Source organism: Balaenoptera ricei, chromosome 5 (assembly GCF_028023285.1).
Source record: "Balaenoptera ricei isolate mBalRic1 chromosome 5, mBalRic1.hap2, whole genome shotgun sequence".
Classification (NCBI taxonomy): Eukaryota; Metazoa; Chordata; class Mammalia; order Artiodactyla; family Balaenopteridae; genus Balaenoptera; species Balaenoptera ricei.
In genome coordinates, this window is record NC_082643.1 from 48107146 (window position 1) to 49081515 (window position 974370).

A 974370-nucleotide genomic window follows, 5' to 3' on the forward strand; every position below is an offset into this window, starting at 1 on the left:
TGAACAGGGAATCAGGGTTAAAAACAGATTCAGGAGGAAAGATAATAAGTTCATTTTCATTATTTCAGGCTTCCATGTCCAGTTCTGTATGTGAATCCAGATGCACAGAAAGGAGATCTGGCCTGAAACTACAGATTTGTGAGACATCAGCTTAAAGATAGTAACTGAAGCCACAGAAATATATAGAGTAAAAATAGAATATATTTTTTAAAAAACTGAAGAAAGAATCCTAAAACACACCTTGGTTTAATACTCAGGTAGAGAAATAGCAATTATCAAAGGCCTCTGTAATGGATAGGCTGCAAGGTAAGGAAAACATCCAGGTGTGAGTTGTCTCAAAAGTCTAGAAAAGAGAGTTTCATGGTGGGGGGGGGGGGGAGGGGAGGCAGTCAAAATGTCAATTTGCTGTGCAGATTTGTAAAGATGACTATCTAAAAGATGTCTTATTCATTTCTGTTTTCTGGGACAAATGTGTGGCACACAATTGGAATTCAATAAATGTAAATTTCCATGGTGCGTCCATTCCAATACCTGCAAGTCTCGCTCCAATATCATATTAGAGCTATTAAAAAATGTAAAAAGAATAAACAAGAAGGAAGGAGGGAAGGGAAAAATATCCCAGATGCTCCATGAAGCCCCCATGTCTCTCCATCCCAGATCACTGAAAGCCATCCTATAAAACAAGGCACAATCTGAGTTTCCCCAAACCTCAAATCCCTGTAGGACACAGACTGATCACAGCAACAGTAAAAATTTGAAGTTTCCTGGCTCTTGGGCCCACATGAAGATGTAGGACTCCCAACTCCTCGAGAATTTCCCACCCCCTACCACAAGTGTATTAAAGCCAAGATGTGTCTCACCACAGGTGCTTATGATGAGATGCTGCCATTTTCTCAGTAACTCTTACTGGGCAGTTCAGTTCCCCATCCTGTCACTTCAAGCGCACTGTGAGATTTCTGCTAGATGCAGCTGTTGATCCCCCACCAGGAGGGGGAGGCCCTGGCATTCCTTTAGCAGGCATGCTACTGAAGTCTTCTGGCAAGCACCATGACTGAACAGCCAGAGCCCTCAAAGTGCAAAATCCCATAGCTATCTGTGGGGAACTGTGCCCTCTCCCCTTTGCGTTATCACTGTTAGAGATGCCCTAAAACAATGTCACTTCTGCTTCCACTGCCTTACAGACCTGAGTGGAAGAGGAAATAGAGCTCTTTCCATTTTTTTACTCATAGACCTCTTTTTCTCTCTAGATTCATACATGGATTGTTGCTATATCTATGTTTTCATATCTGTCCATTCATTTCATAAGCACGGGTGGGAGTTAAGTACTTAGTGTTAAAGACTGCTTACTTTAAAAATGAAACCACATGAATGAATTAGAGAGAACTGACATCGGTTATAAATGATTGAAGTCAGTCCAGAAGTCATTTTGCAACAGGTTTCACGACAATAAAAGCAGCTGCCATTCCTAATTCTTCACTCTAGTGTCCCACCATTATCATAATGCAGCCGCCATTCTCAGGTCTCTGTCTCTGATGATCTCTGGGCATCTTTCTACTTCTGTTTCAAATACCAGGTTACAAGCTCTCTTCCCGCATCTCCAGGCCAAATTCCCAAGAAAGAAACTGATCGAAGAAAGCTAATTACCGTTGTTCTTGCATGGACATCTGCATTAGGACATCTCATGGGCCACTGATCCAACTCTGGGTCACCGGTGGCCACAAGGTAATCTCCTGTGGCACCAGCGTGAATACATGCTGAAGGAACTTCCCAGAAGACTTCTATGAGCATGGCAGGCATTCCCAGGCATGATCTTCCTCCACTAGGAAATGAGAATTCCTATACACAGTAACCTTAAGCAGAGCTAATGTACTGAACACACAGTAAGCTTTTAAATATTAGTTTTAGCTTCATGGCTTAAAAAAAAGTCTCAGTGTTTCCTTTTACATGACATTTAAGTCCGTTTAGGATTTATCTAAATTTGTCTAGTTTTATCTATTAATATATCTTCCCTTGAACTCTAATAATAGATAACATTTTGGGGGGGCTAACAATATGCCCGGCAGTTTTCTCAGAGTGTTACATGGACTCACTGATTTAATCCTTACAACACAAAGTACTGTTATTATCCCTATTTTACTAGTAAGAAAACTGAGACACAAAGAGGTTAAATACTTGCTAGCTAGTAAATGGTTGAATTCAAACCCAGGTAGCAAGGCTTCAAAGCCCAGAAGTTAATCAGTAAACCATACCGCCTCTCACACAGCAACTAATATTACTAACACAATAACAAAACATAAATAATAGGCATCATGAATGATTCTCGTCATGCATGTAGCCAAACAATGGGCTAAAGATTCCGCATATATGGATGCAAAACTGATGTTTTGCCCTGTTGCCATTATGAATAAGCATTTGCATCATAATTCGTAGCCGGAGACAAAGCTATAACATTTGCCCCCCAAATTTTGATATATTTCATCTCTATCATTCAGTTCAGTAGATTTTCTCATTTCCATTGTGATTTCTTCATCAACCCATTAAATACTTAGGAGGGTTTTGTTTCAATTCCAATCATTTGGGGCTTTTCGGTTTTCTTGTTCATTCCTAGTTTGTCTATTGTGGTCAGGGAAAATACTCTGAATGCTTTTGGTGCTTTAAATGTGCTGGGGCTTTCTTTATGACTCAGCGTATGCTCGGTTTTGGTATAGTTCCATGTACATCAGTTTTCCTCTATTTCCAACCACTTGCAAGGACTGACCTTAGCCCAGAAAATCTCGAAGGTGCCCTCTGACCCCAAGTGTGTGAGATTCCACGATAAAAAGTAACCGGTGAAGAGTTAGCTCTAGTTCCTATTTTTCTTCCAGTTACTCTTTTCCCCTTGATTTTCAAAATGTAACACATATTGCTTCTAATTAAAAAGAGAATAAGAAAAAAACCCACTTGAATTCGCTGTACAGTACCACGCTCTCCTCACGGAAGAGGAGAGGCCGCCCGCCGCCCGTACGCGTTCGAGCTGCCCGGGAGCCCCGGGCGAATCCCGCAGGTCCTTGCTTACAGGCGCGCCCGCGCGGACCGCGGCCCCGCCCCCTCCCCCGCCGCCTCGGCCCCGCCCCCTCCCCCCGCCGCCTCGGCCCCGCCCCCTCCCCCGCCGCCGCGGCCCCGCCCCCTCCCCCGCCGCCTCGGCCCCGCCCCCTCCCCCGCCGCCTCGGCCCCGCCCCCTCCCCCGCCGCCTCGGCCCCAGCCAGGGCCGAGGGGCGGGGCCCGCCGCGGCGTGCTGACGTCAGAGAGGGCTGCGACGCCGCCGGGTCCGCCGGGGTGCTGACGGCGGTGGCCGCCCTGTGAGCGGAGCCCGGCCTGGGCAGCGGCCGGGCCGTAGGACCTCGCGCAACGTCTGGTCTCCGGGGCGGGGGCTGCGGGGGCGAAGCCCCCTCCCCGGGGAGGCGGGGCCTGGGCGAGCTCCCCGCTTGGGGAGCGGCGGCGGCCGGGAAGGATGCATCAGAAGCTGCTGAAGAGCGCACATTATATCGAGCTGGGCAGCTACCAGTACTGGCCCGTCCTGGTGCCCCGCGGCATCCGCCTCTACACCTACGAGCAGATCCCCGTGTCCCTCAAGGACAACCCGTACATCACCGACGGCTACCGGGCCTACCTGCCCTCCAGGCTGTGTATCAAAAGGTACAGTCTGGCCGCCTCCGCTGGGTGCGCCTGTGGGGGCGCGCCGGCGGCCCCTCCTCCTCACCTACAGCCTTTTTGTCTGGTCCGCCTGCTGCTTTCCCCGCTTTTCTCCGTGCCCATCATTTCCTAGCTGCCCCGACCTTTTCATCCCTTTCTGCCACCTCTCCTTTCTCGTTGTCTTTCCTTCTTCCGCCGCCGGGCTACTTGATCCATGGACTAATGATAGTAACAATGATCATAATCACTAACTCCTGTGGGGCTTTGCTCTTTACAAAGGAATTTTACATCCTTTATTCCATTTGGTGCTTATTGGGATACATGTTGGAATCGACCCCACTGACAATGACTGAGCCATACTTGCCCCTGTGTATACCTAAGCTTTGTTTATTTTTAAGGCAGCCCTATGGAAATTCAGATGTTTGGGGCCAGATAAATGCCTGTATAATAGGAAACAAGTTCACAATGCCATACATTTAGAAATCCTGGTTTATTCATTCAGCAGATAGTATGGAACCCCTGCTAGGTGCCAGGTACCCTACCAGGTCCTGCAAAGAACAAGCAGGTATGGCCCTTGTTCTAATGAAAATACTAGCCTGGGGGACACATATTAAAGAGCTAATTATACTATTACATAATAACCATTGTGAAAAAACGCTGTGTGGGAAAAGCACTATAGCAAAGGGAGCCTATAACAGGCACTGCCCTCCACTAGAGCACTATAGAAGTGTCTTTTAAAAAGGAATTTCTTCATCATTTAAACTCTTAAAATTGAGTCCCTTGAAAGCCTGGGTTTAAAAAAACAAAACTGAAAAATGAGTGTTCTAGTTCTTAGACTAGCTTTCTGTTAAAACTCCCTGTATGTACTTAATTACAGGACCCCACTTTAAGAGAATTAAGGTACCCATGTTGGTTAGCTCCAGGTCACTGTAGTGACAAACCCCACTGCTGGAATGTGAGCCATTGAATTGTTCAAGCAGCAACCACATGTTTGATTCTTGATCTTGTTTTTGGCATGGTCTTACCCCAGTTCCTTTGCCCTGCCTGCCTTTAAAGTGCTTCTCTGACTCAGGGTCACAAGGTGACATCACTGTCCGTCCCTACTTGGCTTTGATGCATGGCCCACGGTACTTCACAATTTGAATCCTGAGTGCCATTTTCCTCCCCTTTGACTCCTTTGCATAAGTTATTACAGAAGAAATCAGAGCTGGGCCCTGCTGTGGATGTAGAGTTCCACAAGGATAGAGCAGGTAGTCAGTTGCCTTAAATAGTTTTATACCCACCTCTGCATTCTAATAGGGTCCAAATTTCATGGATTAAGGAGTGAAATATAGTGCTTTAGATCTTGGGCTGTTGAGTAAAAAAGACTTGGGTGTGCAGATCTGCCACTTAACGGCTGTGGGACCTTGAACAAAAGTTAACCTCTCCCAGCCTTATTTTCCCCATTTGTAAAAATGAGGGTAATTACAGTATATGCCTCAGAAAGTAGTAAGGACGAAATGGGATTGTGTATGTAAAATGCTACACCGAGCCTGGTACATAATAAGCTCTCAATAAATGGTGACTTGTTATCACCATGGTCATTGAATTTGAAGCCAAATAGATGATGATGATGAAGGTGACTGTTGATTTTGAAGCAGAACAGAGTATAGGTCTAACTTCTCATAGAATAAGAGTAGATCCCCTACTGGGGATATTCTGCTAAGTGCTCTTCCCACCAGCTTGGTCTTTTCCAGGTTCAGCTTTTGCCCTTTGTCTAGAGGGACGAGGACACATTTTGGATATAAGGAGAGGTTTTGTACGTCACAACTGTTCTGCCAATACTCTTGTTAGTTGGAAGGAACATGCCAAGATTATGCCTCTCTGCTCAGTTAATGAGTGTATACTGGGTTTCACCAATGAAAAGTTCTGAGGCAACAGGCAGAATGTGGTATTGGCTGTCAAACAGTCCTGGGGTTAGATGTGTCTCCTCACATTCCGGCATCTCTTCCCCCACTCCCCAATATAAGTAGTTTTTATACTTGATGCTTATACAGGATAAGCCTGAAATCCATGGTACAAGATCCACTTTATCCTTGGTGATCGACTGATTGTGTGAGACCCTGCTATGTTTATGACATGGGAAAATGTGAACCATGGTGACTGCTGCAAATTCAGTATTAGAGTTATACGTTAGTGCTTACCAATAAGGATTCTGAATCAGTGAAGGTCAAAGACTTTAGTTTAAACAAAAGATTAGATTTTGCAAGAGAATTTTAACCTTTAGTCATGACATCACCTTTCGATAATCTGATGAGTCTTATCCACAGCTGGAGAAACATTTCACAAAATTAAGGAAGGAGCTGGAAGGGACTTGAAGCAGCATCTAATCCAGCTCCCTTGTTTTAGAGATGGAGAAATTGAAGCCAGAGAGGTGAAGTGACTTGCTTATGATCCCAGAGCTAATTTGTTGCCCAGGGTGGGAGTGAAGGGACACAGAACCTCCTGACTCCTGGTCAGCGGGGAACGCTCTGCACCGGCCTGCACTGCCAAGACTGCTTAAACTCAAACCAGTTGGGGCGTATTGAAAGAGGGCAATTAGTACTGATAGTAAAAGTAACCTCCTGTCGTTCCAAAAAAAGAATAAACTCGTGCCACCTGGAAACTAGTTTGGTTTCAAAACAACCACAGCAAAGTTGTTGCAGCATGCCTGTCTTAAAGGACATTTCCAGTGGATCCATTTGCATTTATCCTGCTTCTCTCAAGTCTATTTAACTTTGCACTTGCATGTAATGAGTACTAAAAAGGTATTTTAAGTTCGTGCCTAACCTTATACTTAGCGGGTTTTCAGATACCTATTACTGAGTGTCAGAGTATGGTAGCTAGCACCCAGTTTTAATCTGCACATTCATTTCTGTAGACATTTAGCATCTAATCTGAGCAAGACACTGTGCTTGGAACAGTAGTGTCATAAAGATGAATCATGCCAGCCGTCAGGGAGTTGATAAGCTGGAGGATGAGATGGAATTTATACATAAATAATTGAGGAAGGAAATGGTAAATATAATAGAGGTGAGCAAGAAAAAACTGTAAGATCCCAGGACTGATGGAGATGGTATATCAAATTTAGAAAGGTAAAGATGGGGTTAAGGGCTTAAAGTAGCAAGTATTAGATAATCCTCAAAATTGTCCATAAACTTTTAAATGCTGACAGTGAGCGAACAGATACGAATCTGAGCTGCACGTTTGGTTTTTTCCAGTTTGTTTATTTTATCTAATGAGACGGTAAACATCTGGAGTCATTTGCTGGGTTTCTTTCTCTTCTTCACGCTGGGAATATATGACATGACATCTGTGTTACCTTCAACAAGTGCATCCAGAGAAGACTTTGTAATTTGTTCTATTTGCCTTTTCTGCTTCCAGGTAAGTCATTTCACAAACGCTATTATTGGTAAAGAGAACTTTAGTCAGACAAGCTTGGGCAGGTGACCTTACTTCACACCCACAACTTGCTTTAAAGAGCCCCCAAATAGCATATAGGTTAGCTTATTCAGTTTCATGATATAAGCATCCAAAGTATGTTTTTATGAGAGTGTATTTGGATGTTATTAGAGTATATTTGAAATCCAGTAAGTTTTAAAGATTGAGAAAATTTCTTTCTTTTCTCTTCCTTTTTTTAGACATCTCTGCTTTAAGATTAATACAAAGATAGGAATCTCTGTACTGTATTTGCCGACTAAAGTAGAACTCTGTTGTCTGCTTAAAACTTGTTTGGGAAGATTTCTCATCTTTTATATGTCTATGACTTTTGTATTTGTTGTTTCCATACTGTCTTAATTTTAATGTCTTGTTTTGTTGGCATTAATCTTTTCTGTCACTTTAATGTTAATTTCCTTTGGGCCTTTTACACATGCCTGATTTCAGATACTTTCAGTTTCTTCTCCTCTGTAGCCTCTTGTATGTGTTCCTCAGCACTTTAATTTTTCTTCCGGGATCTGTAACAAAGTGCCTTTAAAAGTTATGTTTAATAATTTTTCAAACAGGTAATTCTGAAAAAGAAAACTAATGTGGAACAAAATCCAGTTGATATTTTTTAAATTTAAAAAAAAAATGCAGAGAGTACAAAAAATCATAGAAATGAAAAGAAGAAGCTATCATGCCTCTCCCTCCAAAAGTAGGCCAGCACTCCCTGCAGTTAACCTGCTGCTACTCTGGGAGGGGAATCGATAAGTAAACTGCACAGGTGTTGCTTTCATTGTGTAATAGTCAGTTTCAGGCCTTCATCATTTGACTCAAAACTTTGGACTTAAATGATCAAGAAACACACTGGGAACATCTCCCTCCCCCTTTTCTTCTAATTCTAGCTCCTAGAACCATATTTTAAATTTCTTTGAGGGAAAGAATACTCTGTATTTTTGTGTTCTTATTAGAAAATTATTTTTTCTTTAAGTGTTTTTTAAAGTATGCTCTTTCTCAGGTTTAATTTTTGTCCTGATCGGAGCCTAAACATCTCTTTAAAATCTATCCCAGTTTTTAAAATGGAAATGAATCAATTTCTCCATACTTAATTTTTAGATGTATCTTATAGACTAAGATGTGCTGAATATAAGAAAAATTGGTTTATACTCTACTGTTATACAGATATTATCTCCTTTGAGGATCCCACATGTTTTCCTCTACCCCAGGCCTGCCCTTTATCTACCCAGCCACAGCTGATGTTATTTCAGGGAACACACATTCATTTTCATAGTGGTTTAAGAAAGCAGTGCATTGCAAAACTGAGAAGACGAAATAATTTAAAAAACTGCCAGTGAAGAAACACCCAAAGTGTTTAGAGTAACTTGCTCAGGATTGTTCAGCAGGACAGTTGAACCCTCTTCTCCTAACTGCTAGCTCAATGATCTTTCTGTTACACACAGTACAGCTTCTAAAGGCAAATGAGCACATCTTCCCTACTTACAAATACCATTTTTATTATTTTTATTTTTATGAAATTATATTTATAACTTGTTCACCCAATCCCGAGGTATTTGGGTATCATGGCAAGGAGCTTAGACGTAGGATGTCATGCTTAATTGCCTGTCCACCTGGACAGAGTGAGATACTCCACAGGAGGAAACTTTCCAGAAAACGGAGACATACTCAGTGTCAGATAATTTTTCAGTCAGTTTTTTAAGCAACTCTAACAACACGTCCCTTTTAAAACAGAACATACTAAGTCTAGGTTAACTTTTCTAAAACTCAGATGTTCTCTATGAATACCATGTATTTTACTTTCCTCTTGATACTGTAGTTTTTCTCTTTCCACATTTATTTTCCTTTTCACAATGAAATTAGCTTTATTGTTGTTATTATTACTATAACATATACTCATGTAGAAATTCAAGCAAACACAAAAGTATTTGGAAGAAAAGTCATTTGAAATTCCACTTCCACATTTGACATTTGGGTTCAGATTCCTCCAGACGTTTGTGTTATCACAGCTGCCTCACACCTGCCTCACACCTGCCTGCCTACCTTTCCTATCTACCTCCTTCTGAGCTGTGGTCATCTCTGCACTTGCTGTTTTGTGTCACTAGGCATTGCGACAATGAGATCTTTCCCTGTCAGTGAGAACATACACCTTCATGTTCTCTGAATTTACTGTGTTTTATCTCAAGGATAATCAGAGAAAACAAATAACCAAGCTTCTTAGAGTTATGTTTAATTGGGTCAATAAACTCTGACTTGTAGTAGCCAAAGCCACAGACTGTTAAGGATTTTAGATAGTGGATGAAGAAATGAGATTGTGGCTAGGAACCTTGTTTTGAATATTGATATAGAGGCTACGGGGACTTAGGTTTGTTTAATGGCCAGACTACAGAATAGCTAGATGACCATTTATCTGGCCCATTTTCCCTACCCACAGTGTCCCTGGCTTAGTGTAGGCTCTAGTCATTGCTTCCTAGGGCTACGCCTGTAACCTCTCATCTCAGCCTTTCTGTAAGGGTGCACTTAAAATATTCAGAAGTATCACACAGAGCCCATAACACTGAAGTTAAAACTCCTTGATGTATAGGATCTGTCATAATCATATCATGAAGAAGGCCACATAGCATTCCTTAATGATGCTGTGTTTCTCAATATGCTGCTTTTCCTATGGGCCCTCCAATAAACCTGTGCACACCTTTATTTATGTCCTTGATGAATGCCAGGTCAACTTAAGGTGCAGCTCAGGTGGCAACCCTTGTATGAAATATGTAGCTCTTTTCCGCCCACCAGTCCCACCCCCAAGTACACACATGCACCCACAGACCTGGTACTCTCCCTCCTCTATTTTCTAACTGTGCTCTGCACCGACTTTTCCTATAGGACTTCCTACATCACCATTTGTTCACTTGTTTCAGAAAAATCTCTTTGAGAGTAGAGGTTTCATCTTTGTATCCCCACTGTATGACACGCAGTAGGTATTTAATGACTAGAGGGAGTTCAGCTGTAGAAACCTTATCAGTCTTCAGAGCAACTGATACAATTACATTAGCTTTGCTCTCAATTTGATAACGTATAAAGTCAGCATAAGTCATAATTACTTTTCCTTGAATGCAGCAAAGCTATGTTTAACTTAAAAGTAAACTCTATACAATGAAGTCTCATACAGACATAAAAGGTCTTAAGTGAAAAAAACAAATAGCAGAACAGACCGTATGATTCTGTTTGATTAAGAAGTATATATGGTGTTCTTGTGTGTGTGGACTTCTATATCATAGGTGTTTGATATGTTCATTGAAAATATCTGGAATAACACAAAAAAGATGTTATCAGTGGCTCCCACTGGAGAATAGATTGACTGGGAGGGGTTTATTTTTTTTTACATCATACAATTCCATATTCTTTGATTTATTTTTCTTTAAGGACATGTATTCTGTAGTAAGTAGTTTTTAAAAGGAAACTTATTCATAGATCAAAATAAGCCTCAGTAGATTTCCTTTTACTACACTGTTCATTAAATTTTTTATGTTAGAAAATAGTTATCATTATAGATTTCTTTCTTTATGATTGTTGTCCCCATTTTACCCATGAGGAACTGAGGCTTAGGGAAATGACATATAGTCAGGCACAAAGCTAGGGGGTCCATGTCCCGGTCTGTTTGGCTGAAAAGCCTGGACTTGACCTGACCACTTCCATGAACATCATGCATGAGTTGCTTTTGTTTTTTTGTTTGTTTGTTTCACTTTGCTAAGACTTGTTTTATTTTCCATAGGTCTGTATGCTTTGCTCTGTGGGCTATCATCTTTTTTCCTGCCATCGATCAGAAAAAACCTGTCGAAGATGGATGGCATTAGATTATGCAGGAATTTCTATTGGAATACTGGGCTGCTATGTCTCCGGCGTATTTTATGCATTTTATTGTAATAATGTAAGTAACTTAAAACATTTTACATTCTACCTTTCTTATATAGGTCTTGGGTGTTCTTGCCATGGTTCCCTTGAACTTCTGAATAAGCACATAATTAACTAACTTATAGAAGAAACATAAGTCTGGTGGAGGCATAAACTCCGTTTTCAAAAGGGCCCTGTGATCTCTAACATCTATTATCAGTGCCTATTCCTTTCACTAACTTGGAAAGGAATGGAAAATAATATATATATATGTTGTTATTTTCTGAAACTTAACATAAACATTAAATTAATGTTTCCCCACTAAACCCATACAGCTACATGGTTCCTCAGATGTACATTATGTATCTTTTATTTTTGTGTTTATGGAGTTGAAGGTAAAGTTAGCACTTGTTAAAATTATGAAGCTAGCTGCTGCTTTCCATTTTCCCTTCTCATCCTTTACTCCTCTGTCAGTGAGAAAAAAGCAAAAGGTATATCTGCGAGTGTGTTGACCCATGTTCTTATGTAAGAAATATGTTTTCCTTTCCTTAGTCTTATGTTTGGACCAGATGGGTGGTGAGTGTCTTGAACAAACATGTGTCTATTGTGAGTTCTAGATCCGCTCTTCTTTCTGACCCTAAAGTTACAAAAGTCAGTTTTTGCCTTGTGCAAAGCAGCATTTGAAACACTGTGATCAAATTGTACAGCAACTGATCTAAATATGCTGGCCCACCAAACCACCCCCTCTCCTCATGTCTCAGCCAAGAAGGCAAACTGAATCTTCCTGAGGGCTCAGTACATCTCAAGGCCTCCCATTCAGAAGGTCCCCATCGACCCTATTCTCTTGTCCTCCTGCTCTCCTACCATACTTTTTTTTTTTGTTTTCCGCTTATCCTTTTAGTTCCTTCCCTTTCAGAGCCAAGACTGAGCCGCTCTCCCAGGGCCAGTGTACCTACTAGTCACAGGACTAGAGCCTGTCGTGCCCGAGCCCTCCCCGTGGAGCAGGTGGTCCAAGCCGTATCCCCAGCCTTCACTTTCTAGGAGCATTGGCTGCAGTGCAGGGGTCCTCTGACTGTTGGGAACTCTTAAGTAGGACCTTTGTTGCTGCGCAATAATAGAAAACTGTCAACACTGCTGGAGTGTAAAACTAGCAAAGCGAAAAATCATAACTTGGTTTGAACGTAAGAACATTAATAATTGTAGCCACTTATACGTGAGCCATTTGCTTTTTAGGCCTGATTACGTTGGAACATAAGCATAAAATTAAATGTACATGCCATTTACCTTGTAAATTGATTTGGTTTTGGTAGTAAACTATTCATATCTACTCACCTTTCACAACTTATTCATTTTGCATGAAACTGTTTGTATCTTTAAAAAAAAAAAAAAAGGCTCGTGAGTACAGTCATGTAATATTAGAATTGTTTTGCTTATTATGTATTTCTCTGAAACCTGTTTTTTGTTTACCTCTTCCCAAATATATCTGATCATCAAAGAGACTAGCGGGACACTTTTTGTAAATCTCTTTTCAGAAAAACTAGAAGTCCAAGGTAGATTAAAGAGAAAAAAAAGGACTGTTAGAGCTAATACAGTCCATGATCATCTAAAGGAAAAGTTTTCATCCCTCTGGTATCTTATCATTTCCAAATATTCAGTTGCTATAGTGGCTCTTTACCTTTTAAGGAACGCAGGCTGCTTTGAGAATGAGATTGAAAACCATGGACCCTCCATCCCGGATAACGTCCGTTTGGGCACAAACTGACCAGTCATTTTGACGTGTGAATTTCAAGAAGTGTAATGGTCCCAGAGAAGTCCTTGGAGCCCAGGTTAAGAACTCTGTCCTAGGTGATGCTAACTTTTGAGCTTCAAGACCAGCTTTTCAGCTGCTCATTTAGATACCTAAATATTCTCTAAGTCCTTCAAACTTGATATATTTTTAAATGAACATTCTTTCATGCTTCCCCATTTTCTCCCCCCAACACACACACACACACACACACACACACACACACACACACAGAGACACACACACAGACACACACACACACACACACACACACACACACTCTGGACCATCTTTGTTCATTTGCTCATTAGTACAAGCCATTTGCATGGCCTTTCATACTAGAAACAGTTGAACCATCCTCTACTGCCCTCTCACACATCCAGTCAACCACTAAGACTTTAGTTTATTTCAAAGATGTCTCCTGAATCTGGTGCTAACATCTACCTTGTTCAACAAAAGTCCATGCTCCTATTTTCTCCTTGAATCAGTTATTCTATAATAATATCTGCTAGCTGGCTTCCTGTCATCTCTCTCTATTTTTCACTGATGTCGGAGTTATTCTAATAAGTCAGTTGGAAAAACAACCACGTCATCTCCTTCTTCAAGGACTCTGCTTTTCCCTCAGTGCCAGCGTGGTAAAGTACGAATACTTAGCCCGACAGTACATCTGCCTTTCAGCCTCCCTTTGTAAAACTTCCTTGCTCTGTGTGCTGTTCCTTCTCCTTGAGAGCTCCCTCTTCTCATGGAAATCTTGTATATTCCTCAAGGCCCAGCTGAGATGTCATTTCCTCTGTGAAGCATTTTTTAGCTAATCCAGGTATCAATTGCTCCCTCTTCTGTAGTTCTACAACATTCTCTTCACAGTCAGTTACAGTACTTATCATTAGATTATAATCATTTGCTTATATGTCTGCCCCTCTCATAGCCTATGAGCTCACCCACTGAGAGAGCCCCTGTCATAGTCGTCTTTGTTTCCACAGGACTTAAATCACCCCGGCATATAATAGGTACTCAGGAGATGCTTTTGTGTGAATAAATGTGTTCTTTACCAGCTCACTTTGGGGTCTGGTTTATCATCCTAAGAAACCTAGCAGTCGTATGCAACGTGTGTTGTTTTAAGGAAGGAAGGCAATCATGTTTGGAAATGAAAATACCAAATAAATAGAGTTTGGAATGTGTAATGTAGAAGCCAAAACTGAAAATTACTCTTTTCCTTCCCGTATTGTTAATAACAATTAAAATGTGATTTCCTTTCCTCCTAGTACTGGCGGCAGGTGTACTTGATCACAGTGCTTGCCATGATCCTGGCGGTGTTCTTCGCTCAGATCCATCCCAATTACCTCACACAGCAGTGGCAGAGGCTCCGTTCTGTCATCTTTTGTTCTGTTTCGGGATATGGAGTGATCCCTACTCTTCACTGGGTTTGGCTCAATGGAGGAATCGGTGCTCCTATCGTACAGGTAGGTTGAGTGCGGTCAGTATTTTTCCCATTTTTTTTTTTTTTTTTTTTTTTGTCCTTTCAATTTTATTCCTTTCAGTAAAGTAATGTAATCAGTCCAAGAAGGTGGATCTTTGTCATTTGAGAGCATATTTCTAATTGCATAATGATGCAATAATTTTTCACCTCTATATAAATAAATAAACATACCTTGTAGTGGTAGAAGTCTGTTTTCTTCTGGGATGTATTTCTATGAGATGACACATTCTTAATTCTCTTTCTGTTACCCATAGGTTGTAAATCCCCAAGTCCTTACTGTAGAGGAGGACTCCCAAGTTTCCAGCTTTGTCATCTGAGGCAGGGATAATGCCAGTAGGAGCAGTTGATTTGTTTGTTTGTTTGTGGAGGAAAAGGAGTTGGGAAGGATTTCTTCTTGGACCTGAGTTTGAGGTACCCGTGGGATGTAAAGGTGGAGATAGGGTCTGGATTTAGCTTGGAGTTCGAGACTGGTGATGGAGATTTGACAGTCATTACTGTCTTGGTAGCTAGAGCCGTGGGAGCACATTCCACCCAGCAAGGAAAATATATTGAAAAATAAAAGACAGTTAGTTATTATGGGGGAGCAGTTGGAGTACATTAGGAAGAACCTCAGTGAGAATTCCTCAGCGTGCTTGAGAAGGGAATTAGAAGTAAGACTTAAGTTCTTAGAGATTTATATAAAAATGCCTTAATAAGTGTGTGCTAGAGAGTAAACTTGAGAATTTTTAACATAACTAATTATGCCAAGAAATCTAGAAGAAATCGCATACACTTGTTGCAATGGGACCTTTGGAATATAGGGATTTAAATGCAGGTTTTATTCAAAGGAATTATATTTTTTTAGAAGGGGGGACTAAAAGTAGGCTTACATACTGTTGGCAGCAGCGTGGTGGAAAGCATCTGCATATAAAACTAAAACTAAAAAGAAAGGAAGTCTGTGGTGTAGTGAACTGAGTGATATGATCTGGCTGTTTTGCCAACTTGAGGATGACGGTGATGGTTTCTTTATAAGATGAGTAAATTGGGAGAAAGGTGAGATAGTAGTGAGGAATAACTTCAGTGATCCTGATATCTGTGAAAACATTGTTTTTCTGACAGTTTCGATGCCCAGAAAATAGAATGGGGAAGTGCCACTCTAGATTTAATCCTAACCAGAAATGAATAACTAATTACTGACATAGAAGTGAGTGAAATTTTGGGATGAGGGAAACACATCCTTTTATGCTTATCGTGACAAAGAAAGAGAACCAGACCCATTAAGCCAGTAGATTTTGAAGAAATTCAGAAAAGGAAAAAAAAAAGGGAACCATCTTGTGTTCAGCAAAAAAAGATGGAAAGAGAGGCACATAACCAAAGATGAAAAGTTCCAAAGAGCTAACCCTGGGAGGCAGGGTGAAGCTGTGTTCTAGAATGTTTGCAAAATCTGAGGTTGATTAGTCTGAGGATATAGGATTTAGGGGAGGGGGCCCATGATGATTCTCAAATATCTGTTAGAGGGAAGAGAAATAATTTCTCTTTATTTCTTCAATGGCTTCTTGGTAAATTAGGTTTATAACCAGAAATAGGAACAGCATGTATAAATTAGAGCTGGCTGATTTTCTAAGAGCAAGGAAAAGCTTTCCAAGAGAGCTGTGAGATGGACTGCTTTGTAGAGTAGTATTCAAGAGAGCCATTTGTCTGGGATGGTGGAACAGATTTCATTGTTGGGCCAAGCCTCTTGGCTCTTTTCCAGCCACAAATCCCTGTTTAGTCTCTCCTTACTCAGCTGGCAACGCCATTCCCATACGTATTCCACCCAGGCACCTACGTTGTAGATGGAGTTGGACGCCCTTAGGACCTAAACTATGTTGAAGCTTTAGCTGCCCTGGTGCCCTGACCTTTAGGGTTGTCTCTGTGTTCCACTCCTCTGGACTGCTTCCTGAAGTATTGAGAGCAAGCTTTCTCTCATTGGAGACTGTCTGCAAAAGCAATTCAGATTTAACACACTTAAACCCCACCTATGAATTCTACTCCTGTGTGTTGTCTAATTCTATGAATTAGATTTATAAGAAATTGAGAATTCAATCACAGTGGGCAGGATCTGTGAAAAAATATGTTTTGCTTTTCAGGACTTTGCACCCCGTGTAATTGTGATGTATGTGATTGCTCTTCTTGCTTTCCTATTCTACATTTCCAAAGTTCCAGAAAGGTATTTTCCAGGTACGTATCACTTGTATAATGGTTTTCTAACTTTATTCTAAATATATAGTGGAGGTATATGTTTCAGAGCATCAAAACTTAGATTTTTTTTTCCAATATTATTGATTATAGAATGGCTCTTCTCTTCTCAAATGTTATCTAAAACTTGAACTTTCTAATGGCTTTCACAAACTTTATCTTTCACTGTCACAATATGAGTTGAGTCCAGTAGATAGGGTCACCACCATTTCATAATTATGAACTCCCAGCCACTGCTCTTTTGTGGAGCACTAGTTAGCAATTACCATTTACTTCTTTGTATACCAGCTTATGCTTAAAAATTAATTTATCAATATATGTGCGAGATCCATAAAACAAACAAGAGGCAAAGGAAAATAACAGGATAATGAAAAGAAGCCAGGTTTAGGATTCCTTCATAATGTATCTATCGTAAGTTTCTATAAAAGAAAGCCCATCAGTCTGGCTTTCAGCTTCCTGGCACCCAGTGGTAAGAGGAAATTAATCTAAGTTAAGGGTCTTCATGTCCCCAAGATACACACAATCCAGGAACTTAAGAGAAGGACAGATTTCCCTGCTTCTTCAGTCCAGAGGAAAACGTCTTCTGATAGAAAATAACTAAGAGGACACCGGGTAGAGTGAATAATGTTCTCCAGAACATGTATTTGCTTGTTTAGGAGCTTCAGCTCTGGAGTCAGACTGCTTGGGTTCAAATCTCCCGTCAGCCACTTTCTAGCTGCATGAGCTAAATAAGTCACATAAGCTTTCTCAGCCCAGTTTTCTCTTCTGAAACATGAAGATAATACATTTCTCTCTTGGGGTCATTGTGCGGATTAGATGAGAAAGTGCACATGAAACATTTAGCACAGTTCCTCACGAGTAGTGAGCACTCAATAAATCTTAGCAATTGTTATTATGATGCCCCTCAACCCCAGTTTCATAAATGAAATATGTGGCTTAGGAAGGGACAGAATGATGCAAGTCCAGGTGACCTTTGGCTCAAGTCAAGAATAACAAGAGACATAAGGCAGTGGTCTTTCGGTTTGGGGGCTAGAAGTAGGGGAGCAGTTTAAATTCAAATTGCAAATTGTCTTCCCTTCTTCCTGGGTTAAGAACCTCTTCCACAGTGAATCAAAGATAGGACGTGCCACTCGTCATGTGTGTTGGGGAAGAAGAAAGGATGAGAAACCCCGAAGTATAGAATGAATAAACTGCAGAACCTCAGGCATTCCTCTCTGCACTTGACTTTTCTCCACTGAGTTTTAAATAAGGACGGACTACAAAGAAGAACCTGAATATAAACATTAGGATTTGGGAACATAACTAGGACATGTCCCTGAATTGAAGACCACCCATCTGCCAGGCAGGGTCAGAATTCTCCTCAGAAAACAGTTTTGGTAAAATACATTTTTGTATCACTTTATTAATAATTATTTTATTATTAATTTCTTCTTCATCATAGATGTAGAAAATTAACCAATGAAAGGTGTCTGCACTCTGTGATTATGGCCATAGTGTTTTTAGGCCTTAAAATATTCAGATCAAAAGTTCCTACTTGGGGACTTCCCTGGTGGCGCAGTGGTTAAGAATCTGCCTGCCAATGCAGGGGACACGGGTTCGAGCCCTGGTCCAGGAAGATCCCACATGCCGCGGAGCAACTAAGCCCGTGCGCCACAACTACAGCTACTGAAGCCTGTGCACCTAGAGCCTGTGCTCTGCAACAAGAGAAGCCATCACAATGAGAAGCCAGTGCACCACAGCAAAGAGTAGCCCCCGCTCGCCGCAACTGGAGAAAGCCCACGTGCAGCAACAAAGACCCAGTGCAGCCAAAAATAAATAAATTTATAAAAAATTTTTTTAAAAAGTTCCCAATTGTCTAATATAGGGCACCTATAAAAGGTCAAACGTTATGTAACTTAACTTTTCTCAAGATGAGCTTGACATAAAACATGCCCCATGTAGCTGAATGTGTGCAAATACAGGTACATTTGAGCAGAGATACAGAGATCATAAAAAATGAAACACTCCTTGTCTGGCCAGTCCTCATTTATTACCTGGCTCTAAAGAGAAACATGCTGTAGTGGTGGTGAGATGGTGGGTGAATACTGTGCAATCAAAAAATTTAAACCTAAGAACTTACTTTCAGCTCAGGTTAATTTTTTTTTTTTTAGTATATGAACATCACAGTGGTATTTGATGGGTTCAGGGATCCCCAAGATGTCCATGGACAGAATTCAGTGAGTCTGTGATACTTGTATTACAAACTAATCAGTTTTCTTGATAATCCTCAGTGTTTTATGCTTTTAGAAATGAGTCTGTGAGCTTCACTAGGCTGTCAAAGTGTTCCATGGCACCAAAAAGAGGCTAAGAACCTCCACAGAAAAGATCCTGTTGACTTACACTTTAAAATCTACTTACTATACTGATTATTATTCTTGGTGAGAGAAGACAGAGAAGGTTAGAGAATATTTATAGCATTGGCCAAAAAGTTCGTTTGAGTTTTCCCATAAAATATTACAAAAAACCCAAACGAAACTTTTGGCCAACCCAGTACATTACGTGACCATAGAAGCACCATGACTAAGAAAAAATTATTTACATTTAAATGCCTATGGCTCTGTATTTTGTTATTTATTTTGTTGTTTTCCAAGATGCTTCCCACATGTTAGTTATTTAATCTCCTTGGAATTTAAACTTGTTTAACCACAAAGAGAAATGGAGTAATTTTCCTAAGTTGTATATGAACTAATCAGCCTTAGTTAATTAACTCATTACTAATTACATTTTGCAGATTGTTCCATTCGTCTGATAGCACAAGATTCAGGTCTGAGCTTTCTCCTTACACACCTGCTTAAAATAAAAAGTGCTTCAAGTAGACTTATACCCAAACACAACCGTGTATCTGCTTCATACCTAATAAACTCCATGATTTATAGCACTAATTTCCTTTGCTTCTCTCATGTAATGTCTTTTCTTCACCAGGTATATAAGTTGAGACATGGGAGACAAAAGGTCAAATTCCTGAAATTAACCACGTCTTAATTTTGAAAAGACATTTGGAATAGTATTTCTAAAATTCACCAGTATACTTAATGAATTTAACACCTTACAGTCACACTCAAATATGAATTAACATTTTTTTAGAAAACACTTCAGTCTGAATTAATCTCCAGTCGGTCTCCAGGTGCTCTGAGACTGCCAAAATCTTTTTGCTGCTCAGTCATATTTCCAGGGCCAGAGATGGAAATATATTTTTATTTTAATATCACAATAATTACAGTCGATATTCTTTTCTCTCTACCTTCCCTTCCAGGACAACTAAACTACCTCGGATCAAGCCACCAAATATGGCATGTCCTTGCAGTAGTGATGTTATATTGGTGGCATCAGTCAACAGTGTATGTCATGCAGTACAGACATAGCAAGCCTTGTCCTGACTATGTTTCACATTTGTGAATTCAGGTATGGCCACCTGGTGTATTCAGTTATTAAGCAATATATAACAGGGAGTTGTATACCCCACTATTTCTAAGATTCCCATTAGTTTTTCCTTTTCCCTCTGGTTTGATATATCATGAGTAATACTTTATAAAAATGGAAAAATATACCTGGGGATCTGTAACTGTTTTATGGGCCCTTAAGACTACTAATTTGCTGCTTGTACAGAAAGTGAAAATTAGTTGGCATTCATAACAAACATCTGAATGACAATGAATGTGAAGCCAGTGTAGAAATAGTACTTTTACTGAACACCAGCTTAACTTCCTTAGGAAGGGCTCACCTCCATTATAAAATGGAGTCCTCTTGTGTGATTCCTTTAATAGGTGATACTTAGAGTAGATGATCAAGTTTAAGTGCCTAATCAAGGCAAGGGTTGCGATAAGCCTGTGTTTAACACAAGCTGATCGTGATTTTGAGTAATCACTAGCCTGTCAATGTTTGTGAGAAACCGGCGCTTAAGATATTATTTCCTTCAGCTGTAGGTTCTCTCCTCCCTAGGAACATTGGATTTTTTAGTTTGCTAGAACAAAAACTTTAAACCCCTTCTCCTTTAAGTTGAGAGAGGCGTTGAGAAAGGGAAAAGAACTTGCATTGTCATTTCCCATCAGGTAAAAGTCATGTTAAGAACCGATTACATGACCAGGCAACAAATTCTGTGGTTTAATAACCAAGTTATTAGCCATTTAAGCTTTTCAATTTCAAATATTATTTAATTCCATATAATAATTGAGCTCTTGCCAGTAGACGGTAGTTTTGGGGTTCCAAAATTCCTGTAACAGAAGACTTTTCACTTCTCTTGAGTTTGCAGTCTTAAATTTCCTGGTGATGGGGGTTCCCAGGTACATGGGTGCTACTTTCAAGGGCATAGAATCCAGATGGCCCAGTTCTTGACGCTGAAATGAACCTTAAGCCTTAGAACAAAGTCATGCAGATGCCCCAGTTGATGACATGATTATTCACCTGTGCTCTGGTCTTTCTCTGTTTATGCATGTGTTAGTGTTGCACTGATAACTCACAGTATTGATATACACTATCTAATATTTGGGCCTGAAACTGCATTGTATATACTTAAAAACTAGATCTCGCTGCCCCATCATACAACATAGCACTCTTGTTCTCTGGTCTTTTCATATGCATAAGTTAAATCCCATAAAGCAGTTATTCATAAAAACATGTTGTTTATTGGAATATAAAATATTACCCAAGTTTCTTAATGGGTTGACAGGAACTGCTTTAAATACTGGTGTATCTTCAGAACACTGGAATTTCTAAGTATCAGGAGGTGTTGATTGATGGTGAAGCTTATTCCCAAAATGTCATTTATACATCTGATATTTGGAATGTTACTTTAATGTGCCTCAGTTTATGCATCTGTAAAATTTTGTATTTCTTTTCAGTGTAGTGTTTTTGGAATATGAATTCCCCATGCTAGTATCTCAGCAAGGAGAATTCTCCCCCAGTAGGCTAAGGGCACACCACATTATACCCATTATTATGATGGAACGCCACTTTGAAAATGGCCATTTTACCTCATAAGGCCAGAAATTTGATTCATATGCTAAGTGAAAGAAGATTTTGGTGAAATGATAATAGGATATATTTTCCCTAAAGCATCGCTTATTGGCTTACATGGTATTATTGCTTTTAAACAGATATTTTGTCATTTTGGTCAAACAGAATATACTGCGTAGTTATAATTAATATAAAAATGAAGGAGAAGTCCAGTTATTTTAGGTCTGGCGGCATTTTTTTATTATAAAATCTTCTCAAAATAAAAAGATATTGAACTTTAAATTTCATTTTCTTTTAATTTTTAGAAATAGTCTTGTTTTTTGTTATAGTGTATGAATTATTTAATACTTGCCATCTGAATTAATCGATAAAAAGACCATACTTTAAGACTGTTCTTGAATTTGAAAAGCATACAGGTCTGACTGTAAAGGAGAACTAAATTATACCCTGTAAACATTTCATCTTTTTTATGAAAATATTAAATATTTTAAGAAAGTTCTTTTTATCTTTACTATAATGTACTTATTATAAAGTAGGGAATGAATGAATGTGGATTGCTGTCAACTATAAACACTTCTGTATATCAGCATTTACTGACCACCTACTGTGTGCACATCACTACTGGCAAAATTTTTAAGACGTTGTTAACATTAAAGAATATTTAAAATTGCCTATGAATCTGAGCCTTGTAATAATGTATATTTATTTTTGTTTTGTAGATTTATTAAAATAAGATTAAAAGTACACTATTCAGCTACAGTACTAAAAATGACTGGTTTTAATTTTACCAGTGTGTAAACTATAAAAGCTCTTTACCTACAGATTTACATTTTAAAATTATTCATGGCTGTTTTAAATTGTCTACAGTGATTTGTAAGGTTGTAGTTAATTCATTTAAGAGAATTATCTTTCTATATAAAACCATTTTCAAATAGCAAGATAGTGCCTGTCTTTCTTGTTACACTGAGTGCGGTTCATGAGCTGCATGGCAAAATATGTATTATGTAAATAAACTGGGTTTGCTAAATATGTTAAGTGCTGCTTGTCATTCTTTATAATACATAACAGCTTCACAATCATATTTTAGAATCAGGAATGAAGCTTCAGGGAATGTGTGTCACATCTTAATGGCATCCCGCCTGGACAGAGTAACCGATTTGAAGATTGTGACTGACTGGCATAAAGCTGTACAACTCTCCATTTGGCAGGTACCTACCTAGAGATATCCTTTGCCCTGCATTTAATATCAAGGGGCAAAGCCTGCATTTCTGGATTCCTGCTGAGCTGAGTAGGTCTGTATTCACTTGTAATCATCATTCTGGGTAATTTTACCCCTGCCGAAGTGTGTGCAGTGAAGAATCAGCTCAGCTATTAGGGGAGGGGCAGAAGTGTCTTTTACATGCATTTTCACAATAACTGTGTTTACACTGAAAAGAGCTACGGATGCTATTGGGTACTTACATCCCCTGAAATTCTGTACCATACTTCCTGAGTAGAATAGCGGGAGAATGATCCAAAACTGAAACTACCTTTGAGAAAACATTTTCAGAAAGGAGAGGTAGCAACAGTGGGGGTCTCTGATGAACAGTGAAACTTCCATCCTTAGAGGACAGGAATGATAGCCACCAAGGTGTAGTCATGCTCTACAAACCCGGGATCAAAAACACTGCAGGACACACGTGTAAATTCAGTACTGCCAACAATCTAAAGCAAAAGTGAACTATCTTTTTAAATGTGCAACAAATAAAACTTCAAAAGCTCATGCTTTCAACAGGAGAATCGTAACTACATCTTACATATGATGCTGGAGTTGGACTTCCTTAAAAAGGGGTGAGCTTACTCAAAATAAACAGCTCTAACTGCAGCATACACTCTTCTCGAAAGAAGTTAACTATAACTGAATTTGAACAGTGGCACATCCCACACTGTTCTTTTTAAATAACCTTTATCATCATCGGATATTTTGCTCCTTTGTACCATTTATTAAAAAGAAACAAAGCCCTGATTTTTCCACATAACTTTAGGTAAATGTTACTACTTACGAAAAGAAGAAGTTCATTTCTAACAAATAAGTAAGTTGAATCTTTCCACAAGCCACCAATCTAAAACTCCAGTTTGTGGAATAATACATAAGATAATATTGCGAGCCGTATAGCACAGGGAGATCAGCTAGGTGCTTTGTGACCACCTAGAGGGGTGGGATAGGGAGGGTGGGAGGGAGGGAGATGCAAGAGGGAAGAGATATGGGAACATACGTATATGTATAACTGATTCACTTTGTTATAAAGCAGAGACTAACAAACACACCATTGTAAAGCAATTATACTCCAATAAAGATGTTTGTTTAAAAAAAAAAAATATTGCGATCTTGACGCCAAACTTAGTCCATCAATCCAATAAACAGGTTTCTCTTTAACATGCCAAAGCCTCTTTTCTGACATAATCAAGGACTACAGTATTTTATTTAAAACTAAATATTTTTTAACAGTTAAAATGTCACCAGTTTTTAAAGAAAGAGTTTAAAAAATAAATTATATGTAATGCAAAAACTATGCCAAACATTCAAAAGTTACTTCAAAGTCTTATGTTTTTGCCATACCTTCATCGTTGTAAGTATCAGTAATTGTAATCCCTGAACAAGTTGTGTTATTGTTTTTGTAGTATAAATGCTAGGTCAAAATGTGTTTTCTTACTTAAATCCAAAACTGTGAGCTCCTTAGAAGAGAGATCTAATCTTATTCATTTTCTATTCCATTAGCTGGTGCATAATAGGTGCTTAATGTCTGTCTGTGGTGTAAATGAAAGAACTGACTAGAAGTTTGCATCCAAAACTTTTAATAAGATGACAAATAATGAAAAACTCTGAAGTCACTGATTATAAAGAATATGCAATCCATTTGGGATTTATTGCATTTAAAGAAAGCAGATTATTAAAACAGTAGGTATGATAAATACAGTAAGAAAATAACTTTAAATTTCAAACAAAACAAAGTGAATGAGGGACAGGATTCAGTCAATGAGAATAAGCAATGTAAAGGCAATATAGTACTAAAATCAGTTAGTGCTTAATTAGTTAGACATAGGAAGAAAAAAAAAAAGCAACTGATTCTGTCTCATAGAACAGTTTTCCAGCTGTATGTGAGGATTGAAGTTAACTTTAGAAAGTATGTTTTCAACAATTAGAAATATAATAAAGATGTAAATCAGGTTTATTAAAAGTTAAAGTTATTTGCTTAGTGGTACATAAAAGGCTTCAGAAAATTCAAGTTTAACAAAAAATGGAAGTGTAATCAAAGAAAGTGCACTTAAAGCTGTTTGCCAGCAATTAAAAAGTAGCTTACTATTACTATTCTGCTTACTATTAGATGACTTTTCAATCACAAAAAGAGCGTAGGAATAAAAACAATTCTCTTTCAAAAGTAGTACAATTTTTAAATAAAAATAACCCCAAATGATGGCCATTTGCATTTTCATCTGTCTACCTTATTCTTTTAGTGGCTTTTGTAAACCCTCACCAGGAGTGAATGTTCCTTTAGTAATGATTGTGGTTGCAATTCCATTTAAAATTTAAAAATTCACATTAACTCCACAGTAGAGAGGTGTAACATGTACATGCATGTGTGCGTCTATATATTTACCCTAATATATAAACACCACTGTGTATAAAAGTTTTCAAATAAACTATCATTGTTATTCTCACAGTAGATCTGTCAGCTCAACATTGGACCTAAAATGATGTGTAATTTTGCTAAAAAAGAAAAAAAAAAAAAGAAAATGTTTACTGCACATTCTATATATATATTAAAACAAATGTACCCAAACTCCTCAGAACTAGTGATACTAATACACATGTACCTTCTAGCAATGCTGATATGAAGTACCACAACCTAAAATAAACCAAGCAGAGAGCCTGAATAGTAGGAAAACTACTCCGCCTGATGAACACCAGAGTAGAGGAGGGGTCTTCACCTTAGTATTTCCCACCAGCAAGATGAGGACAGCAGTCTATCAATCACTGTCACACAATAAACAGGGTAGGATCAAAAGCTGCTTCTATCTATCTACAATTCCAAATAATGTCATAACTGTGCCCACGTACACACACACACACACACACACACACACACACACACAGGGATGGGGCGAGTCAGTGGAAGAATCACACTCTTTCCCGATGGATACTTTTGAATAAACATTCTAGTCAGTTAAATTTTCATCCAGCCTACAACCTCTCCTCCTCTGCCTAATATCTATAACCAAGCAACTTCTTTTGTGTCTTAGCAGATACATTCCTCAGTGCCATAAAAACTGATCTTTTTAACACTAACATTTTGCTGAAGTGATAATATTAAAATAAGCAAATGGTCCACTTTAAAAAAGATGATTCAAAATCAATAAGCATTATTAAAGCTGTTGTTAGGACAGAAATAACTTTGGCCTCAGACTTTTGCTAGCTTCATAATATTTTACTTCCCTTAGTGATGTTCAAGTATTACAGGTTTAGAGTTATGACTACTTTACATGCTAAAGAAGCACAGAGGACAACTGATTAATACGAACATGATTTCAACTTTCCTTCCTTAAGCAAGAATTGGACCATCCCATAATAGAGCCAAACTTTTACTGAGTGCTGTGTACCAAGTATGTGTTAAGCTCTTTCACACGTCTTGTGAGCTTTATTCTCATAATTCTAAGGGAATTACCTGGGCATCAGCTGTGTGGAGTGACTTACAACCTAACAGTAGTGGGAAAACATGATGGGAAATGGAAAGCAACCCTAATCCTGTACTCCTTGGGAAAATGCCTCTACTTCAACACAAAGGAATCTCCCCATTTCTATCCCATTGGGTCCCCTATTAAGTCCTAAATGTCTCTTCTGAGCTATAATCTCAAGAGAAAAGTCACTGGGCTATGATATAATAAACAAAAGAAGGTAAATATTTTAAACAGTGTCAAAGTGTTTCCTTAGAATTTATCCAGCATTATAAGCCAAAGTGTCTATCAGTATCTAAATCATTTAAAATTATTCAGTGTATTGAAAAACAACTGTAAGCAAGGCCTTGGTATCAGACAGACTCTAGGTATTTCATGTTTACATCCCAAGGAAACCATACTAGTTCATCCCTACCGCTTCTAAATTAAGAAACTCATGAGGTCTAGCAGAGACCAAGGCTAAGGACTAAAATAATAGTCAAAGAAGCATACTGTGTATACATCAACCAACAGATTTCATTAAAAAACAGATTCTGTTTGATACAAACCTACTGTAGTTCATGAATTTACTATGTGTAATCATCAACTCTTCACTTTTAAAAGAAAGTATCACTTGAATCTACTTTGTAAAGTTTTAAAGCACATCTACTTGAGCATTTGCATTAGCAGTATTAATCAACCTGAGGATCAGAAAAAAAAAAAAAAAGGTGCAAACATAATATTTGCCTTTGGCACAAGGACAAGTAACTGGTGCACTTGGGCTCTAAAAGTACAGCTTTTAAGCAGTAATGAATGTCATGCTTGGTCTGCCTCTGCTTCACTCTGATTCACATACTGCTTCCCCCTTTGTCCACAAAAGTTGTATCTGATTTAAAACATAAAAAAGAGAGAAGCAATAAAAAATAGATGGTTTAGTTACGTATACTTTGCTTCTTTCCAAGTTTAGAACTGTGAAAACGGGCAAATAGCTCAACCCAACTGGGGCACTATAATTAAGAGACTCTAGTATGATTACTCATAAAATACATTTTAATTGGGCTCAAAGAGAGTTAATTTAAAATAGAGCAATCGAGGAGAGTGCCAGTTGAAAAAGAGTTTTCACCCTTTTTTTGTAAATAGCTTTAATGGTTCTAGAAACCTCTAAATGTTAATTTGATAGGGAAGGACAGTTAATTATAACTTAAAATAGTTGGAGACACAGGAAGCACAGATACTCTATTCACATTAATTCATAGACGTGATTTCTATCTTATTAAACAACTTCTATAAAACCTCAAGTTTCTAATTAGGATTTGTGATGTTAAGAAAAAGGCAATTTGGTAGCTGGGTTCTTTTCACTAAAGACACAATCAGCTAACTAGCAGAGTCGAGATGCTAGCCCCTGGTCATCTGACACCTCACAGCCACTCTCAGATCTCCTGTTACTAGTGCAGAGGTATTTGCGGCAGGATGCGCGAGTCCTGCTGGTAAGGCTTTGTGGGTTTCGCTGTTCCGTGCACTTTATTAAAACTACTCCACCCTCCAGACCTAACTCAGAAATTGCTGCTCACGACTTGGGGAATAGTTGGCGAAGGTGGTAATTTAATAAAGCACATTATTAAATGCAACATGATTTTACATTGTAAACGTCTCAAAAGCTCAGGGTTTTAGCTACATATTGTTCCCTAAAATAAAATCTCTATATGACCCTTGTCCTCACTCCCAGTTTTTCCAATAATCTGCTTTACTAGGGACATGATAAGTTTTGAGCAAGAAGCCATTCAAAACCAGAACATAAAGTGTTCCTGAAGTAGAGTGTTTTTTTCTTTGTATCATGTTTTTTCTCTACATTTTTCCACCTGTCAGATATCTCTCTTTAGTTTTTGTTCAAGGTGTCTACATAGATATTCCATATTAATGGCACTTGTTTTTTTAAATGAAACAGTTTTAGGCACAACAGTCAGTGACCTCTGGCTCCGCTTTGTAGAGAAAGGTGTAAGGACTAAAATCTCTGCACTCTCCAGATAATAACTTCCTCATTCTTTATGAGAAGTGGATTTTTTTTTTTTTCCCCCAATGTGGAAATTAGAAGAGACCTTTAAAAAAAAATCCACAAATGCAACTTGTGTATGTACAAACAACCTTAGTTTTAAATGCTGGATTCTGGAATGAGCCTCGGATACGCACACAAAAGTGACATTCTGTTATAAAAATAAAGCTGCAGCTTTCCAGTCCCTTTTCAGGGACCACACGACTGGAAAGGGCCCACACGCTTCCCCTGGACTTCTGTGCCTTCACATCTGCAGCTGAAACCCCAGGTTAGAGCTTGCCATTTCGCTCCCTTTGCTCCTGCGTGGAAGAGACGTGGAGTTGCTACCCTGTGCAGATACTTCCTTTTTCTATTTGGTTTATTTAAAAATCACCTATGCTGATTGACCTGTAAGAATGAATGATATAAAGAGCTATACAAATAAATTTTCTTTCAAATTCATAAAACTATTCATACTTTTTTCTTTGCAACAGGAGTTAATAAGAAGAGTCCATCAGAAGTTATCTACTGTTTAGAAGGAAACGGAGCAGCACCAAATGGGTCCAATTCGACTGGCTGGGCCTGTTGGGACTGATGTGAGGTGACGCTTTGCACCACGAGTTCTGTAAAGGGCACGGCACCAAAATCATCCATTTTCAACGCATCTGCCCCGGGGAACGACCCGTGGCGTGAATTCGGCCTGGGCCGCCCGGGCAGGACGGGGTTGTGGTCGGCCCGGATGTCGCTCCGGCCCTGATGAGGGGGGTGCCACGGCAGGTCCGGGGGGTGGAACGGCTTGGCCCCAAAGGGGTCCAACAGACCCTCATCGGCTTGCAGGACGTGCCCTCTGTCCTTCCCGTCGGTCAGGGCAACGCTGATGTTCTCCTTGGAGTCCGAGATGGTCAGAAATTCATTGCTGCTCTGGGAGTCCCGGCGGCCCACCCTCCTGTGCCTGCGGGCCCTCTCTGGGGTGCGGTAGGCGGGCTTGGCCGGCTTTTTGGCGCCGGTGGGCGTGCCGTGGTGCCGCTTCCCGTTACTCTTGGCCGCCTCCTGCTTCGTGCGCCTCTGGCGGGAGGACAGTTTCTGCAAGCTGCGCTGCTTGACTTTCTGCTGCTGGCTGCCGGTTATCTCCTCAAAGGGCACCAGCCCAAAAAGGTCCTCGTTGCTGTCGCTTTTACTTGCTGATGCGGGCAAGGGCTGGAACGGAGTGGAGCCAAATATATCCACACTCTGCGGACAAGCGGGGAGAGCGGGCGCGTCGGGCACGGGCACCTTCTTGCTGAAGGGCGCCTTTGTGAAGACATCGAACTCCTCCGGCTCCAGCCCCGCGGCGGGAAGCCGGCTCTGGGGGCAGGGGTCCTGCTCCGGCTCCCCTCGGCGGGGCTGTTGAGCACGCGCAGCAAAGAAGGGGACAGCGCCGAAGACATCGAACTCCGGTCCGGGAGCCCCCGCTCCCACGTCCGAGGGTAACTGCGTGGGCGAGAGAAGTGCTGCGCTCGGGTCCTGGATCGCTGCACTGCCGGCTGTGTCTCTGTAGCCCGGGCTTGCGCTGCTGTACTTGGCTTTGGCCGGCTCGTAATCCGAATCGGAGCTGTGTTTCTCTTCTTCTTCCTCATCTTCAGAATCCATAAGCAGAGGCCTGTGACCCAGGTTTTCCGGCTCCGTGTCGTCATCGTTAAACTCTCCCTGTTCCCCCTGAAGAACTTCTTCGTCCTCTTGCTCTTCCTCTTCGCTGCTCTTGGGAGAAGGGGGGTCTGACTCAAAATCACTCTCGGATTCATCGTTCCCCTTCTGCACTGGACCGTGTACTGACGGATTCTCTGGGGGTTTCTTTCCAGTCCGGTGGTCTTTAGATACTGGGCTTGCTTTTGTATTCTTGATAGGGTTTGCAGTGCTCTTTTCTTGATTCATGGATGAATGTTCAACTTTCTTTTCAGGAGAACCTGCAGATTCAAAGAAAAATTATTATATCATTCCAATGCATTTCAAAAACCATTTGCAGTAAACATTATGTACTAACACAAAGCATTACAGATCACTCACGGCAGTTCCCTTAGAGGAAGATGTAAGGGCAGTTCTTTATCATTAGGCTTGGGGGATGCACCTGGCCTCATAGTCGATGGTTAGGTCCTTCAGTGCAGACAGACTTACTTGTCTCTCTACCCTACACACCACCTCCTCACCATTAGGTGATCTCTGACAGCTAAGTCTCACTTACAGTACCCAGAACAGGACTCTGAATACAGTACACAAGCACATTTTCTTCTTCCACCTTCAAACTAAGATTATCCAGACAGCTGCCCTGCTCAGATCCCACGTTTACCCAACAGCCTTCTGCTTATATTTCAACTCTGTTATAAAGTTTTCCCACAGAGATCAGCAAGCGTGAATAGCTTATCTGCTTAGTTATGTTTCGCTGTGTAATTTTTAAATTGGCATTCTGGTGTTTTTTTGTAAACAAGTATCTTATGAGTTGGGTTAACATATGAGTGCATCCCCACAGCCTGATCAAAACTAAGGACCAGCTACTGAACTGAGACGGTACCAAGGATATCTGCCTTCCCTAGATGCCACATCTTCCTTAAACTGTCATACCTATACTACTGGACATTACATTAAAAGCATGCTACTTTAATAAAAATCTTAACTATCAGTATGTTCACTGTATGATAGGTAATAAAATTGCATCAAATACAGTGCTCTACAATTTCACTGTATGATATATAGTAAAGATAAATAGTATGTTAGTTTACATGAAAATATACAGCCCTCCCAATACACTGGTGTACTGAATTGATTTTCCAGAGGTAGGAAACAATTTGAATTGATCCAACCACATATCCATTTATCCCTTCCCCTCTAAGATCAGATATTTTCAAAACAATTAGCTAGGGTTGAAAGTATAGTCTTTAGTCATGGAAACTAATTATACCTTATGATGGAAGGACCATTTCTTTCTCGTTATTAACACAGTGGTCTCCATGGCATAGGACACCTGTGAGTTATTTCCTTCTCTTTGAAAGTCAGCACTGTTGTCTTCCCACCTCTCTGACTATTCCCTCTTGGTCATATTTGTAGAGACTTCTCTTTCACTAACATCTCCTTAACATGTATGCTCCCCAGGGTTCTATCCTTGGCTGTCTTTCTCCCTCTGCATGTCCTGCCCTGGGTCCTAACTACTTGTATGTTATCAGCATTTACACGGTAATGAGTGGATCTCTGATTCTTACCATGAATACTCATCTATCCATCTAATACTTATCATAAATATGTATCTCCTACCATTACTTCAAACTCAGTAATTTCAAAAGAGATCATCTTTCCTCTTAAAATGTGTCCTCACCAGTTCCCTCTAAATTAGTGAACACTTCCATCGACCTACCAAGTTCTGCAAACTAGCAGAAATCTGCAAATCATATTCCCTCTTCCCACCAAATAGTGTTTTTAAAATCTCTGGAATCGGGTCCCTCCTCTCCCTCTGCCAGCTGTCTATCCCATCCCCTCCTTATCTTCATCCAGCAACTCCTTAGCCTCTAAACTTGCCTGTCTGCCTCCAGGCCCATATCCCTCAAACTGCTCCTCTACACTGTCACCAGAATAACCCTCCTGAAACGCTAATCATGTGGCTACTGCTGAAAACCCTTCAGCGTCTCTCTGAGGAAAAGGGGATCCGCCACTGAGCCCTCAGGTGTAGAACATTTAGAAATCAACAGAGGAACCTGCAGAGCAAACAGGGAAGTGCCAGAGAGGAGGACCAAACGCAGGTGAGTGTAATGTTGCCGAAGCCAAGAGAGCAGAGTGTTTGCGGGGGAGGGAGTAGACAACTGCGCAGGGTGACGCAAAGAAGCCCAATGAACTGAGGACGGAAACGCCACTGGCTCCGGTCAGCTCATGCAGGTTGTTGACAACCGTGAAGTGGGGAGTGGGGAGGAAATCTAGTGGGGCTGAGGAGTGAGGGGGAGAGAAGATGTGGAGATTTCTATCAGTTATACTTAAATACAAATATAATCTTCATCCATTATTCAACTGCCAGTTCCCTGAAACCAGCCAAGAGTTATATGCTGTATCTTTACATATTCATAATAAGCTTATCTTCAATCCTAACAGATTAAAATCAAATCAAATGCAGACTTTCATTTGACTTCTCCATACAGCATACTTCTGATATTAAAAACAAAGGTTACTTTTAGATTAGCCAGAGCACTTATTTTCATGAATTTTTATCCAAAAGCAAAAAATGCGATGGCAAAGACTTGCAATCACCCCTGACTTTAGGACAGTCCCTCTAAGATACACGTTAACTTAGTACCTCCTCAGGCTCCTTACCCACCCACAGAGAGCCACACGGGCACCACCCCTCCTGCCTGCTCATGGACACCTCCAGGAACATTCCAGTATGTTTCCTAAAGTGTCTTCTGCAGAACGCTATTCCCGTAACAAGAACCAAACAGTTCTGTGGTCTCAGGCAAATGAGTTTATGAAATGCTGCACTCTACAATGTACCCCTCTCACCACCACCACTCACCTGGAAAATGCTTATCGTACTAAAGGTGCTGACACATTGTACACAGAAGAATCTGACTGAATGAAGCCTAGGGTTTCCCAAATTTGCTTCACTACAAACACTTTTATTTGTTACATGTAACACCTATTAACCTTTATAAACAATTCTGCAAAAAGCACTTAGGGAAAATGCCGCTCTACAATTTCCCTGGAAAATGTTCCATTTCTAGGGCACAGAGTTCTGTTCCTAGAAATCTTCTGGAATATTTAACATAGGACAAGAGTCCTTCTCTTGGTATTCTTATATTAATCTTTGTCTTCTAAATTAACTGTTTCCTTTACCCAAATGGTCAACATTGCTTTCCAAAACACATTTGTCACTTTCTACTCCCTACTCTGTCTGCCTTTTGTCAGCTTCTCAAAGTTGTATTAATACAGATACGTATTTCTTTGTTGTAAAGTGCTATACAGATCTGCTTTTTAAATTGTCAGTGTGGATATAAATTTGTAGGGTTTCACTTACCATTTTTAACGCATCTTTTACAGGTATCAACATAGTCCATTTAGTAATTCTGATAGAAACATAATAAAACATTGTATGTATAGCATTGAACTATTTACCTCTAGGTTGTTTTACGTCTAGGTTGTTTCTAGTTTTTCAGCATTTTAAACAGAACCATGATCATGCACTTTTTCTTTGAGAGGGGAAAGAAAACCCCTTTTTTAATCATAATTTACCGATTTACTGTTATTCCTTCCTTATGCAAAATCAATACAGAGCTAATAAAGTTAACCCAGTAACAATCTCTACTAAGACCACAGCTAAACCCTCTCTCTACTCTGTTCCCTCATACATGAGGGAATATATATTATTATATTACGAGAGAATAATATGATAATAACAGGTTCTACTTTGTAGGACTGTTGTAAAGAAAGGACTTAAGATAGTGCCTGACTCAAAAGCACTTGGTAAAGTTAACTGTCATCATCTCCAGAGCAAGGCCAAACTCAATTATCTCATACATCATACTCCAACTTCCTATCTACTTTCTGGACCCAGTGGTTGAAGATGAGAGGGAAGAATAGGGAGGGGGCAGAGAGGAGGGTGCAATTCTATGGCTAATTCAAGAGTGGCTCAGGTCTACTTTAGAACTGGCCAAAAATAAGCAGGCAAACAAATGTATATTTACACACCACAAGGGTGCATTTTGGATCCTGGAAACTATATCTCTGATTTTTAAATAGCTATAGTTGAGAGCACAATATTAGAAATTGAAAGGATCACTTTCAAAAAGAACATGAAAAGACACCCGCAATGATCTATCCCATCTTTAGGGTTTCAGATTACATCCCTGAAAAGTATGGGCAACTGGGGAAATTTCTGGTTGGTGTATACAGACTGGTTTTATTTCTTTTATTGTCACCCCTTCATAAAACTAAAACAAGCAATCAAAAATATTTATCCAAATTCCTTTTTTCTCCCATATTCACATAACCTACCCACCCTGACCCTGCTTAAACGTTTCCCTATTTCTCCATCCTTCCACTCCTTCATAAACTAACATAGAGTCAAGAGCAGCAATGGGCCTCTCTGCCAGCATACTAAGAGCAGCTCAAATATTAAGCACCATGAAGCACAATTTTAAGTACAAGTGGTTATCTCTCTGTAGCACCTCCTGCTGGGGAAAAGTTAGGCTCCAAAACTGCAAGTTACAACCATAGTTTCGCTTTCTGTGACAACAGCCATCCACTTAATTTTCCTCTCTTCACTGTGAAGCTATAAAAAACTGAGAAAGAAATGGAAATTAAAGGGGGGGAGGAATAAATGGGAGATTGGGATCAACATGTAACATACTACTATATATAAAATAGATAACTAATAAGGACCTACTGTATAGCACAGGGAACTCTACTCGATACTCTATTATGACCTATATGGGAAAAGAATCTAATAAAGAGTGGATATATGTATATGTATAGCTGATTCACTTTGCTGTACAGCAGAAACTAACACAACATTGTAAATCAACTATACTCCAATAAAAATTTTTTAAAATTACTTCAATATATTCTAAGACTTTTAGTCCTGTTCCAAAGGCACAAAAGACTGTCAAAATAAGTATTACAAGTTAGAAAGTTGGTTACCAACTGTACAATGTACAGTGCTTTAAAATGTGACTTCATAGCTGAGTGCCATCAACTTTTAAAACCTATTTCTTTGCCTAAACATATTTCTGTCATTAAAAAAAATTCAGATATTCCTACTGTTTGCTCTTGGTGCTAGACTGCTTCTTCTAAGCCGTTAGAGCAAATATTACACATTTGGTTTACCATGAAATTTAAATCAGGATCATTTCACTGCTTAAGTTAATTTCCCAAAAGTATAGCCTAAATATGTTGCCTTATAATTCAATATATCCCAAATCCTAATAATCCCTATATTTACTGGGATTTGTATTATTAACACAAAAATGGCTGGTTTTCAGGTAGGTAGAAGGGGAGCTGTAATATTTACAATAAGCGCCAGGAACATGTATTTAAAGCATAAACAAATGTCTAGAATGTGCCCAGCATCATACCTCAGTTGCATTTTTCTCCATTAAATGATATTGGTAAAAGCCTGTAAAATTTCATATATTGACCAATCTTTATTTTTGGCTCTAAGTAGGGCATTCTTCTTTCCTCAAACTAAATACAGTGGAATGATATTTTGATGGCTTCTAGTCAGGATATTTTTCTTTCTGTTTTGTGCCTTGGAACTAACTACAAACTGTAAAAATTTCAGCTTTTTGAGTAATCCTCATCTTTTGAGGTTGGGTTTGATTGCAGGAAAAAGCCAAAATCTAATCAGAGCCAAATCCTGAGAATAAGGTGAGTGACTAAGATAGGCAGTGCAGATTTGGGTAAACTATTAAGAACAGCAATGACGTTATGAAGTCTTAAATTCTCATGTGGCATATAAATTCATCTCTCGAGAACTAGTACTTATTTACACACATAAATTCTGCTTATCCTCACTGCTTTATGGCTTAATATACCTCTTATATAGAATTTCAAGATAGTAGTTCAAAGCTAACAAAGTAGAGCTTCAATTATTCAGTACCATCCATAAAATAACAAGCATTTACTAAACAAGTGAAATACCAAATTAACCATTTGGTAACTGTCTATATCAAAATATACAGTATACTTCCCTTACTTCATCAAAGTGTCCTTTGATGACCTGTGTTCTCATTTGGAGTCAGGTATTACTTAGTGTCTCGGTTTCCTCGGCTGTAAAGTAGGGACACAGCAATAATACCTGCCTCAGAGAAATGTAGCGGAGATTAAAGTGAGAATTCAGGTAAAGTGCTTATAACAGTGCTGGCACGTTGTAGGTACTCAGTCAAGGGCTATATTATTGCTATTGCCAATGTATTATACCATCATTTCATGGTTATTTGTGGAGTACCTACTATACATTTCTAATGGTACTGAGAAATGAATCAGAGAAGATAGTAACTAATATTGTCCTGAGTGAAAATGCAGTGCCAAGGGGTTTTCATACATTATCTCTTAACTCCCCACCATTTAGGCTCCCACACAACATTAGGGTGAAATCGCCCTGTAAGGTTTGCTATGATCTTTCCCCTTCAATCTTATTAACCACATCTTCAAAAATGTTCCCCTTGCTTTCCATGGCAGAGCACTATCATGACTTCCTACCACTTCAAAATATGCAGTGCTACCAACCAATGCTCATCCCCTGGCTTTCTGGTTTCTCTTCTCATTTCTTTCTTTCAGTGACCTTAATCCTGTTTCATAGTTTCAACTATATCTTGAAAGCAAAAAAACAAGAAGAGATTTTTAAAGACCTAGTCCAATCTCTTTATATACATAAATAATTTGCAACTAGGGAAAAGCTGAATGGCTTGTCCAAGTTTAAGGCCATAGTGACTTCTCTGCTGATGACACTAGTTTTAAAACTCTCATCTGTAAATTCTACAATTAAACTACCAGTAGAATATCATCACCAGCAAACATTCAGTATAGCTTAGCACCAACCCTCTACAAAATACAACCACAGACTTGTCTTGTGTTCCTTTTGTATTCTGCCTGAAAATTTACAAAAGCTATGCCTGAAAATTTAAAAAAACTAAAACAAAAAAACAAAAAACTAATAGAATGAGCACAGTATTGTTTCTATTTCAGTAAACAGTGCTTTGTTAAACAGTACGATAAATACTTTAACCCTGTAGGGTTAAGTTCTGGAAATACTATAAGGCTTTATCAACAAATGAAAGCATATACAACTTTACAAAATCCACAGAAGATAAACATCCAAAAAAGCCTCAGTTTCCTCATCTGTAAAATAAGGACAATAATGGAACTTACCTGATAGAGCTGAACATTAATAAAATTCATCTTATCTAGTGAAAGCTCATTAACTATTAGGGTGTGTGAGAGAGAGAAAGTTTATATTAGATTACCAAAGTATACTTTGATAATGAATTCATTCATCAAGGTACTGTACGGGGTATACAAAGATACGACAATTCCTGACTTCAAGAAACTTATCATTCACTTTAACAGTTGTGAAACCCATGTACTAATCCTGATTCTAGTGATCTGGAAAATGACTGACAAAGGTATAAACAATTGGGAGGTTCTGAAGAACAAGCTTATCTAACCAAATGAATTTAAGAACATGAATCCACCAAATGAAGAACATAAGAACATGAATTCATCTATTCCAAGCTCAAGTTTTCATAAAAAGATATTTCTAGATGTTAAAAGTTCAAAGACATCATAGTCTTACACAGTCCAAAAGATGACTCCAAACTCAAAAGCTAAAATTTATCATCAATTTTCACAGACTTTCATATACTTATTATTATTATTAGTATTCTTTTAAACAAATACTTTGTGAAAAGAATGAGATCCTGGGTAATGCCACACTATTTTAAATAAATACTGCATATGTATTCTTAAACCACATAAATGAACCTTTATAAACTATATCAAAAAATACAAAATATTTAGAATACGTCCAAAACAATGTGGGGAGAGGGGCATATTTGCATCATACTATTCATATTACCAGTCTTCTAATCAGGTTTCCATCTTTTAGAGGACAGTTCTTTTAGTTATAAAACAGGTGGTACATTTTTAATCACATAAGAAGCTTCCAGTTTCAAGAAAATTTTGTTTTGATGTTCTTTTCCTTGCTATCGGATTATAGAGGATGAATGGCTTGAAACTGCTATTGTAATTACATGCCTTCTGTTGTCTCATCATTTGGGGTATAAGGGAGGGGCTGTAAGACTTTAAAGCTCACTTTGAATTGGAAGCATACTGCCTGCCATCATTTCTCAGCAATTTACCATGCCAGACCCAAGGATTACTGGATTAGAAGGTTTTATCAAAATCTGTATGATTTCTCTCAAGACAGGCCAAGCGACAAGGCAATATTTGCCACTCTGATTAAAACTGACATTTCTATCACGTCACTCATGTTATTGTAGGTTTTCATTTAAAACAAGTCCCTTGATACTTGAGGAATCAAGGTGATGGAGGAGTTGGACGTGGAGCTCACGTCGTCCCACAAATACATCAAAAACACATCTACAAGTGGAACGATTCACACAGAACATCCACTGAACACTGGTAAAACAAGTCATTTAACACTTTTGTTTTACTACTGTTTGTAGAACAGAGTTTAGCATCAGACAGAGCTGGATTCCTGCTTATAAACTATCTTACCTTAAGCAAGTCACTGATCCTGCTCTGAGCCTGTTTCCACTGTATGTGTACAGTAGGATTCAATAAATGGTAACCATTATTACTGACATTCTGGAAGAGGAAAATTCTTGATCTTCAAGAATTACTAGAATCTAAAGTTATAAACAGTACACTCATCATGGCTTATAAAATGACCCAGCAATTGGACTGACAATCTGTAGTAATTTATGTTCCAACAAGTATTCGTTATATATGATGTGACCTTCCCAACCCTAAATTCAATTTAACTTCCTGTTAGCTAATGAGACCCATGAGGTAGGTCTGGGGTTGGGGAGAGTAAAGGAAGTTCACCAAACCTAATTAAAGATGAAATGCAATACAAGAAATCTAAAACTTCAGTGACGAAATTCTTCAAATACTATGTTTCAGAATTTGAGAGTGTTTATTAAAATTAGGTTGTCCACGCTGTAATTCAACTAACTGCAGCACGATGCCTTGGGGAGAAGGAAGGCTGGGTGCATTTCAGGACTGGGAACGAACACCATGCTTTTAACAGGATGTCTGTGTGTACACTGTACAGAATACTGGTAGTTAATGCTTTAATAAAAATAGAAATGGCACTGTTAAAACAGTTCTTGGTGGGGAACAGCTTCATAGACAGGTTCTACACTTTATTAAAAGATGTAATTCAGTAGTTAGCTTATTATTACTGGAACTCTGTACTACTACAAGCTAGATGGCAGCTTCAAAACTTATTTAACACTAAGATTTTGGAATTTAGTAGTAAGTAGTAAAAATACTATTTAATAACACTACCTACAAGAGCCACAACAGCGACCAACACTGAGGATGTCCGCGTGTTGTATAACATGCTCTCATTTAATCCTTTCAACAATCTCATCAACTAGCTAATATTATCCCCAATTTAAGATACAGAAACCCTCTAAGAAATTAGGCAACAGCCGGTATCACATGGTTAATCTGGGACAGAACTAAGATGCATACCCAGGGCTTTTTAATTCTAAAGTCAATGTTCTTTATGACACACCACACTACTAATATCAGCTTAGTAACCTGACATACAAGGTATATATAATTCCATTATAATTAAGATATCAGCTTATGGAATAAGATATTCCCTTTCTATACAGCACCAAACAGATTCTTGATATAATTATTTGATTTCTGCATAAAAGAATAATTACAAAATTTAATCTTGCCCATAAAGAAATGTTTAAAGCTAAGAAGAAGGAAAGCTAGATTTGATTCATTTGAAGACATGGTCTACCAAAATGTTACCTTCAGCTAAGCTTCTTGAGAAGTCCAAAAGTGATCATCATAAGCCGAGGCAACAAACAGGCATCCATATAGACAAACTAAGGCTGCTGACCGTACCAGATCTGCAGTACATGCAGCTAACAAGGAGAAGAAACAGGTATTTTTGCCTCTAAATAGTAGAGGCTACGGGACCTAGGGTTAGGGGCATAGAGTGCAGCCATTCCTCTAGTTAAAGCCCCCTATCCCTTTTTTTGAAGCTAGAATACAATGAAGCAGTACCTTGAAAATTCACAAGGAAAAACTATGTCCAACAAAGAATTATTTACCCAGCCAAATTATCAGTCAAGTGTCAGGTTAGGAAAAAAAGGCAGCAAAGTTCAAAAGTTTTCCCCCCATGCATATATATTTTCTCAAGAAATTTCTAGAGGAGTTGCTCTACTAACCAAGAAAGAGAAAGAGAGGAGATCCAAGAATTCCCAGGAAGATCGACAGGCAAAAGACAATACTAGGATGATAAGCGTGTGGCAGGCACAGGAAGCAACCAACTCAGGCTGCGGAGCTCGGCGAGAGACGTAATCAAGTAAAAATGAAAATGACAGCCACCTTAAGTTGGGAGGAAATTTACATTTCCAAATGGAGATGAATCAATGACAGGGTACAGAAAAAACCAGGGAACAAAACATAGTCATTTTTATAAACATCATTATAATTAACTCCAGGAAAAATAAAACCTTATAGAAGGAAATGTAATAATGGTATACTGGACCTCAGTGACAAATACTTACATATGCATAAAATGTACGCATTGAACAACATGGACAACCAACAATTGTGTCAAAACTGTACTGGAAATTAGCGAAAGGACAGGTGCATGTGATTGCGGCTGGGTGCTAACAGTGTAATTAATCTAAATCATCATTTTCCAAAATACGAAGTCTATACACATCATCTAAAATTGAAATAAAAGAAATAGAAGAATAAGCATGACATATTACAATGCCAGAAATGAAAAATCATCTCCAGGGAGTCTGTACAGGGAAAGGGTATAGGGAGGGAGCAAGCAGAGAAGTGACTTTTTTTCATTATAAACCTTGTTAAATCCAACTTTTTAAAGTAGATACACATTATTTTAACTTAAAAATTTAGCTTAAAAATAATTTTATAAAATTATGATCAACTGAAGAAAAGCAAAGTAAAAACTAATTCATTAATTTCAAAGTTAAGATTAAAAGTTTTAACAGAAATTTCTCTTTCAAAATAAAAAGAACACAATTCCTAATAAAACCAGTGTAAGGAACACTAGATTCAAGACAGTGTGTCTCCTTAAATGCACTTTGCCACTAGAATTCTTATAGCATTCTGCCTCATGATTGAATTCATTTTATTCTCAGCTAGCATTCTCTATATGGTTTACCTAAAATTAAATTATGTTCAGAATTGTCAACTCTCAGATTCAAGTAAGATGGCTTATCACATATACATATCACCCTGTATTGCACACACACACACACACACACACTTAGAAGTAGTTTCTTGCCTTTCTTCTGTCCTAGTCCTATAAATCTCCAGATGCTCACGATGCCACGTGGAATGTATTTTCAATGGGTAGAATTCCTTTTTCTTTTTCCAATTTCTTCATAAAGCTTATGAGGAAGTTTTTTGCTTCAGAGATTCAATTATTTTACTCTTAGAGGAAAATGAATGCCTTCAAATACTTTATTGTTACCTAAAAATTATTTATAACAAAGTATTTCTAATCTTGATGATGAATAGGTCAGTGGCAGTAAGTTATTTTCAGATTTTTAAATTTTGATTATGTATTTTGAATCTGATAAAAATAAATTAACAAAGCTAACATAGCAAAGTGATTGCCTTTTCTTCTCTCTGGAGGCACATTTCTCTTATGACCATTCCCTCCTTTATTCTAGTCTATGTACTCAATTTTTCATAACCAAACTATTCCAATGTTCTTATTAACACTAAATCTAAAAATATTTTTTGGAGCAGTAGCATTTATATCAAAGGGCATTTTTTATGGTCACTGTCCTAACACCAAGGAGTATGAATTTTTAGGAACAGTCATAATTTTTTCATACAGCCAATGAATATTAATAGGTACTTACTGGGTTGGCTACTGGGAAGGATTCAAAGACAGAAAATTCATGTTTTCAACCCTCAGCAAGCTTAAAATCTAATAGAGAAGTTAAATACCCAAAGGAAAAAGAAAAACAAAACAGCAACAGCAGCAATCAAGCTCAAATCTGTGAGCATTATTTCTAACTACAGAAATCCTAGGCCAACCCCAAAATAAGGGTGCCCACGGAAAAGGCAAATCACTGAGGCTTACTCTAGTTCCTGATTCTACTATTCATTTCCCCAGGGTTCTTTCAGAAGCTATTAAAGAACAGACAAGAAGTTGCATAGATATGTACAAACCTGAAGGGGATTATGTAACTCCTTCTAGAGTATGAAAAAGAGCTAGTACTGAAACCGCTTTCTGCCACAAATAGATCACTATCTGAAGTCACTGAGTACCATGTTCTTGAGAATTTATAAAGACCATTTGTGCTATTATTAAAAAAAACCCAAAAAGACAGTAACAGTTTTTGACCTAGGGTATTGGGGCTGTGAGGGAGTGCATCTATACATATTAAGTAAACTGACACCGTCAATTTGTCTTCCCCAGTTAATGATTTCATATCATTCATGAAAAAGATAATCTGAAGGAAGCTAACAGAAAATGACAAAAATATGGATTGTTTTCAATAAACAGCAAAGAGTAAAAATATGGAACATCAAAGTATACAGAAACACTCTTAGTTACTGTACTGTTCTGGATAACCAAATCTGAATGTTGAAAGGCTATAACATTGCTTCAGTGTATTATCAGAAATCCTGAACACCTATTTCTTATTTTGGCTTTACATTCACAATGCTTTTCTTTTGTTATTGTTCTCTCTTGTATGAAGTTTTTTTAAATGGTAGTGATGATGTCACATATTTTACTTGCCTGAGTGAGAAATAAACGAAACAGAAGCAAAGAACATAGCTGACAATTACCTTGAATATATTAAACAAAACCTTTACCTTCTAGTAAAGCATAATTTCTTGCAATGCATTTCCCTTTTCTAAGATTAAACTCAATTTTCCCACTCTAACTATACAAACACAAAAATCCATTTATGCCAGAGTGGGATCCTATTCCATCCTAGTTATCTTCGACAGCATTAACTAGGTAATTACTTTGAAAACATTATCACAAATATTCTTAAATGGTGAATAATTAAATTCTGGATTGAAATCAAAGCAAGAAGAAGAAAATAGGTAATTTGTCACAAGTTGTAACAAAGTCACTAATACTTTGTAAACACAGCTACAAGAGAGCATGTATAAACTAGGAAAACAGGATTTTTAAGCAAAAGCTAAGTATAAAAATGTCTGTAAATGTATTTTAAGTATATAAAAGTGAGAGATATTTTCATGCATGAAATTTTTCAATACTATCCAACAGTCGAGGTAGAAAGAACCAGTTATGGTTCTACTACGCAAATCAGCATTTTTCTGTGTTTGCAAAAGGCACAAATTGAATAACCCAATGGAAAGAACATCAGGAAAACGAGGATGGCTAAAGGTTAAAATAATTTTCTGTTCTATCTGCTGTAACTAAAACCTGATTCCTACTTTGGCTTTATAATAAGGGTTTTTGCCCTTGTTGCTGTTATTGTTCTTGTATGTACTTTTTTATGGATAGTGATGATGTTACTTATGTAACTTGCCTGAGTGAGAAATGAAAGGAACAGAACCAAAAGGATCTTCTGGAGGATGGTTATGTGGAGCAGAAAGTGGCTCTACATTCTTATCTGAGGATGCTCTCTCCTCGAGCCTGTCTGCAAAAATAAGATGAAACAAAACAAAAAATAAAATAAAAACAAAACGATCTTTAAATTTAAAAGTGGCATACAGTATAAATAAACGTGAAAATTAAACAAAGCCTTCTTGAAAAATATGAGATTCAAAGTTCATCCGTTTAAGTATTAGTGGGTAGTCCTGAGTTTTCATACATACTTGTTGCTACAAAGGCCAAGTTTAACAATGTAATCACAGTGCTAGATTTCACTAAATACAATTAACCTAGTAAATAACTTAATTTGGTTTATTTAAATACCAGTTGTCTTTAACTTGTAACATATTGGATCTGAAGTTAAACCCAGATTATTAAACAGAGACATATTTGGCAAACTTTCTCTGAAAGCACACATGGAAAAAATACTGCAAATGGTCCTTCATTCATAAAATAGGTAAATCCTATTTCTCAATAGCAATAAAAAGTAATTCACTATATGTTACTTCATTTTATGTTATTGTTCATTTCTCATATTACTTGGTTAAACCATTCTCATACATACAAATGCAAAGATATAGATATTTCTCTACTAAATTAAAAGCCTTAACAACAGAATTCGTTTTTTCATTCAACAAATAGTTGAGCATCTAGTATGTGCCAGGCACTGTTCTAGACAATGGGCATGCAATAGCAAACAAAAAGAGGACTCCTGCCCTCATGGAGTTTATATGCTGGCATGGAAAAACGACTGACAAGCAACAAGCATGAGAAATAGAGACTGTTAAAGCTAGAGAGAAAAATGTAGAGCAGGGTAAAAGGAATTAAGGGAGCAGACACAGGTTGCAGTAATAAACAGAGTGAAACAGAGTGATTCTAACAGGTACCAGGTGAGAAAAGACTCCAAGGAGGCAGGAGTAGATACCTGGGGAAGAACACACCAGGCAGAGGAAGTGCTAGAGCAAAGGCTCAAAGGTGGGAGCAGGTTTGGTATGTCTGAAGAAGATTTAATGTATCCTAATTCCCTAGTAGTGATTATTTTTCCCTGCTCTTAAACTCTGCACATCGCAGGCACTTTATCAGTTGAGAACTTCTGGATTTTTATAAAATGCCTCTCTATCCTCTGATTCTTGGTAATCAAACATATGCTATTAGGGACCCATTTTGCCCTTACAGATATTTTAAACATTCCCAGGACTATACTTTTCATGTTTAAGGAATTCTATGGGTAAACTATGCTGGTTTCATTTGAGTTCTAAGGGATGGCAGGATGGGGAGGGAGAATCCAAATAGAATGAGAATTCTTTAAAAATGACTCGTAACTGCAGAGTGAAACAAAAAAAGCCCCAAGTTAAAGCAGCAATCTCCTAGGACAGTGCTTCTCAAATTTAATGTGCATTCTAATCACCTGGGAGTTGTTAAAATGCAGATTCTGACTGGATGGTTCTGGAATGGATCCTGAAATTCTGCAGTTCAACAGGCTTCCAGAGGACATGACACTGCTGGTCCAGGGAGCGCAAGCTTGAGAAGGCAAGGCCCTAGAGTCTACAATATCCTGAAAATACTCAATTATTGCTATGGACAACTGATTCTTTAAACACCTTTATGATACAATTATGAGCTTTTATGGCTAAAACTAACTCTGCAATATCCACATGAAATTTTAGATTGTTTAAATTTTTACTTAAAATTTTGTTGAAGCACTAATTAATATTTTAAGGCAACACATCTGACAACTGATTTATGCACAAATAAAATTTCCAAAACTTAAGAGGTTATTTTCAAATCCAATACAGAAATGGATAACAATGAAAATTTATTTTAGATGTTCTTTTTCAAGGTATTCACTGTATACTTAATTCAGGAAATCAGTAACAAATGCTGATTGTACTAAGAAAAAAAGCTTTTTCATATTTTGTTGTCCAACACTTAACTATAAAGAAGTTACTTTCATAGCAACTTTCTGAAAAAATAAGGTTGGAGAACACCTTATATAACCAAAGGTGTCTTTAATTTATTGTGGTGGGAAGCCACAATCAAACTTTAAGGAGAGGCCTAAGATTCACTGAATCACAGAGGATACCTGTGGGTTACCAATTTTATCAGGCCCTAATAAAATTATACTTACATATATATATTTGTATATAAGTATATAGTTTACAGGTACTTAGGTCAAAATCAGGACCAGATTTCCTTCCTAAACCATCTGCATCATAATTGCCAGGACTCCTGTGTAAAATGTATTTATACTCTTGTATAAAACCTGGGTCCTATCACAGACCTAATATAATACAAATGAATCAGATTATCTGAATAGAAGCTTGGGAATCTACATATTAACATATTCTCCAGGTTTATAAACCACTACTGTTCCAATGGTTCCCAGCATATAAAAATGCAAAGTTACCACTAAAGTTCTTTGAATCCTCATGCAGTGATGTATTATCTCCATCTATCTATGGTAAATTCATGGTAAATGTATAAACAGCACCATGTAGTTATGACAAGAGTACAAATACTATCATGTAGGGGTAAACAAATATTTTTTATATATGGGGTCCCCATAGGTTAAAATATGAACATACTGTTCCATACAAAGTTCATTTATCCAATTATTTCAAAACAGGAAGCAGAATAAACTCACTATAAAATGAATCATGTTCTCATTGTTCCAAAAAACACAGCATCAATTTTTCCATGGAAGATTTTTTAAAAACCATTTAGATTTCTAAAGTTCACATGATAATCTGGGTCCCAGGGCACAAAATAAAAAATAAACATACATATTAATTTTTTTAATTATCAATTACCTATAAATAAAAACTAACAAAATGGTATGTAGAGTTTCAAATACATAGTCACCCCTAAAATGTATTTAAGCCCCATTTTCAAAGAACTGGTTTTCTTTTCATTAGAGCAAAACTTGAGCTTGATTTGTCCAATATAAGAAACTTACCTCTTTCTGCCTTCCCAAAAGAATTGTGTGCTGAATGAAGACAGTATCTTTTCAAGAAGTTTAATGGATACAGATGGCAAAAATACAGGATTTTAAAATCCTAAAATCAAACTGTATTTCATACTATCATCAGAAAATTAATATACTCTAAAAAGTTAATTCAGCAGCTTATATGGATAATGGCTTGAATAGCCAAAAGGTTAAAGAATAAGGTTTAAAAGTATAGTCTTCATCTGATACTTTCGACACTGTTCTAATATACCTGAAAAGTTCTGTTATTCTGCCCTAAAGGAACAGTGATAGGTCTGAATCAGCTTAAAATGGTGAGAGTTAATGTTTTACAACAAACTAACTATATATACAGATGTTTATATCTATTTCATACTGTGGCTTCAGAAAAAAAAACCCAACACATTCAGTAGAATATGCAAAGCAACCACAGTCTTTAGTTTCTTCTACTCTTCCTTTTAGTTACTTTGATGCAATTTTAAACAGAAATAAACAATAAATCCACTATCAACAAGAAAACAATATTCCATCAAGTATTACTTTTAATTAATATGTAGAGCTACACAACTATTCAAACAAATGCAACTTAAAAATTTTCCCAAAGCAAACACCTGTATTCTAATTAGTGTTTAATGTATTAAATATTATGACAATTAGATTTCTAAAGTTTACATACTAATCTGGATGCTTTGATACAAAAGACCATGAAAAATACAAGCTTAAACTGTAAAAAATATTGAGACTAGCTTTATTAATAACGCTTAATTTCAATTTAATGTTTTAGTCTTAAATAGGAACAGGTAAAATATTCCAAACCATAAATATTGTTACACTGAAAGCAAAAGCAAGAAGAATTTGATTTATATTTTATATGTTAAATCCTTTTGCCAGCTGGATTCAACTGTTCTATTAAAGATCACTAAAAAACAGTTTTTTTATCACCAATTACTAGTATCTTGGAATTTTAGTATTTCAAAATATAATTTTTAAATTACCTTCTGGAAAATACACACAAGTAAAATATTTCCTAGACAGCATATCTTTTTGCCTTTTTTTTTTTCTTTTCTTTTTTTAAATAAATAACCACATACCATTTAAAAAATAAAACCTCAAATGGCAATGTTTTATTCTGAACAATCATTACATGGGCAATGCCTATACTTTTAAGGACCATACATAGAAGTATTCAGTTTCTCATTGGAAAGCTTTCATAAGCCAAATATAAAAATCTTAGAAAGGACTTTGAAAAATTGTTGATAAATATCTGTACTGAGAAAAAAGATAAATTTGATATTCCAAACACATTGATAATTTATTCATTTTGGAAAAAGTTGATAGCGACAGAGGAACCAACCAGTAATGACCAACAATCAATTTTCATTACACTGTTAGTCTACTGAAACTCTTAAGGTTCTAGAAGAGGTCTTTTGCCCATCGGTGTAATTTAAACCCTTATCAAGTAGATCAAATATTAGATACCTTATTGGTTGTGAGTGAAACGGGTGCTAAAGATGACTCAATATTATAATAAAGTCAAATCTGGGAGGAAATCTTTCTAAACTATATTCTATACTTTATTGATTTCTTTATAAACTTTATTAAAGACATTTCACCTTTGTTGAACCCCATTACTATGACTATCAATTATTAAGGGAAAACCAGACATTTTTCCATCTCTTTCCACGCTGTCATACATCACTTCTGCTGTTGATGTGTTTGCCCACAAAGCCCCTTCTACTTGGTTTTTTTAATTGCCAGCTGAGAAACCTGACAGTTTAGATGTAATTTTTAAATGCTGGTTATAGAGCAATAACCTCAGGAGTCAGAGCCCAAAGACTTATACAGAAGGTGAGAAAAGCAGAGGTGACACTGATGGAGTGCCCAGACACTTAAAAGACATTATTTAATCTTCTTGACAACCCTATGAAGTAAGCATCATTATACCCAGTCTATAAATGAGTAAGTGAAACAGCAGTTAAGTGACTTTACAGAGTTAAACCTAGTTAAATGGCTTGGCCAGGTATCAGAATTCACGTTTTCTGGTGCTATGTGCCAATTTAAGTACACTGTCCTTGTGACAGTGATTTCAATAGCTCGGGGACCATCTAGGCAGTTTCCCAAATGGCTGAGTTGCTCCAAGTCTGACCTTCAGATAAAGTTCCTCCTGCACTGTCATTTGGAATTTAATATCTTTCCATATCTAATGCTGCAATGAAGTCTGAACTCTCTTTGGCATACACATGTGTATACAAACACATACACAAATTACACATGTAATCAGACCTTAAAGTTTGAAAGCAAATAGCTGGTTAAGAGTTTTACATGCTAAATCTAATTTTTATGAAGTTAGGTATACATGAATATTTGTACGCCACTCTTGCCTATGCAAAGTAACTAACACTTGGGTGTCACTACAAATTCTAGGGAGCTTAGAATAACATTTTTATAAGGCACAAAAAATATGCGAATACTTTACCCATTCCATACATTGATTTATTTTTTAAAAACAGTGGGGAGGGGAGTGTTCACCCAAAGAGTAGAAAAAACTGATATAGCAAACCTTAGTTACTATCCTGGTCACAGTACAGTAAAATGAATATTTTAATTTTCCCTTTTGCTTTAAAAATAATTCTGTAAATTACAATGATTGGTTACCCCCTGTATCCCCCTACCATCTCCCTAAAGGAAAGAGGTATTTTACTTCCTTTTTAAAAAACCTTGCTTTTGGGACCACTCAACATAAATTGTAGGAAAAATGCCAAACAAAAATGTTGTAGTTTAACACAAATTTTTTTAATAAAAAAATGTAAGTTTGGTTTTACCAAAGTCAACAAACTTTTATTAAAGGCTCAGAACTCATTTTTATATCTGCATTTAATCAATTTAATTTTTCATAATCATATAACCAATATGTAAAATACCAATTTAAACTCCAAACAACTATTCTTACATGAATTCAGGGCATTTATAAACTTTATATAAAATATATACCAATTTGGAACAAAGTACTTCATCTAATAAATGTTCTCATAAGGCCAGTTACCTAAAATAAAATAGAAACTAGGAACTATAACTAGGGACCATCAAGACCCTCTTTTCACATGCAAAATGGGGAAACACACTGGGCACACACGTGCACACACACACCCACAAGACTCAGAAACCTGACAATTATCCACAGACTCCAGGAGTGAGCTTTTTGCTACTGTTTTGCAACCTCCCCAAAATACTCCATACATACCTTTTCCAAAAAATAACTTCTAAAATATGTATAGTGAGACTTGACATATATATTAGGTAGTTTAAGAAAAGGCAATGACTGCAAGTAAAAACATTGAGATATCTGATTTAAAATGGAAAAGAATTTATTTCACTTTTGCCATACCAGGACAACAAGGCAGCCCGTTTATGTCACCACTCATTAAAAGGACATTACAAAACATTAACATAATGTAGTAGCCCATGTTTTCTTTCAGGCACTTTCAAAGGGCATCTCAGACCCACAATATCTTCTACTGAGTGTGCAAGAAAACAGAGCTGCAAAATGATTAGTAAGACAAGATACTAATCTCTCCCTTTTTATCTGAACATTAATTTTCCATTTTTTGGAGATTTCTGAATTAACATTCAAAGATATGCGTATTTAAGTGCTGGGAATCAGCATATTATCAGCAATCTTGGGTTTAATAGCTACTGTCAAGCAATTGATTTCTAAAGCACACAATATAGTTTGATAGTATACGTAAAAGAAGATGGCCTGAATTTTGCCCTCAAATGCGCAAAAAGAATTTTCTCTTTACCATCCCAAAACAGTCTTTGGCCTTGCTGAATAATTTATAGAGCTGTTATTTTACTGTGAAGCAAAATAAGCCTTCAAGTGTCCCTTACTTGATCTTAGAAGGTCAAATTCTCTGTCCAACAGTTCCTCTTCTGTTAACTTGGAGAAATTATCCTCTCCAAAAGGATTCCACCCTGACATATCAGGTGGGTTACTGATGTTCTTCTGATTTGTAATATTTGCAACTGCCTCTTTATCAGCAACTGACCTAGAGTAAAAATTAAGAGAGGAAAAAAATACATTATAGTTGAAAATTTTAAAGTTTCCTAGTTCATACTTTATAAATACTTGGAAAAGCAGATCATTTTATTATGATGGAGGTGGCAGTAAGGGCATGGATTGGAAGGGAGACCACATGGGATTTGAATCACCTCCACAAAGGTCACTAGCTGTGTACCCTTGGGCAAGTCCCTTAACTTCTCTAGGTCTCAACTTCCTTATCTGTGAAACAAGAGTAGCAGTATCTACCTCATAGGGTTACTGAGAAGATTAAATGATTTAATACATGTAAAGCAGAGAGAACATAAATAAATAAATAAGCACTCATTAAATATTAACTATTGGGACTTCCCTGGTGGCGCAGTGGTTGAGAGTCTGCCTGCCAGTGCAGGGGACACGGGTTTGAGCCCTGGTCTGGGAGGATCCCACATGCCGCGGAGCAACTGGGCCCGTGAGCCACAATTACTGAGCCTGCGCGTCTGGAGCCTGTGCTCCTCAACAAGAGAGGCCGCGATAGTGAGAGGCCCGCGCATCACGATGAGGAGTGGCCCCCGCTTGCCACAACTAGAGAAAGCCCTCGCACAGAAACGAAGACCCAACACAGCCATAAATAAATAAATAAATACTTTAAAAAAAAAAAACCAAATAGTCATAAAAAAAAGTATGTTAAAAAAAATAAATAAATAAATAAATAAATATTAACTGTTATTTATCATAGTGAATAAACCTTAAAGTGAAAATCAGTTGCCATATCAAACAGTATCACTCTAAAATCACTACTGAATAAGGTGATTTTATGTCCTGGTTATGCTGAGAGACACCACAATAATCTTCCTTTTGACAAAGACATTCTCTACATAGCTACCAACAAAAGGTGGGCTGCTAGAATTGCTTTAGGAATTGCCTAAAACTAGAGGAGGGTTATTTTCTATATAATAAATTATTCATGGTGTTTAAAATATCTATAGTCTGGAGCCTAGGACTACTGGTTCTATGAAAGTTATCCAATAGGCCTCTTGGCTTTTAATAGAAGATGAGAGTTTAAAGCCTTCTTAACCTAAGAATACCTGGGTACCTCTCCCTCAACCCAGCCTGGAAATGCAGCATAGGCACTGGGCAGTATAACAAAGTTGTCAAGTTCATTTAATAATTCAGATCCACATCTTCTAACACTGGTAATGGAGGGAGAATCTCTATGTGCTTCTAAAGAAGTATCTCAATTTTGCAAGCCTTGACTCATCCCCTTAAATTCACCTTCCCCTTGGGAGCTCACTTCTATTGCCACCACACAGATCTTGAAAGGGAAGAAAGGGCAAAAGTTGCCCATTTAATCCCCTAGCCCAAGCCCCTTCAGTATAGTTGAGCCAAGAGTGGAATGTTTAAACACTTAACTGAAAGCTAGAATTGGCCAACTAGTAGATAGTCTTTCTAGTAAATATAACTTAGGTATCTTAATAATAAATGTAATTCAGTTTAGAACTCACTCTAGGAATGCACCAACTGCCAAAGTCTAAGCCTGCCTCCGTATGAAGGAATCCCATCTCTAATTCCAAAACTACCTTTAAGGACTTTCAGAGTTCTAGAAACACAGATAAGAGAGGTTAAAACTCAAAGAGAAATGGGCATTCCCCTCCTGCCTGTCAATGATCCTTTTACAACTTTAGGATTCCCTATCTGAATCATCTTCCTCCTGTTCCTGGAATGAATTTATGGATTCTTCTTCACAGACTGTAACTCAATGGGGGGTGTCACCTTAACCTACACTTCAAACACGTGTTAAAATATGTCTGCAAGTTCTTTGACACTCCTCCCTTCAAAGGGTGGAACCGAATTCCCCTGCCCTTGAATGTGGGCTAGATCTAGTGACTCAATTCTAACAAATGAAATATGGTGGAAGTGCCAACGTGTGACTTCTGAGACTAGATCATAAAAGGCATCAAAGGTTCCTCCTTGCCCTCTCTTTTGGACCACATGTTCTTGAAGAAACCAGAATAAACAATTCCTTGTTCAAAACAGTCTTTGATTTTGCCAAAGAGAATACTCAACCAGCCTTTTGGAGACATCCATGTGACAAACAACTGAGGCCTCCTGCCCAAAGCCATGTGAGTGACCTTATAAACAGATCCACCAGTACCAGGCAAGCCTTCAGTGGACTGCAGCCCCAGCCAACATCTTAACTGTAACCTCATGAGAGACCTTTCCCTGGTCATAACCATACAGGTAAGCTACTCCTAAATTCCTGATCCAAAGAAAAGTGTGTGAGATAATGTTTATCATCGTTTTAAACTACTAAGTTTGTCAGACAAAGAATGTCTTAACATATAAGCTAATAATTTTCTTAGCTTTAAATGCTGCTGGATGTTGCTAAGCCTTATTTGCAAATAGCAGTTAGCAGAATTAACTGATGGAAATGGAAAGAAGGATGGAGATGCAAAGGGGTCAGGAGAGAGGACTAGTAAAAGAAAAAAAGGGAACTCTAAGATGGGCTCTAAATTAATTCAGGAGCCACTTAGTGACTCCACTCCATGATAACACCCACTCCCACAATAACTTCCTTTGTATTCAATGGAAAAATACTTGCCTGTTGGCACTATAAGAGGAGTCCATTATGGTTCCAACCTGAGCTGGAAGTGATGAAGTGTAGGACACTAAGGCCGGTGAGAACTCTTGAGGGGAAGTGAGATACTCTGGTGATGCCTGTTGTCGAGACTGCTGATGTTGAGCTAGCATTTGCTGCTGCAAGAAAGCCTGCTGATACTGCTGCATCTGAAACAAAAAATGCCGTTATGCAGAACAACGCTCAAGGTCACTAAAGCACTGTCAGCGTTGCACCTATTTACTACGCTCCTTCCTTTTCACACTGGCAACAAAATCAGGAACCTGAAAAACAATTTTTATCTGAAGGAGTGGCTCACTACTAGAAAACTACAAGATGAAATCAATCTATTTAAGAAGTTGTTTAACTGGACTTACTGTGGTGATCATTTTGCAATATATACAAATATCGAATTATTACGTTATCTCAGGTAGATAGTTTCAGGTAAAAGAATATAATCTTATGTCAATTATATCTCAATTTAAAAAAAAAAAGGAACTGGAAAGTTAGGGTCACCCGGCAGGATTCAAAAATTCTCCTTTAAATAGTTTAAGAAAAAATGATATGGTAGTTTAAAGTCACTTGGTATAGCGGTTGCTGCAAAAACAGGTCAAACTATTCTCTGAAGCAAATGCAACTTTCCTTTGGGTTTCTTTTCTTTTCTTCAACAGACATTTGCCAAATGAGAGAGACATATGACAAGAGATCCTGGGTAACCAATCATCTCCTTATATACTATCAGGTAAGATGTGCCAGATCCACGTTCAGCCCTATGTAAAGCTGCTTGAGAATACATAACTGGCTTTGATAAAATACATGTTAATAAACTAACTTGAGTTGATTCTGAATTATTAAATTCTGAATAATACTATTCGTACTGTGAATTCCAACACTGGAATGTATACTCAGAGAGAAATCTCTAGAAATTACATAACGCTTACCATTGTAGGATACTGTGATGTGGAAGGTTGCGGCTGATATACTGAATGCGTTAAAAACTGTTGTTGAAGTATCTGCTGCTGTTGCACTGCATGTTGATACTACAATTGGAAAAACAAACTCATCAGTATTACTCATGCCTTTTTTGTGCGAGAGCCTTTTTTTTTTTTTAGGTATTGATCTTACCATAACAATGACTTGGGTACTCAATAGTCCAAACACTAATGTAAGATACCTATAGTCAGTAAGTGACTATAACTTAAATCAGCTTATTGGAATTGGTTTCAAAATTATTTATGAAACATAATAGATTCAACTAAAACCATCTCCAGCACAGTTTAAGGATGTCTGGAAGAAACCTAAACCGAAACACGTTTACCAGCTGATGAAGACCCCTGAAGTGACTTGTGTCCAGGAACCATTACAGTAAATTCCCATGCTCCTCTGTCTCCCCTTCAATGGTATCTTCTGGCCATCCAATGGCACCCCTATTTAACTATCCTCCACTCTGGGTCTATCAGTCAAGACCAGAGGACAGGGTATACCCATGAGAAGTACCATGCATATAACTGGCTCAAAAATAGTTCAGGAAATGATGGAAGGACAATGAAGACAGTCATTAAATTTAAAATAGTTTAGTGAAACTACAGATGTGCAGGTTCTGATGAGGCAAAGGACAGACTAGAACTTACGGTCATCTTTTTCTATGTCCCTTCCAACTCTAAATGCCAACCCTACACACATACACATACACACACACACACCCCCAACACAGGCAAAAAAAGAATAAGAACAAAAACCCAAGACAATATCACTTCTGAAAGTCTAATATCACCTTTCCAACAATAACATTATTAGTCTATATATATGAACTCAAAATGTAACCTGAAAAAGATAATATTCATCATAAATTGCAGTACTTATTTGCAATGCCAAATGACTGGGTGAACATCCTTTGCTTCATAAAGCCACAATACAACCTATTACAACAGGAGTACTCTTGAGTATCTCACAGAATGCAAATAAAATATATATTCTTTTTTTTAATTTTTTATTTATTTATTTTTATTTTTGGCTGCGTTGGGTCTTCACTGCTGTGAGCGGGCTTTCTCTAGCTGCGTCGAGCGGGGGCTACTCTTCGTTGTGGTGCTCAGGCTTCTCATTGCAGTGGCTTCTCTTGTTGCGCAGCACGGGCTCTAGGCATGCAGGCTTCAGCAGTTATGGTATGTGGGCTCAGGAGTTGTGGCGCACGGGCTCCAGAGCGCAGGCTCAGTAGTTGTGGCGCACGGGCTTAGTTGTTCCCTGGCATGTGGGATCTTCCCAGACCAGGACTCAAACCCGTGTCCCCTGCATTGGCAGGCGGATTCTTAACCACTGCACCACTACGGAAGTCCAAACTACATATTCTTTTAATAATCAGGAAACTGAGCAAAATGTTTACTTCCATCTACAGTTCAAAGCACCCATGATACAAAAGGGGATTCACTGCAATTCAAGAGCGGCATGAATTCCACGACAGCACTTCTGTATCTCAAGTAACGCAAGCATCACCTGCTGCACATAAGCATCCTGAAGTAGCTGCTGCTGCTGAGGATGACGATGCTGCAGATGCAGCTGCTGCAACCTCCAGTCCCCCTGCTGTAGCTGCTGAAGTACTCGATGCTGCTGTGGAGGCTGCTGAGCGGGCCCCTGACCCAGTAAGAGCTCAGGGCCACTTCCAGGTCTCAGCGCTCCTAAAAGAGGTTTCCAAAAACTTACATTAACATACTCATGACTTCAATAAAACGGCTGCATTTCAAAACACGCACTGCGATAATCATTAACCAAGGCATTCATATCCTTATCTTACAGAAACTTCCGTATGCGTAGAGTCTAAAGGGATTATTTACTATAATAAAAGTACCCATGAAAGTTAATTTTGTCAGTTACAACTCGTGAACAAGTCAACGTCCTAGAGACACTTAATCTGTCACGCTTCATCTCTCCGTGAACACACCAACCATGACAATTTGAAATGTTCCACATTTCTCAACTGTATCATGCACCATCATGAGTCTGCATCTTTGCTGACACGATTCTCTGTCTAGAATGCCACTTTCCACCCACTGCAACTCTTCTTACCTTTAAAGTTTATCTCAAATCTCTCTTCCTTCTTCCTTCCTTTAGTGCTTCCACTCAGTTTATAACATTTCTTTTTGCCTTGCACATATTAATTGTTTACATGGTTATTTCCTAACTGAAGGATGGGGTGAAGACTTATTTATTATTTCTTTTAGTGCCCCAAAGAACTTTTTCCATAACAGATGTTCAATAAATGCTGCTCTAGTGAATCTACTAACACTGTCTCCTAAATGGGCATTTTTTTATAAGCTTTATAAATTTTACCATAGGAAAATCCTATGAATAAACTTTTGAAATAACCAAAAAAGGATGAGACAGACAACTTCAAAAAGAGGAAATGCAATATACTATAATTTCTATATTCTCTTCCAACAAGTTACCATAAATTCAAATATGACTCTTTAACCCTAAAGGGAGAAAAGGAGGGAGAGTGCAAGAAGAGAGAGAGAAGGATTCATTTTTCATCAATGTTAATGTCTTCAAACCTCCACAGGCCTTAAGAATATACAATGGAGAAAAGAGAGCCGCTTCATTAAGTGGTGCTGGGAAAACTGGACAGCTACATGTAAAAGAATGAAATTAGAACACTCCCTAACACCATACACAAAAATAAACTCAAAATGGATTAAAGACCTAAATGTAAGGCCAGACACTATAAAACTCTTAGAGGAAAACATAGGCAGAACACTCTATGACATAAATCACAGCAAGATCCTTTTTGACCCACCTTCTAGATAAATGGAAATAAAAACAAAAATAAACAAATGGGACCTAATGAAACTTAAAAGCTTTTGCACAGCAAAGGAAACCATAAACAAGAAGAAAAGACAACCCTCAGAATGGGAGAAAATATTTGCAAATGAAGCAACTGACAAAGGATTAATCTCCAAAATTTACAAGCAGATCATGCAGCTCAGTATCAAAAAAACGAACAACCCAACCCAAAAACGGGCAGAAGACCTAAACAGACATTTCTCCAAAGATGTACAGATTGCCAACAAACACATGAAAGAATGCTCAACATCATTAACCATTAGAGAAATGCAAATCAAAACTACAATGAGGTATCATCTCACACCAGTCAGAATGGCCATCATCATAGCACAGGGAGATCAGCTCGGTGGTTTGTGACCACCTAGAGGGGTGGGATAAGGAGGGTGGGAGGGAGGGAGATGCAAGAGGGAAGAGATATGGGAACATATGTATATGTATAACTGATTTACTTTGCTATAAAGCAGAAACTAACACACCATTGTAAAGCAATTATACTCCAATAAAGATGTTAAAAAAAAAAAATCTACAAACAGTAAATGCTGGAGAGGGTGTGGAGAAAAGGGAACCTTCATACACTGTTGGTGGGAATGTAAATTGATAGAGCCACTATGGAGAACAGTATGGAGGGGTTCCTTAAATATCTAAAAACAGAACTACCATACGACCCAGCAATCCCACTACTGGGCATATACCCTGAGAAAACTATAATTCAAGAAGAGTCATGTACGACAATGTTCATTGCAGCTCTATTTACAATAGCCAGGATATGGAAGCAACCTAAGTGTCCATAGACAGATGAATGGATAAAGAAGATGTGGCACATATATACAATGGAATATTACTCAGCCATAAAAAGAAACGAAATTGAGTTATTTGTAGTGAGGTGGATGGACCTAGAGTCTGTCATACAGAGTGAAGTAAGTCAGAAAGAGAAAAACAAATACCGTATGCTAACACATATATATGGAATCTAAAAAAAAAAAAAAAAAGGTCATGAAGAACCTAGGGGCAAGATGGGGATAAAGACGCAGACCTACTAGAGAATGGACTTGAGGACACGGGGAGGGGGAAGGGTAAGCTGGGACAAAGTGAGAGAGTGGTAGTGTATATATGGACATATATACACTACCAAATGTGAAATAGAGAGCTAGTGGGAAGCAGCCGCATAGCACAGGGAGATCAGCTCGGTGGTTTGTGACCACCTAGAGGGGTGGAATAGGGAAGGTGGGAGGGAGGGAGACGCAAGAGGGAGGAGATATGGGGATATATGTATATGTATAACTGATTCACTTTGTTATAAAGCAGAAACTAACACACCATTGTAAAGCAATTATACTCCAATAAAAATGTTTAAAAAAAAAACTCCACAGGCCTTAAATTCAACACCTCTATGAAAATCGTTTTATAACTATTTCTAATTCTTCCAATTACAAAAAAAATGGCATGTTCATTTTAATTATTCTTGAAAATGTTTATAAAAATACAAGAAGAAAATTAAAACCATAATTCCGCCACACAGACATAACCACGATTAGCCTTTTAAGTGTATTTATTTCCAGTTGGAAGAGTATTAAAAAGTTCAGCTCCTCAGCTATACATTCATCTTTTAAGGCCCTGATGTCTAACTGCAGAACACTTTCAGCTGCAGGTGAAGCCCAAGCACAAGCCAATGAGCATCATGCAATAACTCATGGAACTCCCCTCTCACCTCACAAACTGTGACTTCTCTTTAGTGTTCTCAAGCTGAATAGAGCTCCTTGGTTCTCAAGCCAAGCCCACAGAGCACCAGAGAACTCCCAAAAACCATCACTACAATCCTACATGAAAACCATGCTTTCGAGTACATCATTAAATCCTCATACTATTACTCCCCATTTTGCAAATGATGAAATGAAGGCTCACAGAAGTTCAGTAAATTCATGAGTTAAAGACAAATGATACACTGGAAGAAAATATTTACAATATATTTGGCAAAGAATATTCAGAATACATGAAGATAAAATTCTTCAGAGCAATAAAAAGTAAATAAAAGACAAACAATCTCATGGAAAATTGCAAAAGACAATTCACAGAAGAAAACAAATGGTCAGTAAACATGAAACAGTACCGTTAATCAGGAATATTAAAATAAAATCAAAAATGTTTCACCTGTCAATAGGGAAACATTTTTAAAAAACCAATACTATTGGGCTTCCCTGGTGGCGCAGTGGTTGAGAATCTGCCTGCCAATGCAGGGGACACGGGTTCGAGCCCTGGTCTGGGAGGATCTCACATGCCGCGGAGCAACTGGGCCCGTGAGCCACAATTGCTGAGCCTGCGCGTCTGGAGCCTGTGCTCCGCAACAAGAGAGGCCGCGATAGTAAGAGGCCCACGCACCGCGATGAACAGCGGCCCCCCCTTGCCGCAACTAGAGAAAGCCCTCGCACAGAAACGAAGACCCAACACAGCCATAAATAAATAAATAAATAAATAAATAAATAAAATTAAAAAACCAATACTATCAAGTGTTGGCAAGGACAGGGATGAAAGGACACTCACACCTTGTTGGTGCTGTAGCGTAAATTTCTGAAGTCTTCTTTGGATGGTAATTTGGCAGTATCTGAATAATTGTAAATGAGTATACTTTAATAGCTTCCTAAGAAGAATGCTAACATGGAAATCAAGTGTCCATTATAAAGATGTTTACCACAACACTATTTATAATAGCAAATATTGGAAATAACCAAAAAGGTTTTATAAACTATGGTACATTCATATGATGGAATATCACATACCTATTAAAAACTACATGGTAGATCTATATGCACTGATATGCAAAGCTCTCCAAAGTATATTAAGTTAAAAAAAAAATCAAGTTGTAGAGAACTCTGTATAGTATGAATCCATTTGTGTTTAACCCAACGTGAATTATTTATATCTGTGTATATGCATGCAAGAACATAAAAAAGGACTAGGAGGATGTATACCAAACTGCTGCTAGTTTACTCTGGAAAGAAAAAGAATGGGGACTTCAACATTGTTCTGAATGCTAGTGTATTGTCTGAATATATTTTTTAAATTTATTCATGTGTTTTTTTTTTTAACATCTTTATTGGAGTATAATTGCTTTACAATGGTATGTTAGTTTCTGCTTTATAACAAAGTGAATCAGCTATACATATACTTATATCCCCATATCTCCTCCCTCCTGCATCTCCCTCCCTCCCACCCTCCCCATCCCACCCTCCCAGGCGGTCACAAAGCACCGAGCTGATCTCCCTGTGCTATGCGGCTGCTTCCCACTAGCTATCTATTTTACGTTTGGTAGTGTATATATGTCCTTGCCACTCTCTCACTTTGTCCCAGCTTACCCTTCCCCCTCCCCGTGTCCTCAAGTCCATTCTGTAGTAGGTCTGCGTCTTTATTCCCGTCTTGCCCCTAGGTTCTTCATGACCTTTTTTTTTTTTTTTTTTACATTCCATACTTTTTATATAAGATTTAGTGAGAAAAGCACTGTTAAGAGATGTACATATGGGGGGAAAAACAGTATTTTTTTTCAACTTAAGCTAGAAGTATGTAAGAAAGAGAAATGGTGCCCCTGACATGGGGGGTAGGCCTGACACACTTAGGTCTAGGTGTTCTCATGATAAACATAAACAATTTTACAGAACACTGGCATCAGACAAAGCCATCCTATGAGCATGATGGACCAGGACAAGACTACTCCATTATCATGTCTCAACACTGACAAAATCAGGAACACTGTCAAAACCAGAAAAATGACCAAACCTCTCTCAATCCTGGCCAATATGACTAAATGCTGCTTCATTTTCAAATGAGGCTTTTGCTTCCCTCCTTCTAGATGATGATAATGATATTATAGCCCCACCTCCCCAAAATTACCTAAAACAAGCCCGAATCCCTTAATACGTCTTTTCAGACACCTTCTTACTGAGATACTCCCACAGATTTCCAGGGTACCTGAGTAATAAACCAAATTTATTCAAATATAAGTGTGTTCCTAGTGGTCTTTGGCTGAAGGGCCAAAATATGTGATAGGGAAGACTAATAGCGGGACTTCCCTGGCGGTCCAGTGGTTAAGACTCCACACTTCCACTGCAGGGGGCACAGGTTCAATCCCTGGTCAGGGAACTAAGATCCCTCGTGCCGCATGTCACGGCCAAAAAAAAGAAAAGAGGAATAAAATTAAATAAATAAATAAATACAGCTTTATTAAAAAAAAAAAAAGAATAACATCTCCAACCCAAAAGGTAGAAAAAGGAAAACTAACACTGAATGCTTACTATGAAATAGAATTTTCCTAGATACCATACAACTTGTTATTTACTCTTTATAATAGACAGAATGGTTGTTTTCCCATTTTACAGAAGAGAATGGTGAGGCTAAGAAATGGTAAAATGGGAATTGGACATAAAAGACTTCAAATTCCCCTTTTGTTCCCTTTTCCCTTTCCCTATTCCTCCATCAGGTAGGCCTGATCACCACAGGCATATGTTACATCAGATAACATAAACGTCTTCCCTGAGCATATACTTTACCTAATAGTAGTAACAGTAGTTAATAGTGAACATTTCTTAAGGACATATTATGTGGCAGGCATTATAGTACACAGTCATTTAATCTTCACAACAGTCCCATAAGATAGGTACTAGGATTTTCATAACACATATTACTAAAAAATAGGAGAAACAGGACTCAAATCCAGGTTCTTAAGACTCAAAATGTAGGCTTTTAACAATTAGAGTATCCTAATTTAAAACATACTAGTTGAAAACACTTTAACATTAAAGCTTTGTAAGGCTAGAGTTTCAAATTCCTCCTTTCCAATACAATATAGAATTTTCTATACTCTTGAACTTTAGTATCAACCTCGAACCCTACTAGTTGATGACTCTAGAGATAAGCAGATTGTGAGCTTTTCATACCATACTTTTATACTGCCAGTACCTTACCTTTGCTGACAACATCAGGAAAACAATTAGGTGGGTTTATTAGACATTAGTAGCTTTATGTTTCTTAAAGCACTATGTGACATATCTGCTTCACAATTGTAAGTCTGCCAATAATTTACATTTCTAGGAAACCAAGCCATAAAAGGTTTATGTAAATTAACTAAAAAGGGGACGAGGTTGGCAGAGCTGTATCACCTTTTGGTCTGTGGTTACTGAATTCACCAGGAGCTGGGACTTTAACAGGTACTGCTGAACTTTGGATGGTCAGCACACTAGGAGTGGCAGTGGTAGAATTCGCCTTTGGTCTCTGTCTTGGTGCAATTGAGGTTTCTGTTGGTCCAATGGTATCTGTTATTCTACAACAGAAGAACACATGTCATTCTAAATACTGGGATCACTTCTAACTTACTATTTGTTCTATAAAGGATCTATTTCAACAGATGCATATTTATTATTATTGATAATCATGTTAGTCCTCTTGGCTTCTTCCTAAGTCTCATTTTCAAGTACTAAATGTTTAATGAAGATAAGAAAGTAAATAAAATAAACCTAACCAATTTCCTCAAGCCAGATTGCTACCACTTATAGTCTGCCACCGGAGCTGGCAGAAAAGAGTATAGAATTGCTCTTAAGGAGATAAAATAAAGGAAGCAAACAGAAGTCTTCCCAATAAGGTTTTGGACAAAACTGAGAGCCAACTCTCTAAACCAGTCAGAGAAATAAAAATAAGAAACAACAAACAACAGTGTCCTTTAGCTTGGACTCCTGGCCTAAAAAAAAAAAAAAAAAAAAAGAATAGGCCCTAAGGCATGTAAAACAAAAGAAGCCAAAACTTTTAACTGGTGGAGCTATCAGCTCACATTCAGCGTCTTGAATCTTTAACTTTGCTTTACTTAAAACACTGAATGGAAATTATATAAAAGTTTTCCCACTAGGGCTTAGTTTAGGCCACAAATGTGAGTGGTCAAGTGGAAAGCAGTTTTGAAAGCAAGAGACACTAAATATAATTCAAGGAGACACAGACATTTGCTTTTCTCTTTCAAAATTGGCCAGGAAAAATCTTTAACTTACATATTTATCAACTCTGCTTTCTATAAATTCAGAACAAAAACTTGAATATTTTTTAACAGGGTCTATGTTCACTTTTCAAAAGGATTGCAATAAACTCTCTTTATCAAGTTCCCTTAGCACATTTTCGAAATGATCTGACGCTTAAAAGTTTTGCATACATATGATTTATCAAGTACACATCTGCGGCATTTAGAGAAAGTCCTGTCTATCGTAACTGCACAGAACTCTACAGTTCTTTCCTCTATCTGGAGATACCACAAGAGGGAGCCCTCTCAACAACTATCTTTCTCAGAAAGAAAGGATGTGAAATTGAATCAAAAGATTTTGGAAAATCATAGAAATGCATTGTATGTGTGCTGTTTTCTAAAAATAACATTTATGTTTTAGATGGGATGGGGATGGTACAAGTCATATGAAAATAGAACTAAAAGGTTATAAAAAGATCATGTATACATGTAACCAATTATATCTCATTTAATCTAATTATTTATTGAGTTCAAATTATGGATATGGCACTAAAACCAATGCTGTACTCCCTAAACTCAAGTAATTTGGGGGAAATATTGTATACAATCTTCCTATTTGTCTACCCATTCTTCATTAAGTGGGTAGTATATAGGCCAGACCTCACACTGCCTTGTTCCTGGTTCTAAATAGCTCCGTAAAGGATTCACAACACACATGAGCAGGGCAAACCTCTAAAAAGCATATTAAAAGTTCTGCAGACTTTGTTTAGTCTAGTGTTTCCTAACTTATTTCACTAATGTACCAATATCTATTATACAATTACTGATATCCAGCTAATAGGGCTCAGTACCCTGTCTTCAAAGAATTTACAGTCTACCTAGAAAGATATGGCACATGTTCATGAAAATATAATAAAATGTAAGACAGAAAAAGTAACCAGCGCTAAGCTAGTACTGTCAAGAGTTTCATGGAGGAGTAATTTTACCTTTAACCTAACTTGGCTAGAGAAGGCTCAGGTGAGAACTGGAGGTTAAACATAAATATGATTTCATCAGACAGTAAAAGAAAGTAAGCAGTCTATGAAGAAATGGGAGGAGAATGCCTGGACAGATTCGGCAAAGTGAAAATACAAACTTAACTAAAATGAAAGAACGAGTAATTACTGATATCAACACTGCTACGCAGCTTCCTTTGCACTATTGTAGCAGACACAGAGCTGGTTTTTTTGCTTCCTTTCTTCTCTTTTCTGCTGACTAGCCTGAACAATCTTCCTAAAACACAAACACTCTCTTCTCTTAAAATCCTTCAGTGTTTCCTTCTGCCAGGACACTGATTCTCAACCCTTCCATCTTTAAGATATAAATCACATAAGCTTCACATGTGTAACAGTCCCAAGAGCAGATGCAAGTTTTGGGGAGGTGGATGGGGGCTTTTAAGAAGTGAAACAAAAAGTGCCACGGGTTGAAGGCAGGGCAGGCAGATAATATTCATAAAAGCTTTAAAATATGTTAATAATGATACTGGCTATTTAAAGATTCCCCCTCCTCCCCTCTCTGGAAATATGCCTTTTACATGGAAAAAAAAAACAGATTTACAACTTTTTAACGTTTAGAATTTTTCAACTTCTTTACTGATACTATCAATTAAAAGTAAACTTATATTATTGACCAATAAGCACCAATGAACCCTATATTTTTAATATACATAATGTATAGATTTAACATACTATGAATAGCACTGTGAATTTTAGTTAACTATTTCATTAACTATTTCATTTCCTTATAATTGTATAGCTGTAACTTGCGTCATGGTGAAAAGATATTCAGAGCATTACTGTTCAGTTGACTCATGCTTTTTAAAAAATTTGTATCTACTTTCTTAAAGATTTAATCATTAACAAAATAATTATTTTAAAATACAAGTAACAATAAAATTCAACTGACAAGCCCTACAATAATTCATAATGACCACTCAACTATAACAGCAGTTGCTAACTACAGCTATGTCATGGGTAAGACAGTCAGTCATGCTGGATTCCTGCAAGTTAGATGTCACATTACTCCTTCATCTCTTACTCAAAAGAGTATTTTAAATTTAAGTGAATGAAGATAATGTTTTTAGAGTGATGCCGTATTTTTTTTAAAAAACTAAGTCATTCTCAAGTGATATTTCAATAATTTACAAATAACAGATTATTTATAACACACCTGACAACCAAGTTCCAAATAGTAGAACTGACTGCGAAGTTGAAAATTCACCGGCCTAAAGGCCAAAATCCAAATTTCTCAGCATGACATATAAACAAAGTTGCTCATGACTGATATTTACCTACCCCTCCCCAGCTTCATTTCCTACCACTCCTGTATATGTGCCCTTATTATGCCCCAGCCTCGTAGTTTCACAAAGGCTGTCCTTCACCGGCAATGTTTGCCTGCTGTCGTTTCACTGCCCATCATTCCAAGTGACTAGACTATTCATCCTTCAAGAAAGAGCCCAGCAACTCCCACCGGATTCTTCCTGTGCTCCTGTCTTCTTTCCCTTCCTCCACCTTCAGAGCTGCCTGATATCTATCAAGGTGTGACTGTTCACCCGTCTATCTTCATTTGGATCAGAACTCCTTGGAAATAAACACTGCTGCTTTTTCTTTGTGGACTCAGTATCTGTATCTTGCATGTAACAAGTGCGTGACAAATATTTTTTATGTATTTTATGTCAAATAAAATACTTTGCATAAGTAAAATATAATACAAAAAACGGTGACCAAGAAATCTCCCCAAATGTAATATTATGCCTGCCTGATAATCTAAAATACAGTCCTGCTTATTAACTTTTAAACTCAAAAAAAAAAAGCATGAGAAAAAGAAAAATCAGTCATTAATTCAATCATTAGTCAGATTTAGGTCTTAATCTATGTAATTCGTATCAAACATTAATGTAGTAAAGAACTATAAAAATTATTTAAAACATTATATTTCTTCATCAGTCTTAAAAGTATTACCATTATAACCACTCATTATAAATTATACATAGCTATTTTTTCTTTCAGTATATTAAAAAAAAGTCATACTAGCTATTAAGTAAAACATAAAATCTCCTAAATTAGTTTCCATGTGATGAAATGACAACTCACCCCTGTAAAAGGACCCAGTGTAACATCACCAGTTACACAATCACTTCGTGATTGCTGAGAAAGAGCAGTTCAAGCGCAACTGCTGTCAAACCCTGTTATATCATATAAAAAAGCTTATTCTGTACTTGCAATAAGGAATACGACATTTTTTGTGGGTGAAGATGATATTTAATGAATGACACTTGCTAGGATTAAAAACAAGAACTGTCCTCTTTTTTTTTAAATGCCTTTTCAAATTTCAGCATAGTTTTGCCTACCTGGCTTTTATTTGGCTTTTCCTAGAAGCTGCTTCACTAGCAGTCATCGGTTCAGGAAGAGCTGAAGGAATAGGAGAATTCTTGGAAGAAAAAATAAAACTTTTCTTTTTAGTTTTCATTTCAATTGCAGAAAGCTTTACTTAAATACTACAGATACATTCTTAAATTTTAAAAGTATTGTCTCTGAGACAATCTCTTCACCTCAGATATCTATAAATTGTTCACATATATTTGCAAGTATCAGTGCATGTTATACAAATGTTACTTTCATATTTGTGTTCCACAGAAACCCTTGGAAAATAAACAGAACAACATCATTATATCCACTTTACAAATGGGTAAATCTTGGGTATAAAGGATTATATTACACTTGTAAATCAATGACTATTTCATACTCTTTGGAAGAAGAAGCAAAACACCAAGCACATGAATACAGTGTTGTTTTACATACTGCAGGTAATTTTCATGACACTGCTTGTCAAGTCTAGAAAACAAGAGCAGAGGCTTCACTCATTTGTTTATCCTCTATAATGTCTGGCTTATAGTAAGTACTCAATAAATGTTTGCTGAGTGAAAAGCCAAAAATCCAGGCAAATGTCAAATAAAGCTACTTTCATTGCTAGAATGTTAGTAATGACTTTCAGCTTCAACCGAGAATATATTATATTGACATAGTAAGAACTTCAAGAAACAAAAAGGAAAAGGTACCAAATTCCTTCTTTATTCTCAGTGGGGTGGATTAAGTTATACACAAAAGAAACCTATAAGAACAAGTCAGGCCAGAATGATCTTCACAATGTTGAGAACAGCTTAAAAATCACTGATGGTTCTAGACTTTTATTAAAATTAGCAGACTCGCCATATACTGTTAATCTGATGTAGTTAAGTACAGTATGCAGACACCAGATACAATTCAAAGCCTTTGCATGGTGATAGCTATTACCAACTCAGCTTCCCTGCCCTAGACACTGGGTTTACATTTATTATTTCTAATCCTCATAATTACTATCCCTGTTCTACAGAAAAAGTAACAAACTATTAAGTAACTCCCCAAAATATACAAAATCAGTCACTGATAAAGACAGAACTGAACCCAGTTCTCTGCATTTACAATGCCGCCGATGCTCTTTATGCCAAAGGTAACCAAACTTTAGAGTGCTCAGTGTCTCAGTAATTTTTCATGACACCCTGGCCCCAACCTGCTCCCCAAAAATCTAACAGTCCTGTTTCTTCAACAGTTAGGCCCAAACAACTTAATAACAGCAGTTTGTGCTGTATCAGACAGAGGTCACTGCATTTCCCTCAAATATGCAAAATATCCTGCAGTGCCCTCAAGTCCACTGTAGCTCCCCAGAGCACCATAGTACGTAGTTTGGCAACTGCAGCTTTGTGTCAAAAATACTAATCACAAACATACTATGAGACCACTTGTCTTGAAACAAGTAACTCCGAAAGTATATATATCTGCACAGATAAAATGGATTTTAAATTCATATCCTACTTGCAAAACTACTTACATTGATGTTGGAGACTGGACAATCCTTTTTGGCAAATTTAAATGCAAAATATGACACTTGAAATATATCAGGTCTACATTCTGGATCCGGTTCAAGCATGAACCCTGCAAGAAAAGATCAAAATGTTAAGACGTTTCATTGAACACGGACGCAATTAGGGGTACATTAAAAGGATAAAATAAATATATATATACATATATTATATATATATTTCCATTCTAAGAGCAGTGATGATTCCAGCAAACATTGTTAACGTATATAGAAAACATTAGAATTGCTATTTTATACATTATCCCAAACTAAAGACAAATCAGTCCTAGAACAGTTCTGTACTGAAAGTATGAACGACAAATATGAATATTTTTCTGGGACCCTAATGCAAAAGAAAAAGTGAGTTTAGTAAACACAGGGGAATTATCCAAAAAAGTTCCAGGGCTGTAGTAGGGGTCCTTATTTTCACAATTATCTAAAATACCTCTACTCATTTTTAAGTGCTCCTAAATCATAAAGAGAAGACTAAATTGTATGCATTATAATCTGTTTAACAAAGTAGTACAAGGTTGGCACTATAATTTTCCTAAAACATGCTTTTTTCCCATGCTGATGACAGCAATATTCATCATAGTTCTGTATTTCAACATGCTATCCACATCATGTTCAGAAGTATAAGCATAATTTTATGGTTCTATTATGAACAGATTTCACACCAAACCTACAGCATTGCTTGAAAGGCCTGACCTTTTTTCTAACCAAAATGACCACTACCACTTGTCAATTTCTTGAACTACTTGTTAATATACAATTTCACAAGAAGGCTGACATTTATACTCAATTATATATCTAAAAAATCCATATTTTGTTAAAGTATTCTTCATATTCTAACGCTGCTTCATTGATTAACTCTAAGTTCTTATCTTACTCAAATCATTTTTAAACCTATTTGCAATGTAAAATTTACAGCATTAATTAGATAATATTCTAAAATTTACTAACAAAATTATGTACAGAGATATCAAGGTATATAAACAGATAAATTAAAATTATAAATCAAAATGAATTAAATCTACCTTTCAAACTTAAGTAATATTTGAACAATGTGTAATACATCTCCAACAGCATGATAAATTTATTTGCTAAAAACATGGTTGTTTGGCAAGTGACACTAAGCACAAACAAAAATTTATTTGGGAGATTCTGAACTCAGTTTTATTATATTCTGCATATCACTTGATTTTATATACTTAAAAAGGCTAACAGATATAACTTATAAAATTGATATTTTACTATTGTATCACCATTGTTAGAAATTACCTCAGAACATTTAATTCTAATATTTATTAATGTATATTCAACTTCATTCAAATCCAGAAAAGATCTGAAAAATCTACAAGGTTTATTTCATCCTCCAAAGTTATATTTTATCTTGATACCAACAGATACTACATGTTTTAAAAGTAACAACAGTACATGATATGGGGATAAATTTAAACAGACTTTTACCAATGTGGGTAGAACTGATAACATCTTATAAGCAAACAAAAGGACCTCTAACTCCCCTGGCTCATGTTTCCATGTGGGAATACATCTCCTGGAGGCACTTTAGTTTGTCGAACTGTACTGATACCATTTATGTGACATAAAATCAGCCTAAAAGGTCATGACTAGCATTTATTTTAGTAAAGTAGAATAGAAAACATCAGAGCGCATTACTGTAAGTATAAGCAATGTTTCAAGAAACTTGTTTTATGTGTATGTATATATAAAATGTATTTTTTACCATGGATCACTGTCAAGCAGTTTGAAAACCACTGTGCTAGTGACCTCTCTCTATTAGTATAATACATTCCTCTCCAAGGGAAAGACAGTGATTTGTCTAATTTAGACTAAAAAAAAAGAAATAAGCACCCACACGTGTCCATCTCTGCTGCTCTTTCTTTCAACAGTTTATTCTCAGGACATGTATGTTCTCTACAGAACCAGGTTTTTTTTGCAAGTGGCCTACTTCTGAGGAGGAAGTCCATGGTTTTCCAACATTGTCTATGACTCTGTGAGAGTATATTTGGGGGTTGTGTATGCATTAATAGGCCCATTTGGCTTCGGAGTCCGTTCTGCAATCTGCTTTTTCAATTTATCTAATGAGATCCTGTGCCCCATCTCTAATTTGGTTCTAAATTCAAAGTATGAAGAGGCTGAAACCCACAGTAGAACATGGTTACATTTTTATCTCTGAATATTTTTATATTGAAGCTTATCAGCCATTTAAAAAGAAAAAGAAAAAATCTCAATAAGGCATTGTTAAAGCACTTAATAATGTAATTTTCCAAACTCTCCAAAAGAATGGATTGCAAAATGTACTCCTACATTACTGAATGATGTAATCTGGAGTGTAGAGGTATCAGTCCTAATCCAGCTAAACACTGGAGCATATCTACCAAAAAATGACAATTTCAATTTTTAAGTAGTTGATCCAAAGCCATTTTCTCTCACAATAATTAAACTTCAAGTCTAGTGTTTTATTAACTCCTACTTCATGACAATAAAACCGTATCATCTATAGAAATATGCTCCTGAGGAGAAGGGGCGGATTAAGGAATACATGTGTCTAATTCATCCAAAAGTGAATCAAGTACTTAAGTTTTTAAAAACAGACAGAGAAGCTAGAATACATCCTTGTTTACCCAACTTAATATGATCATGTGAGTCAGCACAAGACCATTCCCATTAAGCTTGCTTCTACTGTAAATATAAAATCGACTTTTAAAAAGTAAGCCATATAGAAATGGAAGGGTACTTCTCTGCTCCTCTTACTTGTGTGACTCTTTCTATTGACACAAATATCACTAATTCAACCTAAGAACGCAAAACAGTCTCAGCACTGAAGGTAGCATATGACTAAACCACCACAGTATTTCCAACTGATGTATCAGACTACCTGATAAAAACCACTTGCCAGGGCTTCCCTGGTGGCACAGTGGTTAAGAATCCGCCTGCCAATGAAGGGAACACAGGTTCAGTCCCTGGTCCGGGAAGATCCCACATGCCGCAGAGCAACTAAGCCCGTGCACCACAACTACTGAGCCTGCGCTCTAGAGCCCGCAAGCCACAACTACTGAAGCCCGCATGCCTAGAGCCTGTGCTCCGCAACAAGAGAAGCCACTGCAGTGAGAAGCCTGTGCTTCTCAAACTCAACGACAGAGTAGCCCCCGCTCACCACAACTAGAGAAAGCCCGCGCGCAGCAACAAAGACCCAACGCAGCCAAAAATAAATAAATAATATAAATAAATTAAAAAAAAAAAAACTTGCCCAAGGCAGCCGAATTAATTATGCTTATTCTAATTTTGCAAAGGAAAGTACACCATCCCTGCATATTCCAGCAAAAAGAGCAGCTGAAGAAGCAGCGGCTGCTGCAGCACAGCAGTGGCCAAGTTAACCTACCCGTACGTCGAGGACGCACACCGAAAATCCAATGAAGTAGTTTCCATTCAAGTTACATAAAATGAGGGATCCATACCAGCTCCTAAGTAAAAGTTAAACCAGCATCTCTAATCTAACAGCTCAACAAATTTAATAGGAAAATACTTTGGACAGAGATCTCAAAAGAAGGTTCCTGCTTAAAATTTGTCAACATTGTTTCCTTCCACAAAGACACTTTTTCTCTCACACAGACTTCCAGTTACTACACTTACAGTAATTTACCTGAAAAGAGAAATACCCACTCTAATTTTGCAATCATAAATACTTAAAGAATTAACTTGTTATTTTTGTCTGTTGACCTATGGAAAGTATTATAGAAACTTACATGTTAGGCAAAGATGTTCTACAGACCTTATTCTATGGACGGTTGAAATGAAACCAAATTTCACAGCTAATAATAAATGTGTTCAACCATAATGTAAAGACTAAACGGCACTCAGGATAGTATTTTTGGGATAGCCCTGGTAGCTGTTCCTAGAAGTTATTGATCACAGCCCTCTCTTTACATCTCCCCAAATGGTAACCCAGAGCCAATGACTGAAAACCTTCAAGGAAACCCTATCTTAATCTCTGATTTCTTTTCAAAGGTACATTAAAATATCTGAGATTTTCTTCAACAAAAAAATATATAGGAAGACGGTGGGTGAAGAGCATAAATGAAGAAAGACTGGCCATGAGTTGAAAATCACTGAAGCTGGGTAGCAGCTACATGATAAACCACTGCACTGTTCTGCCTATATTTGTATGTATTTTTTAACATCCATAATAAATTTTAAGTGTTATCTAAATAAGCAAGTTCCTGGCTTCCCACAGAAAACAGGTATTAAAATAAATTTTATTTATTATCAAAACAACAAGAAATAACAAGTGTTGGTAGAATGTGGAAAAAAGGGAACCCTTGTGCAATGCTGGTGGGAATGTAAATTGGTACAGCTACTGTGGTAAACAGTACAGAGGTCTTTCAAAAAGTTGAAAATAGAATACCACATAATCCATCAATTCTCCTTCTGAGTATGTATCTGAAGGAAACAAAAACGCTAACTCAAAAAGATATCTGCTCCCCTGTGTTCACTGCAGCATTATTTACAAAAGCCAAGATATGGAAGCAACCTAAGTGTCCATCAATGGATGAATGGATAAGGAAAATGAGAGGCATACACACACACACACCATGGAATATTACTCAGTCATTAAAAAAAGAGAAGGAAATCTTGCCATCTGCAACAACATGAATGAATGTGAGGGCATTATGCTAAGTGAAACTGGTCAGACAGACAACAAATACCATACGATCTCACTTAAAAAAACAAAAAACAAAAAAGACAGATACAGAGAACAGACTGGTTCATTATATATTATATATCACTATTTCACTGCACAAAGTTAAGAGGTAAGAAAATTAATCTTAGTAGTTACATTTAACAGTATATTCTGGAATATATGATAAATTATGGTAAACCTTTGATATCCAACCTTAACCCGAAAAACCAAGTTTGGCTTCAAAGCATCCAAAGAAATCTCTGCAGGGAAAGTACATCCTACTTAGTATCTGACAGCAGATGCCCTGACCCCCACCCAGAAAATCAAAAATTAGGTTAGCTCAGGAAGAATTATAATGACATCAGTAGTAGTGGTAGTGGGAGCTGTAGTAGTAATAATGATAGTAGCATTAAAGGCCATCTCTTTCTGAGTACTCGCACATACTAAGAAGCACTTCTCATAATTCATTTAATTTTCACAATAACCTTAAGAGGTAGGTAATTTAATATGCTCATTTTAGAAATCAAACTGAAATAAATGGAGCTGCCCCATATTCTGTACCAAATAAGTGACAGAGCAGATGTAAGCCTAGGCCATTTGGCTCCGAAAGCCAAATTGCTCTTAATCTCCACATGTACTTCCTTAACCACCATAACAGAAGCTAAAAGAAAGGTGAAGCAACCAGCCTTCTGTTCACTCTTCAAAACTATTCAGTAATCCCGTTAGTTATGCTTCTCATTCTCCTCTAAATATTCTCTAAGTTCTTTTCAACTCTTAGATCCAAAAATGGAAAGTGCTTCTCTCCTCATTGCCCCCCCCCAATCCATCTCCATTACTTGTCTATTGGAAAAGTTAACAGAAGCTAAGAAGAAAAATTCTAAATAATTGCTACTTTTAAGAAGTAAAGTCTGCAGAAAGTTAATAAACTGAGCTTTGTGGACAGTAGTTAATATAATTAACAATTATTATCATTAATTTATTAAATATTATTATATAAATAATAATAACTACCCTTGACCAAACTGGTGATAATCAAAAGTGTATTCAAGTACTTATATAACCACAAACCATACAGTTTTAGCAAAGATTAAGCATGGCTATTTCATTTTCAAAAATCTTGAATCATATAAAATAGATGTAAACAGCATTAGTAAATCTATTCATACTAAGAAGATATATTTTTTAAATGCTTTATCTTATAAATAAATGTGGGACAACTACATTGTATGAATAGACAGTTGGCAATAAAAAGCTTCACTTTCAAAAACTATGAGCACAGCTAGGTAGTTTCTGGTTTCTGAAGGTAGAATTTACTTGAAAGCAATGTAAATCACCAATTAGTTTATTATAAAAGCAGACAGAGAAACCTAAATAGGATGGTGAGAAACAGGCAAGGTCACATGTGAAAAATGTAAAAAATAAAATTGCAAAGAATCTAAATGTTTTCTAAAGACCACTGCATTATAGATAAGTATGTTCCGGTTTTAAAAAATCTCTACTTTGTTATTAAGCTTTTACTACTCAAGACAATATTTAAAAAGTAAAGTCCACAAAAGCCCTTTGACAGGAGATAAAATACCAACATTTACTTGAGTGTTTTTATTTTATTCAACCTTGTTTTTTTATTTCTGCCTAGCTCTGAGAAATCAGTTCAAAGAAATTAATACATGGTCGAATTTATACTAACATTGATAAAACCTAAAATCTGTACATTTATTGAAAAATAAAGCAAGCATATGATGCCCAGTAAAGCATCAATGAACTAGAGTCCAATTAGATCCTAAAATTGTCTGCAGTGTTTAGCTTTTCTACCTTCCTACTATACACAAACACATATACCCAAACACATACACAGAGAAGGAAAACAAACAAACCTAACACAAGAAAATAAGATTTCAAATGGAAAGAAGCCTCACATGTGAAACAGAATCCCATCCCATCCCTACAGGCTGTAGGAGCTGTAGCTGGTATGTGATTTATCAGTCTACTCAAATGAGAACCTAATCCTAAGTTGCAGAGTTAGTGTACTGGAGCCTGTGTCTGAAGTTTAAGCAGGACTTATAAACCTGAGATATAAACTGGCTGTGGCAAGAGGGAAGATTGGAAATGATTGGATCTCTTAGAATCTATACTGTGTTGCATTCTGAATCAAATGTTGAAAATCTCTCATTTATAGCTGGCAAATAAACCAGAAATTTCTTGTTGTAACTATCAAAAAACAAAAAAAAATTAAGATCTCATCACTATAAGCAAATTAAATCATGAATCAGGGTATATACTGTCCAGTCTCTCATACAGTTTTGTCCAATGAGGATACTGAGTTGCTAAGACACTTCAAGATCCTCAATAAAATCCTCAGCCCAGTTGTGATTAAAGCATTATACTTAACAACAAAACAGTGCCACAGATACAATGATTTACAACAAGGGCTTCAATAAAAGGTTAAACTTCAATTAGCCAGAACACTCAACAGCCAAAGTAAATTCCTCCATCTATTTTTTGAGCATTCCAATTAATGAGTTTTTTCCATGCTTTTGATGCCCTAATTTTTGGACAATGAAGGAAGAAAGCAACTGGATAAGACAGAGCAGCTTATGGGTATGACGTTTATTCAAATATACTCTAAAGTATGTTTGCTCTCCAAAAAAAAATTCACATTCTGCAAAATGGCAGGCTAAAAATAACAGGGCTAATGAGGAAAAGAGAGCTGGGACAAACCACTGAAAAAAAAAAAACTATACGGCTCTGTCACCAGAACACTGACAAAAACATTAATTGGTATCTGGGAAGGTAACTTGGGCTGACCAGGCAGGTAGCTTAATTTGGCTGAAATCTGCCACGAGGACATAAAAACACGTCAAAACAAGACTAGGAGGGTCTCAACCAGTAAGATAAAAGTGCAGTTCCGAGCCAGCACGGGTGCTAGTCAGGAGGCCCTCCGTTGGTAGAGAGTCATACAAAAGCTGAGAGGTAGACCTCTCTGGGAAGGAAACCTCAGGTACAAGCATTCATATTAATGTTCTCCAGTTAGAGTGGAAAGTCTACAAGCTGGCAGTGCAGCAGCCAAGCTCAAGGCTACTTCCTTCCCCTACAAGTTACAACACCAGCTCCCCCCCGCCCCGCCCTGCCTCCCCTCGCCTAGGAAAAGCATTCCACGTGAAGCAATGTAATTTTTGTGTTCAACTGACATAATCTCCAATTTCCAACATGTATGAGCAAATCCACATTAAAGAAACAAAAAGATCATGCTTTAAATAAGTTTGCAAAGTAAAGCCAGATATCCTTTTAGGCTCCATTTTCTTTTGATTATTTTTCTTCTGGAGTGTTTGCCCTTTTCTTTTTGAGTTACATGAGTTAGCCAATTGTCAAGTGTGTAATAAATTTTTTTTTCCAGTTTGTCATTTGACTTTATGCCTGGGTTCATGGTTTGGGGGAACTTTTAATGGCTTAAATTTATATGTCCATGGATTCATCTTTTCTATGTCCTGAGATTAAAAGCCTAGTTTACACATTACCTATTCCAGTGTTATAAATAAATTCAGACCTATTTTCTTCAAGTACATTTATGTTTTATTTTTTACATTTAAGTCTTTGATTTATCTGAAATTTTAGCATAATGTTTCAAGTAGAGATCCAGTCTGATTTTTCATCCACAAGTGCATAATATAGTTTTGTATTTCCATCTGTTCTTCCCCACTGAGTTGACCTGCTATCTTTATTATACAAAACCTCAAATATATTTACATTGACCCTCTTTTCTACTGCACTGATCTCAGTGGCTGGAGGCTATGACAGAGGATGTTTAAAATGGAAAAAAACAGAGTAGAAACGCTAGAAACACTTTAACTGAAACAGTGCAGAGCAGTGCTGTTTAAATACTGCAACTTCCTAACATATTTAATATCTGATGATCCTCCCCCTCCCCCAAATCATCTTTTTCAGAAATTGTACCATGTGCATATATAAAATATTAAATTACAGTACCTGTCAAAAAGGAAGAAAAAATTCTTAAAAGAGGCTGTAATGAAAACTGAGGTGTTCTTTTGGAATCAAAGGCCCACAGGATTTCTCCTTCTGACATACACTTAGGTTGTTTTCTAATTTTATAATCAATAAGGAATACTAAAAAGAGTGGCCAAATAAACTACTATCTAAGATTGGCAATACTGTGATCTAAAGAAGCAACAGATCTGGATATTTGGATTTCAAAAGTTCAAAGACTGAATAACTAAATGTTACGCTGTTAAGTTTTTCCAGAAATTCCAGTTTCCTTAATTACATAATCTCTATGTTCTATAAAACCTTATCTAGAGCTTAAAAATACCCATGTACTAATCATTAATTAATCTGCGTTCATTCCTATAGAAGTCTTATAAACATCTTTTTAAATGTATTTCTTGACTATAGTTTCATAAAATTATAATACATGAAATTAAAAGACTAGGTTTAGGTAAAGGAATGGAAACAGCAGGCCCTAAGTACTGTATCTTATAATGTTTTTAATAAATTTTCCAAGTACTTACTTATTAAACAATGTATGTTATGGGAGTAACGGGAATTGTCTGGGATGGTGAAGCTGCCATCACAGATAGCAACCTGACTCTCACCAAAAGGAAGAGTGAAGAAACAAAGTTTATACAGCAAACATCCCAGGGCCTGTAAAACAAAGCATGAATATCATCAGAGCTCAAGTATCAACTTAACCACAAGACAAAAAAAAGGAGCCACAAACCAAAAACTAAATATGTTATTAAAAGAAATAAAAGCCTAATGTTTCTATACTGGATCAATCTTTTCACAAATTACAACTTAAACAAATTAATGCACTTAATTTTTAAAAAGGCATTTAACTGTATCATTACCATATTTTTCTATCACATCTGTGGCTAGCTGGCTGAATTAATGTTATCATGGAACTCTAGATCATGAATGATATAACTAAAATTAGAAGTGGCTGGTTCCCTTTGGGAGAAAAATTACACCTTTATTTCTTTCACAAGGAAAATATATATTTAGTACATAACTAGCATATTATAACAACCAACGATGTAAATAAGCACAAGGCTCCTCCGATCAGAATTTTTTGAAAATTCACTATAATATCTGTTTTAAAATCCTGAGATTCCAAGTACAAGTTAACCAGAAGTTATACTTAGCAGACAACCATCAATACTGATTATTCCCTGATTTTCACTGATTTCATGAGCACGTCATTATTTCAGAATATATTATTCACTGAGCACATAATATAAAAATTAATTCTCTACTTCTATATATAATCCTACAATTTTAATTCTACATTACACTAGTCATATTTGTACCTGGGTAATCTATATAAAACTCAAAAAGGAAGGGCTCTGTCTGCTTCACTTGCATGGATTCATAGACATCAGAGCACCAATAAATCTACTTGCTGACAATGAAGACAAAACACCCTAAAACACAAATTGCATCTGGAAAAGTAGCACAGGAAATTTTTAGCTAAACTGCCAACAGCTCAAACCTGAGACACAGTAATAAAATGTGATTTTCTGCTCAAGAAATCATTATGCTGTCACAGGAAGTGTCACCTATAAGCCTTATGAGTGTAAGGGGTGATTCTAATTCTAAATTGATTATATAAAATTATCCAGGAGTAACTATACAATTACATTAGCAATAACCGAAATTTGGCCTATCTAAAAATTAGCAAATCAGCTTTCCTTTGTTGGATTTTCTCCACACAGCAACTTAGCAAACCCAATTAACAAATACACTAGTTTTATAACTACTATGAAGATCACAATATACAGAAATACCTTTCTGAGTTCAACAATATTAACTTACAACACATTATTTTCAATACTATAACAGTCTTCCAATGAAAAAAGTTTGAAGACTCTAGAAATTTCAATATATTAGTTCAAAAACATTACTAGATTGTTTACCATATGACTAAAAAACTATTAAGATTCTGAATAGAAATAACCAGTTCAATGTGGCTTTAAAAAAATTTACAATGCTTTTTTTCTATAAGGAAGATACTTGCAGCTTTTATGCAGCAAATTGAGCGTAAGCCTTCTTTAAAAGCACTAAAAAATATATTATTAATGGTGTAATATCTGCATTAAATTACACCTTTCTTCTGCCCAAATGATAGTTAGGCAAACTGCGTTTTAGCCAGTTTTATCTTGTCAATCAAACCTTTAGTAACGTGTCTTTTGTTGCGGGAGTTCCCAGATAACAATTTTAGATAGCAATGCCAATGTACTTAAAAAACATAAATCTAAAATACTCTTGCTTTACAGAGTGTGAGCACAGTGAGGTGTCCTAATTTTTTTTCACACCAAAGGCATTTCCCTCTTTATCCATTTGATACAATGAGAACTTTTGAAGAAACAGGAGGGAACGAATGACCTTATTTTGAAGGCTGAGTATCACCATCTTTAATTTTCCTCATTAAAAGGTAACATGAAGCATCTCTCACTGAATTTCCTACTGGTCAATAAAATCAGCATCCTAGTTCTCAGGATAAAAATAACCTACAATGAAAACTTCAAAACAAAAATTTTTTCCCCAAAATATATATGCTAAATGAATACTTTAACCTCAATATCATAACCCTCTGAATCAGCAGCATTTTTTTTCTGGGTATTCTTGAATTCACACCTAAAATGTTGTAGCATTTCATCTGAGCTAAGACAAGCATTAAAATGGCATCATGGAAATTAAAACTCTGTCAAGCATATAAACACAGATTCTGTTTTCTGATTACTTTTCTGGCTTCTTTTTTATCTTTGAGTTATCTATTTGTCATCCCACAGCTATACCAAGTTATCCATTATAGAAATACTGTCCCATATACTAATCTGTAAATGGTATAAATTTTAAACTTATCACTGACAATTTAGTATGCTGCCTGGCATGCATTCGAAGCCTGGTGAAAAATGAAAACAACAAAAAAAGATTCCCTCCTTTTTGTTAAGATATTGGGTAGCAATCACCTTCTTAGAGACTTTGTTTTTTTTTTTAAATCAACCCTTGATGATTTCAAAACAGCAGTCAAGCTATAATGTCTGTTGTTTCCTCTGCTGTTGAAATATGCTTTTAGGTAATGTGGATTTCAACATCAGTCACAAAATTAGGCCAGAAAAGACTTCCACAATTACCTCCTCTAATTAATACCTTCGTCTTATAAATTAAGATCCAACTGAATTTGCTTTCTACATTATACTGCAAGCCATTTACTATAAACCATTTAATGAGTCAAATGTTAATGCTGAGAAGAGCGAATGGAATTTGAGTCACACAAGCTGGTGATCTGTAAGCAGTATCAAGTTACCTAAATCAAACTTATTCCCGGTTTGATTAAATTATGTATACGGTCAAAAATTCAACTACCACAAGATTTAAGAACCATCGGTGAAAAAGTGTATATTACGTAGACAGAGGAAAACCAATCATAGATAGATACTCTTTTTTTTATTATCTTGCAAGAATACTTGGTATCCCAACCCCTATAAGAGAAGGCCAGGAGAGGGGCACCAAGAAGATACTCATTTGGGTTCACACGTTACACTCGACTACTTTCTAAACATTATGTTTTAAAACAAAATAAATGACTTTTCTTGGAAATTCTAGAACTACTTCCAAAGGAGTATTTTTCCTCCATCCCTAACATAGCCACTAGTGGTAGATATGGCTAAATACCTGTTAAATTTAAATGAATTCACATCTAAAATAGAGTTTCCTGCTAGTTTATTAAATATAGCCCAAACACATTTTACTTCTGAAATAAGTCCTAAAGAAGTGTGGGCACTCTAACGTAAAGTTCAACTCTAGAGAAACATGATATATCTCAATAATTCAATCCACATATAGATGCTAAATGATAAAGAACCTCAATATATACAGGTTAGTCAACAGTATGTTTATAATTTTTAAAAAGTTTTACTCATGTTAGTTTCCACTAAAAAGATCCTAAAATACTCCAGAAAATTATAAACAATATTACGTAAGAATTATGTCCAGCTTTTCCATACTGTGATCAACCAAAATTGCACTCAAATAAAAAAAAAATGTTAACAATCATATATAATTTAAATTCTAAAAAATACTGTGGTAAAAAGTTACATTATATGGAAATCCTTTATTTGCCTTTTTATACCTAAGCTTTCCATCTCAGGATCAAGAAGATAATATGTGCTAATATTTTTCTTCTGAAGAAGAAGCTTTACTGTCCACCACTCTCTGCTACTTATTAGGAAATACCTTGCGGAGGACAGGGGGAAAATAATCAGATTTTGTTAATTTGGTTAGTGAAAATGTCAGCCTTTCTTGGCCTTACCCAGATATCAGCCTTGGTGGTGATAGGTTTCCCTCCATAAAGGTTGATCATTTCAGGGGCTCTGTATGACAGAGTTGTATACCTGGCAGTAAATAAGTAAAATGGAGTGGAGATATAAAAAAAAAGACAGATACTACATTGTTTCTACATAAAATACTACGAAAAACTTTTAGGTTCGATAACATTATAAAGAAATAATACTATTTTAAAAGCTCATTAAAAGTCCATCAAGGATTAAACAATACAAAGCATCTATACACATTTTTATTCAACAAGTGCAATTGCATCTATAATGATAAAAACAATTTTTAATTGAAAAATTTTAAATAAAGGTGACGTATGGGAAACGTACTTTTCCTTGAATTTCTTCTATGAAATAATACAATTTGACTATGAAAATATCCTTATCAAAATATTTTAGTCTATTAATTTAAAAGTAAAGCTTCCACCTTCTCAAAAAATTAATTTCTATGTTTATTAAGCAGCTTGTTTTTATGGACTCTAACATAATTCCTTGCACACAGTAGTAAATCTCCTTTAGGTTTGTTTTTATAATTGTTGCTTTAAAAGTAATCTCGTTGCCATAATTAACTATTATTAATTATACTAATTAAGTACAATTCTAAAACTGACTGTCAGCATAAGCAATTTGGAATTAAAAGATACTGTGAATAAATATTTACCAGTATAAAAACTCCAAATCCATTATGAACAGAATAAAGTAGTGCTCAATGAACAGAATAAAGTGGTGCAGAAATTATTAGAATATCAGAGGAATTCCTATATTATGGCATAATTTAGGATTCATTTTCAGTGTTTATATGTTTCATTTTACAGAGTATCTTAAAGCTCAATATTCTACCATCTTACTTTTTCCAAATTACCCTGACTGGGTGATACATTCTGATGATACTACTACAGAGGAGTGATCTAAGAAACCAGAATATAAACTACATGAGGACGGGACTTTATTTTTTTTGTTCACTGCTATACTGTAGCACCATCAACAGTGTCCACTACATTGTAGGCCCTAAATAATTACCTGTTAACTGAATAAATGGTTAGATCATTAACTCCTCAACTGAGCCACAAAGCACAAGAATCCATGAGCTTATTACATTCATCACTAGTGTACAATTCTGCTGAACCTTAACTATACTTCAGATCTTAACAGCAAGAAATGAAACTTCCAGCAAGTCAAAGATGCTTGAGCAGAATTCTGCAGCTGTCACTATACATCACAACCCAATCTTTTTAAATTATATGTATATACAAATATCCACAAGAAGCTAATTCAATAATTCATTGTTCTGTTTCTTCAGGAAATTTATATGTTTACTAAGGAGTTTGTTTTATGGAATCTAACATAATCATCATAGGCTGTTTCCTGAGTAGAAATATGTTAAGTCTAGAAAACCATAGTTTTATACAAATGGTCCAGAGTAAGATCAGCTCTACTTCAGCTATCTCAAAATATATGTTGCAGTTCAAACGAAAGCTCCTAGGCAGCCTTAAACAATTGAGAATTTGTCAGGAAGTGAAGAAAAGCAACTTAGAAAAGGCAGCTACTTAGAAATTTCTATTCTGACAGATCTTTCTGCATTCTGTATCATTTTATTAAGATAACCTAAGATTTACAAGCAGTACTATTTTCTAAAACTAGAAAACAGAAAAGTCAGGGAAAGGTCCTTATAATAGTACTCTAGCAACCATGGAAAGTACAAGATTAAGAAAACGTAAGGCAGATACGAGTTACATTTCTAACAGAAAGTTTTCCAATACAATATTATAAAGTAACAAGTTTTCCACATAGTTTTCAATGCATTAATAGATCAATCTTCTTAATATTAAATATGAAGTTTAATGTTTTCAAATAATTTAATTTTTTCCTAAGAAGCACAAATCCTCAGTACTGATAAAAACAGATGTTTAACTGAATTCAGCAATAACTTCAAACTCCCTTTAATGATTCCACTAATTACTATAGCTTATTTAACAAATTTCTTGATAAATTTGTTTACAATGCAGATGAAAATTTTGTTTCCATTGTAAAATGTATTTCCTATTGAACTAGATGAGACATAAACTAATCAATGTCTATGGCACAGAAATATCTTAAAGAAATCTATTAATGGAATACCTAAAATTTATATTAAAAGAGCTGGTCACAGACTCAAGTTAACTAAAATTCCCATGAGACAAAGCACAATAAAGATAACACTTACTTTTTAATTTCTTCTTCTACTATATTAACTCCATCTTTCTGAGGATTAAGAAATTTATTTGTGGCACTGCCAAAGTCACAAAGTACATAGTTTCCACCATCATTCAACAAAATATTTTCCACCTTCAGAAAAGAAATGCAATTATTAGTAGTATTTTCAAGGTGAAAATTATCTTTTTATAACAATGTTTTTACACAATAAACACTGATATGTATATATAGAGAGAGACAGAGAGAGATAGGTAGAGACAGAGAGAGAGAAAGAGGATACCTCAAATTGTGAGAAAGGACAAATGATTCAGAACAAAAATATACTTTACTTTATCTACTGCTTCTCTCACTAAGAACAGAGAAGTGCTTCTCCCATCCCAGGATGATTTTTGCAAGAGCCAAGGAACCCTAAGTCCTCTCAAAAACTGCTTCTATGGAAGAGAAGAACTAGTGGCAGTCAGAGTCTATACTACACCTCCATTTTTCTCCTTTTCTGACACTTAGCTTACCTATAGAAAGGTAACAAAAACCATTACAATTCTACCTCTGATTGACTCCTAATTCCATTTTTATCTAAAATACTACACTGAAAAACACAGATTTGACTTTATGCCTTAACTTAGAGATCAGAGTTGTAGTAACTTAAATAAAAATTATGTGCACAGTTTCTAAAACAGGAGAATGTGGGTTCACAGCCCAGCTCTGCTACTTATTAGCATATGTACCCTTGGACAACTTGCTTAACTACCCTTGTGCTTTAGTCTCCTTATCTATGCAATGGGGAAAATAATAATATCTATTACATGGGATTGTTGTAAAAACTGAAAGAATTAAAACATGTAAAGGGCTTAGAACAGTGACTGAAATAAGGTAAACATGCAATAAATGATACTATTATTAATATTTTTACACAATATTTTTTATTTTTATGATACAGTTTTAAATGAGTAATTCAATTTCTCTCAACTCTACCAAAATACTCACATTACAGTTTCTTTACAATTTTTCTTCTATATTTCATTTTACTCTACTTTTAAAAATATTCAATATTTGTACAAAATAAAGATTTATACAAGAAATCAACTTAAAAAAAAGAAACTTACTTAAAACAAACACAGGATTGCATAAATTTACACATGTAAAAAGAACTAAGTATATGAAATATGGTCTATATAAAATTATGCAGTTCAATGTCTTTTTTGTTTTAAAATCAAGAAGACTCAGCTGAAAACATCAACTTTACATTTAAAAAGTTAATGAGCTACAACAGTGCAAAAAAATCAGACCCAATTATTGGGGAAAATGTAAAAGTTGCATATTCAAGAGAACTGAAATGAACTATACTGGTTATCGAAATTAAGGGACAGAGGTCTGCAGTCAAGTATTTCAATCTTGCCTTGACTTGTATCCTTTCAGTACAGGTGTCCCTAGATGATGCTTTCATGGTTAACAACCTATATTCTAAGTGACATCTTCTATTCTCTTGTATCTTAAGAGCATTTTATTATCACTTTTCATAAATTTTGTATAATAAGTCAGAATTAGGATTCATTGATTCATTAAATATTTATTGAGACCCTGCTATGTGCCAGGCACTGTTCTAAATGCTTGGATACATCAGTACACAAGAGAAAAATCCCTGCCCACAGGAAGCTTACAGCGTAGTGGGAGAGGACAGAAAATAACCAACAGACATAATACATAAGCAAATTTTATAGTATCAGAGAAAGTGACAAGTGATAATAAAAGGTAGAACAAGTAGAGTATGGAAAGGTTAGGTTGTAATTATAAATAAGGTGGTGTAAGGACAGGACTCACTGAGAAAGTGAATCTGAGCAGATTTGAAGTGGGGGAAAGATTAGCCATGGGATATCTGGGCATAAAGCATTTCAGGAAGAGGAATTTTTGTAATCTTAGTGTTTGCAGGTATCAAAGAGGACACCTATGCTTCTAAACAATATGTGTAATGATAGCTCAAGCAATATGATACCAGGAATGTCCAATCCCCTTTGGGCACTTTTTCCAATTTAACAAGTGGGTACCATATACAAGAGGTCAGATTCCACGAAAATGTAAGACAAAGTGACCTTAGAGTGACAATCATCACCAAATTATAGTAAATTATCTAAAACTACAGTAAATTATAAATAAATGAGTAAAGAGACCCATGTATGGTCACCTCCAATATCTCTGGAAAACACCCTGATGCTTAAAATGAATTATAAGAAATAGGAGAGTGCTGAACTGGGAAGAATAGTGTGGAGGGATATCCAACCTGTGTCAGTGATGTTCATATTTTTGTTCATATGAAACCTTTTAAAGAAGCCTGCTCTGTAAAACAGAAGCAAAGTAGGGAGCACAAAATCCACCTCTACAGCCGTGCTAGCAACCCTCAGGGTCATGAAAAGCACAATGTCAATTCTATAGTCAGTCTTTATATAGCCTCAGGACATGTAGCTGGGGACAGAGAGACCAATCTCAGTGCTAGTAATAAAAACTGGTTTATATGAAGACAGTCCAAGAACATTTTTAACTCCAAAGTTTAAAAGGCATTAATCCATAAGTAGACTAAAGTTCATACCTTCAGATCCCGGTGAATTATTGGAGTCTTACACTGATGCAACCTTGCAACAGCTTCACAGGTATCACAGAATATCTGTAACACTTCTGGTTCTGTAAAACCTGTCTGCAGCTTCTTATTCATCTGATTCACTACCTGCCCAGCTAACCAAAAAAGTAATTTTGAGAAGACATATTTTTAATAAATGAAGACTACCACAAACAAAGAGAGTAAGAAATGTCTATGGTCTCAGGTAATGGGGAATTGGCTTTTTTTATAATTTTCATGTAAGGATGCTTATTATACCATATTGTGTTGATTCAATGACATACATTTTTTTTTTCATATTTTACATCTCTGAAATGAGAACATCTTAAAATAAGTGACGTTCTGCTAATGCTATTGGCCATATTTTAACATCTTCAAATTCAGAGTGTACCTTGTAATTGATGGCATCACAGATTTGAAGAAATGGTTATTCTTTATGGTTATAATTTATAGTCTAAAGGCAGAGATAAACACTAAACAATCACACAAGTATTTATCATAATTACGTACAATAAGGATAAAATGAGAGAAACCCAAATTTAAATTAGTGAAGGAGGATGGGGAGAAGAAAATGCCAGAGAAGGCCTAAGGAAGTGATTATTTATGTTGAGACTGAAGGTTAATCAGGAATTAACCTGGCAGAGATCTGGGAGAACACACTAGTGATAGCAAGTGACATATATAAAGGCCTCTAGTTTGGGAAAGAGCTTAATGATTTTGAATAACTTCAAGAGAACCACTGTGGGTATGGTCTAGAAAGCAGAGAAGAGAGTAAAGTCAGATGATACTGACAAGACAAACAAATCAAGATTTTATCTTGAGATTTTTATCTTGAGAACCAAGGAAACTTCCTGATCTGACCTTTTAAAAGATCTCCTTGATAGAGGGATGGAGGAATCACAAGAGTGGAAAAAGAGAGATGGGTTAAGGGGCTAATGCTCTAAACCAGGTTAAGAGATAGTGGGCAGAGTAACTTACTAAAATCAAATAGCCACAACAATGAGCCCCGAGAGGATTATTAAATATTACAATGTATTATAATAATTGATAATCTAATAATGACAATTCTTAATTACTAAGAGAAAGTTTACTATCATTATATTTTAAGAATGCAAGTAAATACATGACTCATTCACAGCATTCTAACAGAAATCAAGTTTGGAAATTTGAAAAGGCAAGCTTATGTTAACTTGAAACTTTCCTGTAACAAGTGTGAATAAATGAATGTCTGCTACTGTGTAATCTGTAAGAAGGTGCATACACACCTGTTCCTTCTATTATTACTGCCTAAACAGCATACTCATATATTTTCTGAAATAGGTGTTTTTTCTTAGAACTTTAAAGCAGCGGGGGAAAAAAACATTTATTTTACCTATCAATCCTCAACTTTCAGAAAACTCAGGTCCATTTGGTTGTAATTTGTTCAAAGTGTCTCATATAAGATTGAGGCACTTGACTAGGCAGCAATTTCCTCCATCCTCTTGTTTGTCAGACACCCTGACTCATTTTATCCAAAAATTAAACAGTAAGAAAAGTGTTTTATTGGTGTTCATTCACATTCTTGAAACATCTTTTCACAGCTAAAGAAATCATAACCTTGAACTCTTTCTATCTTTTCCACACTTTCAATGTTGTAATGAGTAGAATAAACTTTAAACAAAAGTCAATCTTCTTTCTTCCCTTCAGAGATCTTTGGGCTAGAAGGCTTGAATCACAAAATCCAGTCCCCAAAAAAAGCTAAAAAGCTCTATTTGATCTGCATTTCAAATGTAGAAACAAACAAAATTTCATTATTCAAAATCAAAGTCTTCTGAAAATTAAAGTAAAATTATTCTAATGAAAAATTTAAAAATCAGATTCAGAAAGCAAACAATGTATACTGAAGGTCTTTTAAAATAAGGTGCATGTAACTCCCAAATCTTTACATATTTTTCAAACAGTTATCATCTAAACAAGAACTTTTATACTCTGTCCAATTTCATCATTAAAATTTAAAAAGTCAACATTTTTCTAGCCTCAACAATCTTCATCTCTCTGAGATTACACTTATTACCACTGAATTTAAAATGCTATACCATCCCATTTAAATTTTGATATGACTTTTTTTAACAAGATACTTAATTTTATCTGCAGTAGACTGCACCATTGGCTCCCAAATACTCACTTGCCTAAAAACTGAAGCTCATGTAGCTCCCCTTTTAAAATGTCTTCTGGATGACAATTAAACTCATCCAGGATTATAATTATGCTCAATTCAATTATTTTTAAAAAGTTACAAGTAGCCAAGCTACAAGTAGCTATTAGTCAACTCTCATCCAGCTAAGAATTGGCACCTTAAATGCTAGAATTCAGGAAAGTAGGATAAAGAAAATCAGTATCGTCTCCTTAAAGAGATCACAATGCTTTACAGTAGAGAAGATGATATATAAATAAGGAAAAACAATCAAGAAAATATCTAATTTTTTACATTATATATGGAAATAAGTTACAAACATATCACAATAGATATTATAATATTGATTCATTTCATTTTCCTCTGTCCTTCCCCCTTCTTACAAGACTGGAGTAAATGAGACCACATTTTCTCCATTATCATCACCAACCTCCTTCTCCTCCAACCTTCAGGAAGTGACAAGAGTTCCTGGTACCATAATTAACAATCATAACTGTCTTAAGAGAACTTATATATAAACCAGGGCTCCCTAGAATCCAAACTGTCAGATACAGTCTGATGGGGGAGGGAGGAAAGCAAGTTTGCAGGAAATGGATTAATTGCCCCCATTACACCCATTAAAGTAAAAAAAAAAAAAAAAAAATTTCAGGGACTTTAAAAATTATTATTATAATTCTTAAGGCATACTATACAAGCAAATATTTCTTTGAAAACACCACATTATATCCAAATAAAATGTGGTTTTCTATCTTCTGATGTTTTCAAAAGACCACATAATGTAAGTTTATAAAAATTATAGATCAAAATGCATCCTTGAAATTTATTACATCTAATACGTTCAAAGATAACATGGTAGCGTGCTGGAAAAAAATCTTCCAACACTAATATGGACACAGTATGCTCTTCTTGGTTGGATTATAGAAGAAATGTATAGGGAACAGGAAAGGTGACTGTTCTTTATGTTTTAGATTTTCTGTTTAAAACCCAACAGCATTTTTCTAATTGTCCACTAAAATATGCTCACATCATCACTGCATCAACTATGAGTAGGTTTTAAATACTTTTTAACAGCACTCCTTATTTAGACAAATAATTAAAGCTGAGATTGCAATGAATGCTCAGAATTAGATGACAGCTGCCCTGGAAGAAACCAAGACACCTGCTAACCCATTTTTATGGGCAAATTTTTTTAGCATAAAACAACTGCAGAAAAATACTTACCTCGACAATATTCCATTAAGATAAGCACTTCCCATACATTATCACTAATTGAATTAACAGTACAGTCCAAATAACCCACGATATTTTTGTGACCAGACAGCTCTTTCTGTAAAAAATAAACAAAATTTTAAAAACTGGCAAACATATATTTTAAAGGTCTATCATTAACAATGATTTCAAGTCTAAATTGATATATTTAAAGAATTTCAAAAAGTAAGATTGAGGTGTAAGTATGGAATCTGACACATTTCAAAAAGGTTTCTACAGTTTCAATGGAAAGTTTATTTATATGTGACTGTCATTTCCTAACAAGCAAATAGTTAATGAATACTTATTTTAAATTCACTGGGGAAGAAAGAGATGGCTCATTCAAAAGTAACAGTTTCCAGGGCTTCCCTGGTGGCACAGTTGTTAAGAATCTGCCTGCCAATGCAGGGGACATGGGTTTGAGCCCTGATCCAAGAAGATCCCACACGCCACAGAGCAACTAAGCCTGTGCACCACAACTACTGAGCCTGATCTCTAGAGCCCATGAGCCACAACTACTGAGCCCAAGTGCCATAACTACTGAAGCCCATGTGCCTAGAGCCCGTGCTCCGCAACAAGAGAAGCAGCTGCAATGAGAAGCCTGCGCACTGCAACGAAGAGTAGCCCCCGCTCTCAGCAACTAGAGAAAAGCCCGCACACAGTAACAAAGATCCAACGCAGCCAAAAATAAATAAATTAAAAAAAAAAAAGTAACAGTTTCCAAAAGTGAGTGTACAAGATAGTCCTTTGGGACTCAAGAATAAAATATCAGAACTTTTACTTATTTTTATCTTAAAAAGATAAAGAAATTAAGCTCTAACATTTATGAACTAACAATTACACTCTCGTTTGTTTGTTTTGTCTGCAACATATTGCAATTTATGTCCACCTAGTCAAGTGAATTTATGAATGTATGTACTTTTAACTAAATAACCTAAAAAAATAAACAAATAGCTAAAAAGGATTTTTGTAAAGAAACCATAAAGATAACACTAATATTACAAGTACAAGAAAATAAGAAGAACATGGCAAATCTGACACTTTTGCTCCTAGTACAAGACAATCATCAACATTTATAAGGTTAAAAATCATAATGATCTAAATAAGGTCTGTCTGTAAATTAAAAACTCTTATCAAGAATACTGTTTAAAATAATTTACATCCACTATCATTAAAATAAACCTAGTTTTAAGTGTGTAATATAATTTGAGATATTAGCTAACGGCAGCTGAACATGTGAATAATTCATAAATAAACATAAATAGTGAAGGATTAGTCATCAAAAAACAGTTGGAAGACAACTGCTCACCTCCCCAAAATATCTTATTTAAAAGCATAGGATCTGAGTTTTGCTGAGGTTGATGATGACTATATTTTATATATCTGAAAATTATACAAATTCTATTGAAAGGAAGAATTACAGTACAATACCATATCTGGGCTCAAGTTAGAAAACTTAGTCTAAGATTCCCTATTATCTCAGAGTAAATCTTTTCACCCTTTTGACTAATAGCCTTACCTGAAAAAAAGCAAGTCTCAAAGCCTAATCAACTCTAGTCTAGCTAAGGGATAGGGACAATAAAGGCAGAATTCTGATATGTCATACTGTACAAACGTGCCTATCTTCAAACAAAAAGGATCAAAATATGTGTGTTGATAAAGATATTGATACAAAATAAGAAAATCTCCCTCTTAGCAGTTGGGGAGGCTTGACAGTAACAAGTGTTTACAAGGAAGTGGAAAAACTAGAACCCTCCTAACTAACACTGCTGGTGTGAACAGAAAATGGTTCAACTGCTGTGGAATTAATGGTTCCTTAAAAAGTTAAATGTGGAATTACCATATGACCCAGCAATTCCACTCTTAGATACATACCCAAAAGAACTGAAAATAAACAATACATATGTACACATATTCATAGCAACACTACTCACAATAGCCAAAAGGTAGAAATAGCCCAAATGTCTATCCATGTTTTTTTTAAAAAGTCCATCAATAGATGAACACATAAACAAATTTTGATACATATATAGTATATATGATAGAATATTATTCACTCAAAAAAAGGAATGAAGTGCTGATAAGTGCTACAATGTGGATGAACCTTAAAAATATGGTAAGTGAAAGAAGCCAGACACAAAAGGTCATATACTGCTTGATTCCATGTATATGAAATATCCAGAATAGGTAAATCCATCAAGACATAACATAGACGGGTGGTTGCCAGGGCCTGGAACAAGAGTGGAATGAGGAGCAACTGCTTCATGGGCAGGGGTTTCCTTTTGGAGTGATGAAAAGGTTTTAAAACAAGGTAGAGGCAGTCTGTGCACAATACTGTGAATGTACTAAAAACCACTGAATTGTTCATTTTAAAATGTGAATTATAAAATGTGTAGTATGTGAATTTCACCTCAATAAAACAAAAATGTTAAATATATATATTAGCACTTGATAAACAGTGGATGAGGAGGAGGAAGAGGAAAATAATAAAAGAAAAGAGGAAGAGAGGAGGAGAAGGAGAAAGAGGGGAGAACAAGAATAAGAAACCATCCAGAGCACTGACAATTAGCAACTCTAGAAAAAAAGGAAAGTTTTATTCTGTAATTTTCTCGAAATGTTTAATCTAGTTAACTGAGTAACTGAAATTTTCTTTAATGATGTATTAAAATATTTTTCACTTTTCCTAATATTAAAGAAGAATTTTTTCCTTGCTGAAACATACCTTACCAATACTACAGAGTTCACACACACACACAAATCAACTTTACAGCATGATTTTAAAAATGAAAAGCAAAACTAACTGTTGTCTGTGAATAGTAACACATATAGTGAATGTATTAAATACCCAAGGGAATGGTAAGCACCAAATTCAGGATAGGGGTTTCCTTTTGGATGAGGATAACAATATAAGGATAATGTTAGAGACGAATACACAGAAGGCTTCAACTGTATCTGTAAGCCTTTAATTCTTAAGTAGGGTAGGGGGTAAACAGGTGTTCACTAATTTTCTAAATTCTTCTCTTCTCAAAATATTCCATAATTTAAATTTATTTTAAAAAGGAAAAAAGAAAGCAGAGAAGCTTGCCTGTTGAACTACAATAGGGAAGGGAGGAAAGGTAGGAGTTCTTTGTATTTAGCCCTAAGTATGGCTATAAAGAGTACACTTCAAAGGTTATCTAGATGTGCCCAAGCCAATAAGCAGCTTGCCTAAAGGCTGGTTAATGTTATGTGAAAAACTGAAAGAAAATACACCAAATTTTTCAAATGGAATTACTCTTTCACTTACCATAATTGTAATTTCCCTTTTACAAATGTTGAGGTCTGTCGCGTTATTGACATACATTCGCTTCAATGCATAGCGGAGTCCACCATGAGTCCGCACCAGGAAAACTGTGGAGAATCCACCTAGAAGAACAAGAATCGATTAAATAAGAAGAGTTTGAAGCTCCTGCCAAAATCATATAACGGCACTGAGGAGCTTAATCTCACAGGGAAATAAACTGATTGTACACAAGACAAAAATAAGAACAGTGAACAACTAACACATTGTACTAAATTAACAGCCAAAACATTGGCTTCCTATGCCAATCATGAAGTAGCACATACAGGATAACATGCTTCTCAAGTTAAAATATACAAATATCATTTGAGTGGGAATATTTCTTATATAGGATGTGGAAAATGTTACAACTTAACTATATCACTATAGTTTGGCAAATACTAGTGATTGCCTACCCATCAGCCTCTCCGTCTCAGTGATGACAAAACACTGATGTGATTTAATATGAGACATCAACAGCATCAGATGGGTGGGTCCCTTTTAAAGTTCCAGAGGTTGAACCAACACTGTTCTAAGGCAATAATGGGAATCTCGTTTCCTCTTGTCAGCAACTGATTTAGGATTGAATATGTAACCAATTTTGGCTATATGGGACTATAAGGGAAAGTATGCTGAGGGTTGCAGGAAAGATTTTCCAACCAGAAGAAACAAAACAAAACAAAAAAAGGATTTCTATGACGAGGCTCTGCTCTTCCTTCCAGCTTTTGGATTTTGTTCTATAAGAATATAATCTTTAGACCTATGGCAACCATATGTGGTCATGATGGAAAAAAGAATCAGAGAGAAAATGACCCAGAACACTGAATTACTTCGGCTACTGAATTACACAAGCCTTCCAGACCTCTCATGTAAGATTATAAATGTCCTCATTATTTATGCCACAGTCTGTTAACTGTACCCGAGAAAGCATCATATCTGAAACACATAGCCAGGTATTCTAAAGGACAATTACTTCTGTCACATATAAACAAAGATTTCCACCTTAAGTTTTTAAAACTTATTTTGGCATAGGATATTTTGTAGCTTAATTATAATTTTAAAATAAAAAAAAATTACCAATAGCCTCATTCACCAGAGGGAAGACAGCAGAAGCAAGAAGAACAGAAGCAAGAAGAAATACAGAAGCAAGAAGACAGCAGAAACAAGAAGAACTACAATCCTGCAGCTTGTGGAACAAAAACCACCATCACAAAGAGACAGACAAGATGAAAAGGCAGAGGGCTATGTACCACATGAAGGAACAAGATAAAACCCCAGAAAAACAACTAAATGAAGTGGACATAGGCAACCTTCCAGAAAAAGAATTCAGAATAATGATAGTGAAGATGATCCAGGACCTCAGAAAAACAATGGAGGCAAAGGTCGAAAAGATGCAAGAAATGTTTCACAAAGATCTAGAAGAATTAAAGAACAAACAAACAGAGATGAACAATACAATAATTGAAATGAAAAATACACTAGAAGGAATCAATAGCAGAATAACTGAGGCAGTAGAACGGATAAGTGACCTGGAAGACAGAATGTGGAATTCACTGCAGTGGAACAGAATAAAGAAAAAAGAATGAAAAAAAATGAAGACAGCCTAAGAGACCTCTGGGACAACATTAAACGCAACAACATTCACATTACAGGGACCCCAGAAGCAGAAGAGAGAGAGAAAGGACCTGAGAAAATATTTGAAGAGATTATAGTTGAAAACTTCCCTAACATGGGAAAGGAAATAGCTACCCAAGTCCAGGAAGCACAGAGAGTCCCATACAGGATAAACCCAAGGAGAAACACACTGAGACACACAGTAAACAAATTGGCAAAAATTAAAGACAAAGAAAAATTATTGAAAGCAGCAAGGGAAAAATGACAAATAACACACAAGGGAACTCCCATAAGGTTAACAGCTGATTTCTCAAGGGAACTCCCATAAGGTTAACAGCTGATTTCTCAGCAGAAACTCTACAAGCCAGAAGGGAGTGGCATGATATACTTCAAGTGATGAAAGGGAAGAACCTACAACCAAGATTACTCTACCCAGCAAGGATCTCATTCAGATTCGATGGAGAAATCAAAAGCTTTACAGACAAGCAAAAGCTAAGAGAATTCAGCACCACCAAATGAGCTCTACAACAAATGCTAAAGGAACTTCTCTAAGTGTGAAACACAAGAGAAGAAAAGGACCTACAAAAACAAACCCAAAGCAATTAATAAAACGGTAATAAGAACATACATATCAATAATTACCTTAAACGTGAATGGATTAAATGCTCCAACCAAAAGGCACAGGCTTGCTGAATGGATACAAAAACAAGACCCATATATATGCTGTCTACAAGAGACCCACTTCAGACCTAGGGACACATACAGACTGAAAGTGAGGGGATGGAAAAAGACATTCCATGCAAATGGAAATCAAAAGATAGCTGGAGTAGCAATTCTCACATCAGACAAAATAGACTTTAAAATAAAGACTATTATAAGAAATAAAGAAGGACACTACATAATGATCAACGGATCAATCCAAGAAGAAGATATAACAATTGTAAATATTTATGCACCCAACATAGGAGCACCTCAATACACAAGGCAACTGCTAACACCCATAAAAGAGGAAATCGACAGTAACACAATAATAGTGGGGGCCTTTAACACCTCACTTACACCAATGGACAGATCATCCAAACAGAAAATTAATAAGGAAACACAAGCTTTAAATGACCCAATAGACCAGACAAATTTAATTAATATTTATAAGACATTCCATCAAAAAACAGCAGATTACACTTTCTTCTCAAGTGCGCACGGAATGTTCTCTAGGATAGATCACGTCTTGGGTCACAAATCAAGCCTCAGAAAATTTAAGAAAATTGAAATCATATCAAGCATCTTTTCTGATCACAATGCTATGAGATTAGAAATCAATGACAGGGAAAAGAACGTAAAAAACACAAACACATGAAGGCTAAACAATATGTTACTAAATAACCAAGAGATCACTGAAGAAATCAAAGAGGAAACCAAAAAATACCTAGAGACAAATGACAATGAAAACACGATGATCCAAAACCTATGGGATGCAGCAAAAGTAGTTCTAAGAGGGAAGTTTATAGCTATAAAAGCTTACCTCAAGAAACAAGAAAAATCTCAAATAAACAATGTAACATTACACCTAAAGAAACTAGAGAAAGAAGAACAAACAAAACACAAAGTTAGCAGAAGGAAAGAAATCATAAAGATCAGAGCAGAAATAAGTGAAATAGAAACAAAGAAAACAACAGCAAAGATCAATAAAACTAAAAGCTGGTTCTTTGAGAAGGTAAACAAAATTGATAAACCATTAGCCAGACTCATCAAGTAAAAGAGGGAGAGGACTCAAATCAATAAAATTAGAAATAAAAACTGGAGAAGTTACAACAGACACTGCAAAAATACAAAGCATCCTAAGAGACTACGACAAGCAACTCTATGCCAATAAAATGGACAACCTGGAAGAAATGGACAAATTCTTAGAAAGGTATAACCTTCCAAGACTGAACCAAGAAGAAATAGAAAATATGAACAGACCAATCACAAGTAATGAAATTGAAACTGTGATTAAAAATCTTCCAACAAACAAAAGCCCAGGATTAGATGGCTTCACAGGTGAGAATTCTATCAAACTAGAGAAGAGCTAACACCCATCCTTCTCAAACTCTTCCAAAAAATTGCATAGGAAAGAACACTCCCAAACTCATTCTATGAGGCCACCATCACCCTGATACCAAAACCAGGCAAATTTCCTACAAAAAAAAAAAATTACAGACCAATATCACTGATGAATATAGATGCAAAAATACTCAACAAAATACTAGCAAACAGAATCCAACAACACATTAAAAGGATCATACACCATGATCTAGTGGGATTTATCCCAGGGATGACACGGATTTTTCAATATATGCAAATCAATCAATGTGATACACCATATTAACAAATTGAAGAATAAGAACCATATGATCATCTCAATAGCTGCAGAAAAAGCTTTGACAAAATTCAACACCCATTTATGATAAAAACTCTCCAGAAAGTGGGCATAGAGGGAACCTACCTCAACATAATGAAGGCCATATACGACAAGCCCACAGCAAACATCATTCTCAATGGTGAAAAACTGAAAGCATTTCCTCTAAGATCAGGAACAAGACAAGGATGTCCACTCTTGCCACTATTATTCAACATAGTTTTGGAAGTCCTAGCCACAGCAATCAGAGAAGAAAAAGAAATAAAAGGAATACAAATTGGAAAAGAAAAAGCAAAACTGTCACTGTTTGCAGATGACATAATACTATACATAGAGAATCCTAAAGATGCCACCAGAAAACTACTAGAGCTAATCAATGAATTTGGTAAAGTTGCAGCATACAAAATTAATGCACAGAAATCTCTGGCATTCCTATACACTAATGATGAAAAATCTGAAAGAGAAATTAAGGAAACACTCCCATTTACCACTGCAACAAAAAGAAAAAAATACCTAGGAATAAACCTACCTAGGGAGACAAAAAGACCTGTATGCAGAAAACTATAAGACACCGATGAAAGAAATTAAAGATGATACCAACAGAGAGATATACCATGTTCTTGGATTGGAAGAATCAATATTGTGAAAATGACTATACTACCCAAAGCAATCTACAAATTCAATGCAATCCTTATCAAATTACCAATGGCATTTTTTACAGAACTAGAACAAAAAATCTTAAAATTTGTATGCAAAGCAGTCTTTAGGGAAAACAACGGAGCTGGAGGAATCAGACTCCCTGACTTCAGACTATACTACAAAGCTACAGTAATCAAGACAATATGGTACTGGCACAAAAACAGAAATATAGATCAATGGAACAAGATAGAAAGCCCAGAGATAAACCCATGCACCTATGGTCCACTAATCTATGACAAAGGAGGCAAGGATATACAATGGAGAAAAAACAGTCTCTTCAATAAGTGATGCTGGGAAAACTGGACAGCTACATGTAAAAGAATGAAATTAGAACACTCCCTAACACCATACACAAAATTAAACTCAAAATGGATTAAAGACCTAAGTGTAAGACCAGACACTATAAAACTCTTAGAGGAAAACATAGGAAGAACACTCTTTGACATAAATCACAGCAAGATCTTTTTTGATCCACCTCCTAAAGTAATGGAAGTAAAAACAAAAATAAACAAATGGGACCTAGTGAAACTTAAAAGCTTTTGCACAGCAAAGGAAACCATAAACAAGACAAAAAGACAACCCTCAGAATGGGAGAAAATATTTGCAAACGAATCAAAGGACAAAGGATTAATCTCCAAAATATATAAACAGCTCATGCAGCTCAATATTATAAAAACAAACAACCCAATCCAAAAATGGGCAGAAGACCTAAATAGCCATTTCTCCAAAGAAGACATACAGATGGCCAAGAAGCACATGAAAAGCTGCTCAACATCACTAATTATTAGAGAAATGCAAATCAAAACTACAATGAGGTAACACCTCACACCAGTTAGAATGGGCATCATCAGAAAATCTACAAACAACAAATGCTGGAGAGGGTGTGGAGAAAAGGGAACCCTCTTGCACTGTTGGTGGGAATGTAAATTGATACAGCCACTATGGAGAACAGTATGGAGGTTCCTTAAAACACTAAAAATAGAACTACCATATGACCCAGCAATCCCACTACTGGGCATATACCCTGAGAAAACTATAATTCAAAAAGACACATGCACCCCAATATTCACTGCAGCACTATTTACCATGGCCAGGTCATGGAAGCAACCTAAATGCCTATTGACAGACGAATGGCTAAAGAAGATGTGGTACATATATACAATGGACTATTACTCAACCATAAAAAGGAACGAAACTGGGTCATTTGTAGAGACTTGGATGGATCTAGAGACTGTCACACAGAGTGAAGTAAGTCAGAAAGAGAAAAACAAATATCGTATATTAACGCATATATGTGGAACCTAGAAAAATGGTACAGATGAACCAGTTTGCAGGGCAGAAATTGAGACACAGATGTAGAGAACAAACGTATGGACACCAAGGGGGGAAGCGGCGGGGGTGGGGATGGTGGTGTGATGAACTGGGAGATTGGGATTGACTTGTATACACTGATGTGTATAAAATGGATGACTAATAAGAACCCGCTGTATAAAAAAATAAATAAAATTCAAAAATTCCAAAAAAAAAAAAAAAGAAAACCCTAAAGACTCCACATACACACGCGCACCCACCCACCCACCCACACACACACACACACACACAAAACTGTTAGAATAAATTCAGTGAAGTTTCAAGATCAAATTTTTTTAAAAATGTCACTTTTATCAATTTGTCAGCCCTTCTAACACAGCAAACTCAGCAATGATAAGGCACTAGCACTCCAGTTCAGTGCAAAATGCTCAAAGGAAAAGTAAACTATTGGGGATAGACAACAGGGGAAAAGAGCTCCTAGGATGACAGTCCAGAATCAGTACGGATTCATTCCGGAGTCTCCATATCCTCTAACTGCACGTATAAGAAACTGTACAACTCCCACCTTATAGATTTGGATTTCCATGTATATAATGTAGGGGAAATCAAATCAAACACCTCACAAGGCAGTTACCAGGAGAGAAAAAGATGATGTTTGGGAAAGGTACTTTAAGTAAAAGCTCTAACAATTCAGGGCATTTCTTTAAAAGATGCTCATTTAACATAATTTCATATGCAAACATTAACGAATTAGTAGCATTAATAAAGTGCTACTTAAGCTGCTCAAATTTTATTTGATTAAAAAATTAAAGTCAATGCTAAAACTTAGAATATATCTAGATACAGAAGTAGTATGGGTACAGGTCAAGATAAATCATTTATATAGCATTTGTTTTGAGATATTTTAGAGATTCCCCTAAAGCGATGATTCCCAAGCACAACTATGCATCAGAATTGCCTGGTGAGCTGGTGTGTGTGTGTTTATCTTGAATAGTTTCCAGGTTCTGACAAGTCTGAATCAGAAGGTCTCAAGTCAGGCCAAATACATACATTTTGCTAAACCACCCCTTACTCATTATTCTACTTCCGTATATGTTCTTATGAATATATAATAATATAAACTGATTATTAACTGGGGCAGCAGTGGGAGTCCCCCAGATGGTTCTGATGCACAACCTAGTTAAGTACACACTGAACCACAGTAAAAAAATTCCTGAAGGAACCATGGATTCCATCCATCAGCGGTCCCCAACCTTTTTGGCACCAGGGACTGGTTTCGTGGAAGACAACCTTTCCATGGACTGCGGGGGCGGGGGAGGATGGTTCAGGCGGTACTGTGAGCGATGGGGAGAGATGGGAAGCTTCGTTCCCGCACCCGCCGCTCACCTCCTGCTGTGCAGCCCAGTTCCTAACAGGCCTCGGACTGGTAGCAGTCTGCAGCCCGGGCACTGGGGACCCCTGCTTTATATCCATTCTCAACCGTACATATAACAAAGTAAATTTATCCCTATGGATTAGGAAAATTAGGGGAAAAATGTTAACTAAGTTTTGTTCGTAAAACCCCTGTTCCTAAAAATTAAAGTTTGATAATTTCATCAATCCTATATCAGACATAGATCTGGCAAAATGTTAAGTCTTCTACATAGAGAGATGATGTGTTCATCAACTATGATTTACACCTAAACATGGTAAACACTGTACTGGTCTTCAGCAGTGCCTGCTCTGAGAATGAAATGGAATAATTTGTTTATATTTCTCCAAATACTATATTTTCCAAAATTTTCTGATTAAGTATTAGTTAGCTAATATTGTTTCTGTTTGAAGAATGCATTTAGTGGGAGGTAACTAGTTGAGACATTATAGTAATCCAAGAGAGGACCATTATCTGCTTGCCACCAATCCATATCCACCAAATTCTCCAACACGCATTCTTCACAGAAGGCTTTCAGGACCAACCCAATTCATGCTCCTCACTCCCTCAGGCACCTCTATATAGAGTTTTGACTATATTATCACATACTTCAATTTTTAACTCATTTTATACATAAATCAAAAGAATTTATGGCAGTAACCACAAATTCCACTTATATATTTCTATTTCCAATGCAACATATTGTTCAAGCCCAGTTCCAGGGACGTTTGCTAAATTAAAGCTAAATTTATACTTCCAAATATTGGATTACAAGAATACTATAAAATATTCCAAATGTTCTCAAAATCCCATGAAAATAAAATAATTAATGACGGATATTGGTCTTTGTTATGTTAAAGAGGTGATTACTGGTGATGTCTCTAGATAGCTTCAGGTTGGAGGCTGGTCCCAGAAAAACCAACTACTGTGTATGATTAGAGAGTTGAAACTTTTCAGACTTTTTCCTATCCCACCTCCCAATCTCTGAGGAGAAAAGAGTCATTAGAGATTGAGTTCAATCACATGACCAATGATTTAATCAACCATACCTATGTTAAGCTACTTCAATAAAAACTACAAGTAACAAGGTACAGAGAGCTTCATGGTTGGTGAACATACTAACATACTGGGAGAGTGGTGCATCCTGACTCCATGGGAACAAAAGCTCCTGCACTAGAGACACTTCTAGACCTCATCCTATGTACCTGTTCATCTGGGTTTTTCATTTGTATCCTTTATAATAAAATAGTAGTCATAACTATAGCACTTCCCTAAGTTCTGTGAGTAGTTCTACCAAATTATCAAACCTGAAGAGGGTGTCAATGGGAACACCCAAATTTGCAGTCAGCCCAGTCCATCAGAAGTGCTGGTGGTTCCCTGTCATCTGAAACGGGGGCAATCTTCTAGGACTGGTCCCACTTGTGGGGTCTGCACCTACTCTGGGTACTGTCAGAACTGAACTGAATTGATAGACATCCAGTTGCTGTCAAAAAATTGTTGTTGGAATGCAACCACTTATCTAGTAGTTGTACTTAAGGATGTATTTTATCTTCTACTTAGGAAGATGAGAAGTATGTCATCAAACAACAATTAAGAAACATTTAATGTAACCATAATTCAAAATGGATTTGTAGTGGTCCAAAAGGTCACTACAAATTGGGTCCTTAATAAATATTTGTTCATACAATTAGGCTTCCTAATTGTATGCACAGCACCTCTTTAAAATTCTCACAGCTTTCTGTTCCATACCATATAGCATATTTGATCCTGTTTATCAATCTGTCTCTTCCACTAGTTGTTAAGCAATTTGATGAGGGTCTCACACAATAGTAAGTGAAAAATAAATAATCAATGTGTTTAGAACATAACTGTTAAGTCACTTTTGAATTAACCAAACTGCTCTGAGAAAAGAAAAAAAAAAGGTATTTTTTTTTAACAAGGTTTGCCTTGTTAAACCTAACATACACTAATTTCTTTGACATAACCTGACTACAAGCAAAAAAGTTTCCCAGTCACTACAAGAAATCAATTTCATCAGATATAATTTGCATTCTGAATGTCCCTCAGTTCCTAATCAGTATTTTCTTTCCAAAGAACTGAAAATCCAACTTGGAAAAAGTTACATAAAATTAGATACCATTAAATGTTTCCTGTAACTGAGGTTCTCAACCCGTTTTCTTGCCCAACATGAAGGACTCTACTCACTCCCCAAAATGATAGAGACTGTCAGTGGAACTGGGAGAAAACTCTCAAAGTTGAGAAATATGACATTAAGAAACTGATTCAGCAAGGATCATCACTGTATGACAAAATCCTAGATGAAAGGTTTATGAGAAATAGGATAGTCACATGGTATCAAAGTATCAAAAGGAAAAACATTCCTTTTCATGGGAGAAATTTGGGGGTCACTAATTTGGCATTAATATCGACATTATATGCTTCCTGATGTGATGGAATATGAAGTAATTAAACAGCATCACCTGTGAAGTACCTTTGTTAAAAACTTTTAACCTAATAAAACTTATGGCTTATATTGCAGTTTACAGAAAACAGGGGCTAGGAGAATATGGAAAATGATAACACAAAGAAACAGACAAAGTCTGAGAGATTAACTCTGGCTAGCTTTCTTGTACAGTGTTCCATATGTGGAGTACAAAAATGAGGGGAGCAGGACTACATTATAATCAAATGTAATACATAATCCTTGATTAATTACTAGTTTTGAAAAAAACTCTAAAACATGATTTTTCTTGATAAACTATCTGAAAGTAAGTGGTCCCTTTGGGACAATGACAAGTCTTGGCACATCCACAACCACTGAGAGGTATTAAAAATGTAATAGGCTGCTTGGGCAAGCACAGATGTTTAAGAGACAACCAAAAGCTGAGGCAGGGCTGAATGACAAGATTCATCTCTTACACGGGGTCACTCCTTCAAAACTGTGAGAGGTGGTTGTTTCACCTACTGTATGGAAACCAATACAGAGAGTCAAGCAAAATGAAGAAACAGAGGAATATGTTTCAAATGAAAGAACAAGATAAAACCTCAGAAAAAAAAAAAATCCCTAATGAATGAGAGATAAGTAATTTACCTAATAAAGAGTAATGATCATAAAGATGCTCACCAAACTGAGAATAGATGAACAGTGAGAACTTCAACAAAGAGATAAAAAATATTAAAAAATAACAACTAGAAGTCACAGAGCTGAAGAATAAATAACTGAACTAAAAAATACACTAGAGGGGTTCAAGAGCAGACTGGATGAAGTAGAAGAATCAGTCACCTCAAAGACAAGGCAGTGGAACTCAACCAATCAGAGCAGCAGAAAGAAAAAAGAATGAAAATGAGTGGAGATAGCTTAAGGGGCTTATGGGACAACGTCAAACGGACTAACATTCACAATATAAGGGTCCCAGAAGGAGGAGAGAGAGAGAAAGTAGCAGAAATCTTATTTAAAGAAATAATGGCTGAAAGTTTCCTTAACCTGAGGAAGGAAAGAGACATCCAGTTCCAGCAAGCCCAGAGTTCCAAATAAGAGGAACCCAAAGAGACCCACATCAAGACACATTATAATTAAAATGTCAAAAGATAAAGACAAGGAAACAACATTAAAAGCATCAAGATAAAAACAACTTGTTACATACAAGGGAACCCCCATAAGCCTATAAGCAGATTTTTCAGGAGAAACTCTGCAGGCCAGAGGGAGTGGCATGATATATTCAAAGTGCTTAAAGAAAAAAACTTCTAACCAAGACTACTCTACCTGGAAAAGTTATCACTCAGAAGTGAAGGAGAGATAAAGAGTTTTCCAGACAAGCAAAAGCTAAAGGTGTTTATTACAACTAAACAGGTCTTACAAGAAATTTGTTAAAGGGACTTCTTTAAGCTGAAAAGAAAGGGTACTAATAGTAACAAGAACACATATGAATGAACAAATCTCACTGGAAAGATAAATACAAAGTAAAGGCAGGGGATTAATCATTTATAAAATAGTATGAAGGTTCAAAGACAAAAGTAGTAAAAATAACTATGATTACAATAATTAGTTAAGAGATACACAAGATAAAAAGAGGTAAATTGTGATATCAATAATATAAAGTGTAAATGGGAGGGAGTAATAACGTTGAGCTTTACAATGGGATCAAACTTATTAAGTAGTTTTCAACTTAAAATAGACTATTATAGATACAAGTTGTTATATGTAAGACTCACGGTAACCACAAAGCAAAAACCTATATAGGCATACCTCAGAGATATTGTAGGTTCAGTTCCAGACCACTGCAATAAAGCATATTGCAATAAAGCTAGTCACACAAATTTTTTGGCTTCCCATTATATAAAAAGTTATGTTTACACTAAACTGTAGTCTATTAATGGTGCAATAGCATTATGTCTTTAAAAATGTGCATACCTTAATTAAAAAATACTTTATTGCAAAAATATGCTATCATCTGAACCTTCAGAGAGTCTTCGTAATAACAGCAAAGATCACTGATCACGAATCACCAAGAAAAATATAATAATGATGAAAAAGTTTAAAATACTGCAAGAATTACCAAGATGTGACACAGAGACACAAAGTGAGCAAATGCTGTTGGAAAAATGGTGTTGATAGACTTGCTCAATGCAGAGTTGCCACAAACCTTTCATTTGTAAAAAATGCAATATCTGTGAAGTGCAATAAAGGGAAGTGCAATAAAACAAAGCACAATAAAACAAGGTACACCTGTAGTAAATACACAAAAGATAAAGAGAAATATAAGCATACCATTAAAGAAAACCATCAAACCACAAAAGAAGAAAGCCAGAGAAGAACATAGGAAAGAAAACAACAAAACCATGCAGAAAAAAATTAGTAAAATGGCAATAAGCACATACCTAACTGTAATTACTTTAAATATAAATGGATTAAATTCTCCAATCAAAAAACACAGAGTGACTGAATAAATTTTTTGAAAGACTAATCTATACGCTGTCTACAAAAGCCTCACTTTAGATGTAAGGACACCCAGACTGAAAGTGAAGAGATTAAAAAAATATTCCATGTAAATGGAAACCAAAAGAAAGCTGGAGTAGCTATACTTATATTAGACAAAACAGACTTTAAAACAAAGACTGTAAAAAGAGACAAAGAAGGGTGTTACATGATAAAGAGATTAATCCAACAAGAAGATATAACATTTGTAACATTTATGCACCCAACATAGGAGCACCTAAATATATAAAGCAAATATTAACAGATCTAAAAGGAGAAATAGACAGTAATACAATAATAGTACGGGACTTTTATACCCTACTTACATTAATGGATAGATGCCCAGACAGAAAATCAATAAGAAAACATCAGCTTTAAATAACACATAGACCAGATGGACTTAACAGGTATGTACAGAACTTTTCATCCAAAAGCAACAGAATACACATTCTTCTCAAGTGCACATGGAACATTTTCCGAGACAGATCATATGTTAGGCCACAAAACAAGTCTAAAAAAATTTAAGAAGACTGGAATCACAGGAAGCATCTTTGCCGACCACAATACTATGAAACTAGAAATTAATTACACAAAGGAAATTGAAAAATTCACAAATAACGTGGAGATTAAAGAACAGGCTACTGAGCAACCAATGGCTTAAAGAGAAATCAACAGAGAAGTTAAAACCTTGAGACAAATGAAAATGAAATGTAACATACCGAAATATATGGGATGCAGCAAGAACACTTCTAAGAGGAAAGTTCATAGTGATAAATGCCTGCCTCAGGAAACAGGAGAAGTCTCAAATAAACAAGGTAACTTTACACCTCAAGAAACTAGAAAAAGAACAAACAAAGCCCAAAGTTAGTAGAAGGAAGGAAATAACAAAGATTAGAGAAGAAATAAATGAAATAGAGACTAAAAAGACACTAGAAAAGATCAACGAAACTAAGAGCTGGTTCTTTGAAAAGATAAATAAAATTGGCAAACCTTTAGATAGACTCACCAAGAAAAAAAAGAGGACTCAAATAAATAAAATCAGAAACGAAAGAGAAGATCTTACAACTGATACCACAGAAACACAAAGGATCATAAGAGATTACTAACAAATTGAACAACCTAGGAGAAATAAATTCCTAGAAATACAAATCCTACTAAGACTGAATCATGACAAAATAGACAATCAACTATGCTCTAATATAAAATAAATTTTTTTAAAAATAGCATCTAAGTAGCCAAAAATAAATAAATAAATAAAAAGAAAAAAAGGAAATAGACAATCTGAACAGACTGATTACTACTAATAAGGAGACTGAATCAGTAATCAAAAACCTCCCCACAAACAAAAGTCCAAGACCAGATGGCTTCACTGGTGAATTCTACCAAACATTCGAAGAAAAGTTAATAGAAATCCTTCTCAAACTCTTCAAAAAACACAGGAGGTAATTCTTCCAAACTCATTTTACAAGGCCAGCATTACCCTGATATAAAAACCAGACAAGGGTATCACAAGAAAATTACAGGCCAATATCCCTGATGAACATAGATGCAAAATACTCAACCAACAAAACACTAGCAAACTGAATTCAACAATACATTAAAAGGATTATACACCATGATCAAGTGGGATTTACTCCAGGGATTTAAGGATGGTTCAACATCCACAACAGTCGATGTGATATACCATTAACAACATGAAGGATAAAAATCGTATGATCGGGCTTCCCTGGTGGCGCAGTGGTTGAGAATCTGCCCGCCAATGCAGGGGACACGGGTTCAAGCCCTGGTCTGGGAGGATCCCACATGCCACGGAGCAACTGGGCCCGTGAGCCACAACTACTGAGCCTGCGCGTCTGGAGCTTGTGCTCAGCAACAAGAGGCCGCGACACTGAGAGGCCCGCGCACCGCGATGAAGAGTGGCCCCCGCTCACCTCAACAAGAGAAAGCCCTCACACAGAAACGAAGACCCAACACAGCCAGAAATAAAAAAATAAAGAAAAATGTTTAAAAAAAATCATATGATCATTTCAGTAGATAAAGAAAAACAGTTGACAAACTTTAACATCCATTTATAGTAAAAACTCTCAACAAAGCAGGTACAGAGGCAACGTACCTCAACCTAATAAAGGCCATATATGACATATAAGCCCACAGCTAACATTGCACTCAAAAATGAAAAGCTGAAAGCTCTTCCATGAAGACCAGGAATAAGACAAGGATACCCACTCTCACCGCACTTATTCAGCAAAATATTGGGTTGGCCAAAAACTTTGTTCGCGTCTTTTCCGAACATCTTATGGAAGTCCTAGACAGAGCAATTAGGCAAGAAAAAATAAATAATAGGCATCCAAATTGGAAAGGAAGAAGTAAAACTGTCACTATTCACAGATGATATATATATAGAAAACCCTAAAGACTCCATTCAAAAACTGTTAGAATAAATGAATTCAGTAAAGTTGCAGGATATAAAATCAATACACAAAAATATGCTGCATTTCTATACACTAAAAATGAATGAATTTCTTAATTAAGAGAAATTAAGGAAACAATCCCATTTACAAAAAGAATAAAATACCTAGGAATAAATTTAGCCAAGAAGGTGAAGGACCTGTATATTGAAAACTACAAGACATTAATGAAAGTAATTGAAGAAGACACAAATTACTGAAAAGGTAATCCATGCTCATGGACTGGAAAAATTAATATAGTTTAAATGTCCATACTACCCAAAGCAATCTACAGATTCAATGCAATCTCTATCAATTCCAATGGCATTTTTCACAAAAATAGAACCAAAAATTCCAAAATTTGTATGGAACCATAAAAGACCCCACATAGCCAAAGCAATCTTGAGAAAGAAGAACAATGCTGTAAGCATCACACTCCCTGATTTCAAACTATATTACAAAGCTATGGTAACTAAAACAGTATGGTACTGGCATAAAAAGACAAATGGAGCAATGGAATAGAATAGAGAGCCCAGATTAATTAAATAAGCCCAGATATGTATCATCAATTAATTTATGACAAAGGAAACAAGAATATACAATGGGGAAAAGACAGTCTCTTCAACAAATGGCATTGGGAAAACTGAACAGTCACATGTAAAAGAATGAAACTGGACCACTATCTTACACCATACACAAAAATTAACTCAAACTGGATTAAAGACTTGAATGTAAGACCTGAAACCATAAAATTCCTAGAAGAAAACATAGGCAGTAAGCTCCTTGACATAGCTCTTGACAATGATTTTTTGAACCTGACACCAAAAGCAAAAACAACAAAAGCAAAACTAAACAAGTGGGACTACATCAAACTAAAAAGTTCTCACAGAAAAGGAAACTAACAACGAAATGAAAAGGCAACCTACTGGACAGGAGAAAATATTTGCAAATCATGTATCTGATAAGAAGCTAATGTCCAAAATAGAGAACTCATACAATTCAATAGTCTTTTTTTAAAAATCTGATATTAAAATGGGCAGAAGATCTGAATAGACATTTTTCTAATGAAGACACAAATATGGCCAACAGGTGCATGTAAAGATGCTCCACATCATTAATTTTAAGGGAAGTGAAAATCAAAACCACAATGAGATATCAGCTCACACTTGTTAGAACATCTATTATCAAAAAGACTAAAAATAGCAAATGTTGGAGAGGATGTAGATAAAAGGGAACCTTTGTGCACTGTTGGTGTGAATTAAAATTGGGGGCAGCCACTATGGAAAACAGTATGGAGGTTCCTCAAAAACTTAAAAATAGAACTACCATTTGATACAGCAATTCCACTTCTGGGTATTTATTGGCAGAAAATAAAAACAGTAATTTGAAAAGATATATGCACCCCCATGTTCACTGTAGCATTATTTACAATAGCCAAGATATAGAAACAACCTAAGTGGCCACTGATGGATGAAAAGATTTTAAAACTGTGCCATACACACACACACACACACACACACACACACGAATATTATTCAGCCATAAAAAAAGAAGGAAATCTTGCCATTTGCAACAACATGGATGGACCTCTAGGGCATTATGCTAAGTGAAATAAGTCAGACAGAGAAAAACAAATACCATATGATTTCTCTTATATGTAGAATCTTAAAGTATTTTTTAAATAAATATAAAAAAAAACTAAGCTCATACGCAGAATAGATTGGTGGTTGCCAGAAGTGAAGGGTTGGGGGATTGAAAGAAATGGGTGAACTGCTTTTGTTTTCTTTTTTTTTTTTTTTTTTAGTTTAAATAAATTGAAACTTTTTAAATGAGGGGGGTAGGGTTATTCTAGATTTTAAGAGACATTACAATCAAATTCAGTACATAATTCTTAATTAAATTCTAGTTTTGAAAAAAACATAAAACGTTTTTTTGGTGGTGAATTATTTGAAAGTAAGTTGTAGATTCATGTCATTTTACTCATTAGTATTCATGAGTATTTAAACACATACACATTCTTAAAATGCATACTTTATCCTATGCAACTACAGTACCTCTGTCCCACCTAAGAAAATGAACAATAATTCTTCTAATGCACAGTCCTGACTCAAAATTATCCATGTGTTTTTTTTTTTAAATGTATAAAGAAAAAAGTGGTAAAACGTTATTAGTAGTTGAATCTAGGTGATGAACATATGGTTATTCACTGTACTACTCCTTCAAATTTTCTGCATATTTTGAAATTTTTCACAATAAAGTTGTAAGAAAAAGAACAAAAGACCTAGGATGTTTTTCCCCAGATAACTCTTCTCTCCCTTGCCATTCAACAACTCCACCAGCACCACGGAGAATTATTATTTTACAAGAACAACAATGCCGCTGATTATCCGGACTCACAACTTCCCCAAAGGCAACATAAGTCTCTAACCACAGAAAATGTTTATGGTATCTTATAGATACCTTACGCTCCAATATCCCGACACACACAAGCACTTCATGTTTATGAAAGACTGGGCTTTAGTAGTGTTTACTTCTATCAAGTTTATTTCCCTAGGGAATGGAAGGAAATGAGAGGAAAGGATAAAATTACACATGGTCTTTCTGTATTGTGTATATCATCAGACATCATGCTAGTCAACAAGACAGAAGAAATACTAAGCTGTTCAGCAACTTCTGGTTCCAACCATTGCCAACGAAAGCAATGTCACTTGAAACTATCTTCAAGTTAAGTGGAACAGGCACTTATTTGGCTGTGGGATTTGAGCCAATGACCACTGGCCTGTGATACATCAGTTTCGTTACTCTAGGTTAAGGCAATGACTCCAGAAGTTTCTTTTTTAAAAGTGAAAATATCCCTAAAAAGAATTACTAACTTAAATTCATGCCAAAGTTATTGTATCTGTTCTATCTACTACAAGGCAATGAAAGAATAAATCAGTTACATTTGATTGGGTGGAGAACAAAAGGAGAGGGAGTTGAAAAGTGAAAAGGCAAGAGCACAACATTCATACAACCCTGACAATACATAAAGCATTGCTAAGCACATTACCTTATTTAGTTCTCATAACATTATGAGGCAATTTAACTGTTATTCCCATTCTACAGATGAGGAATAAACTAAACACTGAGAAAGAAGGTAAGCAGCTAGTCCAATTACACAACACTGATAAGATGAAGCCAGAGGGTTTTTTTTTTCTCATAAATCTCACATTCTACTGATTTTTATATCCACACCTGTCTTTGTCATGCCAGAAAAAAAGTCTACGTAGGATCTGGGAATAACATTAAAATTTAGAAGGAACAAAAGAAGATTGGGATAATCAAAACGAAACAATGCCCCCCCCAACCCCCCAGAGTTTTCTTCTTGATAGAACCTTACTTTATAAGCAGTATTCTTTATACAGAAGAGGCTCGTAGGTCAAAACCATGTTTGATTTGGACTGCACAGTGCCTCAGAAGATCGGTATATTTCAGATGACAATCTAGATTTTTCAGTTTCTCTTGAAAAACTTGGAAATAAGGAAAGAGAGGGTCCTCATTCCTATATGACATCAATCAGATGGAGCTGTCACCTGCCATCCCCTTTACACTGGGCATGTGCTCTGCAGTTCATCACAGCTCCCTCTATTCTTGAAGTTTCCGTGATTCACTGGCTCACTTTACTCTTTTACATTACCTGCCTGGCCTGTGTAGGCATCTGAGTTTGCAACCCTACAACAGGAACTTCTAAAAATTTATCCACCACAGTGTTTGTACCTATTATACTTATTCAACGCCTCTCCCTTCAACTGGGTTGTGAGCTCTATAAGGACAGAGACTATGTAACACCTCACTTACCCCAGTATCATCAATGCCTACCACCTTGCCTGGCACTCAAATATTTATTGAGTGAATGACTTAACATTAATAAACTGGTTCTGCTATCTATATATCTGAGGTCTAAGAAGGCAAACATGCCAGGATCACAAGTGAAATCAACCTTGACTTGTGTATGCTGTATCAATGCACTGTTCATACAAATTTCAGAAATTCTTAATTTGAATATTTTGAGAAAGGAACTAAGGCCTAATGATTTGCTTTTTTACCAGTGAATATTGTATTTTACTTTTAATTTAGCATTATGCACAGTATTTAAGGAGAACTCAACTGTAATCTCCCATTTACCAACCGGGTTATCATATGCAGGTTAATTAACCTCAGTGAGATTCAATGGTACAATGAGGATAAAACTGCCTACCTCATAGGATTGCTCTGTGGGTTAAACATAATTGTGTTAGTATGTATTTGGCTTGACTGTCTCACAAAATAAAGGCATTCAATAAATATTATTTCACTTTCAAAAAAAATAAATAAATAAACTGGTTCTGCTGGTAGTACTTTAATTCACAAACTACAATTACTACTTTGATCTTCCGTGAATAAAATGCAATTAACCTCGGATTCACCATTTTCCCTTGGTGCTGACTATATTTTTTCCCCCATGTTTTTTTAACATCTTTATTGGAGTATAATTGCTTTACAATGTTGTGTTAGTTTCTGCGGTATAACAAAGTGAATCAGCTATATGTATACATATATCCCCATATCCCCTCCCTGACTATACTTTTAACAGACAATACAAATTCGGAAAACAGAATTTCACTTCTTTACCACGTAAATCATTCATTCATTCATTCAACAACATATATTAACTGTTCACAAGGTGCCAAGCACTGTTCTAGGTGCTAGAAACAAAACTATATGGAATTCAGAGAAACCCTTGCTCTTTGTGAGCTTACATCCTAGAGAGACTGAAACAAGATATACAAGTAAAATATGCACTATATAGAAGATAATGATACATTCTGAAGAGAAAAAAATTAAAGTGGGGATGGATCGTAGACTGGAAAATTGTGTTGGGTGTAGGGATGAGGTTGAAATGCTTAATCTGGATGCTAGATGCCTAGGGAAAGCCTGAGGTGACTCTGAGTAAAGATGGAAAGTGAGGGAATGAGGGCAAGTGCATTCCAGGTAGATAAAAGAGGGTGTGCAAAGGCCCTAAGGCAGGAGCCTGCTGATACGTCTGAAGAATAGCAAAGGGACCAGAAAGCCTGGAGCAGAATGAGCAAAGGACAGTATAACAGAAAAAGAGGGCAAATGGTTCAAAGGGAGACAGATCAGACAGGCTCTTACATATGGATAAGAGTAAAGACTTTGCCTTTTGCTCTAAGTAAAATGGAAAGCCAATGGATGGTTCTGAGCAGGAGTGACATAACTGGATTCATATTTTAATATGACCACTCTGTCCACTGTGTGGGGAACAGAGTGAAGGCAGGCAACATTAGAGGTAGGGGAGTCAGTTAGTAGGCTACTGCAATAATTCTGTTGAAAGATGACAGTGGTTTTGACCAGGGCAGTAGGAATAGTGAGAAATGAAAACATTCTAGATATATTTTTTAGAGAGAGCTGACAGGATTTCTTGACAACACTGGATGTGAGAAAAATGGGAGCTAAAAATGACTTCAAGGGTTTTGGTCTGAGACACTGGAAGGATGAAGTCACCATTAACTGAGATGGAGAAGACTGTGCTGGAAAACAATTTAACATGGGTCTCTCGCATTTCTGCCCATCTTGCAAGCAGGGCACTGACTGCCTTTGTGGTGGACTGTCTTTTCAGGACTGTCTGCATAGTGAACAGCCTCAGAAGACAGAGCCAGTGTATCCCTCAAGAGCAAAGGGAACGTTCGTTTACTGCCCAGCATAATAAAGATAACATCTGCCCCCATCTCCCCTGGAGCAAACTTAATGCCCATTATAAAAGACTGTGGTTCCGTAAACTCAGGGTTCCTCTCCTGTAATACAGTACAATCCACTTCATGTACAGGCATCACCTGGCCCTTTCATGTTGCCCTTTGGGAACTGAGACTCTGGGAAGTGGAGCAAACACTGATACTCTGGCTATAGCTATTACTGTAATAAAATCTTTTGTCTCATGTTTTCTGCCACCATCTATGAAACTATGGCAGGCTAACTCCTCAGCTTAACAAGTAGGGTAAATCTCAAAATCTTAACAGTTCTTGACAGACAACAGGGAGGGTTTGGAACAGAATATCAAGTGCACAGTTTGGGACATGTTGAGTTAGAGATGCCTGTTGGACATTCAATTGGAGATGTGGAAATGGCAATTAGATTTCCAAGTATAAAGTCCAGAGAAGTGATCAAAGTGAAAGAGATATATTTAAGAGCTATGCTTATTTATACGTGAATTCTTAATACATCTATCATTAGTTATAGCCATGAGGAGGATAGTTGTGTTCCTGAATCTTAAAAAAAATTTCCCAGAAAAAAGAACAATTATTTAAAAGTAAAACCTCATTATACTTGTCATCAAGGATGTTCTAAAATCAATAATTTTTATATGCTCTTGGTGGATGTGGAAATTAGTAAAATATTTCCACCATAACCATACTTTAAAGATTATATATCATATATCAAGAGCCTTAAAAATATCCATATTCTTCTTCTCATGATTTTATGTTACAGAATTCTACCATAAAGAAATTATTAGTGAAGATACAGAAACCTATATTTCCAGCAACATGCAAATAATTACATAAATATGTCACATAGGATGGCGTTTTGTGCAAGCATTAAAAGTGCTTAAAAAAACGCTAATATAATTTTAAACATATAATAGACTACAGTGGGCCCTCCGTATCCACGGCTTCCACATTGCAGATTCAACCAACCACGGATTGAAAGCATTTCCCCCCTTCCAAAAAAAATTCCAGAAAGTTCCAAAAGGCAAAACTTGAATTTGCCACAAGCTGGCAACTATTTACATAGCATTTACATTGTATTTACAACTATTCACATAGCATTCACATTGTATTAGATATTATAAGTAATCTAGAGATGACTTAAAGTATACAAGATGTACATAGGTTATATGCCAATGTTAACTCATTTTATATAAGGGACTTGAGCATCCTCAGATTTTGGTGTCCCCAAGGGGTCCTGGAAACAATCCCCTGTGGATACCAAAGGACGACTGTATATACAGAGCAATCTCAGTTGACTTCAGGTACAGCTTCATTCAGGACACAGAGTCTCTTGTCTTTCAACTAATACAATTCCTTTTTCAGTACACTAAGCTGAGATGTATTCAACTGCAAACTTTTGTTTGCAGTTAAGAGAGTCCTAGACGGGCATCGCATACATTAGCAGCTGGATCAAGCCTTAGAGGCTAGCCCTCATTTATAAGATTATTTCTATAGGAATACAAATATCATGTATTTCTCATTAACTGAGAACCATATAAAATGTTTCCAAGGTAGAAGCTTACAAACAAAAATCAATAATTCAGAATTATGATACTCCTATGTTTTGGGTATTAGGTAACAATAAGATAAAGTGGGCTAATACAGATAGTTCCCTATAATACTTAAAATGTCACTTTAGGATCCAGCTTACGCAAAAGAAATTATATATTTGCATGTATAGACATTATATGCCCAGAGACTCAAAATATAAATATTGTCACCAAAGTTACTGACATTGATTTTCCACATCATCGCTAAAATTTAACACAGTTCTCTAACACTTCTGTTTGAAACAGACTTCAGAGACGGTCATAAATTCTTTTCAATAACTACAATGTGGGAAATTTCCCACTTCTTGAGACTGACAGAATTTCAAAAGCATTACAAGTTGTCCCTAACCAAGTCAACTAAATTGAGATAAAGGTTTTGATGGGTTTCAACGTTTTGGGGGAAAAAAAACAGTATGTGGAAGCCAGTACATGAAAGGTCAATAAATTAACCTGTGTAATTTATAAAGTGGTCCTAAAATTTCTTAAATGACTTCTAAAACATGTTATAAGAAAATTCCTTTATCAATGGAAAAAATTAAGCTTCTTGATAGAGATTACTTGGCAAAAACACTCATTTGTAATTTTTTTCAAAAAGATCAAACTACTTATATATATATACACCAATTTTTTAAACTATTTTTATAAAGTTCAGAAAGAAAAAAGTTCCTATTGTGTTTAAAATTAACTAGCTTTATATCTATCATCTCCTGATCTTATTTCACATGTATATATGAAATCTAATAGATTTGTTTTCACCTGCAAATATCTAACAATACATAACCACAGCTTTATAATTCTATATAATATTAATAATTAAGTGCATAATGACTATGTACTACATGATTAGCAGAAAGTGGGTTTTAGAAACATACTTAGTCAAGTATTTACTATTTTACTCTCTCTAGGCCTGTCTCATTTGTAAAATTATGTTGACAGTTATAGATAATCTCCAGGGATTCTTCAACTCTCAGGAACTAGAGATTAAAAGCAGTCTCAAATATCCCACAATCTTATAGGAAATATGGATAAACAAAGTATCATAACAAGTGTAATAAAAGAGCTATATTCAAAGCATATGGAAACAAAAAAAGTTGTAGTATATGGAGAAAAATCAGAAAGGTTGTCACTAAAGAAGTAATACATGAGCTGAATGTTGAAGATGTATAGTAGTTCCCAAACAGGTAAAGTAAAGCATGGGGGAAAAAACAAGTGTAAAAGTATCAGAGGTGGGACACTTCCAAAATAGAAAATTAAGGACCTTCAAAAATCTGTTCCTCCATAAAAGCAATAAGAACACTGGCAAAAATTGTCAAAACCTCTATTTTCACAACTCTGGAAATTACACAAAGACTTGCAATAATTCAAGAAAAATGACAATCTCAGTAAAAACAGTGAGCTTTGTGACATCTTAACTTGTCCTATTATCATTCTCTCCCAGCTCCACAGTAGTCTTGAAAAGATAAAGCTCACAACCACAGTAACTGCAGCTCTGCAGACAATGGAAGAAATAAAACAGGTTTAGACTTAACCAAAAAGCCCAAGACTCATCACTATTAGACCTGTCAGGTAGCTCCCTGGAAAAGCTCCATTCTCAGGGTTTGTCTTTATTTAACCCGACTCATAACTCACACTGCAAAAAGCTCTATCACTCAAGTGGTTGGTGAACACAATCAGCAACAATTCTATAACACTGCAGCTGTCTTAGGCAGTGACACAAGGTGGGGATAACAGGAAGTTCACCAAAATAATTTACATAGAAAAATAGGAAACAAGGTATCTATAGGGGGCTTTGAAAAGCTATGACACGGTCCTGGGAACTGAGAAGGCCACACACACATACAGAGTAAAATGGCATGCCCAGGGCAGAAGTGAGAAGGCCCTAGCCTCTCATCTCTGGCTGACATTGAGGTTCTGCAAAAGAAGGAAAGGCAGGATAAGCACAGTTGTAAACTGCATCAGAGAACTGAATTCCTGTCAACACACACATAAAGCCCCTTGGCAAAAGCTGGAAGACTTACTGATTCCAGGTGTTTAACAAAATATGTCTTATCACTAGCTGACCACTAACCTAATTGAGCAGAGACTTCAGGGGCATTAAAAAAAAAAAAAGAAAAAATTCAGACTTTACAGAATCACTCCAGAAAAGTCACTAAACAAAAAACAACAACAATAAATCCTGGGGAGTGGAGGAATCTGGTTTCCAGAATTGCCATATTATGTTATTTAAAATGCCCAGTTTTCAACAAAAATCTATCAGCCATGAAAAGAAATAGAAAATTATGGTCCATACAGAAGGGGAAAAAAAGCAGTCAAGAGAAACCACCTCTGAGGAAATCCAGATGTTGGACATACTAGACAAATACTTTAAGCCAGCTATTACAAATACATTGAAAGGACTAATGAAAACCATCTCTAGAGAACTAAAGAAATGTACAAAAATCATGTCTCCAAGTAGAGGCTATCAATAAAGAGTCAGAAATTACTTAAAAAAAAAAAAAAAAAAAACTTTAGATTCAAAGACACAAACAGGCTGAAAGTGAAAGAATGGTAACATATATGTCATACAAATGTTTGTAACCAAACAACGAGCCAGAATAGTTATACTAACATCAGGTAAATTAGGCTTTAAAACAAAAATAGTTACCAGAGACAAGGAAGGGCATTTTATAACAAGAAAAGGGTCAATTTACCAGAAAAATACAATAATTATAAACATACATATATTTTAAAACAAAACCCCAAAACACATGAAGCAAAAACTGACAGAAATGAAGAAAGAAATAGATGTTTAAACAATAGTAGTTGGAGAATTAAAAATCCCACGTTCAATAATGGATAGAATAAGTAGGCAGAAGGTCAACAAGAAAATAAGACTTGAACACTATTCACCAACTGGACCTAGAAGACATTTATGGAACACTCCCCTCAGCAATAGCAGAAAGCACATTTACCAAGTACATATGGAACATTCTACAGAATAGAAAATATGTTAGTGCATTAAAAAAAAAAAACATTTTAAAAGATTGAAATCATACAAAGTATGTTCTTCAACCACAATGGAATAAAACTGGAAATCAAATACAAAAATAAATTTGAGAAATTTCACTTATAAATAACCAATGGACCAAAGAAGGAATCACAAGGGAAATGAGAAAATACTTCAAAATGAATGAAAATGAAAAAAAACAGCATACCAAAACTTAGGAAATGCAGTTAAAGTAATTCTTGGAGGAGAACTTACAGCTGTAAACAACTGCATCGAAAAAGGATGAGAGATCTCAAATCAATAACCTAACTCCTCAGGTTAAAATCTAGAAAAAGTGGACATGTTATACTCAAAGCAGAAAGAAGGAAATAATAAAAATTAGAGTAAAAATAAATTAACTAGAGAATAGAAAAACTAACAGAGGAAATCAACAAAACCAAATTTTTTTCTTTAAGAACGAAGAAAAAGAAAGAAAAACGGAGATGGAGAAATCAGGCTCCCTGACTTCAGACTATACTACAAAGCTACAGTAATCAAGACAGTATGGTACTGGCACAAAAACAGAAATATAGATCACTGGAAGAGGATAGAAAGCCCAGAGATAAACCCATGCACGTATGATCACATAATCTACGACAAAGGAGGCAAGAATATACAATGGAGAAAAGACAGTCTCTTCGATAAGTGGTGCTGGGAAAACTGGACAGCTACATGTAAAAGAATGAAATTAGAACACTCCCTAACACCATACACAAAAATAAACTCAAAATGGATTAAAGACCTAAATGTAAGGCCAGAGAAAACTCTTAGAGGAAAACATAGGCAGAACACTCTTTGACGTAAATCGCAGCAATATCTTTTTTGACTCATCTCCTGAAGTAATGAAAATAAAAACAAAAATAAACAAATGGGATCTAATTAAACTTAAAAGCTTTTGCACAGCAAACGAAAGCATAAACAAGACAAAAAGACAACCCTCAGAATGGGAGAAAATATTTGCAAACAAAGCAACTGACAAGGGATTAATCTCCAAAATATACAAACAGCTCATGCAGCTCAATATCAAAAAAACAAACAATCTAATCCAAAAATGGGCAAAAGACCTATAGAGACATTTTTGCAAAGAAGACATACAGATGGCCAACAAACACATGAAAAGATGCTCAACATCACTAAATATTAGAGAAAAGGAAATCAAAACTGCAATGAGGTATCACCTCACACCGGTCAGAACGGCCATCATCAAAAAAATCTACAAACAATAAATGCTGGAGAGGGTGTGGAGAAAAAGGAACCCTCTTGCACTGTTGGTGGGAATGTAAACTGATACAGCCACTATGGAGGACAGTATGGAGGTTCCTTAAAAAACTAAAAATAGAATACCTTATGACCCAGCAATCCCACTACTGGACACATAACCAGGGAAAACCATAATTCAAAAAGAGACATGCACCCCAATGTTCACTGCAACACTATTTACAATAGCCAGACATGGAAGCAACCTAAATGTCCATCAACAGAAGAATGGATAAAGAAAATGTGGTACATATATACAATGGAATATTACTCAGCCATAAAATGGAATGAAATTGTGTCATTTGCAGAGATGTGGATGGACCTAGAGACTGTCATAGAGAGTGAAGTAAGTCAGAAAGAGAAAAACAAATATCGTATATCGCTTATATGTGTAATCTAGAAAAATGGTACAGATGAACCTATTTGCAAAGCAGAAATAGAGACACAGATGTATGGCTATGGGGGCGGGGGGGTGAGGATGAGTTGGGACATTGGAATTGACATATATACGCTACTATGTATAAAATAGATAACTAAGAGAACCTACTATATAGCACAGGGAACTCTACTCAATGCTCTATGGTGACCTAAATGGGAAAGAAATCCAAAAAAGAGGGGATATATGTATACATATAGCTGATTCACTTTGCTGTACAGCAGAAATTAATACATTGTAAGGCTACCATACTCCAATAAAAAATAATAAAAACAAACAAAAAAGAATAAAGAAGAGATATACTATCAACATCACATAAATAAAAAGAATTGTAAGGGAAACAATTTTATGTCAACAAATTACATAACCTAGATGAAATCAATACATTTCTATAAAGATACAAATTACCAAACTGACTCAAGAAGAAATAGAAGATTTAAATAAACCTGTAGCAAGTAAAGATATTGCATTAGTAATCAAAACACGTCCAACCAAAAAAAGCCCAAGACCAAATGACTTCACTAGTGAATGTATCAAATGTTTAAAGATGAATTAACACCAATCCTTCACAAACTCTTCTAAAAAGCAAGAGGAGGGAACACTTTTTAATGCATTCTATTAAACCAATCACATTGCAAGAAATTACAGGCCAATGTCCCTATACTACAAATGTGAAAATTCTCAACAAAATAATAGCAAACCAAATCCAGAAACATATTTAAAAAAAAAAAAAAAGATTATACATTGTGACCAAGTGGGATTTACCCCAGGAGTGCACAAGGTTGGTTTAACATATATAAAAATCAATCACATAATAAAACATATTAATAGAATAAAAAAGCACATGATCATCTCAATAAAAACAGAAAAACGTTTGAAAAAGTCCACCACTTTCATGATAACAGTGCTCAACAAACCAGGAATAGAAGGGAACTTTCTCAGTGTGATAAAGGGCATCTACTAAAACATCATACTCAGTGGTGAAAGACTGAAAACTTTCCCCATGCAATCAGCAACAAGACAAGAATGTCTGCTCTTTCCACTTCTATTCAGTACTGTGCAGGAGAGTCTACCCAGGGTAATTTAGGTAAGAAAAATAAATAAAAGAACATTCAAATTGAAAAGAAGTAAAAATACCTATTTGTAAATGACAATCTTGTACATAGAAAAGCCTGAAAAATCCACACAAAAAGGAGCTAATAAACAAGTTCAGCAGGTTACACAATACAAGATCATTATTGTAAAATCAATTGTATTTCTATACACCAGCAATGAACAATCTGAGAAAGAAATTAAGAAAACAATTCTATTGATAAGAGCATCAATAATCTTAAAAAAAGTCATAAATTTAACAAAAGAGATGAACGACTTGTATACTGAAAACTCCAAAACATCACTGAAAGAAATTAAAGATCTAAATAAGTATAAAAGCATCCCTCATTCATGGATTGGAAGAATGAACTGTTAAGACAGTAATATTCCCCAAGTACTCCCCAAATCCCCACTTTAAAAAAATAAATAAACTCCCAATATCTCTATCAAATCCTTTTTTCTCTTTCTTTTTTTTTTTTTTTTTTTTGCAGAACTAGACAACCTGATCCTAAAATTTATATAGAATTTATATAGAAACTCAAGGGACTCAAAATACCAAAACAATCTTGAAAAGAAAAAAGTTGGAGGACTCACACTTCCCAATTTCAAACTACCTACAAAGCTAGAGCAATCAATATAAGGACAGACATATAGCTCAATGGAACAGAACTGAGAGTCCAAAATAAGCCCATACATTTATGGTCAATTGATATCCAACAAGAATGACAACGCAATGAGAAAAGAAGTCTTTTCAACAAATGGTGCGAGGACAACTGGATATTCACATGTAAATGAATGAAGTTGAATGGACCTCTACCTCACACCATATACAAAAGTTAACTCAAAATGGATGAAAGACCTAAACATAGAGCTAAAATTATATAACTCAGAAGAAAATATAGGTGTAAATCATCACGACCTTGCATTAGGCAATGGTTTTTTTAACACATGACACCAAAAGTACGATCAACCAAAGAAAAAACAATTGGAATTTACCAAAATTTTAAACTTTTGTGCTTCAAAGAACGTTATTAAGAAAGTAAAAAGACAAAGACAGCTGCACTGTTAATAAAATATTCAATTTGAAACCCTAAAAAAAGTGAAAAGATAATCCAAAGAACAGGAGAAGATATTTAGAAATCCTTTATCTGATAAAAATCTAGTATCCAGAATCTATGAAGAACTCTTACCATTGAACAAGAAAAGACTAAGAATCCAATTTTTTAAAAAGCAAAAGATTTTAATAGAAATTTCTCCAAAGAATATATATAAATGACCAATAAACACATGAAAAGATGCCCAGTATCATTAATCATTAGGGAAATGCAAATCAAAACCATAATGAGATACCACTTCACACCCACTAGGATGGCAATAATCAAAAAGACAGACAATGTATTGGTGAGGATGTAGAGAAACTGGAAACCCTCATAAATTTCAAGAGAATATAAAATGGTACAGCCACTGTGGAAAACTTTGGCAGTCCCTCAAGAAGTTAACCATGGAGTTACCATACGACCCAGTAACTCTATTCCTGAAAATATACCCAGAAGAACATTCACAAAAAACTTGTACACAAATGTTCATAACAGCATTATTTATGATAGCCAAAAAGTGGAAACAACCCATACGTCCATCAACTGATGGACAAATAAAATGTAGCATTACCCAAATAATGCAATATGACTCAATCATAAAAATGAATGACATAGGATACATGCTAAAACATAGATGAAATTTGAAAATATACTAAGTGAAAGAAGTCAGACAAAAAGGCCACATATTATTCCATTTACATGAAATGCCCAGAATAGGCAAATCCATAAAGAAAGGAAACAGACTGCTGACTGCAAGGGTTTGGGGAAAGGAAGGAAAAATGCAAAGTGATTGCTAATGAGTACAGGGCTTCTTCTGGATTGATGAAAACGGTCTATAGAATTAGATAGTGGTGGTAGTTCAAATACGCTAAATATAGACGGTCCCCGACTTACTATGGTTCAACTGATGACTTTATGATGGTGCAAAAGCAATAGGCATTCAGGAAAAACCATACTTCAGATTTTGAACTTTGATCTTTTCCCGAGCTAGGGTTATACAGTAGGACATTCTTTTGTGATGCTGGGCAACAGCAGCGAGTCACAGCTCCCAGTCAGCCCGATGATCACGAGAGCGAACAACTGAAACACTTCCAACCATTCTGTTTCTCACTTTCTGTACAGTATTCAATAAATTACATGAGACATTCAACACTTTATTATAAAATAGGTTTTGTGTTAGATGTTTCTGCCCAACTGTAAGTGGGCAGATGTAATATAAATGTTCTGAGCATGTTTAAGGTAAGGTAGGCTAAGCTATGATATTTGATAGGTTAGGTGTATTAAATGTGCTTTCAACTTATGATATTTTCAACTTACAGTGGATTTACTGGGACACAGCCTCATTGTAAGTCGAGGAAGATCTGTATACTAAAATATACTAAAAATCATTAAATTGTACACTTTAAATTGAATTCTATGATATATAATTATATCTCAATAAAGCTTTTATTTTAAAAATCAGAGTATGTCCAAGGAATTACAATTAGCTCCTTATAGCTGAAGCACAGGTCCCAAACTATGAAGTTATGGGAGATGAGGCATGGTAAAGAGTCAGAAATAATTCTAACCATGAAAGATCACTGCTAAGATCATTGTGCTAAGATGCCTGAACTCTGTCCTGCATAAGATAAAGAAACCACAGAAGAATTTTAAGCAAAGGTTTATATTCATCAGATTTGCATTAGGAAGTAATTCTCTAGTAATTGTATTCCTATACAGGAGCAACCAAGAGAAAAATGGAAAAAATATAAATATATCATTTATGATAACAACAATATCATCAACAAAAGCACCAAGGAATAAATCAAACAGAAGATGTATGGGAGATGTACGAGGTAAATTATAAAACGTTAATAAAAGACAAAGAAATCTTAAATAAGTGGAGCTTTCTATATATATTTATGAAAAAGAAGGCTCCATGTTACAAAGTTTTCAATTTCTCATAGATTATTTGATAAATTCAATGTCATTTAAATAAAAATCTTAATAGTTTTTCATGGAATTGGATATGCTGATTCTAAGGCTCACATGGAAGTGCAAGGAATTAATAAGAATAGCTAACAATTTTTTAAAGAAATAAGATAAAGGAATGGGGTTAGTCACTTTACCGATTATCAAGATTATAAACTCTGATAAGATTATATAATGGCATAAGAACCACAGAATAACAGAGAAAACTCAGAAACAAATCGACTTATATATGAAAGTTATTTTTAAAATTGATAAATGACATCAGAAACATTGCATATATATCATTGGGAAAAGGATAAATTAGTCAATTAGATCTTTACCCCATAACACATCAAACATAAATTTGATGACTTAAAGATATAAATATTAAAAAATTAAACACCAGAAGTTTTAAAAGGAAAAGGTATGTATGACTTTGAGGTAGGGAAGAATTTCTTACATTAGATATTTTAAAAACTCAAAAAGATGAAAACGAATAAATTTGACCATATTAAAATTTAAATTACGATTTTTGTTTCTAGCAACATGGGAGGGAGACTAGAGATTCATGGTAGACTACCTTCCTAGTACAGTAGTCCTTAAAATGCTGGATATAATAATCATGGAGGCAGATCAAGAGAATTCCTTGAAACAAAAGGAAACAAGAAGAAAGCATGAATCCATAAGCTGCGTTGGAGCCAAAGGCCAACACTGAGAAAGGCAGAAGGCCACAATGGGACCACCACATATAGCCTAGATCCACGAAGCACTTCACCCTCAATGTAAAATAGAAACCAATCCACCCTGCTAATGATGCTAAAGAGATACATGCCTCGACCTTAGCCTCAGCTCTGAATGAAGTGACAGAGTCTCCTGAGATTTCCAAGCAAAAAAAATTCTAAGCCAACAATTTAAAGTAGCTCAGGTGGGTATACCCAGAAGTCTACTAGAGATAAACTCACATTTTCTCTAGAGGAAGGCACTCAGACCTCAAAAAACTCCAACCGCTGAGATTCTATGGAATATGAGCAGACAACAAATATTTTTTAAAAGAAGGAAGGAAATCACTGAGCACTCAAGAAACCAGCCACCATGAACAAAAGTCAGAAGGAACAAACTACACAATGAGACTTGAAAAGACTAAAAAATACTGGAATTACCAAACACAGAATATAAAATAACTATGTTCCACATATTTAAAGAAACAAAATAGGAAACTGACAGTATAAAAAGGGATTAAGAGGTTATCAAAATTGACAGGAACAAAAAAATTGGCCAGGCAATTTTATAACACCATACAAATTGTATTTCTAATATGAAAATTACAATAACTGAAAATGGTAAACAGTAGATGAAGCACACCTGAAGGAGGAAAACTGGAATATATATCTAAATGCAACAGAGTGCTGATATATACTTAAATGTAGCACAAAGGGTCAAAGAGAGGTTATGGGAAAGAGAGGTTACGAGACTCGGAGGATATGGTGAAAAGATTCAATATACGTCTGTCACTTAAGAGGCATTATTAAAAAGGATATGGTTGAGAATTCTCCAGAAGTGATGAAAGACACCAATCAGCAGATTCAGAAAACCCAAAAATACTAAAATGAAATAACAGAAAACCATACCTATACCAACACAGTAAAAGAATACAGCACCAAAGAGAAAACATCAAAGCCACCAGTGAGAAAATGCAGATTACCCACAAAGGCAATTAGAGTGACTACCAACCTCTCAATGATAAAAGCAAGGCAATGAAATGATATCTCCAAAATGCTGAAAGAAAATAACTATCTGCCTAGAATTCTGTATCAAGCAAAAGTCTTTTTAGAATGAAGATGAAATAAAAACTTTTCAGGCTAACAAAATGACCTTTATTAAAGGAACTTTAAAGGAAGAATGTTTCAGAGTAAAGGCAGCTGAGCCTAGATGGAAAGCCTGACATACAAGAAAGAATGATAAACAAAGAGGATAACTATTAAACACTGACTAATAAAACAATAAGTGTAATGTCTAATTTGTAGATTAAAGAAAAGTGAAGATAGATGCAAAATCCTGGACAATAATATCACAAATCAGGAGAGAATGGTGATGTTATATAGGAGTTAGAGCATTCTATGGTTCTCATAATATTTGTGCAGTAAATAGATACTAACTTTAGTCTTGTGTTAAACTGCTAAAAAGTAGAGGGAATATATATATATATATAAAACTTCCAATTAATAGAGGGGAAAAAATGAAATAAAGGAAAGAGAACCTAATCAGTCAAAAAAAATAGCAAAAAAATAATTTTTAAAAAAGATAATAATTAGCAAGCACTGTTTGAAGAGATTGAAGAGGAGTCAAGGGCAGAAGCAGGAGACAAATTAGAAAGGTATTTCAGTATGAAGAAGAAGGTCTTAAAAGGATACAGGAAGACCATTAATAAGAGGTTAGTGAGACATTAATACACACACCCACACACACAGCTACTTTAAGAGTCCAGGCAAAAGATAATAAAGGCACTGTATCCCTGGAAAGGAGATGACAGACTCATCTCTAGTTTCTCGCTTGGGTGACTGAGTGGCCTTCCCTTCCAATGAAGACAGAGAAGTTGTTGATTTGGTGAGACGTTCTGGTATTTTATATTTTAATAGTTTGATATCATGTCTACAACAGAGGCAAGGAGGTGTGTACTACAGAGATGGAGATTTGGGGAATTTATGTTTGTGAATACATTCATCACATAGAGAGACTGGGGGAATAAAGGACAGGTAAAACATCAACACCAGGCAAAGGAAAACGAGCCCACTGAGCACTACGGAATGTTCTAACTCCATCTTAAAATATTTTGGACAACTGCTACTAGAAAAAAAAATACTAAAAGAAAATTCTTTTTTAAAAACTTCTGAAATACAACGAAAGGTTTACAAAGTTTTTAAAATATATTCATCCTCCAAAATCTTGTTTATAGTTTTAGTATATATTAGATATTTCTTATATATAAGCAAGGCAATTCAATCTAAAGTCCATTAGCAAATGAGTTGTTTCCATTTTTTATTTTAGATATTTACTTTAAAATACAAATCATATTTTTATTAAATAAAAATAGCTCTATATCAAAGTTCTGAAGACAGCTGTAGTTCAAGCCTTTCCAATTTAAAACATTAACATGCAATGATCAGAGGAGTAGGAAAACCCATTTTTTTCGACACCTAGAAATTAAATTAAGCTAACTTGACACTAAACAACTTGCACCCATAACTACATTCCATAATTTGGTTCATTAAAGTAGAATTAAAACCATACATTACAGCCTATGGTTAGCAAACAAAACCCACAAAAAACTGTGTTGCTGAATGTGTATGAGAAGTTAGGAGGCATGGTAATTCCACCTCATTCAGTACAAGTAAGATAAACATTTGTTTTTAAGTCACAGAAGATATAGAGTGTACTGAACAGGATATGTTAACTCCTCCTGGCACTATCCTTTATCACTACACTAGCCCTAACATGTTGATGCTTATGCAAGCACTTTGTCTAACAATCTCAAGTGTGCCAAGTAAACACAGTGCCTTCTGTAATTACTTCAGAAAGGGAGGAGGGGATTACTGAGAAAAATCGCCACACAGAGCCAAAGTATCAGCAGAGAGCCAGTGTCTATTATTTCAAGGCCTGATAGCAAAACCTTGGCACAGAAAAAAAGATACATATTTAAACATTCTGTGTAAGCCCACTCTACAAGTTTCAAATTGGTTTATCTTGATGTTACTAAACACAAGACTCAAACTGAAAGAATAGCTTGTTTAATTCCTTCTTTTTAAAGACAGCTTGAATCTATTTCCTAATTAATTAGGCCTGTCAGGCAGAGTAGAGCATATTTTTTCTCACCAGCCTCTACCATCCCCTGGGCTTAATATTCCATTGTCTAAATCTGCATTTATCCTACTAATAGAAAACCATCCAGTACTATTACCCAACTAAATGCTGTCCAACCACTTGGCCAGCCCCCTGGGTAAATGATGTAAATGACAGTCTGCTTTTGGACTGAGCTGACCAGCAGGGACCTCCAACCACAACAGGGCCACTTTGAGGGCTGAGGCGGAACCATCTCGGCACACCTACAACCCATCTGTGCATACTGGTATGACCGCAGCACATCAGTAAGGAAGAATTTGGTCAAACTCTCTGAGAGTCAGAGATAAGACTGGACACAGGGACTTCACTTCCCTGGTGGCGCAGTGGTTAAGAATCCGCCTGCCAATGCAGGGGACACAGGTTCGAGCCCTGGTTCAGGAGGATCCCACATGTTGCGGAGCAACTAAGCCCGTGCGCCACAACTACTGAGCCTGCGTGCCACAACTACTGAAGACTGCGCACCTACAGCCCGTGCTCCACAACAAGAGAAGCCACCGCAATAAGAAGCCCACGCACCACAACGAAGAGTAGCCCCCGCTCACGGCAACTAGAGAAAGCCTGTGTGCAGCAACCAAGACCCAACGCAGCCAAAAATAAATAAATTTTTTAAAAAAAGACTAGACACAGCCTTACAAACATTTTATGTACTTTTAATAGAAAAGCCAATCATACTGAGAGAAAAATTGTACATAAAACTCTTTGAATACACACACACACACACACACACAAATATCTGAATCAGCAGCAGAATTTCCTCCCCAAAATCAAGTATCTGTGTATAGGTTAGAAACATAAATTCTCTATGTGCTTTTACTTCCCATTACTTTCATGTATACTATAAGTACCTATAGCCACTATTATCTAAGCTACTAAAACACAAAAGCTTGAATATCATTTTTATATTGTAAAAATCACAGAAAATCAAGAAATATATTACACAGTAATTTGCCTATCTATACACTCTCTGAAATCTTGTGCAGGATTTGTATGTATGTAAATTTTTCTGAGGAAAGGATCTATATAACTTTCATTAGATTCTCAAAGAAATATGCAATCCAAAAAAAGTTATTTTTTACTACTTCTACTGGCATATGCAGCAAGCATAACTTTTTCCAAATTCTGGTCCTATATATATCCCCTATGAACTGGCTTCTAAGGGTACCTGACCTTTGTTGGCCTCACATTCCTTCTCTGTAAAAATGGAAATGGTGCTGTTGTCCTGTCCACTTAAGAACTGGTGAACACATTAAATTTGGCAATGCAGGAGAAAGTTCTCTAGACAATTAAAAGTCTCTATCAAAATATGTCAATATGTAGTAATTTGATAATGTTTATCATTGATATTTTCATCTGTTAGAATGGTCTATAAAGATATTTAAAATTTCAGACAGAACAAGTACCATTAAAAAATCAAAACAAGTTTTGTCTTAAAAGCACTGATACCCAGACTTTAGTTCTCTCATTCAGCTTGCGGATCTTTAAGACATGCAGGTTTATATTAGAATATACTTTATTTGACAGAGCATAATAGTAATTATGCGTACATTTGGTTAACAATGACTAAAGTGAAACTCTTGAGTAAAGGGTTCCAGATAACCACTGCAACTTCCCTAAAAATATTGCCTACCTGAAGGAATCTGTTCAGAGACAACTGTTAGAAAGTCACACCTTCGAAAGTACACGATCACAGCTTTTCTAAGAACAAATTCTTTTCAGAGTGAAATAATTTATAGAAATGGTATAGAAAGAAAGCTAAGGAAAGAAATAAAACCAGTTATTTCCTCCCCTAGTGAGTATATATATAAACAATATTTCTAAAAATTTTTCCCATAAACTGTAAATTACTTAATGCACTGTCCCCTTTGACCTTAAAGAACCTTCGTAATAAAGATGAGAGAGACTTTGAAACAGTTTAGGCAAGTTTCTCACATGCACCCAACAGGTACTATGTCCCGTTTTTCTTTGTTTTTCAACCAAAATCTTACAAGATTTCTAGTAATTCTCATATGTATGACTTCAATAAAATGGAGAGACATGCTATGTTCCTGGAAAGGAATACTCAATATTGTCAATATGCTCAATCCTAAATTAATATGCAGTTTTTGTGTAATGCCAATCAAAATGCCAACACTGCTGAATTATACAGAGTGCTTATGAAACCTGAAGTTTTCTGGACAGTTCTCTAAACCTAGGATTAAATCTCTGGGATTTAAGTCCAGGAATCTGTTCAATAAGCACCCCAAGTAAAGTTTAAGAACTCTTACATTAGCCCTGCTATCTACTAATGATCAACCTGAAGCCCATTAACAAAGCAGACGTTCATCATGAACTGCTTTGAACACTCTGGAGGGTATTTTTTCTCTCCCTCCTAGGAGACTGGCTAAAGGAGAATGTGACCTGTGGAAATAACAGCACTGGCATCACCTAAAAGCTTGCTGGTAATGCAGAACCTCAGGCCCCACCCCAGATGTGCTGAGTCAGTAGCTGTATTTTAATAAATCCCCAAGTGATCCACATACTTATTAGAGTTTGAGAAGCAGTATATTAGAGAATGACTCCCCAAAATTACTTTTAAAAAATTAATACATTTAAAATGAACCAGTTATTCTAGTAAAGAGGAATATTCCCCTCGAACGTCCCTGCTCTGTCACCAGTCCCTAGGACACCTCATCACAACTCCCATGCGTAAGACTGTAATGAAGTCACTATCTTTGACTTTCCTTTCTGTTATTTCTAGTCACATCTTTTCCCCTCCCTTATCCTTATTTTCTCTCCTACAGCAGAAAAGTCAGATTTTAGAATTAATGTTTTTTTGTTTTGTTTTGTAGAACTGAAAAAGACTACATATAAACTTAGTTTTCTACTACTCTGATTTCTCCCTTTCTTACATCTCAAAACTCCTCCGTTCACAAATCCGAAGCCTGGGTATTAAGTCTCAATCCTCCCTCACTGATTTCACAACTTCCTGCTCACCAGAATATCAGGCTTCAAAAGCATCAAATTTTAGCCAATTCTTATATATTGTGGTTAAATTTGTCTTTTCTTCCCAAATTCAGCATTATGCTAACCTCTCCTTGGGACTCCCTGGCCTTATAACTCTTAAGTACAAAAAACCTACACCTTCAACTTTTCCCAGTTTCCCTCAACAACATCTTAATACATCTTAATACTACAATTAAGTATTTAATTGTAGTTAAATTCTACAATTCTACAACCCATCATCTGCTTTCTACAACCATCATCTGCTTTCTTAGCCTACCTTCAATTCTCTCTTCACCCAATCACCATATTCATGCATCTCACCCAAATTGCAATCAACTAACCATGAGACGGGGGTTCTTCCTATGTTCTTTTTTTCAACAAATTTTAGTATGTGGCTGGGCTAGCCTCTGGAAAACATGATTTTACAAGTCTACAGAGAGAGAAAGACAAAAATAAGTTATTATGGGATATTGTGATAAATGCTATGGGCAATATAACCAACATACAAAGAGTTGTAATGAAATAATTATGTTTAGAATACCCTCAATCCAGCATTCTCTTTTCACTGAAGCAGGCCCTGAAATTTCACTGTTTCAGGAAGACTTTCTTGACGAGAACAACATAAGCCAAGAATCTATTACATAACAGCATCATGGACCTAACTCAAACTAAACATGCAACCACTTAATTCACATATCCTCCAATCAGCGGCTTGTTTATATAATCCCGCTATGATTAGGGATTAATGGTTTGCAAGCATCCCATAACTTCATCTTTGGAATGTACTGTCACTTTAACACATGCTTAATATCTTATTTTCAACCTCTATGAATGATCAAGTTAAGAAATTCACTCATTTGATCAGATTCCAAGCATCAAATGTATGAAATCCCTGACTTAGCAGTGGACTGTGTTCTGACAGCTCCTAAGACTACTCTTTGGGTTTCAGAGTATTTTTCCCACAGCAACAATCCTACATGTGATAATTAAGTTCTCAGGTCAACCTGCAGTCTAGTACTAACAGTACTATATAATACCTAGTGTCTCGCTAAAAAAAAAAAGACATTTCTGTGGGATCGTTCATTCAAGGTTCCAACTTGAGCAGCCAAGACTACATCTCACCAAAACCCAAGCACCACAGGTTTCACCCAGCCATTCAAAGTGTGAGAAAGGGATTCCCCCAGATCCAAGCCACGAGCAGTGCCCAAGTAACTACAAGCAGTAACTCAGGCAAGTTGTCTACACATTCTACAACACATTCCTAACTTTTCTTTGGTCACATATCCATTTGAGAATATGATGAGAGTCATAAGCCCTCTCCTAAGAAAAACACACATGGATGTCTGTGAACCCCGGGTGAAGAACCCCAACTGCAAAGTGTAGGGTCCACACATTGAACTGTACATCGTTACAGACCAGTACTGTCCAACGTATGTCCAATATAGCGAGAGCCACATATGTAATTTTAAATTTTCTAGTAGCTACGTTCATTAAAAAGGTGAAAACCAGTGAATTTTAGTAATACATTTTATTTAACCAAAAATACCCAAAATACGATTATTTCAACATGCAATCAACATAAAATTAATGAGATCTTTTACATTCTTTTTTTTTTTTTTTTTTCACATTCAGGCTCTGAAATCCCGTGTGTATTTTACATTTATGGTACATTTTAATTCAGACTAGCCGTATTTCAAGTAGCAGTCACATGTGGCTCGTGGCTACTGTATTACACAGTTTTGCTAGACCATACAATGTATACCCAACAATTCTCAAGCCCTTTGGGCTCAGGATCCCTTTGCAGTCTTAAAAATTATGGAAGACCCCAGAGAGCTTTCGTTTATGTGGGTTATACCAATCTGCATTTACCAGATTAGAAATTAAAACAGAATTTTTTAATGTTTATTAATTCATTGAAAATAATAATAAAAATATTACACATCAATATAGATGACATTTTGTTAAAAATAGCCGTATTTTTCGAAACAAAATTTAGAAAGGAGAATGGCAATGCTTTACATTTTGGCAAAGCTCTTTAATATTTGCCTTGATAGAAGACTGCTGGATTCTCATACCTGCTTCTGCAGTAGATCTTCTGTGATGTGGTTTTGGCTGAATGAAGCATATGAAGAAACTCTAGCCTCACACATACATGAAGAGGGAAAGATAAAAGACTATCTTAATAGTCTTTTCCAATAACTATGGATATTCTTCTCTGCTACTGTAGCAAAACATAACAGTTAGTGGTTTCTTAGAGGTCACTGCAACATGGTATCTAAAACCACATCACTGAATTTTTTGCACTGTTATATTAGAAGCCAATGGTCGATCTTGTATTTGTAACGTCATGTATTTGGAAAATAACAGTTCACCAAATTTCCCATTACCCTTTTTTAAAAATCATATTTGTCGGGCTTCCCTGGTGGCACAGTGGTTGGGAGTCTGCCTGCCAATGCAGGGGACACGGGTTCGAGCCCTGGTCTGGGAAGAGCCCACATGCTGCGGAGCAACTGGGCCCGTGAGCCACAACTACTGGGCCTGCGCATCTGGAGCCTGTGCTCCACAACAAGAGAGGCCGCGATAGTGAGAGGCCCGCGCACCGCGATGAAGAGCGGCCCCCGCTTGCCACAACTAGAGAAAGCCCTCGCACAGAAACGAAGACCCAACACAGCCATAAATAAATAAATAAATAATTTAAAAATCATATTTGTTAATATTATCACCTATCTCCTCAGAAAAGTCTTTAAGTGATGGGAAGCTGTCAAGTTCACAATGGCAGATATAAGTTTTCCAAAATTGTAATTTTCTTTTGAAAGCTCAAACCTTACCATTAAAAACAGTTGTTTTCCTTGCAGTGACAGGCTCACTTAATTGAGAAAATGTCTGCCAAATACCCAAATCTAAATAAATAACCATAGTTTGTCAGTCATTCTTGCAAATAAAGTCTTCCATGAAAAAAGCAGCAGGTTCAGGACACAACTCAAACAATCACCTAAGTGCTTTTCCTCAATTACACCACTATACTTCATTATACAGCAAGGACTTCATGTATACTTCCCATTTATTCACATATTAAAAAGATGCATACTTACAAATGACCAGTAATAACCACATGAAAAGATGTTCAACATCACTTATCTTTAGGAAAATGCAAATCAAAACTGCAATGATACACCACTTCACATCCATTTGGATGGCCATTATAAAATTTAAAAAAGAAAATAGCAAGTGTTGGTGAGGATGAGGAGAAATCAGAACCCTTGTACACTGCTAGTGGGAATTTAAAATGGTGTAGCCACAATGAAAACAGTATGGCATTTCCTCAAAAAATTAAACATAGAATTTTTCACATACTAATCCAGCAATTCTGCTTCGGGGTATATACCAAAAAGAAATGAAAGCAAGGACTTGAGCAGATATTTGTACACTTATATTCATAGCAGCATTATTCACAATAGCCAAAAACAACCGAAATGTGTCCACTGATGGATGACTAAACAAAATGCGATATATACATACAATGGAATATTACTTGGACTTAAAAAAGAAATTCTGATACATGCTACAACATGGATGAATCTTGAAGACATTATGCTAAATGAAATAAGCCAATCACAAATGGACAAATACTGTAAGATTCCAATTATATGAGGTACCTAGAATAGTCATATTCAGACGGACAGAAAGTAGAATAGTGCTTACCAGGGGCTGGGGAAAAGGAGGAATGAGGAGTTAGTGATTAATGGATACAGAGTTTCAATTTGGGAAAATGAAGAAGTTCTGGAGATGGATAGTGGTGATGGTGGCATAACAATGTGAATATACTTAATGCCATTGAACTGTAAACTTAAAAATGGTTAAAATGGTAAATTTTGTTATGTGTATTTTACCACAAGCAGGGGAAAAAAAAAAGACATGGACTCAAGAGCCAAGATTGAGAAAAGACTTTTTACTGCTTCATAAGGACGTTCTTAAGAAAAACTGGCTTTAAAACAACAACAACAACAAATGAGTGCATGTGACAGTGAAGAATACAATGACTACTAATACATTTTGGTGCCAACTGTGTAGATCTGTCTTAAAGCAGCTTTAACCACCACCACTGCTTTTGAACCATCAGTGCAAATGCCAGTACAGTGTAAAAGGCAATTACGTCTTAGAAGTACCATGAAAATAATTTGGACCTGACAGACCCCCTCAAAGTGTCTTGGGGATCCCTCCCCCTGGGGCCCACAAACCACACTTTGAGAACCATTACTGAAGCCTATTTTTTCAGAAAAGTCAATGACAGAAAGAAAGAGACATGAAAAGACCACAAAAAAAGCTTTATTTTCATTTTTGTCTTTTAAGATGAGAAAAACAAACAGGTTGATATGCTGAATAGATATAGTAAGTAATTAATAGTAATTAGTATAGTAAGTAATATATAGTAAGTAATCAGATAACTAATGGAGAAAAAAAGAGGGAAAAGATAATCAGGGGGTGTAGTCTCTAAAGTTTGAAGTAAAGGAGAGACAGATATTAGAGGTAGATGGGTGGTGGGAGGGGTTATACTTTGGCTTATAAAAAAGCTCTAAGTCCTGGGGATATAATGTGACTACAGTTAATAATACTATATGTATATTTGAAAGTTACCAAGACAGTAGATCTTGAAAGGTCTCATCAGAAGAAAAAATTCTGTAACTATGTGTAGTGATGTTAACTAGACTTATTGTGGTGGTCATTTCACAGTATATACAAATATGGACTTATTATGTTGTATATCTGAAACTAATATAATCTTATATGTCAATTATATCTCAATTTTTTAAAAAAACTCTCTACTTAGAAAAATACAGACATTAAATAAATGCTTCTTGATAATGATGGTGATAGTCCCATAGTTTAATAAAAAATATTAAGAAATTTTCTTTTGATATTTTTAAATCATAGATCAAGGACCATTCCATTCTAACTTTTCACTTGCATGTGTATAAAAATATGCCACATATATCACAGAAGTAATGTCGTGTCATTTTTAAGAAAATTTTTATGGTGTCACATGAATTTATTTCCTGCAAAAACTCAGAAGTGTAGTACTCCAGGCTTAAGTCAGATGCATATGTGCTATGATCTAAAACAAAACTTGAAAGAACCTGTGTCTTTTTATTTTGAATAAATGTAGCATAAACTGGGTAAATGAAATACAAAAGGGGATTTGATATTACAGCACATCATACGCTAAGCTTTAAAGTTCCCATAACCTTGAACTAGGAACAGAAGGAAGTAGGGGATAAGAAGTCAGCTATTTCTCTTCTTTTCACTTTCCTCCCTACTAGGAGTTCCCAGATATTGCTACGCTAGATTCAAATGAAGAAGCTAAAGTAATGTGATTTTATGTTACTTACTTCACAGTTCTCAAACACATTATTTCACTTAGGACTGAATCTTTCTAGACTGAGACAACAAACTAATTTGGGGGAAGTTGCAATTTTGAACCTTTTCATATTAATCCTGACATCTTAAACAACTGCAACACATAGTTTGATGGCCTCAGCAAGGAGCACAGTGGGAAAACTTTAACTCAAAAATGTTTGGGAATACCTCCTTCCACCTCAGACTCCTCAGGTACCCATTAATACTCCAGCTGCTTCCAGAATATTAAAAGTCCCCTGGTCCCTTAAGCCTGCTTGAAGTCCCACTCCAATCAAAGGCCAATGCTTGAATGTGCGCAAGAGCCAATTAAGGAGGGCACATGGTAGAAAAAGTGCTAAATTAAAGTCCTGAGACCTAAATTCTGCCCTCCACAACCAGCACTAACAGTGTAACTTTGGTCCATCCCTTACTCTATTTTTTCATAGTTAAATAAGGGCACCGAAATTGGATAATTGCTACAATTATGGGAGATTTAATGGCGCAGCAGCATTTTAAAAGAAAGACTGTTAGTCCAGCAACACCAACTCCAGTTAATAGACTACTGGGGATCCTCTCTGAAGGAAGGTGAGAAGGTCTTTGCCTTAACTCAGATTCTTGTACACCACCCACCATCCCTATCCCTTTATTTAGTCCTCCAAAAAGCAAAACTCAATAGAATTGACCTCAGAATACACCTAATGGCCCACCATAACCTTTTAAAATACACGTAGCCTTTATTAAGAAAGACAGCCACTATTCTAAAGTGAGAACAAATTTGAACCGTAACTCTGTAAATAGGAGTTTCTCATGCTAGAAATGTATAGGACAACAAAATGGTTACATCCAACTTTGAACATGATGGATTCATATAGCACCTTGCAAGCTCACTTCTAACATTCCTTACAGACAGGATACTATGGGCAAAATGCCATACACAAACACATGTTTGTTCAATCCATGTATCTGCAACATTTCTTAAATTCCCACTTCAGTGAGCTGAAAAACATAAACCTGTAACAGCTAGTTCACTGGGTTTTAAAAATATGTAACTATCAATTTGGATCGAGATCCTTAGAATTGTAAAAATAATATTTTGCTAAAAGACGAACAATTAACAAAGATTTAACAATCTGGTTAACTCTTCTCTAGGATTTGAACTAGGCTAGTTGGTAAACAAACAAAAACCTCTTTAGGTCTATATTACTGCAGTACAACACTAGTTAACTATCTTACAAACTTCTGTCATTGATCACAAAAGAGACTATTAAAAGCCTAAGCACAGGGACTTCCCTGGTGGCACAGTGGTTAAGGATCCACCTGCCAATGCAGGGGACACGGGATCGAGCCCTGGTCCGGGAAGATACCACATGCCATGGAGCAACTAAGCCCATGCGTCACAACTACTGGGCCTGTGCTCTAGAGCCTGCGAGCCACAACTCCTGAGCCCGCATGCCACAACTACTGAAGCCTGCATGCCTAGAGCTCACACTTCGCAACCAGAGAGGCCACCCAATGAGAAGCCCGTGCACCACAATGGAGAGTAGCCCCTGCTCGCTGCAACCAAAGCCTGCGCACAGAAATGAAGACCCAACGCAGCCATAAATTAAATAATTAATTAATTTTTTTTTAAAAAGCCTAAGCACAGTTAAGCACATACTCATCCTACTTCTGGAAAAATAACTCAAGACACACATCCTACTGATCATGACTCAGTGGCATCATTTTTTTTGTACACAAAGAATAGATAGGCCATTAACATTCAGTAGGAGAGACTGTGTTATGCAGGCCAGAGAATGAAGAAGTGGATCATGACCAGTGATGCATAATCCCACTCCCTAGAAAAATAGTCCTGACAACATTCACTAAGTAAAATATTTTACTATATTATGTGTAAGTCATTTTAGTACTAATATCTTAATGATTCCAGAATGAATATTAAAATTTAGACTAACCACTGACCATCTCATTCAAAAGACAATACTTAAGTATGTAAAAAGCTCCAGCCAGCCTGAACAATGGCCCAGCCACAAAAAAATTAAGGAAAATAAGTAAATACAGCAATTAGGCAAGCGAAGGAGTGTGCTGGAAACCTCTCTTCCAGGAAACCAAAGAAGAAATAGAAGAATGTTGAGGGTGATAATGATTAGCTACTAAGAAAACTGCATAAGGACTTGGTTTTTTACCCTCTGATCTGTTACACTAAAGGCTTACAAATTTCCTAATCTAAAAAAAAATTAAAAATTCAATGTTTCTCTACCTAGAAAATGATCACCTCTGATATCACAGACTAGTCAGAGGCGTTTCCCAAAGTAATGATCATATGTTCCTTCACACAGAGCATTAAGGAGATGAGACCCCCTTCTTGCGAATCTCTCATTCTCTTAGATTCTGGCTGTCACGTTAAACCTTGGTACTTATCAGCCACTCAAGAGAAAGCCATAGCCACTTGATCATTTCCAACATTATTACTTTCTTAAGATCAGCTACTCAGAGCACATACTTTAGGCCTCTTCAGCTTGCTCTCTCTGTCCCACAGTAGTGGCTTTCTTAAAGATGCCATGGGTCAAGGGAACTCAGGCTGGAATATTTCTGAGAGTCATACCTAATAAAAAGAGCAATGTAGTACGCACAAAACAAAGATGTACTGTTCCTGTAATCATAACAAAAATAAAACAGGCTAGAAATCCAAAAATAAATCTGGTTGTATTTTTTTCATCCATCTAGATAATACTGTACCTACATTATCATCAAATATATCTACTTATTTTAATTTCTATAAAGGGACACAACGTGAAAAACAGGGCCAATCTGCTCCTAAATATCAACTGAACAGCAGGATATGTCAACTCTGGTTGCTATCCAATTGTTTTACAGTAAATTTTTACTGGCCTTCTGACTGCTGTTCAGTTCAAAAACTCAATCTCTTACAAATGTACTGAATACCTATCATGAGTACAGCACTGCAAGAGATATAAGATGAACATAAGCCAAACCTTAAAGGAGCTTTTAATCTTGCAGCAGAGGAAACTTTTTATTAGACATTTTCTTGGAATAGAACAAAGCTGTGTAAAATAAGTGCAATATGAGCAAGAGTTGCTACACAGGGCATCAAAGGAAGGCATAATTACACTCATTTGGTTGCAAACAGGGTTTCATGGAAAAATAAAGATTGCAAATAACTAACTGTATTTTAAATGTATTCTGCAAGATCCAATTTCAACAGAATTGGGGAGGCAGGTGTCTGCATTCTAAGCAAATGTAACAGCACAAGCTGAAAAACAGGAATGAGAAAGCATCAGAGAAGTGCCGAAGATATCAAGTACATATGCAATAGTGATATACACCTAGGGTTGGAGTGAGAGATTAAGGCTGGAGAGGGGCTTGGAGCCACATTACAGAGGACCTTGAATCCCAGAGTAATGAGTCTGCACTTCACTTGGTTAGGCAAATCAGAGGGTGACATAATCAGAAGTCCACTTCAGAGAGAATAAATTTGAAGGAATACAAGTGTTGATTTGGTGAGTAAAGAGCATAAAATGGGAGGGATAGTCCACATAAGAACGTACTTCTTTAAGAAGTATTAGGGACCCAAACTAGAGCTGACAGCACTGGAAACAAAAAGTAACGTTCCTCACACATATCATGGTTAAATTTTCTATCCGAAAACTCACTCAGATAAAGTATAACCATACCCTTCCTCATATATTCTTTACAAATAAAAACTTGAAAAACAAGAAAGTTTCTTTACTTCCAGATACCCTCTAAAATACATATATTATAAATGAATCACTTGGAGAACACAAATTACTAAAATGACAAAAGCAGCAACTAAGGCCGTACATCCTTTGAAATTAAATAGTACTCTGAAATGCCATACAATTTTATTTGAGCACCCATCCCCTACCTTAAGGCTACCACATAAGACAACTTCTTAGAAAAGACTTTTTTCCAATGATTAAGAAATAACTTTATACCGTGGAATAAAAAATAAATTGCTACCCTATACTGAAGTTTGCCAAAAAACTCAAATGCAGGGGCTTCCCTGGTGGCGCAGTGGTTAAGAATCTGCCTGCCAATGCAGGGGACACGGGTTCGAGCCCTGGTCTGGGAAGATCCCACATGCCACGGAGCAATTAGGCCCGTGCGCCACAACTACTGAGCCTGCGCGTCTGGAGCCTGTGCTCCGCAACAAGAGAGGCCGCGATAGTGAGAGGCCCGCGCACCGCGATGAAGAGCGGCCCCCGCTTGCCGCAACTAGAGAAAGCCCTCGCACAGAAACGAAGACCCAACACAGCCATAAATAAATAAATAAATAGCGTCCCCTTTAAAAAAAAATAAATAAATAAACCTCAAATGCATGATAATCAAACACAATCCTTTCATTACAGTCTCAATCCTAAAATTGTTCATCATTATCCCTCCTTTCTCATGCTCCTCTCTTATCACCAGGAGAAGTAAAATTCAGTTATATAGACAGAATCAGAGAATGCTAAAATGGAGAAAGATGTTACAGGTTCATCTTTACCCACTTCATTTTTTTTCCTTGAGGAAACTGAGGTCAAAATGTCACAATGTGTGGACAATGTGTTTTGCACAGGGATGTTCTTTACTTTCTATTTATAATGTCAAAAACTGGAAAAAAGTTCAACAGAAAATTGTATTGGAATGGTAGACTATGGTATATTGATGATTCTGAAAAATTCTGATTTTGAAGAACTTTAATTGTATGTAAATGTTCACAATATTAAAAAAAAGAAAAGATCCCACATGCAGCAGAGCAACTAAGCCCGTGCACCACAACTACTGAGCCCACGCACCCTCAACTACTGAAGCCCGCACACCTAGAGCTCGGCAATGAGAGAAGCCAGAAGCCACCACAATGAGAAGCCTGTGCACCACAATGAAGAGTAGCCCCCGCTCGCTGCAACTAGAGAAAGCCCACGCACAGCAACGAAGACCCAATGCAGCCAAAAAACATTAAAAAATAATTTAAAAAATTTTTTTAATTAAAAAATAAAGTAAATGCAAAAAAGTTAAAAAAAAAAGTTACAATGTGAGTTAGTGGCATTAACTGGGATTAGCAGCTGGCCCGACTCCAAGTTCTGCCTTTTTTTTTTTTTTTAATAGTTGCCTCCAAGAAGGCATCATTTCAAATTTTAATATAATGTTAAAATAGGAAAACTAGTAGCGACAATTGTTTCACATTTTAAAATAATATCCATTGCAAAGTGCCTCTCCAAAGGTTACGTCCCAAACTATGCCCTTAATGTTACTGGAATTCTAAGACAAACCCAAAATTCCAAAAACAAAGTCCCTCTGTGGAAAGGCCCGACAACCACTTTCCTACAGAGAGTTTTGAAACTTAGCAGAAATGTGCTGACTGATCTCATTTGTAAAGATGATACATACAGAGACAGAGAATCTCCAAATTAACTAAGTGCCCAACTATTTAAAACGGCTCAGTCATTAACCACTCAATGTCCCAACTGAGTCCCCTAAAAACAGTGGCTTGTGGGTACATAAATGGTTCACCAGATGGATGCAGGATAAAAAATCAGGGAATGAGCAGTCTCAAGCCTTTGCTGATGAAACCTTATGCAGCACTGAAATTGCCATTCAGACTCTTAATGTCAGAATTCCAGATCAAGGTTTTAATCATTTTGATAGCCACCAAACGTGTTCTAATAAATGTGTATGTTCTACTTTAAGCTTTGACCAAAAAAAAAAAAAAAAAAAAACACGGAGAGAAGGGGTGAAAGAGAACCCCAGATAATACACAAGATTAGTAAAGAACACTAAAGAAGATCAGGAATCAATGTAAGAACAGACATCAATTCTACCTTCTAGTATGTTCCTTAGTACTAACAACATCAATTTTCTATTTATCCCTCCTGCACACTCCATAATGGAAAAATACTAACAAGTATTAATTTATTTCCATTATTTTTAAAATAACCAAAGACAACCTTTCCAATTTGCTCAGCCCTAAGCACACAAAGTTGACTACAGCTAAAAGCAAAGAAATTTGACATACCAGTGCAATTTAGCCCCTTTATTGGACATAAATGTATAGTTTCCACTACATACTTTTGAAGTGTTGAAAATTGGGAATTGTTTTAGTGTCAGTATCTTGTCCTTGAATAAAACTGCCACCTCTAGAGAAAACATATCAGCAGACAATCAAATTTACATCTTAGCCGCTATCCCTACAATGATAACATAAACAACCCAAAAGAGAAGCATCTGTTAATAAGATTCTATGTAATATCCTTTACTGCAAATTACTTAAATATTATTGTGAAAGCATATGCTGCTATCAAGGTCAAAATTCTATACAGCTGATTGTAACATAAAAATCATATGTGACTGAATGCCATATAATAATTATCTAATCAAAATGATTCAGATTTTTTACAAACATAAACGTGAAACTTAATTCAGGATAAATGTAATACCTAATCTAAAAGCAAGTACTACAATGCCAGAATCAGATTTCACTGAAAGCTTGTAACTAAATCTGAACCTAAAACTAAGCCATATTGATTGAGAGATCCGGCATGCACTGTTAGGTACTGTCACAAATTATCTTGTCAATATCACACATTACCTACTGATCTTCATAACAGGTATTAACTACGTGTTACAGAAAAGGAAACAATGTTTCCTGATAGTTTAATTCAACAACAACAAAAAAATCCTGGACAGGAAGTAAGGATACAGAGATAAATAAATAAGACCCTGTCCTCAAAAAGCTCTCCATCCAAAAAAGGCTGTCAAAATCAACTGCAGAATATAAAACAGTTTCACAATTGCATGTAAAAATACTTTCCTTCTTTTAACTCAGCCACCTTTGCTAAATAAAGAAAAATATAATGTCAATAGAGAAAGATGACTTAAGGGGGCATCCACATTATTCTTTCTTTGCTGTTTCAAGAAAGCTAATTTAAACAACACTTTGCCTTAAACAAACTTTGTCTTGAAACTTTGTCTTCACCAAAGTAGAAAATTCAGGGTCCCCAGACATAAGTAGAAGACCTTTGAGGGGACAAGAACTAAAGAGCCCTCCACTGGTACTTCTTAATTCGCAAATTAGGTCTTAAATTCTATTAAAGAATTCTGGTTTAAAAAAAAAAAAAAAGTCAAAAATCATTTCCTTTGAAAAGTATTTGAATGTCCATGATACAGTGAGGCAATTTTTATGACACAAAAAGCAATTAATACAGAGTCCTTTCAGCCTCAAGAATTTTACTATCTGCTAGGGGCCTTGAGACAGGAACAATAATTAACCTCCCTAGTGTTTCCAAGTGCTTACATAATTGCATCTCAAGACAAAAGATTAAATGTGATAAGGGGGAAAAAAGCAAACAGCTACAAATGTCCACAGGAAGAAGGGAGTGATCACAGCCAGCAGTTAGGAAGCTAGGATTAGACAGCCACAAGCAGAGTGAAAGGCAAACAGAGGATTCAATCACAGGGCAAGGAGGAGAGGCGCACACTGTGGCTGGAGCAAAAAGCATTACTAGGAAATAACCACAGCTAAGACTCAGAAGGTAGGTGAATGACTGAGCATGGACAATCATGAATGCCTGGCCAAAAACACGTGACCAAGTAAGATGACTTCTCAGCAACACAACTGTTCCCTCCCTCCCCTTCACTCCTGAGTTTCAAGGCATCGGAGTCTCCTGGTATTCCTTTGCCTCTCTGGCAGCTCCTTTTTAGTCTTTTCAGTCTTTGCCTACTCTAAATCACCGGTTCTCAAGGCACTGTTCCTGGAGCAGCAGTATCTGCATTGATGAGCAAGTTGATAGAAATGCAAATTACGGGCTCCGCCCAGACATACAAAATCAAACTTTGGAGGTCAGGCTCTACAATCTGTGTTTTGCCAAGCCCTCCAAATAAATGATTCTGGTAAACTCTAATGTCTGAGACCAATGTTCCACAGGTGTCCTTCATGAGAGCCTTCCCCTTCTCATTCTACACCCTCTGCCTACACCAATCCTCTCCCGGGCTTAAAATAACAGCCAAATGCTCACCAATCAGAAGTACGTGTCTAAGTCCAAACACCTTTGCTGAGTACTGGACAATATATTCAACTTCTCACTTGACATGCATTTCCCCTCTCAGGTATCTCAACTAAACATGTCTGGAATTACTGGATATCCTCCCAAACCCCCCCATCCCCAAACCTGTTCCTTCTCTACTCTTCCCCATCTCAATAAATAGCACCTCCTTCATCCAAGAAGTACATAAGCAAGTCATTCTTCACACTTCCTACAACACCCACCTCCATCCAATCCACAACCAGGTCTTCCCATTCAAGCATTAGTAACATCAGGCTCCATCCCCACTGCCATCATCTTAACTAATCATCTAATTTGTATACCTCTTAAACAGTCTCTATAGAGCAAACACCATGATCTTACGGAAATACAAATCGGAGCGTGTCACGGCCCTAATTTAAATCCTTCAGTAGCTTCCCATTGCATTTTCAGACAAAATCTAAAATCCCCAACATGGCATACAAAGACCTGGATCCCGGTCCTCTCCAAAACCACCTTGGATCCTTCTTCCATGTGATTCATTCATGATAGTCCATAGCTCTGGACATATTTCAGTTCCTGAAACTCTTCCCCACATAGGAGTTTCTCTCTTCATGACATACTCCATACCACGCCACCTTCATACCTCTGCCTTTACTTAACTCTCCTCATACTTCAGATTTCTGCTAAAATATCAAAAAGAAAAAAAAAAGCCTTCCTTCATCCTCCAATACAAATTGAATCAGTTATTCTCTCATAAAACCCTATGCTTTCTTCTCACGGCAATTATCAAAATTGTTAACTACATTAACCTGATTAATTCTGTTTAACATTTATCTTCTCCACTAGACTGTAAGTTCCATAATGCCAGAGAAATACCTGTTTTGTTCTCTGCTGTATAAATAGCACCTAATACAGAGCCTGGCATTTAAAAAAAAAGGCATTTAATAAATAGGGAATAGTAACAGTTGTTGATATCTTTACTAAATCCTCCCCTCTGCTTTGTTATCTCTCAAGAACTTTTACTTACATGTTACTGGGTAGCCACAGATAATTCCTGCAAATGAGATACCATGCTTAAAGATTCTTACTGATTTATCCTGCAAGATCACATGTACCTTACTACCCTCCTGTAAAATTAACAATAAGAATTGACACCTAGCCTAAATTCACCCTACTCTAAGCAGTTAACTCTGAGAGCTACTGAGCTACTTTTACAGAACTCTGTAGTAAATTCCTGGCCTCCAATTACTGACAGTGCCAATAACCCCCATGCCCATGTCAGAAAGTCCTATGCATCCAATCGTATTCAAAATACCACTCCTATCCAGTCCCATAACCTCATGATTAGACTATGTCAACAAATTTTGGATGGTGTCCTGCTCTCCACGCTCCCCATAAGTCCGCTTTTTACCAAAGACACTTAAGGGAAAAAGTCTACTTGACAACCCACTCTTCGCATTATCAATCAATATTAAATGCTTCTGACTAGCACTGAAGGTCTACAGAGGCATACGATCCAAAAGCAGTCCTACGTTTTAGTAAAAACTTGGACGGTTACATTGAATTATATGTGCTTGACAATTTGACACTGTTTCAAGCTAAAATTCACATATAGCTCTGCCTCATTTCTATAGCCCGAAGTTGAAATTCCACTCCTGAAACTAAATTGTTTTCGAGGAAAACCATAAAAATGGCCCACTGTGATATCAGTCCTCTCAACTTTGAGCAAGAACTAAAAAGATGCAAGTTGTCAGCATTTTCAAACATCTATATACTTAACTAGAAAGAGATTATGATACAAAGTGTATAATATTTCAGAAAGGAAACTACACCAATAGTTTAGTTATAACATAGAACATAAGTATACCCCTGAGAATGTGGGGTTTTTAAATATATATAATATATAAAACATGTATGTGCACGTAAATATATACATACATACACATACCTATACATACATACATATAGTTGATCCTCATTATTTGGAGAGTTCGTATTTGTAAACTTGCTTACTTGCTAAAATTTATTTGTATCCCCGAAATCAATAAAATATCCCATAATCAATACAATGGCACTTTCATAGTTATTTGCAGACATGCGCATAGTGGTGAAAATTTTGAGTAAGCCAGCTGGAATCAACGAGGTATTGCTCTGCCTTGTTTCAGCTCTCACTGCTATAAACAAGGGCCCTTTTCAAGGTCTATGTAGTGTCATGTTTTTCTCATTTTTGTGTTTTTTATTGGTGAGTTTGTTGTTTAAAAGAGCCCCCAAGCGTAGTGCCCAAGTGTTGTCCATCTAGCGTTTCTTAGTGCAAGAAGGCTATGATGTCCCTTACAGAGAAAATCTGTGTATTCACTAAGCTTCATTTAGGCTTGAGTTACAGTACTGTTGACCATTAGTTCAATGTTAAGGAGTCAACAATATATACTAAACAAGGTGTCTTTAAACAGAAACACACATAAAACAAGGTTATATAGTGACTGGTTGACAAAAATGCTGTAAACACAGGCTTGCGGTACCCTGACACTATTTCCCCTAGGAACACTGATTCAGTATTTGCTAAATCACTGGTCACAGCGACTTTATAGAACGTGACTAACGTGGATAATGAAAATCAAGTATGTATTTGAAGAGGGGGGCGGCAGCACTCACACCAGGCTTACTGAAGACTCAAAGACACTGCAGAGGTCATTCTGAGCAAGCTGCCTATATTTGCAGTAGCATGGCAAAAACACCTCAGGACAAAGCATCTACAGGGTCTTGCCTCTATTTAAACAACACTGACACAAAGCAAAAATGTAAAATCTACTAAGTTTGTTTTTTGACCTGTCTTTGCTTCTACCCTTTTCCCGCTCAATGGTACACCTCTCCCCAATTCAGGTACTCTAAACTCTACAGTAACGCCTTTTCACAAGCACTTGCCCTAATCTTACAATTGGGCAAATGTATCTGTAAATTATTGAAGGATCATTCTTGAATGTAAACCACGTTTGTGCTTAAACATCTTATCTAAATTGTAGCATTACTTATTCAGAAAGAAGAGATGATATTAAGCATATGAAATAACAATATGTTGTCAGGATCAAAAAGTAAACCGAATACAGATGATTTCCGTGGTGCGCGTGCTGAAAATAGAAGAAATACACAAGGAACAAAGCCTAGGCCTCAGCCTTCCCTCTGGGGAAGGCCAAAAGCCTAGTTCCAGGAGCTGGGGTGTCGCGTTGGGGAAGTGCCATCTTCCAAAAGAGTTTGTTCAACGCTTGCTTCCTCCTAGCACTTGATTACGGATTTTTCCAAGAGAAATGACAAATTTATGGCAAAAGTAAGTGGAACACTCTAATAGTGACATTAGTGACGGAAACATCTTTTTAAATTTTGTGTGTGTGTGTGCTTGAGCACTCCCCTTTTGAAATTCATTTGTATTTGCATTTTCCAAAATTACTTCTTTTTTATTGAAAATGGTTTGCTCAGGGTAATGACAAGACATGCGTGGAGCAGCGGTAGAAGCTACCAAAGTCTAACTTGATGAAATGTCAATGATTTCTTATTAAGTAAAAGACCCATCTGGGATTTAGTGAAATGAAGTGAGTAGTGTTATTCAAGCCACCCTTTAGTTACTACAACAATTCAAAAACAGAAGTACAGCATGTGAGTTAACAGCCATGTCTTCTTAAAACCTATAGCTTAATCTACAACTCAAACACTTGAAGTTAACGTATAATAAAGAACTAGGAACTTTTACAGCATGGTAAATCTGTCTATCAACACCAATTACCATACATTCATTATTTGACAAGCTAAAGATCCTCCTCCCACCTAAGGTTCAGCTAGGCTCATTATTAGGGGCAATGGCTTGCAAAACAATGACATCCATCCTGAATAATTCAAGATTTCTTTCTCTTTAGAATATTTTATAGACAAAAATCTTCAGGTTTTTCTTTTGTACTAATTTGCTATTGTTTATGGCATTTCAAAAAACACAAGTGGAATCTCAGTCTACTTGTCTCCAAACCACATCAACAACTGACCCTCAGAGAACCAAAACTACTGTCTTTGGTTTCTTCTCTCTTAATCTTGAAACTTAAAAGGGCAAATTATCAACAAATAACTTCTTGAGAAATTGTAAAGTATTTTTGTAATATTCTGCAGTTAAAAACTCAAGTCAGTGAAGCATGCAATAAAACAAGAGTATTTCTTACAAGCCAATTATACAAGAAATACAAAACTAAAAGTGTAGGATCTTTTTTTTTTAATGGAGCAAACTTTTTTGTAAGCAGACTCTCAACTGTTGACATAGTCTGATAAAGATAATGAAGAATCGAACACAAAACTTCTCAAGTGAAAGTTAACCTGCTTTCATATCGTCTTTTAAAGTCTTATCAAAGAAGACATACCGAAAGGGTATGACTAGCACCCTGCCTGATAGAGAAGATTCTAAAAAACAAAGATAAGTGGACTTCAAGTTTACCTGCTCCCCCAAAGCAACCTACTAACTGAATTTGGGGCAAAGTATCACCTCCATCACGCGCACGCACAGAAATAAATTGTTTTTCAACTGATGACTGAGCAGGAGCAAACCCAGGCTGAACAGCCGGGGCTGCAGAGTCCTGTGCCCTGCGTCGCGAGTGGTGAGGCCAACGCTTGACACCCCCCTGAGCCACAGCGGGGACAGAAAAGCCCCAATCCTGCTCGGTCTGACCCTCTAATGAGTCACTGGTCCAATCACGACACCGCAGCACTCGCTAAGACGTTTCCTATTTATTTCTTTGCGTCAAGAAGGACTGAAAATGACAAACTCGTACTGAAATAACTGTGCACGGGTCAGAGCTGCCGGCGGCGAGAAAAGCCGACTTAAAAGCGAGAGCCCGAGCTACTCTAAGAGCCCCCGCTGGCCAGGCAGAGGAGGCAGAAGGGGTTAGAGTGAGCCGGGAGCGCGAGAAGACAAGCGGGCGAGGACCTGGAGAAGCTACCGCCACACCCCAGCCCTCCCTCACCTGCCGGCCCGAGCCTCCCCAGGCGCCCGTACCTTCGGCCAGTGACTCCTCCAGGGTGACCTGGTAGCGGCCGACCGCGAACACCCGGACCCCCACGGACGAGCTACCAGAGCCGGCCCCGGCCCCGCCGGCCCCGCCACCCGCCGCTCCACCGCCGCCGCCGCCGCCCTCCGACTTGGGCATTCGAGAGAACTTCTTCATGGTCCCGCCGGCGCGCTGGAGGGCGCGGGGCGCGCGCAAGGGCGAGCGAGAGGGTGAGTGCCCGGTCCGGCACGCGGCCGGGCGTCCGCGAGGGGTCGCCGCCCCTCGCTCGTCCGAGCGTCCGAGCGCGCTACGGCCCGCCGAGCCTCACATTCCGCGCGCGCCGAGCGCACTGCCCCGGCCCCGCCGCCCGCTCCGCGGCTCCGCTGCAGCTGCCGGGCTCCCGCAGAGGGCGGCGAGGAGGGCGGGGACAGGGCGGGGCGCGAGGGGGCGGGCCCGAGTGCGAGGGCGACGCGGCCGCCTCCGCCAGTGCCCCGGGAGCCCTCGCCGCCGCACCAGGCGCCCGGACCGCGAGTCCCGGAGGAGGGCGCAATAGAGGGAGATGGCGAAGGGGGCGGGGCGGCCGGCCCCTCCGCGGAGTGGGCTGGTCCGCTCAGGCCGCACACCCTCTGGACAGCATCCCGCGGCACCGCTGCCGCCCCAGCCGAACCCGCGCCGCCCGCCACTCGAGGCCGTTGGCGGCGCGGCGCCCCTGCCGACCGCTCACTGAGGCCAGGCGCCCCGCGCAGGCGCGTGGCCTGCGCCGCCGGAAGTGACGGTTCCGGCTCTTGTCACGTGGAGGGGGGATGGGGGAGGCGGTGAGGGGGGTGTTGGGGACGAGAGCGAGGTCCGGAATCCCGGGTCTGGGGTCCTGGCCGGGAGGGTTCAGGCTTGGCTCCTGGGGTCCTGGCTTCGAGCAGGGAGGTGGCCCGGGGACCGGTTTTCGCGCTGGCTGTGCGCGGTGTCTGTCATCTCGGCCAGGAGTTGGTATGTCACTCTGGGGGCTTAAAAATGCCAACAACTTTACGCCCGCTAACGGACTTCTCGCTGCATTTCTAAGCTGGTTTTCCAGAGCTTCTCCCCTGAGAATCTTCTTCCGCCCTCCCACCCCGAGCGTGGGAGGTGGGAGCAGCGCGGAACTGGAGCGGATTCCAGGAACCCAACTTCTAAAGCCGTGGTGTCGCACTCTAACAGACGCTTGTGCTAGGGAGCGTTTTGCGGTTTATAAATGATTTAGGAGTACTTTCAGAATCTCGTGTGTGCTGTGCAATAGCCCTGTGAAGTATTCAGAGCAGTTATTAAGTCCGTTTAGAGACTTTTCATCACCTTTGGCCAAGAGAGATTAACGGACTCGCCCAAGGTCACATGGCTGGCTTGTGATAGAACTGTAACTACAAGGGCCATCCTTTGATACTTAGTTGCATACTTTGGGCCATCCGGAAAAAGTAGGTTAGGGTCAGATGGTTGAAAAACGGCAGATTTAGGACTGTTTGGAAGCAAAACCAGCCATCGGTTCCCCCTTCCTCCTTTAACAAAGAGATTTGCGCATTTAAAAAAAAAAGCCGTTTGCATCCATTTCATAAACTGCAGGAATCTCAACGCCTGCGGGGTGAGGCAGGCAAAGTGAACGTGGTGTTAAGACGTTCGGGGTGGTAGGGAATGGGAAATCATTGAGCATGTGTAAAGAAAGCAGCCGATTCTCAAATCCAGCCTGCTTTTCCCCCCCTATGAATACAGGCCCATTGTGGCCAAAGGTTCCATTTCTTAAGAGAAGCCAAAAATCTGGATTTTTTTCTAATATGGCACTTTCCAAATTTTTTAAATGTAGGCCAAATAAATTGTGCCTGCGGGACTCCAGTCTGAACCTTCTATGAAAGTAGATGATGTGGTTCTATCCCCACCCCTGTTTCTTTATCCAGCTTTTTAATGAGATACGGGCAGAAACGTTAGAAAATGTGCTTAGGCAAAAGACTTTGGGCTTAAAATCTTCCATTTTTTTCTTCCCCTCTGCTATTTCGAGAGAAGCTATTTCTGACAACATTAAAACAGTGCTCTGGATTTGGGCATCTTTGCTGCATAACCCGCTAAGCTAAAATTCTTCGTCCAGTGACCTGACCTTTAAAAGTCCAGCTCAATGGAAGTCAGATATGTCAGATCATTGATGTGGTGTGACAATTGGGAATTTCCATTCAGAAATAAGCGGACCATTCTCCTTACTGTGGGGATTCACTGTGGAGTCTCATTCCTACAATATTTGAATTATATTTTTTCAAGCCAAATAACTGAGAAATATAGTCATTTCATACAATCTAAACTGCAATCAGCCTAATATACAAAGTTGAGGCCTAATACATATTCATCTGATGACAACACAAGAGTAAATGAAGTCTCCTGTGATCAGTTTGGGAGCCAATTTACCACAATTGCTGTGGTTTAAAAAAAAAAAAAAAACTTTTGTGTACCCAAATAACCTGACTTGTGATATGGAAGTTGATAATTAATTTAAGGCATAGATCCTCTCTCAAAAATTATGGGTAACACTAAGCAATGTGTTCTTTAATTTTTCATCAAGCACATAATAAAAATTTGAATATTGTTTGATCTTCTCAGAATGTTAACTCCACAATATTCTATGACAAACATGTTACTAATAAGAATGCAAAAACATTGTATTACTAATAAGAAGAATGCCAAGCATTTACAAACACTATCAAAAGATGTTGATATTAACTGTCAGATTGTATCCTCCTAGCAACTTTGTGAGTCAAAATTAACTGTCCATAAACCGATTTGTAGGCAGAAAATGAGATACTAATAAGTGGAAAAACTATATTGAGAATTCTAGTCTTTTAGTTTTGCATTCATTTCACTTTGGTTTCCTGTTGGAAAATAAAATAGAAGAAAAAGTATGGATAATGTACATTCTGATCATCTTAAACACTGTCATTGAGGTGACTTACAGTAAGAACACAGATATAGAATAATAGAGAGAAAAAGTTAAAATTACATTTCAGGGGGTTTTTTTCAATATAAACGTCAATCTTTCTAATGTTTACAGCTGTACTGTGATTAAAATAGTTGGAAACTAGCCACATAATAAAGACTTTTATTTAAAGCAGATTGTTTCAGTTTACAAGGTTTCATGTTACAATATACTGATAAAGTCAGCAGATCATTGTAGCCAAGTAAATGATTCAGAGATCCTCAAACAGGAAGGAATTTGACAATGGTGAGGAGGAGGGAGGATTATTGTTATATTTTTGTCTTCTACTGGAAAGCTATAAACCTTCTTGTTACTTTGACCCTCATCTATTTTGCACTAAGGTGGCTCTCAAAGACATATGTGAAATAAGAATGACTGACATGGATCAAAGTATGCTCATCCCAAAAGGCTTATTCCAGTGCCATAATTACCTTTATAAATCATCTCTTCCAATGCCTGATTGATCACTTTTCCTCAGGAGTCAATGTTTCCCTTTGATGATGTGTCCTCAATCATTATTAGCCTCATTATGTTTTACTAGGAGGAAAAATTATCCTCCCTGCCTAACAGAATTACATTATACCTAGTTAAATGTCCATATCTTTGCTTTCCAAAAAAGTAGAAGTCCTGAAGTCCATTAAAAGAATATATATATATATCCATTTAAAAAGTGTTTTTTAAAAATATCATTGATATTTAAATCCTCTGTTAAAACTACTCAACATCATTACTATGCCTGTAAAAAATGTATATACATCAAAGAAAAATCAATCTGATAGTATAGTTTAAAATACCAAGATGCTCAAAAATACTCTTAATAAGAGAAATGACTCATTTGACATAAAATACTTTTCTGTGATGATAGAATTTTTCCTGTAACTTGACCATGCTTTTAAAAAAGACTGCAAGAATGGCCATCATTAAAAAATCTACAAACAATAAATGCTGGAGAGGGTGTGGAGAAAAGGGAACCCTCTTGCACTGTTGGTGGGAATGTAAATTAATACAACCACTATGGAGAACAGTATGGAGGTTCCTTAAAAATCTAAAGATAGAACTACCATATGACCCAGCAATCCCACTACTGGGCATATACCCTGAGAAAACCATAATTCAAAATAGTCATGTACCACAATGTTCATTGCAGCACATTTACAATAGCCAGGACATGGAAGCAACCTAAGTGTCCATCAACAGATGAATGGAGAAAGAAGACGTGGCACATATATACAATGGAATATTACTCAGCCATAAAAAGAAATGAAATTGAGTTATTTGTAGTGAGGTGGATGGACCTAGAGACTGTCATACAGAGTGAAGTAAGTCAGAAAGAGTAAAACAAATACCTTATGCTAACACATATATATGGAATCTTAAAAAAAAAAAAAAATGTTCTGATGAACCTAGGGGCAGGGCAGGAATAAAGACGCAGACGTAGAAAATGGACTTGAGGACACGGGGAGGGGGAAGGGTAAGCTGGGACAAAGTGAGAGGGTAGCATTGACACATATACACTACCAAATGTAGAATAGATAGCTAGTGGGAAGCAGCTGCATCGCACAGGGAGATCAGCTCGGTGCTTTGTGACTACCTAGAGGGGTGGGATAGGGAGGGTGGGAGGGAGATGCAAGAGGGAGGGGATATGGGGATATATGTATATGTAGAGCTGATTCACTTTGTTATGCAACAGAAACTAACACAACATTGTAAAGCAATTACACTCCAATAAAGATGTTAGAAAAAAAAAAAAAAGAAATAGAAGCATAGAGAAATTAAGGATCCTGCCCAAGATCAATCAGATAATAAAGATCAAAACCATGATTAGATCTTTTTTTGCCTCCACATTCTTAGCCCATGCTCTATATTGCTATGTTATAATAAACAATGTTTAACTAGTAAACCACTTTTGATATAAAAAAAAATTTAAAAGACTGCAAGAGGTAGGCAACTTCACCACCAAGAGAGGTAATTTGATCCCTGACCCTGCTGAATTGGTGGCGGGGGGAAGAGTCCACCAGGTATACAGCACCTTAGCCTCACACCTCATGACAGGAATATCTTCCTGCCTCAAGAAGCATTTGTCCTAGAAGGGGATTACAGTCACATCCCTGGATATGTTCCTGCCCTCCCTCTTCTTGTTAGCCTTTGCATCTCCCTGCTATGGCCGAGCTACTCCCTGCTCCCAGTTACATTCATATAAAACTTAGCAGAGCGTAAAATAAGAACTAATTCTTATTGGGCACTTGCAATGTACCAGCGCTCTTCAAAAATAGCAATATACCAGTGCTATTAACTCAGTAAATCTTCGTGACCACACTATGAAATGACATCTTAGACCATTACTGTCACTTTGCAGATGAGAATACTGATTCACAGAGAGATAGGTTACATACCCAAGGTCTGTCTTGTGACTTGTAGCAGGTTTCAAAACCAGGTAGTATGACTTCATAGCTCATGCTCTTAACCCACTACACCATGGAGACTTTCCTTGAAAACACACAATAAACAATATGATTGCTGCAGTTTAAGGTGATAAGGTACCTTCCTATGCTCTCTGGTCACATCACTCACCAAATGTGAGTGTGCTGCTAGGGTTCAGGGAACCCTACTGTGATAAGTGAGATTAATTTCTGATTAACCAGGTATATTTAAAATTTAACAAATAGTTGCTGAATATCTGCAATGGGTAAAGCACTGTGAATTGCGGCGGGGGGAGGGAGCGGATAACTAGGAGATGCAAAGTTGAATAAGACAAGATTTCAGAGTTTGTACTCTTGCAGGGTGGGGGAGACATGTACACAACCATATAATAGAGGCAGGGAAGAAAGATTGAAAGTGGAGATAGAGTTGACTGTAAGCTCTGGACAGAAATGATGAGCTCTAACGTTATGCAATGATGGTACGTTGCCTTCAAATCTCCTCCTGACAGTGTGGTTGATGTTATGATCTTCAAAACTTCTGGGGGGCTTCCCTGGTGGTGCAGCGGTTAAGAATCCGCCTGCCAATGCAGGGGACACGGCTTCGAGCCCTGGTCCGGGAAGATCTCACATGCCATGGAGCAGCTAAGCCCATGCACCACAGCTACTGAGCCTGCACTCTAGAGCCCGGGAGCCACAACTACTGAGCCCGCGTGCCACAACTACTAAAGCCCGCGTACCTAGAGCCCGTGCTCCGCAACAAGAGAAGCCACCACAATGAGAAGCCCACGCACCACAATGAAGAGTAGAGCCTGCTCGCCGCAACTAGAGAAAGCCCGTGCACATCAACAAAGACCCAGCACAGCTAAAAATAAATTAAATAAATTAATTAAATTAAAAAAAAAAAAAAAACTTCTGGGAACAGAAAAGCAGCTCTTCTGGGTTTGGAAGAGGGTGAGCAGTTCCCATGGAAAGATATTGAATCCTGTCCCCATGTGTTGAACTGATGCTGAATCTCTCTACTTACACAATATTCACACATACTCAAGCAAAACTCTATTCAACTTACTGTAGAGGGACAGAGAGAAAGAAAAGTGTTGAAGCTAAAGTCAGCTTTTGCTTCAATCCCTTATCAAAATTCACATCTTGTTTTATCCAGACTTCTGCCAACTGTGGTAGAGACTATTTATTGAACCTGTACGATGTGCTAAATACTGTATGAACCAATATACAATAAGAACCCATACAGTGTAATAAAGTCATAGAATTTCAAGCTGGAAGGCAACATAATTACTGGAGAAACTGAAAGAGGAACAGGAACATTGTTTGAGCACCTAGTATGTCTCAGGCATTGTGCTTAACACTGTATATATTTAATCCTCTAACAAGGGAAGTAGGTATTACTACATCTGACTTACAGCTCTCTCACTCCAGCCACCCTGAACCATTTTCATTCCTTACCAAGCTGTTTCAGGCCCCACTGCTCACGCAAGGTAGAATGTCTTGTTCTTTCCCACAGTCATCTGAATCAGTGGGTGACTGTGTGGGACTCCAGGGCCACGTCCGCTAGGAAACCTTTCCTGTCCTCTGCCATCTGCCAATCCCAGGTAGAGTGGACTTATTTGCCCCCCCCACCAACGCTACTCTGTACAACTTCCAGAACTACACCTATCACTTAATTACAAGGGCTTCATTCCATGCCTGTCTCCCTCTACTGCAGTTTAAGAGGTTTAAGGAAAGGGACTGTGTCACATCGTTTTCTTAAAACCCAGTGCCAAGCAACATGCTTGACATATAGTGAATATTGAATAAATAAGTGAATAACTTTGCCAAAAATCTAGTAAGTGGTAGAGTTGGGGGTTGAGACCAGGCCCAAATCTCAGGTGTGTCTGAAATCCCAAACTTCTTAGCTTTTCTACACTGGAGTTTCATTTGTCTTTAAAATAGGAAGAATATGGGGGGGGGGGTGGTTGGGGGGAGGGCTTTGGCCATGCTGTGCAGCTTGGGGGAATCTTGGTTCCCAGATCAGGGATTGAACCCAGACCACAGCAGTGAAAGCGCTGAATCCTAACCACTAGACCGCCGGGGAACTCCCAAGAATATGTTTTTTTAATTTTGTTTTTCTGTGGTGGCGGTGAATTTTTTTGCAGTTGTTTTTTGAAGTGGGAGCTGGAAGGTGATGTGATCTATGAGTATTAAATAATGCACAACCAATACCAATCACACTGCAAGCACATAGTAGGCAGTGAAGAAATGTCCCCTTTCCTTTCTCTATATCATCTTGTCCGAAGTTGTACTAAATGTGACAGAGCTAGGACCCAAACTACTCTACTGTGCTACCCTTTCATCACAGGTGCTTCACAGGTATAACCTATTGATTCTGCTTTGGAGTGAGTTTTAGGCTTCTTAGCATTTATCATTTATTTTATGTTTTTCTATTTTGGCAGACTTTAAACTGTAAATTGTAGTATAGGACAATATAGGCAGACTTGGGGCAAGAAACAGCCTTTACCTGTCTGAAAGTTTCAGGAGGGTAGGAACCATGGCTTCTTCATCTCCGTATATGCCTGGTCCCTACTAATTGCTTAGTAAACATTTGTGGAACTCAGGTACATTGACCAACTGAAACTTAGGTGGCTTGCTGGATCTTTGCAGACAGTCTTAAGAGAAGAAATGCCGGTAGTTGAAAACAAAACAAAAACAAGAAATGGGAAACTGCTCAGTTTATGGAACTATAAGAAAGGAAATTCTGCTTCTGGAATGGAAAACTTAAAAGGGTAAAATCAGGATAGCTTAAGCAAGAGAGTGCCATAAGTAATATCATCAGTAAGACAAAGGTAGGTGAGAGGTAAAAACTCTGAAACCTTAAGTAAATCTGAAAGTAAAGCCTGAGGCTATAATGAAAGCCTGGTCCCTACCACTCGAAACAAACAAATCTGCCCTAAGAGGCTGATTTCTTTTCCACTGGCTAAAATCTCACCCTTGTCCTTTTGCACTTGCTATTTCCCTGACTCTGAGCACCGTTTTCCCTCCTCGTCATTCATTTTAGACATATACAGCTTTCCCAACTTACCTCCTCCAGAAAGTTTTTTCCCAAGTTCCCCACTTCACAGTAATCCATCATTTCTCTGAACCATTGTAGCACTTTTGTCTGCATGCAAAGCCTAGCATACTGTGTCCTTTAATTGCTGAGTGTATATAAGTCTTAACTGTGAAACAAAATACACAATGTATCGTTATCATTTTAAAGTAATTCCATTGCATACATAGCCCAATACTGGGCACATTATAGGTGTTAAATACTTATGGAATTAAACAAAGTACCTGGAAAATAAATGCTACTTTGAACTGATATTTTGAAATGTGCTTTTTAATGGCATTTTGGATTCACAGAAAGAAATAAAAGACAGATGCTATGAGGGGAGAGTTACAATTGATCAGAGTCTAGGTAAACAAAGATAAATTTGAATGTACTTTTGTTTAAAAGTAAAAGAGAGCTTCCTATTATAGATCTTTCCTCAGAAAAATCTTAATGAAGTGTGACCAGATATTATATAAAAACGATTTTTGTCATTTATTTTCATCATGGTGACGATCAAACACCACCTTAGTGCATATTTCAAGCTAACATGAAAATTATATTTATGTACCCACTTCTTAAATTATAATATTTGTAAGTTGCTGTTTGTTGACCTTATTCAATTACATAATTTACATGTTGCTCTAAATATAATATTCAAGGAAATCATTCTTAAACATAAGTATGCTTTTTTTAAACTTTTAATTTTTCACACTTCAACAGATACCTTGTTTCTGTTCTCTTATCTGCTGACAGCACTGCACCTACTTATAGGGACAGATTAAAAACATTTTTCCCATTTACCATGACAACACCCAGCTAATGCTTACTGATAAACTAGTAGCAAGTCAGAACATATACAAGATGCAAGAGGAATTAGCACTCCTGAGTAAGAACTTTAATTCAGGAGTGAAAAAAAAAGGAAAGCTAAAAGAAATTTATACATTGTTAACATTTTATTAAAATTTTTGCCATTTTTATCCAAATGAAATACTGTTTGTTGAGTCCCCATGTTATATCCTTTTTATAACAAGCACATTTTTATAAACTCTAAACTTATAAATTTGATGTGTGTGTGTGTGTTTAGGCAGCTTTGCACTAAAATGTTCATTCAGTATTGACAGATACCAAATTCAAATTTTGCACACATACATAAGTGCACTTGGTCTTTGAAAATGTGTCTAACAATACATTTTAAGCAAAATAGTTTTTATGAGATAACAATGCTCATATTTTGTACCAAAGAGGATTAACCAACTATAGATTTGGCCCACTTAAACTTTGGGCTTTTTAGTATTGATATGACAACAAAGAGATGATCAAAACCTTAAAAAATTAAAATTGTCTGAAGTAAGTTTACATAACAATTTTTATTTTTGTTGAACTTATCACTTGTTTTGATAGCATTTACACACAGCTTCAAAGACAAAGAGTTACTTTAGCAACTTGGCTGTCCCTGTGTAAATAAATTAATTAAATAGGCACTTATTGCAGTCCTATATATACATACACATGCACACAGCCTTTTACTACTCACATGGGAAAATAGAAATAAGACTTAAGATCCAAACTTTAAGCCAAACAAACATTGAATTTAGTGGGTATAGACATGGTTTCTTGTGGTCATACTCATCCTGTACGTTTTTTACATTTCTTCTGCTTCTGACCTGCACATTTTCTCGTCCACTCACCATTGTTACCTTTCTCACTTATGACCCATCAACTTTCCTATAATAATCATAATGCATAATCAATCCCTGTTTCTCTAATAATGAGAACTCTAATGATTATCCTTTATAGTAAATGCCCTGTACAACAGGGATAAAATTTAATTGAAATGTGTACTGTATGTGCATCTTGGATAAAAATAAGTACCTTTAAGAGACACATCAATGTTTCAGTTTAATAAAAATATATCAAAAATACAAACACATTCCCTTATTTAAAAGAGATTTGTTTTAAGTTCTTCTTCATCAGAAGAATCCATCATTAGCAATTCCAGTAGAACCTTCATTAATATTTCATGTCGTCACATCTCTATTCAAAAAAGCAACACTAATCACTAATTCAACCAATTCAATATATCTGAATTACTAAGAATTTATAAATACTTTATAATTATGCACTAACTAAATCTTTACATTCTAAAACTGATTCTTTAAAAGAATTAAGATGCAAGAACTTTGTGTACTTTTAGTTATATGATTGCTTAGGGGAAGTCTTTTATTCATACCTACCAATTAGAATACCTACAGAATGTGTAATCAAAATCAGTTTCATAGCTATGCTTTATTCAGTACTCGTGAATGTAGTAAATATTGTTTATAACAGCACTTTCAAGATAATATGCTACTATGCTGTAAGAAATACAATTCTTAACCATCAAGTCCTACTGGTTCTTGGGCATGTAAAGCAGTACATTTCGTGAAAGAAATAGAGAAGAATATAGCTTGATGATTTCTGTGTTTTTTATTCACTGGCAAAAGAAAAATAAAGATTGACAATTTCACATAAATCTTATTTTCTCAGGTAAAAGTGTGATATTATATAAGGGTCATAGTGTTGGTTAAGTTGCCTAAATTCTGGTGTATAACAGTTAATTTAATAGGCTGTGTGGATAATGCATGACAACTCTGAAGACAAATTTAAGTTCCTCATGATGCCACTATTTTGCTTGATTTGTTAAGTGAATCAAATGGTATTTGTGAATATGTGGTATTTTTTACTAGAAATCCAGCAAGAGCAGAAAATAAAGACTCTCTCCAACAAAACTAAATACTATCTCTCTAGCCACATAGGTGTGGGCAGAACAGAACAAGATTAGCATGGATAGAGAACTGGCACCTAAAATCTGCATGCTGAATTTATATTTCTGAATTCTAATATCAGGATTACCTTTTATAAACATTCCAGGTCTTTTGTCAGTTCATTCAATTTAGACTTCATTATTCAACAAATGCTTATTAAGGCAACCATCATGTGTGACTCTTTAAGGGATAATATGATTAATAAGGCACATTCTCTTTATTCAGGAATTACAGTCTAATGAAAAGACAGATACATTCATATCTTACACAAGTCAGAATGCTAAGTGCTGGAATAGAGGTAAGAAGTGCTAAAGGAGCAGAGCGGAAAGATAAATTTTAACTAAGGTATTAAGGAGGGCTTCATAGAGGAGGTGGCATTTGAGATGGGTATTGGAGAAAAGCTGAGATCCATCAGATGGTTATAATAGATCCTGCAAGAGTGACTTAATCTGCCTCATACCTCCCATCTCACCCCCCTTTAACCTGTACTACTTCTTCTTTTTTTCATAGTATTCATGTTCTAATTTATTATTTATTTACCACCACTAGAATGTAAGTGTTCAAACACAGATCTTTGTTTGGTTCACTGATGAACTTTGGTGCCTAGAATTTCCTGGCTCATTGTAGGCACTTGGTAAATATATGTGGAATGAATTAATGAGGGAAATTATAAGTTAATCATGGAAACAGAAAGTGCAAGGTATTTTTTTCAAAACTCTCCAGTGTGTCTGGTATGACTATGAAAGACATTTGATGGCCATATGATATAAATAGGAAAGAAACTAGATGTAGTATGAAATGGCCTAGGTTTCCTTTCCTTACTTTCCCATTAAGTAATGAAGCCAACTTCTCTGTAGCTCAATTTCTCATCTAAGAAATTGATGGTTGAACTGTAATAACATACATTTTATAAATAGTTGTTGAATAAACTAAATAACAAGAAGCTCTAGTTCTGAAATCTTTATGATTTTTAGCCATTTTACATTTATTTGTATATATTTTATCTTTATTTGGGCTTTGCTGCCCTGAAATTGTACTCTCTTGCCAAAGTCGTCTCTATATCATTTCATTTATTGTTTAAAAAAACTGAATTCTATAACGTAGATGTATCTCCTCTATCAAATAAAATGATGTTGAATGAATATGTCCAACATTTGCTAAAGTCAGATATATCTCAATGTAACATAACATGCAGTGTCAGGGTAAATACACACTAATCTCAGCTGTCACATCAATTAGCTTTTACTGTTCCAAATTACATCAACTCATAGAAAAAGGGAATTCCTTTCTTTTTTTTTTTTTTTTTTTTTTTTTAGGAACAGACCCATGCAGCTAGAATCACTAAAAGTTCAGTCCATGGTATGGTAGTAGGTTAGTGTCCATTTTGCCGATTTGCCTTGTGAATAAATCCACATCTTTTCTATCCCTGTAATTCATAGGGTCATTTATTCACCCATCTTCCTCATATTTTTCTTCCTTCCCCTGTATTTTACATCAACATTTAGTAGTATCATGAGCCATTTTGTTCAGTGTCTAGTTCACCCTTGTCCAGTAGACCTTCTGAGATGTTCAAAATGTTCTGTATCCAATATAATAGCCACTATGACACATGTGGCTATTATTGAGCACAGAAGATTTAAATAAGCTCCAGAATACAAAAATATCCAGCTCCAGAATACAAAAATATTCAAATATTTCATTTTAAAAAATTATTTGTCACACCAAGAAGTGGGAAGAACTGAAACTGATATTGTTCTTTCAGAGGTTCCATAATGAATGAACCTCAGTTGAATAAGTGCATCTCAAACTCATATGAAAAAAAAAGACAAAAGATGCCAACACTAAGATGACACAGATGTTAAAATTATCTGTCAGAGATTTTAAAGCAGCCATGATAAAAAGCAATCAATGAGCAATTAAAACAAACAGACTTGAAACAAACAAAAAAATGTAGAAAGCCTCAGAAATTAAATAGAAGATATAAAGAAGAACAAATTGGTAATTTTAGAAAATTGTGGGAAAATACAATAACCAAAATAAAAAACTCAGTAGGTGGGCTCAACAGGAGAATGTAAGGTGCAGAGGAGAGAATTAGTGATCTGAAAGATAGAACAGTGAAATTACGAATCTGAACCGCATAGGAAAATTAAATTAAAAAAAAAAGATCAGAGTCTCAGAGACTGGTGGGACCAAAACAAAAGATAACATTTGTGTCGTTAGGAGAGGAGAAAGTGAGACTGAAAAAGGACTTGAAGAAGTAATTACTGAAAACTTCCCAAATTTGGAAACCTATAGATTCAGGAAACTTGGCAAACCCCAAACTAAATAAACCCAAAGAAACCAGCACCACAGCACAGTAAAATTAAACTTCTAATAACAAAAAAGTTTTGAAGGCAGCCAGAGAAAATGACATTTTACCTACAGGGAAAAATAATTCAAATGACAGCAAATTTCTCATCAGAAACAATAAGAGGCCAGAAGAAAGTAGCATAAGACCTCTCAAGTGCTGAAAGAAAAGAACTGTCAATCCAGAATCCTATACCCAGCAAAAAATACCCTTCAGGAGTTAAGGAGAAATCAAGAAATTCTCAGATGAAGGAAAACTAAGAGAATTTGTCATCAACAAATGAACTCTATCAGAATGGCTAAAGGAAGTTCTCTAAACAAAAAGGGAATGATAAAAAAGAAAACTTAGAACAGCAGAAGAACATGATAAACAAAAATATAAGTAAATACAATAGGCTTCTTTTCTCCTCTTGGTTCTAAATTAAGATTGATGGTGGAAGCCAGAAGTTATAACACTGTCTGTTGTGGTTTTACATAGGAAATACTGAAGACATTTATATTGTAAACAAGGGATAGTAAAGGAACATACAGGGAGGTAAGTCTCACATAATATACAACAATTAACTCAAAATGTAGTCAAATGTAAAACTTAAAACTACAAAGCTTTTAGAAAAAAAGTAGGAGAAAATATTTGGGATGTAGGGCTACACAAAGAGTTCTTAGATTTGACACCAAAAGCGTGATCAATCAAAGAAAAATTGATGAGTTGGGTTTTGTCAAAATTAAAAACTTTTGTTTGTGGAAAGCCCTGTTAAAGAGTATGAAAAGATAAGCTCCAGACTGGAAGAAAATATTTGTAAACCACATATGTGATAAAGAACTAGTATCTAGAATACATAAAGAACTTTCCAAATTCAATAGTGAAAAACAAAACAGTCTGATTGGAAAATGGGCAAAAGATAGACACAGACGTTTCATGGTAAAAATGCATACACATGAAAAGATATACAATTTTATGAGCCATCAGGGAAGTGCACATTTTAAACCACAATGAGATATCAATACATACCTATCAGAATGACTACAATTAAAAAATAGTGACACCACCAAATGCTGGCAAGAATGCAGGGAAAGTAAATTACTCATACATTGCTGGTGGGAATGTAAAATGGTATAGACAGTCTGAAACACAATGTGGCAATTTCTTTAAAAAGTAAACATGCAACTACTATACAACCCAGCATTTGCACTCCTGAGCAATTATCCCAGAGAACTGAAGACTTAAGTTCATATGAAAACCCGTACATGAATATCTGTAGCAGCTTTATTCATAATATCCAAAACTGGAAACAACTAGATGTTAAAGATGTCCTTTAACGTGTGAAAGGTTAAACAAATTATGGTACATCCATAGCATGGAATATTACTTAATAAAAAGGAAGACCATTGTGAAGCAATTATACTCCAATAAAGATGTTAAAAAAAAAATAAGTAAAAAGGAAGGTACTACTGATACATTCAACAACCTATATGAACCTTCAGAGAATTATGCTGAGTGAAAATAAAAGCCGATACCCAAAATTACATACTGTGAACTTAGAACAAATTATTCCATTTATGTAACATTATTGGGAGTTCCTTGGTAGCCTAGTGGTTAGGATTCTGGGCTTTCACTGCGGTGGTCTGGGTTCAAGCCCTGGCTGGGGAACTGAGATCCCACAAGCCACATGGCATGGCTGGAAAAAAAAATGTGTGTGTGTGTGTGTAACAGTATTGAAATGACAAAATTATGGAAATGTAGAATGTACTAGTGATTCCCAGGAGTTGGGGAGGGTTGGGGGCAGAATGGAAGTAGATATGGCTACTGAGGATTCCTTGTGGTGATGAAAATGTTTTATGTATTGACTATATCAATGTCAGTAAGTGATATTGTACTATAGTTTTGTAAGATGTTACCATATGGGATCTCTCAGTATTATTTCTTACCATTGCATGTGAATTCACACTTACACAAAATAAAAAGTTTAATTAAAAATAAACAAATATATCATATGAGCCAATTCATGTTTAGCATTAGAATTATTCAAGTTTAGGATTTTTTTTAGTGAAATAAAATGGGACTGTATAATCTTTTACCTTCTAGCTGATAAATAAAAATGAATTCATCTTAGTTTCATCCTTCTTAACACTATAGTTCAGATGAATGTTTTATTACTTTCATTTAGTAGAATTACTATTCTATTGTTTACTAATATTACTGTCTAATCTGACAATTAATGTTAGTTTTCCTTTAAAAGATGTTGATTTGAGAAGTGCTCCTTTCTTCACAAGCTCTTGGAATTTATATATTATTCAAGCCTTCGAAAAATGTTGTATCTTTCTCTAATTTGTCAGGCAGAGAAAAGAACCGCTATATTTGATGGTTTCTCTTCCATCATTGCTCTACTTTTACTTTTGGACTGACTATTGTGTTTTAGACTGTTAGGGCTGTTTTTACTTATTCATCATCCAAATTTTCTTTTTTAAAAAATTTAAATTTATTTATTTATTTTTGGCTGTGTTGGGTCTTCGTTGCGGCGCACGGGCTTCTCATTGTGGTGGCTTCTCTTGTTGCGGAGCACAGGCTCTAGGTGCATGGGCTTCAGTAGTTGTGGCTCAGGGGCTTAGTTGCTCTGTGGCATGTGGGATCTTCCAGGACCAGGGATTGAACCTGTGTCCCCTGCTTTGGCAGGTGGATTCTTAACCACTGGGCAACCAGGGAAACTCCCAAATTTTCTTTTAATGAAAGCAACAAATATTTACTGAGTGTCAATTATATTTCATGCACTATTCTAGAGGTGGGAGAAGCAGTAGAAAACAAGACAAAAATCCCTGTCCTCATGGAGTGTTTATATTCTAGAAGGAAGGTAGAAACAGATAATTGAAATATACAGTATGTCAGATGGAGATAAATCCTACGGAGGAAAATAAAGGCAGAAAAGGGGACTAAGGAATGTAGGTAGTTAGGTGCATTATTAAATAGTTTCATCAGGGAAGCTCTTGTCTTATTTATACTGGTGAACAATCACACTGTAACATGTTTAAATGTAAATTTTCCAAAGGTAATTTTAATTCTCAGTAAAAGACTATGGCTATAGAACAAGAATTGCAAACTTTTTCTCCACTGTGATGCATGTGAGTGATGGCATTCACGTGTGTCACACACTCCCATAAGTGAACCAGTGACCAGTGAGACCTTGTGTGCTATGTGTAATTCCTGGTACCTGGCTATAATTCCACCTTGTTCTCTCTCACTCAGGAAAAGCAACTCAAATGTCAGTGAGAATGAGTGAGAATATATGTTACTGGGATAGTCTTAGATTTGAATATGTTTAAAATACATCATTTTTAAAAGTTAGTCATTTATTGCTTGCAATATGCAACTTATTTCAACACATTTGCATGTTGAATCATTACCATTGAGAGTAATAGTAATTGCATGTGTATAGTAATATCTAATTGGTAGCTCACAAACCTTCTACCTATTTCTAGGGAATAGGCATTGATAACGTTGATAACAGGGAAGTTGAGTCAAAAATTATAGGATCGATAGTTTCAGAATATTTTCAGATGATCACTCTTGATGAATACTTCAAGAGAAGCTGAAATTTGACATTAAAGTAAGCAAATCCTCAGTAGATTGTATGACTGAATATTGCTCCCTGAGTGGGCAAATTTTCCTGGCTTAAAAGTTAAATAAATCAGTTGTTATTCTGTTGCTACTCAGTATTACTACTTACTGGTTCAAAACATTTCAAATGACAAAATACCAAGAAATAATTACGTCCAGCCAAACAAAGACCAAGGTAAAAATTCCTCACCATAGGAATTCTTTTCAAGGCAGTAAACGTTTATGAAATGTCCACTATGGAATAAGCATGTACTGTGCACTGGAGGCCGAAGAGAGAATTAAGACAAGGTCTTTATTTTTTTATTTATTTAAAATAGATTTAGTTTTTACTGATTAGCATACAGTCCAACAGTGTTAGCCGTGATATCCCTATATGATAGACGTATCATGAGATTATGTAATTAGATCTTGGCTTAGAAGTTTTCAGGAGGGGCTTCCCTGGTGGCGCAGTGGTTGAGAATCTGCCTGCTAATGCAGGGGACACGGGTTCGAGCCCTGGTCTGGGAAGATCCCACATGCCGCGGAGCAGCTGGGCCTGTGAGCCACAACTACTGAGCCTGCGCGTCTGGAGCCTGTGCTCAGCAACAAGAGAGGCCGCGAGAGTGAAGAGGCCCGCACACCGCGATGAAGAGTGGCCCCCGCTTGCCGCAACCGCTTGCCGCAACTAGAGAAAGCCCTGGCACAGAAACGAAGACCCAACACAGCCAAAAATAAATATAAAAATACATAAAAGATTACTATTAAAAAAAAAAAAAGTTTTCAAGAGGAAAAAAAATCCAGTAAAAATGAATATGATGCCAAATGCCTCATCCATTTGAGGGGATGAGTGAAATGTGGGACAGGGGTTTAAGTGAGGAATCCCTTGGCCCATACTCAGAGGAGCCTGTGAACTATGCTGGTCAGCACCCGCAATTCCAAGTCCTAGTTTCATCCCTAGTGAAGAGGCATCTTGAAAATTACCTGTCTCTATACATTTTCAGGAATCAAATTCTATTTGATCATGTTTCTCATACAAACCCAAGCCATGGTGGGAAGTGCCTCAATGTGGTACCTGAGTTCCCACTGTAATAGGTTGTATCTTGGTCTACAGGGTAGATGAGGGGTCCCCACCTCAATGCCTGACTTTCAAAAGCATTACATGGACTTCTTTAGCAATTTGGCTTAGAGATATGAGTTATAATGGGATTCCTGAAGCTTAGGGCTGAGTTCACAAAACACTATTCTGTTTCTATTCCTCTCACCCTCCAAAAAAGTAATTTAAATGACTCCTCACTCATTTTTCCTGTAGTCAACAGGAGATGCCAATTAGGGGTACATAAGTACTTGGAAATGCTGAGCATATCCTTTAGTCTTTATTCTAATTCTTGGAAGTGTGTTCCAGAGCATGCATAAGAGAGCTGCCTGCCAAGGTTATTGTGGTTGTTAAGAATTCCACCTCCCTCCCTGAAGTTAGCATAATTCTGGACTTAGCTCGGCTCCCTGGTGGCAAAGAGGCACAGTAATGTCAAATGTTTTCAAATGTTGAGAGTTTGGAAAAATGCCAAATGAAGGATACTCATTCTTAAGAGTTAATCACTGCATGTATTATGTCTATACTAACATATTTGCACATTTTCATTTCATATCTAGTCAGTGGCAGGACTTAGTTGATCAAAACGTAGCCATGTAAGAGTTACTTCATGGTTAAGCATCTTCACAGGTCTTCAATGTCCATTTCTAGAACAAGAAAAGATGCATGTTGCCCATGTTATGAAGAGTAATATAAAATCAGGGATTCATTCAGTCTTTTTGGTACTTGACTGCTTGCTGAGTGCTTACTATGTACAAAGCACTGAGTTGAAATTAGCTGTATTTTGGAGTCTTTTTTCCTATTTACTGCTCTTCATTTGGGATGGGTGATTGAGTTGGCTGAGCTAGAGTCTATCACATTCAGATACTTTGCTGGTTTGATCAGGCTGCATTTTCTTCTGTCTATTTTCTTTTTCTACATGTAGCAATAACAGCTATGTTATATCTTTTGCTTTAAGGAAACACTTCTGAGTGCTAGTGCAATGCAGGTATTTAGAATTTTAAGTCAGACACTATCTCTAAGTTTCCTCATTTATTAAAAATAAGAAGATAAACCTTAAGACTCTTTTTGCTTAGCCTTCTAGGATTTTATGATGTTAGTTTATAAATGCTGGGAAATATTTTTGGAGGCAAAGTTCTAGGGAGCCTATGGTAAAGTTAAGTAGGTGAAATTTATCTTCTGTACTTCAGCTCCTCTGACATTTCTCTCTCTGTTTTTAGCACCCATACCTCCCACAAAGGCCTCAATATCCCTACGCTAAATTGGAAGAGTAAGGAGGACAAATCACAATTCTGCCACTCAGTAGCTATATAACCTTGGTTAAGTTATGTATCTTCCAGGCCTGAGATTCCTCATCCATAAAATAAGGATTATCACAGTATATTCTTCATATAGTCATTGTGAAGATAAATAAAATATCGAATGTGAAGTACTTAGCCCATGCGCATGTATGCATTAAAGATGAACAAAAAGTTGCTAGATTTTTATTTTGCTAAGTAAAGACATTAAGGAAAAAAACACAACCTTCATCAGTAGATGAAGAGATATTCCACTATATCACTATTTTATAAAGTGATATCAGTATCACTTTATAAAAGAAACGACATAGTACCATCCAAAAAGAACATGATCTCAGAATTTACAATTTTAATTTAAAAAGTTACTACATTGTCCTTGTTGCTCATGTTTCACCATAAATTAATGAAAACCTCACCGTGGACCAACTTCTCTCTGCAGACCTGTGTTTGGAAACCACTGTGGTGACTTTCTAATTGTCTTATTCACCAAAATTTACCTACCGTGGTCTCATTCCCTTGAAGTCCAGTTCTCTTTTCTAACACTACAGCTCACTGGTTGGTCTATAGTGGATGCTGATGGATAAATGCATTCACCTTTTCAAGAACATATTTATGTTCTAAGACAGGGGGCTTTATCCAAATTAGTGATAGTAGTGGTGAGAATTTCAGACCAGTTGGCAATTCTGGAGGAAAACAATGTAGGTGCAGGTGCCCTCTTCAGCATCCTGAAAGTCCACCTGCTTTATACATGTATCTGGCTGGTCCTGTACCCAACCTTCTTTATGTTGAGGAAAGTTAGAGCTGCCACAGATAGGCTGGGCCTTTGAGTGGTTTCCTCAGCAGCACCCGTGGGCCACTCTTTAACTATCAATGTAAGTGAAATAATGGTCAGAAAATTTTCCTGATTATATTTCAATTTATGCCACTTCTCCTGATCAAGTTTATCATCCTTAGTAGATCTTTGATCTATCATGACCTTGATGGGAAAAGAACTTATTTGGGGTAGGTTTTTTCCAAGGATTGACATGAATGAGGCACATCATTCCCCAAAGGCTGGCCACTCGAGGTGGCAAATGATGGGCTTCTTCAGGAACAAAAGCAGCAGCTCTAATGCAACAAAACTGGACTTCATTTCAGATGTCACAAGGGTAAATGACAGTATAGCCTACAGTGCACTATAGTACAATAGTGAAGAGTATGGGTCTGGGGTCAGAAGACATTGATTCAAACCTGAGGTTAGACAGTTATCAGCTGTGGAAAGTAGTTAATCTCTCTAAATTTCAGTTTCCTGAAAATGGGTTAAGAATAGTACTGACATCACAAGCCTGTTAGGAGGACTGAACAAGTTAACTCATGTGAAACGTTTTAGCACAGTGCCTACCCATGGTAAGCGCTTGGTTAATGTTAGCTTTGTATTATCATGTGCACTGTAACAGGATGTGCCCACTTTACTGCTGGCCTCATTAACCACTCATACTAAGTATATTTGCTGTTTTATTCAGAACATACTCTGAAATCACAAAATATGCAAACTCAGGTCCAGATCTGAGCAAATGCAAGGCATATCTTGGAGTTCCCCTTTTAATAGGTTCCACCGAAATATCCCAGCCTTTACTGAACTTTATCTTACTTCCTCAAATCACCTCTCACTTCTCTTTTGTTGCTATTATCAGTCCTGTTTCACTCAGATTGTTTCTAAGAGAGGACTTTCTTTGTTGTTGTTTTTGGTTTGGGGTGTTGTGATTGACAGCACATTCTTTCATCATGAGCAAACATTACTTGGGTTGTCTAGTGGGTGGAATATCTCAATCCACATTATTTCTCAAGAGTGATGCCCAACGAGTTTGTCTTGAGTGGTCAGATTTCATAATTGCAGCCAATTTTCAATTACCCACATAAAAAGGTTGTTGGTACAGATAACAGAAAATTACAGATGCTAAAATTTTGGTTAATCATCCAGCAGAGTCGAGCCAGATTTCTATATATACCCAGTGGCAATGCCAACTGGGTTAAAGGAATGTAGTCTCTCTCTAATCTCCTTGAAACCCTACTCTTTGATATGGATAGTTGGTATAGTCTCAATCTTATGTGAAGTGCTGAGAAATTACAGTTTTGAGTCCTTTCTTCCAATGAGATTGTGGCTCCTATATTCCTGTAAAATAGAAGTTCCAGAGCTGGCTCTGTCATAGGTCTGGGCCCATCTTAGGTAATGTGTCAACCATGTGCCAAGTCACGACTGTGGCCAAGCCACAATGCATATGATTAATCTTCAGTGCATACACCCCAGGGAGTGATCACTGTACATCTGGCCTGATTCATCTTCCTAGAGCTAGCTTCAGTACATAAATAGGGGGAAAGTGCAGCCCGAGACAACCCATTTCAACAGGGGAACACTGAGGTTTTTAGACATGTCTTCTTCACGTTGCTCTGGCTTTCACACCGATTTTATCCCCTGGGGTCATACAGGACAAATCTATTCTCCTTCTTTGAATATTTGGAGAAAGCTATTACTTCCTGCCTGGCATTGCCGTTAAGAACAGTATGATCTTGGCCAAATTCCTTCATCCCTTTGAGATTTTTTTTTTTTTTAATTCTAGAAAGGAAGGAATTGGATTAGGTGGTCTTTAAGAGATCCTTTAATTTCAATATTATATAATTCTATGAAAAATCTTTTTGATGCCAGTTTATTAACTGTATATTATATCCTATACCACACAATGTACTTACCATACATAATATCAAATTTCTCAAAATAATCCTATGGGGCAATTATTGTTTTGATTTATAAGTGAGGAAACAAAGAGTCAAAGAGATGAACCATGTTCTGAATTTCTGATACTAGCCCTCTGCTCTAAGATAGGTTTCATCTCCATCTGATATTTTCTTGAGAAATTAACTTTAAAATCTCTGAGCTTAGTTGTCTATCTGTCAGATGGGTTTGACAACAAAACCAAGTTGACCTTCAGTTCAGCAGACAATATATCATGTCCTGTGGTCATTGCCATGAGATGTTGTGAGGCTGCAGGGGTTCATTTTTGGAGAACTGGATCTAGGCTCATCCAAGTAGGGTAAATGTTTAGAACTTGATAAGAAATCAGCACCAGAATTCTCACCAGAACCTTAAAAAATCTAAAGATGTTGTCATACAAAGACAATCATCCTCCAGCATTTGATCACTAGGGCCTGCTGTATGGCAGGCATTGAATTAGTAACTTACTTAAAATTTCTCATTTATTTCCCATAAGAACTCTGTGGAGTACCAGTAAGTGCATGCATAATCAACCTTTTACATAAGATGAGATCGACACTAATAGTGGGTAAATGACTTGCTCAGTCAGTAAATAGAAGATCAAGATTATAACCAAGGCCTTTGGGCTCCAAGTTCCAGATCTTTCCACTCTGCCAGTATTTCCCAAAGTGTGTTTCAGTCCACACTCATTCCCCAAAATGCTTTTCCAAAAAAGGATGCCACAGTCATCTATGTTTGATTCAGCACACCATGGGATCCCTTAGAGGTTCATAGAGCTTAGTACATTAAAGTTTCCCAGAAAATTCTGGAAAGGAAACGTGTTAATTTCCTTCCTAAATTTTCCTGAACTTATTTGCAAAGGCACTTTTTAATTCAATTAACATATGTTAATATCATGAGGCGTTCAAATCCTGTGTACCTCTTTGAGAAATACTGTACCACATCAGCCTATGTTAGAAAGTAATTTCTATAGAAAAGAATTGTCATTCATAAACTATCCTTCCTCTTCATGTTAAAAAATTTTTTTTTTTTTCCCGTGAGTTAACCGGTAGATCTTGTGAGACCATAAGCCAGGTGGTTACAGCGATTCAACAAACTTCCTGGCTCTTTACCTAAGAGAATAGAATGTTGCTGTAGAATTATATAGATGGCAATACCAAATGGGAATACAAAAAAAGTATATAAACAAGTATTTACATATTCTTATGGCACATATTCTACATTCTGAAGTTTATTTATGCATGAATCATACCATTTACCCCTTTCCCAGATTCCTGCTGTTTGACATGCTTTATATTTTTATTCTAAAGGGAATGAAAGAAAATGATTTTTTTTGAGATATTACAGAGAATTTTGTGATTGTTTAAATCTATTAATGATGTCCGGCATGTTTTAAAACTAGGATTGGAAATCATTGGCTATGGTAATTAAGTTGGGTTTGGCTATGAAATTAATTACTAAATTCAACTGTTTGGTCCATTGCTTATTTTTAAGATCTGTCTGCCAATTCACACTGGTTCTGTGGCAGATTTAAAAAAAATTTTTTTCATTTAATTTAATTTATTTTTTTATACAGCAGGTTCTTATTAGTCATCCATTTTATACACATCAGCGTATACATGTCAATCCCAATCGCCCAATTCATCACACCACCACCACCACCCCACCACTTTCCCCCCTTAGTGTCCATACGTTTGTTTTATACATCTGTGTCTCAATTTCTGTCCTGCAAACCAGTTCATCTGTACCATTTTTCTAGGTTCCACATATATGCGTTAATATACAATATTTGTTTTTCTCTTTCTGACTTCACTCTGTATGACAGTCTCTAGATCCATCCACGTCTCTACAAATGACCCAATTTCATTCTTTTTTATGGCTGAGTAAGATTCCATTGTATATATGTACCACATCTTCTTTATCCATTCGTCTGTTGATGGGCATTTAGGTTGCTTCCATGACCTGGCTATTGTAAATAGTGCTGCAATGAACATTGGGGTGCATGTGTCTTTTTGAATTACGGTTTTCTCTGGGTATATGCCCAGTAGTGGGATTGCTGGGTCATATGGTGATTCTATTTTTAGTTTTTTAAGGAACCTCCATATTGTTCTCCATAGTGGCTGTATCAATTTACATTCCCACCAACAGTGCAAGAGGGTTCTTTTCTCCACGCCCTCTCCAGAATTTGTTGCTTGTAGATTTTGTGATGATGCCCATTCTAAGTGGTGTGAGGTGATACCTCATTGTAGTGTTTTTATTTTTTTAAATTATTAGCATCTTTAATTATTATTTATTTATTTATTTATTTATTTATTTATTGTTTTGGCTGTGTTGGGTCTTCGTTTCTGTGCGAGGGCTTCCTCTAGTTGTGGCAAGCAGGGGCCACTCTTCATTGCGGTGCGTGGGCCTCTCATTATCGTGGCCTCTCTTGTTGCGGAGCACAGGCTCCAGACGTGCAGGCTCAGTAGTTGTGGCCCACGGGCCTAGTTGCTCCACGGCATGTGGGATCTTCCCAGACCAGGGCTCGAACCTGTGTCCCCTGCATTAGCAGGCAGACTCTCAACCACTGCGCCACCAGGGAAGCACCCCTCATTGTAGTTTTGATTTGCATTTCTCTAATAATTAGTGATGTTGAGCAGCTTTTCATGTGCTTCTTGGCCATCTGTATATCTTCTTTGGAGAAATGTCTATTTAAGTCTTCTGCCCATTTTGGATTGGGTTATTTGTTTTTTTAATATTGAGCTGCATGAGCTGTTTATATATTTTGGAGATTAATCCTTTGTCCGTTGATTCGTTTGCAAATATTTTCTCCTATTCTGAGGGTTGTCTTTTCATCTTGTTTATGGTTTCCTTTGCTGTGCAAAAGCTTTGAACCTTCATTAGGTCCCATTTGTTTATTTTTGTTTTTATTTCCATTACTCTAGGAGGTGGATCAAAAAAGATCTTGCTGTGATTTATGTCAAAGAGTGTTCTGCCTATGTTTTCCTCTAAGAGTTTGATAGTGTCTGGTCTTACACTTAGGTCTTTAATCCATTTTGAGTTTATTTTTGTGTATGGTGTTAGGGAGTGTTCTAATTTCATTCTTTTACATGTAGCTGTCCAGTTTTCCCAGCACCACTTATTGAAGAGACTGTCTTTTCTCCATTGTATATCCTTGCCTCCTTTGTCATAGATTAGTTGACCATAGGTGCGTGGGTTTATCTCTGGGCTTTCTATCTTGTTCCATTGATCTGTATTTCTGTTTTTGTGCCAGTAGCCTTGCAGTATAGTCTGAAGCCAGGGAGTCTGATTCCTCCAGCCCCATTTTTTTCCCTCAAGACTGCTTTGGCTATTCGGGGTCTTTTGTGTCTCCATACAAATTTTAAGATTTTTTGTTCTAGTTCTGTAAAAAATGCCATTGGTAATTTGATAGGGATTGCATTGAATTTGTAGATTGCTATGGGTAGTAGAGTCATTTTCAAAATATTGATTCTTCCAATCCAAGAACATGGTATATCTCTCTATCTGTTGGTATCATCTTTAATTTCTTTCATCAGTGTCTTATAGTTTTCTGCATACAGGTCTTTTGTCTCCCTTGGTAGGTTTATTCCTAGGTATTTTATTCTTTTTGTTGCAATGGTAAATGGGAGAGTTTCCTTAATTTCTCGTTCAGATTTTTCATCATTAGTGTATAGGGGTGCAAGAGATTTCTGTGCATTAATTTTGTATCCTGCAACCTTACCAAATTCATTGATTAACTCTAGTAGTTTTCTGGTGGCATCTTTAGGACTCTCTATGTATAGAATCATGTCATCGGCAAACAGTGACAGTTTTACTTCTTCTTTTTCAATTTGTATTCCTTTTATTTCTTTTTCTTCTCGGATTGCCATGGCTAGGACTTCCAAAACTATGTTGAATAATAGTGGTGAGAGTGGATATCCTTGTTTTGGTCCTGATCTTAGAGGAAATGTTTTCAGTTTTTCACCATTGAGAATGATGTTTGCTGTGGGTTTGTCATATATGGCCTTTATTATGTTGAGGTAGGTTCCCTCTATGCCCACTTTCTGGAGAGTTTTTATCATAAATGGTGTTGAATTTTGTCAAAAGCTTTTTCTGCATCTATTGAGATGATCATATGGTTTTTATTCTTCAATTTGTTAATATGGTGTATCACATTGATTGATTTGTTTATATTGAAGAATCCTTGCATTCCTGGGATAAATCCCACTTGACCATGGTGTATGATCCTTTTAATGTGTTGTTGGATTCTGTTTGCTAGTATTTTGTTGAGGATTTTTGCATCTATATTCATCAGTGATATTGGTCTGTAATTTTCTTTTTTTGTAGTATCTTTGTCTGGTTTTTGTATCAGGGTGATGGTGGCCTCATAGAATGAGTTTGGGAGTGTTCCTTCCTCTGCCATTTTTTAGAAGAGTTTGAGAAGGATGGGTGTTAGCTCTTCTCTAAACGTTTGATAGAATTCATCTATGAAGCCATCTGGTCCTGGACTTTGTTGGAAGATTTTTAATCACAGTTTCAACTTCATTACTTGTGATTGGTCTGTTCATATTTTCTATTTCTTCCTGGATCAGTCTTGGGAGGTTATACCATTCTAAGAACTTGTCCATTTCTTCCAGGTTGTCCATTTTATTGGCGTAGAGTTGCTTGTCGTAGTCTCTTAGGATGCTTTGTATTTCTGCGATGTCTGTTGTAACTTCTCCTTTTTCATTTCTAATTTTATTGATTTGAGCCCTCTCCCTCTTTTTCTTGATGAGTCTGGCTAATGGTTTATCAATGTTGTTTATGTTCTCAAAGAACCAGCTTTTAGCTTTATGGATCTTTGCTATTGTTTTCTTTGTTTCTATTTCATTTATTTCTGCTCTGATCTTTATAATTTCTTTCCTTCTGCTAACTTTGTATTTTGTTTGTTCTTCTTTCTCTAGTTCCTTTAGGTGTAAGGTTAGATTGTTTATTTGAGATTTTTCTTGTTTCTTGAGGTAGGCTTGTATAGCTATAAACTTCCCTCTTAGAACTGCTTTTGCTGCATCCCATAGGCTTTGGATAGTCGTGTTTTCATTATCATTTGTCTCTAGGTATTTTTTGATTTCCTCTTTGATTTCTTCAGTGATCTCTTGGTTATTTAGTAACGTATTGTTTAGCCTCCATGTGTTTGGTTTTTTTACGTTTTATGCCCTGTAATTGATTTCTAATCTCATAGCGTTGTGGTCAGAAAAGATGCTTGATATGATTTCAATTTTCTTAAGTTTACTGAGGCTTGATTTGTGACCCAAGATGTGATCTAACCTGGAGAATGTTCCATGTACACTTGAGAAGAAAGTGTAATCTGCTGTTTTTGGATGGAATGTCCTATAAATATCAATTATATTTCAATATCTATCTGGTCTATTGTGTCATTTAAAGCTTCTGTTTCCTTATTAATTTTCATTTTGGATGATCTGTCCATTGGTGTAAGTGAGGTGTTAAGGCCCCCAATATTATTGTCTTACTGTCGATTTCCTCTTTTATAGCTGTTAGCAGCTGCCTTATGTACAGTGGTGCTCCTATGTTGGGTGCATATATATTTATAATTGTTATATCTTCTTCTTGGGTTGATCCCTTGATCATTATGTAGTGTCCTTCCTTGTCTCTTGTAACATTCTTTATTTTAAAGTCTATTTTATCTGATATGAGTATTGTTACTACAGCTTTCTTTCGATTTCAATTTGCGTGGAATATCTTTTTCCATCCCCTCACTTTCAGTCTGTATGTGTCCCCAGGTCTGAAGTGGGTCTCTTGTAGACAGCATATATATGGGTCTTGTTTTTGTATCCATTCAGCAAGCCTGTGTCTTTTGTTTGGAGCATTTAATCCATTCACGTTTAAGGTAATTATCCATATGTATGTTCCTATTACCATTTTCTTAATTGTTTGGGGTTTGTTTTTGTAGGTCCTTTTCTTCTCTTGTGTTTCCCACTTAGAGAAGTTCCTTTAGCATTTGTTGTAGAGCTGGTTTTGTGGTGCTGAATTCTCTTAGCTTTTGCTTGTCTGTAAAACTTTTGATTTCTCCATCGAATCTGAATGAGATTCTCGCTGGGTAGAGTAATCTTGGTTGTAGGTTTTTCCCTTTCATCACTTGAAGTATATCATGCCACTCCCTTCTGGCTTGTAGAGTTTCTGCTGAGAAATCAGCTGTTAACCTTATGAGAGTTCCCTTGTATGTTATTTGTCATTTTTCCCTTGCTGTTTCAATAATTCTCCTCGTCTTTAATTTTTACCAATTTGATTATTATGTGTCTAGGCATGTTCCTCCTTGGGTTTATCCTGTACGGGACTCTCTGTGCTTTCTCGACTTGGGTGGCTATTTCCTTTCCCATGTTAGGGAAGTTTTTGATTATAATCTCTTCAAATATTTTCTTGGGTCCTTTCTTTCTCTCTTCTCCTTCTGGGACCCCTATAATGCAAATGTTGTTGTGTTTAATGTTGTCCCAGAGGTCTCTTAGGCTGTCTTCATTTCTTTTCATTCTTTTGTCTTTATTCTGTTCTGCAGCAGTGAATTCCACCATTCTGTCTTCAAGGTCACTTATCCGTTCTTCTGCCTCAGTTATCCTGCTATTGATTCCTTCTAGTGTATTTTTCGTTTCAATTATTGTATTGTTCATCTGTGTTTGTTTGTTCTTTAATTCTTCTAGATCTTTGTTAAACAGTTCTTGCATCTTCTCGACCTTTGCCTCCGTTCTTTTTCTGAGGTCCTGGATCATCTTCACTATCATTATTCTGAATTCATTTTCTGGAGGGTTTCCTATCTCCACTTCATTTAGTTGTTTTTCTGGGGTTTTATCTTGTTCCTTCATCTGGTACATAGCCCTCTGCTTCTTCATTTCGTCTATCTTTCCATGAATGTGGTTTTTGTTCCACAGGCTGCAGGATTGTAGTTCTTCTTGCTTCTGCTGTCTGCCCTCTGGTGGATGAGGCTTTCTAAAAGAGACTTGTGCAAGTTTCCTGATGGGAGGGACTGGTGGTGGGTAGAGCTGGCCGTTGCTCTGGTGGACAGAGCTCAGTAAAACTTTAATCTGCTTGCCTGCTGATGGGTGGGGCTTGGTCCCCTCCCTGTTTGTTGTTTGTCCTCAGTCGACCCAACAATGGAGCCAGCCCGGGCTCTTTGGTGGGGCTAATGGCAGACTCTGGGAGGGCTCACGCCAAGGAGTACTTCCCAGAACTTCTGCTGCCAGTGTCCTTGTCCTCATGGTGAGACAGAGCCACCCCCCGTCTCTGCAGGAGACCCCCCAACACTAGCAGGTAGGTCTGGTTCAGTCTCTATGGGGTCACTGCTCCTTCCCCTGGGTCCCGATGCACACACTACTTTGTGTGTGCCCTCCAAGAGTGGCGTCTCTGTTTCCCCTAGTCCTGTTGAAGTCCTGCAATCAAATCCCGCTAGCCTTCAAAGTCTGATTCTCTAGGAATTCCTCCTCCCATTGCCAGACCCCCAGGTTGGGAAGCCTGACGTGGGGCTCAGAACCTTCACTCCAGTGGGTGGACTTCTGTGGTATAAGTGTTCTCCAGTTTGTGGGTCTCCCACCCAACAGTTATGGAATTTGATTTTATTTTCATTGCGCCCCTCCTACCATCTCATTGTGGCTTCTCCTTTGTCTTTGGATGTGGGGTATCTTTTTTGGTGAGTTCCAGTGTCTTCCTGTCGATGATTGTTCAGCAGTTAGTTGTGATTCCAGTGTTCTTGCGAGAGGGAGTGAGAGCATGTCCTTCTACTCCGCCATCTTGAACCAATCTCCCCAGATTTTAAATTTTTAAAAAGTAATTTTTTATTGGTAATTATGTGTCAACAGTGATCTTAGATATTTCTTGGTGAAGGTCATTGTTTAGGAAGTGAAACAGAACTTTCAGATGACGACACCCAGAGAGACAAAACTGGGGATGTGTATTTTATTGAAAGTAACCAGAAAATAAAAGAGAGAAACGCAAAGTAATTAATTGCTAGGATGCATATAAGTATCTCTTGCTGTTTGTCATTCGTGTATGCTACTCAAGTTACCTATTGCTGCATTACAAAGTACACCAAAACTTAGTGGATTAAAACAACAAAACGTTTATTATATCTCACTATTTTGTGAGTCAGGAATTTGGAAAGGGTTTAGCTGGGTGATTCTTCTGCTAGCATTCTGGCAACTGCATTGGCCCTGAGGGTCTAAGATGGCTTTGCCTACATGGCTGATGCCTTGATGGGATGGCTGCAGGGCTGGGCTCAGTTGGGCCCCTATTCCTCTTCATGTGGTGTTGGGGCCTCTCTGTGTCCCAAGGTAGTTGGATTTCCTACTCTCCAGCAGGGTAGTCGGACTTCTTACTCAGCCATTCACGGCTCCAAGTGTAAGTGTTACAAGAGACAGAAGATGAAAATGGTAGGGTCCTAAGACCTGGGCCTGAAAACTGAGAAAGGGGGCTTTCATTGTATTCTTTTAGTCAGAGAATCTGAGAGAGTATAGAGCCCAGCTCTCAGTAAAAGTGTCAAAGGATTTGTGGCCATCATTAATCTGCCACAGAAGCCAAAACTCTTTGGCAGAAGGGTTTGTGTCATGAAGGAAAAGAATACAAACTCTCTTCTGAACTTTTGAGCACGTTAGCGCTTTGATACATAAGTCCTTTTATTCATAGAGCCAAAGTGACACTATAAAAATGTGTGCAATCTGACAGCTATATTAAGTTCTTTTATAAAAGAACTGTGTATTCGTTCTGACTTTACATTTGAACATTTCTTTTGTCATCTTAGGCCTCTCACAAGCACTTTCAAGCCGTTCCGTCACTCATTTGCTACTTGCTCTTACTAGCCATGATAGCTAATATTTGAAAATTATCTCCAAATAAGCACCAAAATAATCAATAAGGTGCAACAAACCTGCCAATACTAATACTCAGTGATCAAGATGATAATGGTCGCTCTTCACTGGTGATGGTAGAGCTGTTCCTTTTCACCGAGCAGAGCTCTGTTTTTGCTTTGGGGTCTATCATTGTTCCTGTCTATGAAGATTTATAAGCTCTAAAGTACTTTAGAAGAGTTTCAGTATTAAGTTTTGTTTGGGTGAGGCAAAGGGCACCCTGTGGAGACCCTTCCACCTTCAGCCCTTTTCTTTGACTTGTCCCTTCTATGGCCCTTTCTTAGAACGTCAGGGGCTCATGTGATCCCACACACTTAACAGATGTTTAATAAAAATTATATCTTAATGCAAAGAATGATTTCACTTCATATAAACAATGATTTCATTTCAGGGAGATAATTATACAAACATTCCTTGGTGTATTTTTTCTTTACAATCAAATAGTAAGATGGAGCAGGGGTTGGCAGACTGAGGGTCTGCCTGAGGGTACAGCCTGAGGGTCCAATCCAGCCAGCTGCCTATTTTTGTAAATAAAGTTTTATTGGAGCACAGCCACGCTCATCTGCTTACATATTGTCTATTACTCTTTTCATACTACAAGGGCAGAGTTGAATAATTGTGCCAGAGACCATATGGCTGGCAAGGCCTAAAATATTTACTATCTGGTCCTTTATAGAAAACACTGTTGATGCCTGTGATAGTGTAATTCCTTTGGAATTTTCTTCGGAAACTAATTTGGTTTTGTTTGTTTTCAATATACTGATTTTGTTGTGGGTAACAAAAGATGGAACAAATCACAGCTTTTTAGTCTCATGGATAAATAGACAAATATACTTTAATAAAACATTGAACTTGCAGGGATAAAAGCGCCCACCACTGTACTGTGTTCCAACTCACTTCTTTTGTTGCTGATTTGACTTTTGTAATTTACTGAGTAACTTGAAACAAAGGCAGCCTCAGAGCTAAGGCACATAAGTGTGCAGGAACAAATGAGTCAACAGGAAAGTTATGGACATGGTGGCCCAAATTCTTGTCAATTTAGTCCCTCTGTCCTGCTTTTGAAGACTTGGTTCTGACTCATATTATAATTGAGCATACAGGAAACTCAGGGGAAATCTCTGGACCATTTAGAAGGAAATATATGTACTTGTCCATCTCCTGCACTTGTTAGATTATGTTCTGTCTACTTATGAAGACAGGTGGTTGATAACACCCAGTGTTAGCTAGGGCATCGGCAAACTAGCCTTATTATCACTATTTGTAAGAGTATAATTTATTTCAATGTTTCTAAAAGGCTAAGTGTTTATCTTAGAATTCCAGTGCTAATATTTCCCTAATGAGATAATGGAAAGTAGATATACAAATTTATTTGCAAAGACATTTATTGCAGCTGTATTGTCTTTTTAATTTTTATTTATTTATTTTTTGGCTGTGTTGGGTCTTCGTTTCTGTGCGAGGGCTTCCTCTAGTTGCGGCGAGAGGAGGCCACTCTTCATCGCGGTGTGCGGGCCTCTCACTATCGCGGCCTCTCTTGTTGCAGAGCACAGGCTCCAGACGCACAGGTTCAGTAGTTGTGGCTCACGGGCCCAGTTGCTCCGCGGCACGTGGGATCTTCCCAGACCAGGGCTCGAACCCGTGTCCCCTGCATTGGCAGGCAGATTCTCAACCACTGCGCCACCAGGGAAGCCCCCCTGCAGCTGTATTTATAATAACAAAACACTGACAACAATTTATATATCAGTCATAAGAGATTAAATGTAGTAGAATAAAGGAAAACTGTGTATAATATTGAGGGGGAAAACAAGTCACAAAATGATGCATACAATTTTAACCCAATTTTTTTGTAAACATACATATAATTTATGCATAGAGAAATCCAAAAGACATACAATAAAAACATAATGATGATTATACTTGAACAATAGCTTTATGGATAATTTTATTTTGTACTTTGGATCTTTTCATATTTTATAAAATTTCCATAATAAGCATGTATTACTTTTGTGATTAAATAAAAGAACAACAGATATTTATTTAAAAGGCCATTTAAAAATATCCTCAACTAGTCAACTGTTTATCTCACCTGTGACTGAAAAGAAAACTAAAGAGACTTTCATTGATTTTTATGGAATTTACTTTGTTGGCTGAATTCATGTAATTAAATGGGCATTTGTAATTATGTAGGCTTAGCCATGGGTTTTAATTTCTCTGTGTCTCCTACAAATTGGTATGAATTTTGAGATGGGGTCTATTCTATACCTCTTTCCTAAATGCACACTTTTTTTTTTAGTTAAAATAGAAAATATTTCTCCAAAACTAAACATTTAGCCACATCATTTCATTTCCTAATAAGAATTTATAATTCAATATTTATATTATTTAACTTCTCATGATGCTCCATTATATTCATGGAAAGCATGATTTTCAAAGAAAAGTATGGAGATTAAAGACCAAAGAACAGTCTTTCGAAATTTAATATGTATTTTCTCTTGAGTGTTATGCTTATAAAAGATGGTGCCACAGCAATTGTTTGCTGAAATCCAAGAAAGGGCCGGCTTCCCTCACCAGATGAATCAAGTCAGTTACGGCAAAGAGTTTAGTCCTACAGGCTCTTCTGCTACCTGGCCTTACAGATGACGCTGCCAGAACAGAGGAGGCCAAGAAATGCAACTGTTTGGGGTCAAAAGCACCTGCCCGCCCTCTGTGACTACAACCAAGATCAATTTGTGTCTTGCTGGTCACTGAGCAGCCCTGGAATATATTTGGCTTTCGGCCAGTGGTAGCTTGGAAACTTCATATTCTATTTCCCTCTTTTGAATCACTTAGCTCTCCCTTCAACCACTCCTGATCAGATTGTTTAGAATATAAACAAACATTTTCTATTAATCTAACTACAGAATTGATTTCTTTCCAATGAAAGGCTAACAGAAGCTGTGTGAAACCAAAATGTAAGCAGAGGAATCTTCTAGCAACTGTGAAAGAAAATGGAATATTTTCAACAACAGGTGGTAAAGCAGATTGCTTTACAGGAAGTATTAATACTCATTACGAAAGCGATAATCTTAGCTTTGGGCAAAAAGGTAACTAGGAATATTGTGCATAAATGCAAAGTTCCCTATACTCCCAGTCCAGCTGGAAGTCCAAACAAAACTTTTAGACTTTCTAATAGAACTTGACAAAAATTATGAGAATCTCAAATTTGGGTCTATGTGGCTTGTTTTAATTGAAGCTCTTGTTTTTTTTTTTTTTTTTCAGTTGCATTGAGAAAAACAATGCTGTAGTTATATCAGGTATTGATCTGTGCTGGAATAAATTTGAAATAAATGTTGATAGATGACATTTTTTAAAACTTGCATTTTTTTAAAGACCACATTTCAAAGCTTTTCACAAATGTTACAAATGACCTTATCAGATTCTCTTGTATTTCAAGACATTTTTATTTTTATTTATATTACATGCAGTAAGACTCTCACAGAGGAAACAAAATATTACTGTAAATATTCAAGGTGAAAGAGCAAGTATTTGTCATTTAATTTCAATATATACAGTTACTAGTTCAGCATTTTTGCCACTTTATACACTTTGAACAAATCCGTACTAATCATGCATTTGGCTTCCAATGCATGGAAGTGAGGAGAAGGAAATTTCCTTGACAAAGATCCATATCTTAATTGTTTCACGCTAACATACTGTCAACACATTTGAGCTTTCCAGTTAGTTGTGGTTAACTCAAGAAATAAGATCTTTGGAGTATCAAATTTACTGTTTCAAATCCTTGGGTTAATTCCTTAGTATAACACCTGCTTTGTCATCCAGTAGGTTCTTCAATAATTGTTTGATGGTGATGATGATGGAAATGGTCTTCCCTGGATGGAATGTCATACATGCTGCTTGTATGTATCAGTACCTGATACTGACTTTTGTCTGACCGCATCTAGTACCTTATTAATGTGACCTTCACTTTTTGATTAACCACAAAAATTCTAAGATTATGAAAAGCAGGTATTTTGTAAATGCCAGCTTTCTTTTTTCCAAACGATTCTAAACTGTTCCTTCTCTCTATCTCATTTTCATGTCTGACATGTCATCAAACTCTATATACTGGAAAGTATTATATATTGAAAAAAGCACAGGCTTTGAAGTTAGACACCTGAAATTTCAACTCTTGGCTCTGCCATTTTTGTCTGTCTGTGCTATGGTCCGAATGTTTGTGTCTCCCCAAAATGCATATGTTGAAATCCTCGCCACCAAGGTGAGGGTATTAGGAGGTGGGGGTCTTTGGGAAGTGCTTATGTCATGAGATCGGAGCCCTCATAAATGGGTTCGGTACCTTTATCCCATCTGGGAGGCCACAGAGAGATCTCTCGCCCCTTCCACGCTGTGAGTTTACAGCAGAAGGGCAGCCATGTAGGAAGTGGGCTCTCACCAATCCTCCCAGAATCGTGAAAAATAAATGTTTGTTGTTTATAAACTAGCCAGTTTACGGTGCTGTGTTATAGCAATCTGAACACATGAATATAGTCTGTGTTTGGCAAGTTTTCACCATCTTCGGAGATTTTGGCTACATGTGAAAGAGTAGTTAGGTAGTTAGGGCAATTAGAAGAATTACTTTTGGTGATTGCTGCCCCGGGTCTCAGGCTGGGTCAGAAATCTCTGATCATAAATATTCTCGAGATGGCATTTGTCCTTGTTAGTAAAACACCTTTCAACTTGGGAAGATTTAAATTTAAGTTCAGAAATGTTTAAAATAATCCAAATCATGCCATAAATATTTTTTGTATTAAAAAGGATCTGTACATATTTAGCATTCTTTTTTTATAACTAGCTTCTAAATGCCCACGCCTATCTGTTAACAATGTCACATTATTAATACTTCTCGGGGAAAATTTTCCTGATTAATTGAATTAGTTAGAATATACTGTACAGAGCCTTTTCTTTTCCCCTGTAAATTAAAACATATTTTCACCAAGATTTATTTATCCATCATTTACGTATGCAACAGATATTTACCAAGCCCCTAAAAGGCATTAGATGTTCTAAGTGCCTTGCTGAGAACACAGGAGCAATACACTAGGTGAGGTTTCTGCTTTTGTGGAGTTTACATTCTAGTGGAATGAGACAACAAATAGAGAAGAACATTTCGGAGACTGGTAAGCGCTCTAAAGAAAATAAAACGTTAATTGGATAGAGAGTGATTAGGGGAAGTTTAATTTACACAGGGAGATGGGGACAGCCTAATCTTATTGTAGAGTCTTCTTGCTATGAAGAGGGAGACGTAATGATTCCACAAGCCATAGTTTCTGAATGTATTTTTATCATTTTCACTTAAGATATTTTAAACTTTTAAGATATTTTAAACCTTTAATGCAGACATGCAAATAATTCAAAATATATGTTTCCTTGATTGTTTGTATACTAAATTTGACAGTGAAATACTCTACTTTTGGTCTATATTCCCTAATTAGAAGGATCGCTTGAACTTTCTCTTTCCTAAGTTTTAATTCATCTGATTTATTTGTAATTTTTACAGTTGTTCTTTAAGTGTTTTTGGAAACCACCTTAACAGTGACTTGTGTTGCCAATAGTGACAGGAAAGACAAAAAATCATCAGCAAAGTGTCAATTTGTCTCTTCTGTATTATCATTTTTAAAAAAGCCTTCTCATTTCAATATCTGAAAGACCGCCTTCTTGAAGAGAAATGAAATTACAACTTTCTGTCAATTGTGAGATCATTTGGAAATAATTCTTTCCTGCTGCTGTTCTACAAAACTTTCAGGAACTGAGAGATGTGCCTCTTGTAGCTACAAAAACTATTCTGTTTTCCTCTGAAGAACAAGAAAAGGATATAGAGTAGCAAACCAAGTGTGATGAATGGACTTATAACTTTTTTTTAATGACAATAAAACATTCACACACCAGATGACACATTAACTTTTTCTTCCTCTTTCAAATCATACAGTCCTATCATTTGGGAATTCCATTCTAGAGCTATCTCAGATGCGTATGTTATTTTATAATAATAATTTTAAAAAGCTTTAACAACTTGCTTCCTGTACTGGATAAGTTAAAATCTATCTGACTCCTTTCCAAGCCTTGGGAAGGGGAAGGAGCTCTCATATCAGTCCTCCCTCGCTTTCCTGGAAGGTCTATGAGCTGAGTGGTAGCACCAGTATGTGCATCTCAGTGATATTTGAATGCAGATTTCTAGAACAAATATTGGAAAGAGAGAACTAAGGCCAAGATTCAAGAAGGTTGAAGAAATTTTGAGGAGATAATCATTTAATTTATGTGAGTTTAAGGCATTTAATCTTTTAAAATTATATCCAGATGAAGGTTAAGATGCTTTTGGCTACAATAACAGAAATCATCACCAGAAATGGCTTAACTGATAACATTTATTTTCTCATATAACAAAGAGTCCAGAGGTAGGGCAGGATCCAAGTTTGGCTGATTCAGTGGCTCAGTGATATCATAAGAGGTTTAGATTCTTTGCATCCCTCTGCTTTGCTGTCTTCAGGAGCAGGTTTATCCCTTTGTTTTTCTCTTTGTTGGAAGATGGCTGTCAGTGGTCACTGGGCTACAAAAGTTCTTCTATGTGTCCAGAAGAAGAGAAATCCTATCCCCTAACCAATTAGATTTGGGGTTAGGTACACCCCCCAAACCAATTACAGTTGCCTGGGAAACGCCATGCACAGATTGCTCTAAACTTTAGACTAATCATGATAAGGAGGTGGGAATGGAATCATGTTTCTTTAAAGCACATAGCTGTATGGGAAAGAAGTTATTTAAAGAGTAAATGGGAAATGGTGTTGGGTAGGCAATCAATATTATTCTCTATTTCAAGATATTAAGATAGTTTAAGAGGGAAATCACAGGACAGCAACTTTTGAAACAATCAGAAGAACAAGAAGTATTCAAAACCAGAAAGAAGTTTGACCACAAACAACAGACCAATGACCTTTACATCAATCCTAGTTCAGAATCAAAAACTGGTTCTGAGAAGCTGCAGACAGCTGCCCACAGCTGCTGACCACACACCTCTCACCCCACCAGCTATGTAAATCCCACAAGCTCCCCCATGTCTGCCCCAAACTTCTCATTCCAGTCACCCGAGGCCCTTTGCCAAAAAACAATCGCTTCTCTCTCATTATTATCCCCAGCTGACTACATCCTACTTTCTTTTGATCCTTTAATTATAAAACAATCCTCCTACATCCTTTATCTCTTCCCCAAATGCTTTCTTTTCACTTCTTTGCAATCTAACTGAAGAGGACCCCACTTTCGTTCACTGTGTGTGTGTATGTCTGTGTGTCTGTGTGTCTATGTACATGCGTGTGAAGGTTTTGAAAGGGATATGAGTACCACCGCTTCTGCATACTCTACCTTCTACCCCTCCCTACTCTTGGCTCCTTGATTTGGGCATACCTACAGCTTTACCAACTTGACTCAACCTAAACCCTGTCTCACTATCAAGTCAAAGGAATTAAATAGTAAGGAAAAAATAGGGTGTAGTTGGAGATGTAGACCTAGGGAAGGCTTCACAGAGGAGGTGACACTTAAACTGACAGTGTACAACCTAGAAAGAGAAAGAGCCCGTGTTGAAGAAATCTATTTAATATGGTTAGATCATTAGGTAAGGGATGAGAGGTGATGCTGGACAAAAAAGTAGGGGCCATCTCTGGTGGTTTTTAAATCCAGGAGTCTCTATATTAATTCTGATTCAATTTGTCTGAGATGAGGCCTGGACTTAGCTATGTTTAAAAGCTCCCCAGATGGTTCCAATATATAAATGGCTTGTGAACCACTGCTATAAGGAGGCATTGACGTGTTTTAAGTGGGATAATAACAGAGATATGGGTGGGACAGCCAGAAGAGAAACTGTTTGAAATGGGAAGGGAACCTTGAAAGTGCTATGGGAGTTGGAAGGCAGTAGTGTCTAAAGCCCAAGAACGAGGGAATGGCCAACAATGTCAACATTCTAGAGGGCAGGACTGGGACTGAAAAGAGACTATTGGATTTTTCTTACTAGCATTATTTATAAGAGTAACTTCAAAGTACTCAGATCAGAATCACCTGAATTGAGCAGTGATAGACAGTAAAGGAGGAAGGATATTTTGTTGTGAAGAGATGATCACTGTAGGAAACATGGGGGCATTTATAATTTAGTGTGGAAGTGACGTGAGGTGTTTGTATGTTGAGAGGAATGAATCTATTTTACCAACAGCATGGTTGAACGTGATTTATGTGTTTCATATTACAGTAAGCCCAATATGAGTGGATCCTATGACATGATCACCAATATCGCACATACAATAAGTACACCACCAGTCTTCCCACTGTGCTAAGAGTATACCATCCTTGTAACAAGTTGGTTGTGACCCTTTTCTATTCAGCACTGCTCAGATCACACCCAGAGAACTATATTCCTCTGTGGGTGTCATTCTTTAACACCTTTTAGGAGGCTTATCAACAAACTGGGGGCCATTTAGAGGATAGTGGCCAATACATTAGAGGGAATCAAAACCATGTCATGTGATGTATAGCTGAAAAAGGTGGAAATATTTTGCCTGGAAAAATAAAGATTTGAGAGGACATAGTATTTTATATATTTGGAGTCCTTGATATGGAAAATGAAGGAGACATTCCATAAATACTTGGGAGACCATTCTTAGTCTGTCACCAGAGCAAAATTATTCTGGGGGTCTAGAAAAATAGGAAAAGCTTTTTCCCTAGTCTGAATAGGAATGACTTAATGGAATAGAGAGGCAATGATCTTCTCGAGAGAAACCAAATTAGATGGTTTCTATCATAGGGGAAAGTATGTATGGAACAAGAGAATTAGTGTCCAGTGACCAAAGGAGTAGAGAGTAGATCAAGGAAAAGCACCCCTCCTAAGCTTGGAAGGCAATGTGGTTGCTTTAAGCGACTGAAGTATAAAGGATAATACAAATCAGAGAGGAAACAAGAATACTGATATTAGGTAAAAACTGAGGATATAGATTTTATGACCTTATACCTCTATATCTAGAGGTATCAATATCTCTCTATGTAGTATTGATACATGCTCACCATGACAAAAAATTCAGACAATATATAAGCATAAAAAAGAAAAAGAAAATAGTGTTTTCACATTTGAGGGCTTCCAATGAATGATACTTATTACTCATTCAAGTTCAGAACCAATGAGAAATAAGGAATCAGGCAGATAGCAAAACATCAGCTTTGCTACTGCTAGATCTACTATATAATCTACAGTCTAGATAGGAGGCAGCAGTGGGCTTGCTAATACCAAACCCCAGGATAGCACTTACCTGCCCCAGTCAGTGAATTATTGGGAACCCGTTACAATCATGGCCTCCTCACCTAAGGGGGTCCATCCCCATAGCTTACAGCATGGAATGAAACAGCAGAAGGGTGGTTTCTGCTAGAGTCGGACTCCGGAGGGAAAGAGACAACGCTCTTCTTCAAACCTGCCAATCTACTCCTTCACCCAGAAGTGGTATTTCTCTAATGCCTACTCCTTACCTGGAAATAAGAGTCAGAGAGAATAAGCATATCCCACCCTATTGCCCACACACCTCCAAGGAGTGGAATAGGAATAAGGGTCAAGAGGTCAGAAGTGTAAGGGAAACTCTCACCACAATGAAACACAAGAAGTAGGAGTAAGTTGTTTCCACCATCCTCCCTACAGGAAACCATTGTAAATGGTTTGGAATTGTTTGGAATTTATTTTTCCAGACTGTTTTTTGGGGCAGATGGAGATAAAGTTTACAGCTTTTTGTAAAAAAATCAGAATGATGTTATGTAAACTATTTTACAATCTCTTTTTTTTTTTTTTTTTTTTGCTTAGTGATATATTGTAAACTTTTTTCTTCCAAATAAGTATCTTTAAACCCAACTGATCCTTTTTAATAATACTCAGAATTTCAATGAATTATGAGTTTTTCTACTGACTGACATTAAGGTCTTCCTAATTTGTTAACTACTATTAAAAATAATGCCATGAACATCATTGTTTATACAAGGAGACAGAATAATAGTGCTGTTTCAGGCATAATGGACATATTTAGGCATAGACTGGATGATGACCTGACAGGTACCATTAGAGACTGCGGAAAACTGCAGATGAGCAGTTAGAACAGATGACAGTTGTGAGCTCCGCCAAATAGTAAAGTCTGGCAAGTGAAGGAATTGTGTACTATCAGTTGTAAAAGTTCTTCAGCCTTGACATGTTAAGAGCTGCCTCACAGGCATTTGTTCAAGTTGCTGGCCAGTGTACTGTTGGTTCATTAACAGACCTTCTCCCCATTATATCTGTATTGTCTTTACTTACTAACTCAGCAAGAGATTTCCTGAGCAAAGTTTCCAAGAAATCCAGGGAAGAAATTACATCAACACGTGACCTTTGAATCCAACATCTCAGCTGTTTTACCATTTTTAAATTAATTTTCTCTGTGCCTCTGCAAACCAGGTCATCACAGTAAGGAAAGAGCCAGCCAAGTTTTTAAAGGCAATAGCCAACGTTACCTTTTGTTTTCAAGTAGGGGAAAGTGTGACTGTTTATAATCATTTCCTAGAGAATGTTTCCTTGTTTTTCTTAGTGAACCCAAATGTGGAGCCTTTCACAATATTAGCTTGTCAGCATTTCAGGAAATTTTTTTATAGGTAGGTGGTAAAAAGATAAAAGGCTGCTGACCCTGAAGCTATATGACTGAAGTTTGCTGTTTTTGAAAAGAAACTCTATAGTAGTTTTTTTTTTAACTTTTTATTTGGAAATAATTTTATTACAGAAAAGCTCCATGAATAGTACAAGGAACACACACATATACTCTTTACCCAGATTCTCTCTCTTTCCCCCTCTCTCTCTCTTTTCATATACGTATACATATATGTATAAAAGGAGTTACGTATATATGCATATACATATTTTTCTGAACTTTTAAGAATAAGTTGTATATGCCTAAAGATAAGAATATTCTCTTACACAGCCACAGTACAGACTACAGTCTTTTTTTGTTTTTGTTTTTTAATTTTATTTATTTATTTTTGGCTGCGTTGGGTCTTTGTTGCTGTGCGCGGGCTTTCTCTAGTTGTGGCGAGCGGGGGCTACTCTTCGTTGTGGTGTGCGGGCTTCTCGTTGCAGTGGCTTCTCTTGTTGTGGAGCACGGGCTCTAGGCACGCGGGCTTCAGTAGTTGTGGCTCGCAGGCTCTAGAGCGCAGGCTCAGTAGTTGTGGCATACGGACGGCTTAGTTGCTCCACAGCATGTGGGATCTTCCCGGATCAGGGCTCGAACCCGTGTCCCCTGCATTGGCAGGCGGATTCTAAACCACTGCGCCACGAGGGAAGCCCCAGACTACAGTTTTTAACATTACCTTCCTCCTTACTTAATTTAATAACGAATACATTTAAATTTATATTTCTAGGTCTCACTTTTCAATCAAAATCCAGATTAATATTTTAAGGACTTACCAGATATTTCTAATTTGTTTTTCTACAAGCATTCCACCATTTACACATGCTCATGCTCCAGACTTGGTAGATCTCTGTCTTTTCTTGAATTTCCTTTGATAAAAAGAGCCTGAGATAAGGACTTAGGTACAGGCTGTTTTTGGAGGAGCTATTCCCAGGGAGCCAGAGTGAAGCACAGGAGGGGATGAGCTGGAGAAGGAGGGAAAGCTGACGGAAGGGTGCATTATCAAGGTCACCCCTGAGGATAGGTCCACGTAATCTCCTGCAAAGCCTACAGAATGGCTCTCAGAATTGCCCACCTGAACAACGGTGTGCTGGAGTATTTATCCAGAGTCTTATCCCCATTTGCTGAGAGTTACCCCTGGGAGGTTTTAATTCCTCACTTCAAGGCTGAATTTCAATTTATGAAATACCTTTTAAAATTTGATGTTAGTAATACAGAACTGACACAAGAATTAGTGAATTTATTTAACGGATAGATGCTTTTGCTACAAAGTCATGTCAATTTTTCTAAAGAAGAAGAACAAGTTTTGTCAATGTGGACACAAATTTTAAAAGAAAATGATCTTTTTGGTACTTGCTTCAGTCACAAGAAAACTTTTAAGTATGTTTGGAATAATTTGGATATGTGAATATACTCTTCCAACTGTAACATTTATGAAATCTGAATTCACAAAATATTTCTGATAAAAGTTTAAGCTCTAGGTTGAAATATTCTGTAAATAAATAAAATACACACTGGATTTTGAAGACCCTATATAAAAATTTTAAAAATATTTTATTTTTACTCTTGATTACATGTTGAAAATTTTTGATATCTTGAGTTAAATGCAATATATTGTTAACATTTATTTCACCTGTTTCTTTTAACAGTTTTTACTTTAGCTACTAGAAAATTTTAAATTATATGTATGACTATATTATATTTCAATTGGACAGTGTTGCCCTAGATAATTAACTGTAAAACTTAGATAACAATAAAGTAATTCAGTAAGGTAACAGGATATAAAATTAACATGTTACATTTAAATCTCCTAAACCTCAAATTTCTTAATGCCTATTTACAGAGGCACCCAAAAAAGATAAAATACTTAGAATAGACTTTACAAAAAATGTTGAATACCCATACAAAGACAGCCATAAAACACTCCTGAAAGACACAAAAGAAGATTGAAATAAATGGAAAAAGTCCCTTATTCTAGTCTCAAAATATCAGTTTTGTACCTAATCCGGAATTTTAATGTTATCCCAACAAAAACACCAACACTTTTTTTCTGGAGCTAGACAAGTTGATTTGAAATAAAGTTCATATGGAAAAATAAACATTTTGTAATATTTAGGAAAACATAGCAAAGTAAAGAGCTACAAGGAGGGACTCGCATGCCTGCTATTGAATTACACTGCAAGGCCTCTATAATTAAAACCATGTGATACCGGCACATGCATAATCAAACAGACCAATGAAATAGAATGAAGAGTCCAGAAATAGACCCAACTACATGTGGAAATCTCATATATGATAACTATGGGATCTCAAATCCCTGGGGCAAAGATGGACTTAGTAAGTGCTGTTGAAACAACTGGGTAGCCATTTGGAAAAAGATGAAATTAGATTCATTCCTCACACTTCACCAGAAAACAAACTCCAAACGAATCAGAGATCAAAATGTAAAAAATGAAATTATACAGGTACTGGAAGAAAACATAGGTGAATTCCACCTTTAACTTCAGTGTAGGAAAAAGCTTCTAACTATGACTCAAAATCCAGATGCAAAAAGATGTTTCACTACATTTAAAAAAAAGAAACACTTTTGCATGGGCAGAAATATACCATAAGCAGAGTCAAAAATCAAATGGCAAATTATAAGAAAATTTTTGCAGTGGATATCAGAAATGAAGGACTAATATCTCTACTAAAGAATTTTTGAATTTTGAAAAAAATTTACGCCTATTGAAAATGGGGGAAAGACATGAAAAACAACTCACCAAAAAGATTTAAAACTGCAGTATGTGATTCTGAACCAGATCCTGCAGTGGAAGGGGGGGAAAATGCTGTAAAGCAGAGGTCCCCAACCTTTCTTGGCAACAGGGACCAGTTTCGTGGAAGACAATTTTTCCACGGACAGGGTTGTTGATGTGAGCGATGGGAAGCGATGGGAAGCGATGGGAAACGATGGGAAGCCATGGGAAGCTTCGCTCCCTCGCCCGCCGCTCACCTCCTGCTGTGCGGTCTGGTTCCTAACAGGCGGTGGTCCGCGGCCAGGGGGTTGGGGACCCTTGCTGTAAAGGACACTATGGGGACAATTGACAAAATCAGAATGTAGACTGTTGGTTGGAAAAAGTATTTATTTTAAATTTCCTGCATTTGATTACTGTACTGTGATTATGCAAGAAATGTTCTGGGAAATACACTCAAATATTAAGGGGTAAGTGAGTACAATATAAATGGCTCAGAAAAGATACCTGTGTATATGTATATGCATGTGTGTGTTTCTAATCCTCATTAAAGTGTGAGGCCAACTGGTTTAGAGCAAGAGTCAGCAAACTGTTTCTGTAAAGGGCCCGACAGCAAATATTTTCTGCCTTGTGGACCAGATACTTAACTGTCATTGTAGCACAAAAGCAGCCATAAAAATCTATATATAGGGGCTTCCCTGGTGGCGCAGTGGTTGGGAGTCTGCCTGCCAATGCAGGGGACACGGGTTCGAGCCCTGGTCTGGGAAGATCCCACATGCCGCGGAGCAACTGGGCCCGTGAGCCACAACTACTGAACCTGTGCGTCTGGTAGCCTGTGCTCTGCAACAAGAGAGGCCGCGATAGTGAGAGGCCCGCACACCGCGATGAAGAGTGGTCCCCACTTGCCGCAACTAGAGAAAGCCCTCGCACAGAAACGAAGACTCAACACAGTCATAAATAAATAAATAAATAAATAAATAAATAAATGAAAGAACGTGAATTTCTTTAAAAAAAAAGTATATATAAACAAGTGGCTGTACTCCAATAAACTTCATTTAAAAAACAGGTGGCAGGATTTGCCCATACCCCAATCCTTCCCCCACCCCCACACACACACACCCGTCCAGATCAGGGTTATATTACTTTCTGAAGAAAAGAAGAATAGATTGGAAAAACTGCAGTTTTTGCCACAAGTACTTAGCACAGGGCCTGGAATTTAAGTTCTGACTAAGTAGTAGATATTGCCTTTTTTCCCTGTCATAAATAGACTCTTTAAAAACTTTAAAACTGAACTTTTCAGTTCAGTTTTAAAAAAGAAAAATTGCAAGAACAGTATAGATAACACCCATATACCCTTTATCCAGATTCTCTAAGTTTTAAACATTTTGCTTCATTTACTTCCTCTCTTTGTCTCCCACCTTCCCTCTCCCTCTCTGTCTCAGAATAAAGGCTATGTTTGTAGGCTCTTTTGCAGTTGGATGTGTCTGTATGACCATATACTAGGCAACAGGAAGTTTGCTAAGGTGAGATGTGCAACTTCAGAGGGACGCTGTTACAGGGAAGACGCATACCTGCCTGTCCCCTTCAGCCCTCTGACTGAGTGGAATGTGTGTATAATGATGAGTCATCCGGGACCAGATGGTTGAAGGCAATTCCATCGAGGCAGAAGAACACAAATATAGAAGGAGCCTGGGTCCTTGGCTTGAATGCTGATACACAGACTGTTGGTTGAGAAAGAAAAGAAATTCTCTCTTATATAATCCGCTATTACTTTAGTCTGTCAGCACATCACAGAAGCACTATCAGTATTCTGTGGTGGTTAAGAGCATACATTCTGGATCTAGACTGCCTTGGTATAAATCCTGGTTCAGCCACTTGCCAGGTGTGTGACTTTGGGGAATTATTCAATGTCCCTCAGGCCTCTGAGGTTTGACACGAGTACATAGCTCCTAAAGTCATTTTGATGATTAAATGACCTGTTATACTTAAAGTGCTCAGAGCAGGGCTTGGTGTAGAGCAAGTATAGGTGTTAACTATTCTTACTTCTCACAGATGCCTGAGAGGTGGGTATTATTTTGAACGTTTCAAAAGATGAGGAACTTGAGATTCAAAAAAGCCAACTGTCTTGCCCAAGGTTGTGTAATTAGTAAATAGTGGAGCTAAGATTCAAATTTATCTGCTTTTAACATCTATAAAACATTGTTTTGACTGTAACGATGTAGAGCAAATCTATTGTTGGATTACCCAGCAGGCAAACGAAGCCCATGCTGAAGGCATTCACAAAACAGGGCAGGTCCCCATCAAAATATAGAAAAGAAAAAGTTTTGAGGCATTTTATATTTTTAACATGCATTAGAGTGGTCATTTTGGGAAAAATAAAACATTTGCCAGCCTTTCTGATATTTATTTTCTATTTGCGTTGCTTTTGTTTGGATTAATGTGGGAGAGGGACCCTAGAGTAAGTAGAAGCTCCATGCTTAGGGCCTTTCCTTTACAGGCGCTAACCAGCCCTGTGTGAAGCAAAGATTTCAGTAATATTACAAAGTGGGAGGTATCCTTTTTTGTAAGACTTTATGTTATCCCCGTTTAAATAATTTGACCCATGCACTTCCAATACAGACCAAAGACTTGATAAGCTCGCAAACATCTTAAAACATAGTTTAATTGTAGCTCCAATTGTAACTAAAATGCTTGAGGACCCTGGAAACTGAGGTCTTTCTTTTGGAGATTCAGAATGGGGGAGCAGGGAAGAAGAATGTCAGGTGTTAGTCTTATGTTTGCAATTTTTCTTTTTTTTTCCTCTCTAACACAAATTCCCTCATTTGTTTTTTTTTTTAATTTTTAAAAAACTTTTATTGGAGTAGAGTTGTTTTACAATGCTGTGTTAGTTTCTGCTGTACAGCAAAGTGAATCAGTTATACATACACATATATCTGCTCTTTTTTAGATTCTTTTCCCATATAGGCCATTATAGAGCATTGAGTAGAGTTCCCTGTGCTATACAGTAGGTCCTTATTAGTTATCTATTTTATATATAGTAGTGTGTATATGTCAGATCTCTCGTTCTTTAAACCGGTTTTGCTTGCAAATTAAAGGCTATGCATAATATCGTTATTGCTCAGTAGTGACTGTGCTCTCAGTGTGCCAGGGGTCATCTGTTTGGAGCACACAGCCTGTTCTGATGGATCATTCTGGCACATAGAGCACAGGCAAATATATACACACTCATAATCTTACAGTTCACATTTTATTTCACTATTTATTTTATTTTTTAACATGTTGAAACTGGAACTTAAGAAAAGCCTAATGAGCTACATTATACTTAAAATTTTTTTTTAGTTTTTGGAAAAATGGTTAATTTTAAAAAAATAAATAATACACTCACAAGGTTCAAAAAGCAGAAATCATAAACCGGTATACAGTCTAAAAATCTCGCTTCTATCTTTGCCTCCAAAATACCCAATTTTGTTCCCATCTTTTCTATACAAGCAAATTCTAATATAGATTCTGATCTTTCTCCCTTTTTTACACACAAGGTAGCATATTGTATACCTTGTTCTGCACTTCGCTTTTTTTCATTTAATATATCATATGTCACTCCATATTAGTACGTGAAGGTGCAGTATAGAAGAGTAGTGAAGCACATACATGTTAGAACTGCTATATATACTTCGAAAATGAAATAGGGCTGGTTGTTACATCATTCTCAAAATCTTCTGGAGATTGAACTGGTTATAACTTTAATTATTTAGGCTAAAGCAACAGTTCCAATCCAATCTAGATTCTCTTTCGTGGATCCCTAATGGCAAGAAGTCTTGGGAGCTAGATGTGATGAGAAAATAAAGTAAGGCAGATCAGCCATGCAGAAATGCAGACCTGGCTCTGAAAGCTTTGAAGGGGATCTTCAGTGATTATATCAGGAGAAATAATGTACATATTGTAGCAACATCAGGGAGCAGGCATAAATAAAGCAATTAGATTTGTGTCAATGAAGGGGGATCAGAATATGCCACGCCAAAATATGCCACTTTAGCATAAGGATAATTTTGAGCTGATGACAATTAAGAAATAGACACAGCAGGAACTCTCCGCCCTCCCCCTATGTGACTTAAAGCAAGGCATTAAATTCCCTTTGTGAAGGTGGGCCCTCTCCTCCCTCCAGCACCAGGAGGAGGAAAACAACCCTTATCACAGGAGATAAAAAGTCTGAACTGAGATGAGTCTGCATAAACAAAGTTTACTAAAATAACCCTTAACTTCCATTCGTTTTTTCCCCCCGTATATTTACCTTCCCATAATTTACCACGCCTAGAAGCCCAAACCCCTTTACTTTGTGTTGACAGGTCCTCCACAACTTAACACCCTTTGTTAAAATGGTATATAACTTTCCAGGCCTAACCATTTCTTCTTTTTCTTTTTTTTAAAATTTTTATTTTATATTGGCGTATAATTGATTTACAGTGTTGTGTTAGTTTCCGGTGCACAGCAAAGTGATTCAGTTATACATATACATATGTCTATTTTTTTTCAGATTCTTTTCTCTTATAGGTTATTACAGAATATTGAGTAGAGTTCCCTGTGATATACAGTAGGTCCTTGTTGATTATCTATTTTATATATAGTAGTGTGTACATGTTAATCTCACACTCCTAATTTATCCCTCCCCCCCACCTTTCCTCTTTGGTAACCATAAGTTTGTTTTCTTAGTCTGCGAGTCTGTTTCTGCTCACCTAACCATTTCTTTTGGTTTTCACTTTTTCATTCTGTGAAACCCATGTGTACATGCAGAATAAACCTTTTCTCCTGTTAATCTAGCTTTTGTCAATTTAATTTGCAGGCTACAGGCACTTACAATAAGAAGGTAGAGGAAAAGTTTTTCCTCCCCTACACCAATGATATTGCAAAGAGTTCCCATTGATAACCACTGAGAAAAAAAAGATGTAAAGGTGTCAAATTGTTCTCTTAGAACTACCACCCTTGAACATGCTGTATTTAAAGTTATCAGCTCCAGTGGATAAAGTTTTAATACTCATTTTGTATACAAAATACTATCTTTCATAATTACAAACTTGCATTTGATCTATTTTCTCCATTGCCATTAAGGTATGAATACCTGATGCCTTGTTATCTTGTTTTTCCTATGGTAAAGGACAATTTTTTAAAAGAAATAATATCATGACTTTCATACAAATATAAAATGGATATGTGTCAAATATTTTACTTAACTCAATTAATGAGGAAACCAGTAAGATGTAAAAACCAGTTCAAAGGAGACTTCAGAGAACAGATACATATACAGGCAAATAGGAGCACTGAAATAAATTTGCCAATAGAGGCAAAACTGGCCTCTTCCATATGGTGGAACTAACGGCACATTCACCTTGATAAGGTTGCATTTCTATGAACAGGAATTATTGGCATTGCTGTCAGTTGTCTACAACTTACAGAGTTGTAAAATAGCTCAAAGACAATGAAAGGCATAGACCCTATAGAGTGAGATAAACCCTGAAAAGTGGGCTTACGAGACAACACCTAGTATTGCATTAAAAAGACACCTGGAAATCTAAATCTTTTTTTTAAAATTTGTCCATTTCAAAGTCTTCTGCAAATTTTCCTCCAAGATGGTTATTAATCACACATAGTGTCACAATAAAACATAATCAACAGGGCACCTTCCCGCTTGAACAGGGCACAGGCCTTTGGCCTCATTCAGTCCCACATGCCTCTGAGGGATGACTGGCCACCGGCAGGTTGCTGGGTAACTGTCCTTCCAGAAAAGCTCAGTCCTTTACTGTCAGCGCACCTTCTCCACGCTGTCTCCTGTTTCTTCCTCCTTGTCCTGTTTTCTTCAATAAGAAAATTGGCAACAGTTGTTTCCAGGGTTATAGGACTGCTCTCAGGATATCTGCTAATAGCCGGGGGGAAACAACTGACAGATATAGCTACCAATATACAAGTAGCACCCCACCCCCAAAGCCCATTAAAGGCAGAGTGAGGGGTGATTTGTACTCTAAGGCTAACTGCTGTCAGGGGAGAGGATGGAACGCAGCGTGAGGGCTGCGCGCCATGTGAGGCTAGCAGATGATTGTTCAGAAAAAGAAAAAAAAACAGGAAAAAACCGGTTTAATTTTCTAAGAGATTAAGGTCTTGTTCTTCATTCACTTATTCATACTCATCCGTTCATTTATACTGAATATTTGTGCATTTACGTAACAAGCCCTGTGGCACTCACTGGGCAAAAACACACTATACTTTACTGGACTCCATCATTCCCATCTCTGATTAGCTGTACCTTCGTACTCATTTCACTGTTACAGCATTTATTCATGTCTTGTGGCTTTTAAAATGTGTTTGTCTACCTCCTTTAATAATATGAAAACTCCTTAAGACAGTGGAGTGTCTCATTAAAATTGATTTTCCACAATCCTTAACCTAATTCTTAGCTTTTAATGGACTCTCCATAAGTGTTTGTTGCTTTGGTTGATTTTCTTTTAAAACCTCAAAACTCTTTCGGTGATTGTAGATGAGAAATTTAGCCAACTCTTTCACAACTCACTGGCATTAAACATATGCTAAGTCAAGCTGTTTAAAAATCTCTGGGCCCTTCGAGCCACCAGGACTCACCAAGGGAGGCCTTGAATGGGCCAGAACCTGCTGGGCAAGTCCAGGGCTCCCAGTCGCTCCCACAGGAGGGAGGGCTATGCGTGCACTGACTTGTAGGCTGGAGAGGGAAGTGAAGAAAGAAGCCTAAAAGCACAGGTTCAGGGGTTCACCTCTCTAAAGCTTTGCTTTCCCCTTTTATTCACTTTCACAGTTGCAAGAGACTGTAGGTCTCCTGCCCACCCCTGGGGCCCCAGGGGTCAAGGTTGCACACTGAGCAGTTGTTTGCCAAGCTTGCTTTCTCATTCCCAACTTTCCACAGCAAAACTCATTGCTTCATGCTTGTGGAGACGCTCATGGTTTATTTAATTCTTTAGCGAGGCTTCAACTGGCAGCTCACACTCTTGTTTTAGTTATTTTGGAAAAGGAGTTTTACTTCGTTAAAACATGGTGGAAGGAACATCACATTTAATAGAAAGAAAACTTTAAAAATGGGCATTTAAATGAGTTGCTGCCCCTGAATGAAAATGAGAATGAAGATGGATTAAAGGAGGCTAAGGAGTCCTAGCAGTTCCCAGTCTGGGAGATCTCCGATTCAGTACACACCCTGGGGTCTCATCATCGTGTGGTTTGGGGAAGGACACCAGCAGCTTTCCTGGGAGCTTGATAAAAGTTCAGAACTCAGGACCCACTCCAGATTTTGGAATAAAAATCTGCATTTTAACCTGAGCCCCAGGTGATTGTGTTCACATTAAAGGTTTGAGAAACACTGATAACATCTGGATGCATTTGCATTGTAAAGACTTCAAAGAAGGGCTTTCCACTTTGCCCTGGGGGCAGGTAACCAACTGCCCCCTTTCTCCCAGGTTGGCTGTGTACTCAATCATCCTTGTGGAATATAAAGGATCACTTTAGGCGGAACCAGCAGTTAGTTATACTAGATCAATGTTCAGATATCTAGAAGCTTCTTAGCCAAGAAGAAAGAATATATTGCAACATTTTATCCTAATAAGAAGTAGGTGTTACTTGTTCCATTTTAGAGGTAAGGAAATTGGGGTTCAGAGAAGTTAAGTAATTTGTCCAAGACCATCCCGCCAGTCAGTGGCATTGCAGAGATTCAGGTCCAGGTCTACCTAACGGCAAATCTCATGCTTTTTCACATGTAGGAAGCTTTTGTGGTTATTATTGTTAGCTCTGCTCTTTTTAAACAGCACTCTTACTTGTCTTTCCTTTCATATTATACATATCTATATTTTTTCAGGATAAATTTATACTGCAGCCTAAATCAGAGCTATGTTTGGTACCATTTAAATTTAGTTATTTGCAACTGCCAACCACCCCGTCCCCCTTCGAGCAATTTTCAAACACAAGGATCTGTAACTGCCGAGGGGAAGGGGAAGGAAACAGAAACAGAAAGGGCGCAGTGACAGAGCAAGGGTTCCACTCCGGAAATGACCCCCAGAGGAGTCGGGGCTGTGCCAGAAAGAAGAGGGCGATAAAAGAGCCGAGGACTCAAAACCGGAGACAGAAGAGAACTGTGTAAACAGACGATTCTGTCCCCTTGGCAGCTCTGCCTCTGTCACCTCCTTCTGATCGACTTCCCACACTCCACACAGAAGGGACTCAACATGTCAACAGCGACAATGTCGGGGCCACAATATGGGACACCCTCGCCAGAAAGGATGTGGGGCAGAGCTCTGAGCATGGCCACAGTCCACAGTTTTATGACATGTCATATACTTGTGGAATGTGGATTTTTTTTCACATACCTCCTTCAGGCAACTTGGGGGAAGAAAAAGAGAAAACAAAGGCGGATGGGGTTGCGGTGGGACTGCGGCGAGGCGGAGCCAAAAGTTCTCAATGACACCTCCAGGCCTGAAAATGAGCGTGTCTACGAGGACTTCCATTACTTTATGATAGAATTCTAATACGGAATGAACTGTTTTTGAAGTGGCCCAGTCCTCTTTCGCATTTCCAAAGGAGAAACTAGCGTACTGTATATTGAACTCTGCAATATTTATTTCCCTCAATTTTATTTTTGGAAAAAGCCAAAGCCACAGAAAAGTTGAAATAATAGTACAGTGAAATTTATATACCCTTTTCCTAGCTTTAACAATTGTTAAGATTTTGCCATATTCTCTGTTTTTGTTGAACCCTTTTCACAACACGCTAACCCCTAAATATAAGCATGGATCTCTACGAACAAAGACTTTCTCTACATATCTGCAGTATCATTATCTGATCTAAGAAATGTAACATTGATTTAATATCATCTAATATGTAGATCGTATTCAAACTTCCCCAGGTGTCCTATATATATATATATATATATATATATATATATATATATATTCTTTATAGATTTTTTTTCTTTTTTGATCCAGAATCCTATCAAGCCTCAAGCATTATATTTGGTTGTAAAGTCTCAATTTTTTTTTTAATCTAGACTAAAACAGTCTCCCCGCTTCTCCCCCTTATTTCTCATTACAGTTTCAGCATTTAGGGCACTTTCTTGTAAAATATATGACAATCTAGATTTTGCTAATTTTTTTCATCATGATTTGTTTCAGATTTATATTTATTTAAAACGGCAGATATTGCACATGATTTTGAGGGAGGAGACAGCCACGAGTCAAACTTCTTGATATTAAGCCTTTAACTAGATTGCGTGAAGTTATTTAGAACTAAAGAAGGCAAACTACTAATTCCCATGGGCCAAATCTTGCTTGCCTGATTTTGTAAATAATGTTTTGTGGGGACTCAAGTCATGCCCATTCATGTATATATTTTCTATGGCTGCTTGGCTGCTTTCCTGCTAAGAGCAGAGTTGAGTAGGTATAACAGAGAATGTGTGGCCTGCAAAGCATAAAATGTTTACTGTCTGACCTTTTATAGAATAAATTTGCCAATCCCTGATCTAGAACAAGAAATACAAATGTTCCTTTCTCCTTTGACTTTTAGTCAAGGCATGGTTCAAATACTATCAGATAGGTCATACAGATTTCCTTGATGATGATTTTCTACGTCTCCTTGGAGTAGAAAGAACTCAATTTATCAACATCATTCATCTTGATTTTTTAAATTTCTTCTCTTTAAAAACTCCTTTAATGTCCTTATATTGTCCACTTGGATTTAATCCAAACTCTTCAGCATGAACTTCAAGGAAAGGCTCTTCATAACTTGGTTCTAGGCACCATGTCTTGTGTCATATTGGTTCCCCTACATTCTAGTTCAGTGGTTCTCAAACATAAGGGCATAAAAAAGACCACAACCACTCAAGGGGTGTGTTTAAAATGCAGATTATCAAGTCCTACATCCAAAGATTTGAATTAAGAAGTTCTAGGGTAAAAGGCAGTAAGTAATCTTCAATTTTCACAAGTACTCCAGGTCAATCTGGTTCAGGTGGTCTGAAAACCACATATTAGAAATCAGTACTTTAGCGAGAGCAGAGTATTTGCATTTGACCCCTCCTCCATGCCTTCCATACCCCTTCCAGAAAGTTTTTCTCCTTCCTCTTCGTTAAAGGGTCTGGGCAAATGTCCCATGGTGAAACTGATTTAATATTCTTCCCACTGGGCTCCCTCATAGTACATTTATTCACTCTAGCCTGATCTCATGGAAATGTACACATATCTATTATCATTTCTCTCATTCCACTATTGCAGTTTATCATCTGCCAACCTCATGGAGTTCCTTGAGGGCAAGAAGAGTCTCAGGCATGTGTGTTCCCAAGACACAGTGTCTTGCACATAATTAACTTGGGATGAATATTGTAGTGTATGTTTGAATGAATAAAATGGTCATTTAAAATAGATTTTATTTGATGTTATTGACATAAATTTTATTACCATGTACATGTTGATAACCTAATAAGATAAGCTCTCTCCTTTATATGTGTCATATAAAATATATTTATTACCTAATTCCTGAAAAGGACTTGGTGTTAAAAGACACCATTAACAGCATGAAAAGAGAAGCCAGGCTGTGAGAATTTATTCCCAATTACATGTATGTGACAAAGGATTCCTAACAAGAACGTGTTAAAAGCTCCTAATATTCAATGAGAAGAAGACAAACCACCTAATTAAAAAACATAAGCAAAGATTTTAAAAGGCACTTTACATATGAGGATATCCAAATGGCTAACAAGGATATTAAAAGCCACTTGACATTCTTAGTTAACAGGGAAATGCAAATTAAAACCACAATGAGATACCGCTATACACCTACTATCCATAGAACGACAAAGAGTTGGCAAGGATGTGGAGCAACTGGAACTCTCATGCATTGCTAGTGGGAGTGTAAACTGGCATAACCATTTTAGAAAACTGGCAGTATCTATGAACTCTAAATATACATCTGTTCTCTAAACCAGCAATCGCACTCTTAAGGATACACCCAAGAGAAATAAGGGCATTTGTGTTTTAAAAGACACAAAAAAGAATATTCGTAGCAGTTTTATTCATAATAACTAAAAACTGGAAACAACGCAGAAGTCCATCAACAGGAGAATAGATAATTGTAGAATATTCATATAATAGAATACCATACAGCAATAAAAAAGAATGAATTACTAGTACACACAACAACATGGATGACTTTCTCAGACATAATGTTGAGTGCAAGAAGCCCAAAATAAGTATATACTGTATGATTCCATTTATGTGAAGTTCAAGAACAGTTAAAACTGATCTATGATGATAAGAGAGTAATGATTACCTTTTGGGGAGCTATTGACTGGGAAGGGGCCGAAAGGAATCCGTTTTTGAGGATATATTTTTTTCAGATTCTTTTCCATTATAGGTTATTACAAGATCCTGAATACAGTTCCCTGTGCTATACAATTAAATACTCTAGGGTAGGTATATTAGGAGGAAGAGAAGTGTGATTGAAAATGGGGGATAAAGGAGAAAAAACATTAAAATTTTTTTCATTAGAGAGGAGTCTAGCAAGGACTTGTGGAAATAGTGTGCAATGGAAAAAAAAGAGTAAAATCAACTGAACTCTGTGTTCCTGAGGTCCTTAAATTAGAAAGGGACTAGGAGGCATGACATCAGCTTTGCTTTCTGAAACAAATACCTTCAATATTCTTGGTATTTTTAAAAATTTTTGTTGAAATATAGTTGATTTACAATGTTGTGTTAGTTTCAGGTATACAGAAAAGTGATTCAATTATGTATATATATATATATATATTCTTTTTTTACATTCTCTTCCATTATAGGTTATTTCAAGATATTGCATATAGTTCCCTGTGCTATACAGTAGGTCCTTGGTATTATCTATTTTATATAGAGTAGTGTATATATGTTCATCTCAAACTCCTAATTTGTCCCTCCCCCTTCCCCTTTGGTAACCATAAGTTTGTTTTCTATGTCTGTGAGTCTATTTGTGTTTTGTAAATAAGTTCATTTGTATCATTTTTTTTAGATTCCACATATAAGTGTTATCATGATATTTGTCTTTGTCTGTCTGACTTACTTCACTTAGTGTGATAATCTCTAGGTCCATCCATGTCGCTGCAAATGACATTGTTACATTCTTTGTTTACTGCTGAGTAGTATTCCACTGTATACATTATATATACTACATCTTTATCCATTCATCTGTCCATGGACTTTTAGGTTGCTTCCATGTCTTGGCTACTGTGAATAGTGCTGCCAAGAACATTGGGGTGCATATATCTTTTCAAATTAGAGTTTTCTCTGGATATATGTCCAGGAGTGGGATTGCAGGATCATATGGTAGCTCTATTTTTAGTTTTTTAGGGAACCTCCATACTGTCCCCCGTAGTGGCTGCACCAATTTACCTTCCCACCAACAGTGTAGGAGGGTTCCCTTTTCTCCACACCCTCTTCAGCATTTATTATTATTGACTTTTTTTTTTTTTTTGGCTGCGCCTGGGCCCCAGCAGTGAAAGCGCTGAGTCCTAACCATGGGACCATCAGGGAATTCCCTATTTGTAGACTTTTTGATGATGGCCTTTCTGACTGGTATGAGGTAGTAGTAGTTATATTTTCAGACCATTTAAAATTTAATGGCCATCAACTTTTCTTAACACAATCTTCTCCTACAACCTAATTTGCTTAAAAATATATGTATATTAGAAATGTCAAATGGAAAAAAAGAAAGTAAAATAAGTACTCATAATGTATCCCTTTTTTATTTAATAAAATTACAGTTTCAAAAATATCAAGTGGAACAAATAAAGCAAGGAAACAAGCAACAAATGTCACCGCTTTTTTAGACTTCATAAAATAGTAAAGTGTCCCTCACTTTTCCCCTTCACACTTCAGAGGTAAACCCCACTATCAGATCAAGCTGTGTTTGAATTTTGTTTTCACGGAATAAATATTCTGTTGTTGGTCTGAGGACGATTAAGAGCTGGGAATCAGTACACACAAGGCAAGGACAAATTAATGCAAGGCTCTGATGGAGAAGGTGCATTGGAATGCATTCTCTTCTTGGTGGAGTTACAAGATGCTCCTTTGTCCTTTGCCTAAACCAGCCCCTTCAGCATCACTCCTGCCAGGCACAAAGACATTTGGTAAAATAAGTACTAGGCATGCACAACCACAAACTCACAGCTGAGGCTTTGTGTTTTCTCAAGTAAACATAATCCCAACAATGAGACACTGTCTGCGGGGAGCAGGGGGTGGTGGGAGGGATGGTTAGTCGAGTTCTCTTTCCTGACTAGTTACTAGAGTTTTAACGTTTCTCCCCCTTACTAACTCTGCTTTCCTCTTTTCTTGAACGGCGCCCAAGTGACATCTGATGCTCCTTCTAGTGTGACTTTCCAGGAGGGTTTGTTGAACCCCTGGAGCAAGTCAAGTTGCTGGGATGGGAGCAGTTGGAGGGTCTTTGCTGTCTATGAGCCATTTTACCCAGAATCAAGGGCTCAGTTTTTCTCCTTGAGAATTATTTGATGCTTCTATTCTAAAGCTCACAACTATTTTACAATGCTTCTAGACTGCTTAGACTGGATTTTGGGTGAGTTTAGGACCTCCTATATCTTTTTATCTTAAAATTTTCAATAAACTGTTCTACTTTTATTTTCTCTCCCCCTGCCATCCTTAGTCACTGCATCTCTATTCTAAAACATGTACTAGCATTCTGCCTTTTCCCCTCCTCAAATCCCTTTATTGGTTTCATTCATTTAGTTCATTTAACACATATTTTGTTGAGTACTTGCCATTGCCAGGCACTGCTCTAGGTTTAGGGATATAGCAGTGAAAAAGACCAGGTTCCTGGCATCATGGGGCTTACATTGTAACTGAAAACAGAAGACAAACAAATATATATTCATAGCACAGAAAATAATGTTATGTAGTAATAAGTATCATGGAAAAAAGATACAGCAGTGTGAATGGTTGGAAAATGATGCATAAGGATGAGAGTATTTATTTTAGGCACATTGGTCAGGGAAGGCCTCTCCAATAAGGTGACATTCCTGGTGATGCCTTTACTTTCTTCTCCAGTCTTTAAGGTGCTGGTGATCCATTTCTGTACCTCTCATTCTATATCACACTTTTTTTTAAAAAATTTTATTTATTTATTTATTTATTTATTTATTTATTTATTTATTTATGGCTGTGTTGGGTCTTCGTTTCTGTGCGAAGGCTTTCTCTAGTTGTGGCGAGCGGGGGCCACTCTTCATCGCGGTGCGTGGGCCTCTCATGATCGCAGCCTCTCTTGTTGCGGAGCACAGGCTCCAGACGCGCAGGCTCAGTAGTTGTGGCTCACGGGCCCAGTTGCTCCCCGGCATGTGGGATCCTCCCAGACCAGGGCTCGAACCCGCGTCCCCTGCACTGGCAGGCGGATTCTCAACCACTGCGCCACCAGGGAAGCCCTACATCACACTTCTTACCTAGAGCTTGTGTCAACACATCCTTCCCTTCAGCCCTTTCCATGATGTTCCTGCTTTCTCTGCTTGCCCTCACTCTGGACTTCTTCCTATGGTCTCACATTCTCTCCCTAATCATTTCCAGGAGTTTCCTTCAACAGCATAGCCCTGTCACAAAGAATTTGCATGTGGGTGCTTAATACCTACTTTTAAATGATTTTACTATTATTCCTCTGTCTTGAAATTGCTATTTGAGAAATAATTCTAGTATAAACCAGAGGTTTTCAAACTTTTGATTTGATGACCTTCTGTCCGTAGGGGATAAAAGACTTTAAGAGAAGCAGCTTTCTCAGCTCCTCTGATGAGCCCTGCAAATGCTGCTCACGCTTAAAAAAATATCATCAGTTCAATAGAGCTTTGCCTTAATAGACAGCTGCTGTGGTGGCTATTAAATGCCCATGTTGTGGAGCACCATACATTGAAATCTGGAGTGGAAATGACTCTTAAAAAAAAAACCCCACACTCATTTTTAGTGTGACTCACATTTTGAACAAAGCCCAGACCACCTGTTGTTTGTTCCCTACCATTCGTAACTCTACCTTCATTTCTGGGTTTCCTCCAGCGCACATGGAACAGGGATTTGCACATAGTCTTCCATTTAATAAATAAATCCAACAATGGAGTGGATCCTGTGAGTTTCATCAAACAAGATACAGAGGCTGAATTTCTGAGTTTCTTGGCCAGGCCTTTGGGACCACATAATCCTTATAACAAATGTCAATGCTCAGCATAATACCTGGGCCATGATTACTATTGAGTGTATCAATGAACACAAAGGGAAGGGCCATGTCTAGTAATTAAATATTCACAAGCTCTTCAGAATAATTTGATTGTCTCATCCATCATTTGGAAACTGTGTATGCCAGCTTTGTAGGCACTTTTATTATCATAATGAGAAATAGTTTTTATTAGAACAGTAAACATGAAACGATTATTTACACAGATGCAATGGCCTGCAAAAGGAGTACTTTGCACTCTAATTAAGAACAAAGCACTCAATTACATCAGATTGAACTTTGGAATCACATCTTTGTTTTTGTTTCATCTTGTAATGCCGAACAAGGAATCAGAGAGAAAGAGTCAGGCCAAGTAGCTGTTCAAGGATTGAATTAACGGATTGAGTCTCCTAGCTGCTTTGGGGGCTGCTCAGGTTAAGCCAGATTGGCAGCACCGCGGGGGTTAAGAACCTAGTTGTCGGTTTTGCAGGCTCTGTGATTCCCTTATGTCAGTTTGCTAAGGAATAAGCTGTCAGGCTGTCTACTTCTCAGCTTCTTTCCTGAGTCTGTGCCTTCTGCCTCCCAGCTTCAGGCTTTGCCCCTCCTAGACTATGACCCATCTGAGCTGCAAGGGCATCATCTGCCCACCTGTTAGAAACGCAGCATCTCAGGCTCCACCCCAAACTTCCTGAATCAGAATCTGCATTTTAGCAAGACCACATGTCTGCATGTTAACATTTGACTAAGCACCAATCTAAGGGGCTCTAGCCCAGCACAGAACAATGTGGTTATCAAATCTTAGCGAGCCTCAGAATCGTTGACAGAATCATTTATACAAAAATGACAATTCCTAGTGCCCACACCAGAGATTTGATTTAGGGAGTCTGGGATAAGGGCTTGGAATCTCCTTTTTCCTGGGCATGTGCTGCTGGTCTGGTTCTGAGCTCAGGCTTAATCCTGCCAGTTGTACTTATAAATAGTCTTGTGTCTTTATTACAGTCCTATTAACCAGTATCCTGTGTCTCAATCTTTGCTTTAAAAACTATTTCCAATGGTGTTTTCAGAATTTCTATGCAGAAAGGTCTTAGTACAGCAATCTGATTTGAAGAAGGAGGCTTGAAACTGGTTTTGCTTAACACTTTACATAAAATTGAGGAAGCCTCAGTTGCCCATAGCTAGAAACCAGAGATGAAGTTAATGGAGATTATTGGGGAACATCATTACTATTTATTCCGACCAGTCTCCCCGCTGGGCCCAGAGACCTTCTCTTGGACTCCAGGCTTGTAATTAGAGTCCTTTAACCACAAGCATCAGGACCAGCCTCCGCCTAACTCACCATAGGAATTCATTAGGAAGTTATCAGATGGCTCACAGAACAGCAAGATGTTTATAGAACAAGGCTCATAAATGGGTAGGACGCAGGGCAGATTTGGAGGTCTAGGAGCAAGAGCTTCTCAATAGTTCTGTCTCAGAGCCACGCCTGGAATGAATGAGTTCCAACTAGTTTCAATCGTTTTGCTACTTTTCTGAAGATTCAAATCCCAGGACAGGAACATTTGGCCTGGCTTGGTGAGGGAAGGCTGGCCACCTTGAGTAACAGTCCTAACAGACTGTATCCAAAAAAAAGGGTAGTCCTCCAGTGGAAATGGGGGTGCTAGAATAGATACCTGACAGCCGAGAAAGAAATCAATGTCTTACTACCTGAAAGCATACTTCTATGGCGCCTCAGACATCACTAGAAGTAAGTTCCGTGAGACCAGAATTTTTCTCTTTTGTATTTTATGTGCATAGAGTAGTGCCTGGCACAGGGTAGGTTCTTTATGAGTATTTGTTGAATAAGCGAATGAATGACAGACCAGACCCGCTGTATGACATGACAGTTAAGATATAGCTTCTGGAGTCAGGCTGCCTGGGTTCAAAACCCAACTCTTTTTTTTTTTTTTTAAATACTTGTGAGGTGCTGCATTTTAATTTATTTATTATTTATTTATTTTTGGCTGTGTTGGGTCTTCGGTTCTGTGCGAGGGCTTTCTCTAGTTGCGGCAAGCGGGGGCCACTCTTCGTCGCGGTGCGCGAGCCTCTCACTATCGCGGCCTCTCTTGCTGCGGAGCACAGGCTCCAGACGCGCAGGCTCAGTAGTTGTGGCGCACGGGCCTAGTTGCTCCGCGGCATGTGGGATCTTCCCAGACCAGGGCTCGAACCCGTGTCCCCTGCATTGGCAGGCAGACTCTCAACCACTGCACCACCAGGGAAGCCCAAAGCCCAACTCTTTTACCTCCCAGTTGTGTGAACCTTGGGTGGGTACTTAACTTATATATGCCTGTGTGCTTAGGTGTCCTCCTAGTTACAGTGGTATTGACAATAACAAGTCTCATTTCATAGGGTTGCAGTCAGAATGTGCTTAGAACAGTACCTATTATGTTGGCTGTTTCACCTGTCTATTGCCGTGTAACAAACTCTCCCCAAACCTAGTGACTTAAATCGACATTTTATTTATTTGCTCATGATTCTGTAGTTTGGGCAGGGCTTGGAGGGGACAACTCGTCTCTGTTCCCTGTGATGTCTGCTGGTGCTGGAACATCCACAGTAGCATCTTGGCTCCCATGTCTGGCATCTCAGCAAACATTCCTCAAACGGTTGGAGGCTGGCTGGAAGAGCTTGCCTGGGGTCATATATCTGGGACCTTGGTTCTTGCTGTCAGTGCTCCATTCAGCCTTAGGACTGCTCCCACTCCATGTGGCCTCTCACGTGGTCTCTCCATGGAGTTTCTGAGCTGCCCATGTAAGAAGCCTGGCTACCCTGCTTCCAAGGGGGCAAAAGTGGAAGCCTTTAGGTCCTTAAGGCATAAAGTCTTAAGACTTAGCTTGCATTCTATTGGTTTTTCAACCTTGGCACCATTGACGTTTGGGGCCAGAGAATTCTTTGTCGTGGGGACTGTACTGTGCATTGTTGGATGTTTAACACTTCCCTGGCCTCTACCCACTAGATGCTAGTAGCACCTCCAATTCCCCTAACTGGTGACAAACAAAATTGTCTCCAAACATTGTTAGACGTCCCCTGGGGAACAAAATCTCCCCTGGTTGAGACCTGTTGAGACTTTAACAGTGAGTCACAGGTCAAGTCCAGATTCAAGGGGAGAGGCTGAGGAGGGCATGAATACCAGGAGACTAGTTCATTGAGAACCATCAGCTTAAAGGAATCTCACCGCTATTACTATCTCGGAAGTTGCTTGCCGCGGGCGTCCTTATTCTTCGATTCTGCCCATAGGCTGGGCCATCCCTCCCTCCCTCTGCTCATTCTAACTGCTCGTCTGAACGTCCCCTCTTGTCATGGGCAGTCCTCTGCAGTCCCCATGTCTGGTCGCTGCTCTTGACCACCCTAGTAGCTGGTCGTATTGGTCTTCTTCTCTCTTTCCCATCCTCTGCAGTTAACTGAGCTATCTCTAATGCTCACATAATAGCGCATGACCAGGCTCTGGGACAGGTAAGACTGATCCTGTAGCCTCTGAATATGGCATATGTCAAACCCACACACGCTAACAATTGCTACACTCTCTCCCTGAAAGGCACTTACTTGTCTGATCACCGTTTCCTCCACCAACTCCTGTTTTTCCTGCAAGATTCATCCTAGGGGCCACCTCCTCTAGGAAACCTTCCTGGAAAGCACAGTCTCTAGTCTGATTTAGCAGTTTCTTAAGGGCAGAGGTCATGTCATGTTCAACTTCACGTTCCCAGCACAGTGTCTATCGCACGGAAAATATTTCTTAAATTGGTAAATGTATGATTTAAAAGGCAAAGGAAAGAGTTTAAAATTTGAGGAGAGGGACTTCCCCGGCGGTCCAGTGGTTAAGACTCTGTGCTTCAAGGGCAGGGGGCCCGGGTTCGACCCCTGGTCGAGGAATTAAGATCTCATATGCGCACGTTGCGGCCTAAAAAATAAAAATTATGAAAAAATAAAATAAAATTTGAGGAGAGACTGAGAAAGTGTGGGAGTGAATCATGTCATTATTTGGGGGAATAGCCTTCTGGGCAGGAGAAGCAGCAAGTTCATGGCCGGCCGGGAGGCTGGAATGGCTGTGGTGTTTGCAAAAAGCAAGGCGACCAGTGAGTGGGCCAGAGGAATGGAGGAACACAGCGGTGGGAGATGAGGTCAGACAGGGAACAGAACAAGACAGTTTGGCTTTGCAGGTCCAGCTGAGGACCCTGGATTTTATTCTGAATGAGATGAGAAGTCTCTTGGGGAAGCTTTGAACAGAAGAGTGACTAACGCTGACCCTATATTTTTAAAGGATTATTCTGCTTCCTGTGTTGAGAGGGGTCAGGACCAGGGAGGAAGCAGTGAGACAGGTTAGGAAGCTGTTGCAGTCATCTGGCAAGAGATGATGATGGCCTTCCCTGGTGGACTGGATGTGGAATAGGAGAGAAGAAGAGGTGTCAGGGATGACTTCATGGTTTGGAGCCTGAGCAAGAAGAATGGAGGGTTATTTTCTGAGAGGGGGAGAGTGCTTAGAGATGGAAAATTAAAAGTCTAGTTTTGACTCATGAAGTATGAGATGCTTACTACGTATTCAGTTGGTTGCAGAGTAGACAGCTGGATATACAAGTGTGAAGGGCAGAGGAGATATATTAAACCAAAGATATACATGTGGAAGTTCTAAGCTCTATTATTACTTAAGTTAGGATAAACTTCTCTGTTTAAAAAAACGACACTATCAACTGTACTTCAATAAAAAAAAAAAGTAAAATAAAAAAAAATGACAAAATTTAATGACTCAGTACCAGAAGTTTATTTCTCATAATTCAATGGTCTAGAAAGGTTTCAGATTGTTGGCAAACTGTGATAAGACATATATCTATGGAGAGTTGGGGACAGAAACCTGATTGAAGGGGTTCAGCAAAGAATGGGGAAAGGAGGAATTGGAATTGGTGACTGTGTATAAACAATTCATTCAAGGAGTTTTCTTATAAAAGGAAGCCAAGAAATGGGCTGTAGCTTGATGGAGATGTAGTTTTGAGGGTTTTGTTGTTGGTGGTACTGTTTTTAAATTTTTAGCACTTTTTTTAATAGGAAAAATTACAGCATGTTGGTATGCTGGTAGGAATGGCTCTGTAGAGGGGAAAAGATTGCTGATGCAGGAAGGCAAGAGGAGAATTTCAAGAACCCAGTCCTTGAGTAGGCAGAGGAAATGCCGACCAGAATGAGGGCTTGGCTTTAGATAGGATCATGATATTGTTCATTCATAAAAACAACTGCCAGCCCGAATGTATGGGCACAAATGCAGGTAGGGGGATCTACCTTCCTGGTTTGTCTGGGATTGAGGGGTTTCCTCAATTATGAGCCTTTCAGGGCCCAAACTGGCACAGCCAAGGGCAAACGGGAGTGAGTTGGTCACCCTAGAGGTAGGAAGATATGTGGTATGAGTTTATGGAAATTCTCTTTTGATTGCTTTGAGTATTGCCGCATGAGAAAGGGCATGGTGATTCAACCCATTACTAAGCATCTATAAAGCCTAAATTCCAGAGTTATACAATGCAAAGGATATTACCATTAATAAGTTCCTGTTCTTATGGAGCTTATGCTAGTGGGAAACATAGAAAAGAATATGACTGCATGTAAGGCAAGCCCACATGGGCTGTGAGTGTTACTGAACCAAGGTTGGGTCTGCTCACTCAATACTCAGTAATGCCAATCTACTGACACAGGTTGTGGTGAAGGGAAGTATAGCATTTATTGCAAGGCGCCCAACGTGGGGCTAAGCAGGGAGAACGGGCAGCTCATGCTCAAAATGTTCTAACTCCCTGATGGCTTTCAGGGTAGGGTTTTTTAAGGCAAGGTGAGGGAGAGGGTCATAGGGTGCATATCAGCTCATGCACATCCTTCTGATTGGCTGGTGGTGAGGTAACAGGATGATGTTTCAGGAATCTCAGTCATCAACCTTCTGGTTCCAACCAGTCTGGGGTCAGCATGCAGTTAGCTTGGTCTTCCTGGTGAGGGTTTTAGTATCTGCAAAACAACTCAAGGATATGTCTCAGGATATTGTCTATCACCCTTAAGGAGGAAATAAAGGTCCTTGAGTTTGTTTTATGGCTAAACTATTATTATTTCATCTTGCTTGGCTCTCTTCCTTTGTTTCTGAATTTTCTCACTTCTCTGACTCAATTTGCTCTTTGGAACTTGAGGAAGAACTAGGAGGCTAAAGCTACAAACAAGAGGCAGGCAGGGGACATGTGGAGGTCTGTCCACAGGAAGATCCCACAGGGTCCTGCTTGGTTTCATGTGTAATAAGTTTATTCTTTGTAAAGTCATATTCCATATTCTAAGTCATATTCCATATTCTTCAGGAACCTATTATCCGCTAGATTAGATAATACTCAATAATAATAATAAGCATTTTCTGAGATCTTACTGATTTTCAGCAGCTATACATCCATTATCTCATTTCATCTTCACAACAACCTATTGGGGAGGTTCTAGTTTTATCATCTTCATTTTACAACTGAGGAAACAAATGCATGATGATTGGGCAGTTTGCTCTAGCTCACACAGCAAGTGGTAGAGGCAGATCTTGAAGCCTAGTTGACTTCCCCCCACAAGCTCATAAGCGCTACACTGCATTGCCTTCTAGAAATTGCTATGATGCATGGTAATATATGATGAATAGTACTGACAAGTGCCCTACAAATTTAGAAGAAAGAGAGATCATTTTTATTTATGGCAATCAAGGATGCCTTCATGGAGGAAGTGTCACAAATGGAACTTGAAAGAGGTTAGGTTTTCATTAAGCAGAAGTGAGGGAAGGACATGCCAGGCAGAGAAACCTCAACGAGGACTAAGTTTCTCTTTTTTTTTTTTGTTACCTTCTATCCTCCTGTACTCCCCTGGCCTTATGATCAGCTTGGTTTTCCTTTACCTCCAAGAAAGATATTTGTGATTTTGAGAAGGTAGAACACAGAGTGGAATGATAACTTTGACTTTCTTACACATGCCCAGCTTGTCTGTAGAGCTCCAGAATGGGCAACGAAACTCTGGTGGTCTTCAATAATTTATTTATTGATCATATATATATTTAAATTATAACATACATACACAGAAAAGTGTACCAACCATGTCTTTTCATTAAACAAACATACCTGCATAACCAGCTTACAATTAAGAAACAGAACTTTGCCAGTATCCCAGTAGCCCCCTTCATGCCACTTTTTAATCAGAACCTCCCTCCTCCCCACTCCACCAAATTTAATAATTATCCTGACTTCTAAAATCATAGATTACTTTTGCCTAATTTTAAACTTGGTATAAACGGAATCCTACATTTTGTTCTTTTTTTCTATCTGGCTCAAACAAACTCAGTATGTTTGTAAGATTCATCAGTGTTACTGGATAGAACTGTAGGTTTTTCATTCTCATTGCTATGTGGTATCTCACTGCATGAATACTCCAGGAAATTCTACTCTCTATTAAATCATTCTACTGTTGTACATTTGAATAATTTCCAGTTTTTGGAGATTAAGAATAGTGCTACCATGAACATTTTTGCACATGCCTTTTGGAAATTTCCTTTGAGCATAAATCTTCACATACATTTAAAGATTTGAGTCTTTCTAGTGCTTTCATGTGTTTGCACCTGGCTGTGCTTCCAGCACCATCTGGCATGTACAGGTGAGTTTATGGGGTCAAAATGTCCACCTGTCAGGGCTCTTGGGTTTGTTGCAGAGCTTCTCACCAGATTACAAAATGCACTGAAACTGGGTAATCAGGTCTCTGGAGATGAAAATAAAGTGTTGCATGTAGGTGGTTTAGCAAAGATCACCATCTTCTTCCTGAGTTGCTCTGATCCCAAACTATTAACAGGGCTAATTCTCACTCCTTTTGAGCAACTCCAATTGCAAAGTCTTTGTAGTTCACTGTTCCTGGACATGGGGATTTTGTTTACCACTGTATCTACTATGTGCAGCACGACAGACGCAGTATTTGTTTCCGTTCCTGATGGTGTACAGACTCATGACCTTGTACCTTCTCATAGGACAAATTTTCCATCCTGTTCAATATGGTAACCACTAGCCACATGAAACTACTAGCCTTTGAAGTGTGGCTAGTGTGATTGAGGAACTGGATATTTTTAGCATTTAATTTTAATTGATTTCAATTCAAAAGTGATACTCAATTCTGTTGTGGAAAACGTTTAAGTACTTTGAACTTGGCTACGAGAATCTACTTTTTTCAACTGTAAATTTTATAAAATCTAAATTCACATCAAGTATTTCTGAATGACATTTCACAACTGAACTGAGACGAGCTTAGTGTAAAATATACAAAAAGAATTTGTATGAAAAAAGAATGTAAAATATCTATTTTTTATATTGATTACATATTAAAATAATGATTTTTTAATATACTGGGCTAAGTAAAGTATACTATTGATGTCATTTCACTCGTTTCTTTTTTATTGCGGCCACTAGCAAATCTTAAACTGTATATGTGGCTTGCATTCTATTTCTGTTGGACGGTGCTTTTCTAGAGATTCCTAAATATAACGTTTCATGGTAATTTCTGATAAACTTCTGCCTCAGGAAGCTGGGTAAGGATATCTGTTTACATAAATACAGAATATGTTTCTGTATATATGGCTGATGGATGGTCAGAAGGGGAAGCACATTTGGTAGTGGAGAATGAGCATGAATCGTGGGGTCAGGTCTGTCTGAATTTGCATCCAAGCTCTGCCACTTAATCGGTAGGTGACCTTGAGCAAATTATTTACCTCTCTGAGTGCATAAACATCCAAATTTCCTCTTAAGTAAATTAGGAATATGAATACCTTAGAGGACACTGTCAAAGCTTCACCCAGATTCCCTGGGTCTTACATTTTGTTTCTGAGCATGTACACACCCACTCCCTAACTCCAGTGGGCACATATTTCATACCCCTGAATTCCCCTGGGACCTCCAGCCCAAGTAGACTTTAGCTAGAAATCACACCCTGACTCCCCCAGCCCCTTCCACTTCCCGTATCTAAGGGTCAGCTTCTGAGAACCAACCTAAGATAGCTACTAACTTCTATGTTTTGGAGGGATTAAATGAGCAGTGCCTGACACAGAGGAGGCTCTAAACGCCACCCCATGATACACACCAGCCAGTACTCTCCAGTGATTTTACTACCACCTCAGGAAGATGTGAATGGTCAGTGATTTTTTTTAGAGTTTGGAGTGGGGTTGTATTGACACATGCATAGTCTCTCTCTCTCAGACCTTTACCTGTAACCATTTTTTTTCATCACCTCAGATGTAACGAACATCTGTAAAACAGAAAACCTCATAGATTCATGGCACCTTAGAGAACATTGAATCCATTTATGAAAACAAATGTTACTTGTGTTTCTGGGATTTCTCCCTGAGTACCTTGTTAGTCAGGTGCTATGAGTAATTAAATCACTCCCAGGGTATAAACTGTACTGCTCTGGGGGTTGGGAGAAGCATTAACTATTCAGAACCAAAGAAGGAGATTCTTTCAGTCATAAAAGAGCTTGCTGACACACACACACACACACCCTATATAAATACATATAAATCCACATATAAATGTTGTGATTATAGTATTTTATATGCTAAAGACAATCTGTTTATATTTTCACATGTTTTCAGTTCATTCTTTGACAAGTTGTTAATAATACTAAGAGTTATCATTTATTGAAGTTTATTATATGCCAGACATTATTTTAAGATCTTGACAGACACTATCTCATTTAATCTGCTCGAAAACTCAGTTCCAACATTACCTGCTCAGAGACCTTCCCTGGCTGCTCTGAAGTAACCATCCTCAGCTGCTCTATGGTAGCCTTTATCACTACTTGGAATTCGGCTTTATTTGCTTTATGGGTGTTTTGTGCCTCTCTCCACACTCTCCTTGCCTATCCTAATTAGAATGTGTGTTGCAGACAACCAGCACTTTTCTGTGTTGCATACCACTGTATCACAGTTACTAGAACTGTGCCTGGCACATGGTTGATAATCAGTAAATATTATTGAGAGACAGAATGAATGAAAAACTTGATATAGGTGAGAACTCTGAAGCCCAGAGAGGCTAAAAGGTTAAGATCCCAGAGTTAGTGAATAGCAGTTTTCTTATTTGAACCCCCATCTCTTATCCACTACACCCTGCTGTCCTTTATATTATGTGGGCTTTAGAAAGATGACATGTCTTACCCATAAGGAAATCACTCTCTGGTAAGGGAGGAATAACATTCACTTCCAATCAACAAGTATTTGCTAACCCTTTGCTAGGAACTGTATTAAGCGCTAGGGACACAGAAGCAAACGACACAATACAGCCCAGCCCTGCATGGAGCTTTTGGTCTAGACTCGGGTAGGGAGGACCGATAGGACAAGTAGTAACAAGTGAGACAGGTACTTAGAAAAGGCATGCACGGGGATAGAAAAGAATAGCAAGGGAACCTGACCAAGTCAAGGGGATTAGAAGAGGCTTCTCTGTGGGAGGGAGCATATAGCCTGTTCAAGAAACCGAGAAAAGTACAACGTGAAGGTCATTTAGAGGTGAGGACGAGCATGGCAGGAGGTAAGTAGAGAATAGTATTGAAAATGACATCTATAGATGATAATCACACATGGTGGAGAGTGATCTGTCCTAACAGTGCCATGGGAGTTGAGAGAATGGCAAGATTCCCACTATAGAGGAAGCTTCATGAAATCATTATAATGATACTTATACGTGGAGGGCTAAAAGAATACAGACACACTGAGACAGGAGCAGAGCATCCAAATACTTTCTTGTTCTTTTCTTGATTTTACTTTTTGAGTAAATAATACATTCCTATGGTATTATATATAGAATACATAAAACTGTAAAATATCTCACTTCTCCTCTTATTTCTCACCTGTCCAATTCCCAAACCTCACACTACCATAGGTAATCTTTTTTTTAATGTTTTTTTAAACATATAAAATTCAAGAATTACTTTATGCAGATACAAGCAATTGTAAATATAAATTCTTATCCCCCCCCCCCACTCTTTTACTGCACTATATAGCATACTATGTACAGGCATACTTCATTTTATTTCACTTTGCTTTATTACACTTTTCAGATACTGTGTATTTTACAAATTGAAGGTTTGTAGCGACCCTGCATCAAGCAAGTCTATCGGTGCCATTTTTCCAAGAGCATTTGCTCACTTTGTGTCTCTGTGTTACATTTTGGTTATTCTCACAATATTTCAAACTTTTCTATTATTATTATATTTGTTATGGTGATCTGTGCTCAGTGATCTTTGATGTTACTATTGTAATTGCTTTAGCTTTATTTTAGCAATAAAGTATTTTTTAATTAAAGTATGTACATTGTATTTTTAGATATAATGCTATTGCACACTTAATAGATGACAGTATAGTGTAAAAATAACTTTTATATGCACTGGGGCACCAAAAAATTCATGTGACTCACTTTATTGCAATATTCGCTTTATTGTGGTGGTCTGGAACTGAACCAGCAATATATATATATATATTTCTACACTTTATTTTACAATATATTTTGGAACTCTTTCCATATCTGCACATAGAGAACTTCCTCATTTTTTTTTACAGCTGCACAGTGTTCAGATGGATGTACCATAATTTATTTAACTAGTCTTTTTTATTGATAACTTTTGGGGTGTTTTCAATCTTTGGCTATTGGATAGTTTTGTAGATCTGCCAACTTATAACTGTGCAAATACATTTATAATTTTTAAAGCTATTGCTGAATTGCCCTCAATAGGGGTTATTTTAAAATGCCTCCAAATAGTTAGATTTAACTGCAAAATTAACCATAAGCCAGAGAAGCAAATAAAATGATTTATTTTAAATGATGCCACTAATATCCTTGTTCATGTTCAACAAAATACTGGATATAACTAAAAATTTTAAATGGAAAGTTGTGTCTTATGGGAGAAACCACATTCAAAATGTTGACCACTGTCCTTAGCTACACGTCAGTGAGAATAAGTCCACAGGCTTTCAATGATGTATGTAACATTCCTCAAACTCACATTCTATCTCCCCAGATGGATTCATTCTATTTATGTGACAACTTTCATCTTAGGAACTCCAAGCCCATTATAAGTACTGCTTGTTAATACTAACAATATGATCGTGATATGGAGAAAACCATCGCATTACAGAGACAATTCCTTGGGAAGAGTTCAAAGGTCCCCATCAATTTCATCTAGCCTGATCATATGTGTAAAAGTTCCAGCTGGCAAGTGGTTACCATTGGGAAATGACTTTCTTATACTAAGTTTGCAAGAGATAAGCTGAAGAATTGCATTTAGTGATCTGAAGTTAATGACCTATCTCTGTAACAAGCAGCAGCTTGTTTGCCTGGTCCCAGTGCCATTATGCTATCCTTAGTCAGTGCCATTATGCTATCTCTGGAAAGAGAAGACAGCCGATGAGGAGACAAATATTCCTTGGAATAGCACTAGAAGAGAAAACATAAACAGTCCAGAAGGGAAAGAAGAGAGGGATCCAGAACCGGGGTTAAGAGACAACAGAATCCACTAGCCTAATGTCAGTTAAAAAACAAAGTGAAAATCAAGTCCAAAAGGACACAGAGCAAGAACAGAACAGAAATTTAGAAATATGGGGCACCTGCCAAAAAAGATTAGGGTTTTAGTGAAATTGACTACATTTAACAAAGAAAGACTCCTATCTGACATTTAAAATATAGGCGTTATCCAATTAAGAGATTTGGTAAGAGTCCATATCCAGCCACCTGCACCCCAAAGGTTAGAGGTTCTATGACTAAGTTTAAGTAATGTTGACCTTTAGTCAAATGTGCCTCATAAACAAGGTTTATATTCATTGCCAGTGTTCAGATGTACATGGCTGAGTTTGCAGGTCCATGGTGAATAGGTTTGGTGACTGCTTGCTGGGAAGCATCTATGACTACTGGTTGTTTTTGTTTTCGTTTTTGTTTTTTACTTTGTTTAAGGATGACATCAAAAGAGAAGATCACTGGTGCCTACATAAAACGTAATAAATTTACAACTACAAACTCTGATGTGTAAAAAATATCACCTTTTACCTCTTATTGTTATTGTTTTAAAAATGTGTTTATTTTTTCTTAATTGGTTTCTTTAAAATTCATCCTAATTCACTGGGTGGTGGAAAATTGAATCTCTGTCATTATTGGGGTTTCATCTCCCGTTGATGACACAAGATTCAAGGATGCTTACGTAGTGCTCAGAAATTTGGGTGTGGTTTTGGCTTACCCAACAGATGTTTCCAAACTCCTTCTGCTTGGGCCACCTTCCTCGATGCTAGGGGTGGATAAGTGGTCAAGTGATAGCACTGACCAATGTGAGGTAAGGGGACCTCTGCTGGGGGCATAGGATATATTTGTCTTTCCTGATAAAATGGATGCAACATCCTAGGGCTCCCTCTTCCTCTCTTTCTCCTGAGTTAATATGGATGTGATATCTCGAATTGTAGCAGCCATCTTGTAACCATGAAGAATAGGCCAGGAGAATTGCAGATTTGGTGGTCCCAACATCATTGAACCACTGAACCAATTCCAGGATCCACTTTCTTCCAGAACTTCTTGTTGTGAGAGAAAAAAGAAACACCCACCTTGTCTAAGCCACTGTATTGTGAGTTTTTCATTATTTGCAGCTTAAAGTATTGCTAACTGATTCAAACAGGAAATATCTCTATTGTCCAGTCCATCATGGGTTGCTGCTGATATATTTATTGTCCAATGGTTCCTTGAAATTCAGTGACAAACTGCTCCTGGGCCCCTGAACATAGGAAATGACCCGGGCTGGGACCCTGGTGCCTGGGGCTCCAAAGCCATGAAGCCCTCCTTCCTGAGGCCCTGACTGGGAGCCTGGAGCAGGTAGTACTTTACAAACCTGTAGACTGCTATCCCTGCCCTGGATGGACAAGTTAACCCTCTTTTCCTCTTGCCATTGTCAAAGGCACTTCTCTTCCTCTTTCCTCAATTCAGGACATCTATTATACTCTCTTCTGTGAGTTGATGTGTTTACAAATAAAGGAGCTGCCTTTTCTCATGAAGCTCCTGCTTTCCATTCAGTTACAAACCACTTCTGAGACAAGGGAGCAAAAACTGAGCTACCTGCTTCAAATGCAGGACGGAAAACTAAGGAGAGAACCAACACAAGTTAATATTGTAATAAATCACCTTGCCACACCTACCAGTCTAGTAAGGTAGCCACCATGGCAAGAGACAGGGTGAGAATAATGACAGCTGATGAACTAGAACAACTTTTGAGCCCTGTGCCGACTTGCATGGATGAAATCACTTGGCTTGTTTCTCATGGGCACAGCAGGTTTTCCAATGCACAGATGACACAGGGACGCTGCTTCATCATAAGCAAGAGAGCTGCTGTGGTTTGGGTGTGTGGTCTGTGGTGGGAGGGGAAGAAGGAAAGGAGAGTGAGGACGCCTAGCTATTCATCCTGGACTTGGCCACTTCTAAGACCTGCCATTTTGACCTTCCCTGTTTATATTTAAGTCAGAGCTTTCATTGGAAGGGGTCTGCTTTTTCTTTCTGGATATTTTTAGCTGAAAGTTTTGTTTATGGTTTTAAATTTGATTTTTTGGAAAAAGTAATCATTTACATGATTAATTGCAGAATTGATTGTAATAGCAAATGACTGGAAACAACTTAAATATCAACAGAAGTCTGTAAAACAAATTATAGTACAAACATAGAATGGAATGCTGTATAGCTGTAAAATTGAATGAGCAAATGCTCTGTAATGGATATAAAAAATCCCCTCCTCCACTCTTGTCTCTTATCCACTAATTTTCCATATCCTCCATAGGTACATTTTTATGATTCTTTTCAGAGTTGCTTTATATACAAGTAAATTAAAATGTAGGTTCTTATTTTTCCTTTTTTATATGAAAAGGAAGATTCTTTTTTTTTTTTTTATAAATTTATTTATTTATTTATTTTTGGCTGTGTTGGGTCTTCGTTTCTGTGCAAGGGCTTTCTCCAGTTGCGGCGAGCGGGGGCCACTCTTCATCGTGGTGCGTGAGCCTCTCACTATCGCGGCCTCTCTTGTTGCAGAGCACAGGCTCCAGACGCGCAGGCTCAGTAGTTGTGGCCCACGGGCCCAGTCGCTCCACGGTATGTGGGATCCCCAGCGCCGGGCTCGAACCCGTGTTCCCCGCACTGGCAGGCAGACTCTCAACCACTGCGCCACCAGGGAAGCCCGAAAAGGAAGATTCTTGACCTACTGTTCTGCTTCTTGTTTATTTTACTTAATAATGTATCTTGGATCTCTTTCTAAATAGAAGTCTTTCATTTGTCCAGTCTTCTCTGACATCATGCAATAGTGTTTTGTTTTAATTTTTATTTTATATTGGAGGATAGTTGATTAACCATGCTGTAGTGTTTTAAAGTTTTCTTCATATAGGTCTTGCACATTTCGTGTTAGGTTTATTCCTAGGTATCATGTCTTTTGGGGATTGGTTTTGCATTCTCTTCCATTTTTCAACTGGTTTTTGTTTGTTTACATATATTAATTTTCATTCATTAACTCTTTACTCTTCTACTTTGATTTTTAAACATTTTCACAATTCTGATTAAGCTAAATAAACTTTCCTTTTACAATGCAAAGCTCTATGTTCTGAGGTTTTTGGTGCCATGATTTCTATAAGTCACAGCGTGCTCAAGGCTCCTTACAAGATAATCCTCTAATATTCAGAGAGTAATTATAATTCAGAGGCTTAGTATAAGGGTACTGCCAGACTGCAGCTCAATCAAAATCACAAATAATTTTACAAAACCTGTGTCACCCACATAGCACAACACAGCTAGTGAATATCTTCACAGATGTTTGATTTGTTAGTTGAACTACAATCTATGTTTCTTTGGTGCTTGTAATCCACTGTACCTTACATTTTGGGGAACACAAAGGGAAAGCTTTTCATGTATTTAGTTTGGGTACCAGCTCAGCACCTATGAGCCCATCTATCAGTAAGTTCTTTCTGCCCGATCACCTGAACTGCCTGCCATCATACAAACGTACAATTTCAATGCAGTATAATTACAATAAATGTTTTCTATTCCTATATTTCGTGTAGGCAGTCATAATTGTCCAGAAGGGACAAATATTGTCAGAACTATTACACAATCTTTAATGCAATGAAACTATAAGTAGATGGCTTTTAAATGGGACAATCTTATATAGTTATTTTCCGAAAAACTTGGACTCAAAAAGTCATTCAATCAAAACCCAAATATTTATGACCAAATATCATTCCCTTTCAATAAATAGCCCTACATTTTCATAATAGTCTACAATAACTGCCCCCAAATTACAGCAAAAATATTTTTTCAAAGTTAGCTTTTCATTACTCAGGGGAAAAATTATAAAGTCTGTGGCTCTTCCTAGGCCACATTTCACCCTCAATGTCTATTATTTAGTTATTTCAGGTTTCACTGGCAGCTTCATCAGAGCCCATCAGGGCAAATCACAAGATTTGGAGGGCTGGTTAAAGAATTACACAGTGTTAGAGCTCATGGAATCCAGCCTCTTCATCTCACAGATAAAGAAACCAAGGAAAGAAATGGTTAAGTGACTTGCCCAACATCATGCAATGGCTTTCTGAGGAAGCCAGGACTGGGAGCCAAGTTTCCTGCTCACCAGTACTGTACTCTTTCTACCACATCATGGTGCACATTCCTAGGCATGAATGAAAAAACACACTCCAACAATTGTTATTGACAAAGATGTGGCAACCATTAATGACACTTCAGGCATACACATAATATTTTTTTAGAACATCTTTTTCCTATTGGGTAATCTCATTCCCATAGTTGTCATTACTACCTGTGTGATCAATGACTTAAATTAGTATCACCACCCCTGACCTCTTCCTTGTATACCATTGCCTGTCCTGTAGGTCTACTTGTGTAATTCACAGACAACTTGAACACATTCTTGCCAAAACTGAGCTTATTTTTTATATCCACCAAATCTGTTATTTCTCTATTTCCTATTTTGTTTTTTGGCTTGATAATAACTCATGTGTCTAAGTCCTCACCATTCTTTTCCCTTCACATCCAATTTATTATTAATTTCTGTTGATGTTATATAGAAATCTGTCACATATTTTCTCATTTCTTCATCTCTATTTGCACAGGTCTTTATAACTTTTCACCTGGACTCTCTGCCTTTGTCTCTTTCCTCTCCAAGCTCTTCTTCACAGTGCCTCCAAAGTCATTTTTCCAAAGGGTAAATACTCTCTTGCTCTGCTCTTACCTGAAACTCTGACTGTCTGCCTCATGTCCATTAAATAAAACCCATAGAGCATGATTATTTAAGGTACTTCATATGAGCTGTCCCCTGTTTGCCTAACTTCTATTCCACCATTGCTTTTCAATGTTAGGTTCCATAAACAGCAAAATACTTGCAATTCTTTGAACTCATTAAACTATTTTATATCTCCACGCCCCTGCACATGCACCTCCCTCTGTCTGAAATCCTATCGTCTGCTCACCTTTCCCACCTGTGAGCGTGCTGTCCACTGCTGATCTCATATGCTTCCTTTAGGACCCAATCCTGAGGGTGAGAGTCAACCCTTCAGTGAAGCCAATAGGCAGTTTATTCTTTGATGGTTATGCTGTGCCTTGTAATGTACTTCTATTACTATATATCACATCACATTATAATTCCTTATTTATGTGGGATTTATCCTGCCTTAAGACATAGCAGTGCCTGAATGAATAGTAGAATGGGTAAATGGGCACAGGTAACAGTAATCTAGAGAAACATTTTGTGGTCAGCTGTAACCTATATATATATATTAGAACTTCTGAAAATGTGGTCACTGCTGCTCGAACTAGACTCGTTGCCCGAGTCATAGAACTGAAATGTTTTGAATTTATAGGATTTTAATAACTATAATTTAGAATGATTATGATTCATATCTGCCTTACCCTTTCATTGAAATATGAATTTGTTTCCTCACTATGAAATCATCGCACATAATTATCTCCAGATGACAAATACTCATTTCAGTATAACATGCAGATATGGAAAAGACATTTTCTCTCTTTTTCAATAGGGTATTTACCAGAGTGTTTCACGTAGCTTTAGCAGCATTCGTTAGCATTTGCATCTCTACCAATCTTTAGTCAAATAAATTTTATCACACACTTTTTAAGATGCTCTGGACTTCTGGGCTTTAAGAACATGTATGAATGAGGATATTATACATGTACACATAGATCAGGTATGCGGGGTTAAATATGGTGGTTACCAAGTTAAATGGGGACATTTAGCTAATTGCAACACTAGCCTAAGAATTGGCTGATGTTTCATTTCAGAAGCTCTCATACATTCCTACCAAAGTATACACTACAGAGATGAATGCTTTCGTACTTCTGGGGAATCTAGATGCTCACTTCCTACAAAGGTAAAATTTATTTGAATTTGCTAAATGTACCTAGATTTTGCATTTTACTCCATTATAGATTATCTTAAATAACTTAACTTTTAATGAGACCTCTACATAACTCTAGAAAGCTGTGCAATGAGTAAGCTATAGTTTTTAGCACTTCCCTTTTCTTTGCCACATATGCCATGGATTATGAGCTGCCAAGTTTGATAAGCAAGGAGGTAGTGGAGAGAGTACTGAGCCCCGTCATAAAGACTTGGATCCAAGCCTCGGTATGCCACTTACCAGCTTTTGCTCTTAAACAAATCACCTATCTTTTCAGAGTCTCAGTTTCCTCACCTTAATGAGAATCATAACATCTGCCTTACCTCCTCAGAGGATTATTTTAAAAATAGAATGAAAATTGCTCAGAGATCTCAGGCTTGGAAAAGGGACAGAAATGTAGGGAGTTCAGGCAGCCAGAACCACAGCCAAACATCATTATACTGAACCCCTGTAGCTAAGACGCTGCTGCCACCACCAGCAGCCTCTGGATGCCTTAACTTTAGCCATTATCACTGCTGCCCTGATCACTGTTGCCACCTCTTCAGCCAGCACTACCAGGATGAATTATTGTCTAAGTCCTACCTCCAGCTTCTAGGAAGGCTAGAAATGCATGCCTCCAGCTTTTCTTGTCTTTTATGGTGGGAGACTGGCCTATGATCCAAATCGTAGGCCAATAGAATGGAAACTCCCTCAGATACATGAGGAGATTAAGATGCTGGTTCCACAACCTCTTTTTCTTGACTATTCTCATGGTCCCTAACTGGTATCACTGCCTCCAGCCTTGTTCCCCTCCAACCCACTGTTCCTGCTGGCACCAGAGCTGTTTTTTCAAAGGAAAATCTGATTTCTGCCACTGCTGTTTAAAGGCTTCAATCATCCCCTCCCCACAATGCCTATATAAATACAAATTAGAATACCGTACAGACACTTCTTTTTTTTAAATGGATGAAGAAATTTTATTTCATTTTTTAATTTATTTTGTGTTTTTTTAAATATTTATTTTACTTATTTATTTACTTGGGCTGCGCTGGGTCTTCGTTGCAGCACGCGGGATCTTTTAGTTGTGCCATGAGGGCTCATAGCTGCAGCATGCCAACTCTTAGTTGCAGCATGTGGGATCTAGTTCACTGACCAGGGATCGAACCCCAGGCCCCTGCATTGGGAGCGTGGATTCTTACCCACTGGACCACCAGGGAAGTCCCCTGTACAGACACTTCTAATCAGGTCCCCACCTGCCCCCATAACCATTACTCTTCTGGGCTTCCCATCCTTCACTGGGCCCTCTGCCTGCTGCAATACTAGTTTTCTCAGTGGGTGATGTTGTTTAATGCCTCTTTGCCTTCCCTTTCATAAAAAGGGGAACTATGAAGGAACTTAAAAAACAAAAGACTAGCACACCAACATCTTGCCTCAAAAAAGGCCAGCATTGTGGGATCTTCCAGATAGGGAGGGGATGAAGGCAAGGCCCTTCCTAGGTTCAGGCTGAAGCTTGCAAATGGTAGGAAGAGAACCCTGCTGGGACAATGCTATAGATGGAGGCATGGCCAGCCTGTGGTCAGTGGAGAAGACCACTGAGCCTGTCCAGAGCATAGCACACAGGGCAGGGACCAATGTTGAAGAGCAGTAAGTAGCCAAGACACAAATTCACACCTCAACCCCATTTTTTTCTGGATAACATACTCCTGGGATGCTTGTTTTGACTTATGGATTTCTTTCTTTTTCTTTTTAACTTTTTATTGGAGTATAGTTGCTTTACAATGTTGTGTTAGTTTCTGCTGTATAGCAAAGTGAGACCCATGGATTTCTGAAAGTCACTTAAATGAGTATGATGGAATATTTTGCCTGATTACCAAGGTGATCTCAGGCCAAATTATACGTAATTAATTTTTTAATTGACGTACACAATGTTGTGTTAGTTTCAGGTATACAACAAAGTGATTCAGCTACATATATATATATATATATGTATATATATATATATATATATATACACACTTTTTCAGATTCTTTTCCATTATAGGTCATTACAAAATATTTAATATAGTTCCCTGTGCTATAGAGTAGGTCCTTGTTGTTTATCTATTTTACATATTGTAGTGTGTAAATGTTAACCCCAGCCTCCTAATTTATCCCTCCCCCTCCCTTTCCCCTTTGATAACGATAAGTTCGTTTTCTAAGTCCTTGCGTCTATTTCTATTTTGTAAATAAGTTCATTTGTGCCATATTTTAGATTCCAAATATAAGTGATATCATATGGTATTTGTCTTTGTCTGACTGACTTCACTTAGTATGATAATCCCTAGGTCCGTTCATGTTGCTGCAAATAGCATTATTGCATTCTTTTTTATGGCTGAGTAATATTCTATTGTATATGTGTACAACATTTTCTTTATCCATTCATCTGTCAATGGACATTTAGGTTGTTTCCATGTCTTGGCTATTGTGAATAGTGCTGCTATAAACATTGGGGTGCATGTATCTTTTTGAAGAAGAGTTTTCTCCAGATATACGCCCAGGAGTGGGATTGCTGGATCATATGATAATTCTATTTTTAGTTTTTTAAGGAACTACTTAATTTAGAAGAGTAGTGGACTGGGAGTCAATCATACCCATGACAATGCATGCTCATGTTGTTCCTCCACTTGTAGAAAAAAACCTCCCTTTTGTTGTCTACCAAAAGACTGCTATTCAGCTTTCAGGAGCCAGCTGACTATACAGATAAAGTTGTGAAAGGATTCAGAGTAAACTGTTAAGATTAGTTTCCTCTGGGCAAGGAGATTAGGGCGGGTGGGAAGGGGAATTTTCACTTTATGTTCTTCTGTACTACTTGAATTTTTCAAAACACTAGTGTATTATTTTAATAATTAGATTTTTAAAAGTTAACTCAAAAGTTAGTGAGATAGTGGTGACTCCTTTGCTGTTTTGTTTTTGGCATTTCTTTTAAAAATGGCCTAAAGCGTCTTGTAAGGAGAGCACAAAAGCCACCTGGAAAATGCCTTAAGTGGTTTCAAAAAACTGTTATTATGTTAAACATTATTCAGAGCTGTTCCCTCAGAATATTGCTCAACAATGAATGTTGGACATTATTAACTAAAACATATGCATCAACACATCAAAGGCTAGAATAAATAAGTAAATAAAGATTGTGTTGCATATCCTTTGTGTATGCAAACAATGCTGCTAGTGACCATTTTTGGGCCACTAACCTTCACATATTTTTCCAGCTGTGGCCCCTTCAATGCCTCCCCAATGACAGGACAGCATCCAGGCTTCCTAACAGGTGCCCCAGGTTGTCCTGTTATTCTTCTATCCTGCACACGCTGGATTTATACCACACTCTTTTCAAATGTGCATCAGCTGCGTTTTCTCATTCAATTTTTATTACAACCCTTGAGAAATAAAGACAGTTATTGCCTCTTTGCTGATGAGGAAAGCTCTTGCAGGTTTTTTTTTTTTTAATTTTTATTGGAGTATAGTTGATTTACAATGTTGTGTTAGTTTCAGGTGTATAGCAAAGTGAATCAGTTATACATATACATATATTCACTCTTTTTTTTAGATTCTTTTCCCATACAGGCCATTACAGAGTATTGAGTAGAATTCCCTGTGCTGTACAGTAGGTCCTTATTAGTTATCTATTTTATATATAGTAGTGTGTATATGTCAATCCCAATCTCCCAATTTATCCCTCCCCTGCCTTATCCCCTGGTAACCATAAGTTTGTTTTCTACATTTGTGACTCTACTTCTGTTTTGTAAATAAGTTCATTTGTACCCTTTTTTTTAGATTCCACATATAAGCGATATATGATATTTGTCTTTCTATGTCTGACTGACTTCACTCAGTATGACAGTCTTTAGGTCTCTTGCATTGCTATACACTAACAACAAAAGATTAGAAAGAGAAATTAAGGAAACAATCCCACTGACCATCACGACAAAGAAAATAAAATACCTAGGAATAAAGCTACCTAAGGAGGCAAAATACCTGTACTCAGAAAACTATAAAATACTGATGAAAATGGCAGATTTTGATGGAGCTAGGATGAGGCTCCTTGGCTCCAGACTATGAATGAAGTTTTCTCTATTTCCACCAAGCTGCCTCATCTGCACTGCCAAATCGCAATCCATGCATGCCATTTTAAGTATTATTCTACCAACACTGTAGACTTTCAACTCATTCTCCTCTAGTGCTATTTCTCAGTACCCTATTCTTTTCTTCCATAAAATGAAAAATTGAAGATAGATATTCAAATGGAATGTGTGTGTAATGTTTATTTCCCCAGCCAGGGTATAAGCTCTGTGAGGGCAAGGGGGCAAGGACCGTGTGCCCCCCCATACCCGTTTAGCACCTGGCATATAGGAGGCACACAATAGGCATTTGTTGAATGAATGAATGATGGAACATCAGCTACTGTCTTAGGTGGGACTCTCTCAGTTGCAGATCCCTCATTTAAACTGGCTTGAACAGAGAAGGAATTTGTTGAGTATCTAGGAAGTTCAGGAATCAGCTGGCTTCAATCATAGCTCCATTGAGTTTAGATTAAATTTCTTCTCTTCTTTCTTGCTTCTTCTCTTCCTCCCCTCCCCCATCTTGCTGTTCTCCTCTCCTTCCCCTCCTCTTCTGGCTCCTCTGTCTCTGTCATCCTCTCCCTCTGCAGCTGGGCCTCCTCCACCTCCTCTGTGCGTGGTGAAGTTGGCAGCTGATAGCTCTGGGACCTCTGGCCTAGTTTGACATCCCAGGAGAAAGAAAGCATATCAACCTCAGCATCACATCTCAATTTCAGGAAAAGAAAATTTTAGGACTGGCCAGATCTGTGTCCTGTGTGGGAGTAGGGTACAGTCACTACTGGCAACCCCTCTAAAATCACGTGGAAGGGTGAGTGGTGTTTTCCCAGAGCAAGGGATGCTGGGCAGATGGAAACATATGTCCTTCATACACTTTCACAAGAATTTTATCAAGAAGTAAAGAGAGGCTGCTTTTACTATCAAGAGACTTTCTGCCTCTCAAATCTAAACTCTGTGCATGGAGCTAAATTATTACCTTTTGAACTATTTGACTCAGATCATAATTTTTTAAAAGATGGATTAAACTTTACGCTTTGAGTCCCAAGGTGTTAATAAGTCAAGGAGAATAATAAAGACAAGCCCACCTACAACCTTCATATCTATCTGTTCAGCAAAACAGAGGACTGTAAAACAATTTTTTTTTGTTTGTTTTTTATTTTGGCTTCCAGCCAAATAAGAACTCTAGAAATTTGTTTGTAGATAAATTGTGTTTCAGTGTCTGAGAGGAAATGTGCTGCTTGGTAACGACCACAGGATGCAGATCCTCATTTCATAAAGAAAAATCTGCAGGCAACATGCTCATTTTTCTCTACATATAGAAAAACACAGAACGCTCATCTGGCACATGACCGCTCAAGCACTGAGAGTACTGATATTTCTGTAGCCTTGATTCTTACAGGGAGAAGGGGGTTTTAGCTTTGAGCATTTGTTGCTTTGCCCAGGGCCATGTGTTCAAAAGTTGTCTTCTGGGAAAGAAGTAATGATCAGAATTTAAGAAAAACAAACAAACAAACCTTTCCTTATCAGTTTCTACCATTTAGTACTTTGCTTTTGTGCCCTTTCCATATTGGCATGGAGCGCCTGAGTGTGGAACGGTTTTATAAATGAATGAGAATGAGTGTGACAAGTCCCTGTTCAGATGTCCAATAATGTAGGATCAGAGACTTAAAAGCTGTTTATAATACAGGAAGTATTAGACTAGTTCTTTTTGTATCACAGCTTTTTAATTTTATAAACTGGGTCTTAAGGAGTGAAGTCTTCAGCTTTTTAAAGTTATAAATATATATGATTAATAAGAAAAACACTGAAGGAAATGAAAACAACCTCACATCCTGTACTTCCTGACATCCTCTTTTTGATTTTGTGAAGTTTCCTGTCATTACTTTTCAGCATATTTATTTTCAAGGAAGTTCCTTTAGCAAGAAGATTGAGACCAGCACCCTGTCCCTCCTCTCTCACACACACACACACGCACACACACACACGCACACACACACACACACACACACGCACCGCGGAGAGTTAGAAATGTGCATCGCAGTATTCTTCCACAATTCAAGCATAAAGGCCATGACATACATCCTTAGTTATACACATGGGTGACTGGGGAGCAGTGGAGAGAACCCCCAAAGCTAAAGAGAAAGCAAGAAGTATCATATTCTAGATTTCTGCACTTCTTATAGTAAAGGAGCTATGAGATAAAAGTTTCATGATTATCATTAGTTATTATTGTTAATAATATCATTTCTTGAGCTACCATTTACTGAGCTTTTGCTAGGTATCATTACTGTGCTAAGTGCTTCACACACACACACACACACACACACACACACACCCTTGCATACTACAAATTTACCATGTGCCCGTGATTCTAAATATCAGAGTTTATGCTGTGGATTAAAGCTGTGTTTTTGGTGGTCATGATCCACTAGAGAATCATGAAATTAATTTAATGGGTAGAGATAAGAACAATCATAACATCCTTGTGAAGGGATTTATATTATCCCCAATTTACAGATGAGAACTTCCAGACCTTAGGAGGTTAAGTAACTCGCCCAAGTTCACAGAGTTAGTAAGAAATAAATATGCATTTGGAGCCTTTCAGTCTCCAAAACCTTGTCTTAACTATTAAGACTACATTACATCGTTTAATAATTCTGGATGTATCACATTATAAATATAACTATATATGGAAGAAAACCTATTTCCTAATATATTCTATAAGGGAGAGCTTAAGGCTTGTGGATAATTAACCAGCATGCATTGTTTTGAATATAGGCTTAAAAATCAAATGTGTGTGTGTGTGTGTGTGTGTGTGTGTATTAATTAGAGTTGTGGGAAAAAATTCATAGGACTCAGTACCATTAATAGAAATATCAAAATTCATGAATGATTTGTTAAGCAAAGAGAGTTTTTTACTTTTAAAAATTCATAATCACATTTTATGTTTACATAGCACTTTATAAACAGGGCTTTCCTGGATATCATGAGATCCTCAAGCATTCTATGGACTCTATATGTGCAGCCTTTGTATGTACAGGCTGTAAGAGTGGTTACAGCTGATAATGACTAGCTATCAACAGGAAAGCCAACATATTTTGGACACAATCCAACAGTATAAAAATGGTGCTTACAGATAATCTGCCATTATCAAATTCCCAGCTCTTAAAGAAGTAGCAATGCCAACAAATTAATGAACAAACAGATGTATTTAATAGGCCCTAAGAAGTTACACATAAAAATGCAATCAGTAAGTTGACTCTGGAACACCAACAGCTTTTGAAGAAAACATCTCTACCTTTTGGAAATAGCTATGATGGTATTTGTTAAATACATTTGTCATTTCAGAAAGAGCTCCCCAAATTACTAGGATCACATCAGTTGTCAGCGTTTGTACACTGTCTTACTCACTCTTTGCTTTTTTAGGAAAAAAAATATTACGGAAGCTCACATAAACAGAATCCCTTCCAATTTGTGTTGGCTGCCATTTTATTCAAGTTTGAGTAAGACCTTAACTACCCTCAAAGACTTCCTTGCGAGACTGTCATATTGCTCATCAATTTCTGCTGTGGGTTAAGGCAGTGTTTTTGGTGGTTACAACCCACCCATGAAATCAATTTACTGAGTAGAGACAAGCAACTTTTTAAAATGAAACAACAGAATAGAAAATGTCAGAATGCATCACAGGTAGTTAAGGTAAGTAAGGAGCAGTGGAGAAAATTACTGGAAGGTGAGGGGTGTTGATAGCCAAAGTACAAGAAGGAAAAGGAGACAACTCCACCTGCTCCAGAGTTATACCTAGTGGTAGTTCTACTCTTTGATCCTGGCTGTGGACTAACGAGATTAATACATACCTATGGGTACCACTAGTGGGAAGAAGGGCAAAAGGGAGAAAAACAGAGAGAAGAGGTACGGAGGGCACGGAAGGGAGTGTCAGAGTGGGATAATGTGAGTCAAAACAAAAGTAGGGGTTCATATGTGAAAAAGAGAGAGGGAAAGAAGAAGAGAGAGCAAAAAACTAAGAGATGCATAGGATGAAGCTTGGCAGATAGATCACTCTGTGTTAAAAGGATGCCTTCAGCTGCAGTAACATAAGCTTGACTTGAATGGCTTAAACAACAAAGAAGTATATTGATTGATCTACTGGCTCAGTGATGTCATAAGGACCATCCACAGCTTTGACCTCAATTTTGTTCCTCTTGTGGATTTAGGATGACTATACTACTGGGCCTATGTGCTTTCTTATTTCCATCCAAGGAGGAAAAGGATGGATTCCTATGGTTCTCTGAATAGCAAGGGATAACTTCCCAGAATCCTCCAGCACCTATAGGTGTAAATTTCTGCTTACATCTTATTGGCCAGAATTGAATTACATGTCCATTCCTGATTGGTTGACTGACAGAGGGTTGGCATTACTCAGACCAATCAGACTTCTCTCTGGAGCTGGGATCAATATCTTCCAGACACATGGCTAGATGAGAGGAAAGCAAAATTGAGGTTCTTTTGGGAAGAAGGGAAAGACATTTTGCTGAGTAGGCAATCAACAAAGTTCACTACATACGAGAACTTTTAAAAAACTTTGGTAACATATCCTAATAGTTCTAGTAGATTTAATATTGAACATTTCTATCATTAAACCAGTATCATCTTTAGAAACCGATTATGTCATTTTCCTTCACATAGAAGAATGCCGTTAAGAGGCATTTAAATAAAAGGAAAGAAATCAAGTACAGAGTGCTTCTATTTTCCATATATTTGACCACAAAAAGAAATCTCAAATTTTACTCAAAAATAATATGCTGTATTCACTTCCAAAAAGACAATGCACAATGATTGACTTCTCTTGGAACAAACATCAGGAGAGAGAACCACTAGCCATTGTGCAGAGCTTACTTCTCTCTCCGATTCCCTCCCCCACTCAGAAGTTAGACTTCAGCATTATCCTCGTGTGCACTTGCCAACTTTCTGCATCATGACACAAAGACATTGCTGGTTAGGATCATTCTAGCCTAAAGAAAGGCAAGCACAAAGCTAGCCAGGCTTAGATGAAATGCACACTGTTTGCTGAATGGCTGTGGTGTTTTGAGGGCTCCCTTCATGAAAGACTAGCATAAAGTCAACAGCCCACAGTTGCTCACATCTGGGCTTTGGTTTCATTGCCACCACCCGCCACTTCCCCACCCAGGAGAATTACAGCTAAGTGATGTTTTAACTACGTCCCCAGGGGAGTGTTGAGTAAGAAGTAATGCATGCTGGGTTACCAGTAAATCATTTCTGGAAAAAAGGACGTTTCAGGAAAATTAAAGTGTAGAAAAGCCTTAGCTTGCAATCTGTTGTTGCAGAGTTTGAACGATGACTTTCCTCCCTGCTTAGACAAACACCAAGCAGGAAGCGAAGTGCTGAACAGGAAAAAAAAAAGTTCTGTCCAGAGCCATAGAAGAGAATGGCTAATGATGACTGTCATTGTGATTTCATTGCCCATTTAAACAAAACGAAGGCAGCTAGTTCTTTAACTCTTTCCAATTGAACTTCTGATTATCTTCAGAAGTTCCACAGTGGAGACCTGACAACTCAAGAAATCCAACCAGCCTGGAACGTGGGTTTTCAAAGCTACTTCAAAGCTCAGCTAAATACCAAAATAGGTTAACCAGCTTCCCCTCGTGCCCTGGCTACAATGTGCAGGTAAATTGCTCTCCCTGGGATATCTACTTGTGGTAGGGTTCATGGGCACTCAATGTGCATATCTCGTTCACCAGGATTTGTAAATACCTTGTGACATTTGAAAACCAGACCATTCTTCTGTGCACTTTGTGACTTTCTATTAAGCGAACTTTGCTAGTATCCTCCTGCCTTACATTTCCTCTGCTGCACAACTCCAATGCTTAGTTGTCTATTAAATGCCACTGTAGCACCATCCCACGTCAGTCCAAATTTATTAGCTGAGCTCGCTGTCGGCTGGCTCCATGGCAACCAGCTGAAAATATTATAGGACTTTCCCCATGAGCCCTTACTAAACAAAAGCACGTGATCTCTTCTTTCTATTTTAACATTTGTCTACCTCAAGAGGAGCTGGGCAGAATGTAGAAAATATTTTTCAGCTGGGAACAGAAATAATCAACCAGGTCAAATGCTAGCCCTTATTTCTCCAGATGCCCTACTGATTGTCATCTCACTCTAATGAATGATTCATGCCATTCACCTTGAATCCATCATTTATGTTATCTGAATTTCTATTCTGTGCTTCCTAAAATTGACATTGCTAGGATGAATAAATTCTTATTACAGGTGGGTATTCAGTGGGCCAGTTAATATATTTGACTAAATAATTTCTTTTATAAGATGGTTTCAAAATAATATTTTAAAATTTCAAAAGGTCCTTCGGACATTAACTAGCATTTTGAAGAAAGCCTATGGCACTGATTTTCATTCTCTTCCGAGAGTCCTTCCAGCTCTAAAATGCTATGAATTTATGAATATATGCTACTGTATTCTCAGTAGGAGATTCTGGATTGCTATTTTTCATGAAGGTTGAAGAAATTAGTTAGAAATTGACTAGGCAATGCAAATCAATGCATAAAGCAACAGAACAGCATGATTCTATCATTATGTAATAATGCACAAAATAGGTACTCCACAACTATTTCTTGAGTCTTGTCAACTTTACATTTTTCAATTACCAGTTTAGTAATTTTACAAACTATATGTAGTGGTATTTTCAAATTGATGGCTCATTTTATGGAAATATATTTTATGGCTTATATAACTGTAACATGTTTAGAAGGGTATTTATTTCCTGCGTGCTTTGGTCAGATGAAATCTGTCATTCTTATCCTACACAGGGTCTCCTTATTTAATTATGTATGTGTATGGCTTTAGAGAGGATTACTAGAGTGCTATTTTTCCCTCCGTTATACAGAATTCCGATCTTAGAAGAGTGAAAACCATAAAATTCCTCTTCAGGAGTATTCGAAACCAGACAAACAAACAGAAAAGAAAAATAGCTTTGCCCCATTTGACCTTAATTATGATAGTTGGGTTCAATGTCTTCTCTGCTGAGGTCCAGGTCCTTGAATAGTTGGACCTAGGTCAGGTGATGCACTTTGTTCCACAGGAGACAAAAGGGCACCCTTACCCCTCTTGACTTTACAGGCATTGCCTCATATCCTTCTTAACAACCTTGCCAACTTACCCCCTCAATTCTCTAACCATTTTCTAAAGCTTGTCACCTGGTTCACATTTCAGACTCCTGGCTTCCAGTAACCTTCTGAGTCATTCCATGTGCATTCAGCCTGGTGTCTCCCTGGACACCCATCATCATCATCGTCATCATCATCACGATAATATCTCACACTGATGACCATGTGCCAGCTAAGCCATATGCTTTACGTGGATTATCTCATTTAAATCTTAAAACAACCCTATGAGACAAGTACTGTTATTCTGTGCTCAAGTTATTAAGAAAGCACATAGCAAATAAGTAGTAAAGGCAGGACTTGAATCCAGGCAGTGTCTTAACTGCTCTTCTCCACCTCCTTCCAACTCTTGCCCAAATGGGGAATTGAATACGAGCCACTTGGGTAAGAGCCAGACTTCCTAACCATATGACGAGGTTGCCAATCTGAGGGAGGATATAGGTCCAGCTGCACAGAATGATTCTGCCTTCCAATGGTCTTCTCTTAATTCTTAGTAGCAAGAGGCTTTATTCATTTCTTTTGTGTTCAAAATTAGCCTTTTAATTTTTATCCACACAATATGCCACAGATAGCCCAGATTGCATTCATTATGAGCTATCATGTCCCTTGTCACTTGTTTACAAGGGCTTTGGCTTGGTCTTAGCTTTTAGGTGAAGTCATCTTAGAAAAACTCAAGAGCCACAGAACTAGGGTTTTAAAAAATGACAAAAATTGCAAGCATTCATTTTATACTCCCACAATCTTGATTTTCCAATTTTTGTTAGTTGAAAACAAGAACAGTAAGACTTCTTAGAAAATAGCAGATCTTTAGAAATACTCACAACTACCTATAAACACAGGCCAAATATACTCACTCCTACATCCTTACTCTACACAAACCAGATAATAGTAAAAAGACTTGGAAAGTGCTTTTTATCTGTAGTTACACTATAAAAACATAATTATAGAAATGAAAGAAAGATGTGAATGGCAAATACTTGCTTACTTTTTTTTTTAGCATATAAATCAAAAACATAACAAGACTAAAGTAGGGATTCACTTAAGAACTTCATGGTGACTTTTAACGGGTGGCATTTTTCAGTAAACATCTAAGTCACTCTGAACAGTGATATTACAGAGCAAGAGAAGGTCCCTCTGAGGAACTATCTTGCCCCCTGGAGAAAATCAAGGCAAGAGAAGACTTCTACTCTGGATTGTCAGGGTGAAGGGCAAAAATATTGCTCGGTAAGAGAATGGCCCTCTCATTTGATGAGAATAATAAGAAACATAACACAAGTCTTAGGTTGGTAGGAAATGAAATATCTAGCTCCTGAAATGTCGCTGTGAGTTCTGAGTGACAGAAACAGGAAGGAAGAGTGAGCAATACCTCAGCCTGTGTTGCATTTGGCCTGTTAGGAAACCACACGACGGGGCACGTGATAAACTCCGTCTCTGTTCTCACCTCAACCTTCTCCTCTTGGAATCTGAAACAACATTGGATTTTGATCAAATGAGCAGGGTGGCTGATCCTGAAAGATGATTACCCACCCGTACACAAGGTTCTGGATGGCAGGGGTCTGGTCTGTTTTGTAAGTAGCTGTGCTGTGAGCACCTGGAACATAGTTGGTGCTCAGTGAATATCTGTTGAATGAATGAATGTACATCTCAGACCTCAATCATTTGACAGCAGCCTGAGAAATATTCTGGGCTTTTTTGCTCTTCACCTAAATAGTGATGACCAAAAATAAAATTTAAAAAAAAAAAGAAAAAGAAAAGAAGCAGAAGAAGTCATTGGTCATCTGCCAATGGCAGCTGAGTTACTTTGTCATATTCAGTTTGAATTTGTGTCTTCCTTGCAGAAGAGATGCCAGAATATTACAAAGGATTAATTGTGTGCTTTTGTGTAAGTGCGTGCACTCGTGTATGTGTATGTGATCATTCATATTGATGAAGGTATATCAAATCATAGATATATACCCATATGTATCTACGGTTGAGTTTAGTTAACTCTTCATCAACCCTCCTGAAATGAAAGCCTTTCCTAATTCTCCTGATTTAGCAGTAATTACTTATATAAGAAGCAAAGTTGAGTCATGAACAAAACAGCCCGTCCCTACTAATAATGCAACTGAGTGATAATAAGAGGAAGGTAATCTGGGAAGGTCACTCCTCCACTCCAGAGGTCTCATGACATCTAAATTGGGAGCTGGTGGCCATATAAACAAATTCAAATTACCTTCCAGCAAAAACCTCAAACTACTTGTTTGAGATGGTTTCGGCTAGAAGACATGAATCCAGATCAAAATCTAAAGCCCCAGAAGTACTGAAATAGCTGAAACAGAGATGTAGTCATTACAGGAAGCTTAGGAAGGTTCAAAGGAGGTTAAAAAAAGAAAAAGAAAGAAGAGGAAAAGCTACAGCAAGAGAAGCTGGTGGCATTGCCCATCCCTAGTGGAAATGCTGCTGATGTCCTCTGAAGAGGAAGGGGAAGGAGTTAGAGGTGCAAAACAGCCTAGACGGGGACAAAACAGGAAACAGGAGTGCTGATGAAAATGAACTGTGAATCGGGAAGGGAGCAAAGCCTCAAAGCCACAGGACTGTTAAAGACACCGGAAGAGGACAAAAGAAAAGTAGTTACAGACTATGAGTGAACTATGGGTTAAATAGCACATTGACAAACAGATAATGAAGTCTCAAGTTTCCTACTGAAACGACCTGGAAACAGACTTAATCCTGTTATAGTCATTCCAGGGTTGTCCCATTGTGCTAGATTTGCATGGGATCAGATATTGCTCGAACTAAATGGACCTTCAAATTAGGGGAATTCTTTTGCTGTTGATACATAAAGATATCTCATAATAGTATCACTTAATAGTAATAGGTAACATTTAGTACATTGCCCACGCTGACCTAAATAAAGAGGTAAACTGAGGCAAGCTCAAAAAAAAAGAGTTTATTCAGGAATAGTCAGAGGAATTGCAATTCAAGACAAGCAAACTGTAGCAAGCTATAGGTGAGTCTGTTGAGAGTCTGGCATAGGTTGTATTTATGGGCAGGGGATGTAAAGAGGGGAGAGTTCAGTTAGAGTCAGTCAGAATCAGAAACAAACAGAAACCAGACTTGAAAACTTCGCGAGCAGACACAATCAGTCCAGTCATACAAACAAAGCTCAGTTCAGCCCAGTTTGTTAGATCAACCTGACCTGGGTCATCTTCTGTTCATACTTGTAGCAAAATTTCCTAAGATTGATAACAGACAACCTCTGATCAACCACACACCCACCCCACCCCCAACATCTGAGAAAATTCTGACACTATCAGTTTTCTCTAAGTCAGGCATTTGTGGGAAATCGGTCTCTTGGTCCCTAAATTTTGTCTTCCTGAGGGCATATGTGTGAGATTCTTCATTTTATATCCTTCCGTTCTATTTTAGATTGAAATTCTTTCACACCCACTATATGGGTAATATCATTTACTTCTCACAAATCTTAGACAGTATGTACTATTACCACCCAAAGTTTTTAGACGAAGTCTCTGAGGTTGCATGATTTGTTAAGGGTCAAGTGGCCAGTACAGAATAATTTTCAAGGCATGAATTTCCCACTCTGGACTCCAGAGCCTATGTTCTAGCTACCATTCCATTTTGCCTCCCAAGTTATAGTGCCATTTGATCAATATATGATTTTCTACTGAATATAACAGAGCTGCCTTTGGTTCATTTCCATTTATATTTGCTCTGTTTATCAGAATTGCTGTTATTTTCCTTTGCCAACCTTTAGAGGGAGAGACAATGAGCAGTAAAATGCCCAGAATTAAGGAGCAACCCAAGGAAGAAAAAAAGGAGTCTAGAGACAGTAAGATCTAGAGAGGTAGAACACTGTAGCCAGCTAGGATATTACAGATTATAGCGTTCTGTTCCCTCATTAGCGTGAGTAACTTTCTGATCCCTCAATTAAAAGTCTTGCTAAAACTGTCTTAGTAAGTGACAAAAATTCTTTGACCAAATAGGGGATGATAAGTAGTTATTTTTCTTACATGTATTTAATAGTATTGCAATACTTTGGTGGGGGGATTACTATGTTAATAATCTAATGTAACTATTATTGTTATGCATAAAATAACAACAGTTTGGTGTGGTTAAGTGATTTGTCCAAGGTCACATAACGTATTAGATTTTTCAAATTTCTCCAAACCTTATTTCATCCAGGAATTATACTATTGCCAACAAGGCCCAAATGGCATTGAAATTAAGCTTATGTCATATAGTGATAGTTGTTTTGAAAGAAATAAAAACTTTGCTTCGAAATTCAGAGCTTATGTTTCTCATTTGGCTGCCATCCCAGGACTGTGGCCCGCAGAGGGCACTTCCCCAAACAACAGGGACAGTCCGGGATGCTCCACTGCTCTTTCATAACCCGGTTGGTTTGCCATGCTCCTTGGGTTGGGAAATGAGCTCCTCAGGCACTGTTGCTCAGAGCTCTTTAAGGTCTTAAGGCAAATTTTAAATAAACAGAAAGTCCCACAGATACACATATGGTATAAGCTCAACACAACACACTAAGGGGATTTTACTCAGAGCACAATCATGTTGCCAGGAATTTGAGGACAGATGTAGAAAGATGCACATGCTGTGGCCACGGTGGAAAGACACTCTTGTGGGTTGAAAAACATTCAGAGATGCCTTGTTTTATGCTGGTGTTCATGTCAATACCCTTTTTAGTACAGTTGGCTCTCCGTATTCATGGTTCTGCATCTGCGGATTCAACTATCCAGAGGTGGAAACTATTAGAAAAAAAAAAAAATTCCAGAAAGTAAAATTCCAAAAAGCAAAAGTTGAATTTGCTGCATGCTGGCAACCATTTACTTAGCATTTACATTGTATTAGGTATTATAAGTAATCTAAAGATGATTTAACGTATATGGCAGGACGTACATAGGTTCTATGCAACCATGCCATTTTATATGAGGGGCTTGAGCATCCAAGAATTTTGGTATCTGCAGGGGTCCTGAAACCCATCCCCCATGAATACTGCAAATGCTTCTGGGCTAAGGCTGTTGACAGAATGGGAGCTGGCAGCTTAGTTCCATGCAGGATGTGTTTCTAAACTAGACATCTAAGATTTTCTTTGACTTGGATTAATGGGGCTCAGATATAATCATGTGATGAAACACCTGAAAATCATGTTGCTTTTTTAAGAATAAAATGAAATACAAATAATTAAGTAAAAAAAATGCATATTATTTTTTATCAAATCAGTTCTATTGTGTACTGTTATAAAGAAATGGTAATATTATTAAAACCAAAGGAATATGGAACATTTATGGAGGAAAATGTTAAATTGAGGAAATTCTACCCATTGACTTATTTTTCTTATTAATATTTTGTGTGGAAGAGACTGCTAGTTGCCTACCCTCACATCCAATTTCCCCTTCCTCTTTAACAGAACCCCAATTTTTAGCTGGGCACAGGGTGTCTTTGTGGAAAACTACATTTCCCAGCATCTCTTGTGGCTAAGTGTCGCCACATGACTATTTTCTGTCAAAGAGAGGAAAGCGTCATTACTAGCTGGGAGGTCCAGAAAGGCTGCTCAGCTGGGAGGGGTCCTTTCTGCTTTTCCTTCTTCTTTTGGCCTGCAATGCAGATGTGAAAACTGGAATTTTAACAGCCCTGAGATGGCCTTAATAATAAAAGTCATGTTAGGATAATGGAGAAAAAAGATATAACATTCTGCAATGGCCAGAGTTGGATTGTCTTCCTCCAGACTTCTTATATCTGAGAAAAAAATCCTCCCAAATTCTGGCTTGCTTTAGGCACTGGCAGTGTGCTTTATTTTATTGTAACGTGAAGCAAAACTTAATCCTAACCTATATATTAGCAATAAAAAATCCCTACCCACAGGTCTAATATTGAATTGTAGAGGTTGAACACCTAAAACTACTGGTAGTCAGTATAACACAAGAGTATAGTTTGAACCACAGGTTTGGTTATTATTGTGTGTTTTCTTAGCAAAACTATAAAGATAATTATTTAAGCTAACTTCTATTTTTAGTTTTGGAAGTCTTGCTTTTGCAAAAAAAAAAAATAAGAAAAGAAAAATGGCACTAGATTTTATTAGTTTCTAGAGTCATTCCCTCTTTCTCTCTCTCTCTCGCTCTCTCTCACTAATATCCAACAATGGTATAAGTTTCACCTTCCTCAAGGTACCTATCTTCCTACACATTTATATAATGCTTTCAGTTCATAGAGTATACCCACATAATTATCTCACATGATTCTCATAGTAAATCCATGCAGTAAGCAAGACAAACATAATTATTTCCATTTTTACCAATGGAGCAACTGGATTTTCCTCTTCATTACATCATTTTGAGGTAGATGAGACTATTATTATTATCCCTAATACACATAAAGCAGAATCATGAAATGCTCACATCATCTGACCCAATCCTTTGAAAACAAGTTGGCATCTAATAAATACCTGTTGGATGTCTGGGTGGGTGACTGGATGAGTGAGGGAATAAGGAAAATGAGGCCAAGGTCAGTTAAAGGAGGGATCTGTCACAACACTGGAATTAAAATTAAGATTTCCTCACCTCTATTCTAATTATTTTCCCATTATACTGTGTTGCCTCTCCCTAGAAATTCATCTTCCAGTTTGCTGAGTCGCTCCTTTGGGTGGACTGCCAGTGAAAGGCAGTGTGCAGGTGGTCATCGATGGTGAACTTCAGCTGATGTCCCAAAACAACATAGCCCATACCACAAAACAGTTTGCTTTCACTGGCAGCTCTCCCAATCTTCACATTTTAATGCTGGGCCAACAGCTATTGTCCTTGACAAGTGACAGTGCTGGCAACATAGGATTCCCTTAAACAAAGTCCATCACATGCATAGCCAGCATGGAGTTCCATCTCTAGCTTTGCTTGACACCCTTACACAGCTAGACTCTTTGTTTCACTTGGGAAAATGTTCCAGGAGGCTTTGTGTTGTAGTGGTGGCTGTGGTTTAACTTGAAGCTTTAAAGGTTTGAACGAGAAACACAAGAGCCACAAGGACTTGATCTTTGAGAACAGTTGCTTTCTTCTGAAAGAGGTGAGAAATGAATAAGAGCCAGAAAGACCTGAGATCATCACTCTGATTCACTCCAAGGTATGTGTCTAAAGTGAATGTACATTGTTTTGCAAATAACCAAGATAGAAATATTAAATGATTTCTCCTAAGTCATCTAATTAGTCAAAATATGAGCAATAGATTCTAAGTCCTATACTGGGGTGCTAGTTCGAAGAAATTCTAAGCTTTCCACTTACTACCTGTGTGGCTTTGAAGAAATTATTCTCTCTGAACCTCAATTTTAATATAGTTATAATTGGAATGCTGTTCCTTGACTCTCAGTTGTTGAAGGTTTGAATGAGATATTATAAGGTGCATAGCAATTTAGAAGCCACTCAGTTCCACGTTATCTTCAGTCCTTCCCCTTTGATACTGGTTCCATTTTCAGAAACCGTTGCCACATTCTGTGACCAAATAGAAATGCTGAAAACCCCCAAATAATCTCTTTTCAAAACCTGCTGATTTGCTTTAGTGTATAGAAGTTTTAAAAATTCCATAATGTGTAAAAGTTACGAAAATATCTAAGAATAACTAGAAGACACTAGGCCTGGTTCCGTTGACCTGTAATAATGCTGGTTCTTTTGTGTACTTTTGGCCCTGATTCTGTAACAGGAATCAGAATATTGAGTGGAGACATTTTGGTGCCTATCACTTTCTCATGATCGAGACACAGAAGTCCTTACCTATACTTTTTCATAGTTTGCCTTTACTTTATTCAGCAAGTATTTTCAAAGCTCCAACTATGTGCCAGGCACTAAAACTGAGGTGCTAAGGATATAGTGGTGAACAAAACAGATGTTGGTGAGGGGAGACAGACAATAAACCAAATAAGTATGGTCTTTCGGTGAGTGATAAGCATGCTGGAGAGAAATAAGGTAGGAAAGGAGATATGGAGCATTGGAACAGGAGTTTTGTAATTAAAATTTAATGAATAGGAAATAAGAAGATAGACCAGTAAAGACTTGAAGGAGGTAAGGAGTGAGCCATGCAGAAATCTGGGAGGAGTATAAAAGGCATGGGAAGTATTTAGACCCTGAAGAAGGAAAGTGCCTGCCTTGTTCCTAGAACAGCAAAAAGGCCAGTGTGGCTACAGCAGAGATAACAAAGAGAAAAGAGTAAAACATACAGTGAAATAGGTACAGAGGCAGGGAGGGGGGAAGATTTTGTCTGGCCATTAAAAGGACTTTGTCTTTTACTCTAAGTGAAATGGAAGCCTTTGGTGGATTTGAGCACAGAGGTCACATGATCTGATTTATGTTTTAATAGGGCCATTCTGACTGTTGTATTGAGAAATAGGCTGAAAAGCAGTGAGACCAGTAAGGAGATTATTGCAATAATTCAGTGAGAAATGATGCAAATATTTGCTGATGGATTGGATGTGGGATGTGAGAGAGAGGTGTGAAAAAGAACTCCAAGGTTTTGGGCATGAGAAAGAAAAAGGTGGTGTTGCCACTAACATATGTGCAGAAGACTACAGGAAGAACAGGTTTGGGAAAGATCAATAGTTTGGTATTAGACAGAGTATTAAGTTTGAGATGATTATTAGACAACCGAATAGAGATGCCAGGTAGGCAGTTGGATTGGGGAGAAATTTGGGCTGGAGAGATAAGTTTGGGTGTTGACAACCTATACATGATATTTACAGAAGAGAATACATATATATTGGGTTGGCTAAAAAGTTCGTTCGGTTTTAAATAAAAATAAAAGACACATTTTTCATTTTCACAAAGAACTTTACTGAACAACATGTTCACTAACTGAACAAAGTTTTTGGTCAACCCAATATGTGTGGGTAGATGCAGGCAGGTGGGTAAAATAGGGAGATAGAGCATTTAGTCTCATGGCCCAGAGAACCCGCTCCTTCAGATTATTTGGATGTAGGATGCCTGGGAAGAAGAGGGAACCATTGAGTTCAACAGTTTTCAGATCCTTCAAGTGAAAAAAGATGATCAGCTATGGGAAAGCACTGGCTAGATTGGGGTCAGGGGCAGGGTGTGAGGAAACTCAAGGGACTATAGGTGAAATGTACAAAATAAGGCTACTGAGTGTGGCCGAGGACTCGCTGACTCACCCACGGTGATTCAAAGAGATTTGTTTCATGTTCAGACTTTGTAATACACTATATTGCTCATACAACATGGTGTATCTGTTTATAACTTTAGAAAAATTTGAGAGTACTCTTTGATTCAATAATTCTACTTCTTGACACGGATCCTTAGGAAATAAATTTAATTGTAGTAAAATATTTATATGTACAGATATTCATCACAGTATGACTTCAAAAAAAACAGAAACAAAACCCCCCACAAAAAATAAACAGAAAAACAACTGGAAACAGTCTAAGTGCCCCAATAAGGGGACTGTTTAAATAAATTGTCATTTACTTGTTGGATGAAACATTATACAGCCATTAAAATCAATGTTTACAATGCTTCATAACAGGGGAAATGACTAGAGTATAATGTTAGATAAAAATTAACATAAAACCATGTATATATAATATGATCTCAATTTTATACATTCATGTGGGCAGGGAACACTGAATGAAAATAAATATACCCAACATATGTCAGTGGTGGACTTGTGTTTTAGATTTCTGTTTTTCCAAATTTTCCATCAGGAGTAGCTATTATTTTATAATCATATTTTAAATTTTTGATTGAGAATTCTAAGCAAAGGTTAAATTAAGAAATTCCTGAGTTGCCCCCGGTTTTCCTTGGGTTGCTCTGACTGCTGATTCCTCTGTTCATTTCAGTTATAGACAGTGTGAGGTCACCCCAACATTTGTTCCTAGAACAAGTGGTCAAACATGAGTGATTGGACAAAAGGCCCCAGAGTGTTGAATAAGAGCTGAGCTGGTGGAAAACTTGTGACACGGGTGTGATGGATCCAGGAGTGCTCTCCTTGGAGCTCTGGAGTGTTTCATCAGCCTGGGATTCCACCCATCTGAGCTGGCAATGGGCCCTGTTGTTTCTAGGACACCTAGAATTCATCATTTGTGCCTGGCTCGTTTTATTCACTTATACTTTTGAATTCTTTGTAGTCGAGTCATTTCCTGTTTAAATCTCTTCAACTTTTCCTCTTTGACCCAGAACTGACTGCACAATATCTCTGTTCTGCAGTGCATGAAAGATTCTTCACAAAAGTAAGTCATTTGTGGGATGTTAGTCTGTCATGGGAAAAAAGGCAAAGTAATGGAGAGCTTCAGTTAGCCCATCGGATTTGGGAGTGACCAGTAGTAATCACAGGTGGTGTACCTACCCAAATTGGATTAGTGCATAGCGTTTTCTGTGTTGGTAAATCCATCCAGGTTTTTCCCCCCCCGGGAGGCTGGCTTTAATATCCTTCTGCCTCTTTAAGTTTGGGAAACCACCCAGGCCTCCCAGCTCTTGGCAAGCGACAGATTGACTTCATGTTGTTGTTACTCAGCATTTTGCTTCTTATTGAAATGCCAGGCTCTGCACGACCGGTTTGTGAAGTCTGAAGATCCTCTGGGCGTGCCCAGAAACATAGCAGCCCAGGAAGAGAAAACTGAAAAGGACAGAGTGAAAACAGGAGAGAGGTTCTACAGCTGGGAGCAGCTTGAATCAAGCCCATGTCAACAGCGCATGTCTCCTCTCTTCTCTTGCAATCCTACCGACTCTTATAGGAGCAAATCCAATGCTACCTTCCCAGCCTAATTTAATCTGTTCCTTTGTGTTTCTTAGAACACTTTTGTTGATTTTGTCTTACTTACAAGTCTTCTTTGCATCATACTTATTTACGTATGTCTTATGTATGTATATTTCCCTATTAGATTGTTAGTGTCCTGGACAATTACAGTGACTCAGTAGAGTGTGCATTTCTCTTCCTTAGCACACTGCCTTGCACTTTACCAAATTAAAAAAATGCTTGAATTGAATGGAATGAAATCCCCACCTAAGAAATGATTTGATTTAAAACAGATCTGAGAATGCTGACTCACACATATCTCCTGCTTTTGTTGGGTGGATCTGAAATCTTGGGTGAACCTCAATTACTCCTGGGTTTGTTATAGCTTCAGCAAAGGCAATAGCCAGGGTTTCTATGGCCTATAGAAAGCTCAGCCTTCATTGACCTTTGTGTCTGTCTTTAAATGATAATGGAATCACATTCATTTTAATAGTTTATATACTAACATTGTAAAGATACTGCAAAGACGACCATGGCCGTATTTAATGAAGAAAAGCAAATTCTCGAAGTGTTCATTTTTTTAAAAGAAAATACATACCCAAGGCATAGGGGATTAATTAAGCTTGTATTGTAGGTAGAAAAAGTGGAATGTGATGAATTAAAATGATAAGGGAGATCTATCTATGTTTCTTAGCATGAAAGAGTTCAGAATGTACTGCGCAGTTAAAAAAAAAGTCTAAAGTAGTATGTTTATTATGATCTCATTTTTTTGGTAAAAGCAAAACAAAAGATAACTTTTATGTAAGGTATGTGTACACATACTTGAGAAAAAAGTTTGAAAAAATAATTTGGAAAATGAGTTCTATAGTTAAAGTGTTCATAACAAGAATTGGGTACAGCACAATTAGCTAATTATGAAACATAATTTATATTAGCAACTCTTAATGATAACTAGAACTGATCGGGAATTAGCATCATCGGTATAGAAGTAAATAAAAAGAAAAAGAGCTGTTGCTTAACCTGGCTGTTATAGACTGTGCTGCGAGTAGAACTGCACAGCAGCGGTGATAGGAAATCAGAGGGCACTGAATACGGGAGTAAAGGGCAAGGAAGGAAGAGTCTGTGTTTGCTTTTGTACTTTTTGATTCACCTTTTTTTGTTTTTTTTTAAAGCTGGCAATAACTCGATACACTCATGGTTATGAAAACACATTTATTATTGAAATGACTGTGGAAAAAAACCCTGTTCTACTGTGAGTCTGAAACTTCTCTGTTCCTATTAAAATATTTTTTAAATCTTGGTTTTAAATTTAAATTTGATTTATTTTTGATAGGAGATACATTAAAACAGGACAAACTCTAAAAGCTACATAATAGTATTTATACAATGAAAAATTTCTCTCCCACTTCTACTCCCCAGCCATCCCTCCCAGGTCCCTTATTACCTCTTTCTTTATATTTTTTGATAATCTGAGATGTCTTAGGACTGCCCCTATTTTGCCAAATTTGAATAATTATGTGCTAAAACATTAATTGTAGTTATTTTCAAGTGATAGGATTACAAGAAATACTGATTTCTTTATAGCTTTCTGTATAAATTTTTTTCTCATTTAGTAAAAGAATTAATGATAATTTCCAAAACCCATTTTATTGGACTCTGTGACAGCATGCCTAAATTTGCACTGTCATCATTTTTTCATTACTCCATTTCTCTGCTTCAGGTCTTTAGTCTTAACAATACAGCTAATGCAAAGAAATTTCCTCTTAAGATACTTTTTCTTCCTTACTCTTCATCAATCAATACTTTGTGGGAAAAAATACACATCTAAGTCACAATCTGAAAAAAAAAAATTTCTTACTGGAATTTTTGCTGTGGTTTCTGAGTATTAATTGATCCATACTAATTAAATAAAAATAAATATTAATGAATATGCTTGCTTCCCTTAAGAAACTTAAAGTAACAGCAACCAAAACAATAACAAATTCTTAGGGGACACTTACTTTGCTGGGATGATTAGGAAAATATCATATTTATCTTTTAAATGAGATTTTAAAAAAAACTTGATAATTAGAGATAGGATAAGTGGTAAACGGCCACATTTCAATCTTATAAATATGCATTCTGAGCTACTTTCACTATGCCTGGAGTCAAGTGCTTTTCCAGGCCTGTTCCAGATGTGAGAATTTGGGCTACAGTACCATTTATCCATAAATACAATGTATCTGCCTTGGAGCAGACCACCTCTGACCCAGGAAAATGTCAGCTCTAGTTTGGCTATTTTGCCACTTATAAATTCAACCCCAGATTTTATTTATTGTGTTTTTTCTTCTATATTCTCTCCTCCATCTCTTGCTCTTATTCATCTTATTTTTCTTTTTTTGTAGGAGACGAATGTAAACCTAGCTTGATAGAGATGAATGAGCATGATATTGCACCTAGGGATCCAGGATTCTTGTCTAGTTCTCTCCTAAACTAGGTATCTAGGCAAGTCACTTCAGTATTCTGGTCCTTCATTCCTTCATTCAGCAAATATTTGCTGAGCTCCTACCATGCAGTGTTCTAGGTGCTAGGACGCAGAGATGGATAAGGTGCACTTTTGGACCATGCACCTGGCCCCTCTGTCTGTACGTCAGGAGGCTGGGTCTTAGGACAGCAGCTGAAGCGGTGAGTGGGCACAAGTCTGTGGCCCTCCCCACACAAGGCAGTGTGCTAAGTGTGGGCACCGTGACAACAGAGGAGCCCAGGAGCAGGAGGCATGGAGTGTGGAAGCGAAATAACGCTCTGTCGGATGGTGTCAGGGAGCCAAAGGTGGCAGCCGTGGCTTGGCTCTGTGCCCTTGGACAGTGCAGGCTGCTGCCAGGGTTACCGCGGTTGGGAGGCAAAGCCAGTGTGTGAATCTGGGGTGGAGTATCAGGTGGATCCAGCTCACCGACGTAGCACGATGTTTTACTACAAACAACCAACTATCTAAGAATCGCAAGTATTCGGGCTCACCTTAAGCCTTGGGTTGGAGAGACAGTAAGTTTGGAAGCCAAGGAGAGTCCAGTGAATTTTAAGCAAATCATTTCATAAGATCAAACCCCTAGTTCTGTGGAGTAAAGGAGGGGCTCTTCTTTCTCTCCCCAGGACCTAGCATTCTTTATGCCCTGACGCTGAACGAATATATGAATGAAAAAGCTTTCTGGAACCTAGAAGTATATCCTAGGGAGCATCTCCTAGGTGGAAAATTGGGAGAGACTGGTGAGCAAGAGCTGAACATTTTATCTCATAAAATAATAATGACACACAGAATGTTGCAATGGAGTGACGAGCCTTAGCAACACTTTTACTCACCGAGGGGACTGAGAGCCTGGATGGAGTCCAGCTTTGGAGGGGAGGAGGGAGCTCTGTCCCAGCCCCCTCTCCAGGGCACGCTGAGGAAAAGAGTCTCCTAAAAGCATGAAAACAGAGGAAGGAGGGCTTTACACAGCGTGGTGGCTGATGAAGGTGGGCACCAGGTGGGGGGCAGAAAGAGGGCAAGGTTTAAAGTCAGCGATTAGAAGGCAGAGCTTCATTTTCACATTGTTGCGACTTATTCTCAGCCAAGCCAAAGATTTTCTGAGACTCAGCTTCCTTCTTTGTAAATCAAGGATTTACTGCTGCCACCCCCCTTGTTCTGAACTTCTTCCTGTTAGAGAATGTATCAATACTTGCATTAGAGATTTACTTGGATAGATACATTCTTCTTTTAAAACACAAATACATCCTGGTAGGACCAAGTGTTTCAATCAAGAGATACACAAAGTATCTTCTTACTCAAACTTGAAGGGGACAGGATACTGCGTGCCCCTGGAGACGGGGAAGAGTGGTCTCTTAATTGGGCTGCGCTGGATTGACAGGTGTTGAGAGTAACGATCCAGGAAGAAACTGGTGGGCAGGTCTGATCGTGTAAGTCTCTGGTGCAGATAATGACATGAGGAAACTGGTAAGGGCTTGTTGGAGCGCTATCAGGAGAGAAAGCAGGTCACCCGCGGTGGTAGCAGTCCAGCCCTCAGCAGAGAACAGTCGGGGCTCCTCTTGGCAAAAGCAAAGCTGAGGGGAGAAAGACCCCAGGTCGGAAGAAAGACAGATGCACCTTTGGATCCTGGCTGTGCTCTGATTGGTGACCCTTGTTTGTTTCAGCTGCAAAATAGTGATTATATTTAACTATACGTATTGTTGGGAGGATTAAAATAGAGGATATATGTCAGTTCCTGGCAAGAAGTAAACACTCAGTAAATTATAGACAGTACTATTTATGATGAAGACTATCATAGGAAGGATAGGTAAATTCATGGCCGCAAGTGAAGTCAGGAGAGGACTCAGAGAGGAGTGGGCTGGGGTCTGAGTTAACAGATGAAATTTCTGACCAGAAAATGTGTTGCGTCAACAAGTAACATGGCTTTTTAATAGGTCATCTTAGAGTCTGGGGCATCTGACTGACCCAAAAGGAGTCCAGCCTGTCTGGGCTGTGGGTAGGAAAGATAATACTGCAGGTGTGCCAAGTAGTCTGATTTGTAGGGCTCCACTGTACCCTCGGGACAAAAGGGGGGGAAGGGGAAGCCAGGTTTGCCAGGTCCTGATGACAGAGTCCGGACATGACTAACTGATACCGGAAACACAGTGTCAGAAAGTTGATGCCCTACAAAATGAGACAGGAGATCCGAAAAATTCAAAATCATGGTGATGGAAATAAAAGGATGACCAACAATATAAAGATCAAAATATAACTGCCAGATGAGTGGAACAGACAATAGGCACTGTGGAGTTTGGCCGAATTGACCAAAGTCCTAAGAGCACATGCTCTGGGGTTGGAGTTCTTGAATGTACATACTTGCTCTGTCAGTTTCTAATGATTTGAGCTGGAGAAACTTGCACCTCGGCTTCCTCACCTGTAAAGTGTAGGATTTTTGTGGAGGGTGTAGGAGTATTGCGAAGTCTCTGGCACACTGTAAACTCTCAATAAATGTTAACTACAGTCATCCTGCTGTACGCATGGGGGATTGGTTCCAGGACCCACGTGGATTATCAAAATCTGTGGATGCTCAGGTCCTAAATTCTTGGTAGCTGGGAGTTTTTAGGGCGTGGCCTGGTGAAAAAGTGTGAGTAGAACTAGTCCTAGGATGAGTGTGAATGAGACTAGAGAGGGGAACCTAGGGACCCTGAGACTCCACGCGGCTGAGAGTTCTGATGGACGTGGCAGGAGTCTCTGGCGGACTTGCTCTGAGGAGTGGCAGTGAAGTATGTGTAAGAGTGATGGAAAGCAATGAGCAGGGAAAGAAAACAAAAGATGAGGTGAAGAGACAAGAAAGAACTCACCAGAATTTCCTATAGGATGAGTGATTGGAAGGAAAACAAAGAAACTGGAACAAAAGTATCTCAGCCATTGTGTGAAAGGAAACAAAGTAATTCAAACCACAGTCAAAAAAAAAAAAACAAAGTGCCAACAAGTGGTACTGAAATCAAAACAAAGGCAAAATGTGCCCCAGCTCCACCAGAATGGCTAAGATGAAAGAGACTGGTAGTAACAAGTACTGGAACACAAGGAATTGCTGCTGGTAGGTGTGCAAATCGGTACAAATCCTTTGGAAAACTGACGGTACACACTCAAGCTGAACATCCACATGACCTAGGACTCAGCAACTCTACCCCTAGGTGTCTACCTAACAGAAATGCACATCATTTGGTCACCAAAAGACATTCTTGCTAATAGTAGCACTAATCATAAAAGCCCCCAACTGGGAACGACCCAACTGCCCATCCACCGAGAATGGACGGACACACTTTGGTGTGTCCTCACAGTGGAAGACTGTACAGCAACGAGATGAGGGACTTACCACAACTTGGATAAATCTCGCAAAACTGAGCTAAAACAATGGACACAAAGGAGTGCCTAGTGTGTGATTCCACAGGATTCCATTTGTAGACAGTTCAGAAACAGGCAACACTAATTTTGATGCTAGAAGTGTCTTGGTCCCTTCCAGCAGCTATAACACAATACCGTAGACTGGCTGGCTTATATGCAGCAAATCTTTATTTCTCACAGTTCTGGAGGCTGGGAAGTCCAAGATCAAGGCAGCAGCAGATTCAGTGTCTGGTGAGAGCCCGCTTCCTGGTTCACAGATGGCTGTCTTCTTGCTGTGTCCTCACATGGCAGGAAGGGGCAAGGGAGCTCTCTGGGGTCTGCTTTATAAGGGCATTAGTCCCAATCATCTCCAAAGGCCCCGCTTCCAAAGACCATCACATTGGGGACTGGATTTCAACCTATGAATTTGGAGGGGGACATAAACATTCAGTCAGTAGCAGAAGTTAAGCTATGGTGATTCCTGAGGGTGGGCTATTGATCTGAGAGGGGCACAGGCTGGGGAGAGGGACTGGCCTTTGGAGGAGCTGAGGGTACTCAATTTCTTAATTTGGGTCATGACTCCATGAGTATGTTCAATTTGTAAACATTTAACAGGGTATATACTTATGACATATATACAAAGTATATACTTATGCAGTTAATTTGTCAATAAAAATTTAAAATATTTGCCCAAATTAGACATTAATAAAAAAATCTTGAAAACTCTTTGTCTACTTGCAGGTGTAGCTGCTTATTGTCAGCTTTATGTTGGTACAGACCATGATTTTGAACCTCATTTTCCATATTGGTAAAGAGTGGATAATAGTACCTGCTTCACAGTAGGTAATATTGGCGAAAGAGCTTTGAAAATGGTGAACTCTCATACAAATTGCTAGGGGGAGAATGCTTTGTCCCCACTCCCTATGTTTCCTTTCTATTAGCACAACAGCCCTGGTCTGCCTTGCCCACCGCTTACTCCACCCAGGAGGGTGAAACTGATTGGTAAGTTTGGCAAGTATGATACATCCCTCTTCAGTCTTTCCCTCTTGGAAAACCTCCTGTCTAGTGCAAATGGTTATTGAAGTTTAGGGAGTTTGAGTGCATTCTCCAAATTTAGGCAGATAATAAGTGACAGGGATAGAATTTGAATTCAGGTCTCCGCTTACAAAGACCATGCTTTTAAACATTCTACTGTATTACCTGCCTAATAAGTAATGTATTAAATATAAAATAGATGCTGAGTTGTATGGTACAGCTGAGAATACAACAGGAATTCAGGGAAGGGAGTGTTCTCTATTGGGATCGGTTAAGGATGGCTACACAAAAGACTATAGGGTCAACTCCTGCTAAATTCTCTCTGTGTAAACCTCAGGAGCCAGAGCAGCTGGAATTAGCACCAACCTCCTTCCAGGTCATACTAGAAGAGGGGGTCTGTTGTTGGCAAAAACAGCCAGGAGTTTTTAACCACAGTGCCACTTGGCTGGACCCCAACACTTACCCAGTTTCTGTCTTGGTTTAGCTACAGTTTGTCATTTACCTCTGTTGGTGTTTGCCTTCGAATTCTTCTGAGATTTACCTCATGAGCCATTCTAAGGTATGAAATGGGACAGGAAACTTATTTTCAAGCACCTGAAGTCTGAGAATATGCAGAGGGTACGTTAACAGCATTTCAGTTTATTTCAGTTTAACAGTTTAAACAGTTTATTTCTTATTATGAGGCACAATTTATATTCAATAAGCAGCATTGATCTTGGATATTTAGTTAGATGGGTTTTGACAACTTTATACCCATGCAACCACGACTCAAAATGAGATATAAAACATTTTTATCACCCCAGAATCGTATAGTATGCTAGTGTGTGTGTGTGTCTGGCTTTTTCAATCAACAGTATTTTTGAGATTCATCCATGTCATTGCATTTATCAATAATCTATTTCTTTTTCTTGCCAAGTAGTATTCCATTGTATAGATACACCACAATTGTTTATCCATTCTCCTGTTGGTAGACATTTAGGGTTCTTCTAGCTTTTGGCTATTATGAGGAAGGCTGCTATGAACATTTTTATGAAAGTCTTTGTGTGAACGTATGTTTTCATTGCCCTACGGTAAATACCTAGGAATGGACTTGTTGGGTCACGGAATAGATGTGCGTTTATCATTATAAGAAACTGCCAAACAATTCTCTGGAGGGTTGAACCATTTTATATTCATACCATCAGCGTTGCTGTGCACCCTGAAAGAAAATTTTTTATGAAACCATGATGACATTTTAGTAAAACATATTTATCACAGTGCCTAGGCTGGGAAAGATTTCTGTGGGAACCATTTGGAGGGAGGAAAAAACAGCAAACAGAGGGGAGTGGATTGGCACTCTCCAAATAGCATTCACCAGGAAGCCAGCCCAAGGGGACCACGTGGGCAGCAGGCGCCATAGCTACCAATCAAGGCTGTGTTCTCAGCTGATGACATTCACTCCACATGCCAGGCCCTCTGTCCACGATCCAAGTAATCTGGGTAGCTTATTGTTTTTGCTCAAGTTGTGCTTCATTGAAATTCTTTTTGGAGTGTCCCTTTTGGTCACAAGTTCTCTTTCTTGTCTGGGAGCCAAGATGTGAAGCTTATTTAGTAGAGCAAGGCTTTTTGAATTTGTGCTGCTGGCTTCACCTCCAATTGTGGTATCAAAACTGACTAGCCTGCCCCCGGCTCCTGATCAGCTTTCCCTTGGCTTCTACAAGGTGGAGAGCAAGTTATTGCCCATCTTTTGGCCTTCTCCCCTTAGGTTACTTTTAACAAGGTTTCAATTTGTTTTTTTAGGCTATTCAATGGAGGGCAAAGCCTTTGGCTCTGCTTTAAGATGATTTCATTTTGAGACAAAACTCACTCGCTATGAGTTTTTCTTTCAGGTTACCCTAACAGAGGACAGAAATAGTACGGAGTAGCCCCCTAAGGAATTAATCTTAACTTTCTGCAGGCATGACTGACCCTGGCTGTATTGATTCTATTGATTCTATCCTATTGATTCTGTCCTGTTTGTAAAAACTCTTGCTAAAGCAGGTGACCAGCCATTACTGATTCCTTAGCCAGATTCTGGATGAGAGGTGGGGCTCCAAATTTGGGCACAGCCAGGTTTCAAGTCCTATTACCTTATTCTCGTCCTCTGATTGGTACTCACTGTAAGTGCTTGGTAATAAAAACACAAGCTCCCATTTTCTTTTCCTCCTTCCTTACAATGGAGGATTTGTCCCTCTGCTTATCAAAATCAAATTCTTCCACATGTATTCTGGATCCCATTCTCAAGAATGTGTTCAACTGGTTATTATCTGTAGCAGAAATAATTCTCCTCCTAAATTCGGGCTTCTGTCTTCTGATATACACAGTTGTTGCTAGAAAGTGGCTGGCCAGCTGGAGACTATGTTCCTCAACCTCCGTTGCCTTCAGGTGAGGCCACGGAGGTGACTAGTTCTTGTCAATAAATGTGATGATGAGTGACATGGGTCACTTCTTGACCAAGTAGCTTAAAAAGCAGGACTGCTTCTTCTCCCTTTTGCTCACTTGATGCAGAGGGGCACAGCAAAGTTGAAACTCATATACTAAACATAAGCGATCCACAAGATGGATGGAGCCTGGGTCTCTGACTCATCGGTTGGAGAGACCCACCTGCCATTAAGAACTTCTCTGTTAAGAACTTTATGTGAGTGAGAAAAAAATTTCTATTGTGTTTGACCTACTATATATTGCTGAGTCCTTCTGTTATAGCAGGTATCATTACCCTAATTAGCACATTATTTTTCTTTCCTCTGCATCTTTCACATTTCTCTCTACTAGAATCTATCTGCAGTCAACATGACCAAGCATCTTCCATCTTAAAACAAAACCAAACCAAAAAATAACCTTCCTCTGATTCCACATTCCTGCCCAGTTTTTCTCTTGACTTCCTTTCTTAGACAATCTTATTAGGAAAGTTCTCTGTGCAGACTTAACTGCCTGCTTCCCATTCACTTTTAGTCCAATTCATATGGCTTCTCTGCCACCACTCCAGTAAAACTGCTCTTGCTGAAACCCTCAATAAATGCCATATTTCCAAATCCAGCAGACACTCTTTGGTCCTCACTGTAACTCCCAGGATTTGACACAGTCAGCCACGCTCTCCTTCACGACATATTATCTTCTCTCGGTTCCTTGAAACAATCTCTTATGTGAATGACAAACAGGCATTTTGAACTTATCACATCCAAAACTCATCTCCAACTCATCTCAATAAGTGGTACTTCCATTCACCTAGTGGCTCATGCCAGAAATCTGAGGGTCATTTGGGACACATCCTTCTTTCTCACCATTCATAGCCAATCAATCACCATGTCCTGCCAATTTTATCTCCTAATTTTTCTCAAATTTAGACACTCTTCTTCATCTCCATTTTCCTCCACGACCCCTTCCTTTCTCCACATTTAAGATTAAAAATGTAAATCAGGGCTTCCCTGGTGGCGCAGTGGTTGAGAATCTGCCTGCCAATGCAGGGGACACGGGTTCGAACCCTGGTCTGGGAAGATCCCACATGCCACGGAGCAACTAGGCCCGTGAGCCACAGTTACTGAGCCTGCGCGTCTGGAGCCTGTGCTCCGCAACAAGAGAGGCCACGATAATGAGAGGCCCCGTGCACCGCAATGAAGAGTGGCCCCCACTTGCCACAACTAGAGAAAGCCCTCGCACAGAAACGAAGACCTAACACAGCCATAAATAAGTAAAATAAATAAAATAGTGTTTAAAAAAAAAAAAAAAAGACCTTCATTTAAAAAAAAATGTAAATCAGATAATATCACTTCCCTCTTAAAATCCTTTAGAAGATTTCCACTGTCTTAGGATAAATTCCCTAATCCTTAATACAGCATATAAACCCTTATATCGTCTTGCCTTGCCTATGTCTTTAGTGTTATCTAGCACTCACTCCCCTTTGCTCATTATATTCCAGCTTTTCTTTTAAATCTTTGAAATCAACAAGTTATTTCCCACCTCAGAACCTCTCTAATTGTAAGGACAAAAACCAACTCAAACAAACTTAAGCAAAAAAGGGACTATAGTAGCTCATGTAAACAAGGAGCCTAATATGTAGCTGACTTCAGACATGGCTAATTCCAGAAACTCAAATTATGATCTTATTGCTCTGTTGCTACATCTTTTAGCTCTGCTTATCTTTGATTTGATTCTTTTGATTTGACATGAACTGTCTTAACGGAAGCAAGATATCCACTGTCAAAGATGCCGGTGTACGTAATGAAGAATTAATCTTACCCAAAGAGAGGTCTGGCCTTTGGCTTCTGGGAAATAATCTTTAGGCCCTTGGAATGTCATGCTTGATAAGAGTGTCTCTATTTGCCTAGGGGCCATAGGCCAGCCAGATAGTAGCAATATGTGTTAAGGCGAGGGCTTTGATCCATATCAACAATGTGTGTTAATGTGACTTGGAGTCATGTGGTATCAGTTGATCTCTGGAGAAACTGGAAACTGAGACCACCCACCTGGGCAGTCAATCATGCTTAGGTGATGAAGCCCCCATGAAAATTCTGGACACAGATGGTCAAATGAATTTCCTGATTGGCAACACTCTGTGCATATTGTCACACATAGATGTCAAGAGAGTAATGCTATCCTGACTCCACAGGGAGAGGACAACACAGAGCTCCAGGTCTGACACCCTCCTGGCCTATGAGTCTTTGCCTTTGGCTGATTTTAATCTGTATCCTTTTCCTGTAATAAACTGTAACCATGAGTACCGCAGCTTTCAGTGAGCTCTGTGAGTCTTTCTAGTTAAATCTCAAAACTGAAGGTAGTTGTGGGAACTACCGAATGTGCATTTGGTGTCGGAAGTGAGGATGGTCTTGTGTGAACTATGCCCCCTCTAACCATACAGTTGGCTAACTGTTACACAGTTATTCATTCTTAGCTTAATAACTACAGCAAAATGATTCTGTTTATCCTGATATTCTAAAAGAAAAGATCCAGGGGACACCTTGGCTGGCTAGCTTGACATAAGTGCCCATTAGTGGGGGGAAAGAGTCCTGTGGTTGGTCTCAGTCACGTATCTGCCTAAAAACTATGGCAGAAATGGGTTCCTCACAGGAGAGAAGGTTTAGGTTAGCAAAAGGGAAAAAAAAAAAAAAGAAGGGGGATAGGGATGCTGGGTGGACAAAAATAGCAGACATTCAATATGGTTCATTTGCACCAGCCTTTCCCTCTGCCGGGAACACTCCTGATTCTTACTCACCACCTCCACCATCACCACAATTTTCTAACGACTAATTATATTGTCCTTTGGGTTTCAGTTTAAATGTCACTTCACTAGAGAGGCTTCCTTCAATCAAAATACAAGTTCCCATTAGAGAGTCTTATAGCTCTTGTCAGTTTGTGATTATATATTCCCTGGCATAATTATTAGTTTAGTATCTTAATGTCCTCTTGACTCTAAGCGTGTCTATACTATTTATCATATAATAGGTACTCAAAAATGTCTGTGGAAGGAGTGAATGAATAAGAATGAAAGAAAATGTGTCAATGGATTGCCTTCATCCCAGATCTTTTGCTAACTCTTCAAAGGTTCTTTCTTAGTAAGAGGTCAGTAAATGAGTATCTAGTTAAACTTTGGACTCAGTTGTTGGAACCAACAAAAGGAACTTGCCCCAATTTTTCAGTCAGGAATTCAAGAACTGCATAACCCTTAGAAGTAAAAATCACTGAGTGGGTTAACCTCATCAACCTTTACTGAAACAAAATATGTAATATTTATTTGTACGGACATATCCCTCATGAAAAACTAATAAAACTATGTGCCTCACCTTGCGTAGTGATTTTATCTGATTTCAGCCACACAGTAACCCAGTGAGCTAAGTAATGCAGGCAGATGTTTCTTTCATCTGTTTAACAGATGAAAAAAAAAAAAAAAAAAGCTGGGGAATCAGAAAGGTAAGATAAATTAGGATCACATGGAAAAGTCTGTGGTCAAAAGAAGATTCAAGATTATTTATCAGCCATCTTGAAGCCTAGTTCTATACTCTTTCTATCAACCCAATGTTGCTCATTCTGTCAGTCTTCCAGCCAATACACACTGCTGTCTCCTTCAGCTGTGGGATGTGTCAAAAGTCACACAGTATTAACGTAGTAAATTTGAATATGGGGGCTTCCCTGATGGCGCAGTGGTTGAGAATCTGCCTGCCAATGCAGGGGACACGGGTTCGAGCCCTGGTCTGGGAAGATCCCACATGCCGCGGAGCAACTAGGCTCGTGAGCCACAACTACTGAGCCTGCGCGTCTGGAGCCTGTGCTACGCAACAAGAGAGGCTGCGATAGTGAGAGGCCCGCGCACCACGATGAAGAGTGGCCCCCACTTGCCGCAACTAGAGAAAGCCCTCGCACAGAAACAAAAAGACCCAACACAGCCATAAATAAAAACAAATTAAAAAAAAAAAAAAAACCTTAAAAAAAATTGAATATGAATAAACTTTAGATTTTCCATATCTTGTAGACATTTCAGATTATTTGAGGTTTTAGCATTTTTTATAGCACTCCCTGATTTTCAGTCAGGGACTTACTCCTTCCCCACCCCATTCTCAGTTCCCGTGGTTCTGGTGATTTTTCCATCCCCAACCCAGAGGTACTCTGGCCAATGAGAGCCTAGCCTTCTCTAGGCTGTAGATTTAATTAAGGGATGACACATGGCCCATAACAGCCATTAAAATTCAAGAGAGGCTTTGGAAGAGGGGCAGACATTCTCTCTCAATGGGCGTGAACCTGAGACAATATGAAGCTGGAACTCCTGCAGTCATTTGCTCCCATGTGGAAACTGAGGCTGAAATCAATCAGTTGAAATGAAGAAAAACCATATTGTTATGATACATTTTGAACCCTGAATCCAGCTGTGCCTGAAGTCCACAGTACCTCTGGATTTTTAGTTACACAATTCAATAAATTCCTTCTCTTGGGTAAATCAGTTTGAGGAGGATTTTCTGTCTTTATCATTCAGAAAGATCCTAACTAAAATATCCTATAATAATGTACTTTCACTCAATTGCATTCCATATCTTTGCTTGAAAGAAAAAGAGTGGAGTTAGGGTTATTTTCTGGAGAATTGCACTGCAGACAACAAGGGACTGGCTTCAAAAAACAACACAACACTGAGAAGTCATTTTACTAGGATTTGGTTGCATACTCCTTGGGTCTGAAAAAAACTTTATGTGGTGCCATTCTCCTTCAGGTTAGTGAGAAGAGGCCACCTCCTCTCACCTCTAGGACCAACTTAATCCCTATTGCTGAACTCTAACCTCACCAGCTGGCAGGCCTTCCAGAATTTCCCACAGTGAAGTTTGATGCTTTAGATGGCCTTAGCACAGCTGAAATTCCCTCTAGCTATCTAGACCCACACCCTTCTTTTTTCTATCAAATGTCATTGCAAATCTGTCTCAGGAAAAACTTGCTACAAGTCTTTCCAATCTTAGAATAGAATTTCTGGGTACCATCCATTTGCAAATAAGATGTCTGTCCGAAAGTTAAGCCTAACCAATGACTCACTTTTCTGATTGCCAGCCTCACAGGAACAAGAACAGGGAGAATGCTATAGGAATTATTTTAAGGTCAGATGAATCTAGTACATAGAACCATTTAGTTGGCAATAATGATTTCAGCACAAGATGCTTTTAGACATTCTCTTAAAAATTCAGTGTTGGGGCTTCCCTGGTGGCGCAGTGGTTGAGAATCTGCCTGCCAATGCAGGGGACACGGGTTCGAGCCCTGGTCTGGGAAGATCCCACATGCCGCGGAGCTACTGGGCCCGTGAGCCACACTACTGAGCCTGTGCGTCTGGAGCCTGTGCGCCGCAACAAGAGAGGCCGCAATAGTGAGAGGCCCGCGCACCGCGATGAAGAGTGGCCCCCACTTGCCACAACTAGAGAAAGCCCTCGCACAGAAACGAAGACCCAACACAGCCATAAATAAATAAATAAAATATATCATAAAAAAAGAGTAAAATAATATATTTAAAAAGAAAAATTCAGTGTTTGATAACTCCCAGGACAAGATGAATTTAGTCTGTACCCTGGTTAGTGAATTTAGCAATTACTTTTCATTTGCCAAAATGATGAACGTTTCAACCTTCTAGAAACCAAACATTACCTAATTGGATGTCATATTTTCAACAGATGATAGGAACATAGTGAATGATAATGGTTGGGTAAAACTTTACTGTAACAAGTATTTATAAGAATTTACATAATAAGTTGTGAGGTTGTGCTGGTTCTTCTCAACAGATTGTACCTTCTAAAAGGGGGAAAGTTCTAAAGAACAGGCATAAATGAATCCTTCTCACATGTGAATTGCATAACTCATGATACTACTACTTAAACCACGCATGGCCAAGGACATAGAGCCATGTCATTTTCTAGGCTCAACAAAAATAAAAGGGAGGACTGCCCTTGTTAGTCATTTTTTCCCGCAAATATTCCTAGGATACACATGAAAATCATACTAAAAAAATACAAGTCACAATGGTTTAGAGCAGAAAATACTCTGAGCTCAGAATTAGGGGACCTAAACTCTGTTCTTGTGCAACTCTCAGCAGGTTACTTTTCTTTGGGTCTCTCATCACATATAAAATGAGGTATTAACTACCAAGGAAGCATTGAGCTATAAATTCAGATTACTGAAGCAGAGGATTTGCTGATGTAATTCTTCTCAGTTTCAGTTCTGTGCATGGATCTAAGCACTAGATAGATGATAGATAGATAGATAGATAGATAGATGATAGGTAGATAGATAGATAGATGATAGATATCTCAAAGAACTTCAAAGATGATCAGGTTAGCAAAAATAAATTAGCTGGGAGAAAAGAAGAACCTGAGTGTGAACACTTTTCATTCATTCATTCATTCATTCACTCCTTCACAAATTCTTTTGAGCATTTAATTAGCCAGGCACTACTACTAGCACTTAGCCAGGTGCTAAGGATACAGCACTGAACAAAGTCCCTGTTTTCATAGAACTTATTTTCTAGAGGTGAAAATACATCCTAATCAAATATGTAAAATGGAGTGTGTCAGTTTATTTTCTATGTCTGTGAGTCTGTTTCTGTTTTGTAAATAAGTCCATTTGTATCATATTTTAGATTCCACATATAAGTGATATCATATGGTATTTGTCTTTGCCTTACTTACTTCACTTGGTATAATATCTCGGTCCATCCAGTTTGCTGCAAATGGCATTATTTAATTCTTTTTTTATGGCTGAGTAGTATTCCATTGTGTATATATACCACATCTTCTTTATCCATTCCTCTGTCGACGGATATTTAGGTTGCTTCCATGTCTTGGCCATTGTAACTGGTGCCGCTATGAACATCGGGGTGCATTTATCTTTCGAATTAGAGTTTTCTCTGGATATATGCCCAGGAGTGGGATTGCTGGATCATACGGCAACTCTATTTTTAGTTTTTTAAGGAGCCTCCATACTGTTTTTCATTGTGGCTGCACCAGGTTACCAAAGGGGAAAGAGGGTAGGGGAGGGATAAATTAGAAGTTTGGGATTAGCAGATACACACTACTATATATAAAATGGATAGACAACAAGGTCCTACTGTCTAGCACAGGGAACTACATTCAATATTTTGTAATAAAGCATAATGGAAAAGAATATGAAAAAGAATATATATGTGGGAGTGTCAGAAGGTAATAAGTGCTAAGTAGGAAACTAGAGCAGAGGGGGAGACAGGGAGTGCTTGAGGTTGCCCTTTTACATAAAGTGTCACAGAGAAGGTGGCATTTGAAGAGAGACCTAAAGGAGGTGAGAGAGTAAGTCAGGCTATTTCCTACTTAGGAATAGCAAGGGCAAAGGCCCTGAGGTGAGCGTGTTTGACGTGTTTTAGGAGCATATGTTGCTGGAGCACAGTGAGCAAAGGGAAGAGTGGTAAAGATGAGATCAGAGGGGAGGAAAAATACCAAGAGAAGCTGGAAGCTGCTGTTTACTTGAACATGGATTGCCCCATCCTCTTATTTGTGGGTCCTTTGCTAGTAAAATTGCATAGGGGGAATAGACTGGTACAGTCTAATTGTAACACCTGTTTGGTTTAGGGTGGGGTCAGAACCTGAGACTCACTGTCCCTACTGGGCAGAAACATATGCTGTGCCTTGGAGAGTAAAGCAGCATTTCTTTCATTTTCAGCAAAGTTTAATTTATTTTACATTAGGGCCTTCTGTCCTCCCTTTCCTCTAGCATGAGGCCCTGCCGTACTCCTGGTACTCCTGTAACTAACGCAAGTGTGGTGGATGTGGTGAGACAGGTTCCAGCATCCATTCCAACCTCCTTCGTGTGTATCTTCTGGTACTGTGGAGACTGGAAATCTAAAAACTATATGTTCCAGACTCCTCTGGAGCTAGAAGTTCAGATACAAATCATTTCTACCGATTAGATGCATTTGCATCAGTTAAGAAGGTGGAAGCGAGAGTTTCTTCTTTTTTCACTCTCTCTTTTGTCCAACATGCTTTTTCTGCAGCACATCACAGGGTCTGGTCACTAGTTTCACAGGTGTCACAAGGCAATTACAAAGGTGGCAGCAGCAATGGCTTTTGGGGCCCCATTAGGTCTTTCATTGGCCCTAGTAGGTACTCTTGCCTTCACGGGCCCCTTCCTCCATTAAAAAAAATTATATTCTACAACTGCATTGGGATAAAGATTAATATATTATTATTATATATTTAAACATTTAATTCAACCTAAAATTTCTTTTTTTTCTTCTAATTTTAAAAGAAATTTAAATAGTTTTATGGGTTCCTAAATGTACTGCTGGCACTAGGCATTGCGCCTACTAGTAGCACCCAGCGGAAGAGTTGGCCCCCATTGTGTTGGGTTCCCTGGAATAAGCTAAATTCGGGTGTTCTTGAAGTTAATGCTTCCAATGGCGAGTTCCGAGTGCCTGTCTTCCTGATTGTGGCCGGGAAGCAGCTCCTTGAACGGCCCATTGGCTATGTTGTTCTAGGATTCATTTCCAGAAACCCAGCTTTTCCTAAGGTTTTGTAAGCACCCAATTCCCTGTGTTAAATCCAAACTCCATTATAATAACCAGAATGGTCTGTTTTCTGCAATTAAACCTAATTGCTGGGGGTTTATGCCTTTATTCTCATGACTCTTTCAAATCTGTTCCTTACCCTCAAATTCCCCATTCGGTCAGTCTCGCCCCTGTCACCTCATCTCTGTTCTCCCTCACTCCATTACCATTTTGCCTTTCACTGGAAACTTTGGAATCCCCACTCCATTGTGGGGAAAGTCCAGGGGTCCCTGTATTAGTCAGGTTTCTCCAGAGAAACAGAACCAATAGGGTGTGTGTGTGTGTATCTAGGTGTAGACATGTAGATATAGTACGTATATATTTATATCTACATCTCTACATCGACATCCCTATCATCTATCTATCTATCTACTGAGAGGTACAGAGAGAGAGAGAGAGAAAGAGACAAAGACAGAGAGACTTATTTAAGGAATTGACTCATGCCATCGTGGTGGTAGGCAAGTCCAAAATCTGCAGGGTTGGGTCAGCAAGCTGGAGACTCAGGGGAGAGTTGAAGTTGCAGTTCAAGTCCAAAGGCAGCCAGCTGGCAGAATTTCCCCTTCTTCAGGGGAGGAAAGTGTTTTTCCACGAAGGCCTTCAGCTGACTGATGAGGCCCACCCACATTATGGAGGGTGATCTGCTTTACTCACAGTCTGCTGATTTAAGTGTTAATCACATCTAAAAAATACTTTCACAGAAACATAGAATAATGTTTGATCAAATAACCAATTGCTGTGGCCTAACCAAGTTGACACATGAAATTAACCGTTACATTTCTATTAACATAAACCCATTTTTAAAACCTCTTTCTTTCTTCTTCTCGCCTGAAACATGTTCTCCTATGAAATCGCCATTCTCCCAATAGTTCTTAGCGTGAGGGCTTCAAGTCACACCCTAGACTTGACATTCAAAGACCCCATGGAAATAAATGGAAGGAACTAGTAGGTAGTAGTAGTAACTTGGTAGATAATAATTAGATGGGAGCTCTTCCTCCTCTTCGTTTTGCTCCTATCCCTCGCACTCTTCTCATTCATCTTCTCCTCTTGTGTTTCCAAGTTACTCTGTGTTTTTGGAGGAAAATTCAGAGCTCTAAAGATATGCTCACTTCCTACCCAATGCTAGCTAACTTTAGCTGCACCCTGACCCCACCTCTCCATTTCTCTTTAAGTCTCTTGGTAACTCCCTGGCACGCTGACCCAGAGAAGTTACCATTCTAGATTCTTTCTAACCCAAAGCCTCCGTTTTCTTCCCTTAACTCCTCTGTAACCCTATAACCTCACAAAGTTACACGCACAGTTATGCCTCATACTTCACATAATCTGACTATTTTAGGATAATTTCCCCCAGAAAGAGACCCTGACACAAGGATCCAGGGATCCCAGGATGCACTGGAAGGTGAGAGCAGATGTGACATAAAAACGAGAAGGGAGCCAATACAGGTGTGTTATGAGCAGGTTAATACTGTGTGCAACTGGGGTTCGTGCCCCCTCGGGGTGGAGGTATCTCTGGAAGGCAGTGTAGACCATACCTCAGAGCTGTCCCATCTCAGAGGGGAGAGCATTCAGTATTTATCCACTGCCTGCCATCTGTCATCAGTTGAGGGCTGTCTCAGGGGTGCTATCCCCCCTGCTGCTGCCATTCTGCCCTAGATGTGGGTCAAGGCAAGCTCCTGGAGAGAGACAAAGGCTGAAGGCACTTGCAGTGAGAGCAGTCAGCATGTACGGAATGCTGAGAGTCAAGGGGATTTAGCGGGGGCACCAATGACATTCTACACTTCCTCTCCCCCTGGCTTTACTGTAACATGGACTTATACCTGTGTCTACTTTCCCATCCTTTCATTCATTTTGCCAGCTACTCTCAGATACAGCATTTTATTTCATCTTCTTGACCAGAGACTTTGGCCTTGCCCTAGTTTTACATAAGAAGAAACTATGAGGTTAAGAATAAGTAACTTCACAAAAATTACCCAGCTTGTAAGTTCTGGGACTTTGATTTAGAGACTCTAAAATCCATACATTTTCTAGTACAGCAGAAATCTAGGGGCAGAATCTTGGGGAACACTCATCATTATGAGAAATATCTTGGAGCAAGAAAAGATGGGTTCAGAGTAGCAATAGAAGGGTTATTTTGGAGTCATGGGGGACTCTCTTCATTTAAGACTGGTCTCCACCACTCTTCCCTACCTTCATTTCTATTGACGTAGCTTTCTAAAGCTTACTGGGCCAGAATTTTATCTTTTTTTTTTTTTTTTTAAATAATTAATTAATTAATTAATTTATTTATTTATTTTTGGCTGTGTTGGGTCTTCGTTTCTGTGCGAGGGCTTTCTCTAATTGCGGCAAGTGGAGGCCACTCTTCATTGCAGTGCGCGGGCCTCTCACTATCGCGGCCTCTCTTGTTGCAGAGCACAGGCTCCAGACACGCAGGCTCAGTAGTTGTGGCTCACGGGCCCAGTTGCTCCGCGGCATGTGGGATCTTCCCAGACCAGGGCTCGAACCCGTGTCCCCTGCATTAGCAGGCAGATTCTCAACCACTGCGCCACCAGGGAAGCCCCCAGAATTTTATCTTTTTATCCACAGGCCCTAACACAATTTCTAAGAACAAAGATCAGATATAAGGCAATTTTCAGAATTAACGCCTGGTAATAATGTAATGTAATGTAATAAGTGCTCAATTTTATTCAACAATTATGTATCAATCACCTAGTATGTACCAAGTGCTGGGTTAGATACTAAGAATACAATGATGGACCACAAATATTCAGTGACAGAAGGCATGAATCAATGAAAGACATGGTCTATTTTTGAATATCAAATATACCACATCCTCAAACTGACTTTATATGGAACCATCAACTACTGATGGCTATTTAACTTTTGCAATTAAGATGAATCTAGTGCTCAGTATTTTTTTTTTTTTCTCAGTCTGGATCTGCCTAGGTTTAGTTTCAAAATTTAATAATAGCAGATAATGTTGATGTGAAAAGAGTATACTCTTCATAGGGTGGCTGTGAAGATTAAATGAATTAATAACTGCCAAATCCCAAGCATTTTATGTAATTTACCATGCTTGCTTGTATACATAGATTGCAAGTTCCACAAAAATAGTCACTGATTTATTTTATTAAAATTTTTTTCCAGCTTTATTGAGACAGATTGAGATTTTGAGATAATTGACATATAACATGATATACAAGTTTAAGGTATACAATATAATGATTTGATGTATTGCAAAACGATTCCTACAATAAGTTTAATAATGTCCATCACACATAGTTACAGTATTTTCTTGTGATGAGAACTTTTAAGATCTACTCTCTAAGCAACTTTCAAATAAGCAGTACAGTATTTTCAACTATAATCATGCTGTACATTACATTCCTAGAACTTACTTATAAGATACTGGTTTATTTTAATTTTCCTACATGTATATCCAGCTTTTATGATGCTTAGCACACAGTAGGTCTTCAATTAATATTGATGGGCTCAGAGATAAATATAGATATTATTAGTTCAATTTTAAAGATGACATAAACACTCAGAGAGATTGAATGATTTTCCCAATTTCTTCAAGCTAGTTGGTAGCAGAGTTAGGACAAACGAGGTCTTTCTAACATTACCGTGCCGAAGGGCCTCTATAAAGCATGCAGCATGGTGCTGAGTACACAGTAGGCCATCAGTATGCGCTATTCCTTCACCACTGCCTTGTTAAAGATGACACGGGGACAAAGGGCGACTCTGCTGCTTCTCTTCCCGAGCTCCGCACGATCTTCCTGTTCTTCAGTCCTGTCTTGACTCGTATTCACCTTCCATTCCAGAAAATGTGGATGGCCCCACGGCTCAGGCCCTGGCCCTGCTGACCCTCTGGATGTTGGCCTGCACATCTGCGATCACTTCTACTCAAACTGCACCCGCCAGCGACGTGACCTTTAGATGCTGCCCAGTCCACGTGGCTGAGTGGTTCCATACTGCTGCTCTGCGAGGCACGGGGAAAAGAAGACTAAAAAGGAGCCTACTTCCCCCTCGGAAAGTATGGGAAACGTAGAACTAGGGAAGTTCTGTAAGTCATGGGGAAACGTTTGTTGAGGGTTCCAACTCTGCCCTTTCACCTGTGCCCTGCCTTGACCATTCTGGAGTTCTCCAGTCTTGATAGCACAGTTCTCAGCGAGCAGACGACATGCAGTCAACCGATCACTTCGGGTCTGAGAGCCTCCTGACCAATCACCCCAGATTTAAAGATACAGTCACTGCTTTCTTTATCATGGTGGCTTTTGTCCTGTACTAGATGACTTTAGGTTATTGATCTGTAAACTTCCGAGGGACTAATTTTGGCTTCATTACTTATGAATGTTAGATGCCGGTGATGTATTGTGAAATTGCTTGGGGCGAGAAGCCAGGGGGTTCATGAGAGCTCCAAGTTTCCAGACCCTTCTCCCCTTGGAAAAAGACCTCTCAAGTAAAGAGCTTTGCAACTGCTGCTACTGTTGCCTCAAGGCACCTTGGTGAGAGTGCCAGGAGCATGGATTCTGGAGCCATAGATATCTTGGTTTGTCTTGTGGTTTCAGAATGATCTAGTTATGGGATGTAGGGTGGCACTTAGCCTTTCTGAGTCTCAGTTTCCTAACTATAAATGGGGATGATGTCACCTGCCTCACGGAGTTAAGGTTAAAGGAGATAACATCTACAGATTGCTCATATTCAGTGTTAAGAAACTGGTGTTTATTATTATTATTGAAACAAAGACACCTGAAAGGATCAGAGCACATTTAACACCTACCGGGTCTTCAGGTCTGTTTTCTGAGAAAAGAATGTGAGGTCTTAAAGCCAAAGTCCAAGGGAAGCTGAATTCTCTCTGCAAGGGAGTCAAGGATGTTTTGTTAAGCTGCCAAACTTCCCCACGGTTGTTAAACAGAATACGCAGTCCTGTGTCAGTTGCCCTATAATTGTTAATAGGAAAGCACTTGAAACAAAAAGGATCATATGCATGTACTAGGTATAGCAAAGGAGAATGGGAAACTGGGGAAAGGTGTAAATAACGTCCAATTATTACTGTATTTCCGATGTTGTGTTAGGTGCTTTTCGTTAGGGAACTTTTGTTACCTCATTTAACTCTTCCTATCTTCCATTATTCCCTCCTTGGGCCTCTTGGCACTATGAGTTACATAAATTATTCCCATCTTTTTTTTCAAATTGAGATATAATTGCCATTAATGTTGTATTAGTTTCAGGTGTACAACATAATGGTTTGGTATATACATGCATATATGGTGAAATGATCACCAGAGTAAGGCTAGTTGATATCCATCACCATACATAGTTAGATTTTTTTTTTTTTCTTGTGATGAGAAGTTCAAGGTTCACTCTCTTGGCAACTTTCAAATATATAGTACAGTGTTATAAACTACAGCCACCATGTTCTACATTACACCCCCATGAGTTCTTTATCTTATAACTGCCAAGTTTGTACCTTTTGACCACTTTTACCCATTTCACCCACCTCCCAAACCCCACCTCTGACAACCACCAATCTGTTCTCTGTATCTGAGTTCCATTTTGTTTTTTTTGTTTTTGTTTTTGTTTTTGTTTTTGTTTTTTAATGCTATTCTTGTCTGCTTACATTCTTTTTATGTATGTATGTATGTATGTATGTATGGCTGTGTTGGGTCTTCGTTTCTGTGCGAGGGCCCTCTCCAGTTGTAGCAAGCGGGGGCCACCCCTCATCGCGGTGCGGGGGCCACTCTTCATCGCGGTGCGCGGGCCTCTCACTATCATGGCCTCTCGTTGCCGAGCACAGGCTCCAGATGCGCAGGCTCAGTAATTGTGGCTCATGGGCCGAGTTGCTCCGCGGCACGCGGGATCCCCCCAGACCAGGGCTCGAACCCGCGTCCCCTGCATTGGCAGGCAGATTCTCAACCACTGCGCCACCAGGGAAGCCCTGTTTTTTTTTTTGATTCCACATATAAGTGAGATCATACACTTCCTCTGTCTTCCTCATTGTCTTCCTCTGTCTGACTTATTTCTCTACTCCCATTTTATAAACAAAAGGAAATGGTGGATCAGCCTCACGAAGTAATTTGCCCAAAGTTACACAGCAAGTAGGTGGCATTTGAACTCAGAGTGTGGCTCCAAAGCCTAGAGTCTTTCCTTTATACCTAGGAAGGGGGAGGTCAGGGAGACTTTCTCCTGAAGAAAGAAGACAGAACCATCACATTGAGGAAGCCAAGAGCAGCCCAGGAGAAGTAGGACAACCGCAGTGTCCCCAGAGGTGTAGCCAGAGAAAGATCTGTGGAGTTTCCCCACAGGGACTTTCTCTGGGTAGATTATAAATTCTGGGAAACCCTGGACCTCCCAAGAAGTTTCTGGCTGCACCTGGTCCAACCAAACTACATCCCCAGCAACCAGAAGTAAGAACGAGGAGAAAATCAAGAATGGACAGTTGTTGCCTGGTGGCCAGGGAAGGTCTCCATATTGAAATAATTAAAAGTAGACTAAACAGTGGAAAGACTTCTCTTTGTCTTTTCAGCATTGCTCAAGTCAGCCAGAAATTAAAGCAGAGGGCTTAAGAAGAGACAGGAGGTAGAGAGAAGAAGGAAGCTGCTTCTTCCCTGTCACCAGGTCTTCTCTCCAGAAACATATAGGAATAAACTGAAGACATTCTCCAGTCATTGCTGTCGCATTTAGCCCTCCAGTGACAGAAGGCTAAGGTGCAGGCTGGTACCCAGAAGAACTGAAATAACTGCCAGGTGCCCTAAGCTGGTGGGGCCTGCCTGTGGCACAGGCTGCTACTGCCTTAGAGTCCAGAGGTCCGTGGTGAGGCACAGGAAGCGCTGGAAAAGTAGGACCATTCCCAGCTGAATGTCGCGCTGTGCCACCCACTTCCTGGGAAAGACTCAGCTTTGAGTGGACATACACAAGATGGATCTTACACTGGTTCTCAGCCATGATAGGGAGGTCTACACGTCTCTCAGATTACCTGTCAGTATCTGGAAAGTAGGTAATATAATTAACATCTATTCTGTGGGTTCCATCACAAAGACTTAAACTGGTCTCTAGCTATCTTCAACAGACAGGATTCCACAATAAGATTTCTGAAATTGGAGAGAGAAAAAGAGAGTGAGAGTGAGAGAGAGAGAGGAGCCAAACTTTCCACCAGATACCACAGAAAACAGGACAACAAGTGAACACGAAGGATGGGCTCCTGATATTCAGGCCCAGAGAAGGCTCTTCACTGAGGGTTGATGGTCCACTTATCCCATGCACTATTTGCTGCATGACTTTCCCATGTCATCAAATAATATGTAATCGGGCAGTTCTTGGGAGCTTGTCCTCATCTCTGTACCAGTCCATATGTCTTCAAAGCCCCTACTAGTTAATTTCTTTAATACCTGGCTCAGAGTTTCCATTCCCGGTGACTCCTTCCCTGACAGATCTTATCAATCCTTCATTGGAGCTCTACGCACCTTTTAATCACCAAACTTCCTTCCTTCCTTCCTTAAACATTTTAAAATGTTTTAAAATTAGTAAACCAATAACTGTTAAAATTTTATAAAACACAAAACTTAGGGGAAAAAAATGAGTTACCTGTAATCAGACCACCCAGAGATGAACAGTTACCACTGTCATGTGTGTTCTTCCAGTCTCTCTGGTTTTCTGTTTCCCTCTACGTTGTTAACATGTTCTCTTTTTTTTTCCTATGTAGCAAAATATGAAGTATCTCTTTTATACGTGTGTCTGTCTATCTGCCTATCTATATCTATATCTATTGGGTAGGCCAAAAATTTCACTTGGGTTTTTCCATAAGATGTTATGATGCATAGTAGTTCACAGCGTTTTTAATAGCATCGTTACAGAGCATATCACATTTTACTATAGTTCATGATAAATAGTTAGCACTCACATAGTGCATACTATTCATTGGGTTGTTCTAAGTGCTTACATGCATTGATCTATTTAATCTGTTTAATCTGAGGTGGTTGGTTTAATTATTACTATCAAATTTCACAGATAAGGAAACGGAGGCACCAAGAGTTTAAATAATTTGTCCATGACTAGTATGTTTAGAGCTAGAATTTGAACCTGAACTAGACTGGCTTCAGACTCTTAATCACTGCCGTATAGGACTTTAACAGTTTTTAATTGAGCATCTAATAATCAGCAGTTTCTTTAAATATTTTATTTGTCAATTCTGGAAGTCAGGAGCAACAGTGTGAGAATCTTATCTGAGGTCAAACATCTTGAAGGTGGGGCAGCCAGGTCTTGCCTGTTCCCCAAACCCATCAACCCCCAACACTATCACCAACACCAGCACCACTATTACTACTACCACCACGATCACTATCATCACCACCACCATCACCCCCACTACTACCACTATCACCACTACCATCACCATCCCTCCCAACACTACCACTATCACTACTGCCACCACCACCATCACCATCACCACCATCACTACCACCACCATCACCATCACCACTATCACCACCAACACCACCCCCATTACCACTGCCACCACCACCACCATCACCACCACCACCACCATCACCACCACCATCACCACCATCACCACTATCACCACCACCACCATCACCACCACCACTATCACCATCACCACCACCGCTATCACCACTGCCACCACCACCACTATCACCACTGCCACCACATCACCACCACCACTATCACCATCACCACCACCACCACCATCACCACCACCACCACCATTACCATCACCACTGTCACCACCACCACCACCACCATCACCACTATCACCACCATCATCACCGTCACCACCACCACCAACACCATCATGACTATCACCACTGTCACCATCATCACCACCACCACCACCACACTGTATTTACTAATTAGCTGGGTATCTGTCTTTACTTTCTCTTTCTCATTCCCCAGAATATCAAGTCTTTGAAGTCAGAAAATGAGTAGCTTTATTCATCCTGTAACCCCAGCACCTAGCACAGTTCCTAGGCCATGGTTACCATGCAATAATTACTTGAAGGAATAAAGGACTCACAGACTTGGTTTGACTGACAGCAACCAAAGAAGATATTTTGCATGAAGAGATCAGTCAACACCTGTTTAAACAGAATGTGCAATACATGATGTGAATTTGTCTCTGTAGACTTGACTCTCTAACACAAAGCAAAACGAAAAGTTTAAATTTTCCGCTTTGAAAACCTCTAAACTTCACGTGACAGATGTGGCCAGGAGCACTGGTATAGGCTAGTTATGCTCTGGCTGCAGTTCTCTAAGGGGAGGTGTGACTTGGGCTCCTTCTCCCTCACTTCCCACCCGGACCTTTGTTCTCCCCACCTTCTACCCCACTGTGGCATGCTCGTGTATGTGGGAGCTGATTTCATCTCAGTATCCTTTGTCAAAGGTCTCTTTTGTCTGGTGGTTGATACTGTATCAGTTATTTCAGGGCAAGCCCAGAGCTCTGCAAGTCACCCTGGCCATTATTTATTGCCACATCCAGTTCCACAAAGCTTGTGCCAGAAGAGGACTCCAGTAGGTTTTGATGGCCCGTTCTCCCTCATGCAAGATTGTGTTTTAAAACTCATGCAGCTGAATGGGCTGTTTTGGCGTCCTGGGTTTGAGGATTGGGGATTTCTTTTTACTGTTTACTGCTGCAGCCATTCAGTGCCACTCCTACTCTGTAAGTCTCCTCACTTGAAATTTGCCTCTCTCCCACTTTTGGAAAAAGTGCAAAAAGTGCACTTTGCAAAATCCACAGAAACAGGCAAACTCTGGTCTTGGAGCAGGGCTGACACTTTGGTAGATAAAACTGGAAGAAAGCTTGAGTTTGTCGAAACTAGAAGAAATATACCACTAGGAAAACAGCTTATGCACAAAGCAACGAATACTTCCTTTATTTTCATAGTCCCACGGGAGATGTACAGAGAGTGGGTGGGAAAGATCCGAATTTGTCAATTTGCTGGGGTGGGTTAAGAAGAAATTTGGGGTACTTTCCGTGGTTTGTAAAACACAAGGTTTCATAGGCAGGAAGTTGCCAAAAGGTCTGCTTTATCTTCTTTCCTAATTACAAACTAGAAGCGTTGACCTTCCAACATCCAAAAATCCCCCAAGTGAATCAAGTAGAAGCAATGGTAGGTCTTCCAAACCGAGCCAGAGGATAATAGCTAACATTTATTGAGCACTTAAGGTATGGCAAGCTCTGTGCTATGTGCTTTACCTAAACTGACTTGCTGAAGCCTCACACCTATTTGAATCTGAAGTATTAAATGTTATTACCATCCTGGCTTTACAGATAAGGAAATCAAGGCACAGAAAGGTTAAGTAATTTGAATGCTCACATGTCACACAATTATGAGTGGTGGGCAGGAAACAAGCCTGGGGAGCTTTATATATCACTGGACTCCCATAATCAGAGAACACATTTGACAAGATCACTGATTTCAGTGAGCGTTTTCCTTGAAGATATCCAAGGCCAGTCTTAGAGTTACTATCACTGTGAAGTACTAAAATAAGTATCATTTATTTACTCTACAAATGCTCATTGAACACCTTCTATCTGCCACTTGCCGGGCAAGGCTATGCCAGTGTAATTACTAGTAACTATTTCTGATTGAATTAAATCCTTCATGTGCTTTATTTCATTTAACCCTCACAACTCTTTCAGGTAGGTTTTGTTATCAGGTAAAGAACTGATGTTGTAGGGTATACAGAAGTAGAAATACAACACTGTACGCATGAAACTTATATAAGTCAATGTTACCTCAATTAAAAAATTAATTTAAAAAAGAATGGCGGTGTAAAGAAGTATTTGTCAAATATGTGCTACTATAAACACTGCCATCATGGGTAGTGGAGTCAGGATTTGGACCCAGTCTGATCTGATCCCAAAACCAATGCGTTAAAGACAAAGTAAAATCGTAGAAATTGGAGGTTAGCAATATGACGTGAAATTAGGGAAATGGAAAAAGAAGAGGATACATAGAAGAAAAGTCTGAATTATACTGTTTAAACATTTCCCTCAATATGCCCTGTTATAGCTCCTCATGAACAGACCAAACACCCTGTCACTCTAAGATGAGGTGTACAGATCTCCTGCCTTCTGCTGTTCACCAGTCACAGAGACCAGGACTCCTTCCAGCTTGCTCGTTGTCTCCCCTTCACAGTCTTCCAGGGACTAAACTTAGTGCATAACGAGATGACTTGAATGTACTCAGCCGGGTGATCCCTGGAAGAGTTAATACACATTTCATGTAAATGCAGATGGTGCTGGGAATCGTGAGAAACAGAGGATTAAACTAAATGATCCATATGTTCCATTAAGAAGGGTTTTTCAGCAACAGTAAGATGCCTGGACCGTGACAAACATTCTATAGACAATAAAGATGTTTCCGAACAATTCATAATTGTCCCAGTTATTCTGAAACAATTAAAATAGGTTTTGCCTTTGGGACACAGAGCCATGGGGTCCACTTTGAACTCGACCTGCCACCTTGTGGAAATTGGAGGCAATAAAAAACATGGCCCTTGAATAATACACTGTAATAATAATATGATCTGGGCTAACATTTTTTGAGGGCTTACCATACGCTAGGCACTATGCTAACCATCTTCTTTTTTTTTTTTAATTGAAGACCTTTATTAACAGGTGCTTGCAGTTTGTTGACATTTTTGAAAAAATCAGGCTGTAAACTTTTATTACAAATTAAAAATGAGGTTCTTAAAAATCTCAACTTGACCAGATATGAAACAATTTTAAAACCTTTAAAGGTGTATTGAGAAAAACCAGGCTTTTTTTTTTTTTTTTTTTTTTAAAACCACGTTTGTCATTACTAAAAAGAGACGTGTTTAGGTAAAAATAATAAAAACCCCATGCTGCATAGATAACGCAGATAGTTCTAGTTGGTCAACAGGGAAAAAGCAAGCAGTTTAGTCTTTAGTTCCAATCTTTTGTTCATTTCTTATTGCTGGAATTTCATATTCATTTCTTCTTGTTGGATGACGAAACCGGATGATGGTAGAGATGGTAAGCCACCATTTACTCAGCCCCGCCCTCCTCAGCGTCGGGAGAGGACGAATTCTCAGCTGGTAGATCTGCTGCTTTTGTCTCTTTGCCATCTTGTGGTTTAGGGTTTCCCGGGCGTCTGCGTCGGTAATTGAAGTTGAGGCGGTCCCGACGTTGAGGTAGCTGCTGACCTTGGGTCTCATCTCCTCGATTTTCCTTATCTTCTTCACTGCCGTCCTCTCTGCGCTGTCTTTGGCGAGGAGGGCCCCTGCGGAACGGTGGTCTATAACCCCGATACATATTCTGTGTCACTGGTCTACCTTGTTCTCCTGCGCCCCGGTTGTCAGCACCCTCCATCACTTCTCTCTGCACGGGAGGGTTGGAACGCTGTGCTCGACGCCCATAGGGTCTCCGCGTGCAGTAAGGTGGGCGCCTTCGCCTGCGGTAGGGCCGGCGCTGTCGGGCCCGGCCTTCGGGGGCCCCCTCCGATCCCTCCGTCTTTTCCCCACTCTCACTCTTCTGGTAATTCTGCTGGTAGTTGCGGGGAGGACCCCTGCGACGTGGAGAGCGTCTATAATGGTTATGCTCTGCTGCATATTTACCGCCTTGCGCTGGAACCGCCCCCGGGCCTGCATCGTTTGCTGCTCCGCACCCTTTTCTCCTTCAACGACATCAAACTCCACGGTCTCTCCATCTCCTACACCGCGAAGGTACTTCCTGGGGTTCTCCTTCTTTACGGCAGTCCGGTGAACAAATGCATCTTCCTCGGTGTCATTCCTGTTGATGAAACCACACCCGTCTCTCACACTGAACCATTTTGCTGTTCCCAAAACCTTCGATGCGATGGCCTTGTCGTCCCCGCCGGCAGGCGCCTCCGGTGTGAGGCCGCCCGGGCCGCCGCGCCCTGCGCCGCCGCTGCCCGTCGTGCGGGGCTTGGGGTCGGCAGCGCGGAGGGCGGGGGGCGGCGGGCGGCTGCCGGGTCTCGGTCTCGCTGCTCGTGGCTGCGGCGACGGTGACTGGGGCCCCCTGCGGCAGCTGCGGCCCCTCCCGGGCTGTGACGGTAGCTAGGCCGGCGGCAGCGGTGACACTGCTCGGGACTCTCTGGGGTCCGCTCTCCGCTCCCGCTCCCGATCGAACTCTGTGCTAACCACCTTTTAAATGTTTTCTTGTTTAATGATCAAAATAACTTTATGAGGTAGGAACTACCACTGTCCCCATTTTAAGGGTGAGGATTAGGTGACTTAGCAAGGTCAAGTAATTTGCCTACAGTCAACAGATCTGGGCAGCATGACCCCAGGGCCCGTGCACTAAACCACGCACTGTCCTGTGCCCTATACAGCCCCTCTCATTCTCATGTAGTGTTTAAACATTTAAATAAATATTGCAGTTCTTTGGAAGGGTCAGTAACAACCTTCCATCTTGAGATAACCACGTTCCATCGGAATCATCAGAAACATGCTTTTAGCAGCTACTAGCTGGCCCAATGCATAGGAGGCAAGAAGGTTGAGAGTAGAGGGGCTGGAGGAGAGCTTTCCTTGGAGTCTTTCATTATCTCAAAGTTCCTTTCTCTTTGCAGGGTTCTGTCCAGTGATCACCACTCCCTTCATGTTCTTATCTTTCTTCGTACTCACTCATGCACAAATACCATCTGACCTGGATCCTACACCTTGGTTCCCGCTGTGTAACCTTGGGCTAGCATCCTAACCTTTCTGAGCCTCATTTTCCTCATCTGTAAATGGCGATAACACTGACACATATAACCATGCTCTGAGAATAAATGAGATCTAAAATATCTAGCATAGTACTCAGCACGTAGTAAGTCCTTGATTCATACATACAACAAAAAGTGATAATTTTACTATCAATTCTACAATTCTACATCACGTTTGAATAGCGTTCAATACTTTTCACAGTAGCTCCAATCATTATTTCCTGTGCTCCTTACATCAACCTGGTGCAAATGGCAGGAAAGATCTACGACCCCACTTTACAAATAATTGTCATTAAGATTTGTCATGTACCTACTCTGACTAGGGAACTGGGCTAGGAATTTAGAGATGTATAACATTTACATTGACTTTCACAATGGTTTAGTAGCTATCCTGTTTTATGACAAAGTACACGGTGAATCCCTGGTGAGAGAATAGAAAACATATATATTGGTCTCTGCCCCTCATTCATGGCACAGAGCGCTTAAAACCCTTGTAATTTCCTAAGTGGTAAGAGCACGAGGAGTATCTTTTGTCCTAATATTTGGTCTTTGCTAGTGAGGCAACTCTGGGTGGGCTCCTGGATGAGGGCTGGTCATTGGAAAGACAAAGCCATGATTAGAAGCTTGGAATTTTCAGCCCTGCCCCTCATTTTCTTGAGAAGGGAAAAGGGCTGAAAATGGAGTTAATGATTGCTCAAGCCTATGTGATGAAGCTTCTATAAAACTCCAATAGTCTGGGGTTCAGAGAGCTTCCGGGTTGGTGAACACATGGAGGTGCTGGGCAGGGGGATGGGGGTTGGGCCTGGATGGGGCATGGAAGCTCCATGCCCCTTCCCACCCACCTTGCCCTACACATCCCTTCCATCTAGACGTTAATCTGTATCCTTTACCATATTCTTTTATTATAAACTTCTAAACGTAAGTAAATGTTTCCCTGAGTTCTGTGAACCACTCTAACAAATTGGTCACACCCAAGGTGGAGGTTGATGGAAACTCCAATCTTTAGCCAGTCAGTCAGAAGCACAGGTGACAACCTTGACTGGCACCTGAAGAGGGGGCTAGTCTTATAGGACTGAGCCCTTAACCTATGGGGTTTGGTATCACCAGGTAGACAGTGTCAGAATTGAGTTGAATTGTAGGACATCCAGCTGGTATCAGAGCATTGCTTGTTGGTGTGGGACCCACTCCCCATCCTCATCTCCACCCCAACCGCTGCCCAACATGGGAAATTGGTGATCAGAACCCGTTAAAGAGAAAAACCCAAGGCCTTCCTAGTTTTGTGTTTTTCCTCTTACACTCTGCCCCTTACTCACTGGAGATGAAGGCTACTTCTATAGCCATAGTGGGGCACCATCACTTCAAGAAGCACAAAGGGGAGGGATCCAGATAAAATGATGCTTCCCCTACTTCCCCCAGGGCAATTTTGTGGCCTCCTAGAAATTATACTTATGAATATATGACTAACACAATGGAGTGATATGTAGCAGTCAAAATAAAATACATGACATGCAACGCTATAGGTAAGTGCCTTCTACGTGCCAAGCACGTTCTAAACACTAGGGATATAGCAGTGAATGCAACAGACAAAAATCCCTGCATTCCAATAACTAAGTTCTCGGGTTGAAAAGAACAGTGGCCTTGGAGTGGGATAAATTCTAAGGCAAAATAGTGGTTAACAGCCTGGACACTGTGAGCTGGGCTGCTTGGGTTTAAATCTTGGCTCTTCCAATGGGCAAATTACTTAATTTCACTAAGCTTCCATTCCTGTATCTGTGAGTTAACGCCTACATTGGAAAGTTCCTTGAGGGTTAATGATTTATCATATGCTACACTGTTTAACATAGTGCCTGATATACAGTAAGCACTCAGTGAGCATTAGCAATGATTTATTGCTTGGTGAGACACTTACTAACCAAGTCACTTAAGCCAAAATCGTGAGGGCATACTTGACACCTGACCCTTTTGATTATTGTGTTCTGTCAATTTTACCTCCTAAATACTTCTTGAGTGTGTATATTCCCCCCCCCCCCACCTTTTTCTCCCTTGCCATTATCTTAGCTCAGACTGATGCTTCTAGTATTGATTAGACAATTAATTTGCCAAGTGGGCTCCCTGCCTTTAGCTTTCTTCTCCCACACATTCCTCTTCCTTGATCAAAAATTTGACCACATCATTTCCCGGACTGAAATCCTCCTTGAATGCTCCTTCCATGACTCTCCCTTGCTTGTAAACTCTTTAGCATGGTCTGTGAGACCTTCATAATCTAGCCCCTGCCTATCACCGGTCACCTCCCCTTGTACTCTAAGCCTCCACCACATTGGTCTCTCTCCCTAAACAGATTTTAAGCTCTTTGGGCAAAGGAAACGAGTTAGTTCCTCTGGTGTACCCAACACTTACTTAGCACAGGGTGTGTCACATGGTAGGTGAACTGAAGTCTATTGAAGAATGGTTGCAATGCTGTCATGCTCATTTTGATGTTGCTTGGTAATAGTAAATGATAACATGGTAATTGAACATTTGCCATGTCCAGGCACAGGGCTAAGTGCTTCATAGGCATCGTTTTACTTAACCTTTTTAAAAAAAAAAAAACAAACCTATGAGAGAGGTAAGTGCTGTTAAGATGAGAAAACTTTGGTTTAGCAGGGTTTCGTAGTTCCCAGCATCACAGAGTGGTAAATGGTAGGGCAGGATGTCAAAACCTGGTATGCAGATTCTAAATCCCTGTGCTTTGTTCCCATATGCATTTTGGAAATCTCAGAATGAGAAATAACTTCTCCATCTTTCTGAAAGGTCTCAGAAATGTTGACCAGTGGAATCCATTGATTAAAAGTTCTGCACATCACTATTTCTGTTTCTCATACAACTATCATTTCTATTTTAGTTCAGACTAATAACTCCAACTAGAATTTTTTACCTTATATATTTCCTTTTAGTCTAGGTATTTCATCCTAGGTCCCTTTCAACGGTGACATGAAAGATTTGTTGAAATGTGTAGTTTTGCCAACTTATTTTAGAGGAAAAGGATATCTTAGAAACTTGATTCTAAACAACCCTTCTGGGAAAGTAGTATTTAACATGAAACAACCACAATTCATGCTTGCCATTCAGATGGGCAGTGGTTAGATCAGTAGTTCAGCAGATGTTTTCTGAAATAAATTATTATGCGTTGCCACTGCTCTAGCTTGATCAGACGAGAAAGGGGAAGCCAGGATTACATGCATCTTTGTTTTTATTCCTTTCTTAAGGATGAATGTGATTAATAAGATGATAGACAAATGGAAGCAGCAACAGCTTTATAACAAAAACATGTTTTAAAATATCATTAGTTGTCGGTGCCAGGTACCAAACAATGCTGGTTGATGATAACAGCAGATTACCTTTTACAGAGGCAAGAACTTGTATTACACTGTTTTGCATTTAATGTTTTAGAACTGTACAAAGAGTCTCACTTCCAAAGCAGAAATATAATTTGGATAGTATTAGCTGATCCTTAATATCATTTAAAAAGTTCATTTATAAACGGCTACATTATGATGAGATGCTCTACGATAATAATCACTTTTTTGTTGTTATTATTATGGAACAATGAAAATTTCTGTTAGGAAAACAGGTTGCTCTTGACACTTGCTTGTGCTTGTAAATACTGCGAGAAAGAAGTAATTAGAGCTGTGGGAAAAGTCCGTCATGGGAGCAGGCAGCCTTTGGAAATGACATTCTTGACTCAGTCATCTCCTCCACAGATCTTTACGAGTGTGATTGCATAGTCTCCAGAAGTATCCGACTGCAAGGAACAGGACCGATGGATAGAAGGACAGACATGGCGTAAATAATGAGGGGACCATGAATGAATCAAATTGCACAGCACTAGGGGATTCACTGGCGTGTAAGGCTCATGACCTGTACCATTTAGTGAAATGCACCTGTAATTCCATCATCCATTCACACCTGAGTGTAATCCTGTTCCAGCCTAGCATCTTCTTTATAATATATGATGGATGATATATTATATATATCATATGATATATATATTATATCATATATTAATATATGATGGATGATATATATATATATATATATATATATAAAATATTATTATATATTCTTCCTGATATACTGCAATTACATTTCAATTTGGGTTTAAAAAAAATGAGTGCATCAATTACCTAATATTACATAATCTTATTTTTCTTACAAAACTTTAGAAAATTATAGTTTTAATAATATTTATATTAGTATTTATCAAACACTTGCTCTTCTAAGGGTTAACTACTTTAACCCTTATAATAACTCTGTACAGTAGATACCATAGTAGCTCCACCTAACAGATAAGTAAAACGAGAAAAACAGAGGTTGGGAAATTTGCCCCAAACTATATAGAGAATAAATGCAGAGGGAGGATTCGAGCCCAGTTAACCTGGCCCCTTAACACCAAACTATACTTCCTGACTTAAGAAAGTGAAATGAACTACATCCCCACAGAGTATGTTTCCCAGTTCCTCTCCCCTAGTCTAGCCAAAAAAGATCTTGGTTCAGGAAAGATACCAGGTGAGATTGAGACTTACAGTACAAGATGCCATGTTTGTTATGAGTTTGGCAGTTAGAAACCTGGGAGTCATCCTCAACTCCTTCCCTTCCTTTCTCCTCACACCAAGATGTCATACCAAGTCCTGTAAGTTTGAACTCCTAAATATCTTTTGAGTCTTTGCTCTTTCCTCCCTTTGTATTACCAGTAGCTTTGCATCACTATTTTGTGTTACAGTCAGAGCTACTCTAATATGACTAATATAGTAACTCATCACCCCACATCCCTTCTATCTTATGTCCAATTCATTGTCCACAGTCACAGGGATCTTTTCTAAATGGACTTCTGGTCATGACACTATGTGATTAAAATTTAAACACTTCAGTGGCCTCCCATCACTCTTAAGCAAGACAAAATCCTTAGACATTGTCAGAAAAAGTCCTGTATGATCTGGTCCCGCCAGCCTCAGTTTTCATTAATGTTTCCTCCACCACGAGGTCTTTCCACTTGCAACTCCTTCTGTTAGAAGGCTCTGCTGACCTCTGACCCCCACAGCCTTCGCCCTGTTAAGTCTAGTCATTTTTAGATCTGAATCATAACCTTCCTATCGGTCAAATCCTCCTGTTATGTGATCTTATAGCACAATCTCCTTTACATTGAACATGGTTGTAATTTTACATTTATTTCTAATTCCATAAGGATAGAAAACTTTTTTCTTTACTTATAATTTTAATCCTGAACGTGGCACATAATATACATTTAGTAAATATTTTAAATGGAATGAATGGAATACGAATTCTGTGATCTCGAGTCTCCCTTTCAACTGAATGCATACTGCCACTCAGATTTTATTTTTCCATATTCCCAAGGTAGACTCCTAATCAATCAAGTGCCTCATTAATTCTTACCCTCCTACTTATCATCATATATATGTTTCTAGAGCATTCCCCTTTGAGACCCTATTGACCAGCATAGCACCTGGCTCATACGAGGTACTTAACACATGCTTATTCACCTGAAAGGCAAGCTCAAGACCCATTTCCCAAGAAATATTCCCTATCTAATCCCAAACGTCTTTTACTCTCAATTCCTATACTACTGTCCTCTGTACCCCATAATCTAGTATTTAACTGCGTGTTGTTTCATATTATTTCTTTATGTCAGCCACTTTATTCTCTTTTTTAAAAAAAATTTCTTTGCATTTATAATCTCACATTTTAGTATGTACTATCAATATGAAATATTATTATGCAGAATACTGTGGTAACTCATTATCTTGTAATTGTTTTATTTATGCCCACCTCAGTCTCCACATAGATTATGAATTAATTGAGGGTAGCTATTATATTTTCCTTTAAAGACGCTGGAATTATGCTATTTATTAAATAGGTACTCAACTTGTTGATAAAGGAAATCTACCAAAAACTGTAATTTCATCCAACTTTTAAATTAAGATCCTATTATTAAGTAATAAGAGATACAGATTTGTTCTCACCTACTCTCTTCCTCTTCTCGTCCCCTCCAGTCATCATTTGAGAAAGGTGTTAATGAGCAGAGAAATGTCTAAATTAAAGGCGGAAGGAAGAGGAACCCAAGGCTGGGATGATATACAAAATGGAACTCTAGCTCCTGAATTACAGAATTTTAACCATCGAAAACATCCTATTCATCAGTCTTGAAAACGTAATGAGATTACTTGATAATGTATGTTAGGTGACAGAAGTGAAGAAACCTTAGATAATTTTAAATTACACACTGAACTTTGCAGCAATGGATTTTTCTTTTCTGTCAAGATACACGTTGCTTAAATGTTTCCTAATACAATAAGCCTCAATTACCCAGACCATGGAGCGGGGCAGGGAGAGCTACCAGTTAACTGAATTTCCTAGTTTGCCAAGGGTGAACTGAAGGCTTTCTTCGTGTTTCAACCTTGTTACTGGCAATCTTTATAAAATGTATGCCTCTCCTTTTCTGCCTTGGTAAAAACAATGTGGTTAACGTTATTGTATCTTTCCCTGTTGATTGAAACTATTGTAATGTGTCAGATCGATTCAAATTTCATTGAGTATGAGCAGTTGATGAAATCTGTGCTAAGCCCCAGGCACAGCCTGACAGCTGCCTTTTTGAATAAGTTTTCTGTTTCAACTTAGGCATGCATCTTTTCCTGCAAAGGTTTAGTGCAAAAACAACAGCTCTCATTAAAAAAAAAAAAAAACAACAAAAAACAGAAACAATCTTGGTGAATGAATCTAGTTGACTAACTGAGGTGCAGTGGAAGTCAATTGGTAATATTTACCAAAATTATGGATGTATTTACATCTGTCTCAGCAATCCTACCAACTCATGATAACTTATCCCTCAGATACACTTGTACCTTATGAAATTGTATATGCGTATTGCAGCGTTGTTTATAGTAGCAAGAAACCTGAAACATCTGTTGATGTGGTAGGTACAAATATACAAATAATGGAATGATATGCAGCTGTTAAAAAGAATGAGAAAGCTTCTTATATCCTGAAATAAAAAAAACTCCAAGGTACAGAACGATGTTATCTTTTGAGTCAAACAAAGAAGAAATTTAAAATACGTACTTTTCTTCTATTGTCAGAAAGAAAAACTGAAATAAATTAAAATACTGCAATATAAAAAATAGGTAAGCAACTTGCACATGCAATTCATAAAAGAAGAAAAATTAGTGGCCACTAAACCTGAAAAAAATGTTGAGTGTCTTTTATGTGCCTGGGATTTTAGAGCTGAAAAATAATCACTGTCTTTAAGGGATATTTTGTTATTACTCTTTTAAACTCAGGAAACACATTTACACACTGACAAGAGAGAGAAACCTAAGTCACATATCTCCATGTTTTGAGAATTATAAGGGAAAAAGGATGGGTAGAGACAGGCATGATATGTTTTGCTCTTTTTAAGAAGAGACTTACTTTAATTGCTGAATGTAGGGAATAGCCATACTGCTTCTTAAACTCTGCTCGAATGTCCAAAAGGTCAATTTCTGATCTGGAAACCATTATTCGGTTCAGAGTAAACTCATCAGTCCCAGCACCCTGTTGAGAAATGCAAGTGTCCACAATACCAATCTCATTGTTCACAAAACAACATATAGAGCTATATTTACAGGACATAGATAATGGTAAAATATTATCTGATATTGATATATATCAATTGATATATATCAATTGATATATTGATATATATCAATATATTGATATGGCAAAATATTCAACCACAGTGACTCTCCTTCACTCATTTTTCATCAAACATCATCATTCATTTATTCAAGAAATATTTATTGAGCACTTTCTCTGTGCCATCGTATTGTCAAATGCTGAAAACAGAGATGAGATGCCCCAGTTAAACTTTCAATTTTGTAAAGGATACAGGTGAGAAAATGGGCCATTACAATAAAACGTGACGTATGGGAACTACTGGGTACTATGGGAGCATATGCTCGGGAGGGCTAAGATAGATCAAAGATTAGGAAAGGTCTGTTTGAGAAAGTGGTATTTAAGCTGGGGTCTAAATAATCAGCCAGGGGAAGAAGGAATGGAGTTCTTACAGAGAAGAAAAGAAGTGTTCCTATACAGGAAACAGCATGTGTGATGGTTTAGGGCAAGAACATAAATAATAAGAAGGAACAGCAAGAAATGTGTCTAGAAAGGCCAGACTTTGTAAACCATGAAATGAAATTCGACTTTATCCCAAGTGTGAAGAACTACTGCAATCTGTTAAACATGAGAGTGTTGAGATCAGATCAGATTTGTGGTTTCAGAAAATTCCTTTGACAGCAAGTGTATGAAGAATGGACTGCAGGGTAAGAGTGGGATGAAGATAACAGAATAAGACTAGAAGCTTTGGGACCCATCCAGAGATGATTACATAATGAGAGAGAGAAGGGGAGAGACAGAGAGACAGAGACAGAGACAGAGAGATGATGATGATGATGGCCTGACCTAGAATAATGGCAGTAGGGATGGAGAAAATGGATAGATGTAAGAGATGCTCATAAAGGTTGATTGACAAAACTTAATGATGTATCATTTGAGGAGAATGAAGGAGAGGGAAGTGTAACATTTCTCGCTGAACAGCTAGGTGAATATTGACACTATTCATTTATTCATTCATTCAACAAATGCTTATTGAGCACCTCCTACGTGCCAGACATTGTACCCTGTGCTGTGCGTATGGTAGTGAACAACACAGGTGATATCTCTGTTCTCATGCAGTTTACGTTCTAATAGATGGAGCTGGACGGTAAAGACAATGAACAAGTTGCTCAAGTGCATGGTAATAAGAATGATGGGGGCTTCCCTGGTGGCGCAGTGGTTGAGAATCTGCCTGCCAATGCAGGGGACACAGGTTCGAGCCCTGGCCTGGGAGGATCCCACATGCTGCGGAGCAACTGGGCCCGTGAGCCACAACTACTGAGCCTGCGCGTCTGGAGCCTGTGCTCCACAACAGGAGAGGCCGCGACAGTGAGAGGCCCGCGCACCGCGATGAAGAGTGGCCCCCGCTTGCCGCAACTAGAGAAAGCCCTCGCACAGAAACGAAGACCCAACACAGCCAAAAATAAATAAATAAATAAAATAAATTAAAAAAAAAAAATGATGGCATGGAGTGTGAGTGAAAGGAAGCCAGCTGACTGGTGTAGTGAGGGAAGACCTCTCCCAGGAGGTGACATGTGAGCTGAGATCTCAGAGATGAGAAGGAGACAGCCATAGGCAGACCTGGAGGAGAGAGGACGACACATGCAAAGACACTGACATGGGAAGAGGCTCAGCATAGTCAAGAAACGGAAAGAAGGCTGATGTGGCCGAGGCGTAGGGAACAAGGCTGGGGAGGAAAGGTACAATAACTTCAGCGAGCTGGGCAAGGCTAGTTCCCGTTGGGGTTATCCACTGAGATGACTGAATGCAGCATGGGAAGCAAGATTGGGGTGGGAGGTGAGGTGAGGACAATGATGTGTTTACTTTGGACGCAGCTTTGTAGGAGCACGTGGACTTCCACAGGAAATGTCCAGGAAGAAACTGAAGTAAGCATCTTCTATGTGCCAGGCTCAGTATGAAGGTGTAAAGACATAAAAGAGCAAGAAGACCTCCTGAACAGATTCCTGGAGCTCCCCATCTAGCAGTGGCAGCCGACGAGAAAACACAGGGTTTCTGTATCGTGAAAGGCTGCTGACTCAGTTTGGTTTAAGTAAGGCAGCTTGAAAGGCTACTGGCTCAAGCTGGAGGTCTGTCATCCTAAAACAAGTTGACTGCCCACATTACTGTGAAGTGGGGGAAATGATTTACTCAACACTGCAGTGTACCTACGTCTATAATGATTAGGATACTCATTATCAACCAATGAGCCAAATTAGTAGACACATTAGCTACAAAAGAGAACTCATCAAGGTGGAAAAGAAATACGAAAGTCCATCAACATTAAGCAATATTTTTACATTCTCCTTGAGGGAAGTTAAGAATATATATGAAATTTCCAGACCAACCTTCAAAGCTTGGTGCAGTCTTTTAGCTAAAAAGGCAGGCGTGTTCCTTGCACAACAGACTGTTATAAAAAAAAGCAAAGTAATGTTCAGTTTCATTTAATAGAAATTGAGTTAATCTACAGTAATACGTTAAAAAAATTTTTTTTGTGAGTAAACATACCACTCTCCTCCTCCCCACTCCTGGCTTTTCTTTAGAATGAAAGAGTGAATGAATGCTTAACCTGAATTTCAAAGCCTTATAATGTCATATTCGCATGGAACTTTAGCACAGTAATTATCCTTAGCCACAGGGAAAATAAAATTACCTGCCAAAGAAACTCTCACAGCCGCTGACTCATTTCCAGATCCCAGACACACCAACACCTACGCTTACATTGATAACTCCCTAGGGTGTACCGTGGCTCCGTTTCTAGCATCTTTGACTGCTGATGAATAGCTTGGGTCTAAAGACTGCAGAGGTGTTGCTCCAAATAACTCATTAGGTAAGCAGGGGCACTGCAGCTCAGTTTAAAACCAGTTTTTCCAATGGAAAGATCTTCTCTTAAATGACTGGATTAGAATTTATAGGTTGATTAATTACATTAGAACCAGCACCTATAATCTAAATTCAGTCATCAAAAAAATACTACACTCTTCCAATTCTTTATTTTGAAATAACAAGTAAAGCAGAATAAGAAAAAGATAATAGGCAAAAACATAAGCATATTAATTATCCTTTAAGTAAAATGAAAACAGCCAGGACTAGAAAAGTCTGTAGAGAATAAATCTATTTATTGCAACACAATTATTTTTATCATCTTAAATCTGATCTCTAGGTAGGAATCTGACCAAAAGTGAATGAATTTTATAATGAATTTTGGAGAACAGAACAAGAATAGTGACTTTCTCATGATGCCTTTCAGACTCTCTTAAGGAAAGCTAAAAGCCCTTTTGTATAAGTGATTTAAGGGAAACAGAAAGAGAAATATATTAGAAACATGGAATCTGGGACAAACATGAAAACAGTTATAAATTTGAAGCTGTCTGAGAAGAAATCAAGGATGCAAATTGATATTACCTATTTTTTTCTCAAACTTATATTCAGCAAGCCTTAATCATTTGATTGAAAGTTTTATGCCCACTTTTAACCTATTAAGCTTTTCAATCATCTCCCTCACCCCAGACTAAATGCAGAGAATCCTTTCTTTTCATAACCCTTTACCTTGTTCTCCGCTTTATGTTCTTAAACGCACGATTTGTTCCTCATGAATATTTGGGGAGATGGTGGCATATGCAGTATAAGGAAGCTTGCTTTAAGACCCAACCCCAGCAGGGAAACTCAGGGAAATTCCTAAAAATCAGGGAGTCCACTGAAGTTCATTATGATGACCCAGGGTTCACAGTTGCCCGCTTCTTACCCTCTGTGTTCTCTTGACCAAAATTTACTCAGGCCTCTCCCCTCCCCCGCACAGGCCCCTGAACCCTAGCTTGGCCCCCAACCTGAGCAGGTGCTGAAATGCAGAACGTGTCCCCTTTTCAGCTGGTCCTGAGAACCAGCTGACACAGCGAGACACATTTCCTGTCAACCCCCAACGATTATGCCCCCTTGCTTGTCCAACTTCCCTTTGAAAGTTTCTGCTAAGGTCTGTTTATCTCCTCCCCATAAAAGAAAAGCTTTTTCTGTTTGATTTTCAGACTTTTGTACATTTCTGAGACTCAACTATTCTCCCTATTGAAATAGTCTCTTTGAATAAAGCCTCTCCTTATCTAAGTCCAGATGTGACAGCTAGCAAACTTCCTACCATGCATTTCTAAGATGTTAGAACTCAGATGGTTTTTCACGTCAAAAGCTATACGTTGACATGCTGTATTAGATTCCTTGCATATGAAATAGCCAGGGCAGGCAGATCTATCAACACAGAAAGTCAACTGGTAGTTGCCAGGGGCTGGGGGGTGGGGAGGAGTGGGGAGTGACTGTCAAAGGGCACAGGGTTTCTTTTGGGGCTGATGGAAATATCCTAAACTTAGATAGTGGTGACAGTTGCACAACTCTGTTAAGACACTAAAAAGCACTGAATTGCACACTTTGGGTGAATTTTATGGTACTTAAGTTATATCTCAATAAAGATTAAAAAAAAAACCTGTTGTATTCCAATGGTAGACTGAAATAGAAAATGAAAGTGTGACATATCTTGAACTTTAAATTATAAGGTCTTTCTTTTACTTGATAAAATCATGTATATTATAGCCCAAATTTAGTGTATAATTCAATGTCTATTTCCAAAAATGCTTCTTAGCTCAATGAAGTGAGAATTTGTACATCTCAACAAAGTTTTTCAAATATTACAGCAGGCAAGGTAAAAAGCAGCAAAATTGATGTAAAGATTAAAATATGAAATGGAGGGACTTCCCTGGTGGTCCAGTGGTAAAGAATCCGCCTTCCAATGCATGGGACATGGGTTCAATCCCTGGTCAGGGAACTAAGATCCCACATGCCATGGGGCAACTAAGCCCGCGCGCCGCAACTACTGAGCCCATGCCCTCTGGAGCCCGTGTGCCACAACTAGACAAAGAAAACCCGTGCACCACAACTAGAGAGAAGCCCGCACGCCGCAGTGAAGGGCCTGCGCACCACATCGAAAGATCCCACGTGCCGCAACTAAGACCCGATGTAGCCAAAAAAATTAAAAAATAAAAAACAAATAAAATAAATATTAAAAAAAAGAAATGGGAAAAAATTAACTGGCTATATCATTGCCACTGGAATATTCTCAGAGCTAATTATGGAGGTTGATCTCTAATTCCTTTTTTTTTTTTCTTGGCCATGCCACGCTGTATGCCTGTGGGGTCTTAGTTCCCCGAACAGGGATTGAACCTGTTCCCCCTGCAGTGGAAGTGCAGAGTCTTAACCACTAGACTGCCAGGGAAGTCCCTGATGCATAGAAGCTTTTTTTCCTTCTTGGCCTATCTTTTAGCAAATCAATCAGAGTCATATATTCTAAGCGGCATTTGGATCAACAGTCCTATTCTTGGCACTGAAGAGAGGCTCAGAAGTTAAATGAAATAACATATGTGGAGGAAACGCTGAGAATGGGGCCCAAGGCCCAGACTTTAGTGAGTGCTTGCTCCCTGGGATATTTTCTGCAATTTAAAATATCAATAGTTGAGCATGGACTGTGTGATATATGCAGGTTTCGGTCTCTGTTTACACTGCAGCACATTGGAGGGGTTGGTTGACATCATAGACTGTGGAGCCCAAGTGCCTAGGTTAGAATTCCAGCTCTACCACACTTTCCCTGGGTCACTTGGGGAAGGAACTTAACCTTCTGGTGCCTCAGGTTTGCCATGGGGGTAATAATAGTCCCTATCATGGGATTGTTATGAGGCTTAAATGGGTTGGTATTTGAAAAGAGGTTAGCACAATGCTGAGCGTATAGTAAGTGCCTGATGAGTGTTTATTTAAAAATACAATTTGAGGGCTTCCCTGGTGGCGCAGTGGTTGAGAATCTGCCTGCCAATGCAGGGGACACGGGTTCGAGCCCTGGTCTGGGAGGATCCCACATGCCGCGGAGCAACTAGGCCCGTGAGCCACAACTACTGAGCCTGCGCGTCTGGAGCCTGTGCTCCGCAACAAGAGAGGCCGCGATGGTGAGAGGCCCGCGCACCGCGATGAGGAGTGGCCCCCACTTGCCTCAACTAGAGAAAGCCCTAGTACAGAAACGAAGACCCAGCACAGCCAAAAATAAAAATAAATAAATAAATTTTAAAAAAAATACAATTTGAGGCACCCTAATGGGGAGTTCACCCTCCAGAGGTGGTAATTAACACTTGAAAGATGAATCAGAGGCTCACTCCGGAAGAGGCTACCCTTAGACATCAGCTATCTTTAACTCACCGTAGAAGCTATTAATGATCATGATGGATGTTAGATATGATTTTTCATTGGCGAAATGACAAGCTGTGTGGAGTACAGGTACTCCTACCCTGGCATTAATGGAGAAGCAGCCTGGAGCAAGCCCAATAGCCACCCCCAAATTGGATATTTAGGATTCTGAACAATTTAGGATTGTTCCTAACAATTTAGGATTGCTGTTTAGGATTCTGAACAATCCTGTGTGTGTACGAGCATTTAGATTTAACTGCCTGACTCTGACTAGAATGGTCACTGAATCCTGTCTTCCAAGAGTGTCTCATTTCTCTGAATGCAATCTTTCTCGCAAGGTGTTCTTTGGGTTCCTAAAAGCACAGACTGCAGAGACCTGATTGAGAAGACAGATCAGCTTATATAACCGTGTTTTTGTCTGCTTGTTAATCCACGTGTCTCTCCAGGAACGGATTCAGTCTGTGACTTATTTTCTTTTTGATATTGCCTGTTCGCGTCACCAAGAGGCAGGAGACCTGTAGTTCCGACCTGAGTTTAACTTTGGGAGGCCACTGCCAAAAATAACCAAATACGATGAATTACCAAATGGGCTTAGGTCTGTGTTTTCAACAGGCTCCATAAAAATGCCAGGAAGAATGCAATATTTTTATCTCTCAAGGAGTTTATGATCCAAACGTGGTAACAAGACAAATACAGAGTTAAAAGGCAAAGGAAGACCTAAAAAGATAACTTCTTCCGGCATCCATTTAACAATATTTGTTAAGCATATTGTGTGTACCGTGGACTGTGCTGAGGGCTATGAGGGGCATAAAGATGAAATCAGGCAGGATTCTGAGATGAAAAGAGCTAATCTTGAGATGTATTGAAAACAAGTGCAAAGTAACTCAGTTTATAAGCACTCAAGGGCTTACCTATGGCTAGCAGTAAGTCTTCAAAATGCCCAGACAATTCTCCTTTTATGCTGTCCTCAATGTCCTTCTGGCTGATATTTCTGTATTCATCAAAGGCTAAAAAAAAAACCCAGCACCACAAAAATATTTAAAGTATCCCAGTTGACCACACTTGAATATATTTTGGTTTTTGATTTGATATGCAGCAAATCAAGTTATTAAGTGGCAAGCTCAAAAACTCCTTTAAACCATCAAACACTCAGCACAGAAGTTTTTGGTTTTTTATTACTTTTAAAAAATGTCATCTACAATAAAACCTGAACTTCATAAGCCATTTTCTTCAATGATCAATCTCTCTCTCTCTCTCCTCGCTTCCCTCCCCATTCCCAGGCTGTAAGCATTTAAAATAGCCTGAAAGGTTAAAAGATAAATAATTTATCTAGTAAGGTGGGCTACTTTTAAATTAGAGCAGCACCTGGGAAACAATAATGTTTTCATGAGTCAAATATGTTTTAAATCCGCTAAAGAAATCTTAATTATGACGATTTCTTTGTGCTGAGTAAATCATTCCCTAAGGCAGCATAGCCTACTTCATACTTACTAGAAGGCATTCAAAGTACTTGATCAACATTTGCCCAAAGGCAAAACCTGTACCTACGTCACGGAGCACGTAGGCATACTTTGTAAGCCAAGTATGTTTTTTCCAAGTGGATTTCAAAAAAAGAAAATTTGGAGAGAGATCTAGGATTGTTTGGTTTTTATTTTTCAAATAAAGACATCAATAAAGCAACTATAATATACCACTGCCATTATTTTATAAAAAGGATGAAAATTTAATGCCCAGGTTTCCTCATTTTCCCGTGAACTCGGCATCAGCCTAGTCATTACTGTGGTTGTTCTCTAGACCAGCACTGGGAAGCCACAGTCAGATGTCCCTAGGAAGTGGAGATCTGGGCTTCTGGGTGCCGTTGCTTCCAGAATGACTCAGAGAGATGCATGAGTGAAGGGGTGGGTGCTTAGCTGTTCCGTGTAATAGTTGGGTCTGATAAAAAGAGTCCCCCCCCACCCACCCATTTACCTTCATATCAGAAAAAGCTGACTGTTAATCTGCATTAATGCATTAACAAAGACTCACCCGCAGTGCCTGGTTTTCCTGGAAAGTGGCTAACTGGGCAAGAGACGGGCTGGAAGCAGTGCAGTCAGGTTCCTCCATCCCACAGGAACACCCCTCTCTGCTCTCACCCCAGAGAGCTGCTCCTCTCTTCTCCCTGCCATCCGTCCCCCCCCCCCACCCCCGCAGCCCCCCAGGTTGTTTCCTGAAATGTTTGTACATAAAAATGGGCCAGCCTTCACGATTTTTAACTTCATTTCCCAGAACTGTGTATATTAAACCTCGAAATATTTGCAAAAACAATACAACGCAAAAAAGGATGATAATGCGAGTCCATACTCAGCTTCAGTTGAGGAAAGCTCCTTAAACACAGGATCTCAGTGAATGTATCTTCATCCGTGCCCCATCTGTTCTCACCAGCATTATAGAGAATCTATTGGACAAGGGAGAAGACTTAAATGTTACCACAGACCCAGTTCTGTCTCTTTCTGAGGAGGTGGAATGAGAAGAGGGGCAAGTTTATTTTACAGGTCATTGAGATCATCGATAATCCGTGTCTCTCACTTTTAGTGGATTGGAAATCTGACGGTTGTGTGGCAGGAGCCAGGGGAATAATATCCACCAGTGGGGAAGGCAGAAAGGTGGGGTCCGTGGATCCCCAGGTGTCAGGCTTCTCCTCCAGACAGGACAGGAGACAGCATGACCCCGGCTGGTGCCGTAGAAGTGAGAACACAGTCAGGAGGGAGAATCGTTAAAGGAGATGTTTTCTTTGCTCTGTTACCGACCTGGGCATCCTCTTTGGCCAGCTGCTCATCCACTTTCAGACCCTCATCTCTTCTGCCCTAGACAGGGGAGATAAAAGTGAGGGCAATCCTTTTAAAGATAAAAATTCCATCACTCGGCATTCCAACCAGCAGGGCATCTTAGAGCTGCTTCTTCAGTGGCAACCCCGCAGCACAGAACAATCAGGCGCTTGGGGCTCTCGTTCTGGCACTGACTAGCTATGAAATCTGTAGCAAATCACACAGTTTTCTGAGCCGCAGTTTCCTCCCCTGACAACTCAAATGTCTTAATGGAATCAAAAGACAAGCCACACACTGGGAGAAAATTATATGAAAACACATATCTGAAAACACATATCTGATACAGAACTTGTATCTAAAACATAAAGAACTCTTAAACCCCAACAATAAGATAATGAACAACCCAATTAAAAATGGGCAGAATATCTGAATAGACATCAGATACACAGATGGCAAGAAAGCACATGAAAAGAGGCTCAACGTCATATGCCATGAGAGAACTGAAAATTAAAACAATACCCCTACACACCAATTAGAATGGACAAAATTCTAAACAGTGACAACACCAAATGCTGGCAGGGATGTGGAGCAACAGGAAATCTCATTCCTTGCTGTTGGAAATGCAAAATGGGACAGCCTCTTTGGAAGACAGTTCGGCAGTTTCTTACAAAACTAAACATACTTTTACCATACGACCCAGCAATTGTGCTCCTTGATACTTACCCAAATAAGGTGAAAGCTAATGTCCACACAAAAACTTTGACATGAATGTTTACAGAAGATTTTGTTCGTAATTGCCAAAACTTGGAAGCAACCAAGCTGCCCTTCAACAGGTGAATAAACTGTGGTATATCCATACAATGCAATAGTACTCAGTGATAAAAAGGAAATGAGTTATCAAGCCATGAAGAGAGGCAGTCTGAAAAGCCTGCATACTGTATGATTCCAACTATAGGACAGTCTGGAAAAGGCAAAACTATAGAGATAAAGAGATCACTGGTTACCAGGCGTTCAGAGGGAGAAAGAGAGGGATGAATAGCTGGAGCACAGATGATTTTTAGGGCAGTAAAACCATTCTGTATGATACTGTAATGGTGGACACAAGACATTACACGTTTGTCAAAACCCATAGAATGTATAACACGAAGAGTGAGTCCTAATGTAAACTATGGACTTTAGTTAATAATAATGTGTCAGTTCATTCATTCATCATCTAATTCATCATCTAATTCTTTTATCATTCATTCATCATCTAATTCATTCATCAACTATAACCAATGTACCACACTAGTGCAGATGTTAACAACAGGGGTCACTGTGAGGGGGGAGGAGGGGCATATGGGAGCTCTCTGTAGTTTCTGCTGCATTTTTCTGCAAATCTAAAACTGCTCTAAAAAATAAAGTCTATTAAAATAAACCAAAACCTCAAAGATTCCCCACTAACTCTACTGTTGAAGGCTCTGTGGCTAAGTGCGTGTGCTTGTACACAAATAACTCAGCACATTATAGCAAGAGGGGAGACGGAGAAGGAAAAGAAGATTGCCTGAATTATTTTGCAAATTATAGGTGAATGAAACATTTGGCTATAATACTTTAAAAATGCATTTGTTCCAATCCAGTGGTTACCAGCAGGGAGAGGGAAGGGGAGAGGGGCATTATAGGAGTAGGGGAGTCAGAGGTACAAACTATCAGGTATAAAACACGCTCTAGGGCTTCCCTGGTGGTGCAGTGGTTGAGAGTCTGCCTGCCGATGCAGGGGACACGGGTTCGAGCCCTGGTCTGGGAAGATCCCACATGCTGTGGAGCAACTAGGCCCGTGAGCCACAGTTGCTGAGCCTGCGCGTCTGGAGCCTGTGCTCCGCAACAAGAGAGGCCGCGACAGTGAGAGGCCCGCGCAATGCGATGAAGAGTGGCCCCCGCTCTCCGCAACTGGAGAAAACCCTTGCACAGAAACGAAGACCCAACACAGCCAAAAATAAATAAATAAATAAATAAAATGAGTCATAGATTAAAAAAAAAACAACAAAACACCACGCTCTAAGGATATATTGTACAACACAGGGAATATAGCCAATATTTTATGATAACTATAAATGGAGTATAACCTTTAAATAGTGTGAATCACTATATTGTACACCTGTAACATATAATATTGTAGAGCAACTATACTTCAATATAAATAAATAAATAATAAATAAAAATTTTAAAAATGCGTTTGTTCCTATTTGCAAACATTAGGTCTTTGTATGCCTGCCTGATTTTTTTTTTAAACCACTCTTTTTTTTTTCTTTTTAAATTTATTTATTTAATTTATTTATTTTTGGCTGCGTTGGGTGTTCATTGCTGCACGTGGGCTTTCTCTAGTTGCGGCGAGCGGGGACTACTCTTCCTTGCGGTGCGCGGGCTTCTTATTGTGGTGGCTTCTCTTGTTGCGGAGCACAGGCTCTAGGCATGCAGGCTTCAGTAGTTGTGGCACACGGGCTTCAGCAGTTGTGGCTCATGGGCTCTAGAGCGCAGGCTCAGTAGTTGTGGCGCAAGGGCTTAGTTGCTCCGTGGCATGCGGGATCCTCCCGAACCAGGGCTCGAACCCATGTCCCCTGCACTAGCAGGCAGATTCTTAACCCCTGCGCCACCAGGGAAGCCCCGGCCTGCCTGATTTTTGCATGATTTCTTTTCTCGGTTTCTTTCAGTGCTGCTGCTACTCTGCTCTAACTAGTTATCCCTAGTTTGCTGTCTTCTTGTCCTCCTTTCATCATTCATTCTGCTCCAATAATAAAAATGCTGATGATCACTGGTATTAATTACAAAAAGCCAGCACCACCACGTATTGATAACTTTCTCTGTGCTAAGTATTTCACACTCTTTCTCTCTTAATCTTCACAACACGCTCTGAGGCTGGTACTGTTATTATTTTAACTGTACAGATGTGAAATGAAGGCTTTGAGGCTTGACTTAAAGTAACTCGTCTCAGCGTATAAAGCTAGCAGGCAGCAGAGGAGCACAAGACTCCAGGTCTTATTCTGAAACCCTTCCCAGAAGCCTTGCTCTCCACTGCCTTCTGGGGGCGTGTGTGCTCACACGCACACAAGCAGATCTGCACTTATGAGTACAGACCTGTGGGATCGTATGTTTGCAGCGATACCTCATCAGTTTGGGTTTGTAGGTTCAAACGTCATAAGGTTGTCACCACTGGAAACTGAAACCATAATTAGGATAAACTGTTCCTTAGTGGCATGATGCCTCACTTTGCCAAGTGCTGCTTCAACCCTCAGGCTGGGATGGTTGCTGGGATTTTCTCACACATTAAGGGCTGCGTAAATCAGCTGAAAGAGGCTGTTGAGATGGGGCTTAAATCATTTCCTCTCTTACACACACCTATGACTCTATCTCATCCTTGACCTCACCGCCTTTTTTATAAAACCAAGAGCGTCCTAAAAAGAGACGGCAAGGTGTGGTCTCATTTGGTCACATGGTGATGAATGGCTTAGCAGCTCTTCCAAAGGGGGCAAGGATGCAGTTCCAGCAAGCCACATTTTTTTAATCCTGAGACTGATATACCCATCTCTGAAGATAATTCATCTGTATCATGCTTCCTACTTAATTTAAGTGCCACCAAAAGAAATATATATTCTTTCGAGTCCAGAAGAAAATCAACATGTTCTTAAAAATGAAGACATAATGGAAATGAACAATTATTTTTCTTCCAGATGAACATGCAGAACATCTAATGTATTATGAAACCTGATCAAAATACGTTTAATCCATATACTGACCAAAACAAGATTTTTTGGTTGCATCACTATGTTATACCTTTATGAGGATGGTTAAATATTATACTGCGTGGTGGCAATGCAAATGTAAGATGAACAAATCATTTCAAAAGGAAAACTGCAATCTCATCGTCTCACTTTGGTTATTTTCAAACACCCTAGAAACTATTATTGACCATGCAGCTTATTGGGGACTTCAAAAGTAAAAAATAAAACCTTACATCTGCCAAAGTCAACAGAGCTTTCCGGAAGTCACCAGATGTTTCAGAACTAATTTCATCTCCAAGACTCTTCTTATACACTGAAACCAGATAAGATTGAAATTAAGCCTTGATGAACTAAAAAATATCATTGTAAAACACAGAAAAGCTTAAAATGTCAACATTGGCAAGGAATGAGTACCTGATAAAATAAATCTTGTTTCTTCTTTTTTAAAAAAATTTTTTAGTGCTCTTCTGATATGGATACATTCTTCTTGTAACTATTACTGTAGTGTGTGGTGTGATAGATGCACAAGAACAGAAACAACTGCCATTCTGGATCAAGTCATGGTTCATTTTATCTGACAAAGGCACTAAGGAAGGTATAGTGAGAAAGCTAGGATGGGCAAGCTGTTAGTTTGCCTTCCAATTTCTATTATGTCCGCCTTCCATAGGAGTAGAACCCTGGCCTTAAGCAAGATATAATGTACACAGCTTAAAGACCACATTCTCAGCTCTCCTCTTGGCAATGAAACGTAGGCAGACCTACGTGACATTGCTGGGAAATCTCCTTAATGAAGGCTCATGCCAATCTTAGTCCCTTACTCCATCCTACTGCCTGGTGTGTAGATTGATCCCTGGAGCTTGGGCAGCCATCTTGGTCTATGCAGGACTATATCTGAGCGATGGCATAAAAATAAGCAGGAAGGGGCCTGGGTTCCTGAAAGTTCTGAGGCGCTGTCATGCCAGTCCTAGAATTGCCTATCTCCAGACTGCTTCTACATATGAGATCAATAAATGTTTATCTTATTTAAACCACTGTTATTTTTCTGTTTTATTGACTCTAACCCTAATCTTAACGCATACAGTTAGAATGTGTTATCTGATAGCTCTCAAAAGTAAGAAAGCTTCCTGAAAACATACTGTTTCCCCATAACAAATGCCAACTGTGTGTTTGCACATTTTAGTACTGAATAGTTGTAGCTCCTTTTGCATAGCCTGTGATGTGCAGTGTCCACTGAATTTTACATCTCTGTTCTGCTCCACCCATGGAGTAGTGATTCTCTTCGAGCCACTGTATACCTGGATGCAGCTGACACCAGGTGGCTCTCTGAACTCCACCTGCATCACCCTCAAGACCGCTATAAAATTAGTCATATGAAAGCTTGTCCTTTCAAATCAGTAAAAGACAACTATAGAAAGTGATGTGAGATTATCTAATAGCAAGAACTGTGTTGAGAGAGAAATTCTTCCAGCGTGATTTTAATAAGTCTCTTTTTATGAAATCTATAATTTTCCAGAGCAATTCAAGTAAACAAAATCCACTATAAAGACAGATTATTTATCTAAGTAATAATAACATTTAGTAGGCATCACTTTCCCTAATAGTCACGTTATTGTTACATCTCTCCTTCCTTCACTCTATGAAAAAAATTCTTTAGTTTAAAAATATCAAGCCAAAAAAATGAAGCTCTCAATTGTTAGAATTTGGGGAAGTACTTTATAATTTTAGAATTATCTACATGAGTCTCACATAGCCTCCCACGCCTCTCCTCTACCCCAGGTATTTTGCAGGAAACTAGACTAAACATATGAAAATTATTTCGATGCAAGTTGAAGACTACCTTATGCATTTTGAGACACAACAGGGTATAGAAAAACGGATACAATGTTTTAATAGTGCAGAAGCTGAACTTAGAGTTCTTGATCCTGATTCAATGTTCTCTCATGCACCATTAACTTTAGAATACCGGAAAGAGTCCAGAATTTAGCTCTCTATTCATTTAGGTGCTACTGTATCATTGTAGTGTGTGAGCCACTCAATATGCCTGGTCCTTTTACGAGGGTCAAGTTGAGAGGTCCTCTGATGGATTTCTAATGCATGGGTCACCATTGCACATTACATGATGCCATCACTCTTGCTACAGTTGACTGCATCAGGGCTGGCATCTGCCTATAAGTGGCCAGCTGTCTACAAGGTGACCTGGTGGGAGAACTTTGCCCAAAAGAAGGCTCTCTACTAGATAGTGCCTTTCTGAGCCCACTGAATCTTCTCTTAGGGAGTGAGATGTACAGAATTTTTTAAAATTTATTTATTTATTTATTTATCGCTACATTGGGTCTTCGTTGCTGCACACAGGCTTTCTCTAGTTGTGGCGAGTGGGGGCTACTCTTGGTTGCAGTGCACAGGCTTCTCATTGCGGTGGCTTCTCTTGTTGCGGAGCACAGGCTCTAGGTTCGTGGGCTTCAGTGGTTGTGGCACACGGGCTCAGTACTTGTGGCTTGTGGTCTCTAGAGCACAGGCTTCAGTAGTTGTGGCGCATGGGCTAGTTGCTCTGCGGCATGTGGGATCTTCCCGGACCAGGGCTCGAACCCGTGTCTCCTGCACTGGCAGGCGGGTTCTTAACCACTGTGCCACCAGGGAAGCCCCAGAATTTTTTTAAAAGAGTAACAAAGAAGTGGAAAGACCCCCAGAAATAAGACACAAAACACAAGTCAAGAATAACAGCCAGAAACCATGGGCAAATAGAAACCTTGAGTAGACAAACGTCATGTGGTAAGGGAAGAGAAGTTTCTTGGTGGTGTCAAGAACAGTAGAGGCAGAGAGGGAGGGGAAAGAGTTACTAGGATGAAGATGCGCACAGGGAGCAGTGGACGTCTGATGCTGAGGGAGTGACTAGACAGCTGAGTCCCTAGCTGTGTCCTGAATCTCTGTACAGCTCGGCTATACCTGATTGAGACTATTTCCTTCTTTTACTTCTTGTGTATCATGAATCCCTACTTACCAAGGGAACCTAGATGCAGTTCAATTCCTTGTAGCCTTAGAGAACTTAACTCACCCAGATACCAGAGCATCTGGTAACTTTGAACAATGACCACTTGTCATATTTGCAAAACAACAGTCCTAAATGCTAAGACATTCACTTGGCTCTTAAGATCCCAGATCTCAATCTTAAGGATATTCATTCAATGAATATTTGAATTTATCCCCCACTGTTCTGGGCACTGGAGATATAGCAGTGAGCAAAAATGACAAAAATCGCCCCCTTCATAGAGCTTACATCCTAGGGTTGTTTGTACATAAATGCTGAACTCCAGGGAGAATCTTGGGGCCAGTCAACTCATGGAGCGGTAACTCTTCTAAGAAACCCAAGGAAGTAACACAGCATCTGGGGGTAGAGCCCCTGGATCTGATGATTTTTTTACATGTACATCTTGTTGAACTGAGGGAACCAAATATGTTAAACACCTACAATGTACTCATTTGTGCCCATTATTAAGCAATTATCTCATCTACCCCAAATTTGCCCTTCTATACCTTGCTTGGTGGAGCTGGGGTTGGGACTCTGCAAATAACATTTCTCTTTCATCCCCCACCCTCCACCTCCCTGTCAGTTTCCACCAATGGGGGGAGTAGAGGGAGATGAGATGGAAGGCAGGAGGAGGAAGGAAGGACATGCTGTCATTGGCTTGTGATTCACATCAGTGTCAACCCAGTGACAGGCTTTCACCCTGACAGCAGCAGTTGGCTCCAGGCTCCTAGAACAATCACCTGTTTACATGCCCATGGAGGTAGTAGCTCCAGCTAGATAGAGGCCCTTCCCCTTCACAGAGATCTGAACTCCAGTTCCTAGGGCCTCTCCTCTGAGCCCCTGAAGTACCAACACCAGAAAGTGGTGCCCTCCTCTGAGCTTCTAGTTTCTGAAAATCCCAATCTCTTCCTTTGTCGTCCCAGCCTTGAGGATTATACCTCTGAGCTGTGTTTCCGTTTTGCCTTTTCAGTCCTCCAAAAAGGTACTTAAGCAATTCTCTACATTAAATTCGCTCTGTTAAAATACCTAGTGCATTTCTGTTTTTCTGACTAGACCTCATTAGCATACCAACAATAAAACAGTCACTTACCTATCATTGAGGTATTTACCTTCTAATGGAAATTTCTCAAAGTAACCTCTTTATCACCCATCTGGGGGCCGGTATATCCCTTTTTTGGACCTTTCCTATTGCAGAAGTTTCCTAATACACAGCTGGCCACCCTGATACAAAAACATAGACACCATGGCTCCCTTAAGGTACTTGGAGGTGGTGACAGGGAGAGGTTGTTTAATAAGAATTGGGCTGGTCTTTGTCCCTGGCTCCTGGAAGCTAACCTCTAAATACTTACAATTTCCCCAATAATAAGAATTTCATTGTTATTCATGGAGGGGCCCCTGAACCACACCTGAGTTTATGCTAACAAGATGACTCCGGATGGGGCTTGGTCACACCAGAAAGACCAACCAATGTGACTAAAGGGTTAAGGCTTTGAGCCACATGATATCAGCCTGACATCTAGCGGGAGGAGGGTACTAAAGATGGAGTTCAGTCACATGGCCAGTGATGGAGTCAATCATGCCTGTGTAATAAAACCCTGCACACCACAGATCAAGTGAGCTTCCCTGGTTGGCAGTTATATATGGCTGGGCTGGGAGGGGGATGGATCCTGAAGACATGGAAGCTCTGCGTTCAGGACCCTCCCAGACTTTTCCCTATGCATCTCTTCACTCCACCAGTCTTGATTTACATTCTTTATAGGAAACCATAATTGTAAGTATAGAGCTTTCTTGAGCTCTGTGAGCCATTCTAGTGAGTTATTGAACCTGAGGGGGTAGTAAGAATCTGTTGCCATTTGGTCAGAAGCGCATGTGGCCTGGGAACACCTGAGCTTGTGGCTGGTGTTTGAAGTCAGAGTAGTTTTGTGGGGACTGGGCCCTTAACCTGTGAAGTCACCCTAACCGTGGGTTGTTAGTGTCAGAATTGCATTGCAGGGGCTTTCTACTTTTTACACAGCTAACAGACTCTTAGGGCTTTAGCTAATTATACTGAAGCCACATGTTCAACACATCCTCTGAATGGTTCATCTAATTTCCCACCCCAAAAATCATGAGTGGTTTTTAACACATAATATGAATATACAATGATATGAGTGTCTTGCATTGATGAAAATGGTTGATTCAATTAAGCAGTGATTGCTGAGAGTGAAATCCACTATAGCTGTAATGTTATAAATGTAAAGCATTAATGCCATTGTTATGTAGCAGTTCCTAGCTCAGATCATATTAAAATTTTCTTCAGAAATCCACAGTCCTTAGCCCATTTTAGAATGTGTCTTCCTTTTTACGGTCTTGCCTCCTCAAAACCACTTGTGAAGAAAGATTGGTGGGTTTCTGGGAAAAGCAGCATTGGCTCCTATAGGTGTGAACAGGGGTAAAGGTAAGCAGAAAATAAGATCACCTGTATAGTAGGCTTGGCCAATCTCCTTCATCTGCCTGCTTGTCCTGGTGGTTAAGATTTCAATCAGTGCATCTTCATTTGTTCCCGTGCCCTAAGAAGAAAAAGGAAATCTATTTTTAGAACACTTTAAAAAAAAAACCTAGTTTCACGCATTGCAGTCTTAACATCTTGATTTCTACAGGTGAAAATAACAGTTTTTAGTCAATCAACATAAGGCCCTCTATTGCTCTAAAGTGGTTTTCTAATTTTCCATATATTTTAGTATTAAAATAACATGAATCATCTGAAGTTAACCAATATTAAGCTTCTAAAGAAAATGTCCTACTCTACTGTAAAACTCCTTTGAATAATTCCAGGAAGAAATATTATAAAGGGAAAGCCTATGTCATTCAGTACCAAAAGTGAGCATTCAAATATGTCATTGTATTTAGAAAGGGCTCTGCAATTCTTTTGAATGAGTCCATACTTGTACCAATGCACTTGGTTGGTCAGCATGGATCCTCCTCTTCATTCAGGGAGATTTTTAAAGCCTCAGTAATGTATGTCATGAGCCTAGTTGGTTTGGGGACTAGGGCTTCCTGAGTCTTGGTTTATACTGAGGTCACTGAATCACACTGAGACTTCAACAGAAGCCATTTACATTAGGACTTGACCAAATAAGGCCAATGTAGCATAAGAAAAGAGGCTGAATTCTGTCCCTCTGTGACAGATTCCTAGTTCCCCCCAATAGCTCTCCTTTTCAAATTACTTATTTATTTATTTCGTTAGTTACTTATTTTTAAATAAACTTTTTTTGGTTGTTCTTCTTTTTTAAAATTTTATTGGAGTATAGCTGATTTACAATGTTGTGTTAGTTTCAGGGGTACAGCAAAGTGATTCAGTTATACATAAACATATATTCATTCTTTATCAGATTCTTTTCTCATATAGGTTATCACAGATTATTGAGTAGAGTTCCCTGTGCTATACAGCAGGTCCTTGCTGGTTATCTATCTTATATATTGTAATGTGTGTATGTTAATCCCAAGCTCCTGCTTTATTTTAGAGCAGTTTTAGGTTTAGGGCAAAACTGAGAAGATCCAGTATCTCTTTTATCTTCCTTGATTAGTCATAGAACCCCCATTTTTTAACTTAGCACAAAGCTAACCAAATAAAGACCATATTTCTCAGCTTCCCTTAGAGCTAGGTTTATCCACATAACTAAATTCTGATCGATGCAATATATGTGAAGCATCACGTACAATTTCAGAGAGTCCTTAAAGAGAAAGGATGAACACGTCTTTGTCTCTTACTCTTTTCAGTTACTGCAATAAAGATATAATGGCTGGATGTTGAGCTGCCATCTAGCCAAGAAGCGGAATCTACAGGCTGAAGATGGCAGAACCTCAAGCCTGAAGGTCTGATAATGATGGTGCCACGATACCCAGCTCTGGGTTGCTTCCTTTGGAATTCTTTTACATAAGACGGAAACATTTCTAATCCTTGCTGGCGAATCTAATTCTTACCATTTCACCTGCTCAACTGTCCGCCACGTGGCAGCCATAGAAATGCACTGCTGAGATTTCATGTCAAGAGAATATACTGCCAAGAATGTAGTTAGCTGGCAGCCTCCAACTGCCACACCTTTGGATCTGTCACACAGTTCACACTAAGGTCATGCTCTCTCCAGGCTGCTCTCAGCCATGACTGCGCATGGAAGGGGAGCTGGAGCTGGGCCATTCCTGCCCCATGTAGGACCCTCCAAAGGGCACCCTTTGCTCAGGGGCTCCCCATCAGCTTGCCGTGGCTTTCTTACAGCAGCACTACAGACTGAGGCTCTTCCTATCTGAGCCTCCCTCTCTCCTTTCACAGGTGTCAGACCTGTATTGCAGTCAGAAGTTTCACCCCACCTACCCTGCTCTGTCTTTTCTTTATCCTTCACAAGGATTTCCCCCAATAAATCTCTTGTACATTTAATTCCGTCCTGCCATCTGCTTCTTGGGTGCCCACACCTCTTCCACAGAAAAGAAAATATCTCCTGTCTCTGATGGGAAGGCAGAGCCTTGCTTCAGACCTGGACTCCTTCCTTTCCCTCCTTCCGGTCAACAAATATGTTGGGCACCTATCTCATTGCAGGTTTTCCTCTAGGAATAGAGGAGGTTCCTCGAGTGGTGAGGTTCCCTGATATGACGGTGGTTTGCCTTTTAATTGGATGGAAAAAAAATAATACGTAAATCAACAGAACACCAAATACGTAAAATACCAATATGTAAAATACCAAAAATTTAACAAGATAATTTTAGATAGTAATAGATAGCAATTTAAAAAATTAAACTGAGTGAATGAATAGAAAATATCTGGAAGAAAATCATTCCTGAGGGAAAGAACGTCACATATAAAGACCTCAAGATAGGAATAAGCTGAGAATGTCCAAGGAGCAGCGAGAAAGCCAGTACAGCTACAGCACTGAATTGGGGTGGCCGGCAGCAGAGGAGAGGGTGTGATGATCAGTTTTATGTGTCAATCTGGCCAGGCCACAGTCCTCAGTTATTCAATCAAACTGTAATCCAGTGTTGCTCTGAAGGTATTTTGTAGCTAAAGTCCATTATCAATTGACTTTAAGTAAGGGTGAGTACCTTAGATATTCTACGTGAGCCTAATTCAGTCAAGAAGCCTTAATTAAGAGCAGAGCTGAGGCTTCTCTGAAAAAGCAGAAATTCTACCTATGGGCAGGAGCTCCAGCTTGTGCTAAGAGTTCCAGCCTGCCCTACAGATTTCAGATTTGCCTAGCAAGCTGGATAATCGTGTAACCAATTCCTTGCAATCAGTCTCTTACTCTATACCTCCTGCCTACTGGTTCTGCTTCTCTGGGGAATCCTGACTGATACAGATAGAATTTTAAAAAGCCGTAGAGATAGACAGGAGCCAGACTCTGTTGGGTGATGAAGGTCATGATAAGGAGTTTGGATGTTCAGTAGTCAAAACCATTGGAGATTTATGCAGGTGAATAGTATAATCTGATTCTAAAAGTAACTTTATAGAAATAATTTTGGCTATTCTGTGGTGAATGGATTTGAGGAGGGCAAAAATAGAGGCAAAGGGACCAGTTCCGGGGATATTGATATGGTCCAGTCAAGAGATGATAGTGGTTAAACAAGAATGAAAGCAATGGATCTGGAAGGAGGGACATGCACACATTTTTGATGGACTCTGGAGTGGAGCTAATGGGCTTGTTGATAGATTTGGGAGCTTTGAAGCATGAGAGAAGGCAAGGGATCAAGGATAGTTCTAGGTTTTTGACCTAAACAATGGGGTTAATAATGGTGCCGTTGACTCAATAACAACAAAATAAAGAATTTGACACCTCAGGTCAAAAAACAAACAAAATTAGGCTCTGACCGTATCCTTTCAGGCCAGGAACATGTGGGCTTAAGGTTCCACAACTGCTTCCCATTTCAGGGTTTTCTACTAATTGGAGAGCACAGAATCTCCAAATCCATCACATTTACACCCATATCTCAAGTGTGCACCAGAAGAAAGTCACTCTTTCTGATAATCAAATGCTGGGCAGAAACAGCTTGTGTAGGTCTCATACCTTCATGGATTTCTTCAGCTGTTTCGCATCAAACACTGCCGGTGGGGTCACAAGGGCCACCATGAGACACTTGAAGTGGCCAGAGAGATCATCCTTCAAGTCATCTTTCAGTTCCTAAAATTAAAAAAAAAAACCCAAAGAGAAAAGTATGAAATACTTCTCCTTTCTCTTCCTCCAAAGTCACCTAGTGAAAGACGAACATGAATGTATGAATTCAGACAAAAACATGCCCATCCACAGGAGATAAACAGAAATGGTGAAAATATTTCTATGGATATTAGTCTGCATTTTATGTTCACTTCCAAAATGTTCTGTTTTATAGACGGTTTTCTGAAGGGAAGCCAGTGGAGAAGGTTCTCTGAGGGCCACAGATAGGAACTGTGTATTAAAATGCATTTCCCAGGCCCTTGATGCTCTCAATGCTTGGGTTGGGGTGAGGGAAGAGGAAGGGGAGGAGGAGCCCCATAATTCACACCCAGCTTCACTGGGAGGTGCTCTAATCCTGCCTTGCTTCTCGGTAACTGCCAAAGAGTTTTGAAGGGAAAAGGGGAGGGAAGACAGTGCTTGGTCATTTGCCTCTGGTGAGAGCGTGGAACTAGGAGGCATCAAAAGCAGTTTTCTGGCAACAACAACAGGGGAAACCCGAAATGTGGTAATAGGGGACCTTACTTATTGATGCTCTCCTTCAGCAGTGTTTTCATACATTACATAAGTACGGTCCATCTCCTCTGCTTGAAGGCAAGTAACATGGTTTCCATTTTTAATATCCAAAGGAGTGTTATTGAATAATTATTTTTCCTGCTCTTGATTATTTTCAGCCCTGAAACAGAGGCTGGAAGCCTCCCAGACTGCTATGACAATGTGGGTACAGACCAACATCTTCCATGACACTTGGGGGCCCAGCTGGGGCATGCTCCTGCCGAAACAAATGGGATGGAGCCACTGTAGTCATCACGGGGTGTTTCCTCTCCAAATGCTAAATTCCACCCCCATCTGTCCTCAGCCCAAGCCTTTCCAACTGAATCTTACTTCACATGCTCTCATTCTGTCCCACTGTGAGACATGGTTGTCACCCTTCAGCTCCATCCTTCCTCCATATTTTGGAAATCCTGAAAGGCCAATGGATCACTCACAATCCCTGTACATGAGTATGCTGCCTTGCCCAGAAGCTTGGCAATTCAGTTAAGTTGACAAAAGTTTATGGGGCGCCTGCTCTGTGTTAGGCACTTAATTGGTGAGTTAGACACAATCCTTACCCCTAGGACGTTACTCCCCAATGAGAAAAACAGAAATAGTCAAAGTTAAATTTCAACATAATATATTAAGTATCTAATAAAGGGAACACAGAGAAGGGTGTCTTAATGGAGCCCAGGGGCTCGGAGAACACTGTCAGGTGATGCCTCAGCTGCCTTGGATGGTCACTACACACTCTCAGTTCTGGACCCAATAGCCTGATTGGTTTGTGTTTCCACCCTTTCCCCTACACAGTTCATTAGCCACAGAAGCTAAAATAATCTTCAAAAAATATAGATTAGGTTATAGTATTTCCTTTCTTATAAACCTCCAATTGTTCCCTATTGCTCTTAGAATAAAATCTAAACTCTGCACCAAGACCCCAAGGTCCAGCATGTCCTAAGCCTCTCTTCAACCTCATCTCTTCCCTCTGTCACCCTTTACTGTCTACACTCCTGCCATATTAGGACTCTTCCTGTTTCTTAAGTACTCCCAGCTTGTTTTTGCCTCAGGGCTCTTGCATTTGCTGGACGTTCTGTCTGAAATGCTCTTCCCCAGATGAAGCAGAGCAGAAGCCTGAGTATTGTTTAGTCTTCATTGAGAGTAAGGTAACAACCTGTCACTGACGTTTCTTCACCACATGATCTAAAGGAGCCATTCACCAGTCATTCTCTAGCATATCATCCATTTAAATTCTTTCATAGCACCTACCAATATCTGAATTTGTTTTATTTATATATTTATTATTTTTCTAATAGAATGTTAGGTCCATTAAAGAGAGGCGGCTCTGCTTTTTATTCCAGTGAATCTCCAATGTCTAGAATATCTCCTGACCTAGAGTAGTACCCCACTCCTGACACACAGTAGTTTATTACTGAACAAATAAACTGCTTGGAAAAGACACACAAAATGTTCTTGAATAGTTCTTGTATAGTTTCTGGTACTGAAGAAATATTCATCTGCCGAACAAATTAAAAAAAATATCAGTCTATAATTACGTAAACATATTAAAGTTGGAAGAGAAATTAAAGATCATCTAAGACAGGATTTATCAGATAATTGATCAGATAGTTCTTTATTGTGGGGGACGGTCTTGTGCACTGCAGGATGTTTAGCAACATCCCTGACCTCTACCCACGAGATACCAGAAACATCCCCCCCCACCCCCCCCCCACCCCCCCCCCCCCCCCCCCGCCACCACCAGTTGTGATAATCAGAATGTCTGGAGACATTGCCAACTATCCCCTGGGGAGCAAAGTCATTCCCGGTTTATAGCCACTGATCCAAGGCAACTCTCCTTATTCAACAGGTGAAGACCTCAGATAACTGAGGCCCAGAAAGATCAAATAACATGTCCAAGGCCATTCAGACAGTTAAGGGAAGAGACCAGGACTCCTATTCCCGGCTGTTGACTGGATACACAGGGTACTTTCTGTTACACTTGGCCTGAAACAAAAGATCCGTGGGCACAATCATATGGCAGCAGCCTCGATCCATTAGTGATTAGCCCTTTACTGCCTGTTATGTTAATGAAATCTTACCTTTCCATATGCTGCTTGATATTCCTTAGCAATCAGCTGCCGCTGTGCATTCGACCTCTCAGTCAGAATGCTAATGAGCGTTTTCTCATCGGTTCCTAAATGAAACACGAAAATAATTGCATTCACCATGAACTCAAATATGCTTAATATCTGTTGTGAACAAAAGAAAAATGATTAATGGTCTGAAACAAATGCAGAGAGGAAGGCATTTTAATTTTTAATTTCCAGGTCTTACCAGGTTGGCATCTTTATTTCTTTGATTGCCTGGCTTTTGGAAAAGAAAATTAACTTTATTTGGATAGTTTAGGGGGAAGAAAACCATCATTGCCCAAATATTCCCATCCGTATATCAGACAGAGGAAGTAGCACAAAGAACATACTGCTTTTTTTCTTTTTTAATTAATTTATTTATTTTATTTTTGGCTGTGTTGGGTCTTCGTTTCTCTGCGAGGGCTTTCTCTAGTTGCGGCGAGCGGGGGCCACTCTTCATCGCGGTGCGCGGGCCTCTCACTAACGCGGCCTCTCTTGTTGCGGAGCACAGGCTCCAGACGCGCAGGCTCAGTAGTTGTGGCTCACGAGCCTAGTTGCTCCGCGGCATGTGGGATCTTCCCAGACCAGGGCTCGAACCCGTGTCCTCTGCATTGGCAGGCAGATTCTCAACCACTGTGCCACCAGGGAAGTCCCATACTGCTTTTGAAGTAGGGTTTTTCATCCTTCTGAGGTTCAGTTACTGTCTTATCACCTTTTATCTTTCTATCTCCATATTTGATATAAAAAGTCATTTTTTTTCCTCTAGAATAAAGGAACTGACATTTATCAAGAACCTACCACATACTAGGCACCTTTTATTCATTGTCATAGTTAATATTCACAGGGACCTGGGCAGTAGGTATGATTAAGCTGTTCTAAAGATAAAGACACTAACATTTAGAAAACTTACCTCACTTGCCAAAGTCAGGCAGCTTTTAAGTGGCCCAGCAAGAATCTGAACCCAAACCTCTTAATCCAAAACGTTTATTTCTATCAGTGGTCCATACCTCTTTCAGGCATTTCAGACCCATATACTTAACCACCTGTTGTAAGTACATGTAAAGGGCTGATGCTGGCCTGCCTGAAAACAACCTCCAGGTCACTATTTTTTTGGTAATTATAGTATTAAGATAATGTAAGAAGTTGTGTCTGCTCCTTTGCGGTAGAGGACTGCCCCTGGGTTGGGGGCTGTGAGTTGGCTTCTGTCTTGGGCCTGCATGACTAGAATGGTATAAAAGATCCACTGGAATTCAAGGCTCAACTTCCCTGTGTTGAGGTGACCCACACACACCTTGGCTCCACACACCCATGGCAGTGGTACACACTCTACGTGAATGATGGGGCAAAAGAAACAGTGTACTTGATTAGCTGCTGGGACTCCTGGTGACAGATGTTGCCCCACTGGGTCTTTGGTCTTGTATTCTTCTGCATAGTTAAGTAAACAGAGCTAGATTAACCCTCATTGTGCCCTGTGAGTCTGATTATCAACTTGGACCTATAAAGGTATCTGAGTTGGTCACGACTAGACACCTCCAACTACAAGTATCTCAAACTCAGTTGCTCCAGGTTGGATTCATTCTATTTCTTCTCTAACTTTTCTTTCATCCTATGTTCCCTCACCAATGACACCACTATAGATGCAGTCATCCAACCAAAGATCCTGGGAGTCATCCTAGACTCCTTTCTCTTCCTTACTTTCTACATTGTAACAATCACCTGCATCTCTTGGATTTGTCCTCTTCTCTGCCACTGTGCACTCATCATATTTTACCTAGAAACTTCAATAGCCTCCTAACTTGACCCCCTTATAATTTATACTGTATATTACTGCCTAAGTAAATTTTTTTTCTAAGTAAATTTTTTTAATGCATCAGATCATGTCAGTCCCTTGGTTGAAATCCTAATGATTCTCTGTAACCTTCAGGATGAAGTTTAAGCCCCTTAGCTTGTGCACCAGTTAATTAGGACCTAGCTCCCACCTCATATTCTAATTTTCTACCCCTTCTCTGCATCTCTATACCCTTTGCCACTAGACTCCAGACATAACTAACTACCCACAGTTACATGTAGGTTGTACGCCAGGCAATTTCTCCTCTCTTATTTCTGCACATGCTCAAGACCAGAAATTAAACCAAGATGTCTCATGGTTCAGAGGCTGGATCTGACACGTCCCTAAGGCAAATGCCACCATGACGCCTGGTTTCAGTGTTGGGAGTAGTGCTTACAAACAAAAACCTCCTTCTCAAAGTGGGCCTGGGGGCTTCCCTGGTGGCGCAGTGGTTGAGAATCTGCCTGCCAATGCAGGGGGCATGGGTTCGAGCCCTGGTCTGGGAAGAGCCCACATGCCGCGGAGCAACTAGGCTCGTGAGCCACAACTACTGAGCCTGCGCGTCTGGAGCCTGTGCTCCGCAACAAGAGAGGCCGCGTTAGTGAGAGGCCCGCGCACCGCGATGAAGAGTGGCCCCCGCTCGCCGCAACTAGAGAAAGCTCTCGCACAGAAACGAAGACCCAACACAGCAAAAAAAAAAAAAAAAAAAAAAAAAAAACAAACTGGGCCTGCAAACCAAAATGTGTAAATTCGTGAAGAAACATAATGTTAAGGAAGAAAGACAAGCGATAGAATTTAAAGACCATTAATTCATTCAAATTGACATTAACTTCATGGAAAAGTCTATTCAACCCTGTGTTTAAATAGGCAATCAAAGAGATAGACAAAGAAATAACTTTCATTTAAAAATAGCGATGAAAAAAAACCTAAACAGGCAGAAATACAATAATATTACACTGATAGTAATAGTATAATTACTATTATGAACCTTAATAGTATAATTCATGGAACTTTACAAACTGACCCTCAAATTCATAGGACAGGGCAAAGAGCCAAGAAAATCTCTTGCCCTACTAGACACTAAGTGTCATTATAAAATAATAATAGTAATTATGACAATGTTATGTTGAGACAGTGAGAGGCAAACAGACCAATGGAATGTAACAGAGAGCAGAAAAATAGCAAAACTTATAGGACAGCAGTGGCATTACAATCAGTGTGGAAAGGATGAACTCTTCAATTGATTGCACTGGGACAATTACATAGCCACTTGAGATAAAATAAAATTAGATTTAAATGCCATTCACAAACATTAATTCCAGGCAGATTAAAGATCTCAGTGTGAAAAATAAGATTGTAAAATTTGGGGGAGAAAATACAGGAGGATATCTTTATGAGCTCATCATAGAAAAGACATAATAAGTACAAATCATTACAAAAAATATTGGTAAACTTAATTTCACTAAAATTTAAAACTTGTATGTGATAAAAGTTACTGTAGCCAATATTAAAAGAAAATTACATTCTTGGAGAAGGTATTTTCATAGCTTGTAATTTTTTTAAAAAGTTTTGTATCCAGAATTTATTTTAAAAAATAAATTTTAGGGCTTCCCTGGTGGTGCAGTGGTTGAGAATCTGCCTGCCAATGCAGGGGACACGGGTTCGCGCCCTGGTCTGGGAAGATCCCACATGCTGCGGAGCAACTAGGTCCGTGAGCCACAGCTACTGAACCTGCGCGTCTGGAGCCTGTGCTCCACAAGAGAGGCCGCGATAGTGAGAGGCCCGCACACCGCGATGAAGAGTGGCCCCCACTTGCCGCAACAAGAGAAAGCCCTCGCACAGAAACAAAGACCCAATGCAGCCATAAATAAATAAATTTTAAAAAAATTTTTTTAATTTTAAATTAAAAATTAAAATTTTTTTCTTGCCAAGCACAAAGAAGACAACCCAACTGAAAAATGGATAAAAAATATGGAGGTGTAATTCATGGAAAAAGAAGAAAATAAACAAGAAAGGATGCTTAACTGCATCAATAATGGGGGATGGGGAGGAGGAAGGAAACAGATACAGAATGAGGTACAATTTTAGACCCACTCAATTGGAAAAACTGAATAGGATGACCGCAGCAAGTACTGATGAGAATACGGAGAAAGAGGAAGTCTCATATATTGCTGGCTGGAATACTAATTTGATATTTATTTGAGAGAGCAGTGTGGCAAAATTTCTAGTTAATCTGGGGATGAACATTACCTTCAACCCAGACATTTCAACCATTATATTCTAGAGAGGTGCTAGCAAATGTGCACAACAAGACATAAGCATGACTATTCAATGCAATATTTTTATATTGTAATAGAAAAGAATTGTAGGCAATTTAAATATTCCCTCACTATTTCCATCTTACAATGTGATAATTCAATAAACTATTCTGCAGTTAAAAATTAATGAACTAGAGCTAAACATATCAACACGGATAAATCTCAAAAACATAATGTTAAGGGACAAAAAAAACAAGTTGCAGAAGAAAACATACAGTAGGATTTCAATTTATACTGTTTGAGCCCATGCACAACAATATGTACATACATATGGAGTACAGAATTAAAAGTTTCATGGGAATAAATTCTAATTTAGAATGCTGTTTATCTCTAGGGAATGAGGTGGGAATGAGATCCAGGCAGAATCGGCAGGGACTGTATCTATAATGATTTATGGAGATGATGATGATGATGGTTGTTGGTAGCAGTGATGGTCACGGTAGTGTTTAATATTAAGTAAACATGGCAAATATTAAGATATAATAAAACTGGGTTCCCTATACTTTTCCGCGTTATTTCACAATTTTTTAAAGTACCTTATAATTTCTCTAATTGAGTAAGGCAACTTGGGCAACCTGAACCCATGCATTTTTAGCTTTAACTTCGTGATGTGCTTCAACATTAAAAAAGGAATTGCAAAGCATCACTCACCAATTCCTCTGATTGCCTTATGAATCGCTTCAGCGTCCACTGATGCGCTAAAGCCGGGATAATCTCTCATTGTCCCTCGGTGTCCAACCTAGAAGAAAATATCTGACAATCTCACTAATCCAAAGTGACATCTTTATTCATGTCACATACGCATATTCCCATATGCCTATTGGAAACACACAACAAACCCATAATTTGCACACCTTCTTATCACTTCAGGAGTGGTTCAAGAGAGACTCCCGACCCCAGATATGCAGGCAATATGACAGCTACCACATTTATAATAAGGCCTCTCCTTTTCTTCTCTTGTGTAACAAATTGAAAATATAAAACATTCATTCTTTAGAGCAATGAATTGTGTTAATCATGGTGATTCTGAAGAACACTTGCTTTAAAGTGATATCTGCGTGAAAGCAGTGAGAAAGTGGAAATTTCCTACATCCTCTTTTTTCAAGTGATACTTCAAAGCTCTTCACTGTATCTCACCTAGAAGTAACTGCGGTTTATAGACTTCAAGATGTTTTAATTAATGTTGACCATTGTCCTTGGGAAAACCTACACCAAAGGATCCATAAATGAAAACCCCATTAGGACTGTCTGTTCTTAAGCTTTGTTTAATGGATGTACAATTGTGGCAGATAAATTCCCTTCTGAAAGCTCCACTGACATAGGTCTTCAGGAATAGCATGGAAGTAAAAAATGCCATGATACTAATTTTAAGCACATAAACTAGAAACTTGTCAGTAAGCTGAGAAAGACCATCCTACAGAAGGAATAAAATATCTTAAAACTGCTTAAGAGAAATTGAGAAAAATCCAAGTAAACATGTACTTATATGGTACTTCCTAACTCTGAATAAAAGTCTGTCTCTACAGTAACAATGTTTTCTTTCTAAACTGATGTTCCTATCCTATTACTGAGTAATATTGGCTCTGTTGTCTTGTGTTAATATGGCTTCATTTAGGCTCTCCTGAAGTGTTTAATATTTTCATGAAAGGACATTATCTTGTCACATTAAAGTGAAAGGAAAATTAATGTTCTGGCACAGTAAAAAATGATAGTCTGTTGATTCAGTAGATTGGATTGAACAATTTATTTCAATACAATCCAACATTGTTTCATCTTAAAGTACCTAAAATAAAGTTTTGATTCTAAAAAAGTAATTATAACAAGTTAGAAACTAATTGTGAATGTGCCTGATCTAAACGACCTGTAAGAAATCAGTCACTTCAACATAATCTTTGGAGAATTCTCTTTCTTCAAGGCTTAATAAATATTTTATGGATTCACACAGCCAACTGGCTTCATTTCAGTTCCATTCATTTATGAACTTCCGTGTTTATCTTATCTGTCCACCTTCCCTGCCTGGCATTTTAGAAGAACCATCACAATATTGGAGCATTTGAGTGCTTCGTGCCCAGCACTGCGGCGCCTTTTTTTTTTTTTTAATTTATTTATTTTTGTTTATTTATGGCTGTGTTGGGTCTTCGTTTCTGTGCGAGGGCTTTCTCTAGTTGTGGCAAGCGGGGGCCACTCTTCATCGCGGTGCGCGGGCCTCTCACTATCGCGGCCTCTCTTGTTGCGGAGCACAGGCTCCAGATGCGCAGGCTCAGTAGTTGTGGCTCACGGGCCTAGTTGCTCCGCGGCATGTGGGATCTTCCCAGACCGGGGCTCGAACCCGTGTCCCCTACATTGGCAGGCAGATTCTCAACCACTGTGCCACCAGGGAAGCCCCTGTGGCGCCTTTTATACATTAACTATAACCTGCACAACAGCACCGATGAATGAGTAAGAATGACCCATGTCACGTATAAGACACCAAGATTTAAGGAGATTGGAGAATTTGCTCAAGTCCACATAGCTAGTTAAGCTGCAGAATTTAAAAGCAGTTCTGAACATTGCAGCCCATTCCTAGTCTGTCTTAAAACGTAGTCTTGGTACCACCTGGGCTGATTCTTTTGTGAAATAAAATTCATATTTTATGGCAAGACAAGAAAAATTTAAACATAAACATTTTTTTCTGCCCTTTGGCCTCCTCTCTCCCCTCTGCTGTGCACTGTGTATCTGCATTATTCATCGAATAAACCTCCCCGTTGGCAGGAATACCTGCTCAGCCATAAAGACAACATTCTCCCAGCACCAACAAGACAACTCCTTAAAAGATGACATTCCTTCTTGATCATGACCCACCACTTTGTACTTGCAGATCTGGATTGTGTGAACTGTCAATAATACGTCATTTAATGGACGGCCCTCTGTCTCAAAAAACTTATACAACTGTGCTTTGACTTCTAGAGGGTGGAACAGTTCTCAGAGCTTTCTGAGAGGCTGTTCCTGGGTCATAATCCTCAATTGGGTTCGAATAAAATTTTCCATTTCTTTCTTAGATCGGTTGATTGATTTTTCGTTGATTAAAATGCATATGACCAGGCCCTGCTCTAGACATATGGAATCATGGTCTTTAGAAATGAGGTGTTAGACTGCACATGTTTTAGAAGCTCCCCTGGTGCTTCTGGGCCATGCAGATATTCACATGGCTGCTTTTGAATACAAAAGACAAAACTGTAGTCAGACTCTAATTATCCATGAATTATGAAAACTCAGGGTTTCCATTCTAGCTGTGACCTTTTCACTGCCCTCTGCTACCTATACATCAAAATATGCTGAAATTCCAATGCACAAAACTAGAGAAGGATGAAATTCCCAATCCATTATGCAACTTGCTACCTAGTAAGAATTTAATGGGGAGGAACTACTTGTTTGAATAAAAGGAAAAAACTACACACATACACACACACACATATACACACACACCTGTGTGAAAAATGGCACGGGACTTCTGAAATGGAATCTTAGTGAAATCTTTCAAAGTGCTTCGGTCATTTAAATGAGCAGTATATTCATTTGAAAGACTTCACTGCCCAAAACATTCCGAGATAAATATATGCCTTATGAAAAAAAATCTTACAGTAAAAGAAATTAATGGAATCTTTTAAAGTAATACATGTCAGGCAGTGAACAAGGTGCTTCACAGACATCTTATTCAAACTCTTACCGTGACCTTAAAGAGGGGGATTTTATTATTTCCATTTAAAAATGGAAGAAACTGCATCTCAGAGAGATTATTTGCTTGACATAACTCTGCTACTAAGTACAGCCCCAGAATTTGAACCCACTTCCTTGTAACTAAAATGCCTTGAGGTCTCCACCACATCATAAGGCCTCAGGAAATTCCATATTAGTGGTTCTCAAAGTGTGGTTCCCGGAGCAGCAGTACCAGCATTGCCGGGGAACTTACTAGAAAGCAGATTCTCAGGCCCCACCACAGTCTTACTGAATCAACAACTCTGGGGCTAAGATTCAGGATCCGGGTTTTCACAAGCCCTCCAGAGGATTCTAATGCGCTAACGTGTTTGAGAATCACTGCCCTATTTCGTTCTTAGCTGCCCAGAAAACCAAAACAAAATCGAGCAAACAAGCCATAGATTCTTTTGTGGGCGTGGAATAAGAATTTGATGATGAGCTCATTCTTGCAGGAATGTTGGCATTTTTACAGCCAAACCAAACTGCTTGCATCGCCTGCTCCACTGCAGGCTTAATTCTTTGACATTTAAATTACTAATCAATACTTAGCTTATCTCTATGAACCCTACTACCCTAACAAATTGTCAGCGCTAGTGCAGGACATCACATGAGTACTTGGCAAAGTCTTTTTTTTTTAATCATGTTTGATCAGATTTCCATCCACATCCCTTAAACACATTTAGTTGCTTTTCTTTTCTCAAACTTGACCTTCAGATGCCCCCAAAGGGAACATGATCCTGAAACCAGTTGGAAAATAAATTTACCACAAGGAATGTCCAAATAAAGGGAGGAAACAACAGGAGCTCTTTATATTAATAACAATTGCTGCTACTCACTATTTGCTAAGCACGTTTCCTGCATTAGCTCATTCAGTCCTCACAGTAAACTGATAAAGCAGATATAATAAATCCTATTTGCAGATGATGACTAAGATGTCGCCCAAGTTCTCACAGGCGGCAATTGGTCTGTCTTTGCTCTTAATGACTAGGCTAGGATGCATCTTTCTTCTTCATGCCTATTTAATTTTCCCTGACCCTCTAAAACTATCCTTCAGATGTCAGTCATAGCCCATGACACCTTGAAGCCACTGGTGTGGCCAAGCCAGGCCTGGGGAGCTGTCTGCCACTACCCCTGAGAGACGCCAGTCTGTCCTTGACTCGGGAAAGTCAGTCATATCTATTTCTTCATGAAAGGACACTGCGTTTGCAAGAAGTCAAACATTTATATTCAGAAGAATGTAGGAAAGAGAAAAACACAGGGTGCCAATCCTGCTGACAAGGAACATATTTAAAGCCAAACACTCCAGAGCAAGAATAGCAGCTGCTGCAGGTACGTTTTGAAGGTGAGGCAAAGCCAAATCCCGCATCACTTCCTAAAGCCCTGGAAAGGCCATGTCCCAAAATTAAGCTTTCAAATCAGAGCCTCGTATAAACCTTCAGGACTCAGGAACTCTTGAAGAGCCAGGGAGAAATGATCACTCTCTGCTCAGTGTCAGAACAGTCTGCTGGGTCATGAGGATTTAGGATAAAAGGAGTAGACTAAAATAAATAAAAGGATCAAAACTTGGAAAATATAAAACTTCTCATTCAATTTTCCAGGAAAAAGTGGTTTTCAAAACCAAAGAAAGTCTACTATAAAAGGCCCTGAAATAAATACGGTCAAGTGAGGCAGGTGGCATGGGTTGAATTATGTCCACCCCTACCCCTCAAGAAATGTTGAAGTCCCAACCCATAGTACTTCAGAATATGACCTATTTGGATATAAGGTTTTGGCAAATGTAATTACTTAAGATGAGGTCTTAACTAAGGATGGGCCCCTAATCCAATATGATTGGTGCCCTTAGAAGACAGCCATGTGAAGACAGAGACATACAGGGAAATTGTGAAGGGAAGGTGAAAGCAAAGATTGGAGTTGTGCAGCCTCAAGCAAAGAAGCACCAAAGATTGCCAGAGAATCAGAAGCTGGAAGGGGTGAGCAAGGATCCCCTACAGGTTTCAGAGGGAACATGGCCTGGCAACACCTTGATTTCAGGTTTCTAGCATCCAGAACAGTGAGATAATAAATTTCTCTTGTTTTAAACCACCCAGTTTGTGGTACTTTGTTACAGCAGCCCCAGGAAACCACACATCAGGGAAGAAGCCAGAGAAAAGGCTTGGTAACCACTCAGGTCCTGCAGGGCAAAGGGTAGCGTCGTTTTCTTTTCCCTCAGGCTGGCAGTGATCACTGCAGACAGAAGGCTCCCATCACCACCGCAGGCTCGCTCTCCACCTGGGGCCAGTAAAGAGAAGCAGGGCGTGGGGAAAGCAGGGATTGGCAGCCTCAGGGATGCCTGACAGGAGCAAGAATGCCATTATGGCTTTGTCTGCATGCATCCAAGAGGTTCAAGGGAGATGTCTGCATTTCTTCCTGTGCTCACTCAAAGGAGAAAATACCCACACTTGCCAGCTTTTCTTGTTCTGATTTCATCAGGGAAGTCCCAGAGCCAGAGCACTGGAATGTGATAACAGAGGAGGGTGTTGAGCTGGAGTAGAAAGATGAACGTGATTCAGAAATTAGGGAAGATGGCGACAAACAAGCGATTTATGTTGTGTGTCCATAAAACACAGATTATAATAAAGAGAAACCCAGATTCCTTAGAAGCATGTGTCACTCAGGGTTAACCCAGCCAGACCCCTGCCTTCTTTTGCCTCCTGGGCCTCTCCTTTGTTGGCTCCTCCCCTTTGGCTGACATCTATAAAGTAGGTTCTAAAATGGAAAGTCTCTTTCTCTTTTCTTTCCCGCTACTCCTGCTGTGGGTTATTTCTGCCACTTCCCCTTCTATATGCAGACAACTCCCACAGCTCTATTCCCAGCCCAGACTTCTATTTTGAACACTGGTTATATCTCATGTATCAACTCATTATTTCCTTTCAAAATGATTTCTTCTACCATGTATCAGTTACATGGTACTTACTTGTGCTTTATACATATTTGCCCATTTAACCCTCAGAACCCATCCTATTATGATCCCATCTTACAGGGGAGAAGACTGAGGCACGGAGAGTTAAAAGACTTGCTGATAGTCACATAACTTACCTGCGGCACAGCCAGGATTTGAACCCAGGCAATCTGGCTCCAGTCTCTGTGCTCGTGCCCAGTTTGCTCTTCTTCTTCAATCCCTTTAAATGGCACCACCAACCACCAGAAACCTGGGGGTCTCCTTCAATTCCTTCTCTTTCCATCCAAACGCAATCATCTGCAAGACCTGATGAGACTATCTCAAAAAAGAGAATCTCCTGTGCACTTCTCCCCACCTTCTTTGGCACTCCTGCCATCCAAGTCACCATCACTGCTCCCCTGGACATGGACATCTGCCCTAGTCTCCCTTCCTGCTTCCTTCTATGCCTACCTCTAGCCATTTCCCACATTTTCTAGCAGCCCAGGGATCTGTGAAAGATCTAAGTCAGGTCACGGCATTCCCCTACTGGACACCCTTCTCTGACCTCCCGTTGGATATTCCATAAAGTCCAAACTCCTTGCCCTGTCCACGCAGCCCTGCAACATCTGGCCCAACCTTCCTTGCCACCCTCTCCTGGAGCCAACTCTCCCCTTTGCCCATCCCACTTCAGTTCTCCAAAACTCCAGCTGATCTACTGTGATCTCTTTCTCATCTTCATGCCTTTGTTTGTGCTGTTCCCTCTATCTGGAATGTTTTCCTACCTTCAGTCTTCTGATTAAGGGCCATCTTCTCTGACAGGTCTGCCCGGGGCCACTTGATCCTGACTTAACAGGGTCCTCTCCTGTGATTCTGTCTCAGCACCCTTTCCCTCTTAGGGCACTCAGCATTCCTCAATATCTCTGTTTATATCTGTGTCACCGCCTCCTCTAAATTAAAGTTTCAGAGGGCAGAGAGCTTTTTTTTTTTTTCTCTTTTTTTTTTTTTTTTTTTTAAAATTTATTTATTTAGTTTCGGCTGTGTTGGGTCTTCGTTTCTGTGCGAGGGCTTTCTCTAGTTGCGGCAAGCAGGGGCCACTCTTCAGCGCGGTGCGCGGGCCTCTCACTATCGCGGCCTCTCTTGTTGCGGAGCACAGGCTCCAGACGCGCAGGCTCAGTAGTTGTGGCTCACGAGTCCAGTTGCTCCGCGGCATGTGGGTTCTTCCCAGACCAAGGCTCGAACCCGTGTCCCCTGCATTGGCAGGCAGATTCTCAACCACTGCGCCACCAGGGAAGCCCCGGGCAGAGAGCTTTTGTTTTACTCACAGCATACCCAGCTCCTAGCCCAGTCCTCGGCCTCCAGCTAGGGGCTTAATAAACAACTGTGAGTGAGTCTGCTGGAAGCAAATGGAAGCAAGACAATGACATCCCAAGGTGTGGGCTTTCTCCGAGGTCTACACTACACAATTGGCTGTCTGATGAGGTTGCTTCCTTCAAATATTGATAGTCTAGAAATCAAAGTGATCATTGTATCTTGGGAGATTTGGAAGATGTCCGGACTACATAAATGACCTCTTCCGGCACCACAAGCTATGCTAGGTCTTTCAATCTGGTTCCACAAGCCCAGATGGACGCCTGGTGCACCTGGGATGTTTCCAGTGATTCTACTGTATCTTCCTTCCTGTCTCTCCAAGCACTCAGCATTTCTCTGTCAAAGGCAGCAAAGCCAACTATCTGGATTGAGCTTGAAACGTTGGGCCCCTGGAAAGACTTCATCAACACAAACTTCTTTCTCAGAATCATTTTCATTATTTGTTTGCGGCAGATTATAAATAAGCTGTATTCATCTTCTTTTGAGTCATATAGCACCAGTGTCTGAGAATTATTTTTTTGTACCACAATCAAAGTCAGGAGCTCAACTTAGCTAAGACTTCATGACCAAATTCTCCTCTCAGCCAAGGGCCACAGAGAGTTGAAGACTATTCTGGCCACATCCTCAGCTCTGTGCATATCTAACTTCATCTTACGGGGGAGACACCTGCATTTAAGGGACCTTCACTCTAACTGTGGAAGATACAGGGAACTTGGCTCACTGAAGTGAGAAATCTGGCTTCATCACATCTTCTTGGCTGGAGAATGGTGGCTGGCTTGGCAGGATTTGGGGAGCACAGTGGTGACACTCACTCTCCTCCCACTTCACTTCTATGGGAAGAGGGATCCACCTGAGAGGGACTTAAGATCAGGAACATTTACTGTTTGTAACATCCTGGGAAGAAGATTTCTTGCATCGATGACCAAAGTCATTAATGCTCACGTGATATGATGTTAAAATGCACCGTTTCATGGATTTCGTATGTTTGTTGTTAATCCTAACAACAAGTTGCTACAGATTTAAAAATATTTCCTAATGCAAAGTAAACCTAGACAGTGGAAACTCCTTCTGCAGTTCATGCAAAGGCTGTCAGGGCTATAGGGATTCTTTGTGGCCCTTGGAGGACCCTGAAGTAACAAAAGAAGAGAATTGTGATGCTCCCCCAAATCTCCTTGTCCCCCTCCTATCACTTCATTGGGGTTTTCTTATTGCTCTTCTGCGTCAGAGCTTTATACCTGCTGTTCCCTCTGCCTGGATGGTCTTCCCCCAAATATCCTCCCAGCTCACTCCCTCACTCCATGTTGACTTCTGCTCACATATCTGAGCAGAATATAATGTACCCTATCACTCTCATTCTCCACCTCTGCTCTTCTCCAGAGTCCTTAAAACTGACTTAATATACTATACATTTATTGCTTTGTTTATTAGCGCTCTTCCCTAATAAAATCAGAGGCATGTAAGCTCCACGCTTTTTTATTTCTCTTTCCCTGCTGTATCCTCTGAGCCTAAAAGAGTATCTGGCACATAGTAGGTGCTTAGTAAATATTTGTTTCATGAATAAATGAGTACAAAATGCTTTCTTGTTCTGGGTCTTGTTTTCTTTGATAATTCTCAAATGCCATTACCAGACTTTTCGGAGCTCCATGCCATATCTCAAAAATCTGACAAACACACTCTTCACCTTTTGCAAATCCTGTTCACGTGAGGCTGTCACTACTCTTATTTAAACATGCCTCCAGAACCTAGGCGAGGTATTTAATCAAACACAAATAGTTGAAAATGAAAGGAGCAAAGATCTGAGAATGGAGGAAGGGGCAGACTTGAGAATTTTCTACCCTTTTGACTTACTCTCTTAATTCATGTGAGACCTCTGTATTAATCTTATTACCCAGTACTCTAAAATACTTATGTTTTCTAACTGCTTTGCATCCACCAAAAAAAAAAAAAAAAATAGACTTTCAAAAGAGTCAAATGATACCTTCTCCCCTTCACGTTCCTTGCTCTCAATCTATAACGTTTTCAACAGCAACAAGTTAGATTGTCAAATTACACTTTTTATTATAATTAAATATAAAAGAGGGACCCTCCCTCCTTGGTGGTTAAGCTTGGGTCAGGGAGTGGCAAAGAGCAGCCCTTTAATGTTCATTCCGTTCATTCCCAGGAAGCCTCTCTCTTTTCACTCAGATTGTATTCACTCAGATTGTAACCCTAGTATTTCTTTCCAGGGTTTGTCCTAAAACAAAGCTCTAAATGTTTGATTTGAAATCCAGGTCTAACCTGTTTTTCATTAACTTCCTGCAGAGGACCATTTGTGAAACTCTCTGAGTGCCAGTATTTACCTAAAGAAGCTTCAGGAACTGTGGTTTGAAACACACACCAAATAGGAAATTACAATCATGTCGAAAGTACCTAATCAGGCATGATACCTATACTGCTTGGGATGTGAAAAGTCCATTTCCATGAAAATAGTTATAAGCCAGATCATCCAGCCCTGAGATGCAGTAGACAGGAGGGAGACCACAGAAGAAATTCAGCACCTCCACATGCATGTAACACAGGTGTCTTCTCCATACGTGGTTTAAATTTGCATGGCTGGGAAGAGCAAACAAACCAGGAAAGAAAGGTCTAGTTGGATGTCCCACCAAACCAAGAAATATGAAAGTGGATGGGGCTCTTATGAATGCTTTGTACCCAGTACCAAAAACATCCAAATGCACGGGGCTGATGTCATCCATGGGGCAGAATTTGAAAGGCACTGCCTTCCCAAAATTCCCTCCACATTAGCACACTGCATCTTTCCTGAGAGCCCTACCACTGGTGTCCTTCCTCTGGGTTACACTGCAGAAATGGGAACATTGTATCCTCATGTGTCAAACCACACCAGTCTTGTTCCCAGGAAAGAGAGGAAGGATGGGGTGGGGAAGGGAAGCTGTGCTCTCTAATTCTCACCAAGGACATATTATGATGGGGTAGCTTCTCCTATTAGCAAGTTTCCACCTTAGATAAACCTTCCCCAAACTTTCCACCATCAAGCATCCCTTTTTGTGTTTCTTCATGGATCCCATGCTTTGAGTGACCCTGCCTGCCAATCTGTATCTATTACAAAACATTAACTCATTTCCCTCAGTCTCACTTGTGATTAAAGATGTAACTTCCAATCAGAGCTTCCGATCAGCCTAAGATAACCAGTACCTTAGTGTTGATAGCCTTTTAGTAAAAATTACAGGAATATGACGTTTTGAAAACTCTATGCCGCCTTGATGTGAGTTATATATGTATGGTATAATAAAGATATATCTGATCTTTGTCCTGGGTTCCAGCCACAGAGCTTCAAAAACCACTGGAATTTACTGAGAGATGGGAGTGTCTTTACTGTGCTAATAAGGTGAGTCATGGTGGGCCATGAGATAGCTGTAGCAGCAGGCTGGTTACTAAAAAGACCCAGCCATGTGATTAGAGGGTTGGCACTTTGGGAACGCAAGGGGACTGGAGACCGAGTTCAGTCGTGGCCAGTGACTTAATCAGTCACGGCTACGCAATGAAACTCCAGTAAAAGCTCTGGATGCCGAGGCTCAGAGAAGCTCCCTGGCCGGTGAGCACATTGATATGCAGGAAAGGTGAGGTGCCCTGACCCCACAGGGAGAGGGCTTGGAAGCTCTACATCCAGGGCCTTTCCAGAGTTTGCTCTATGTGTAGGTTTTATAATAAAACTGTAATTGTAAGTACAGCACTTTCAGTGAATTCTATGAGGTGTTCTAGAGACTCACTGATCAAGGTCATGGAAACCTCCTAATTTATAGCCCCTGGGTCAGAACAGCAGGTGGCTCTGAGACTTGCCACTGGTGTCTGAAGTGAGGCTTGAGCCCTTAAACCTGTGGAGTCTGATGCTAGTCCTAGGGAGTGTCAGAACTGTACTGCGGTCCACCCACTGGGAGTGAGAACAGAGGATTATCTTTAAACATATATAAGCATCCAAACCCACAGAATGTACAACACCAAGAGTGAACTGTAATGTAAACTACAGACTTTGGGTGATAAAGATGTGCCAATGTAGGTTCATCAATTGCAACAAATGAACCCCTCTGGTGGGGGATGTTGACAATGGGGGAGGCCATGCATGTGTGGGAGACAGAGGGCACACGGGGAACCTCTGAACCCTCCTCTTAACTTTGCTGTGAACCTAAAACTCCTCTAAAAAATAGTCATATTATATATATATATATTGTTTTTATATTTTATATATATATATATATATATATATATAAATGCAAGAAAATACTAAAAATAGGCATGGTCAGAAAACATCTATTTGGGGAAAATCCATTGGTTTCAGATGCTCTGACAGAATCATTCCAATGGGGAGAGGATGCTGTTGATTTGTACTAAAACCAGGCCCAGGAAACAGGCAGAAGCTTCTTCACTAAAACAGTTGCAGGGATATTAATTATCAAGGAATATGTTTTCAGAAAAAAGCCAATATACCGAAATGATAATGATTACAACATCTACTGAGTGCTCACCGCATGCCAGGTACTGTCCACGCATTTCCCATGAACTGGTTTAACGCTTTCAAAGCCTAGATGATGTAGGTACTGTTATTACACTTATTTTACAGATGAGGAAACAGACATAGCAAGAGACTAAGTAATTTGCTCAAGGTCCTATTCAAGAGTTTGCCTTTTAATCAATTAGAGAGTCATGAAAAGTAGAACTGGGGTTGTGGCTGGATGGTCTTCTTTCTGCTCCGGTAGAGCCCATTGCACTAGGTACACGCTGCTTTCATTGTTTAGCTACCCTTTGGATGAACTCCTTCATGTTTACAGGAAGTTATATTTTCATAAAGTTTCTTTTACCCCTTGGTTCCAGAGTCTTTCTATATTCCCCTTCCTCATTTTGCAAATTAGCATTTGGAATGGGGAAGGGAGAGTGTATAGTTAGTTCGGATGTTACAACAGTTCGTGATGGTGATAGTGATTTATGAGCTAATGTTGAAAAATTTTAGTAGCATAATAAAAATATTAATTTGAGGGTTCAAATAGTTGTTGCATTCATTATTATTCTGTAAAAGTAAGTTAGGAATTGACCAAGGAGCAAAGAGCTCAGAGTATTCCTATGAGAAAGCCAGCCTTGTAGAAGGCACACATAGGAAAAATACTGCTATGGTATCTTAATAAAAATGTTCCAAGACATTCTCATTTGTGTGTTGCCTGAGTGCTTGCTATAGATGTAAAGGCAACATTTGACAAAGACCTTGAGTTCAAAGAGTACAAACTGATAAGATACCAGGCCCTCTCATCAGGGGTGAAGTAGTAGAAGCCAAGCCTGAACAGAGATACACAGGTTTCCCCCGTTATCTTAATGCAGACCATCTCTATGAAACCTTCCATAAGCTGAAATGGTGTAAAGCCAAGGGTATCCCCAGATTTTCAAAAGTTCATTTTATGCCACTTCAGTTTTCAGAAAGACCTACATTAATACACTGATGGCATAAAAGCAAAAATCCTCTTTGGATTTCTATCAGTTACCAAAAACAGGTGCAGGCATATCATGTCTTTATTGCACTTCATTTTGCTTTGCAGATATTGTGTTTCTACAAACTGAAGGTTTGTGACAACCCTACATCAAGCAAGTCTATCAGCGCCATTCTTCCAACAGCATTTGCTCATTTCGTGTCTCTGTGTCGTATTTTGGTAATTCCAGCAATATTTCAAACTTTTTCATTATTACTATATTTGTTATGGTGATCTGTGTGCAGTGATCTTTGATGTTACTACTGCAAAAAGATTACAACTCACTAAAGGCTCAGATGACGGTTAGCATTTTTTATCAGTAAAGCATTTTTAAATTAAAGTATGTACATTGTTTCTTTAGACAATGCTATTCTACACAGCAGACTACAGTATAGTGTTAACATAACTTTTTTATCAGCTATATTCCCCATGTTGTACAATATATCCTTATAGTTTATTTTATACTTAACAGTTTGTACCTCTTTACTGCCCTACCCTTATATTGCACCCCCTACTGGTAACCACTAGTTTGTTCTCTATATTTATGACTCTCCTTCTCTTTTGTTATATTTACAAGTTTGTTGAATTTTTCGATTCAACATATGTGATATCATATATTATTTGTCTCTGTCTGACATTTCACACAGTATAATGCCCTCCAAGTCCATCCATGTTGCTGCAAATAGCACAATTTCATTCTTTTTATGGCTGAGTAGTATTCCATTGTATGTATGTATGTGTGTGTGTCGTATATATATTTATATATACGACACACACACACACACACACACATCTTTATCCATTCATCTGTTCTGTTGATGGCTTAGGTTGTTTCCATATCTTGGCAATTGTAAATAATGCTTCTATGAACATTGGGCTGCATGTATCTTTTCAAATTAGTGTTTTTGGGTTTTCTTGGATATATATCCAGGAGTGGAATTGCTGGGTCATATGGTCAAAACTAAACTACTTATAGTTTTTTGAGAAACCTCCATACTGTTCTCCATAGTGGCTACACCAATTTACATTCCCACCAACAGTGTAGGAGGGTTCCCTTTTCTCCACATCTTCACCGACATTTGTTATGAGTGTTCTTTTTGATAACAGCCGCTCTGACAGGTGTGAGGATATCTCATTGTGGTTTTAATTTGCATTTCTCTGATGACTAACGATGTTGAGCATCTTTTCATGTGTCCAGTGGCTATCTGCCTGTCTTCTTTGGGAAAATGTCTATTCAGGTCTTCTGCCCACATTTTAATTGGGTTGTTTGCTCTTTTGATGTTGAGTTGTATGAGTTGTTGATATATTTTGGATATTAACTCCTTATCGGTCATATCATTAGCAAATATTTCCTCGCATTCAGTAGGTCGCCTTTTCATTTTGTCAATGGTTTCCTTTGCTATGCAAAAACTTTAAGTCTAATTAGGTCCCATTTATTTATTTTTGTTTTTACTTCCTTTGCTTTAGGAGACAGATCCAAGAAATACTGCTACAATTCATGTCAAAGAGTGTTCTGCCAATGTTTTCTTCTAGGAGTTTCATGGTTTCCAAAACATAACTTTTATATGCACTGGGAAACCAAAAAATTCATGCGACTTTATTGCGATACTCGTTTTATTGCAGCGGTCTGGAACCAAACTGCAATGTCTCCAATGTGTGCCTGTACTAACACAGATCTTTCATAAAAGCAAAGTTATGTAATGCAAACTTTCGAAAAGTGTGGCTACCATATTCAAAAATTTTAACAAAGGAAATAGTAATGCAACATCTGAAACAATGGGAGGGTTTCAACACTCCTAGATAGAATATACAGACTTAGGAAACCAGCTAATCTTTCATCTCCAACAGTAATGTACTGAAATCGCAACCGAAATCTTCCCTCTTGATCATATCACTCTAATAAATTCACCATACACTGGTAAACACAAACGATCAACCGTGTTGTAGAAAAGCATGGACTGATTGCTCATTTGTGTTTGGGTGTGTATGTGCTTTTGTGTTAAGAGGGAAAAAGAGAACAGATAAAACAGTGATAAGAGTATTTACAGAAATCTGAGAGTTTTTTAAATTGTGGTTTAAAAAAAATGTAACATAAAATTTACCACTTTAAACATTTTTAAGTGTACAGTTCAGTAGTGGCGAGAATATTCACATTGTTGTAAAACAGATCTCCAGAACTTGACTTTTTCATTGTATGGAACTAGAACTCTATATCCATTAAGCAACAAATCCCCCTTTCCCCCTCCCCCCAGACCCTGGCAACTACAATTCTGTTTTCTGCTTCTATGAATTTGACTACTTCAGATACCTCATATAAATGGAATCATACAGTATTTTGTTTTCTTATTACTGGCTTATTTCTCTTAGCATAATGCCCTCAGGGTTCATCTATGTTGCAACATATGTCAGAATTTCCTTCCTTTTAAAGGCTAAATATTCCACAATATGCATACCCCACATTTTGTTTATCTATTCATCCATCAACGGACACTTGGGTTGCTTCCAGCTTTTAGCTATTGTGAATAATGCTGCTATGAACACAAGTGTGCAAATATCTCTTCAAGATCCTGCTTTCAATTCTTAGGATATTTATCCAGAAATGGGATTGCTGGATCATATGGTAATTCTATTTTTCATTTGTTGAGGAAGCACCATACTGTTTTCCATAGTAGCTCTGAGTTGTTTTTAATATTTGCTCTCAGATATCTCACTCATAAATGTTAGTTCTTTAATTTGAGACAGGAGGAAAATAGGAAAGAAAAAGCGAGGCAGTAGGAGCCCCTCTCTGGCTAGGGCCTCTTTCTTAACTCGAGCCCCCCCAATCTCCCCTCCTGCCCACAGCACAGCTTCCCTTTTCTCGTCTATTCCCGTCCCTTCTTTCCTGCTGCCCGATGCCCAATGCTACCATCCCCTTGTGGTGGGCAGAATAATGGCTCCCAAATAAAATGTCCACACGGTAATCCTTGGACCCTGTGAATGTGTTATGTTACATGACTAAAGGGACTTTGAGGATGCAATGAAGGTTCCAAACCTTAAAATAGGGAAATTATCCTGGATTACCCGGGTGGGCCCAATCTAATAATGTGAGCACTTAACAGCAGAGAACTGTCTCCAGCTGGAGGAAGTAGAGGACGGCAGAAGAGAGATGTCCCAGAAGGGCCAGCTAGAGAGACTGCAAGCGTGAGAAGGATTCCATGCACCGCTGCTGTTCTGAGATGTAGGGGGCCACACACAAGGACTGGCAATGGCCTCCAGGAGATAAGGATAGCCTCCACTGACAGCCAGCAAGGCACTCAGTCTCACAACTGAAAGGAACTAAATTTTGCCGACAACCTAAATAAGCTCAGAGGTGGATTCTTCCCAAAGTCTCAGAATGGAATGCAGCCCTGCCAACTCCTTGATCTTAGCGCTATGAGACCCATTTTGGGCTCTAACATATAGAACTTGTGGACATAATAAAGGGGTATTGTTTTAAGTTGCTAAATGTGTGGTGATTGCTTATGGAAGCAGTAGGAAACAAATACACCCTCTCTCACACTCACCTGGGTCTCTCCCAGCCCTTCAGAAATGTGCCATAACTTTGAAGGTGTCAGCTGGAGAGCCCGAACAACTAATTCCATGTCGATTCACTAATGGACAAGGGCTAGAGGGAGACTAATTTTTTGGAGAGATGAAATTTTTTTTCATCTGACTCTACTAGATATCCATAATAGCAGCAGGAATTTCAGACCTGGAAAGGGGGAGATCAGCCTACTGGCCAGTGACAGAAAATAATCTGGGACCAAGAAAAGCCTCACAATAGCACATCTACTGACACCATGCATAACAAGGCCTGCTCATGTCTCCATACGGATTATTCTTGAAGCCTCTCTGACCCTCACTTATAAAATATAATGTATTTTCATCATTAAAAAAAATCAGAGGGACTTCCCTGGTGGTCCAGTGGTTAAGAATCTGGGCTTCCAAATGCAGGGGGCACGGGTTCGATCCCTGGTTGGGGAACTAAGATCCCACAGGCCGCGTGAACGGCCCAAAAAAAAAAAGAAAAAAAATTTAGAAAAAAGAATCAGAGCACAGAAGGTGATGCATTGAAAATGAAAGCGCCCCTGCTCATAGTTCCACCTTTCCAGAAAGTTTTCATGTAATACAGTCCTTATGTGTCTATTTTTTTCTTTTCTTTTTTCTTTCTCTAAAACAGAATCACTCTGGATGTACTATTCTGTAACTGGAATTTTTTTTTTTATTGATTAATATATCTCTGGACATTTTCTTTTGTCAATACATAGACAGCGGACTCACTTTTTCTCATTTTTTAAATGATTACATAAAAATGGCTATAAGTTAAAATTGAGAAATATCATAACCCATGGATGGCCATTTATTCTGTGTATTTTCATTAGTACAAATGAATGCCCATCAGCCTTTATTTCTTCAACCTTATGCAAGTGTATCTATAGGATAAATACCCAGAAGTGGAACTACTGGGTTACACAGGGTGAGCATTTAAACACTGATAGATATGGCCAAAACACCATCCCCAAAGAGTGCCAACTTTACTCTCCTATGAACAGAGTATGAGAGTGCCTGTCTTGCCCACATCCTCTGCAACACTGGTCTTCTTACATTTTTTTTCACCTTGACCAATACTTAGATAGAAATGATTTCTCATTGTGTTATTTACATTTCTTTATTTCCCAGTAAGGTATAGCACCTTTTCATATGTTTGTTGGACATTTATAATTCTTTTCGTATCCTATTCATGTCCTTCACAAATTTTTCCATCGAGTTCATTTTTCTTATTGATGTAGTCAAGTTATTTTTATGTTACTGAAATGAGTCTCTTGTCAAATGTGCTGCAAATACTTTTTCCTGTGGGTTGTCTTCTGACTCCACTAATATACTGTTTGCTATCATAAATTATAAATTTGTATTTAGTTCAATAGATCAATATTTTTCTTTTAGGCTTTTGGTTTGTATCTTAGTTGTAACTGCCTTCCCCAGTCCAAGATTATTTTTTAAATTCAACCATATTTTGTCTTTTTCATTACGGTATTTTATCCATCTGAAATTTAGTTTCATGTAAGAAGGGAGAAGGAATACAGATTTACTTTTTCCCTCAAACAGCGAGAAGTTTTCCTAACATCATTTATTGAATAAGCCATCTTCTCCTCTCTGATATGAAATGTCTTTTTCTTATAATAAATTCCCAAATCACATAATTTATTCTCTATTATTGACCTCCCTGCTTTGGTGTCAGTACAAATTATTTTAACTATGTACCTTTACAATACATTTTAATATTTTATTATTTTTAGACATCCTCTAGCTTTTGGGGCATGTTAATTTTTTCACATAAACCTTTTATCAACTTATAAAATTTTTTCTTAATATTTTGATTTTCTGTATTTCAATTTGACTCAGATAAGTTACTGTGCTATGAAGGCTTGATTTTTACTTACCCAGATAGATGCCATGATATCCCACCTTTCTCTTGAGTTGAGATCACACTAACCTATTAAAAGGAAAAAAAAAAAGTATGAACAGTATAAATCTGGGATTCAGAACACAATAATCTCAGCCTAACCCTTTATCTCTAATCCAGAAAACAGAAGTCAACATTCAAAGAGAGACCACCTCAGGAAGAGGATGTTTCTCTAACATCAAGTACTGCATTTGCTAAACAAACATCACCGAACACCAACTATCTTTCTACAAGGGACTGTGCTAGACCTGTGAAGGGCTCAAAACAAGAGAGAAAAAAAGTCTCTGTACATAAGAGGTTTGCAAATATGTTTCCTGGAAGCCAATTTTTGACTCATTTAACATCCAGGAGAACTACAATGATTGTTGACTTCTTTTAACTACCATCATAGGGAACAACAAAAACTTGTCCCCCTCCCCCAGTTTTCAGCTGGCTTCAGTTTGATCCCTTGTGTTTGTGAATCTTCATTTACATTTTACAAGGCTTCAAGTCTACAGCCTGTTATAAACAGACATGCCTGCTCTTTGAGGAAGGTCCAGTCCTTGGTAGGGACCACAGGTGAAAAAGGGCAATACTTTGATGGATGCCTGGTTGGGAACCCAGACACACTTTCATATGTAGACATTATTCAAACATGCTGGCAAATCTCCAGGATTGGCTTAGAAATAAAGTTGCTCCCACCCTTACTGGGAACAAAATATTCTAAAAATTCAGTGATAGCCCCAGAGCAACGTTCAATAGGAAATGACACTATTAGTCTCTGGAATTTAAATATTTCTAGGGACTTGATTTTCTCAGGCTTTCTGTAGGGGAGGGCAGTCAGCTGTCTAGTTACAAGGGCTAACGGCTACATCCCTCTAAATATACAGCAGATACAAAATATCATTAGTTCTGGTTTTGCCCCTTAAAGCTAGACACAATTTCATTGAGCCTCAGTTTCCTCATCTGTAAAAAGGGGAGAGGACGGCTGTTGCTGGCACTAAATGAAATAATATGTGTAATCACATCAGCTAATGTTTTGAGTTCTTACTATGTTGCAGGTAATATAAAAAAACACAATAGGGAATTCCCTTTCGGTCCAGTGGTTAGGACTCCGCACTTTCACTGCCGGGCGGGTTCAATCCCTGGCTGGGGAACTAAGATCCCACAAGCTGCGCGGCTTGGCCAATAAGTAAATAAAAATTTAAAAAAATTAAGAAACATTATAAGGTCAATTCCAAAAGGCTGGAGATTTTTGTTAAGTTTGTTCACTGAGACACAGAAAGTACTAAAAAAAAAATGCTTATTGAATGAATGAATGATATCAGCCTCACAATAATCCAGGGGAGCTGGGTATCATTAAGAACATCTCCACTTAGCAAATGAAGAAGTTGGGGCGCAGAGAGGTACAGTCGATCTCTCAGCATCCACGGTTCCAGGCCCCCTCCCCCATCTTGCCCCGCGTTTACCCAAATCCTCAGATGCTCAAGGTCCCTATATACAAAGGCACAGTACAGTCGGCTCTCCTTACCCGCGGGTTCTGCATCTGCTGATTCCACCAACTGCGGTTCGACTTTGAAACCCGCGGCTACGGAGGGCCGAATGTACTATAACGTTCCGTCTCACAGCGAGTACGTGTCCCTCTACGGAACCTAGGCAGTCACAGTCCAAGGGGATACATTTAACCCCCAAGCCTCTGCCTTACCCAAGTGCCCCGCCCATACACTGTCAAGGCTAATGCTCAATATGCGTTGATTTGCGTATAATTGTAAATTACAAACATTTACTACTGATTTCAGTTTTTTGTTTTTTAAATTTATTTATTTATTATTTTTTTGGCTGTGTGTTGGGTCTTCGTTTCTGTGCGAGGGCTTTCTCCAGTTGCGGAAAGCGGGGGCCACTCTTCATCGCGGTGCGCGGGCCTTTCACTATCGCGGCTTCTCTTGTTGCGGAGCACAGGCTCCAGACGCGCAGGCTCAGTAGTTGTGGCTCACGGGCCTAGTTGCTCCACGGCATGTGGGATCTTCCCAGACCAGGGCTCGAACCCGTGTCCCCTGCGTTGGCAGGCAGATTCTCAACCACTGCGCCACCAGGGAAGCCCCTGATTTCAGTTTTAAGAAGTGAAAAATTACTCCACAGTGGAGGCTAAATGACCTAACAACAGAACCTTAAACATCCTTTTCTGAAAGAGATTACAGCGTTTACATCATTTCCTTTACTTCCTCCTCGGTCCCTATATTTCAACCAATGTCTCTACAGAACCACGCGGCTCTGGGAACAAGCCTCTGGTTTTCTTTACATCTTTGAATTCCCTTTCTCGTCAGTTTGAAGTTTTCTGCCTTCATGAAATCCAACGGCGGTATCTTTGCAGAGCAATGTTTTTATGAGTTACACTTTTCATAGAAAGTTGTAAATGTAGCTCTGGCAGAGGACAGAGTCTGACTGACTGTGTAGAACACAAATCCTTGGAAATAATTTAGCCGGGCCGTGTTACAACCTTCTTATCAGCAGCCCGAGGGGCCTCCAGCGACCCAAAACCTCCTTGACCCGGCAGAAACCACAATTTCCTATATATGGTCACTTGCAAACAAGTACTCAGATTCCCTACCTGCTGACTCAAATGCCAGGGCAATGATTCATGTCCAGTGAATCAGACTCTTGCAATCAAAGAAAAAGGTGAGTCTTTTCATGGAAAAGCAAACTTCTCGGACTCCCAACGCCCAATATGTAAATACACTTTTCTTCTACCTCCTAAAAAAATTAAGTGAAATAAAGTAAATTGCCTAAGTGAAGAGGAGGGACGTGCTCACAAGGATGGGTGGGCTTCAAGTCCTCAGAACAGAGCGTGGAGCCAGCCCTCTTACGACGCCAGGGACCGGGAGAACCGTTCCGACTCCCCACTTTTTTTCTGTTCCCAAGACCCGAGGGTCGGGGGAGCCAAGATGGCAAACTGTATCCCTGCGCGGCTAGCTGTGACGAAAAGCCAAGGGTCGAGGGCGCCGGGACAGCTTGCGCCCCGCCCTGAGCAGAACTGGGTGACCCTCCCAGGGCAGGCAGTTTTGCTGCCCGGGGCCTCAGCTTCCTCAGCCCGCCGAGGCCCTGCACCCCGCAGCCGGGTCTGTACGCGGCGTGGGTGCCAGCCCAGCGCTGACCCGGGGCCGCGCTGCGCTCGCGGGGGAACCGGCCGAGGCGCGACCCTGGCTCCGAGCCGCGGGGCAGCCGGGGTGGCGGGCGAGGCTCCCGGCGACGCGCGGGGAGGCTGAACTTACCTGGAGCGCGGGCCCCGGGAACGGGCGTGCGGAAGAGCGGCCAGCGAGGGAGTGCGCCCCGGCCGCCGCTGCTCCGCGCTCGCTCCCGCCCGTGACCGGGACCGCGCCCCTTCCTCCCGCCCCTCCACCGCCTCCCGAGTCCACCTGATCGCCACCGCAGCTGGGAAAGCGAAGCCGCGCCCCGCGGCCGTCCGGGCGCCAGTTCCGCGCAGGCGCGCCTTCGGCCCTTCGCCCTCGGCGTCTCTAAAACTCTGCCGCCCTCGTCTCGCATCATCCTCACAGTGAAACCCATGTCATCGATTTTCACTTCTCCTTCACTTACATTAAGCTTTTCTTCAGATTTAGTGCAAGCTTGTTTTGTTCTAGGCGTTGTGGCTTCAGCGATCAGACAGTCCCCACTGCCAAGAAGCTCAGGGCCTGGTACGGGATGGCGAACATCTAAACACTTAATAACAGTCCGTAACACTTATCTAGTATTTCCTTTGTGCCGGGCACTGTTCTGAATTCTTCACAGATATGCACTAATTTAAATCTTACCATAAACCTATAAGGTAGATACTATTAGCCCCATTTTATAAATGAGAAAACTGAGACACAGAGATTAGGTAAAGTGAGCAAAGTCACAGAGGGAGTAAGTGGCAGGTTTTTTATCCTGCCAGGCAGAGAGAAATTTTCCTCTGCCCTTATAGGTTCTCCTGGCTGCTCTAAGAATTAAAATGACATAAGACAGATTAACGGAGAAAAACACACAAAAGTATCACTGTATCCTCACACCGTGGAAGGGACAAGAGAGCTCTCTGGAGACTCTTTTACAAGGGCACTAATCCCATTAATGAAGGCTCCACACTCAGGGCCTAACAACCTCCCAAAGACCCCACCTCCAAGGACCATTGCTCTGGGGATTAGGATATCAACATATTAATTTTGGGGGGACACAAACATTGAGATAATAGCAAGCAGGTTATAATAACTCCCACAGTCTCTCCTTAAAAACACTGCTATTAAAAATGTCAATTTTAAATATTTGAAAGATACCAAGAATAAATGATAATATTATAATAATATTGATACCTGTGTACTCACCACCCAGCTTTATCAAATCTTAAACATTATGCTGTATTTTTTTAGAATGTTTTCAAGACATTTTAAAAGGTATGTTGATACTATTGATGTTCCTTTTGTGCTTTTTCTGACCCATTTCCCTCACTCTTTCTCCAAAGATAACCCAACAGTATACACAGTGTTAATATTCTCATGCATGTTGTTATACTTGTTTCAAAATATTGATATAGCCATAAACATATGATACTCTTTAGCAGATTTTTAAACTTTAAATATATGGTATCATGATGTATATTCTGCCACTGGCTCTTTCTGTTCAATGCTAGCTACTCTAGTAGCAATTGTTCATCATTCATTTTAAGTGCTGTATAGTATTCCATTTTATGGCTATATCATGGTTTGTTCCTCATTCTCCTGATCATGGGTATTACATCATCTCAATATTTTGCTACTTTGAATAATGCTGCAATGAACATTATTTTATACAGCTTCTTGTTCACAGGTGTGTGAATTGATGACATTACCATTTGAAAATAAAATAAGGATAGAAAGGGAGACATTTTTGACTGTATGGCATAGGGAGTGATTGGTTACTAGGAGAAGATGTGGACAGGCATACAGATTAGTTTAGTTCAGTGATTAGTTTTTTGTTTTTTAATTAATTTATTTATTTTTGGATCTGTTGGGTCTTCGTTGCTGCACGGGCTTTCTCTAGTTGCGGCAAGTGGGAGCTACTCTTTGTTGCCGTGCCCGGGCTTCTCATAGTGGTGGCTTCTCTTTTGCCGAGCACGGGCTCTAGGCGCGTGGGCTTCAGTAGTTGCAGCATGCAGGCTCAGTAGTTGTGGCTCGTGGGCTCTAGAGCGCAGGCTCAGTAGTGTGGCACATGGGCTTAGTTGCTCCGCGGCATGTGGGCTCTTCCCGGACCAGGGCTGGAACCCATGTTCCCTGCACTGGCAGGCAGATTCTTAACCACTGCACCACCAGGAAAGCCCCAATGATTAGTTTTTAATCAGGGCTGTATTGTGAAAACTTATAAGAGGATGAACAAATGTATCAGTTAGCTGCCACCACCATAATGCTATATAACAAACTACCCTCAAACACAGGGGCTTAAAACAAATCATTTATGTATTCTCTCAACTCTGCAGGATGGCTGAGGTGGCTCTGCTTCATAGGTCCATTCTGGGTCCAGGCTGAAGGGGCAACAGCTACTTGGAGGAAGTTCTTCTCCTGGTGACGTCAGAGTACAAGAGGACGCACCCAACTATGCAAGCACGTCTCAAGCCCTTGCTTGCGTCACTGCAGCTAACATCCTATTGGCCAAAGCAAGTAACATGACTGAGCCCAATGGCGAAGGAGGGGGAAGTATACTTTGCCCATTGGGGGTAGGACAGTGAGGGGATAGTTCTGAACAGTAAGCTAACCCATCTTAGCAGCATACAGAGAGGCATTGGGGAGGAGTTGGGAGCTAGCGACATGGCCAAGCTTTGTCAAATGGAACAAGGACAACTACATCCAATATTCAGGTCTGGGGACAGGTAGAAATATTGAGAGTCTCTAGACCCCAGGAGAGTGTTAGGCATGGAAATCAGAGTTTCCTTGGGGAAAGAACTCAATCACTAAACCAAATATTATTTTGGTGTTTGGGACTACAAAATAATCAACAATTTAGCTAACATTTTTTTTCAGTACCCATTACACTGTTCTAAATACTTTGCACACATCATCTTATTTAGTTTTCAGCCCAACCACATGCGGTAGGTCCTATTCTGTATCATTTTTAAGAGTTGCATAAACTGTACGGCCTGACTAAGACCTGGGCCCAAGGTTACATAGCCAGCAAATCATGTAGCTGAGATTCAAACCCAAGCAACTTGGCGCCAAAGCACTCAGCTACAGTGTACTGCTTATAAATCTACATATAATGCCAAGAGGTTGACCCCAAGGGCCCCTCAGGAATGAGGGGAGGAGAAAGGACTAGGCAGCAATCTAGGTGAAGCCATTCTTCTTTTCAGTTCAAAAGCTCTATAGTTATGTACACATTCTCTACCAACTGAAACTGGCATTACTCATGACCCCTGTCAGCTCAGCAGACAGAGAAGACATACAGACTAAATGGGTGCATGCGCTGAGTGGGTCCCTTCCATTTCTGAAAGTAAATTTTTGAACAAAAGAGACAATCTGCTGGTTTACAGCAGCAGCAGGAGGGGGTTAGTGGTTTGGGTATTCTGGCTTCTGTGGTTCAAAACTCTGACCATAATATGATAGGCATATGTTGTAGGCAGAGTAATGGTCCCCAAAGATGTCCAACAGCCCCTGGAATCTGTGAATGTGTTACATTACACGGCAAGGGGGAATTGTGGATGCAGATGGAATTAACTTTGCTAATCAGCTGAACTTTATTTTTTCATATTCTTTTCCATATGGTTTATTAAAGGATATTGAATATAGTTCCCTGTGCTGTACAATAGGACCTTGTTGTTTATCCATTCTATATATAATAGTTTGCATCTGCTAATCCCAAACTCCCAATCCATCCCTTCCCCAGTCCCCCTCCCCCTTGGCAACCACAAGTCTATTCTCTGTGTCTGTGAATCTGTTTCTGTTTCATAGATAAGTTCATTTGTGTCATATTTTAGATTCCACATATAAGTCTAATCAGTTGACTTTAACATAAAGAAATTATCCTGGATGATGTGGACCAAATGTAATCACAGGGGTCTTTGAATGGGGAAGAGGCAAGCAGAATCTGAACTAGAGAGATGGTACAATGAGAAAGCTCAACTGGTCATTGCTGGCTTCGAAGATGGGAGCGGGTAATGATCTAAGGAACATAGGTGGTCTCTAGAAACTGGAAAAGGGAAGGAAATGGTTTCTCCCCGGGAACCTTGAGATGGAATGCAGCCTGTCAACACCTTGAATTTAGCCTAGTAAGACCCATTTTGAACTTCTGACCTGTAGAACTGTAAGATAACATGTTCGTGTTGTTTTAAGCCACTAAATTTGTGGCAATCTGTTGCAGCAGCAAGAGAAAACGAATAGGAACATCTCTGGGCATGACCTTCACTGGGTGTTGTTTGCTGCTGCCTTCCAAGCAGTGCAGTTAGATCATCCTATCAGAGCCAAATTTTAATTGAATAATTAAATGGTCTTATTTCAAGTCTACAGACCAGCTTAAAATAGGTGTGATTACCTCTATTTTGCAAATACAGAGAGAGGCTCAGAGGGATTCAGTAACTTCTACGAGTTTTGTCCCACACAACCAGGAAGTAATAAAGCTGGATTTATATCCAGAAGGAAATGAGTAACAGGTGGTGTTTACATGTAGGATTTATTTTAATTATTCCAGGTTCAGCGTTTAACGTCTTTGGTTTCAGGATGGCAACTTTAAAATAAAATGCACTGTGTTTATTTGAGGTTTTCTAGTTGTAACAACTGCCCAGTTACCACCATTTAGACTAGAATCATGCTATAGTGTATTTATAAAATTAATACTTTTCCCTCAACAGATGAATTTTCTCAGAAGTAAATGCTAGGTGATAAAATGATAATAATGATAAATGTTAGGATCCCAGAAGCCAGGTTTATAGTCATCCAGAAAAAAAAAAAAAAACCCAGAAAAAATTGTTTGATGAAACTTTCACCACTCTGAATACATTGAACCACTCTGTAGTTTTATAAGAAGCTAATTTTCCTATATTACCTTTTCTTTCTGCTAAAAGGAACAATTTGAGAGTCAAATATAAGATTTTAGAGCCAAGTTATTGAGGTATATTTTAAATGTATGGTAAAATGTGAGGGAAAAACTAACAAAAGCAGGTTAAATTGACCAAGCAGTTGTGGATATTATGTTTTCTCTCACAGTTGTGAGCTGAGCCGGCCCAGCCTGAGATAGCCGATTGCTAAATTTTCAGGAGTTTTGCAAGTAAACAGAGCCATTATTAAAAATTATATTAAATAAACACAATTGAATAAATTATGTTAAAAGCAAAGGTACTCAAACTTTCTAATTCCTTGACATTTTACTGATATTGATGATCTTGAGGTTATTTATGTTTACTTTATCTGTGTGGTAGAAATGCCATATAAACTTGTGTTCCTGTGTATCTCTTCCCATCTCCATGTTCGGTGAAATTAGGTTAAATTCTGCCATGGTGAGGGCATATACAACACAAAAGCCAGCAAATGCTTCCAATCAGGCCTTCCCTGACGCCAAAAGCTGGGCGTGAAATATTTATCAGCGTGCCACTGATTATAATAATGGGCAAATTTAAAATTAAGACAGGATTTGAGTTCAAGTGATTAATTATTTCTGATTTATGTTAGAAAGTTATAATCAAATGACAATGAATTTAAGGACTCTATAATAGTTCTGGCAGAAGAGAAATAGCAAAGTAAAAGGGTTTGAATAAATAGTTTAAAAAAGGGAGTCTACGGAAGCATGGGCAGGGTTAAGTCAAAGGAATCCACAGGGGTGATGAAGCCAGAGGACTAGAGACAGGATGAAATCATGGCTATCTCTAGGTCTGCATGGGCAAGTGAGGGATGGTGTCGTCAGAGCCTCAAGGACAGGGACAGTGGGAGGGGGCTGCCCGACAGGACCTGTGGCCCAGGTGGGATGCAGGCAGTGCCAGAACCACAGCAAGGCAGCGGGGAGGGATAGACACCTTAACTTCTTTCCCATCAATGTCTCCATTTGGCCAATCTCGACTAAAAGCCAAGGGTGCAAGAAAGCCTTGGAGAAGCAATTTCGGGAAGTCAGTTTCCTGGAGCATAAACAGGGCAGAGAATTGGTGTGAAGGCAAACAGAATAAGCAGCACAGCGACTTTTGTGTGTTACTAGTACAGAGGATTGGTTCATTTTGGAAACATTCCTTTAGTGAGAATGTTTAAGGGAGGCATCTTGAAACCTTTTTTTTTTTTTTTTAACAATTTACAGAAACTCTCCCAGTCTGGGATTCTAATAAACTTTTATAATTTGCTGGTCTTGGAGCTTGGTAGCCTTAAACCAAAATGAGCATGGGGATAAAAATTCTGCTCGTTTTTTTAGAGAGAGTTGCACCATGGGTCTATTTTGTTGTATCAATCAAGTGACTGAATTTTTCGGGACGAGCGTTAAATTATAGTTATAGGAGCTTTGGACCATTTTCAAGCAACATCAGTTTGTGCAAAGACTTGAAATTCTGGGATTCATCTGGAACTTTCAAAGAAAATTATCCAGGACAATGACCTACAGCTATTTCACCAGGACTGAATGAGGTAGAGAAGGTGAAGAAGTCATTGCTCTTGATTGGCAGATGTGCCCAACATGTTATTGATATTGTCCCTAGGACTTTACCTGGGCCACTAGCTACTCAGTATGCCATTGAAAGGGCTCCTGCTTAGCGCTATCTCAGGCTCATTTGGGGATAGAATCTTTATTACGCACTGTAGCATCTTAATATTAAGTTGAGCAGTAAAACGACTGATACTGGACTTTTCTTTTTTTTTTTAAACACACAAGGTAAGGTGAGATTTTTTTTAAACTTTGGGTTTGTTTATTTATTTATGGCTGTGTTGGGTCTTCGTTTCTGTGCGAGGGCTTTCTCTAGTTGCGGCAAGTGGGGGCCACTCTTCATCGTGGTGCGCGGGCCTCTCACTATCGCGGCCTCTCTTGTTGCGGAGCACAGGCTCCAGACGCGCAGGCTCAGTAATTGTGGCTCACGGGCCCAGTTGCTCCGCGGCATGTGGGATCCTCCCAGACCAGGGCTCGAACCCGTGTTCCCTGCATTGGCAGGCAGATTCTCAACCACTGCGTCACCAGGGAAGCCCTGATACTGGACTATTTTTAACTTATAAAATTAGGAATTTCATGGGGTTGAATCTAGTAGGATATTCTCAATAGTCTCCCTCTTCTGTTCTCATTATGTTTCTTCAAAACCCTATTCTGTGAGATATTGCAAAATCTAAATGAGAACTCATTTTCTGCCATTTACCCCCAAGATTCCTACATTGTATGGCCATGAAATTTCAGGTCTCAGGAAGCATTTTCATAGCCAGTCCTAACAATTCATAGATTGGCTCCTGATACAGCTTCTGCATGGGCCTGAGAGAAATGCATCCCAGGGCTTAGAGCCTGCTGTTAGGCAAGGCACAATCATAGGAAATTGTGAGGAAGTAAAGTTTACACGAAGCCCATGACAGCATCTAAGGAAATCCCAGGTTTGGTTGTGGCATCTTTTCCCCAGATTTCATGAAAAAATGCTTTTTCAAGTCTTGCTGGGTTTGCAAATGTGCCATCAAAAGATGCCAACAGAGCCCTGCTGGCCACTGTCACTGGTTTCCCAGAGGGGACAAAGGCACAGGCTTGCAGAATGCCTGGGCTAAGTTTCATTCTGACTCTGCCATTTTTCCTGCACGAGCCAATAAGTTCGTATTTGGAGTTTTGGTCATCTCCAGGGTGAGTCAAGGACACTTAACAAATCTTTGTGCCTGTATAAAAGGACATAGCCATTTTCACACTATATCAAGTGTCCTGAGAAGGTTTGATGATTATAAATATAGTGTAAATAATCATCTTATTGTATTGTATTGCACATGGAGATTTTAGTTATTCCTCTTTGTTCTGGGGTTTCAACAGATCGCAAAAGAAGAACTATGATAATGTGGGGATAGGTAATTTATCCTTGATCTTAGCACAAGTAGCGAGTGTCTCGGATGCAACCCCTTCAAAGGGATTTTCCCCAAAAACCTTTGTCTCAAATTTTAGAATGATTTTGCCATCTCAATGGCATTGTCTTACATTAATGAGATGAAGAATCTAATGAGATGAACAGAGCAAAAAAACCACAGCCAGACTGTCATTTATGAATACAAATTTATATAGTGGCATATGCTATTGGAGACATCAGGAATTCATAACACACAAGTTGGTATTGGAAATACAAAGATCATTTCAGAGTCAAGAAATCAGGTTGACAGCACCACGGATGTTTTACTCAAGTCTGAGCAGGTGTGTAGTATCCAAGAAGAATGAATACCTGTGGGACACCGAGACTGACTATTGTAAAACTGTGCAAAACACATCCCAACGCTCTTTCTGCATCTACCTGTAAGAATCTGTGTGAGTCCGCCAGGAGGCCTGGGGTACAATCTAAGGGCAAAGGTGCAGACTCTTCTATCTTTTAACCTTCACAGCCAGCATGTGATAGCAAATAGCAAGCCCTGAGGGTCTTTTGCTCCGTCTCACCTAAAGACATGGTATAAAAGGTTAGTAAAACACACACAAGGCCTTAGTGAGCAAGTTAGAAAAACCGAAAGGAGAGCTTTGACTGAAGTATAACTGCACATCAATCACCAAGTTCTCTGCTTCCTAGTATGATGTATAAAACATAAAAGAAATGAAAAATTCTGTATCAAAGAAGTAAATCTCAGTTTTACATCTCGGAACCATTTCTATTTCACAAGTGTGCGTCCACTAGGGAAGGATCAGCGCTCAATAAAGTGTATGTAGTGGGGGATAGAAAGGAAGGGAGGCGGGGACACCCCAAGGGCTTTCCTTTCACGCGGATAACGCACTATCTCACGGTCAGCGATGCTGCTCTTGTCATTCGAGAACAATTCCACGGAGGCTGCTAGGAGCGCTCTGAGATCAGTCTCCACTCCTTCCCGCACTGGCTCCGTTCTGCCATCTCTCTACATTCTGCCCACCCACGTGCCCTATTTAGTAGGAAGCGAAGGGCAGTGCAAGAAGACTATTCGAGCAAGTGGAAAGTTGCTGCTTCAACGTGCAAGCATTCAGGGACCTAGGAGCAGTGATAAACAACAGGCCAGATCAAAAGTTGCTCCGTGAGCAACTGGCTTCCTGTCCTTGCAGAATTAGCATCAACTTTCTAGGTTGTTCTGGAGAGGATTCCGTGCTCAGCTGATGAGCTCTCCAGCCATGAGACAGCAATTCTGGGTGTTCATGAGTCCAATACAGAAGTTCCAGCCCCAACACCCAAGCTAGCCTCGAGTAGCATCTGAGCAGTCAGGAGTATCAGGTTCTGGGCTCGCTCACTCCAACTCGTCTTCTCCTGCAAACTTTGTGCTCAGCTCAGAGTTGCTAAGTCAGACTTTCCTCTAAATGTCCTGCTCTGGAGAATGACTCACAGTCTCACCTCCTGCTAATACATTATTACAGCTTTTCTGTTCAGTCCTCCTCAAGCCCACTGCCAGATTCATGCCTATGTCAAGTGGTGCTTCTTTGCTCCAATGAGAAGATTATTTTATAATCCAAGTAGAAGAGAAAGTTTTTTTTCCCCTCTACTTACCCCTGTGATATTGCCACCATACTCTCTCTCCTCCCCTCCCTAAACTGATTCCTCTATCATTCACCCATGACACCGTTCATTTGTTTACTGAACAAATATTCCTGGAGCGCTTGTTGTGTACAAGGCACTGCTGGAGAACCCAAGGCACGGCTTACACCCGCCCTTCTCTCAAGGAGCTTGGATTCCAGCTGAGATGCCTAAAACCTTTCACGGTTCATTCTTTCTAGCTTTTAGGACCAAAGTGTTTCCAGCGTAGAATGTTCTCAAAGAGCTAGGGTCATCCTAATAAAAATATTACACAATGTGAATGCTCTGTGATTTGCTCAGTGATTACAGTATGCCGTGCATTAGGAAGGGGACGTGTCTTTTACTCCTGAACAATGGAATGGTGCCTCCAGTTCAAAATAACATGACATGCATGCTTATGTTTTTGCCAATACAGCAGAAACAAAACTGAAACACAAAAGCAAGCGGTGCGCACACTACGTACAACATCATCAAGCTGCTATTTGAACACTAAATCATTTTAAAGCCATGTGTTCATGGCCTTGTCATGTGCTGATATGATAAAATAAGTGCCTGAGCTACCAAAACAAGAACCCCCAAAAGAGAAATCCCTGAAACACTGTACCAGGAACGGTGCCTTTATCTGCTGTACTAGTACTTTATCTGCTGTACCAGTACTTTATCTGCTGGGAGTACTAGTATTTTTCTACTGTGAGTACCAGTACTTTATCTGCTGTGAGTACCAGTACTTTTCTACTGTGAGTACTAGTACTTTTCTACTGTGAGTACTAGTACTTTTCTGCTATGACTACTAGTTGGCATCCATTAACTCTGATTTCGCTCTGGCCTGAGCTTTCTCCTAATTTGCTTTATTCAAATGAATCTCTGACTTTTCTGCAACCCTAACCAAATAAAAACCCCACAGCTAGCAAAGCACACGGCTTGTCTGTTATTGGACTGGGAAAAGCCTGGGGTAGCAGGAACTGTGGTAGGTGTTTCAAGCATCCACAGCAATGCTGAATAAAAAGGCCACAGTGCAGCAATCTTGCCTGGTGGCATCCTTTGTCAGGCAGGATGTCTGGATGTTTCCTGGCTGCAGTGTAAACCAGCCGGGCACAAGGACATCCCCCTGGGCCTAGGGTGCAGGGCATCACCGATGCACTCTGAGGCGCCTGCCAGGTCCCTCCTTTCCCCAGGTTTCAGTCCCCCCCACCCCCACCACCATAAGGAGGGTTCCGCTGTGCCTGATGCCTGACAGGCGAGGCCGAGGTTTCTCCCTTGAGTTGTGGAGAAATGCTCGGGTCCAGAGCACTTTGAACTCCCAGGTGAAAAGGGCTGGTGATGCAAGGTACAATCAGAAGCCATGGAGGGCAGGTTGTCAAGTGGACACATGAGCAGACACACAGGTGCCGATTAGCAGAATTCTGAGCAGAACCTGGACGCCAGCAACGTGAACTCCGCTGTGCAGAGGCCCAGGAAAATCTCAAGCAGCAGGGAGCTGGAGTCGGGGGAGGAGACCAAAGGCCCTGCATCCCTGTCTCTCTCCCTCTGAGACCTGCCTGGTACACCCCCAGCCCTCTGAGCTCCACCAGCTGTGGAGCTCACTCCTGTCCTAACACCAGACACTGGCTTTCTAAGATCAGCCTTACACAAGGAACAATTTGTCGCTGCTGACACGGTTAATGGGATCCACGGAAAGAACTACTTCCATCCTCTGGGGTCTCAGTGGCTCTTTGTTTAATGAGGTAGCTCAGCTGTGAGTTGATGCATGTGATGTGTGCCTCCACCACTCAAAGCTATAGTTTTCCCTTTTCAATCGGCAAGATTATAAAAATACCAGTAGTTTCCCCCGTTTTATAGAAATGATTTTAGAAAAAAAGTACTCATGGATCTCCTCCATTAAACTTCTGTTCCGTCTTGCAAATTGTTGTGAACTCTGACTTCCAGATTCAATTTTTTTACTTTAGCACCTTTGAACACATAAGCGCCCTCGGTTTCGCCGAGTACGTTGACATTCCGCACGGTGCAGTACTGTCTGTCCACGTTCTTCTCCACCCTGTCTGGGCCCCTCTTGGGCACATCCACCTTGGTATTCAGAGGGTATTCCTCCAAAATGTCCCCTGTGGGCGGCTTCTTCCTCTGTTTCTGGCATTTCCTGGTGATGAAACAAGCCACCAAAAACACCAGAAGTAGGAGCATGATGGCAGCAAGGGCGCTGCTGATAGACGCCCCAGTTTGGGATAAAGAAGCAGCTACAGCTGGCTCTTCCATCTCCAGATTCAGCGACTTCATATTGGTGCCATTCTTGACTTGGTCCCCTTCATTGTCATAGATGAGGGATTCGTCAAGGGTCAGCCAGCCACTGGGGTCCACCAGGTCCCTTCGGTTGCGCCTCAGAGGGGCCGTGAGAGAGCGCTGGACCCTGGGACCTGAGATGGTGTCAGGTCCAATGATGTAGATCACCTGGAGATACCACTGGTGTCCGGCTTCCACCTGCAGGAGGAGGAGATGGCGAGACAAAGCGAACATGTCATTGCTGCCCACAGACCACCTCTGAGGAAAGGCAATGGAAAGACAACTGCCCACCACAAGCCCCAATAGATAAACAGCTTCAAGAAAAGCATTAGCCACACCAGTGTTCAAAGCAGCATCACTTACAGTAGCCAAGATATGGAAACAACCTAAGTGTCCATCAATAGATGAATGGAAAAAGAAGATGTGGGGGGTGTGTGTGTGTATATATATATACCATGCAGCCATGAAAAAGAATCTTGTCATTTGTGACAACATGGATGGACCTAGAAAGCATTACGCTAAGTTAAATAAATTAGACAGAGAAAGACTAATACCATATGATTTCACTTATTTGTGGAATCTGAAAAACAAAACAAAATGGAAACAGTCTCATAGATGCAGAGAACAAATGGGTAGTCGCCAGAGGGAGGAGGGTGTGGGGCACACTGTGCTATGTGAAGGGGCTTAAGAGGTACAAACCTCCAGTTATCAAATAAATAAGCCAGGGGATGTAATACACAGCATACTGAATATGGCCAATAATACTGTAACAGCTTTGTATGGGGACAGATGGTTACTAGACTTATCACATCGATCATTTCATAACGTATGCAAATGTCAAATCACTGCAAGTAATTCTTGCCACTGGAGTCCACCTGAAACGAACATAATATGGTACATCAAATGTGTTTCAATTAAAACAAAGAAAGGAAACTGATCCACTAAAGAATCTCTTGCTTTTAAAGTCATGGAATAAATCAGACCATAATTGGCACCCTTTAAGAAAAATGTTGAGGTAAGACTATGCATGGTGCATTTAAGGATTAGTAAATATGCCACTGTAACTGTAGCAGAATAAATAAAGGTTTTGATGAAGTAAAAAAAAAAAAAAAAAGGAAAAGGAAAAAAAAAAAGAAAAGCATTAGCCATGGTTGGTGTCTGTGAATAGAGAACTGAACCGAATATTTTGGGGTTCTGTTTTATTTCCACATTAAGGTGATCTTGGGTCAGATATTCACATTTTTTTTTCAGTTTCACTACCTGTGCATGGAATAGCCCTAAGAATTTATCTTTCAGGGTTTCTTTAGTGAAGTCATCACTATGATGTGTTGGCCTTTATTGATAGCAGTGGAGTAATAGTATTAATAATCACATTTATTCCCAGTACCTTTTATTGTTTTCTATGCCAATTTACTATTTATTGATGAACTTTAGCTAAAATACAGTCATTCAACAAATATTCACTAAACACCTACTCTGTGCATAATACACAGATACTTGACAAAAAATCTGCTAAATCTTAACACTTCTTGGATCCTCCCCTGAGTTATGTCATCAAGTATTTTACTTCCCTCTCATCTGTCCCCATGGAAACCCTCCATGATTTTGAAATAACTTCTGAAGAGTGATAATAGTTCTGAAATCCAAGGTCATGGCTTACTATTTGGAGACAGAGAAGAGTGGAATTTGATCTTGGAAGTTTACGTTTATTACTGGGACTTCGAGTATTTTTGCTTATCAAATAATAGTAATTCTTGCCATTCTAAATTACTGAATTGTATTTATGAGTTTGTTAAATATTTCCACATGCCTGTGAAAATCAGCTGGTGCAGCAAAGAGCCATGACAAGTGACTATATGCAAATTAAAGAATTTTATTGGTCTATTGGATAGACAGTAAAGTTTTGGATGAATGTTGAGCTTAACAACAATAAAAAAAGACCTGCCAGTAAGAATGCTATAAAAAGAAACTGACATCAAAGAGATGATGTCATCCTCCTTTTTGTAACCTTTAAAGTGACCTTGATCCTGTGCTTCTATTCTTCTCACCACACTCACCTTATAGAGTGCGTCCACCTTCAGAGTAAATCCGTCCACGCCTGGCATGCTACTGACCACGTGGAAATCAGGCAACTCAGAAGCAAAGTGGGCTTCAAAGGGCACGTCGTGGAAGTACTTGTCCGTTACCTCTGGCTGACTGCGGTCCTAGGATTTCAGAAAAAAGAAACGCAAGATTTAGAAAGACGGAACCACTGAACTGGCAGGTGGCAGTCACTGGGAGGAGAAGGGTACTCTCCACTCCTCCTTCGGTTCGGGTCAGGAGGGTACATGCTACAGGAGCCCTCTCCTTAAGTTGACCGCTGCCTCTGGGCACCGACTGCCCTCTTCAAGGGAGGACAAGGGTGGCCTCTGTGATCTCAAAACCCAATGGGTGGGCTTCCCTGGTGGCGCAGTGGTTGAGAATCTGTCTGCCAATGCAGGGGACACGGGTTCGAGGCCTGGTCTGGGAGGATCCCACATGCTGCGGAGCAACTAGGCCCGTGAGCCACAACTACTGAGCCTGCGCGTCTGGAGCCTGTGCTCTGCAACAAGAGAGGCCGCAATAGTGAGAGGCCCGCACACCGCGATGAAGAGTGGCCCCCGCTTGCCACAACTAGAGAAAGCCCTCGCACCGAAACGAAGACCCAACACAGCCAAAAATAAATAAATAAATAAATAAATATTTTTTAAAAAAAGCATAAAGATTATTTTTTAAAAAAAACAAAACCCAATGGGTGAGAGAGCCTAGACCAACAATTCTCAAGCTATTTGGTCTCAGAACATAAAAATTAAGGACACCCCCCCCCAAAGCTTTCATCTTATGTGATTGATATCTATCAATATTTACTGTATTAAAATTAACACCGTAATTATGTTACAATTAACAATTTTTTAAAAAATGAAAAAATGTATTTACTAATTCATTTTAAAATAGAAATGAGAAACTCACTACATGTTAACATAAGTAACATATTTTTTAGTGAAAATGTCTGTATTCACACCCACTTCCCAAAAAGAGAGCTGGCACTGTTTTACATTTTTGCAAATCTCTGTTAAAGAACTAGATTCTCACAATTGCTTCTGTATTCAATCTGTTGTGACATGTTGTTTTGGCTGAAGTATATGAAGAATCTGGCCTCACATAAGCTATGTAGTTGGAAGACAGAGAAATGTTTGAATAACTTTTTCAGATAATTATGGATATTCTTTTTTGATACTAAATCAAAACTCAACAAGTGGTATTTTTTCTAAAGATTAGTCACAATGTGGAATCTGACTCCATATCAATAAAACCTTCGTACTCTCGGCACTCATGAGGGACTGAGTAAGAAAAAGGCAAGCATCATCATATCATTATGAAAGTAGTTTTGACCTTGTGGACGCCCTGAAAGAATATTGGGGATGTTCAGGGGTGTCTGGGACACACTTTGAGAAACACTGGCTTAGACTTTCCTCTTCCTAGAACATCAGTAACAGCTTGTCTTGTTACCCACCAAACCTTCACATTTGGTAATATGTATCGAGTTAGCCAAAAGATCGTTTGGGTTTTTTCATAAGATCGAACGAACTTTTTGGCCAACTCAATACTAACATTAAGCGGATAGAAGTAACAACAACAATATCTGTAGAAAACCATCAAGAGTGGGGTTCTATCTGCTTCAGGAAAAACCAATGGCTGAGGAAATCTACTCGTGTGTCAGCCCTTTAACACTAACAGTTAGCATACCAGCAGCAGGAATCTGTGTTTTAGGTGTTTGTTTGGCTGAATGCATCCATACTGTGGCCCTTCATTGTAGATTGTCCCCGTGGGATCAAAGAAAGGCACGTAGCCATCCTTGCCAGTACAAAGATAGACCTTCTCCAGCTGGAGTTTGTAAGCAGAATTAAGGTTTTGTTCTGGATTCCAAAGTACTCGGCCATAAAGGATTTGACCTGAAAAGATTGCAAGGCATTAATTAGGTCAGACTTTAAGATTAAAGAGAAAAAAAGTGTCAAGGATAGGAAGGATTTAACATGCTCCTATAGAGTCAAAAGTACCTTTCTATGAAGAGCTATGGGGTCCATGTGCCCCTAAAATACACATTCATTCATGTATAGCTTCTTTTAATCAGTAAATATTACTTAAGTATTTAGGGTAGGGCAAGCACTCTGTTACGTGCAGGGGATACGAAGGTGAGTGAGACACAGATGAGAGGGCAGAAATAAAAGCAAAGCAATTGCTAATAATAGCTGACATTTATCGAACTCATACCATTTGCTAGGTACTGTACTAAGTCCTTCCCATGGAAGAACTCATGTAGTGCTCACGATTTTACAGATGAGGAAATTGAGTGGTTATGTGACTTGTTCAAGGTCACAAAGTTAGTAAGTGGTGAGGGTGAGATTCAAAGTCAAAGTGCTTTTTCTCGAAAAACCCACACTATTAACTTCCACACGATACTGTTGCGTACAACAGAGGAAGGCACGTAACATCAAATGAGCACATAGCTGAGCACAAAAATCTGCCTGAGGAAAGGTATGGAAGGATTTAAAGAAGAGATGACATTGGGCATTTGTCAGATAGAGCATTTGAGGCGGGTGGGAGAGGCTGGGGAGAGCAATCTAGGCAAAAGCAAGTCCATGTACAAAATACGGAATGCTGGAAAGGTATCAGCCCCGGTGTAGGTACTTTTCCTTAGTTCCTGCTAGGGCATCAAGTTCTTTACCTACAGTATCTTATTTAATCCTCCCAAGAGCCTAAGAGATAGGTTCAATTATTATCCCTACTTTAAATAACTTGTCCAGCGTTTCATATCTGTGACACATGGGGAGGAGGATTTGAGCACAAATTCGTCTGGCTGCAGATGTTCATCCCGAGCACTTACTATGGCACTGGGTAGGCCAGTGATTGGGGTGGAGCGCGCTGGGAGCGCTCTGGCAGGAGAGACTCCCGGGAAGGTTGATTAATGGTGTGAGGATTCTGGACTTGAGTATAGCAGTAATAGGGAACGCCGGAAGGTTTTAAACGGGGGCTTAATGTCAACGCACCTGGGCTTTAGAAACATGGAGAATGAAGACAAAGAGACCAGAATCACAGGTAGGGAGCTATTTTAACGCTCTAGCAAGAAACAGGTATCCAAAATATAGCAGTGAGGCAAGGGGATGCATTCAAGAAATGTCTAGGAGTTGGAACCATTCATCTTATGATAGATGGGATACAGGAGGCAAGGCAGAAGCAGAGGCTAGCCCTGAGGTCTTTGGCTGGGCCACCTGGAGTACGGTGATGCAGCCAGTGGGGCAGTGGATGTGAGAGGAACATGTCTGGGGGGAGATAAGTCCAGTTCTAGACGTCTCTAGGTGTCTGAACGACATCCGCTTGGAGAGGTTTGGCAGTTCGGGTCCGCATGTGGAAGCTCAAGAGGGACCAGGGACAAGGTTAATTTTTGTGGAACGGTTGTGGAGTAGTAGGAGCTTAGGAAGAGTTCAGGGTAAAGGGATGAGGCAAGCCATGGGGATGACCGGAGTAGCACTGAAGTGAGAACAGAAGTGAGAGTCAAGCATGGAACATGGAGACAGCAACACGGACGGGGCAGAGGACGGAGACCCAAGGCCGGAGAGGGAGAAGTGGTCAGAGAGGTAAGATGGTGTCAGCTGAGGCTGGTGCAAAGGAAACCAAACAGGAAAAAGGTGTCAAAATCCATAGGTTTGGTGTCATGGACAGGAGAGGATTCTGAGCCGTGGTGGGACAAACCCGGCCTGCAGCAGACGGATGGACGGACGAGTGATTGGAAAGAACGGCCATGAGGACAGTGTGTGCTCACCACTCCTTCAGGAAGCTTCTCAGAGAAAAGAAAAGGAGAACATGGGCTGAAGTTTGAGGGAGAGGTAGGGATGAGAGATTTTCTTTTTCTCTTACGGGACGTGTTTTTAGGATGAGGGAAAAAAACACAGATGTGAGCAGAAGATTAAAAGTAAGAGAAAGGCAGAAGAGATAACTGAGAGAAAAGGCAGATGATTGATTCATTTATTATTAATTCATTCAACAAATATTTATTGAGCACATTGGCATTGGTGGTATGGCGTGCAAATTTGGTATTTGATCACAATCTCTGTTCTAATGGAACTTACAGTCTAGTGGTAGAGATAGGCAATAAATAAGGAAAGAAATATATATATATTATAATATTAAAAATTGTGATAAGTACTATAAAAAATGAACAGCATTCTGTGAAAGTGACAAATATGAAGGCATATATTAGATTGACTGGTGCAATCAAGGCAAGTCTCTGTGGGGAGGTTAACATTTAGATAGAGACCCAAAGGAGAAGAAAGTCAAGGGAACCATGTTTGGGACAGGGAGGGGACAGAGGAACCATTTCAAGTAGAGAAAGCCTGCTGGAGAGGACATGTATGTTTGGCATAGCTTTGAGGCTGCCAGGCAGTGGGGTCATATTGCAATCTCCCTGAGGAACTGAGAGATGAAGCAGTTTACCCAAAGTCAGACAACGGGTTAGAATCTGGTTGGAAACCCCCGTGTTCTTACTACTCAGACCAGTGCTTTTCTGCAGTATCTCACTGCTGATCATTATTGCACCAAGAATGTGAGCTTATTTTGAAATAGCTTGAAGGAAGAATATGGGTCTGTTCCTTGACTTAAACCTTGGCTGCCCTGGAACCAACGCTGGGGGAATCTTCCCTGGAGAGTTGACTGAAAGCCAATGAGCAGAGATGCTAGTCCAAGGACCTATCCGAAAGCTTCTCAAGTCCAGCGGAGTCTCTGTCTGCGGGTGAAGGGAATGACTTACCTTTGGAGAAGGCCCCTTTGTAATCCATTTCCGCCAGTGACATATCAGATGTGTTGGGGTCCATCAGGAACACCTTCTCATTGTTGCAGAGCTGAAATTCAGTATTGAGCGAGTACACAACAGGGACGGGGCGGTTGGTCTGCTGGAATGCAATGGGTATCAGGAATCTAAATGTGGGAAAAACAAGAGTTTCTTGAGAGCAGGGTCGACTTTGCATTTGCCATTTGAGCTGCCCTCCCTTTCCCACCCTTCTCAGGATTGTGAACAGTACTTTGTTGTAGGCGCTACATATTTACTGAATAAAGAGATGTCTGCAGGCGAGAGTCTTTATTTAGTTCAGGTCCTTATGAGGTTCATCCGCTCTTTGGAGCAGGAATAATCTAATTGGTCTTGAGACTCTACAACACTCTTTGCTTTTCCTGGCCCTCTCATTCTGGAAAGCCCTGAGGGCCGATTTGAGATTAGCGGTAATGAATTTAAAGTTTCCTGACTTTGGCCTTGCTGGACCTTCTGCTGGAACACTCCTTCTTCCTCTGCCACCGTCCTTTGCCTAGTGAACTCTTATTCTTCAGATCTCAACTCAAGCACCACTTTCTCTAGGAAACTTACCCTCTTTTCTTCCCTCCCAGGCTGGGTCAGGTCCCTTATCATTTGTTCTCATCACACTGTGCACTTTTCTTTCATAGTACTTACTGTGGTTTGCTGTTCTATTTAAATGTGTGATCAAAGTCTGCTTCACCCATTATGGGTTCCATAGCGTCATAATCCACACCTATCTGCTCACCATTGTACCTGCCATGCTGGCCAAGCTCCTAACACACGTTTGTTAAAGAATAATGCACAAGTGATAATTTGAATGCTTTATTCTTCCAATCAAGTCCATCTGATCATTCCCTACTTTTAACTGAAGCTGCTCCAGGGGGTAGATTTGAGAGGGCTGAGGTGTAGGAGGAACTTGGGGTGTAGGAGAAACCCACACAAGCCAAGGGCTGACCATGCTTCAACAGCTTTGATATAACCATTAATTGTACCAAGAGTTCATTTATCTGACTCAGGGAAATAGGTTTTTCTTGTTGATGTTGGTATTTATTACCAGAATCCACACAGTTCCAGGACATAAGACACTTGATAAATACTTATTGATTAAAGAGAATGAATAAAGGACTTGAGATGATGATAATGATGATTTATAAGGTTATATGTATGACAGACTCACAAAAATAGGCACAATAGGAGACACAATTCTTTTGAATTAAGTCTGAATTTCCAGTCAGGCTTCATTATTTGCTGTGTTGTAGTTCTACTGCATCCATACGGAGCCATATTAAAAGATATGGAGATGATCAAAAGCAAAATTAGGCCCAAGGGGGGAAAGTCACCCTGGGAATAACAGGGAACCCACAGGTAAGGATCTCCCTGAATATCAACCCTGAGGCCTCAGTACACTCCAACAATACTCTTCACCCTGCAGACTTCCACACCCACACAGCACTGGGACTGGAGAAGGGGTTAATGCCTTTTTTGCTCCTTTTTGCCATTTCAAACCTTTGTTCCTCTCTCCTCTTAAAAAAAAAAAAAAAATCCAGCACCTACCCTGGAGGAAACTCTTCTCACACATGTAACTAAGAGACACATAGAGTATTGTTTGTAATAGAGAGGATCTGGGATTATAAGCCAAATAGCGTGGTCAAATAAATTGTGGACTCTTCCTATGAAGACGACTTTAATGCAGTGAAAAACAAACTGCAGCTACATGGATCAACATAAATGTTGATTCACTTATGAATCAACAAGTGATTCACTGAGGGAAAAAAAAGCTGCAGAGAGAATTCACGCAGTATGCAATTTTTATATAAAGTTCAAAAACATGCAAAACCATGTAGAAGTAAATATGAGGTGAACCAAAAATCAAAACAAGGGGTGATAAGTACAAATATCATGCTAGTGGTTACCTTAGTGGAGAGTTGGGGAGAGTACAGCTGAAAGGGGCACTGAGGGTGTTTAAATGGTAGTGGTAATGTTCTATTTCTTTTTTTTTCTTTGACTCCCAGTTTCATTAGTTATAAAATGGAGATAACAGTACCAATTTGTGGGGGGTCATTGTAATGCAGATTGGATGTTAAGAGCTTAGTACAGAGTAAGCACATAGTCTGCACTCCATACACGGTCACTAATAACAGTGGTAGTTATTATATTCACTTATCATCAGTATCATAGCCCGAGGGATACCCAATTCATTGCAGCTAGGTAATGTTCTTGAGGTTTTATATATCCACGATATATGGTCTTCTGGGTATCTAAAGTATTTCTTAATTTAAAAAATTTATTACGTGAATAAAAATTCCCCACCAATTCTCTTCAGATGATTTGCCCTCTATTCTTCCTTTCTGCAATCAACCGCCATTTTCCTGGTCACCATCCTTCCCACATTTGGCTGACTACGGGCTCTCCAGCATTGCTCCTGCCCTCAGTCTCCGTGACTTCAACATCCGCACGGATGAACCTTCTACTCCCCCAGCCTCTCAGTTCCTTGATGTCTTCACTTCCAAAGAGCGAGTTCTCCTCCCCACTGCAGCCAACTACCCTCCACCAGCACACTAGGCACCTCCTCCAAAAAAACTCATTTTCAAACACTTCACTCTCTAACTACCACCTCCTATCTTCCCAGCTCACCTCTTCTTTTAATCTCCCTCATTAATTCTCCAACCACACCAGACCCTCAGTGACCATGTTTACCAGGGTGCAGAGGACCTGGAACACTAATATGCTCATGGTGGGAATGTACACACACAGTTACACATTTATAAACACTGGGAAACGGTGTGACACTTTTTCAAGAAGTTAAACATACATCTGCCATAGGATCCGGCCACTCCATTCCTAGGTATTTACACAAGAAAACAGAAACCATGTGTCCACATAAAGGCTTGTCTATGTATGTTCATAGCAGCTTTATTTATAACAGCCCAAACTGGAAACAACCCAAATGTCCATCAACTGACCGATTTGATAAACAAATTTAGTGTGTCCATACCATGGAATACAACTCAGCAATAACAGGAACAAACTACTGATATACACAACAATATGAATGAGTCAAAATAATCGTGTTGAACAAAAGCAGTTAGACAGAAAGAATGCTGTGTGATGCCATGTATATAAATTAGCAGAAAATGCAAAGTAATCTGTAGTGACACAAAGATCAGTGGACACCTGGAGGAGAGGGGTGGGCTGGGGTGAGATGGGAGGGAGGGATAACAAAGGGCCATGAGGAAACCTTTGAAGGAAACAGATATATTCCCTATCTTAATTGTGGTGGTTTCACGAGTGTACACGTATGTCAAAATTGATCAAATTGTATATACTTTAAATGTGTGCTATTCATCTTACATCAATAATATTAAAAGCAATTCAATGGGGCCCTCAGCACTGCCGATCTGCTGCCAACTATAACCCTACCGTGCTTACTTTCCCACTTTCTGAGGCGGCTCTGTTTCACTTCCTCCTCTCTTCTCAAACCTCATTGTTGCTCACTTCCAGCTCGTGCTTTTGCCTTCCTCTTTCAGTGGATGAGCTCTCTGTGCTTCTGGCTAAGGCTGGCCCTTCCCCTCATGTCCCAGGTCTATCCCCTGCCCTACTCAAGGACTTGGCTCTGCGGATCTTCCCTCTTCCCCCTGCATTGTCACATTTCCCCTAACAGACCAATAGGGTTATTCCCACCAGCATACAAACATCCTGAAATATTTTGTACCCAGAACACAAACAAATTAAACCTCCTTTGACCCATCACCTGTTTCCCGCTAATGCCCCTCTATCTGACATCCATTATAATAAAATTCCTTAAGCATTGTTGTTCCCTCTTGTCTCCACATTCTTGCCTCCCTCTCTTGAACCCACTCCAATCAGGCTTCATCCCCCTCAGTCCACCGAACCTGCCCTTTGTCAAGATCATCAACCACTTCCCCATTGCCAAATCCAATGGCCACGTCTCAGACTATTAGTTTGAAAGTCGCATTCCAAACTATCTTCTCTTAATGATAATGTCAGATTCTGTCTTCAGCGTCTTTCCTCTAAAATGTTTTCTATTCACTTTGCTCAGCTCCTAGAAAGGTGGCACTAGACTATACACTGCCTGAGAGCAGAGGTGGCTTTTAATCCTCTCCTCTAGTCTCCATGCCGAGGCCAGAGCCAAGTGCACGATAAGAGCTGAATAAATACTGGCTGAATGAGTGAACATTGGCACAACATGGACAGTCTCAGGTCAGAGGTGGGGATGGGCTGATGGACAGCTGATTCTTGTTATCTGCAGTAGTTACATTCTATAACGTTGCATTGAACACTGAATGAGTGAACAGTGAACCATTTGCTCCTGAGGGAAATACAGGGTCGAGTTCCTGCAGCCTCTGGTCACAACATTTTCAACCAGTGATCAATACCTAACCCTGTTTTATGCATGTTTCTGTTTAAAGACACCTTATTTGATATACATTGTTGATTCATTCACATAGAACTCATGGCAACAGCACTGAAATTCATGCTTGAATGAAGCTTATCTAACAATCCATCTAGCTCATCACCACCTTCTTGTACTTAGGAAACTAGACAGCACTTTGGCACTATGCTGCGGAGCTACTTTAAACAGCAAAACCACCAACACAAAGCACAAAAATTCGAAAAACATGGCACTAAACAGACGGTAAAAAGAACACTTGTTTACAGTATGAGAAGGCAGAGTGTTGTCTTGCTCGATCTGAGCTGGGAATGTGGGTCAGACGACTCGCTATTTTGCCACTCTGCATGTCAAGGAATGATCGGAATGGCACCACGAAAACTGGTTTTGAGGTCAAATACAAATAAATGTTAGCGAGTAGGTAAGTTTGCAATGGTGAGGCTCAACTGTCTTTCCCTACCTTTCTGGGGCGTGTGCAGTGCAGGCCAAAGGCTTTTCTCCTGGGTCCACCCAAGGCTGAGTGGGCTGCACAGTGCAAGGGATCAGGTAGATGGTGTACTCCCCGGAGTAGTCCTTCCTGGAAACACGCAGGCAGACTGTCGTTAGAGGCACCAATTTATAGATTATTTACTTACCCACAAACACACTTCATTAAACGGCTTTCGGATGATATTCGTGTTCAGCATCCGGCCAAGAACTTTATGAGTCTGCAAACACAAGTTTCAGGAATTCATCACTGATTGTTTTAACCTTTAGAGTACTATCCAGAGGTGTTAAGTAGAGCTCCTTTCACTCAGTCAAGTCCTTTCCATGAGAAATGCTGAGAAAGGCACACTGTTGATAAAAATCTGAAAGGCTCCGGGGAAGGCAAAAGGGAACTAGATTTCCTTTAGATTCCCATGAAACTTACTTGACAATTTCTGTTTAGTGTTTCTTGTTGACTGACACCCTGTTACACATTCTCCACTACAAAAGCTTTTATTTATTGAGATGTGATCGTGTTGTCTGCTGCTGCTCTGATTGAACAGGTGGCAAAGGCCTCAGGGTTAAAGGACCCCACGCCAGAGAACGCCCCACCCCCATTCATTAGCACTCAGTTTCAAGGCTTCGCTCCCAAACTCTACAGCTTCATCCCTTTAAACGAAGTTGAAGAACAAAATCACTCCTCCTGGAGATGACTTGCTGGGAATTTCCATGTTTATGGTGGGGCACGGGACTCTGTAGGTCATGAACCTGAAAGCGTGGAGCCTTTGTAGCCTCACCTACTTCACTTCCCACACTTGTCATCGGTAGCAGTCCAGCCCCGGCAGTTTGCCTGGAAGGCAGCCAGACAGCCAGAAGCTTCAGGAAGATTCTTCAAGGGCCCTGGGAGGCTGCCATCCATTGAATGAGGTGCTCAGGGCCGTGAATCCTAATTCTAACTATCGTGATCGTGAACAGTTCTCACATCCTCTGTGTTCATCTTTGACCATTTCTTTTGTATTATTTGTATCTGTTTATTAGTAAAGTGACAGCAAATATTTGGTAAACATAAATAAACAAGTACATAAAATTTTTTAGGACACAGCCTGTGTTCAGTTTAGTGGAATGGCACAGGCTGGAAACGGGAAGATAGTCTAACCCTACTCTTGCTTTGCCTCTGCCACGGTTGTATGATTTTAGACAAACCTGGCAAACTTTCAGGGCTTAGTTTCTAAGCCCCTTCATGCCCCCAAAGCTTGTGTGTCTGTATGTCTGCAGTTTTCTCACATGATCCTTATCTTTCTCCAAAGCTTGGACCAGCAGGAAATGAGATCTTGTATACTATCTTTGAATTACATAAAAATTGACCTGTATAACGTGAATACTAACTCTTAATTAATAGAAATAGTTAATTAGGCAGAAGTGTCCATGCCTGACCCTTGCTTTCCAAAAGTCAGGCCAGATCCTGTTGTTCCTCCCCTCAAACCCTGCAGTGGCTCCTGTTGCACTAGAGTGAAAGACAAAGTCCGCACACTGGCCTAGAAGGTTCCACGGCGGCCCGACACCCAACTCCTTCCCGCCTATTACCCTCCTCCTCATTCACTCCACTCCAGCCACGCCAGCCTCCTTGCTGTTCCCTGAGCATGCCAGGATTCTGACACCCCAGGAAATTCGCCAGGAACCCCTTCCCCGGTACTCTGCATAGTTAATTCTAGCACCACCTTCAAGTCTTGCTCGAACGTTCCTTCTTAATGAGGCCTACTCTGAACATCCTAACCAACATTACAATGTCCCTCCACTCCTGATTCCCCTTACCCTGCTCGCGACCTTTTATTTTTCCATAGCACTCATCACCTTCTAACATATGATACTATACTCATTCATCATGTCCACTGCTGCGTGCAGAGATCTTTATTTGTTCCACTGATGTATTCCAAGTGCCCAGAACCTTCCCTGACACATAGTAAAAGCTCAATAAATATTTGTTGAACACATGAATGCAGGACAAATGGCATGGTCTCCCCAGGCTGCAGTCCTATGTTTTCCCATCCCTAAATATGAGTTAGGTCGACTTCCTGACTATCCCTGCAAATATGCCAAACACAGTCCTGGATGCAGGTTTTTAATCCTGTAGTTCTTCTCCCCTCCTTTCTGAAAACTAGACATTTCCCACCAGTTGCCCTGCCTCCCCCAGAAGCCTTGGACAGCTCTCCAGCCCGTGCCGGGCCTGAGCTCCCCTCGCTGAGCAGCTGTGGTCAGGGCTCTGCACGGCTCCCAGCGCACACAGCACAGAACACTTGGTGTTGTCTGTCACTTTGCCGTTTATCTATGGATTTTACCTCCTTAGCTCAAATGTTAGCTACTAAAGGATGTTTTTTCAGGACTGACCATGTGCTAAAACCTGCAGTTCTGGGGCTTCTAGATCAAGCAGCCATGCCTTTTACCCTTGGGAAGCTCACAATCTAGTGGAAATGGGACTCAGAGCATTATAAATATATTGAGCTGTGTTACAGTAGAAGCTGGAACAATGTGTGAACAAGGAGGAGCTTCTAGCACTGTATGGGAAGTCAGGGAAGGTGTCACAGAGGGGTCAGCATTTTAGCTGGAGCTCAGAGGACTTTGAGATTTGCCAGAGGAAAAGAGCAGGAAGGACAGCGGAATTGCAAAGGTACAGAGGTATGGATGAGCTGGTGGATTCAGGGGCTGGGGCGATGTTTAATGTGGTTAGAAGGCTGGGTTTGAGGTGAGGCTAGAGGGGAGGATATGTGTCTCGCTCAAAGAGCTGGACTTCATTTGGTAAGCGGTGGGGAGTCAGTGGTGGATTTAAAGAGGACCTTTTCTCTGCCTATAAATTGGGACAAGTACATGCACAATCTCATGAGGTTCTAGGAAACACAGCCCTTAATGATTATTTTATTATATATTGATTTCAAAGGAATCAGTATACACAAAAAATACTTGATATAAGACCAAACATTTGTAACTAAAAAAATCTTTCTGAAAATGATTCTTAAGACAATTTGCCACTTCTTAACTGTAAAGAATAAGGTTTTCATGCTACATATGGTTCTAATTTCGTGATCTATAAAATGGGGTTAACAATATTTACAATAGACTCCATTATCCTTTTCATGGTAAAGGTTTTCATTTTGTTTGCCCTATTCTACCGTTTTACAAATGGAATGTTTTACTGTATTTATCCAATTCTCATTCTACCTCTATATTGGGTGTGGAGAGGACTAAATCTTGCTATTTATTTTATAGGACACTGGACCATAAGGTGTGACATCTGGACCTGATAACCAGAGATCCTGGATTTTGCACTGGTTGTGGTAACTGGAATGAAATGTCTTTATTATACTAAGCTTTTAGTCGGACACATTTCCCAGCTTCCTTTGCAGGTAGATGTGCCATGTGACTAAGTTCTGGCCAGTGGGAGGTGAGCACTTCCTGCTTTACACATCAGAAGCTGATCTGAGCTACATCTGTTTCTTTCTCTCTATGCCAGAGGGTTGTTTCTATCTCCATTTTAAAATAGAAACCCAGCTTTTGAAGAAAAGCCCTTAAAGAAACTGAGAACATTTCAGATTTACCCCTGAACTCCATCTTGTATTCACCTGTTATAAGAGCTTGTGGCTCTCCAGAGTTGGTAAGGAGAATCAAAAGTCTGAGCACTCCATAGGAGCTGCAGGTCAAATTCAATTCCTCCGAGATGGTCTGGAGTCAATATGAATGATTTCACATCAGGGAGGGTGTGGTGCTCGATCACGAACTGTCCTATTTCAAGGGGAAACACACACACACTTATTTGTAAGTTTTATCGTGCTTGTGGTGAATCCCCTATAAAAGCCTTAGAACTGAATTAATATTCTGCTATAAAACAAGGTTATTCCTACCCACTTGCCTCTGAGAATATATTCCACACAGGTTGGGACAGCATGGCCTCTTATTCCAGCCCATCACCTTACTCATGATGGCCATTATGGTCCTATACATTTATAAACAATATGACTATGCTTTGTAGAAATGATGCTAATGAGCATATTCACAATAATACGAGTCCTTATGTGACAATGAACCTTGAACACACTTAGCTTTGAATTCCAACCAACGTGTCTCTTGGAGGTAGAAAGATCTCAGTAGTTTATAAATAGAAATATCAATTTCAGATTAAAAAACCCCTCATTTAGGGCCGCTCAAGTCCTTGGTGGAAGGAGGCTATCGTAAACATCATGAAAAAGATCAGGGTTACTCAGCAAGACACTTCCACTCTTTAAAACTACAGTAATGCAGTGTCGTGAATAATTAAAAGTAAGGGGACTATTCTACACTGAAAGAGACTAAAGAGGTATAACTGCCAAATTGTAACATATGAATCTTGATTAGATTCACCTTCCTTTTATATAAACAGATGCAAAGTAAATATAAACAAACATACAAACAAGTAGAAAAGACATTTGTGAGACAATAGAGGGAATACGAATAGGGACTAGGTATCATTGGATCAGTGTGAAATATCTTGGCTATGGTAATGCTGTTGCGAGGTGTAAGAGAAGGTCCTTGTTTAAGGAGATGTCTACTGAAGTGTTTAGGGTAACTTGGCATGAAGCCTGCAACCTGTCTTCACATGGTGTGACCAAAACAATGGGAACGCACGCATGTGTGTGTACAACACACACAGAGCAAAATGTTAATAATTGTTGACTTTGTTCTTCATTGTCCTATTCTTTCAACTTTTCTCGGTGTTTGAATGTTTCTTAGTAATAAAAAACTTGAGGAAAAAAATGGCACTGATATTACCTCTGAATTTGGCGTGGGTCTTGAATTCAATGACCAGACGGCCATCCTCTCGAATGTAGATTCTTATTATCTGAAGTCTAGCAGAGAGCACACTGTCCGTCTGGATTCCTGGGAAGGCAACCGTACACAAGACATCCAAGTGAGGGCTTGGAGAGGGTCTCCCAGGCAGTAGCCTACATGCGACTTATCCCAGTGACACTTCTAAGTAGACCTGCATGCTTACTTGAATGTAACTTAGGACAAATTTACATATTTGTGTGAACATGGAGTATTTAGAGACATGTGCCAGTTAACATTGTAAGACAGTTCATTCTACTTGGTTCTTTTCTTACAATTCTATTCTCTTGACATAGTCTCTTTATACCTGAAGATGCCACTTAGCCCAGATGCGGGGTCCCAGCCCAGAGCTCAGAAAAAAATGGTCCCTAAAACTTCTTGCTATTAACTTTGCACCAGGATGTGGTTACAGCACAACTGCTTCATACTGTATTTTCTTTCCCTCACCAGGACACCTTTCCGTACTTAACAGAACCATAGCCAATGTCCTGGTGGCTACATTTCATATTGAAAGCAATGGAAAATTAAAGGTTAGCTTGTAGAAGGCCAGCTATACATGGCATAACATGAGTCAACTGTGGCTTTAATATGGGCAATTGCAATCACGATACCCATTGAGTTCAGTATGGCCAAAAACTAAAGGGTAACAAAAGGAGGGGAAAAAATAAAATTAAAAAAACCCCAAGCTCAAGGAATTATCTGACCCAGAGTGTGAAAACTCCCTGAAGTTTTTTTCCTATGAGAAATATAAAGCAAATAAATGATTTGAGCTTAAACCATTAACAGAAAGAAGGACTATATTTTCCATTGCTAGAAGTGAAACCCTATCTAAAGAAATCTCCTCAGATCAAGTAACTCTGCCTCAGATCAAGTAAATCACCACCAGGGAGGGAGAGAGGAAGAATGGGAACAATAAAATAAGAGGAAATGAGCTTGGGGTTGTGTTTGAAGTATAGGACATTGAAAATGGGGAAAAAGCAAAAATCAACTCAGTGATTGGAGTGAGTGGAGGAGAGACTCATGGAGTTTTAGGGGACATTCATGGGGCAGCAGTGGGAGAAGGTGGGTCTCACAAGAGAGGTGTGAGTTCCTAGATGAAGGGTTGTCACCAAGCCAGGCCCTGGCGGGGTGAGGGCTCCTCTCGAAGAGAGCCATAACAGAGACAAGCCTGAGGGGAAGGTCATTTTAAAAATTCAGCATTGCAGTCTTTGAAGTAAAAGTAGGGTTAAAATCCCTACTTTTAACAATGCAACAAAAGAGCAAACTCGATGCCAAATGAATAAAATGACCCAGGTTATTCTTGATATATTTTTCCATGTCCGTGCATCTGATTTCAAGACGCTTTGCTCCTTAAACAACATGAATGACACCATTTTTACCTAGGAGAAAATGAACATGACTATATTCCAAAGAACACACGCTCGTGCGAACCCCCTAACGGGCAGTATAGGACGTATCTGTCACTTGCCGCCCTCTACTCTGGGCCCCTCGCTCTCTGGACTGAATGTATCGTGATGCTGGAGGCCTTCCAGCATCAACATGTATCAACATCATTCTTTTTCAGGTACCACAGATCTATATACTTTTTAGACTTTACCTGGCTCTCCTTTGACTGCACATAGGATAACAGGATGAGGAATGCAGACACTGTTAGAAGTCACTACTTTTTTTTTTTTTTTCTTTTAATCTTGCTTGAGCATAAGGTAAGACTCGTTAAGATGTCAGTGGGTATACCTGTTCTCCAGAGAACAGTGTCATAGAAGAAGGAAAACTCCATCTCGGTGTGATGCTCCAAGGAGGCCCAGCCCCTGGGGGCTGTCACGTAGATGTAGGACACGTACAGGGGCACATGCACCGTCAGGAACGATTGAGCAGAGTCTCTCACCTGCCAAGCAAGCAGTGTGCACACAGAGAGGGTTATTTCTCTCCGGGATGAAAAGGCATGTGAACATCACATCTTGGTTCAATCTTCATTCTCTCAGTCACTTGTTCAGTATTAATCAAGTGCCCATGATTGTGCCAGGCACCAGGCTAGGAACTGGGTCCTCAGCAGTGGAAAAAAACCAAAATCACTGCCCTAATGGAAGCTACAGCCTAGTAAGCGAGACACATAAATTAAAAGATAAAGTAAATAAAGGGATGGAAGTGGCCAGTGCTTCTTTAGATAAGGTAATCTGGGAAGGCTTTTCTGAGGAGGTGACACTTAAACAAAAACACTTTTGAAGTGTGAGAAGCTTTGCCTCCACTGTTCATTTGCTGGAAGCCTTGGCTGAGATTTTTAAGGCATCACAGTTACTCACAAAGGATCTGGGTAGATCTGGGATCTACTGTCAGCACACAGTCCCTGGCTGACCGTAGTTTCCAGTGAGCTGTGGGAGAGCATGAAGCAACCCTAAATGGGAAGATGCCCAAGCCTGGATCCTTGGATGAACGTGAGGCTGACTTGGATGTTTTAGTGAGTACTTAAGTCTCCTCCAAAAGGAAAGAAGGTCGTGGGATTTGGATAGCATACCTATGAAACTCACCAACAGACAGCTCAGAGCTTCGCCTACTTGGATAATTTCCCATCCCATTCAATGCTTTTTTGAAATAATTTTGAAAAGGCAGCACAACACACTTCCAAGGGAACCTTTTTCTAAAGGGGCTCCTGTTACTGCTATTAATTCGGCTCTGTAATTTTCATTTTACTATGCAATTAACAAAAACTCAATTGAAAGGTAACAAAATATGAGCAGAAGCTTTCATGAAGAAGATAACAGTGTATATGTGTATATGAGTAGGGGAGTTGGTTTATTTGCTTTTAAATGTGTTCTGTATTTTCCTCCATAAATATATATTTCCTTTATAACCAAAAAGCTTAGTTTAAAACAATTTTATTTTGTCATTGGCCAGATGCTATAATATGCTATGGAACTTACACACATTTTTTGTTTGAAAATACTTTACCCATGTAAAGTGTTTCCATGGGTAGTTAATGGAAAGAGCCAAATGCTTTATCAATATTTAGAACATCAAAATTTTATTTTTCCAAAGTATTCTTTCATATTCAAAGTTGTCAGTTGTATTCCAAATTTCTCTAAAGACTCCACTAATTCCATGTTCACTTAAAAATCTTTTGTGAAATGCCTTACTCTGTCTTCTTTAAAAAATTTCCAGATTTTATCTGGGTTTCACACCATGTCCTGTTCCCTTAATATACAGGTGTTACTAAATATGCTTGCCCCAATCTCACCATTGTTGATATTATAACCTCCATAAATTTTCTAGCTGACTGGCAAAATTAATTTTTCCTCTGTTTCAGTTTATTCTCCTTTAAATTCATATTACTTACTAATCCTTAAAAAGAAAAAAACAGCCATTATATTTACTGTACAGCTATTTTGTGCCAGACACTGCTAAATGCCTTCTCATTTGAGATTGAGACAATTTTACATGAGTTCAGAGAGGTTATGTCTCATCCAACTCTGCTGATATTTGATAAAGAAATATGAACTAGGGCTTGGTTCTAAGTTCTATATTCTTTCTACCATATACCACCTGTTTCAACTACTGTTAAAGAAACAGACAACAGTGAAGTACTTCTGTGTATATATTCTTTCTGTATTGGTTTAAGAAGTAGGACATATATGATAAAAATTCCTTGTCTTTGTGATTTTTTAAGCATACGCTGAATAAAAATATCCAGAACTGTAATTAAAGTCATGGAGAACAGAGAACACTAATTTTTGAGGGGCCAGAGGAGGAAACAATCATTTAGCTTTGCATTTTTGAAAGTGAAGGTAGGTTATGCAATTGCAGAAACAGAAAGAGAACCTAAGAATGCCTTAAAATTCTGTTCAGTAGAGGGCGCTAGTATAAACAAAATGAGAGTTAACCAAAATGAGAGGCATCTCAAGGAATCAAAAAGAATTTTAACCAAAGAAACTCCTGTAAAATGATTACTCTAAGTCCCTCTACAGGTTCCCTTCTCACAGTGTGGTTAAACCTGATTTGACGTGAAGAACAAACATCTGATGTTTAGTTCATTGAGATAACTACTCAAAATTGGGTAGCACCACTTTTCCCGTGAAGACGCATTAGCCTCGTCCCTTTGATATAACGGCCGTCCTATGACTATGACTTCTTGCTATAACATTTTTTTTTTTTTTGGTTACTGATGTTTAACGACTATTAAACATTTTAAAAGTGTCTATTTTCACAAGGGTTGTCAGTTAGGCATAGTTTTGGAATAGGTATGAAAGCAAGGTGTTTTCAGCAGTTTACCTCTCCATGCTTGAGACAACAGCGCTCTACTTGTCTGCGGAAAGACAAGGTGCTGCACCTGTCATTTGGACTCATTTCCCCATGTGGGGAGAACACAACGACTTAGTAATAACTTTCCCATCAAAGGTAAATCTTTTTAGCTTTCCAAAATATACCCAGAGGAAAAAACATATATACCTAGAGAAGTAAAACTATTAGATCTTTATATAAATGACTGTGCCAGATAGTTAATTTTCTTCATCTTAATTTAAACATTTTCCACATTAATTTTCCAATTCATTGATTTAGAGGACTTTGGGGGGCTCACTCTGGCCACGATGCTGCTAAGGGCTCTCTTGAGGGACTTATAGAGAAGACTCCCTTGGTCGGTGCAGTTCTGGGGGCGACAGGATGCAACGTGCCAGCTGAAGGGCTTCAGGAATGAACAAAGTCTCTCGTGACACCCAGATGCACGCAGCCTTCAGACAGACCCCCGGGGCACCCACCTGGAAGTCGGCAGTTACGGACCCCCCACAGACGTCAATTAGCTCCGTCATGTCGTAATAGGCATCAAACGTCCAGACACAGCTCTTCAGGTTCAGGTGTTTGTAGAGCTGGATGGTCTTGGGCTCCCGCACGCTGGCATCAAACTGGAAGGGGCGGTCGTAGCCAGGGCCCAGGGCCGTGCTGTCGTGGACCCTGTCATCCAGGAACCCTGCCTCTGCAGGGGAGGGAGGAGCAAGGAACAGTAACTCAGTCTGTGGGCTTGCGCTTTGCCCAGGAGCTGGGTAGGGAGAGCAGAAACATCTTTGGGACGTGAGAGAGCTTGCCCTCCATCTGAGACGATTAGTAGAGCAGCTCAGGGCTCCCAACACAAGGTTGGTGGGAATGCAAGGGGAGTTTGTAATCTGCCTGCTGTCATGTGCTAAACAGAGTGATTGGGTTCACAGACTCCTGGAAGAGGCTGCAGGAACCAGAGAAGAAAAGGTGAACAGACGAGACCAAAAATGAAGAAGCCAGAGCTCGGTGGCCCTGGTATGTCTAGGAAAAGAAAACACCCTGAAGCTCTGCCTCTCACACCTGGCCAGTCTGGTTCGGTGCTTCACAATCAGTTCTTGAAGAAACGGATTTACTATACAGAGAATTTGTTGATGAATTATTATCATTATTTATTTTTGAAAGCACGGTATTTAAGATCAATTTATTTAATGATGAATTGTTATTTTTTAAGACCAATTTTAAAAAAAATAGCTTTTATGGAGAGACAGCAAACAAACATCTGACTCCCTCCCCTGTCTCTTATGGTTTCTGAACTCTTGGAGAAAAAAGTCTTAATTTTGTGTTAATGAGTAAATAGCTCGCTAATTATGCTTGACTAAACCTCCCCTGCTACAGGCAAAAATCATTGGATCAAAGGCTGCCAAGCAACTGAACTGTTCTAAATTAACGAAGATCTTTATGCAGCGGAGAGCTGAATACAGATACAATTTTAGAATATTAGGGTTAAAATTTGTATAGTATTCAAAGCAACTATAGTATTCTGAAAGAGCTGATGCATTTCTTAGAATATTTGACACCAGCACCCGGCCCTCTGCCCCACAAGGACTAAGGTCTCAATTAACATGTGTTGAATTTAATCGTGTTTAAGTAGGAAGAGGTGCAAACTTTCACCCTATAAACATGGTATGTTTCTTTCACTAGCTTGCATAGGTGGACCAATTAAACTTTCATCTGTAGCTCAGTGATTTACAAATCATTTACACTCCACTAGTTTCTACTGTATAAAGACCATCACTACACAAAGTGACGCTTAATGAATATGGAAGAGCACGTGAATGCTTGTCTATCTTCCGAAACACTGTGAAATGATCCATCAGGCACGAAGGGAGGAAATGCACATTTAGTGTGCACTTGCTAAGGTGAATGGAAGTGGACGGGATTCTTTGTAAAGTAAAACGTCTGCCCTGCTGAACACGGAGATGCGCTACCGCAGCTGTCAGCTCCCTCAGGTCTGCATCAGCTGCAGAGCCCGAGGTCACACTCTTGCTTGAGCAGTCTGCGTTCAAGGACTGAGAGAGGTGGGGTAGAGAGGTCTGTCCATTGGGGCTGTCCCAGGACAAGCTTGACGGATGGGCTCTCTCCAGAGCTCCCTGAAGAGGCGTTTCATCGGCTGCCCTTCAGGCTGACTTCCCCCTCTGCCCAGCCTCTCCTTCCCTTTAGGAGATGTGGGTCCCTAAATAAACATCTCACACCCCAAGCTCCACCTCAGCTCCTGCTTCCGGAGAACCATCCTATAACATCTAACATCTGCATGTGAGCTTTCTAAAATGCTGAGATGATGGGATTTTAGAGCACAGATCCAAACACGGGAGAAGGAAGGAACTAAAATTTACCAAGACGGGCGCTTTAAAAATGTAGCTGCACTTAATCCCCACCTTGATTGGTAGCAGTTGTTACCCTCATGTTACAGATAAGAAAGCAGTTGGCTCACAGCTGTCCAGCTATTTTTGTTCAGTTGTATAAGGAGTGGAATAGGGACAGTCAACCTGTCGGTTTCATTCCACGCTCCTTGTTTTTTCCTGTTCACTCCACTGTCCGAGCTGCCTGTGTTTGGTTGCTTGCTGAGGAGGAAATCCACTCACCATGCAGATTTTGAGGACCAGAAAACATGAAAAGCAGAGTGCACTTAGCCATATCCCTAAGGGTCACTGCACTGGGCTGGGCTGGGCAAACCAGCAGGGGACTCTTCCCTTACCTGAGATGCCTCTCAGGTCACGGGTGGTAACGAGATTGGAGCAGACGTGCTGGTGTCTGTAGATGGACTCAGATAGTAGAAAATGCAAGTTGTGCAACGGCATGGTGGAGATAAGGGGCAGCATTCCATCCTGGTGTGGGATCTGCACTGAAATGTGGATTCTAAGGGAAAAAACAGGGTAGAAATCAGTGTTTAGGTGCCCGCTATAAGCAGTTAATATGGTACATTTCTTTCTCACAAGTCAATTTGTCTTCATCAATGAATTTACCAATTTTTCTATTCTGAAGTTTTCCATGTAGGATTTCTCTCTGCACATGAGGGTATGATGTGCATGTAGGGTTATTCTCCTCTCTCCAGCCCCCAGGAGATCCTCCAGACTCAGGACTGATAGCAATCAAGAATCATAGATTTTGTGTGTGTGTGTGCAACAAAAGATAACATCACAATCACAAGTGACTTTATAGCTTTCTTCTGCTTTAAGTGGAAGCTTTGTTTCCTCATGAGCTAAAGCCGAGTGACTGACACAGGTACTGCTGCCCTTCTCTGTCACCGTGAGTGTCTGCGGAGGTTGGGGTCGCTGCATATTTTTTTTTAAAGTATTTGTGCCAAAAAGACATCACTGAGCTCTTAAACATTAAGGCCTGTATCCATAACCAGGAAAAAAGCCTACAAATAGTAATAAACCACTATTCATACGGTCTCTCCCCAACTTAAAGAGCCTTCCCTCCCCTCTCTCCCTGCAGTCCAACAAGGCCACCAGGCGTCACTGGCATCAATCTGCAGTAAGCTCTGCCTTGATCTACATCCTTCCGCATTTAGGTGCCTCTGTACCAGGAAATCTGTAACTTATTTATATTGGCTGCTATTTCTTGTGTGCTTTCAGACTCTTGTTTATATTGCCTCTCCACTATGAGGGCAAAGGACCATTTCCTTCCCTTCTTTTGTTTCCCCAGAGCCTGTAGTACACAATTCTAAATAAAATATGAGCTTAATAAATATTGGTTAAGACTGCAACACAACAGAACTGTACTTAGGGGCTGCCATTTTTTTCACTGCACAAGTTTAAATTTTCAGCCTGTTTACTGAGGGTGCGTTTTGAGTTTTTACAGCTTGCCTTCCAGAAAAAAGACTCATGTTTTCAAGAGGAATCAGAACCTCAGAACATGAACAGGATGGCTCTTTTGCTAGGAAGGGGTCAGTAGTAACCCTGGGCAGTTCTGTTACTGCTTTTTAACAAAAATAAATTTCATTCTGTTAGAAAAAAAGAAGGATTTGCATATTCTTGGCTCCATGTTCAAATCTTTTTTTCATGCAAATGAACCCCTTTCTCTGAACTCAGTTGCTCATAAAGGCACACGCATAAATACTATGAGGTTTAATGAATATGTATAACATACACAAATTCTTTTTTTGCATGCAAAAATGAAAGCATCCATTTTCCAACAAAATCATAGTGGCACAGGGAAAAAATAAAAGCACATCTGTCCATTGACTTACAATTTACACAGTGTTATTGTGCATTTGCTCACTGGACACTTAGTGAGTGCCTCTTAGCTGCCAAGAAGCACTGTTCCAGGCAGAGGGGATGCAAAATAAACAGTCATGTTCCCTGCCATCATCATCTCCTGGGGCGACAAGGAGAGAATGAATAATGATAATGCTCTGAGAGAGGCAGACATGGGTACCAGAAAAGCTGGAAGGAAGAGCTTCCAAATTAAATTGGGGGAAATGATGGAAAAGTTCCTAGAAGAGATGCCATGGGTTAGATATAGTGGGACAATGGGATTTAACGACGCTGAGTGGAAGGGAGCGAGGGAGAGTTGGAGCCAGGAGTAACCACACGTCGGAGGCATGCCACCTAAGAGAGTCTGAAGCCCTGGGGAGTTACACGTGATGCCCTGTGAGTGGCCTGGCAGGTGAAAATGACAAGGTGAGGGAAATGAGGCTAGGAAGATAACAAGGGGCCAGATCTTAGGGGGCCTTCAAAGAATATAAACGTTTTCTGAAGCACTCATCACCACTATTCTTATTTTGCAGAAGCATCACTCATTGATCTGTCCCACCCAGAAAACACAGAAAGCATAGCTGGAGACTCTCTCTGCCATCTCCTCGCGGAAGGCACCACCTGCCTGACCTGTTGGGGTGCTCCTTGTGTTTGACGTCCAGGTATTTCAAGTTCGCGATGAAGGACTGAGCCTGGAAACCTCGGGCTGTCCCAGCCACCACTGGGGTGTGGCAGATCGCACTGTCTGTTCCGATGGTAACAATGTTGCTCCTTAAGGGGGTCCCCACGTGGCCCACCTTGTCCACAGCCTTGGCCACACAACGTACATGGAACCTCCGGCTGAAGTAAATGCTGTCCAGGACCTACCAGGAAGAATAAAGCACCTCAGACGTGTACACTACTTCAACAGCTTCCCACGCTGTACCTTCCAGATGATATGCCACACCAATTCTTGGTACAAGGTAATCTGTGAAGACTATTGTCGACTGAAAAAAAAATGCACAGCCTAAAAGTTGAGAGTTATGTTTTATTCGGCGGGCAAAACTGAGGACTTAAGCCCGAGACACAGCATCTCAGATAATTCTGAGAGACCTGCTCCTAAGGGGCAAGGGGGGTGGGGGGAGCCAGAATATAGAGGAGTTTTTGCAACAAAAGACCAGTAGTCCAAACATCAAAAGATTACTCTTAAGTAAAGAAAACCAGATACCTCAAGTTAAGGAATTGAGCACTTTCCTATGTATGGGAAGATGCAAGAGTTTAGGCTCACTGAAATCATTCCTTTGATATGCACCTCAGCTCTCTGGGGCCAGTATCCTGTGCTTTCTCATCCCGAGTCTCCTCAGGGTGCACCATCAGCTGTAGTGGTGGATGGCTGCAACATCCTTTGTTTACTGACATGGCAGGCGGCATTCTTAGTCCACACCATCCACCATCCATCCCTCCATCTGTCCATTTATCTATCTATCTATCCATTGATCTATCCATCCATCCGTTCACTTACCACATAAGTATTGACTTTCTACCAGGAGCCAGGCACCAGGGACAGAGCAGTGTGTACGTAGAGCCTAAGGTGGTAAGTTAGGTAACTAGCAAGTTGACAGATGTGGAGCAAGAGCCCAGAGATGACTAGTTCCCTGTGACAGTTGTTCTCTTTATATATTAGGTTCAGCATAAGAACCACTTAACTGGTTTTCAGCACTTCCAGCAAGACTTGTTGCCTCCAAGTCACTTTTGCTGAGGGCATGGTATCAGGATACAGAGGAAAGATACTTCTTTTCTAGGAGTTCTTAGTTTTCTTTCCTCCCTAATTCTGTTCCCTCCCTCACCTCCCACTTAATTACTACACACGTTACAAGGGTTACAATAACATGCAGACTTGAAGTTGAGAACTTGGCCTCTGACACCTACTGGCCTTTTTAAAAAAATAATAACTTTATTATTTTTTTTAACTTTTTATTTTATATTGGAGTATAGCTGATTAACGATGTTGTGTTAGTTTCAGGTGTACAGCAAAGTGATTCAGTTATACATATACGTATATCTATTCTTTTTCAAATTCTTTTCCCATGTAGGTTGTTACATAATATTGTGCACCTACTGGCCTTTGAAAGTCTTTCTACAGATTCTCTCATGCTCCCAGACATACAGAATCCATAAGAGTGCTTAACCCAATGTATGCAGAGGCAACATAGGTCACCAAAACTCTATAGGTTATGAGTGCATAGACATAGGGAAATACATAACAAGAAAAAAGAATTAGTAGTTCTGTGTGCCATAGACCTCCCGCAAAGCAATCATACAAACCTATAAATTCTATTCATGGAAACAATTTTCGCTGAAGTCCATTAAAAATTAAAAATGGAAGATTTTTCCATTAAAATGTTTTAATTAGCTGCTAACTATTTATTTATTTATACATGGACTTCGTTCAGAAGGGATTTGAGGCATCTTACACAAATGCATACAGTACAATGGTATTAAATAAATAATTGAAGAAATGAAGATAGAGCAAAGGAAACAGGGGTAAAAGTATTAGTCACCAATTCATTGCAAGAAGGAAAACTGAAGCATGAAGTAAAATCATAAACTTGGTACCTGTTATAAATGTATATTTGGCTCAAATCAGACGAAACCCCTTCGTGGTTTTGTTGAACAGAGAATTAGATACTTATGAAACAATACGCTGTCTTGCCATTTACATTTTTAATAATAATAAAGAAGATAGTTTAAATTCAAACTAGGTTATATTGCAAAAGAATGAATATTCTGGCCTTCCTGATTAAGCTGTGCCAAAGACAATGGACATGAAGGACCTGCTTTATCCAAAGCCTCCCGTGTACATCTAACAGCTCTCCTCCACTAGGGCCCCATCCACACGAGGCACTTCTTAAAGTGAGAACAAACTGTGGGCTTGTAGGGAAAAATCTAGAGAAATTCAGTCTGAAAGAAATTTCTGATTTCCAAACTTATTAACGGCACTCATTTCAGCCAAAAATTATTGAACGCTTACTATGTGCCAGATAGTCTGCGGAGCCTGACTCTCCACTGCTTACAGCTCTTCCTCTGAAGAACTCCATGGGTGTGAGGAGCAGAGTCAGAGTACTGGATGGTTTCCTGAGGTCGAGAGAACCACCACTGTTCACTGCTCTCTGATGGGGGCAGACGTGTGGGTCTGGCCTCCTAACTCGCTGAGGACACCAACTGCATTTGGAACCTCTTTTCATGTCCTCTCACAGGGCTTTGAAAAATACTGATCACTTAACAAGCATCCTCTCATTTTGTTTAATAACTGGTCCCTACTATGTGCCATCAACGTGGCGGCTATTTTGGGATGGATATACAAGTGTGGGAGAACCCTCGGTCCATGTCCTTAAGGAGTTTATACCTTAATCCTTACTGAATGGTTTACGAGATATGAAAAGAACAGTAATCCTTAATTGTACCTACCTGGGATCTTTGACTTACTTCATTTATAGGTCACTTTTATTTTTTATTTATTTTTAATTTTAAAAAAAATTTTTGAATTTTATTTTATTTATTTTTTTATACAGCAGGTTCTTATTAGTTATCCATTTTATACACATCAGTGTATACATGTCAATCCCAATCGCCCAATTCATCCCACCACCACCACCACCCCTCCGCGGCTTTCCCCCCTTGGTGTCCATACGTTTGTTCTCTACATCTGTGTCTCAATTTCTGCCCTGCAAACCGGTTCATCTGTACCATTTTTCTAGGTTCCACATATATGCGTTAATATACGATATTTGTTTTTCTCTTTCTGACTTACTTCACTCTGTATGACAGTCTCTAGATCCATCCACATCTCTACAAATGACCCAATTTCGTTCCCTTTTATGGCTGAGTAATATTCCATTGTATATATGTGCCACATCTTCTTTATCCATTCGTCTGTCGATGGGCATTTAGGTTGCTTCCATGACCTGGCTATTGTAAATAGTGCTGCAATGAACATTGGGGTGCATGTGTCTTTTTGAATTATGGTTTTCTCTGGGTGTATGCCCAGTAGTGGGATTGCTGGGTCATATGGTAATTCTATTTTTAGTTTTTTAAGGAACCTCCAAACTGTTCTCCATAGTGGCTGTATCAATTTACATTCCCACCAACAGTGCAAGAGGGTTCCCTTTTCTCCACACCCTCCCCAGTACAGAGCATTTTTATATATCTGATGTGTCAATGACCTTGTCAAGTGGATTAAGTGGACTTGGTATTTGGTAGATAGGAAACTGAGACTCAGCAGGTTAAGTGAACTCGTAACGTCATGTAGTTAAGAACAGACAGAATCAAGGTTTGTAAACAGGTTGTCTGAGTATCAGCCTAGTTCTCTTTCTACTACACCATATTACCTTTCCTTATATGTAAGAATAAAAAGATTGTGTGTGTTCTCTGTGTACCTGCTTATGTGTTTATTTTATACCAAATGCCATGCAGGGACCTTAAGAAATGTGATAGAGTTGGAGTAACAGAGAGAAACGCCAGGTCTCTCCCTCCACAAACAGACCTACCATGTGGTTGACACTGGTGAATGGCGTGTTGTCAGTGATGGTCTCAAAGGGAGATCGGGCCCCGTTGCCATCAGTGGGGGTGGCCACTTCCCAGCTGAACTGCACGGACGTCTGGTTGATGCCAGCCTCACTGCAGCGCTCCTTCATGATGGCATACTTGGGGAAATGGGGGTCGCAGGGGGTGACACAGACCAGCGGGTAGCCCGGGGAGGGGGATTTCTTGACTCCCTCCTTGGTAACCTCTTCCACATGGTCATAGTCAGCAAGTGTGACAACCTGCAAAGGAGCAACAAAGCTTCAGCCTGGGGTGGGTATCGAGAAGGTCAGAGGACTAAGGCTCCCTTCCCCAGAGATTCAGGAGATCACTTAACTCCTAGGGATTCTTTACAATATAGCAGCAGTTTTAACAATGCTTGGCCAGGCATCCCTAAAAGATACTGCAGATCTTTAATGGTGGAGAACATCTTCCTCCCCCGTGAGCTAAAAGCTTTATTATCTTATTGGTCTCATTCCTAATTCAGAGCCCTATCACTCATGTGAAAAATACTCTCCCCTCCCCCCCATACACAGTAACCAAAACTATATCATAAACGGCAGTTACTAGTTTAAAGTTGCATTAAATTGTTAATGGTATGCAGTAGCACATTTGGCATAACAGGAGTAAATAAAGGTAGTATATTTCTTCCATGGTCAAAGAAGAGACACGTTTTGAAATGATCCTTTTACTCTATGAGACTAGTCGGGGGAGGTTATAAGACTTATTAAGACTAGCTCATTATCATGGGTTAAATTCTCCTTGGCAACCTCCACACATTTTCCTCCTAACTGTGAAGTCGGTGCATTCATTCTGTTCATCCCCAAACTGGGAAACACGGTGGTACATTTCTGCAGATACTTAATTCTATGCGTGTGGCGAGTATGTAGGATAATAGATATGGGGTAATATTCCTTTTTTACTCTTCTAGGTCCCACCAAAGAAATGAGAAGATCAATTGTATTGTATCTTCTGTCTTTATCCGACTAAGGTCTCAGTATGGTTTGGTCTCACTCTTATGTCAAAACAAGGTTTCTCATCCTTGGCACTACTGACATTTGAGCCAGATAATTCCTTGCTGTTGGCGTTGCCCTGTGTATTGTAGGATGTTTAGCAGCTTCCCTGACTTCCACCCACTAGATGCTAATAGCACCTAGTGTGACAGTCATGACAACCACAGATGTCACCAGACATTGCCAAGTGTTCCCCAGAGGTGATGGGAATGAGGGATTTGGGGGAAAGGACAAGAGCCCTCGCTCTTGGTTGAAAATCACTGTGTTATGGGGAGGGGGAAGGGTAAGCTGGGATGAAGTGAGAGAGTGGCATGGACATATATACACTACCAAATGTAAGATAGATAGCCAGTGGGAAGCAGCCGCATAGCACAGGGAGATCAGCTCGGTGCTTTGTGACCACCTAGAGGGGTGGGATAGGGAAGATGGGAAGGAGACGCAAGAGGGAGGAGATATGGGGATATATGTATAGGTGCAGCTGATTCACTTTGTTATACAACAGAAACTAACACACCACTGTAAAGCAATTATACTCTAATAAAGATGTTAAACAAAAAAAAAGAAAAAAAATCACTGTGTTAGAAAAACGAAGACATGCAGCATTGGAAGTCCTGCTTCTCTCAAGTTCTTATCTAATTACTAGGACATAAGCAACGATCCTTTGGGTCGAGAGACTCACAATGGGCGGCGCTGGCAGGATGAGGCTCCCTGACACCTCCTGGTCTAGAATCGTCACTGTGGCAGTGGTCACATCACCAAGCACAGCTTCCACTGGGTCATCCGGGCCAAGGACTAGGGAGAACGATTCGTGCCACTCCCGGTCTTCATTGGACAGGATCTCAACTTTAAAGAAGATATGATCCACACCTTCGCCAAGGACAGAACAAAGAGGGCAAAGGTCCTCATTAGTGACCCACTTAAGACAGTGCAGGTTGGCACTGCTGAGGCTTTATGTTGAAATATGTCCTTTCCTTTCAGAGGTGTCCTATCAACGTAGTGGCTGCTTATCACGTTGGCCCCATCTCAAGTGAGAAATCTGTTTTCTTGGCCAAATTCCACCTGTGGTGGAGGCTCAGTACTGCAGATTTACCATGCAACACCATATGAGGATTAATGGCCTCTGCCTGACACTAGCTGGTGGTAATAAAAATCTATGATCCAAAATACACTCCACCCTGGCCATGAGGTTTTTTGCCTAACTTTTCTTTCCCCTTTACATTTAGGCATGAGCCCCTGTGTGGCTGGGCGTTTGCACACCATCCTTCAAAGCTGTCTCCTGGGGGCCGATAGCTCAAGGGCTACCTCCCAGGCCATTTCTGCAAAGACAATAATGTGAAGGTTTGGCAGCCTGGGATGGGGAGGGTTAGAGCTCAGAAACCCCCTTCCTTTTCTGTAAAGTGATTCTCTGAAGGTGCAGATATCTCGGGCAATAGTCAAGGTGCCCTTCTTCCTCTCCTATAGACATCTGGGCTAGGTTACTTCTAAGACCTGCCTTTCCCCCAGATGCTTATGCAGAAAAGGAAAAAGCTAAGACACTTGGAAGAGAGGTCCTTGTGAGGATGTGGAGGAAGGGCACCTACCTTCCCTGTAAACACGAACCAGACGCACATGGGATGGAGCCGAAAGCCCTCTGAAGCTCCAGTGGGTGACGGGGACATATAGAGACCCCCCCCCCCCGCCTCCATTTCCAAGGGAGTCATTTTCTCCCTCCACTTGCCAACACATCTCTGAAAAGGCCTTCTATCACTTTTGCCCACTTCTGGCTACATCACAAATGGTGCCAGGCTCTATAACAGCCTTTTCACCTTATACTGCTCCAGAAAGTTCTGGGAAAAAGCCAAGCATACAATTCAACTCCTCCTCTGTCTCATTCCTTCCATTAAATAAATACATCAGACAGTTAAACAGCTGGTTGTGACCTGAATCCCATCCTTCTTCCCTGACTCATCTTCATAGCACCTCCTAGTAGATGTCAAACCACTTGAGCATGGAGATTGTGCCTTCTGGGTTTAGTAATCCCCGAGGGGCCCAGCACAGTGGTTTGTACCAATGTTTGCTGAATGACAAACATTCAAAAATATACAAAAACTCATGTATATTTTTAAAAAATCAAGTGCTCCCATCGCTCAACCAAATCATAGGCTAACAACAGCAGCAACAAAAAGTCCTTTTGAATGAGCCAAAATGCCTAGGATGTTCTGAAGTAAAGCATTTCTTTGCCCTTTTTTTTTCTTTTTCCATGCCATTTTTACTAATTAGAAAATTTAAAGACTCCCACAATCTCAAATGTGTGCTTAATAAGTACTTCATGCTATTGGAAATACTGTTTCTCTCTTTCATTTTTCTGCTCATTCCTCTCTTCAAATATAAGATATTTGCCTCTCTCTTAAGTAGAACCTACAGATTGGGATTGGCAGTCAATTACCAGGACTGAACTTTAAGATTCGGCTCTTTGGGTAGTAATCCACACCGGACTGGGCCGACCCGTCCCGGGTGCTACAGCGAATCTTGGACGTCCTGTTCTGATCCCCTCTGCGGATCACCTTGATGTTCAGAATGGCCGTGGCATCTGGCCCTGAGGGTTCCCGGACTTGGTATGCAGCTTCTTCAAACTCAATGGTGGGAGCTTAAGGAAACAAGGTTAGGAAAACAAGAGCAAGTTGGAAAAGTGACAAAGAACTCCACCTCCCATGAAAACACCTTCTAATGACAAGAGGGAATTTTTCACATTAGTTAACAATACAAAGGCAAAATAGCTTGCAGTCAATAAAAATCAATCAGTATATACCCCTAAGCAATACTTTGGAAAAAGGAATTTATCTGTGATTCTGCAGGAGTTGTTTCTCACATATTTCTTATTAAAAACAATATAGTGGAAGAAATATTTTTAAGCACTTTGAAATGCATGATGTCCAAGTTTCCATCTAGGCATTATAGCTCACAGCATGTTTTTAAATCTGCACAATTAAAAAAAAAATCTGCACAATTTATCAAGGGACAGAGACACAGTTAAGCCCTTGATAAATATCTATTGACTGTATGAACCAACTCCTTTTCATTTATGAGATATGAATTTCATTTATATACTGCTTAAATGTACCAAATCTCTCTCTCATCTCTGATCTTTTGGACCCTCCCTCCCAGTGCTCTCAGCTCCCCAACGTTTAGCTTTTCCTAACTTCTCACAGGTTATTTAGTTAAGGACGACTAGTTATAGTGACCGGCTACAACAATAATTCAGGAACACAAGATTTCCTAACACAATCTGATTTGAGGTACTATCCTCATTGCTATGAAACGATTAATTGTTGATTTTTAAAAAAATTCAAACTATACCTTCTTTTGTATTATATTCTTATGAGGAAGGGCAACGTGGTAGTGGTGGAGAGAGTGGGATAAGAAGATGGAAAAATTGGGAGCAATTACAAATCTTATACCATTTAAAATATAGACTCTTTCAGAAATTTCTGATGTCTCTATGTTCACTTCCCTCTTTCTCTCTCAGAAAATCAGTTCTTCCTAATTGTAGAAGATACGCTTCATTTTAGACTTCATAGTTGTTACTGTGTACGCTCTTTGAAATTGAGGTGTGTCACTGTAACACAGTGTGAACTTGTTACTTCTCTGAGCTTCAGTCATTGGGTTTTCTGTGTGAACAGGAGAGGTTCACTTTTTCTGTGTGAACAGGAGAGGTTCAGGATTTGAACCTGAGTCTCCCTGGCTAAAGGGCTAATTCAACTTCAAGGCTGGCTTTTTTGCTTTTTTCCCAATGTCCAAGTTAGTCCCTATTTTAATATTAGAAACCCTAAGAGTCTCACTGACTCTTGCGTAGATTCTAGAATCTGCTAAAATAAGGTTCTACATGCACTTTTGTTGCTTACAGCTGTGTAACTAAGAACGTAAATTATATAACTTTGCTGAGGTTCAATTTCTTTACCTATAATATAGGGATAATAACACCTACCTCAAGGGGCTACTGTCAGAATGAAATGAAATGAAATAGCATAATATGCTTAGAATGGTTCTTAGTATACAGTCAATATTCAATAAAAACAGCTGTTACTATTTGTAGTTTTATTGTCCATTTATTAAAATACCTATTTTAATAAAACAATTATGTCCCTATTTGAAACAGATTTTGTTTTCTTTGGTGTCTGGGTCACTCTTTGCTGACACCTGACTGAAGAATTTAAGTTTTTTTAGGTTAGTAGGCCAAATCAATTAGAGAGAAGAAAACTGAGAAATTAGACTTTTCCAGAAAGGTGGCAGCACTTTAAATCAGTTCATTGGATTCAACTGATTCTGATTGTATTTCCAATCCTGCTCTTGAATTGCAGTGACTTAAACAGTTTTTATTCTCTGTCTGTCTTAGCGTCTCTGTCCTAGCGTTTAAACATACTCGTTCCCTATCTCTTGGTGATGTGGTAGAGAACAGTGTGATTTAAAATACTGGAGCTCTGTAGACGGTGATCATTTGCTGCCAACATTTTATATAAATACTCTAAGACTGTTATCAGTAGACACTTTTATAGTGCTTTCATTTTTCAAAACACCTATAATTATGTTATCGGTAAAACATCAGCTCATGTCCCATCAACCTAAGAGTAACTAAAGGCAATTTCTTCCATTACCATCTTCATCATTGGATATGGTGATGGTGGCCATGTTATTCTTTCCAACTCTGGCTCCACTCCAGTGGTTCCCAAGAGGATGGCCAAGGTAGACCCTGAACTGTTCCTCAGGCTCAAATATGGAGTCATCGTGGATATAGACAGTACAGTTCTTCATCTAGAGCCAAGGGCACAAGGAAGATTAAAATTTGCAGTGAGATATCAAAAATTTGCTTGGCTTTCTCTAGAAAATGATTTTTCTTCTTTGTAGCATCAAAAAGTCAACACAGATTCAAAAATATCCCAACCGTTTCATTTATAAAATAGAATGTTTAACAGTTCATGCCTGAGTGGACCTACCTATATGTGGAGACTTGTATTAAACATTCCAAATGATTTCAAATTATTGGTCATGAGTTATGAAAAACAATAAAATGAATCACTAAAAATCACCTGTAGAACATTTGTGTGCTTTCCCGCATTTTGCCTGGGCTCATCTGTACCTTTGTACATGTTATGATAGGTAGATTTCTGATGGTGAGGGTTTAACATATGGATTAGACTTCCTGGAGAGTTGAATGATATTCCTTTTCCTTTGTGAAAATTGAAGAATCTTATAAGGAACTCAGAAAGCCTTCCTGTTAGGCTAAAGACACCTTTAAAAGCTACAGAACTCTCAAATGTGTTGCCGAATGGTGGCTCATCTGAAAACTGCTGAGAACTGAATGTCTGAGAACACAGTCTAAATCCCTGTTGGATGGAAAGAAATCAAGCGCTTCCCAAACTGAATATTCTCTACTGAGGACTTGTCTTCTTGGCAAAACGTAAAATAAGGTCACAACATTTTAGATAACAGAGCAGCCTCGATTGTAGAGTCATGTGATATGAAGTGTGATTATTTTTAGTTGGACCATTTTAAATTCATTATACTACCATATTGCAAAGGATATGTGGATATAGAGGTTTCACTGTCATACTTCCTAAGTCATACTAAATGGAGGGAGAACATCTCTGTGAACATTTACCTGTGGCTTGCTGACCTGGTTCTAAGTCCCTGAAGAATGTTCCTTTTTTTATCCCTACCACATCTTTCTTACAATAAGAATTTCTTTATGGAAAGCATTGACTCTTCGGTATATCTTAAAAAATAAGACATTCTAGTGAATGACAAGTTTCAAAGACATATTGCTTAGCATGACAAAGAAGATGAAGATTCCAAAATGTGCTTAGGAATGAGAGATTGCCATGTGGGTAACATCTAGACTATTAAGCTGTATTTTCTTTATAATCTTATTTAATTACAAACTGCCTCTTGGATAGGCAGAGAATCCTCTTCTGAACTTAAAACAAATACAGACATGCAGACTCAAAGCTGAAGATTGTATTTATAGTATTTACATGTGTTTTAAACATGTATTTCAACCTGCCACCAGTAAAATTCCCATAAAATACATAACTAAGACAGGGCTTTTATGAGTCATGAAGGTGTGAAAGACTTGAGAGTCTCAAATAAGGACGCTATCGATTTTTTTTTTTTTTTTTTTTTTCTGTGGTAAAGACTGGAGGAAGAACCTCGGGTGACCTGGAATGTGTAAAGTCTTTTTATGCTAAACTTCAAAAGAACTAATCATAAGGCAAAAATTTCACACGTTTGCTTATATCAAAACAAAGATTTCTGTTCAACTAAGAACACCAAGGGCGAAGGTAATAGATGAGTCACAGAGAAAGACACTATGTTTACAATATCTAAAACATCTAAAACCGGCAAGGATTAATGTTACTATTTAGGATTATTAATATTAAGATCAATATTTAGAACATACAAGAAAGTACTGCAAATCAGTAAGAAAATGACAGCAATACAATAAAATAAGGAACAAAGGATAAAAATAATAGATTTTCATAAGAGAAACTCAATGAACTAACAAGCATATAAAATAGTATTAATTAGAGAAATGCAAATTAAAATGAGATATCACTTTATACATACCAGATTAGTAAACATTAAAAGATGAGTAATTGAAAAAGTGTTGAAGAGTATGTAGTGTTTTAGTAACATTCATGTACTGCTAGTGACATTTTAGAAAGTATTCTGATATTATTTTTTCAAATTAAGTACTTTCATGCCCTGTGGTGCAGAAATTTTGCTGCTGAGTTTTTATCCAAAGAAATCCCCACTCGGGTGTGTAAGTGGACATGTAAGAGGATTTGCACTGCAGCACTGTTAGTGGTGGCAGCATGATAGGAGGTGACTGGGCACTAAAACTGAGGGTCTTCACTGTCTACTGCTGAGAGTGAATGGGTAGAAGGTAGTAAATGCACATCATGAAATGCTAGGCAACAGTTTGAAGCAACAGATTAGATAGACAAATAAATGACATGCACAGATACTAAAACATATTGCTGAGTAAATGCAGAAAACATTTGAAAAAGATATAACACGGTAGCAGTTTTAGAAATAAAAATCATATACATAAAGAACCAGACATTTTTTTAAGAACAAATACAAAATAAGAGGGATACACGTTAAGTACAATCGATTGATTACCTCTCAGGTGGGGAAGGGAATGTGGCTGCAGAATAGGGGTAAAATGAAATGAATAAATCAACAAAATAAAGAGAAGGGCCTTGAACTGACCAATGGGGACTGCATGCCTCGAAACAAGGGGTACAAATGACTCAATCATCTGAAACTGAGACCCAAAAATGGAGAAATATGATTCTCATTCAATATATGCTTTGGATATACACTGAGGTTGCAAGCCTTGAGTCTGATGCAGCCACACTTAGTGACTGGAGTTTCTCAGGAGTTCTTGTGTCCGTATGCATCATTTTTCATTACATTGCCAAGAGAATACTCCACTGTCTTGAACGCGCTCAGCTGAACAGGTGTTCAGTCCTGTGCTATTGGTCCTATGCCAGAATGTGTGTTGCCCTGGAACTGGGGCCCAGGTATTAGAGAGCTGTCTCCTCCTTCTCTAGATAACATTAGTGGAGTGTATTCATCTCCCATGTAGGTTCAAATTAAGAGGAGTCCCCAGTCACTTGATTCTGCTAAATTCCAAAAATGTTCTACGTCATCTAAACATCCCAGCTCAGCCAATGACATAGGTATTTGATCATAAGTGGGAGACAAAGAGGACAACCACATAGAAGAGATGATATTATTAAAAGAATGAACGGTTAATTAGAAACTTCCTAGGATGTTCAGAATTTGTCTAAATTACTTCACTATGGACAAATAAAAGCATCAGGGAAGGAGAGAATCCCATCCTTCAGGCACCATGAATCCACTTACTTTCTCCCCTTTGAGAAAAGTAATCCGTGAAGAGTCTGCGTTTCTTCTCTCCTCAAAGTCCTCCATGACCTGAGCTGAATGGCCCTGAGTATAGCACCTCACTGACGACTCGTAGCTCAGGTCCCCACTCCGAATGATGGGTACGTGTAGGATGCCCTCCTTCTCCTTCGCTAGGAGCAAATCCTTGGCAAACTGCATGCTGGGCACTGGGTGAGCAGAAGGGAAGACGGAGGCATCGTTAGTGGGATGCTGAGGGAGCTGGCTGCCACTTGGCAGGACCGGCGGCCAGTTGGCAGGACGGCTCCACTAAGGGCCACCAGAGGCCGATAAACTACAGGCAGTCAGCAGATTTCAAGGCCTGGCTGCCACTCTCAGGACAAGGGAACTGCTTCCACTGTGAGTATAGTTCCAGCAAAATAGAACAAATCAAGTTTGCACCAGTTTTTGCTCAGCTTCTTTCTTACAATAGTCACCATCTCAAATACAGACAGGCGACACAAATAAATAAATGGGCCATGTGGAAAATTCCGATAGAGACCTGAGGACCCAGAAAAGTTCATGTTCCTTCTAAGGCTACCAAAAGGAAAACAGCAGTGCAAGCCTGATGAGAAATGGCCACTCACGTTGGTCCTGGGCCAGGAAGACAATAGGGGAGAGCAGGGACATCGGTAAAGGGGAAAGGGCAGGTCATGTTTAAAGGGGGTTGCCCCTCAGCTTCATTCTTTTGTTGGCAGGTCTTCCTATTTGCAAACAAAATCAGAGATCTGCATTTTTATGTCATAGCTCCTAAATTTTAAAATAGCAGGCAATTAAAATAGTAAAAAGAAATTCCATACAGGCCCAAACTATTGGAGCCAAACAAAACACATCCATAAGCTGAATTTTGCCAGTGGGCCCCCCTGTCTGTGACTACTGCTGTGGGGTTACCTCTTCTTTAACAACTCCCATGGCCTCATCTGACTTTAGGGAAGGACCGTAGCCAAATGGTGGTTAAAAACAAGGGCTCTGGAATAAGCGGGTCTGAATTTCCATCCCAGCCCTGCTACTTATTAGCGGAATGACATAGGGCAAGTTACTGAGATCTTCTGAGCCTTGGGTTTTTTTAAACACGTAAATTGGAAATGTTAATATCTAACTTGTAAAATTATTGGGAGGATTGAATTTAATGAGATTAGGTATGCACGGTGCTCAGTACAGAATCTGGCGAACAGCAGGCACTCAAATTTGGGTAGAAATGATTATATTATGGTTTGTGTTGCCCCCTATCTCCAGGCTTCTCAATATAATGGATCAGTGTTTCTTCCTTACTTTCTACAAGGCCTTAAGTAATATTCTGCATTAAGACATGTCCCCTTTCGAGACCAACATTTTGTTGAGTGCTGGTTATTATTTTCTGAATGGACAATACGAAGAGGTAGTCCATCCAGTCATATGTCAAATTAGTCTTTGGGGCTGCAGGAAGCTGACCTTAAAGCTATAGCCACCTATTTCCTGGCTACGTCCCGGATGTGCCCTGCCCAACCTGAAAGGAAGGCACAGGTGGGGTGAGCACCAAGCTCTCTGCAAGTCAATATGTAGAAAGCTCTCTTTGCCTCCAGCCTCTCCACTGCTCAGAACTGTTGGCATTAGCAAATATAAAACAAATCCATTATCTGAGCTGAGCCTAACAGTTACCATTTATCACTAAAGAAAAACCCAGAAGATACCTCTAAAAAGAAGATGAGTGACTTTGGCATCAGGTCCTGCACATTACTCATTTGGGGCTCTTTCCATCCAGGACAACCGTCTGTGCTATTAAGAGGTGGGTGGGAATGACATGACCTTGCATGAGGACAAGAAGGAAGCTTGTTGCCAGATGAAAAGCAACACAGGCAAGAAAGCTTTTCTGCTCATGGCAGATTTTATCTAATGCTTTGGATTGATTTTTCTTGCTGGTCTGACAGGCATCAAGTTGGAGGTGAGTTAAAAGCTAAGTGGTAATGTTTGGGTTTTGTCATGTATTAATCAACCCCAGATTCCTCTTGAGTTGTAAAAGACTCCTTTCCCTCTATTTAACATGTATTAACCTTTACTCCTATGCCTATCTGCTTAAAAAAAAAAAAAAAAGTAAAATCAAAGAAAAGAAAGCAGTGGGTGAACACTCCTCATGATTGCCTTCTGGGAAAAATCCCTGCTTTTAAGGAGCCCCCAGTTCAGTGGGAGACTGAGGCAGAGCCAATGGACAGGCAATGCGTGGGTTTGGAGACATTTATCTGCAGGGGTTATGGCATACAAAGGGCCCAGCCTGGGTCAGGCATTGTGTTAAGGGCTTCCATACACAACATTTCTCATCCTCTTGACAACCCTGCAAGGCACTGCAGTCTCTACAGGAAGTAAGGGCGCCGGCTATGGGGTGTCATTTCTGCCTGACTGCAGAACCCCTTCGCTTTCTGCAAGGATGGGGTATATGAATGGGAAATGGAAACCACTCTGTGAAGGCTTATGGGCTCGCAGTGGGTATCACGCACTACCGTCAACACCTCTCTGAGGAAATCAATTTGTAGTTATCTTCTTGTTTGTGTAAGTCTTGTGTCTTGAAATAGATTTCAGGACTCTGCTCTCTACTTCTCGGTAACCCCAGTGTTGAGCACCAGTCTTAGGCATGGAAAATGTCAACCAACGCTGTTACCCGCTAATCTTAGTAACTGACAAAGTGAGTGCAAACACCAGCTGCCTGGAATGCGGTGGCCTCTTTATGGGTGATGGTTAAGTCTGAGATTTAGGAAAAATCCTGGCTCTGGTTCTTTGAGTTAATGAGTAGGTGGGACACACCTACATACACAGAGGTGCGGTGCAGCAGCGGCTACAAGGCCTTTCTTGCCTTGCTCAGCAGTCCTCAGGGCAACACCAAAGTCTAATTCCAGGTATCAGAGCAGAAGAGAAAGGTGAAAACAGAAAATGTTCTGAGATGAGCTACTTAGATGATTTAAGGGCCTGAAATCAGCCCGGTGGAGAAAGATAAAAGGAGCTAAGATCACTCTGAAAGGCTGGAAGCTGACTCTATAAGGCTCTTGAGTGACATTAAGCATTGTTACATAGAGCGGCAGTTGCCAGTTAAAACTGCAAAATGAAAAGTCAGCATGGTAGAGTATAAAACCAGAAGGCTGGACTCGCATAGAATAGACCTGGGTTTTAACTCTCACTCCCTCACCTCCTCTCTGTGTGATCTCAAGTTATTTAACCTCAGTTTCACAAGTTGGAGAGGATTAGAGGTAATGTCATTAGAGATCTTTCTACCCTAGAATGTGCACATTGAAGGGACTCAATGAAAGCCAGCAGTTACTGGGAAGGATAACCAACAGAAATAATTGGTGAACATTGCAATGGGTTACTGAAATAGATTTGCAGATTTCTTTCTCTGGGATAAATATCTCGAATGAATATATATTGTTGTAGTCTCCCTGAAAGGTGATATTTTATTTAACATATTCATTTTCTAAGTTTGCAACCCTAATGCCTGCCAGTAGAATGCAAGGATAATCTAAATGGAATCTTCTATGTTGATCAGAGTGCAATGAAGTTTGTGTGTGTTACTGGAGTCCCATTGGCAAGTGTGACAAATTACAGGTGCATCAGGAAGAAAAGAAATTAACATGTAATAAAATCTACTACGTGCCAGCTACTATGGTAGGTATTTTCACATATTTTAACTAATTTAATCCTTACAACAATCTTATAAGTATATCATTATTTATAGATGAACAAAATGAGGCTCAGTAACCTTAGCCACTGAGCAAGGAAGGCCAGCGAGCAAGGAAGTGGTGGGCGGGGATTATATTTCAGGATTCCTGACTTTCCATTCACTTTCCACTTCATCAGAGGGAAATTAACTATCCTTTCATGTAAAAGAATAAGAAGACTTTTCAAGAATAAAAAGAATAAATGAATTTCCTTTTGTCTTCTTTTTTAACTTCTTTAAGGAAAAAAAAAATCCCACATATTCTCCAACTGCACCAAATAGAACCATTTGGTGTAGTGCAAAGAGTGTGAACTTGGAGCCAAAAGTCCTAGAATGCACGCTGGTTCCTCCATTTACTAGACTTTGGTCTCCTTATCCACAAAATAGAAATAAGAGTAAAACAATGGGATTATGAGAAAATGAGATAAGGTTTAATAGATGACTTGTAAACTCTGAGGTAACATGCAACATAAAACAGTATAATTGTTATTATCTTGTTCATGGTTAAAAAGTTACCATTTTGTGAATCATAAACCTAAATATAAAACTTAGAACTACGAAACTTCCAGAAGTGAACATAGGAGAAAATCTTTGTAACCTTGGCTTAGGCAAAGATTTCTTACATACAACACTAAAAGCACAATCTGTAATAGAAATATCGATAAATGGGAACACTTAAAAGTAAAAAACGTTTGCTCTTCAAAAGACATTGTTAAGAGAACAAAAAACAAGCAACAGATTGGGATAAAATATTTGCAAAAAACCAAATCTTTGTCCAGAATCTACAGCAATGCAGTAATAGAGGAGAAAACCCAACTTAAAAAATAGGGAAAATATTTGAACAATACTCTGTCAAAAAAGATATATGGATGGCAAATAAGCACCTGAAAAGAGAGCAATGTCATTAGTCATTCACTACACACCTACTGGAATAACTAAAAAGTCCCACAAAAACCTGATGTGGAGCAACTGGAATTCTCATACACCGCTGGTGGTAATGCAAAGTAGTTACAACCATTTTGGAAAACAGGCTGGCTCTTTCTAATAATGTTAAACGAACACTTACCCATATGACCCAGCAACCCCACTCCTAAGTATTGACTCCAGAGAAATGAAAACCTATATTCACACCAGAAACTACTCAGCAATAAAGGGGATGAACCACTCATATTTGCAATAACATGGAAGACTCTCAAATGCAGTGTTCTAAGGGAAAGAAGCAAGATTCCAGGTGCTACCTATTACACGATTCCATTTCTATGACATTCTGGAAATGGCAAAACTTCAGGGACAGAAAACAGCTCAATAGTTGCCAGAGCTTGGGATGGGGAGAGGTTGACTACAAAGGGACACGAGAGAATGTTGTAGGATGCTGGAACTGTTCAACATCTTGATTGTGGTGGTGGGTGAATTTTAACTTATGTAAGTTAGACCTCAATAAACCTAAGTCTAAAATAACATACTATTTTGGATATATGCAAATATATAACCAAAAAACTGGTTAAAATAGTTGTCTTCAGGGAGGGGAGCTGGAGGGTTGGGAGCCAGGGGTAGAAGGAAGACAATTTTCATAGTATACCTTTTTTGCTGTTTGCTTTTTTTTACTACATAAATGAATAGGTTATTTAAAAACAAAACATTAAAGATCACCCTGCTGGGCTGCCAGTTCCTTCTCTGGTGACTCTGTAGTCACTGAAGAGTTTAATCATGGATTCTATATTCATCACCAGGGATGCTGATGAGGGTCCTCCTGCTTGAGGTGAAAGTGTAACTTGATCTTCTCCACCCAACTCTAGAATCTGACAATTCCAGATTTCATCAGTTCTTCCCCAGAAGAACTGGGGAAGTCCTTTGCTGTTCATCCTCTTGTTACTTAGGTCAGCTCTTCAGTGGGGACTCATATTTTTGTACAGGTACCTGTGTCTATTCATTCCTGCACGTCACCCATAAGACGGCCAGTATTAGTTTCCTCAAACAAAAATCACACCACTCCTCTGCTCAGAAGCAAATTCCTGATGTTGGAACATAAGACCTCTTAGAACTTGCCTCCAACCTGTCTTTCCATTTCATTTTCTTCCATTCACCTCCTGCCAGGCTCAAAGCAAAAGTAAGCATCTCACTGTTCTCCAAATACGTGTCTTTCAAAATTTTATACCTTATGTATACTATAGCTCTCCATTTAACAAAGCTTTATTATCCATTAGATAAAATTATCCATTAGATAACTAACTCCTACCACACCTGAAGACTCTGTTTAAATATCACCTCCTTTGTGAAATCTTCTATGATTATTCTTGCACACATAGTCACCGTTCAGTCCCCTCTGCCCCTACACTACTGGATTTATCACACTATTAAGTCATTTATCATAATATATTATTTTTTTTCTGTCTAAGGATCTGATCCCCCAACTAGACCTTGAGCTTCTTGAAGACACAACTCAACCAGGCATACCTGGTTGCACTTCACTTTACGGCACTTTGCAGATACTGTGTTTTTTACAAATTGAACATTTGTGGCAACCCTGCCTTGAACAAGTCTATCAGGGCCATTTTCCCAACCGCATTTGCTCACTTTGTGTCTCTGTGTTACAGGTTGGTAATTCTCCCAATATATCAGACTTTTTCATTATTATTATATATTATATTATATATATTATTATATTATTATATCTGTTATGGTGATTGTGATCAGTGATCTTTGATGTTACTACTGCAAAAAGATTATGATTTGCTGAAGGCTCAGATGATGATTAGCATTTTTTAGCAACAAAATGTTTTAAAATTAACGTACGTATGTTGTTTTTTAGACATAATGCTATTGCACGCTTAATAGACTACAAATTCATCTGACTTGCTTTATTGCGATGTTCACTTTAATGTGGTGGCCTGGAACTGAACCTGGAATATCTCCAAAGTATGCCCGTACATCTTTTTGTGCCTAGCAGATGCCAGAAACATGAATGATTGTTTCTATCCCATATTTCTATGTAAAAGTGTGCGTGTGCATGTACTCATATACACACACACACACACACACATTTCTTGAATGAAAATGTGAATGAGTTCCAATGTCATATACATGGATGTTAAGGAAAAAATAGAAATCTGGCCTGAACCACCAGCTGGCATCCCCAATCTCTTACCGTCCTGGAATGTGTCATTAATTGCAATGACAGCCTGGAAGGGTTTGGTCAGTTCGGCCCCTTGTGCTGAGCTGAGGAAAACCACAAATGTTTCTAGCCCTTCAATCACAGGATACTGAGTGTCGTCCAAGATGGTCAAGGTGCAATACTAGAAGAAAAATCAGGATGTTAACTAGACCTACCGTGGTGCTCATTTCACGATATATACAAATATTGAATCATTATGTTGTACACCTGAATCTAATATGTTATATGTCAATTATACCTCCATAAAATTTTTTTCTAATTAAAAAAGAGAGGGAAAATCAAAGCAAATCTTATAGAATGCTCACCAACCAACACTCATTTGCCTTTGGGAGATTAGGGCAAAGGTGACAATTTGCCTTTCTTCGGTGGTCTTAAAGTAAATTTTTTAAATCCATAAAATGATCATCTCTGTATCACATACCGTAGGTGTTTTGTTTCTAGATATTTGCATCGATCTAGTGCAGTTTCTATCCTAAATCCATGGTGCTGGATATTAGATGCTGAAAATGTCACTTGGAGAGTCTGTCGAAGATCTCTCTCAGTTTGTTCTTTGCGTTTTTGAAGAACGGGAAGATCATAATATTTCGATATTTTATAATCCTCCAGAGAGTTTGGAGAACAGACTAAAGACAACATGGTCAGACCCATCCGGCCTTTGACCTCTGTATGCGCACCTGCTCGGTGACACCTGGCCCGAAGTCCACCTTCCTAGAGCTGGGAACGTAGTCAACTCCTGGAGTGGCGGAAGCTGGGTCCGAGGGCCGCGTTGCACACCAGACAGACGTGAGGGTGGAAAGGTCAGTCCCGCGGCGGATAAGTGGGATCTTCACCGTGCCTGCATTGAGAGTCACACGTTTCAGGGGTCAACCCTGAACCAGAAATGGGTGTGGTTTTCAGAGCGATGCCCGCCCTCACAGCAGCAGCGGCTCCAGCCTACTAGCTTGCCTAGTCCTCCTTCAGTGACGTTCCTGCGCTCGCGCCGAGGGAGGCTGAGAGGCGCGTCCCTCTTTGTACTGGCATTAAGATCAGGAGCAGACCTGAAGGGGGGCCTCAGGGAGGTGGTGCTGGAGCGACAGCCCTTAGGGGAAAGTGGTTTTGTGGCTTCACGAGGAGACTGTTCACAGAAGAACAATGGACCGAGGAGAGGTGGGTCCACTGGAAAACATCTCAAGTCTATTTAGGGAGAAGAAACTCAGAGACTAGGGCCTCAGGGACGAGCTAGAAAATAGCCAGTTAAGGGAAAACCAGCTAGGGGACTCTATGGAGCCTGGAGCTGAATGTTCCTAATTAAATGTTCCTAACTGGCTGATTTCCCTATTTTATCTGAGTGCTGCACACATCATTACTTAAACCATATGTGCTTATTGCTTATCTTCGGAAGAAGCTCATCTTCTGGTCGCTGTGACAACATACTTCGCAGGGTCCTAATGATACATGCGTAAATTTTTAGCTGTTTTCACAATCGAGGTCAGAGAAAAGCTACATGACAAGCCCATCAATCGTATTTTTCCAGCCAATAAGCTGACAAGGTGACAAGCAGTCATGGCTGGGCATCTGGTGTACGGGAAAGGAAACATGGTATAATAGAAAGATCTGGGTTCTAATCCAGCTCTGCCATAGTAGCTGGTCTTTGATGATTTATTTAACCTCTCTGGGACTCCATTTGCTCTTCTACATAAATGAGAATGAATCGAATGCACATGGTATGCTGGCTGGCATTCAGTAAGTGCTCCAAAATATTAGTTTTGACTATCCCTCAGAATTTCACTTTCAAAGAGATGCAAGGTCTTGACCAGGGGGCTCAGATCAGCAGATACTCAGCACATCTGCTGCCTCTTTTGCAGGATATCTGCCAGCAGCATGCAGAAGACTTTGAGATCCTTGTGGAGCCCAAAGAGGGAAGAGGCCTGGGTGGAAGAAATCTGCCCACTGACTGCCTTGGGCTGTTATATGAATGAGAAAGTTCCATTTGTTCAGACACGGAAACTTTGCATTTATTTGTTTTGGCAGCTAGCAGTACACTAAATAATTTACCTCCATCCTCAACAGGTCACATTCCCCTCCTTCACAAGCAAAAATGCTTAGCACCACGCCCTCCCTCTGGACCACAGAGGTCGGCCAGTGAACTCTAAGCCAGATCCCTCCCTGCCGTCAGTAACCAGAGCAAGACAAGTGGATGGAACTCTCTATCCTTCACTACCTTCCATTCTTGGTCTTGATGCCTAGTATTACCTGCCTCAGACTGACAACGGTGTCACTGAGGAATGGCATTCTCATGTCCTAAGGGCATTCTCAAAACTAAGGAGAAATTGTTCAAGGAAGGGATCAGGAGACGGATGAGGGCACCCCAGAGACGCTCTCCATTACCTGCATCCTCGCTGACAGTAAAAGCCGTGTTGCCCAGGGACACAGTAGAGGCATCATTGGGACCAGTGATGAGCACCTTGGCCGACGCCACACTTCCGATGCGGGCGTTATCGGAAGCATCTGCCAGGGCAATCTCAAACTCTTCTTCCTCTTCATACTCGCTGTCATCAATGAGCATGACATCGCAGGTGGACATGGTGACACCACGCCCGAATATCACACGACTCTCAGCAGACATCCCTCTAGATTTAAAATCAGAGCCCGATTCTAGAGCATACAGGCTACTTCCCATAGCTGACTTAGGGACCGTGTAGCAAATTGCAGATACAATGCTGCTTGAATCCCCTGAAATACAAATGGCAAGAAAACCAAAGCATTTGAATGAGCGCTTCTCAGATTTTGAAATCTCTGGTAATTTGACAGGCTTGATTCTCTCTGACATATTCCATATTCTGTTCAAACTCTGACATGAAACCTTCCTGCTTTGCAGTTTCTTAAGCCTGTGGTATAAACCACTTGAGGACCTAATATACCCCAGATACTTCACCAAACAACATGAAATGGATTTCCTATTCTGTGAATTCTGTGCTCTGTTAATTCACAAGACTCATTGCCCACCATCTAAGAACACAGCGGGTGGAGAGATAAGAGACATATTTGGTACTTCAACCAGCAAAGTAATTGTGCCCTGAAGGTAGGCTATGAGCACAGTTCACTGCCTTTCTGAATAAACTTCTGCACTTTAATTCCCAGGGAGAAATAAGCTTGTTTAAAAAAAGGAAGACAAAACAAAATAAACCCCACCTCCATGAACAAACGACTTTACTTATTAGTGCTGCCACTTTCCTGGGTGACAACCTGTTTGGGCTTGGCTGGCTGGCCCAGAGCAATCAACGGGGCTTGCTTGTAATCCGAGGGGCATTGCCAAGGGTTGGTACTCTCTGCAGTGTCTGTCACACTAACACGCAGTCAGCAGATGCAACAAAGTACCCGACGTCATCACTTACAGTCATGTTGTGGCTTTGAATGGGGATTTAATTTCCATGTGTTTTAAAGTCTCAATATTGCACAATCATAAATCCATACAATCTTTGTTTTGACTTTCCACCCCTGCAGAATTGCCCTTCATTTCTCACAGTTTATTTCTCATCTGAGCTCTACGTGGGACACTCACGTAGGAAAATCTTTAAACACATTTTCTGTCTTCCAAGAACTAAGACAGGAAGCCAGTTCTTACAAATTGTAACTACCCTCCTTGACCAAGGCTACTAAATATTTATGGATTGGGTGATTGATTAAAAATCCCAGGTTCATGAGTCTTTTGCAAAGCCAAATATAACTAGTCTTTTGGTCTCATTTAAGAATAAATGGGAGCACTAACCACTTGAACTGAGATGAGAAGCCTTCCGATAGCACTCACTGTAGGTAGGATAGTTATTAGGATTTCTGGAGATTTAAATGAGTTAACCACATGAAGTATGTCCACGTATGAGTTAATATGGAACCTGAGCACGTGACACATAAAAGAGACTCAATAAATGTTAGTTATTATTATAGCTCCTTGTCACCTTTGGCACCAACAGACCTTTTCTTTCAATAGGTGCAAATAGAAAGCCAGCGCTCTCGTTGACCCGGTAGGTCTTCTTATCAAACTCTAATGTGGGCTCGTCCTCAGTGTCATTGATAATGACCTTCGCCTGGGTGAACTCCCCCAGTAGGGCATATGCTGGCATGCTGAGCTCCACAGTGAAACTCTCGACGTTCTCAAACACGTCGTCATCGTTGATGACGATGGTGCAGGACTTGGTGTCCTCTCGCTCATCAAATTGCACCTGTCACAAAGGAAACGACAAGGAGTTAAGCTGTGCCTCAGGTTTCCCTGCTCCACACTCCCGGGAAGAGAGGACCCAAGTCCAGTGGGCAAAGCACTGAATGAAATAGCTGGTTCTTCTAGCCCCTACTTCCTGCTGTATCACCTCTTCCCATTCTTCCTCTGTACGCTGGGGCTGATTTACTGGATAGGGACATGGAGGGCAAAGATGTCTCCCACCACGTGGTGACTGTAGAAAAACATATAGATAACTCTTCGTATTCTGTTTTATTAACTCACTTGGGATAGCAAGAGTCATTTGATTACTCAGTTCCCCTTCTATTTGTGGCAAGTTTAACTGGAAAGATCTTTGAACCTGGAGTGTGCAGTTCTGGCCTCAAGTCCGGGTTCTGTTACTTCCAAGCTAGGTTAGGCTATGAAACTTTACAAACATCAGATTCCTCATCGGCTAAATAACAATAATATACCTATTTCACATACTTACTGGAGGGACTAGATGAGACAACGTATAATGAAGGCACTCAGTATATTTTAAAGCATGGAACAAATACAAGATATTATTTATTATCATCACCATATTACTTGTATAGTCAAAATTGACATAGAATCTCAGTGTACTGAATAACAGAGTTTGAATTCAGAGAAAGTTACATTGTGAACAAGTCAGACTGAATTTTAACTTTACCGTTAAATCTTTTGCCATTAAGACGTGCTAGATCTATAATGTGAATTAATTTAGCCTGGTATAAAATAGAGAAATTAATTTATATGCATACAATTGTGAACTTATATGGATTTATTCTGGTTTTACTTTGTCTTCAAAAAAAGATGAGGATAAAACCTTCAAATGGAAACAGGGCTATGGATCAGTCTAAAACTGAGTGAACAGGCAATGGGCCAGGACTGCACTTTGTGTAACTGAGATAGCTAAAACGTGTAGAAATTAGTCCTAAACCTCTAGGGCCACACAAATCTGAAAAACATGTAATTTTCATCAACAGAAAATTACTATTCCACATCTAATCAACTAATCAAATTAAGTTTTATTACGCTCCACATTTTAAAATGCTCCCAACTAAACGAAACACTCATAGGTCTCTATTTAGGTCTAGAACACAATGCCTTTTGTCTTTCCCTAAAAACCACAAGTATGCGCTCTTTTCTATTATTTTGCTAAAAGACTCCTTAGCTTATCTATTCCAATTCCTCATTTAAATTTGACATAAATTAGGAGTTTGGGATTAAAAATATACACACTACTATATATAAAATAGATAACCAACAAGGACCTACTGTATAGCACAGGGAACTATACTCGATATCTTGTTATATATATATCTTATATATATATCTTATAACTCTACTCAATACTCAATCTGAAAAAGAATATATATATGTATATATATATCACTTTGCTGTACACCTGAAACTAACACAACATTGTAAATCAACTACATTTCAATAAAAGTTTAAAAAAATACATTTGACATGAGGCCTCCTTAGCTTAGTCCAGCTGAAATGCCTCAAAGAGAGAGCCCACTCCTCTTTACAGAGATTTATGATGCCATAAGAATAATGAAACTACTTTGAAAAAACATTTAATAAATACCTAATAAGTACCAGGTATTGTGCAATACTTAAATCTGACACATACAGGGCATCCTGCCGTAAAGGAGTTTACTATTTATACAGTAGGTCCTTTCTCTTTTGCTTTCACTCTCTTTTTTCTCTTTCATTCACAACCTGGTGTTAATTACCACTGCTGTAACATAGAGATGTGCAAACGTGTGTGTGTGTGTGTGTGTGTGTGTGTGTGTGTCTACCCCAGAACTCCTCTCTGCACTCTCCTACCAACCCATAAAGCTGTCAACTTATTGTCTCTAAGGCAACTCACACTCAACATGTCCAAAGCAGGGCCAAGATCACCACCTCACCAGAACTGTTCCTCTTTGGTGTCCCCTCCCAGCGAGGGCCATCATCATTCATCTCTCCCTTCTGTCTCACTATCTAATCCACTGCTGAATCTTGTCAATTCTTACTGGTTTGTTGAATCCACCCACTTGTCTCCACCTTCACTTTATTTATTTATTTTTTTACTGAAGGATAGTTGATTTACAACATTGTGTTAGTTTCAGGTGTACAGCAAAGTGATTCAGTTATACGTACATATATATCTATTTTTTCAGATTCCTTTCCCTTATAGGTTATTACAAAATATTGATTATAGCTCCTTGTGCTATACAGTAGGTCCTTGTTGATTATCTAATTTATATATAATGCATATAGGCTCCCATCATCTCTCACTGAGCCTATTCCAAGAGCTCCCCAACTAGTCTCCCTACCCTTCAGGTAAAGGGGGGTAGAGAGGAAGGGTTAGGATACCAAAGGCTGAGTGTACAACATGGTGCCTTGGAGCATTCTCTTGATCGTGAAGCAAAATGTAAAGACTGAGAAGCTGGACAGCAGTTAAAACCGCAGTGGAGATTAGACAGACTGTGAAGAAGAAAGCACTGTGGGAAGGCAACGTAGAACAGTGACTTGAGGAAGGGTGCTGATGGGCAGCGAGTTGGCATAAAGAAGTGGGGACGTGCCACAGTTGCTGACAGCCACGTCTCAGCCCTGGCTGCAGCCCACTGGCAATTCAGGAGTCAGAGGCCCCCCACACCCACCTACCTGGCCGGCATACTCCACATAGTCCTGCTGTCCAGGCTGGGAGCTGACCCTGGAGCTGGAGCTTGCGGTGCCTTGCTCTGTGTGACACAGGACAATGGCGTACTGGTTTAGGTTCCCAGTCCTCTGCACCGTGATGCTGACTGACCCCGCTTTCTCACTGACATTGTAGCTGGAAGCACACAAAAAAGGCAGTCTCTGAAATTCTGAAAGGGCTGTGAAGGATCTACACGCTTAATGCCTGTCTCTTCTGGTTGGTTACTGATGTCAGACAGTTCCGAGAAGAGGCAGGTTGGTTCCTTTAAGAAGCCAGGTTGTAAGTTGAGGGAATGCGTTCACGTGGGACAGGCACAGAACCAGGCAACCAAGGAAGCTGTGGATGCAGAATGATATCTGCCCCGTTTTCAGAGAGAGTTGAAAGATGGTCAGCACATAAGAGCTATGTACTCCATATTTCAGAACACAAAGAAATAATTTCTCCCAAGTGTGGTAGAGTAATTAGAATAGGTCAGTGAGTTCCTGTGGAAGAAAGCTGCTTGGAAGCCAATTAATGACTTGGTTCAGGTGGGGACTGACTGGGCCAGATCTCCAGGAAGTGTTTAAAGGAGCCAGGGCAGTGCCAGAGGTAAGAAAATGAGAACTGGGCCAAGGTAACAAAGGTGCCTAGGCAAATGGAACTTTATGACAACGAGGGAGTGACAAGGTGCTATAGACTGAAAGTGTCCCCCTCCAAATTCATATGTTGAAACCCTAATCCCATCTGTGACAATATTAGAGGTGGGGACTTTGGGGGGTGATTACATCATTAGGGTGGAGCCCTCATGAATGGGATTAGTGCCCTTATAAAAGAGAGCTCCATCTTCCTTCTGCCATGTGAGGTTACAGCAAGAACTCAACTCTCTATGGATCAGGAAGCAGGCCCTCACTGGACACTGAATCTGCCGGCATCCCAATCTTGGACTTCTTAGCCTCTAGAACTGTGAGAAATAACTTATTATTATAATTATTGAAAAAAGCCACAAGCAAGTGAGGCCTGAGCTGGGCTTTGTTTTTCATCACTGAGTATGGCCATTAGACTTTGGCTTGGGTCTTATTGCTGTGAGGCTTGCAGGCAAAGTGCCTCTGAGAGGTTAGTCTTCATTGCCAGCTTGGGGATCCTCCGTATTATTTAGTCCATTAAACATTAGAGGGTTGTCCAGAAAACGTCATCAGTTTTATTCGGTGTATTTAATTTTGAAGGAGTTACAAGTAAGAGGTAAATAACAGCAAAGTGTTTTAGATATATATATATATATACACACACACATACATACATGTAAGTGTGTGTGTATATATATGTGTATGTGTATATATATATATTGATTCCAATTTTCCACTAGTTCTCCAAGTGTGTGTAATAGTAGAATAGCCTACATCTGGGGCACTTAAAATCAAGTTTGCCTGTTTTCCTCCCAAGTTCCAGTTTTCATTTAAATTATCATGAGGTTGGCTTCTTAGAATAGTGAGTCTCAAAGGTAGATTTAAAGAATTATTTCCCCCACAAAAATTATAATCCTTGTTATAATCTAATCTATAAAATCAGCACCGTGCTTTACCAATTGGTGACTGACTCTCTGTTTGCCTCTTAACTCCCCAGCAGACTACAAAAGCATCTCGAAGAGCTGCCTATGTTAAGCTATGAATTCTTCCCTAAAGATATATGATTCTGTGAACACCAAAAGAGCTAGGGGGAGAATGGGAGCTTGAGAACAGGGAGAATGTAGACAGAAGGCAAAGACTTTGTTACTGTGGGCCAGTGATTATTCTTCTGAATGTTTATTGTTTTCCCTATCAGTTCTGCTGGATTATCTTTTAAACTTGAAGACAGAAGCACAAATACTTTCAGGAGAAGAAGTAAAGCACAAGGGTTAAGATCACTGGACTTAAATCCTGGTTTTACTGCTTGTTAGTTACGTGATTTCAGATAAGTTATTTAACCTATTTCTGTCTCTGTTGCTTTGTTGTTGTGGAGGCAACAATAGTACTCAACTCAGAACTACAAGTATTAAACAAGATGACATACGTCAAGTACCTGTTACAGTGCCTGGTACATACAGTATTCAAGAAATATTTGGTGTAACTATGATTTTTATTCTTGTTATCACCCCACCATCATCATCGGATGATTAGAGCTGACCCACAGGGTGCTTCATCCTGACTTCCTCTGCTTTCCGGATTCATTTCTCAAGAATGAACACCAATCACACTTGTACCTGGTATATTTAAAGCTGATGAGGGACCACTGGATATGGAAGACATTGTCGCTGACCACATTGGGTTTACTGTCTCTCACCAGAAACTGAAAACTATCCATCATCTCATGGATCTTCTCCTCATGCAACACATAACGAATCAACCCCAGGTTCACGTCCTCTGTGAGAAAAAAGACACTGAATTAACCCGGGGATGTAAAGACAGCCTCATAGATTCCTACTGACACACCAGTTTATTCTTCTAATGGGTTAAAGACAAAACTTATTGTCCCAAGAACAAAAAGGGATAGTAAGTAGTGTTAAAAATAAATGTTTCTGCCAGATTTTAAAATAAGATCCTGTGTAAGAAAAGACCCATCTTTATGTATAGAAGTACCCTTATGCTGTTGTAAAATGAGAATCCCAGGGTCTTGGCAAAAAAGCACTTTCATAAATGTCTATGGAATGTGAAAGGCAAATCTTAGAGCCAACAGAGAAGTCTTTGAGCTCGTCTGCTGTGCATATATGCTCATAGCCACCCCTACTTCCTTCAAAATAAAGGTTTCTTGGAAGGTATGTGCTAACAAGAAAAGCTGGGGTTGGATTAAAACAGCCCACACACAAGGCACAGATAAAATGTGGCTAGGACAGAACAAAAGATTGAGGACAGGGAGAAAAAGGAAATATGGCACATAATGCCATAAGATGCCATAAGATGCCATAAGATGCAGTTGTGCAATGACTGATCCCAATCAGGCGCATCCTCAAAAGAAGTCTAGAAGACTGTGAAAAGCTTGTAAGCAACCAAAATACAAAATGGTCTGCTTGATGTGATTCCAAACAGGAAACTATTTCTGTTGAGCAATCTACCCATGTTGATTTTTTTTCTTTGCTGAAGACTTAAAAAAAAATCTATAACCCTTAGAGATAAAAAGTAAACCACAAAGGGTCACAGATCTTTCATAAAGTCTGGTGGTTATTTTTGTTTTGAAAGAAAACCCAGGAGTATCACGTGATCCTTTCCAGAAAACTTGGTCAAACCTAAAGCAATTTGGGAGCTGAGGAAGCCTGGTAAAGATAAAATTTTTCTTTCTTCCTTTTTTTTTTTTTTGTCATAATTCAGAGTAACAGGGAAAAAAAATCAGGAGAAGTAAAATTCCAAAGTTGGATGGTTAGACACTAAGAGATCTATTTGTTTGTAAATAGGTTACTTGGGGGTAAGTAGCTGGCAGTAGTTGTGAGAAAGATCAGGGAAGTAAGGAGAGTGGTGTCAGCATAGACCTCTCCCACTTCTCAGCTCTCCGAGTGCCCACCCTGTGTGAAAGTAGCAGCAGCTCTTCCAGGCTGCAGCTTATTCTCCATGTGGCCATGCTCAGGGCCTGTGGTTATCTCGTAGACAAGCTGCAGGTCTTCTGTGTCTGGGTCCACGGTCAGCAGTTCCTTCTTGGTGATCAAGTTGGTTGCCTGGAATAGAAACCCATTACATTTAATTCCTGAGATGGGAATAAAGCAGGAACAAGACCCTCTGACTCAGATTTAATTCAGCTCAACAATGATTTACTAAGTGCATTTATTGCCTGGTAAACTTTGTCGGGATTGAAGAGGTTATGAGGATAGAAACCATCCCAGCCTCTGCCCTTGATGTTCACACTTTATTGGGAAAGAAAGGCTTATGAGCAAGGTAACTGTGGCAAGAGCTGTAATGAGATATACGAAAAGAGTGTTACACACTTTTGGGGAGCAGGAGCGATTACAGAAATCCATCTGGATTACGGAAAGGGGGGTTTGAGGTGGTGGGATTTGAGTTTGGCCTTGAAAGAAGGTTGGAACTTTGAAAGAATGATACAATACAGGGAAGATGGCCACTTTATACCTTATAGAAGTTGATTACAAGGCTTGAAATTGAGTAAGATAAATATATGATATCCCAATATTGCCCAAATATACTGGCTAAATTTTGATTCACTCATTTATTCACCCAACAAATACTTAGTGAGGGCAAAGGTTTGAGAGAAAAAAAGGGGTGGTCAACAGTATTAAATGTTACTAGACCTAGTAAAATAAGGGCATGTAAGTGACCTTTGGATTTGGTGAAATTGGTGACTTTGGTCATTGGTAACTTTGATAAGAGTCACTGCAGTAGGGTAAGAGTTGAAGGTAGAAGACCAATTGGAGAGTGCCAAGAAGAGAATAGGATGGTTCTGAGTACTGAGAAAAATATCAAACAGGGCATAAGCAGAATCTGTACTAATTTTGTTTCATATATTTAAAAATTCCCAGTGAGTTCAGTGGAAAGCTATAGCCTCACTGCTACATATACAACCAACAAATCAGCAACATGGAGATGAGAAAATCCACATCCTAGAGGGAATACCACACACAAAAGTCTTTCCAATCTGAACTGAAGAACTGTGTGTGTTTGGGTGGGGATGGGGATTTAATGCTTGACAGGTTACCAGGTGAGAATTATGACATGTCTTAGAATGACCAAACTGAGAGTTAGGAAAAGGAGAAAAAAATTTAAATTTCTAGAATTCCTCTGAGGATACTTACCTACAAAAAAAACTCACTTCCTTCTCATCTGTGGCATATTCCAGATGTTTCTCAAAATCCATCCTCCCCTTCTTCTAGTTAACAAACTTTTAACTGAGCACCTAGCCGCCCAGCTACACACTCCCATGCAACAGATAGGGCCATAGGGCCAATTTCTTGTCAAAAGAATATGAGTGCAATGATGTGTTTAATTTCTGCACCACTTGCTTAAAATGAAGTTCCTTGCCCTCTACTTTTCTGTTTCCCTCTTCCCATGGGCTGGAATACTGATGAATAGCTGAAGAGGTTTGGCTGTGCTCTCAGTAGCAACAACCCAGTGATGGCAGAAGAAATAAGATACAAGGAATATGCGTCTCTGAATGGTCATGTGGAGCCCTAGCCTCCCCACTTACTTCTATACTTTATGTGAGAAAAAAGACTTCTATCTTGTTTGAGCTACTATATTTTGGGGTCATTTTGTAAGAATATCTTAAACTGTGATACAATTCTAACCAAACTCATGGAGCTCAGCAATCTTAAGAAATCAGCTCACTTAGGGAGGGATAAACATGAGCTGAACAGGAGTTCTGTTCATGTTGTCGTGAACAGGATCGAGCCCAAGTCAGTTAGCGTGTCTGCGGCAGGTGCAAAGGCCTTACCTTGCCATCCATGTACTCCAGCCACTGGAGCCCCAGGTTGGTAACAATTCTAGGGGTGCCATCATCTACTGGGAGGATGTCTACCCAGAACTGCTGAGGTGCTGCTGTCATGATCTGTGGTGAAAGCAACAAAGGAAACTCATCATTCACACATATCTGAAATACGTCAGGTCTAGGACCTACAAAGGCTGGGACGCCTGAAATCTGTTGACACTTCAAAATGGCCAACTGAGCAAGTTTCCATTGCTTATCACCACTTGGCATGAGGCTTCAGGGAGAATGTTGATGGATAAAGTAAAAACAATATAAGAAGAAAAGCGAGACACAAGTGGCACTCTTGCTGGAATTTCACCTGCTATGGAAGTTGGTTTTCACACACCTATGCCTTCTTTAGTTGAGTTTAATACTGCCCTGAGGTGAAACAATAAACAAAATATTTCCCTTTCAATAACTTGTTAAAATTTTCATGATTTTCATAATTAAAATGTTAATGTCAAAGTCTCCAGGTAGGATTCTGCCAGATGTGAAAAGATGTTTCATGGGAAGAGATTTCCTTTTTTTTTTCTTCTTTCCTTTTTTTTTGAGAGAGAACTGTCTACATGGGGAAAGGGGGCAGAAGAAATCAAGAATAAAAGTGTTTGTGGGAGTAATGCAAAGAAATTTCGGTTTATAACTTCATTCTCACACAGATACACACATATACATTCACAACATACATGGGGAGTCTGATCCAGCACCTCCCCGTTTCTGAGCAGATACAGCAAGCTGGCATACAGGACAGCAAGTTGCTGGTGTTTCAATCTTCTACAACCCTCCTTCTAGATAATTTCCATTTTCAAAATGACACGGTCCCTCTGGAGATCTGCTGTGACCTTTTATGTTTATCATAGGGGTGACCCTCTTGCTGATTAATTCCGAAATCTTTTTTCTCTTCTGAAAGTCAAACTAACTGGGGAGCAGTTACAGTTTGGGAGGGGGAAAATGAACGTGATGACCTGCCAGGTGGAGATGCAGTGCAGATGCTGAAATGGCAGGGAAATCCCAAGAGCCATCCCACTGACACCTCGGCCAACTGAGAATGAGCTTCTCACGGGCTGTTTGTTTCTAAAGCATGCCAGAGGATCTTTCTGCTAGGAAAAGAATCACTTATCATCAAAGTAGGGAAAAAACTCTGCAGGCCTAAGAAGTTGACCCTTTGGTTATCCTGGAACTAAACAGCAGGGTGTGATAACATGCTCACTAAAACTGCTTCTGCTGAGTCAGGTAGCTGTGTGAGATGCAGGGGTATCCATGAGGCCACCTTTCACCAGAGTTGCAGTTGTTCCCAGGGGAGGGTTACGATACTGCAAGAAATCTGCTAAAAATGAGTTAAAATGGTGGGGAAGGTAGTGGGAGGGGGCTCTTAGTTTCCTGAACATCTGAATGTTAGAAGGAAGAAATTCTCCTAAGGAAGAAAAGCTTAACAGCTTCATGACCTCAAAAGAAAATCATCTTCACCTGTTTCACAAGCTGGTCCTAAAATGATGACAATGATGATGATTACAGCCACAGTTTATCAGATGTTTCCTATGTTTCCTGTGTAAGGTACTGGGCTACATGCTCCATGTGTATCAGGAAGGTAGAAATCATCCCCATTTTACAGACAGGGAAGCTGAGGCTTAGAAAGGTTAAATGACTTACAAAGACACTCAATTAGTAAGTGACAGAGGTAGAATTTAAATCAGTGTCTTTTGGACGCAAAAGCCGTACTCTTGACTGTAATTCTTCATGAGATTGAGAAACTCTGGCTGGCTCAGGAGACAATTTGGAACCACGTGATATTATTGAAAAACCAGATGAAAGAAAAATGAAAGGAATAAAGGGTGAGTGAAAAGGAAGAGGAGAAATAATAGCAGTGATAATAACAATAACTGTCATCTATTTGAGCACTCACTCTTTGCCAACAGTGTTAAGCACTTTATATGGATTACCTCCGTTGATCCTTAGGCTAATTGAAGCTGGTGATCGTTCCTGTGCCCATTTTACAGATGAAAAGCTGAGGCTTAGAGAAGGTAAGTAATTTGCCCAAGGCCCAATTAGTATGTGACAGAACCAAAACTCAAACAATGTTATCCTTGTTCTAAAAAGGCCATGTTCTGCCTCCAGACAGCCTCTGGCATGCTTTGCTGTCCCTCCCTCTCTGTCGTCTTTGCCCCTCACCTCTTTTCCCCCTTCCTCAATAATAAAGAAGGGATTCGTCCCGTCAGCAACGGTGAAGGTGAACCAGTCTTTGAGGGAGTTGCTGCCGTCGTGGCTGTAGCGGACCCGGTTCCGATAGACGTCCTCCATGGTGAAGGTGGAGGTGTGCTGGAAGGGCTGCCCGTTGGTGGTTCGCTCAATGGTGCCATGGCGCGGGGGCTGCATGATCATGAATGTGACAGACTCGGCCTGTCAAGGAGGCAAAAGGCAAGAGGAGAAGGGAATTCTGTAACAGAAGCCAGAGGTGTGAGTGATGGCCACAGGCGGTCAAGGGCAGCCAAACCTAAAGATATTTATAAAATAAAGACTGCATTTTCTTTATAGATACCAAAAATCAAGCTAAGGAGAGAAATTATATTGGTTTCTATAATCGAACTTATATTCTGGTGCCTTCTGTTTTAAGATGACATTTAAATTTGCCCACTAAGGGTTATAGGGGAAAACCTGAATTTTTAACCTTTAGGATGATTAAGAACTAGACCTTTTAAAATTACTCATTTCCTTTCCATTCACCCTCCCCCCAACCCACATACACTTTTCCAAAACTCTTATATGTAGAATCTCATATGCATCAGAATAGAAGCAAATTTCCCATGTCCAACGGCTGCTTCCAGGGTGACATGCAGAAGGAAAAATAGAGAGGTAGAAAACCCTGCTCAGGACTCTCCAGTGATTTCTCACCAACTTGGAATAAAATACAGAGGCCTGACCTGGGCCAAGAAGGCCCTCTGTAACCTGGTCCCACGGTTCTTCTCTGGCCTCATCCTTCTCCTGTCCTGTTTGTTCACTGGGGTCCAGACTCTTGGCTGCTGTGTCGCAACGCAAATGTTCCAAGCACGCTTGACTACAGGGCCTTTGCCCTCCTGATTCGTCTGCCTGGAAAGGGATTCTCCCAGGAAACGGCATAGCCTGCTCTTTCTCTTCCTACCTCTGCTCAAATATCAGCTCCTCAGAAAAGCGTTCCCTGACCACTCTGCTTGAAACAGCACACCCATCAATCTCTATCGCTTCTGTCTCTTTATTTTTATTCCTAGCGCTTATCATATCTGACATGATATTCTATGTTCTTTCATTCTTTATTGTCTGTCCCCCTAACCAAAGGTTGTAAACTCCCTAAGGCTGGAATTTTGATCTGTTTTGTTCACAGTGCTGTCTTTAGCATCTAGAGCAGACCTTGCAACTTAGCAGGTAGTAAATATTTGCTGAAAGAATGAATAAATAAATGAATGCATGCTGGCACGGGGAAGGGCATACAGAGAACTAATTAATAAGTGCGTGGTACTCTTAATGGAAGCTAGATCATGTCAGCATGTTAGATACTTTAATTAGAAAGCATTAGGAGAGGAAGAGTTTAGTCTCTACATGCCCTATTTTACTGTGTAAAGCCTGGTTCTTTGAGAATGCTCAAATTGCAATAATTAGTTGTCACCCACTGAAGTCTCAGTAAAGGAGGTAAAACTGTATAGGTGAAGAAATTCCTTGTTCACTAATAGGGAGTAATAAAAACACTATATAAAATGTCATCTACCTAATTTTCTGTGGATCGTAATAAAAATCAGCATGTGAAAATGATTGTTGCATGTAATCATAGGAAAGAATAAACGTATTTAGGGTTTCAGAAAGGGTTGAAAAACAACTTGATTTCAAATGTATTTAGTTTCTCTTTTCCAGCAGGCCATGGTATGTTCTGGTTTTTAATCCTTCAAGGATGCTTGCAGTACACTCACCATCCCACCCCACCCTCAGGATGCACTGTCGCAAAGCAATAGATGCCACTAGATCAGCCTCTCATTCGGCCGGAGAACCCAGGGGAGGACTCTTACCTCTGTGTCTGCATCTACCGCCTTGAGCTCAAACTCTGTGATGGTCTTCCTCACACCTTCCTGTACCCGCATCCCCAAGTTCTGTACAACGGGCAGCGAGTCATCCACAGGGCGAAGAGTGATGTGGAAAGTCTGAGTCACCTACATGGCAGAAAAGTGCAGGTGGGTCACCTGTCCCCAGCACCCACCCGAGAAGAAGGTAGGCGCTCTCTGCGTTCCCTTTCACACCATTCCTGGCATGACTGACCAACCAGGAACCCAGAAGGGAGTTCTCTCTGGCAAGATAGAGTTCTCTTTGCCTCTGTCCTGGGCTGAGAGCAGAGGGGAATGAAGTTCTCACAGCACCGGTGGCTCAGCACCCTCCCATCAAAGAAGATGGCGCTGCATCAATACCCATCAAGGAGGGAAGCAAGGTCCTCACCCACCTCGTTGACTCCATCGGAGAGCGTAAAGCTGAAGGCATCCGAATGCTTCTCGGTCTCACTGGAGTGGATATACTGAACGCGTCCTGAAGTGAGGTCAGCTTGAGTAAAGGAACTAATCTGGATACCTAGCGAAAGAAGACGACAGAACCAGAGAAAGGGTGTCAAGAGGCTAGCCATCCCTCTCGGGGGAGGGAAATGGCACACTCACCAGAAAGAGTCCTCTGTAGTTTTCTTATAGCATTGATGTGCTGCCCTCTGAGACCTTGGGTTAGAGCTGCTTGTGTGTTTTTTCCCTACAACAGCATATGTTCTGTGGGAGCACATGCTAACTTAATTATCTAGGCTTCTACTCTGTGCCAAGGTAAAGCAGGTGCTCAATCAATGTTATTCTCCTTTCTCTTGGGGTTTAGGTATGCAGGTCAAATCTGTGAAAGGTAGAGCCATTGCCTTATTCTCCAAACTCCTCGCTCTTAAGTTTTATATTTCCCCACAGCCTCGCAGTCCTTTCTGAAAACCTGCCCTAATTTTTAATATTGTGTGATGGCTTAGCGTTTAAACTCTGGAGTCATAGGGCTTGGCTAAACATAGCCTTGTTTTTGTGATTAGTGAGCCATCCCCGGTACCCATAATTTCCTCGGATATTCTTCAAGGTCCCGTTCACTCTTGTATCTATGATTCTAGCTTCTCATATACCACGTTGGCCAGGGTGGAAGTAACAAAGCTTATTGCGTGACTTTGAGGTTTGAGCAATCATTCTCTCTCAACTCTAAAATGACCTAGAAAACCAGTGTCTTTTAATAACATGATAACAGAGAAAACTTGTTAATTTTTTTCAGAGTCATTCTAAAAGTAAAAAAAAAAAAAAAATCTGAAGTCATGTGATTTTTAAATAATGCCAAGGTATCCCACTAATGAATAATATCTCTAGGTTTTCAAATGCCCAACAATATTTAGCAAAACAACCCAGAATTCTTGCTTCTATCTTAGGGCTTCTGGGGTCCATCCTCTGGTGTCAGCCAAGACTGAAACAAAATCATATCCTTTAGTCCCTCAGCACAAATTCTCTTTTTCTGATTCTGGGTGTTAGAGTAGTCCTCTATTTAATGTAGTCCTTTGCTTTGGTCCTGAAATTCATTTGCTGCTTCCTGAGATTTATTATTTGTCATTGTTAATCCTGGCAAAACCATTTAGTCTTTTCTGTAAAAAAACAAAGAGATTCTCCTGTGACTATTTTACATTTAACTGTGACATCAATATCATTGCTTTATCTTAAAAATAAAACACATCAACCAGCGTGGTTTACATTGGCAGCTCTCTTTATCATCTGAAATTTGTCACCCAGATAAAATAGCCTCCTGAATATTAGGGCATTAATTTTTTGATGAGGCATTTTATATTTATGTTCGTGCTTGTTACATCAGCTCTCGACAGGCAAAAAATGTAGCTCCCCCGACCCCTATCTTACAGATTTGTCTTGTGGTTCTGGACAGAAATCCATACCATTCTTTAAAAATTTAATAACTTCAGACTGGCTGCACTGAGAAATTTAAACCTATTCCCCTGCTGTGAATCCACTCTCACAGCTCATGGGGAAACACGTGTGTGGATTTTCACCATCAACTGGTCACCTAACTCACTGTTCCCCTTATGAGAGTCTAAGACTGATTAAGAAAGGTGGTAGAACTCATTAGTTAAGTGGGCAGAAAAAAGTTAACATACTTAGGAGGCCTATAGCTGCCATCAGAAATGCCAGCTTGCAAGATGGGCTCTCAGCTTCTGTCTAGGAACACGGAATTTTGGTATGTTCTAGACGAAGGATGCCTACACTCTAACTGATAAGAGGGACTCTCTGCGCCTTGATTATCTGTACAATTTGATTTATGCTGAATACTTGCCTTCCTTCTGGGATTCTACAATTTTGGTTTGTACTAGGTAGAGCGTGCCCATGTAACCAGTCCCCCAATAAAAACCTTGAGCACTGAAAAAAAAAAATAGAAAAGTGGTAGATCTTCCTTCCTCTTGGGAAGGAAGTGCTGGGATTGATCTTTTTATTTTTTAACATTTTTTACTGAGGGGAAATTGACATATAATAAATTATACATATTTAAAGTGTACAATTTCATTATCTTTGGTACATTCATGAAACCATCACCTCAGTCAAAATAGGAACGTATCCATTACCCCAAAAGTTTTTAACTGACACTCTGTAATCCTTCCATCCTTCCCTTTCTTGTGCCCTACCCCATCCCAAAGAAGCAAATGAATTGTCATCTGTCATTATAGGTTAGTTGGTATTTTCTCTAATTTTTTATAAATAGAATCATACAGTATATACTATTTTATGCATGATTTCTTACACTTAGCATAATTGTTTTTGAGTTATCCATATTGTAGCATGTATTAATAGTTCATTCCTTTTCATTGCCGAGTAGTATTCCATTGGATGGTTATAGCATAGATTGTTTATCCATTTACCTGTTCATGGACGTTTAGGTTATTTTCCAGTTTGGGGCTATTACAAATAAGGCTGCTATGATCACTTATGCACAAGTCTTTGTCTGGACATAAGTTTTCATTCTTCCTGGGTAAATCTCTAAGAGTGGGAGGGTGGGAATATATGTAAGGTGTATGCTTAACTTTTTAGGAAACTGCCAAACTATTTTCCAAAGTGGTAGTACTATTTTACATTCCCGCTAGCAGTGCATGAGAGCTCTGGGCTTGATCTTAGTGGGTCTTTCCCAATTCAGTCTAGCAAACATTGAGTACCTATCATGTGCAGAACACTGTTTCAGATTTGCTTATATAGACTGTTTTATCTCAACAGCTCTGGGATGTCAAGGTTTGCATTATTTTTCTAGATTATGATACTAATAAAATTAGGAAAGAAATGTGACCTATCTGAGGTCACACAGCTAATAAGAGAGCACTGCTGAGACTGGAACTCAAGGTTGTCCACCTCCAAAGTTTAGGCCTGCTGGGAGTGTTTTTTTTTTTTCTTACGTGATTACATGTTGAAATGACGCACACACACATATATACACACACACACATATATATATGTATGTATATATATATACATACATACATATATATTTTATTCTGTTAGGAGTACTTTTTGTAAAACTTATCTAGCTTTTCTGGGCAGGACAAGGAGCCTCTTGGATTTCACCCTTATCCTTTAATTTTTTTTTCAATATAAAAGGGATACATGTCCATTAAAGAAAATGTGAAAAACACAGAAAAATAGTAAAGAATCACAAAACCACTCATAGTTCTAACACTGAAATATCACATTATAATGTTTTTGAATTGAATCATAGAATAGTTTTTTGACTATAACCTTTTTCTTGTCTGAAATATTGATTTTGATGGGGTATTTAATATTATCATTTAAGTGATATCCATAATTAAGTGCAGGAGGGTAACAAGTTGCATTATAAGGTAAGCTTCAAGAGGACAAGATTTTGTTGTTTCTTCACCAATGTGCACCTAGAATAGTGCCTGGCACACAGTAGGTTCTCAAAACATATTTGGTTAATGAATTTACTTCATCCACTACAGTTGGTCCTATATCTAAGAGGTCCTATTAAGCACAGATTTTCAATCTCTGTACACTTAAAAAATTTGGTTTTAGCTGTTGCTAATTGGGTATTGGAAGACTTTAGTTGTTCACTCACCTGCAAGATGGTGCTTCTAATAACATATTGTCCCTACTGGCTCTCACAGCAGGTAGTTACCGTTTGAAATATCTTGAAGGCTTTTAATCCCATCCAAAGTGTTTTCAGTCACCAAACCTGCTGGCTAAACTACGTATATAGCAGTGTTACGGAGACCCACGTTAGCCCTGTCAGTTTTTTCCAATTCCCCTGGAGGGCTAGCACATTAGAGAAAGTTCAGTCCAGGTCAGGGAAGTGGTTTGAGAAAAAAGCATCTTTGAAGAAACTGCCTTCCTAATGGGATGTTAGGAGATCGCCCTGGCCCTCCTGGCTTTCAGCACAGCTGTGGATGGCTCTATGCCTGTTGTCTGCTCCCACCTCAAGCTCAGGCTGTGGGAGATTCTCAGCTTCTCTGCTTCAGCTTTTCTTCCAAGCCTCCTGTTGTGGAATGAGTTATGTCCCCCCATATTCATTGACATCCTAATCCTCAGTACCTCACAATGTGACCTTATTTGGAAATAGGATCATTGCGATGTAATTAGTTAAGATGAGGTCATTACGATGGGTCCTAATCCAATTTGACTAATGTCCTTACAAAAGGGGAAATTTTGACACAGACATACACGTAGAGGGAGAATGGCATGTAAACATGAAGACAGGTATCTACAAGCCCAGAAGAGAGGTCTGGAACAGAGCCTTCCCTCAGGAGGAACCAACCCTGCCAACACCATGATCTCAGACTTCCAGCCCCTAGATCTGTGACACAATAGATTTCTGCTGTTTAAGAGGCTCAGTCTGTGGTGCTTTACAATGGTGGCCCTAGCGGACTAATACACCTCTGCTCTTGGGAGAGCCCAAACTAAGACACTGACTGCAGCTTATTCTGGTTGGTGTCACAATATTGAGAGGCTGAGATAAAGAGGAAGCCAAAGAATACCTTTGCTAAAGCATCACCTCTGGGAAGTCCTTCCTAACTCACCCCCAGCCCACTCTTAGGTGGGACTCACAGCATCTTGGCTCCTAATATCCTCTCACATGTTGCTGTCACAACTACTGGAACACACTCGCACATATTACATGTCTCCCACTTCCAAAATCTAAGCTTTCTCCTGCAGCAGCTACTCAATAAATGTTTCCTGAAGGTGAGAACGAGTGTGTGCTGGAGATTGCTAAATCCAATATTACTGCTCCCCTACTTAAAAATACAACTGCTGACTATTAGTTAAGTGACTAGAGGCCCAGTTAGGGTCTAGATTTCCCAGCAACCTCACAGCTTTGTGTAGCTAAATCCTTGTCACTGGGATGTGATCAAAAGGGATATGGGAGGGAGGACCTTCAAGATGGTGGAGGAGTAAGACATGGAGATCAACTTCCTCCTCATGAATACATCAAAAATACATCTACACGTGGAACAACTCCTACAGAACACCTACTGAACGTTGGCAGAAGACCTCAGACTTCCCAAAAGGCAAGAAACTTCCCATGTACCTGGGTAGGGCAAAAGAAAAAGGAAAAATAGAGACAAAAGAATAGGGATGGGACCTGCACCTCTGGGAGGGAGCTGTGAAGGAGGAAAAGTTTCCACACACTAGGACGCCCCTTCACTGGTGGAGATGGGGGGTGGGCAGGGGGGGAAGCTTTGGAGCCATGGAGGAGAGCACAGCAGCAGGGGTGCGGAGGGCAAAGCGGAGAGATTCCCGCACAGAGGATCGGTACCGACCAGCACTCACCAGCCCGAGAGGCTTGTCTGCTCACCCGCCGGGGCAAGTCGGGGCTGGGAGCTCAGGCTCGGGCTTCAGAGGACAGATCCCAGGGAGAGGACTGGGGTTGGCTGCGTGAACACAGCCTGAAGGGGGCTTAGTGTGCCACAGCTAGCCAGGAGGGAGTCCAGGAAAAAGTCTGGACCTGCCTAAGAGGCAAGAGACCATTGTTTCGGGGTACGCAAGGAGAGGGGATTCAGAGCACCGCATGAAAGAGCTCCAGAGATGGGCAGGAGCCGCAGCTATCAGCGCAGAACCCAGAGACGGGCGTGAGACGCTAGGGCTGCTGCTGCCGCCACCAAGAAGCCTGTGTGCAAGCACAGGTCACTATTCACACCTCCCCTCCCGGGAGCCTGTGCAGCCCGCCACGGCCAGTGTCCCGTGATCCGGGGACAACTTCCCCGGGAGAACACACGGCGCACCTCAGGCTGCTGCAACGTCACGCCGGCCTCTGCAACTGCAGGCTCGCCCCGCATCCGTACCCCTCCCTCCCCCTGGCCTGAGTGAGCCAGAGCCCCCTAATCAGCTGCTCCTTTAACCCTGTCCTGTCTGAGCAAAGAAGAGATGCCCTCAGGAGACCTACACGCAGAGGCGGGGCCAAATTCAAAGCTGAACCCCTGGAGCTGTGCGAACAAAGAAGAGAAAGGGAAATTTCTCCCAGCAATCTTGGAGTAGAGGATTGAAACTCCACAATCAGCTTCCTGTACCCTGCATCTCTGGAATACCTGAATAGACAACGAATCATCCCAAAATTGAGGAGGTGGACTTTGGGAGTAACTGTAGACTTGGGGTTTGCTTTCTGCGCCTAATTTGTTTCTAGTTTTATGTTTACCTTAGTTTAGTATTTAGAACTTATTATCATTGGTAGATTTGTTTATTGATTTGGTTGCTCGCTTCCCTTTTTTTAATATATATATGTATATATTTTCCTTTTTCTCCTTTTGTGAGTGTGTATGAGTATACTTCTTTGTGTCATTTTGTCTGTATAGGTCTGATTTTACCATTTGTCCTAGGGTTCTGTCTGTCCATTTTTTTTTTAGCCTAGTTTTTAGTGCTTGTTATCATTAGTGGATTTGTTTATTGGTTTGGTTGCTCTCTTCTTTTTATTACTTTTTTATTTTAACAATATATTTTTTAATTTTTAATTTTAATAACTTTATTTAATTTATTTTTTCTTTCTTTCTTTTTCTTTTCTCCCTTTTCAACTGAGGCATGTGGCTGACAGGGTCTTGGTGCTCTGGACAGGTGTCAGGCGTGAGCCTCTGAGGTGGGAGAGCCGAGTTCAGGACATTGGTCCACCAGAGACTTTCTGGCCCCTCGTAATATCAATCAGAGAGAGCTCTCCCAGAGAACTCCATCTCAACGCTAAGACCCAGCTCCACTCAACGACCAGCAAGCTTCAGTGTTGGACATCCCATGACAAACAACTAGCAAGACAGGAACACAACCCCACCCATTAGCAGAGAGGCTGCCTAAAATCATAATAAGTTCACAGGCACACCAAAACACACCACTGGACGTGGTCCTGCCCACCAGAAAGACAAGATCCAGCCTCATCCACCAGAACACAGGCACTAGTCCCCTCCACCAGGAAGCCTACACAACCCACTGAACCAAACTTAGCCACTGGGGGCAGACACCAAAAACAACGGGAACTATGAACCTGCAGCCTGTGAAAAGGAGACCCCAAACACAGTAAGCAAAATGAGAAGACAGAGAAATACAGCAGATGAAGGAGCAATATAAAAACCCACCAGACTAAACAAATGAAGAGGAAATAGACAGTCTACCTGAAAAAGAATTCAGAGCAGTGATAGTAAAGATGATCCAAAATCGTGGAAATAGAATGGAGAAAATATAAGAAACATTTCACAAGGACTTAGAAGAACTAAAGAGCAAAGAAACAATGATGAACAACACAATAAATGAAATTAAAAATTCTCTACAAGGAATCAATAGCAGAATAACTGAGGCAGAAGAACAGATAAGTGACCTGGAAGATAAAACAGTGGAAATAACTACCGCAGAGCAGAATAAAGAAAAAAGAATGAAAAGAATTGAGGACAGTCTCAGAGACCTCTGGGACAACATTAAAAGCACCAAAATTTGAAATATAGGGGTCTCAGAAGAAGAAGAGAAAACAAAAGGGACTGAGAAAATATTTGAAGAGATTATAGTTGAAAACTTCCCTAATATGGGAAAGGAAATAGTCAATCAAGTCCAGGAAGCAGAGTCCCATACAGGATAAATCCAAGGAGAAACATGCCAAGAAACATATATATATATATATTTTAACATCTTTATTGGAGTATAATTGCTTTACACTGGTGTGTTAGTTTCTGCTTTATAACAAAGTGAATCAGCTATACATATACATATATCTCCATATCTCCACCCTCTTGCGTCTCCCTCCCACCCTCCCTAGCACACCCCTCTAGGTGGTCATAAAGCCCCGAGCTGATCTCCCTGTGCTATCCGGCTGCTTCCCACTAGCTATCTATTTTACCTTTGGTAGTATATATAAGTCCATGCCACTCTCTCACTTTGTGCCAGCTTACCCTTCCACCTCCCCGAGTCCTCAAGTTCATTCTCTTCGTCTGCGTCTTTATTCCAGTCCTGCTCCTAGGTTCTTCAGAACCATTTTTATTTTTATTTTTTTTAGAGTCCATATATACGTGTTAGCATACGGTATTTGTTTTTCTCTTTCTGACTTACTTCACTCTGTATGACAGACTCTAGGTCCATCCACCTCACTACAAATAACTCAATTTCGTTTCATTTTATGGCTGGGTAATATTCCATTGTATATATGTGTCACATCTTCTTTAACCATTCAGCTGTCAATGGACACTTAGGCTACTTCCATGTCCTGGCTACTGTAAATAGAGCTGCAATGAACATTGTGGTACATGACTCTTTTTGAATTATGGTTTTCTCAGGGTATATGCCCAGTAGTGGGATTGCTGGGTCGTATGGTAGTTCTATTTTTAGTTTTTTAAGGAACTCCCATACTGTTCTCCATAGTGGCTGTATCAATTTACATTCCAACCAACAGTGTAAGAGGGTTCCCTTTTCTCTACACCCTCTCCAGCATTTATTTTTGTAGATTTTTTCATCATGGCCATTCTGCCTGGTGTGAGGTAATACCTCATTGTAGTTTTCATTTGCATTTCTCTAATGATTAGTGATGTTGAGCATTCTTTCATGTATTTGTTGGTAAACTGTATATCTTCTTTGGAAAAATCCAAGACACATATTAATCAAACTATCAAAAATTAAATACAAAGAAAAAATATTACAAACAGCAAGGGAAAAGCAACAAATAACATATAAGGGAATCCCCATCAGGTTAACAGCTGATCTTTCAGCAGAAACGCTGCAAACCAGAATGATGTGGCAGGATGTATTTAAAGTGATAAAAGGGAAAGACCTACAACCAAGATTACTCTACCCAGCAAGGATCTCATTCAAATTCGATGGAGAAATTAAAACCTTTACAGACAAGCAAAAGCTAAGAGAATTCAGCACCACCAAACCAGCTTTACAACAAATGCTAAAGGAACTTCTCTAGGCAGGAAACACAGGAGAAGGAAGGACCTACAATAACAAACCTAAACAATTAAGAAACTGGTAATAGGAACATACATATTGATAATTAACTTAAATGTAAATGGATTAAATGCTCCAACCAAAAGACATAGACTGGCTGAATGGATACAAAAACAAGACCCATATATACGCTGTCTACAAGAGACCCATTTCAGACTAGGGACACATACAGATTGAAAGTGAGGGGATGGAAAAAGATATTCCATGCCAATGGAAATCAAAAGAAAGCTGGAGCAGCAATTCTCATATCAGACAAAATAGACTTTAAAATAAGGACTATGACAAGCCACAAAGAAGGACACTACATAATGATCAAGTGATCAATCCAAGAAGAAGATAAACAATTGTAAATATTTATGCACTCAACATAGGAGCACCTCAATACATAAGGCAAATGTTAACAGCCATAAAAGGGGAAATCGACAGTAACACAGTAATAGTGGGGGACTTTAACACCCCACTTCACCAATGGACAGATCATCCAAAATGAAAATAAATAAGGAAACACAAGCTTTAAATGACACATTAGACAAGATGGACTTAATTGATATTTATAGGACATTCCATCCAAAAACAACAGAATACACTTTCTTCTCAAGTGCTCATGGAACATACTCCAGGATAGATCATATCTTGGGTCACAAATCAAGCCTCAGTAAATTTAAGAAAATTGAAATCATATCAAGTATCTTTTCCGACCACAATGCTATAAGACTAGATATCAATTACAGGAAAGAAACTGTAAAAAATACAAACACATGGAGGCTAAACAATACACTACTAAATAAGAGATCACTGAAGAAAACAAAGAGGAAATCAAAAACTACCTGGAAACAAATGACAATGAAAACACGATGACCCAAAACCTATGGGATGCAGCAAAAGCAGTTCTAAGAGGGAAGTTTATAGCAATACCATCCTACCTCAAGAAACAAGAAAAATCTCAAATAAACAACCTAACCTTACACCTAAAGCAATTAGAGAAAGAAGAACAAAAAATCTCCAAATTTAGCAGAAGGAAAGAAATCATAAAGATCAGATCAGAAATAAATGAAAAAGAAATGAATGAAATGATAGCAAAGATCAATAAAACTAAAAGCTGGTCCTTTGAGAAGATAAACGAAATTGATAAACCATTAGCCAGACTCATCAAGAAAAAAAGGGGGCTTCCCTGGTGGTGCAGTGGTTGAGAATCTGCTTGCCAATGCAGGGGACACAGGTTCGAGCCCTGGTCTGGGAAGATCCCACATGCCGCGGAGCAACTAGGCTCGTGAGCCACAACTACTGAGCCTGCGCGTCCGGAGCCTGTGCTCCACAACGAGAGAGGCCGTGATAGTGAGAGGCCTGTGCACCGCGATGAAGAGTGGCCTCCGCTTGCCGCAACTAGAGAAAGCCCTCGCACAGAAATGAAGACCCAACACAGCCAAAAATAAATAAATTAATTAATTAATTTTAAAAAAAACAAGAAAAAAGGGAGAAGACTCAAATCAACAGAATTAGAAATGAAAAAGGTAAAGTAACAACTGACACTGCAGAAATACAAAGGATCATGAGAGATTACTACAAGCAACTTTATGCCAATAAAACGGACAACCTGGAAGAAATGGACAAATTCTTAGAAAAGCACAACCTTCTGAGACTGAACCAGGAAGAAATAGAAAATATAAACACACCAATCACAAGCACTGAATTTAAGACTGTGATTAAAAATCTTCCAACAAAAAAAAGCCCAGGACCAGATGGCTTCACAGGCGAATTCTATCAAACATTTAGAGAAGAGCTAACACCTGTCCTTCTCAAACTCTTCCAAAATACAGCAGAGGGAGGAACACTCCCAAATTCATTCTACGAGGCCACCATCATGCTGATACCAAAATCAGACAAAGATGTCACAAAAAAAGAAAACTACAGGCCAATATCACTGATGAACATAGATGCAAAAATCCACAACAAAATACTAGCAAACAGAATCCAACAGCATATTAAAAGGATCATACACCATGATCAAGTGGGGTTTATCCCAGGAATGCAAAGATTCTTCAATATACACAAATCAATCAATGTGATAAACCATATTAACAAACTGAAGGAGAAAAACCATATGATTATCTCAATAGATGCAGAAAAGTCTTTCGACAAAATTCAACACCCATTTATGATAAAAACCCTCCCAAAAGTAGGCATAGAGGGAACTTACCTCAACATAATAAAGGCCATATATGACAAACCCACAACCAACATCGTTCTCAATGGTGAAAAACTGAAACCATTTCCACTAAGATCAGGAACAAGACAAGGTTGCCCACTCTCACCACTATTATTCAATACAGTTTTGGAAGTTTTAGCCACAGCAGTCAGAGAAGAAAAAGAAATAAAAGGAATCTAAATCGGAAAAGAAGAAGTAAAACTGTCAGTGTTTGCAGATGACATGATACTATACATAGAGAATCCTAAAGATGCCACCAGAAAACTACTAGAGCTAATCAATGAATTTGGTAAAGTAGCAGGATACAAAATTAATGCACAGAAATCTATTGCATTCCCGTACACTAATGATGAAAAATCTGAAAGAGAAATTAAGGAAACACTCCCATTTACCATTGAAACAAAAAGAATAAAATACCTAGGAATAAACCTACCTAAGGAGACAAAAGACCTGTATGCAGAAAACTATAAGACACTGATGAAAGAAATTAAAGACAATACAAACAGATGGAGAGATATACCATGTTCTTGGATTGGAAGAATCAACATTGTGAAAATGACTCTACTACCCAAAGCAATCTACAGATTCAGTGCAATCCCTATCAAACTACCACTGGCATTTTTCACAGAACTAGAACAAAAAATTTCACAATTTGTATGGAAACACAAAAGACCCTGAATAGCCAAAGCAATCTTGAGAACGAAAAATGGAGCTGGAGGAATCAGGCTCCCTGGCTTCAGACTATATTACAAAGCTACAGTAATCAAGACAGTTTGGTACTGTCACAAAAACAGAAACATAGATCAATGGAACAGGATAGAAAGCCCAGAGATAAACCCACGCACATATGGTCACCTTATCTTTGATAAAGGAGGCAAGCATATACAGTGGAGAAAAGACAGCCTCTTCAATACGTCGTGCTGGGAGAACTGGACAGCTACATGGAAAAGAATGAAATTAGAACACTCCTTAACACTGTATACAAAAGGATTATAGACCTAAATGTAAGGTCAGACACCGTAAAACTCTTAGAGGAAAACATAGGCAGAACACTATATGACATAAATCACAGCAAGATCCCTTTTGAGCCACCTCCTAGAGAAATGAAAATTAAAAAAAAAAATAAATGGGACCTAATGAAACTTAAAAGCTTTGGCACAGCAAAGGAAACCATAAAGAAGATGAAAGACAACCCTCAGAATGGGAGAAAATATTTGCAAATGAAGCAACTGACAAAAGATTAATCTTCAAAATATACAAGCATCTCATGTAGCTCAATATCCAGAAAACAAGCAACCCAATCCAAAAATTGGCAGAAGACCTAAATAGACATTTCTCCAAAGAAGCTATACAGATTGCTAACAAACACATGAAAGGATGCTCAACATCACTAATCATTAGAGAAATGCAAATCAAAACTACAGTGAGGTATCACCTCACACCAGTCAGAATGGCCATCATCAAAAAGTCTACGAATAATAAATGCTGGAGAGGGTGTGGAGAAAAGGGAACCCTCTTGCACTGTTGGTGGGAAGGTAAATTGATACCGCCACTATGGAGAACAGTATGGAGGTTCCTTAAAAATCTAAAAATAGAACTACCATATGACCCAGCAATCCCACTACTGGGCATATACCCTGAGAAAACCATAATTCAAAAAGAGTCATGCACCACAATGTTCACTGCAGCACTATTTACAATAGCCAGGACATGGAAGCAACCTAAGTGTCCATCAACAGATGAACAAATAAAGAAGATGTGGCACATATATACAATGGAATATTACCCAGCCATAAAGAGAAATGAAATTGAGTTATTTGTAGTGAGGTGGATGGACCTAGAGTCTGTCATACAGAGTGAAGTTAAGTCAGAAAGAGAAAAATAGCGTATGCTAGCACATATATATAGAATCTAAAAAAAAAAAGGTTCTGAAGAACCTAGGGGCAGGAGAGGAGTAAAGATACAGACATAGAGAATGGACCTGAGGACATGGGGAGGGGGAAGGGTAACCTGGGATGAAGTAAGAGAGTGGCATTGACATACATACACTACCAAATGTAAAATAGATAGCTAGTGGGAAGCAGCTGCATAGCACAGGGAGATCAGCTCGGTGCTTTGTGACCACCTAGAGGGGTGGGATAGGGAGGGTGGGAGGGAGACGCAAGAGGGAGGAGATAAGGGGATATATGTATACATATAGCTGATTCACTTTGTTATACAGCAGAAACTAACACACCACTGTAAAGCAATTATACTACAATAAAGATGTTAAAAAAAGGAGGACTTAAAAAAAAAAAGGGATATGGGTTTTTCCAGTAATACTCCCGGAAAAGAAATAGATGTGGGCGCCCCTGGTGTTTCCTCCCTGGCTGCTGGTTGGGGGATGATGACAGTACACTCTGGGCCACCTGCCTCTGGATTTTGCTGTGAGCAAAAATAAACTTCTTGTGGAAGGTACTGTATTTTGCAGTCTCTTTGTTCCAGCAGCTTAGCTTCTATCCCGATAATACAACTTCTTATTCTAATTTCCCAAGAAGGAGAGGGTCCTCAGGGTCACTGACATGAGGGTGTGGGCCCTCAACCTTGCAAAGAGCCCACACAGGGACTAGAGCCTCACGTGGCTCTCCTCTGGGGGAGGAGGTTCGCGGCTGTCTTCCGCACGGTTCCCATGGACACGTGGCTCCCTGTGACTCCTCGCGGGGAGAAAAGAGGACCTTTACACCTTTTGTACCTAAAGAGAACAATCACATTCAGCTGACGAAGAGAGATGGCACAAGGCTAAGTGCACTTCATAGTTAACCATCAAGACGACGTGTGCAAGCACTGGTGGCAAATGATAACCCCCAGAGGCATCCGGTCCCCACATATCTCAGTGCCTGCACTACAGACACTGGTCTAGAGGCTGCTCTGCTCTTCTTGGAAACAGGCTCCAGCCCAGCCTCAGCTCCTGGTAGACCCATCCTCACCCACGGAGACAAATGGGGTGAGGTGCTTTTCTCCAAGCTGCAGCCAGCCGCCTTCAGAAAGGGTGATTGATCCATAATCAGCATGGACGTCCTCTGAAGGGAGAGCTTTGACATTTAAAAAGGATTGAATTCATGAATACAGTTCCACTTAGGGGAGACAGGGAAGGAGAGAATGCTGACTAAATGCTATAGAAAGGACTGCGGGGCTGATGATGTGGGAGGGGCAGGGAAGCCCTGCTCCATTAGAGATGGAGAGGGGCCCCCCGAGAGTCAAGATCTTCCTATCTGGTCTACTTAGAATCTCTAGAAACAGGAGGATTGAGAAGAAATGGTGGGGGCGGGAGAGAACGTGGATTAGGAAGTCAAGCCTGGTGGGAAAGGGCAGGTGAAGGGAGCGTCCCTCCCTCTGTTTCGGGAGGCTGCTTTCCCAAGAGGAGGGAGAAGTGTGATCCCCTATGGGTGGTACCCTGAGCAGTGCTGGCCTAGTCTTGGCATCCAGGATTTAAGCCCAGTGAAGGCTGAGACTGTAAAAACAGAAAAAGCGAATTTGGGGCAGCCTCACACAGGACTCAACACAGCCTGGGGGTCAGAGAAGAGCCAGAGCTGGGACTTACCAGCAGCTGGCAGTGCCTTGCGTGAAGCTCCAAGCCTCTTGGAGCTCTGTGCAGTGTAAATGCAGTTGCCTAACACAACAGCCGAGAGTCAGCCCTTTCATCTTTGGAGAGATATAATCAGCAACCTGACAGAATTCTGGCAGAAGCAATTAGCTCATGAATGATTTATCAGGTATCTCAAGCAGCCAAGGTCTCGGGAGTGCTGATCTGCATACTGCCCCCAGGAACTCTGGGACAAAAGGGGAGCGCACTGGCTTTAATCTGCATTAGGGATTTTGGCCAATCTGTCCATCCTTCCCCATGCCCTCCCACCATACACATAACTCCCTCCTCCACCATCACGCTGGACCCAGACATGTTCACCTCCACCGGCTGCCCCTCCAGTGCGGTCCTCCATGCAACCCCACTCTCTCCCCCACTCACTCCGCCCCAGCCATACTGGTCTCCTTGCTGCATCTGGAATGTGATAGGTCTGGCTGATCCCACCTCAGGATGTTGACACTCGCCAATCCCCTGTCTGGAATGCTCTTTCCTTTACATGTCAGCATGGCTGGCTCCCTCACTTTCTTCAGATCTCTGCTCATATGTCATCTTATTATTAGGGAGGCCTTCCCTCGCCTCCTTGCTCCCTGCACCCCAAGAACACCCTCATTTCACCCCCTAACTTATCACCGTTGACATATGATATATTTGCTTGCTTGTTTGCTTACTATCTGATTCCCAGCATCAGGGCAAGTACTTTCTCTGTTTCGCTATTTCCGTGGTTGAATGAATGAAGAATCTGTAACCTGAAATCCAAAGAAAACAATGATCTAAATTTCCTGCAAGCTGACACTGCTTCTAGGATGGACCAAATAAAGACAATTCTACCTTTAGTTGTTTATTCAGCAAATATCGCTTATCCCTCACATCCATTCAAGCTGCCAAGTTCTATAGGTTCTCCTCCTGAAATTAACTGCTTCCTTCCTTCCTTCCACCAGCTACTGTTTACTGGATACTTACAAGGTACCAGGAATAATCTCTTCTATTATTCTCATCTTGCTATTCCCGCTGCTGCCCCTCCACGTGAAGCCTCACTAGCTTGCACCTGGCCAAATGAGAAACTTCCTACCCAATGGCACTGCCTCCTTTTTCTTTCAGTTCATCCTGTTGGACACTAGATGAATTTCACTTCCCCTCCCTGTTCATAATTCTGCGGTGACTCCCTATTGCCTATCGAATTAAATAGAGATTACTGATCGCCACTCTGAAGACCCTCCGTAAAAATCTCAATCTACCCATGAGCCCAATCAACTACTATTTTCAGAATATATGCTTTAGCAAAACTGGCCCACTCATAATTTTTGGAATGTGCCCACACGCTGTTCCTATCTCTGGGAATAACACAGTTTCTGTCAGCCCAAATTCTATCTTTCAAGTGCACTGTTAAATGCCACCTCTTTGCACCTTCACACCCGATGTAGCTTCTTTCACTTTTGAACTCCTATGATAGCAGGTTTATACAGTTCTTAAAATACCTGCTATCTTCTTCCCTTATGTATGATTATATGCAGAGGTTCCTTATCTTATCCAACAGAGGACTCTAAAGGTTGTGGTTATACCTTATTTATCTTTTTTTTTTTCCTCTGTAGCAGCTAAACCAAGGTCTTCCTCAACATGCATGCTCACTTGTTACTTGTTGAATTCTAGTTACGGAGCCAAGACTGTTGATATCAAATTGTAATTTTTAATTCAACTTCCAGTAAGTAATCATTGAGCATACTTTGTTCTAAGTATAATGCGAGGCAGTATATAATGGTCAGAACTAGTGATGCCAAAAATAAATACCAACAAAGGCAGATTCAAGGTGAATGTGTACACACAGAGTGGCTGCCCTCAGCGCTTCCTAAATCCCAGCTTTTGGTTTGATGAAGTCAGAGATGATGGGCTTACCTGGTGATGCTGTGTGTTCCAGGTGGCCCAGCTGGGGCTCTCTGGTGATTCTGTAGATCAGTTCTGCAGGCTCCGTCTCCTGGTCAGTGGCAGAGAGCTGCAGAGTGGTGATTGTCTTCATCGAGTTTTCATCCAAGACCAGCCCTTTATTGGTGGTGATGACTGGTGGGGATTTGTCTTCTTCTGAAAATATCAGAAAGAGTGATTTGAAATGGGATCATTTTTAGCCTCCTTTCTTCAATTCTGGGCCTGGCGTCCAGGGGTAAGATCAGAATAGTCTCCAGGCCTGTCCCTCAGAGAGCGTATCAAGGAGCCACGGCTTCGCACAACAGACAGGATATGATTCCAGATTTCCACATGAGCACCTAAAGGAAAGGCTCAAGCCTCAAGGTGAGCACAGTATGCACCATTCGACCTCAGAACTGCTGGAGGACTTTTAGAGACCCAGTGCCCCCTTACCCAAAACACTGATGGAAAATGACCGGCCAATCAATTTGTTGCCTTCTCCATCAACCACATCAAATTTAAAAGCAAAGCTCCCGCCAGATTCTCCTTTTCCATGACTGTATTCTATGTGGCCTGTAACAAGGACAAGAAAATCAAGATTTGCTATTAGTGTTTTCTGCCCTTATTTCTGAAATGTCAGGTGAGAATTCAGTTGGTATTCACACCAGTGAATCAATTAACCCCTTCTCACTTAGACATTGCTTTTGATATTTTAATCTAATGTTTTCATTTCCTCCCTTTCATCTCCCACTAGCAACTTCCTCATCATCAATGACTCCATCATGATAAAATCATCCTAAGTAGCAAGTAGCATTGCTTACAGTTGAGGCTTGGCATCTGTGGAAGACTCTAAAGAAGTCTCATGAATAAACTAGATCAGCAAAACTGCTCACGTGGAAAATGTGCACTCACCGGACCCACGTCACTGGTGTGACCCTGTTAAATATCCATGTCACAGGGCAAGAGGACAGAGAGCTGCAGCCCACATTCTCCCAGAAGCTGTCACTCCCATTTCCCAGGACAGCCTTAATTCATTTTAGGAAAGACACCGGATATAACCAACCAACAAAGAAATGGATGAACAAAATAAATAAACTCTACCTAGAAGTCAAATGGATCCAAAGGGAAAAATGCAATATATTACATTTTTGTTAACCCACAGGATCACTTATAAGTACCTAGCAATGAAAAGATAGCCAAACATCTAGGAAGAGGTGCCTGCTCTCATATTCTCAAAAGGGACACTGAGGCATGGAATAATTAAGGACTTACTCCACTCCCTTCGCTAAACATGTCTAATGAGATTTTGGCTGCCATCAATTTTGGGCGTTAGTGCAGACGGGACCTTCTTCTCCTAGGGGGACACATTTCCACCTCTAAATGGATCTGCACATCATTACATGACGTTGGATTACTTTCCTCCCAAATATGTAACTTTCCTTCCTTTTTTACCCCTGAAAGCACTGTACAGTAACTATGCAGCATTTAACATTTATGCTTTTACATTCCATCAGCATTTCCTGGAGGAGGGATGAGCTATGTAATCTCCCTCAGGCAGCTCCAATTTATGCCCTTCCATTTTGCTTAGTTCATTAACTTGTGATCTTTGGGGAGCTGGAAAGAGATATAAATTGTTCACCTAAGGCAGGCATAATTTTCACCTTAATCCATCCCAATTCACTTCTTTTTCCTCTCTCTCTCACACACATTTTTAGCATCATAGCAAGTCAAAATGATTTTTTTGTCTATAATAGCCCCCAATTTCATCAATGCTATGTCAAAGCATGAACACATTTTAGCCAAGAAGGAGAGTTTTTTGCAAAACCAAAAAAATTGAGAAGACAAGAAAGAATAAATGAAGCTATAACTCAGCTCTTAATTCAAAACAAAAGTGCTCAGTTTGCTGCCATAGGCTACCAGGCACTTAACTCTCATTTGACTACTGGGGGGTGGAGTTTCTGGAAGTCTGGGTTGGCAGAAGAGAAGCAGCTGACCTTGGCTGATATCAGCCTGGGTGAAACTTTGGATGGGGCCTTTAACGGAGATTTGCTCCAGGCTGTCATGCTTTACCAACTGCAGGCGCCCTGCACCAGGATCTTCCTTCAAGATGTACATCACCTGATGGTCATCTGAGTCAATATCTGTCACTTTCAAGTGCTGTTCTGTGATGGGCGCTACGGACCCTGGAAGAGAATGGGATAGATTAGGTCATTCCCCATCATTGCTTTTGAATAGGACGTCAAATGATTTTAGGAGACTGGAGACTAAATTAACACACACTCCCTGGTCTAAGGAAGTATCAGCTGCCTGCCCTTCTGTTTCCAGATGAATGAAGTTTAATTTCCATAAGTGAATAGTCCCAACTTCCCAATTTGCTAATCAATCACCCCTTGAGTTTAGATCTGAGCCCCTTTTCTCTTCTGATACATTTTCACTCTCTACCTGTGCTCGCCCTACGCCCGTGACCTTTCAGTTAGTATCTAGATCTATGTAATAACTCCTAGTTCTGTGATATAAATGACTCCCAGACCTATGATGAAACCTGCTTGGACCTAATTTATTTACTTAAGGATCACCAAATCATTAAAAAACAGCTTTACATAAACTCACAAACATATCTGTTGCCCTCTCAGACTGAAGAGTCAGAATCATTGTTCCTCAAGACAGAATATATGGTGAGGGTTACAGAGCAGGGAGACCTGAGCACTGGGCCCTGGAAGGCTCGCTCAGGTGTTGGGGACAGAGACAAGGCACTGTCTCCTGGAAAACACGTCTTCTCAGGGTCTTCCCCCTCGCTTTCCTCTCCAGCCATTGTCTCACATTAAAAATAGTAAATTCTTATAAAGTAGGTCCTAGTCACTCATGTGTAATACATACTAGTGTTTGCAGTGGCAATCCACCATGGGCCCTGAGTGTCCCTGCGTGTTCTTGCTGGGTAATGCCAAGAATGCAAGGCCTGACCACTCATTACGCAGGCCATTCTCGGCGAGTAACCCTGAGGGATGAGATGACATCTTCCTCTGGGACAAAGATCAGCCTTGCTTATTGCTACTATAACATGGGGAGTTCCCCAAGCTCAGTGTTTCTCTTCTGTAATGCATTACACTGCACACGGAGGTATTCATCTGGGCCCTCCGCGTCACCCCCATGGGACTTGGAGGGCATTGCGAATAGATGCAAAATTGCTCGTGGCAATGCTGCGTGCTGTGCTGTCACAAAGTACTTTGTCTCTGGCCAAGGAATCTCGTGTCTTCTACCAGCATCCGTGAAACAGTAAGAGGATAACTCATTAGCTTGTAAATAGGGCAAAGTTAAGTCCCATACCTAATACTTGAGACCTTTGGGAATCTCCAAATTTTCAAATACCATTATACCATATATTTTTCACTACAAGATACATGTGAAACTAAGAATAAACAAGCAAATGGAACTCCAGTGGGACACAGATGCTCTGTGGAAAAAAAGCCCACTCTCTAATTAAGTAACTCTCTACTGCAAACTGACTCCAAGACTGACATGTGTCACAAGTCCTTCAGTGTTGCTTATCCATAAGTAAAACTGTGAACATTAGACCCTAGAACACCATATCTAATGGTTCTCAATTATTTACATAATCTCTCTTAGTGCATGATGACTTCCCAATTGCCCCTCCATGCCTTTTTTTAAAAAATAAGCATCTTGAAAATCCTGCTAGATTTTGTTGTTTGTTTCCATGGAGTTGGTTGGGCAGTAGCAATGTTCTAAGAGACCTGGGCCTACGAGTAGTTGGATAAATGAAGATTTTTGTGGACCTTGGGAATACTATAAGCTCTTCTCAATCTTTTCTCAAATTCACAGACAGAGGTCCAAAGAACTTCAGAGGTTTCACATTTGTCATTCACAACTCTTAGTGTCCCCAAAACCACAGTTCTCCCCAACACTAGTCTCCCCAGATTCTGCACACCCAGTTCAAGATCCTCCCACAGAGCTGACATGGAAGGAAGTACTGCACACCAACAAAGAAGAAACCACGGCCACTCTCTTCCATCCCTGTGGTACCTGCTGAGAGCTGGAGGCCTTGGTTTACAGCCAAGTGGGGGGTGTCACCTGTAGGCAGCTCTATGTATATCTCCATCCTCCCTGTGTCTGTGTGGAGTCCATCAGTGAGGGAGAACCGGAACTCATCCACTGCCACATCAGGACCACCAGGCATGTACCCAACCAGCCCGGCCAGGATATCCTGGTAGGTGAAGGAGGAGCCTTGGACCAAAACCCTCCCATTCTCCAGAGGCTCAGAAGCAGTTTGCCTCTGGAGCAGATGACCTGAGGAAGGAAGCGAAAAAAAGAAAAAGAAAGAAACAATGGTAGAGTATATATGGCACCAAAACATTGTCTGATTTTGTCAACTGCTCGAGCCTGGGTAGAATGCCAAGCCCCTCAGAGGCTCATGGTGGCACATAAATGACCAAAAAATCAGCATTTTACATAGAAGTACAGGGTGAAGCTCTATGGCCTCAGCTCCAAATAAAGAAGACAAAGTTCTGCTTTTCCTCATTAAAAATCTCTTAAGGAGACACAGGTGGATACAGTAATATGGTGGCTTAGGAATCAAATCTCTCTCCATGAATTCAAACTCACTTCATTATCTAAACCTTATTTTCACCTTCTGCAAGGTGAAGATAGCACTCTCCACTTGCTGCCTTCCGCCTGGGGCATCTGGGGTGGGAGAGAGGAATATATTTTAAATTCCTTTTAAATTCAGAAAGACACTCAGCATCTTCGGGCTGCGGCATATTTTTCTGTTTTCAAGGTCATGTGTACCACAAAGGGACAGTTAAAGTGCTTCATTAAAGAAAGTGAAAGTGGATGAAGGCAAGCTAAAATGCAATGACCAACGACCTCACCTGCTAGCTCTCCATCAACAACAGTTACATCTTCAAAAGGCCAATAGCCATTAGGATGGGCTAAGATACCACTTGGGAGATGAAAGTTGCAGAGCTTTAGCTAATACTAGGGGGATGGCACTTAGAAAAGAAGTACGTAGAAGAGTCCCATGGTGGTTTTCTAAACTTCTGGTTTAATCAGGAAAAGCGCTTTCTTTGCAAAAGGAACAAGCTCGTAAAGATGTCTACCACGCCTCTAACCTGAAGTGAACACCTTTTGTGATTAATTTCAAGGCTGCTATGCTGTTGCTTGCATGCAATGGCCCATGATGATCAAGCAGTGATGCCTGCTCTGAGAAGAGGATGTGCAGATTCTGAAAACTTGTTTTGCCTGAGGTTACATAAGAAAGCAAGAAAACAGCTGAAATTGAATTTCAGGGACACCAATTACCCAGGATTCAGGCTTTCAGAGCAACCAGAGTCTACTGTGACCCCAAAGAATATTAGCTACCTGTGAATTTGATTATACTTTGATGCAAAGAGTGGGCTACACACCAGCAAGGCAGAGGAATGATCAGCTGAAATCTATGTGTTTATTCTAATAACCCATCGGGCACCTCAATTAAGAAGCTTCCCATAGCAGTTGTGCCCTACCATGGCCAGGCTTTTTTGTCAATACAAAAATCAGCTCATTATCTGGAGTGTCCAGGTCCTGCAGGCTCAAAGAAGAATTGCTTATCACCACTCCCGAGCTCAGCTGCACGCCAAGGGGCCGCAAGGTCATCCTGGGAGGCTCGTCATTCTTCCTCTGATTAAAGCATAAAATATTAGGTCTCACAAAGATACTGGTTTAAGAAGAAAAAAATAACATGCATTATTCAGAGAAAGTAACACCACCACATTAACTTTCACTACCGAAATAGCATGTAACATGTCATTGTCTTTTATTGTTATTATTATTATTATTGAAATACAGTTGTGTTAGTTTCAGGTATGCAGCAAAGAGGTTCAGTTATATAGATATTTTTTTCAGATTATTTTCCATTATAGATCATTATGAGATATTGAATATAGTTCCCTGTGCTATACAGTAGGTCCTTGGTGTTTATTTTATGCATAGTAGTTTGTATCTAATATGTCACCATCTTTAATTCCCACTCAAAATGGTTAGGTTGAAAGGCGAGCAGGTCACACAAACCAAATATCCCCTTGAAAAGACACTGATGGACATGCTATAGAAATCTTCTCAGGTATTTTCCATAGGTATAAGGATGACATTTTCCAGACCAAAAATATGGACATGTGGTTAGACAAGTATATTTGGGGGATAAAAGGGCACATTATTTGAAATCAGAACAGTCTTAGAAGACTAAGCATGGCACAGTACCTGTAGGAGGACACATATTTGAAACTGTGGGTGTCTAAAGATATCTCCTTGACCCCCCATCCTCATGCCAGCACCCCTCAACCACTGTCCCTGAAGGGTGCCGAGAGTGCCATGTTTTATTTTCTCAAGGCAGAGGGCATTCCATTCTGATTTTTATCTTTTATCTCTCTCCCTGGGGTGACAGAGCAAGCCTATGTAGTTGCTCAAATGAGAATAAATACAGCACCGAGGAACACATTTCTTTCATGTTACAGTGTAATGAATAAATGCAGTAAAAAATATAAGAAAAGGCAAGTATGCACATAGAACCGCATACAATAATTTCAGGGAAAAATAAGCATATGCTATTTTTCACCTAATATGAGACTGGCAAGGTTTCTCTGTCTGACCGTCACAAACTGTTTTCACACAGAACAGAGATTTTACTCTGAAATGGAAATTCAGATTTCCAAGTCAGACCATCCCCAAATGCCAGCCTTAATTCTACAAGTTTCCTAAAGGTCAGGGTTATATTTTAAAAACTGACCTCTAAAATTCAAGGTCAAACCCAATCTTCTTTGCTTTCTGAGTTCACATAAAGCTATCTAATGGTGGGATATTGTGGTCAAAGGCCCCACTTATCCAACTTGCGAAGTCTTTACCTCGATGGTGATGTTGATGCGGTGGATTTCTGATCGACTGTTTCCATCACTTACATAAAAACTGAAAACGTCATGGGTTGGCTCAATGCTTTCATGAACACTCTGAAAGTAGTAAATGTAGTTTTCCAGGACATCCTGAATAGGGAATGATGCTTCTAGGTCACTGGTAGTTCCAGGGCCAAATCGATCACCTGCATCAACAGCGAGAGGGAACTTTTACCTTCATCCATCAATTCCTGCTTCCTGGGCTGAACCAGCAAGCCTGACAGCACTATCAACAGAAGAGGAAAATATGTTTGAGAATAAAGGTGGGAGAGCGGAATTGGAAGACTTGGGATGGGATCCCAGTTTCCCCACTATTTTTCATCTACAAATGGGAATCAAATGAGATAACATGCATGAAAGCACTCTGAATGTTATTATTTCATAGAGCCTAGAATCAGTGGTTGTTTTGTTAGAAATATTTGATAAAATAAGTCATGGGACAAGTATTGATACAATAGTAAAGGTTTTACCTTAAGCTTTAGTCAATTTCAAAACCACTCTGCAAGAGGAACCTTCTTTCTTTACACAAGAAAAGGTTAACTGCATACCTTTTTATCTAAGAAACATCTCCTTAAGCATGTTTTCATTTGACTATTCAGTTCCTAAAGGAAACCTCTGCATGGGCTAGTGCTCAGCCCCTGGGATGGTACACCAGGGCTGCTGTGATGCTCAGGGACCATCCAGAGCTCGGGTGCAGTTCAGGTACTGAGATGCTCAAGTACCACTCAGAGCTCCATAGGAAGTGCTGGCTCTGGTTACCTCTTCTTTTCACCCCAACCCCAAAGGCCAAGGGGAAGAGTAAGCACTGTCTAAATGATGGATGACTTGTCTCTTACTTGGTCTAAGTCTCTGTAATTGATTGATTTTAAATTGTTACATTTTCTTCTAAAGAGAGGAGAAAAAAGAAACCCCTGTGTCTTCAAACACTCCCTGGATATACATCAACAAAGAAAAGTGTAGATAGAGGATCTGCAAAGATTAGGTCATATATTAAAAGGCCATTGACTTCCTAGATTGCAGACAGGGTCATTTTTCGTTTACCTCCCAATGAAAAGACTAGGAATGAAAATGCTTCACTTATAATTTGTTTGAAATAAGAACTCAAGGCAAATATTATTTTTTTCAGTGACAGGAATTTTCTTAAATTTTACCCCTCAGATATGATTCCTCTTGACACCAGAAGAATAGAGGGCTCTAAGTGACCAGTGACCTGATAATCCCTAGGGCATACAGTTCAGGGTTTCCAAAAGGAATTGCTATAATTCCTTCAAATTTTATTTTCTCTTTCCTTTGATCACTGTAAATATAAGAAATATAGTATCTTTATTTGGGTCAAAAATAGCCTAAGTAAATAGTGCCTAAAAATATACTTGAATAGAATAATGACTTACTTTCTGTCTTAGAAAACAAGCTATTCAACAAGTGAATCTGCCACTGAAGCTTTAAGCACCAGCCCTTTCAATTTTTAAAACTGAACCTTCTATTTTTTCACATAACTCACTCTCATTAATGTTCTTCCTTGCCTTCTTAAACAGAATATACTATGTGCAAATTAAGTCATTCTTGATGTGTGCAGGCTATCATCATGAACATCTATTACTGCATTGCACTGGAACACAGTGATGCCCGACAGGTAGTCAAGGTGGGCCCTGCCCTGGTTGTGCTGGTACTAAAGGAATGTAGATTATCCATGCTGCTAGATTTCATACCAGACAATATGATTATTCTGTTTCTTGCATCTTGCCGGTATGAACTGAAAGTTACTTCTTCTAATGTTTTTAAAAAGATGTTCTTCTGATCAGCTGAATTCTGAATCTAGGTAGCTAGTTTCATCTGTATAAAACAGACTTGGTTCTGAACTCCTATGGAGCAAAGGGTGGGTCCTTACACGATGTGCCTTGGAACAATGATTTGCCCCCCTGAACGTCTTTTCCTTACTTCCAGGTTCATACTAATGTAGAGCAACGGTTTTCCAAGTGTGGACCAGCAGTAATGGCCTCGCCTGCGAGCTGGTGAGAAATGCAAACACATGGGTCTCATCAGCCTCCTCAAACAGGAACTCTGGGGTTGCTGCCCAGGAAACTGTGTTTGCACAGGCCCTCCAGGTGAGTCTTACGCACATTAAGGTCTGCAAACCACTTTAAGAGAGGCTGAGGCTTGCCAGAAATTTCACTTCTGCATGTACTCCAGGTTAGCATAAAACGATGTTAAAAAAAGCTTAATAAGAAATCACCTGGAGAGAAGAGAAGGCCGGGGGCAACCATCCTTTCATGATTCCCCACCTTTGCTCGTGCTCTTCCCTCTGTGAGAAATGCCATTTTCCCTCTGCCCACAGCAACTCCCACTGACACTTCAAGTTCCAACTCAAATGTTGCTTCCTCCGACTTTCTTGCCTTTCCAGGCAAAAGTAACTGTCTTGTCCTATGTCCTTTCTCAGTGCTTTCCTCCTTTCCCTGTCCCGGCGTTTCATGATTGTAATTTATCAGTCTTCATATCTGTCTCCCACTTGAGGCAGGGGCTGTGTCTTATTCACCTTTTACATCCACTGTATAAACATTTGTTGAGATAAATCTAACTCAGCAATAAACAAATCTAAGAGCACACACTGAGAGGCAAGATGGGGAAAAGACTCAAGATTTTCTATAGGAAAACATGACCCCTGCTAAATGAGTTTCCGGTAACCAGGCTCAAATCCCGGGCACCGCGCTGGTCACAGACGCCTTCAGTCAGTGGCCTCTCTGTGGGAGCTGCTAGCCGCACACCAATTAGAGCCACGCGCTGGCACTCAGGCCTCTCACTGCAGAGGCAGCAGGATGGTCACCTGCCAGGAGCTGTCTCAACTGCCCGTCACTGTGGTCTCAGCGGACCTGTGGACGGTATCCACCCTCTCCCCTCCCCTTCTCTGTGATAACCAGTGGGTCCAGGGTAGATGGTGCGGGGGGAGGGACGTTGAGGAGAGGGTCACAGAGAGACAAGCATGCAGTTCAATTCATGTCATATCCTTAGAAAAAGCTGAGACGTAGGCTATGGTTCAGCTAAACTGCAGCTGCCTCACAATAAAAGGACAGGAAATTTTATTTCCTTGACACTCAGTTCCGAGTGCAATCCCCAAGCCCCTGCGTCCCCATTGCTGGCACTCCAAATCCCCTCACCCTGCTCTAGTTTTTCCCATAGCACTGACTGACCTGACGTCTTACACAGTTTTTTCATTTATTAGGTTTCTTATCTGTCTCCTCCCACCGGGATCTAAGGCACCATGAAAGTAGGGGTTTCTGTCTGTTTTGTTTACTGATATATCCCCAGTGCTTAAAAGAGTGCTTGGCATACAGGAAACACTCAATTTTTGTTGAGTCAATGAAACCTTCCCTCCTTCCATTTCTTTGAAATGGTTCCATTCCCGCTTTAGTTCTCCAGATCCAGGTTAATTGCAGACCGTTACCCACCTCCACGCTCCCTTCTCTCCAGGCCTGGAACAAGTTACCTGTCCCCGTGTTCTCGATGCAGCCGTACTTGGGCAGGGCACTTAGTTTAATGACGGCGTCACCCTGGAGGCTGTCCTGATCATCAGCAGCAAAGAAATGGTGAAATGAGAGTGGGGCTCTCCCTCCCTCGTCAACCTAAGAAAGAAAAGATTGGAGAGAGTCCTTGGGCGGTTGCACGTAACTGCAGTAAAAGGAAATGAATTGAAAAGAGTTGCCTGGGGCGACCTTCCAGTACCAATTCCACTTCTTTGAGGAGGCAGATCCTCTACGCACCCACGAGATGAGGAATGTTCGAGCTGCTGGGACCGGGCAATCCTTCAGCGCCTCTCGAAGCTACGCTCAGACACGGTGACTTCCGTGTTTCCCTTCAAAGCTGTGCTTCCTTCCATGATGGATCTGGTTGTAAAGCAGCTCTGGCCCACTCTAATCACCTACCTTGGAACAGCTGCACGACAGAATGGCTGCCTTCCTTCCGTATCAACGTTCAAAAGCCTGCAGCTACAGAATGATTCATCCAGTCCTCCCTTGGATACTATGAGGGTAGCTCTGTCCTATAGGAGTTCCCAGCAGGAAGTCCCATTTATCCCATGATAGTGTATGTTTATAGGTGTGCAGGAAGAAAGGGCTCACCATACCTGAAAGCTAGTGCTTATCTTACCATCAAGGAGGAAAATAAATCGGTTATGAGTAAAAGCAGTTGCTCCAGCTACCTTTTTCCTTTAGGGCCCTGTTTTGTATGCTAACTTTGCAAGCTGACACTAGTGTCTTTTGCTAGCCTGCTGGATATGAAGCCGTTTACTTCTGAATGACTACTGGCTAAATATAGGAAGATCTACAAGTTACAAAGTGGAAGGTCACCCTGACTCTGGGAATGGGGAAGGTCCAAATGATTGCCCCGAAGTGTGGACATGAAAAAAAAAATAGGTGGAATATCAGAACCATTTAGAAACAACTCAGTTTTATGAATTTTCAGTTGTTCAAGAAAACCAGGAGTCCTGAGTTTTTGGCATTATGGTATGTACATAGAGCAGAAGAAGGAAAGTGAATTAACATTTATGGAATCCCTACCATGAGCCAGTACTCTACTGGGGCTTTTTAGTGCTACTTTATTAATCATCAGAGTAATCCTTTATGTAACAGGAATAGTAACACTTTAAAAATGAGGAAATTGGGACTTCCCTGGTGGCGCAGTGGTTAAGAATCCGCCTGCCAATGCAGGGGACGCGAGTTCGATCCCTGGTCTGGGAAGCTCCCACATGCTGCGGAGCAACTAAGCCCATGCACCACAACTACTGAAGCCCGTGCGCCTAGAGCCCGAGCTCCGCAACAAGAGAAGCCACTGCAATGAGAAGCCCGCGCACCACAACAAAGAGTAGCCCCACTCGCTGCAACTAGAGAAAGCCCACGTGCAGCAACGAAGACCCAATGCAACCAAAAATAAATATAAACAAAATAAATAAATTTATTAAAAAATGAGGAAACTGAGGCTAAGAAAGATTATATAATTGGTCCAAGGTCAGTCAGCTAGTAACAGAACTGGCACTTGAATTCAGGTCTAGGTAACTTCATGATCGAGGTACATTATATTTCACCTCCCAACCCCAAGGAGCTGTCAATATTGTTTACAGTGATAAGTATCAATCCATTTAAGATGGGACCTGGGAGGCTTCCCTGGTGGCACAGTGGTTAAGAATCCGCCTGCCGGGCTTCCCTGGTGGTGCAGTGGTTGAGAATCTGCCTGCCAATGCAGGGAACACGGGTTCGAGCCCTGGTCTGGGAAGATCCCACATGCCGCGGAGCAACTAGGCCCGTGAGCCACAATTGCTGAGCCTGCGTGTCTGGAGCCTGTGCTCCGCAACAAGAGAGGCCGCGAGAGTGAGAGGCCCGCGCACCGCGATGAAGAGTGGCCCCCGCTTGCCGCAACTGGAGAAAGCCCTCGCACAGATACGAAGACCCAACACAGCCAAAAATAAAAATAAATAAAATAAAGAATTATTTAAAAAAAAAAAAAGAGTAAAATATTAAAAAAAAAAAAAAAAAAAAAAAAAAAAAAAAAAAAAAAGAATCCGCCTGCCAATGCAGGGGACACAGGTTCAAGCCCTGATCCAGGAAGATCCCACATGCCACAGAGCAACTAAGCCCATGCGCCACAACTACTGAGCCCGCTCACCTAGAGCTCATGCTCCGCAACAAGAGAAGCCACCGCAATGAGAAGCCTGCACACCGCAAAGAAGAGTAGCCCCTACTCGCCACAACTACAGAAAGCCTGCATGCAGCAAGGAAGACCCAACGCAGCCAAAAATAAATAAATAAAATAAATTAAAAAAAAAAAAGTGACCTGGGGACACTGTCCATATCCCTATGTTTTAGTTGCTGCAAACATTAGACTATAAATTCTTAAAAGATACATTCCTACTCCTACTGCTATATACATCTAGCATAGTATACAAAATATTGTACACATCTAGATTTATGTCTGGCACAAATACTTGTTGACTAATTAAATAATGTGGATATAATGATTTGATCTTCTGCATGTAATTATTTTCATACTTTTTGAAAAACTCTTGCTTGAAAGCCATATGTATCTTGATACTATTGCCTAGATATTTGAGGGGAAGGACTTGACAGCCAATTTAGGTAGAAATCCTTCATTCACACTGCCACAGACTCCCGCTCTCTACAGCACCCACAGTTCATTGATCTGAACTACTTACGGTGATAAGGTCAGCGAAAGCAATGACTTGGGGTGGATCCTTGACGGGAGTGATCATGATGGTAAACCTCTGATTGTCCAGGCGGTTGTGGTCCAAATCAGAGACCGAGAAGTGGAAGCTGTCAGTAACCAGATGACCACCGGTCTCAAATGCAGCTAGGTACCTACAAAGGCCAAGAGAAGAACAGAATGAATGAACTACACCGACAGGTCAAGTAAGATGACTGAATTTTTGTTTAGCAATGGGACCAGAGGTAACATAATCTTTCAAGGGAGCTACTGGTTAGTTGCTTACATATTTTAATACAATTTAAAAAACTTCTGTCACGTAACACCAGGTGGTTATATACCTAATTTTCTTGTTGTTGATGTCTTCCATTGTGAAATTGGAAACCTCTGAGAGTTCTTCCACCTCAGGTCCTGAGGTTCTTAAGAGAGCACCATACACAGGCAGAGAACTTAACTGAATCCAGATCTCTGGGTCGGGGGAAGAATCATCCTAATTAGGCAAATATGAGGCAAGACATGAATGCACGTTTGCAGGAATAAATATTTCCAGTAAAGATCTCGGGTGCTCCCTTCTCTACTAAATGGAAAAATCTCTTTCCCTTTGTGATAAAGGAACACCATTTAAACTGCATGAAAATCCCAGTATTTATTCCTCCTAAAATGTCTTTTTGATAATGTCTTCTTTGAAGAGTAGCTCAAGATAATAGTGGGAAATGCACTTTAGGTATGGGGCATAAGACAAAGAGATGTCCTATGGTTACTATAAGAGCCACACAAGGTTTTGTTTTTATTACAAGCATCTAGTGAAGAGCAAAACACAGTCAGAAATATGTCATCCTTCTAGAAACACTATTGTAGGATTCTTCTAGAGTTTCTAAGAATAGTTTGCTTTTTAGAAACAGGTAAAATTCCACTATAACATATAACAACAATTTTAAAATTCTGTGAAACAAAGAATGGAAGGTATTTAGCTTAGCCAAGGGCTCACTTTAAGTAATATTTAACGTGATAAAAATTTTAGTTTAACAAAAGAATTTAGGAAATTATGCATTTCATTCTACCTGGACCGAACCTATGGATGTTCAACCCCCAAGATGCCCAATATTAACAAAGATCAGTTATTTCCCTTTCCTCTGCACTGTTTATTGAGAAATAAAATTGGCTTTCTGTGTTTCTACATGGACAATAATTGAATGTCTTAATGAACAATTTCTTCTTTCTTCAAGGATATTTTTGGAAATATCTAGGAGGGAGGCAACAACTTCTTGGAAAGATTCCCTGAGTCATTCATCTTTTAGAGCAGCTGGCTGTGAACATGAGGGCACTTTACACTTTACCACAGCAACAATGAAAATAAATATTGCAAAGCCAAGTGTATTTTCACATGCAAATTTGCATGGCTATGTTGTACAGTTAGTTGAGGTACGAGATCAGGAATATGAGCACGGCTGCCTGGTGATCTGGGGCAGCAGGTTTCAGTCAGCTCTCATTTCTATCCCCAGAGACCTTTGTTAAGTTGACAGTTCAGAGCCTCAGTGCAAGATCATAGAATTTTCCATATTTCTTCACATCACTTGATAACAGCATGGAAGGAATCTCAAATTCATCGAAGCTGCAAAACTTCAGAAAATTTCCCCTAAATTTATACTTTAAAAGTTTCTCTATTTTTCTACATGAGTTATCAAATACAATATGCAGGCTTCCAAAAGACTACTTCCTAATATTACTGTGAGTATCCTCTGAGAGGGAATTTTTAGAAGACAGCCAAGAGTTCTAAGGTATTATCTTCTGAGATGGTGATAAACTACAAGGACAGAGCTCCTGGCTCTTGATTAGAATGAACAGCTTCTAATTCCACATTGCTAAATTTGGCAAAAAAATGCAAATTTCATGTCAGGCACAACTTATAATTTTTCAAATCTCAAATGACTGTTGGGTTTGAAACAGTGTGAAATCAGTTGGATTTTTTTTTTTTCTGAAAATGCTGTCATAGTTTAAAGAAAATTACTATTTTGGGATGTCCAAGATACCATGGGTGAAAAATTCATAAGAATATAGACTTTGTCCTCTACTCAAAGCCCTTCTCACCCATTTTGTATTCATTCCCTTTTTAATTTTCTTTTTATTATTTATACATCTATTGACCCAACATTCAACAAAGGACTAGAACTTTGATGATTAACATTTATGTATGAGCTCCTCTTTTATCCTGTCCCTGGGCCTACCATCACCCTGGATCTTGTTTCTTATTTCTTTGAATTTCTTGATATAGTTTGATATAGTATTATAAAGTAGCTTCAGTTTTTTTTAACTTAAGAAAAGGGAGTTAGACACTCCTCTTGTGGAATTTATTTTTCTTTTTACTCAGTAGCAGACTGCTAAGGTCCATTAATGTTGTTCTGTGCAGCTATAGTTCATGTGTTTTGAGTGTTCTCTAATATTTCATAGAGTAAGTACACCACAAGATATCCTGTTGATGCTGATGGACATTTGGCTTATTTCAATATTTTTGCTATTACAAATAGACTACTGTTACAAATAGTATTGCTATAAACATTCTTGTATATATTCTTGTGCGTATCTTGAGTACCTGTGAAAGTGCCTCCTGAATAGAAATCTAGGAGAGGAACAATTAGGGCATATGAACATTCATCCTCACAAGACAAGGCCAAATTCTTTCCCAGAGTGGTTGTTCCAATTTACAGTTCCATTAGCAAAGAACCTCCGGTAGATCTATTTCCTCTCCAACATTTGGTATTTTCATACTTTAAAATTTTTGCCAATTGAATTGGTATTAAATGGTATATAGTCTTAATTTGCTTTCCCTGATGTCTAAAAAGGTGAATGTCTCTCCTTATGTTTATTGGCCCTATGGGTTCCTCTTCTAAAATTCCTGCTGATGTCTTCTGTTCATTTTTCAAATGGATTATCTTTTTCTTCTTGATTTGCAGACGTTCTTTATATTTTCTTTGTTATTTTTGGTTGTATTTGTTGTAAATATCTTTTTCCAATTTGTAACTTGTTTGTTTTTTTGTATTTATGGTGTGTTTGGGAGAACATAAATTTAATTTTAATATAGTCAAATTTATCAATTTTTTCTTTATAGTTAGCCCTTTTTGTTTCTAGTTTAAGAAATTCTTCCTTTTCCCAATATCATGAAAATATTCACCTATATCCTATAAAGAATTGTACACTTTTACTTATGACACTTAAGTACTTGATTTGCTACAGTTAATATCTGTGTAGGGTATGAGGTAGCAGTACAAGTTCTTGGTCTTTTTTTTACATATGAATAGTAATTTTGTGCAGATTCATGTGTTAAATAGTTTCTCCTGTTTCCACTGATCTGGCTTGCTATAGCTGTTTTATATTACAGTCCCAAGTGTGGGTCTGTTTCTGGACTCTCTAGTATATACCAGTGTATACTGCTTTCAATAGTACAGGTTTATAATGAATCCTGATACCTGCCAGGGCAAGCCCCTGCCCTCCTGTCATTCGTTTTCAGAATTTTGGCCCTTTGTTGTTCCTTATATATTGTAGAATCAGCTTATCAAGATCATAAAAAGTCCACTGGGCTTTTGATTGGAACTCAATTGAATGGAAAGATCACTTGTGGGAGAATTGCTATCTCTTTGATACTAAATCTTCCTATTCATGAATATGGCGTATCTTGTCATTTATTTAGTGCTTTTTAAATGTCTGCCAATTAAGTATTACAATTTTCCCTGTAGAAGTACTGTCTGTTTTTTGTTAGATTTAGTCCAAAGAATATAATTTTTGTGATACTATTATAAGTGGTATCATCTCTTTAGTTACATTTACTGGCTATTTTTGCTTATGAATAGAAATGCTATCGCTCTGTTGACCTTCTATCTGGCCCCCTGGTAAATTCTCCTTTTATTTCTAAAACTTTGTCAAGAGACTCCTTTAAATTTTCTTTATAGTCAGTCATAGCATCAATTTTGTTACATTTATACCTAATAGGCGTTAAGTAATATTATTATAGATAGTATCTTATTTTGAATTAGTGTATTTTTGGCTGGTGCATAGAAATCTATTAGTTATTTAAGATTAATCTTATATCATCCTCTCCATATTACAAATGAGAAAACTGAGCCCTAGGGAGTTTAGTGACTTGTCAAGGGTTATTACGCTAGTAAAAGTGGTGAGCTTAGATTAGAACCCATTCATTCTAACTATAAAACCCATACCACCCCTTCCTTACTTGTTTTCTTGCAGTACATAGCAAATTGTGTACAGGAAACCACCATTAAGAAGCAAATCACACAGAATCCCACTTTTGCTTTTTGCTTCTCCCGACATCACTTCACCCTCTTGCAGTTCATGATACTCTAATTATGAACAGGCTGACCTGTTCCTATCCTTTTATATTCTGCTCCATTTATGACCAGGGTTTCAGATGGCTTTTCCAACTTTTCTGGATGTTCACAGCAAACTCGCTAACTATGCATGTCTAGAAAAAACTTCCCCATGACATTAAGTACAAAACTCTTCTACAACCGTCAGAGAAAGTTAGTGTATAACTTAGCTAAGTCTTTAAAATATGCTATGCTTTCAGTGAGCTAGGATAATTCTTTTGGAGTCTTTCCACTCTAGTGGGTAAATTCACATTCAATCAATTTCTGAAAATACATGTTCAGTTGCCAATGGGCTTGCATTTTCATCTGCAGCTTATAATATGCAGTTGATGGGAAGGAACTGCTCCTGGAATCCTATTTTGGTCTGTCAAACATTTTTCAAGCCTTGGTGATCTACTGATTAAATCTGTATACATACATTTTTATGAATTCGTGTTTCATAAGATTCAAAAGACCATAATCTATGGTAAGACTCACCCATCAATTAAAAAACAAAATCGAAGGTGTTCTGAAACTATACTAGACCCATGAGAAGGATCAGGGTGGAACGCAGTTTCCCATAATTTAAGAAAAGACAATTTTAGGGGAAAATCTGTGCAAAAGCAACTGAAGCAATTGTTCCCAGGCCAATGCTTTATCTTAATGCTACTATTCAGGACTAGATCTTGTAGCCAGACTATTCAGCTCAGAAAAGAATTACTTAAAACTATATAGTGTTTTTTTTTAAAAAGGCCAGGCTATTGGTGGAAATTTTACGATTAGCAAAGGAAAAATTCAATACTAAGAATGATTACCATTCAGACAATTATTCTTATTTTCAGCGTATTTGTCAAAACTACTCATTATTATTTTTACATGGAGAGTTCACATCTGTTTACAACATACTTAAATGAAAAATAAAATTAATTATCCTCCTTATCCTTAGCTCCAGAGGTGAAGTCAAGGAAAGAGGATGAGTTTAATTTAGCCAGGATCACTTATCAAATTAAGGTCAGATTGGTGGAAAAAACAACAACAGAGTTCCTGAATCTACCCTTAGTCCCCGAACCACACTGCTTCTCTTGGGGCACTGGATGGAGGGTGAGTCAGGAATCCTGCCACAGGAGCATGCCAGCACTCTGTCCAGAGCTGGACCTGAGACAGACGCTGGTGAAAAGCGGGCCCTGAAATACCATTACTTATTATTCACTGGCCAGGTGAGTTCTTCTAAAATGCTCTTCTCCTAAAATTCCCATTTGAAATATTATCGATGGAACTTAAAATATGGGGACTTGGGCTTTTTGACACTGGCACTATTTCCAGGTGACAATCACCCATCCCTACAAATAGGGATTTCATCAATGTTCTGCTCATTCACTTGTCTGCTTGGGAGACGGTGGGAGCAGCTGGAATAAAGAGTGTAACTACTCCTAAGAGTAGAACGATAGGGAAGGGGAGAAAAAAGTTCTTTTATGGCCATATGCCTGATGGCCCAAATATTCAGCCCTGGCATCCCTTTCTAGTCCGCCTAGTCAGAGGGTGCAGTGGACAAAAAGACAAACAGAAGAACTTACAACGTAAGCAAGATGTGACCTAGTGATTATAGCTGTGCTTTTACTGGCAACGGTGATGCTCAGAGAGGCGCCAGCAGCCAGCCGAGGCCCCCGGGCCTCGGACAGTGACACCTCCACCCTCACATCCACCGTTGCTGCTGAGATGCCGTCTGTAACTGAGATCTCCATGCTGTCCTCCCGGGCAGAGGATCCATCGTGTAGATACTGCAGAACATTTTCCTCTACATCCTCATATGTGAAAGTGTCACCTTTCAAGAATAAAACAAATTGCAAAAAAACCAATTACTTCTGGGAATAACGCTTTTCATTTCCATAACACCTTTGTTCTCAGGATTTCAAAGTACATATAGTAAACTCCCAGAGTTTACAAACTCTGGGAGTTGTAAGCTAATTAGTCCAACCACCCACCCAATATAAGATTCCCTTTATACTACCCTTGCAAAAGGGTTATTTAGCCTGTCCTTCAACATGGCACAAGGTGGGAGCCTCACTGATTTGCAAGGGAGCTACTTCCACTGACGATAGCTGTAAAATTCTTTTAAGTTTTTAATCATGTTGAGCCAAAATCTGCCTCTAAGCTTCACTCATCACTCTTCATTCTAGAGAATAAAGAACATGCTTCTGTTCTTTATGATAGCCCTTCTAGAATCTAATCTTGATACTGAAGATTTACTGAAAAAGTTAAGAAGGTAAATTATGCTAGACAAACCTGTAAGAGATCTTTGTTCTAATTGAGAACATAAGGTTTTTTAAAATTAAAAAACACTTAGAAATTGAAAAATATATTTAAAGTTAGAAACCTAAACTGTGTAAGTCTAGAGTACTAACTTGTGATAGATCTGATAGGTGTGGTGTGAAAAAAAATGTCAAGGTCATAAATGTTTAAAAAAAATAGGTTTAAACAAAATTTAAAATAAAAAATTTTTAAACAGCAGGATTCATTAGAATTCTAGAATCTACAATATTCAATATTACAGTTTATCAAAATTGTTTGGTCATAGAACCCTTTTTATGAGAAATTCTACTTAGTGCCATGGGTCCCAATGATTCCACAAGCACAGTTGAGGAACTGGTCTTCTTGGATGTTTTATTCAATTCTACTTCTTCATAGATTATTGACTGTCATAATTGATGTTATATAATAAAACAAAATAATTTATTTATTCTTTGTATTCATCTTCTAAGCCTTCTCTTTCAACATTGTGTTAATGTGATTTACTGGTGCTAGTGGTAATGTGCCTAAAAAAAGTAATAAAACTAATAATTTACAAACATCTTTAGAACTCGCATATTAATTACACAAATATAGGTTAAATATAATGGTAAAGAAACTGAGCTATGACTGTTATGCTCCTAACACAGTTCCCTTAGGATGCCAGAAATTTATCTTTTTTTTTTAACATCTTTATTGGAGTATAATTGCTTTACAATGGTTAGTTTCTGCTTTATAACAAAGTGAATCAGTTATACGTATACATATATCCCCATATCTCCTCCCTCTTGCATCTCTCTCCCACCCTCCCTATCCCACCCCTCTAGGTGGTCACAAAGCACTGAGCTGATCTCCCTGTGCTATGCGGCTGCTTCCCACTAGCTACCTATTTTACATTTGGTAATGTATATATGTCCATGCCACTCTCTCACTTTGTCCCAGCTTACCCTTCCCCCTCCCCGTGTCCTCAGGACCATTCTCTACGTCTGCGTCTTTATTCCCGTCTTGCCCCTAGGTTCTTCATAACCATTTTTTTTTTTTTTTTTAGATTCCATATATATGCGTTAGCATACGGTATTTGTTTTTCTCTTTCTGACTTACTTCACCCTGTATGACAGACTCTAGGTCCATCCACCTCACTACAAATAACTCAATTTCATTTCGTTTTATGACTAATATTCCATTGTATATATATGCCACATCTTCTTTATTTGTTCATCTGTTGATGGGCACTTAGGTTGCTTCCATGTCCTGGCTATTTATTGTAAACAGAGCTGCAATGAACATTGTGGTACATGACTCTTTTTGAATTATGGTTTTCTCAGGGTATATGCCCAGGAGTGGGATTGCTGGGTCATATGGTAGTTCTACTTTTAGTTTTTTAAGGAATCTCCATACTGTTCTCCATAGTGGTGTATCAGTTTACATTCCTACCAACAGTGCAAGAGGGTTCCCTTTTCTCCACACCCTCCAGCATTTATTGTTTGTAGATTTTTTGATGATGGCCATTCTGACTGCTGTGAGGTGATACCTCATTGTAGTTTTGATTTGCATTTCTCTAATGATTAATGATGTTGAGCATTCTTTCATGTGTTTGTTGGCAATCTGTATATCTTCTTTGGAGAAATGTCCATTTAGGTCTTCTGCCCGTTTTTGGATTGGGTTGTTTGTTTTTTGATATTGAGCTGCATGAGCTGCTTGTAAATTCTGGAGATTAATCCTTTGTCACTTGCTTCATTTGCCAATATTTTCTCCCATTCTGAGGGTTGTCTTTTCATCTTGTTTATGGTTTCCTTTGCTGTGCAAAAGCTTTTAAGTCAGAAATCTATCTTAACAATACTTCTTTTGTTCAGTTAAGTTTTTTAAAAATCTGCCTTTGTGACTCCTAAGTGCCTATTTGTTGCTCTTAAAATTCAATGTACCTTCAAGGTCAAAGATTTGACACCCTCTCTCTGCAGAGATATTCAGAAGAGTGCATTATTACATGCCTATTAGGAATTATATAAATGTTTTGAGAAAGTACAGATTGTCAGAATAAGTATATTCTGTCATCCCAAGGTGACAACTTTGAAAGGGATAATATTCACTTCAATATATGAGAGCCGACTATTAAAAATTAGATTTAGTTGTGTTCTTTGCACTATTCTGTACTTCCTAAACAATCAGCATGTATTATTCTTTATAATCAGGGAAAGCTCAATAGGTATTATTTTGGAAAGCTGGGCACATTACCACCCTTTTTTAGTGGTGAAGAAACATGTAGTTTACACTCTCAGAGTCACAGTGCTTAAAATATTGTGAAGCTTCACAGACCAAAATAAGGAAGACAAATTTATCTCCATGAACAGACCATGGGAAAGTGGCAGCTTTCGTAAGGTCGACCAACTCACGTAAGGTCGTTCTAAATGCATTTACTCCAGGTTTCAGAAATCAACAAATTTTACCTACAACTTGAGGAAATAGCTTCATAGTTTTGGGGTGTGGGTAGTGGTACAGAGAAAGAAGTCCCAGATACTTCAGCCAATGGACTAAACACTAAAGGTTTTTCCTTTCTACGTATCTCTTCATAGTTTATCCCACAGTGTTGCTTTACTTCTTGTCTGAGACATAAAACCAACTGCAATGTGAGAACAATATTCTGTGATAACATATATGAGAAAAGAGTCTAAAAAAGAACAAACATATGCATACGTATAACTGAATCACTTTGCTGTACACCTGAAACTAACACAACATTGTAAATCAGCTATACTACAATAAAATTAAAATATTAAAAAAAAAAAAGAAATCCAAGCAGGCCAATGACAGAGTGAGCAGCTACCTGAGGCCATGGGCCCTGGGAACCCAGCTGTGTACTTAAGGAGCACGCCATGCTGGGGAGGTTTCCGGAGCTCAAAGAGGAGTTCTTCAGGCACTGTCTCCGTGTCTCTTACTACCAACTGAAGTCCTGCAGTCAGGAGAATAGAGCATGGTGAGAAGATGTGTACATTAACAACTGTATACTCTGGGTACAGTAAAGCCCCAGGCCAGGCTGGAAGCCGTGTTGTGGGTAATCTGATGGGTAGGAAAAAGTGCTGTCTAATTTGAATCAACTACAAAAAAGAGTGAAAACTTGATAATACAGTCAGTTCCCAAATTACAAGTAGGTTCTTCCAAAAGTTATCTTACGAGTAGGAAGTTCTGAATTCAGAATACCTTTTTTCTTCCATACAAATGAGGGAATGGTAGCCCATGAAAAGGTCAGTCCTGACTGACCGGGTAGGCTTCCTTCCAGAAAATACTCTAAGAAATTATGTTTGCTTTTCATCATTTCTTCCCTTCTCCTTTCTCTGAATCTACAGAAGAGCCAAGTTATTTTAACAATGGCTGCTCTGGCTATCACTGACACGAGAAGGAGTGGGGCAAAAGGGACAGTCATCTTTGTATCTGTGGCTTGTTTATAAGTTGGATGATAAGTAATTTTAGGCCAATACCCATAGGTAGGAACTGGATAAGGATGTGTAGAGCAAAGCTTACAAAAATCACAATACCCACTATTGGCTCTTAAGACGTTCTTGGTAAAAGAATAAACTTCTAAAAAGTAAGTATACTAATAGGTAAATAAAATCACATATAAAACAGGTGGGCCAACTCTAACTCTTCACAGCTTCTGAAGGTTATGGTGACTTGTCACTCCTACTGTTACTCTTTACTTTCTAAAGAGAAAACAAGAGCAGTCATTGAAACCACTTCCCTCTCTTCTCTTCTCTGCTCTGTGTTACTTTATATTTTAGCGATGGCAACAAATCAAACTCCTAGAGACTGGAAAATAAATTCTGTGTTGTATTCCATCACTGAGCATTGGCTTCTGAAGGGTTTATTTCCTTCTCTCCATGCTGCTTCCATATGCATGGAAATGGGCAGAGGGATGGCTATGGATGAGATGCCTGCAACTTCTGGAAGAGAAGGTCACTACTTTTTGGTAACCGTGAAGAGATTTATACAGGGACTGTTATTGAAATATGGTTCCATTTCCAAAGCCATGTTTCTTTCAGGTTCCCAGTTCTTACCTATAGAAGTGCTGCCTCCTGGGCTGACTTTAAGCAGTGGAGCTGTAACCTGGAACACTGGCGGGTGCCGATCAATGCGAAGTAAGTGAACGGTGAGGGCCATCTCTGGACTTGTGTGCCCTCCATCCGAAACTAGAAAGAGTACACACACACACACACACACACACACACACACACACACACATCAGTTTGTAGTCTGGTCACCTGTAGGCTAGTTCTATAAATATGTAGCCAGAAGCTTTTTTAGATTACCTTAACACTTTGAAGAGATGCTTATAAATGGAAAATGTAAGCAAGCAAGATACTGTGAGCTATTCTACAAAGCTCTTTCTACTGAATAACAAAAAAGCTAAAACCATAACAACAAAGTCATTCTAAGAAGCAACTTTCACAACAAGGTGATATTGACAAATATTAGTGGAAGGGAAAGTAATACAAAATATGCACTCTTAGGTGATGCTGGTAGAAGCTTTTATTTATGGAATATTTTAGATTCAATTCATTCTTCCAATGTTCCAGAGAAATATTTTTTTCAGAATATCTCTGTTAGAAATGATGTCTGTCTCATTAGAAAATAATTATTTAAAAGGATAGAAAATGTCTACACAGATCATTCTAATGTCATTTGTTTGGAAGTAAGCAGACCCATTTTTACCTGGTCATTATGCACGATGCACTAAACGGAAGACACCTTTGTGAATAAAACATTGACCTTAAGATTTTATTCCCCTGGATTACCTGACATCCAAGTGAGCATTGATCACTGGAGAGAAATGAAAGCAGATTTGCCAGACCCTTGATTCTTATTTCCACTTTCCTGTATCTTAACACGCCTTCCCTTCTCTAAAAGCCAGGTTTGGAGGAAGACCTGCACCACCCACTCATTGTTGTATTTATCTGCAGTGCCTGTTGAGAAAACTGCACTGTTGATATTTTAAATGTGTGGTATGCTTATACATGGGTTGGTTACAAGAAACAGGTTTCCTTCACTACTTTCTCGTGGACTTAGTTAACAAGTCAGTAGGAATCTGACCTCTACTTCAGCCAAGTGAACCATCACTTAGTGACTCCTGGTAATGATTCCAACAGGTTTTAGATTTGTCTTTTCCTTGAGAACACATCTAAAAGATATGGTTGAATTTTATAAGGTACATTCCATGTCCTAGAGAAGTCCAGAAATAGCTCTACTGAAGGACAGAAGATAGTATCCCTGTGAGAATGAAGGTTTTATGGCTCTGGTCATTCAGTCAAATGTCAAAGTTATTGTATCTGCTTCTTTGTGCTCAATCTTTTGTGGTCTCTGGATGGTCAGAGGTAGGGACCAATGATTCTTAACTTTTGGGAGTTTGAGGACAAAAGTACAAACTTTTTCATAAATTTCAGTGGATTCAGGATTCTCTGAAGTCCCTGGAAACTAAGTTAAGAAGTCCCTTTATTAAATAAAAATAAATGATCGCAAAATACAATTCTATCTTTTTAATGTTTTACATTGATTTTATTTTTAAGTGGGGGGGGCCACCTCAGGGAGTCTTCACCATCCTTACCTTACAGAAGAGGAAAGGAAAGGCCCTAAAACTTAAACAGCTTTGGTCATATCGCACAGCTGTCGGTGTGACCAAGGTATATCCTTGTCTCTATAAGTAAAGTGAGGAAAGCTGTTTTCTGGTACATGTAACATAACAACAAAATATACCATGAGGGTGAAGCGCTTTGCAAGCAAACATAAGAACTTATAATCAAAATTTAGTAATTACATGTCTAGCCCTCTCTTTAAGCAACGTTTTTGATTTCTCTGAGAGATAGTCAAACTGCCTCTTTGGTCAGATGCCTCCTGTAGGCACCATTCACCCTGTGTGTTTTCCTCGCTTTGGATGGTTCTGTAGAGCAACTGTGCTTGTCTTGAGCACTCGGGTCAGGAATATCAGTTTGCTGTCTCAGCTTAGCTGATTAACCAAATGAGCGGTTCTCCCTCATTCCATGGGTTAATGTCAGGGCTTGGGCTTCTTGCTGCCTTAGTTCATTATGTGTCCAAGTTAAATTTTTCTCTCACAAAACTCTGCTAAAAGAGATGGCTTCTTTCCTACCAGATTCCAAAAGTTTTTCTCTTTTTAAAAAAAGGAACCTCTTATACCTTTCACAACAGTCAACTCAAAATGGACCATGGAACTAAATGTAAGCCACAAAACTACAAACTCTTAGATGATAACATAGTAAAAAACCTAGATGACCTTGGGTGTGGTGATACCTCTTTAGATATGACACCAAAGACACGATTCATGAAAAAAATAATTGATAAGCTGGATTTCATTAAATTTAAAAACTTCTGCTCTGTGAAAGAAAATGTCAAGAGAATGAGAGGACAAGCCACAGTCTGGGAAAAAATATTTGCAAAAGACAGATCTGATAAAGGACTCTTATCCAAAATGTACAAGGAACTCTTAAAACTCAACAATAAGAAACAACCCAATTAGAAAATAGACTTAAAACCTCAACAAATACCTCACCAAAGAAGGAACAAATGGCAAATAAGCATATGAAAATACGCCCATCATCATATGTCAGCAGATAATTGCAAATTAAAACAACAAGATCCTACTGTGCACCAATTATAATGGGCAAAATTTGGAACACTGACAACACCAAATGCTTGTAAGGATGTAGAGCAAAAGCAGCTTTTGGGCTTCCCTGGTGGCGCAGTGGTTGGGAATCTGCCTGCCAATGCAGGGCACACGGGTTCGAGCCCTGGTCTGGGAAGATCCCACATGCCGCGGAGCAACGAGGCCTGTGAGCCACAACTACTGAGCCTGCGCGTCTGGAGCCTGTGCTCCGCAACAAGAGAGGCCACGATAGTGAGAGGCCCGCGCACCACGATGAAGAGTGGCCCCCGCTCACGGCAACCAGAGAAAGCCCTGTCACAGAAACGAAGACCCAACACAGCCAAAAATAAATAAATAAATAAATTAATTAAAAAGGCTTCCCCCCTCCGCCCCCCCCCGCCTTTAAAAAAAAAAAAAGGAGCTCTCATATATTGCTAGTGGGAATGTAAAATGGTTCAGCCACTTTGGAAGACAGTTTGGCTGGTTCTTATAAAACTAGACATACTCTCACTATACATACAATTCAGCAATTGCACTCCTTGGTATTTACCCAGAGGAGTTGAAAACTTAGGTCTACACAAAAAACCTGCACACAGATGTTTATAGCAGCTTTATTCATAATTGCCAAAACCTGGAAGCAGCCCAAGATGTCCTTTAGTAGGTGAATGGATAAACTATGGTACAGCTGGACCATGGAATATTATTCAACACTAAAAATAAATGAGCTACCAAGCTATGAAAAGAAGGAGGAATCTTAAATGCATATTACGAAGTGAAAGAAGCCAATGTGAAAAGGCTACATATTGTATGAGTACAACTAAATGATATTCTGAAAAGGGTAAAACTATGCAAGACAATAAAAATAGTGGTTGCCAAAGGTGGGGGGAGGTGAATAGGCAGAGCACAGAAAATTTTTAGGGCAGTGAAAATACTCTGTATGATATTATAATGATGGAAATGCCATATGGCAAAAATGCCATACCTTGGTCTAAACCCATAGTATGCACAACACCAAGAGTGAACTCTAGAGCAAACTGGACTTTGGGTGACTATGATGTGCAAATGTAGGTTTATCCTTGGTAAAAAGTGTACCATTCTAGTGAGTGATGTTGATAATTGGAGAGGCTATGCTATGCATGTGTTGGGGCAGGGGGTATGGGGAAAATGTCTGTACCTTCCTCTCAATTTAAAACAAATATATTTATTTATTTATTTTGGCTGCACGGGGTCATAGTTGTGGCATGTGGGACCTTTAGTTGCGGCATGCAGGAATCTTTTAGTTGCAGCATGTGGACTTCTTAGCTGTGGCATGCATATGGGATCTAGTTCCCTGACCAGGGATCGAACCCATGTCCCCTGCATTGGGAGCACGGAGTCCCACCTGCTGGACCACCAAGGAAGTCCCCTTCCTCTCAATTTTGTTGTAAACCTAAAACTGCTCTAAAAAATTAAGTCCAAAGTAATTTTTTTTTTTTAAATCACTCAACAGTAAAAAAAAGAACCTTAGGCAGAAACAAGATAAATTAATTTAAGGTCGGCCCAAGGTCCATTTCCTTTACTCTGTATAATAGGTTCATGGATCATTTAACATAAAGTCCTGGAGAAGGTTAATAGTTAACCCCTTCACCTATTCAAGCTTTCAGGTAAGTATTGAGGCTTGGAAACCAAACTGGCACACTACCATGATACTTGTTTTGCATGACCATAACACAGACAGACAGACTAAATTAAATATCTCATACTCAGAGTCAGAAACTTGTATTAAAATCCTGGTTCTACTGCTTACCAGGTATGGAAACATGAGCAGATTACTGCTCTAATGACCCTTAGTTTCCTCAGCTTTCAAATGCTAAAATAAAACCTGTCCTTACAATATTGTTATTAGGATTAAATGAGACAGCTTATATTGTAAATTGTTTTGTAAAATGTAAATTGCTATAATCTGTTGTATCTTATTACCGATGTATGAATTATCTAGAAGTCTGTCACTAGAAATGAGCTGATACTAGGTTCTTTTCAACAATGACAGAACACTAGAAAAAGAAATAAAAGGCATCTAAATCAGAAAGAAAGAAATAAAACTGTCACTATTTGCAGATAACATGATATTATATATAGAAAACCCTAAAGAGTCCACCAAAAACCAAGAGAACAAATGAATTCAGTACAGTTGCAGGATGCGAAATCAATAGAGAAAAATCCGCTGCATTTCTATACACTAATAACAAACTAGTAGAAAGAGAAATTAAGAAAATAATCCCAGTTACAATTGCATCAAAAAGAATAAAATACCTAGGGATAAATTTAACCAAGGAGGTGAAAGACCTGTACAATGAAAACTATATGACATTGATGAAAGAAACTGAAGACATGAATAAATGGAAAGATATTCCACACTCATGTATTAGAAGAATTAATATTGTCAAAACGACCATAGTACCCCAAGCAATCTCCAAATTCAATGCAATCTCTATCAAAATTCCAATGGCATTTTCCACAAAAATGAGACAAACAATCCTAAAATTTGTATGGAACTACAAAAAAAACCCCAAATAGCCAAGCAGTCTTGAGAAAGAAGAACAAAGCTGGAGGCATCATGAGCCCTGATTTCAAACTGTATTCCAAAGTTATAGTAATCAAAACAGTATGGTATTGGCATAAAAACAGATATATAGATCAAAGGAACAGAATAGAGAGCCCACAGATATAAGGTCAATTAATTTATGAAAAAGAACAAAGACTATAAAATGGGGAAAGGACAGTCTCTTCAAGACATGGTGTTAAGAAAACTGGACAGCCATATGCAATAGAAGGAAACTGAACCACTAGCTTATACCATACACAAAAATTAACTCAAAATGGATTAAAGACTTGAACATAAGACCTGAAACTATAAAACTCCTAGAAGAAAACATAGGCGGTAAGCTCCTTGACATCAGCCTTGGCTTTTTGAATTTGACAACAAAAGCAAAAATAAACAAGTGGGACTACATCCCATTTGCACAGCAAAGGAAGAAGCTTCTGCACCGCAAAGGAAACCGTCAACAAAATGAAAAGGCCACCTACAGAATGGGAGAAAATATTTGTAAATCATGTATCTGATGAGGGGTTAATATCCAAAAAAAAAAAAAAAAAATATATATATATATATATATATATATATAAAGAACTCATACAACTTAATAGCAAAAAAACCCACAATCTGATTTTAAAAATGGGCAGAAAATCTGAAACATTTTTCAAAAAAGATACACAGATGGCCAACATGTTCATGAAAAGTTTCTCACTCACTAATCATCAGGGAAACGCAAATCAAAACCACAATGAGGGCTTCCCTGGTGGTGCAGTGGTTGAGAATCTGCCTGCCAATGCAGGAGACACGGGTTCGAGCCCTGGTCCAGGAAGATCCCACATGCTGCGGAGCAACTAAGCCCGTGAGCCACAATTACTGAGCCTGCGTGTCTGGAGCCTGTGCTCCACAACAAGAGAGGCCACGAAAGTGAGAGGCCCGCGCACCATGATGAAGAGTGGTCCCCACTTGCCGCAACTAGAGAAAGCCCTCGCAGAGAAACGAAGACCCAGCACAGCCATAAATAAATTAATTAATTAATTAAAAAAAAAAAAACCACAATGAGATATCACCTCACACCTCTTAGAATGGCTATTATCAAAAAGACAAAAGATAACAAGTGTTATGAGGGCATGGGGAAAAGGGAACCTTTTTATACTGTTGGTGGGAATGTAAATTGGTGCGGCCACTACAGAAAATAGTATTAAGGCTCCTAAGAAAATTAAAACTAGAACTGCCACATGATGTGGTAATCCCACTTCTGGGTGGGTATCCAAAGGAAATGAAATCAGTATCTCGAAGAGATATATGCACTCCCATGTTTATTGCAGCACTATTCACAACAGTCAAGATGTGGAAACAACCTAAGTGTCCACTGGTGGATGAATGGATAAATAAAACATGGGAATATAATGTACAGCATAGTGACTATAGTTAATAATACTGTATTGCATATTGGAAAGTTGCTGAGAGTAGATTTTTAAAGTTCTGATCACAAGAAAAAAAATTTGTAACTATACATGGTGACAGATGTTAACTAGACTTATTGTGGTGATCATTTTGCAATATATACAAATATCAACTTATTATGTTGTACAACTGAAAATAATGCAATGTTATGTGTCAATTATATCACAATAAAAAAATAAAAAACCAATGACACAACCCTAAAATTTACTATTAATTCACGTGTGACTTTTTAACCCTCAAAGAAGAAAAGAATATCTGAGAGTTTGAGGGAGATGACTTTATCCCTACTAAGATTTATCCCTACCTGAAATATAATAGGACATATGGATGGTTGATTCTAATGGAATAATCAATCCCAACTAAACAGCTGTTTAAGGATTTATGGTCATCCATCCTCACTCTAGACCTAAGTAAGGAAGCCTGTCTCTATTTTGCATCAGCATAGATGCCAGGTCTGATTCTGCTTTTGCTTATTGGCACTCAGCTTCTATTGTACTTGAACTAAAACTAGGATGCTGAGGTCTATACACAGCTATCACAGCTCACTGTCTGGGTCATAACACTTCCAACAGAAGGCTGTTTTATTTACATTGAAAATCTGTTGTTTAGTGTAGCCACCATCATTAATGATCTTAGCTAAATCTTCTGGATAACTTGCTGCAGCTTCTGCAACAGCATTTACTGCTTCACCTTGCACTTTTATGTTAAGAAGACGGCTTCTTTCCTTAAACCGCATGAACCTACCTCTGCTAACTTCAAACTTTTCTTCTGCAGCTTCCTCATTTCTCTCAGCTTTCATAGAATTGCAGAGAGTTAGGGCTTTGCTTTGGATTAGGCTTTGGCTTAAGGGAATATTGTGGCTGGTTTGATCTTCTATCCAGACCACTAAAACTTTCTTCCTATCAGCAATAAGGCTGTTTTGCTTCCTTATCATTTGTGTGTACACTGGAGTAGCACTTTTAATTTCCTTCAAGAACTTTTCCTTTGCATTCACAGCTTGGCTGTTTGGCACAAGAGACCTAGCTTTTGGCCCATTTTGGCTTTTGACATGCCTTCCTCACTAAGCTTAATCATTCCTAGTTTTTGATTTAAAGTGAGAGATGTGTGACTTTTCCTTCACTTGAAAACTTAGAGGTCATTGTAGGGTTATTAACTGGTTTAACTTCAATATTGTTGTGTCTCAGGGAATATGGAGGCCTGAGGAGAGGGAAAGAAAGAGAGGAATGGCCAGTTGGTGGAACAGTCAGAACACACACAACTTTTATTAAGCTTACTGTCTTATACAGGTGTGGTTTCTGGTGCCCCAAAACAATTACAATATTAACATCAAAGATCACTGCTCACAGATCACTACAACAAATGTATTAATAATGAAAAAGTTTGAAATATTGCAAAAATTACCAAATGTGACACAGAGACAGGAAGTAAGCAAATGCTTCTGGAAAAATGGCACCGATAAGACTTCTTTACACAGCGTTGCCACAAACCTTCAACTTGTAAAAAATGCAGTATCTACGAAGCACAATAAAGTAAAGTGCAATAAAACGAGGTAAGCCTGTATGTGCCAATCACTGTTCTGGGAGCTTTACACATATGTAATTATTATTTATTATCCTCATTGATGGATAAGGCATTCAGGTACAGAGACGTTAAGAAACTATTCCAAAGTAGGCTGAACCCCAGGCAGACTGGATCCAAAGTCTAAGATCTTAATCATTATTACCTCTTTTTAATAGATATTAGGACAAGTTGAAACTGGGCTTAAAGAACACTAATCTTTGGTATCCTTGGTGGATTATAATTATTTTTTTCTATGAATACTAAGTTAAGCTATTACTATTTTAACGAGCCATGTGATTATTTTAAAAGAAACTTATGTAACTTTTAAGTTGTTCTTAGAAAATAGCTAAAAGTAATGATGAAGAGAGCAAAAAGAAGGAAAAATTTCATTTTCTAATAAAATTGAGATTAAAATTTTCACCTGTGAAGTGGAATTTCACTGAGTCTGGGAGACCTGAAAGAACAGAAGAGAGAAAATCAGTATACTAAACATTTTGGGGTCAGAAATAGATGGGAAAGGTACAAAATATAGGGCAGAGGTTAGAAAAGTAAAGGACATTTTATCCTAAATTATTATGACTTAAGGAAAGATCACCAGGTTGTCTGCTAATGTTATGTTGACTTTAATGGCGCCAACACTAATTTTAAGTAACAAAAAGAACCACAGAGTGGAATAATTTTATATCACATCAGTTAGAGTGATTTATAATACATTCATTCAGATCCCAATTTACCAGTACATAAAATCCTACAAATCGGTGAATGTGGGTGATGTCGTATATCACTGACAAGGCTTTCTGCTGGGTCAATTCCATTGTAGAATATAGTGATGCCTGGGACATTGATTTACACACTATAACAGTGTAAGAGATTTATCTCGTGGCATTTATCCCGTAGATTATACAGGATGGGAGTCTGCTCTCTCTAAAAAGCTCTAGGAACACAGGCGATCATAGTGGATTCGGAAATAACCTCAACCAGGGCTGACATGTTTTCTTTCCCTCTAAGCCCAGGATAACCTGAGTTTCTTGTAAAGTAGGTCTTGTAAAGGTGGGGTTAGAGGACCATGAACATTTTCACTGGCTATGAATTATCTAGTTAGTAAACACTGGGGATACTCTTAGAGAAGAGGCCTACCCCAGCGCTTAGGGATTTTCAATCTAATTGAGGAGTTAATTATTTTCTAGACAATTCCATCTATAATGGCATAGTAAATAATGGCAAATATTACTTTAAATGTTTGCCATACTTGAAAACATAACTCTAAAATTATTCAACCCGTGTTCAACTCACCATAAGAAATCACCAACTGTTCTGTATGATTAAAGCTACTATATAAAAATAATACTCTATATTAATCGTGTTATGTGACACATACATCTTAAAGATCATAAAGAAACAGGCTTCAAGATTTTTAGAATCATTCCAAAGCACAGAAATATTTAGGGGTAGGGACTTAAAACTCAGCAGCTTTGAATACTGGGTCAAGGGGAGACATAATGGGTGGCAAAGGATTAAGGCTATCTTGGCTTAGTGGAAGGGCACACACTTGCTTGAATTAGAAATGTAGTTATTCTTTTGCTCAATCTTCTCTTCTTTAAAAAAGGTGTCTTCGTCAAATCCTGGTTTTAATCCCAAAGGTCGCCTACATGGGACCTTCCATGAAGTATGGCACTAGATTCCCCTCATCCACATGCCCATCTGTCCTGGCTTCATCCTCAAATCACTCCCATCACTGCAGTCAATGAGATCCTTATGAAAAGGCATCCTCCTATATCTTAAAACCTCCACCAGGTCCTTATTGTTCTTGGGATAAGGCTCCAAATCCCTGCAGTCTCACAGTGGCCTTAAGGTCTGCCCTCTATCTCTCCCTCCAGGCCCATCCCCGCTCTGTTCAACCCTCCACATTCCAGACACAATGACTTTTTTCAGTGCCTAGAACGTCACGTTCTCTCCCTCCCAGGGCCTCTGCACAGGGACATGTGCCCTTCCTTCAGGAATGTTCTCCCAATGATCCCAACACACACACTTAGCCTAGTTAGCTCCTACCCACCCCTCTTCTGTCAATATCTCCCTGGGGCAGCCTCCAGTGGACCCTCAGTCTAGGTCAGTCTTGCTACGTCCAATTCCACCACTGAACATTCTTCCTTCTTTTTAGAGCTCTTATCTCAGCCTGCAATTAAACATTCATTACTGGGATGATTGAACAAATTCTGTCTCTATACCTAGGATCTCCAAACTCACCAAGACCAGGATTCCTGCCTCTTTTTTGCTCACCACTAGATCTCCAAGGCCCATTCGGGCCTTGCCATACAGGAGGCACAAAATAAGGCTTTATTAAAAGTATGCCCTGAAGAACCACAAGGAGCAGCTTGGGTGCCTCAAAATAGAGAAAAAAAGCATTACCAGCAAAGGAGAAGGCCATGATCTCCTGGAGGTGGGGGGCTGCAGTGGGGGGACGGTACATGATCTTGCCCTGGTTAATGTCTTCCTGGGTGAAATACCGGATGGGAGAGTGAGGCTGGTCCCTGTGTTCGATGATGCCTAGCAGGAAGAGAGACGGCATGAGCAATCAACAGTAATTCTGACGGCTGACTGAATGATCAGAGCCATAAAGCTGCCTTTCCCACTGGTGGAAGTCTTTTATCCTTCAGGAACAATTGCTCTCAGGTTGTTCTTGGTACACTATTCTTCAGTTATTCAAGAAAAGGGCAAATCTGAAACCCAGATACTCTTGACTAGGTCTCATTGACCATAAACAATAGTAAGATGCAAACTACTGCCCCCTAATGTAGCTTAGACCTGGGAATTCTGAAGTCATAGACACTGTACCATAATTATGAGATTCTCTCAATTGAGTTTAAGTTCAAAGGTCAAGGTCACTACAAAAATGGCACAGGCTGGTCTCCTGGTGAGGCTGTAAAGATTTTTTTCAATCTACCCTCTTTCCTTCAGAAACTCCTTAGTCTCTATGATGACCTTTGGCAATAGTAAGATGTATCTTGATTGTTCTAAGATCTCGATTTGCAATTCTCACTAAGTTATAAATGCTTTAGGGGCTGCAAATTTGCCTGTCATTTCTAAATTTTGCAGGTACAGAACTGATGCTATGATCATCTTTCATGTCCTAGTTACTCTTTAAAAGGAGGACACTAATTCAGCTTCTGAGGGACTGACAGACCTACAGCCATTCAGGCTGCTGGTCTGAAAGAACATCTCCACCCTAGCAACGGAGGGAGGACGACTCTAGCTATGGCTTAGCAGATTAAAAAAGAAGACGGATGACTTTTAGTCTTTTAATTTCTTTGGACTTTATCAAAAGGGAAATGAAATTTAATTTCTCCTTAGGAGAAATTTATAATGTGAAAGGCTTATAGCTAAGGCAGTGGTTGGTCTTGGGAGAGCAGCCTCAGAGACAGCAGCAGAAGTGTCTTTGTAGAAGCTGATCTCCTCGCTGTGAGGCACACACACATCTCTTTGGGCACAGGCTTGGCTTGGTAGCTGAGCCCAAAGTTAAGGGATCTGAAGGCTGGGGACTGATGGCCAGGGCCCACCTCTCCTCTAATTGTAGTTCCACGTTTCCATGCTCCTGTACGAGGGCACGGAACCGTGTGCTGACACATGTTTGTCACGATGGGAATTCCAGAGTTGTGAAGCATTTGACATGACAGATACTAAATGGTCTTCTGGGTCAATATCTCCTTAATGAGAACATTTGCACGTTCTCACAATTACGAAGTTTCCTTCCCCTTCATTTGGGTGACCGATAATACTAATGTAAACGTATTTGGTTTTTTGAAGCTCACAGGGTATTCATCTGTAGGAGCACTATATAAACTTACAGAAGTCATAAACAGAATTTATTACCTGGGTTAAAAAAAGAGAGGAGGGAGGCTTCCCTGGTGGCGCAGCGGTTGGAGGGTCTGCCTGCCAATGCGGGGGACGCGGGTTCGGGCCCTGGTCTGGGAGGATCCCGCGTGCCGCGGAGCGGCTGGGCCCGTGGGCCGCAATTGCTGAGCCTGCGCGTCTGGAGCCTGTGCTCCGCGGCGGTGGGGGCCGCGATGGTAGGAGGCCCGCGCGCCGCGGTGGGGAGTGGCCCCCGCTTGCCGCGGCTGGAGGGGGCCCTCGCGCAGAGGCGGGGACCCAGCACAAACAAAAAAAAAAAAAGAGAGGAGGCGAGACTTATCCATGTGGGGGAGAAACTGAGTACATGTGGCTCAGCCCCCACTGGGCTCTCTGGCGGAGCTCCTTGTCCTTAGCGCATGCTCAGTCCGGTCCACTCGCCTATCAGAACCTCACCAGGGCAGGCCCTGTGTCTACAGGCAGTGCGTGGGTCTGTCCAGTTCTGCCTGTGCGTGGGAGGGGAACTCATCCAGTGATGAAGTTATGTGCACACTATGTTCTCCAGGCCAGCTCTGTCAGTACCAAAGCTGACACATTCATCTCCATCTGTCCGGCCACAGGGTCTCCCTCTCAATTGGTTCTCAACTCAGAGGACAGGAACAGAGGTGATGAATAATTGTTACTCCTTAAATCTCAACAAGTAGAAGCAGACAGAATTCCAGAGCTTTTAAGGCTGGTCAACAAGTAGAAGACAATAGCACCACTCAAAAGATCATTTACTGCACGCCTTACCTTGACTTGGATGCAAAGGTAGAGTGATATTATATATTATCTTTCCACTTGGTCTCTCAGAGTTTACAAAGGAGAGAGAATGAGGCTGAATCACAGTCAGGCCGTCCTCCCGAGCCTACACAAAGTTTAAGAGAGAAGAAGAAAAAATAGTGTGACGAAAACAAAAGCCAGAGGCAAAAACAAACCTCATTAAAAAAAAAAAAAATCAACTTACTCTGTTAGTCACATAAAGCAAAATTTTCTCTGAGAGTTCAACAGAAGGATCTGGTCTCCTTGCAGATTCGTCCCGGCTGACCCTTCTCTCCCCTGCCCTTGGCCCCCTGGGTTTATGTTGGTGCATGCTGTGGGTGTCCCAATATGATCACTTCTCCCTAGTTGGAACTCACAGTGGTACATGTGTGGAAGTGAGCCATCACAGCTGGCTATTCTTCTATTCACAGCTGGATCCCCACAGCTCTGCTCCTCTAATTTAACGGGCTAAGATTATATCTGGTGAGAATTTCTCCCAACCCCCCAGCTTACTAGTGGGAACTGTGATGCATTCTTTTCTTTTTTTAACTTTGATGGTTTCAAATGGCTAAAGATGAACTCACCTCAAAGGCCAAAGAGGCTCATCATTTGAATTCAGAGATTTAAGAATTATGTGTTTATTACAGCTTATAACAATAGTCAATATTTCTCTTCATCTCCATCGTACTATTCAAAAGAACTAGATCCTGCTTTTTGCTTCTAGCTTTCAGGACCCAATGAACTAGTCAAGTGAAATTAATCTGAAGGCCAATGTGTGTGCAGCTTTCACAATCCATTCACCTGTGTGTCTTCACAACCCATTAACAGTTGACAACATTAAAAAAAAAGGAGAGATTCAGAATTCCGTGACCAGACCTAACACAGATTTGGGGACAGCAGCAAAAACACAGAGTGGGGAGGAGAAAATGGAAAAGGAGTGTGAGCACGGGCCCCTTGCGTGGGTCACACATGCCGATAATAGAACAAAAAATATCCGCTCATTGCAGACTCTTCCGAACTGACCCTTGAAGAGTTAGAGTTTGACATGCTCTCCTGCTGTTTCAAGCTCTGTTACTTTCAGAAGGAATTTCCCACTTAGGAAAGGATTGAGTAGGGCTCAGTAATTCTCATGGAGGAGGGCGTGGTGTTCTTCCTTTTACCAATGAAAAGATTGAACATTGCAGTTGCTTCGTAATTGTCCCCAAGGCATACTCCTCCTGGGAGAGGCAGCATTTGCAGGTTAGGACAACCCCCTATTTCAGGTCATTGCTCAGGTCTGGAATGTAATGAGCAAGGCAAATCAGAATTGCAAATAGCAGCTGGTCTCTCACCCTAAAATAAAACAGGTTAGGACAACAAAAGAAAAATATATGCCCTATGTAAGGTGTTTACAGCCCATGCATGCGTGCATACATCTATAATGTGTACACGTGTGGGCACAGATACACGGACAAAAAGTGCAGGGTGAGTACATTGTTCAGTACCATTTGCCACGTTTTAATCTCAAAACCATCAAGATACCTGAAAATTCTCAAAGTATTCTGGGATATTTTCGAAAATTTAGATGTCCCTAAAACAATAAAGTGGTAAGAAAAAAGAATTATCATGGACCTAGGACGACAGAAAAGGGAAATGTGTTCTAGCCAAGAAAACATATGTTTTATTACAGATTTGTTGATACTATTTCTTTACTAATAGAAATTGACACTAAGCAGAAAAGGCGAGGACTTGATTCTCTGAAGAAAGCAATACTGAGTTTGAGCTATATCAAAGTATAATCAGTTTTAATATTGGCTATTTGAAATGTTCAATATTTATCACTTAAACAGTAAGAAATGAGAGACTAAAGTTAATGGAAATCATTATAGAAAACATTTTTTTATTAAACTATCTGTCAACAAAGGAAGATTATAGAATAATGGTTTCCATAATACCCATATTACCTCTGAATACATCCAGAATCCAACCACTTCTCCCCATGACATTGCTACCATCCTGCTGGGAGCCACATTCTCTCACCTGGATTACCACGATGGCCTCCCAGCTGCTCTCTTGCCCTCCCCCAACAGTCTATCAGCACAGCAGCCAGCATGATGCCTTTAAAAAGGACGTTAGACCTCTACTCAACATCCTGCAACAGCTCTCCATGTTACTCAGAATCAAAAGTCCCTACAATGGCCCGTGAGGCGGACATGGTCCGGAATCTGCTCCACCCCCATCCACCCACTTAGCACATTTGTGATTTCGTGCAGATTCCTCTGGCTTCCACTTACTTTGATCCAGCCATACTGCCTTCCTTGCTGTTCCTTGAATATCTAGGCATGCTCCTACCTTGATACCTCTAAATGAATGGTTCCCTGGGCCTGGAATGCTCTTTCCTCAGGTATCTGTACAGCTATCTCTCTTACCTTCTGCAAGTCTTTCTTTAAATGTCATTGTCTTAAGATAACCTACCCTGACCACCTTATTTAAAATTACAACCTAGGTCTCCCCTGCTACATTTCCAGTCTTCTTGGCCCTGATCTACTTTTTGTTTTATCATAATACTTCTCACTAACATGCTATATGTGAGTTGCTTATTTATTTTGTTTATAACTTATTGTCTATTCCCCTCCCCCAAGAGAATGTAAACTCCATGAGAACATGAATTTTTGTTTGTTCATGGACCCCAAGCACCAAGCACACGGCACATGGAAGTGCTCGATAAAAATTTGTTGAATGAATGAAAAAATATTATTATGAAAAAAATTAAGCTAGTAATAAAAATACTTGAAAAAACAACTTCATAGATATTTTTTAAGAATATTTTTTCATTGTATTTCAGTGTCATCTAAAGAATTAGAGAGGCAAAGATTTGAACACTTAAGATATAGCAAAGTGTGCATGACTAACATCTTTAAACTTCCAGGTCAGAATTTATAAATGACATTATCATTTCACCCTCCATTAAAAAAAAAAAGGATTTCCCATGTTGACTGTCATTCTACCAAAGCAGCAAAGCCCATGGCGGGCCTGAGAAATCACACACCCATGAATGATGAGATGAGATAAGTAAAATGAAGGTCCTACCGTCTTCTCACATGGTTCAGTTAGGACAACAAAATTAATTCATATATTCATGTATTCAACACATTTAATTAATTCATATATTCATGTACTAAATTTTTAGTAAGAACCTACTATGTGCAAGGTACCAGGCAAAAAGCTGTAGAAGATACAAGATGAATCAGATATAGACTTTTTCCTCAAGGAATTTCACTTTTCAGTGGGGGAAACTCATAAATAGCTCTAAGGTAGAAAATGCTAAGTAGTGTGAAAGACTCAGATAAAGCACAACAGTAATTCCAAGGATAACAAGACATTTCCAGAGACTGCAGATAATAATTCTACTAATATCTGAAATGTCTCAAGAGAAAACATAGACACAGACACCCATAGCCATAAAACAAACACAGCAGGCCCAGGCTTGAGTCCATATCACAAAAAGATCAGCTGTTCTAACTGGATCCCTGCTAGCCTCAATAAGAATGGTTTTAAGAGAACTCTTGCTACAGCAATCACTCTGGAAGCAAATGAAACCAGGAAAGAAAGGCCTTTTCCTCAAGTGGTGACCTTGGGCAACCCAATCCTGAGTACCGCAATCACTTAAAAAAGGAAATAATCAAACTTCTTTCACATTAAGAGATAATAGAATTTATTTCCCCTTTAAGAGAGGACTTGGAAATATGATATTCAAAGTGTGTGTGTGTGTACCCATATAATTAATTTGTTTGAATTCGAAGGTCATACAAGAAGATATTATTAGCCATGTGAAAGTAGGCCTGAAAATATTCACTTAGTCAACAAATATTTACTAAGCAACTATTTTATATAAGGCATTGTGCTAGACACTGAGGAAGATACCAAGATTAATAAATGAAAGATTTTGCCCTTAAGGATCTTCTAAGTCAAATAGTGGATGATTACTTGGAGAACCGGGAGTTGATGTGAATCTGTTAACTTACTTGAAGAATCTGACACTATCTATGCTGTGATATGTATGTCTTCAGATCCCCTTGCCCAAATTTGATATATATTCTAAATGTACACATCTCACACATGTTTATATATATATATGTGTATACATATCTTATATATATGCATGCATATAATTCTGATGAACACTACAAACCATAAGATCCCGTTTAAAGGATCTTAGATTTGATGAATAACAGAATTACAGAAATGCCACAGAACAAATTTTCATTTAGGCAGGTATTTGATTATATCGCTTCTCATTCTGTGCAATCTTCCTGGGGAATCTCAGTGATTTCTGAGGATTTAACCACTACCTGCCATTAATGATTCTCAAAGGTTTATCACTCACCTTGAATAGCTACTGATCTTCTACCTGCCCTTAATAGGCACGCCCTTTACAAGCACAGCCCAGACTGAATGCATCATGCCATCCACCCCTCCCCCTCCCCCTCAAGTCCTCATACATTCCCCATCTCAATGAATGGCATCTCTGTACGCTCAGAAACTGGGGTGCTTCGCCCTCTTCCATAGCTAACTGAGCACTGTCTCTAAATATCTCTAATCTCCTCCTAACTTTTTTTTTTTACCACCTTAACCACTTTTAAGTGTACAGTACAGTAGCGTTAACTAGATGTTGTTGTACAACAGATTTCCAGATTTTTTTCCTCTTGCAAAACTGAAACGCTATTGAATAACAATTCCTCTTTTCTCTCTCCATACCCCACCCATTCCCCACAGGGGCAACCACCGTTCTACTTTCTGTTTGTAAGAGTTTGACTAGCTCATATAAGTGGAATCCTGCATTATCTGTCTTTTTGTGACTGACTTATTTCATTTAGGACAATATCCTTAAGGTTCACTCATACTGTAGCATATGACAGGATTTCCTTTTTTTAAAGGTTGGATAATATTCAGTGGTTGTATATACCACATTTTCTTTATCCACTTATCTGTCGAAGGACATTTAGGTTGCTTCCATCTCTTGGCTATTGTGAATAATGCTTCAATGAACATGAGTGTACAAGTATCTCTTCAAGATCTCACCAACTCTTAATCCTTACTGCCACTGCATGACCTTCATGCCACCAACCTTTCTTGTTCTAGGTGACTTCAGTAGCCTATTTCTTGGCCTCCTTGCTCCCTGTCTGGCCCCATCTGGGGTGTTCTCTACCCTGCAGCCAAAATGACCTTCTCAAATTGAGAATCTGAGCATGCCACCTCTCTGCTGTATCCTACTTGCCCTAACAGCCTTTCTGGACAAAATGGAATCTCCTTCATCTCATCTTAAGGTCCTCCGTGATCTCTCATTTCTTCTTTCTTCTTCACCTAAAGATTTATGCTCCAGCCAGCTGAACTCTCTGTCATTCCTCAAACATGTTATGTTCTCCTGTGTCTCCATCTTCTTTTCAAATGCTGCTCCTCTGCCTGGAATGAATTTCCCCCTATTTCTAGTCTAGATAAGAGGGTTTGCACGTGTAGTGAGCAGAGCAGTAGCAACCGTATCACCTGGGAACCTGTTAGAAACTCAAATTCTCAGCCCTATACCAGACCTATTGAATTGGAAAACTCTGGGGTGGGCTCCAGCAATCTGTGAATTAACAAGCCCTTTGGCGATCCTAATGCAGGCTGAAGTTTGAGACCCTGATTTAGAGATAATATTCACTTCAACCAGCTTGGTTCACCTTCTAGAGGACGCCTTCCCTGACCTCACCTATGCCTTGCTGGACTAGGTGCCCTGCTATCTGCTTCCATGCCATGTCTCTGTCATGACATTTATTACTGTATTGTCACTGTTTATTTTCTTGTCTCCCTTTTTAGACTCTAAGTCTAAAATAGACTAGTAGAGACTGTATTATATGATCACTGAATCTCCAATGTCTTCCACAGAACTTGGCATAAATTAGGGGCCCGAAAGTGTGCAAGACTGAATAACTGAATGATTGGAGAGGTAGACTCCTACCCTTAAATATCTATATGAATATACTATGTATGAACTTAGCATATGTATTCACAATGTGTTTACCAAATATGTACAAAACTTAAGTGCTTACATGAGTCCAAATCACTGAATTGAGAATGTGCTTTTGTCACAGATTACAGTATGTCTGTCTTACAGTAATGGCCCTAATTAATGTCAAAAGAAATATAAACTGTGTATATTTTAAGGAATGAGAGTAATCTGATCACATTTTACAGTAGACTAACCTTTGTGATACCCTAAATTACACAGGACAGACCTAATTCACAAACATGCAACCTGAGACCCTCAAGGTCAAGTATGTTGAAAAGTTTCTAGAGGTTCTCAGCAAAAGAGCGGGAGTGATGCCATCTTCATGGCTCCTGGCCCATTTCTTTTTTCCTCTAAAGTCAAAATAACACCACATTAGCATTCGGCAAGAAATGTGTATGCACATTTTTCTTTACACTTCAGAGAAAATTCTGATCCAAGCTCCTCCAGTCAGAATGATGAATTATAGACTTTATAGTGTCCCTGAATTATGATTTCTTTAAATTACAGTTTACGGTGGAAATGCCGATAGCTTGTATCCATTAAAAACTTTGTTTCCCCTTTTATGTCTCTGTCAAGCCCCAGACCCATAATTTCTAAAACTCTACCTGCTGTCTTTGTTGGGGCTCAGGAGTGCTACACCACTTTGGAGTGTAATTACGCGGGCGCTAACTAAAATGTGGATCCATGATGATTAATTTACAAGAACTTAACGTGCTTGTGGCTCTGTCTAGAAGAGGGGTTCTGGCATTACATGCCCCATAGATTTGGATTACAGTGGAACTGCTAATTGTCTGAACTAAACGCCATGTACTAATTTAGCTCTCACCTTGCTCCAAACCTTTCCACGTGTCCACACTCCTTCCCACGCAGCATACAAGCTCCTCTGTGGTCTAGCTCGCAGGACCCCACAGGCTCACCACTCCCTTTCAGCCTCTCTCATCTTCCAGTCTCATTGTACTGTTCGCAATTTTCCCACCAATCATATTGTCTCTCCCCTCTGGGTCTTTGCATGTGTTGTTTTTACGCCTGGTGATGCCCTTTGCCATCACCCCACTACTCTTTCCAACCTGCCTCTCAAACCTTCACTTGCATATTTGCTACTTATCCTTCTGGAGTCAGCACAGACATCGTTTTCCCCAGGAAACTTTTATAATAGAAAGGAAACTACTAACAGGACTTCTAAAAGAATAACAGTTTCTCCAGCTAGATGGAACTCTAACTGGCTGAATAATTATACCCAAATAGTCATCATTAAATGGATATAAGCCTGAAATCCCTTCCAGGTACTCAAGGAACGGTTCTGTGACTGTCTGGAATGCTGTAAAAGGGCTCAGCAGCAATGGATGGGAGGCTGGGGTGGATTCCCTCTAACCTTCCTTTCACTCTGGGAATTTTAAGTTTCTTCCTTCAAGTCAATGAGAAACGAGTTCACAAGGCTGGTATTTTTGACCCCAGAGCCTGTGTTCTGAGCCAAGCATTCTGTCAAATCTCATCAACCCGCTTCCTCCAAGCAGAAACCATGAGCCCTGGCACCCAACTCACGGTCATGTGGAGAGATGCTCCTGGAGAGCGTCTGGGTGCTTCCGGAGTCTGGGGTAAGATGGCGATGTTGAACATGCGGCTCTCCAGATGGGCGTGAGCGTCCGTGGCACTGGACACCTGCAAAGACACGGCACACTGCTGAGCCTCTGGTGGGCAGAGTATGCTTGCCTGTGTTTATTTTTTCCCTTTTGAACCATCTGTCTTTGAATTCTGTATGCTCCTGTATTACAATTTTCATTCTGCTCTTCATATTTTAAGATTCATTTTTTTACTGATTATAAAAAAGATACATAAGCATTTTAGGCAATTGTGAAGTTGCAGGAAGGTATAAATAAGGAATAAGAATCATCTAGAATTTCACTACCTAGAAATAGTTGTTACTAATATATCGCTGCATTTCAGTTTAATCTTTTTTCTATGCATATGTGAAACTATATACAACTGTATGTTCTAAATGTTTACTTAACACAATACTATGATATTTTGCTATACCATTAAACATTCTTGAAAACATAATTTTGATAGCTACATAATGTCTCATTATGAGCATACACAACACATTATATCAATATATGTGATGTTTATTTCACTTTAGTCTTTACCCAGCACAGATATCTACACCTAGATTATAAATGACAAATCCCAGCCTCATCACTGCAAGGCAAGATTAAGAACGTTTACAACTAGGGTAGTGGTCACAAAATCAACTTTTTCTTGCTTCAAAAATGCTGAAAAATGATGCTTTTCTCATGCAGCCTCTCCCTTTCCTCGGTGCTACCTCGCTGTTCCCTTAACCTCGCCTTCCTTCCATTGTTTGCTCCTTAGCCTTGTCAGAAGAATTGCTAAGGCCCGTGTGGCCATGTGGAGTTGCGATAATTCCATGTGAGAGGGGGCAGGGTTCTGTAAATTCTGAGAAAAAGGCAGGAATAGCAGCCCTTTCTCTATATCTTCTAAAGTTACACCCTCCAGGAAAACTGTCTTCTCTGTACCTTGATCACATCAGGCGCCTGGAGCTCAAGCCTCAGAATATCAACTTGTTTCCAAGGAGGCATCTTATAGTGTCACCATAAATAATATTAACAACCACAGCTATCATTCACTGAACATTTATCATGGGCTCGGCACTGTGCTAGCTACTTTTCAAAAGTTTTCTTACCGAATACCCATCAAGTAGATATTATTATCTCCTTTTTTACAGATGAGGAAACTGAAGGTCAAAAAATTAAGGTGTCAAGGTCACATAGCCAACAAGAGTCAGTATTTAAAACCAGGTCAGCAGGTTTGTGACCTTCCTACTGACCACAGTGACTCAAGTTGGAAGCTTTAGGAAATCAGGAAAGGGGAAGATATGTTCTCCTATCTCTTGAAGAAAAGGAATGGAACTCTGCAGGAAGTGAGAGGTGAGCAGATTACCAAGCAACGGACTCAGTTCTAGCTTCCCTAGCAAAGACACGGGTGTAAAATATGTTGGTCTTTTTCAAATTGCATCCCCTGAGGCTATGTCAACGTGATCTGAATATGCCAAAACCAGGGCTCCTTCCCCTGCCAAAAATGTGCCTGCTTTCTTCTCACTATGCCATGCTCTAATTTTTTAATACCACTTGCATTACACAAATCCCAAGTCTTAGATGCAAAGTAACAGATGGGCTGCATTGATGGCTCATGACAGCACATCAACGTTAAAACGAAATTAAATCCATACAACTCATTGTGTTGCATTTTCTGCTTTAAAGAAAATAAAAAGAAAGGACAAGAGAGAAGAATCATTAGAACGGCATCTTTTTTAAATAGTCTAAAATCCTAAGGGACACTAAAATGATGAATGGGGAAAGTTGCTAACCATTTATTTTAGCACGTAGCTACAGTGTCTGTGTCGTTTCACATCAAAATATGAGATAAGCCTATCAAACCACGAGATTTTAAAAACAAACACACCAAAACCTTCACATCCAAGAGAAAATGATCGCAGAGAGTTGTTTCATACTTGCAATAAAGATGCTGTCAGTATTCAAAATGTACTTTTTGAAATGCTTCAGAGGGGGTTCACAAATCATGTAAGAAAACTGAGCTTGTTACTTCATAATTACTCCTTGTTTTAACCAAAAATAATTGCTACTCTTCTTTTTTACCAGACACGATTCTGAATGACTTTGGGCTATAGGGTTTTATTTTAAAATCCACTTCCAAAGGATGATATACTGTCACTACTGAGGATAATCTAAAGAATATCCCACAGATTTTGAAGGAGATTTCAGGTAGAAGTTCTAAACACATTTTGAGCAGAATGTGTGAAGACCCTCCAAAGGGAACCACTTTCTAAGTAATGATGTTTTTAGAGTCTTAAACTCTAGTGAATTTGTTTACAAAAATCAGTAACTTTTGCTATTTTATAATAACCCACTTAGTAACCAACTTGCAAAAGCAATCAAATATCATTTTAGCAGGTGCTGAGAATCACTTTCCAGGGAAATGCTCCAAACTGATAATGTTCTCATACTGATGAAGGCAAAGGCAGACCTGAGGATTCTAGTTTGTAGAGGTGACTTCTTTTGATTGAGGTCTTTGCTTCCATTCTGACTCATTATTTGAGGACTGTTGAGTCCCCAGGTGCCAAAATTGAAAAATTAACTTGGGCAAAGGGCACATACTGTTTGCTCACTCATTGGACATTCAGTGTGCTCAGTATAATCTCATTTTAACTGTTTCCAGGTTTATTTCAACTAGCTCTCTGGGAAAGCACACCTTTTACACAATATAAATTAGTCAGACAATGACGATGTACACACCAGGCATCAGGAGCAGAATGGATGATAATTTTAACAAGGTGAGCTATCGTGGTAGTTTATCCCCTACTGGATTCCTAGACAAAGGAAATGGCTCAGACTTAGAGGGATTGTGATGTTGCTTTGGCTGATCACCATGAGGGCTTCTTTATATTTTCCCTGACACTTTCCCAAAATCTTTTCTGTATCTATGCTTAAATGCTCTTTCTCATTCAGACTTCCTCATTCCTTTGTGTTTCTGTTCCATTATTTATTTCCAAATTATCCTTGACAGAGGTTTGTCTAATTTTATGGGTCTTTCCAAAGATTCAGGTTTTGTACTCATTTACCAGTTCTAGCATCTTATAATTAGTCAATTCCTCTTTTACCTCTATAAATGCCTTCCTTTTGCTTTCCTTTGGCTTCTCTGTGGTTCTCCAACTTATTGAGTTGAATATTTAGTCCATTAATTTTCATGCTTTTCTGTTCAATAATAAGAGCTTAAGGCCATCGATTTTCTTCCTAGTGTTACTTTGTCCACATCATTTAAGTTTTGATAAGTTGTTTCCTCCTGATCAAAATTTCTTAATAGTTTGCCATTTTGATTTCCTTTTAGAACTAGTAATTATTAAGGAATTCCAAATGGTTTGATTTTTTTTGCCCTTTTATTATTAATTTCTAATTGTACTTCATAGTAGTCAGAGAATGTGCCCAGAATAATTTCTTGTTCTTTAACTTATTGACAGAATAAATTAAACCAACCTTATAGCCTGGTTGCCTCAGTTGGCTCAGGCCACTCTAACAAAAATACCATAGAGTGGGTGGCTTATAAACAATAGAAATTTATTTCTCACAGCTCTGGAGGCTAGAAGCCTGAGATCAAGGTGCCAGTATGGCTGGGTTCTAGTGAGGGCCCTCTTCTGGGTTGTGGACTGCCGACTTTTCACTGTATCCCCGTGGCGGGCAGCAGAGAGGGGAAGCAAGCACGCTTATGACTCTTGTAAGTATGCTAATCCCATTCATGAGGGCACCACCCTCATGACCTCATCTAATTCTAATCAAAGGCCTCACCTCCATATACCATCACATGGAGGGGTAGGATTTCAACATATGAACTTTGGCGGGGACACAAACATCCAGTCTACCGCACTGGTATTTGACCAATCTCCATAAATGGTAGTCACACACCCTTACACGGTAACAGGCAGTATTCTAAATGCTTTATATGTATTAACTCATTAAATCCTTACAGTAATGCTATTTTACAGATGAGGAAACTGAAGCACAAGGATTCTGCCCAAGTAATTTTCCCAAAGCTAGCACATGGCAGAAGTGAAACGTGAACCCAGTGGCTTTGGCTGCTCAGTCCATGACCTTATCGTAAGATGGTAAATGTTCCAAAAACATTTGAAAAAAGAAAATAAGATTTTTTTCTCCATGTGGTATTTTAACATTTTGAAAACACTTTTTTCCCAAACACTTTAGCCATTATCTATTATATACCTCTTTGTTGTAGAATGACTCTGCTTGTAGAGACACCCAGAAGGCTGAATTGACAGATTAAAAAAAAAATTTCTCAATGCTACTAGTTACATTTTTTTCTTCTCCCAAATGTGACTTCCAGGCAATCACAGAAAATGACCTGAGTTGTTTATAAATAAGGGTGATGGTTTTCATCAGACCATCCAGACATCAGAAGATTCAGGAAGCAGAGGGTACCTGAAAGCGGAAGGAGTCACTCTGGGCTGGGACCCCTGAGTGCCTGTACCACACGATGCCTTCGTTGATGTCTTGCTGGGTGAACGTGCTGGTGGGAGTGGCTGTCCTCCCATCAGGAAGGTGCTGCCCTTCGTCTGCGGGGCCGTCTGCAGGCATATTAAACACAAGGACCACCTCCCCTAGGAAAGCCACACAGTTAGTGAGGACCCCTGAGAAAAGTAAAAGCAAATCAGAGCGCTCGTCTCCTTTTCTACCACTTTTTTTTAACAGAAAAGATATGATGTGCTTCTTTATTTTTATCCAAGGTGAAGGAAAAGATATTAACACAGAATTCAATAGATATAAAATCCACCTTTAGACATAAAATTCCCAGTCTTTCAATTAAAAGAGCTAAAAGCCATTCGAGGGCAATTCATGTATGAAGTTACTGACTTTTAATTATTAAAATTATATAAGGAGAACAAAATAGTCGTGAACACTGCAAATACTGGGCATTGAATGGATTCATTTCTACCCACAGCTGTCTATGAACAGGAAATGTTTTCCAACCAGGAAATTTTTTGGTGTAAACACAAGGGGAAATTAGAAAAAATTCAGAAAAAATCATCCTTGGAGGAGTTCTATACAATGAAAATAATAATAGCTAACACTTGAATGCATATGACAGGTGTTGCATGAAGCACTTTACATAGTGGTTCAAACCCAGTTCCACCACATCGAGTTGGGTGAGCTTACTTAGGTATTATAAGTCTCTGTTCCTCATTGGTAAAATGAGAATAATAGTACCTACTTCACAGGTGCTTAAAAAGAATGTTGGTTATCTTTATTATGTTATTTAATCCTTCTGAAGATGCTACTGTCATCTCCATTTTAAAGACAAAGTTCTATATGCTCAGAGAAGTTCAATAACTTGTTTGAGGTCACGCCAAGTCCAAAGTGGAGGAGCTGGGATTTGAATCTGAAGCTCATTTTCCTGATCATGAAACTCTGTTACCCGTCATGGTTATTTTATGTTCACAGACCAACAAGTACCTTGATAAATAACTGATCATGTTTTCTCCTCCTTCATTTTCTAAACTTTATTAGAATTGAAGCAATGAAATCTAAATCTAAACACCACCACCAACACCACCAATCTGTTTCTATTGCTTATTCTTCACCTGAAGCTACTATTTTCTTAAAGTGAGATTGAAAATACAAAGGTGTTATAGAAACAATCAAAATTTCCCAAGGAGAATATGCCTTCAAGTGAAGAGCAAGGAGAAGAATGGATAAACTGCTAAAAACAGAAGCCACGTTCTCATGAAAATGCATCTAACAATAAATCTGAAAGAAGTCTCTCTACCGCTCAGATAGTAAGAGGGAGAGAAGAATGTGTGTGTGTATGTGTGTGTGTGTGAGAGAGAGAAAGAAAGAGAGAGAGAGAAACTGCATACATCTTTTAAATGTTCTGTAGGAGGATACCCAGATCTTAGTGCCCTAGACATATCAGGCAATTGATAGTGCACTTTGATTACCCCAGAGAAATTTGTTTCCTTATTCAAAGGAAATACTCATTCTAATATTTATATGCACTAAATTCAAGTTAAAAATGCACATAATATCCTGGATAGTGATGAAATACTGAAGTAATAGAAAAACATCAATATTCTTCTTAAAATAATCATGTGTAGAATCAACTCACTCTAGTTTCTTTCTTGTACTGTTTCTCATTTGTACCTAAGTCACCAATTCCATTACCCATCTCTCCCTGGTTCAACTTCTGTTCATAAGATCCTGCTAATAAACATGCTTTCCCAGGATGTGGACTGTTTATGAATGTGAGTAGTTGCAAAATAGTCTGAAAGGAGATTTACACAGTGATAATGTGGAGAGTAGAAAAATAGAAAACATTCAAATGCCAATTTCCTGGCTGTTCTGCTTTATAATAGGAAGGCAAAGCAGAATTTTCCTAACAAGTCCTAATGAAATAAACCTATTTTTCAGATTAAAAAAAAAAAAAACCATTGCGATACTATGCAAATTAACAGGAATCATAGGATGCTGGTTAATCCCATTAATTTCAACTCAGTAAACAGTCAGTGAGCACCTGTTAAGGGCTAGCTACTGTGGTTAGCCCTTTGGGGTGGGGGACTCAAAGATCAGTAAGATGCAGTTCCTTCCCCCTTGAGATCAGCCCCATAAGCAACTGGGAGCCTCTGTGAGATTTTCAGTAGGTTAATGGCACGAACTGATTTAGAACACAGAATATACGTGAAAGTTCTGTTAAAGGGGCTGGACTTTATTTTATAAAAATGATAACAATAGTGGCTAACAATTATGTGGACAGTTTGGTCAACTCTAAGTCTGCTGTAAAATCCAGATGAGAGATGGGAACCTGAACTAAAGCAACAGAGGTAAGATTGGAAACACGTAAACAGATACAAGAATCTTTGAGGAAGTGGAAGCAACAGAACTTGACAAATGTGGCTGTAAAGGGTACGAAAGAGGGAAGAATCAGATGATCACCTATTAGGTTGGGTGATGTGTAGGGAAGCGATGCCACTAATGGGATGAGCTGGTAGAAGAAAAGATGAAGAGTTAGAGTTCAGCACTGGGTATGATGAATACGAGGTACATTTGTGCCAAGCCCATGAGTAGACAGGGAGAAATACCGATATTTTGTGGGGTTAACTCCATCGAGGTGAGAGCTTCTGCATAATACCTCACCTCTGCTTTTATCATAGTATGACAAAATCAAGGAGATGACTCTTTAAATATGTGAAAATCCAGGTTTAAAAAAGAGTCCAGGCTTAAAAAACAGAAAATAACATCTACTAGTGATTTCCTTTATACTGAACTCAATATTTTAACCAAGAAACTTTATGGGAAAATGTAATAGGTATTAAGAATTAGAATCTCGGGATTTCCCTGGTGGCACAGTGGTTAGGAATCCACCTGCTAATGCAGGGGACACGGGGTCGATCCCTGGTCCAGGAAGATCCCACATGCCGTGGAGCAACTAAGCCCGTGTGCCACGACTACTGAGCCTGCGTGCCACAACTACTGAGCCTGCGCTCTAGAGCCCGCATGCCACAATTACTGAGGCTGTGAGCCACAACTACTGAAGCCTGTGTGCCTAGAGCCCATGTTCCGCAACAAGAGAAGCCGCCACAATGAGGAGCCCCTGCACGGCAATGAAGAGTAGCACCCGCTCTCGGCAACTAGAGAAAGCCTGCACGCAGCAACGAAGACCCAACGCAGCCAAAAAAATGAAAAATAAATTAAAAAAAAAGATTTGCGTTAAGTGGACTTCTCATTCCCACCTCCTTTTTCACTCTTGAATGGCTCCTAAGGGTAATGCGATTTGATTATTACCAGTAGGGAGCTCTGAACACACAGAAATAAGATTATGTTCATAGGAAGAAGTTAATTAAGAGAGTTATAGTAGGAAAGTGTCACAGTCAGGCTTACATGGCATTTATCAAGCTGAAATGGCTTTAAAAAAAATCACTTAATTCCGCATTGTTCTATTTAATACTTAAACGGAATATTGGGATATTGGGCTATCTTTAGGAAATTTAATTTTTTGACTTTTAATGCTCAAGACAAAGGTAAAGAATTTAAACCAGTCAAAGATTTTTAGAGCTGAAAAGGACTTAAACATTGTCTAGCTTAAAATCAGTGGGTGAAATATGGCAAAGTTGAATAAGGTCTGTGAACTAATTAATATCATTGTATCAATGCTAATTTCCTGGTTTTGATTATTGCCCTATGATTATGTAAGATGTTAACACTGGGGGAAGCCGGATAAAGGATATTCAAGAGCTCTTTGTACTATTTTTGCAACTTTTCAGTAAGTCTAAAATTATTTTAAAATAAAAAGTTAAAAAACTATCTAGTTTCATCTTTCAAAGAAACTTATGGCTCAAGGGGGTCCACCTGCCTTCCTCAAGGTTATGCAACTATAATAAATGACAGCCAGCTAGACTGAGTGTTTTATAATTCTATCAATTCTTGATTAGATTATGCTTTTCAATGCCTTTGTGGACTCTATACTTATTTTTAAATAGTACAAAAGTTAATTTTTTCCTCACCACAGAAAGTATACAATTTTAAAAATCTGATAAACCTGAGGAAAAACAGATTGTTATTTCTCTGCTATTTATCATGCCAAGCAATTTTAATGAATATATTTTTCATTTTCAGGTGATTATTTCTTTTAAAAAATCTACCTGCCTGTTGTTTTTATTTTTATAGCATTTTGTCATCTCCTTACAGTTTTGATCCCTTCTTTTGTGTCTTTAAATCTTTTTAAATATGCTTATTTCATAGTTTTTGTAAGCTTGTTCCTTCATTTGAAACCTTGGGGTTTTAATCTTCTTGTTTGTGTTAGTTATGGTACTATAGATTGTTTCTTCATATCGTCTGTAATTCTGAATTCTGAGTTAATCTTCAGTGGTTTTACCTGTGAGAATCTTGTGTGGCCTGGAGTTGAGGGTGGACATTCCACAGCAGTTTCTACTAGTTTCTGCAAGGGACCCAGGAAGTATCATTGGCCTGAGGTCAATTTTCATATTAATGCCTCAGCTTTGGGTTTCTCAGACTATGCACACAGTATAACTTAACCTTGGATCTTCAGGAGAAACAGGCCTGAATTTCTGAATTCTCAGCAGACTCTTTTTGCTCCCTCTGAGCCCTGGGAAACACAGGTAAATTTCTTTGCCATCTCTCTGTGCTAGTGAGCTTCTTGTCTTAATTCCAACTTTCTGTCTCTGCACGGGCATTAAATCCCAAGCCCCCAGGTTACTGAGACACACACAACCCCTCAGGCAAGCTCTGCCATCAGCTCCTGCCCAGATAGGCTTTCAGTTCCTTCTCTGTGTCGGGCACTTGGAGATTTCTCTGTATTCTTGGGAGGTCAACTATGAGTGCCTTATAGCTCTGAATCTCTTTTATCCATCATTTCTAGGTGATGATGATGGGTTATCATACTCTACTATCTTGCTAGAAGTGGAAGTAACAATGGAGATCTTGAGAAATGTTTTTATGTAAAGTCTTTTCTTAAAAAGAAAGTCTCAAGAAGAAGTGCGGCGATGTTCTGGGCGGGACACAAGGTGGAGTTTGAAAGCCTGAGCTTTGACATTGTATTGACATATTATTAGCCAGATGACTTTTAACAAGTTACTTTCTCTGTAAAATGAAGTTGTTTTAAAACTTAAACTTTAGGTTTAAATATACTATGTTTACATTACTTAGCATACCAATAATATGTATATAGCAATGATAGCTATTGTGATTATTCTGTCTTTAAAGGGGATGCATGGGGTATTAGGAAGCTGAGTTCATTGGAAACACACCCTGGCTGAGTGGCTTTGTACAAAAGCAAGTCCAAGACTGCTGAATGCAATGATGAAATCATGACAAGGGAAAAAAGAGTTACCAAATTGGGGGTGGTCCTGTGTAATTTTGTAGATGATTTCTGAGGCTCTGGCACCTGGAGCTTCAGCCTGTAAGATTCTGTTGGTAATCTGCAGCATCCCGCCTTCTGGAACCCACACCATTGAATTAGCCACAAGTCGAAGACCTCTATCATTCTAGAATAAAGAGAGAGTACAGAATTAGGTCCAAGCAAAAAAAAGAAAATACCGGTCCTTAAAAACATAAGTTATTAGGTCCTATTGCTGCTAAAGGTTGCCTAATAAGAGAGATTCATAGCTTTAGAGTCATACTGTGAACAGTATATGTGTAATTATGTGTAGATATATGCATGTGTATGTATATATGTACATACATATATCCTACTTTTTCTCCTAATTTATCATAAGCACATAACTTGTATCATTCAGGAAGACTAAGTCTCTCCATTTCTTTCTTTCATTTGTCCATCTACCTGTCTTTCCATCCTCCCCATCCACCTATCAAGAACTATTCATTAAGCACCTATTATATGCCAGATCTTTTGCTAGAGGCCTGAGGTATATAAGGTTGGCTGAAATAAGACCTCAGTTTCAGAACCTACAGTCTAGTTGGGCAGACAGACATATAAAATAGTTAGGCTGCATCACAAGTGATGATCTATAAGAAGCTTGAGGAGGGTACTGTGGGAGAATAAAGGAAAAAGGAGATTTCCTCTTTGGGGAAGGAATGCTCAGGAAAGCTTTCCTATGGAAATACCATTTAATTCTTGAATGACAAAGAATGGGCTTTCTGAATGCTCAACATCATTAATCATTAGAGAAATGCAAACCACAACTACAATGAGGTATCACCTCACACCAGTCAGAATGGCCATCATCAAAAAATCTACAGACAATAAATGCTGGAGAGGGTGTGGAGAAAAGGGAACCCTCTTGCACTGCTGGTGAGAATGTAAACTGATACAGCCACTATGGAGAACAGTATGGAGGTTCCTTAAAAAACTAAAAATAAAACTACCATACAACACAGCAATCCCACTACTGGGCATATACCCTGAGAAAACCATAATTCAAAAAGAGTCATGTACCACAATGTTCATTGCAGCTCTATTTACAATAGCCAGGACATGGAAGCAACCTAAGTGTCCATCAACAGATGAATGGATAAAGAAGATGTGGCACATATATACAATGGAATATTACTCAGCCATAAAAAGGAACAAAATTGAGTTATTTGTAGTGAGGTGGATGGACCTAGAGTCTGTCATACAGAGTGAAGTAAGTCAGAAAGAGAAAAACAAATACCGTATGCTAACACATATATATGGACTCTAAAAAAAAAATGGTTCTGATGAACCTAGAAGCAGGACAGGAATAAAGACACAGACGTAGAGAATGGACTTGAGGACACGGGGTGGGGGAAGTGTAAGCTGGGACGAAGTGAGAGAGTGGCATGGACATATATACACTACAAAATGTAAAATAGATAGCTAGTGGGAAGCAGCCGCATAGCACAGGGAGATCAGCTTGGTGCTTTGTGACCACCTAGAGGGGTGGGATAAGGAGGGTGGGAGGGAGGGAGACACAAGAGGGAAGAGATATGGGAACATATGTATATGTATAACTGATTCACTTTGTTATAAAGCAGAAACTGACACACCATTGTAAAACAATTATACTCCAGTAAAGATGTTAAAAAAAAAAAAAAAAATGGGCTTTCTAAGTGGATAAGTGAAACAGACTCCAGGAAGAGGGCCCAGCCCAAGCAAAGACATGAGACAATGCACTCTGTGCTTAATAAAATATCCAAGTGTCTGGGCAAGCAGAGTCTAGGGAGCTAGGGGAGGGGGTGAATCAAAAGTGACCCCTAAGGTTGGCTAGTAGAAGGTAGAAGCTGTGCTCTAAGTCTCCATTTAGCTTGTAGGCACTGTAAAGTCAACATGAATCTTCAGGGACGGAAATGGGATGAGCAGGTTTGGGTTTTGGAGAACCTCCAGCAGTGGGAGATGGGAGGCACTAGAGCTGGCGTGAATCTGGAGCTGCAGAAGCCATTTAACAAGTTCTCATAATGGCCCAGGTGAGAGAAGATGAAAAGGTGATTGCAGTGGGAATGAACAGTTAGAAACAGATTCCAGAAACACTACAGAGGCCAAACTGACAGGCCTCGATGACTGATTGAAAGTGAAGCCCTTAGAAACAACAGTTGGGAATAGCTGACTGGAAGAAATCACCCACTTAGCGCTCCTGAGAAGGCAACCATTCTAATTGCTAAAGCTAATGTCATTAAAAAGTGCTGATTTGCAAGCTGCACACCTCTTCCAAAGCCTCCTAATTGACATTTTCCACAGAATGGGATCAGTGGGGCTGCCTGTGCTCAGTTTTCATACTTTCAAAATCACTAAATCTGATGTTTTCAAATAGGGCATTTCAGAAGGGATGTTATTCTAAATTATTGCTGTTACTTTCAAATATGCCAGTAAACAGAACAGAGCAAACAGCATTCCCAGGAGGGGAATATTCAGAACAGAAGAAAACAAATATTCATTTGCTGTCACTTGAGAGCATCTGCGCCTCTCAGGAGGTGATCACAGCTATTTTCACCACAATCACCAAGAAAGTGTCAGTGCCCAGGAGAACAGCAGCCAATGCACCGCCTATGTGATTGGTGCTCAGGGGCAAAAGGCCACAGAATTTTTTTCTTTCACAATTGATTTACCATATTATTTATGAAAACATCAAAGTGTGCCAAGAACTTTGCATGTTACCTACCAGAATTCTGGGGGAAAGGGCCCTATTCACTCCAGCAGTTTTATATAACATAATACATTTGGACCCAGGAATATTAACTGCTAGAAATTTTTCTAATAGCAGCAGTCCATCACATTTGATTATGTGAGGGAGATCAGTCACACACAGCAACCACATTCTTGGACCGATGAGGCAGTGTGCTTTTTCAAATTCCAAGCAAGTAAATAAGCAGCGTGCCCTGAATGCATGTCCCAGATGTCTCTCCTACTACATTTCTATATTGACTATACTTTATCAGTACAATTCTCTGTAACTCCTGTGTAAGTGTCAATTTTTAGGAGACAGTTCTCCTTCCAAGTCAGTGTTCAGAGACCAGCAACATATGGAAGCGTCTTAGAACTTTAGACTCTCAGGCCCATCCCAGACCTTCTGAATCAGACCTTCTGCATTAGAATCTGCATTTTAATTTTTTCACCAGCTTTACTGAAGTATACTTGACAAATAAAAATTGTATATATTTCAGGTGTACAACATGATGTTTTGATATATGTATAGACTGTGAAATGATCACCACAATCAAACTAATTAAGCCATCCACCACCTCACATAGTTATAAATATTTGTGTGTGGTGAAAACACTTAAGATCAACTCTCTTAGCAAGTATGCAATACAGTATTATTAAGTATAATCACCATGCTATACATTAGATCTATAGAATTATTCATCTCTTATAACTGGATCTTTGTACCTTTGAACAATATCTACCAGTTTCCCCCACTCGACCCAGCAACCACCATTCTACCCTGCTTTTATGAGTTTGACTTCTTTAAGGTTACAAATATAAGTGAGAGTGTGCAGTATTTGTCTTTGTGCTTAGCTTATTTTATAGGCTCATCTATGCAGTCACAAATGACAGGATTTCCTTCTTTTTAAGGCTGAATAATATTCCATTGTATATACAACCACATTTTCTTTATCCATTCATCCATTGATGGACACAGGTTTTTTGGGTTTTTTTTAACATCTTTATTGGAGTATAATTGCTTTACAATGTTGTGTTACTTTCTGCTGTATTACAAAGTGAATCAGCTGTATGTAAACGTATATCCCCATATCTCCTCCCTCTTGCGTCTCCCTCCCATCCTCCTTATCCCACCCCTCTAGGTGGTCACAAAGCACCGAGCTGATCTCCCTGTGCTATGCAGCTGCTTCCCACTAGCTATCTATTTTACATTTGATAGTGTATATATGTCAATTCTACTCTCTCACTTCGTCCCAGCTTACACTTCCCCCACCCCGTGTCCTCAAGTCCATTCTCTACGTCTGTGTCTTTATTCCTGTCCTGCCCCTAGGTTCATCAGAACCATTTTTTTTAGATTCCATATATGCGTGTTAGCATACGGTATTTGTTTTTCTCTTTCTGACTTACTTCACTCTGTATGACAGACTCTAGGTCCATCCACCTCACTACAAATAACTCAATTTTGTTCCTTTTTATGGCAGAGTAATATTCCATTGTATATATTGCCACATCTTCTTTATCCATTCATCTGTTGATGGACACTTAGGTTGCTTCCATGTCCTGGCTATTGTAAATAGAGCTGCAATGAACATTGTGGTACATGACTCTTTTTGAATTATGGTTTTCTCAGGGTATATGCCCAGTAGTGGGTTTGCTGGGTCATATAGTAGTTCTATTTTTAGTTTTTTAAGAAGCCTCCATACTGTTCTCCATAGTGGCTGTATCAATTTACATTCTCACCAGCAGTGCAAGAGGGTTCCCTTTTCTCCACACCCTCTCCAGCATTTATTCTTTGTAGATTTTTTGATGATGGCCATTCTGACTGGTGTGAGGTGATACCTCATTGTAGTTGTGTTTTGCATTTCTCTAATGACTAGTGATGTTGAGCATCTTTTCATGTTTGTTGGCAATCTGTATACCTTCTTTGGAGAAATGTCTATTTAGGTCTTCTTCCCATTTTTGGCTTGGGTTGTTTGTTTTTTTGATATTGAGCTGCTTGTATATTTTGGAGATTAATCCTTTGTCAGTTGCTTCGTTTGCAAATATTTTCTCCCATTCTGAGGGTTGTCTTTTCATCTTTTTTATGGTTTCCTTTGCTGTGAAAAAGCTTTTAAGTTTCATTAGGTCACTTAGGTTGTTTTTATAGCTTGGCTATTGTAAATAGTCCTGCAATAAACATGGGAGTGCAGATGTCTCTTCAAGACACTGACTTCATTTCCTTTGGACATATACCCAGAAATGGGATTGCTGGATCAAACAGTAATTCTATTTTTAATTTTTTGAGGAACCCCCATACTTGTTTTCCATAGTGGCTGCACCAACGTACATTCCCGCCAATAGTGTATAAAGGTTCCCTTTTCTCCACACCTTCATCAACACTTGTTATCTTTTGTCTTTTCGAGAGCAGCCATTCTAACAGATGTGAGATGATATCTCATTGTGGTTTTGATTTGCCTTTTTCCTGATGATTAGTGATGTTGAGCATGTTTTCATGTACCTGTTGGCCATTTGTCTTCTTTTGAAAAATGTCTATGCAGGTCCTTAGCTCCTTTTGTAATCTTTTTTTTGGGGGTGCGTGGGCTATTGAGTTCCTTATATATTTTAGATAATAACCCCTTTTCAGATAGATGGTTTCAAATATTTTCTCCCATTCTGTAGGTTACCTTTTCATTTTATTGATGGTTTCCTTTGGGCACAGCATTTTAGTTTGATGCATTTCCACTTATGTTTTAATAAGATCCCAGGAGATGTGGAGTCATGCTGAAGTGTGAGAAGTATGGCCCAGAACAGAGATTACGATGGGCCTAGAATGGTTCTCCCAAACTCCACAGACAAGCCTTTAAGAATATTTACATTTATAACAGAATAATACATATGCCTCTGTTTCTGAATTGTTTACAGTACATAAAAAGAAAACAGACAACTATCTAAGGAAAAGAAGTATAATTCTTCCCACTTCTTAGGAAGAAGATGGTTTTATCAGTTGCTTTCTTTTGGGAGAGTGTCAGGGAAGATTCAAGAAAAGATGAATAGAAGTCTATACACCATCATTTCTACAGCTAACATGTCCAAAATAAATTTTAACCTAATTTCCCCTGTGGTTCTGACATTTTGCAATTTTTTAATCTCCTTATACAGGCACACCTTGGAGATATTGTGGGTTTGGTTCCAGACCACTGTAATAAAGCAAACATCGCAATAAAATAAGTCACACAAATTTTTTGGTTTCCCAGTGCATATAAAAATTATGTTTACATTATACTGTAGTCTACTGAGTGTGTAATAGCATTATGTCTAAAAAAACCAATGTACATACCTCAGCTAAAATTCATTGCAAAAAATGCTAACCATCATCTGAGCCTTCAGCAAGTCATAATCTTTCTTCAATAGTAACATCAAAGATCACTGATCACCATAACAAATATAATAATAATAATTAAAAAGTCTGCAGTATTGCAAAAATTACCAAAATGTGACACAGAGACATGAAGGGAACAAATGCTGTTGGAAAAATGGCCTTGATAGACTTGCTCAATGCAGGTTTGCTACAGACCTTCAATTTCTAAAAAACACAGTATCCGCAAAGTGCAATAAAACGAATATGCCTGCAGTTTTTTTTCTGCACAATATATCACTGCATATATCCCTGTAAATTCAAGAAATTAGCCATAATTTCAGTTGAAGAATCTTCTGCCTAGTGATGTTTTATATATCTTTCAGGGTACCACATTAGAAGAAAATGAAATCTCAACAAGGGATTATGGGGGCATAATTAAAACAGTGCTTTAAATTAAATAGTTCTACTAATTAATTTCATAGAACAATAGGCATACAGAAATGCTGGTAATAAAGTTTAGCCATCATATACTGGATTACAAATAAAGATATTAATGTTGTAAACCAGAAGTAAAGGCCCATGACCTTATCATTTGGAGGAAAAATCCCACAAACAAAATGAAAACTACCCCCCTCCCCAATTAAAGACTGGAACATAAATGATGAGCTCAAATACGATGGTGTACCCCAATCCCAAGCCAAAATATTCAAGACAAAATTTTTTTAACTTTATTAAATAGAATATGACTGTAATTAGATATAACAGCAACCCTCACATTTTATTTATTCTGTAAAAAATACTTTAATTTGTTATGGCTCATTTATACCATAGCTTTTAAAATTTAATCTTGGAGGGCACTGTGGATTTTAGGGAAGGATTATGGGGGGTGGCACATATAAGGTGAAACATAGATGCTATTTACCAGAATGAAGAACAATGGAGAGATAATTGCACTGTTTTTGTGTTTGCCAGTGTGTGTATGTGCCTCAGAAACTGCAGCTTCAGGTCAAGGATACAGAACGTTCTCTCCATGGAGGTTTCAGCTGCTTTATAAACAAACAAACACATATTTTGTAATCAACAAACACTTTTTGAGTGTATACTCTGGACAATGTACCTTACAAGACACTAAATTGAACCAATTCAGCAAGTCCAAAAAAGTGAAACCTTGATATGTGGTGATGATTTATTTATTTATGAGACAGGTAGATTCTTATTCAGGGAAATAAACATTTTGATGCCACTGATATTTATAACTCTCACAAACATCCTTTTAATCAAACTGTGTCCCTATAAGACAACGCATGGGAGGACAGGTTTTCAGAAAATTGAGGGAACGCCCAACAGAGCTTTTAGCTGCACTCAGGCCTTACCAAGGTCAAACAGCCAGAGAAGGCTCTCAGCAATAGAATTTTCCATCCAGTTCATAGCATGACACTTGGGGGCCTTTAACATCAAAGCATTACCCAGTTGCAGAAAATAACTGCTCAAACAACAACTAATGAGGTCAGAAAGATCATCAGATTTACTGCCAAAGTAGAAAAAGGGGCATGATTTTCAGAGATGCTTTAATTAATGAAAAAGAAGGTAATTCCTTGAAAGCCTGGCAGTGGAGAGAGACCCACCAACGTGCAAGGCTTCTCCCTGCCCACATTTTAGCCCGTATTAGACCCTGAATTGCTTTAGAATCATATCTCTAGAAGGCTTGGGTTTGGTAATCCACCCAGTTAATGAAAGCCTGTTCAGCAGAGCATTCTTTATTACCTTTTAATCTTTTTGAATTCTTTTGCCTCCTTCCCCAACAGAACATGTTTCAACATCTGTCTTGGGTCTATTTTCTCCTCAGCAACTCAGTATAAGCCTGGAGGGTGGCAGTCAAGTTTACTCACTGCCAGGTCAAGGATAAAAACATAAATTTGGGGGAAGTGATGTAGAACTTGGTAAATAAAAGTGGAACCGACAGCTCTTACCCTCAGTCTCAGATGGGCCACCCCAGCATTAGCTGAAGTGCCCAGTAGGCTGATGAATCTATGCAAGGGATCCATTCAAAGGCAGGAACATGGGCACCAGCTTAACTCAAGCTGTTGCATCCACGCATCTATCTATCCATCCAACAAAAATGTACTAAACTTCTGCAAAGCACCTGGCTCAAGGCAGCAATACTGAAACAGTTTCTGCTCTCACAAAGCTTCCTTTTTCTATCCCTCAGTCCCTTTCCATCTATCTTACCAGGTTAAGTTTTATGTTGAACAACACTAGGATTAATTTTTACATCCATTCACTAGGAATTAGACCTAAAACCCTTTGTCATTCCATTTAAATCACCAGCTAGACATCAGTCAGTAACTGTCGTTACTCCAAACTTAATACACAGGTAGCCTCAGGGTAAGGGCTTACCTGCCGTCTTCAGAAATGGCTAGCAGAACAAAATCAATCATGGCTGACTATACAACTACTGGAAGCCATTAACAGTTAAGGCAATTTTTTTCTTCTTGGGCTCCAGTAGACTTATGATTATAAATAGCTTCATTTGTAACAAGATGTGGTGAGCCCACAGGGAAGATTCGGAGAGCCTTGGGGCCCAGGCTGCTTGGATACGACATTGAGAAAATGACTAAATTACTGTCTCCATTCTGTCCATTAAGGGGATAAGAATATATATGACCGGCTTCCCTGGTGGCGCAGTGGTTGGGAATCTGCCTCCCAATGCAGGGGACACGGGTTCGAGCCCTGGTCTGGGAAGATCCCACATGCCGCGGAGCAACTAGGCCCGTGCACCACAACTACTGAGCCTGCGCGTCTGGAGCCTGTGCTCCGCAACAAGAGAGGCCACGACAGTGAGAGGCCCGCGAACCGTGATGAAGAGTGGCCCCCGCTCACCACAGCTGGAGAAAGCCCTCGCACAGAAACGAAGACCCAACACAGCCAAAAATAAATAAATAATAAAAATTGAAAAAAAACCTCCACTTTAAAAAAAAAAAAAAAAAAATATATATATATATATATATATATATATATAACCAAAATGCTGAAAAAAAAAATGAGCTAGAATGAAAAAAAGCCATCTGGTTAAGTGTGAGGAGCCAGAACACACTTGATTTGAAATCACAGATCCATCACTAAATACCTTTATGAGAAATAAACATTTTTAAACCTCTTGAAATGTTTTTAAACCTCCTTTATTTCAGTTTCCTCTTTTGGAAAATTAAAGATAATAATTGTACAAATATCCTAGAATGATCATGAAGATCAAAAGGAATAATTCACCTCAAGCATTAGTGCCCAATAAAGGTTAAAAACAAAGCAAACAAAAATTACTTTCACCAATAGTAGAATATCCTTTAGAAGTAATAAGGTTATACAGCCTCTATTCTAACCTTCTTCACTAAGACATTGTAAAGCTGAGTAGACTAGATATGAGAAAAAGTACTCTGAATTCCTAAAAGAAGATATAGTCTATATTTGTAAAATATTATCAGGATGAGAGCGTCAAGTGTATTATTAGTACATTCTAATGGCTGCTGGGGCTCTGGTAACCGGTTTAATGATCCTAATTCACTGTTTAGAAGCCATTAGCTCACCCGACAGACAGGTAAGCACAGCACTACAGGAGATGGAGGGAAGGAAGGGGGGAGGAGGAAGAACACTCACACGCCTCCCAAGTTGTAAGCCCTATAACAATTCTCAAGTTCTGTGCTTATGCCTTATTTATAAATTAAAATTCTATTTTTCTTTGTTGCGTTTTGGTAGTCGAAGTGGCTAAAATCCTAGAAAACCCCTTCAATCTTGGGCCATACCACACACACTGGTTGTACACTACAATGCACTGAGCTCCAAACATGGAGATTGAAACCTCGATAGGAAAGATGGCTGCTAGGGTTGCACTAAAATCCCATAACAATCTTTGGAAAGAAACCAAGAAGGAAGAAAAGAAAACTTTCTGTGTCTGTCTAGACTTCATCTCTTCAGAAGTAAACCTCATCTCCCAGGGTGATAGCAAGAGGGTGATAATTAGGATTAGCTTCAAGGTCGCTATCTGCCAGCTCCATCTCATCTTCAGCCCTCACTTCCTCCCACCATTACTGTTTTCAGCAGCTGAAAATAATGAGACCAGAGCCTGAGAAACCAGCTAGCAGACCATACTAGATTCAGCTCTTCACCTTCATGAGGATCAACTGCAAATTGTAAGTGATCATTGGTGAGAAAGTGACAAGTGATTTCTAAACTGTCCTCAGCAAATCAATCTCTCTAGCTAATCATCAATGACACTTCAGTAGGTGCCGGTATTTGGAATGAAAAGTTCAAAAAAAATTATGTCTCCCAATCTGCCATCATGGGAAAGAGTCATTCTTGCTATTACAGAGAAAAGAGCTTGGAGTGAAATATCATCAAGTAATAAATGGCTTTGAAAATATTTTTCAACATGTCTCTTAGAACTAGCATGTGCTAGCCCACTATTTCCCAAAATGTGATAGCCATCCTATTAGTAGTATCCCAAAACATTTTATGTTGTACATGGATGAAATTTTATAAAATGGTTATGTATTAATTCTAATATTTTGGAAAAAAGTATAATTCTACATTAAGCCCAGGATTTCACAAGTATTTATTAGGAAGAAGCCATGCTAAAAAAGTAAGTTGATTCAAAGAAAAGTATTAAGTGAATAGTAGGACAGGCACTCATGGACACGGCAAAAACACAGGGAGGTGGCATGGGGGTGACTCAGGCTGAGAAGCACTGCTCTTCCCCGGGCTCCTACCCCCTAGGCCAAGGATTCCTGTGATTACTAAAAGAGTTTTCTCATCCTACTTCAGTTGAGAATGGTTGAACTCATCCTTTTTGATTCATTACAGTAAGCTGACTATGAGCGTCACATCACATGAGCTACTCTAGAAGAGCAGACAAGAACAGGGGTGCACTTGATTCTTACAGTCATGCTCAGGCAGCAGACCAAAAAGTCAGAGGACAATGAGGCATTTTTACGGCAGCAAGTCAACACAAAATTTCAAAAGTATTCCTTTGGCAGAGAACATGGGGACAGGTCTTTCGGCTCAAGGGTGTTCCTAACAAAATACACACTGCCCTCTGAGATTGGGTAATGTGTTCTATTAATCTTTGAATGTCCTAAATAGCTCCATAATAGATGCTTAATAAATGTCTGAATAAATAAATAACTACCGGTATCTTAAATTTATGAATATTGCAATATAACATCATCAACAAAACTTCACATCTAGGTGCGAGGAAAATGTAGCTCTAGGAATGACACTTACCTTGGGCACAGTCCTCACACGGAACAGTATATTTTGGAAGGAGTGTCCATCATTGGCCTGCAAGACTGTGACATCAGAAGTGCTATCCGAGCCGTCGTGAGCATACTGGAGAAGGCCCCTGGAGAGCTCATCCAGCCGGAATTGATAGCTAGGGGCTGCAGGCGACTGAAGTGTTTGGAGCAACTGGCCATGAAGTGGAGGATCGAGCACTTGGACCACCACGTCCTGTGGGTTGTCGTCATCTCGGATGTCAAGCAGCTGAGTGGTGATGGTTCCCCTCTCTCCTCTGCTAATATGGAGAGCCTCATTCCTCAGCACATAGGGGGCCTGTGGAGTTGAAGGGAAGGAGGAGAAGAGAAGCCATTCGTAGGAAAAGAGCGGACAATCCAGTGGACCAGATACCAGCTGTGTGCAACCTGATTGCCATTTCTATGCTTTTTAAGGAACTCTAGACGCTCCAGCCAAGTGCCAAACTCTTGCATAGTCACAGCATTTGTCAGAGGTGTAGTCAAACATAGTAATCACTGCAAAGGAGGTTACTTCACACCTGTGGTTCTGGAGATTTCTCAAGACACTTCCAGACCATAATATTCATCAGGGGCAATCAAAGTGAGCTGCTTGTTTCTAAATCTCTGAAGTCTCTGCTGTCATGATTTATACTACATCCCCTGAATTGCAACAGAGAGGTGAGTCAGGGAACTCAATTAGTTGTCTGCATTCAAGAGGGACTAACAAGAGATATGGAATTTTGGCATTTGTGTTGGGAGTTGAGCACTTTGCTCCAGGCTACGCTGCAGCAAGCTGACTTGGAGTAAGATACTTCAGCATTCTGAATTTCTGCTATTTCTGGTCCCTCCCAGTAATTTTCTTCAAGCTCTCTCATCCATATCTTCAACGGGCCCACCCCAACTCAGGTTATAAAGCCTGATAAGATCATGGTCTGAGTAAGGCAACCACCTGGTTAATTCATGTGGCAAATTTTAAAATGTTTTCCTTAGGATTATCAGGTTTCTCCCCACCAAATTCAGTAAGCAAATAAAATGTTCTTTCATTGAGATAAAAGTTAATGAACCACACATAAAAAAACACACACACACAAAAAAACCCATAAAAAAATCAAGGCAAGAAGCCAAAGAAAACATTATCTTAGTTTTTAATATCATTTGAAGTTGAACCATCTAGGGCTTTTTCAGTACACTGCCTTTCTTTACTCCAAATGGTTTTCTTTTAACAATACCCCTCCTGGCCTCCTGGAAATTTCAATATCTATTAAAGTAATGTCTAACCAGCGCATCTCTATAATAATCAAATAATAGCTATAGAAGATAGCTACTCCTCAGGATTCCTGAGTGAGAATTCAAAAGCTGTGATTCTATACATGGGAATGAATGGCTCCTCAGATTCTGTAAGAGGAGAGGTCAAAGGTGATGTCAAAATCCATAAATGGAAAAGATCAAATTAACTTACATGAGAAAATCTCACAGATGCTCAAAACCATATTGAAATATCACAGAAATGTAAAGAAACAAAAATAAATTAAAATCCATTTCTAAAAATCCATTTTTAAAAAGTTAAAATGACAAAAGTTTCTCATATAATACACAAAATTAAAATGTGCCTTCACCATCTACTCAACTGATTTGGGGAAAGCAAATAAAAATCAGGGAACCATGGCAAGTCATCATCTCAGATTAGGAAGTCACTTGCCAAAAGCTACCCAAGTCTTTTATGCACCTAATTAGAGTAACTATATTAGCACAAACAAAAAGAACAAAACAAAACATCTGAGCTTAAATACTGAGAAACATCTAAGCCAGTAAGTCCTGAGACTTGGTAGCCCTCTGACCCATATTTACAGAGATCGTATGTTTTTGCTTTGATTTAAACAAAATTCATACTCTTAGCCCAACCCTGAGGTCAAATTAATTTAGGATCAATTTCTAATCATTCCTCAATTTCAGTCATCGCTGAAGTGAGAATGCCGTCAAGAATCGCTGAGCTGGGCTGTGAGTCCCATTTGTCAGCCACTTCTGGTTCAAATCTATGTTATCCCATAGTCCATGGTCTTTTCGCTTTTGGACCAAAAATATAAAAATAACAGTTTTTTTTTTTTTTGGCTGCACTGCGTGGCATATGGGATCTCAGTTCCCCAACCAGGGATCAAACCCACGTCCCCAGCATTGGAAGTGCAGAGTCTTAACTGCTGGACCACCAGGGAAATCCCAAAATAATCACAGTTTTAAAAACAATGATCTCATATCCTTCCTTGAACCAAGACTAACACACTACCAAGATCTAATGTTTAGGTAATCTGGGTTCCCCCATGCTGATATCCCAGTCTCCTGCTGTTCACAATTTAAGAAGACATTGATCTTCCTCTTCCCTTTGCACATTTCAGCTGTTCAATCCTTCAAGCCCAGGTACTCAGAGCAACTACCACGATTTGTATTCAGGACACATAAGTACAGCTTGACAGAGATGAGTGATGAGAACAGAAGAGCCATCACACTGAATTTTATAGCAACTACCATGATTTCCTCAGACTTATGTTTGGCTGATGACCACACTGGCACTTCATTTAAATAGATCCTTGATAAGATCCTCTAACTACCACAAACTGAGTTAAATGCAGTTCAGCTACATGATAGATAGGCAAAATAGGCAAACATAATTCCATATCCCTGAGAGAGAAATACTTAGACAAAACAAACCTATTCACCTATGAATAGGGAAGTCTTAACAACTGGTACAGCTTCAAATTATTCTGAAGGGCTAGTATGAGAGTCAGTATAGTAAAGTCAGGCACAACGTAATAGTCAAGAACACAGAGTGTGTAACCAAATTCACTGGGCACAAATCTCAGCTCTCTGTCAGCTATATCACCATAGACAAGTTACTGAACCTCCCTGAGACTTAGTTTCCTCATCTGTGAATTGGGGATAATAATACCTCACAGGGCTGGCATGAGGATTACATGAGAAACATAAGAGTACCATGGATGTATCAGTCATTGTTTGTTGCTGTTATGACCCACAGTACTAAAAACTACTCCAGTGACATCTCATGAGGAAACTGAGACACGATTAATTCAGCTCAATCATTTTTGCTAAAACTACAGAAAATCTTGATTTGTGCTTCAGAATCAGTAGGCATGTGAAATTATTAATTGTGTGGCATTTTCTTACCTGTGTGGAAAATGCTTGTATGTTGATCAGCTGTGGCTCAGAGAAGAACTGCTGGTCACTAGTTTTCAGGGAAAAGTAACCTTTCCTGAAAGAAGTCCCCAAGAAAGGAACAAAAAAGTATAATCATTAAATTGGTCTTTAGGAAGACAAGGATTAAAAATATTTTCAGATTATATGCATATAAGAATTTGGATCAAACCACTACAGTAATATACTATTCATACAGTAAATAGAAATGACCACATAAAGATTAACATAGCAAGATGCAGGTAAAACTACTGTATATTCTTCGATCTCATTATAACAATGTTTCTATTTTTTTTGTTTTCTATTTTTCTAAATAGAATATATAAAAGGTCGAAAAATCAGTTGTCGGGCCAAGACAGGTTAGTAATATATTGAAGGCTAATGGTTAAGTTGGAGAATGGAAAGGAATCTTTCACTGTCTCTGACTAGTTCTCAATGATTTCCTCTTCCCTGTGAATCCTCTTCCCAAGCCCTGCCCAGTTGATGTGAGTGGACCCCCATAACACCATTAACAGCGGTTGCAATGTTTGTGTTACATGACTCTATGGCCCAGTCCTCCCTCCAGTCACGCACATACACCTGCAATGTGGACTGGACTACAGAAGGATGACTGATTATTCCCTGGAAATTTGGAACTGGCCTGACAGTGCCATTTGACTCTGGGGGAACCACAGTCTATCATGCTGATGAGAATGTGGAGCAAGCCCGTCTGTAGGAGGGAGGTGAATGTAGCCTTCGAGCAAAGAGACAGAGATGAGAGGAAGAACTGAGTCCTGCTTCCCATTTCTGGTTCTAACTCCTGGGCTTGCCCTGGAAGCCCAGTTGCCCTTGATGTGTTTGAGATCTGAGCCATACCTGCAGTGTTATAACAAGCCTTACAATTTTGCTTAATCTAGTTCAAGCTGACTTCCACTACTTGCAACCAAAGAGTCCTAATTAATAGAACAAAATAAGACTCACTCTTTGCTGTGGTTTTTACTTCCTGTTTCAGCAGCTTCAGAGACTACTAGGAGAGAAGGTAGGAGCGGCCCACCTTCAAAGCCAAAGCAAGCTCAGAACTCACTTCGGGCTTGTAAGATGTGTGATTAATATATTATGGAAGGTTTAGAATTCTGTTCTATACTATAGGGACCATTGTTTGAAAGGTTCTTTAAAAGGCATTCATGGAACTAACTACTGAGACATAAAGAATGTGGATAGATCTCAAATGCATTATGGCAAAAGCCAGAAACAAAAGTTTATATACTGTATGTGTCCATTCACATGACATTTCAGAAAGGGCAAAACAATAAGAGTGAAAAACAGATTGGTATTTGCCAGGGACGGGGGTTGGGGGGAAGGGAGTGCCTGTAAATATGAGATGGGGGGAGTGACGAAACTGTTTCACATCTCGCTTGTGGTCTCAAGACTGCAAGACTATATATATTTGTTAACACACATAGAGCAGTACAGTTTAAAATGGGGAATTTTATTGGGTTCCAATTATACTTCAATAAATCCGATTTTTTTTTTTAAAGAAAGAATGCTTGTCTTCCTTCTCATCCCATCATTCCTTTCATTTTCTGTCCCATTTAAATCCTGTCCCTCTCCACTCCCACCTCCAGACTTCAAGAGAATGCAGGTGATGGAAGAAGCAGAATGCAGAAAGAAAGGATGGTTACTCCCAACCTACTGGGGAAAAACGATCTTGGTGGCACTGAGGTTCCAATAACTGTGTTCAGCCTCTCAGCCATGCCAGCTTATCAGGGCCACTAGGACTGTATTTCCGAGTCATCTTGCACTCCACAGGGGCATTCCAACCCAAAGAAAGCCAATCCTAAAGAATCACGGTGGGCATTTTCATGGGGATAAACAACCAAAAGCCCACATGGCAGGTTGCCCCTTTTGTTTTTGTATCGTTCAGAGACTTATATAATTTCCCTTTTCCATGAGTTTCTACCAACCTTGTTTTACTATTCCTCTCATTCTTTCTTTTAAAAAAATTTTTAGATAAAAAAGAAGATCCAGTGTTAAAATGGGTACTAAAAAATAAAAAGAGTACTGAAAGAAATCCCTGCAAAATAGTTACCACTCTTGGTCCCGTTTAGGGGTGCCAAGCTGACTCTGGAAAGAAACAGGTGGTGAGAGATTAAAGAGGTTAAGCAGACAAGAGGCTTAACTTTGGTTTTCTGTGGAGCTTTTATGTACTTTACACACTTTTCACAAGTGATTCCAAGACATATGACTACAGGTACGGAGCTGTGTATATATGTGTCTGTGTGTGTGACGCAAACACGTAAGAACTATACTTGAAAGAAAATGAATAAAGAAGATAGAGCACAAATTTGAAGAGTGATTCTATGGCATCAGACACCAGAGTTTTAAGCTCCATCTCTGGAGCAATATTTTCCTATGCAATGATCTTTTGCCCCTGGAGGATGGAAGCATGCCCTTTATTCCTCGTACTATTAAGGAGGCAGAAATCATAGTGGCTGAAGGCATGGGGTGTGGAATCAGAGAGCCTTGGGTTGGAGTCTCAGCTCTGCACTCATAGGCTGTGAGGCTTGAGCAAGATTATTTACACGCTCAAGGCCTCAGTTTCCCCATCTATAGCCTAGGATCATAAATATACATAATTCACATAAAGTGCGTAACACGATGGCTGGGTCACAGTTAGCACTCAGTAAATATTAGTTGTTCTTATTCCTGTAAGATGGGTCTTTTGAGGTTACTGGCATCACTGGCTCTGAACTGCAATAGGGAACATGTGATCTACTTTTCTCCCCGCTTATCTCCTAGCTCAGACCTTAAACATTTTTTAAAAAATCTCAAATTTAGTGGTGACAGTAGAAGATATTCACCGCATCCTTTATCACTGTTCCATGGGTTCCAACTCCCTGTTTACACATGTAGTCCACTCTGAATGATCTGCACTAATGAAGCAGAGCAGGGTGAAGGATAATCCAAGAGGCTAGTCTTTGGGGTGTATTCCCTGATTTCTGTTTAGTAGATTTACTCTGCTAATTATATGGCTCTATTTGCTTGGGTTAGCGTTAACATTCAACTGCATTCCTGAAGCATATGTCAGCTGGGGTGGGGAAGACAGCCAGAAGCGTGCTAGGCATGAGAAGGAAACTGGATCCGGCTTAAAAATGAACCACATCTAGTCCCATAAAGTGGATAATAACAAGTTAACCGTGACTCTTAGTTTCCTTCCAACTCTGAAATTCTAGGAACCACACAACACCTTGAAAAGTACACACTCCATCCTCTAGCCACTCCCTCCTCCCGGTGTAGTACCCTAATGCTGAAGAAGCAGCTGCAGCATCTGGGTACATAAGCGATTTTGTTTATCCTGGGCCAAAAAACTGGGTAATTGTACTAGGAACTTTCCCATCACATCAGAGAATTACCCATAATTATGCGATAAAATAAAAATGCCTCTAACAGAAGCACTCTCTCTGAACAATTACAGTGATATGATGACAGGCAGTTGAAAGCACTGGCCTTTGTAGAGTATCGATCTTCCCCAGAAGAAAAGGGAGGGCTATTGAGAAGGGGGTGTGGGGTGCAGAGAACTGATGGAAAGGTGGCAGGAGGAAAACAACAGAACGCTGGGTCACCTGGGCTTTTCTTTGCTCTGCACAAAACGCACTCTTTTCTCCTTCACATCTTTCCAGCTAAAGTGGCCAGCCTTGTCGAGCTGAACCTCTTTTCCATTCCTTGAGAGCACGAGGTGACCATTGGTGGGAGTGCTCACCACATGGAACAGGAGGTCTTCGACCCTGCCATCCTGGTCTTGAACATTCAGGAGGAGAAAATCCAGTGGCTTCATTGAACCAATTGCAAGGGTGAGGGAACCATTCACATGAAGACTAGGGGTGTGTATTTTGCCTGGAAAACATATGAATCCAAAGGTCAGGTTTGGTACAGTCACTAATTACGTTTTTTATTATTATTATTTAAAGAAATAGACTTGTAATGTTCATTCAGAGCTACAAAGATGAAACTCTAGGCTATCGTATTCCATAAGACTCCTTCTAATACAGTGGTTCTCATCCTGGATGCACATGAGAATAACATAGGGTCTCAATATTAAACGATAAAACTCCTAGAAGAAAATATAGGAGAAAATCTTGGTGATCTTAAATTAGGCAATGCTTTCTTAGATATGACACAAAGAGCACAAGTGACAAAAGTAAAAATCAGATGTATTGGACATCATTAATATTAAAAGCTTTTGTGCTTTTAATAACAAAGGACACCGGCAAGAAAGTGAAAAGACAATCCACAGAATAGGAGAAAATATTTGCGAATTACATATCTGAAAAGGGACGTGTATCCCTTTTATATCCAGAATACATAAAGAATTCTCACAACTCAATAAATGACAAATAACCCAATTTAAAAATAGGCAAAGAATGTGAACGGGCATTTCTCCAAAGAAGATACACAAAAGGCCAATAAGCACATGAAAATGTGCTCAACATCATCAGTCATCAGGGAAATTTGAATCAAAATCACAAGATGATATCACTTCATACCTACTAGGAAGGACAATAAAAAGTATTCCTGAGGGTGTGGAGAAACTAGAAATCTCATATATTGCTGGTGGGAATGTAAAATGGTGCAGCTGCTTGGGAAGACAGTCTGGCCATTCCTCAAGCAATTAGACATAGAGTTACCATATGATCCAGCAATTCCACGCCTAGGCATATACCAAAGAGTACTGAAAGGCATATGTCCATACAAAAACTGGTACATGAATGTTCACAGCAGTGTTATTCATAATAGCCCAAAGTGGAAATAATCAAAACAATCAAACATCAATTGATGAATGAATAAACAAAATGTGGTATATGCATACGATGCAGTTATTATTCACCATAAAAAGACATACTGATATACGTTCTAACATGGAGGAACCTTGAAAATATCATGCCAAGTGAAAGAAGCCAGATGTAAAAGGCCACATATTGTAAGATTCCATTTACATGAAACATCTAGAGTAGACAAATCTATACAGACAGAAAGTAGATCAGTGGTTGCCAAGGGCTAAGGCAACATGGCAGTGGAGAGAGACTACTAATGGTTATTGGATTTCTTTTTAGGGTGATTAAAATGACCTGGAATTAGACAGTGATGATGGTTTCATAACATTGTGGATATGCTAAAGACTCATTGTATACTTTCAAGGGTGAATTCTACAGTATGTGAATTATATCTCAGTAATAATAACAATAAAGAATCACATAGGGATCTTTTAAAACAATCCTGATACTTAGGCTCACCACCAGAGATTCTGACTTAGATGTTCTGGGGTGGGACCTTAGTGATTTTACAAGCTCCCCAGGTAATCCTAATAGGCTGCCACATTTGAGAACCACAGTCCTATCCTAATACATCTGTCATATCTGACCATCAGACCCACCAAGGGCAAGAAAAGAGTCAAGTGTCTGATACCATGTGTAAGAACAGCACCAGTTAATCTACCATGAAGTAGGATTATCAGTGGCTTACTCAGAATTCATGTGAAATATATACATTGTTTTAAAAATTTACGATCTCTGTCCAGAGGAAACATCTGATGGATGAATTAGGATTTCCGACCTTGATATGGAATTCATCCTGTCTCCTGCAAGTCGTTTTGCTTTGACTTTAACCGGTAGCACTTCTTCCTTTTACAAGTAGGTCAGACAGGGCAGTTTAGGAATGCCAAGTTTCAGGGGGACTACTTCTAACGTAGAATTACTCCAATGAAAGTTGGATTCATTTTCACAAGTTGACTTGTATTACATCCCAAGTGGGGTAAGCTGACTCTCAAGTATTCTACTTGGGGTTTCCAGAAGGATCCTAATGAAATAAGCCAAAGATATTTTCTCCCATGGGAAGTCTTAATATCATTAGAGGTCAGAAATATAGACATGAAAAATATGATTGACTGCAGGTGATAAAACATGATTCATGTTATTGATGAAGGACACTCAGAAGCCAAGAAATGCTCAGCTATAATATAACTCCCAATCCTCATTCACCTGTAAAAGTTCTGGGGTTCAAAATTAAGCCTGAATTTAAATTTGTTTCTCTTTGTTGTTTAAGCTAAAGTGTCCATGGATGTGTTGGACAAGACTAGCTCCATTCCTTAACGTGTTACCTAATTCTTAGTGGCAAGCAGAGTGGCTTGAAATCCATCCACTTCCAACATGTGAACCTAATGGGGCAAGCTCCTCACACTATTCATTAATTACTTATCATTTATCTCCAGTGTGTGCACAAAGGATGCATCATTGCACCCTGGCATAATAGCTCTACATGTTTATATAAATATAATAAGTTATATCTGTAAGTATAATTTTCTATGACGTGGCGGTAGTTCAGGAACACAGCTAAGTTTTATGCCAAATTTCTGATCTGATAGCTGTGACTTTCAAAGCACAGATTGCTCCTTTTTCCCTTCCAAAGATCTTGGAAGTTGAATTTCCCAAATTTTCCATGTTCTATAAACAGTCCCTTATTCCATAGCAGCACCAGGGGTTTTCCGAGAATGGAAAGCCTGCATTTTATACCACACGAGCCAACTGTATCTGCAAACTCAGCCTCCGCGTGGAGAAATTACAGGTGACTTCACCAGAGCATCGGAGGGGAAGCACTTACCAGCACATGTTTCATTAGAGGAATGGGCAGGGAAGCCGGGAACACAGTTGGAGACACAAAGGCCACTCTTCAGAAGGAACCCATGGTCACAGAGGTGACACCGGTCTCTGTGGCTGCACCTCAAGCACCCCCGGGGGCAGGCTATCGGAGAGAGGACACACTGAATGAGGCAGGACAAAGGCACAGGCGCCCAGAGGGGGCCACCAGTGATAAAGAAACGAAGAGTGGGAGCACAGCAACATAGGACCCCCAGCTGTAGCAAGAGAGAATTCCCACAGTTTCCTGCAGAATTTCACAGAAATGACATTTCCTACCCCGCAAAGGAAAGTGAACAGGAAGGAGCACCCTTGCTTTCCACACTATGACCTGAACATGTTGCACATAAATGGATTGTTTAAGAAGTTAACAATACTGACTTGTAAGGGAGGCAGTTTATGGGGACTAAGAGCATAAGCCCTGTCGGGTACTGTTCCTCTTCTACCACTTAACGGCTGCTGAATTCGGGCAAGTTGTTTAACAGTCTGTGATGCAATTTTCTCATCTTAAAAATGGGGATAGTAATAGCGCTTAATGCAATGACTGTTGGTTGGATTACATGGGCTATATATAACGCGAAGTGACTAGCACAGTATCGGGCACACGAAAGGACTCAGAGGTACTACTATCACTGCTATTCTTATTTTTATTATTATTATTTTAAATGCATGTGGAGAGCAAGCTATTTAAAAGACCATAGATTATTTATCTGAATCAAGTTAATAAGCTTCTATAAAGCAAGTGTTTACTGCCTAATTATTCTGCTTCCTCAGTTGAGATGCTGTTCTAGAGAGGTGGCCCAGGATGGTTTAAAGGGCCCTGAATTAGAATCAGAAAATTTGAGTTTAATATCTGACTTTATGTTATCCTGGTTAATACTCTTAATGCTCTTTCTTTTTTTTCATTTGTAAAACAGGATTCATAGTGTCTGCCATATTTCACCAAGTCATTGTGAATGTTAAATGAGATAATGCAGATGAAGGAAATTTGGGGCAATATAAAATGCCATGCCTAGGTAATGGCATTATTATTAAATATCAGGTATTCTCTGAAGTGGGGCACACAGTACCAAGTTTTGATGGAAATGATGAAAACAAACTGAGAAAGCTCTTGTGAATAACTCAATGGACAAGGAGTTTAAGACTTTGGGTTTAACTTTAGTTTAATAACAAAAGATCAATGTGTCTCACTAAACTGTCCCCAGAAATCCTACTCCTCAAGGATATTATGGCAATATCAGGGTCACTGGTAATTTAGTCTACGCACTGAAAACCCTGGGCCCATGCCAATAGGGCTGACCCACTCTTAATGGACACCACACCTCAGTTCAATATAAGCTTTACATTCCATGAAATATTGGCTTTGTTTCCATACAGACCTTTAGGGACAATATTGATTTGTGGAAGAGAATTATTGGCCTGCACTTCCATATTCTATTTAGCCAGCCATTGACAGATGTGCACGAGAAGCCATCGATTACTTAGGCCAAACTCCCTGGGTTTTCATTCTGCTCCTAATTCAGATTCTCCTTGGTTACCTGAGAATCAGCACACCTGACTTCCTTGCTGCCCTCGCTTCTTTCCAGAGGACACAGCACAGTCTCCAAGTTACCTGTGCATTTGCGGTTTGAATGATCTGCAAAGTTCCCCTTGCCACATTCCTGGACACACTGGGCTTCCAAGAGGAGAAATGGGCCTTCACAGCGGGTGCACTCATGGGGACCTTGGCACTGGAGACAGTGGCTGTCACAACCTGGAAGACACAAGTCAGGTCAACAGGAATGTGCATGGCTTTCCAAGGGGCTCCTGGCCCTCGTGATGAGGCAGTACAACCTGGTGCGCTGAGCAAAGCAGCAGACTGGGGGCCAAGGAGCCAGGCTTCCAACTGTGACTGCCGCGCTTACCAGCTGGGTGACTTGGCACTAGTCACTCCACGTCGCTGAGCCTCAGTGTTCTCTCCTATAAAATGCAGAGAACACACTGCCCCACCCAGCTCCTTGGATAAAGATCAAATTACATGATGAAAAATACTATGCAAACGATAAATTGACAGATATCAGCCATTATCATTATTATTAACTAGTCCTCGGCTCCCTGCACTGCTTCACTGAAGTGTCAGTCTTTCCTGACTAACCTGGTCGGTTCTCAGGGTATCACCCAAGGATGTTCCCAGGAATGCAGCCTGTGCACTTTGGGTGGGCATTCCAGGCTGTGAGGACTTTGCGGCGTTAAACTGAGGCTGAAGGGGGTACTGAGGCAGAGAAAGGCGACGGTTAGACATATGGTGTTGGGAGGGTCGTGGGAGGGCAGATGGTGGGATAAGACACTCTTTCCCTGTGCTCAAATGACCAGAGCACGCAGACCTCTCCACCTGGAGCACAGGACTGTTCCAGTTTTAAGGAAATCCAGAACTAATGGTCGAACCATATCTGTTTGTGTGGCCATATACCTCCAAGATTCCCATGTGGATTTCAAATTTAGCAAATGTTGTACTGGGGCATGGGAGAAGGAAAGAGCGGGCATCTGCATTAGAACAAAGAAAAGCTCTTAGGAAAGAAACAAGAAATTGGATAAGAAGCCAGAGAGGAAACTGGCCACAGGCTCCTTCTCAGAAGAGTAACATCCAGAGGGGGCGGAAGCTTGGATGAGCACAGGGCAAGGGCTGCAGACACTTACTCTTGCAGAGGCCCAGGTCCCGGTAAAATGACGGTGAGCACCGCTCCACACAGGCGCCGTCCTGGAGAACATAGCCATCCACGCACTGCAAGCAGTCTGTCCTCAGAGGCCCGCGGCACGCACTGCAACTCCAATCACACTCTAGAAAGAAAGTTCCTTCCATCAGCTTCCTTTCTGTCCACCCTCAGTCCCAGAGACTAATTTAGGAGGACACTGGCTGCAGCTGCATGGGGGGGGGGGGAGTGAGGACAGCATAAGAGATGTCAGATAAGTGAGCTCTAACGAGGCTCTGCTTGGAGCAGCCTGAACGCCTCTCTGAGGTTGAGTGTTTCCTGATTACGTTAAGACACGGCGCGTACGAGGATCGCTCCACGCTGGTGCAGAGCCTGTTTGTCAGCGGGGCTGCTGAGAAGCCAGATCAACTGGATCCTATTCCGTACGGGACCCAGAGGTCTTCATCCCCAGAGCCACAGCATCTTCATGCAAAGCCTGCTCCAGGGAGCGGCCTATTTGCTCCCACAAACCTAATCTGACCTCCTCCAAATGCCAATAGGTAAAGGATGTCAGAGACTCAACGAAGAATGCATCTGCTCTCTCCACTGACACCAGCCCCGTGACTCTCTTCCTCTCAAAAGTCAGGCGTTGACCAGCCCAACAGAAAGAACCGACGACATCAGACTTACGAGGGGTGTAAAAGAACTGTCCGGAAAGAAAGGAGTTCCTGAAATAACAGATCTCATTTAGAGCAGAGCTGACTCCTTTACATGTTCATTCACTGAACAAGCACTGACGGGATGTATAGCCCTGAACCTCGTGTGGCGGGTGTAGACCTTGCCCTCAAGAAGCTTATGTTCTAGGGGCTCCCAGCCTTAGATGCGCACCCAAGTAATTCAAGGGGGTGGTTAGAAATACAGATCTTCGGGTTCAACATCAGAACTACTGAGTCAGGCCCAGGAAGACAGGGTGCTGCGGCTATTGTTTTTGTCATTGTGATTATGCTAGTTGTTGTGGCTGTTGTTTTTGATGGCCCAGGCAATTTGGATGCAGTCATAAAATGCAGAGTTCTAGCTGGTAAGGTAAGCCCTTCGTGCGTGGAAGACGGGACAAAATAGCAGGATTAAGTATTTGTTTTTGAAGTCAGGTAAATCTGTATTCAAGTCATGGCTTTGGCACTTTTTATCTGCATGTCTTACACACTTTCCTTAAGCTTTTTGAGCCTCAGTTTCCTTATCTGTAAAACAGGGATAAGAATAGCACCTATTTCATAAGGCTACTGTGAAGATTAAATGGAATAATGAATTTAAGGAACTCAGCACAGTGCCTGGCACACAGCAGTTTAATAAATGTTTGCTGCTGAACTGGTTTCCTTGGAGAACGTATCTCCACTCAGCGCTGCCTCACCCCACCGTCCCTCTCCTCTAAGAAGCTGGGGAAACCTCTCATTAGTCACCTTTCTCTCTTCTTTGATGCAATATTTCTAAGTCCCAAAGAAGCAGGTAAATGTGCACGATGGTACACGTGCTTCCAAGAAGATTTATAAAGTTAATCTCACTCATTTATTTGACTGAATCAGTCCTGAGGGAAAATGACTAAAACAGAGCCTTGAAAACTGCCAGCATAGTTATGAAATCACTTACAACAGGGAGGATTTGTGATAATCTTGTTTTTCACCACAGACTGACAACCACTGGTTAGAAGGGAAAAACTAGAAAAGGTTCTGTGGTCTTGAGCACAGCAGACTGCCTCAGTTAACAACCAAGTAGAATTTCTTGGAATGGAAAGTATGCAATTTTGCAAAACCTTAAAGCATCCCAAGTTTACTTGACAGATGTTTGACCTCCATATCTGAGCCCTAGCTTCTCTGGCAGAATTGGAAAGGTCGGAGGGGTGGGTGGGGGGGAATGTGGAATGGAGGAATGGAGAAGGGAAATGGAACAGGAGCAAGGGAAATCCATCCTTTAATTCTGTTTTCTCGCTTGCTGAGTGCTGCCATTTGAAGAGCATAAGCTCCAATAATGTTAAACACCGGAAAACAAGGTAAAAGGTAGTACTCGGTTTTTGACAATGCTTGCTTATAAACTCCTGGAGGACGGGGGTTGTGTCTTCACTCATTAAAGTATGTTAAGCAAGAGATGAACAAATCAGACACAACTCCTGTCCTCATTAAGCTTAGAGTCTGGCAGTCTAGAGTTGTAAATGCAAATGCCTACAGGGCCCAGGAGGGCAACGTAAATCTTTGAAATAGGCCTGGTGTGATAGGACAGGGAAAGGTGGGCCCTGTGCCACCCTTAGGAGATCATGTTCCACCCAACAGAGGTGACAGCTACTCATCAACCTACTGCTGCACCGTGGGAATGCAAATCCAGTACTGCCAAACCTTCTGACTTTTTCAAAAGAAACTGAAAATCTCAATTATTGTATGTGAAGTCTTCTGATTTTTAAAAGGCAAAGAATTAAAAATTTTAAAACGCTGTTAAATTCAGTGGATCAAAAAAAACCAAAAAAGAACACCACAAACCCCTGTCTTGGATTAAATACAACCTGAGGGTTGCCAGTTTGCCACCTCTGGTCTAGTTACTAAGACCTGGCATAACATCTAGTACATGGTAGATAGTCAAAAATATTTGCTTAATACATACATACATACATACATAATGACTTTCCATCAGAGAAAGTCTAAACGTCTGATGACAGCATTTTCCCAATGTGGGAGCGGACTTCTCTAGCAAAGGGGCATCGCCAAGTGGAAGACTCGTGCAATTCTGGAAAAGCTTTACCTTTGCATGTCTTGGTGGAGAAGTCAAGATAGTACTGTGGGGCACAGCTCTCACGCTGACAGTCTCCAAAGAGGAGGACCTTGTTTGGATCTCGACAGGAGGTACAGCTGGCCTGTGAATCACAGCTTCTGCAATGTGTGTCGCATGCTGAGCAGATAGGAAAAGAAAATGACCAGATGATTCCAACTGCAAATACTGAAGCACTGATCAAACCTAGACAGATGTTGCAAAGGAACAGAGCCTCGCTCCAACCTGTTTTTTAATCACGGCTCAGAACCCTACCCTGCGATCAAAAGAAACAGAAAATGTTAATCTTATTTTCCAAAATCAAAAACGGTAATTTTATTTTCCAGAGAAGATAAATTATAAAACCAAGAACAGAAATCCCACATCCAAACTGCCCTGTGACTCAGCAACAGGATTAATTTATACTTATTCCAAGATCTCTGGAATAATAGTCCAGAGTGTCATTGGAACCTTGCTTCTTAAGGAATCAAGGCCCCTACAGTTTATGATGTAGATTCAGATTTTTGTGTGATACCAAGATTAAAATTAGACATCAACTTATTTTGGAGCTCAGGAAATCCCACATTTTAAGATGCGAAGGACTTTAAGGTGACCTGGCTTACTGACTTGCTCAGTTGTAATTCTTAGCAGTCACTTAATTTAGGCATCAAGGGATGATCTCCAAGTCTGGTCATGCTTCCATCTCTGCCTGATTCAACAACTAGCGTTTCTCCATCAACTCAGTTGTTCATGCTAGAAACCTTAGAGTCTCTCCTGGCACCTCCCTTTCTCTTACTTCTAATTCAATTACTTACTGGATCTTATTTATTTGAACTCTCCTATATAATTCTCAGAACTTTTTGCTTTTCTCCATATCCACAAATGCCAATACGTCCAAGCCATCATCATCTCCTCCTAGACCACTATCATAGCCTCCTAATTGGTTTGACTCCCTTGCATTCTATTTTCCATGTATCTGTAAGAGTGATTTTTTAATTCATACTTCTCAGGTGTCAGAGGACACTTTCATCTATGAACTCGTATCCTTCTTCAGTCCTGGAAAAATTCCAGCCATCATTTCTGTAAATATTGCTTCTCCATTATTCCCTCCATTCTTTCTACCTAGAAATCATAATACACATAACTGAACCCTCTCAATATAATCTCCAAGTCTCTTGTCTTTAACTCTTACTCATTCTTCAGTCTCTTCTTCAAGAAGGCCTTCCCTGACTCTCCAGTCTAGAACAGGTCTCCCAGGTACTGTTCTTATACCTTTCATTCATGCCATACATAAAAGTGTTGAATTTCAGCAATTATTTACCACCTGTATCCTTTACAGCTGTAAGCTTCATGAAAGCAAAGACTAGGTTTCTGTTGTTCCTTGCAATAGTCCCCAGCACCTAGCTGGTTATCTGTAATTTTGTTGGTGTTCAATAAATATTTGCAACATAAGTGAAAGAAGCCAGATATTGTAATAATATATACTCAAGCACTAGCATCTCTGCCTCACTCTAAAATCTTCTCTCAGCATGTGTCAGAGGAAAAGTCTAGAGAGTGATCATGCGAGTTTTAGTGCTAAAGGATGTCAAAGTGTGTGGCACAGTGCAGAAAAATGACCTCCCTCTAAAATAAAAAGAAACTCCTTTTGTTTCACCTACAAGAAAAGCCACTGGTATAAAATATTTGTTAGAATATGTAGACTTGTAATTAAAGGTCCTAGGAAAATTCTAGACTGGATTTTCAAACAGTTTGAAAATATTAGAAAAAAATATTTTTATTGTTGGAAACTTATATGAGACTAAACTTTTATCCTTTTGGGAGGTAGGATTTCTACACATGTTGTATCTTAATTTTGCCAAAGGGTTTGACAAAAACCCTAAATATAAACTTGTGAATACAAAAATGAAGTGGGGTCTACCAGCTGCAAGTGGATTAGAAGATGGTTGAAATACATACTCAGAAAGTTGTCAGTAAATCTTTGTGATTGGAAATGAATGTCTTTAGTAGAGTATTATGATGAAGGCTTAATTTCTTAGTTGACCAATATTTTTATTAATTACTTTAATGAAAACAAAGAAATTATGCTAATGATATTTAAATATGCCACACACTTACATAGGATACACACATAGTTAAGTTTCACCAGCTGAAAGAAAAACTCAAACTTATTTTGGCCCATTGTATCAATAAACTAAAAGTAATCAGATGAAATAAGCTAAACTGTAAGTAAAGTCCTGCATTTATGTTCTGTAACCAATTGTACAAACAGAGGGGACAGAAGGCCTCTTTAGAAAGCATTATTATAAAAAATGATCTAAGAATCTTAGTTGATTAAAAGCTTACTAAAAGTTGATATGGTTACTAAAGAAACGAACACAATCTTAAACTGAAGAGCCTTCATGTAACCTCAATGTCAGCTGGACGCCCTGCTGGACATGGAGCTGCAAAACAAGGCCTCTGTACTGACAGCTGAGAGTTTCTTGGAGTTTACTTCCTCAAGCTTCTGTCTGCCTCCGTGTTCTTGAATCCTTCTATGAAGTCTCTCATTCCCAAAGCATAACTCAGCTCCTTCACTGACTCCCAAAAGAAATGGGGTCCCACTGAGCATTTGGAAATGTTAAAAGACTATATGGAGCAACCTAAGTGTCCATCATCGGATGAATGGAGAAAGAAGATGTGGCACATATATACAATGGAATATTACTCAGCCATAAAAAGAAATGAAATGGAGGTATTTGTAGTGAGGTAGATGGAGTTAGAGTCTGTCATACAGAGTGAAGTAAGTCAGAAAGAGAAAAACAAATACAGTATGCTAACATATATATATGGAATCTAAGGAAAAAAAAAAAAAGGTCATGAAGAACCTAGTGGCAAGACGGGAATAAAGACACAGACCTACTAGAGAATGGACTTGAGGATATGGGGAGGGGGAAGGGTAAGCTGGGACAAAGTGAGAGAGTGGCAAGGACATATATACACTACCAAACGTAAAATAGATAGCTAGTGGGAAGCAGCCGCACAGCACAGGGAGATCAGCTCTGTGCTTTGTGACCACCTAGAGGGTTGGGATAGGGAGGGTGGGAGGGAGGGAGATGCAAGAGGGAAGAGATATGGGAACATATGTATATGTATAACTGATTCACTTTGTTATAAAGCAGAAACTAACACAGCATTGTAAAGCAATTATACTCCAATAAAGATGTTTAAAAAAAAAAAAAAAGAAGCAGGGGGCTTCCATCATTTCTCTTCGAATGCTTCTTCCTCTTTAATCGAACCCCTAAGCCGTCTCCAAGGCAATCCCCAAGTGACCTTGTCTCACTCAAAGTAGTTCTGCACATAACCAAACCCCTTGGGTTCTAGCTTCCCCGTTCAGAGGAGTGTGGGTGAGGAGCCTTTTCTCCCTCTTACAATATTCAGACCAGAGGGTATCAGTCTTACTGCAGTCACGTTGGTGTGACAATGTCTGGAGTAGCAGGTGCAGCTCTCGGAGGTCAGTGACCCCATGGAAAGTGCTAAGAGGACAGTGAAGAAGGTGCCGAGGGGACCAGAAAGTAGTGAGGTAAGCAGAGATGTATTGATACTTGAACTGTCGTTCATTGAGGAGGAAGGAACCACACAGCCTATGAAGCCCATTCTCCCTCCCTGTTTCCTACTGTACCTCGGAGACGGTCCTCCCTTTCTGCTCAATACTCCACTGATTCCAGCCTTGCTCAGAGCAGAGAAGTCCAAGCTCATGTCAGACTTCGGAAGGGAATCCTGTGAATGAGGGAGGAGCCATTCTACACTGCTCCAGAAGAAAGCTCTAGGGCTGATGAGAAACAGCCCTCATCCCCACCGAAGCACCTGGCTTCCTTCCTCATCTGTAGCAGCCTGTGAGGGGGTGAGAGAGAATCTCTGTCCTGGGTGCGAGGTTGGTTCAGGTGCGCTGGAGTCTTCCTCCTACTCTAGGGCACTACGGTTTCAAGTACTGAGGACCTCATTTATCATCTCTTCTTTAAAGTTCCTTCTCAACTGGTTATCCTGAAATGTTAGAGCTCAGTACGCAATTTCTAAAGGTTCCTGTAATCAGAATCTAGACAGCTCTGAAGCTCTTACTTTCTTCTATAATATGGTTATTAATGCCTCCCCTTAATATTGATTATATTTCCTTAAAAGCCCTTTACTGCACAATTCCTAAAATTGTCAGGCCTATAATTGTCTATAACGATGAGCATTAGAAAGGGACATTGTGGGGCTTCCCTGGTGGCGCAGTGGTTGAGAATCTGCCTGCCAATGCAGGGGACATGGATTCGAGCCCTGGTCTGGGAAGATCCCACATGCCGCGGAGCAACTAGGCCCGTGAGCCACAACTACTGAGCCTGCGCGTCTGGAGCCTGTGCTCTGCAACAAGAGAGGCCGCGATAGTGAGAGGCCCGCGCACCGCGATGAAGAGCGGCCCCCGCTTGCCGCAACTAGAGAAAGCCCTCGCACAGAAGCGAAGACCCAACACAGCCATAAATAAATAAATAAATAAAATTTATAAAAAAAAAAAAAAAGAAAGGGGCATTGTGGAATTTTTTTATGTATTAGAAACTCAAATAGCCCAACTTAGGGGCATACCTTACTCAGTCTTTGGATGAAGGAAACCTAAGCTTTAGCAAAGGACTAAAGTTAGAAGATGCTTAATTTAACTGAAATAGTCTATAAAATCTTATTTATTTACATGGTAGCCTAGCAGATGCATTTGTGCAGAGCAGAAGCTTCCCAGAAGAGAAATATTTCAATGCAATGTATTTTTGCCACCTATAAGCCATATAAGGGATTCTGGTTTTTCTTTTGAACTTTTATTTCTGTGATTCCACTGCAGTGAAGAGCCTCATAAATCTAAGTCACTACTTCTACACCAACACTCTTTTGCTCTTGAATAGAATATGCAAGTGTTTCATTTGTGTCTCTTGTGTTACAGAATCTACAGATTCCGGCAGACAGTTGATATATACCAAGCAAAGTTTTTGTTACAAAAGTAAAAAAAAAACCCAAAAAACTCTTTTCATTGATCCAAAAGGGATTTTTATCTCTGGTATCTCAATAGATGATGCAAAATGGAAATGGTGGGTTCCATATAACTTCATTTCAAATGCAAATCCTTGCAAGAATCTCCATAAACTAATAGTAATACCTATCTTTCTATCTATAAAATATAAATATCTTTTACTGCTTGATTTGCCTCTCATTTCACATGATGATGGTAACAACAGTAGCTATACTGAGAGCTTATTCTCTGCTAGGGTCTGTGCTAAGTGCAATAACATTAGAGGTAGGCACTATTATAATCTCCCTCTAACAGAAAAAAGAAACTGAGGCCTAGTGGTTAATTCACCTGCTCAAGGTCACAAAGCTAGTTAAGTGGCAGTTAGGATTTGAACTTTAGTTACCTGATTCTAGAGCCCACTCTCCTAACCATTACTCTATAGTTCCTTCAACATGGTACTTCCTAGGACAGAAAATTGAAATATCAGTACTGTGTTTGTTAACTGTCATTTTCAAAATGAGAAAAGTATAACACAGTTTTTTGGCAACTGACACTTTACTGATTGAAATAAAGTAAGCTGCCTCAGCCTATTTCAAAACTGTTCCTTCATCTGTGAATCACTTCCTAATTTTTTTTCCACCCAGATTTGCCCTTGCCCTAATTTATCCTAACTGTTTGTGCGCGACTCAGGTAATTAACCATATTTTAACTTATTTGAGAACTAAGACATCTATACAAGTAACTTTCATGCAAGACAAAATAACTACTGTTTGGGCAGAAACTGAATACTTTGTAGCCTATCAAGCCTTGCATACTGTCAGTATTCAACAAATACATGTCAAAAACAAATTAAACCCAGAGAAGCGCTGAGGTTGAGGCCTTTATACTAGAATGAGCTCCACTCTCTGCTTAGGACCTTGGAATTGGATCACTGAGAGAAACCATAGGAATAAACTAGACTAACAATTTTATGATTTTAATGAGATAACTAGAGAACAGAGAGGTTAAATGACTGACCCAAGATCACACAGCTGGCACTTGCAGAGGAGATCCCTAGTCCAGCACTTCCAATTAGGCCCATATCTGAGTTATAATCTGCTAATGGCATCCATATGCTTTGTAGATTCATTTTCTTTCTTTTCTAAAAATAAAGGCTACCAGGTGAAAATATGGAAGCAAAAAATCCCTGTTTCCTTCAATGACTCCAGAAGAGCAGGAAAGGAGAGAAATTTCATTTTTTAAAACTTACGCTGACAAGTGTGGTTGTCATCGAGATAGTGCCCTGGGAAGCAGGCAGCGCTGCAGGTGCCAAGATGGGACAGAACGAGGTCGGTGTCACATGAGGAGCAGGAGAAGGGTCCTCGGCCCTGGCAGGTTCTGCAGGAGCAGTGACATTCTACAGACGGAAGAGACATAAAGAGAACCTATGAAGCCAAATTCCCTTCCAAAGCAACATCCCAAGAGCCGTTAATAAAAGCCCCAGCGCAGAGAGCATTAGCTGGTCTGGTTTATTGCCCCACAGTGTGCTTCCTGCCTCTCTCTCTCTCGGGAAGTTCCAGCCTTCTCAGCTATTGCCCAAGAGAAGCTCACGGGGCACGCCAGCTCCTGTGTCCAGCACTTACTCACTTTTACAAGCTCCTCTCTCTGCGAAGTATCCAGAAGGGCAATCGGGAACGCAGAGATCTTCTAGCAGCAGGTACCGGGCATTCTGGCACCTCAGGCAGACGCTCCCGGTGTTGTAGAGGTCAGCTGCACAGTGCTGGCACAGAGGATGGCAGTCTGGAGAGGACATGGGAGCACAGAGAAGGCACGGATGCTATGAACACAACGTCCCATTTCTACACCAAAGGGTAAAAGGGATTGCGATTACCACTGTTGCAGCACAGATGGCTGGAGAGTAGCGCAAAGGCAGTATACATCAGGAAAGTAGAAGCTTGGGACCCGTATAAATTGCGTGTTTGAGGTTTTTAGCAAATGGCCAGGCCCAGCACAGCAACTGAGTTTTCATCCCTTTCCGATTGAACAACCCTTCAAGTCCTAGGGCAGCATGTGATAGATACTTGCCAGGGGTATAGAAAGAACTATCAGATAAAAGAAACAGTTCATCATATCAGCATATCCCCCGAGAGCTCCCAGAACTCAGGCACCGTGTGCCCCTCGTTCACAGAGCTCCTAAGCTGTGCGCAGAGTCCCCACGTGGCTCATCTCCCAAGTGTGGCCTTCCAGAGTCAGCAAACCAGTCTCAGGCATTGGTGGGAGGGGGGCGGGGATTAAGGTTGGTTGATAATAGAATTGGGGGGAAATTTTAGTCTTTAACTAGAGGTAAAGTTACAAAGAGCTGAGTTGGAAAGTCATTTTCATGACCTGATACGTAGTTCACAGAAGCTGTTGTATCAGTTTTGATTAAATCTATAGGGCTAATTATCTGGGATGGCCAGCACTGTCTCTTGTTCTCACCTGTGTAAGAGTCAGCCTTTAATTAAAGAACTTGGTTGTGTTCAGCTCCCCATATAGGTGAAAATGCCCTCTGTCCTATCTTAAGTGGTAATAACGCTTCAAATCCCATTTACCATCCTCCATCCCAAAGATGGAAGAAAAGCCACAAATCCTGAATTACCCCCCAAAATGAAAAAGGAGTAAAGATCTAGGAAAAGAGAAGAGACTTCTGGTTATAGGTCCTGTCCATCTTCCCCTGTAGGATTCAAAGCACTGTTTGCAGTGGCTAAAACACCATTCAGCGGCCACATAAGTCTTGTTTCATCCCAAAGTCTTGTAGATAGTGATTGTGATTTCTAGCGATATTTAGACTAAAAAATCCTTGTCAATAAAACAGATCACCTGTCCCTGAAATCTGTTAAAACACGTCTTTCTCTCCATACCCTCAGTGATACACTTTCTTAATTGCTGATCATCTGAGACGTGCTCTTTGCCAAAGAAGAGATCTCAGTCCCATACCCAGCACCCACTCATCCGCATGAGAAGCCTTTGAGACCTCTATAGCCATTCCAGAAGTTGAACCCAGAGTGTCCTCTGCAAAAATCCTCTTTTAGCAGCACACAAGTGAACAGGCCCTGACCTTTCTCTGAACTTCAGGAGTTTCAAATTACAGGCAGCCTTTTGCCAATATTAGAAACAATTCTTGATATCCTAAGAGGCAAATTAATCCCCATTATAGCCCTTCAGTAAATTATAAAGGAAATGATGGCTGTATTGAGAGAAATCTGATAAGGAGGCTATTTCCCCCTGATTTAGTGTACGGTTTCCACACAACGCCAACCTTTTTGTTTTCTTTTTCCTGTGCTTTCCTCGCAGTGCCAGGAGCACTTTGAAAGTTGCTGGAGCAGGTGGAGGTAACTCCGTTTTATGATTACCTTAATGAGTGGGTACCGGTTAGAACCGAAAACCCAGGAAACATGACTGATTCAAGGCTCCATTATTTGAAAAGTCTTGGCCTCTTCCTCTTTAAAGCCAGTGCTTACAGAGAGTGCGGGGCTGTGGCATGCGTCAACAAGATCCGCAGGTGTGCAGTGGCCTAAAAACTAGTTGCATCTAACTGAGGCTTTCTCTAGTGTACAATTAGAGGAATGAAAAAGAATGATCACCAAGGGGATACTTTGAAGAGAAAGTAAGCAGATCTCTGGAGTATTTTGTGGGTACAATAAATAAATATTTATGGATTTGTCTGATCTTGGGGATCTCTAGAAGCTGTTTAAATGAAGAGTGTGATGTATATTAATTACTTCTAAAGGCACCTAGAGCTGGTTTATGGATGCTCCTTCCCGCTCTCATGGCAGCAGCTTTGAAACCCTTGCTACTCTTCCCTGGTCACCAGCCCACGCTGCCCACCCTTCCACATCCTCCCCGGTTATTTCACCTTCTACTTGATTCAGCCCATCAAGCATGAACACCTTTGATTCTTTCCTGCCAAACTCTTTATTTCATTTCATCTCCCCTCACAGGATGAAATGGCTAATTCCTCCACCCACATTTTTTAATCCGATTTTCAACATTATTTGAACATTACTGCAACATTAGTGCATCTTTTACCCCCATCTCTCTTCATTCTCCTTGACCTGAACCTCCAAACATGCTCCGCATTACCTACTCCCGCCAAAGTTTTTCTCAACAACCACCCCATCTCTTTTCTTTCCTTCACCACCCAACTTCCTTGCCTCCCTAACTTCTCACTTCACTGTAATCTGCCTTCAACCTCCACAATTCAACTGTTGTATTGCTCTTGAAAAGGTCTCTGACCACCTTCTAAAGACCAAATGTAATGGCCTCCTCTAATTCCTAACCCACCTGAAAGGTGTGCAACACATGACACTTCAGATCACCCCCTTCTTTGACCTTCTTTCCCCTCTTAGCATGCTTTATCCTGGTGCGCCTCTCGGTCATTCTCTGCCTCTGACTGCCTGATAAGTGTAGAAATTCCTTACAACCCTTAACTCCTTCTATCCTCCTAACTTAAGTCTCATTCTCTGGAGGTCTTAAACCAGACATGGCTGTTTGCATCATTTTGGTATACAGCTACCAAAAGCCAGTGGAAAGGGCTCAAGAGTTACAGAGACAGAGAATGGGAACTGGCACAGCCACTGTGGAAAACAGTATGGAGGTTTCTCAAAAAATTAAAAACAGAAATACCGCACGATCCAGCAATTCCACTTCTGGGTATTTTTCTGAAGAAAACAAAAACACTAAATTGAAAAGACATATACACCCTTACCTTCACTGCAGCATTATTTACAAAAGCGGAGATATGAAAGCAACCTAAATGTCCATCAGTAGATGAATGGATAAAGAAGATGTGGTATAAATATCCAATGGAATATTACTCAGCCATAGAAAGAATGAAATGTTGCCATTTGCAACAACAGGGATGGACCTTGAGGGTATTATGCGAAGTGAAATAAGCTAGATAGAGAAAGACAAATACCATATGATTTCTCTTAGATGTGGAATCTAAAAAGCAAAACAAATGAACAAACATAAAACAGAAACAGAGTCACAGATGGAAAGAACAAACGGACAGTTGCCAGAAGGGAGAGGGTGGGCGGGATGAGTGAAATAAGTGAAGGAGAATAAGAGGTACAAACTTCCAGTGACAAAATAAATAAGTCATGGGGATGAAATCTACAGCATGGGTATACAGACAATAATAGTATAACAACTTTGTATGGTGACAGATGGTAACTAGACTTATCGTGCTGATCATTTTGTCATGTATAGAAATATCAAATCACCATGTTGTGTACCAGAAACTAACATAGTGTTGTAGGTCAATTATACTTCAATAAAAAAACAAAAGAGGGAGTTGTAGAGGTTCCTTAATCACTCAAGGCCTCTGCCTCTCTCCATGGCTCTATATTAAGCCTTAAAAGAGGCATCAGATCAATCACCAGACATACCACATTGCATGATGGAGCGAGTACCCAGAGGCAAGGAGAAATCAATAAATGACACCTGAAAATATAAAACAATCAACCGCAGGTTGCCCAAAGCGTCACATTAATCCGAGTTAGTTTACAGTTTCGCATTACACACGAGACTGTAACTATTTGAGTCTGCAAAGTTCAACTCTTTTTGTTCGCTACCTGTATTTATTCCTCATTCATTTATCCATGGCTTAAAAACTCATACTGAACACCCAATCCTGTGAATAGACCCCAAAACAACAGTCTGAGTGGGTCCTGTGTTAATACATTCCTGCAAACCTCTCTTCCCGACTCTGTCTTATACAAGCCCCCAACAGAAGACCACACAAAACCAATATGCTCTCAAACCTTGCTCTGGAGGCAATCTGAAGGTTGACTGATTTTTATTCAACCAACCAGAAAAGAAAAATAAATTCCTAAAACCTAGGAAACACCTTTGTCTTAAGAGGCTTGAAGTCACAGTCTCTTTGCAGGAGAGAATTCCTTTGGAGAGCTCAAAATGAGTTATGATGTACAGGGAAAGAAGCCAGAAATCAGAGCAACGGGGCTTGAGGATTAATCTCAGTGTTCTGATTTACAATCAGAAAAGCATCGTTCCCGAGGGCAGGCTGCTCAGCTGTGACAGGCTACAAGTGGCCAGTCCCCCTGGGCACCAACTGTAGGCAAGCTTCAGGCTCAAGCCCCAGAGGCCACTGTGATCTACGCAGAGAGGGGGCTCAAAACAGGGAGCTTACGGTTTTATTTTTCTGACTACAAAGTGAGCCATGGAAGAAAATATGAAAAACAATTTTACATAGTATAAATGAACATAAAAATCCCCCCATGTAGGCCTTTTAGAATAAATAACTACTAACATGGATATTTTTCTTAGTTCTTTTTCTATACAATTTTCCATATGTAGATTTTTACATAGATGAGATTATATTAAATATTGTCATATAATAACTTTTTTTTCACTCAATACCATCAGCATTTCCACATATCATTAGGGACTCTTCGTAAACATCATTTTTAGGGGTTGTATAATATTCCAGCATTGAATAAACAAATAAAAATTTACCATTTTTCTTATACTTGATCATTTACTTCCAATTTTCCCACTTTTATAATGAAGGCCATGATAAGACCCTTGTGCATTTTAGATTATTTGCTAAAAGACAATGTTGGGCTTCCCTGGTGGTGCAGTGGTTAATAATCTGCCTGCCAATGCAGGGGACACGGGTTTGAGCTCTGGTCCAGGAAGATCCCACATGCCGCAAAGCAACTAAACCCGTGCGCCACAACTACTGAGCCTGCGCTCTAGAGCCCGCAAGCCACAACTACTGAAGTCTGTGCACCTAGAGCCCATGCTCCGTGACAAGAGAAGCCACGGCAATGAGAAGCCCGCGCACTGCAAGGAAGACTAGCCGCTGCTCGCAGCAACTAGAGAAAGCCTGCACGCAGCAACAAAGACCCAATGCAGCCAAAAATAAATAAATAAATAAGTAAATAAATAAGTAAATAAATTTATTTTTAAAAAAAGTTACATTCAAGATACATTCTTGAGACTATTTCATTGTAACTTTGCCTGCACTAGGAAATTTTTTTAAATTTATTTTTTATTGAGGTATAGTTGAATTACAATGTTGTGTTAATTACTGCTGCAGAGCAAATGACTCAGTTATACATATATATACATTCTTTTTCATATTCTTTTCCACTGTGGTTTATCACAGGATATTGAATATAGTTTCCTGTGCTATACAGTAAGACCCTGTTGTTTAAGGAAATTTTAAAATAATAAAACGATCTTGGTTAATTTGGTTGGTGAAAATTGGTGTTACATAGTTGCTTTGGTTTGGATTTCTTTTATTGTAAGCGAGGCTGACCATTTAAAAAATCTTTCTTTCAAACAACAAAACTGTTCAAATATCTACTGTACTCACAGAACTTTCAGTATGGTGGGGACAAGGACCCTGGATACATAATTACACTTAAGTATGAAATCTGTGTAATCTCATAATAATTTGAGATGTCAACCAGTGAGTTCTTTCCTCATCCACTGCAATCATCCCGCATTGGACCAGGGAGTGTGGGCCACCATGTGCTCCCAGAGAAAGTTAGCAGAATCAGACCAGCACAGATACCAAATTCACAGAGCCCAGGGCACAGGTGAAAGATAGAAGAAAAAACAAACTTGAATGTGGAAATTGGAGCTAGGAGACCCAGGCCCTCCCCCACCAATACGATCCCTACACTCTCCACCTCTGTACCCCAGCCTAGAAAAACCCTTCGAGCTGGAGAGGAAGAAGGAGCAGAGAGACCATTCAATTTGCCTCTCCCCTCCCCTCCTGTGGAACAGGTAGCAGGTAGCTGAGTGGAATATTCAAGAATCCAACAGTGAAGTGGACTTGGGCTGGGCTTCTTGACTTAAAGAAAGTTGTCTCCAAACTCAGTCCTTTGTCATGAGGCAACAGAGACGGTGACACAGTGGGATGAGCAACAAGAGAGTGTAAGGCAGACGCTTAGACACGGGACTGCCTTGAGACTATTGCAAACTTTCGTAAAATGCAAACCAGGTAAGCCCAGGGACCATGGAAGTCTCTGACGGGGTACCAACTTGGTCCAGGAAGCAGGAAAAGCTGCCTGGAGGAGGCTGAGACAGAGACACTGAGTGGCAGTCAGCTGCTGGAGGAGATGGGCAGGGTGAGAGAGCTTGGAAGAGGTCCCAAGAAGAGGAAAAACATGCAAAAACCCAGAAGCGCACCAGAACTGAGGAGAGAGCCTTGAACAGGATCCTGAGAACAGGATGCCTTCAAGGAACTGAAAAAAGTTCAGTATGGCTGGATCTTGAAGAACATTCGAAAGAGCCACTCAGGACCTGGCTGTGCTAATTTTGAAATACCTTGGAAGTCATGAAAAAGTGTATGGATTTATCCTCATGGCAATTGGAAATGGGTTTGTCTATGTGTCCTTTACCAGTCTATCTACTGAAGTCTCTGTGTTATTATTACAGGTTTAAATGAGAAATTGTTTTATGAAAGGTAACTAGTGATGGCAGAAGACATTAAAACCACAGCAAAGAACCAACAATCCAAGAAAACTCTGACACACAGCAGCTTTCAATGTGAACTTTTCTGGGGTGAGGAGAGGAGTCCCTATGTTTCTGTCCCCTTCACCCCTCCATTATGTCTACAGAAGACCCTTCTCTGTTAATAACATCCACTGCTGAACAGTTTTCAAAAGGCTTATGCTAGAGTAGGCATATTAGGAAAACTAAGAATACTGCAGTGTAAGTATACGAAGGCTTCTGTGACCAGGAATGGAGATCTCAGGTGTCCCCTGAGCAAGAAAACCAACACACCAGTGGTTTGTCTTTCAGGCACGACCAGGGAAGACCTTTCCACAAACCGTCAGCTTCCAAAACGCCTTTAAGATTCAAAACAAAGTAGAATTTGGCAAAATCAGTAGTACCTAGTAGGGAGCCCTTATCAATTTGTTAAATGAAAGAAAAAAAAATATTGGAGTCAAAAATACTAGGAAATTGTGGGGAATTTGGAGGCCCATGAGAAGCTTCACCTGGACTGTACCACTTGGTTCTCAAAATCCACTCCAGGCCAAGAGGAACAGGGCACTGCTTGGCTGTGTGTGTGGCAATTTACAACTGCCTTGTCCGTACAGTTTGAGAGAATGAAGAGAGAAATCTCCCCATGGCCAGCCAGATGTATTAATTATACAATCTAAACACAATTAAGAGGTGTTAGGAGCCCATCTCCAGGCGCTGCAGGAGGTGACTGACGATGTGTCACATGGAACTGCTACGACACCGGTCACTTCACGCACAGTAAAATCTAGGGGCATATTTTTGAAGCATTAAGCTGACTGGGAAGCAAGTCTTGAATTCTTCTTGGTAGGTGGTGACCCTCTGACAAATCCTGATTCAGATCCTTGCTGGACCCACACTGGTAGAAGCACAACTGTCAGAAACGGTGCCCCTAAAATGCCAGTATTCTCAGAGAGGCCGGCAAACCACAGAGTGAGTTCTCCTGTAATCCTCCTCACCCCACCTTCCACGCCCATTCCTCCCCACAGGTGACGTCTGGAACGAGTTCACAGGATACACTAGAGGAAGTTTACACTGTCACTGCTTAATTTGTACCAGGACCGCAGTTACTAAAATAGGGGAACTGAGTTTCCAGCCCACCAATCTAGCAGCCTCTGCAAGGATTAACGGCCCATCATAAAAGCCCCATCTGTGCAGGAAGGCATTTGCATCTGACCTTCCTGTCTGTAATCAAAAAAGGAGGATAACCTCAAATATGTCTAAATGGTGAGCGTGCATCCACTAATTGCTTAAAAACAGAGCCTATTCTGAAGCCTGTCTCTCAGAGTCCTCCCATAGCTACTCAGTAAGTAAATCCTTATTTGTCACTATTTCAGTTATAGTAAAGAGTCTTTAAATAAAAGACTCATTAAGGATGACAAGGAGAGGAGAGAGACCCAGGATACATTTAGGTGTAGCCTGTTTCAGATTACTGGTATATAATAAACATGTGGAGGGGGAAGGGCAGATGGACTTCCAGTTGTTTGTATATGTGCCTGCTTGCTAACAAACCTGGTGAATTAGCACTTTAAACAAAGTAATGAACACATTATAAGGGAGCCTGGAAATGGAGTATCGACTCAAGCTGAAATAAATGCACTTCTTGTTTTTAAGCAAGCAGAAGATTCCATTTGTTTTCTAAATATGCACAGCATGCATACATACTAAAAATGTAAATACATAAAATATTAACATTTTGACTCAGCAGCGGCAATATCCTCTAATATGTCACCCTGCAGCTGTGAGGAAATTATATGTGGTCATCACCGTGTGATGTTGTCTTCAAATCACAAAGGCTCTGCTTCAAGGATCAGTGAGGATTACGCACAATCATGATGGATGGAAGCACACGGCAGTGAAATGACTTATTTCACATCTTTGGAGCAAAGTCAAAAAAGCTTGAAGATATTAAAGTAAATGTGTACTGTTGAAGCAATGGCTTTGGATGTTGGTTTTATGGGGCAGTGACTCCTTAGCTGATAAATAATGGACCTATAAAGACAATTTTAGACACATAGTGAGATTTTTAATAATGTCCTGTCAGTCGATTAGGTTCTTAAGGAAACCACATTAAATGTGTTTGGAAGCTGTTAAAATAATCAGCACTTGTAGCTGTTCCTCATCAGGTGAAAAAGGAATGATTCCATGCTGAAGCTCAGGGTCCTTAAAGTGTGTATAGACTGAATTCTGATGCCACTTTTAAAATTGACGGGGTTCTACTTGTGAGACAAGTACAGCAGGAATCCAGAAAATAACATATGAATGGCAGAAGAAAAAGAAGCCTCCTCTCTTCCCCTTTTGATCATCACTTTGGTCCTAGCCCACCTATGAGTTCTTTAGAAATCACGTGTTCTTTTTAGGGTTAGGGTTTAGGGTTAGCTCTGAGTTAGTACAAAAACAAAACAAAACAAAACAAACAAACAAAACTTCCCATTTTTTCAGTGTCTGTGGCTATTGTTTTATCCTGAAAAAACCAATCAACAACAACAACAAAACCTACTACAACAGACTGGCCTTAGCGTTATAGGACAGTGATTTCCGCCCAGTGTTGACAAACTTACAAATGTGGTGAGAAGGCTGCAGTAGGACCCACGGAGACAGACAGCTGGAAGAAGGAGTGGGTGAGAGGCAGTGTCAGATGTAAGAGCAAGGCTCTCTCCTCAGTTCTGGTGCAAGTTCTTGCTGCCAACAAGGAGACATAAGCACCACTCCTGCCTTGTACCTGACCTCCCATCAGTTTATGTTTTACTCTTGCCTTACCTCCAAAATAGAAAAAAGTTCACTTCGATCAACATTTATGGAATATGAATTGGGTGTGAGGCACTATGGAAGTTGTTGCAGGAGATAGAGCACTGAGTCAGAGTCAGACCCTTCCCTCAAGATGCTCATGACAAGGTCCAATGTCAGAAGAAAGCCACACTTAAAATGCAATTAATGTCTAAGGAGGACCAGAGAATATTTTATCCAAAGGGAATAAGAGGGACTTTAACTTTGCAAGATGTGGCAATGATTAAAATATGGAATAGGGGTGGGAAGGAAGCAGGTGTAACTCAGTTTTGAATTACAGTTGATCCTTGAACAATGCAGGGGTTAATCTGAGTATAACTTATAGTTGGCCCTCTGTATCCCCCCCTCCTCTGCATCCTCGGATTCAACCAACCATGGACCATGTAGTACTGTAATATATACTAGTGGAAAATATCTGCATATAAGTGGACCTGTGTAGTTCATACCCATGTTGTTCAAGGGTCAACTGTACTCAGTTCTGAATTACGCTGATTGAAAAAATCAGTAGTGGATGGACAAGAGAGTCAGGAGAAGGAAGGAAGGACCTGGTGGGCGAGGTTTCTTTGGAGCTTTTTGAGTATGTTGTTCCTGTGGATCAAATGTCCAGAAGGTAGACAGATAGAAATGAGAGTCTGGAGATGACGATCATGTGTGGACTTGAGATAGACTCTAAGGAAAAAACAGAAATGAGCACTGGATCAAGACACCAAGGTCCTAAAGGAAAGGGGGTCAGGGAGGAAGAAGAGAAGGAAAGATAAAGAGGGAAGGAAGGAGATGAAATGAGTAACCAGAAGTGGAAATAACTATTGGGCTAGACCACCTCTTGAGGGTGATGAGACAAACCAGCTCTGGATCACAGATGGAGGAGTTTTCCCGGGCCAGGGTGAGGGAGATCCTTTCTCAAAGGAAGCAATGAGGAAAACGATATTTAGAAGAAGATACAGAGACATTTGCGGAGAAAAAGTGAGGGAGTTTTTTTGCTGCTGTTGTTTTTAGGAGATTATGTTAATCTTCTAAACACAAAAGAAAGCAAAGATGTCAACTAATCAGAGTGAGAGTTGAGTTGAGGGTAAGTATAGTGAGTACACATGGAAAGGCCATGGTGAGCAAGGTGACAAAGAGTTGTAAGTAATACAATTGCTGAGAAGCAGAGAAGGTCCTACTGGAGCTAGATCGGATGATGAAGGTTGATGACGGTGTTCACACGCGTGCCCTCTGAAATGGCACTGCTTCAAAGCCCAGGTCTACTGCGTTTTAGCTGTGAAACATTGAGTAAATTGGTTAATGTCTCTCATCTCAGCCTCTTGGGCTGCAAAATGGAAATGCTACTAATCATAGGACTGACCTCCCAGGGTTGCGGTCAGGATTAAATGAGGTAATGTATGTGAGGAGCTAGTACATAGGAAGTGCTCAATAAACATTAGTGATTATTCTTTATCTGTGGCAGGCCCAGTCAGGATTGACATTGATATCGATGGTCATACTTACATCTAAGTCACTATTTTTGCCCCATTACATGTAAACACAGAGATTTAGATGTGTGTAAGAAAAGTAGATAAGTGTAGCCATAGCAATTTTGCTGTCTCTAGTACTTAAGAGGATAACCTATGAGCCTAAATTCAGTAGTGTTCTTTAAGCATAGACACTCAAAGTCTTCTCTGCAATTCAGGTCCTGGCCTGTAGTTCTTATGAAGACAACAGCAATTGTAACTTCACTGGGAGCCCTGCCAAGTTGAAAACTTGTAAGTAAGGTCATTTCTAAAGCTATATAAGATATTGTTTAGGAAAAGTCACATGAAGGAGAAAATACAAGTTCTTGTTTTTAATTTAGGAAGGTCTCAATTTAAGCATAGGTCATGTTCTTTTTTTTTCTGAAAGTGAAAGTTCAAAGAAAAGAAATGCCTTGAAATAGTCAATCATCCTTCAGCAGACAGAGTGGTCCCTTAAATAAAACACAAATTTGGAGAACAAGGGAGAGACAATCATTGAAAGTTCCAGAGAGAGATTGGATATGCAGCTCATAGTTCAAGCAATAGGAGATAGGGTGACAGATGGGAAATAAGAAAAGAATGTGCATTGCCAAAAAAGAAGATAAGGAAAATAAAGAAGGAGGTGTTAAAAAAAAAAAGAAGACACAAGAAAATTGAAAAAATATAGAGATAGAAGAATAGGGCCAGATGGAATGAAATAGAAGGTGAAAAAGAAGAGATAAGAAGCAAAAAAAAATGAGTCACACTAAGAAGATCCTTGATGTAATTAGCATAGGATGCACTGGAAGGGGATTAAAGTAGACATTAGGGCACCAGAATCAAGTCATTCCTTTGCCTGACATTTCTTTATCACCACCTATGTGCTGGTTAGGCACTGCACTGAGCTTTTAATCCCACTTCCACAGGAAGGTTTCTTGGGATGATCAAATGAAAAAATAAGTGAGAAAATGTTTTAAAAATTATAAAATGTCAAGAACACAACATTATTGCTATTAACAGTAACATGAAAAACAGACCTCGTCCCAGCCAAAGCCTTGGAAGTCATACTTAGTTTACTAAGCAGTAACTCTACCTCCTGCTGGTTATGGCACATAACCACAACAGGAAAACGGCCAATCAAATTAAGTTACACAATGGACGTATGGATATGGGGTGGGGAGTCAGAGAAGGGTGGGGGATGAACTGGGAGATTGGAGTTAACATATATACTATGTATAAAATAGATAACTAATGAGAACCTGCTGTATAGCACAGGGAACTCTACTCAGTGCTCTGTGGTGACCTAAATGGGAAGGAAATCCAAATAAAAGGGGATATATGCATATGTATAACTGATTCATTTTGCTGTACAGCAGAAACCAACACAACATTGTAAAGCAACTATACTCCAGTAAAAATTAAGTTACACAAACATAATGGAATGCTATTTAGCCATTAAAAATGACAATTATGTGGATTCTTCCAATTATTTACCAACACATGGAAATACACAAAGTGATATGAGAAATAACAAAGAAATACAGGCATAACTCATTTTATTGCACTTTGCTTAATTGTGCTTTGCAGATGATTGCTTTTTCTTTCTTTCTTTTTTTTTTTTTTAAACAAACTGAAGGTTTGCGGCAACCCTATGCTGTCAAATGATGGTTGGCATTTTTTAGCAATAAAGTTTCTTTTTTTTTTTTCTTTTTGGCCACACCTCGCAGCTTGTGGGATCTTAGTTCCCCGACCAGGGATCGAACTCAGGCCCTTGGCAGTGACAGCGCGGAGCCCTAACCACTGGACCGCCAGGGAATTCCCAATAAAGTATTTTTAACTAAGGTACGTAAGTTGTTTTTTAAGACATAAAGCTATTGCACACTTAAGAGACTACAATATAGTGCAAGCATAATTTCTATGTGCACTGGGAAACCAAAAAACTCATGTGACTTGCTTTATTGCAATAGTCACTTTATTGCAGTGGTCTGAAACCGAACCCACAACATTTCCGAGATATGCCTGTACGTAGCTGCTGATTACAACTGTGAAAAATGCATGTATATTAAAACAGATAAACAACAAGGACCTACTGTATAGCACAGGGAACTCTGCTCAATGTTACATGGCAGCCTGGATGGGAGGGGAGTCTCGGAGAGAATGGATACATGTACGTGTAGGGCTGAGTTGTTTTGCTGGGCACCTGAAACTACCACAACATTGTTATTCGGCTATACTCCAATATAAAATAAAAAGTTTAAATATTATTTTAAAAAATGCATGTATGTAACCACTGAAAAAGATTAAAGTACATGTGGAGTGATATAAATTATTAAAATTTAGTATGCATTAATGTTTTCATTTAAAGTTTATTTATTTATTTACTAAGGGTATATAAAATAAAAATACATGGCAATCTAAAACAGCTTCCGGCATTTAAAACAGACCGGTAAGTTCTTGCAACTTTCCCCAGTAGTGCCTCTCCAGACCATCTTGTCATACCAGTCCCCGATCATCCACCTCTTAATCTACAATCAGAAAACTCTTCTTGAATCCCTATTGTTGTAACCAACTGTGTTTGTCCTCATCCTAGGTTCCTAGGTTCAAATCTTGACTCTTATCTTCCAACTTTTCTCATTTTGAGTAAATGACTTAAACCTTACTTAGGTTCAGTTTCTTCTTATGTAAAATGGAGATAACATTAGTACCTAACTCGGAGGATCATTGGTAGTATTAAATGGCAAAATGCATTCAAAGCAACTAGCACAGTGCTTGTCACGTAATAAGCCCTCAGAACTGTCACCTATTATTAGAAACTCACAGAGAACATGAGCTAGTCAATGCCAAGGGCTAGGTAATTGGTAGAAACAGTCAGCGTACCTAGGAATTACAACGTGGGAGATGCCAAAAGGAAGCTGGCCCTAGAAGGGACAGAATCTGAGCGAGGCCACGAGGGACGGATGGGTAGGATTTTGACGATGAAAATAAGGTAGTAACTGCTACACGTTTTAGTGTGTGCCTCTTTCCTTCTCTCAGCTGACAGCCCCAGGAGCAGCTACAGCAAGATGTAGAGCAGCGCCAACCCACTTTCCCCACGTGCAGAAACTGCTGTAAAACAGAACTGGCTCCCACCTCTCTGGCTTCAAGTCAGAGTATCTGGAGACAGAGAGCTGTACACTGGCTCATGCAGGGCTCTTCCCCAGTCCTTAATGATGTGCACTTTGAACTGTTTTGTTTTTTTCATTACTCAGGGTTGCAGTTCTATCAGCTTATTCCAAAACAAGGATTTGTTGCTCTTTTAATCTGTGCATTTCAACTTTTTCACCATGTTTTTCAGGCTCCTCTTTCAGAAATGAGTGACAATAAATGGGGAAAATTGTAGAAGGGACTCAAAAGGTTTTGTTTTCTTTTTAATGATTTGGAAGAAAAATGTTACCAGGGTTTCTAATCAGTCAGCTCAGGTTCAGAGAGCAAACACTTCTCCGACTCAGTGCTAGAGGATGATTACTGATTGCTCTTTGACGCTCTCAGCAGTCAAGAGAGTGGCAACCCTGAGAATTCTTGGGGTCCCCTCTGCTTGCCCACAGAGAAGAGAAGGAAGGGAGAAAGGACGGGAGGGAGGGACGCACTGAGGGATGGAAGGAAGGAAGTCCACAGTCTGAGTATAGGTTGAGTATCTCATTTTACCTTTAGGGAGTGCCAACAAATTGTCCAACATATTAACATCAGCTAGTGCAGGGCTTCTCAAAGACTGTTCTGCAAAGCACTGGTTAGCTCTGTGAGAGTCTATAATAAATCGAAGGAAGGGGTCTGCAATGAAATGTTTGGCAAATGGGTAGCCTTCTTCATCTCAGAGAGTCACAATGCACATCTGCTTATTTAAGGTTTTGAGAAATCCTGAAATAAAGAAAGCTGCTTAACTTTATTTAACCGAGAGTTTCCTAAATTTATTCAGCCACGAGACATTCTTGCATGTAACACCTATTAACCATTGCTTAGAACTCAACTACCATGGAATACGATATGAAAATTCTCAGAGCAATATTTCTTTACTGACACTTGTCTTCTTTTGCTTACATTCTGGCACAGATTTATGAAGAAAACAAACCAGCATTTTAAAAAGGACTGCATAAAAAAAATGTTTAATCCCCTAGAATTCTACCATCCTAACAAATCAGCTATTTAAAATTTTGCAGTCTTCATAGAAAACAAACCCACGGTTACCAAAGGGGAAGGCTAGGTGGCATAAACTGGGAGTATGGGATTAACAGATGCACACCACCATGTACAAAATGGATAAACAACAAGGATTTACTGTGTAGCACGGGGAACTATATTCAATATCTTGTAATAAACTCTAATGGAAAAGAATAAAAAAGTATAGATATATATATATGTATGTTTAGCTGAATTGCTTTGCTGTATACCTGAAACTAACACAATATTGTAAATCAACTATACTTCAATTAAAAGTAAAATATATACATAAAATTTTGCAGTCTTCCCCTCTACAATTATTACTCTCAGTATTATCTCCTTTTCTACGTAAGAACTAAAAAGTACAACCTTCCCATTAGACATTCCAGAAAGCCCGAGGCATTTTTTAAATGCATCTTCATTTGGATATTTCTCCTTCATGTTTTCTTTTTAATTCTCACCCTCTTCTATGAACAGGAGAAAGGTTTTAGCTGAGAAAGACAAATGGAGGGAACACCCCAGGCTTTGAAATTTGGGGAAAACTTTGTTGAGATGCGGACAAAATATAAAGAACAAAAATCTATGAAGAAAAAACCTGGTTTCTTTCACCCCAGTTCATTCACCTTTGCTGAAAGCCTTCACCTCTGGCCTATTCTCACAAACTGTATATTAGCTTTGATAGACTTGAAGGGAAAAAAACCCACACATATAACATCTTCATATGTGATAAACACATTGAGGTTATTGGACCTGTTCCCAGGATGTGTTTATTCTTGTCTGTGTGATAGATTAGATGTAATTTTCTTTCTTAAACAGCTAAGTGCAATTAAGAGGTCTCTGATGATGATCTTAGGTACAGCTCAGATAGAGAATAAATCCTGTGAGTAAATGCTACCACCCTGCAAAGCTCACACACGATAGAGGGAGCAGAGAGGGTGCTTCTCCAGGGCTTCCACTGCTAGACCTTCCCAAGGATGATGGAAATACACACTCTACTGACGGCACTGCACGGGGTGAATTACCTTCTGCTTTGTCTATCACTAGGGCTCCTCCTAACACCTTCCTGAGTTTAGATAAAAGTCATTGAAATGTTCCAGGAGGTTAACTTACGACTGACTGAAGCAACACCTCAGCTAAAAAAAGAGTTCCAGGACCTTAGGTTTAGGGTAAAATGAAGATAGCAGATAAGATCACGTGGCTATGTTCAGAAAGCTGTGTTCACTTAGACTTTCACCGTCCTCCTGGACAGCTACCCCAGATGTCCAAAGGTCCAACCTGCCCAAGCTCAAACACATTATCTTCCTATTTTGGCCCTTGGTAAATAATGCTCCCATTCGTCGAATTTACTTGACCAGAAATCATCCCCAAAATTCCCTCTCCTTTAGCCTGAGGGCTAAGAGATCACCAACTTCTGCTGCTTCTATTAGGTTGAACCATATAAAATTGCCAGTATTTGACCAGGTTTTGCCCACAAAACAGCAATCCCCCATAGGTCAACCTAATATATAATTAATGCTTATTGAAGCCATGCCTCTTGCTTTTCATCCCCTCAGCAATTTTCTCATCAAAGGGCTTCATCTCTCATCTGGATTCTCACAACTCCCTCCTAACGGTCTTTTTGCCCTCAGGCCTTCTTCTACGCAATCTTCCGCAGATCTTTCTCTTTGCAGAAATGTAATCATAACATTTCCCTCGTTAAAAACCTTCAAGAGATCCCCACAGCCTTGATAACAAAGCATGTTCTCCTTAAACAGAACATACAAAGGCCCTCATGACCTGCCTTGCTTTCTTCTGCTTCAGGTCACAGCACCCCCGTACTTGGAGCTGGCATTCTACTTAACCCTTTGTTGGTGCCTGAATAGAAAATATTCTTTGGCTCGTTTTCTGGAATGCTCTCCCCTCCAAATCTCCAAACCCCTCTAATTCTTACTCATGTTTCCAAATCATCTCAGTTATGACATGTTCCAGAAAGCCTTCAGTACCCGCTAGCACTACACGCACACACACGCGCGCACACACACACACACACACACACACACACACACACACACTCCAGTCTGGGTTAGGGTGCTGTCCCACAGCCTCATCTCATAGCCACAGTAATAACATATTCAACACATACCTCCTTCCTTCACTATACACTACATTTCTTGAATGCAAGCACTTTATCTTATTCATCTGGGCCTCCCCAGAGCCTAGCACAGTGCCTGGTATGGAGCGTGTGCTTAAAAAATGCTTGATGAAGCCACAAACGAATGAATGCATTACAGTGTTACAGAGAATTGGGAGCTGTTTGGAAAGGGCATATATATATTGAAAAAGTAAACTTTGGGGCCAGTGCATTTCTCTGAAAGATCAACAACTGAAATTACCCGTCAAATTTTTCTGCAACACATATTGTTATGCCATTCTCAACTCAACAAAGGATTTCCAAGCACTAGACAATGGGTTACCTTATTTAAAACCTTCACTTAATATACCTAATCTCAGGACAGCCAAGGTGTGTCCCTTCCAGCTTATTTTAGTGGAACCTGCTCATCTAGGGCTGGGGACTTTCAGAGCCATTTAGCCTAGTCCCATGATCCTTTATTCTAGTGGTCCCTTATAAGCCTTAAAAAATTAATGCAATTCCTAATCACCTAACTTACCATCAGAGGGCTCTGGACATTGGAGAGAACAGAGCTGATTAAAAGTTAAATTTTTCCAATCTCCTTATATAAACATGTATTTATAAAATAGGTCCCAGCATTAAATTTTTAGGGTCCACATGCAGACTAGGTTGGAAATAGAAATGCCATTATGAAGGTTCAACCTTCTAACATCTCTCTCTGACTATAATCTCTCCTCACTACGATCCATCTTCCAAAAAGCTTGCAGATTTCCTGCCTATAACACAGTCTTAGTTATCACAGTCACCCCTAAAACTCTCACAGCCCTATTGCCCATAAGAGTCAGTCCAAATTTTTCAGCCTAGAACTTTGGGTTCTCTATACCCTGGTTCCAACTTAAATTTTCCAACCATTTCCTCTAATATGCCTTAATTCAAACCATTGTCCTTCAGCCAGGTTGGACCACTCTCACTGGCCATGAACGGCCCACATGTTCTACCCCCTGCGCCCATCTCCTGGTAGAACCACATCTGGAAAGCCCGCCTTATTTCCCTCTGTCTAACAGAATCCTAGCTATTCTTCAGGAAGAATTTTAGGCCCCATCTCCTCCACAATGCTTTCCATATCTTTTATTTCTCCCTCCTCTGAACTCCTACAACCCATTCTGCCTATTGATGTTATTATCCATAAATTGCTTTGTACTATGTGTTAACTGTACTTGTGTCTTTGGTTCACCTCCTTAAGTAGCCTGGAAGATCTCTGTGACCCCTCAAACAGCAACTTAGCACCCTGGACTCAGTCGATTCTCAAAAAATATCCACTAATGTGCTTTAACCATGTTAGGAACCTCTTACTAGCTGCTCCTTTGTATCCTGAAGTAAGAATCAGTAGCTGAACTCAAGCTTACAAACTATAATACAGTTAGATCCGCCCTTGCCAGATTCCTCTTCCAGGGGAGGCACTAATGCCTCCTATTTGCCTGCTTCCCGAGTCAACCCTGACTACGCTGGCCGGAATGGCAAACAGTTCACACCCTACAGCGGTGGGGTAGCACATTTGTCTAAAGCCTGGAATCTCTGCACTTCTACTTTCCATTGCCTCTAAAATGTCTGCAGTCTCTATAATCAGGTTTTGCCCTGAATCCCAGCCTGTTTTGGCTGTAGCCGCGCTCTCGACAGTTCAGTCTTCCTAGGGTATAGATCTTGGACCCTAATGTCTTGTCTTTTTTCTTTTTTTTTGGCTGCACCGCACGGCTTGTGGGATCTTAGTTCCCTGACCAGGGATTGAACCTGGGCCCTCAACAGTGAAAGCTCGGAGTCCTAACCACTGGACCGCCAGGGAATTCCCTCGAATGTCTAGTCTTTAGCCAAGGTCATGTGCAAAAAGAAATGGATCACCCAGGACCATGGCGCCACAGCCACACTTGAAGCACGCTCATTGACTTGCTGTATTGAAGGGGCCTGCTTGATACTCTGATCTAGACAACTGGCCACACCTCCTCCCTGCCCAGGAACGAGCCCTACAGCCGGGTCAACCCCTCCAGCATGCATCCAACCGGATTCCTCAGCTTTCCCACTTGCCCAGTGGATCCCAGAATGCCTCCCAGTCAAGCCCTTCAGAGTGTGACAACAGCTGCTGCAGGTAAATCTCTTAAAGTTGCTCCTAGAAGTGAGTCAAGAAATACAAAATACCCCATTAGTCTGTAAGTTGCCCTCTCCAGACTGTAAGCTCTTTGAGGGCAGAATAATTGTCTAATTCATCTTTTTTTTTTTTTTTTTTTTTTGGTATTCTGAGCATCTGACCATTAGGAGACAAAGGTATTTGTCGTGGGAATGGATGGATGAACACAAACTGCATGGCTCCTTCATCACTATCCAAATTCCGGGCTGTTTTCCTGATTTCTTTCTTTTTGAGATCTGAGTACTAAACTGAGGAGGAAAAATCCCATCTCCTGAAGAAACTGATTTACTTCTAGGTTAATCTCCCTATATTTTTGTGCCTGGGGCTGATGACAAAGTTTCCCCACAGGAGGAGATAATGCAGACAAGAGGGTGACAGTCTTCTGAGTGACTGTTTTGAATATACTTCTTGCTCTCTTAAGCTGAAGTGCACCACATGCACAGAAGGAGCCCTTATCATGACTTCAGTCTTCATTAATATGAGGGTCTAAGTTTTCTCAGGAATTGCAAGAGTATTATTAGAAGATTCCACTTGAATCCACAGATAATTACTAAATGTCTGATAGGAAGCAGTGAAGTGAGTCTTCAGACATGAGACAAATATCTTCCAAAGAGAGCTCTTATTCTGATGACCAAGGACAAATACGAGAGCCTTCTGGAGCCTGGCAGGAAGAACCCAAGCCTTTGGCTAGTGACTTCTGAGACTGTGAAGGGGGTCTCACTCACCGGCACAGTAGCCCACGAGGTTGAGGAACTGCTTCTCTTTACAGCTGGTCCTGCAGCTCCCACCAGCCAGAGTGACACGAGGGTGACAGGAGATGCAGTCAGATTCCGATGGGCCGTGGCACTGCCTGCAGGTGGGGTGGCACTCTAGAAAGAAAAACAAGGACCAGGATTGGAATTAGCAGCTCAGCATGTAAACACATGAAGTCCTTAATGTACTCCACAAATTACACTAAGAGTAGACTTCAAATACTAATCATCTTTTGAAGATTCCTGAGCGAGCCTGCCACACCCTTAGGCATTGACCGAAAGACGGCATTTCTAGTGTCAGTGAAAACACTGGCCATGAACAGAACGTGGAATCTAGAACCATTAAATGGGAGGAATTAGCTGCTCAGCGTGACCATCCCCATCTATATAAGTAAGGAAGTTCAGGTCAAAGATACAAAGCAGAAAAGCAAGTGGTAAGACTGTCCCTCTCTAAAATTCAAAGAGCGAGACGGGGAGAAGAGGGAGACATTTTGCTTCTTTAGGCAATAAAGATAAGGATGGCAAAGAATCAAAGAAGGTTGCAGCTGTGGTTGCATTTGTGCTGCCAAGCTGGGCAGCAGGAGCAAGCGCATGGAAGGAGATGGAAGGAGTTCTCTGCCAAGGACGAGAAGGTCTAAGCCTGTCTGATTCCAAGAGGAGGGGAGGTGAAGGGCTGGAGCTGGGCAGAGCTTGCTGGAACTGATGACAAAGAATTCCCTTCTGGCACAGAGCTGGTGGGAAGAAAAGGCACAGAGTTCCAGTAAAGTCAACTGCCTCTCATGTCTTCTGGCGGGAGGCCAAGGGAAGATAAGGAGTTATAGGGAAAAAAAAAAAAAAAAGCAAGCAAGCAAGAAAATGAACTGCTGATTAGAAGGCTAGCATGAATTATCACCCCTTCTACATTCCTGAGGCGCTTAACTTTGCAAACGCACGTCCAAAAGATACTAGCGCTCTCAGGACAATCTCCCACCGTCCAGGGCTTCCTCCCTGCCAGAATATTTCCAGTGACCTTGGTGCCCTGCCGCCTGCGGTGCCCTCCATCTGCGGGCTTCAAACAGGCAGAGGCACAGGCAGAGAAGAGGTAGAGCTACTCAGACTTTCCTCCCCAAACAATTTTCCACACACGAAAACCAACTGGGCGAGGGTGAGAGCACATAAGGACAGACCACAGTTTTCAAAGACAACCCCAGTGACAAAGAAACCAGGAACACCGCCCCCCCCCCCACCTCCACTGAGCTTGATAGAGTGTTTCAAGTAAAGCAATCCATCAGGGGCCTGCAGAGACTAAAAAGCTAGCGGAAGAAGACAATTCCAGAAGAAATATAATATTGATCTTCAATGGTCTAAATCTGTGTTCGCGTTAAATTTCCTCTTTGGTGTTGGAGGCCAGATGAATCTTACAAGTGTTAATTTATTTCAAAAATATTTTATACATTTACTACCTGTCTTCCGATTCCAGAAACACATACCAAACAATTTCATAACGATGGACTTTTTTCTCTAAGTTGGCCTCAACGCTCTATTTTTAGAAATAAAACCATAATCATGATAGAATGTGTTTTGTCTTGTCTTTTTTTCTGTAGATACAAGAAAACACAGTGCTACAAGTAAGGTCCTTAAATTTTAGTATTTTGTCGAGTCCAATAAAACCCTGCACTAATCTGAACTGGCAATTTCTAGAATCTCTGTCACTGAAATATAAAGGTGCTCTTAAAGACATATTGGACTGACATGTCAAGGAAGAAAATAAATACCTCTCTCTCCTTTTGCCCTATTAGGCTGCAGCCAGGGGAAGGGGGGCTGAGACCTGCAGAGGCAATGCCAAATGCCTGATCCCACACAAATGCATGAGAACCTGTGGTAGCGCATCTCCGTGATGAGCACCATTAAATCCACCCCTCGCTGTATGAAGAGGGTAAAGCTGATTCTAATTTTTCATTTCTTCCACACTTCCCTATTGGATGAACAGAATTTCACTTGTTCCCCTCACTCTATCCCTTGACTCCTACAGGTTCAAGACAAGGATTCACAGCCCATTCCTAGTCCCCTGGTATGACAAGGTTTCTAATTACCGAGTCGGGTTGCATTATGAAGATAAAACACGGGCACAGGGAATATGCCCCAGCATGTTACATACTCACCTGTACAGCTGCCTTCCAGGTTAAAGTACCCATCTGGGCACTGGGAGAGGCACTGCCCATCCAACAGCACGTGGGAAGGCCAGCAGGCTGTGCAGTTATGCGGGCTCTTCCCTGCACACCCAAAACAGGATTGGTGGCAAGCTGGAAGGAAGATAAAGCAGAGGAGACAATCAGGAAAGCCACCATTCGACAAGGACAGTAGCTATGTCCCTCCTGTTAACATTCCTGCATCAATATAAGTTCTGCACATTCACTGAGATTTTTTCCAAGGACAGGGCACACATCTCACATACTTCTTTCTCAAGGATGTATCCCACGAAGCAAGCATCTGCGGAACCCAGATTAAGAAAGGCATAAATGCCACAAAACAGAAATAACCACTTTCAGAGTCATCCATTTCTTTCTTCCCATGTTCCCATTCTCAGAGAATGTCAGATAAAGAACAGGAAGCCACAAGCGGGTCTCCTTCCCTCAGGATAGCGCCTCCACCATCACACATCAATGGGCTGCTGATCACGTTGCTCAAATTAAAGAGAAAGGTGATGGAAGCCTTACTTACTGACTCCACAAAGGTTTAATGTGATGCCTACTGTCTGATGGAGACTGAACATACACAGGTGAGAAGAACTGTCCAAAGTTTTGAGCGGCCCAGACTAGCTGCATCAACAGACACACAAACAAGTAACTGCAATATAATAAATGGGGTATGGAGTATAACAGAGAAGAAGAGCATCACATCACAACTCTCTGTGACCTTGACTAAGGTATATAATTTCTCAAGGCTCCCTCTTCGTCATGTATAAAATGAGGACATAAACTATACGTACTGTTGTGGACACTACATGGGCTGTTTACCCTGCCTCACTCGTTTCTACCCACAGAAACCACAATAAAGCCTCTTGCCCACGTTTTCCCCTCGCTCCTTCTGCCTCCTGACCAACTCTAGTGCTTCCCTGTATGGCCCCTGCATGATGTGACATGCCCTTCCTCTTGGGAACTGTGAGTAACAAGCTATCTCTCCTATAGCAATCGTCTCTTGATCTTTTGGCCTCACCGTATCTGAATAGTAACAAAATCTACAATTTGAAACAGCCAGTAATTCACCTCCAATCATTCATTCATTCACTTGTTACTAAGCCTCCAGTAGGCCTAGGTGCTGGGGAAACAATTGTAAGACAGTGCATGGGATGACCCCATGCATTTCAGGCCACCTTCTCTCCAATGGACAAGATTCACTGCCTGCAGGGACACTACCTTCAGTCTCCTCTTTGCCTCCTCTGCCCCCTCTATCAAACACCTGGAAGATTTAGAGACCAGCAGCTTGGAAGAACCAGATGGGATTTTACCCCACTGAGGTCTCCATTTCCACCAACCCCCAATAAAAATGCAAATTTCAATCTTTGATTTATGTGGGGCTGTTACAAGCTAGGATGTCCTGGTCCAGCAGTTTAACTGGTTGTTAGAGTACGAAACTCCCGGTATATGGCTGGTATATGATGCTGTCCTAAGCCTTCTGGTGCTCTACCCGAGTACCCTGCCTCATCCATAAACCAGAACCTAAAGGTTTAATACCTGTACCAGGAGGCCTCCAGGACCCTGCTCCTGAGTTAAGGCCAGGACCCATTTGGATTGGACAGTACACCCCACCTTACTGGTTGATAAAATTTTGATTATCCCCCCTGGATACATTGCATAACTTTCTATCTTTTCAACAGTATTTATTACTCTTATGAAAAACAGAGCCAGAGTTCCACGTTTTAAAATAATTTCCTTTTTTTTTTTACATTGCCTTGTTAACAACTCTAATAGCACAAGTCACAGTAATTTTTTTCCAAGTATTTTCAGAATCACTGGGAAAATATTTCCTCTTTAAAAAAAACAGAATAGGTAAGCAAATATTATAAAAGAGGGGTACACATTAGCTCATTATTTAAGATGTCTAATGCAAAGTGAAACAGCACGTAATAGAAAGTCAGGTGGCAATATTTCAAAAAACAGCTAAATTATACTGTCAACACAAAGCCTTCCACGATGATATGGGGAAGCAACATACTTCTACATACTTAAATATATTTATGATAATACTAATATGTTCATATTAGACTTTACAAGATTGCTAAAATCTATAGCTCTTCCTGTTATACCTCCTTAATAAATAGGAAAGCAAAGCGTATCACTGTGGAATTGAAAACTGGGAGAAGATGAATTAACACATTATGAGCACACAACTTATTTCATCTCATTCCATTTGGTCACAAAATCAATGTGATAACCTGGTTCAATGTGAATAAAGATTGTTATTGAATTATATAAAACAAGAAAGCAATGAGGACAAATGAGTTGAAAGGTTGATGGGCCAAGAATTCCAGGAGAAAGGCCCTTTGCCTCCCACTAGATTTTAGAAATAAGCCTCACTGGACATCCCCACGGCAGACTTCAGAATTGCCTTCGTTAGAAATGTTTAAGAACTAAATAGATAATGAGCTAGTTAGCTGCTGTGTGGCACAGAGGGAAAAAGATATGCTGGGTGATGTTCCTCTCAATGTATTTTTTTCTTTATGATACTCTCTTTCCGTAACTACAGGCATTTGCATTTTTTTTTAACTTCAAAAACATATTTATTTAGATACAAAGTTCATCCAAGACCCCATAAAAAGACCTTGGTCTGTTTTCAAAGAGTATTGTGACAGTCATGGCCTCTTTTTTGACTTTGGTTCCTATAATTTACAACGGGGACCTGAGTTGATCATTCCAAACCAGTAAATTAACAAATGGAGGAGCAGAAAGGAAGACTGCAGGGTCATAACTGTTTCCAGATGTGGGGTCTGGCACAGTGTCAGCCTGGTGACAGTAACCGACGAAAGTCCCTCCTCTCCAGCTAACAGCAGGCGGCTACAGGCATTTGCATCTTTTAAAAAAAGCTCATGAAACTTCAATTCTGTGCTGGTTTTGGAAATGTCTACACTATTTCAGTGACTTTTATGAGGGTCTATCATGTTATGGAATGATTTCATAGCAGCAGTTCTGGTTTGAAGTCTAAGATCCTTCAAGGAGACTAACTCCATTACAGGGCATATATGTAAGAGATCTGAAAAAAGTTCTATGAATAATTTCTCCATGTAACACTACATTTTTAGAGAGTGGCTTTCCGGTTGATGGCTGAGTATATTCCTGAAAAAGCATAACTGAGCTGCTTAAGCACTAATAGTGTCAGTACTAAAAGTGTCTTCAGATGGTTGTAAATTCCAGTCAACCTGACTCCAGTAAAAATTTTACCTCAAACAATTAAAACATATCAATTTTTTGTTCATTCTATTTTCTATTTAAATTTCAGACAATGAACACTACTACTTTTTTTTTTTCTTTTTAATAATACAAAAAGTGGGCCAGCGTCCCAATTTTCATATATAAAATTTCCTGGCTTTTCATGTCAAAACAATTTTTGGAGGTAGACGTCTTTCAAATTATGATGTAAATATCAAAATCCTCTAGGATATGCAGTAGGAATACTGTGATGAGGGATGAACGTTAAAAGGAGTGAAGTCAAATAAAATCGCTCTCCCTCTTTCCCTCACCTTTCTTTTCCTTCTTCTTTCTTTTTTTAATGAACATGATCTAACCTACCTCCCCAACACCGCACTAGATTGGGAACCCTTAAAGAGTAAAAATCACATCTCCATCTCTGTGACTCCCGCAATACCTGTCCCGGGCATGTCACAAGTTCTCAGTAAATGAGTTTCTGCTGACTGAAAGGGTGGGCAAGTAGGAAGGTGGGGGGGCAGGGTAGGGGGATGGAAACACTGGCAGACACTTCTAGGTCTCCTTTCTCTTTGATCTTTTCTTTTCAGCCCTTCTCTGTTTACGTCATGAATACTGGAGCTTCCCAAAATTAGACCCTCTGCCCTTTTCTTCTCACTCTTGGGCAAACATCCATAGCTTTAATGATGACCTCCATGCTGGTGAGTCCCAGATTTATGCGTACAGCTCTGACTTTTACCCTGAACTCTAATCACATAAATCTAACTGCCTAAGGGATATCTCTGCTTGGTGTTTCACTGGTATCTCATATTCCTCCTTCCCCCAATACTACCAGTATCCATTTCCAAGCTCAATCGCTATCTACTTATTATAAATTATGGCATCATGTTCCCTCTGTCCAAACTGTACTCACTATCCACCTCCAACCCGACATCCTACCCCCTACCTGGTCTTTCTTTCCCTGGCTCACATTTACCCCACCATTCACCAAGACACTCATGCTGAGATCCTTAAGACTTCTACTTTTCCATCACCACAACACAGCCAAGGTAGGTTGACTTCCACTTCATAAATCTCTGTCTAATATCCCAATTTAACCATCCCCATGGCCCCTTGGTGTAGACCTTCAACATCACTCCTGATGTGGATTAGTGCAGCAGCTTTCTAACCAGCCCCACTGTTTCTCCCAACTTACCTGCCACACCAGGGCCAGAGAGATCACTATAAAATGCAAACTGACCAAATTATTCCCCTACTTAAAATCTTTTACTGGTTCTCTAAAAGCTGTAGCGTCTAAACTCCTCAGCACAGCACATAGAGCCCTTCATGACAGGACTCACCCCCATGTCTCCTGTATCACTCCCTACAACTCACCTTTTGGACTTTATACTGCAGGAGTACCAAATGCATGATACTTCTCCAGATACGCCATGCCTTGCACTTGCTGTCTCCCTGGCCTAGAGTGCCCTTTCCCACCTTCTCCCCTGGTGAATTCCCATTAATCCTCCACAGCCTGATGATGTGGTTTTCCTTTGCAAATCTTTCCTCATACCCTCTCCCCGCGACAGTCTCCTTGTTTGTGTTCTTCCTGTATTTTGTGCCTACAGCCATTACAACCTGTATCATGTTCTTTTAATTTCTTGTCCAGTGTCAGTCTCCTCAACTTGATCACGCTTTCCTTAAGGTATGGTCTATATCTTTTTCGTCTTTCTATCCCCAAAGCCTAGCACACCCATGCTATAAAAGCAAGAAGGGGAAAGTGAAGCAGTTGGAACATTTCTAGAAGGCATGCATTTGTACAGCTTATGTCAGCACTCCAGGGAGTACACTAAAGACCGTTGCTTAATATAGATGCTACGTATTTTATTCCATTAATGCAAGGGAATCCCAACTTCATAAATAGTAATATACTCTTAAACAGAGCACGCCGACCCCTCCCCATTTATTGCTTTAATTAAAGGTCTGTGCCTTAAGGCACAGAATGAATCTTAAGAACTAAATAGATCAAAATACCACAGTGTACTTTATTTCTTCCCATTCACCCAAAGCAAGTTAATTAATTAATCAAAGTAATCAATGAATTTTCTTATTTAAAAAAAAAGAAATGGGCATTCTGGTCCAAGATGGCAACATAGGAGGCTCCTGAATTCACTTCCTCCCATGGTCATTCCAAATCTACAGCTACACACAGAATAATTCCCTCTAAAAGAAATCCAGAAACTAGCTGAGCAACTCCTACACATTAGATGAATGAGGGGGGAAAAAAAAAAAAAAAAACAACCCACATCAAAACGGGTAGGAAGGCAGAGACATACAATCAGGAGGGAACTCACAACGCCCAGCTTCTCCCTGAGGAGTTAAGGGTTTAGAACTAACATCTAGCACCCCAACTTTAAGACTTCCACCTGAGGAATGGGACCCCAAAACTCTAACTCTGAAAGTCAAAAGGGCTTGAATCCAGAAAACCTCTAAGACTAGAGCATATAAAGAAACAGTTCTTCACAAGCTCACTAGGATTTGTGGTGCTTGTTCCCCCAGGGCTCAGGGCAGAGGCCTCATCAGAAATGCCCATCTCCCAGTCTTTTCCTGAAAGGGACGTATTTGCATACATTAAAAGCTGCAGCCTGAGGGTCAGGCTTCTACTTTAACATACACGTAGAGGCTGCAATCCTCTTCTGAGACCTGGGCCGAGGTCAGGCCCTCCCTCTGCCCGGCTCCAGGTCACTCTTTCTCCCTGGAAGGAGCCTGTGTGCACTTCCAGTGCCCTGGCTTTTGTGGCTGCTGCCCAGAGGACACACCCCTTGATGGCCTGACTCTGGTGATCAGCAGGGCTTGAGTACGTGGATTCAGCAGGACTGTAGCAAACAGAGGAGCAGTTCTTAACTGGCTTCCCATGTCCTCGGGGCTCAGTGCAGAGGGAGTGGACAGAAAACCCACCTCCCAGACTTTCTCTGAAAGAGGTTCATTTGCACACTTTAGAAGCCGTTGCAGAAGGGTCCAGATCCAATCAGCCAGCATCTAGGTGCTGACTGAGATCCTTTTAGGACAGGGACAGGGCTTTGCACACCCTCAACTACTGGGTGCCACTAAGAACAAAGAAAGTGACTTGGACAATCACAAAAGTTTAAGAGACAACCAAGAGCTAGAGCTAGGCTGAATGATAAGGTTCAGACAACAGACTGGTGATTGCTGGGGGGTAGGGAAGGCTGAGGGGAGGGGAAATGAGTGAAGGTGGTCAAAAAGTACAAACTTCCAGTTATAAGATAAATAAGCTCTGGGGAATCTAATGCACAGCATGGTAACTATAGTTAACAATACTATATTGTGTTTTTGAAAGTTGCTGAGAGTAAATCTTTTTTTTTTTTCAAATTTCTTTGTATCCTTTTATTTTTTAAAATTTATTTTTAAATTTTTTGGCTGCATTGGGTCTTAACTGTTGTGCACGGGCTTTCTCTCGTTGCGGCAAGCGGGGGCTACTTTTCGTTGCGGTGCGTGGGCTTCTCACTGCGGTGGCTTCACTTGTTGTGGAGCACAGGCTCTAGGTGCACGGGCTCAGTAGTTGTGGCTCACGGGCTCAGTAGTTGTGGCTCGCGGGCTCTAGAGCGCAGGCTCGGTAGTTGTGGCGCACGGGCTTAGTTGCTCCGCGGAATGTGGGATCTTCCCGGACCAGGGCTCGAACCCGTGCCCCCTGCATTGGCAGGCGGATTCTTAACCACTGCGCCACCAGGGAAGCCCCGAGAGTAAATCTTAAAAGTTCTCATCACAAGAAAAAAAATTGCAACTATGTGAGGTGATGGATGTCAACTAAACCTATTGTGGTGATCATTTTGCAACATAAACATATATCAAATCATTATGTTGTACAGCTTAAACTAATACAGTGTTATATGTCAATTATATCTCAATAAAACTAGAAAAAAAAATGGAGACCAAACCTATATTGATTTTGTGCAATTTTGCCCCATGCAGTAAGATCCGCCTAAGGAGGCAATACTATCTTCAAGACTGAAAAAGAAGGCTTGGAAAAATTTAGTTGCTAAAATTTCCCTGATGTTTCCCTGACCAAAGCTCTGTGATCATTCTAAGTTTAATGAAAAGCCAGCGATGCAGGGATGGAGGCCACTGGGATGTTTATTATCTCTGAATTCTTTTTTGAAGCACAATGTTTCTACTGACATAATACATTAGAAGATACGTAGGTAAAATTCATTATTGTACTACAGAGATCATTTTAATTTTTTTATTAAATACTTATTTATTTGGCTGTGCCGGGTCTTAGTACTGGCATGCGGGATCTTTCTTTTTAGTTGTGGTATGTGGGATCTTTCTTTTTAGTTGGCGGCATGCGGGATCTAGTTTCCTGACCAGGGATCAAATCTGGGCCCCCTGTATTGGGAGTTTGGAGACTTAACCACTGGACCACCAGGGAAGTCCCCAGAGTTCATTTTTAAAATAAAACTTGTAATTTCCTCAAAATTATATTATCTTGAACCCTCTTGCTGAACTGTGTGGGAATTGAAAAAACCCATCATTATTTTGCCACAGAATCGGGGCAATTATGTGGGTAGTCCAATCATCCCAACTATGTTCATATCACCTGCTGCTCCACCACTGCCAAGTCTTTGACATGGTGATTGAGCTGGACCATTAATTGAGATGGCCTGGCCTGAAATTAAATTGTAAAGCTCTAGGGCAAAAAGAAGAACAAAGGATCTAGGCTTGGAAAGAAGGAAATATTTCCTAAGGAACCATGTCCTCTATTAGAGCCCAGGATCCCCCAGTGCTAAACTATTCTTTAGTTGGTTCATTCTAAGCCTCACTTTCTTCATCTATAAAATGGGAGTAAATATAAACACACAGGATTTCCAATCAAATTCTTGGTTGTATGGAATTCTATAAACAATAAAGTGACATATATATGTGTGTGTGTGTAAATAACTGTAAGAATCTATATCAAAAGTTTAAGAGAGATAGAAGATAGAAGGGTTATAGGTAGGATTTACAGATAAAATAAAGGACACCTAGTTAAATTTGAATTTCAGATAAAGAGTGAAAAATATTTTAGAATATCTCAGGTAATACTTGGGCATACTAAACATTTCATTTTTTATGTGCTAAATATTTTTATTTCCTAATCCTATATTTTTTATATAATCATCTTCCTGATTTACTATGAGGCTTTTCCTTATATGAAGAATAGATCATGATTTAAAAAAAAAAGAATCAATTGTGGATCTAGTTAGACAGATTTTCAGCGAATAACCATGATCATATTTTTTCTCCTTTGACATTTTGACATGATAAATTATCTAATAGGTATCTCAATATGAGCTGATCTATACAGTATTAAAATAACCTTATATAAACATTAAAACTTTTAACACAGTTCTGAATTCAATTTGATCTTTTTAAAGGAATTTTATCTAGAATCTGTAGTGTTTTCATTCTAATGCTCTAATTTTGGCATCAGTGTTATGCTGGACCAAAAAACAAGTGTATTCTAAAATATACTATCTTTTCCTATGCTCTGGGATTTTAGAATCTTATAAGATTTATTTATTTGGGTTTTAGATGGTTTTAGTAACTCACACATTAAACTGTCTAAGCTTAGTCCTCTTTCTGAGGAAGTTCTTTGTTAACCTTTTCCATTTTATGTATGACTTTTGATTTACTCAGGCTTTCTATGTCTTCTTGGGCTGATTTTGGCAATCAATCTTTTCCTTTAAAGTAATTTGACGGAGGCTTTCAAAATTTTTAGCATTGAATTTTACATCAGATTTTTAAAAAATCCTGTATTTTTAGTTGCTAAATCTGGGTAACCTAGTAATAGATGTTTTTGGATTTTTTGTCTATATTTTTAAAGTTTCTGTAATATGTAAAATGCATGCAATGAGAAGAAGTAAAAATTAGGATTTTTTAAAAACTGCTATGGTTAGAAAGAAGTTACACCAGTGATATGATAAAGTGGTGTAGTTATCATTCTTTAATTAGAGGCTTTGCTTACTCAAGCTATGGTTTGTGGACCAGGAGCATAGCCTCACCTGGAACATGTTATAAACGCGGAAGCTCAGACCCCACCCCAGAGCTACGAAATCTGAATCCACATTTTAACAAGGTTCTCAGGAGTTTCCTATGAGAAGTTTTGCTCTACAGAGAGACCTCAACCAAAAACTGAGTCTTCAAAATAGTTGAATCCCTTAAATGAAAAAAAAAATCCTCAGCAAGAGTGGAAGGAGAACCTGAGACTGAGCTGAGCAATCTGCCCGGATCCTAAGGATACCCGTAGGAGAGAGGAGCGGCCTCCCGGTGACAGGAACCCCAGGTCCTTCCTCCTGTCCATCCACCCTGGGCTGCCCAGTCACTAAATGACTCCAGAAGGCACCAGTCACATAAATTACCGTGAGAATAGTGCCCCTGAGTTGGGCAACATAGGGGTCCCTACCCAGCTCTAGCTTGGAGACCTCATTTAGACTCACACCAGCTCTCAGAGGCATGGAAACTTAGTGGGGAAGATGAACGAAAAAGTAAGGGATGGCCCTTGATCTTGTTTTGGAGGGCCTGGGTTTGTATTAATTTGTTTTGTTTTATTTGTGCAAGGGTACTGACAGGTGTTTCTTGGGGTTTTTGTTTGTTTTAGAAGCTAGAATCTGTCAGTGCTAGTGAGTAATCAGTTAAACAGGTGAGATGAACTCTGGATAAAATTACTGAAGTCCTTCTTTTAGCTAATACTCAAGATTAATATTTAAACATGTACAGTTTTGGCGGACTACTGGAAACACTTCCAAATTATCTTCTACGATTAGTAACAGATTTTATTTCGTACCAGCAATTCTAGGTACACTTTGAAAACACAGAGGCTGTGTATAAAAGAAGCATAAAGTCAAAGCTCCACCTTCTGAAGTACCCAAGTTCATTTCTGAGAGTGAGCCCAAAACGCAGGAGAAACACATGCGGTTTTCTGTCCCCATCTCACCAAAGTGCTTCCTTCTGCTTTGGAACCCACCTCAGCCCACCCCTCTGTCTTCCCCATCACCCTGATGTCAGTTTCATAGTACAGACCACTAGCCAAGTGTATGTCGTGGGTTTCGTTGCTGCTGTTATTCATTTATTATTTTCTGTTTCTCTCACTAGAATATAGATTCCATGAGAGCAGGGATTTCATCTGACTCATTCACGAGGGCACCCCAAGTCCCTAGAAAATGCCTGGCACCCAGGGGACACTCAGGAAACATTTGTAGAAGGAATGAATAAAGACAGACTGTTCTCCAGCTAATAATAAATAATATTCTCTTTGGTCACCGTTTGTTAATTTTATATTTTTTCATCCTTCAATCACAGACTTGGATCTTAGTCAAATATCTTGAGTAAATTTGCTACATCTTCCACTAGATAATTCCTGGGTTTGTCATGTATCTCAGAGTAGAAACTTTTATAACAACTTCTGAAAATTTTCAGATTCTAAAGTAAATTGCTTCTTCCTATAATGCATCTGCCTCTCACATTCATTAGCCGTGGTAATATTCTAATCACTCTGTGCTGCAGTCTCAGAGAAAGGAAGAGGGAGAGTTCCAGAAAACAGTTGTTTTTTTTCTTCTTTATAGAAAAGCACTTGAGATGAAAAGGTCTGTAAAAATCAACTCTCAGTGGCACACACAAAAACTCCAACCTTTTAAAACGTTCCTTAAAGAGGAGAGGGTATTTCTCGTGTGTGTGAGAAGGAGGGCCCAATGCATTCTCACAGGGCTCCCAGGCCTGAGTTCTGAGACAAGGCTTCGGCAGAATTGAAAATGGAACAGATTGTGGGAAGGCAGAAAGGTTGCCAGAGATACGGGATGAGTGACGGGAAATACATCAATCAACACACTTAACACTCAGGTAAGATTGGTAACAATTGGTGGTTGCACTCAGTTTCCCAGTGGAATCTTGGGCAACTCAATTAACCTCTTTCTACCACATTCTCATCACTAATAAATTGAGTACAACAATCTCCCTAGCAGAGATTGCATGGGATTTGGTAGTAAATGTGAGTAGAGAGCTATACGTGTGATACCTAACAATATTGTGTGAATTAGCATAAAATGTCGGGGCTACAAGGTCCTCAAGAGGTCAATCAAGTCCTTTCACAGGGGGCCATAATTAAATCATTCCAGAGGGATTAGATTCTAATCTTTTTTAAAAGGTGTCTGTAAAAGGGATTCCCAGAACATTCCCCTTGGTCAAGGATGCTTTCTGAAATTTAAGACGTCTCAATCCTACAGCATTGTAATGCTGTGCTTTTGCCCCTTCAGCGACCATATTATAGTAGCACGCTGGTGTAGTGCATGGATACCGGAGCCTGGCTGACTCAGGTCCCCACTGGACGCTACTCCGTACTGGCTACGTGACACTGAGCAAGTTACAGCCTTAACTTCTTCTAACCTAAGCTTCTTCACTGACCCCATAAGGCTGGTATCAGGACCCAGTGAAAAAAAAAACAAATAAGGCACTTCTCACAGTGTCTGCATCATGGTGTGCACCAAATCAACAGGAATATTATTTTCTGGCTGAATAACCCTGGTTACTCTAATTTATATTAACATTTTAACTTTTAAAGTGTTCATTATTTTTGTTTCTCCTTTCTGATCCCTCTCTAAATTCCCTATTTTTCATTTTAAAGAAAGTGATCAAAATCATAGGAGGAGGTTAACCTCTCTGAGTAGCCTGGGAAGATTTCCTCTTTATTTGTCCTAGGCTCAGAAGGGAAGGCTGTGTGGTGTGTGCTTTGGGAAGGCATTGGGACTCTTAGTGACAAAGAGTCCCATATTTTGTAAGTGGTTGCGGAAACAGAGCCACGAGAGTTTAAGGGACCATGTAAAGTTTGGGCAATGCATATATGGGTGGAAACCAGCATGTCTGGGGACTAGAGACCCTCCCCGAATTTTAGACACCATGTAAAACCCCTGGAACCTGGTGCATCCCAGGGAGCAGCGGGTTACCGTTATAATGTTCGTGGATACCTGAGTATACGGACCGAAATTTATACCAAGTGATCATGGCGGCTTTACAATTTACCAAGCACTTTCACACTCTGCACCTCCTTTGATCCTGGCAAAAAGCTTGGGTGAAAGATAATTATCCCTATTCTAATGCTGTGGATACAAAGGCTCAGACAGCTGAAGTGTCTGGCCTGGGGTCTCTGTATTCCAATTCTGCATATTTCTACTATGCAGTATAACTCACTGTGTCCAAAATCTTTTAACCTAACCTTGAAATCCAGCATTTCCACGTGGGAGTACATTCCAATGTAAAATTGAAGCCACTTTAAATTTTAAGCTTGTAATACAAAATTGAGTCTGCAGTATGCTTACAGTTATGTTGCAAAAATAAAAACTCAAAGTGTACAGGAAAAAAGACTCAGATATATTATAGCAAAAAGGTAAAGGCAACTGGGTTTAGCTGGTAGATGGTGGGCAGATTACTTTTTTACTTTTTTCTACATCCAAAATTTCCCTTAATGAACATATGTTTACAGTGAAAAATATAAGTAGAATTTTTTTCCAAGTAGCTTGAGAGTTAAAAATGTCATCCAACAGCAAGGAAGGTTCTTGTAGGAGCAGAGGGGGGGCATCCCCTACCTCCCAAGAAATTATATGTATCTCCCCTTCATCTCATCTTCAACCACTTATAGATGACCCAGCTCTGAGTCAAATTATTCAGGATGGCATCAATTCTCTGTAGATGATATGCCAAAACGATGGCAGGAATCACTTCTAAATTTTGACATAAGTCCAGATTTTGCCCTGAAGAGACCAATTCATATTCAGAGTAGCAAATTAGAACAAATAATAAACGTGATTCTACAATGAGCTCCGGGTCTGTCTCGGTTACTCATATTGTCTCTGAAAGAATTCCGACCAGGAATTTCTGAGAGTGTAACTCTGGGGACAGTGGGGTAAAAGCAACTAGCTCTTTAAGATCACCTATTATTCACAAAGGGAAGGAGGATGTCAGTGGGGGTCACTCTTTTGCACGTCGGTCTTCTGTTCCATCCACAAGCATCCAGGAACCACTGTAATGGGAAAGCCAAGATCTTCTGGCTTTGGTCCCACCTCACAGGATCCCTCAAGAGGTAAGCCCAGAAGCTACCTAACATTTCCTCAAATCAGGCTTACTCACCTTCACACAGCCCAGTGTTCTCCAAGTAAAACTGGGCTCTGCACTGGGACAGACACTCGCCAGAGGTGATGTTTGCCCCAGAGAGCTGCTCAATGTGCAGTCCTTCCTCTGGCTTCTTACACTGGGTGCAGTGAGAGCGCTCTGGACCCACACAAGTCAGGCAAGAGGAATGACAGCCTGCCAAGAGGAATAAAATGCAGGAAAAATCCAAGGATCAGATACATGTTGCAACCAAGGGGAGTCACTGATTAAGTCAAAATCACTCAGAAAAGTGCGCCAGATACATCTTTTCAGGAAACTGTTTTTCTAATGTTCTATACAAAGCCCAAGGTGATAATAACAATATCTGTGAGAGGCCAAATGCAGGTGATGTTAACTAGTAACATTTCTCAGGTCCTGGAAGGGCTGCCAGGCTATATCATGGGGGGAAAAAAAAAAGCAAACTGGACAATATTGGCTTGGTTCTCCAGAGATTCACATACAGTGGATGATGATTTAACATTACAGCCTCAGTTTTCATGGGAGATTTTAAGAAGCATTCCTATAAGGTCCGTTACTGTATTTTGTGCAAAAATGGTAGTTGTGTTACTGTCCATTATGGCATCCATCACCCACTATAGAGGGGTCCAGGCAACAAATTTATCTTAGAATTTATGTGAGGAAAGGCTGCTTTTCTAGACAAGGAAGAGGCCCCTTTAGAGCAGCAACAAGCATTTGACAATCCATCACAGTTTCTGGTTTTTCCTTGGCTACTGGTGAAAATCAGAGCCAAAGAGAGTACTCGAAATCTCTCCTGCCCACATTCTGATATAATGAACTCTACTGTCCTTTAAAAGATTCTCTAAATTTTCTTTTCCAGAATATTTATTGCAGCATCCCTGTTTTAAATATATTTTTCTTGTAACTATTCTCACATTCTTTTCCAAGGTGCCCTACGTATAAATAAACAGAAATTAACCTTACTTAATTAAAGTGTTTGCTCCCAATGTTCTAGTTTCAAAAGGCTCAAATGAGACTGTCCTCCCAATGAGCCCAAAGACTTTTTGGCAAACAGCTATTGAAGATTTTCCATTTTACTCAACCCAGAGGCATTGCTAGTAACTCTCAGTTTGCTCAACAGTATCATTAACAAAAAGAAGTTCTTCAGGGAAAAACAAAATGAAGACTAAGAAAAACATTAGCAAAGGTCCGAGAACAGAAAAAGAAGGAAATAAGAATTGGGTTGTTTTAATGTACCACGGTAAAGGGAATGACATTCCTCTCAAGGATGGCCAGAAAAATCATACCCTTTTGAGTGTCTTCACAAATATTCAAATGTGATTTTTCAGATTATCCCTTGGTAATGAAAAAAAGCATATAATGCATACATAACCATATAGGATACACTAGAGGAAAAGTTGCCCCGAAAAGTAACTTATATCTAATGTCCTTGTGATGGGAAAGTCTCTCAAGAATGATGATGACGCCAGTGATACCTTTGCAGACCCCGTGGTCAGGGTAGAAGCCCTCTCCACAGTTGGGCAGACAGTGGCCTTGGCGCAGGGCCTGGGGGTAGATGCAGGCCGTACAGTGAGAGGCCGAGGGTCCTGAGCAGCTGGCACACGAGTTGTGACAAACTGAGGAAGAGAGGAAGAGGGGAACACAATGAGACCGAGGTGACTAGGGCGCCTACTTCTTGGCCAGGCTCCTTATGTGCTAGGAAGCCCTCTCATCTATCACTCAATCCCCCTTCAGCTGTTGCACAAAATCAAGAGATACATGTGTTCGAAGGTGGTTATAGCACCAGAACTGCCCACATTGCCCCTTTATCCATCTTTCACCATGTTCTATCAATTATTTATTAGCTACCCTTTATTTATGTTTGTATTCAGTGTTTTATACATATTGCCACTTTTAACCTTCAGAGCAACGTTATGAGGTAGGTATTATTAACCCCATTTTACAGATGAGAAAACCGAGGTCTTGGGGAGTTAAAAAATTTACCCAAGATCACAGGGTTAATTAGTAGCAGAGCTGGGACTTAGCCCTAGGTCTGTCGGAACCTAAAACTCCCATGTGAATAGGGAAGAGGGGAAAGTTCATGGATCTGGATGTTGGGAGCACTGGGATTTTGACAGGCTTATCCCCTAACTTATGCCCTTAGCCAAGTCTGGGTCTCCCCCAGCCTAGTTTCCTTGGCATATGTATGGCAAGAGGTTGGACTAAATGGTCATTTAAGACACTTACAACTGGACATTTTAGGATTCTAAGTAAGAATTATATTAAAGAATCTGACCACTATGTATGGCAATGTCAGGCATGCGTCTCTGCTGCTTTTGTCCTGGTTGGTAACAGTGGGGCATCTCTGGCTCCAAGAGGCAGATGGTACCATGCTATCCTAAGGGATAGGAGTGAGATCCTGCAAGAAGGCTCTGGAGGACCATGGTCAGGAGCTGGGAGAGGGGAGTGCGGGGACAGCATCAGACCGTTGAGGGCAGGATATTGAGGAAAAGGGATGAACACTGTATAAGTAAAGAGGTTGGCAAACAAACAGGAGATTAATAAGACAAGGTTGTGGGACAGGTCTAAATATCCTGCCAACAGGTGGAAGTAAGAATACGTGTGTTTGATTTGGAGAAGAAGGGCAATCAAGGTGTCCTAGGCAGCAATAAATTCCCATCTCAAATGGGAATGTTTTGTAGTTTAAATTGTATAAATCTGAAAGAAACACTATATAAATAGCACATAAAACCAAATTTTTAATAGGTACACAGTTTAGCTTTATAATCTCCCAAACTTGATTTACTTTTTAATTTTATTTTTGTGGTGTGCTGTAGTTGCCAATATATGTGTTTATAAATGCCATCTATGGAATGATTCTGTCACACCTACAACCTGAGTTAGTGATGGTTTATAAGTACACAAGGATTGTGTAAAGATCTTAAAGATGTTCTTGGCATTTCAAAAAGATCCAATGATCTCTAATGATGAGATCACTGGAGATCTAATGTGTACCAGATACACATAGGTTCTATAAGGAAAAGATATTCCTTTTAACTTGCCATTTTTCCATCATGCACACAAACTTCCAGATGAGCAGCATATAGCACCATCTATAATCAAACATGTATTAAATACTTTTTTGATGATGATTATGATGATGATGACGATGATAACAATTGCCCATGTCTTACCTTTGCATCTGCCAGTGGCATCAGCATAGTACCCACCAGGACATTCAGAAATGCATTTCCCATCATGCAACACGGTCTTCTCAGCACAGGTAAGACATCTGGGACTATTGGGGCCACAACTCTCACAGGACTGATCACAAGCTAAGGGGGAGGAAAACCCATCAAAGAAAATCAATAGTGAGCAAAGGGAGCAGTGAAAGTCTATTCTTTACAACGTCCATAGTTGGTATCAACATAGTAATCACATTCTTTGGCTGCTCAGCTAAGTTCTATTTCCTTGATTCCAACATTTCTGTTTTTGCAGTTGAAGGAGAAACAAATAATTATTCATTAAACTAAGCATAACAAATACTCTGAGGCCCACCTACCAGTGTATCCAATTTAATATGGGATTTAAAGTCAAAACAGCTGGACTTTCCTGGTGGCACAGTGGTTAAGAGTCTGCCTGCCAATGCAGAGGACATGGGTTCGAGCCCTGGCCTGGGAAGATCCTACAGGCGGCGGAGCAACTAAGCCTGTGCGCCACGACTACTAAACCTGCACTCTAGAGCTCACAAGCCACAACTGCTGAAGCCCGTGCACCTAGAGCCTGTGCTCCTCAACAAGAGAAGCCACCACAATGAAAAGCCTGCGCACCGCAACAAGGAGTAGCCCCCGCTCGCCGCAACTAGAGAACTCCTGCAAGCAGCAACAAAGACCCAATGCAGCCAAAAATTTAAAATATAAATAAATAAATAACTTTATTTAAAAAAAAAAGTCAAAACAGCCTTGGCGGTAGGGTTGCCAGATTTAGCAAATAAAAATGCTCAGTTAAATTTGAATTTCCAGATAAATAATGAATACTTTTTTAGTTTAAGTTTGTCCCAAATATTTCATCCTATGTTTTATCTGACAACCCTGGTTGGAGAGAGAATTCAGGAATTCAGAGTTCTACAAAGTAAGGTCATGCTACAAAATTTGGTTGAAATCACTGAACTTCACACAGCCTTCCAGGATCTACTCGTTCACTTATCCATTCAGTTAGCCCCCAAAACATTTCTTAAGCTCTGTGTCAAGTACTGTGCCAGGTGGTAGAGACATAAAACCCAAATCAACTTGGTCTCTGCTTTCAGGGGCTTGTTAAGTCTGCCAGAGGGAGATAAACATATGTAATATTAGCAATATTAAACATATCACTGATTGGTCTGTATAGACACAATAAAAATTTCAACAGAATGTGTGTGGGGTAGGAGGTATGAAAGGTTAAGAAAGGATTCATAGAAGAAATGACCCTTGAGCATTATCTTGGAAAGCGAGTCAGAGCATGCCAAGCTGATGGGAACGTACTCCCGGCTGAAGCCGTGAGGCGAGTACAGGCCCAGAGCTTGGGAAATCCTGGGAAACAGCAGTTCATTTGGCTGGAAAAGTGGGAAGGGCCAGATTATGGTAACCTGGATGCCAAACTCTATAGTCTAGATTCTCATCCTATGAAAGACGTCCGTAGCGCCTACACAGATTTAAACAAGGTAAAAATACGGCTATGTTTGTGTATAAGAAAGATCACTTTGGCTTTAGTTCGGAGACAGTTTGGAGGGGTGAGGAAGGAGAGTTGGGGGCCTTGCTGGACTAGCGTGGCAATGCTCACAGAACAAGATGACTGGGAGGTGAATCAAGGCTGTGAATGAGGTGATGGATTTGAGAGCTGTGTAGGTGAAAGTGTCTCAGATGGCTGCCTGGGGTCTGGCATGGAGACGAGTGATGCCACTCAAGGAACACAGAAAGGAGAGCGGGGGATTACGACAGACTCAGTTTGGGATACGCGCAGTCCAATAAACGGCCTGATTTAGAGTTCTGGGACTCAGGGGAGAGGCTTGGGGGTCATCACATAGGGGTTGCTGAAATCAGAAATTAGTTGATTTATTCAGTAAAAGCATGAAGGATAAGAAAGAAGTAGTCAAGGATCTGGAGAGCGCCAAAATTTACTGAAAAAGGAAAAAAACTAGCAAAGGTAACTAAGAAGATATGATCCGAAGGTAGGAGAGAAAACAGGAGTGTGGTGGCTGAGAATCCAAGAAAGGAAGAAGTTGCGAGAAGGAAGACATTAACGGTACAGAGAGGACAAATAAAGACTGAAGAGGGTTCACTTCACTTAGAAATTGGGACACGAGTGACCTGTGCCATAACCATTTCAGTGGAGTCATCAGACAGAATGAAAGTGAAGGCCATGATTATCAACTGTTCCTTTAAAGGCTCCTGGCCATGAATGGAAGGGTATAGAGGGGAAATAACTAGAAAAATAGTACAGATGAACCTATTTCCAGGGCAGGAATAGAGATGTAGAGAATGGACGTGTGGACACAGAATGGGAAAGGGAGGGTGGGATGAATTGGGAGATTAGGTTTGACATAAATACACTACTATGTGTAAAATAGATCGCTGTATAGCTCAGGGAGCTCAGCTCTGTGCTCTGTGATGACCTAGATGGGTGGGATGGCGGGGGCGGAGAGAGGTCCGAGAGGGAGGGGATATATGTATACATATAGCTGATTCACTTCATTGTACACCAGAAACTAGCACAACGTTGTAAAGCAATTATACTCCAATTAAAAAAAAGGGGGGGTGGTTAAGGGGATGTATTGCCTCTCCAATACTGTAAAAGCCCAAAGCAAATATAGACCTCGGGAAAGGTTTTTAAAAAGAGAAGAGGTAGAATAATTGTTGAAAGCATATCTAGGAGAAAAAAGGGGAGTTACATTCAAAAGTACAGATGGAGAGATTAGTCTTGAACAGAACAGAGAAAGTCCTTTTCTGAGTAGAAAAGGGAGGTGAGGGTGAATGCAGCTGCAGGTAAGTCTATGACTCAATCTATTGCATACTCACTGGCTAAATTCTTTAAAAACAAGCAAAACAAACTTCTTCTCGCTATCAGAGAATCAGTGTTTCAGGAATAGAAAACTACTGAGATTTATTCTGTCTGTTCTCTTAATCCACCTACACCATACTAACCTCCTGAAAAAGATTTCAAGAACTTGAGAAAAAGGACGGCAATTGATGGGGCCAAATGTTCCACCCTGCATCCTAGAGGATTCAGCATCTCTCTAGAAGCACACATGTAAGGCAAGATAATCTTCAGTAAATGGACAAAGGCAGTGGCCTTCATATCAGAGAAAAAGAAAATCATCCCCTCAACGCATAGCTGGAGCAAAGAAGCAAAAATGAATTTAAAAAGCGTTCTTCTCTCCTACCCTCCAAAAACTTCTGAAGCTTCTATTCTAGAACTGACATATCCACAGAACTGAATAATCTACAAGCTAAGTGGATTTTCCCAGAAATAAAGAATTGCAGAAATTTTTTAAAAATTGGAATTGCCCAACAATAAAAACATTACAGATCGAATGTTTTAGGATACACCTAAAGTAATATTTGGCGTATAATTTGTAAATTTAAATAAAATTATTAGGAAGATGTCATTTCTCCCCAAACTAGTCTATAACTTCAATACAATATTAATAAAACTTCCAGTTGAATTTTATTCGTAATTCAATAAACACTCTGAAGTTCATGAATAGTTAACTTTAAGAATGAAGATGAAATAAAGGGAGAATTTGCCCAATCAGACACTGAGACATACTGCAAAGCAACAGAAATTAAGGGAAAAAACAAAACAAAGCAAAACAATGTGATAGTGGTACAAGAACAGAAATTTGGACTACTCAAACAGCTCAGAGACAGACCTATGTCCATATGGAAATTTAATATCCAATAAGGATCAATGGAGAAGGTTAGATTGAATCACTAAATGATGCTGGGAAAACTGGATCATGAAATGGAGAAAAAATCAAACTGGATCACTACTTAAACTCATATACAGAAGTGGACTCCAGATGGATCAAGAACCTACATAAAGGAAAAACTGTGAAATTAATAGAATTTCTTCTATTAATTGTAGTATAATTTCTTTGTGAACTTGAGCAGGGTGGGTCTTCTTAAACAAAAATTCAAAAGCAAAATGTTAAAGTGAAAAATGATGAATTAGAGATTTCTGTTCAACGAAGGGCACCACATTAAAGGCTAAAAGGTAACGAAATGGGAAAACGTTTGCATATTTATGACTGACAGAGTTAATATCTATAAGGTGCAAGGAATTCCATAAGATCAACAATAAAAAGGTAGCAAGGCCTATGAAACAATGGGAAAAACATATCAAAAAGCAATTTATCAAAGAGGAAACACAAAAGTCCAACAGGAGTTGAAGATATTCTCAAACTCATTAATAATCAGAAAAATGCAAATTAAAATAGGATGTCCCTGTATACCTATTGACCAGAAAAAAACCCTGAAGTTTGATAATGCCAAATGGTGGCAAGGATGTAGAGATGAAAGAGCCCTTATGCTTGGGAGTGTAGATGCTGGTGAGCTACCTGGCACTACTTATCACATAAAGAAAATGCAGAGTCAACAATTAAAGAATAAATTTAAATTAAAAAGAAAAAAAAAAGAAACCAACAGTTCTGCTCTCAGGTTATCCATCCATCCCAGGGAACCTCCCACCCAGTTCATCAAAGGACATATTGGAGGTTGTTCACCGGTGCTCCCTAGTGATGGTGTCCAGATGGAAGGAAGTGAGGGATCCCGTCCCTGCGAGAGCAGATGGGAGAGCTGTAGGGGATGTAGACCAGGAAGGACTATGCAGCAGTGAGAAACAAAGGACTAGATGATATAGCAACTGGGTGAATCTGAAAAACATACTGCTGAGTGAAAAAAGAACAACATGAACTCTATAACGTGGTATCATTTAAGAAAAACAAACATATACGTATACTCACTGAAAACAATACCCATTTTACATGAGCCCATTAAAAACAAGATGATTAAAAAAATTAAAATAGTTGCCTAGGTGAGGAAGGGAAATCGGTATAAAAGGAAGGAAAGAGAAAAAAAGGAGAGGGGGAAGGAAGAGAGTGAGAATGGCTAACAGAAACCTCTGAACTTGTTGATTTATTTTGTTAGCTAGAGTCAGAAAAGCCCTTCATAACAGCTCAAGTACTTACATGACTAAAGAATGGGGAGGTTTTGTCCTTTGAATTTCCCCATGCCTTATATCTAATATTTGTAAAACTCAAAGCATGTACCACAGACAAACTTGGTGGTTGTAAATTCTTTCGGCCAGGGCATAGCACCATTTATAACAGGTTGTGCTGGATTTTTCTCAGCACTCAACTTTGAGATTTCTACAGATATGGGTTGCTTGGTTATACATTATTAAACCAACACCAGCTGGTCTTTATCTCGAATAGTACTAATCTGAATTGAAAGTAAGTCGGCATTATCAGAGTCTTAATTAACATTCCGATACCAATCAGCGACTTGGTTCACTGTTGCTTTAGAAAATATTTATATGAACCTTTCTGAAGGCATTTGATACAAACTTAGAGAACTCGAACAATTTTATGAAAAGTTTAAACTCCAGCCTTGTCTATCAAAAGGGCCACTGGTCAATGCCAATGGCATCACAAAGTCTTGTATCTGCTAAGCATATGGCAGGCATTCAGTAATTACCTATTGATCAATTGACCGGTTGGCTGACTAATGTCAACAATGGTCCATCCTCCTGTTTGAAAGTTCTCTTTCTGCTTTGTTTCAAAATGTATACAGATAGCATTTCAGATGTATACTCTCTCCCTAAGCCACCTGTTCAGTAGTCTTTTTTTAAAATTCTTCCAGTCTGCAAGGAGACCTGGCTTTCTTCACTCAACCTCTCTGCCCAAGTAGACTCCCACCCCTCACCGCCTCAGGCTCACACTAACCATCCCTCCTTTTACATACACGCATCCCTAGCAAAAGTTGCTTTCTCATTCCAGATAATATCGTCTCGGTAGCAGGTCCGTGTCACCACTCCTTGTCAGTGACAGTAGCCAGCCTCCTTGGGGAGTTAAAGGGTAAATGCCTTCAGGCCTTTAAGTTAGTGCAAATTTGACATCTGCTGACCTATAGAGAATACATCTGGCTTAATTGAGCAGGAAAGTGATGTTGGCAGAAAAAGATTAAAATGCTCAGGGTAATGGCAGCCTGCCTTTCTTTCCTTGTTCTCTCCTGAATCCACACAAAAGCCACCTGTGACTTGTCCATATTGAGTGAGACTTCTCACACCAGCGATGCTGATGGATCCCTGCACCGCTTTAAGCAAGCAGCTGCCAGGGGGTATCTCTCTTCCCTAGGACAAGTGGATTTGTCAGGTCCCAAAGATCATCCCATTTGTGCTGTTGCCCTGCTCAGCAAACAAAATGAGGGCAATAACTCAAGGAAGTTTTATGGGCTACACATTTTTTATTGACTTAGTGGACTCAGTCATAAAAAAAAAGTCATCAGGCCTTTCAACAGGTATGGCCATCACGATAAACTGGATTCAAACCTTTCATTCACCGTCAGGTGCCTACCTGTGGACCTGGCAATGTCCACAGGGGTAGCCCGCTGATCTAAAGACTGACAGGAAGACAAGGAGGAAGGGGGAGAAGAGGATCAAGGGAGAGGAGAAGGAGAAGGAGAAGAGAGGGGAAAATGGGCAGAGGTGCATAAGGAGGTATCACATTACAGGGAGCAGTAGAGCAGCGATGAGGCAGTTAAGATCTAAACCCAGAAGACCTAGCATGAATTCCAACTCTGCCCCTTATTAGCTACGTGACTTTAGGCAGGTTTCTTAACCTCTCTGTTTCTTCATCTGAAAAATGAGGATGGTAATAACTACCTCACGAAATTGTGAGGATTAAACACTAAATACATAGCACTTACTCCGTGCCAGGCACTGTGCTCAATGCCTTGCATACGTTAACTCAGTCCTTGAAACAGCCTTCTGAGCTGGGTGTGTGTTAGTTTCCCATTGCTGCTGTAACAAATGACCACAAACTCAGTGGCTTAAAACAACACAAATTTATTATCATACAGCTTAAGAGGTCAGAAGTCCCAAAATCAAAGCATTGGCAGGACTGCATTCCTTCTGGAAGCTCTGGCGGTGGGGTGGGATCCATTTCCTTGTCTTTTTCCAGGTTCTATAGGCTGCCTGCATGCTCATGGCCCCTCCCTGGTATCACTCTGACCTCTGCTCCTGTTTCAGATCTCCTTTTCTGACTCTGATCCTCCTGCCTCCCTCATATAAGGACCCCTGTGATTACGCTGGCCCACTCAGATAATCCAGGATAATCTCCCCCATCTCAAGATCCTTACCTTAATCACACCTACAAAGTCTCTTTTGTCATCTGAGGCAGTGTATTCACAGATGCCCGTGACTAGGATGTGGGCATCTCTGAGGAACCGTTATTCTGTCTACCACGAGTACTGCTATTGTTCTCATTTTTTTTTTTTTATAAATTTATTGTTTTATTTTTGGCCGTATTGGGTCTTCGCTGCTGCGCACGGGCTTTCTTGAGTTGCGGCGAGCGGGGGCTACTCTTCATTGCGGTGGGCGGGCTTCTCATAGCAGTGGCTTCTCTTGTTGTGGAGCATGGGCTCTAGGTGCGTGGGCTTCAGTAGTTGTGGCACACGGGCTCAGTAGTTGTGGCTCACGGGCTCTAGAGCACAGGCTCAGTAGTTGTGGCACACGGGCTTAGTTGCTCCGCGGCATGTGGGATCTTCCCAGACCAGGGCTTGAACCCGTGTCCCGTGCATTGGCAGGCAGATTCTCAACCACTGCGCCACCAGGGAAGCCCTACTGTTCCCATTTTACAAATGGGAAACTGACATAGGAAGAGATTAAGTAACTTGCCCAAGGTCATGCTCCACCTCCTCCCCCAATATGTTCCTGCCTCTCAATTGGTTAATGTTTAGAAAGCACCTGGGACAGTGCTTAGCACAGGAAGCACTATGCTGGGTTAACTCTTATTGTCTGTAATGGTGTTAAAGGTAGAAGAGACAATAACCGCTTCAGCTTTAATTCAGTGGCACCAACACCGAAGGTAGGTTGGCCCTTGGCTAGCCTAAGAGTGTCTTGTCCCCATGCATATTTGGAAGGCAGTCTGGTGTTGATGAAGAGTTTGGCATTTGGAGCAAGGAAGCCCCACTCCTCTCCCTCCAGCTGTGGGCCTGGAGCAAGCAGCCTGAGCCTCGTGGTCTTCAGATACAGGACGAGGCTACAGAGAGCTCCCAACCTATCAAGTAGTTGCAGGCAAAGGTATTAATGGGGATTCTGCCAGTGGAAAAGAAACATGTTTCGTAAGCTGCTAAAACACCGTCAATCTTACCAGCATTTGCATAAAAGAAACACTGATTTTTGGTGCTATGAATTGAATGAAACAAGGGAGGCTGGAAGAGGAAAAACTGCTTTGGCCTGCAAAGCCGGACACTTACCACTGCAGGTCCCCTGCTTGTTGTAAAACCCGTCGCCACAGCTGCTCTCACAGCCGCCCTCTCTCAGCACTTGGAAGGGGTCTCTGCAGGCCAAGCAATGCTTCTCTGTGGGACCCCAGCAGGCCGCACAGGACTCGTGGCAGGCTGCAGGAACAAAAGACGGCAGAAAGGACTAGTTGCCATTTTTCTTCAAAGGCTTTAGGATTTATAAGGAGGATTTTCACTCCTTCACTATGCACATACCTGCACCACAGGAGAAAAAAAACACCCCCCCCCAAAAAAACCCCCCTATTTCTGTTGGCCAGAAGTACAACTTCCATAAATCACTGCTAAGAGAATTGGAACAGGAAATCAAAGGCTGTTGAGTAATGGGAATCACAGGGCAGGGAATCATAATTTCTAGACAAATATGGTCTGTCTAATGAAATCAGATGGCCCTCCATCACCTTGCCTTTTGTAACCACACAACAAAGTGTCAACTAGATAATTGCTCTTAACCTCCAACACATGGAGAATCAGTTAAGGAGGGATGCCATGTACTCTAGTCCTTGATTAGACCTTGAAAGACCCGGTGCTGCTTGATTTCTATTGCTCTTTCCCTCCCTTTCCATCTCTCCCCCTGCCCCCACCCCATCCTTCTGTCCTCCCTCACAACTCTTAGAACTCAGCCTCTGGGTCCCCCCCCCCCCCAGTAGCATCTGCTCTAAACATATATCTTGAGGACTCACAAACCCTTATTTTCTCTTCTACCTTAGGTTTCTAACTATACGTTGTTTCCAGACCAAAGTTGTTCCTTTAAGACTTGAACATTTCCCCCTCTTCCGGCATTTGATTTTTTATTTTTTTTATTACTATTCATGCTTGCTCTTCACCTTAGCAGGTCTATAAAGAGAGGCCTATTCTGAATGATTGAATATATTCAGATCTGGTAAACTGTCTGTATGGCTAATCCCACCCATGCTTCTGATTTTCAAAATGTTTGCTTCACAATGGAACATAACCTATTTTTCAGAGGTATTCATTCTGACCAGAATTGGCAGGGAGAATGCTTCTGCTGGTCACAAGTGACTTGGGAACTGTACCTAAGTAACTTGATTAGGGATCCATTTGGAATCAGAAGAAAGGATGCCTGCATGGCACATCTCAAGATCCAATCCTCTCCTCTCAGTTCTAAACTGCACAGGAAGGCCTTCTTTTCAGACAACTTTTCTCCTCAACAAATTCAGAGATGATCGCAAATTGTGTCAAGTGCTAGGAAGAGCTCTTCGATAAAGAGTAACAGTAGTGGAAGCGGAAGGGACTGAGTTTAGGAAGACCTAAAGGGTGAGACGTGGCCAGCCAAAGGGAGAACCAGAGAGCAGCACGAACAAAGTTCTTGAGAAGGGAAGGCGCCTGGGGGCTCAAGGAACTGGAGGCTCCTCTTGTGACTGGACCTGGTGGACATAGCGGGGCACCGTGGGAAACAGAGGGCACAGTGGCCTGATTCATGGCTGGAGGGGTGGGCAGGGGCCCTATGAAACTTGACCTTGGAGACCATGGAAAGAAATTAGGATTTTTATCCTAACTGCAACGTGAGTCGTGAATGGGCTTAAATAGGATAGACACAAGCCCCGATTTAGATTTTTTAAAAGCCCTCTCTGGTTGCCATGTAGAGAGGGTTTAAGGACTTGCATGCCGGCAGGGAGATGAGTGTGGAGTTGACTGCTCTGGTCCAGGTAAGAGATGACAATGGCAGGTGGAAAGCAGAGACGGACAAAGTTTACTTATTTATTATCTGATTCCCTTGCTAGACCATAAACGTTCATGAGGGCAGAGTCCATATCTCTTCTGTTAACTCTGCCAAGCACACTGCTGGGTGCTCTACAAACTCCACTTACATTTAACACCTTATTTACAAGTGGTACATGAGAACAGTGTTTGTGTTGAGATAAGCCACCAACACTACATTAAAACTAAATATGTGGATGCAAAGATCCCAGTAACAAATTCCACCCTGAATGCACATGAAATGTGCCTGTCATTCATTTAGTCAACTACTCTTCCAATACTCATTACAGTCACTATCGGAAGTGTCAATCAGTGTTAAGTGCCTCTGCCTTACTGAGGAAATGGAGTTGATTCAAAGCCATTACCTAAACACACAAGCAAACAAACAAACAAAAACCCAACTGCATTTCTAAGAAGACATGCCAGGCTAATCTATCAATGTTCTACAGAAGCACCTACCACATGCGAGGTGCAGGGCTAGCCTGTGGGGCTTTCCCAGCTGCCACAGGTGAGCCAGGGCCCCGGGGAGTAAGTGCCCGAGGGGATGATGGGGAGTGAGGCAAAAAAGACAACAGGGGTCAGATCACGAGTATCAGGCAGGCAGGGGATTTCATCCTGTAAAAGTTTTAATCAGGGCGGTGGAATTGATCAGTTTTGCTTTTTAGAGCATTTAACAGATACTCAGCTGCACTGGCGGTTAACATAGTAAAAATACTTCCAAGCTGGTTGGTAAATGGCTGTCATCCTGGCCCCCTCCCTGATATTCTGGCCGCAGCCCTGGGAACGCTGGCAGACACCATGCTCCAACGACAAAAGGTCTGACACGGGAGAGGGTCTCGGGACTCCCCTCCTTCCAACCGATCTGATCTGTGCCATACTGCTTGTTAAATATTTTTAATATTACCCCTGGTGCTGCCAATCAGAATGGGGGTCAAAGGATGAGCAGGATAGAGGCTACAGACTTAGGGACGGCACTCAGACGGAGCCCTACTTAGCATTCCAGCCCTACCTTCTGCTACCTCCCCCTCACCTACACCAGTTCTACGGAGCAGGGTGCTCTAAGCACGCCATGTGACTGATCAAGGGTTCTGGATGCCCCGCCCAGGACTGACCCAGCCAGCAATGCCTCTGGCTCCTTCCACAGCCTCTGTAATCCTGTTTACACCTGAGAGGCCTCCTAAGTTGTCACTACTTCTGTGAAGCTTTGCTAAACTTGTCCAGACAAAGTCAGGCGCTCCTTCCTCTATGTTCCTGCAGCACTTTGTATGTGCCTCTCATGCTATTTATCCTACTGTACTAATGATTCAGTTACAAATTAATCCCATTCAATGGAATGTACTATCCTCCAAAACAGGGGCTATGTTTTAGTCATCTTAAACCCCCAGTATTCAGATTGATGCCTGGTATAAAGTCAGTATTCATTAAATGCATGTTAAGTGAACGCACAGCAGATTTTTTTCATTGGTTATGGGGGATTCATCCTACCAGTTTTTACCTTCTGTATGGAAACAGCTGAGCATGAGGTCAGAGTCTAAAGATATGATAAGATAGATACATTCAGAGCTGTAAAATTTACCTAATAAATACTGGAGTCCAGATCTGCTTATGATGACAAATATTTATGCTGCATCTACATTGAGTACCAAATGTGATGCTGGGCCTTCTCTTTTTTCCATCTCGAATAAAAGGCATGTTCCATGGCTGGGCAGGACAGCAGAAGGGATTTTTATTTCAACACAGGACTATGCTGAGCTGTCACTTCTTTTCTTTCCTTTTTTTTTTTTTTTTTGAGCTGTCATTTCTTATAATGACATACTCCCCCTGTGCCCCTGTGTTTTGCAATTGATTTCTAATTTCTAACACTGAACATATGCTACCACAGATAATCTCTTCTTGCAGGCTTAGTTTACATGGGGCTTTTATTACATTTGGGTTATTATGAAAAATAAAAGGTCAGTCCCTGACTTTTCACCATAATTTCTCTTACTGACACATTTCAGCTCACCCAGGGTTCGAAGTGTATATCGTGAAAATTGCGGCAGTAAGTTAAAACAGAGGACAAATAAGATAAAGCCATTGTCTTATCTCACATGCAGTAGATAATTTATTTAGGAAAGCCCCTGATTTTTCTGGAGCATGACAAGACATGCGTTGGCTTGCTGAGCAATTTACTTCAAAATGAAAAGGAATGAATTACTCTTCTTTTGGCAACTCTATATTGAAATCCTACTCTAAAAATAACAAACTTCTTTTCATACTTGATAATTTTGAAATAGAAGATTGCTATAAAAAAATTTAACCTGTGCTACTCGAAGAATAAAATGCAGCCCTTTTCCAAGGAAGTGTTAAAAACACTTCCGATGAACCACTTCTTATTTTCCAGGAAGCCTTCTCAGATCCCAGGCAATAGACACAGATTCCCATGGGCTTAGCCTTCAGTTCAAACTGAAGGAGCCTCGGATCCTTGCCTTTTCCATGGTCTTTTGGAATAAGTTTCCCTTCCATTACCAGGGAATTAGCACACTTGATCAGGAGGCCCTTTTAGTCATCAGTAAGGCTGTAGTTCAGGGTTACAAACTGCCAAGTTTTCACTCTCAACTACACAAAGCAGCCCAAACCCCAGACACAAGCAAGCACATCATACACAAGGCAAATTCCTTCATTATCCATGTCGTGGCAACTGCTATCATTCATATCTCACAAATGACTAGGAAGGACTTAAGTTTTAAAGTATTATCAGCAGACAGTGCGTAAATTTCTAACAAGAAGCTCTTGTTGGATGAAAAAAATATCTATTTAAACTCAACTTCACTGTTCCTTGCTTTCCTAATCTGTAAAGTGGGAATAATACTATTTGTTGTACTTAACTCATGGGGATATGGCGAGATGACATATTTGAGAAAGCAGAGAATGTTGTATGTGATCATATGAGTGGCACACCCTATGAGACCTAACAAATCTTGTTTCAGATGGCATCAAAAGCAAAGCAATTATTTAGGGAGCAAATTAAAATGTAACGCAAGACAGAAGGGGTAAGGATGAAAAAGACTGTGGGAAAGGAAGGTTCACATAGAAAGGGAGTGAAGGGAAGTAACAGAATCAGCAGGGATTCTTCCAGCAGTTACATAAAGGGGCTCCAGCCTTTCCCAGAGGCCTCACACCCTAGAGCTCTTTCCTTGTAATTGCTACAAAACATCAACAAAAGCCCTTTGGAAAGTGACTGAGAATAGCTCTGTGAAGCACAAGGCCACGCCGAGATGCTGGGCAGACTATGTTCCCCTCCCTTCATAACAGCCGCACCTGAGACCAAGCCTACTAGCCTAAGAAGCACAGATGCCAGACAAATCTAAAAGTGAAGTGCATCTGAGTCATCATCATTTTTGATCCTTTTACTCCCATCTGTTTCTGTCCCCTACCAGGCTGGTCTCTGCCATCAACCTTCTTCCCTGTGCCAACAGAAGCTTTTACACCTGACATTGGAATGCCTGGTCTCTACATGTTCTGAAAACCGGTATGTACTTGAGGGAGTTCATAATAGAAAAATAAAAACACATGAAAAAACCACGGAGTAACTAAGCCCATGTGCCACAACTACTGAGCCTGCGCTCTAAAGCCCACAAGCCACAACTACTGAGCCCCTGTGCCACAACTACTGAAGCCCGCGCGCCTAGAGCCCGTGCTCCGCAACAAGAGAAGCCACCGCAATGAGAAGCCCGCGCACCGCAACGAAGAGTAGCCCCCGCTCGCCGCAACTAGAGAAAGCCTGCGTGCAGCAACAAAGACCCAACGCAGCCAAAAATAAAAATAAACTTATAAAAAACAACAACACATGAAAAACATCTTCAGCCTCATGAATAGGCAGAGATATGCAAATTACACAGGAGAACAGCAACTAGGTGCAATGGATTGGATGTACATATAGCAACATGTATGCATCTTAATAACAGTGCTTAGTGAGGGAAACAAAGAAAAAGAATGGTTCATCCTTTGTAACAAATGTACCACTCTGGTGTAGGATGTTGATAATGGGGGAGGCTGAGCATGTGTTGGGGCAGGGAGTATATGGGAAATCTCTGCACTTTCCTTTTAATTTTGCTGTGAACCTAAAATGGCTCTAACATTTTTTTAAGTCTTTAAAATTTAAAAAAAAGAGGCGGAGGAGCCGTGCCCCCGGCCCCGCCGGTCCCGCGATACTGTTCCACAGTCGGTCGGGCCCCGAGGTGCACGGGGTCATCGAAGAAATGGACCGCAGGGCCAAGAGCGAGGCTCCCGCCATCAGCTCCGCCATCGACCACGGCGACACGGAGACGACCATGCCGTCCATCAGCAGTGACTGTGCTGCGCTCTGCGCCGGCTGCAGGGTTAAGATCTCCGACCGCTACTACCTGCCGGCGGTGGACATGCAGTGGCACGTGCGCTGCCTCAAGCGCTGCGAGTGCAAGCTCAACCTGGAGTCGGAGCTCACCTGTTTCAGCAAGGATGGAAGCATCTACCGCAAGGAAGACTACTACAGGCGGTTCTCCGTGCAGCGCTGCGCCCGCTGCCACCCAGACATCTCGGCCTCGGAGATGGTGATGCGAACTCGGGACTTGCTTTATCACCTCAACTGCTTCACGTGCACCGCGTGTAACAAGATGCTGACCACGGGGGACCACTTCCGCATGAAGGACAGACTGGTCTACCGCCGCTTGCACTTCGAGGCGCTGCTGCAGGGCGAGTGCCCCGCGCACTTCAACCACGCCGACGTGGCCAAGAGCGCAGGGTTGGGTGCAGCAGGGGCCAACCCTCTGGGTCTTCCCTACTACAATAGCGTAGGCACGGTGCAGAGGGGGCGGCCGAGGAAGCGCAAGAGCCTCGGGCCCGGGGCGGCCCTGGCGACCTACAACGCTGCACTGAGCTGCAACAGGAACGATGTGGAGCTCCTGGACCGCGACCAGCTGTACCCGAGCAGCCGTTAGACGAAGTGCATGCGCAACTCCTTCAAGCACCACCAGCTTCGGACCGTGAAGTCTTTGCCATTAACCACAGCCCCGATGCCAAGGACTTGAAGCAGCTCACGCAAAAGACAGGCCTCACCAAGCGGGTCCTCCAGGTCTCGTCTCAGAACGCCCAGTCCAATTTCAGGCGCAACTTCGTACAGCGGGAAAACACGGGCGTGGACAAGTCGACAGAGGCGGTGCTGCAGACGGGGACGCCATAGGGGCCGGCCTCGGAGCTGTCCAAGGCCTCGCGCAGCCACCCCAGGACGCCCACCACCCTCACAGACCTGACCAGCCCCACACTCCGTGACGTCCGTCTTAACTTCTGGGCCTGGCAACCTGGAGGACCACGAACCTCACAGCCCCTCGCAAACGACTCTTAACCAACCTTTTCTAATGAGTCTCCGCCCCTCGCCCCCGCCCCACAATTGCTTTAAAAAAGAAATTATCTTTAGTTGAATTCCAAGTGTATTTTATTATTTTTTTACACGCATAAAAATAAAGCATTTATTTGATTATGGATTACAGCTTGCCAAGGTTCGGAGTCAATTACAAAAAAAAAAAAAAAAAAAAATCCAAACTGAAAAAAATAAAAACAACAGAGCTTTGGAGAAATAATATAACGTAACCTACTTACTTAAAAATACAAACACAAATAAAAAAGTCCACCAAATTTCTTAAATCATTACATTTTTGTTTGCTTTAGTTGATATAATTCCAAAAAGAAAAAATAGGTAACGTAAGCCCAGTTAATATACATGTTATCTTTCAGGAATCGTCTAAAGAAAGATTTGTGGCAAAGATAATCACTAACGGTTGACTTTACTGGAAAAACTAATTTTGAAGTAGGTCAGGAATTCCTCCAAAGCAGTAGATACACTTAAAAACATCCAATCCGTCAACTGCAAATCGAGTAACAGTGTTAATCCTGCAAAATTTTTTCACTGTCACTCTGAAGTGAACTAAGAAGAACCAGGAAAAGAGTCAGTGCTGGGAAAACTATAAATTGCTTTCAGGATTTATATTTTCCCATCCTTCTAAAAGTAGCATTTAATAAAACAAGCTGGTTCTTACTCCAATTCAATCATTATGGAAGAGATAATACCAAACCCAATTTGCTATTATTTCTTTACTGAGTTTTAAGCACCTTTCAACCTTAGAACCAGAGTCTTGTTATCAAAAAAGGTACTTACCCATAAGCCCGATAAGTATTATGAATTTTTTTATTTTTGTCTTTTTTTTAAACGTTTTTTCTTTTTATTATTGTTTGGCCCAAGCAACTGGATGATGGTGCCGTTTATTTAGTTATTCATTTATTATTGAATTTTACTTATTTTTTTTATACAGCAGGTTCTTATTAGTTATCCATTTTATATATATTAGTGTATACATGTCAATCCCAATCTCCCAATTCATCCCACCCCCACCACCACCACCACCACTACCACCACCCACCCCCCGCCACTTTCCCCCCTTGGTGTCCATACGTTTGTTCTCTACATCTGTGTCTCTAGTTCTGCCCTGCAAACTGGTTCATCTGTACCATTTTTCTAGGTTCTACATATATGCATTAATATACGATATTTTTCTCTTTCTGACTTAGTTCACTCTATATGACATTCTCTAGATCCATCCACGTCTCTACAAATGACCCAATTTCGTTCCTTTTTATGGCTGAGTAATAGTCCATTGTATATATGTACCACAACTTCTTTATCCATTCGTCTGTCAGTAGGCATTTAGGCTGTTTCCATGACCTGGCTATTGTAAATAGTGCTGCAATGAACACTGGGATGCATGTGTCTTTTTGAATTATGGTTTTCTCTGGGTATATGCCCAGTAGTGGGATTGCTGGGTCATATGGTAATTCTATTTTTAGTTTTTAAAGGAACCTCCATACTGTTCTCCATAGTGGCTGTATCAATTTACATTCCCACCAACAGTGCAAGAGGGCTCCCTTTTCTCCACACCCTCTCCAGCATTTATTGTTTGTAGATTTTCTGATGATGCCCATTCTAACTGGTGTGAGGTGATACCTCATTGTAGTTTTGATTTGCATTTCTCTAATAATTAGTGATGTTGAGCAGCTTTTCATGTGCTTCTTGGCCATCTGTATGTCTTCTTTGGAGAAATGTCTATTTAGGTCTTCTGCCCATTTTTTGATTGGGTTGTTTGTTTCTTTAATATTGAGCTGCATGAGCTGTTTATATATTTTGGAGATTAATCCTTTGTCCGTTGATTCATTTGCAAATATTTTCTCCCATTCTGAGGGTTGTCTTTTCGTCTTGTTTGTAGTTTCCTTTGCTTTGCAAAAGCTTTTAAGTTTCACTAGGTACCATTTGTTTATTTTTGTTTTTATTTCTGTTACTCTAGGAGGTGGATCAAAAAAGATCTTGCTATGATTTATGTCAAAGAGCGTTCTCCTATGTTTTCCTCTAAGAGTTTTATAGTGTCTGGTCTTACATTTAGGTCTTTAATCCATTTTGAGTTTATTTTTGTGTATGGTGTTAGGGAGTTTTCTAATCTCATTCTTTTACATGTAGCTGTCCAGTTTTCCCAGCACCACTTATTGAAGAGACTGTCTTTTCTGCATTGTATATCCTTGTCTCCTTTGTCATACATTAGTTGACCATAGGTGCGTGGGTTTATCTCTGGGCTTTCTATCTTGTTCCATTGCTCTGTTTTTTCTGTTTTTGTGCCAGTACCATATTGTCTTGATTACTGTAGCTTTGTAATATAGTATGAAGTAAGGGAGTCTTATTCCTTCAGCTCCATTTTTTTCCCTCAAACCGCTTTGGCTATTCGGGGTGTTTTGTATCTCCATACAAATTTTAAGACTTTTTGTTCTAGTTCTGTAAAAAATGCCATTGGTAATTTGATAGGGATTGCATTGAATCTGTAGATTGCTTTGGGTAGTATAGTCATTTTCACAATATTGATTCTTCCAATCCAAGAACATGGTATATCTCTCCATCTGTTGGTATTATCTTTAATTTCTTTCATCAGTGTCTTATAGTTTTCTGCACACAGGTCTTTTGTCTCCCTAGGTAGGTTTATTCCTAGGTATTTTATTCTTTTTGTTGCAATGGTAAATGGGAGTGTTTCCTTAATTTCTCTTTCAGATTTTTCATCATTAGTGTATAGGAATGCAAGAGATTTCTGTGCATTAATTTTGTATCCTGCAACTTTACCAAATTCATTGATTAGCTCTAGTAGTTTTCTGGTGGCATCTTTAGGATTCTCTATGTATAGTATCATGTCATCTGCAAACAGTGACAGTTTTACTTCTTCTTTTCCAATTTGTATTCCTTTTATTTCTTTTTCTTCTCTGATTGCTGTGACTAGGACTTCCAAAACTATGTTGAATAGTTGTGTGAGAGGGGATATCTTTGTCTTGTTCCTGATCTTAGAGGAAATGCTTTCAGTTTTTCACCATTGAGAATGATGTTTGCTGTGGGTTTGTCATATATGGCCTTTATTATGTTGAGGTAGGTTCCTTCTATGCCCACTTTCTGTAGAGTTTTTATCACAAGTCGGTGTTGAATTTTGTCCAAAGCTTTTTCTGCATCTAATGAGATGACCACATGGTTTTTCTTCTTCAGTTTGTTAATATGGTGTATCACATTGATTGATTTGCGTATATTGAAGAATCCTTGAATCCCTGGGATAAATCCCACTAGATCATGGTGTATGATCCTTTTAATGTGTTGTTGGATTCTGTTTGCTAGTATTTTATTGAGGATTTTTGCATCTATATTCATCAGTGATATTGGTCTGTAATTTTCTTTTTTTGTAGTATCTTTGTCTGGTTTTGGTATCAGGGTGATGGTGGCCTCATAGAATGAGTTTGGGAGTGTTCCTTCCTCTGCCATTTTTTTGAAGAGTTTGAGAAGGATGGGTGTTAGCTCTTCTGTAAATGTTTGATAGAATTCACCTGTGAAGCCATCTGGTCCTGGACTTCTGTTTGTTACAAGATTTTTAATCACAGTTTCAAGTTCATTACTTGTGATTGGTCTGTTCATATTTTCTCTTTCTCCCTGGTTCAGTCTTGGAAGGTTATACCTTTCTAAGAATTTGTCCATTTCTTCCAGGTTGTACATTTTATTGGCATAGAGTTGCTTATAGTAGTCTCTTAGGATGCTTTGTATATCTGTGGTGACTGTTGTAACTTCTCCTTTTTCATTTCTGATTTTATTGATTTGATTCCTCTCCCTCTTTTTCTTGATGAGTCTGGCTAATGGTCTGTCAATTTTTTTATCTTCTCAAAGAACCAGCTTTTAGTTTTATTGATCTTTGCTATTGTTTTCTTTGTGTCTATTTTATTTATTTCTGCTGTGATCTTTATGATTTCTTTCCTTCTACTAACTTCAGGTTTTGTTTGTTCTTCTTTCTCTAGTTCATTTTGGTGTAAGGTTAGATTCTTTTTTTGAGATTTTTCTAGTTCCTTGAGATAGGCTTGTATTGCTATAAACTTCCCTCTTAGAACTGCTTTTGCTGCATCCCATAGGTTTTGGATTGTCGTGTTTTCACTGTAATTTGTCTCTAGGCATTTTTTGATTTCCTCTTTGATTTCTTCAGTGATCTCTTGGTTATTTAGTAACATATTGTTTAGCCTCCATGTGTTTGTGTTTTTTCTGTTTTTTTCCCTGTAATTGATTTGTAATCGCATAGTGCTGTGGTCAGAAAAGATGCTTGATATAATTTCAATTGTCTTAAATTTACTGAGGCTTGATTTGTGACCCAAGATGTGATCTATCCTGGAGAATGTTCTGTGTGCACTTGAGAAGAAAGTGTAATCTGCTATTTTTGGATGGAATGTCCTATAAATATCAATTAAATCTATCTGGTCTACTGTGTCATTTAAAGCTTCTGTTTCCTTATTAATTTTCTGTTTGGATGATCTGTCCTTTGGTGTAAGTGAGGTGTTAAAAGTTCCCCACTATTACTGTGTTACTGTCGATTTCCTTTTTGATAGCTGTTAGCCATTGCCTTATGTATTGAGGTGCTCCTATGTTGGGTGCATATATACTTATAATTGTTATATCTTTTTCTTGGATTGATCCCTTGATCATTATGTAGTGTCCTTCCTTGTCTCTTGTAACATTCTTTATTTTAAAGTCTATTGTATCTGATATGAGTATGGCTACTCCAGCTTTCCTTTGATTTCCATTTGCATGGAATATCTTTTTCCATCTCCTCACTTTCAGTCTGTATGTGTCCCTAGGTCTGAAGTGGATCTCTTGTAGACAGCATATATATGGGTCTTGTTTTTCTATCCATTCAGTGAGCCTGTGTCTTTTGGTTGGAGCTTTTAATCCATTCACGTTTAAGGTAATTATCGATATGTATGTTCCTATTACCATTTTCTTAATTGTTATGGGTTTGTTTTTGTAGGTCCTTTTCTTCTCTTGTGTTTCCCACTTAGAGAAGTTGCTTTAGCCTTTGTTGTAGAGCTGGTTTGGTGGTGCTGAATTCTCTTAGCTTTTGCTTATCTGTAAAGCTTTTGATTCCTCCATCGAATCTGAATGAGATCCTTGCCAGGTAATCTTGGTTGTAGGTTCTTCCCTTTCATCACTTTAAATGTATCGTGCCACTCCCTTCTGGCTTGTAGTGTTTCTGCTGAGAAATCAGCTTTTAACCTTATGGGAGTTCCCTTGTATGTTATTTGTCGTTTTTCCCTTGTTGCTTTCAATAATTTTTCTTTGTGTTTAATTTTCATCAGTTTGATTACTATGTGTCTCGGCGTGTTTCTCCTTGGGTTTACCCTGCCTGGGACTCTCTCCACTTCCTGGATTTGGGTGGCTATTTCCTTTCCCATGTAAGGGAATTTTCGACTATAATCTCTTCAAATATTTTTCTCAGGTCCTTTCTCTCTCTCTTCTCCTTCTGGGACCCCTATAATGCGAACGTTGTTGTGTTTAATGTTGTCCCAGAGGTCTCTTAGGCTGTCTTCATTTCTTTTCATTCTTTTTTCTTTATTCTGCTCTGTGGTAGCTATTTCCACTATTGTATCTTCCAGGTCACTTATCCGTTCTTCTGCCTCAGTTATTCTGTTGTTGATTCCTCCTAGTGTATTTTTCATTTCAGTTATTGTAATATTCATCTCTGTTTGTTTGTTCTTTAATTCTTCTAAGTGTTCGTTCTTTAATTCTTCTAGGTCTTTGTTAAACATTTCTTGCATCATCTCGATCTTTGCCTCCATTCTTTTTCTGAGGTCCTGGATCATTTTCACTGTCATTATTCTGAATTCTTTTTCTGGGAGGTTGCCTATCTCCACTTCATTTAGTTGTTTTTCTGGAGTTTTATCTTGTTCCTTCATCTGGTACATAGCCCTCTGGCTTTTCATCTTGTCTATCTTTCTGTGAATGTGGTTTTTGTCCCACAGGCTGCAGGATTGTAGTTCTTCTTGCTTCTGCTATCTGCCCTCTGGTGGATGAGGCTATCTAAGAGGCTTGTGCAAGTTTCCTGATGGGAGGGACTGGTGGTGGGTAGAGCTGGCTGTTGCTCTGGTGGGCAGAGCTCAGTAAAACTATAATCCACTTGACTGCTGATGGGTGGGGCTGGGTTCCTTCCCTATTGGTTGTTTGGCCTGAGGCAACCCAACACTGGAGCCTACCTGGGCTCTTTGGTGGGGCTAATGGCTGACTGTGGGAGAGCTTACGCCAAGGAGTAATTCCCAGAACTTCTGCTGCCAGTGTTCTTGTCCTCACGGTGAGACAGAGCCACCCCCTGCTTCTGAAGGAGACCCTCCAACACTAGCAGGTAGGTCTGGTTCATTCTCCTATGGGGTCACTGCTCCTTCCCCTGGGTCCCGATGCGCACACTACTTTGTGTGTGCCCTCCAAGAGTGGGGTCTCTGTTTCCCCCAGTCCTGTTGAAGTCCTGCAACCAAATCCCGCTAGCCTTCAAAATCTGATTCTCTAGGAATTCCTCCTCCCATTTCTGGACCCCCAGGTTGGGAAGCCTGACATGGGGCTCAGAACCTTCACTCCAGTGGGTGGACTTCTGTGGTATAAGTGTTCTCCAGTTTGTGAGTCACCCACCCAGCAGTTATGGGATTTGATTTTATTGTGATTGTGCCCCTCCTACTGTCTCATTGCAGCTTCTCCTTCGTCTTTGGATGTGGGCTATCTTTTTTGGTGAGTTCCAGTATCTTCCCGTCATTGATTGTTCAGCAGTTAGTTGTGATTCCAGTGCTCTCGCAAGAGGTAGTGAGCACATGTCCTTCTACTCAGCCATCTTGAACCAATCTGCCCAAGTGTATTTTAAAATGCAGGCTTTGAGCAACTAGCTAACCACATTTTAGGATCTTGTGTGGAAACTGAGGAAGAAAATAATTGCGCCCCCGGCTGACACAGCGGTGTGGACTGGAATTACTTGGAAGATCTATCTGCAACAGAGCCTTTGTGTCACTGTACAGTTTTGTGGACTGAGTGAGTTAAAACAACACATAATTTAAGTTGGCTAGAGCTTCTGTATTTTCTAAGACTGCCACGTGCCTTAGGAATACTGTTTTATCTCCATACTTTGGATGACTTGTTCATTTTTCTCTCCCTCTTTTTCTCTCTGTATATTTATGACCAGAGCAAAAATGTAAAAAAAAAAAAAAAAAAAAAAAAAAAAAAAAGTTTGTTACTTTGAATAGTCCTAAAAAGAAAAAAAGAAAAAGAAAAAAATCAACCCCCTCCAACGGTCATTTTGTCATTTTGTTGTTTTAGAATTTTAGGGGGGAAGTCTGTTCAAATATCAGAAGTTGTAAAATCTAACCAGTAATAAAACCACTTATTGAAACTAAAAAAAAAAAAAAAAAGGGAAAAGAACGAAATATCCACCTAGTAATATGTATGAATATTTAAAATACATGCATACAAAACAGTAAGAGCACACACACACAACAAATCCACATTAAATTGCATTAGAATAGTTACTTAAGTGGGGAGCTGGGGAGAAAGGAAGTGGGAACAGGTTATGGGGACAAAAGGAGTAGACAGACAGGGAGATAGACAGATAGATAAGGAGGAGAATAGCCTGGTCCAGGCCAATGATGAAAGGCGGCCATGAACGGGTAAGTATGATTAATTCAACTTCCTTCATATAAATCCCCAAAGTAAGTATTAATAAATAAATAAATAAATAAACAAGATTACATTTTACATCAATCAAATTGACAAATGCAATGATTATGGTAATACCTAGTGCTGACAAGGGTAGTAGGAGGTAGGCACCCTCATGTGTTTCTAGCAGGAGTGCAAATTACAGCTTCTTTAAAGGAGAGTAATATGTTAATATGTGTCAAAAGCTTAAATATGTGCCTATGTACACTTAGGGCCAGCAATTACATGTCTAAGAATTTACCCTAATCAAACATATTTACCACAATTTCTATTAAAAATGTTTACATCGTGGTTATTTATGATCATGGAAAAATGAGGAAGAAATGTCAAACAGAGGATTGGCTAAATGGATTCTTGCACAGCCACAGATGGAAAATTATACAACAGCTTTAAAAAGATGTTGTAGAAGGATAATAAATAACATGGGGAAAACAGGCAATAAAACTATATATGGAGTGTGATTTTACTTTTGAAAAATAAATGCATCTATATGTGTCTGTGTGCACAACACACACACACACACACACTCACACACTACATAAATTAGGAAGACATTCACCAAAATACCAACAGCCATGATTTAGGAGAGCTCGAGTCAGGGATTTTCACTGATTTTATGCGCCTTGAATTTTAATGACTTTATTAGATGAATTCATTTGGTACTTAGGGGAAAAAATTTCTAAAGGAGAAAAAAAAAAAGCATATAGTACTTTTCCCTAAGCCAGGTGCTGGGAAAATAGCTAGTTAATCTATTAACCACATTTGTGATACAGCTGAATGATTTGCTTGTCTTGGTAACATATTTGAATTTTTAGCAGGGTCTTCTGTAGACAGAGAGCTTGAACCGAAGGAACAACTTCCCAGCTGACGGAGGCTTTGGCAGGTCCACATGGAGAGAGATTTACAAGCAGGCGAGCTTTTCAAAGGTACATAGGTGAGAGGATAAGGCAGACATTCAGCTCACCAGGAACACTCCTCAGGTTATCCGTTCTGTCTGCTGTCCCTCTACCTATACTCCTAAATCTACAACACAGCACACCCTGAGGGTTTTCAAATGCGGTGACCACCTAGGCTGAGCCTGAAAGCCAAACAGAATTCTCAGATTCCACTCACCCACTGTGACCATTGGCAACTCTCAGCTGCTTGGACTCCCTGGGGTTTTCCTCAGCTCGTGTTAATTAAATGGCTATCGATTTTTCCAGTGATACCTTGAGTCTACTTGTCTATAGAAGCTAAAGACCCAAAGGAGGGACCACCAGCCCAAACCAGGCTTTTGATGGGCGAGTTCCCAGACTTCCTGGCCGCACTGGCACAGCCTGCTCAGATCTGGGCAGTGATTAGCATGGAGGTGCTGGGTAATCTGCAGGCAGCATAAAAAAGGGAGGGGAGGGCAGAGCAGGGAGGGTGCTGGGTGGGGAATGTGGAAAAGAGAGAAAGAATGTACAAATGTACGCCACACGGTCTAGCTAAAATAACTGAGAACGCTAAGAACTGGGCAGAAAGCCAGAAGACTTGTCACTACTTTGTAATCCATAGCTGAAATATTTGGGGGTTCAGATTTGTCAGGAAGAATGGGATCTGTCTGGAAGATCAACTCCCTTGCACTTGTGGCGGGCTTTCTCGGCTGGTATGTGATACTTCTGTTCTGTCATCTGCCTTTGGCATACGCGGCAAGGGTCCAATGAGCAGCACGAATGCCAAACACAGCCAGTTGCCTGCTAGAGCAGAGGCCCACCAGGCAAAACACCACCAGCTGCTTTTTCCTTCCTCTCTCTATTTATCCTTTTCGAGAATGTCCAGAGAGGGAGGGGATTTGGAATACGATTGTCACCTGCTTCACTGGGCCTAGTTTACTCAGGGAACGAACATTCTAGGAGGGCACTCCTGTTGTCCTCCCTTCTGAATGGCTTAAAACACCCCGTGGATACTTCCCAAGTTCCAGTGACAGGTTTTTTTTAAGAAGAATCACTGTTTCAGCACTCATAAGGCACCCAGGTATCTTAGAGAGGAGGTAAGTAAAGACAAGAAAAAGAAGGGTGGGAAAAATAAGATTCTGTAATTTTCCTGAGGCCACAGGTAGCCAGGAATTGCTGACAGGGAGTAAATAATAGAAGCTAAATGGAAATCGGGTCACCAGGAAGCCAGAGTCTAGGCATGCCTGTACAATCCTATGCTTTCTCCTTTGTGCAGTGGTTTAAGTCACACTTTTTTCAATCAAAAGTTGTTCCAGAGGGCCTTATATGTGCTCAGCACTGTGGGGAATTCAGAAGGATAAGACATGTCCCTGCCTCAGTAATCAGTCACTTCCTATAATAGACCTTTTAAACTGTCTTTATAGCACTGAAGGTAATGAATTCATATAATGGTAACTATTTGAAATGATCTTATTTATTTGCTTATTTACTGACACTCTTCTCCCATTGAGAACGTTAAGTTCCTGAACCACAGGGCAGTTTTCTGTCAGTTCACTGCAGTATCCCAGCGCCTGGGACGTGGAAGAGCCTCAACAAATATTCGTCGCATGAACAGAATGAAGGAGATGGGAATATCACTTGAAGCAGTTAAGTCCCCTTTACAAGACACTGAGCAATTTAGTGAGACACCATAATTGCTGTCGAATACCAGAGGTTTGAACACGCGTAAGATTTAAAGGGCAAAACAAAATGGGCAAAGGCAGACTCGTAGGCTGTGCTGGGCCCCCAGACTGAATATGTGATCTGGCAGTGAAATTGGGACTGACCCTCCAGCTCTGGGGGATGTTGGAGGGGCCATGGAAGAAACCAGCTTGACAGTGGCTATCCCAACAGAACAAGGAGGGCTCCTGTTTCCTTGAGGCTTGCAGAACATCAGTTTCATAAATGCCTTTGCCAAGAGGTTCTTCCTGGGCACGGCCAGGCTGGGCTCAGCCACAAGCAGAATATAATGCTGAGACCCAGCAAGTACTGCTTTGGGCCTGGCTGCAAGGGGTCAGCGCTTCACGTCCACAAATGGTTGGGCTGCTCCAGTCAAACAAAATTCCAACAAATAATTAACTTTAGAAATTCTTCTGTTCAAACTCCAGCTTTTAAATCTCAGCCAGGTCAGCATCCTATATGTAAATTTTACAGGTTTTCTTATCATAAGTTTTCCTTCTAAATGTACCTTAATGTTGGCTAAGAAACAAATCATTCCAGATTCTCATCATTTAATCGAAGCATTTAAAGAAAATAAAATGATCTCAACTTGTGATGAATACAGTAAACCGTTCTCTATATTATATTTACTTCTCCATAATATATAAAAGTTGTTTAAAATCAGACACAAATGGCACAAAACCCTTTGTTTATTAATGCAAGCTATTTGATTTTCATTTGCATAAATTGAAAAATAAAGGTACAGATTTGATAATGACAATAGCTGCCTTTTATTGTCCACATACTATGTGTCAGTCATAATATATTTACATTTTCAAACATCTTTTCTAACCTTCATATTAATGGCTTAAAGTAGATAATATTATCCCCATTTTACAGTGGTGGAAACTGAGGCTTAAAGTGGTTAAATGACTTGCCCAAAGCCATACAGCAGTAAGTGGTAGAGTTGAGATTCAACTCACACAAACCTAAAAAATGTTCAGTTGCTTGATTCTTTAAGTTTCAAAATCTAAGACCACACAGCAATCAGATATAGAATAAGCTGCAGAAGTTTTTATGTTTGTATTTTTATTTTTTCACATCTCTGTAAGCAGCAGCTAACCCTGCCTTGATTACCAGCTCACTACAGGCAAACATGGACTCTTCTCTTCATATTCTCAGGATCTCGAGCAATGGTCAATAGAGAGTGAATGGAGGAGTGGGGGACAGGGAACAGGAAAGGACGATGGGAAGCAAAAATCCAAGTCTCCTAACATACATGGAGGGCTTACAGGTGCCAGGCGCCATCCTAAACGACATGTGTGAATTCACTCATTCAATCTGCACAACAATGCTATACAGCAGATATCACTGTCCCTGCTTCAGCCGTAGGCAATTGAAGCACAAAGTTAAAGAATAGGCTGTTTGAAGTGACAGAGCCAAGACTGGCATCCAGGTGGTTTGGCTCTCGAGCCTACGGTCTCGAGCACTGTATCACCCTCCCGCCCATCTCTGGGTCTGCAGTATGAAGGCAGCACCTGCCATGGGTACACACAGCTCCATCCTCAAACTTTTGCGAATACTGGAAGTTTTAAGTAGACAAAGCAAACACTGATACACATATAAAAACTGGCTAAATTCTGCTCTTTCTCAACTCAAGGTTTACAGTCTTGAGCTACTCATTTTAAACTAATCTTGCACGGTGTGTGTTAGTTTGGTTGTTTTAACTTTTCTTCTTATGGGCTTTTATATCTATGATTTGTGTGTACAGTTCAATAGTCCCACCAGAGTGAAACAGAGGTTGATTGAAAAGAGGGGCAAGACAGGCAAGGAAGAATGTTTTCAGGATGGGCGAGCTCAGTCTAGATCTAGATTTAGATTTAATACCAAGGTTTCTAAGAAGAGGTAATGAAACCACCACTCTGGTAGAGAGAATACAGTAAGTCCAGGGCAAGTGGTACCTAAGAGCCATGGGGGAAGGGTGCAAGGTCACGTGGTGTTGGGGGGTGGGACAAAGAACATCCATACATGGGTCAAGCTTGGCCATCAGGTTGGGGTTAAGAGATGGGCTGTTAATTCCTAGAAAGGGGTCACCACAGGACAGGTGGCAGGAACCAAAGGAGAACCCCAGTCCTAGGACCTAGCGTCCATGGGGTCAAGAAGGAATGTTGGACCAGATCCAGGTGGTGGCAAAAGAAGCCTAGGGGTTAAGGCAGAAGCCTGAGAGCCAGGCCTGAAAGTGAGTTCTAGGCATTAAGAGGGTGACTGCGCCTTGGCCCTCCCTGCTGTAGGGAAGAGGCAACTTACACATTGCCTGTCTCCGATTTAGACTGGTATAAAAACTGGGTGGTGCTGATCCTTCAGGGAAAGTGATCAAAGCGTCAAACTCTCAAGTTGGGGAAGGCAGAGGAAATGAAGCAGTGACTGGTATGGGACACAAAATGTGATCTATATTTACAATGCTATTCAGTTGAATCAAGCACAAGATTATAACAATAATATTAATATATGCACACATGTGTACACTTTTGTAAGCATATGTATATGTGTGTGTATACACCACAAAACTCAAGGGAAGCGTGGCAGTGACAAAGGCCCCTAAGGATGCAGTTCTCTGGCAGGACTCAGGGCCTTCTTTCACCCCTCCCTGGTTTACCTGCTCCTACCCTTTCATTGAAGAATCACTGTGTCTACGTGCCAATTGGCTCTGCCCCAAATTTCTCACTCCGCCTTATATTCAACATGGCGAGCATGAATATTAATCAGGTAATTTCTGGTAATGAGTTTCCTCAGCACAGTGTTCACTTTCTTTTCGGTTTTGATGGGTCAATAAAGTGCCAATTGATGCCAGCCAGAACATAAATGACCCTGCCAGGAGGAATCAGTCCAGCAAAACCTGTTGTTATCATAAAATGGCAGGCTCATTTTGAAAAGTTTAGCACTTTCTGGAAGAGCGCTGGTTGACTGACCGATTTCTAAGGTGAAAAGTCACCAAAAATGGTGCAAGCACAAATATTTCAAATAATTCCGACAACGAGAAAGCTTATTTATAAGGAAAGATTATTTGTGCAATCTCAGCATCGAAACAGTATATGGAAATTGATCACAAGTTTATCTTTAATTTTTAAGATCATTCTCCTTCTCCTCTTCTCTCTCTCCCCTTGCTCTCTTTTTTCTTCTCATTTTATGTATAAAAATGCAACCAGGCTGAACTAAAGCAAATTGGTTTAATTCCCTGGAGGGAGCATGAACAAATTTTCCCAGCAACTTTCTACTAAGGCATTTGTGTATGGGTATGTGAATGGAATGTGGAAGCAGTCAGCTATGTAAACCAGTAATCAAATGAAACATTACCCGTTTCAAAGTGCCCTGAAACAGCATTAACATCACCAGGTAAAACACTGGGCTTGGGAGAAAGAAAAGTGGCCAAAAAAGAAAAAAAAGTAAACATGTAGGTGGGACATGTGGTAGGGGTGGAGGTGGTACGGAGGGAAGAATAAAATCCACAGGGAATTAATTCTCTTTCAAAAGCAAATCTGTCGCAGGAGTGCTAGCAGGAGGTCTCTTTGATGGGATAGAAGAAAGGAGTAGGGCTTCCCTGGTGGCGCAGTGGTTGAGAATCTGCCTGCCAATGCAGGGGACACAGGTTCGAGCCCTGGTCTGGGAAGATCCCACATGCCGCGGAGCAACTAGGCCCGTGAGCCACAACTACTGAGCCTGTGCGTCTGGAGCCTGTGCTCCGCAACAAGAGAGGCCGCGACAGTGAGAGGCCCGCGCACCGCAATGAAGAGTAGCCCCCGCTTGCCCCAACTAGAGAAAGCCCTCGCACAGAAACGAAGACCCAACACAGCCCAAAAATAAATAACTTAATTAATTAATTAATTAATTTAAAAAAAAAGAAAGGAGTAAAGAATACATTCAATAATTTCATCAAATTGAAATTTCAGCAGTTTACCTAAATTGCCAAACCATTAGACACTTATAAAAGTGTATGCACCCACTTTGAGCCCCTTCTAAAATAACAGGTAAACAGAACATGATTGTAATAAACATTAAGGGTTCTTTTCTCTTTTATGGCTGAGACTTTTGTTGAAACACTGGTCCTTCAGGATCACCAAGGGGTAGGACATTCTTTCATTCCTCAAACAGTTGCTCAACAAACGCTGCACAAATCTGAACTCTTTGTGCAGCCCTTGACGTTGGGGATACAGAAATACAGAAGAATTCTTACAGATCTCAAAGAGATCTATAATGTGACTGGCCCCAGGCCCCGCTCTCCTCACATCCGCATGGCATGCACAGTACCAGTGTTTCCTCTCAGGATGGTTTCCACAGTCCCGTGGACTCTGCCTATGACCACGAGCTGGAGTGGAGATGGCCAGCAGCCTCCTCCACAGAGGACCTTCACCTGACCTTGGAGCTCATTCGGCCTGCACACCTGATGAATACCATGCACTTGTTCCCTTTCACCACTTTCCCTCCAAATGATTTCTCTAAAAATCTAACCAAGGACATGCAAGAAAGGAGCCTACAGTCGCTTACAGCTCTGGGTGGCCCCAGATGGCTTGGGGGCAGGGGATGGCTTTCTCAGTGGCCCGGCTGACCGTGGCCCAGTCAGTGATTACCTGCACAGGAGTGGCGGTCTTGGTAGAAGCCGTTCCCACAGGCGGACACGCACTGGCCATGCTGCATCAGCAGGGGAGGCCGGCAGGACGAGCACTCTAGCCCACTGGTGCACACGGAACACTGAGGCTGGCAGGCTGACTCGGACAAGGTTGGGAGGAAGAGGAAGGGAATCTCTGATTAGTTCAAGGGCACCACCCCAGTGCCGATTCCTACACAGCCCAATTCTGAGGCTCTGGAGACACAGAGAACAAAACAGGCAGGAAAATAACTCTAGAGCCTTCATTTATGTAGCACATACTTCACGCCAGGCACTGTGCAAAGTGCTTTACATATATGAATACATTTAATCTTCACAACAACTCTACGAGGTAGAGAGTGTTAATCCCAATGTTAATGCTCATAGAGGTTAAGTAACCTGCTCGAGGTCAAGGTCACATGAAGCTGGCATTGGAAGCCAGGCAGTTAGGCTCAGGGGTCTATGCTCTTTTCTCCTTATCCAGTTGCCCCCAATATCTTTCTCACTCAACCATTTTACAAGAATATCCCTTATGGCAGAGATATAAATAACTTCCCAAAAGGCTGAAGATTATGAATCAGGAGAAAGAGTAGGGAGGAGTGAATAATCACAAAAATAATAAAAGTGGTTGATTTTTATTGAGGCCTGACTACATCCTAGACACTATTCTAGGCACTTTACATGTACTGACACATGTAATCCTCACAAAACCCTCCTGAGGAAGGTACCGGTATTACCCCACTTTATAGGCAAGAATACTGAGGCACAGAGAGGTTATACTCACAGCCAGGATATGAACCTACACACTCTTAAATGGATAATTAACCCCACGAGTCAGAGATAGGAGAAAAAGTAACTATGATTTGGCCTCAACCAAGCCAAATTCTCCCAGGTAAGAGCTCCCTCCCAGATGTACTATAAGAATTCTGATTGCACACGAACCCATTCTGGATCCTCTGGTAACCCACAAGAGATAAGCTCTGTTACCAACTATCTGTGTGATATTAAGCAAGCCAGCTAATTCTCTGGCCCATAGATTTCCCATCTGCAAAATGAGAAAGTTCTCATAAGTGATCTCGAAGGTTCATGTCAACTCTAAAGTTCTATCTTGGATTATAGGAGGGTTTTTTTTTTTTTAAGATTTTTTGATGTGAACCATTTTTAAAGTCTTCATTGAATTTGTTACAATATTGCTTCCGTTTTATGATTTGGTTTTTTGGCTGCGAGGCATGTGGGATCCTAGCTCCCCGACCAGGGATTGAACCCGCACCCCCTGCATTGGAAGGTGAAGTTTTAACCACCGGACCACCAGGGGAGTCCCTATATGAGGGTTTTAATAACTGACACCGAGCATCCCAATGACTATCCTTGAAAGTTTTCAAAAGTGAAAAATCCAGCCATGACTACCTAGTAAGCATCTGACTGCCCCATCATCTACCTCCCCGGTAAGCCTGGAAACACCCATCAAATGTTAGAAGAGAGAGACTTGCAAGTAGAGAGGTCAAGTAGCCTACGGATGACATTACTCCCTTCTAATGGTTTTTGGAAATTGTTCATTTCCTGCGCCATGACCCCATCCTGGACACCAGTGAGCCTCAGTCCCCCTCTGGGCTGTCTGCCTGGAGCCGTACCTAAACAGAGAGCACCGGCTTGGTAAAATCCCAGACCACAGCTGTGCACACACCGTCCGTTCCGCAGCATCTTGGTGGGGTCCTGACAGAGGTCACAGTGGTCTGGCGACTGAGAGCAGGTCAAGCAGTCTGGGTGGCAATGAACTACAATCAAGGCCAAAGGAGAGGAGAACTCAGTAAAGACCATGTGATTTTTCTTACGTCCTTCTAACAAAGGATCTATGGGGTATATGGACCTGTATAGAACACAGAGAACAGAAAACTCTGGTCCCTATGAAAAAGGACCCCAAATAGCAAAACTGATTTCAACGCAAGATTGCAAGGAATTGCTCCTTGTCTGAAATACCATCACTGTCTCCTGTATCCTTAAAGTGAAGACGCTAAAAACTTTACCCAACTAGCCCTACTGAATGCTTCTACCTCCTAGAATACCTCTAGAAATAGGAATGACTAGTGCCATAATATTGAATAGATGATTTAAGCAGATTCAATAATTTATAATTTCTTAAACGTTCTTCTTAACCTTTGATGTGCATAAAAGGTTAGGGCGTAAAACCTACACTGCTTAAAAATAGATATTATTTTCTTAAAAAAATACAGTCAGTTTTCTTCTTTTTCTCCAAGATTTCAAATCTCATTCCCAGTAATTGGGATCATCACTGAACTTAGTGGTAATTGTCAGCAAAGGACGTTTTCAGTTTTCGAAGTTGTCAAGGACCTAATCTTCAAGGTATGGGACACTCTATTATGCTAAATATTTGTTTTGAAAAGCCCAGAGAGCCACTTTAGTGAAGGTAACATAATTAAACCCTAAAGTTGCTATTCTTTTCCCATGGTAAACTCTTCACAGAAACACTGATTAGCCAGAATACATTGAATACAACAAGTGCAACTGCCTATATGAAAAACTGCAACCCATGGATGAAAACAATTAATTATGAAATATGAATAGAAGGAAATGCCACTTCTCCAAGAGAGACTGAGCTTATAGGCAAATTACTGCTCAGCCAGAGCAACTTTAGTGCTTGCCAACAATTATTAACTGGAACTAATTCAACCCCAGGTGATTTGGAGGCAGAGTTGCAGAACAAGTAGATAAAATTTTCTTTTGGAAGAAATTAATGAGTCTTTAAACTTCAAAAACCCATCTGAGAACTCCAAAAGCCATCTGTTTAACAGTTCACCTTAAAGAAATGAACGTCCATAACAAACTTTCAGCAATTTTTCTTCTATCTTCAACAATGGAACAGTCCTAATGCATATATTTGCTTTTACAAGTTGTCAAATATTATGTTATTTGATGTTCACAATAATTTTGCAAGGTAGATAAGGCTGTTTTATCAACAAGAAAATTAAGATTCAGAGAGGACCAATGACTTGTGCAAGGTCACATACTCATAATCAGTAGAGTTTGGCAAATACATGGACAAAGCATCATTTGTTAGAAAGATTAAGAATAAACAAACAAACCAACCCAGTGGGTGACTAAAGAAAATGAAGCAAGGGGTGGGAGGAGAGGAGATCTCTCTGAATTTTTTGGCAGTAAAAACATGTCAGCAGAAATAAACTGGACATGGACCCACCTGATGTGCAATCCGGACAGCACTGTCCCTTCACCACCTGAGCTAGTGTGGCTACCGGACACGGAGGACAAGAGGGCTTGTAGCACGTTACCTGAGCCCCCCGGCACTCACACAGCTTGCAAGGGCCATCCTCCCACTTCTCCCCTTCCTGCAGGAAACGGTAAAGAATGACGTTGTTACCACAGTGCAGAGATTCAGAAGACAGTTTGCTGGTGGAGAACGTATAATTTCCATAAGAGACAAGGTGAAGGCTCCTTGTCAAACCTAACTCAAAGCTAGCTCTGAAATAGGACAGTGGTAGAAGAGTTCTAAATTTAAAAGGATAGTATCTCTCCTTCTTCGTTTATAATTGGTTTATTTTAATGTAGAACCCAGGCAGAAAGATAAAGTGCGAAAGCATTCTGGAGCTTCCAGAATAAGCAAGAAGCATATAACACTTGTTTCTCAACCTATCTCAGCAAAAAAAAAAAAAAACACACAAAAGGGGATTACTATGTACCTAGTGATTAGCAGGTACATTAAATACAGTCTTTATAATAACAGTAGGAATCTGTTTAAAACGCTGAATTTCCTTATCGTTATTACAGTAAGAGTAACAGTAGGGTCATTGTATTTTTAAAATGACAGCTCTTGCATGCCCACTTTTAGTGGGCTGTGGATGTGCCATAGGCTTTCTCACACTGAATATTCTTTTCAGCCAAGCAAACAATGGTAATAAACATTAGTACTTTGACAGAGAGTCCAAAGTGAATTATAAAGAGCAATTCCTTTTTGGTCGCTGTCCTATTCACCCTGGAGATAGAAAGGAGAAAAGGTTCCTACAAGAATGTTTAGGGAGATGAAAGAGGTAAAACAAAAGAGAATAAAAGAGCATACTTGAAAATAAAGCTCTGATAAAATGTTTATTAAGCCAGCTGATGTTAAGCATTCCAAACAATTAATGTGACAGTATTTAGCAACAGTGAATGACAGTGTTAGAAAAAATGAGGAATATTATCTTGAGAAGGTAGAATTGCTTTTCTTCCATTTCAAGGCAGACTGGGTTCCTGGCCCCCTTATTCTATAACCTCAAAAACTGTAAGCTTGCTCATGTGAACAAACACGCTTTCACTTTCCCTTAAAAAGAAATCATACAACGTTGTCCTGCAAACAACTTAGAGAGAATGAACACTCAGTAGTGCCTGGGGAACAAACACACCCCAGACCCAAAAAGCTCTCTCTTCAATGCTTTGCAGTACATGAAATTGTGCTGATGGGTAAACTGAGTTTTCCAGGCCAGAAAAAATGAGGAGAAAATCATTGCAAGAAAGGGAAAGGACCTGTGTAGGAGCTTGTAGTTGGAGAAGTGTTAATTATCATTTGTGGGGCAAAAAAATAAGCTAAAGAAAGGAAGATAAGTTCAATAAATCCAAATCTTGGTTATCATTACAATTCTTAATCTCAGACCACACTGTCATCAAATATGCCTGTTAAAAATACTAAGGCACTAAGTTTCCCCAGGACAGTTTATGCAGATAATTGCTTAAAATGATTCTATACATATCTATGTACAAGCTAAAAATCTATACTTACTGGAATATGTTTAACTTTACTCGCATTTGAGGACATCTAGGAACAGAGAGAAACAGAAACATATTTATTATTATACCACTAAAAACACCATTAGGCTGATCTTTTCATTTTTTCATTAGGAAATATCCATTCTTCCCCAAGTAACAAGCAACTTCATTCACTGGTTATGAGTAGAAATAAAATCTATCTATATCAGAAACAAGAAAAGCATGCCAATATGAAGTGAAGACAACATGCCTAGGGAGTATTTTTGAATTCTTATTCTCACGTTGTGCTGGGGTATTTGGCTTCAATTCCCCTCAATACGAAGGACTTTGCAGTCAAGAGATCTAAGCTTATAAGAGCAAATTCTTGAAACTTATACGGTACTGAAGCATCATGGGGATTTGTGCTTACTTAAAACAACTTGCTTTTGTTTAATTCCATTTGGCTTAATTTACCTCCAAAAATGGACAGGGAAATTAATACTGTGATTGAGAGAGAAAACTTGAATTCAATATTTATAGAATTTAATCTCCTAAATTCTTAGGAAACAAGGATGACTAAATGATGAAATATCAATATGAAACAAACAATGCCAACAGCATGATAATAAGCATAATAATGATCACATTTTTAAGCTTTCTTATATGCCAGATATTGTTCTAAGTTTATACATATCATCTCAATAGACCAATGAGGTTAAGTACTATTTTTATCTCTATAACTGAGGATTAAGTAACTTGCCCAAGGTCACAGTCAGTATGTGGCAAAGTAGGGATTTGAACTTAGAGCCTGAATGTTAACCCTATGCAATACTACATGCCCAGCTTATACAAAAAACTGGCAGGTTGACAGATGCAGTTTACCCAGATCGTAAGGAAAAAGGTTGTAGGAATCACTTCACAAATCAAAGTACCTTATCCTAATTCTTATAATCCCTTTTTGATTGGTCAATGATGCAACTGTACTTATGATCAACTGGCATACTTTTAAGAACACATTGAATTTATCAACATTCCAAGGACCCCATGTGGAAAATAAGGGCTATATAAATAGAGCAAACTTGAAGAGATTAAGATAAATATTTTTCCCTTGGGGTATATAATTTAAAAAGTACAGACTTAGGGAGAAATAAAGCTTTAGCTAATAGAGTTTTAGAGTTGGACTATTGCAAAAACCTTCTAAATGGACCACCTACTTCCACTCTCACCCCCCTCTGTCACTGGCCCACGTGGCAGCAAAAGTGACCCTTTCGCAAGTAAGCCCCACCACAGCACTGCTCTGATCAAAACTGCCCAGAAGCTCCCATCTGCATCAGGGTAAAACCAGGGTCCAGGCTACCTGCTGGACCTCACCTCAACTCCTTTCCCACTCATTCCTTGCCTCCAGCCAAACTCACTTTCTTGGACATGCCAAGCACACTTCTGCTTCACTGGTTTTTTTATTTGCTGATCCCTCTTCCTGGTATGTTTCTCCCCCAAGATATCCCTGGCTCGCTCCCTCACTTCCTTCAGGTTTTGCTCAAATTCCTCCTCATGAGAAGACTTCCCCCATCATCTGGTGTAAAAGAGCGCCTCCCCGCCTCAGTTACTCCCCAGCTGCCTTGTTTTCCAGGTAGCACCCATCACCACCTGACACGTGTGTTTGTTGTGTGTGTCCCCACGCTAGAACGGAAACTCCCTGAGAGCAGGGACTCTGCATGCTGTGTCGGCTTCTGTATCTCCAATACCTGGCACATAGTAGGTGTGCAATCACGTTCGTTAAACAAATGAATGGGTAAAAGAAATGAGAAGGAAATGCCCCCCTCATTAAATTAGTTTTGAATGATTAATTTTTGTTAGTCTTCGGTTACTAGCCCGATACTCACAAATTCTGCATTTTCTTCATATACACAATAACCATTCCTTGAAACGCATTCAGGACAGCATTTTCCATCTAAGTGAATTAATTCTTCACCCTGTAGAAGTAAGGGTTGCACAGGCACATATCAAATTAACATCTCCAGGTAGCAGCGCTCAATTGCGAAGCGGCTGAATTTCCCTGACTGGAATGAAAAACCTGAACCCACCCCTCTCCTTTGGCCCACGACTTATTCCACCTCCCCTGTGCTATCTTCCTATGAAAAGCCTGGTCAATACAGCTCACCCCTTCCTCCAAGTGCTTTTGCTTTCCAGTTCTGGTGATACTTGTGCATGATTTCCTACCCATGACCGGGAATTCACATGAAGAAGAATGGCCAAGAGTAATGTTATAGTCTTGGAAAGTATGAGTTTCAGGAAAGGATCAGGCTACCTTAAATATACAAGGCTTGAACTTGTGAGTTGGTTTCATTAACAGTGCTCAAATCAAACCAACATTTTCCCCTGAATACAAAATCAGACACATCCCTATGTGCACAGACGAAGTCTCGGGCATAAATTAAACAGCAGAAAACTAATTTCTATTCAATATTCTGAAACTGTTATCCAGTTCACATAATCACTATTTAAAAAATTATAAGGGGAAGGAAAGACATGCCACACTAGGAAGGTAGATGTTAAACTTTCAAAGTTATCATTTTAACTTCCCAACATCAATCATTTCAAATTTTTTATTTTTATCACAAAATAATAAATGCTTACTATAAAAAAGTAAATAATTCTGAATTCTATAACTTAGAAAACATAATTTCACTGTAGTCCTACCTCTCAGGGAATCTGCTATTAAAAATACAACCTCTATTTACAATTTTTCATATGCATATACTAACATCTAATATCTATAGGCTAAAGAGTATTCTTTAAAGCACTTTCCACTTCCTAAAGATATATCTACTTTCTAAAAGATGGTGATGTTTCTTTACATGAAGACATTATTTAATTTGTGATTTATATTACAGTTGAAGTGCAAAAGCCATCATAGGTAAAAATGGAATAATGTAAAATTGCATAAACAGAATAATCACAATATTTTATGTTTAAAAATGCTGTGCACTAAAGAAAAATATAAAATAAAAGCATCAGTTGTCTTTGAATTGTAGCATCATGAATGGATTTTAAAGTCTCTTTTCTATTTCTCTTGAGTCTTCAATTTTCTAAAATGAATATGTATTATTTTAATGAAGGAAAAGATCACTTTTAAAAGAAACACAAAAATATATGAATGACTGTAACTTTTTATAGTATCTGAAAAGTTATTTCAAAAAGGAGGGAGTTAGATAGGCCACTGTCCCTCAAAATTTCATGCCAGTCAGAGGCCAACGGAGAGCATAGTGTGCTGTAAGGAGCAGACGTATTTACATATAAATTGTTTTGCAGAAACGTGACAAACCAGCTGGTAGTGAAGGCCTAACCCACAAACACAGTGAAATTTGCTTTCAAAGCATATAAAGGGGTTTATAAACATGTAATCTAAGTCACTTAAAACAATGTTTTGAAACAAGACAGAGTATGTGTACTTCTATTAAAGACAAAATGCATGAGAGATTCTTGAGTGCCTGCTACAATACCTACAGACAAAACTGAAAATGGAGGCTGCATCACCCGGATAAGGCAAAGAAGGTAGCTTTTCTGAGTCTTCAAATGCTGCTGTAAATAACAGCAAGCCCTGCTCCTGGGGAACAAGGATGCAGTTTTGGTGAGGTAGGAATTTCTAAATAGATTTGCTATTTATAGACATCTGGATGCCCCAAACTGCATCAGTTCACTGTGGCGGGGAGCTTGCTCTAATTAGCATCTGACTTTGGCTTTGAGAAAAATTGCTTTGTGAAACAAAGCTAACTTTTTTCTTTCTAAGAGGATTCTGCTGCTTAGGCTAGATGGAATTTGCTAACCCCTCTCCACTGAATCACACCAACATTCATCCATCAGACGAAAGACTGTTATTCCACTAACCTGCCCATTGGAAAAGAAAACACTCTTTTGAGGGAATTTCCCTCTGCTGGAGAAAGGAAAGGCACCTCACATTTACGGCATGCCTACCCTCTTCCGTGCACTTTGCTACAAGCTTTGATGCCCCCCATCACTTTATCCCTCATACATGAATGCGAGGTCCTTTTTTAAAAAAAAAAGTAAATTGACTTCTTCATCTGAATTCATGCTCAAAGATAATACTAAATATAGAAACACATGGAAATCGTCATATTGCACTATTCTACTGTTGATTTATGTTCCAAAGTCCAGGAATTTGGTTTTATATATCAAAGACAAGGGTCATGCCATGTTCTCCTTTTTTTAACAAAGAAAAACTGTTTGCTGATTTCAGTGTAATTCGGAACACTGCTGTTGATAGCAATGCAATAATTATTACAATGGTGCAGATGCACAATTTTGCCTCTTTTTCTAGAGGTTTACTTTTCTGCGCCTTTGTGGATGTAGACACACTCAGACTTATTCCACCTTTGGTATGCAAGATTAGAAATCACATGATCTTGATATATTTTAGAAAAGGCAGAAAGTAGGGTAGAATTGAATAAAAATACTAGTAGCATACTTTCACTGCTCCCCTTGGCAGGTTTAGCCATTTTCTCCAGGTGCTCCTAATGCATTTAATTCATATTAATTCATAATCATTTATGCCACTGCAGATTATAATTTCTGTTTAGCTATCTGACTTCCACCAAAGCCTGGGAACTCTTGAGATTAAAATGTGTCTTATTCATCTTTTTATCTCCAAGCTAAGCAGAAGTTAGGAAGTTAGTATCCCAGGCTTTCATAAGGTCATTAGCCAGAGCTATTTACAGAAGTATGGCACAGAAGGAAGGCTAAGGGATATTTGTGTAAGATTCAATTTTGCTTAAAATTTCACCTCTGGTAGTGTATCCAGTTTAGAACCCAGTGCCTTAAAACAAAATATGGGTACGTGCTAGTTGATTCAAGATCTGGAGAAATAGACTAAAGGCATTAGAAGTCCTCAATTCATAAAAGAGAAGATGGGTAGGCCTGGGAGGAGGATGAGTTGGGACGAGACGGTGCTACGGGGTGACTTGGGGAATACTGAGGCCCTTTCCACTTAAGCAGCTGCTCCCCATTTTCCTAAGATCAGAGGACAGGAACTGGCTTTTGCTACCAAAGGCAGGAGCCACGGAAGATTGGCAGGTACTTGGAAATGTATTACACTGGGGATAGCGGGTCAAATTATTTTCTGTGCCTGAGACTCTTTGTTTAGACCTGACTGAAAATAGGTGGCTAAAGGACCCACCCTACCAGGATCCCTCTCCCAGATTTTCCATAAACCCTGGGATATTAGACAAATTAAAACCTTGGAAATAACCCAGCATCCTCTGGGCAGACTGCCGAGGCCAGGAAGCTCAGCCTCAGCCTGGGAGCGAGGGAGACAGAAAAGGGCCCTGACTAGGGTTTTTCTCATCTTCATCCAACCATTCTGATTCCCCTGACATAAAGAAAGAAAAGCAATGAAAAGGCATGTGGAGGGAAATAAATCTGCAAAAAGCAAGACCCTCTTTACCTAAATGTGTCTCAGCTCTACCAAGACATAGAAGTAGAAGGCAACATGAAAAAGAACTCTGTCGCTGACAGCCCTGTTTGAATGGCTGTTCCTCTTCGGGCACCGTGTTAAGAGGAGCTGAGACGTGGGGGAAGAAGTAGAAAGAAAAATGCCTTCACAGACACCCAGCGCTTCAGATCTTCCAAGTTTCCCTCATTGACTCAAGTTCACAACCCCGCGGGAAACTGGTGGGGCAGATAGGAGTGGCGAGGGAGAAGGAGACAGCTTTAGAAGCAGTTTGTTGTGCAGCGGATCAAAATCGGGTGCAAAGGGGAAAAAAAGCCATATCCCCACGGTATACATCTATAGTCCAAACAGAGGCTACTTTGTTAGAAGATTCTAGAAATTCTGCAGACAGCAGAAGTCAATAGAGGTCAACAGAGTTAATTATTTATGAGGTCTCCCTCCCTGTCTCTTTAAAACAAAAACAAAGACAAAAACACATTTCAGGGACTTCCCTGGTGGCTCAGTGGTTAAGAATCTGCCTGCCAATGCAGGGGACACAGGTTCGAGCCCTGGTCCGGGAAGATCCCACATGCCGCGGAGCAACTAAGCCCGTGCGCCACAGCTACTGAGCCTGTGCTCTAGAGCCCACGAGCCACAACTACTGAGCCCATGTGCTACAACTACTGAAGCCTGTGCACCTAGAGCCCGTGCTCCCCAACAAGAGAAGCCACTGCAATGAGATGCCCGTGCTCCAGAACAAAGAGTAGCCCCCCGTCACCACAACTAGAGAAAGCCCGTGTGCAGCAACGAAGACCCAACGCAGCCAAAAAAAAAACAAAAAACAAAAAAAACAAAAAACAAACAAAAAAACACATTTCATTTTGTTTCCCGATTCACAGGAGCAGCCTCTAGGTGTTGGCTCTCCTCTCTGCTAAACGCTGCCAGCGGGGCCTGCAACAGAAGCCGGGCCACCGGAGCACCTGCGGACTCTGTTTCACGACCAGAGCAAGCTGGGCGGCCACCAGCGATGAGGCCCAGCTGCGCTGACTGATAGGCTAATGTCCCATGTCATCCCTTCCAGTCCATGGCTCTGGCTCAGGGCTTCCTATCTGACCAGATGCACTGAGAGCTAAAAGCTCCAGGAGGCTGCTCCAAATCAGTCTAAACAAAGAGTGGCATTTACTTTACACCACAGAATCCTCATGCTAAAAGCCTCCTTGAAATTGAGCGTTCAACCTGGTTGTCCCCTCTGCTGCCGAGAGGGAAGGGACAGGTGAGGGACCACCCATCCCGCCGGAGACAGCATTACAGTCCAAACGGAGATGCCTTCGTTCCTTACCCGGGCACACTCCACTTTGGCACACTCCCCAGTCCGGCAGGTCACTTGGCCCCGGTCACACGTGCAGAACTCACAGGCCGAGCCCTTCCATATTTCATCCTGGTACCGCACAAGCCCCCCATGCGAGCAGCTTCCAGCAGGAGACACACAGTCCTCGCAGCATTGCCCATGACGCTGAGCCCTTCTCTGACCCTGAGGAAACAGGGAGAATGGCGGGGAAAGGGCAGTGGTCAGGAGGGCGCGAAAACATCCTATCTGATGGGGCAGAAGGACATAAAACACCAACTCTGTGTGCTGTTTTCTTCCCCCACCTAACCCAGCTGAGGCACGTTCCCCTCCACCTCCACCTCCTCCCTGGGAAGCAGGTCCTTCCTGCTTCCGAGCGTCGTAAAAACCTTTGATTCCCTCAAAGGACACATTGGACTAAGAAATGCATTTCCTAAATGACCCCGAATAAAGGTTCGAAAATCAAGCTACACACTCTCAAATACCTTTTCGCATCTTAATGGAGGGCAGGCCTGTTTGTGGCACCTGACCTCACCCCGGTCACATATACACGTGGTGCAGACGTTTTCACTCCACTGCTCACCATGCTGAGTGAAGAAAAGAAACAAAAAAGTGGAAAATCAAATGTCACATATATCGAGTAGAAACACAAGGCACATGACACAATTTTTTATCATAGTTTTTAACTGAGCCATATCAAATGTACTCCTGAGAAATAATATCATTTAGGCAGCAAGAGGCTCCAAGAAAAAAAGTCAATAAATGTCCAAAGAGAACTTTGGATTGGTTTTCATCCAACTATATTCATTCCACAGATGCCTTGAGGGCCTGCTCTCTGCCAGGCACACAGAGGGCCTGGAACATCAAGATTAATAGGAAGACCCTGTTTGCTGGCTACTCGATGGTCATTCTTTAGCTCTTCTTTGCTGGGAGACCCAGTTCTCACTGCTACATACTCATGTTCCCAGCTTCCCTTTGCAGCCAGTGCACAGACTTTGTCCCAGTCCCAATCGAGGGGACCTCAGGGGAAGTGTGCTAGAGCAGTAGAGGTTGAGGAGAAGACTCTTCTCCCCCATAAAAGAAGAAAAGCCCACCCCTTTCTTCCACCAGACTTTAGTCATGATTGGTTGAGGACGAGCTGCCTGAAGCTGTGGAAGCCACACTGGGACATGAGGTGACAAGACAGAAAGCAAATGCCAACATGCTGAGGATGGCAGGGTGGAAAGATCAAAAGAGTGAAAATCCTTGACAACATCATTGAGACCTGGATTGATCAACCCTGCAACTGTCCCACCTCTGGGCTTCTTGTTATATGAGATAATAAATGTTTCATTTTAGCTACTTTTAGAGGAGCATTTCTGTTGCTTGCAGCCAAGGACACCATAACAGGTATAGAGGCTGTCTCTTCCAGAAGAAATTAATCTAGCACATATGTGGCTATTGTATTGGACAGCACAGATCTAGTATATACAAAAATCCTTTCCCCATTAGTTATTTTCATTTACCTTTCAAGGGACCCATCTAGAATTTGTGTCATCCATCCCCTAATACTCAGTTCCAGATTCTCTACTGAGAGTCAAAAATCCCAATTTCTATTTGGTTTTCCTTAGAATGACAGGCAAACAAGGGAAGCAGATGGCTTAATTTTTTATATATTCTTTACTTTCGAATAATGTAACCTTCTTTTGGCTCAGCTAAGCAGTCCCAAGTCAGAACATTCATTCATTCAATTTGTTGCACTTACTTTTATTTAGTACCTACTATGTGTTGGGTAGTTAGCTAGACTGCCCCAATGGTACTTTCAAGTTTTCAGGCTCCACCATCCCCAGTTTCTTGCCCTTTTCCCTCTCTCACCTTCCACTCCCATCCTCCCGACCCCACTGTAAGGCAAGGGGACACTGTCTCTTGATATCAGTGCATAAAATCCAACCAAAGCAGGCAGACATTCCCAGAGCCTCCAACATAAGTGTAAACTGACAGTAACCAATGATAGTCTTTTTTCCCGTCAAGATGTGTGAACATTAAGTTCACCAAGGTTCATGAGCCAGGTGCTGCCTGACAGCACATTCTTTTGTATTTCTAATCCCCTCCGATTTAATTTTTTCACAAAGGCTTCCCATGAAGAGAAGAAAAAAGCCGTTTATGAACTGAGTTACTAATCCTGGCAAAGAGTCAGATGTGGGTGGGGGAGGTATGGTGGTTAGAAGGGCAGAGGGCAGATGTGTAAGAATGGATGTCAAAGCACCTACATGGGGCACATCAAAGCTTACCTCGTAAACTCGGCCAGCTGCAGAGCAGGATCGCGAAGAGCACTGTGGGCAACATTTTCCAGGGACTCGGACTACGGTTTCATCCTTAACGCCCCAAAAACAGGCCATCAAAAGGCGGTGTTAATAAAATCCACAACAGTAGGAAAATTTCACTCACAGCCAACTCAGTCATGTGCCTCAAGCATCCAGAAACAGCAATTTCCTCTCATTTAATATTTATTAGTCACCTGGTGCTTTGATAAGAATTAGCACTTTTCAGGGCAGTGTGACTCTTAAGAAGTTTGCACATTCCTCAAGTCCCATCCACTTCTAAGAACAAACAAAAGCACAACTAATAACAATAATAATAGTACTTCGTGTTTGCCAGGTACTGTTTTAGGTGTTTTACATGACCCTGTAAAGTAGATGCTCTTATCCCGCCTTCACAAACAAGAAAAGTAAAGATCAGAGAGGTTGTGTGACTTGTCCGAGGTCACAGAGCTGACCTGGTAATAGTAAATGGTTGGCAGAGGGACTTCAGAGCACCAACCATTCAAAACTTAAGAACATTTACCCTCCTGCTGAGTCACTGCTAATCTCAAAGTGAAGGTATCCCTCCCTTGACAAACTACCTCACTATTCTTTTGCATCTTTATGGGAATCCACACATTTATATATATGCATTAGGAGGTCCTTAACATGAAAAAAAAAATCAGTCATGCCCCTAGATATCTAGGAATAAGCCAGTGAAGAGAAATGTGGATGACAAACACTAGATGCCCAAAGAACCCCCTACCACCTTATTCCTACAGTTTCAGCTCTACCACCTGCAGCCCCAGAATATTAGACCCTTTGTCACCGCTGCCCTAAGAATTTTCACAGCAACAATCTCCTCGTTAATGCCAAAGAATCAGCTTCTCACTTTGGCATCACCACAGCCTTTTGAATGGAAGGAAGGTAGGCAAATTAAAGCCAAGAGAAGGAGGATTAGAATAAACCAAGTTTCAATGACTTAGAAGTGGTAGATCTTATACGGAAGACACCTCCTGAACAGTTAGCTGCACTTTCTTTTACAAAAAGCAGAGAATGAGATTTTATTATCATGGTTGCTATGGAATTCACTCAGCAAGAAAAGAAGGCTGGTGTACTTTGGGACATGTGTGTAGAGGGGTGTCAAGTAACCTTAATTTTTCATGGAAAGTTCCAGTCATGCTTTAGTGGCTTTTTTAACCCAATTATATATGATCAGCTAGATTAATGCATTACTATCTAATAGGAATTTATTTCAAACACCTGAATCACTGGAATTCACATGACAACTGTTTTCTCTGCTTTAGGTTACCTTATTTCTTTATAATTCTGTAAAAATATTATGACCACTGATGTTCAATAGAGTATGTGAAAATTGGACATGCATTGAAATCATTGAGCATTTCTTGACCTCAGAACTCTTGAGTTTAATGAAATTTCAGTGAGGAAGTAAAAATAAAGGTATATCTGATGTCATACTCACTATTCAGTCAGTTTATGGAAGTAAACAATGAACTTTTACAATGTTAAGTAAACAGGGGACAAATGTCATGATCAGAAATCTTGAACAGAAATATAGAGGTAGTATGAATCTATCTTAACCAGCATGGACTAAACCCAAGGACAGTGGCAGAGTCAACTGGAGAGTGGGAGGTATGGGGGGCAGATAATTACCTGTGTAGAGGCTGGTACAGGAAAATCAAGTTTCCGATTCTTACTGGCAATACTTAATTATATATTTCATTGACAGAAACAAAACCTTTCTTCACAAATAGAGACCAAAAAGGGCAGGGAGGAAAAGCATTTAAAGAGAAAATATCCCATTACATGAGAGAACTTCTTGACTGAGAATTGAGATCCCACCTGGGCTGGTGTTTTATAAGCAGGACTGGAAAGGCAAGTAAGAAGAAGGTGAGCAGCAAAGTGGTTAGAGAAACGGGAAAGGCCTTTTAGCTGTACGTTTTTGTTGCTATCATACACTTGAATCCTATTATTCTGGTCTTCGTAGATTTGCCCTTCCAAACCTATAGACTACCCAGGGGCTAGTATGCTAGGGACTGATGACCAAATCCAGCCCCCACCAATTTCCATAAACTTTTATTGGAACGCAGCCACATCCATTCATGTACGTATTATCTATGGATGTTTTTGTGCTATAATGGCAGAGTTGAGAAGTTGTTCCAACTATATGGCACACAAAGCTGAAAATGTTCACTATCTGGCTCTTTAGAGAAAAAGTTTGCCAACCCCATGTCTAATATGGTACCCTCAGTAATCACAGGAGTACAATACCAAAATAATATATGATTAACGTCATTACAATTTTGGGTGGGACCACCATTAAGGATATACAGTTGACCCTTGAACAATGCAGAGGTTAGGGGAGCTGACCTCCACACAGTTGAAAATCCGAATATAATTTATAGTCAGCCCTAGGTATCCACGGTTCCTCCACATCTGTGGTTCCGCATCTGTGGATTCAACCAACCATGGATCGTATAGTATTGTACTATTTACTATTGAAAAAAATCCATATATAAGTGGACCCACATATTTCGAACCACATTGCTCAAGGGTCAACTGTATTTAATTATGGTTTTCCATATTCCTTAAATAAAAATACTTATGACAAAGTTTATAGTATGTTATGGCTCACAGCTCTTGACAAAATATCTTCTCCTATAACACCTCTGAAGATATAAAAATGAGATGAAAATTCTACCACCAAAAAGTAGAACAGCCAACCTCCTACCATTGCCGAGGAAGTCCCACTGACCATAAGACTTTCTGTGGCCTTTCTTTGCTTTATAAACCAAAACAGAAATAAGAACCATCATTTCTTCCCAACTCTCTGCCTTCCAATATCAAACACAACATGGGTTTGTCCCTCAATGTGCGGCCACTGCAGTTTGAAGCCATTAGAGCGCCATCCTAGCCTTTCAACTCCCTCGATGTCTTTCTATCTAATCAGAGCCCATAATGTAAAAAAAAAGGAAAACAAAACAAAAAGAGTGGGAAGTATGTGTGTTGGGGGAGGTGGAGGAAGTGATGAAAAGTGGGGAAGGAGACACTCAAATGTAAAGCACACAGTCACCGAGAAACATGGCGAGAACCCTTGCAAATCGGGGATTACAGTTTTACATTTCATGAATTCAAAATGTAAGAGGGTTGGGCAGTGGAGAGAGAAAAAGATCTGACCTCAGTACAACAGAGCTACACTAAATGAAAACCTGTCAGACCCTTGGTCGAGGAAACACGCACCTTTCTTAGCACCTGGCTATGGATCCAAGAAAGGGAATTAGCCAAGGGCAGGCTGCTTACCCTTGCAGCTTTCAAGCACTGGGTATGGACAGATTTCTCTTGATCAAGGCTGAGTAAACAGAAAGAAAAGAACTTGGGGGAAAATCCCTAAAGAGCAAGTGAAAGTAATAACATTCTGAAGATGCACAGAAAGAACAGATTTCTGGAAACTAAGTACTGCAGGATCTAAAATAAAAGATTTAAAAGCCGTTTGCAACTTCAGTAAGATAGAAGAAAATGCAGTCTTTATTAAATAGAAGGAAGAAGCAATAAAGAAAGAAAAAGCATTGGGGTTAAAAAAAAGATGAACCAGTGATAGGAGAAATAAGGAAGAATTAAAGAAAATTAAAGGAAAATCATCAAATTAAAGTCAGTACTGGAGGCAGTAAACACAAACTCAAGAAGCTCTCTCCATAACGCAGAGGAAAGACACACAAGTGAAAATGATGAGAGAGAAAGTGACCAATAATGAGGGGGAAGGCAGGGGAGCAATCTAAGAATCATAGGTGTTTCTGAAGAAATGAGAATAATTGGAACGGACATGACTAATCAAAGCCGTAACTAAAGAAAACATTTCACACCTGGAATATAGACTGAAAGGGCTTCACAGTATTCTAGGCAAACTATGTGAAAAGACACCTCACTTGGAAATATCCTGGGAAAATGTTTTAATTATAAAGATGAAGAAACATCCTGCAAGAATTCAACAGAGTAAACTAGCTGAATATAACAGAATAGAAAGCAGAAAAACCTCAGACCCCTCCATAGCACTAAACTCCAGAATTCAATGGAACAGAGTTTATAGGGTTGATATGAGAAAAGATTATAATCTCCTTAAATTTTAGACCCCTACAAATTATCTTTCATGAATGTAGGCAAATAGAAAATAATTCTCAAACACTTAGTGGCTCAGAAGACATACCACTTTTTATCTTTTTTAAAAAAAATCTGAAGATGAAGTTCAATTCACTTAGATTAATCAATATTGGGAATGGGAAAATTATAGTATTAAAAAAATTGATGGGAGAAAATATTTGTAAATGAAACAACAGACAAAGGATTAATCTCCAAAATATACAAATAGCTCATGGAGCTCAATATCAAAAAAAACAAACAATCCAGTTAAAAAATGGGCAGAAGGCCTAAATAGACATTTCACCAAGGAAGACATACAGATGGCCAAGAGGCACATGAAAAGATGCTCAACATCACTAATTATTAGAGAAATGCAAATCAAAACTACAATGAGGTATCACCTCACGCCGGTCAGAACGGCCATTATCAAAAAAGCTAGAAACAATAAATGCTGGAAAGGGTGTGGTGAAAAGGGAACCCTCCTACACTGTTGGTGGGAATGTAAATTGATACAACCACTATGGAAAACAGTATGGAGGTTCCTTAAAAAACTACAAATAGAACTACCATACGACCCAGCAATCCCACTACTGGGCATATACCCTGAGAAAACCATAATTCAAAAAGAGACATGCACCACAATGTTCACTGCAGCACTATTTACAATAGCCAGGACATGGAACCAACCTAACTGTCCATCAACAGATGAATGCATGAAGAAGATGTGGTACATATATACAATGGAATATTACTCAGCCATAAAAAGAAATGAAATTGAGTTATTTGTAGTGACGTGGATGGACCTAGAGTCTGTCATACAGAGTGAAGTAAGTCAGAAAGAGAAAAACAAATACCGTATGCTAACACATATATATGGAATCTAAAAAAAAAAAAAAAAAAAATGGTACTGGTGAACCTAGTTGCAGGGCAGGAATAAAGAGGTAGACATAGAGAATAGACTTGATGACATGGGGTGGGAGGGTGAAGTTGGGGCTGAGAGCAGCATCGACGTATATACACTACAGAATGTAAAATAGTTGGCTGGTGGGAAGCAGCAGCATAGCACAGGGAGATGGGCTCGGTGCTTTGCGATGACCTAGAGGGGTGGGATAGGGAGGATGGGAGGGAGGCTCAAGAGGGAGGGGTGGGGACATGTGTATGCATATGGCTGATTCGCTTTGTTGTGCAACAGAAACTAACAAGGTACTGTGAAGCAATTATACTCCAATAAAGATCTATTAAAAAAAAATTGGTGATAATAGTATAAGGAAGAACTCTCATCAGACTGAACATTTTAATGAGCCTACAAAAATGTGGATGGGCTAGGGCTCTGTTCACAAGGCATCTGGACAGAAGCTGAAGGCAAGTAATTTCAGTATGAATTTACATCACCCACTAAGGGAGCAACCCCTTATTTGAACACAGGAATTTCTCCTTTTGTCAGAGATGATCACTAACTCCTAACATCTGATTATAACTATGCAAACAAATATATCCACATTTGCCTACCAAAAAACTGGAATAAATTCCAAAAAAAATTCTACTGTGATCTTTTGGAATGGTGGAAATATGGAAGATTATTTTCTTCTCTGCTTTTCCACTTTTTGCAAACTTTCCTTAATGAATACAGATTCCTTTTACAATTTAAAAAACACTTTATATTAAAAATCAAATTTTTCTAAAGCTCAAGACCTGGAAATGCATTTCTTCTGATGAACTTGTGTTTTTTCTTAAATGAATGAATTTTTAAAAATGAATGAGTTAATACATATAAAAGGCTTGCAATCATGCTCAATGATGTTAGCAACTATTGTTTTGTGATTATTATTATACATAAATGATATGTAACTCATCATTTTGGGAGGCGATATAGTGTAATGGTTAAAAATATGTCAGGTGTGGTCTGTTGAGGTTGTGATGTATATAACTGCCTAGGTTAGAAGCAATGACAGTTCATAACTGTGGTACCTTGAGCAAATTAAACTCCGTATCTCAGTTTTATCTACTATAACATGGGATGATAATAATAGTTCCTACTTCAGAGGGTTGTTACGCAAATTAAAAGCTCTTAAAATTAATGATTAGCACATAATATATGCCCCCAGTGTGGGGATGGTGATGGGCAGATGGTGGCGGTGAGAATGTTTCCAACAAAGGCGCTAATTCTACAGCATCTCTTTATATTATCAGAACACCCAATGGTTAATAGTGATATTAAATCAAGAAAAATCGTTTAAATAGTCTGACAGTTGGGTAGTTTTTAATGTCAAGGCAAAACTACAGACTTGATGCAAGAGTGATTAAGATCAATCTATTTCCAAGACTTCAGAATGCTTGCATAGCAATTAGCTCTAAAGTATGGCAACAAATTTCATCTTTTTGAGTTAAACAATGCAAACTATAAGTGAGTACTGTTTGAAGCTAGAATTTATCTTTAATGTTTTTTTAGAATGGGAACCAGTACTTTCAATTATTCCAAGCTAACCCCTGATATGCAGTCAGGGTTAAGTTTTTAAAGACTTAAAACAGAAGGTTCACAATGGAGTGTTTCCTCTATCCGTTCTCCCACCTCCCTTACTGTAATGGTGGCAAACTGCTTAATTAACCTTCTTACACAAGGGGACTAAAGCCTGGAATGTGTAAATCAAAATGCCCCAACACTACAATATCTTCTGAATGTAAGATATTATGCAACTCTACCAAGAAGCTCATTTGTAATCTGAAAGCTAGGACAAGACTTTGTGATGAATTGAGAGGTGTGACACGTGTGCAGTAGTTTCTGTAGTGTGGGTAATACAATCTAGTCTTTCAATTGATACATTTTCCCTTTATTTGGCATTTAGCATTCTTGCCTAATTGCCTTTTGTCTGCCTTTAAAAATATTGCCCAATTGTCAGAGTGTGCCATGTTATTGATTTTGTTTTATTTGACACAAAGTACTGCTCTGTATCAACTGAATGTTGGCTTCCAGCTTTTTCTTAGATCAAAAAATGAGCTATTTTTCAACTGGAGGCAAACTCCTTCCATGGTTATCTGTCAACTGCTAAGAAACATCCATAGGAGCTACTGGAAGAAGAAAACACTATAAAATACCATGTACACCAAATTTATTTGCAATTGATTTTCTATTGTAAATCTGTGTGAAGAGCCTAATGTTTTGAAAATCAGATCAGCTTTAAATGAAGAACAAGGTCCCCCTATTTTAAACCTCCCTGGAGAAAATCCTTTGATAATTTGAATCACTATCTAATAAAAATTAAATAAGTACATCTGGATAATCAGGTTCAAAGACATGTATACATCTTTAAAAAGCGGACTATACCTATGCATTGAAAAACAATAACAATCCTGGTCATCTTACTGAATTTTCCAGATGTTTAGCTTCACATTTTTGGAACATCTGCAACTAGAGTTTGGCAGCTTCTTTATGTGTACCCTGAAGGCTCAGTTTCATTATGTAACAATTAGCCTAAATGGCTGGTAGTTAGACCTATCTGCAGCATCTAAGGGTAAAAGAAATCTCTCAGCGGTGGTCTCCAAAAGTCTAAGGAAAATAAAACAGCCTTTGCTTCTTAGTTCTCAGTACTTCCGAGGTCTGCCTGACAAAATCTCAGAAGAGACTCCCAAGTTCCTGAACAGTGAAGTTAACAGTCTGTGAGGGATCCATTCTGAGGCTGTCTTCCTTACCTGGTTACAAAACAGAGGATGACACTGAGCCGTGAAGCACTGGGCGACCCCGTTTCTACACACACACTTGGCGCACCGACTCAACGGCCAGTCCTCACCATCCTGAAACACACGGCCTTCGTAGGAACAGGGTTCTGGAAGGTCAGAGCAATAAGGATTACCGGGGGGACTGCACGTGCTGATCCCAGGGCTGCCTGCATGCGTGTGCGGCCAGTGCAGTCACACAGGGCCCTGTGCTCGGGGGCGCAGTGCGAACAACGGGGCCCCGTGCTTAGGGTATTGCTCTGCAGTCACTGTATGCAGCTCTTAACTTTCTCTCTGAGTTTCATAAGTGAAATCTGGTGCAGTGGGTAGCATGTGCGACAGGTAGCATGTGCTAGGGGTTTGGGGTCTCACTCATGCACGGCCCTACCTCCCCGCTGCCTCCTTGCCTTCTGGGTTCTCAGGAGCCTGACCCCAAATCCATGCCCAGTGAAAGCTGCCACCCTCCAACCATAGCAGGGACCTGGGTGTGGGTACCTGGGGAGTTCATGTACCCTAAGCACCAAGTAGAGGGGGGACCCAGGGTACCTGTTGTGGGGGGGGGGTCTTACCCACCCAGCAAATATCCCCATGCCTTAGGGAGTGTGACATGAATAATAAATTAAAAACAGGACAGGTTGCAAAAACCACGGAAGAAAATAAAAGCTTTTTCCCCCTGCTTTTTGAACAAGGGGTCCTGCATTTTTATTATGCACCCAGTAAATTACGGAGTTGGTGCTGGCTGATCTTCTAATCCCTCCAGGCAAAATGCTCCCAATAGATCTTTCTCATGGACAGCCAACAAGAAAGCACCCTAAAATGTAAGAAAGGAGCCCACAAACCCAGACAGCCCACTCTCTACCCCATCCCTAAACTCTGTTGTTGGAGTATTTTTACTTGTAGGGTTATTTGGCCCAAAGCAGCTGCCCGTCCTTTTCCGGTGGATGACATCTGAAATGCATGAGGAATGCATTCTACTTTCATCCTTCCCTAACCATACTTTTTAATCCCCAGAAGGGTTCTCCAGGGTAAACAGTTGCCAGGAATGGAATAACTGGGGATCAGAAAGAAACCAGAGGTCTTTTTAAAGAGAAAAGGCAAGGATAGAGTGTAGCTTCCAGGTGCTATTTAAAAAGAGTAATTTTAGCTATTATACACCAGGAGAGAATATAATACAGAAATGGCAATAATTCATATTTATCATGAAGCAAACACTACTTAATTATAAAAATGGAAAGGGACATATATCGCTAAAATGTAATAAAAGGGTATGTGGTCCAAGCATGGCTTCTGGAAGCACGCCCTTGGCTTGCTGAGCCATGCCTTTGTTTGCAGGCAGGCATAATCTCCACAGCAAAGAGGCCATAAAGACAAATGAAATACCTGCTTCCTACTTGGTGTGTTTTGGAGAAAGATGTTATGTCAACTGAAAGACCAGCCAGCAGAATTAGTGGTAGTGTTACTACATGGAGAAGTGATTTGTTCTTTCTTCTCTCCACCGAGAGGCAGGAGGAACTATTAATACCTTGGCCTTATGCAATCATAGCAAAGGGTCTTGTCCTTCCTGCCTTTCCTTCTTAGGAGCTATGAACACAGAGGGATTGCATCTGGCCAAGGCAAAATAATAAATCAGAGAGTCCCAGAATCTCAAGTTTGGAATGGAGCTCAGTCTCTGCAACATCGCTTCTGCCATGTGCAAGGCTACACCTCGGTTCCAATAAGGAATGGGGTTAGGGATCTTTGTACCACACTGAGCAAGAAAGAGAAGAGTTGGGATGTCACCAGGTAAACCTCAAAGGCAAAGAGGGTCTCTCTCTACAAGCTCATACTCACTCCCAGGGCCCACACAGACTGGGCAGCAGCTTCCTTCAGGGATGAATTCCAGCTCCTGGTGTCCACACAACAGTGGTGGGCATGGTCGGGAACTGCATCGGACTTCCCCATGACTGCAAGAGCACACACTGCATGGGGAGGAGGCCCACTCTGTCCCATGCTGTGCGTTAGGGAAAAAAAAAAAAAAGAAAAGAAAATTATTGTCAGAATATAGGCTTTCATTTGACCAAACAGAAACAAGCCTTCTTTTAAACAAATACAGGATGGAGCTCAGGAGAGATGGAAGAAGGCTCTAGGCTTGCAAGGCTGAGACCAGGGTTTGCAATATTCTAAGTCAGAGACCAATTTTAAAATTGAGTTGTATTTTTCCTTTTTTATCCCTAAAATTTTACATTTGAAAATTTCAGAAAAGCACAAAAATAAAATAAAAATGACCCCAATCCCATCATTTAAAAAATTCTATGAAGACCAAAGTAAAATATGCACACATACACGTTTAACTACTGAATTCTTTATAATAGTTATATTATTTTCAATATAGCTCTCACTCTGTATTATGCTTTTTTTTTTTTGGCCTTTACTTTTTACCCTGATGAGTTCCCATATTTGTGTTCTCTCTCTCTCTCTCCCTCCCCCCACCCCTCTTTCTCTCTCTCCCGTTCCAGTGATCTTATGGTCCCAGGGAACCTGTCATATCCAGCAGGAGGCACCTGGTCCAAATTGTAGAGCAAACTAATTCCTGGCGAGGGTGTCCTTCTACACACACAGAATGTCCCTAGCCCACTTTAGGCTGGGATACGACATTCCCAAAGCTGGCACTGTATCGATGATCTAACAGATCTATGTTTTGAGTTATATGATTTACTAAGCCCCAAAAGTATCTAAATGAGCCACTCTCAGATGTGATGCAGAGTGAGGGCAGGGGTAAACCCTGAATATCAAAAGCTACAAGTATGTTGATTGTTTGGGGAAGTAGCTGTCAAAATACGTTATGTTCTCAATGGCAGAGTGGAATGATGGTGGCCTTTTAAAAAATGTATGAAAAAAAATGAGCTTAATCCATAAAGTTTTCCTCTTATAACATTTTCTTAAATATCGTATTCCTTTGCCTCTATTAAATGTAGCATATGATGATATCTGATTCAGCACAAATCATATATAGATTTCTATTAAAAACATCACACACACCCAGTGCTCAGTCATCTAAATATAATCTGGGGATTTCAACTGTATCACTGAGAAGCATAGAAAATAAACATTCTCTTGCTTCTCCTCAAGCCAGCATCCAGAATAATTATTCACCTCTCTCAAACACAAAAGGACTCTGTCTTACTTAAACAAGTCACTGCCCCTTTATTCTGCAAATTGCTGCCAGGTTGCAAGCATGCCAAGTCTGATATTTTGGAATTACTAATAACCTGTGCTATTATTGTAACAATAATAGTAATAGGTAGTCACGGTCATCCAATTATTTGGGAACCAAGCCCTCACCTTACCATCATGAAAATTAATTTCTTTAGGTGGACTTGCTGGGAGTACAAGAGGGCAGAAATGCAAGGAATGCACTGAGTTGGATGAACCAAGGATTTCCTTGGATGCATGCATGTTCTCAGATCCAGGCTCAGCTCTCCCTGCCTTGGGGACTATGAGAGTGATGTAATCTTTCTAGATCTCAGCTTCCTGGTCTAGAAAACTTAAATGGTATGACGATATCTTGTGCACTTGGTTATTGTAAAGGTTAAACGAGGCAGTTGTTAAAGAGCCAGCAAGGGGAGTGGCAGGTAGGAGGTGCTCAATCCTCTCCCTTCTCTCCACTGCATGAGTCCATGGTCTTCCTACTCCTTTTCACACCTATGGGCTGACTGTGATCACGGCAACAGACTTGGATGCCAAGGCCAAGTCCTCTCCTATCAATTTTTACTTCTTCTGTAATTAAATATAAAATTTCAAATTTAGTGTAGCATATAAATGGGCAAGTCCACAACTTGCTAATAAACTATTGGCTAATAAAAGATAGCAGGCAATTGACCTTTATGCTTTGAAAGGCCTAAGCATAAAAGCAAAGGAAGAAATTGTAAGAGAAAAATTAATAGGTTCTGATAAGTTAAAATTTTCAAAGTCTGTCAAATATACATTATAAAAAAAATTTAAAAGGAAAATGACAAACTGATTTTTAAAAACAGCAAATTATATTAATTAGAATTATACTCCACTATATAAAATCATTTACAAGCAATAAGAAAAGACTGGAGGCAAGATCAAGATGGTAGAGTAGGAAGATTCTGAGCTCACCTCCTCCCATGGAGGCACCAAAATTACAACTACATATAGAACAACAACTCTCTCTAAGAACAACCTGCAGACTAGCAGAACAGCTCTTCTACAATTAAGGATATACAGAAAAAAACCTCATTGAGATGGGTAGGAGGTAACCCCATACCCCTGGCAGGAAATTCAAAAGCCGAATGAATATCACAAACTTGGAGGACCTCCCTAAGAAGTGAGGAGTTCCAGCCCCACACTGGGCACTACAGCCCTGAGACCTGCACCAGGAAGATAAGACCCCATAACTGGATTTGAAAACCTGTGGGACTTACATTGGGGAAAGCCAGAGAGCTATGGGAAACCAAGACTCCCCTCTTAAAGGGCTTATGCACAAACTCACTCTCTCTGAGTCCCAGCACAGAGGCAGTGGTTTGAAAAGAACCTGGCCCTCTAGCCGGCCTGCCAAGGTGGCCCCAGCACACCTTCCAGCCTGTGCCCACTCCACCTCTAGCCATGCCACCAAGGTAGCAACCCCAATCCAGCCCAGGAAAGCCTTGGTCAGTGTCCACTTCAGTTCCAGGCATCTTGCCAGGGAGGCCCCAGCCCTGCCTGACATGCCCTAAAACCCACCCCTGCCATCCTGCTCCAGTCCCAACTGCCAAGGTCACCTGGCACACAAAATCTACATAGGAACAATTCTACACAAGGCCACACCTTTAAGACCAGGAGAGATAACTGTTTCACCTAATTCACAGAAGCAAACCCAGAAAATCAAACAAATGAGAAAAGAGAAGAATTTGTTCCAAAAGAAAGAATGAGATAAAACCCCAGGAAAAACAACTCCAATGAAATAAAGATAAGTAATTTACCTAATAAAGAATTCAAAGCAATGGTTATAAAGATGCTTATAGAAATTAGGAGAAGAATGGTAGAACACAGTGAAAACTTCAACAAAGAGAAAATATAAAAAAAAAAAACAATCAGAACTGAAGAATACAATAATTAAAAGGAAAAATATGCTAGAGGGAATCAAGAGCAGATTAGATGTTACAAAAGAATATATAAGCAACATGGAAGACAGACTAATGGAAATCACTCAATCATTACAGCACAAAGAAAAAAAAAAGAATTTTTAAAAATGAGGATAGTTTAAGGAACCTCTGAGACAATATCAAGCATACTAACATTTGCATTATCAGGATCTCAGAAGGAGGAGAGAGAAAGAAAGGGGCAGAAAACTTATTTGAAGAAATAATGGCTGTAAACTTCCCTAACATGGGGAAGGAAATAGTCCCAAAGAAGATGAACCCAAAGAGATCCACACCAAGACACATCATGATTAATAAGGCAAGACAGAGAGAGAATTTCAAAGGCAGCAAGAGGAATACTATGCATAATATTCAAGGGAAATCCCATAAGGCTATCAACTGATTTTTCAGCAGAAACTTTGCAGGCCATAAGGGAGTAGAATGATATATTTAAAGTGCTGAAAGGAAAAAAAACTTATAACCAACAATACTCTGCCCAGCAAGGCTATCATTTGGAATTGAAGGCAAGATAAAGAGCTTCCCAGACAAGCAAAAACTAAGATTTCATCACCACTAAACCGACCTTACAAGAAGTGTTAAAGGGTCTTCTTTAAGCAGAGAAGAAAAGGTCATAACTAGAAATATGAAAATATATGAACAAAAAAAAAAACTCACTGGTAAAGGCAAATATATAGTAAAGGTAATGTATCAACTATTGAAAAAGCAAGTAAAATTTGAAAAGCAAAAATTGTAAAATCAACTAAAACTACAATTAGTAGTTAAGGAATATACAAAGTAAAAAGATGTAAAACATGACATTAAAAACATAAAACATGTGGGGTGGAGTAAAAATGTAGTGCCTTTAGAATGTGTTCAAACTTAAGTAACTATCAGCTTAAAACCAACAGCCATGTATATAGATATCAATCAATATATATGAACCTTAATGTAACCACAAACCAAAAATCTACAATAGATACACAAAAAATAGAAAGAAACTCATCAAACTACAAGGGAAGAGACTAAAAGAAGAAGAAAGGAACAAAGAAGTACCCAAAATAATCAGAAAACAATTAACTAAATAGCAACAAGTACATACTTACCAATAATCACTTTAAATGTAAATGGAATAAATGCTTCAATCAAAAGACATAGAGTGAATAGATTTAAAAAAAAGACCCATTTATATGCTGCATTCAAGAGACTCACTAAACACACATAGCCTGAAAGGGAAAGGATAGAAAAAGGTATTCCATGCAAATGGAAATGAAAAAAAAGCTGGAGTAGCACTACTCTGATCAGACAAAACAGACTTTAAAACAAAGACTATAATAAAAAAATAAATGTGGTCATTACATAATAATAAAGAAAACAATCCAATTTACAGTTGCATCAAAAAGAATAAAATACCTAGGAATAAATTTAACTAAGGAAGTGAATGTCCTGTACTCTAAAAACTAAAAGACATCAATGAAAAAAATTGAAAGAGAAATGGAAAGGTATGCTGTGCTCATGCTATGGAAGAATTAATATTGTTAGAATGTTCATATCACCCAAGGTAATCTACAGATTCAACTCAATCTCTATCAAAATACTCAGGGTATTTCTCACAGAACTGTAACAAATAGTTCTAAAATTTGTATGGAACCACAAAAGACTCCAAATAGCTGAAGCCATCTTGAGTAAGAAGAACAAAGCTGGCAGTATCACACGCCCTGATTTCAAACTATACTACAAAGCTATAGTAAGCAAAACAGTATGGGGCTGGCATAAAAACAGACACATAGGTCAGTGGAACAGAATAGAGAGCCCAGAAATAAGGTCACCACTTGTGGTCAATTAATCTAAGACAAAGAAGGCAAGAATATACAATAGAGAAAGGATGACCTCTTCAATAAGTGATGCTGGAAAAACTGGACAGCTACATGTAAAAGAATGAAACTATACCATTTTCTTATACCATATACAAAAATAAACTCAAAATGGATTAGAGACTTAAATATAAGACCTGAAATCATAAAACTCCTAGAAGAAAACATAGGTTGTATGCTCTTTGACATGGGTCTTAGCAATATTTTTTTGTTCTGTCTCCTCAGGCAAGGGAAACAAAAGCAAAAATAAACAAATGGGGCTACATCAAACTAAAAAGCGTTTGCACGGTGAAGGAAACCTCCACAAAATGAAAAGGCAGCCCACTGAATGGGAGAAGATATTTGCAAATGATACATCTGTAAGGGGTTAATATCCAAAATATAAAAAGAACACATACAACTCAATAAAAAAAAAAAGTCCAATTAAAAAATGGGCAGTTTTCCGCTTCCGGCGCTGCGGCAGTTCTCGTCGAAGATGGCGACGGCAGCTGTAACCCGGGTTTCTGGGCTGCTAGGTCGTTCCCGGCTGCTGAGCCGGCCTATGTCGAGTGGCGCCCACGGCGAGGAGGGCTCAGCTACTTCGTGGCGCTCCCCGGGGTGGGAGTGAGCATGCTGAACGTGTTCCTTAAGTCGCACCACGGAGAGGAGGAGAGACCCGAGTTCGTCACCTACTCCCATCTCCGCATCAGGTCCAAGCCCTTTCCCTGGGGAAATGGTAACCATACCCTATTCCATAACCCTCATGTGAATCCGCTTCCAACTGGCTATGAAGACGAATAAAGAGAACCTGGACCATTACCCAGTGGGGACCACAGCACTGGTTGGACCATTACTCTGCACACATGGACCAGAAAAGTGTTCGAGACGTTAAGCTCACCTTCTTGTATCCAGTGATGACCATTATACTTGATGACCATTATACTGATCTTCCGTCCCTTTGCTTATGGCAGGAGATGGCTTAAATAAATAACTTAGTCATGAAAAAAAAAAAAAAAAAATGGACAGAGGACCTGAATATTCATTTTTCCAAAGATGACATAAAGATGGCCAACAGGACCATGAAAAGATGCTCAACATCACTAGTCACCACTAGTTATCAGGGAAATACAAATCAAAACCACAGTGAGATATCACCTCATACCTGTCAGAATGGCTATTATCAAAAAGACAAGAAATAACAAGTGTTGGCAAGGATGTAAAGAAAAGGGAACCCACATGTAATGTTGGTGGGAATGTAAATTGATATAGTCACTTGGAAAACAGTATGGAGATTTAATTTTTGAGGAAAAATTAAAAATAGAACTACCATATGATCCAGTAATTCTACTTCTGAGTATTTATCTGAAGAAAACAAAAACACTAATTCAAAAAGATATATGCACCCCAATGTTCACTGGAACATTATTTGTAATAGCCAAGATATGGAAGCAACCTAGTGTCCATCAAGAGATGAATGGATAAAGAAGATGTCACACACACACACACACACACACACACACACACAGAGACACACACAGGAATATTACTCAGCCATAAAAAATGAAATTTTGCCGTTTGCAAAAATATGGATGGACCTAGAGGATATTATGCTTAGTGAAATAAGTCTGACAGAGAAAGACAAATATTGTATGACTTCACTTATATATGGAATCTAAAAAACAAAACAAAAGAACAAACAAAACCAAACGAAAACAGGCTCAGATACAGAGAACAAGCAGGTGGTTATCAGAGTGGAGGGGATATATGGGGGTGAAATAGGTGAAGGGGACTAAGAGGTACAAACTTCCAGTTATAAAATAAATAACTCATGGGGATGTAATGTACAGCATGGAGACTATAGTCAATAATATTGTAATAACTTTGTATGATAACAGATGGTAGCTAGACTCATAGTGGTGATCATTTCATGATGTATAAAAATATTGAGGGGCTTCCCTGGTGGCGCAGTGGTTGAGAATCTGCCTGCCAATGCAGGGGACACGGGTTTGAGCCCTGGTCTGGGAGGATCCCACATGCCGCGGAGCAGCTGGGCCCGTGAGCCACAATTACTGAGCCTGCGCGTCTGAAGCCTGTGCTCCCCAACAAGAGAGGCCGCGATAGTGAGAGGCCCGCGCACCGCGATGAAGAGTGGCCCCCACTTGCCGCAACTGGAGAGAGCCCTCGCACAGAAACGAAGACCCAACACAGCCAAAAATAAATAAATAAATAAAATTAAAAAAATAAAAATTGAATCACTACGTTGTGCACCTGAAACTAATATTATATTGTAAGTCAACTATACCTCAATTTAAAGAAAAAGAAAAAAAATCCCAATGGAAAAAAATAGCAACAAGCTTATGGAATATTCAACTTTATTAACTGCAAAGAAATATTATTTAAAATAAAATTAGATAATATCTTTTAATATCAGATACGGAAAGTGTTTAAAATTCATAGTAGCTATTGTCAGTGAAGCTACAATGGAGTGGAATGCTCCTACACAGAGCCTTCTCTCATGATAGCACCTGGAACAACTCAGCCAGGCAGGGCCTACCCTAGGTAATCAGACCTGAAAAGAAGCTATACTATCCGTGATAGTCCCACTGGGTTTATCATTGGACACAGACAACTTAAAATTGAATTTTAATGACCACAGATGTCACAGCTTCAATACTCAAGATCTTTAGATGCTTTGACCTACTAATTTCACTTTTAAGAAGTTATCTGGAGAAAATGATCAATGACAAACCAAAAAGTTTAAATACAAGGAATTCCACCTCATTGTTCCTCATAGCGAAATTGGAAATATTTTAGTGAATATTGGAAGCTACCCAAATGCCTAATAATAGGAAATCATGTTCTCCAAGAGTATGCTGGGGAACTATTTACAACATAATGTTATATAAAAAAGCAAGATATAAACTGTATACATAGTATAATTACAATTATGTAAAAACATGTTTCTCTATCTATCTATCTATCCATCCATCCATATTCACTGCCGGCTTCCCCCTCCGCCCCCAAGAAAAAAAAACCTGAGGAAGCAATAGTGGTTTTCATAGCTTGGAGATTACTAGTGGATTTTTTTCTGCTTGCATACTTTTCTATTTTCCAAATTTTCACCAATAAACAAATATTCATTTTAGTCATCAGAGAGCAAAGTACTGTTTAAAATATCTAATGAATCATTTACATATCTTAAATAAAGTAAAATTTGAAAGCTGCTTATAAAACAACTTGAAGTGAATGTCTTTATTCTATTAAAAGTTAGGAGATTGCTTCTAAACATCTAGACGTTTCATTAAAACAAGAGCTTGTTTTTGTCACTACTGAGAAACACTAACTGTCATTTCTTAAACATTTGCAATCATACCACCTCTCAGACGAGGCCACAAAAATTAATTATAATAACTTGTCAATCACCAAAGTTTTCTCAACTGTAAAATGAGAGGGCTGTATTAACTAATCTCTTCGGTACCTTCAAGCTCTCTAATGATGTGAATCTATTATCTGACTCAAGAGACATAAAATTAAGCAAGGGATTCTCCCTTCACAATAAGCTTGAGAATTATGGGAATAACAAAGAACATTCGTCAGGGTGACTCCACTCTTGATGTCAAAGCCACGGAAGCCCAGACAGTGATCCAAAGTGCACAGAATGATGGAAAGGAAGTATTCTCACCTCTCTCTTTGAGAAAAGTCACATGAGTCCCCTCCATTTTCATCTCCTACTCTTATCCCTAAATCAGTGACACCTCTCTCCGCAGAGAGAGAGCAGAGATCAAGGGGTTTGGTACATGCTGATAGATAGATAGATAGACAGATAGATGACAGGTAGATATTTTTAAATTTCACAGTGTTTTCTATACTCATTTACAAAAGCTGTATTTTTTATGAGCATTGTAACAAGCAAAGAAAGCTCTGTAAAATCAAAAAATAATACATACACAAAACAATGCTTCCACAAGACCTGTGTTGTAGCTGTGCCATCTTAATACCATTAATACCTTTTGAAATCATGTGATTTTGACATTGGCCAAAAGCACATTCTGCAGACAATATCTTATATATATTCCTCTGCATAGCCAAATAACGTCGGCTTGGCTGTTGACATAAATCCAAAGGAAAGAAAAGGTCATTAAGTATTTGCCTGGTTTACTGACAGAACAAAAAAATAATTTTTCTTCCTATAATTTGTTCCTGTTATGTTATACATCCAGAATACTAAATACCTGGGGATGTTCCAGGCATATTGTAATTACATCCTCTACTTTGAAGAGAACAAGGCTGCAGAACTCAGTATTCATTTCTTGCCTCACACACATAAATTAGTTCTCCTTTCAGCCTCACAGGCAGGCAAAGCAAGCAGACCTCTCCCTCCACACTCCTGTATTCAATCGGATGCGGCCACTAGGGCATTACCACCTACCACTTTCTTTTTCAGTGAATCTCCAAGCACCATCTTCTAAGACATGACATTATCTGGTGCTGAGATTAAATTAGTAAAGAGGAAAAGAAAGGGGTTAAAGGTCCTTTCTCCTCCCTTTCACAGGCTAATTTGTGGGGAAAAGAACAGGGAAAACGCATTCCAATACTCTTTAGGAAAACATATTTCAGGCTTGTCTCCCTAACTGGTTGGCAAGGTTGGGCTAATTTGAAAGGACAGCTAATTTGAAAGGATAGCTTTGGGAGGTCATGGATGAAATAGTCACCCAAATGCTGGCTGTAATAAGCCCATGCAAAACTTAAATAACCTGGTCAGCCAAAAGGCTCAAGTGTTTTCCTCACTCCAGAGAAGATGTGGGGACTTGTCTTGACTTGCTGGAACGTCAGCTGTACAAGGTGCTGCCCACAATGCCAGCAAAAGAGGTCCCCTCATGAGGCAAGGCTGTTTATTAAAGGTGGCCTCTTCATGCCACCCTGAGCTCAACCCACCTTTGACTTTCCTTCTCTTCAATTTTATTCTCTGGGGACGGCATCACTTCAACAGACGCCCCTCCCACCACACTTGCTCTATCCTAAAGCCTCTTCTAAATCTCCCTTTCAGGGGAAAGCTTCCACTTCACCATTCCAAAGCTCTTAAAGCGCCAGGCTATTTTATAACTACTGGGAGAGAGTCTCCATAACTCGTCCTACGGGATGCAAGCCAGAGGCTAAAGAGAGAGGATTACCGCTGTTCAGCGGGAGAGGAAGGTGCTCTGAAACTGCTTCCCAAGCAAGCCAAGGGGGCAAAACAGAAAAGGCTCCAAGATGCAGGAAAAAACCTAGTGATGCAAGTGACAAGGGGAGATTCAGACCCAACCCAGACAAGCATTTAACCCACTCAAGGAAATGAATAATATTAAGAAAAATTTGGCAAGAATCTAAAAAGGTGAAGAAAGAGAGGAAAGAAGAACAGGAAGACAAGAAACATGATCGTTTTCACTTTATTAAGACTAAAATTCGAGGATTTTGTCTCAACTTAAAAAAAAAAAAATCATTCTTCTGTTTCTATTTGAAGAAGTAGACCACTAGAGATTTTTTTCCCTTCAAACTACAATTCCTGAAATTCAGCCTTTTTCTCAGTTACATCAAGTACCAGAAATATAATTCTAACACTTTCAGGGGAGTACATTCTGAAAGTTGCATATGGGAAAACAAGGCATGGACATGATCTTACCCAGTTTAGAGCTTCCCATGTACTGTGTCAGAGCCGAAGGGGTGAATTGCAAGGGAGGCAGGGAGAAGAAGGACTTTCTAAACTCTTCCAGAAAAAGTAGGAGACCAAGCGGATTTCTAATTAACCCATCAGCAGATCTGTGGTCCCTGAACAGCCCCGCCACACAGGTTAGTTGGTCCAAGACCAACATGCCCTTGGGACAAGGACATGGATAAGCTGGAGAAGGGATTTACTCATTGTTTGAGTCCTGATGTTTATTGAGCACCTACTCTGGGAAAAGTTCACCAGGTTAGGTGGGAGGCAAGGAGGCTCACTATGAAGGTAGACAAAATATTGTCAATGTTCTCAGAAATCTTAATTCAAGATAAGAAGATTGCACATGCGCATGAACATAACACGAGCAAGCAAATGACAAGTGTCATTAGAGTGGCCATGCAAAGAGTCATTGAACTCTGATGTCTCATGTCCCTGGAACCACCTCTTATTTGAGATGTCTGTTGTTCCCCCAGATCCTGGCCTTATTTTGGATCCTAGGGCTCTTTCACTTGAAAGATTCAGCTTGAGGTTTTTGACCTTGAACCACACACCTGTTCCAACCATTAAGAACTGGCGTTAATTCCATCACCAATCTGCCCTTCGGCACTTTACATTTCACAAGGGATCCTCTTGTGTGGCGTGTGAAGTTTCCATCACCCTACATAATGCAGACTGAATCAAGCAGCACAAGGTGATACATGGTATGAAGGCACAGATCCTGCTTGGGTATCATTCAGCAATACATTGTGCAGAAGTGAAAGAGTGGCTTCCTCAGGTAATGTGGAGACAGTGGCTTAAGTGAGGTGATCCTGTCCCACGGGGAAAGTGCACTGTACTCACTGAGTTTTAGGTACACACACTGAATAGCAGCCTAGAGCAGGTATATCAAATCCGGCTAACCTATGCTCGCTCCTGAATGGGTAGAGACACTAACTTGGGGAAAGTTTTGTATCAGGTGGAAGATGAAGATTAAAGCAAAGAGCCTCTTTCTAACACATTCAACTTCACCTGCTGCCTCGGGGGAGCATGTAGGCATGAGTGGAGATGAACTGTAGCCATCCCATTTTCATACTTTCTACTATAAACCTTGCAATAGTCCTTTTAAATCAGTATTTAATATCTCTAAATTAATCCCACAGGATCTGGAATGAGAAAGTATAATAAAAGAACTTCAGGGTTGATTTCTAGTACTGTGGTTCTAAATGGGGGGAGGTGAGCCTTTTCATTTTGCCCCCTAGGGGAAATGTGGCCATGCCTACAGACATTTCTGGTTGTCAGGAATTCAGAGGATACTAAATGGTGGGTAGAGGCTAGAGATGCCGCTAACCGTTCTATAATGCAGAGGATGGTCCCCACGACAAAGCCTAAAGTGTTAATAGTGCTGAAGTTTAGAAACTCCACCCTGAATGAGGAGCAAAAGACCAGGGCTCTGAGCCAGGTTATACCACTTATTGGTAATATATGGGGCAAGTAACTTATACTCTTTGCAATTCCACTTTTCCATCTTTAACACAGGAGTAATAACATCTGCTCTACTCACCTACTCAGGGTTGTTTATAAAATCAAGTGAAAAACGTGTATGTGGTACACAAAGGCAAGGTGGCCCTTTTATTATTCAGCATTACAACTTCTTCATCATCAACATTCTCAAACTACTCTTTATACAGACACGAATTCAATTGACAAATATTTACGTGGGTCTATGGAATAAATGGGACAATTTTAATCTTGTTCAAGAAACCTAATGCCCACGGAAAGTCAAATAAGCTTGAGGTCCTCCACAGTCCAAACAAAGGGGAAAAAAGTCCTCTCTTGTCAGCACAAATTTAGCACTCAGCTTTACCTTGTCAATGATCTACAGACACTGAATCAACCATGGGTCAGAAAATACTTACCGTGTGAATTTTCTTTTCATGATGGCAAGATCCAGGAGTCCTCAGCACACACTCAGGGCAGCATTGGTTGGCGGGTATTTGAAGCACTTCCCCCTGAGCATTTAAAAACAGCTCAGCATAAAATAGCAGCAACGAACAGTCACTTCAGATTCACTAACTCTCATGAGTTTCCATGGGTGACAATAATAAACAGGATAAACAGAATACACTAACAAAAAGGATTCTGTCAAGATGAGCTTCTCTCGAAGATAAAATGAACCCCCTTGTGAAAGTAATTTCCTTGAAAACTGTCTACATCTTTTCACATGTAATGAAGTGAAGAATTTTATTCACTAGAAATGCTCCATCTGAGTGTCACAGCAGAAAAGCAGTAGGGGTGAGATAAGAGCTCTATTTCCCTAGAACAGAGAAGAGAAGACTTGGGCGGGGGTGGCCACAGAGCTGGCAGGTCTTCTAACATCCTACAGATGCCTGATGGAGCCAGCAGGGGGGGAGCTAAAGTTCTAATGTTCACTTTTACCTGGGACACAGAGTGGCAAAGCACAAGGGGCAGGTGACTGAAGGACAGAGCTGGGAGAGGAAATAGCATGGCTGTGGAGGTATCACATGTACCGTGGGGAGCTGGATAGAATTCCTGGGCTCCAATAAAGATCTACATTGTTTATCAGGGTTTCTATAATTGCAATTGTGTTTCCTATCAATACGTGACACTATCAAGGGAATGGGCCTCCACGGGATACCTTAGGATTTATTGGGAAGTTGTCATATGTTAACTAACCATCTATTTGCCACTGTGAAGGATCTGTTTATCCAAGATTATTAAAACTATGGCACATACATGTGTCTTTGGGGCCCAATCCTTCTATTAATAGACCCTCTGACTCAACCTGCTCTTCCACTTACCATTTCCTCAAGTCCAGAGATGTGGCAGAACGGGTAATTAGCGATTTTGATCAAAAATGGTAGGAGATCCTGAATTAACCAGGAAATCATGACTTATCCACAGAATAAAAGTCTACAAAGAATTCAGCTGGTAGATTGAAAAAATTATGTATGTCTTAATGTTTCTTTGTTATTTGGGGCTGCTTCCATTAAAAAGAATTGTACCTACAAGAGAGTGTCAATTGTACATAACTACATCCTCAAGAGTGGGTGGGAAATGGGACTACTATTTCACAACTGTTAATCCACCAAACAGATAAATACATCAGTAACAGTGATCACCAAATTCTTATTTGCTTAATAAAGGATAAAACTTATATGATATGGGATTTTATAAAATTGTACATATGGCACAACATTAATGACTATTCACAAAAGTGCCCTCTGAACCCCAAGTAGAACCTACACTTGTCTAACTTCCACTAAGATAGTAAATATAGAAAATACATTAACCTAATTTCCATTAAGCGTCCAGATAGAAAATGAGATAATCCAAGTGTTGTTTGTATTCTAATATGGAAGCAGGGAGCGAGGGACAGAGGCAGGCAAAATTAAGGACTTCAAGAGATATTTTGTGCCCCCAAATTAGTTGTCTTTGATTTATATAAAAACTGGTCTTCAGACTTGGCCCTCAAAACTCATTTTATAGATATGATATTCTTTATTTGTGAGTGGATGTTCCCTATCTTGCATCTACCTATTGTATTTCTGTTGGAACATGAAAGAGGTGATTTGGGGCTAAAGGAGGAGCAAAGAATTCTGAATGTGGCACTTGGAGAAAGAAAGACAGGGAGCTCTTGCTACCTAACCATGTAACCTTGCATAGCCTTGTGAGCTGTGGGCTGCAGGGAACACGTAAGCCTATTGCCCTGCAGGCTTTGCACTGGGAGCGTTAGGAAGTGGCCACTTGGGCAAGAGACATCAATGAAGATTGCTTGCCTAGGATCTAGAGGAACCAACTAACAATAACGATGATGATCATGTGATAATTACAGCTAAAACTGAGTACTTAGAATAGCCAGGTACTCTTCTAAGCATATGGGGGTGTGTGTGTGTGTGTGTATACATATACATAGATGTATGTTGTGTATATATATATAATTTCTCACTACAGCTTGATTAAGGAAACACTATTCTTATCTGCATTGAACTTTGCAGCCGAAACCCCACAATGTAATACAGTGCCCCTTTGCATTGCATTGTCCTCTTTGGATATATGTTATTCAGAGATCCTGAAGACTGGTTCTGACAGGACCCGGTTAGATAGTCAATGTTCTAAATACCTGTGGTTCTCTTTCTCTCTGACCTTATCTCTCTGTCTTTCTCTTATCATTCTCTTATCTCTCTTATCTTTCTCTGTCTCTGTCTCTCTCTCTGACCTTATTTATCTAACTCTATAGCTAGTTATTCTATATGGATATAGGATATGAATACAGAATGTATTATATATGGTTAATAGGATGAATAGATAGCTGATAGATAGATACAAATATCTAGCAGAACTACCATTGACACTTGGTTATTTCCAGTCAATCCATGAGCAAAACATACATTGTAAAAAGGCTTTTTAAAATTTTTTTTAAATGATAGGAACCCAAGTTACTATTAATAACAGTAATAATTTAGTTTAGGGTACAATGGTGATTCATTAACTTGTGCCATGAGCTAATGTAAGTGTACCCAGCAGATGCGAATAACAACACATGTTCCTGAGATACACAAGGAAAGACATGGTGGAGTAGAAATTACACTGGCTCATGAGCCAGAGACTAAGATTCTTGTTATGGCTGTGCCACTGTCTAGCTCTGTATCTTTGAGCAAGCGACTAAACAACTAAAAGCCTGTTTCTTTGTCTATAAAATGAGAAAGCCTGACTAAATCCATTTTAAAGGCCTCTTCCAGTTCTATCATTCTGTCGCTCTGTCTCCCCCATCCCCCATATCTTCAACTTCTCTCTCTCTTCTAGGTCAGCCCCCTTTCCCTCTCAAGGTGATCATGTCTATTTCATAGTAATATCAAAAGCCAAAACAAAACCTTCTCCCTTCCGTTGTTTGGTCATTCTACAAATATTGACTAAGCATCTTCAGCAGACAAACAAGCATTTGCAGTCTGGTGAAGGGCTGTAAAAAGGGCAAGTACAAAGCACACAACAACACCCAAGAGGCTCGATGGTTGGGGATGGGAGGTTCAAAGAAACTCCACAGATGTGGTGGTGTCTGCCTAACAACCCATTTCTTTCTTCCATTCTCAGTGAAGCTGCCTGAAGGAGTAGCCTCTACTTGGCCTTCCTTTGCCCACTTCCCATTCACTCTTCGAGCCTCTGCATACACTCCCGCCACCTCATTGACAGCAACTTCAGTGTGGCCACCAGTGGCCTACATGTTGCCAAATTCAATGGATCATATTAAATTCTTCTCCCACTTACTCCCTTACCTGGGATCAACACTGTTGATACAAACTCCTTCTGGAAACTCCCTCCTCTCCTGGCTACCACAACACTGTTCTCTTCTCTGATCATTTCTTACCCCTTATCTCTCTGACCATGTCTTCTTAATCTTCCTAAGTTCCCTTTTTTTATGTTCATCTCCCCTTAAAAGATGGTGCTCCCCAAATTCCACCCTTGGTCTTGTGTTCTTTTTTCACACAATCTCTTTGGATGAGCTCATTAATTCAAAAGGTTTACATTACTGTCTCCCTGCTAATGATACCCACATTATATCTCTAACTCTGTCTTCTCCTCTGAGCTGTAGACTCAGACATCCAGCTGCCTTTTGGACATATCCATCCACCTGGCTCTTCCACGAACACTTCAAACTCAATGTGCCCCAAACTGAAACCACTGTTCTCCTCCCAGATAAGATGCTTTTCCTCATTCTCCTATATTCTCAATATCAGTTCGTGGCTCAGCTAGCCAATTAGTCATCAAGCCATAAATATGTGAGTCACCTTTCCTTTTCCTTTCTCTCACCCTCCTACCTTCATTCAGTTCTGCTGATCTATCCCCTAAATACTTACTGAGGCTGCCCTTTCCTCTTGACCCCTACATGACCAGCACTCCGATTCAGGTACACATCCTCTCATCTGGACTATTCTCACAGCCTCTGAACTGATCTCCTCATCTCCAATATTACGCATTATCTTTGAAAAACCAGAAGGATCTTTCAAAAAGAAAAGCTGGCCATTCTACCCACATGCTTTAATTAGTATTCTATCACCTTAAAAATGAAATTCCAAGCTCCACAGTACAGCATACAAGGCTCTCCATAACCTTGAACTTACCAATTCTCTAGCTTCATCTCTCATATATTCACTCAGTCAGTCAAAAGATACTTATTGAGTGCCTACCATGTATCAGGTGCAATTGTAGGTGCTGAGGATACACGATAAATAAAAGAGATAGTAAACAAGAACTATCAGTAAACTATAGAGTATGTCAGACAGTAGTTAGTGCCAAGAAGAAAAATAAAGCATGGAAAATGAATAGGAAATGTGTGGTAAGGGGCGGAGAATTGCAATTTCAAAAGAATGGCATTTGAGAAAGACTTAAAGGAAGTAAAGGGTCAAAATAGATAGATTAGATAGATAGATAGATAGATAGATAATTTCAATGGGAACAGCAGGGTGCAAAGGCCCTAATGGCAGAGGTATGCCTGGCACAAATCCAGGGAATAGCAAGCAGGCTTGGTGTCTGAAGCAGAGGGAGCAAGGAGAGTAGTCAATTAATCAGAGGGTACAGCAGTACTTTATAGGACATTGCGAGGAGTTACTCAAAGTGAGAAGAGAAGCCATCAAAAGCTATTGGAGGGGTTTAAGGAGAGAAGCAGCATGATGACTTAATTTTTAATAGGATCATCCTGGCTGCTATATCAAGATTACAGTGAAAAAGGCAAGGACAGAAACAGTGAAACAGTGAAACAAGTTAAGAGGCTACAGGGAGAATGCAGGCAAAAAAAAAAGATACTAGGCTGAACCAGAGTAAAAGCAGAGAAGTTGCATCTGCAGTGTATTGTTTCAGGAAGGAAAAGCTGGGGAATTTGCTAATGTACTGGATGTGGGATGTGCGAGAAAGTGGGGAGGATGATACTAAGTTTTCTGGCCTGAGCGACTGGGAGAAGGGAGTTTTCATTTACTGAGAAAAATCAGGAGAAGAACAAATTAGGAAGGGACAAAATCACACTTGGTATAGAACAAGGGTCAGAAACTTTTTCTATAAAGGGCCAGATGGTAAATAGTTTAGCCTTTGGGGGCCACATATGGTCTACATCACAACTACACAACTCTGTCATTGTAGCACAAAAGTAGCTGTAGACAATACTTAAATAAATGAGTGTGCCTGTGTTTCAATAAAACTTTATTTATGGATACTGAAACTTGATTTCATACAATTTTCACATCACGAAATACCGTTCTCTGTTGGTTTTTTCCAACTACTGAAAAATGTAAAAACCATTCTTTGTTCACAAGTCATGCAAAAACAGGTAGAGGCCAGATTTAGTCTGCTGACCCCTGGTTTAGAACACATTTAGTTTTCAGCAATACCGCCTATGTCTTCTAACATTTAATTCAGTGCTTCTTCCACGATACCATAATTATTCACATGAAGTGGAGGAGGGCATGTCTTCATGGTCCTTACAAAACCAGCTCAGATTTACTCAGCAAGCAAAACAGAGATCTTTTAGGAGTGGTTACTCCAGAAAATAGCCTCACAACATACAGCAAAATATTATCAAATTTACCAGTATTTGACATACATGCAGCTTCTCAGAAATATACTCATGCAGAAATTGAGAAATACCCTTAAAGGTATACAGAACCTTCACTCCAGTGTTAGAAACAAACAGAAACTTCTTAGCATTAGACACCATAAAGACTCAAGATTAATTATTATGGGGTGGGAAGAGATAAAACTAGAAAAATAAACTGTGCTTGTGAAATTGACAGAAAGCTTTTTAAAGAAAATAATTGGTCTTCTCCAGATAGTTTCAAATGTTCAAATTTGAAGCTTAAGCTTTTTTTTGTAAGTAGATTCACTTTAAAAAGAAAAGAGTCAGCACTTGGAAAAAAAAATTCTAACAGAATAGATGTGTAGTCAAAAAAATGAAAAAGTTTAACAAAGGAAAAGGAGGAACTATCCCTGACACGTTTGGTTAAATACCAGGAGATTTCTTGAGTCAAAGCCTATCCTATGATCCTAGGTAGCCCAACGGCAGCATGATGATACAATCAGTTGCACAACAAATAACGTCTTTAGAAAATCATCTTTGAGAAGTCAATTCTGACTTTCAGTGCGTCCAATGGCTTGTAAAATGTTGTGGTTACTATCAGTAGCTGTGGCAACTGTCAGACCCAGGGAAGATCTCTGGGCAACAGTTTATTAACTGCATAACCCTATTAAGTTGCCTAAAATATCCAGGCTTCACTTTCCTCATCTGTAAAGTGGGGATAAAGATACCTACCCCACATAATATTAAATGGGATAACACTATAAAACCTTTAAGTTTTAACCTTGAGTGCCTGGTCCAGAGTAAATGCCCAATAAACAGGAATTAAGATATTCTTAGATACAATGTTAAAATTCTCTCCTATATTTCCTAAACCTTGCAATTAGAGATTGGGATAAATGTCAAAAACAGATGACCGAAAAAATGCAAACACCCTACCATTCCCTGACTTTACATTTAGAAAACAGTTAGGACACCATACCTTCTCAAAGGCACACTGAGGGTTTCTGCAAACAGCAGGTTTGCAGATAATGATATCACCATGGCAACGGCAGTTCTGGCATGAATCAGGCTTCCAAATGGTGGCATCCTGCAAAGAAGCATAAGCTCTGAGTTAAAAACTGATCAGTCAAGGTATGAGCACAAAAACGTGGTACCATCAACAGCCCCACAGCCTAAACAATTAAAAGGCAAAGGAAAGTCACAGACACACATGGTGCTTGCTGGGCACTGATTAAACCCAGAGAGGCAATAAAAGCAGTCTAATCCATTTCACCACAGTCAACCCACGTAGCCAAAGACAAGGGCATGCAGCAGGGAGCTGTCGATACCCAGAGTAAAAACAATCGATTGGACTGAAACCTCAGGAGGACAAGCTGCTCTCAGACTTGAGGTTTCTCTTTGCTGTTAACTAGCAGACACCATCGGAGCATGTTCAAAGGAAAATGACACTTAGACTAGCACTAACCAGCATCCTAAGAGCAGCTTGTGCCACTAGATACTATCAGCACCTCACACTTCACTTCCCAGTTCTTTGCTACTACATCCACCAATGCTCATCTATTCCATGGCTCACCTTTACCTCTGATGGGATAAGGTACAGACCCCATCACCTGGCACTCGCCTCTCTCCCTGGCCTCGGCAAATCTCACAGTTCTGAGACTTTCATCCACTCTAGTTGGTCAAGCCATTGGACAGCCCCAGCCTCCCTTATCTGGCCTCACAGCTTACCTTCTACCTGGATCCCCGCTTCTCCCTGACTCCCCCAAAGAGAGCTTGCAAAGCAATACACTTCTTTCAAGCCTCAACCTCAAGAACAAATCATTTCCTAACTCTTAATCCTGCACACTGCACCCTCCACTCGGGTGCGGCTCCTCATGGCTTCTCTGCGACCCCACTGTGTGCTGCATACACTGCCACGCTTCACTGCACTCATCTACATTCCTGTTATCCTGGCTGGACCAGACTGTGAGCACCCAAAGCAGGCACCGTCCTGGGCCCAGCACACTGCAGGTCCTCTAGACCAAGAGCTCACAGTGCACAAGTCGCCTAGTGAAGGCTTTGTCCTCCTTTCTATACTTCCTCATCCTTTGGTCCTCAAACAATTGAAGTGCTACTCGAATACTTTGGGGAGGAGTAAGGGAAGTTTCTAAACTCTTGATAGAGTCATCAGAATATTAGCACTCGACCTGAACTGGGATGAGCTGGGAAAATGATGGATGCTAGCGAAGGATGCTTTCACACAAAGGCAGACAACAAATGTGACGGTTAATTTCTGTGTCAACTTGGCTCGGCTATGGTACCCAGCTGTTTGGTCCAGATTTACATGGATTGTGTACAACATTCTCAAGGAAAAATGAAGTCATCCTTTTGTGTTGAGAAATGTTAAATGTATAAGCTTTTAGAGAATGTGCTTCAAACCCAAAGTCATTTAAGAAATATAAAACATATCTGAGGTAGACTACATTCCCAGTGGCTAATTCATAAAAAATTTGAGTCAAAAACGTAAAGTAGATAGCTAGTGGGAAGCAGCCGCATAGCACAGGGAGATCAGCTCGGTGCTTTGTGACCACCTAGAGGGGTGGGATAGAGAGGGTGGGAGGGAGGGAGACGCAAGAGGGAAGAGATATGGGAACATATGTATATGTATAACTGATTCACTTTGCTATAAAGCAGAAACTAACACACCACTGTATAGCAATTATACCCCAATAAAGATGTTTTTATAAAAAATAAAAAAAAATAAAACCTGACTTGGAATACCTCTGAATTTCTTTCTCTTTATTGTTACAGCACATTCTTCTGAAATTGGCAATAGTGTGCCAACTACAGTCTACTCTTAACCCAAAAAGCAATGACAAATAGGTGAGGGAAAAAAAAAATTTCAATCTCAAGCACGATGTAATATATGTTCCCCGCTGATTTAAGAAAACGATATCAGCTTCAGGATACAGATTAAATGAAAATGACGACTTCACAAAGTCGGTGACTACTGTTTATTGATCGCTTACGCTGACAGGAAGTGCTGGTAGGAGAAGGCACTTGTGGTGCTGGAGGAGGGTGGCCTCGTTTGCTTTCCTGACCTCTGCCATCACCCTAGAGAGTGGGCCCAGCAGAGAGGTAGGCAACTGCGTATCAACGCTACGGAAAGCTCTTACAGGAACGGCAACGCTATGAAGCTGGCACTGTTATTATCATGGCTATTCCCACTGAACACGTGAGGAAACAAGACGTGAGAGACTGAGCAATTTGCTCGAGTTCACGAAGCTGTAGGAGACCTAAGAACTCAGGCTCTGGAGCCAGACTGCTGGACTTGACTCCTGGTGTCACCATTCATTAATGGTGACACCAGTGAGTCCGTTATCAGGTGTCTGTGTCCCAGGTTCCTCATCCGTAAAGTAGGGACGATAAAGTACTAAACTCAGAGGGTTATTGAAAGGATCAAATGAGATGATTTGCTTAAAGAGATCTGAACAGTGTTTGGAACTTACTAAAGGCCCATTAATTTATTCTTAATGTTATTTATTTTTAATCCAAATGCTTCCTACGGTGTCACAGGCATTTAGAAAATATCTTCTAAACATTTCCTTTTCTCAGAGTGAAAACATTCCCCTAAGTACCTTGACTTTCCCATCTTCCCACTCCAGGCTACACAGGCACAATGGAGTGAAATTATTACTTAATTAGGACCCCCCTAGCACTGAAAAGACCCAGGATGTTGCATTAGAAGAAAGGAATGAATCCACAGGTTGCATTTTCAAGACTACTTAGGTAATTGGAAACGCCTCTGTAACCATGAACCCATCTTCCTTTTCACTCAGACCTCGGATGACCATGCGAGCTCCATGAACTCGCTTCAGCTCAGTGTGGCTCTAAGATGCCTGTCATCGCTACTCTCTCCAGATGTGGCATTCTTCCACCAGGTATCAAGTTCTTCCCTATACCTCAACTATTTCCTCAGTGACTCTAGCCTCCAGAATAGTCCATTATACCTTTTAGCAGCTCTCAATCACTGAACTCAGCTTACTGAACTCTAAACAGGATGTTCTAAAAACATGAAATAATTTTTCACTTTCATTCATAACATTCATTATGTTAATTCAAAGTTAAATTTATCTGGGCCCAGGAAGCATTTAATCTGTTCACATATCTGTCTTCCCACTAGTCTATGACTCTCCAAGGAAGGAGAGCTCGCTTTATTCCTTTTTGTGCAGCCCCTTCACCTAGCACGTTTCCTGAGTGCTGGCTGAATTCATTAGTGAACAACCCTGAGTACTTGCTTATCCTCAAGAAAATATCTATCCCCATGACTTGAGATACCCCAGTTAGGACAAGAGGTCTTGAGAAAACAATGTTTAAGTGACATCACTACAAAATCCCCATAATGTGGAAGGTTATTAGGTCACTGGAATCAAACTACAAAGAAAAATTTTCTTCCTCTGGGCATTGTCAAAAAACTTCCTTATATTAATGTCCTATTAATTAAGTAGAGTCAATAATTTATGGTTAATTTTAAATAAAATGAGCCCTTTACCAAGGCCTAGATAGATGGCCATATATTTAACGAATCAATTTCTATGGTACCATAAGATTGCTTCATGAAGGTAGGGATGCTAGAGTGCCTCAATCGCTAAAACTCTGGATAAAGCCATAAAGACCAAAGAAATAACACTGTGAAGTAAATTGTACAGATTTTCCATGTCACCATTGCAATTCTGTCACTTTATAATCCTCTCTTCCAATCTAACACACTCTGCAAAAGAGAGTCTTATAATAGTTTTTCACTAGAATATAGATTAAAGGATTAAATTATGACAAACCTAAAAAGCAATCTAAACGGCTTTTAATATTTTTAATAATAAGTGAATAAAGTGTTCTTGTAGCTAATATAGTGCCTTCATCCCTAAATACCTTACAGTAATAGCAAGGTGCTTCATAAAAAACAACAAAAACTATTTCACTTGGTTAAATATTTATTAAACATTTGTTTAATGCTAAAAATAAACAGTGAATATATCCCTCATGAGTATTCAAATTTCTGGGGGTATATTATTTATGGTATTCTACAATAGCAGTATATCAACTATCGACATAAATTTTCTTTCACCTGAATGTTATAATAACCCTATTTTAGGTATTGATTAATTCATCTCATTTTAAATCCCCTTAGCTTCTTAGGCCAAAAATGAGAAAGGAGGAATAAAGCAACCCGAAAGTTGTGCTTTTAAATACAAAATACTATATAATGCCTTTTTATAATTAAAAAATATTTTTGTGCATGGAAACAAAGTATGGAATAATACAAACCAGTAAGCAAAGGGTGGTCATTCCTGGGTGAGGATTCTTGATTTTTTGGTTTTTTCCTTTTTCCTTATCCATATTTTCTATTTTTTCAATAACAAAATATGTAACTTATGTGATCTTGTAAAGTTACTTTCAAAATATAAGATAGAAAAACCAAAAAGGTGGTGCCCTTTTTCCTGCCAACCATAGGTACATAGCATCTGGGCTTTGGAGTTGAACTGGCATGAGGGGAGGGGAGTTAAATAAAACCACCCACCAAATACCTAACAGTGAGCCATTCAGCTAAACTTCCTGAGTTATCCCCAAACCTTCTTGCAGTCAGTAAGATTTTAAAAAATTAACTGTGTTCTCTACTTCTCCTTCAAAGCAATGAAAGGACCACAATATTCCACTGGGGCTTGTGTCTTCATTTCTGGAGGTTCATTTTCCCGACAAGTCTGGTTTTCAGGAAAGATAATCCATATAAAAGGGTTCTTTGACCCAGCTCCAGCTCGGACACAGAAATAATGGTTCTTGTTTGTCAAGGAACCATAAAGGAATGAATCAATAACTTTCATAAGGTTATTTCAGAGTTCAATTCTTTCCCCAAGTGCCCTTCTTCAGACAGCTTAAACAATACCTTTTTCATTTGGTCTCATTTTAAAGTTCATGTGAAGCTCCTCATCCAGCCCCAAATAAAAAGGAGCAGAGGACACACTGTTAAGAAAAGATGAGTCCTTGTATTTACATCAAATTCTCCCCTTTCAGGAGGGACTAATACAAGCCAATGCCAAATAAAAGAGAAAATGGTGATCCACTTCCTGTTTGAGACCTAGTTCAAAGGCTTGCTCCATACAATACCCCCTTATGGAGTTTGTTTTGCACACCAAGGGCCTAAGTAGTTTCGCATTTTGGCCTCCTGGAGTGATTAGCTTGTACCTGATCTCCTCCTGCTGTTGTCTTAAAATGATAAACCTGAAGGCATCAGCCATAAGAAGATCAACTTAGATACAGAAGCAACAGCATGAATCACAGATGAAAAGATAGCTGCTACACATAACTGAAGATGTCTTTGTTCAGTTGGCTGACAAGAGACCCTGAACAGCATGGCAAGTTAACATCATGTTCTTGTACATGTCTTCTTATAGTAGTGCACTAACATAGGCGGAGGCAGGGCAAGGAAAGGAAAGGGAACAAGCTACCGCCAAGGGCCAATACTTCTCCAGATCTGCCACACATTCAGTGTCTCACGGCCCCTCCCAGCATCCTGCGGACAAGGCATCACTACCTTATCTTATCAATGAGGGAATAGGGTGCGAAAAGGCTGAGTGAATTGTCCAGAGCACATCCAGTAACGGGTGGATCTGGGATTCAAACCCATCCTTTTTCTTCTTTGCTACACTGTTATCATATAGCATCAGTAAGAATGAATGCTTTAGTGTATACATGTCAATCCCAAGCTCCCAATTCATCACACCACCACCCCCCCCCCCCGCCACTTTCCCCCCTTGGTGTCCATACGTTTGTTCTCTACATACTAATATGTATAAAATGGATAACTAATAAGAACCTGCTGTATAAAAAAATTAAATTTAATTTAAAAAAGAATGAATGCCTTATTATATATATGTGCCTTATTTTATATATGTAGTGTGTGTATAGATAGATAGATAGATAGACAGATACTGTAGAGCAGTCTTATCATTTCAAGTCACTCTTACTTCTACTTTCTCACTTTAATAGGCCGACGAGGTGAGGCACCCTAGGGCAGCGCTGCTAAATTTACAGAGGGAAGGACTGTGAGGTTAAGTGACTTACCTGCCTAACAGGCTCCCCAAGCCTCCAACAGCACACTCCCACCCCTCTTAATCTAACGTCCACACATCCTCCAAGTCTCAGTTGAAATATCACTTCCTCGGGGAGGCCTTCTCTGCCTCCGTGACTAAGTCAATATTTCCCTGCTCATGTTCCCAAAGCTCCCCCTACTTCCAAAAAGCCAGTCTATTCCTCCAAGTGCTGTTTGGCACAGAAAAGACAAAGGAGAAAGAGAGCACCTTCTGGGTTCCAGATACTTTGGCACATTCACATCTTTCACATTTCTTCCTAAAATATTTTGAGATACATATTATCATATCCCCATTTTACAGATAAGGAAACCAAGGTTCTGACAGGTTAGGTGATATTCCCAAAGCTTGTAAGCGATTGTACCTATATTTGAACAGATGGCCATTTGATTCTGAAACTTATGTTTTTCCCACCACACCCATCTCTGTACCCACATCATTGGTCTATGGACACAAAGTTATACAGCACACTAGCTCAAGTAGCAATGCCAAATACCAGTATTGTAGAGTGGATAAACTTGGGTTCAAATACTGATTCAATTACTTCCTAGCTTTGGGAACTTAGACAAATCTTAGCTTTTCTGAGTCTCCATTTCCTAATATATAAACTAAGGGTAAGATAGGACCCAATGGGGTGACAGTGAAGGTGAAATAAACTAATGTACTTACTTAGCACAGTGACTGGTGCACAGAAAGCACTTAATAAATGTTAGCTATGGCTTTGGTCACTTGCCACAATCTTAACCAGTTGACCATGGTATTTTCAGTGACAGAGGGAATAGTTGTAGCATTTAGAGCTTTAGAAAATCCCTCCAGCTTCCAAGATAAGGGGAAGTTAACTTTCCCACTGCTTAAATGTTTACAAAATATTCCACTATAGAGTGCTGTGGAAACTATACTCCTGGAGTAGTACACACACACACGCAAAAAAAGGAACACTGCAAAATATAGAATAAGATTAAATACCCAGTGAATGTGCTCACATTCCAAATTCTGAAGCAATGGAAACACAGGCTTAGCTCTTCTATTTTTACACCCAGCTTTCCATTTGTTCTAACACAATCCTGTTACAGTGAAAGCCCAAACGAAGAGGACTCCAGTGACAAAATAACCCTCATAAATTCCGGGAGATGTTAACCACAGAAAAAGATCTAAAATAAATAAAAAGTCTGCCTCATATTTCCACTTTAAGTAGTCCAGATACTAGGGAGACTCTAGTACAGCTTAAGCTTGAAATTGCTTTTTTTTTTTCTCTAACAATTCAGCTCTCAAAGACTTCATTTCCTATTCCTAAGGCAAATGAAGAAAAAAAAATTAAACATTCAAAATGTTTGGACATGAAATTAAATTATAGCTATACCATTATCTCTCATATTAAAATTATTTATTTTCTTGTCTTCCTCCCCCAATAGATCATTATCATTTGTTCTATAATTAGTTGTTTACGTCTATCTACCTCCCCAAGAGTAAGGACAATTTCTTTACATAGAGGTGGCTTTGTATTCCCATAGTGACTAAAACATGGCAGGCACTTATAATGATTTTGACTGAGTTAATGAATGGATGGATGGGTGGATGGACAGATATTCCCAAATTTAAATAATTGCTGGCAATTTTGTGATGTAATAGCTGAAAGTCAAACACACAGACAACACTTCACTCTCCATGCTGTCCTTGCAGCTGCAGTAGCCATTTTCAACACATGCTGTTTGAGATCCAGCCTTCTAGACCTATGTCTCAGTCAAGACCTTTGCTCTAAAAGGGCCCATCTATTTCTGCCTGAATGCTAGGCTTGTCTGCCTGATGCTCTTGTGTTCCAGCATGTCAAAGCTGTATCATAGCATTTGAAGCTATGCAGCAAAACCTTCATCCCTAACGTTTTCCTCTAGCCAGCCTATTGGCAGCTGATCTAGTTAAACTGACCACCCAGTAAATGGTTGGGAGTTGTACTGATGCTCACATTCAACTATATAAAGCCACATCCTACTATGTCTGTTGTCAGGCCCAGCAGAAGCCCTGAGTCAAAGGCAGCATCACTGGTGACCAGTCCTCACTATTTAATGTAAAGCAGGCTCCTAAACAGGGACTATGCTGCTCCAAGAGGCATTTAAAAATTTGCTCTGAAGAATGAAGGTTAGGATGCTACTGGCATTTAATAGACAAGGACCATAAATTCCAGATGTCATGTAATGAGCAAGACATTCCTGCACCAAGAAAAACTGTCCCACTTCCACCTGACTTTCAAATGTCCCACAAAACATTCATGTCAATGAAAAATCTATTTATAGTTATCTGATTATATATCTTAACTGTTCCTAACTGTTTTACACATAAACATAAAGAATTTATTGAGTGGTAATAACATACACTGAATTGTACAGGAATTAACTACCATGTAACTCAAAGAAAGATGGTACTTTATTTTGTTTAGAACTTTATGAAGATAAGAGAAGACAATAAAAACATGTATTGGAAATTTTTTTAAAACTATGAATATTTCATCAGATACAATATCTACAAACATAATTCATTTGAAATTTAATTATGGACAGCTAACTTCTCCACAAAAATAAAAAATGGTGAAAGTTAGAAGACAAATATTTAAAGTGAGAAACAAAAACAAAAACAACCATCAACTTAGAATTCTATACCTAGCAAACATATCCTTCAACAATGAAAGTAAAATAAAGATGTTTTAAATTAATAAAACCTGTGAGAATTTGTCACCTACAAATTCAAACTAAAACAAAAAACAAAAAACTAAAGGAAGTTCTTTAGGCAAAGAAAAAATGATTCTAGATGGAAACACAGTAATGTAAGAAGGAATTTTGAGTAATCAAAAGGTCAAATATGTGAGTAATCTAAATAAATAACTGTACAAAACAAAAATGCTAATATCTTGTGGGATTTAAAATATATGCAAGTTTAAAATGCCTAATAACAATAATACATAAGATAGTAGAGGGATAGAGACTGTCATACAGAGTGAAGTAAGTCAGAAAGAGAAAAACAAATACCGTATGCTAACACATATATATGGAATCTAAAAAAAAAAAAAAAAAAAAAGAAAATGGTCAGAAGAACCTAGGGGCAACACGGGAATAAAGATGCAGACCTACTAGAGAATGGACTTGAGGATACGGGGAGGGGGAAGGGTAAGCTGGGACAAAGTGAGAGAGTGACATGGACATATATACGCTACCAAATGTAAAATAGATAGCTAGTGGGAAGCAGCCGCATAGCACAGGGAGATCAGCTCGGTGCTTCGTGACCACCTAGAGGGGTGGGATAGGGAGGGTGGGAGGGAAGGAGATGCAAGAGGGAAGAGATATGGGGACATATGTATATGTATAACTGATTCACTTTGTTATAAGGCAGAAACTGATACACCATTGTAAAGCAATTATACTCTAATAAAGATGTTAAAAAAAAAAAGATAGTAGAGGGATAAATAACGCTGAAGTGTTTCAAGGTTCTAGTATTAGTTGGAAAGAGATAAATAAAAGGATTACTACATATTGTAACCTCTAGGATAACCATTAAAGAATTAGTAAAAGTATGTATAACTAACAAGCTAATGGGAAATTAAATACAAAAATGATTAGATTGATCCAAAAGACAAAAAGAAAAAACAAAGAAAACAAAAAGAAAAAACAAAGAAAAATAGAACAGAAGTGACAAATAGTAAGATGGGATATATAAACCTTAAAATATCCAAAAAATAGAACAGAAGTGACAAATAGTAAGATGGGATATATAAACCTTAAAATATCAGTGATTGCACTGAACAAAAATGTTAAAAGATAAAGATTGTCAGACTGTATAAAAACAGAGCAGTGGATACAATAGCATTGAGAGCCTTTATCATAAAATATCAACTGAATTTCTCAAAGTAAAACCCCAATATGTATATATGTATATTTGTATGTATTTATACCTCTGCCTCAGTCAAAATAGGATTTCAGAGACCAACTCCTTTAAGAATTCAATTCACCAAGAATTTGAGGATTTATCATTGTGCTCTACAGTATGGAAGATATCAAAAAATACAGCCCAAACCAGAGACAGAATACAACTCAGTCCCTTATATTTGCCCTTGAACTTGAAATGCAGTTAAAGAAGCAAGACTTTTGAAACAATTAGAGAACAAAGCAAAAGACAAGAACTGGAGAAGCAACCTAGTATAGAATAAGAGCACTGGACTGAGAGTCAGAACCTGCTTTTATCAAGCTGGGCACATGAGACAAGTCACTTGCGTGGGTCTCAGATCCTCTTCCATAAAATTCAGAGAGTAGATGACATCATCCATAATCTAGAGATGGATTTTGGAGTCAGACAAATCTGGGCTGGAATCTAGCTCCCTGCCTTAATAATTACAGAACCTTAAGCAAGATAATTATCCTGACTCAGCCTCAGTTTCCTTTTATGTAAAAAGAATTAAGATGATAAAACCTACCCGGGAGGATAAATTAGGTAAGACATTTGCAATTATTGGCACAGTGCCCTGAACTTACAGGGCAGAGCAGAGGCTTCCACTTCTCCAATCTCAGACCTTTCCTGTATCCAGACAAATCTCTCCATGACCTCTGTTACTCAGAAGGATCATCACTACCCCCCTGTGCAGAATTTATAAAGCAGTCCATCAGCTGCTAGATTTTTTTCTCATGTGTGCATTTCATGACCATGTTCATCAATATACCAACTACTCTTCATAAGGTTTCAAAATACAATACCATAGGGGTAATTGCTTTTTCAAAAAAATCAAACACATGACTTCCCAAAACCCTTTTAAAATGTCCAGTATACAAGTTATATGTCCATACAATACTGATAGCTACTATTTACTAAGCAACTATTAACACATATATATAACATATGTGTATGTATATACATATATGTGTATCTTATAGGTGCATGTGTGTATATGTACACCTATAAAATATGTTACATATGTATTACATATATGTGTGTGTATATATATGTATTTATATGTAACATTTAATCCCCACCAAAAAAAATCCTATAAATTAGTTATTATTGCTCCTGTTCTACAAATAAAAAATTGTTTTAAAAACCCAGAAACTTAAAGAAATTATTTGGTCAGTTATTGTACAACTGGTGAAACCAGGATTTGAAGCCCAGACTGCTTGGTGTCAAGAACCATGCTCTTTCAACTGAAAAATGATAGTTCTGATGAGAACAGCTCTCAATAGGTTTAAGCATAACCGATCAAGAGACCGAACTGACTTTGGCTGCTGTTGCCACCTCCACCCCATCACACTGCAGCTGGCAAGGATTTCGGGGAGGGAGGGAATCAGGGACCAACAAGGGCAGCTAGCCCTCCCTCGGCAATCTGACTCTCAACATCTTACTGAAGACCGTAAGCTTCTAAGGAAACAAAACCAGTTTCCCCTCTGGAAATGTTTGAGGAAGCTTTCTATAAAGCCACATGGCTTAATAAAATAATAATGATATAGCTATAAAACTGTACTAGATAACACTGCTCAAATCAACTTTCTGAATCTTGGCAAATGAGAAGAGTTTAATAATTACTTAGCTGCTGCTATTTCCATTTCCCAGGTTCATAGTGGAAATGTTCTTCTAAATTTCTAAGTCAGAGACAGTAAACAGGTGTTATCACTTACACCAGTTCTGGAAAGGGTGATTTGAAATGCTGTGTTGAGAAGGATCCTGAAGCTCTGTCCAGGTAGGTTAAATGAGAAAGATTACTATTGTCTGCCACATGCTCAGGGTTAAGTTATGGGAAGTAGTAGAAGTTACCTGTGCCATATGTTCCCAGATGCTAAAGCCAACATAATCTACCCTAAAATATTGTTCACCACTGTTACTTGATCCATGAATTAAAGTGGGAAAGAAAAGCAAAGGAAAAAAAAAGAAAACTGGCTGGGTGAAAACCACTGAGATGATCAACTTTAATGATGAACTAATCAACTACACTATACTTTTCTTATTTTTCCATTAAGCTATTCAACTTTTTCCTGACATATAAACCTTTCCTTATTCATAACTAGTTTACAAAATAGGCTTCTGTTCTGCCTCAGCTATTGTTCGCAAGAACACCCTGGCACAGGCCACAGCTGGCATATGAGGTTAACATCTTCACCTCTGGGAACATGGATCCTACTCCCATTCCGAACCAAGAGGAAATTAACTGCCAGTTCTGATGGGAATGACATATTGACTAAGTACTTAGACCAAGCAATCCACTACCGCAGTCAGCAAAATACACAGTGGTTGTATTCTCTCACAACACAAGAATGCTTGATTAGATTTTCTGCAAGCCTCACTGTTTGCCAGGAAGCCACTGAAAAGAAGCAGGTATCAGGTGTCCCAGAGGAAGACCCTCCCAGGGTTCACTGTTAAATCCAGAGGCAGAACCCAGAGCAATTACACTTCTGGTACAATTACCAGCATCACCCACTCCCTGCCAAGTGAGGAGACTTGGCAGCTGAATAATATAGCTTTCATTTTACATTTCCACTCCAATTAGCTGACAGTACTAGTCAATTGGCTGAAGAAAACAAAATGCAAGGGAAGTTGAAAGGCCTCTATGTGATTTACAGAGCTGTGCCTTCAAGAACAATGACGAGATGAAAGGGACTGAAAAGAGAATTAGGGGACCCACCGCAACAAAAGGGCAGGTTGCAGGCAACCCACAGGTGGGCTGTACGGCTTAAATGGTGCACCAGAGATATTTAAGCTTAACACCCGTCCCAACTACTGTTTGTTTGACTAATGGCAAGAGAATTAAATTGCCGCCCCTGTAAGGTCTGGCTGGGACTTATTAACATCATACAGCACAGACATGCAACTTCTAGCCTCCCTCATCCTGCCACACAGTCAACGTTTACAGAGAAGTTACTGAACTGAGTGCAAAGTCCCGCTATTGCTAGGAGCTGTTAAAGCAACAGACAATGAGTTTCCGGGGGGCACGCAGTCTTGTCAGTAAGATGAAATGCACACAGGAAACAAGGAGACCATACAGCGGACAGTGGGGAGGAGGTACGGTTGCAGTAATGTTGAATAACTAAGCCATTAGAATCTGCAGACCAGCGCCAGAATCCTAGGTGAATCCCACAGAGGGGTTCTAATAGATTCCACTGGAGTCCTCACTGGTTCTGGCTGGGTAACTCCAAGAACTCTTCCAGAGCTGAGCAGAATCAGCCAGAGTCTTAGGCCCAGTAACAGTCCAGATTGAACCTGGGCAAGGTTCCATGGTGCTGCCCTGCTCTCCTAGATTCTTCCAGAGCTTACGGGAGGCTAGTGACAGCCCTGTAGACAGCCTGGGAAATTCTGTCTGGTTGCACTGTGGGTGAGCCTGAGGTTTCCAGCACCCCTGGGGGAATGATTCCATTAAAGACAGAGCATACATTACAATTTGTTTCCTGGGTTTCATCCAAAATATACAATTTCAGCCTTTATCCATTTTTGGCCCTGGGATTGACATTTAATATAGAGTGGAGGGGTTCTGTGATCTTGTTCCAAAGCTGAATGTCAAATGTATGAAAGAGGAAGCGTCCATTCTGCAGATCAGGGGTTGCCACCTTCTTCTTGGTGGCTCAGGACCTCATGACTCTGTAGAACCTCGTGTCCATGAACCATGTTGCTCAATGCACACCGGGTGGTTCAACATGGACCCCATTCTAAACGTGGGAAGATGGTCAGCCATGCATTTCAAAGAATGAATTGGGAAGGATGGAATCTCTGTAGAAACAGCATTTGGGGAATGAGAGTACTTTCCAAGGCACAGCAAAATATTTAGTGAGAGCTAACAGACAACTCTTACAAATGCAATAAATAGCATTCTATTGAGCTACTCTGAATAAGAAAGACAGAACATAGGCAAATTTTTTTAAAGTTTCTAATACCTATGCAAAAATACTCTCAGGTAATTTTACTTAAACTATCAGTTAATCAGCCCAGAAGTTGCATACTATCACGTTAACTCTGTGTACATACAGGGATTTGTTACAGAGAAGGTGGAAAAAAATCTTAAAATGCTACCAGAGACCACCAAAGGAATTTGGTATTTTTAATCTTTATAATAAATTCTATAGTCCCACTTTTTTAGTTAGAAAAAAAAAGATAGTTGGTCACATATAACTTTTTTATAATAAACATGTGTTATTTTCTTTTAAAAGAAAAAAAATGCTACTAGAGAAACTGAGTCCCCCTAAAACCAAGTTCCCCTGCTGAGTTTGTGATTAACCTCTCTATCCAAACTTTATTCTCTTTCTTGTCCCGCCTGTGTTGCCCTCAGAATTGAGAAGTATCAAAGAAAAGTGGGGATTGAAACTGAACAGGACGTTCCCGAGTATAAAAGCCCCTCCATGTCCTCTGTTTCTTGTTTGTAGAAAACAGACTTTGGTCTCCTAATCTTTCCCTGAGCTCCAAAGAGCAGACTTAACAGTTACTAATTAGGAAAGTGAGGGAATGCAGAAACAGAGGAAAAGCAGTCAAGAAACAATAGTTCAGTGATAAAACAGGGTCCTAGTGTCTCCTCAAGGGATATACATAACAATCTGACACACATATTTGAGTTGTTCTGCAAGAACTAAGACTCCCATCCAGTGGAAGATGGTGACTACATGCTGAAACGAGCACACTGACCCCAGACTAGCTGGAACCAGAAGGCTGATGATTAAGATTCCCCATACATCACCCTGTTAGCTCACCACCAACCAATGAGAAGAAAGTCATGCCTCCAGCAACCCTCACCCTAAATGTTGCCTTTAAAAACTCTTCCCTGAAAGCCATTGGTGAGTTCAGGTCTTTTGAGCACGAGCTGCCTGTTCTTGCTTGGTGCCCTGCAAATAAACACTGTATTTTCCTTTACCACAACCAGTGCCAGTAGACTGGCTTTGCTGCAAGATGGGTGAGCAGATCCAAGTTTGGTTCGGTAACACTAGTATTCTTGAAATTTCTAAATAGTTTGCACACTGACAAGTTGAGGTGAGCTCCTACATAAAATGGATGGAAAAGAGGGAGCAGGTAAAGTCCATGGATGCACTAATCTCATACCTTCAGGTTAAGATGATTTACTGTCGGAACTGGCTCTGATATCTTATTGCTTAGTACAATTAGTACTAATTGTACTTCCCTTAGCACAATTAGACTCCACCAAACATGAGAAATGTGCTTAAAAAGGTTCTCCATTTGGCTCCTGAAAAAATACCTTTTCCACAACACAGAAAAATCACCATTACACTTAAGAATAGGATCATAGCTGTATACACAGTAAATAGCATATTTTTTGAGAACTTACCTCAACTTAGACCTTAGTGGGCCATTTGGTATCTCTCCTAACTCCTCAGTTCAACTTTGTCAACGGAGCAGAGAAATAGCATAGACAATACGTAAGTGAATCAGCAGGCTGTGTTCCAATAAAACTTTACTTATGAGGACTGACATATCATTTTGGTGAAATACTTTTCTTCTGATTTTTCAACCATTTAAAAATGTAAAACCCAGACATAGACTGGATTTGTCCTGCAAGCTATAGCTTGCCAACACTTGATCTACTGCATAAAATTTGAGAGAGAGAGAGAGAGAGAGAGAGAGAGAAGGAAAGACTGGATCAACGAAATGGGCTGTTTGTATGATTCCAGAGGTATAAGTGAGGAAAGATGTTCAGGGTTCTATGGTAAAATAGCACCTTCTGGTCAATTTGGAGTTGATAACATGAGAAGAATCTTCAAAGAGTTAATCATCTACTCCAACTCACATCACTCCTGTCCCTCGACTCTTGAGCCTGTTGATAAAATTCTAGCCACTGTTCTTGTCCTTGAGCTGTACTAGAAGATATGGGACAAGCAAGATTGTCATCCCTGCCGTCAGGGAGAATGATGGGCCATCATTACCTGATTCCAGACTGAAAAGGAAAGTATCAGTGCTTGGATACCTGCCTATCACAAAGCAAAGCAACTCATTTTCTGCAGAGAAAACAAAAGGAACTAACTTCTGTCAATGGAAAGATCCCATCATGAAATTTATTATCTATGGAGCGGCAGCAAAAATAAGCCCAACAAAATGTTAACGTTACAAATGTGTAGCAGTAAGGCAATTACTTATCCTGACATCTCAAGTAAACTCTGGAGAAAGCTCAACCTCTCTACAAAGTTTCTTATTGTTCCTCAAGGATGAAACAGATATTTCATACAAAAATATTTTAAATTCAACACATTATTTAGATGCTTAATTAATTTGACCTGGCAGGTGGCTCTTTTAAAAGCTTTTTTAAAGTACATTTTTGTTTAGTACTTTCTATTATTCATCCTGGAAATTGGCTGATATCAACATTACCCATGATCAATTGTTGCTAGGTCTAAAAGAAAAAGCAATTAGGAAATATATTATTTGTTGTTCTACTTCCACTATTTATAAGCAGATAACACATTTTTTGCTTGTTTAAAAAAGTTTCAGTGTTCTGATTTTCTAAAACAATGGCTCTTTGGTGTGAAGTAAAACCCACTCATGAAATTTCAAAAAGAATTCATTTGCTAATAGACAAAAATGGTCTTAAATGAGGTAGAACTTCGTTCTTAAACAAACAAATAATTCACTCTGATAATAGATGTATAAATAGGGCCACAATTCACAGATATGTTAATTGTTCTTCCCTAATAAGAACATTAAATAGCATTTGGTTTATAGCATGAAAAAAACCGAAATCATCTTCAAGATGAGGAAGAGAAAAATCAGCAAAAGAATGCAATTACCAGACAAGTACCTCCCGAATTATATCTGGAGCTGAAATCTCATATCTGGGAATAATGAATCCTGAAATTGACAATGTTTCCTCCACTGGGATAGAAAGGAATGTGTCTTTTGTAATTCACAAGTTCTATTTTGTGAACTGAAAGGATAAAGAATTCATTTTAATGACTATTTCCTAAGAAATTTCACATTTTATATTTGGAAAATCACACAGAGAGAAGGCAGAGTTCAGAATATGTTGAGGCAACCAACCTACATGTATCACCTTCTCTTCAATCCCAAGAGCCACCTGGCTTCCCAGCCCTTCCCACAGGAAGAGGGTAGCAAGTGGGTTGCTCTGGGCTTGACAGGGTTCGGGACCATCATTTGTTTCAAGATCTCTAGGAAGACTGGTTTGATTGATTCTGCGGCTAACTTTCCATAATTTCAAGAGCAGGGTTAAAATAATGGTTGGTCCAAAATTTCTATGGAGTAATTCTCTTCGATCTGTCCTTGGACAAGATCTGAGAGTTAAGTCAGAACCCAGGTTTCAACCAGGTATCATAGGGCAAACAACGTGCTCTTGGCTGCCATTCCCCGCATTATCTCCTTCATACCCGTCCTGAAACTGCCCAGCCCTGGTTTGGTGCTGCTCTATTCAGGTAATGAACTGGGCTACATTAGGGAAAATGATAGTCTACGCTTCTCCAATCAGAACAGGTTCAACAAGTCCTAGCACGTGGAAGCATATTTCCAGATATACTCAAAACTTACCACCCTCTATGAACAGAAAGTAAGTTTTAGGGCAGTGTAGTGTGCTGTATTTTAAATATAGATCTTTCTAGGACTGTTCCCTTCTCCTTGTGTGTATTCTCCAAAATAAAGTTTCCTAAGAGTCAAATGGAAGTGACCTTGATGGACAGAATTATCATATTTCGTTCAGTGAAATATTAACGTAAAGACTTACAACAATGTTTGTTTTGATATATGTGTTTAAGAGAGAGAGAGAAAGAGATCTTTTAGGTTCGTGAGAGGATAGGAGCTTGCAATAGCTACTGTCCAGTGAACTAATGCTGAGAATCTTACCCAGTACCAGGTAAAATTACTCATAAAAACAGCAGTGACAACAGCAGCGATAGATTAGGTAGACCTTGAGGAATTGCCTTCACAGGCAACAAAATAAATGTAGGGAGAAGCAGACTAAACTCGAGAGATGAGGAAGGCAATCTCTTTATCTCCAAACTGAATCTTCAGTCTGTCCACAACCCCCTGGCTCCACCGCCACCTCTGGTCCAGGCCACCCACATCTCTCGCTGGGCTGTGGCTCTAGCAGCCCAAGGCAGCTTACTCTTCTTCCAGACAAACTGCTCAGCAAATTAAAAAATGCAGATTAGCTCATACCATTCTCAAGTTTAAATATGTCAATGGATTCTCACTGCTTTACACAAACATCCAAATTCCTTACCATGGCTTCCAGGCCGCTAAAGTTGCTCGGGCCTCACCCCTCTCTGCTGCCCTCTCCAGCCTAGTCCTCTCAGCCTTCCATGGGCTCCTTAAAAACGCGCTCCTGTGGCCTGTGTTTCCTTTCCCTGCACACTCTCCTAAGGTTTCATCTCCTCGCCTGTGTCCTCCCTGACTGCCCTCTCCAGTGCAGGCCCCTATTATTCTCTACCATGGCTTCCTGTTTCTCTTCATGGCACAAAAAACAACTGGAAATCACTCTGTTTACATCTGTTTCACTCCCTAGAAGGTAAAACCTTGACAGCTAGACCATGCCTGCTTTGTTTACTGATGAACCCCCAGTACTGAGAACTGTCGATATTTATGGAGTGAGAGAATAAATGATGTCCCAATCCTCCTTCACTCCCTCTCTCTCTCCTATCACAGTGAAGGTCTCCAAGAAATATACCACCCACCACAGAATATATTCTTAGTTGGCTCATTCATTAAATCATTCCCTCATTCCCTCATTCATTGATGGATTGTCTCTTTAGAGTGAATATATATATATATATATATAGAGAGAGAGAGAGAGAGAGAGAGAGAGTCCCTACTATGTTAAAATCATGGGGAAGAAAGGCAGGAAAAGAGGTATTGGTTGTGTTATGACTAAAAATAGATAAGAATAGCTATATTAATCCATATTGACTTAATTTAAAATGGAACATGGGCCAGATGTTTGAAAGGGAAGTATTCTGGGACGTATCTAGACAGGCCTGGGGTCCCAAACATTTTATATGGAAAATAACCTTGTGTTTTCTCCTCAATTTAATTTTACTATATTCATTCATTCATTCACTCATTCTTTTAACAAATATCTACACTATGTCCCAAGCACTGTGCCAAGTGGTGGGCATACCAGGTCAAGGAGAGAAACTGCCCAGGATGTGAAAGAAATGGTGATGTGGATCATAGGTCCTGCCATAACTGCAGGGAAGGAGAATACTCAACCAATGGGGGACACCAAAGATACAAGGAAACAACAAGTTCCAGAATAGGAAAAGAACTTTTCACCTTAAAAGAACATTTTACACACACTCACGTTTATAGCAGCACTATTCACAATAGCCCCAATGTAGAAGCAACCTAAGTGTCCATCAACAGATGAATGGATAAACAAAATGTGGTTGTATACGTACAATGGAGTATTATTCAGCCTTAAAAAAGGAAGGCAATTCTGACACATGCAACAACAAGTATGAACCTGAAGACACTGTGCCAAGTGAAACAAGTCAGTCACAAAAGACAAGTAGTATGTGATTCCACTTATATGAGATACCTAGAGTAGTCAGATTTCATAGAGGTAGAATGGTGGCTGCCAGAACTGGGGGAATGACGAATGGGGAATTACTGTTTAATTGGTACAGAGTTTCAGATGAAAAGAGTTTTGTGGATTGGTTGAACAAGGTGAATATACTCAATACTACTCAGCTGTACACTTAAAAATAGTTAAGATGGAAAATTTAATATTATGTGCATTTTACCACAACTAAAAAAAAAAAAAATTTATAGACCAGGGTGAAGTTAAACAGCATGACTGAGGGGACTTCCCTGGTGGTCCAGTGGGTAAGACTCTCCCCTCCCAATGCAGGGGGCTCGGGTCCAATCCCTGGTCGGGGGATTAGATCCCACATGCCACAACTAAGAGTTAGCATGTCACAACTAAGACTATTTATTAATAAAATAAATAAACAGCATGGCTGAGATAGCCATCAGGTGTGCTCCAACCTCAGTTCTTTCTCCACCTACCTTGATGCCCAATATCCAGAAAGGCAGGTTTACAAACTGGTTAGTGATTGAGTGCTTTAGAGAAAGGGGCAAAAAAGGACACCTCTGGCATGGTCGTTAATCTCAGGGAACACAGACTTTGTTCCTAGATCATAACAGCTGAGAGGACAGCAAAATAGGCTGTCTCTTTGTCCCCTAATTCTGTGATGAGGGTCCCTCAGCTAGTTCATTCAAGGCTGTCAAGACATGACTGGCTAGGAATGTGGTGTGAGGGCAAACAAATTAAAATAAGTGGCAAGCAAAAGCCAGGTAAGGGCTCCCCAAGCCACTTGCACACAGCACATGCTGCTTCTCATGGTTATGAATGAGTGCAGTAATTGGTCTTAGCACAAGCAACTTACTGGCTTGAGGAAAATTTCTGCTGTAAAATCAAAAACACTTTTCACAGGCGGCCCTCAAGGAAGTCTGAGAGGTATCCATGAAGGGTACTGCTTTTATCAAGATGTCTGTGGGATATTCAGACACAATGAATGATTTGCTTTCAAATTCTCCAGCAAAAAATAAAAAATGAGGAAGGCAGATGAAACAAGATTGGCAAAATATTCTTAATTCTTGAAGCTAGATGAAGGTAACATGGGGTTTGTTATATTATTCTCGCTACTTTTGTGTTTACTTGAAAATGTCTGTGATAAAAATTTATTTTTTAAATGTGCATGTGGCAGAACAATTTATGACAGGCTTGTGGATCACTTCAAGACAGACAGAATTTAGATTATTCTTCACCCATCAAGATGTTGTAAAATTAAGCTGTAAAATTTATTCCTAATAGAATGTTAGGTGCCTTTGCCCACACGAGTCATAGAACACAGTGCATAAGCTGGGAAAGGAGCAAGAAATAAGAAAAGAGCCTCTGTCGTTTTAGCTTCTACCTTCTGCAGCTACATTAACCCATTCTTTTGGGGGAGCCACGGTAGTGAAGTCAGCTGCCCCCACCAAAGTAGATAGCCAGCTACTTGCCTGAAGATGCAGAGACTTTATTGTCTAGTGTTCCAGCTCCATTCTAAATCCAGTGACAACCATATATAATGAACCCAACACCTATGAAGGCTATCTGTGCAGATTTGATTCCCAAGAATTATAGGCATGAGTGTTTCTAACTTGAAAAAGCACCCCACTTTGTGGATGATTCACTTTCGACCTTGGGAGGACACAGAGGTGATGACTAATGAAAACTGAACAAAAGTGGTAAAAGGAAATTTTCCCCTGGCCAAGAACAATGCTCAATAAGTGTTCCTTGAGTTAATGAATTAAATAAAATGTTATTTAAAGCCATTTGGGGCAACTGTGTACTGACTTCTTCCTCTCTATGGTTCTCTTATTTGATAAAGAAAACAGTTAAAAATTTACCCTTTAAAAGTTCATGTTCTTCCAGCAATTATACATACATCTGTTATATGCTTTGATAATATGTAACCTGATTATAAAAGCTCTATGTGCTTACTCTAGAAAACTTGGGAAATAAGACACGAAAAAAAAGAGATTCAAAATAACCTCTTTCATCATTTTGGTTTCCCTCATGGTGCCTTACCTCTGTAAGACAAAACAAATAATGTCTCAAGGGGAGATGCTGGTCAAAGGATACAAACTTTCAGTTATAAGATGAGTAAGTTCTCGGGATCTAATGTACAGCATGGTGACTGTAGCTATCAGTACCATACTATACACTTGAAATTTGCTAAAAGAGGACATCCTAAGCATTCCCACCACATACACACAAGAAATTGGTAACTATGTGACGTGATGAATATGTTAATTAAGGTGACTGTGGTAATCACTTCACAATGTATATGTACATCAAATCATCACATTTTACACTTTAAATATGTACAATTTTATCTGTCAACTGAACCTCAATAAAGTTGGGAGAAAAAAAGACTGTCCCACGCTCTTTTGCAGCTGGGTGTGTTCATGCAACTATGTTTAAGCCGATGACAAGTCAATGGAATAATATGTATAACCTACGGGTCATGTCCAAGTGGAAAGAACTTGGAGAGAAGATGGAAGGAAGAGAAGCATGTCCCCCTTCTGCCCTTTCCCTGAGGATACAGATGTGTGGGTAAGTCTTCGTGACCATGCAACACTTGGGGGACAATAGGTCAACACACTAGAAAAAGCCTGGGTCCCCCAAAACTGTGAAGCCACATGCTAGTCCCCGTAGGCTACTCAGATATCCCCTTTCAGGATGGAAGCACTCATTTCTCAGCTGCCGGAAGTGCTGACTGAAAATTGCCTTTGGCTGAAGGGAGCTGCCTCCCGTAATAATATTCCCTTGCCATGGGTAGCCTGCATTCAGTGACTGGTCCATAAGGAGGTGCAAACCCTGGCCTCCTTGCCTAGATGCATGACCAAGTCTGAAGAGCCGTCCCAACTCCAGAGCTCCCCGTGCAATCAGCTGAGGTCTCTGTTGATGACCGTGTCACAGGGCAACTTCTCCCTGTGCTCATTTTGGCTTCCCTCACACTCACAGGTGTTTTTCCCAAGAGCACTCCCCAACACAACACCTGCACAACAATTTCCACCCCAGAATCTACTTCTCAGGGAACCCAACCTTAGTCAATAAGCCACTGTTATTTGCTCTGTCAGTGCAAGTAGGATCTATATTTCAACTAACTCAAGTACCTATTATGTGCTGAGCTCAGAGCTACCAATCCTAAGTTAAGACATCACACCTTTGAGCTCAGGAGCATGTAAAATGTGGTGCAATGAACAGCATGCAAATAAGGAGAAAATAAGTATGGCTTCAGAGAGTTGACTATCCCTGGTCTTATAAATATCACCAGGTTGCCCCACACCACTTTCAAGGAAGAAAAAAATCAATCTTGTTCCCAATCTCAACATCCTTGAACTCTCATTCCCTAGTTTCCTTAGGACAGACATCTAATTCCTTTCTTTAGACGACCTGTTCAGACTTCCTTCCTTGAATGACCAGCCTCACCCTTTCTCAAGCTCCTTTGACGAAAGCTCGCTCTTGGTTTGGGGAAAGAGCCCACATGCATAGCCCACAGCTCCAGGTTAGAGGCACAACCTCAGGCCTAGAGGAAGGGACAAAAGCACAAGGGCACTGATAGTGAGAGGAAGGTTCTTCACAGAGAAGGTAACATTTAGTCAAGACTTGAAGGATGGATAAGAATTTGAGAAGGTGACAATTTTCAAATTTTACATACTTAGCCAATATTCACTGCAGTATTATTCACAACAGCCAAAATGTGGAACAACCCAAGTGTCCATCAACAGATGAATGGATAAACAAAATATGGTATATCCATACAATGGGATATCATTTAGCCATAAAAAGAAATGAGGTTCTGATACATGCTACAACATGGAGGAACTCTGAAGACATTATGCTTAGTCAAATTAGCCAGACACAAAAGACAAACATTGTATGACTCTACTTATATAAAATATCTACAAAAGGAAAATTCATAGAGATAGCAGATTAGAGGTTACCAGGGACTGGGGGAGGGGAGACTGGGGCGTGACTGCTTAATGGTTATAGAGGTTCTGTTTGGGGTGATGAAAAGTTTTGGAAATAAATAATGGTGATAATTGCACATTGTGAATATAATTAATGCCACTGAATTATACAACTTAAAAATGGTTAAAATGACAAATTTTACGTTACATGTATTTTACCACAATAAAAAATAATTTCAAAAAAAATTGCTTAATGTCATGAATTTACTTCAAATTGTTACTTGGACAGTCCAAGACACAATTTGAAACAACTGTGGAACAACTGTGCGAGCCCCTGGGCCCTGGTGCTGAGTGTCTAAGTGGAGGGCACTTGGAGGGAAGCTAGAAGGGAAATAGGCTTTAGTAAACACGTGCCTCGGTGCAATTTCCCTGCACCTTCTCCATGGCCCCTGTGTGATCATAACCATCATATAAGTTTGAAGCCAGCATATCAGTCACAGGCCACCTTATTTAAGTGTCAGAATCAGCCTCCTGCCTCCCTGGTTTTTCAATGATAGTATATCCACCTTTGCAAGTGACTTCTTTTCTTCTTTTAATTACTGAAGGATGGCATTCACACAGTAAGGTGCACCAACCTTCAGTATATGGCTGCATGATCCTTCTTCATCTGGAGACAGACATGTAATCACCACGCAGGTCTAGAGAGAGAACCTTTCCAGCACCCCAGAAGTTTCCTTCATGCCCCTTTCCAGTCTATAACCCACTCCCTCCTGAAATAATTCCAGCTTCTCTAAATATTAATTAGTTCTGTCAGGCAATTAGTTTCAAGATGAAACTTCTTACTAGAACATAAGCATGTCAATGGCCACAGCTGCCTTCTTTGCCAGCAAGTCCCATCTTACTCTACAGAGAGCCCATAATGCCCACCACCATACGCATATCAGGATAAGAATGCTTCCATCTCAGTGAAAGGAAAATGCTGTGTACATTGGAGGCAGTGGTCCTCAGAGCGTGTGGACATGGGATGACCATAGGCTCTCCACATTGCATGCCCAGGAAGAAAGCTGCTTATTGCTTTTCCTGAGGCACTGCCACCTAACAGATCCTATGATTTTATAACCCTATGATTTTATAACCTAACAACCGCTGATTTCTGCCAAGAGCTCTGACACCTACAATCCTCTTGCTCTGCAATGATTATGTGAATGTAGGCAATCCACTTCTCCTCTCTCTTTCTCAGATGCTGCCACACCAGGCAAACCTATTTCCCACAACTTCAGCATCTTGCTCACAGTCAAGGACAGGACAGAGGCACATGAGCCATCCCTATGGCCCCAATTTTTCAGGACATGTAAGTGTCCCTGAGATATAAAGAGCTTGGGGCAGAGGAAGGCAAAGCAAAAAGCTGACAGACTCTATGGAAGTCAGGAAAGCCCCAAAAGATAACAAATCATAATAACTTTTTCTAAGATGAGCGTCTACTTACTGTGTGCCAGGCACTGTATTTGTTGCTGAGGTTCTAAAGTGACCTAGACTCAGGCCTGAAGGAGCCCAGCGGGAGAATAAACAGTAAATTTAAACACAAAACTTATCACAGTGGATTATTTACATAAAAGGTGATGAGTGCTACAACAGAGGTATGTGTGGCTTAGAATGAGAACCAGAGACCAGGGCCCTCAGCCCAGCTTGAGGGGAGCAGGGGAGCCTTCTGGGAGGCGGTGATGCCTGGATTGAGCCTTGGAAGCAGTTAGATGGGGGGGGAGGGGGGAGGGAAGGAGGAAGAAGAGGCAGTTCCAAGAAGGGGAAGGAGGGGCACATGGAGAGAGAGGCGTGAAGGGGCGTGGGTGTGGTGTGTACCACCATCACATAAAGGGCGAGGCCAGGACTAGCAGGAGATGAGGGAGGTGAGCTCAGCAGAGGCCAAGTCAAGAGGGTAAAAAGCGTAGGTGACTCTGTTATGTGAACCCCAAACAGGACAGAGTCAGAGACACTGGGAACTATGGCACAGGGAGCTAGAGGGTGCCGAGTCGTGAGCCGTTCTGGAAAATGCAGGCCTTTGGTCAGCTCGGTTGGGAGGCAGGCCAGCAGTAAAGAACATAAATGAAATTAGCCTCCTTGACTGCTTACCCAGAATCAGATACTCCTTTTAATTAAGAGAAGTTATTTTCAAAGGTCAGTTTCAATGAGTCCTGTTGCTATGACCCTCATAGTAACAAATAAGCATCCAGGGGGATGCTGACAGTTTAAGGTTCTGTCTTCAGGCCCACAGATATGCACAGACCTCAGGGAAAGGAAACCCAGAAGCTGGATTTGTACCTCTATCAACTCCCTTATCCCTAACTCTACCCTCCACCCCCAGACCACATTCAACATCCTGAACTCCCACTGCTTTCGCTTCTGCTCCAGGTTTGAGCTCTTGGTTTACCGCCTCTCTTGCCTCTCAGACCCACCACACTCACCGGGGAACACTCGTTCAAGACGTTGGTTTTACTGACTCCTGACTCCAGTGCCTGTCTCTGCGCCTTAGTACACGTGCATTAAATAACTACCGAATGAATTAATCTGCTAAGCACATACTATGTGTCAGCCCTGGGTGGTGACTTATCTTCTTCCTTATGGCTCAGTCTCACCCCAAAGCTGAATCTCACACTGGGCCCTGGACACTTTCTCTTGAACTAGTCAAGAGGTTGGGTGCTCCCCAACCGACCCCAGTCTGGCTTGTCACAGAGCGGCTGATATCTCCAAAAGAGAGTAAAAATAAAGACCACAAGAGATGGTTTTCCAGGGGTTGCCTAGCAGCTAAGTATTTTGAAAAAAGAAAAAGAGGAGCATATGAGAGAGCATGACAGAGAGAGTCTACATTAAAAGGATCTGTCTTTGTGTCTCTCTCCCCAGTATAGTCTACTAGAAGGCAGGATCTATAGCTAGATCATCTTTATGTGTCCAATTCCTGGTACAGTGAGAAGCTCATAGTAGATGGTCAGTGCTTGTTGAATTTAACAGACTATCATTAGAGGGATATACCTGTGAATTGAATCCGAACACTTGGGTCAGTCAATTAGGATAACATTTGAAGTAATTAATCAGTAAAGGAGACACACAGATAAAGTCTTACGTGTTTCCCTCTTCTCCAGAAGATAACCCCCTTTCTTTGATGATGCATTCCTTTGTGCATATAAAATCCCCTAGATTAAAGCTTACCTTAATTTCTTGGGAAACTCCCTAAGTCTACTAGCTGAAGACAGTGAAACATTCTTGTCAGCAATACATTTTCAAAAGCAGTATCTCCTCTTAGAACACATTTTTTTTTTTTTCTTGCAGAGGGATGATTTCATCTATTTGATGTTGGACCTTACTTGTTTCAATTTCAGAAGGTGGTATCTTCTGACCTTCATTTCTGAAGACATCTCCTATTTGGGATATTTATCCCCAGTCTCTATATTGTACAGAGCAAAGAACAGTAGACCAGCCTCTAGGTAGTACCCAGTGGACCTTGGGCAACACATCTATCTTCTCTGGCCCTATTTTCTTCATGTTTGAATAAGAAACCCATCAGACCACATGCTTTGTCCAATGGCTTCTGATTCCGAGATAATTTCCTACTAAGGTGGAAACGACTGATGACAGATAGTTGCTCAAACCATGGGTCCTGGGGAAAGAGGCATGGTGATGCAAGTACTAACACATAAAGGGGGAAAGAGGAGCCACTTGTGGGCAAGAGTAGGGGAGACTTCAGAAAAGGAGGCCAGAGACTCTAGTCCTGGCAGAAAACAGATGGCTCAGTCCAACAGGGGCATGAAGGAAAGGGTAAGACAGAGACCATGGATAATGGTGTAGACAAAGTATAGGGAATCCCAGGCAACAGCAGGGAGCCAGGGAGGCATTACTACCATCAGGTCTGAAGGGACATAGGCGAGAACCCAGAAGAACTGTGGCCTTAGGAAGCAGAGGAACCCAATTAACCACAAGCAACTCACGGGGGCTAGGCGGAAGGGGGGCTGGGAGAATGAGTACCCCTACCTCACTCTCCTGCAGCCTTCCCATCTCCTGCCAGGGCCCACTGGTGCCTACACCCAACTGGAAGCCAGAAAGGGAAAGGGCCAATCACTGCATGCAGCCTCCAGGGTTGCAGAACAGAGGGGAGCCATAGGTTTGGAGGGGTAAACAAAAAATACCCAACCAAAATACTTTGTGCTACACAGTTTGGTCTCTGTGGCTCTATTCTTGAAGATAGTCAGGGGTGATGTATTAGCACCACAAGGAGACCACTGCCAGCCCTCTGTGGTGGTGATCAATGCTGTAATGAGGTGGGGAAGAAGCTGAGTCAGGGTTGGGAATGCTGGAGCAGGAATGGACTTGCTCCTGCAGTTCCAGAGGAAGAGTAAATAGGAGGAAGGGGGGACAAATCAGGAACTCATAGAAGGCTGAGGGCAGTCCCAAGGGGTTGTCTGAAAACCAAAATCCAGAGACACAAGCCATGAACCACCTGGGAAGCTGGGTACGGCCTCGGGTAAATTCCAGTGCATGGGTTACTGGTTGTTTTGTGGGCCTGCCAGCCACAAGCCCGGCAGTTCCCTCCTGTGTGGAGTCCTAACATCGCCACAGGATGTCTTCCCAAGAGCCCAGGGAGCTTCTTCCTCAGGGACTCCGATACTTAGATCCTTAGCCATTCTGAGGGTGGAAATGTTCAGGTGAGTGGAGTTACACATGCCTGAGGTGCAGTGGAGAGAACTGTCATACATCAAAATCTCATTCATTCATGAGCGACACTGATCGAATGTGAGGTACCCCAGACTAGGTTTGAGGATAAACAAAACTGCAGGGAAATGCTCTAACTCCTGAAGAGACCGAAGTCTATGCAGTGCTTTAGGGGCAATGGTGTGTGTGTGAATAATAGGTATGCAAACAATTCATTTTTCTCTGTCTGATGGGACCTAAATGAGGCAATGCTTTTCCTTCAAATGACAGTTCTACATTGTATGGACCTGGGAAAAACTACAGAAAACCTACTCTTTTAGCCTTGTTTACCTTGAAGTCTTGTTACAGTGAGTGTGTTGTTACTTTCATCATAAATTATAAATGTAGAAAAGTTTAATATAAGTGAATCTGCAATGCATTTTTTCAAACAGACAGTTATACAAATAAAAATTTTCATCAATGAAGTCATATATATCTAAGAGCCTGACTCGGGAAGGTTTGACGCTGCATTTGCCCCAGGCAGTCACATGCCCTGCGTAGGCCCTTGAATGTGGACAGAGCACCGGTTTGGAAGGAATTATAACTGCCTGGACTCTCAGTCTGGAGTCTTGAGACCTGAATTCTTTTCAAATTGCTCATTGTAACTCTGCTAATCACTTTAGCTCCCTGAACTACAACTTCTTGACAAATAAAATAAAATAACAATATGTGCCTCACAGGCTGCTGCCAGGATTACAGAAGCTTCCAGAAGCAAGTGTGTAACATCGCTACAGCTCCCTCCTCCCCTTTCAAAACATAGGAATCTTTACGTTAGTATTTCCACATTCCTTTTTAAATGCGTAGATGTATCTCCCACCTAAATGGAAAAAATATACTTTAAAAGCCTCCCTATATCTCTAGCCCTAAACTCCTCATGAACTTTTATTTATTTTATCTGAGACAGCAGTCTAAAAAGGTAAACAAAGGTTATAATTTGGCTCAGGTTTGGGAGTAGTAGAATCATTTTGGCAAGTTTGATTTCTGCTGCATTCTTGTCCTCCCTGGATTAGTCTCCAAAAGAACAGAACAAAAGAAAAAGAAAAGGGTTTTAATTGAGGTAATTTATGGCATTCCATTTCCTTTCCAGACTTTGCATTCGATGAGCAGGGATTGGATTTCAAGGCTTAATGGTTGGGTTCGGAGAAAACTCCTTTCATTTCTTAATGAAGGCGTAAAACATCAGAGTATACACTGCAGTTCTGTAGTGATAACTATGTATTTGGAATGATTTTTAAAAACAACTTTATTCCAACTGGCGCCCATTTCTTCACACCCTCTTCCTCTCCTTAACAAAGTCAGGGCTGTTCCTGGGCTCCTAGTTCTCTGCAATGTCACCATCACAGATGGCAGCGACTGAGAGTTGAGCCATTTTTACAAAGGAGGCAGGAAATTCTCAGGAGGCCAGAAAGAGGGACAGCGGATCCCTTGCTTCATCTACTGCCCCCATTAGACTGGAAGTCAGGAGACCTGGACTTTAGTCCCAATTAACTCCTCTGTAAAACAGTTAGACTCAATTTTCCCTGACCCCTTGAAACTACATGATAGTGATCGCAGAAATCAGTTCAGACATTCACATTCTTTTTTTTTTTTTTTTTGGAGTATATTTGCTTTACAATGCTGTGTTAGTTTCTGCTGTACAACGAAGTGAATCAGCTATATGTATACATATATACCCTCCCTCTTGGTTCTTGAAAATCAATCAAATGGCGCTAAATCTCTCCGATAATTATGTCTGGAAAGGGGAGCGCTTTATTTTAACTTACTTTATTCTTTAGGGAACAATTATCTTAATCTACTGCGATTTCTGTATGAATGGAGATTAGCCATATTTACTTCGGAAAAACATCACTCATTTTGTCTCAGGCAAAATGAAAGTCTTTTCCTGAGAGCTCTACACCATGGCTGCACAGTACTCCGTCGTATAGATGTTTAGGTAATCCATATACCCATACGCAATGGATTCTCATTATTCATGGTAGTTATGTTCTATAAAGTCTCCAGAACACTGAAGTAGTAAATACTAAGCCATTGCTCCAAGAGTAAATACAGGGCAGGGTTCCTGCAGCCTCTGGTCACAACATTTTCATCAACCAATCAATACATAACTTTACCTTACATGTTTCTGTTTAAAGACACCTTATTTAATATACATTGTTTATTCATTAACACTGAACTTACAGTCAACAGCACTATATATAAAATAAATGCCTGAATGAAACTTATCTAACACATGGATTTTCTCTGTAAGGCACATCACTGCCTTCCTGCTTAGGAAACTAGACTGCACTTCAGCACGATGCTGGGAGGCCACTTTAAACAAAGTGAAATCACCACCAAAAGCACAAAGATCTGAAAAAACATGGTACTAAACAGATTGCCAAAAGGATGCTTGTTTACAGCATGAGAAGTGAAACAAGAAGGGAGATCATCATCTTGTTTGACTTCAGCCAGGAACATGTACATCAAGCAGCTCTAACTTTCCACCACTCTGCTCATGCCCTGAATAACCACAAAAGTGCCATGAGTATTGATTTGGGGGTTATAAATAAATGTTAGTGAGTAGGTGAATTCACAAATACGGAAACCACAAATAATGAGGACCGACTGTACTATATCTTGTAGGAAACACTTCCAACCCCCTTATCCCTTAGGCACCTCTAAGTCACTCCCTGGTCCACTGTGAGGTCTCCCAATTCCTAAGGTCCAGAAGCACTGACCCTGTTTCACCACATATTATTGCCCAGCAACTGTGCAGCAAAATTCCTAGCTGCCAGAGAGGAAGCACTCGGCTCATGTTTGTTAAATTAATCAAACCAGTCTGGTTGACCCTAAAGGAAGCTTTAGTCATTCCTCCCTGAAATCAGTGTTACAAAACAATTCTGTATTATTTCCAATACCCAAAGTACCAAACCTCATTAATCTAAAAGAATGGCAGTCCAGAATGAAGAAATAACATGTCCCAGTGAAATAAAATGACATCTACCTCCAACCCCTCAGTTTACCCAGTATCCTCAGGAACTTTCATACACACAGCTAAGAAAGCCCCTCTATCACTACCTCAGGCACAGTCAAAGGAGGGGAAGGTGTGAGCTTAAAGAGGTGAAAAACTAGAGCAAAGCAAAGTAGCCAAATCACTAGGTTCCAGACACAGAGACAGTAAAAGCACCATTGCCAAGGCAGTGATACCCTTGCCGGGAGCAGTGTTGCTCAAAGTGTGCATCTGAGGAGCTGGACTGACTATTAAAATATGCAAAATCCAAAGAGAACTTCAAGATGGCAGAGGAGTAAGACGTGGAGACCACCTTCCTCCCCACAAATACATCAGAAGTACATCTGTGTGTGGAACAACTCCTACAGAACACCTACTGAACGCTGGCAGAAGACTTCAGACTTCCCAAAAGGCAAGAATCTCCCCACGTCCTGGGTAGGGCAAAAGAAAAAAGAAAAAAACAGAGACAAGAGAATAGGGATGGGACCTGCACCAGTGGGAGGGAGCTGTGAAGAAGGAAAAGATTCCACACACTAGGAAGTCCCTTCCCTGGTGGAGACTGCGGGTGGTGGAGGGGGGAAGCTTCGGAGCCACAGAGGAGAGCGCAGCCACAGGGGTGCGGAGGGCAAAGTGGAGAGATTTCTGCACAGAGGAGCAGTGCCGACCAGCACTCACCAGCCCGGGAGGCTTGTCTGCTCAACCGCCGGGGCACACAGGGGCTGGGAGCTGAGGCTCGGGCTTCGGAGGTCAGATCCCAGGGAGAGGACTGGGGTTGGCTGCGTGAACACAGCCTAAAGGGGGCTAGTGCACCACAGCTAGCCGGGAGGGAGTCCGGGAAAAAGTCTGGACCTGCCGAAGAGGCAAGAGACCATTGTTTCGCGGTGCGCAAGGAGAGGGGATTCAGAGCACCACCTAAACGAGCTCCACAGAAGGGCACGAGTCGCAGCTATCAGCACAGACTCCAGAGATGGGTTTGAAATGCTAAGGCTGCTGCTGCACCACCAAGAAGCCTGTGTGCGAGCACAGGTCACCATCCACACCGCCCCTCCCGGGAGCCTGTGCAGCCGGCCACGGGCCAGGTTCCCGTGACCAGGGACAACTTCCCCGGGAGAATACACGGTGTGCCTCAGGCTCTTGCAACGTCACGTGGCCTCTGCCTCTGCAGGCTCGCCCCACATTCCGTAACCCTCCCTCCCCCCGGCCTGAGTGAGCCAGAGCCCCCGAATCAGCTGCTCCTTTAACCCCGTCCTGTCTGAGCAAAGAACAGATGTCCTCAGGCGACCTACATGCAGAGGCGGGTCCAAATCCAAAGCTGAACCCCAGGAGCTGTGGGAACAAAGAAGAGAAAGGGAAATCTCTCCCAGCAGCCTCAGGAGCAGCAGAGTAAATCTCCACAACCAACTTGATGTACCCTGCATCTGTGGAATACCTGAATACACAACGAATCATCCCCAAATTGAAGCGGTGGACTTTGGGAGCAACTGTAGACTTGGGGTTTCCTTTCTGCATCTAATTTGTTTCTGGTTTTATGTTTATCTTAGTTTAGTATTTAGAGTTTATTATCATTGGTAGATTTGTTTATTGATTTGGTTGCTCTCTTCCTTTTTTTAATATATATAGATATATATATTTTTTCCCTTTTCTCTTTTTGTGAGTGTGTATGTGTATGTGTCTTTGTGTGATTTTGTCTGTATAGCTTTGCATTTACCATTTGTCCTAGGGATCTGTCTTTCCATTTTTTTGTTTTTGTTTTTTTTTTTTACTATAGTTTTTAGCGCTTGTTATCATTGGTGGATTTGTTTTTTGTTTGGTTGCTCTCCTCTTTCTTTTTTTAATTACTTTTAAATTTTTTATTTTTAATAAGTTAAAAAATTTTTTATTTTAATAACTATTCTGTTTTATTTTATTTTATTTTATTTTTTCCTTCTTTCTTTATTTTTCTCCCTTTTAATCTGAGCCATGTGGCTGACAGGGTCTTGGTGCTCTGGCCAGGTGTAAGGCCTGTGCCTCTGAGGTGGGAGAGCCAAGTTCAGGACATTGGTCTACCAGAGACCTCCCGACTCCACGTAATATCAAATAGTGAAAGTTCTCCCAAAGATCTCCATCTCAATGCTAAGACCCACCTCCACTCAATGACCAGTAAGCTTCAGTGCTGGACATCCCATGTGAAACAACTAGCAAGACAGGAACACAACACCACCCATTAGCAGACAGGCTGCCTAAAATCATAGTAAGTTCACAGACACACCAAAACCCACCACTGGACATGGTCCTGCCCACCAGAAAGACAAGATTCAGCCTCATCTACCAAAACACAGGCACCAGTCCCCTCCACCATGAAGCCAACACAACCCACTGAACCAACCTTAGCCACTGGGGGCAGACACCAAAAACAAAGGGAACTACGAACCTACAGTCTGCAAAAAGGAGACCCCAAACACAGTAAGTTAAGCACAATGAGAAGACAGAGAAACAAACAGCAGATGAAGGAGCAAGGGAAAAAGCCACCAGACCAAACAAATGAAGAGGAAATAGGCAGTCTACCTGAAAAAGAATTCAGAGTAATGATAGTAAAGATGATCCAAAATCTTGGAAATAGAATGGAGAAAATACAACAAACGTTTAACAAGGACCTAGAAGAACTAAAGAGCAAATAAACAATGATGAACAACACAATAAATGAAATTTAAAATTCTCTAGAAGGAATCAAGAGCAGAATAACTGAGGCAGAAGAATGGATAAGTGACCTGGAAGATAAAATAGTGGAAAAAAATGCCACAGAGCAGAATAAGGAAAAAAGAATGAAAAGAACTGAGGACAGTCTCAGAGACCTCTGGGACAACATTAAACACACCAAAATTCAAATTATAGGGGTCTCAGAAGAAGAGAAAAAGAAAGGGACTGAGAAAATATTTGAAGAGACTATAGTTGAAAACTTCCCTAATATGGGAAAGGAAATAGTAAATCAAGTCCAGGAAGCACAGAGAGTCCCATACAGGATAAAGCCAAGGAGAAACACACCAAGACACATACTAATCAAACTACCAAAAATTAAATACAAAGAAAAAATATTAAAAGCAGCAAGGGAAAAACAACAAATAACACACAAGGGAATCCCCATAAGGTTAACAGCTGATCTTTCAGCAGAAACTCTGCAAGCCAGAAGGGAGTGGCAGGACATATTTAAAGTGATGAAAGGGAAAAACCTGCAACCAAGATTACTCTACCCAGCAAGGATCTCATTCAGATTCGACGGTGAAATTAAAACCTTTTCAGACAAGCCAAAGCTAAGAGAATTCAGCACCACCAAACCAGCTTTACAACAAATGCTAAAGGAACTTCTCTAGGCAAGAAACACAAGAGACAGAAAAGACCTACAATAACAAACCCAAAACAATTAAGAAAATGGTAATAGGAACACTACCTTAGAAGCAGTTCTAAGAGGGAAGTTTATAGCAATACAATCCCACCTCAAGAAACAGGAAACATCTCAAATAAACAACCTAACCTTACACCTAAAGCAATTAGAGAAAGAAGAAGAACAACAACAAAAAAAACCCAAAGTTAGCAGAAGCAAAGAAATCATAAAGACCAGATCAGAAATAAATGATAAAGAAATGAAGGAAACAATAGCAAAGATCAATAAAACTAAAGCCTGGTTCTTTGAGAAGATAAACCAAAATTCATAACCCATTAGTCAGACTCATCAAGAAAAAAAAGGGAGAAGACTCAAATCAATAGAATTAGAAATGAAAAAGGAGAAGGAACAACTGACATTGCAGAAATACAAAGGATCATGAGAGATTACTACAAGCAACTATATGCCAATAAAATGGACAACCTGGAAGAAATGGACAAATTCTTAGAAAAGCACAACCTTCTGAGACTGAACCAGGAAGAAATAGAAAATGTAAACAGACCAATCACAAGCACTGAAATTGAGACTGTGATTAAAAATCTTCCAACAAACAAAAGCCTGGGACCAGATGGCTTCACAGGAGAATTCTATCAAACATTTAGAGAAGAGCTAACACCTATCCTTCTCAAACTCTTCCAAAATACAGCAGAGGGAGGAACACTCCCAAACTCATGCTACGAGGCCACCATCACCCTGATACCAAAACCAGACAAAGATGTCACAATGAAAGAAAACTACAGGCCAATATCACTGATGAACACAGATGCAAAAATCCTCAACAAAATACTAGCAAACAGAATCAAACAGCACATTAAAAGAATCACACACCATGATCAAGTGCTGTTTATCCCAGGAATGCAAGGATTCTTCAATATACGCAAATCAATCAATGTGATTAACCATATTAACAAATTGAAGGAGAAAAACCATATGATCATCTCAATAGACACAGAAAAAGCTTTTGACAAAATTCAACATCCATTTATGATAAAAACCCTCCAGAAAGTAGGCATAGAGGGAACTTATCTCAACATAATAAAGGCCATATATGACAAACCCACAGCCAACATCGTTCTCAATGGCAAAAAACTGAAAGCATTTCCTCTAAGATCAGGAACAAGACAAGGTTGTCCACTCTCACCACTATTATTCAACATAGTTTTGGAAGTTTTAGCCACAGCAATCAGAGAAGAAAAAGAAATAAAAGGAATCCAAATCAGAAAAGAAGAAGTAAAGCTGTCACTGTTTGCAAAAGACATGATACTATACATAGAGAATACTAAAGACGCTACCAGAAAATTACTAGGGCTAATCAGTGAATTTGGTAAAGTAGCAGGATACAAAATTAATGCACAGAAATCTCTTGCATTCCTACACACTAATGATGAAAAATCTGAAAGAGAAATTAAGGAAACACTCCCATATACCACTGCAACGAAAAGAATAAAATACTTAGGAATAAACCTACCTAAGGAGACAAAAGACCTGTATGCAGAAATCTATAAGACACTGATGAATGAAATTAAAGATGATACAAACAGATGGAGAGATATACCATGTTCTTGGACTGGAAGAATCAACATTGTGAAAATGACTATACTACCCAAAGCAATCTACAGATTCAATGCAATCCCTATCAAACTACCAATGGCATTTTTCACAGAACGAGAACAAAAAATTTCACAATTTGTATGGAAATACAAAAGACCCCAAATAGCCAAAGCACCCTTGAGAAAGAAAAAAGGAGCTGGAGGAATCAGGCTCCCGGACTTCAGAGTATACTACAAAGCTACAGTAATCAAGACAGTATGGTACTGGCACAAAAACAGAAATATAGATCAATGGAACAGGATAGAAAGCCCAGAGATAAACCCACACACATATGGTCACCTTATTTTTGATAAAGGAGGCAAGAATATACAATGGAGAAAAGACAGCCTCTTCAATAAGTGGTGCTGAGAAAACTGGACAGCTACATGTAAAAGAATGAAATTAGAACACTTCCTAACACCATACACAAAAATAAACTCAAAATGGATTAAAGACCTAAATGTAAGGCCAGACACTATACAACTCTTAGAGGAAAACATATGCAGAACACTCTATGACATAACTCACAGCAAGATCCTTTTTGACCCACCTCCTAGAGAAATGGAAATAAAAGCAAAAATAAACAAATGGGACCTAATGAAACTTAATAGCTTTTGCACAGCAAAGGAAACCATAAACAAGATGAAAAGACAACTCTCAGAATGGGAGAAAATATTTGTAAATGAAGCAACTGACAAAGGATTAATCTCCAAAATGTACAAGTAGCTCATTCAGCTCGATATCAAAAAAACAAACAACCCAATCCAAAAATGGGCAGAAGACCTAAATAGACATTTCTCCAAAGAAGATATACAGATTGGCAACAAACACATGAAAGGATGCTCAACATCACTAATCATTAGAGAAATGCAAATCAAAACTACAATGAGGTATCACCTCACACCAGTCAGAATGGCCATCCTCAAAAAATCTACAAACAATAAATGCTGGAGAGGGTGTGGAGAAAAGGGAACCCTCTTGCACTGGTGGTGGGAAGGTAAATTGATACAGCCACTATGGAGAACAGTATGGAGGTTCCTTAAAAAACTAAAAATGGAACTACAATATGACCCAGCAATCCCACTCCTGCACATATACCCTGAGAAAACCATAATTCAAAAAGAGTCATGCACCACAATGTTCATTGCAACACTATTTACAATAGCCACGACATGGAAGCAACCTAAGTGTCCATCGACAAATGAATGGATCAAGAATATGTGGCACATATATACAATGGAATATTAGCCATAATAAGAAATGAAATTGAATTATTTTTTAGGAGGTGGATGGGCCTCGAGTCTGTTATACAGAGTGAAGTAAGTAAGAAAGAGAAAAACAAACACCGTATGCTAACACATATATATGGAATCTAAAAAAAAAAAAAAAAAAAAAACTGGTTCTGAAGAACGTAGGGGCAGGACAGGAATAAAGACGCAGATGTAGAGAATGGACTTGAGGACACGGGGAGGGGGAAGGGTAAGCTGGGACGAAGTGAGAGAGTGGCATGGACATACATACACTACCAAATGTAAAACAGATAGCTAGTGGGAAGCAGCCACATAGCACAGGGAGATCAGCTCAGTGCTTTGTGACCACCTAGAGGGGTGGGATAGGGAGGGTGGGAGGGAGATGGAAGAGGGAGGAGATATGGGGATATATGTATATGTATAGCTGATTCCCTTTGTTATAAAGCAGAAAGTAACACACCATTTTAAAGTAATAATACTCCAATAAAGATGTTAAAAAAAAAAGGAAATTCCATGTTCTACACCAGACCAAATACAATTGAATCTCTAGGGGTAGATCTAGAGACCTGAATTCTAACAAGTTCCCTTTGGATGCTCATGCAAATGTATGTTTGGGAATCGCTGTTTCATTTAGAAAGTGGGTTAGTGAGGAGGCACAAGTTTTGGGGTCTTCTGAGAAATCTGGGCCCAAAGGCCCAATCCACTTACTAGCTGGGTAACACTGAGCCCTCGATTTTCTGTAAATATGAGGATAATATATATTTAGTTTACAGGGTTGCTCTACTGTGACACTGCTGACATTTTGGCCTGGATAACTGTTTTCAGTGAGGGCTCTCCTGTGCAAGGTAGAATGTTTGTCGGCAACCATGACCTCTACCCACTAGATGACAATAGCAACACCTCAGTAATGACAATCAAAATTATTTCCAGACACTGCCAAATGTCCCCTGGGGAGAGGGGAGCGGAGTCACTGCTGGTTGAGACCCACTCATTTAAAGGATTGTTGGATCTAATAAATGTGACAGGGTCTGACACATGGTAGGCTATCAAAAAATGTTTATTATCTTTCTTCTCCCTCAAATCGCAATGAATCCCCAGAGAAGAGAGCTCTGACAATTTTCACGAAGGTCCTCAGTGTTTTTTGTATTTTCGACACCTCCTTTGTTTCTCACCTGGCTTTATAGTCAGTTAAAATGAGCAGGCATTCGGCTATAAAGTTAACTTGATTTTGTTCTTAATATTACAAATTTTCAGAAGCAACTGGTTGAGTCTAAACTTTACAATTCATGCACATCATATGTAGAGGGGTGAATGTGGGGTGAAAGCTCAGAGCCCTTATATCTTTCTTAGAATTAATTTGACAACAGGTCCTTCATAGGCTAATTCCCCAGCTCTCTAATCAAAGCACTTAAAAGTCTGGAGTGCATGGCCCATGGACTTCTCATCCAAAGCAAGTCAACATTCTCCATCTGTGAAACAAAGACGTGGGACCAAAGTCTCAAGTTCCTCTAAAATTCCATATACTTTTAAAAATTCTATGATTCCAATTAACTCCTAATACTTTCTTCTAATTTGTAAATAATTTTATACTTTTAGTATTAAAACTTAATAACTATGATATTTTAATATTCACTCAATAAACATTTCATCAAAGTAACAGTTCTTGAGTGTGTACTTTGTGAAAAGCCCAATCTTCCCACTAACACCAAAAAAAGGTAAGACATGGTCTCTGACCTCAAGACGGAGAGGCAGACACATAGACCAAAAGCCAGATAAAAACCAAAATGAAATATGTGCTCTGTGCAAATACAATTAGAGTAAATCTGAGAAGGGAAAAAGATGAACAAAAGTTCAAATAGTTACTGACAACTCATTACGTTTGAGAGAAAAATGGCTGAAAACAGAACAGTTGGGAAAAAAAGGAAAAGATTCGCACTTGGCCTTCCAGACTCGGGGATAAACAAGACAAAGATCAATTCAAGGCATGCTGAAAACTGCAAGTTACAACATCCCCATCACTTTTTCATAAGAGGAGACATCTCCCCTTGAAGTACAGACACTTTGAGTGATGAAAGATAATGACTATAGAGGTAAATACACTGGATAATTAGAAACGGCAATTTGCTAGAAGAGGTTTCATCAAACTGATGCCTCACTGACTTCTTTGGCAGCTACTTGTCTGAAAAAAAAAAATGTAATTCCAGGGCTATGTAGCAAACTTGGATGTGTTACTTTCTTGAATAGATTGATCACATCAGTATTGCAGCAATCCATTTATTTAACTTCAAAATAACACAGGAAGAAAGTTGAAAGATAGCCTCCAAGTATGTGTTGGAAGTTATTCTCTTATTTTCTTTCAACTGCCGCTTATTCTTTCTCCACTCAAACCTGCCTTGCTTTCATAATAATCAGCAGTGCTGCTTTGGGAGAAATATGTCAGCAATAACAAATGACAAGGGTGTGGCCTTGTCACTAGCTCCATATTATATGTATATTTAATATGAGGCACAGATTCATGTCTCCCAGAAGGTTTTAGTGAATTATTTGTGGTTGAGCACATGTTGTGTCCAAGAAAAGAGCTCTGTTCGTTATTGGTTAACTTGACACCTATTTAGAGTGGGAACAACCACAGCAAAAATAAGGTTCTACAAAGGGCTAGAAACCTACTGTCGACAATATTGCTTCATCATTCCAAGTGAAATACACATTACATCAGCCATAAGATAAGACCAGCTTTCAATTTCTTCTCATTGAACGGGCAGAGAGCTGGGGGGTGGGGGGGGGGAGTGGGAGGGGAGTGGTTCTTGTTCCCTGTATTTCTACTAAAAAATTATATTTAACAAATGCAGTGCTATAGACTGAATGTATCTCCTCAAAATTCACGTTGACACCTAATCCCATATGTGGGGTGGGCCTCTGGGAGATGATTAGGTCATGAGGTTGAATGGAGTTATAACTTTTATAAAAGAGACCCCAGAGAGCTCCCTCATTCCTTCTTCCATGTGAGGACACAACAAGAGCACAGCTGTCTATGAACCAGGAAGCAGGCTCTCACCAGACACTGAATCTGCTGGCACCTTGATACTGGACTTCCCAGCCTCTAGAACTCTGATAAATAAATGTCTGCTGTTTATAAGCCAGTCTATGGTATTCTATTAGAGCAGCCCCAACAGAATAAGACATACAGAGAGCTCTCTTTGCCTATCCTTTAGGTATCCTCTACCCTATGATCCCAAATCTCAAGGGAAAAATGCAAGTTGATGGCATTAGGGGCCTTCCCTGACTGTTTTTGTGGTTGTTATTCGCATATCATCATCAGAAGTGACATTTACTGAGTATTTACCATGTGCCAGGCACAATTATAAGTACTTTTCAAATATTAAATCATCGAAATAGTTTCTGTCTTTCCAACGTCACAGGCCTGATTACATGTGGCACCATCATTGATCCTAATGGACTCTTTCTTTTCTTAATCAAATCAGGAAAGGAGGTGGAAGTCTGCATATCATGCAAGTGCACAGATATCCTCATGGATCTCTTCATAAGGGAATATGAGTTAAGGCCAAAAAAGATAAATTGGCATATTACAAGTACTAGATATTTCAAAATACTAATTAGTTACTTTATTTTGACCATTTTACTGATTTGCTCAGTCCTTAATTTGTAAAAATTGCTTTCGTGCTCTGTAGACAAAATCCCTACAGTAGTATCCTCCCCAAAGAATTCATTTTTTTCTCATACAAACAGATCAAAAACAGAAAGCCAAGAAATGTCACCATTCCATGAAAGGACATCAAGCTAAGGGGACCTACAGAGGTGATCATCTCTGGAGAGATAATCACTCACAGAAGCCACAGTTGTTCTTCAGCTAGAAAGATCACATGAGCCACTTCTCTTAAAACCTAAAATCCCCAAACTAATAGAAATCATTTATCATTTGCCACTGATTCCCCACTGGTAAAACTAGATTCCTCTGAAATAACAGTCCCAAGAGGAATTGTGAGATTCAACTAGAAAACCAATCCATCAACAAATATGCCTACCACTGAGTGACAGAAGGTGGGGTACATCAAATACATTTAAAGAAAATTGTCCTTGTCCTCAAGAAAACTTCAATACAGTTGAAAGAAGTTAAGATATTGAAATAATTTTAAGGTATTTTAGCAGCAAGCTAGGTACCAGAAAAAATGGCAAAGAGCATCCCAAATGAACACTGGCCTATCAATTTCCTTCACTCTTCCTTTCATTTTCTTATGTGTTTGGCTTCTTCCCAAAGCAAGGCCTAACACAAGGTCAAAGACTCAGGGAAAAGGTAATTCATTTGGAAGATGTCCCACAAAGCATGAGTGAGTGGGAGGGAAGAGTGACACAAAGACAGAGGAAAAGCCAATATGAAGATGTGTTACAAAGATCATGGTCAATTGGGGCTGATAGTGGGACCTCTAAGAGGCTAAGAAAATGCTTCCCAGAATGTTCATCTGCAGGGCAGGAGGCTGGGACTATTGGTTGAGAATTTTCAGGGGGCATAAACTCCGTGATGCTTATATGCTGCACTTGCCTGCTGGCCAAGCTGACGCCAGTGGTCTGAAAAGGTCCTGAGATAGAAAGTGAAAAGAGGCTGCCTGATAATTAAGGTGAGGCACTGGTAGTGCGAATCTGAGCTTGCATGGACCTGTGACACATCCAACCCCCAAAAGAAGCAGCTGAAAGCAGAGATGGGTGGAGGAGATGCGATGCAAAGCCTCAGAAGCACCTGCTACCCAGTCCTGCTCTAAAAGTGTTGTGTGAATTCTCTGCTCACCTGTGAATATTCAGTCCACTCTCTACTCTCAACTTTTTCCCTTGTCTCAGTCCTTCTTCCTTGTCCAATCTTCTCTATGTATCTGAAACAAGATACATCTTCTGTCCAACAAATTGCCTAACTTCTGAGCTTTTCCACTTTAAAATTCTTTCACAGTGCCATGTATTATTTTAAAAACTTAATCAGTTAATAAAATACTGATGTGCTAGGCTCCCTGGGAGAAACAAAGATGATGGTGATGACAATGACAATGACGATGATTATAAAATAATAACTACTAATTACTGACATCTTCTTGTGTGCCAGTTCTTTACATGTATGAGCACATTAAACCTCCATGCCAACTCATTGAACTATCTGCTCCATTTTACAGATGCTTCTCCACTTCACTGAGATATAGAGAAATTCAGTAACTTGCCCAAGATCACACAAATATTAAGTGGAAGAGGCAGGATTTGAACCCAGGCAATTTGACTTCAAGAGCTCAGACTAACTTTGCAGGAAGGGTGGGGTAGGAAGAGAGACAAAATAACCACAGTTAAGCAATAAGCATGGTTATTGAGGTAAAGACAATGAGTTGCCTGTAGAAGCAAAAGGATGAGGGAAACTTTTGCAAAGTTTTGCAAAACCTCATCTAAATTACCTAGTACACATTATCCCCAGAATCTCACCCACATTTCTGGTCAGCTTTGTCTCAATCGTCCCCCACCCCACTCTTCGTTTTTCATACCCTCCTTCATTGCAACAAATTTTTGCTCATTTTTGACTTCGGTTTCAAAAGGTCTATAAATAACACTTATGGAAGTCCATGATTTTCATTTAAACTCTACAGGGAAAAAAATCTCCTTCAAGCCCTAAAAAATGATGTTGGAGTCTCCCAACTCTCTTATATGATAAAGAGATCATTATTCCAAATTCTTCATCTACCTTCTTCTTCTCTACCACTTTTGAGGATCAGAGAATATATGAAATCTTGGAGTGAAAACAATATGCAATCACCACTAGTAATACTGTAGAATATATGCCCACAGACACCATTATGATAAAGTTTGAGAAATCAATTCAAGAACAAAAGGAAATCTGTAAATTTAGCTCAGGGTTTTAACTCTGAACACCAAGATAAAGGATAAAATAAAAGGCATAATAAGAGTACGTACTGATTGTTCTGAAGTATATAATTATTTAATCTTTCTAAAGACTTCTAACAAGGTTTTACATCAAAGACTAAGAACAAATTAGCAAGGGTCCAGAAAACTTTCATTATTCATTCAATAAACTTTCTGAGTTGATATTATGTTCTAGAATAGATGCTTTACTGCCCTAGATACTAGAGATACTATGATCAATAAGACGTGATTGCTATAAATAAGGAACTGGCCTTGAGATTTTTTTTTAAAACTAAGAAGAATAAATGAGCCTTTCTCTAGATGAAAATAATGCAAAGATCCTCAGGACCTGGTAGTGGGAACAATTTCCTTTCAACATCTTTAAATGTTACTTTACCATATTTTAACATTCTTATGATTCTTCTAATTCATCAGACAACACGAACTCCCCTGAGTAATAAAATGCCAGCCTGGCAGAAGATTCCAGAAGCTAGGTGACAAGGCAGACAATTGGTAGATAAGAAATAATGAGGGGGACTGTCAGTACATTTAGGAAAATTCAACCCGAATTATATGTGCACGATGTCATGTGTTTAGACCTACAAACATGACCAGGCAGTCACTGCAGATCAGCCCTCATTTTTGGTCTGCTAGGGCTGCCATAACAAAAACACCACAGACTGAGTGGTTTAAATGACAGAAATTTATTTCTCACAGTTCTGGAGTCTGGAAAGTCCAAAATCAAGGTTTCCCCCTGACTGGGTTTCTGGGGAGAGCTCTCTTTCTGGCTTGAAGATGACAGCCTTCTCACAGTGTGCTCACATTTCCTTTCCTGGGTGCATGGGCGTGGACCTCGGGCGGGGGGATCGGAGAGCAAGAAGGGCACTCTCCTCCTCTTATAAGGGCATCAGTCCAATCAGATCAGGACTTCCACGATGACCTCATTTAACCTTAATTACTTCTGTAAAGGCCCTATCACAAAATACGGTCACATTGGGGGTTGGAGCTTCAACATATGAATCTGGGGAGACATTCAGTCCATAGCACCCCTTAAAGCTGTCAACCTAGTACAGTGCTACAGATCAAAAGCACAAAAAATTGTATTTATTCAACCATTAAAATAATATTTATTAAGTAAATACTCTGTGCCAGAGACCACCTTGTGCTGTGAATAGGAAAGAGGGAAGGGAGAGAGGGAGGGGTTAAAGAGCCTGCCTTGACAACAGTGCGTTCTAGTCGATAAGGATAAACAATAAATAACCAAACAACTAAATAAAGACTAACCAGCGGTGGGTGGGGATGAGGGGGAAGGGAGCTGGGAGAGGTGACCAATAGCATGGACAGGGAAGGTCTCTCTGAAGAAGTGATTTTACACTGAGATCTTGAAGGAGGAGAGGGAGTCAGTCACGTGAGGTTTCTGGGGCGAGTGTTTCAAGGAGAAAGAATGGATAATGCAAACACTTGAGTTAGTAACAAGCTTGGCACATGTGAGGAAAAGAAGTCACAGTGGCTGAACTGCATAAGTTCAGAGGTGAACAATGTGAGATGAGATCTGAGAAGGAGGCAGGGAGATGTGGATCATGGTAAAGGGTTGGCATTTAGACTACTTCCAACAGAGAGGTATTGGAAGGCATTACACAGGGGCCTGATCTGACTACACTGCAGTCAGGTGGGGTTTTCTGTGGCCAGGAAAGGATGCAGCTGGGCAACCGTAGAGAGAGAAAAACCAGGTTAGAAGGCTAGTGCATCAGTTTAGCAAAAGATGATGGATATTCCGGAGTAGGACTGAGGTAATGGACTAGAGAGGCCTTAGCATCTATTTTAGGGAGTAGAAGCACAGGACATGACTATGGATTAGATGTGGAGGGTAGAATTATAAAAAACTAAAATATTTGCCTTAATCCAAAAATTATATGACAAGGAGGGAAACTGGAAAAAATAGGTTGGGAAAGGGTTATGGAATCAAGGGTTCTCTCTTGAACCTTGTGAAGTCAGGAGATCCATTAGACATGCAAATGGAGAAGTAAAATAGAGATGTCCCATCTGTGTCTGCATGGGAGGGATCAGGGATGGAGGAATGCATTGGCGGGTGACATAGCTGAAGCCACAGAGCTGAATCAGAACCTAGGCAGAGCCCAAAGCTAAAGAAACAGGTCTGCGACAGCACCCGAAGCACACTAACTTTTAGAGGAGAGAGAGCCAGCAAAAACAGCCTTGGGGTGATAATAGGCAGAACACTCTATGATATCAATCACAGCAAGATCATTTTTGACCCACCTCCTAGAGAAATGGAAATAAAAACAAAAACAAATGGGACTTAATGAAACTTAAAAGCTTTTGCACAGCAAAGGAAACCATAAACAAGACGAAAAGACAACCCTCAGAATGGGAGAAAATATTTGCAAATGAAGCAACTGACAAAGGATTAATCTCCAAAATTTACAAGTAGCTCATGCAGCTCAATATCAAAAAAAAGCAAATAACCCAATCCAAAAATGCGCAGAAGACCTAAATAGACATTTCTCCAAAGAAGATATACAGATTGGCAACAAACGCATGAAAGAACGCTCAACATCACTAATCATTAGAGAAATGCAAATCAAAACTACAATGAGGTATCACCTCACACCAGTCAGAATGGCCATCATCAAAAAGTCTACAAACAAAAAATGCTGGAGAGGGTGTGGAGAAAAGGGAACCCTCTTGCACTGTTGGTAGGAATGTAAACTGATACACCACTATGGAGAACAGTATGGAGGTTCCTTAAAAAACTAAAAATAGAACTACCATACGACCCAGCAATCCCACTCCTGGGCATATAGCCTGAGAAAACCATAATTCAAAGAGTCATGTACCACAATGTTCATTGCAGCTCTATTTACAATGGCCAGGACATGGAAGCAACCTAAGTGTCCACTGACAGATGAATGGAGAAAGAAGATGTGGCACATATATACAGTGGAATATTACTCGCCACAAAAAGAAACAAAATTGAATTATTTGTAGTGAGGTGGATGGACCTAGAGTCTGTCATACAGAGGGAAGTAAGTCAGAAAGAGAAAAACAAATACCGTATGCTAAGACATATATATGGAATCTAAAAAAAAAAAAAAAAACTGGTTCTGAAGAACCTAGGGGCAGGACAGGAATAAAGACGCAGACGTAGAGAATGGACTTGAGGACACGGGGAGGGGGAAGGATAAGCTGGGACGAAGTGAGAGTGTGGCATGGACATATATACACTACCAAATGTAAAACAGATAGCTAGTGGGAAGCAGCCGTATAGCACAGGGAGATCAGCTCGGTGCTCTGTGACCACCTAGAGGGGTGGGATAGGGAGGGTGGGAGGGAGACGAAAGAGGGAGGAGATATGGGGATATATGTATATGTATAGCTGATTCACTTTGTTATAAAGCAGAAACTAACACAGCATTGTAAAGCAAGTATACTCCAATAAAGATGTTAAAAAAATAAATAAAGTTCCAACATTCTATTCAAAAAAAACCACATCCTTACCTTCTCCTCACACCATGTTCTGAACCTGGACAACTGAGAGCACATTTCTAACCTCTGTACTGCAAGAGCAATGCAGAAGATTCAGAGAAGTGCAAGAAAAGTGATCAAGAGAGTGAAAGCCGGTCATAGGAATACTAAAGGAAATGATGAAGGCTGTCCAATCCGACTGAAGGAAACCAAGTGGGATACACTGACTTGCTCACCAATTCCCAATATAATTAAGGGAGGAGCATATATCTTGAAAGATCAAACCTAAGATCAATGAAAATGAAGATATTGTCCACAATTGTGCATTTTACCAAGATATGTTAGCATCATGCATATGGCCAGATAAATCAGGAGTAGAAAAGCTTACAGGTAAATACCCTAGAATAGGAAGCAGCTGATGCATATCCCAAGGCAAGCCCTGAATGACTTCCTGTCTTCTTTAGCCTAGACAAGCCCTTAACCCCTCTCTGTGCCTCACCCACAATTCTGTGGAAACGCCACAATGCCTCTTCACCTGGACAGAACTAATTAGTTAACAGCTGGAAATAAAACCACTTCTGTAGAGCATGCACTTTGAGCTGTTTTCCACCTGTGATGGTGCTTTTATGACTTTCAATTCATGCTGCTTCCTTCTTAGGGCCACTTATAGATGAGGGCAGGGGGCAGAGTAATGCCAACTGTCCACGCAGGGATGGAACTCATGACCATAGTATCAGTGACCTTTCATTGGAACAATGCAGAAAATTCCACATCACAGAGTCGATATGTAGTCTAGAAGTCCAATGTGTAAAACCCTTCTGTGATGGTCAGTTTTATGCGGCAACTTGTACGGGCTGTAGTCCTCAGTTATTTATTCAAACACTAATCTAGGTGTCATGGTGAAGATATTTTGTAGAGATGATTAACATCTACAATCAGTTGACTTTAAGTGAAGGAGATTATGCTCAGTACTCTGGGTGCACCTGATCCAAGCAGTTGAAAGGCCTTAAGAGAAGAACCAAGGTTTCCCTGAGGAAGAAGAGATTCCATGGTAGACTGCAGAGTCCAGGGGCCTACCCAGAGCCCACAGTCTGTACAAGCCAAGTCCTTGCACAATTCCTTGCATAACTAAGTAAGTAAGTAAATAAATAAATGTGTGTGTGTGTGTGTGTATTCTACTTGTTCTGTTTTTCTGGTGGAACTCTGACTTATACACCTGCCTTTTCTCCATAGAGAAAGAAATCAAGCTTATGTAAATGCACACTACTACAGCTAAAGGATATTCATTTCCATAGGAGGGAAAGGGGAAAGGTACTCCCCTCTTACCTGGGAGGCTAAGGGTAACAGCATAGCTCTCATTAATCATATGCTCCATGTACTTGGCAAATCTAAAATTTAGTACCAGGTTCTTAAGGTCATGTTTAATTGAACAGCCCAAAGCACCTCCCTGTGGAATCCCATGTATAGAAACAGGTATAAAATCTAACGCTGATGCTCTCTTTAAACCTTAACTTTAGTTCCATGAGTTCAGTCCCTTGAGCTCTCCACCAGAAATGCCTGGGCAGTGGGTGAACATCTGGGGCTGCAAACTACGGAGACAAAGTTTGGTGGAGTAATTTCTTCTCCAAAGAGCAAATATCAGCTAGCTCAGTTTTCTGCCTGTCACCCCTCCTCACCTCTGTCAGGGAGGTCTATGAATCATCCTTCCCAAGGGGAAGGGCAGTTGTAAGGGTGACATCATCCTCTGGCTGCCCAGGTGACCAGGATTACAAGACCAGGGACACCCTCCCCTCTCAGCTGTCCACATATGTCCCTTCTTAAGCATCACGCTCGGTTAAAGGATTCATTTTTCTAGTAGAGGAACACAGTGAGGAATATCTAAGTAGTTTTGCACCTCTGTTTGGACCTCCAGCACCAAAAAGGAAAGCTGGACCCATGTGTCGCTTCCAGCTCTCCTTTCCACCTTTTGTATGTAAGAGTTGACCACAGTTTCTCTTTATATGCACCAACATTTTCATTTGTGCATTCATTCACTCAGAAATATTTATTGAGTGCTTTGGAAGAAACTAAAGTAAATCAGGCCAGATTTTAGGCTCAAGGATTTGGAGAGAAGCTAAGTACATGTATTATTGTAATACAAGTTGGCATAAAATATACAAATAAAAATTCTGGAGTTTAGACATAGTTAGACATGGTGGGGTGACAGGATGAAAAGAAGGGAAGAACAGAAAAGTGATGGCATGATATACTGAGAGCTTTTACCCATGGGGGACGGCCACCAAACTAAGATCTTCTTATTTTTATATTTAGTTGCGCTAGAAAAGTAATTAATTGGAACACAATTTTGATATGGTCTATAGGGAAATCACCAAAGAATAGGACTGCAACATCATTTGTATAGTAATATGAGTCACTTTGCATATTGCTGCTCTGGTCAGGTTGACAAGCTTGGGACGAAAAAAATACTGTTTGTCTTTACAAATGACATCTATGTAAAGAGACAGGGCAAGAGCCCAAGTAGGTCCTGACCTGGCAAATGTTAATAAGCCTCACGTGATTAGTACGCTGGCTCCAAATTAATATAGACTTCCACATAGTTCACAAGTGACAGGTTTTAAGATAGAGTACCTCAGTAAAAATGCTATTAAATATATGTGAAGCCTTGAACAGATGGCATTTATAATAGATATCCCTGATAACTGATCACCATTTAGTATTCTCTGGCCCAGGCTCATATCAAGGTTTCATGACTCTAGAAGGGAAAGAAAAAATATGAGCAAGATCTTAATTTCCCAAGCAGTCTGTCAAACAGCTGTTTCTCACCACTCTATAAAATCAGCCATTCATCAAAGCTATTTTTTAAGAAAGGTAAAATTAAATTTATATCTGAATCTTCTGCAAGTTGAACAATAGGTTACTAATTTCCTGACCTATTTATTTTGAAAACCCCAAATTTCCAATGTTACTTTCTGGGCCACCACTGGGAGCCAGGCTGCAGACCACCAAGACTACAGGCCTAGCAGACAGGGTCTGGGAGATGTGAACAGCCTGTCTGAGACCACCACAAGCTGGAATCCTCTGCTGCTTGACATGCCTGATCAGGACGTTGACCTCGGCCATGTCAGAGTCATAGAGCTTCCTCACAGCCTGTCTGAGCTGGTGCTTGTTGGCCTTCCATCCACACTGAACACAGGGGACACAGGTTCGAGTCCTGGTCCAGGAAGATCCCACATGCCACGGAGCAGCTAAGCCCGTGCGCCACAACTACTGAGCCTGCGCTCTGGAGCCCACGAGCCGCAACTACTGAAGCCTGCGCGCCTAGAGCCTGTGCTCTGCAACAAGAGAAGCCACCGCAATGAGAAGCCCGCGCACCACAACAAAGAGGAGCCCCCGCTCCGCAACTAGAGAAAGCCCGCGGGCAGCAACAAAGACCCAACGCAGCCAAAAATAAATAAATAAATAAAAATTTAAAAATATAAAAATAAAACTCCCTGACCCTTAAAAAAAAAAAAACTTTTTTTTGAACATCTTTATTGAAGTATAATTGCTTTACAATGGTGTGTTACTTTCTGCTTTACAACAGTGAATCAGCTATACATATACATATATCCCCATATCTCCTCCTCTTGCGTCTCCCTCCCACCCTCCCTATCCCACTCCTCTAGGTGGTCACAAAGCACCGAGTTGATCTCCTTGTGCCATGTGGCTGCTTCCCACTAGCTATCTATTCTACATTTGGTGGTGTATATGAGTCCATGCCACTCTCTCACTTCGTCCCAGCTTACCCTTCCCCCTCCCCGTGTCCTCAGGTCCATTCTCTACATCTGTGTCTTTATTCCTTTCCTGCCCCTAGGTTCTTCAGAACCATATTTTAGATTCCATATATATGTGTTAGCATATGGTATTTGTTTTTCTCTTTCTGATTTACTTCACTCTGTGTGACAGTCTCTAGGTCCATCCACCTCACTACAAATAACTCAATTTTGTTTCTTTTTATGGCAGTGTAATATTCCATTGTATATATGTGCCACATCTTCTTTCTCCATTCATCTGTCAATGGACACTTAGGCTGCTTCCATGTCCTGGCTATTGTAAATGGAGCTGCAATGAACATTGTGGTACCTAACTCTTTTTGAATTATGGTTTTCTCAGGCTATATGCCCAGGAGTGGGATTGCTGGGTCGTATGGTAGTTATATTTTTAGGTTTTTAAGGAACCTCCATACTGTTCTCCATAGTGGCTGTATCAATTTACATTCCCACCAATGGTGCAAGAGGGTTCCCTTTTCTCCACACCCTTTGCAGCATTTATTGTTTTTAGATTTTTTGATGATGGCCATTCTGACTGGTGTGAGGTGATACCTCATTGTAGTTTTGATTTGCATTTCTCTAATGATTAGTGATATTGAGCATTCTTTCATGTGTTTGTTGGCAATCTGTATATCTTCTTTGGAGAAATGTCTATTTAGGTCTTCTGCCCATTTTTGGATTGGGTTGTTTGTTTTTTTGATATTGAGCTGCATGAGCTGCCTGTAAATTCTGGAGATTAATCCTTTGTCAGTTGCTTCATTTGCAAATATTTTCTCCCATTCTGAGGGTTGTCTTTTCGTCTTGTTTATGGTTTCCATTGCTGTGCAAAAGCTTTTAAGTTTCATTAGGTCCCATTTGTTTATTTTTGTTTTTATTTCCATTTCTCTAGGAGGTGGGTCAGAAAGGATCTTGCGGTGATTTATATCACAGAGTGTTCTGCCTATGTTTTCCTCTAGAGTTTTATAGTGTCTGGCCTTACATTTAGGTCTTTAATCCATTTTGAGTTTATTGTATGTTATTATGTGTCTTATACAGATCACCTTTTCCCATGCGCAGATGTAGAACGTTTAACTTTGGGGTTAAGGCCCTTTTGGAGTCATGTGGCCCAAGAAAGCAACTAGGATCACCAGTTTAATAGGACAGGGTCAGCAAAGAGGACAGCCTCAAAGGGAACCACAAAAATATTTTGAATAGAAAATGCCAAATTAAGCCTTGACTTGAAATGTGGGTCATCAGGATAGAACAAGGAAATGAAGATATTGAAATCATAAAACAGGTAAGGGTCTGAATCAAGGGCTGATGATTTTCAAGAAGTGGGCAAATTACACTTATTTATTAGCAGTCTACCGTTCAGCGATTTTGCTTGTCCTGATCTGCTTTAAGTGTAGATATTTTTAAATGCTAACCAAACCAATGCATGTTCTAAAATTAGGACCATATGACAATCAACCAGTCAGCAATGCAAGGCACCTGGTCTCAACTTGCTGGAGCACATTTTCCAACAATCAAGAAAAGCAAATAGCTTTATTGGACTAAAACACACACACACACACACACACACACACTCATATACAAGTCTCCTCTAAAATGAATATCCTGAGGTTAAAAAACAAAGACCTCTGAAGTGCAAAAAACCCAGGAACACAGAGACTCAAACACCATCTGCAAGTTTATTCAAAAAGGCTAGCAACCAACTTGTAATCTATAAACTCTGGCACAAATACATTCTGTCTAGATTCTGCAAGACAATAATCTTGATAAATCAAGTTTACTTTAATAAAGCTCAACCCAATAAAAAAGCTACATACTATAAACCACTTCTATCAGTTGACTGTATTTCACTTTACTTGCACTCTGCTAAATGACACTCACAGACAGGACACCTACCATAGGCCTACACAAGATGCACCCAGAGCTCTGCAAATAACTGTTAATCAATTGGCGGGCAGTATTAACTCTATAAGTACTGGTCTGGTTAACACATTTTGAAAAATGATCATTCTTCTAGAGCCAGCATTGTAGACAGTCCTGGGATTGAATGCCAGGGCACCATTTACCAACTGTATGATCCAAGATAAATTACTTGACCTGTGTTTGCTAAAAAATGAAGATGTCATAGTTTTTGCTGTCCACTCAACTGGACTAAACTATGAGGATGGAAGGGAGGGCAAAGCCATTTGCAGCACACATAGACTTTGTCCGTTATTTAACCAAACACTAATCTAGGTGCTGCTGCAAGGGGATTTTGCAGATGTAACTGAAGTCCTTAATCGGTTACTTTAAGCTAGGGACATCACCCTCAGTGGGCCTGACCTAATCAGGTGAGCCCTTTTAAGGGACTGGGATCTTCCCAGCCAACAAGACACCAAACAGCAGCTGGGTCTACAACTGATCTCACCTCCTCTGGATTTTCTCTTCCCAACTGCCTGTGGACAACAGCTTCAGCCGATGCCCAGGGCTTCTACACTGCCCTTGATCCTACCTTCCCAGCTGCTTATGCTGTGGATACAGACATGTTTAGCCAGCGCCCACATTCATATAAGTCAATTCACTGTAATTTATCTCTTAATTTTATCTCCTATTGGTTCTGTTTCTCCGGTGAACCCTGACTGACACAGGGGATAACTGTATGTATTTCACAGGTTTACTATTAAGATTAAATGTGATAGTTTAAAAAGTGCCTAGAGCCGAGCTTCTCAAACTCTACTGTGAGCACAACTCACCTGGGATACAGATTCTGAGTAGTCAGGTCTGGGGTGGGGCCCAAGGGCCTGTATTCTTAACAAGCTCCCAGTAGATGCTAACATTGCTGATCAATGGACACAGTTTGACCAGCAAGAGCCATTCTAGAACATAATATGCAGTAAATAAATGCTAGTTTGCTTTCCCCACACTACCTTTTTGCTCTCACAATTTTCATGTTTCTGTTGGTTTGTTTTTACTTTTTAATTAATTGATGCATTTGAAATATATACTGCACTGACCATATAATGCTCTGGATGGCCATAATATATAAATATAAATATAAACATAAGCATAAATATAATATAAAAAGCCACTAGGAAAGTAAAAACAGACCAAAAAGATAGCAAATACTAAATAATGCCCTCCCGTACCTCATGCCCAGAACTAGAGGCTGCTCACAGAAGCCTGCACTGTTATCACCCAATTGCTAGAAGAACACCAAAACTAAAGAGATCATTTGAACAGTAGAGTAAGGCAAGGCCACTATGTATAGGGTCCAAAAGCAGAACATAGTCAAATACCAACAGAGAAACAATGTAGTACGTCCTCTGGACACAGCGAGCACATTGGTGACCCATCTTGCTGGAAGAGGGACCACCTACCTGAATGTGGTCTTGATTTCAAGGGAAGCCAAAACAACTCCTGTGCAGAGACTAACACTTCTCTCTGTCCCTTCCCTGGTGACTGTTAGTATTCTATTATGATAACAGCTTTGTTCTTATGGCTTAAGGCTTTGCTCTCTTGGGAATAAAATTACCCTTGGGGAAAAATAGAGACGTGAGCTTCAGAAATTGAGGTTTGTGTCCATGTCCACACTCATCATTCAATCTGCTGCTCTCATCAGCCCATGAAATGACACCTAATGAAGAAGTCAATGGTCTCCTTATGGAAATCCAGTGACCACGTAAGTCCATATCTGGCTTGACCCCTCTACAACTCTGAACACCGTCGACCCCTGTCTTGACCTCTGTGACTTCCACGCCATTACTCTCTCCTGGTTTCCCTCCTATGTCTCCAGCTGCCTTAAGTCTCCTTTTCCAGCTCCTCCTCCCCTCTGTGCACCCCTCCCAGGCTGAGCCACTGATTTCTCCCTCTCTCCTCCGTTCCTAAGCTTTCACCTGCTGCTGGTGATTCCCAAGTCACCTCCGCGCTGAGCTCCAGACCCACTAGTTCTCTGCCTTCTGGGCATCTTAATTTAGATGTCCGCAAGTACCTCCGACTCCAAGTGACCCAAATCAAACTTAAGGTCACTCTCTCTAAGCCTGCTTTCCTCCTGCCTCCGTTTTGCTGACTAGCATCACCATCCACTCAGGGAAGGAAAGGTGGAGACCCGGGTGGCAGTCCGTGCTTCTTCCTCGCCTGGTTACCTCTTACTCATCTTGCAAGATCCACATACTGCCTCTCTTATGAGCCCTTCCTCAACTTGCCCCAGTCTGGGTACAGTTTCACCCCTGGGTGCTCCCTCTATATACCTCCATGGCAGCACTTACCACACAGTAATATAACTGGAAAAAAACAACAGTTTGGTTGCACCTGTCATGTAGTCTCACGGCATCCTGAGCTTTTACTCTACAGCATTTCTTATGACTACAATTCTGTGGTTATTTGTTGAATTATTAAGTGCCCATCTTCCCCACTAGACTGAAGATTCCGTAACATTAGGAAATATCTATCTTGTCCTACACACCCACCAGCACACTCAGTGCCCGAGACACTGTATATGCTCAGTTAGTTGGTGCATGAATGGATGTCTACCTGTGTATCTCCTCTACTAGACTCGGAACCCCTTAAGAATAGGAACTGACTTTTATTCCATATTCCGAGTGCTTTAGCGCATTAGTAAGCACAATGTTGGTTGGCTAAATAAGCTAATATAAATATAGTGGTATCACCAGGAGTCAAAGGGCAAGCTTCATATATACAGGACTGTTTGTTAATCAAATCTTTTCAGCCACATGGATCCCAACTGCCGCAGCGCAGCGTCCTTGCACCAGCCATCTAGCCCTCAGCCCCGTGCCTCCCTGGGGCAGCTAGTATTTTCTGGGCCATCAGAGATGACGGTTACATCCATTTGTCTCACAAGTGGTTGCTAGTTAGGCACCTTAAATGCCTAGAGACATACAAAAGGGGTCTCTTAACAGCATCAGGCTTTATTCTACCTTCAGATGAAAGCAAGTTCTCTGAGGTAAGTTATTTGGACTAAATGAATAGCTGGACTCTCTCCTTTATTTACCTTCTCTGGATTTCTGTACACATAACATCTTCAAAGTTTATAGAGATGTCATTTTAAATATATTTTCTGGAGCAGGGAGAGAATCGCTTTTCAAAGCTCCACATTATAAACACTTTTATGCAACTAAGATTTTTAATGGAACACTTTCCGCTCATTCAGGGAAATTCCATTTTCTTTCATTCCAAGCCTGAGGAGACTGTGAAAGCCGTCTAGGTGTAACACACCTCACTACCTGCTGGCACTTGATATTAAAAAAAAGAGACCACCACAGGTGCTGTCTCTGTGAAGAGCCAGATGTCAAGAAAGTGCCCCCAGGCAGAAAGAATGAGAGGAATGCCAATGACCCCAAAGGGGGCCTGAACTGATGATACACTTTCAGTGAGAACAACTGGATTTTCCCAATTCCGCTCCGTGTCCTCATTCTGAGTTACAGTCTCAAGTTTTCTTTTGCTACGTTCAGAACTGGCAAGGCAGACAAGAATTAAAAAAAAAAACACGTCACCATTCTCTACATTTCTATACACTTCACAGATCAATGATTGGCCCCATTTGGTAGATGGGAAAAGTGAGGTGCTGGGAAGTGTCCTGAAGATCAAATCCTGGGCAATTCCTTGGGAAATGTGTGGTTTAGGCTGCAACCTCCACTCCCCTCCCCCAGTTTTGCATCAGCAGTGGTGAGGGGATGGGATCCAACTTTTAGGGAGTGCCTATTGTGTAGCACATCCTGTGTCGGTGCTTCACATAGAGTATCCTTTTAAGCCGCCAATTAATCCTGTAGTGGGTTGATTAGGGGGCCTCCCAAAATTCATGTGGACCTGGGACCTCAGAATGTGACCTCATTCGGAAATAGGGTCTTTGCAGATATGATCAGTTACATTAAGATGAGGTCATACTGGATTAGGGTAGACCCTAAATCCAATGACTGGTGTCCTTATAGAAAAAGTGAGGACACACAGACACACAGAGAGAAGACAGCCATGTGAAGACAGAGGCAGAGATTAAAGTTATGCTGCCACAAGCCAAGGAATGCCTGGGGCCACCAGAAACTGGAAGAGGCAAGGAAGGCTCCCTGAGAGCCTTCAGAGGGAGCCTGGCCCTGCCAATACTCCGATTTCAGACTTTTGACCTCTAGAACTGTGAGAGAATAAATTTCAGCTGTTTTAAGCCACCCAGTTGTGGAAATGGGTTATGGTAACCCTAGGAAATTAATACTAATCCTAAAAGGTAGGTATCATTATTGCCATTTTACTGATGCAGAAACTGAGGATCGAGGACGTTGGGTAACATTTACACAGGAAGTAACGCCATGTTCAATCCAATACTCATCTACATGGGGGAAAAGGTTAAAAGGTGGGGGAGGCACCCCGCAGGAAGAAGGTGTAAGGGATGGAGAGAAGGCTGAATTTCTTAGCCTTTGGTGATAATGGACCAGGAGTTAAGAGGTGCTTGAAGCATGATCTCAAGCACGGTCGGAAGATGCTCATCTCCTGGAACCACTCCCGAAGCACACAGCCCACAGTGGCGATTCAGGACCCAGAAGCTCCCAACTGACCTCACCTGTGGATGGCTATTTGGTTTTGCTTCAACAAAAGGACAATTTTAACAATGAAACTAAACAAGTACAGCAAGAGAATGCTAAGTATAAACTAGTATCCCAACCACATGTTGGCTCTTGTCTCTAGAGGCTCATGATCTGCCATGGCCATACTCAGCTTTTAAGGTTGTACCATGGACCAGTGACAATGTTTATTTCTTCCTTCTATAAATTTTATAGTATTTTAAATACACTGAAAAATATGTAGAATAATATAAATACTCATGTACCACCGTTTAACCTAAACAATTTTTAACATTTGGGCACATTTATTTCAGTCTCTCAATTTTGTTTTAAACAATGTTCCCTCTTTTGATGAATATTAAAAAATTTCACGTCACTCTTTTGTCTCTCCCTCCCCTTTGAGGTTCTAATCTACTCTCACTACGGAGGTGTGTAGCCCCGATTGACAATTGTTGGAACAGACATAACAAATTTTTTTTCAGCAAAGTATGACAAAGGTCCCCCATGATGTCTTGATGGGTAGATAAGGTTACCAGAACTAAGAGTAGGTTGAATGACAGTACCCTGATGTGAGTAAACTGACTGGCCTCAATTTGGAGAAGGCTTCTCATTGACATGCTGAAGGGGGTCCTCCCTGGTTCCTGTCTTGTTTAACATATTAACCCACAACTTGGATTGTGGGTCTTAGAAGTATGTGAGTTAAACTTCTACTCAACACATTTCATTCTGTCTTGTGTTTGGTAAGTGTTTATATTCCTCTTCCCCTCCTAGATCCTGGACCAAGTGCCTTGTATATAGCCAGGGGTTCAGCAAATGTCTGTTGAATTATATCGTATCATACAAGGATAGGTTGCAGAAACTGGTGCAGCCTGGAAATGAGAAGGTGTCCAGGAGAAATGATGGCTGTCTTCACATATTTAAAGGATGATGAGATTTGAGCTATGTAGCTCTGAAGGGAAAAGTTAGAACAACTGGTGAAAGGAACAGTGAATTGATTTCTTCTCAGTATAAGGAAGCTCTTTCTAACAATTACATCTGATGGCAAAGGGAATGGGCTGGGTTTCATGTCCTCCCACAGAGGGCATTTTAGAAAGAATTCCTGCTCTGAGTAGAAGATAAATCGGGTACACTCCTCCCAGTCCAAGATTTTATGATACTCTAGGCTTCCTGGTTTTCAGTCTTTTCTCTTAAATTACCAATTTTCATAAATGTTGATAGATAAAGTAATGATATCTCACACATAATAGGAAGATACCTGCAAAAGAAAAATTTGGTTTTCTGAGCTAGGGTACAACTAAACTACAGTTTTTACCCTTAACATGGTTGGAGTCAACATAAAAATTCCCCTGAGGGCCAATGAAGCATTTGACTTTCAATTCACTAATATCTGAGTGGCTGAGGTCTTAATCTTATTGATTCCCAAAGTGACACCCACCAAGAGACACTAAGCCAGCATCTCTCAGGGGTGTCATTATGTGGCAGGCTTGAGGGCCGTTTGCCGGATGTCTTCCATTTAGCCCCACTCTTAGCCAAGGCAGGTGGCCTGTCTGAACCACATCAGCAGGTCCTGTGTCCCCCCGGCTGCCAGTAGGATTTGGCCCGAAGTTAGGCGCAGCAGAAGATTAGAGGACTAGTAGAGACTGAGGTTATTTATCCCCCTGCCTCCCTCCCTGCTGGGCACCAATGTCTGGCCAGTCCCTCATCTGAAGAGCACAGTTCCTGTACGGCAACCCTCTCCACGGGTCACAGCTCCGTCCCCTGGCCCTTTCAGACAGAGGATGAATATTGATTCTCTGCTGTAACTAGCCCTGGGGCACTGTCCCAGCCCTGTGGCTTCCTTATACCACGCTCTGCTCTCATCTTTGAAAAAGAGTCCCTTAATCTCTCCTCAAATTACCTAACTGAGATGTGTAGTTTGTTTCCTGTGGAAGCCCTGGCTAGCACAGCCAGACACCAGTCAAGACCAACACACCGAAGGGTGGGTCCCATAGCAGACCAAGGTGTCCCTCCTCAGCAGGGCACACAAGCGGCAGGTGCTGCCAACCCCACCAGACCCAAGCGTCTCCTCCAGTCTCTCTAGCAGCGCTGGTCTAACCACAGGAGGCACCGCAGTAGCACCTGTCTGGGTAGCGCTGGAGATTAAGTCAATCCATTAGAAAATATGTTTTTCTTAACAAAAATGAACTGAGGGACGAAAGTTAATCTTCTTGCTCAAATTCTGAGGAAAAGAATCTTCATTCCGTCTGGTAAGATTTGAACAAGAAGCCATGTGGCATGAAAAGGATGGCATTGTTTTCTGATTGATATCAGAAACGCCTCCATCTTTTCAAGCTTCAAGTCTGGACCACTTAAGGTTTAAGCTACAGGGACTTGCCTCCCTAATTTGATTTGTCCAGTATCCAGTCTGCCGTTTCTTCTTGGTCCCTATTTCACCTAAAATTCCTTTGTGATGAGCATCTAAGACTGGTGTGGCCTCTAAAAAGCCAATGTTACAATAAAACAATGCTGAAAGGAACCAAAGAAGGAAAAGGGTATGTACTGCGGCAGAGGATACAGAGGAGAACAAATCTCTCTCTCTCTCTCACTCGCTCACTTGCTCCCCCTCGCTCTTTCTCTTTCTCTCATTAAGTCTTTGTTAGAACAGCAGAGCAGGTAAGAGTGCAGGCAGCCCCAAGCTCAAATCCTAGCCAATGGCCTTGGAGACACTACTTAGCCTCTCCAACCTCAGTTTCTTCATTTGTAAAACGGAGATGATTGTTCCTACCTCGAGAGGGTGTTGTAAAGATTAAATGAGATACAATGTTTAGCAGAGGGTCTGGCACACAGTTAGTGTTTAATGACTGTTAAATATTATCACAGACAAATGTGTTGGCTTTCTCCTTGAAAGTTCTAAGAGCTTTCATTTATGGAAATGTGGTACATGAGTAGTTAATTTGTCCATGGGAGGGATGTCAGAACAGGGGAAGGCAGACTCCAACGGCAGAACAATGTAAAGGAAAGCGCTCACCACCCAGGGTGCAAACAATAAAGGCAGAATGTGTGTAGAGCACCTCACCCAGTGGCAGGCACACAGTAGGAGCTTAATTGATGGGAGCCAAGAATGCAAGTACTAAAAGAGCCCAAAGGGAGATCTGCCCCTCCACCAAAACAGCCCCCAGGCAATGAGATAAGGGGCCAAAACCTGCTGGGCAGTGTCAGGTTGGGGCCAACAGAGAAGAGTGGCCTGCCTTTGCAGGAAGCAGCAAAGGCTGATTTTACCTACTTCATCTTTCTGCCTAGAACCAAGCCTGCTTAGATTCAATAATGAAAATCTTCACAGCACATTACTGAATACAGTAATGCCTTTCTGCTTCAATAACACTGCAGCCTGAGTATGAGTGTAATGCATTATTTGTATGCGGCTAGGAGAAAATTCAGTCATTTACATTTAGGGTTTATATTTTGTTTCCAAATGAAAACATCCATCCCAACAATTCTTACACAGGTATTCCCACTTTAAGCAAATGGCTCAAGATTCAGACTGCGTTCTCTTGCCTGAGACTTCTGACCTAATTCAGCTTTCCATCTTACTGAATTTAAGAGAGCCTGGTTAAAGATTCATAATCCTGTCATTCTATCCCCAAGACAAATTATATTCCAGGCTGCTTTCATGCCTGAAGACGACCAGTACTAGTCAGCCAAATACTTGGCTTATCTTAATTGTTAGACAACTGGTACGCTCAGCATTTTTGAGACAGAGGAATGAACACACCTCCTCTAACTTTTCCCTCCCTTCTGTATCGGTTACCCCCCCAAACAGAAAACCACTCCTGGTTACAGGAAAGCAAAGGGTCTTGTGGTGGAAGGGGTTGGGGTGTGAGGTATGCTTGGGGACCGTGCTTTTGCTGCCAGCCATTGACAGGAAGCATTATTATCCATCAAGCTGTCTCCTCATTATCTTCTCTTCAGACACATAATCCTCTTGTATATTCAAATGATATTCAAGGCTTTGTTAAGCAGGTCTCATAAACATACCAAATATGGAAGAGATGCATTAACATAGGTATGCTTGCCAGGCCCTAAATTAACAATAAGGTATTTTATGTGACCTAAATGGACCATGCTTTCTTGTAGTCGAGAACATGAGCCAACACATTTCCAAGTGGAAGCAGTGAGCGCAGCAAAATTCAATTTACGGAGAGCTCCTGGGACACAGGAGGCTGGTTCAGAGGCTAAGCATCAGAGACTGGTCCTAAAAATAAAAGAAGCTGCTATTCTGATCTCACAGATGCAGCTGTGTGTTCAGCTGAAGCATGGGAGATACAGCAGACAGCGAGGGATGTGGTAATCAAGAGTGAGTCACGCAGTGCCCGGTTACGCCATCTGTACAATGAAGCTTAATGTACTTAATGTACAGTAGGTGATGATAAGCAGTGGTAAGAATTATTAAACGCGTTGACAATAACAGTGCAATGCCAAGAGAACTGTTTTTTATTGCTTCAACCGGCCTGTCATTTTTATCCATGATGGCTCTTCAGAGCAATGTTTTAAGTGAGGAGCACTTTTCCCACAGTTTCCCAATAAGAAATAAAAACGGTCTTGAAAAATCTAATGGTTTCCTCCATTAGGATTTGCTGGTTCTCATCGCTAATCAGTAAACACAGTCCCAACTTTCTGCACTTTATACAAAGACATGGCTTAAGTAAGAATGAGTAGTAATGAAGCAAGCAACTAGAGTCAAAATATCCCCACTAAAGGCATAACTGCAAGAGCCACAGCACTTTTCAGTTTCAATTCTAAGTTGCTTCCCGTGTTCAAAGACACGATAGCTCTTGGGGATGGGATTGTGGAGATTGTAAAGGATGGCAGATATCGAGAGGGAGGAAACTGACAGAAAGGGAGGGGTCCTGGGAATAAAGAGAGACTGGACCCCACTTCCCCACAGCAGCCCTGGAGGTAACAAGACTCCGCTAGAGAGAACTGACTTTGTGTTCCTGGTGCCCTAGGCAGAGGGGGCCACAGTCTGTCCCAGGGATAGATGCCCATGCTTTTAGGATACAGCAGGAGCAGCCGAAGACTCCTAAACCCAAAGAACTTTGGGGGGCAGTGAGGAGGGTGTCAGAGATATCTCTTGGCAACTAGTTTTGACTCAAGACAGAGACAAACCACCTCTCTGGAAAACCTGGGAAGAACTAGCAGTGTGTAAACCTCAGTGGTGACAAAACCCCAGGAAGACGACAGAGCACATCAGAAGGACTTAGGGTATTATCATTCTGTCCCTCTGACAGCATGGAGACTCAGTATCAGAAATTGACTAGCGTATACAACATAAAGGCAGTATTTCTAGCACTCCTCAGTTGTGGACAGATATTTGCACCCATCTTCTAAATTAACACCTCACAATGCACTTCTGTTTGTTGGACGTCATGGATAAAATACTGCCACCCAAACAGAGGCCACAAAGCATTATTTTTTATCATATGGTCACCTTTAAATTCAATCCAAAATAATGATACTCTGAGGAAAAGTACAGTTTTAAAATATAAAGGGGTCCCAAAGAGCTTTTCAATCAAGAACTTCACAAAAGAATCTCAACAGACTAATAGTTATTTAGGCTAATAAAATTAATGGAAGCAAATTTTTTTAAATGGTGGCATTAAATACAACTTAACTTTTCTTGGATGATTCTACTCAATTAAAACAAATAACTACATAGATAGTAGAGGACTTTTACTATCAATTCACTTAGCCAGGAGATGAAAATTGTAAACAGAAGGGCAAGGAATGTGCAGTCTTGAACAGACCTAAAGGCAAGGATGCAAATGGAGATACTACAGGGGAAACAGTGAGGTATGAAATGCAAGGGGAGGATGGGGGGGGGGGGGAGAAGGAGTAGAAGGGAGAGAACAGGACAGCACCTAAATGAGGTGTTCATGAGTCAAGTCACATCTCAAATGCTGCTCCCCCAGCATTTAACATGAGTAAGATGAGAAAGGTTTTAAAGGGTAAAGACAGAAAGAGGCTACTCTTGACTTAGGAAATGACATGAAAAAGGAATGGCCATGGGAAAGTATAGAGAATTTTGCAGGGTTAGTATAGCTACAACTAGGAAGATGGGGCGAGGCTGCATTATAGAGGTCTTTAAGGGCCAAGAGCCTGTATTTAATTTGGTAGGAAATAGGCATAGAAGTATGTGAGGTGGGAAGGAGTAAGATCAAAGTTAGACCTTGGGAAAACTGGAAAGGCTGTGGTGATGTGCTGAAGAGAGATACCAGTAGGAGACAGCAGTTTCACAGCTGTATGCTTTTTTTTTTTCTAGTCAAGAGAGTGACAGCAATATGCTAGGCAAAATGGCTTGAGCACAGTGGCGATCCTGGGCTTGGATAGGGCGGTAAGAGAAACCACAAGGGGAGTCCCCACGGAATCTAACAGAAATGTGGCATAAAGGTGGAGGAGTTAAGAATAACCTCAACTCCAAAATATGTTGTTGAGTGAAAAAGAGTAAGTTGCCCAATTCTAAGCATTATATCTTATATTTATGTAAGAGAAAATCGTTAAAACATCATGTCATATATTTTGCATGGGCTGTACAGGCACATACAAGACACACAAAGAGGCAGCAGGGAATAGTAAGTGACTCTGAAAAGCCAAGAGTGCAGGGGTTCAGGTCCCGGTTCTGGCAATTCCCAGCTCTGTAGTCTCGGGCAAATCACTTCTCCTCCCTGGGAGGGGTGAGGCAGGAGAGCCTTAGGAAAGCAGAGAAGATGTGGAAAGGCAGTTGTATAGGGATTTTTCTTTTTAATTAATGAAATCGTGTTTGCCAACAGTGAGGGTTCAGTTGAGATTAGATTTCACGGTTTTCAAATCAGAGCAGAAAGAGGGCCAAGTAAGTTCAGGCTGATGGTAGGCAAGTAAAGGCCCACAGGAAAAGTTCTAAAGTGGTAGCTGGCTTACTTTGAACTTGAATGTGACTAAGGGTGGTAGACAGGAAAGTAAAGACAGGTGCTAAAAATGAAAAAGAGAACTGAGAGAAAGAGAGTGGACATGGATGCTGGAAGCCAAGAGGAAGACAAAGGGCAGTTCAACATGAGAGAGGGAGGGAAGTGACCTGAGAGAGGAAGTCAAAACCAGAGCCATTTCTACCGATGATGCAGTGTGGTCACGGAGCACGGCCACCAGGGCAGTGAAGAAATAGATCACCAAGATGAGTACATAAGTATGGTTAGGACAGTGTCAGAGAGTTGACACACCTTTTCTTCTCATCTCTCTAGACATCAATGATCACTATTACAATACAATAGACAGGAACAACACAGAAAGAGAGCTGAATGCAAACCAACCTCAAGACATTTCCCCAAAGTTTAATCTTGGGTGACATCCCCAGAATGAGTTTTTTCTCCTTTTCTGGTTCATTTATTCAACAAATAATTACTGTGCAAAGCACTGTACTGTCTATGGGAGATGTAGATCTAGTCTATGGCTCCAGCATCTAAAGGTTTTACAACCTATCAGAGAGTAAAAGAAAATAATTAGCAATTTTACAAGAGCTAATTAATAAGACAAGTGATGTTACAAGGCGATATGAAATAAAGTGACAAATAAATAGACGAGGAATACCACTGTTGGTTGTTGGCTATCTTTTCATCCACTCATTTAACAAAGATTTATTGAGCACTAACTACATGCCAGGCAGTGTGCTAGCTATACAATTGTGAGCAGACAGACACAGACCTAGCCCTCAGCCCAGGAGGAAAAGATAGATAGTAAACAAACATATGAATAAATGGCGGAAGGCACATTGTGACTAAGTGCCATGAAGGAAAAGAATGGGATGCTTTAAGAGCAGAATAACAGACAACACAATTGGGGGATCTTGGAAGCTCAAGACGTCATTAAACACACCTTAAGAAAGCACATGGCAGTGTCCTGTTGTGTTCTATTAATTAATCACCCAGTATGCATAAGACTTAGCCAACTTTATGTATTAGCTCTAATCCTCAAAATGAGTCTTGTTTATTTGAACATTATCATCTCATCTTCATTTTATGAACAAGTAAACTGAGGCTTAGTGGAGCTGATTAACTTTTCCAAGGTCACACACAGTTAGGACATGGTAGTGCCAGAATTCAAGGCGAGATCTGTGCAACTCCTGAACTGCGTGCGCTTTCCGCTATGACACGCTGATTTTCATTTCAGAACATGTCTGAAGTTATTCTCTTTTATTTGTGAAAATAAGTCTCTGAAGAAAAACTTTCTAATATGAATATAATAATTACTGTTGCATTGGAAAATAGTGCCTTTACATAGCAATAGGCATGATCTTTTGTAAAAGAACATTCCTTGCACCTCCATTGCTATTTTGCCGGCATCTCACCCAGTTTGAAAACTTGATAACAGTAATCATAATAATGAAATATAGTAATTAGAATTTAATAGGCACCTACTATGTGCTAGATATTGTGCTTGGTGATATCTGGGCATAGCCTTATTTAGTCCTTGTAACAGTCCCACGAAGTGTACATGACTCTCCCCACTTGAGAGATGGCATCTAAAGCTTAGATATTAAGTAACTTGACCAAGGTTACACTGGGTGAGTGTCAGAGTAGAAATTCAAACTCCAATATGGCACACTCACAATGCCACTCCCTGCACCAGCCCATGAATTCCATGAGCCAAAATTAGCTTTGCCATAGGGAGAAAGAACAGAGGTAAAACAATTTGCCCAAAGTAACGTGGCTAGTGAAAAGTAGACCCAGTTGGGGAAATTGGAATTCCCAGCTCCCCATTCACTTCCTGACCTCAGTAGCTTTGTCTGGGCAAAGATGATGAATGCGTGATAACTGAGAAAAATTACTTAATTCATTACTAAATGGCTCAAGCCAATTGTACTCAAGGAATAAAAGGGCAGCCTGCAGTTTACAACCCCCTTGTTAGGCCTACTGGACTTCCAAAACCCTTCTTGTAGTACATGCAGCAGTCCCAACCTGGATCATAATTTACATCTAAAGTTCCCAGTGAAGAGCTGCCAACTTCAGTAAATTGACACTGCCCGGTTCCTCCTTTTATTCTGTCTTGCCAGACATCTTGCACACAAAGCACCCTCACAGAATCCAACAAGGTTCAGCATTAACCAGACGCAATGGCTCCAGGGAGAAAGCACCTCCAAGAATCTTTTAGCACCTGCCTAGCCTCTTTATCAAGAGCTGGCTCAGTCACCGGAGAAATTCAGCATGCCACAGATGGGATGTTCAGATTGTTCTATCCAATCCTATCCCTACAGGAGAAAATCATCATAGGGGATTGAAAAAAGTAGGACAGCAGTCACAATATGTTAAGGAAAACTAAAATTATCCCCACTTGAAAGTCGATATGGTATAAGTCTCAGACAAAAAAATCCAATACTCTGATAAAATGAAAAAATGGAACGGACAGTAGTAAAAATTGCACTTTGCACATTTTGACTGTGGCTACTCAAAGAAAAGAGAATTTGAGGTTTCAGATGAGGTTTATATTTGCAAAAACGTCTCGTGTGAATATTACAGGAGGAAAAAGCAAAGATGCTATGAAAAATCATTTTCAGCCTTCTTTAAGGAGTGGCAGACACTGTCATCCATCTGAGTGAGAGCTGCAGGGCAAATGCAGAAGACAAGGAGAAGACCTGTATGGAATGCTTCTGATGGGGGTTCACGAGATGAACTCTACTTAGAGTATTATTCTATATTCGCTCAGCAAGAAGAGAGTTATCAAGCACTTAGTGTGGATGAAGTTCAGTATTATACATTCTAAATAGGTTCAAGACCCATAAAGAGTCAGCTTGGGAAGACTATATGCAAATAGTTACCACTAACTTTTTTGAACTGGTACAACCTTTATTGACTGCATAAACAGAAACTCACAACAATCAGAATTGGCTCAAAGAATCATGATACGTTTAGAACATAAAACACGTAAGAAACACATAATGCAGCATAACCACAGCACCAAGTTCACCATTACAAGCTGAGTTTGAGTGCTAAAAGAAAATAGTTTAAAGGTATCAGTCAAATGTCACCAAGATCAATGGCTGTTTGATCTACAATGACTACCCACTGCATCAACTTGCTTATTGAAGTATAGCGTGGTGGTTAATAGCCTAGGCTCAGACTACCTAGTTCAAAGCCCATCTAAGTCACATCCTAGCTATGTGAACTTGGGTAAATTATTTAAGCAATTTGTGCCTAGGTTTTCTTACCTGTAAAATGGGAAAATAAACAGTACCTAACGCATTTGGGTTTTGTAACCATTAAAGAAGTGATTGTACCTAAGGATTTGGAAAAGAGCTTAACACACAATAAGTGCCAGTTAATGCTACCTCTAATAATAATGATCATTATTAATAATGATCAATAGTAATAACTCTTATCAGTACTGATATTATAACTCTCTAGAGTTATACCTACCCTTCTTGGACTGTCCACCTTACTCTGAACTATTACCAAAAAAAAAAGAATTTTTTATCTTGTTTGAATCACTAAATAGTGGGATCTCTATGATAAAATAATTTAGCTTATACCAGAAAATAGGTTTACCAAATTGTATAATAATCATCCTTTTATATACGTGTTTATCCTATGAGACTGTGCGCTCCCCGAAGCAGAAATAGTCTTATTCAGTTCTGTCTTCGGTAATGAGCTCAGACTTCTGAGATCTTCTTTGAATCTGTAGACAGAGCAGATGGTCTAGAAAAGTCTTTAATTATGCCTTTAACCATCTTGATTTTACAAGTAAATGTATGATTTGTTGTATTAGTTGCAGTGGACAAATAGTTCCACTATGTATTGTGCTAAACACAATACAATTCCATGTCTTGCTCAGCTAATAATCCAGGGCAGACGTTCCTGTTTGAAGGAGGGATTCTGCTCCAGGCAGGCCTTTAGGAACACAGATTGACAAGAGCTCTTACAACATCAATCAAGGGCTTCCGAAATCACTCTGGGTGTGGTCGACTCAGCGCCAAAAGAGGGGAGGTACGGAAAACCACTTGTTGGAGGTTTTATGGAACAAGCCAGGAAGTGGCCCATGTTCTTCTACTCGAATTCCATGAGATAGAACTCAATCAAATGATATGTCTAACTGCATGAGAGGCTGGGAGATGTAGGAAGGGGAAATGGATTCAAAGAAACTACTACTTAAAAATATTTGGTGAGTATTGAGAAAATTAAATATTCTTTTGAGAATAGTTTTTATTTACTAAAATTCTGTAGTCAAGATATAACTTCTTCCTTAAACTAGCAGGAAATAAGTTTTGAGATTAATTATTCATCCCCAAACTCTTTGCTTCCCTTGCTTAATTAAAACATCTTTTGCTCTCTTTGTGTGTATAAATATAAGGGGTGATCAAAGGGGAAAAAATCGGATTAGTCTGCATGTAACCACTGCCACCTAACCCTTCAACACTTAGTAGACAATTCGAGCCCACATTTGCCTCTGTCCTGTAGCTCTCACAAGTTTCCATCCAAAAGAAAAATAGATGGTCTTGAAATGTTTTCTGTTTTAATATATGAGCCTTATTTGCTTAACCCCATTGCCAGATCCTCAAGGATATCTTTTATGTTTCTCTGGAAAGCGAAAAGGATTTTGTAAAATACAAAGTGCCTTCCATATAGTCAAGTGCTATTCTTCTTTGGTATTTCTTTCAGTGCTTAAGCACAGTGGTAGGTATTTAAATAACGAATTAAATCACTTATTGGTTTAACAAAAAGTTAGAGCTCAAAGGGGGCTTGTAAGTCAATTAATTGCAAAGCAGACTAATTTTTCACTCCTCCCTCTTCCCATGCCTTTTCAATAAGACTTTGGAGTCTATTTCCGCATCTCTTGAATCTGGGCTGGGCTTGAGATTTGCTTCAACCAACAGAATGTGGTGGAATTAACAGGCTTTAAGAGGCCTTGTATGTCCCAAGATTCACTCTTGGGACATATGCTTTGGCCAAGAGAATAAGCCCAGGCTAACCTGCTGTATGATAAGAATTATATGACGTTCTCATCTTGTTGCCCAACTAAGAGCCAGCCACGGGAGAGGCTGTTCCAGAAGAGCCAGCCCCTAGGCCAACCTGCTAGCCGACTGCAGATGCACCAGCAAGCACAATCAAGATCAAGCAAGCCTGGCCCATGTTAGCAGGACTGCCAGATGACCCATATCTGCCTCCTGAGCAATAATAAATGTTAATTGTTTTAAGACACTGATGTTTGGGGGGTGGTCTGTTACGCAACAATAAGTACCTAATATAAACCCTTAACTATCATCTACCACAGCCATCGTTTTGTAGATGAGTAAACAGTCTCGAGTAGGAAGGTAATAAAAGCAGACATCAATAAAGCTAGGATTACAACTCAGGTCTTCTAATTTAGCAGTTTGATGTGCTTTCTATGAAAACATTTTGCTTCACTTCTAAGATCTTTGGAGCTTCTCAAGTCAACATAACTATTAGGATCCAATAAGAGCTGGACACTGAAGAAAGCCCCATGTAGGATTGTTGGAGCTTTTCATAAGATGAAGTTGTTGGAAACACACTGTAAAATACTATAAAAAGAAAGGCAAGGGTCCCTACTATATGCCAAAGACATTGATGAAAGTATTTTATAAACTATTTTGTCACAATAAAGGTCACTGGTCAGCTTTATCATACCTTTAACTCAGAAAGCTCTGATTTTTACCCGGACATTAACCATTCTTCAAAAAAAAAAAACAAAGTTGGGGGGGGGGGTAGGATTCCAGCATGATTAACATTCATCAATTTTCAGAGCATCAAGAGAATTACTCCAGAAAGTTGTCTTTTTAATTTGTATTCTGACTTAAAGGACTGAAGGTTAGAGCGCAGAAACCTTGACTTTTCTTATTAGTATATTCACATCACCTGGTATTGGACCTGAGCGAATGAATAACTGAATGAATCTTAAGCAGAGTCTGATCTTCAGGAAAACTTTAGGAATAGGTTCAAGAAGACAGAAGTTTTGAGAAAGAACTTTAGACTGGTTTCAGGCTGATGAATCAGGAAAATAAGATGTTACTTTAAAAAAGACCTACGTGAAAAAAAGAGGACAAAAAAGAATGAGGAAAATATTATAAAGCTTTTAAAATGAAAAAGGTATTAACTATGTTGCGCCCATGTTTAAATACAACGTCATGAAAATGCTCGACTTTCCCTAATAAAAATTGAGATTTTTAAATAGCCTTTAGTTTCCTTCTGTAGGAAAGTCATTGTATAGTAATAACTTACATTTATATGAGGCATTATCTCAGGTACGGTTTTTTTCCCTTTAGAACAATTGTAGTGTTTTACATAAGTACTAAATTCCCACTAGCATTTTAATAAAATCAAAACCTTTCTAAATCTCTTCTACATCTTAACATTTCAGGAAATTTTAAAAGGATTAGTTGTATTAATTGGTCGTAAATGCAGTTTCTGTTCCTTATGTTATATTCTTTAATCTGTACTGATTTAGAATTTTTATTACTCTAAAACATTATGAGTGGCTCTGGAGTCATAAACATACCACTTTAAAAATAGCCCTTTTATAGTGTTTCAAGCAGCACATACTACCCCACCCTCTCCAATGGAAAATGCTGAGCATTCCATACAAAGGAGTTCCTGCCTGCCCTCCCTTGAAATCCATTTCAGCTGAAAATCTAGCCATTTGTTCCACCACATCCTATCACAGGCCACTGACTTAATATTTGTCCTCAGGAACTCTGACATGAACTACCCCTCTTGCCCCTCTGGCTTTCTGTGCCCAATGTAGGAACCTACACCTGTCTCCAGCCTCTTGGAACCCAGCTCTGTTCCAGCCAGGTGCCCAATGCAATCCCCACCTGGGGGACACTGGAGGTTGGACAAGCAGAGCGAAAACCTTTTCCTGCTGCCGTCTTTGTCAGATGTAAACATGCACAACTTTTTTCATGTTTCTGCACCAAAAGGAAGAAAATGAATTAGAACGCCTCACACTGCCCAGGTTGGAGGGGAAGGAAAAAACAAAGCGAAACGTCCTCTAACAGTTCGAAAGGAAAGGCAAAATATTACTTTTGTCAGTATTGGAGCTATGGAGGAAATCATATGTCACGTTATGACTTGTGACTAATTTTTCCAAAGAAGCAACAAGAAACCACAGCACTACAGATCAGCTCCAGTATGAGTTACAAAGATTTGTGGGTTAGAATGGAAACCTAACCCTCATTCATCATAATTTAAAATACTGTTCCCTTGGCAAGGGGTGGAGGGTAGCAGGGAAGGAGGGTTTGCATTCTGAGTACCAAACAACTTTTAGAAAGGGCCCACAACTTAGAAAGAAACCAGTCACTAAGTTATAATCTCTGTGAATGAAACCATTATAAATATTATTCACTCTTGGAATAATCAGGTAACTCAATTAACTGATCCCGGGAATAAATGAAATCTTTGACCCTGAAAGTTAATTAAAATAGATTTTTTTAAATAGTGAGAGATACTATATCAATTTTTCTTACAATAGAGAGAATAAGATAAAATTATCAAGGACTGAGAAACATAAATTACATGAAGGTGCACATCTATATAAATAAGGGTCTGCACATAAATTTACTGATAAAAAGATGAATAAAAACAGAATGAGAAACTGTGAATAAAATATTTTTTATAAGAGTGGGGCAGGGCTTCCCTGGTGGCGCAGTGGTTGAGAATCTGCCTACTAATGCAGGGGACACGGGTTCGAGCCCTGGTCTGGGAAGATCCCACATGCCAAGGAGCAACTGGGCCCGTGAGCCACAACTACTGAGCCTGCGCATCTGGAGCTTGTGCTCCGCAACAAGAGAGGCCGCGATAGTGAGAGGCCCGCGCACCGCGATGAAGAGTGGCCCCCGCTTGCCGCAACTAGAGAAAGCCCTCGCACAGAAACGAAGACCCAACACAGCCAAAAATAAATAAATAAATAAATAAATAATTAAAAATAAAGGAATTCCTTTTTAAAAAAAGTCTTTAAAAAAAAAGAAGATTTATAAAAAAAAAAAAAAAAAAAAGAGTGGGGCAATGTTCCAAGAGTCTCCATTAAAAGAGTGGTATCTTTACTACCTTTTCTATCATCTGAGTTTGGGGCGTGTTTTCTAGAGACAAGCAGTAAGTGAAATTGTGTGTCATCTGCCTGTTGCTTCTTGTTTAATACCATTTCAAGTACCAGGGCCTCTTAGCCCGCATGCTCAATCCTAGAAAATATTAGAGAGGAGAAGAAATCACCCCACAAATTGTTTCCTAGCAATTAGCTATAAAAACGACTGGAATAAATACTTCTCGGAACTTATTTTTCTTACATAACTCCATTTTATTCTTTTCCCCACTACAGGATGGTTTACACTGACACAGCAAGGAACTAAAACCATGTCTTCCCTTCCCTTTGGAAAAAGCAGCTTCATACTTCAGAATCAACCAGCTCCTGAAAGACTCTTCTGCCTGATAGCCTCAGGAGAAATAACTTGGGTTTCCAAAGTTATCAGATAAGAGCAAAACATTCACCTAACAGGCAGTGACAGAAATGGAATAAACGTAACAACGACAATGGCAGCCAGACAAAATTTACAAGATCCTCTACACTGAAAACCCTACAGCTGAGATAGATTTGTGGTTTTGCAATCATTTAAGAGGACATTTTCCTCAAATGTCACCCATCACTCTCAATCTTCATTTACAACAGTGAGATACTGCTTTCTGTTTCCTCAGAAAGGATAGTGGGTGCCCAGTGATGTAGAATTCCTGCTATGCAAAACAACAGCAATTCTGGATCCAAAAAAATTGTTCTTGCAGTACCATTTCTATCTCTTCCCACTTAAAACCAAATTTTTCCGGAGAACGAACAACAGAATAGAGGGACATAATCATAAATTCCCGCTGATGCGGAATATCATCCCACGTTAGTGCTGTATCCCATGTGTGCTGATTGAAAAACATTTTTCTTGTGGACTCCTTTTAGGCATAGGAGTAAAACCTGCTTTCCCTTCTAGCAAGACGTCAAAGTCAACATCAAGAAAAATGTTAAAATTACAAGAGACACATTAAGAACAAACATATTTCCATATCGATGTATTAGTTGTTTGCATATCTTTTAGCCACAACTTGATGCTCATAGAAATATTTCATGACCAAGACTTGGAAAATGCATGGAATTGGGAATTGAAAAATGGACGATTAAATTCATCATCAAATTCATTTATGGAAGACAAAGTCTTTTCAGCATCATCCTACCAAGAGCCTGAATTATCAGTACAAAATTTCTATCTTGTTTTATCCTAAAGGATAGAGGGCAAAGAGAAGTCTCCTCATTTTACAGATGAAGATCTATGGTATTAGATGAAATTTTTTAAGTTGATATTTAGTACAAGAGCATCTCCTAGGGCAGAGTTCTACAACCTCACCTCAGACAGATGAGGTAGACACGCCCAGCATACTCCTAATAATGCACCAAGATTTTTTTTATCCGGAAAAATAAAATAACACTGAAGATGCTTTATCTAGAAGTAATAATAATAGGTAATATTTACTGAGTTCTTATTCTGAGCCAACTGCCCTGTCTAGATTACTCAATTTAATCATCAAAACAATCCCCTAAGGTAGGTGCTATAATGATTCCTGTATCACAGGTGGGAAGATCAAGGCACAGAGAAGCTCTGGCTCATCTAGATCACACAGCTTGTATGTGGCAGAGTCAGAATTCAAACCCAGGCCATCTTAATCCAGATCCCACACTCTACCTAAAGTAATATAAAACAATAGACATCACTTATGTATACAGGCTCACTTACTAATATAACCTATGGATTAGAGATCTGGAAAAGACAAATTCTCATCAAAAAGAAAAAATATGATTATTTCTTTTAATGAAAATAATCCTATTTCTTTCCTTTACTTATAAAACATCTTTTTAGATCTTTAAATGGCTTGGGCTTGCATCTGGGTAACAAAATTAGCCATGGAACGATATCAGAAATGGTGTTGTATAAAAAATAAAATAAAATATTCTAATTAAAATAAACCCTACTTCATGTTTTACATTACAGTGCAAAGGATGTACAGGTGTTTAACATTATTAATAATACTAAGATTATTACAAACTTTTTAAACTTCATCATTTTGTTTACTTTTGATTCAGTGATAAGTTAGGAATAGCATTTACTCCAATGTCTGCATAAACAAAGGAAGTGCCTAAGAAAACAGCATTGAGGAGGTGACAGCAAACTGATGTGCACAAGCTCCATCTAACAAAAAACACTTCTAAACACATCCATCCGTTTCCATGGGAATATGGGGCCAACATTCCCAAACCTTCCAACTGTTCAAGAGAGTTTAGAAATTCCGATTTTCTTATGAAATCTCCATATTTTAATATTTTAGCAATAGACAAGTTTTTTAAACACCATGAGAGACAAATAAAGCATGTCAGTAGAGAGTATTTGATGTATTTGACCTACAATTCTTGAGCTTATGACTCACAAAACTGTTGTATTCTTACTAAGGGAAACATTTAAAACGTTTCTTTTTCATGGGTCAGTGGAGATATAGGCACATTACTCAGGCTTTCTTCATTTACCCTTGCCTTCCTCCGTATTAAAAATTTACCCATAAATAAATTAAAAACTATAAAATCACAAATCAAAAGCATTATAAACAAATTTAATTGCCACACTGATTAATAGTAATAGATACCTAATCTGAGTTGTAGAGCAGATAAGAGAGGCTGGAGATTACGTACAATCCCTGGGGCATCCTTTCTCTCCCATGGGAGAAAAACACTTTAAATGCTTATGAATGAGGGCCCTGAACCAAGATGGCGGAGTAGAAGGACGTGCTCTCACTCCCTCTTGCGAGAACACCAGAATCACAACTAGCTGCTGGACAATCATTGACAGAAAAACACTGGAACTCACCAGAAAAGATACCACACATCCAAAGACAAAGGAGAAGCCACAATGAGACGGTAGGAGGGGCGCAATCACAGTAAAATCAAATCCCATAACTGCTGTGTGGGTGACTCACAGACTGAAGAACACTTATACTACAGAAGTGGACCCACTGGAGTTAAGGTTCTGAGCCCCACATCAAGCTTCCCAACCTGGGGGTCCAGCAACAGGAGGAGGAATTCCTAGAGAATGAGACTTTGAAGGCTACTGGGATTTGATTGCAGGACTCCGACAGGACTGGGGGAAACAGAGACTCCACACTTGGAGGGCACACACAAAGTAGTGTGCGCATCAGGACCCAGGGGAAGGAGCAGTGACCCCATAGGAGACTGAACAGACCTACCTGCTAGTGTTGGAGGGTCTCCTGCAGAGGCAGGGTGTGGCTGTGGCTCACCGTGGGGGCAAGGACACTGGCAGCAGAAGCTCTGGGAATTACTCCTTGGCGTGAGCCCTCCCAGAGTCTGCCATTAGCCCCACCAAAGAGCCCAGGTAGGCTCCAGTGTTGGTTGCCTCAGGCCAAACAACCAACAGGGAGGGTACCCAGCCCCAACTATGAGCAGTCAAATGGATTAAAGTTTTACTGAGCTCTGCTCTCCAGATCAAAAACAAGCTCTACCCACCACCATTCCCTCCCATCAGGAAGCTTGCACAAGCCTCTTAGATAGCCTCATCCACCGGAGGGCACACATCAGAAGCAAGAAGAACTACAATCCTGCAGCCTGTGGAACAAAAACTACATTCACAGAAAGATAGACAAGACGAAAAGGCAGAGGGCTATATACCAGATGAAGGAACAAGAAAAAACCCCAGAAAAACAACTAAATGAACTGGAGATAGCCAACCTTCCAGAAAAAGAATTCAGAATAATGATAGTGAAGATGATCCAGGACCTCGGAAAAAGAATGGAGGCAAAGATCTAGATGATGCAAGAAATGTTTAACAAAGACCTAGAAGAATTAAAGAACAAACAAACAGAGATGAACAATACAATAAACTGAAATGAAAACTACACTACAAGGAATCAATAGCAGAATAACTGAGGCAGAAGAACGGATAAGTGACCTGGAAGACAGAATGGTGGAATTCACTGCTGTGGAACAGGGTAAAGAAAAAAGAATGAAAAGAAATGAAGACAGCCTAAGAGACCTCTGGGACAACATTAAACACAACAACATTCGCATTATAGGGGTCCCAGAAGGAGAAGAGAGAGAGAAAGGACCCGAAAAAATATTTGAAGAGATTATAGTCGAAAACTTCCCTAACATGGGAAAGGAAATAGCCACTCAAGTCCAGGAAGCGCAGAGAGTCCCATACAGGATAAACCCAAGGAGAAACACGCCGAGACACACAGTAATCAAATTGGAAAAAATCAAAGACAAAGAAAAATTATTGAAAGCAGCAAGGGAAAAATGAAAAATAACATACAAGGGAACTCCCATAAGGTTAACAGCTGCTTTCTCAGCAGAAACTCTACAAGCCAGAAGGGAGTGGCATGATATACTTAAAGTGATGAAAGAGAAGAAGCTACAACCAAGATTACTCTACCGGGCAAGGATCTCATTCAGATTCGAGGGAGAAATCAAAAGCTTTACAGACAAGCAAAAGCTAAGAGAATTCAGCACCACAAAACCAGCTCTACAACAAATGCTAAAGGAACTTCTCTCAGTGGAAAACACAATAGAAGAAAAGGACCTACGAAAACAAACCCAAAACAATTAAGAAAATGGTCATAGGAACATACATATCAATAAATACCTTAAACATGAATGGATTAAATGCTCCAACCAAAAGACAAAGGCTTGCTGAATGGAAACAAAAACAAGACCCATATATATGCTGTCTACAAGAGACCCACTTCAGACCTAGGAACACATACAGACTGAAAGTGAGGGGATGGAAAAAGATATTCAATGCAAATGGAAATCAAAAGAAAGCTGGAGTAGCAATACTCATATCAGATAAAATAGACTTTAAAATAAAGAATGTTACAAGAGACAAGGAAGGACACTACATAATGATCAAGGGATCAATCCAAGAAGAAGATATAACAATTATAAATATATATGCACCCAACATAAGAGCACCTCAATACATAAGGCAACTGCTAACAGCTATAAAACAGTAAATCGACAGTAACGCAAAAATAATGGGGGACTTTAACACCTCACGTACACCAATGGACAGATCATCCAAAATGAAAATGAATAAGGAAACACAAGCTTTAAATGACACAATAGACCAGATAGATTTAATTGATATCTATAGGACATTCCATCCAAAAACAGCAGATTACACTTTCTTCTCAGTGCGCATGGAACATTCTCCAGGATAGATCACATCTTGGGTCACAAATCAAGCCTCAGCAAACTTAAGAAAACTGAAACCATATCAAGCATCTTTTCTGACCACAACGCTATCAGATTAGAAATAAATTACAGGGAAAAAAACGAAAGAACACAAACACATGGAGGTTAAACAATATGTTACTAAACAACCAAGAGATCACTGAAGAAATCAAAGGGGAAATCAAAAAATACCTAGAGACAAATGAGAATGAAAACACGATGATCCAAAACCTATGGGATGCAGCAAAAGCAGTTCTAAGAGGGAAGTTTATAGCTATAAAAGCCTACCTAAAGAAACAAGAAAAATCTCACATAAACAGCCTAACCATACACCTAAAAGAACTAGAGAAAGAAGGACAAACAAAACCCAAAGTTAGCAGAAAGAAAGAAATCATAAAGATCAGAGCGGAAATAAATGAAATAGAAACAAAGAAAACAATAGCAAAGATCAATAAAACTAAAAGCTGGTTCTTTGAGAAGATAAACAAAATTGATAAGCCATTAGCCAGACTCATCAAGAAAAAGAGGGAGAGGACTCAAATCAATAAAATCAGAAATGAAAAAGGACAAGTTACAACAGACACCGCAGAAATACAAAGCATCCTAAGAGACTACTACAAACAACTCTATGCCAATAAAATGGACAACCTGGAAGAAATGGACAAATTCTTAGAAAGGTATAACCTTCCAAGACTGAACCAGGGAGAAAGAGAAAATATGAACAGACCAATCACAAGTAATGAACTTGAAACTGTGATTAAAAATCTTCCAACAAACAAAAGTCCAGGACCAGATGGCTTCACAGGTGAATTCTATCAAACATTTAGAGAAGAGCTAACACCCATCCTTCTCAAACTCTTCCAAAAAATTGCGGAGGAAGGAACACTCCCAAACTCATTCTATGAGGCCACCATCACCCTGATACCAAAACCAGACAAAGATACTACAAAAAAAGAAAATTACAGACCAATATCACTGATGAATATAGATGCAAAAATCCTCAACAAAATACTAGCAAACAGAATCCAACAACACATTAAAAGGATCATACACCACGATCAAGTGGGATTTATCCCAGGGATGCAAGGATTCTTCAATATACGCAAATCAATCAATGTGATACACCATATTAACAAATTGAAGAAGAAAAACCATATGATCATCTCAATAGATGCAGAAAAAGCTTTTGACAAAATTCAACACCCATTTCTGATAAAAACTCTCCAGAAAGTGGGCATAGAGGGAACCTACCTAAACATAATAAAGGCCATATACAACAAACCCACAGCAAACATCATTCTCAATGGTGAAAAACTGAAAGCATTTTCTCTAAGATCAGGAACAAGGCAAAGATGTGCACTCTCACCACTATTATTCAACATGGTTTTGGAAGTCCTAGCCACGGCAATCAGAAAAGAAAAAGAAATAAAAGGAATACAAATTGGAAAAGAAGAAGTAAAACTGTCAGTGTTTGCAGATGACATGATACTATACATAGAGAATCCTAAAGATGCCACCAGAAAACTACTAGATCTGATTAATGAATTTGGTAAAGTTGCAGGATACAAAATCAATGCACAGAAATCTCTTGTATTCCTATACACTAATGATGAAAAATCTGAAAGAGAAATTAAGGAAACAATCCCATTTACCACTGCAACAAAAAGAATAAAATACCTAGGAATAAACCTACCCAGGGAGACAAAAGACCTGTATGCAGAAAACTATAAGACACTGATGAAAGAAATTAAAGATGATACCTACAGATGGAGAGATATACCATGTTCTTGGATTGGAAGAATCAATATTTTGAAAATGACTATACTATCCAAAGCAATCTACAGATTCAATGCAATCCCTATCAAATTACCAATGGCATTTTTATGGAACTAGAACAAAAAATCTTAAAATTTGTATAGAGACACAAAAGACCCCGAATAGCCAAAGCAGTCTTGAGGGAAAAAAACGGAGCTGGAGGAATCAGATCCCTGACTTCAGACTATACTACAAAGCTACAGTAATCAAGACAATATGGTACTGGCACAAAAACAGAAAAAACAGGGCTTCCCTGGTGGCGCAGTGGTTGAGAGTCTGCCTGCTAATGCAGGGGACACGAGTTCGAGCCCTGGTCTGGGAAGATCCCACATGCCGCGGAGCAGCTGGGCCCGTGAGCCACAATTACTGAGCCTGCGTGTCTGGAGCCTGTGCTCCGCAACAAGAGAGGCCGCGATAGTGAGAGGCCCACGCACAGCGATGAAGAGTGGCTCCCACTTGCCACAACTAGAGAAAGCCCTCGCACAGAAACGAAGACCCAACATAGCCATAAATTAAAAATAAATAAATAAATAAAAATTTAAAAAAAAAAAAAAACAGAAAAAACAGATGAATGGAACAAGATAGAAAGCCCAGAGATAAACCCACGCACCTATGGTCAACTAATCTATGACAAAGGAGGCAAGAATATACAATGGAGAAAAGACAGTCTCTTCAATAAGTGCTGCTGGGAAAACTGAACAGCTACATGTAAAAGAATGAGATTAGAACACTCCCTAACACCATACACAAAAATAAACTCAAAATGGATTAGAGACCTAAATGTAAGACCGGACACTATAAAACTCTTAGAGGAAAACATAGGAAGAACACTCTTTGTCATAAATCACAGCAAGATCTTTTTTGATCCACCTCCTAGAGTAACGGAAATAAAAACAAAAATAAACAAATGGGAACTAATGAAACTTAAAAGCTTTTGCACAGCAAAGGAAACCATAAACAAGACGAGAAGACAACCCTCAGAATGGGAGAAAGTATTTGCAAACGAATCAATGGACAAAGGATTAATCTCCAAAATATATAAACAGCTCATGCAGATCAATATTAAAAAAACAAACAACCCAATCCAAAAATGGGCAGAAGACCTAAACAGACATTTCTCCAAAGAAGACATGCAGATGGCCAAGAAGCACATGAAAAGATGCTCAACATCACTAATTATTAGAGAAATGCAAATCAAAACTGCAATGAGGTATCACCTCACACCAGTTAGAATGGGCATCAGCAGAAAATCTACAAACAACAAATGCTGGAGAGGGTGTGGAGAAAAGGGAACCCTCTTGCACTGTTGGTGGGAATGTAAATGGATACAGCCACTATGGAGAACAGTATGGAGGTTCCTTAAAAAACTAAAAATAGATTTACCATATGATCCAGCAATTCCAGTACCGGGCATATACCCAGAGAAAACCATAATTCAAAAAGACACATGCACCCCAATGTTCTTTGCAGCACTATTTACAATAGCAAGGCAGGTCATGGAAGCAACCTAAATGCCCATTGACAGGTGAGTGGATAAAGAAGATGTGGTATATATATACACTGGAATATTACTCAGCCATAAAAAGGAATGAAATTGAGTCATTTGTGGAGATGTGTATGGATCTGGAGACTGTCATACAGAGTGAAGTAAGTCAGAAAGAGAAAAAACAAATATCGTATATTAATGCATATATGTGGAACCTAGAAAAATGGTACAGATGAACTGGTTTGCAGGGCAGAAATTTAGACACAAATGTAAAGAACAAACGTATGGACACCAAGGCGGGAAAGCGGCAGGGGGTGGTGGTGGCGGTGTGATGAATTGGGTGATTGGAATTGATATGCATACACTGATGTGTATAAAATTGATGACTAATAAGAACCTGCTGTTTTAAAAAATAAATAAAATAAAATTCAAAAATTTAAAAGAAAAAAATGATTATGAATGAGAGCAATAATATAGGAATAATCATGAATTAGTTCTAAATTATTTTTAAAGGTAAATTGTACCCAAAATGTGTCATATTAATCATTACTACAAACTTAAAAAACCATGACCCATACGATTCAGAAACAATGTCACAATTAAAACTTGTAATCCAAAGAAGAATTTCCATTTCCTCTTGCATTTCTCACAGTCATTTAAAGGAGTTCCAGGGACTTCCCTGGTGGTCCAGTGGTTAAGACTCCACGTTTCCAATGCAGGGGGCGCAGGTTTGATCCCGGGTCAGGGAATTAAGATCCCATATGCCACGCTGCATCGTCAAAAAATTTAAAGAAAAAATAAAATAAAATAAAATAAATTAAAAAAATAAAGGATTTCCAGAATTGAGTCCATACCAACCGGAAAGCCCTATCTTACATTACTCTCAAACAACCCAGGACTCACTGTCCCACTGCAGAAAAACTCTGTCACTCATCTGCACTATCATACTTTTTCTGCTTTTCTAGGTCGCTTCTTTCTGAACTTTTTGTGCCCATCCTTCATACTCCCATTACATCAAGCTTCCCTCCAAAGGAGCCCAAAAGGAATCGGTTTGTATTCCAACTTGATTGTTTTTCTCTCAAAAATGCATCCATTGAGTTTTGTCCTTCTTTCTTAGAAAGTAAGAATTTGGATAGTCTGTGAACGCCCACATACTGGTAAGTTTTGCCCGATCACACTAGCGTCAAATGTGTGTGACACACTGACTGCTGAACAACTGCTATGATATGTGATTGAGAAGCTCTGCCCTCAATGTCAAAGAGCTCCTGCTACTTACTGTCTGGCTTAAGGGCTATAGTTAAACTATCCCAAACAATGTGTAGTGATTCCAACCGCTGTTTGAAGCTGCTCTTCATCACTACCGGATGCCCACGGCCAAAACACAGTGATCATAACTTTAACAGCATATCAACATAATAGCCATTCTCCAGCAAGAGGATCAAACAGTAATGGCACAGCTAAATGGACCAGAGAATCCAAGAGCCTACTTTGGGAAAAGAGGTCATGTGAGGTACAAGAACGTAAACAAAAATTTAGCTTCACTACAAAGAACCGAGATTAAAAGAACCCAAGCGCCATTTGTCTTGAGCATATTATTTATTGCAGCAAGCCTAAAAACATAATAAGCGATGTATTTTCAAGGTGAAATAGAAATATTTTGCTTATTGATTACCATGTTTGCATGAGAGTTTAATTCATCGAATGTTGCTTGAGCACCATGGCTGGTGGTCATTCTCTTCACTCAGAAACGCTTAAAGGAGAAACTTCCACAGAGCAGTTAGAGCAGAGAGAACAGCTGGAAAGGCCAATCTAGAAGGGGTGGTGGGGGACCTAGAGGTCAGAAAAAGAGGAGCATGGGCATGCGGTGGGAGAGAGTGGCCACAGTCGTACCCTGATGTGAAAACAGTTGAGCTAAAACCACATTTGTCCCAGGCCCCAAAAGTGATTGTCAGATAGTTTTCACTAATGGTGTAACATTTAGAATCAGTCAATTCAATTCAATCACCCTTAAAACAGAGGTCATTTTTCAGAGTGCTGAAGCTACCTGGGGACAATGCTTCATTTAAGCAATGGAAAAGCAACTGCATCTTTAGAAAATCTTACACAGAGGCTAAATGCAAGTGTTCACAATAAAAAAAAAAATAAGAACCCCTACTGACTGGGTGGGCGTCATTGTTTTCTCTGGTCAAGAGAGCTGGCTCCGGCTACCAAAGAGGCATTTACAAAACCAAGCAGATGGACGCAAACTGTGTCAACTGGCTTGTTCCATGACTAGCCCTGCTGAGGATCCAGAAAGAAAAGAAAATACGTGTGAGTTTTAAGCCACCACTGTAGATCTTGTCAAAGAGGTAGACAGTGATATTGAAAAAAATAAGGACTCTGGGTTCAAACAACACAGAGGTTCTGATACGGACATAAAAGCTTTGTAAATGCTTTACACCTGCTAAGCTCACAAAAGCGAACCTGAGAAATTGTTCACGAACTTGTACCATTTTTTAATGTAGCCCCAACTTACAAAAAGAGAGTCTTCCACTTCTACCCTTTGAATGCTGTCATCGACAATTATTTGGAATCAAGCTTCGACTAAGATTCCAAGGGCCCAGAAACAGCTGAAGGCGAAGGAACCACGGACTCTATTTTAGAACTGATCAGCTAGCAGCAGCATAATGAGCACAAAGGCAGAAAGCACCACATGAAAGAATTACGTTGTTTGCTGTTTTGTGTGTATTTTTTTTTTTTTTAACTCTAGCTGCTTGGCAACTCTCCTAGATCACAGCTTTGGGAAAGAAATGTATCTCCCTGATGAAAAATGAGCTAACAGAGATCCCATTGACGGCCCACTCACGAGCTCTGTACGAGTCCATGGGTTTCGCCCTACACAAGAAACTCAACCAAATTGATTTCCTGAACAGAGAAAAAAGAGAAGAGGAAGTCGAAGAAAGTAAGCCAGGTATGTTTGCTCAGATGTAAAAGATACCATCGTACAAGCAGAGTAACATTTCATCCTGACCACACGGTGCATGGTGTTTAAAATGCATAATTGAGCTTTCTTCTTTGCTGCTTTCTCTTCACAGTGGGTTATAAATAAGCTCCAAGAAGGTCATGTGTTTCTATATTAGAAAAAGCAAGTGACTGTATCATCAGTAAACTTGAGGAAAAGGTCATGACAAAAATAATAGTTTTGGAAAATAACTTTGCTGTGTAAATATAATTTCTCCCACCCTTGCCTTTTGTTTTCTTTTCTTCCCATTTCAGCACATTCATACTATTTATTTTACTCTTGGCAACATGCTCGAAGAAAAATTAGATCAGTTTAATTTTTTCATATTTCAGTTTGTTTTCAAAATAACAATAACGATCTCTTTCTTACATTAAGCACACGCCAAAAAGTTTTAGCTCAGATTATATCAATTCAGTTTAAAAATAAAGCAGTCCACTTGCAGGTTCTTAGCCAATGGCATAGCATCTTTGGGTGGTTCTGCTCCAGTCGACAAACCCGCACCCAGAACTTACCGGAAGCCAGGCCCTGTCCTAGGTGCTAGGGATACAAGATGAACAAGCCATGGCCTCAGGATTTTATAGTTTAATGCAGCTACCTGAATCAATGTTTTATTATCTGTGTGAATATAATGGAGAAGTGGTATAAATAAGCAAAAACAATCCGAGGCCTCATCCAAAAATAATGGAAACCATCAAAGGCAGTGTCACACAGGGTCACTCATGCTACTCCACTACCTCTGTTCCTCACTGGACCAGGAAGATGGTAGAAGGAAGCACACTAGACCAGAGTGGAGAAGGCCTAAGAGAAAGTCAATTATCTGCTGCTACATATTCAAGGACTGGGTATACCTAATCCCCCAAATAAAGTACACATTCTTACATATGGAACTGTTACCAACTCTCAAGATAATTCTGCTTTGTTTGCTTTTAATTACCCATCTGCTAAGATTTCCAGTTTGCTTATTTTTGCATTTTTTTTCCCTCCAGGGATTAAAAATGGATTTTCTTACTTTTGTAAATAATAACAAAGAGAATGATTTTAAATGGTTATGAAAATAATTACATAATTGTAATTAAAATGGGCCTAAGAAGAAGTTTAATACTTTCTGATCTTCCCCATGCAACTGAATTTCTTAAAATGGGCAAATGTAGCTAGTTTTCCAAGCTGAGTGATGGGTATGTGAGATTTCCTTACAGTGTTCTTTTTCCCCTTAAGAACTTTGATAAAATCCCATGATAAAAAATACTTTAGGCAAACAGACCAGGGTTATCTTGAGCAAGTTACTTAACTCCACTAAGCCTTAATTTCCTCTTCTTCACACAGAGACAGTACAATTCCTTCTAAAGTGTACACCATTAGTTCCAAGAGAATGAGGAGATCACAAGAAATTGTGGGTGACATTATTGTCCAAGTGTTTCCATGAAGCACAACTCAAGATACCAAGCCCGACGATAAGTGGGCTCATCTCTCAATATAAAGGGCATGACATATATTGGCTACACACATATGTAGACAGTCTCTTAGCCTCATGAAAGAGGGATAAGAAAAAAATCCCATAAATTAAAAGTAGCTGTGAACAAGGCAAATCATAGTGAATAATCTGCAATCCAAATTTGTAAGGATAGAAGAATTTATACTGAACAAAAAACTAAAGAATTTGCAGACCGTTCTTGAGTAAAGAGTTTGGTCTAGTTAAACAAGAAAGATCTTGAAATAACAGGGGTTCCATAAACTCTGGTTGAACATTGTTGGGTAAAGGCATGAATCAATGCCATAAAGAAAACTGCTTTACAGAATATGAAAAGGGAAGAACTATGAAATGTAAAGCAGATTCAAGAAATAATGAGAAATCTATTAAATTATTGCATGTTCTGTTCTCAAGATAACCAAAAGGCAAAAGATACTTTGAAGAACACTGTGAAAGAATCTCTTGCATTGCTTTACTCCTCCTTTCTATTATTTTAGAAATTAATACCACCTCCTGCTATCAGATGAGGAGGAGGACAAACTGATAAATATACATCATTAGCACCCATCAAGGGCTAACTGTTCTAAAATTACCTCTGAGTTTTGCTGAGCAGTGAGAGGAAAGAGCCATCTATTTTCACAAAGTGCTTCGACAAACAATGCTGAATCCATCAAATAAGAATTTAAGGGAATATACAGAAGGCAATGTACTTTGGTTTGCTAACAAGCTGAAATCTTGTTAGTTTCAGAGAGTGTATGTAATTAAGTTCAATTCCACAAAAGCTTATGGAACCCCACTATATTCTGGGCACCATTCTGGATCCCAGAAATTCAAAGAGTTGCAAGCAGACACGGACCCTACCCTCACAGAACTTCCAGTCTAGTGGATATAGACACTGGAGATTCCCAGAACACAAAGCGTGGATGGGGGTGGGTGGGGAATATAGTTGGAATTAAGGCTGGAAGACTAGCAGAAGGTCTTGCATGCCACGGACAAAAACCTCTAGGGATATGACCAGTCTTCAGGTTGGAAAGATCAGCATCAGTCTGGAAGAACCTAGTAGATGGTGAGAGTGAGGAGAGAACACCAATGAAACAGGGAGAGCTGTTAATAGCAACAATCTAGGTGAGCAATAATGAAGGTTCAAGCTTATGCTGGAAGGAGAGCTCTGTGCTGTATTTCGGCAGTAAAGTGAGTAGGACTAGGAGGCTGATGGAACATGACTACAGCTAATGAGATCCATTTCCCTGGGAAATGTCTCATCAATTTATAGTCATGTCATGTATAATGCATTGCCACTGAGAACCAGATTTAGATCCAACCAAAGGAGCAAATGATTTATTCTCACTGCTTCCTTAGCACATAGTAAGACCCTGACAAATATCCACGGGAGGAATCAATGAATTCTCCAAAACTGAGTGAATTCTCAGTCACTATGAATTCTCAGTCACTATGTGTGAGACGTTGGCTCTGAACCATTCTCAGTCGGCAAATATTTATAAAAAGGCTTACACACAAAGAACTAGTCTATGTGACATGAGAGACACACCAAAAAAAAGTGCAAGAGGAGGGTCTTTTCTTGAATTCAGAATGTTTGCCCCTAACTGGGGAGAAAAATACCTGTATACAACTTTAAACAATAAATAGGCCTGAATTAAAGCATGTACTCGATTTAAAATAACAAACCCTTTACTCCCCCTGGGAACCTGGAATAAGCAACCCAGAGCCCTAAACAAAGGTATGCGGGTGAGAAACTCAACCTGACCCCCAAGTGTTCTGTTACCTTAAGCGCCTCAGTCTCCATCCTGCACCTCAATATTTTCTGGGGCGGTGGGGAGGGGTTGGTGTAGGGAAGCCTAGAGCAGTACCCTATCTCTCCAGGAGCCACACTCCAAACACACACCAACTCACAAGGAAAGACATCGATTCAAATTTATAAGCAGATTTCAACCTTTCTTAATGGCGACATCGACATTCATTTCTCTAAAATATAGCATAATGATACAGTAAATTGAAGAGTGACGTGACACAGAATAAATAGAACAATGCAAATACTGATTTAGCTTCTGGATGTCACTTCGAAGCAGTCCTTTTCAGAACAGCACTTGATTCCTTCCATCCACAGACTAAGATATTATTGCAAAAGCAAGCAAAGGCACTACCTTAAAAATTAATATATCTTCCCAACGAAGAGTAAGGGTTCCTGAAAGTTCTCGTCAGCTGTTAGGCTTTAGCACTCTGGTGGTTCTGATAGAAAGATAAGAAACATGAAGGCTTTAGAAATCCCTAGCCCTAGGGAACTAAGGAAAGCATCTCTCTCTCAGCTATTCTTCAGATCTCTTGATGCTCCTTATTAGAAAAGAATTGCAGCTGAATGCTTTTACTTTTAAGCCTGCATTACACCTAGAAGAATGTGTATTTTTAAGAAAATGTCTTACTCTTCCCATGCAGGTAGGTAATAACACAATTTGAGAAACTGTGCATTATTTATCGTTTGTACTCAGGACAAGCCCGTGATCTTCATCTTCCATTAGCCCTACCTTGAGTGCAAAGAAAATGAAATCCCCTACCAAAATAGCAGGTTTCACTACCCTGAAGCACATTGCCTTCCTCAAAGAACACCTTTTGCAGAAGGTGGGGCAGACGACTTTTCACCAGATATTTTTTAAACCATTAGCTACAAGAACAAAAGTGAGAGTCCTCTGAGGGCAGGAATTTTGTCTGTTCTGTTCACTGCTGTATCCCAAAGACCTAGAATCTGACTGGTTCATAGTAGGTGCTCAACAAACATTTTTGAATGAAGCATGCTATTTCAGTGTGGGGAAATGGGAGCTTTTCATCCATAATGAAACTTAAAGCTGTGAGAAAAGTGTTAAACAGAAAGTTCCATAAAAGTTGGCTCTTTGATCAACATATATTTCATTTTTGAAATCCCAAATAATTATAGTATGATTCAATGTTTGTGAGCATTGTGTTTCTTTGGTTAGAAAAATTGATTAATCCTAAAACCAACTACCTTGTTCATAGCGGTGGACAGTTTCAAAGCACTACACACTCCAGGTGGTTTGGAGCATGCTCTTCCCCCAGGGACTCAGTGGCAACCCATAGAAAACCCTGAGCAATCAAACTCAGTACGTACTACAAGGCTGGCCTTGGCCTCTGGCGTAGGACTGTAAAATACAAAGGAAATAAAAATGCTCTAAGCCGTGGGTGTCCCCAAGATAAACAGTGTTTAAAAGGCTTCACCAAGAAATCTGTTAGTTATACGCAAACATCCTTTCTGCATTCCCAGCATAAATCACTTCCCCAGCGGGCTCAGTTTCAGGGTCCGAGTTAATCATTTGGCTGCAGTAAACACTGAAAGCAATCAATCTCACAGGCTTTGGAATTTGTGTAAAGACTTGCTGCCCTTATAAGCTTAGTTTCTGCAGTCTGCATATTTCTAACTTTTTCTTTAGTAGCTAAAAGTTAACTGAAATGATATATCCGATCTTCAACCAACAGGCTGCCCTTCGATCCAGCGAAGATCCAGCAGGCTCTTTGGGGACAAAGAGAAGATGTTTCCTCTGTGAAATTAAACGAAAAGTAGACACCTTCATGGTGTCTAAATACTATTTAAAGGCAAAGAAAGATAAACTCGTAACATCTTGGATGAAATGAGATGCTATCCAGTCCACTGTTTTTCTGTCTGTGTCCTGGGAAGACGCCAGGCTGTGGGAATTGACGGCCGTGTTGGGGGGTTGGGGTTGGGAAGACCAACCAGATCCCCAGCCCAACAAAAACCCGGCAGCTCCACTTTTACCTCTTTTATATACTGGGACTTGTAAAAGGGATTTCATTTGAAAAATAGGTTCCCTTTCTAAAAGAAGTTTGAAAACTACTTATCTTGTCCAAAGCTGAGCACTCTTGCTTGAAGGCAGGCTAAAACTGACATTTCAGGTTCCTCTGGGAGTCTGCAGGCTCTTCCCGAGATGGGCTTTACAAGCTCTGAGACTATCCTCCTGCCTGGGAAAAACTCGTGAAGCTGCTGGAATCGGCCCCTGTGCTAAACTTGACTTGAAAAGAGAGTGAGCTGCATTATTGACCTTGAAAGTTCTGACAGCACAGTACCTTGATTTTCTGCTTCATTATGTCCAATCTAAGGATTTGCTGCTGATGTACCCAACTTCCCGCTCACTTTTCCATGTTCCACTGAACCTTGGAGCCACCACTGCAACTCTGACTTGGGCAAACACAAAAACACACACCACTACCTCAAACACCAAGCGGTGAAAGAGAGGTGCAGATGGTGACAGCTAATGTCTTCCCAGGCTGCCACCAGCTTGCTTTCTCGAGGTTGGAAAATTGAGCCTCCTCCAGAGGACACAAGCCTTAAGCGTGAGATTGACTAAGTGCCGGTCTTGAGGTATGTTGTCTGAAGAAGAGAGGAAAGGATATGAGAAAACCAATAAAAAATGGAACATCCCTAACATGCAGAACTACCTAGCCATTTAAAAGAAAGAAGTCGACGTACAAAGTGATGCAAAAAGATGTCTAAAACTATACATACATATATACTACAAAATATATATATATATACATATATAACTACACTCCCATTCAAGAAAAATATGTATCTCTACATACATGGGTGTGTTCCTATGGAAAATGTCTAGGAGACCCAAGAATCAACAGATGGTGATTCCTATAAAGAATGAGACTTGAGGGGGTCTGCAGTGCACTATATAACCTTCTTGTTCTGTTTAAATTTTTAACTATGGTTATGTATTGACCTCATAATAATTTTTTAATACTTAATATACCGTCTAATATAGAAGACTGAGAAAAGCTAACTCCTCAGAAACAGAATTTAAGAAGGAGAAGGAAGCCGTAATGAAAACCCAAAGCTAGATATTCAAAAGCCAACTCCTTATTTTCTGCCAAGGATGCTCAGGCCCTTAGGTCAATTAACCAAAACAGGGCACTCGCTGTGGGCCTTTCACTCCATGGGCACTGCCCCAGCTCCACCATTTCCAGGATCATGCTGTTCCCAGACACTGCCTCCTCAAAGAACTTCTGGGGAAGTCAAAATACAAAAGGCCAACAGAATTCCAAATCTGGAGCTTTATTCAACATGGAAAGGAACAACAACATTGAAATGACTCTCCCGAAGAAAGTGTGTGAATTACATTCTTTGAGAGTTTAAAAGAAGACTATTTCTCCAGTCCGTATTTCAAACTAAAAAGGTGTACTCAAAGGAAGGTTGGACCCCTTCTGCTGCCAATCACAAAAATGCCTCATTTTCACTTGATGAAACGCAAGTCACGTGGATTTTACCGGTGCGTGTATTCCTACAGGTGCTACCAGAAACACTGTGTGTTCACAGTCAATATAATTTGCAACAATAAACGCTACTAGGAAAAGAAGGATGGATCTCCTTAAAGATGAAATCAAAAGAGGCTGAGTATCAGTCAAGTTATTGAGCATCAGTGACTGTGGTCCCCAAATAAGCAGCGTTGATCACCAGAATTCTTAACACAGGGGAACTTGATGCCTTAGATACATTTTGATATAAATAATTAAGAACACAAATACATAATTAGTAGCTATGTAGTCTATGAAAATTGGAGTGTTAATTTAGAAGCTCAAGAAGGCTTACCAAGACTCAATTCATTGATTAATTTTTTTAAATTCTTACATGATTTCAACAAACTTGTTTAGAAAGCTTTTGAGTTTCCATCTTTTGTATTCTAGGTTGAGACAGACTAGAAAGTATTTAAGGCGTTCAATTATAATTTTATGTTGAGTTATTTTATTATACAATGTTGTTCTAGCTGAAATTTAAACAAAGTCCTGGCTATTTTCCTAGGCTTCACTAGTTCATAGCTGTGTGGTCTTAGACAAGTAACAGCCTCTTGAGCTTAATTTCTTCATCAATAAAATTAAAAATTTTAATCAGGTGGTCACTAAGCTGCTTTTCAGCTCTAAAAGTCGATGATTCTATGAGTCTCCTCTAGTGGCTTACTCACCAGTGCGGCGAGGGGGAGTCATTTCTCTACTCTTCTAAACTAGCAAACCAAAAACCCCAAATAACTCGTCATTCCTAGAAACTGTTCACATGTTTTATAGAAGAGAAGGTCTTGGAATTCAGAGTGAGGTAATGACAACTTCATCACATACCATGCCAGATAAATTAGCTGATTTTAATTTTTATTTCCAAGGTCATCTCCAGGTTGGACTATCTCCACACAACGTGTCACGAAAATTCTCACAATGAACAATTAGATTGAAGTTAAATTTTCCAGAAAGCCCCGACACAGGAAAGCACCACGAAGATCAGGTTACCAAACAGCATAGCAGGCAAATTCTCCAAACAATACTCAGCTTTCCTCAGACACAGGCTCACCGTGCAATCTAGTGCCTAGTATCCCTAACATCTTAAAAATAAAACTTACCCAAAACATGAACATATGGCCAAGAGTGGCTCACACTACCCTGTCTAATACCATCCTCAGAACAACTCTTATCCGAATTTCAAACACAAGGGAAATGAAGTCAAGAGACGACATTTTATTAAACATCGCATAGCTAGGAAGAGGCAGAACTGGAGTGTGAGCTCGCGATCTTTGACGTTCTCCACTCTCCTTACAATCGTCTACTTGCCATTAATTGACTCGTTCCTCAGAGCCAGGAATCAGGTCTTTTACATGTGTTACCACATTTAAGCCAACATGTAATGAGTGGTATTGTTCTGTCCATTTTACAGATGGGGAAATTGAGGTTCAAAGAGGATCCATGACTTCCCTCTAGAAATAAGAGCAAAGCTGGAAGGACAGCCAAGTCTAACTGATTCCAAGCCTTTGGGATTTACCATTGTGGAGTATGGCCTACCAGGAACTCGGTTCCCTGACTGTTGATTCACTCTATGTGCAAAATTACTTTGTCAACTCTCAACACATTTCTTTTTTTAAAATGGAGGTCAGATTTTTACAAGGCTGTAAACTCTTCAAGCTGACAAAAAAAATCATACCTTCTTCACCCTTTGGTCTAAAGGACCCAAAACAACGCCACACAATAGTAGCCAATTAATCTGTGCTGAAATACTTGATTAACAATGAAAACAGGCTTGCACCACTTTAAGCCCTAAATCACAATCTTTTACTAAAATGTTGCCCTGCTTTGGGAATTGAAAGAAACGAGTGAGTGAAGGAATGAATGAAATATTTTGTGGGGCCCAAATTTTAGTTGGTGATTAACTGAAACGTATTTGAAGGACAGAATAAAGCATAATGGAAAAGGAAATACTTTCATTCTCCTCTCCATTCATTTCTAAAGAAACAGAATCCCTGTTCGATCAGGCAGAGCCAGATCATGAAATTTAATTCTGGTTAAAAGGTGAAAAATGACCTTAGGAATTGGTTTGTAATAAATGTTTGCTGTATCGAGCCAAAGATCAGCAGTCTTGCTTGGCAAATATCACTGTTCTTATTCTCCAGATGAAGGTCCACCTAGACCACACATCACCAGAGGCCCTAGGAAGAAAACTCAAGCCCTGACTCAGTCCTGGTTTTACTTCCTGTGGGAATCTATGGCACGAGAATCAGGAGTACTCCCTCAGCGTAACCACACCCAGTCCTTTCTCCCTCCTCTTCCTTCCCTTCTGCTCCTTTCTTATTTTGCCCCCTTGTGTATCAAGTACTCTAGAAAGGTAACCTGCAGAAATAAAAATCATTGTGCTAAGACTTCCAGTGAAATGCAGTGGATAGAATAAGTGTTCACCCCCACCTTTTCCTAAAGACCCACTAAAATGAAAGAAAAGAGATAAAGGTATACAAATCCATGTCAAAGGGAAGAGGAGGCAATAACAGTGGATGATGGAGATCACAATTTTTAAAGACAAAAAGTAGACAGACGAATAGTGACAGACATTTCAGATTTCTCAGCTTTAAGTGCCTTTAAGGGGTAACCCACATTGCAGAACTCTGAAAAGGTTGAAAATGAGAGCTATCAGCTACCTCTGACCACCCCTGCAGCCCTGGTGGAAGAATGAAGATTTAACTTGTGAAGAGGCTGAACCAGAAATGCTCTGAACCAGGGACTACCAAACACAGCTGAGTGAAACATCTGACGGAAAGGGGAGAGATAGGTGAGAGCCTGAATATTCAGTGGGGAGACCACCAGCTCCCCATTCCTAGACATGCTCAATTCCAGGCTCCTTTTGCAGAAAGATCCGAAATCAAACGACAGAGAGAAAGAGAGAAGGGGAAGGGGTTGGGGGAGAAAGAAGGGTGAGGAGGAGACGGGGAAGAGAGGGAGGAGGGAGGGAGAGGAAGGGGAGGAGGAGGAGAAGGAAGAGGAGGACAGGAGGGGAGGGGGAAGAGAAGAGGGGGAGGGGGAGGAGGAGAATGGGAAGGAATTGCTTCAAAATATTCACTACAGGGGAATGTGAAGGGGCAGCAAGGTAGCGGATATGGATAAATTAAATTAACTACATCTTAGTAATTGTTGAAGCGAGATGATGGGCACACTGGGGTTCACTCTCCTATTCTCACTACTTTTTTAATGTAATTTTCCATAATGAAAAAGGTTTTCAAAAATAATAATGGGAGCATGGGAAGGGAAAGGATGAAGTGTTACAGAATATGAAGAAGAAGGATGCATGGGATATGTATGTATATAAGAGAACTACATTCTAATCTTCTATGGACATCAATAGATATTATCTATACCTTAAAAAAAATCAAGAAATGGCAGTATAACCATGATATTTTGCAATGTGAAAGATCACGCCCGAAGAAACAGCTGAAAGCACTAAAAGCAGCTGCTTCTGGAAGGTGAGAGAACTTGCGTAGGGGAGTGCTGTTTTTCACTACAAGTCTTGTTTTACTATTTGTATTTTAAGACTGTGCACATTATTACTTTGATAAAAAAAATGAAAATAGCAATTAGAAATAGTTGTGCTACAGTGTTTGGATACTGAGTGCATTTTAAAAATATCTTTTAATGCAGTTCTTGTACAGCTTTTTCAGCAAGAAAAATATAAAAATCTTTGTAAACTTTAAAGTACTTTATAAATTGAAGGTGTTGAGCTCCTTGAGGCTGCTGACTTACAAACAGACCTGCACATAGCCACGGTGTGACTTCCAGGCTTCTAACAGCTCAGTAAGGTTCTCTAATCCTCCCTTCAGCCCACTGCACCCACCTCGGGATGGTTCCCCCAAGCAAGTGACTTTGAGATATCTGTGTGAACATAATAAAAAATAATTATAAAATAAAATAAAATAAAAATAATATTAACAATGGAAATAAACATAGAGAATTAAAAACAGCTATGCTTTCACCTCTTTTGTCTTGTCTATGGCTCCTGGCCCCTGAACACCCTTAACTCCAACCACTGTCCCTTCCGTGAGCTCCCTTCCACCTGGAGTAAGGCCCATTGCAAAGTTCTCCCACTTCAGTGTCCACAACTGTCATCCTTTCGGAAACTCTGACTCAGCACTTGCAGAATAGGTTAAGATAATTAGGTGAAATTTATTTCAAAAGATTATGCCTAATTTGGAGGCAGTATTGGTAATGGATACTCTTATACACTGTTGATGTTGATGAGATTATAACTTGGCGCAATCTTTCTGGAAGGTAATTGAACAATAAATACAGGAAGCCTTAAAAATGACTTTTTTCCCTCTCAGCAATTACACTTTCAGGTATTTATCCAAAGGAAATAATCAGTGATTTGCACAAAAATTTAGTTACAAGAATGTTTACCATAGCCCTGTTTATAACAGTAAAAATAGTGCAAACAACCTGTGTCCTAACACTGGCAACTGTACACCTGAGTAAATTAGGTCATGTGGTCATTAAAATAATTCAATAGAAAGATATTTAATGACATGGAAAAATAGTCATCACACAGTATTAAGTGGAAAAAAAGATTATAAAACAGAATACACATTATCACATTTTTGTAAATATATGTGAATCTACAAGCAAAGAAATGAGCTTCAAAGAATATATATCAAAAGCAACTGTTATCTGGGATTTGAAATTTTTCCAATAAATCTCCTTTTCGCATACGTATATTTTGTTCAGTGAACATATCACTTTATAATGAAAAAAAGGTTAAAAGTTATTTCTTTTTAAAGCTGATTAAGCAAAGAATGTACAGAGGGCTATAAAAGTACTGGACTTTTTTAATGTTATATACGTAAGTTAATTTTAAAAAATAAGAAGAAAAAGGAAAAAAAAGGTAATGGTCAATCCAAAAGTCAAATTTGGAATGTATTTGTTAGCCCAAATAATAATTCTCCAAAGTCAAGGAATACAGTCTCATCAGAGGCTTATCAATTTTTCTAATCTTTCCAAAAACAAGTTTTGACATTGCTCATTCACTTTATTGTATGTTTGCTTCTATTTCATTAATACCTATTCCTATATTCATTCTTTTCTTCCTCTTTCTTTAGGTTTCATTTATTAGTCTTTTCTCCAACTTCTTGAGATTTTTCAGCCTTTCTTTTTAAGTTTTTAATATATATTTTTAAGGTTTTAAATTTCTCCTTTTTTCAATGCTTTAGCTGTACTTTATAGTATTTTTATCATTCTGTTCAAAATGTTTTTTAATTTCTCTTATGATCTCTTCTTTGACCTATTAGAGAAATATTGACATTTTCCAAAATATTTGGGAATTTTCTAAGTAGTTTTTGTTAGCAATTTCTAGCTTTTTTTCTCAGTGTTCAGAAACGTACTTTTTAGATTTTAATTTTTTGAAATTAAGACGTGCTCTATGCCTGGTACATGTTCATTTTTGGCAAATGTACAATGTTCACTCGAAAGAAATGTATATTTTGCAGTTGTTGTGAGTACTGTTGTATATACTGTATATCAATTAGGTCAGGTTGATTAATTTGTTCAAATATTATATATCCTCTGATTTTTTGGTCCATTTATCTATCAATTATTGGGAAAGGTATATTAAAACCTCCCATTGTGGGTTTGTCTGTGTCTCCTTGTAATTCTGTCAGTTTTTCCTTTACATATTTTGAAGCCATGTTATTAGGTATATACACATTTAAAAGTAATACAGATTCATGGTAGATTGACCTGTTTATCATTGTGAAATGCTGAGGAATTCTTCTTGCATTAAGATATCATAGCTATACTGACTATCTTTTCTTTAGTGTTTGCATGGTATTTCATTTTCCAAACTTTTACTTTCAATGTTTCTGAATCTTTATATTTAAGATGTGTTTCTTGTAAGCACCATATACTTAGGCTTTGTTTACTTGTTTTTCCAATCTGATAATCTTTATCTTTCGATGAGAGGCTTTAATATTTCATATTTAATGGAATTAAATATATATTTATGCTTAAATCTTCCATATTACTATTTACTTTATATTTGTTCCTTTTTCTCTTCTTGCCTTATTTTGGATTTATCAAAAATTTTTTATTATTCTATTTCCCCCCTTAATTTGCTTGTTAGTTATGCATTTCTTAACTTTGTTTTTAGTTGATACTCTAGAAATTATAACATGCATCCCTGACCTATTAAAATCTAGTTTAAATTAGCATTTTTACTACTTCCTAGATCATGCAAGGACCTTAAAATGTTTTTTTCAATCATTTAGATTAACTCCTATATTTTTCTTGTTCTTCATTCCTTCCTGTATCCCTGAGCTTCCCTCTGGTATAATTTTTCTACTGCTTAAAGAACATTCTTTAGTATTTTGTTTAGTGTAGATCTGCTAACAATAAATTCTCTCAGTTTTTGTTTGTCTGAAGATGTCCTTTTTCACCTTTGAGTTTGAAGGACATTTTTGCTAGGTATAGAATTCTACATTGGCAGTTGTTTTTCTTCATGACTTTGAAAATATCTTTTCATTGTTTTCTGGCATTCATGGTTTCCACTGGAAAATCATCTTAGTGTCTTGTTTCTCCTTTCAAGGTAATTTATCTTTATACTCTCGCTAATTTATGATTTTCTCTTGGTGTTGGTTCTCAGTATTTATACTAAGTTTTCTCTTTCTCTTTATCCTGTGTAGGGTTCAAAGTGCTTGTTTGATACCTCTCAGTTACTCTTCAAATGTTGCTTTCCCGTTCCATCTCTCCTCTCCTTCAGGGACACCAATTACACAAATGCTGTACCTTTCACTAGATCTTATTGGTCTCTTACACTGTTTACTGTATTTTACTTTCCTCTTGCTCTCTGTGTTTCAGACCAAATATTTTCTTCTGCTCTATCTTTTAGTTTACTACTTCACTCTTCAACTGTGTCAAATCTGTTAAAGCCATTCACTGTGTTCTTTTTTTTTTTCCTCTCACTTTGTCCCAGCTTATCCTTCCCCCTCCCCATATCCTCAAGTCCATTCTCTAGTTCACTGTGTTCTTAATATCAGTTGTTTTATTTTGTTAATTATATATATTTTTTGGTTCTTTTCCTTAGCTTCCAGTTATCTACTGCAATTCTCACTCTTATCTTTTAATTCCTTGAACATATTAATCATTGTTGTAAAGACTATGATAATTCCATTATCTGAAACCCTTGTAGGCCTGTTTCTATCATCTTTTTTCCTTTTTTAATTTTCAGTTATATCTTGTCTTCTCATGTACCAGGCTATTTCTGCTTGAGTAGAGAACAGTATGTGTGTGTGTGTGTGTGTGTGTGTGTATATATATATATTTTTTTAAGTAGTATTTTTAAAAGTACTGGAGATTTTTGGAGGCTCTAGATGATGCTATCTTCCTCCAGACAGGCATAAGTTCGCTTTCGGCAGGTAGCAAGTCTAAGAGTACCAATAATTCTAAAACCATATTAATCCAGCCAGAGATTGACCTGATTCACAGCTCAGCTTCAGTCTTTGTGGGACTGGTCTATTTTCTGCTTATTCACGCTTCTAGGATTCAATCCTTCAATGAAAGTCTGAGGTATTTACTGGCCTTGCTCCCAGGTAGGCCCTAATCCCATTTTGGTCCTCCATCAGCCCCATGATTGTATTAAAAGCTGTGCTCAGTTTCTAAACCTATCAACCACTGTTTTTTGGACATTTCCTCACCTGTATCTTCATCCTATAATTTACTATCTTAATAGCTCTCCTAATGCTTTTAATCAAAATGTTTCTCATATTTTGTACATATTTTCCAGTTGTTTTCAGTGGGAGACTGGTTCAAAATAACAGTCCACCATTGTCAATAGAGAACTCACTCACCTAACAAGTTTTTTAAATTAAATCCCAAATAAATGTTGTTTTTCTTTATTCATAACCAACTGCAAATCAGCCATGGATCATGCTCAGTTAAATACAGGTGAAAAGGATAGTTTATGTACTCTAGAGGTAATAAGTCAACTATTAGCTTCCATGATAACAAAATTTCTTTTTAAAAAAGCAAAAAGAGTCTCTCAGCAATCACCGAATGTTTTATCTGTGGCTCTGACTTGTCACCTTTCTAAAAGCCATTTCCTCTTTCAAAAGAAAAAAGAAAGTCCAAATATCTCTTTTTTCTTGCAAGTAGTTTATGTCATTACAAAATTTGAGACTTGTAGATGACTTTAAAGGTCTTCTAGCTCAACACTAACATCTTACAAACTAGGGAACTGAGGCTCAGAGAGGTGAAGTAATTTGCTCATGGTCATACGAGTTCCTAAAAGAGCTAGGAAACTAATCCAGTTCACAATGAGGGCATCTTGCACTAGATATTTAAAATGAAAAAAGCATAACTTCAAAAAAATTTTATTAAAGAAATAAATAAAATGGAACGTAACCAATCACATGTCTGGACCTAATATGGATCCTTATAAACAAACCAACAACAAAACAGAGACAGAAATTTGAACATGACTGAATATCTGAAGTTATTAAGGAACAATTAATTATTTTGTTAGATGTGATAACGTTATTTTGGTTATCTTTTTAGAAGAGTCACTGTCATTTACACACACATATTAAATATTTATTGATGAAATGATACCATTGGATTTACTTTAAAATAATACAAGATAGGACGAAGGAGGTGACTGTACAGATTAAATAAATAGGCCAAGAATTGATGGGTGGTGATAATACATAGATATTCATTACATTATTCATTTGAATTTGTTTGGAATTTTCCATAATAAACAGTAAAAATAAAATAAAGAAGGAAGCGGAAATTTCTTCTCAGTTACTTTTTTCTGATCAAAAAGTTGCCAGTTGAATGAATTAAAGGGGGCTAAAATTCCAACCAGTTATAACAAATATCTCTAGATAACAAATGGTTTAAGTAACAACTTGTGTAAGCTATAAGGTAAGCAAAAGAGCAAGAGGCAAAACAATACATTACTTAATATAATTCAACCTCCTTTTTTATATTTCATCACATAAATACTAATAATATTGCTCCTAAAATGTTTTTGTAAATTTCAGCTTAATAGAGTTGTAACTGACAAATAAAATTGTAAGATATTTGAAGTGTACATCATGGTAATTTGATATACATATACATTGTGAAAGGATTCTTCCCATCTAGTTAATTAACACACCCATAACCTCACATGTTTATCCTTTTTTTTTTTTTTTTGGTGAGAACATTTCAGTTCTACTCTCAGTAAATTTCTATTTTACAATACAGGGTTATCAACTATAATATTTTTTTAATCTAAAAGAAATTATTTTATTTATGCTAATGCAGCACTCATTGCTTGATGCATTATGAATATTTTATAACCCATACTCTTCCCACTGTGGAATATTGACTATATTGGGGGCATTTCAGAATCCAAGTAAGACTTACTAGAGAAAAAAGGATAAATTGGTACAACTAGGAGTTGGAAGATAAAAAGGAGTACCAAGATAAAAAAACAATTAATGCTGTCCCAGGTCTCCTGCAAACTGCTTTTTTATACCTAAAATATCTAAAGAGTCATAACTTGGGGGTGGGGGCAGAGCTCAAATATAAAATAGGAGAAATTTTTCAGAAAAGGATTTTATCATACATCCCATCAAATATGCCCTGCTCAATCAGTCCTCTGCTAAGTGTTCATTTTTGGCTATGCCCTACATTCTTTCTTTATTCCACTGTATCCCTGCTGTCATCCCTACTCTTCAGCCCATGGGCCCAGTACCTGCCTGCCTCCCCACCTGTATGAGGTTGGCACTGTGCTAGCCCCTCTCCAGCGATTGCCTGCAGAAGGCAGCAGGTTACTTTGGCAGGAAGGACGACTCACCTCCAAAGAACACTGCAGGACTTTCCCAAACTAGGCAAGTCTGTGAGCCCCAGGTTGTGAACCCTCAGTGAGCTAGATCATTCTAATTTAAACACACAGATGTACAGACCTGCACATGCACGTGCAAGCACATAGACACACACACACACACACACACACACACAAGTAGTTGCTTACAAATCATAAATCCCAGGGACCAGAAAGTACAGAGATCCTCAGTATTCAGTGTTTACTTATTTAAGACTAAGGAAGATGAAACATTTTTAAATTTATTAACTACAGTTCAATAGCAACTTAGTATCAGCTGACATTTATCAAATGCTTACTCTGTTGTAAGGTAGCTGCTGAGCTAAATTCATGATCCCACCTTATCTCATGCACATTCATTTTCTCATGCACATATTTATCTCATTTAATTCTCATAACCACCCCAGGAGATAGGTACTAAAAATATACCCCCATTTTCTAGCAAGAGAAACTGAGACTCAGAGAGATTAAGTCACTTGTCCAGGAATACACAGTGGTAAGTGACAGAGAATTATTATACAATAGTTGTGATCTTTCTATCAAGGCTGAAAAACCAATCTGATTATGAACACAGGCAGCAAGAGCAAGAGTTAAAAGAAATTGCATACCCCTGCAGATATACTCCTCTACACACATCTTGGATGAATGTCTGGGCTTATCTGTAATACTGCTGATCCCTGAGCTACTTTCCCCGACCACTTGACCACATTCTGACTAGATATTGGCATGGAGCCCTCTAGAAACAAAACAATTCAGTTCCTGGCCCTGGAGCTAAAGTGCTCTCTATGGCCATCCTTACTTTTCTTAGCTAAGCTCCACATTTGTATAAAGTAAAAAATATAGACCAGGGTGGTGTTTATTAGATGCAATGCACACGATCGCTACTCGAAATGACAGCAGCTGAGGGCTAAGTGACGAGCAGTTTGGCACCAACACAACTGGAAGTGAGGCTCTCTGCAGGTCAGGGACCGGAGGCAGATGCAGCCCTCAGCCTGAGACCACCTGCAGTAGGAAGGCAAGTGCCTGGTTGGAGAGTCCAGGGTCGGAAGGTCTTGCCTTAGATTAAACCAGTGCACACTCTGCGTGTACACAGCCCCTAATACCAACCAGATCCTACTGGACAATTATTACTACACAAATACCATTTACCCAGCCTTCTCTATGCATCACTGCACTAAGCATGCTAGATAATGAACTCTAGTGTATAATGTTATTATCGTATTTCACAGATAAGAATCTGGAAGCAAAGAGAGCCTTAGTAATGTGCCCAAGATGACATGAAGACAGGATTAGAACCCAGTTCAACCTAACTCCAAAGCACATGCTAGTATTAACCACCATTCACACTGCCACACATGCCCCCAAATCCAGATATGAAGCTCACCTCTCTTTCAGAGAGTGAGTGCAGACACCTGCCAATGCCAAAAGGACACATACCAGATGTGGGGCACTTTCCAGTCAGGTTCAATCCAGTTTCCCCAGATAGGGCTTCAAGTTTCCTTGCCAATCACCTCCAAGAGAGGGTACTGTTATCACAAACAAACATTCTCTCTTCTATTCTTTATGCTTGGAGAGAGATACATATATATTTTATTTATATATGTACTATATATATTATATATATATGCATACAGATACATGTATATAATTAAAGTTATTTTACTTAGCATTTAACAAGTAAGAATTACTGACTCAAATTCCCTGGAACCAACAGGGCCTACAGAGAGCCTTTGGACATTTTACTGTGGCCATGTAAAGGGGTGGCATTAGACTCTATCATAGGCTTCACATCTTTTCTTTATCTGAGAAAAGAAAATGAACCAAAGGACTATAAAAGCCATTTAAGTACAGTCCAGTCCTATCTAGATTCAGAAAAACCACTGCCGGGTAGGTGACCTGAGAGGCTTCTTAGGGCAGGATTTTGAGATGTGACATTATGTCTAGCTTGTGGAGAGTTTTTCTTGCTGGGAAAGGAATGTTTCTTCCAGATGGCACAGTGCCAGTGGCCTCCAGCCGTGTATGTGCTGGTGCCCACCCCTGGGAAGGCCTTCAGCTGGACTGTTAATTCCTCATGGGGTCCCATTCACCCCCAGTACCCTAGCACCTAGCATAGCGCCGGCACACAGTATATATGCAAAAAACAGTTCTTGAACAAAGAATTAAACAAATGGGGTGGGAGGCAGCAACAGACTGAATGTTCGTGTCCCCACAAAATTCATATGCTGAAAGCTAATCCCCAATGTGACGGTATTTGGAAGGGGAGTCTTTGGGAGGTGATGAGGTCATGAAGACACAGCCCTCAAGGACAGAACTAGGGCCCTCATAAACGAGGTCCAGGAGACAGCCCTGGCCCCTTGAACCTTGTGAGGACAGTGAGATGTTCATCTCTAACTAGGAAGCAAGTCTTACCAGACACTGAATCTGTTGGTGCCTTGATCTTGGATTTCCAGCCTCTAAAACTGTGAGAAATAAATTCCTGTTGATAAACAACAACTTATAAAAAGTCACCCAGTCTAAGGTGTTCTGTAAGAGTGTCCTGAACAGACTGACAGAAGTCCACATACGGAAGAGCAATTTAGTGACAGACACCATCCCCCTAGCCCGTTGCTTTCAATGTAACAGCTCCAGGAAGCCCTGTGGGGAATCTCACCATGGCACACACACAGGGGCAGGGCATCACTGTGGTGCATCAGGTCTCTGTCCCCATAAACTACTACTCCGGGGCTTCCCTGGTGGCGCAGTGGTTGAGAATCCGCCTGCCAATGCAGGGGACACGGGTTCGAGCCCTGGTCTGGGAAGATCCCACATGCCACGGAGCAGCTAGGGCCGTGAGCCACAACTACTGAGCCTGCGCATCTGGAGCCTGTGCTCCGCAACGGGAGAGGCCGCGACAGTGAGAGGCCCGCGCACCGCGATGAAGAGTGGCCCCCGCTCACCGCAACTAGAGAAAGCCCTCGCACAGAAACGAAGACACAACACAGCCAAAAATAAATTAAAAAACAAAAAAAAACTACTACTCCAGCTTAAGAGTTTACTCCCCAGTCATTAGCTGCATGGCCTTCCACAGGTCACATAATGTCTTTGAGCCTCTTCCTCATCCAAGAGCTAATGAGATTAGGTTGGGTGCCATCTAGAGTGGCCCCCAACTCTAAATGCTAGAATCTACTTCCCATAAGATCAGTCTCAGTGCAACACCTCTCCCCCCTCAGGTTCCTCCAGCTCTTAGTTAAAAGAACGTAGAGTTGTTGATCCTCGTTACTCACCAATTCCATATTTGCAAATTCATCTACTGGCTAAAATTTATTTGTAACCCCCAAATCTATATTTACTATGCTCTCATGGTCGTTCGAGGACATGAACAGAGCACTGAAAAATTTGACTCACCTGACATGAACATTCCCAGCTGAAGTCAGATAAGGGGGCTCTCTGCCTTCTTGTTTCAGCTCCTATACTATAAACAAGGGTCCTTTTTTGCAGTCTAGTGCCACCTTTGTCACATTTTTGCACTTTCTGTTGGTGATTTTGCTGTTTAAAATGGCCTCCAAGTGTAGTGCTGACGTACTGTCTGGTGTTCCTAAGTTCAAGAATGTTGTGATGATTCTCACGGAGAAAATACACATGTTAGAAAAGCTTTGTTAAGGCATGAATTACAGCACTGTTGATCATGAGTTCATTGTTAATAGATCAACAATATATATTAAATAAGGTGTGTCTAAACAAAAACACACATAAAACAAGTTTGTGTATTGATCAGCTGATGAAAATGTTGTGATCAGAGGCTCACAGAAGCCCTACCCTGCATTTCTCCTAGAAGCAAAGGTTCAGTCATTGCTAATACAGTGTTGGTGGCGACTTTATAGAATATAACTGTTGCAAATAATGAGAATCGGCTGTATACCCTCAGAATGGACTTCCATATACAGTTCTGTAGAAATATAAAAAGCATCCCCTAGAGTTGTTCAGTGCACGACCTGCCCAACCATATGCAGCAGCACTGCCCTTGAGATATGATCTACTTGGAATAGATATTATTGAAAAAACAAAACAAAATGAAAACTCCTACCCTTAACATACCCAAAATAAAAAAACTCTTCCAGAATTAGTCAGTGCTCATGATTGCATATGACCTGGGCTCCTTGACGTGGGTATATCCATCTAGGAACCTGAGTGTCTCCTGGAATGCCTTTCCTCCATCCCTCTTATGCTTACATCGGCATTCTGAATTTTGCAAGAAACAGCCCATGTATTTCTAAGCTTCTTCCTCAGATCAGTTTGTAACTGTTATTAATAATTGCAGATGGTGTCCCCATGAGAGAGTTCTCCACAAATCCACTGCAAAAACACAGGGCAGTAGCAGTAAATAATTCATGCATACACCTGAAACTCCTACTAAGAAGATATACTGGGAGTTTTTGAAAGGAGAGGGAACACAAGAGCAGGAAAAAGGAAAAATAAAAAGGGAAAAATCACGAAGAAAGAGAAGGAAAGAGACAGAATGAAAGAGAAAGACTGAGTATAATAGCAAGAGTTTTAGAAATAAGTGCCACTTGAGAAAGGCATCAGCAACATGCATCAAAATTTGTTTCTATTTGTGAGTGTGGGGCGGGGCTTTTTGGCTTTGTTTTTCTTTTATAATATGGTTTGTTACTGGATGTCTCAAATATACAGTCAACCCAATCACACCACTCATGGCATAACAATTTCATACAATTAAGCCCATACAATTAAAGCCAGCATGCAACTGTCCTTTGAGGCTGTCAAAATTAGGATTAAAAAAAAAAGATCATTCTCCTTAGACTCTGAACTCAGACATGAGGGTTCAAATCCCACCCATACCACTAAGCTAAATGGCTGTCAGTAAGTGGTTTAACTTTTAAACTTCAGATTCCTCACTGTAACATGGGGATAATAACAGCATCTACCACATAAATGAAATAATGCATATAAAAGCACCAATTACCATATCTAGGATAGGGTAAATGTCATTTATTAATATGATACTATAATTGATAACTCACATACTGATTTAGGTCACATGGGGGGCTTCAAATCAGTAGGTAAAACCACAGCATTGAACACATCTCCCAGAAATCCCTTTGGACTTATCTATCATGAAAGGAGTGATTCTAACAGGAAAAAGAAGAGAGAACAGCAATTTTTTTGTGAGTTTCTCAGGCTTTCCGCTTTTCTTCTCTCATTGCTAAGTAATGGATCAATCACTTCCCAGAGACCGAAACCAATCCTACAAGTGAAAATGATGTGGTTACAGGCACAGCTCTTGGAAACCACAGTGCTATTGCACTGTCATGAAAAGGAGGGACAAGTAACAGGAAAATAAACTTGAGAAAATGGGTAGCAGATGAAGGAAAAAAACCTCTAGGGCCAAAGTCTCCACCATGAGCAGCTCAGGAAGGAGAAATAAAGATTTCTGAGACCCAAAGAAAGGACTGCTACTCGTAACGTGTCCAGCATTTCTTAAGAACTCAGAATACGTATCACAACACCTGCCTCCCATCATGGTAAAAACAGTCTCATTGGTTATGATCTATAGGAACCTGTCCAACAGCCGTCACTGCATGAACACTTATAATGGAATCTTGACTTTGAAATAACTATTTTGAGGAAAGGAATCATAAAATACATCATTAAAAAAGAAAGAAAGAAAAATACTGGCATCAGAGCATCAGAGAATTCCATGTCCTCCAGAGGCACAGTTCAGGAATCTTCTAGGTCAAGTATTGAAAATGCATGTGCAAGATGAACAAGGCGAAAGGAAGGAAGGAAGGAAGGAAGGAAGGAAGGAAGGAAGGAAGAAAGAAAGGAAGGAAGGAAGAAAGGAAGGAAGAAAAGAAAGAAAGAAAGAAAGAAAGAAAAAGAAAGAAAGAAAGAAAGAAAGAAAGAAAGAAAGAAAGAAAGAAAGAAAGAAAAGAGGCCAACATAGGGCTAAATGTCTAAAGACACAGTGTTTCTGTTGTCATCATTGATAAAATGAGTCACTTAATTTTACTCTCTCTGTTTAGAACATAATGTTCTCATGGGCCTTGAAAGAACGTTTTGGGTCATCTAATCCAACCCTCTAACCTGACTGTGAATCCTCAATATATACCTGTGGTTTTAAGAAAGGTGAGAGAGTTGAGCTGGGATATAAGAGTTGTCCACAAAAACACACAATGGGTGTGAGATCTCAATTCCACTTCCTCCCACCATCTTGGGCCTCACCAAGATCTTGGTCAACTGACACGTCCTCTGCTGTCAGTCTATCAGCAATCCCACTGTGGACCCCTTATTTTCCTCATCCATGTATCTTCTCACATAACTCCCCACAAGCCACTAACTATGGATCAAACCCCAAATCTGATCTCTCAGGGCTGCTGCACATGATTATACGAACCTCACATACCCCTACAAAAGACTCCACTTCACCTCGTATCTGGACCCTTCAGCAGGTCACTGATCCTTTAATTTGTCCTTGGTCTGCTCCCTTTGTCTGAGTCCAACTCACAAGCTGGAATAGTGAAGGCTGCCTTAAAGTTGGGAAAGAGAAGAAGGCTTTGAGGGCTGGGTCCTGCCATGGATTTCTTACCCAGAAAGTCATTTGTGAAATTGCTGAGCCATGGAAAGACAAGGGCTATAGTTAAGAAGTGGAGATAAAGTTAAAGAGGCAGAGAAGCTGATTATATATCTAACTGGATGGGTTTAGGTTGACTTATAAATGTAAGTTAGGGATGAGAAGTCAGAAGTCAAGGAGCTAGAGAGAACAAGATGAGATACAAGGCCAGCAAACAGCTCCAAATCTAAACTTGTACACACAGGACCATCTGGCAGGACCACTCCTTCCGTGCAGACCCCCAGTATCTGCCCTGGGTGAGCTGACCAAGCCAGGATCCCTTCCATTCCACTCAGTGGCTGTGCCCCACTTCAACCACTCTTGACAAACCCTTTCTTCTCACACTGAAACCACCCCAATTACACCAAGCCACTCTCTTCACACCCACCTCCACAAATGCATTTGAATCTACTGCCATCCCTTCTTCTTTTTAGCTTCTCAATGGAAGAAACATTCCTCCTTCTGTCCCAGGCAAAAATCTCTCTTTGTCTGCTCTCTATCACATTCTGTCTCCTGAATTACCTGTAGGAATCTATCATTGCTCCTCGCTCCCATATCTCCAGACACTCTTCCTCTAGTTGTCTCCTTACCTTAGTCCAAAAAAGTACTTACAACGCTGCAGTACTTAAATTGAGATTGTCATTTGTGCATTCATTCCACAAACATTAGCTATGGGCCCACTAAGAGCACGACTGGACTGAAAGCTCTGAACACCCAAATTCAGAAAGCAGCTGTTGCTACTGCTTATGTTGCCAGAGATACTTTTTTGTTTTTGTTTTGTCTTATTTTAAGAAGCGGCCCATAATGGACCACCAAACAAAGACCTCATTTCTTATATAAACACCGAACTAATTCTCAAATGAAAGAGGAATAGGGTTGTTTTCCCAGCCAAACCTGAAGTAAAAATCAATAGCAACTGGCTGTCCCTCCTGACTTCCTACACCCTCTTCAAGGGGGCTCTGGTCTGCACAAGGACACTTACTGGTAGGAGACCTGATGAGAAACCACCAAGAAACACAAGCCAGCACTGCGAGGGCACTGGCCTTACAGACCTGAACCATACACAGTAAGAGAGAGCAAAGGAATTTTATAGGCTAAGTTTGAGACCACGCTGAAATATAGTACAGTACTTTAATAGGCCTGGTTAGTGAGTTCACTTAATAAAACAAACTATCCCCATGGAGATGGTCCCAGGTACCTACTTAACAGCAACTACTTAAATCCACGCCCAAGTTTTTACATTCCAATTATATACCACTGGGTTTCCTGGCACGATGCTCAAATGCTCCAATGTTCTTTGCACCGCAGTAGATTTCAGCCCTGAAAAGCAGCTCAGAGGTAAACACGCCTTCCTAGTGCTAACATATCATCTTCTTCTCCAAGTGGCACAAATTGAGGTGTCAGGAGTGGTGAGCAGTTTGGCTTCTGCCTAAGCTGCTTTTACTATGAAGACTTCACAGAGACATTTTCAACACAATAGTCATTCCTCTCTCCCGACTACACAATTCCTCTATAATCATAAAGATGCAAACACTCTCCTCACTTGGTATCGAAAGAAATAGTATAATAATTCTGTAGGTATGGGTGGGAGTGGTGGGGGAGGAAGAAAGAAAAATAGTCTGGATGGGGTAGAGGAGCCTCAAGGAAAGCTGGGCTGAAAGGAAAAGTCCGCCGTGGTTCTGCCTGGCTCAATCAAACAGATCTAGTGGAGAAGGTTTCTATAAATTTAAACCTCTATAGCAAATCCTATGTGATTATATATCAGTCTCAGAATGTTAATACTGGAAAGAATTTATTCCTCTGAAAAACGCTTTCACCCAAGGCACAATGAAAGCACACGAGAATGCAGCAAATCTTCAAAAACTTGCATATCTTAAGGAAAAAAAATGTAATTTTTACTTCAAGTGTTAATAACACCTGAAAGAAGTCAGAAAATATCAGAACCAGCAACTTGGTTTCTTTGGTACGATAGCTTAATGGCAGCAGAAATCATGGCTATTAACACTAAAGCCTGCAGCAAACTCTCCCCAGAAGCTATGAGCTGCCTGAGGGTAGAGCTGTGTCTGTCCCCATATCCTCCGTGCCTGGAGCCAGGGTGGACACTCAGTAATTGTTTAGGAATGAAGGAGGTTAATGAATGACTGTTCAGTTGAATAGGCTTTTGGAGTTGGTTGAAACTCTCACAGTTTCAACTTTTTGAGACAGAAGATGGGAAGTAAAGCTAAGATGTGAACCAAAATGATTCTGATTTGGCTGGACTTGATTAATACCATCACTGCTAGCAGTAATATGCAGCACTGAGTTTGTAATCAGTGCTACTACAGCTATTAAATGCATAAAATCTAGTCGATATATTCCTATATATAGTTCCTATATTCCTGTAACCTACCCTGTAATCTAATTATACCTGAAGCTTAATGTAATCATTCCAGTTCAGAATTTATTGAGCTTTTTTTTTAAAGATTTTTTTTAATTTAATTTAATTTTTTAATTTAATTTTTTTTTTTTGGCTGCGTTGGGTCTTCATTGCTGCTCGCGGGCTTTCTCTAGCTGCAGCGAGCAGGGGCTACTCTTCATTGCGGTGCACGGGCTTCTCATTGCAGTGGTTTCTCTTGCTGCGGAGCACGGGCTCTAGGAGTGTGGGCTTCAGTAGTTATAGCACACAGTCTCAGTAGTTGTGGCACACAGGCTCTAGGGCATGCAGGCTTCAGTAGTTGTGGCACGTGGGCTCTAGAGCGCAGGCTCAGTTGTTGTGGCGCACGGGCTTAGTTGTTTCGCGGCATGTGGGATCTTCCCGGACCACGGCTCTAACCCGTGTCCCCTGCATTGGCAGGCGGACTCTTAACCATTGTGTCACCAGGGAAGTCCTATTGAGCATCTTGTATGTGCCAGACGCTCTGCTAGAAATGAGGTATATATAATTGGAAAAAACTGGTCACTGTCAATAAGGAGCTAAAAAGTCTGGAAGGGGTGACAGAAATATAAACAAAAACAAAAAACAAGCCCCCCCAAAAAAGCATTACACGCAATAATAGAAGTAGGTACAAGGGAGAGAAGTAGAGCAAGGAGGGATTGATACTATATTTAGGGGCGAGGGAAAGCTGCATAAAGAGAACATCTGGGCAGAGCAATTGGAGTTGCCAGTCACATAAGGTATGGAAGAGCAGGCCAGGAATCCAGTAAGGGAGCCCCACGGGCAGACACAGAGGCGAGAAGCAGCTTCACGTCTGGGGGAGTGAATAAGTAGGTGCCAAATTGGAAAATGAGTGAGAAAAAAGAATGGAAGGTAAAGAGCTGAGAGCTGGGGAGAAACCAGATTAAGACGAGCCTTGGCAACCAAGGAAAAAAATCTGGACCTCATCCTGAAATCTCTGAGGGACCGCTGAGGGTTTTAGGCAAGGGGAGGTGAGGAGATCAATGTTAGAAAGATCACTCTGGCTTATAAACGTCCTTGATTACCAAAATTTCCGTTTCTAGACTCTGGGAGTACTTATTGCTTCTCTCAAGTTGCCACTGAGCCGTCTTGTCCTGTCACTTCTATTTTGTGTAGGCCAGTTTTTTCATTTTTTGGTTTTTCTGTTTTTGGAGGGGTTTTTTTTTGGCCGCGCTGCACAGCTTACGTGATTTTAGCTCCCAGACCAGGAAATGAACCCGGGCCCTCGGCAGTGAGAGTGCAAAGCCCTAACCACTGGACCGCCCGGGAATTCCCTTTAGTATGCAAGTATTAATTCCCTAATTTAACTTCACATACCGGGGGCCATGGATCCTTTCTCAGGTTCTTTATTTTCCACGGGTTTACCACAATATTCTCAACGCAGTATCTGCATCCATGACCTCTCTCCTGAACTCTGGACCCTAAAATGCAATTGCCTAATCACTGTCTTCCCTTGGCTTTTTCACGGGTAGCTCAGAGTGAGTTTGCCCAAGATTTGCTTCATTGTCCTTCCTCTAAACCAGCTCCTCCTGTGTTCCCTCTCTCAGCGAATGGTATCTCTATTCATCCAGTTGGCCTGAGCCCAGAAACCTGTAAGTCATCCTTGATTCCTCTTTAATTACCAAGTCTTACTGACCTTACTTCCTTAATGTCTCTTAAATCCCTACTCCTCTCCACCCCAGCGCTACCACTGTGGTCAGCACCACCATCATTCGCTCTTGCCCCATCCAATCTGTTCTCCAGGCCACAGCCAGAGCACAGACATCTTCATGAAAAAATGCAACACTGATCATATCTCTCTCTAGCTCAAAACCCTACAATAATTCCTATTGCCTTAAGATAAAGTTCAAACCCCTTAAAAGCTTTCCAACCCTTCATTAGTAAGCCCAGGATTCTCTCTTTAACCTTATCTCTCACCACTTCCCTCCCCCTACTCCACATTCAAGCCATTCTGAAATGCTTTTAGTTCCTCCAATATGCTATTCTCCCCTCTCTTCCCCCCCCCCCCCCTCTCTCTCTCTCTCTCTCTCTCTCTCTCTTCCTGCCTCCCTCTCTTTCTCCCTCTCTCAGCTTTCAGGTATATTGTTCCCCTTGCCTGCAACACTAGCCCATCCTTTACCCATTCTCTTTAATAATTGTTTAATCACATCTCCATCAAGACTTGGTTCCATGAATACGGGATTGCATCTGTCTGATTCACCATATCCTAGTGCCTAGTAAAACGCTGCACATACACTAGGAGCTTAATAAGTATATTATGAATGAAGGAATTAATGAATATTGGGGTTCATTCTGAGTGGCTTTTAATTATCCTCAGGCAATAATTTCAAGCTTCTATTCATCTGCTTGTAATTGGAACAAAAGCTTTGACTAACACAAAATAAATATATTCTAGAGGACTCCATGCACATGCAGGAAGTTGGTGGAAGGTACACTGTCAGCAATGCTTTCCCCCTTTACCTTCTTACTTATTCATTGTTTCATGATCTATGATTAGACATGTGATATGGTTAAAAATCTGAATCAATACTGGAATTGTACAATGTGCTAGGTTCAAAAATAAAGCAAAAGATAGAAAGAAATTTGAGGAAGGGAAGGTGGACTGGTCCAGCTCTGCACAGATAAATAAAACCAAGAATTTTCAACACAATGAGTAGCTCGGATTTCCCTATTACGCTGCGGCGGCAGATGCCCTAAATAGATACAGTCCTTGTCCTTTAGGGATCTAGATTCCAGACTCTAGAATCTAAGATAGACAACACACGTCCAGGTCACATCAACATCTTTAACTTCCGGCACCCGAGGATCATCATTTAAGAGCTATTCATATTCCAACTGCCATAGGTGGCTATTCTGAATGAAATCTGCCTCACGTGTGATGAGACAAAAAGATCCAGCCAAGTCTACTGTGCTGCTTTAGACAGATCACATCATAGCTATTTCACTGCAAAACATACAGTCCAATCTGAAGCAGAGCTCAAGCATAACCAAAGAAGTCTTTGTTTATACAATAAAACTGAAGGGTGGCAGAGTCTGATAAAACACCCCTTGCCTACTATCCCGCAAGGGGATAAATCTCCCAGGCCAGGCTGGCTAATTCCTGCACTATATTAAGTGCTTTCACACGGTGTGGCAGCATGCACATAAGGCAGTGTGCTTGATTACATTACTCGGTGACTAGGGCCCTGCAGACTCACCAAAGGAAGGAATGCAGGCCAGCACTGCACTGAAGCCTCTCACCTTAACTGGGGCTCCCACTCCATTACAGAGGCTCCGGCGTGCTCCCAAGATGTGGAGGGCTTGCTTTAAGAAATTTAAGCCTCAGCAAAGAGTAAACATCTATAATCAGAGGCACTGGATGAAACTGTTCAAAGGAATTTGTTTTACTTTAGCCTACCCTATTGAGCAGGATCTTAACCAGGCCTCTTCCTACCCTGGTAATTATATGAAAATTTGTATACGTCGTTACTGTTCTAAGCAGAAAGATCAGACCAGGCTGCTAGATCATAAATATTCCAGAGAAGGCCAAACTGGTGGCAAGACTGGATAAGAGATTTCTGAACTTTCATTGCATTCCCAAAGAAACCTGGTGGCCCAGAAGAATAAAGTACCAAAGCATCCAGGGGCTGTACTATCTGTACAAGGTTCCCTGGCTATCTTCCTGGATGTCTTCCTTGATTTGTCTTGGGATTAGGAAGCCACATTTCAATTTCCCACAAAGTATTATAGCAAAGGTTATCAAGCCGACACCAGACCACCATCATCCATCCATCTCATCTGTATCATAGCTCCAGACCTAGGTTCAAAACCTAGGTTCTGACCCCACTTGCAGCAAGATTTTAATTCAGTTGAGATCACATCAGAGAAAGCTTAGGAACTGGGTCTAAGTGTCCTAAGATTCAAAGACTTAGAGGCCATAAATCATTCTGGAATAGACCCCAAAAGTCAGCAACCCCCAAGAGTATGCTCAATCCTGCACTGAGATAATCCCTGAGGTCAGACATGGTACCAAACTGCCTCCTCCAGAGCACGACTGGCTAAGGCTGCAGCTCTACACACATGTCCCTTTCCTCCTGCCACCTGGACCCCTACGGAGAACAAATCAGGGCTAATGGGGGCTTCTCTGCATTACACCATCTTGCCATGGGACCAAGACTCCTATCCAGAGAACTGAGGGGAATGAGAGAAACATGAAAGATGTTTTGATAATCTCAGAAATAAGTCGTATTGAGAATATGTAGTACTTCTTGGATAACTCTAAATTAAACCTTAGAGGGCTTCCCTGGTGGCGCAGTGGTTGAGAATCCACCTGCCAATGCAGGGGACACGGGTTCGAGCCCTGGTGCAGGAAGATCCCACATGCCGCCGAGCAACTAAGCCCGTGCGCCACAACTACTGAGCCCACGTGTCACAGCTACTGAAGACCGTGTGCCTAGAGCCCGTGCTCTGCAACAAAGAGAAGCCACGGCAATGAGAGACCCATGCACCGCAACAAAGAGTAGCCCCTGCCCGCCACAACTAGAGAAAGCCCGCAAGCAGCAATGAAGACCCAACATGGCAAAAATAAATAAATAGATAAATAAATAAATAAACCTGTTTTTAAAAATAATAATTAATTAATTAATTAAACCCTAGAGATAAATCCATGTATGGAACAGTCCCATATGTTAATGAAGGCAAAGTTGATTCTTGCCCTGCTGCCACCATTGCAGAGGAGAGAATTATTTTGTCATTTGAAGTCACATAAACAAGGTTTGTTATTGTTGTTGTTTTATTATTTATAAGGAAAATTATTTGTTCGGATTTAAGATATTTGGCATATATATTAGTCGTAAGAAATGAGTGTACATTTTAAAGAAACCAAACATGCTGTCAACTCCAAAACGAGCAGAATATAAGAAATTCCAATATACTTGTACTCTGTTCGAATACGTTCTAGGCAGCAAATAGTTAAGTCTGAGATACATCCATTTATAACTTTAAAAAATTCTCCCCATCAGTCTGATTAAAGCAAAAGGACAAGGAGCAAACAGGAAAAAAAGATGTATTTTACAATTGTTTTGCTTCAGTAGACAAGCAGAGAAAACAGACAAGAGAGGCTCTTCCTCTCTCCTCAGTGTAGTAATATTAGCTGCTTCTGGAGAGCATAATCTCAACCACCCAATTACAACACCAGCCGTCAGTCAAGACGTTTTGTTTGTTTCATTACCTGATGGTGATGATCTCGAAATTAGAGTTTCCCATACCTTGGTCCACCAACCAGTCATCAAATCACCTGGGAAACTTGTTAAAAGTAAAGATTTGGCTCTCCACCTTTGTCCCACTGAATCACAATCCTCAGAACTGAGTTAGGTGTCTGAGTTTTTAATAAATACCTTAACTGACTATAACTCAAAGTCAGGGTTAGGAACCACTATTCTAAAAAGTCTGACCTGAACTTGCTGACATAACTTTTGAGGAACTATTAGAAATATAATACAAGTATTAAAAGAAAGAAATATTGATTCAGTACAGCCATTTGATGGTTTTGGTTTGGCCATTTCATAACTGCATTAACTAAGAAACAAGCAGCCATGTACAGAATCTGTTTGGCAAAGACAATTACATATCACTACTCTTGTAGTACCTTCACAAGCCATTTCTGGAGGCCAAAATATTAATGATTTGAATCTTAATTATCTGTATAGCATGTTAATATTTTCAAAGCCCATTCACAAGCCAGAGACCTCAAAAAATAGCTATCAGGAAGGAGAGTCAGCTAATGGAAAAGCTCACACATGGCTGAGGTATAAAAGATAATAAAATAAATTATAGATTCATGATTTCCAGATTTATGGATCCCAGAAGGTAAGTTAAATTTATAAATATATACATGAAATGACTGTAGGATTCCTTTAAAGCAATGGTAAAAGCCAGATTCTTATTATGTATTTGTTGATTATTCATTCATTTCATTTGTTCAGTTAGTTTTCTATATTGCTTTTCTACACATTATTATAAGGTGATGTTATTACAGTTTTTAATCAAGCATCAAAAACATGCCTAACCACATGTAATTAGACGTGTTCCCTTCTTACTTTGAAGAATGCTTAATTCAACTAAAATTTAGATTTATTATGAAAAAACATAGAAAGCAGGGCAATATACTCATTAAAGTAAAGGAGATTATCAAAGAAATTCTCAATATAGTTAAAGAAAAACGGGATGTCAAACATTCCAAAAATTGCTTTTTATTATATTTTTTCAAATATTCTGCTTTTAAAACATACATTTTTCCCTCTGATTCAGAATCCTTTACCATCTCTTGAGAGCACTCCATCTAGGGATGTAAATGTGGCAGCAGTAGGCCTGTCTTCCCCTCACATTACTCTCTTAGCTTTCCAGTTTGTCTAGTTTCTATCCTAATCAACTCTTGATGACTTTTGCATTGTGGCAAAACAGAACCTCATCTTACATTTCACAATTTATGTACTGATTTCAAGTTCGGTCATGTTTCATATTTTAGCCTATTTCCAACAGTTGCATTTTTTCTCCCTGGGATGTTAAAATCAGTATGTTTGAAAACAATAGTGGGGAGCATACATCCTCTCCCCCACCATCTCTAGTCAAATGAAACAAAAAGTGAATTCATATGGGTCTTCATAAGCACCAAGGAGTCTCCTGTCCCATTACCCCTCCTTATTTCCTCCCCACATCTTCTGAGAAGAGCAATAAGAGGTCCTGGTTTAGGACGTCAGTAACTCTCCTGTCACCGAGTCTTTCGTTATATTGAGAGAGGAAACAGAAAAGCACATCTAGGGTGCTTTGAATAACCACATTTCTAGAACTTAATGATGCCTGTCAACCACCCCACTCTCTTTCCCCTCTTCCAAAATGAGGATTATGAGTGAATGCTATATAATCCTATAAAAACATACAGTGTCGGGTAAACCCAACAGTTCAGAGCAGATGTGGAAGGCAGTGACTCCCATTAAACATTTACTCTCTAAAGATTATGCCAACCCTAGCCTGAGTGTTGGCTTCAGAACAAGATACACTTTCAGACTGGCAGGAGCTATCCACACGGAGCTACGTGATGCCAGGAGGAGAGACTGGGGAAGAGCAGGCTTTCTAAAGAATTTGGATCTAAAGTAAAGGAAGACTGGAAAGGAAATCAACCCACTGCTGAGAAAGCAAATAAATCCAATCAATTTAAATCAGAAGAACAATCAATGGAGGAAGGCAACATGAAGCAAGGTAAGGATGAACACTTTGTCTGAACCTGAGGATTAGTTCAAATTTATTACGAAACATTCTATAACTTTAGCAGAAAATTGTTGCAGGACATGAAATACAGGATAAAGGTATGATTCCAAGACGAGGTTTATTTTCTTTAACATATTATTAAGTATGTATTAATTATTTGCTTTCTTTTTAAATTTTTAGTTAAAAGATCCCCTGATCCTACTGTAAATTCCTGAAAAACAAGCATTTGGCCTTTCATATCTGTACCACCAGCACTAGCATAGTAGGCATACCAGCTATGCAATGAATTTCTGCTGAACTGACTGAATGAATGAACAAAGTTATATCTCATCTTCTCTTTTTCTGAAATGAATTAACAAACAGCATGAAAGCAAGCAAAAAAATGCATATGGTGAATAATTTAATCTTGCTAACAAGACCAAATCTACTTATTTAAATGAATAAAGACAGTGGTCTGCACAAGTATATATCGTACAGCACAGGGAATATAGCCAATATTTTATAATAACTTTAAATGGAGTATAATCTATAAAAATTTTGAATCACCTGAAACTAACATAATATTATAAATCAACTATACCTCAACAAAAAAAGAACTAAAAAAAAAAAGGATAGTGGTCTGCACTGTATACAGATAAGACTAATTGTGTCCATACCCTAATTGTTCAAAGGAAGAAAAATCTGGTGGGTGGCACCAGATCTCCCTCTTCTCTACATGTCTGCCAAGACTGTTTCCAGACTTCTCACTATCTCTTGCCCTTGATAGATTTATACTAAATATTCTTAAAATCATTTCTGACATTACAGAGCAAACATGTTAAGATTATAGTGGCCAAGACAACTGTGGCGAGTCTGGTGCAAGCTTGGCTCATGTGCAGTGCAGCAGCCTCTCAAGCACCTTCTGTTCCAATTTATTCCTCAACATCTGATTTTCACCTTGTGTTTAATGTCAAAGTTGTCACCTCTCCTGGACGCAACTGGAGTAAAATATTGAAAAAAAAACACTGTCGCGGTTCCCTAGCGATACAGGAGGTTCTAGCCGAGGGCGCTGAGCTAAATGAGCTCTGAGCATGGAGGAGGCTACTTCCCACGAGTGGGTGTTCCACTCCAGCTGATCCCATCAAATGCTGGGGTCAGGATGGTGCAGGGGCTGCTATCTGGCCTGCCGGACACAGAGCTTAGCTCCTCCCATCAGCATAACTGATCTGCAAAGCTAAGGTGAGAAACTGCAACACACCACTCTTCATAAATGGACATCCCTCACCAGGCCCATCTCTCTATTCTGTCTCCAACCCCCATCTGCACTCCATCCCCGTATCCTAGGAGGAAAAGATCTACGAGAAATGGCTGTAATCTACACACAAAGACCCCGAAGGTCACCTGACAACCGTGGCCTCTCAGAAGGCAAGAGAGTACTGAAAAACTTGCAGTTTTTGAGACTCCAGGTATATTAAAATATTGGAAAAAATGACTATTCCAGATGTTTTATTTAACAATTTAAATTTAAATTGTTCAGTGAATGTCTTCGTCAATACTATTTCTGTATCCAAGAGTTAGTGGCTCCTGGAGATAATACAAAAAGCCTAAATACTGGTCCCTTCATGGTTTTCAGGCTGGTTTCAGTAGGCTTTCCTCAGAGCTCCCCTATAGCCACGTCCAAAGTCCCTGAACCCAAGATACTCTTATTTGCCTTCCTATGTCTTAGAGGGAGAAGCAGAAAAAGCCGATCATTAGGAAGAAGAAAGCGGCTTCCCCTGCCTCTCTTTGTGCTCCAGAATAAGCAGAGGTGGGTACAGGCATATTCCAGGTGTAGAAGATAAAGCCACCCCTCCCCCGACTCCCAGCACACACCACTATCTCCAGAAGTGTTTTGTTATTCTACGAACGGGATGCAAATCTAGATACATTTTCACTTTGGTTTAAAGAATAGGAGAATTTCTCAATGTTCAACTTCTGTGCTTGTTTTTCCTTTGGATGAAACTATTTTACTCTTTCGTCCCCTTCCCTCAGATCCTAGACAGGGTGAGTGCACACATTATGTGGCAATAAATTTAGATATGTCTGACTGAGAGAAATCTGTAGTAATGTGGTAACTTCAATCTCAGGGTAATAAAATCTTCATAATAGTCCTCATTACTTCATTGATCTGGTTTACACAGCTTATTAAGAGAAATTAGTTGTTTTTTTTTTTACCTTTTTCCCACTTTTTCGGCCTCTTCTCCAATTTTCAGCTTTTACTTTAACTACACCGTTTAGCTAGAAGTTAAAACACCTTTGTGAAGGTGGTACCCAGTGCCATCCTAACTCAGAGAATTAAGGGGAATTTGTAGAGTCTTTCAGTAAAGTTCATACTCAGTGCGATAACGATCACAGCCAACGTGTACGGAATAAATCCAATTAGCATATGGGTACTTAGAGTTCATTCATTTAATAGGAAGTGACATTTTGATAACTAAAGAATTGAGCCATTAACACTCTCTGGTTACAACCTGTCTGACAGATTCTCGGCATGAACTTCACTAATTGAGTTTTCAAGGACTTAGGTGAGGATTAGTGAGGGGATGGATCCCGTGCTCCGTTTCTTCTGTAAAAGTGCTTCTGGAGGTCCTGTGGAAATGCCTCCCTTTCTGGGAAGTATCTAAGAAAGTATGTTCAACAGTTTGGAAACAGAAGAAAATTGTTCTAATTTGGGGGGTTTTTTTCTTTTGAAAATCACCATATTCAACCTTGATTAAAGAAGTTCAATTGATTAGAACATTTTGGCAGTGTGCCTTTCAAATTAAAAAAATGGTACTGATATAAATATGCAGTTTTAGGTCTTGATAGAGCCACTGCAATCTCATTTGGGTATTAAAGGGGAGTAGATTTTATGTGGTATTTTGAGAGATTCTATGACTGTTTGCTAAATGAGTGAAACAGACCAATGAACACTAGCAGAGCGAACAACTGCACTCCTGAATTTTGTTCAGGGCCCTACCTCTACGTACATCTGCTTTGCTCTTGTTCTAGAACCCTCTTTTAGAGTTCTTCATGTTCTGCCAGAATATCACATCAACATTCTTTCTGTCCTCCATTCAGCTGTCTTATCCTTCTTCCTATAACAAACATGAAAACACATTACAGACTAAAAGCACTATACAAATATATGTTATTGTTACAACTTAAGCCATAATGTGGTCCAAGAATATGAGGACCAGAAATTCTCAGTTAGAAATTTTCTTTAGATAGAAAATTCCAACTTTCTAGGCCAGGTACCTATAAAGAAATTCACTAACACTCACATGAAAAATGTTAAAAATTGTACTCTCGCTTCGAAATTATGGGGGAAAAGGAGACTGAGAATAAAGTTTTAGGTTCTTACAGACATGAGCACAGGAATACACCGAGTAATGTATTTTTTACTCCTACAACTTTTATCATCAAAACAATTCAAAACCACTATGTTGTCTTATGCCTGTAGGTGGAAAAAATAAACACAAGAACTGAGTGTCGAAGCAAAACAAGCACAAGGGAGTTCTAATCCTAAACTTGTCTGCAGTTCACAGTCTAAACTAAAACATTTTCTTTTACAAACGTTTCTCAGCTTCTCCTTTTGTAAAGAAACAAAATCACACGTGTTGGGTCAGCCACTAGCTCTATGGAGTAAAGGTCCTACATAAATCAGTCTTACAACAATCTACACTTTTTAAAAAAATCAAGTTAACCATGTTTAAAAATTAAAGGATGTTTATCCATATTAAATGGTCCCAGTAGCCAGGCTAAGCACTACAGCAGCTCTTACATTCCCTCAAAGATTTACCACCAGCTTCTTTTCCCTTCTCCAGCACAGTCTTGCTTTAGACTAGCAGTAACCTAAGGTGGAAAGACAGTGGGCTTTGAAGCTGACAATTCTTGACTACATTCCCCATTCTGCCCCTTCACAACGCATGTGATGTTCAGGAAATTCTCTTAGCTTCAATGTCCTTAATTGTACAATAGCGATACTAATACCCACACGTTGAAGATGGCCGGAGTATTAGATGAACTGAGATAGAGTAAGTCCCCTACATACAAACCTTCAAATTGTGAACTGTCAAAGATACGACTGTGCTACTACCCAGACATCACTGGATGCTTTTCTCAAGAGGGCAGATAGAATAGAATCCAGCAAGGAACCAGAACCTGTGCCATCAACGTCAGGCATGAGTGAAATTGCAGCTTGCCCTCCGTCTCCTATTGCTGATGATCCTTCAGCTCTACCATCTCCCACCTCCTCTCCCTCCTCCAGTCGGTAACTCTTCTTGCCTGTTCACTCAATGCCAGCCCCTGGATGCCAGCTGTTGTACTGTACTACTGTACTTCTCAAGGTACTGTACACTGTAAGATTAAAAATGTTTTATTTTTTTAGTTTGTTTTTTATGTATTATTTGTGTGAAAAGTATTATAAACCTATTACAATAAAGTACTATATAGCCGATTGTGTTAGCTGGGTACCTAGGCTAACTTTGCTGGACTTACAAACAAATTGGACTTATGAAAAAGCTCTCGGAACAGAACTCGTTCATATGTAGGGGACTGGCTGTATATAAACACCAGGAGCCAGGATCAGCTACATAATTTGTGGGGTCCAGTGCAAAATGCAAACACAGGGCACCTTGTTCAAAAACTACTAAAATTTTCAAGATGGCAACAGCAGAGCATAAAACCAAGAGCAGAGCCCTTCTGAGCGTGGGACCTGAGGTACTGCATGGGTCACACACTTGTGAAGCTGTCCTTGCCCAAGAGCATTGCAAGTATTCAATAAATGATAGGTATTATTCAAGTGCTTACTTTGATATGAACTTTTAACTTTTCAGAGTGTTTCACAGAGAGATGGTTTTCCCAATGGGGACACAACCCTCAGAGAATGGAAATGTCATTGAACAACTGCTGGAAAGCCACTGAATGTCTCTTGGCACAAATTTTCTCATATGTAGAACAGAGGTTGATTCAGAGAAGCGGTTTTCAAACTATGCTTTGAAGCTATGCTCTGAAGAATCCTTGGAGTGCCCTCAAAGACACAAAGGGCTGGGAAGAGGGAGCAAGCCAAGTGGGTCACTTTTTTTGAAACAGAGTGACTATGTTTGACTTTCTTACCTTCATTGGAAAAAATTGAGTTACATGAAAATAAATGAAAACTACTGGATTTGTTGAGCTTGCAGTCTTTCCAATTTTAAGTTCTGTGCTCTATAATTGTTGTATCTTCACAACAACCTTAAAAGTAGAAGGATAGATAACACCACTTCCATTTGTTAAAGAACGTACAGAGTTTCTTTCCTGGGCTGCTTCTCTCCTCTCCAGCTTCCAGAAATTATTTCCTTTTAAGGATATTCCCTTTCTAGCTCCTCAAGAAACCCAGCTCCCTCTGAGGTGACTATAGCGTTAACGGGACCACAGTAGAGGAGGGAAGAGGGCTACCAAAGGGGATGAATTAGAGGTCAATTCAATATGATAATAAGCTATGTCCCTCATTTCTACTCAGATTGTGCCTCCTTTATATCCAACATCTTTCTTCCAAACCTGGAGTTCCTTTTCTTCAATCCCGCTCCACAAAGCACCCGGTTGCTATGGGTTCTTTCATGTAAGAGCTCACACTATGGAACCACACAGCCTGGGGCTGAATCTCCACTCCGCCACGTTCTCACCTGTGACCTGGATGGAGAACCCCTCCGGCCAGAGTTTTCTCATAGGGTTATTATAAAGATTAAATGCAAGAATATGTATAAACCACTTGGAACAGTGTCTGGAACATAGTAAGTGCTTTCTAAGTGTTTATTAAATAAATTAATAAACAAATTTTATTTACTTCCTACCTCATGTGCCCCTTCACCTCCATCTTTCAAAAGGTTGGTCCAAAGGATTTCACAAGCGGAGGGGAGGGCTGGAACAGGGGTCCAGGACAGGAGGAGTGCTCAGAGCCTGCTGTCATTCGCTAAGAACACACCTCCCATCACAGCCGTTGTTTCTGTCTGCAAGGGCCAGTTATAGAACATTCCAAATTTACTTGTCCTTACTCCATGCTTCACACCATCCCCTTTCAAGTACCGCATAAACATGTGATGAAGTAAAAATAAGTTACTGAAGTCAGCCTCAACTTACAAATGACCCCGATGCACCAAGGTCACCTGTCTCCTCCTTCACTGCCCCATGCCTCTTCCCAGTCCCAAAAGCTGACACCTGGCTTGCAATGCCAGGGGAGCCCTTATAAACTAAAGCAATGAGGAGATTTTTTTTAAAACCCATGGGTACAGAATTAGAAAGAGAGGAAATGTAAAAAGAACAGACTGATCCCGAGTAAGCGCTCAGTTAGGGGGCCACTGTTATTGTCCCCCCACTAAAACCACCAGCACAAAAAGGGAACCACGTTCCAGAATGTTGGAAATGTTTGACTCTACTTGCTTATAAACAGTCTACAATTCCTACATTAAGAAGTTCATTTGAGTTCAACTCTAGTTTTTAAAATAAGACCTTCACTCAACAATATAAATTGAAGTAATTGCCACGTGTCAGAAGCTATTCTTGGTTCTGGGAACATGCTGGCCACTAAAAAGTCCATGCCCCCATGGAACTCATATTTAGGGAATTAAGCGGCCATCAGGCACTCACATTTTAGTATGTGTGGTTAAAGCCACTGACATTACATATATCTTTTCTTTTTTTTAAATTTTTATTTATTTATTTATTTATTTATTTATTTATTTATTTATTTATGGCTGTGTTGGGTCTTCGTTTCTGTGCGAGGGCTTTCTCTAGTTGCGGCGAGCGGGGGCCACTCTTCATCGCGGTGCGCGGGCCTCTCACTATCGTGGCCTCTCCTGTTGCGGAGCACAGGCTCCAGACGCGCAGGCTCAGTAGTTGTAGCTCACAGGCCTAGCTGCTCCGCGGCATGTGGGATCTTCCCAGACCAGGGCTCGAACCCGTGTCCCCTGAATTGGCAGGCGGATTCTCAACCACTGCGCCACCAGGGAAGCCCCAACATTACATATATCTTGATTCCTAACTTCATCTGGAGCATAAGGAGCAAAGAGCGCTTTGGAGAGAATCCAGATGCGTCCTGACCCAGCACACTGAAGAAGAGGATTATAGTGCAACTCAGAGTGGCAAGAAGACAATGGGAAAAGTAGAGAAGCAGAACAAAAGGTAAAAGAGGACTAAAGACTAACTTCTTTTATCTTTGCACTTTTAGCCTAAAGCCGAGTCTCCTCTTCCCATACCACAAGATATCTGTCTCAGTTTGCTAGGGCTGCCTTCAGAGTATCACAGGCTGTGTGGCTTAAACAATAGATTTCTGGAGGTTAGAAGTCAGAGATCAAGTGTCAGCAGGGTTGGTTTCTTCTAAGGCCTCTCTCCTTGGCTTTTAGATGGTTGTCTTCTTCCAGTATCCTCACACGGTCTTCCTACTGTGTGTGTCTGTGTCCTAATCTCCTCTTCTTATAAGGACACCAGTCATTCTGGATTAGGGTCGACTCTAATGACCTTATTTTACCTTAATTACCTCTTTAAAGGCCCTATGTCCAAATACAGTCACATTCTGAGGTACTGGGAGTTAGAACTTCAACATATGAATTTAGGAGGACACAATTCAGTCCCTAACAGTCCTCTCTCTACTCTTAAGATCAAAACCAAGATAATACTATAGTGAGACTTCACCAAGCCTTAAATAGATCCAACCAGATTTTATAAACTATTTTGTGGGAAAAATATGCTCCAACTTCCAAATGAGCAAATTAAAAAATAAACTCTTAGAGTATCAGTTTAGTAGACCATCTGGAAATAGTCATTTTTTTTACCCTCCTACAATGAGGCTTTCGTTGTTTGAATGAAACCTAACCAAGCAGGATCTAACCATTTGAGGATAGAATTTCTCCTCTTGAAAAAGTTTTGACACTTTTACATTCAAAATAAAGATCTTTCTGGTCAATTAGACAGGTTTTAAGCATTTCTTTATTTATACATATTCCATTGCTTTTATGATGATGATTTTTAAATACGTCTCCTGATGAAGGGACCACTCACAGGAAGGGCATCGCTCCTGCTTGAACACAGGCTGAGTGCTAACTTCATTCTTTCTGGCTTCACAGGTTAAGTTGGCGCATGTGTGGCTTTAAACCAAGCAAAATTCCTAACTCTAGAACTTAATTTTAGTAAATTTTATGACAATTGGAAAATTCTGGCAAGTCATCACAGATGCTTTACCCCTCAAGGGGACAATGGCATCAAGGGGGCAGCAAGTATTATCCTTAATCAAACTGGGTAATTCTAGTTTATTATCTAAGCTGCCTCTCTGCAGTTCCCTTATAATTCTGTTATTTTAAAAACCTCGTGCTCTTGATTATAAGTAGATTACTAAATCACTCAATGGAAATGCATACATTCTTTTTTTAATTTTTTAATTGAAGTATAGTTGATTTTCAGTGTTGTGTTAATTTCTGCTGTACAGCGAACTGATTCAGTTATATATATATATACATATATACACATTCTTTTTTGTACTCTTTTCCATTATGGTTTATCACAGGATATTGAATACAGTTCCCTGTGCTATCCAGTAGGACCTTGTTGTTTATCCATCCTATATATAATAGTTTTGCATCTATCTGCAGCTAATGTTTTAAATGCTGCATTGTAGCCGCTAAATTTTCCCAGGCACTTGAAGGTTTATAAGAGGCAAAGCAGACTGACCTTGGTGTCTTAGTCTTGGCTCTACTACTTTCAGTGAAGCCTTGAAAAAGTTCCTTACCTTCCCCACGCCTGTTCTTCCATAAAATGGAAATGGTGACTGTAGCTACCTTGTAGGGCTTTGGAGAAGATTAACCGTGATGGACACATGTAAAGCACTTAATACAATGTCTAGAATGTAAGTATATAGTAAATTGCAGTTACAATTATTAGTAGTAGTACACAGGCTTTATAAAAACCCTGTGAAGTAGGTACATACTATCATGTCCACTTTCAAAATGAAAAAACTGGGACTTGGAGAAGCTATCACTTGCCTAAACCCAAACAACCAATAAGTAACATTCTCTAACTCTGGACCCTGGAATTTACAGTAAACCAAGATGAATTACAGGTGTTGATGAAATGTTTTTAGATAAATTGGCACTTACGCCTTTGCCCCTCCCCCCTCATTTTCACTAGCCATTCACATCCATGTTTGCTTCCAAAAGCTAACTGACATAGACATATAAGTAAATTATTCATGGCTTGTACCAACTATAGACTATAAGCAATATTTACTAATAATCAATACAGGTACCTCTTTGATATGTATAGTCATTAAAGAAACTAGCAACTGTGTTTTCACTGTGAAAATTAATTATTGCCAATTTCAAATGGAAAACAAATTGTTCAAATAAAGGTAAATGTTACATAAAGGTGTTGTTCAATGTGTTCTTCCAAAAATATCTCAGGACGATTTCAGGAAGCAATATTTGGTCACAAAGTTTTTAATTTGAAAATATGAAGAAAATTAAGAGTAACATCTATCTTTTATTGCTTGATCTTAAGCCTTTAATTTAATGTTAATTGGTGAATAAGAAACATATATTAACATTTATTTAAATAATAAATATCTTCAAAAAGAATTGGTGAATATTCTGGATTATAGAATATTTTCAATTCAGTTTTGTTTCTTTTGGGTCCACATTAACTCCAAGGAGGCTACAAAATAATAATTTATTGAGCGCTTATTCTATATCAAACACTTTATTAAATATATTAACCTGTTGGATTCCCCACAACTGCCCCAGGCATTAAGTACTATTATTATCCCATTTTACTGATGAGGAAATCAAAGCATAGGGATTCTGTAACTTGCGCAAGGACCAACAGCTGCTAAATAAAAGAACCAGAATATGAACTTAGATCATCTGGCTCCAGAGTTTACTCTCCTAAGTGGTGCTTTATATGAATCAAGTACTCAACTGACAGTATATAAATAGATTCTGTTAATGGGCTTGAAAACAATCTGTTTTAGTAGGTTAAGCAATGACTATGCAATAATTAATTACACATTTTTTCTTAATGCAAGGTCAGATCTCAACTCAGCAAAATTTCCACCAAAAAAGGAGAGTTCCTATCACGTAGTTCATATGAGAACACTCCACATTATGATTAAGATTCTATTATAGATAAAAGTCAGAAAAATTCCAATTTTAAAACTTTTTAACCTAAAGATTCGAACATATATTGAATGCAAATAGGGGGAGAAAAGAATGTTTCATGTGGCTTTAACTCAGTTCGCCTCAGGAAGTCTCTGCTACCTCAAACAACCCAAATAGGTAAACTGGAGCACTTGCCATCATTTTCATTTTGAGAGAATTCTCCAAAGGCCTCACTTTTCGTCTTTTCCCTAATATGAGAGATGTTGTGTGTCCCAAAGTTGTTTGCAAATATATGGGTAATATAAAGATGTAGCACTGCATGCTTTCCTAATTTCACTTTTACAGTCACAAAAATCCACTTGGTTATTCATATAAATTTTTACCTATTCCTTTCGCACTGATGTTATGTTTCTAACTGCATGGTAATTTCCAGGTAGCCTGCTGTGACATCCCAGACTAGCCGTCAGGACTGGGGATGGGGTAAGGACATGGAAGTGGGCGCCATAAACAGACGAGCTGTGATGCAGAGCTCACCCTCATTACCTGCAACATCATACAGCATCTATTAAAACCTACTTCTGAGACTGCAGCTTGTAGTAACCTTAACAGAAATCACTGAAAATATATGCTTTGCATACAGAATTTCTCTAAATAGAACACTTTTAAATTGGTCCTTGGGGTGTCAGAGGATTTTTTAATTTTGTCTTCATAACTGTGTTCTTTCACAATTCACTAGCTTTGTGTCTTCAGATGCTAATTTCTTTTTCTACTGGAAAAGTTAATAGGCACCTCCACTTACAGCAGATGGTTCTTTTTAAAAAATAAAATAAAAATAAAAAGTTGGAGAGCATCTGGCCAGATATATCAGATCTGGTAGTTCACATTTTAAATACCTGTTATTTTTTATTTAACTTATTCAGGTAAAAATAATTTTAATCCTGGTAACTTAATCTCCTCTTCTGAAATCTTAATAAGGTTTTTATGGGAATAGATATTAAATATAATCAGTTGTCATAGTGGTATGAACAGTGTTTTTCTTTTTCAATATAAGCAACATGTCCCAGTCATAACAGCTGAAAAAATAGAGATTCACTTCGATTTATATTTAGCACTTTCTATCTTAGCCTCTAGAAACCCTGTTAACTCCCTTCCATTACTGTAATGTTTATTTTTTCATGGCTTCTGCCCAGGCATTTGAGTTTTAAGCTGGTACTTGTGGTACTTTTCCATTTTGGAATAACTTTATCATATCTTGAATGCTTCTCAGTGCATACCTAATTATTCTTTTTTTGAGAGTGGCTTCCTCCTTTTGGCTGCTCCTGAATCAAGATGGGAATCAAGACGGGAATATGACCACAGGCTTGGGTTTGGAATTTTCCTGGGGTGAACCAGTGTAGTAGTCAAAATAAGGGGTGACTGAATGAAAATTACATGTGCCTCATTGTGATGTTTCATGGATTACAAAAAGCAAAGGTTAAAGCCGATTGAGTTTTTCCCTTTCTCAAACCATCACCCAATAAACGACTCTTCTGGGCTTTGCAGCTTCCACTTTGTGGACGCAGACCACCTGGGTCGTATACACAAAATAGAGCCTTTGCAAGCTTTGTGTGGAACTGTAGGAGCTACTCTGAATCTTTGGATATACCTTTTAACCCATGATCTATGAATGCATCTGAGGGCGACAAAAGTGCAAGGAATAAGATTGTAAGGTCCTTCAAACTCACCTCCCTCCAGGTCCACGGAAGACCCAAAAACAGCACCACCGCCATTGATGAAGCACCCACTATATGCTCGTCCTCACAATAATCCATCCCACGGAACAGGAACCCAAAGGTTCCCACAGGTTAAATAAATAACATGTGTAAAATTACTTTGTAAGAAAGCAGAGCAGGATTTGACTCAGGTGCACCGTGAAGTCCCTTTTTTCTACCACTCTCACTCTACACTTCTCACCACGCAGCCACTGAGAGAATAAGAACTGAAAGCTCCCAAAATACTAGCCCAGGAAGCGCTTCCCTCTGAGCCATCCAAGCTTCGGATCCCAAAACTGAAGCTTTATGATTTTTAAAAATAAATCTGTTTGAAAAAGCAATGCCCTTTTGAAAATCAGCCACAATCAAAGCCCACTGGAAAAGTCCAGCATTACTCAAGAGTAAAATATATTTTGACCCATTCATTCCACCAGGGCCCTTCAGAGCACAGTAAACTCCATCTCTATAGATACTGGTGTGGCACCAAGAAGTTTTAAGCAGAAGAGTGACGTGAGATTCACCTATCAACTAGATACCTCTTCATGCTGCATGATATGGATTTGAGGGGCACAAGACTGGAGGGTAGGAGACATGTGGGAACCCCTGTAGAAGTCAAGTTCAAAGTTAATGGCAGCATGAACCAGGATCGTGGCAGTATAAAAAGCAGGAAAGATAAATTCAGAAACATATGAAAAGTTAAATAACCAAGCATTTGTAACAGACTAGAGGGGTAAGGGACACGTAGTAGAAATGAGAAAAATAAGGCTAAATTAATTTAAATACTTGCCACTGTTTTGAAGAGCAATGTAAATAGCCCCACCTAAATGCAAATTTAAACCCCAGATGGGCAAAAACCCTCCCCACAAAAATAATCTTTAACTGCTAAAATTTCTTCTAACACCCCAATTATTTTTAACAGCATAGTTATTTCAAGTTTTACTGTGAATTAGGCTCCTGCTGAATATTAATATCCATGATTTATAAACTACAAATTTATCCTTTATGCTTCACATAATTATAATCTTGCCATTTCCAGAATTATGCTCCTTTTGGAAGTTTTACATTTGAAAATTATACTCAGTTAATGTGCAAAAGGATAAGAGAAGCCATTCTATGCAATGACAGCCTTTATATCAACTAGAGGAAAATGCCTTTCTTCAGTTGTCGACTTCTAGAAAAGAATCTCCCATGGCATTTGTTCTCTTAATGACAATGGAAAAATCATTTTTTGCAACACACAGCTGCGCTTTAGGAATAGCGTGGATTTATAACTTCAATGATCCTGAGTCTAGATGAGTTAATGGTTTGAGGGCCACGGGAACAGCATTAGCCGCACTCAAAGATGAAGTAAGAAAGTGACAGCATTCAGGAAGGCCTCTTTGGCCCTCAGAGCCCAATTTTGTACTCTATCTACCATGGTAGTTTGTAAGTCAAGTTCTGAAAATAAGGGGAAATTTTTTTCAATCAAAAAAATAGCTTCAAACTTAGTATAATTTTGAGACCTTTTTACCTTCCTGTAGTCTTGAACAATCAACTGGCTCTCAAATTCCAGAGGTGTTCAGAACTTTCTACATTAGCATACAGTTCAGCATTAGAAACTGTTCAGTACTTTTAAAATATTCTCCACACCAATTGAATTAGCTTCCCTCCAATTTGGACCTTAAGGCTCTTGACTTCTGCATGGTAATAAATGCACTGTTTGTGTTTAGCTAGGGTATTATGTTCTTGTACAACATAAATTCTGCCCACCCTATGTGCACCCACAACAAACTCTGCCCACCCTATGTGCACCCACAATTACGTGAAGGGTGAGGAAGCACAGCTTTAGGGTTGGTTGGTTCTGAGTCACAAGTTTGCAATGCCATGGTCTTCACTGACATTTGTTACACATTGTCTACGTGGCTGATTTCAAACAGATTTTGAAAAAGTGAAGTTTGAAGAGCTAGATACAATTTATATTTCCTCCTACCCATTTCTATAAGAGGCCCAGACACCTGGATAATGTCATAATATGTGTTCTCCAGGCAGACAAAATGAGAAGTCAAATGACCTGGAGTTTGTATCTCAGAGTAAGAAACAAATTAAAAACTTGGAATTCACAAAAAGAGAGCAATTAGAAGTCAAAATAAAGGATCCACATGTAGTCGAAGCATGATTCAAAGGCAAGGCCTCTTGGGTGGGCCCCACCAATTTGTGATTTGTTTTAACATACTGTTACTAAGCCCTATTGGATCAATAATTCTCACCTGACTCAGGCCAGGTGTGTCTCCTTCCCCCTTCTCATATCTAAGAGTTCCCGGAAGGGGAGGCTGGGCAGGGAATCAAGGGGAAAGGTCTCCCAGATAGTCAAAGTTGCGTCTCCAGCTCAGTCCTCACTGCCTGGCTGCGGCCATCTGACTTTTACTGCTACTATTAGTTCCTTAGCCCTGTAAGTTAGAGGTTTTGACTTATTTCTCAGGATGGCTTCAGGTGTAAGTCACAAAAAGACCAAGTACAAGTGGTTGAAACTTCTCTAAAAATAGAGAATTAAAACACCAACCCTGATGGGCAGGAGGGGTGGACATAGTGCATAAAAGAAATGTAAATGGTCTTTAAATATATGAGCACAGAAATGCGATTAAAACTATGCTGAGGGCTTCCCTGGTGGCGCAGTAGTTGAGAATCTGCCTGCTAATGCAGGGGACACGGGTTCAAGCCCTGGTCTGGGAGGATCCCGCATGCCACGGAGCAACTAGGCCCGTGAGCCACAACTACTGAGCCTGCGCGTCTGGAGCCTGTGCTCCTCAACAGGAGAGGCCGCGATAGTGAGAGGCCCGTGCACCGCGATGAAGAGTGGCCCCCGCTCGCCGCAACTAGAGAAAGCCCTCGCACAGAAACGAAGACCCAACACAGCCAAAAATAAAAAAAAAAAATAAAATAAAATAAAATAAAATAAAATAAAATAAAATAAATAAAACTATGCTGAGTAAACATTTCTTACCTATCAAATCCAAAAGTTTGACAGCACACTTAATCATGCAGAGAAGAATCATTTCAAGTGACCTTAAAACACAGAAGTTTGACTATCCTTAGTGGAGTACATTCTAAAGACCAAAAAAAAAAATATCTTAAACTATTTTCAGTAATCATATTGGTCAATTCAATATCAGTTTTGCTCATATGAAATTATTACAGACATGTAGTACCTGTAATTATATTAGTGTCATTGTGAAATAAACTTTTCAAAACAAAAGACAGTAAAAACAAAAATATTCTTAAATTTGAAATAGAATTAAATAAAAACTCATGCATTATTTTCTCTTTAAAAGGAAATATGTATTTCGTAGCTCTGGTCCACTGAAAGGACCAGGAAACAATGATCAATCCAGGAATAATAAGTAGCTTTCAGCATCTAGATTTTGGACCTTGAATAGCACTTCCCACTAAAAGGAACATGAGATCATTAGAAAACTGGCTGACTCTAGAGTGGGGCAGGAAATGTATGAGGATGGAACATCTTTTATCCTAGAATCAAGGAATTTGTCACAGTGTACTGGGGTCTCGTCTAAAGGACTCAACAGCAAAAGTAAAGGACTCACTACCCAAAGATGAGACAAACTGGGCAGCAGAAGGAATATTAACAGCAATGAATTGCTACACCTCAAACATGTTAAATATCCATGAATCCATAATAATACGGTTTTAAAAGGTAAAAAGGGGAAAACCTCACTGGTCCCCTTTGGTGAATGCCAAAGAACCAAATCATTATTCTTAAAACTAGTAAATGAAAGAGAAAAAAAAAAAAAAAACAACAAACAACCAAGAACTTACCGTGCTTTTCTTCTCTGAACTGTGCCTTAGGTTAAGGCACATGATATAGGGAAGTTTTACCTTTCAGATGGCTTCAAGCTCATAAATAAGGAAGGAATGATAGAACTGGAATATCAGCATTTTGCTAAAATCTAATAAAATTAGAGATTCAAGTTATGGTCATTGATAGCCGCTAACACTATTAGGTGAAAAGCTGATGGATAACTTTATAATGTACGGTCAGACTGATAACACCTGAACCTACTTATCACTCTTAACGTCACAAAAAAAGAGAGATAACCATGTACCTCTTGATCAAAGTAGTTTTGTGATTTATGTTAAATTTTTTCAAAAAAGAACCTGAATGAGTAAAGGGTCTAACTACAAATTTACAGAAAATACCAAGGACAGAAAAAACATGTTAAATGACACCACAGAAATGCATTCAGAAAAATTTGTAATGTAGGAAATCCTACAGGGCAAATGAAACAAGTATCTTCAACAAAGAAATTGCAAGGAAAAAAAGGTGGATATGCTTAAAGATTAAAAGAGATCTGCAGACTATATTTGTATCATGTTTAAACAGTCCAAATATAAACTATAACCCACTAGAAAATCAGAGAATTTTGAACACTGACAGGATAGCTGACGGTCATGAACTGATAATTATTAATAATAAGTGATGGGAACACGAGGGTTTATTACACTAGTCTTTCTTCTTGTGTGTATGTTTGAAATTTTCTTAAGTAAAAAAAAAAAGATTTAGATAATGCAATATCCAAAGAAGATATACATATGGCCAGTTAAACACATGAAACAATGCTCAATATCATTAGCCATAAGGAAAATGCAAATCAAAACCACCATGAGATTCCAAATTATACCCACTTAGGGTGGCTACAGTCAGAAACTCAGAAAATATCCAGTGTTGTCCAGGATGTGGAAAAATTGGGACCCTCATACACTGCAAGTAGGACTGTAAAATGGTGCAGTCACTTTGGTAAATAGTTTGGCAGTTCCTCAAATGATTAAACATAGAATAACCATCTGACCAGAAATCCACTGCTAGGTATATATGCAAGAGAACTGAAAACATACGCTCACACACAAACTTGTACACAAATGTTTATAGCAGCATTATTCGTAATAGCCAAAGTGGAAGCAGCTCTAATGGCATCAACTGATGAATGGCTAAATAAAAAGCAGTATATCCATACAACAGAATATTATTTAACAATAAAAAGGAATGAAGTATTGATACATGCTACAATCTGGATGAACTTTGAAAAGATTATGCTAGGTGAAAGAAGCCAGTCATAAAAGACCACATAGTGAATTATTTCATTTATATGAAATGTCCAGAATAGGCAAATCTATACAGACAGAAAGCAGAACAGCAGTTGGCTAGGGCTGAGCTGGGGTGGGGAGTGAGGAAAAATATTGGGAGGGAGATGGTGACTGCTAAATGGTATGGGCTCTCTTTTTTGGAGTGATAAAAATGTTGTAAAATTGATTGTGGTGATGGTATACAAACCATTGAATTGTATACTTTAAATGAGTTAATCCTATGGTATGTGAATTATATCATAACAAATGTCAAAATAATAATAATAATAATAATACAGTGGTGGCCAAAACCAAGTGGCTTAAACAATAAGGAATCATTTTTCCTTAACCAAGAAGTTCAAAGGTAGGGTGTTTCTAGGCTTGGTTAGTTCAGTGGGTCAACAGCAACATTAGGGACACCAATTCTGTTCTTTGTTTCTGTTCTGACCTTCTAAGGTGGCACTCTGTCCTTAAGCTTAGTCCCCTGATGACCAAAGTATTTTTGCAGCTGTTCCATAGTACCAGAGACAACCACATCCAGAGGAACAAGAGACTGACTCTTTCCTGGATCTCTTTTTGAGAACAAGGAAACATTTTCCAGAATCTTGCAACACACTTCCCCTTAACTCTCAGAGTCCAGAAGTGCATCTTATGCCATCCCTTGACCGATCATAAGTCAGGGGAAGGGAACCATGGAAATGCCTAGATTATCAGCCTTCAAACTGAGGGTATTAGAGTACTGTAACGCTGTGGCTACCTGCAGTCTCCTCAAGGGTAGAGTAAGAACAGATAATTTAAAGCAATGTCCAAATCCCCATATCCATATGCTTTCTTTTCTAAGAATAGGTTAAGCCTTTCACTATCTTTTTCACACTATAAAAGAGAGGAATACTTCTCATCCATCCTGAATTTTTATACAGTATAATGCTCTGATACGTTAAAATATCAGGGTCACCAAACACTGGGGCATTTTGAAATACCAATGTAGGTGTTAAGAAAGTAAAGTACTCTGATAACTTGCAACTAATCCTTCTGCAAATCAGACAGTTAGCAATCCTTCGCTTTTAATAAAATTGAAGAGGGACCTAATCAAGTTGTCAGCCGATCATTAAAAATAATTTTTAATGATAGATCACAACTGATTTTTGGCCTATAACTTAGAAGGTTAGGAGTTCAAAGAAGCTATAACAAATTCCTTCCTTTCCTATCTACTGATTATGTGAACAGGATTTCACAGAGTTTACATCCAGACAAGTGAAAAATGGGAATAGAATTGATGCTGAACTGTGTGTCTCATATAGCAATAAATAATATGCATTCTGCATGAACTAACTGAAGGGGGAAAAAGCCCCATCCATCTCATTAAGAGATGCATTCCCAATAAAACTGTACGTCCTAACATTTAGCAAGTATTTATTAAAACTTGTAATGCATTTATGTTGTTTTGCTCAACTGTGATAACCCAATCCAAAGGAAACTATTTAACACTTAAAAGCCTTATGTTCACAGGAAACATTACAACTGTTTTAAATTTAAATTTATATACACATTTTGTTGCAGAGAAGTATAATAGGGCAATCAATAAAAGACTTTCAAGCATAAAAATAAATTACATAAGGATAAATTCTGTGGGAAAATTGGATCAGAAATGAAAGTCTGAGAAGGAAACAAAGTACATTTCCTTACAAAGAGGAGTTTCTGTACTTTTTAATGGGTGATGGTTGGAATCAAATTGCTACATTTGATTCTGTTGGGTATATTGACATTTTAGGATAGAACTGCAACAGTCCTAAAATGTCAATGTTTTCCATATGCAAAAAATTACATCCACTGTGACTCATGCATCTTATGATTAAAAAATTTAGATATAAAATTTTAAATGTGTAAAGAGGTACATGGTTTTCAAAACTATTTTGAGGAGATATGAGTAGAAATGAAGAAAAAGAAGAAGAGCACTGACTTGGGCCAAAGAAAATTCATCACTAAGCCTGAGGAGGGGCCCCACCTCTTCTAAAGGATATGGCCATGAGAAAGGAAAATGCCTGAAAATATCAGGGTTCTCTGAGGAAGGTGGGAATGGGGAAGAAACGAAGTCTCCTTACATAAGTAGAGTTTCTGTCCACCTATCCTTGACCTACGATGCCCTGAGGCGGCTGCCGAGGCCGCGAGTTCCTTGCCATCTACCACCAGACTCTGCAGCGCCCATATATCTCCAGCTGACATGAGCAGCTAGGTGGGGATCCCATGACAGCGGGGCTGGGATAAGGTTCTGGCCAATTTATCTCCCGGGTTTCTAAGAGGGTCTGAATCCCAAGTATTATGAGTCTTTCAGTTTTACCCCCCAGAATCTCATTTCCAGGTGCAAAACTGCTCGGACAGGCTGGGTGGGGTGAGCTTATGTGTTGCCCAAAACTATACCTAGAATCATTGCTTTTTTGATCATCAGTTTTGCTACAAAGACTATACGAGTGCTGTCCAATATGGTTGCTACTAGCCACGTGCAGCTATTTAAATTTAATTAAAAATAAAGAAGATTCATGATCCACTTCCTCCTTTTTCACACTAGCCACCTTGCAGATGCTCAACAGCCCAATGCAGCAAGTAGCCACCAGCACAAATACAGAACATTTTCACTGCTGCAGAAAGTTCTACTGGAAGGTTCCACCATGGCAAACGCCATCCTCATGCAGGGGGACTCTCCTCTCAGGAAACCTGCTGTTCCTCTTTACAGCCTTCCTTATCCTTGGCACCACATCATCCCAGCCTCATAGTCTTTAAGACATGACATCTGATGTCTGAATTCCAATTGTTTTTGGGGCTGAAGCTCTTTCTCAGGGGGATATCAGGCCCCAGACAAATCAGGGAATGTAGCTAAACACCCGTTTAATATATACAAGCTTTCAGCATCAGGTAAGGAGGTTTTGTTTCTCCAGTACAGGGAAGGAGGACAGATTTTAGGGGGAAATATCCCAACACCACCTGCCTGCACATCCCAGTTCAGATCCATCCGGCAAGACATCTGAGAACAGATTTAAAAGGTAATGTAACTAACACTTGAAACTAACACAACATTGTTAATCAACTATACTCCAATATAAAATAAAAATTTTTCTCTACAGGGGGCGGGGATGAACTGGGAGATTGGGATTGACATATATACACTATTGATACTATGTATAAAATAGATAACTAATGAGAACCTACTATATAGCTCAGAGAACTCTACTCAATGCTCTGCGATGACCTAAATGGGAAGGAAATCCAAAAAAGAGGGGATGTATGTATACATATAGCTGATTCACTTTGCTGTACAGTAGAAACTAATACAACATGGTAAAGCATCTATACTGCAATAAAAATTAATTTAGAAAAGAAAACAAAACAAAAATTTTTTTTTAATTTTAAAAATAAATAAAAGGTAATGTAGTTATGAAGAATTTAATAGGAAATAAAGCACAGTCTTGCCACACAAATGGAAGATTAGAAGTGAACTGAAAATAAATATCCCATAACCATAAAAGAATTTCAGGTGGTAAAGTGAGCCCAAAATGAACGCATCCCAAGCTGCATATCATGGAATGCTTACATATATCTTCTTGTAAAGCAGATTTGTACGGTTTACACAGGTATTCATGGCAAAAGCAGAATTGAGCATAGAAAATATTATTTCACACTGTGTTTCCCAAAGCAGATACCTCACCAGCTATTCACATGTACAAACTTTGGACAATAGAATGTATCTTATTAAGATAAAACCTATTCCACTTAGAAGAGATTTGGTTTTTTTATTAACATCTTGTCTATGATAGAAAAATGATTTAAATATGTATGTATCGTATGGAAATATCAAAATCTTTGCCCAAAGCGCTTACCTATGCATTCTACTCTTTCTCTTAGATGCCTGAGCGCACCAGCCTTTTCTCTACACAACACTGCTGAACACTGCAATTCTGCCTCCTCCTCTAACCCGCAGTAGTAGTATGGACAGGAATGCTCTCTGCAGCCCTGGGGAAATAAGTCAATCAAGTCCTTCTAGGCTTACACATCGTGGTATCTATTTTGGCTCTTCACAGACCTTTGTTGTTAGTTCCTTTTTCTTAGCTGTGTTTCAAACATGTGAACCTTTGGTGAGACGTCATTCCATTTGTGTGGTTAAGTTGTACACAGTAGCACACCTGTTAATGCTTGGGCCCAATCAGGGATCCAGAAGATGGCAGTTTTCAAGACAGGACTAATGGCAGAATAGTTTTAATGGTTACACACCAAAAAAAAAAAAAAAAAAAAAAATTCATCAAATACAATAAGGAGGTGATTGTAAATATTGAAAATGAAAGCTCTTAGGTCTGGCTCCTAATTCATTTCTAAGTTTTATTGCATCATCAGTTTGGGGTAAAAATGGAGATGTTAGAACAGAGGGATGTAGATGAGAAAAGCTGGGGCATATACCAAAAAAAAAGAAGAGGAAGAAGAAATACAGAATTTAGAGACCATGCCAGAAAGCAGAGACATAAAACAACCTCTACACTAACACTCAAGCTGCTTCTGACATCTATACACAAAATCCTTACAAGGAGATACAACTGCAACAATAAGAAATGAAACAAAGCATTAAGCCATGATTTCTAAGGACAGTTCAAGCTGTTAAAAAACATACAATGCCAGTGGCCCCCCAAGTTCTTTTCAGAAAGATGCTTTTAACTGTTCCTGTTCTTTCTCTCCACCATATCCTCCAATGTTTCCATACAGTCCTCTTACATAAATACTCATAAATATTTTCGACTCACACTAACGGAAAAGTACATGGGCCTTCCACCTGCGACAACCTCAAGACCCTATTCCTTCCTGCCGAATCCCCACATATGCTCCTTTGCCTAAACTACCAAAACTCAGCCAATTTCTCTTTGCTTTCAATCAGTGGCATCCAGAATCCTTGAGCCTTAAGGACTTTCCTCAACTATACAAAACTCATGCTGAAAAATATCAGCATCAGCATGAAATGCAACTTACCTCACATATAGAGTCACTAACCTTCTATCTTTGATTAAATACAAATGGTTGAGTTTTTATTCCTTCCCCTAAAAGCAGTCTTTGAGGGTCTTAATGAATAGAAGCAAGTAAGTTAAATATCCCACATAAGGCTTCCTTACACTGGGAAAAGAAAGCTTAATTTACAGCCGCTAAATTAAGGATAGGGAAATGATCAAACTTCTTAACTTCTAAAATCACAAAACTGCTATCTTTCTTCCACACTTTTAGGAGTCGAAGAAGGGAATTTTTTCCTTGTGGACATTACAACTCCAAAAACCTTAGAAATGATAACCCTTTCAGATAACGGTCTAAAGCTCTTAACACCTGAAGTGCCACGGTTTTCCTCACTCTGCTCATTCCTCACGGTAGGACAATGAATTTGCCATGGCAGCTGTACATCAAATCATTGACTCATTCCAGAGGACTGGAAAAATGTTTGGCCCCATATGCATTGAGCCCCAACTTTCTAGTCAGTACATTTTCAATCTCCTTTACAGATGGTTTTCTCTTTGTACTAGTCATTTATCAAAGAAAAATAAACGAAAAAAGAACTAAGTACCCAAGAAATTTTCCAAACAAGCATTTCAAGAAAACAATAAAACATTCCACTTCCAAATGCATTCACATTTAACCTACCACTCATTTACTTCAGATCCCTCCAAATTACGAAAAAGGACATCAACATGGCCCTAATTCATCAACTACGTCCATGTGTTTGCTGAGTATTCTTCTCAAACAACTAAAGGTGTGTTGTAGAGTGAAATGGGTCCAACCAACTTTCTTTCCCAACTTCAGATAAAGGCAAGTAAACACGGATGTTAGTCTAGGGCTGACCATAACTGGGGGAGTCAAAAGATACGAGACCTGGTTCCAATGATACTTTCTCTAGCCTTGTTGATTAGGCCAATCAAGCAGATGGTAGCTCTCACTTAAGACTTAGTAAACAAGCCACACAGCCTCAAAAATGTCTATTTATCCTTGTAGAGAACATCTGTTTCTGTCCTTTGGCCAGCATGTTTCATTGTTAAAACTGCCTTCTTCTACGTGGTAATGTTGGTAAATCATAAGGTTTCTTCTTCCCCAGTGAGAATATGATTATATCTGGGGGTATAATCCTTGACTCAAGCTGGGCCAAGCAGAGATTTTCCTAGAATTTTGACTGGCAGTGTCACTCCAAAAAGGGGATCTCTGTGAACATGAGCTATTTGAACTATGTAAACCAACGCTGCCACCACAAAGAGACTGCCTGAGATGGTGCTAACAAAGAGCAATGCAGAGGCGAGAGAGGTGTCATGTGAGCACAGGAACGCAGATGCACCTGAAACTAAACTCTTGGGTTAAGGGAGCAATAAATTACAGGCTTTGCTTATGCCAGTTTGAATTGAGTTTCCATCACTTACACTGAGTCCTAAATAACATAATTTTCACATGCCTCCTCCTCCTTTGCTTCTGTCTTTGAAAAAGAACCTTGTCTAGGTGGCCCCTGCCACTTAAGGTCTGACCCCACTCCATCCATCTATCCTGCCTTGAGTGTCTCCATGCATTGTCTCTTCATTCTCATAACTCCTATCCTCTCCCTCCTCTGATTCCATACCCTCTACTCTATAAGCTTTCTCCCTCAACTTTTGACATAAAATGAGTTTCCCCCCTTTATCAGACTCCAATTACAGAAAGGCACTTTTGTTTTTTTTATTTATTTATTTATTTATTTATTTTTGGCTCTGTTGGGTCTTCGTTTTCTGTGCGAGTGCTTTATCTAGTTGTGGCGAGTGGGGGCCACTCTTCATCGCGGTGCATGGGCCTCTCACTGTCGTGGCCTCTCTTGTTGCGGAGCACAGCCTCCAGACCCGCAGGCTCAGTAGTTGTGGCTCACGGGCCTAGTTGCTCTGCGGCATGTGGGACCTTCCCAGACCAGGGCTCGAACCCGTGTCCCCTGCATTGGCAGGCAGATTCTCAACCACTGCACCACCAGGGAAGCCCAAGGCACATTTTTAAAAATAGTTTTAATCACAGGGTTTGAATTGAGCACTCTGCCTTTTGCTGAACATTACCTCATAAATGTGTCCACGTGGCTAAATGCTCTTCATCTATTATTTTAATGGCTATGTAATATCCCATGTCAACTTAATCTATGATGATTTACTTAACCATGCCTCTAATACAGACATTTAGATAACTTCTTAGTTTATAATATAAATAAAGCTGGAAAAAACTTCTTTATTTATAATTTTTCTTTCTTCTAAATTAATTCCTTAGGGCAAATTCCCAGAAGTCTCATCAAAACTGGATTTGATCATATCACCTTACACCTATTAGAAACTTTTATCTAATAGGTGCAAGGTGATATTCCATTATTGGTTTAGTTTTTAACATGATTATTAACAATGATTCTTCCTAATATATTTGTTTGCTACTTGTATTTTCTCTTATGTGAACTCTCTATTCTTATTCTTAGCCAGTTTAATTCCTAAAGTTTGATGATATTCTTAAATATTTGTATGAATTCTTTATAAGTACTAAGTAATTCTTTAAAGCACTAATTCTTTGAAAATCTGTACTCTATTTGGGGTATTTTTAGTTTTACATTATTAGATATTTTTTGAATTTCATCAAATTTGTCAATATTGTCTTCCATCAGCCTTTAAAAATCAATCATTCAAGACTATCATCAAAAACTCTACAAATAATAAATGCTGGAGAGGGTGTGGAGAAAAGGGAACCCTCCTACACTGTTGGTGGGAATATAAATTGGTGCAGTCATTATGGAAAACAGTTCCTTAAAAAAAAACTAAAACTAGAGCTACCATATGATCCAGCAATCCTACTCCTAGGCATATATCTGGAAAAGACAAAAACTCTAATTCAAAAAGATACATGTACCCCAATGTTCAAAGCAGCACTATTTACAATAGCCAAGACATGGAAGCAACCAAAGTGTCCATTGAAAGATGAATGGCTAAAGATGTGTATAGATATAGATATAGATATATACATCTATCTATCTATCTATCTATCTATATATATAAAGTGGAATATAACTCAGACATAAAAAAGAATGAAATATTGCTATTTGCAGCAACATGGATGGACCTAGAGATTATCATACTAAGTGAAGTAAGTCAGAGAAAGACAAATATGTATAATATATTTATATGTAGAATCTAAAAAAAGATACAAATAAACTTATTTACAAAACAGAAACAGACTCACAGACATAGAAAACAAACTTATGGTTACCAAAGTGGAAAGGGAGGGGAAAAAGGGATAAATTAGGAGTATGGGATTAACAAATACACACTACTATATATAAAATAGATAAGCAACAAGGATTTACTATGTAACATAGGAAACAATATTAAATTTCTTGTAATAACCTATAATGGAAAATAATCTGAAATATATATCAATATAAATATATACGTATATAACTGAATCACTTTGCTGTATACCTGAAACTAACACAATACTGTAATCAACTATGCTTCAGTTAAAAAGATCAATCATTCAAAAATCAAGTGTTGGTTTCATCCTTACATCAGAATTCTCTACTAATACCAGCCAGTAGAAGTGAAACTGTATGACTTCCCTGAAGGGCAATTTGGTAATATGCATTATATATGTACACAAATATGCTTTTAAAAAATGTGTATCATGTGGCTCAAAAATTGTATTTCTAAGGAATTTACCCTCAGGAAATAACTGAAAAGTGTACAAGAATGTTCATCACAGTGTTGCTTACAATACTAATATACTGGAATATGAATATCAGTCAGTAAGGATGGCTACAATAACTTACACTGTATACACGATGGATTTATGATATAGATTAATGTATATTGACATAAAAAGATATTCATTACACAGTATTAAATTTTAAAAAGTGACCAAGAAATATGCATATTATGATGCCTGTTTCTGTTAAGCATACACACACATACAACACACACACACTTATAAAAGAAAAAAAGAGTTCTGCAATAAATTCACCTAATATTTAGCTATCATTATTTTTGTTCACAGAATTACTGAAATTAATACTTTTCCCTTCTTTTTATATTATATGTTTGTTCTTTTAGAACAAACATATTACTTTTAATATAATAAATAAAACAGTATGACCATTCTCAGTTAGAAAAACCAAAAAAGGAAGGTATCATTCTCAAAAGTTGGTATAATATTCTGGGTTTTGTGGTTTGGTTTTTAAAAAAACAATACTTATCCTCTTTAATTGTTTTCTTCTTTACTCAATAATTTATTTATAGTGCAAAAAATAGAATTCTTAGTTTTCAAGATACAATCTTGCTTACTAAGTATCCTTGACCTTAATAAGTTTGCATAAAAACACCTCGCAGGAATACACATGCCTTGACGCTCGCAGAATTTCTTTTATTATGCTTTATATTTATCTCCTGCCTGTTATCATTGAGGTTTTTCCTCCAAATCATCAGTGAAACAGAGTAAGAAATGTAAAAAGATGTTTTTTCTTCAACAGCTTAATTCATTCTACTAAAGAAATATGTTTCTCTCCTTTTCATAAGCACTTGAGTTATCTTATTCCCATAAAATCTCCCTCTCTTCTCCTCCTAAGTCAAACTATTAAGAATCTTTTCTAGCAGTTCATATTTTTCCAGAGGTCCTACTATTCCTTAAAGTATCTTATCACAGTTGATCTTTCTTTTAAAAACGTATTTTAAATGTAGGAATGATAACTCTGATAAAATTCTAAAAGCAAACAAAAGACAATACGTTCTGTTGTCCAGCACAGGAGAAAAATTATACTCTTCAAAATCCGGGGTAGGATAAATAAAATAAGGTTTCCATTCAAAAAAATTTAATACAATAAAATGTACTTTATTTATCTTAATGCTACCCGGAACATAATTTAATCTTTGCAAGTTGGAAAGTAGAAAAAAGAAATGCCGACTAAAGAGGAAGGAGAAAGATTCCATCACGACCTCAGGGGGAATCATTATGAACATCCATATTAAAGGAGTGGATTAATGCCTATTAATAGGGAGTTTCACTTGACATAATCCAAGATGAACCTGCTTTTGCTGAACTAATAACTCACTGATGGAGTATGTCTGCACACTGATCTTTTTTTTTTCCAGCAGTGATGATCGGTTACATGGACCCACTCACACCCTCTTCAAAGCTCTACAGAGCGACTACATCTGGACTCTGATGAAGAATAAGAAGAGGGAGGAACATGGCAGAGGAGGGTGCCATGATTTCTCACTTCCAACAATACGCTAATCAATTTGTAGTGACAGAGTTAGAATTCAAGAGCAAATGATTTCCATTTCAAAGGGTCCCCATGGTCTACAGAATGTAATTCACATGCCTTATTCCAGGCCCTATGTGATCTGGAGTTTAAAAATCCCTTCTCCGTGTTTTATCCCATCACTTCTCACACTTTAATCAAACTGGACTGCCTTTGCCACTTATGCTTTTACTCACACTGATCCTCTATCTAAAGAGCCCTTCCCTCATCTCTTCCTATTCTAAACTGACCCATATTTTAAGGTCAAGATCAGAAGTGACTTCTTCCATGAATAACAGTATTCTCAACAGCTAGAACATACTTATTACCTACTAGTGCGTACTTACACATGAAAGCCCACATACTTTCATGTGTTATCTCATTTATCTTTACAACAGTTCTGTAATACATGCACAACTATTATCACAGATGTAGAAAACAAACTTATGGTTACCAAGGGGGAAGGGGGGTGGGATAAACTGGGAGACTGGGATTGACATATACACACTGCTATATATAAAACAGATAACTAACACGAACCTACTGTATAGCACAGGGAACCCTACTCAATACTCTGTAATGACCTATATGGGAAAAGAATCTAAGCAGGAGTGGATATATGTATATGTATAACTGATTCACTTTGCTGTACACCTGAAACTAACACAACATTGTAAATCAACTGTACTCCAATAAAAATTAATTTTTTAAAAATCGCCATTTTAAAGACGAAGTAAGTAGCCCAAGGTCGGTCGAACAACAGTGAAGAGCTCAGACTCAAACTTAGGAAGTCTGAATCTAGAGCTCACACCCTTAGCTACGCTGCTGCACACTACACTGGGATAATGACACTTATCCCAAAGTGCTTTCAACTGAGTTCATTATTTGACTGTAGGGTATTGGTTAGAGTGTTTTTAGCCACAGTAACATGAAATCCTACTTATACTGGCTTAAACAATGAGGGAATTTCTTAACTCATATAACAATTTCCCAGGAAGGTCAGTTCCTGTGCTGCTCAATCCATCAGATCAACAACCAAACTCTTCAGGAAACCAAACTCTTTCCATCATTTTCCTCCATCTGTGTGCTGGATAGGTAGTCCAATGGCTGCAAAACCATTGCAGGAGCTCCAGGGATCACATCTTCACATGCCAATGTTCAAAGACTAAGTTTTAAAATCTCCCATTAATATGGGAGAAAATATTTGCAAATGATATGACCCATCCATAAGGGACTAATATCCAAAACATATACACAGCTCACACAACACAACATCAAAAAAAACACCTGGATTTAAAAATGGGCAAAAGACCTGAATAGACATTTTTCCAAAGAAGATACGCAGATGGCTAATGGGCACATGAAAAGATGCTCAACATCATTAATTGTTAGAGAAATACAAATCAAAACCACAATGAGAAAATAAATAAATAAATAAATAAATAAATAAATAAATGGAAAAACATCCCTTATTTCTATGGATTGGAAGACAATATTGTTAAGAGGGCAATGTTTCCCAAATGATCTACAAATTTAATGTAATCCCCGTCAAAATTCTAACTGCCTTTTTTTCAGAAATGACAAGTTGATTCTCAAATCATATGGAAAGGCAAAGGATCCCAAATACCTGAAACAATCTTGGAAAAGAACAAAGTTGTAGGACTCACATGTCCTGATTTCAAAACTTACTACAAAAAAAAAACAAAAAAAACCACAATGAGCTATCATCTCACACCTGTCAGATGGCTATCATCAAAAAGTCAACAAATAAATGTTGGCAAGGATGTGGAGAAAAGGGAACCCTTGTACACTGTTGGTGGGAATGTACAATAAATTGGTGTGGCCACTGTGGAAAACAGTATGAAGTTTCTTTAAAAAAACTAAAAATAGAACTACCATATGATCCAGCAATTCCACTCCTGGGTATACATTTTTTAAAAAAATGAAAACACTAATTCAAAAAGATACATGCACCCCAATGCTCATAGCAGCATTATTTTTACAACAGCCAAGATATGGAAGCAACCCAAATGTTCATCAACAGATGAATGGATAAAGATGTGGTCAATGTGCACACAATGGAATATTACTCAGCCATAAAAAGAATGGAATTCTGCCATTTGCAACAATATGGATGGTCCTAGAGAGTATTATGCTTAGTGAAATGTCAGACAGAGAAAGACAAATACAGTATGTTATCACTTATATGTGGAATCTTAAAAATATAACAAAAGAATGTATATAACAAAACAGAAACAGTCTCATAGATATAGAAAACAAACTGGTAGATACCATTGGGGAGGAAGGGGTAGGGGCAAGATAGGGATATGAGATTAAGAAATACAAACTACTATGTATAAAACAGATAAGCAACAAGGATATATTGTACAGCACAAGGAAATATAGCCATTAGTATGTAATTACTTTAAATGGAGTATAAGCTATACAAATATTAAATCACTATGCTGTACACTTGAAACTAATATATGGTAAATCAACTATACTTTAATCAATCAATCAATAAATAAAAGTTAAAAACCCAAACCCCCTCCAAAAAAAGAAATTTAAAATAATAATTATAAAATAAAATCTCTCATTAATAAAGAATTCTTCTTTCTCCTGAGGTTTCCTTCTTGTGAAGGGATATCAACATATACCTCCAGGGCTTTCTTTTCCCTGGGAAGGTGGCACAATTTCTCTAACTAGCAAATTTAAGGGTAACTGGGCATGCTTAACTCAGTTTTGTCTTCCTTCCTCTTCTAGGAAGCAAGCCTTTCAACCAAGGCATAAGTTTTCCTTTGCTTCTTCAAGCAATAATTCTCACCTGAGCAGCCCTTCTGCATGGGAAAGCTGCCTCTGTAAATCTCTGTCTGTGATGCCTAGTCGGCTGGATGGTGTGGGTTCAGAATCAGTAAGCCTATCTGGCTAACAGAATTAAAGCTATATCCTCCACGTTAGCTTTACTGATTAAAAAACTTAAAAGGTGATTTTTACTTCTATATTTATTCTTTGTTTCAGAACTGGAGGGAAAGAGGTGCTCTTTATAGGGTTCTTTCAAGCACCCAAAACTTCCCTGCATAACTCATTGGCCACAACTAGGTCATATACTCACTCCTAAGCTAATCCTGGCAAGGGAATATAAACTTTCTAACTAGCTTGCAGCTAGGAGTTACACAAGTCATGTGGGGAAGAGGTGGGAACTGGAAGCAAAAATTAGGACTTCGCCAGCAGAGAAAAGGAGAAAGGAGGCTGTTGGGTAGGCAGGCACCCCAGGGTCTGTAACTCATATCTTTTAGCACATGGAAGTTGATCAATAAATATCTACAATCCAGGTGGACCACTATTACTACATATACCAATGGCAAATATGAGAGGGAGAGGGTTCTTCTAAGGCACTAATTTCAGGCTAGAGTTTCTTTTGTTTCTGTTCTCTCAACTCTTAGACCAAGTTCCCTCTGGATTAGAGGGAAACTAAGTACAGTAAGAGCACCAAAGAATAAGTATCTCTGTTAATAATTCTCTCCTACTCACGATTACAAAACCATTTCAAGAATGTAAGGTACAAGGAACTATGAAATCTGCTCTCCCATGTCGATACCCTCCTCTCCCCAGCCCATCCCACGCCCATTCAATTTGCCTTTGGAAGAAAGGAATGACATAAATTTGATAAATAACCAATCTTGGGAGCTGTCAGGAAAGAACTCACAGGTCATGGCCCAAACTCAAGCATCTCCTGGGTACTAACAATAAACTGTTTCTTACTGTGAAAGCTTTTCCCTTTCCTTCTTCCTTCCATTTAGTTTATAAACTCAGGGAAACTAAGAAATCATTGCTAAAAAGAATTTAGCTGGCATACCAGAGGATACGTACTAATTTTACATAAAACTGCTCAGATTTTTAAAAATTATTTTGTGCAGATTTTATATTTGTGTTCCTTTTTGTCACACAAGCAGAATGCCATCCATATGAGATTTTCAAAGCCAAATTTTCTTTAGACATTTGCCACTCAAACTCCAAGAAAACATAAGCTTGCTTAACTCACAATTGTCATTTGATATTTATATATCATCTTTTCCCTTAGTAAGCAAAGGGCTTTAAAAAGTAACTAAAATGAGATAACACCATAAGTTGTTATAAATGAGTGACAGTTCTTTTCTAGGAGATATATATATATATATGCATATATAAATGTACAATGTAAAAAATAAACATGTATATGTACATTTTTGTAGTTATAAACAGACAAATGAAGAAAAAAAACAAAATGAGGTACTAGGTTGTAAGGCAATTGGAGCAAAAATGACACAAACTTTAAAAAAAAAAAAAAAAAGGTGTGGGGAATGTATGGTCTGACCAGAAAATTGAAATATATGATCATGCTACCATCTTTTGAACAAGGTAATATGGCTGCCAAGCTCAGCTGCATCTTCTAAATTCAAAACAAAGCATAAGAAATGTGTTTGTTAAAACATCTGCTCCTACCACAAAAATATGAACAAGAATGAAAATGTATATGGATTATTCATCAATAGAAGCACAAAATCTCTTGTACTATTCCTCTCACACAACTACGCTCAGAAGATATGAATTTCCAAAGAGGAAACTACCACATCTGATTATGGTGGACGATTTATAAAAACCCAGTAAAGAAAAAAAGAATCATCTGAGGCACCTAGAGCCCAATTCTCACTGCCTGCTACCCAAGGGTACAAAATCAGTCCATTTGAAGGAACGCAGGGGAGAAACCCTTCATTGTACACCTCTGGGGTCAGGAGATTTTCTCACCACCACCCCACCCCTACCACAAGGGCTTCCATAAGGCAGAAACACACAGCTCTAATCTTCAATTCACGCGAGTCAGAACCCAAGTTAGAAAGGCTTTGGAAGTCATCTAGACCAAGCCACCACTATCTCATTTATGATACAGACTTTCCAGTCTCCACTTGAATATCTCTAGTTAAAGGAAGCTCATTACTTCTCAAACTTTATTCCAGCACATAGCAGAGTGATGATGTGCTGATTTTCTGTAAAAAAAGTTTTTACCCCAGAATAATTATATTTTAATAAAGAGTAGTCTCTCCCACTTAAAGGCATATTACTCAGTATTTAAAAATAAATGAAGAGGCTGAAAAAATGATGAATTCTTGTTAAACTATAATGAAGAACAGTGATATCCTCCAATACCCAATAGTACTCTTAAGGGAAATTAAGGAATGGCTGACTTTATTGTTTCCCTTCTGAGTATATCCACAAGATGCCAAGCATTCCCCCCACTGCTGAGAAGTTCAGGGTGTTTAACAGCAGTCGCTGACCAAGATTTACTAAGTGTTTGGGGGGGCTTTGAGCACTTAATAGGGAAAGCCTCCAAATTCTCTTCATTTCTCTTCTCCATAAAACTTCTTGAGCACAAACACAAGTCTGAGACATTTTCATTTCTATGGGCTACATCTTTTGTGTTACAGTTTCAAATAAAATAATGCTATAGCACATCAATTTTTTAAAAGGACGCTAGCACTGAAGAGTTCTACTTGCCTTCTTTAATCCTCCTTAACCCTAATCAACAAGGCTTACAGATTAGACCAGAAGTTCTCAATTTTTCCCACCACAATATACAGTGGATAACACTCCCACGAACATATCAGACTTTGACAAAACACCAAAAATATTTTGTAAAATCTTTAATAGAAGTAAATTAAAACCACAATGAAATATTACCTCAAACCTGTTAAGCTGGCTATTACAAAAAGACAAAAGATAACAAGTATTGGAAAGGACGTGGAGAAAGGGAACTCTTGTACACCGTTAGTGAAAATGTAAATTAGTGTAACCATTATGGAAAACAGCATGGAGGTGCCTCAGAAAAATTAAAAATAGAACTACTTTATGACCCAGAAATCCCACTTCTGGGCATAAGTCCAAAAAAAAATGAAATCAGGATCTTGAAGAGATATCTGCATTCCCATGTTCCTCTCAGCATTGTTCCCAATAACCAAGATGTGGAAACAACCCAAATACTCATCAACAGAAGAATGGATAAAGAAAATGTGATACAGATAATGGAATATTACTCAGCCTTAAAAAAGAATGAAATCCTGCCATTTGCAGCAACATAAGTGCACCTGAAGGACATTATGCTAAGTGAAATAAGCCAGATGCAGAAAGACAAATACGGCATGATCTCACTTACACGTGGAATCTAAAATAGTTACCCTCATAGAGCAGAAAGAAGAATGGCTGGAAGGGTGTGTGGGGAAGAGAAAAGGGGAAGAGTTTAGTCAAGGGGTACAAGGTTTCACTTATGCAAGATGAACAATTTCTGGAGATCTAATGTATAACAATGCGACTATAATTAACAATACTATATTATATACTTGTAAGTTGCTAAGAGGGTAGACCTTAAGTGTTCTCACTATGGAAGGAAAGAAGGGAGGGAGGGAGGAAGGAAGTGAGAAAGGAGTGACTGAGTTGATAGATATGTTTATTAGCTTGATGGTGATTATTTCACAACGTATACACATACCAAATCATCAAGTTGTACATCTTAAATATATACAATTTTTATTTATCAATTATACCTCAATAAAGCTGGGAAAAAATTTAGTAGAATATGTAGGATCGATGGCAGGTGAGGGCTCAGCTGTAACTCCACCCCTTTTCTTTTATTCAAGAAAACATATCGAGCAATATGGGAAGAGTAGTGTTGTAATAATTATATACATATATGTATAAAACAATATTATATAAACAAACAAACAAATAGCAAACTCAGGTGCTCTAACAAACTTTTTGTGACCTTCCTCAAACTACTAACAACACAACAGTGAACCTTTGCCCAGGGTGAGAACCATCCATGAGACTAAAATTCAAGCTTAAGTACTAGAGTAAGTTAAGAATTTTAAAGTTCTAAAGCTGCACAGTCCGATACAGTAGCCTCGACCCACGTGAGGCTATAAATTTTAATTAACATTAAGCACGATTTAAAATCCAGTTCCTCAGTGTCACTAGCCACACTTCAAGTGCTCAACAGCCACATGTGGTCTGTGGCCACCATACAGGACGATGCAGCTCTGGAACATTTCCATCAGCACAGAGCATTCCATTGGATGGCCCTGGGCTAAGGAATCTTGGAGAGGATCTAATCTAACTCTCTCATTTTACGAATTTAGAAACTGAGACCTCATTTCATTCAAGTGACTTACTCAGTACTACACAGCTAGTAATTACAGAGCCAAAACCCGAACCAAGACACCCTGGCTTCTACCACGCAGTCATTTCTACTCCGACATGTCGTTGCCACCTAGGTGATGTGAGTGTGCCTTCCTTGCCAAGCACAGCTCTGGGTTCTCTCACAAACATGCTCCCAGGTAACCCTCACACCAACCCTATGAAGTATATTATTATACAGACAACGAAATTGAGACTTGGCTGTTTAAAGTATCATATCTGAGGCCACACAGCAGGTATGTAGCAGAACCAGATTTAAACTCCAGAGCCTGGATCTTTCCACTGTGTTATACTGTATATAGTAAACACTCCACAATTTTAATTCTTCTTGAGAACTTTTTCTCCCTTTCAAATGTGCTAAAAGTTAGTGCCTCGTGATGCACTTTGTCAGCATTTGTGAGGAAGAGTATTCCAAGTAGGAAAATCCCAACACTCAACACTTTTGATCTGGGGAAGGAGAGAGGCTGTGTCCACCTTTGCTAAGTGTAACTGCTTTACAGCAACAGTAATAGCAGCTAACCTTTATGGTCGGTCACAAGCTAAGTGCTTCCTGCCAATCTCCTTTAACCTTCACAACAACCCTGTGAAGTACATCATTCATCTCCATTTTACAGATATAAAAACTGGAGAGTCCAACCATCCACCCCCAGGAAGAACCTATAAAGCAGATGTTTGCTTGTGGTGAGGCCAAAGGAAAGTGAAATTCTTTTTACTCAATGGAGATAGAGAAGAACAGGAGATAGGTGAAAACTTTGAAATAAAAAATCCGTTTTCCTCCTCACACTTGATGCCCCTGTCACAGTTAAACATATTAAGTAGGTAGCTTCCCTCTGAGGGATCCCTGATTTAACCCAGTCACACTCTCTCTTCCACTGTGGCTGACTTTGGAGAAAGTCCTGAGAGCCCAGGGGTGCAGCGATATTTTGGAGGAAGAAACACACCCCAAAATAGACTATGCAGTGTTTCTAAAGGTAGGGGACCTTCCTGGGTATTTTCTGACCTGAGGAATGGAAAGAAGAGAAAGGAGGGAAGACAGTGTTAAAGAAAGAAGAGAGACAGACAAAGTCAGTACATAACTGAGAGAGGGCTACATGGGGCTTAGAACCCAATGACCCCAGAGTGTCTCCACGAGTCCACACAGGTGTCAGAAGTTGGGAAACACAGCACATTGATGGGGATTTGTGTGGGTACATATATATAATACAGCATGTACTATATGTTAAGATGGAATAACCCCTAAACCTTCCTTGCTTCGTGTGGTGAATTTAGCGCACGCTAGTGTGGGAGAGCCTCAGCTAAACGGGAAGGGGTGAGCCAGGGACAGCTGGCTTTTGCAGGAGGTCAGGACAGAGACTGGCAGAGACAACTGCGTGACAGGTGCAGCAGGGAGGGGGTGGGCACATAGGGCTGATGGTAAAATAAGCTAGCCGTGCTCAGAGACGACAAGCAGACTGTCTTGGCTGTGAGAAACGGCATGCTCGGTGGAATGGCTTTAAAGTCAGACCCAGGTTGCAACGCCCTCTTCCTCTAGCGCTGACTAGCTGTGTGATTTTTGAACAAGTGACTTAGAGTTTCTTAGCCTCAGGTTCCTGATCTGTAAAGACAGCGCCTACTTCCTGGGATTGTTGAGAGTATGAAATACATAGCAGGTGCCGAGTAACAGTTCCTTCCTCTTGTCCTTCTTCTTGGCTGGTAAAGAGAAATTTTGTTGTTGCAGAAAAGCACATACCAGGCACTGCGCCTGGGTGTCTTCCCCACATTACCTCCTTTACTCTACAAAAACCCTTCAGGAGAGGCTCTATTTATCCCCATTTCACATAGGAGGCGATAGAGATTCAGGAAGGTTATGTAACTTGGTCACAGAGCTGGTTTGTAGCAGATGAGGAAGAATCAGAACAAGGTCTGTCGGCAAAAACCCTAATATGAAAAGATACATGCACCCCAGTGTTCACAGCAGCACTGTTTACAATAGCCAAGACATGGACGCCACCTAAATGTCCACCGACAGAGGAATGGATAAAAAAGATGTGGTACATATACACAATGGACTACTACTCAGCCATAAAAAAGAATGAAATAATGCCATTTGCAGCAACATGGATGGATCTAGAGGTTATCATACTAAGCGAAGTAAGTCAGACAGAGAAAGATAAGTATCATATGGTATCACTTATATGTGGAATCTAAAAAAATGATGCAAATGAACTTATTTACAAAGCAGAAATGGACTCAGACATATAAAACAAACTTATGGTTACCAAAGGGGGAGGGATAAACTAGGAGTTTGGGATTAACAGATACACACTACTATATATAAAATAGATAAACAACAAGGAACTACTGTATCGCATAGGGAACTATATTCAATATCTTGTATTAACCTATAATGGAAAAGTATCTGAAAAAGAATATATATATATATATATATATATATATATATGTATAATGGAATCATTTTGCTATACACCTAGCTATATAGTTGTGCTATATAACACAACATCGTAAATCAACTATACTTCAATTAAAAAAAAAATTTTAAAGGTCTGTCAGACTACAGGGGCCCTGAATGAACCACTCTATCTGGCAGCTTCCCAGGCAACAAGTGATGAGATGGAAAAGGTATCAGTGGAAGGAATCCTCACAAGACAGGCTGAGAGTTAGCAACTAGCAGCCAGAGCCTAGATCTGTGTTCTCATTTGCTTGGTATGTTTCATGGAATTCTGGGTAAAGCTGGTGCTTTGCCATTTTCAACCAGACCCGCTTTCCACTTCTGGTTACTCACCTGAGTCATGAAGGAAGCACAAGAACTTCAATCCCTGCCTCACTCTCCCCACCTATAAAATGGAGAGTTTGGACTACATGATCTCCAAAGTCACTCCCAGCTCTGAAATGCATGTGGGTAGAATTTACAGGGTTTGGGGCTGGGACACCATGCCACTATCCTCAAAGCCAGCCCCTGGCTGTGATGCCTCTTACCATAGAAATCCTCTCACCTGAGGAGTTGTTTAATCAGAGAATCCTAGAACAGTACATAAATGTTCTTAAACTTTGTATTTTAATTCAAAATACATAAATGCACATTCATTCAATTTCACTGATGCAGGTGCAGTGCTTTTCTTCAAGACCAGGCCGTGTGGCGAGAGAGCAGAGATGAATTATTCATACAATTAGCTATGGCCATAATGCATCATCCCCACTTCCAGTATGAAGTTCCTTAAAATGGAAAGAGAACTTCAAGTGGTTGCAAATAAATCTGAATGCAGACTCTCTCTGGACTTTTGTGCTTTTCCCCCAATCTTTTATAGTTGTTTCTCTCATACTTAATTTGACAGCAAATTTTCAGTGACTCACCTCTATGGAGTCTTTTTTTAAAGTATTCAACATAGTTTCCCTAGAAACAAATGCTATTTCTTTTCATATTCCCATTTCAGCAGTTTAATTAAACTATAAGTCAGGTTTTGTCATTCTTCTGCTCTAGCTCCTCCAACGGCTCACCCACCTGATTGAAAGGACAAGCTAAAGTCCATAGAAGGACACGCTGCTCTGTCACTGCCAACCTCTCTGACCTCACCTCCTGCCATCCTCCCCCTGGATCACGTGCTCCAGCCACAATGACCTCCAAGTACTCCTTCAAATGGCCAAGCAAGCTCCCACTTCAGACTTTACACTTGCTGTTCCTCCCTGTGGAATTCTCTTCCCCTGGATATCCAAGGGGCAAGCTCTTATAGTGCCCTTCAGGTCTTTCTTCAAATGTCACCTTACTTTCTCAGGGAGCCCTTCCCTATCCCCTTATTTCAAGAGGCCACCCTTGTCCCCTATTCAGCCTTTTCTATCTCCCCATCCCCATACTGTTTTCCTCCTTAGCACTAATCTGACATTCTAAATATTTTATTCATTAGAATTCGAGCTTCATGAAGGCAAGGATTTTGCCTGTTTGTTCACGGGTGCATTCCCAGTGCCTAGAATAGCAGGTCCAGAGTTGTCACTCAATAAATATTTGTTTAATAATAATCTTTATTATTGTAGTAAATGTATTGTCTTTCTGCCTGAGTTGCATAACCACAATCACAAGTACATCAGGCTAGAGGAGGTGTAGGAACAAACACAGCAGAGTCTTGGTAAGCAAAGAAAGCAACTAGAGGGGTCAGGAGTGTGCTAGTGCCCACTCCTTTAACTTGATCGAACCAAACTGACCTCTCCCCGTACTTGATGCTTTCGTATTCAAACGTACAATACCATGCTACCATGTCAAACATAGAAGGTAGTCTAGCCACTTTCTTCAGATTCAGGAGAACAACAGAAAGAAGACAGGTTGTTTTGTTCTGGTCCACCCCTTAATGGTCAATTACCTTTAGCAAACCTCTCTCTCTCTCATCCTTGGTTCTTCATTAAAAAGGGGGAGAGTATAAAATAATACATGACCTGCCTACTTCACTGATCTGCTGTATGTGTCAGGTAGATCGATAGCTATGAAAATATATTGAAAAGCTACAAAGGACTCTACACAATAAGCAATTTTCTTTGTATTAAAATGGACAACTAACTTGCCTATAATATCTACTACAGCTCCCCAAAACTGATGATGTACTTTATAGCACTTTGATTTTAAAATGATTCCTAAAATGTATTAAAGAATAAACAGAAGGAAGAGTAGTCTTTTAAGGGCATGGAATGGGAAAGAGAGTGGAAAATGGCTTTCACCTCATTCTTTAACAGAAAAATATAAGGAAGGAAAAAACACATAAATCTCCAGAGCAGTAACTATATTACATAAAGTTCAGATTCAAGAATATTACTGTGAACATCTACAATTATCTAGACTCTCAGATATTTCAAATATTTCTCATCTATTTCAATACCACAAGGACAATCCAAGATGACATATTGGTATCACACATGTCAATAGCGGGTTGGGATGTAAATGAGCAAACCCGTTCCAACCATCTGAGTTTTGTTTTTATTACAGAATTTATTAACCTAAAATTAAAAAGTGGTGAAGAATGACTTGTCACACCACTTATTAGAGTTGATGGAGTGTAGACGGTCTTTTCAATAGGCTTTTAACACACTGTATGCACCATAGTACATTATTAATGAAAAGAAATGCAGGAATCTTGCATCAGCTTTTCCCCCAAGTGATCCTGACATTAATTCAAAATCAATTCTCCTCTACGTGGCAAAGGATCAGAGATAAAATGTTAAATTGTTTGTTACCAAAACTTAAAAGTATAATTCAAAGCAACAGTCAGGATCCTCCATATTGTACTCAATAATTGTATATTTTTTTGGAGGGGGGGTTCAAAGGAAGAAGCAAACAAATTGTTTGGAAGATAAACAAATTGTGCCCTAGTTCATATCTGACAAAAGAATGGGATCTAATTTTCTCTCTGATTGAAAGAACTCACAAGACAGCCATGGAATGCAAATTGGTGTTGGGTATTTGAACTTCTCTTCCAATACCTGAGTATCCGGATGGAACTAATTCACTCTGGAAAAGGTATTAAGTAATTGAGCATGACTGTGCCAGGATGAGGGATAATCCTCAAACTGAGAAGGAAAATAAATACATTTTACAATGACAGGGTCACCTCACTCACTCAGTAACCTCAATCAAGCATTTTACATTCAAAAAAAATGAACCAAATATATGAAGAATGACCTACCGCCAACAAGGAACCCTGATAGACACAAGCACCTGTGGGGAAAAAACAAAACAAGAATTAAAAGGGATGCATAATAGACCAATAGGCACTGCCCTGGCCAAAGTACACTAAAACTGCATCTACATGCATCATAATCAGCAAACTGTGCTTTTTCCAAAAGCTTGAGGATTCTGCCCCTGGGGAAATAATCCCATACACCAAAACAACATTTCTTGGACATGCATGAGGGAAAGAATTATTAAAACTCATTATTTGAATTTTAAAATAAATGTATGTATAACGACATGATATAAATACACTGGTGTATTTTCCTGTATGACAAATCAGCAAAGCCTTCCTAATCCACTCCCAATTTACTTATCCAGGCTTCTCTGCCGCTCTTTGCTTACACAAATTCTCCAGTCCAACCCAAGAGGCCAACTTAGGAAGCCACGGTAATGCTTTCATATGCCAATGCCTTTACTCATTTTTGTTTCCTTCAGGAGATGCATTTGGTCTAATCAGTTTCCTTGAACTTGATCCCATCTCCTTCATGGAACTTTCCAGCCCACAAAATTATGCTTTTTCTAAACCAATTTTTGAACAGCACAGCAGGTGTTGATTTAACCTATAAACATGCAGGCAGTGTGCTAACAGATACTAGCTCAGAAACAGGCTGCAAAGCAGATTGAAATAGCATACACACACCAAGACAGAGCACACCTTGACAATGTGCCACACTTAATGTCCAAAGAGGGAAGGACACATTTTACTACAGTGCTTGGACGCCAACAGATCATTCGTGAAGTCTCAGTACTATTAACTTCTCAGGAAAGGACTGGTCTACCTTATCTACTAATAATGGAATTAAGAACAGTATTCAAAGAAAAGGAGATGGTTATTTACACTTGGGGTTTGAATCAAAGATCTCCATGGGCAAATTTATTGAAATGACTTCTTGTGCCCTTGAAATTCAAATAATAATAACTTGAGATAAAATCTTGGGGGGAAATTCTTCCTGACTTATTTTTAAGAAATTCTGTTCCAAAGACAGTATTTCAATCTGTGGTATATCATAAGAAAGGAGATATAGATATAGATATATATAGATATAGATATATATGTATATATAAACACATATATGGATATAGATATATATAAAATAATATGACATGTGGATATGGATATATATAAAATAATCGTATATAGGTACATAAATATATATCAACACAATGCAATTCCTAAATTATGTAAATGGACTTAATTACTTCTCACGTTTAAAAGTTAAACATAAAGATCATCACTTAGGTACAATTTAACAAAATTTAACCTTTAGAATAAACAAACAAAATTTAACCTTTAGATAAAACCATCCTCAAGTAATTTTATTACCCTCCTCCATAGCACTACCCTCCAAAGGCCAGTAAACCTTCAAAGCTCCAAAAGGAATCAGGTATCTTAAGATGTGTCCAAGTACTCATATCAAAACCCATTTCTGGAAATTTAGACAGATGTTATAAAATCACGGTAACATGAAAAAATAAAGCAGCACTGAGTGTGGCATCACAAACACTTGGTTAAGCCAAACATCTGCTAGAAACTCGAGTCAAAACTATGTGTAACTGCTGATAAATTCTATCATTAGAAAAGGGAAATAACTCAATTTGGGTCGCTCTAGGATGTACAATTCTAAAAGAAATAAGCCTTGGCCTCTGAGGGCTTTCCTAAAACACAACATCTCTACCCGAAAGGCAGCTGCAGAAACGAGGCCCCATTAACACAGCTTCCAAAACCTCATTGCTTCCCTGTAGAAAAAAGAAAGCATTCCACTGTGATGCCCAGTCCCATCAAACATTCATCACCACCCAATGCCAGATGCAATCCTCCAAAGCAAGCGTATTTCTCCCACACTAGCACAAGCTTCACACCCACCAGCAGATTAAGTCGGGAGGTTTGTTGGCATTGGGTGATAGGTGCAGCTTCTGGTTCTGCCTTTTCACTAATCGATCAACTCATATACTTTGGAAAACAAAGTTACTCTCTCCACTCATCACTTTTTTTCTTAAGGAGCACTGGAATGATTGCAACTCTACCTGAAGTTTCGATTTGGGCTTTATTTGAACTTGAAACTCCAGCTTAAGGGGAATTCTAACTGATGATGCAGATCTAGAAGGAGAAACAGGCCTTCTTCAACGGAAAACAGGAAAAATAAGAGACCAAGAACTTTGCCAGTTTCAGGGTATGGAATACAGCTGAGATGGCAGGTAATTTAAGTTCTGACACCTGTGATAAAGTGCATAAAGTTGTGCAGGGTGAAGGGATCACATAGTGCCAAGAAGGAAGCTGAGGTCTTGAGACCTTCCTCCTGTGGTTGGTGCCTTTCTTGCAGGTCACGTAGGCAAAATGTCACTTCATATTCATTTTTAGGCCCTTCGGCACATTAGAATGTACTCTATTATGAGACACCTGTATAAAATCTGAAGTTTTCAGAGGAAATTTGAGATATAATTTGCACCAGTACTCACATCCTGAAACTATTCACTATGGAAACCCTACCTGATAACGTGAGTAAATTAGAGACGTTAAATCTAAGTCACAAAATGCCAGACCCATTTGTTCAAAGAAATAGTGGCACATATGACCAAAACATATGAAGAAATTTGGAAAGCATGGTATCACAAAAACATGACTCACTAGGAACAAGCAGCCACAAGTTGGCATTTAAATGTTCAAGCTTTATTTTGTGCTATAATTCAGCATATGGCTTGTACACTGTGGAATAGTTAAAATAGAATCCTTTTCTGGACTGACGGGACAGCTCCTGTCCGGATTATTGTCAACCAGGAGTCAGATCAATTAATAGAGTAGTTAAAACAAAAATGGGCCAACTGTTTTTGAACTAGTGTAAGATTTGGCACACGACTCCAACTGTGCCATGTGGTAGTCCCCTCCCCTCTCCTGAGCCAAGTGGTGGACAGTATTTTATGACTACTCATATCTGAGTAAAATTGAGTAATATTACCACTCAAGTCCACAACAGTGAATACAGATGACCGTGCTCTCACTAAAGGATTTTTTTGCAGAGGGTAACACCCAGAATCCAATCCCCAGAGGAGAACAGAAATGCAATATGATGGAAATAAGAGCCTATGACAATACAACACCCTTTATTTCCACTAGCTGGTAGTTGCAAAAGCCAAAAGATGCAGAGTTGCAATTATTCAATATTGGGAAACCCACCAAGGACCAACATTTACATGTCCCTACTGCTACCTTACCTATATTAATGATTTCCAGGTATGCAAACTCCTTGAGGGCAGGTATTATTATTATTTTTTTGATGTCTGTATGTCCCTACCAGACATAACCTAATAACCTGATATATAAGCTATCAATAAAGATTTGTGGACTGAAAGAATGAAGAGATAGGCTATTTTTTCCCATCCAATGTCTTTCCTTCCTTAACAATGAGTTTTAAGCACTGAATCCTACACAGAAGGAACTCTTCTACCAAGAGTGGAACCAAATATGCTGATCCACCCATAAATAAAACACTCTGTCTATCAAATGATCCTTTTCAGTATATTCTGCTAATGGCATTTAAAGGAAAAAGACTGGAAGATTGTAAGCTTGGCTAAAGTCACATGGGGAGTGATGGACATAGACTAGAACTCAGTTCTCGTAACCAATTCAAGACTCTTTATCCACAGCCGACATGTTCTATCCAGTGTAACTTCACAGGATTTCCACGGGTCGACACAACTCAAGATGTACTTCTCCAGAAACACATCTGATTCAGAAAGCAGCCACGTTTGCTAGAAGTTTCTCTGTGACTTGTTGATTTTATTAAGTTCTCAAATCACCGTAGTTTGTCAGCTTAGCAATATAAGAAAATGTAAAATAACATTGCCAATAACCTGCTTGTAAACCTTCATTTTTCTTTTAATAATTAAAATAAAATTCAGAACTAGAAAGATGCAACTGACCAAAAATAAGGCAGCAAATACTGATCGTTTTTTTTTTGTTTCTATGCTGCATGATTAGCAGAAGTATTTTAGAGCCATCACCTAGCCAGCTTCTGCATTTGGTGAATAACAGACCACAGCCCAAAGAAGTTAGGTGGTTCATTCAAGGTCACACAGCAGCAGTCTAAGCTTAATTTGAAATGTGATTTGGCAATACTCATTCACCTGACCAAAATTTTTTTAGCACCTATTGTGTACCAGGAGCTGAGTTGGAAGTAAAATAACCAGGAGCCATCCTAAGCCCTCCGTGAGCACACAGTTAAGTGAGGAAGATTGTATCTTTATCAGCTAAAATTATAGAATTATTAACTGGTGTACCAGAAACATATATGACATGCTCTCTGAGCATTGAGAAGAAAACAACAAATTCTGCCATGGCCTGGACAGCAACAGTATCACAGAGTAGGTCGCATCAAGAGACCCACACATGTGAATGCTTCTTTTCCATTTTTAAAAATCATTGCCAAGGCTAATAATAAAAACTTGAGGAAATCTCTAATATCCTTAAGCTCTCCATTCTTGACCTCAGTGCTCTTATTTTTAAGAGAAAAAGAAAACCCTGACAGAACCAAATCAAAGGACTCATCAGATGACAGCTGATTTTTTGGCTGTGGGACTGTTATCATTTAATTAATTTAATGAGATAAAGTATGTGAAGTGCTTAGCATAGTGCCAGGCAAATAGTACAGTGCTCAGTAAATGTCCATATTCATTCATTCATTCATTCATTCATTATTAGGTAAGCATCATTATGACTTGGATGGAAACTCTCAGATATCTATGAATCCAAGTTGTAGGATGATTCTAGAATGTTCTGAAGGTGGGATGAAAGAGTAAGAAGCAAAGTTTCCAAAGAATCTTTGGAGGAATAGCGCCCCTCGCGCCCTACACTCCTCCCCCATCAGAAGACTGTGGACGTTTTTAAGCTTTGCCCTTTTTGTCAACCAGTCTTCCAAAGAGTGAACCCTGCAGGCCCTTAGTAATAACGGCTTTTGTAATTTCAAGAGATTTGCTTCTGAAAAGCAAATCTCTTACATCATTCCAACTGCCCCCTGGTGAGCTATCGCGGACAGCCAGCACGTTTTCCGCGTTGCTGGGACACGATCCTAAATAGGAAACTGCCACCACCAAGGGCAAACGTAATTTTTCTGTCTCAAATTCACATTTGGGTGGCCTAGGTTGACTCTCCCATGTGCTTTACTACAATTAAGCCCTATACGTTTTATTGTCTTTTAAGTTTGCATACACACGCACACATAAAATAAAGACACGGTTCTACAGGTTATGCCCTGTTTGAAAAAGGCTGCACAGGCCCCAGACCTGCTCTTCCCGGGGATGATACACACTTGACATAATTCCCGGGAGGGTGCGGGCTGGCGGTCTCTCCACCCACGGCAAAGTCCCCACTGCCGTGCGTTTCCAAAGCCACCGCCACTTTCTCCCGGGAAGCTAGCTAGGAAAAGGCCGCTGCTCAGGTGGCTGCAGGTGGGTCCGAGCAGGGCTGTGTCCTCCTCGGGGCCTGCCGCTGCCCCCAGTCCCACGCCCGGGTCCGCACCCGAGCTGAGAAGGCGCCCCGCCCCGCGCCCGCGACGGCCGCGGCTGCGGCTCTGATTTGCCGCGGGCCAGGTGAACTCTTCTTCCCGCAGCTGGATGAATAATGAATGGAGCCGGGAGGGGAAGCCGAGAGCCCTGCGCGGTAGATTAAGCCGTCTTCCTCAGCCCGCCGGCTCCCTTCCCCCTCCCTAAGCACCCGCTAGGCGACTTTCCTCGCGACTCTGAGCAGGTGGGAGCTCACGCCGCCTCGCGTCCCCGGGCCCGCCATCCTAGGACCCCCAAACTCTTGATTTCCTTATAGATTCATTTATTTGCCCGAGCTCACATTGCTCTTGCTATCATGGCGACAACTCCCACAGTCTCCTTCTTTCTCACCCCCAGCTCCAGGGTTTTACACGTAGGTTGGAGCCTCGGAGGAAAACTGGGAGGCAGGGGGCGAAGTCAGAGAACGCAGCTAAACTCTTATTAACCACTTCTTTTCTGGGGAAGAGGCAGGCTCGAGTCTCTCTGTACTGGGGAGATTTCTTGTAGTGCGATTGAATTGTCTACTTCCAGAACAGGCTCTAACCACCTTATAAAATCTTAATTGGACTTTACGGGTAGACTCATTGGGGTAAGGAGGGAGGGCGAGAAGGGGGTTTTAAGGTGCCGGATTTTATTTTTCATAGGAGCATAAGTATTTTTACACAGGTAATTGCAATTGTTCACTCCTCACCTACGCTCCATGTAGATGCTTTCCATTCGGGGGCACCGGGAAAGTGGGAAGAAAGAGAATCCAATTTCAGAGATGGCACCTCGGTCGGCCACCCACCCACCCACCCAAATGCACTCAGGGCAGAGAGGGAGGAGGGAGTGGGGCTTGTGATCTGCATACAAAACAGTCAGGAGTTGGAATCTTCTCACAAAAAACCCCCTCTAGTTCCATGGCCACCCACCCACCCATCCCCAAAAAACTTCCATCTGACCCACAATGCCATACACCCGCTGAGCTTTTTAAAAAGCACGATCTCTCTCTCTCTCTCTCTCTCTCTCACACACACACACACACACACACACACACACACACACGGCACCGCTCTCTCACCTTCAGAATGATGAGGCAATACTGCAAATTCCGCCAATGCTAGGGCCACCCCGAGCCACACTTTGAAGACACTCATTGCCGCCTCTGCACCCACGCTGGACAAGCCCAGCCTTCAGCATCCAAGAACCAGTTCTCGGCCAAAACGCAGCCGTCGGCGCCCCGGGCTAGGCGCCCCGAGAGCGGGGTGCGACGGGCGGCGGGCGGCGGGCGGCGGGCGGTCACCTCCGGGGAAATGAGGCGGTGGACGGGCGAGAGCGACACTCTCGTGGCGGGGGGAAGGGGGAGGGATTCAATTCACTCACTGCCGGGCGGAGAGCGCGCCTAGCTCTCCAGCAGAGCAGGGCGCCAACGTCGGCTGAGCTCGGGAGAATAAAAGAGGAGGCAGGGCGCAGTGACCCGCGGCCAAGGCTCGCCGGAAGGTTGCCCGTCACCAGCCGACTGGATCTCCCAGCATTTCCCGCAGGCCGGACCCGCCCGCTCCCGGGTCTCCAACCGTGGAGATCCCGGCGCAGGTTCCTCGGCAGCAGCTTTCTAAAGTTCGCTTGACACTCGCAGCGTCGGCCGCGGGGGTCGCCAGGAGCCCCAAAAGACCCACCCACTCCTCCTTCTGGGCTGGGCCACCCGGCTCGGCGGACCTCAGCCACCCGGAGCGGCTCGCGGGAAACTTCGTGCTGCGCTGCGGGCGGCTCGTGGGACTCGCCGGCGCTGCAGCCACACGCCGCCGCCTCGGGCTGGGCTCCCTGCCGCAGACTCTGCGAAAGCTTCCGAGGAAAGCCGGGGCCGGCAGCGCAGGGAACTCCGCCGCTACTTTCCCGCCCCCGCCGCTGGCCCGGGCGAGGAGCGCTGCGGGGCGCGGCTCGCTAGGCGCCAGCGGCCACCTCCGCCCCGTGCGCCCCGAGCCGGTCTGCTGGGTCGAGGTGTGATTACGGGAGCGGAGGAGGAGCCATGATTTTAAATGTAGCGAGGAAAATGCTAGAGAGCCTGGAAAGGACTTCCGAACTAGAGCCACTCGACCAGAGAGCCCGGAAACGCACAAAATAAGGCCCCCCTCTGGAACCCCGCGTTTAAAGGACACATGCTCCGCCTTCCTCCGCCTCCGCCCCCCCCCCCCCCCGCTCCCCGCACCCTTCCTCTCTCCTTTGCTCGGTGTGAAAATGGACCCAGAGACTCGGAGCTTTTGCAAAAGATTCCAGAGAGTCACGTGGAGAGGGGAGAAGCGAGGAGGGGGGAGGGAGGGGAGGCCGAGAGAGCAACCTGATCCCCTTATTCTTTCTGCTGGAGTTCGGATTGCCTTTGTCTGGGGCGGCATCAAAAGTGGTCACACCAGGGAGGGCTGGAGGGGAAGATGGCGTGGTCCTGGCTCCTGCACAGCCTAGGGACCCGCGAACCGGATCCACAGCCCTCACTTGGGAGGGGGTATGCCCACATTCAAGGACCCCAGCGCTACTCCCCCCACCCCCCCCCCACACACACACCCCGCCACTCCGGCTGCACTAAGAGAGTGAGGCAGATCTGATCCATCTTCCTCGCTCTGAGACCATCAGGTCGTCGCATCGTGGGTTTGCCAGCAGCCTGGGAGGATCTCGGTGTGTGTGTCCTAGGCGAGGCCTCCCACCGTGAATGCACCTTTCCCTCTCCCTGAGAGAGGCTGTCAGCGGAACACTACGCAGCCTCTGCGTGGTGGCTCCAGCTGCGCCCCCAAATGCCAAAGACTGGGAAGTAAATGTCAGGGCAGCGCACACTGGGGCATGCCCTTGAAGAGTGGAGGTCTTGATTCCTGGTCAGGACTGAGTGCCGGCAGCTATTTTTTATAGGACCAAATAAAAATAGGACCAAATATTTTTTTTACAGAGCCAGCTATTTTTGAATTATGAGTGGCCCAGAGAAGAGACGTCCTGGGTCTCTCAGTTGACCTCAGGTGGGCTAGCCTGTCAGAGGGGAGTTTGTCCAAGCATTGAACTCCGAGCTGTGAAACAGCAGGGGCCCAATTTATTTCCAGTCCCATCACCATAATCCAGCGTACGTTCTGCTCCGCACTAGCGCTAGTTGGAACGATTCACTTTTCAGAATAACTCGATAAATTGTAACCGGCAGATCCTGTAACTATTACAATTAGCCCAAGCAAAAGGAAACGTCTGACAACCTAGCACTGATCTTTGAGTATTCACAGGACCCAGGGATTGTGCAAGTCTCTCCTGGGCTGTGGCGGTCTCAGAGACAGAGATTGTCACCTTTGTAGCTGAAGCACATAGTAGGTGCTCATTAAACGTTTGTTGAAAGAATGGACTGAGCAAAATAGTACGTCCCTGAGAGGAGGCCAGGTATAAAAAGAAGATGTGAGAGAAAAAGGAAACAGGCTTTCCAAAGACGCTTTGCTTTTTGCTTCAGATAAGGAGGTATTCTAAAATACACCACTTCTGCCCCTGCCTCAATTTAAACAGTGAAATACTCGGAACAACCTATAATACAGAATGTGTTGAGTGAATTATGATTCCTCCATAAACTGCAATATTACACAGAGATTAAAAATATCCTAAATGTATATTTATTGACATGGAAAGATGTTTTTAAAATATTATTGGGTGAAAAACATAACTCATAAGAAAATAATATAATGTTCCAATGGTTTTGCTTGTACACATGTACATTCATGCATTCATACACACATATTCATACACACGTATCTCAAAGAATATACACCAAAATACTATCTCTGAGAATTCAAGTGAGTTTTAACTTCTCTTTTTAGCTAACCTGTATTTTCTCATTCTTCTATATGGAACACATATTTAAGTGCACGATGCAAAATTATATTGGAGAAATTTTCAAATAACAGAATTAGCTAATTCAAACTGGCTTAAACTACATGTATGGCATTTACTGTCTGTCATAGCTAGAAACTAAGACTGTCCTTAGAAGACCTTCAGATTGGGTCCTATTTAGTACTTTAATGATGTCATAAAGGACCTGAACTATTTCTTTTTCTCTGCTCTGCCTTTGTGATAGACATTACTAGTGCTCACCATCATTTCCTGGATACATGGAATATCACATTTTCCCAGCCCACTCACAGTTAGGTGGGACCATGAACTAGGTCTAGACCTGCACTGTCCAATACAGCAGCCACCGTCCACGTATGGCTATTGATCTCTTGAAAGGTGGCTAGTCCAAATTGAGATGTGCTGAAAGTATAAAATATATATCAGATTTCAAAGACTTAGTACACACAAAAAAGAATGTAAAATAGCTCATTAATTTTTTATATTAACTATATGTTAAAATGATAATAGCTTGAATATATTCTTTTAAATAAAATATATTATTAAAACTAACTTTACCTGTTTCTTTTTACTTTTTAAAATGTAGCTTCTAGAAAATTAGGTTTACATATGTCCACTAATCTATAAGATGAGATATGAGAATGAGATCTAATCTACGAGGATGGTTGAGAAAAAAAAAGCACATAATATCAAGCACTGGCAAGGATGTAGAAGAACTGGCATTCTCATACATATTTCTGGTATTAAATGCGAAGTTATGTAGACACTTTGGAAAACAGTTTGGAAGTTTCTTATAAAGTTAAACAGGAAGTTACCATATGACCTAGCCATCCTACTCCTCTAAGTATTTACCCAAGGGAAATGAAAACCTGTGTTCACACAAAAACCTGTACGTGAATATTTTTATTGGCTTTATTAGCCACTAAAACTTGGAAACAATCCAAATGTCCCTCAACTGAGAAGTGGACAAACAAACTGAGGTACATCCATACAATAGAATACTATTCAACAACAAAAAGGAACAAACTACTGATACAGACCACAGCATAGAGGAATCTCAACTGCATTATGCTAAGTGAAAGAATCCACACTCAAAAAGCTCATATACTCTGATTGCATTTACGTGACATCCTGGAGAAGCAAAACCATACTGTCAGAAAACAGAGCAATGGTTGCCAGGAGCTGAGGGTAGAAGGAGAGTTTGACTACAAAGGGCATAGAGTAATTCTGGGGAGAGATGAAACTGTTCTAAAACTTGCTTGCAATGGTAAGTACCTGACTGTATGTGTCTGTCAAAACTTACAGAACTATACACTGAAAGGGTAAATTTGCTGTATGTAAATTATATGCTAATTTAAAACAAAACAGACAGCAAGCAAAGAAATCTTAGCAAACAAACATTACTTTCAAATTTGGTAATAACAACAACAATAACAATAAACTTAGTCAAAATAATTATACATGTGGCTCATATTATGTTTCTATTGGACAGCACTGTTTTAGACAGTGAGCTCTGTCACTTTCAGGCCAAAGCAATTATAGCAATGCTCCCGTCCCTGCCTCAGTGAAGTCTGAAACCTATGATGGCAGCATCATTAGATGGTGGAGCCTCTGTAAGCCCAAGTCTCTGAATGACTCTTTGGAACAAAGGCCCTGACAACACTCACTGGATGCCTAGTGTGAGAAATAAATTTTATTTTGTTAAGCAATGAAGATTTGGGGGTTGTTTGTTACTGCAGCATAACCTAGCCTAGTCCTGATGAATGCTGCCTGCCATTGTATCAACTTCACCTTCCACTTGGATCCTGCTTTTAGGTACAAAATAACTGCCAGCAATTCTCCGAGCTACATGCTTTTTAGTTTAATCTACAGATATTTGATCCAGAACTATCTAAAGAAGCAAGGAATATACTTTCTTTCCCCAGCAGACATTTCCTTGTGTTTCATTGGTTCACATTCACTCCCATGCTCATCCCTGAATCAACATGTTTAACAGAGTATAGGATTTCATGAACTAGCTGAGACCTGAGTCGTAAGACATGCCCCACCTCTACAGTCAGGAGTTGAGTTAACATCTCCCCAAATTAGGATGACTAATTTGTTGCCCAAACCAAGATACTTTAGAGAGTGCTAAAGAATATATTCATAATTTTTCTAGAATAACAGACACAAACCAGGGCTCCCAAAGTACATGGCTTCATGCTAAGAAGATTTGGCTACCTGAATGAAAAGTTGTTAGTAAGAGAAAGTGGAATGGATACTGGGGAGATAACCACAATGAGTATTCTAAAAAATATTTTTAATCACATACCTACTGTCTTAGTCCATTCAGGTTGCTATAATAAAATGTCATAGACTGGGGAGATTATAAACAACAGAAATTTATTGTTCACAGTTCTGGAGGCTGGGAAGTCCAAGATGAAGGTGCAGGCAGATTTGGTATCTGGTGAGGGCTTCCTGGTTCATGGACGGTTGTCTTCTGGCTGTAACCTCACATGGCAGAAAGAGAAGGAAGCTCTCTGGAGCCTCTTTATAAGGGCACTAATCCCATTTGTGATGGTTCCACTCTCATGACCTAATCTCGTCCCAAAGACCCCACCTCCAAATATCATTACACTGGGGAGTAGGTTTCAACACATGAATTGGGGCAGAGGTAGGGGATGGAACACAAATATTCAGTCAACAGCACATACAGAGAAAATAAAGGGTCCACGAGGTAGTAATGACCAAATATATTCTCTATGAGGGAAAAGTCAGCAGAGTGCCAAGCTTGCTCCTGAAGCCGGCTTATTTTCAAGGTATTCTTTCCGAGGTAACACCACTAGGAATCAACGTTAGTAAACTCAAGCCTCCTGATGTGTGTGGAACTCCCCTATCCCCACCACCACCAAGGCTTTCTAATGACCTCAAAGCATAAATGACAAAGAACAACATATTCCACATTTTCAGAAGTAAAGTCATGACTTTGAGATTATTTTCACTGCAATCCAAAGATACTGGCCTCCACAAACCGAGGAAAGAGAGACTGTGTTATCTCACTGAGCCCAGGGAATAATACCTAGGATGCAGTCTAAGTTCTAAGACCAACTGGTTGACTGACGTCAGATAAGTCATTAATAGAACTTCTACGTACTCATCTGTAAATGGGAGATAATAATACCTGGGATCTACTTATCAAACTGGTTGTAAGGAGGCTCAAATTAAGAATATGGAAATCTTTTGAAACTTTAAGAGCATTATACAAGTGTAAAGTATTATTATTAAGAACTTTCAGCTAGGTCAGGCATTTTTATGTGGGAGTCAGTTTAAAGGCTATGAATAATCATCTTGTAATTGGATATGTAAATGTTCCTAGAGGTCCACTGCAGTAGGCTATTCAGATAAATCAAAACTGATGATGATGTTGATCATGATACTGATGATATTTCTCTAATAGTGAATGAGAAGCAGGGAGCAAAGTGAATGATCTCATAACTTGATCCATGGAAAACTAAGTGCCTTTTAGTGTCTTTATTTTTTAAAGTCTTCCAGTGATGATATAATCGGAGCTGCAACTTTTACTATCACTGTGAGTCTGACATGTTTGCTCATACTAATCCATTAGCATTTAATTTTGTTGCTTTTATCTCTTATCCTATAAGCACCTAGTAACAGCTGAACTGCAACGAGTCTGGCTTCAGTGCCCCTGGAATGATTCAATCTTAAAATGATTGTGGATTTCAAAAAGACTGGGTGAAACTGGCCATGGGTTCTCAGGGGAGTGCCCTGGCAGACAGGAAGTCCTGAACCTGCTGTCATTCTTAGGAGGTTATAGAGTTGAGAAATATTTCCCCTGTGGGCACAAGACAAAAAGAAGGTGGGAAAGCAAGACAGTGAAGAGCCATGACCCTGTGTCCCTTCATATCTTGTTCAGAACCAAAAAGTGTGCAGAATTTGAAAGTGCCTCCAATATGGCAGAAATGTTGGTATCTCCTTGAGCTGGCTCTTTCTTATGAACCTTAGCATCCTTCTTTAGCATCCACCATTATGCTTCTTCCCACCAAAACATATCGGCATGAATCTGAACCAATGATGCTTCAAACATGGCATTGGTATAGAAAATTTAACTTACAATGAAGCAAAGCCAAGGCTTTTAATATAATGCAAAGATATGCAACTGTCAATTTACATATGATGTTGTAGTCAGAGAGACTTGTTACAAGGAAGAAAGCCCACTCAAATAAGTAAAGGGAAAGAACTGCTGTAAAAATGCAGTTAATTTCATAGATATGCAAGGACAAAACAAAGTTTATGCATATATGTACCTATATGATCTAGCATGGCTAGAACATCATGATTTTTCTGTGTTCTCCCCTCATAGAAAAAATACCAAAAGAAGTTTTCTACTCTGATTTTCTAAAATTTATTTGAAAAGAAAGAGGGCAGTTGTTTCATTCACTATATGTATAAATATACTTCATCCACTAACTATATTTATAAATCGTCTTATAGTCTGAATATATTAAAAGACTGAAAGCTTTGAATTGAACTGGAAAGTTGTTTATATGATGCCACTTTACATACATCACCAAGAATAACCTCAGTGTTTTTCATTTTCAATATAAATGTGGGGATTCCGTTGGTGGCTACCTATATCAGTTAAAAATAAAATAACACTCTGATGAATAGTCACATTTATTAGTGTTATTCATGGCATAGAGCACTACACCCAGAGTAATGCCCTTCTAACTTGAGCAGTTCCAGAGGACCCCAGCTAGCCTGCCTGACCAGTGCCCATGTAATCAGAAGGAATCCTACCTATGCTCATTTATCAATAGAGTTCTTTAGTTCTGGGTCTCTGAGAAAAGATCCACAGCTTGAAACAGAAATGTAAAGATGAACAAGCAAAATAACTGATCCCAGAGTAAAAAGCATCATGCAAGAAACACAAAAAATTTTTTGAAAAGATGAAATTTATATCCTGAGTTATTTATATTTATTTTTAAATATTTATTTATTTATTTTTGGCTGTGTTGGGTCTTAGTTGCAGCATGTGGGATCTTCATTGCAGCGAGCAGGCTTCTTGCTAGTTGTGGCTCACGGGCTCCAGAGCGTGCAGGCTCAGTAGTTGTGGCACGCGGGCTTAGTTGCCCTGTGGCATGTGGGATCTTAGTTCCCTAACCAGGGATAAAACCTGTGTCCCCTGCATTGGAAGGCAGGTTCTTAACCACTGGACCACCAGGGAAGTCCCTCAGAGTTATTTAAAAAGACAGGATTTTTATAAAACAAGCTCTGGTGTCTATTAAAAAAAAAGAGCAATTAAGAACAAAAAAGAGTTTTTAGAAAATAAACATATAATTTCCAAAATAAGAAAAACTTAATAGAAGTTCTGAATAATAAAACATACAAAGCTGAAGACTTTACTCAGTAGCCTGGAAGATGAAACTGAGGACATTTTCAAAATTTAGAGCAATAAAATATGATATATCTCCAGGAGACCAAGTATCTGTCTAGTAAGAGTTCTCAATGGAGGAAACAGAGAAAACATAAGGAAAGAAGCAAAGAAAAAATAGTTACTCATACTGGGAAAATCAGAGCCTGAGCACAGAACCTCCCTCTCCCAACTGATTAGTGACATAAATGGTTAATGTGGACAGGGCCTTGGGACTGGAGAGAGAAATGAAGAAAGTGTGGCTTACTTAGGATTTAGTGTTCTACAGAGACAGTTTGTTTGGCTTGGTTAGGGCAGCTTCTGTAGAGCATCATTTACAAAGCTGGAAGGATCAAAGACCAGGCATCCGAGGAGAAGGCCTATCACTCTAGTGGAAACTGAAATCGTTTATTGATTTTAAGTCCAGTGGTTTGAGCCTACTGGATGCCTCCATCAAGGAAACCCTCTAGTTCTACCATTGCAAGCCATTCTTAGGAGGAATTGTACCACTGGGCTGAACTGCCCCCTTTTTCGTGGCTGAAGAAGGGCCACCAGCACCCCCTATACACACACACTTAAGCTGAAGAATGCTGACAATATGGTAAGTTCCCACTCACTGCTGCCTCACTAGAAAAGTTTCTTTCTTAACTCTCATCTCCTGCCCTCCACTACCGACTGAGAGATCCCCAAAGGCTGACTTACACATTTACTGTTATGGGAAACCAAAGAAGGATCTCAGATTATTTAAGGGGCTCAGCTTCTTAAAGGAGGAAGAACATGGCCAAAAAACCCAACCAAACAAACAACAAAAAACTAAGACAGATATCCCCCATGAGGCAGACTAATATAGAGAGAAAATACAATTTAAGAAAAAAATATTACGTAAGTCAGCGGCATGCAAAAAGATTGGTAAATGAAGGATCAGAAAATGAAAAATTTTTATTTGAAGGAAGATTTTTTTAAATCATAGTACTTGAATTATAAAATTCATTAGAGGAACACCAAAATAAAGTGGATACTTCTGGAAACAAAGTTAAAAGTATGAAAGGTCAAATAGAGGAACTATATCACAACAAAGCCCCAAAATATAAAGGTTGGAAGTCTTGAGTAAAAAGACATGCAAGACAGATCCAAAACAATGCACATTCCAAGAGGTAAAAAGAGAACATACACAGGAGAAGTTTGAAAAGAGAACAGAAGATTCTGCCTTTCAGATTAAATGTGCCAAGCAAAATTAATTTTCAAATGATATGCATTTTGACAAAAACTGATAAAACTATGAATCCCAAAGATAAAAAGAAAATCTCATAATTTCAGACATTAATACATGCACACATACACACACACAGATTAACTTAGGGAAGAACATCACAATGGATTTCTCACTTGCAACTCTGGAAGATATGGAAAAATATTTCTAGGCTCTCCAGAGAAAAGAAGATCAAGAATTCTTTACCAGCCTAGACATCATCCCCATGGAAAAGCAAGAGAATAAATTTTATATGATCTCAAAATATACTCCCTTTATATCCTTCTTAGGCAACAGAGAAGCAAAGAGAAAGTTAATTCAGGACAAATAATCTCAAGTTAGTAAAAGATTGAGTGTACAAGAAAAAATGGTGAGCAAAAAAAAAAATCCTAGTTTTTAAAAACTGTAAAAAAAGTATCAAAATTTAATGATGATAATGCAATTTTTGAAGTATAAAATATATGTTGAATAAGGATTATAAAAAGTGAAAAGGCATAATTCAAGGAAAAGTAAACAATACTTTAGAACTAAAATGCCAATAATACCTAGAAATTAGGGTTAAAGAAAGAGATGTCTTGAAATAAATGTTTATTAGAAGATGGGGGAAATACAGTGATGAAGACTGATCTATTTTAATTTTGGAGTGTTAAAATAGAGATCCAGAGCAGAATTTTGAAATTATTGTTGGGAGCAAGAGGCAGGAGGGATAAGATGGTAGATGTAGGGAGAGGAGAACAGAATCAGGTCTTCTTCTTGACCCAAAAAAGTAGAGGATGTATTTGCTTTTCAAACACAGAGGACAGTTAGGCCATAAATAAAACCTTAATAAATTCAAGAAAAAAAACTAAATATATTCTCTGACAACCATGATAAAAGTTGGCATTAACAAGAAAAGAATAACTTTTATTTTAAATATGTACACTCAAAGATTTAGAAGTACTGCTTTAAGTAACTCTTGGTTTAAAGAAGATATCAAAACCAAAGTTATAAACTATAGACAAATTAATTACAAAGAAAATTACTTATCAAAGTTTATGTGATCCAGTTTAATATGGTATATGGTATCCAAAGCAAGAACTAAAGGAGAGTTACAGCTTAAAATAATTTATTAAAGCTAAGAAAGATTGAAAACAATAAAAGCTAACATTTTAACTCTAGAATCAAGAAAAAATGATGTATTAAGTCCAGAGAAATTCAAGAAATGTATTAATAAACACAAAAATATAAATTAATTAAATATAAAACAAAGACTAAGTACATACCAATGAAACCAAAAGCATATAGTTTTTTGGAAAAATTAATAAAATGGCCAAGTCTTGCAACTTAGAGAAAAAGAGAGAAGTTCATTGATCAGGTGAGCCCTGGTATCCTTGAAGAGCTCTGTGGTGATTATTCTTTGCAAGCCAGTATAAGAAAAGCTGTCATCTAACTGTCATCTATGAATTCAATGAGGAGGATGGGACACTAGGATGGCAGGGAGCAAGTGACACCACTTCATCCTCAAAGACAAGGCAGCTATGGTTCCTGTAATGAAAGCAGAGCCAGTGTAGTCATAAGGATATTTAGACCTGCTTAGAACCTTCGTGTTGGCTAATTGATCACAGTGTCTTTAGGACTGAAATAGATAGACAGTGAACTGAAGTCTTTCTTGATGTATATAAGTGAAAGAGCTCTAGATTTAATGTCTAAAAACTCTGACTTAAACCACTACAACAGAGAATTGTGGTTCCTCAACCAATTCCCAGGTTCAAAGTCCCCTGAATGAAGGCAAGGCTGGTGTTCTCTTGAGGAAGGACCTTGCTAACCTTCCAAAAATGTATACGGTAAACCTTCCTTCTAGACTTCCAAATAAACTTGGCGTCATTTAGCAGGGAGACTGTACATAGGGGAAGGAAAATAATCAGAATTTGAGGATTTCTGGGCATCCTAATCTAGCACCCTTAGGATCCATTTCCATAAATATTTCTCTGGTGTATATTGCGATTATTTTGGGGCTTATGGTAGCTCCTCATGAGTCACTATATCTCACCTTCTGGGATGTGAAGAGTTCTGAGGCTGGCTATAGGTCTAGCAGCAATGAGTGGTAGTAGGGGTAGTCGTAAAGGAGATTAGCATTCTGCTGCAAACTAACCAACTCAGAGGCCATTTCAGATTCTTAGGCAAAGGAAAATAAGCTACTTCAGTCAGGGGAAATGTTGCTTCATGACATCCCAACTTCTCCAAAAGTCTCAACCCATTGCAGGTGCAAAATCTTATCTATATACCATCAGCTCGGAAGCCCCAAATCTCATCATCTAAGTCAAATATGGGTAGGATTCTGGATATAATCCATCCTAGGGCAAAATTCCCCTCCATCTGTGAACCTGTGAAACTAGAAGACTACTTATATGCTGCTATGGTTTGAATGTTTGTGTCCTCCAAAATTCATATGTTAATCCTAACTCCCAAGATGAAGGTATTAGGAGATGCGGCTTTGGGGAGGTAGTTAGGTCATGAGGGTAGAGCCCTCGTGACTGAGATTAATAACCTTATAAAAGAGGCCCCAGAAAGCTCCCTTCTTCCCTTCTACCATGTGGGAACACAGCCAGAAATTGCTGTGTATTAACCAGCAAGCAGGCTCTCACCTGACATGAAATCTGCTGGCATCTTGATCTTGAAATTCCCAGCCTCCAGGACTGTGAGTGATAAATTTCTGTTGTTTATAAGCCACCCAATCGATGGAATTTTACTATAGCAACCCTAATGGACTAAGATATATGCTCACACAATATGATGTGGGAAACACATAGGATAACAGTTATAGACATTCTCATTGTAAAAGGGAGAAAATGGAAGGAGAAAAAGAGTCACTGGTCCCAAGCAATTTCAAAGTCCAACTGGTCAAACTTCATTAGGTTTAAAAGCTTGGGAATAATCCTCTGTAGCTCATGGCTCTGACCTCTGGACCCAAGGCCTTACCCTTAAAGTTATCCTTCTTTTTTCTTGAAGGGTAGGACATATTTGCAGATGCATAGTTTTATCATGTTTCTTACCTGTAGAGTTCTCAGGGACCAACAGCCTTCTTTCATTTCATCCTGTCTCTTGTCCGTCTAAGCTGTCAGTTTTTCTGCAGGTACAACATTCTCAGAGCCTTGGCAGTCTCCTATGTATGTCATGAGAATGTAGGCCATTAAACAAAAGGCTCCTCCACAGATATTTCCGAGATAATTACATCTCTTTTTCTGACTTCTGCTGAGATGGCCGAGGAGATCCATGAGTCATATGCTTAATCTCTTCAAATTCACTCTTCATGAATGAATGTACTGATCGTTTGATTCTTCCAAATCACCAGCAAAAGCTGTCCAATAATTTAAAAAAAAAAAAAAAAAAAAAAAGCTGTCCAGACACACCCTTGGCTTTCTCTTTAGAGCATACTTTTCTGGCAGTGAATCTCCAAATTTTAGTATTTTTTATTTTGCAATCTGGTTAGGCTAAGAATTTTCTAAATCGTCAGGTCCTGGTTTCTTTTTGCTTAACAATTCTTCCTTTAATTTATCTCTTTCTTCTCTCATTTTAGTATAATCAACAAGAAGAAACCAGGCTCCACCTTCAACGCTTTGCTTGGAAATCTTTTTAGTTAATATCCAAGTTCATTACTTACACGTATTGTTTTCCACACAACTGTGGGACACAATTCAGCCAAACTTCTGCCACTATAAAACAAAGATCCTCTTTCCTCCAGTTCCCAAAAGCGTGTTCCTCATTCCCTTCTAAGCCTTCACCAACAGAGCCTTTAATATTTAATGTTTTTACCAATAGTTGGTTTATGAAAATGTGGGTATTCTTTAAGACAGTATAGGCTTTCTCTACCATGCTCCTCACTTCCTTCTGAACCCTCAACGGCAGTCTTTAACATCCATATTTCTACCAGTAGTTTGTTCAAAGTAATCTATGCTTTTTCTATCATGCTTATCTAAATTCCTCCAGCCTCTATCCATTAAACTCCAAGGCAACTTCCACATTTCCAGGTATCTGTTACAGCAGTACTCCATTCCTGGGACCAAAATCTGTATTGGTTTCCTATGGCTGCTGTAACAAATTACCACTTCCTGGTGGCTTACAGTAACACATCCTTTTTCTCTTATAGTTCTGGAGCTCAGAAGTCTGAAATCCACTTCACTGGGCCAAAATCAGGTCTGCAGGGCCGCACTCACTCTGGTGGCTCAAAGGGTGACTCTGTTTCCATTTCTTTTTTGGCATCTAGAGCTGTATTCCTTGCATTCCTTGGCTCATGGCTCCTCAGCCATCTTCAAAGCCAGCTGTGTAGCACCTTGCCTCAGCCATCGCATTGCCTTCTGTCTCTGTAATCAAATCTCCCTCTGCCTTCTCTCCTTTAAGGAAATTTGGGATTACATTTAAAGCCCACCTGGATAATCCAAAATAATCACCCTGTCTCTAAATCCTTAACTTTATCACATCTGCAAAGGCCCTGCTGCCATATAAGGTAACATTCACAGGTTCCCAGGATTAGGCTGTAGATATCTTTGGGGGCCGTTATTCAGCTTAGCACATCTGGTACTTTCTTTTATTATTTGATGCTAAACATTGTGAATATTACCTTGTTGCTAGATATTCCTGTGTTTGAATACAATTTAGTTACTTGGAAACAATTTGATTCTTTCAACGCTTGCTTTTAAACTTTGTGAGGTGAGATCAAAACAATCTTTAGCCAATGTCTAATTTAGTTCCAATAACTTTCTGAATTCTCTGCCCAATGCCCTATGAATTGCAAGGTCTTTCACTCTGGCTAGTGAGAAGATGATATATTTCTGGCCTTGTGTGAGCACCAGGGGTTGTTCCCTCTGCTTCTGAGGGATAGAATTCTATCCCCAGCCTCAGGTACTTTCCTCATATACATGAGATTATCAGTACCCAGCAGAGGAAGGACTAAAACAGCAGATCAGAAGTTCTCCAGAACTCTCCTGCCAGTTCTCTCCCCCTTTGTACTCTGCCCTAGGAACTCTAGCTGCTTTGTCCTCCTAAGATTCTCACCTTTTTCTCCTCAACTCCGGAAGATTGTTAGGTTCTGCTGGGTCCCCTCCTCCTTGTGCTGTGGCCTGGAAACATTCTCTAGGCAGTAAAATGGGCAATCACGGAGCTCATCTCCTTTGCTTCTCATCTCAATTATCACTATCCTGCACTGCCTGATGTCCAATGTCTGAAAACTGTTGTTTCATATATTTTATTCAGTTTTCTAGTTATTTCAGGCATGAGGGTAATTCAGGTCCTTGTTAGTCCATCTATGCCGAAAGCAGACGTTCTTAAAATTTATGTGAAAATATAAAGGAGCTAGAAGAGAAAAAAAATTTTTGAAAAAGAATGTATTTTAAGGAATCACACTACCACTTGGTTTCAATTTAAAAAAGAATGAACTATTGATATATCCAACAATGTGAATAAATCTCAATATAGTAAAGCTACAGTAATCAAGATAATACGGTATTTGTGGTGGTTAGTTTTATATGTCAACTTGACTGGGCTAAGGGATGCCCAGAAAGCTGGTAAGATATTATTTCTGGGTGTTTCTGTGAGAGTGTTTCCAGAAGAGATTGGCATATGAATTGGTAGACTGAGTCAATCCTAACTAATGTAGGTTGGCATAATCTAATCCCTTGAGGTCCTGAATAGAACAAAAAGGCAGAGGGAGAGCAAATTTGCTGTCTTTGCTTGATCTAGGACTTTCATCCTGTCTAGCCCTCAGACATTGGCTCTGGTTCTCAGGCCTTTGGACTAAGACTGAATTACACCACCAGATTTCCTGGTTCTCCAGCTTACAGATGGCAGATGGTAGGCTCCCATAACTGTGTGAGCCAATTCCTATAATAAATCTGTATCTATATAGCTCTCTTTTCATATATATATATATATATATATATATATATATATATATATATATATATATATATATAAATTATATATAGAGAGAAAAAGAGACAGAGAGACAGAGACCGAGACAGAGAGACAAGAGAGAGAGACAGAGAGAGATCTTGTTGATTATTTTTCTCTGGAGAACTCTAATACAGTATTTATATCAGGATAGGTGTATAAATCACTGGAACAGTATAAAGAGTTCAGAAATAGACCTTTTACATATATGGTCAATTGCGGGGGTTTTTCACAAAGAAGGAGAAGGAATAGTCTTTCTAGCAAATGATGCTAGAATAATTAGACATCTATAGGCAAAAATAATGAGCCTAGATCCTATCTCACACTTTATGCAGAAATTAACTTGAAATGAATCATAGACATAAACTTAAAAGTTATTATTATAAAATTTCTAGGAGAAGCCATAGGGAGAAATTTTTGTATCATTGGGTTAGATAAGGATTTTTTAGATAGATCACAAAAAACACAAACCATTTTTTAATTGATAAATTTGACACCATCAAATTTAAACTGCTGCTTTAGGAAAGACTGTTTAAGAAAATAAAAAGGCATACTGGGAGAAAATGCTTGCAAACACATATCTGATTAATAAATGATATCCATAATATATAAAGAAATCTTACAACTCAATAGTAAAAAATAGACATTCCAGTAAAAAAGTGGGCAAAAGATTTGAATAAACACTTCACTGAAAATGATATAAGGATGTCAAATAAGTACATTAAAATACGCTCAACATTATTTTTCATTAGGGAAATACAAAACAAACCACAATGAAATACCACTACACACTTACTAGAACGACTAAAATTAAAGCCTGATAATACCAAATGCTTAAGAGAATGTAGGCTCACTGGACCCCTCACACGTATTGCTTGTGGGAATGTAAAATGTTTCTGCCCCTTTGGAAATGTTTCAGTTTCTTTTAAAATTAAATATACTCTTAATGAATAACCCACCAATCCCACTCCTTAGTTTCCCAAGAGAATAAAAACATGTCTACACAAAACCTGTACACAAATGTGGTACACTCATAAATGGAATACTACTCAACAATAAAAAAGAATAAATTATTGATACAACCAACAATGTGAGTAAATCTCAAAATCACTGTGTTAAAAGAAAGAGTCCAGACATAAAATGCTACATACTGTATGATTCCATTTAAATGATACTATGGAAAAGCAAATCTATAGGGACAGACATCAGACTGGGAACTAGGACTGGGATAAAGGGACGGAGTGCAAAGGAGCATGAAGGAATTTGCTTGGGTGATGTAAATATCCTATATCTCAATCATCTGTCAAAACTCATTGAGATATACTTTAAAAGTGTGGGGCTTCCCTGGTGGCGCAGTGGTTGAGAATCTGCCTGCCAATGCAGGGGACACGGGTTCGAGCCCTGGTCTGGGAGGATCCCACATACCGTGGAGCGACTGGGCCCGTGAGCCACAACTACTGAGCCTGCGCGACTGGAGCCTGTGCTCCGCAACAAGAGAGGCCGCGACAGTGAGAGGCCCGCGCACCGCGATGAAGAGTGGCCCCCGCTTGCCGCAACTAGAGAAAGCCCTCGCACAGAAACGAAGACCCAACACAGCCAAAAATAAATAAATAAAAATTTTAAATAATACAGACATACATTAAAAAAAAAAAGTGTGAATTTTACTAAATGTAAATTATACCTCAATAAAACTGCTTAAAAGATATCTAGTCATAGAAAACCACATGTACATTATGATCCCATTTCTGTGAAGAAAAATTTAAAAATTTTAAATGTCGATGTGTTTACATATATAGAAAGACCTAAAAAAATATTCACTATATTTTCTTAGTACCTGAGGCTGGAGATGGAAGTAGGATTGGGGGCTATCAAAGACTGGGTTCTCTGCAAGCAGAAGCTGATACAGATTTGGCAAGTAGCGTATTTATTAAGGGTCTGTACTTGTATAAGAGAGGGGGAAGAAGCAGGACTAGGCAAAGCTGAACTGCAGTGCAGTGTCAACCTCGTCTCACCCAACCCCATGGAAAGCTCTGGAGCATATACAGCTGTTCAGAGGTATCCCAGGCTGGGCTGAAATGGCTGGGATTTTTGGTCCCCCAGCAGGTCAGAGAATGATGGTAAATTAGATCACTCCTGATTCCACTTTTTAATTTTTAGACCCATGATTTCTTTTGATTGGGGTCACAGAGGACGGTGCTCCATCCTCATAGAGTACCACCTCCAAGCTGATGCTTAAACTGCACCTTCAGTATCCCACGCCAACACTACTGGGCTGGAGTTTGTGCATGGTGCTATCTCTGATGCAATCAATAAATCTCATGGACTGGGACCTACATCCAAACCTTCTTTTCTGACAAGTGGGTCCCCTGGTCTGAGGTAATGTTATCCTATTGGGACCCTATCCTGATGAATCAAATGCTTCATGAGCCCTCATCTAGTCCTGCTGGTTGAAGCTTACGAGCATGAAAGGCAAGCCCATGCCCAGGTCACTTGGCTTTTCCTGTTAGAACAAATCTCTGGCAATTCTAGAATAGAAAGAGCTCAATGGAGTCAACCTGCCACCAAATGGCTGGCTGGTCTCCTTGAAGAATAGTGCCATTTTGGGGGCTCAGTGTTGGTCTCTCTGGCTGGCAGTTTGGACATTGAGTGGCAGCAGTAGCCAACTCATTCTTGGTAAATGGAAGCCACTGGAACCATGCATAGCTTTCATCTCTCCCACCATGACTACTCCATTCATGTCTCCATGTGCAAGCACTGGAGTGGCCAATGACCAAGACTAGCTAATATCAAACAGCCAGGTAATTTTGACTATGTGGTTTTTCCATGCTTCTTCCATGATAGATGTTCTCTGATGGGTGTTTACATGTGACACAAAGATCTTCACATTTTTGTGACACTCCCATGCATCTATCCACATCCTTTTGTTGCCACTGCCCATGAATTTATATATATTCTAACCTTGAGCTACTTCTCCTCTCACACAAACTGAATAATCAGGCACTGCCTGAAATTCTGTCCTCACTGTCTTTCAACGCCTCTCCTGAGTGAAGCTGCAGTGTAGCTGAAGCCCGTTTTCAGTTTGTACCCATATACTGAGCTGCCCCATCTGTAAATGTCTGCTGTCTGGTTATAAGCGATCTCCCCAATGTCCACAGGGATGAGCTGAGGGATGCAACAGTAGTAGATGGCCAGAGGATCTGGGCTTCCTGCTCATGCAGCTTGCTTATGTCCTTAGCCCTGCTCATGCTTGATCCCATTTTAACTTTCCTCTTAAAATGGATTGCTACTGAACCTCCCTGGTTTACAGTTTAGTGGATCTGATAGAACCCAGTTCCAAGTGCATAGTTACTTGTTATCTCTGGGTCAGATGCTCCATCTCTACCAGAGTCCAGTAGCACAGCTTTTTGTTTTTCAAAAAGCATATAATTATCTGCCATGAGGGCATAATCTAGCTACAGAAGCTTGATTCTACTGCAGTAGTTTGCCCACACAGCATCATTCATTCATACATCTAATATAATATAATCTGCTGGGTCATTTGAGCCAAGCAGCAGGCACATTGCAGCAGGGACCTGCTGCAGAACCCTTTCTTGCTCTGCACCCCATTCAATGATGGCAGCCTTCTGTGTTGCTCAGTATATGGGTTGGAGCGGTATTCCCAGATGCAGAATATGCTCCCTTCTAAATCCAAAAAGGCCTACCAGGCATTGTATTTCCTTTTTCATGATAGAAGTTGCAAGATGGATCATTTGTCTCTCATTCTGAAAGGAAATCCTGGCACACTCATGACTACTGAACTGCTGAAAAATTTTCCAGTGTGATAGACCTTTGAATCTTTGTAGGGTTTATCTTCCACCATTAGGTTCATAGGTGTCTTGCCAAGGCTTCCAGTATGCTAGCCACTTTTGAGCCCCTGACACTATCGGAATAATGTTTGATGTAGTGGATCAGTGTGTTATTTTGGGGGATATCCACATGGTCCAGACCTCTTCAGACTATATTATGATAGACTATCTTATGACAGAAGGTAGTAGATTTTAAATAGCCCTGGGAAAAACTATAAATATATATTGTTGCCTGTTCCATGTTTAGTGTTTTTGTCTGATTAAAATAGAAAAGAATGCATTCGCCAACTCAGGGGCCGCATTCCATGTACCTGAGGCCATGTTAATCTGCTACCAAATTTACATTTTACACAGCAGCTGCAAATGGGGCTACTACTTGGGGGAGTTTGCATAGCCTAATGGGATCCTCTAAGATTCATCTGGCTCCTTTAGTGGTCAGACTTGTAAATTAAATGGATGAGTATTAGTGTATGTACTCTATTGCTTGTACATTTCCTATTGCTTCTGTAGCAAATTCCACACACTTAAATAACAAAAATTTACTATCTTATAGTTCTGGGGGTCAAAGTCTAAAATGGGTCTCACTGGGCTAAATCAAGGTTAGTGTTCCTTCTGGAATCCATTGACTTGCCTTTTCCAGCTTCTAAAGTCTGCCCATATTCCCCTGGTATGTGGTCGCCGTTCACCTTTTTTTTTTTTTTTTTTAAATAAACTTATTTATTTACTTATTTTAGTTTCGGCTGCGTTAGGTCTTTGTTCCTGCGCGCAGGCTTTCTCTAGTTGTGATGAGCGGGGGCTACTCTTCGTTGCGGTGCACGGGCTTCTCATTGCGGTGGCTTCTCTTGTTGTGGAGCATGGGCTCTAGGCGCGAGGGCTTCAGGAGTTGTGGCACGTGGGCTCTAGAGCACAGGCTCAGTAGTTGTGGCATGCGGGCTCTAGAGTGCAGGCTCAGTAGTTGTGGTGCATGGGCTTAGTTGCTCCGCGGCATGTGGGATCTTCCCGGACCAGGGCTCCAACCTGTGTCCCCTGCCTTGGCAAGCAGATTCTTAACCACTGCGTCACCAGGGAAGCCCCCCGTTCATCTTTAAAGTCAGCAATAGCTGGTCAAGTCTTTCTCATGTTGCATAACTCTGACACGCTCTCTCTTCTCTCTCTTCCATATTTAAAGTAAACTGATTAGCAGCCTTAATTCCATCTGCAACTTTAATTCTCCCTGACATATAGCATAACAGTCACAGGTTCCAGGGATTAGGACCTGGACATCTTTGCAGGGACTATTACTATTCCCACAATAACTCTTCTTTTCCAAGAGTGCAGTTACTTGAGTAAATGGCAACATCCCTTTGGAGAAGGGCTGGGAGAATTATTACTGTGATAATTGCCATCGTGTTGCAGGGGCTTTCTTCCTGTGGATCCAGCCTCCTCTTCAGTCAGTGTGCTCCAGGTCTAAAAACTGGTTCAGATCTGCATTGGAGCGAAGTATCATGGCTTTTTATTGAGGCAATTGCTCTCAGTCTTCTGATCATTTATCCTTGATTTGTTATGATGGTACTCACTGAGTAGTACATATTTTGGCTTTCATCTATTTTGCCCCTAGGGTCACTTGTTCGATTATCCATCTACAAAACTCTCTTCAGGTCAGATCCCCTTGGCCATCATTCCGCCCCTGTGGCTCATTACAATAATTGCATCCACCTGGTTTTGAGCAGTTAAGTGCTGCCACCTGGCCTCTATTGTTTTGGGTTCTTAGCCTAGTTCTATAGTAGTCTCCCCTCCCATTAGTTCTGAAATACAAAGGACAAGCTGATCATTTTTAGTGATGTTTGTAGTACCCTCACACCAGCACCTTCTTATGGCCTTGGTGGGTGGTATGTCCTCTAGGTGCACCTCTGGAACGTGATGCTCTCGTGGGTATTCTGGCTTCATGTAGTATACCCACTTCAGCATGCCCAGTTTCTTGAGCCTTTCGATTCCTTCCTCCATTGTCTCACACAGAAATTCTGGCATTTCAAGTTCATATAATTTATGAACCATCACTTTTTCTATGCTTCTAGAAGCCATCCCAATAGCAAGTCCATACCATCCCCTGGGGACTTTGCCAGGGCATTAAATCCTGTATCTCAGGTGCATGCTCTCAAATCAATAAACTCTCCACTATTCAATCTTATGTCTCTGCCCCTTGATCAAGCACCCTAAGATACAGTCTCAGAGTAGCAGCTCCTACAGGTATATGCTGGCTAGATTTATAGCTCCATAGGACCATGGGGAAATTAAAGGGACTATGGGGGAACTCTAAGCTTTTATTCTGTGTATTACTACAACTGAGCACAGTAAGTATGTATTCATGTATAACTTGAATTATTTAAAAATTATTTTTAAACAGTTTCTTAAATAACAATAAAAATAATAATAAAAATAAAAATTTTGAGCCAACGAACAGCAGAATCTTTAGTTTTAGTCCCAAGCAGTAATAGTGAAAAAGGAAACACTTACAATCATTCAGGTAAGATTTCTCAGCTCCAGAAATAAAATTATTTTTAAAAAATAGTCCCAAAAGATCAAGATTCAGATGGATTTATACTTTTCATCTTCTTCATGGGATGCAAAAAGACTTAATAATGTCCATAGATTTCTAAAGGAAGGGCTTTCCTGGTGGCGCAGTGGTTAAGAATCTGCCTGCCAATGCAGGGGACACGGGTTCGAGCCCTGGTCTGGGAAGATCCCACATGCCACGGAGCGACTAAGCCCGTGAGCCACGACCACTGAGCCTGCGGGTCTGGAGACTGTGCTCCGCAACAAGAGAGGCCACGACAGTGAGAGGCCCGCGCACCGCGATGAAGAGTGGCCCCCGCTTGCTGCAACTAGAGAAAGCCCTCGCACAGAAACGAAGACCCAACACAGCCAAAAAAATATATAAATAAATAAATAAATTTATATAAAAAAAATGTATAAAGCAAAAAAGGTGGACAATAAAAAGAGTAATTAACACAAACAACATCATAATGGATGACTTCAACATACCTCTCTTAGATCAAGTAGAGAAAAAAAGATATAGAATATATTTATTAATAAAGATATGGGCACCTAAAATGTGTGGTATTCCAGAATATTTGATGTGAAATTCAAAACGAAAACTCATGCAGTTTAAAAAAATGAGGGCCTCAACTAAAAAAACTATTTTTAAGTTGTATAAATGTATAATGACCCTTGAAAACAGAAGTATAAATAAAAAAGGAATCCATGAAGTTTTAATTCTTCTTCCTTGATCTTCTTTGATAGTGATTTTAGCTAATGTTATAACAAGAACTTATATATTTATGCCTGGGAATAGAAGATAGATAGATATATAGATACATAGGGCAAGCTTAGAGAATCAATTCTCAAATAATTGGCTTATCCTTATACATCTACTTCACCTAAGACTATCTCAGAAAGAGTTTATGAACCAGTACAAACCAGTACAAAAAATTTATGAGTATAGTCTGACTAGAAGCATATCTTTTGAAATTTATTTTAAAAAATTTAACCTCTGAGTAAAAATATTGTTTTAAATAAAGAAATATGAGCCAAGACATTTTCTGGGACTAAAGGACTTAGTTTTGGGGTCATACAAATCAGCAAAAATAGAAATAATGCAGAAGAAAACTTCTTGATCATGAAAGCAGCCATGCTCCCACCATGAAGTATATCAATGCCACCAAGATTCATGTTGTCCCACTGGATGCACAGGATCATGTGCTTTATTACACAGCACAATATGTGCTGTGAAGAGCTTATACATCGAAATGCAACATGTAGAAATGATACCATTCACTGGACTTAACACATAGCTCACAACGACAATATAGAATCCTCTAATAGTGAAATAACTAGAAGCTATTTTAAAACCGTGAAACACATTAGCAGAATGGAATAGAAGAGAATTTATAGACCAAATGAGGATGAACTGAATTCTACCTCAGTTGTTTTGGTGGCAGTCTGATCAAGGTTACCTTAACAGAAACCTCAACAGTTTACTCTTTCCTCATGGTAGTGCACTTACAACTAAACCTCTCACATCAGTGTCCCTTCTCACATACTGTTCAGTCAGCGCCCTGCTGCTTAGCAGCAAAACACTAAATGATACAGGATAAGCAGTTCCTCTTCAGAAGATCACCTTACAAACATAATACCAAGCTTTGTTCCTATTTTACAGATGAGGAGTTTGATATGATGAGGGATGAGTGACTTGCCCTGACCAGGCTGGTCAGTGGATAAGTAAAAAACGAGATTCTGTCAGAAGCAATTCACAGAGCGCAGAAACCAAGAGTGGCAGGAAGGAGGGAATTAGCCAATATCTCAAACAGATAAGAATGTAATGATGGAACTAGGCATGGTGATTCTAGTAATGCCCATTGCATGCGTACAAAAATATGTTTTGAATGAACATTTAAGAAACCTTTTTCTTAACCAGCAATATAAATTTTCTTTATTTACAGAAACAAAACTTTAAAGATGTCTGTGCCTCTGCTTTTTTTGTTTTTGATAAACTCTTAAAAGATAACCTGTGTTTCAAAATAGTTAAACAGAACAGTGATTTCCTTATACCAACAAATGCACGTTAGCATACACAGTCCTGGTTAATTAATTAAGACAGTCAAAGAGAGCTTAGAAATCTTGATAAGAAATGTATGCACTACAATATAGCACTAAGGGCAGGGGGAGACAAAACATTCTGAATTTTATAAATCTTTTCTTTTTGACCCAGGAACTTAAACTTTGTCCACCACCTGTTTCATAAACTCTACCAAAATAGGAATAAGAGATTTGATTCTGAGATTCTAGGTATAGATATGGGGAGAAGAAGCAGAATGAGGGAAGTCACACAAAATCAGCAGTGAAGATCATCTGGTTATTAATGTAATGCTTTGTTATCTGGTATTTTCCTTTTTAAAGAAAGCAGAACTCAACCCAAAAATTTGAAAGAGTAAGTATTTTACATTGGACAGTGGCTAAATTTTTGAGAGAATGGAACAGAATATAGGAGAATTTTGATTTGCAATCAAGTTCCCTATTCCATCCCCAACTCTCCCACTGTTTTAAAGACAGCAATGCCCAGAGTTTTTCTGGATATCACTTCCTTTCCATATACAATGAACTGCCATCTTTAAAGCAGAGTGATACCAAGTGAGTCTCATTTGGACACAATAAAGATATTAGAAAAAAGAAATAAGCAAAGTTAAAAGCAATTTTACATATACATATCATGCATTATTCAGCTTTTCAGAGATTTCAGAAAAAGTTATTGGAAGCAAATTGAAAAGGAGCATCTCCATATAGCATCTTAGTTCCAATCAAGGAAAGATAATTTTTTTTACAATTGGGATGAATTATAGTATCTATCTACTTCAGAATTCATAAATTTCTTTGATCACAGAACATTCTTTACAAGTATAATATGTTGATAGAACATGTACAGCACTGTGAACACTCAGGTTAAAATAAAGAGCAAAAACATAATCTCAGAATAATTGCTACTAGAAGCATTCAAAAAAAACCCCTCTAAAACAGAACCTAAATATAACAAACTAAAGAAATTAAATAAATTTATTTGCTAAAGGCCAAAATGAACAAAATAACAAAAAAGTGTGTTGAAATTATCAAAGCAGATGTATAAAACCCAGACAAGCAGTCACTAATAAATGACATGCATCAACATGATAGTTATTTGGTAAATGCTACTTTTGCATAAATGTGCAAAGTCAGCATCACGTATTCAGGCTTCTGGTGAGCTCCAGTGTATTCTGTTATAAGGCATATCATTTCTAAACAGCAGATTATCTCATAATAATAGCAAACATGTTTAAGTGTTGGCAGTCTTCTGTGTTTTCTTAATACACGCTAGAGATAACAAATCTCCTAGCACTGATATTTTTCATGCACTACTTGTCCAGATCTTGGTATTTATTGTATTCTATTAATCTTTATGTCTGCCCTTTCACTAATATCACAAGTCTTGAAATCAGGTAGTGTGAGTCTTCTTTTTTTTTTTTAAATAATTTATTTATATTTGGCTGTGTTGGGTCTTCGTTTCTGTGCGAGGGCTTTCTCTAGTTGCGGCAAGCGGGGGCCACTCTTCATCGCGGTGCGCGGGCCTCTCACTATCGCGGCCTCTCTTGTTGCGGAGCACGGGCTCCAGACGCACAGGCTCAGTAGTTGTGGCTCACGGGGCTAGTTGCTCCGCGGCATGTGGGATCTTCCCAGACCAGGGCTCGAACCCGTGTCCCCTGCATTGGCAGGCAGATTCTCAACCACTGCGCCACCAGGGAAGCCCTAGTGTGAGTCTTCTAATTGTGTTCTTCTCTTTCAAAATTATTTTGGCTTTCTAGTTCCTTTGTGTCTTCAGAGGAATTTAGAATCAGCTTATTAATTTCAAAAGAAAATGTCTTCTGGGATTTGACTGGAAATGCATTGAATCCAGATCAGTTTAGAGATATTTCTATCTCCACTTTATTGAGTGATATAAACATGATATAAACGTTCCATTTATTTAGGTCGTTGATTTCTTTTTTTTAGACATTTGTAGTTTTCAGCATACAGAAACTGCATATACTTTGTTAGATTTATACCTAAGTATTACATTTTATGCTATTTTATTTTATTTTTTTAACTTTTTATTTTATATTGGAATATAGGTGATTAACAATGTTGTGTTAATTTCAGGTGTACAGCAAAGTGATTCAGTTATACATATACATGTATCTATTCTTTTTCAAATTCTTTTCCCATTTAGTTGTTACATAACATTGAACAGAGTTCCCTATGATATCTGGGGTTTTATATACCATGTTTTCACCAATAAGGGAACAAACAGAGAAGTTCAGCAAGTCATCTCAGATCTAAGCTGTTTTGTCAGTAGCAATATAAGGAATGGGAATCAAGAAAATTGACTTAAATTCAGCTCTCTTTCCTTTCCCATGCCGAGAAAGCCTACAAATGTAGAAGTGCTTTGGATCCGATGAAACATGCAATATAAGGCTTTCTTCCCAAAGAAAAGATGTACAGACTTTATAGAAATTTTAGCAGCAACAGCAGAACAAATAGAAGCTCATTTAAACAAGTAGCCTGCAGTTTTGGTGTGGAGAGGAATTGTTCAGGAAAAGCTTTTCTTCCCTCCCTGTAAGCATGTTGTTTCACACAGGGGACATGCCATTTTCTCTGGGAAAGGTCACAAAACTGGACGAAGAAAATAAATGATACGTTTCTTATGTTTGCAATATACTTAACACGTTAGATTCTTTTGAATATTAGATTTTGAGAGAATGTAGTAGATTTACATGTGGTTATAAAATGATATTTTATGCAAAAATATATTGTGCCCACAAAGTGGGAGATGATATTCACAAAACATAACACCTGACAAAGGACTCATATCCAGAATTTTTTAAAACCTCCTAAAATCTATTTTAAAAGGTAGACAACACAACAGAAACATGGTCAAGAGACTTAAGTTCTTCACAAAATAGAACATCCAAATACCCAAATAACATGAAAAGAAGTTGACTTTTTTAGTCATGATAGAAATGCAAATTGAAATCACATTGTGATACAATTATTCCGCCATCAGAATGGTTAAAATTGAAAAGATTGACAGCACCAAATGTTGGAGAGGACATGGAACAAATGGAATATCACAGACTGCTAGTAGGAGTGTAAACGAGTACAAATCCTTTGGAAAACTAAAATTCACCAGCCTGAAGTGTTTTAAAATATGGATTCAACTTCTTTAACAAATATAGGACTGCCCAGATTTTTGGTTTCTTCTTGTGCCAGTACTGGTATTCGTACCTTCAAGGGATTGTCCATGCCATCTAAGCTTTACTGCACAATTTTGTTATAACAAAATATTTTCTATTTCTTTTTTTTAAAATAAATTTATTTATTTATTTATTTATTTATTTTTGGCTGCGTTGGGTCTTCGTTGCTGCGTGTGGGCTTTCTCTAGTTGCAGCGAGCGGGGGCTACTCTTCGTTGAGGTGCATGGGCTTCTCCTTGTGGTGGCTTCTCTTGCTGGAGCTCTAGGAACATGGCCTTCAGTAGTTGTAGCACGTGGGCTCAGTAGTTGCGGCTCACGGGCTCTACAGCGCAGGCTCTGTTGTGGCGCACGGGCTTAGGTGCTCCAAGGAATGTGGGATCTTCCCGGACCAGGGATCGAACCCGTGTCCCCTGCATTGGCAGGTGGATTCTTAACCACTGTGCCACCAGGGAGGGAAGTCCTAATATTTTCTATTTCTAATGTGATTTCTTCTTTGGCCCATGGATTATTTAGAAATGTGTCATTCAATTTAGCAGCATTTGGTAGTATTCTAGATTATCTTTTGTTATTCATTTTTAATCTAATTATATGTGGTCAGCAAACATACATTGTATAATTTCAATCCTTTGAAATTTATTGAAGCTTGTTTCATGGCTCAACACATTGTTTATTTTGGTGAATATTCTATACGCACTTTGAAAGAATGTATATTCCACAGTTATTGGGTAAAATATTTTACACATGTTAATAAGGTCAAATTGGTTAATAGTGTTGTGCAAATATTCCATATCCTTACTGAATTTTTTTGGTCACATCCTATCAATTACTAAGAGTGAGGTGTTAAAATCACCAAATATTACTGTAGATTAAATAAGATTGTTGGTTTGTCTATTTCTCCTTTTAGTTCTGATAGTTTTTGCTTCCTACATTTAGAAGCTAGCTGCATATATATTTAGGAGTCTTATTATTTCCTAAGGAATTGATCCTTTTATCATTATAAAATGCCCCCTTTATCTCTAGTCATATTCCTTGTTTTAAAATCTAATTTTCTTTATACTCGCTTTGTATAGTTAAAAGTCTTTTAAAGATGCTTTTAAAAATAACTTTTAAGTACATATTTACCCATACCTCTGTCTTGCCTAGTGTTCTTCATTTCCTCCTACATATCTGAGTTTCCATCTACAATCATTTCCCCTCAGACTAAAGATTTTCCTTTAGAATTTATTGTAGTGCTGTTCTGCTGCTAAATCTTCAGTTCTGTTTGTTTGGAAATATCTATTTTGTCTTAATTTTTCTAAAGAATAATTCACTGGGTACAGAACTGTAGGTTGGCAGGGTTTTATTTTTGTTTTTTTTTTTTTAAGCACTTTAAAGATACCATTTACCTGTCATCCAGTTTCCATTGTTCTTGATGGGAAGTTTGATGTGATTCTTATTGATATTTCTCTGAATGTAATGTTTCCCTTTCTGATTGCTTGTAAGATTTTCCCTTTACATTGGTTTCTAGCAGTTTGACTATGATGACTTTTCTTTATATATATTTCTCCCATTTGGGTTTCACTGAGTTTCTTGAATCTGAAGATTGATATCATTTAGCAGTTTTTGAAAATTCTTGTCTTGCACTGTCTCGGTGAGACCTCTATATGGATATCTTATCTTTTCCTTCTGTATGTAATGCATATTTTTTGCTCTGGCTGCTTTTAAGATTTTATCCTATTATTTGTTATGTTCAGCAATTTGATCATAATATCCCTTGGTGCTATTTTTCACCCTTCTGGGGGCTCTGTGTATTTATTGGATACATGGATTTCTAGTTTACTTCAAATTTGGGAAATTTTTGGAAATTATTTCTTGAAATCATTTTTCTATCCCCTCCTACTTCTGAGACTCAAATCAAGTGTATGTTAGACTTTTTTTTTTTTCTTTTTGCAGGTAAATGAGGCTTTGTTAATTTTTTGTACCTTTTATTCTCTGTACTGTATTTTGAGTAGTTTCTACTGCTAAGACTTCATTTTTTTCCTGATCTTCTTTTGCCTAGTTTCTTATCTGCTGCTAATCTCATCAAGTAAATTTTTTTTATTTTAGAGATTATGTTTTTCAGCTCCAGACTTCCAACCTTCATATGTATATAGTTTCTTCCTCATTATGTTCACGTTTTCCTTTAAATCCTTGAGTATACTGATAATGCCTGTGTTAAAGCTTTTGTCCAAGAAGTCCCTTATCTCTATCATTTCTTATTCTATTACTATTGAATGATTTTTCTTCTGGTTATGGGTCTCATTTTACTGCTTCTTTGTATATGTAATAATTTTTATTGGACTTTGGACACTGAATATTACATTGTTAACTATCAAGATTTTCTATCTAGTGTTAAAATTTGTTGCACCATTTCGTTAAGTTACTGCAAGTTAAGTTGCTTGAAGTTAAGTTGCCTGATCCTTTTGAGGCTTGTCTTTAAACTTTTTAAAGATAGGTCTAGAGTAATCTTTATTCTAGGGCTAGTTTAGCCATACTATTGATACTAATGCATGATCCTCTGGATTCTATATGAATATCCCAGGAATTCAACAAAGTCTCTCCATTCTGGATGATGAGAATTCAAAAGTCTCCACCCAATGTTATCTCTGAAAATTGTTTAATCTACAGTTCCCTTATTGTTCTTATTTGGACTCATGAGTATTTCAGAAATGCATAATGTAGTATTCAGCAACTAATTCATGGGGATCCTATTCATATTTGTAGGAGTTTTTTGTTAGATAACACTCTTTTCTCCACTATTCTGTGCCACAAGTTCCAGCCACCTCAGGTTCCTCCAAACTCCAAACTCTATCCCCTCAATTCAGTGAGACCACCATGTTCTGCTTGGGTTCTTCCTCCCCACATCATGATCTAAAAAATACTTTCAAGTAAAACTTAGGGTGATTGTAGGGCTCAGCTTGTTTGTTTCCCTTCTCTTAGGGATCATATTCTTGCCATGCTTATTGTCCAATGTCTAACAAACACTGTTTTGCATATTTTATTGAGTTTTTCTGCTATTTACAATGGGAAGGAAAGTCTGGTACCAGTTACTCGACCAGGTCCAGAAATGGAAATCTATGTTACCTTTTATAAAGGAAACTGCCAGTGTTAAAAAGTAACATAAATAAAATCTCCAGGAAGGATTCAAAGAAATTTTGTCAATAATTCTTTGGGATTTGAAATTTGGATTTTTGTTTTGTTTGCTTGCTTTTCTTGCTAAATTACATTGGTTAATTACCTAGATTTTTATAATCACTTAGATTCCACTGTTGCCTTTCTCTGGTCTAAAATGTCTCTACCTATTTCACTTCTATTTATCTTAAAATGCTCTGGGTAGAATTAGACCATTTTTTAACACTTCAGCATTGATTTACAGTGATAGGTTCATGATCAGCTCCTGTAAAATTGTTGACTGAGGATGCTGGCTTTTGCTTATCTTAGAACACCAAATAATAGAGTCATAAGAGGCCTTTCAGAATATTTGTTCTAATCTTCTAATTTTACTCATAAGGAAATTGTGTTCTAGAAAAGTTCAATAACTAACCCAAAATTATCTAGCTGGTGGTTGGCAAGATTAGGACCAGAACTCTTATTTCTCTAAATTCAATTTTTGTTTTGTGTTTGTTTTATTTCATCAAACTACCTTCCTCATCAGAGATGGAATTTGTGTAAGAGGCTTTCCCATTCACTCCATTTGTTAATAAGATTAATATCAATAAAAACAAAATCACTTTCTCCAATTTTTTTCATCATTTATAACTTCTGACATCTTTTTATTGTTGCTAAAGTCCTTTTTGGGTTTAATAAGTCAAAGGAAGCCAGCTTAATCACCATACCCCTCCTGCTGGAAAGAATATCTAACTACAGGCAATAAGAAGGTATTCAGACAGAGAAGGAAGCTTGTGCTAGATGCTCAGGTGGCAGAGACGTGGGTACAAAAGAGATTGGGAGGACAAGACTGCATATAGAAAACATTTAGAGCAGAATATGAAACTCTACTTTCATTTCTAAAGCCGAAAGTCTTTGCTGCTCTCCTGTAGCATGTATAAAGTATGTGACCCTGAGGCAAAAAATGCTTGTAGAATATTATTGAAGATGGGAAACCTGTGTGGCAGTTGTTGAAAACAGAGCTCACCTAGATATGTTAGCAATGTTTTATCATACTACAGAACAACCTATCGAGAAAGTGAGTGAGAGCAATAGTGCCGACTGCCACATCACAGCAGGTGATGTTTCACAGTAACTTTGGAGAATGTCCCCTCTGAATCAGGACCTTGCCCTAGTCCTGGTGTTTCCTACTGTGCAGTTGTACAGCCTGCTCAGTTCCTTCTACTGGCTATTAACACCAAGTCAGTCTGTATCTACGTGGATTTTTCTTCTTAACTCTCGTGCAGATGGTATAAGCTATTTTCAAGTCATAAGGGAAAAAAATGAATTCCAAAAGAATTCAAAATGCACTAATTTCCACTACATTAATGATTAGCTTTTAAAAAAATCAATATCTAGCGAGAAATGATTAAAGTCCCCCCTAATACAAATTCTTCATCATCTTGGATGCAATGTTGCTATTAACAAGACTTAAAAATGGTGCTTACTAACTTACAAGATTAGATGGAAAAGAGTAAATATTTTATTAACCCTCCCAGAGTTGAGTTATTTATTGACTATCTTTTCCCACCTCCCCTCATAATACATGGCATTACAAATAACATAAATCAAATATTATATGTCCATTTATAGTACTGTATCCCAGACTTCCTTAGCTCACCTTAGCTCACAATGTATTGTGTTATTACCCTTGTTATTACTTTTGTGTTATTAACACAAAATATTTTAATGAAAGATATTTTGTGTTATTACCACAAAATCATTATTGTGTTATTACTATCTAATTAGACTTTACCGAGTCAGGGGAAAAAAGGAAACCTTTAGAATAGCAGATGCTATGAGCTAACACTATTGAGCACTTACTCTAAGCCAGGCACTGTGCTAAACACTTCTACTTAGATTATCTTATTTAATCCTCACAACAACCCTATGAGTTACATACTGTTATTACCCCCATTTCTTTAATGAGGAAATCAAGGCTTAGGGAGTGTAAATAACCTGCCTGAAATTACAGAGCTGGTAAGTGCTGGAAGGCTGGCTTCAACCCTGCAATCTGTGCATTTAACCACTCTGTTCCTTACTCCCATGGTTTTAGCAAGAACTTACTGCACTTGCTACATGTAAAGACAAGCTTGTGTCAGGCCCTTTAGGTGGCTTTTGAAGATCCAAGATAGGAAATAGATAAAGTAACACAATGGGTAACAGACAGGGTTGTGTTCAGTTTCCTGCATATTGGCTGCTATTACAAACATTTCTCTCATACCAAACAAAATATGCAAACAGTAGAGGATGATGGTATTTAAGAGAAATCCTTGAATGTTTTCTAGATTACAAAAAAAAGTAAACCATTGCAAATTTCAGTATTTTATATAGTTTAATTACAAATTAATTAGGATGTTTGAGAATTTTAGTACATCACAGTTTCAAGACACCTGAGAACACCAACCTAAAGAATTACCAGATATCATATAAACAATTATAGTATTTTGATGTCAGGAGTCATAGGTTCTAATTCCTGTTCTACCAATAAGTATACCAATGACCTTGACCTTATCTGTAATATGAGGATGATAATGATGATAGCACTCAACTCACAGAGTTGATGTGTTGATAAAAGAGATAATCGATGCGAGTACCTCACATCTGGAAAGTACTCAGTGAGAGTTGGCTATTGTTGAACTTATCCAGGTCACTAGTGACGTGAAGAGTTCTTCTGAAGCCCAGGATGTGAAAAACTCAAACGGGACTTGAGCATGTAATCCCACTAGAGTTCCAAGTACCAGGGCTAAAGGCATGGTGTGTACTTGATTTGTTTTCTACCATAGTGAAGATGCTTTGGAGTTCTCCACCATGATTTGTCTCTTCTTTCACTCCCACCAGTTAGACAGCCATGGATCTGAAGAACTTGTGACTATTCCATAAATGCAATATGATTGCAAAGAAAGAAAGAGGACATTTCTTCCTCTTACTTCTGAGTAAGTGACATTGGCAAGGAAAACCACCCCATCCATTAATTCTCAAGGAAAAGCAGTATAAAAAAATTGGAGAAACAGTGATTATGATGGAATTTTGTTTTTCAAAGTCAAAGAAGCTCCTAATGGAATCTTGAATCTACCACTTAATCATTTGTAACCCTTGAATAAGTAACTTAAACTCTATTTCCTCAAGTATTAAATGGCATGAATAATACTTACTTAGCAGGGCTGTTGTAAGGAATGGAGATGATGCTTTAAATAGGCCAAAAAGTGCTTCAGACAGAACAGGAATAAATAAATATAAGCAGAAACTCTCTATATCTCTTACTAATATGGTGCCGATTTTGCCAGTAATATTGATGACAACAATAGTTATAAAGATATGAATCACAGTCTCTGCAAGAGAAAGTACCTAGAACCATACAATAATCCTGCTGAGCATTCATGAAGATGTTTTATAAGTTAGACGTATACAGTGAACATTTCACTGACAAAGAGAAAACAACCTACCTGGTATTATTATAAGCTAGCCTCTGTATTCTTAGCTATAAACCTGGAAAATACATCTGTTACTGACAGAATTGGCTACTAAAAAGAAATTTTTTACTTAAATCTACCCCATCCCCAACTGTTATTCAAAACCAGATTCTGCTTTATTTGGTTTATCTTGGAACTCAGGTGTCTTGTGTTTGCCATCTGACTTCCTGTTGCATCATTGTTCTTTCTTTAGCAAAGTATGATGCTCTGCCTCTAAGTTTAATATAACTGAATGGACTTGTGGCTATCAAGCAAGCACATTAAAAATATACCCAAAGCCTTCTGGGAATATCTGACGCTGGTCATTAAATAACCGTCCTGCATCTCACAGTCCCCTGAAATAACACTTGTATCCTATTACCTGAAGGAATTAAAAGAAAACCGTATATCAGAACACAGTTCGGGCACACAAAGACGGGAGGTTTCTGCAGTTTTAAATGCCTGAAAACTCCCTCAAACAAAACCGAAGATCAAAGTTTTGGCCCAGTAATTTTGAATATCAGATGAAATGCCCCAGTTGGGTTAGCTTGATTATTCTTCTTTAGCCTGATTGTTTCTCTCTATCACCTTGTGCCATTAATGGAGAAATTAATCTTTGAAGTTCTAATGGCTCAGCATTTTCAATTATTCACTCCAGCTAAGGAATTTTTTAAGAAAAGCTCAGTGTTCTCAGTTACGATAAGCCTTCCAGCAGACACTGATACCCAACCTGAACTGCTACCCAGAAAAAAGCATCCCTTCCATAGAACTTTTTCTGAGGATTTAAAAAATCCATTCTGCTGCTTATTTCCTTTCTTAAAGTCCATATTCATAATCAACTTAAAGCATAAAAAGTGTTTAATAAGCAATTTAACAATTTTTTCCTAAAGAGTATTTTCAGAAAGAAACAGGGGAGGAATGTGGAAGAACAAATACTACAGTCTTTTTAAGGACCAGTTCTATTATAAGCACTATAATCTAAAATATACTCTGACACCCTGGTCCTAATTTATTGTCTGGGTAGACATTAGGAATATATCAAGCTCTTCTAGTTTAAAAGCAAAACAAAATAAAACAAAATTTAAAAAAAAAACCCTCTTATTCCTAGCATCTCTTTCCCTGCTCCTGTGTGACCCTTCCTTGTTCTTACTGAATAATTTCTTCTGTCGATTGTCCTTGATGAAAAGCCAAGGAGTCCTGTGAACCTATTATCTCTCTTTATGAAACAGGCTCTCGATGTTTAAAAAAAGTTTTGGAGGAGACATCACTTCTGCTAGTCTGCTTACTCCAGAAAAGCTCTGTTGACTTTGGCAAGCCTAGGTGCTTCTTTATTCTCCCCTGTAAATTGCAAGCTCAGCCTTCATTTTAAGGAGTTGTACATTTGCTAAATGAAGAGGAGACTGCAGCTTCCCTTATGCTATTCTTTATTCCCTCAAAATTTATATTGCTTCTAAGTAGTTTCATGCTAAAATGAGATCATTCAAACACAGGCATTAGTCTAATTTTTAAGAGCCTCTGTTTTGGTGAATAATTATAAAGCTAAGGTGTTTTATTACCACTCCAAAATATACTTAGGAATAAAAGTCTCTGATAATTGATATTTCATGAATTTTCCCCTTCAAAAAGCTCCATTTTTACAAACTGACCCAGTTTCTCACAGGCTCCAAAATTGTGAACATACTCTTTCAGTTATTGTTCATTAGAGTTGGGAGTATGGTGCCAAGGAATTCTATCTCCAGAGATGAGCGAATTCTCAGAATTCTATCTCAGATCTCCAACTGAGAAGAAAAGAGTTGCTAGAAATTTTTTCATTCAGTTCAGTTTTACACTTGCATTTATGATGTTTATAATGCTACTTCTCATTCAGTCCCAAATCACATGTCACCAGCCCACAGAGGCTTTCCCCCAGCCTCCTCTCTAGAGTGTCCCCATCCCATTACTCTCTATTACATCACCTACCTCTTTCCTGAACAGCATTCATCACAAGGTGTAAGTGCTGTCATTTGTTTATTGAATGCCTTAAGCTACTAGAGTGTGCTCCTGAGAGCAAGTGATTGTCACCTTCTTCATTTCTGTATCCCCAGAGCCTAGCATTGAGTTGAATGAATGAGAAAATGAACGAAAATTTCCTGTTACTGATTAATCCCTTTGATCTGAGCCATTATTTGGGATGCTCTCTTCTATCCCCAGTCTCTCCTCAACCAAAATACAGCCAGCATGCTTCCATTTCTTCTTCGAAGAGTTTATTGTTCTTTCCCTGATAACCAGTTAATACATGCTCATTTTAGAAAATTAGGGGGTGAAACCTAAGTCATGTAAAAAAACAATTGAAGTCACTGGGGTTGACCAATCATCCCAGTTTGTCCAAGAACTGAGGGGATTTCCAGGGCATGGAAAAAACCAACAATGTCCAGGGCAAGCCAAGAGTTGGTGACACTCCACCCCACCTCTCACTAAGTAGTTACTATTAATAACCTACTCTATTTTCATCCATTACTTCAGGCATATTATAGTTAATTGGGATTTCATTATACAGATCATTTTGAATTCAGCTCTTTCCAATTAATTTTATGCCATAAGCATTTTCCCACATCATTAAAATTCTTTCCTAGTATCATTTTTAAAACTGCTTAATATTGGACGCTATACTTAAGAGGCACTGTAATACAAGGCTGAAGACCAAAGACTCTGGAGCCAGATTGCCTGAGTTCAAGTTTCAGTTCTGTCTTGGGCATTTTACTTATCCTCTCTGTGCCTTAGTTTCCTCATCTCTAATACAGGGATCAGGAAAGTACATGCCACATAGGGCTGTTGTAAGGACTAAATGGGTTTATATTTGAAAGTTATCAGCACTAATTACCTGTGTTTTTCCTGATAGATTATCACGCGCTATAACAGAATGCTCATACTACACGAACGTCAGACGCTGCTTCCTTCCTCTTTTATTTTTCAGAGGTCTTACTCCCGATTAAACCTTCGTATTCCTCACTCTGCCTCCGCATCCGCGTTCCAGAGGACCCAACAAATACAGAAACCTTGCTAATTTGATACGAGAAACAAAAGACATTTCATTATTTTAGTTGCATTTCTTTGATTACAGACACAATTGAATATTTCTTTATCTTTACTAAGCTCTGAAATTTCCTCTTTTGTGAACTGACTATTCATGTTCTTTTCCCATTTTTCCTATTGGGTCGTAGTGTTTTTCTTGTCTGTTTGTATAAATTATTGATATATAAACAATATTAGCCCTTTATGTCATTGGTTTTTGATGTACGGAAGTTCTACATTATGTAGTTAAATGATAATAGATTACTTTGTAATTTTTATCTTTGCTCTAACGCCAGAGTGTACATTCCATTCTAGAGATCAGCACTTACAGTTTCTCCCTATTAATTAATAGTTTAAATTTGTCCATCTGGAATAAATTTTCACATATTGTGTGAGGTGAAAATCTAAATTGATTTTTCTCTGACTATAAAGCCATGTCTCCCCAGACCATCTGGTGAACAATCTTACCCTTTCTGATTGATTTGTCATGTCTTCCAATATCATTTATTAAAATTGTATACATGTTGGATTCTCTTCCTGTTACATAAATTTATTTGTCTTCTTTCTGTACACTATACTTGCTAAATTGCTGTGGTTTTATCATCTGTTTTAATATCTACTATGTTGAATCTCAATCAATAAACTTTCTAGGCTTCTGTATTTTTTCCAAAGTGCAGTTATGGCACTTTAGATTGTGTCTAAGACAGGGTCACTTTCTCTTCCTCCTACTGTCCCCAGACTGGAAAATTTGTCATTTTTATGAGAAAATTCTCATAAAGCCTCTACATAAAAGAGGAAAACCTAATTTGTGAAGCAAAGTTGTTTAAAACATGGTACAAATGTGACTAGAATGCTCTCTTTAGTTTGTGTAGGAGCCTGTCGGCTTCATCCGGTCCTCTAGTGCAGAGCAAACTAAGAGCCTAAGGTTCAGAATGTGACAGTGACATCACAGGACCTACTAGTGGCATGTTTTTATAGTGACATGAAGAACAGAGAAATGTGTTTACCCAGCAACTGTGTGACCAACAGATTACCTATAGTTGGATGAAGGAGGTAGTCAATAACTATGGACAGACAGAAAGGCAAATGCAAAGGGAGGATCATAGACAAGACTTGTTCAGTCACTTCTGTTGCCTCTACCACCATCTTTTCAAGAATTCTGGTCAATCTGAGTTCAGAAGGAGGGAGGGAGAGAAAATGTCAGGGGAGCTAGTGGGCAGGGGCATGCCAGCCAGTAACAGCTGAAAGACTCCCACTTGGTCACCCCCAGGATAAATACTACAAAGGAAAAAAAAAGTATAAGCACTTGAAAGGACAGCAAAGTTCCTTTGTAAAAACAATCACCGTGTGGGCTAACTGCAATTGTGTGAATATGTTTTAGCTGTCAGCATTTCATTTAGGGTACACTTAACCCTTTGTGTTACAACAGGGATCTGTTCAACTGGACTTCTCTTTACCTCCAGGGCAAGAGAGAAAAGACCTTTTCTTTTCTTCCTTCCTTCCTCCCTTCCTTCCTTCGTTTCTCTTCTTATTGCTCCTGTGCCTTTTAAGTGGGTTTAAAATAAGTATGCACCTTCCAATTCACTCAGATGTATAAACAGGAAAAGGGTAAACAACTCTTTAATGAACAGTAAAGCCAACAAGAGCAAGAAAAAACATTCCGCTGAGGCTTGTAACGTGAAATAGAATTCATCTGAAGATTCTGCAGGATGAAGGTTTTTCTTTAACCAGCTATTTTTTACTCTACATGAAGCAGCCACAAGTTTAAAAGGTGAATGTGAAGAGCGTCCTTATAAGGAAGGAATGCTCGCCTGCCCTGGTTAGGGATAGGCCATCACCCCAGAAGGCTGTTAAGTGCTGGCGGGCAGCTGTGGGGTTAGGCTAGGAAGCCATTTCCTGAATAGTCCCTTCAAGGCAGAGGCTAAGCTCCACAATGGATGACAAGTTTTAAGGGTCTTTTGCTGTACAGTGAAAAGTAATCTGACTTTGAATGACAGCTTGGAGGTGACACGTTTTTAATAATACTGGAAAACTAGTTCAAGTCCTTGAAAGAAAGAGGCATCACCTCACTCTGACTGGATGATAAAATACAGAGCAAAGAACAAATCACCTAAAAACAACTACAACTACAAACATTACTTAGAATAGTGAAGGGACAGTGGTCCTAGGTAAAGGCATTGTTTTTGAAAATGTGAATCATGGCATCCTAGAAGAGGCAAATTAATGTGACCATTCACAGTATGGATCTTGTGGTCACACAGACCCAGATCTGAATCTGTGTTGCTTTAGGGATCTGGGGCAATGGGTTTCTTCATCTGTGAAATGAATAGTTAATATTTCTTACTTCACAGGCTTGTTGTAAAAATTAAATGAGATTGGCATGTTAAGTACTTAGCCCAGAAGCTGGCACATTATAAGTACTCAGTAAATGATAACCGTTAGCATTATTGTTGTCACTTCTCATCATCATCCTAGTAGGCGAAAGAGCTAGATAAGTCTTCTAGTCCATCTTTCTGCTTCTAATTTGGATCACATTTAAATACTTACAGAAAACAAAATGAGTCCCTCTCCTATTTTTAAGGGTATTTAAGAAAAAGGAAAGTACATGATTTCCTATAGGAATTCTTTCTCACTCAGAAATGTTTTCTAGTTTTTCTAAAAACCTCTCATGTTGCAACATAAGTCTATTTCTTCTTGGCTATATTTACTGAGGGTGGGGAACAACTTATCACCCTCTTTAGCAATATTGTAGATGCTGTACTTTAAGGAAATTATGCCTTGGCCCTTCTCTTCCTTTCTCACTCCTCAGGGACCCCACCCCAAATGCACAGCTAATGACTCTACTACTTTCACTTCTCTGAGAGCAAATAAAGAAAATAATGATCTTACTACAGTTGGGTCATAATTCACAGTATGAAAATTACTAATCTGAAACACTAGACAGTGATTCTCAGACTTGTTTTGTAATACATCAAGGAATTTCTCTGTACCAAGAAGAATAATGGCAAACCTGAGCAGTTGAGTCAAGGTAATGGATCACGTAGGGCAAAATCAGGTGATCTAAAGGAAGCTGAGTTAACGATAAGGAGTGACAAGAATCTGCGCAGAGAAAAGGCAGGTAGTTTCTGATAAAGAGCTTGATTTGTCAGAGGGTATGGTGAAACAATCATATATATTTATCTTCTCTTCCTCTTGAGATGGTATGAAAATGACAGAAACAGAATACAAAAAAAAAAAAAATGAGGAAGGGCTCTATCGATGAACAATAAATTAGATCAATTTCTGGAAAACTGAGAGCTAATGGAGAAGTTTTTGCTGATGGAGAAGTGTTTAATGATGAAGCAACAAGGAAGAAGCTTCAGTTGAGAGAGAGAGAGAGAGCCGGAGGAGTGTGCATACATGTAAGTTTTGGGAGTAGGTCAGGGAATACGATCAAGGAGAAAAACAATTTGAAGAATCTAGGAGAGGCACAGGACACAGATATACCAGGTACAACAAATAGTTGCATTGAGCTATGGGTTAAAAACAGAGGAATTAATTAAAATGTGTTTTCAACAAACTTACTGTTACCAAAGGGGGAAGGGGGGGGGATAAATTAGGAGTTTGGGCCTAACAGATACACACTATTATATATAAAAGAAACAACAAGGACCTACTGTATAGTACAGGGAACTATATTCAATACGTTGTAGTAACTTATAATGGAAAAGAATCACTTTGCTGTACACCTGAACCTAACACAACATTGTAAATCAACTATACTTCAATTTTTTAATTTTTTAAAATTAAAATGGAGTGTAACCTTTAAAACTGTATAAAAATAAAAGATGAAAATAATTTTTTAAAAAATTCAAAAGGATTCCTAGCTTTTTGTTAAAAAAAAAAAGACAGACAAACAATAACAAGCATCATATACTGCCAGTGGGAATGTAAAATAGTTCAGCCACTTTGGAAAATGTTCTAAAATTGATTGTGGTAGTGATGGTTGCATAATTCTATGTATATTTTAAAACCATTAAATTGTACACTTTGAGTGACTTTTATGATATGTAAGTTTTATCTCAATAAAGCTGTTTAAACAAAAAGAAAATATAAATAAATAAAGTGTGTTTTCAGAAAAGTTCACCTCTCCAGCTATTTTGAACAATTTGTAGAGTCCAATACAAGAGACCCAACATCAATTAATAGGAGTTCCAGGCAGGAAGAACAGGAAAAAAAAAAAAATAGAAATAAGGACATTTACAAATAAATAAGAAAAATTTCTAGAGATGAAGGATATATGTCTCCATATTAAGGAAGTCCCCAATTGCCCAGTACAATGAATGAAAAAAGACCTATATCAGTAGAGGTAATTGTGCACATGAAGAATAAAGAAAAGATCCTAAAATCTTCCCTAAAAGCAAAATTGCTTTCCTACAAAGCAATTGTACTCAAAATAGCATACGGCTTCTCAATGACAATATGGGTTGCCTGAAAACAGTGGAAGAATATTTTTATAGTTCTAATGGAAAAGGATTTTTATAAAGTCAAAATAATGATAACATTTTATTGCTTTTCAGCTTTTAGATTCAACCCTATAGGCAACATATGGAAGACTAAATTTTGGTTACAGAATAGACCATAAATGTTACCAACTTTTACAATGTAAATGAAAAAGTACAGATGTTAGAAGTTAAGGAGGGGAAGGAGTTGGAGAAGAACTAAATGGAAGGATAGAGCCATTATTATCCTCATCTGACAAGACAGGCAATCAATAATGCCTATAGTTGATGAAATAAAAAATTAGGTGTGGTAATATTTCTTAAGTTACTAGGGAAGTGATGGGTAATATCACTGAATAAATATCTCATTTCTCATTTATTTTAGAGGAAGCAAATTTAGGTAATGTCTAAAATTGATAAATCAAGCATGATAGAAAAAGCATATTTAGAGATATGGAAGTAATCTCAGAAATGTGTAATAAGTGGTTGACTCTTGAGGATGGGTGAACATAGAATAAATAAGGCGAGGAACTAGTACTCATATTACTTGAATAAAAATTATACATAGGTAGGTTGAATAATAGATTGAAAGACAACTAGACTGGACTCATTTTTTTTAAATAAAAGGCATAGTCAGGCAACATAGAGTTTGTAAGATTGACTGCACAGAGAGGAAGTCATACAAACAAGGGTAATATCTTGACGGCAGCAGTTACCACAAGGATCTCGGCTCTCCTTTACAAATGTATCGAATTTACTCCGCCCATAACGCAAGATTTTCTGGATTTAAAGGACTGTTGACCAGATAATGTAAGCAATTACTCTTGTGAGGCAGGAAATTATCTACGTCAGTACAAGAACTTTTAGTATCCATGACAAAGTCAGGGCTACATCGTCTAGTTGAATATTCAGACAATCAGAATGAAGCTGACTAGGTCGAGCAAGGAAAAAAAGTAAGTCAGATTGCTCCTCAAGTAAGGCTCCTTCAGGTCCCTCTCCAGAATTTAGGACCAGGACCTGAACATGGTGTTCCCAAAGACCTTAAAGTCTCTATACTAAAATGAATAGGTTCATTGAGTTTGTGTCTCAAATTAGAAGTTCAAAGGCTGTGAGTTTGGGGACTACCAGATTGGGAGTGTATGTCTATAGCATATAATGAATTTGTACAACAATAAGGACCTGGGTGTCAGACAGCCCTGACTGCAAAAACCGACTCCACCTATAACGAAAACCATGCACAGCACTTGACTTTCCTTACTTTGGTCTCTTTGTGGCATAGGAATACAGTGATCCCTCTGTATCTGCAGGGGATTGGTTCCAGGACCCCCGCAGATACCAAAATATGCAGATGCTCAAGTACCTTATATAAAATGGTGTAGTATTTGCATATAACCTATGCACATCCACCTGTATACCTTAAATCATCTCTATATTGCTTATAATACCTAATACAATGTAAATGCTATGTAAATGGTTGCCAGCATGGCAAATTCGGATTTGCTTTTTGAAACTTTCTGGAATTTTTTTCCAAATATTTTTCTTAATGTTTTATTTATTTTGGGCTGTGCTGAGTCTTCGTTGCTGCGCGTGAGCTTTCTTCTAGTTGCAGCGAGCGGGGGCTGCTCTTTGTTGCGTTGCGCAGCCTTCTCATTGCAGTGGCTTCTCTTGTTGTGGCGCACAGGCTCTAGGCACGTGGGCTTCCGTAGTTGTTGTGGCTCATGGGCTTAGTTGCTCCGCGGCATGTGGGATCTTCCCGGACCAGGGCTCAAACCCGTGGCCCCTGCATTGGCAGGCGGATTCTTAACCCCTGTGCCACCAGGGAAGCCCTTTCCAAATACTTTTGATCCATGGTTGGTTGAACCATGGCTGTGGATCCCTAGAAGACAAAGGGCTGGCTGCAAGTATACCCACAAGATAAGATATTGTTTAGAAAGATATTCAATATTAGAAAGATATTCAATAAATGATAGCTATGGCTATTAGTCATAAAGGATACCATAAAATTCTGAAAAATGCTTTCAAATCAAAATACGTTTAACTTAAAATCACAATGAAGTACTACGTTAGACATACTAGGATGGCTATACTCGAAAAGACAGACAATAACAAGATTTGGCAAAGATGTGGAGAAATTAGACCCTTATACACTGTTGGCGAGAATGTAAAATGATGTAGACACTTTGGAAAACAGGTTGGCAGTTCCTTAAAAAGTTAAGGCTAGAGTTACCATGTGACCCAGTAATTCCACTCTAGGTATAACCCAAGAGAATTGAAAAGATATGTGCCCACAAAAACTTGCACATGAACGTTCATAGCAACGTAATAGCCTAATAGTGGAAACAACCTAAACGTCCATAAGCTGATAAATGGACAAATAAAATGTGGTATACGCATACAACAGATTATTATTTTTAGGCAATAGAAAGAAATGAAGTACTGATATATGTTAAAACATAGATGAATCTTAAAAACTTTGAGCTAAATTAAAGAAGCCAGATGCAAAAAGCTACATATTATATGATTCCATTTATATGAAATGTAAATAAATGTCAGGATAGGCAAATCCATAGAGACATAGTCCATAGAGACATAGGCCATAGCGATTGCCAGGGCCTAGGGAGAGGGCAAAATGGGGAGTGATTGCTAATAGGTACAATAGGTACAATAGCACCTATTAGGTGCTAATAGGTTTCTTTTCAGAGAGATAAAAATGTTCTGGAATTAGATGGGGGTGATGATTACACAACTCCGTGAATATATTAAAAACCACTGAATTGTACACTTTAAAATGGTGGATTGTTATCTCATAAATAAGCTAAAAAGGAAAAGAATCTAAAAAAAAGAATAGGTTTATATATCAATATATATATAATTGAATCACTTTGCTGTATACCTGAAACTAATATGTCACTGTAAATCAACTATAGTTCAATAAAAATTTTTTTAAAAGGGTGAATTGTATGATATGTGAATTATATCTCAAAAAAACTGTTATAAATTTTATTAAATTTAAAACCAAAATGTTATATAATATCATGTATGCGATGTGTGATTTTTTAAAAAAATGTATAGAATAAAGAAGGAAAAAAGGATGAAGGGAGAGTTGCAAATTAACCATGGTTGGTTGTTAATCTCTCCGAAAGGCTTAGAAACTATTATTCTAATCTGGATCATCAGAAGATTAGATTCGAAAAAGTGGCATAGAAAGGTTTCCAAAGAAGTCAGAACTTAATTTTTTTTAATGAAACAAAAGCTAACTTAAAATTTTTTCATGTTTTATTTTGTCTTGTTTTTCTCCTTTTTATTTGAGTTTGAAGTTTAGAATGGCTCAGATTAAATATGATAGGTAAAAAAATTATCTTTGGGAAAATAATATTTATCAAATATTTTCTTCTTTTATATGAGTACCTGTGTATGATATGTAAAAAGTCAAGAAATAGGTGCGGCAAGAACTATAGAATGGAGCCAGGAAAACAATGCCTTTCTTTGAAATAACGAGGATGATTTTAAAACACTGAGTTTGGGACCTGGAGGGCAAACATATCAACTTGGCATTTGAATCCTTTCTCCTCCCAAGCCCATCACATTCTTTTCTCTATCTTCAGGCTAAGGCTGGGTAAAAGGTTCATCAATTCCTGGGTATGATCCAAATTAGATTTGGATTTGTACCTTTGAGAACCTATGATCTAAGTGGTACTTGGCTTAGCTACAGTTCTCAGGACTTAATGCTTATCATTATAATGTTATGGTAACAAAACACTGGCAGATATAAAGGAGTATCATTTATTCTAGTCATATTAAAGATTTTAGAATAAATTATTCCTTTGTTAGAAAAGTTCTTTGAGGGCAAAGTTTACATAAATCAAAGGTATTATTGTTATAATTTCAAACAGAGTAAATGTTCATCTACCCACAATACTTTAAGTATTTGGAGAAGAAATGTAAAGGCCACCTAAGACTCCCTTGAGCTCTAAGGAGGGCCAAACTATGTTGCTTTGGATCCTCTTGCTTGTTCTCTGTTTTCTTCAGAAACTGAAGTTCAGAGGCACCACTGTAATGGCTGGACTAAATTTAAACTCCAGTTTTTTTACTCCAAGTTCATTACTTTTTCCTGACGTCTCCTAGTTTCCTCACATTATTTCAGCTTCTTCTTTGGGACTTCTTGAATTCACTCTAAGTAACATCTCCCTTGGCCAAAAAAAAAAAAAAAAAAAAAATCAAAATATGCTCTCAGGCAAAAAAGAAGGACGTATATTACTTCACATAATTTTAAAAAGGGGGTTCATATTGGTTAGGTGAAAAGAACAAACGCAACCACGTCAACTTTAAAGGGGAACAAATAAGTGATTAGATGGTGTATTTGGACTGCTGGACAGGAACAGACATGGGACTTTCTCTTGAGTGATTTATTTTAGTCTTTTATTTAAAGCAGCCCTTAGTTTTAGGTTGTTTGATTAACAGCCAAATTAGAAGATCAGCAAATTTCTCAGGGGCAATTTTAACCTTCCAGAATTGGAAATGCTCTTGCATTTTCACTACCACCTTTAAAAATGAAACCAACCCCTTTTCAGGACACTGGTCCCAAGACAGATCAACCCTAAGACCTCTAAATATATCAGAACCAATTCAACCATACTCTGGGGCGGGGGCGGAGGTGGGAGAAAGCGCAAGGCATTCTCCCTGCTCTCTTAGGTTAGTTATTTTCTGTTTATCAAATGCCTCTCAGCCAGCTGCCTCAGAACCTATCAAGCAGAATATTCCTTCTCCTCCAGTCACTGCTGGTTTTCATAAATCATACTGTGAGGCTAATGAAACTGGCTTGAAAAAAAAAGCAAACAGCCAATAGATTTAACAGTTCCTTGTACAACCATGAACTTTGGCTGACAAGACAAGCATTGAGCTCATAGAGAAATCAGCACTCAGATAGGACCCAAATATGGCCAGAAGAAAAGGGAAAGAAGCCCCATCAAAAGGAACTTGGTTACTTCCTAGGAACCTGAATGTGAAAACACATAGTAAGCGGTAAAGGCCTTGCTCGGCTAGACCACCATGAGTTCCCTGGAGCCCAAAGACAAGAATGATATATGGCCTCGCTTTCTGATAGGTTGTAGTCGTTTCACTTCCCATCACCCATGCCCCCTTTTTTGAGAGAAGAATGCACGATGCACGTATATTTAGGATTCTCCTTACTTTCAGGAGGTGTGGATGTGGTCCCAGGGAACTACCTCTTGCACCAAATGCAGAGGTTGGGAATATAACCTTTTCTGAGCTGATCTGTGTTCTAGTTCCTGGTCACAATAATTGGTTCAGGCCAATCTGTGCCAACTACCCTAAATTCTGGGACCTCTCTTTGAGATTTCTTTGGGGGAGACTATCTTCTGTTGGACTAAGAGATGTGAGGGAACCTGGAGCTGTCAAGAGGACCCTTGTGGAGCCTGAGGATGGAATCAATGCAGCAGAGTAGAGCTCAGACAGACATGGAAACAGACAGAAGCTGAGTTCCCATATCATTGTTTGAACCTCAAATCCTGCCCTACCTAATGCCCCTGAATTTCTCAGTTACACAGACCGATAAATTCCCCTTCTCTGTTAAACCAGTTTAAGTTAGGTCCTTCATCACCAGCAACAGAAAGAGTCCAAACTGATATACATTTCATATACACAAATATCCTTGTGTAAACTGTAACACATAAATGCATTCATAATTTCAGCCATTTCTATTGGGAGATAATTTGCAGAATCTGTTGAAATAGACATTATTGGATATATACCTAGGACAAATGGAAGCAATTATGTACTTCGTAAAATACCAAACTATGCAACATTACTTTGTTGCACCAGAGCATTATTACAATCAGAACTCCTGCACAGCATATCATTGACCACCCACTGGGACCACAAGTGAATCTGACCAATCTGAGGTCAGCAATGCTCAGACTGTCACATACAGAGAGTTGTTTATTTATGTAAGCAATCAAAATCCAGTAATTAAACTGAGTAGTACATGATGTTTCACTTTATAAGCAATGTAAATCAATTTAGAAGTGAATTGCCAATGACTAGAGACTAATAACAAAATAATAAGGTTATACAAAAAAGTTTGAGTGGAAAAAGACCAGAACATTTGATTTTGGTCATGAAAAAAGTCAGAGTCTTCTATGGATTCATTTATGACTTTCTGTCTTAAGTCCTGAATGCTGTGAAGATACCACTAATGGAAGGTAAGGGAAAGGAATATTTATTTCTAAATGTCTGTTGTCAGTCAGGAAGCTTTCTGTAGCACAAACACAATTTAAACTGGCTTAGAGAATAAGGGAATCTATTGACTCACATAACCAGAAATACTAGAGAGCAAACTTTAGGGTCAGTTTGAGCAAACGGTTTGTAATACCACCAGGGCCATTGCTTCCCATTTTTTGGCAATTCCCTTGACTGTGCCATCCTTCTTTTATTGAGTTTTTAGTTAGGCTGGCTTTCCTTATGGTAGCAAAGTGACTACCAGCAGCTCCCAGGACCAAATGCTTTCTCATTTACCCTGGAGGCAAAAGGGGCTTCCCTTCCTTCCCAGCATAAAACCAAATTATTGTGCTTCACACTGGGATTTTCCCACTGCTGAAAAAAATTACTGTGGCCGGATAAGTTATCACTACAGTAATTTCAGACCTGGAAAATGAGCCTGTACCTGAACCAGTAACATAGATACGGCTAGACTAATGAGAACACAACTTCAGAGCTAGGGAGAAGTTGAACCCACCAAGCCACATGATTTCTACCCAAAGCAACAGGGTGAAATGGATATTATGGAGGCAACAATTATGTTTTTTACTACCATGTGCCAGACTGAAGCTAACCAACAGGATGGGCTATCTGGGCAGTTGCATAGGGTGCCAACCTACTCGAAGCCCTCACAGGAAATGTACCTAGATGGAGAAGGTTGTTCAGGGCCTTCGCATGTGAGGGTCATTAAGCCTCACATAATGCCAGGCTAATTTTCCCATAGGAAATCATGGAAACTAGGGAGAGATGAATTCTCACAACATATCCATCTACTACAATTGTTGCCTAATTTTGCCTTTTTTTTCCCTTCAGGTTATCTCTAATATTTCATAGCATGCTTTCTCCTAAAGTAACAGCACAGTGTGTTAGGGTGTTTGGCCTTATATTAGCACGTCTAACTTCCAAAGATATTGATTTTCAGGCTCACTTTTTCAGCACTATTATTTGGACCACATTCAAATGAATGCTTAGAAGTCATAACTATCAGATACTAAAAATACTTTAAATCATAATAATGGTGAATGTTAAAATAGAGGCAAAATAGTTACAGTTACCAAGTATTTGGAGCAGACACTTACGGTGTCCCTGGTCACCCCTCCTAAGCCCACTTCTGATCTCCAATGGCAATCGACAGTCTCACCTCAAATACCACCACGTCTTTCCATTTTATATCTCAGGGCCTTCTTTGAAATCTTACACTGCAGCACCTACTTGGCCCATAGCCAAGCAAAGCCAGGAAATGTAAGAGTTACTCAATAAATATTTGTTGAAGGAGTAAATGTTGAATGAGTATAATAGATTGCTATTAAACTGCCTTGTCAGTAGACAAACTGCAAGGCTCTTGCCGTGCCACGAGGGGCATACATGTTTAGAACCTGAAGTACATGGGACATAACAGTAGAACGTTCTGCAGTGATGGAAAGTTTCTACATCAGTGCTGTCCGATACAATAGCTACTACCCACATGAAGCTGTCGAGCACTTGAAAAGTGGCTAGTGTGAGTAAATAGCTAAATTTTAAATTTTAATTTAATCTTATTTTATTGAGGTAAAATTGACATATAACATTACAGTAGTTTCAGGTGTACAACATAATGTTTCACTCTTTGTATACATTGCAAAGTGATCACCACAATAAGTCTAGTTACTATCCATCACCACATATAGCTATTCAAATTTTTTTTCTTGTGATGAGGGCTTTTAAGATTTACTCTTTTAGCAGCTTTCAAATATGCAATACAGCATCATTAACTTTAGTTATTTAATTTAATTTAAATGAATTTGCCTTTAAATTTAAATAGCTGTATGTGTCCAATAGCTACCCTATTGGAAAGCACAGGAAAGCACAGGACAGGAAATGCCACGTATAGCCACAAAAGTCCTCTTACTCCTTGCCACACTCAGCTGAGGGAGTATTTATTTAGTAACGGTTCACGGATGCACAAAATTATTAGTCACTTTGGGAAACCCACGTGGCTTGAGTCAGCTCCATGCCAGGCACTATACAAGGTTTTTCGTTTACTTGACTCAAAGTCAAAACCCAGCAAAAACAGGCAGGTGGAACCAAGAAGCTTGTGTGGTTACCTTGGCTTGTGCTTATGATGAGCTTTGAGCACAGACCTTCAGTGCTGGAATTCTTTGTGTTGGCTTAGACAGGTAGAGGAGGATGTGACTGAGAAACGAATGTGGCAGTTTAAATCCAGCCCTTTCAAATGCATTTACATTTAAATAAGAAAACAGTGTTGCTTTAAAACAACCATTCATGTCTAGGAAAACATCTCTGAATCCTTTATTATTAGAAAAATTCCTTTTTCCTAAGAAGAAAAAGGAATCTATATTTTGTGTAGGTATCAGTGTTCAGGTTGCAAAGACCGAACCTCTGGTTTCAAAGAAGTTTCTAAACTTGGCAAGCCCTGTTTCCCATCACTAGTAATAAAAAATACTTTGTATGCATACACCTTGCTCTGTGTGGTTAACAGAGGTCACAGTGGGCAGCAGATGCTCAGGGGTTCTATTCTCAGATCTCTCACTGCCTCAGTCTCTGACCTCAGAAAAGCTGATGTAGATTTAGGCTAAGGGCTCCAGGGTGCACATCAGAATGTTCACTCAGAACTCTAATAGCAGCACTTTTGATTCTGATTTGATGAAACAGGGCAGGGTACAGCCACCTACCATCCTGACCCATCCCCTAGGCTTTCTAGGGACCACTTTCTGACATCACTACCCAAGAGATTCACCTTTTCCTCTTTTCTTCTCCTCTTCATCCCTTTCTCTCCCCACCCTAATTTCCCACAATGGTTGCTTATTACATACCCACTCAGCCAACCAGTTAATAGCAAGGATGACTGTGCTATAATTTCAGATCTTGGGGACACAAATTAATGAAATTCAAGCAGGTAAGTCTCAAATACACAGTCTCATTACTTAAACCTGCTTGAAGCAGCTGAGCACCTTGGTGATATTCTTTGTTTGAACCAGAGGACTCAATCTCTGCACAAAAGCAATTATCCCCAAAGCATGAGGATACCTTATGCTCCAGACCCAAATTCTCAGTTTCATTGCATTTCCTACAGCACCCCCTGACCTAGATGCCAATTTGCATCTCTTTATCAAGGTTTCCCCTTCTGGGCCATCTTCTGGATTAAATCTGCTGTAGGTTCCAAGGTTCCAGGTTTAGTAGTTGTGGCACTTTGAGGGTTCAGGAGAGTCTGTCATCCTTATGCAGTTCAAGAACCATGGAGAAGAGGGCAACATGAAACTTCAAGCCAATATCCAAGGGGACGGTTTAAAAATTTAGACTTTTACGATGATGACTTTTACTCTGAGTGACCTGAGTGGCTACTGTAGGGTTTTGAGCAGAGGAATGGTAAAGGAGACTGAACCTTCCCAGGCTTCTTCTGCTGGATTTGGATCTCCAAATGTTACTCATCCCTGTATTTCCCACTGCTTGTGTTCTGCCAGTCTGGTGGGAAACCTTATTCTTGCTCTGCCTGCTGGGTTCGCTTCCTCTCCCTCACCATTTACAACAAGCTCTGTCCGTCCAGCTCTGCTCCCAGACTTTTTCTTAGCCAGGTGGGCTCTCTACCTGCTGACCCCAGTTTCTCTTTTATTGGCCCCCCCGTGGCAGCCAACAGAGCCAGGCCGGCTCCTTACTAACGTCAACAATGTAATAGTTTATCATCTGAAAGCAGTATTGCGTTCTGTATGTGTTTGACTTCACATAGAAGTTTCACTTTTTTCTCAGAGATGCCCCAGGTCAGGGTGACCCACATCTGTGAGCGGTCCCTCTCCCACACTGCTACCTTGACTCTGCTCAGCTTGTCGCCCCGCTTCTCACCTTTACAGTCTGCTTCATAAGGACATGCCCACACTTTACCGTATGTGAATCACTGCCTTTTGGTTATCAATTAGAAACACTTAGCTCGAGGCTGGGCATACACACACCTGGCAGTGGAGGTGAAGACCTCGAGTCCCTTGTGTACTCCAAGGGTGGCCCTCCTCGAGTCAGCAGATCAGCATCACCTGGGAGCATGTTAAAAATGCAGCAGCTCAGGGCTTCCCTGGTGGCGCAGTGGTTGAGAATCTGCCTGCCAATGCAGGGGACACGGGTTCGAGCCCTGGTCTGGGAAGATCCCACGTGCCGCGGAGCAACTGGGCCCGTGAGCCACAACTACTGAGCCTGCGCGTCTGGAGCCTGTGCTCCGCAACAAGAGAGGCCGTGATAGTGAGAGGCCCGCGCACCGTGATGAAGAGTGGCTCCCACTCGCCACAACTAGAGAAAGCCCTCGCACAGAAACGAAGACCCAACACAGCCATAAATAAATAAATAAATAAATTTATAAAAAAAAAAAAAAAAAAAATGCAGCAGCTCAGACTTCGCCCCAGACCTAGTAAATCGAAATCAGCATGTTTAGCAAGATCCCTAGGTGATTTGCAAGCACATTAAAGATTGAGAAGCCATGCAACTAGTAGAGGCGACTGGGGAAAAACTGAGTGCCCTCCTGAAACTTGTTTTTCATCTTGGTCACTTTGGCGTTCTCATTCTGAGTGTTTCATCCCAAAGACTGAGGGATTTGAATGCATCACGCAGGTTTCGTGCAGTAAAACAGTGAAATGCCCCATAGGGAAACTTTTTCTTGGGGTTGGCTGTCATGTTGTTTTTCTTGGAGTATCCAGGAATAAAAGTTCAAAGAACCACACCAGGATAAGCCATGTGGCTGACAGGGTCTTGGTGCTCTGGCCTGGTGTGTTGGAGGAGGGAGAGCCAAGTTCAGGACATTGGTCCACCAGAGACTTCCCAGCCCCACATAGTATCAATCAGCAAGAGCTCTCCCAGAGATCTCCATCTCAATGCTAAGACCCAGCTCCACCCAACAGCCAGCAAGCTCCACTGCTGGATGCCCCATGCCAAACAACTAAGAAGACAGGAACACAACCCCACCCATTAGCATAGAGGCTGCCTAAAATCATACTAAGTTCATAGACACCCCAAAACACACCACTGGACACAGCCCTGCCCACCAGAAAGAAAAGATCCAGCCCCACCCACTAGAACACAGGCACCAGTCCCCTCCACCAGGAAGCCTACACAAGCCACTGAACCAACCTCACCCACTGGTGGCAGACACCAAAACAATGGGAACTATGAATGTGCAGCCTGCAAAAAGGAGACCCCAAACACTGTAAGTCAAGCAAAATGAGAAAACAGAGAAATACGTAGCAGATGAAGGAGCAAGGTAAAAACCCACCAGAACAAACAAATGAAGAGGAAATAGGCAGTCTACCTGAAAAAGAATTCAGAGTAATGATAGTAAAGATGACTCAAAGTCTTGGAAACAGAAAGGAGAAAATACCAGAAACAATGATGAAGAACACAATAAATGAAATTAAAAATTCTCTAGAGAGAAGGAATAGCAGAATAACTAAGGCAGAAGAACAGATAAGTGACCTGGAAGATAAAATAGTGGAAATAACTACCACAGAGCAGAATAAAGAGAAAAGAATGAAAAGAATTGAGGACAATCTGAGACACCTCTGGGACAACATTAAATGCACCAACAATCGAATTATAGGGGTTCCAGAAAAAGAAGAGAAAAAGTAAGGGTCTGAGAAAATATTTGAAGAGATTATAGTTGAAAAGTTCCCTAACATGGGAAAGGAAATAATCAATCAAGTCCAGGAAGCACACAGAGTCCCATACAGGATAAATCCAAGAAGAAACACACCAAGACACATATTAATCAAACTATCAAAATTAAATACAAAGAAAAAACATTAAAAGCAGCAAGGAAAAAGCAACAAATAACATACAAGGGAATCCCCATGAGGTTAACAGCTGATCTTTCAGCAGAAACTCTGCAAGCCAGAAGGGAGTAGCAGGACATATTTAAAGCCATGAAAGGGAAAAACCTACAACCAAGATTACTCTACCCAGCAAGGATCTCATTCAGATTTCATGGAGAAATTAAAACCTTTACAGAAAAGCAAAAGTTAAGAGAGTTCAGCACCACCAAACCAGCTTTACAACAAATGCTAAAGGAACTTCTCTAGGCAGGAAACACAAGAGAAGGAAAAGACCTACAAAAACAAACGCAAAACAATTAAGAAAATGGTAACAGGAATGTACATATCGATAATTACCTTAAATGTAAATGGATTAAATTCTCCCACCAAAAGACATAGACTGGTGGAATGGATACAAAAACAAGACCCATATATATGCTGTCTACAAGAGACCCACTTCAGACCTAGAGACACATACAGACTGAAAGTGAGGAGATGGAAAAAGATATTCCAGGCAAATGGAACTCAAAAGAAAGCTGGAGTAGGAATTCTCATATCAGACAAAACAGACTTTAAAATAAAGACTATTACAAGAGACAAAGAAGGACACTACATAAGGACCAAGGGGTCAATCCAAGAAGAAGATATAACAATTGTAAATATTTATGCACTTAACATAGGAGCAACTCAATACATAAGGCAAATGCTAACAGCCATAAAAGGGGAAACTGACAGTAACACAGTAATAGTAGGCAACTTTAACACCCCACTTTCACCATTGGACACATCATCCAAAATGAAAACAAATAAGGAAACACAAGCTTTAAATGACACATTAAACAAGATGGACTTAATTGATATTTATAGGACATTCCATCCAAAAACAACAGAATACACTTTCTTCTCAAGTGCTCATGGAACATTCTCCAGGATAGACCATAACTTGGGTCACAAATCAAGCCCTGGCAAATTTAAGAAAACTGAAACCATCTCTGACCACAGCGCTATGAGACTAGATATCAATTACAGAAAAAAAATCTATAAAAAATACAAACACATGGAGGCTAAATAATATACTACAAATAACCAAGAGATCACTGAAGAAATCAAAGAGGAAGTCAAAGAATACCTACAAACAAATGACAATGAAAACACGATGACCTAAAACCTATGGGATGCAGCAAAAGCAGTTCTAAGAGGGAAGTTTATAGCAATACAAGCCTACCTTAAGAAACAAGAATCACCTCAAATAAACAACCTAACCTTACACCTAAAGCAATTAGAGAAAGAGGAACAAAAAAACCCCACAGTTAGCAGAAGAAAAGAAATCATAAAGATCAGATCAGAAAGAAATGAAGGAAACGATAGCAAAGATCAATAAAACTAAAAGCTGGTTCTTTGAGAAGATAAACAAAATTGATAAACCATTATCCAGACTCATCAAGAAAAAAAGGGAGAAGACTCAAATCAACAGAATTCAAAATAAAAAAGGAAAAGTAACAACTGACAATGCAGAAATGTAAAGGATCATGAGAGACTAGTACAAGCAACTATACGCCAATAAACTGGACAACCTGGAAGAAATGGACAAATTCTTAGAAAAGCACAACCTTCTGAGACTGAACCAGGAAGAAATAGAAAATATAAACAGACCAATCACAAGCACTGAAATTGAAACTGTGATTTAAAATCTTCCAACAAACAAAAGCCCAGGACCAGGTTGCTTCACAGGCAAATGCTATCAAACTTTTAGAGAAGAGTTAGCACCTATCCTTCTCAAACTCTTCCAAAATATAGCAGAGGGAGGAACACTCCCAAACTCATTCTACGAGGCCACCATCACCCTGATACCAAAATCAGACAAAGATGTCACAAAAAAGAAAACTACAGGCCAATATCACTGATGAACATAGATGCAAAAATCCTCAACAAAATACTAGCAAACAGAATCCAACAGCGCCTTAAAAGGATCACACACCATGATCAAGTGGGGTTTATCCCAGGAAGGCAACGACTCTTCAATATACGCAAATTAATCAATGTGATACACCATATTAACAAATTGAAGGAGAAAAACCATATGGTCATCTCAATAGATGCAGAAAAAACTTTCAACAAAATTCAACACCCATTTATGATAAAAACTCTCCAGAAAGTAGGCATAGAGGGAATCTACCTCAACATAATAAAGGCCATATATGACAAACCCATAGCCAACATTGTTTGCAATGGTGAAAAACTGAAAACATTTCCTCTAAGATCAGGAACAAGACAAGGTTGCCCACTCTCACCACTATTATTCAACATAGTTTTGGAAGTGTTAGCCACAGCAATCAGAGAAGAAAAAGAAATAAAAGGAATCCAAATCGGAAAAGAAGTAAAGCTGTCACTGTTTGCAGATGACATGATACTATACATAAAGAATCCTAAAGATGCTACTAGAAAACTACTAGAGCTAATCAATGAATTTGGCAAAGTAGCAGGATACAAAATTAATGCACAGAAATCTCTTGCATTCCTATACACTAATGATGAAAAATCTGAAAGAGAAATTAAGGAAACACTCCCATTTACCACAGCAACAAAAAGAATAAAATACCTAGGAATAAACCCACCTAAGGAGACAAAAGACCTGTATGCAGAAAACTATAAGACACTGATGAAATAAAGTAAAGATGATACAAATAGATGGAGAGATATACCATGTTCTTGGATTGGAAGAATCAACATTGTGAAAATGACTATACTACCCAAAGCAATCTACAGATTCAATGCAATCCCTATCAAACTACCACTGGCACTGTTCACAGAAGTAGACCAAAAAATTTCACAATTTGTATGGAAACACAAAAGACCCCGAATACCCAAAGCAATATTGAGAAAGAAAAATGGAGCTGGAGGAATCAGGCTCCCTGACTTCAGACTATACTACAAAGCTACAGTAATCAAGACAGTATGGTACTGGCACAAAACCAGAATATAGATCAATGGAACAGGATAGAAAGCCCAGAGATAAACCCATGCACATATGGTCCCCTTATCTTTGATAAAGGAGGCAAGAATATACAATGGAGAAAAGACAGCCTCTTCACATTGATCATTAGAGAAATGCAAATCAAAACTACAGTGAGATATCATCTCACACCGGTCAGAATGGCCATCATCAAAAAAATCTATAAACAATAAATGCTGGAGAGGGTGTGGAGAAAAGGGAACACTCTTGCACTGTTGGTGGGAATGTAAATTGATACAGCCACTATGGAGAACAGTATGGAGGTTCCTTAAAAAACTAAAAATAGAACTACCATACGACCCAGCAATCCCACTACTGGGCATATACCCTGAGAAAACCATAATTCAAAAAGAGTCATGTACCAAAATGTTCATTGCAGCTCTATTTACAATAGCCAGGACATGGAAGCAACCTAAGTGTCCATCATCGGATGAATGGATAAAGAAGATGTGGCACACATATACAATGGAATATTACTCAGCCATAAAAAGAAATGAAATGGAGGTATTTGTAGTGAGGTGGATGGAGTTAGAGTCTGTCATACAGAGTGAAGTAAGTCAGAAAGAGAAAAACAAATACAGTATGCTAACACATATATATGGAATCTAAGGGGAAAAAAAAGGTCATGAAGAACCTAGTGGCAAGATGGGAATAAAGACACAGACCTACTAGAGAATGGACTTGAGGATATGGGGAGGGGGAGGGGTGAGATGTGACAGGGTGAGAGAGTGGCATGGACATATATACACTACCAAATGTAAAATAGATAGGTAGTGGGAAGCAGCCGCATAGCACAGGGAGATCAGCTCGGTGCTTTGTGACCACATACAGGGGTGGGATAGGGAAGGTGCGAGGGAGGGAGATGCAAGAGGGAAGAGATATGGGAACATATGTATATGTATAACTGATTCACTTTGTTATAAAGCAGAAACTAACACACCATTGTAAAGCAATTATACTCCAATAAAGATGTTTAAAATAAATAAATAAATAAATAAAGTATATAATTCAAAAAAATAAAGACAGCCTCTTCAGTAAGTGGTGCTGGGAAAACTGGACAACTCCATGTAAAAGAATGAAATTAGAACACTCCCTAACACCATATACAAAAATAAACTCAAAATGGATTGAAGACCTAAATATAAGGCCAGACACTATCAAACTCTTATAGGAAAACATAGGCAGAACACTCTATGACATAAAGCACAGCAAGCTCCTTTTTGACCCACCTCCTAGAGAAATGGAAATAAAAACAAAAATAAACAAATGGGACCTAATGAAACTTAAAAGCTTTTGCACAGCAAAGGAAACCATAAACAAGACGAAAAGACAACCCTCAGAATGGGAGGAAATACTTGCAAGAGAAGCAACTGACAAAGGATTAATCTCCAAAATATGCAAGCAGCTCATGCAGTTCAATATCAAAAAAACAAACACCCCAATCCAAAAATGGGCAGAAGACCTAAATAGACATTTCTCCAAAGAAGATGTACGGATTGCCAACAAACACATGAAAGGATGCTCAACATCACTAATCATTAGAGAAATGCAAATCAAAACTACAATGAGGTATCACCTCACACCAGTCAGAATGGCCATCATCAAAAATTCTACAAACAATAAATGCTGGAGAGGGTGTGGAGAAAAGGGAACCCTCTTGCACTGGTGGTGGGAATGCAAATTGATACAGCCACTATGGAGAACAGTATGGAGGTTCCTTAAAAAACTAAAAATAGAACTACCATACAACCCAGCAATCCCACTACTGGGCATATACCCTGAGAAAACCATAATTCAAAAAGAGTCATGCACCACAATGTTCATTGCAGCTCTATTTACAATAGCCAGGACATGGAAGCAACCTAATTGTCCATCGACAGATGAATGGATAAAGAAGATGTGGCACATATATACAATGGAATATTACTCGGCCATAAAAAGAAACGAAATTGAGTTATTTGTAGTGAGGTGGACGGACCTAGAGTCTGTCATACAGAGTGAAGTAAGTCAGAAAGAGAAGAACAAATACCGTATGCTAACAAATATATATGGAAACTAAAAAAAAAAAAAAAGGTTCTGACGAACCTAGGGGCAGGACAGGAATAAAGACACAGACGTAGAGAATGGACTTGAGGACGGGGGAGGGGGAAGGGCAAGCTGGGACGAAGTGAGAGTGGCATGGACATACAGACACTACCAAATGTAAAATAGATAGCTAGTGGAAAGTAGCCGTATAGCACAGGGAGACCAGCTTGGTGCTTTGTGACCACCTAGAGGGGTGGGATAGGGAGGGTGGGAGTGAGATGCAAGAGGCAGGGGATACGGGGATATATGTATACATACAGCTGATTCACTTTGTTATACAGCAGAAACTAACACAACATTGTAAAGTAATTATACTCCAATAAAAATATTTTTTAAAAATTAACTCTTTTTGAGAAAATTGTAGAAAACCTGGAAAATACAGATAGGCTTAAATGGGAAAAATACTTGCAAACATCTATAATCCCACTAACCAAGTATAAATACATTTTCCAAAATGTTATATATATAAGGTTTGTTTTACAAAATTACAATATGTTATGTATATCAATATTTGTATTCTGTTTTGTTCCCTTCAAGTTATATAATAAGCATTTCCTCATCCATTTAAAGAAATAATTTTTAGTGGCTGCATTGGATTCCACTCTGTGATTGTATCATTATTTAGTCAATTCCCTGCTTAAGCATTCTGATTGTTTCCAAGCTTTTGATGTTATAAACATGCTAAAAGAAGTGATCTATGTATAAATATCTGAATGGTTCGCTGACAACTTCATTCTATTACATCACTGAGTCACGGGCTAAAAGAATATTTAAGGCAGGCTGAGACTCTCTAAATGAAGACTCCAAATTCAAATGGGAGTGAACAGAGTCACAGAACATTGTCCAGTCCCCTCAGAATCCGTTGACCTTGGGCAGGAAGTGAAGTTTGGGGGGCATTCTATGAACCCCTAGGTAAGTAAAGCTTTTAATTATTTAAACTGATTTCTGAAGACCTGCACCTGCTAGAGCATATTAATCAATGTTGATGAAGTAGTTTCAGCTCTCAGGGATAGCAGATGGATAAACACACCTCTCCTCACACGATTGCTGGCTTCAAGTTCTCCTTTAAAGTGAGCAATGGGCATCAGGCAAAACGGTAATCGTCTTTGAACCCCCCTCTCTCAGCCCACAAAGTGAGACACCAATTCACCTTTGTTCTGATTCCTAATTAAATTCTGAGGTTATACTAATTCTGAAAAGCAAGCTATTCAATGGCAATGAGAAACCTGTAAAGCATTAATACTATATAGATCCAGGGATGGGTGCAAACAGCAAACTGTTCAAGTACTTGCCACATCAGCAAAACAAGGAGAGTAGGATTTTATGCAGACACATCAAATCAGAGAACCAGAGAAAAACCAGTGATTTTTCTCCCTTGAATTTTGTATGACAATCATCTTCTGAGTGATTACCACCATATACTGATTCTCAAAATACATACGCTGCAATGTAAATCAGACTATTTACCTCTTTCAGATAAGGCAATGCATACAAACAGATTATTTCATTTGTCCCACATCATCTATCTGACCTAGATTCATTTCCTTCAACGTTTATATGAATACCTCCTATGAGCCTTGTTGGGAGATTTGCAAGGCTGATTAACACAGGATCTCTGACTTGAGGAAGGCAAAGTCTAGTCATGAAAGCAAAAGTTCTGATAATGCGTCCAAGTGTACTTAGGGAAAAATAGAAGCAGCAATATATTGAGAAGGAAGTAAGTTAAACAAAGCCTTGGCGTCAACATTTGTGGGTAGGCAAAAACTACAAATGCACCAGGAATATGATACCTGAAAAAATAAATAAATAAATGTGGATCTAACACACAAATTCAGTCTCACTATTGTACCCTGGAAATCAGATGCATTTACACCCAAATCAAAGTCTGTAAAAATAACTATTTTTTGGATCCTTTTTCAATGTAATAACTACTCTTCATAAAAGCTCGCAGTAAACATCAATTTCCATGTAATTAAAATCAGTGCCTTTGTTCATGTAACAGGATAATGCCATCATATAACATGCTGATCCAAGAAGGACAGATTGAAATGGGCAGATCTGTATATACAAATGCCTTAGGGAAACAGTCAACTCTAGCTAATTCAATGATAGACTAGAGTTTATGTATTATCTAGACACTTTTTTTTTCCTCTTCCCTGTTCTCTCCCTCAGGATGCTTGACCTTTCCCATTTGCTATTTACTACTTTCAACTGGGCTTGTAGAGCGGCAGAAAGGTGAGGTCAAACATCAGTGTTGCAACTCCATAGAAGTCCTAATGAAAGGGTTTGATAGAAGATAATACTGAAGTATACACAATAGTATTAAATAAAGTTTAGAAATTACCAGAGAATTTTAATTATCTTTGACACTTCCAGGCCTTTTTACCTGTAGAATGGAAAATAAGCTATTGCTGTCACAAAATATGAATAAGCTTGAGTTTTCCAAATTTTTTAAGTGTCTAATCACTATTCAAATGTAAGTTGCTTGTCATATTTTTAGAGGGATCCACAAGTCCAGGGCCCATGCTAAGCTTTAAAACATTGAGTGACTCCTTGTCACTCGGTTCAGACTGAGGCCTCCTGGCCCGCTGCTCTGTGGCTGGTCCTGTCCTCAGTAAGATGCTCATGAATTCTGTGGCCAACAGAGCAAATTGCTGGGAACTTCTTGCCAGGTGTTCTTTCTTTAGTGGAACAACAAAGATTTCCCATGAATAACTGTCCCTGTGTAGACTATAAAATATACCATATGTACAGCTCTGTGTAAGAATCCAGCATGGCTCTGGGCATGGTGAGATGCTCAAAATGCCTTTTCCAAACCTGAAAGATGCTCAAAAATACCTTCTCTTAAATTATTTCATGTCATCACACTCATAGGAAGCATTCACATTTTTACTGCACGCTCAAGTAAACTGGAGGGGATTTGAGGACACCTGTACGGGGCTTGATAGAAAAAGTAATTATGTTTTCTTTATATTAAAGAATTATAAAAATAAAATATAAAGTAATTAAAGAACATATTAAATACTGCATTTGTATAAAATTTTCCAAATAAAATATTTTCAAATTAAAAAAATAAAATTGAGTGAATGTCACTGTCATGGAACATTTTCATGCAATAATGGTCTCCCGGCTGCTGGATAACTGCTGAAGCAAATCCACTGATGAGAAATAAATGGGGAAGCAAAGCAGTGTGTACTTCCAGGGCTAGAAATACTGACCCTTTCAAGGCACTCAATCATTCTGACTTTGTTTCTATGTATCAGGAAGTGAGTGATAAAGAATGAATCCTGTTAGGTCAATAGATGCTGGCAGGATCCACAGATGCTTTTGCATCATACTCTTACTTGATGACTGCTGTCAAGAAGGCTGGCTTATAAAGCAGAACCACGGCGAGAGCAGCACCCCTGCCAGTGAGAAGGCAGTTTGCTCTGGCTGGATCATCTATTTTATATTATACATCAATTTTTATTCATCTTCATTTCTGATGCTATCTCTAGTTGAAGAAACAAGGCTCAGCAATTTGGGATCACCTAGCCATCTGAATCAACTGTCACAATACAGGTATGAGAGTTTCATATATATAAGCTGACACTTTACTTCTTCAAGGGAATGATTCTTATTGTGCTTAATCAAAGAGTGAGTTACTGTGTCTCACGCATTCATTGCTAGAACTTAATGTACTATGACTCAAAGGTTCATCTCTACCCCATGGAGCCATTCACTTCATGTTAGTTGGCGGTCCACCCAAGAAAACTAAATTCCTGCCTCAGCATTGTCTTGCAAAGTAAATCTGGAGTGTATGCCTACAGTTCCCACTTCATTCACTTTGTAATCTTAGAAAGGAAAGGAACACATTTCCTTTCCCCCCACATTGTCAAACTCAGACTTCATAACAGACCTACAGCATTGTCATATAATTCCAATATCTCAAACACACAAACAAAAAAGCACTCCCAAAATCTTGGGGGTTGGGGAGAGAAAGACTTCAAAAGAAGTCCTTAAAGCAAATTTTTATGTTTTGCTCACTCACCAGCTGTTCCCATTTCCTTTTTCCCTTGCTGCCTTCTACTACACAGCCACTACTTCTTCAGCCTCGCTTGAAGCTGAGTGTGGCCATGTGACACAATGCTGGCCAAATGGATGAGATCCAATGAGATCCAAATGGAAGTGTGAACCATTAACATGTTTAATTATCTTCAATGAAAGAAAGAAAGGAAGAAAGAGAGAGAGAATGGAAGAAAATAGAAAAAAAAGAAAATATTCTTCCCTTCATCCTGTGTCTCTTTATATATATCTTCCTCTTCTCTCCGTCAATATTCTGGAAAGAGTAGACATCCTCCCCGAGTAGACTTACCCAGCATTCATCTCCTCCTGCCTCAGCTTCCAGTTTGGGATCCACTCCTTTCCTGAGAGTCCTGTGCTTGTGGGAAGTTGACCCTATTCCCAGACGTGGACTCAGCCTCCTTGCTAAAGTAACTGGTTCAGATAAACTGGTTTAGGCAAATTTGAAATTTTCCTGGCCATGGGGATTAGGTCATAAATTGGCCGAAATAACTTGGTTTTCTTTCTCTTCTAGGAAAGCCTCCAAAAGGTCACCCACACTTTCTCTTTCTGGATCTTGTGTTTTTCTGAGGAGAGGCCTGAAACTGCTGCAGTCATTTTGTCACCAGAAAGAAAACCAGACCTGAAATAATCTGACACTATGGAGAGCAGAAATACAAGATGATGGCTTCCCTAGTGGCACAGTGGTTGAGAATCTGCCTGCCAATGTAGGGGACATGGGTTCGAGCCCTGGTCTGGGAAGATCCCACATGCTGCGGAGCGGCTGGGCCCGTGAGCCACAACTACTGAGGCTGCGCGTCTGCAGCCTGTGCTCCGCAACAGGAAAGCCTGCGATAGTGAGAGGCCCGCGCACCGCGAGGAAGAGTGGCCCCCGCTTGCCACAACTAGAGAAAGCCCTCGCACGGAAACGAAGACCCAACACAGCCATAAATAAATAAATAAATAAATAAAAATTAAAAAAAAAAAGAGACACTCAAAGGGAAATTTCTTTTAAAAAAAGAAAAAGAAAAAGAAAGACAAGATGATAATAAACTTGATTTTAAACAAATTTCCATGTACTTTACTAACTTTGCTGCACCCCACAGCTTGTAGGATCTTAGTTCCCTTACCAAGGATCGAACCCATGCCCCCTGCAGTAGAAGCACAGAGTCCTAACCACTGGACCACCAGGGAATTCCTGATAATAAACTTTTTAAATGACACTATTAAGCCTAACACCTGCCCTCCTCTGAATTTTCCAGATATGTGAGGCAATGAACTTCTTTATTATTTGAATTCAATTTTCTGTTACTGGACACCAAAAATATTTTAAAGGAAAAACTGCACATCATAAGGGGTTTTTACAGTACAGCCTAAATATGTTCTTTATCTACCGCCTTCTCTCCTTCCTCAATTGTCATTGCCTATGTTTAAGCCTTATCACCTTTCTCCTTAATTTTACCATATAATACTTAGCAAGTTTCTTGGACTTTAATTTCTCTTCCATTCAATCTGTTGATTACATTGGATACTCATTTTAATACAGAAATTTGATCATCACAGTCCCTTCCCCAGGACTCTTCGCGTGCATTCCCATTGTGCACAAGATGAAATCTAAATCCTTGATCCTGGTATGCAAAGTCCTTCAAGATCTCACCCTTACTTGCCTATCCAGTCTCATCACTAACCATTCTCTCTGCCCCCATCTCTCCCAACACACAATATAGGGATACATTACATTCTCGAAATTCTGAATTACATGTAGTTCTTAAACATATGTACCTCTCTTCTGTTTTGGTGATTGCTCATCTGCAATTCCCTCTGTTGGAATTGTAGAACTCTTTCCCACTGCTTGTCCAATGGGTAAATTAATGTTCATCCTAGCCCAACCTCTTCTATAAAGCTTACTCCAATTTCTCCATAGTATCCATATATGACTATTTTCATACAAGACCAAGTTCTTTGAAGACAGGGACTATGTTTATTTCATCTTTATAACCTTGTTTCTTAGCAGTATCTGACATGATAGGTCCTCTATGTTTGAATAAATGCAAATCATAAATGAATGAATCAAATGCAAAGACTGAAATCTTACTTGGATTATCGGTTCTTCTACATGATAGCTAATTAAAATAATAACCATTAATACATTGACTAAGCCATTCAGATGCCTTCTCCAGAGTCTTAGTCCCTGAGAGATATTTTCATAACTGTAGCGGATATTGTTTTTGTCTTCCTGTAATGCTTTCCTACTACCCGTCCTTCTTCTAGAATTACTTCTTGATCTTGACCAGTGAGGCAAATATGTGATCCTGGACCAGCTTTTGTTTCTTTTTTCTTTCCTGTGGGCCAGTTTTTCTCTTCCAAGAATTTGACTCTTGAGCAGACACCTCTAGGACCTACCCGAGTCAGCTGATGGAAACATACTTGATAACCATACCTGTGAATTTCTAAGGCTGAGAAATCTGAAGCTATCTTGGTTCTTGTCCTTCCCAAAACTTTCTAAAGTTTGGTTCTGTACTTCTATTCTGTGGCCTACCTCCACTGTTCTTCTAATAAATATCCTTTTGTTGTTAAAAAAGAATTGGTTCTGTTTCTTGTAGCCACAGAATTTTAACTGATGGTGCTTTTTCGATGCATGATAATTTAGGGCTTTCATACTATAAAGTAACATAAAAGGAATACGTATTATTGTTGGTCAATAAGTCAGGTTATTTCCCACTATGCCAGGAAATACCTAACCCAGTGCCTGACATACAACACATCAATAAATTCTTGCTGAATGTATACTTTTAGGTGTGGGGAATTAGAGACTGATAATGTCATCATTAGAGGTGGGGCAGAGGTCTTTTGGCTGTTACATTATTCTATTTCTCCCATTCTTCCATTTAACAATTATTTAGTAAGCATATACAAGATTTTCAAGAAGCTTCCAGTCTAGTTAGTTAAATCATGGAATTAAGAGCAAACATAATCCCAAGCTCTTAGAGGTAAGTTATTACAGTACAATAAAATACAGTGTAATAACAACTAATATTAGGTAAGCAGATGGTACAATGAGAGTTCATAGGAGTAGCACCTAATCCAGACTTGTGCATTTAGGAAAGATTTCCTTGAAGAAGTGAAATCTAGGCTGAGACCTGAACAGGAGTTTACCTGGCAAAGTGGCTGGGAAGGATTATTCCAAACAGGAGTCATGTGTACAAAGGCTAGAGGAGAAAGGCATGATATCTTTAGAAAACAACCACAAATAGATCAGTATGTAAGGAATTTAAAGTGGGGTTGGGCTTCCCTGGTGGCGCAGTAGTTGAGAATCCGCCTGCCAATGCAGGGGACACGGGTTCGAGCCCTGGTCTGGGAAGATCCCACATGCTGTGGAGCGGCTGGGCCCGTGAGCCATAATTACTGAGCCTGCACGTCTGGAGCCTGTGCTCCGCAACAAGAGAGGCCGCGCACCGCGATGAAGAGTGGCCCCCACTTGCCACAACTAGAGAAAGCCCTCGCACAGAAACAAAGACCCAACACAGCCATAAATAAATAAATAAACAAATAAAAATTAAAGTGGGGTTAAGTGAGATGAGACTGGAGAGGTAAATATAGATTATCATGGATCTTGAGGCCTGAAGCAACAAGGAATCAACCAAGGATCTTAAACAATGGAATGATACCATCAGATACAGACATACCATGTTGGCTGAATGGGAAGAATGGACAGGAAGGGGAGAAGCTACAGAAAGGAAAACCACTTAAAGATGTACTGCTCTATTATTATAGCCACATATGGCTATTGAGCTCTTCAATATAGCTAGCATAAATTGAGATGGCTGAAAGTGTAAAATACACACTGGACTTCAAACAGTGCAACAAATAATAATGTAAAATATGTCTATATATATATATGTATAGCAGTAATTTTGAAGTGATTATATGTTGAAATGATAATAATATGGATACACTGAGCTAAATAAAATGTATTATAAAAATTAATTTCTCCTGTTTGGTCTTACATTTTTTTTTTTTTTTTTTTAAAGTTACGTTTGTGACTCACATTTTTTTTTTTTTAAATTTTATTTATTTATTTATTTATTTCTGGCTGGGTTGGGTCTTCGTTTCTGTGCGAGGGCCTTCTCTAGTTGCTGCAAGCGGGGGCCACTCTTCATCGCGGTGCGCGGGCCTCTCACTATCGTGGCCTCTCATGTTGCGGAGCACAGGCTCCAGACGCGCAGGCTCAGTAGTTGTGGCTCACGGGCCCAGTTGCTCCGCGGCACGTGGGATCCTCCCAGACCAGGGCTCGAACCCGTGTCCCCTGCATTGGCAGGCAGATTCTCAACCACTGCGCCACCAGGGAAGCCCCGGTCTTACATTTTTTAATGTGGCTATTAGAAAATTTAAAATTATGTACGTGACTTGGGTTTGTGGCTTGCATTGTATTTCTATTGAACAATGCTGAGTTAAAGGGTTACTTTAGCAATCTGTATAAGATGATGACGGCTTAAACTAAGTTAGATGCAATTTAAGTGAAGTGGACTTACTTAAGAGATATAAAATAAAAGGTCATGAAGAACCTAGTGGCAAGACGGGAATAAAGACACAGACCTACTAGAGAATGGACTTGAGGATATGGGGAGTGGGAAGGGTAAGCTGGGACAAAGTGAGAGAGTGGCAAGGACATATATACACTACCAAACGTAAAATAGCTAGCTAGTGGGAAGCAGCCGCATAGCACAAGATCAGCTCGGTGGTTTGTGACCACCTAGAGGGGTGGGATAGGGAGGGTGGGAGGGAGGGAGATGCAAGAGGGAAGAGATATGGGAACATATGTATATGTATAACTGATTCACTTTGTTATAAAGCAGAAACTAACACACCATTGTAAAGCAATTATACTCCAATAAAGATGTTAAAAAAAAAAAGGGAAACATTAAAAAAAAAAAGAGAGATATAAAGAATTAGGATAGTCAGGTCATGCTGATGGCTGGATGAGAAAGGACAATGAGTGGCAAGAGTTAAGGACGGCTCCCATGCATCTAGCTTGCATACAAGCTAGATGGATACTAGTGATCTTCAATGAGATAGGAGAGGAGCAGATTTAAGAGGAAGATACTGAGTTCGGTTTTGGATATTAAATTTGAAAGCCTCAATACCCAGTTGGAAAAGTTGGTTAGGCAGATAGATATATGGATGTTGAGCTCAAAAAACAGGGCTGGTGAATTTACATATTTGAGGATCCTTGATTACATGTGGCATTTAAAGTGTTTGGTACCATTGAGAGTGCCCAGAGAAAGAAGAGGACTAAGGAGCAACCTGTAACAAGTATAGACTTCATAGGCTATTACGCAAATGCCAACATATACTCTAAGGCAGTGTTCCCCAAACTGTGTTTTGCAGAACATTAGTCCCATAAGATACTCCTAAGAAAAAGAACATCCTGTGGCAAAATGTTGGGAAAAATACTGCCCACTAGAGATTATAATACACACTAACGTATTAACATATTAAAGGCTCTGAGAAGACTGACAGTGAAGAAACCTCTTTAACTTAGCATTTTCATCATATTTGACTACAGAAACCTTCCTTCTCTCCCAATAATACTTGTTAATATCTTAAGAAACACACTCAAGGAACACACTTTGAGAAGTGTTTTTCTATGGAAATCTAATCCTTTAGTAGGATAAAAGGTCAAGCAGAATTATATCAAATGTATGGCTTTTAGGGCATATTTATAAAGAAGTTACTTTATCACTTCTGCCAAATAGATATATTTTTTCCAGGTTCCTCTATGCAAGACTAAGCATATGTGGGAGCATTTTATGCTTTTTAAAATTTAAAGTGATCAAATTAAAATAAATACCAGATTTTCCATGAGTAGCATACTATCAATGCTAAAGAACTGCTGTAAGTTCATTACAAGAAAAATTCTTGCTTAAGTTTGAATATGGGATATCTGATGGTCTAATAAAAGATTATCCCATAAAAACAGAGTTTGAAGGACAAAAATAATTTTCCATGGCATCCATTAAAATTGAGAAGAGGCACAAAGTTTTTTTTTCTTATAAACTGCTCATTTAGTTAAAAAATGTGCAAGCCACTATAATTTACATTACTTATGGTGCCTTTGGTGTGTTGATTCAGAAAATGAGTCAAGTAATAACACCTTATAAGAGGCAGCAGATGGCATAATAATTTCCCTTGCTTAGCAACTAATATGTTATCCACTATGGGCACTGTCTAGATTTCCATACTAATGTACAGTATTAGATCATTTAACAACAGGAAGTCCCAACTCCTACAGTCAAGGGTCTAGGTATAAGAGGTGCTACATAAATAACAGCAGGCCATATCCAAACAAAGAAGTTCATACTTAAATTTTAAATTTCCTTTGGATTTAAGGTATCTTGAAATGCCACAGTTTTTAAAGCTACTTTAAAACCTGAATCATGCCATCACTTTGTATTTATGAAACATATTTACAGAAGATATATAAGTTGGATCTTACTTTTCCTCATAAAATTCCTATATGATAGACAGGGAGTTAAGGGAGGAAGGAAAAGCACTGGATATAAAATATCTGGTTCTTGAACTCACCAGCTGATTGATCTGGAGTAAATAAATGCTTAACCTCAAGTCTCTACTTCCACATCAGTAAATTAATAGTATCAGTATCAGTATCAACACCCCTGTCGGTAACCTCACAGGGGTGTTGTGAGGACCAAAACAAAACAACAGAATATAAGCTCAATGAAGGCTCAGATTTTTGTCTTTTTTGGTTTACTGCTGTATCCTTAATACCTAGAAGTGTACCTGGCACATAATAATCATCCAGTGAATGTTGTGAAAATGTTTTGAATATTATAGAGATGTAATGTATTATATATAAGGTACTATTATCACTAAACTACAGAAGGGAAAAAAGGCACAAAGAGTGTAAGAGCAAGTCACTTGCTCAAGTTATTTCTTAAGTCAGAATGGAGTTAAGACTGGATTCAAGGCAGGTCTCCTGACATTTTATTTATTTGGCTCTTCAACAGTTTTTTTAGAGTGTATACTACATGCCAGGCATGGTTCTAGGTACTGGGTATATAGTGGTAAAAAATATATACATGAAAGTCAGACATGGGACATACACTGAATAAATGAACACACAAATAAATTGTAGTAGGCACTATAAAGGAAGAATAGCATCTAATGACAAAACAACAGGGAGGGAAGCTTCCCTAATTTACAGCTAGACTATATGTTTAAGCTAAAATTTATTAACAAAACCAGCTCACTCTTTTGAGAAGATGTGTATCTTTAGAGAATGTTCATTCATTTTTACACATATCATTATTTCAAACTATCACCAAGTCAGAAGTTTATCAATATCATCTAGAATTAAGTATCCGAGACAGATCTATGAAAATAAACATTTGGAGAAAACAATGACAGCATTATTCACTTACCTCTATCACTTTAGTTCTCACAACTAGAAGCCCAATGATGTCTATTGACCTTAATATTAAAACTTGGCTATAAGTCTCAAAACATGCCTTCAAAATTATAAACTATCATTAAACCAAATTCATAACATACCTTACTTTTAGTAAGCACTCAACAGGTTTTGCTGTGTTGCATTTTATTCTTTTAGAATGTTGAGGGTTATCATTAGCATACCAAAACATCATTTTCCCATGGGAACAAATGTTTGTTAAATGATTAGCTAAAGCTAAATGATTAGCCAAGCTAAAGACATGTAATGAAGGCTCTGTTTCTTATTCCTTTGAATTCTCAATGAATCCACTGAGATGACTTGACAAGTCCACATGCTTTTTTAAATGGTTAACTTAGGCTTTTAATCTATGCAAAATTGCTTTCTACTTTGCAGGCAATATTGGGAGAAGAGTAAGAGTTGGAACCAACTCTTCCTTTTTAAATGAACATAAAGGGAACATTGTATTTTGAATTAAAGAACAATTGCTGGTAAATATGCTCTCTTAGCCTGACATGGTTGACAGCTAGAATTTTAAGGTCAGATATTGCCAATCATCAGTAACTTTATTAAACTTTAAATAATAATAATAAAGGCAGAAGCATTTTACTAAACATTTAAGACAAAAAAATAATCCAAACTTTGTGGGGAAAAATTGGGTTTATATGACAAGTTTAGTGGAAGTAGAAAAATATATTTAAATACTCATTAGAAAAGGGTGGATAGATTTTTTTAAATCTCTTATAAGGGAGTAAGTTTTCAAAATCTTTCTGTTCAATACAATTATTTGTTACTCTAAGAAACTGTAATTTACAATCTTAAATAACTTTTACCCAGAATTATTAATTTGTTTTAAAATCAACTTTACTGAGGTATAATTTATATTTTAAAAAGTACCTATTTAAAGCATACAGTCAGTTCTTCTATAACTCAGCCCAAGTGTTCCTAAAAATCATAGTGCTATAAAAATCCCCTCAATAAAAAATAAAGGACCCAGGGGGGAAATGGGGTTAGAAGAATAATGAAGACTATGTCATTCACACACACACACACACACACACACACACACACACACACACAAAGAGGAGGAGAGAAAGGGAGAGGAGAGAAAGGGGGAGGGGGAGAGGGAGGGGTAAGGGGAGGAGGAGGAGGAGGAGAAAAACAAAGATATTACCTAATAAAAATGTAGCACACTTTAACAACTTTAAACCAACTAGAACTAAAAGACATTTACAAGGACTTCCCTGGTGGTCCAGCAGTTAAGACTTTGCACTCCCAATGCATGGGTCCCAGGTTCGATCCCTGGTCAGGGAACCAGATCCCGCATGCCGCATCTAAGAGCCTGCATGCCGCAACCAAAGATCCCACATGCCGCAATGAAGATCCCGCACATGGCAATGAAGATCCCACGTGCCACAACTAAAGACCTGGCACAGCCAAATAAATAGATGAATTTTTTTTTAAAAAAAGACATTTACAGAACACTCTATTCAACAACTGGAGGATACACATTCTTCTCAAGTGCACATAGAACATTCTCTAGGATAGACCATATGCTGGGCTGTAAAACAAACCTCAGTAAATTTAAAAGGATTGAAATCATACCAAATATGTTCTCCAACTACCATAATTGAGTGAAATTATAAATTAATAACACAAATATGGGAAATTAACAAAGATATAGAAATTAAATAACACACTACTAAATAACCAATGGGTCAAAGAAGAAATCACAATGGAAATTGAAAAATACTTTGAGATGAATGAAAATGAAAACACAGCATACTAAAACTTATGGAATGCAGCTAAAGCAAAATTTTATAGTTTTAAATGGCTACACTAAAAAATAAAAAGGATATCAAATCAATAACCTAAACTTACACCTTAAGACACTAGAAAAAGAAGAGTAAATTAAATCTAAAGCAAGCAGAAGGAAGGAAATGATAGATTAGAGTAGTAATAAATCAAACAGAGAGTAGAAAAACAATAGATACAACTAATAAAACTAAACATTGGTTCTTTGAAAAAGTCGACAAAATTGACAAACTTTAAACTAGACTCTCCAAGAAAAGAGAAGACTCAAATTACTAAAATCAGGAATGAAGGGGGAGACATCAGGATAGTAAGGCAATACTATGAACAAATGTATGGCAACAAATTAGGTAATGTAGATGAAATAGACAAATTCCTAGACGGACATAAACTACTTAAGAAGAAAAAGAAAATCCAAATAGATCTAGAAAAAGTGAAGATATTAAATTAGAAATAAAAAATTACCCAGAAGAAAAGCTGAGACCCAGATGGCTTCACTGGTTAATTCAAATATTTTTTTAAATAAAAACTCTTCACAAGCTATTGTAAAAATAGAAGAGTGAGCATTTCCCAACTCATCCTATGAGGACAGTATTACCCCAATACCAAAACCACACAAAGATTTCACAAGAAAGAAAACTATACAGCAATATTTCTTATGAATATAGAAGCAAAATTGCTCAACACAATACTAGCAAACTTAATCCAGCAATATACAAAAGGGATCATACAACATAACTGAGTGGGTTTTATCTCAAAAATGCAAGGATGACTTAGCATCCAAAAATCAATTAATATATCATGTCAATAGAACAAAGGACAATTCCCACAGAATCTTCCAAATAGATGCAAAACAAACATTTTTAAAAATTCAACATTTCATGATAAAAATATTCAACAAACTAAGAATAGAAGGAAACATCCTCAACATGATAAAGGGCATCTACAAAATCCCTCAGGTAATCAAACTTAATGATGAAAAATTGAGTGCTTTCCTTTTAATATAAGAAACAAGGCAAGGATGTCCTTTCTTGACATTTCTATTAAACATTGCACTGGAGTTTCTAGCCAGACAGATTAGGGGGAAAAAATGAAATAAAAGGAATCCAGATTGGAAAAAAAGAAGCAAAACTATGTCTATTCACAGATGACATAATCTTGAATACAGAAAATCCTGAGGAATACTCACACATGTACTCACACCACACACACACACACACAATTAAGAGTAATAATCGAGTTCAACAAGGTTGCTGGATACAGGAACAATACACAAAAGTCAACTGAAGGTCTATACAATACCAATGAACAATCCAAAAATGAAATTGAGAAAATAATTCCATTTATAACAACATCAAAAAGAAGAAAATACTTATGAATAAAATTTAACAAAAGTGAAAGACTTGTATGCTAAAACTACAACATATCACTGAAGAAAATAAAGAAGAACTAAACAAATGGAAAGGCATCCCGTGTTCGTGGATAGAAAAACTTAATATTATCAAGATAGCAATACTCCACAAATTGATCTACAAATTCAACACAATCTCTAGCAAAACTCCAACTGAGGAGAAAAAGGACATCTTTAGCCATCAGGGAAATGCAAATCAAAACCACAATGAGATACCAATTCACATCCACTAGGATGGCTACAATCAAGAAGACAGATAATGACAAGTGTTGGTAAGGATGTGGAGAAACTGGAACCCTCACACACTGCTGATAGGAATATAATATGATGCAGCCACTTTGGAAAACAACGTGGTATGTCCTCCAAAGACTAAACACAGAGTTAACGTTTGACCCAGAATTCCACTGCTAGGTATATATACTAGGCAAAATGAAAACATATGTCCGCACAAAACTTGTACTCAAATAACATAGCACCATTGTTCACAACAGCCAAGCAATGGAAACAATCCAAATGTCCACCAATTGATGAATGGATAAACAAAGTGTGATGTAGCCATACCATAGAATATTATTCAACAATAAAAATAAATGAAGCGCTGATACATGCTACAGCATAGATGAACCTTGAAAACATTATGCTAAGTGAAAGAAGCCAGTCACAAAAGACCATAAATTACATGATTCCATTTATATGAAATGTCCTGAATAGGCAAATTTATAGAGATATAAAGTAGTTTAGTTGATGCCTGGTACTGGGGAAGGGTATGTGGGGAAAATGAAGAGTGACTGGATAGATTCCCTTTTGGGGTTATGAAACTGTTCTCAAATTCATTATGGTGATGGTTGTACAACTCTGAATATACTAAACAAAACAAAACAAACAACCCTGAGTGTATGCTTTAAATGGGTGAATTACATGGTATGTGAAAATTCCAATTAAAAATAAAATGCACAAACAACAGAGAAAAACCAGTGAAATTCAAGCTGATTTTTTAAAAAGATCAATAAAATAATAAACTAGCTTAGAAGAAACAAGAAAAAAATAAAGACATGAATTACCAGTATAAAAATGAAAGAGGGATATCACCATAGATTCCATATATATTGAAAGAGTCAAAGAGAGATGTTTTAAACATATTTATTGCAATAAATTTGACAACTTATAAGAATCAGACCAAGTCCTTGATAGCCAAAATTTACAAAATCAAAACTGGCCAAAAAAAAATTAAATACCTGAATAGCCCTATATCATCTGAATAAATGAAATAACTTAAAATCTTCCAACAAAAAATACCCTAATTCCATATGCATTCATTGGTGAATTTTAACCAACATTTGAGGAAGATATCATAGTTGTCTTACAGAAAGTTTCAGAAAATAGAGGGAATACTTCTCAACTTATTATGAGTCTACCATTACTCTGACACCAAAAGTAAAGCTATCACAAGAAAAGAAAATTAAAAACCAATTTCTCTCCTGAGGCTAGTTGGAAAAGTTCCTAATAAAATATTATCAAATCTAACTTAGCAACATATAAAAAGGATAATGCATCATGACCAAGTGGGACTTACCCCAGTAACAGAAAGTTGGTCTAACCTTTTAAAAATAATCAACGAAATTCACCATGTTAAACTAAAAAAGGAAATCCACGTGGTTCTCTAAATAGATTCAGAAAAAGCACTTGATAAAATTTAACACCTACTCAGGAACAACAACGACAACCAAAAACTCTCATCAAATTAGGCATAGAAAGGAATTTGCTCAAACTTTTTCTTGCTGAGAGCCATTATAGAAGATTTAAGTAAGTTGAGAGACATACCAGTCATGGATTAGAAGACTCAGTATTGTTAAGGTACCAGTTCTCTCTAAATTAGAATATAATAGATTCAATGAAATTTCAATCAAAATCCCAGAAGCCCTTGTGGTAGAAATTGACAAGCTGATTCTAAAAAAATTTTTCTTTTCTTGGCCGCGCTGCACAGCTTGCGGGATCTTAGTTACCCAACCAGGGACAGAACATGGGCCCCCGCAGTGAAAGCGTCAAATCCTAACCACTGAACCGCCAGGGAATTCCCTGATTCTAAAATTTAGGTAGAAATACAAATGATATAAAACAGTCAGAACAAATATTTTAAAAAAAGAACAAAGTTGGAGTGCTTATATTTTCTGACTTCAAGACTTACCATAAATTACAGTTATTAGGCCAATGTGGTAGTAGTATGATGATAGACAAACAGATCAGTGGAACAAAATAAAAGAGTTCAAAAATAAACCTACACATATATGGTTAATAAATTTTTGACCATGGTGCGAAGTCTAGGGAAATAGTCTTTTCAACAAGTGGTGCTGGGGCAATTGGATATCACTATGGAACAAATATACTTCCTTCATGACACCATGCAAAAAATTTATTTGAAATAAATCATAAATCTAAAAGTAAAGGTTAAAACTTATTAACCTTATAAAAGACATGTAATAGAGGAAAATACAGAAGAAAAATTTTGCAACTTTTGTGAGGGAAAAGATATATTAGGACACAGAAAGCTCTAACCATACAATAAATATTAATAAAATAGTCTTTATGAAAATTATAAAATTCTGCTCTTTGAAAGACACAACTAAGAAAATGAAGTCAGTCCTCAACTGGAAGAAGATATTTGCAATACATATATTTGACCAAGGGCTTGAAACCAGATAATATAAAGTAACCTTACAATTCAATAAGAAGACAGACAATCCAACTTTTCAAAAGAGCAGAAGATTTGAATAGACACTTTGTACTAATTACCAAAGGAGATAGAAGAATAGTTAATTATCACATAAAAAGATGCTTAACATCATTAGTCACTAGGGAAATGCAAATTAAAGTCACAATGAGATATCACTACACACCCACTAGAATAGCTAAAATTAAACATTAAAAATCCAACTTTTCCCAAGGATATGAAGCAATTTCAACTTTCAGATATTGCTGTTGGGGGCATAAAATAGTACAACCACTTTGGAGACCTATTTGGTTGTTTCTTATGAAAGTTGTCACCATATGACCTAGCAGTTCCATTATTAATCCAAGGGAGAAGAAAGCAAATGTCCACCAAAAAAAGCTTGTACATTAATGTTCAGAGAAGTTTTATTCATAATAACCACAAACTGGAAACAACACAGATACCCATCAACAGGTGAATGAATGGATAAATACATTTGGCATATCTATATAATGGAATATATTTCAGCAATAGAAAAGAATAATCTATTTGATATATGCAGCAATGTGGATGAATTTTAAAGTATTAAAACGTATACATAACAGTGTATAAGCCATCCATGTGAAATTCTACAGCAAGCAAAACTATAGTGACATAACACAAATCTACTGTTGCTTGGAGCTAAAGGCAAGAATCAGTACAAAGTGTACAAGTAAACTTTTGGGGGTGATGGAAATTTTCTGTATCTTGATTTTCATCATGGTAACATGGGTGCAAACTTTTGTCATACTAGGTGAACTATACAGTCAGTTCTACTACAATGTTTGTTTTCAAAAATGCAAACTTGTTTTAACACAATAACAAAAATTTTTAGTATTAACTTGACTTTTGATTTTACATGTGATTTCATCCACTAAAAATACTAGATGAACACAGAAAGTTGCACGCAACTGAAATAAGCCAAGTATAAGTATATACCATATGCCAACCTTTGTGCTATTTTCCTACATTTTAATTCAAACTGTTATAAACCCCACTATACACTGTTATTACATTTGCTTTTAAAAGGTAATTTTTTTAAAAGAAAGGATAAAAATCAGAAAAGCATTTTTCATATTTTCCCACATATTTTCCATTTCTGGCATTCTTCATTCATTTGTATGGAACTGGGTTTGTACTGGTATCAGTTTTCTTCCTCTCGAAGGACTTCCTTTAACATTTCTTGTAATTCAGGTCTGCTGGAAATAAATTCTCTGTGTTTTATTTGTCAAATAAGTCTTTATGCTGCTCTCATTTTTGAAGGATATTTTCACTTGACATAGAATTCTACATTAACTTTTTTTTAAGCATGTTAAAGTTATGATTCCATTCCCTATTTGGCTTGCATTACTTCTGACAAGAAATCAGTAATTCTTATCTTGGTACCCCTGTATTTAATGTTTCTTTTTCTCTCTGGCTGCTTTTGAGTGTTATGTTATCACTGATTCTCAACAAATTGAATATGATATGCCTTAGAATGGTTTTCCTTTCAATTATCCTGCTTGAAGTTCATTTACTTAGATTTAGAAATCATAGTTTTCATCCTGTTCATTAAAAATTAAACCATTATTACTTCAAATATATATTTTCTGGCTCCTCTCCCCTGCCCTTTTCAGATACTCCAATTACACGTACGTTAGATCACTTTGAATATTCCTCAGATCACTGAGGATCTGGCCTTTTATTACTATTATTATTTTCATTCTGTACCTCAATTTGTATAGTTCCTATTGCAGTATCTTTTTTTTTTAATATTTTATTTATTTATTTATTTATTCATGGCTGTGTTGGGTCTTCGTCTCCGTGCGAGGGCTTTCCCCAGCTGCGGCAAGTGGGGGCCACTCTTCATCGCGGTGCGCGGGCCTCTCACTGTCGTGGCCTCTCTTGTTGCGGAGCACAGGCTCCAGACGCGCAGGCTCAGTAATTGTGGCTCACGGGCCCAGTCGCTCCGCGGCATGTGGGATCTTCCCAGACCAGGGCTCGAACCCGTGTCCCCTGCATTGGCAGGCAGACTCTCAACCACTGCGCCACCAGGGAAGCCCCCTATTGCAGTATCTTTAAGTCATGCTTCTTTTCTTCTGCAGTGGCTATAGGTGTTAATCCATTGGTGAATTTTCCGTTCAGATATTGCATTTCTAAATTGCATTGCAGCTCTAAAGCTCCCTTTGCCTTCTTTAATGTCTTCCATTTCTCTCCTCATTATGCTCATGTTTTTCATTACACACTTGTACATATTTACTATAGTTGTTTTAAAGCCCTTGTCAGCTACTTCATTCATCTGCATAATTTCTGAGTCAGTTTCTATTGACTGATTTTCTTCCTTACATATTCCTTCCTTTTTGCATGTCATAATTTTTATTGGGTACCAGACACCATAAAAGCTATGTTCTTAAAATTTTGGATTTTGTTTTCTGCATTTAAAGAGTGTTGAATTTGGCAGGCAGTTAACTTCCTTGCCAATCAATTTGATCCTTTTGAGGTTGTTTTTAAAGTGTTATCGGTGGTCCGGAGTAGCCTCTACTCTAGAGCTCTTTTAGCCCTATTTGAAGGCACAACTCTGGGGTATCTACTGAATGCCCAGGATTTTCAATAATGTCTTGCCACTCTGGTGGTCAAAACTCAAATGTCTCTCAGCCACATGTAAGTTCTGGGAATTGTTCAACTTAAAGCTCCCCAATAATTGCGTTTAGTCTAGCCTTGTGGCATTTCACTCTATGCAGGCCCATCTTAGCACAGCGCAGACGTCTCAGTGAACCCCCCTGCAGAGTGCTGGAGCTTCCCTGCATGGCGCCTACGTCTCTGGTGCCATGCCTCACAAACCGAAGCTGCCACAGCCTTCCCCAAATCTGATCTCAGTGACTTCTATAAAGAGACTACCGTGCTTTCCTTGGTTTCCCTCTTCCTGTGCAGGGTCTGGGAAGTGACATCAGGCAGAATGCTGAGGCTTTTGTACAACTTATTTGTTTCCATCCATTTAGAGAACACACACCCGTACTGCATGTTTTCCAAGGTCAGAAAACAGTAGCTTCAAATATTTTTGTCCAGTTTTCTAGCTGTTCACAGGTAGAGGGCAAGTCTGGTATACGTTATTCCATTATGGGCAGAAAAGGAAAGCTAGAATTTTTTTTTTTTTAACCCAGTTTGAGCTATTTACATGTTGAGGCTCACATATTATCCTAGTATTTATGATAACAGCAGTTGATTGTACCTTCATTTTATAAAATAATTTCATTTACATTACCTGAGTAGTTTTCACAACACTTTGAGTTAATAAAGGTGACCTTTCTTATGATTGTGTTATAGTCAAAAAGATTGAGGCTCACAAGGCAAGTGAATGCTCAGAGTAACACACTTAGTAAGGGTTGGAGCTGGGAATATGACATTAGCATAAACTACTACTGCTAAAACTTATCTCCCGGTTTCATCTATATCACCAAACTCTTTTATTTTTCATCTGTCCTCCCTTCCTTCTTTATCCGCTTGAGGTTTTAATTATCTTTCATCTTAGGTTTTAATCATCAGCTTTATCATTTTAGCATAGTCAAAATTTTTAAAGAAGCAACTTACTCTCTAACATTTCACTTTGAAAAATGCTACTTTGTAATTCACTACCATAAATTATTTTTAAATTTAATTTCAAGTGACAAGCTATGATCAATATACATCATACCATAACCAATATACTCCAAAACGATATAGGACTCTAAAGGTCTTCCTAACCCCCAAACTGTCAGTATTCATGTGTAACCCTGTATCTGCATCATCTTTCCTCCTCTTCCAAGTCATTTCCCCTAACTTACTTTGACCTATGAAGCTGCAGCAAACTTCTCAGAATTTTTCCTAGTCCAAAAGAAAAAAAAAAACCAATCAAATAGAAAGGAAAACAAAAAATTTTAAACAAGAATAAAATAAAAGTAAGCCAGCTCCTCAGTTAGCATGACTAAGTAATAGATTTAAATGACAGCTTTCTAAGAATGAGTCACATTTCTCTCAGTATAATATAGGGCCAACCAACAATGGCAATACTTAAGAAAATTTTAAGACTCAGCTGATTACTTTGTACCTTGAGGTACAGGATGAAAAGAGTGTTTTAATCTTCCATCACACTTCTAGTCAACAGTGTGACTACGAGGAGCACCGTACTGAGAAAAAAAAAAATCTGAGACCACAGAGAAATCAGTGGGAAAAAAAACATTCTGTGAGTCACGTCATCTGTCATAATCTGCCTGGCTGGAAACAAGGGATGACAGAATGTGAGTCAGGTATTTGCAGTCTCCAGTCTAGGTTAAGAGTAGTAATATTTGAAATTGCATAATATACCAGGAACAATAATTTTAAAATCTTAAATACCTAATTTTACCAAACATGGGATTTAGATATAAAGAAGGGGTAATGTTCAAAACCAGGTTCTAGAGTCTGATGGAGGGCCCTTTATTACATAGGATAATCCAAACCAAATTAGTCCTTTCCCCAGAAGATAGTAACTTGTTGGAGTCAGAGAATAACAGATTTCTTCCATCTCTTTTAATTTTTTGAAGAAAAAGTTATTTTATAAATCCCATAAAACTCTAGATCACCTGATAATCTTTTTTTTTTTTTTTAACAAAACAGAGGCTTTAACCAAACAGCAGTAAAGGTACAAGGGGCTGGAAGGCCTGAGGGGACACAAGGCAGGAGGAGCCAGGAAGGTGGTGACCCTGGGAAGGAGGGAGGCACTGGGCCTCTCCTGGGAAAACTATCTGACTCTTGTGGCTCCTGTCCCAGCCTCTGCCCAGATCACCAGCCCAGATGCAAGGGACAAGCCCTTGTATTGTGCTTCTCAGGTGATCCCTTTTTCCAAAGGGCATGTGGGCCCCGATACAGGGAGAGGGTAATGAAGAAGAGCAGGAGTGCTGACATGCCAGCAACCCCTCACCCCTAGGGCAGGTCTGCCCAGCCCGGGCCTTGCCCGACCTCAGAGCCAACTTCAATCACTGGGGAGTGACACCCTACATTCTGTCTTCCCCACTAATGGGATTTTTACATTCTTCAAAAATTACTGGACCATATCACGTTCAGCAAAATGGTTAAAATGAAAAAGATAAACCAATTATCGGCAAGGATGTAGATCAGTGGGAACTCTCACACACCGTTGGAAGTTATATTGGTACAACTACTTTGGAAGACTGTGAAGCATTATCTACTATAAATGAACATATACCTAACTTATGATCCAGCAATTCCGCTCTTAGGTATATATCTAAGGGAAATGCATACATATGTTCACCAAAAGAAGTGAACAAGAATGTTAATAAATAGCATTATTTGTAAAATCCCTAAAACCTCCCCCCAAAAAACTGTATAAGAATGTTCAGAATAGCGTTATTTGTAATACCTCAAATTGTAAAGAATCCACATGTCCATCAACAGTAGAATGGATAAATTGTGATATAGTCACACAATGGAATATTAAAACAGCAATGAGAATTAATAAAATATAAATACATACAACATGGATGAGTTTCATAAACATACTGAGTGAACCTGGGCCTCCCCCCCAAAATGCATATGGTAATTATTATTCCATTTACATAGAGTTCAAAAAGAGGAATAACAAATACATGTTCTTAGAAGTCATGATAGTGGTTACCTTGAAGAGGAGTATTTTTCAAGGAGGGAACAAAGGGGTTTCTGGGGTACTGGTATTATCTAGTTCGTGACCTATATGCTAGGTACATGTTCACTTTAGGAAAATTCATCAAGTTGTTCATAGTTATGAATTTGTGTTGTATGTCAATAAAAAGTTTCCTTAAATTTACTGGGCAATACCAACAATATACAGCTACATAGGAGAGCTAGAACTTGAATCCTTATAGTTTGTCTCTGGGGTCTGTGCTCTTAACCACTATACTATTGTAGCAATCTACCTTAAAGAAGTACTTGCTAATACTACCTATTTTTAAATATGAAAAACCTACATATGCCAACAGGCAATTAACTGTAAATGTAGGAACATAATTTGTACAAGTATAGAAGATCCACATGGAGCTACAAGGGAGGCTGATTGGGAGAATCATAGAAGTTTTGCTGTATCGGATTTAAACTTTTTACCATGGGAATATGTTCATGTGTTCCTATTTATGTTTAATAAAATGAAATTGACATTTCTCCCCTCCAAAAAATAAATGGGCAACATTTTTTTGCATTCAAAGAATATTTGCTATGTATGTAAAAATACTTTGAGTAACAAAGTAAATGTTTTTAGTTCAAAGAAATACATTGATTTCATAGAAATCATAGGAAGAGACATTTAATAACTATTCAAGGAATGAATGACCCTTAGAGATTTGTTGACCCTCCTATCATTGCTATTAATTCTTCCTAGTCATTCAACAGAGATAGTGATGTGATATAGTGGACATCTATTGGTCTTGCCTGCCCAGCACCCAGTGAGCCCCTTCTTTTGGTAAAGGCATTTCAATATTCCCCCTGGGCAATTTCTTCTACCCTACTGCATGCAGTTTTGGTGAGATTATCAATTCTGCCTTCTCCTGACCAAGGAGTGGGCGTGTAAACTAAACTAGGCCAAACAGACTCTTTCTCCTTAAAATTTAAATCTTGAGTAGAGTGACACAAGGTCAGAGAACAAATTCACCTTGACAGTAGCTCTCTGAAGAAGCTGTCCATTGGTTCCTGCTACTTAGATCCCTTAAGCTGCACTGCTTCCTATCCTTTCCAAGGACCAGTTGTTGAACTTTTCCTTAGATTCTGTGAACCACTACATATCCTTACATTACATTTCTTCTCTGGTTAATTTCTGTTGACTGTAACTGAGGAAACACTGAAACAGCTGGATGTAAATATATTCAATAAAAAGGTTACTACAACTTTGCAAGAAAGTCCATAGTATTTAACTTTTGCTTAACTTCTTGCCAGAATTTGCTCCCCTAGAAAGTCTACATTAGTCCTACCTCCACTTCTGGAGCTTCATAGTATAAATATACTCCATCTTCTAAATGGCACACATTTAAAACTCTATCATTTATCCCCAAGCACTTTCTCAGCAAAATAATTTATTTTCAAATTAAAACATATATGACTACTACACACTCACTAGAATGGCTATAATAAAAAAGACAGACAATTCCAAGTGTTGGCAAGGATGTGGAGAGACTGGAACCCTTATGCACTACTGGAGGGAATGTAAAATTGTATAACCACTTTGGAAAGCAGTTTATATAGTTTATATATTTACATAATTTACACAATATTTTTAAATAGACTTTACAGATAATCATCTAGGCAATGTCATCCTAGGCAACAATGCCCATGAAGTCATGGTCATTTATGTGCAAGTTATATTTTCCTATAATATAGTAAAAACATACTAAACTCTTAAAGATGTGGCTCACTTACCATCAAAATTCATTTCTTGGTCTTCCTTGGTACACTTATTGCCCTTTGGGAAACACTGGGTTATTCAACTTAAAATTTACATAAATTAATTTTCATTAAAGTAATTACCAACTTAGGAAACAATACTATAAAGTTTTATGCAACATATGACAAGATATAGAAAGTGTTAAACCTTTCATTTAGCAAATACTTGAAAATTGCTTTTTGGTTGGCTTTTTTCAAATAAAAGTGACTAAAGAGCTGGAGATGTGGGAAACCGCCAAAGCCAAGGCATCTCCCTTCCTACCCTATACCCAAGATGATCACAACCATGTTATTTCAGGGAGAAAAAGGAGACCTCCCCATGGGAAGAAGAAAAAAAGGAAGTATACGAAATGTTAAGCAGTTATTTAAGGAATTATGGGTCATTGTTTTCTTTAAATTTTTGATTGTGTTCTTCCTTTCTCTACTTGCCAAATTTATTTAATGTCCTTCCATTTTTTAAAATAAAGCAATACAGTAAAACTTTTTGTTCCTCTGAATACCTTCAGAATGAAAAGTATTATTTCAACCTATCCCTTATAATAGTTACATTTCTAATTTCATATTTTGATTCAAAAACAAAAATTTAAGTGAAGATACCAATTTCTTCCTTCTTATTTTTTAAAGTATTGATATTTATATACAACCTTCTGTGGCTAGTTCTGTTACTATGTACTCTTAAGTTCTCAAAGCACTAGAAATAGGTGTTTTGCCCATTATTACATGCAAAATACAATCCAAAGAACCTAAATGCCCTCAATGGCCAGAGGAGAACACAAAAACATTGGGTTCTGAAAAATGGAACTAAAATTTTCTTGTACTTATAGCTTGATTATTCTTAAAACTCTTTATAGGGATTTGCTTTTAATTACTCTAACAAGGATGAGGACGAGCTGGGGAGTGGTAGGTAGATGGAAGGGATAGATGTACCTAGAACAAGAGCATAATGTTGATAATTGCTGAAGCTGGGTGGTAAGTAAATGGGTGTTCTTTTTATCTGTATATTTGAAAAAATTCTATAATAAAAGTTAAAACAGAAACAAATTCTTTAAATTCTAAAAATGCATTATTACAGAGTGACAACTAAAGCAACCTCTGTAACATGCCCAAAACAGAACAAAAAATAAATAAACAAAGCTCCAAGGGGTCTATAAAGTATTTTTGCTATTTTACTTGTATAGTCAAATGAGAAAACAAATATTTAGCAATAAGTACACAACTATTTAAAAGTTGTATGAAAGGTTACTATTGCCACCTACTGGACACTGCGATTACTACTTGCTATTAAAAAAACAGTCACTACTGAGTAGGTCTCCCCATCCCACCATAAGCCTCTGGTCTTTAACAAGATAATGATAAGTAATACCATTAAACTTATGTTTACATGTGTTTATATTAGTAATGTTAATTAATAATGTTATATCACATCATTTCTAACAACATGAAATGCCAACTACAAAAGCTGTGTCATAAAATTTTTTTAGAAAGTACATTGATGATCACCTTATGATGTCCTTGTTTTACAGAAGATCTCAGATTTTGAATGGTTTGCCCATAGGAATTTAAATTGTTTACACATAGGGATAGACCAGGAAGCTAGAAACTACTCCTGGCTCTTAAATTCAGTGCATTATCTTTTTTTTCATCTCAGTCTTTTAAAATCTTGACTTTTATTAAAAATTTTTCACCTCTTATAACTTGGTTAATTGCATATACCAGTGATTCTCAACCTTGCTGCACAAGAATTACCTGTCAAATTTGAAAATAAACTAATGCTGATACCAAAGCCAGAGATCTTTTTTTATCCAGGGTTAAAAGATCCATTAGTAAGTATCAGTGGTTCTCAAAATATAGTCTTTGAACCAGTAACATCACCATCACCTTCGAATGAAACTGAGCAGGACCCTGTGGACAAAGCCTTTCCTTGTCCTCCACTTCCTTGCTTGTAGGAAAAAGGCTTAGCCTCCTAGATGTTCCCTGAGTTCCAGAGGGCAGATTCAAACAGAAGAGTGAAGGAATGCAGAAACAAAGGAAAGGCAGTCAAGAAGCAGTGCAGCGATGGGGCAGGGTCCCGGTTCCTCCTGAAGGGCTATACAGAACAATCTGAGAGTTCTCCAGGAACTATCCCACCCAGGTAGAGGATGGTAACTTCAGTCAGAGCACAAGCTCTGGATCCCAGACAGGTTGGAACCAGAAGGCTAATGATTGAGCTTCGTGGAACATCATCCCGTTACCTCACCACCAACCAATCAGGGGAAGGTCACACACCTTTCAGTTCTCCCCCCACATTTTGCCTATAAAAACTCTTCCCTAAAAACCTTGGGAGAGTTCAGGCTTTTTGAGCACCAGCAGCCCATTCTCATTGTTCGGCCCTTGCAATAAACCTTTCTCTGCTCCAAACTCCAACATTTTGGCTTGTTTGGCCTCACTGTGCACCAGGCGCACGAACTGGGTTTGGCAACAGGAACGTATTAGAAATGTCAATTTTCAAGGTCCACCCCAGATGCTGACTGGTGCCAAGCAATTTGTGCCTGCAAGCCCTCCAGGTGATGTGGATGCAGGCTAATGTTTGAGAATTACTAGTATTGATATTTACCATAATTATTTAAAACTTTTTACTCTTTTTAAATATAAGATTTTAATTTACTGTTTTCTCAGAAAGAAGAAAATACATTAATAACACAAAAGAGAGAGGTTTATGTGAAGAGTAACCTAGTGCAACTCTACTATTTTTCCAGAAGCATACCATTATGAACACTCAACATTAGTTCTAGTTAGCCAATAGGAAAAATGCTCTAATGCAAGGTTAGGGAATAATTCATTCATAGGCCAGTTAATAAGGCCCTGGAATGCTCTTGCCCAGAGCAAGTTTTCCAACCATATTTCCTTGTTCTGGTTTGTTCTGCTCAGAAAGGCATCTTTCTAAGACATAATTAAGACCTTTAGCCATATCATACCTTTTAACTCAGGAGTGTCAGTTCTAGAAATATAGAGGAAACTAAATTATGTTCAAAGGTTTTCTCCAAAGCATTGTAAATAATAAGGTTAAGGGGGACCTGAAAGCAAGTTAAATGCCCCCAAACTAAGAAATGACTCCATAAATTAGAGCATCAATAGGATGAAATATTGCTCAATCATTAAAATGCTTTTCATATGAGATTTTAAATAATATGGGGAAATGCTTACTTTATATAACATCATGTGCGTACATGTTCCCTCTGTTTCTCTGTCTCTCTTTCTCTGTCAATTGAAAAAGATAATGGGAAGCACCAAAATATTAATACTGGTTATCTGAGTAGTAGGACCCTGAGTGATTTTTTTTTAATATTTATCAGTGTTTCTAAAGTTCTCTATAATAAGAGTATACTTACTCTATTAATCAGAAGAAAACTCACAAATACAGTAATAGAGATTCTACTCTGTGAACTAGGGTCTTTAAATAACAATCAGTATGCTTTCAGAAGACCATAAATGTGGGAAACAAGTAGATATCTTTTTCTCTCCATCCTGCACTGCTCTTTTCTCATCCCACTCCTCCAACCCTTTTATTTCAACTTTCTTCACATCACTCTGCCATAACCCCATAACCAGATATACCGAGAAACTGAAGTGTAATTATTCAATATTTTAAAAATTTAAAATTGGTTAGTTAAACAGTTTAATTTATCTTAGAACACATAAAAAGGAGGTAAAATAGCCTAATGGTTAAGAGAAAAGGCTTCAAAATCAGACAAATGTAGGTTTGAATCTTAGTTTGCCACTTATAGGACCTCACACAAGTTTCAATTTCCTTAACTGTAAAATGAGAGTACCGCCCTTCTTACTAAACTCCAGTGAGGATGAAATGAGAAAATGCATATAAAGCATAAGATAGTAGTAGGCACTCAATAAAAGGTAACTGCTGTTACTGTTTTGTAGTTAATGCTACAGTTGGTTTTAGTAAACAGCCCTTAAATTTTAATTTTCCTGTGGGAAAAAAGGCTTAGTGGAGTACAATGGTTGTTCACATCTTTGGGACTTCTTAGACCACGAAAATTTCAAAAACAATTGGGGAGACCTATATGGAGCCATCAAAATATTCTTTACAAAGTGAGTGTTATTAAAACCCACCAACAAATTTATCAGGACTATTATTTCATATAAGAAAAAGCCCTTGGTCTTCCCTGGTGGCGCAGTGGTTGAGAATCTGCCTGCCAATGCAGGGGACACGGGTTCGCGCCCTGGTCTGGGAAGATCCCACATGCCGCGGAGCAACTAGGCCCGTGAGCCACAACTACTGAGCCTGCGCGTCTGGAGCCTGTGCTCCGCAACAAGAGAGGCTGCGATAGTGAGAGGCCCGCGCACCGCGATGAAGAGTGGCCCCTGCTTGCCGCAACTACAGAAAGCCCTAGCACAGAAATGAAGACCCAACATAGCAATCAATCAATCAATAAATAAATCTTTGAAAAAAAAAAAAAAGAAAAAGCCCTTGAACATCCCTTAAAAAAAGTGGAAGACAGTCTCAGAGTAAAAGAAATCGTTCCCAAGAAAGGACAGTTGGCAACTGCATGACAAAATTATCCTTATTTTTTTTGTTTTGTCACATACCAGTAAACACTTAAGGACCAACACCAGTAAGCAAACTGGTAGCCTGATTCTTCATCCATAAATTAAGTTGTTTTATCTACCTCATGGGATATTCATTCAACAAACACTAACAACTTGCTATTAAGCAGAGGAATTCAGGATCAAATAAAGTATATAAAAACACCATACACAGTGCCTTGTATATTACAAAGCACCACTAAAATATACAATATTTTTTAAAATAAATAAATAAATAAATAAAATATACAATATTGTTATTACAAAAAAATACAAATACTATAAATTGATTCCTAAGAGAAAAAAAAGGTTTTCCATCCACTTGTTTTAAGGGCTTAATCATTTTCTATATTCATGCTATCACAAAAGACATTAAGGAATTATTAGAATGAAGATTTTCCATATTTTTTCTTTAGAAAATAGTCATATTTGTGATGTAGCTCATGATTCTGCCGTTCTCTGTCTTATGGGAACTGAGGATGTTACTTTTCCCTCAAATGGTATGGCTCTCAAGGGAAAGTTATTAAGCTAGAAATTGCTGCTATAATTACCAGATTGTAGAATCTGAATACTAAGGAAGAAAATTTAACAGGATCTAAAAGTTAGGTTCAGACACAGAGCAAATTTTATTTTCTTAGTTTTGAAAGTATTATAAGATTTTCCAGTGTTAAAATTTACTTTCAAGTATGATGATCAAGAAATAACAAGACACCAAACTTAGAAATGAAACAGTTTTTAATTTTCTCTGTTGTTTCTTGATCCACTGAAAATAATTTCTCAATGCAACACATTTAGGCAACTTTTTTGTCACTTTCTTCGGGTTCTACTTCTTTAGGCAATAATGACTCGATCTTTAGTAACAAACCTTCACTTGTTGAACTTCGAAGGAAAGCACGTACCACAAAGGGTCCTGAAAACAAAGACAAGAATCAATTTTCATTTTATTCCACAGATACCTAATGAGCAAATACAAACATACAACAAGAAACTTTATAGGACTCGTGTTATATTTTCACTTGAAAAGTACTGATATTACTGAACTATTATTTTGAATTATAACAAAGGGAAGATCGCTTCATTTCTAGAGTAGAAGACAAACTAGCTGTACCATAGTATATTAGAGATTTATAGATGAAACTACACATATTCACTAATAATTCATTTCTCTCTTTCAGAAGGTGATCACCTAGAATTTATTTCATTGCAAAGTCAACAGTAAAGGGAACAGGTGATGATATTTACATTTGATGGCAAGATTCTAAATATTTATTTAAAACAGCACAGATGCTAACTCTGTGTTACCAGACATTTAGTAAAATTCCTTAAAAATTAAAAAGCCTTTCATAAGAACAATGTTAAGGGACCCATTTCTCTTAAAATGGCAAAGAGAAGATAACTCCATTGCTTTTAGAGATTTACTGTTCATCATTCTACTCCTGATATAGGTTCAGAGGCTCCTATACTCAAAACAAAGTTCTCCATGAAAGAGAAGAATCTATACACACACAGTCACTAAGTACTATGGTCATATCTAGCACAACTGAATTAACAAATGAGGTATTTATTCACCAGTGTGTTTAACTCCCAAAGAAGGTTAAACATAACGTGAGATTGTGTTCTAATTATACACTTGGTTTATAAAATGAAACATGACAGATTCCTATAATGGTAAGCCTGTAAGTGCAGAGTCAATTGAGGGTTACAGACTCTTGCTTGCTTTCAAGCAGTGGAAAGAGAACACGTTTGCCTGAGGAAGGACTGTGAATGGCAGGTAATGCAGTGGGTGCGACACGTGTTCCTAGCCTATGACACAGCTTCCACGTCAAGTTCCACTGTTCTCCATGAATCACCCCATTCATAGATAGTGATTCTTGTGACATGATTAAAAACCTTGTTTTCTTTTCTAAAATAAATAAGATTAAGAAAGCCAACTGCTAGTACCAGTGACAAAGTGAATGGTCTGGCTTCAAAATACCATCTATCTCATAAATGACTTTAATTTCTGCTTAAACACTATTGTAAGTTTAAGGCAATCCGTTACAGTTTTCTTCCAAACTTTATTACATTTAATGGTAGAAATAATGTGGGAATTTATAAAGGTTTCACGATGTATTCCTTATTAATGTTAAAGAGGTCTCCTCTCCAAACAACTACAACTTCTTAATAAGGTCATTAGGAATCCTTTGGAGAATTAAATTGTATTTCTTTAATCCCTGGAAATATTATTGTTATTGCAGTTGCATATTAACTGGATTGTTTTCTTAATATTTTACATTTTTAAAGTATCACAGAGCTACAAGGAAGTCTACCCCAGAGAACCACTTACCCAAATTCAGCGGTCTTTGCCTACAAACTTCACTGATAACTGCTTGCAGATTGGCAGCTATCTGGTCACTTGACATATCCAGCTGAAAGAAAAGGATATATAACGTTAATGATGTGAAAGTGAGATGATAATACAATTTTTGATAACTGTATCAGTAGTTGTTCCGGACAGTTTTTTCAAATATTCAACTAGTGCAAATTATGTATTACGAGACCCTACTGTGAAAGAAAAAAACTTCCATAACTCTTTTTTCAGAATACTACATTAACATGTCTTTACATGTCAAGACTTAATTACCTTTTAGAACACATTATAGCAAAGTGTTTTAAAGTTGCTCCACTTGCGATTCCTTGAATTCCAAGTAATTTCCCCAAAGCATATCCTGGGGCAGAATACACCATTCCCCCCACCCCTTCCCTATCACCAAGGAATTAGTGATATTCTTTCTTCAAGTTATTTGTTTATTTTTTAAAAGAAACTAAGAAAATATTTAGAAGTTAATGCTTTCAAAAGTCCAAAATGAAACTACTTGACAACACACATTCACATAACATATCCCACACAGAGACATTTTCAAGATGCTATGCTAACACTCTAACTCTGCAGTAACAATTATCGTGCTACTTAGTAAAAGCTACAGTAAGTAAATATATAGTGAATGAGCCCTATTCATAAAACACCTAAACCCAGCACACACTTTCTTTGGAAAGTCCTTGAGTTTATCATTCAAATTCAGTGCATGTTATTCTTCTTAAATATACCAGTTAAAATCAGTTCTATTGCATTCCTATGTTTAGAGGATTTTGCACTTTGCCAAATGAATCCAGTTTTTAAAATTCATATAAAACTTATTAATAGTGTAATTGGCAAAAATTAGACAGTAAGAGTTCAAACAAGAATTCTATTTTCCAATGACTCTTGAGACCATTGTGAGAAATGTGGTACTTAAGCATAAAGAGAATTCCTCCTGAAACAAATTATTATCATCATCATCAGACAACATTTATTCGACATTCACTTAGGCATGATGCAGTACCAAACCCTAAATGAGAAGGTTTGGGCATTACTGGAGGAATTTTCACTTTATGCCAATCCACAAGTGGGAGTTTGGAGAGGGAAGAAATCAAGCAATGCTTAGTTCTCCTTATTAAATCCATAGAACTTATAGACTTTAAGTTGTATTGAAGTAAGTAGTTCACTGACAGACAGGGCACCTTACATTTGCTATGGTAAAAAAAAGAAAAGAAAACTAAACACCAAGAGTATCAACATGTGTCCTTTCATTCCTCTCTTAATTCTCCACTTTCCCTCAAAATGTCCTCCTTTCTATTATCAACTGAAGTAACCAACACAGCTCTAAGGAGTTCCTTTACCCTTTGTAAAGACCTATACCTACCTTAGATTTGGGAAAGCAATAGATACAAGAAAAAGCAAGAGGTCCAATATATCTTCCTTGATAGTTACAAGCTATACTGTTGGACTGTATATACTAAACTTCTCAGATTTTTGTAATTGTACTTTCTGCAGACTTATATTGCCATTCCTACAATAAGCTAACAACATAGGCTTTAGAAATGCAAAACAAAAAAAACAAACAACAACAAGAACAAAAAAGAAATGCAAAACAGATGCCTTCAATGGTTTCATTAAGTTTTAAAATATACAAATTGTTTTAAAATATAGTTTACACTTTTGTCCAAATTTTAGCACCTCTAGTTATCAGTACTATGTCCTCTACTGAATCTTAAAATATATTTTTAGCCATAATACCTCATTTTACTTTTTCTTTTAGATATTTTGTAAAATTACGAAAAAGATATATTTTATGGGCATAACTTTGGTTACACAGTTGACTACCGATGACAAGATAGCTATGTAAAAAACAAATGTATGCATGCATGCATGCATTTTATCAAAACTTGCATAGGAAATTTATTTGGGCCGACAATGATCTAGAGATAACTCAGGAAAGCTACATTTACAAGCTTCTCCATCTATATCTCAGTTGCTCTGTTCTTCCAGTAGTGCTTTTCCACAGCGTAACATTTTGTGGCCTGACAAAGGTAAGGAGGACCATTTTGAGGATATATTATCTGTTAGATTCTCAATAGCAGAGCATTAGACTTGGCAAAGCAGGAAAAAAGTGGGGGCGGGGGGAGTGGAACGGGTTGACCTTGAAGGCAGTATTGAACTATGTTAAGCATTGTATTTTTGTGTGTACATATGTGTGTATTTGAATATATAATAGTCACAACAGTACCTATATGTTTAGCTAAAGTGATTGTCCACTACAGGGCAAAATAGTTATTCCTTGTTCCGTAGCATAAATGTTTTTAAGAAAAGACTGATTTACTGAATCCTCCCTTCTGCTTAACATCCTTATTATATCAGAAATAATTCCCTAAGCAGACTAGATGGAAGACTTCCCAAAGATGTCAGGGTGGTGGCTCAATCGATACAGCTGAACTATACCTCTTTGCTTTAACTCTCAGATTTTCCTCTTTCTATGCAATTCCTAACCTTTGTCTTCAATCACTCTCTACCATTATGAGAAAACTAAAAAACTGTGGTTCTTAACCATTGTTTGTCCCTTTGAGATGCAGACATATGCAGGACAAACTACAGTCATGAGAGTGTCTAAGACAGTGATTCTTAAACTTTTTTCGGGTTATCAAACCTTGCTCCAGAAAAATGCACACAGGCACACAAAAATTTTAGCCTATGCTTTTAGGATCTTCAAGGATTCTTTGATTAAAAGAAAGGGGAAGAGAGAAGAAAGGCTCCTGAGGAAAGGGGCTCAGTTAAAAGGGCTACACTTTGAGAACCACCAGTGTCACTGTTTAATTCGGCTCAAATACTTTGAAGGACTAAGGACAACAGTATGGAAAAAGGATTCAACTTAATTTTCTACATTTTACAGAGGACAGAAATAAAAAAGAAAAAGCAAAGTATGTGTGCACAGTTTTTAAATAATCACATGTTCCACCTAAAGTGGCCAGCTTGTGTCACTGTAAATGTCGTAACAGCCTCTGGATGACTGATCATCTCTAGCTGGGAACTGCAGAGAGGACTGCTGCTTTGGATAAGCACTTGTTAGAACACCTGACCTCCAAAACCCCTTCCAAGTGCAATGTTCTAGGGTTACAAAAAGGGCAGCCTGGCAATGGTTTCTGCAGGTGGGCCAATACTCAATTCCCTTGACTCCTGAAAGTCTAAACCAAGAAAAGGAAGACAAGACAGTCTGTGTATCTCCTATACAACATTAAGTAATAGTAGTATTAGTAGTAGTAATAGTAGTGGCAGCAGCAGCGGCAACGGCAGCAGTAATAATAATAATAATACTAGAGCAGCTCTATTTATTGCGTGCTTACTCTAAGCCAAACTCTGTTCTAAGCATTACGTAGATATTCTCATTCATTTCTCCCAAGTATCCTAAAGACGGGAACCATTATCATTCCTCTTTTACAATTAGAAACTGAGACTTAGAAAACTTTGTAACTTATTCAAAAGCACCCACATGATAAGGAGTGGCCCAGCAGCTATGTGCGTGAGCTCTAAAGGCAGAGAAATGTGACTCTGAACCCCATTTCCACCATTTACTAGCTTGTGACCCTGGACACAGCTAGTAAGTGTTGGTAATCCTTATGAAAATTCAAGTGTCAGTTGTCTGGGAAACACAAATGAGTTGGTTATAAACTAAGGGGAGAAAAAGAGGAAACTAAGTGAAATACTGAAAGGGAAAGAATATACATTTAAGTGGGAAAAATATGAATTTTTCTTTCCACCTAATGAATCCTTTCCTACCTTCCCAGTTTTTAGATGTTAACAGCATACAATTCAGCAACATTTACTTGGCCTTCACTCTTTGTTGAGCAACATGCTGGGGACTAGGAACAGAAAGATGAGTAAGATACAAACCTTACCGTCAAGGAGCTTCCCATCTGGTCACTAAAATACAACACGACAGGTGCTACTCTAATCACATGAACAAAGTGCCACAAGGGTAGAGAGGAAGAAGTGACTGACTTTGACAGAGGAGGCTTCACAAAGGTTATATTTAAATTGAGTCTTAAAGGATGAAGAATTCTGAAGGACAAAGAGGGTCTTCTAGGCAGATGGAGCAGCATGAGGTAATGTGAGAACAGGCGGATCAGGTGACCAGAAGGCAGCTCACTGCATCTAGGCCCAGGGTTGCAAACTCAAATGGCCACAGTGGCCAGAGCAGGGAACATGCATGACGGAAGAGGACTGGGCTTGAGTGCATGTGCACACAGGACCCACGGGACACAGGCTGTGCATAGGTGGAGAGCACTGCTCCACAGGGAAGAGGCAGCAGCCGTTCAGTGCTAACAGAATGTTACACTGAGGGCTCTGAGGCCGGTTTATCAGAACTCTTGACTGGTGAAGAACAACTAGAAATCTGGATTTCTATGTGACATCATCTAGTTTTTAAATGCTGAATCAATAAAACAAAACAAGTCTGGGGGCCAAACTCAGCCTGTAAGCTGCCAATTTGTAACTCTAGACTTCAAGCTGCATCACTGAACATAACAGGAAATCCTGAATTTGAACTTGATATAGTGATTTGACACTAAATTATAAAAAGATCTGAATGTAAAGCTAAAGATTTTAGAATATATTCTGTCAACAGTGAGAAGCTCCTTAATGTTTTTAAGCAGACAAATGGTATTTCTGGTTTACGTTTTAGAAAGAATTTTAGAGGAAGGGTGTAAAACAGGAGTTGGCAAACTTTCTCTGTAAATGGTCAGACAGTAAATGTTTTGGGCTTTGCAGGCCTAACGGTTTCTGTCACAAATACTCAATTCTGCTGTTGTGGTGCAGATGTCATCATAGACAATACATAAACAAATGACCACAGCTGTGCTTCAAGAAAACTTTACTTTCAAAAACAGGTGGAGAGCTGGAAGTGGCCCACAGGCCACAGTTTGCAGACCTCTGGTGTGGAAGATAGACCAAAGGATGTCTGAGAAAGTGAATGGGCAAAAGAAACCATTACTTTTTGCTAAAGCAGAAAAGATTTTTGTTTTGTTGTGTTTAACAGAAAGCTTTGTTGGGTGCTGATGGACTTTTGGTATCCAACAATGCATCTACTATGCAGATGAGGCAAAAAAATGTTTTGTCAAGCTAAGAATTGCACTGCCATTTAAAATAAAAGTAGGAAAAATGCTTAGCAACTGTTTCAACAACTGCCATAAATTTTATATATGCACTTGAAACAAGATGTTGCATGGGGCCTTTCTGGAAGTTTCTTCAGGACTGATGACCAGGGCCTAAATCTGAAAGCAAAAAAGGCATGTAGTGCGTGCCCTATATTTTAAAGAAAGATGACAACAATCAAGGCCAAAAAGTTCTCACCATAATCAACAACCATGCTAAGTAGAAGCAGGCCAAGAGGCAAGGCTCCCAGAGGCTCTTGTGTAGAGACTGGGGGCACTGCCAGAAGAAGATACTAGCTTGCTGAACGTATGCTTGGAGGACATCAAATCAGTGCGAGCTGGCCACTGGCCAGAGAAGTGGCAACAACCAAAGCAGGGACCACAGATACAGGCAGACAAGAGGGGGCAGTTGCCTCTTCTCCCCATTCCCTTTGCTAAGCCTCTACCACAGAAGAGTTAGGCCTGGAACAGGGAGTGGGGTGACGTATTTAGAACTGAATCAAGTCACTGCAGCACTCTACAGTCTAGAGTGGGAGAAAGTGAGTGAAATTTTACTAAGCCCTCCCTGCTTCAGATCACGAGCTATAAAAGCCTGGTTCCAAATTGAACAAGGAAAATCTCTGGATATGAGATTACAGTTTTGAACTGAATCTCACTGCACTTTTAATGACTGAGAGCCACTAGAATTATGCCTGTCACCTAACATGCCTCTGCATAACAGAGAAGAAAAACTGTACATGGCACACTTGGAATCAGGGGATGGAGAAGACTATTTCATGTTTGTACTCCACTAAATTCAGACTTTTCAATAGAGCTGTACATTTACACATAGACTGTATTCTGTGCACATGAGAATTTATGTGAATTTATGTTCATAGGAATCATGGTTATAATAATGAGTGATACTGGAAACAATCTAAATGCCCAAGAAAAGGAGTAAAATTGAATAAATCACGATATATCCACAATACAGCTATGAAAATAATACTTTGTAAGAATTTTAATGATTTCGGAGAATATTCAAGATACAGTAATTAAGGAAACGAGAATAGAAAACTCAATATATAGTATGACAGCAATTACATAAAAAATAAATGCATAGTGCCTTGGAAATCTCCTCCCCTTTCCTAGAGCCCTGATGATATGCCTGCCTCCTACCCCTTAAAATTCATTTACTCCCCTCCCCTCAGGGAGAAGGTGTTTTTAGGGCTCGAGGCTTCCCTTTTCCATTCCTTCATCAAGGTTTCTGAATAAGGTTTCTGCTCTGCTACACACACACACAAATACATGCATAGAGAAAGAGCAGTAATGAAAAGCACTAAAATGTTACCAATTGCAATTTTAAAATAATGTTTATATTCTTACTTATGCTATTCAGTATTTTTCAAATATTATTATTATGTGCATGTTATCACCTGTTGATAAAAAAAAAAACAAACTAGTTTCAGTTTAGCATTTTAAACTATAAAACCAGTCCTTTAAGATGCTATAAATGACAAGGCATACTTTATTTCTTCACGTTTCCCTGAAACAAAATAAAAACCATTCTCACTGTTGGTACTGAGGGATAGACCCAGACCTCCACATCCCCCCACCACCATGGGTCCTAACAGCTAATTATGTTGTTACAGGCTTATATATATAATTATATTTTTTGAATTGAAAGGCAGTAAAAGTAACCTTTTTGGGGGTGTACAGTTCTATAAATTTTAACTCCTGCATATATTTGAGTAACTACTACCACAGTACTGGACACAGAACCCAAAAAATTCTTCCTCATCCCTCATGTGGCCTCTCTTAGCCACTCCTAATCCCTGGTAACTTTTCATCTCTTTAAAAATGTCATACAGATGGAATAATTATATGTAACCTTTGTTTTCTTTCCTCCATAATTTAAAAAATTATGGTAAAATATACATAAAATTTACCATTTTAACCATTCTGAAGTATACAGTTAATTGGCATTAAGTACATTCACATTGTTGTACAACTCTGACCACCATCTATCTCTAGAACTCCTTCTATCTCCTGCATCTAAAAGTCTGTACCCATTAAACACTAACTCCCCATTCCCTTCAACCCCCAGCCCCTGACAACTACCATTCTACTTTCTGTTTCTATGAACTTAACTGCTCTAGGTACCTCATATCACATCTGAAATCATATAATATTTGTCCTTAGAGTGTAGGAAGTGCAAGTGTCAGAATTTCCTTCCTTTTTAAGGCTGAATAATATTCTACTGTATGTACATATGCATTTTGTTTATCCGTCCAGCCTTAGATGGACACTTGGGTTGCTTCCACCTTTTGGCTATTGTGAACAATGCTGCTATGAACATGGGTATACATATACCTCTCTGAGTCCCTGCTTTCAATTCTTTGGGGTATATATCTATAAGCGGAATTGATGGATCTTATGGTAATTCTGTTTAATTTTTTGAGGAACCGCCATACCATCTTCCACAGCAGCTGTACCACTTCACATCCCCATCAGCAATGCTCCCCATTCTCGCCAACACTAATTTCTGTTTTTTTGGTAACAGCCATTTCAGTAGGTGTAGTGCAGCATCTCATTTGGTTTTAATTTGCATTTTCTTGATGGCTAATGATGCTGAGCATCTTTCATGTGTTTATTGGCTATTTGTATATCTTATTTGGAGAAATGTATGTTCAGATACTTTGCTCACTTTATCTTTTTATTATTGACTTATAAGAGTACTTTATGGGGCTTCCCTGGTGGCGCAGTGGTTGAGAATCTGCCTGCCAATGCAGGGGACACGGGTTCGAGCCCTGGTCTGGGAGGATCCCACATGCCGCGGAGCAACTGAGCCTGTGCGTCTGGAGCCCGTGCTCCGCAAAGGGAGAGGCTGCGACAGTGAGAGGCCCGCGCACCGCGATGAAGAGTGGCACCCGCTCGCCGCAACTGGAGAAAGCCCTCGCACAGAAATGAAGACCCAACGCAGCCAAAAATAAATAAATAAATTAAAAAAAAAAAGAGTACTTTATATATTTTATATACAAGTCTCTTATCAGGTATATATATAGTTTGCAGATATTTTCTGCCATTCAGTGGCTTGCCATATCATTCTGTTGATAGTGTCCTTTGATGCACAAAAGTCTTGTTTTGATAAAATACAATTTATCTCTTTTGTTACCTGTGCTTTTGGTGTCAGTATGTAACCTTTTGAGATACTTTCACTCAGGTTACAGTATGTAACCTTTTGAGACTGACCTAAATTGTTGTGTCTATCAATAGTTCACACCTTTTTTTATCACTGAGTCATACTCCATTATACGGACGTACCACATGTTTTTTTTTTTAATCCATTCACACATAGAAGGATAACTGAGTTTTTTCCATCTTTTGATGCTTATCAATACAGTTCCTATAAATATTTGTGTTCAGATATTTGTGTGAATGTTAAGTTTTGATTTCACCACAAATGTTTCAACTCTATGGGAATGGGATTGGTGGACCTTACAGTAAACGTATGTTTAGCTTTACAAGACACTATCAAACTGTTTTCTAGAGTGGCTGTACTATTTTGTATTCCAACCATCAATGTATGAGAGTTTCTCCATAATCTTGCCATTTTTTAAAAAAGTAATTTTCTGCACAATACTTCCTCCTTTCCTTTTGAGACGCCGATGATATGAAAGTTAGATCTTTGTTATCGCCCCATAGGGCCTTGATGGTCTTTTTTATTTTTTTTCCCAATCTTTCATCTCTGTTTTTTAGATTGAATAATTTTTAAGATCTACCTTCAAGTTCTCTGACTCTTTCCTCTGTCACCTCCATTAATTTCAGCTCCAGAAGTTAATACACAATTTTTATGAGATCCCTTTCCTAAGTACCCTGCCCCTTGATATCCCCAGTACTTTCTGGTTCCCTGGGGCTCTCCTTTTCAGCACTCTGCCCAGAAAGCTGAGGTTTTACTTACATTTTGCCTCTTACTTCCTCCAACTGTTTTGGCAGTGGGGGCCAACTGGCAGGAAGACAGAGAAGATAAGAAAAGGGTGCATGCCCCTACCTCTTGAGACCATAGATCCTCCAATCAGAAAGTAAGGCAGCCCCTTTCCTCAATTTTACACACCTGTGTCTTCCTCTGCACCCACTGTCACTGTGAGGAGCCATGATCTCTATTTCCCAAGCCTGAGGTACAGGGCTTCTCTTAGAGCTCTCCTGGGGCTCTCTCTGCCTGCATTGATGTCCGCTTCCCGGTTTCAGGCTATGTTGAGACCAGGCCATGTGACAACACAAAAGGAAAAATGGCAAACTCACCGCCAGTTTGGTGGTACTTCAAATTCTGGCCTTCCCTAATTCACCTGCTACTATTGACTTTTCAGAGTCTTCAAATAGCTGCTCCATGCATTCTGTCCAGGTTTTATAATAGGTGCACTCATTGAGAGAGATAGGGTGTCATGTGATTATTACACCATCTCACTTGGAACCAGAACTTCCCAGGCTTATGTTTTATATATTTATATTTTAGGATTGGCAAACTTTTTCTGTAAAGGACCAAAGAGTAAATATTTTAGGCTTGGAGGGTCACATATGATTTCTGTTGCATATTCTTTTTTTATACAACCTCTTAAAAGACCATTCTAAGCTCACAGGTGGTACAAAAACAGACCATAGAGCCATTGTTTTCCAACTCCTGTATTAGAATACATTATTTATCTCCAAGTATACAAAAATTCATGCAAAGACAAGTTGTAGTATGATTTATGCCTTACATCACTTTAACAAATCAATATCTTTACCAAAATCTACGGGCGCTGTAAGGCAAAAGCAGCCTTCATCATTGCTCATGATAAAGTTGTTTGAAAAATCCGTAATTTTGTGTTACATTTAATATATTTAATAACTCATAATAGGATTTTATAGATGTTTTATTGTTTACTGTAAATACTATACTACTAAATGTAATTATTTGTTTAGAAGTAACACTAATGAAAATTGCAGGGAATTATCTTTCAGATCCATTCAGTTTCTTCTACCAGGATTTGGATAAAGACAGAATTCAGTAAAAGCTATCATACTTATCACTGGTTTTTGAAATAAAGCTAAAAAAAGAAAGCTGTGTGTGCAGTATACTGACAATTACTTATTAACAAATGGGTTGGCAAACAAAGGAAAGCAAGTCAGTTTACTTCCCTACTGCGTGTTGTGTCACATATTTTTCATCATGTGTTATTCTATTGATCAATGATCACTACATTGTTGAGTTACTGCAATGAATTAAAAAGCAAAGTTAGCTGTTTCTCTCAAATGGTATGGTTTTTCTTATGCTATTATTTATATCTGATTGAAGGGGAGAGTCACACTTCCAATCCCAAAAGTTCTGGGAAATTAAAATCTGATTTCATGACAGTATAGATAAGAAAACTAAAAATGATAATAAACTATTTTTAATTCTAATATGCCTACTGGTAAGAACACTGATAAAAATCCATACAATGGATATACCCTAAAATACTACAAGGACTATTCATCCCAGTTAAATAAATATACATCTCTCACAATAAAGCATCAAGCAAAATGCTGGCACATACTGGGTCCAGGATAAACCTTATTTTCTCCTCTTTCTTAGCCCCATACTTTTAGAAATCTAAGATCTACTGCCAGTCTACTTCTTTTATTTTTAATGAGAACTAAAAAGTATAGAATTTGACTTTCATATTCTACAGTTTATTTTCCACCTTTAAATTTCCTTATCTATGACACAGTACACTGCAATATACCAAAAATAATGCAATGAAAGAAAAGTTAATCATCAACTGGAAGAAACGGAGGAAAAGGAGGAGGCGAAGTGGCAATGAGCCATGAGCCAATGAGCTGCCGCCTTGTATCCAACTATTGTTTTGTATCTAATTGATTTAAGCAATACTCCTTGCTTGCCGCTTTCTCAACTTGTGGATCTAGATGCTTCAAAATAAGGCTTCATTTTCCATGCGCTATACTATTCACACCTTGTTTAACTGAACTCCGACACATTCACTTTTCCTGTTCTAACATGTTCGCTAAATCTGAAGGCTAAATCTGAAATCATCAACACAAGATTTTACTATGCTTATATTCCCTTGCCCTGAACTTGTTTATTTTTGTTACCATATACATCTTTTATCAGCTGGCAAGTTGACAATATTCTTGCCACAAAACAATTCACTATTACACAAGCAAAACATAGTGATACACACCTATGAATGGAACATGTCTACAACTTTAAAAAGAGGGGGGAAAAAGCACATCAAAGACACTGCCTTTATATTAAGTATGTCAAAGATCCAAGTATATTTGAAACCCAGACAAGAAACACTAGTTAAATCAGGTCTTGGCATGATTTATTATAAACAGAAATCTGAGATGTCCTATCCTCTGTTTTTTTATTTTTCTTTTAAGAAAATGGTTTGATTTGCCAATAGCATTATTATTTACAAGTCCTCAAAATCTGGATATTTACATGATTGTAAAAGGGTTCCAGTTGTTTTTCCTTTAATGCTATGATAACCATTCATGTCAAAGCTAGGCTATTATATTACATTTAAAAGATGTTCTTCAAAATTTCAATTATATTTAATGAAGTTTTTAGAAGTCTTCCTCAATCCAAATTATTTAAGATTTTATGTTCTAATTCCATATTAATAAATTAAAAGAAAAGAAATAGCAATAGTTTCTAAATCAAAACAGAACAAGTGGCATACATATTTTGAAAGTACAGTTTCTTTAGAATACTTTACTCTTTTATTTACTTAAGTTAATTTCACAGGATACTAGTAGGAATCTGTCTTGTGATATAAGAAAATAAATAGGAAAAGTAGGACTCCACTCACTCACAGGAGGAATCAATGTTTCATAATAAACTTACTGACGCCACTAATTTGGAATTAGTAATAATTCAAAGACTGTCAAATATGTTTTAAAAGTTTTATGATGTAATGAATGTGAATGTAATGAATATGATGTAATGAATGTGATATAATGAATGTGAATTAAGATTACAGAAAAATATTTAAACATCTTTAGAGAACATTTACATTAAAAACACTGTTTAATATAAACCACTGATTTGTTAATTATATAGCATAATTAACTGAGGCAGCATCTATCAAGCAACATTTTTGGATTAGATACTCTATGTTATCAGTTAGTTGTATTTCATTGAAAAACTAGTCTGTGGCATTCACTTTCAACTAATTCACATTAATTTTCCCATAAATTTAATTCTATTTTTCATGTCTTTCCAACATGTAGGTGGATGAACAAGGAGGTAGGGAAGAGTAGAGAAGAGAAAAAAAAAGAGATACAGAAAAAGAAAATAGAAAAGAAAAACTTCAGAGAGCTATTAAAAGAAGGAAAAAATAAAAGGAAAGAGAAAGAGGGAGGAAGGAAGAAGGAAGGGAAAAGGGAGCCTGAAAACAAGTATCAAAAACAAACTACATTAAAAAAAAAAACCCTACAAATAATAACAATTATTTTTAAATCATGTCAAATAATTTTCATCAAAGTACCAGAAATGAACTAACTCTTCATCCAGAGACTGAAAGAGTAAAACAACCATGAATGTTCAAATGGGAAGGAAAATATTACAAAGCTGCTCAAAAGCCTATTATAATTATTCTTGAATTAATCCTCATCTAATCTCCTGCCTAGATTGGTGGCCAGAATTCGGAGAGCCAGGTAAGGGAAGAGGACTGGGTGGGGAGGAGGGAAGGATTTCTCAACATTCCATATACATATATTCACTTAATCTCCCTGCTTTCAATTTTCTCAACTCCTGATCTCCCCCAGTAAGAGACCTTTGTTTTAATCTTTCCCACCATCTGCTAGCATGGGAAAGGGCAGTTACCCAGGGTCATGAAATATGTAAAAATCTTCAGGAGTTTTCAACTAATCCTATTTCAGAGGGTTCTTGCCCCATCCCCACACATACCATTAACACTCAGTTCCAGAGATATCTAGAGCCAGATCCTAGCCTTTTTAAAGATCCTGAAATTTAAATTATATTAATATTTTGGCTTTCTCCATTGCTGACTTAAGATTTGACATTTTCTAATCAGTTACTACTGTGGTATGCATTCAATCCACCTTTACCTGGAAGCCTCAGAGCACATGTTATTTTCAAGTGTCCATGTGATACTTGGAAAAAGAATATTAATCTTACACTATGGGCCACAATGAAAGTCTCGAGGAATTTTTTAAAAGTAGAAACTAAAAAGGATGCAGTCTTCAACCATAAGGCAGTCAAACTAGGATATAGCAAAAATTTAAAAAGTCAAAAAAGGTTCCAAAATTTTAAAATACTCTCCCAAATAAGAATAAAAAGTCCCATGGCAGATTATTTAGAAAATAATGACAAGAAAACTAAATATCAAACATGTAATTAGAGGCAAATTCACAAATTTAAACTCTTATTAAGAAAAAAAAAAACCTCACAAACCTCATATAAAACTTAGAAAATTAGGGCTTCCCTGGTGGCGCAGTGGTTGAGAGTCTGCCTGCCAATGCAGGGGACACGGGTTCGAGCCCTCGTCTGGGAAGATCCCACATGCCGCGGAGCAACTGGGCCCGTGAGCCACAACTACTGAGCCTGAGCGTCTGGAGCCTCTGCTCCGCAACAAGAGAGGCCGCGACAGTGAGAGGCCCGCGCACCGCGATGAAGAGTGGCACCCGCTTGCCGCAACTGGAGAAAGCCCTCGCACAGAAACGAAGACCCAACACAGCCAAAAATAAAAATAATAAATAAATAATAAATTAAAAAACTTAAAAAAAAAAAAACTTAGAAAATAACAAATCTCAAGATAATATAATAAAGAAAAAGAGCAAATCAATAATTTATAAATAGAAAAAAATAGCAATAATTTCTAAAAACTATACTAAAAAACAAAAGTACTTTAAAAAACATACACAGGATAGCACAGGGAACTATATTCAATATCCTGCAATAAACCATAATGGAAAAGAATAGGAAAAAGAATGTATATATATGTATAATGGAATCACTTTGCTGTACAGTAGAAATTAACACATTGTAAATCAACTATTCTTCAATAAAATAAATGTTTAAAAAACATATACAGAAGAATGTCCTATTTTAGGTTATGCATATAAATTATGCATATAAAATATTTGCATATTTTGTATGCAAATAAAAGTGTTATGATGAATGAAGTGTTATGATGTCTGCAACTTAAAGTGGTTTAGAAAATATAAAAGAATATCTACTATTTTCTCTAAGCAAACTACTTATACTAGTTTTTCTAAGCAAATGTGACAAAACTGGTGAATCTAGGTGATGAGTATATAGGTGTTTGTTATACTATTCTTTCAACCTTTCCATTCATTTAAAATTTTCCAAAATAAAAAACTGAGGAAAAAGATATGCTGACATTGAGGGTATTTAAAAATAAGAGCTTAAGCTCTTTCAAGTAAGAGCTTAACTAAGCTTTATTAAGCAATAAATTCCAAGAAAATGTGTAATGTTTCATTATTTTCTTACCTAAAATGTTATGTGATTTAATTTCTCTTTAGATTTTCTTTTCTAAAGTGCTATGAACCAAGGAGTCCCCAATGCTCTAAGATAAAATGAAGACAGATCATCAAGATTCCTGATTTTATGGTGTTTCAGAAAATATTACAGTGAAAAGTCATTTTTAAAAGCTTGTATGTACATGTATACTTGAATTACTTTGAAGTGAAAAATTAAAACAGAAAAAGTTGATTGGACATGATCCTATAGAGATTTTGTAAGCATTTAAGAATAAAAATATGTAGATGTTTTAATTGTGTAAATATAAAAGCTGGTATGCAGAAGTCATTCTTCTTTGTACTTATTCATTTTTAATGTTCTATAAAGTGAAATGTGAAGTAATATTTCCCTAGATAAATGGTTTTATGTGGATTTCAATCATATTCTAACTCAAATATCTGCATAAATATCAGCTTCAATAAAAAAAAAAAGAAAAAGTTGATTGGAAATATAGCAGGTCACTAAACATTCTTTTGAAAGTGTGGAAAATCCCACTAAGTTTCTGTGCTGACACCAAAGCACTTATAAAGGGGCCAAAACTACAAAAAATGATCTGAAACTGAGTAGATTTTATAGTACACTGCACCCTTTAAAAGGTCCATTGTGCATTATAACACAAATCTACGTTTTTATCCTCAAACTTTATCTAACTTTACTAATCCCAGAAGATTTCTAGGTTAGACTTGATTTGAAAATCAAAGTCTAAAACCCATGAAAACTACAGTAACTATTTCTACATATGTGAGATTCTACTGAACTGGATTCAGACATAAAATTAGTTGCTACTTGAAAACATATATACAGAAACATGGGTCAAATTTTATAGGTTCTTTTAGGAGTGTATATAATAGGCCATGAGAGTCATAATTTATTATGGTATGAAATACTATGATAGGTTAAATACATCAAATAGGCACATTCCAAATTTTCCTTTAAACTACAGTTCATGTCCTTTCTTCTTGATAAATGCTCCCTACTACAAGTCCTAATGTACCGTATTTTACAGCTGTAGAATTTTTTTCCTAGTGAAAAGTTCTATGTCTTGATCTCCACCACTCTCAGCAAATGAAACCTAACAACAACACTATCACCTTTGATTTTAAAATATGTGAAGCAGTCAATATTAACAAAAGTGAAAGAAGGAAGAGAGAGAGAACATTTTAGTTTTTGACAAATATAATGATATTATGTGTGCCTCTGTAAAATGGCAAAGTCAACATTAATAGAAACTTGGAAAGAACTTTTACCTTATAATAAAGGACAAGTTAAGAAAACCAGTCAACAATGGGACTGGCTTACAATTACACTTACAAGTGATCTCGAAAAGTAGGCTGGAGGCCAAGATTCTTAAATCAAACAAGCAATCTATCAGTGAGAAAAAACAAAGCATGTTTCTGAGAGCCTCATAGCTGACATAAAATGGATTTGTGGTATGTTATAAAATACTAACAGACACCCTTTGAAAATTACTTCAAAGTCATCATTCTGGCAGGTTTCTGCTATAATATCTGGACACTGTTTAGTTTTTTTGTGTAATGTCAAAATATACACCTGACTAAGCATTCCTATAATGAATAAAGGACAAGATTCTTAATTCTGACTCTCATTTTGTGAAATCCCAGGAATGAAAATTTTCACTTTCAATATTACTTCTAAGGACTGTTTGAAAAGTTTAGTGTAAATTAAATTTTTATAAAATAAAATATTGATTCACCATATATAATATATATTTTTAAAGGGTGTTTAGGCTGTAACATTTCTGGAAGGACAAGATGAAACTATTAATAGGAGTTCCATAAGAAAACAATTGCAGAGAGATGGGATTTAGTGTTCCCTTATACATTTTTGTAAACTGCTTGAATTTAACCAAGTGAATACATTAATTTGAAAAATTTTAAATGTCAACAGGTTTATCTGGGCAGCAGAATTATAACTATGATATTGTTTTCTAAATACTAAACTCAGATTAATCATTTGTAAATTATCTAATTACTACCTGAAATTAAACTGCTATTTAGAATATATATACTGAGACACATTATGTCTCAAGTTCATTTTTTGAGAATCTGCCTTAGTTTCATTTCTATTTCGTGGAAAGAGTCATAATTTAAATTTTTAAAAAACTTAAGGTCCAGTTGAAGAAATGTGCTTTTTCTCCCCTGTAAACCTTTATTTTTAGTTTTATGCTTTAAGACATTTCCCTTGAACCTGATCACTTAGCAACTCACTTTTATCCCAACCAACTTATTCTTCGTGCCAAGAGAGAAAATAAATGGTGATTGCATAACAGCAATATAAGAGACTGAAAAATAAAATATTCCAATAATAGTCTGTTCTGTCAGCATGATGTTCAATATATCATCTGAATGACATTTTCATTGATATGAGTATTTTATCTGATAGTGCGTGTAGACATAAACAATTTCATGAATATGTAAACTACAGGTACAAATGGTAGGAAAGATTAAGAAGGAAACTAATTTACCTGCAAGTAATGCAGACAAATGTTAGATACTGGCTGGCTATAAGAGCATTAGTAAAGTTCTGATATACAAAGGCATTAGTGGTTGAGTTCTAATAACCAAGATGCTAATCCTCAAGTAAGATAATTAAGAAAGATCATTCAACTGATTGTATTTATCACTTTGATACAGAAGAAAAACCAGCTTAAACTACTCAAGATCAATTTCACATTACAGCAGTATTAGAACTGGATCCTGAAGCAATGTGGCAGTACAGAATTATAACAAGGGAATTCTAGGTGATTTAACTAAAGTAAGATAGTCTCTCCCATACAAGCAAATAAAAACACAAAACTAATATATTTCACTCTCCCTCAAAACATCTTTCTAGATTAGGAGTCAGCAAAACTTTTCTCTAAAGATCCAGACAGTAAATATTTTAAGCTTTGTAGGTCACATATAATCTCTGCAAACTCTTTGTTTTGCTTGTTTTTTAAAACCATTTAAAACTGTAAAGACGATTCTTAGGTCACAGGTTATTAAAAAAAAAACAGGCCACAACTGGATTTGGTCCATGGCCATACATGGGTTTGTTGACCCTGCTCTGGATAGGCCCCTTTTATCCAAAATGAGGCGGACCCTGAATGGGCATATAAAGCTGTCAGTGCCCCTTCATCTGCACACTCATCCTAAATCCAATCCTTGTATCATATAGGTGGCAACAACAGAAACAAAGCAACAACAAAAATAAAGCTTTAGTATTTCCAACTATATAATAAGAATAACATCACTCGTGGAAATCGCCAACTTTTAAGGAAGATATATTACTTTGCTTTGAAATCTTTTAAAAAAAATCTGTTACCTCTGATAATTATAAAAATAAATATTTTTATGGAATAGTTATATTGTATTAGATACAATTGTAGATAGATTTTTATTCCTTTTTCAACAACTTTATTGAGGTATACTTGATAACTTTATAGAGGTATATTTTGCCTATTATGTTATTCACCATTTTCTAATTTATAATTCAATGATTTTTTAGTACGTTTATCAACCAACACCATAAATCAGTTTTAAAACTGATGATCCCTGAGGCACATTTACTGTTAATGCCTGTTTCCTCCCACCCCCTCGCCCCAGGCAACCACTAATCTACTTTCTGTCTTTATAGTTTCACCCTTTTTTTGGACATTTCACATAAATGTGTTTTCTGCATCTGCTTTCTTTCACTAAGCATAATGTTTTTGAGGTTCATCCACATCATAGCATGTATCCATAGTTTGTTCCTTCTTATTGCTAAACAGTATTCCAAGGGATATGTTGCACATTCTTAAAGTGTCAATTTATTAAGTTTTGACATATGTATACACTCAAACCATCACCAGTCAGGATAACAAACATGTCAATCATCCCCAAAATTCCTTGTGCTCCTTTGTAATCCCTCCTCCCCACCCCATCCCAGCCACCTTGTCCCCAAGGCAACTACCAGTCTAGTTTCTGTCACTATACATTACTTTGCATTTGCCAGAATTTTACATAAATGGAATCACACAGTATGTACTCTTTTTTTTCTGGCTTCTTTCATTCAGCATGATTTTTAAAAAATTCATTCATGTTAAAGCATGCATCAACTGTTTCTTTTTATTACTGTATTAAAGAATATTCAATTGTATAGACATAAAAAAGTTTGTTTATACATTCACCTGTCAATGGACATGTGAAATGTTTCTGGGTTTTGGCTATTACAAATAAATCTGATATATTTGTTTACAAATCTTTGCATAACCATATGTTTCCATTTCTCCTGAGTAAATATCTAAATGTGAAGTAGTGGGATCATATAGTAGGTGGGTATTAAACTTCTTAATCTACCAAACTGTTTGCCAAAGAAGTTGCATCATTTTACATTCCCACAGCAGCATATGAACATTCCAGTTGCTCCACATCCTCACCAACATTGGTATCATCAGTCTTTTTAATTTTAGTCATTCCAATAGATGTGTAATGATATCTCATTGTGATTTTAATTTGTATTTCCTTAACAACTACAATAATGTTGAGCATCTTTCAATGTGTTTGTCATCTGTCTGCCATGTGTTTGTCACCCCTTAGTGAGGTGTGTTCAAATCTTTTGATTTTTAAAACTGGACTGTTTTATTGTTGAGTTTTAAGAGTTCTTTATATATCGTGGATTTATCAGACAGATGATTTACAAATATTTTATCCCAATCTGCAATTTACCTTTTCATTCTCTTAACAGTATCTTTTAAAGAGAAAAAGTTTTTAATTTTTAAAAAGTACAATTTATCAAGCTGCTCTTTTGTGGATCATGCTGTTGGTGTCATATCTAAGAAATTATTCCCTGACCCAACATTTTCTTCTAGAAGTTTTATAATTTTAAGCTTTACATTTAGGTCTTTGACACATTTTGAGGTAATTATATATGGTATGAAGTGTGGATCAAAGTTCATTTTATCAGATACAGATATCTAATTGTTCCAGTGCCGTTTGTTGAAAAGACTTGTTTCGCCATTAAAAATGCTTTTGCATCTTGTTTTAAATCAGTTGTCCATATGTGTTTTGTCCTTTTTTTTTTTTTTTTGGACTCTCTATTCTACTCCATTGATTGTTTTGTCTCTTTTGACATCAACATCACATTGTCTTAATTCCTGTAGCTTTATAAATCTTGAAATCAGATAGACCTCCAACTTTGTCCTTTGTTAAAGATGTTTCGGCTAGTCTAGATCCTTTGTATTTTCACATGAATTTTAGAATCATGTCAATTCTACAAAAAACCTTAATGGGATTTTGACTGAGAATGTACTGCATCTATACATTACTTTGGGGATAACTGACACCTTAACAATATTAAGTTTACTAATCCCTGAACATAGTTCATTCCATCATTTATTTAGATTTTCTTTATTTAATTTCTCTCCACTATGTTTTGAAGTTTCCAGTGTATGGATCTTTCACATCTTTTGTCAGATTTATCCCTAAGTATTTCATATTTTCTAATACCACTATAAATGGCATTCCTTACTTTTAAATTTTAATTTGTAAATGTTCATTGCTGTTATATAGAAGCAAACTGATTTCTGTATATTGATCTTGTATCCTTCAACTTACTTAACTCACTTCCTTGTTCTAGTAACTAGATCATGTCATCTTTTGAAAAATGAGTTTTACTTCTTCCTTTCTAATCTGATGCCTCTTTTTTTTGCCTGACTACACTACTTAGAATCCCTAGATTAATGTTGAACAGAAGTGATGAGAGTGGATATCCTTATCTTGTTCCTGATCTTAGGAGGAAAGCATTCAGCCTTTCATCACTATGATATCAGCTGTTGCTTTTTCTTAGATGCCCTTTATCTGGTTGAGGACATTAACTTCTATTCCTAGTTTGCCGAGACATTTTAGTCAGGAACAAGTGTTGGATTCTGTCAAATGTTTTCTCTGTATCTACTGAGATGATCACATGACTTTTGATTTTTAGTTTGTTAATGTGGTAAATTATAATGATTGATTGTTGAATGTTAAACTAACCTTGAATTCCTAGGATAAGCCCTACTCGGTCATGATATGCTATTCTTTTTATACATTGCTGGATTCTATTTGCTAAAGTTTAGTTTATAATTTTAATATCTACATTCATGAATGATGCTGGACTGTGATTTCCTTTGTCTGGTTTTGGTATCAAGGTGATGCTAATCGCTTTAGGTGGGAGAGTAAATCAGGTCCGTGTTACTCCATCTTAGCCAGAAGTAGAATTCTGTTTAATAGTTATTAGGTCATTATCTCATCTACTCCTTCCTAATCTAGAAAGTATATATCATTATCAACATCATTTTACATATAGGGAAAATGGGGAATGGGGAAAAACTGAGCCTCAGAGAGCAAGGTAACAGAGTTCTAATCTGGAACTAGGATTTGAATCCACACATATGAATCTAAAACCCCTTCTCTTAACCCCTTACTATTTAAATAGTACTCAGGGGCTTCCCTGGTGGCGCAGTGGTTGAGAATCTGCCTGCCAATGCAGGGGACACGGGTTCGAGCCCTGGTCTGGGAAGATCCCACGTGCCGTGGAGCAGCTGGGCCCGTGAGCCACAAGTACTGAGCCTGCGCGTCTGGAGCCTGTGCTCCGCAACAAGAGAGGCCGCGATAGTGAGAGGTGCGCGCACCGCGATGAAGAGTGGCCCCCACTTGCCACAACTAGAGAAAGCCCTCCCATAGAAACGAAGACCCAACACAGCCATAAATAAATAAATAAATAAATAGTACTCAGAAAAGATCCTCTTGAGGCACACAGATTAATTTCTTTTTCATTAAGAAAAAGCATTATATCTCTAAAAGACCCAGGTAGTCTGGTCTGGAGCCCATGTCTTAATCACTATGGTATTTGTTAAAAAGAATGAATGAGATGCCATGGTTTCTTATACACTGAGTTAGGATCTATATAAACTATTAACTACTCAATATACTGAAAACATTACTTAAGAAAAAAGATACATCTGGGAAGAAAGAGTCTTATAAAGATACTTTACAGACCTAAACAGTCCAACTAAAACAGTAACAGTAGGTGTTATCATTCTAAAATTTTATTTAATCTTTGATACCACATTGTGAAATAGATATTACTATATAAATTTTACAGATGAGGAAATTTGAGACACAACAACATTAAGAAACTTGTTTGGGAGGAGGGGCAATATAGGAGTAAGGGGTTAAGAGGTACAAACTATTAGGTATAAAATAAGCTACCAGGATATATTGTACAACATGGGGAACATAAACAATATTTTATAATAACTATAAATGGATTATAACTTCTAAAAATTGTGAGTCACTATATTGTACACCTGTAACTTATATAATATTGTACATCAACCATACTTCAATTAAAGAAACATTTAAAAAAAAAGAAAAGAAACTTGTCTAAAATCTGCCATCCCTTAAGTAGCAGAACAGGTATTCAAGCCCAAGTCTCTACAGCTCTAGAATAGTCTCTTAAAATTTGTATTTGGTTTTCTGTTTGTGTTTCACATTGCAATGTTGCCATCCCTGAGAAACAAGACACACTGCCAAGGGCCTTCTGGGAACAAGGACATTCCAACATCAGATTCAAGCAGAGCTCAACGCCAACTGAATTAGAGCTAAGCTTTGATGATAATGAAGGCGATGGGGGGTTTCCCAATCCCTGACTGGATTAAACTTGCTTTGCCCCCTTTCTAAAGCAAGTTTTCCTTGCATAAAACTAGATAAGTTCCTTTTACATATTTCTGATGATTTACAATAGGCACAGCTCAATGAGTTTGGACTGCTAGTGGTGGGCTATAATGCAGAACTGCTCTCAGGAGTAGGATGGGAGGAGGAATAATAGCTCTTCAAATAACTCCAGTCATGAGGCAAAACAGGCTAAAGAGCCTGGACTCTTGAGGAGACTCCCAAGGTTTAAATACCAAGTATGCCTCATACTAGCTGTGAGACACTGCAAAAATTACTTAACCTCTTTGGGCTTCCATTCCTTCCTCTAAAAATTAGGGATGATAACTTACCTCTTATAGGGTTCAGGATTAAAAGACAGAATATATGAAAAATGTCTGGAATAATGCCTAGCACTTGGTAGGCACTGTTTAAATTTGGCTAACAATATTATTATTACTCCTATAGTTACTGCACAGGAAAAAATTACATACATTAAATAGGCACGTTAGAAATTCTGTAGGATTAAGAAATATTAGCAAAAAACTATATCTTTTGAAACACAGTCCTATAAAAATCTGATTTATCTATATTAGTGTCCCAAAAATGGCTTTGGAAATTAATTTCCAGCATCTTCTATAAGTGGGCAAACAGCTTTTAAAACACAAGCAGGGATAATCAGAAACAATTCATTAAAATAAAGCAAATTACTCAATTCCATTAAAGTAGTATTAAATACTTACTACGGACTCAGCATTATGCAATACTCTATAAGGTACATGTAAGATCTAGACCCAACTCCCAAAATGCTTAAAATATTAGCAAAAATAACAGAGAATAGACTAATAAGGCAAAGTACAAGTAAATGTCAGAGAGTGGCACATAACTCTAGAAAAGAAGGAATTCTAAAGCACTACTAAAATTTATGAATTCAACCTATAAAAAAAAAATCTATGTATATATTTAGTGCCACTCCTAATGCTACTGACAAGGACAAGTTCAAAGGGCTGGTATGTTATAAGTTATTAATGAATCACTTAAGCAAAAAATAAAAGGGGTTACTGAATAATTTTCACTGTAACTTACTGTTGCTATTTTGGTCTCCAGAAAGTTCTCCCTTTCTTCATCTACCTTAATTTCATGTCCAGTTTTAAATAATTCAAGCATTTTGGGGATGTCTCGGCCAATGGAATCTGGTTAGAAAAGGAGAAAATCCAAAGTTATCATTATATCTAAACAAGTAGCAAAAATTACTGAATAAGAGAAACATTCAACCAAGTTAAGATATAAAAAATGATTTCTGGCAGACAGACTTTAGGGTGGCCCAATTCCTGGTGTTCATGCCTTTGTGTGATCCCTTCCCCTTGCATATGGATGAGAGCTGCAACGTGCTTCTAAGCAAGAGACAGTATGATTATGCATACCTGATTACATTACATAAAACTGCAATGCCTATCTTGGAGGAGTCTCTCTTCCTACTGGCTTTGAAGAAGCAAGCTACAATGTTGTGAGGTGGCATATGGAGAGAGCCATGGGTCAAGAAACTGAGATCCTCAGTCCAGAAACCTGCAAGGAACTGGATTCTGCCAAAAAGCCACATGAATCTGGAAGGGGACTTTCCCCAGTCAAGTCTCAGATAAAATCACAGCCCCAGCTGACACCTTGATTGTAGCTTTATGAGACCCTGAAGCAGAGAACCTAGCTTAGCTGTATACATATTCCTGACACACAGAAGCTGAGATAGTAAATGTGTGTTGTTTTAAGCCACTAAATTTGTGATATTATTGTTGTACAGTAATAAATAACTAATAAATAAGTATATACAATGATGATGCTTATACTTTAGAAACACCGATGACAAATTAAAATAAAACCTATAAAATAACCCATGATAAAAGCTGACAGTAGAGTCTTGAAATCTTTGAAGAACTTTTTACTTACCTTTGTGTGAAATTTGTCTGACCTGCCTTACCATAAAGAAGGGAAGGAACTAGAAAAGTAGCAAGATTAGCAGTAGAAATAATATCTCAGTTGAGTGGTACAATCTGGAAGCAGCTCATTGCTGCACAAATGGTTACAGAAACTGGCAGGAAGAAAGAGTTAAGAATTGAGACTTTATTGGATTCTAATGTCACTTTGTCCTCCATTAGGGTGGAAAAAAAGATGCAACTGAATAAAGAAAGGAGAAAAAAGGAATCAAGGTAAAAACTAAGAATTTTCAAAGGATCATGGAGGAGACTCCAAACGTAAACTATACCTTCCTAATCTTTAATCATTAACATTTTAACTCAAATTCAACACATAAAAATATATATATATATATTTTTTAGTTTTACTTTAAACTTATTTTAAATTTATTTTTTATTGAAGGATAGTTGAGTTACAATGTTGTGTTAATTACTGCTCTACAGCAAAGTGACTCAGTTATACATATATATATTCTTTTTCATATTCTTTTCCATTATGGTTTATCACAGGATATTGGATATAGTCCCCTGTGCTGTACAGTAGGACCTTGTTGTTTATCCATTCTATATATACCAGCTTGCATCCGCTAATCCCAAACTTCCAATCCAACCCTCTCCCATCCCCCTCCCTCTTGGCAACCACCAGTCTACTCTCTATGTCCCTGATTCTGTTTCTGTTTCACAGATAGGTTCATTTGTGTCATATTTTAGATTCCACATATAAGTGATATCATATGGTATTTGTCTTTCTCTTTGACTTACTTCACTTAGTATGATAATCTCTAGTTGCATACATACTTCTAATATTCTACAATACCATAACTTAACCTGAAAAAATTTCAATTTTGTACCTAGAAAATGTGATTTGAAGGGTAAGAAATACAATAAGGAACATACCACTAGAGACACACCACTCTCAGTGTGTCTCCAGCAGCTCTTCCCATGATAAGTCAATATGAAAATCTCATTATATGCAGCCATTGTGGAAAACAGTATGGAGGTTCCTCAAAAAACTAAAATTAGAATTACCATATGATCCAGCAATCCCACTCCTGGGCATATATCCAGACAAAACTATAATTCAAAAAAATACATGGGGACTTCCCTGGTGGCACAGTGGTTAAGAATCCGCCTCCGGGCTTCCCTCGTGGCGCAGTGGTTGAGAATCTGCCTGTTAATGCAGGGGACGCAGGTTCGAGCCCTGGTCTGGGAGGATCCCACATGCCGCAGAGCGGCTGGGCCCGTGAGCCACAACTACTGAGCCTGCGCATCTGGAGCCTGTGCTCTGCAACAAGAGAGGCCAAAATAGTGAGAGGCCCGTGCACCGCGATGAAGAGTGGCCCCTGCTCGCCGCAACTAGAGAAAGCCCTTGCACAGAAACGAAGACCCAGCACAGCCAAAAATAAATAAATAAAAAAAAAAAAAAAAAAAAAAGAATCCGCCTCCCAATGCAGGGGACACAGGTTCAAGCCCTGGTCCAGGAAGATCCCACATGCTGCAGAGCAACTAAGCCCATGCACCACAACTACTGAAGCCCGCACACCCTAGAGCCCGTGCTCTGCAACAAGAGAAGCCACCACAGTGAGAAGCCTGCGCACCACAACGAAGACTAGCCCCAGCTCGCCGCAACTAGAGAAAGCCTGCGCACAGCAACGAAGACCCAACGCTGCCAAAAAAAAAAACCAAAAAAAAACCCAAAAAAACAACACAATAATGAGAAATCTGGTGATAACGGGAAGTGGAGATTAATATTTTATATATGATGGTTACAGAAGGCTTCTCTGTTTAAGGTGATATTTGAATAAGAATGTGAGCCAGGCAAATTAGCAAAGAGCATTACAGACAGATGGGACAATGAGTCCAAAGACCTGAGAAAGAAGAACACTTAGTGCATATAAAGAAGGGCAAAGAGGCCACTATGGCTGGAGTAAGGGAAATGAAGGAGAGCTACAGAACCAGCTGTAATATATCAATAATTCATCTATAATAATTATAATCATACCTAATCATCATTGGAGTCTTTCACACATAAATAGTTTTTAAACTAACACATGAGAGAGGGAAATTTAGAAATATTTCAAATTGGTTACACTGCAAAACTTCCCTGTGTTTTAGCATTTTTCTTTATATAATCAAATTGTTTCAATAATGCAAGCAATACTCTGAAGTACAGCATGTCAGTCTATGAGTTAAAAATAATTTACATTAGATTTCAATAATTTTATATCCATTACTCTCAAATATGATACAATACCAACTTCCATACAGAAAGCAGTTTCCTACTCAGTAGATGTGAATACTCTTTGGACAAGTCTGCTGGAATATCCTTTTGACAAGACTCCAACTGGAGCACTGATGTTCAATCCTAAGAACTATGTGTTAAGAGGAACACACAGGAGTGGGTCCAGTTTTCTAATCATATCCCTTACCTGCCAACAACTTAGTATGCTTTAAAAGAATTCAACTATTTCCCATATGCCATAGTACCTACTATGGCTTAATATGCATAATAGAAAACTGATTCCATTAAGTCAAGATATTTTTCATACTAGTATTTTTTGTTTAGTAAATGCTAAAAAATAAGATTAGGAATAAAGAAAATACCAATAAGATATATCTATATTAGATATGAACGAATTTCAGAGGGCATTTGTATTGTGGAGAAAAAAAAGCTAAGTTGACAAGCAAAATGAAGGCCAATTTCTTCCAAGAAATTTTAAAAAGCAAGTTTTAAATGTCTTTTTTTAATGAGGTAAAAAAGAAATACTCAGAAAACAAGCCAAATGTGCACTGGAAAAACAGAGAACTTGCCTATAGTTACGTAAGCAATTAAAATAAAACAAATAAAACTGCAGCATTAAACATGTGGCAAAATGTGCACATTCAATCCAGCCAAGTTGTTTACACCCACTCCCACTAGGAAAACAAAATGTTAGATAAAATGGGAAACTAATGAGCTCAGCTGCAGGGGCTTGTTTGTTTGTTTTTTAATTGCATCCATTTGCTCAAAACGTAATTTCTATTTTACCCTTACGTCTTTCGTTGGATGTAAGGGGAATCAAATGTTCCTAAACAAGATTCTGAATAAGCTCTAAAAATGCATAATACAAGCTTCATTTGTTCTAATGCACATCTGGCATATTCTGTTTTTACATTTTTGACAGGTTAATCATTTGTCTTCATGTTTAAAGAACACAAATGTTTTGCCAGTGCTGTTAAGCAGATCATGTGGGGCTGAAAAGAAGTTAGGGAAGGAGAAACGTCTGCCTGGTTTTCCAAGATGATTTGTTAAGCAAATTGGGGGGGCTGGGCGGGGAGAACATACCTAGGTAACTTGACCATGGTATACACAAGCTATGATTCATTATGAAAGCAGAAACAAAGCCCACTAATAAAAATAAACATTTTCAACAGAAACTTTTCTTATTTGAAATAAAGAAATAAGTTATCTGAAAACCTTTCAGTCCCAAAATTTGCAATGAAAATGGTAATAAAAAACCTCAATGCTAAAGAAAATTGAGGCCAAAAGAGTTATTCAAAGAAGGGATAAAGCAGCAAAGGTGACAAAATTAATTTCTGTGAAAAACCAGTTAACCGTGCAAAGCGAGGAGCGAGCTGAATACAGATATATTCAGTATTCAGTTTCAGTTTTAATTGACTATATTTAATATTGTTTGGCTTTGTTGAGCTTGAATTTAATTAGAAAAAAATATGAGAATTATTTTCAAATTCAACTGCAACTCTGGTTTAATTTTTTAAATAATGTTCAATTTCAGGTCCTACTTAGGAAAGAAGGTAAGTGTGCTTCCATGAAAACAAACACTACTGTATTGGAAATCCCTAATAAAAAGTGTCAAACCTCAGTCCAATATCTCAAAAGGATGTGTTATTCAATGCAGGCTATCAAGAATAAACAAAACACTAGTACAACAAAACTGAAGAGTACATTTGAATTTGCTTACAGCATAGAACATGATCTATAATTCAGATGAGCATTAGTGGCTATCATGTATGAAGAATTTTCGCAGGATTTTTTTTTTAGCTCAACTAGAGTTAAAATTTGAAGACCAATCTACTAAAACGATTTTAAAATACTTGCTCTTTTACATTATAAAATTTTATTTGAAATAACATCTATCTATAGCAGATATCCAGCACCATCTAAAAGAAACAATGTCTGCAAATGAACTTACTTTTCCTCCCAAATCTACTCCCTGTTTCCATTAATGACATGAACTTATTAGGAGAGATCCCAAGGTTTAAATCTCAGCATCATTTGACTCTTCCCTTTCTCTCTCTCAACATGTCCCTTCCTAACTACTTAGTGCAAAGTCCTATTATCTTTGACATCCGTCCTCTTCACACCAGTCTCATTATGAAGACTTTAAACATTACCTTTATTAGTCTCTGGCGATTGCACCTGAACTGGTCTCCCTGACTCTACGTTTGATTCATGCCAATACATCTTACAAACTCTTGCTAAATTAAAGCTCTGAAGAATCCCCCACCTTAAAAACTTCTAAGAGATTCCTGCTGAATACAGAATAAAAGTCCAAATTTATTAGGATCTTATTCAAGATTCTGCTCAGCATGGCATCAATCTACCTGTCCAACATATTCTCTTTCATTTCAAAGTAGGGGTACCATTCACTACAGCCAAAGAGAACTAACTGATATTTCTGGGATGTAGCCTATAATTTCTAACTTACTTCAGTGTCTATGATTAACAGATTCTTTCCACTTAAAATAATATCCCCCTTAATCTGCTCACCAAATTATTCAAGGTACAGTTTAAATGTCACCCCCTTCAGGGTGCCTTCTCTGATTTCCCCACCTATGTATAAATTCCTCCTCTACTGAACACCTACAGCATCTTGTGAATTTATCATATAATACTTCATACTTTATAACAAGGCTATTTATGTAGCACCCTTACTTCTCTTACTAGGTTTCATAAGGTGGAAATATCCACAAGGGAAAAGCTGCTCAAGGGAAATAACTGCAGAACCATACACAGTAAGCATTCATACATATATGTTGAATGCTAACATAAATAAGCATACATGGTATATTGATAAAGAGGTATAAAATAGTATGATGATAACATACCTAGTGGGTAATATGTTCCACTAATTTAAAACTAGAATATGGCCTAAATTTAAAGATCTGGTATTATAAAGTAACTAGGTCTTCAAATTACATTAAATCACCAATATTAGTGCCAAAGGAAAGAAATACTAAATCCATATGTTCCTATATAACACAAAACTCAAACACCAGAACATATTATTTATTCTACACATATATTAGCAATTTTGTTTTCTAACTAAACATATATATTAGAAAGTTGTTGATAGCATATTGAAATAGTAAAAGAATTCTCCCTTACTTCGAGTAAGCTTAGGAAATCTTTTTTTCAGTTTCTTCCTTAATGGATTAAGCTCCGGCATTATTTCTGGAACAGCTACATAAAAGTCTGGTTGAATTTCATCATCCAAAATCTAAAAATCAGGGGGGAAAAGATAACCTTAGATTGTATAAAAAGCTTTATCCTTCTAAAAATAAAGTCTAATGTAGCAATAATTTCCCTTATAATTTAGAAAATAGCTATTAAGCACAATTCTTTAATCACAAGGATCATTTGAACACATTTATCAATTATGAAAACCATCAGAAGCAAAACATTTTCTGATGTTTTCTTTTAAAAATAGCCGCATCCATTAAAAACAAACAAACAAACAAACATTTAATGGGCTTAATTCTTCCATGGCGTTATGTTAGGCAAAATGTTACAAGCTAGAACAGATCACTGATGTGTACACAGCTCATACAGTCTCACAAAGTTGAATTCATATGTCCATCAAAACTGAAGAAATATGTTGAAAATTTTGTAATAGATCACATGTAAAATTAATAACCACTAGCTGCCAAATCACTAGCAACAACACTGCTTTCCTAAATTTGGAGCATCAGGAGAACTGAATCTATAATTATTTTCACAAAGAATTGAAACCAAAATTCTCTTTGCCTCCAAAAAATAAAAGAGGAGTGGAATGGTCAAAGACAAGTTTACTTATAGTTTATTATCCATACTCTATTTCCATTCTAAGAGCAAAGAAAATAATTTCAATTTTTAAAAAGACATTTTAAATTAATTCAGGCAGGCACCCAAAATAATTGTTTTACTCCTACAGTATACTCCATTTAAAAATTCAGTTGATTATAAAATGAAGCAACTTTTTAGAACAATACTGCCTGGGCAACAAATATTTTACCAATGATTTTTTTGCATAAAGTCTTATCACAGTATGTCATTCAAAGCCTTGGTTTGGGGTTACACACTGAACTGTAAAAACCTGGACTCTGGCAAAATTAAGTGTGATTCTGGAATTTTACCTTCCTTTTACTATTTCTTCTTTTTACAAATTCTTTACTCCCTAAACAACATACTGTGCTCCCCTAAACAATAACAACTTACTTTAAAAGAGAACTTAGAACATGCCAAGCATTCTGCTAAGCGTCATACATGGTTTAGTTCATCAAGTCTTTACAATAAATCTACGAAGAAAGTACTGTTGACCACACAATCCAGATAAGGAAATGGAGGGCTTAAGGAGGACGAGTCAACCTGTGCACTTTTAAGAGGCAGACCCAGAACTGAAACACAGGCAGTGTGGTTCCAGAACCAGGGCTCTCATCACTAGAAACATGAAAGCAGAGGCAATTTTGAAATGTCAAAGAACTGAATGTGACATTTCTACTCCAACATCTTGTAATACTGAGTCTAAAACATGTTCCTTTGAATTAAATTTAAAATTATGTTTGAAAGTTATGCTATAGTTAACCTTAAGATCATATCATTGAATAATATAAAACTATATGGATGAAAATCATGCTTTAGACACAAGTAAAAATGAAACTATTTAAAAATCCCTCAGAACCAAGCATACTTGTGATATTTCAGAAGTATTGTAATTAAAGCAAAATGAATTTAGTAAATAAAGTCTTACCTAAGAAATGACTAAAAGTTCAGTAAATTCATCCTACATTTACCTACTATAAGCACTAAGTAAAATAGTATTGATATTTAAACTAATTAAAAAATAGAAGAATGTGTAAAAAAAAAAATTGCAGCCATGATACTATTTACAAAACTGTACTGAATTTACTTCACAACCTGAATACCTTTTGAAAATAAAATGGATGAGTTTTAAAAGATACCAGGGGGTAATCTGCAAGAATATATTCGTTTTGATGCCTTATATAGGTGGCATTTTTCCCTCTAATAATAGATCATCAGTGGGGCACCTAAAGAGAAATTCTGTACCTGTAATATTTTACTTACCAAATAATTTCAAAATGCACCTGGTTTCCTTATTTGGGTTACTTTTTTCAAAATATTTTATTTAATGAACTTAATGATACAGAATACTTTCTGCTCCCATACCATTTCTTTCTTGAGAAGTAACTTCTTACTTAACATTTAAGAAGTGGAGATATCTAACTCCACTGTTGCTATGACAGTTCTATAAGATACTCTTATGTTTGCAGAAGAAAACAGATGGAAGGCAGTACACAAGTTTAATAAGAACAGTTAGTTCTCTGACTCCGGGGTCCAAGCTACACTCTCAAATTCCAAAGAATCTGTGGTATTGTTTATTTTTTAATATTAAAAGAAGTTTAATAATCTTACTAAATTAAAATTTATGATACATCAGAGAGAATTGGGTACCACCCTCTGACTTTGACCTAGAAGCTGTATGAAAGTACAATCTCTTCATATTTTCCATTAGTTCTGCTTCCAAAAATAATTCTCGAGATTCCCCTTAAAAATCCAGAATCCACACCAAATTTAGAGAACTACTGGGGTAGAAAAAAACACGCTGCAAGCACTGTTGTGCTTGGTCCAGTTAATGGTCCAGTTAAAACTTCCCCCAAATCAAAATCTGGATACAGGACAAAAGATAAATTTTCAAATCACTTTCTCCCATTCTAAAAACAAAACAATAAGTATTCCACAGTCTAAAGGATTAAATTTAGAAGAGAAGATTTTAGAGAATGTTAGGGAAATCTTTTGTATTTCAGAAATAACTCCCAAAATTCAACAGATGTGCCTCTTCTCCTCACATCCTTTTTTTTTTTTGGCCGTGTGGGATCTTAGTTCCTTTGTCAGTGAAAGTGAGGAGTCCTAACCACTGGACCACCGGAAAATTCCCCTCCCCACCTCTTTAAAAAAAAAAAAAATGTTATCTTTGTTTCAAATGGGCTCCACAAATTCTTTGTTATTTTCTCAAGGCAGGCTATATAATCATTTTTTTGCCTCCGTGCTAAGCCTACATTACTTGAACTGATGAAGTTGGGGAGGTAAAAGTTAAGAGTAACTAAAAGTACCATATTATAGAGGTCAGATACTATCCTTTGTGATCTACTAAAGCAAATCACACTTTTCACTCCAAGAAAGCAAAACAAATATCTGACCTTCAAAACGTGAATAGAGATATCCATGTGTGCTACCTTTTGTATTTCATCTCAAATCTCACATTCAAAACCAGAAAGAGGCATAGTGCCCTTTCCAGTCTACCCACAGAACTCTCACAAACATATAGGAAGCAAAGAAAAAAAAAATCACAATATAAATCAAGCATAGTTAATATCAGAAAGTCTGGATAGTTTTTTCTTAGCTTGATTTTGAGACTCAAAAGAGTAGGAAAATTTTCCCCTGTTCTGTAAAGCTCTACTAACCATTTATCAAAAGATATGAACAGAGTGGTTATGTTTCACATGTAATAAATCAATAGATGGCAAAGATAACAGAACAATTTCTATAGCTAATGAACATGAAAACAATACTGTACCTTCTGAACCAGATTAGTTCCTCCTGCAAATGCAGCTCCATTTTCTTCTGCTATTTTTATCTCTGATGCATTCTACCAAAACACAATAGTATGAACATCAATCTTTAAGCAAATTCAGTCTGCTTTCAAGTATTTGTCAGAAATAATACCACAGTTCAAAATAAAAACTGTGGTTTTTTTTTTTTACTTTTAATTGAATGTGCATCAATTTTCAACTAGATGCATCAGAGATATTACATCCAGAACAAGTTTAGTTTAGAGGTGATTAAAGTGTTTCTTGACTTAACATATGAGGAAACACATCAAAATGGCATATTAGGAACCCACCAACTGGTCCTTAGTCTCCAATGCTATCAATACATCATCTTCCAAAAGTAAAAGATTAAAATATATTTAGTTTTGCTAATTTAAATGGAGACATTTTATCAAACCAATATACAAGAGTAAAATTTTTTTAATTTAAGAAACGAGAACCAAAATTTAGCCTATTGTCTGAAAATTCAAAAGAAAAATGCACAGTATTAGGGTTTTTTTTTTTCTATATGTTCCATTCATGCCATTTGGTTTTACTGTGAAAATATATCACTCTCTTATTTACTCAAGTTTTGTGGCATTCCAAGAGCTATATTCTCTACTTTCCTAGGAAAAGAGTAAAGAATTTCTTCATTGAAAGTGAGACAGACAGAGAAGAATCAAAACACCTTACAAAACAAATTCATGAACATGTTATAAACAAATGTTTATAATAAAAAAAAAATGACAAAGAGCTGTATTACTACACTTGTTATCACCTTGACTTTCTTGACTTTCCAGACTAGACCGTTTTAAAAGTGTGGTTTCTATGTCTTCACAGCCCACTGTGAATGGGCCCACCACTGCTTTAACGTCAATGTTATTCTTGTTTGAAGAGTTTCAGTAGGAAGCAGCAGCTAGTAGGATAAATTCTATACTTCTCTTCAGTTTCTTGTGAGAAACATAATACGGTAGATGAATAATGATGAAGTTAATGTGGTGGCTTAGCTCTTTCTCAAGCTAATGACATAACCTCAAATAAGTCATCTAATTGCTTTGAGCTTCATGTGGGGAAAATAAGTCTAGAGGAATGCTAAGGTTTCCTCTAACTCTACTCATTCAGTTATTCTAATCATTGGCTAATGTGATATGTAAAAAAAATTAAACGATATGAAAAGTTGACAAAGGTTACTCACCCCTGTAAATACAGCAACTTTACTGATCTCTGAAACAAATGGGTATGGCAAACTAAGAACACTGGCAAATGGCTCCACTTTTTTCTAAATACACAACAATGGAAAAACAATTATGAAAAATTCATTCAGCTTTTCTATATCTGAAATATTCACTGGTTACACTTTAAGGCATAAGAGATTATATTTCTTTTGTAAGAAATCCTAATAAAAATCTAAATCTCTCTCCCCAGCTCCATACTCCCGTGGCACTTGGCTTCTATCTCTACATCATTCATCACAGTCTCTCACATATTAAGAGATGTGTTTGCACAATCCATATCTTCCCCAGCACCTAGTACAATGCTTTCCACATGATGGATGCCAATAAATGTTTGCTACCCTGAATTAAATTCAAAAGAACATGTAATTTTTTTTATACCATCAAGTAGGACATGTATATAGCTATGCATATTGAACAATATCCAGCTGATCTGCTCAGTAGGTCACCCCTAATTTCCATCATTGGCTCTAAACAATCAGGTAAATCAGATGATATTAACTTTAAATTCAAGATAGATTGCCAAACCTGAAAGGCTCTTCTGAGTGGGTCTATTTTGAAATTACCTGGACCACTCACCACTTTCAGATATATTTGGGAAGCCAGTTGGAAAATCCCAAATAAATAATGGCATGCATTTGAGGCGCCCTAATACAGGTGGAGTTTCTACAGGGCCTCAGAACTAATATGTTCAGTCATTGGGTCAAGGACCTGTCTAGGCCTATGGCTCAGATCTCTTAGGGAGACATCACAGGGAAACAAGTTCTAGGCCCATAGTTCTGGTGCAGCCTTAAGGTCTGGAAGAAAGAGTTGCTCCCTAATTAAAACTGATTGAAAGATTATATTTTTAGAAAAGCTTTGCATAGAGATAACCTCCTGAGAATTTCTTTTCAGACAAGAAGGCACAAACTCTTAAGCACACTTTATATCAGACATGCAACTCAGTTTTACCGACTGGCATTCCTTTGCCATTAACATGTCACAACTGACTTCAGTAAATTTTTCAATGGCAAACAATCACAACAATAGCATCCCCTGGGGGAATGCTGGCTTGTTTTACAAGCACTCTATTAATAACAAAAAATGTCTCAGGAAAACAACTGTACCCTTTCAATGTTATTAGTTTACAAGTGGCTTCCATTTATGAAATGAAACCTGTGGTCCTACAAGACTTCGTTATAAACTACATTAATGGTTGACTGAGAAAGTGATTATCTTGGACACTACAACATTTTAAAATAAAAGAACAGTAACACTATGGTATAAAATAAAATTACAACAGGGCTGGTATGAACTATAATAAATAAGAACTAAGAAATGAGACAGACCTTGGTTCAAATCCTAACTCCACCCCCTACTCTGGGACCTTGAGCAAGTTACTTCACTTTCTGTGTCTCAGCTTCCTCTTCTGAGATTATTATAGAATTAAATGAGCAAATGCATGCAAAGCATTTAGCACTGTGGCTGGTACATAGAAAGTTTCCAGTAAATGTTGATCGTTATTATTAAACTCTTACCAAATCCTTCACTAGCATCTCATTTAATCCTCACTATAACCAAATGAACTAATAAGCATTTTATCCCCCTTTATAAAGAGAGGAAAAAACTGAGATTTAGAGAGGTTAAACCAGAAGCTCAAAGAGCAGGTAATTGGTGATGCCAGGATTCTGGCCTGTACTGTAACCCGACTCCAGAGCCTATGCTCTTAAGCACTATGCTGTACTGCCTCCTTCTACATGCTCAATTAATTGTTGTCGCTGAGGCTGTTAAATTGTATTCAAAAATACATACCTTCTAGTCTGACCAAAAAAAGACATTCTCAGAATAAAAATTAAAATATCATCTCCAAAAAAATTAGACTTCTTAAGTGAGAAGCTTATAAAATTTAGAGCTGTAATGGACCTCAAATCTAATCTAGTGTTTTTCCCACTTTCAGAATTTTATAAACAAGTCTTCCATGGAACTGCAATATATAAACAGACAAAGTAGAAAGGTTCTGGCTGAGATGAGAGTAAGGGGCTTGGCACCCCACCCAAACTTAGTCTCAACTTTAGGATTCTAAGGAACACATCTGAAGGCTACTAAGCTAATCCAAAGTCCTCCTTTACAGAGAAGGAACAACATACCCAGGCAGCCTAAGTCATTTTTCAAAGTTACAGCAATAACTCAATTAATTTTAACACTACTTTTGTTGAAATTTATACCAGCGACTTTCAGATGAAGAAGAGATATATGTTCATCAACTCTGCAGAGTACATTCAACATTTTATTTTATATTTGGAAAATTAAGACAAACAAACATATTTTTCAACCTAAAGTTCAGAAAGAGCACAAGATTTTCTAAAAATTATTACAGGAGACAAAAGTCGCTTAAATGAAGAAACAGCAATTCATTCAACCACTGTTCACAAATAAATTTTAATTGAGTCTACATACCTTCTTCCCCAGTGTCATATCCAGTGTCAAATCAAGATAGACACCTTGCTTTGGATTAGTAAAGTCCAGAACTTGAAATTTCTTAAGTAAGTGAATAGCTTTCTCCACCTCGTATATCTGCCTTGGATATAAGCGTTTTAGGTAGACATCATCTTCAGGTTCACCTTCCATAAAGGGATATGACTTTATTTTTTCTATCTCATCTTTTTTCTCATCCGATGCTTTTTCTTTGGCACCTTTTTTTGTTTTCTTTGCAGGCCTTAAAAAAAGAAAAAAATTCAAGATCAGTTATCTCAATACGTAGTCCAAGAGACTTAAAAAAAAGGCAATGTACATTAGACCAAAAAAAGACAAAAGATAAAGTTTATTTTAATTCAAAAGCATAGATTATTTTATAGTTTTTCTAGTGCAACAAATATTAAGTGAACTTTTGAACTGTTTGCAATTGATACAAAGTTGGATAAGGCATTGATGTTGCTCTCCAGAAACTTAGAGGAGACAGACATGCAAAGAGATAATTTCAATATGATGTGGTAAATACTTTGAGAATGTTATCAGGGCCATAGGGAAAAGACATTAACCCAGCCTAGGAGGAAGGGAAGAGTTCTGAAAGAGATGACCCCAAAGTCAATTCTTGAAGGATAAGGAAGAATTAGCCCAGATATATACCCAAGAGAAATGAAAATATATGACCACACAAACACTTGTACACAAATATTCATAGCAGCATTACTCAAAAGAGTCAAAAAGTAAAACAACCCACATGTCCATCAACTGATGAATGGATACACAAAATGTGGTATATTCATACAGCAGAGTATTAATAGGCAATGAAAGGAAATGAAGCACTGATACATGCTATAATTTGTATAAACCTTAAACACATTATGCTACGTGAAAGAAGCCAGTCACAAAAGCACCACATGTTGTATGGTTCCATTTATAGGAAATATCAAGAATGGGCACATCTATAAAAACTGAAAGTAGATTTGGTGGTTGTCTAGGGCCAGGGGAGAGGGTTAAGGAAATGGGGAGCGACTGCTAATGGACATGAGGTTTTGAGGGAAGATAATGAAAATGTTCTAAAACTGACTGTGGTGATGGTTGCACAACGCTGTGAATATACTAAAAACCACTGAATTGTACACTTTAAATGGGTGAATTGTTTGGTACGTAAATTATATCGCAATAAAGCTATAGAGTTATCCAGGTAAAGAAACAATGTAATAAAAGTACTGAGGCATGATAAACAGAATGGTACATAAGGGGAGCTATTATAAGTTCTAGCTGACTAGAGCAGGGGTTGGTAAACTTTTTCTGTAAGGGATCAGAGAGCAAATATTTTACGGTCTCTTGTCTCAATGACTCAACTCTGCCATTGCAATGTGAAAGCAGCCACAGCCAATTCAAAAATGAATGAGTGTAGCTGTGTTCCAATAAAACTTTATTTATGAACACTGGTTTAAATTTTATAATTTTCATGTGTCACAAAATAGTTCCTTTTTTCCTTTTTTTTTCCTAATCACTTAAAAATGTGAAAAACATTCTCAACTCATGAACTGTACAAAAATGGATGGCAGGCCAGATTTTTTGGCCCCCTGGCCATATTTTACTGACTCCTGAACTAAAGGTAAAGCAAAAGGCAGGAAACAGCAGCACATGAGGCTGGCAAATCTAGATCACAGAGGGCCTCCTCTAGAAGCAATGAGAAGCCACTGAACAGGAGTGGGATCTGTACTTCAGGTAGAGTATTCTGGCTGCAATATAAGGGATAGATTTGAAGGAAGCTAGATTGGAGACAATTAAGAGACAACTTGCTCCCTCTCTTCTTAAGGAGGTATGACAGCCTGAACCAGAGCAGTGATGGTAATAGGCTGGACAGATTATAGAGATATTTTACAAGGTAAATATTGAAGATAGGGAAAGGGGAAAGAAAAGACTCTAGAATACTTTGTAGGGTTCTGGCTTGGGTGACTAGACATAGAGTAGTATCATTAACTAAAACCAGAAATAAAGAAAGCAAAACAGGTTTCTTATGACGGAGGTAGTCACAGAGATGAGTTCAGTTTGGGGCAACAGAGTTTGAGTGTGGGGTTAGTTGCATCACTGGCCCCAATTCCTTACCCCCTCTCTCTATTCAAGTCCCTCTGCTAAGTGACTCTGCAGTTCCTCCCAATGAAAAGGGTGGAGTATATTTCTCAGTGCCTTGATTTGGTCATGTGACTAGTAGACCAATAGAATAAAGCAAAAGTGACAGTTTCTATGCTCTAAGCTTAAGGCATAAGAGGCTTCACCTGTTTCCACTTGTAAGTTTGTATTTCTGCCATTTTCATAAGAATAGGCCCGGGGTAGCCCAAGGTGGGAGGATGCGAGAAGTGTGAAACACAGGTGCCCCACAGAGCCCCTAGATTAGACAATTCTCAGCTGACCTGCAGCAGACTCACGGATGCACAGCGAGCCCAGCCAAGGTCATCAGAGACACCCATCCAAACCCAGCTTAGATCAGCTCACCCAGAGATGTGTGGGCAAGGATAATTAATTATAAGGTAGTTTGTTACATGGCGAATGCTAACAAGATGCTCACAAACTAAGAAAATATGTTCAAAAGAAAATTACAGGTAAGAGTTTGAAGTTAAGAAGTCAGAGCTAGAGGTCATATATTTTCTCAGCATTAATTCAAATCACACCTTTAATCTTTTAACCATAAAAGTTCTAAATCAGTGAAATAATATTTTAGAAAGATGTCTGGGTTCTAAGGTAGACAGAATAATGGCTTCCCAAAGATGTCCATATCTACCTGGCAAAAAGGACTCTGCAGATGTGATTAAGGTTAAAGAACTTGAGATGGGGAGATTATCCTGGACTACTCAGGTGGGCCCAAATCACACAGTCCTTGAAAGCAGAGAAACTTTCCCCTTTCTCATCTGCATCTGACAGAGATGGGAACAGACAGGAGAAATTTATTGAGCATGAAAGGGACTCAATATGCCATTCCTAGCTTTGAAGACGGAGGAAGGGGGAGCCATGAGCCAAGGAATATGGGTAGCCTCTCGAAGCTGGGAATGGCAAGGAAACAGATTCTCCCCTAGAGCCTCTAGAAAGGAACGAAGCTCTGATGACTCCTTGATTTTAGTCCAGTGAGATCCATGTCAGAATTCTGACCTATGGAACTGCAAGATAATAAACTTGAGTTGTTTCAAGCCATGAGGTTTGTGGTAATTTGTTACAGCAGCAACAGAAAACTAATATGGGGTCCTATAAAATTTATGCAAAAGAAAAGGATGACAGTAAAATGATATTTTAAAAAAGAACCTCAAAAACCAATCCAACATATAATTCCATTCTCACTTATAGCACTCGATGAATCCTTATTACCATAGCTAATAAGAGTATCCTCCCAACTAATAAGCAATTTGACCGAATAGCAGATAATGACAGTGCTCATTTTTAACGGGACACAGGTATCCTACCACTGGACTGCTGATAAGTCTAAGTAGGTGCCCGAGTGGATGATGCGACCTGCCCCAATGGTACTTGGGAATACACCACAAAATCCTGAAACCTTCTAAACTGGAGAAATCACATTTTATATTTAGTAAAAGAGCAGTGAGGCCAATAGAAGAAGGAGCCTAGAGAGCCTGTTTTAGTAATAAACTCTCTAAGATAAACAAAAGAATAAATATTGTAACTATAACCTACAGATTTACTTTATGTAAATGCTGATTTCACCCCTATATTTTTAACCATGACTGAACCTGTCCATTTAATTTGCAATTAGTAATATGAAGTTCCCAGAGGCTAAAATATGATTTTTAAAGTAGTAAATATTTGCAAAACCCAATATAAGTCTGATACATAACGAGACTGAGTTGGGATATACAGCAGTTTACTTATTTATACTTTAGACCTTGTTTCACAAAATATTTGAGATGGTTCAGTGAAAATATTAAGTTACAAACAGAACACTATTTTAGTAAAAAAAAAAATAAAGTACATCATTATAACACGGGGCAAATAGAACTCTAAGGAAAACACTGTCTTCCAAAATTAAAAAAAAAAAAAACTGCAATTGAATAAAATTTGTCAATAATAATTAATTTTATAAACCCACCACCTGTTGTTTTCCATGACGCTCCAAAAATTGTCTGCCTTTATTCATAAGAATCACATCCAGGGCTTCCCTGGTGGCGCAATGGTTGAGAGTCTGCCTGCCGAGGCAGGGGACACGGGTTCGAGCCCTGGTCTGGGAAGATCCCACATGCCGCGGAGCAGCTAGGCCTGTGCGCCACAACTACTGAGCCTGTGTGTCTGGAGCCTCTGCTCCGCAACGAGAGGCCGCGACAGTGAGAGGCCCGTGCACCGCGATGAAGAGTGGCCCCCACTCACCACAACTGGAGAAAGCCCTCACACAGAAACAAAGAACCAACACAGCCAAAAATAAATAAATTAATAAACAAATTTTAAAAAACAATTTAAAAAAAAAAAAGAATCACATCCAGAAGAACTCTGTTGTTCATGCAATTATGTAAGGCCCTATCAGGAGAACTTAAATACTATGATTCTCAGAGAATAAAATAATCATATTAGAAAGGTTTTGGGGAAGATGAGGGAGAAACAGCTGGCAGTCTGAATTAGAGAGAACAGAATTTAGCTGTAGTTACCTGGGTAACTAAACCGCACAGATTAAATGAGTAATAAGAGACTGTTTTCGGGTAATAACTTTCTCCCTGCTTCACCTGTCTCCTACCTCCAAGAGCATGAAAGGAAAAAATAATTCCACGGTCATACCCAAATAAAACAAGATAAGAAAAAAAATCAGTGCTATAATAAAGCTCACTTCAAGATCCTTGAAGATCTGCGACCCCAGAGATCCAAGTCCTTTTAAGGCTGAAGAAGCCTTTACTTCGAGGAATTGGGGTGGAGGCAGGAGGGTACACAACCTCAGTCAAACTAAACTGAACTAAACAGAACTAAAGAGAAAATGCCTAGGGCATATAACTATTAATGGAACCCAATGTTTGGAATTCTTACTTTTCAGTGTAATCACATAAATAAAATCACAAACACCCACCTCTGATGCTGGTTTATTCATTAAACTTTAATGCAGGGACTTCCTGGTGGCGCAGTGAATAGGACTCTGCGCTCCAATGCAGGGGGCCCAGGTTTAATCCCTGATCAGGGAACTAGATCCCACATGCGTGCCACAACTAAGAGTTTGCGTGCCACAACTAAGGAGACCACCTGCCACAACTAAGACCCCAAGCAACCAAATAAATAAATAATTTTTAAAAATAAATAAACTAAATGCAGAAGTTCTGCTTATACCTAAAATGTAAAAACTGACAGAATAAAACCTAGTCAATAATAATACAAATAAAAGCTGGAAAGAGCATTAACAATGACAGAGTCAGATAAAATCACAACTTTTCTTGAACCCGTCACAGAGCTGAGATCGTAGGGCAACCAAGTAGGTCTGAAATCTCCCCACAACCCCACTCCATATGCATACAGCCAGGAGAGTCTCACCTGTAGCAGAGAATAAGAGGAAGGCAAGCAGGCAGGAAAAAAATCAGCTAAACTTTTAGCACTAACGTATAAACCCCCTGAGAGATCCAGACACAAGGGGAGTTCACACTCATTGCATGGGCCTTTTCCACAGACCCCCACCAGATGCTCCCGGGAAAGACGGGAGCAGGCCAGGGGACTAGGGAGCCTCCTTCAAGGGTGCAGTATGGAGAAGATCAGCTACTACGTCCGGAAAGGCAAGTAACCCAGAAGCCCTCTAGGGCACAGGTAAACACCCACTGTATGTAGGGAAACAAAAGAAGAAAAAAACACTAGAAAGAAGAAAAAACACTAAAACTTCTATCCTCGGGGGTAGGGCAGGAAATAGTCCTGAGTGCAGTATCATCTACCAATAAAGCTATGGAAGTGCCCAGACACTATGGCACCAGACCTGCAATAGATACATACCATGGGGGGAGGGAGAGAAATACTGAGAAAACCTCATCCCCAAGGACCAGCAACACTGCGCCTACTTAAGACAATGGCTGAATTTGGAAACCACAGAATCCCTCCTGCACCCATCACCAGCCTGACAAGCACTGAGTAATAAGCAACAGCAGTCTTCTACTTGGGGAGGAGCAAGGGTATGGTGAGTGACCCCCTTCTGAGGCATAGCTGCACAGGCAAGGCTGAAAACTGAGCATGCAACAGCAACACTGAGGAAAAAAAACTTCCAGCAACCCAGCCCCCACCCTAAGCACAAGGTAACAGTACAGAAATCTGAAGCTGGTGGTGGTAATCATAGCAGTAACAAAACCAAACCCCAGCTCAACTTTTGACTGGATTGACTTAACACTGTGACAGAGGAGGCATGCCCATTTCCAGGCATAAATAGTATGTACTTTAGTCTCAACTGTTTGAACAAAATATCTAGCAGTCAATAAAATATTCTGAGATACACAAAGAAGCAAGAAAAAGAACCTATTGTCAAGAGAGAAGCAAAACCAGAGTCAGAGATGCCACTGGCAAACCATGAGTATATGCACATATATGGAGAAGAGAGGAGATTCAGAGTGACAAGAGAGAAGAGAGAAGCAAGCACAAGCCCCTCTACCCTGTCTCAGATCCTGATAAAAAATCAGCCATGAAAAAACTATTTTTTTAGTATATTATAAAGTCAATACATTAAAAAATTAAAACCACAATTAAAATTACGAATACTATGATTCTCATCAAGCTACTGAATAACTCTCATTGTCAGACGTGGAAAAAATTATCTGCTAACAAATTTTCACAGTTTTTTTTTTTAAACATGCATATTTCTTATGCTACAGTTTTTAGGTGAATGGAAACTCCTTTTAAAGTTGTACTGGAATAGAATATGGGGAAGACATAAAATGAAAAATTTCTATAGGATAAAAGAAAACAACACTTAAAGATAAAATATTCTCAAAATAATTTATGTCCCTAATAAACGAATACTTCCACAAAGCAGAAAGAAAAAGACAAACAGCCCAATAGAAAAATGGGCAAAAGATATAAATTAGACACACAATAAAGCAACACCAATAAAGACTGATGATATCCAGAGTTGTTAAAAATGTGGGCACTCTCACTCACTGCTGGGTAGGGATGTAAATTGGTACAACCAATACTCCTCCAAATTCTCAAAAAGAATCCAGGTACTATTCAGACTCAAAGGAAGCCTCCATTCTAGCAGCATTTCTGCCTCCTCTCTCTTAATCCTATATTCAAGCTGTATCATTCACTTTCATCCTTCTGCACCAGTGAAATACCTTTCTCCCAATTCCCCTGCAAAATCCTATCTATCTTTCAAGACCCAGCTCAGGGCTTCCCTGGTGGCGCAGTGGTTAAGAATCTGCCTGCCAATGCAGGGGACACGGGTTCGAGCCCTGGTCTGGGAAGATCCCACATGCCACGGAGCAACTAAGCCCGTGCACCACAACTACTGAGCCTGCGCTCTACAGCCCGAGAGCCACAACTACTGAGCCTGCGTGCCACAACTACTGAAGCTTGTATGCCTAGAGCCTGTGCTCCGCAAGGAGAAGCCACCGCAATGAGAAGCCTGCACACCGCAACGAAGAGTAGCCCCACTCGCCACAACTAGAGAAAGACCGTGCTCAGCGATGAAGACCCAACGCAGCAAAAAATAAATAAAATAAAATAAATAAATTAATTGAAAAAAAGAAAAAAGACCCAGCTCAAATACTTCTTGCCATATTCTCCTCCAGGAAGAATTAATTGACCTTTCATCTGTGATCCCACAGTACCTGGTCCATTCCTCTACTACAGCAGTTAAGACATATTATAGTGCAGATATGTGCTAATTTATAATGTATAAAGAGCTCCTACTAATCAACAACAAAAAAATAGGAATAGGACATGAACAGAAAATTCACAGTAAAGAAAATAAAGATGGCTCTTAAACAGATAAAAAGATATACAACCTCAATAATAACAGTAATGAAATATAAATTAAAACCATGATGATACCATTTATTACCTATCAAATTGGCAAAGTTCAAAAATTTTGACTACATTGTATATGGGAAAATAGGCATTCTAACAATACTTGCTGATAAGGACATAAATTGGCAAGATCTCTATGAAGGCAATTTGGTATTACCTATCAAAATTATACATGCACACATCTTTTTTTTTTTTTTTTTTTTTTTTTTTTTTTATTTATTTAATTTATTTATGGCTGTGTTGGGTCTTCGTTTCTGCGCGAGGGCCTTCTCCAGTTGCGGCAAGTGGGGGCCACTCTTCATCACAGCGCGCGGGCCTCTCACTATGGCAGCCTCTCTTGTTGCAGAGCACAGGCTCCAGACGCGCAGGCTCAGCAATTGTGGCTCACGGGCCCAGTTGCTCCGCGGCATGTGGGATCTTCCCGGACCGGGGCTTGAACCCGTGTGCTCTGCATTGGCAGGCAGACTCTCAACCACTGCGCCACCAGGGAAGCCCGCACACATCTTTTGATACAATTCTATTTGAGTTCATACTACAAATATATTCATAGTATTTGACAAGATCTATGTACATGATTATTCAATGCAGGATCATTTGTAATAGCAAAAGGCAAATGTCTTTTGGAAAGACATTTCCAAAATGTGTTTCAATAAGGGAATGGTTAAGTAAGTTATGGTATATTCGCACAATGAAATATTATACCCATGTTCACTGTAGCAACATATACAACAACCAAGACACGGAAGCAATCTAAGAGTCCACTAATGGAGATAAATGGATAAAGAAAATGTAATACACACACACACACACACACACACACACACAGAGGAATATTATTCAGCCATAAAAAGAATGAAATCTTGCCATTTGCAACAACATGGATGGACCTTTCTCTTATGCTAAGTGAACTAAGTCGGCCAAAGAGAGACAAATATCATATGATCTCGCTTATATGTGTAATCTAAAAAAAAAAAAAAAAAAATGCACTTACAGATGCAGAAAACAGATTGGTGATTGCCAGAGGCAGGGGAGTAGGGTGTAGGTGAAATAGGTAAAGATGGTCAAAAGGTACAAACTTCTGGTTATAAAATAAATAAGCCATAGGGATGCAATGTACAGCATGGTGACTATAATTAATAATACTGTAATGTATATTTGAAAGTTGCTAAGAGAGTAGATCTTAATAGTTCTCACCACACACAAAAAATTTGTAACTCTGAATGGTGATGGATGTTAACTAGACTTCCTGTAGTGAGCACTTCCCAATATATACAAATATTAAATCATTATGTTGCATACCTGAAACTAATGTATGTCGATCATACTGCAATTTTTAAAAAATGACTAAACAGCTCCATCTGAAACAATCTCCAAGATACACTGTTAAGTTAGAAGCAAGGAAGTGAGATGCAGACAGGTTGTATAGTTAGACGGGAAACTATTTTCCTCTACTCACAACAATTCTGACACTAAATGTGTGGATTTTTTTTCCCACACCCTCCAATTATCCAACATCAGCTGGATAGCCTGTAATTCAACACAATTCTGACACTATTTGGATTAAACATCAGATCCCACAAGTTAAGGGTTCTGTCCCACAAGACAGCCCCTACTTCAGATGCCAATTGCAAGTCCGGGCCTCCAGTACTTTTGGTCAACAGCTATATATCGGGGGGGCCCCAGGACCTCCCTCCTCAGGCTTCATAATTTGCTAGAATGGCTTGCAGAACTCAGACAAAAGCTTACTTAACATTTACTGGTTTATTACATAAGAAACGATATGATAAAGGATACAGATGAACAGCCAGATGAATAGGTACAGGGGGCAAGGTCCAGAAGGGTCTGGAGCACAGGAGCTTCTGTCCCTGTAGGGTTTGGGTGTACCACCCTTTCAGCACGTGGATGTGTTCACCAACCCAGCAGTTCTCCAAACCCCATAGTTCAGGGATTTTTATGGAGGCTTCATCATGTAGGCATGAGCAATTATGAACGCAATCTCTAGCCCCTCTCTCCTCCCTGGAGGATGGAAGGTAGGGCTAAAAGTTCCAAGCTTGTAATCACAGCTTGGTCCTTCTAGTGACCAGTCCCCATACAGGAGTCCACCAAGAGTTGCCTCACTAGACAAAAAGACACTCCTATCACCCAGAAAATTAAGGGTTTTATGAGCTCTGTATTAGGAACTGGGTCAAAGACCAAATATTTTTGAAAAATGCTCCTAGCCTCCCTATCACTCAGGACATCACAAGGATTTTATGAGCTCTGTGTCAGGAGCTGGTGGCAGAGCCCAATATAAATAGTTCTTATTATGTCACAGAATCCTAGCTCCAACACTTACTAGCTCTGTGACCTTGGGCAAGTTACATAGTCTATTGGTTCCTTGCTTTCTGCCTCTAAAAAAGAGCATAACAATGGCTTCCACATAAGGTTGCTGTAGGTATTAAATTAGTTATTGAATGTTAGTATTCAATACATGTGAAGTATTATTATAATAAGTCATGCCTCTCCTTCAGGACTATCAGGTCAAAGAAGCAGAGATGATAAACTTTTACAACTATATATCCCTGTATGTCTTTACAGAACCAAGCATATTGGTTTTTATTTTTTTTTAATTTATTTATTTATTCTTGGCTGTATTGGGTCTTCATTGTGGTGCGTGGGCTTCTTTCTCAATGCAGTGGCCTCTCTTGTTGCGGAGCACGGGCTCTAGGCACGCGGGCTTCAGTAGTTGTGGCTCACGGGCTCTACGGCGCAGGCTCAGTAGCTGTGGAGCACGGGCTTAGTTGCTCCGCGGCATGTGGGATCTTCCCGGCCCAGGGATCGAACCCATGTGCCCTGCATTGGCAGGAGGATTCTTAACCACTGTGCCACCAGGGAAGCCCCCCAAGCATATTGTTTTTTAATCAAAGATTTAAATGATAGCAAATGAAATAACTAAAAAAACAAAAACAAAACAAAAAAACTTACCTTGTAGCAGCAGCAAAATGTCTGTTGGGCACTGAAACGTATACAGAACAAGGATAAAGAGACGTCTGAGAAGCCATCTTGGAAAGACTATGCCTTTGATGATGTATCAAGACTTGAAAGAAAAAAACCATGTAAAATATTAATATTAATCACTACATACATAGTTTTTACATTCTCAGTGTTCTCTAAAACAAAAATATTCAATATTTGTGAGTTAACCACAATCTTTAAAAAGTGTAAAAATGGAAACTGTACTTCTTGAAACTAAAGCCAAGTAAACATATCTAATTGAAGAATTCTGTCCTAATTTATTTTTAACTTAGTCCAGTTAAGGCTCAACAAAGTATGTTAGCTCTATTATTATAGATTACAAATACGTATCCTGAATTTTTAATTTAAATTTTCTTCTTCTTCTTTTTTTTTTTCTTGTATAGATAATACATTCAAGTTGCCCAAGGTACTTCTGAAGGATAAGAAAGTGGAGGGTACTGTCTTACCAGAGGTCAAGACTTGTTATAAAGCTATGGTAATTAAGACACTTTGGTACTGGCACAAGTACAGAAAAATAGACTAATGAAACAATAAACAGCCCAGCAACAAGCCCATGTACATATGGATACTGAAATATGACAGAGATGTTATTGCAAATCACTGTGCAAAGAATTCAATAAGTGGTGCTAAGACAAGTGATTATCAACAGGGAAAAGAGTATATTTAGATCCCTATTTCACACCACACACACACACACACACACACACACACACAATCAATCAAATCTAGATGGACTAAGGACTTACATGTGAATGGCAAAACTTAAAGGTTTTCAGAATATAGGAAAATATCTTTATGACCTTTGAGAAGGGAACAATTTCACAAACAAAATCCAAAAGCACTAACCAAAAAGTGACTATATTAGTGTTAAGAACACCTGTTTATCAAAAGATACTTTAAAGAAAGTGAAAAGACAAGCCAAAAACTGGGAGATTATAATAGTAACATACATACTGGACTAAGGATTAATATCCAGAATATATAAGATCAACCCAATTGAAAAATAAACAAAAGAGATGAATAGACTTCTAACTGAAAAGGAAATACAGATGATGTATAAACATATAAAAAATGTACAGTCTCATTAGTAATCAGGTAAATGTTAATTTCAACCACAATAAAATATCATTTTACGGTGCTACTTAAAGAGTGGTCTGTGAGCCTGTTACAGCCTATCTGTTACCAAATTAATATTACCCCAGCATGTAAATCAAACACATCACTAAGTAAGTATATTATTTAGTGCAGCTGACAAATTTTTTTCCACAAGACTTTCTCAATGAAGAAAGAGTGCTTTGATCTTATTTTGGACAGGTAACAGTTTGTAGATGAGATAATTTAAGTAGCACTGTTTTACATGTAGCAAATTGGCAAAACTTTTTTTAAAAGTCCTGTATAGCTGAAAATATCACATAAGGATAAATTTTACACATAGCAGTTAAGAGCATGAATTGGAATACCGTCTTGGAAAACAAGACGGCATTACCCAAAGAGGATGGGCACGCACACCTCAATGTTGCAGCGATTCTACTCCTGGGCATGTACCCTAGAGGAACTCCTGCACACGTGTACTAAGAGACATGCACAAGAATGATCATCACGTCATTGAAATGGCAAAACTGAAGAAAAGAACCCAAGTGTGTATCTACAGTAGGATGGATAAATAATTTGTGGTATATTCCTATAATGGAAAGCTACAGGACTGTAAAAATGAATAAATTATATGCCATATATATAGATGGATCTTACAAACATAATTTGAGGAAAAATGTCACTGGCAAAAGAATTCATTTGGTATTATTTAAATTCAAAAACGTGCATAAGTAATCAATATTGTATTTAGGAGTGTGTGTGTGTGTGTGTGTGTGTGTGTGTGTGTTAAAACTATACAGAAGGGGACTCCCCTGGTGGCGCAGTGGTTAAGAATCCTCCTGCCAACGCAGGGACATGGGTTCGAGCCCTGGTCTGGGAAGATCCCACATGCTGTGGAGCAACTAAGCCCATGCACCACAACTGCTGAGCCCATGCACAACTACTGAGCCCACGCACCACAACTACTGAAGCCCATGCACCTAGAGCCCATGCTCCGCAACAAGAGAAGCCACCGCAATGAGAAGTCCGCGCACCGCAACAAAGAGTAGCCCCCGCTCACCACAACTAGAGAAAGCCTGCACGCAGCAACGAAGACCCAATGCAGCCAAAAAAAAAAAAAAAAAACTATACAGAAAAACAATGGAGTGGTAAAATAGAAATTCAGGAAAAGTGCCTTACCTCTGGGGAAGAAGCAGATCAAATAAAACAAAGGCACTTGGGCCTTTGAAGGTACTGATAATGTTCTTTTTTTTTTTAAGCTTACTAGTAAGTATCCAAAATTTTAAGTTATTATTCTTTATATGTTATAAATATCTTTTGTATGTAGAAATACTAGGAAAATATTTTTATTTAAGGATTACAAAAGAATATACAAAAGTAAAGTCTTCCTCCAACCCCTAAAACCCAGCTTCCATCCCACGTTAGTAATTTCTTATGCATCTCTCTAGAAATATTATTTCCCTACTCTTTTATTAAATGGTAGCACACTCTACTCACGGTTCTACACCTTTATTTTTCATGTAAAGGTATTAGAGCCCATTTTCACACATAGATATAGATGTACACACATTATTTATAAGAGATGTGTATATATAATCTCATGTATGCCTTTCATAAAGGTACATTTATACGTATATATTACAGCAATAATTTCATATCAGTTCATAAAGACTTCATCTCTTCAGGGCTGCAAAAGTACTACACTGGGTGGTTGTATCATAATCAGTGACCAGCCATTAGTTCATTTATAATATTTTGCTATTATGAACAGTGCTGCAGTGAATGACCTTGTACAAACATCATTTTGCACACATACAAGTATATTCATAGGATAAATTCAAGAAGGGAATTTGCTTGGTCAAAGGATATGAACGTTTGTAATTTTGATAAACACTGCTCTCTACAATAACAGTGCCATATACATTTCAACCAGCAATGAAAAGGTTGCCTGTTTCCATACACTCATGCCAACACAGTATGTTACCAAACATGTTGATATTCATCAATCTAGTAGATGAAAGATGGTATGCAGAGTTGTTTTAATTTGCATTTCCTTATGAATTAGGCTGAATACGTTTTCATGTTTGGTCATCTATATTTTCTTTTCTGTTTAATTGGGCTTAAACTCAATTTTGTTTTCTTTTTTTTTTTGGCTGTGCCATGTGGTTTGCAGGACGTCAGTTCCCCAACCAGGGACTGAACCTGGGCCACGGCAGTGAAAGCCCAGAATCCTAACCACTAGGCCACCGGGGAACTCTCTAAACTCAACTTTTTAAATTAGTGCTCTACAACTAGGTTTTCATGTAAAATAACTGTTAAAACCTAATACCTTAAAATCCACTCATTATATAAACCGATAGCATGTAAACTGTAAGACTTGTCTACACATCAAATGAATTCATTTCATGAGTTAAGTTTCCAAGTGCAAGGCACTGCGCATGCAGAAGAGCTACCGAGTCCTCACTGTGGTCTACAAGACCCTATGTGAGCTGGCCCCTGCTATCACTCCACACCACTCTCTTACTTGCTCACTATGAACCTTCTTTCAGATCCTTGAGTCCCTAGAGTCCCTCAAGTTAATTCCTCACTCAGGGCCTTTACCGTTAATGTTCCGTTTGACAGGGACGCACCAGCTCCGTATCTTCCCCTGGCCTACTCCTTATCATCAGCTCAAACGTCATGAAAGCCACGTGCCTAACAACTCAATTTCATCTCTAATTCTAATCTTCCAAAACAAAGCTGAAGTACAAGAAAACCACCAAAACTGTGAATTCTGTGAACATATGGGTCCGACATTTGGGACAGTATAGGAAACCTGTTTACTTTTGCCGCACAAAAGCCGCAAGAGGCTTTAATGGCTAGGAAAAAGAAGAGAAATAGACTAATGAGATCCAGTTCCTGACCTCCAGAGTCTCAAATTTAGTGGGCTATGCTGGTATGCAACAGTCTAAGAGGAGATTCTCCACATTTTTAAAGAAGCCAGCTATCTTGAAAAATCACATATGGTAAATGAAGGAAGAGCAATTATCTACTCAAGATTTGGAAAACACTTCCAAAAAATAATTCTAATTGTACTAAACAAGAACCCCACAACCTTGGCAGGATCCTCAAAATAATAATTCTCTTGAATACATCAATTGCAACCTGCTATAAAATACTCAACCACTACTTTCAGAATCCCCAGTCATGACAACCAGAAATTAAAATTTTCAACAGAAATCAAACTGCTACAGACTAAGAAAAAATAAACTACAAAAATACCACTACTTAAATAGCACTGTTAGGCCATGATATCTGTATTTTCAATCCTTCTGTAGTCAATTTATCTATCTGTAGTATTTAATTATATTCCTTTAATATATTTCTTCTCCTCTCACTCTTAGCAAATAACCTCAGTCGCTACTTCAGAGAAAACAGAAGGCCTCAGAACTTCCTCCACTACTTAGGAACCTAACTGAATCTGCACTCATTCTCAAAAGTTATCCTCACCCCTACCCCATGGCAATGAGATGGAAATAACTCCATCTCCTTCGCTAGCTGATTCTCTTAAACATGATACTGAAAGGTTAGAGTTCCCCAGGGCTTCTCAACCTAACTCTATAATCCTCACTTTCCCCAGGAGATCTTATCCATCTAGTCTTTGCCTTCCCACCATAAGCACTGTAGTCCAGGCCACCATCATCTACTACGTGGAATACTGCAACAGACTCCAAACTATTCTACTACTCTTGGCCTTTTCCATTTCTTTTCCACCTACTAGTAAGAGGGATGATTTAAAAATGAAATCTCGTCATATCCTTACAACACTTGGATGGCTGCACCTTGCTCTCTGAATAAAGTAAATTCTTAAAAAGGTCCTCCATGAGCTGCTTCTATCCTATTTAGCGAGCTTCATCTAACACCATTCTCTCTCATGCTTGCCACACTTCAAATACACTGGCCTCCTTTGTTTCTTGAACACACCGTGGGTTTTACAACCTTGAGATTTTCAAATATAATCTTCCCTCCATCTGTGACATTCTCCCCTACTACTTCCCACTCCCCCTTCCAATAGCTAATTCGTAACTATCCAATGATCTTTCAGGGACTCTGCTTAAGCTACTCCTTCAGAAAAGACTTCCCTGAAGACTCAGAATAGATTAAGGTCTCTCATATACACTCTTATAACAACCTGTACTTTTCCTTCACAGCACTCAGGACAACTGTAATTAAAAAAATAATTATACAATGAATGTCCGCTCTTCAATAGATGATAAGTACCATGGCCAAGGAGTGTATATAACTTGTTCACTATTCTGTTCCTAACACAAAACACAGTGTTTGGCAAATGAAGACATGATAAGCATCTGTTGAATGAAAGAAGGAAATGTCAACTAATGAGAGCAAAAATTGGATTCAAATTACTTTAATATTCATTACAACACATGGAAGAGGGGTGGCATTTTGTTGAAGATCCATGTATTCATTCACTCATTTATTTATTAGACAACGATTATGCCAACGAAACATGTGCTAGCACTGCTTTAAGTATTTAGTGAACAAAACAAAATCCCTGTCCTCACGGAGCTTACATCCTACTGGGGATAGACAATACTAACAAACATAAAATGGTACTGGTAAGAGGAAACCCACTGGGTAAAAGGAATTGAGAATCAAGGGGAAAGTGGGTTGCAGTTTTAAATAGGAAGGTTAAGGTAGGCCCTTTTAAAAAGGTGACATTTGAGCAAAGGCTTGAAAGAAATGAGAAAGTCGGTCATGCAAATATCTAGAGAAAGTGTTCCAGGCCCACTCCACTTGGGAGAAAAAGTCCTCCCCACAAAGGAATGTTCTTGGCGTGTTTAAGGAACAAAGAAGCCAATGTGCTACAGCACAGTGAGTGAGAAGGAGGGCAGCTGGAGAAGAACTCAGAGTGGTAAGCTGGGTGAATGGAGGTGGAAGAAGGTAGGCACAAAATGATATGGAAGACCCTAGGCCAGTGCTGTCCAATGGAAGTATAATGTAAGCCACATGCATAACTTTAAATTTTCTAATAGCCACAATAAAAAAAAGGTGAAACAGAAATCAGGGAAATTAATTAGTAACAAAAATTAACATATTTTATTACAGCTAATACCCCAAAATATTATCATTCCAACATGTTATCAATATAAAAAAATTACTGAGATATTTTACTTTCTCTGGTACTAAGTCCTCAAAATCTAATGTGTATTTAATACACTCAGGTTGGATTAGCCACATTTGAAGTGCTCAACTGTGGATAACAAAATGGACAGCACAGCTGTAGGCCATTCTAAGGACTTCAGATTTAGAAAAATGGGGAGGTTTTGCAGAGTTTTGAGCATAGGAGTAACATGATTTGATTTAAGTTCTTAAAGGACCAATCTGACTACTTGTTGAGAGTACACTGTAGAGAAATCTAGGTGAGGGATGGTAGTGGCTTGGAAGGTATTTGCAGTGAAGTAGTGAGAAGAAGTCAGATTCTGGATTTATTTTGAGGGTAAATCAGAAAGGATTTGTCAACCATTTAATGTGAAGTGTGAGAAAAAGATGGGGAGTCAAGGATATTCTGAGGTTCTGGTCTGAGCAATTGAAAGGATGCAGTAACCATCAAATGAGATGGGGAAGGCTCCAGGCGATGACAATGAGTTTGATTTTAGACAAGTGTTAGGTGCTGATTAGATATACAAGTGGAGATCTAGAATAGAGAGATGAGTTTAAGAATCTAAAGTTCAGGAGAGAGGTCCTGATTGTAGATAATTTTGAGAACCATTAAGATACAGACAATAGTCAAAGCCACAAAACTTGGATGAGATCACTAAAAGAGTGAATTTAGATACAAAAGACATGAGGATGAAGGATGCAATCCTTGCTCCTGAGACATTCCAAGGTAAGAGATTGGGAAGAGGAGGAGGAACCAGCAAAGTAATGTGAGAAGTGACAAGTGAGATAAAAAGAAAATTAAGAGAGTGAGACATCCTGAGAGCCATGAGAAGAAAATGTGGCAAGGAGAGAATGATAACCTTTGATTCTCCTTCTGGTTCCTTTAGTTTGTCTAACATAACGTTATTTCTGTCATACATGAAGATAGTGCCATTAATGTCTTTTCAGTAAAGATATACTTTTTGGTTTGCTCACTTAGTAGTTATCAAGGTCTGTTGTGATCTCTTGTCACCCCTATCTTTTAAGCAACAACTGTCCCAAATAGGGAATGCTGGTCTTTACACTGAGCTTTCCTGTTACGAAGCTCAAAGAGAAGACTATGATGCTGTTAAAAACAAAACAAAACAAAATCAATTAATCACTGGCCTAGGAGTTAAGCTTCAGTCTTCCTCTGCCACTAAGTAGTTATATGCACTTGGCAACATACTTAACAGAATCAGTTTCTTCCTCTGTAAAATGGGGGTGTTCCTGGCTGCTGCCTCCACCCAAAAATCCACTATAGTTAAATAACAATACGTATCACTGTACTTCAAAAACACAAAACAAAAAAATTTTAAGTATTGTACCCAAAAAGGGTTGTCATCCTAGCCAACAAATTAGACCTTATTAACTGCTGAGAAGAGTTGCTAGCAAGAAGTACCACGGAACTAGCCTCCAAATGATAAATGTTGATCCAAACTGGACAACATCTGGAAGTTTAAGAATTGGAATTGCCTGCAACGATGTGCTCCGAAAGCACCAACCATTCTAAGTTTACGGATGTAAGCCACTAAAATATACCACCTTTTCCATTCCAGATCTCTCTTCACGTATCAAACTCCTTTCCCCCCGCAGTCCACAACCCCAGCATCGGAGATAGAACCAAGTCTCTGCCTCGGTCCCTACGGGTGGCTGGAAGGGTGTCAACGTACACCCCCTCCCACTCCCGTCCTAGGGTGCACAGCTCCAGAAAGGAGTGAAACCCCTGATAAGGTCGTTTTTAAGTAGCAACGACCCTCTAGAGAACTTAAGAGTCCAGAAAGAGTAGAGGCTTATCGAGCCCCCAGTGCAGACCCGCATCTAGCAGAGTCCGGTTTGCACTGTGCAGCCACAGAAGACCCGGCGCCAGAGCTATTTTCCCCGCAAGCCCAGACGACCCCTCACTTTACCTCTACCGAGGCATCTTACAGCTGCCGCCATGTTGACCATTCCGGATTGTGTTGACGAAATTGGTCCCACGCGTCAACTTGGAAAGAATTTACAAAGGGTTCCTATCCGGAAATGGCGGAGGGGGAAGGGATTCGAAGGAGCAAGAGGAAAGGAGGTGGGACCAAAGTAAGCCTTCGAGCCGGCGCGGGAGGGCGCACCGCGCGGGTGCCCCGTGGCTGTGTTCCCCTTAGTTCTGCGTGCTGTGTAGGGCCCAGTGTTTCCTGGTTCCAGTTCGACAGTTCAACCATCTTAAGGAAAACCTGCCCTTCCTGGAAAGTACGGTCCTGTTGGCGATGCTCCAACTATTTTATTCCTTTTTATTTTTTTCTTTTTGATTCGGCAAGTGCACTCAGAACGATCATTTTATTAATAAATTGTGAGAGTACCCAGGAGAGCATGAAAAACAGAAAATCTGAATAATCTCACCAGCTTCCACCGCCACATTTCCAGCCTCGTAAAGACTTTTAAAAATTAACCAGGCTGTCCACTACCACCCAAGGGGGGTGTCCCACTCACTTAACAAACTCGTTTGAACTCATCGCAAGATCAGCGTGGTTTTCAGTTAATCTGATGAACATTAAGCAGTTCTACATTTTCCCGCTGCTGACAAACTGTGCCATTACGATCAACTGAATAATAAAACTTGACAAATTTATATAACACTTCTAGTTTTAAAATGGCAGATCTAAGACCTACGCACAGGTTATTCTGACGGGGGGAGGGAGGGGATCAGTATCCTTTCCATTACGTCACAACTGTCAGTGTAGTTTATCTAAAACAAATCTGATCACGAATTATATCACTTCCCAGTTTAATATAAAACCCTCCCTTGACTACCTCGAGCTCGCTTCTGGCTTCCGCCTACCTCCCAGGCCTCAACCCACTGCCCGCAGCCCACTCCCATTCAATCCCATTCACACACACGGTTTCTCACCTCCAGGCCTTTGTTCACTCTGTCCCCTCTGGAACGTCCTGTACCGTATCACCTCGATAACTGTTTTTTAAATTTTTTTAATTTAAGACTTCAACTCCGGGTTTATTCACTGATGAAGCCTCCCTCTTCCCTTCCCAGGCTGATTTATGGCCACCTCTTCCCGGTTTTGTACAAGGCTTACACCTGTTTTTGTTTATCTGTTTGTTTTATACAATTTTATTGAGTTATGATTCACGTACCATACAATTCACCAGTCTAAACTGTACAATTCAATGGGTTTTAGTATATTTATAGAGTTGTGTGACCATCACCACAATGTTATCTGTTTTTCTCAACTAATCATCTGAACTCTTGGGGACAGAAATCATGTCTTACTCATTTTTGTAAACTCAGCACATACTACCTGCCTGGCACATAGGAGGGTCTCAACAAATATTTGTTGAATAAGTGAATGTTATATGCACACATGAATTATTGACTCGATTAGAATGGCAAGCTTGCAAATTTGCTTCCCTGAAGCTGCCCATAGGACTGGATCAAAGTAAGATTTTCACAAACGCTTTATTTTGTATCTCTATACTGTACTCATCTACATGAGGTATAAGATTTCTAATTTATTTGCCTGCCTTGCCAACACCTAAGCAGTTACTTCAAAAGTTCCACACCCATTTATGGCTGTTATACAAAAAAAATTAGAAAAAACTGTATCTACCTTTATAACTTTCTTTCCTGTCTCCCTCCTTACCCTTCCTCCCTTCCTTTCACAAATACGTGAGTGCCTGCCATGTGTCAAGCAGTGTGCTTGGCTATGCACAGATATGGTGAATAAAAGAGCCGTTGCTCTCATGATACTTAAAAATGAATTTCACGTAAGGGTAAATGCCAGAATTAGAGCAAGTTCCCTTAATTTATCTCAGACAAAAACCAAACATCCAGATTAGAGATTCTGGTCCTTAGACTCTACATCCCTTCCTTTTCGTAGTTGGGATCAGTTGGCCCCCATGTGTGTGCTTCTTTATGTCTCCTGTTATAATAAGAGAATTTAAACATCCGATATTAGGATTTAGAGTAACATGTAATGTGCTTGTAGTAGTAGCCTTATTGAAGCAATGTCCTGTAGAGGTTCAGCTTACCTGATTGTCCACTTTGGGCACCAGAAATTGATAGCATTAGTCAGGTGGGGTCCAGAGTCCAGTTATCTATATATAATAATATATAAAGAGGTTATTTAGCTTGAGACTTGTAAAAACCACAAAAATGCACACTCTGAGATGGGAACTCCAAGCCTCTAAATATTTAACACACAATGAGGTTCTCATTAAAGAGAAGCAATAGAGCGTTTTAGTTAAACAGTGGTGCTCTGGAGAAAAATTTCCCAGGTTTGAATCCCAGTATCATCACTTACTAGTTGTGTGACTTGGGGCAAGTTACTATACCTTTCTGGGCCTCAGTTTCCTCACCTGTGAGATAATTTACTGAGGTACTTACTACCATACCTGGCACAGAGTAAACAGTCATTAAATGTTAAATGTTGTCATTACTAAGGAACCAGGGAGAGCTCTTAACCAGAGAGGTAAAATGAATAAGCTGTTCTAGTAACCTTTCTTCCAATATCTGCTTAATTCTTAATATGATACATGCTATTCTTGTTCCTATATGTGCTAGGATGTCACCTTCTTTATATGAGAACTCATTAGTTCTTTCAGAAAGTCTTTAGGCTGTGCTTATGTACTTCCTCAAAGTTCACTTTAAAGCAACTTTTCCCAATTGATTTCTAGGAAGGTTTTTATTCTCCAGGAGTCTTGGCATCATGCCAGCTGCCTGCCTGGCTAATTTCCTTGGGAAAAGTTTCACAATATTTGCCCAACCTTGTAGTTCTCTTGATCTGTGTTCTCTGCCTTCCTCAACTATCTTCCAATTGAGCTGGAAACTCCTTTGCAAGAAGAGTCTCTTCCCATTTGTAGTTCAAGTTGAAAATGAGTACTCTGATTGGACAAAAAAAGGGACTCTATGACATTTCCTACTTCATTAGTGTGCAACAGAATCACCCAGAAGGCTTGTTAAAACTCAGATTGCTGTGCTCTACCCCCCAGAGTTTCTGATCCAGTAGGCCTGGGGCAGGGCTCATTAATTTGCACTTATAATAGGTTCCCTGGGTGATGCTTATATACTAGTCTAGAGACCACACTTTAAAATCCACTTCCTATGTAATATCATGAAACATTTACATCCATACCTATCATTAACTTGGGGAGGAGTTGTTTTATTTAACAATTTTATACTCGATATAATATAAGCAATAAAAGCATGAATTTCCCCATGTGATATGTCTCCAGGATCAGACTCTACCCACTCTTATCTTCTCCTTTATACAGAAACTGCTATTCCACATCTGAATTTCAGCTCCAAAACAGTCCAGCTGTCAGCTGGGAGAATTTTCAATGTCTGCCTGTCTACCTATCTGGATTTTAAGTATTACCAACTCCTAGGTTCCCTTCCCTCCTTGTGCTTACTTTATACTCAGATTATTTTTTTAATAAGGAAATCACTATCCAGAATAATAATTTCTTAGAAGATTGAAAGTTTGGTGAAGAATTGAAACTCATTTTGTCTTGTCCTTTCCATATATGGGAGTTTCTCTGTCCAACAACCCCTAGGAGATTGTTTTAATTCCAGATTGAATTAGGAGGTTTAGAACTGTCCAGTGGAATGCTGGTAAATGTTTGACAACCAGCTTTCCAGTACAAAAGACACAAATTTATAGTATTTGCCAATCTCCATGGTGTAAACATTCCCAAAATAGATGATTTCAAGCTATCATACATCAAATCAACCAACTCACAAAATTCTGACAACCTAGCATTTGGTTCTCACATGACTACAGCACTACCGGAAGTTTCTTAGTAAAAGCCTTTCATTACTTTTAGAAGGCCTACACTAAACCAATTCATCCTAGAGCCACACTTCTCAAACTCTAATGTAAATACAAATCATCTGAGAATCTATTAATATGTAGATTCCAATTTAGTAGGTCTGAGGTAGAGCCTGAGATTCTGATTTCTTGTTAGAAATCTGTTGGCTCCTAAGTGATATTGAAGCTGCTGGTCCATGGACCACACTTTGAGTAGCAAGGTCCTAGAACACATCCTGGAGCAAAATTCATATTTCCATCGTTAGTCCCAAACAAGAACCTTCTGAATAGGTCTCTTCCTAATACAGAGTATAAACTTAAGTGGATTCCCAAATTTCTAGGTATAAACTCCATGACCTCCATCACTCAGTGGAGATACTAGAAATATCACTAACTTCCTGCCCCGCCTACATCTGCTGCTGTTGGAAACTTTCCTCTCCCACGTAAATAAAATTCCACAAGCCCCAGCTATTTGGATCAGTGGAAACCATCTGACTCAAGGAAAATCTATTCATACTGTAGCCAGTGATCTGGCTTGAAAAGAGAAGCTGGGCCAGTCATCCTTCTCACAGAACTGGAATTGGGAAAATGAAGGGCTGCAACATTTAGGTGGGAGAACTCAAGCTGTAAGGTCATGGCGTAGATTCAAGGCTAGAGAAGCCTTGAAAGGCAAGCTGGGGTTATTAGCAAGCAGAAATGATGCCTGAGTAGAGTCACATGAAGCCAGTCAGTTTCAAGAATAGAATGGAGTGAGGATGCCTTGAAAAGCAGAAATATCATGAAGAAGAAAGAGAGCTACCTGCCTCTGAGAGGAAGATAGCAAATGCTGCCTCAGTTCCTATTTCCGTCAAGCCTGCAGTATCACTGTTCCTCTCCCTGCCTTCTTGTGAGATCCATATCTACCATATATATCCCTACAACAACTCCTGTTTTCTTGAGCTATCACCAGTGAATATCTTTATTTTCTAAACCAACAAAGACCTAATTTAAATCATGGGACTCTAGTTATTCTAGTTAAGATGCATGAATTGGCAGCTCTCTGCCAGAATTAGTAGCAAAGCCTTAATCATGGAATCTCAGAGTTTGAAAAGTTAGATGTATAAACCCTCTCTATGATACTCTTAAATTTCTGGTTACAGATGAAGGAACAGAGGCACTGAGAAGTTCAGTAACTTGCCCAATTTGTACATAGTTGAGTTGGGATTTGAATCCAGGATGCCTGACTCCAGAGTCTATGTTTGTAACCACCAGTACACATTTATCACACACATATTTCTTGCTGGACATTGTGCTAAGCATGTAGTAGCTTGCTTAATTAAAGATAAAGAAACTGAGGCTCCAAAAAGTTAGTGAGTTGCCCAAGGCCACACAAGTAGTGTTCGAGCCTAACAAGACAGTCAGTGCATTTGACCGTCACCCCGCCTCCTGCTTCACTGCCACCCTGAAACTCTGGTGTTCATACATACATACACCTATGACTCAATATTTCTCATGCCAATTTTTTACATTAGAAAATGGCCAGGTAATATCAGAGTGTGTGGAAGAAAGTAAATAACATGTAAACACCTATACATTATTTTTTTTCTTCAAAGCCAAGGGTGGAAATCACAAGCACCAACAAAACACTAACTGGAGTTAGTTTTTTTTTATCTGTGATGCACGCAGAGGTAAAACTTGTTTGAAATATTTATCTAAAACATGGCAATGCATTTTTTTAAATGTTATAAATCTGAGAAAAGTAACAATAGCAACAAAGGAATTCTCAGGAAGAGGTTTTATTTTTATAGAAGAGTGTGCAAACTCATGAGAGGAAGCAGTAAGGATTAAAAGGATGTGACTCTCGTCCTCCCTTCTGTACTGTGTGGCTTTATTGTTTTGTTGACTTAGAAGTGAACTTGACATTTTGTTGTTGCACTCCTTTCAGGTTCTTTCTTTTAAATTAGGTCAGACAGAGGCTGAGTTCCTTTCCAAGGTCTGACCTTAGGGACTAATAAGGGGTTAATAATCTTATTATTAAGATTAAGTAATTATTTCTTAGTTATTTTTATCTGAAAAATATTGAATCAAATACTCCAGTATTCACCCATGTATAGCAGCATCTCATTTGGTCTAAATTATTGTATTCCGTCTAACAGTTTTTCTGTTGTTGCTACTGGGTTAGCCTTTTTCTTCTTCCCATGGTTATCAGGTGGAAGAGGTAGAACAGTGGTGGTGTTGGAGGGAATAGGGGATGGGATGGGAAGAAAAGAGGCTCAGAGTGGAGCGGGCTTTAGTAATCAAGAAGCCAGAGGTTCAGTTCAGGTTTTCATGGCATGGCCAACCCCAGCAAGCTGTGTCCCTACCCAGTGCCTCAGTTTTTCCATGTGAAAATAGGAATGACAACATTTTTATGGCACTTGATTTTCCACTGCAGTTCCTCAGCTTCAGTGACACCTTGTGAATGTATGCTAAATAACTATGGATAATTGTTAAGGGTTAATTTTTAATGGGTAAATAATAGATGCTTTTCTGGCTCCTCTGGGACAGATGACAGAGCTCTAACCCAAGCAAAAAACAAAAACAAAAACATAACAGGTCAAAGGGATATGCGGGGACCCACGGGGAGGGAGTAATTAGCATTTCTGACCCATCAGGGAAAATAGATTGTATTTAGAAAAATAAATAGATTTCTCCAAAAATCAAAGGAAAATAATAATGGCTGGGCATAGAAATAAGAATGGAAATTTTTTACTAAATAAAATTTCTTTTCAACTGTAATAATTTAGGTTCTAAAATATGTACTGGTAATTGCTTATCTTTCATTAGTTTGAACCATTATAACTGGCAGAAAACATGTGATTCTTCAAGAAGATACAAGAATGCATCACTCTCCTGAACCCTCTCCGGGGGAGGGCTACAGAAGATTAGGGAGAGTAAGACACCCTGGTGCTCAAGGCTCCACTCTAGGAAAAGGCCCAACCCCTTCCATGGCCGACAGCAAGGGTGGGGATGTTTGCAGGGTTACCACAATTCACCATTTACACAGCACACAGAACGGATTCAGGAAGTAGTGGCTGTGTTACGGGAGGGCTCCACTTAACCCAAGTGGTGTGCATCCTAAGATCCAGACACGTGTTGGAAGGACAAAGGACCTGCAGTGTGTTTTGCATGGCTCTGAGGAGCAGTTCATCCTAAGGGAGGTGGAGAGCATTTGAAGGGCACAGGACCAGTGTGAAGGGAAGGCAATTCTGGGTGTGTTCTTCAGGGCCCCGCTTCTACATGCTGCCTTCCAAGGATGAGCGTTAGAACCTGGGCAGGGAGGCATAAGAAAAATATATAAAAGACATTGCACTGAGACCTCTGGGGGACCTGTGAGCCCAGAACTTCTTGCCTATGGGAACCAGGTAACAGGGAGGACATCAGAGAAACTCTTCAATGCCATGTGCATTTACACACTCGGGACAGCTTTGGTGGCTTTGACACCTTTCTTACAGATAGTAACCAAAAGCAGTAGAAGAGAACGAAAAGTGCTGATGCCAGGCAGTAGCAAATGTGTTTGGGAGCCCCGATGAGACGCCCCCTTGTTACAATCCTTACATCCATCCAGAACTTGGGAGAGCTTGCGAGCATCTTAGGGTGAAATATAGAACCAATAATTATTGGTCGTGTCCTAAAGGCAGAGAAATAATCAAATTCTAGTTCACCCTCAGTCTGGAAAACAGCAGCTGCGTGCAGAAAACGCTCTGAGAGTAAGACAAGCAAGTATGATTATATTTTTTTTACAATAATGTTGCCCAATTATTTACTAGGTTTCATTTAATGTTTAATTCTCCTAAATTTTCTTTGGCCAAAGGTTAGCAGGGTTTTTTCCCTTGTACCTTTCTATAAAGTATGTAATTCCAGTTTACATAATAAAATATGACACACTGGACCATATATCTTAACTTACTATTAACTGAATTAATATGAAATCCTGGTCTAATTTCCTAAATCTTATCAAGTTACCTATGACTATTTATCATATTTCTTATTCTATGAGAATTAAGTATCCTTCATAGTCTACAGTAAGAAAGCATTATCACAATTCATGGCAAAATCTGAATAAATTATGCTCACTGGCTAATCCTCCTTTGTCATTTATATTGCCTCTTTCAAATAATTTAGTAGATTAGAACAAAGCTTTATTTTTACAAAACTGTTCTGCCCTTATCATGTTGCCAAAAATCCACCTGCTACAAAAATGCTTCATTATCTTATACCCATTTTTTCCTGACATTGTTTCTCCTTCCTATAATCTGCTAATTATTGATAATTTCTTATTTTAAAAGAATACTGTACTGGTTATACTCCATTTGCTACCAACTATATCCTTTATTTATCCTGTCCACCCTGCTAAGTGTATGCTTGGTGACTGACTCTTTTAAACTGTACCACCCCTGGGACTTCCCTGGTGACGCAGAGGTTAAGAATCCTCCTGCCAATTCAGGGGACACGGATCCGAGCCAGGGTCGGGAAGATCCCACATGCCGCGGAGCAACTGAGCCCGCGTGCCACAACTACTGAAGCCCGTGAGCGTAGAGCCTGTGCTCTGCAACAAGAGAAGCCACTGCAATGAGAAGCCCGCGCACCGAAGGAAGAGTAGCCGCCACTCGCAGCAACTAGAGAAAGCCTGTGTGCAGCAACAAAGACCCAATGCAGCCAAAAATAAATTAATTAAACTGTACCACCCCTGACTAATACAGATACCTAGTCAATAAACAGCTGTTCCTCAGTATCTGTGGGGAATTTGTTCCAGGACCCCCCATGGACACCAAAATCAGATGATGCTCAAGTCTCTTATATAAAATGGCATAGTATTTGTATATAACCTATACACATCCTCTGGTATATTTTAAATCATCTCTAGATTATTTGTAATACTTAATACAATGTAAATGCTATGTAAATAGTTGTAAATACAATGTAAATGATATGTAAATCATTGCCAGCATGGCAATTTCAAGTTTTGCTTTTTGGAATTTTCTGAAATTTTTTTTCAAATATTTTTGATCTGCGGTTTGTTGAACACTGCATGCAGAACCCTCGGATACAGAGGGCCAACTGTATTGCTAGATCAGACTTTAACTTTCTCTGTGTGGAATACACAGAGAAGTATATTTGTTGGTGAAAATTTTTAACACTATGCTAATAGTAACAATTTCCATAGTTCAGAGGAAATGCAGGCAAGAAGTCAAACCATTCACAGCAGGTCCTCTTATGGTTACTTCAGTTCTTAACTCTGTCCTAAGGTCTGTGTCTTACTGTAAGAACACCACTTTCATCTTACTTCCAAGGTACAATGCTGCACCAGTCTTTGCTGAAACTCCTTCTGTACTTAAAAGAGATGGCCTTACCCCATGATCTACAACCCTTCCAATATATAATAATACATATCTAATATTTGGAGTCGTTCAGTCAAGAATAATGTCCTGGAGACTCCAACAAGTGTCCATTAGCACTCTCCAGGGACCACGGAACAGTTCCCTACGACATTGACATTATAATCTGATTCTCTTTAACTTTTCTCTCTAGTGCAAATGGCAAAAATGCCTTTTTGTTGTTTCAGTTGCCTAGCAGATAACTGTTAGATCACACACACACACACACACACACACACACACACACACACACCTCCTAAGGGGAAATACGAATTCTCAGAGATAATATACATTGTTAAACCAGTATTGGCCGAGAAATGTTTTTTAATTGAACTGATAACTAATTAAGCTAAAAAAATCTAGATTTCTGTCTTCTTTTGTAAATAGCCAACAGACCAAGGCATACTGGGCCCATATTTCTACATGGTCATGACCCACTGGACCTGAGAATGCATTGGACTTTTTAGTTGGGGAATCAGCTACCCATGTACCACAATCGTCACCACTCTGTATTGCCTCTCTGGACATGTCATTCATTCAGTGCGTCAGCCTAGACTCTGCAGACACTTGAGCTGGCAACCTCTAATCCCACTTCTTTTCAAATTATGTCCTCTGGAGTCTGTCAGAATGAGAAATAGGGCTACTGCTGAAGAATAAACCTCTTAATGGTTGTTCTATTAGCAAAAATACCAGGGTGAAGCTTTGAAATTACCACTCATAAAAATCTGAGTAAATACTTAGATAAGGTCCATTTGCCTTTCATATTTTAAGCAATTCACCTAAGGGCCCTGCTATCTTAACCATGTATATTTAGTAATTATTTATACAATTTGCTACTTTTTTGTAAGTAGGTAGATGTTTCCTATCCTGACGGAGTCTTTCTCTATTTTACATATATATATATATTTTGTAAAGATTTATTTATTTTATTGATTGATTGCTATGTTGGGTCTTCGTTTCCGTGCTAGGGCCTTCTATAGTTGCGGCAAGCGGGGGCCACCCTCCATTGCGGTGCGCGGGCCTCTCGGTATCACGGCCTCTCTTGTTGTGGAGCACAGGCTGCAGATGCACAGGCTCAGTAGTGTGGCTCATGGGCCCAGTCGCTCCGCGGCATGTGGGATCTTCGCAGACCAGGGCTCGAACCCGTGTCCCCTGCACTGGCAGGCAGACTCTCAACCACTGCGCCACCAGGGAAGCCCTCTATTTTACATATTTTTGAACACATTGGACTCTCTCAGTCAAACTGGTTTAGGTAAACTAGCTGTCAGTAAATTAGTCTGAGCTCATCAAGCTATGTTTTTTAAATGAATGAATTCTTAAAAGTTTTTTTCATTTGATTCTTGTAGTATGTTTTGTCCAGTTTGAGTTAGTTGTATATGCTGTGAAATGTAACATAGTGCTAGCAGAGACGTTTTTTATTCCCAGCCCAGAATTCTTGTTTGAAGCCTGTCCACTCCATTCCAACCCATTTTTTAAACTTGACCTCCCGCATTATAATATGATGCAACTGAATTTATTAAATCAGTATTGTACTAAGGGTGAATGCTCTAAATGGAATCTCCATTGCTGACAAAAACTTTACACTTATTTTGAAAGTGCAAAACTTTTAAGACTAGTTTGTCATTGGGGCATCTAACAGTGTCCACTTAAACCCTGACATTGTCTAGTCACTGCTGGCTTTAAAATAATGATCAAGAAAATATGGTCTTGTTGCATTTGTAGTACACATCCTTTTAACCAACTTTCATGTGATCAACTAACCAAATTAATTGGACATTAAAAACAACAAAATAGGGCTTCCCTGGTGGTGCAGTGGTTGAGAGTCTGCCTGCCAATGCAGGGAACACGGGTTCGAGCCCTGGTCTGGGAAGATCCCACATGCCGCAGAGCAACTAGGTCCATGAGCCACAATTACTGAGCCTGCGCGTCTGGAGCCTGTGCTCCGCAACGAGAGAGGCCGCGATAGTGAGAGGCCCGCGCACCGCGATGAAGAGTGGCCCCCGCTTGCCGCAATTGGAGAAAGCCCCCGCACAGAAACGAAGACCCAACACAGCCATAAATAAATAAATTAATTAATTAATTTTAAAAAAAAAGAAAAAAAAAAACAACAAAATAGTGGAGTATAACCTTTAAAAATTGTGAATCACTAGGTTGTACACCTGTAACTTATATAATATTGTATATCAACTATACTTCAATTAAAAGAAAAAAACAAAACCCAAAAAAACTGAACTCATAGAAAAAATAGTCATTTCAATAAATAGTGCTAGTATAATTGAACAACTATATGTAGAAAAAATGAACCTCGATACGTACCTTATACTTTACACAAGTTAACTCAAAGTGGAACATAGCCCTAAATGTACAAAACAAAACTATAAAACTTCTAGAAGAAAACATAGGAGAAAATCTAGGTGACCTTGGGTTTGGAAATGAGATGTTAGATAAAACACCAAAGGCACAATCCATGAAAGAAAAGATTGATAAATTGGACTTTATTAAAATTAAAAAATTTGTTTTGTGAAAGATATATTAATAGAATGAGAAGTAAGCCACAGACTGGGAGAAAATATTTGCAAGCCATGTATCTGATACAATACATACCCAAAATATGTGAAGAACTCTATTATTATTAATACGTTAAAATGAATATTTTCACCCATAGATTTTGCTAAGTATTTTTATTATTAAAAAAAATTAGAGTTCTAGAAAAACAATTACTATACCAGAGAATAGGAACTATTTAAAGCATACATCTTAACTTTTAAAAAGTGGTAATATTTTATTTTTTGTGACAAAATTATTCTATTAAATCCAAATGAGGCAGAGGGTGTAAAATAAGAAGGGGCATTGAAAAGGAAAAGAAGACATAAACAGATAGTTGAATAAAAGCAGAAATAGGGTTTGGAAACTAAGGAAATAATAACTAATCCTTATATAATACTTCATGGCTGGCCCTGTTCTAGGTGCTTTACATATATAAGCATTTTATTCTATGACAGCCTATGAGTTGAGTACTAGTATATTATGCCCATTTTGTAGGTAAGGAGATTGAGGCATAGAGTGGTATTTAAAAACATACCCAAAGTCACAAAGCTAGTATGTAAAGGGGGTGGCAACTGAACACAAGGTTTGGCTCCAGGCTATACTCTCAGGTATTATACTGTACTGTCATTGAAATCAACAAGCACGTGTCAAATGTCTAATATGCATAATGCATTGTATGAGACATAACCAGAAAACTAGGACCGTGTTGCTCACAAGAAATGCGTAAAGTTATACAAGGGAGAAACCTACTGCTAACTCACTATGGGAACAAATAAGAGAAAAAGACTAAGCCCAGGTGGGGAGAATCCCAGGTTTGGAATGAAAGTAGAACTTTCATTAGTAGCTTGAAGAATGTGTAGGTGTGGAAACTGATAAGGTGGTAAAAAATACTCAAAGGAGGCTGAATTTTAGGTAAATTGGTCATTAACAGCTGTCATCATTAAGTAATAAGCTTTGGGGAAATTAGCTTCAGATGAATGTATTTCAGTTAAACAATTTTAGGCAACTGTTTTTGTTTTTATTTGTTTGTTTAGATGGATTGGTTTCATATGAAAGCCTCGTTGAGCACTTACCGTGAAAACAAGTGAGAGTCTGAGGGTGAGATGGATATTAGTGGATCTCTGCCCTAGGGCTGTGGGTCAGCATCTCCAGAAGTGCTGGTTAAAATACACAATAGGCCCCACCCCCTTTCAAATTCAAGAGGTCTAGCACATGACAGGAGAATTTCCATTGTTCACAAGTTCCTAGGTGATGAGATACTGCTGCTGCCTGTAGGGGACCACACTAGAAAGCCACTGCCCTAGAGGAATCTCAAACTAACTGGAAAGAAGGTTGGTATTTGGGAGGATTTCACCGCTGAGTTTGCAGTGGAAGGTCAATAGGGAAGGGGATTCTGGGTGGGGTTTGGCACTGCCAGGAGCAGAGACTGTCAGAGAGAATTCTGGGAAAGGAAGTGGCTTAGGAAGTCTGGAAACCAGGGAAGACTTGTGGGAGACCCACCAGAAAGAGCAGCTCTGGCCTGCTAAACTGAATTGGTTTATCACTAATCCTTGGGGATTGAGGATTTTAATAAAGACAGGGGAGAAACTGTAATAATTTCATCACAAAACTCCTTTGACACTCATGAAAGTGAGTGATATCTGCCACATTCCATTAAAAATGAGAATAGAACTTAATAATGTAGCAGTACTAAAAAGCAATTATTTCTAAATGATCTTTTCCCAAACAAAAGTCTACAAGTGGGCTGCATCTTTGGTACAGGGGGATTTCTATTAGACATTCTGTATTAGAAACTCAAGATAAATTTTTAATGCTGTAACTATATTTTTTAAAAAGCACTTCAATTTTTTCTTCATTTCTGGTTGTAACTTATTGCCTAGGAGGGGAATACAGTTGATTTTTCTCCGCAGATTTTGACATTTAAAATAATGCGTGAGCCCAAAGGGTAGGAATTTTCATTACTAAGGTTTACTTTTAGTAAATCAAATCACTGTTTTGTATAATGTTATCCAGCAGGATTTGTTGCATATTAAGAATCAAAAGAATATTGTAAGTGGGTATTAATAATATCTCAAATATATTTAAATTTTAGTAAGGAATTAAAGCCAGCACAATAATGATATACATTTATCAGTGATTATACTGAGACATAACACTGACAAATATTTCAGAGGCAGATAAAGCTAAGAAAAAGAGTTTGGAATAGAAAAAAAAAAACAAAAACAAATCATTTAAAGAACATTTGTGTTTTCAAATAGAACTATGAAACAATAGGGATTTTGTATTTATTAGTCGAAAGCTGTAATTCAACATTGGTGTCAGCCAGCCACCTGTGTTGGTGCTTAGACTGGGATAGGTACCAGGCATAACTGGCACCCACTGAGAGTGGACTGTGCTGTAAGAGTTGCATGCCACAAAGGAAAACTTTATTTCCACAACAGTTTGTAAATGCAACTGTGAATGCCTAATTCACATGAGCAATAGATGGAAAGGAAAATGCTGTTCAGAACACGAAAGATCTAGAGAGGTAAATATCCAAAGCCAAAGAAATTTAATAAAAATTCGTATGAACATCAAAGGAAGTAGGGGAAAAAACTCATTTGTGCATACAAACAAGTTTCCCTCTATAGCTACTAGCTTAGTCCCAAAAAACTACAGGAAAAGACTCAATAAAAATGTCATAAGGGAAAAAAAAGAAAGGAAAATAGATTTAGTAAAAACTGACCTACTGCCAAAACCTTAATTTTCCCTTTCTTTTTTCAAAGTGTATCCATCAATACCATTTTTTTTAGTAAGAACCATTCCAACTCAATTTTAAAATGTGAAATTCAATAAAATATAGCAAAGAAATCTCAGTATTTCAGATCCATTTTAACTTTGTTCATTCTATCCCTCTCTCTCTCTCTTCCCAGGCATAGAACAGAGAGAAATTATTTTTTGGCACTGGAGAAGACGTGAGTTTGTATATTTAAAGACTGCAAAGACTTGCTAATGATGACCATAACATTTCTTATAGATAAGTTATAACCAAGATGCTAAGCTGTACCTGCAGTAAGTAGATATTTCTTATTTGGCTTACTCTTTCATCTTTTCCTGTCAAGCATTTACTACAGCAAATGACCCACTTATTTACTTCCATGGGAAAAGAAGCATTGTAGTACTACCTCTTTGTTCTGGGGAGACAACAGGGCTCAGGGGACCAAACAGTAGTCTGGGGAGACAGAGTCAATGAACTTTAACCTGTCTTTGCCATTTCTTACCTTCGGGATCTTAAGCAAAGCATTTATTCATCCATCCATTCATTCATTTAATAACTTTTTAAAAACTCACATAATAGCACCAGAAGAGTAGTCATGAAGAAAACCTAATTAAATAATATCAAAGAGTTTTGTCAACATAAAATGCTTATTTAATAATTCCTTTAGAAATTGAAATATTAGATGCAAACCATTATATATAGAATGGATAAACAACAAGGTCCTACTGTATAGCACAGGGAAATATATCCAATATCCTGTGATAAACCATAATGGAGGGACTTCCCTGGTGGCGCAGTGGTTAAGAATCCACCTGCCAATGCAGAGGACACAGGTTCGAGCCCTGGTCCTGGAAGATTCCACATGCCGTGGAGTAACTAAGCCCGTGCGCACAACTACTGAGCCTGTGCTCTAGAGCCCGCGAGCCACAACTACTGAAGCCTGGGCGCCTAGAGCCTGTGCTCCGCAACAAGAGAAGCCACCACAATGAGAAGCCTGCATACCGCAATGAAGAGTAGCCCCGGCTCGCCACAACTAGAGAAAGCCCGTGCGCAACAATGAAAACCCAATGCAGCCAAAAATCAATAAATTTATTTTAAAAAAAGTACGTAAAGAATGTTTTTTTTCAGCCTGAGAATCATACCCATTGCCTGAAATGTCTGGATGTCTGGATTACTTTTATAACAAAAGTAATATAATAATTCTAAGGTGTGTAAAGTAAAAATGGAAAGCTCTCTCCAGTAATCCCACTCCCTAGGAATAACCACTGTTAGCATGTTTATTCATCCAGCACTTTTTTCCTATGCACTAAATTAGAGTAGGTGACCCAAGAAAGTAGAAATTTCCAAAGTACTGGGAAATTTGAGAGTTAAACCTCCTCTATAATTGGTGAAAGCCCAAGAGAATCTTGTTACCCAAAGACTGCCAACACTGTGTGCCTCTCCCAGTTGATCAGTGGTCTGTTGACTTTCCTTCCCACTCTAGTGTTTAAGTAGCAGGGTACAGGAACATATCTCTCCAACTCCTCCACAGTCCTATTGATGTCCATAAAAGTAAGAGTTGAAAACTTCAAAACAATCACAGTATCAAAATTTTGTCTTCACTCTTCACAGGGCTTTAGCTTGTCCTGTTAATGATTGCTAGACTTGAACTTCATGATACCACATATTGGATATTTCCAGCAAGGAGGCCTTTAGTATATCCCCTTTCCCAGCTTATACTCTCATTTGGATCTGAGAGACCCTCATAATTCTGGCCAAACATGCATGTGAAAAACAGGCTAATGTTTATTCCTTCAATGAGTTTTTTTGAACACCTGCTTTAGGTCAGTGAATATTTAAGAGGGAATACCCTGAGAGGATATCAAGGCCAAACTTCTCATTTTATAGGTAAAATATTGAGGTCCAAGAGGTGAAAAGATTCTTCCAAAATTACACATCTGGCTGGTTAAGCAGTCAACTCAGGACCTGGGCTGTACCCAGGTTAGGGCACTATAGCAGGGAAAGAAGCTTCTAGGAGACATTAACTCCCAAAGAAAGCAAAATGAAATTTGAAAAAACAGATAAAATTTTAAGATAAATATACAAAATACAACATGATTAGTTGCTTAACAATCCTTTATGACTTCCAAGAAATTACTACTGAGAGCAGAAAAACAAAGCAATGTACAAGAGACATCAAAGGCAAGATTAACAAATTAGTCTTCTTTCTGAGTAAAACATTCTATATGCCCCATGTGAACTGCTCATAAGATGTTTTTAATCAAAAGACTTTCCAGCAGCCAGAACAAAACCCAGTACTAAATTCTAGGAGTACATGCAGAGCCTGTTGCATTTTTTAAGCATCATGGATCAGGCTCTTTTCTCAATTATATGAAAAATTGATGCCGACATATTTCTGTTCTAATGCTTTCTTTGCTTTATGCCGCATCTTAGTCTGTAAATGTATAATCATAGAAATAAAAGTATAATAGAAATAAGAGCTGATAGAGATTTTAATCCACATCTTGAATGACCTTATTGCATTTACTTACCTGATTTTGATATTGTTGTACTCCCTGAGTGACAAACATCCAATTCACAAACACTCAGGATGTAAACATAGGCTGTTAGACAACCATCTTTTTTTTTTTTTTTTTTAATATGGTGCCTTTGTTGCCACTCCTTTTCTTTTCCTTTTAGTTTATTTATTTATTTATTTATTTATTTATTGGCTGCGTTGGGTCTTCATTGCTGCATGCGGGCTTTCTCTAGTTGCAGCCAGTGGGCTTCTCATTGCAGTGGCTTCCCTTTCTTGCACAGCACAGGCTCTAGGTGTGCAGGTTTCAGTACTTTTGGCTTGCAGGCTCAGTAGTTGTGGCGCACGGGCTTATTTGCTCCATGGCATGTGGGATCTTCCCAGACGAGGGCTCGAACCTGTGCCCCCTACATTGGCAGGTGGATGCTTAACCACTGCGCCACCAGGGAAGTCCCAGACAACTATCTTAAAAATAAATTTTTGGAAAGAAATTTTTTTGTTAGTTGGGAGCTGGTCTTATGTGAGAAGTACAGAAAAGAAAGAGTTTTTAAAAATGTGTTTATCATTGGCTGATTTGCAGTTTGCCTTTCAGTATGGCAAGCAGCTAAGTGCATGAGACTTATGTACTTATGAGACTTATAAGACTTAGTCTTATGTGACTTAGACATATACATGACTACTGAAGACTTTTGAAGGTAATACATTTTAAGATCTTTCATATTTACTTCATTTTTAGTTTGTCATTCCCTTCTAATCCTTCTATTAGAAAACTCTCTCATATAAGGGGTTAATGTCCAAAATATCTAAAGAACTCGTACAACTCAAGAGAAAAACAAACAACCTCCGATTGAAAAATGGGCAGGGGATCTGAATAGACATTTTTCCAAAGAAGACATATAGATGAACAACAGGTATATGAAAAGGTGTTCAACATCACTAATCATCAAGGAAATGCAAATCAAAACCACTCTCATACTTGTTAGAATGGCTACTATCAAAAAGACAAGAAATGACAAGTGTTGGCGAGGATGTGAAGAAAAAGGAACCCTTGTGCACGATTGATGGAATGTAAACAGTATGGAAGTTCCTCCAAAAAATTGAAAATAGGACTACCATATGATCCAGCAGTTCCACCTCTGGGTATTTATTTGAAGGAAATAAAAATACAAACTCAAAAAGATATCTGCACCCATGTTCATTGAAGCATTATTTAGAGTAGTCAGGACATGGAAAGAATGTAAGTGTCCATAGACGGATGAATGGTTAAGGAAGATATGAGAATATACATATACAAAAAGTGGAATATTATTAGCCATAAAGAAAAAGGAAATCCAGCCATTTAGGACAATAGTATGTTAAGTGAAATAAGTTAGACAGAGAAAGACAAACACTATATGATCTCACTTATATGTGGAATCTAAAAGAAAAAAGAAAAACCCCCCAAATTCATAGACACAAAGAACAGATTGGTTGCCAGTAAGGGGTGAGGCAAAATGGGTGAAGGTGGTCAAAATGTACAAACTTCCAGTTATAAAATAAATAAGTCCTGGGTTTGTAATGTATAATATGGCAACTATAGTTAATAATACTGTATTGTATATTTGAAATTGCTAAAAGAGGAGATCTTAAAAGTTCTCATCACAAGATAAAGAAAAATTTGTAACTATGTGTGATGATGGATGCTAACTAGACTTATTGTGGTGATTATCTAGCTATATATACGTGTGTGTGTGTATAAAATCATTATGTTATACACCTGAAACTAATCTGTTTTATGTCAATTATATCTCAATTAAAAACTGTCTGATGATTTCTATTCATTTACCTTGATTTCATGCAATTGTAGCTGCCCCATGTTGTTTCACTGATATAAATCATATTCCACCAAACTTCATTTGAATGAAAAGTCAGATCATTGTTCTATTCATTTAATACTATGATAGTCCCCTAACTCTCCAACATTTTGATAAATGGTGCTAATTCATTGACATAGACAATTGGGTAAGTGTTCTCACTCTCATGCAGTCTTCAAAATATAGCTCATTAGAGAGCTCTCTTTGGATTCAGTGCAATTATTTAGACCTATAGAGTCTGTCTCCTGGGTTCCTCCAGCTCCTGCGCTTCAGGAAGCACTCTCTGCGTTAGTAGTTGCTAAAGTCTGGATTCTAAATGATGAAATGTTTTGTCCTACTAGATAACCACACAATCTATATTAATTTGCTACACAAGTGTTTAGTGAAAAATATTTCTACAATAGAGGTGGTGATTCAGAAATTTTGACATAATTAAAATCTCATTTAAACGTAAATATAAATAGCCTTATGAAATAATGTATAGCATGAAGATGTGGAAGAATCATGTTCTAAACGTTAGAATGCTTGTATTTGAGATCTAGATCTGCTGCATATAAGCAGATCTTGTGAATTTAAAGATGTCATTTGGCATCTCTGAGTTTTCTTATCTACTAAAAATGACAGTTGTGACATAACTCTGATTTTTTCAAAACAATGTGGTTTTAAAGATCAAATGAGCTGATAGTACATCAAAAAGTTTTGTAATTTGTAAACTGCTATACAAAATCAGAACTATAGTAAGAAAATATTTGTTTAAAAATGCAAAGTGGTATTTCATTTTTCTTCCTTCATTAAAATTAGAAAAAACTGGAGAGGTTTAGAATGGCATTATATTTTTTTGCCTTAATTCATTTTGTTGGATCTTTGCTACACAAGTCAGATAATGACTTTTATTGTCTCATCCGATTTTAATGAGGCAATATTGTTTATAATAGACAGCATGCGTATGTTCACCATGAAGAATTTTAACCAGCTTCTGTAATATATTATGTGTTAAGGGAGGATGGGGGAGAGAAACATACTAGGTACAGATTTTTCACTTTACTAATAAAACATTTCCTAAATATCTTCTGGAGAAACTATACAGAAGGCTATTCTACCAGAAGTTAAGAATTGCCAACTTGCAGTACGGAAAAACTTAAAAAAAGAAAAAATGAAAAGAAACCAAACTTGAATGATAATCAAAGAAAGCCTCCAGGGAAGTCTTTTCTCCAGTCAAGAAGGATGTGTTCAAAGCTTGCTTAAGTAAAGGGAGGAGGGAGCTATTAGAACAATAAGAATTGTTGATAGGAAAGAACATAAGAATGGCGCCAAGGGAGTGAAAAAGGCAAGGAAGATGAAGCACAAAAGCACGAGTGTTCTTAAGGGAAAGAGAAGTTGAAAAATGCTTACAAAAAGAGAGAAATGTAATGAGTTAGGGAACTTGAGACCTCCCTGAGGTTACACGTTAAAGAAAGAGTTATTTATGTCTGTGTCTATCTCCACCACTAGATTCTTAGCTCCTTAAAGCAAGATGACATACCTTATCCATACTTGTCTCCCAGAGCAACTAACTCAGTTCCTTGCTCATAGAAGGTACTCAAAGGGTACTGAGTTGAACCTGAGTAAAAGTTGCCTGCACTGCCGTTTAGATGCTGGCTATGAAACACAGTGATAGGCACATAGAAAGACAAAGCTCAGTAAGTATATGCTGGCTCATTATTTATTATACAAATTCTTAGTGAGCACCATGTACTAGGAAGGCTCTGAGGATAGAGCAATGAGTCATATGTACTTGGATTCTGTTTTTCTTTACAAAAATATAACCCTGATCTTCCAAGTTCAGCATTAGAAGAATTTCCAGATGATCAGGAGATGGTTGGACCACATGGCCCTGCCTGTTTCCCCTGCCTTACCATGGCCATTGGAGTCTTTAAACTGATTGCCATTGAGACAGCCATGCTGAGGGTGGAGAATGGGTTGAAGAGCCTCCTTTTGGCAGTCTGGTCCGAGCATGGACAAATGACCCCTTCTTCATTTTCTGTAATCCAGCTAAAATAGTTTATTAAAGATTAGAGGATAACAAAAGGTAAATAAAGCTAAATAATAGCATGAATTTGGAAAATCTGGGTTGAAGTTATACCTTGCCTCCAAAGTTCATGTGTTAACCTGGAGGGGGAAAAAAGACAAAAAACAAACAGGTCTTATCTGTGTCCGTACTTCTTGGCTCCCATATGGGGGATCAGGGAGCCATCTTTAATAGTAATATTGAAGAGTACATTTCCAAACATTCTGACTCCTTGATCTTTGGAGATCAAATTTCATTTCATATCTGTTTTGGGCACCCCTACTCAATCAAACTTTCCTGTCTGAGGACTAGCTTCTTGCCTTGACAATTATCAACAAGAAAAACCTAGTCCTTCAGACTGTACCACAACATAATAAGCTGAATATTCTCTCAAGAGATACATACAGTACAGTATAATGAGAAAGTCAGTCCATACAGTGAGGGTACTATATGCTCTAGAGCCTTCTTTCATTCCTAATTAGGGAAATGTGCTCTATATCTTTTAAAATTATAACAATATAAAGCTAAAAGTTTGTTAATTGTGTCCATATATCCCACCAAATTCCATACGCATGTCACACACAAAGAAAAAAGATACCCTGTGTGTACACAAGTCCAAAATTTGAATCCTGAACACTTTGGCTCAAAGTACTCTGTAAAGGGAAGGGGACTGTAGGGAAAAGATAGAGGGGGAAAGGAAGCTACTCTTCTCAAATTCCCCCTAGTGCTAGTATAGTTCCAGCAACACACAAATACCTCATGTGTCTTCGTAACAGTTCTAGAAATTCAGCTCGTTTTATAGGTGTGGAAAACAAAATACCAAGGATCTAAGTGAGGAAGTCTATTCATGCTTGCCTTATAATTATTGTGCTAAATTAGACTGAACTGAGCTTCATGTCATCACTCAATAGACATTTACTGTGAATTTATTAGGGACAAGCATTACAATATAACATAGTAGAAACATAGTCACATACGGTCTCTGTCCTCAAATTACTTCCACTCTAGTAATGGAGGAAAAAAACATTCCACTAATGAGGAGGTCATTCATAACCACTGAAATAGTATTTCATAGGACAATAGTTGGGGAGTGAAAGCAACCATCTAGTCATTTAAAAAATGAATGGCTGGTGAGGAAAAATAAGCAATGAACATGTAATAGAATACTCCCTGGATGTGTTAGTTCAGGTTAAAAATTCTCAAGCTCCTTTAAAAATTGAATTTGCTCAGTTATACTGAGTCATTTATTCAGAGACAGCCTGAAGGTAGGGACATTAATTAGAACCAATTGCAGCAGATCCAAATCTAACACAGATCTCCACTTTAAAAGGCGGGGGAAGGAGGGACTGCGGAACAGCCTCTTGTTTCCAGAAAAGAATTGTTCCAGAAAGATCAGAAAGGAAAGGTAATTATGAAGAGAAGCTGAATCAGAAGGTAAGAAAAGAATTGAACAGAAAGAGAATGGCTGCTCTAAGAAGTAATACAAACTACATCTGACAGTATATTGTTGTGGCTAAGTACGTGCACTTATACATCAAAAAGACCTGGATTTGGATCCTGGCTCCCTTGAAGAAAGTTACATGATATCTTTGAGCCTCAGGTTTCTCATCTGTAAAATGGGGAAAATAATACCTCTTACCTTAATATGGCAATTGTAAAGGTTAAATAACCAAATGCAAATAAAATGTCTGGGACATCGTGTGCTCTCAGTTGGTAGAATAATAATTATGATTATTTGGTAATTTAAGCAGACTGTGTCCTTGAATTTAGTGAAGAGTTGGTAATCCACTCAATGGAATGCTAAGCAATCTTTAAAATACATTCTACAATAGCAATCCTTAATTAGTATGTACCCCCTCATGGGTGAGGGCATTTTCAGAATTTGTAGGGGAGGATTTTGGACATCATAATCACATGAGTAGCAGTGGGAAGTGATACTCTGGATTAGTGGACAGGGGCTGGGGATGCTAGATGTTCTGGAATCCTCGGGAAAGTTCTGCACATAAAAGGATGCATGCCCTTGCATCCTACGTGATTTTCATATGTCCCTCTAGACATTCATGTAGGTAAAAAATCCGTGTATATGATTTGAACCGAGACCTCAACTCCATTTTACCTAAAGCATAAATGGTTTTTTTCATGGTTTTTAATATAACTTTTCTAGGACTGCAGTTATTATGTAAATAACAGAAAGAACGTATTTTGTTTTGCTTGGAATTTTACCAAGAGCAGTTCACCATCTTGGTAAAATCATGTGACTCCTGCCAGTGTCACTCCTATGACAAATCACCATGTCTATCAGTCTGCTTTTGTAGTCACGACATTTGCATTCAAACTACTGGAGAAAGACAAATACCATGTGATTTCACTCTTATGTGGAATATAGAAAACAAACAATCAAATAAACAAAACCAAAAATGAAACAAGTCAAACCAAACAAAAACAAACATGTAGATACAGAGAACAGAGTAATGGATACCAGAGGGGAAGCCGGGGGTGTGGGGGGGAAGGGAAGGCAAAATGGGTAAAAGGGATCAACTGTATGGTGACAGACAGAAACTAAATTTTTGGTGGTGAGTACACTGTAGTGTATTCACAAGCATAAATATAACTTTGTATACATGAAACTTATATAGTATTATAAACTAGTGTTACCGAAATAAAAAATAAATTAAAAAAAAGAAAGTTACTTACAGGTACAAACATCTAACTTTTTCACTCTGCCTTCCAATGAAGTCATGCCTGAGCATCTCATATTTTATTTCATTATAAATTGCTTTGAATTATCCTATACATCACAGCTAAGGCATTATCTTTCTTATAAATTGTTTATGTATACAATATATTATCTATGCATTTCATCTAAGGATAATAAGGAAGGTATTACAAAATATTTGCTATGAAAGGGGAGTGTGGGGTTTGATGGGGTTGAGAACTGTGCTCTAGAATTATATTTAATGTCACGAAAATATATTAACAATATAGGATCAAGTGAAAAAAGTAGATTCAAAGCATTACCTATGGATTGACCCCATTTTTATAAACAAAAAACAAACAAAATTTACAAAAACTCACACTCCCTTTCCCGTAATATCTTATGGGATCACAGCAACCCAACTGAAGAGGTCTCTTCTTATGTGCTCTATAGTTCTATAACGTTTTGACCAAATAATTTTTTAATTTCAATTAGGGAATTACAGAATTGTATTGTTTTGAGTTCCGGGAATCAGATGGGAATGAAATATGGATTCTGATCTTGGCTTTATTTTTTAAGCCAAGTCATTTAACTCTTAAAGGTCTATTTTTTAATCTGAAAAACTTTAAGATACATGATCAATAACACAAGATTTCCAGCTTTCTGGCTCAATGATTCTAAAGCAAATGTTTGCTGATTATAGGTTTAGGTAGTGTTTCCCCAGCTATGCTCTACTTGGAGACATTTATGGATGTTAAGTAAATAGAGTTCTGTGGTCAGTATATCAGAGAAAACACTGGGGTAAATGAAGTAAAACATGTTTCTGTAGGTAGGACTTTTCAATTTTTTTGTTAAGCTTAAGAATATTGTGAGTTTTCAAGAGAAGTACAGTGTGTAGCATTTCCTGTATATATTTGACCACAGAATCTCCTTGGTCCCTACACCCTGAGAATCTCATGGAAATAGTGTTCTGCATAGCAGGTGTTGGGACACACTAATTTAGGATGATATATATTTTAATATACTTCACAGAACTTTTTATTTTCAAAAGACTGACACCCCATGGTTAATTTTCAGAAATTATAACAAGCAATAGGGAAACAGTTTTGTGTAGTGATTGTCTTAAATATGTCGAAATTAGAACTTTTAAGTTCAGGTTAATAGAAAGAAGGAACCGAAAAGGTTAACAAAAGAACACAAATTGTAATGTGAGATGAGCATGAGTCATTTTAGAGCTAAAAGGTGACATAGAGGCTCTCTACACATCAAAAGATTGATCTATTTCAAAAAAAAAAATCTGTCCAAGAAAAAACCAAAACAAACCAGATTTGGTGTGTCCATTCAGTCAAAATAGTTAAGTCTGAAAGTTGTTTATAGAAAAACTGCACAGTGTAGATATAGAAGAAATGTAATATTATATATGGAAAGTAGATAGGAAGAAATTGAATTATTTGAAATATTAGAAATATTGTGCTTTCTTGGTTATTTTTGGGGATTAGGCCACCAATATAGACAACCTAAATTCAAAAGTGGAGTATAATTCTAGAAAGAACACAAATAACAAGATTATCCCTGCTGCAGAAAAGAGCATTATTCCTTTAACTGATGATTATTTTAAAGGTCAGCTGGTAGAAGTTCACTGAATTTGTTTTGTGTAGGTACATCAGCAGTTGGTATTAGTTAAAAAAACCCCAGTGTTTGACATTTCAAGAGTTATTTTAGATTACATGTTTCAAATTTCAAAGTGCAAATTATTTAATGAGTGGAATATCTGTTGAAAAATTTTAACATCTAGTTTATTGGCCTTGCCATACAGTGTGCTTCTGGGTCACAGTTTACTGCACAAGATGGTTTATGAAAACCAATCTTAATAACATACCAAGTAAAACTTAATCGTGAAGGTAAGTCTACCATCAAAATAAAAACAAAACAAAACACTCAGATAATGGGTTCTAAAACCAACTTAAGGCTTAACTAACGTAGAAAGTCCTTAAGGGCAAAAACAATACTGAAGTCTATATTTTACCAAATAGCTATTAGGTCTCTACAGGCAAAATGTCATTGAGCTAGATTTCTGGGGGAGAAAACTGTTATCACTCTAGTCCAGGGTCCAGATTCATTGTCATTTCTTGTGAGTCAACCAGATAGTATGTGTCTTCTGATGGGAGGTAACAAGACACACCGAATGTATCTGTGTTGTAGTCGAGCCAAAAATGTTTAATTTCAATCCAATAAACTTTGGGATGTAACATTCGGTTTACAGAAAACACAGGGGATAGTGGAACAAATTAAATGAGAACACAAGGAAGCAGTAGACAAACCAGAAAGTTTGACATTCTCCAGAACAATTGTCCTGGTTCCTTCAACAAGTCAGGGTCATAAAAAATTGACAGTGTTAAATAAGGAGAGAACTTAGCCATATTAACAAGATGCGAAGGGCTGCTGGGATCTGAAGTGCAGCTCCGCACTTTCTTTCTCACATCAGATGGAGTAGACTGTATTTCTAGCTCCAAGATGTTAGCTGGACATCTGGGCAGAGCCTCCTCAGTGCCTCTCATCGTGAGGACGTGGACTGCCATCCTCTCTCTGTCCCACCTGTCCCTGCCCGTCCACCATTCTCCTTCTTGCTGATCCAGCTTCTCACGTGCCGCAGGGTAAGTCAGCCAACTAGCCATTTTCATTTCTGTGGGAAAGAATCCCTGACTTGGGCCTCAGCCCAAATAGTGTAGCTAGTTCAACAGTCTCTGTAGCACAGTATGGGACATATATTTAGAGGCTATATGATAAATGTCCTTCGTTGACAGGGAAAAATCCCAAAAAAATGCCCTTGGTTTCTGAAAGAAATATAAAAATGCTTCATGGAATTCCCCGGCTGCCCAGTGGTTGAGACTCCCTGCTTTCATTGCGGAGGGCACCCTGTTCGATCCCTGGTTGGGGAACTAAGATCCCACAAGCCTCGGAGTGCAGCCAAAAAAAAAAAGCTTCAAATAGAATGTTTAGAGAACACGAAATATCAATTCTTCACAATCCTTCAGGGAAATTATGGTACCATGCATGCTTTCAGAGTAATGTGGCAGACAGTGAAATCTTGATAAATGTACACTGTCTTCCCACTTCTTGGTTTCTTTAGGCACTTTTACTTCTCTATTGAATGTGCTGATATTTTAATTTAAAAGTACGCAATAAAAATACAAACGAAAATAAATCCAAAGGTTGAACATCTTTATTCTTTTGGAAATTTGGAATTTCATGGAAATTTCTCATCTGAAAAATCATCCCTATAGCAACTGACTATAACTTTATCAACAGATTCACATATCAGTGTGAAGCCTGGGTTGATGTCATATAATCTTTCTCGGATTTCAATCCCTAACTCATGCTTGCCACACAGAACTGCAGGTTGCCCTGAAAAACAAGAACAAGGAAAACAGAAAAGCATGTCCTTCCTCAGTGCTTTTAGCCAGAGAACACGGTGACATTTGGTATTTTTGGTAAAGCAGTTATGTGGGTCAACCCAGGCATTAGCATGTAATCTTCTTCCATCCACCAAAAGGGTTGGTCAGGTAAAAACATTAATTTAATTTATCAGGCAATTGTAAATCCTGTGCTATTAAAGGAAGGAAGGAAGGAGGAAGAAAAAAGTAAGGTAGGTGGGTAGGTTGGTTCTGGGGAACTGCTTAGGGTGTGCTGTCAGCAAGCAAGTCATTTTAGCTGATAATAAATTCATTGCAGGAAGAGAGCCAAAAGAGACATACTTTTAAAAACCATGTATTTGTCTTATTATAATAACATAATTACAAGACTTAATATATAGCATTTTTGTTATTTTTATTTCTCATAATATTTTCACTTGGCTATCTTCATCTTCAAGTTGTTTAGGGTATGTAATATCCTGTTTTTGTTCCCCTGTTTTTGATAGACAAAGAAGCTGTGAAATGAAAATCCTGGCAAATTGCCAAAGGTAGTAAAACTATTTAATGACAGAATTGGAAGCAGAACACATCATGCCTGCCTCCCAACCCAGTGCAAACAGATACGTGTATTTCTACAAGTTTTCAGGCTATGGTTACCTAGAGATTATTTGTGAAGAGATTTATGAATTAAACACATGCTTTAAGTATTTTCAACTTGTGGTTATGTCTTTTAATTACGTCAGTGTTTTGTTTATATGATTTTTTTTTTTTACTTTAGATAAAATCTTGTGAGAGAAAGCACAGTAGTTGCTCCTTGAAAATACCTTTGAAAAATTCAGTGTTAACACAAGTCAGCACAAACCTGTACACTATATTTATTAATTTAGTCAAGAAATATTGTCTACTCTCGTCAAGATTAACATTTACTATTTTGCTTGTTTTCATGCCAACCCTGCAAGTACATATTATACTTATGTTTCAGATGAAGTTGAGCAATTTGCCTGGGATCATATAGTAAATGGCAGAGCCAGAATTTGTACCCAGAATGGTATTACTCCAAAAGCCGTAGGACTTCTACGACACCAAATTAACATGCCAGAGTCTCCTCTCTCAAAGTGCTGTGGGTGTTCAGATGGGGAGGAAGGTATATCTGGTTGGGCGAGGGTGGAGGTGGAGAGGGATCCAGAAGGCTTTGTGAATGAAGGAGCATTGGAGCTAGTGCTCGAAAGATGTGATTCTTTTGATCGTGTGCAAATGAAAGGTTGAGAAGTGTAAGCCAAGAACAATGTGAACGAAGGTACAGAGTGGGAAAGTCAGAGCATATGTAGAGAACAAGTTTGGATGGAACCTAAAGTGAGTGAAGTGTAAATGTGCTAAATTTGGAAAGGTGTTTGAGGTTATAAAGATCCTTGAAAAAAAGGCAGTAGAGAGTCTTCACTACCAGTGGCTTACAAATATGGGTATGAATATAAAACACAGAGTCCTAAAATTTCAATGGTATCTGGGTTAGGAGAATGACCCTCTTAAGAGGAGTTTTTGTTTGTTTGCTTGGTTTGCAAAGAGTAATGGAATCCTTCTACTTGACGACTGAGAATTTAAATATAGATGGTGTTTACTGACCTTTGAGAGAGAGAGAGAGAGATTAATTATTGGTTTCTAAAAACAGAGCATGAAAGTTTTGGTGAAAGTATCTTGCTTTAGATAAACATAATTAGAAGTTTGCTAGAATTAAAACTTTTAGTAATGAAACTCAATACAATGCTTTAACTCTATTTCTTTGCACTCATCAACAATCCAGTCAATGTTGAGGTGATGGATTGTATATATTGCTGTACCTATACTGAGGCTGCCCAGTAGTTTATTTCTGGTGTCAGTGTGTTTAACTAAAACACTATTTCCCAGCTTCCCTTTTAGCTATTTGTGTCCTGTCATTAAGTTTTGGCCAATGAAGTCAAACCAAATATTTTTTGGGTGGGCCTTCCAGGACAGTGCTTAGGAGTGGGGATAATTTTTGCCCTGCCAGGAAAATGGATAGGATAGTTGGGATCCCAATGGCCATAATATCTCTGATAGAAAGAAGCACCCATCCTTGTACATGAATTAGAAAAAGTTCCTCCTCTGCATAGATGCACCACTCACTTCTTGGTTGGGTGCCTTTGCAGTAAACAAACTGCACAACCATATCAGGTGGCCCTGGCAGCCATATTGGACGATTAGGCAGGAAAGAAAGGCATGTTCTAAAGATAGCAAAGCCAAAGAGAGAAGGAGACGGGTTCCTGCTGACAATGGATGTGCCATATCAGCCCTGAATTGACTATTTCCAGACTTCTTTTATGTGAGAGAAAAATAAAATTTATTTTGTTTGTGACTATTATTTCTGATTCCTTTTACTAGCAGCTAATTGCTAGTAAATTAAGACACATGGTATGATTTGAGAAGTGCTACTATTAATTAATGAATTAAACAAATGTTCCTTGAGCATTATGTGTCAGACACTCTGTGATGCTGTGCTGTACTAGGGATGAAGACACAGCTTGCACTCTAGGACGTAAACGACAGATGTGTACTTACATAGATAACTGCAGTACACTGTGATAGTGTTGTTCAGTTTGCATATTGCATAAAACATCTGGCCAAGAGTCAAGTGGGGGCTGTGCTCTGACAGACTGCATTCACCCAGAGCGGGGAGGTTTTCTAGTTCACCTCCACAAATAGAATGCTTTTTTTAAAAGATTATAATTCAACCAATAATAATGCCTTATTGTCGTTTAGTTCAGTGATTTCCAATTTTATTTTAACAGTAGTTAGCCTTCTTTGAAAGAACTTTCATGCAGAAACACAATGTATTCGTTCTGATGTTTTGCTTGTAGAGGTCTAACTCAAATTAGTTTAGATGTAGAAGAGAATTTACTACTAAATTTAATCACACTTATTGTAATAGAGGTGAGCATAGTGTGCTAAGGAAGTACACACTAGGGCTTTTAGAGAAGGCTTTACAAAGGAAGGGATGCTTGAGCTAAATCATGAAGGGTGATTTCAAGAGGAGGACAAAATAGGAAAGAGCACACCACGCTGAGGAAATATCACGTGCAAAGATACCTAAGAGAGGGCTTCCCTGGTGGCGCAGTGGTTGGGAGTCCGCCTGCCAATGCAGGGGACATGGGTTTGAGCCCTGGTCCGGGAAGATCCCACATGCCCGGAGCAGCTAGGCCTGTGCACCACAACTACTGAGCCTGCGCTCTAAGGCCCCGCGAGCCACAACTACTGAGCCCACGTGCCACAACTACTGAAGCCCGCACACCTAGAGCCCGTGCTCCGCAGCAAGAGAAGCCACTGCAATGAGAAGCCTGCGCACCGCAACGAAGAGTAGCCCCTGCTCGCCGCAACTAGAGAGAGTCTGCGCGCAGCAACAAAGACCCAACGAAGCCAAACATAAATAAATTTAATTAATTAATTAAAAAAAAAAAGATACGTAAGAGAGCATGTCCTGTTTCAGAAATGGCAATAGTTCACTAAAGGCCAGGGGTGAGAGAGATGGTCAAGTGGCTGCAGGTGGTGATGGTAAGTAAGAGGCAGATCATTAAGGGGCCGATATGCTTGTGAAATTAGGTTTTAGTTTATAAATTATGGGAAGTCACTGAAAGATTTTAAAGAGCAAGAGTCACATGAATAGCATATGTTCTTGGAGGATGCTGGGATTATACTTAGTAGGGGTACATTAATGACAAAATGCAAAAGCTCAGGTAAGAGATGACAGGCTAACTTAAGACATTAGCAGTGCATTGGGATGGAGGGACTAGAGTAATGAAAATATTTAGTAGGTCCATTGGTAGATCATGGGGAGGATGGGAAGAAAAGTTGAGGATGCTTTCTAGGATTCTGCATTGGGTGACTATGTATATGATTACAGGGCCATTAGCATGGTGGTACCATTTTTAATGAGAGAGGGTCACACAAGGCCAGGAATAGATTTTGGAGGAAAGACAACGAACTCAGTTTTAGACATAATAATCTTGACATATGAAGACTGTCCAAATGGAAATACCTAGGAGGAAATTGACAATATAGATATGAATGTGTGGCAAGAACCCTAAGTTGGAGATGTAGATCTGGGAGTTATAAGCATAAAGATGGTAGTTAAAACCTGGAGATATGACTATCTAAGACTCCAAAAGTGTGCTTGGCTCCAATATGAAAAATATATGTAAGTCTCAAAGAGGAAAATGGGTCTATTGTGGCCTCACCTTATGCCACCAACTATCTTCTCACTAAGCAGTGTCTGAAATTGCCATTGTTGTGATTTATACTTTTAAGTTACAGTTGTATCTCTGAGTAACTGCCTCTTAAAAATACCACTGGGGAGAATTAGACTAAGATGACAGGGTAATATAATGAAGAGAACAACTGAACTAGATATCTAGAAATATCACCCAATGACTTGCCATTGACTGCCTGGGTGATATTCAGCAAGTCACTTTGCTTTAGGTTCCTCATGTGGAAAATGAGGAAGTAAGACCAGGTGACCTTCAACGTTTGGAAGACTACAATTCAAACAATAATACTGTCCTGTTGTAGTTTAGTTCAATAATTTTCAGACTTATTTAGCAGCAGTTAGCCTTCTTTGAAAGACCTTTCATGCAGAAACACAATGTATTAGTCAGGATGTTTGGCTGCAGAGGTCTAAGTCAAGTTACTTATCTGAAGAGAATTTACTAGTTAATTTGACTACACTATGTGCAGTTGGACCCCAAGGATGACTGGAACCTGACACTGGTGCACCACCAGGACTCACTCTCTACACTTCTCATCTCTGTGTGATGGATTCATTCTACACAAGGCAGAATGTAGCTGCTGGCCACTCTCAAGGCTTCCTTTTTCTTTCCTTCCTTCTTGCCTCAGACTACCACTATGGTGAACTAGCCCTTCTTCCCTTAGTTCTATCTGAAAACATTCTGGGGGAGAAGTCTGCTTGCTTTGGCTTGAGTCATATACCCACCCTGTAGTCAAGAAGTTGGGGGACTCTCTTGAGCTGCAAGTGCCACTAGAATCACCTGTTTATAGTACAGAAAGGAATAGTTTCCCCAAAGGAAAGGAGCATGTTTCATGGAAAAAGGAAAATTCGAATGCAGTCAATTAGATGGTCAATATCTAAAACAGAGGCTTTCTAGTTGAGAGCCCACCTATCTGGTCCTCTCTTTGTACCCTAGGTGGCTTCTGAAGCATAACTCTGAAGGCCCCATGAAGATCACTGGAGTGCAACATTAAAATAATTGATTTTATTGATTGGCTAGCATGCCAGGTGCCTCCAAATCCTTGAAAAATTGTAGCACTAGATATTTATTTGTGGTGGTGGTACTTACCTTCTAGAACATTTCTGGAATGTAGGGAAGTACTGGAAAGAATGGTGCTGATGTAGATGGGGTTGGAGTGGAGATTCTGAACGTTCTCAAGGGACTTGAGACTGGGAGTGTAGAAAGAAGAGGCAGGAGGACACCAAAATGAACTTTACCTACTTTGTCATTTTATCTAGGACTAGCATATCATATGGCACACTATTAAAAATGGTGGAAAATGTTCATCTTTGGCCAAGAGAATGGAATTGTCCTTGGTATCATCCACAGTCATTCTAGAGAAAGGAACAAATGGGAGGTTGATGGAAACAAAGCGTTGATGGACTGGAAGAGGGGTGGAGGCAATGAGTAAAGGCACCCTTCCAGGATGAATATACCCATGGTATATTGGTACCTCAAAAAATATTAGAAGTGGGGATAGAAGGGGAGAGAGGAAGAAGAATAAGATGAGTAAAGATGGGAAGTTGGAGAGGAATGTAGTTCAGTAAAAGATAGAATATGTCATTGGAATATAGTTTGGAGGCCCTGTCAGGAGGTCTGGGAAGTAAAAATTCAAGATCATCTTGATTAATACCTATTTAAAAGTTGTACTAATGAATATCAGGTAAATTACACTTGATTATTTGATTAATTATACATTACTATATAATATAAATGTAACACTTTTTTTGCAAAGCTTTGTAGCTATTAGTATAAAAGTGTGTACTAAAATCAGTAAAATCAAATTTGTTTCTCTATGAAATAGTAATAAAGTTCTTAAATCACAAAATTTAAATCTTTGCCTTTTGAGCAAGCTGCTCAACAGAATTTCAGAAAACAAAGGAACATAGTTACAAGGGATCTTATAAGTCTAGCTACCTGTGCTACCAACAGAAAAAACATGGAGAGATCAGATTTACTCAGATAAAATATTAATTGCTAATTTGGAAAAGACACAGGTGGTCACTAGAACATCAAGTACTTTTTTTTTTTTGAGCAGTAATGAACCAATTCTGTAATAATGCGAATAAACGTAAGTGTTTTCAGAACAAGTTGTACCTACGCAGTGCTGCTATTAAACCATTTTGGTCAAAAAGACCTTACATAAGCCAGAAGTTTTTACTTGGATAAATCACTTCTTTAAAGAGATATTTTCTTATTGAGTTATTTTATTTTATTTTATTTTTTCAGTATATGCCTCTCTTTTTCAGTTCCCTAAAAATGCAATGTTCAAAATCAGCTCTCTACTTTTTTTCTATACTTTCTCTTTCATAGAATTGTTTTCTGTTTTGCTCTTAATTAAAAAATTGCAATATCTGTCAAACATGAAAAAGACCCATGAAATAAGCTATCAAAATCAAGTTACTATTCTGTTGCAAACTTTGATCTACTATAAAACTACTTTTTAAAAATGGCTTAAGTGCTACTCTTTTGTTGTTGGAATGTCTTTGAATTGGAGTCTTATGAGGGAGTTTTAAAAATATCAGCAAAGACTTAATTTCTCAGCATTTGTACAGGGCCAACTATTTGAAAATTATTATTTCTTTAACGTCAATCTCCTTGCAAACGAGAAAAATAACAAGGTATTTTTTGATGATACGGTTATACTCATTAATATATGAAAATATTCCTTTCCTGTTTTTAGTGAGTCAATCTATTTTCCATGGTGTAAAGAGAACAACCCAGAGAGTAGAGATTATTTAAACTTAACCTGCATTCAACTGACCTTTTTATAATAAAATCCACTATTCTTAACTCTGAATGTCACAATTATAATTATTCAATGGATTGTGACGCATTTAGTATTTAAAATTTAAAGGCCAACAATGAACATGGCCTATATAAACGTGAGCTTCAGGACCAGCAAACCGCACTGTTTATTTGTGCTTCTTTAACATCCACAGAGGCTCTCTCCTTCCTCACCCCAGTCACTACGGCTATTTGG

The 974370-nt window shown here is 39.2% G+C and overlaps 5 protein-coding genes, 2 long non-coding RNA genes and 3 pseudogenes across 17 annotated transcripts; 4 read left to right on the forward strand and 6 right to left on the reverse strand.

The window, feature by feature from the left end:
- Positions 1-3310: 3310 nt before the first annotated feature.
- On the forward strand, positions 3311-28782 carry PAQR3 (progestin and adipoQ receptor family member 3). 4 transcript variants are annotated; one of them, XR_009503289.1, is made up of 8 exons: positions 3311-3675; positions 6912-7074; positions 10892-11047; positions 14059-14256; positions 16382-16472; positions 19783-19931; positions 22570-22690; positions 28698-28782. XR_009503289.1 is itself a non-coding variant. In XM_059922789.1 (7 exons), the coding sequence occupies exons 1-6, from the start codon at positions 3491-3493 to the stop codon at positions 19923-19925; spliced, it is 936 nt and encodes a 311-aa protein (XP_059778772.1). In that variant the 5' UTR covers positions 3311-3490; the 3' UTR covers positions 19926-19931; positions 28698-28777. The 4 variants fall into 4 exon arrangements, 3 of the variants coding, with proteins under 3 accessions (XP_059778772.1, XP_059778773.1, XP_059778771.1); XM_059922789.1 differs by lacking the exon at positions 22570-22690 and having other exon boundaries at positions 28698-28777; XM_059922790.1 differs by lacking the exons at positions 22570-22690; positions 28698-28782 and adding an exon at positions 18641-18706 and having other exon boundaries at positions 19783-19850.
- Positions 26840-149300, reverse strand: BMP2K (BMP2 inducible kinase). Of its 3 annotated transcripts, none has more exons than XM_059922784.1 (16): positions 148921-149300; positions 92484-92602; positions 89171-89276; positions 85750-85892; positions 83179-83300; positions 80954-81035; positions 77151-77283; positions 67893-67996; positions 66376-66455; positions 62146-62306; positions 55655-55836; positions 54106-54204; positions 53150-53334; positions 50400-50557; positions 43482-43592; positions 26840-30146 (listed from the first exon to the last, which is right to left on the reverse strand). In XM_059922784.1, exons 1-16 carry the CDS (start codon positions 149087-149089, stop codon positions 28729-28731), a joined length of 3372 nt encoding a protein of 1123 aa, XP_059778767.1. In that variant the 5' UTR covers positions 149090-149300; the 3' UTR covers positions 26840-28728. The 3 variants fall into 3 exon arrangements, with proteins under 3 accessions (XP_059778767.1, XP_059778770.1, XP_059778768.1); XM_059922787.1 differs by lacking the exon at positions 148921-149300 and adding an exon at positions 130800-130863; XM_059922785.1 differs by lacking the exon at positions 43482-43592.
- Positions 149301-279046: 129746 nt separating this feature from the next.
- Positions 279047-282244, reverse strand: LOC132366219 (Y-box-binding protein 1-like; annotated as a pseudogene).
- A 1924-nt stretch (positions 282245-284168) lies between these two features.
- ANXA3 (annexin A3) lies at positions 284169-339745 on the reverse strand. 2 transcript variants are annotated; one of them, XM_059922792.1, is made up of 14 exons: positions 339610-339745; positions 338949-339091; positions 336339-336391; positions 318001-318088; positions 313174-313268; positions 310400-310513; positions 306826-306916; positions 301576-301655; positions 297567-297623; positions 297121-297214; positions 295692-295787; positions 290919-290977; positions 288352-288474; positions 284169-284671 (listed from the first exon to the last, which is right to left on the reverse strand). In XM_059922792.1, exons 3-14 carry the CDS (start codon positions 336351-336353, stop codon positions 284612-284614), a joined length of 972 nt encoding a protein of 323 aa, XP_059778775.1. In that variant the 5' UTR covers positions 336354-336391; positions 338949-339091; positions 339610-339745; the 3' UTR covers positions 284169-284611. The 2 variants fall into 2 exon arrangements, with proteins under 2 accessions (XP_059778775.1, XP_059778774.1); XM_059922791.1 differs by lacking the exon at positions 338949-339091.
- A 7768-nt stretch (positions 339746-347513) lies between these two features.
- FRAS1 (Fraser extracellular matrix complex subunit 1) lies at positions 347514-794868 on the reverse strand. 4 transcript variants are annotated; one of them, XM_059922794.1, is made up of 74 exons: positions 793804-794859; positions 787162-787193; positions 630174-630281; positions 623529-623621; positions 610796-610955; positions 608942-609075; positions 601091-601174; positions 599306-599407; positions 598815-599006; positions 593913-594002; positions 592064-592099; positions 590492-590639; positions 588909-589052; positions 587261-587395; positions 565164-565307; positions 556845-556985; positions 555147-555287; positions 553672-553848; positions 540259-540399; positions 538091-538234; positions 517736-517888; positions 517359-517505; positions 511093-511239; positions 508316-508456; positions 507252-507392; positions 505605-505745; positions 502574-502844; positions 498945-499029; positions 495760-496086; positions 484401-484554; positions 478979-479157; positions 474498-474614; positions 466919-467033; positions 464690-464827; positions 462705-462737; positions 454088-454219; positions 452860-452985; positions 449327-449574; positions 443736-443884; positions 443387-443549; positions 440669-440804; positions 437143-437333; positions 435769-435922; positions 434291-434554; positions 432247-432435; positions 430706-430825; positions 430247-430426; positions 413504-413628; positions 413079-413219; positions 411217-411444; positions 409018-409131; positions 407140-407290; positions 405848-406007; positions 403599-403767; positions 400680-400926; positions 399095-399439; positions 397402-397562; positions 396701-396848; positions 389838-390043; positions 386561-386717; positions 384355-384555; positions 382609-382796; positions 380883-381158; positions 376987-377219; positions 374853-375013; positions 372604-372818; positions 369590-369740; positions 367799-367906; positions 366616-366775; positions 362997-363113; positions 358087-358253; positions 355029-355234; positions 353321-353467; positions 347514-351461 (listed from the first exon to the last, which is right to left on the reverse strand). In XM_059922794.1, the coding sequence occupies exons 1-74, from the start codon at positions 793877-793879 to the stop codon at positions 350868-350870; spliced, it is 12039 nt and encodes a 4012-aa protein (XP_059778777.1). In that variant the 5' UTR covers positions 793880-794859; the 3' UTR covers positions 347514-350867. The 4 variants fall into 4 exon arrangements, with proteins under 4 accessions (XP_059778777.1, XP_059778776.1, XP_059778779.1 ...); XM_059922793.1 differs by having other exon boundaries at positions 430247-430429; XM_059922796.1 differs by lacking the exon at positions 430706-430825 and having other exon boundaries at positions 430247-430429.
- Positions 571121-572368, forward strand: LOC132366720 (LIM/homeobox protein Lhx2-like; annotated as a pseudogene).
- LOC132366427 (cytochrome c oxidase subunit 6A1, mitochondrial-like) lies at positions 616422-616951 on the forward strand (annotated as a pseudogene).
- Positions 794869-870517: 75649 nt separating the features above from the next.
- Positions 870518-880249, reverse strand: LOC132366428 (uncharacterized). The gene is made up of 3 exons (XR_009503439.1): positions 880194-880249; positions 876987-877029; positions 870518-870790 (listed from the first exon to the last, which is right to left on the reverse strand). It is a non-coding gene; the product is annotated as an uncharacterized LOC132366428 (long non-coding RNA).
- Positions 880250-882308: 2059 nt separating this feature from the next.
- Positions 882309-942159, reverse strand: MRPL1 (mitochondrial ribosomal protein L1). Of its 2 annotated transcripts, none has more exons than XM_059924015.1 (9): positions 942094-942159; positions 931756-931867; positions 920797-921055; positions 918324-918407; positions 917116-917187; positions 913650-913761; positions 907380-907486; positions 883918-883999; positions 882309-882501 (listed from the first exon to the last, which is right to left on the reverse strand). In XM_059924015.1, the coding sequence occupies exons 1-9, from the start codon at positions 942128-942130 to the stop codon at positions 882383-882385; spliced, it is 984 nt and encodes a 327-aa protein (XP_059779998.1). In that variant the 5' UTR covers positions 942131-942159; the 3' UTR covers positions 882309-882382. The 2 variants fall into 2 exon arrangements, with proteins under 2 accessions (XP_059779998.1, XP_059779997.1); XM_059924014.1 differs by lacking the exon at positions 942094-942159 and adding an exon at positions 939987-940187.
- Positions 942160-962323: 20164 nt separating this feature from the next.
- LOC132366430 (uncharacterized) lies at positions 962324-967804 on the forward strand. The gene is made up of 3 exons (XR_009503440.1): positions 962324-962421; positions 966168-966336; positions 967602-967804. It is a non-coding gene; the product is annotated as an uncharacterized LOC132366430 (long non-coding RNA).
- Positions 967805-974370: the final 6566 nt, after the last annotated feature.

Coding starts and splice junctions, on each gene's coding strand:
- PAQR3 (XM_059922789.1), top strand. CDS start 3,491: ATGCATCAGAAGCTGCTGAAGAGCGCACATTATATCGAGCTGGGCAGC. Junction 3,676..6,911: donor TCCAGGCTGTGTATCAAAAG/GTACAGTCTGGC, acceptor GGTTTTTTCCAG/TTTGTTTATTTTATCTAATG. Junction 7,075..10,891: donor TTTGCCTTTTCTGCTTCCAG/GTAAGTCATTTC, acceptor TATTTTCCATAG/GTCTGTATGCTTTGCTCTGT.
- BMP2K (XM_059922784.1), bottom strand. CDS start 149,089: ATGAAGAAGTTCTCTCGAATGCCCAAGTCGGAGGGCGGCGGCGGCGGC. Junction 85,893..89,170: donor CTTAATGGAATATTGTCGAG/GTAAGTATTTTT, acceptor TTTTTTGGTTAG/CTGGGCAGGTAGTGAATCAG. Junction 62,307..66,375: donor AAAAGCCAAATAAAAGCCAG/GTAGGCAAAACT, acceptor CTTCTGTTGTAG/AATAACAGATACCATTGGAC.
- ANXA3 (XM_059922791.1), bottom strand. Junction 313,269..318,000: donor TAAGGCAATCAGAGGAATTG/GTGAGTGATGCT, acceptor TGTTTCATTTAG/GAACCGATGAGAAAACGCTC. Junction 310,514..313,173: donor ATCAAGCAGCATATGGAAAG/GTAAGATTTCAT, acceptor TTTTAATTTTAG/GAACTGAAAGATGACTTGAA.
- FRAS1 (XM_059922793.1), bottom strand. CDS start 793,879: ATGAGTGTCTTCAAAGTGTGGCTCGGGGTGGCCCTAGCATTGGCGGAA. Junction 601,175..608,941: donor ATCCTCTGTTTTGTAACCAG/GTAAGGAAGACA, acceptor TGGGGCGTTAAG/GATGAAACCGTAGTCCGAGT. Junction 382,797..384,354: donor AATCTTAAAGTTCAGTCCTG/GTAATTGACTGC, acceptor TCCTTGGCGAAG/GTGTGGATCATATCTTCTTT.
- MRPL1 (XM_059924014.1), bottom strand. CDS start 940,026: ATGGTCAACATGGCGGCAGCTGTAAGATGCCTCGGTAGAG. Junction 921,056..931,755: donor CATTTTGCTGCTGCTACAAG/GTAAGTTTTTTT, acceptor TCTTTTTTTAAG/GCCTGCAAAGAAAACAAAAA. Junction 918,408..920,796: donor ATATGACACTGGGGAAGAAG/GTATGTAGACTC, acceptor TTGTGTATTTAG/AAAAAAGTGGAGCCATTTGC.